At 40.8% G+C, this 1,142,183-nt stretch overlaps 25 protein-coding genes and 4 long non-coding RNA genes across 46 annotated transcripts; 16 read left to right on the top strand and 13 right to left on the bottom strand.

Annotated features, from left to right (window-relative positions):
* The first annotated feature begins 27,253 nt into the window (after positions 1-27,253).
* LOC117760528 (inactive N-acetylated-alpha-linked acidic dipeptidase-like protein 2) lies at positions 27,254-500,667 on the top strand. The gene is made up of 20 exons (XM_034583636.1): positions 27,254-27,263; positions 34,464-34,517; positions 66,121-66,160; positions 126,685-126,722; positions 211,326-211,502; positions 214,668-214,845; positions 215,381-215,542; positions 279,053-279,320; positions 290,754-290,873; positions 295,192-295,324; positions 337,096-337,239; positions 351,604-351,696; positions 360,765-360,952; positions 361,761-361,889; positions 384,052-384,198; positions 424,408-424,497; positions 469,083-469,176; positions 485,671-485,869; positions 498,616-499,996; positions 500,039-500,667. The coding sequence occupies exons 1-19, from the start codon at positions 27,254-27,256 to the stop codon at positions 498,860-498,862; spliced, it is 2,511 nt and encodes an 836-aa protein (XP_034439527.1). The 3' UTR covers positions 498,863-499,996; positions 500,039-500,667.
* Positions 180,695-185,603, bottom strand: LOC117759782. The gene is made up of 3 exons (XR_004613557.1): positions 185,384-185,603; positions 182,989-183,216; positions 180,695-180,887 (listed from the first exon to the last, which is right to left on the bottom strand). It is a non-coding gene; the product is annotated as an uncharacterized LOC117759782 (long non-coding RNA).
* Positions 187,473-206,272, top strand: LOC117759781. Its single transcript, XR_004613556.1, has 4 exons — positions 187,473-187,683; positions 191,923-191,926; positions 205,386-205,390; positions 206,261-206,272. It is a non-coding gene; the product is annotated as an uncharacterized LOC117759781 (long non-coding RNA).
* A 3,907-nt stretch (positions 500,668-504,574) lies between the features above and the next one.
* Positions 504,575-593,569, top strand: si:ch211-51h4.2. Its single transcript, XM_034582161.1, has 18 exons — positions 504,575-504,937; positions 516,545-516,586; positions 517,603-517,676; positions 519,004-519,072; positions 519,958-520,057; positions 525,681-525,819; positions 528,349-528,414; positions 535,011-535,134; positions 551,145-551,244; positions 556,168-556,226; positions 557,331-557,395; positions 578,009-578,158; positions 588,538-588,580; positions 589,891-590,005; positions 590,222-590,324; positions 591,868-591,937; positions 592,094-592,197; positions 592,986-593,569. The coding sequence occupies exons 1-18, from the start codon at positions 504,787-504,789 to the stop codon at positions 593,194-593,196; spliced, it is 1,785 nt and encodes a 594-aa protein (XP_034438052.1). The 5' UTR covers positions 504,575-504,786; the 3' UTR covers positions 593,197-593,569.
* A 5,928-nt stretch (positions 593,570-599,497) lies between these two features.
* On the bottom strand, positions 599,498-635,948 carry tbl1xr1a (tbl1x receptor 1a). The gene is made up of 16 exons (XM_034582162.1): positions 635,497-635,948; positions 621,691-621,756; positions 608,124-608,220; positions 605,631-605,776; positions 605,319-605,544; positions 604,484-604,616; positions 603,779-603,920; positions 603,046-603,109; positions 602,569-602,666; positions 602,395-602,455; positions 602,181-602,302; positions 601,836-601,910; positions 601,220-601,347; positions 600,528-600,693; positions 600,308-600,409; positions 599,498-600,193 (listed from the first exon to the last, which is right to left on the bottom strand). Exons 3-16 carry the CDS (start codon positions 608,179-608,181, stop codon positions 600,167-600,169), a joined length of 1,548 nt encoding a protein of 515 aa, XP_034438053.1. The 5' UTR covers positions 608,182-608,220; positions 621,691-621,756; positions 635,497-635,948; the 3' UTR covers positions 599,498-600,166.
* A 35,079-nt stretch (positions 635,949-671,027) lies between these two features.
* On the top strand, positions 671,028-688,054 carry LOC117760200. The gene is made up of 3 exons (XR_004613636.1): positions 671,028-671,174; positions 678,472-678,571; positions 687,537-688,054. It is a non-coding gene; the product is annotated as an uncharacterized LOC117760200 (long non-coding RNA).
* A 16,574-nt stretch (positions 688,055-704,628) lies between these two features.
* On the top strand, positions 704,629-727,318 carry LOC117759757 (calcium-activated potassium channel subunit beta-2-like). Its single transcript, XM_034582102.1, has 5 exons — positions 704,629-704,727; positions 719,676-719,783; positions 725,591-725,761; positions 725,898-726,093; positions 726,970-727,318. Exons 1-5 carry the CDS (start codon positions 704,678-704,680, stop codon positions 727,252-727,254), a joined length of 810 nt encoding a protein of 269 aa, XP_034437993.1. The 5' UTR covers positions 704,629-704,677; the 3' UTR covers positions 727,255-727,318.
* Positions 723,768-745,489, bottom strand: LOC117759758. Its single transcript, XR_004613551.1, has 3 exons — positions 745,476-745,489; positions 731,521-731,525; positions 723,768-723,941 (listed from the first exon to the last, which is right to left on the bottom strand). It is a non-coding gene; the product is annotated as an uncharacterized LOC117759758 (long non-coding RNA).
* A 24,394-nt stretch (positions 745,490-769,883) lies between these two features.
* Positions 769,884-783,767, top strand: mep1b (meprin A, beta). The gene is made up of 16 exons (XM_034582100.1): positions 769,884-769,947; positions 770,158-770,258; positions 770,369-770,396; positions 770,836-770,886; positions 770,985-771,022; positions 771,582-771,660; positions 771,747-771,864; positions 772,333-772,511; positions 772,891-773,109; positions 775,054-775,203; positions 777,895-778,110; positions 778,737-778,993; positions 782,139-782,349; positions 782,427-782,603; positions 783,186-783,439; positions 783,556-783,767. The coding sequence occupies exons 2-16, from the start codon at positions 770,217-770,219 to the stop codon at positions 783,598-783,600; spliced, it is 2,064 nt and encodes a 687-aa protein (XP_034437991.1). The 5' UTR covers positions 769,884-769,947; positions 770,158-770,216; the 3' UTR covers positions 783,601-783,767.
* An 8,693-nt stretch (positions 783,768-792,460) lies between these two features.
* Positions 792,461-797,367, bottom strand: uhmk1 (U2AF homology motif (UHM) kinase 1). The gene is made up of 9 exons (XM_034582107.1): positions 796,616-797,367; positions 795,943-796,072; positions 794,809-794,995; positions 794,522-794,719; positions 794,082-794,176; positions 793,875-793,951; positions 793,683-793,781; positions 793,496-793,584; positions 792,461-792,685 (listed from the first exon to the last, which is right to left on the bottom strand). The coding sequence occupies exons 1-9, from the start codon at positions 796,890-796,892 to the stop codon at positions 792,539-792,541; spliced, it is 1,299 nt and encodes a 432-aa protein (XP_034437998.1). The 5' UTR covers positions 796,893-797,367; the 3' UTR covers positions 792,461-792,538.
* An 821-nt stretch (positions 797,368-798,188) lies between these two features.
* Positions 798,189-804,640, top strand: akr1a1b (aldo-keto reductase family 1, member A1b (aldehyde reductase)). Of its 2 annotated transcripts, none has more exons than XM_034582110.1 (9): positions 798,189-798,341; positions 800,278-800,373; positions 800,910-801,029; positions 801,204-801,355; positions 801,740-801,935; positions 802,035-802,234; positions 803,685-803,757; positions 803,849-803,935; positions 804,327-804,640. In XM_034582110.1, exons 2-9 carry the CDS (start codon positions 800,293-800,295, stop codon positions 804,390-804,392), a joined length of 975 nt encoding a protein of 324 aa, XP_034438001.1. In that variant the 5' UTR covers positions 798,189-798,341; positions 800,278-800,292; the 3' UTR covers positions 804,393-804,640. The 2 variants fall into 2 exon arrangements, with proteins under 2 accessions (XP_034438001.1, XP_034437999.1); XM_034582108.1 differs by having other exon boundaries at positions 798,222-798,432.
* A 1,920-nt stretch (positions 804,641-806,560) lies between these two features.
* c4h19orf44 (chromosome 4 C19orf44 homolog) lies at positions 806,561-817,065 on the bottom strand. 4 transcript variants are annotated; one of them, XM_034582105.1, is made up of 10 exons: positions 816,656-817,065; positions 813,271-813,422; positions 812,672-813,134; positions 810,968-811,304; positions 810,726-810,737; positions 810,228-810,307; positions 808,718-809,144; positions 808,366-808,446; positions 807,184-807,350; positions 806,561-806,909 (listed from the first exon to the last, which is right to left on the bottom strand). In XM_034582105.1, exons 1-10 carry the CDS (start codon positions 816,785-816,787, stop codon positions 806,820-806,822), a joined length of 1,941 nt encoding a protein of 646 aa, XP_034437996.1. In that variant the 5' UTR covers positions 816,788-817,065; the 3' UTR covers positions 806,561-806,819. The 4 variants fall into 4 exon arrangements, with proteins under 4 accessions (XP_034437996.1, XP_034437994.1, XP_034437997.1 ...); XM_034582103.1 differs by having other exon boundaries at positions 810,207-810,307; XM_034582106.1 differs by lacking the exon at positions 810,726-810,737.
* Positions 817,066-818,394: 1,329 nt separating this feature from the next.
* On the bottom strand, positions 818,395-830,741 carry LOC117759687 (carnitine O-palmitoyltransferase 2, mitochondrial-like). Its single transcript, XM_034581943.1, has 5 exons — positions 830,543-830,741; positions 825,195-825,275; positions 824,995-825,101; positions 823,598-824,902; positions 818,395-818,723 (listed from the first exon to the last, which is right to left on the bottom strand). Exons 1-5 carry the CDS (start codon positions 830,722-830,724, stop codon positions 818,395-818,397), a joined length of 2,004 nt encoding a protein of 667 aa, XP_034437834.1. The 5' UTR covers positions 830,725-830,741.
* An 8,309-nt stretch (positions 830,742-839,050) lies between these two features.
* Positions 839,051-847,445, bottom strand: LOC117759690 (protein shisa-like-2B). Its single transcript, XM_034581950.1, has 3 exons — positions 847,070-847,445; positions 843,595-843,731; positions 839,051-839,842 (listed from the first exon to the last, which is right to left on the bottom strand). The coding sequence occupies exons 1-3, from the start codon at positions 847,306-847,308 to the stop codon at positions 839,655-839,657; spliced, it is 564 nt and encodes a 187-aa protein (XP_034437841.1). The 5' UTR covers positions 847,309-847,445; the 3' UTR covers positions 839,051-839,654.
* An 18,024-nt stretch (positions 847,446-865,469) lies between these two features.
* slc1a7b (solute carrier family 1 member 7b) lies at positions 865,470-906,550 on the top strand. Its single transcript, XM_034581949.1, has 11 exons — positions 865,470-865,776; positions 881,053-881,132; positions 885,071-885,286; positions 891,905-891,947; positions 892,058-892,289; positions 892,410-892,509; positions 895,837-896,070; positions 898,396-898,590; positions 902,225-902,359; positions 902,554-902,653; positions 903,613-906,550. Exons 1-11 carry the CDS (start codon positions 865,636-865,638, stop codon positions 903,871-903,873), a joined length of 1,737 nt encoding a protein of 578 aa, XP_034437840.1. The 5' UTR covers positions 865,470-865,635; the 3' UTR covers positions 903,874-906,550.
* A 1,484-nt stretch (positions 906,551-908,034) lies between these two features.
* Positions 908,035-920,956, bottom strand: podn (podocan). 4 transcript variants are annotated; one of them, XM_034581946.1, is made up of 12 exons: positions 920,808-920,946; positions 919,967-920,049; positions 916,748-917,035; positions 916,531-916,624; positions 914,667-914,731; positions 913,294-913,403; positions 913,047-913,203; positions 912,762-912,877; positions 912,327-912,540; positions 911,681-912,124; positions 910,581-910,729; positions 908,035-908,502 (listed from the first exon to the last, which is right to left on the bottom strand). In XM_034581946.1, exons 3-12 carry the CDS (start codon positions 917,015-917,017, stop codon positions 908,346-908,348), a joined length of 1,776 nt encoding a protein of 591 aa, XP_034437837.1. In that variant the 5' UTR covers positions 917,018-917,035; positions 919,967-920,049; positions 920,808-920,946; the 3' UTR covers positions 908,035-908,345. The 4 variants fall into 4 exon arrangements, with proteins under 4 accessions (XP_034437837.1, XP_034437836.1, XP_034437835.1 ...); XM_034581945.1 differs by having other exon boundaries at positions 916,748-917,059; XM_034581944.1 differs by lacking the exon at positions 919,967-920,049 and having other exon boundaries at positions 920,808-920,956.
* Positions 920,957-925,201: 4,245 nt separating this feature from the next.
* On the bottom strand, positions 925,202-930,150 carry scp2b (sterol carrier protein 2b). 2 transcript variants are annotated; one of them, XM_034581952.1, is made up of 5 exons: positions 929,853-930,150; positions 929,111-929,201; positions 928,107-928,236; positions 927,851-927,930; positions 925,202-925,870 (listed from the first exon to the last, which is right to left on the bottom strand). In XM_034581952.1, exons 1-5 carry the CDS (start codon positions 929,873-929,875, stop codon positions 925,775-925,777), a joined length of 420 nt encoding a protein of 139 aa, XP_034437843.1. In that variant the 5' UTR covers positions 929,876-930,150; the 3' UTR covers positions 925,202-925,774. The 2 variants fall into 2 exon arrangements, with proteins under 2 accessions (XP_034437843.1, XP_034437842.1); XM_034581951.1 differs by having other exon boundaries at positions 929,111-929,210; positions 929,853-929,996.
* A 6,109-nt stretch (positions 930,151-936,259) lies between these two features.
* Positions 936,260-941,287, top strand: LOC117759692 (carnitine O-palmitoyltransferase 2, mitochondrial-like). The gene is made up of 5 exons (XM_034581953.1): positions 936,260-936,978; positions 938,016-938,096; positions 938,190-938,296; positions 938,389-939,693; positions 940,292-941,287. Exons 1-5 carry the CDS (start codon positions 936,797-936,799, stop codon positions 940,618-940,620), a joined length of 2,004 nt encoding a protein of 667 aa, XP_034437844.1. The 5' UTR covers positions 936,260-936,796; the 3' UTR covers positions 940,621-941,287.
* Positions 941,288-941,436: 149 nt separating this feature from the next.
* Positions 941,437-944,421, bottom strand: magoh (mago homolog, exon junction complex subunit). Its single transcript, XM_034581958.1, has 5 exons — positions 944,228-944,421; positions 943,841-943,899; positions 943,348-943,458; positions 941,743-941,825; positions 941,437-941,659 (listed from the first exon to the last, which is right to left on the bottom strand). Exons 1-5 carry the CDS (start codon positions 944,316-944,318, stop codon positions 941,560-941,562), a joined length of 444 nt encoding a protein of 147 aa, XP_034437849.1. The 5' UTR covers positions 944,319-944,421; the 3' UTR covers positions 941,437-941,559.
* A 718-nt stretch (positions 944,422-945,139) lies between these two features.
* aatf (apoptosis antagonizing transcription factor) lies at positions 945,140-947,585 on the top strand. 3 transcript variants are annotated; one of them, XM_034581956.1, is made up of 2 exons: positions 945,140-945,523; positions 945,839-947,585. In XM_034581956.1, the coding sequence occupies exons 1-2, from the start codon at positions 945,218-945,220 to the stop codon at positions 946,892-946,894; spliced, it is 1,362 nt and encodes a 453-aa protein (XP_034437847.1). In that variant the 5' UTR covers positions 945,140-945,217; the 3' UTR covers positions 946,895-947,585. The 3 variants fall into 3 exon arrangements, with proteins under 3 accessions (XP_034437847.1, XP_034437846.1, XP_034437845.1); XM_034581955.1 differs by having other exon boundaries at positions 945,140-945,513; positions 945,589-947,585; XM_034581954.1 differs by having other exon boundaries at positions 945,140-947,585.
* Positions 947,586-948,357: 772 nt separating this feature from the next.
* LOC117759695 (uridine-cytidine kinase 2-A-like) lies at positions 948,358-953,608 on the bottom strand. The gene is made up of 7 exons (XM_034581957.1): positions 953,384-953,608; positions 951,609-951,768; positions 951,243-951,339; positions 950,344-950,486; positions 949,608-949,705; positions 949,451-949,499; positions 948,358-948,615 (listed from the first exon to the last, which is right to left on the bottom strand). The coding sequence occupies exons 1-7, from the start codon at positions 953,486-953,488 to the stop codon at positions 948,479-948,481; spliced, it is 789 nt and encodes a 262-aa protein (XP_034437848.1). The 5' UTR covers positions 953,489-953,608; the 3' UTR covers positions 948,358-948,478.
* A 967-nt stretch (positions 953,609-954,575) lies between these two features.
* tmco1 (transmembrane and coiled-coil domains 1) lies at positions 954,576-959,863 on the top strand. The gene is made up of 7 exons (XM_034582138.1): positions 954,576-954,789; positions 956,030-956,107; positions 956,191-956,250; positions 956,383-956,429; positions 957,935-958,002; positions 958,811-958,955; positions 959,398-959,863. The coding sequence occupies exons 1-7, from the start codon at positions 954,720-954,722 to the stop codon at positions 959,494-959,496; spliced, it is 567 nt and encodes a 188-aa protein (XP_034438029.1). The 5' UTR covers positions 954,576-954,719; the 3' UTR covers positions 959,497-959,863.
* A 1,506-nt stretch (positions 959,864-961,369) lies between these two features.
* On the top strand, positions 961,370-969,101 carry aldh9a1a.1 (aldehyde dehydrogenase 9 family, member A1a, tandem duplicate 1). The gene is made up of 13 exons (XM_034582130.1): positions 961,370-961,496; positions 961,755-961,913; positions 962,786-962,931; positions 963,242-963,371; positions 963,454-963,588; positions 963,731-963,927; positions 964,291-964,431; positions 964,530-964,718; positions 965,216-965,303; positions 965,432-965,573; positions 966,471-966,583; positions 966,750-967,223; positions 969,090-969,101. Exons 2-12 carry the CDS (start codon positions 961,772-961,774, stop codon positions 966,842-966,844), a joined length of 1,518 nt encoding a protein of 505 aa, XP_034438021.1. The 5' UTR covers positions 961,370-961,496; positions 961,755-961,771; the 3' UTR covers positions 966,845-967,223; positions 969,090-969,101.
* med8 (mediator complex subunit 8) lies at positions 967,893-972,679 on the top strand. Of its 2 annotated transcripts, none has more exons than XM_034582136.1 (7): positions 967,893-968,004; positions 969,181-969,302; positions 970,062-970,206; positions 970,293-970,433; positions 970,557-970,644; positions 970,729-970,989; positions 972,596-972,679. In XM_034582136.1, the coding sequence occupies exons 1-7, from the start codon at positions 967,999-968,001 to the stop codon at positions 972,664-972,666; spliced, it is 834 nt and encodes a 277-aa protein (XP_034438027.1). In that variant the 5' UTR covers positions 967,893-967,998; the 3' UTR covers positions 972,667-972,679. The 2 variants fall into 2 exon arrangements, with proteins under 2 accessions (XP_034438027.1, XP_034438028.1); XM_034582137.1 differs by having other exon boundaries at positions 970,729-970,968.
* Positions 972,680-981,841: 9,162 nt separating this feature from the next.
* Positions 981,842-1,039,002, bottom strand: LOC117759771 (pre-B-cell leukemia transcription factor 1-like). 4 transcript variants are annotated; one of them, XM_034582132.1, is made up of 9 exons: positions 1,038,301-1,039,002; positions 1,037,338-1,037,411; positions 995,653-995,897; positions 993,359-993,549; positions 990,970-991,105; positions 989,500-989,548; positions 987,397-987,509; positions 985,568-985,657; positions 981,842-983,289 (listed from the first exon to the last, which is right to left on the bottom strand). In XM_034582132.1, exons 1-9 carry the CDS (start codon positions 1,038,486-1,038,488, stop codon positions 983,197-983,199), a joined length of 1,179 nt encoding a protein of 392 aa, XP_034438023.1. In that variant the 5' UTR covers positions 1,038,489-1,039,002; the 3' UTR covers positions 981,842-983,196. The 4 variants fall into 4 exon arrangements, with proteins under 4 accessions (XP_034438023.1, XP_034438022.1, XP_034438025.1 ...); XM_034582131.1 differs by having other exon boundaries at positions 989,389-989,548; XM_034582134.1 differs by lacking the exon at positions 987,397-987,509 and having other exon boundaries at positions 983,150-983,289.
* A 61,996-nt stretch (positions 1,039,003-1,100,998) lies between these two features.
* On the top strand, positions 1,100,999-1,103,611 carry glulb (glutamate-ammonia ligase (glutamine synthase) b). The gene is made up of 7 exons (XM_034583425.1): positions 1,100,999-1,101,157; positions 1,101,449-1,101,632; positions 1,101,751-1,101,912; positions 1,102,003-1,102,149; positions 1,102,240-1,102,367; positions 1,102,482-1,102,681; positions 1,102,776-1,103,611. Exons 2-7 carry the CDS (start codon positions 1,101,467-1,101,469, stop codon positions 1,103,092-1,103,094), a joined length of 1,122 nt encoding a protein of 373 aa, XP_034439316.1. The 5' UTR covers positions 1,100,999-1,101,157; positions 1,101,449-1,101,466; the 3' UTR covers positions 1,103,095-1,103,611.
* A 14,498-nt stretch (positions 1,103,612-1,118,109) lies between these two features.
* On the top strand, positions 1,118,110-1,124,451 carry znf648 (zinc finger protein 648). 3 transcript variants are annotated; one of them, XM_034583451.1, is made up of 3 exons: positions 1,118,110-1,118,211; positions 1,118,484-1,120,035; positions 1,124,341-1,124,451. In XM_034583451.1, exon 2 carries the CDS (start codon positions 1,118,536-1,118,538, stop codon positions 1,120,018-1,120,020), a length of 1,485 nt encoding a protein of 494 aa, XP_034439342.1. In that variant the 5' UTR covers positions 1,118,110-1,118,211; positions 1,118,484-1,118,535; the 3' UTR covers positions 1,120,021-1,120,035; positions 1,124,341-1,124,451. The 3 variants fall into 3 exon arrangements, with proteins under 3 accessions (XP_034439342.1, XP_034439340.1, XP_034439341.1); XM_034583449.1 differs by lacking the exon at positions 1,124,341-1,124,451 and having other exon boundaries at positions 1,118,111-1,118,211; positions 1,118,484-1,120,603; XM_034583450.1 differs by lacking the exons at positions 1,118,110-1,118,211; positions 1,124,341-1,124,451 and adding an exon at positions 1,118,232-1,118,378 and having other exon boundaries at positions 1,118,484-1,120,603.
* On the bottom strand, positions 1,122,146-1,135,207 carry sec16b (SEC16 homolog B, endoplasmic reticulum export factor). Of its 2 annotated transcripts, XM_034583448.1 has the most exons (26): positions 1,135,193-1,135,207; positions 1,134,667-1,134,829; positions 1,134,288-1,134,590; positions 1,133,821-1,133,918; positions 1,133,586-1,133,688; positions 1,131,232-1,131,446; positions 1,130,995-1,131,146; positions 1,130,813-1,130,874; positions 1,130,482-1,130,620; positions 1,130,142-1,130,369; positions 1,129,685-1,129,782; positions 1,127,859-1,127,940; positions 1,127,625-1,127,742; positions 1,127,423-1,127,534; positions 1,127,160-1,127,265; positions 1,126,905-1,127,042; positions 1,126,693-1,126,806; positions 1,125,282-1,125,366; positions 1,125,004-1,125,151; positions 1,124,751-1,124,911; positions 1,124,625-1,124,653; positions 1,124,362-1,124,457; positions 1,124,172-1,124,264; positions 1,123,963-1,124,077; positions 1,123,607-1,123,669; positions 1,122,146-1,123,132 (listed from the first exon to the last, which is right to left on the bottom strand). In XM_034583448.1, the coding sequence occupies exons 3-25, from the start codon at positions 1,134,560-1,134,562 to the stop codon at positions 1,123,665-1,123,667; spliced, it is 2,772 nt and encodes a 923-aa protein (XP_034439339.1). In that variant the 5' UTR covers positions 1,134,563-1,134,590; positions 1,134,667-1,134,829; positions 1,135,193-1,135,207; the 3' UTR covers positions 1,122,146-1,123,132; positions 1,123,607-1,123,664. The 2 variants fall into 2 exon arrangements, with proteins under 2 accessions (XP_034439339.1, XP_034439338.1); XM_034583447.1 differs by lacking the exon at positions 1,135,193-1,135,207 and having other exon boundaries at positions 1,134,667-1,135,162.
* A 2,502-nt stretch (positions 1,135,208-1,137,709) lies between these two features.
* Positions 1,137,710-1,139,923, top strand: gadd45ab (growth arrest and DNA-damage-inducible, alpha, b). The gene is made up of 4 exons (XM_034583692.1): positions 1,137,710-1,137,873; positions 1,138,498-1,138,599; positions 1,138,701-1,138,911; positions 1,139,116-1,139,923. Exons 1-4 carry the CDS (start codon positions 1,137,824-1,137,826, stop codon positions 1,139,227-1,139,229), a joined length of 477 nt encoding a protein of 158 aa, XP_034439583.1. The 5' UTR covers positions 1,137,710-1,137,823; the 3' UTR covers positions 1,139,230-1,139,923.
* The last annotated feature ends 2,260 nt before the right edge of the window (positions 1,139,924-1,142,183 follow it).

The following is a 1,142,183-nucleotide window of genomic DNA, read 5'->3' on the forward strand; positions in this document are numbered from 1 at the left end:
GTGGCGTGTGAGGAGTCCTGATAAGAGGAGCGAGGAGACGGGAGCATCAGGGAGAGGCGCATGATGGAGCTGAGGTTTAATAACAATAAGGATCTTCACTGTGACACTGAGCTTGATGCATGATGTCAACAGTGAAGATTTATTTTTAAATAAATTTAACCGGTCAGGGTCGACATTGTTGCACTAACTGTACATTTTTGGTATAATTGCTGTTGGCTAGTCCAACTAAACCAGCCTTTGCCAAATGGAAAAAAACGCCCTCATTTATCTTATTTTCCAAAAATAAAGGCTATATCAAATTAAAATTTTATATCGATATTCCTTTTTTTTAATCTGTGATGACTCCTCCAGCATTCAAGGGTTTATACTCATTTTAACCCATACGAGTATATCAGCAGCAGGTGTCCTGTACCTTTTGGTTTCTTGATTCAATACTAAACATGTGGTTGTGAACTGATAATGGATATAAGAAATAATATTGATTGTCATTTTACTGAAATCCTGCCATATAAAACCATCATCTATTCATGCATTTGGTGCTTTTAAACTGTACGGAATTATGCTGTAGGCAGTGCTTTGAAATATAATATATGCAATTATTAATGCATTTTCACTTTTGAATGCAGTGGAAAAAAATATGTATATATATATATATATTTAAAAAATGTTTCATTGGAAGAAACTTTTCATCTTCTGTCCAGACTCCTACATGATTCACGTTTTGCAAACCCAGTGTGCAGCTGCAACAGAAATATATCTTCCTACAAATATCTCGGCATCAATTGAGGACCTGACCCGGCCCGACACATTTGAACCCTGACCTGACCGCAGGCTAAACCAATATGCTTCTGGAAAAAAAACACTGTAGGAGCTTACGACATGGAAACCTATAAATGTCAAACAAATATTATAATAATGAATTATTAATGATTTAATAATAAATAAATAATTATTATATAATTATATAAATTATATAATACGCCTAATCAACTTGATGGCATGGTCATGCAATTCATCAATTATTATAAATAGATCTTCTGAAACAAGACTGGGATTAAACTGACCCGGTGTACTTTTGTGACCGGGCCGAGTGATTAACTATTTTTACTGTGAGATCATTTGTAGTGCAGCAGCAGACTGGAACATTTAAAATGGGTTTTATTTTGATTGGAGATTTAAAATATCAATATGTGAAATTTAATTTTACTAATAAAAATACAAAAATGAAGTAAAAAACTTCTTGAAACAACATTGATGTTGGGGAAGGGATGGCCTTGGTGTTAGTTTGGCGGTCTGAGACCCTCAGAGACCTGTTTGTTTTCCCCTCTTCTTTCAGAATTGACTCTGCATTGGTAATGTTTGCTGGCAGAATTTATTCACACCACACAGGAAAAAAAACAAAATTGGCTGCAACAATTTCAGAAGTTTTGTGAAACACCGAAGAGGAAAAATGTAAAACATCAACTCCAAACCTTTAACATCTTATCTCTGCTGTTGTTATACACAATATATGTTATATAGATAGATGCATAGATTCTCTTGATTTTAACAATTGACAGACTCAAACTTTGAAAAGTGAAAACCACTGATTAGCTTATATATATATATATATATATATATATATATATATATGTGTGTGTGTGTGTGTGTGTGTGTGTGTGTGTGTATGTGTGTGTGTGTGTGTGTGTCAGCACACACACACACACACACACATATATATATATATATATATATATATATATATATATATATATATGAAATAAAGTCAGCAGGCTATTTCTTGCACGCAGTAGCCATTTGATTCCAAGGGGTAGGTGATAGAGAGGGCCCTGGGGAGGTCAGAGAAAGGCATACATGTAAGCTAGAAAGACAAAGAGCATCAAAGGTAAAAGAAGGGAGCACTAAAAAAGAGAAGAAACATGACAGAGGCAGAGGAGTCATTGTGAGGTGGCTCAGCGCTGTCAATCATGGCAGAAAGCAGAGTGGCTTGCTTTAAAGCGACCTGCAGAGTGAGAAGTGGAATGGAAATGAGGAGTCGCTGTTTCCTGCGGCAAACAAATGCACACTGAATCTTTCAAACAAAGTTATTGGGTTGAAACAGACGTGGAAAAGATGCGAGGTTTTCTCAGGTCACAGGAATCATGGGTAATGATGACAATAGTGTCAGCATAGAGACTGACTCTGGAGAATGCATGAGAAAACAGAGATGAAGTTTGGAAAGCAGGAGTTTAGTTTATCATGAAGATACACACCCTACAATCATATAGGATTGTATATACATAATTTGCGTGAGTACAGTAGTTCCTATCTAAATTGTCTTTACATAGATTAAACCGTATCTTGTGTATGTATAATATTTCATATTGGACCGAATTTAAGATTTAATTTTATTACAACTGGCAGAGGTTTAGGATCAGCTTTAAGAGAAGTCTTGGACTAGCATGTAGCCATAACTATATAGAAAGTGTAGAAGCCAATACCGTATTGAGATAATGCACAAGTTCATAAAAGCACATGTCAAGGTTAACTTGCATTAGGCCACTGCTTTATTTTAAGTTTAGTTTTAAAGTTGTTTTTAAGTATTTGTCTGTAGTTTCACAGTGTTCCAATGACTGACAGTTTCAGAGAATGTTGCACGTAAACAAGCCAAGAGCTGCAAAGGCTCTGAAGAAAAGTTTAGAAAGGGAGCAAGCATGGATGCAATGTGCGGTGCACAGCGCTCGTTGACAGGGAAATTCCACATTGCATCTCGACTGTACCTTTGACTACATGATAGTGGAGTTATACAGAGAGAAATCCTAACCTTTGCCTTTGTTCACCTTTGTAAATGCACATCTATTGTACCTCTAGCTGTCCACTGGCCCCAGACCCAATACCATGACCCCCTCCTTACTGATGTGGTGACCTGTGGTCATACACAGCTAATTCCCTCTGCTTCTGGTTTGCATTTTATTCAATGGACCTCTGATCTTTAAGGCTGCATATACGGCTTTCTTTTTTTTTTACCTGATGTGGCACTAGTAGCTTGCAAGGTGGTTTGGATTTTTGGTATACAACGTTTACATTTCTATACTACCTCTGAGACCTCTTGCCTTTTCTCTGGGTATAGCTGCTTGATAGTTTGTGAAACATAATGATGATTTGAAGCTTTCCCTAAAGTGGCATTTAGTAGGGTTTCACCACTATGGGCAGAACTACTTCACAGCATTACGTTCTGTATTTTTTGTTGGTTTTATCCTGTTCAAGCATACAGTAGCCTGCTAGTAGAACCCCACTAGTTTCCTTTTCTATCACCAGTCCTTTTTCAATGAAATTACATTATTACAATTTCATAAATTTTATTTCTTGAATGCTCAACCTTCACCAGCCACTCATCCCCCATTACTACTGCAGCCATTCTATCATACTGTATTGGAAAGGTAAGGGCCCTCACATGTCGTCATTAGTGGTGTCAGTGGAAATGCTATTCATTCACTTTGAATGTGTCAATGTAATACATTGTCAAATTAAATTGTGTTTGGAAATGTTAACTTTTCATGTGGCAGTGCATGTACCAGCCCAATAAAATCACATTTAAAGTAAGGCTCACGCACTGGCATCAGCCAATCAAATCATTTTAATGTAAACAGTGGTCCTGCCAGACACTGAACTTCGAAATGAGCCTGGAGAGAGGAGGCAGAGGCAGCTAGTGAACCAGGGAGTCTCTCAAAAAGTCAAAATGATCTCCTTTCATAACCACTATTCATGACCCTGATGGACCGCAGTGTCAGGAAAATCTGACTCCACTTACACTTTGATATTTTTGAAAACCAACTATATGCACAACAGCAGATGCATACAGATTGTATGGCACAGTGACGAACTCTGTGTGTACGCACAAGACGTTTCCTGTCCAAAACAGATTCACAGCTCCCAAGAAAAGACGTTTTAGTTCATACAAAGAACATTTAAATCAGTTAATTACAGGAATTTACACTGAAATGGATATATTATTGAAACATAAAAACAAAACAAATATGACTGAAATGTTGTAATAATTGAATAAGAATTTAAATTTAGCAAACGGGGCAGAGTAAATAATAGCCAGACATATACTCTTTCCTGGTTTGGTGCGTTTGACTTTTTTATATATTTGTGAAGTGGACATTTGTTTTTGTCACTACTGGGGGGGACTTAGATTACTAAAGGCAGGAAGTGACAAATTAACTCTGCTGCGGAGATCATGTGATCATGTTTACAGCGCAAACTCTCGACATCATCGTCGGTGACCTCTACCTTTGTGACACCGCTTTTTCACCGGAAGATATTTGTTTTCTTTCATTTTTTTTTCATTTTTGCGTCTGTCACATGTTAGAAGCGTCATCTACCCCCCCACTTCTCACATCAAATTCTACTGGATATCTACAGACTTTATACTTGGTGGCAGGTTAAAAAAGTCTCCAAGGATATTTGAGCAAGATAAAATCCAAAGTGAAACAAAGCACAGACAATGTGACGAGTGCTGATGGATGGTCTGCATATTAATACCTGAGAAACAAAGGCCAGATTTGTATCACTCACACGAAATGATTGAACACAACAACTCAGTGTGTGTTTAAACAAACAGCTGTTTATCATCACCATGTCTGGTGTACACACCTGTGTGTAATGGATGCTAAATCACAGGTGATTTGAATAAACTCACCCAGTGCCAAACAATGCCAACAACAGAACCAATGTGTTCCATGCTGAATCTTGTTTATTGGCTCACTTTGTTTTGTGTCAGTCTGGGCTGAACCCTGCGTGCCACATACAAAATCTTGTCTTTATTAAAAAAAATTTAAAAAAGAAGGTTTCCAGGGATTTCATGGGATTCAAATTCACATTTTAATACCACACATGTCTGCAGTTTCTCTCCTACTTCTGAATATCGACTGTGTTGGGTCAGTGTTCTATACTGGTGATGTAAAAAGTGTCCAGGTCGTGTCTCCCTCTCTTTTTGAGTGTTCACCATGTTTTTACAAGATAGTTAATTTAGCAAAAAAATTTCCTTGGTTGTGCCAAACATTTGGCTTTGTGTTTCTACGACGGGTCACCAATACAAAACGATTAGCATCACTGCCTCAGAATCAGAGCATAAGCAGAAGTTGGTTTATACCGTATCAGAGTCGCTTGTCTGGGTGTCCTCCCTCCACACTCCTGCTGACCTGCGCTCACTTTACACTTTAACAATAAACACCAACACTAATCAGAAGTTATTAGGACCTGAACAGGACGGAAGTTTACTTTGTGTCTGTTTGATTCGCTCCAGAGTTTGAGACATGCATTCAAACACAAAAAAATTTCCAACATTTTGTGCACACTGTCTGCTACACACTAGGCAGGACACGCACAGCCAGTAAATTGGGGTTAAAGTGACCGGAACCATCCGGATTCATGATCCAACATCATCGACTAATAACTAAATAAATGTGATTGTTTGTGCGAAGAGCATCAGACTCAAGCAGACACATGCACACAATCCTAGAGGAAACAATGGAATACTAACTTTATACAATACAAACCTAAACGCTCTTCTAAATCATAACCATTCCATTCTTCTAACTGGCTCTGTTAACAACATTTTACCAGCAGAGAGAAACCATTTTAGTTATTTTTTGGGGGGTTTTCTGTGTTTTTTTTAAACATTTCTATTTAGAATATGCATATTTATTTAATTATAATTCAAATTGCACACAAATATGTGTGTGTGTGTGTGAATTGTGTGTGCAGCCTCTGCTGTTTTCTTAAAGTCATTGAGATATACCACATAACTGAAATCTCATAATTTTCCTACATGCGACTGTTTTATAATGTTAATTTTAATATTATTAATTAATTGAAGGCTACATAGCCATTGTTTTTTGTATTTTCAAATATTTTTACAAAGGAGTGTGTTGAAGTAAATTGGATTTATTGTGTTTAGTTTTTTTGCTGTGGTATCAAATTGGCTATCGAGAATCGTGGAAATTTCATGGTATCTGTATCGACTACTAAATTTCTTGTATCGTGAAATCCCTAGGCGATATCCAGCCCTAGTTAAGAAATTTACCAATGTAAATGGGAACTGTCGATAAAAGGTACAGTAGGTGTATTATTGCTCTACCAAAAGGGACAGTGAAAGTGTTTGGGTGCAGCTAGATAATGTGCTGGTGCAACCAAATGGAAAGGTTAGCCTGTCGCTCTGCTTAATGCACTGTTTTAGTGACAGGGCTTGTTTGTTGGTTCATTTGTTGGGTTGTCCATGTGAGGACCACCAAATCCAACAATGATATTTCTGCAGTAAAAATGGGAAAGGCCAATTGAGTATAAGTAGACATGTAATGCACATGGTCGATGCGATTTTATACAGGTCCAGGACTATATATGCCTTCAGCGCTAGCATATGTAATGTAATGGAGGATCGTGAGTGCCTTGGTGCATTCTGGGTGTTGTGAAATGTCTACCTTTTGATCAAAAGGGAATAACAGTCCTTTTTCTCTGTTTTATCTAGTCATGTTTCACCAATCGGATGGTTTTCTCCTTTCTGCTGCATTAATACTCACATTTTACTAGAAGACTAAACTCCCTGCAGTGAATTATTCTCGTGAGTGACACTATAAGCATCATAGCTTTTTGTATGATGCTTTTGACAAATGCATCAGTTAAGTGTGTTCACTGTTCTTTGACACTTTTCAGTGCAAATATTTTCCCAAATAAAAGGGAATGCAAGAGTTCTCAACATACATATTAGACTACCAATTTGCTGCTGAAGAAGTCGATATATATTGTATTATAACCCATGAATTGTGATGTTCTAAATATCATGAGGTCCTTTCTAATGCACAGCACTGGTGACCCCCCCCGATATTATTTTTTGCGATCCACACGGACCCAAGGTTGCTTTAGATCATCGGGCAAGGAGAATGTAACCCAAAACCCTTTAACTGCAAACAATGTAAAGAAACCCTAAGGAATACATTTTAAGGACTTGAATATGTATATTATGATTTGGCACTATACAAATAGAATTGAATTGATGAGTAACTGAGGAGAGATCTTTTCCATGATGGACGGACATGTAATAGATGTTGTTTGGCCATAATATAACACATAGAAGACTGTAAATGTAAACTGTTGGGACCTGGTATTTGTGAACTACAGTTCGGCCTACATGTGTAGTCAGGTCCTGACCACATGTTTCTTTGTTCTGGAGACAAAGCAGAGCCTCCAGAACTCAGTCTCCCAGGGTGCTTCAACTTCACACCGAGGTGTTAAAACGTGCCCTGGACACAACTTTCAACCACTATTGGTCACTCTGGGCCCCATGACCCATGAGGTCACCAGGCCAATATAAGCCCAGTCCCCCGTGTCTTCTTCCTCTTGTCACTGCTCTTCCCACTCAACCCTACGGGAGGAGAGGTGTAGCTCTCCAGCTCACCCAGCGAGGGAAACTTCCTCCCTATCCAAGCTCTACCAACCTTCAAGCAGGCCTGCCTGGAGCAGACTGCTAAAACCTTCCAAAAGGCAGCGACGCGAGAACCTGCCTAAGAACTTCAGCACAAGAGCTGCATCGCACAGCAGAACCACAAAAACAGGAGCCACAAACCAGCAAGACGACTTCACTGGACTTCAAACAGCACATCAACCTTTTTTCCCTTTTCATGGACGGGTAACATTGTCCGTGTGATGTTTAGAAGTTTGATTTGTATTGCTGTGATATTTTGGTTATAAGTTATTTGAAGGTTACTGTTAGTTATGTTATACTCTTCACAGTCTTTCTTTGCATGCAACTAGCTACTTTCTCTAACCTGGCACCAACACACACACACACACACGCATATCCCCCCACACATCTCTCTGACCCCCGCTACATGTCGTAAACATACCAGGGGGGATGGTTTATTGCCTTCATAGTGGCCAGCCGCCATTTTGAAAGCACACTCACTCACACAGACACACAGATACACACACACATACTCACATACACATCTTTATATAGTAAGTACATATTTAGTAGTTTGTGTTTTTATACTTTTATTATCTTCATAATAAATATTTTCTTTCATTAATGTTGCATAAGTGTGAATTTTGCCAACCTCTACACTGTCAAGAACTCCATATCCTTCAACTTTGCTAACGACTTATGTGGTAATTTCGGTTATAGTTATTAATTTAATTGTTAATCAGAGTTCCAAATTTGTAGTTAGTACTTTCATGAGACTTAATCTATAAATTGTCTATCTTTCCCTTCCTTTGAAGGGTGGTGCCCTGAGGTAACTTTAATGAATTAAAGTTATTATTTAATAATATTTTCAACATTAATATTCAATATCTTTTCTGATAACCCAATTTATTGAATGCCCAAAGGCACACCATGTAATGGTGTCACGTTTAATGTATCAATTGCACAACAAAACATACAACATAAAAGAACACAATCCAGGTGCTTGAACTTAGGTTAGGTGCTCAGCCATACACTCTCCTCTCCACCATGTAGACCTGAAGAGGGAACAGAGCACAGAAGACAAGACAAGCAAAATGTGTTTCATCTTTAACAACTTTCACAAGAGAGATGAGGGAAAAGAGAGACTGCTGCAAGATGAAGACCCAGATCCAAAACATCAGTAATGAGGCACTGACAGCGAGGGGAGAGACGGAGGGCTCCCAGGATGGCCGCATGGTCCAGCACAGAGTCTGTGAGAAAACAGATAGATGGTCAGGTACATGGACCTTCATTGGCTTGAAAGAACAAACAGCTGTATGTATATACCAGGTTTGATGGATTCATTAACAGACTCACTGGCAGGAGAAAGGTAGCAGGCTTGAAGTTATCAAAGATGGTCACTAACTAAAAGTTGAAGCCTATAGATGAGTTTTAAATATACATTTAAATGTGTCTCAACAGTCAGACAGTCTGCTGTCAGCAGGGAGGTTTTTACAGAAGAATGTGTGACAAAAGGAAAAGGCCCTGCAGCATGCTGTTTTTAACTCTGGGGACCGACAGGAGCCCTGCATTCTGAGAGCCAAGTGCACAGGATGAAATACAACATGGGTGTGGAGTAGAACTTCTGGCCTACAGTTCATTTACAGCCCACATGGTATAAATCCCCAAAAATCTCATAACAATAAATGTATTTCTGTGATAAAAGATAATGACAAACAGACTAATGTGAGATTCATGTCTTGAAGGGTGTTTCCCTTCATCGGCAATGTCGGCCATATCAACTGTTATGCATCATCGCTGACAAGCATCATGCCATTTGTTAAGAACATTTAGATGCAGAATGACATGCTTTCCAAGAGAAATGGACAAATTCTTGATTTTTAGTGGAAGTAACACACACACCAGTGCATTTCAAAACTAACTGACCAAACATAGACCTCCTCACTTGAGAGAAGCAGCCATTGCATGTTAGTGTGGTGTGTTCAGTAATTTAGTATGACCCTTGGGGGTTATTATGAAATTTGAAATTACCTTTGATAGGGGAAAAAAAAAAAAACGTTCCCTACAACTGAAATTTAAAGTTTAAGGCCATCGGACAGGTGTGAAGTGACATGCCCAGTTAGAGTTTTGTGATTCATCAAAGCACATAAAAGTCTGACGTGTCAATGAAGCTTAAATTGGCCCTAATGTGATCCAATTTAGCTGGATTTGATTTAAATTCCAGCTTCAGCATTCTAAACTATTTGACTTTAAAACTATGAATGAGAAAATGGCGGTCTTGATTATGTGCTTCTCAAGTTTTACTGTGGCTTTTGATGTGACAATTATACTGATGTCAGTCGGGGCCAATGACCAGTATGACGTTTTTTTATTTTTTATTTAAGAGCAGGAAATTTAGTTTTTGCAACATCCAGCTTTTCACAGCAGATAAGCAGGGCTCTAATTTGATTATTTGTGTGGGGTCATCAGATTCAAAAGGCACATACAGTTGGGTATCATCAGTGTCGACATATGGAGCCAAGAAATAAGATGTAAAGGGCCAAGAACAACGATTAGTAGTACACAAAAAGCCACTCTGATATTGAGTAAGAGAAGCTCAGGTGGAATCTTAATCTGGAGGAAGCAGAAGATCATTCCATACATTAGTGGATGCAGATTAGGTGCAGTGACAGGCCTTGAAAGCAGGTTAGAAAATATGACTGTTACAATTAGGGCTGGGCGAAACGGAAAAACTCTTATCACGATAATTTTTTCATATCAGTCGATATCAATATACATGTATATCAAGATATAAATCAAATCAGCACCACTGCACTGGATAAACAGAGCATCGCTTCTTCTGCAACAATGAAATTAAAACAGTCGTTTTACAGTCGCTGCGTCGTAATCTCTCTCTCTCTCTCTGTGTGTGTGTGTGTGTGTGTGTGTGTGTGTGTGTGTGTGCCCCCCCCCCGCTCGCCTCTGTCCCTCTTTGCACACACAAACTGATAATCACATTTATTTAGTTTTTAATCGATGATGTCGGATTATGTCTTCAGATCGTTCCGGGCACTTTAACTCTGATTTCCTGTTGCGTCTCGGGTTGTGTAGCAGGTTTAAACATGTGTCTCATAAACTCTAGAGCGACTCAAACAACACAAAGTAAACATCAGTTCTGTACGTGTCCTAATAACTTGTGATCAGTGATGGGGTTTATTGTTAAAGTGTAAAGTGAGCGCAGGTCAGAGGGGGAGTGAGGAGGAAGCTCCGACAGAGACTCTGACACAGGACGACCGGACCTTTAATGTGCGTCTGTCCTGAAGCAGCGGTGTTTGTAATTATCCAGCTGTTTATATTCTGTCACTGCATTGATGCAGAGTCGTCCGCATCGTGATGCCTCTAAGAATCAGAAATGTCCACACCTCTATGCAAGAGCCCAAACATTAGCATGTGTACTGCTGCTGCCGGCTGCTGCTCTTACCCTCTGTGTGCGTCAACCTAACTTGACGTGGCTGTAACTCTATTCCAGCCACACGATTGGCTGGCGCGGCTCTATTCTCACTATCATTGGCAATTCGTGTTGTCTGTCGAAAACATGGATGGAATGAGTTATATCAACGTTGTGTCGAAGGTGTCTTATATTTCCATCGAGGAGAAGTTGTATCGCGATAATTATCTTTATCATTTCATGGCCCAGCCCTAGTTACAATAGATGTGGGGATAGAAAGGTGCTGAGACACAGCTCTTTCTGTAATAATACTAAATTGGGAATTATTCTATTCTCTTCTTTATTTGTACTGTTGTTGAAGAAACTGTGGCTCAAAAGGTTGTATATGATAAACTAACATTATTCAGCTTGTAGCAGATCTGACAATTATAGTTGGAAGATTTTCAAGGACCAGGTAAATTAAGAAGCCAACACCATCTTAGACATGAATTCTGTAGTCTCATTTGTCATATATCTTGTTGTTTACTATGTTGTATCTAATCTCATCAGCCCTTCTGCAGAAAACGGCTCAAAAGTTAAAGGCTGCTATGTAAAAATAAAATGTAGGTTTGTGTTTCTTGAAACTGATTGGGCATCAAGGAATTATTCTGCTCTAGCTGTGGAGAGATTACAGTGTTCACCCAGTACACACGTGGGCTATTTGAGGTAAAAAGCTCAAATGTTTGTGCACATGTTTCTCCAGGGTGTTAACCTCTGACTGTCTAGTTTTGCAAGCTCTCTAATCACCTATGACCTGCTATGACCTATGTCCCTAATGTCCAACCTGACTTGAAAAACTGTCCATATTTCCAGATTAAAACACTTATTTCCACTTGGATAAAGGTTGAACACTTTCAGCAGGTAGCCTTGGAAAGAAGACCAGTTATCTAGCCGAGAACTTTACCCCCCAAATATGCTGTGGAATGACCCTGAGAGCATTACATTAGACATCCATAGAATATGATGAAGCAGTTCTGTAAAGACAAATTGGAAAATTCTGTTGTTGTGCAGGTACACTCTGAATTCACGGCAGTGCTGTGAGGTTCCTGCAGCAAAAGGAGGTCTGATGTTAAACTTTTTCAACCAACACTGAATGTATCGTGTAATAACTGACATATGCATAGATGCATGACTATAATTTTCACATCTGTAAAATGTGACAGATTGGATTGGGGCAGGATTCGGACAGCCTCTGCATCATGAACACAATAGTCAAGGTCAAATGCAGTTATCACTCATGACAATGAGTGATGACTCCATGCTATGCTATTACAATGGGACCATTTTCATTGCCTATTGTCATTTGTTGGGCTGACTTCACCTTATGCTGAAGTCAAAATGTCATTCATATTGTGTTGTTGGCACAGATCGTAGGAGGAGTAGGGGATCAAGAGGGTCCCCCAACTCTTTTTTGGGGCTTTCACCTTTTCTCTGCTGGAAACATAATAACTATGCTTCTGTATATGGACGGTGCTCATTGAAGTAAAGGTTCTCCCTTGATTATGATCATTAAGTTTTTACTGCAGATCATTAAATTGTTTTGCCATTTAAAGTGGTACAAAGCCTCTATTGATGTCCATTAGTGTAAAAAGAAAGCAAATGGCAATTGTTACATCCTGACCTTTATCCTGTCTATGGGCCAATGTACTCTATCAATAACACAAAGGGAACATTGGGTGGTAATTATTGGCTTATTGGATGCAGTATACACAAGTCATTTAGCTCCTCTGTTGTGTTGCTTGCTTAACTAATGATTAAAGTCTTAGGTCACAAAACATGGTCCCATCATCGTGATTGCTGTCTTAAACTTGTCGATTTGGGAACATTGTTTAGTGGATTTGCTACGCTGCATCTAATCAGTAGTTGCATTTTTATTAGTCTAATATTTAGAGCAATTAATGAGAAATGTTTGGGTGTCATTGATTGCAAACAAAGGCAGGCAGAGTGTCATGATCTCTTCAATGACTTATCTCTTGCATTCAAAGCCATTAAGTGAGACAGTTCGATGGCTGCTTTACTGATTACAAAGGCTGTGGAAACAGTGAGCATCATTTACAATCCACAGAGGTTCTCTGATGTTTAGGTGTGTGGTGAAGTATGTTGTGATGTATGTAATCTGTGCACACAGGATGCTTCTGCTCCCTGACTTCATCCTTTATGACAGTGCCTTGTCACATGAAGCGTATGTACAGCCATGGCACCAAGCCTGGGGAGGCAGCAGAACCGGGGCTATCGTCTGTTTTAGTCCACACCTTTCTGTACTTTGTCACAGCCTGGTGCCAACATCAACCACAATGCAACTCGACCTCTGACTGTTCAGCTGGAGGATTGTGTCATGCCCAACATTGGGATCCCCCCCACCCTCACCCTGCCACACACACATGACATGCACATTATAATTCCAGTCTCTCCGCCATAGTGTAGAAACAAATATTCATTACTTATATCTTATTACAAGTCATTTGCTGATTGTACCCCAATGTGAGTCTTTAATATCTGTAGATATCGAATCATATCACATACTTATCTGAATGAAATTAAATGTTGATTTACCAGCCCGGTGTATCTGAAACATTCAAATAACACTGCTGTCATCTTCTTAATGACACAAACCTTTTAATGGACTTTTTCCATAAACTAAACAATACTGAAGGTAATGGTTGAAAAACAACTTTTGTGAGCCTAATTTATTGCTATGAATGAAAGTTTATTGTGAAGATTGCCAACACTGATGGTGACATGAAAATAAACGCTAAGATGCCTCACTGGGGTTCACACCGGACGCGGAAGCACCAAGAAAAGCTGTCCGCCTCCTTACTGCCCCCATGTCACTCAATTGGGCTGTTCACATCGGCTGTGATGTGCCGCGCAGCACCGAGGGAAGCTCGCGCTCTACACCGATGGTTTCGGCGTCTGGTCTATTTGTTCTGCCCGCCGCAGTGTATCGCGCCAGGAAACACACTGAAAATCAATTTTAAACCATATAAATGACATATTATATATGATATAAATGATAAAAAATGCGTCCCATACTTTGGATTTCCCTGCTGTTCTCCTGGAGTTAACATTTTTCCCCCACATGATGAAATTTCCCCATCTGCCCCTCCACTACAAGCACACAAGCAGACAGACAGAGAGAGAAAGAGAGGGGTGGGGTGGAGGAGGGGCTATGAAGACCATCATCATCAGCGGTGGACTGTCTGCACATATTCACAGCTGCAGGTCGCACCGATTCCTCCGCTATAGTGAAGGCTTGCTTAGTCTGTGCCACACTTCTCGTGACGAAGTAGCTGGCTGTTGTAGTCCATTTTCTTTTCTTTTGAAGTAGTCGACTGGCTTCCCAGCAAGAGTTGGGTGTCTTGTCTCAAGATGATGCTTTAGTTTGGAAAGCGTCAAGCCGCACTCCACACACTGGGCTCTCCATTGTCACCTCCATTGACAAAACCATATTTAATGATATCGGGGTTGTACCTACACACAAATTTGACGTTTTTTGGTGGATTAGTTGCGTTACTGTCGTTGTTTTTCCGCTTAAGGAACTTTTCCATCACTCCAAATACTACAGTCTAGCGGTTAGCATAGCTCACCTGTCACTGGGCGTCTCAAACTGTGTGATACTAGTGGGCCGTCGCGGCCCACTAGTATCAAATTGAAAACATTTCACGGCCCAGTAGAGGGCGCTCACGGCCCACAAATGTGCCGGGGCCCAATGGATGAGAAAGTCTGTTCGACACTGCATTGCTAATGCTAGTAATGTTCACTAATGCTTATTAGAGTCTCAGATTAGTAATTCAAAAGATCTTAAAACACTTGTGTTCAAAGATAGACATTTTGAGGAACAAAAATCTCTGAAACCTACAGACGTCATGTTTAGGGGTTAGACACGACTGAGCATAGTTGATGGGGACATATACAAATTTTACTTGGCTGTTTTTTGGAACATTTATTTGGGTCTCTGAGGTATCTACGGGTCCAGATATATGTTTATACCACTGCAGCTCAGTTTTTTCAGGGGCTGCCCATGTCTGAAACATTTGAATCATTGAACCGTTCAGATTTGAAGCTGCTTATTACATGAGTGCCACGGTTTACCTCAGAATTAATACAATCTATGGCGCTATAGTAAAGGGTAAGGAGGTAGAGCAAGTGAGCTCCTTCAAGTACCTGGGGACTGCGTTAGACCAGTCCTTTACCTTCACTGATCATGTGGAATGCATCTGTAAAAAAGCCCCAAAAACACTCTACCTTTTAGGTAAATTAAAGGGATAGTTCACCCAAAAATAAGAAATACTCATTATCTACTCACCACTATGCTGATAGGGGTGGGTGAAGTGTTTGAGCTTCACGGGTAAACGGCGTTGCAGCCAAATCAAAATTCAAATTCGACCCCGGCTTTAAGTATTAAGTAAGACTAGTCCACACACTAAAAAGTGAAAGAGAAGTTCTCACGTGAGAGAAAGAACTCCATTTCATGTCACTGCTGCAGCTGAAACTTTGAGGTCTGACTGTCTACAAGGAAGGTAAAAATATTATGGAACATAGTGTGAGCAGGCAGTAGGGCGACAGTGTGAGTGAGCATGGGGCAAATAGCACTGCAAAAAGCGCTGCACACACGAAGTTGGAGTTCTCCTATGTTGTTTTCAGAAGTGTAAAAAATGTTGGTTCATTATGAAACTGTGGTGGAACAAATTAGAATATGGCTAGCCTCAACCGAAAAGATAATTAATGGGAAACACTGGGAGCTGAGGAGCACCACCCTGCTCTCTAATTTGGCGCAAAGTCTCTGCCTATAAATTCAGAATTATGCCAACCTTTTTTCTGCATGTGCTGACCTGGAGAAATGTGTGTAAGCGAGCCAAGCACACAAAACACTCTCTTGTTGGTTACACAGGCGAGCATGCATTTTTACAGAGGAGATTTAGTGCCTTTGTCCACTTAACAGTCTTTTGATGAGGCCATTCCATCCGTTGCAGAAGAGTCTCGTCACCTGGCTGAAGATCGGACAAAGACACCCCTAAATCCTCAGCCTGCCTCACACAGGAGCCTCACCCTCAAAATTGGCTGCCTATCTCTGCCATTGACAGCCCAACACAGCATGTGAATGGCAGCCACCCACCAGTTAATGAGTGCAAATACGGCTCACTCGGCTTCTGCCCAATAACCTGCACGGAGTGAGATTTAGAAAGGACTGGCATTCACTCATTGAAGAATAAAGGTAAAATGAGGAGATCTGAAGATCTTCATCTTTTAACTTTAATAAAAGCTTCATTTGACTGTGGTACATTGGAATAGGAGTGGGTGGTAGACGGTCCCCCCCTACCACCAGATTATCACCGTATCACCACATGTCTTATTGACTTGCTCCAGATGAGAGAAGGGGAGCAAGGCATTAATAATGTCAGTCCAGGACATTTTTGTGTCCAGGACATTTTGTGTCCATTTCTGGACATTCCAGGACATTTTGGGGAAACACTGGTATTCATTTACTGCAGGGCCATTTCCAATATGGTGAATATAGCCTCACGCTCATTCCTGACACAAGCATGGTTAACCTGAAAAACACATGCACAAAGTGCACATCTAATGGGGCAATGGGAATGATTGAATTTGCAACAGCAAATACATTCTGGAAAAAAACAAAACAAAAGCATTATATTTTTGAAATAATTTGAGGATGTGCTGAATGTGATAGAAACGTGACAAGTTGTGCTTTGTTCTGAGGCATATGATGAGATTGTCACTAACAGAAAATCCCAGTCTTTTGTCATCACATCAGAGTCCTCACTCATCAACTATATCAAGTTTGGGTTCTACAGTGTCACATGACGGGGGACATTGGGCATTGCTCTCTTTCTTCTTCTTTCACAGCTCTGAGACAACAGATTTCTGTGCTGAGCTATTTTTCTATTTGTGCTAATTCAGCTCAAACAGAAATACAACAATTATAATTCCAGTTTATCCAGGGAGAGCAAATGTTCGATTGCTTGATCAACTTTAGTCCAGCCTTGTGCATGTCCTTGTTAGGTTTACATGCATCATTCTGCCACTTATTAAAGAATCAACAGCAGAATACACCACTTTAAAGCAAAAAGGGAGCTGACATAGTTTTTGGTGCACACACAAAACCACACAGAAAATGCTGCAATTCAAGGCAACACTGTTGTTGTTGATGTTCTTGAGCAATCAGTGAATGTGTTGTACTCCTCTGCCTCGCTCCTCATGACGTCCTCCACAACTGACCCTCCATTCGACGTCTCTGAGTACAGCCTCTCGTGTCTCACTGCACTCTTCAAAGTTTTAAAACATTCTGAGGTGAATGACCACTTTGCAGTCACAACAGGGGTTGTCAAAAACATCAGAAAGGCAGAGGAAGTTCCTAAGTAGATGTTCACGTGTTACTAAGTGTGATCTGAGAGCAGCTGAGAATGGCACTCTTCTGGACAGGGACCGACAGCTACTTCTCCGCGGCAGCTGCTCAGTTTGTTATGCAACTTTTATTGCGTTTGTATAACTATTGTGGCTTTAAAAGTAGACAAGTACACTGTTTAAGGTAGGAGGTACTTACGAGTCAAATTATGACTTTCGAAAATACTCAAATGGACAAGTACGTGTAGTGGTACTGCAGTAAATGTAATCTATTAGTTCCATTGCAGATGAAGGACAAAGCATTAATATATTTAGTCTAATAGCCATCTTTTAAACCACTACAAATTTAGGCTGCGATTATTATGTTAACTACCTTACCTCATCCACATTTACAATAGCTACAGTACAACACCTTTCTGTTGGCCGGTGTGCACACAGACAAATATATTAGCTCGCAGAACAAATGAAGGGCCAGGGCCTACGAGCTAAAAGACTGGTCACATTGAGGCAGTAATAGTCTGACCTTGCCCTGAGGAAGCCAGTGGAAGCCCAGACATTGTCAGCTGGCGAGATCCTCATCCAAAGAGACAAGGGGATGATTCAAACCCTCTGCTTCATTTAATGCAGGGGTGACCACCAACACGCTCCCTCAGTTTGACCCTCCTCCCCCTGCCACCCAAGAGGAGCAGGTCGCTGTCACTAACACCCCCACCCATCCCCATCCCCAGCAAATTAAATGAATCTGAGTCCCTACTACCGATTAACTAATTTTGGAGCTTTAATTTAAGCTATTTTCCCGATTGACATCATTTGTTCTCCTGTCGATAGTCGTTTAACGCGGACAAATCTTAAAGGGCCTTTGCACATGAACAATACAGTACTATTGGCAGAATGAATGATGAAATTGACACTGACAGGAAAATTAGGGAATTCATTTTCTGCACAGGATTTTCAATCCAGGCTCTTCTAGCGCCATTAGTCAAAGGAGGTTTCCATTGACATGTAGATTGACATTGACTACGGGAAGTGTTCACTCAACGACGACATTAATAAATGTGGGCTCGCTGAGGCACAATGTTATTCGGCTCCACTGCCCGGTTGTTTTATAAAAGGCATCTGTTTTTATTTATGCTCAGACATTATAGAGATTTAAAAATGAGATGAAGAGGGTGCTTAAAAATCCAAACCGTCATCTCCATAATCTCCAGCTCAGTAGGCTCCGCTGGAGTGAGAGAATGGAAATTACAGCCTGTCAGGCATCAATGACATAGAGAAATGGGAAAATGGTGGACTTTTAACAGCCAGCCTTTCCTCTTACATACCCACAGAAAACATTCTTGCTGGTCCATTTAACACTGTGTAAGGCAAGGTCACTCCCCCTTAGTTAAGTCTACTGGGAAATCGAGCCTACATTTTCTTACCTGAAGAGGAAATAACGCAATAATTGAGGTGAACGCCTAATTGAACTAAGATTCAATAATGTAAGCAAAGCAAAGACGGGTGTAAGGGCTCCACAGCTGTATAGGAAAATGCATGCTTTGTGATTCAGTCTTGTAACACTGCTTTTCTTGTTTGTAATTTAGGTAGCCTCTGAAGTAAGGAGACTGCATCCTGTCTTAACAAAACTCAGGCAAAGAATCATTCAAGGTTTTTTTTTATTTTTATTGATACCCTTTTCTCAAAATATCAGAAACTTGACTAGAAATGCCATCAGCCAATACAAATGTGGTGCTACTTTACACTTGCACGCAGACTTTACATGGAGATTACATACAGATGCACTGACAGCACCATATTTGGTTTTGTTCGTCAAACAAGGTACCACTGCACCTGCACATTCACTGACGGATGGGTGGGGACGGGCTACCCTCTCATAAGAGTCCAGGCCCTGTTCAGACCTAGAATTACTATCTGAAGTGATCCGATCACAAGTGGACAGCTCCAAGTTTGTCAGTTCACGCCTGACATGCGTCCTGAATGCACCTCGAGTGAGAGCTCACATCCCTGCTCTAGACGTCGTTTATAAAGACTGTTTACGAAGACCAAGTGATGGTCATTTGTTTTCACACTGCTAAAAAGAATGTGGCCACAAGCATCCCAGGTGTCCTCCGGATGGAGTTTGACTGATCAGATCTCAAATGTATCCTCAATGCATCACCACCACCACGACAGGTGGAGGTGCATTGATGACGCTATGATGCTGCTCAGGCTGATGCACGTCGACAATCACGTGACCGCAAATGGGCTCTGGGCCACATTGACGCACGGCTTTCCCACCTGACATCCTCTGACCTGCCACTGTTCCATAATATACTGAAAGTATGTTTCACCCCTCAGTGCTTCCCAGGCATTGGCCTGCCACAATACTAACACTGACTGCCACATGATGAGTTTCAGGTTTATATGAATAAATTATTTCACTCGAGATGCATATGGAGAGACGCACTATAATGCTTTGGCTGGGAAGTGACGTACACAGAGCTGTTAATGTAAATGCCAGGTATGAACAGGGCCTAAGTGCTCCAGAGATGACAGTTAAAGTGATGAGCCTGAAGTACTGATGTATTGTGCTTCCAATTTATGCTTTCCTTTACTATCTGCTAGGATTACTGTATGTGGCTGGAAATGGGTGTGTGCAGTATATTTGTGTGATGGGACCTTTATGTTTTAGGAGGTCATCACCGTACCACCCACTGAATCAAATCTTGTTTCCACCCTGCACACCCGAAATCAAAATGTATCCACAAATATCTAAATGTGTAAGTACAGGAGTACACAGGAACAAACACCACTTACAAGCCTAGGAGCCCCAAACATGACACATTTTACCCAACAAAATGAAGCATTGAGCTTTCCTTGCGTTAAAATCTAATTCTCTTGCACTTGAGCGCATAGTATGACAAGCCTTTTTTTTTTGGGGGGGGGGGTGTATGTTGGAAATCATTTTCTTTTTTCTATGCCTTTGTCCATTACGTAGACTAATGCCCAAGCTACAGATATAACTCACAAATATGTATTTTAATTGTAATGGCAAAGGCACGTTGAGAGCATATCCCCTCATTTCCCCCCCTCACTCAAATTGTCAAAGCATTAATTCGAAAGTCAGGATGTCAAAATGCTCATAAAAAATAACCACTTAGTATCGCCCACTGTGGGGAACTTAATGAGTGGTTACAGGCTATTTCAGGACTATTTTATTGAATTTCTGCCACTGTCATATGTCAGAGTCTTTTCGGAGTCACCACATCCGACAGGATCTTTGGGTAAAGCCTTCCTTAACAGAATTGATGTACGTATAATAACAGTGCTATACCTTAATGTCACATTTGGCATATTGCCCAAAGGTCGGTGACTACAGGGGTGTAATGTAGATTTTACAGTAATCTAGTGCTTCTGACACATTTAGCATCCACACACACACACACACACACAGGCAGGTAGGTAGGTTCAGCAATCCAACAGCTCAGTGGACAATTTATGCCTTCAAGTTGAGGGGTTCATATAGTATCCATTTTAATATGTTATGAGTGGGACATATTGGAAGATATAGGGCTCACACATTACACTGAAAGTTAATGTCAACTCTTCGATGAGTAAGAATGTTACAACATTTTCTTTCTCTATTCTATCGGTAATTTGTTTACAGCTTTCACTGTGCAAACAAGAGAAGAAACAAACTTGTAAAGAAACAGACATGTAACATAAACTGTCTGATACACTGTATATTAATTGATGGAGTAATGTTATACTTGATAACGTATCAAAGGAAATGTATACTATAACCTGTTAATACAAAATATATATATATATAAATAAAGGCGAGCGATTTCAGTCCTGGTTGACTTGGCACAAACTTCTGTTTCTTCTGTTTATCTGTTAGAAGTCACAATGACACATGGATCAGATGCCATGAGCAGCTGCTCTGTGAGAACTGCAACATGAGAATAGTAAGTTCTGTTAAAAGCACACTCGACCAATATGTTAGCTTTATGGCCACATTTCTGACCCCCATTGCCATATTTTACCAAATACATGTGTTGAGGGAAACGTGAAAAAGTTAAAATGCAGTACAACTTGAATTCACTCCCTCTTAACACTTATTTTACCTTGATCAGTACCTGCTATGCGGTGTTCACCAGCTCATCACTATATTTGACTGCCATTGGGGAACAAGCTGTGAGAAGTAGCTGTTTTGAATTAAAAAGCTAGCTGCTGCCGCTGATCAGAGCCGTGCGACTGAATTAAAGCAGTAAAGCTGCAGGCTGCAAAACTAAAACAATGGGTTGAAATGTGCTGAAACGCGTGTGCGTATTCGAAATAAAGGGAACTGCAGTGTCTGGTGATAATTCTCTCTGGGTTCGTTACATCAAGCAACACCTTTCATATCACACTTTGTTATTTCATCTATTGTTACAGGACACCTCCACAGTAAATGAAGTTCTTAACCTTGTTAATGTGTCCATACGGTGCTTTTCATATAATTCAAGACATATCACAAGGGAAAAAAGAGGGCAATACCACCGCTGCTGCATTGTTGTGCACTGTTCCTCAACAACACAGTAATATGTGTATTAAGGAAGCTTTATCCTAATCTGCTGGTTTCACAATAAAAGCGCCGGTGCACTAATAACTGTAAGTATTGTATCTTTTTAGAATGAACTAGATTATGTTAGATGAAGAATTTCACACCTTCGTGAAAGGCCTAATATCTTGAACAATGTAATATACTACCTGTAAAGTGGATCATCCTGCTGAGAAGTGGAAATCATGCTGATGATGAACCTAATAACAGTAGTAGAATAATTGTGGAACTAGTTAAATAAGGATGATGAATTGGTTGCCACTAAAAGCCTGAAGATTTTATCCACAGCAGTACTTAAGTATAATTCTCTCTGTTTCAGTGACACCTCGAACACCTCAGCCAGACACCTCTGCCTACATTGTTATGACGAGCTGCAGAGAGCTAAATTTAGCTGATGGCTGCTAGGATGGATTACTGCGAGGCTTGAAGGCGATGTGATATCTGGGAGGGAAATTACTTGAGCTTAATGAAGTACATAACTCATTGCTCACATTGCTGCCCACTATATAGCACACTCTCTCAATCTGTGAGGACAGTTTAGAGGGCACTACACTCACTTGTGGAGGGTAATAGTTCATTTTCCTTGCAAGCTCTTCCGCTGAGACCTCTTCTCAGCTTGACCCAGTTTGCGGGGGAATGGCTCAATCATTACTTTTAATAGTTGTTCAATCATTTTAAATGGTAATGTCTTTTGTGTTTCTTGTGTGTCAGATGATAAGGACCTCTGGTGTGGCTAATGTATCTTTTTGTAGTTAAACTGCCCACATTTATATAACATTTACTATAGCTCATGATGCAATATTCAACATATTTTATCAGCAGTTTTGGAAGAGGTACTTGGGTTTATTCTTAAGGGCCAATACAGAAACATAAATATACTTTTACAAGCAAACCCCTGCATTTAAAATACTGCAGTATAAGGAGAATTATCAGCTAATAGTTGTGTAATGTAATGTGAACAATCAAAAGTACATATTATGCTTTACATTCATAACTTTTTCATACTAATGTGTCAGCATGCAGCTTAAGATGAAGCTTAACATACAGTTGGGTGTACATTTTAGTGATTTAAAAGGGTAGAAATGTTAAACTTTCCTTGGACAAAAACTGGATATTGGACAATTCTTCCAAGTCTCGATTCTCACCTCTTAAGCCCTCAAGCAATTACCTAAATAACACAATTTGAGACAGGAAACAGGATAGCCAATGATTTTACAAGTGGCAGCTAACAAAAATATTGCCCAACCAAAAAAATTCACCAAGATGACATTGATGTGACACTTGAGAATGTGAAGTAAGACTCAAAGTAAGTATGTCAGCACTCGATAATCCAACTAGTTCGAATGTGTTTTAAATCTAATCTTAACATTATCTCACTTAGAAACAGAGTTTTGCTGTGTGTAAAAGCTCAGAGAAGAAATGATGGTAACTCTTAAGTTACATTTCATTATGAATTGTAGCCTGGCAGAAGTAAGAAGTAGTATAGCAATGAAATACTCGTGACAGTATGAATACTTGAGTAAATGTACTTGGTTACTATCCATCACTGCAGTGCAGTGTTTTACAGCCTTAAACGAAGCTTGTCAATGCACCGAATAATTTCCTAACCTCCCAAAGGCTCCAAAATCCTCCAAAGTATTTGTAGCATCAAAGGCTTCTCTGGCAAACTGAACCCACAAAGAAGCAGCACACCAAAAAGAGGGTTAGTGTAGTTTTTCATAGGGTTAACCGTTTCCAAATGGTTGGGGTAGTAGATTGGAAGTGAAGGGCGTGCTCCTGGGCGAGAGAGGGGAGAGTGGATGAGAGAGCGGCCCTAATGCGGCATCTCATTACAACCTCTGTCAGGATCCCTCTATTCTACCATCAGCTCCCTTTAACTTGGTAAGAGCCCAACTGTCGTTTCGAGTGAGCGTGCCGCCAAGGAGGCATTTACAAATAAATGAAAAATGTCACATTTGATTTCACTCCTCTCGGACTGCGGCGCCTCAGCTTTGTCACAAACTGTCTTTGTTGTTCTGGTCTCTCGCAGGTCCCGCTCCCGGTCGCTGTGGATAGGTTCTGGCAGGTTCAGGCCCTCTGCGTCTCTCCCAGGGTAAGCCCGCAGACAATAACCTTCCCTTATTGTTGTTGAAACACTGATTCCTGCTTTTTCCCCCCTGTTCTGCTTCTCTCAACCTTGTCCATGAATGGCATGCAAGCTAGCAGGAAGTTGGAGCTGGTTTGCAATGACGGGCAAATAAAGAGCTGGTAAAATGGCGTGGCATGTCATTTGGAGAGAGTCAGCATGGTATCGTCTTTAACCCTTGGCTTTGTGGTTTGCCTCGGATGCCCTCGCTCTCGCTGCTGTCGCCACAAAGGCTGGGAATTAAAGACACACTGCACCTTTTTGATCTCGTATGTTTGCTGAAATTCTTTTTTATGTTATTTTAGGCAGACATGTCGCCTTGCTTTTAATGTTTCGGGATTGAAATCTTTGGATATTTCTGCACTTTCTTTGCGACGCTGTATGACAGCTTTTTTGTTTTCATTGTAAGATTTAATTCATACGCAGGATAATTTAGATTATTATATGTCTTTACCGGCAGCATTATGTTTTCGCGACATTATTACTGCGAATGTATCGATAAAATGTAAGCTTTTGCTTCTAAAATCTGATCCACGAAACGCGAAAGTGTTTCGCTAAATACTGCAAATATTCTATAAAAATACGTGTACGCTTGTTCGACCGAGAGATTGATCCGACAAATTTGACAGGGTCTCAGAATTTTACACGATTCGCAATGTTTACATTCTGTGGGTCTTTCAAATGACGAAATATTGTCAATTTATTTGTTATCACAGCGATGCACTGCACTGTACAATCCATTGTTGTCAATTGTGAAGCCATTTTAGAATACAGCTAACAGTATTTGATTGTTTTATCGGTTTGTACCTACCTAACAGATTTTAGTCGTGTTGAAGCATGTTTAATCTCATGGATGAAATTCCAGTGCGGTTACGGGGATTTCCCTTGAGCTCCACGCTACTTGCAGTATCAACTAGAAACATGCAAGTGAGGTGCAATTGTGTGTGCTTCCCTATATATACGAGCTGACAGTATATATGTCCCGTAATGCCCACGACAGCCTTACGTCTCCATCATAAGAACACAGAACGCCTCCTCAGCATGTTGTTTCTAAATGCATCCGCCCCATAGCAAGTTCTATTGTTACATTTGAGACAGTGCTGTGTACGTTATTGTGTGATGCACTGACCCTACAGCGGAATCAAACACTGGTGTGTTGATGTTGACAATCTCTAGGAGAAAAAACATCTTTGTCATGAAAGATTACGTTCCATCAGCCAGCTGCAGTAACTTCAAAGAAAAGAACTGCCCATTGCAACTGCTTCAAATTTCACATGTTGACACTCGTATCCTGAACCTATAGAAGTATGTTTTCATGAGTCATTACACGACTGTGCTTTGACCCACTTCTAGCAATTGTTGCACCTATGTTAACAATTATTGGAAAACAAGTGTGTTGTAGATAATAGTGCTTTACTCACCGGCTGCTCCCCTTAAACATGTCCGCACAGCAACTGGTGTTCGCTCCATAAGGGCACTCACTGAAGTATCGTTTGTGGCTTGTAGTTTTTTTTTTAATGGAGCACAAATGCCCCATGCAGGCTCGTTGGAATGGGTTGTTAAGCCTCTTTAGTAACACTTTTAAGACTCTGTGTGTAGTGGGTGGGATGTTGTAAGGAAGTGGGGTGGGTGGGTTGGTAGGTGCGGGGCTGTGGGGCGGACGGCCTGTTAGAAGATCCTGAGGGCAGGACGCCTCTGCAGTTTAAAAGCTGTTAATGATGCATGTCGCTCACCGAGGAATCAGTGGACCGCAGCCAGCAGGTTTCTTAGACTAAGCGTGTGTGTGTGTGTGTGTGTGTGTGTGTGTGTGTGTGTGTGTGTGTGTGTGTGAGTGTGTGTGTGTGTGGGTGTGTGTGTCTGTCTGAGAGGGACACCTGTTGTGCCTGCAGTAGCCGACCTTCCATTAGGCAATGACAATGAATAACAAGAAGTAAAGGCTTGTGTTGAATTGAAGTGGCACGGCTGTATGCTGCCCCTGCGTGTTTTAAAGAGAGCAAAGCTGAAAAGTTGTTGATGCTGACAGTCTTTTGTGGTTCCTCAGTGATCGTATGGAGCTTAATTTAGAGGTGGATGCTTTTTATTTAATGTGGTGTTTTTCACTTTGAATATCTGTTGTTGCTCTCCAAAGTAACAAGTGCAAATGACGGTAATGTCGACCTGTGTGCTTCTAGCTAATCAGACAAATGCAGCAGTGATATTACAGCAACAGCCTGAAGGACGTGCTTTGGAGGGACAGAGAATACGGAAGGATATGGAGAACTGAAACAGCAGCACGAGGAAGTGGTACAATGGAGCCACACAGCACGTCACTGGCAGCATTGTCACATATAGGGATGATGTGGGCAGATTCGGGAGAAGACAGGGGTGATGAATACCACCAAGTACAGTACAACATGCTCTGTGTCCTTAATGTTCAAAGAGACCTTGACCAGGTGTGTGTGTGTGTGTGTGTGTGTGTGTGTGCGTTTGTGTGTGTGACTGAGTAATTCTATTCAAGGTGACTTTTGAGGAGTCATCCATTGTCTCCCATTACCTGCTCCAATGCACCACTTAGGTTGCACACACACATAAGCAATCATGGCCTGTTATCTGACTTTAAAGGATACTTCAACCTATGTTGTGGACAGAATGCATATAAGGGTTTTTTTCTAGTCTGAAAATGATGCAATTCCCAGATAAAGAATCCCTATTCAAATGGAACAGATGGCTCTTGTTAGATGATTTTTAACTTACTTGCTGTATGAGAGCAACTGTAAATAAGCCAAAGATACATTTTCTTTTATAGTCAACATCTGGATTGAACTAATACTTGTAATACTAAGTGGTTACATGATCTTGCATGTCTGCTCCCAGAGGCTATGTTATGACGGACCCTACCATGCACTCTGCTCCACTTTATGCTTTCTACGTCTACAGTTGTCAGCCTTAATTGCTAATGTGCCAAAAAGACTCCCACTGTGTACACATAAGGTTCCTTGTCAAGTTGACGGTGGCCTGTGCTGGAGGATTAAAGCATGTATAGAAATGTAGTGATAAAAGCTTGTTTTGTGCTTTTGATAACTTAACAAGCAACCATATTCTTTAAACTGTAATGATGGTGACACCTTGGCCTCAGGTTATCAGCAAAGGAATTTTATTTTGTGCATTTTATTTTCACCTGTAGAGATAGAACACAGGACTTGACTAACAGTGCCTAGATAGAGTAAGAGTTAAGAATGCTGCTGATGAAGGGGCTAAGTGGATGGAAAAATAAGTGTAGGTTATGGAGAGATGGTGACAGGTGAGCCAGTCAATTAAATGAGGCGGTTCAGAGGCCGCAGCTCAGCAGGGTTAAAGGGATAGTTCACCGAAAAATGACAATGATCTCATTATCCACTCACCGCTATGCCGATGGAGGGATGGGTGAAGTGTTTGAGTCCACAAAACACTCCCGGAGTCTCAGGGCTCAACAGCATTGCAGTCGAATCCAATACAATTGAAGTAAATTGTGACCTCTTCTTTAGATGTAATAAAACAACAGAAAAATAAAAACACAGCATGTGTGGTGTCCTCCAAGTGTCCGCAAGCCCCGACATCAAATTCAACTCAAAATGGCGTCATTTACATCATATTTTTAGTCTAAATGTCCTCTGATAGCCTCCTCGTTCACATACCCACCGGCACACTGGAAACCCACACACATTCTGGATGCACGTTTTTTTTATTTTTTTATTTTTTATTAGATCTGAAGAAGGGGTAACTTTGGCTGAAACACGGTTTCCCCCTGAGACTCCTAAAGTATTTAGTGGAATCAAACACTTCACCCACCCCTCCATCGGCTAAGTGGTGAGTAGATAATGAGTGAACTTTCATTTTTCTGTGAACTATCCCTTTAAGGACATCTACTTGGCAGTTTGCATGGTTACCAGGGTTTTAGTCTCAGTTGGAGCACCTTCACAGATGCATGAGATGGTACATATGTGAAGCACAGTGATGACCTGGTTTAATGGATGCACTGTTTACAATTATGCAGGAGGATTTATGAGGACAAATGAATCGAGCCAAAATACATTGGAGGGTCAACAAATGTCTCTTAGAAATCCTCTTTATATACTGCTGTAGAGCAAATATTTTGCGGTGGAAACATAATCTCTATCTGGATTATGCCCTTAGGCAATGTTTCGATTTTTTTAATGAATGAATGAAGTGCTACATTGCATGGCAGCTGCAGGTCGCAGATACTGGGCAAACAAAGTGAGCACAACAGAGACCAGATTTCACATTCCCAGTCCTGTCTGTTATTAGGTCTGGTATAAGGTGTGAGAAATATGTGGGTTTAAATTGAAAGTAAAAATCCATGTCTCCGAAGTCAGATCATGGTCTTTCTCTTAACTTAACCATTTGTTCAATTCACCAAACACACCCATAATAAAAGTATTTTTAATGCTGTAGTCACTAAAAGTAGACATGGTGCCACAATATCTGATATTTAGGTTGGAAACAAATATGCTGTCAATGAAAATGCGTAAATGTGTGAATTTTTTTTGGAGAAATTAAAATCTTGTGAAAACTGTCTTTCCTTCATAACATGTTAACTGATATATAATTCTAATTTGTTGCATATAAACGTAATTTCTATGAGGCAGGGTGGCTGACTGGATACTTAGTAATGTAACTTATGTGCTACCAATGGTAAAAACGGGTCATCTTTCATTAAGCATATGTAGCAAAGGGATGGCACCAAGGCAACACACTTCATGAGCTGCACTAATAAGACCTTCCATGACAACGCTATCAAACGCTGAAAGTCAGTGATTCTTATTAGCTGAAAGACCATTCAAATATGATTTGAATGTGAACGGCACTTTTATTCATTGTTATTCTGACTGAGTAATTTGCTTTCATACATTCTCAACCTTTTACATGAGCTGCCATTTCCTGTAGTGTACAGCCTCTAACTCTGGCCTTTGCGAAATCAAACATTGGTCCAAATAACGGACAAATGAAGTCGTTATATTGTAAACCAGCTGGCTTCAGTAATCTGGCCTGTAGAAGACAACCTAAGCTAAACATATATCAAAATGAGAAACCGTAACATCACTGCCCAGAATACAACACGTAAAACAACAGAAAGAAAGTAACGGACATTTTAAGATGCAGTTTAAACACGTTGACTGTCAAATGCTTTCAGGAGCTCTAACCCACAGTACGGCTGCAGCCGCCACATCAACACTGTCACCTATCAGATTTTACCTGGACCTTAAAGACCCCCAGAGACCCCTTATCGATGGTGCTGAAGTACCCAATTAAAGCTCTGCACAGAGACAGATCTGCTTCAGCCCCAATACAGTGGTATTCGCACGTGGATGTGAGATGATATTTTCTTTGCTTGAGGCAACAGTTTCAATGTCTTTCACAAGACCGCTTTGACACAAAGGGGCACAGAGATTGTTTCTGGTGTCAGGCTGAAGCTGCAGCTCCCATCTCTGCAATCCACTGACATTAAATTGACTGTCACCATAGTGCAGTTCTTTACAACAGCTCAGAGATGCACTTTATAAGGAACACCGATACTATAGGTCCTCCCTTTGCTCTTAAAACATTCTCAATTCATAGTGTCATGATTTGACAATATATAAGAACATTTTCCCTGACAATTCTGCTCCATTTTGACATGGCTCCATCACATCATTTATGCAGATAACTCAGCCGCACATTCATGCTGCCAATATCTTGTTCTACCACATTCCAAAGAGTCTACTGGGTTTGCATCTAGTTTTTCATGCAACTGAGTATTTTGGTTTGTAAAATGGAGCATTATCCTGAAGTAACTATTAGACTATGTTAAACTGTGGACATAAAGGAGTGGACATGGTAAACAACAATCAGATAGACTGTAGCATTCAGAAAAGTGCTCTCTAAATAAACATTATCATTATTATTATATTATATTCAAACCATGATTGATTTGTATTAAAAAAACATTCCCCTCACCGTGAGACTACCAGCAGTTGGCTCCATGTATTCATGCTGTTAATGTCAGATTGTGACTTTGTCACCTCAACAGAAATCCAATTTCATCAGACAAGGCTACATTTGTTTAACTGAAAAAAAACCTCATTTCTGTTCTTAGCTGACAAGAATGGAACCCGATGTGGTTTTATCTCTGCTTTTATTGACCATCCACCTCAAGACTGGACATGTAAGATGCTTCTCTGTACACCACAGTTGTAAGGAGTGCCTGTCTTAATGTAGCTTTTCTCCCAGCTCCAACCAGCCTGGCTGTTCTCCTCTGACCTGTCACCTCTTAAGACAGCAATGTGTAGTTGATGAAAGGGTCATTTCTGAAATGACCACTGCCAAGGTCCACTGAAGAAATGGGTCTTTCCACTATGCTTGCCAACTGTCCTTTGTTTCCACATGAATCAGTATTCTTCTAATGGAGGATCTGAGTAATGGCAGTAAACCTTGAAGCTTTTTTGGAATGTCTGAGGCTGTGGCCTCTGGGAAATGCAGTGAAACTGCAGGACACTGTCAGAATCCACAGTGAGTGCCACGGTGTGGCTAAAGAAGAATTAAGTGTTTTTCAAGAATTTGTCTTGGTGCAGCCGTATCATGTTAACCTGCCGCTAGTGGAAGGGTAAGACTTGACCACAGGAATGGGTTGTTTCCTTTGTTTTCCTGTGCTGGGTTAGGACATCTTCAGATTTAAATCTGCAGGTGGCAAAAGGGACACAGCAGTATCACAACATACTGCAGCCAGGAGACTTGGTGGGTGTGCTGGGATCTCATTGTGTTGAACTGCAAAGTTGTTTGAGATTTCCAGCTGAATTTAAGGTTTTTAGGTTGCTGCCCCTGAGTAATTCCTGTCACTAAAAACTACACTAGAGCTGAATAGTTGCAATTGGATGTTATTGTGATTACGTTTGGACGTACGAATGTGAGCCTTGGGTTTGGGTCCTGCTTGTCAGCACATGGTTCAAGCACTTGTACAGCATTCGGTTGCTCTATACCATCACATCAGTTTCATGCTCATGTATAGTGCATTCTTTACAGCTGTCAGTTGTGCTCTTTGCTCAGGCATCAGGTGTGGCACCAGGTCTCGCACTAGTTAAAGTGGCCATGAGTCACCGCAGGTCAGCCTACAATAGTTTGAAAGTGCTGGATAGAGCCACTGTCAAAGTAGAGCCAGATTCAAGGGCTGCCTGCATATTAGAGATATGCTAGGAATGGGCTAAGGCAACCAATAGAAAGCTAGGTGTTGATGGTGACTTCTACCATATTGTATCATCTTCTGACTGTTTTGTGCCTGTTGTGGTTGAACATTTTGGTTGGATTTGTTCACCTCCCGCATGTCAGCCTCTGCCAAATGCTTGTTGGGGTTTCTCAACACCCTTCCCTCTCTTTACCCTCTCTGCTCTATCTCTATCTATGCTTTTTGTATCAGTTTTTTTTTTCTCTATCTCCTACCAAGTCCCTTCTCGACCTTATCGCATCCTACAATGACACATAACTCAGCAGCACACCTGCGATCCGTGACAGCTGAGCCCCTGGCCTGGCGCAGGGCTGTCACTCAGCAAGCTAACTGCCATTAAACAGCATGACCCTGCCGCCCCATTAGGCTCGAGTCAGATGGGGGTGTCAAAGCATTCCCCCATGCACCTCAGTGTTTGACGCTGCTGTGCAGATGTGGTCTTTGTAGAATATAACCGTGCGCCCAAGAGGGTTTTTAGTTTACAGTGACATTGGACAGGCTCACGCATATTGTTAAGACGGGTCAGTTTTACATCCCTAATGCTTTAGATAATTAAATGGAAACAATATTTTGAAGAAATATATATATATATATATAGTGACTGAAAAAACTAAAAAAGGGAATTGCTACTGTACTAGTGCTGCACATTGACACATAACTAAGAACTTATTTTTATAGATTTTAGAGTGGTCATTTTAGTATTTTTAGAAACTTAATTATTCCTAAAGTAGATGTGACGAGTACAGCAATACAGCAAAACCGCAAAATATTCGCTCAATACCCTCAAAATATGTTTAGCTCAACCCTATCAGAATAATTTATATATTAAATTGATTATTTTCAAAGACATCAAATATGTATAATATACCCCCCATTTGCCACCAAAACCCAGTCGGAAATACTGTATATGTGTCCGTAAAATGTCAAAAATATTTTCTGAGTGTCTGGGTGAGGCAGAATGAAAAGATGACCGATCTAATGAAGCGGTGGTGAGGCCTCATTTCAGACTTTCTGGTCTGGAGGACACTTGTCTGTGTTTGTTAGAACAAGCTCTGTCAAGAATTGTAAAAAAGACGGCTACAGCAGGAGAAGTTGAAACTCCATCTCCTCTCAACTATGCGAGCTGGTCAATCGCTGAGTGAAGTCATTGGTTTCAGGAAAGTTACATAAATGGTCGGACACAGACCTAATAATCTAAAATGAGGGTCCAAACCTATTCGGCCATCCAGAGAGCAATTGTGATGGTGTATACAGGCGCTCTTACTTTCCACCTCATTACATGCAGGGCACACTACTTCCTGCACTGGCAGTGAAAGCTGGCAATGGATGTTGAAGTGTTGAATATATAATGTAGATGCAGGTTTTAGGGACTTCTTGGAAATTCATGTTATTTCCCTCCAGTCTCTCTGCTTTTCCCACTTTATTCTGTATGTATGATGTACTTTTGGTAAACAGCCACAAAATAAGTGTGAATATTGAGCCGTCTTTGAGAGGTTGTTTACTCTTATTGACTTGTCTTTGCCACCATTTAGGGGAATCTGAATGTGTAGGCATCCACTCGTGCCTTCACACATTCTCCAGTGGTGCCCCCACTTAAAATTTTGCAGAGATCTTATATGATCTCTGCAAGTTCACTGTGCATTAGTAATTTTAATCTTTCTGTAAATATGTGGCAACATATTTAACTTTACACCTGCATATCAGTGTGGCTGCCCATATAAAATGACACTTGCAATTTATTTTTTCCATACAAATTACTTTGACTCTTCTGATCCATGTGGCCCTTCCACCTTCCCTTCCACTGCTACAGTGATGGGGAGAATGGCTGCAGCTAAAGTCACTGTTGAGACTTAAACCAGAGATATTGTGTTGTTAGGGATGTGCAGCCCCATCGGACGATGATGCAATACACATATTCAATGCATTACCAATGATCCAATACATTAAAGATAAATGTGAAGCAACCACTAATGCGATAAGATTCACCCCTATTGCGAAGCAGTGCGAGTATCGATTTGACATGTGATGCAAAATATGCTGTCTGATGTCAGATTGTATTGATGATGATGATGCTATTCACAGCTAATCGCAGCTCGTTATTTGGTCAAACAAAGTTGCTCAGACAATTCCCTCTCAACCCAAGTTTGAAGTAGAATTTCACAATGTTCATCGATTTATCCGTCAGCTGCAAACATTTCATCATTCAAAAATAAGTTTTTGATGTTAAATATGTTCTATTTTAACAATAAGCTATCACATGAAATGTTTCATGTTATAATGGGAGAATAAATAATGTAATCATAATGGGATAAAGTTGTATGTTGTCATAGAATAAAATAAACATTTTTAGAACAAACTGTTTATTTTATGACCATGAACTGTTTTTCTTTTTTCTGGCATGGCAGCAATACCCTTTCAGAGTTTGGAGATGAGGTATAAATGTCAATTTGAAATGATATGCCACATTTCAAAAATAATTAAGATATAGTGTCTGTACTAATAACTGTAAAGAAATCTGATTTGAAAAGAAGCATCCTGATTTGACACCAAATTGTATATGGTTCACAATGTTTTTATTTCATTGTGGAATTTGAATGCTAGTTTGCTGATATGAATCTGTGAATCCATCCCTCTAAGATATGTAGTTACTCGTCACTTTATCCTCTGTGTGCAATTGGAAAAAGCGGAAATTTCTATCTTCAACATCAACGAAGCATTTTTTTTACCATCTAGCCAACCGTAGTCATATTTCAATACTGTTATTTGTTCATGGCTGTGTTTATGTGCTGTAACATTTATTATGAATATTTAAATTAGCTGTTCCACATTCATTTCCACCACTTACTCTCTTATTGGATGGTAATTAGTATTGATGATGAGGTGACACACTTTGCAGTCACCTTGTGTTTTCAGACACAGAGATTTGGTTGATGAAATTACTTGAAGTGGGGTAAGAGGCAATACGGCTATATTAGTGAATATGCAATGTGCAAAAGAATACAGTAACAGGGGCACAATATCCATTCTCACTCCATCATGCTTGTTGAACCACCACAATATTTTAGGCCATTGACTTTTCAAGGTGTCAGAGGTATTTCAGAGTAGATATCCAACAGGTTGGATGCCTCCAACAATGGTGTTATATTGGCTGCTAGTGAACTCTACCCTGAAAAGCCTTGTTTTTGTGTTCCTCACAGATGCTCACTTGAACTGAGGTCTCATGACTTGGCAGTCCTGCTCAGTGAGGCAAGATCACATCGTGTTCACAGGACCACTCCTGGACAGGCTCATCCTTGACGTGTGAGTAAGGATGCAGTGGTGCAATAAAAAATGTGAGGTTGAGTTGATGATATTTATAAAACCAAACAACCACCAGCAAAATCCCTTTTCCCACTATTGCCTACCCAAATGTTAGCTAAAAGGAGCTGTCCCCATTCAACTTATAAATGAGTCTTTGCCAAAAAAGGTGTATGCTTGACATCAATGGGTTTGGCTTTAAAGTGCATAATGTGTCACGTTCTTACAATTCACCAATTCCACCTTAACATCCAGTACATCATTAGGATAGGAATGAGTCATCATCATTTAAAATGTAACTGCATCAATAACTCTTGCTGCCTGCGTCTGTTTTAATCACTACTATGTGATTTTACAAACATAACGTTTTATTCTTTACTAATTTCTGTTAATCAATAATCCCATACATGATACAACCCAATGTCTTCAACAGTTACTGAGTGAATTATTTTTATTTCTGAGGCAGTAAGGCTCATAAGGTGGCTCGTTGTGTCCACATGTCCAATTGTCCTTGAGTAGGACACTGAAACCCAATGGTTTGGCCAGTGCATTGTATGGCAGAGGAATAAGAGTTAAATTATTGGTAGCACTTAATAATTACTACACACTATAAGGCATTAGTTAAGTATTAGTAACTAGTGAATTCATTATATATAAAGCATTGTTCCTACATGAGACATGAGTAAGTAATTCATAAACATAGTAGGAAATGTTTTATTCCTGATGAATAAGCTAATCTAAAATCCATTTAAACAATTAAATTTAATACTTTATAAATTATTTACTAACCTTTTCTTAATGAAATATTATATCAGTTACAAACCAGTTATTTAGAAGTTGTAAATAGTTAATACGATCTTTTAAAAAGCGTATATACATGGTTCAATATTTACTTCTACATTCACATTTATACATGTAATGAGTTAGACATGCACCAATGGTTAGTGAGTTCATTCATAGATCTTTTGTAAATAGTTATTAATACTGTAGTTCATGATTAATTCAGTTTAGCAGTTGATAGTTAAGTGTTTTGTGTGACCTCATCAAAGTGAGGACTATCTATGCCTTACAAAGCATTTACAAAGGAGATTGAATGGCCAGCAGTACCTAGCCATCTAGACTTCAAAATGTTGTCAGAGAGTTTCACTCATGGACATGGAGTGCAACTCTGGCTTCCTCATTGGTGAAGGGACCTTTCTCATGCTCATTGTGACTGTCCCTTGAAGAGGGTCTCCTAGAGATATACCTGCGAATGCAGTGAATGACATGCTGGGGGCTGGTTGCTGCCAATTTGTGTCATCATAACTTTGGCCACATGAGCTATTTATTTGAAAGCTTGTGCTGAGGACCCTTGGAGTAAACTTACTGAAGAACAGTGCTACTTTAGGATACCCCTTTATTTAGAGCCACTATTGGTATTCGATGCGGAACAGGGAGCACTTGGAAGATCTTACAGAATACATCTCACTGAGCAGAGATCTCTTGAATTTACCTCTCTTTTCTGGACAAATGTATTCCCTTTAAATATCGCGGCTTTAAACCCACTAACGATCTAAAAGTCGAGGGTGAAACTCTGAAGCTGCCTGCACTACGCAGCACTCAAATGCTTCACAATCCCAGGAGGACATAGAGGGAGTTCAGGCTGGGAGAGGGAGAAATAGGAATAATTAGAGATGGGGAAGCAGAGCAAAAAAGGAATGATGGGAGGGCAGTCAGAGATGTGAAGTATAAAAAAGAAATAAAGAGGAGAGGAGAAGAGAGCTATTAATCCTAAGTCTCCTAGCAACCACAGCTGGCGCCATCACGCAGCTTGATTCTAATGAATTAGTTAACAAATAAATGGGACTTATTGGTTTCTCATCACAACTGTTATTCTCTGCATCTTGACCAAGGAATTGTCATGATCACAAACTTGTGTTGCATGAACGAGACCTGAAAAACTATGATCTGAAAAAGCAAAAGCTTCCATTATGTCTTATCCTTATTTAAACTTTGCAGACGTACCTATATTAACCCTCACAAGTCGACAAAGGACATAGAACGAGAAAGACTAAATCTCTTCGAAACGATGCGTGCTAGAAACTAATTTTGTATTTAGCTCAGAAGGGTGGCGTTGTGCCGTTCCAATGAGAGCTCTGTGGCGAGCATATCCCTTTAAGAACGTTTTTAATCCAGCCTTGAACTTTTTAGTTTTACTTTTTAGAGACATAAATCCATAATGACAGATCCAATAATTATTAACAACAGTTATTATTGGTGTTAGCATGGTTGTTAGCAGTCAACTGGCACTCCCACAATGCCTTGGGTTGAGTCTGTCGACCAATTAGAGACCGTGTTTCTGACTGGGCATGTGTGGTAGCTCTGATCCCAACCACAGAGAACAATAGAATAACATGACATTGAACCCGTCCTGGTATCTATAGACAATTTTCAAAAGCCCAAAACTTTGTTCATTATTGTTCTCTGTTATTTGAGCATATTTGTTTGAGATTCAACCTACGTTTGACTTTTTCTTCTGTCTTGATGGTCATACAGTATACATGGGACATCAGTGAAGTGTACATATTCTGACAGCGCTGGCTGTCTTGAAGAAAAAAGATGGATATAACTTGATAACTTTTAATATTGTCACACACAACAATAGTTCTGGCATGTTATTTTCCCTGGTTATATACTAAGTGGGGGCCTGTAATTGTATCGAGCATCTGGTGGATTTGGTGTTTTTGGTGATTTATGAGGGCAGGTGGGCCAAACAAGAACCCATTAAATTTTGTTTGTGAAATGAGACAAGTTTTGATGTTTTTCCCAAGTTCCCAGGGAATAATTCATGGATCATGGTGGGGAAAAAAATATGGTTTTTTCAGGGGACTTATATCTATGAGTGTTTGTGATTTGGTGCAGCATAATTGAATTTAAGGGGACTGTTTGGACTTGGCAGAGGTATGTGCTCTACTGAGTGCCACTATAGTTTACATTGGCTATCCAATTATTTAAAAAAAGAAGCAGAGTCTGTCATGTGCTTAATCAACTCTGTAGAGTCTGGACAGTTTTTTGAGTTGTGTTTCATTTCAACTGGAATGAACTGTGCCTTATTTTTTGTCGGACTGGACTCTGAATGGCACCCCTATCGAAACTGCTGCAAGCAGTTTGCAGTTAAACTTGAGATCTCCAAAATGTCTGCTAAAGACAGCCGAGCATATCTAAATGAAAACGTTCCCTAACCAAACCATTGCTGTCACTACAGCTGCATTTTATGTCATCATTTAAATATTTGTCATTTTACCCTGTATTTAGGGTATTGTAAATGATAGCGTGTACAGTTGATACAGACAGCATGTTTTGCAGTGTCAATAAACTACATTTTCAGAATAACACAGGTTTTGAGCTCTTCAAAATAAGGCCTTTGAAATTTGTTGGATATAGTCACATTAAATCCTGTGAAGTGGCTTTGTAAGGTCACGAGGTCTGTCTCATTGCAATCCATCTTTACTCTGCAATAACGTATGGTTCAAACAATGCAAGTCACATTTTATGAATAAAACATATCCCATAATACATTTTAATGCACCATATCTCCTTCTAGATCAAGGCCAGAGTCAGATGTAACCAGTTTAGCCCCAGCAGAGTGTGACTAAGGGGAGTCGCTAGGTGCCATGGTGCAAAATGTGTACCTATTTGGAATAATGGAGATTATTAGGCACTAAGCGGATTGGCTGGTGAGGGATGTAATATGGGACAAACCTCCCTCTCACAGGGGAGCAGATAGTACACACGGAGATGATCAATAGTAGAGGTAGAAATAGCAGTGTTGTTAAGAGTGAGATTAAACAGATTTAACACCAGTGGCTGTCTCCTCCATAGCTGCTGTTGGGCCTCTTAAGTACCTCTTTGTCCCAATTGTCTTTAGCCCACACACGTACACATACACACACATGCACGTTCTTTTCTTTTGGCTGTAAAAGTGGTTACCTGAGGCAATGTTACAGCTTTTTGATTTACCCGAACCCCTTTAAGCTCACATGTAGCCAGGGGTGGGTGAAGTGCTTGAGTCCACAAAACACTTTTGGAGTTTCAGGGGTAGTGTAGCTGATTAGTGATCTATCTTCAGACTTAATAAAACAACAGAAAAAACACAACATGCCTCCATACTGCTCTTGTGGTGTCATCCAAGTGTCCAGAAGCCCCAACATTCATATTTGACTCGGAACGAGGTCATTTACACCGTGTTTTACAGAAGGCACTGACCCCCAGAGCGCGATCACAGTGGGTTCACTGTGGTCTCAGCGCAGAGAGGGCTACCTGGTTGATCCTGCCAGTAGCATATGCTTGTCTCAAAGATTAAGCCATGCAAGTCTAAGTACACACGGCCGGTACAGTGAAACTGCGAATGGCTCATTAAATCTAGCCAGAAGTGGCTAGGCTAGCGGACGTTAGCGTTTCAGACCGTCCATAAACTGCACCTCGTCGGAAGATATCAGAGGAAATTTAGGCTTAAAACACGATGTAAATGATAAAATGTCGGGGCTTCCGGACACTTGGATGACAACACACGAGCAGTATGGAGGCATGTTGTGTTTTTTTCTGTTCTATTACATCTGAAGAAGGTCTCCAGAAGTGTTTTGTGGACTCGAACACTTCACCCACACCCCCATCAGCATTGTGGTGAGTAGATGATGAGTGAATTTTTTAATTTTTGGATGAACTATTCCTTTAAGAGCTGTTTTGGTTTAATCTATGTAGGTCTTTCCAAAAGGGCATGCAGGCTATATTAGTGGACTTGCTGTATTGTAGTTATTATTACATGACCCATGTGTATATTACCTCTCAAAGAAGAAGGCCAGTTTGAATGGTCAGGCTTCTGTAAAGATTTAATAAAAGGTGGTTATCTCTTGCTGAAACACATTAGCCTGGATGTTTTTCATGCCGGATGTGGCCCAGTACGTAGAGCATCCTTCTAAAAGGTCCAATGTGTCCTTGGGTAACATACTGAACCCCTGCAGCTGTGCCGACAAGTGGCAGTGGGTGATAGAAAAGGGACAGCATAAATAAGCAATGTATGAATATGTGTGAATGGGTGAATGTGTCTTATAGTGTAAAGCGCTTTGAGTGGTATATATATATATATACATACATATATACATACAGACCAATAAAATAATATAAAGTTTTATAGGTAATTTCCATGTTGTGACGCAAAACTTACCACATCATGGTGTGCACCACAAGATTTGATGTCCTTTTGGACTTGAGCACGTGACTATACAATACTAGTTTTATACATCGTAGGGATACTACATTAATGCAGTTTTGACTGCAAGATGGGAATCTTTATCGAAGGCCTTTTGTCTCTTAAAGGAGGGAATTTCGATTCATTTCCTCTTGACTGCAAACAATCTCAAGGACTATGATTGATAAAGGCATCTTTCTAAATAAATAGTCTGCTGAAATAATTTAGTTTTCAAGGGAAAGCATGTCAAAAGCGTATGACATAAAATGGGTGTATTTATCCTGATGTGAAATAGCAGCTATTCTATCACCTCTTGCATTTTAACGATTGGGCTCCCTTATACAATCGCAGCTCTGCTGTAATGTCTGGCCTTAATCAGCCTTAAATTGTCAACTTGGTTTGATTTAACTCTGCCGTAATGAGAAATTTGCCTTTAGAATGACAGCAGCCTTCCATTTCTCCATTTTCATCTCTCTTTACGTGGCCTCTCAACACCTCCTTTGGAATGTCCAAATTGAACTTGGACGAGACAGCGCGGCTGGATTGTATGATAAAAATAACATATATTTTCCTGCACAGAATATTGGGTTTTCCATCAAATGAGTCAGGTGATTATTTGAAAAGTTTTATTCAAACGGTTCTTTGAAAGAGAACACTAATGGGCTTGGCTAAAATATATTTCTTGTGACGATGTTGACAAGATGGAATCAGAGAATGAGGGCAAAGTCGAAATGGATCATTTGCAGAAGGAAAAGATCCTTTGTGTTAACCAAGCATCTCTCAGTCTCCATGTGTGCGAGCGATTATCGAAGAATGACAGTAAAATGAAAGCAGAACAGTTTCCATTTTGTCTGCGTTCGGTTGGTGACATGTTTGTTCGGTCTTTGTTGTGTTTTTAATAGGAATATGCCACAGAGCATCGGTGTAAAATATCACCTCAGATCTTCTTGCATCACAATACTTTGCCGTTTCTTCTGTTCTGACACTTGTTTCCGCCTTGTCGAATGTCAGTCTAGTAACAGTGCAGCGATTCCCACTTGGATCAAGGCTTTGTGGGTGTGTATGCATTCATTTCTCAGTAAATAGGCTTTTAAATTATTTGAGAGAGGGAAATTTGCTCTGTGCTTGTTAAGGCTGCATGAATGACTGCTGCAAGTTCTTAAATGTATGTTTGTGTGCTCTGTTTTGCATTCAAATGGGATTTTTTGGGGGGGGATCTGTCAGCAGCAGGCTACTCTACATACATGAACAAATTTAAGAAATAGACAATTTTTCTGCTGTGTACACAGATATGAAGAGCAAACCCATTCCTTGTGCAGTTTATTTTTAGAGAGGATTCTTCTTTAACAATGTACACATTTCTTATTTTTAGTAACAAGAAGTAGCAAAAACAATACCATACATATTATCACAATGATAAATTTGAACACAATATTTCTCAGTCAGAGTTTTTTGCAATATTTAGGTGGTATCCCAATACATTTCAAAATATATATATCATTTGACAATGATTGCAGTTTGTCACTTTCACAATTTGCCAAAGTAAGATAGTAAGTTTATAAATGTTGGTAACATTACTGTAAACATAAATACTGTGTAAAGCAAAGTCAGTCATTTGTCTCTTAACATGCTATACATGTCAGTAAGGGATTATTGAAAACGTGAAAAGAACAGGAACTACTTAATTGTGAAGTTTGACCGTTTTACATAATTCTTTGGATCCTTATTTTGAGGAGAGTCTGAAGGGGACCACACGACTTCATGGTCAATTTTATTGGTCGAAATGCATTACAAAGTGTGGCCCTCATTAGCATAGCCATGTACTTTCGGTGGCTGGCACAAAGTTTGGTCCTTAATAAAGCCCAGGTCATTTTAATTTTAGCTTACAGTTTAATTTACTCAGCAACAGCAATTGTGTAATGTAGACCAAATTTTCAAATGTCATATGAGACCGTTTTTGGACCAGATATACTGTTTTCATTCACCAATTAATTATCTCAACCTCCTCTCCTTTGCTGTTTCTCAAGGGTTAAGTCATTACTTCCTTCACATTTCAAATTAAAAGACTACTCAGAAGCGACAGATTATGAGAGACAAAGCAGCCAAATGCTTAGGGCCCCGAGACTTGCTGATTACGTTACACCACAGCAAAGACAAATGAACCCCTTGAAACCTATGATCTGCAATAATATGTCTGAAAGCTGGCATGTCGGTCATATTATTTATCCAAGAGCAGCAATTATGCGGAGAATTTAACTATCTGGGAGTGAAATAGAAAAAAGGAGGAGAAGAAGAATCAGAAAGGGATAAGTGATACGAATCTTTACTGTTAAATAAATGAACGGAAGGTCCTCCGTTCTTTTATCAAACGATCCTGCACTCTGGCCAAGCTTCATAATGATGCCGTTCACTGCAAAATGGGGAAGGCAGGAACCGTTGCGACTTGAAATAAGGTGTTCCTTTAAAATTCTTTTAAAAAATCAGGAGGAGATTTTACATGAGAAAACTGCAGAATGCGTATGAAAAATGGGAGATAATCAAGCAATCAGGGTTAGAATATTCTGTCAGTGTGAATGCAGTCCTCTGCCTCGCTTGCATGAAAATGCTCTGAGCAATCAAGGTAAGAACCGTTTTATTTTTATTATTCAAGTTACATCTATATTATTTTCAAAGGTACATACACTAGGATCACCGGTATTTTAAAGATATAATGTAATTGATTTTAAGAGAGTGATTCCCATCACATAAGTGCAATCAAGCTTCGATGTGCCAGACTGGTATGTTGTATGACCCCCCATAGGAAGGGATCATTTTGATCGCAGGTGATGGCACAATTCAATCAGATGCTGCATGAACATGTGAGGAATATCAGAGACAGAGAAACCAAGGGGCCTCTGCTGAGGAACATTTTGAAAAGGTGTGTTATAAGCACATATTGAATACTTCATACTGTTACGGGCAAACTTGTTGCAATGATACCATGATAGTACATCGACTTGTGTTCAAACATGAAGATTGCAATGAAATAACAAGGCATTGTGTGTCCCATGCAGCAGTCGCACTATCAACCTAAGGAAAATCCTTACTGATGTCAATCTCCATTTGGTTTATGCAAAGACTGTACAATTTATTAGGTTAATCTGTGAAAAGCTGGGTAATACTAAGAGAACATGTAAAGCCACTCCCTGTGCAATGCTTCCAACTGACAGTATCGTCTGCATAGGGCCGAATTACCTGGCATTTTGTGGTGTACACCGTGATGTGGAAAGTTTTGTTTCACATCAACATCGTCAGCAAGATTCTCCAGAGTGTTTCTCTTGAACTTTCACAGCGTGTGAGAGATTAGATGGAACATCTCTGGAAAAGTGGGCCTCTTGTCAAACTGATACTAGAGAGATTGCAGTAGATCTGGAAATTGACATTCAGCACCCTCAGGAATTCCCGCTGAAAAAAACCCCAACACAACAATTTCTGTATGATGGTACAGAGAAAACCATTCACTCCAGACCTCCAGACCTTCAACAGGGAACCCCCCCTCCCCCGGACTCTAATGTCTACTGTTGCCTCTGGAGAGGAGCTTTTTAATGTTGAATTGAATATAAGAGGACTGCTGGGCCTTGGCTTGAGATCTATTTTACTTTCTTCTGTTATTAACAGTACTTAACATTTGCTTTTTTTGTTTTTTGTTTTTTTACTTCAGTTATTTAAATCTATCCATCCACTATATACGGCTTATACTTCGAGGGTCGCAGGATGGCTGGAGCAAATCCCAGCTGACATTGGGCTAGAGGCAGGGCACACTCACATCGGGTCTAAATTATATAACTAAGTATTATCATTATATGGATTATATAATAATATATAATTTGCATTTACTGGTCAGTTTCACAAGCTACAAGCAATTACCTGTGGTTGGCCTGGCCGTGTGTCACTCAGTCAACAGGATGAGACTCTTTCGTCAGACACAAAACACACCGTTCCTTCTCGGGCTCCAGAGATAAGTGTAAGAGTAGAGATGTAACAATACACTGAGATATTTTTGGTTCTTAAAATTGCATCTTTACATGGGTTGACTGCTTAGGTTGTGACTATGGCCTTAATAAAGAGTCTCCATGGAGACCAAGCGATCTGTCCGGGTGTCAAGTCTCTAAAGCTAAATACGGTTCATTAAGGTTATGCAAGTTAAACAGCTGATTGCTGATTGCTCAAGCTGCCGTCTCCTGCATGAAAATCCGACTTGCCACTTGCTAATACTCGACCACCATGTTAACATCCATACATTTACTTACCTCATACATGGGAATCACAATGCCTGCATCAGCACAGAGCTTTGGCACTGGATGCTGAGGGAAATCTTTCAGGCTTAATTACGTTTGCTGGAGATGAATGACGTCTTAAGCAGCAGTATTTGTCAGTACCGGATGTATCAGAGAGACTGGGCGGATGAGCCGTACAGACAGTTTCAAGTCGTATTGTCATTATTCAAATCTAAGCTGTGCTTGCAAATAGATGCGTGATAAGCCTACAAAGTCTACCATTATATTTGATGTCTACTTTCTCAATGGGACAGATAGGTCTAAAGCCTATACCAAACAATTGTTATATCCTTTATCTCCAAGAATTTTCACAAAGATATTCTATACCTTCCTCAAGTCTGAATCTCTTTGGCCTCCTGATCCAACCCTAGGTCTGTCAGATACTCCAGAGAAATGGAAATCATCCTCTGTCAGCTGTAAGACAATAAAAGTAAGTTAACAAAATACATTAGATCCATAGAAATCAGTATTACAGTTGTAAATAGTGAATTGCAGAATTGTCCAATATGCAATGAGAAGAGTACAGGAAGCGTAAAGTGTTAAAATGTACTGACGTAAAAGTAAGCCATTAAATGTGCAGTGAATACATGTAACTGATTGAACTATTAGATTAAAGTAGACACTCAGGCTACAAAATAAAGTGCATTAATATATCAATATTTTCTAGCACACTATCATCATGCCTTTACCAGGTGGGAGCAGCACCAGTCAATATGTCCACTCCAACTATACATTGAATCTATAACGTATGTATATTGACTTTATTCCTTACTACTTTATTGAAGTATACCTGTATTAAAACACAAGAATAATGGTCCTGAATAGAAAATGTTGCAGATTCATATGATTCACACCCAGCTTTAACACGAACATGCATGGTGGGATGTGATTTACTGGTGATTCATTGGTGCACATAGAAAAAAAGGCTCTTGAGATAGCTGTCTGCTGCTGCTGATATATAATTGTTCTGAGGAAATCCTATATCGGCACAGGCAAGAAAATATATCTCTTATGTTCTGCAGCCATATAATACTACCTGTCTCCTATATATATCTGGCATGTGTGTTTTTGTTTAGGGAACCGGGATTAATAAATTACATATTACAGTTTATGGGAATCCCTGGAGAATGTAGCAGCTCATGAGCCTCAGTGATTTAAATCTGTGCGTACGTGCTGCCTCAGCAACCTACATGTTGAAGTCTTCTGAAAAAAAGTAGTCAACAGTTTTTTTATTAAACCATCATTCTTAAAATAATGTGCAAGTCAAGTAGACAGGAGGCCCATAGGTATTGGTAACAGTGAGTCACATGTAGTCGCTTCAGAAAGTATCCGGACGCCTTCACCTTTTTCACATTTTATTGTATTGTATTTATAATGGATACAATTGCAAATTTGCCCATCATTCCACAGACAAAATGATAAGCAAAAACAGACATGCCTCTTTTACAGAAAAATATTCTTTGTATTCTTCTTAGTGGTGGCAGGGAAACTGGTCAGAGTTAGGGTAGGATGAAAACAGCCAAGTACAAAGAGGTCCTTGAAGAAGCAATATCTCGGACTAGTGACAATGACCCACAGCCAAGACAACACTGAAGTGTCTTCAGGACAAGTCTCTGAGTGTTGTTGAGTGGACAAGACTCATGAAGATGTCAGTTCACAGAGACTTACCATCCAGTCTGGCAGAGGTTTAACTGAGTCTTCAAGAACCCTTTAAGATGTGATTTCTGCCAGGGGGGCTTCTACATAATACAGAATTGAAGGCCTGAATACAACGTCAAATATAGTTTTTTTAATTTGTAAAAATATCAAAAAGCATTGTCTTACTTTGCCATTCTGAATTATTCTGTGTAGATTGAAGGACAGAATGATGATCTATTATTCAATTTCAAATTAAATTATGGAACATAACTAAAAAGAACCTCAGAGAGCGACTACCTCAGCCAAAGGCTAACAACCCTATCACCCTTCCAAGATCGAATGGGTTCTTCCTCTGGTCATGCCCCACTCCTGCATACATTTAAATAGAATCAGTTCAGTAGTTTTTGCATAATCCTGCTAACTAAGAAACAGACAAAAAAGAGAAAAAAACACTGATAAAAACATAACCTCCTTGGCAGAGGCCATTACCTCTTCTGAAGTGACTGTACGTTGCTGAGAATACACTTGTCTGGGCCATCTACATACAACTGGGAGATGGACGATCCCTGGCTAGCTGACACTTGGGTAATATACTCCACATCAGTCTATTTCTGCACATCTAGAGAAGACCTGAGCTTGTCTGTCTTTGAACTAATGTACCATTAGTGTCTCTGTGTTGCAAAGCTGTTCCCTTCTGGCCTTTCTTACAGGCAGCTGAGTGTCCACATGTTCCCATATGTTGCTTCTGATACCTCAGCCCTGATTATTCTTCTTTCACCCAATACATTTTCCCTTCTCTTTAATGCATTTCCTTACCTTAATACATTTATTTTCTCTGGGCAGGCTGAGGCATGGGTTGTTTGAGCTCCACATATCGATTGTTGTGGGGAATTTGATGCCTAGAGACTTGCTCCTCTCTTCTTGCCTCCACCCCGGGGGAGTTTTAAATGGAAACACAGTGCTATGAATCACACAGCAGGGAGCTCCATGATTGATAGCATTGCTTACCATTTACTAGTCACTGTCTGGAGATAAGCCGGGGAATTTATGGAGTATTGGAAATCCTTGCCGCTGCTACATGCGGATTAGAGTGAGGAACGGCTCCCCCTGTACTGCCACTCGAGTCACCCTGTTAACGGCTTAGATGGACAAAAAGGAACCAATTTTATAGTTAATAAAAAAAGAAATACTCATTTTGTTTCATTCTTCTTTCTTGGAGTGGTACTGTAAAGTAAATAGAGAAATACTTGGATAATGGTGTGTCTATAATGTGATGTGTTCATTTGCTTTTGCCTATCCCTTCAAAGTCATTCGCAGTGCATCTCAGTAAAGCCGTTCCTGACATGCCACTGTGACTTCATTCACCTCAAACATGACCGCTGCCAATTACTTTATGTAACTGGACTTTTATGGGCTTAAAAGGGGGTCAATGACATTTAAATCTTTTAAAGTGATGACTGATAATTTCAAAGGTTGTAGATGTAGATTAACCTCTGTAAACCTGTAAAATGGATCCGCTTGAGAGATTCTATTTGTATAAGAAAGGATGTCTTGTAATTCAAGACATTCTAGAAGTCTGTGAACAACTTGAGTGATGAAGTGACAGAAAGATGCTATGGAAGTGTTTTTGAGAATATCTGTGCACAGATGCAGTACCCAGCACTCAGTAACTGCACTGTGCATAATGCCAAAGTTACAAGTACAGATATTGGCCCCCGTCTTTACATTTCAATCTGAATGCACAGGGATAGTCTAATCACAAAGCACAGTGTGATCGGAGGACAGTTGGTTATCTTCCCTTAATCTGCACCAGAAGTCTGGAAATGTGTGGGCTCTTCCAGAACTCAAGTGGATTTGCAAATAATAAAACACACATTAAATTGGAGCACCTATGGCTTAGGATGTAGAGTGAGTCACCCAGTAACCAAAAGGTCTATTCTGTGTGCCAAAGTGTCCTTGGGCAAGATCCTGAACCCCAAATTGACCCTGATGGCTGTCCCACTGGTCAGTGATTGAAGTGTCAAGGAGAAAAGGGGTGCACAGTGGTGTACTGTATGAATGTGTGTTAACAGTTGTCATAATCAAAATTATTAAACCTGGGCCGCAGAACAACCTGCACCATTAATTGCACATAAATCTGGCCTTAAGCACTGATGGCCTACTGCCAGTGCTGTCTGTGAATTTATCCTGGGTAGACTTGTTTTTGAGAGCTATCTTCGAAACACCAACCAATGTTCTTCAGAAACAGTTTGCAGACTTATAGACCGTAGATGTTACACGTGTGTATACACTTATATTTTGTATCAGATGAAAACTCACAAATTGCCAACAGTTTTTCGACCAAAGAGCCAAGTTGGGTAACTGGCATTCAGCCTTAGGCCCACCTTCTTCATCAGCAGCAGTATAGAGACCTACCCTTTTATAGCGCTGAATCATCTTCTCAGGCTTTAGAGACATTTGCAATTTTAAATAGGCATTTTACGTCTACATTATAGAGCATTTTACACTCCAGATGAACCCAATCTGACGACATCTTATGATTAACACACAGACTTCAAACAATGTATCAGCTGTGATGTGTTGGACATAGCTTCCAGACCTCAATGTTAACAGACCTCTGCTATTGTTCCTTTAGAATTTTTTTTTACTTGTTTTCAAACCTTAGAACCCACTTGGAGACCCAATTTTCTTTTGTCCCTGCTTCCCCCGGCTGTTGGCCCCCTCACATAGCCCACCACATATTAGGACGCACACGTAGGGCAATAGACAAGTGAGCAGCCCTTGCAGATGTATTTGTTACACCCGCAACACACGGTGTGAGTTTTACAGTCCTTTTTTCTGGGGCATATCTGACACCTCTTACTCGCCCCGAGTGGAGCTGCTGCTAGGGCTATGGAGGAGGCCGGACACTCGGGTCGAGCGTCGTAGTCAAGAGCTCTCTGTGAGGCGGTGGCGGCGGCTTTTACAGCCTTCACAACCGCGGTGGAGGCGTCTGTGCGGGGATGCGCTCCCTTCGTGCGATGAACGGAGTCACAAGAGCCTTTCCCAGCTGCTCTAGGAACACCCTCCGCTTGTTCCGCTTGCCCGGCATCCAGTCTGGGTTGATCTCTCTCCATATCACGAAGGCGTTGTAGGAAGAGACGTCGAGAATGTTGTGAAAGACGACCAGGGGCCAGCGCGCGGTCATCCTCCTGCAGCTGTACGTTCCGATCACCTTGTCTAGGTTGTCCACGCCACCTTTGTTGCGGTTGTAGTCCAGGACGATGACCGGTTTCCCGTCCTCGCGGTCGCTGATGTCGGCCTCGGGGTGCCGTGTGCTCAGGAGCACCACATTCCTGTTTTTCTTTGGGATGTAGGACACAAGAGTGGCGGTGGGCATGAATGCGAACTTGGATGAGAACACCTCTCTTCCCTTGACCACGAGCAGCCCGGTCGGGAGCTCGGGCTTGTTCTTCCGAACCGTGCCGACCACGGTGATCTTCCTCTCCAGGAGCTGCCGCGCGAGTTCGTAGGAGGTGAAGTAATTGTCGCACGTGACGTTACGACCGTGCAGTCCCTCCGTTACATCGAGCACTACCCGCAACCCCTGGTTCTGTTCTGGGCGTCCGCCGCTTGGCTTTCCGGTGTACACTTGCATCTTCCAAGCGTAGCTTGATTTCGCATCGCAGGCCACCCACGACTTGATCCCGTATTTCGCCGGCTTGCTGGGCATGTACTGACGGAAAGGACACCGGCATAGGGAGAAAAACAGGAGGAGAAGAGATGAGAGGAGATGAGATGAGGACGACGACTAGCAGCCGCTATCTACATAACATAACATAACATAACATAACATAACTAACATAACATAACATAACATAACATAACATAATAATAATATATTTTTTAAAAAGACTAACCTCTGAACGGAACCAGTTGCTCGTCCACGGTCACTTCGGGCCCCGGGTTGTAGAGGTGCGGTAGCCGCGACACCCACGCGTCCCAGACCTCTCGTACGGCCGCCAATTTGTCCGTGGCTTGTCTCGTGCGTCTCGTCTCGCGGTCGTCGAAGTGCAGCAGTCTGGAGTACGTGTGGAAGAGTTTTAGGGGCATCGTGGAACGAAATATCGCCCGGCCGCTCTCGGCGTCCCACAGGCTGGCGGCGGCCTCGCCCCGGGACCTGTACACGCCCGCTAAGATCAGCAGCCCTACGTAGGCGCGCAGGTCGGTCTCGTCCATCCCTTTCCATTCGTCGCCGTATTTTTGACGACCCTCCCAATTCGTCATCTCCAGGATGATGTTCTCTACCGTCGGTGTGATGAACAGGCGGAACGTCGAGGCTAGGTCACCGGTGCAGGATGTCGCGTGGATCGTGGGGCCCCGGGGGACCCCGCTTTGAGCCGCAGCAGAGGAGGAGGAAGAGGAGGAGGAGGAGCAGTGGCCCTCCTCTTGGCCGTACGCCCTCGAGGACCATGTTATTTCCCCGTTTCTTGACGGCAAGGTCTCTCTTTCCACGAGTCCGGTGGTGGTGGTGGTGGTGTCGCCGTGGTCTTGTCCTCCTTCTTCTTCTTCTTCCAAGGATGAAGAATCTGCAGAAGCATCACCCACTGGGTCGTAGTCTTCGTCGTCGTCTTCGTAGTCACTGGTGAAACGCTCCTGACGCGACATCGTGCCATGGTCCGTGAGAGAGTGGCACACTGAGACTTATATGTGGGTCTAATGTACCCCCCTTGATTTCAATTGGAATCAGGTGTGGGTCTAAATGACCCCACAGAGCACCACAGCGCCCTCTCTGGGGGTCTAAATGACCCCCCCTCCCATGACAATCGAGAATGACAATCCATTGGTCTCAACTACCCCAGGAGAATTGGATAATGACAATCCTTGGGTCACCCTAACCCTAACCCTGACCGGCCAGGGCTTGCGTATGATCACACGCACGCACTCACGCACGCACGCACACACACACACACACTCTGGGTCAATCCGACCCAGGAACAACACGAGGGTTAAACAGACACAGTATACAGACTCCATGAGGTGCAAATTAAATACTTTATATTTACATTAGATGGCTGAAAGACCTTAGATCTGCCACTATTACCCAGAAGCAATTCAGTCGTTTAATTACACTTTAATTTATGCTACGGTAAAGGCAAGATAGCTTCTTTTATTTTTTTTGCATTTGAGAGATGCTTAAAAACAAACATCAGTATTCCAAAGTCTCGGAGCCAAAGATTTTGAAATCTCTTTTTGAAAAGTTCATAATGTTGTTAAGGGACTGTTAAGACACTGAAGTTGGGCTAAACAACCTAAGCTAAGAATCTCAGTAACAGAACTCTGCCAAGGCTAAACAAAAAAATTCATAGATGAGCCATAATAGTCCTGGAATAATATTCTGTCGACATTCGAAAATAGAGTTCCTTAGGATTGCCGATCATCAGGTTGTTTAAAGGTGAATGTATTAAGCCTAAGAGGAAAGCAGCACCCACTCTATAGTAAAACACGAAGGAGGTTTTGTCATGATGTAGGACTTATTTGCTGCTTCTGAGCGGATGAAAAGAATAATGAAATCACAAGATTACCAAGAGCAACATGTTTTATCCAGTGTCAGAGATCTAGGTTAGGTGAAAGTCTTGGGTCTTTCAGCTTAATGACAAACTAAAGCACACATCAAGTGGCACAAAATAATTGGACACAAAAGGAACAGAGTGTTTATAATGGTGACAAAGAATCCTGAGCTACATCCAAAATGCCATTGTGCAAGGTTCTTCAGCAATCTGAAAATAATGATTTAATGATGGAAGATTGGCAGAAACTACAAGTAAACATGTGTACAAACCTTCAAGATGATGCATTTAGAGGTTATCATTGTTGCCAATGGTGCTGCAACCACCCGAGTCCAGAGTGCATGTAATGATTTAAGAATGTTCACCATTAATGTCTTTTATTTCCAATAACCTTGCACAGTTTCTTCAAATATTTTGGTGAGATAAAGCTGTTTCATTTGCATTTATTTCTGAAGTTATTCTGAAATGTGCACTTGTAATTGAGGTTTCAATAACTTAAAGTTCAGGATTGTATACCTCCAGTCGCACCAGGTTTCAGATTTCATTTTTTATGTTTGAGTGTTTTTTAGGGGGCTTCTGTTTTCCACTTAAGAAGCCGAGAGACTTCTGTTTATTGACCTCACTGCACCTCAGACACAACTTCAGAGGTAGCTTTCAGACCTCTGTTTTTTACACCTCAAAAGCCCAAGTTTTCACACATTTCAACCAGCTTCCAGACCTCAGTTCTCTTACTTGTGATCAAGGCTGCAGCTTCTCTTCACCTCACAGCCAGTGTGCAGGCTTCAATTTCGACAACCAATGCCAAACGTCAGTGCCAACACAGGAGGATGTGTGCTCCCGAACCCCCTAAACCCTGCTGTATTTTTATCCAGATGGAAAGTAAGGGTGTGAAGGAAAGAGCAGGGTGGTGGTTGCAACTCTATTCTTGGGTAGGACCCAAAGAATAACTCATTAAAACCATAGCATACCATATATTCATTTAAGTAACAGCTGTTATTTTTTATTTTTTTTAATATAGAAGCTACTTTGGTGTTTATACCATGGATTGCTGATCATCCACCTATCTTTTTATATCTTCGAACCAGGCCAGCAGAGGACAACTTTTCCCACCTCACAACCAGCTTGCACATCATATACATTAAAAGTATTATACATTAGCTTGAATTGCTCAATAGCAGCTTGCAGACCCTTAGGTTTTATGTCTCAGATGTAGGTTACAGTTTTGCTCATTTTATATTTCCTATACCTCAGTTTTTATATTTCAGAAGCGGCTTACAGATTTGGTAACGCAGCAGCTTGTGCAAGGCCCATATGCATTGCTCTGGAGAGAATCCAAACCTATGCTACCATTTGTTACCCAGCTCCACTGCAGTTTATGTAACAGTGTGTTGTTCACGTTGACAGTCGTGTTGGGCAGATAGCCAGGGGGATGACTGATCAAAGTCTCATCGTGGCTAGACCCCGAACCATCTGAGCTGTTTCATCGCATTAATATGCTGCCGCACTGCGACCCAACATTTGATCCGCACGTGCTGATTTTCAACAAGTTGTTTTCTAAATACGTCGTGCCAGCTCATCGCACGCGAGGGCTTTCTCTGTGGTGCCGGCCCCATTATGGAACATGACTTAATTCTCCTTGACACAAAGCCAATTCAGGGAGTGATTGTTTCACAGGTTCATCCTCTCTCCCCACGCAGCGTGAGGGTGACAGGGTAGTGTTGGTGGTGTTGAGGGGTGGGGGGGGGGGGGGGGGGGGGGGGTGGGGGGTGCGTGGGGGGCATTGTATTAGGAGTTGAAAGACCACGGCTGAGGGGGAAATAGCTGTCAGTCCGTGTGGAGCGAGGGAGAGGACAGAGTATAGCCCATCACTTCTGTTCCCTGAGAGACTTATTACAGAGGCAGGCCAGGGCGAGGGCTGGTAATTAATTCGGAGAGAGCTGATATTGGTTTTGACGCACAAGAGACTGACAACACTGGATGCCTGGTGCATGTGCCTGTTTGCACGGCTCTGTGTGCGCGTGTGTGTAGAAACAGGAAAAAGGTTTGAAGAGGACGATCTGGGGGGGTGGGGAGCAGGGAGCCGAAGAAAAAGCGAGCAGAATGACAGTGGCGTCTGAGCTGTAGCGTGCAGCTAATGTCAAAGCGCCTCCACAAAAGATGGCCCCTGACGATGCATATTTATGCCTCCTCTTGTCCCCTGCCTCCCTGCTCCTCTGTAATTTTGTGTATCATCTCTCATCTCTCGCTTCCCCTCACTCTCTTTCTCACCAATCCATCTTTGCAGCCATTGTCCTCTCCTCCCTGCTCCGTTCCTCTCCTCCGTCATGAGTTTACAGCTTGTCTCTAATGACACTGTGGCAAATTATTAATGTCATAGGGTGGGAATAGACAGTTTTTTCATCACTTCATCCATTCACAAAAAGAGATTGCATCGCAGTGACACAATTACAGCACTAAGTGATCATATAGATTGAAGCGAGCGCCCTTACAGATCCACTGCTAGGTCATGGCTGAGGGCAAATTCAAGATTGTGTTGTTGCGGCTGAAGAAGAATGAGAAAATTAATTTGTGACAAAACAGCAAATAGGTTAATAACATTAGCTGGTGTTAGTTAAAGCTTTTGTTGATATGTCAGACACAAGTAAAATATATTTTTTCTTTCTTTTGTCATTACACCAAAGATTGTAAAACAGCTTTTATTGTCATCCTTGGATTTATCTGCATACTTTGTCAGTGTTGCATGGAAAGTAGATTTTGTTTTGAGTAAATGGAAATTATTACCCTGATATCCTGGGTCTCATCCACATCATTATCATCATCATTCTGTTACTGCTGTCGAAAAAACTCTCCCTGTTGGATTAGTTGACAGTAAAAGAAGCAGTAGGACAGATTAGCATCTGTCAACTCTCTAATCACCAGCAGAGAATATCTAATTGATGTACACTGGTGTCGTATTTCACTTAAGAAGGTGGATTGCATCATAGAATGGCTTGAGATTAAACCTATGATCAGGCTGTGAAGTCATCCTCAATGACTTAGATAGAGACACTTTTTGTTTTCCAGGCCAAAATAATGAATTGCCTCTTTTTGTATCAAATATACTCTAGTGTTTTCGTGAGATAATAAAGTATCATATTGGATACAAATTTGAAGAGACCAACTATTTAAATATATTCAACAGTATTTAATAATGTCACTAAATAAAAAATAAAACATTCGAAATAAAATAACTGTTACTGTTGGCATTGTCCTCACAGCAAGAAGGTTCCCGGTTCGAATCCTAGCTTGGCCGGGGCCTTTCTGTGTTCTCCCCCTGTCTGTATGGGTTTTCACCCGGCTTCTACCCACACTCCAAGGACATGCAGAATCGGGCTAGGTTAATTGGAGACTCTCAATCGACCATAGAGTGAATGGTTGACAGGGTGTAACCCACCTCTCGCCCAACGTCACCTGGGATTGGCTCAAGACCAATTTTATATGCTGTTGCCACATTTCATTTTCCATCAAAGATACAATGACCAGGTCCGGCTGATTAATATTTCCAAAATAGTGCTCGTCTGAATTGAATGTAGTTCTATTAAACCCCTAACGTCCACTGGATGCATCTGTGGTGCATTGGCACATTATTCACAGCCATTTTAGCCTCTGTGCTAATTCCACCAAACACAAGAAGTGGAGCATCACATCCTCAGCTCCTTCCTCTTTCATGGAGCAGAAGATTCACTGGTGAGCATGTGAACTCAGTGACAGCTTTATTAGATACACCCATAAACCTGCACATTACAATTCCTCCACCCTAAAGAACACATGCACTGATCACTCAGGACATTAAAACAACAGTAAATGGTTTTCACGAGCCTCATTGTCATGGTTACAGTAATGAAAACACTCAAACTCCTGCTTTTGTCACTTTTTATACTCTGCTAGATAACTCTTTTTTTGCTTCAGTCATGATTACTACAGCTTCGATAGGTTGCCTAACAACAAAACATTACTATGGGTCATAACAAGCTGTGAGGTGAATAGCTTGAGAATGGTAAATGGTCTGTATTTATATAGCACTTTTCTAGTCTTGATGACCACTCAAAGCGTTTTACAGGACAGTTTTTTTTTGCCATTCACCCATTTACACACACATTCATACAATGCATCTATGGGGGGAAATTCAGTATCTTACCCAAGGACACCTCGGCATGCAGACAGGGGAGACTGCACCAACAGTGCTCTGCAGAAGAGCGTGTCTGAATGTCCAATGTGGTGATGATGTCTTTACAAGCTCACCATGTCGACAGCACAGTTTCATGGTCTGCCACAAAATGCTGATTGTAGAGGCAGAAATTGGCACAAGGATTATAAATCCATGTGTACTCCCTCGTCATCAATAACCACCCTAACGCCATACAGCATCTCAGAACATACAGAGGCATTTTTTTTTTACTTTGCCCCCTGACAAACGGAGGGCAAGGGTCCAACATTGATTATCAAGTTCTCAACCCTTCAACCTGTAGGAACAGAAAAACAAAAATGTATGAGCAGTGATAGAACTTCCTTTGCAAAATATGAATCAAGCATTTTCCCCCAATACTTGCCTTTTCTGGACAGAACATAATAGGGCTTGGCGATATGACTACAAATCAATATCACGATTATTTCAAACTTTTACCTTGACATGCAGCAGGGTAATATGGCAAGGTGCACGGGCTGCCGCTGCAAAATTTGTTTGTGAATGCACACATTGGGGAAAGTATTAACCAATTTAACCGACATGGGCAAGATTAAGTCGGTTAGGGGTTATAAAAGTTGGTTATTTTTGGATAATTGCCCAGCCCGAGGACAGAGTGAAGATGCAGACTATAAAGAAAGGACAGAGGGCGTATGACCTGCAGCACAGGCCCCCAACTGGCACCGAACTGTGGATGATGTGGTCGTGTTGCATTCTGTAATGATGACCCATGTCTCAAAGAACAAAAATACATACATTCAACAGTTAGATTAATCCAGCAGTTAAAGATCATCGATTCGTTCATTTATTCTCACCTAGGGCAGGTCAGCAACTAATCACGAGGCAAACCTGCAATTTGAAGGGAAAAAGCATAAAAGGAAATAGACGCTCTCCTGTCTGATTTGATTGTCCTGATTTCAGTTTGTTTAAATAGACAGTTCCAGGGGGACGTTTGGCTCAAACTGTGCCTTTCACAATTTAAATTCAGTCCCCAAACTCTTGCCTGTGTCTCATTCTCTCGCCGTCTCCTTCTTTTCTTTTATAAATTGTGCATCTAAGACAGGGCCCATGGTAGCGGTGAAACTAGGTCCTGGGCTTCAAATAGCAGCCCCTTGTATCCCAGGGGCCCCCAGCCGAGGAAAGGCCAAGAGAAACAGAGACATACACACGCGGAGCACGAGAGAATGAGACGGAGCGTTTTTGATGAAAATTAATATTTGTCATTTGGTGCGGCACAATACCTGGTGGACACATACAGTACAACAGGCATTGTTTGATTCCAGTTTCTTCTGAAGATAGAGAAGCGTAACTGCATTTCCAGCACAGTCAGAGTCAGTGTGTGTGTGTGTGTGTACTCACACAGCCCCTGCGTTTTCTTTGATGTGCTCTGGGACTGCTGGCTATTTCCCACTTTGTTTTAATCCCTCGCCAGGACCTTGGTATTCACTGTGCTGTGTGATATTATGTGCAGTAGTGTTTTTAAGTGTGCGAGTGATGTAGTGACCTTGACTAGAAAAACAGAGAGGAAAACTGCTTTATTTCCCTTTCACGGCGCCTTTGTCTCTGTTACGGCTGTCTGTCCTTATGTCTCCTCTCCGTGTGTTATTGGTTATGCAAACGAGATGTCTGGTCCCTCAACCCCGATTGGCTCCCACCGGAGAGGTGATCCCAGCCCTCAGTTCCTGCCTCTCGTCTGGCCAGCCTCGGCTTGTGATTGGAACAGTCCCGGTGCAGCGCTCCAACTGACAACCACCACATGGACCAGCACCTTCAAAAGCCTGCGTAGCTCGTCACTCATGGCGACAGAATTGTTCAGAACGCCTCGCAGTGCCTCTCGCTACTAGATTTACCTGTTGTTTGAATGTGTACGTTAGAATTGAGGCACGCATTATTGTGGAACTGGGCCAGAGAGTAAATACTGATTGACACAGACAGACACACAAATACACTCAGAATTATTTTGTTTAGCACAGTAGTTATGGGTTTGTTTGTTTCGGACCGTTTTGGGGGTTTATTAGATTAGTAAATACAGAGTTTTTTTGGTTCCATTTGTGGTTTTCATTAAGGTAACAATTAAAGCTCGCATTTTACAGTCCTCTTTTGGTTATATTTCTTTTTTCATTAAACAGCACACCCCCACCCTTTGTTTCCAGATTTGCCTCACCTCCTTTTGGTGTAGAATGAATTGAAAAACAACTTTTGGCATTTTTGCCAAAAACAACTGGTTTATGTTGCTACTCTTTTCCCTCTCACGAGCTGGGTCGTGACGGTCTCATTCTACCACAAAAACAGTCTTTATTTGTCCCAAGGTCGCTGCTTGAATTTCCAATCCTCCATTTGCGAAATCTAAAGGCCTACAATGAGCTGTGAAGGTTGTAAGTACTGTTTATAATGGCATGTGTCTTAAGGGTCAAGTGTAAAAAGCCAGCAAATACAGTGAGGAAAAAAACATTTTTCAGCAAATCATGAGCTTTTATAGAAAAGCTTGTAACACCATGTGATACATAGCCATAGAAAAAGTGATAATACAATGTGAAAAAAGAAAAGATATGTTCCTTTCTGTACATATATTTACAAACTCACATTTCCATGTGACAGAAAACACTCCATCAAGCAACACAACCTTTTGGAAATCCCGGAAAACCGAAAACCTCATCCAAGAATATGCAAGGTATAAGCATATCTATGTAAATGTCTTTAGTTGGACACAGATGCCGAATTATCTCTTGTATAATTTGTATTGTGCTTAAGTGATGAATAACACCAAGCGAGTTTGCGGTTAAAACTAATTATTACATGCTAATGGCTGCAGGGGGCGCCTGGGGATGCCGACCTGCATGTGCCCCAGAGCAGTTTCGTAGTCTGCCTGGCGCCAGAATCACAACTCGGCCTATTACCGAAACAATTAATCCATGAGCTGATTGACTGAAAACCTACCTCGGTCTGAGGAAAATATTTCAGACTTTTTAAATACTAAAAAAATGAACCCATATAACAGTCAGACTAATCAACATTCATATTATACATGTATACATAAAGTCATCATACCTAAAAATTTGCAATATTTCCAATATTTAAGTCCTTCAGCACTTGAGTATAGATGATGTAGAATCATGTCTCGTTTTGGTTGTACACTTGTTGCACGTTATACTCTCACTTGTTATTGTCGGCCTACTTCTTACACAGGCTTATTGTTAAACTCTGCAAGACTGCATGCTCAGTGTGTTCCCCAGGGAAAAGTGTCATCCAAAGCAGCGGCTCAATACCAGACAGAGCAATACTATGTGTATTGCAGTCTGGAGCTCAGACACCTAAACTGAATGTCATTAATATTTTTAATTACGCCGGCGAGAAAGGCCCTTCAGACATGTTTTACAGGAGCTTCCTTGTTCTGTGTAATCAATGACACCAGATACCGGAAAAGACAATAACAGACAGATAAACAAGGCAGCTGCGAAATGAAAAATGAACAAACACGATACACAGAAAGACCTAACACGAGGTGTGTGTGTGTGTGTGTGTGTGTGTGTGTGTGTGTGTGTGTTAGTTGCTGTGAAATCTATGTATAAATGTGTTTCATTTGTTTGCTTAAAGTTGCGATTTTACACAGTATGCAAATGGTCGAATTTTAAAAAAGAGGCTCCGATCAGTCGCTGCTATTCCAATACGATGCCTATTTGCCCTGCAGCTCAACATCCCATAATGCCGACCTGCCTCAGTGCCTCCTCCTCGGAGTAGCATAGCAGCCTTTAAAACGAGGGTTACCGTGGAGACCACAGCAGTGTCACTGACGGCAGCAGCAGCAGAAACGGCAGCCACTCGCTCGTTCCACCTGACATTCATACAAGCCCCTGGAGCGCAGACGTACACACACACACACACACACACACACACTAGGGAGCTTACTCACATGGGTACACCACCACACACTAGCGACCTCATGTGTTGTGTGTACATGCTTCCTTGAGTATACACAGCCTCAGACATATGCACATACAGCCAGATCGATGATATGTGGGCGATAACTGGCAAACACACACACACACACACACCAACACTCACCTGTCTGACCGGGTCTTGCATTATTAATGATGTGGATGCAGCTTGTTTTAACACAGCAGACTCAGCAGGAGGCGCGTGCACAGTGGTGCTCCACAGACCGACTGGAGCACATTCAGCCATGTTTTTCTCCCCGAGTCAACAGGGACAGTTTTACAATAGGAAAATTCTCATCTCCAATTTAACATTCATTGTTTCACATGTCATCTAGCTGCCACTTCAATCCAAGATCCATTTTGTCATTTAGAGAGATGACAAGTGGGGACTGTTTACAAGGAAGCGTTGGAGGAAGAGTGTGACAGCACTGTCAACAGAAGACGTTTTGTGGATGCATATCCAATTTGATGCAAATTCACTCCCTCTATGCGCTCTGTGTCATGTTCAATGCATCTTATTGTTGGTCAGAAAATTGGATCATGGAATAATAATAATAATCTAAACAGAGGCGTTGCAGAAATACAGCAGGATGCCTCAGAAACACCAATTGAGAAAATTGAATGAAAATGAGCAGAAACAGATGATCACTATCTGAATGAGGATAAATCCAGACAACAATGCTGTAACACGTTACTTACAGTAATGATACAACCTCCATGCAGGGGTTCGGCACCAGTTGATCATTGCATTAACCAAATTAACACGGTGTTTTTTTTCTGAATCATACATCAAAGCTGGTCAATGAAATATGCTTTGTTGGTAAAAAAAAGTCTCAGACAGAGGTTACCACATTTATGCAAAAACAACGTAACACCTCAGACCACAAACCTTTTTGGTGATCAGGCGGTGGAGCGGGGCGTCCACTAAAGAGTAAGTGGTTTGATCCCTGGGTCGTCTCATTCACCTGCGGAAGTGTCCTCAGGCAAGAAACGGACCCCTAAATTGCCCCTGATGCCTGTGCTGGCATTGTGTGAATGGCATGTGATTGAAAATGTGCAGCATATAGTTGTGTTGTGTGAATGGGTGCATATGGCTTGTAGTTAAGCACTTTGAGGGGTTGATAAGACGAGAAAAGGGCTGCATGAATACAGCTGCATGCATGACATTTTATATGTCCTGCGGCATCACTGAACTTCACTAAAACTGAGTGAATACAGAACTGAATAATTGACAGGGACACGTTTTTTAGATAAAGGCTATTATTTTGAATACCACAAAACCTTTGGATGTGATTTCATTTCTGTAAGTCTGGTGTAATAACGTACCGGCATACAGAGAAGCACCTTAATTACATTTTGCTACGGTGTGTTGAAAATACATCAGAAAAGGTATTTGGTCATTCAGCTGCAAAGGTTTAGTTGTAATTTCAATCACACACAGAAAGTGCAGCTCTGTGGCACACCCATACACTGTTGATTAAATGTGAGGCTACTGTTCGCAGTATGACAGCATCCTTGTTGGGTTGCTGCACTATGTTGTTAATCTTTGAAGGCCATGTCAGCGATATGATATCATTGTGTTAATTGGACATGCGACAGCCCAGTAGCATCCGGCCTGAGTGCTGTGAGGCTCTGCTGTGTTTCACAGCGCTGAGATCATGATGACAGGCCACTGACGCCTTGGACCAGGACCTGTCTGACAGCCAGTGCAAATTAACATCACTGGGACGGTTTAATAGTAAGGTGATTGCAGATGTGTTAAAGCATGATTGGGGGAGTTGGGTGGGCGGTTCGGAGGGCTGATGGGTCAATGCTGTCGGTCAAGGTCTGACAGACGAATTGGTGATATCACTTTTACCGATGCTGTTCAGGGCACAAGTCAGCTGAGTGTGTTTTAAAGCCACACTAATTAACCCTTTACATTAACGGTGGATTGAATGGCTACAGTAGATGCGTGTGGAAGAACCTGCGTGTAGCAAATTACGGTGCCTACACAGCGGATCCTGCACTTCTCCTTACAGAGAACAGTTTTCAGTGAAAAAGCTCGGTCAACTAAAGTGTTTTCCAGCCTAGCACTAAGCAGCAGATATAATGTCTGGGACTATAGCTAGCATTTAGCAGCTGACGAGCCAGCTATTTGCTTTGCCTTCAGGGGGTGATGGAGACCAACACAGAGCTAAAAGGAGAAGGAGTATCGGGCCTGCCAATGGAGGTGGTTGCTTCATGCTGTACCAGCTAGATGTGTAAATTGCCAATTATTTTGTAAACACTGCTGCCTAATGCCATTAAGTGAGTAGGCTACTTGCTCGGTTCAGAGGCATGGGCAGAGAAAAGGGAGATGCAATACAAAACCAGTTCTGATTCAGGGCTAGGTGGCAAATAAATAAATAAATAAACAATAAACGGTTTTACCAGTTCATTGTCTAGACCCCTCCTTGTTTTTTTCAACAACCCAGACAAAGTTGTGGGAGGTCTTTCTTACGGAGCAGAAGGCTGAAATCAGCTGGGGGCAAACTCTGCCTTTCATACGCTGGCAGAGAAATGACAGGAAGACGGATGAGCCACTAACGCACTTACAACTTTTTACCTTTGAGCATGAAGACACTGACTCAGCGTGAGTCATATATGCAGTGTAATGAGTCATGCGGTACATAGTGTTTTTTACGAGCAACATCAGGGCTGGGTCTTGAGTGGATTGCCATCTGGAATCCAGAGGGGTCTCATTCTGACTGAATGGGTTTTAACTAACGTCAGATCTGATGATTCCCTTATTGCGTGATGATGTATTTTATGTATTTATTTATTTTTTGTCACTCTCGCCTTTAAACTGTGATTTAATTCCACTTGTCGAGTTTGTGCTGGAGGGTTTCAGGAAGACGAAGGCTTCTGTTTCTTCCACATTTCCTGTCCTTTTTCTCAACTCAGCCTGTCACTCTCCTTTTACTTTCTCTCTTTAAGTTTTCCCACTTAAGGACATTTTGTGAAATGACCCCTGTGTCTTTAAAATGCAAATACCTGTTCTTTGCACGTAAATTAGACTAGAGGAGATTAGGAGGAGCAGACTCAGCTGGAAACTGTAATTAAAGTGTGAGCAGTAAAGGAGTGGAGGTTACAGTGCATCTGGACTCAAGTTCCCATTTGACACAAACAAGTTTTCATGTTTACTATTTTTTCAAACTTTTGTACTCACTTTAGTCTTGATTTATGCCCCCAGAAAAGAAGGTTTACCACTTTACCATCATATTGTATAGATTTAGTATTTAACTATCAAGCGAATGTCACTCTCTTTATAAAGACTCACTTTGGGTCTTATGTTTGTTGCGTTCAGGCCCCTGGAAACCCTTGAGAAAAAGTTGTGGTTATTTTCAGAAAGTTAAACATCTGAAGTCACCCATTTGCTCAAAAATAGCGACACTCCTTGAAGATGTTATAACGTCTCAGAAACAATCCAGTGTCTTTGTGTTTGTTTGCTTATTACTGATCTCACTGATGATTCCGATCAAAGAAAGCAGATCACGTTTGATTCTGCTGCCATTGTGCTGCGACTATTGCAAGCTGTCCCATTGTGTGCAACCTTTCTATCTGTTCTGGGCAGTCAGTGTAGCCATTAGTGCTATCACACATCAATGATGTGCCTGTCCATGCTTTAGCCCTGAGCAAGTCCCTGTTTGGACCAGTGTTGGTAGGTGCTCATCACTGCTGCCCTGCTTGCCATGTTAGGGACGATTTGACTTAAACATCTGCCCTTAACTATAAGGGCGTTTTCAAAATCGCACAGGTCTTTACACATCAATGTTTTTCCCTCATCCAACACAACGACATTGAGAACTGAGTGTTCACTCACTATTTAATATATCTCAGATGTTGATCCTCCTCTGTTATGTTATAATAGTAATTATTGTGTATCAGGAGTGGATGAGTCAGTCCAGTATCAATCGTGTTTCTGGGATGCTTGTATTGAATGTCAACCGCATACATCTATAGAGCCAACCGGTCTCGTTTCAACAGTTCAGACTACTGATGTTTGTGTGATCTTTTCTTGTCACATTCCGGCCCCTTTATACCAATCAATCATGGTTTGAATGCCATGTTCAATCTATTTGTAGTTCATCCCTTTATGGCAATTGTTAGATTAGAGGTTAAGGTTAGCTGCTTCCATTATGATAATGCTTCTTGTCACAAAACAAATATCTTCTCCAGCTGGTCATGAACATGACAGTGAGTTCAGCTCAGCAGACATAAATCCACTAGAACCTTTGGGATGTAGGAGAACCGGAGATTGGCAGCATTAATGTGCATCTGACAAATCTGCAGAAAAATGATGTGATGCAGTCATATCAACATGGAGCAGAAGTTCAGAGGAAAGTTTCCAGCACCTTGTGCAATCAGTGTCATGTGGAATCCCTGCCCTGTGTTAGTCTGTTGATCCTGATAAAGCATGCAGTGAGCGTTCCCTTCCAAATATACCTGTTAAAGTGAATTAGGGTTCTGAAACTGCTGAAAATCTTCAACAGCAGATTGGACCGCGAGTTTGAAAATGTGTTGATAGAGATATCTGTGGATGTTGTCTCAACTGTTGCGTCACTGTATTTACCCAGGTTTCAACATGGCTGCAGGCTGTTGTATCAACATCAATTCCGTGTCAAATCATTTGGTAAGCTCCAGCTCAGTCTCTCATGTGTGCATTTTTGCCACCTAATCCATACATGAGTTACTCCAACGCTGCAGGCATACAAAGGCATGCGCGCTGCACTGGGGGAAATTTCAGACATTTGCCGCCTGTAATATTTTGTCATTTCACATTAAACGCTGTGCTCGCGGGTCATGGTTGCAGTCAAGTCAAATTAATGGCAGCCAGCTCAAGAAGCAATGTGATCTTTGCACATCACACGACTGATATTTTCTGTTCAAATTCAACACAATGGCCGCTGTTATTCCGGGACAGCTTTAGAATATCGAATTTCAAAGCACAGCCGTCTCCCACAGAGGTTGAGCTGCCTGAATTAAATCAATGGTGTCTCAGTGCTTGGAATTCTTTTCTGAGCCCTCTGATAATGCTCCTAATTTAGCATCCGTCAAAGCGTTTTATCTTGAGTGACCAATCAACCATTGTCTGTCTTAATTTTCAGCCCCGTCGGGATATTGTAAGACTCATTGCACAGAGGTAAACTCAGACATTCAGGGATGAAGTGATGAGAGGCAGACAGAGAGCGATAAAAACATGGAACACCTTGTGTTTCAGAAGCAGCAACCAAAACTAATGAGTGCCACCTACTGAGCAATATCCACTTACCACTGTAGACAGCTTTTGTCATTATGGGCTTATAATGTACTGTAATGGCTGTATATGTGTGTAAGGTCAAATGAAATGCGAAGAAAGACAGATTTAGAAACTATAGTACTATCAGAACCTAACCCTAACCCAGATGTGGGGTCAAGAAACAAACTTGAGAGAAAAGATCTGGGCTCAGAGCTCCATGCAAAGTTCAATTAATTAAACCTTTCAATATGACAGAGTTCTTAGAAGATGGGACCAAAGAGGACAGAGTGCATAAGAACTATAAAACAACATCCACCTCACTCTATCAAATATTTCAGAGCTACAAAGTGAATCCATATATCAAGCAAACACTGTTCAGCATTACTGGTTGTCATTTAATATTTACATTAACTTACATTAGTACTGTAGAAGGCATTTTCAACATCAAAGTTGATAATATTCATGTCTCTGTCATTAATTTCAAAACCAGTGGTGTCTTTTGATTCAACTGCAAAGAAATACCCCTTCCTTCTCATGTATGTTGTTGTTAGGACCCTGTGAGTCCACCGCAGGTATTCAGACTGCACCAGTCTTTCCACTGTAGCTTCCCTTTCTCTTCAACAATGCTGAAGATATGTAGTAATAATGCAACTGGAAATGTTATAATGTACCTGAAAGGGAAACACTTTCTACTCCCCGTGTTCTGTCACATCCCTCTTTTAAAGATCTCTTATGTTTTTGGGAGCTGACTACGAGCTCGTTCACTTGGCTCCTTATAGTCTCATCCAACATGAAGTGTAAACAGACCATAATCATACCAGAAAGGAGCAATTAGCTAAATATGTAACGTTTGAAGAAACTGGAAACTGTTGCGGCTCAGTTCAGCAGAGTCATCTTAAAGATTACTGTACAAAATACAGGGGAAAAAAGAAGAGAACAGAAGAGAATAAAACAAATTAGTAAAGTGTAGGTTGGAAACCATACCAACCCCTGACCTCAGGTTTATTTATTCTTGCAGATAAGTCTTGCTCACTTCCTGTTTCGACGCATCCATCCCTAGAAGAAACTATTGATTACGCCCTTTGGGAAAACAACAATTAATTGAAAGGGTTCAGAGCCATTTGCAAATGCAAATTAGTCTTGTTGGTTCTGGGCTAAATTATGGACAATGCAAGAAATCTATGAATTAACATTGAGAATATTTTATTCCTGTGTGGGAAAACTGAACCAAAAGATTGGACTGGAAATGTGAAAACAGTTTAGTTCTTTGATAAACATGAAACACTTCATTTTAAATATGAGAATGGCTAGGAACAGTGAGAGGAAGTTTTACTCATGTGCTGGTACGAGTAAAAGGACATAAATTATAGGAATGTCCTATTTGGATCCTTTCATATAGGGGACATTGGCTCCCCTCTTCGAAGTCAGTCTCTAATTTTGATTTTATCATTTCTTGCAGGCGCAGAAGATTTGTCACCAGTAACCCAACAGGAAGTACAGTAAGTAGCTCTTATTTATTCAAATCTTACATGTAAGGTCAGGCAGACCTTAGTTAGGGCAGGCCGTTTCAGTTCTTCAAAGAAACGGCCTGCTCTCTGCTGCTGTAGTCGCAGCTCAACACTGGAACAGATGCCCCATTGTAACTTTCTCCTATTGTCCGTCTCTCCGCCTTTTTCTTCCCCTGTCTCTCTTTCCCACCCTCCCTCTCCTTCCCTCCGTCCTGTTCCCCTACTTTTCTCTTGTAAGCCTTTAATGGTGATTAGCTGTGCCGTGCTGAATGTGTCCCTGTGTCTCCTCTCTCACTGCGAGTACAAGTGCTGTCACTGAACTCAGTCCCGCACTATTAGCTGAGCTGTTGATTCACCTCACATCAACGGCCGGTATACAGTACGGGAATGCTGCTCTGGGGTTCGAGTGTGTGTGTGTGTGTGTGTGTGTGTGTGTGTGTGTGTGTGTGTGTGTGTGTGTGTGTGTGTGTGTGCGCACAGCTACGGGTGCCTGAGTGGACTCCTGTTACCAGCAACCGAGCTGTATGTGACAACGCTCTAACTCCAACACACTGCTTGTTTCCAAATGTGAAAGTTTGATAATCCGCTTGCGCGCACACACACACACACACACACACACACACACAATGTATTCACCATCTTAGATCCCCATCAAGGAGCCAGGACAAAGGTTTCCAGTACAATAGGGGCTGGAGATACTTGAGCCGTCTTTAATACGCCGAGACATTTCCCGCTCAGATACTCTGGTTCAGCACTTTGACTGCAGTGTGTAGCCGTGCATACAGCTGTCTCTACATTTCCCTGAATTTACTGTGTTGTTGGTGTTGTCCATGACATAAACCTCTCAAGGGTTGCTCATACTTAGAACGCAGCAAAGCACTCACAAGTATCTGCTTAAAATAGTCAGAAAAAGCTGATTATTAGAGTGGTTCATTTTGAAGGAGCGTTTCAAAACTTGTGTACTTTTTTGATATGTAATGTTTTGAATGAAAAGCACTAAGTCTCATTGTGAGTAACTTAAAAGCAGCTGAAACATAATGCATTTCAGGCTGTGTCAGTTCAGTGTGTAACTGGGGATTTTGCTCAGAATCTCTCAACCAGTGAGAGTGGACAATTGTTTTAATAAAAAACTCAAAGTGCTTTCAAATTAAATGGATCATACTTTTGCCTTTTTTTAGGGGGGGACATTTCTTTTGATGATTTGTACTTTATATTTCTGATACAATTCTTTAATATGTCTTATTTTAAGGTTGGACAACTTGTTTATTTTCTTCTCAGGCAGCTGTTGGCTCACCTTCATTTTAATGCACAAGGACTATGTAACTGCAGAAACCCGCGACTCGCTTCAGTCAGGCAATCACTCCACATCATGTTCACCTTTCATTTTATTGGAGTAATAAGGGTGTTGCTTGGTTGTGATGGGGCCTTGCAGACTTAAAAAAAATCTGCCCTCAACTACAACTGCACAGAAAATCACTATTAGCAGTTTTCAGCTGCTTATACAGGAAGTGTGCACATTATATTCAGCCGCTGCTTTGCTCCACTGAGTCAGTCTGCTTTGGTGGGTCAGTGGTGTCAGGACTGGGGCGCCTCGCACTTTGACACCAGATGTCAAAGTGCCATTATGAACCACTGCCAACTAAAAACACACTCACGTTTTTTAATCAGCTTGTTAATTAGCTGCTCTCGGAGCCCAATGTTACTCTCAGTGTGTTATTAAAGTCAGATGCATTGAAAAGGTCAACGAGGCTCTGCATGTACCTTTTTAAATTTAAACAGGTTCTTAATTACGGTAATCGAGATCTAGGTCGTTCACAATTACATCTAAGTCATGACTGCTGCAGTGAAAGGTCACAAACAGTACCCTACTTCACATTTATACAGATTACATTAAAATATTTACTAAAGATAGAAAAACGATAGTCACGAAGTCCAATAAAATCTGCCTGATATGTGTTGGTAATCCATTATAAAATAAATGAATATGACCACAGTGAAACTGGAAGTGTACAGACTCATTTGGCCACTTGTCTCTCTTGCCTGTGGATGGAGGAGGCAGAACATAGCCAGGCTCCTCCACTGTTGGCCCATGATGTAGTTTTATACTTAAGGAATTATCATTTCCATGCCTACTGGTGTATAAGGACGGAGAAGCCTCCCCCGCTGTTGGCGTGATATGTGGCTGGCTTGGCAGTGGGACTGCAGCTCATCATGTCTTCCTTACAGTATCACATTTTACGGCCATAGCAACCCCTCTCTCTCTCTCTCTCTCTCTCTCTCGCTCTCTCTTTTTTAATTCATTATCATTTTTGGACTGCACACTGACATTTTAATTTGAAGCGCTGACACCTTCAGACACTGCAGGTTGAAGATTGAGTCAGATCCCTTGAATGTGCCCCCCTGCAGTTTGTTTTAAATTGTGAGTGTCTCCGTATACTCATGCCTCGTGGCGTATAAATGAGAAACCAGGTACTGGCAGTCCACAACCAGCTTGGCAGGCTGACCGCTGAGCATCATGTCTGCCTCAGCCTCTGTAGCTCTTCTCAGTTATTAATTTGTTCCTGTCTTTAGGTTATTTGGCTTCATATCTGTATTTGTAGCTTGCCCTCAGGGCTCTTCTTGATACCCTGAAATGAGCCAAATGTGGGCTTAAATGGACAAAAATAATTTGTTGCAAAAAGACACAGAAAAAGATGAATAATTGAACACTCTATCTCAAGTCCGTCTGTATGTGCTGTTACTTAATATTCCAGTCAGCAGGAAATTGGCCCGTTGCAACCCTTGGCAATCAGCACCGTAGCTTCATAGAGCCCTGGAGTCTTTGCAAGGTGATCATTGAAAAATGGCCAAGGCCCTCTTTAACAGAACACATTGACATTCACACATTTAAGAGGGTAATATCACATCCCTGAATCCATGTCATCATACAGCACAAAAAAAAAAAAAATAACCTGACAAGTTGATACAGTTATATTTGTCACTGAAAACTTGAGGTGCCCCTCATCACATGCTATCTCATTATCTGTACAGCCTTCAGCACCATTTAGTGGAAATGAGGCATGCTGAGTGGAAAATCTGAGAAACCTAAGCTGAAGGACAAATGATTCAACTTTTTACCCAATAATTTGACATGTACTCGGTAAAGGAAAATGACCAGCTGCAATTCAAAAATGTCAAAATGTCCCTTAAAATATACTTCAGTCAGCATGATAAGGAGCCCTCTGGATGATGAGAAATCCTAATCAGACTCCCGAGCTTTCATCCAGACTCTCATCTCGTTCTCTCTGTTCATATTAAGTGGCTTCGGCTGCAGCAAAGCTCAAAACCAGGCTTAACAGTAGGCAAAGTATTATCCTCCTTTCATGCAAAATCTCATTAAATTAGTTATCCAGCTTCTGTGAATCTTACTCTCGAATTTGCCAGATGTTTTTAATGCATTATCATCACCTCATTTCAACCCTCTCAACTTTCACTCCTGCCAAAACATTGTGGGAGCTGGGCATCGAGTGGCTGTCCTTTGCTGGGAGGTTATTGATGAGCTGCTAATGAAAGGCCTATTAAAGGCGAGCAATATTGATCCACGGAGGGCCTGACGACAATATCATTGCAACAGGGACACAAGTGAAAAAGACATGCACTGCCAAGAGGCTGAGGAACGAGGATGGAATAGTCACCTCATGTACTGCTGCACCCTTGGTTCTGCTATTAATTTGTTTTTTAATATCGATGTTATGTTTCTCTCTGTCTTTGTTTTTAATCTCAAATTTGAATGCACATTTCTTCTGTTCCAATAGTGTCAGACTGAATATGTAACACACTATATATCTCCCATACATTGACAATCATCATTATCATGGCATTTGGTGGTGTTTCGAAAAAACTGCCCCTTTACTGTTCAGTTTACAGATACAAAATCTGAGAGTCCACTGTACATGAGTCCTCTTCTGTTCAGTCAGACTTTACTTAACGTTTTACTTAAATTCCTTAGGACTCCACTTTGTTCTCTTACATTATTGAGATACAACAATGAAATAAAACCTGTTTAAAACTACTTGCCCACCTTTGACTAAAACAAAGAGTTCATAAGAGAAAAGTGAACATTAAGAAAATCAAAGGTCCCTCTTGAATTTGGAAACAGTAGTTTAACGAAATAATGTTTGGGAAAATGTGTTTTTTTGTTAAATGCAAAGGTCAAAATCACTCATGTCTGTAGATGTAACACAAAGCGGGAGGCTTACAATAAAGACTGGAAACAGGAAGACATGTTTAGCCTGACTCTAACTAAAAGTTTAATAAATAAATAGTCTCGTCATCAATGTGAGATCTAAGACTGAAAAATGTCCTGCACTCTTTAAACCTGGCTGGTCATTTTCTACACCTCAGTGATGTCTGACAGACAAACAAGCCAAACTTCTGCTGGCCGGAGCTTCATATTAACTGTACTTGTTTTAGCTCTGTAGATTCTCTTTAGGTCTGGACTTTGACTTGGCCACATAGGACATTAGATTTGGGTTTACCTTTGGCGTCTGTGTTTTGCTGGATAACATACAAGAATTGGAAGTTGCTTACAAATGCTGAGGACTCAACTTGTCACTTACGACAACATGACAGAATCTGTTAAGGTGCTATAATGAAACAAATCCAAGCGCACATTCTTCGACTTTACCTTTTTCTGAGTGTAATAAACCACTCTGCAGTGTTCTGGCATCCGATAATCCTTCCATCCGGTCGTTCTATTTCTCAAACTGTACCTCCCGGATCATACCCGAAGCAAAACGCCCACACTAACCCAGCCCCCTGCACTGTTTTGATGCAGTGGCTTAGAGACTGCAGCAGGTTTTTCTCCGTAATCTCTCAGGGTTCATATTGCCCTTCACAACCTCACCGTGGCCTGCTGCAGAGAAGCACAGCATTATGCTGCCAGCTGTCTTTATGATAGGAATGGTTAAAGTGGGGAAATCCTGTTAGTAAGTGGTGTGGATACAAAGAGGACTTGAGTAGCACATCCGCCGCGTGCTTTTCCTAATATATTTTGGAAATTGAATTATGCACACAGATGTTTTATGGGGTTTTGAAAATACAGTAAATGCAACAAAAGCACCAATGTATTGTAAATGTGCCTTTGTTCTTTCAGCCTGGGCCCCATGAATGTGTTAATACTCTACATCTAACATGTGTTATAAAACATCTCAAGCTTTACTCTTCCTACGTCTGTGCAGAGATAATTTCCTCAACTTGTCACTGCACCCAGAAACATAACATAACAGACGATGCCCTGTGGTTTCTCCTTCGTAGTTTGGTTGATCCAAGGTATCAAAAAAGATTATTGAGGTTTTCTCAACTGTATAGCAGTGAAAAAGAGACCTCAACACCTGCAGGCTCACATTTCATTGAAGAATAACTTTATACAACCGTGCATAAGCATGCACATGTAAATAAATGTAAGAATACATGAGAACAAGCATAAAAGGGAGACCTACGCCATTGTTTATTCTCAAAGTGAGATAAAACAGATGTCACATAAAGAACATCTCTAAAAGGTGCACAACTTGAGACTCCCCATGGACCGCCTCCCTTTACAGTTCCCATTGTTATTGAAGTACTACAACCAGTTACTTTCTGAGCTCACCCATATCCAGTGTCAGGACTTGAGGGAGGAGCCGTGAGCTCACTGTATCACTCACTCTTTACACCCCTACAGTGATTTCCAGGGCCAGATTGCTGCAATGATGAAGTCAGGTTTCTGTCAAACCAACTCTTATCCCCAATAACTAATAATAATTGAATGAAATAACCTTTTTGAAAATTAACAAACAAATAATATATAACAAAAAAACACATTAATCAGGTGGTTCTGCAGATTAAATAAATATCTTAGCTTTATTTACTGATCACACTTCCAGGTGAAATGCAGTGTTTAATCCATGAATGACATTGTTATATAATAAAACATGATGAAGTCCATTAAGTGCAGGAGTCATATTTTAGCCATCAGCAATCTCTGCCAAAACATTTTCAATTTTTGACAAAGAAAATTCAGACTGGTTCCCTATTTCAAAACGTAACGTTTGTTATTAAATTGTGTAATTAATTAGTTCATCATATTGAACTATTTCCTATGGTGCAGGACATCAGGCAGCACTGCAGGTTTAATAACATTTGGCACGCACCATAAAATTCAAGATTGTGCCCAAAAACTCCCATTATAGAGTGTTCATTCTGCAGCTATGTCCATTATTCTCAATTAACTGAAATAAAATGTATGCAATTCAACATGAACACCTATGACTAAAATCGTATTATCTCATATTGTTATTTGATGGTAAAACATGAGCTGTACTTGTTGGCAAGTTGGCAATAATGGTTTATTAGGAAATCTATTATCCTAGGTCTTAATAAAATAAAGCCCTTTTGCTAACGTGGGAGAAAGGGGTTAGGGTTAGGATAGTGACTAGTGTATCACAGGGCCGACTTAAGATGCTTCCAATTATCTCGGCATGAAAAAGTGGTGTCATACACGTAGAAGACACTAACAAATATGTCAAGAGAGCTTTCGGTGATTAGGGCCATGTGCTGTAAACACAAACCTGTGATCTCTGCAGTGGAATAAATGCATTATGTACTGCCTCTGCTTGCTTCACCGCCCCTCACCTCAACACTGCAGAGATTTCTGTGTCGTTGTGAACACGTTCGAATGGAGAATCTCCTGCTGCATTGTTCACGTGTGAAAGACAAACTCCGGAGTAAGTCTGGACCCGATGTTGCAGGCTTCCTCCGGAGTTCACGTCTCAAAACGCTTCACAAAGACAAACAGCCATTCAAGCTCACATTCGTACTGACGTGGGGAGAACATTCAAACTCCACACAGAAGGGCTGCTGCCAAAATTGGAGATGAAAAAAAAAGGAAAAGGAGCAGATACAGTAGGTGTTATGGTGTTAAATGGTGTTGTGCTCAGTAGCAGCTGGAGGGGAAGCAGCCCGAGCCAGAATCCATATCAGTGAGATTGATCCAGCTGCGCGGCTGTAAGTCAATTTACAGAAACCGCACATAAAACATCATATCACTTCCATTTCATATTAAGTTACCTGCACCTAGCAACTGCTACCACCTGACTTAAGGTCTGGCCTGTGTTTGTGAGTGTGTACTCATTTGTGTTACCTTTTCTTGGTATGCACACCATTGGGAATAGAAATCCTCATGGGACCAAAGACCCAGTCTTTTTCTGAGAACGGTGCGAGTTAAGATGTGAATTGAGGTGAGGGTGAGTTTAGGCAGTGGCAGATTGCCCATCGGGAGCCCCGGGACATTACCCAGTGGCCTGAGTGACTTCTTGGTCTGCTGTGAAGAGTCAACCTGTCAAGCTTGTTGACAATGGGCCTCTGCTATTTGACCTGCTGGGACTATGCTGTGAACTTTTTCACCTGGACTGTTTGCACAGCCACATTATGGGAACGTGTATTCCTTATGAGGACAAAAAAGAGATCCACATAATAATAATAATAATAATTTGAAGGTGAAGACATGTTGTAAAGGTTTAGATTGAGGTTAGGAGTAGACTTGGGAGTTAGCGGGTTAGGTTTATAGTGAGAGTAAGTCTCTTGGATTTGATGTAAGTCAATGCACTTGGACACCGTAAGGTCGGAGGAAAGTTAGTACAATTCCAAGGGCTCAGCATGGACAGCCCCCCCCCCCCCCCCCCCAGAGAACACTATTACTGTTATGATTATGATTCTTATTCTTATTACTAAAAGTGCCCTTACTGTACCTGTTTCAAAATAATTCAAATTAAAAAAGAATTTGACTTAATCAATGCATTTGTATAAAAAAAAGTTTTGAGTAGAAAGGACTACTTTTATACAAGGAAATACAGTAGTCATTGCCAAAACCTCCAAAAAGCTGTTCCTGTATTAAAAGTTAATGTAAAGAATTTCAGGTGACGGGCAATATAATATTCTTTCATAGGGCCAAAAATGCCTTGCGCCGCCCCTTTCATTGTAATGTCATCGAAAGTCAGAGACAACTACGGCACACAAAAATGCTGACAAGACACTGCCAAACAGGTTGGATGAGTGCAGGTGAGAGAGGAGGAAGGGCTATGCTAATGCTGGTACACACACACACACACACACACACAGAAACACACACAGAGAGAGAAGCTAGCATTACAGGCAGACACAACACAGCCAGGGCAAACTAACAGGTGTAAAAGTGAGCACAGTAAGTGAATACACAGAGCAGTCAGTGTAGCCTATAGGTAAAGCAGACATACAAGTAACCAAGCAGTGTTTTTACAGGCTGGAGGAGTGTCAGGTGAGACGGCAGGCAGCTCTCACTGCCGGCTTTACTTTTGTAGCTGGAGAAGCATAGAGAGGCACAGAGAAGATTCTGTTAGGGTGGCCGGTATCCTCTGCTGCCCCCTCTTTGAGACACACATACACACACACGCTCAGACTGAGGCAACCACTGGGGCATTCAACCAACTCAGCTTTGCAAGGTAAATGTGCAAATTCAGTTTGCTTCGAGCTCAAGGACCTGGACTGGATGTGTGAATGTGTGTGCATGCTCTCCATTTCCCCAAATTAATTCAATTACTTTCTTTCTCTTCTTTCATCCATCACTGCCTGTGATTACATGCGGCTGGTCATACTCCGGTTCAAGAGCCATTCAGGTTAATCAGGTTACTTGAACCTTCGCTGCTCTGAGAGCGAGTCCAGTAAACAAGTTAACAATATTCCCATCCTCCTTAATGAACAGTGGTAGCTTGCTACAAATACACAAGGGGGGAGTGAAGTGATGCAGGCAGTCCCTGTTGACATCAGAACACACACACACACACACACACACACACTCTCACCATTACACATTCACACACACACGTTGACATTGCTAACAGCGGACTGCCAAAGGTTTTTTAACATATTATTACAGCCAATCTGTTTTTAAGAAATGGCCGAGGAGAGACTTGCATCCTTGAGCAAAATCTACCTTCACACGAGCCATTTTCAGACATCGACTCCGGAGAATGCTCAGACAATAGGGCCCGATCCTACTCCGGAGTTTTCCTTTCTCATATGAACAATCTAAGCAGGAGAATCTCTGTTCACAGCATCACAGAAATCTCCAGAGCTTTTCAAGTGAGGGGTGGAACAGGAGGCAGGACTGTGGAGATCATGTGACGTCGGGGTCTTTTACGTGTATTGCTCTGCTTTTTTAACCTGAAATATTTGAATTTTTTTTTTTTTTTCGGTTTTGTGTCGGTCGTGTGTAAGAAAAATTGTCAACGCAACCACACAATTGCAGTGAATCCTCCAGAGGATCTCCTGCTGTATTTTAACATGCTCATTCGTACATGATGAAGTTTCTACTAGGGGGCTGTCAGGAGAAACTCCGGAGAAAATCCGGAGCGTTTCCCTCAGACTTTTGCGTTCTCACATACAGCCCCTCCGGATACTGTGAGGAGATTATCTGGAGTTCAGTGCATGTCTGAATGCAGCCATGAACATACACACAAACAAAGCCAAGGAAAGCAAAGTGTGAAAGTAGCCGCAGAAGCAGAGTTTCTCTCAGTGAGAGTTTAGCAGGCTATTGCAGTTCAGTTTCATTTGGTTCCTTAGTAACCAAGTGAAGCTGATAAAGAGTGTGCAGGTGCACTGGTTAGCATGTAACAAACCCAGGGTGTTTGTGTTGTGTTCCCCCAGGGGCTCCTCCTCACTAACATTCATTAACAGAGGGACAGAGGTGAGGGTTAGAAGACCCGCTGTACAACATTGTCTACCTGCTGTGGTTTTGTACCACTGTGTTTTGTATTGTACGAGCTGGTGTGAACACACACACAGAGCGGCAGGTTGTAATTTAACAGGTGCTGTGGCTGCAGGCATCAGGTATCACTGTATCCCTCTGTGTGTGCGACAGACAGAGGAAGAGGGGAGAGATACTGCTTCGTGAATGTACAGCTTTACTCATTTCGCAAAATAAAAGCATAGAGATGAGGAACTTGATATTAATGAGCAACGGAAACGTGTCATCGCCTATTGTCTTGTAATGTAACTGAAATGTTAAGGTACTTACACCATTCATTTCTCCATTCAGATTGTTACTGTACACATCATATGATCAGGTAAAATATGGTTGTTCTGAATGAAACTATCCATCAGCATCTAATGAAGTTCAAGCAGTAATATTCAATGTTTCATAATAAGTGGAATGATATGAGAAGATAAGTCTGTAATAATAATGACAAAGGTGATGAATGGTTGGATGATAGTACACTGCATGATGAATATACAACTCTAAAGGGTCTGAAAGAATTTCCCTTTTACTTAAAGGGTGGTTTTGTTGGAGGGAAAACAAAAACAATGGTGACAAGTGGTGCAGCAGATGTTGTAAAGTACTTGTTTTTACTCCCTTGTATGTCTTAGGCTTCAAGACATTACCGGCTTTGTGCAATGCTTTTACACAGTGAGAAGGAGTAAGGTTAGGGTCGGACCATAACCTGCCCAGTCAGGCAGGTTTGAATCAGCTTTTTACGAAGAAATATTGTGGGTGGCAGACAAGGCGGGTCAGTGACAAGGCTGTGTTCCGATAACTACAAATCAGAGGAAAGATTAAGTTCGCCAAAGTGAGCTCAATGCGTACAATTTGTTGATTTAACCTTTCAGTTACAGTTCAGAAGAAGTACTTGTTGTAGATTACCGCAAATGTCTCTACTAATCCTTCATTCATAGAACAGAAAACCACGAGATTTAGATTTAAGCTGAAACAGGAAGTAGTTCTGTCAGGTGTAATAGACAGTGCTGTAGTGGTAAAAAAAACAAAAAGTTGGGTAAACTATAATTTTCGGGCAGCTCTCTTACGCTGTTATTTAAAAAGTGTCACCCAGTCACCATATACAAGACTATATATAGACTAGGAGACTAGATTAACTGAAATTGAATCATATAGCCCAAGCATTTTATTATTATTTTTGTTATTTCTACTGATGTGGGTTAAACAATGATGGAATGTAAATACATTTAGTCAATTACTGTTTCAAATATCAGAAACTACATAACTTGAGTGTTGCAAATTCATGTTACTTTATACATCTACTCAATTAGAGTTCAGAGGCAAATGTTGTACTTTTTATTCCACTTTTACAATCTATCTAGCTATAATTGCTAGTTACTATACAAACTAAGATTTTTGGATACAAAACATATTAAGAGACAATACAATCCAGATTTTAAATGAATGCATGTGTAATAATAACACAACAACATAGACAGAGTGCATTCGTTGTGAAAATGGCCAAGTACACGCCCACACACAAAACATTCTGCGAAGAAGCACAGAGAAATCACCCGAGTTTACCATTACGTCACAAACCAACAGAACTACGCACACAGCTCTCTGTTGTCCTAGGTTACAGCGTCTCACATCGGAGGAACAGCCGATCTGTGTATGGATGTTAAAAGTAAAAAGTCAACCATATGTCTTTGTCCCGTTTTGATGAGCTGCTGCATCACATGGAGCCGTTCACACAGCATACAGGAAGAACCCACAGGAACTTTGGTCAGTTAACAACAGAGACTGGACTTTGAGAGTGTGCAGTCAGCGAGGGCTGTACGCTAAGGAGACAGGGAGAGCAGGGGTTGGGTGCCAGGCAACAGTGAGAAGGGGCCGGGGGCAAGATGAGGTTGTGCTCTGAACGCTCATATAATGCTCAGTAAACAATGGTGATGAATTTGCCTTAAACTTATTGGACATTAACAAGTGCGTAAACCACCATAAAAAGGTGCATAAACACTATTTTGTATTTGTACCTAAACTGCGTTTTCACCCCACTACAACCCTGTTAATAGATCTTTAAAAAGGACTAATTCAATTAATTTACTGTTTGCCGATTATTTCTCTTTCATACATTTCGATAAACCGGGATTTGATCTCAGCAGTTTTCTTGATATTATTTGGTTAAGGCCTATTGAATTGCTGATCAAATAAAATTTGTGCAATTAGTTGTAGCTTTTGTTTAATGGGCTCATCCAACAATCAAGTAGGCTGTTATTCCATGCAGCACTGATAGATGCCTCTAGAATTGGTCAAACTCCATAAATCCTTCATTACATTAGTGCAACTCAAATGTGTCTCTTCTTTTGAGGATCCCTGCCTGATCAGAATTATCTTCTGAAACTTGACAAAGCCCCTTCGTGTCCACAGGTGATATTTTACGTGTGCAGGCTGAGGCTGTTCCAGTTTTGTCATTATTTGTGCACAGCCAAACTCTCCAGGGAGCTGGAGTGTCACCAGTTGAGGTTGCGGGGAAATTTGGGATGTGACCGACAAAGCTTAAGGAAGTGCAAGAGTGAGATGATGAAGACGCACATAGAGACATAAGGACAAACGCGGGGTGCAGGTAGTTTGACGGAGGCCGCCCACCTCACCCCACATACACTTTGTTCACCTAAACAGACTCTCCAGTTGTCTGTCACACAACAAAGATACCTGCTCCGTCAGAATGCTCAGAGGGTAGCCACGAGAATCAGTCTTTGTGCAGTAACACAGCATCTTATCTTAGATTACGTAGCTACATCTTTTGTGTTTAGCTTCAAGTGATATTGTTCTTGTGGTGTTTTTTTTTTTAGAGATGATACATATATCATTGGGACTAAAGAGTAAGAGCGAATACAGTCAGGTTGAGCAGTCTAGTGTCTGATTTTATTGAGCAGCTTGACTCAAATACATCGCTTCCTCCATGATAATGTGTAGTATGGCCACATTACATACGTTTCATCATCTGCTTATTTTCAAAAGGGATATATTTGATGTCTGAAGCCTAGAATTGAAGGACTGACTGCAGGAGCATAGAACGTGTCCACATGTGAAGCCACTTTATTTGTTATAAACCAGAAAACAATTATAAACCATTACTTTTTCCCTCAAAGTACCGAGTATGCTTTGTGCCTAAAACCTTTAACCCACACCCATTCCACAACCTTTATTGCAAGTTTATTATTGTTACAAAAATTATGAAGGCCTGCTATTCCTACTGCAGTTGCATTAGGGACAAATGACCAGTATGTTTTTTTTAGGTTGGTGGATTGTTGGTTCTGTGATGGGAATAAAAAAATGAAATGCTAACAAATGCTTTAATCCCTTCCAATTTCTACAGCCAACAAAGGTGTAAATCTTCATTTGTGTACTTAATTAGAAGAGGCATCGTTTTCCCTGTCGAACGGAGGCATGTGTGGGTGTGTGCATGTTGCATGGAAGACAATTCTGCCATTTGCACAGTACAAAGATGGTTTCTCTCCTGTGTAGTTCAGGAGTTCAGGAAGATTCAGGAACAGTTCTTGTTGTTTGGAGGTAGGGGCTGGGTTGGCAGGTGACGTAGGTGGTGGGTTGGTGGTACCAGAATGGTAAAGTCCTTCGGCGTGGAGGGGTGCTGATGATGTGGCCCATATTTTCTGGAGGATTGGGGGTTCAGTGTGTGTGTGTGTGATGTACAGTCCTTGTTTGGAGGTGGAGGGGTGTGGTGCAGTCTTTGCTTATGGAGATGGAGATCCATTAACGGTGGTAGTGGGCTGCGTCCATACGGACCGCCATCCACCGAAAGAAGCCTGATCTCTTTGTCCCCTCTTTTCAGTTTCTTCAAGTTGCTATATATATATACTTACTCAAGGTTTATACTATTTATAAGTCAACCTGACCTGTTGGGGGTTTACTAACAAATTTGGTTGTCTTAGTTTCATTTTTTTTAACTATTATCATTTAAATAACTTTAATAGACATTAAACATCTTTATTTTATTTATTTTTTGTCTTGTGCTTATTTTCACGTGAATTTTCTTACATTTCTGAAAGTGCAAAGAACATTATAATTGCTAATTTTATACAAATAATACATGAACATTTCCAGCTTTCTGGCATTGTTTTGCACCTGCTGCTCTTTGATTTTTCCGCAGCCCTCTTTTTTCTCTCTCTGCTTTTTTCTCTCTTAATACCATCTGACATTCCGTACCTGCAAGCAGATGCGGTATCACCTGTCGTCAATTCGCTTCTTCTTCTGCAACATGATCTGATGTGTCTCTCAAACAACAAAAGGGAACAGAGGAAACGAAGGGGGGAGGCGGTAGAAGGCGGAGGGAGGAAAGGATGAGGAGGACGGGAGGCTGGGCTGCAGAGCGGTATCTCAGACAGTCCAGCACTTTCTTTGTTATCTGCGCTCCGTGAGGGAGAAAAGCATCCTACCTTCTTTATTATCATCGAGCATTGATAAGGACGGCCCTGACTACTCATCTCTGCACAAAAGCGAGCTGATACCTCAAGGCCGTGTGTGTTTGTGTGCGTGCGCGTGAGAGAGAGGTGCAAGCCCAAAAAACACCGGGGGATATCTTTTCCTTTCACCTTCTCATGAGATAATAGTGGTGTGATTTTGTCGGCTCCAGTTCACCTCAGTACAATGGAGCTCAATAGCATTTGGATGGTGGTATTCAGTGTACCAAAAAACAAGTAAATACAAAAGTAAGGCAATTGCTCTTTCCAAATACAATGGTATGAATTCTCAAAATAAACCACAGACGTTTTTTGTCCAGTTCCATCCTCCCCTGTGGAGATAAACTGTGTGGACACTTGAGTGTGGATACAACATTTTAAATGATATTCGGGTTGGGTTTGGTCTGTCAACTCAAATTTTCTCTCTCGCAATTACTGAAAACATCAGGCTCTGGTCGGGTTCAGACACAACAAAACATGCTTGGTTAAATTTCTCTCACAATCGGTTCACACATAGAATTGTGGCCCGAGCTGCACCCTAGTGGACAAAAAAAATAAATAAATAAACATAGATAGATTCAATAGAGAAAAACAAAGCTTGACAAGGTCTGATCTACTGTGATTATGCTATGTCTTAGCTTTAGGAAGCCTTGGTGAAAAAACACACAAGAGTTGGAGTTGACTTCATGCGTATCAAAGAAGTCATATTCTTGTTTTTGCAGCGAGCAGAACAAAACAGGATAACAATAAAGAGATAAAAGTGAGATAATGATAATATACAACCTTTCATGTTCATGTCCCAGGAGAAAACTTGATCATTGATACCGCTCTGGTGCATGCTAAGCTTGGAGGAGATTAGCTCTAGTTTAGCATAATGACTTGAAGCAAGACCAAACAGGCAGCTTGGCTCTCCCCAAAGTTCAAAATGAATAACTACCAACCTCTTTAGTGTGTTAAATCCTCTCGCAGTTTTTTTTGCAGAAATCACTCATTGAAAATTGTTGCACTATTGTTTGTAAAAACCAAAGGAATGAGGACCAAGTTAGTGAGCATGATTTCCAAAATGTCATTTAAGATTATTTATATTTCACCCATTTTATGGAAGGAAGTATGTTGCAGTACAGATGAAATGTGAAAGTTCCACAAAATCCTTAAAAGCGCCTGAACTGTTGCACATCATGCACATGGGGCATTTTTCTCATGACGCATATCTGCATAAATTTCTGTTGCTTCTGAGAGATACTGGGAGATAGTTTGTTGTAATCGTTAACTAAATGCAACACTTGATTTGAAGAAAAGTGTTTCAAATTGTGTGGCCAAAATCCCCAATGAAACATACATTTCATCCTGACATATGGTGTTTTTGGGTTGATGTCATAATTTTGATGTGCATTGCTGGGTCTGTGGAAGAGGGATTATCGTCTCATCGCACTTCTACACAAGTGATTTTGATGTTGGTGACCATGCAAGTAGCAAATGTGCTGTTTCTTCTGTGTTGTCAGGCCCTGACCTTTACAGTCCTCATTAATTCATGATGCCGCCTTGTGTCCCCCTGCATCTTAATTTAGAGGAACAGCCTCATCAGTTGTGTTAAATATAGAACGCTGAAGAACAAGAGTGTAAGTAGGAGTCATGCAGCGGATAGAGACAACAGAGAGATAATTCAAGCTACTCTTGTGTTGTCCCCAAAGTGAAAAACCAAACAACCTTAAAAATGTCAACTCTCCTTTCATTCCGGTGGCATTTTCTCAGTTTGTTTGTCTTTGCTATCGCTGAGGTTATCTTTCTCTGTCTCGCTATCTCTCCCTGTCTTCTGTTCACAATTCCCTACATTCATTGTCCATAGATACTCCCTCTTCACTGGCTTCACTTCCTTTATAGTTCAGGGGTTCAGCAATCTTAGGCACCGTGTGCCATCATTGTCGCCATAATCATTGACACACAGGCGATTGGCACAGAGGCGATTTTCTGTTAAAGAAATGTTCAAAGGTTTTGCCGTCACGCAGCCTGTATTATTTAGCTTGATTGATGTTAGCACCTCCCAGCCACTAGGTGCCAGTAATGCACCATAGGCTGGATACCAATCGCCATTAAATAATAATAAGAAGACGCCTCCCAGCCAGCGCTGCTCGCATCTTCCCACCTGAGTCTCCGTGAAGTGCAGCCGTTCAGGTGTATTGATGATGGCAACCCCGCTAGCTAAAAAAAACATTTCCGTCCTCATGGGCAGAAGACTATGGCTTTGTTTTTCATAAGGAATAAGGTTATGTTTTGAAAATGTTGTTTGCCAAAATGTCCAGTGTTAAGCGCCACTTTGAGACAAAGCACAAAAGAAGTTTCAAGGATCAGGCAGACAAGGGAGAATCAATCAAACATGCAGTGTCCAGGTATGGGAAGCAAGCCAACTCTCTGAAGGTCTTTGCCACTGCCAAAAACCATGTGACTGAAGCAAGCTTTCACATTGCTCACTGCATTGTGAAACATGGAAAGCCATTTACTGATGGCGAATATATAAAGGAGGCTGTCCTCTCTAGCTCAGAGGTTCTGTTTGAAGGACTACCAAACAAAGAGACAATCAAATCAAGAATCAGAGACATCCCCATAGCAGATCAAAGTGTTGAGCAACGCATCGGAGAAATGTCAGAAAATGTCAGGGCGCAGCAAACAGCTGGGATAAAAGATGCCGTGGTATTTAGCATTGCACTTGATGAGAGCGTTGACGTGAACGACGTACCACGCTTGGCAGTCATGGCAAAATACTGTGATTCGACTGGAAGAGAGGAGCTCTGCTGTTTAAAGCCAATGTCCGACACAACAAAAGGTGAGGACATAGCCAGGGTGTTGATGGAACATTTCGAGGAGCGAGGGATTGACATCGGTAAGATTTTTGCAGTAACAACAAATGGCGCCCCCGCCATGGTCGGGAGACAGAGGGGAGCAGTCAGATTAATAAAATAGTCGGTCAAAGTCAGTTCTTAATGGGTAATGGCTACAGTGGTAAAGATTATTAACTTTATAGTTAATCGATCTTCACTGACGCACCGACAGTTCCAGTCGCTGCTCGGGGAAATGGACTGCGCGTACAAAGACATCCCTCTCCACTCAGCGGTTCGCTGGCTAAGCTGCGGAAAAGTTTTGGAGCGGTTTGTCGGCTGCTTTGATGCCATCAAGGCCTTCCTGGCTGAAAAGGGCCAAGACTACCCAGAACTTGAGCACGAGAAGTGGGTTGTGAAACACATGTTTCTCACAGAAACGTACAGGGCAAACTTTCTTGGACATGTTCGACACATGGACGGCTTTTGTCAGCAAGTTAGCAATGTTCTCTTTCTTGATCAAGCCCGACAGCTTGCATGGACATGAATTTGATTTATCTCTGATAGACTGGTTGGATACACAGGGCATGGAAATGCAGCTGATTGAGCTGAGGAGTTCAACACTTAGTCCCCACTTTCTCATCCAGACAGATACATTTTAATATTTTCCTTTATACATGCATGCATTTCAAAATCTGATGATTTGGCCTTTGACTGAGCGTTTGCTTAAACGATATAGCAGTGAGTAACCTATGTCAGAATACTGTGAAGCTGGCTAACAAGTATCTATCAGGTGGATAAGTGTTATGGCAACCGTCACAATTTGACCAAGGTAAGCCCCACAGTGGTAGATGTTGAAAACCCTTCACTTAGACCTATCAGTAGTTGCACTGATCGTTTATTGGGTTCAGACAGGAGCTGTATGCCTTGTGACCATCAGTGTTGTAATGACTGGATGTTGGCACAAAACGGGCTAATTTCAGTGTCACTTCTGCTGCCATTATCACAGGGGACAGTCCTGGTCAGACAATATAGTCTGCAATTAGTCAAAGACTGTTAACGTTTCCTGTAAAGGGTCTGATTGTGATCGCTCTTCAACCTTTAGTTTGAATGAGATGGGCTTGACAGGCAGATGGACACATTAACTTGTGTCTTTCTTGCTGTGCTTTTTCCTCTGTCTGGCGGTACATTGCTGTCTTTCACACTGTGAGCCGGAGTCTCGAAGTAAGATGGAGCAAATGAGCTCTGAAATACCGACTCCTTGGTAAAACACACTCGCCGTGACCTTTAGTTAACGGACAAATTGAGCTGCGGCCAGAGTACCCTTCCGACTCTCGAGTGAACACTGCTTGGCACTGCGAGGGAGTATGTGTGGATGTATATAATTGTTTGAGTTGGTATAAGTGTGAAAGAGGTGATGTGTTGGGAAAATGTATTGATTAATGTGTTTCCTTATTATTTTGTTAATTGTACTTATTTTTGGTCTATTGGTGTGTACGCTCAAAAGAATCTTCTAGGTTTGCTGGCACCAAACAAAATGGGTTGTTCATTCCATTATCTGTGAGCGACTTGCAGACGCTTGCAGTCAGCGGATGACCTTTACTTCTGATTCAGTTAGACGCTGTGTTTGCGAGTGTGGGAGAGCGAGAGAGGTTGCTGTAGAATCAGTGAGGACTAAGCCAGAACGCCATTTTGTCTGAATGTTGTTTAATATATAGTCAGCCTTAAATGAGATTGTAACATTTCCTTATCATCTACTACAGGAAACCAAATTTGATTCCCTCAGCAAACTGAAGCACAGCTTTTAGCAGCTAAGCCTATAGCTTTAGGTCCACTCTTCTAAAGCACCTCAAATGAATGTGGGGAAAGCCGATTGTTGGGAAATGCTTTCACCGTTGAATTTAATATTATTTTTACAAACTGCCAGGACTTAAGCAATGCGTGTCAACAACTTGTACAAGGAATTGATTACTTGGTTGTGTGGCAATGGGAGAAAATGACTGACCAAATAGATGCAAGTACATGGTATGTAATGTACATAGCTTTACACTAATAACAACCACGAGCTTGAGGGTCAGGAGATAGAGGAGGGAGCCAATACTGTGGGTCTGTGTTTGTGAGCTGCTGCAGTGAGGCTGTCGTGTCCATTCACTTTGACCTCTCAGTGGATGGAGTATTTAGAGTAATGGGTGTTGTACAGTGGTGTCACAACAACATCTTATGTACTGTTAAAAAAAGGACATGAACGCCAGAAAATGTCCACACGCTTACATATGAAGAATGCAGCAGGAGAGTCTGCAGTAATCCTCTCTGGAGCGTCAGATATGGGGTGGGTGCATACTTCCGCTGCAGAGATTACGAAAGCAAAGAAAGGAATATTCAGCCTTCATTCGTAATTGATGTTTGAGTTTGGAAAAAGTTGAATGTCAGCTTCCTCATAACTGCAGCAAACCTCTTCAATTAAACCTCCTTAATTATACTTTCAGGATCAGACTGTACTGCGTTTATAGCTTTTTACCAAAACACAGATGTCCTTCCACTCCTTCAAAAAAGCACTGACAGTGGAGTGAGGAGCATAGGAAATTGCAGGAAATTATACAAGTCCACTTTTGTTGTATGAGCAGCAACATGCAGTCCTTGGACCTGTATTATTGTTGCTGACAGGGTTTTTCTGTACTTTACTTATGATTTTTAGGTCTTTGCATTGGATACAGAGTATTTAACATTCTAATCTGTTTTAATTCCTGACGAGAGACGCAGATTTCCTATACTGAGTAACCACCAACCAGAAAAACTCACTCACTGTCAATTTTTTTTTGTTAAATCACTTCTTTAAATATACAATTTCAGCACTTTGAGGTTCAGGTCATGTTGTCATATTCATCTAATGCTTTACTTAGTAAGAAAGAGCATGCATTATTTTTTTTAATGTTTGAATACTTTAGACATGATAGTTGATGTGTGCCGAGTGTCAGTCCCTGAGATGAAGCATGTAATTATACTTCAAAGGAAACGGAACCAAGTCTGCGAAGACGCCCCACTTGTCTGGGTGACAGCTCACACTGTCATATGTGACAACACGCCCTGACACCAACCAGGTTGTCACAAGACGTGAGGCGGTCTTTCATCTGTAATTTCAACTTCAAATTCTCGTAAATTATTATGACTTTAGAAATGCCATTTTAGAGAAACCCTTTTTTTAGTATATCAGTATTTATATAGTGCTGTGAAATACACTGGTCTCCTGCGGAACACATCTCACGGTGGCTGCTGACAAGTTAAGACACAGCATCCATGACGTGAATTTAACAAACAAGCGCCGGTTCTACATACGCACACTTGTAGTCTTACACACACACACACACACACACACATGCACTGATCAAAGACCACTTTGTGTCCATTTCCCTCCCTCCGAGCAGTTCCTCTCCTCCCCAGTCAATTTGACAAATCCATTAGGGATCCATTACAGAGACTTTATGAAAAGCAGCTACATTATTTTTTCTCCCAGCACTGAGAGGAACATCATAAATAAACCCAGTGATGGTAATGACAGTCCTGAAGGGGGTTTAAGTAAGATATTTGTGTGTGAGTGCATCTGCATGTGCTCGTGTGCACTTTGTGCCTGATGTGTCATATGTCTAGTTGTGACAGCTTGTTTTTACTTAAGTATTTAGTATTTTTATACTTAATGTGAAGAGTTTAGATTTGGTGAATAACTGTAAATGTTGTTTCCACCCTGCTGTGTCTTTCACTTGACTTATTAAAGCTAATATGATGCAATATCTTGACATCTCCCATCTCATTTATATGTGCATTGAATCTGCTAAACTGTATAACTTATTTGTTTGTACCATTTCTATACGTTTGGTGCTTATCTTTGACAATACTTCTGTGTTGTATACTATACCGTGTAGTATGTGTATCAACCAGAGTACCAATATACAAAATATGTGTTTTCTATCAGGCCTTCAGTCACCTGCATTTTTTTTTTTGTCACTGTAGTGTCGATGGCCACAGCACGAAACACTATGAGAGAGATCCACATGGTGCGCTCACAACAAAGAGACTACTTTCCTTCGTGTGTGTGTGTACAGAAAGGTGACGTTGTCCTCTTTAAGCCTGACTGGCAGTTGAATGGGGCCTCTCTCTTTCCCACTCTGCCCCACCATCACATTGGTGAGCAGTTACTCAGTGAGACACGCCACCTGCGTGTGATAGTCCACAACTTAAACTGTCAAAATCAGGCCCAGAGTAAAGAGTAATGGCCACTACAGTTAAAGGGACATTAAAGTCATTAAAAAACAGCCATCGTCTCTAATATTCAATCAGAAAACGTCCAGTTGTTCGTCTGTGTTTCACTTCAGTGAGTGGAACTATGCAGTCAGGGCTCCGGTCAAGCAATTGATAGGCATTGTTTTCTGTACAGTTTAGTCTGATAATAATAATAATAATAATAATAAAAATAATAATACATTTTATTTATAGAGTGCTTTTCACAGTATTCAAAGACAATTTACAAATTTTAAAATTAACAGAAAAAGCTACACACTAAAAACATAGAGCACACAACATACATCACACATTAAAAGCCGTTCTGAAAAGGTGAGTTCTGATTTGTGATTTGAACAGTGTGAGATTGGTGCAGTCTCAGATGTGTTTGTGGAGAGAGTTCCAGGGGGAGGCTGATGGGGTATTTGTATTATCAATATTATCATTATGATTCTTGTTGTTGTTACTATTATTATTAGCATGTGCTGGTATCAATAATAACATCATTACTATAATTATCAATCATATTATTTTCATAATGACAACCAGTCTGACAGAGCTTAATGTGATGTTTACAAAACTGGTCCTGGTCCTGGTCCGATGTCACTGCTTCTCTTAGCCATTAGTTTAGATGTTGGACAGATATTAAGAATGTTCTGCAGATTCGTCCATGGGGACATAATTCACAGAGGAAGGAGTGATAAGGAATAATAATAATGAAGCATGTTGACCAGCTGATTGGAAGGACGGCACACATGCTCTCCAGGTCAGGTGAAATCTATATTGTACCTTTTTAAAAGGAATTTGAAATAAACTATCAAAAATATTGGCAATTGGTAAAGTGACTGTGTCGTCCACATTCCTCCACAGAGATCTTCTCTAAAGGTTCCTTGTAAAACTAGACCTTCACTGTGTGGCTTCACCATCGCTGCTGCTCAATGTGGTGTGAACTCGTTTGACTCGGAATTCCTCCATTCAGTTTGATCCTTCACAGTGTGAAAGGAAATGCTCTCAATGATAGACACATGGACACACACAGGCAGCACTTGCCCGGGCGATGTGGAGAGAGAAAGAAAAAAATTGGATTCGAGATTAAGTGGCGTTCTTCCAGAAACCAGAGCTGCACTGTCAAGTTAGAGCATACACAGATACACCCAAACCCACAGAGGTAGACTTGGACAACTACCTCTGTGCATGGAAATGTGACAGGCCAATGACATGTCAAAGGTGAATAGGTAAATAACAGAGTCTGACAGGTGGGAAATTTATATTTCTGTTAAAACTGGGAAGTGGCGCTCTAAAGGCAATCTCACCTCACTGGTTTTGAAAAGAACTGCCATAAACAGGAAGTGGGTATTAGACAAGATGACAAGCTGTCACAAAACTTAGCTCAGCTGTACTTTATGTACAAAGAGGGAAGACCTAAAGGTGCATCTTCTCGCCACATTACTCAAAGATGAGTTTTCATCTCCTGTCTCAGTCCCCCGCCATCTGCCCAGAAGGAAACCCAGATGTTTTATCATTTTTCTCTCCTCCTTCCTCACTTGCGCTTCAGCTCCGTCAACGTCCCCTGCCCTAACATCCTCATATGCCACATACTATTACAGTTCCTCCAAAATAATGTCAAATGTACACCTCCCTGGGGACTTTCTTGCTGCTTTTATTTAACTTGACAAATAGCTCGAGTCAGATGTTGTGCTATGCTGGCTTAGCAGTGATAGAGCACCAATCAAATGTGTACAAAGCAGAAAAAAATCACATTTGGTTCATAGTGCACACATGGTTTGTGCAGCTCTTTCACAGGCGTCATCTTCATAACAAAAGTGGAACACGGTTATTCATTTATTGTCAGAAAATCAAGTGTGAGACTGTTAGAAAAAACAAATAATCAAACTAGAAATAAAGGAATCTGTTCATGGATCTTTTCAATGACCACCCACCCAATCGACTTCATCCTTTGTGAGTGTTAAACTGAGGACCTGAGGAAATGAAGCGTCGACAGCAACGTTTTTTGGATGAGAGGTTTCAACACACGGAGAGAGATCCCTCCATTTTTTCTGACTGTAACCTGCCTTTGCTGTTACGCTGGTAACCATGTTTAAGACACAACTTTTTGATGATATCAGTGATGACAGCCTGATGGGCCCAGCACTACCACTAGTAAATAAATAAATGTGAACAGTTTGGCACCCGCGGATAATAGACTCTGCAGTTCCTCCCAGCCCTGTGTAGCATTTCAACTTCCTGTAGTTTGTTGTTTTGGTTTCACAGCACTCAAATGGAACTGTTTTGGTTCAGTCTTGCTGCTCTCTTCAACCTCGTTTCCTGCAACAGCCATGGCAACAATGGCAGCAGGTTTTTGACACACCCACTGTACACAAGGTGACTGGCACCAACGCAATTCTTGGAATCTGAGAGGTTAAATAGCCACAGAATGTGTTTAGCGTTAGGCTATAATAGAAACCCAAATGCATCAGATGTGTGATATGTGTGCTCGTAGTATTGAATGCAACGATTGGCTGGCGTACCTGTTTGTCACTATCCGACCTGCCTGCCTTCGCTCTCCCTCCCTGTGCTCTCACTGCACATAACTAAAAGTCGTCTTTTAGCAGTTGTCGGGCAGTGCGAGTGCATGTGTTTTGGGGCTGTAGCTTTGATGAGAGGGCTGATAAAGTCATGTATCAGTGTAGCCTGCTCTTGCTAGTTTCTCCAGGATTAACTCTAGCTTTAATGTTGATGTTGGAGGGTAGGATCTGGGGGTGGGTGATAGGGTGCACTGGTATTATTAACATTGTCTTCATTGTAAAATGTCTTCCATTGTTGTGCAATTCAAAGGCATGTGGGCAGTTTTTATATATTATAATGTGTGATAATCTGCAGAAAGAACTTATTTTATATGTGTCCCTGCTGGCCCTGTTGCTCTAACCCACTCACACACTGACAACCACATTTATTTTCTTATTAATTAGTTGGACTGCAAGTCCAGAATGCTTCCAGTAACTTTAACCCTGATGTCCTGGCTGTGCCTGTGCTGCGAACTGTGTGTGCACAAATTGTTGGACTTCTTTCAAAGTGTTTAAGGGAAAAGTGTGGTTCATAAATTCTACAGTGAATCAAACAAACAAAAAGTAATCCCTTCAAGTACTGGACAGGAAGTCATAACTTCTGCAGTGTTGGTGTTTGTTGTTAAAGTGCAATGTGGGCGCAGGCCAACGGGAGAGTAAAACGGGAAGACACTCCAGCATTATTCTCCAGTACATCACAAGACGAGCTGATGTATAACGTGTGTTCTGCCCTTATCTCAAAGCATGGGGGGTAATAATTTATATTTAATAAATATATGCAACAGAAACCTCAATGTCAATTGACAGTTAATGTTGGCATGTATTCAAATACAAAGTCTGGATGGGGTGTGGAACAGAGATTCAAGTTATACTTGAATCAGAAGAAATGAAGCTCTAACAAATGTTTGATTTTCATCAGACATACTCGAAAAAAAGTGACTCTAAATTTGATAGTATGTCAACATATACAGTTGCATTGAACCCCTTGTTAATTTGTGCTTATCTCATCAAGCAGATTATAACAATTACCATGCCATCACAATGTCTCCGTGAAGCTGCTCTAATGAGCACCACTTAAACACTAACATAATGTGATTATGGTTAAATGTTTTTCTACACTGTCATAATGACGCCTTGTGATGCATTAGAAATGAAAATTCAAATGACACGGTCTGTATCTATTTGTTAATTTGTTTTTTTTCAATGGACGTGAGGGGCTAATAGCAGTTTTGCATGATCAGCAAAGTATATATTCTACTTCTTTTCCTGTTGAAGGTCTCTCTCTTTTGTTTTGCCTTCGCTCATTGTTGTTATTCTCCCAGCTTCTCTGGATCCTGCTGCAGAGCTCAGGACCTCTGACATCAGATGTATGAGACTGTCAGTGGACTCAGCAGGACTGGCGTGGATACCCAGAGCTCATGTGGTGTATGTCTTTGTGTGTGTGTGTGTGTTTTATTGCACTGTGCATACATGCAGCAGTGTGCACACATGCTGTAGATATGTGCGTGTGTGTGTGTGTGCGGTCGACGGCTGGCCACAGGGTGTGTAATCATCACTTGCACCTCAGTGTGGGAGTAACAGGTCAGGGTTTGGAGCTCTAAGATGCTCTGCTCCACCTCCAGCACCACACATTCAACTGACACCAGTGGATTAAGCCATAGTCATCCCAAGGAGACAACCCCCTGCAGTGCATTTGCATTGTTCTTACCATTAGATCCATGTACACAGAGGAACTGTGTACAGTGTGGGTTTTACTCTTTGTTTTCCAGTGGTTCCAGGTGCATTGAGGTTTCATACCGGGAATCATTCCTCAGTGGTTGCAGAAATAATCTCTGCGGTGGATTTAACTCTCAGTGATGGCACCAAGAAGCCAGATTTGTCATGTGAAGCAATGCTGCTGTGCTTCCCTGGGCAGTACTTTACACTCCATAGCACAGTTAACACAGTTGGCAAACTGAAGTCTGCCTCCTTCAGTTTGCGTATGGGGCTTCTTGGGGACCAGAGATCCCCAGGGAGCAGCCACAGTCTGGTTGCCACTATGGTCCAAACCAGGAAGATATATCAAAACTGGATGCATGCCTGCTAGTGGAAGTTTGTGCTGCTTATTCCCAAACCTACGACACACAAAAAAATCTAACATCACAAATATTTACTTTTTATGGCAGCATTTACTGTGGACCTGTTGGATTTGATTGCATTAGATTGAACAGGTGTCAACAAATATACACCATAAAACCCATTGATATGAAAAAGAAGCCAAAAGACATAATACTCGTTGCATTTGATTATAAACAACAACACCACAGAACAGTCTAGAACTGACCCAAAGCTGCAGATTCAGTTGTCTCAACACCATCGCCCTATTACCTGGCATTCCCGGTAAAACTCCAAACTCTTGTGGTTGTCAGCCACTTTGCCTTACATACCTCTCCTTGACCATATCAAGCCATTCAATTCACCCCAGCCTCCTGCAGCTGCACACTGATGCTTGTTCACTGCTAGTGCTGAATATAAATTGTATTTTCTTGCCAAGTTGGTGTTGAAAAATACCTACTGCCGTGCTCTATCGCCATGTTAATGTTGGTCGGCCCTTTTCGGTCCAGGCTGAACTATGTCGACAACTTTTGGATGGGTTGCCACGACATTTGAATTATATCTTTGGTGTCCAGGTAATGAACCTTACTGACTTTGGTGATCCTATAACATTTCCACCGGCACCAGCAGGTTCATATTTGCTGTTCAGACCACGATGTCTTGACAGATGTTGGATGGTTAGCCATCGGGTTTTTGTGCAAAGGTTCATGTTAGAGAACTTGAGGAAAGTTCATTCATCATTTTATTTGACAGTGCCAGGTAAGCTATCACCCACCTTTTGTGATTTTAACAAAGACAAATAAGCTAACGTCCATATTTTAATAAGTTGCTATGGTGGGCGATGGTGTCTGTTTTAATCAAATATAGTTTAATCGTGTACCAGCTATCAAGAAAGTGTATATATACATGCACAATATAGTAAAATTCATTATTGTTTGATGCTCAGTTGCAATACTTCAACATGCTGGCACAGCAAACTAAATGGTGATCGTGGTAAACACTACACCTGAATATCAGCATTTATTCTATTTATTTATTTGTATATTTATTTGATTAGATTCGATTTGAATTTCCCCAAGGTGAGTTTACAAAATGAATGGACTTTATTGTGTACTGTTGGCTATGGTTATTTAGTAGGTTTAGATTCACAAAAATCCATTCATGTTGAATTAGGCGGAGGTAGGATGACAAATACCTTAATAATTCTTCATCTATGTTTTCTTTGCACGGTCAAACAGCCAGGTGCTCATCTGTCCAGAATACAGCTACTGCTGCTATGTTTATTACAATGACAGCAGCATGACTCTACTTGGTGCTGGCACTGTGGTCTCTTCCCCTCAGTCTCTATGGTAATGGATTGATTAATTCACAATTAGCTCCAGTGTTCAAAGTCCATCTTTGTCTGCTTCTGGCAGTGAGGAACATCTGTTCCATACACGCAGACACACACACACACATATATATTGCACACACACTGATGCTCCAACACATGCACACATGCCCACGTATACACAAACAAATTTAAACAAAATACAAAATATACACACAAGTGCGCACACACACACACACACACACACATGGAGCCTTTGTAAAATGGTGAAACATCTGCTGTTTGTTGTTCACAAATTATTGATAGCAGTAAACAGAAAGTTGAGGGGGAAAACAGGCATTTCTCATGCTGATGGAATTTTCACAACCTGTCAGCCCTTTCAAACCAACGCTTTGTTAGCAAGCAGGACGTCACGACAGCATGAGACGCAATGTCACTGTCTTCACCAAGTCTTCACCGTGCATTTTCCACAGCGAAGAAAGAGGCTCAGGGAGGAGGGGAGAGACGGCAACAAAGAGAAAACAAAGTGGAGGATGGGTGGAAAGTTTTTTTTAAGCCCTTTGGAAATGGTAAAAAAAACACCATCGCCTCCAGCCTAATTTTTGCTATGAATGCAAATTGTAACATTGTTTTCATGAAATTCTGACTGATTCAAAACTACATTTCCTATTAGTACTACTGCTACATTAGTAGTTATACATGACATTTCACTTGAGAGGTGTTTATTCTGTAATAAAGAGAAAACATTAACATTCCATCATACTGGCATCACTGTGATCTAATTAGTCAGAGAGTTAAAGCATGTAAATGACAGTCTCTATATGCCTCTCACCAGCTGTGCCCCTCTTACTCTACAACATGTGGCCCATAATGAAGCCAGATTAGTAGCACTTGTAAATAAGATGGATCAGCCCCGTATCCCAGGAATGGCACTCACAATTTATGATAGCACTCTGTGCAATTTATGCCCAGTGCCAACATTCATTGCTAAAGCAATGTTCGAGAGAGTGGCAGAGGTCCAGAGGTTGGCCGGATGAAGACCGTACCCTCCTGCTCCAGTGTGTCTTGATGGGTGAAGCACAAGAGGCTTACTCATGAGGCAGACGTGTTGAGAGCATGTGAGTTGGTACCTGAAGCCTACAGGCAGCGCTTCAGGTTTAGGAAACAGGACACTTAGACTCATGTTGAATTTGTGCGTGATCTTGAGACCTTATATAACCGCTGGTGTGTTTCTTCAGAGATTAACACATTTAGAGACTTGTGCAATTTATTGATTCTGGAATAAATACAAAAATTTGTGCCTTACAAAATTGCCACAAAATTCCTCATGAGGCTGTTGTTTTGGCAAATGAATATGTCTTGACACACGAGTACATTCACTGATGAGATACCACAGGATTTTGGTGGTGGATCTTATCGTCATTCCTTAATAGCTAATGGTCCAGGATTTAAGTATGCCCCGTCCACCCGTGTTGCACATCAGTCTTTGTAAAAAATCTGATTCTAGCGCCAAGGTCATTGGAAGAATGAGTGTCCTGAGCTCAAAGCAAAGTCCAAATATAGCTTTCGGCAAGTTAGCTCTAATGCTTTAGCAGCTCCTGTATGTCAATCAGTTTGTGCTATTCCTGAGAGTGTGGTTCACTCCCACACTCCGAATAAGAGGTCCAACTGTTCAGCATTTATTTCTACAGGGTTTGTGTCACTTCCTGGGTTGAATAAGAAGGTGGCTGTGACAATTTTGCGAGACACAGGTGCTTTAGACTCTTCTGTGCGTGAGTCAATCTTGCCTTTTTCTGGCCATGCTGATAACGGTAACTGTGTTGTTGTCCGTGGGATGGGCTTGACTCCTGTTGTTGGTCCCCTGCACAAAATGGATTTGGAGTCAGGCTTAGTGTCTGGTGAAGTGGCAGTTGGTGTTCGCCCTGAACTTCCAGTTGACGAGGTAGACCTGGTTCTGGGTAATGACCTAGCTGGCCATCGGGTGTGGCCTGATGGTCAGGAAGATGAGGTTCACCTGGGTGGCTGGTCTCGAGCCTATTTAACCCGCTGGCTCAGCCTCTTTCTCTCTCTCTCAGCTCCCAAATGTGCTCCTGGGTTTTGTGTGTTGTGTTCATTTAACAGGTTGTATCTTCCGCTCATCCATGCACTGCATTATATTACTGATTCTTACTGATTTATTTGCATTTGGGTTTCTTTTTGTAAGCAGTTTGCTTTAATAAACCCACTCTTGTTTGATTTACAACCATTGGTGTGTTCTCCCTCCAGTTGTATATCTGAACCGTGTGCCAGTTCGTGACATAGAGTAGCAGAAAGGTAGCGTGGGGGTCGATCCGAGATCCTAGAATCAGGTCTTCAGGGGCACATTCAATCTCAAAATGTTTTGCAATGTTTTACTACAGTTTCTTGGTTGTATGACGTTTGCTATGCATGTCAGGGGTGTTGCCCAATCAGCATCAACGTATATAAAGCCTGCTGTATTAACATGCCAGTGCACACATAGGATTCTTAGGTTCTCAACAAATGTGGCAGCTAGGAGTGTTACAATTCTCCAAATCCACTGTTTGTTTCGTTTTTTAGAGGGGGGCGGGTGTGTAGGGGCTAAAAAAAGAAGAATAAATAGTGGGGGGAACATTTCTGGGTTTATTCAATTACCAACATATGGAACAGTAAAGAGAAGGTAATTGAGGACTTGACTTAGTAGGTAAACAACAAAAGTCACACAAAACAGATAAAAAGTTTTAAAAAAAACTTTACAAACTCTGCTAAAGACAATATTGCAGTATAGAACAGGCCTTATCAGCAGTTGTGGAAGCTGTACAGATGCACAGGTCTGCATTTCCTGGCTGCAAAATCGATAATTAAGTTTTCGTATGATGCTGATGACAGCAAGACCATTTACGTTCTTGTCTTTTGTGTGTGTGTGTGTGTGTGTGTGTGTGTGAGAGAGAGAGCCTACTACCCATCACCTGAAGTTCTTTATGTTAACTTTTGATTTAACAACAACCTTGAGGTTCTGGTTTGACTACTGAATTTCCTTTTTTTAAAGTAGTCCATGGTACACAAATAAATACCAGTACTATACAGTATAAACCCGTCCATCTTCTGCTCGCTCTCTCTCTCACACTCACATTTATGGCCACTATGTAAAGACATAGCTCTGGCAGTAGCAGAACTGCAGCAGAGCGGCCAGTGTGAACAACAGACAACCGCGACACGCAGCCGCTCCGTGGCGCATCCGCAGCCAGTGTGTCCCGGGCGTAATGTAATGAGAACTCAACAGGCTGCACCTGCAACTGTGTCAGTGTGTGAGGTTGGGCAGGGAGACATGTCGCGGCTCCTTCCTCTGGACGTTTGGACCGCTATTTCAGATTTAAGATGGTTACAGCCGTAGTGGAGGCTGTTGCTCGGCGTTCATATCAGTTGAAGATGTTGGGAGCAGCTATTCCAGATGGCAAAGCAGAGACTGTCACATCAGGTGTATTTTGAAGTATGAAAGATGTATTTAAACCCATGCAAAGAAAACCAAGAATTGCCTTCTCAGCTGCCATAGTTGCAATACGTGGGTATCACTACAGTGTGTCCAAACGCCATGCTACATTACATCCAGGCTGAAGGCAGCCCAGACTTTTAAGCAGGAACCAGAATTTATTTAATTTGTTTATTTGTTACCCACAACCTTTCCCTTATCAAAGTAAGGTAGCACTGGACTGGAATTTCACTACCCTTCCTAGTCGGTTGCTTCTGTAACCATAGTGACAGTAACATAATGGTATATTACACCGTATATCAGAAGAAAAAAAACATCTACGTGTTAAGTTACCTTTTAATTTAAATAGACTCGATTGACTTTTCTCCTTCGCTTGCCCACTTCCCTTATTGTAGTTGTCATGCATAGATGTTGTTGAAAGCAATTGGCACTCGAGGTTTTCTGGGCTTTTTGAAGATAACTGTATTGTTTGGCTCAGTTGGAAACCTCCCTCTCTGAAATTCTGCTCCATCTTCACCTGATTGCATTACATCACTACTGCAGATGTATCAGTTGCACATTTATGCTGCCATTCTCCTGCTCTGCCACATCCTAACAATGCTCTACTGGATTCACAACCTGGTCACTGGGGAGGTCACTGGAGTTCACCGATCTCACTTTTAGGTTAATGAAAGCAGTTACATCCGCTGGAAGTAGCCATTTGGATAATGAGTACGATCTCTGTGTCTCACCAAAAAAATCCAGATGAGTCAGACCAGGATGTTTTTCAGTAGTGAAAACTGAAGTGGTCGTCTGCACTTATGGTCCATCCACCTCAAGCTCGGAGATGCTTTTCCCGCTCACCACAGATGTAAAGAGTGACTCAGGTAGAAACAACTCTGGCCTTCCACCTGTAACCACTATCATCAACAAGGCTTTTCCATCCCAGAGCTCCCACTCACTTCATGTTTTTCTTGTTTTTTCGTACTATTGCGATCAAAAACTCTACAGAGACTGTTGTTTGTGAAGCTCTCTGGAGGTCAGCAGTTGCAGAACTACTCAAACCTCTCTGACATTAACCCTTTAACAACCCTTGGTCAAAGTCAGCTGCATCACATTCCCCACCCATTGTGATGTTTGATGTGGAAATTAACTAAAGCTTTATTCATTGCACTGCTGCCGCATGACTGACTGGAAAATGTACCGGAAAATTGCATCCCAAATATATGATTATATATATACATATAGATAATCCATATGATTGATGGCCAAGCTAAAAAGAAAGCCTTAAAAAATATCTAAAGTAAACATAGCTTTGCAAATACACTGTAAAACAATCCCAGGGCCATGCTTCAGGTATACCTTCAGGGACAAGTGTATGTTCAGAAAGGGCTGCATACAACGCGCTTTGAAAAGCACTTATGAGAATTCAAATTAACCCCCAAACTGAACAAACCCTTTAGAAGCCGTGCTATACAGGAAAGGGGAAAATTCTCTCTCTTTTTTTTTCAAATCTTCCCCTTGACGGTTGTTTACTCCTCAGCGATATCCTCTTGCTATTTTTGGCTTCTTTATCGACTCCTTCAACCACCTTTGTTATCTCCCCACTGTGCAAGCAGCAAAAGTGGCCGCCTTAAGTGTTCTTTGGTGCCATTGCTGTTGTGGAGCTTATTCCTGAAACAACCCAGGATAGAGAGGCTGTTTATGGTGTGGGGAGACACGCCAAAGAGATAGACCTAACCCCCTCTTACAGAAGAAATCCCTTAAGAGCATTCATGTGTATGTGCGTGAGTGCCTATTGTTTACAGTCCACAAAAGCACTACATGGAAATATGAAATTTCAGGAAGGTACGTCATTTTATTATTACCGAACAGATGCTGGTAGTAGAGTGAAAATTAGGATGAATTGCAGATTGAAATATTTTAAAGTAAATATTAGTTTTGCTAATTCATATGCTTGTTTTAACATCATTCTTCTACTTCGCACTTGTCTCACTTTCTAAAAGTGATTCTCAACCTGGACGTCCCAAGTCTCAAGGGGGGCAGCAAGATAATATCTGGTGGATCCTACAAGGTTGATGATGGTTGCTTTTGTGCAAAGTGCAAACACTATAGGCAAACAACACTATACCAGGTCATGGACGGAGAAAGGATTTTCACCAAAGATCGATGTGTCCGGTGATGCACAGCTGCTCATATTTGAAGAATACACCTACAAGGGAAACAGGTCACTCACTGCAGGGAACTTACACAGGTAACACTTTTAACGAGCTAGACAATAAAATGCACAAAGAGTAATTAAGTTAGGAAAACTGTGTCAGCATGTTGTGATGACATGTGTCGTAAGTATGCAGGCTATAAGAAATTGACTAAAATTGTCACACTGAGTTAGTCACCTAGATTGCAAGAATATCCAACCAGAACTCTGGGCTGATCTCCAAACAACAGTTCAAATAGTTACTGGAAATTGGATAAGACCGTGCATCATGACAGATTCACACAGAGGTCATGCACCTATCGGATAATCTGGAGCCATGCAGTGCCTATAGTCCCTTTTTTTGTACGGAGCAAAGGTCGTCTCCAACAGGTTGGGCAGAACAGTGGACCTCAGTCACCTCCATAGTAACCAGATGTGAATACAACCTTTGGGATGTGGGACAGCATGAGATCAGCATCTTGAATATTCAGTATCTTGTTGAGCCTAGTGATGTTGGCACCCTAATTTTTTTTTAAATCCTTGTATTTTAGAATATTAGAGAGCGACTACCCACAGGCTGAGTAGTGTCAGGTAGGTTTGTGATGTCTGTGTCTTCTTTACCTCTGTATGAACTTTTGAACATAATCCTATGACATCATTCAAGCCCTTCGCCATATCTTTCAGTAGGCTTAAAGACTCCGTATGTATAGCAGAAAGCAACCTACCATGTTGACATTTTAAGATATCTGCAACAAGGAGTGTTTAATTTACCCCCATCGGTTTCAAGCAGTTGTTCTCAACCAAAAATAGTTTGTTTTTCCTGACAAACGACATTAAGACAGAAGTAGTGTGATGTTGTTGTACTGTTGCAAAACCTTTATTAGAGACCACTGTTTGCATCCTATCTTTTTCTGGTCAAGAAGGCTTTCTTTTAACCATGACCACAATATTGCTCTAACTCTACACAGTTTTACTTGACTAAACTAAACCAAACCTTCGATGGAAGCGGTCACAGATAAGAACAGATGGAGATGGTCATTGGGTCATTCCGGAGAATGGTAGCAATCAATTTTGTCATTCAGGCATGGAGACTTGGTGGATGGTTGGACCCTCTAGTGAGTGGTGAGGCCTAGATGCTCTTCTACATCAGAGGAAACGGATAGGAATTGAACCACACCTCTCATGGTGTGGACAGCCTTTTCTATCCTTTAACCTTGATTTCCTCTCCCCAACCTTTTCCATCTCCTTGTCTCTCTGTTGGACACTGGGGGTTCTTAGGCATGTCTGTTGTTAATAATTCAGCCTGGGGGATGGATTTTGATCTTCATTTGTGGCAGGAAATGCCTTGCTCCACTGAACAATGCACTCACGCCCAGACCCCTCACAGATTCTTGGGGCAGAAAAAGGAAAACTCTTTTCCCCTCAGATAGTTGCTTTTAAATGCAGGGTGGAAGGAAATGGACAAGAAAGACACGGCACTGATTTTGTTTCTTTTCTTTGCAAGAACCAAAAACACAGGCCCCAATAAAGAAATGATAATCTCAGTTGAGGACGTTTTCAATGGACCAGCTACCAGGCAGCGGAAGAACATGGCTATTTATAGAAAAATCCCATTTCCAACTTTCACCACCTCTGGTATATCTGTGGGTCATTTTGCTTCATTTCCTCTCTCCACCTTTCTATATTTTGGTGTTTCCATTTCCCCCTGTTTCATGACACATTTTCATGTGGTGACACATTAGTATCCATCAGTTTTGAAGGGCAGGGCGATCAGGGAGACCTGTCGACTGCTATGTGTCGTACATTATAACACAGAACTCATTTCCTGCCTGGGTTTAACAATCTCTATGTCCTTTGAGAGGTGAGACTATATGAGAGACACATCAGGAGCTTATACGTGTTTTCTGTTGGAAGCTGGAAAGAAACGAAGACCAGAAGGAAGTGGGGAAAATCCATTTGTCCTCCAAAATATATGGTGATTGTGCTTGAGTATAAGCAGCAGCAATTCATTTAGATCTTAAACGACTGATTATAATTTCTAAGAATCTTAGATTTATTCAACTAATTCTAGTACATGCTTAATTAATAAGAAAATTAATTCATCATCACCTTCCTATATTAGAAATATGCCGTTTCCAGACATGAATTTCCACTTACTTCATACTAGGGGGCCAGGTGGAGAAAGTCCGCAGATAATCCAGAGGCTCTCACTCTGACATTTACCTTCACACAGGCGGCTCCTCTGGAGAAAGTGCATAGAATCTCTGGAGCTCAGTGCATGTCTGAAAGCAGCTATGCACTTTCTCATCTCATCCCTCTTTCGACAAAACTGTAGCCTGTTTTTGCTGTGTCTTCCAAACTGTTATAATATGACCATTTTACTATTGGCAACAGCCAGAGTGGGGCTCCTGGGAGTAAATGTAATATGTAATGGTGTTACATAATAACATAATGTGTAAATTATACTGCTACATTTTGTATTAAATATATGTAATTGCCTCCTAATGTATTATTGTCGTTTAATTTCAAATCCTCTGTGTAGAGCAGTCGTCACCAGCCTTTTTGAGCCCAAGATCACTTTTTAATTCCCAACTTAAGCCGAGATCTACCATTACATTACATTTCATTAAAGGCTGAATGTACAAGAAATAAATATACACAAAGAGAGGCAGTTGTGCAACTTTTTCTATTCAATGCACAATATTCAAATTAATATCAATTCATATTTACAATGCATGTAGCATGTATATGTAGCTTCTCAGTTCCACAACATGTTCTGCAGAGGAGCTGCTACTGCAGCACAATGTTTTTACATATAGGCTTTTATTTGAATATGGCCACAAATATGATTATTACCCTGTATGAAAGAAGTCCCTTGTACTAAAATAAATACCAGTACTACACAGTATGAAGCCGTGCATCTTCTGTTCTTGCAAATATTTCACAATAATAACCCCTTTTTAAACAAGGGAATGGATTCCATCAACAGAAACGCTGGAGTGCTTTTATTTTGAAAAGGCATACAGAAAGTGTTGCAACCATTTGTTTGTGACATAAATTCATCAGATAAACATTAAAAATCAGGTTAAAGATCATTTCCTCTGTTTATTCTGCTGTGAACCACAATGTTTATCTGTTTATGACACAAACGTATTTACAACACTTTCCGAACCCGTTTCAAAGTAAAAGCACTCCAGCGTTTCACCTTCTGAATCCACTCATTTGTTCCAACGGGGCTTTGATTGTTATCGACAGACCGAACGATTCGCATCTTCATACCGTAGAGTCCTGACATTTACTTTAGTACATGAACCAACTTGTTCTTGAAGGAAATGCAGGAGATAAACCTGAACTCCACCGCCAGTAGCGGACACACAGCACGTGTGAAAAACAGACAACGGACACACAGCTGATCTGCGGCGCGACGACAGCCAGTGAGTCCAGAGAGTTCAGGGATCGACAGTGAAGACTGGGAGATCGACCGGTAGATCGCGATCGACAGGTTGGTGACCACTGGTGTAGAGGAACAAATTTCAGAAATTTGTACGAATAAAACAGCATTTTTATTATGAATACATAAATAGTAGACACATGTTTAGTAGCCACAAATATGGAGAGATTTGTGCGTAAAGGATAGATCACTTCCCATGAGTAACCTTGCTACATCAAAAACTGACTTTTGAGTGTAACATACTGACATTCTTTGGTGACCAAAAGAAAATATGTCACTTTAATACAGACACACAGTATTGTCATGTGCCAAATGGATACACATCTCTGCTCCATCCATCCATCCATTGATTATCTATACCGCTTATCTGTTGAGGGCCGCAGGGGGAGCTGGAGCCAATCCCAGCTGACATTGGTCGAAAGGCAGGGTACATCCTCAACAGATCACCAGCGAGTCACAGGGCCAACATACAGAGATAAACTACCAGTCACACTCCCATTCACACCGCCTGTCAATTTAGAGTCTCTTTTCAGTCATGACCTCCGGAGGAACTCCACTCGGATGTGTTCACAATAGCAACAAATCGTAAGGAGGTGTTAGGCGAGGGGTGGTGCAGCTGACAGAGACGGGATGTAACGTATTAATTCTGCTGCGGAGATCATGTGTTTTTATTTACAGCAAATCGCTACCAGTGTCGGCTCTTATCACCACAAACTCTCTTGACATCCTCGTCGGCGTCTTCTACGTGTATGGCTCACATCATCCTCTGTTTTCACTTTGCTCCCCCTGTAACACTCTCTATTTTTGACTTTTTAATTCCACCTTAATCCTCGACTCTGTCTCTGTCTGCTGTCTCTCTCTACTCAGAGATGACAAGTTACCCCACCTTTATTTCCCTCCATCATTATTCCTCTCAGACACACATCTGGGTCTGTATGTGAAATGAAGAATGACTGACAGGCCGGCACCTGGAAATACCCATCACCCTGTATTTCCTACCAGCTAAAGCCCTTTAAAAGTGTCAGGAAGGGGGTGCTGGCTGGTAGATGGGGGTCTTATCTCCCCCAAACACCTGTACCTGATCCATAGTGCCATTTAAGGCCTCATCGCTGCATAAATAGGGGACAATGCTGTTTTTTTGCGTGCCTTAAAGAGACGCTGCATGGCAACCGATTAGGGAGCCCTCGGGATTGTGAACGCCCTTTCACTCCAGCCACATCTTTATTCCCGAGTGGGAGATACTTCTTCCTTTTCTATTTTATTCCTGGCTTCAATATATGCAAAGAAGTTTCGACTTTTTGAAGGGGTTTGTTGAGTGTGAGTGTGTTTGAATGTCTAAGATATAGTGGTTAGCTTCAACATAGATCATAAACATGCGCTCTTCACCCTGAGTAGCTGAGTCTTTTCGGGGCTCCTTCTTACACCTGGTGCAATGTGGCACCATCTTAATTCCAACTGATGCAATTGTCATTTTCCAATCGAATGCCCACATTGTTTAAATAGCACATACGCTTGCACTCATCTCAGCACCCATGGGTGTCTTGGTCCTAAAATGAGAGTTGGTCAGACACATTGTTGGTGCCTTTCTTTCTTGAGCCAGTGGGAAATAACTGATAAACCTGGCCTGAATGCAGTGGCACAGTTATTTTAAGGATACACTGTGAAGGTAGGAACATATATATCAGCAAGAGCACAACAGGTGTACACTGAGCTTTTTACACACACAAGATCTGCTTGTTAAAGTGTTTCCTCTGCAGTGAAGTGTCTCTTACTACCTGGCGAGTCTGCCATTATTATTATTATTAGTAGCAATGCAACAAGGTGCAAGCTCACATCTTTTTAAAAGGGACAGGGGGGTGGCACTCTGATTGGATAATTGCAACCTATACACACTGTTGATTGCTTCAGAGATTATGTACAAACCTTTTGAACCATACAACTGGTACACCAACGTTAAGAGGCACAAGTGGATTTGGACATAATCCTAAATGCACTTGCTCAGTGTGGTTTAGAAGAAGTGTCGCTGACTGACATTGCACGTTATTGTTATCATCGTTTTGGTCATTTGTATACACTGTGAGAAAATTTGGATCAAAGATGAACAGCTAATATTTTAGCATTTATTTGTTGGGGTATGGCCTTTGATCTGTATATATTTGGAGCGTATATTACATCTAACAAATCACAAGAAGGGAGTAGTGGTGAGTTTGGTGATAGTGGCATTGTAATTAGGAAACAGAGCGACTTTTGAATGCCCTGAATCCTGATGCTTATAGTAGCACGTTGTTAACTTACAAGAATACAGCACACTGTACCTTTATCCCTTTTGTGTGTGTATGTGAATGTCTGTGTGCTGCAGCTTCTTGACCAAACCTTTGCCGCTGCCCTTTTGTCAGGGACCCATTATGGATCAACAAAACCTCCAGCTAAATTCTACAATGAAAAACAACAACAAAAGAATCGCTCAGTCAAGACTATACCGCTCCCGTGTCTCGTCCTCTGCATCTGTCGATCATTCACTTTGACCTCTGTATGCATATCCAGCCTTAACGCGACCACAATACAGTACATATCAAAAGCAGGAGGAGACTTTAATATGAATTACTAACATTCTAAATTATACCTCTGTAAATAGTTGAATCAAAAAATGATTTATAACTTTAGACAACCTACTAAACAACAATCAAAATTGCATCAAAGCAAATGTATTGGCGGTGTGTGTGTGCGTGCGTGCATGTGTGCATGTGTGTGTGTTTGCCGTTCAGACAATAATATAGACACTTGAACACAACAATTTGTAATAAGAACATCTTGATGATCATAATCTGTCCTCCCCATATATCCAGTTTCCACTACAATGTAATTCCACTTCTTTGTTGTGGATAAACCATTCAGGGTAAACAGAACTGGGGAGTCGATATGACTTGTGATCAGGATGAACTAAAAGAGAATTTGTTTATCACAGTCAGAGTCAATATTGTCATCCAATTTTTGTTATTATATTACACGCTAATGTGAAATTGTTCTTTTTGTTTGTTTTCCTCTGGACTATGAGAAACAGTCATCTGAATGTAAAATGAGGATCATTCTACCGGTAGTCCTCTGTTACCGCTTGACTGGTCCGAATCCGCCTGGACACCTTGGGAGCCTGTTAAATCTCTAACACTTAATTAGCATGTTGATTTTAATTAGCTGTCACTGGGCTGAGAGTGAGGTGGTGGTAATGGGGATTTGTTCTTGGCAATCAATGTGCAGTCCTTGTGAATGGTAACAACAAACTCAAGTTATTAGAATTGGTCTTTTTCTTTTTATAAGTATGGCCTATGTGGAGAAGACTTTATCAAAGACAATGAATAAGCACTGGTCACCAGTAGCATGCGACATAAAATACAAGCTGCTGTTGGTTTATGAAGCTATAATGTTATTTTACAGTGTTGTCACTTTCAGAACAGTGTATTTGAGGTTCGGAAACAACCCTGCTCCTTAACATTGCTCATTTTCTACACAGCAAAGTTGAAGAATCTGAATAGATCCTCACTCAAAAGGACAGAGTGATGTTGTACCTCTTCTTTTACAAAAATAAACAAAGTTATTCCACGCTGATTGTTATGCACCCAGCGGGCCTTTCACCCGGTTGCCATGACTCCTTTTTAATGCTGTCATCAAAGTCAGAGGCAAGAAAATTAAAGGGAATCCAATAAACTATTTACTTTTTGTCCAATGTCACAGAGGTGCAATTTCCCACTTAGAAGCTCGACAGTTTTATTTCAGAATAACATTCCCGTAAAAAAAATTAGCAGGGGCCTGAAATCTCCCTTTTAGAAGTGACATCAATGCATGTCACTTCTTCTTCAGGTCGATCATTCATTAAAGATTAAAGTGAAAGTGAAACTGCTTTGAAGCAATGTCACCGAGGTCAGGGAGTCTGTAGTGAGGGAGCTGATTTGGTAGAAGGCAGGGATAAGAGCCTCTTAATGGAGAGCCCTGCTTTCTGTTTTGTCAGATGCTGCATCCTGATGAATGACTGTTAATGGATGATCAGGCGGGTCACACACACACACACACACAGGTCCCATACGCACCTGGTATTAATGTGTTTTTTGTGATACGATCGAATGTATCTACATGCGAAATGTCGTTTAGCAACATTTGTGTTCACGAAGACCAAGTTATGTTGTTTATACCCAAATCTGAGTCCAATGTCACTGTGTGTGTGTGTGTGTGTGTGTGTGTGTGTGTGTGTCTGTGTTGGCACAAGCAAGCGAAGGAGAGTCAGAGAGCTGAGACTGGATGAATCTCGTGCAGCTGTACTGTGAAGATTTGACCAATTTAAGGAGAGTATCAATCATTATGTGGTGACCAGTGCTGATGTTGTGGAGATGGTTTCAAACAAACCAACAAGAAGAGAAAAATACATTTGATGGTTCACCGTACCCCTTATTATTATTATTTCATAAAATTATTGTATTATTACTTGTCGTCGAGGCAACAAGAGCTTTGATTGGTCCATTAGGACTTCCAGCAGAGTCACTTGAGATTGAGTTGAAGGAAAGAACACGGACGACTTCTTTCTTTTCTTCGTTGCAATTCTTTAAGAAAAAAAGTATTGCTTTTCAACATCTATCAGCTCCAACTGAACCCACCTACGCATGCTATGAATGCTCCTACGGCGTAGCTTCAGGAGCATGAATTGGGCTTCAGTGATCAATTTGGCCCGGGACAAACGTGATCACTGTAAGTGGTTTCCACTGTAGTTGGAATTCATAGGTGTATATTAGATTCTATAACGTTCCTGTTTATACACTGACAGAGGACTTTCTTAGAAACACTATAAGAGCCGTGGCTGTTCAGGCAGTCAACTCTAACTGCACCGCTCTGGCCTAAATCCTCTTTCATACACACCCTCCCAATTTGGTGATCTATTTAAGCTGCGATGATTTCCCATCTTTCCCTTTGCTTATCGATGCCTCTGCTGGCCTGCCTGTCGATTCAGCCCCCATATTTGCTCATCACTACCCGTCATATGCATGTAATCATATCTGAATGACTGTGGAGGTCTCACTGTCATGTTCATGAAACCAATGTGAGCCTTTTTGTTCCACGGTGCATTATCCTGCTGGATGGAGCCATTAGAAGATGCCATAAAGAGATGGACATGGTCAGCAACAATACTCGGATAGACTGTGACATTCAAACCACGATTGATTGGTATTTAGGACCCAAAGTGTGTAACGGATATATGCACATACCCATTACACCGCCAGCAGCGTGTATTAATGTGCATTGTGACTCTACCATCTGCAACCTCAGCAGAAATCCTGATTCATCCGACCAGGCTACGATTTTCAGTTTTCAACGGTCCAGCATTGGTGAGTCTGTGTCAGGCTGACAGGAGTGGGACCTGCATTTTCCTTCTGCTGTTGTGTACCATCCCCCCGAAGGTTGGACATGTTGTGTGTTCCACGGCAGGGTGGACAGGGTTGACAGGGTTTCTTTTAAACCACACTATATAGCTCTGTTCACAAGTGCAGTCATTCATTGTATACAACAGTCATTCAGAAGCTTTGTGGGCAAATAACTGAATTTCCATCATATGGATCCTCGCAGACCTCCAGATGTCATGCTAGAATAGAAAATAGAAATGATACTTTAAGCCGTGGTTTTCTGCTTCCTATGGGTGACATCTGTCCAATCGATTCAGGTCAACTTCTGTTCGATTTCCCGGAATCATAAATGACTTATTACCAAATGTTTCCTTATATCTATGTCACAAAAATATGTTTGTGTGGCCATTTTGCTGATTTGGAAACATTTGTCAACATATAATCTGTAATACAATAGAAAGTGTGTGTTTGAAACATAAAGACCTTTGATGCCTTTAAAGTGGAATGAACATATAACGTTTAGCGTGGTTGAAGCCATTATTTCATCTGCAATGATATATAAAGTAACATGGCTGATTCTGGCAGTATCACTTGTCCACAGCTGCTTTATACTGTATGACAAGCTTCTCCGCCAGGTCATTAAATCCATGCGGCCATATGGTTATTAATCTGCACACTTCACTCCAGCTCTTTAATCCTGGGCATCCTGCAGCTTCCTTAACCCACTTGTTTTTACAACAGTGTTAAATTCTTAAAAGCCTTTCAAAGTTGATACTGATCACATTTTGCAATATGATGTGACAATTTACAACATGAGCTAAAGCGGAAATAAGACTGAAAAAAGCCTTGCACTGATGCAATCATATCAAGAGCTTCATTGAAATATATGTTTTTCTTCTCAATTCAATTGTTAACGACCCCTCCAACCCAATGTAACCCCTGCTCAGACTTGATGGAAGTAGGTTTTGAGAGCCCGAGATCAACAAGCAGAACCAGGGATAAAGAAACTGGGCATGTGTTGTGCTGCCCCACAGCTCTGTACATGTCATTTTAGTTTCTTTATTGCCCTACAAAAGTTATTTTTTCAGTAAGGCAGCACAGAATCACAAAAACATAACACATTGAAAACACAAATCTATGAATAATAAACTAAAAGAAATGATGATTTGATGCTTGAATACTCAGCGGTTTAAATTCCAGGCAGCTTAAAAGGGCAACTTTACACTAAAAAGACAAATTCATAACAAAACGGCAACAAAACAGAATTACCAATCATGCAACTATTGCCTCTGTTACTGGTCACTACAAGTCGAGACTGCTCTCTCTCTCTCTCTCTCTCTCTCTCTCTCTCTCTCTCTCTCTCTCTCTCTCTCTCTCTCTGATATAAGTGGTGGGCCCTTTGCCAACAGTTGAATCTCAGCGGGGCCCATCCATATGGCCAACATGTTCTGCATTCATTACATGGCCATTTAACACGTCTAATTGTTCAACATTTGACACCTTGTCAAAACAATTAGTTGAGATTGTTCCTGGATAAGACGTCATGATGTTGATCTTGTCACAAATTGTTGGACTTTTTTTTCCTTCTGTTCATGTGACACTGTTGCTGTAGTTGATGACTCATACTGGTACTCTTGAGATTTTTTGCTTGTTGGTGAATAATAAATCTGTCACGTATCTGTCATCTAATCTGGCAACTACCTTTTGACATCATGTCAAACATCTTTTGGAGGAGGATATTTTCTCCGTGTAATAAATGAGTTCAACCCTTACATACTGTTCTGGTCAAATTTGACATTTGACAACAGTAAAAATACCTTAAATGCCATTACTTTAGCCTGACATTGTATTACTTTTCCTAATGTGACTCCAAATACACAAAACTTTAAATATTTTAAAATGTTATACATTGAGGCTTATTTGACGAGTATCTTTTGAAATCCAGGAAAGTGGTGGTTTTCGGGACTCTTGAAACTGTGAAACTGTACATGCCATGTCTGTGTATTGTTTATGGAACTGTCTGAGTGCCCACCACATTTGCCCAGGTTCCCTCAGAGACAGGCACCTGGTCTTTGAAGGGTTAGGGGGATTATTGAAACAGTAAAAGAGTGGAACAGCGTATGAGTGTTCATATATGAAGTCATACAGAGGTCAGAGGGTCCCTGACACAGACACGTGATCTGCACCTGTAAACACAAGCTATGTGACATGCCCATGTGTTATTTGTTGGTAGCTGCAATCTAGGGCTGCCAGTTTTCTTAAACTTTGATTCAATTTGACATGTCACACATTTGTTCGCATATATTTCACCCAGCCCCGTGTGTGCTGAGGTTGAACACTTTATGTGGCTCCACTCGTCTGCGGTGCCTCCTCAGCTACCGCTAACTGCTGGGCCCACAGATGAAAGACGAAAAACAGCCTCACCTTTGATTTTCACTTTTCCATCTACACTGTAGAACCCAAAATAATTCCACGCAGATGGTCTGGTGTCTTTGCTGACTAGCATCCTCCATTTTCATAACAAAACAACGTTACGTTATTGACTCACTTTACTGATAGGTCGAGGGCAGGCCATAGTGATCGCCCTCTGCTGGATTAAGATATAATCTACTCGGATGTGCTTCTATACTGTATATTTTGAGTTGGGACGGGTGATTACAGAATACGAACTCTCCCCCTTACGTTTGAATGAATGTTCAAATTTTGAGTAAAGAGTGACAGCCCTACTATAATCATTACTCTTGTCCACACTATTTGCAGACATGTCTGCTCCCACAACAGTTTCAATATAATCAATTTGTGGGACAAAATCTACAGTCCTCCAAAGTTTTGTTGAAGCTAAAACAAGGGTTGAGCTGTCTGAGTTGCATACAGTACACATCTTCCAAAATAAGCCTTTTTAGTCTCATCTCTCATTCAATCCCATTTTATCACTCTGGATATATCCTGTGAACTGATGCTGCAGCCCCCTGTTCAGCTAAGGATATGATTTTAAGTTTCACACATTGTATTTGAACCTGCATTGCATGGATAAACATTGTATGCATATACTATGCATTTGCTTTGTGTGTGTGTGGTATGAACGTCTGCACAGGTTTGTGAAATGTTGCTGTGTTGCGTAATCTCAGTGGAAAACAAATGAAAATGGGACCTCCTTGTTTGACGTCACTGAGTGTGTGTGTGTGTGTGTGTGTGTGTGTGTGTGTGTGTGTGTGTGTGTGTGTGTGTGTGTGTGTGTGTAAGGGAGAGAAAGAGTGAACGCACAGCCCTCCCAGGGGAGACAGAGTCGGGGGGAGGTTACCTTCTGGCATCTGTGTCTCTCTACCTCATCCACATATTTAATCCCATCAACGCTCCTATCATCCCTCTTTCCTAATCTCCTTTAGTATCTGTTTATCTCTCCCTCACTTTCACCACCTCTTCATCTTCCGCTCCGACTCCATTTTTTCCCTAATTTCTGCAGTCGCGGCACAATACTTTTCTCCTGCTTGATTTATCTCCATCCTTCATAATCCCCATCTTCCCCCTCGCTCTCTCCGTCTCTCTCTACCTGTCCCCTCCCTCTGCTCTTGTCTTGCAGCTACAATCTGTTTCTATGTCATTGGGCGTTAACAGGTCAAGCGTTAAGGCTAATCTAAATTTCATTCACCAGGGAGTTTACAATAAAGCGGGGAGGGAGAGATTGCCTCTTTCGTTAGTATCCTCTCTCTTTCACAGCCTATTCTTGCCTCGGTCTCTAACCTTTTTCTTTTCTCTCCATCCTTGCCATCGCTCTATCATGTAAAGCAGTATACTATTGCTACCAGGCTATAGGACACCACGTCAAAAGGCAGGTCAGCAGGATTGAAGGCTTTGATGAACTGAATATGGGATTAGACTTTGTTTTATGAATGAGTTGCTTCAATTGTTTCAAATCTGGTACAGGAAATACAAAATCTAAGGTTTATATGAGAGACGAGCATAATTTTGATGAAAAGATGGTTGACATTATAAAGTCATAATTTTTTTTTGTCCATAGCCTCAGGCTTGCAGGGGGCTCCTACAATGTTTTGACAATGTACCCTGTGTGTATCTCAGGTGAATACCTATTATCCATTTACACTGTTCTCATTTTAACATCTGGAAAACTGAACCAAACCAAGCAGTCATGTTATAAGCTTGGATACACTATGCAGGAATGCAATCGTCTTACACTAGAACAGTGGCCCAAACTCATAATTTAATAGAGGGGTGTGTTCGATTGATGAGTAAAAGAATAATTGTTGCCACAAGATTATCAACAAGATATAAAGCAGAAATGAAGTTACCTACTGTAATCAGCTTGTGGTGTCCCAAGTTGTCCCGCCCTTACTCCTGCATCGTCTGCTACTTTTAGCCGCTGCAATAACTGCAGCTCGGCCGCCTGCATAGCTAGCTTGTTTGTTTGCTTTGTCAAGGGCATGCATTGAATCTTTGCACAGGTTGGCCAGCGAGGCATCCGCCCATTAGATCCTTTGCTTTCTCGGAAATGGAAGGACTCATTTGTCAGCCATGTTTGAGGGAGGCTGTCTCGTTGTGCACGCATTCACACAACAAACAATTAGTAGTAGAATTGTAGTTCTTGTGCTGCAACTAACAATCACAAAAAAACTAATTTTTTCGTCTTATTTTCGGGAGCCCTGCAGGGGCTGTTGATTGAGGCCTCCAGTGTATGGAGGAATGAACCTACTTGGCTGCTGTGGTGATGCTTTAATTATACTGGTAGTATAAGAGAAGTGTAAAAAGGATTAAGTTCGCATTAAGATCCAGCTACCAAAGATGGATGGTGAAGGTGAAGAGATCAGAGTAATTTGACAAATGTTTACAACAAAATTATTCTAAGATTTGTGTGTATTTCATGATGGACACCATAATTTGGCTGTGTATCAGAACCTTGTACCAAAGCTAAAATTGCTTTGAATATTGTCACCTCTATGAATTTTCATATGAATTTTCCCTTAGTGAAGCATTAAAGACCTTTATCACGTTCACAAATGGACACACGCTGCACAGTCCAGTGACATGAGGATTGAGGAGTTAATTCAGATCTAGTGCTGTTTTTGGTAATCAGGTCAGGAACTGTGTTAAGTGTGTGTTCATGTGTAAAGGTCATGATGAGTTCATCCTGCACCTTCACCACAGACTCACACCCTGAGGAGCATACTTAATCATATACACGTAAGAGAGCACATGGATGGAGACTTTACATCGTGACTGCCACTGCAGGTCACACAACAGGAATGTCTTAACACTGTGTCTCTTTTCCAGGACAGAAGTGGTAACAGTATGCATGAATACACAACGTTGACCTCCATGTGTAGTTTCATGGTCCAGATGGGGCACTAGAACAAGCCTATTAATTAAGCACAAAGATGCTGCTTCCTGTTCAAAGCCACTTAAAGGGAATAAGAGGCCCACATTTTTACACCTTGAGGGGTAATAAAGATCAAAATGTTATTCTTTTGGTGGTTAGATGATTAGGCTCAATGAGAAATTCAGCAACCAAGGAAGAATCACAATTGCGAAATGACAAAACTTTAAGACCATATTCTACAAAACTGCATCTTATCCTCACCTTTCTATTACTTACCCGTCTAGCAAAAAAAAGTCTAGTTCAGCATCCAACTGAAAAGCAAACCCAATCTCAAATCTTGTTTTGCTTCTATATCTATCGCTTATTTTCTTCGGCTGAAAGAAGGATGATAACCACCTTGCCCTGGTCCAACCAGTCAGTCTCATCACTTTCTGATAGCAAATCATTGTAGCATTAAGTCTGCCCTGAAGAAGTACCACCAATCAGAGGACATATTAAAACCCCTTGTATATAGCCTGACCATAGATGTCATCCATGTATGTAAAGATGGATGACACAACAGTTCCCAAAAGTTATTGCCAAATCACCATGATTGTGGCTGGCTGCATTAAAGGTAATAAACCCTGCCTCCTCCATATTAGCAGATGGGACATTGGCCAATCATATGCATGCATTTGTATTGGCGAGACCACGGCTACATACCAATCACTCATGCACAGACTCTGGCTGCCAAAAACAGCAGCCATACATTTAAACAATGTAGGAAAATGTGCATTTATGTTTACATTTTACATGAAAAATCTATTAATTCAAGTTCTATATATTTGGTTGAACTTGTGTTTTCTTTATTGGCCAATATGTTGGTATCAGTATTTTTTTAATCTCTAATATCAATATCAGCATTAACTCCCAAACATCTGTATCGATCAGGCTCTACTGTTGCATAGACTCAACACTGGCTGAAGCTCTGGGCAAGCAACCATCACCACCACCCACTTGTAGAGAGAAACTATGTTAGGCGGCAGAAAAAAAAACCATATACTGTATGTAGCACCTTAAGCAGTTTTTTGTATCAATGTTATCAATCTGTCACTTATGTATTGTGAAAGGGAGATCTATGCTTCTGTGGTGTCTGGTGGTCCTGCCGTGGATTCCTCCGTCTATGGTGGCCTGCACTATTAAATACCATGTCCACCCAGGACTCAAGCTTTGGCCTCTTCTTCGCACAAGCTTGGCGGATTATAGATTGTTTCAGATCTATGTTGTGTCTCTGCAAAGCATTTTAGGGTCCCCATATGACGGCAACAGCTGTTGATTCAAAATAGATTCAGACTTGTCCAAAATTCTTCTCTTACAAAAATTGCTATGGCAGGCCTTCTGTTACCTTTTCCATGTTTAAGAGGAAACAATTAGGGGAGGTACAAACAGCACTTTTATACATTTCTACCCTATTTGTGTCCTTGTAACTTAGGTCAAATATCTCTGATGTTCTTTTTGACTCATTTCTTGTAATTTTGAAGTGTTACTTTTAAATGAGATGTTTAAATGTTGTACCTGTGATCAAAAGGGTTGAAGAATAGAGACAGCAGGGCTTATTTGTGAATTACACAGGCAAGCGGTTCACTTATAATTAAGAGGTGTTGTGAGTGTTACTGACAGAAGTATCGGAGAGAAGCGAGGCAGACCAGTGTGTGACAGCACTGCAAAGTACCTTTTATCTTCTGGGTCAAAAGGTAGCAGTAGTGGGTGAATGAGTGGATTACACTGAAACATGTCATTCTGTTGTTGTTGCTGTATTTCATAGCAGTTGTTGATGTGTGAGAGCAATTCTTCCAACCGGGGCATATTTTTGGCATCATGTCCAAAAAATGATGCTCCTCATTCTACTTGACAAGCCCTAGACTTTGTCAACAGGGCACTGTCACACCCACAAAAATGACAGAAATGATAATTTATCAAGCTAGCTTCCGGAGACAACAGCCTGCTGCCGCCACAAGTGGGCAGTAAATTACAAGATGAATGCAATCTGCCAACATCGGATCATTAATGGGATAGACTGCAGTTGTGAGATCAGATGTTAGGAAAGATGTCACTTCCACTTCAGTATTGATGTCTTTTTTTAGAATAATGGCAAAACAGTAACTTTATTTTGGGTAAAATATCTTTAGGCTTGTGCACAAAAATGTTGGTGTCTGGTAACAAGTTCATTATTTATTCCACAGTACAGTCATGGTTACATTATTTCATTCACTTCGGCAGAGGAAAAAAAAACTTTCTTTGCCAAGTTCAGACCTGGTGTTAACATCTATCCTGAGAGATCCAATCACAGATGGTCAGTGTTAAGTTAGTTTGTTCAAACCTGGTATTAAAATGCATCCTGTGACCACTTGTGATCGGATTTCACTTCATCTCTCTATATGAAAATAATGACGCTCATTGGGTTTCCCAAGACCAAATTATGTTGTTTTTACCCCATCTGAGTTTACAGATGTGTCTGATGTCACTTTTTTTGTGCATGTGTTGGTCTGTGTGTCAGCATGAGCGAGCAGGAGGGAGGCCGCAAATAAATCAATGTTTGGTCACTGAGAAGTGTAAACATAAATTTTAGTCATTGTGAAACTTTAGTGGGTCAGCGGATGTCAGTTGAGTGGGTAGTCCTTCAATGTGGCCACACGCCATAGAGCTAACCACTTGTGATCGGATCACTCAGGAAGAATGCGGTCTTTGATTAATATTAATGACTGTAACAGAATTTGACAGATCCTTTTCTTCAGGGGACATGTCCCCAGACCTCCTTGGCTGGCTAGTTTTTCCCACTGTCAGGCTACTTCATTGCAGCATATCTACTGAGCGTAGATGTACAGGCTATGTTGTATCCCCTATTTAGGTAAGTAACCATGTTTAAATCGTTCCCCTCATTTTGAGAGCAACAGTGTGCAGAAGGTTTTCAGAAAAAAAAAAGGCTTTGCGAACCACAAAACAAAGAAGAAGCAGATCATTGACGCTCTCATGAACTTGCTGTATGTTTTCCTTATTTATCAAAAGGAAATTCTAGTTGAAAAAAAAACAGGCTGTCACATTGTTGCGTCGCTGCAGATTTTATATTTGTCGGCACTGCTGCTCGCTGTGACCTCCTGATGACGGAGTCTTACAAGGAGAGGGTTAACAAGGAGGACAGCCTCCAATGAGAATACTTGTGAAAGCGTTTGCCTCGTGTCAACTGCTTTTAGAGGAGCTTGTTGAAGCACAAGGCAGAGAGATGAACTTGAACCATGATAGTACTGCGAAGAGGTTTGAAAAAAAGGGATGATTGTCAGTAGTTATTGTAGATGTAGCGTTATCCACTGTGTTGATATGCTGAAAACTTGCATCACTTATATTCTTACTCCCCCTCACTGTCCTCAGTGTCTGCCTGTGGACATGTTGACACTTGTGCAATACCAGCTTTTATTCAGTATACACAACATGTGGTTATACAGTAATGCACTCAACACTGAATGCACCCACTCCATTAGCTTCCACCCCTAGTCCATGACCTCTGCCACCTTCTTGGTGATTATGTGTCATGATGGATGTGGCCAGGAACCTCTATTTAATCATACTGATAGTCATGATGGAGAATTTACTGCCTAGAACTGGCAGCATGGCAGTGACATATGTTCACACACCCTAACGTGCACATGCACACACACACGCACATACACACACCTCCCGACCCCATGCTCTGCAAACATATAAGTGCCCTTGGAAACATAGCTAGTGATACTACAGAACGTATAACAGGGAATGTGTACTACCTGGGTCAAGTGCATGTATATAAATGACATATAACCACACCCTGCTGTGATCATGGGTGGTTCACTGCACCAGCGATATTCAGTGTGAATTTACTCTTTAACATATAATAACTCGAACACTAGTAATAATAAGGGCAGAGGATATTGCATCACCGAATTGAACAGTTCTGAGACTCAAATGTCTGATTCCAACTGTTTGAGGATCTTGAACATCTATCTTATTCTCAATGAGACGTGTGCCAGATCAGAAAACAGCAAGGGGTAACTCTCACTGTAATTCATGAGCTCAGAAACAATTAGTCATTTCAATGTCAGAAGCATGTAGATCCCCCTGTCTGAAACGTATCCAAACCAGCTTGTGAAGCACAGTTCATTGTGAGCTGTACTCTGTTTGAATGTACGACATCAAAGAGGTGAACCGAACTAAATATGTGCAAAAGGAAGCTCTCACATGTGCGAACAATCACAAGGACGTTGCACATGGTTTACTAAGGTCCATGCACAGTTTGGCGAAGAAATAAAGAATTCTGCACGGCATTTTAATAGGACTTAAAATATTTTCAACAAGATAGCTGGAATGTTGATGAGTGTAAGTCTGAAGTGTAGCACATACATAGGCCCACGCATGTTCCAAGCGTATGTTGCTAGCTCGCTACAGCTGATGTCCCTTGTGCTAATTTGCTTTGACATCAATAGTCATTGCATTTGGTATTTGCAGTAAATACAGGCACTGCATAAATACTCCGATGGTCCAACTCACTCAATCAACATACCAAGAAAGCAGAGCGATCATAGTTGTAGTACTCAGCAGAAAAAAAACAACAAAGCAAAGCAAATTTTCTAAATAGCCCATAGGAGACAAAATGACCTTCACAGATAAGCAAACAGCAGTGAGTGTACACACACACTGTATATACACACTGTATCAAGAAACAGCCAAAACGATCCGATTCTAGAAAATCAATCACTACAAAATCTATAAAAAACAACAGAGTAGAAGATCCTTGAGGGGTGGTGGTGCTGCTGGAGCCAATCCTTGCTGACGTTGGGTGAGAGGTGGGGTACAACCTGGACAGATTCTATTATCCTAGAATCATCCAGAGAGGCTGTATGTGAGAACGTATATGTCCAAGTCAGTTGCTCCCGGCTTTCTCCTTGTAAAAACTCCAGAGAATGTCCGAGTGTGCCCATGGGAGAATAAAACAAGGATACAATTATCCCTGGGTGAAAAAGACGTGCCATACAAGACGCCAAAGAAAAGACGAGATTGACGAAAAAATGGACAAACAAACCAATTACACTAACATTCACATTAATATGGTCAATTTGTAATTGTAATTTCACATTGTTTGTTGTAAAGCACTTGGCTGCTTGTATTGAAAAGTGCTATACAAATACAGTATTATTATGATGATTATTATTATTAATAATCATCTTCAATGAAGCTGACCCCTATCTGCATGTCTTTGGACTGTGAATAGATGCAAATTTAAAGTCCTTATTGAGAAATTGACAATGGACTGTTGATACTGTATGTCCAGCTAGTCAGCTGTTATGAATACAGGACATTGCTATTATCTTAACAGCCTCCTCTGAGTGAAGAAATTCCAGTTTTGCTTCTATCCTTGACTCTTCCTGATTATTCCTTTTGCCGAAGTGACATGGGAAACTTCAGAATTGAAGGTTAGCCAAAAGGATTTGTGAAATAAATAAAGGAAGAACACAAGGCAAGACCGGGGAAGGCATCGAGGGGAAACAGAAGTTAGGAGGTGAGGAACAGACAAAAACGAACAAAAATGTAAGCATGGGATAGATTGTGGTGAGTAGAGGTGGAGACACAGGCAGGTGGACCTGGCAGATGGAAAGTTCACACCCTGCTTGTTTTCCCTGAAATGTCACAACTGTAAAAAGGGTTTTATATGGCATCAATCATAGTGGAGCTGCACCTCCAGAAGTAGTCAAGGGGCTTGGGAAATGAGACCTCTGCATTGAACTGCAGAGGCAATCATCGCTGCACGGTTCAGGTCACCACACTGCTCACAGAGAGAGGAGGAAATGGAGAAGAGACCTGAGAAAGAAATGAGTAGGGGGTGGGGGATTGGGAAAGGTGGACATTTTGCCATTAAGCTGTTTTGTGCTCATGGTATCTTCCACTTTTACTCCCCTCTATAATGGCTCGTAGGAGGTCATACAGGTCTTACGCAGTGACAGTTGCTTGACAGTTAAGCAAAACTCTTCCACACTGAAATGCTTTGTCTGCTTATATTGTGGCATGCAAAACCTTTTGGAAAAAGGGGAATTCATAGTTATAGTGCCCATGAACATGGATGGAATAGCTACACTGTCGTTCATAAGCATCTTCTGAAAAACGGGAACATATTGGCAAATGCCTATTTGCACATCCAGCAGGCATGGAGCAGTGGACTGAACATGTTTCTGTCCATCCACTTTTATTATTATTACAATGACCAGAAATTATTTGATTTCATTAAGATTCATTCTAGCTGTGTTTCGTGTTTTCCTGAGAATACATGGCTATTTAGCCTCTCCAAAAATCAGGTGAGCCACTAATACTCTACACATAAATACAAAAACACCACTGTGACTTCTTGCATACATTAGCCTCATAGTTAAAAATGGATACATGAAGCAAGTGATGCTTCCCTAAAGGCAATTTGTGGCCATTGATCAAGACAGTGATAATGGTGCTAGAAAGGACAGTTATTACTCTTTGAAACACAAGAGTATGGATACAAACAGACACATATGTAAAGAAATATGGACACTAACTCAGATTCAGAAAGTGAAGCCAGTGTGTATAACATTTTCATAAGGAGTTTATGGTCTTAATGTCTGGTTTCAAGTCTTCTTTAATACAGCATGATTTTCATTTTGTAAAACTAGTGCAGTGCCTGCTCTAAACTTGACTTTTTGCTTGGCCTTGGGTTATGCTCCGGAGGTACTTCAGAATTATTCCTTATCTCTGCAAGTTCTCAAACAATTCTAAAAAGTACTGTCACTTCTTTATTTTTTGTGTAGCTTGTATGAAAGTTTAAATTGTTTACTGAACTGCCGTCATCTTTTTATGAAATTGCATTCAGCTATTTCAGATGTACAAGAAGACATGTTCAACAATTTTGTCACGGTGTGGGGGGCAGTTGGACCCAGACGCAGAGTTTAAACTTAAAAAGGTATAATTTTAATCAAAACGAATCTTTAACAAACCAAACTGGGAGCACAAAGGGAGAAAATACAGGAAGCTTACACGGGGGGGGTGCAGAGGTGCAGAGGCTCAGGAGACACGGGATACAGAAGTACAGGGATAGCAGGGCAGGAGATCCGGACAGGAGATTAGGACGGGTATACACGAGAACACATACGACGACGATCCGACAAGGACAAAGGGAAGAACCGAGGCTTAAATACAGACACACAGGGAAGGCAGGGGCAATTCGACACAGGTGTAACACATGAGGACTGGTGCAGACAATCACAGACAGGAAGTGAAGAAAGAAAACACAAGCAACAGAGACTACAAAATAAAACACGAAACAGTGTGAAAACATGAAACAGGAGGAGATACTAAATAACTGAAAACACCTTGGAAATGGTGGAAACTAAGCACTGGAAAATATTAAACCCTGACAAATTTGAACAGACTGACCCTTAAGGCACGCTAGTTCTGTTTGCTGTTGCACTTCTGCTGTAAACAATTTTAGACACTTTTTAATATTATTGTCATATTTATGTTTAAAATAAAAATAAAACTGCAATGAAGCAGTCAAATTCCAGATTAGCAGATTATTTATAACTTCTATTTTATATTAAAAAAATTGCGTACCACATTAAACTGTATATTTATCCTGCATCCGTCCATGTGAGATATTGTGGCACAGTTTTCCTTTGTGATTGAATAAGACCTTTTATGGCCCCTGTTACACTGATTTTAGGCAGCGTATGAAATTTTATATGACATGCAAAGTGCTGCAGGTCCCCAGGCATTTATGGACAAAATATTTTAGTCTGACTTTGCAGAAGTGTGAGAAGCACTTTTATTGTGTGTGTGTGTGTGTGTGTGTGTGTGTGTGTGTGTGTGTGTGTGTGTGTGTGTGTGTGTGTGTGTGTGTTTTCTCTCACCTTGATTAACTAGGAGATGCTCAGAGGTAATTTATGTTGGGTAAACAAGACAACAAGGTTGTAATGCTGATTTTACATTCACCTGCAGTAGAGATGGCTGATAAAATGTAAGGAGATTGTTATTTGTTGTCTTTCTCTCTCTGCATCTTGAAATGAGAGGGTGAGGCTTTTGGGAAGCCTGGATAAACAAGCAAGTCTACTTCATTTTCTGGGCGTAAAGTTTAACATTTTGAAGGTGCAATGCTTTCAGTTCTTACAAAGTCATATATTTAAATTATTGTTTATTGTTTTACTGTAGCTTAACGGCTTTCATCAGTGTTGTGAAAATAGTGGAACATTTAGCAGCAAATGCCAAATTCCCTCAGTGGTGATTTTGCTCTGTGTTTAATGTGAGAATTTGTCCATCTGTTGCTCCACCTGTTGATCAGCTGCCAAATAGGGCAACACCAAACTACAAACACTGGAAGCACTAATGTGCTAAATGCCCCAGTAACCTCTAGCTCGCTAGCTCACGGAGTTAGTTACTTGCAAATTGCTGTAAACAAATCTGATGGATATCTGAGGATAAATGAGCCATCGTTTTTTATACAAATATATTTAGGGGAAGAATTTAAGTTAATGGTTAAATTATATCCAATACTGTCTGTTACTGACATCCATCATAATTTAAACTCAGACTTTGGGGTTTAACTTTGACCTACTTTATCCTATTTACCAGGATCACCAGCAACATTTCAGCCATTCCCCCTTTTTGTTTTGCCTCCCAACAAATTGCATTAGATAATCTGACCAAATGGTTGCATCTTGTTGTCTGATCCCTCGTGGTCGCTGCCCTGTGAGAGTTGATTGTGGTGATATTGCTGTGTTTTCAGAAATACATTTTGTGAATTTAGTTTTATAAAAAGTGAGCTAAATTCTAGCCCAAACTATTAGAATAACTGAGATTGTTATAAACCATAACCTTTTTATCAGATATAAAATACCTCTAAGTGCCTCCTGGCTCATCATGTTAATGGTCTGTTCAAAAACAGACCTGACAAAAAACATGCATTTTAGTGGCTTTGAGTCTGAATAAAATGTGACATCTGGTTAACAACTAAATTGCTTATTCATTCCCTCACCATTTCTTTGCAGTTAGGTGCAAACAGGCGCCACAGGCTGGAGAACTTCCATTGTTCAACAGTGAAATCAAAAGCAAATGGTTAAGATAACAAGTTAATAGAAGATATCCCTTGGGGGCAGCCGGCTATGATGGAGGTACTGGTGACTGGATGAAGCTAAAAAATGGTCTTTGTTTGATTTTCTCGACTTCATTGAACCTCTCTTTCTCAAAGTACATGAACTAAGGCGTTTGATAGACTCATTCAGTGAACAGAGTGCTGACACGGCTTGTCTGCATGAGACAATGTCTGATCTCGGTCATTTAGTGACTGATTAACTCATTGTCCCATTTACTGGACTGGTTAGACAGTCACGATTTCTATGACAATTACCTGAAGCAGATGGAGAAGTTTGATTATGAACTCAGGGATAATTTCTGTGAGTGTGTCACTGGTGCCTCAGTCTATCTAAATGTATGATTTAAATCCTGAGGCATAACACCTGACATTACGTTCTTCTCTGTGCGGGAATAACATCACAATCTGACCTGAGTTGCTTTGAGTAGATGTATGTTGCACAAATACAAGGATAATGCTGATTTAATAATGTCTGTCTTCACTTGGACAAGTTTAAGGCATAGCTTTATTACCACCAGGACCCAGCACTTGGAAAAGTAAGATGTTTGACATTTCAAATGTGTGAGGCTTAGTGTTAGCTAGCAATGCTGTGGGAGCTGGTTGCTGCCGCTATGAGCAAATCATCACACAACCTGATCACCTGTTTTTTTGGACCAAGGTGACACCTGTCGCTAGCTGTGGTGTTTCCTTCTCAGCCCCCATCAGGCAACGGGCCATTGTGGGTGCTGTATCCTAATATGAAGCCCAAAATTCATACATACTGTAGCAATAAGGTGGCTAATTCTACCATGGTGAGGTTACTTTTGTATATTTGAAAGTCAGTCACTCTGGATCAAGTGGTGTCTTTTTACTCAGTTTCAGCAAGAGGATGGTTGGCTTCACCTCCACGGTGGCACCACAGGGGCCTCACATTTAAACATCAATACTGTCTGAATGAGACAAATCCACACATTTGTGGCAGATGCCTGTGCACTTTCACTTCACACCAGGAGGTTAGTTTGCAGTGAAATGTTCTGTTTTACTACATTAATTCATCAATGAGTACAACCTTTTTAAACCATACACCTCTGGGCAGCGACCTTATTTCTGCCACTAAAATTGTATTTGGACATACCCAAAATGCACTTGGACCATGCAATGTAGACTGAAATGACGCATAGTACCAAACTACGATAATAGTACCTATTATCAGATAAGTGCAAGATTTCCGGTTGTTTTGACCTTTGTATCATCATCAGCAGCAAATGACTCAAATGAACCATTAATCCAGGTACATTCAGACTGCAGCAGGATGAAGAATGAGTAACAGTGTTGTTTTGAAGGAACGTCATGCTATTGAAATTAATGAGTGCAATTACTCAAATCTGGTGGGCTACATCCTCTGCTGACTCACTGACTTCATTGTGGCCGGTGCGACCTCACTTATTGTAACCCATGGTGGGCCACGCTCCTTTCTTTGAGATACAATGAGTAAATGCGGATGAAGAAAAGAGCTGATGGCTCGGGTGTGAATCAAATCTATTTCGTTGCTTAGCTGTGGGGATATCAGGTGTGGGAAGTCAGCTGTGCACCACAGGGAAAGTGCATGACCTGCTAAAACTAAAAATATACATCAATTGGATGATATGTAAGAGGAAACAATAGGTTTCCTTGCAGGGTTTTGTCTCTGGAATGTAGCTTGACTTCCGGGCCGTTGCATCAATAATTTCTGTAATTATTCGTGTTGTGACCATTTCCCATTGACAAAGACTTGGGAGTTGTCAGAGCTGCTTATTTTGGGCTTTTGCACATTTAGAATCAAACCTGGAATCTCTGATACGCGACTGACTGAAGCTAGCTATGCATGTTACGCTGCCCTTGACTCAGCTTCCACTGTTCTGAGATCATGTAGGTCACTCGCATTATTATACACTTGCACTGTGTGGAAACTACTTGTGCATTAGAAAACTACTTTGGTCTTTTGTTCCTAAGGAGGAGGAGGCAAGTGGCAGTAGCATCGGGTAATCACTGCAATTACATTGATTTATCATCTCTGTGAAAGATCTGCAAAAAGGTGAAGAAGTTTGAGATGGATATTGCTATTGAAATTATACACATAGTTAAATTGTTAAAGAGAGAGTGGATGTGCACTGGTGACTGGAGCAGAGGGTTAGAAGTTAGCATTACAGCTGTGAACTAGCGATGAAGTGCAAGCAAATAAATGCTCAACTCTGCAAGTCCCTGTATTCTTACTGCTCTCATACGCCCAGGCCAGCAGAAAAGCTTTCACTAACTGCTGTCAAATCTATCAGTGACAGTGAAAGGTTTCAGTGTAGACATTTTTGGGGTATGTTAGAGTACTTCAAAAAGGCATAGACTCCAGAGGGTTAATCCACTATCAGCAGATCAAACAACCATTCACACTTGGCCTTGTGTGACTCTGACGGCTCCAATGACTGTCATTACAACAGCCAGGAGCACTAACGAACCAAGTGACATGAATTAGTCTTCATAACGACCCCACGGTTAAATACCTGGGTCACTCCACCAGTCAGTCAGAACTGAAGGAGCTTTGTGGATGAGAGGTGAAATATCTTCGTCTGTCTACCACCAAGTTAAGTCACCCTCAGCTCAACCCTTCTCGGATGTAAATGTGAGCCCACTTACCTTCTAATCTCAGTCCTTAAAGACATTTGACTGAAAGGGGAAATATTAATTACAAACCTTCGGTGTGCTGCCTCGCGCATTCAGAGGTGAAATGTGGCAGCTTTGAAATAAAGTAATTACAGAGGCAGCCATGTCAGCGCTTAAGAGTAAAATTAATAATCGAGGCTGTCGCTACAGAAGAAGAAAAAGAATTGAAAAAGGAGAAAATTAGAGATGAAAGACAGCCACAATGAAACGGCCACAATGAACTGTTTCATTTGGCCCATCTTCTCATCTCCAACTTGAAAGCAGGCCTCTTTTGTTCTTTTTCAACCTCCCAACCCTCTTCCCCTCCACATCCCCCTTTGCAAAATTGCACCATTGATATTTTAGTGATAGCCTTCAACGTTTACTCCAGTGTTCGAATGATGTGCAGGGAAGCATTCAAAGTGCATGGAACAAAATACAGTTCACACAAGTATAGCTCCACACCAGTAACTTAAAATGCACATAGATCTATTTTAATGATCTCTGCTATTTTCCTCCCATTCAATGTCGCAACAGATAAAAAAAAATAGACGTGGCAGAGGAAAGCAGTCTTCGAAAGAACTAGGAATTCACTCACAGCATGATTATTCTTTTCTTCCTTCTCCTCACATTCCTTGTCTTTATCTTTCAGCTCACCTTTATTTTCTGAATCTGTACTTGCTGTCTCTGCAAGCCTCTGTCTTTCAGTGTACCTTATTTCCCAAGCCATCAGGGCATTTTCTGTTCTGGCGTAATTAATAAATAACCACCCCTTCTCTCCATCACGTCTTTTTTTAACCTGCGCAGTTCTTAATGCACTTGAGCAGTAACGCTGTAACAGAACGGCCCAACCTGTTGATCAATGCAAGGAAAGCCCATGCACATTTATAATTAATAACGATCCACTTTTACCTCTCCAGAGTCCAAAGCATGCCATTTTTGTAAGTGGGAAGGAGTGTTGAATGGATTTAAAGGGAAGGAAGGCAGGGAAACTGGACCTCAGCACTGTGTGGAACAAAGTTTCTTAACTCAAAGAAGAGATGGCCATACAGGGGTGCTCGGGGGATTGCACTCTTGGTCAGTCATGCCTCTTTGTTCATAACTGAACAGCCATTGGATGGATTGCTATGAAACTTAAATATCTCTGCAATAATTAGATGTATTGACACACCATATCTTACACACACACACACACACATAGAGAAAAGCACATGTACCCGCTTTGTCCATCTGGAGGAAGTTGAGGATTCAGTGGCACACTGTCTCTCTGAGTCTGTGCTATAAGTGAGTAAGTGAGGTATTCTGGGAGGTGATACAAAAGCTTCCGTCTCAAGGGAGGAGGGAGACAAGCCGAAGAGACAAATAAAATATGCACCTGACTATTCATCTCCCCTCTCTTTACATTTTCTCTCCCTCCCCAACTCTTTCCAGGCTCCTAGAAAGGCCACTTCCGATCCTTGGATAAAATGAAATTTCACTATATTAAATAATGCATGTTGTCTGCAATTCCTCCATCTCCCCTCTTTTCTTTTTTTCAGGCCATTTGAAACAGCAGACCTACTCCAGCACATCAGACGTGAGTATAAATCTAACACATTACAATAAATGCATTTGTGTTTTACTCATGTCTATTTCCAGACTGAGATAACACAATAGAAATACAACGAAGAGGCAGCTTGTGAATCGGTTTACAACGCCTCCTCTCAACTTTTAACGGCAGGCTGCAAGGAAAATGTTCTTGCGTTGCACATTTCCATTGGATTGTGACCAGAGGATAACTATCTTGAGAAAAACCTCTTGAAATGAGAAGAAAGCAAAACTGAACCTCAGTCAACACATGCTATGCTTGGTGCAACACTTTAAATATTGACATCCCAGAAAGAGAATCTGGGGTGATCTGCCATGATGGCGTGAATCAGACTGTTGATACTAGGTGGCAACTAATCCTTCTTTGGACGAATGAATAGTGGGTTAGCGTTTGTCTACAATATGAGCTGCAGGATTTGGGCCTCGGAGCGTGAGATCAACATAACCCGGTAATAGTAGCTGATGATACAGCTTATTTCCAGACCTCTTTGCACTTTGGCATGAATAGACAGCAATTTGGGTGTCTGAAATGTCAACACTGTTTTTTCCCAATAGTGTCATGAATGGCTTTGTCTACGAGCGTGTCTTTGTCTGTGTATGTCGTTGTGTGTACACATATGATGACTGCCCACTGTGCATCTGCTTGACTGCTCCATTTGATTGCTCCCTCCAGTAGCACTCTGGGAAATGTTAATGGAGGGCAGTTAACGTCTGACACAGTTCACCTCCATCTGTACTCGACGCGCCATCACCCTGATGGAAACATGGTTTGGAAAAGAAAATCAAGCTGGAGAGAGATTTAATAAGGGGGGTTAGGAAAGGCAGAGGAAAAACACCCACTGCTGTATTGATGCAGTCTGCTTAATTGCATTTCTGTTTGCCTTTACTTGTTTGTGTTAAGTGCCTGTGCACAAGACCCATGTCTCTGTGACTGAATAGTGCAATGGTGTGTGGAGCATTTACATGGCTGTGTGAAGATGGTGTGAAGCACACAAACAGTATTGCACTTTCGTCCAATGAGCCAGCAACGCCGTAGGTATGCACGTAGCCCATACACGAAGCCCACGCACAAAGCCCACGCACGTAGTCCGCGCCTGCAGCCCACGCACGTAGCTCACGCATGTAGCCCACACCATTGTTAGCATTCATAGTTGTGCGCATGAATTCGGTTATAGTTGAAGTGATCACACACACACACACACAGCTCACTCTGTTGCCTCTCTGACCTGAGAATGGTGTGTACTGTTGTTCCCATCCACAGAAACATTGGGTCAAAGACACAAAGACACACACACACACACACACACACAACTCACTCTGTTGCCTCTCTGACCTGAGAATGGTGTGTACTGTTGTTCCCATCCACAGAAACATTGGGTCAAAGACACACACACACACACACACAGAAACAAACACAATGATTTATGGCCTCAAATGCAGTCAATAAGAACCATGGCCAAGATGAAGGACTTGGGCAACAGCTTGCAGGACAAACGGATGGACACACAAACGTCCACACATGCACACACACACACACACACACACACACACACACACACACACACACACACACACACACACACACACACACACACACAGAGTCGTCCATTAGCTAAGTGTAGAGGAGTGAGCTGCGGTCCACGTTGGCTCTCTTTATTAACTTCCTCTTTAATAATGCTCTAGCCTCTACTGCATTGTATGAGATGGCCAGCGGATAGGTGTGTACTTGTCATGAAACCACCAGTACTTGAAGCCTGAGCACAACCGTGTACACACACATTTGTCATACACTCACTGCTTTCAATGCTTTCATGTACAATGATTTGAGTAAAGTAATAGAAAAACAAAGAGCTTATAGCCAAATTATGTCTGGAAAATAAAGTGCCAACAATATATCACTTGATGAAAAAAAACACAAATAAATGACATAAAAAATGATTGATGAAAACCTGTGGATAAATGAATACGCCATTTGGCCAAAAAGTAATTTGGGCAAAAGAAATCAACAAAATACATAAATAAAAGTGTATCTTTTTGTCTCTGCACCACTGACATTCAAGATGACTAGAATCCTCTGAGTAAGGAGCATGGCATTTCCAACATACATTTTAAATGGCCGACCATTCATAAAAGAGTGGGGCCAGCTGACCAATTTGCTGAGCTTTGTGGTAGGTGGACCAAGAGCTAAACTGACAAATATTTATTTAGATAATTACAGCATGTAAACCTAGTAGACCCTCAATACAATTTATGGAAATGGCCACAATTTGGGTTCTTTAATAGTGGAGTCAGACTCTTTTTATGTCTCCTCCTTTCCTATCACGTTCTCTTTCCCAAATTGCCCTTGTCTTTTCCCTCCATTTATTCTCCTGTCTTGTATCCTTATCTCCTGCCTCCTCTCCTCACTAACCTTTGTTTGCCTAATAACCCCGGCAGTGTCTCCTACCTTGGAAATAAAATCAACTCTTTTTCAGAGCAACACAAGCTGTGCTTTCACATAAAACAACAGTCAATTAGGCTTGAGCCTCTTTCTGGGCCATAAAACAAGGATAACAATGAGAACGCTGAAAAACAAGAAGACACTTTCGCTCCTCATCTGCTGTCGTTGGAGTTGTTTGACGACCTTGATGAGAACTTTTTAATATATAAATGTTTTTTTTTATTTTCATTGTAGTGTTTGCTTGTGCAAATGTCTTCCATATTATCTTATGATCCCATATTTCACTGCCAAGTTAATTGCAAGTAGGTGTTGTTAAGACTTATATAGTATTGTATATTGGCCTCTAAACCCACTTACCAATGGCAGTGGAGGGAACCCACGAAGGATGTAACAAGATAAACCTTAGGATTTGTTGGATGATAACACAATTCTTTTTCTTTGGTCAGTTCCAGATTTTGCAAATGAAAAAAACAAAAATATCGATCTTTAACGTGAACAAAGTCTTAGTAATGGAACTGTATTAGAACTATTGGCACTGGTATGGAAAGCATTAAGTGATATAAGCATGAGCCAAAGGTGTTTGGAACCACTAGCCTCGAATAGTAGTAGTAGGTTAGTGGTGGTAGTTGTTGCAGCAGTTGTAAGTGTGACAGAATTCTGCCCAGCATCTTCAGGTAACATTGTCACTGCTGTGTGTGTGTGTGTGTGTGTGTGTGTGTGTGTGTGTGTGTGTGTGTGTACTTGTACATATATCTTTGTGAGGATTGGTTTGATCCTAGAACTTACAGATTGAAGATATTTTGGGAGAGTGAGGGCATTTTGGTCGGTCCTCACTTTCTGATCCACTTTCAAAGGGCTGTTTGAAGGCTTGACTTTAGGGTTAGAATCAGGTTAGGTAGAGATAGAAACGCAGAGCTCAGAACGAGCACTCTGATGGACACGGGCAACGTGGGTGTTAACAAAAACATTTTGTAGGTTCATCATAAAAAAACATGTTCATATTGTTAAAGTCCCTTTTTTATTTTAGAAAAAGACCTAAATATAAATTAAAACGACACCAGGTCAGCGAGGAGTTTAGTTGTGATGGTAAAGTTTAGCATAAGATCCCGGGGAATGCATTATGCCAATGGGTGTCCTCACTTAGGTAGAAGTATGCGTGTGTGTGTGTGTGTGTGTGTGTGTGTGTGTGTGTGTGTGTGTGTGTGTGTGTGTGTGTAAAAGCCCTCACATGCTGTAGGTTTTAGTGATGGAGAGTAAATATGTACAGTATATTATATGGAATTGCAGTGGAAATTATTGTAATTTCAGTCACTAGTTGGTACATTTCTCTTCAGTATGTTTGAGTAGAGCATACACTCATCTGGTGCAGGAAACATAAAAACCACAGACCGTGACCGAACCCCAAATAGTCAATGGAATGTGGAAACTCGGTGTGATTTGGTGTATCTCAGGAAGTGTGTCGGCCGCTGACTCTGCGTTTTCCAGTGGCTGGGTTATCTGTGTAGGTTAATAAATGGAGTTAAGCTAAAATGAATGGAGACGAGTTCCGGATTCAGCACACAGGCCTTATCTTCACTGGAGTATAAAGGCAGCTATTAAACAATGCCTACATCATACAATGTACAGGAAGGGTACCTCTGGAGATTCAATAGTAAGATTGCACTTCCATTTATAGAGTGTCACAGAAACCCACTTACTCACACCTGTGTTTTCTGCTGTTCATTTTAATCCATGATATTTCAGTTTTTTCTGCCCCTATGGATCTGAGAAACACTGAATAAATGCTGGACTAGCAAGGTGTATTGTCAGTGTTTTTTTTCATTCATTCAATCTATCCTGTGAGTATGCATCACGAGAGATGGAGAGAGACTCAGACCACCTTCAAATGTGGCCTCGGGACGCATTGAGGACGAATCTGGGTGCGTTCACACATTTACTTAGCGCTGACCACTAGTGGTCTGATCACTAAGGGCGGATGTTAAAGCCAGATCTGGACAGGGTTTCAGACTCAACAAACCCTCCAGCCTGAATGTATGCAGGCCATTTGTCCCTGTGATGCTTTCCAAAGGAGCATCTCCTGAAGTAGCACCCCCTCAGAGGCAGGCACACCGGACCATTATAGTTGTCATAGATACAATAATGAACATGCGGTTAAGCAGTTTCTTTGTGGCAAAGTTGTGGAACTGTCAGGACGATGCCTAATTGTTTCAAAACAGGAACAGAGCACTGGTCTCCCTCAATAAAGTCCTGTGTTCTGTGGATCAACCCCAACCTCCCCATTGCTTGGACTTCCCTCCCTGTACCACTACACCTGACCTCCTCCTTTACCCATCAAAATCCTCTGACTGCCAAAAATGATGACTGTACAACAACATGGCAATCAGAATTAGGGACCAATGGCGGCCTTGAAAATAATGCATTGGCCAGTCAGATGAAGCCCTGCTCATGAGAAAGATCAAAAGGAAAAAAAAAAAATCCTGATCATCTCTTTTACTACAGAGCATGGGGGAAATCACATATGTGAAATCACATATTTATACAAATACTTGTTGAACATTGACTTCACAATGACAGGATGTCAACATGGAGACACCAATGTATGCCTCAAATGAATTTATTTAGAATCCAAGCTTTAACATAAGGTAGTACATTTGACACGGACTGTTTCAGACTTACTTTCTTTGGCTCCAGCATATAAACAATCCAAGAATGTGTCTGCACCAGTGACCTGTTGTAACAAGACATCCTGTATTTTTTAATACAGAAAGTTATAATTTGGACTAAAAGGATAAAGGCACGTTTTCAGGAGGTGAGGATTAGTCAGTCTTCTGTGCACAGATGCCCTCCATTCTGAGTTGATACAGCATTTTCCAGAAAAAATCATGCTGATAGCCTATAAGGCCAGACGAGGCCTGATAAGTGCAACAGTGAGTACCATCAAATAGCAGCCTCAAACAATCAGCTAAGCATACTCACGGCACTGCGGTGGAAGTGGTTTCGGATAATTGCTAGACTGTCCTCCCGCTAATGTGATGAATAACCACGGTGTTTCCGGTAAAGGAAGGCTCTCGTATTTTTCGAAAGAGGGATCAGCGCCACTTCAAATGAAACTTAAGAGTGACTTTATGAGACATACATTAGGGAGGTAGACAGTGGAGAGGGATGGCGGAGAGGTAGAGAGATATATAGCGAGGGAGGGAGGATGTTCAGTGTGTGGCTCATTAACTCGAGATGTAATCAGTGGGAGGGAGTCAGACATTTTGCCATTGACTAATGAGGAGAATGGATAGTGTGGTGGTGTAGCCGTTCAGCATGTGGACTGACTGAACTCAGCTGTGCGAGGCTGTGACGCTGCCAGAGGATGGTAACATATTCATGTATTGATACTCGGGGGGGTTGTAAAGAACACTATGATATGTGGGATTCCTGAATTAAGAACATTAATACATTTTCACAATTCCATATATATTTTTATTTTGTGTGTGTGTGTGTGTGTGTGTATGGGTTTTTTACCATGCTTCAGTGATGATCTAATGAAAGCAGTGCAACAAAATACATTTTATTCCTAACTCATTTTCCATGAGTCAGGAGTGATTTCATGACATTGTTGCATCCTTAACCAAACTCTCCCTTCATTAACATATGTTGGCTGCTCTGCCTCAGCTACTACACTTTTGTCTATATTTTGCCACCGATGTTTATGTGGTTTGTGTCCTATGCGCATCAGTAAAGGGTGACAAGGGCACTCAAGGGACTCAGATATCTTCGCTTTCAGGGTTTTAAAGTATAGCAGCAAATCCTGATATTTAAGAAGCAAATCAAGCATGATACAAATGCTGCATGCAAAACCTGCTGTGTTCTTACACGGGCTGAATCGGATATTCTCTGGAGTTTTAAGGAAGGGGCTGGCAGCCGAAACTTCGAAAAATGCGCGGACATGCAATTAATCATTGTGATTTCTTGGATAACTTGGTGTGCAAACAATAAATACTACATAATATTATATTATGAATTATTCAGTCAAACTCCAGCAACAGATATCACCGCTTTTTCCTCTCCCTATAATTCAAAGCACAACATGCAGTAGATTTAAATATAAAAAAATGTTTATTCCTACTAGTAAATGTAACAGCAACAGTAAATGTACTTTGTATTGAATGTAACAGTGACAGGGCCACATTTATCCTAAAGTAATGAGGATATGTTGTTCATTTGCATATATGATTTGTTGTAATTACATGAATACTGAGCATATGGATATCTGACCATGCAGTACAATGGTGACTCTACAGCAGGATTAAACATTTTCAGGGTTATGTTTAGACTCTCATAGCACTTGGTTAAAGAATTAGTTCACCCAAAAATGAAAATTCACTTATTATCTTAGCAGTAAGAGGCATGTTTTGTTTTTTTCAGTTTTTTTATAACGTCTGAAAAAGAGGTCACTTTGGCTGCAACACTGTTTATCCCTGAGACTCCAGAAGTATTCTGTGGACTCAAACACTTCACCCACCCCTCCGTCGGCACAGTGGTGAGTGGATGATGATTGCATTTGTCCTTTTTGGGGGAATTATCCCTTTAAGGTCAAGGAAAGATTGAGGTCTGGTTTAATACAGAAAAAACAATTCAGTGACACCAGACACAACATGTTTATTTACATTCAAACAAAACTACTGTCTTGTCCTAACTTTAACTCAGGTATGTTTGTTGCAAACTCAAGCCTGTTGTGTGACAGTCATGTGTTTGATCTGCCAGACACCCACCTCCTGTTGGATGCATTTTGTCTGGATGTATTCCAGCCAGGGAGAACATTTCCTACAAAACCTTGTCTGCTGTTGCAGCTTTGTTTCGCATATAAAAGTAGTTCAAAGAAGCCAGTGTTGTGTAAAACACAACAGCTGTAGGAAAGGAAATTTACCTCGAAAAATACTGCACTGAAATATGCAATCTCCAAATACATACATGAGCATATGCACTGTAATGCAAGTGCCACATGCAATCCCACCATAGAGAACAGCCATATGGGACACATTATGAGCCCACCACGTGGTGCAGTCAAACTGACAGGACACCATGATTTAGCCCCGCTGGAAGTGGATGGATACAAACTTACCTTCAAAGTCATCTCTCTCAGGTCTCTGAGAGCTAAAAGCCTCGGGGGGGGCACAGTATAGCATGTTGGCCAGTCAAGTGCCTCGCAATAACTGCTTTTAATTTATCTTCCACTGTCGGCCTATATCCATTAGCTGTGACATTTAGCAGAGATGGGAACTGTAAGGCAGATTAGCTCCGATCAGCACTGATGGAAACATACCTGGGTAAACCAATTTGGCCAGGCACCGAGGTGAGAGAGCACATCTGTGTTTGGTGCATTTGTGGTGTCGAACATGACGCACTGGGTAAAAACACGACTCCTCTACTGGCAATAGGAAAGCATTCAATCACTTTTTTTAGTGGGTTTACGAGCATTTTAAAAAGCCTTGTATACCACTAATTTTAGTCTAAAGAGGTATTGGACTCTAACCTAAATGTTAACAAAATATATCTTCTACAAACTTCAAGTACAGCAATAATTACAGACGTCGCAAGGCTCCCAGGAGCTCCTAAATAAATTGGGTTTAAATATGGGATTAAGTTTCAGGTCAACCATGGGTTGCCATGGCTAACCCTGAAACTCACTTTTGGACAGAGGGTTTTGACAGTAGAAATTACATGAACATTTTATTTAGTTATTTTCTTCAACTCTACAGTACAAAGCATACAAAAGAACAACAAGGTCACAATATAGTCGAAATGCGGAGCTAAATATCCCTTGTATTCTAGATAGGATTGGAAGGTGATGAAATACAAAGTCATTCATCACCAATCATCATTATTTGTCATCATTTGAAGCATTTCTGAAATAGGGCAGTCATGAATTTGAAAATGAGGTTATCTTCAGAAAAAAATGACTGAAGTGGCTCATGGGATCAATAAAATCATAAAAAATGAGAAAAATATGATTTCTCCCAGCGGCGCCCGATGGGTTGCTGGGACACTGAGTTTAGCTGTGTGTCACTGTGGAAACACACACACACACACACACACACACACACAAACACACACACTTGAACATCTATCTTTATAAGGATGCTTGTTGAAATACTGCATTCCTCAGCCCCTTACCCTAACTTTAACCACCACAACTACCTGCCCTAACCCCTAAACTAAACGTCATTCTAGCTTCGAGCTTAAAACCAAGTCGTGACCCTTAAAAGGTCCTTTCACAATGTCACATCCTAAGGTCTAAGGGTCAAACTGGTCCTTACAAAGATAGACGTGCACACACTCGCAGAAGTCCATTTGCTCTCATATGCACAAACAACTAGTTTAGGTTTATGCAGGCAGTAAGAGGCTGCAGTGTTTTCACAGAGGACATGTATATCACAAAGGTCTGCTGCGCCCTCCACTCTCTCTCCACTCTCCTGATGTGCCCTTGGGCTGATTTGGCAACAGTGACCAAATCCTTCCTGTTGGGAGTCTTCCAGAGCAAACATATACATGGGTCCCTTCTGACATTGCAATTTTCAAGTACAACAAAGGATTATGATTTAAAAGCACTTCCTAAGCGTGTCCACTTGGAGTGTGCTTATATCCGTATGTGTGGGTTTGAGTGGGAGTTCATTTTGTTCCACCGGTGGTTCGGTGGCAGTGGTCCGCTCATTTTTAATCTCTGTCAGTTTTGCTGCGCAGGCATTGTAGTCCATTTAGTTCTGTGCCATGTCACACACATGCACGCAACACACACACACCGTATCTCTTCCGCTCAGCACTGTACCATTTGGTGAGGGGGTCCCAGAGTGTAGACACAGGGCAGCCAACTGTGTCCTCCATGTTTGGGCGTCACAGTCACTGAGTTTGTGTACAACTACTGCTCACAAACTGCTGATAGGCCCAACTGACAGGTGACAGGGCATCCACAGACAGCTGCCACTGCTTATCTGCCTGCAGAGAGAAGTTAAATGGCAGTTAATTACTTTTAACCGGAAGGAAAACCCCATGCATAGCCTATGCTGGCAGGCATGGAGAACACAATGGACACTCAGGCCAATGCAACCTGCTTCAGAATATGTGATGGATATGTGAAGCAGTTCATTTGTACCTATTCTTAGATGATACATAGGTTGTGGTGATGTGAAACAGCAGGAATAAAATTTAATTGTAATTGAAGGAACAGAGAAAGATGAAGGGTAAAAAACCAACATTGCAAAAGAGGGAATCAATACACAATTGCTCTTATACCTAAAAAAATAGTCACATAAACAAGTTGTGACATGGATTTTTAGTTGCAATCCATATCAAATGGAAAAGGCCAAACAACCGACTCTTCCACTGAGAAAAACAAGATAATTTGCAGCATTTTGCTCTGTATTAAACATATTTAAAATGTTTTACAATTGGGTGGACATCTACCTTCCTTGTTGTGGGAGTAATTATTTGTGCGTGTTTGTGTTTCATGGACTAATGATCGATCAAAACAAAGAAACATAGAGAAACATATCAGATTCAGCATCATGGAAATAAACATGGCATATTAGCAAATGTTCACGTTTAGCTGTCTAACATCACTCAATAGAGTCGTGTCATGTTTATCTCAATCTTCAAATCATATAAAAGGCCGTTACATATATGATCGTTGTGTGTGGAGTGTTGAGTTGTGTGTTACCTTTATGATCGTTGTTGTGTGTATTGGAGACAATACATTGTGCACTTTAGTTTTCCCCTGACTTATCAACTAGTGACACCAGCAGGGTGACATTTTGGGTTTTGACAATTAATAGAGAAATTATTGAATTTGGTAGACATTGATGTTGCGAACAGGATACAACATACTTTTTTTTACAGCAGCCATTTTGACATGGAATAGTAGGTAAAAGCTGTTATCACAGTAATTAAGGCTCTTTACCTAAATCGAACAGAAGCTTTATTAATGCGATTAGTAACAACTGTGTTTTCCGATGTCAAAACAGCTGCTGTGACGAAGATGTGTTGTCATAACTTTGCAGACGCCCTAAAATCCGTACCGTACACTGGATGTAAAGATGGACGACGTGTGGCTGACTGCAGAAACTTTGCTTCTTCCATGTTAGCAAATGCAACGTGGGCCAAAATGTTCACATCAATTTTCCAAAGATGGTTTCTGCCATTTTAGATAGTTCTAATCACACTGCTGTACGTAAGTAAGTTTTGTTTGAATGATTTATTTTATGCTACAAAAACGTCAAGAAATGTCATGATTGACAGCTGAGACTGACATGTGATTGGATGAGCAAATGCGTACCAGCAGGATCAGGATCACCAGTGCAGGATGGCAGTGCCAGTATCAGTGGGAGGAAGTAGAGACGTGTCATCTATACAATCTATTGTCTCAGCTAGTGCTGCCATCAAGTCAAAGTTTCCCTTCATCCCCTTTTCTTTTTCACTAAATACCTGCAACACTAATTACATTCTCACCAGCCATTTCTCTACTTCTCACAACACTGCTTAGCGCATGTGCAACCTCACTTTGTGGGGCTAACATGGCTGTTGGAAATGTGATGGCCACCATTAACAAACCTCAGTAGTACTGGGGTGCTGCAGAAGTCTCACTGGTAGACGTGAAACCCAAACTAGCCACATGGTTAAATACCACTAGGGGTGAGTAAAGGGGAGAATGCTTCTTTTTGGGATTCAGGTAAACGTAAGACTCTTATCTTATTCACATTTGTATCCACCGACTATCAATTTAATTATCAATCTGAGAACGAATTTATCATTATAACATCTTGCCTCTTGCTTTGATTGTATACTGCCTTGATTTGAGGTGATTCATCATTAAAGATTTCATGTTATGTAGAACGGCCAACAGATAAGCAGAGTTGCCAATTCACTGTTAATTGTTTGTGTTAAACGCTGCACGACTGCAAATTACAAGAAAACAATCCTATTAAGCTCGGGCCAAATGAAAAACAATTGGTTTGAATTTTCACCTTTAAAATGCTGATAATGACTCTGAAATGATTAATGCTTGCAATTTAGCTGCTGTGCCGAGTAGAGCGGCTCGCTGCCCTACAGAGAATGAGAACTGAGGGAGTGAAAGTAAAAAAAATGAAATAATAAAAATAAGATTAAATGAAATGGTTTGTAGATTGGAATTGTCCAATGACAAGAGGGAAATGTGCGTCCAAGAGCTGAAAGCAATTAAAAGAATCAGAAGACGTCTCTGTTCCCTCTTGAACTCTGATTAAATGTTCTGATTGCTAGAGAAATCACTCTCTAAGAGGGAGATCCATAGCTGCCTGTACTGTAAAGTGGCCTATTGGTAAATCCATTATCCTCAGAGACAGAGGTATTTTTTTAGGAAAAAACGCTCTTGAGGACATTGTTAAAGATCAAAGGGTAGTATTTCACAGATGCTACAAGCTGCTAAATGGCTACCATTGCTGTGTGGATCTGTGGCAGCTCCAGGCTGACAGGTTACAGGGGGTTTTTTGCACTTGCCAACAGTGTCCCTAGATAGAAAGGACATCCTACATAGCCATGTATCTACCTGTCCAGCAGTAGTGTTTCGGGCAATCACCGCTGCAGTAGCTGGACTCCCCTGGGCCTTCCACCCGAATGATTCCTTGAGCTAACAATGGATACAGGCTGATGAAATTTTCATTACCCAGCAAAATTGAGGAGATGGACAGTGCTGTGGTTAGATCTGATAGAGAGAGAGAGAACGGGGTGTCGTACCAGCCTGAGGAGAAACTTACATAGGAACCATTGGGGCCCAATTAAATATCATTTATATTCTTTCAGAGAGCCAGAAGACTTTGAACCGCCCTTGCAAACCAAATTGGTTTCACTCTGTTTAGCTACAGTCCACTATGATGACCATTGCACTGTGATGCAACACCTGCTTTCATATGTTTTAAAATTCAGTGAGAGCAATAGGAAAGACCATGGGTGCTTGGTGCATGAAATGGCTTCTCTTACCTAAAAAAATTTAAGAATAAAAAAGGACAGTTTTCTTTTTGTCATTCATCTTGCTCACTGTTGTCAGGGATGCTGGAGGTTAGTATCCGTATAACCCGTACTTCATTAGAGCGCGAAGACAAATTCAAACTTAAATTCTTCTATTGAGCGAACTTGCAACAGAGAATGCCTGCGAGGGGAAAAAAGCACAGAGCCGTTTTAAAATAAATCCTGGATAATAACAATTTAGTCTTCTGTCAAAAATATCACGTTTAATTGGTCTTTCGGCAAGACCCCAAAGAATAAATGAATACAAGTTAAATCAAGGATTCTACCATCTGAGAGCTAAGCTAGGATAGGCTATTCTATCAGTTCTGGAATTCCCAAGGTTTCAGTTAAATGCCAAAATAATAAAAAGTGTTAGATGTAAGATATAATCAAAATTGTCTTTGATTTTGTTAAAGTGAGACAGAAAAAAAGAGTCTTTAGGCTTTGTGCAGAGATCACAAATGAAGAAAGAACAAACACAAACATGACAAAAACCCATCTTAACCATTTTCATTGCAGATATCAAACAACACAAGACATCATTACAAGCCTCCTGCTTCATTTGTATGTGGTGCTCCCTCAGCCCCCATAGTGCTGCCATTTCAGAACATACAGAATTTGTTAATGCCTACAACAGCTGTTAGCCTGACGTGGTCCAGTCTGTGTTTGCCTTCGAGATCTTCTTTTCATTAATATTCATTATAGTTTTGTAGTGTATCAATCTAAAAATTTAAAGTTCATTGAGATGTTGTGATTTAAAGCAGTAGGGATATTCTATAAAATATATATGAAATAGAGGATTTGTAAGAAAAGCCAGAGTTTCACACTTTAATATTACAGCCAAATCAAATGTAGTACGAATGAAGCATGTGCGCATTCGCACGACCAGAGATATGGAGACATGGGAAGTCTGTCCAAACCTTCATGGCTTGTGTTGCCTCAAGTGTGAATATATTTCTATGCATTTCTATTCCGTTTTCTTCTCCAAAGAAAAAAAGGTTTGAGGCCATAGCCTAAGTTGAGCCGCCACGCTACCAATATGTTGCTTTTATTATCATCAATCAAATTATTTGACTGCAACTCAGCGCATGTATGAAATATACATGTGCCAACCACCTATACCGCTTCCCTCACTTCCCCTCTCACACTGACATTTCTGTTTGGTCGGCTGTGTAGACTGGAGCTTGACCTTTTTGGCAGGACCACCACTGCTGATGGAATGGCTTCGGCTGTCATGGCTCCTATTAACCCGTGGTTCCTGGTTTCACAGGGCCATGGCTCTGTTATGTCAAGATAAAGTAAAAGATCGTTGAAGGCCTTGCACAGGCCCTGCTCTACTCTCTAATCAAACAAGCATTCAGGATTCTAACAGTGAACTCAAACATGCATGCAGGAGATTAGACGAGAGAGAAAGACGAACGAAGCGAGGTTACAATAGAAGACGTGAACAAGGGCGGTTAGGGAGAAGAGCGAAAGCATCTTGGCCGCAATGTTAATATGCTCAGTGGAGCGTTCCTGAAACGAAGAGATGGAGGTATAAGTCAGTGACATTTTCATTAATTTGTTGTCAGGTAGATCCTCTTCCTGCGGCTGAGCTTGACATGTAAGGTTGTTTTTCTCACATTTCAGATGAATTGCTCAACATTGAACAGCGAGGCTTGACGAGAGGAAGAAACAGACTCGGTGTGGGCTCGGAACTGGCGTGAAATAGATGTGGATTAATCTTAACTCTTGCTAAAACCTTGCATTAGCATGTAATCTTATTATTGTAAAGGAACTGAAACGGCTGCTCACTTAGAGTTATTTTATGTGTAATGAAAATAATCTGGCCTGCATGTGCAAAAAAATTTTAATATTGGAAGCCACACTGTCTTCAAATTATAACTTAGTTCCCCTTCTCTCCACATCACATTGATCCACTTTGAATTATGTCTGCAAGTTAAATCAAGTGAGAGACTTGTTTGATCTAATGGAAATGTCAGTGGTTTTGATTTCTTAATCCATCGAGGAACTCAAAGTACTGGACACCTCTGTTGTTCCATTAAACAGTCCAGCACTGTGCACTGTGGAGAGGTGTGCGTGTGCATGGCGTGTAACTTGTTCCAAACACTGCAGGAGTTCTCAAGGTGGACGGGGATCACACCATTTGAAAAGCTTTGCTGATAACTTTGTGGTCCTGTTCAAACCTGGTATTACATCCTTTCTGCGTGAGCTGATCCAAAGTGGACAGCTATAGGTACATGAGTGAACACACTCAAATGCGTCCTGGATGCATCGCAAGATCTGATCATCCACATTATCTGAGTTGTGTGAATGCAAATGCTTCCTGGGCCACATGTGAAAGACCACCTACTCAGTTGACGTCCTCTGACCTGCTATTGTTTTAGGATGAATCAAACATATTTTTTTATTTCTCAGTGAACATTCGTTGATTTGTTTGTGGCCACCGCCACAGTATCAACACTGATCACCACATAATTACACAATTTTCTCAAATTATTCAAATCTTTCTTCACAGAATAGCTGCAGGAGCAGCGTTGCCAGATGTACAATCATTATCGTATTTGTACGACAATTTTGCCCATGGTACGATGTACGATCTATAATGCCAACATTTCCGTGATGTACGATAAATTGATCTTTTTTTGACACTTAGCATTATCGGTTGTAATCTGGATAGTAAAATATAGATCATGTCTGTGTTTATAAACGTCTTTCCAGCCAATCATGCTTGTGATGATGAATGTGACGTGACTCTCAAGCACGACAACTCACTCCTTTCTCTCCATCGCTCTCTTTCTCGCTCGCTCCCACCGACACACTCACACTGACACAAACATGGTGACATCGGACGCATCTGTAAACTCAGATCTTGTAAAAACCTAGCGACATAAATAACGGAGTATGTTTATTTGCATATAGAGCAGGAAAGTGATCACAAGTGGTCACAGGAGACACACGTACTTGTCACTCTGTACTTGTGATCAGATCTCTCAGGACGGATGTTCATACCAGACCTGCTGGACCCTAGAGGGACAGTGATGGAGATCCTACATCTAATCCAATATCAGTGTCTGACAGCAGCATTGTCATGTTTTTTGATTGTTTACATTAATGTTACCTGGTGCAACAAGGAGTTCACATTAAAATAACAAATTATGAGAATTATTAATATTAAAAGATTGCAATGTAACTGTATGTTTTCAATAATGCTGGATAGTGACATAAGGGAAAAAAATGCTCATTACAGACTCTAAAATAGACTTAATTTCTACTTAAAGTGGTTTGAGACATTCAGTCAAGCTTTTCAATCCAACCCAAAGGTAATTTTGATTAAATAACATTTTCTAATACTAAATTAATCAGGACGTGTTCATTTACGTATTTGGCATGCATCTGTTGATACTGAATGAATCAGTTGACAGACATGTTGTTTCCCTTTTAAATATATCACATTTTTCAGGACAGTATCCACTTGTTGGGACAACAGCTGTATTAAAAAAATGTTTATGAATATGTGTAGATTATGGTCTTATCAAGAAAATAAATCTAGAAAAGTTTAAAGTCACTTAAGACTTAACATGTTTCAGTAAATATGCAAACCATTATCTGACCTTGACAGGGGTGCTTTCGTGACTTCAACATAGGCAAATCAAAGTACTTTACAGAGGCATGGTAATAAATCACAAATAAGACATTAAAATTACATTTAAAAGACAATAAAAAACAAGGGAATTTGATATGCTTTATAGAGGCAACAAATCACTGACATTACTTAATATAAAAACAATACGAAGTCATACAAACTGCATTCAAAAGACAATAAAAACCAGAGTAAAAACAACAAAATAAGTAGCCTGATTTAACTGACAGGTTTAGCAGACCTCACTTATTCCGGAAGCCTGCTCTCAAGGTGAGGAGCTAAAAAGTGCTTAGTTTTGACTCTGTGAACACTGAGTAAATCTGTCCAAGATGACCTGAGGGGTCTGGATGCTTTGTAGAATACAAATACATCAGAGATGTATGGGCCTGAGACCATTTAGTGCTTTAAAGACAAATAATAGGATTTTAAAGCCTATACTTTGACACACAGGAAGCCAGTGCAGTGATTTAAGGACTGCTGTGTAATGTGCTCCACTTCCTTAGTGTTACTGAGGACTGTGGATGAGCTGCGGCTGTCTGGTTAATTTTTTTTACTAAGACCTGTGAAAGCACCATTAAAATAGTCTAACCGACTGAAAATAAACACAATGAACAAGTTTTTCTATACCTTGTTTATTTTTAAGCTTTTAGTAGAATTATCTAGATTTTTGATGTGTGAATTGTCTTTATGTGGACAATGAAGTCCCCCAACGTTTCTGGCTTGATTTTCTGGCTTGTGTTGAGGTAAGGGATAACTTTGTGTCTTTGTTCTGTAATACAATAAACAGTAAGTCAGTTGTACATGTGCCCATTTCGTGACTTGGCTATCTAATAAAATAGACCAAAAATAATGCTCTGAGCAAGTTGAAAACTGCTGTCTGTATGGTTACTTCAATCTGCCACTATGCTGTTAATACCAGCGTTTCTTATGGCATCACGTGCTTTGAATTCTAGCTTAAATTAGTGGAAAGCAGAATATTGACAATCATTGACAAGTTTCCAGCCCACCGTTCACACCAACTCAGAAAGAAAAAAAGTCAAACTAGATCACTGGCTTTAATTGCAAACTTAATTTGGTTTGAGGGCTTTTAAGTGTTTTCCTCTGTCTGTTTCTCTGCTCACTAATTGGCAAGATTCACCTCCACTCATTAGCATGCGTGTACACCTTTGCACAACATAATTGAAGCACCCAAATTAGTATTTTCCTGAATATGTACTTCACAGAAGTTCCAAATGGTTTTGTAATAGCAATTCAAGCACGGTTATTGTGAAATCAGGTCACTGCAAATACATACATGGGCAGCCAGCATAGCTATTTGCTGGCAGTTTGCAAATATATGCAAAACCACTTGGTCAGTAACAGCACAAACGTACCTCTTTTTTACTTGCATCATATTTAAAGAGCTGGAAGATCTCGGGATAGAGTGATTGTAGATGTTTTTGTTTTTTTCTTTATTCAAAATATTGTTGGAAAAGGATCCAGCAAGGACAATATGTTCTTTGCAGCCTTGTTTGTGTGTTGTTCACAGTAAACATCTAATGAATTTCATAGTAAGAGGTCATTTCGGGGTAGAAAAGGAATCATTGACCCTGACCGGATACAGTCTTAATATTAGTAGCATATTATCTAGGGCAGGGGTCACCAACTGGTGGACTCCGGTCCAAATCCGGACCGCGAGAGGTTTCCATCCGGACCGCGACTCTCCATTAAAAACAAAAGTATAAATACATCGGCGGCCTTGTTTGACTTTTAAGAGACTTTCAATCAGGCATAATGACGCCAGCCCAGTGGAGCCGCTTGGGTCCTATGTGTTGTTATCATATACTGTGCAGCCTGGTTGCTAGGCAGAGAGAAGCACGCAGACGGAGATGAAGGCGAAATATGGCGTTATCAAAAGTTAGGGAAAGTTGACGTTCAAAACCGAGTCTTCCGAGCAGAGTGGACAGAAAAGTATGTTTTTGTTCTCTCTGCAGTGAGCTCAGCAAGACCGGTGCCTCTCATTTGCTCTGAGTCTGTTGCGGTTGTCAAAAGCGGCAATTTAAAACGCCATTCTGAAACCAAACACAGGCACTTTGAAGACTCGGACCCGCAGCAGTCCGAGGTAAGGACGCGGAAAATCAATGAGCTCAAAGCCCAGTGTGAGCGGTCTACACGGGTCCTCTCTCGTTCCCTCTCCGCACAACAGCGGACATACGAGTGTTCGCTGAGAATACAGTGGATTTTGGGACAACATAAAAAGACCTTTACAGATGGGAGCATCGTTAAAGAGTGCATGAATGCTGTGTCCGAAACACTTCTGGATGGAAAAGAAAGACGTGAACTGACAGAAACAATTCAACAAATCCCCCTCTCAGCCACAAGACGCGCAGAAATATTAGGAGAGGATGTTCAGTCACAGCTCACTGCTGCTGTTAAGAGTGCACCGTGCATAGCCTTAGCAGTTAATGAATCAACTGATATTAGTGACAATGCTCAACTTTTGGTATATGTCAGATTTTACCATGCAGAGAGGAACGATTTCTGTGAGGACATTTTAGGCATCACAGCACTTACAACACACACCAGAGGGGAAGACATATACTTAGCTATAAAAGAAATGTTAACACAGAGAGGTATCAGTATGAAAGATGTTGTGTCCATCACCACCGATGGAGCTCCCTCCATGATATCACTGCATTGTCCATCAGTCTGTTCTGCTCTTTCAGAAGAGTATGCAGAGGTTATGAATACTGTGATGAAACTTATCAACTTTCTCAGGGCATCGTCATCACATAAACATCGCCTCCTTCGAGAATTCCTGACGGAAGTTGATGCAAATTCAAATGACCTACTGCTGCACTGCGATGTTAGATGGTGGAGCAAAGGCAGAGTTCTAGCACGCGTTTGGGCCATTAGAAATGAAATAAAAATGTTCCTGGAACAACAGAAGAATCATAAGGCCAGACAGATTGCTCAGTTTTGGGAAGATGAGAGAAAAAAAGATTTTATGGCCTTCTTGGTTGACATAACCTCACACCTAAATGACCTCAACTTAAAACTGCAGGGCAAGAACAACTCTGTGTGTGATTTGGTAGCAGCTGTCCAGTCTTTCCAGCGGAAGTTGGAGATTTTCAAAGTGGATCTCCAAAAGAACTTTACACATTTTCCAGCAATGAAGCAAATTCAGGGTGAGAGAGATATTTCCTCTCACGTTGAGTTCATTAGAAAAACTGATTGGAAACTTCAGCGATCGTTTTGATGACTTCAGCCTGGGAGAACAGGTCCTCCTTTTCGTTCAGAATAATTTTCTGGTCAAAAATGTGACCACGTTTTCACAGGAGGCTAAAATGACCTTCAAGTGGGGAGATATGGCATCTCTACAGATGGAACTTGTTGATCTGCAAGCAAATGTAGTACTGAAAGAGCAGTGTGCAGTTAGTGATGCTGCCAGCTTCTGGCTACAGACTGTACCTGAGAACGTTTTCCCTGGTCTCACTAAAGTGGCAGTACACACCTTGACGATGTTTGGCTCCACATACAGTTGCGAATCAGCATTCTCAACACTTAACATTTTTAAGACCAAATACCGTTCAAGAATGACATTCTTTTACATTTACACACCTGTTTGAGAATGACACTGACCCCATTCCTCCCAAGGTTCAAAATACTAGCAGAGAAAGCTAAAGCCAATTTCTCCCACTGAATTAGGGAAGTAGGCCGACAGACAATAGGCTACATGTGAATGAAACTATGACAATTATTTCTTGTTCTTTTTTCTAAGAAGTTTTTGCTTCAATCTTTAAGTGGTTGTTAAGTTCAGTTCAACTTGAAGCACTTTATATGTTTGTCTTTGAGGATGTTACCTCTTTATGGTTAAATGGAATGTAGGCCTATATGCAAATTCCAAGACAAAAAGTTTATTGCACTTTGTTTCATGTTTGTCCAGCATAGGCATTGTATTTTTGCCAGTTTGTGTTTGATTTTGTATTGTTACAAAAGCAACCTTGTGCAATAAAAATGTTAATTAAGCTGATTTAGTCAGAGCCCATATTTGCATGTCTCTAATTATCCGGACCCCAGAAGGGGAGGAGGGTTGATGTCTGGACCTCTTGCAATTTTAGTTGAAGACCCCTGATCTAGGGGGACAACAAAATGATTTACTAATATTGTAATTCTTCTTTTATCAAATCAGGAGATATGTTTATTGTTCCAGTCCTACTATTCTCCTTATTCATCCTCGTATTTTCCCTGGACACAAAAGTCTGATTTAACTTTCTGTTGTGTTTGTCCTCTGTGTTATTTCCCTCTTTTGTTACAAAATTATAGCTCATTATTTATCCAAGGCTTTAAATGTAAAGGGAGGATGAGGACCTTGGTGAAATCATGTTTCTTCCTTCCTCGTTCCCGATTGGTCTGTGATGGGTGTTTTCCTTCCTTGACCTCAACCGACACGTCCACCCTCCGCACGTCTCCCACAAAAAAAACATTCATCTTTATCTTCCATGGTTCCTTCATTTACATTTCTTTCCATCCCTTATTTCTGCCACTGCCATCAGCACCATAATGTCTTCTTTTTTTCCAACACCCCTTCTCCTGTTGGGGATACGCACGAGTCAATGTTCGCATGGTTGACTGTTCTCAAAGTGAACATTCAGGTATTTCTGTGGTGCTTTAGTGACAGACACTAAAGCACCACTCCCTGTGGAAATGGTTAGCAGAAATGCAGATATGTTCATCTAAATTACCTTTTGATTTGGTTGTGTTGAGGTCATGGTTACTTACACTCACCCAGACTGTGTTGGGCCTTTTGAGAGGTTACAGAATCGCTTTGATGAAGATGTATCTGTTTCTGAAAGACAGTGGCAGAGCAGCGGTGCGTAACACATCAGACCTTATTTCCATGCGAGTGATCTCACCTCAGTGAGTTCTATTTCATGATTTGTTTTAACTGCATCAGAATTGTTTCCTTACGCTAACCAAGTGTTTTAATCATTGTTACTTTACCTATATCCCAACTTTTTGTTCCCTCTACTTGGTGATCATCACAAAGCTCTGGTGGCCTTCTTTTAAAATTGCAGAATCAATTCAGGATAGGAAGCTATGGCAAGCACTGGTATGTTTCTTCTTTTTTTTTGTAAACACACACGTTGTAAACCTACTTTCTTGTATACCTGCAATTTGCTGCGTTTATCTGAACTTTTAAACCCAAACTTTTCTCCTTCTAATGCACTCGCTCAAAAGCCTTTTTGTTCTTTCACTCACTTTCTCCCAATTATTTTTTTTCACACTAGTCGTCCAAGTGCACTTAATGTGTTGATGCACGTCTGTATGCCGCCGGTTATGTGAACTCTGACACACAGATCATACTGTAGCTTCACTCTTAAAGTGGATGAGGTTGTTTTGTCTTTTTTACTCTTTTTATTTCATATTTTGCCACTGTGAGCCATTTCCCCCAGTACTCCCAATGACTTATCTGGGCCTGGAGTCCAATACCCTACTGATACTGCAGCTGCGATCCACCTCTGTATTTGAGAAACATTGTCATTGAGTGTAATCCATGGTTTTGCACAGTCTAATCCAATATTCTTTTCTCACAAAAGGGTTTGTAAAACAACAGAAAAAATGGCACAGGGTTGTTCATATGTTACCAGAATTGCTGTGGTAGCTCATCAGGTTTTAATGATCGGATCATGACACCGTCCATCTAGCTGCTTGTCTGGCTCACTGTGGCACCAGGCTAAGCCAAGCAGACACCCTTCTTTTTAGCCATGTCAGCTCCAGCCAGCCAGGGTATATAATTCACCCAGCATGTTCTGGCTTCGCTAGTGGAACAGTGTACGGTGTACAGTGTTCAGAACAGTGTACTTGAACAGAATACCTCTGAAGGTTCCAGTAGGCAACCAAATTGACCGAAACCAATCCAATTGGCTCCTTTTCGAATGAAGGGGCAGCAGAACTACTGCAAGCATCTTCCATGTCTGAGCAGTGTTTGTTATCCTCTGTCTGTACAACACACAGTCCTCTAAATACATCAAGTATTTGATGTATTTCAAGTGTTTGACGCTGTTCAGCTTTCTGTCCACAACAGTTCCAGGCAGACAAACAATTATATGCTGGTATTGTACTCCTGAAATATTAAGCTGTAGACTACATACAGTATAGTGTATGTCAAACCACTGCTTAAAGTACGCTAAACTTTGTTACAGAGTACTCAAATGAGTTTGTAACACTAAATAAGGTTGTAATATTTGAATGTTCATGTCTGCCAGTTTGTTTTGTAACATATGACAGACAAGGAGATGTAAGAAGGGGGAAAGGGTTTGTCAATGTCAGACTAGAGCAAGCTTACGGCTACACCCTGTAAACTTGAATCGTATTGAGCTTACAAAAATACCAAATAGGCTTATTGTTCTCTCAGTATTCCACTGAGTTTAGATGCAGCCATGCTACCAAAGAGACTCTTGAATCACATTAGTCTGTTCTCTCAGAGATTTACCACCAATGACCATAAACATGGGTTGGAATGCAGCTCCAGAACTTCCCCTACATGCTTGGCTCCCTCAGGCAGGTAACGTGCCTACATTATAGCTGATAGTCGACCACAATCATTTGCATGTCAGTCTCCTGCCCCGTCTTACCCTTATCAATAAGAGAGGGCCCGAGATGCTTGGTCTTCTCAGAGGGCAGCAACATTCTCTGAACTTGAAAGGAACAAACTTCAAATGTTCACAAGAGTGCCATGGTGTCACCTAATGTTGCCTTGAATTCTTCTTACCCATAAACCAGTTCAATATTTATTATTTAGCTGCTTCTTCTCTCACTCCTTTACTATGCTGTTCCTTTTCTATCAGTATCCATTGCCTAATTCTATACCACATCTTCTCTCAAACCATTCGCACATCCATTCCCCTTTAGACGGTCAATTCTCTAGTGTCCATCCTTCATGTTCTTCATTCATTTTCCCTTCCTCCTCATACGACTCCCTTGTTCCCAGTAATCCCATCTCATCTCCACCATATTCAAGTCTCTCTTTTCCTACCCTTCCTTCATCATTTCCCCTTTTTCTTTTCATTCAATGTCTTCTTCTCTTGAATTCTTCTCATCTTCATACTTGCAGCACACTACAATTCCCTCCTCCACTTCCCATGCTATTCTCCCGCTACCTTACCTTCCTATTCTCGTATCCCTCCCTCCTTTCCTCTTTTTTACCAGCAGGGGATGAAGCGTTGTCCTGTGGCAGAGAGGATGATTCATGATTGACTGGCAAGGGAGAAGGAGACATATTAATCAAGAGGCAGCCGTAGAGCTCTGCCATAATGCAAATGGAGTGTTAATTGAGTGCTGGATGGGTTTGAATAATGGCTTGGGCTTTTCACTTCAATCAATGCACATCACAACAATAGGCTGACAGCGCGCTTTCACAATGTAGGATAAAACCCATAATGCTGTAACGTTTTTCTCCATTTTCTTTGTTTCACAATAACACCGGAGGTTGGCTGTTTATGCCTGCATATTAGGACATAGACATTAATCGAGAGAAATCCCAGGTTATTGAATAGATTTGGGATTATTCTCTGCATCTGTTTTGATAGGCAAGTGTGAAATGAGACCCGGAGATGAATGCAGTCAAATAGAATGGCGCGACGACACAGTGTTTATTCAGCCTGAGGCTAAATAAAGAGAAATGAGATGCCCCAAGTTTAGCATCTGAGGAAACCCTGGCAGGCTTCTGGATTGCATGGGCTTCCATTGGTCATGAAACTGAGCATTTTTGTGTTGCACTCCCACAAAAATATTTTTTTTATGTCAATGGCTCACAATGGTGTGCATTATCAAAGGTGTCTTTAATATATATGAACACGGATGTATTATAATTACCCAACTCGGAGGGCCCCAGCGAGCTCCTTTAAGCTTGTTTCCGGCCACAACAGGCTGCTGTTTTCATTGGTAAAGCACTGATGAATTCACTATGCTATATCTGCCCAGCAACAAATGCAGGAAACAATAATAAGATATTAAATTATCAACTTAGTAAGACACAGCTACAGATGTGTTTTTTTCTCAGGATCTGGTGGAGACATTATTAGCTGATAATCAATCGGTGTGTTACTGCTCCCAAATGGCCAGTGAGATCTGTTAATGTAGATTTAGCTCATATTCAGTCGCCGTTGACAGTATACACATAACATATGAAGGACAGAACATATGATAAAGAAGATGAATCATTTCCAAGCATCAAATGTCTCACATGACCTAAAACATAAAGTTACCTGAAGTGTGTTTTGATGCTGGCATTGCTCTTTAACACTAGGATTTCTATACTACAGCACTCTGATTCTGGCTGCCCCAGAGCTGCTACGGAATCAATTGAAACACATTAAAGAAAGAGTCAACTGCAACATCTCCCCTTTGCTTTTCAAAATCACACTTGCAATATCTTTGACGGATTCTTTTTCATGCTCCCCAGCTGCCGATGGATGAACTATAAGCTACTGAATTATGCTGAATAAGCTACTGGCTTTTGAGTTTGACAGTGCTGATGAAGTGGGCATGATCCCAAACACACCAAATCCCAGTCCCCAAACACACACACACAGACATGAATGAATACATGTAAACACCCACTTCAATCCAGCACAACATCTGGTGTGTCTTTACTCCCCATCCCCACTCCCCTCTCCACCCCATCCCTCACAGGAGACTAATAGACTCATTAGTTGTCTATCCAATAGAAAACAGAATGCAGGAACTAACTGGGCACTGGTAATGCTATCCAGCCCTATCCTTAATTACAAACCATCAGGCTGCTAAATGAGCTCTGCTGAGGGACCCCGTGGGGAAAACAGTTCAGCAAACATAGGATCTCGACAGTCGCAGAGAGGTGCTTCATCGCCATTACACTGGAATCCACAGGATTAAGACAAGCTCAGTGGTGAGGACAAGGTCTTAAAGGGAAGACGAGTACTGCTTCTGGCAACTGTTTAAAAAAAAAACACTTTCTGTAACATGATTGAAGGATAATGTGGGAAAAGAACATATTGGGTATAATCATCATGAAGAACATATATACTGGATTTTACATATATATATAAAATTCCTGGTTCGCCTGTATCCAGAATGCTGGTGTAATAAAATCACACAGCAGAATGCCACCTTGTTTAGTTCATGGTCTTCCGAACGGATCTCAGTGTAAAAGGTATCCCCCCCCCCCTCCCAAAAAACAAACAAACTAAGAAACCAGCAGGTTTGACTATAGTAGCAAAAGTTGAATGCAGCATGGTAAAACAATAAAAGAGAGACATATATTGCTTAAACGGAGGGTCTATTAATCTTGTCTATGTTTTTTACGACCTTCTCTAATTAGTTTAAGTCTTCTTTGAAAGATCGTAAGTTAGACCACTTATCATACTGACTGAACAATGGAAAGACATTGACCAAAACCACTAATCTTTTGCCAATGCCAACTTCTGCTCAATATTTGCACCCCACATCCATCTCTTTGTTTACAGATCATGTCATTAAATCCACCTTCCTGTGAGCACACAGTAATATCCTCATCAGGCTAATGAGGAAAACAATCTCTTGATGTGTCCAACAGTTGATCATTTGGTTTGGATGGGGCTGAGCATAACGTTTCACACTTTCAGTATACTGCACATACTGTATGAACTGAAACCATGTCAGAGCTGTTTGCATGGGGAAGCGAGGCTTGGATCTTCCTTGCAAATATGGACACGTGGAGATGTCTGTGAGTCGAGATGGAAACATGTGTCAAGTGCACGGCTGTTGACACATCTGACTGTATCGTAATTAGTTTATTATCTAAGCTATCTGCTCCGGAGGCAAGTCCTCAGATCCACTGATTGAAACACTGCTGGGCTGACACTGCATTTTCCACTTCACTAACCCCCTCTCCCTGGCTTACCATGCCATTTCCTCCCAAAAAAAAAAGAATAAATAAATAAATAAAACATATAATTGACAGAATTAAATTAGCTAATTAATAATTCAGATGTCCCTCAAACACTAATCGCATTCATTAACCCCCCCCCAAAAATGAGATGTTTAATTTCATCATGCCCTGACAATGGTAATACCTCATATGCAAATGAAGGCCGATGGTTGGGTTAGAGGATTGAGATAAACTGCAGTCATATATTAAGCTAAATATCTATGGTCAAATATTCAAAGACAGAAACCTTTAAATTGACTTGTTACACAAGCGAAAGTGGTTTGACACTTCATTTTAATGCTAGGTTAAGTACATACTTAGAATACTTACCTTGCAACCCTAATTGTTTTCAAAGGTGAAAGCTGTGTGATGTCTTAAGAATGGAGAATTAAAATAAACCTTTAAACACATCTGGGTCTAAACCAGCACTTTATTAAAGAATACAAGTGGGTATGAATACTGATGCACTGTTGTACCAGTGAGTCGGTGAAATGGAATTCAGTAGGACCAGTTTGATTAATGAATTCATGCAAGCTGAAAGACCTCTTCGACACCGAAACACTGCAAAGTTGTTTATATTGCCATGAGATGGGGTTTTACAACTGTTAAACTATTGCTTAATCACAGCAGCAATCATTATTCCTCTTTCTTGCCAATCCTTAGGTCAATAGTATAATTACCAGTTCATATTACAAAGAGATTTCAAGTTCAACCTTTCTTTTGATGCAGCCCTCTGATTCATCACAGTTGTGTCACTGAAATAAATAGCTACAGTTCCATCATCAGTCTGAAAATAGACTTTAAAGTGCTACACTGTTTTCTCTGCACCTGGATGTTTCTTGCTGGGTGGTGCTGATGGACACTTGCTAAAGGCTTCAGGCGTGTTTTCCAACTCTTAAGGCAGAACACAGACAGGCATGATACAAGTTCAAAATAGTGTTTAGTATTAAGTCCAATGATGAATGTGCAGAACAAAATTATAATGCTGACTCGAAAAAAGCTTTCACTAGCAAACCAGGGTTTGCAGGTCAGACTTTGTCCTATCTTTGACCCAGAGAAAGTTGGAGAGTCAGAGGGTGAGTGTTGCTGAGAGACTGGTTGAACATGGCCGGTAAATGTGGTTTATGAAGGTGAAACTGTGCAGAGACAGACAGAGTTAGGGTTTCAGATGAGGCCAGGACAAAAATACAAAAAGCTTTCCAAAAGGTCAAGATCGGACAAGAGCTGGCCGAGGCGTAAATACCACAGGATTTGAGCTGTCCCTTTTTTACTGCAGCATGAGATAGCTGATTGATGAATGAACTGCAGGTGGTTGAATGAGTTGGCAGGAGTTGCAGGGAACCAGAGGCCACCACCTGCTAGCAGCACAGCTAGACCATCGAAGGCCGATCCAAAAAGTCAAATAATCACTGATTCTAACAGTTGCGTTTATGAAAAGAGAGGTTAAGTCACCTGCTGGTAAGCGCTAGTTCTTCAAGGCTAACTAGATGCCCAAGGCGTGCCGCCACACTAATCCAATTAGAAAATGTTGTGGTTGTTTGAGCCTATTGGTGAAGGTTGTGGTAGCCTATGGTTTTTGCATATCTTAAATTATGGTAATAACTGCTAAGAGCAACCACTGGCTACAACATAAATCAGGGCCTATGGTGGACACTACAGTGACTTGCTATCAAAAAGTGACCAGATGAACTCAAATTTCCCAAATAAACCTCTCATATAATCTCTGAGGTGATAAAGTAATATGTTTTTGAAAAAAAATGAAATTTCTGAAATCAAAGTCACACATTTGTGCATCAGAAACTAAAACGTGTTGGATGTTGCTGATCATAGCAACTCAAATGGGACTTTATTTATCACAATTATTTGAGATTCAGCAACACCTGATGTTTCTCTGTCTGCCAGCCACTCAACACAAAACCAGCTCATCTCCACTGGTCTCCAGCTTCACTCCTTCTCCTGCCGACTTCTCAGTCATCCAGCTCCGCTCACAGCTCAGACCTCTTTGGCTTTGTCCTGCAAACCACCATTTCCTCTTTGCCCTCAGTCTTCACCTGCCAGAACCCTCATCTCCACAATAGATCTAAACTTAATTAATTATCAAACATAACTGATTTTGAGTGTTTCCTTATTGATAAATCTTACGGCACAGAATATTGTTTTAATTCAATCACCCACTGCAGGTGGTTCAGAAACAAACACTGCTTTAAAAAAAAGATCTAATTAATGTGACTTTAATCTCAGATTTTCTTTTTTGTCTTGCAAATGCATGGGTTTTTAATCTCACAATTTATTTGACTGTATTTTCCCATTATTCTTAAATAAGTGTCATTTATACATATCCATCTCCTAAACATGCCAGAATTTTTTTATCAAGAGCCATTTTACACTAAAATACATAACACATTTATTGGAAGGGTATTTTTGACATCTTGAGTAAATACAGTCAGTTTGGCAAACTTTATAGAAATGTGGCACATAGCTGTAGTGTTTGTGTGTGAGTGTCATATTTCTCACCTAAGGAGAATGAATTTCTGAGATGCAGCAATAATTACATTAAATGGATTTAGAGGATTCACAAGCCGGTCTGAATGTACATAAAAAAATGACTGCAAACCATTTCTTAATACCCATGAGAGTCAAGGTCACATCTTCGGCAGTGTGAAACCAAGCATAGCGACTAATCAAGGCTGTGCATGGGTTAAAATGTGTCACATTGTCTGAGGAACGTAGGAGTTATGAAATCATCAGTTATCTAACCTCTGCAGGGGACAACTGCATGATGGTACTCGAGCTCCCCAGTGTTTGAAGGGTTAGCTGACCACAGATGAATTCCCCGGGGACACAACAATGGCTGCACTGCCATAAGGTTAATCACACTTTAAAGCAATTTGAAACCCAAGAGAAGAAAATAAAAAAAGAGATCCATGACTGTGTCTTTTGAAAGTCCTTCATTCATTCTTCACAATCTAAATAATTCTAAATTAAAAAGAGGAGCAAAATCATTTAAACTGACCTCAATTGCTATATATCTATATCTATAATATAATGTAACATTTAGAACTGGGCATTGGCAGAATAATATGTTGTTAAAGGGGCTTGAATTATTCATACATACAAACTGTACAGATAGCCATGTTGCAGATCTACGAATTACCATCTAGTTTACATCTAAAACATTTTCAGTATTTCTGATCAGCTTGTTCTTTTCTGTAATGAGAAATTGATCAGCATGGACACACTGATAAAGTGCAGCATGATGCATATCAGTGTGATTATCAGGTGACAAAAACACATCAACAGATATTGTATAGGTTCATTGGTTGATCATTTAAAACCACATAAGAATGCATGAACAATCCCATTCAAGAATGAAAAATTGTAATCAACGCAGAAAAAAATCAAGTTTTTGTTCATTTCCACATATATGCTTCCTTAATACTCCAACAAACTTCATCACGGCCCATTTAATCGGGCCGATTTTAGACCCTATTTGCCACCTCTGACAATTGCGCGTGTGCTCGGTGCAGATTATCTGCCCAAATAATCCTGAAGTGTGAGGGGTTTACAAATTAATCTTGTCTGACAGAAACCTGCAATAGCGCGAGAGCGAGCTGACCGGGAAACATCACCAACCCGATGTTGCATACTTGTGCAGCTGCGACTAAAAACAACAATAAATGTCCAACTCACTTCCAGCTTGCGCTGCAAAATGTATACGCCGATTCCGCCTTCTCGGCCATGATTCTTTGAGATTCCCGCTCCTCTGTTTGGCAGCTTTCCAATTGTCCAACCAGTATGTTTTATCATTTAATGGGCTAAATATGTGGTGTCAGGATTGAAGGTCAATTTATGCAGAAGTCCTGCAACCAAACTTCTACACATTTCAATGTCAAACTGGTGCCTGTTGCCAGTTAAGTCTCCTTGACATAATCCTTCCATGGTGGGAAATTGCGATGTCTTACCATTTGTCCATGAAGCACATTATTATCATTTTTAGAAGTCCTGCTCATGCCCTAAAATTTTGAGAGATCAGACTAGACAGAAAAAAAAATTCTAAGCCTGTTAAGTCAGAGGAGAGAGGGGCATCATAATCTTGTCTTTATTTGGAGTATTGCTGCATCTCTGGACAGCTCTCTGGGGCTTTGTGGGCCCATGGTAACCTCAGTGAAACCGGTGGTTTCCACAGGAAATGGAAGGTGGAGGCACGTGAGCGTGTTCTCCAGTTAGCTGTAGAGGGCAAATAGTGGAGGAAGGGGTAATTGAAGGCAGTTCATTAGATGCTGATCCAGATCCCCCCCAGAGGGCCAGCGGAAGGCTGAAGGGAATAGGATTTACGCTGGGCAGAGAATTAGACGAAGGATTTGCTGCAGGCTTTGGCTCCTCTGGACGAGCCCTTACTCATCATACACTCCAGGCAGGCCGGCTCAGCTGCTAACACCACTGTAATACTCACATTATTAGTTGAGGAATATTAGTAGGCAGTGCCACAGGGTTAAAAAGGAAGAGGAAAGTCAAAGTAGAATTTGAATTTTGGAGTTAAAATTCTTGCCTTACAAATTCACTGCCAATCCCTTTGTTATTTATAGATAAATCGATTTTAGGTTTTAATTGAACTCCATATTTCATCTTTCCAATGACAGTGTCAAAAGTCAAACTTACTCAGGTTGTACAAGTTACTCTCATGCACAAAAACTGCTAAAGATCAAAGACTTTCCTTGCTGATCTGATTGATTCTCATCAGTGTGAATGATATTTAGAAATAGATTGTCTACTGTTATTGGGTTAGGGTTAGGGTATATGTGTGAGGCTATGGAGAGCTCGCTCACTCATTACCAGAATCATTGCAGAATATTGTTTTCTGTTTGATTGATCTAAAGAAGCAATTTGGTATTTTTGACAGAAGTCCAAGTGCACAACCATTTCTAACATCATGAATTATCCTGTTTATCTCGGTTCTCTGTGTGTGTGTGTGTGTGTGTGTGTGTGTGTGTGTGCGTGTGTGTGTGCAAATCCAACAAACTGAATAGAATTCTGATAACCTATTGGTAATTGGAGGGGTTTGCAGGCTGATTTTGTCTCCAGGTTACTTATTAGGGAAGCTGCTTCCCTTTGTTTCCAGTTGTATTGCTAAGCTAAGCTTATGTCTGCTGGGTGATGCTTCAGATTTAATGGAGAGCTGTGAAAGAGGTATCAGTCTTCTCCTCTATCTTTTTTTCTTTTCTTTGCTCAAAGGGGAATTATACTGTGATTTGACATCGCCAAACAGAACTCCTGTGAAATAAACAGAATACAACACATAAACACATATCAAAACATGAAGGGAAAACTTGAATCACACATCAGATCTTGATGAACAAATTATTGAAGTTGAAAATCTTTATTGATGTACATTTTACAATTTGTTGAGACCAAAATGACATAACATCAGTCAATGGAAACCAAAATCATCAAACCATCGAGGGCTGCATTCACACCGAAAATCAAAGTAAAAAAAATAAATCACAGGCTGATCCAAATTGCATGAATTTCATCACAGCAGCTCATAATGTGACTTATTAGTGTGTGGCCCCCACGTGCCTGTATGCACTCCCGACGACGTCTGGCCAAACCGGTCATGCTGGTTGATGTTACAGTCAGCATAACGTTCACCACAGCGTCTCCAGACTCTTTCACGCCCGTCACATGTGCTCAGTGTGAACCTGCTCTCATCTGTGAAGAGAACAGAGCGCCAGTGGCGGACCTGCCAATTCTGTTCTCTGGTGAATGCCAATCGAGCTGCATGGTTCTGGGCTGTGAGCACAAGTCCAATAGAGGACCTCGGGCCTTCATGCCGTCCCCATGGAGTCTGTTTCTGACAGTTTGGTCAGGAACATGCACACCAGTAAACTGCTGGAGGTCATTTTGTAGGCTCTGGCAGTGCTCCTCCTGTTCCTCCTTGATGCCCTTCTACGGCCCTGTCCAGCTCTCCTTGTGTAACGGCCGGTCTCCTGGTATCTCCTCCATGCTCTTGAGACTGTGCTGGGAGACACAGCAAACCTTCTTGTGACCACACGTATGGATGTGTCCTCCTGGAGGAGCTGGACTACCTGTGCAACCTGATTGGGCTGCAGGTACTGACTCATGCTACCAGCAGTGACAGGGAAAGTTGCAGAACACAGAACTAGAGAAGAATCAGTCAGGAAGGAGAAGGAGAGAGCAGCTGTCTTGCTTTTGCTTCTCCCTTACACCTGTTGTCACTTTCATCTCAATCACTTGTGCTTCCTAAATGGACAGATTGATATTCCTGATGTTTACCTGACTTGGTGTTATACTGTGACGATTAAGTGTTCCCTTCATCTTTTTTAAGCTGTGTATTTACATACACTATGCACCATATATACACACACTATTGTGTACATTCCAACACTTTAATGTTTGCCTGGCAAGTAGACAACCCCCCTAAAATGCACCATACGCTCACATAACAGATCTGAGACATAAACATAAAAGAAAACAAAGACCTTGGGGCTCGTGCTGATTGTGTAAATTATTCAAAGTTTTCAAACCCTGTTCTCCATAAATATCTTTTATGACACAAATTCCCTCATTCACCAATTCATTCATCCATCATCCCCCTTTTCTATTTACAGTTAAAATATGCAGTGCATTTTTTTCACACCTCAGTAAATATATACATCTTTATCACAAATTCAAGTAGATCGTAACTGTGTTCCTTGAAATAAGGCTGGAAGCAGTCTTTGCATTCCTTGTAGATTTCCTTCATGGTATTAATTGCATGTTCTCCTGCGGTTCTCCATCAAGACATTTTTATAGAATAATGCAATCATATAAAAGACACACCAGAGTCTGTATAACATGCAATTGGCATTTGAAGTAATGGTGGATTATTCACGCTCTTATTGTGAGAGTCGACGGCATCTTTCTGCAAAAACAGTCCTTTGTTTTCCTGGTGTTGTTGGCAGCATAGCACACAAAGTACTCATCATTAAGATAAACGTTGACACTTTATCAGGTTTGTTTATCATTTTTCAGCAACAAATGATCTTTATGAAATTGTAGCAGCTGTTAGGAGATCACACTGGTTTCATCAAGTGAAATAAAATCATGGCAAACAATTGCAAACAGTGTAAAGATGCACAGCACATAGCTAATTCTACCAGGTGATATGATGCAAATTGTTTTTAAAGAATGGGAATACCAGTATCGCTACTGTATGTATGAATTAATGGAATATTATGTAGAAGGAGCATTTTAGCAATCTTTCAGCTCATTGTTTTGGTTTTTCCAGGTCACAACACCACCTTTACAGTTGACTCCCATGGCTCAACTCCTCAACTGTGTCCTGCCTATCCTCAGTGAAATGGCTGCGATCAACCCACTGTTCTCAATCCTTCCCAGCACCAAACAATAGACAAAGTTATCGACCAGCTGCATTGAGCAACAATTTGCTTTCAAATGTGTTAGGTGATTATGTATCGATGTGTTTAAGTAGTAAGCAAATCATCAAGTTTCTTTAGTATTGGTGTTTAGGTGTGAATTTCAGTATCCCTTGTTGATTTCCATTTTGATCTAGATGGATATTTCTCTAGTTATTTGGTATAGTTTCACATCTAAGTTCAAAGTATTGGTGTCAGCAAAGTTCTGTGTTTCCATACCATGAATTTACGTTTCCTGCACGAAAGAGGCTGCTTTAAAAGTTGTTTTGCAGCAGAGCTCTTTCAGACTGTGTGACATTTGAAGGGGTTCAGCGGATCTCGGTGGTTACAGAGATTTCTCCAGCTTGTTCACAAAGATGAACTCACCTGTTGGCTCACACACAAGGCAAATTCCCATTTCCCCGTATCACTATGGCAACAGCCAGTAACAGGAACGGTAGGTGTTGGTGAGTGGCCTTATCAGCTGAGTGAATTATAACAGCAGACAGCTCCACCATCTGCAGCACCCTCTCATTACACATCACATTTACCACATGCACCACACTGAGTGAAGCTGAACATATCGGAGTTGCATCGGTAAATCAATGAGCCCCAGTCATCATGTCCACACACTTATGTGCTCGATGAACATCACGAGTAAGATGCTTTGTGCAGAGTTAAAAAAACAAACATAGTATATACATTACACCTTGGTAGTGCAGTTTGAGGGACACACTGTCTCTTTTTCCTTTGCATGGTTGTACGTGGTTTCTGCACTAATAAAAGCACACATCTCTAACTGGCTGCATCAGTAACCACAACTCAAAACCATTATTTATGTCTGCAGAGACTTTAAAAAAGATAAACAACATACACAGACAACAAAAAAATGCATTATTACATACTATTTGCTTTTAATTATCTTGGCTGTTTTCACATTTCTTGATTATTGCTAATGCATCCTGAACAAAAATGATAGGACAGGCACAAGAAACAAGAGTGGATATTTTTTGGTGTCGATTTATCATTTTTAAGGATATTCCTGTCCTACACCTGACAAAAATACACACCTCAACGGTCATTAATTCCAAGGCAGTGCCGCTCCCTCTCACAACCTATCTCTCGGTTCAACCTATCTCTGATCCTAAAATGATATTGTTACCTCAACAGAAAGAAACAGCTCCAATAGAAATAATCCCAGAAGCAAATCAAATCCCTCTATTTTATTAGACCAAGTGTTTATCTGGCGACACTGACATCACTGCATATTGATTCTGTTTTAATGAGATATTGTACAAAATCCAACTCTGAATGTTTTTAGTAGAGTGTCCAGTGAAAGGGCAAATGGGGATTTCCACCGACCACACCGTTTTTTTAAACTGGGGACTTGCCTAAGCCAGAGGGGAAGGCTAGTTAGTGTTCCCTTGGTTCATAGTGAAGTACAAATGGTAGCTAAAGTCAGATATGTCTTTTCAGAACTCAATGTGGCCGTCCCGTTTGGCTGTCTGTCTATAAAGTACACAAGTTGAACTGAACAACTCCAGGTGCAAATAATCGTCAACAATACATTTGATCCTCATTTGTTGATGTCAGGAGAATCTCAACACTGATGGACAATCACAACACAGCGTTAAAACATTGTCCACTCACGTTGTCGAGGATTTGCAGCAGTTTGTGTCTTTGCATTGATTTTGTATCTAATCGCGTCACTGAAACACGCCGCTAGACATGAAGAGAGGACAGACACAGAGGGAGGGAAAAAGGACATCTTTTAAAATTACAGCAGCTCCAAGAAATGTCAACAACTGCGTTGTCAATTTGTTGACATTACCCAGGTATTACTAGACAGCATGCCTCATGCGTGTTTCATATGATAGATAGAAATGCAGGGTTCCAGGCTCCATGTTCTGCAATAATCAATGCTGCTGTTTTGTGTGGGAGATGTGACATTGTCTGCTCGAGGCGCTGAAACCCAGCCCGAGTCTCTTCTCCCGCTGTGCTTCATGGTCTCCTGCTGCGCTGCTTCTCAGTCGAGCTTTTCAACATCAAAATCCCATCATTTCTTGCCCTAATCCTTATTCAGTCAGCAAATGCTGCTCTTTGCAAAAGGCAGATGGAATCAGCTGCAGCCATCTCCCCTCGCCTCTAGCCACGCCCCTGTTCATTTTGAATCCATTACAGAGGGGTTATGCACTAATGGCATTAATAAAAGCCCTGAATTAAATGTTCACTTGCCTGTGAGGAGTATAGCGGTGGAAAGAAGTGGAGGGGAACACTGAAATAGCAACTAAACATCTCAAAAAGCAAACCAAAGGCAGCATTTATAACATCCAGTTTTTCTTGTAGTGTTTTTTTTACAACAAAGGCCATTTTTCCATGCAGTTGACTAACAGCAGCTGCGAGCATTTAGCCATGAAAACTCCACTCACACGCTGTTCTTATCACACGCTCCCGTTCCATTCCACTATCCTCAGATCAGAATCGGCTCTCCAGAATTTTGCAGGCTTTTATGGTCCTGTTATAGGCTTCATCCCCCCCCCTGTCCTCTACTCTGATCTTCTCCTCTTTTCTTCCTTTCCCTTCATCTCCCCTCACTTCTACCCTCACCTTTCCTTCTTTGATTATAGGCTCTCATCTCACCTTTTTTTCCCTCCGCACTCACTCTAATTTTACCTCCTTTCTCTTCACCCTGCACTTTCAATAGCCTTCTAAAGACCTGTATGTTTTTGTTTTGCTTTTTTTTTCTCTATCAACTGTATGCATCTGGAGAGGTCTGTGCTTTGTTTGACCTGGTCGGAACAAGGCAGACTATGCAGCCAAGGAGGAGCAAAGCAATTTATTTATCTCTCTGCCTGGCTTGACCCCTTTTTGTGCAAAGCAGTTTTCCCCCTAATGTGTATTTTGAGAGCAAATCCAAGGTCCTGCCATTTCCTCACCATCGATGCCATGTCGAGGTGTTGGAAACCCAAGCAGGTTTTTTGTGCAAACACAGACGGCTTTGAGAAATGTATTTTGGTCATGGGCTAAGTGCTAACAAGAACAGCAAGCGGCATATATAAGGTCCATATTGAAACCGCGCAAATCCAGAAATGGGTCCTTCAATTCTAAGGCACATCCAGAAGATAAGAAATGTCAGGTTTTGGGGTTTGTAGAAGCAGATGATTCACTGTCAACAGCTGAGGATGCTTGTAACCGAGTGCTGGTATGTGTTTTTTTATTGGATATATCATGCTCATTTTCTAATTGAATGGGGTGAAAGAGAGGGGGGCGGGGTCACCTGTATGTCAGCGGTTAGAGATTCAGACTTTCTTGCAAGTGTCTGCTACTTCCCACAGGTGACTGGGATTTATCTTGCTTGGGATCTGCAGTGTAGTCATACTGTAGGTTTTGAGAATAACCAAAAAAAGAAAAGTTGTCAATGTTAACGGCTAATATTTGTGAAGGATTCCACACACACTCCCTTCTCTCCTAGAAATACCCAACGTCAGGTCATAGATGAAGGGCAGACTAGTGGCTAATTGTAATGCTCAGGGAAACAATGTAGGGACACAACGTGAATTAGATGTGCATGCTTCAGGTTTTACAATCCAATAAGATGCAAACACTTACATGTCACATAGAGCGTGACAGCAATTCTAGCCTTTCATGGACGTGTTGTTGGAATGGGTGATGCGAGGTGGGGAGGGAAGGTGTTCAGTTGGGAGGCTGTGTGAGACATCTTCAGTCTTAGGGCGGGGGAGCAATTGTTCAAGTTACTCTGTTAATGTAGATTTATTGTTTCACCTTCTCGTCTCCTAAATGCACCAAGTCTACATTAAACTCTTCTGCGTAAGACATCAGCTGCTGCCCGAGTTCTCCTTTCTCCAGCTTCCAGAAAACTTCCATCACAATATTAGCTAATCGGTCGATGATCCAGTGTAGCCATTTCATAGTTTGTCAACCAAAGAGCACTAAGTTAATATTTGGAATGTAGAATATGCTGCTTAGCACATACGGTGGTCCCAATCCTTAAAAGGACAAATATGAGGGATTATGTTCTGTCACATATGATGTGGATTTACACTGATTTACCACTGTACTCTGAACACCTGTGCACCTGCGCATTCATTCAATTATCTAATCGGCCAATCACGTAACAGCAGTGTGATGCATAAGATCATACAGATTCAGGTCATGAGCTTCAGTTAATGTTCACGTCAAACATCAGAATCATGAAGAAAATGTCATCACAGACACTTGGATTGTGGTGTGATCGTTGGTGTCAGACAGGCTGGTTTGAGTGCTTCTGAAATTGCTGAAGAGGTTTTCACACATAACAGTCTCTAATCTAATGAGTGTCGATGAAAACGTCTTATTAATGAGGAGTCAAAGGAGAAGGACCAAACTCGTTGAAACTGACAGAAAGGCTACATTAACTCAGATACTGTCTCTTAACCACAACAACAGCAGTAGGGAACAGAAAAGCATCTCAGTATTAACAACATCCCAAACCCTGAGGTGGATGTTTCTACAACAGCAGAGACCACAACAGGTTCAAATCCTGTTTACCAAGAAGATAAACCTTAGGCTGCAGTCTGTGACGGCTCTCTAACACTGGGCAGCTGAAGATTAACCCTTAAGAGTGTTAGTTATGATTAGGCAAAAATCAATAATATATTTTTACATTATTATAATCATCGCGACATAATCTCACACTAGACTGACGAGTATGTTGCGGCTATAGTTATTTGTTCTGGTAAATATAAGGCAATCAAAATCTATCAACCACAGTAGCAAAAGTGTTTATCCTTAAAAGAAAATTAAATGTAGAATGCATTTGACAGTGTAATAATGTGTTACAAGGCCAACTATTCCAACAAGAATTAATCATATTGTCTCCAACATCCTTTCAACAAACAATTATGTGTAGAATTTTAAGAAAGCCCTCAGCTATTATTATTATTCTCCACTATCATGTATGATCTAGCAAACTACAGACACTGCACTTAGCACATTCAATTATTGTCTCATAAATGATGAAAATAATCTTAGAGTATGACATGATCTATGGTGGGTGCAGATTGATCAATTAAGTGTGTGGTTTGCATGAATTTTTACTGAACGTTTGACACAACTTTAAATAGTTTTGAAAAGCCAACAGAGGAAGCTTCATTTAGTTATAAAGTCTTCTCACAATATGAGAGGGAAACTTTGCTTCACAGCCACCAGCTGTCAATTAAATAGTTTGTCACTCTACTTTGCTCAAAATTTGCATAATCAATTAACTCCCCAAACCTCTAAAGTAATAATGTATCACTTTTTTTCTTTTAATTTAGAGAGTATTCTCCTTCTTTGTGCCTTGGTCATGGAAAGTCGTCCAGAACACTCTACAGCCTAATGAATTAGTCTCCCTGAGAGAATTCTAACCACAGATTGAAAAAAGAACAGAAGAATAAAAATGCTTCTCCTAAGCTGGTCTTTGTCTCATATATCTGCTTTTAAATGCTGTATTTCTAAATTTTTTAAATTATAATTTACTCTATATTGGCCAGGATAAGGAAAATAGCAGATAGATAGACTCTCAGATATATATCAATAATAATAATCTACCTAACATGTGTATGTGGAACGAATATCTCAATAATTGTTCATCCTATAGACTTTGCAGCCGGCATGTGTGTTATTTATTGCACAAGGAAGTGCAGTGTTGGATTTGGACATGCAATAAGTTATACAATTTGAATAAACAGGAAAACATTGCCTTGTAGTCATTGGGGGCGGATTTGTATGGAGCTGAATTACAGAGCTTTTAGGTCAGATGAAACATACAATATTTTAACATTTCCAGGTATCTCAGGGCAGATACTTGATTCTACATGACTTGAAACAACTTTTTTCTCATGAGGTTATATGAAAGACTTGTATATTGATATACAAATTGATTGTTTACATTATCTTTGTAGAAACATGCTGTTAAATCGTAATTCACACATGGTCAACGTGGCTCAACATTCCCCCAAACTTGATTAAGAAATGCTTTACGTGAGTATAATTGTGTACAACCAGTTCTTTCATTCATCCGGCGTGTTACATAAACACTTCATTGTTGTTGCTTCGTCATCTGACGGAGACGGCAGTGAATTCTCCTCCTCAGTATCTACCATATAGCATGGGACACCAGATGGTAAACCTGAAGGTTGTAGCCCCTCCGTTGTACCTGCATGCATTATTCAAAGCCCATTTATCACAGGAAAAGTCCCTGTGTAGCCACATTAAACATCAGCTGGCTCGTTTGTTTATACCTTATTTATGCCTTCGAAATAGGGAGCCAGGTAGTCCTGTGCTGTTAATGACACATATTTAACCCTGTGTGAATCTCCCTGCATTATTTAATGGCAATCATTTCATTATGTCACTTTGTTATGCTACATTCAGTCTTAGAGGGAAATACATAAATATGGAATGGCTGTCGTCGACCTCTGTGCAAAGAGTACACCTTAATGTACTGTACGGTGTTCTTGTTGGGCTGTGAATGATTCATCTTTATGTGGTGGGAAACAGTGGCGTGTAGTCTACTACAAATGAGCCTCACCGTGGTTGAATGGGTTTCAACAGAGAGCATACATCAATAGTTCTCGTACATTTGAAATAAGGATAAATTGCAATGTTATATTGCATAGTCAGAATATTTGAAGTGGTTTTACTGAGGTTTAGACATTATCTAAATCCAGTGTGGATTACGTATGTGCACAAGCAGATGTATTGACGTCTTCATCACACTGACTTTTTTCCCCTGCTTTGTCAATCTGCTCAAACTCTGCTCAACATTCTGGTGAGCGAGGGAGTGTTGAATGTAGCAGGGTTAAGCAAGGTCGAGACCCACTTTGATTTGCTTACATGTACACACACACACACACACGGACACACACACGGCTGCTTTCAGGACTTGGTGGTGAAGTCGGGGTCATGATGCTCTGATCGATAGCTCAATAGCCAGCAGGATCTCCGGAGGGCGCAGATTTCACAGTGGATGAAGAGAAACAATACTGCAGTTGTACAAGGTTTTAACCCTGCATGGCAATGAGATGCTCTTTTCTTTTTCTTTCGGAAACTTAAACACTGACAGCACTGCCATGCTGATTGAATTACTCTCTTAATTAAACAAAGCAAAGAATTTCAAAAGTAATCATTCTGTTTGGATGCTTTATACGTACAGTAGGTTATTTAAATGGATATTTTGCCATCGTAATTTGATTTCTGTACAAAAAAAAAATACATCCTTAATTTTAATCTAAAAAACTATTTACACAGATTTACAAAAGGAGCGTTTTCAGTCACTTTGCAGAGTAAATATTTCTATCTCTACAAAATACACATGATCAATTTGTAAATTAACTTACAGTATTTCTAGATTAAACCAGACAACTGTCTAACAATTTAGCTACTGCACTGTAACAAAGTTGATCTGACACTGAAGGGACATTTGAGAGACCGTCAAATCGTCTCTGTCTTCCCATTACAGTAAAATGCTGTTTACATGCTGCACGTACATGTCAGAGGCTTCAATGGAAACGCTGCCAATTCACTTTTGCCAAACTGCATTGTGGTTCTGTTGCTTCACTGTGGCAGTGCTGGGAGTGGTAGAAGTTGAGAAAAACTCAACTTTACAAGAGGCCAGACAAACAATACTGACACACAGGCACTAGCCATTCAAATCACGTGCATGCAAACACAGGTTTTGCCTGATATCAAACATCAAAATGAGCACAGAGAGAGGAGGCAGAGGCAGCTGGTGAACCTGGTATGTGTTCATCTTGTTATGGATTTTATCTTGCTGTGTGTCCCGAGCGAGAATCTGTGATTATTTGTGATCACGCCAGTACTACGTGTCAGAAACACCCACCATCAAGCATCAAAGCAACACATATGTGTGAGTGCTTCTTACAAATCCATATAGTGTTTAGATGTCCTGATTTAAAATAGGCCATTCTGTGCAATGAGTTATTTAAACTAAAATGTCTTAAAATTACACCAAATTATATTTCTGTATTGACAATGGTTGAAATTAGTAATGTTGAAGTGATCACTAGTAAAGATAAACGCAGAGTCATCACCTAACTCTATAGGGTGATGACCTCAGAGCTGTGAAGCATTTTAATGTCTTTGAGCTCATTGTTTTGGATTTCCTGGCAGAGCTGGCAAAACCTGCTCAGCAACAAACATCAACTCTTATTTTGGCAGTTACTAGTAGTTTAACTAATAACCTTTTTCAAGTTAAATTGCTGAAATTTAAACATTCGTTTCACTCAATATATTTTTCTTCCTCCCTTTGGACTGCTGCAGACTGACCGTGTCACAAGTGACTGCATCAGTCATTCAGCATTAGCTAACACTGTGCCTGATAGTCCGAGTAATGTGTGGACATAATACTTCCTTCCTCATGGTTTCTCCACATCAAAGACAATACATTCTGCCAAGTAAATGTCTGAAATTCACTTGTTTCCTTTCACACTGTCAAAAAAAAACCTATCACTGACTTGGTGCTTGATTTGAAGGCCTACGGAGGCTAATACATCATAATAAAATAATATATAGTATTTATAATAAATAATAAATACTACTATCAAAACATGTCGGTTGTATTTTATTGTCCTACCACTTACTTACATCATTGTGATAACAGGCACAATTTTAGATAAGATGTGGCAGTTGTCTTGTCCCACTCTGTCACAGGCTCAGCAAAATAAAATATACAGCTATATGTGCAGTGATAATAAATACGTTTAAAAGTAACTCTAAAGTCACTTGCCCTTGTAACTAATTATGCATAAATTGGTAAAGTAACTCAGTTAAGAAAGAAAGAAGGACTGACACTGGGAACTGTAAATAAACGTGATCTTAGGAAATGTATGAGGTGATAACATTAGTGTCGTATTTGCAGGTTGTGAACCTCTGCTTTTGAAAGAACAGCGCTGTTTACCACTCATTAAAAATAAAGATGCTTTGTTGCAGTTTTTTTTGTAATTAACTAAAGACCTGATTTAAAAATAATCCACTTCAGAATAATTCTCTATGTCTTAAAGACATGTTCACTTTTAGCTAAATCTCCTGGGGGACGTTGTATTCAACGTGACATGGAGCAGGTTTTTCCCTGATTAATATCACTGTGCCCTAATCAACCAGCACGCACACGCACACACAGACACACACAACAATTGTACGAATCTTATTGTACCTCTGTATACTGGGGAGAGGAGCTCTGCCAATTACTGGTCCAGCTACCACCAAGATGAATCATGGACCATTCAATCACAGGCTCACACAGGATTTCTGCAGCCGTAATTAAAAAGGCAGGGATTGGGGGCTGACTGTATTTCTCATTCCAATCTGTCATATAGAAAACCTGAGGGATGATGGGAGACTGATTAAGCATGTGACGACATGAGGTCACAGTCATCTCAATTATGTTACAGTGAGATGATGAGGGGTTAAAAAAGAATGAGGGAGGCGACTCTCTGAATTGATTCATAGATCAAATCAACACTACATTCGATGTGCTACTCATACGCACGAGATGAGATCTGCATTGTCACCACACATTACATGGATGATGCTGATGATTAGTTACGTTTGTGCGTTCATTAGTTTGACCATATATCCGGTTAATTAAACGTAAGGATAATGTACAGGGATTACTGTTTGTCATTCCTGATAATTGCAGTGGAACAGTTCATTAACCAAAATACCTTGTCAGTAGTTACACAAAACAAAGCGCCACGTCCCTCTAACATTTATTAATTTGTTCAGCAATTTAAACGGATTTTTCGTGTTGAGACATTTTTTCCCCCCTTGTAATTGATTAATGGTTCATTATGCCAGTAAAGCATGGGAGGAAGGAAGTGAACTTTTTTGCTGTGTAATTCCATTGCCTGCATGTAGAACCAGCTTTGCCTCACTCAGAGTGAGGCTTATAAATTGATTGTGAAATATCCAGTAAAAAAAGACTTCGGTCAAACGCGTCACACCCTTCACTTCTCTGTCGCCTCTCATTTCACTGCTCCACCATAACTCCTCTCCCTCCTCTTCTCGTGGGATCCAGTGCGTATGTATGTAAATGGTAGGATTGCTACAGTTACAAGGCCATAGAGAATTCATGTCAACAATGATCAAAATCGTCTTTATTCCTACTCTTATTATTACTATTAGGCTGATTGTAACCATCATGGTTACAGAAAACGGGACAAAAAAAGCTGAAAACACAGTGCCACATTGCATGCAGCCCCATTTGAGCCTCACGCACTGCATGAAAGACATTCCACTCCTCCAACTGGAAAGTGTCTTTTTGGAGGGCCTGTTTACTGCTCTTTGTCAGGAAGTGAGTGAGTGTGACTGGAATATATTTAGATCTGCAGCCCAGGGACCCTCTCTGATAGTTCTTGGAACTTGAGTTCCCTTTTGATGAGTTGTTGTTTTGGACAAGGCTAGTTGACTGAAAGAGTGGACATTTCAGCTGAGATGGTGTCCTTTCATTTTCATTTTTTCTGTTGTTTCTTATTAAAACTCAAACCTTGGTTTTGAACTGACCTAGAACACAGTGATGTTTTTACATGATATAAGCCTGATAATAAGCCAACCCAACCAAAGTAAGGTGTTGGTATCAGTTGTCTTACCTAGCTTGACGTTGACCAATAGGATTGATGATGGTTGTTATGGAAGTTTTCTGGAAGCTGGTGAAAGGAGAACTCAGGCAGCAGCTGATGTCTCATGCAGAAGGTTTTAATGTGGACTTGATGCATCAAGGAGACCAGAAGGTGAAACAATATACAAACGCTAACAGAGTAACATGAGCGATTGTCACCCCCAAGTCTGAAGATGTCTCCCACAGCATCCCCATATGTCTTCCTCTACTTGCGTCACCCATTCCCACAGCACATCCATGAATGGCTAGAATTGCTGTCACTCTGTATGTTACATGTAGGTGTTTGCATCCTATTGGACAGTTAAGCATAAGGTATGCATTCCTAAATCACACTGTGTCCTTACATCTTGCCACTGGTGAAATACTCAAAAGAGTTGAAGTTGGTGCGTCTCTGTCTGGGGCATCTGAGTTAGATACTAAAGTCCCTCAACGTAGACACTACAATGTGCTGTTGGTTGGTCCTTTATCTATAACCTGACCTTGGGTACTGCTTGGAGAGAGAAGGGAGTATGTGTGGAATTAGACAGGCACTATTCTCCTGTACAGATATAATATGTAATATACATTATATACATACTATATAGTGGCATATACAGTAAAATACAGAAACAGGCAGCAACACCCCTGTCTTAATTTGTGTCCTTGTTCACTTACCACTCACGTTCAGACTCTACTCTGTGTTTACATTTCTGTTCCCAGATGTCCTCCCCCGGCTTCTCCCTCACACAGGCCATGACCAGCAAAAAGCTGTAATTTGTCAAGCACCAACACATAGTGTGTTATTTAACTTGGCCAAGAGCCACAACATGTTCACGAGTTTGAAATAATCTTGTTTGACTTAGCAACCATCTTATCAGACAGATAAGCCATGTGTTTAATCAAACAAATAGACACATATGTGTATTTGGTCCATGACATAGACGGGTAGAAATACATGATGTCAGTCAGCCTCCCAGCCTCCCAGTCAGAGAGCATGTACAAAGTCAGTCAGTGGGTCAAATCATTGAGACAGATGTAGATGAAGATATCAAAGTGGCAGAATGAAATGGAGCAGCAGTCCAGATGGCTGCAGAGACAGATCCCAGCCCAAGTTAACAGTAGTCCAGCCAACACATTACAAGACAGAGCCATCTCACCAGCAGCCAACTGCCCCGGAGCTCAGCAGGCTGGCTGTGGATGCCAGCTCTCTCCAGCCAGGGAAACACATCACACCAGCACAATCACAGTCAGAGTTTGATCTCTTGCACATCCTGTGTTTTTGGTAAACTGTTAGAAACTCATACTGTAGGTGCAGGTGAGACATATTACTGTAACATGCCCATGCCCTTTAGAACACGACTGTTTAACCTTGAGTAGAACACCAAAATGCATTCCTATTATTCCATTAGGGAGAGCAGATTGTGGTTTTGCCACCCCGCTTTGTGTCTCCATAAAACTATGATACAGTTCTCACATCAGGTGGTGGGGGTGAATAAAATAATGACGTATTTATATTTTTATATTTATTTATATTATCTCGCCTCCTCCTGACTATATTCTACTGTGGAAACTTCTTGTGATCCTGCGTCAAATTTATCACTACGAGCAGTCGATTATATAAAAGAATTGCATATCTTATTTATGATCTAAGGGAAAAGTAGCGCAGACAATATCAGCACTGACCATCACATAATGATCAATACTTTTCTTTATGAGTTAAATATTTTTTCAGAGCAGCGCATTCATCAGCCGTCCCGCTCGCTCTTTTCCTCTCTCTCTCGCACTCTCACACACAGACAAATACACACACTGACAAACAGTGTGATCTGACATATGTGTAAACTCAGACTTGGAATATGTAAACTTAAACAATGTACGGAGGTCCGGCTTGATTCAGTTGGCACAGTACGCAGCACAAATGATAGAGACTCAGAGAGGAGCAGTAAATTACTGACAGAGCAGCAGATCTAAACAAATTCCATAAAAAAGTTCAAACATAGTACAAACATGTATGAAAAGACCTCACATTAACACTATGTGGACTTAGTGGAGCTGTGCATGGCTCCCTGGGTGTCTGCCCCGGACTTTGTGGCGCTGTGGCCGGGCTGTGCGCCTTCTCCCTCAGGCTGTGGAGTCGTCTGTGGTCCCTGAGTCTATAGCCAGGTGGAATCTTTTCAATAAAAGATGTTGTTGGAATGGAAACAATGCATTTCATTTTTCTTTTCAGTGTCTGCATAGACCACTTACTCAATGTGGTCTATGTTAGCAGGGAAATCAAAGCAGAAAGACTTTAACATTGTATACTTAAGAATTTGTTTATTTATCGCAAGTCATAGCGTCATCGCAATATTCAACGTTATCGCATATAGCATGTTTTCCTGATATCGTGCCGTCTTGCAGTGTTTAGATTTTCCGACAGCACCTGAAGGCAGCACCAAAACAAAATTGATGGGGTAAATGTCGTTTGCTCTCGGCCCAGCTTAGGCTTCTTTGCCGTTTTAGTTGAGGGCATGTCCGACCAGCCGCTGGGTTTGCATTATGCTATTGACTCCAGTGTTGACATTGGCACCCTCCGAATTAGTGTTTACTGGGAGAGAAGACCTCCCTCTGCTGCTGACTATGGGACTTTGAACCCTGGACGCCTTATTAATAAAAACATATACAAACCACTAGAGAACTGGGAAAGACTGAAAAAGCATTATAGATTTTCTGTGGTATTGGGCTCTTGGCATTGTTACACCTCAACACATTCAAGGCAGCTCTGTGCTCATCACAGTGTTCACACGAGGCAGAGTGGGTCATCCACTAACCAGACGGTTGGCAGTTCGATCCCCGTCCCCCCCATTCTGTGGGTCGAAGTGTCCTTTTGACAAGATACTGAACCCCATAAGCCCCTGACGGCTGTGAATGATTGATGTATGATAGATGCAATGTATGGATGTGTGTGAATGGAGGAATGGCCAAACTTAACTATACAGCACTTTGAGCGGTCGTCAAGATGAGAAATGTGTTACATAAATGCAAACCATTTACCATTTACATTTACAAGGACAGCCCAACAGGGCAGCAAGAGGCTAGTGAGGCAAGGCCAAGTGAGATAAAGGAGGGAAATGCACGACAACTGAACTAGCTGAGGCTTCAGGGTCGTTGTTACGTCTAGTTTAAAGTTTGATCTCTCTTTCTCACTGCAGCATTTCAAACACACAAAGTACGGTTGTGGATAACGTGGCCTTGCAGTGGCATAGTAGCCTTATACTGTGTTTTAACACCTTGATCGTATAATTCACAGCATCTCTGTGCCCATCCACATATTCGGGAGGACGGCAGTAGATTGGTGCAGGCGGCAGTTGGTTTCCCCATTTTAAAACATAACCAGGCGCCCATGCAATCAAATTTATTGGGCTACTATAATAAAAGGCTCTCCTCTAAGCTGAATTATAAAAACTCATCAAATCATGCAATAAAACTTACAAAATATCCCTTTAGCACTGCCATGTTGTTCACACGCACACGCACACACACACACACACACACACACACACACACACACACATATACTGTACACACACCAGCTAAAGGAGCAGAGACACAATTAAGATTCCCCCTCATTAAATGAACAACAAAACCAAAAGAATAATTTAAACGGATTAATCTTGATAAAATTGCACACCTTGATACACTGTTACTTGTGGATAGTCCTCATGTCAAATACATTTTATTTCTAATGAAGGTTTCTTTCATTTGAGGTAGTTATTATCACGGTTGTGTGTAAAGCGTTCATGTCTCTGATAAATTTGATTTTAAACATATCTCTTCTAATTCCACAAAAGTTTGTGTGTCAATCTGTCCGTATGTGGAATGCGTAACTTGCGGACGCGAACCATTCATCTTATCAGCTTCACACTTGGCATGTGTTGTCTTAATGGACCATGGAATTGCAGTGTCAAATTGGGTGTGTTACATTCAATAATTATAAGGTGTGAATCAAAAGGCGACAAGCATTCTTTAGCAGTCAAAGACAGCTACGGACAGACATGTCTTCTTCTACGTCCTCGGAAAAGTGGTCTGCAACTGGGTCAAACCACAGGTCTGAATTTCCACCAGATCACTTTGATATTTAGATTATATTTATTACACTATATCGGACTGACACATACATTCACATTCATGGGAGTTTCAGGTGTTGATCTCTGTCATGGCAGCAACATTCATATAAGCACTTCCCCTTTAGCGTGTTGTCCTCACAGTAAAAGCACTACGTTTGTCTTGTTGCTGTAATGCTTCATATCAAGCTGAAATATGGTGCTTTTATTAGAAAAGTTGTGAACTTTGGTCTTTGGATTGTGTTGATTGCTTTACAGACCTCAGAAATTGCCGACATGCAATGTAGAAAAAAGAACACCAGTTCAGTAAATCATTCAAACTTATATATCAACCAAACACGTTAACAGTTCATAAAGCAATGAAGAAAAACATGGACCTGTAAAATCTTCATCAGAGATGAACCAGGTAGGATGAACACAAAGTTATTTAACTTCACTCTGCACCATAGAGTGTTTATAAAAACGTCTGCACACAAACATAAAAAAAAATGACAGCATGTTGTAGGGCTCACTAATGACAAGGAATAATTATAAAAGTAGCTCCAGAGCTTTAGAACAGTCACTGCACTAGTTTATTTAATGCTATGGAAACAGGGTGAAACATTATGATCGACAGCTGAGACTGACTCACTGTTGGTGGATTGTGTTTGGGTCGTACCTCGATACTGTGCTGATGCATCGTCCATCTTTATTCATAGTCTATGATTGACACGCTGACTTCAGTTGGGGGAAGTGCTGCACCTGCAGTTTTAGCAGGGTGCGAGTCACAGATGAGTAAGGCTGTATATATGCTTTGTTTGGGCTCATTCAAGAAATGTTAAAGCCCCTACAATGATTTTTAACTGGTTATGAAACAGTCTTATTTTAATATTGCTGCCTCTTTATGACCTACAACAGCAAATGTAACCCTCAGGGAGAAACCTGACCTTTTCTATAAACTATTCTCAATGTCTGTTGCCGGGACAGATTACCTGCAAGATCAGAGCAACCGTTTGTTCACAGTCACGCTGGAAAAGCCTACGTTTCGGAGGAGGGAGAGGATACAGAAGCAGCGGGAAGTGAGCTGGGGTATGCACTAGGCTAAACGCTAGGCTAAAGGCTAACCCTTACAGACCAGCACTCCCGAGTCTGTTCCTCGCCAACTCCATGTCGCCTACGAGATGGATGAGATCAGAATAAGAATTGCAATACAATACATCATCACCATACATCCGGATACAGGTGTGTGTAATGGTGTGGTTTGATATTCCAGCCAACTTTAAGCCCCTACACATTGAGTGACTTTGTATTGGAATGGATTCATATTTTAATGTATATTTATCTTTGACCTTTAAATAAATGAGGTAACTTGTAGATGAAAAAGGGAATGATACATAGATCAAGAACTTCAAACACTGAAAACACAAATGAATAAATTGACACCTTTCATTATGTTTATCAGACGGAATGAAATACATTGGTCTCACTTGTAACCTTATCTACACCAACACCAACACCAGATCATATGAGCATATAAACTCCCAGTCACTGAAACAAGTCTGTTTTCAGTCAATTCTTTTTGAAATGGTGTTTAAAGCAATTAAATGAAGCAAATCATGCAAAGTGAAGGGTAAATCACTGAGTCATTATGTCAGGGCGTGTGGCCACAGGGCCAAATGTTCAGCCACTGAACAGACAGGGAGAGCCATGCTGTCCGGCATGACAGAAAAAAGGAGAAAAAAAAAACCTGACATCCACAATATAGAGTGTTATTGGTCAAAATGCTGTTGTAGAGGATTCCATTAGTATCTGTTTCAGTGGGCAGCCTCAGTGCCATGCAGTCTAAATGTTGATTCATAGAATTTCATTTGTACTGGTTTCAGTGGACAATTTAGAGTTATGTGGTAGAGATGCTGTATCAGAGAATTTCATTAGTATTGGCTTTGTCTGCTGTGGTGTGCTTCAGAGGCCTCTCCACTCTGCCGGGGAACAAGATTTTAGAGAATCGCTGATCTATAGCCTGGATTCACGTACAAGTTTCGAAGGGAATTCATGAGTCTGGCCTCTCTGATCCTGTAACAAGTGTCTCTAGATGCAAAGTCTAAACTTCTCAAGCATCTCTCTGAAACTTTAAAACAATGAATGGGTGGCGGAATCCATCACAGCAGGGCTTGTCAGTTATAGTTTATTTAAATTTCAAGCTTGTGGCCATTCCTGTAGGAAAGAACAAGGGTGTTTTGTTGATAAGTTCACAGTCAAACTGTCCATATGATCTGTGACCTCACAGGTTACATAACATAACATTAGACGAGGTAACGTCACTTTATATTTTAGTTTTAGGTTTTTGTCTTGTTACAAATAAAACCAGAATGTGCACATGTTTTCCTGATATACAGATCAATATTTGACAAACTCTTATCGATACGTTGACATGGATTTCATGATTTATGTATTTCCCCATTGTGGTTTCAACCAATGATTTTATGTAAATATCCATCTCTATGAATGGAGCCAAAATATTCCAAATATGGGCATTGATCAGCTCTGGTAAATTATACATCAACCTGACTCGACTGCTCACTGCTGTCAATCATTACATCATATTCCTTTTTAAAACTTGATCATAGATCAACAACCTAGAATAACAAAAATCTTATTTGGGAAAATGTATTTCATGTTTACTTGGATTTAGTTTTTAGTTTGGTCTGTGTCCCATCTGCTAACATGGAGATGATGAGATTTGTGACCTATACTGCAGCAAACTGGGTCCTGTCATGTCAACATCTGTATATGCATTCACTGGTTTTACCACCCAGATGTAACCCTGCTACACACAGTGTTGTAGACAAGACGACTGTGGGACTGGCTGGGAGAGCACCTCCACCTGAACGAGACTGAGCTGAAAAGCTAGTTGTTTCTGTTAAGTTTAATTTATGGTGTCTCGTGTCATTACTAATAAAAGATGCTGAAAAGCGACACCTTTGTCTCTGGCTGTGTTGTGGCATCTTTAATTGCCACAACGGCACGAGGCACCATCAGAACTCAATCCACCTCAGTTCAGAGTGTCAGACACATTAATGGAGTTTAACATAATGATGCTTTATTTTTGTTTGTTTTGCATTTCATATGCACGTTTATTTTATGTTGTGCTAATACATTGAATTAGTTGTGAGGTGCAGCGTCCTTTTGCTTCTTCCTCCTCCTCAGTCCCAGAGTCTGTCTGATTCTCTTCCAGATTGAAGACTTCTTCTTTTTGGGCGTCTCCTCAGACGCCTCAGTCTCCACAGGTTCTGGAGCAGGGAGAACATCAGAGAGGGACTCCTGCTGGTTATTTAATACAGTTTTATCTGCAGATTTGTCCACAGCCTCTCCTCCTCCCGCTTCTCGTGCTGTTTCTCCTCCTCCTTCTCCTGCTGCTCCTCCCCCTATTTCTCCTCCTGCTTCTCCCTTCTCCTCCTGCCACTCCTGATGCTTGCTCTCCTTCTTCAGTGAGAGTTGGGACATCAGTTCCTCCACTTCTCTCTGCAGAAGCACTTTTTCCTCAGCAGCACTTTTGCGGAGACATCTCATCTCCTCCATTACCTGCAGATGGAGGAGGTTCTGCTCAGCCTCGAAGGTGCGCATCTGAGACTTGAATACTTTCTCAAGCTCAGCCTTCAGGTGGGTGGCCTGCTGCCGGGCTGTGAGGTTGTCCGCTTCATTACGTTGAATGATTTCATTGTTTGAAGCTCTCAGTTTTTCCAGTTCATCCAGGAGAGCCTCGTTTTTGCTCCTCTCAACCTGCAGCTCCAAAGCAAACTTCTGCTGGATGATTATATTAGCCTCCTGCAGCTCCTTGTAATATGTGTGGAGGTCTGTCTCCTGGTTCTGCTTGGTGGTCTCTGGCTGCTGTGCTTCTTCAGCCCAGTCACCTTCCTCCTCGCAATCCTCAGGCTGCTGGGCTTCTTCATCCCAGTCACCTTCCTCCTCACAATCCTCAGGCTGCTGGGCTTCTTCATCCCAGTCACCTTCCTCCTCGCAATCCTCAGGCTGCTGGGCTTCTTCATCCCAGTCACCCTCCTCCTCCCAATCCTCAGGCTGCCATATTTCTTTGTCCGTGTCGCAGTAGCTTTCTTTCGGGGGTTGCAGTTTGGCCAACTGTGCGTGGGCCTCATCCAGCGCTTGGCAAAGAGTGATTCTCCACTCTCGGTTTTGGCGACAACGGGCCCTCTCCTTGCCCAACAGATGTTCAAGATAATTGACATCTCGTTTAAATGCCCGGCAATCCCTGCACTTGTGCTGAGGTTTGACCTGTCCAGTAGTTATTCCGCTGTGGGCCATGGTGATCAGTTTGAATCAGGAGCAATAATATTGTTCAGCTGTTTGTTGCTGGTTTACAACTTCTCCTCCTGACAACTGTTAGCCACAAGGTGATCAGTAGGAAATGGTGTGAGTAAGATGCTGCAGTCATATGTATGTGTAGAATGTCCTGTAATGTCCAAGGTCAAAGCCATTTCATCAAAGCCATTTTATGTCTTTACTGAAATGTCCTGTAATGTCCAAGTGCATAACTATGTCATCAAAGCCATTTCATCAAAACCATTTTATGTCTTTACTGATGGTAAAGTTACAATGTTCCTTTGATGTGTGTGTGTGTGTGTGTGTGTCTGTGTCTGTGTCTGTGTGTGTGTGTGTGTGTGTGTGTGTGTGTGTGTGTGTGTGTGTGTGTGTCCAGGTATAGCTGGTGTAATGGGGACCTAAATCTGTCTTCTTTAAGGTTAAAGTAAAGGTTAAGTTTAGGTTTAGTTTTATGTTGGGGGTCAGTTTAAATTTAGGCTAGGTTTAGGTTCAGGGTAGAGTGAGTCTCCAGGATATCAATGTAGTGTCCTCTAAAGTCATGGAGACATAACTGTGTGTGTGTGCGTATGTATATCTGCTTGTGTGTGTGTGTGTGTGTGTGTGTGTGTGTGTGTGTGTGTGTGTGTGTGTGTGTGTGTGTGTGTGTATGTGTGTGTGTGTGTGTGTAGTTGTATGAGAGAGCGAGTGATAAGAAAGAACGAGGGAAATGGTTGAGGTGTTTACTTACTGATGTCAGATGTTATCTTCTCTTCGGACACATCCCTCTCATAATGGTGAATTAATGGTTGGAAGAGGCATGTGTTTAAAAATATCACACACATTGATTAATCTGTTTGTTTGTGTGTGTGTGTGTGGGTGTCTCGTGTCATTACTAATAAAAGATGCTGAAAAGCGACACCTTTGTCTCTGGCTGTGTTGTGGCATCTTTAATTGCCACAACGGCACGAGGCACCATCAGAACTCAATCCACCTCAGTTCAGAGTGTCAGACACATTAATGGAGTTTAACATAATGATGCTTTATTTTTGTTTGTTTTGCATTTCATATGCACATTTATTTTAAGTTGTGCTAATACATTGAATTAGTTGTGAGGTGCAGCGTCCTTTTGCTTCTTCCTCCTCCTCAGTCCCAGAGTCTGTCTGATTCTCTTCCAGATTGAAGACTTCTTCTTTTTGGGCGTCTCCTCAGACGCCTCAGTCTCCACAGGTTCTGGAGCAGGGAGAACATCAGAGAGGGACTCCTGCTGGTTATTTAATACAGTTTTATCTGCAGATTTGTCCACAGCCTCTCCTCCTCCTTCTCCTGCTGCTCCTCCCCCTATTTCTCCTCCTGCTTCTCCCTTCTCCTCCTGCCACTCCTGATGCTTGCTCTCCTTCTTCAGTGAGAGTTGGGACGTCAGTTCCTCCACTTGTCTCTGCAGAAGCACTTTCTCCTCAGCAGCACTTTTGCGGAGACATCTCATCTCCTCCATTACCTGCAGATGGAGGAGGTTCTGCTCAGCCTCGAAGGTGCGCATCTGAGACTTGAATACTTTCTCAAGCTCAGCCTTCAGGTGGGTGGCCTGCTGCCGGGCTGTGAGGTTGTCCGCTTCATTACTTTGAATGATTTCATTGTTTGAAGCTCTCAGTTTCTGCAGTTCATCCAGGAGAGCCTCATTTTTGCTCCTCTCAACCTGCAGCTCCAAAGCAAACTTCTGCTGGATGATTATATTAGCCTCCTGCAGCTCCTTGTAATATGTGTGGAGGTCTGTCTCCTGGTGCTGCTTGGTGGTCTCCTCTGGCTGCTGTGCTTCTTCAGCCCAGTCACCTTCCTCCTCGCAATCCTCAGGCTGCTGGGCTTCTTCATCCCAGTCACCTTCCTCCTCGCAATCCTCAGGCTGCTGGGCTTCTTCATCCCAGTCACCTTCCTCCTCGCAATCCTCAGGCTGCTGGGCTTCTTCATCCCAGTCACCTTCCTCCTCGCAATCCTCAGGCTGCTGGGCTTCTTCATCCCAGTCACCTTCCTCCTCGCAATCCTCAGGCTGCTGGGCTTCTTCATCCCAGTCACCCTCCTCCTCCCAATCCTCAGGCTGCCATATTTCTTTGTCCGTGTCGCAGTAGCTTTCTTTCGGGGGTTGCAGTTTGGCCAACTGTGCGTGGGCCTCATCCAGCGCTTGGCAAAGAGTGATTCTCCACTCTCGGTTTTGGCGACAACGGGCCCTCTCCTTGCCCAACAGATGTTCAAGATAATTGACATCTCGTTTAAATGCCCGGCAATCCCTGCACTTGTGCTGAGGTTTGACCTGTCCAGTAGTTATTCCGCTGTGGGCCATGGTGATCAGTTTGAATCAGGAGCAATAATATTGTTCAGCTGTTTGTTGCTGGTTTACAACTTCTCCTCCTGACAATTGTAAGCCACAAGGTGATCAGTAGGAAATGGTGTGAGTAAGATGCTGCAGTCATATGTATGTGTAGAATGTCCTATAATGTCCAAGGTCATAGCCATTTCATCAAAGCCATTTTATGTCTTTACTGAAATGTCCTGTAATGTCCAAGTGCATAACTATGTCATCAAAGCCATTTCATCAAAACCATTTTATGTCTTTACTGATGGTAAAGTTACAATGTTCCTTTGATGTGTGTGTGTGTGTGTGTGTGTGTCTGTGTCTGTGTGTGTGTGTGTGTGTGTGTGTGTGTGTGTGTGTGTGTGTGTGTGTGTCCAGGTATAGCTGGTGTAATGGGGACCTAAATCTGTCTTCTTTAAGGTTAAAGTCAAGGTTAAGTTTAGGTTTAGTTTTATGTTGGGGGTCAGTTTAAATTTAGGCTAGGTTTAGGTTCAGGGTAGAGTGAGTCTCCAGGATATCAATGTAGTGTCCTCTAAAGTCATGGAGACATAACTGTGTGTGTGTGCGTATGTATATCTGCATGTGTGTGTGTGTGTGTGTGTGTGTGTGTGTGTGTGTGTGTGTGTGTGTGTGTGTGTGTGTGTGTGTGTGTATGTGTGTGTGTGTGTGTGTAGTTGCATGAGAGAGCGAGTGATAAGAAAGAACGAGGGAAATGGTTGAGGTGTTTACTTACTGATGTCAGATGTTATCTTCTCTTCGGACACATCCCTCTCATAATGGTGAATTAATGGTTGGAAGAGGCATGTGTTTAAAAATATCACACACATTGATTAATCTGTTTGTTTGTGTGTGTGTGTGTGGGTGTCTCGTGTCATTACTAATAAAAGATGCTGAAAAGCGACACCTTTGTCTCTGGCTGTGTTGTGGCATCTTTAATTGCCACAACGGCACGAGGCACCATCAGAACTCAATCCACCTCAGTTCAGAGTGTCAGACACATTAATGGAGTTTAACATAATGATGCTTTATTTTTGTTTGTTTTGCATTTCATATGCACATTTATTTTAAGTTGTGCTAATACATTGAATTAGTTGTGAGGTGCAGCGTCCTTTTGCTTCTTCCTCCTCCTCAGTCCCAGAGTCTGTCTGATTCTCTTCCAGATTGAAGACTTCTTCTTTTTGGGCGTCTCCTCAGACGCCTCAGTCTCCACAGGTTCTGGAGCAAGGAGAACATCAGAGAGGGACTCCTGCTGGTTATTTAATACAGTTTTATCTGCAGATTTGTCCACAGCCTCTCCTCCTCCTTCTCCTGCTGCTCCTCCCCCTATTTCTCCTCCTGCTTCTCCCTTCTCCTCCTGCCACTCCTGATGCTTGCTCTCCTTCTTCAGTGAGAGTTGGGACGTCAGTTCCTCCACTTGTCTCTGCAGAAGCACTTTCTCCTCAGCAGCACTTTTGCGGAGACATCTCATCTCCTCCATTACCTGCAGATGGAGGAGGTTCTGCTCAGCCTCGAAGGTGCGCATCTGAGACTTGAATACTTTCTCAAGCTCAGCCTTCAGGTGGGTGGCCTGCTGCCGGGCTGTGAGGTTGTCCGCTTCATTACTTTGAATGATTTCATTGTTTGAAGCTCTCAGTTTCTGCAGTTCATCCAGGAGAGCCTCATTTTTGCTCCTCTCAACCTGCAGCTCCAAAGCAAACTTCTGCTGGATGATTATATTAGCCTCCTGCAGCTCCTTGTAATATGTGTGGAGGTCTGTCTCCTGGTGCTGCTTGGTGGTCTCCTCTGGCTGCTGTGCTTCTTCAGCCCAGTCACCTTCCTCCTCGAAATCCTCAGGCTGCTGGGCTTCTTCATCCCAGTCACCTTCCTCCTCGCAATCCTCAGGCTGCTGGGCTTCTTCATCCCAGTCACCTTCCTCCTCGCAATCCTCAGGCTGCTGGGCTTCTTCATCCCAGTCACCTTCCTCCTCGCAATCCTCAGGCTGCTGGGCTTCTTCATCCCAGTCACCTTCCTCCTCGCAATCCTCAGGCTGCTGGGCTTCTTCATCCCAGTCACCTTCCTCCTCGCAATCCTCAGGCTGCTGGGCTTCTTCATCCCAGTCACCCTCCTCCTCCCAATCCTCAGGCTGCCATATTTCTTTGTCCGTGTCGCAGTAGCTTTCTTTCGGGGGTTGCAGTTTGGCCAACTGTGCGTGGGCCTCATCCAGCGCTTGGCAAAGAGTGATTCTCCACTCTCGGTTTTGGCGACAACGGGCCCTCTCCTTGCCCAACAGATGTTCAAGATAGTTGACATCTCGTTTAAATGCCCGGCAATCCCTGCACTTGTGCTGAGGTTTGACCTGTCCAGTAGTTATTCCGCTGTGGGCCATGGTGATCAGTTTGAATCAGGAGCAATAATATTGTTCAGCTGTTTGTTGCTGGTTTACAACTTCTCCTCCTGACAATTGTAAGCCACAAGGTGATCAGTAGGAAATGGTGTGAGTAAGATGCTGCAGTCATATGTATGTGTAGAATGTCCTATAATGTCCAAGGTCATAGCCATTTCATCAAAGCCATTTTATGTCTTTACTGAAATGTCCTGTAATGTCCAAGTGCATAACTATGTCATCAAAGCCATTTCATCAAAACCATTTTATGTCTTTACTGATGGTAAAGTTACAATGTTCCTTTGATGTGTGTGTGTGTGTGTGTGTGTGTCTGTGTCTGTGTGTGTGTGTGTGTGTGTGTGTGTGTGTGTGTGTGTGTGTGTGTGTGTGTGTGTGTCCAGGTATAGCTGGTGTAATGGGGACCTAAATCTGTCTTCTTTAAGGTTAAAGTCAAGGTTAAGTTTAGGTTTAGTTTTATGTTGGGGGTCAGTTTAAATTTAGGCTAGGTTTAGGTTCAGGGTAGAGTGAGTCTCCAGGATATCAATGTAGTGTCCTCTAAAGTCATGGAGACATAACTGTGTGTGTGTGCGTATGTATATCTGCATGTGTGTGTGTGTGTGTGTGTGTGTGTGTGTGTGTGTGTGTGTGTGTGTGTGTGTGTGTGTGTGTGTGTGTGTGTGTGTGTATGTGTGTGTGTGTGTGTGTAGTTGCATGAGAGAGCGAGTGATAAGAAAGAACAAGGGAAATGGTTGAGGTGTTTACTTACTGATGTCAGATGTTATCTTCTCTTCGGACACATCCCTCTCATAATGGTGAATTAATGGTTGGAAGAGGCATGTGTTTAAAAATATCACACACATTGATTAATCTGTTTGTTTGTGTGTGTGTGTGTGGGTGTCTCGTGTCATTACTAATAAAAGATGCTGAAAAGCGACACCTTTGTCTCTGGCTGTGTTGTGGCATCTTTAATTGCCACAACGGCACGAGGCACCATCAGAACTCAATCCACCTCAGTTCAGAGTGTCAGACACATTAATGGAGTTTAACATAATGATGCTTTATTTTTGTTTGTTTTGCATTTCATATGCACATTTATTTTAAGTTGTGCTAATACATTGAATTAGTTGTGAGGTGCAGCGTCCTTTTGCTTCTTCCTCCTCCTCAGTCCCAGAGTCTGTCTGATTCTCTTCCAGATTGAAGACTTCTTCTTTTTGGGCGTCTCCTCAGACGCCTCAGTCTCCACAGGTTCTGGAGCAGGGAGAACATCAGAGAGGGACTCCTGCTGGTTATTTAATACAGTTTTATCTGCAGATTTGTCCACAGCCTCTCCTCCTCCTTCTCCTGCTGCTCCTCCCCCTATTTCTCCTCCTGCTTCTCCCTTCTCCTCCTGCCACTCCTGATGCTTGCTCTCCTTCTTCAGTGAGAGTTGGGACGTCAGTTCCTCCACTTGTCTCTGCAGAAGCACTTTCTCCTCAGCAGCACTTTTGCGGAGACATCTCATCTCCTCCATTACCTGCAGATGGAGGAGGTTCTGCTCAGCCTCGAAGGTGCGCATCTGAGACTTGAATACTTTCTCAAGCTCAGCCTTCAGGTGGGTGGCCTGCTGCCGGGCTGTGAGGTTGTCCGCTTCATTACTTTGAATGATTTCATTGTTTGAAGCTCTCAGTTTCTGCAGTTCATCCAGGAGAGCCTCATTTTTGCTCCTCTCAACCTGCAGCTCCAAAGCAAACTTCTGCTGGATGATTATATTAGCCTCCTGCAGCTCCTTGTAATATGTGTGGAGGTCTGTCTCCTGGTGCTGCTTGGTGGTCTCCTCTGGCTGCTGTGCTTCTTCAGCCCAGTCACCTTCCTCCTCGAAATCCTCAGGCTGCTGGGCTTCTTCATCCCAGTCACCTTCCTCCTCGCAATCCTCAGGCTGCTGGGCTTCTTCATCCCAGTCACCTTCCTCCTCGCAATCCTCAGGCTGCTGGGCTTCTTCATCCCAGTCACCCTCCTCCTTTCTTTGTCCGTGTCGCAGTAGCTTTCTTTCGGGGGTTGCAGTTTGGCCAACTGTGCGTGGGCCTCATCCAGCGCTTGGCAAAGAGTGATTCTCCACTCTCGGTTTTGGCGACAACGGGCCCTCTCCTTGCCCAACAGATGTTCAAGATAGTTGACATCTCGTTTAAATGCCCGGCAATCCCTGCACTTGTGCTGAGGTTTGACCTGTCCAGTAGTTATTCCGCTGTTGGCCATGGTGATCAGTTTGAATCAGGAGCAATAATATTGTTCAGCTGTTTGTTGCTGGTTTACAACTTCTCCTCCTGACAATTGTAAGCCACAAGGTGATCAGTAGGAAATGGTGTGAGTAAGATGCTGCAGTCATATGTATGTGTAGAATGTCCTATAATGTCCAAGGTCATAGCCATTTCATCAAAGCCATTTTATGTCTTTACTGAAATGTCCTGTAATGTCCAAGTGCATAACTATGTCATCAAAGCCATTTCATCAAAACCATTTTATGTCTTTACTGATGGTAAAGTTACAATGTTCCTTTGGTGTGTGTGTGTGTGTGTGTGTGTGTGTGTGTGTGTGTGTGTGTGTGTGTGTGTGTGTGTGTGTGTGTGTGTGTGTGTGTGTGTGTGTGTGTGTGTGTGCGTGCGTGTGTGTGTGTGTGTGTGTAGTTGTATGAGAGAGCGAGTGATAAGAAAGAACGAGGGAAATGGTTGAGGTGTTTACTTACTGATGTCAGATGTTATCTTCTCTTCGGACACATCCCTCTCATAATGGTGAATTAATGGTTGGAAGAGGCATGTGTTTAAAAATGTCACACACATTGATTAATCTGTTTGTTTGTGTGTGTGTGTGTGTGTGTGTGTGTGTGTGTGTGTGTGTGTGTGTGTGTGTGTGTGTGTGTGTGCACTAGCGTACCTATCCAAGTGAGAACTTCGTCGTCGTTACACATTCACCAACAGGGGGCTACAAAGCCTACAGGGGACATTTTTTAGGTCCCCTCTTGATCATGCATTAAATCATGCTAGATACCCTCTGGTGAATTCATTTCAATTTTAGCCAAGTGGTTACCTGCAGGTGTGTGAGTGGTTAAAGGGATAGTTCACCGAAAATGAAAATGCACTCTTTATCTTCTCACCACTATACCGATGGAGGGGTGGGTGAAGTGTTTGAGTCCACAAAACACTTTAGGAGTTTAAGGTGTAAACAGTGCTGCAGCAGAATCCAATACAATTGAAGACATTAGTGACCTATCTTCAGACATAATAAAACAACAGATAATGTGGTGCAATCCAAGTGTCCGGAAGTGTGGAGATTTAGGCTTTAAAACCGATGTAAATGACACTGTTTTGAGTCAAATATGAATGTCGGGGCTTGGATGACACCAGACGAGCAGTATGGAGGCATGTTATGTTTTCTTTCTGTTGTTTTATTACGTCTGAAACGCTGTTTACTCCTGAAACTCCAAAAGTGTTTTGTGGACTCAAACACTAGATAATGAGGGAATTCAAAATTTTCTGTGAACTATCCCTTTAACCCTTGTGTGGTGTTCGGGTCTGTGGGACCCGTTTTCAATGTTTGCTAAAAGAAAAATGATGCGATTAATAATTTTTCCAACCTGATACTCATTGGCCTTGGCTCATTTTCTGTGATGAACATATAAAAGAACATATTTTCAGTGACTGTACACCGTACACCCCCCCTACACATTTATATTACATATGTGGTGTTCGGGTCCACTGGGGTAAGAAAAGTGTGTAAACTGTACATTTCAAGCACTTCTGCTCCCTCATTCCTGAACATTTTACCCTCTCTCTTGCGGGAAACATTCTATATTTTCTCTCACACTATCCCAGCTGCAAATTGGGGGTGGGATACAGCAAATACATAGCTTTGACCGTGTGGCTCCTTATCACAATCCATGAAGATGGCGAAAAGATTCTCTGCTCAGAGGGCCTTAGAAATGATTTTTGAAGAGAGAAGCTTTGGAAGACAATGAAGAGGAAGAGTTTTCAGAATATGAAGATCATATTTCTGTCAATTCAGAGTCTGACAGTGAGTTTGAAGAAGAGGATGAGAATGACCATCAGCCAGCTCCAAGAAAAGCCCGTCCGCAGCCAGCCCCAGGACCCGCCCGTCAGCAGCAAGACACAGGACCCGCCCGTCAGCAGCCAGCAAGTGGAGAAATATGGAATTAGCCACCCCGCATGGCTACCAATGTAATAAGGATGCAACCAGTGCCAAGATGGATAGCGGTCACTCCTGTGCAGGACATCAAGTCTTCTTTTGAACTTTTCATCCTGGATTCCATCCAGAAAATCATTCTGGATTTCACTAATTTGGAGGGACAGCGTGATTTTGGAGAGAGGTGGAATGAGAAGGACATAACCCATTTATTTTCATACTTTACGGTTCTTATCCTTGCTGGAGTTTTCAAATCCACAGGAGAATCCACAGAATCCCCTGTGGGATGCAGAAACTGGCAGAGAACTTTTTTCCGAGGAACAATGTCTCTGGAAATCTTCCAGATTATTTCCAGGATTATCTGCTTTGATAACAGAGCCGACAGACCAGCTCGGCGGCAGAAAGACAAGCTTGCTGCCATCAGGACAGTATGGGACAAGTGGGTGCCCCGCCTCACCCTACTTTACAACCCTGGGCCTAATGTCACTGTTGATGAGCAGCTGATGCCATTTAGCTGGTCCTTTAGGCAGTACATATTGTCTAAACCCGCAAAATACGGAATCAAGATCTGGGCTGCCTGTGGTGCTGCTTCATCGTATGCAAGGAACTTGCAAGTGTTGCTCGTATTGTGTAGACTGCCAGAGTGTGTTCAATTTATAATTGAGTTCCAAGAAATAAACATCAATACTGATATTTGTTTTTTCCAACTATATCTTGATTGTACTTGATTTTTCTTTTTTAATTGCATTTTATCACAAAAAAACGAAAAGCACTTTTATTCATAAATGTGTTTTAACAGGGGTAAATGAAAAATATTAACCATATATGTTGTCTATATTGCTTGTTATTAGGATAAAGAAAACATCTGTTAAATATTTTTACATAAATTGTTATAGCTGTATTGATTGAAAGACCAAATAATGCAGTGGGTCCACCAGACCCGCAAACACTGGCTGAGCGACAAAAACATGAACACCACACAAGGGTTAAGTCCATACTCTACACTGCTTAATAATTGTGTGTGTGTGTGTGTGTGCACGTGCACGTGTGCACGTGTGTCTGTGTGTGTACGTGCATACGACTATATGAATGAGAAAGGTCAGATCTCCTGCTGTGAGTCTATAAGCTTTTTGTCATCTAGCTTTTCCCATCGTTAAGCTGTGGTCTATTCCTCCATGGAAATATAAAATGTTACTTTGCAGGATTGCATGCAACCAATACACTTCAGTCTGTGACTGTGTGTAGTTATATAGATGGAGAGAGGTCACTAAAAGCATAAACAAGAGTTGTGTACTGACGTCTACTGCGGAAAAAATGACAAGATAGAGAAAGAATAACAGGCTTCTTTAGAATGAAATGTGAGAGGAGGCGGTATAAAATTAGGAATTGGAAGCATGACAGTTAAAAAGATCAATGTAGTTGTTAACAGCCTGTAGACAAAAATATCCTGCCTCACATCCCTCTGGCCTCAGATTTGATGTTATAAAACGTTTCCTCTGCTGATATCTTCCCTGCGGTCATGCTCCCAAACATTTTCAGAATCCTTGCAGAGAGATTTCTTAACTTACCCTAAAAAGATCTTTCAATGACTTCCAGCGCAGAGGTGATGAAGGAGAAGACTATGGGCAAGAAAGGGCAGGAAGCAAGGAGGTGTGACTGAGTGTTAAGCACTGTGCAGTTATTGCTTGATCACAGGTATCTCAGCACGCATAGCCTCTGTAGGGCTGTTCAGACTGCTGCTGATCCAGATATGTGTCCTATGTGACAATACAGGGCAGTCTACGGATACAGGCTATTATTATTATGCTTGTGTGTGTGTGTGTGTGTGTGTGTGTGTGTGTGTGTGTGTGATTGTGTATGTCGTAACATTTTTACCAAACTTTGTCAGACTTGTCCCAACAAGGTGGAGGTCGACAAAAATAGTTTCAAACATTTTCCAAGATATCTGCAAATAACACAGCCAGAAAAAATAATCTATAGTTTCAGTGATCAGATACAGATTCTCTATCATATTTTTTTGATAACTGACATCATGATGAATTCAGACCATTATGTCATGCATAATTCACAAATGCATTTTTCCAGGTAAATACCTACGTATTGCTTAAATAGATCGAAAAATAAACTATGGTCACATGGTAAGAGTGACATCGTGACATCACTATCGAGTCAGTGAATAATATATCATTTGGTGGAAGCCTTCTTATTGGACAATTCTTGTAGAGCCACCACTTGCAATCTTCGCTGACATGATCAGCGAAGATCATCTTGAAAAAACGCAGGTTGTGTGTGTGGGGTGTCATAATGTTTCCCAGGTAATCTAAGTAAACCAATCATTTGTCATCATATGGTACGAATGAAATCATGGTGATGTCATTATATAATGGTATTTATACAATATAACAAAGTAGAATTGCACTATTAGAGTATATATAGTGTTACAGACAAGACTAATGCTATATATAGCGCATCTCTGCGATAAACTTTCTGCATGACCATTTGTTTTCCTCTTATACATCATATACTTACAGCAGCATGATGATGTGTTCACAATGACAACGCTAACATGGTGATGTTGAGGGGGTATATTATAATCTCTGTCACCATCTTAATTTGACTTATCTGGATGTTAGCAATAAACATAATTTACTTAGGCCAATCTTTACTTTCAATCTATCTAGCACTTATAAGCATTTAACATTTATTACATTTCTGATAACACTCTATTGCCCTGTTAAGACCTGGTATTAACATCCGTCCTCAGAGACCGGATCACATTTTGGCTAAAATGCTTTGCTAGATTTTAACTTTAGGATACTTCAAAGACATCATCAATGGACTGAGAGAACGCTCTTCTCCAGCCATGTTCTCCAAACAGGAACAAAAATGTCTCCTGCTGGAATCACGACCAAACGCATGAGCATGCACACATCTGAAGAGCACCACAAAGAGTGCATTTAGAGGTGATTGCTCACTGCAGCGCAAACAAATCATCACCAAGGGTTACTCACTTTATGTGAGTGTATGAAAGCTATTGCATTTATCAAATGATTCAAATGATTACTGAGCCCCTTTCAAGCACAACGGCAAATAGGAAAATCGCAGTCTGAACTGCATCCCCTTTGGCGTGATCCATGTTGAAGCTTTAAAAGCCTTTTTCAAAGCTTCCATCCCCTTTCTTTGACACATAGCTGCAGCAGTTTGATTTGTTCATGGGTGGGACAACCGGTTCTAAAACTGTCCATACATTTGTAAATCATCACAAATGATGTCCATATTTAAGACGATGTGATTAAACAAACAGGTTAGCAACATTATCTGCTCCTTGTTGCATTCAGCACTCATTTCTTAGGTCTTTGTCTGTACACATCATCCAGGCCTCTTTATTGAGCCATTGACCGTGACATAAACACTCAGCCCAGGCACTGCCAATGGCAACTAATAGGCCCTGCAGGAAGGGCACTCGGCCCACTATATATGTGTGTGTGTGTTTGTGTGTGTGTGTGTGTGTCTGCGCCTCATTTTGCTCCAAACACTTGAGGGAAAGTGTTCATATCTAAATTACCCATTGCCTCAGGGTTGACTGAGATTTTGATGTTCAGCCATCTCTCTCTCTCTCTCTCTCTCTCTTCCTCTCCTCCTCTCTCTCCGTCAGCTTCATGATTACTTCATTTTTTTCCTCCTCTTCTGTCAAGATCTCTCTGTCCGTGTTTCTCTCTCTTGCTCTGAGCAACAGTGTTTTTTCCATCCAGCTGTCAGGGGAATTTTGCAGAAGTGTTTGAAATTTTTACAAAAACAGCCCAGTTTCCACCACGACTGGGTGAGTAAGTGAATAAATCAGCTTTCTGTCATACACCGTCAAAGGAATAAAAAAGCTTATCAGCTATTATAATTAGCATTTTATAGTATTGAGCAGCTTGGTCTCAACTTAACACCTTTACTTGTGGATTTCACAGGTTCTGTGAGCAGTGATTATGATTCACGGTGGGAGGTTGATTAGCAGCGACATGAATTCAAGAAAATTATAAAAAAGGAGTCAGACGACCTGGTTAGCCAAATGCAATCTTACTGAATGACCTTCCGATTCAACTTACAATTATAAATGTCGACGACGCTGTCATAAAGACCTGGTTTCTTTCTGTTTTATTAAATCCTGGATTATATCAGAATATAGAGTAATTTGACCACAGTAATTAACCTGTCTGCTGCCCAAAGGAAGAAACTCCTAAATCGTAACATTCCCAATTGGAACTAGAAACCATGATCTCAGTGCTATGATAAAGACAGAATAAAACTCTCTTTTGTATTAATATTGTTACCGGTCTTCTCGAAATAATGCCATATGAATAATGTTAATGTCCGGGAGCTTTCTCCATAGTGTCCATTAGCGAGAAAATGGAAATACTCTAGGATGTTTTTCCTGGCCCTGTCAGTCCTCTCTTACTCTACATTCTGCAATTAGCATACTATTGTCTACTGTCACATTCATGTATGTGGGGGTGAGGGGGCTGGGAGAGCACCCTCACCTCCACCACAGGGGATCAATCAGCGCAGGTGAGAGCTGTCAGCTGATTGGTCCTCGTGCTTAAAAGGCAGCGTCTGCGCAGCCTCAAGGAGGAACTCAGAGACTGAGACACTCTCCGACAGAGTCCCGGACACTGAGCTGGAAAGCTCAGGAAGTTAAGTTGGTAGTTGGAATTTATGTTTTGATTAATAAAGATGCTTAAAAGCAACATGTCTGTCTCTGGCTGTGTGTGGGAGAGCCCCGTGGCAAGGTCTACTGCCACAATGTACTTCTGCACAATGCAGTGATGGATTATTATGATCCTCTTGACTGCACTAACTTGTACCCACAAATAAAGTGGTTTTGATGAAATACAGCTCAAATTAAATGCTACATGTGATTTAAAAGATAAATAATGTGACCACTATTAAATAAGTGTTTGCAGAAGGCAATGAAGAGGAGGTGAAAATTAAACACAATTAAAAACCAATGGCACACAGAGGAAATAAGAAACAAAGTGGAGAGGCCTTGGAAAGAAATTAGTGTTTGGGAGTGAAATCAAACTTTCTCTGACCCGAGTCAGGAGGCAGGGGAACGTAAACAAGACTTGAATGAAACACAGCAGGAAAACACACAACCTGCTGATGGAGCAGACAGAATAAGGCCAGATAAGGTGGACAAACACTTGGCTTGTTTACAGCCTGTCTGGTCATCTGCCTGCTTGAGTGTCTTGTCCCATCAGACTCCATCAGTTTTTTTAATGCTACTGCTGTGTCTCCAGATCTCATTAATGTACTGAGTTCAATTTTATAACAATACAAAGAAAAGATAGCCCAAACTTTTATAAGACCCAGGCTGTAAACTGAGCAGGACCATCTTTTAATACCAGTTATTGTGTTGTTCTCTTTCATAAGCAGATGAAAACGACCTTGGTGATAATAGCATTCACCAGTTGTGCCAAACCTTCCATTTCAAGTTGTTTCTAATGCTGCTGAGTGAATAGTGTCTGTGAGGAAATGTTGTGTCGGGCATTTTAACTTTTTCTCCCTTGCTTTTCTTTCTAAATGCAGTCGGCTCAGAGACTGGCGCTCCCTCTCTTTGTCTCTCTCCCTCTCTCTGTGGCAGTGATACTTTGTATCTCTGCCCATAATCAATTTAAGAGTTTGTCTTGGGTCATTATTACCTGCTGAAGGACCATCTGTTCACTGAGGCTGCCTGAGAGCTCTGCCAGCCACTGACACACACACAAACACACCCACACAAATACACAGACACACACACACACACACACACACACACACACACACACACTGAAACACACTCATACTCGGGCACATACACATGGCCTGAAGGGTTGCCAGGTAGATTTGGACCACAGTAAGATGTGGGATGTAGAATAATTGTGCCTCAGGCAGAGCTGAAGAAAAACCATTGGCCACATGAGTGTGTGTGTGTGTGTGTGCATTTCTGTTTAGTGTTTGTTTGTATGTGAATATGAATGAATTATACAGTATCCATATGCATCTGCTGTTTATGTCTGGCTCTTCTAATGGGACATGTGTGTAATAATGTAATGAGGGGGCTGGGAGACATGTAGCGTGTGCATGTGTGAATCAGGTAGAAACACAGTGAAGGTGCAGTCACTGCAGCACAATGACATATAATTACACCCACAACCTTAACAACGAAATGACTGGTTGTCTGGCTGCTAATACTGTGAAGTATGACGCTGTAGTAGGGCCACTGTGCGTGTTTCATAACCACAAAGTTATGAAAAAAAGACCCAGTGGTTCTTTACAATTTTAGTCGTTAAAGTTGCAAGAAAAAGTCAATTCTGCAAATTCTGTCAAATATTTAGGTGGAAGGACTTCATGACCAAATCAGATTTAGCAATTAGGAAATACTTGTGATTGTAGCCAGCTATAAGCTTCTGGTGATAAAGTGCGGATTTGTTGGGCAGATGAGGGTTCTGGCAGGTGAAAGCTGGGGGGTGGTGGTTGGAGGAAGTCTGAGCTGTGAGTGGAGCTGGATGACTGAGCAGCAGGCAGCAGCATCAGCTGGGGAGCAGAGTGAAGAGGCAGAGGGCCGAGTGGAGCTGGGGACCAGTGGACATGAGCTGGTTATGGAGAAGTGTGATGTGTGGTGAGTGTTGCAGAGAGTTGATCAAGGACACATCAGCTGGTGCTGAAGCTGAGGAAAGTAAAGGCCACTTTACTTAGTAGAAAGCCACTAATCTCATTTGCATTGTCGATGTAACCACAGACACCCAAGCATATTGTGTTGTGGATCCTCATGCGCAAAATCTAATCAATATGTGACTTAACCTCAACGTTTTTTTGTTGTTTCTCAATGCTTCAATTCAGAGAAAATTATTATTGTGTATATATATATTATGACTTAAATCTCACAATACTGGCTCTGTATTTTAGTTTAACCTACAGTGGGCCCTGATGGAGACATCATAAGACGGATAAATGTTTGTTGAAAGGAACATTTGGTCCAGTTCCTTTTGTCTTCTTCTTGAGCATAATAAATATGCTCAGAGGAAGACTAACAAAACAAAACGAGTGTTGTGTCCTTTTTTTAAATTCTTTTTATTTTTGCCTTTAGAAGGGCAACATCTTGCTCAGTGTGAGCCCTCTGCCTGTCTGCCCATATCTTTCGATACTTGTGAAGTATGTTGTGCTGATTACTGACAGGGTTACGAATGAGGCTGATTTATGAGCCTTTTCACTAAATAGGCAAGAAATAAAAAGAATGAAACTGATGCAACATTGCATTGATGTACTGTCAGCTGGTTGCTGAAAGATGACAGAAATAACACGTCTAAATGAGCATATAGTTGGGTCCAACAGACCTGCACCATGTGCCTAACAGCCTCCTAACTGCTCCAAGCAATGGTTAACGCAGCTTTTGCAGATGAACAAACAGCAAACGTATCTCTTCATCCACTCTTATTAGAATATTTACCTTTTTTTGTTTCCTAACATTTCTAATATTTGCACTCTTTGATGATCGTTCTTTTTTTTTTTTTTGCATTATCGCATAACTAATGACTGTTAACTGCCCACCCATCACTCAGTGTTTTGTCCCTGTAAATACTCAGTTGTTAAATATATTTCTTTCTTTCTGCAAAGACTTAACGGTCCGTGTCACAGTTTACACATGTGATGTTTCCACTCCGTTGGGTTCAGCTTGTCCTCGGGTCCAGTGAATCCAAAAGGCAATTTGGTCTGAACTTAACTAACTTGCCTGTTAGTGCTGCTTCTGTGTGGCTGCTGCCTCTCATTTCCCTTTCTAGCATTTTTATTGCCCGACGTGTACTTTGTCACCGAGGTAATTGGCTGAGTGCGACCTGCTTGTTTCCAATTTGTGTTTGCGTTTGAAGAGTCCATGTGAATCTTGTAATTAAGGCCCCGTGGTAGAGGAGATGTAGACGAGAAGTATGACTTACAACATGTAGAGTTTGTGCAAGTTGATAAAGAAACTTGAAACGAGCTGTGTAAGATTTAAGGTTCATTTTTAAATAGTGAGTATTCAGTAATTGAATAGGCCAATGCTCTAATATATTTTGTATTGATTTATTATCAGGGAAAGTCACTCTTTTAAAAGTAAGAGTATTCATAATAACGTGTGTTGCACAGTCACTCATACACACAGAATCTTTGAATCCAATTAATTTACAATTAAACTACAACAGCTTAACACATGTTGTGTTTGCCTGAAAAGGACCTGCCCATGAAATCGTTTGTTGGTCAGGACGGGCCCCTGAACTGGGACACAGCTTGTGTCAGGTGCAGGTTGGGTTTGGTTACTACTGACATGGACTCTCAGCCTCTATCTTAAACAGAATATATAAACGTAACAAGGTTGCTTGAATAGACATTATGAAACATTACACTTACTATATAATATTATGTCTCATTTTTAAGGGAGGAGGAAGGTGACACTGTTTGTTCAGTGTGTGTGTGTGTGTGTGTGTGTGTGTGTGTGTGTGTGTGTGTGTGTGTGTGTGTGTGTGTGTGTGTGTGTGTGGGTGGGTGGGTGGGTGGGTGGGTGGGTGTGTGTGTGTGTGTGTGTATTATGACAGTGCCAAGCGATAATGAGTGATGTGCATCAGCCGTTCAGCAGCACGATCCGGGCTATATTTAGAGCTAATTGTGTTTTCGTGTACAGAGGGCTTGAGAGAAGGTGTGACTTTCAACAAAGGAGAAGTTCATCATATGTGATTCACACGGTGGCTGAGCAAAACAACCTCATTTGTCTCTCTGATTTCCTCATGACACTTTGTGAATATGTGGGTGTTACTCACAGGATATCTGAGGATGTTATAGAATACATTACAGTGGTAATGTGAAGCACACAAAGACTTCAGGGGATGGAGGCTTTCCTTGGGTATATGTGTAGCGGATTCATTTCCTGGAGGCAGTGTAAACTCAATTCGTATTGAACTCATTAAAGTACCAAGAGAAACTTTCTGGAGTGAGTAACAACCAGTACTGGACATTTTTTTTAACTTCTTGAAACATAAAAAAAAAAGAGAGGGAACAGAAAACAACACTTACAAAATCCTGTCACTGTTCAAGTGATATTCTGTTACATACACATGTTGTGAATGTTTATGTCCACTCTCTGAGGCTCAGGGCATGTGATGGGTGTGTTTCCCTCTGAGCCAGGTCTATTTTTGAAAAAGGACAACAATGCAATGAGATAAAGGATAACTCTGGTAATGATTAGCAATCATTTGGCTTATGTACATTTACTTTAAATACTGTAAGTCAATTTAAAAGCAAGTGCTCATTAGCTTTTACACAAGCAGAAAAGTTGACGTTATTCCGACTTTTTACTTGAGTAAAATGTTTGACAACTTCCTGCACCATGGGCGGTTCGGTCTATAAAATTGTTGAAATTGATAATGAGTTAAAGGCTGCAAAGTGCCTGTCTGAAAAGATGGAATTTATTGGTTTATTTGTACACAAAGTCTCAGCATATAGTTGATATATCAGTGTACTGAGATGTCTTTATGATGTTCTTTAATTCAATGGTTGTATAATATAACATTATTATCACTATATGACCGTATTTGTACACCTCCTCACCCCCTTTTTTAAATATGTAACACAGGAACATAAACTTTTTAAGTACTTAGTACATAACATCGGTAATGTTACTTTTACTCAAGTTCACCTCCCCTGAACTCTTCTCCCCCCTGACAGCCCTGGCTGCCAGTGGCTCAAATGATCAAACTGTAGTCACACATTGCTGTATAACCTACAGTGCAGAGTTTGCTGGCTTTAGGGCTCTTCTCTACTTGTGCCACTGTTACATTACATTTCTCGACAGTGACAGATGATGTCAGGTAACATCTCACCAGAAAGTGTTCCTGCATAATGTCCCATTGCACTCCTCTAACTGAGGTCAACTAATACGGACATTTTAAAAGGAACTGACTTAAAGAGACAGACTATCCATTGACATTTGTCTGCAATTGCCACAGTGGCCAGTGATGAGCAGTCTCACTAGAATAGTATGATGGGATCTTTACAGGTTTGACTTCAACAAAAGGAGCCCCACAGGGTTTTAACTTACTTTACTATTATCTTGAAATCATCTAATTGAAGGTTTTGATCAGTTGTGAGGTGTCTTTGTTTGAATTCTTGTCTCCTCATCTCTAATGCAGACAGGCCTGGCTCACATCTAATGACAAATATCTTATCAGAGCGTATTCTGGAGAACAAAGTCATATTAATTGCTGATTTTCACAGATGGGGTTTGACAAAAAACATCTCGGATGATGTTTTACTTTTTTTTCTTCTCTTTCTTCTTTTCAAATGTGTTCCACGAATTCAATCCCTCTCAGTGATAAAAGCTCATGCCTCTTTCTTCCCTGCTCGCTAAAGTCCAGAGAGGATGGTAGCCCTCATCCCCAGTTAACTGATAGGCTTGATGTGTAATTAATGGTCTGACACAGGCTAATGAAGCTAATAACGCTAACTGCGCTAGCATATGGGTGTCCCATGGGGATCCACACTCGGCGCTCTAATTTAGATAAATGACGCCCCAGGTTATGCCGGGCTATTTGCATTTCATTTGATGGAGGCCAAGGGAGAAACAGGGATTAAACAGGGGGGTGGATAGATGGGAGAGATCAAACAGGAGAGGTGTTTGGAGGGATGGGGAGATGGAGGTGTTTACTCCTGTGGATGTGTGTGTGTGTGTTGGTGTAAATCTCCCCTTGGCCATGCATAATGCTTCTGTCAGATAAAAGGAATGGTAGAGGGGGGGGGGGTAGCAGCTGTCACAAACTGGCAGTGAAAGACAAAAGAACAACCACATATGACTTTTGTGTGTGTGTGTGCTTTGTGGATCCACACAGGTTTGTAATTACTGTATATTGGCCCTTAGGAGACATGTCATTGTCAGCTAGAAAGTCTCGAGAGGAAAGGAATGTGCTGTATTTGGAGGGGATCATTGTTATACATGAGAGGCTCCACCTGTCAGCCACAGATATGTTGTAACCTACTTGTAACACACTTAAAGGAAGCTCAACTACACTTGAGAGATGGAGCAATCTTTATGGAATACAGCACAACTTGTTTATCTTTGTCGAAGTACAATTTACGGTAACACTTTGTTGTGATTTTAGCAGGAGCTGGACCTCATGGCACGACTCAGACAATGACTAACAATACAATTAAAGTTGCAATGACTGTTTTCAAACTATTTTTTACGGTGGATGATTCTGGTTCAGGAAGTCTTTGATCACTGAGGGATCGGTGGGTGACGGCAAACTGGTCTTTAGGCGGAGCAGACGCGCTGATGAACAAAGCCTCAGGGCGAAGGACGATCAGGCAGGTAACTGGCACACTGGATTGAGGGAGGACGGACTGGCAGGCGAAGTAGCCGGCAGGCAGGTAGTTACCCAAGGCAGGCAAAAAGCACTGCAAAAGCACTGACAGGACGAGCTTGACCTGGAGCCAATACTGAGACGACATCATTAGCTTAGCAGCAGTTTAAGGGTTTAGGACGGGATTAAAGCTGTGCTGTCAGGGTCAAAGCCACACGATCCTCTTCAACCACACTGCTGCTGTGGCGACAGATGCTGTGGTTTAAACTGCATCTGTGATTTAATCTGAACCCTTTCACCATGTTCTCCAGAAAATCATCTCAACTTCTGTATGGGTCACTGTGTCTGAGGATTAAGTTCAACCTGCTGCAGATCTGGTTTAACTGATGCTGATAATACACAGGAGTTTTTTATCACTGAACTATTAAAGCTGGCAACGTTATGGAGCTGTGTAATCACTGAAATGCAATGAATAGGATAAACTGATGATCGGAAAAACATGATATCCATAAATAACCGAAACAAATACTGTATACTTCACAGAATATGTGTACTATACATGTACCATATATAGAATATGGCATCCGTGTCACCAGATCACAAGATCGACAATTGTGTACACAACACAACTCAGGTTATGATCAGTCAGGTACCAGTGGATGGTCCAATGGTGGAAACATTGTAGCGCGTGGTGCAGATCACATTAACAGTACCAGCACAGCAATGTGGGTAAAGTCACTGACCCGGTGCATGCTGGTCAGCCCTTAGAGACGCCTAAACCCTGAAACTCCTGTGGTTCTAAACCGCAGCCTGTGTGCGTGACAGACCGGCAGTTCACAGTGGTTTCTGTGGTGGCAGAGGTGAGCATCAGTCAGTGCTGGTAAATGTTCCATGTATGAAAGTGTGCTGAACCATCAGACCAGTGTTTATTGTGTTTTACCAGACTGATGGAGATTTTTTTTAAATTATCTTTATGCTCATATTAACTGTAAATATAAGATATCAGGTTAGCTTGGATGACTCATAATGAAATTCTGTCTGTCGAACTAAAGAGGGACTCCACACTTTTGTCTGCTAGTCCTTTTTTCAGCCTTTACCTACAAATGTCCCTGTTGTGGGGCGAATGAATGATTATTTCATTTTATCTTATAGAATATATGTTATATAAACTAATAATATAATTCTTCCTGATAATTTCCTGAAATTTACAGTAACCAGTTATCAACATCGGGCACATGGTTATCCTTGTACATTTTAAAAGCAGGATCTTTTTTTTCCTGGTTAAGAATAATCAAAAGGAACCTGCCTATTCCCAGAGGAAAATGTGAAGGATGTCAATATTGTAAATTCGGATTGATTTTTGATGCTTGACTTGTCCGTATCCAGATATAAGTACAAATCCACAGCCCCCACCACAGAACAAAGAAAACCTGACCTTCAGACATAATGTGGAATATAACCTGTTGACTTGTTGGCAATGCAGTTTTTTAATGGACTTCCTCCAACTTGTCAGAGTAGCCCGAATGGGAGCGAGGGCAGGACGCGTGAGAGAAACAAGGAAGAACATGGGTATTGTGGAAAAGAAATACAAAAACACAGCTAGATAAGAATGTTTGGCTGTTATTGTTTTCCGTGTCTAACATCCTGAGACATGGCCTGTGGTATTCAGGAGATTTAATGCAAGAGAGAGAGAGAGAGAGAGAGAGAGAGAGAGAGAGAGAGAGATATACATAAAGCCTCTACTCTCCCTCTACACCCCAAGGGAAGCCATCTTTAATTCATGAACACTATAAAAATAAAGGTTTTTCGTGATGGCCCTGCAGCCTGTAAGACACTCTCCCAGCTACATGGCACCAGGCAGATGTCGATGCTGTGGTTATGGATGGATACCAGCATGTGAGACCCAGGTAATATGCTCATGCAGAAATGAACAGAGCCGACCTTTGGCTCTGTTGTTAAATGGATCCCAATAAGCTGCATGTCGATTCTGTCTCTCTGCAGATGACAAATGACAAACAGATTTTAAATGAACTGACTGTCAGTTATCACATAACACAGCTGATTGATACACAAGGATCAGGGCATTGCTGCATCCCATTATAGCTCATGAGACTCGTGGTTGACATTCTATGCTGAATGTTCCTGTGGCTTTTGTTCTATTGTATATTTGAAAAAGGAATCAATCAAACCGTGTCTGAGGTGGTCTGGCCTGTTCATTACTTCATTTTGTAGTAAATTTGGTTTGTAATAGTCCAAACTCTGGTTGACTTCAGATAGCAATGTGTTGATTATTCCCAAGGTATTTGGAGAAGATGTTTAAATATTTTTTTTTATTTTAGTACATTTAATACCGCTATTTTGTTTTGTTGAAATTAGCTGCTGAGGACACAATATCTTCACCAAGGAGGTTATGTTTTCATCAGCGTTTGTTTGTTGGTTAGTTCGCAGGATTGCACAAAAAAATGACAGAACCAATGTCCATGACGTTTTGGAGCATATTTAAATAAATGGACGCTTACTGTGCATCATTTCCAAATGAATTAATTAAATTTTTGGCGGTATGGGGCTGCATGTGCATTTTGGGACTGACAAGTACAGAAACTACGGAGTGAAAGAAAAGGTATTTTATAAGAAAGAGAACTGCTTTGCATGCCACTACGCACACAACTGCAGCTGAATCTATGAGGTCCGACCATTTGCATGGATGGAAAAACTTGATGTACGATCACACAAGCAAGCATGTGGCAAATAGCACTGTGTACACACAGCTGTACAATGCAGCAACAGAGCAAGACATCAAGTTGGAGTACTGTTAACTTAAAAGAGTGTGAAAGAGGTTTTGGCTTCATTCTGAAACTTTGGATGAATAAGAATATGGTGGGCTGCTACAGATAATTCATGGGAAAATACACAAATACAGATCTTTATGGCTGTAGAGAATCTACCCAGAAGGAGACAGGGTTGACTGAAAGCAAACAAGACTCAGAATGAATGGCCAGGTTCCTCTTTATCTGCTGGATGTGTGAAATAGCAACACTTTGCTAACAAGTTTGCAGTATGAACTCACAAGATGGTGATTTTCACCGCATCGACGTTGCATTCACAATTTCAGATGCCCCAAGTGGCCACTGAATCTGTTTTAAGCCGTATGATATAAATATATAAAATGCAAATTGCAAACCACTGTACGGTAAATTGCAGCATTAGATAACAGTGAAATGGTCAATATGCTACAGTAGACAATTATGTAGACAGCGAACTATGAGGAGCTGAGGGCACATTGTGGTTTATCACTTTCCAATGTAACCACGAATGATTCAACACTTCCACACTACCATCACCAATTCCAACCTAGAAGTTCACACAGGAGAATTATATCTCAATGCAGAGTAACATTATTCAAACGATAGTTAAACCTATATATGGAGTACATTTGCAAAATATTTAAGATGGTTTACAGAAATTCCCACAAGACATGTGCAGCACAGAGGACAAATGCAGGAAGAAGCAAACATTTTTAAAGACAAACAAAAGGGCAGTGCAAGCGTGATTGATGAGTTGAAGAGGGAGTCACACTGTCTCAGTGACACTGACAACTGCATCTTTCACTCCTGTGTACACGACGAAGAGACAGATAACCACAACTGAATGTACAAACACACATAAACACTGGCTCTTTATTACACACTCCTAGCTGCTTTTCCTTTTGCAAATAAGTTTGCACCTTAGCATGCCCACACATGGGATAAAGCTTTGGCTCTGATTTCACCTCATTTGCTGCTGGCCGCCTCGGAAAGTGAACCGAGTCTCCATGGAGACACTCGATCACTTCATTACACCGCCGTTTGCTTTTCTTATTTGTCCCCAGTGGTTCTCACCATTTCCTCCATTATGTGGGGGTGGGGTTGTTTTATAATCTGCATGTGTTTTTTTTCATGCATGAAAATATACAAAGGATGGTAACTTGAAGTTGTTTTAATGTATAATTTACCCATGTAAAGATTATGAATAATTTGTGTTCTTTGCGAGTGTTTCCCTCTGCCCTCCCGGCTCTTCTCTGTGGCAGGGGGTGGGATCAATGATTGACAGCTCACTTCATGCTCTGTAACTACGGCAGCTGACAAGGTCACGTCAAATGAAGCGATTTGGTGAGAGGGAACGTTAGGGGAAATATTCTGCTTCTCTCTGTCTCTCTGCCCCGATCACACTAAACGTGTTCGACCCCCACAGCAGCTTGCCAGCAGCCGCAGTTATTTATGAATGATGGGTAAATCTAATGTAGACGAGTGAAAAATAGCAGCTACAGCAGATCACCTGTCAATTCAAAAGAGAAGAGATAAAAGACAACTTTGTTCCTCAAACCTGATTTCCCCCCCCCCCCCTCCCTATATAAGAAGTAGGCTTACACAGATATGTGTGCTTTGGTGCTCGTGTGTGTGTGTCCTCGTTCGCAAGTGTTTGATATCAGAGAAAGGATTTGAAGGGCGGCTTTGTCCCAGCATACCAATGCTGTTGTTCCTCTTCGAAGCCACAGAGCTGTTTATGATTATAGGAACTGTGAAGGTCAAACAGAGCAGCTGTTGCGTCAGGCTTTGTATTTGTTATGCAGAATTTGTTCTCAGGTTCAGCTTTGTAAATGACTGTTATTCAGAAAAAGAAGCCCTACTCTGATCTGGGATTGCATATAATGGACACTGTTAGAATGAAAGAACTACATAATTGATCAGGGTATTTTTCCCCCTCACTGTTCTACTTTTGCTTTCCCATTATTATTGAAACACAAAAACGTTGATACGGCACTGATGCACAAGACATTTAAAAGTCATACCACACTATTGAGTACATGAGATACAACACATGTTGCCAAATGTTGGATAGATGCAATATATATTTGAGATTGTGTATTACATATCCTTACACAACCACGAAAAACAAAGAATTTAAATGTAGATCTCACATTTCTGTATTGTAGTGCTCCCAGGTTTCCGTGTGTTGAGGTGATATCTTTGACAGCTCTCTTGTCTCAACGCACTCAGGTCAAACCACAAAACGTTGTGGCAGTGTTTCTAAGCTAACGGTTGCTAACGAGACATTAAGATGACACGATTCATTCATGACACAACTTTGTACTACAGATGTGACTATGAATCCGTGTTTTTTTCTAACCTTATGTAGTTGTTTTCAAAATTATATTATAAGCATAGCAAATTTGACTTTGAATCTTCATCAATACACTACTACTTGAAAACTACATTTTTTCCACTATTAATTTATATAATGGCAAAAGATTAATTAAAAAAATAAAGCATTCATAATTCTTATAAAACAGTTCATTCTTAATTTTAAAATGATCCGATGGATATACACGTTTTCTAATTGCCACTTGTAAATGTTCTCAAACTGAAAAGTTGTCAATGAAAATGCTTTTTGTTCACATTAGTGTTGTCAGCCTTACAGCTACACCTGCAGCAGTGTTTGCATTTCAAAATAACTTTTTAACACTTGAATGCTTTGAGTTGTAGCAGAATTGCAGTTGCTCCAGCCCTGGTGCTCTGTGAGGATGGGACTGTCACGTTGGTTAAAATCAGGTCAGCAATGGTGTACACATGGCAGAACAACAGACAGTGTCAAATGGTGTCGCACTTTGAAATGGATCTGTGAGCTCAAGGAGCAGCATTCTATTTTCATCCCCAAACTACGAGGAGAGGTACAACCTTAAAAACGTGGCCCATCCAGCCGAGGCTACAGGCACGAGTCGCCCCTCATCACATGATTTATTATAAAAGAGCTTCAGACTGATGTTTCGGTCACAGACATCAACCGTCGGCCACGTGTAACTAGAAATGACAAGGAGGCAGTGGAACAGCAGCCAAAAGGAGACTCACAAATGCCTTGTTTAGAGTTGGCCTAGGGACTGTGAGAAAATAGTGCTGATTGCTGCTCTGGTGTCAGAACATGGCAAGAAAAGCTGCTTTAAAAATCTAATTCAGTTCACTGCTCTGCTTACTCACTCAAGCAGCAGCAGAACGCTCCAAACAGTTCATCTACTTGTTTAATAGGTGTTGCTTGACATCGACCCTGAGAAGATTGAGTTAAATCAAATATTCCGTTATGTCCATCTGAATTTATCTAATCAATTCTATGTCTCTGTTCGTCAAAAGTTAAATCCATCCAATATTATGGTCAATGACTGATTATTAAAGGTTCAGCTGCACTTTTACTCTGTGATAAAGGCTAATTAGCAGCTGTTAGCATACTAACACTCAGTATAGCCTTACGAAGCTGCTAGGATGATGGAATACTCTGTTAGACAGACATTTATACTATCATAATAATTGCTACACTCCTATAGAAAAAAAAATAACACATTGATTAAAGATCCAGTGAGGTATCATTTACTTCAATCTCCCTTCCACTCTGTATTCTCCTCTACTTTCACTTGGCAGACATTTCTAGAAGTAAACAAAGATTTTACCCCCGTGTCGCCGTATGATTAAGCTCTAACGTACCTGCATGTAATCGGAGATGTCGCATTCATCACACATTTTAAGATTATATTATTGTCTCTGACACATTCAGCAATAAGATGATTATGGGATTTACACTCTATGACCACCTCTCTAAGGTGCAGTCGATCATGAAGAAATATGCAGTGAGCCTTTCAAGATGCAGCGCAGTGTTTCTTTGATTCTTGACTGAACATTGATTCATGTGAGAATTCTCCAGGGGAAAAGAAAAAATGATTCAAAACTAGCAGAATATGAATGAAGTAGAGGACCTGGGTAGACATAAAGGGTTGATACAATATTATGCATTCAACGTATGTCGGAAAAAAATAATATTTCACGTATAAAATTTAAATAAATTGTTATAACAATATAAAGCAAACAATATCACTAATCCCTTCACTATTACAGGAGCAGGATCCACTTGTGTTACTGTAATTACTGGGACTACTGATTCTGGGAGATGCACCTTCACCTGTAGTAATGAAACCTTGCAGATGAGGTGTGTGTCATTGGCCATTACGGGCTGAGTCACATTTTATGATAGAGCAGTGAATGGCACAGAAATGCCAGCTGTCAGTCATCATGTGGTGACTCATTGGCTAGAGCCTCTCTACCGGCCAGAACTTATGAGGAGTCATTTGCATTTGTAGCCCTTAACACAACCCAGAATGCTAATATTTTACAAGTTTACAAAACTCCAGATTGACTCATGTCTAATCTGTATTGGGCAATAGGTGCTAAACAAATACATTATTATTATTAGGAGTAGTATTTTCAGCTTTTTAAATTTTTTTAATTATTGTTATAAGAAAGTCGACCAGTCAAATTAGTTAGTTAAGGCAATTGTGTCATCTTTAATGAAATGCTCCTCTCAAATTCAAGTAGCCCATTGACAAATTACATGTGCCCACAAGAAAGAAAGGAAAGGAAAGAAAGTGCATGATGTGACAAGACTTTCACTCTCTGGTGGTGATAGGTATCACGCTACAAGCTCACTGCAGTGGCTGCAGCCGGAGGTCAGCAGCTAAATGAACTTTTGTTCCCTTTTCTTGAGAGGATCCTTCATCTGCATTGAGCCAGAAGTAATAGAAGTGTGGTGGAGCATTGAAAATTGATGCCAGGGAGCTCCCAGACCTCTTCCCTCTGCTTTTTACCCTCTCTCCTTCATGTATAAATACTTTGCCGCTTATTTTCTGCCCTTTCTGTTTTCGGCTGCTTTTCTTCATGTCTTTGCCACTGTCTCTGTCTTTTCTTCATCCCTCACTGACTCTATCCTCCCTCCTCTCCCGGACTCTTCCTCTAATTGTGTCCATCTGTGTGTCTTTCCACTACCATTCTCCTTTCCATCTCAATTCAATCCCCAACCTGCTTACGAACACAAAAGTGTCCACTCTGTCTAAACAAGGACAGTTCACTCAGATGTCTGTGACCTATTCAGAGCTGGATTGTTCTGCAATTGTCCGATCAATAATCATCTGGATCCCCAATAGCTGTGTTATTATTGCTTGCTTTCATTTAAAAGAGGATGCCATGACAACTTGTGGCCAATTATTGCCTAATTATAGCTTTAATAATCAGCATTCACACTCCTGATGTTAAACAGCCTGAACAGCCATACTGTCATGCAGTACCAATATAATTGTTTGTGTTGATTTGTACTTTCACTATAGAACAGTTCAATTGTTGGTGCCTTAAATTTGTTAATGTGTCAAAAAAATGATCTAGCAGGTTTCCCTGAAATTTGGTAGAGCGGTGAAAACATGGGCAAAACAATTAATGAATAAAAACAGTGTTTGTCTTTTTTGCCACCACCTGGACATTTATTAAAATATCTTCCAGTCTGGCTGATCCTGTCTCTTAAAATATACTTCTAAACTGCAGCAGCACATATGCTTGGAAAAAGTTAAGTCATACTGACTAAACTACATTTTTTTCACATCAGGATGAGAAAAATCATTTTTCTTATTTTTGCTTACAACATTTATTCAAGGCCAGAAGCTGGGTGTGTACGTGGAATGCAAACACTGGGCTCTAGTGTCCTGTACTTCGCGGCTGGCTGTGTTGAATTGAACAGCATTCCATTCATAGAAAACAACATGGCATTTTTTAACAGCCTTCTGAGATTAGGGCCAATCAAGATGAGTGTGATACGTTTAAAGTAACACATACAGTGGAATGATACAAGGTGCAGCCAGACTGACCATTCTCCAGTGCTGTCACAGAGCTGTGGAGATGGAGGTCTGGCTATGTGAGACTAGTCAAGACATGCAATTGCTATTATTATTATTATTTGGAGATAATAAACAGATGACACTTAAAATAAAGATTATGTTTTTTGCAGATTCTCTCCTGAAATCCAGCACTGGATAAACATCTCCTTTGAAGAATTTCCTATGGAAATATTCACTATTTACATCTTAAGCTTTGAGCTTCGCCTGAACGTGCTTCCTTTTTCTCTTTGTTCTACCTCCGTGTGAAGAGCTGGCACTCCTACCACTGTAATTGCAGTAGTTTGTGTGTGTCACACTGAGTTTGTTTGCCTCGATAATTCGCAGTTCTTGTTCTTTTCTTTCTATCTCTCGCAAATACACTGTGTGGTATATTGCAACTGTGACAAGGCTCTGGATTAGTTACAATTCCAGTGAATCCGAGAGGTTTTTCTGCAGCACTGCTTTGCTACTGATGTCTACAGAAACCCATGAGATGTTGACGTGTCACATTTTTGCTTAACACTCAAAAATGCAAGGATGCACTTTTGGGTCAAGCACCAAAACTCTGACATCCTCTTGAAATCTCAATCACGAAACTAAATTGAGATTTCATGATTTTTCATGATTATGCTGCTTAGGAACATAGAAGCAGGTCCCGAGTGGACAGCACCAGGACGGTTGTGGTACAAATGATGCACAGGTTGGTTGATATTTTTGCAGACACAATCAATGTTTAAAGGGTTTCCTGCAAAAGATTCCTCACCATGATAACAATGATGCGCTTACCTTCACCTTTGTCAGTTGGCGGTTCCCTGTCAGGCTGCCTTTCTCAATTACCATGTACAAAGGTCAAGGACAAGAAAGTGAGAGAGTTGGTATCTTCCAAACACAACTGTTTTTTGGTTCAGGGCCAGCTCTACAGGGAAAAGAAAGCCACCATGATTTCCTTGAGGGAAATGAGGAGGGAATAACAGACAGTGTTGTGTAAAATGTGCTACTATCATTATGTATAAATAGTTGTTATTTGGTAACTAACGTCATATCAACTGAGCACTAACTCTAAAGATTAATTTAGGGGTACTTATTCTTCCCCACACCCATATTTGAATGCACAAGCTCACGGTGAAAGTGGGTAAAACAACATGTATGTGCCAATGAATACAATATTGGTGTATACAACATTATGAGTTCTACACTCTCTTTTGACAGTTATGTGTCTTTATATGTGCCACATCCCAAACTCACCTGCATCTTCAAGGGCAATCTTGAAAAATGCAGGTTTCTCATTTAAATAAATCATCTATCTACTGAACAGGATTCATTTCACTGCAGTTTTAAGGTTGTGGAGGTGGCTCAGTGAGCACCTCCAGGTGAACCAGGGAGAGGTGATTGGCAAAGCTAAAACTAGTTGGCCATTCAACTCTCCCTGGATTAAAAAGGCAGCAGCGGCGCTGCCAGAGAAAGGGAAGGACTGAGACACAAGGATAGAGAGAGACTTCAGGAGACACACAAGGGATGAAGACAGACACATGAGGAGAGCCTGGAAGAGGCTGAGCCGAGAAACCTGAAAAGGTTGTGGGGGAATATACATGTTGGTTTCATTTATGTTTGCTCACATGTGTTGGAAGAAATAAAGAATGCTGAAAAGGAATGGTTTGTCTCTGGCTGTTGTGGTGAGACCCAAACCAAATGTCCCCTGGTGAGGTATAATGTTGTTGATTAGGAGCTGGTTGTACTATGTAATACAAAACAGCAACCTACATTCACCATCTCCTACGTCATGCCACATCCCCTAGCAACAAATGTTATGTACTTCTATCTTTTTCCAAGAGCTAGTACTTAACTATATGCCTTCATCTAACTCCAGTTCCTTTATTGCATTAATGCGTGTAAATGCAGTGTGCGCAGCACCCTGCGGTGCTTTTAGTCTTCATATGTGCTAAGAGGCTCGGGTCAGTCACTTAGCTCAAGTAGCTTTTAACCACATTTATCACATTTTCTACTATATCCAGCACTAATGCAACATCCATTACCTAGAGTTCAATGAGAAGTCTTAATCTGACCCGGGTGGATTATATCCACACTGATATTACACTGCCTGGAATGAACTTCATGCCTAGATAAAATTTAGCTCACAATTAATACGTAACAATTCCACTCCATTAATGTTTTCAATTTGTTGTGTTACAAAAGGCTAGTGATGGTACGGTCTTTTTGCTGTTTATAGTCAATGTTTAGGATGCAGCCCCCCCGATAATTAGTTGTTGTCCATAAAAAAAGTTGCATGTTGCACAACATCAATCAACATCAATTGACAGCACACTACATTGACTTTTATTCTTTATTAAAACCACATAATTTCTCTTTTCAAAACTGCAACTGTCGGTCTAAAAACTGTGTAACTGTTTGGGTTTAGGCTAAAACCAATCCTAAGAAATTTACTGTTGTTTTGGTTTGTTGTAGTCACACCCAGCTTTGCCAGATGGGAAATGTTGAAGTATCGTATTTTGAGAAAAATCATTGTACACAACCAGAGTAAGGATGGGATGCTCAATACCAACACTTGGAAGCTATGTCAAGATTCCAAAGCGTTTCAGTGTAGAGAAACGATCCTTTTCAAGGCTCAAGGCTCTTAATTTGAAACATAAGACAGGAAGAACTTGTGTTAAGCAGTCAACACGAGTCACAGCATCATGACGTGATGGTCATGTTCATCATCACAAGCATCATTTGCTGGAAAGACGTCACGTGAGAAGAGATGCCTAAATACAGATGTGATCCATATTTTACTATCCAAATAACAACTGATACCAGTGACACCAATAATATGTGTCACAAAAGGATCTAATTATCGTACATCATGCAACACTGGTCACACCCTACATTTGCTGTTTTGAATTTTCATTGATTCAAATATGATAAATGGCTGTCCTTTAGGAAAATTACGAGGAAATGAAAGGATGCAATTTCAATTGCAATGAAACCAGTTATTCACTAACAGAGAACAGAGGACATGTGACAGTGTTTGAGATTTAGACTTTGACTTTCAACGTGTGTGGGGTCTAATGTTTGTTTCTCCATGAACCCAGGGTGTAATCTGTGTAAATGAAAATCTGATGTATGTGTTCCCAGGTGACATCATGGCATACAGGAAAGTGTGTGACGCCCAGGGTGGCCCACTGGTCGGTGAGGGTCTGCACTGCTCTGGAGGTCTGGATCTTGACTGGGACCTGGACAAGGAGGAGCTGCAGGAGCCAGGACCAAGCATGGACCGAATGCAGATGCAACATATAGACTGCCAGAGATCAGGTAGGATTTGGTTGAACTGGTATATTCTCCCAATTTCCTATAAACTCAATGCCAGTTAAGATATCTGCCAATGTGGTAAAATAAAGCAAAAAGCTCCGATAGGCCTTTTAAGTGATTTAAGAACAGCTACAGGTCATCGTTAAGCAGACTTGCAGAGCAGAGTTTTATACAATGGTCACAAAATAGAGATTTTAAGGTTCCATAAAAAAACAAATGGCAACAAGGTCTTTGACACTGGAAAGATGCCTTTTAGTTGTGCGACTGTCCAATTTCTTTTTTCATTGTAATTTGGACACCAGCTAGACTGTGGGGATGATTCACATTTATAGTATGCCCTGTTACTGACCAGCCTGAAGACCAGACCAATCAGTGAGGTCACGTTTGTTCACAAATGGGTTTGCTCAGACAGATTTACATCCATCCTTAGACCGGTTTGGTCAGTCACAACCGTTAATCTTTCTCTCACTGAACCGTCGTCATCAACAACCAAGATGGCTGCTGATGTGATGAGGTCTGTTTAATTCGCTATGGCAAAAACTGCAGCACTCGGATGTAGACTGTGCTCGCCTGTGCCTGTTTACACTTTTCTGTCACCCATCACATCATCACATGTTACGTTGCGCTGATTGATTGTAGGTCTATTCAATTACATCCGGAGGCGTTTGGGCTTGTGACCGTTGATAATGCCTGTTTGAAATTGTAAATTAATTGAGAGGTTCCAGACTCATTTGCAGACTCATATGCACATTTTAATTGGTCTGGCAATGCTAAGCTAAATACTGCCTTAAAGGGATAGTTCACCCAGAAATGAAAATTCACTCATCATCTACTCACCACTAAGCCTACGGAGGGGTGGGCTAAGTGTTTAAGTCCACAAAACACTTTTGGAGTCAAGGGGTAAAAAGTGTTGCGGCCAAATCCAATACAATTGAAGAAATTTGTGAACTATCTTCAGACGTAAAGAAAACTAAAGAAAACTAAACATAACATGCCTCCATACTGCTCATGTGGTTTCATCCAAGTGCCCGGAAGGCCCCGCCACATTTGACTCAAAGCTGCGTTATTTACACCAAGTTTTAAGCCTAAATGTCTGCTGATATCTTCAGTCGAGGTGCCTTCAGGGACCGTCAGAAATGATAATGTCTGCTGGCTTAGCCACTTCTGGTGGACTTTTAGACCTGAACCACGATGGAAATGACCTTTTTTCGAGTCGAATATGAATGTTGGGGTTTCCGGACACTTGGATGACACCACACGAGCAGTATGGAGGCATGTTATGTTTTTTCTGTTGTTTTATTACGTCTGAAGATAGGTCACTAATGTGTTCAAATGAATTGGATTGGGCTGCTACACTGTTTATCCCTGAGACTCCAGAAGTGTTTTGTTGACTTAAACACTTCACCAACCCCTCCATCGGCATAGTGGTGAGTAGATAATTAGATCATTTTAATTTATTGGTGAACTACCCCTTTAAGTCCAGCATCAGCGAGTTAAGAGATATTTGTACAGTGCCGCTTCAAGTGGCAGCAACAAAATCTGACATTCAGAAACAATTTACACTGATGTAATGTGGTCACAGAATTGTGTTTATAGAATGTTTCGCAACGGCTTCAAATTTGACTTAGCCAATCATAATCAAGGACCACAACCATAATTAAATGTAATTTGAGGGCCCATTGTATTCAAATTAATTACATGCCTCCATTGATAGTGTATGCATAGTGACCAACAGATTACAAATTTTACTTGCTCAATTTCCCTGGCATCCAAACACAAATTATCCAGACTTTGTCATTGCTATAATTGATAAAAAAATCCTTTGGTGAAAAAGAAATTGCGATACCAACCATTTAATGAGATGCACATTGAAATATAACTTACTTGACGTGTTTATAAAGAGGTGATTTGTTTGCTCGACTAATAGGACAATTAAAACTCATTAAATGTAAATAAATATTGTCTAACTAATGTCCTGACACTTAGCATGATGGAAATGTGAATCATTTATGAAACATTAATGAGACTCTAACTGCTCCTAACAGCAAAAATATTACTCAAACCATCAGGTTGACAATATGAAATTCTGATTTATATGGTGCAGTTTGTATTATAGCACTTACTGGTGTGACGTAACGTAGTGTGATAAGGATTGGTTTAAGAACATGTTAAGAATCTGTTACAGCAAGTAACAGATTGAGCATGTTGTGCATGATCCTTCCAGATCTATTCATTATTTACCATGTTTATGATGCACATTTGATACAGAGATACTTTGTGTCAGTTAGGCTGAAGTCGGTCAATTTTGTTTTTTGAATCGTAGAATCGTGCCAAAACTAATTTCTGTCTCATGCGTTTGATGATCCTAAAATATGTTTTGTAGAGAAATTATTCCCAACCTCTCACACATGATTTGAGACGTGTCACTGCGAAAAAAATGCTGCATTCAATGTGAGAAGTTTGCTACTGACAGCAGCTGCAAAAGAGAGAAACTTCATAAGTATCCTAAAGCTAGACTTGAGTTCCTCAGCTTTGAATTGTGCCTGGAGCTCTGTATCAGTGGCAGAGTTCTATCCTCACAAATGCCTTCTGAAGCAAGTGGGCTGATCGTTTCAAAACTCGGCATTAAGTATTTACTCCATTTCCCATTTACAGTTACCCCACAGCAGTAGGAGTTTGGTAAGTTTGAACCAACTCCAACTGTTTCTCTGAAAGAAAAGACCATAGAGGCTGTGCTTTGATTAATATTTTGGTTTCACTTGATCTCACAAGTCGATCATTATTATGAAACTCGTATTGTGAATTTAAGAATTCTGAAATCACTATTATCTCAGCATAACCAAGGGAGTTTTCATAGAGTCATCACATTGACATGCTCAGTGTGACAATGCTAACATACTGATGTTTATCAAGTGTAGTTTTCCATGATTATCATCTTCGTTCTGCATGTTAGCATGATAACACTTACCAGTAGTGCTAAAGACAAAGGTAATGGAATTCATTTTAAAGCCATCTTCACATAAAGCAACAAACCGGATTATTGTGCTAGATTAAAATTAGAGGATTACCAGACTTCGTGCTCTGGAGAAAATACATTTTGGAAGTAACAAAATAACCCCATCATATTAACAACAGATTTTACAGGTTGTTAATGGTTGTCACTTTCAGCATGTTCAGACCCTGGCCCTGATCCTGACCCCGAGCTGATGGAACCCATCCAGCCTTCAGTTTCGGTTTCACCACATGGTCGGTTTGAACGACTCCAAGAAGATCCTAACTACATCTCCCACTTTACCAGGGCTCCTGCTCATAAAGGTCAAAGACGACTCCACTGCTTCCTGCTCAGGTAATTTAGGGACGGCCGATGTAGTTTTTTGCATGACCAATTATTTACGACAAATAATCAAATATTACAAAAATCAGATGACCCTTGACAGGAACAAAAGGTTTCCCAACCCTGGTCTAGCCAGTATATTTAGGCTCCTCATTAAAACCAATCACACCACCGATTGTTCAGGCTGATGGGTGTATTTCTGTTACCCCATGCATTGTCATTAAAGGAGTGCACACTCCTTTACACATAGTGGCAGTACCTCTCGCACCTTCCCCACAAATCGATCAATTTGACACAGCACTTGTAAGGATGGATAGGTTGTTTGTTACCCACCTAAGCACCACTGAGTTCAAGGCCTGAATGATGCCCTCAGGTGTTGAGTGACTTGCCCCAACACTGACTCAGCTGCTATGAAAAGGCAATAGCACCCTGTCAAATGTCAAATGTCAAATTTGCAAATCAAGCACAAGCACCATCTTACCTTTAAAGTACCTGAAACAGCGAGTAATAATAGACTATAACTGACCCCTCCCACATTCTCTTCCAGGTACTTCCTGGCTGCAGTGGGGCTTTTTGTCCTGGGTCTCCTCATTGGCTGGTTCACTCACACGCAAAGCGTCAAACGTCCTGTGCCCCCATCCGACAGCTCAGACCTGCTGGAGGAGCTGCTTAAAGGAATCACAGCCGAAAAGATAGATGCTCTTCAGAAGTAAGTTCTCAATTTATGCTAAATAGATTGAAAAATAATAGTTTTCACCGAAATTACACTTTTAATCAGACAGATTGAAGACAAATGCAGGTACTCACACTAAACCCTTTTCGAATCATGGTGGCAAAGAGTTTTTCAATTGAAACACAAGGATGGATTTAAAATTTTTACTTCAAATAACCTCTTTGTGCAAATTGCCATTACCTTAATTTCTAGACAATTTCCATAGAACGAACAACCACTGCTATTTTACATTTTTTAAATCATGCCCTAATGCTCATATGGATAATTTTAGAAAGAATTGACTTTGTATTTGCTCTTCTTTATGGTACAGTTTTTTGCCGTTCACCCATACACACGTTAATATAGTGCATCTATATGCATCACTTTTTCTCTATATCTCACACACTGGCGGCAAAGCCATTAGGGGATATTTGGGGTTAAATTCAGACTGGTAGGCAGGTGGAATGGGGGAGAGTGGGATTGAACCTCTGACCCTCTGGTAAGTGGACAACCTAGCAACAGCCAGGAGGTGTTTACTTGTCGCATGTTTGTGGCGAACGTGATACGGAGAAAATGGGCCAGGTGAAGACTACTGACACAGGCATGAAAAGACAAAATATAGAAATACAAAATGTCAGGAGACTTCAGGAAGATGTTGTTGGAAAAGTGAAATAATGCTGATGTAATGGTGATGAGTTCAGCTGTTGTTCAAAGGAGAGAGACGTATGAAAGCAAACAGATTATAGGTTGATGGCCCGAGATACAAGATAACCATTATCAAGTCTGACCTGTTTTCTTGTAGCCAGGTGCTGATCTATTTTTATCGGAGGATAAAGATAGAGGGGAAGACTCTGATATAAAAAAGGGAAAGAATGGAAACAAGAGATAAAGGCTACATACCAGGTGGCACATCTTTTTTTTACAATGATACAAACCTCTATCAACCTGAACGCTGCCTTCTCCAAGCCAAAGGATCATGGGATGCCGGGCTGTATGTGTCTTTGTGAGATAACTGGCTTTGCCACTGAACTGAGACAATCATGTCACCATGGTTTCCCTCTGAGTTTTTCGCCGCTCTTCATTATTTATTTTCTCGCATTTACATTTCAGGGTGCCAGAAACACCACCCACCACCACCTCACACACCCATCTATAATCACACAAGACCCACACACACTGCATCTCTGCCATCTGTGAGGATAATAGAGTGTTTGTGTCAGATGATGGATGACACAGAGAGAGAGATACTAATGAAATTAAATGGTTATTTTCACCAGCTACTAATCCTCAGTTAATTAATATATCATATATCCGTGCCCTCTGTCAGCACTGTGTCAGACCTGTGTAAACTGTAGCAACATAGCCCCACATTATGTTGTACCCTTGTACTATGGTGGCCTGTAGTTGACCTACACTGCACAATAAGCCACATTTTTCACAATACAGAGGATTAAATTAGCTCATTAGAGGTTAGTATCCACAGAAGGGTCCAGTCCAACGTTACGATTGGCCAGGTCATGGCTGTGGTCGCGTGTACTTTGCACACATATTGTTTGTTTTGTGTGATAAAGTGGTATAAAACACTGAATGTTCAGTCAAGAAATGGATTATGTGAGCTTTTTACTAATTTAAAATCATATGCACCTAATATGTAGTAGTGATATACATGCAGTAGCAACATGTATTAACAATCTAAAGGCAGTACGTGGAGAGCAATGTGGGGGATATGTAAACTGAGACCTTGATTTCTGGCACTTTCAAACCTGTGGTGTGGTTCACTTTTTCTGTGACAAAGAAAGAAATGACAAAATGTTATCACAAACCAACTGAGAGGTCTAAACAAATACTCACATACAGAAAAGTCTCCTATTAACAGAGTATTCTATAAATATCTGGAAGCATGGGCAGTTGCGTTCATTGTCATGAATGCACTGTTGTTGTTGTGATTGACAACACATCTTACGATGATGAGTTCTGCCGCTGCATTTTCAGAGCCCTGGTCGCCTGTTAAATCAATTTATATTAGGCTAATATTGAATGTATGGTGTGTCCAAATCTCACCAAATTCAACACTTGGGCCCTCATTAATACACAGATGCCACGTGTGGAAGCCAATGAGATGAACAGTTCTCAGTACAGACATACACACTGGAATTAGGAGATAGATGTCCTCTCATGGTCCACTCGCTGTTCGTCTCTGTAAGACAAACAAAATGGCTTCAGTTTGATGTCAAGCATTCGTCAGCAAAATTTAACACTGGACTTTTCCCTACTACTATAAAGGAGAAGTTGACAAAACTCAGGAGGAAGCGTTGAGTTTCATTGGCTTTACATCACCTGCCGAGTATTTGCATTCACTGAGAAACAGGAAATCTGACAGGCAAGTCTCAAATACAAAATTATGAAAGATTTGGTTCTTTTTTCCAAACAAAGTATAATCAAACAAAGTATAATCTTGTACCTGACAGAAAGTCTTCACTGTGGCTGTATCCTCATCTGTTTTGAATGGTAGATGAATGTGTAAGTTCGTTTGGTTTGACTCCAGAATTTACGTTTGAGCCACATTTACTTTTTAAGTTCATCACCAGACAGTACACTTAATCAGTTTCATTTCATTCCAGGTTGAAAGATCAATAATATAATTCAAGTGGGAGATTTTGAAGACATAATCATTCACAGGAACAACGCTGCAAATGGTTTGACTCATTGCACCAACAACGCTCCACACCCACTCACTTTCCCCTCGTTGCTCACTGTATCAGGCACAGGAAATTGACAAATAAGGCTGCCTGAGCAACTGGGTGTTGAGTCTGGCAGGCGAGAAGTAAAAGCGAGACAGAGGCGAAGTGAAAGACACATGGAAGGAGCTGTCAAGACAGGGAAAGAGTAAGGAGGTGATGGCGGAGGGGGAGCATATTTGAACAGCTTTGCATGTCTAGACAGGGGAAATATCTCGGTGTGAATTAATTGCCGTATAGTGTTCTGCCATTTTCCGGCATTAAGTGATCGTTATGTCTGCTGCTGTATAGCTTTTATTCAGGGAATAACGATCAACACGTGTATTGTTCAGAACAGAGTCCCTGGCACAGATAGATAATCTGTGTTAATGATTTTATATTTTATATACTTTTTTGTTTCTCAAACAAAGGACCTACAGTGTTTTTTCCATCCCTTAATACAATGTCAAGTCAAAACTTTGTTCTTTTTTTTTTTTTTCAAACTTGCCACCGTAGAAACTTTGTGCAACTGATACTCCTTGAATTTACACTTCAAAGAGGGGGATGAGCGTGCAGAGCTACTTTGAAAGAAACTGGATTAAGTTCAAATCCCTGGAAGATGGTTTCCCACTGTTAGTATGTTCTCCTGTCTAATACTTATTTCTCCTGCTAATTGTGCTTTAATAATGAATTCACTGTTACAGCTGGAGTGGAATGCATCTTCATTTATATGGTTTTTTGTTTCTCTGCATACAGCCCCACACATATCTCAAAATCCGAGTCGTTTGAATTTCTTTGTGGGGTTGTAATCCTTTTGATGCTGCTCATAAGACCCCTGGGCTGTAATTGTCACTGATTCTGGCTGGAAGACTTCTCACGACGACAAATCTCTGTCTAGCTGATATGGCTTTATCTGGTCGATATGGATCTTGCTGTGCTGGCTTCAGAACAACAAACAGCATGGATCACTATCTTGTTATGGTTGGAGTCTTGTTGCTGCGCAGCTGTGTTCCCTGACCGCTCTTCTTTTTAAATGAAGACGTATGCTGTTGCATAAACAAAAGAAAGGCCAACACGGACCTCATTTGAACAGTCAAATTGATCACGGAGGTAAATGTTTGTTAGAGCTATTGCTTACTTACTTGTTAACTTTGTGTATCACATTTAGACGACTACCAGCAGTCTCTTACTTTCCAATCATGACTGACCTGAAATACAATTATACTGTCTTGGTACTTCCAGGGAAGTGGTGCATTTTCATTGGGGACCTGATATATTCCTCTGGTTCAACCAATCAGCTTTTTTTGAAATGATACAACAATTCTGCCATTCTGACCATTATATCATTAAACTGCCTCCCCCCACTGTTAAACATCACACCCCAACACACTGCCTCACAGGAACTATGATTCCATCTATGGAACACTTCTAGACCCTTGCTAACCACAAAATGACCTTTTTGGTCAACACGCTCAACAACTGTTGTCTATATTGTCTCATTGTATTTTATTTATTTGGATGTGAAACATAACATATTTCATATGCAGGATATGTGTAGGCCTAGAATTTATTTTCTCCAATTAATTAAAGGGATAGTTCGCCGAAAAATGAACCTTCACTCATTGTCTACTCATCACTATGCTGATGGAGGGGTTGGTGAAGTGTTTGAGTCCACAAACACTTTTGGAGTCTCAGGGTAGACAGCTTTGCAACCCTAACCCCTAACCCCTAACCCTAACCCTTTGGAGAGGGATGATGTCTTTAGTAGAAGTCAACTGTCAGGACCAGTTGCATCAGGGAGAATCAGCAGAACCATAAACAGCATCTGCTTGAACCTTGCAGATGTTGTCAAGTTAAAAGTAGTATTGCAAAGCTGAAATCGGAGATGTCCTTGGAAAAACCGTACAAAGTCATGAGTTGGTCCTATATCTTTATTTGTGCAATATGCATTGGCTCGTCTTGCCAGACCCTTGTTGTGTCTTCTCTTCACCTCTGTCCTACCTAAAACAGGGGCGGTTGACTCTACGTCTGTCTCCACAAACGTCTGAGTGCATCCTTGGAGAGATATTTTGTACCTTCCTCCAGTTGATATGTATTCGGCCTCCTCTCTCAATGTTTGATTCCATGGTTACTGCAAAAGTGTGTTTCCTGTAACACAAATGAATAGAGGACTTGGTGACCTTAATGTGTGAACTGAGAGAGAGGGAGTAAATAACCTGTGATTTCAGAAAACCTGAGTGTGTCCCACACAGGTTGGTCGGAGAAGATATAACTGAATACAGCCTCCAAGTCAGAAATGTTCATTCCACTTCAGTGTTTACTTCCCAGCTCATTATGCTGCTAATTGACTTTATCCAGTATAAAATGAAAAACTGTAATTTGGTCTGACATTTCAAACACTTTCAAGTGAGCTGAGGGTTTTCAGTTTTTTTTTCAAGGAAGCTGAACTACCCGTAAACAAGTTTGTGAAGAGCAAACAGCTGAAAATAGGCTGAATGGAGGAGTGCTTGGTGAGATGACTTTACTGAGTCATGTCTCGGTAAAGGCATCGGGGGGCTTTATGAAGGTGCAGCCGCTTTAGGCACTAATCAGTGAGGTGGAGCTATTTTCTCACTCTCTGCACACAGCCTCATCTCTCACTGTCCTCCCCACTCAAAGAGCTTGTTTCCTCAGACGACTCAGGATTTAAGCCCAGGTTAACGTCATATATGGCTTTGAAGCAGTAATATTAACCACACATTAAACACAATACAAAGGCTAGCAATATTTGCCTCCATTTCAAGTTTATACAAAGTAGGAAAGAGAAAAAAAGACTTTATTTAAATCATATGATGCAAGAATGTGTAAATATTATGACTTTGAGGATTTCACTTTTCAGTTTTGTTGGCTGATAAATTAAACAGAAACAGAAAAACAAAAATCTAAATATAACCCCCACAATCAACAAAATAGAAATATTTAAAACATTTAAAAGAAAACACAGGGTCCAACATAAATTGAGACATATATTAACTTTTAAAGAATGTTTGCAAAAAGAAATATAATCAATCAGTGACATGATTGATTTATTAACAGGTAAAGTTATATGTGAAATGATAGTCAAGTGGACAGGTAATGGAGGGGAGGTGAGCAGGCTTAATAAGGGTGATATGTAAGGGAGTGGTATGGGAGACTTAGGCTGCATCTATACTACTTTGTTTTCAGGTGAAGTGTTTTCAAACTAAAAAGATCTCGGTCCACACACGCGTTTTGGCTCTGTATCACTTTGAATCCCTGCCCATACTAACACAGCTGAAAATTTGAATTAAGTGACCTCATGTACACTTGGCATGTGTGTGCTGGTGTACACAGCATTCGGTTGTTAGCTGCAAAAAGTGCTAGGCTACAAATGAGAAGAAGGGATAGCAAAATGGCGACTCCTATGTGGGTGTTTTTTTCTAGAATGCAGAATTAACTGCACAACAGCTGTTAGTAAAGACAACTGGGTCAACAATCCCTGTAATTGATTATCCCCGTTGCGTTGCACACTGTAGCCAAGGCTAATGCCTCTTCTGGAAGGGGGTAATCTGACAGGAACCTGAATCAGCGAAGGCTACATCGTGACCGAAAAGACCCAATCAGCAAGTGGTTATGAGTGTCTACATCATCGCTTCCACACATCCCTGTTTCTGCCCGCCCAGACTAAAAAAGCTGCCCTGGAGTTTTCAAACTAAAACTGGGACAGCTGCATTTCTAAATTTCTCTTTTTAAGGGGGTTCTAAAAGTCCGGGGTAGTGTGGACACCAGGCTTAGCAGAGTGGATGCGTTTTCAAATGCAAACTTAGGAGTGCGGATGTAGCCTTAGATGTGAGGGCTCCAGTACAGGAACCAAATACCAGAAAGAACATGGGAAACATTTCTCAGTGTGGTCATGGACACCAGTCAGAGAGAGGATGTAACATAAAGTATTAATAGCATCTCAGTCTCGATGAGCAGCTTTGTGCATAGCAACCTCTGTAGGTGTACACGTGTTTCTGAGCTATAATCCATCAGTCTACAGGTTTCCATACAGCCTCTCCTAACTGCAGCTCACTTTACTGATTACAGACTTCTCATTAAAGCTCTTTTAATCACCGAAATCAGCTGATTAGGTTGCAGTCACTTCTTTATTTTCATGATTGCATGAGCATTTCTCTACATCAGACATCCATTGACGGATTAACATGAGCCCCTATAGGATACAATCCAGTATCTAATAATACAGAGGATTTCAAGGTCACTAAACTAAAAAGGGAAAGAACATAATTCTTCACATCTCCTTTATAATTATACATCGAGATTCTTCAATGAGAGCTCCAGTCATTACTACCACGTATGTGAAACTGCATGTAACCATAGCAACAGCCTGCTTCCTTTTACACTGCCGCCGAGTTGAATGAGCTTCTCACGAACACAGCCTCAACAATATGTTGAACACAGTAAGACTCACCTATGTAAGTGTGGTTACATTAAATTACACTGCACTGCATGTGTTACAGTGTTTACTCACTTCTGCAGGTTATATAAATCATCCAGATAAGTTTGGGTCGATTAAAGAGCAGCTACGGCGATTTGACAACATTCATCTACAGGTCATGATGCAATGTGGATTTAAAAAAAAAAACACTAGAGGGAGCAGGTGATGTTTGATGACCTCAAGTGATGTAATTTGAGTCAACATCCACTGGCGCTGCAGACAGCAAATTTGAAAAAAATAAAAAATTATGGGGTGTGAAGTTAGAAAGAGCTCACCAGCTCTCTCTTTGGGTGCATGAAATAAAAAGAATGTCTCTGGTTCTACTCAATTAATTGCTGTTTTTGTTTGTTATAGTTCAGGAGTTTAGGCATGCAAGGTCAAACCTCCGGTGTACTTCCTCATATTCTAAAGAGAAAACAAACATAAAATAGTACATACATCTCATAAATGTATTACAAAAAGAAATATGTTCCTACATATATCTTTGTGAAAAAAAACATTTGAATACCTTCCAAGAAAATAGCACATCAGAAACTGAGATTGCCATAAATGGCAGTTAGCACTGAAATGGCTATTCAATTGATTTGTCCATTAGCAGTACATTAATCATGTTTTAGTAATCATTTGATCTTGTAAGCCATTCATCAAGCAGACAACGCGACAACTGATACAACAGAACATTTCAAGAGGTCACTTTGTACTTGTTACAAATTGCTATTGACATTTTATAGATCCGAGCGTTGCACGATTAATCAGAAAAATCACTGATGGATTCGATTCAGGGATTTTGTCTGGCTGGAGTGTTGGATGACAAAATGAAGTCTGCAGAGGTCGAGGTTCTCTGACTCTTTGTCCTTTGCATGCATCAGGCTCTAAAAACATTGGCTCCTAATATTTGTCAGAATATATCTCAATGTCACCTTTTGTTACGCTCTCCTCAACACCACCCACATCTTTCATTTCCTTGTCTGTTCAAATGTCAGAGTGAGTTGGGCCGGATCTCGTTAAAACATTTCCATCACACGATTCTGTTTAGTTATATTCAAATATATTTACAAATATAATTCAGCAAAACTGAAAAAAAATAGAGCTTTGCAGTCAGGAAAAACGTGTATCAGCTTCCCTCCACTCGTCTAATCGGATGCTGTCTTCTTTCTCTCCCACATTAACGGCTTCATTTAAAATGACTGGCTTTTGATGCTGCACTTGTTAATGAACAGTGCACAGACTCTTCTGCTAGGCAATTAAACTCAGAAAATGACACTGACACGACATCGACAATGACTCTGTACTTGTAATGTGATTGGAAACATATGAGCGCTCAGGTTAAATAACTTGACAACCAGCGTCCCTTTATTTGAACACAGTTACATTAATTGGCTGTCGGAGCTTTCCTGCTAACCTGGCTCACATGACGTCTGTGCAGCGTGCAGGCTCGCATCCAGCTGCATCTCGGTGCCTGCTTCTTGTATGTGTGTGCGATGCGAGCTCGAAAGTCAGCCGCTGTCAAAACAACACCACAGGCAATAACATTGTATTTGGCGTTTCCAATAACATCAGACTGTGAATATGGCGAGATGATGCAGAATAGATGAATACAAATCCTCGGCATAATAAGTGAGACAGCATCTGAACTGAGATATTATGCAATTTGCAGCAGTTACATTTAAATTATTCTAATGTGCAATGTCCCAGTGTTTGGTGGTAGAATGTTGACAGGGTATATTTTATTCTCGTGGAAATAATTTCTCGCTGATATGAAAGGATGATCGTGTGTGTGTGTGTGTGTGTCAGGGGAGTACATGGACAGGGGAACGCAAGAAACAAATGGAGATGGAAAGGGTGAGCTGGGTCCGGGAAGTGAATACAAATAAAGAGAGAGAGAGAGCATTGTAGGCCATGGCACACAGAGTTGATGCAATGCAAACTGTCAGTGTTTGCAGTAGCAGGGATTAGAACTGGGGACAACCATCGTAAATTATATGATAGAACTTTTTAGATACAAAGTTTTCTGGTTTCTTTCTTTGTAGCCATTGCTTTATTGTCATGTCATAGAGATCAGCATCACAATTGGAAATCCTTCTGTTCATGAAGGTGGAAGTCAGTGATTTGGGGTTTGTGTTTCATTTTTGCATTATCTCACATCGTCTCCCTGGAGTTTCTGCAGACTTTGTACCGGGGGTCCGGCAGAGGAGAACCGCAGAAGCTCCGTAGGCTTTCACACGGACATTTGCGTTTACACATACACATCCTCAGGAGAAACTGAAGAGTTCAGTGCATTTTCCTGTGTGCGGCGTGGAGCAGCTGTCCAATGTATCAAACTAAACTGGATCAAGATTTTATCCGATTATGAGAAACAAGTTTCATGTCTAAACACGGGCCAAAGCAATACAAGCAGCATTTGTAAGGAAGTATAAATGTCATGTCACATCTTGGCAATTTATTTACACAATTTCATCATCTTTGTTGGCTGTTCTCTTGCATCCAATAAGCTGCAGGTAAGCAATGAAAGTAATTGTCTTTTGCAGAAAAAATAACAAACTCTCCTCTCTGCCTTTTCTCAATCAGTGAGACGCAGATGAAACAGTGGACTAAGATACAGTAAATAATTCATCTAAGGGCAACAAGTGTTGGTCAAAATTTAATGCAAAGACTAGTCATCTGCATCATGAAAACTGTGGCTTGTGTACACCGGCATTAGTAGAGAAGAAAGAGGGAGCTGCAGCAGCAGCAGGAATAAATAAGTGACCGGGGGAGAGTGTTGATGGGGTTTTTGCTGAGAATGCATGTGTACTGCTCAGTCGAGGCTGAGCTTCATTATGCGGAAACGCAATCCGAAATTTGTGGTTACAGCACAGCGGATACCAGGGATATGCCCCATATGTGTTTATGTATGCAGCCACATTCTGGTTTGACTAAATATCCAACGTGTGTTTACATCATACGAGAGGGAATATTAGAGTAACCCTTTACTCAGAGAAACGAAGAAACCTCTTGACTTGTTTTCATTTTCTCTTTACTTTTCTCTTCTGCACATACAACATATTTTGCCTCTGAAGTCATGTGCATCAGTGTTACAGCAGAATCAACTTCAATCCACTCATCATCGCCTAATCATGTACAGAAGTCAAATCCACAGGGTACTTGAGGTTTTAAACATCTCTGACCCTGTCCACCCTTTGTATCACAATTCATTCTGAACATGCGTTAGCTCACACAGCCTGCATTTCGATGGGAATGTGATGGACTAGAAACATCTTCATCCTGATCTGAAACCTCATTGGTATGCTTTGACACATCACTGGTCCTGGTGGAAATTCCATTGCTGCATTCAAAGTTGTCATCTCCCCTTGCTAGTGGAAGCACCATTACGGCCCACTCATAAACATGATTGTTAGTGGAAATTCAGTCAGGGAGACTATTTGCTGTACATTTACTTTCTTTTATTGATGTGTTTTCTCTTCCTTGCAAATCAACTGAACTGTGGGTGTTTCCCATTTGTATGAAATCAAGACCCCGCTGAAAATATTCTGAGAATCAAATATTTATATGTGGGTTCGCAATGTGAAAAAAGTCAAATGAGGTTGTAAGTAAAGGAATGAAGCTGATACTTTTTCTGCATGTCTGTCTTGATTTACCATTTTATCACAGCATATTGAAAGTATTGACCGCGGTTTCCCTTGTGAGTTATCACGTCATGCAAGCAGACACATCATCACTGGTTGTTTGGGCTCTTGAGAGATGTCTCCCCCACAAGCTGATATGTCATCACAGCCTGGAGCTGACTGGTTCCAAGCTACAGATTGTAGCATCGCTGCTCCTGGTAGAAAGGCCGTCGCCATCAGTGGAAGTGTCTTCACACTCATCACTGAAGTTAAGAATTATATTGCACTTGATGGAAAAGTAATCAATCAAGGTAGAAAGAAATATCTTTGTGGCAGTAAAAAAAAAACTGCTTTACAATGCAAAACAGATGCAAAATGATAAAACTCCAAAGATGAAGATAAAAGCATGAGATGATATCATAAAAGAACAACACATAAAACCGCAGCAAAGCACTATAAAAATGTCTGAAAATAAAAGCATGTCTTCAGAAAAGATTTAAAGGCCAACACTGACTTTGCAAGACTCAGAGGAATGGAGGTGTATACAAAAGACCCTTGGTCATAACATTGAGGTACAATGCATCCTCACATGGATCATCTTTTTTTAATTTCAGTCTGTCTGGTTTTGCCATGCCCATTAGATCAAACTACAGAATTTCAGACTTTATCTTTGTTATTTTAGTGTTGGATTTTCCTGGACACAGTTTTTACTTCCCAGGCTGCAAGAGTTTAGACTTACTTCTTTGGGGGACTTTGTATTGGTTCAATTTGCCGCTTGGGCAAGAGACCACCATGAACACAGTATATTAGGATTTTGGGCTGAAACCCTGTGGATACCATGGTAACCAAGAGTGGAATTTAATATTACAGCAAATACTCTTTGAGCAGCCACTTTGTCAGAAATTAAGCTTAGTGGAAGTTCAGTCAGGAAACTCCACAAGCTTCTCCCATTTTCGCCCAATCACACTCTGAAAAACACACCTTGAGCCAATCACTTGTAAGCTGATCATCTTGTCATTGTAGCACTGTGACCACCACATTATAGCTGACTTCCCAGTGCAGGTTACGTTGCTTATGTTTCCTGTTCTGCTGCGTTCTCCTGCTGTGAGAAGTAGCTCAGTCATCCATAGATCGTGTTGGGCTAACCGAATTGGCCCAAACTATAAGAGTCCGAGTTAAGAGCCCGAGGCCCCCGGAGCTCGAGCTGGCTCAGCTTTGTGAGCTGGCAGGTCTAATTGCAGACAGCAATTATCCCAATGCTTTGCCTCCTTCAGGGACCACAGCAGTAGTCAGCGACTTCCTTCACCATTAGTGCTGCTCCTAAAGTTCAGAAACTCAACACACACACCTGTCCAGCTTTCTCCTCAGCCCTTTAAAGGAAGCTCTTTACATTTCTCAGTGGAACATCTGGTTAGATTGCTCAGTGCTGAACCACAGACAGTAAGATGGACATCACCCTGGTGGCTGGGTGATGTGTAGGCCCTAAACCCTGCCTCATGTTCATGGATGGGACACAGATTAAAAAAGTCAAAGTGCATTTTATATATATTTTTTTGTTATTCAGGTATTTCTTATTACACTGACGAATGTCCATGTGTATTTTTTTCCCAGTTAGTTTGGTTTTATTTCGTTTTTGAAAATGACTCAAGATTGGTCAAGCGTGTGCATGAGTTGGTCCTTGGTACTGTGGCTCTACAACAGGCTACTGTGCAGACTGAGAGGCCGACAACCAGTCTAAGTTGAAAAGTCTCCTCCATCTGTTCTGGACAGTGAGATGCAGAATGCTTGTTGGGGGTTCCCAGCTTGTCTCCTGGTTAACCTTAAGTATTCTACGCCATTTTTACTCCCTCTGCCCACAGTTGCCATTTTTAACGCATGCACATCAGTTCAAGTTTTAACCTGTTGATGGCACAAATTACAATTTTGCAATCAAATTTAGTTGTAGCAGTTTATTCCCAGATCATGTTAGTATGTTAGCACTATGTCACCTTGACTGAAATAAATGGTGCTCACACTGAGTAAAATATCACATCTGTAATAAACCAGAACTTTCCTTCCACTCGGAGTACAAAGCAGGAAGCAGCATGCCACGAGCGCAAAACATAGATAATCATAACAACTAGTATTTTCATCTATTTTTTACTTGTGATTTGGTCTTTACTTTTGCATGGCTTACACAGTGATGTTTGATTTAAGCTGTGATGCTGTGCTGCTCTCAATAGGACGGAAAGCCAAATCCTATTTTGGGGGATGCATGAGTCAGAATCTAACATTAAAGTGCTTCATACAGCACTGTGAAGAAAAGTGAACCTGAATAAGTTGAACAAAAGAACTCAATAAACAAGCGAAATGCATACCATAATTGAGTTCTACAATGTAGAGCTCCCATTTGCATTTACATTATGGTGATTGCTTTGAAGGCAGGGCATAACTGCTGGGAGGCTGATAGAAGCAGCTGTGCCACGGCAGTGACATGAAGAGGCAGTGAAGGCACACGACTTCAATAGCTCCTCCACATTCAGACCTTAACAAGCGTATAAGGTTGAAAAGAAAAGCAAAATAATAGATGTCTTAGAGGCTGTTTCTATATTTAAAGCAGACAATTTTATGTAACATTGAGGCTATAATAATAATCATCAACTTGTAAACTACCAGTACTGAAAAGTACTTTAACCTGCAAAGATGCCTCCTCTTTAAAAGGTGTGTATTGTCTGTTTGGTTTTCTAAACTATCTAAATGTTCCATCACAGACACTGTATTTTGTTATCCTTATCCTAATGACATTGTGATGAAATGTATCATTGTAATAATAATAATAATAATAATAATCCTAATAATAATAATAACTTTATTTGTATAGCACTTATCTAAATAAGGTTACAAAGTGGCTTTAAAAAATCCATGGCAAAAAATGAATGCACTAAAATATAAGGTATTTATTTCAGTTAAATGTGAAGGGCCAAATCATAATATAATTATACATAATAAAAAAAAGTATAAGGAAACCCAACAGTTCCCAAAATGAGCAAGCACTTTGTTACCACATTGTACTGACCATCTTCAAATTATTCTGAAAAGAATCATAAATGTCACACTGAGCCTTCTAAAAGGTTTCATTGGTTGGCCAGCGAAACTTCATGTTTTAAGGAACTGACTGATGTTCATTTCACTTGCTATGAATAAAAACAGAGGCACAAAAACAAAATGCCAGGATGGTACTGTAGTTATACGTGAGAAGTCTTCTGTCAGGCTGTGTGCGGCCCTAACAGCTTCCTCTGATCATATGGTGCATCTGGTAGACTAAAAGATGACACCTGTTGCAAAATGGGGAAAAAAGTCCACAAAGCACTGATTGCCTATAAGAGGTTGATGTGATTGCATGGTCTCTGATGGATTTTATCAATATCTTCTAGTCTTTGGCAGCCGGAAAAAAAACCAGCAATGCCGGATTCTTTTCTGTAGCTGCACTAAATCATCCAGGGTGAACTCTAGCAGGTAACCTCATTCGCCGAAATGATTCACAAATGTACATTTAAAGTTGGTATTTTTAACACATTTAGACACATATTGAAATGTGTTAATTCTGATATGTTCACACAACAAGACTCAAGCAATATAAACAAAGTGGACAAAGCTTCCCAACTCAGATTTTAGACGGTGTGCCATGTTGTTTGTTGAGCTTTGGAATGCAAGCTGCTGATTGCAAAGCTTGTACTTGGTTGTTTTCACAAAATGCAGCCACACTGAATTATTTTGGAGCCATCAACCGATGTGTGTATCAGACAAATTACATAATTCTGCCCAAATGTATTTCAGATCAGAAATGTTATTTTGAAATGCATGGACTAATGCCATACTAATAACATATTTAATTTGGATGACTGGTATTTTAATATCACAGCTCCAAGAGGTTGAAAATCATCCAACGGCTGAAACCCAAGAGCCAGATCTGAAGAACTGAACCTTCTGTCACAGGCTGACACACAGTATGTGTCACTGCCTTGATCAACCAATACTCTGTCTTTTTCCTACTGTTCGTGGTCAAAGTGCATGTCATTGAGCTGGCATGCTATGAATCTCTGAAGGGAACATTAATTCCAAAATGCCACTACCAATGAAGAAGTCCACTGATACTCTGATATTACTCTGAACTCAAACTATAACTACCGTTTCCCAAACTTGAATTTGTTATAAAGCCAAAAGGCTTTTTGTCTTTGGAGATTTTCTTACTGCTCTTATTTCTCTGTTTGCCACTTTACTTCTCAATGTCTTGCATTCACACACACACACACACACACACACACACACACACACACACACACACACACACACACACACACACACACACACACACACACACACACACACACACACACACACACACACACACACACAGGCACAGGCATTGAAATGCATGCTGGACACGCATAGCTTGTTGGGGTTTAATTGCTTTTTACAAACCAGTACCTGGAGTTCCACACTCTAACACGTTTCAGTGCAGTTAATTGTATTCTCGTCCCTGTGTTAATGTGTATTCCTCAGTGTGTATATGAGTCAGGAGGATAAGGACAGAGCTGAACCATCCTTTTGTGACTGTATGATACCTGCCTTATTTACATGACTCAGTTGGCCTGAATTTTCAATGTGTATGTAAATTAGGGGGAGCAGTTAAAGCCAGATACTGTACCAACCAAGCGCTCTGTGCTCTGTAACAATGCATCATTGCATGGGCTACCCTAGGTTCTTCCTGATAGCTGCTGACTGGTTTCAAATAAGTATTTTGTTTGCACTGGTAGCAATTATAGACAAAATGTCTTTCACGATATATATAGATATATATAGATCTATATATAGATCTATATATATCGTGAAAGACATTCGGTTAGGGTTACAGCAATTTGTTACAGTGCAGCGTTAACCACTTTACAACCTTGCCATAATGACGTACTCCATTTAGTTGACTAATGTATACAAGAACAAGCTTTAGGCCCTGTCCCAATTCCAATCAAGTTCATCTCTAAAATATATATATATATATATATATATATATATATATAATAAAGGATTTGTTGCAAGCAACGACAATGACAGTAGTGTTGGGTTGCCCAATTTTTCATTCTGGTAATAAGTGTATTTCATAGAAATATTATTTCACGTGGCCAGGCACCTACAATAACCTTTGACATGCCCGACAGGCATTTTCTAGAACTATCCCTGTGGAGCTTAGGCCATAATATAAGCGTAGATGCTGTTGAGTGGGTGACTGGTGGTTAGTGGATTTCTTCATCAGTCAATTCCTGAGGGAGAACTCTGATAATATGAATGGAAATGTCCACTCCTTAAACTGTTATGGATTTCTGAGGGCAGAGCAATGCAGATGTAAAAGTACTTAACGCAACCTCTGAGATCACAAATTATGTATATATATATATAGGGTCTACCTATATCTACCAAAGCAAATGGCACACGTTGAAAAATGGCCATCCTACGACACCTTCCATTATGGTCATTGACCTGTGTGAATTGTTTTGAGCAAGCTCTTCAGTTTGCTTGTCACCTTTGCTTTGTCCTGAGTAAAGCTGGGCACTCAAACATTTCTTGCCAGCCTTTGTAATAACAGACCATCCTTTACTGTCTTTTGATTTTGCTCGGAGGGTAAGGACCTCCTGGGCCTCCCTGTCACGTCAATGCAACATTACAACATCTCATCAAAACAGAAATGGCTAATTACCCGCTACGAGCCAGACTAATCTAAATAAGCTTAGAAACCAGGTCTTTGGACGACAAGTCATTTGTTGCTTCTTGGAATGTTATAAATGTGTTTCAATATTAGTGATTTGGTGAGCGGACACTTCAATATTCAAGAGCTGTGTAATTTCCCAGTTTTCATTTAGATTGGTTTGACATTGAAAGTTGCTATGAATGAGTTTTTAAAAAGTCTTCCGTTTGGGTTGGAACATTGCTTATATTCACCAGTGCTGTAGCAGAAAGAGACTTGTAGCAGCTTCAAGCAGCAGCCAGCCTTTCCAGTAACCCTCTGAACTGTACACGAACACATGAGTGACTTTCTGCCTGCGATGTTAGTTTAATAGACTTTCACAGGAACATTTCTGTCTCCTTTCTCAAGGCTTTAAGGGATTTCTTTACCCAGCCAAGTCCATGGCCCAGAAAAAAGCTGTTTAATGTATGTTTTGATGTCCTTGAGTTTGACATCTTAATTCCACAAGATGTTGGGAAGCACTCGTCACTGCAGGGGTATTTTATTGCTCATGGGATGGATTTGTGACTAACATGCTCTGATTCACTACGGGAGATTTTTTTTTCTTTTTCTCATGAAATATAGCCCCATGCTCATGCTGAAGTCTCTACTGTACATGACATTTTTACCTTGTGGTTAAAAATAGAGTCTGCTATGCACTAATAGGTCCAGAGGTAGAAGTGATTCATACATTACCTAAACATTGTGCAATGTATCAGTAATCTTGACTCCATAGTGGGGACTATAAATGCTTGTGCTATTATATCATATATATGTTACAGTATATACTGCTATATTAATTCCACCCACAATAAAGCATAGGGCATGCTTTGTGTGTGTTTAGATTAATATTCTTTGTATTTGCCTTACAGCAAAGATTTGGTTGACATTCTGTAAAGGTCCTGGATCAGACTCAAAACTAGAATGTCATCTTTTTCTTTTTGTACATGATACACGCCTTAGCCCGCAAAGACTGACAACAGCCAGCATTTGCATTCTCCTTACAGGAAGTCTTTCCAGACACATCTTTACATTTGCAGTAGTAGCTTCTTCTATGAAAGATCACATGGACTCAAAATAATAAGTCAACCACCCGATGCCCTCTAATAAGGCTCCAAATCCAGCAACATCTTGTTTAAAACTGATGTTTTTTTTAGACCCAGATATATCCAGTACAAAAGGTCAGTACGAGTCAGCTGTACTCTCACAGCAAGGCTATTAATGTATGCATGGCATGATTTAGGTCATTAGTGGACTTCTTGCACTGTTAGCTTATTCTGCCCTCCAACAAGGGTCATGCAGGAGGAACACTTACATTCCACGGATTCTCGGCCCATTGGTGGTTGTGATGTCGGACTTTACAGATGAACTTGACCGGAATCGGGACAGGGCCTAAAGCTTGTTCTTGTATACATTATTTAGAAAATATGTTTGTTTATTTTAACCAAATAGAGTACATCATTATGCCATGGTTGTAAAGTGGTTAATGCTGCACTGTAGAAAATTGCTGTAAATTCCACAGTAACATTTTACAGCAACTTCCTCTGTCATTTTACAAAGTTTAACTGTATACCGCAATGCATCATGGGTTCAAAATAATTACAGTAGCTTACAGTATTTTTCCACAGCACCATAACCATTGTAGCCAAGCTGTGTTCTGACTGTAGATGATGCTAATAACAGTTAAATACTGTGCTGCACAAGGCAGGAAGAATGAGGAGCTGAACACTCATTTGATGACTGAAGCAGAGGAGCAACAGCAGCATCCATCCACTCATGTATAAGTAAGTTGAATGTAAAATGTAAATGTAAATTGTTAGCTAATCCATTTCAATACACACTGCTCAAAAACGTTAAGGGGACATCGGGAAATCGTCACAGTTTAACACCAATAGATAAACAGATAAACAGATACTTCAGGGACATCACTCTGTCCATTTAGGGAGCACAAGTGATTGTCAATCAATTTCACCTATTTTGGTGCAAATGAAAGTGGCAACAGGTGCAATGGAGGCAAAAGCAAGACAACCTCCATTAAGGGAATGGTTTTACATGTGGTGGCCACAGACAGCTGCTCTCTCCTTCTCCTTCCTGAATGACTCCTCTCTAGTGTTGTCTTCTGCTAGTGTCCTTGTCCCTACTGGTAGCATGAGTCAGTACCTGCAGCCCAATCAGGTTGCACAAGTAGTCCAGCTCCTCCAGGATGACACACCCATATGTGTGGTCACAAGAAGGTTTGCTGTGTCTCCCAGCACAGTCTCAAGAGCATGGAGGAGATACCAGGAGACAAACAGTTACACAAGGAGAGCTGGATAGGGCCGTAGAAGGGCATCAACCCAGCAGCAGGTATCTGCTCCTTTGTGTGAGGAGGAACAGGAGGAGCACTGCCAGAGCCTACAAAATGACCTCCAGCAGTTTACTGATGTGCATGTTTCTGACCAAACTGTCAGAAACAGACTCCATGAGGACGGCATGAAGGCCAGACGTCCTCTAGTGGAACCTGTGCTCACAGCCCAGAACCATGCAGCTCGATTGGCATTTGCCAGAGAACACCAGAATTGGTAGGTCTGCCACTGGCGCCCCGTTCTCTTCACAGATGAGAGCAGGTTCTCACTGAGCACATGTGAAAGGCATTGATGCCATTGACTGGCCCTAAAGTTCCCCAGACCTTAATTCAATTGAGCACCTATGGGACGTTATGTATCGAGCATTCTAAGCCGCAGACTGTCCAGGAGCTCACTGAGGAGATCCCCCGGGACACCAACTGCAGAATCATCAGGAGCATGTCCGGACGTTGTCGGGAGTTTATACAGCCACGCCGAGGCCATACACACTACTGAGTCATATTATGAGTTGCCGTGATGAAATTCACGGAAGTTAGATCAGGCTGTGATTTTGATTTTTTACTTAGATTTTCGGTGTGGTTTTGCATCCAGCCCTCAATGTGTTGTGTTCCCTTAAAGTGTGTGGTGGAGACGTTTTAAAGAATCCATTTTACGGTGGCAGGGATAAATAGGACGTTTTACATGTACAAGCGATGTAGTTGCAAAGACATTGCCCTACGCACAGAGTATTTCATTGCCGTTGTCCCAACCAGCCCAATAACAGCAGCAGGGAACTAGGAATACTGCTGAAGAACATTTTAAACCACAACAAACACACATAAGACATTTTTAGTAATCCCCAACATATAGATACATTGAATATAGTTATTTCCCCTACTTTAAGGTGCCCTCAGACCACTCCTTACGTACTTACTTTAGTACAACTTGGTTCGTTACAGAATGAGGGCATTACTTTATAACACGTTGGTCCAAAATCTCCAATAGATGTTCAATTGGGTTGAGATGTGGTGACAATGAAGGCCATAGCATATGATTCACATCATTTTCTTTCTCATCAAACCATTCAGTGAGCCCTCATGCCCCGTGGATAGCATCTTCACTCATTATGTTTCTCCAATCATTTATTCAAGTTCTTCCTTTAATTTGTCACCCATCGCAGATCCACTTCTTATTTCACCTTGCCTGAACAGCACAACTGAAAGGATAATGAGCTAATTTTTTGTTCATATTGGAACTGCAAATAATTAGCTTGTCTTGCACAAACACATGGAATCTGCTCTTTCTTGGGAGCAGCTCTGAGTGCTCATTGACATGTTTCTTGTCATGTGACTGTGTGATTTCTGATGTTTCGTGGGAATCAACCCAACCAGTGGCAACAAAACCACAAAGCTGGTCAGCCAAAAAAGTGGGAAGGTGCATGAGAAGAGGAACTGCTCTGACAGCCCTTCGGTGTCCTCTCTTCTCAGGAGACCAATGGACTTTGAATGGCTCTACGCTAAGTCCCCTCCACCAGATGAATTGAAATTGTTCTCAGAAGAAAACCAAAAAAGACACACCTAAAATTAATATATATTTTTAAATAAATATTATTATTTATTTTCAGTGTGTGTCTACAGTTATAAAGATTGTCCTCAAATAAAGTTAACATAGTTTTTCTTTTTAATGTGAGCTTGTTCTGAGTAGATCTTTATCTCAGACTCTGATCTTAGGAGTTTTTCAGAGAAAGGATGTCGGTTCCAAAAGCTTACGTATTTTAAAACTATTGAGTTTTGATAAGCATTTTATGTCATTGCAACTCTGACTTTATTTAACAGGTGAATATTTAACAGGCGAAGTGAATGTAGCAATATTAATAAATGTTGGATAAATGGAAAGCCTGGTCTCATTCAGAACACTTCACGACATGCATAATTTCCAAAGCTGCTATGCAAAAATATATATATTTTTTTCTGTAAAAACGTTTTACAACACCATATTAATATGTAAAAGAAGGTCAATCTCCTTAGCCTGTGCATATTCGTCCTATTCTTGTATAGGTTTCCCATTAGAGTGCAAAGACCAACAGGTTAGTTTAACCGTCCACTGAATATTGCCTGTTATGTGTGTGTGAGTGTGGATGAGTGTCTGTATATGTAAGCCACGCTCAATGATCTTGTACATGCTCTACATGGATATAAAATACGGATGGTGGAATGTGTGGATAACTAAACAATCGAACCATTCCACTCCTTCTAAAGCTGATTTTTTACCTTGCTTCATGGTTGCAACTTTTATTACCCCATTGAAGTCATCATTCACTTGAAAGGGCTGGTTTCTGAATACATGAAAGGACAAAGGCATGACTTTATTTTTTATAAATTTAAGTACATTTTCTAAAGTTTAAAATACAGACATTACACAAATACCTTTGTTATTATGGGATATGCTTTTTATTTAATTAAAGGGATAGTTCACAGAAAAATTATATAATTTTTATCATCTACTCACCACTATGCTGATGGAGGAGTGGTCGAAGTGTTTCATCTCTCGCCCAAAGGGCACGCTCTGCTTCTGCTAGCATTGCTACTCACACTAGCCTCGCTACTTAAGGTAGCACACTTTTAGGCCCAAAACATGTTTCCAGTCAAATTTTATTGGCGGGGCTGATGGACACTTGGATGACACCACAGGATCAGTTTTTTTTTCTGTTGTCTTATTACGTAAGAGAAATCTTTCACCAGTTACCTCAATTGTATTGGAAGCAACCAATTTGGATTTTCCCTTTAAAGTTGAAGGTTGTGCACAGACACATTCTCTTCCTTGCATCCCTCCACGCTGAAGTGTTTCTTCAGTGTTGTTTGTTGTGGTTAGCCTGTGGTAGCTAACAAGCTGCTAGCTCAGCAACATGTCTGCTTGGTGTCACGTTCGGTGTGGTGGTGGTGGTGGTGGGGAGCGGGGGTGGTGGGTTCGGAGGCTGGACTGGTACGGCTGGGTGGGGCTGAGAGACGAGTGCGATCCCGTATGACTCATACGAGGGAGGAAGTACGAAACGAGACGTTTCAATAACATATTTCTTAGAATGGACTGAGTGAAAAAGTCTGCAGAGTGACTGTTTTCATACCCTGAGGGTCCCTACTGATCCCCTTCAAGTCATTACAGATAGTAAAAGCCCAGAAAATGTATTTTACACAATATGGGCCATTTAAGATGACATATTAACCAGCAGTCATTTCCAAAAGTTTTCCTCAAGCTGCTGTTCTGCAATGTCATCTGACAAAATAGCAACACACATAAAATAAAGACAATGGCTGTGATTTCAGGTATTTACTTGTAAAATCATCAATCAGAGAGTATGTTAAAAGTGAACTGCTTTACTCTCTGCTTATTCCCTGAAAGAAGATAATAGATTTGTCACTAAAAGGGATCTAAAAAGTTGGTAAATGAAGAAATAGACTAAGTCGGCAACACTGCCTGTGAATGCCCCCCTGATGATGTGGTAGATGGTCTGTATTCATATAACACTAGTCTTGATGACAACTCAAAGCACTTTACAGTACAGTTTTACATTCACCCATTCACACACACATTCATACAGTGCATCTACGTACAGCACTTTTCACTATGAGAAGGGGCAATTTGGGGTTCAGTATCTTGCCCAAGGACACTTCGGAATGGGGAAGACTGGGATCCAACCGCCAACCTGGTTTAACCCCTGAGGCACAGGTATAAGCTGTTTGCATCCCAGTCTTGCCCAAGGACACTTCAGAATGGGGAAGACTGGGATCCAACCGCCAACCTGGTTTAACCCCTGAGGCACAGGTATAAGCTGTTTGCACCAGTTTATGGGAAACTCTTCGCTGGCTGATCAACGATGCAACTTATGTTCATCATGCATGTTTCAGCTGACTAAAGTGGTTTCTTGGTCATGAATTTACTCAATCTCGGACATTCAAGGATAAATTGCTTGACAGCCAAAAACATGACATTCATATTTTTTGAGGAATTTGTCCTGGTATCCATGCAGCCACAGCACAATGCCTAAAATTCAATTAGTTTTAATGTTGTGTGGAAAATGTCTTCAGTAAGTCTTCATTATAGTCATGGATACTGATAGTAGATGAGTTACAAGCTGGATAAATAAAACAGTAATTAGAAAGCTACACACACATTTACATGACATGTTTGCAAACCTATTTAACATGTTGAAACTAAGTGATATATTATTTTAAAATGCCATTTGTTCTCATTTTTGATTGCCAACCCAAACTATGTGTGCATTTGCTTGTGTGTGTGTGTGTGTGTGTGTGTTTGAAAGACAGATGGGTTTTGTTTAAGGTCAAGTGCCATGACTGATCCAAACATTCTACAGCAGCGTTGTGGTTCAACTGTGACATGTGTCATCTCCTATTTATTATCATAATGTCAGGTTGAAGGAGCATCAGAGCAGTCAAAAAGGTCAATAGTTCAAAGTTTCAGTTTTGAGTCTAGTGAAGCAGCAAACTGTAAAAACTGTTGGTAGGCAAACTGACTGACCTGAATAGAGGACAGGCAAACATGACCACCAATATGAATAATAGCCAGAGTGAACATGTCCAACTATTATTATACCTCTGTCGCGATATCAGTCTTGCCGCTTGCTCTTCAGATCACTCAAAAAGCAAATACAGCTACTAATCCTTAATATTTCATAATTTTATTAACACAAACAGATTCTACAGACACACTGCAAGGCCACCAGCTGTGCTCACCTTCTGGAGAGGGCTGAGAATGCAGGGTAGTGTATGACATGCTGAAATAACACACGTATCTTTGTGTTAGCTACAGAAAGATTAAACTGGGAACGAGGTTATTTACATCATGTTTTTAGCCTAAATGTTTTGATATCCTGCTCCGGAGATGCGTTTGCATGTGGATCACTGCATAAGGCTGAAAACACGGTGTAAATGACCTCGTTTCAAGTCAAGTTTGAATGTCCTTTGAAGAAGTGGTCACCCACCCCTCCATTGGCATAATGGTGGGTAGATAATGAGTTCATTTTTATTTTTGGGTGAACTATCTCTTTAAACTTAACATTAGTCAACAAGGTATTATTCATTAACATTGTAACACTTGTAGCAGTGATCAAACATCAACATGTGTATGTATGCATGTCTACGTGTGTATGTGTGTGTGGATGAATGCAGCGAACTGCGACAACGACTGACCACTGGCTCCAATTACCCCACAACCACCATTTTGACAAACTGTTTCAGACATATCTATTTTAATTAAGATTCAAGATTGATAACTTTAGTAACATGATGAATTTACCTTGCATGGCCAAAAACACCTGTGCTTTTGCTCTGGTTTACTTACCACTCTCTCCATGTGCTTGAGTCAATGATAGAATGAGTAATGTCGGCTACACTTCCTTAATTTGTGGTCACATGATTGATTTTTTATATGGTTATCTAGATAAAGGAGGTGGCTCATCTTACCCACTGGCTCGACTGGTGGGTCCAACAGGCTGGACCACAAGAGTGGCCAACTTTGATGACCACAACAGGATTGACATGTCATTGATTGATCTCCAATTAGGATGATTAATGGGTGGGATTGGCCCACGTGGGGATTTATAGCACTGATATTATTTGTGAGACTGTAAACAGTGTTAATCAATGCATGGGGGGAAATAGTGATCATGAATGTCAAGGAATGAACTTGCTTGTTAGATATTCATGACAAGCAAATAGAGTTTGTAAAATAAGCCCAAAAAAACAAAACCCGCACCCATGTTTTTTTCCAAGCGACTTCCAAAAGCAAAAAGCCCCATGTGCAGGGGCTTGCCAGTTCTGCACCAGACCTGCCAACTCTGCGCCAGACTCCTTAACAGTTTTTTTCCCCCAAGCGATTCACATTCTCAATCAATATACCATAAAAACAAGCACTTACTACTACTTTTAGGAGCATTTCTTGGCATCTTCAGGATTCATCCTGAGCAGAAACCTGTTAGCAATATCATACCAGTCAATACATATGCTCATGAAGCAGCGTCCTGTTGCTCCATATTAAATACGTAAGTTGTCATTGCTGTCCAGTATCATGATGACACATCCTTCAATAGACAGCATCCCCCTTGTTGCTGTCATGACTGAATGTCCAGAAATTTAAAGGACTAATGTACCGACAATGTTTTATTTTGAAACCTAATTGCATTCTGCCTGCTTTCAAGCTGTACGGTCCACAGCCAAACCAGAGGGCCAAAATGTAGAATGAGCTCTGGATAGTGTGTGTTTGCCAACATGGCACTTCTCAGATGTGGATATTATTCAATGAAAATCCAGAGAATGTGGTTTTGGCTGGTTTTTGGTCAATTCAACCATTTCCCTCAGTTTTATGCAACTTGGTTGTCAACAACATTTTTTAAATGATCGCAAATATAAAGAGGAGGCTATCATAAAACACACCAGTGTTTTTCTCCTCAACTCCCTTTAAGTCACATTGTCTGTTGTTAGAATGACTCCCTGTGTTATGGATGTTTCTGGAAGCTGAAGGAGAACTCAGGCAGCAGCTGATGTCTTATGCAAAAGAGTTAAATGTAGACTTGATGCATCAAGGAGACCAGAAGGTGAAACAATATTCAAACGCTAACAGAGTAACATGAGCGATTGTCACCCCCAAGTCTGAAGATGTCTCCCACAGCATCCCCATATATCTCCCTCTACTTGCGTCACCCATTCCAACAGCACATCCATGAATGGCTAGAATTGCTGTCACTCTGTATGTTACATGTAGGTGTTTGCATCCTATTGGACAGTTAAGCCTAAAGTATGCATTTCTAAATCACACTGTGTCCTTACGTCTTGCCACTGGTGAAATACTCAAAAGAGTGGAAGTTGGTGATTCTCTGTCTGGGGCATCTGAGTTAGATATGAAAGTCCATGAGCGTAGACACTACAATGTACTGTTGGTTGGTCCTTTATCTATAACCTGACTGTCTGTGGAATTTAGACAGGCACTCTTCTCCTATACAGATATAATGTGTAATATACAATATACATAATATATAGTGGCATATACAGTAATGAGTGAGCATGATCAAAAATTCCTCAACACCCTGAATATGTGAGTTGTGAAATGCACCTGTGAAAAGTGTTTTTCAACATTTACAAGATGGCTAATGTGAATTGCCAGGTTATATGAGAATACCTCCTCAAACAGATCATGAACCAGACAAGGAGGAAGAGCTGGACTACACATATGAAAGTGTTTCAGGTTATTGAAAACAGAATTTAATTTGATTCAGCTTACCTTAGCTTGGTCTCCACCAAGTTACTCAACACTGTGATACAATTTGATTTAGAATGTCTCCAGATATGAAAACCAGTGCACCCTTTTCTACCATCCTCAATTTCTCCAGAGGGCCAAAAGCTTTCTCTTGCCCAAAGACACGAATGTCTCCCTTCTTGCAAAGCTTTACCAACTGCATTGGATCAATACATGAGCAACTGCTGAATAACATTTCACTAAGAACCAAGTACACAGCCAGAATTGTATGCTTCTTTGTACCAGATCTGAGAGGATTATCAACCTCAAATGAATCCTGTGATAGAACTTTTGACAAAGATGAGGATGATTGTTTTAACAAAGCATTATTGTTGATGTTTTTACATCCATCACATCCGATAAAATATCTGCCTGTGAGCTGGACTGCTTCATTTTTGTCTGTCTGTACTGTACCTTCATTCCTGATCAACTGACTAAAGTGTCTCTTTGATCGGTACGCAGTGAAACAATCCCTCCCCACTGTATCTGCACCGAGATATGAACTGAGTGGTCTCAACATAGTCAAATGCAAAAGCTTCTCACGATCCTTTGAAAGTACATACAGTACTTCATGCCAGAATCGTGCACCTCATGAAATTAATTGTTTCAATAGTGATAGTAGGAAAGAGCATTTTTACTTCCATTGTAAGATAAAAAGAGCAGGCACCTTATTCTGCTCTGCATCAGACATCCCCAGGCAACATCACATCAGGCAATGTGCGCAGCTCCTTTTGGTGGCTGTCAGGTACATTGTGACTGGGTGTGTATGGGTATACAAGTGTATGGGTTTGACTGAAGTGCGAGGAAAAGGTTGACCTAACCAGGACACATCCAGTACAACCTGTGTTAGGATAGTGACCTCTTTACCATCCCATGTGCCATTCCGAGCTTGTAGACACTGCTTTTGCCATGATGTCTTTACATATGAGATTTGAGATTTCTCAAAAGTGCAAGGGCACTCGAGTAAACTCAAGGTTTTTTTTAAGAGACTGACTGGTAGAGAAATTGCATGACTTGTAATTGAAGGTGGACATAAGAAAAACTTGGATTGGATTGCTTGGCTGAAAAAGAATCCTCAAAATTGGATAACAATGATGAAACTCAGATCACACACTGTAACAAACACTAAGACATGTACAAAGTCCCAGAAAGCCACAGAACTGAGATGGACAGAGTGCAAGAGAGTCATCTTGAAATATAATTCTGTAGCAAAACAATATTTAAATTTTAAAAACCTGTGTTATTATGGCCAATGCACCTGCTTACAAAACAGCCATGACCTGCCCTCCCTAGAAATGCAGTTAAAGTGAAGAACAAATTATATTTGATACAATGATGATGTTTGCTTTAGTTTGAGCTCGAGAGTCGGGGTGAAAAAACTGCTAAATGCAGCAAAACATAGCCTACGTGCATTATAATCATATCGCAATCACAAGAACTGAATCTCCTGCCACTGCTTTAAGAAACTATGAATACATAGTTCAAGTCAAAAGGCTAAACCCTATAATTTGTTGGTTATTGTTTGAAGAAGGCACCATTCAAAGTTGGCCTATTCTCTGCTCAACAAGTGAGAGAGCAAGAGAGCTGCAGTGGTCAAGTGAAATGGGAAACAGAGAAATGCGACCTTCTTTTGAGATTGTATCACAGCAGTTTCATTCCAAAACACAAACAAACACACACACAACTCGGCATGACCCTCAGGGAAGCTGCCACATTTTCAGATATTATGTGAATGCACCTGAGGCGTTCAGCCGCCCTCGGTCAAACAACCGATAATTTCACAATGAGCTCTTAACAGTAGCTTTCAATGTGAACTGTGAACATGAATGCATTCATGTTTATGATTAACACACAGCAACATTAGAAACATGGACCTTATGAATCGTTTATAAATGGTAGGAGAGTGCTGATTCCCACCTCACCAAAATAACCTCAGATTGCAATACAATCTAAGGTTACCACAATGAAGAAATCTGAAATATACTGTAGTTATCCAAAGCCTGATGCAGTATATATTATTCCTCTAACAGGGCTCAACTGTTGTCCCAAATGTATTATAAAAATCCATAAACCACACTTTTGAAATGACACGTTCGTTCAGTAACTAAGTGTGTGTGTGTGCGTGTGTGTGTGTGTGTGTGTGTGTGTGTGTGCACACTGTCCTACTACTGGAAACATTCACCACTAGCAGCAGCTATTTCCTTCTAATTGACTAATGTTTGCTCAAAACCATAGTGTCTAGTTTATGTACCGACAACTTGACAGTAGGTCTAGAGCTCGTTAAAAAGGTCGGGGGAGACCTCATCACTCAGACACTGATGGCAACATGGGAAAGGAGTTGGACTTCGGACAGTCAACAAGATGTATGAGCCAGCGGACGTGTGTCGCTCCTGTAGATGCTTTGGGAGTATCGCAACTGCTGATCCATCCCCTCTTCACTGTTAATGAGCAAACACACTGAACGGAACTTTACAGTATCGACATTGTTTCCACACAATGATGGAAAAGGCCAATGCGCTGTGTGGTTTCCAAACTGTCACAGGCTGAATCAATTCCCAGAATTGGTATAGCTCTCAGTGAACATCAAGATGAAGACATGGATGTGTTTCTGATGCAATCTTTGTGCAATGCCACTCTAAAACTGAACGAAGCCATATTTTAATGGCGAAAAAGAAGAACATTCTAAATGGGAGCTCAAAACTGAGAGGTCTAATTCAAAGGGGAGACAGCTTAAATTTCTGAATGTCAGTCCAAATAATGTTATGCAGTAGCTGCTTTTATACTAATCCAGACTGTCTTAGCCCTGTTTCACATAGGCTCGTAGCTAGAGTGCGTTTGGAAGCGAGGAAAATAAAATAAAGGAAATTTAAATGGAGAGCCCTTCTAATGTCATGTTCAGCAGTCTGAGCCAAGGCTGTGTTGATGCTAATGCTGTTACAGTGAGCTCCCACAATGCAGTAATGCAGACATGCACGGAATATCCTCCACCGCTTCAGACAAGCTTTGTGTGTGCATCTGGGGAGATTTAGGAGTTTGGAGTGAGTGTCTGTTCTTTCTTTTTTTTCCTCCTCTCTGACTGTGGAACGTTTCATTTAAGAACGTCAAAGTCTGCCTCTGCTCCCTCTGTTCATGCTGCTTTACTCAAGACATCCCATCCCACTTTTCTCCTTATGTTAACACCCAACATCCATCATTTCTTCCACCGCTGTGCTAAGACACGACAAGACAGACAAATGTCAGTGTTGTGCGAGTTGATGGGCGGCGGTGTTGTGTTTGTTGCCGAGATATGACAAGACAGTCAGACGTCAAACTAAAAGGTTACACGGCCAGTCAGCCTCAAACATGGCTGAGAGCTGCCACGACAGCAAATCAGTAGTGTTGATGAGGGCTCGTGCTAGAGGCATTGGCGGCGAGCGCGTGTGTGTGTCTTTTGCCATCAGAACAGATGTCTCTGCTGCCTGTCATTTTGATGTACATGTGGACCTACATCAAACCGTTTTCCTTGATAGCTGGTGACACATTCCAACGAACTGCTTAGCTGCTGGTGGGCAGGCACGCGTTGATGGCTGCAGTTAGGAAGCCGTTGGTTAGGTATTTCATTATTTGTATAAGAAAAGTAGATTCCAAACTTTCAGAGTCATTAGTCTTCTTTTGTTTCCCCTTTTCTTTTAGAAAGCATTTGGAATTTCCCTGGCGTAAATTCTGCCCTCACGCACTCACTGAACATAAATAAACAAAAAGTTGGTACAGTCGTTTTGCACAGCTCAGTGCAAATTACAGTGGAAACTCATTTATCCGGAGCCAGTGGGAATAGAGGCTGTTAAGACGGCTGAGGCTCGTTCACTCATTCAAATGCGCACATATGAGCCTCGACTACTTTGCACACCAGTTGGTGAACACTTTAGTTTACACAGTGTACACATCAGAATATGACTATACAAACCAAATGAGGCCGTATCGTAATGTTTCTCTTTGAATTCAGCTTTACTTTGAGTCAGCAGCTCAGCGTTATTATTCCAATGCATTAACACTCAAGTCATAAACAGCACCCGCAGGCTAAATGCAACACAAACACATGTTTTTTCTCTTGTACAAATAAATTGACTTGTTATGGGGTCAACTGTGTTATGAATCAGTTATGATGTGAAATATGTTTGCACATCTATAAATGTAGTGCCTTTCATTAGAATATATTTGCATAGCAGTATTTTCACAGGCTGTGTGACATTCAGATAAATTACTTTCTGCTCCTTCTCTTTAGTCATTATTAGGATTATACCTATAGAGCATTAATCAAGGATTCCCATAACCGGTATGCATCAGCTCTGCTCTCCCCTCCTGGGTTCCTCGTGGCGTCAGACTCCCCCAGCTGGGTAATTACCTCAGCTTGTAATAAGCTAGGGACTGAGACATTAATGCAGTTTAGTTCTCTGAGGTGTAACGTGCCAGGGCGAGCCATCCAGTTTCAATTACAGTTGCGCACACGTGCGTGCATCATCCGACACGCTTTGCACGCGCTCGCAGACACGTATATGCACCCACCTCCCGTGGGGTGTGAAACCTACAGGTAATTACTTTGCCACCGCGCTGTCTTCCACGGCACTGTCCCTCTGATCAATACCAATGCTAGGAGCCGGCGCTCGCAGCTCTATACAGTGAAGCTGAATTCCTCAGGGAGTTGTGTTAAAGGTATAAATATGGCTCCTTAGGACTCATGGAAGGAAGCAAATCGGTACAAAATATCCTTTCAAACAATTCTTGTAATCTGACTTAGCTTTTGAAGAGCAGGATGCGTCTTACAGTAGTAATGGAAAGAGATAAGTAGAAGGTTACCTGTGTCTGTGGACTTAATTGTGTTTGTGTGTGTGTGTGTTTGTTGCGGTATAGGAATAGCTTTACAACCTCCACCACTTTTGGGCCCATGACTCCTCTGTTACTATATTTTTTGACAGATTATATACGGGTCAATTTTACATCTTTTACGTAATGTTTTTATAAATAGGAACGTTATGACATTTATGAATGAGGGTTTGGTGAAAGTAAGCCAAAAAAAAGACTGCAAATTTTAGTAGCAGTCATGAAATGAAGACATGAAGATTATAATGTCCAGGTTTTGTTGAATCTGGTTAAGTGAGGTGTTACTTATACTGAGAGACGCTCAAAATATAATAAACACTTGAAAACACACTATATTGATATAGACATCACAGATTATACTGTACCATGTGTGATAGATGAATACACCAGATGTATGCACTAACCAGCTCTCCAGCTAGTTTTTAATGGAAGATGTAACACAGCTGTGCCTCAAAACTCGTCACTGTCCTGTCGAGTGAGGCTCTGGTTTGAGCTCCAGGATGCTTCATTCACACGGTTTCCTTCATCCTTTGTCTAACCAGCTCTCACAGGCTTAACCTTTACGTCAGATCGTAAAGTAAAACTAAAAAAACTCACTAAAACATAAGAGGATAAACAGTTTTGCACTCCTCTTTACATAGAATACAATAAACAACCAAAACATTATTTTTGAAATATTCAGCGGCAGTAGAATGCATTTACACATGCAACTTTCTTGTGATGTGAGATGAACTTTTTGGGGCAGAGAGTAAGTTATTCTTCTTGTTAAAATGAACAGTGCATTATTTATAGTCTTAAATGATGCCAAGCAAATGGAATAAACATGAAATACTGCATAAAGACAGTATCTGCCAGCTTATTTCATAAATACAGCAATAAAGTCATTTTTCTGTACATGGCCCATCTTTTTAGAAGCCCTGAAAAAAGCCAGAGCAATGTTAGAATCAGTTTATGAGTGAATTAGAAATGTCCTGGTTAGTTGTATCAATAATAATCATCATACAAATAATAATTATTTGAATCAGTATTTTTGTATTATTATTTGTAGTATTATTATTGCCTGTGCTGGGCAAGGCTTGTTGGTCAGATGGCCCAGAATGCCATCTGTGTTTGGCTGTTTGGGATATTGTGTGAAAAGGTGGAATGCAATGAGCTTTCAGTTTGTGGCAAAAATTGCACAGATGTCATTCACATGTAGCTTATAACTGATCATACCACATCCCCATGTAGCCTGGCTGATTTGATTGATGGACATTTACATCTGGATTAAAGGCATCGACTATCGACTACTATTCGGGGCTATCCGGAGCAACGTTTTTATGAGTGGGCTCACCATCACAAATGTATGTGGCCACCTCAGTGACCACATTTGGTGGCAGTAACGCACCAATACACACAACACTGCCTGAAGACCGTGCAGAAGAAGTACATGAATTTGAGGATTTGAAATATCTAAGCAGTGATTTTAATGTTTTATGTCTGGTAGAGCTCAGGGAAACACAACGAGTTTTGGTGGGTGACGGTGAATGTCACACTTGGCAGCTTTAACATGTGATGTACTTCTTACTCAGATAAATAACCCAGTTACACAGATCACATGATGAAACCGGGTATCAGTCAGGTTAAACACAAGACATACTGGTATCTGAAAGCTTGCAATGTAACTAGTATATACTCATTGGTATGGATGGTCAGTTTTAATGTATCATGGTGCACTTTGAATTAATGTAATTGAAAGACCAGAAACTGCAGAAGGGAATAACCAGATTTTCCATCTGTTCAGTAACAGAATGTTGCCTTCTGGGCTAATTGGGTTTTTCAGCTTCTGGCCATGTGAAAATGAAAATACCTATGTTAGGGGGTAAAAATACTTTGTCACAAGATTAAACATTCTAAGAGGTATGAATATAGCACATGATGCTATTTCAGACTAGAGGCAGGGGGCAATCTCTGGAGATAAATGATGATATTACAGCCTTTTCAGGGACTCTGAAGTACAGAAGGAGGCCTGGGACTGTGTGCATGCGTGTCTCTCTCTCTCTCTCTGCGTCGCTTTAGCTGTCGCCTCTTCAAACTGGAGAGAAATAAGAGAGGATGTGGGATGAATAAGTGAGAAAAAAGCCACTGTGAGGAAGGAGACGCAGGGAGGGGAGGAACACAGGCCAGCAGAGAGAAAGCGGGAGCGAGGCGGACGTACATGGGCCTCAGGAGGGTATTTGAGAGTGACAGACTGCTGCCACGAATACGCTGTGCTGTGGGTAAACTGTCAAAACATTGACTGGCCCACCTGGCAGCCCGCCGCCGCCTTCTCTCTTCTCCATGTTTATTCTTGCTCCTTTTGTTGCCGCGTATCCAAAAAGGAAACTTCCAACACTGAGCAGGCTGCCAGACAGAGACAAAAATAAAAAATGCTGAAGTAAAAAGCTGAAATTTAATATGTGCACATATTTATTGAATTTGTCTTATATCAGCCACTTTTGGCCTGTCGATGCTTAGTTGTGGAACAAACACTGGACGCAAGTGTTTCTGTGACTGTGACAGCAACTGGGAATGCTTGAACATGTTTATTATGATATTTGGAGTATATCCATAATGTGATCCACATATTAACATATTCTTTTTCAAGACCCTGCATAGGTGCTTATTCAGATTTTATACGTAAACCTTTTTCTTTAATGTTATTGTCCATAGGGGGAAATTTCTGTTGCAGCCAAGTGAAACTAACTTAAAGGGATAGGTCACTGAAAAAAGATCTACTCACCACCATGCCAATGAAGGGGTGGGTGAACAGTGTTTCACAATTTTGGAGTTTCAGGGGTAAACAGCGTTGCAGCAAAATCCAATACAATTAAAAGAGCTGGTGACCACTTCTTCAAACGTAAAAAAACAACAGAAAAACATACTGCTCCTGTGGTGTCATCCAAGTGTCCTTAAGCCCTGACAATCAAATTTTACTCAAAACGTCGCCATTTACACCGTGTTTTAAGCCTAAATGTCCACTACCGGAAGTAGCGATGCTAACGCATACACGTGGTGTAAATCATGCAGTATGGAGTCGAATTTGAATGCCGGGGATCAAGGACACTTGGATGACACCACACGAGCAGTATGGAGGCATGTTCATTTTTTTTTTTACGTTTGAAGAATTGTTCCCCAGTTACTTCAATTGTATTGGATTTGGCTGCAACGCTGTTTACCCCTGAGACTCCTAAAGTGTTCTAGTGGTGAGTAGATTGAAGTAGAGTGAATTTTCTTTTTTCGTTACCCTTTAAATATAGAAATGTAACAATGACAGAAAATGGAGGATTCAGTCATATCGTCACTGCTACTGATCCCAAACAAGGATATTTGAATCTTGGATACAGGGATTCAGTTTGAATAACCGGACTTGTACATTTTGTATCGAAAAGTTATAGTCTATCCTGAATATGATCAGAATAAAGATACAATTCAAAACTGTAACATAAGTTTCCCTGTTAATGTAAATAATTGGTTTATATTCCTTTTTACTGGATAAGTTTTATTATTCATCATATGCTTCTTATAAATTCTCCTGGATGTCTGCACCAGCACAGACAATGTTTCTGGTGCAAAAATAAATTGCATGGACATGTCATATATAAAGATGGACAATGCACTTCCTCAAACTTTCCAAAGTCATGCCATAGTACCATCTTCTCATTTTTTCCATTCTGTCATCCTGCAATGGTGATGCAATAGTTTGGAGTCTGCGCAGTGATGACTGTGGAGTAAAGCCATGGTGTCCAGTTCCTGCCAATACACCCACCCAACCAACCGGTCTCAGCTATCAATCATTAATTCCTCGCCATGTTTTTATAGCATCAAATAACTAATTGAAACCTTTCAGAAACAGGAAAACGTGGAACATAGATCAGTGTGATGAGAACCACCTACAATGACAAAAAAGCACCACTGAGAAAAATGTATCTGACTTGTACTTTTTAGTGTGTTCCATGGCTCACCGAACAACAAGTACTGCAGCCAACCACTAGGGGTTGTTGAAGTTGATTCAGCTTCATAGACAGTCATTCGCTACCTGAATGTTTCACAGGTCATTGGTGTGCTTCACAGTACAAATCCATGACATCACAATGAACTTGACCTATTACAATGGAACAATGTTGAAGGCAATTTTATATTCATTTTTTTGTATTCAAGAGCATAGTGCTTGTTAGGATTAAGTCAGACCACCATGAGCAAAGCTTTAAGATTAATTGTTTTACATTTACATTATTTGACATCATGTCATAATGTGATGTAACAGAAATTGCTTGCCAAACTTAATCAAGTTATCGGCCTGTTTGGATGAGGTTGGTGCAGCGTGATGAGCCGTGGGCCATCATCACTGAGTGACACCTGCCATGCTGTTTGAATGTACCATCATGCTGCAGAGAGGACAGAGTGGCATGATGGAAGAAACACAACCAAAGACAAACAGCTGTGGACATTTCACATATAGAACTCCAGTGAGACTGATACAGTGATGACCTTTGGTTGGAAATTGGGAAGGATCTGAAGGGTTGCTCAATGCTGGAACTGTTTGTTGTAGTGAGAGACAGTGTTTATTTGCAGGACTACACAAAAGTTTGTGTGTGTGTATGTGCGTGTGTGTCACACTGACTGATAGCCATGCTCCTCCAGCCCAGTATGTGTTGCCCTGGGAGACCCGGCAATAAACACACACAGTCATCCTTCGGCCATGAATCTCTGCCAGTCGCCTCATCTACCGCTCTTCACCCAGAGTCGCACAAACACTCTGTTTGGGTGCTGCAAATTTAAACAGTAGCCTGAGCTACAGTAGCTCCACAGGCATCCTCTCTGGCCACTGTTGTACTCCACCCATATATCTAAAGCTGCCCCCTGAAGGTCTAAGGTTATGTCTCTGGAATAAAACATCAGTGTTGTATTCTCAGCAGTATCTACAACAAGTGGGAACAAGCTTAAAGCTAGTTCTACTGTATTTTTGAAAGATGTCTTAAACAATCCAGCAATATTACTTTAAACTAAAGACACATCGATAGTGGCAGCAAGCATTGGGTCAGTAGGACAAGGCAGCCCTTTTTTATCAACTGAACCCTTTTTTCATTGTTTAACTGTTTATAAACTTCTTCCAGGTATTGAGCAGAGTCAGAGGTCATGGTCCCCGGTACAAAACCCCTGATATAATTCATTATGCAGTTGAAATGTTGGCTTAGTGACCCTAATTGCAAAAACACACAACATTAATGTTAAGTATTTAAAAGCCTACAGCATTCAAGAGTATACACACTGCACCTTGCCAATTATCTTCATCTACTTCCACTCTTCCCAGCTATGCTTTCCAGCTCCTCCTGGGGGATCAGGAGGTGTTCCCTGGCCAGATGGCAACTTCTGGGTCTGCCCTGGGATGATCTCATTGTTGAGATGAGATCATCCTCACCACATCTCTAAGGCTGAGCCCTGCTGAGAAAACTCATTTTGGTTGTATAATTATATTGGTCTATACCCACAGCTTATGACCATAGGTGAGGGTCAGAAGCTTTGCCTTGTGGCTCAGCTCCATCTTTACCACAAAGGGGCAAGTCCTTGCCAATTAAAATGCTCAAATAATTGTAGGTTAGAACTAGTAGAATTTTGTTTGCAATGTTTGCAAATTCTCTGTGTACTACCGCTATAAATACCCGACAACAAGTGGATACCAGTGCAGGTAACCGAGAGTTTGTTTTGAAGTTTGCAAAATCGTTGCATTATGCACGAGATTCTTCAAACAAATCAATGAAAATTAGAAAGATGTTGTAAGTTCCACCATAATAGGTGCAGGAGGGGAATGGTTGTGTTAATTTAGCACAGTCTGTATGATAATAGTAACATACAATAACATACTGATGTGTGGCCTTTAATGGTTCCAAGATCTAATTTGATTCCATTGATGCTAAATTAAACTGTCTCAATTGAAGTGTTACACTTCACTTTATTTGTTCGCAAACCAAGACAGACTTTTCTCATGAGCAGCCAGCCACTTGTTGCTGTAGAAAACAGAATAAGAAACAGAACTAAGAATAAACCATAATTCTTGTAGCTGTTAAGTTCAAGGCTAATTTCAGTAAAATGCTAACATGCTGATGTTTAGCAGGTCAACATGTACTGTATTCACTGCCTTACCAGTATTCTTGCATTTACTGATACTGACTTATCAAACTACAGCTAATTGAAATATCATAGCCATAAAGCAAAGTATTGAACAAACAAATCTTCAAGTAAATATGAGCATCAGCAAGAGGAATAACTAAATCCATTAATGACGTTTCAGATATGTTAATGACCTAATACAAAATTGTTCATTACAAAGAGAAACCTTTCTGTCAAGCATTTAAAGGCTCTAAACACGGATAAGACGAATGGGAGTCAGAGGATCTATCGAGCTGTAGGTTGTACAGGTCTGTCAGCGCAGCTGTTGTCATTTCAGGGATGTTATAAGGCAAAAGGAAAATCACATAAGAATCCTGAATAGTATACAGAGCATACGGGGGCTTGAGCGCCCTTGAAGTGGCCGCAGGCTCATTTCCAACCAGCCCTTTTCTGTATGTCTTCCCCATTTCATGCTTATAACCCTATCAATAAAACGCAAAATGCAGGGAAAATATATATTTTTTAAATTAATAATAATGGCGGATAATGCCAAATATGGTGGTTTGTGGCAGGAGTTTGAATAAGCATGAAAGAGGAGGATATCAAGTCCAAAAAAAATGTCAAACTCCTCAGCTCTTAGATGTGTAATATTCAGCATGTTAGTCGCAGCTGAGCAGAGACGGAGCTCATGTGAGTGTAAGTGTGAGTACGAGCTAAAAAAGACACAGCATTACATCTTGGCTTTTAAAGATTGAAGAGCTGCATTGCCGTCAGTTTCTCTAATGCCCGCAGCTACAATGACTTCAAACAGCATTTGCATATCGGCATGTGCGCAGGTTTCATCAGAACACCTAATGTGTCTCATGACCCCGCGGGTGACGCCTTGACTTCAAACTCAGCCAGGTGAGCGGTGACGGCAGTGCGTTGGTGGGAAGTAGACTGGAGGGGTGACGTGTTAACACTGGATGTGAGTGCCTGTGCTACAGAAAAAACACAGCCCCCGGGCCCAGAAATCACACTGTCTGTCATATCATTTAAGCAACGTGTAGTCCACACCTACATGTTGCTTTTTGAAAAGATGTGCTCTCTGTTTCATCATCCGTTCTACTGTATCTGTCAACCTCCCCTTCCTGTCAGAGCCAATGACTCTGTTAATGGATAGGTTTACAGGGTGGGGAGGAGGGGTTACACCTGAAAGACATAAGAGTGGATATACCAAAGCATGTTATTTCCAATTCAGTTAGATTAAGTAAAGGGAATCGCACAAATAAGCTTCTAGAAAGAGGTTTATGTTAAATGAAGCTGTCTTTCACCTCACTGTAGGTGATGTTAAGCAGGACACAACTTCCTTTAAAAACTTGAGGAAAAATCTGTCCAGCGAGGGGAAAAAAGTAAATAATCGACCATTTGTGAAACATATTGTCACTTCTGTTTAGTTTTGACAAAGTAGTCTCTCAGAACTCCTTCCAAAATATAACTCCAAACTCTCCATGAATATTCATGCCAACAAAAGCTCTGGTTAATTTGATTTTGAAAAACACAATTTAGGATCACCTCAATTTAAGTTACTTTGTAATTTCTGTCAAATCCCATTGTAAATTCTTCATTAAAATCTTAAACGTGTGAATCTGTAGTCCCGACAGGACTTTTACCTTCACAGTTTAGAATGGCTGCTCAGAGAAATATTAGATAATGAAACATGCACAGCACAGAGACACACTGCAGTGAAAAGAACATTTTTCAACAATCAATTCCAACTGAGATTTGACCATTAACCCCATTTTTCTTTCTAAAAATGAGAACACCAACAAACCCAAAATGAATGTGATCTATAATCTCCCTTCAGCCACAAACTAACCATTAGATTTTGTTTCTGAGAACTACACGATCTCTGGTTGATTGCCACTAGTGTGTCTTTGTGAGTGTGTGCATGTGTGTGTCTACCTGTGAGTTGACTATATGAGTGCATGATGGAGAGAACTCGATAAACCTTTACACAAGGATCAATGGCAGAGCAGAGGGAGGATTACAACTTTAATGCAGCTATTAAAGCCCATGATACTAAGTCACACACACCAGCTGGTAAACAGAGGGATCGCACAGAGGAGGATAAGGCACATGAAGGATCAGGTTAAGAGTGACGGTAACTGGAAAAGACTGATTATTCTCTCTGATGCTCCCTTCCCCTCCTTATCTGAGGCGAACACACTCGTGTCCAGGATGTGTTGGTACTAACAATAATGGCTCACAACACAGTGACATCTGTGGACGTTACGCTGAAATGTGACAAGAAAAACAAACCGACACTCTCAGAACTACGTTTGATGAGGGATCTGATGAAGGATCTGTTTTTTTTCCGATGAACAGTCTATGGATTAATGCTGCCATATGGAGCTTGTGTATACGGTTTGCTTGGCATTCAAGTCCGGAGAAATCCACTGCTTGGCAACAGCAACATGGATGCCGCAGAGGCTAAGAAGTTAGCACACAGGTAATATAATGAAGAACTACACAAGTTGTTTGCACATTGTAATATGTTCACAAATCATCCAATGAAAAACAAACTTCCATGGCTCTCCACATTTCTTCAAACTGAGGCAAACACATCACAACTCATGAACTCTGAGGCTTCTGAAAATCCCAACGTCCAAAGTCGTAAATACCACAAGAGGGGCCTGTTCATATGGAATCGTTTTCTGAACTCTGTAAACACGACCCTATATGAAGGCAGCATGTTAGAGCGGATCAAAAGGATAACATGTTCAATTTGCATGTTCACCACTACAGGATCTGTTTGTGTGGACAAAAGTCACTCTCTTAATTTTGTCTCAGCGTGTGAAAATTCAAGAGCTTAGTTCCAGCAGTTGCATGTTCTATAGCAATCTCCACAACCAAATGTGTATAATATGCTTACTAACTGCTGGGGTGGATGTGGCTCAGGAGGTGGAGCGGGTTGTCCTCTAACCAGAAGGTTGGTGGTTCGATCCCTGTCGTTCCCTGTCTCCCTCAATGAATGTCTGTGAATTGGTGTACTGTAAAGCACTCTGAGTGGTCGTCAAGACTAGCACAGCTCTATATAAATACAGACTAATTGCATGTACTTTCTGAGTATGTGTGAACGTGAGCATCCCCACAACTGTGCTCAGCTGGAAGTACAAAGATACACACTTTAGTTTCCCAGCAGGAGCCCACTCTAATCCCCTGTCATATGTGGGATATAGGCTCCAGTCCTCACTGTAACCCTGGAGGATAAGCAGGTTTAACTAATGGTTGCTGTATCTCAGGTGTGTTCACTTCCCCTCCCCTGGAGAGATATCTGTTAACCCACCAACTCCCTGCATGTCCCACTTAACCATAATGAAACCTATTTAAAGAAAGAGACCTATTCCCACGTATAGCACATATACTCAGGGCAGAGCAGTGTGACCAAGTGCTTTACGCACTAAAGTGCCTAAAAGCTTGGAATCTTTCCAGTGACCCCCCAAGAGGTTGTTTTGAGGAAATAAATGCAGATCAGGACAAAAGCAAGCTTTAGTCCCCGCCCCCCCAATCTGTCAGTGTAGCAATTTTTTTTTAGAAACTTCTTCGAGCAAGCATATGCTATTTTGTACATGCCTGCATTCACATTGAATCGCTTGTGCGTCTCCTATAGTCCAGACAGTGTCTATTTCAAGTCAATAAGCAGCCAGCATGGACTTCTCTGTGTGGGATTATAGAGGCTGAGAAAACATACTGAGTTCAAAATAATGATGAAAGAAACGAGGTGGAAATGTGTGGGGACACAGGAAGGAAGCAGGAAACTCAAATGGGAAATAGAGGAAAGGATGAGTCAGTCTACTATGGAGCATCATTCATGATGGAGTGAGCCAGGTAGGCTATTAGAGGTTTGACTGTAGTCAACGTTCAGTGCCACCTGGGATTTTGTTCAGGGTTAATAATCAATGACAACTCGTTGGGCTGTGCTAATTAGCACACAGCTAGAGTTCCACCAAAGGCTGTTAGATGGAGCGAGAGAAAGTGAGAGTGGGGGGAGAGATTGATTTAGTTTCTAAGCAACTGTTTTGAATTACGGATGTTCTTAAATAGTCTCCTCAAATTGGCAAAAGAAACATTTAACCAGGGAGAATATATTCACAGCATGAATATTCTACGGATTGTGGCTGTGGCTCAATTCAGGGAACGAATCCTTCGTGGACCCGGTCTACGTAGCCGACATCGGCTGGATCCTTCATTGGCCATGTTGACCCCATCGGCTGAAACAAAATGAGATGGTCTGGTCTTCTTATTTCATCACCAGCCTGTCCCGCACCTTCAGCCGTCACCTAGCAGCACAGCTATGGACGAAAAAGTTCTTCGGGCTGATTAAAAATGCTGAAAAGATGTTTTTTTTTTTTAAACGTGTACTGTAAGGCTGTCCGGTTGAGTACTTAAAATTAAAAACATATTAGTCAGCCGCTTTTGCCTCTTTGAAAAACAGTTTGTGACAAAAGCGCAATGAATCATGGGATATCCACCTGTTGGAGCCTCCGTTGCCTGGTGATAGAAGGACGCATTTGTTTGCCGCATTTGGAGGGGCCTTCAATTCGGTCTAGTCGCGCCACTGTGATGCAAACGGACTTCAAATGCAGCCTCATAAGGATGCAGCCCACGAGTTGAGACACAGCTTGTTAGTAAACCCTCATTCATCAGAGCTTATTGCAGCACATTCTCATACATGTCAGACGTGCTCACTCTCATATGCACAAGCTGTAACATATTGTGTGTGTGTGTGTCTGTTGCATGTCTGACAGATGGGTTTTCCTTTACAGTGTGTTAATGTTGTCACTGTGAGTGGTAGACATACGTTAAGTGGTGCTGTTGTACACAGCAGTGAACTGTTTATTACACTGAGAGGACATATCCCATTCAAGTCACGGAAAAGGGAGACAATCCTTCTCGATAGGGGATGTCTGTGTAGGTGGACAAAAACATTAAGTTGTTTTTTAAAGGTGTACAAAATCAAAGTACTTATGCAGTGTGTATATTTAGATATGTGTTTGTGTATTTCATACACTAGTAACGAACGCAGCAGATCGGCACTGATGTTTTTTTGCAAGATCGTCAGTGGGACATTATGACGTGTCCAGGGCTTCAGAATCTGAAGTACACAAACAAGGAACACAACATTTAATATGTACAATCAAATTGTCTTTAATTTGCCTGTTACATCCTTAAAATGGCAGAAATAAACTTAGATACAACAATACGTCCCTGTTTTTTTTTATTTTCTAAAATACCACTATAGAGAAAGAGACCAGAGCTACTCTACTGTCAACCATTTATTTGTTTTTGTTTACTTTTTTTAACTATACTGCTCTTCAATTAGTACACATTGTTAACAGTGCATGTGACACAATGGTGCAGTGTTTTGAGTGAAAAAATACGTGAAGGGGAGGTAAATAAAACAGATGTTAGAGTGTGTGGAATTTTTGGGACTGTTTATATGTCTTCCTCAAACTCAGTTCCTCTTTCAGAGTTCTGGGAGTTTGAGGGTTCTGCTCAGTACCTTACCTGTTCCTATGTCTGGAATCTCTGGGCCTAGATTTCAGATATGCTGTAACTCCTCTCCCATTTTGGAGGTTACAGCCCCTGGTGTCCCTATTACCAACCGGTATTTGGACTTAAACTTTCACTTCTGTTCCAGTTGTTCTTTCAACTCCTGGTACTTCTCGTCCTGCTTCTTCCTGATGTCAGCTGGGGTTGCCACATCTATCCCTTGTATCCTCTTCTACTCCTTATCAACTACCGCTTTGTCTGGCTGGCTAGCCAGCAGCTGTTTGTTAGTCTGGCAGGGGAAACAAGTCACTGCACGGGGGTCATGGTTCAAAGGGGTTTTAGTTTCTCTCTTAAGTAGTCATCAGTATATGTTGGTTGTAACATGCAGTAAAACAATGATTGAGCAAAGCAAAGCAGTTAAGCCAGAGTCATGGTTCTCATTCCTTCTCTAGCATGTGGTACCGTCTCTTAACCACCAGATAAAGTGGCCTTCTGTCAACTCCTTCTTGTCTCTTAGCAAACACGTGTTCATTTTGCCCGTTGATAAGCTGACGTTTCCATCAGTATGGCTCCATCTCCAGAGATGGTCATAAAGTTCACTTTGACAGGGTAGAGGTTTCTGGTCACCTTGTGAATGTCATTGAAAGGTGAGATGGTTGGTTTACAATTGTGACACGACAAATTGTAAAAATAACTTCCTCAGAAGTTCATATAGACAACTCTCCTTGTTGTTCGAGGTGACTTGATGTACATAATGACGGACATGCAGAGTTTTTTGTCCTTCTCTTGTCCTGTTTTTTATATAGCTGGACTGGACACGTCAAAGAATTCGAGGGTCATAGATGGGGATCCTTGGTTTATTGTGTATTACCAGGCAATGACTCAAACTGTAGCCTATATGAGAGTCTGGTTAAAATAATATTGTTTCTGTAGCTGTTCTTTATGTATAAAGATTGTTGTGCATATGATACATTAAGCGTGACACCACTAAATGGTGTGCCCTTGGGCATTCAATAAATGTAGTTATCAGAAAATATATTGAATATTAATATTAAAACTGTTAATATTACTAATTAAGTCGAAAGAGGAAGAAGAGAGGGGTGACCTGGCTTATATTGGCCTGGTGACCTCATGGGTCATGGGGCCCAGAGTGACCAATAGTGGTTGAAAGGTCAGTTGTCACACCTCGGTGTGAAGTTGAAGCACCCTGGGAGACTGAGTTCTGGAGGCTCTGCTTTGTCTCCAGAACAAAGAAACATGTGGTCAGACTTTGACGAAACATGTAGGCCGAACTGTAGTTCACAAATACCAGGTCCCAACAACATTGAGTATATTCGATATATCGCCCACCCCTAGTATCATCTATTGATGAATATAATCTTTTTGCTTATCTACAAGCGAAACCGTGTGTTTTTTCGTGCCTGTGTGCAGTTATTTAGCAGGAAATCCACAACAACCGGGCTGGAGTCAGCAGACATATTTGAAGCAAAACTCCTCTACGTTACCCTCCCAGATTTCTAAACCCAGGCACTGTTCATGTTTGGCTTCTTTGATCATGTACAGTAGAAGCTGCCTCTCCCTATGTGACCATTTTGGCCTCAGGACTGTGGATCACATGCTGGGATTTGGACTGCTATGTACAAACGCATCGTATTTTGATGATGACGGTATATCACAAACACTGCAGTGTGACCACTCCACCCCTGTTTTCTTCTGCTCTGATCACTTGACTCTTCGTGCGCAGCCATGATGCAAGTTTGTAAGCACTGGGCTTTTTCTTGAACCCCCACAGAGCCTGTTGGATCCATGAGTAAAAGATGAGCCTTCTAATCTTGTCATTCAGACAAGGCGGTAACATTAAGGGCTTCATCCTAGCCGCTGCACATTTAAGTGAAGAAGCTTCAGTGTGATCTGGCCCTGAGCTCAATACAGCACTCTGCTTTAATCCTTAGAAATAAGTTTACAACACACAACTCCTGATCATACCAGACAATAATACCCAGACAATGAACTTGTGATGTCAAAGGGCATAGGGGATGGGTCTGCATGCTTCTATGTTGTGGGCAAGTTCTGTTCCGTTGTATTTGTTCCATTTTGTTAAATCATTTTTTCCCCCTTGTTGTGCGATGCTGTTTTACACTTATTCCACCTTTTTTAGACTTTATCAGTCAACAAGCTGCAGATATGAACTCGCCACTTCAACTTGTAAGTTTGTGTGACTTTAACTGTGCTGTATCTTAATGCTTTTAATCCTCCCTATTTCACGCTAGAGGGAACAGTTGGCTGCAAAGTCTTTTCACAGTACATTCAACCACCAGCAGGAAAATTCAGGTGACCTTGGAGGGATTATTTTGAAATTAGAATAGCAGGATCACCTGAATTTCTCTTTTTCTGTCAGTCAGGATTCATCTATCAATCTGTGCAACCATCCATACATGATTACTAAGGACTTTGTTTTTGCTGTTCTGGTTTGTGCAGCCTATTTGACACTTACTCTGTTTGTTTCACCTTTTTTTTGGTAATTCCCCCACAACAAACCAAACAGCACGCACTCAATGGTTTTGTGATATTTGATGGATTATTTTGTTTCTTTACTTCAAAAAAGCAATGCACCAAACAAGGGGACAAAGGAAAATGAGTGTTTCCCATGTGAAACCAGTAACCAATGCTATTTATTTTATTTGTGCTTGCTCCACAAGCTTAACTATGTTTAACATTGTAACCCAAAGGAAGTACTTAATATAATCTAAACCACATTCTTTTCCAAAACCTATCCAGGGCTTTATTTGTGCTGGGCCCTCCCAGATTGGGACCGACACCTTTTTGTTTCAATCGAACACATCCTTTTTTATGCCTCCTCTAGTTAAGCCTGGTGTATCTAGAGATAAATAGCAACAACTGCATAGAAATCCATGTGCCTAATGCTTCAGTGGTGTTTCAGTACCATGGACAGCTCTGTTTGAGCTTCTGTTTGTTGGTCGCCAAATGTTTTATTTTATTTTATTCTGAACCCATTCATTCACCTGAATTCATATACACAGTATATTGGGCATTTGCAAATGTCTTTTAAAAGTGTGTCTTCTCAATTTGCCTTTATTTCATCAAGCTGAGTTAACATACGCCCAAGGCCACAAGCATGTACACGATCAGGCTGCAGTTCATGGATATTCTAACGAGTCACAAGTGCCTGTGACTCAGTGGTGTGTTCTATTCTAAAGCAATTTTCACATTTGCTTCCAAAAATCCAATTTAGATATTTCTCAACACCAGAATGCAAAGTGGCATCATGATAAGATCATGACTTTAAAGTTTGACATTGACCTTGCACCAGTTATTTGTCTTGGTTATTTCCACAAAGATAAATCAAGTAACCAAACATAGTAATATAAACAAACGTTCGCATCTAAAGGATTAACTAATTGATAAGAAATTGTCTGCTGTGACAAACAAGGGACTCAGAGAGCAACCATTCCCATATTGTTTGAGCAAGAGACAATTAAGTCCAAGATGAAAACCAAACAATAAATGTTCTGCCAGCTTGTCAAACTTTCATCCTGCCGCCATTAATGCCTCAGTTATCTGAAACACTGTTTCCCATCACTCACAAGGCTAAAGGCTTTCAGGAGTGCAGCTGTTCTTCCTTTTCTTCTCTCTGAAACTCTGTATGACATTTCTGAAGGAACTGACTTATTCAGCCCATTGCACATTCCACCAGATCTCTTTAAGAATTTCTCTTTGTAATTTATAAATGATTACTGCAAGGTATCTGTAAATGCCTTGCATAAACCTCACTTGCCATATGTCTAATTCTCCTGCTCAGTAATCTCCATGTGTTTCAGTGTTTTCTCTTGTCATAAACAAAGTACTGGTATTTGTACTTTTGGACTTTGTTGGGTTGCGCAACTTAATGAAGACATACAGAGCTTTAGTCAGGTAGTAGGCATCCATGGGCTTCCCTGTTGAACTTGATGGAATAAGTTTTCAGAAGTAGAGTTATTATGAAAAGCAGTCATTTAAAATAGAGGGAATTCGCATATTTTGTTTCAACAAGTCATTGCATTAACAAATTAAGTTGTGTTGTGGGTTGAAAGCTCCACTAATGTAAAATTTACAGTGGAACAAATCATCCTTTTTTTTATAAGTAAAAACGTAAATTTAAAGTAACTTTTTGAAGTATTCACAATAGGAATTTGACCATTGTTGTGTAAGTCTTTGTCAATTTCCTTAAGTATGAACTCCAGCAAAGATGGTGTCACTGCGAGAATTGCTTGACTTTGCACGTAACTTCACTTATGGCACAAAAATGCATTCTTTACAACAGCAACTGCACCTAGCACAATGAAAACAACAGAAGTGCTACCGACACTTTGCAACTAAGATAAACAATTTAACTTGTGTTTCCAAAATGTTCTACTATATCAACGAGGATGGTCCCTGTGCTGCTTCACTGCACATGTGCAGATTGTGCACCACTTAGCCCTCCTTCACTCTAGGAGCACAAGTTCTCTTAAGTTAACTTATACCTCCTTCATTAAATCAAGTATATTACTCACATTGCGTACGTTTAATCAACTGGATTGTGACTAATAAAAACACTAATATAACATAAGTAATCATAGGTATGAGGTTTTAAAGTGTGTGTTTACTCACCAACTCTGCTGTTTTAGCGCCTTTAACCTGTTCTTTTTATTGCCTGCAACTTTACTGTTTTTGTTCATTAAGCAGCTAACCTCTTTACTCTGGAACTTATAGAAAGTAAAACAAAGCTAAAGGAAACAAAACTCTTATGTAACAATCCTCTGGCTCCCGGATGGGAATTGGCAGCTTTTTTTTTCTATCACCATATTAACATTAAACGAAAATAAACTGTGAATATTGTGTTTACAGTTCTGCGGCCTTCAAGTATACAAGAAAACATCAATAAATGCAACTTGTGTACTAATTCAAAGACACTGGTGTGCCTGTAATGTTAAGGCAGTGATTTGGTTCTTTCCATCGAAGGTGAACGTTGTCATCAGTGCAACTTCTGCAGGATTACAGTCATTGAACCACAAACTAACATTCTTAAGTCTATTTTCCTCTTTCTTTATCCCTCATGTAACAGCATGAACTTCATTTCAACTTCAAATCTGATGCCATATAATGAAAATAATAATGTGTATTTCTTTGAGGGAGGGATTGTTATTATAAAATGTTTTCCTATTCCATAAATCTTAGATTTCCTGCATTTCCCAGCATACATCTGTACCTCCGTGTGAGCTCCCTTTCTAACTGTGAGGTGCTTTGACTTGATCTTGATACGAATGTGTCACAAAGTCAGACCTTCTAGCAGCTTTCAATACTTATGCAGAACTTTATCTTCTCTAAGGTATGGTGTGTGGGTGTTTGACAGCTTTTGTTTCTTTTCTTTCTTCATTCAAGCATTGCTCCCTATAGCACGGAGCTACATATATTTCAATGTAGACTGATTAATAATGAGGTTCCAGTGTTACCATCTCATTAGTCTCACCCGATCTGCCATAGGCTTTCAACAGTATCATGTGCAACACACTGAACATATGGGTTTCCGTGTGTGTGTGTGTGTGTGTGTGTGTGTGTGTGTGTGTGTGTTCGTGTGTGTGTGTGTGTGTGTGTGTGTGTGTGTGTGTTTTGTACCTATATACTATATTATAAGTATATTTTTGACATTTTTAAATTCTTGTTTATATTTGACATATATTATTTAAGGTTTATTGATTTAATTCTAGGACAATTATTGAGACACTGCATTATTACAGAAATATTTTGAAGGTCTTTATAAGTCAAATAGAAATGATTGAAGTGTACTTGGCAATGGGCTTTGTCAAATGCTTTGTCATTTTTCTTACCTTGTAAATGTGCAACATGTAATGTACTGGATAATTATTCATTATCATTAAAATAATATTTAAACAAATATTAATAAATTACATACAGAAAATGGTATATATACTATCTCTACTAGTACTAATACTACTGATTTTTATTGAACAATATTAGATTATTGAATAGGTAATTTTGACATTTTAAAACGCTAAACTGTCACTGGTAAACAAAAAATTATTATTATTATTATAATAATAATAAATATAGCAAAACAAAACAAACAATGAGCTCAGTGTTAAGATCAGGGTCTGATTTAAAGTCTACCTGGAGCCAGAAATATAGATCTGCATTACATTCATATTACAGGCAATATTTCCCAGTATCATTAAACATTTTGTAACAAGTAAGTTACACAAATTGAACATGCGTGTCACATTAACCCTCTGATTTTGTAATTAGACAATTCATAATCGAGAGTCTTCAGTAACGGGGTATTGGGACATCCACTCAGTGCAGAGCACGGCCCCAGTAATTGTCTGGAGAAATACATCGACAAGGTTGACTCAGGCTTCCCCCTGACGTCAGGGTCAGGTCATTAATGAGACAATGTCTGAAGGAGCAGACTGCTAATTTATGGTAACTGATGGTAACAAGCTTGATTCTTGTTTCCACATCTTAAGCATGTGGAAATAAGATATGTGTAAGTATACAAGCTTGGACACAGAAAGAGGCTTGACAGACAAAACTGGTTTCAATAAATTACTCAACATTTTGGTCAAGTTAGCTTGTTGACTCATCTCTCTGAGAAAAAAATACAAAACAAGCTGGTTTCTCCTTGATCAATCAAAATGTAATTCACTGCGTGACCACCTTTTATTTAGTGGTGTTTGTTGTTCTTTTCTGTCATCGCCTCACAAAATGATCTCTGAATTACTTTAGCTCCTCCACATTTTGTAGGCAGCAACAGTCTGGCAGCTCCCAACAAACCATAACCAAGGTAATTGTCCTGCAAATAGGAAGGGGAGCAGGTTACACAAGGCGAGGCATGGGTGCTGTACGGCAGGTTAGACAATGTGACAGAGGAAATTTGGGAGTTGCTCCCCTCTTCTTTCCTTCAGTGTATACACCAACTAATTAGATGATGAGGTGCAGCCAGTTGAGGCAGACGGAGGCTCACAGGGCTAATGAGGGAATGAGCAGCAGAGGAATGCAGTGAGGGGGATGCAGGAGCACGTCCAGGTGAGGAATGGCTGATTCTGACAAACACACACTATACAAATATGCTGCCGGTGTCTTCATTCAGGGGCAGGATGCTCTGAAAGGCCAGTTTTTAGATTGCATATGTCAAAACATCGTAACAGGCTGACAAGACCTTCTCCTCCACACAGAGAGTGGCTGAAAAAAAGGTTTGAATCTGGAGGACACAAGCGCAGCTCATGATCCATAGCCATCAATCTGTTGTGTGTGTGTGAGTCTTCTTCTTCTTCTTCTTCTTCTTCTTCTTCTTCTTCTTCTTCTTCTTATTATTATTATTATTATTATTATTACCTTGGACAATCCTACCGGTTCTAAGTGATACTTTAATGTAAGTGCAGTGGAAGAAAACCAGACAATGGGGAACAAGAAAAGAACAACTGTGCTATTTAGTAGAAAGGAGAAATAGATTATATAGTATTTTTCATGAAATACTGGCTACCCATGGAGCACAGTAATACAACTCAAGTTCAGGGAAAGTGGTGTGAACAATGCCATTCTTATTGTGCACAGGCTTTCGTTTCATAGGTGTAGAAATTCTGATTGTGCTACTGCTCTTCTGATCATGCAAAATAATCCTAATAAGTAAGTGTTCAACCTCTCTACTGCTCACTGCTCAGCACACTATTACGTATCTGTTTCATCAAGGGTGACTGGGTGAACAAGGCAGGGGGTATCAGTGTGTTTTGCAGAGGTGGGGTATTGGAAACCCCCCCCCCCCCCCCCACCGGCATAGTCGGGCCAATCCGCTTCCGTTCCGCCTCCATTCACACAATGCACCATTATGTTTTTTTCCTTTCCTTCCCGGCTACAGTGCATACTGTATTACATGCTAATATCAAGTGTAAATGGGTTTAGAAAGTCTCAAGGCACAAATGGAGGGTAATTGAGTGTGATTTTCTTACTCGAGCTTGCAGGTGTTCTGTGCTTTCTCTGATTCTGCTATTCATGAGGCTTTTCTTCACACTTCCTTAGTCGAGCAATGAGTACGATCTTTGTCGTTGTTGAATCCCAGGGATTCATTCTGGGTCGACCATTGTAACTCCAAATATTTCGAGATTTCGTAGCATGAAAAGCGATGGCATTGACAAAGCTGTTGTGCATTTTGTTTCACTGGAACGACTTACAGAAAGAAACACATTGCTCATTTATTAGCGACATCTCTGATTCCCTTATGACGATTCATTCCTTCAGAAATATCACATGTCTCGTGAATGAAGAATAATGAACCTAGTTGATGACATGTGCTCCTGACTGAATTGCTCTTGTGCTGGGCTGATTGTGAATTCAGTGAATGTCATTGTCCCGTACTTAAGAGGAAAAGGGGTGGGGTTAAATTCATTAATTAAGCAAGGTCAAAATATAATATTAGACTCGTACAAACCAGAATCCTAATGGCTGGAAATGGCAATCACTGCAGTGCTTTACTTTTATTCGAAAAAAATCTCTCTCCCTCATCTCCTGACCGCCCTTATTAACAGGACCAAGAGGGCAAAATGTAATATTTTGTTCAGGGATGTCGAAGGTTAATTGTACAGTGTATACAGAGTGAGTGTGTATGCACATTACTATTCAGCGGCATAGCTGTGCATAGTAACACCGGACCTGTTTTACATTCAGCCAGAAGCAGCTCTCTGCTTTATTTAAAGTCAGTCTGTGTCTTAACTCTTCATGTATGGCTGCTGAGTTAGACTCGTAGCTGCACATCCTCCATCACATACTACTACACACATCTGGACAAGAGGAACCCGTGTTCTGCTGTGAAGTTGTCACCAAACAGATGTTTAGCCATGTGCCATAGGCCATTTAGAGGATTAGTGATGTGAGTTTGTGTGCCAGGATGTTTCTTTTAGAGGTGCTATGATTCCACAGACAACAAGAGAAACTATTCTGTTCCATTTATATTTGCAACTAGAATGGAACTCAGTGGAGTGTAAACCTCTGCTGAAGCCCAATGGTTCCCTTATGAAACCACATTTAACCTAATCACAATCAGATTTTTTGTTTGCTCATAAATATCAGTTCCCTAAACACGCCTGATTTTGGCAGATCAACTCAAGTGTTGGAAAACGGCCTATCTTGCAATGTCAAAGAAAATTCTGGCTCCGCCCACTGATCTGGATCGACACCACATGAATTGAACGGGTTCTTCCCTGACCCACACCCCATCCTCTCTTTGTGGTAGTCTGTCCGGTAGGTTTTGTGTAACCCTCAGGAACAAACAACAAAACTAGCAAATACAACTAAACTGATGGCCCCAGTAGTTTGATAAGTCATCAGTAGCATTAACCGTAATCTTAATGCACAGCATAGTTATTTATATTATTTGTTTATTTAATTGATCTGAAACACAACATAGTAATGTGCAAAATATATACCCCACTAGTGTATATTGCTGTACTTCCAAATACACACACACACACACACACACACACACACACACACACACACACACACATATATATATATATACACACACACACACACACACACACACAGTTATGTCTCCATGACTTTAGAGGACACTACATTGATATCCTGGAGACTTACTCTACCCTGAAACTAAACCTAGCCTAAATTTAAACTGACCCCCAACATAAAACTAAACCTAAACTTAACCTTGACTTTAACCTTAAAGAAGACAGATTTAGATCCCCATTACACCAGCTATACCTGGACACACACACACACACACACACACACACACACACACACACACACACACACACACACACACACACACACACACACACAGACACACACACACACACACACATCAAAGGAACATTGTAACTTTACCATCAGTAAAGACATAAAATGGTTTTGATGAAATGGCTTTGATGACATAGTTATGCACTTGGACATTACAGGACATTTCAGTAAAGACATAAAATGGCTTTGATGAAATGGCTATGACCTTGGACATTACAGGACATTCTACACATACATATGACTGCAGCATCTTACTCACACCATTTCCTACTGATCACCTTGTGGCTTACAATTGTCAGGAGGAGAAGTTGTAAACCAGCAACAAACAGCTGAACAATATTATTGCTCCTGATTCAAACTGATCACCATGGCCAACAGCGGAATAACTACTGGACAGGTCAAACCTCAGCACAAGTGCAGGGATTGCCGGGCATTTAAACGAGATGTCAACTATCTTGAACATCTGTTAGGCAAGGAGAGGGCCCGTTGTCGCCAAAACCGAGAGTGGAGAATCACTCTTTGCCAAGCGCTGGATGAGGCCCATGCACAGTTGGCCAAACTGCAACCCCCGAAAGAAAGCTACTGCGACACGGACAAAGAAATATGGCAGCCTGAGGATTGGGAGGAGGAGGGTGACTGGGATGAAGAAGCCCAGCAGCCTGAGGATTGCGAGGAGGAAGGTGACTGGGATGAAGAAGCCCAGCAGCCTGAGGATTGCGAGGAGGAAGGTGACTGGGATGAAGAAGCCCAGCAGCCTGAGGATTGCGAGGAGGAAGGTGACTGGGATGAAGAAGCCCAGCAGCCTGAGGATTGGGAGGAGGAAGGTGACTGGGCTGAAGAAGCACAGCAGCCAGAGGAGACCACCAAGCAGAACCAGGAGACAGACCTCCACACATATTACAAGGAGCTGCAGGAGGCTAATATAATCATCCAGCAGAAGTTTGCTTTTGAGCTGCAGGTTGAGAGGAGCAAAAATGAGGCTCTCCTGGATGAACTGCAGAAACTGAGAGCTTCAAACAATGAAATCATTCAAAGTAATGAAGCGGACAACCTCACAGCCCGGCAGCAGGCCACCCACCTGAAGGCTGAGCTTGAGAAAGTATTCAAGTCTCAGATGCGCACCTTCGAGGCTGAGCAGAACCTCCTCCATCTGCAGGTAATGGAGGAGATGAGATGTCTCCGCAAAAGTGCTGCTGAGGAAAAAGTGCTTCTGCAGAGACAAGTGGAGGAACTGACGTCCCAACTCTCACTGAAGAAGGAGAGCAAGCATCAGGAGTGGCAGGAGGAGAAGGGAGAAGCAGGAGGAGCAGCAGGAGAAGGAGGAGTTGAAACAGCACGACATGCAGGAGGAGGAGAGCCTGTGGAAAAATCTGCAGATAAAACTGTATTAAATAACCAGCAGGAGTCCCTCTCTGATGTGCTCCCTGCTCCAGAACCTGTGGAGACTGAGGCGTCTGAGGAGACGCCCAAAAAGAAGAAGTCTTCAATCTGGAAGAGAATCAGACAGACTCTGGGACTGAGGAGGAGGAAGAAGCAAAAGGACGCTGCACCTCACAACTAATTCACACCTCACATTTATTCACCTGTGCTTCTAATATTACAACTAATATTCAGTCACCTTTACTTTGTTGACAAAGTGACTGTATCTCATTGCTATGCTGTACCTCAGATGAAACCGGGATTTTTTGAAGTATCTTTGGTGATGCAACAAGAGGATTAGATTATCTGTAGCGGACAAAATGTTTGAGGAAACATGATGCAAATGTATCCATTTCTTGCTCTGGAAAGGTTTCTCTTGTGCAGTCAGATCACTTGAAAGCGCACTTGAATGTTCCAACAGGGAGAAACAGACTCTGTTTACAGCTGCTTCACTATGTGACTGTGTCTTTGACAATGAATAAATACAGTTGGCTCACTGTGGTGGATTATGTGACTCAGTTTCAATTCTCAGCGGTTTCCTGGAGGGTAGAAAATTAACACTTTGGAAAATGGGAACAATTGATATCATTGTTTGTCATTAATGAGCTCAATACTCAACATGGTTCTTTATTGTTTTCATCGAATACAGTCAGTTTGCCAAATATATTGGACCTCCACTAATTAATAGGCAGAACAATATTTAGAACTTCAAATAATGATTAACTTTTTTGTATCTATATTGTAAAATTTCCTTCATGTTTAAAGGTTCAGTCTGTGAGATTTAGTGGTGAAGTTGCATGTTGCAGCTGAACACCCCTGACCTCACTGAAAGAGAACCTGTGGTAGCCTTCGGTTGTCATAACAACTCGTAAGGGGTTTAGTTTGTCCAGTTGGGACTCCTGATGTAAATATAAAGTGTTTAGATACAAAGGGCCCATTCTAGGGTAAAGCAAACAACAATTTGTACAGTTTAGATGAAACACAGGATTATTTCAGCGTTCTGCCAATAGATCCCTTTCTCTTAAATCGTACATACTGAACGTATAAATATTGAAAAGTCACGAGGAACACAGAAAATGCAACCAATAGGGACCATGCAGCAGATGCTTGCTGTTTGTTTTTTGGAAACCAGTACCGGCTGTAGTTCTGCAAACTATGTAGGTTAAATAATACAATCACGCCCTAATAGTGGAGGGCTGGTCGGTGTAAACACTGGGAGATTGATGTTAAACATCAGAGAAATGGCATCTCAACCTTTCTGTTTAGGGGAGGATTCATAGAGAAGCCTCATACGTGGGAAAACATAGTTATTTAGGAGATAACATTTTAAGCTTTTGAAAAGTCGATAATAATGCACATTAAAGATCTTCTCCATGATGGAGACAATGACAATTTACATTTGAATGATCTTTGCTTCAATTTTCATGTAAATCCAAACATTTCTTTCTTTATGCAAACTTAAAATGAAAATAAAGTAAATTGGCTTGCGTTATACAATACAGTAATTCTAACATTGATCTGGATCGACACCACATGAATTGAACGGGTTCTTCCCTGACCCACACCCCATCCTCTCTTTGTGGTAGTCTGTCCGGTAGGTTTTGTGTAACCCTCAGGAACAAACAACAAAACTAGCAAATACAACTAAACTGATGGCCCCAGGAGTTTGATAAGTCATCAGTAGCATTAACCGTAATCTTAATGCACATCATAGTTATTTATATTATTTGTTTATTTAATTGATCTGAAACACAACATAGTAATGTGCAAAATATATACCCCACTAGTGTATATTGCTGTGCTTCCAAATACACACACACACACACACACACACACACACACACACACACACACACACACACACACACATCAAAGGAACATTGTAACTTTACCATCAGTAAAGACATAAAATGGTTTTGATGAAATGGCTTTGATGACATAGTTATGCACTTGGACATTACAGGACATTTCAGTAAAGACATAAAATGGCTTTGATGAAATGGCTATGACCTTGGACATTACAGGACATTCTACACATACATATGACTGCAGCATCTTACTCACACCATTTCCTACTGATCACCTTGTGGCTTACAGTTGTCAGGAGGAGAAGTTGTAAACCAGCAACAAACAGCTGAACAATATTATTGCTCCTGATTCAAACTGATCACCATGGCCAACAGCGGAATAACTACTGGACAGGTCAAACCTCAGCACAAGTGCAGGGATTGCCGGGCATTTAAACGAGATGTCAACTATCTTGAACATCTGTTGGGCAAGGAGAGGGCCCGTTGTCGCCAAAACCGAGAGTGGAGAATCACTCTTTGCCAAGCGCTGGATGAGGCCCACGCACAGTTGGCCAAACTGCAACCCCCGAAAGAAAGCTACTGCGACACGGACAAAGAAATATGGCAGCCTGAGGATTGCGAGGAGGAAGGTGACTGGGATGAAGAAGCCCAGCAGCCTGAGGATTGCGAGGAGGAAGGTGACTGGGATGAAGAAGCCCAGCAGCCTGAGGATTGCGAGGAGGAAGGTGACTGGGCTGAAGAAGCACAGCAGCCAGAGGAGACCACCAAGCAGAACCAGGAGACAGACCTCCACACATATTACAAGGAGCTGCAGGAGGCTAATATAATCATCCAGCAGAAGTTTGCTTTTGAGCTGCAGGTTGAGAGGAGCAAAAATGAGGCTCTCCTGGATGAACTGCAGAAACTGAGAGCTTCAAACAATGAAATCATTCAAAGTAATGAAGCGGACAACCTCACAGCCCGGCAGCAGGCCACCCACCTGAAGGCTGAGCTTGAGAAAGTATTCAAGTCTCAGATGCGCACCTTCGAGGCTGAGCAGAACCTCCTCCATCTGCAGGTAATGGAGGAGATGAGATGTCTCCGCAAAAGTGCTGCTGAGGAAAAAGTGCTTCTGCAGAGACAAGTGGAGGAACTGACGTCCCAACTCTCACTGAAGAAGGAGAGCAAGCATCAGGAGTGGCAGGAGGAGAAGGGAGAAGCAGGAGGAGCAGCAGGAGAAGGAGGAGTTGAAACAGCACGACATGCAGGAGGAGGAGAGCCTGTGGAAAAATCTGCAGATAAAACTGTATTAAATAACCAGCAGGAGTCCCTCTCTGATGTGCTCCCTGCTCCAGAACCTGTGGAGACTGAGGCGTCTGAGGAGACGCCCAAAAAGAAGAAGTCTTCAATCTGGAAGAGAATCAGACAGACTCTGGGACTGAGGAGGAGGAAGAAGCAAAAGGACGCTGCACCTCACAACTAATTCACACCTCACATTTATTCACCTGTGCTTCTAATATTACAACTAATATTCAGTCACCTTTACTTTGTTGACAAAGTGACTGTATCTCATTGCTATGCTGTACCTCAGATGAAACCGGGATTTTTTGAAGTATCTTTGGTGATGCAACAAGAGGATTAGATTATCTGTAGCGGACAAAATGTTTGAGGAAACATGATGCAAATGTATCCATTTCTTGCTCTGGAAAGGTTTCTCTTGTGCAGTCAGATCACTTGAAAGCGCACTTGAATGTTCCAACAGGGAGAAACAGACTCTGTTTACAGCTGCTTCACTATGTGACTGTGTCTTTGACAATGAATAAATACAGTTGGCTCACTGTGGTGGATTATGTGACTCAGCGGTTTCCTGGAGGGTAGAAAATTAACACTTTGGAAAATGGGAACAATTGATATCATTGTTTGTCATTAATGAGCTCAATACTCAACATGGTTCTTTATTGTTTTCATCGAATACAGTCAGTTTGCCAAATATATTGGACCTCCACTAATTAATAGGCAGAACAATATTTAGAACTTAAAATAATTATTACCTTTTTTGTATCTATATTGTAAAATTTCCTTCATGTTTAAAGGTTCAGTCTGTGAGATTTAGTGGTGAAGTTGCATGTTGCAGCTGAACACCCCTGACCTCACTGAAAGAGAACCTGTGGTAGCCTTCGGTTGTCATAACAACTCATAAGGTTTGTAGTTTGTCCAGTTGGGACTCCTGATGTAAATATAAAGTGTTTAGATACAAAGGGCCCATTCTAGGGTAAAGCAAACAACAATTTGTACAGTTTAGATGAAACACAGGATTATTTCAGCATTCTGCCAATAGATCCCTTTCTCTTAAATCGTACATACTGAACCTTTAAATATTGAAACGTCACGAGGAACACAGAAAATGCAACCAATAGGGACCATGCAGCAGATGCTTGCTGTTTTTTTTTTGGAAACCAGTACCGGCTGTAGTTCTGCAAACTATGTAGGTTAAATAATACAATCACGCCCTAATAGTGGAGGGCTGGTCGGTGTAAACACTGGGAGATTGATGTTAAACATCAGAGAAATGGCATCTCAACCTTTCTGTTTAGGGGAGGATTCATAGAGAAGCCTCATACGTGGGAAAACATAGTTATTTAGGAGATAACATTTTAAGCTTTTGAAAAGTCGATAATAATGCACATTAAAGATCTTCTCCATGATGGAGACAATGACAATTTACATTTGAATGATCTTTGCTTCAATTTTCATGTAAATCCAAACATTTCTTTCTGTATGCAAACTTAAAATGAAAATAAAGTAAATTGGCTTGCGTTATACAATACAGTAATTCTAATAGCTCTAATTTCATCAGGTGGTACACGAAGATACTACTTGAAAGGTACTTATTTTATTCCCTGGTGACGACCACTGCTGATATCTTTCTTCTGATTCTGATCAAAGTTGTAAAAAATGTTCTTTTTTCATGAGCAGGACATATATTGAATAAATCACATCCAACAGACCATTAACATCAACATGCATTTACATAAGAAAGCTGCAGATTATTAATTTTAATATTGCTTTGGTCTATATCTTGAGGCGCACTGCTCCAGAGCTGACAGACGCTGGTATCAGTGATTGAACTCTCAGCGGTTGTACCTTCCCAATTCCTCCCTCCTGAGTTATACCAGATAGCACTGCAGCACCAGTGATGTGTTGAATCTTCTTTATTGGCAGCCTCCACCATCATTTAGATTCCACCTTAACACCAGACCTGGCACCTGAATAAAGATTTCCTATCATGGAGCCTGAGCACAGGCGCCGCGCTCCGAAAATGTGACGAATGCAAATGGGACGAGAGAAATCAAATGTGACTAACGTGTATGGAAACAGAGAAAATCAATTGTCTCCTGGGCAAATGGATGAGCTATTAAAATGATTGTGTGCTACAGGAATATATTATCCTCAGCAGCTGCCAGCAGAGGCAACAGCGGCTCATACTCCAAGTCTGCCTGGCTCAAAAACGAGCTCCCACGAAAGCAATTACTGCATGTGCACACTCTGCATGAGCGGAACATGTGATTTATCTGCCTGCTCTCAAGCTAATAGCTCTTACACATTATCATTATAACAAGCATAAAACATGCAATAAAAATATCCCGGCACAAAACGAAATAAGTGGATTCTTTTAAAGTGGACTTTCAGACCATTAAGGCCTACTTTGTCAAAGTTAATTTGTGTTTGTCTTTCAAAGGAGATGGTCCAGTGATGCTTGAGGCTTGGCTTTAGAGAGACATGTCAATTTTCCAGCTTCAATAATACAAAAGCGTTTGACTTGCACAGACATTTAAGCTTGGGAGCTAGAAACCGATGTTTGAGATCACAATAAAGACATGTTTCTTTCTCTCTCGCAATCCGTCAGTGATATTCAGAAGAAAGAATCAATTAAAGCTCAGACTCCAAAGAAATGTGACATGAAGCATTAATAAAAGGCTTTTATGAAACAATCATGGCTGACTGAAGTTTGGATAAACAGTTTGTCATCATTCTCTGTGGGGTAGAGAGGCTTTAGAGAGAGAGAGGATTCAATCCACTCATCAGATAAACAGTCGCTGGGCTTCAATCGCAGCCTGTTTATTAACACTTCAAAACAATCAGAGCATCTCGGCAGACATGGGAAAGGTTACACAGCGTGGAAATAACACAGATCTCCTTGTTTTTGAAGTAAGAGAACTTAATTATATGAAAAGATATAAACACAATGTACATGATGTCCACGCTCAGTCCCGTTAGCTGGGGAGAAATGTCAGGAAGTACAGCAGTCTGCCTTACGTCTCCACATGATGCTGATGAGGTACTAACCTTCTGAGATGACAGGTTTACTGGAGTCTGACACGTGGACCCATTAAAGTTTTAATAAACTAAATTGTGAAATGGCGCCATGGCCCAGTGTGCTGCGTGACCAATGTCCTTCAGAGGAAATGACACAGCGCACCTTCTCCCTGTTGGACCAGTTAAACGCAGAGTCCACACTGGTGGGGAAATCTCTTCCAACAAGGAGTAATGAAATCATGCTGTCTTTGATGCAGCAGCAGAGTGAGCTCATGATTGCTTTTGATAATTTTTTTTTTAAAACCTTCTGAACACCTAAGGACACCTGACAATAGATCAAAAATAAACACATGAATAACTGAAATAAAAACAAACATTGAAATCAGATTCGGACACAAACTCCCATCAGTTACACATATGCCACACAAGACTAGTTAAAAATATAACAATGGTCAAAATCAGCTGAAGAGACAAAGACACCTAACAGTACATCATGTGTGAACAAAAGTACTGCAGTGACTACAAGTACAACAAATACAAGTACAACAAAGTGTTAAGATCTGATTAGTGAGGGGTAGATTCTGGATAGACTGATCCAAACAGATGAGTGTTGAACAGTCCAATAGGGTCCAGCTGACAGATGTGAGGAGGCAGAGAGCTCCAGAGTCGTGGTGCGGATCAGCTGAAGGCTCCGGAGCCCACAGTGCTGAGTTGTAAAGTGACATAGAGAAAGAGAGCAGGGCAGGGTGAGGGGTGTAGGGTCCAACAGGTGTGTGAGAGCCAGGCTGTGGAGGGCTCTGCAGGTCAGTGAAGCTGGATGAGGAGTGGTGTGATGTGGTCTGTGTATTTGGTGCAGGAGATAATCCCAGCAGCAGGGTTATGGATGGTTTGGAGTCATTCTAATAATAGTAAATATATAGTAATTTAATGGCCAGAGGCCTATTGTTTTCGTCCGTCTGTCCCATTCCCATTTTGAACACATTATATCAGGGATGCCGAAAGGGGATTTCATTACATGGGGCAGAAACATTCAACTAGACTCAAGGATGACCTGAATAGAATTTGGTGGTCAAAGTTCAAAGGTCAATGCCATGGTGACCTCTCAAAGCAAATTGTTTGCCTTATGAATGTGATATCGCCGGAACAGTGTCAGGGAATTATTTTACATTTGGTACAAACATTCCCTTGAACTTTAATTTTGCAGCCCAAGGTTCACGGTGGACTCGCACGATATCTTAAGATCAGCTTTAGGCACTAGGGCTCAAAGATGAACTGATTCGATCGTGGTGCCTGGAGGCTGGCTGGCGGAAGCATACAACCACAGTGCCGTAATTCTAGGTTTTGCTGAGACAGCTTATTGCCACTGGTGGACACAATGTTGTTGAATGTGGAGCGGGGGGGGGGGGAACCATTATTTGTATGTTGATTTGCGTGAAACCAAAACAATTAGCTGAAAGACACAGAAATGCTCTGAAGAGCTGAGGGAAGGATTTAAGAGGTTTGCAATTATGTGTGGATTATTCTCCGTGAGCAGTTCTCTTCGTAGTACTGACGAGCCATCGTTCGCACAGAAATATTGATTAGAGCAGCATTGAAGGAGTTCTTCAGTATTTACTTGTGACACATATGTTCATGTTTACGTTTGTACTATGTTGTGTTGCCACTTTTTCTTCAGTGAACGATCTGAAAAGCACCACTATTGTAGTGACAGACACATGCGGGAGCGGTGGTGGGGGTCCTCTCTTACTGCTGTGTGGTGTCGGGGTTACATGCTCAGCGAAGACACGTAAACACACAGATGTGTAGAATGACACACATGCAAACACAGTCTGCACTCAAAGTCACGTGAGACACTGAGGCCTCGTCGCAAGTGGGCATGTGTCCCAAACCGCAGGGCGCAGTTCCAGCAGCAGGCTTCTAGATGAAGGTCTCCGTGAGCACATGCATACGGAGACGCACACGCTCGTTCACATGTGTGACAACACAGCAGCCCTCACGGCGCCTCCTGCTGCTGCTCCTGGCCAGCTATGAGACATGGCCTGCTGGCTGGAGAATGGCAGAATTGTGTGTTTGGGCCATCTGCTGCTTAGACTGATATAGATATCACACACATACGCTCACACACGGGATACACAAGAAGTAATGCTATAGGCATACTGAACATTACGGTGGTTATTATCCATGTATACCACATGTTGAGAGTTTATAAGCCACTGAATGAGGAGAAGTTGAGATGGTCATGTGAGGCGTCAAAATACAGTGACGTGACAATATAGCAAAATGAGGCATCCATGTTTGGTATTCACACACTTCTATATCATGAAAAGCTTTTAGAAAAGTCATTTTCCATGTTATGATCATTATTTGGATGTTGATATGATGACTATTTGGCATTCATATAATGAGCTGTGCATCTGAATAAAATGATGTTTACATAAATGCAATTAATTTAGCTCATTTAAAAGTTCTGCATAGTATTTTAATCTTGGTTCTTGAAATAAACTCATAGCCAATAACACAGAAGTAGCTCATTTACACAGTGAGGGTAAAAGTTGAGATAAGGCTCCAACTCTCCCAACTCTGAATAACTGGAGGTTGTCTTATTAACTCTGCTGAAATCATACTATGTGTATACATATATATATATACTGTATATAGCTTGATTTCTTGGTAAGGTGAGGGTTCTTGCAAGTGAAGACTGAGGGCAGTCTGTATTCTCAGAGAAGCTTTGAGGATTCACTTGGAAGTTTTAATTTCAGAGAATATTGTTTTTTTTCATAAATGTATGACTTAAATCTCAGAGTAAACGTTTTTTTTGTCTTATGACTAATGTCAGAAGAGTTTTTCTCGCAAAATTACTCCAGCTCTGTAGTTTTTCACCCTACAATTCCACACACAGGCTTTGGTCAAATTATGACATTTTGAAGTATATTATTATATTATGTGTAAACTTTATGTTTCAGAGCATTTCTCTTCCTGAAAGACCCCCTCACCTTGTTTTCTTTTACCAATAGGCTGAAATATAGCAGCAGCCTTTCTCTACAAGATGGAGTTTTATTGCTGGATTTTCAAGTCGAGTCTCCTCAGAGTCAGAACAATAAAGGGAGTAAGCATCAAGCGCCAAACAAACCAGGAGAGGAGACTCATATAATGCCAGGGTCACATTTTATTGACATCTCTTTCCTGCAATTATGAATAAATAAATCTTCTTTCTCACTCAGCTTCTTGCTATGAGCAGTTGGATCCTCACATTTGTTTTTATTGGGCTATGACAGGATTTTTTCCTTGTAGCTTTTGTATGTGCACTTTGCTTTTTGTAGTTTGTGGTCATTGTCAGTCAAATCTGAAAGCAATAATCAATTTAGTGTAATCATTTCTTGTATTTTGCAGTAATCCATATTGTTGGATTGCATGATTAATAAGCACTTCTATTTGTCCACTGCCTTCAGGTCTTTCTCCAGCCTACCAGATAACAGTGAGGAAGCCAGAGCCAGGTACCTCTACAGGCAGTGGGTGGGACTCGGCTTGACTGACGTCCATCTATCCAATCACACAGTCCTCCTCAGCCTGCCTGGTTCCACACCCAACACAATCACTGACAGGTCTAGTCACCAGTGTTTCCTGCCAAACGGGACCCCCTGTGACCAGCGTGGCCCAAACGACCTGCCGAGGCAGCAGTTCTCTTACGCAGCCTACTCCGCTGTTGGAAGTCTACAGGTACGATTTCCATACCTTGAGATTTGGGTTAACCTCCGTGCAGCTGCACTCTCCTCTTGCTTTTCCTCCCCCTTGCCACCTTCGTATTGTGAGATTATCTAAGTCCCCAGCCTCTGGCCACTGAAGGGTCAGCACTTAAGGTCATTGGGAGAGGTTATGGCTTCAAACACTACAGCTTGGCAAGCCACAGTTCAGGGTCCAAGGGTATTACAGCACTTTGAAGTCCTGCAAGTGCCAAGAGTAAAGATGATATTTATATTTGTATTTTCTGGTGAAAAACTGATTTGCTACATAGAGAAGAGTCCTGTAAATGACCTGCTACTGTACATTACTTGCTAAAGAGCTGGGGATTGTCCGCAGTATTTAACTGTCTCATTATCTCAGCAGGTTTTAACATGAATAGTGATTATTTATTAGCCAATACCACTGATATAAGATTTTAAATGTCCCTATCTTGCGAGGAGAAGACCATAAATGTGGTCAAATCTGTAACTTGTTCCACTAATACAAAGCAATGGGTAGACAATAATTAGAGTTGTGTGTTCAGCGATCCCCTGAAAAATGTGAGTGAATTCTCATGCATTCGTAGCAAAACAGAAAGGAAAGTCTTTGCCTCTTTTTAATTTCTAATGAGGGAATTCTGAGCCTTGCCGAGTATTTAGATGGATCTTATCCAGTGACAGTGATGGATTGATCGATCACACTGAACTGAGCAGTGTGTCACACCGCAGTGTAAGTGAGTTTTTACAAGGAGTGGAAATAAACATCCCAATTAAGAGAGAGAGAGAGAGAGAGAGAGAGAGAGAGAGAGAGAGAGAGAGAGAGTCATCGTGGTCCTAGAGACGCTGGAATTAACACAGAGGCAGTTTTAGCACATGCCTGTCTGTCCGTCTGTCCGTCTGTCTCTCTGTGGACCAATTTTGACACAGTGAGAGTGCCACAACTGTGCAAGATGAAGTCATGGAACATTGTGTGTATTGATGCCTGAACGAGAACAATAAATTGTGCAACAAATGTGTGTCACCACCTTAAAAAACTATTTAATTAATCATATTCAGTTATATCTATAGGTCAAAAATTGTTGATGTTCAAATTACTAACTTTGAAATTTGAAAGAAGAAAGGAAAAGTGTTCCTTTCTATGCAGCACTTGATATGCGTTGCAGAATGAAACAGTGTATTTTCACTGGATTCAACTTTGGTATACTATAGAGTTTCATTTTCTTATGAATAGAACAGAAGGACAAATTTTCTTGGTAGGGTGCCTGAGGCCCTATTTTCAAGACAAGAGGTAGTTCACACACATTACACAATACACTTAGATAAGAATAGACTGCAGGATTACAACAGCACCAGCCGACTTGATGCAGAAATCTTCAACATGGTATTTGTTTCATGCTTGATGCACTGTGGATCTTTCCCACCATCCTTCAGGAATGAGAAGGTTAATGGAAGTCATTATGCATGTAGTCCGCCCGCACTAGCAGACACACACACACACACACACACACACACACACACACACACACACACACACACACACAAAGAAATATAGTCACACTATTTTTAGAGGGCTTTACTTCTCTGTATCCTGGGAACAGAGAAAAGGGTTGAAGGAGACGCTTGTTATTCCCTTGAGCCTCTGCCCGGCCTGAGGACAGATGAAAAGTTGCAGTCAGTCTCTGAATACCAAGTTTTCCTCCTCTTTTTCTCTCCCCGCCTCTCCCCTTGCTCTCCTTCCTCCGCTTTGCTCGATCCATCCAGCTGTCCACTCGTCGGAGTCTACCCACAGGAGGGTCACAGTCATCCATCACCAGATTATTTCCCAGCTCCGTTGCTGCACGCTGCCTTGAATTAAGCGGCGGTTTGCTGGATCTAAACATGGCTTTCAGACAATTAAACATGGCTGTTGTGTTGGATGGATGGCGGCCCAGTGCAAGTATACTGGGATAATAAGTCCTGCTCTTGGTGGCACTGTTTCGCTGGTGCTGCAGGGACTATGCTCTAACACACAATATCTGAAGGATGCATCGTGTCTCTCTCTCTGTGTGTGTGTGTGTGTGTGTGTGTGTGTGTGTGTGTGTGTGTGTGTGTGTGTGGGAAGCAAGAGAGTGCTGTTTGTGGGTCTGGTCAAGTCAAGTGTGATTGAGTCTCACAACATGTCGGTTGGGTGCAGGTATTAATAAACCCTGACATGTGCATCCCTTGAGCTTGTTAGTGCTTGCATTCTAAAAACAATCTTCCATAAAACTTCAGCATATTTCTACGATAATTTTGCAAAAGCATGGTCTCATCTAGCCTCTAATTAGTGCTGCCTATGCATGTTGTGTGTGTAAATCGCCTGAGAAGCAAAAAATTGCAACCAGTAACTTGTGTCTAGTTCACCAAGGCAGCACAGTTTAATAAATACAAATTTAGTGTTTACTAACTTAGTAATGAGCTACACCATAATGATGTCCACACTGCTGAAGACTGTATGCCTGATGCATTTGATGATGCCTGATAGTAAATTTAATTTTGTTCATCATTCATTTAGAAATTGTTTGAGGACATTGTCTGGAGTCCTCGATGAGGATTTGATATTGAGGGAGACGGAGCTCTGGAGCTGTGAATTGAGGAGACGGGTGGGCTCCACCTGTGTGTAATCTATTCATTTATGATATGTGCAGTTCAGAGCAATAGTAATATATTCATTATTAAAATATGAATTCACTATTTCTATAGCAACCGGTAGCAATACTGCAGCAGCAGTGCGAGCAAAGGGGATGATGGGAAATTTCTCTCTGCTTAAATAGACCACCTGATAAGGTGGGTGTGTATAATAGATGGTTGTGGAGAGTGAGGTATGTCACATGATGTATGTCACATGATTGGAGCAGCGCAGCTCGAGTTGGCTGCCTGAACTATTGCTCGCAATGGGTCGCTCCATTTCAGACTTCTTTCAAGTAATTTATTTTGTCCAATTGACACTAACCCATGGGTCCATCCTGATATAAATACTTCCTAAAACTGCAATAGCTAATAGGCAGAGGAGAGGGAGGGGATAATAATTTTTAACTTGCTTATTCATGGTTACATAGCAGCTCAGTCATGGAGAATCTAATCTTCATGTAAACAGCTTAAGACCTTAAATGGATTCTGAGTTCGCTGGGTTACTGCAGACAAGCAACCATTCAAAGTGTCTCATGATGTGACACCTCCATTAGACTGAGTCCGAACTGTTGGACAGAGTGGACACGGTGGGGTTTGACCCTGTGACCTTCGGCTTACAGGGGATGTTTTTCAGAGTAATGATGCCAGTTGCCTGAAAAACCTACGCTTTCACTTGGCACTACAGGGGACTGCTTTTACTAATCGCATACCAGCACATGGTAATGTACTGTATGTTATGGCGTTACAGCAGACTGTGTGTTTTGCACTTGTAAAGAACATGTTGGAAAGAATACAACTGTAGAATTTCTATTCAGTTTACGAGTAAATAGGAATATTTCATTAGTAGCCTTCATTGTGCAGAACACGAGAAGCACAGGAAACAGAATGTGGGGTTATTTATTCTTGAGTGGGAGAAGAACCAGTATTGAAGGATAGTATCAGTTGTGGAAAGCGACAGACCGAGTCGTCAGAGGAGCCATATAACTTGTGAAGAACACGCTGAGAAAATACACAAGCAGCATCCCGGGCGACATCAACATCCATGAAGTGCAGAAAGTCATTCTGGTGCAGTACACATTCACCAGAGGGTGTTATCCATCAAGTGAAGCGAGAGAGCAGCCCCCCCCCCCCCCCCCCCCCCCCCGCGGGGGCCTCAGGACCATCTGGTCACAGCTGTAAGGACATGTAAGAACATGTAAGACACACATGAATAAGTTGGTAGAGTAAGTAAATACTGCATGGACTTACACTGTAACAGATGGTAACTTGTGATTTTTGAAATGAATTTCCAGGATAAATAGCAGAACATGTTCTCGGGCTTGATATTAATTGTACTACTTATATATAAATGGACATTCTATTCAGTCAGTTTGCCCGTCTCAATAACTTTAACCAGTACTGTTACTCTTAAATGAATGAAGCTGACTTGTCCACTAAATATATGGCGTAACTTAACAGACCATATTATAAACCTTGTTAAAAATAGCCCCAAAAATATGATCCTGCGCCAAACCTGAGTACATGACCACCTCCCTACAACTGCCCTGTTTGAACAATTTTACTGGATACTGCATTTATAGTAAAGAAATGATAATACATCTTATTTATGTGCCACTTATTAAGCTTCAGGAAAAAGTTATTTGTGCATGAAAAGAAAACCATGAAACAAGCCTACAAAATTTTGGAAAACGACGACATATTTATCAACAGCACTGAGTCCATACACTGATACATTGATGAACAAATACGATATTGTTATAAATGAAGTCAAATAAATTAACATAAACTGTAACAAGATAAATATAAGATTAAATGTGGCTCAAAGGGAAATATGCTCCCTTACAGCAGGTCAAATCAAGGAAAAATAATTAGCAAGGGAAAATGCAATTGTCAAAGATAATCTTACTTGAAGTAAATATGAACTGTATTTCTTTAAGATATATGAAATAATATATTAAAAAAATAAGACAACAGGAACTATTAGTTTTATAAAAACATATATAATAATTAAAATGAATTACATTTAAAAAGAGTAAAAGGTAAAAATAGTAAGATCTGATAATGGAGATGAGACATTAATCCTGTGCAGGTGAGTCTAAAGGATTTAAGCAGCAGCGGAGTGGAGTCTGCAGATGACAGTTTGGTTGCTGGGACAGCTAAGAGTTTTTGATCAGGTGATCTAAGGGGCCTGTTGGGCTTTAAGAAAATAATAACTCTTTAATATATTCTGGGGCCAGGCCATTGATGGCCTTGTAGGTAATTAATGTATTCTAAATTAAATGGGCAGCCAGTGCAGTGATGCCAAAACTGGACTGATAGGAAAAGATGGGATCCTATTGGCTACCCCTTATGGGAGCCTTCATCCCCCAATACTTTCACAAATCATTTATTTGTTTCGTAGGAAAGCTTCCTTTAGAATGACCTTGTGTACTAATTTTGTCTTGGAAAAGTGCAGTATTTGAAGTAAAAGTAGTAGTTGAAGCTTTAAATTAATTAATAACTTTCAAGATTCTATATTTAACATGTACTTTTACAAACTGCTGTTTGGTTTCATATAGCTGTGTTTTATTTTACCCAATCGACTTGTTGTTGTACCTGTTTTTTTTTTGTTGTCCTCTGAGTCATGGTTTGACCTGTTAGCTCTTTTGACAGGAATGATTTATGTAGAGGACAAATTCAATTCACTTCAGATCCAGCGGGATGCAAATGACAAAGTGGAAGGTAAGATGGGGTAAAGGAGCAGGCTTCATTATGTGACTCAACATGGCAACACCAAAAACCTCATTGATGCTTTATACAGTAAATCATTTTAAGCCTTTCCATGGAAAAGCTGCAGGCAAAACCCGATATTCACTGCACCTGTTGTCCTCTCCCCCAAACACACCAACTTCTCTTCTTCTGTAGTTTGGATACAATTGGATATATTCATTTTTCCTATTCAGTGCACTTGTGGAGAAAGGAATTGGAAGTTTTCATAGCACCCAATGAGCTTCGGTAGTGGTTAAACTTGTCAAGCTTTGCTACCAGATCACTGTATTCTCTGTCCACACCGACATGGGCCAATGCAAGCTGAGCATGTGACAAGGGAAACCATTAACCCTAACCCTACCATTTTCTAACTGAAGAATTTCAAAAAAGAGAAAGGTGGCTCACGCCATGCTGCCTGGTCAAGCAGAGTGGAGTGCTAGTACCCCAAACCAGTAAAGGGCAGTGAGATGAAATGGTAAAAGATAGCCGTGACATAAAATTTGACTAATAAGAAAGGAGGAGAATTTTTTCCCTTTGTGAAATAGTTGACATATCAGCTGTGATCGTTTTTGAGTGTATTTGAGAGGTTGGGAACCTCATTGTTTGAGGAAAGATGTCTGAAATGCTGCAATTTATTGGAAGCTGCTTTTTTGCTGGACACGTTTGGTCACCCTCACTGCTATTCCAAGACTAAAAGATGGATCTTGATCAGTGTCTTGACTGACTGGACAATGACTGGTCATGATGGCCACCACCATCATTTGCCATGGAAAGAATTGAGGACACAAGTGGGAGCCCAGCTGCTCTGAAGAGCCTCAGTTGGTTCATGGGGGTTGAAGCATCTTGGCCAAAGAGGACTCTCTGAAGAGCAGCACAATTGGTTCTTCCTGTGTCAAAACTGAAAGCTTAGAACATCAGAGTACAGCTGATCTCATGGGCAAAGGGTTGAATATTTCATCGAGAGGGAGAGAGCGAGAGAGAGAGAGAGAGAGAGAGAGAGAGAGAGAGAGAGAGAGCAGGAAGGTGGATGCAGGAGACGGTTAATGGAACTGCTGAGCTACAGAGCATAGTACCAGGCTGACAGAACCTATGCCATCAGTCTATGCCTTTGGGAGACAAACACAGCCAAGTCAGTGAGGGCAGGAAGCTATGTTTGGGTCCTCCTCTGAAGGTCTCCCCCATCCCCTTGTCCTCAAGCTGACTCTGCTGCCTGGAGGGTTGGTGCCAGGCACAAACTAAAGGTTCCATCTGCAGGCAGGGGACATGCACACTGCTGAGGCAGGGAAGATCGTCACAGGGGTAGTGGTGATTAAGGACTTCTCTTCTTTGTAGATCTTTGTTGTATTTATGCGATCACAGTAGGATTTAGGAAGAATCTGGTCATATGATTGGTTCTGGGCTTTTTGCATCTAGTAACACACCTTCTGTTTTTCTCCCTAGACAGTCTAACCTCCTCCACATGCATAAAAACACCCTCACACTTATGTAACCACTAACACACAAACAGCCCACCTAACCAATTATAAATACACCACTACAATGCATTTCTTCATTTTTTCCTTTATTTTTAAACTAGTACTAATACTAATACATCCAGTGGGTCAACAATATGTTGGTAGGCCTATGTGTTTAATACTGTTCGGTACATCTACATCTGTAAGTGCAGTTTTTCCATTCATAACCTCAAAATCAACATCTTGACGATTTGCCTTCTCTGTGTAAACTGCCTTATTTGGAGCCAGCTACATTCTAAACATTATATTTTAATGAATAACTAAGTATATACACAAAACATCAACTATATAAAGACCTAATTACTCTGGAGGCCCTGCCATTTTACTTTGCGTTTGTCGTTTCACTTACTTATATCATCTTTCATCTTTTACAAATGAATCATAAAGTACAGAAGTACAGACTGAACTCACTTTCAGAGCAGCCAAATATCTTTAATGATAAGACACATAGTTCAAATGCTGAGAGACATTTTCCCAAACTGTTTCCCACCAAACCAAAAACAGCCTTGATCTTATTTACAACAGTATACTGCTCTTCAGTCTATATCATTAGTTAATAGACAGGTTTTAAATTAACAAGACACTCAAACTGCCTAATCCCTCATCAACCACAATGCTTTTAATATGTTAAGCTATACTAATAAGATTTGCAATTAAGGTAATTGGGGTTATTTCAAAAAGTAGTGCTATGTCATCACAGTTATCTTCACATAAATCATGACTGCAATTAATATGAACTCTGTCTCTCAGAGCTTAATGGAGTTCTTGCCTTCTCAAGAAAAGCAGTTTTTCCACATTAATATGCAAATATGAGCACAAGTGATTATGAATATTCTGCAGCTACTGTCTCCACAAGAATGAATCCACAGGATTGTGACTCTGGACGGTGAAACAGGGACACCGTTTAGAATGTGGACTTCTTTAAGCTTATAGTGTGACCATGCCCCTCAAATAAGAGTTAGTAATTGTAATTAAAAGTAATATAGCTAAGCCACATTATAAGGCATCTTAGTAGTAATATAATAACCCGAGTTTTTAAGGCTATGATAAAAATAATTTTGCATTAGTAGAGAGTAGAGAAATCCCCCCCTCTTAATGTGACAAAAATACACATGGATTAGACATATTCCTGGTTTACATTAGTCAACATCTGTCTTTTTAAGCTTATAATTTAAGATCAATAGAACAATGTTATTTCATTTTAAGTTAGCTGAAATAATTTCAAAACAGTGGTTTGTCTTTGTAGTGTAATTGGTTTTCTATCTCATGTGCACAGATATTCAGGCTTACCTTTGCACACAAAAACATCTGAGCAGCAAGGCAAACACACACACACACACACACACACACACACACACACACACACACACACACACAAATACTCGCACCACCAGTAATCGGGATCATCGTTATCAGCCAAGTTCGGGTTTTTGACATTTTAAGGAATCTCACAAAATGTTACCAGTCTTATCAGTGTGCCAACACCAAAAGAGTAATTTTTTAATGTATAGTATTTCATTCTGTATTTCTATTTATGTCTCGTTCCAACCTATTTTTTATGACATGACAAATTGAATCAATAACATGTTACATCTCAATTTCAGCTTTACTGAAGTTGAACGTAATGTGCGGTTACTGGCAGCTTGTGAAGTCTGAAGCTTCCCCAACACTCGCCCCCTCTCAGCCTGCCTCTCCTTGTTGTCTGACATAATGACAGTGTGACTGTGAAGACACTTCATTTACTTCATGTGATAAGAGTTAATTACAGGGTGGATCTGAGCAGCCTTCAATCAGCAGACTGCAAACAATCCATGACCTCCTCTGTCTGCTCCTCACATGGCTGTTCTCCTCTTTTCTGTCAGCCTTTCACATGCAGCCAAGAAAGAGAAAATTATACAAATTTATGTTTCACAGATTTGCTATCACTTACTACCCTTCATTTTAATATAGGTAAAGGTTTTCATTTATATATCAAATCGTTCGGGAATAAAGTCAGCTGAGGACTGAAAATATTTAGGAAAAATCTGTTTTTATTTTAATTTGAACAACACTTGTCTCAGTAGTAGTTACATGTTGGGAGTACCAAATACTGATGAAAAATGCACAAAGGAGTAAAATAATGCATAGGTTAATATGTGAGTAATTCAATGAGTTAACAACCTTGTAAATAAAAAAAATTCCGAAATGAATTAAGTGCTTAATAATGTTGTTGTACATTAAGTTTGTTAAACTGTTTATCGAGATGCAGTTATTGTACAGGACTTAACAAGGGTACGTCGTATTGTTTGTCACTGCCTACAGGTGTATTAAGGCTGCACTTTGCCTGTATTGTGCAGCACAGCATGATGCTGAAAACTCCCCATAGGGCAGTGGAGCCCCTCCATGGAAAGCATATGTTACATCTTCTCGATGATATCAGCCAGTGTTGGGATGTAAATCATAACATCTCTTAAATATTACAGTTCAGCTAAAATAGTATAATAAAAAAAATAATAGAAATATAAACAAAAATATATATACCAAATATTAGCTGCGTTGAATTTTAAGTGTCGGCATTAAGTTGAGATAATTAAGCAGGTGACAGTTTCAGTTTGGTTTTAATGGGGATGCTGAGCACATTATCTTTGAGTTGCTTTTTTTTATTTAATACTGTTGAGATTATTTACCTATTACTGTAGCAAAGCTTTATTTTCTCTTACTGCAAAGAAGAAGATGAGCCATGTTTCTGCAGAGATAAAAAATCACACACAGTCAGTCACAAAAGTAACTGGCAGAACTGTCTGTAATGAGCTCATCTGGTAAAAAAAATACAGCACTAAAAGTGGAATCAAAAAATGTGTCAGAGAGAATGTCTTGCCAGTGTGGACGGATTCCTTTTTGAGACACTTTATAAATACAAGCTGGAGTAAAGACTCTTCTCTGGAGAGGGTGTGGATGAACTCTTAAGCTCAGGAAGCCATTAACACCTTGAAATATTTCAATTGCACGACTTTCCGAGTTCTACTTTTCTCGAATGGATTAAATACAGTTTAACAACACCAGCAAGGGCTTCAGCAGATACACTGAATATTTATAATTTGACGGGGGGAAAAAAAATAGTGGCCACAGATACAGTCCGCCAAGAAGCCTTGGTCTTCATCATCCTTCAAATGCTCAATGAAAAACTCTTGAATGTCAGGCTGAGCAAAGAAAAGAACAGGAGAATGATGCTCACTGTCGTAGAGAGGCTACTTAGCCTGTATTGTTAATTTCATTACCTCCCAGAGATGAAATTAAAGAAAAATTTCAGAGATGAAGACGAGAGATGGATCTAGTTCAAGCAGCAACCTCTCGGTGCTTATAGAGGTTACTCTGTATTTCAATTTGCTGCGTCTCATACTGTTCCATGGTCTGCAGTTTAAATGGAGGCCTTTTATGATGCAAATGCAGGCAGGAGTGATAAATCTCTCTCACTCTCCTCTCCTGGGCTCTCCTGATGCAAAAAGATCTGCTCTCTCTCTCTCTCTCTCTCTCTCTCGCTCGCGCGCACACGCACAGACTCAGGCTCCCCCTCGCTCTCATTCTCTCTCTCTTCCCCCGTTTTCTCTCCACTGCAGCATTGTGTTACACTCGCCCCCAGGCCACATGAAAAATGAATCAGACCCAGGTGATGCAGTGAGAAGCCAGGGGAGAGAGAAAGAGAGAAAGAGGGAGAAAATGAGGGAGAGAGATGGCAGACACACAGAAAGAGAGAAAGAGAGGGACAGACCCCAAAAAGTAATGCTTTGACTTTCCTCGACAACTTCTAGGTCACTTTAATTTGGGAGATGACGACACTCACTCAATCTGACACACACACACACACTTGCAAACACACTCTTCGCCAAAGTGATTTCAGTGTGCTGTAAAGAAGTCAGGTGCTATCGCCGTGCTATGCTGTATCAGGAATCAATCAATTGATCAAATCTCTTAATTATTTTAAAAAGAAAGGGCTATAAGATTTGTCTAGTTGCAGAGAAAGACATTTAAAATTTTTCAAATCATGTAGACGTCAGTTTTTAAGTAACTTACATCAAATTTGCTAAACCAAATATTGTGTACCCCTTTAAATTGATCTCAACACGGGCAACCAAAGATGAATTTTGACAAATAAAATGTACAAGGTCATACCATCATTGTATGTTAGCATTTTAGTAACTATATATATATATATGTTTGAGGAAAATGCATTTTGATTTTAAATAGATTTCCTTTAAATTTTGACCATGTGTTGTTGAATCTTGAATCTACCACCATGTATGAAATATGCTTTATAAATTAAACTGCCTTGCCTTACCTCATCAACCACTTAAAGTACTTTACACTACAAGTCAGTGAGCACACAGCTGGCTAAGGCACATGAAGGCATAAAGGCCACCTAACATCTGGCTGGTACATTATTACACACAAATATCTTGGGAAAACATTTGACTAAAGGGCTTTCAGTGAGATATTAGTAATGGCTGATCCCTGGGCCTCTGCGCTGTTTTTCTCCTCATCAGGGAGAGGTGGTGGATGTTCAGTACGGGAGTGTGGATGACCTGCGGAGAGCCAAAGACAGCCTGAACCTCACCAACCGGATTGCCGTGGTCAAGCTCGGCCAAGCACCCTTGCTGTACAAGGTAAGATTAAAGCTGTGCCACCGCTCTGCCCTGCTGATAAGAGAATCACACGTGTGATTTAATGCTCCACTTGAGATTTACCTGATGCTACAGCAGGAAAAAATATTCACTCAGACGGAGGAATGAGATCTTTTGATCTTTAAAAGCAAGAGCATGGTATGACTCAAAACCCAGATCTTCATATAATAAAGGCTTTCTAAAACCAAGTTTCAAAAAATGATCTCAGGTATTTTAATGCACTTGTATCCAGGCAGGCATGGCTCACCGGCCTTTGAAGAAACTGCAGCTGACTGCAAAGCCACCTGGACAGGGCATATTTCATGTCTAGTCATGCACTACTAATTCTTTATATTATATTTGCCGTAAATTGATCATACCTGACTCGTGCGTCTGCACGTCTTCAGTGCAAAGATGTCTGAATCCATTTGCCTTCATAAGAAATAGCATTACCAACGCATTGATTGATTATTCCTCTTTCTGCTTGGATGTGTGCCACATTCTGCTCCAAGCTGTTTTTTTCCCGTCAATTAGAAGATGGCAGGGAAAGTATAAATTCCAAACCAGTTAATCAAAACATAAACATCTACTTACATGTTAATTATGGATTCATTTATCTGCAGTTTCCACTCAATTAAAGTAATTCAATTATGCAAACCTGAATACCTACTCTTGGGGTAAGGTCTTGTGTGAGATGAGAAATGGAAATGTCTACCGTAAGTGGCTTTTAACATAATTACATGTTAGCTCACTAAATACATTTCAACACACAAAGGTAAAATAAAGTGTGATACTGTGCAAAATTGTAATTTTGGATGGGGAATCATAGATTTTTTTCTACCATTGACTTCTTACATTTGATGTTTTGATACTTTACACTACAAATAAACAAAATATATCTCAGAGGTTATTTAAAATGTATCATCAACACAATGTGTGTTGAAGAATCAATATTTCAGATTTAAACACCACCGCTTGTCTATATTAACACGTTACGTTACGTCTCCTGGATACGTCTAGGGGGCAGCTGCAGACAGAGACACAACAATCTAATTCAGGGAGTCAAAGTAAAAGTGAAAAAAAGATTGTTATTGTTCAGCCGCCTGTCTGTGTCTGAACTGGAGTCAAAAGGTTTGCACAAAAGAAATGTGGAGGAAAAATGGGACCATGTGGTTGTGCCAAACAAAATTTATATAACAACAAAACCAGGCCTGACTGCCACCCTTCAATGAAAACAAAACCCAAACAAATAAACAAAAAAACCTCACTTCTCTACAGAAACATAACAAATACATGGGGGGGGGGCACCTTCCAATAACCTGGTGTGACTGGACAACAATAACCCAGGTGTGCGGAAACTGTACAGGGTAGCCTAAACTCACCTATTGTTCTCAACCTTTCTCCACATACCTCTGAACAAGCAGCTAATCAAGACAAAACAGACAACATGGCCAGTCATAGGTGGAGACCAGTCATGCTGATTTAACCTGAAGAGCAAATATGGGAGGAGGAGAGAAAGAAAAGAAACACAGCCAACACTGCTCCTGTCGTGCACATGGCGACCACATGTTTTAAAATTCTGGGAAAAACAAAAACAAGCCAATGTTCCCAAAGTCTGAATAAACTAATGAGCCAACATGGTCAAACAAGTCTGGGGAAAAAAGTTCACTCTTGCACATGAAGTACAACAGTATTATAATAAATTACCCTGCAGTGGACATGTTGTGGTCAGCTGCAGATACAAGGTCTGGGAACCGAAGTCATATGGCCATTGGGTTGGGACTGTTTTGTCAAAGTTAACTTATGTCTCACTTCAGGTCACAAATTGAACTTTTATTGTTTTAACAAATCCAGTCTCTGTAATTACTAGAAAATCATCAAATCATTAACAGCGAAAGCTAAGCCAAACCAATTCCCAGTTTTAATGTTGGGGCTGATGGTTGTATTTTTAGCTTTTTCCTTTGCTTTATTCATCGGATTTTAATCTACTTGTGAATGTGAGGTTGAAGAAAAATAGCTGCTAATGAGCCATAACAGGAGTAAATGGAGGTTACCAGAAAAAAAAAAAGTCGAGAAAATGTTTAAAGAGGAGGTCATCTTACTGAATTTACATTAACACAGCGAGCCTTTTAAAAGTCCATTACAGCAGATATTGACTGGCGTCACATGGGACCCTTCTAGTAACACGCTGCTGACCCATTTTCCCCCCTCGCCCACATTTTGTGACAAATGTGATCATGTGTGCTTCACAATGTCCCCGTGTGTCAGCAGCTGAGAGAAATGATCGTCCTTTACATGTAAGTGGAGAAGAATGATTGATGAGCCTTTTACTCTCACTAATGAGTGTGTGACGGTGACTGCAGGCCCGCTGCTGCACACACACACACAGTTCATATTTGATACACGCACACGTGGAACACATGTTTTGAGCAAGTAGCTGAAATCTCTTAGCTCCATTCATATCAACTCATTTGAGGCAGAGTAGAATCACAATGTGAGCTCATTACTGTATATTGTCATGTTCTTGCACGTCTATTCACAAAAGTGCATCGCCTCATGCTCGTGACTACGAAATATGTGAATGTCAGTCGTGTGTGTGTGTGTGTGTGTGTGTGTGTGTGTGTGTGTGTGTGTGTGTGTGTGTTTGTGTCCTCTCTTACCACAGACAGGCAGACAAATTTGAGCAAAATAGAAGTGAACGAGTGGAGAAACACATATTCTTCCACACAAATACACTGCATGGTACAGTTAAGAAATGAATACCCCATCATCCCCCATGGTATGGTATTAAAATGGCAGGAACAGTTGGTTCACATTTTGTATGAAGACGGCAAGAGAAAGAAAGGGGTCATCGTCGAGACACGGACGGCAGGGCCTTCAGTCGCAAAGGCTCAGCGGGCTCTGGTTCCAGGAGGAACAGCGACTACAGTGACACCTGCAGTTGGATCTCTGGGAAAGAAGTCGGCACGCAGGGTCTGAAGTTGTGGTCGACAGCGTACAGCTGAAGGCCGTCATGCCCGTGCATTGGTGTGATTTGTAACCTCCATCCCAGGAGACTGAGAATGTCAGTGCAGGACATGAAGAGACTGTGTCAGCAAGAACAGGTCTCGCCGACAACCACATAGAGAAGAGGGATGTTATGGTGGAGCTGCAGTGCATAAACCCCCCATCACAAAGATGAATGCAAGAAAACATAAGCACCAGTCCACACAGATGTGGGAGGTGATAGAGAGATATGGTCAGATGAGTCATCCTTCACCATATCCTTCACAAGTGGGTGAGTGCACATGTGACGTGCACTAAGAGAAACATGAGGACCTGAATGTTTGACCCCCACAGTGAGGGGATCGGGTGGTTCTGGGATGCAGTGGGCGGCAGTTTGCTGCTGTGGTTTGCGTCCACTTGTCTCCATCGAGGAAAGGATCACTGCGAATCAATATGAAGTTGTTCTGAGTGAACTTTATTCTGCGATTAGGCATTTCTATTCTGGTGGAAGTGGTTTCTTCCTGGATGACATTGACTATGACATTTGACACCTTTCTAAGACACTATGCTGGTTTTTGCTTTAATGCGTCACCTGTAAGTTCTGATGAAATCAAGTGTGCTAAAGCATAGTGCCTGTGATTCATGTGCACGGACATATTAACATCAGTGTGTTTTATTCTGTCTGCGTGTGTGTGTGTGTGCGTGTGCGTGCGTGTGTGTGTCTGTTTCCAAGTGAAGGACAGTTGTTATGAGAGGGGAATGACCATGGCTGGTGTCACATATTCAATAATAGTCATCCATGCTCGTAAAAAAACAAGGACGCTACATCTCCTATATGGACAACAGTGAAATTCAGCTCTGCACGGAGCAGCTGCAGTGCTCGTCCTCCCACTCACAATCTCCCCTCGACTGTTTCTAAATGAAGCAGCTTAATAAACAGCAATGCAGTATAATCATCAGGAGGAAAACAACAACAAAGTCAGTAGTCACGTCAGTATTTTTTTTACTAGTGCACCAACATACAGACTCACAGAGCAAACACTGCACACTCCCTGCATACACGTATAGACAATGTATAAGATCTGTAAAGACGGACTCACTCTATTATGAGAGTTCTGCAATACGTCCTCCCTTCATGACAGTTGTAATGTGGCAGAAAAACAATCAAATGGTCTCAAGTGAAAATGTATTTCAAAAACGTCAGGGTCTTTCCAATGGTTTTTAGTGGGAACATTAAAAGGGCTACAATGGTGAAATCCCTTTTTGTGCATTTGTGCGATGTCCCATCTCTTTCTTATTTTTTTCTTGTCCCATGTGTCTCTGTGTGGATGTCCAGCTGTCCCTCCTCTCTGAGCTGGGTTTTGGGGGTGCCCTGCTTTACGTTGACCCCTGCGACGCCCCCCTCGGCCGCCACACCTGGAATCAAGCGTTCAGAGTCACCCTCAACCCCGGAGGAAATCCTGCCATTGGTGAGTGATTGTATTTGAATGACCAATTTGTTTTTTTGTTTTTCATATGTATTAAGGCAACACAGGTGAAAATCATAAAAAAAACTACTAGATATTCTTAAAATGTGGTTTAATTTTCATCGCTGTTGTCACAACTAATAAAACTACCCATTAAATTTGTGTTAAATCCTGTAACATTCCTCTACCTTGTCAGCCTACATGGTTCTTTTGGCTTGTGAACAAATGAACATGTGTAACCGAGACCTCTATTTACCACAGTGATGAAATACGCCGAGTTTACTTCTTACAGTATATTACTGAGACTCGGCTCTCAGTTCATCTGGAGTTCATTCAGAGTAAATGACCTGCAACAGCAAAGCCAGCACCATGCACCCCCGACCCCTTCCAGAGAACACCGAGGGGGGAAGCGCATCTTCAACACACATACACAGGATGAGCTCAAAAGAAAAAAAAAGAAGACCCTTCATAATCTGTTGATATGTCTCATGAGGGTTATGAGAGTCAGTTTGTGTTGAATCAGATGTGTTTATTCAACTTCATGGTCATTTTGCAGGCTGCAGTTTGTGATGCTTTTAAGTGACCTTGCATCATACCAATAGTTATTGGTCCCACCCCCCCCCGACCAAGACCCTTCTTGCTGCTTTGATACTTAGTTTGGCCAAATGTTGAACTCGACAAAGAGTCCAGATGGTTCCAAACTTTTTCCATTTCACATATATTTAGGCCTCTGCGCTAGCCGGAGCTCTCAGAGCTTTAGAAGTGGTTTTATTTTTTTCTGATGTATGATTTGCATCAAATTCATCAAAGAGGTTGACAGAGAGTTCCTAGGACTTCATGTCTTGATTTTCATCCTCGCACGCTGTGTGGATTGTGGGAGTATATGTCCAGTCAATTCAATTTGCAACAGGTGAACTCTGGACACACCTCAAGGAAAATGAAAACCGTCTGACCTCAGTTTAGAGTTCCAGAGCCAAGGGACTGAACACTTATGTAAATGAGAAAATTCAATGTTTAATTCCTTATACAATTCATGAATGTTTTGATTTAGTCATTTTGGGTTATTGAGAATAGATTGAAGGGGGTAATTTTTCATTAAATTGTGGAAAAAATCAACAACACAATAATGTGGACACATTGTAAAAATACTTTCTGAAACCACTGTTTAAGTTTAAGTTGGTGATATTGTTAAGTTATTGTTTTTGTGACAGCTAAAAATGCATATACAGTATGTATCTATGAAGAGTGTTTGGCACCTCAAAAAAATACATCCATAAAACAGATCAGATCATTTCTTACAGCATCTGATTATATGCAGTCCCCCACTTCTAAAACAACCTGAATACACATACCTTTTTTTACATAAACACATACAGATATTAGCTTTTTAAACTCTTGATAGGAATTCTTTTTAAATTTAAATCAAAGCTGTACATGTTATATTTTTCAAGCAAGATTTTAGGATTCCCATAAAATTAGATCAACCATAGCTTGTAGGAAACAGACCATTCAATGGTAAAATGTTTTTTGGACCTCTAAGGAAATTGAATTTTACTATTTCTATTAGTTTAAGTACAGATCAGTTCAAGTACTATCTCTTTGGAGTGTAGCCATTGTTTGAAACATACTCACTTTTCTTACCTTGGCCTCAGGCAGAGGACGTAATATCTCTCTGTATCTCTGTGTCTTTTCTACTGTATTTAAATCACTCTCCCATGATGGATGACCTCCCCGACCCTCAGTCTTGTCCCCACTTCCTGTTTTTCTGCCCGGTCTGGCCAGTGGGGACGTGTCATTACCACTGAAGTATCTTTAGTCCTTGTAAGAGTCCCAGTACCACAGTAGCAAGACCCAGTAGGGCCCCGCCAGATGTCTGGACTGCTGCATGAGTGTGAGTGTGTGTGTGTATTTAAGTGGAAGAGAGCGAGACAGATGCTGGCTGTCTGGTCTCTCACCAATCGCACCGCTCTCAGGTCCCCGGTGCTAAAACAGCTCAGAAGAACAGAAGATGTAAAAGGACACCTCATTACTCATATCAAGCGTACTTTGTTCTACTGCCAGAGACTGCCTCGGTTAAATCTCTTTATTAATCCTGAAAAAATATTCAGTACGAATTATATTACTGCAGCATGAGGTGCAGGCTAACAACTGGGAATATTCAAATGAAATAAAGAAAACAGGTCATGTGATTTTTTTTTTTTCCTGCAGTAGCAATTCAATTAATTGAAATCCAGTGCTTCCCTCTGACTGTTTGTAATAATGTCAGTGGTGGGATTTGCCTTGACATTCACATCCGACCAAACCAAGGGGCTTTCTTAGGAAATGTATGTAGTTCAACTCAATTCACATCCGCCTTACTGTTTACTCGTTACCCTCTGTACACTGTGTTGTGGTGTGTTCAGACCCAAAGAGTAAAGCCTACAAAGGCATACACTGTGCAATTTGAGTTGCACGACTCATTTTGGCCTGACTTAGACTGAGTTTCGTGCATTGTTTGCCGTCCCTTGTACAAAGGGATCCGAGGAGCAATCAGAGGCGCCAGACACACTTGGATGAATTTCTGACATGTCCGAAATTTGAGTCGCCATCTTCAGACTGTCGCACAGTTGATGTATAGTCTTGAGTCCATTCCTCCAAAGTCAGCACCTTCTCCCTAACTGCATCGCCACCAAATGGCAAAACACGATAGTAGGAATTGTAGTTTGTGGCTGGAAGAAATTGCACAGCAAGAAAGAAAAAGAAGGAGAGAAAGGAGGTCTTACAGTAATCCCAGTGTAGCGAGGCGTCCATTTACAAAATAGTAACCTAAATTGTATTTTGCTTTCTTTCAGCACAATAGCCAAACCAAAATGCACATGTCTTCTTACGCCCAGGGCACTAAGGCCTCGGGACGGCTTGCTTTTCATTCCTGCTCCAATGTCAACAGATTAGATTAGATTACAGCTTTGAAATGTCAAAGTGTGTATGTATCTATTGTTATATAGGCTATAACATGTGATAATAAAGGGTTAGGGTTGAGAACATTTTACATTTATATATACAGTGTATTATAAACTGGATGTAATACTTTGATTACATATATATAGATAGCTAGCTACAATAGATGATAACTATGAATAAGAGACAAGCATGCAAAATTGCAGTAGTTGTTTGCAAAGGTAAAGGTGAGAATATGACTAAAACTAAATATAAATATAAGATGGGCAAAATAATTCACAGTTATTGCAGGAGTAATCAGAGAGTGTTGGTTTAGTATACTATATATTTTGAGAGTTCACCTTTTGACAGAGGGGAGAAGTTGTACAATCTTATTGCTGTAGGCAGGAAACATTTCCTGTATCTCTCCTTGCGGCAGCAGAGCTAAACCAGTCTGTTGGAAAAAGTGCTCCACTGTCTGTCCACTAGGTGGTGGAGAGGGTGGTGGATAACAGTTTGTTCAAAGCCCTCCTCTCCACCACCACTTCAAAAGAGTCCTGGTTGCAGCCAATGACGAAGCCAGCCTTCTTAATCAGCTTCTTAAGTCTGTTGGTGTCACCAGCTCCGATGCTGCTTCCCCAGCAGACCACAGCAAAGTGCATTGGCTACAACAGACTGGGATTTCCAACATCTTGCTGGACCCGTGGAAAGATGTCAGCTTCCTCAGGAAATAGAGTCTGCTCATCCCTTTCTTGTACACAGCGGCTGTGAACTCGTCCTTTTCCTCCTGAAGTCGATCACCATCTTGGCCACATTCAGAAGCAGATGATTTCTACCAGCCATCTCCAGCGCTCTGTACTCACCCTCCCTCCCATCACTTATACATTCAACCACTGCAGAGTCGTCAGAGAATGTCTGCATGTGGCATGACTCAAAGTTGTACTGGAAGTCAGAGGTGCACAGTGTGAAGAAGAATGGCGACAGAACAGTCCCATGTGGAGCTCCTGTAGCACGCACCACCAATTCAGACAGAACTCTGCCCAGCTGGACTAACTGAGGTCTGCCTGTCAGATAGTCAGTATTCCAGGAGACGGTGGATGTGTCCACCCTCATTGCTTGCAGCTTCTCCGTCATAAGCACTGGCTGGATGATGTAGAACGTAACAGAAAAGTCAAAGAAAGTGATTCTCACAGTGCGACTAGTTTGATCCAGATGTGAGTGGGCTCGCTGCAGCGGGTAGATAGTTGCATCATCCACCTGCAGCAGGTAGATAGTTGCATCATCCACTCCCAGATGAGGCTGGTAGGCGAACTGTAGAGGGTCTAGCAATGATTTCACCTGTGGTCTGAGGTGCGCCAGGACCAGTCTCTCCAGGACCTTCATCTCATGAGACATGAGGGCAATAGGTCGATAGTCATTGAGGCCGGATGGAGTCAACTTCTTGGGGACTGGAACCAGGCAGGACGTTTCCCACAGCACAGGCATCTTCTCCTGATGAAGGCTCAGGTTGAAGCAATGCTGACGAAGAGCAGCGAGCTGGGTGGCACAGGTCCTCAGAACCCTGGAGCTGATACCGTCTGGTCCCGGGGCCTTGCGTTGGTGAAGCCTCTCCAGCTGTCTCTTCACCTGGCCAGTTGTCACAGACAGGCGGGGGAGGGGGAGCGTGTTAATTACTTCAGCGAAGGAGCAGCACTTTAAAGGTGGGGGGGGGGGGGGGTGTATGTCCAAGGAGCACACAAGGGGGTGTAGAGGGGGGGAGGGACGAAGTATTGGGGGCAGCGAGGGTGTGTGGAAGTCTGTGAGTGTGGTGGGGGGGGACAGATGAGGGCTGTGCACTGAACCTGTTGAAGAACAAATGTAGCTCTGTTGCCCTCTCCAGGCTGTCTCCTGGCTGTCTGTCTCTCGCCTCGAACCCAGTTATTTCTCTCATTCCAGTCCACACATCCCTCACATTGTTCTGCTGGAGTCTGGCCTCCCGCTTCCTCCTGTAGGAGTCCTTGCACTCCCTCAGCTTTCTCCTCGGGTCATGGTGTATGACCCTCAGTTCTTCTCTGTCCCCAGACCCGACGGCTTTCTTCTTCTTGTTAAGAAGAACTTTTAGCTCAGTGATGATCCGGGGGCTTATTGTTGGGATAGCAGCGTACAGTCCGGGCCGGTAAGGTGGTTTGTTCACAGAATTGAATGTATTCTGTGATGCAGTCAGACACGCTGTTGATGTCCTCCCCATGTGGCCCACAAAGCACATCAGTAGACTGGAAGGAGTCCTGCAGTGCCTCGGTGGCCTCCTGAGTCCACCTCCTCCTCCTACACACACACACACAAAAGAGTGACAAAAAGACGCAAATTCAAGAAAACACAACAGGAGCTGCTGTAACAGGCTGCCACCTAGCACGGCGCCTCACCATTTCTGTGTCTTACAATCAAATGTCAAGAAATGTTTTCTCTTGGTACATTTTGATGCTTCCCACAGGGGCTGCTAACACGGCAGTCAAAGCTCTTTGTCAATCTGGAACTTTATTGGATATTATCCTGTCCAGCATTCCAAACACACTTCACGTCAGTGCCGGCACAATTTTGTTGTCTGTTACTTCACTTATCAGCCACCATCACTGAATAATATGTGTAATTCTAGATTTCTGAGTGGTCTCAAAAGTCAGATGTCGGTTCATAAAGTAGAAAATAAAAAAATGTCCTGTTCATTTTTGATTGCTTATAAAATGAACACTCCACAATAAGAAGACAGTAAAGTGCTGAAAATGGCTTTCTCTATATGTCTTTATTTTTATCGGCAATTGGCCACTATCATTATATTTTTGTTATTGTTCATTGATTCATTTTCCAGGAAGACCATTATCTTTTGTGTCATTTCGCATGTCTGGAGTTTACATTTCCCTCAACGTGAGTGCAGTGGATGCAGATTCCTCCCTGGTGTCAGAACGTTATGCCCATGAGAGGAAAAAAATGAGGCCAACATTGCCACATCTGTCATCTGGCTTCATGAGAATCACATCTCCTGCTTTTGCTGTTTAAATCTTGAAAACGGTTCATTTTATAGAATACAGTATATGCAAGTTATTCCCACCGCTGCAATTGTCTCCCGTCTTTGTGAAAATCATTGTCATTACAGATATCGGTCGTGTAGTACTGACATGACAGAGATACAAGAGAGTTCTCCTGTATGGGAGAGGAGGGAAAGTGTTTTTCACCCCAAGAACATAACTGTCATCATTTACTTGTGCAGAGATAAACGTATTACTCTAATACTATGCAGTTTGTGATGCATGGCACATTTACATAGGTGTTTCTGTATGAATGTTACGAAACCAAGGCACTCGCACATTATTCAGTCACATAGGACATATCCATTTCAGCACGTAGGGTCGTACAAAATGTCTTTCATTTAAGATTGGTGTAATGAGTCTCTCTATATGTACAAAACATGTACAGTGCATCTGATTCTTGTCATATTGTATACAGTGTTACCTCTGGTACATGATACGGATATTGCCTAGACCACTTTTTATTTCATATGAAAAGTTATAGATACAGTCACATACTTTTTTATGTTTTCTTTCTTTTTTCACAGGCAAAATGTGAACACACTCTCATACCAGACCTAATTGTTTCCTGACTAAAACACACAAAACCGCTGCTAATGACCTCTAACAGTCAGCTGCCTTCCTCTATTGGCAGCATTATTCCATTTGTACTCCATTTACAATGAAGCCATACAAGATCTTGTAAAACAACAACATGTCCGAGAAATGATGTTCATCATTCAACTAACTGCTTTCATATTTCCATCAATCTAACCCTGACCTGAAGTGCCTAAGTGTCTAAACATAACCAGAAAAACTGTTGAATAATGCTGCATTCACAGGAAATAGATGCTCTAAATTAAGAGTAGATATTATACAAAAAACAAATGACATGTTTTGTATCAATGTACTTGCAACTTGCAAAATACAAAAATTATTCACATATTCATTAAGTTATTGTCAATAAACTGGTTGCGATAGCATTTCCAACTACATTTTGGTGTTTGGTGTTCTCATTTACAAGATTTACAGGGTTGTCTTCAACGTGTTCTATAACAATGAGAATGACATTTGAGAGACATTTAATCCATGCTTTAGTGTGGCAGCAGCAGCACAGTGTTGTTTAAAGTCTGGCTCATCGGACACATGCTGTACATTTAAAGGAGCATCCCTACGTCTGGTGGCAATACAGAGAACAAGACGAGAATTTAACTCAGTGAGACTTTCGATTTTCTCAAGCTTGTACTTCTAACACACACTCAGGAGCCAAATGAACAACTCCTAATTTACTCAAATGTAGGCCATTTTTCCACACTCCATGTGCACTTACTTTTAGAGAACTGTGGCAGGTCCCACTGTTCTTGTCTATCTGCTGCCGTGCACCTGCTTTGCTCGGGCGGAAATGCTTTCACCACTCAGGCCCTTGGTGTCTTAAGAGCTTCATAACAGGCTCAGTTCTCAGTGGCGACAATAGTGCCTCTCTTTTTAAAAATAAGACACATGAAGCTGTCAGGAGTGCTCCCCAGTTGCAACGCTGCCACAGGAGGAGCCTTTTTAGAGTGAATGTGATTCCACTGTTTGCCAGTGCTCTGTTTAATGTTCCCCAGAATTTCCCCACCTCTCAGTTTATTGTTTGGACTTTGTTGTCTCCCTCTCTCCTCCTCCATCCTCCTCCTCCTTCAGCTTGTTAATTTGACTGTTCCTTGTAGCGTTGTATCACTGCCGTGCTGTAATACGCCGCCACAGCAAATCAAAGCCTCTGCCGTCTCACACGTACGTCTTTCCCAATTCCGTTATGTAGTGTTTTATATATATATATATATATGTGTGCATATAAGTGTGTAGGTGTGGGTTGCTTCTCTCTGTAGGCGTTGCAGAAGAATCCGACTGTGCTTTTGCCTGCATAAAGAAACTCAGTGAGATCTAAAAAGTGTGTGTATGTTTGCATCCTTCCTGGTATTTCTCGAGTGTGTGTCTGTGGGCTTTATATTCATGTATGTGTCTTGAGTGTCACATGCAGTGCTGCGTGGATGACAAGAGAGAAGAATCAAGTAGTGTGCAGATTCCTGCGGAGCCTGCAGTGTTTGCTTAGATACCATCGGCAGGTGTTCGCTGTCAGGTTTATTCCTTGTTGCTCCAGCATTCATCTCGCCTGACGTGCACCATGCTGGTGTAGCATTCTGTTATTCTTCTGAGCGATACCACCACTTCATATCCTTTCTTGCAGCATAACTGTCTCGACACTTGGTATAAAGCTGAAAAAAGCCAGCAGAAAAGTTGGCTCATTCCAGTCACTTGTGACACAAATTATGGTTTGTTTGTTTTTATCTATAAAAGATTTGTTAGCAGTTTTAAAGTAAATGAAGTAAAACTTCTGTGTCCATGTGATATTCACCATCTCCATTCAGATTTCACCGAAGGACTAGCTCACACTTAAAGAGGAAGATCAAAATTAGACCTTACAAATGCACAGAGCTTTGTTGGTGTGGGCATGTTTTTGGAAATGAAATATGATCCCGGACAAGTTTGAAGAACAATTGTGGTGGGCCGATCAATAGCTAAATAAATATCCATATTGATAGTACAAGTCTTGTTTGGAGTATCCATTCTGGCATAGGGTTCATCGCATGTCAGATCCCATGAACTTCACACGTTGTATGAGCAGGTGCGCAGAAATTGATTCTGCCAAAACCAAGTATTGGTGTGAGTTTCAGTTTTGGCATCAATAGGGTCAATACAAAAAACGATGAATCCGTCTTGTGTTGGATCACGTCTTGGAAATACAAACACTCTTATAAGTGCTTGTTATCTCTGCTTCTCTGTTGCAGTTGTGCACATGTGCCCAGCGATCACCTTAAAAACAGTCTTTTCTTTTAACATGCATGTGATTAAATAACTAAATAATTGTACTGCTTTATTTGCATATATCAGTTACATTCCTTATCTCTACACTACCCTACTGGTCTGTTACTCATGTTGTTCATTAGTCTGACTTGACAAACATATGTTGCCACTGTTTGCCTTAATGCTTCACTGGTACTTTCTGTGTGCAGGGATAGTAAAGCTCCAAACTAAATTGTGTGGCATTGTCCACCTCTACAGGACTTTGCCTGACACTTTTCCTTCCTATAGGATGGAGTTTTGACATTGGAAAGGCAGCAGCAGTAGTTCCTCCTGACATATAGATATATATATATATATAGAGAGAAAATGTATATTTCATTCTGTTCATTATGCAATGCCTTCGACTAGGAGTACATGGTGACACATATTTGATGCACCAGTGTAGTACCTTGCTGAATGATGTGACATTGTGTTGTTGCACAGGTTGAGATGAGTTCAACTTTTTTTTAGCTGGACAACCCAAGTTTGTTGTCTGTGGAGGTTGCACTGAAAATGAATAATGAAGTGCGACAATCAGTCTAAATGAAGCCCTCTCCACATCTGAGCTTTAAAAGTCAGATTGGTTGGGAGTAATGTAGATGGTCTGGACTGCTAGAAAAGGAAATAATATAATTTCTACTGTGATTCTGTTCAAATCTATCAGCAGGGTTCAGGGTTAGTGGCGCAGATGCTGATTTTGGACTTGTTTCCTTCCATTAACACAGTAGGGCAATCTGCCTGAAAAGCAAGCCATGTTCCAGATTTATGTGAGAGCAGAACACAAGAGGGAAATAGACCCTGTGTTCTCCCTTTGTGGAGTCAAAAAAAAGAGAAGTAATTGTTTCTGGCGTCTTTTTCTTCTCAGGCAGCTCATTTCTTTTGCCAAGTTGTTGCCCCTGCTACTGAGGCAATTTCCTCTGTCCTTTGAATGTGGCGGCCATGTGTGGGGTTTGTCGTGCACTGACTTCCTTCTGTATCCTCAAGCTGTGATTAACAAATGAGAACTGCTGGTCATCAGTTTGTGCTTGCTTTGGGTCTGTGTCCTCTTTAATATTATACACCACTGGTTGTGTGCGAGGCGAAGATTGCATAAATTGTGTTAACCTTTAACATGCAGCACCTCATTCTCTGCGCTCCTCTGATGTAGCCATACAGAGAATGCTCAAACTACTTCACTCTGTTCATTTTTTGAACCGGTGGACAGGTGGGTCTTTTCAATGTGTCCCTTGGGTTATTTAGAAACCTCGGCTGGATTCAAATGAGCTCAATGGATGGAAAATGAAGTCATTAGCATACTGATTTAAATACAAGGTTGCTACAAGACATCATTTTCCCCTTTTTAAATGGACAATCATAGCCAGGGTAATGTTAACACAGCAATGGAGCAACAGTGGGTCCTCTGTAGGGTGTCAGTGTGTGATCACAGTATCTCTGCCCCCATTTTTAAGGGTGAAGGAAGAATAAAAGTGTTTCTGTGCTGTAAACCAAACTTTTTATTCTGCAAAACATTGATTTCTTAAAACTGGAAGGCAGGCATTGCACACTGAATCTCTCCCTTATTTTTATTTGGCAACTTAATCATGAGTATCGGGCAGTAGATGTTTCTGCAATAACCTGAGATTACATTTACTCACATCCTTTTTTCTACTTCCAGTGTCAGTGTTTATGCATGATAACTTTGACTTAATGTAGGGAAGACTGTTGTTGTAACAGGTAAACTATGGCGGAATATCAATATGATTCGTCAACTATGGTAACACTTGGTTAAGATGCAGCAATGGGTGTGTTTATGTTTGATAAACGTTAAGTGCTGTTGTGTGATAGGATGGAAACCTCTGTCTCCTTCATGAATGTTGGTATTGGATGAAATGTCCATGTCTCTATTTTAACAATCTAAGTGCATGGTTCCAAGACCATTTGAGAAGCTCTGTCTTAACTCAACACCAAATTTACGTTTTGTTTTAATACTCAACCAGGTAATATCCAAGCTCACAATCTTTGCAGCAAGAAATCAGATCTCACCCATCAGATCTCAGGATCCTGAGTTACATGGTCACATTAATAATGCTGGTCCAAGAGCATGGTTTTGCTGGTGAAGCTGGATTGCCATCACATATTTTATGCAGCCAGTACTTAACATGACCCTTGTAGATGTAGACCCCCCCACAGGGGATCGCTGTGTTATATTAGATTAGATAGATATTTACAGATTTTGGACTGTACAAAATTATGACGTCTTCTCAAGCTTTATTCTATTTTTTGATTTATGTCTTGTGGATTTCTGTATTTTACCAGTTATAGGCAGTAACGCCAACTACCTGCTCCTGCCATTATCACTTCTTACTTCCTTAGCTTTGTAGCTAATCTAGCCAAATATCATGCCATATATGCCTTGTGAAGAACGTGCTTCAGTTAAGGAGGGAAATAAAGAGATCTCTGACCTGAAGGACGACATCCACAGCTTTCTGATTAACTGCGGAATAGACACTCTCATTAGCAGCTTTATTGATGAGCAGAACAAAACACTCAGCACAGCTATCCCGGACACAGTTTTCTGTGACCCCTCCTCCTGTCCTTGTCTTTCGTCCTGCTCAACACCAAACTACCTGTTGTCTTGGGCTGAGGTTGTGGTGTGCACTCATAAGAAAGGATAGGGCAGGGCTGCTTCACCGCCTCAGCTTAACCTCTCCATTTGCTACGCCACCTTGTCTGATGAGTCTCTGGTACATCCAGCAGATACCTCTGTGGCAGTGGACTCCCCCTCTCAGGAGACCTTACTGAAAACAGCGACTGTTCACCCTGCCTCTACCTCCAGTGGACATCAGTGCTTGTGTACCACACGATCCGTGGAAATCAGACTCAGCGGCCCTCCTCACAGGCAACATTTTCACACCGTAGTAGGATGCTGAAAGAGGCTGTGCTCAGTTGCTCTGGATTTCTTCCCTGACCTAAGCCGGGAGGGAATCCTTCGTCCATGTCTAAGGTTGCCCCCTCATCACATCACTCACCTGCTCAGTCACCAGATCCTCAGTCAGTGTGTTCCACACATAGCGTGGAAACAGATCTGGCTTTCTTATACCATGAGAACCCACAGGTGGTTCCTCCTTGCCCCCTCTTCTTCAAAGCAGTCACTCATTGCTTCCTCGGAGCCACAGACACAGTGGTTGCTCCCACCCTCCACAAACTAAATGATAGTTCACGTGGGAACTAATGAGAGCTCACCTAGAAGGGTCAATAAATCTTTGTCTTTAATTTCTCAAGGATTTATGGTAAGTCTGTACTTACAGGTCTTATCAATATACCATCTCTCTTCAACAAATAATTTACTTGCCAGGACATTATTGCTTTTTTAATGTTATCAGAAACCTGATATAATTCTCGCCTACCAATTTCTATTCTATTCTATTAATTGTCCCAGGTTATACGGCAGAGGGAGAGAACATTCATTTTGACAACATGTTTGTTGTCAACTGCTTCCTGATTTCTATGGGCGACTTTACATCTTTTGAGTCATTGTGTTCCAGTATTGGAGGACAACTTGGCACACTGTCCATTTTAATCTGTAGACCCCCAAAATCTGTCTCAGGCTTTATATAACAATGCTCTGAACTCCTCTCTATTATGATGGTAAATTATGAGTTCTGATATTTGCAAATTTTAACATACATGTCTGCTGTCCAGATGACGTTTTAGTTTCAGATTTTTTAAATGTCGGTTCTTTTAACTTAACCAGGAATTTCACAGGACCTACAAGCAACAAGGGCCACACCCTTGATGTTGTGTACTCACATGGGATTTAAGTAAAAGATATCTTATGTAAGGATGTTTGTGTCTGACCACGAATGCCAAAAATGTTCACATCTTTGGTCCAAACATGTTTTTAAAAAGAAGTCCTACCCTGTATTCTGTGGTGGAAATTCTTGGTGAGAGAAATCAAATAATAATTATAAGATCAATCAGTCGTTTGTGAATTTATTAAAGCAGGAAATACAACAGAGAAACTAATAAAAGAGTATATCTAAGAATATAATCGAGAATCTATCTGAATAGGACAAAGTTCTCAACAAGACAATGTGATGCAGAAGTCTGACCAAGAGGAGTTAACTCCTTCGGATATTTATGATATTCTGGTCATACAATTATCGTCAGACTGAGGAAACACTTTCATCAATGATTCTTCCGTTAACCCAATCAGTACCCCCATTTGCACAGTCAGTACTGGATCAGTGCCAGTTCTGTTGGTCGCATCAGCATCTTTGTTTCTTACAAGGTCGAGGAAGGTTCATGCACAACGGTAAAGGAAAGTTCATGGAGTAGAAAGACATTACATACAAGGTATAGCAGACAGTTAAAATTTCCATTACAAATACTCCCACTATTTTAATTATACCTCTTCATTTAATTTAATAGATGCTCCTTTTTCCTCAGTCAACCTTGACCAAATTCATTTTTTTCCTGTTTTTAATAATACCTGTTTCCAAGTATTAGACCATATTGCTCCTTTTAAGAAAAAGTCTGTTATCCCTGCCATGGATAACCGACTTTTCAATCGGGTTTCAGGACAAACCAGAGCACAGAGACAGTCATAGACAGAATTTTCTTGTGTTGCCATCGGGAAGTCCTGATTATCCTCTGTGAAGATGACCCAGGGGTCTGTCCTTGGACCCCTCCTGTTCACATGGTATATGTTACCCCTGGAGCATGTCATCCACAAACATAATATGTAAACTTTCATTTATATGCAGATGACAGACAACTGTATTAACTTTTTTACCCCACTGACTCTGATCAAATCGGTATTCTCAGTCCCAAAACATTACGTACAAATAGAGACATCTTGGTGTTACCTTTGACAGTGACCTCACCTTTAATAAGTATGTAGACATAGTTGTCCAGTCTGCAGTTCTGCAGCTCAAGGAACTTCCACAGATCAGCATCTTTTATCCAGAGGAAACCTAAAAATTGTCTTTCATGCCTTCAGTTCCTCTCATTAGGATTATTATAATTCTCTCTTTACCTGCCTCGGCCAAGAGAGTTGACATAAATTACAACTCGTCTAAAACACAGCAGCCAGACTCCTCACCAAATCTAATAAAAGAGATTTAAGCTTCTCTTCATTAGCTTCCAATAAATTTTAGTATTGATTTAATTTTTATTATTTATAATTTTATTGCTAACTTTTAAGGCCTGTTCTAGACTTGTAGCTCTTTCTGATCTTTTAACACCATATGTGCCCGGTCGTAACCTGAGGTCCTCAGCGAAGGCTCCATTCGCCAATCCACAGTCCTCCTCCCTGAGGAGATCCGTCTGGCAAACTCTTTATCCTCTTTTAAATCTCTCTTCAAGCAACATTTTTATAGGTGTACTTTCTCCTAGTTCTGATTCTGAGTTCTGCTTCTTTCATCTATTTTAACAATTTTATAATGTTTTATACTAACTTGATTTTACTCTTTTCTCATCTTTAACATTTTATGTGGCTGTAACGCTCCATATTGCTGTATGTGTGATCGCCAAATTGCTTTTTAACTGTCTCATATATTTTACCTTCTTTTTTCATTTTTTCACTGGCACCTTGTCAGTGAGTTTCGAAAGGTGCTAGATAAATAAACTTTATTATTATTATTATTTATTTGTTCACTTTTTTTTGTTTAACAGTGGGAAAGAAAGTTGCAGCAACAGTCACATGCTTCATAAGGGTTGTACTTAATTAATCATTTGGGTGTAATATGTAATAAACCAATCAAAATGGCATCTGCCATTTCCTTTAAAAGCCAGGTGAGCTTGCACTTTGGTGAATTTCTATTATAATGATGGATTTGCATGTTACTATGAAAGAACACCTCACTGCAGAGGAATTTGATCAACTCATGCCTGTAATGAAAGTGCACTAGCAGACCATCTGTGTTTGTAACAAGCAGATTGTATGCTGCTTGTGTACCCACAAATGTGTATAACTATTACTATCTTGATAACGCATTCCTTTAAAATACAACTGAAATATATCAACATTGACTTTAGACCAGCTACTTGCAAAAATTAGAAAATGAAAAACTCCTCCAGTCTTTCAATATATTACCACTGTCTTTCCATAACACTTAACACAGGCTTTTAGTTGCCTATATCTACAACCATAATAAATGATCATGCTAGTTTGTACAAGTTAGTATTGTACAGAAAACATGTGAAAAACATTTAAGCAAAGAAGTTGTCGAGGTTCAGTTGCCCTCTCGGTGCCTATGACAGTAAGTGGAAGCACCATCATTCAAAAGGGTCTTTTTACAACCGTAAGAGAAAAACATCTGCATTGTCCCTTGCTGTCCGATAGTAGTCAGTTGCTACTCCAAGTTGACATGCAGAGACAATCTTGAAGAATAAGTGGTTTTGAGAGGATTGCTAATTATATATCTTGCATTGCCATGTAGTAATATTTATAATACACAGTTCTTGAATACCACAGAATCTTTTGAGGGATAATGCTCAAGGTTAAGGGAAGACGAATGGCTCATAAATAGGCTGATGTTATTTGAAGGTCCCTGACAATTAAAGTCACTATGTACCCACCGACTGCTTTGAACTTTGCCTGAGCACATAGAGGTTCCTGAACTGGCACTTGATGCTGGCAGTGACATGAATTGTGAGGTGCAGAATCTGTTTATTATTTTACTGGCCTTATTATGAATGACCTCAGATAATTATGTTCCATTAATCTATCTTTTGATGTCATCCTATGACTCACCATTAGCTTTTATGAAGTTATGATTATAAAATGTTGCATGGAGAGTTTGGTTTGCATCATCTAAGGGGGGATGTTAGATCGTCTCTGGCTCGAACATTGCTTATGAAATAACATTCAGCTTCCTCATCCCTGCAATCGTTGTTTCTATCTTTCTACCGCTGTTCTTGCAGTGGCAGGGTTTGCAGGTCTGTGGTTTTCATGCAGGCTACTTTTGAAATGTTGCTGTGGCTTGGATTTGTTTTGTTTGGGGGTTGGGTCGATCAACTTTGCATGCAAACCTTAAATTACATTTTTTATTTATCAAAACAATATCAAGCTGAATTAAAATAAACACACACAAGGGCCAACACTCCACACACATGCACAAATACACTTACAAAATGGGCTGTTTTGCTCTCTGATGCTCAACTCTAACTCCCAGCTCTGGGTATTGGGCTTTTTTAGGGGGCTGGTGTTGATTGGCCATGGTGCTGGTTTTGCCACACAGATTTGGTAGCCTTTCCCAGTTGTAATAACCAAGCAGCAACAATCTCAGAGTAATGAGGACAGCAGCAGGCATCTCATCAAGTCTAACTTTGCTACAACTTGCTTCAGCCTGATGACAATTTATCCCACACAGTTCTCAGCCTGCACAAAGTAAAGTGATTCAGTATGAAGTGAGACTATCACACTATGTCTGACCTCCCATCATGTTCGAAGGTGAAAACTAACTTTTAGTGAGTTCCCATCAGGAATTAGCTCACACACTCTTCAGGAGAAAGAGCTTTCTCTCTACATTCTGCTGAGAGTTGGACTACGCCGGCTTCATTACAGTTAATTGGCTGTTTAGTGGGACACTACTGAACAGTTGAGTATGGGAGCTGCAGCTGTAGCATTAGCATCAGGCTGAATTATACATGGAGGTTAAAGCTTCTGAAAGCTTCTCTTTATGATTTATTAATGTCTGCTTGCAGAAAGGAATGGATTAGGTCTGTGACAGGGATACCAAATGATGACACGTTCACGATGGTCATGGCGGAGTTGTGTTACAAAACTGGCTGGAAATCAAAGCTAAAATTCCAATGGCTCCCAACATTTGTAAAACAGTGGGCGCTCACAGACGGGCAGAGCAAGAATGTTTCATACATTTTGTATGAGACAAACCGAAAGACTGTGGGAAGGCAAACGGCTCACCGTGAGCAGCTCTGTTGAGCTTGGCTGAGGCTAGCTAGTTTAGGGAATTTTATTGTGTGATCATCCTCATTGATTTGCTAGTTTGTTCGGTGACAGAGCAGCATTGTTCAACACGTGAAAAGTATGTAGTAGAGCCCAAACCACAATTTAGTTTACACACAGGAAAGTCACTGTTTATTTTTATTTTTTTTGGAGGGGGGGGGGGGTAGTTTTTTTTTTCTTTTGTGGAGAAAAAAAGGTATTTACCAGATTTGGTATTTGGTGACATTTGGGTAACTATAAAATTATGAAGCCACAAAATGATGACGTGCGAACGAGATAATAAGCCTCGAGGCAGGGACTCTGTTCAAAACCTGGGAAACGAGACCTGGCGAACCGAACTGAAGAAGCCTCTTCAATAAGAAATGAAATGTTTTATTGCACATCTCCAGTGGACGTGACTGGATAAGAGATGTTCATTTAGTCTCAGGTAGGATGGAGATTACTCCTGAAACGTCTGGACAGAGATTGTTTTCTTCGGGAGGCACATACTGTCTTGGTAATGGCCAATTCCTCAGGAAATAAAGTGTCACAAAGAACAGGAAAAGTCAACAGTGGGAGTGCAGTATCCAAATGTACATCACAGCTTACCATCTTCAGCGTGTTGGTTGCAGCTCGCAGGAAGTGGCAGTTTCCCATAGCAAAGTGGATTTCGAAAATGGTAATTGTCTGAAAGCTGGAGGGGAATGCAGTGTGAGACATGCGGCCAATCGCAGACTTATACTCGCCCACAATTCAGCAATATGTCTATGCCAGACAAATTCACCAAAGATTTTGTTTGGCAAAGTATTTAGCCCCTAAAATTAAGTTTTTCACCAAGTACATAGGCTAAACTTGTATCAACTGTGTGAATATGAACATCTGCAGGGTGAGAGATAATGTAAGTGTAGCACATCTTATAAAGCGGGAAACTAACCCCACCTGAGCAATAAATGTGCACTATAATCTGTGTTTTTAATCATGCTCCAAGTGCTCATCCTGTACAACCCTCAGCTCACTGAGCCACCAGGATCCCCCTCACATCCTCAGACTCTGCCGCATAATCCTCTTGTACTGTCACAACGGCTAAATCTGCCACCTGTGTCAGACACGATCCTATTATCTTCCCTTTACAATCTAAACACCGCTGGAGCTGCCCGACACCGTGTTGGAAAGATAGACAGGTACATCCTGTTTGAAATTCCTGTCACACTGGCTTTTCTGAACTTTGCCTTTCAGCCTATTTCACGCCTGATCCATCATGCGCATCGAGTGAGTGTGCTTAACCTACTAAAGGACACAGTTGGCCTTCATTACATTACTTCCTGTCTCCCAAAATGCTTTGCTCCAGTTTTCGCTGTGGTGCTGGTGCGTTAGGGGTTGTGTGCAGGTGTGGGTGGTAGCGGGGTGCTGGATGTTCAGGAGAGCTTTAAATTGTCTCTCCTTGCCTCGTGTCGAGAGGCCACGGTCTTCTGAGGTAACAGATATGCAAATAACACTGAGGCGCGCGTATATATTTCCAGGCAGGGTTGTGTCTCGGCACTCGGTCAATAACATTATGGAAATGTGCAGTGGATTTTTCTCTCTGTTTGAGTTGGATAACAAGGCAGTCCAATGAGCCTGTTAGCACGGCGACAGTGACAGAATGAGGTGTTTGTACTGTCACACACTGTATCACAGCACATGACAGGTGGGAGAGGCGGAGAGAGAAAGATGTACTGTAGTCACAGAAAGGGCGAGAGAGGTAGAAAGCACAAGTGATCAAAGTTGTGCATCCTCTTTCTGTTTACTCTGTTTAACGAAGGAAACGCGTGCAAACACATTTTCCCACTCAATTTGAACTCTCGCTCTTTTTTCAACTGTCAAAGCTTCTGTTTGTCGAGTTTAATTGCTTATCAAAACCAACATCACACTGTGGTGTGGATCCACTGCATGCTTGTTTAATTAAACTCCAGTTTATTTCTGGCTCACACACGCGTGTACTTTAACACATCATCTCAGGCTCACGTTGATGGGACTGTGTAAATGGTGTTTACAGAGCCCATCCTCGGCCTCGGCTGACTTTCAGATTTAACAGTGACAAATTGAGATGTGGCTTATACAGAGCCCGTTTGTTAATTGCGTTTGGCATAATTATTGCCATTCTCAAGACAATTTCTCATTGCCAATAAAAGATTTTTTTTGTGCCATTTCGATATGCATGTGTGTAAGAATAGAGTCCAGTGGGACATTTGAACATCTGTGTCTCGCTGCCACACTATACCCTGGAGAGAGCTGCAAATAGAGTCCTTGCCTGAAAGGAAACTGCTTCAGCAGGTAGAATATCAAAACGGGGGGGGGGGGGGGAAACTGTTTAACATATGGTTAACCTGGCAATTACATATACTTTTGTACATAACAGCTTGCTCTCATTACACTAGGATAAATGTGTTCTCCGTAATTATGTCGACCTTCATTTCAGAATGCATGAAAACAAAGCTTCAAAGCCTCCCATAAGAGCCAGCGTTTCGTAGATTGGTGATTTTTTTGGTTTCCCCCCCCCGGAAGATGTACAGTGACAGTCTTTGGTATGGGCAGCTGTCCACAGTCTTGCCGGGGGATGACTTGAGAATGGTTACATTTGCGTGGCTGCTTTTTGCATATTGCTCATTTGCATGTCACAGTAACCCAGACCTGATCCCCTTAAGTGCCTCTGCCTGGAAAGGTCCTCTTCTTTATCCTCTTGTTGTTTTACAGTTTGTGGCATCAAGCTAATTGGTGCACTGCCTCCATCACTGGGAATGTCATCCATTCAGAAGCATGAGATGGGGAGGTGGGGTGTGACCTCAGGTCCAGGCCGCTTTAGCATATACTTTACTTTTAAGTAGCTAGTATTTTAAGTGATTTCATTAACTGGGCTAAAAGGAGAACAAAAATAGACCCCATTGACACTATACAGACAACGATCATGTTAGAACAATTGGTTGTAGTTCTCTGCGGCCCACGTTCTTTATCCCAGTAATGAATAAAGAGTAATGGGACAAGATGAGGCAAGCACATATGACATGAATACAATGGATGGGGTTTTGTACTTGATATTCTCTGAACTTCTCTCTCAAGGTATTGTTCTTCTTTTCCTGTTCAGCAGTCTACAACAAGTCTTGTCTTTTTCTCCTTGGAGTTTAGTCTTCTCTCCCCACAAAGTGAGCTAGATAGAATGGCAATAAGCGCCGAGGCAGAATTAGTAACCAAACCCTCTTTCTTCACTGCAGTTGCCTCATTTGGCCAATTAAGCTGTTTTCCATTCACGCCTCTCTCTCTCTCTCTCTCTGCTTCTATCTTTTCTGGCCGTTGCTCCCTGCAGCTCATTTGGGATGAGACCGACACTTAAGTCTGGCCAAATGCAAAAGTGTTTTACCCAACAAGGATTTGTAACAACCACAACTTCCCCCAGCACACATATGGCTCCCTATTTGAATGTGTTCTATGGAAAGGCAGGAAAAGTGACAGGGTGACAGCTGTAAGGGACATTTTACTCTTCTCTCCTTCTCTCCTCCTTTCTTCCTCTCCTTATTTGCACATGTTGGTCATTCTCCAATATAGTAATGAATAGTTCTGGCTTTGATGGTGGTGTCCCACTTTGAGCTCGCCCCCACAATGAAACATGGTTTATCCTTGAAAAAAAACGAAAAAACGAAAAACTTATTTGGAGAAAAAGCTGTAAACGCTCTCAAATTTTATCTTTTAGTTGCATCTTTTCATTTGAGTCATTTGTTTTATAATTATCAATCAATGGCAGGTTAATAGGTTCAGCTAAGTAGAAATAAGTGCTACCTTCATGGAGATTTTAGTATGCAGTTTGTATTGAAACCATCTTGGAGAGGTTTCGATTCCAACTTCATGGTCAGTTTGAAAGGCTGAAGTTTGTGATGACGTTAAACAGTGTGAGAAATGTTTTTGTGAGTAACCCCTTACCGATAATTGGGTTGGACATTGTAATCGAAACACCTACATATGAGTTTGTTCATGGCTGCTGCATCAGACTGCATTAACCTTTGATATGTGTACCTAATAGACAGGACATTGTGTGTGTAAATAGCAATTTTTATTATAAGAAAGCTTTACATGTGCGTTACATTTAATCACATGCAGCAACATGCACCACCACTTCAAAGCAACCTTGTTTTCTATAAAGACAAAGGGCTTTATCTTACACCCGTGCCAAACTCCACTTGCCTTTGCTAGTTTCAGAATGACACTTCTCATTTTCCTGTTCAGCGCCCATGTAGTCTAACACAACTGAATTATAATTATGAGCGTTAGATTGCGACGCAACTTTACTTCCTCCCATTTCAGCGCCCATGGGCGATGTTGGTGATGTGTGGTCAAGTATATTGTTGGCACATTGCTATTTTGAAACAGTGGAAAGCAATTTGCGTAAACCCAGCATTATAATTGAAATCTGCCCCTGGAACCTAAAGGGAAGGGGAGGTGGCTGTCTGAACACTTTACTGCATGTTACACCCAAAACACACCCACGAATAATTAAGCACAACCATTCTGAACAAAGCTCTTGGTCCTTCCAATCTTTCTTTACTTTGTTGAACTCAAAAGTGGATTTGGATACACAGTGAATACCCTTGCTACATGTATTAAGATCATTACTGTACCAGTCTGCAGCCACACTTGTACCCACACACAGACTGATTGCTGATTGTGATTAGAAATGTGACATACTTCTTTCTCATTTCCACAGATCTGACCAATCACTGCCCAAAGCTGACATGATTATAAGATTGTCGCTTGAAAAAAAACCCCTAACAACTTTCAGTTTCAGCCTCATAAAAACAATGTTAGAAAATTAGAATCAATTTGACCTGTTTGATGCTTGCTGAGTAATTATTGGTATATTTTCTGGCCAGCAAAAGGTGGCAAACTAACTAGCTAACACATAGATTATGGTTTTCTTAATGTAAAGCAAACATTTCGTAACTGTGTTTTTGCAAATATGATGTCGGGTTGTGTAGGATGGGCCATGCTACGTTTCAGGGAACCACAGGTCTAGCATTAGATGCTAGAGGCCTCAGACATCATGTGGTCTGAGTGCAGACTGAAGGGCACATAGTCCATGTGCTGTAGTTCACCAGGTTTCTAAATCACAGCAAACATCTCATAAACCCACTCAATCATCTCCATCTGGACTCTGAGAGACTTCATATCCTGTAACACGTCCAAAGAGAAGAGCAAACAGGAGCAGCCAGTCGCTGTCTCAACCAAAGTTAACCAGATAACATCATCCAAGTTGTCTCTATACACAAAATTGCTAAAGTCTAATTAATTAAAAATGCTATTGTTGGTTAATTAACTTAATATTTACTTTAAGGTAGATGATTATGAGGAAAATGCATTTTTGTGTGACGTTTCTTTATGAAGCAAAAACATTGTGTATTTACAATTAGACAAAATGCGTGCAAGCTTGTTTTTCAATTTTCTTTCATCGTAGGTTCATATCTTCTGATAAAATGTAAGTGATATATATGTAATATGAAAGTAAATGAAATAATTACAATCATTGCAATGAGAGCAATACAGTCATCATAATGACGTTGACTTTGATGACACTAAAGATACAAGTTTTCAACCTTTAAAACATTATAGAGCATGATGTATAGTATGGGATGTATTTACGTGGATAACCTTCCTCCCACATGAACATCCATAATTAGTCTGGTACCCATTACATCAATAAATAGGGTCAGCCTTCTAAAGTAGTGGTTTGGTAAATGCTAATTTAACAGTCCAGCCTGGAATAGAGTCGAATTCCCCCAATGCTCATGTTGCCCAAGTTTGATCATTTACACACACAAACACACACGGATGGACACTTAACCCCACACTTAAAGTGGAGGGAGGGAAGAGACTCTCCCCCTTGGGTCTGTGCAAAGTCTGTCAAATCAAACAGTGTGTGTTTATCCCTCTCTGACTCATTTCCCCTGTCTGTCAGTGTCATTATGTCTTTTTATCTCTCAGCCCCTCTCTCCCTCTCCATAAGCAGCTTTAGAAGCACCACTCTCAGTTGAAGCCACTAGCGGAGCATGTCTTCCCTCAGGCTTACACACCAACTGCAGTGGGTCAGACCCTTTAACTGTGAGCCTGTCCATACGGCGAGATAGTCCTTACAGTAGCCACTTGTCGGCACTGCAGGGATTAAAGCCCCACTCCATAATCCCAATGTAGTGGTGCCCTCTTGTGAAACAGCATTACACCACTGCCTGCTTTGTTTATACTTGAGTTAAACACAGTAGGCCATAATCCACCCCATGAAATAGGTTGACTCAGCATTTGACACAAGAACCCACTTGAGTGACGGAAATATTTTATGCTTATCGTGTGTCTTATTTTTTCATCCATGTAATTTAAATTATAAATAGGGCTGACTTTTTTATGTAGGTCTCATATTAAGTCAACCTCAATAAGCTTTGGGGGGTAACATATTTTGAGGTGGTTAGAAGACACAGGAAACAACCTTCTCCTATTTATAAACAAAGGTCTTGATCAATTACACCCTTAATGCTGCTGATGTCTTTTGGGGATTTGGTCCCAACATGGCTTTAATTGGCTGAAAACATTTAATAACAATGTCTGTGAAAGAAGTCTGTATCACTGTATCACTGTCCCTTTGGCTTTGACAGTCCACCAACCACGATCAAGATGTCGCACCCAACCAAAGACATTCTGTTTACTATTAGCTAGCATGCACAAAACTGCATCATAAAAGACAAAAACACCATGAACAATGTTACGTTAATATATATAAGAGCAGGAACGAATGAGATAAGACGAATTTCCTTGTTTGTGAGCTGCAGCACAGATTCCTAATGTGTGGCGTTCTTACCCTCGGCAGGTTATTACCCATTGAGCGTGCAGAAAATAGTCACACTGTACATACAGTTCATGTAAAACATACATGTTTACTCAGAAATTGTTTGTCAGCTGCAGGACCAGCGTTGTTTTATTTCCGTTGCACATGCAAAGGCCAGATCTTTGGCATTTGGATCAGTATTCCCACATATGTGCATTCAGATTACCATGGGGATACCGTCAGGCTAATTCTTCCTTAACCTGGCTTTTCTCTTGAGGTTGCCCACTGTACAGCATGCTGCCAGGGCTCTCTATATTCACACACTCTGTCAAGTGAAAGTAATTGCAAGTGGGCTGACCTGTGTGTCCACGTGTTAGGGAGTACGATGTGAGTGCCTATGTGCACGGCCGTGTGTAACCTTGTTGTGTTGGTGCTTTCTTTTCATTTCCTGGCGAGAGCAAGTAATTCAGGGCCACAGCCTCCTCATTGACATCTCTGTGGTCTGAATAATGCACACTGTTGGCATCCGATGACTTCTGACTGGGTTCAGACATCGTTATCTTCCCTCATGCAAATGGAAAGAACCTATTTCTCTCCTTCTAAATGTATTCAGAAATATGCTCTTATAGTAAGTAGACTCACATACTTTTCTCACAGCACCTTCAAATGTCACTTAGACTTCACAGGGATATTTCTCTCTAAATAGATGGGTTTGAATTTAAACATTTTGTTTTCACATCGTCCTTGTCTTCAAATATAATTGGGCTTTTTATTAAACTTAGACACATAGCAAATTCAATTTATGTCAATTTATGTCGCCCAATAAACCAAAAGTATGATAAAAGCAGCCTGGTAAAGTGTATAGTACAGGGTAACCAGGTAAAGCACAGTTATTCAAACTTTAGCAGCCTTGTAGTTTACTTGTCCTTACCCTTACGACCAATAGGAGTGTTCCAGTGGCAGACGTACTACTTAGGTTTCCCACCATTAGTGAACATATCCATATGATTTTGTACAGTAGACCACCCAGCAACATCAATGTTGGACCAACTGTCCTGTCCAACTGTACACAGCTGATTTTCACTTTTCCACCTTCTGGTGTGCCTTTTCTCCTGCTCTGTGTATTTTTGATTAAACATTTTCAGAAAGGTTGGTCACATATTCATAGAGGAAACAACGGGTGTAGCATGTGGTTCTTTTTTCTATGTTAAATTGTTTTTATGTTTTATTTTTAATATCAATACATTTTTTTGTTTCTAGTTTGACTTATTGAAACAGTTCAGACCTGGTATCAACATCTGTCCTGAGTACTCTGATCACATGTCACTAAATGTGTCCCGAATGCATCCTGAGATCCTGGGACACATAGGAAAACATGCTCTGTGGTGTCTGGACGTAAATGCTACAGGGACATACTGTATCAAAGGACGGCCTACACAGACGTCCTCTGACCTCTTACAGTTTGTCATGGTGTCATGGTTATACATCCTCCAGTTATAAGAAAGAAGCTGGAGAAGTTGATAGTGCATGTTTGGTGATATCCTTCCAGTCGTATATTTCCACCAAAATATAAGTTGGCAAACAGTCACTGTGCTGTTTTAGTGATTACAGTGTATCAGAACTGTTGCTTGTAGATAGGACCCTTGTGAGTCATCACACATCCATGCTAATATTTTCTTTACAATATATTGATATCTGCCTATTTTTCAATCTCACCCTATAAAGCAACAACCATGTATATATAACAATAAAGTTTTCCTCGGTCTGCAGAGAGCTGTGACGAGGGATGAGTCACAAAGTTATTTTATTAGCCTTGTCCTCATTAAAGGCCTTGGCCTTATTATTTTTCCCCATCACATATGATCATGCACAAACTATAAATATTGTCTAAGAAATGCACTGCACTGCTGCATCCTTGTCACATAAACACCAATAGGGCAAAAAGTTATGCCAACAAAAAAACATCATAGATAATTTTTTTAATGGGAATCTCAACACAAAACATGAAATACATTTATTCAAATGTATAAAGCATGTTTTCTGGCTTTTAAAATACAAAAAAATTATAATAATACAAAAAATGCAGTGTCCATTGAAACTGTGTTTGTCATCTCTTTAATGGATCAATAACTAATCTGAATATGTAATATAAATATAATTTTATGTTGATTATGACGTTTTTATCAAATTAAACTGGCCATGAAAATTATTGTACATCCTCTATATAAGATTTATAAAATGTATAAAGACATTAAGGGAAAAGTTAAAATGGGTATAAATTGGATTTATTTAATCATTTGAGAAATATTTAGTGGAGCAAATCACTAGCACATTCATTTTGCATCAGTGGGTAAATGGTAACAATGCAAAGCCAAGATAATGGTGTTATGTTATGTTATGTTACCTTGACAACAGTGGTGCATAAATGATTTGCTCCGCTTGTTAAAGCTCCTACAAGGAACTTTACATTTTCATTCTGATCCATCTCATCTGTAAGAGATGTGGAGTTGGCGAGTAAGAGGCTTGGGAGCGCTGCTCTGTACAGATTAGCCTTTAGCCTCGCGCATAGCCCGGCTCACTTCACTCGCTTCTGTTTCCTCTCCCTCAGCCTCAACAAAGGCTTTTCCAACCTGACTGTTGTAAATTGTTGCTCTGACTTTGCAGGTGATCTGTCCCGACCACAGATTGAGAATAGTTTATAGAAAAAGCCAATTTTGTTTTTGTTGTTGTTTTCATAGAGGCAGCGGTATTAACATAAGACCATTTCATAACCAAAGTACTCTGTAATGCCTTCGCTTTAAGCATATCTGAATTACATCTGTTGTACTGTTGTGACAAGCCTTTTCCAATTTACAGAGCTTGGAACAGAGATGTATCCACTTATTAGTAGAACTAGAACAGATAAACCTGCCTGATCCTTTTTCTGCCTGAAAGTTCTGTTTTCAACAATCACAAGTGAAAATGCACATTATCCTAATGAGGTCTGGGCTGAAAATCAGTGAACCTACCTTTGCAATAGGATTAAGCAAAAGTGCTGAGAACTAGGTGTTCTTCAAGTTTTGCCAAAATCTCTAGTGGATAATTGAGTTGTTATTTATCACTGTAATCAGACAGTCAGTACCATTCGGCCTTATGTCCAGTTCGTAATGAGCCAAACCACCAGCCCAGCACTGACCTCTCAGGAGTGTCTGTAGAATGTAGTAAGTCTACATGGGAGGTAACGCAGCATTGTCTTTCAGATTTGGGCGGTAACACTGGGGACGTCAGTGTTGGTGAGTCCCAACACATCTATAGTTTTGTCTCTCATGATCCCTCATGTCTCCCATATTTTTTCTCTCCTCGTCTTCCTCTCTTTGGCAGAACACAGACAGTACGTACACCAGGGTGTTTAGGGTGTCATTAAGCTTTCATTAAAACACCATCATCATTAGAGAAGCATTAGTTATTCCCTGGATCCACCACTTCAGCAGCTCAGGAATATCAAAGTCTATTAAAACAACAGTGTTGGTGGCGGACCAAGAAACACTTGTTGGATTCCACCAACTTCTTTATTTATTTATTTTTTCTTGAAGGAAAGACACTCTAATTGTAGACACGCCTGGAACTATCAATATGTGCCAAAAGCATACTGGCACTGAGCTTGTTAGTTTTTTTGAACTGTCAGAGTAGAGTACACACACTCTTTTTAATATGAAGTAAAAGCAATATTGCCCAAATAGACTACAGGTAGGCCACACACACACACACACACACACACACACTCACACACACACACACACACACACACACACACACACACACACACACACACACACACACACACACACACACATATTTTAACAAGGCTCCTGTCACATACATTGAAAAACATTTATTTCATAGATACCTACTCTAGATTCTCAAATATTTCTGTCCCCTTCACATATGGAAGATATAATAGAAGTGACACTATTTACCAAGATGAAGTGATAAAGATAGATTTAATATCTGTCAAAATTGTCATGTACATTTTTTTACTTAATATACCACAAATCGGAAATTACTATGCCAAGAGCAGAGCTGTGTATTGATTGCACTGGTGCCTGAGGTCTTATTGACGAATATACACATTGCACATGTTTTCCAACTAAATTGTCTGAGTTACTTCACTGTTTTTTAAAGGTTAATTGTGTGGTTAGAAACTGAGGGGTTTAGCTGTTAAATAACAAAACACCGGTTAAGTTAGTAGATCCATGAGTCTGATGTATCATCAGACATCAAAATGCTCCACCGCAATTATATTTTGAGGAACAATTCAGTGACACTGAAAAATAAATAATTTTATCTTTTTGTCACAGCAGTCAACTGCAATGTGGTGATCGCATTACTCCGAAATATACCAGGAGTTTGCTCTCGCACTTTCTTGATTGGCCAACGCAGCTCAGTGTTTCAGCAAGAGTTGAGGCAGATTCAGCTTTTTCTGCTCAATTCTGATTTTTTTTTTTTAACCAAATGAGCTGGCACCCGTGTTGCATCAACTGAGTGCTCTTTGTCAAACAAATGAGATGGCTAATTTATGTCGGAACTCAGCCTCATTCTGCTACTGCTGCTAGTGTGAATGGATTCACTGTTTGGTACCAAAGGTGGAGGGAGGAGGGGGGGGGGGGGGCGTAAATGGTTTTAGCCTCAAAGCCTACAAGGGGTCGGTTGTATGAAAACGTCCCAGCGGTAGATTGATGAAGATGAGACCCCAAGGTCAGTTGAGGCAGAGTAGTCAAAAACATCTTGTTTACAGAAATATATATTATACACTTGTTCAAAGGATGTTTCCTTAGGGGCATATTTTGGTGCATATCTGGCAACAAGCACTGTTGCTGACTAGAGCTTAAAGTTAGACAGCATGGTTAAATGAGGACTGGATACTGGTCCATATTCAGAAGCAGGTCTTTGGGGCCTCCCTACTTTACACTGCAAAAAAAGCAACATCAATTTGTGATACTATCATTTCAATTATTGTCAAAGCAAAAACAATAGCGCGTCTTTCAGAATAATAAAGATATCAATCAAAGCCCAAATGACTGATTACCTTTCATTTATCGTCATTTATTATTTAAATTAGAAAATAATGGTATTTGAGAGCTGTGAAGAAAGAAAAACAATATATGCAATATTTGTCAGTCTGACAATGAATTTAATGGCCAGAAAAAAAATAAAAATTGCAGTGTGTACTGAGTTCAGTTTAAAATCTGAAAGTTAAGAGTTTAGCTTTCTTGGTTTAGATTTAGTTTTATGAATAGCAAGTAAAAATGTTCCTTTGTATTCACAGTTTTTGACTCTAGGAAAATTGATGGATCAACTTTGGTCTTCTTTATATTAGCCCTGTTCAAGTGCCATACTTGGTACCCTGAAAAGCATGGTTGAAGAATCCAGAGTTACACCTGAGAATGGCTCAGTGGTGCTGTTGAGTGTAGTAGTTGCAACTGTTCTGGCCTGATGGTACCTGTCTACTGCTTTCGGAGGATTCTGCCTCCCATGCTATCTGATCTGACTCACCACCAGGTTGGGATCAGTAGACAGCTCCTCCTTCACCTGAGTGTCCAAGACATGTCCACAGATCAGATGATACCCAATATACCTAAGCTTAAACATGGAGCTTGTATGGCCAGTCCATGACTAACACAGACTGCAACATTCTCCAGGAGGAATTTTAAAACAGTGGTGCTTTGGGGCTTGTGTGTATCTCCACACCCACCTGGTGCTTCTCAACTTGGGCAAAGGGTGGAGTAGAGCCACTCTTCAGTAGTTTGGTACCAGGGTTAGCACTGTGCATTGGTGATAAGCTCAATTATATAGTTTGGTACCACTTCACCAAGTCCTAGACCTGCAGCTGTCAGCCCTAGAGGGGCCCACCAGTTGCTCACCTGCAAACATCCAGGCCTGGTTCCAGAAGGAGGCTCTGGTTGTCCTGGCCTGGGTAAGGTGAATGCTGCCATTCATTGAGGTTATGTGAATTTGTCTTAGTTTGGTCCCTCTCCCATGATGCACTAATACTTCTACCAAATAAAGGTGGCCACTGTGGAGCTGTTTACATAGATTTTGCTTGACAGGAATTTCCATAATTTTTCAAGGGCCGCAGAATGATATCGTTGAAGCAGTGCCCTCTAGCGTCCTTTTGAGACCAGCATTGATATAATGAAGACAGAACTGTACATGACTGAGGTTAGACGAAGGCCGTCTGCACTGATTCCGGCTGCCAGAGCCAAAGACACGATGGCAACTGTAGACTAGATGATACAAAAAAACATGAATAATTCTGTTTTAATCATTAAAAGACTAAATGGATTATATTTAGGAATTATGTCTCAGAAACTGAAAAACTCTCTCACTCTTCTCTGACTCTCTTTCTCTATATGTGTCCATCCGTGTCTCTCCTTCATCTCTGTCGCCTCGTGTGAGCTTAGCAAAGTGTCTAATTGTGAGGTGTCACATATTCACCGGGATGAGAGGGAGAGGAGCCTCCTGCAGTGCTTATTAGCTGCAATGCATTCCTCTCATCTGCTTTGATCACTGTGGGGAACCATACATAAGATGCATTCTGCCATCTCATTTGTTTCATGTTTAAAATATTCTCCCTATCATCTGTCTCTCTCGAAGAATCTGTCTAATTCTACCTGAGAAATATGCACATGCAGGCTCACACTGAAACATGCACAATGAATTTAAGAACGGACTGAACCAAGCCTCCGGGCTACATGTAATATCCCGTGTCATTTTGTGTTGCTACAATAATTTCAAATTTAATGTTTTTTATTATGTTACACATCCTAAACTTTAGGACAATAGACTTAGGTTTTGGAGAACATGTGTGTTTTAGTCATGTGAGCATCACGTGACAGGATTTTCATGCTCTGGCCAGTTATAATGGCATTCATGATTTTATTTGTCATCTTGAAATAATTTACCAAGGGTGTGTTCTTGCAGGTATTTGATTGACCATTGCTGTTTTTCAGATGTTAGATCCGCTACAGCAAAAGTTTTTACCCAGCATAATGTTCCCTTGATGATCGAAGAATACTTAATTTTCAACTGAGAAAAAAGATGCCAGTGTGGAGGGTAAAAGTACTGTGAAAAGTAACATCAGAGTACATGTTTTTAGTTGAGGTACGTGTTGTACTATATTGCCATCTCAGGGGACTCCTGCTGTCTCAGCTACAATACACAAACCTCTTGGGTACATGTTACTTTACCACTCATTTATTTCTTGAAACAGGTATCAGCTGTGGCATATTCTGACTCACTGGGGACTTTGTATCACTGTTGCTGCTCTGACTTTTTTTTCCAGATGAATATGCTTTTAAACAATGAAGTAAAATCAATAGAATGAAAATAACCAGCACATAGGGAAGAAGCCGGGGACTCTGAATGTCTACACCACAAATAAGCATCACAGTTATTGACTTTTCCTTACAACCTTGTTGGCATTGAGATTACTGCATGACAAATTCTTACATTGTGCTGTTAGTCACTTCATCGTGATTCTTTCTCAATATGCCACCGTAGAAATATCCACTGTAATAATTTAGACAACCTGACTTACTCTGCAATAGGTGTAATTCCACCTGTGCTTAGTTTCCCCTTTTCCTCTATTTTAAGAAGGACTCTTAATCTTAATTTGACACACTGAAGCCTGATAAGTGAAATGTTCAAACCCCATTGCTTTTCATTTTGTTTCAATAAAACTACTCTCAAAGCTGATGGCCATATTTTGGTCTATCTTTTCATGTCATTAAATGTAGCATGTTGTAGTTTTTCTTGTTGATTTGAGGGAAACAGCTTAATTTAGATTCAGAACAAGTTGTGGAATGACTGCATCATTTAGCAACTTAGCAGTGTTAATTAACAGGCCCAGAATTATTTTTGTTGGCAAGCTTCAACGCTCTTGAATGCTGCAGAATAAATAAATAATTATATTAAAATCACTCTGCTCCTGTGGAATAACTAAAACTAAGTCACTCATGCAAAAGCAGAGTAAATGTTTGTCTGGAATTACAAGGGTGAGAACTAAAGACCCTTCAAGTGAAATAACATTAAATGCTGCCTCAATTGCTTGTATACATATATAGACACACCCCAGTACACATGCTTCAATACCCCATAAGTCTGTACTGACTGTCTGCATTTGCAGAATGTTCCTCAACCAGGTTAATCCTTGCAGAACTCAGATACTTTCACAGTGTTAAGTCAGTAGGAAAGACAGGTAAAATAAACATCAGCAATGCTTTGCTACAAGTAAAAACTGCAAGTTACCTAAAATTTGATATTGCAAGACAATGGGACTCTTAATGGTGGCAGGATGGTTAGAGCATTTGCGTTGTTAGCATCTTCAGCAGGTCTCTCGGGTCATTTCACTCCTTAACCTGTATGTCTCACCTGAGTGAGGCAGCAGAGACTTTTTTCACCTGCAGAGTGGTTCCAACTTCTGGCTCTTCTCAGCCACAACCATCTCCTCCATCTTAAGTTATTTATATATATATATAACTTCCATAAATTTCTGTCTGTCTGTATATGGAACGCGTATCTTGTGGACCATTCTTTTTCTAATCCTCTCTTATTCTGAAAAACTGTGAACTTGGGCCTGAAAATTGTGTCAGTTGTTTAACAAAGCTCTTAAATAGCTGACATTTAATGTATGTAAAAAATAACAATAGTTAAGAGAGTCATTCAAACTTATTCATGAATCACACTCATGAACCCTAATAAAGAAAACTCAGTTTCATTTTATGAAAAGTATTGATTACAAAGTCTTGATTGTCGATAAATCATGTAGGGTTTGAATTTAAAGTTTTTTAACTTCACTTTTTAAATCATTCTCATAACAGATCAATATATTTTGTAGTCTGGCAGCTTTCTTTTCTCTGTTTAATTTAGAACTCAGTATCTTTTTTCACCACCATGAATAACCCTCATGGCCAAAAATCAAAACATATTAATTTGAAACAACCTGAACACACCTATGTGGCAACAAACAAATAATAAAACACAAAGTTATTAATATCGCTTTTAACTGTTTACTTAAGCAAAGTTACATTATCCTAGTTACTGTATAAGGGTAAGTCTGGTTATGTTCTGTATTTATATAGTTTATATATGAATTAAATATTTGAAAAACAGAACAGATTGATTATACCATTATACTATAATATGAGACATGTAAAACATTTATGGTGCCCACCAAGTTTTCAGATGATTGGACAAACCCATTAATTTATAGAACACTTCAGGATTCTGTATATGTAGGTTTTGGAAAAAAATGTAATCAAGGCATTTGTGATACCCCCCATGGATCGAGCTCACAAAGACATATTCCCAAACATGAACTGAAATATATACTAAGATTAATGATGATTGTGCAAATTGTTCGAGTTATCGCCAATTTCCTGTGAAATTTCCATGTCCCTTGTTAAGGTTATTGATCTGTATCTTGAAAACTAAATTAGATATTAGGCTTGGAACTACTTTTAATCGGCAGCAGCTCACTCTTTTGGTAATTAAGTTTATAGCCAGAGTATGTGCCAAACTGTTCCAGTGTGTTGAGAATCACAGGGAGCGAGCTGGCTGGATCTGAGATGTACAGGAGCAGATCATCCACGTACAATGAGACTTTATGAACCGCGTTGTGCCGTCTGATACCCACGAAGCCTTCCACAGAGCGTAACAAGAGAGCTAGAGGTTCTATCGCGATAGCAAACAGCAGTGTTGAAAGCGGGCAGCCCTGTGCCTCTCTGAAGAGAGAGAGAGGACGACTGTGTATCGTTCGTTTGCACTGAAGCCAGTGGGGAAGAGTATAGAAGTTTGACCCAGAGAATGAAGTTATCGCTGAGGCGGCTTGGAACTACTTTTGATAAAATTGGTCCAGTGATGAGCTGAAGATAATTTTTTAGTAATCTAACCTACAGTTTAGCAGGCGATGTCAAAAAGTGTTGGATCCATCATAGTGGACTTTTTTGGTCCAACAGCCTTTTTTTTATAAAGCACATTGAGCTGGACTCCAATTCCAACTCAATTGGACTCATGGTTTGAGGGGCATGGCCTTTCCAAAATTACCAGCGCCACATCTGACCTACAAAGCTAACATGTCTTAAAAAGCCCCTAATGTCCAATTGTTGGACCAAGTTTCCATGTTTTTAGCTCATCATTAGATCATAGAAGCATTCGCTCAATGATCAACTGTACCTCTGGTTGACTCTTAAGGCCGTCTAAAAATGAGGAAATACCAAAGAAGAAGGGTCAGTTGGTGCAACCTCCTAAGACACAATTTTGAACAGTTTAAGATGTGAATTCCACAAATACCATTAAAACAATTACAGTGAAGGTTGAAAACGTTTGCAGTAGCCCTTTGAAAATATATCATCCAGTATATTGCTTATAATACACAGACATCAGTTGGGAAATCAAACGGTTTCTCTCTCAGTTCCTCGAACACTTACTTCTCGACAGTTTTTCATCTAAGTGGTTTGATGATTTTCTGCCTACCCTGCACATCATGGAGTCAGCGGCTCGTCTCGCCTCTGTGAATGTGTCAAGATTACAGAGGCCTGCACTGGTCTGCACACACACACACAAAACACTGGCCCTGGAGCAGCTCTGTCAATCCAGGTATCAGTTAATATCAGTGTCCAGTAATGGAAAGACTGATTTACGGTGCATGGACACTACCCAGGTATTGATTTGTTGAGTTCTCGCTTTACTGAACATTCAGACAATGGAGAAAAGAGAAGAGAAGAGGGACTGGAGAAGGTTAAAGTCCGTGAAAAAAGAAATTAACAGTAAAAGAGCAAGACGGTGTGTGACGAATGAGGAAAGAAAAAAGAGAAGTGCAACACAAAAAGGTTTCTTTTTAATTACATTCGATTGACGTTTGGCTTCATGGCTTTAAATTTGCATTATGTTGTGTTTCCATTGGTGGAAAGGATAATAATACATTTTGACAAAAATAATAATGTAAATAAATGAAATAGTAAATATGGCCATTTTAGGTTAAAGTGCCCCCAGTGTATGTTATAAAACAGTAAAATAAATTAAATGAATGTGCTCATTTTAGATTGTTCACACTTACCTGCAGGGACCAGCCTCGACCAAACTGTAGAGCTGCAAAGTTATAACAAAGACAGCTTGTAATATCCCCCCCCAACTGTTTGGCACATTTATATATTGTCTAACAAAACTATAAGGGTTTAATGTTTTGATTTATGTGCACACAAAGTTTTTAGACTTGTACACCAATTTGCACTGCGGCTCCCTACTCTCAGTATCACTAAATAACCACATACACTATTTGTCAAACTATTCCCCAAAGAACAAGAGCTCGGAGGGTTGGATCCAGACAAATGCAAATCTCTGTGCGGTGTTTGTATTGAGGCCACACAGCAGCAAATGCAGAAGCTTGGTCAGTTTCTTGTTTTAAGCCAAACTGAGCATTTTATCAGATGCCATACTAACATTACTATGCTGACATGATAAAAAAACAAAAACATTATGCAATAGCAATTTCTATCTTTTTCTAAATTGTGTGTGGTTAAATTCAGCATTCATATTGTTATGACCCAACTTGTCCAGGCTGCAGTATGACAAGGAAAACAGCCAGATAGCTATTAAATGAAGTTAGTGAATTTATTTGTAATTAGAAAGAAAGAAAGGGAAACAACTGAATTCTCGGAAGCTATCAACATTTTTTGCAAAGTAGTGAAAAGATCAGTCTTTAAATCTATGAATAATTAAAATCTTAGTGAGTTTACCCATGAAGCAAACACATTTTATATTTATCAAAATGATCTGGGATTTTTTCAAGCTTTAGCTAAAAGGAGGAAAGTCTGTGAACTAATTACATCAAAGTATTAACAGCAAAAGTTCCATTTATTGGCTCTCCAGAGTCTATAATATTCTGTGCTGAAATACGGTTGAATAAACTCATGAACTCATATACAAAGTCACACACTCTACGTGAGAGAACGTTTCAGTTTATTTCCATTTTCCTTCACTTACTATGTGAGCCAGTGTCTGAGTAACTTCATCATGTGGAGACCTGTTTTCCATCTCAGTTTTAACATACATATTGCTGTGCTTGTATTGTGTGCATAATATTGAGATAGAACAGTCACTCTTTGCCAGTAAAAAGAAAGCACAACAACATTTCTCTGCTTCTTCTCTTCCTAATTACTTCAAGCCATAAATTAGAATTAATTATGTGTAACAAGCTTGTCAAGACAAGATTTATGTGGAGTGGGAGAAGAAGATGGAGAAAGCACAACATCAAAGTGTGTGATAATGAAGTGCTGCGTATCTCAATGCAAAGTGTTGCAAGGGTCCTCGTGATCCGTCATGTTTTCCGGACCCAAAAAATATACTTTTCTCTTAAAATCAAAGTGTTGCATGAGCACAGGATTTGAAGTAATGTTTCTGAAGCATTCATTTTCAATTTTGTTAATATAAATATATATTGTATTCAGTCGCACCTTACAAAGCCATGCGCAACAGAGAACAAGTAGGACTCTGAGCACCTGACAATATGGAATGACAGATCAAAAATATAAATGTTCTTATATTCTTTGATTATATTAATTAGAATATGGAATAGTGATGTTGTTATTGTGATTTAAAACCCAAAATGTAACTTAGCACATTAACATTCCTCCAGCCTCCATTGAGACAAAGGCAGTGCTATTAGGTCGATGGAGGCCTACTTGCAGGGCTACTTGATAACCTACTGCAGCAGTTAATCTAAATTCTTTCGTAGACTTTGTCTATTTTGGCTACATTATCTCATTGTATTTTGGGTTCTGGATTTTATGTTATTTTGAGCTTGGTGGCAACAGTAAGCCTCTTAGCTTTCTGGCTTCGATGTCTACTGTCTGCAAACAGGTTTTCTCCTATGGAATAGTTACTCCATACAATACTCCAGCAGAGGAGGTTGCTGCAAGTCTTTAGTTTTCTGTTCTTTCACAGTGCAGCACTGCAGAGAAGGTGGGTACTTTATCCAGACGTGATTGGAAAACCCACCGGGTCCCTTTTTGCTTGGGGCCCCTCAAAGTCCATTGAGATGTTCATGCACAAAACTGTCATGTTCCTGCCACAAATTATACATTTTTAACTTCTGTCATTTAGGCATGGCTGATGGGTCTAAATGGTCGGATTGTGAGTCTTGTGTGACGGCGCTATGAAGAGAACATTAAAGATTTAAGATCGCTGCTGAATGATCTGAATGATCACGACTCACTCTAAAAACTGAACCTATTTAAGCTTCAGATTGTGTTTCCGTTATTCTTAGTTCTGTCAGCCTCTGCTCTCGTTAGTGCATCATGGGGCAGACTTTTAAACTTAGTGACTCAATGTTTTTTGAGTTATAGTTCATTTCTCCACTTCTTTTTGTTAATCAACCTGACATTGTTCAACACAGTTGCTTGTATAACACAGTGCATCCATTATATAACATTGTCTATGGGAAAACATGAATTGGACCTTTTTACCTTTGGAACCAGGGGAGCCTGGAATAGTTCCTCCCACACCTCAACTCAATAGAGAGCTGAAGTGATGGTGTCATGTCTGGGTTACTCTCTGTTCCACGAGCTGCTGTTGCACAATGCATTCTCTCATCTAACATATGCTACGTCAATCTTTCTAAAACAAGTCAAATGTGTTTCTGAGGTTTGCTGTTCACACTGCAAGAAAAATGGGATCCGGTAAAAACTTCTACAGTGTTCAGTCCTCTCTGTGCTGCTGTTACAGACATTTCTTAACTTCTCTAAAGACTAATCTTGCTGTCACATGCAAATCCACTGGTGGCAGCAACTCGATTGCTATTAATTTATTCTGCTGAAAATCTTTTATAATGTTGTAATTAAGGCGTCAGTCAGTTTTATAGGAGGGAAATAAACGGCTTGGTTATTCTAAAAATGAAGTATCCTAGTAACTAGTGAGAATGACGCACAGCTCTCTTTGGTCCTTAATTATTCAGGACGCATTTTATTTATCATCAGTTATTCCTTAGTTACCGTCTCGGTAACATCTTAACTTAGTATTTCCTTCTTCTTATTCACCCTCCAACTCCTCAAGTCGGCTCCCCTCTGTCCTCTCTGCTCATCCTCTCTCGACCTTGTCCTTACTTGTCACTTCATCTTCCATTCACTCCCTGCCTTGCATGGTCCCCTCACCTTAAAACGTTGATCTCCTTTCAGGACATTTTTTTTTCTCCAACCTCTCCTGATCTGCCTTTTCCTCTGCTCCCCCTTGTTTTTTTCTACTCACCTCTCCCTCTTTCCCCTTCTTCTCATGCGTCTGGTCTCCCATCTCGTTCATAGATTATTTATCAAATCAGGATGCTGCTGTTACACAGAAATCTATTGACTATAGGTTTGGTTTAAAGAAACCACAAGGGACTTTTCAAGGTTTGCTGAACTTGTCCTCACTGCCTAAATTAGAGTATAGATTATTCCAAACTTGGGCGAGGGGGGATCAGTTGCGAGAGAGGCAGAAAAGTAACAATATGTTTAAGTTAATGGGGTATGCAAGAAGCAACTGGCTGAGGAAATGAGATATTAAGGACAAAGGATGCATGCCTTTGTAATGAGTTATGACGTCCTTGGTTATGGCTAATTCCAGCTTCTATTTGTGTGTGGAGATATTGTTGAGACCAAAGTACACATTATCATCTCAGTCAGCAATTTCCTCTTTGCTGGTAATTGGATAATAATAAAGGGATTTCCTAAAAACACTGAGCAGAGATATTGTAAAAGTATATGAGGATACTATAAACATGGTGTTGAGGTGAGGCAAAAGGACACATAAGGCTGGTTTATATATGGCAATTTATCTGTAAGAATATATGCTTACCCTATAGATACCATCTTAATTCTAAAATAGTTCATGAAGGGTTGTTAAGTTGCAGATGTGTATTGATGAATAATTACCCGGGTTGCCAAAGTGACCCTTTGTGTCATGTTTTCAATTAAATGCTCAGGCCCTCCTGCTCTCAAAATAATTTAAGGGCAGTTCATTTGCATTCAATTTAAAAACACATTTACAAATTTAAACGGTGCACATACACACATTTTCTCCTGGGTTCTTTTTTTTTATGATTGATTCAGCCAATTACAGCAAGCAATATCACACACAGCTACTGGCCAGTTCAATGAATATGTGCTTACAGTTCACAGAGGTGCACAGCTCCGACCAGGTAGCCTTTAGGTGGAGACTGCAAGTAGGTCTGTTAAATGTTCATTTGAACCATCTCTACCGTTGCATTGCCTTAAATACTGACCACCCACTCTAATGCTCCCCACATTCCATTCACTTACCGTCTATTTAGGGTTATGTCCTCATGTTAAATGTAGATGTCAAAATTCCATCTCGGCCATTTGTTTTTTTTAATACTCATTTCTTATTTATTCATTTGAATGTCTCAACACGAATCAACAATTATACCCAGGGGCTTTAGGTTTCCACATTGTCCCACAGTCGTGATTGGTATCCCTCAAACATGCCATTTGAAATGTCATCAAACTAAACAAAAGTTGACTTTGACTCAAGGGTGAACTCGATTTTGGTCGTTAAAGGTCATGGTTAGTTTGACCTCACAAAACACATCTTTGACATAATGAACCTGGCATCAGAGACAGCTTTAGGAAATCCATTCATGTTGGGCAAATAGATTTAGTCTGAATGAAAATGGTCAAAGGTCATCTTCACTGTTACATCACAATGTTCTGGAAAAAGAAACTTTCTTGGTGGTTATTTAATGTCATAACTCAACAGAAGGTGCAGCTGTGATTATATTTCCTTCAATTTGACTTTTTTCCCCAACTCACTGGATTTTCAAGATGATCAGACTAACCGTCATCATATCCTTCAGTGGTGTGAAACTTTGGTGACATGGATATTCTTGGATCCATCTTTTTTCAGCAAACTATTTAAATCTTTAGTCAATGTATGCAACTAATGATTTTCCTCTTCAGATCGAGTCCAGCATGTCTCTGTAAACCATAACTGGATTTTTCAGGAACCACAGACTGTCTGTCAAAGAAAGATCCTTGAAAACATATGTATTTGTCATTCCATTATTATTTTCATTATGGATATTTTAAAACTCCAAAATACAAAGTTTCAAAGATAATTTACCTTCCCACAGAAAAAACGAACTAAATTATTATTGATGTCTATTTATAAACAGTACTTAATTTAATAGTTTGCATTGATGGAACAGACCACCATGAGAGATATAACCATTTGATTACCAGGTCAGCCTCACAATCTGGACTTAACCTCTCGTAACAGATACTCACATCAATTATTTGATTATGCAGGGAATATAACTGATGAGGCTTTTAATCACCCATCATTTCCTTTTACTAAGTGTGCCAAAAATAAGATTTTGTCAGATTCAAGGTGTTATTTTTTCAGCAGAATGTGAAAAATCTTTTTGTATTATATCAATGGAGCCCCATGCAAATTGTTGTAATACAATGTTTTATTCATGTCTGTCTGACATGACTCAAACATTTGCTAATGCAGAACATAGTTTTCTAGTACAAAATTTATTTGAGTTCAAATTTGTGCCAGATCCATTGCTGTGGTAGCAGTCTGTGCGCACACACGGGGAGATCATTTTGATTGTAAAATAATTGGGGGGGAGGAGAGAGAGACCAGGAACAGTTGTGCACCATCAGGTTTCAGGTCTGACTGGTTATAATGAAAACAATAAGAGTAATAATTATGGATGTAAAGATGTTATTAATGATAACAGCAACAAGCTGAAGGCTCTACCTCCCATTCTACTCTTACAGATGCTAGGAGCCACAAGAGAGCCTCTGTTTTGGGACAAAAGTGATATATTTGGACAATACGGTGTTACGAGCCCATTGATATATATGAAGGGGCATGATTGTTAAAGTGATAGTTCACAGAAAAATGAAAATTCACTCATCAGCTACTCACCATTATGCCGATGGAGGGGTCGGTGAAGTGTTGAAGTCCACAAAACACTTCTGGAGTCTCAGGGGTAAAAAGCACTGCAGCTGAATCCAACACAATTGAAGTAAATGGTGAACACTTCTTCGGATGTAATAGAACAACAGAATAAAACACAACATGCCTCCATACTGCTCGTGAGGTGTCAGAGTGTCCACAAGCCCAACTATCCCTTTAAGGGCTTTGTATGTGAGGAGCAGGACCTTGAATTCTATTCTGAATTTTACAGGGAGCCAATGCAGAGAAGCTAAGACAGGAGTAATATGATCTCTCCTTCCAGCTCCTGTCAGCACTCGTGCTGCAGCCTTTTGGACCAACTGGAGGCTTTTCACAGACTTACTGGGACATCCTGATAATAAAGAATTACAGTAATCCAGTCTAGAGGTAACAAATGCGTGGACGAGTTTCTCAGCATCGATTTTCCTAATTGTCATATTATTGCGCAGGTGGAAGAAAGCTGTCCTAGAGACTTGTTTTATTTGTGGGTCAAATGACATGTCTTGGTCAAACATAACTCACAGGTTCCTCACGGTGGAGCTCGGGGCCAAACTAACACCATCCATGGTCAGACAGTGTTTCTCTCAGATGTTTAGGGCCATTACAATGACCTCAGTTTTATATGAATTTAGAAGTAAGAAGTTTTAGGTCATCCAGGCCTCGATGTTCTTGAGACATTCCTGAAGTTGGACTTAGTGATTCGACTCATCAGGCTTCATAGATATGTACAGCTGAGTGTCGTCTCCTAACAATGGAAGTGTATGTGGTACTTTCTGATGATGTTTCCTAAAGAGAGCAGATATAAGATGAAGAGTATCGGCCAAAGGACAGAACCTTGTGGAACTCCATGACTAACTTGAACAGAATATCTTTTATTTCAATCAAATCTTAATTTTGCCATGGACTTTTTTGTGAAGCACTTTGTAACCTTGTATAGGTGGTACATGTTTACCTATTTAGATGTTCTAAACAACCTACAACATTGTAGGTTGTTTTACTAAGTCTACGTAATATATGATGAAATATTGATGTAGGAAACAGAAGGGAACCAAAAACAGAACACTGTTGATTTTGAAATGACATGTTACACAATTTTTTTTCATGACTCTTCTCCTCTCACTCCAGGGCTTTGATTTCCTCTGATTCTCCATGTGTATTTTTGCATTGTCTCTAGCTGGGCTGTCAAGAGAGGCCGGAGGAAGTCTGACATCCCTGTTGGTTCAGCCAATCTCTGCCTTCCTGGCCAAGAAGTTACTGTCCTCTTCATCAGCAGGGCAAGGAGACTCCTGCGTTCCTCTTGCCATGCCTTCCAACACAGGTATTTATTCCTTATCTGTAATAAATCATGCGTAAAACCTTTTTCTTTTCTTTTTTTTATCATTTCAAACATAATCAGTAATAACATAAATAATTACAGCATTTGGGAATGTACAGATTGTTTTGTTGCTTCACTGTTCTCTATTTTTGTTTCAGTAGTACTATGTGCTTTGTGGATATCATGTCCTCTTTGGTGTCTTGTGTGGGTACAAGGAACATAAAGGGAGCCAAGGTCACTGCTTCTTTTGCCCTACCCCTGGAGTGAGAGCTGTATCCCTGTTCTCCGGAGGGAGACGAGTGTCATTGCTCCTGCAGGGTGTTGCTCTCCACCTAAATTGTACTCTATTTGGGAATTTCTGGAGTCCTTGTGTTTGAAAATATACAGTATGTGACAAAAAGATTGTATATCAGCTTTTGGCCAATATAAATGATGGGTTATCCCCTTGGAGCCAACTCCAAGTGAAGGATTTGTTTGTGCATGATTGGGGTACAGATTATATGGGGGATAAGGCTGGCAGGCTGCTGTGTCTGCATTGATATTCATTTTTTTCATTAATTCATTTGGCAGACTTTATCCAAAGCAACTGAGGTGTCACAGGGGACCTTAAAGTTCTAAGTGCTACGTTTGTTCAAAAAGACAAAGTGCCGTGCAACAGGTCCACCAGAAGGGCTTGCTATTCATTGTAGGTTGTTAGAAGGAAAGGCTTCACCAGCTTGTTCCACCATCGGGGAACCACAATCGAGAATATTCTGGACTGCGATTGCCTTGTGTGTAGGGATGCAATGGCAGACTATGTTCCTCAGAGGAGCGCAGTGACCAAGTAGGAGGGCAAGCCCCTATATGATTGAGTTCAAGTTTATGGGTACAAACCCTGGATTTGCTCCCTTGGCACGTATCTGTGAATCTAAATCAACTTGGGCAGGCATGAGTAGCCAATGAGCAGCAGAGTAATATCTGCTCTTCAAGTCTAAAGGAAAACCACACACACATTGCATTCTGGACAAAACGGAAGGTCTGTGCTCAAAGGGAGGCCTGCCACTTCAGAAGTGCAGTTGTCAAGGTGAAAGATCAATGGCCTGACCCAAGAGTTTGGTGGCATAATGAAGAAGAAACTGTGGCCAAAGCTCTTCAGTTACAAGTCAATCTAAATTTAAACCTGCTGAGGTCATTTGAGTGTCTGGTTATGATATCTATTGCTTGCATCCATGCGGATTCACTCTTTATTTGTAACAGGGAGTATATCATGTATATTCTTCATATTAAGTCTAAGGAATGGTCCAGGTTCATCCAGTGAGAGCTGCAGGGCAGGGCTGGGTCTAAATGTCTGCACTTACTTTTCTTAGCCCTCTGTCATGACATTCTAAGTCAAGCGCTACAGGACGGATGGAAGGATGCTGGGAAGAGATAGTGACTATCTGTGTCTATTCCTGTTGGCTTGTAAAGTTCACTATGAAACGATGAAACATTCAATTATCAAGCGTCAGACACGATATCAGTCTTGATTATATAATCTGTCCTGCTGCAATCCATTTGCGAGCTCTGCAGGGATCCCTTTCAATCACACTGAGGAGAGTACCACGGCTTGTCACTGTTATGTGTCTATAATTACACTGAAAGTGCCCCTCTTGTATGAGATTCAGACTAGAGGGGAAATTATTATTCGATTAATTAATTTGGTGATCAACGGCAAATAATCTATTTTGATGATTGAATAATCATTGAAGTAATTACCCGTATGAAAATACTGTACCAAGAATCATCTGTCAGGATTTGCTTCCCTGTTTTATATAATTGTGACCTGAATATATTTGTGTTTTGGATCATTGCTCGGATTAAAACAAGACAATGGAAATCAACACACAAAAAAACATGTTTTTGCATGTTTTTGCGTGATTAACCCACTAAGCACATCTCCCATAGCATATCGTTTCTGCTGTACGTTGACTGGTGCAGGTCATAACCTGGAATCTCAGCATTCACAGCGTGGTTGAATCACATATTTGTCTCATCTCTACTGTGGCTCTATAATCCAGTGTTTTTGCAACTAAACTCTCTTGGTCTTTCTTTTTATTTATCCCTTTAACTCTAATTTCTTCAAGAAACGTTACTTGATGAACAGTATGCCCCAAAGACATAATTCCCTCTCCCTGCAAAAAGCTTATACATGTCATGACAACCTTTCTCTGATTCATGATATGTGGAATATATAACTTTGTGAAGGGAGTGATTAGTGACTGAACTAACTATATAAAAAATACAGTGAACTAACTATATAAATGACAGCATGGTACAAACAGGCAAAGTCTTCTGCCACACAATGCTAATGGATGTGTCTTTTAATTTGGGTGTCATGTGATCACCTAATGTACTTATTGGAACCCCAGTACATATGGGCATGTGCTACTGGAAGCTGGACTCATAGGGAGGGGGTCAAAGCAGCACATGTCTTCAGTATAGCAGAAAAAGGCAACCCTGCAAGCTGAAATAGTCGGGAGCAGTACAACTCAAGCTTTATGCACTACATTTTAATGGTAAATAAAAATCAAGGGATTTATATTCCGATTCTTTCACAGATTTTCACTGGTAGAAATAAGGTATATTCTTAATAGCACAGTGCATGCAAGTGCCTGAGACCTCTCAAGTCCACTAGACCTTGAAAAAATACAGAATGGAGTCGCAGTTCAGCCAGAACATGATGACGCCTTATCCAGAGTACTTCAGCGATAAGTGCTGGACATGAAAGCTATTAGTGATCTATGGGATCAGTGGTTACCTTAAAATAGAGAAGGGTCATTTTGCCCTTAACAAGCAGAAGACTGGGAGAGATGAGTAGGTGACAGAGGCAGTCAAAGGTTCGAGAGATTTACTGATCTGCTGGTGTACATTGTGAGGACAGTTTTAGCTTTTCATTTAATACTGCATATCAGCCTGTCTACATCTGAACTGATGTGATGCAGTATGAGTGCCTCTGTGTTTCTTTATTGATGCTACCTTAGATGAATGCAGAGCTGATTCTTGTGACTTTATATGATTTTATCATGATGTATGTATTCATTTACTAGTATTAGCAAAAAGCTGATACATGACATCCACTGACTCACACACAGAGTGACAGGAAAATAAAGCAAAACACGTTAAACTCTTATGGCCTTGATTCCTTTGGCCTTAATAATCACATTGTATTAATAATTATTATAGTGAATTTACTTCTGGTTACATGTCATTAATTTTACCATACTTAAATCCCATATGATTAATTTTTCTTAACACAGCAGGTTATATGTAATAATCATTTCTTTAAGCGTGTTGTAAATCAGAATTATGTACTTTTACTCTCTTAAGCACGTGACATCCCACACTCTACGCCAAACCTCAGCAACACTTTCACCAGTTTTTGGAAATCGCTGAGGTTGATCTGCTGATTGATCTCTAAACACTCACAGTTTCCACCTTCAACTGCAGTTTGCTTATGGCGGTGTCCAGAAAAGGATTTCAGTTTGCCAGGGTTCCAAATAGCACATACATAAGGCGCCAATCCAGTCGACGTGAATGATGGGGCTTTCTACACGGTTTCGCCATAGCATACCTCAGATAACGAAGTGTACATGGTGTTTTGCAAGCTGTTTGCTAACATAGCTCGGTCAGAGCTGGCAATCAGGACCAAGCTTGTAGTTAACTCAAGACTATTGTTGTCTATTACTAATATGTTTCTAACGTTGTAGAGAGCAATACAAAGAATAAAAACCCTTCGAACACATCAACTTGTAAGTAGTAGTATGTAACTTTGGAGGACATATTTGAGGTTTTAGGGCTTTAATAGATGCCAGGAGAGGGAAATTAACAGCTCTTAGCGTCTGAATGCTGCTTCAGAAACTTTTCCACTTTTCTAAGGCACAAAGTAATTGCTCTTCGCTCCGTCAATCCAAAGTGTTTTGGTGTTGAGCTTAAAGAGTCCATATCTGTTGACCCTAAAGTGCGGATAACGAAAAAGCAATAGGAACAAAGGTAAGGAGGCATGCAGAGATAACATTTAATCTATATGTTATAGGCGGTTGTACCTGTCGCCCAGCAGGCTGGTCAGTGACTCGTGTAGAATGTTTCCCTCACTTCATTATTTCATATCTTTCTTAACTAAGTGCAATCTTAAAAAAAAAGCCTCTAAAAACATTAGCAGTCAAAGGAACGTTATATATAGACCCGCTCCCTACAATTTTTTTATTACATTCCGGTTTTATTGTAGTTGTATGCCGTCCTTGCTCTTGTTATTTTTTGCTGCTTAATTACTTGAACTATTTTATTGCAGTACAATTTTGATTGCCTTGAAATGTGACTTGGCTCTTGGGTGAGCCTCATGGTCAGATCATCATAAATGAGATGCAGTTGTTAATTAACCTATAGTGAATGAGGTGAGAGAAGAGATGCAGTGACACGATCTTACTGTAGCAGCCCGTGAGACTGTCCTTCACACGAAAGGAAATAGCTAGATTGCATAAAAGAGATACTTTCTTATGAATGTACTTGATGATTGTTTCCACATTCCTCCTTGATGGAAAAATAAGCCACTAAAATATGAAGGAATTGGGGCAGTACTTTACAGGCCCTCAAAAATGGCCATACATTTCTTGTTGGGAAAAAAAATGACACTCAGCATGGAGGTACTCTCATGAAGGACAGAAATCAGCAAGTGGCCCAGTGTCTTAGTCTGTTTTTAAGATAGCCACAAATAAATTCAAGCAGAATATATTACTCAAAAAAGACAAGGAAAGAAAATAAATATATAGTGAGACTTTAATTTCCCTGAGAGAGATGAATAGATGATAAGAGGGCAGTGAGGATGTCTTCCTGTCATTCAAACAGGAGAGTGGTGGGTAGAAATATAGAGAGACAGGAGCCCAAAGAAGCCAAGCAGGAGAACAGAATATACTAGTGAACAAGGTGAAATAAGCAATGAAGGAATGACTTTGAACGAAATTGCAAAATGGTGTATTTCTTTACTACCTCCAGTGACATTTAACCATATTGAAATTCTGAGATATGTGGCTGTGAGTTTTCTGCCACCAATTCAGTACAGTGGGTGAATTTATGTTCACAACAATGAAAATGACATTTGAGGCAAATTAAGATGTATAGAGTTTACCAAAAATCTATGGTTCCAATTGTTTTTATGTCATCGTTCACCGACTTAGTTAGAGTTTCATTGTACTAATATTTACTGCTATGCACCTAAGTCAAAGTGAAGATCGGGGAGGTGAGGTTTCTTTTGCAGGTATTTGGTCATAAACTAGAGTTTTGGACATATTGTATTTGTACCAAATTTCCAAACTATCCATCCAATAATTGTGGAGATATTTAAATTAAAGCCAAAAAATATCAATATAATGGCGGAGGAAAACTTGGGAATATCAAAGTCATCGGGTTCATTATCTCGGAACCATGTATGTCTCCATGTTCATCTCTTTCAACTCCCTGGGGTCTCCACCCCAGCCTTGGTAGTCCTGGTGGGCCTCTGCATTGGCGAGCTGGTTGAACTTGTTATTGGCCTTGTAAGTCTGTCTCTGTGTGCCTGTAATTCGGGGAGCTAGCTGGTCCCACCTAATAAGTCCACAGCTGAATTTCTGAACCTAGTCTTGGCAATGAAGTGTTCGCCATTGGAACGCTTCCCTGATATTAATGCAGCTGGGGGGGGACTTAAATATGGTCAAATTGTGAAATTGTCCCCCCCAATAAACTGAGTTGTAAACTGACCAATGAATTATAATAATAAAGCTGTTATGCTATGACAAAAAGCAGAGAAACACAGCCGTCCGCAATAGTCACTATGAAACTTTGAACGTTTAAGGAATTACGGTGTAGTGCAGCTCATATACTGTTTCTCGCAGCTCTGCATTCAGTTTGTCCAATATCCCTTTTCCACTAACGTGAACCAATTTCCAGTTCCGGGCTGGTGCTAATGCTGGCGCAGTTGCCTTTCCACAGGCCAGTGCCGTTCAAAGAGCAACGTCATGACGTCACTGTATACGTCTGTATACGGCGCCGCTCTCCCAGCTAATGCTAGCGCTAACTTTAAGCACAACAACAAAAACAGAGGCGGATACATCGTATTTTAATGAGTGTTGCTTGTAGCTTTGCTTTTCCGTTCTCGTGTATGCTCGAGAACATCCAAACCCAACTGGTCCAGCATATTCTTGCAGCTCGTCGTGATCGATACAGAAATGTTGGCACTCATTTACGTTATTTGTTTCCATGAATGCTATATCGCTAGTTGCATAAGACGCCGTTCTACTACTTCTGGTTTGAGGACGGCGTGCATAATATTATATAAAATACACACAAACATGTTTAAATTACCAAGCACACATCGGACTTACAATACAGTATGAAACATTGTGTTAAATAACAAAATACATAAATATTCATCTCGTGTGTGAATAATGACTTGTGAGATTTTGGTCCCCCCCCCCGCTGTTCACTTCATGACTATATGGCCTTGGATCATAGAATTTCTTTTATTTAAGTTTTTGCTCAGATTTTCTCCTCCTTGGCTGCTCCTCTGCTTCCTCTCCTGCTTGACAATTCAATGATGCTGTTGGAACTATATGACAAGCTCAAACGCCTCCTTGTTGGTGATTGGCTAGAATAGAGTTGTGTGGCTCGGTCTAAGCCACTTTGTTGTTTTTTTTACCATAAACAGGGTCATAACTGTGACTGCTTTGGAATTGCATTTGAGCAACTAAACCCATGAGGGTTAAGTTGGGGAATGACACTTAAGTATATTTGTTCAACAGGTCTGTCTATACTGGTTGCTTATGTCATTTTTTAGCCGTTATGACACTGATTTGATACAATTTTGCAATGATTCCCCATAGTACTGCTCAACTAGAGGGATCAAGCATATTGAGGTGTATGGCTGTACTGGCTGGTGTATGTATTTTGGCAGAGTGTGCATCTATGTGGAAGCAAAGGAGAGATGAGACGATACAGTATTAAGGGGTAATTCTTACATTTAAGAGTGTAAATTCCTTTTTATCCCAGCATCCTCACCCTCTGCCTCTACCACACTGCCACCTCCTGCTCCTGCTCTCCCTCGTTCTCAATCCTTCATCTTTCTCTCAAGCCTCCACTCACTCATCCCCCCCTCCTTCCCTATTTACCTCCTACCCCAGCAGTTTTTTCCGGGGTTGATGCGAGGGAGTCGTCATCTCCTGTTGCCAGCATGTTTTCCCATTGTACGCATGTATGGTCTGTCCATTTCCATTTATTCCCCAATAAATCCAAGCTGCTGGTCACCGACTGGAACACTGCTTTCTGCTGTTTCCCATGTTGCACAGATAACAGTCACTCATGCACACGCACATGCACACGCACACACACTGAGTTTGTAACTGTCACGCACCCATGCTGCCCAAGTGACTCACACAGACAATCAATGCTGTACCCCCCAAAAACCAGTGGACACATATGAGTACAGTTGATCCATCAGTGCGGGGGGAGGGGGCTTATTGTGCTTAGTGAGCTACTCTTCCCTCAGACATGTTTTCAGTTGTGAGCGGCAAGCTCCTGGTGGTAGCTTTTACTTGTCACTCTTGGATACTTATTGTTTGATATAATATTTGATATACTTGCGGGTTATCTTGGTTTACTGTCTTTTCAGTGGTTTGAGGGGTCACTCAATGGTATGCTGTAGATTATAATTTTTTATCAGTGCATATTTAGTGTGGGTCATGTATCCAAATAGTTTGTCCTCAATCTGAGAGAGAGAGAGTGTGTGTGTGTGTCACATTGTCCCCGCTCTCGGTACATCCAATAGTTCTGCGAGGTAGGTGTCTTTTCAAAGTGTTCCCATTACGTCCAATGAGTTGGAAAGAGGGAAAGAATGGGCATTAGAGAGTGAGAGTGAAAAGGGAGAGAGAGCACGAGAGAGATGTAATCTGTCTCCAATCGATTGGCTGCACCTCTGACCACTCTTGGGATCCCAGTATCATTTGTTTCCATCCGTCTGCCTCCTTTCATTTTTTTCTCCACTCCTTTTAATTCCCTTTCTTCTTATTTTTTCTCTTTTAATTCCCATTCAATTAAGGCTGGCTGTATTGGCTGGTCATTGGTTAATTGCTCAGGGGGCCTCCATGGAGATCGCCAGACCTGAAAGAGATCGTGCAGTTGCCCTCACAGCACTTTCAGTACTACTTTCAGTACTACTTTCAGTACTACTTTCAGTACTGTGTGTGTACAAATCTGTTAATGCCAGTGTTTATTTGCCACACTTTGTCCAGTTGTGATAAATGGATCTCTTAAAAGATTCTCGCTCGTTGTAAGTTCTATCAGTACTTTATTTTTTATGATTACAAATATATGTTTGCGAGAAAGCTCATCTTGTATAGCTTTGCCAAATCCTCTCCAAAGATTCCTGAATACATCTGGCTCTTTGGGCTCCTTACCAACTGTTTAGTATCCAGGCAGTTAAAAGATGATTTCTGGGGTACACACACGGCCAGCACATCCAAATGTCTTCCCATTGCACATTATTGTATACCGTCCTAAAAAGGGGAGTTAAGTTAAGCAGTGATACATTTAAGAGTCGTGTGTGTGTGTGTGTGTGTGTGTGGGGGGGGGCTTCTTATGTTGTGGGAACCTAAATACACACAGTCGCTGGGGACTTTTCTTCAGTGGAAGACATGTTAGAAGACAAGGTTAGGTCAGGTTTAGACAAGTAGTTACTATGGTTAAGGTTGAAGTAAGTCTCCAGGAAATCAATGCAAGTCAATATAATGTCCTCTGCTGTCATGGAGATCTCTCTGTGTGTGTGTGTGTGTGTGTGTGTGTGTGTGTGTGTGTGTGTGTGTGTGTGTGTGTGTGTGTGTGTGTGTGTGTGTGAGAGAGAGAGAGAGAGAGATAGTGCATGTCCATCTCTCTCATCTTCAGCCCTTTTAGATTGATTAATTCACTGAACACACTCTGCCCCCATCAGGCCTCGTGGCTTTGGCTCTGACTCTATCTGAGAGGTCTGTCTGTTGACCAGACAATTACAAAGCTAGTCCATCACCACCTCTAAGGTGTGCCGCAAGCTCCTGGTTACCCTGGCCCGATGGACTGATTGCACTCACACATTTACACGTGCACGGACATGACACCACACACATGTCCCTGCTGTTGAGAAGCATGCACACGCTTCTCGACGTACTTGAATTCAGGAGCATCACTGGGGTGAGGGTAAGTTGATGACAAGACTGCAGGGGCTTGTAGAAGTAGAATCACATTATCCTGCCTGCACATCATAAAACACCACTTAAACGTTTGATTGAGGAGGTTGGCTCATTTACAACTATTAAATCTTTATTTGCGGTTAGTCATAATGTTCTCTTAGAGCTTATTGACAATATAACAAGTTGCATACTTTTCTTTTAATCTGGGATGAACTGGTTCGCAAGACTTAATGACCAATGTGTGTGTGTGTGAGGTTCTGATTCCATTCAGACACATGCATGAGTCACTTCCAGTTCATCCTGGAGGATTTGGACAGGGTTGAGGTCAAAGCCCAAGATTGTCACTGTTTGATGGAGCTTAACTTAATCAGAACTAAATGTTACCAGCCACAACCATACACAATTTGTTTATCAGCTTTACAGATGTGCAGTAAATTTACAACAATAGTAATTACAACACTAACATGTGTACTTTGACACATTTTAGATGTAGATGCTTAATTGTTAATCAATCTAAATATCAATCTTAATCATAATAGTGTCATTCAGCCTCCCCCTCTCTATCTATCTATCTATCTATCTATCTATCTATCTATCTATCTATCTATCGCTCGCTGCATTCAGACACTGTCTCGTCACATTCCCTAGATGGGCTGCGTGTGAGAAAGTAAATGTCCGAGTGAGAGGCTCCAGAGTTTCTCCCCCGAGCACTAACTCCGGAGCACGTCCGAATGAGCCGATGTGACAAAACAGCAGCGGATCATTCGGAGGATTCTCCACGATCAAGTGAGTGTGTTGATGACGTTTCTAACGCGCCATGGACACAAAAATGATGAAGAAGCCTTACACGTAGAAGACACAGACAAAGATGTCAAGAAAACTTTTGGTGAGATCCGACGCCGGTGTCGATGTGCTGGAAACAGAAATATGCGATCTCCGCAGCGAAAGTAATATGTCACATCCTGCCCTTGCCTTGGTGCCACCCCTCTCCTGAATAGTCTGGAGATTTCTGTGCTGTGGTCACATCAGAATCAGTAGAATCTCCTGCTGAGTTGTTGTTGTGTGCAAGGAGAAAGTCCAGACCCAATTGTGCGCCCATTCCCCGGAGATGTCTGAAAACAGCTTGTGTGTGTGTGTGTGTGTGTGTGTGTCTGTCCCACGCACATGTACATGTAATCCAACACAATCACCTTAAACCAATTAGAGTCAGAAAAATTGAAGCTTTGATTTCCGAATTCAAATTCTGTCTCAATCTTGTTTCCTCTATTAACTTTTGAACCAATATTCATGCCTTACTCTCTCTCTCTCTCTCTCTCTCTCTCTCTCTCTCTCTCTCTCCCCCCACCTTTCCCCCTCTCCCACTCAGAACAAATGCCAAAAGTGTAACAGATTTCCGTGGCAATTACAAAGCAAGGCTGCGGAGGGAGAGGCGGGCGAAGCAGAGCAACTTGAAATGGCTTTATAGAAAGGACTCCCAGGCCCTTTAATTACACCACTATTGATTGCTGTGTGCAGGTTTCCCACATTCACTAACTGATTTTTCCTCTCAACTCTGCATTTAATGGCCTGCAGAGAACGGCAGTGAGATGCTTCTGAACTTAGACTCTATATCAGCTCTTTTCATTAGGTGGCACTTACTGTTTAAATGTATGGGTCTGTGGGTGATAAAATCAGCTCACTTTATTGCAAGCTGTGATTACTGTCTTGTGGCAACAGGTGGGGTTTCAAAGTTTTTAATCACCACCAAAATGTGAGCAATGCAGTGTGTGGTGCTCCAAGGCAGTTTTTATGGTAGGACAATTAATACATAGGTTTTATTAAGATGAAAATCACATTAATCAGAATGATTGAGCTTCTCTGTTACAGCCTTGGCATCTTCTAAAATGAATGATTCAATCATTTTTGTCAAATAACACCGCATAAGTAATTTAAATGAGTCAGATGTTGTAACAATCAGTAGCGTTCTCTTTCCTACAAGAACGAGAGGTTTTCTCACAAGAAAAACAGCAGCCTGTTTGAAGAGACTTGAAACCTAACCGGAGAGGGAGACAGAGGTTGTGGTGGCGGCCAAGCAAACCAGGGAGTGAATGAAGTGAGGGAGCGGTGAAAACCAAGCAGTGAATCAGATTAATGCTTTTTGTTTTTTTCTTTCTTGCACGGTGGTTCCATTCTAAAACACAAGTAAACACGCCCACTCCATCGCTCAGTCCCGCCCTAAGGTCGATGCCCAGAAACGGACGTGATGAAGACATATTGCCAAGTGTGGCATGATTTTGTCATTCTAATAGCAGTTCAAATATGTTGGCGTGGACCAACCACTACAATTATATTAACAGCGCCTTCTGCACAGGGGGGCCATTTTAAATAGAAATAACTTATATCCCAAATTAACCAAAGAGGAAGCATTTTGAGAAATGATAGACATTGTTTAACAGTCAGGTTGCTTCGAAATGCAATGACATGACCAGTTGAAGACTTTCGTCAGGAAGTTTGTCTTTTTAAGGGTCAGTCATGGTGATGTTCCTTGAAGCAGACAGAGGTTCAGTTTCTTGTTTCAAGGGCGATTTCAGAGACTGAAATGCTGTGCTTGGGGGGGGGGGGGGTGCACAGCCTGTCTAACACCTCTGATACACAATGGTGAAATCAGCATGAATCCTACCATTGATATTCACTGTTTCTGTCCCTGTTTGGAAGCAAGCAAATCGAAAGTTATGCAGTCTGTTGATACGGAGGGGAGCTGTGGGAATATCTGCTCTCCCTTTTCACATTTCATTTACCTCGTAAAAGACATCGGACATATATTGCAGTCCCTTTAAATATTTTCATCATCTCTCAAAACTTAACTCAGAGTCACCTCTTACCTGTAAAAACAGCCCTATCTGTAAACCCATTCATCATGAGGTGGAATTACTCTATGACAAATCTCTGTGGCTGTGTGCGTCTGCAGATTGAATACACAAACGGGGCCACATGTTCCATCCCGGCTCTTTAGCCAAAGTCATTTGTGCCAGTGTCAAAAGTGATAAATGGCACCTATGAGAAAGAAGGCAGTGAATTTTTATAATGTATTAAACAGGAGGAAAGCAAGGGGCCGGGAAAGTGGGCTGTCGTGCTGTGGTGCGGCGCTGTAGGCAGGGGACCTCTGTCACACACAGTTTGAGCCCCTGCTTCACATCTTTACTGGCACCTCCTCTTTATTTCCCTCAGATATCCAGCCACCAACCGCCCCTGGCGCTCACAGTTGTCCAGCAAGGAAGCAGAGCTGGCAGACACAGTATCCAGTGACTGCTCTGCCAATTGCATTGTGTGGCACTGTGTGTGTGTGTGTGTGTGTGTGTGTGTGTGTGTGTGTGTGTGTGTGTGAGTGTGTGTGTGTGTGTGTTTGTGTGTGTGGTCTTCCTCTTCTGTTTTTGTGAGAGACAGTTCAAACATCAGACTTTCACTTGTGAACAATACATTTACCATATATTTTGGGTAATTTAGATTCTTATTCATCTCTGTACATGGTCAAATTAAGAATAGAATGTGACCAGTAGAGTCACTTTGAGTGTATATCAACGAAACACATTCTGGAGGCTAGAAAAAAATATTGTATTCCTCATCAAACATTATTCTGAATTTTATTTGGAAACATTCATCGATCTCAAATCAATTAAAAAACAAACATGTCTCACATTTGCGACAATCGGCTCAGACGCAATTTTGGTCATTGCCAATGTGAGCGAGCTGACCAGTAAGCGTCACCAAGCAGATGTTGTGTACCTGAATAGCTGAAACTAAAAACATTACATTTCCAAGTCATCTCCAACTTGTGGTGCAAAAGCTTCTGCTCAGCCATATTTTTTCCCCTCCTTTTTTGTTTTTCGCTGCAAAACAGAACACGGTGCAAGTGTAGCAAGCTGACTACATTGAATTTCCTCCATGTTTGTTTTTCTTCTTACATCCCGGTTGATCACATGAGTTTCTCTGACATCCCAAGTCTCTGGAATTGCCACTGTGAAATTGTTTCCTACAAAGGGCAAGTGTGTGGTCTTATATTCTGGCCAAATCATCTAGTTTGTACATTCTGACGATTCCAATACTAAAATTGGTTGCATTTGTCATTGTGTCTGTAGTCTCCCATGTTTTTAAAATCTGTAAAGAGTTGAAAATCTTCCAGAGTGCACTTATTCTATTGTGTGTCCAGATAGAAGTGGAAAACACAGGTCAGTGCATTTCATTACAGACCATCGGTGGTTAAAACAAAAAAAATGAAATCAGTAAACTCATTTTTTATGATGGATGTTAACACTTGTATACAGGTCAGGGTGTGTAGATCAAGTGAACAGGTGGCCAGGGTTTACTATACACTGCTCTCCTCTGCCTGTACTGTACACTCTTGTGAATATGCTAATACCTCATATTTTTGGACAAAGACAAATCCCATCATAAGAATTAGGAAAAAAAAAAAACCCTGACAAACATTAAACGTTTACAATGAAACGTGAACGCTGAGGGTATGTGTCGAAGTGGAGCGGGTGAAACCTCAGCAGCTGAAAAGCCACTGCTTATAAAAGCCACTCATCACAGCCGTCGTTCTCTCATTGGCCAAGAGTGATGCATCGAAATCACACATGCACACATGCACATAATGTGTCTTGGTGATAAACACTTAGCGCTACTTTACTGTTCTCATCCTACTCTTGAATTGACAATCTCAAAAAATGCATGAGAACCAAATTGACCTCAAATAGTTGAAAAATACAATGTTTTAAATGCAAAGGTCTCTCACAAAGACACACACGTATGCACACACACACACACACACACACACACACACACACACCAACATTATCACAGGAGTGGAGTCTGACTGGGATGTCCACCTTGTATGTATTGTCTTGTATGAATCTCACTTGTTGAACATGATTCTTAAAATCGTATTGTACTGAAAAGTGCTTTGAGTGGTCATCAAGACTAGGACATTGCTATATATAAATACAGACCATTTACAGTGGGCCACCACAATAAAGAAGAAATATGATTTAGTGTCGCTTAGTATGTATAATGACAACCAATTGGCAATTGATGGTCAACACAAGGATCATTTTTTGACATCCATTGAAGGAAACGGGGGATTTTTATTTTTTCTTTATCTTAGATTTTGTTTTGTTCTTTTTCCCAGAGCGAAAGAAGATCACGCTGACGGTTGGAAGCCAGCTGTCCTACAAGAAGATCTACAATGTCGTGGGATACCTGAAAGGAAGGAGGAACCCAGGTTCGTACAAATACTTTGGAGTTTTTACTTCGAGAACGGCAAACATATCTCTCTCTCTACACACACACACACACACACACACACACACACACACACACACACACACACACACACACACACACACACACACACACACACACACGTACTCAATATATTACCAAACTCTGTCAGTTTTGAATATTTTAATAAAGCTGCTCACTGACTGTTGGTAATTAATAGTTCTACAGCTGTGCTATGCTTTCGAGCAAAAGCTTTACATGCACCTGTTCATTAGAGTACTCTTACCATTTTGCTTTAGCTCAAGACAAGCAGCAGAAATGATGGATAAGATGAAAGTGATAGTTTGACGTGTTGGGAAACACACCTGCCCACTCACTGACAGAGAGGCAGATGAAAAGATCAATACCACTGTCATATCCGTCTGCCTCCAATGAGGCAACAACAGACAGAAGGACTGGAAACAGCAGGAGCCAGCGGAGAATCCAGAATTGTACAGCTCCCAGCCAAGAAATAGGCCAGCACATTATTGGTATTAAGATTTTTGGGCAAATCAAACATATCTGATACAAATTGTTAATTAGTGTGTTTAGATGTGCTGGTAGACAGATAGTTGTATCGTCAGACAGAGTCTGGATAACCATTTTGTCCCTTTTCCAGTTTCTTTCAATCAGAAAGTTAATAAACATAATCCCAAGATAACAAAGTATTTAAAAAGTCCACTCTGCAGATAAATACAACATCATCTGTCATCCATTGCGTGCCAATATTAGTTATGTTATCAGTCATGATATCAGATGCTGTAGTGTGTCCTTCCTTTGTGAATGCATTTTGTATATCAAGTGTAATATGAGCTAACAGTATTTACCTAATAATTTGTGAAGAAGTGATGTCCTAATTTGAACTAGAATATCAAGACTTTCTTGCAGTGACAAACCAGCCCAAAGATTGTCTGTTTAAGCAAATTATTATTATGCCGGGTTAACAAATTATGACTATGTCAGGTGACCTAGTGACTGTGGCAATAGTGACAGGGGCGAAGGAGGAAGGCAGGTGATAGATGGATGGGTTGACAAAACACAGGGCTTTAAAGCAACACAATGTCTTTTTGACTGGAAATAACAACTCCAGAACCATTTGGACGATACACAAATTTATAATAGAGAGAATGGCATCTCTGTTATTGCCACAGTGCTTCTAGAATGCCTGGTATTGCAACAGTCAGAGAATGCTCTTGACATGCTTCATGGCATACATCACACTGCAATAACCAGAGGTGGAGTTACAGTATATAGCTGTGAGTAAAAGTTCTCAGCATGGACAAACCCAAACCACTGTGAATTATTATATTTTATGATTGAAACAAAGCGGGTGCACTGTCCTGACGTTCGCTGTATTGATCTTAATAACAGCAACCGTATTATGTATGAAAGAATCAAATGTAGGCAGTGATCTTATGTGAAATGGTCTGTATTTATATAGCGCTTTTCTAGTCTTGATGACAACTCAAAGCGCTTTACAGTGCAGTTTTACATTCACCCATTCAGACACACATTCACACAGTGCATCTACAGTGTGTGCAGCACTTTTCTCTAAGAGAAGGGGCAATTCAAGTTCCGTATCTTGCCCGCCGATCTTCTGCTTCGAGGACGACCGCTCTAACCCCTGAGCCACTGCCGCCCCTTATCAGAGTCATCTCCGTTTAACAGATATTTGTGTTTTGTTGGGGGATGCTAAAAGTACACAACCTCAGTCCTGTCTGAGACCACCAGTTTATCTCTCACCAAAATGTGCTGTCAGTATTTGTACATGTCATCAAATAAGCCGTGGGAGTCTGAAATCTTGCAAATCTCATTGCACCATACAATGCGTGTTATGTACAATATGCACATATAGCATTAAACTCACCATCTTACACTTCACACATATACTGCTCATTCAAAGGTTTAGCAAACAAACAGTATACAAGCTGAAAAAGCAAGTAGTGCTCCTGCTGAACTACAACAACACTGTCATTTCTCTGTCATTCTTTTTAGCATGTCAATTTTCATAGCTGATGTCACAGCTTCTTACTCTAAACGTCATGTTTGTGTAAGATCCTGTAACATTTCCCTCTGAGAATTACGCCTCCTACCTCTGTGGGGAACCCCGTGTGGCTGTGACACAGGAGACCACAGTTGTTCTTACATGTGAAACCAATTGCAAATTATATTTTTTCTATTCCTTAACTGGTCCACAATTAAACAACGTGTTTATTATTACAACCACACCTAAACCCAACCAAATCAAACTGCGACTGTTCTGCAACTTGAACACATGCACATCTATTTTTGTTATATGAAAATATTAATATGTCACTCTGTAAAGGTCATTAATACTGGAAAAAGAAGTTTTGACTCTATAAATAAATAGATTAACATTTCAAAGATACTTCTTATTTAGGTTTGGTCCCTTTATCATTATGATAAATCCATTATTTGTCAATGAATATATATTTTCTCTTTGTCTTGAATGAAATGAGACTTTGTGTCAGCTGTCAGTGAACGGATGTTTTGATCTCATGCTGCATCTTCAAACATTTCAGGTTTATGGATTTCGATTGTATTTACTTTGAATTTCTTCATTTGATGAATGGCCCTTTGTTCATTATTCTGCAAAAGACCAGCTTTATTCTGCCCTGACATTTCCAGTTTCAAATTAATTTACTGCTTCAATATTGAATGGTACAATTTACTTTCACTTTATTCTACTAAACTCTTATCCTTTAGGCGTCTTGGATTTTGCTGTATTAGTCATACTGGCCTGTGCAACAGATCAATCAAGTCAAAGTAATTCAGTTAGAAAACATATAGCAGCACTCTGAAGGTGGAGGTCACACAGAGAAGGAGACTGGAGTGACTCATTGCTCTCTGATCATCACGATCAGACCGCTGAGTCACTTTCCGCTGAGACGAGAAGAGCGGTTTGTGGCATATCCCATTATGACAAACTGCATGGTCTCAATCCTACTGTATTTATATTAAAATAAGGCACATCACAACCTACAAAAGACATTAGCATGCTAATGGCTTCAGAGGCTTCTAAGCTTACCTGATACTGAGGGAGCGTGGGCGCAGTTTTATACATTCAGGGTCTGTGATTGTCAAGTGTTTGAATGTGTGTGGTGGCTTAGAAGCATGTGGCTCAATATTCAGATTACTTTCTATGTACTGCAGCAACTACATCTTAGTTTCTTATTTGACTAGTAACACGTTTGACAATGGGTTCACCAATTTCATTTTGCATTCTTGTAAATTATTCATAGTATTATTGTCGTGATGGTGAATTGAAACTCTATGGGTCTTTGCTAGATGAACAAAAATAAGCTTTTCACATATGTTACCTTGCTGTGATGGGCATTTTCATTTTTTTAGATTAAATCATTTAAATATAAATGTTGAGTTAATCATTTGATTTAAGTAATTTAAATGATTTATTCAAATAATTGTAGGTTGCAGCCCTGATGACAAAATGGCAAAGCATTGAACTCATTTTAGTGTGAACGCACCAAGTCAAGTGAATCATTTCTCTGCAGGATCACGCAGCGGCGTAGGATGTCAGTTAGAGATGGAGGTGCAGAGAGGAAGTCTGTATAATGACGTCATTGTACATGCTATGCAGCAGCATGCTATTTGTGATTACAGCATTTACACAACAGAAAGAAAACCTGCTGTATGTCCCCACAGCTTAGAACCATATTCAGTTATGGACAGTTCACACAGGAAATAGGAAAGTTTTTTCTTCCTCAGAGGTTGATACATTGTTGACTGAGTTATCTTTGGCACAGTCTACATTTTCAGATACACAGAAAATACACTAAACATTGTACAAACATATACAACGTAAGACCTACTACTATGCCGCTTTCAAAAAGTAACGGTGGGCACAGAGGTGGCTCAGAGCACCTCCGCCTGTACCAGAGGATCGATCAGCACAACTCGGGGCTGTTACCTGATTGATCCTCTGGTACAAAAGGCAGCAGCAGAGCTGCCGATCAGAGGGACGGTGAGACGCACACGAAAGACTGATCGGAAAAAATGGACACCGGAAGAAAGTGCTGGTAAATTAAGTTAATAGTTTTTGTATTTATTTATCTTTGAGTTAATAAAAGGATGCTAAAAAGCAACAGTTTGCATTACTTTCCAAATGCAATTATTATTTTTGTCATCAATTTATTTTGGACTTTTTTTTTGCCTTGAAGTTACAGCCCCTTGTGAGTAGGGGGTGTTGCAACCCCCTCATCATCCAGCATCCATGATCATTTGTAACATAGACTGTGGGCTATGTAGGGATGAACAATATGACAGATTCCCAAAAGTGGAGACAAAGTATCTGGATTGCCTCCTGGTGGCTGTTTGCAGTATAGGTCATATGCCCCACCACCTCCTTGTTAACTGATGGGACATGAAAAGCTATTTCCTGTCATTTTACTTAGCTCTTATCACACTGATGTACGCTCAAGAGTTCATGTTTCTACTAATTTGGGGTTTTAATTAGATATTTGATGCAACAAAAATGGGTCCAATTTGATCATGATTGACAGCTGAGACAGACGCCTGAGGTGGAGACGTGTGGTCTATCTTTGTTTACAGTCTTTGATTTGTTCTGACACACTTGATCCACTGTTGTCAAGAATAGCTTACCCAGCTTTTATGTGTCTGCAGTCTCTTGGTTTCTCTGTCTTTTAGTAGTTTATTTCAGGTCAGAGCTTCTTCAGTCATTGTCCATTTATGGGATATTTGAGGGACAAGTGTGATAAAGATAAAATGTTTCATTATCAGTCAAGAAAAGACTGAACAATTTGGGTAGTAACATACAGGGACATGTTTTAAATGGACTCATTTTCCAGCTCGGGTCGTTTCCTAACATATTATGTCCTATTAATATTTAAATGGCAAACTAACCCCTCAGTCAGCTGTTTCTGTCCTTATCTCTTTAAATGATCCCTCTGCAGAGAAGACCCTTCATCGTGCCCTTGCCTCGCCCCCACATGTGTCCCCCTCACCTGCCCTTCTCTCCACTCGTAGCAGCGCATCGCTACCGTACCTGTCCAGCCCAGTCACTGGTGGAAAATTACCTTGCTGATTTACAGTGTGATATTAGGCAGCCATAATGGGCCACTAAAACAGATATTATGGGCCACAAATCTCTGGAAGGAGCCACCCTTTCACTGGTTGTTGGCATTTGATCATGGCTGTTCCACGCTCATTTGTCTCGATCCTAAACAGAATGAATATTCATGCTGTTCGCAAAGGCTTTGAGTCATTCAGCCCACAATAATGTAGGGTGCCAATTTGCATGAAAATGCTTCACTATCACGCAATATATTTATTTTTGATGTTGTTTTCATTGCTGTACATCAATAAGCAGCATAACAATAAAACTTGAAAATGCAGATGTAAGCAGCCCTGTTGTTTGACCCAAAGCAGCCCAATGGAACTGGCACACAAACAGTAAAATAGTGGTTATCAATGCTGAATGTTAACTCACGGTGGAATATGTTCTGGATTGAAAGTTTGTAGCAGCTGTTGTGTAAACTTGGCTGAGAAATAAGAAACGTAGGAAGTGCATTGGTTGGTTACACATAGAGGACACATTCAAGGTGCTCTAAATGATATTGCAGTCTCTCGTACGACCTCATACATATTTTTTCCAAACTCCTGACCATTAACTATTTACTAAATAATGACACCGGGTCACTCATCAAAAAATGCCACCTTCCTAGTACAGCAGGCTATCACCACTGGAATCCGGATATTTGCTTATTGGCCACACCAGAGAGGATCTTTGCAAATTTGAAACAGCTCTCATTTTGTTGGGGGAAATTGCTGAAGCAATACAATTCGAGAGCAATAGTTGTATAACTTTTTGAATTGAGAAAAAGAGTTTGATATTTTCATTGTTATGTGAGTAGTAGCTTGACTAAATTGACTTCAGTGGGTGGCTGTTAAATGTCAAGGTGTTTGTTCATAGAGGAGCATCTAACTCCCTCACTCCCCACGTCAGAACAGAAGCGTTGTCTGATCGTTTCAGCTCTAAGAGCTGTACTGTAACATGTTGCAGCCTACAGAGACATTACATCTGTTATATCCACTGCATGCATATTTACATACGCACAAACTGGAGCTGAACAAATTCTACTGAGTCCTTGACTGACAATCAATCGGATACATTGGTAGCAAATGTGTCATGAAGCTCTGGATAACAGAGTGGAGAGATAAAAAAAACATGTGTCTTGGGAGGATTTCTCTAGATGATTAACTTTTGCAGCTGATTGGTCAAAGGCCAAAGGTCTAAGATGTCTCTGCATTGGTTGGGAAACGATTCCTCGTAAAATGACGTTGTATGAAAAGTGACATGAAGAAGTCGCAAGGAAGTCAGGAAGTGACATTATCCATAGTTCAGAAAAAAATTCCAGATAACTCTGCATTCTACACAACTATGGACCTAAAGCTTAGTTAGATTGATAAGTTGTCATCATACAGTGTAACTGACAACATTTAATCTTAATGAAATGTGATTTTTACAATATGAATTGGTCAGCATTGCATTGTATGCATCTGCCCTCAGGTGTGTTTTTTTTATTTCATGGATAAGTGTTTTTTTTTTATCAAAGCATCATTTTGTCTTCAGTGTGTTTAATCTATTCTAAATTCAAATAAAGTTAATTGCACTTTTACATTTGACTGATTCGAAGCAGTTTACGGTTATGGTTGCTCATGTGATTTACAGCTTCTCGCAGTACAATAACATGTTGTCAGATTCTCAGGCGAAGCTCGCAGGCTTCTCTGAGCAGCTCTTTTCTCACTCGGAGTCATCAGTGCTCCGTGTTGGAGCGACGAGGTTTGCTCTGTTCTTCTCTTCCCCTGCAGGAAGCTGCTTTGTGCAGCCACACTCGACGTAGGGCCTTTGTAGAAAATGTAAGGCATTTCTCAAAGAGAAGCCTGGAGCATTCGTGTTTGTGTGTTTCTGTATGTGTTAGAGTGGAGGAGTGTTTCCTTGGAAAACACTGTTTAAATATCATTTTTTCTGATAGTTTACTGAGTTATGCTGTTGAACTTTTTAATTTTCTCTTCATTATTCAGAAAGTATTGCTGCTCTTGACACTATGACCTCTGTAAAAATGTCAACAAATGTACGCTGCCATAGTTTCAAACTAGAAAAAAAACACGTGACTGTCACTTTTTGTGATCAGATGTGTCCTTGGAGTTAAATGGAACAAGATCCAAAGCTATCACCAGACAGTTCAGTTTTTAATCTGTTTAAATCAATAAATCAAAGAAAAAGGAAAACCACTTTAACAGGGAATAAAACGTAGAAACGTCAGTGCAGTAGTTGTCACGTTTTACAGAGCACAACAACTAATACAATTTTTTACAACATTCACGAGAAGAGACAGTGTCTAACATAAATGAAGGGGGTTATTTATCAATTGTAATAATAGACATGTTGCTAGTATTAGTAGTAGATGTGAGTAGTCCTATTCTATATCTACACAGTCTAGTTGTAATCAGGATCCACACTCAGATGCCACCTCAATCCACGACCTGGCCGCAATCCTGGATCTGACTCCAGGAAGAGGTCAAGTCAGTAACAACAGTGTTTGAGGTGTAAGACTTACTTTTAGGTTTAGAATTAGGTGAAGGTTATGCCAGGATCATTTCATCGTTCATTGAGGCGCCCATTCTATAAGGTAACAGCGACCAGACTGCCTGCGTGAGCGACGCTGCTCTTCTGGAAAGTCAAGGTCTCGCCTATTTTATCTGCACACCACACACAGTTCACAGTGAAGATGATCTCCCAACACACTTTCAGGTCTATTTGTTGAAAACATAAATATTTGCAACACTTCCTGTAAGAATTTCAAAGTAAAAGCACTCTGGCGGTTCGGTTGACTGAATCCTCAACAAGTTTTTTGTATTATTATAATAATTCAATGCTCTGTATGTTATTGTATATCTTTTAAAAGCTTTGTATAGCTCACATTTTGATAATCCGAGTGGGTAGACGCACAGTTGCTGCTCTGTAATAGCAGCAGCGTATTTTGCATCTTGCTGTGAGGCTGCAGCCATTTTTTATCAATTTCCACCCTCTCTATACCTGGGCCTCTTCCGCCAGACCTGCTTCCTCGCCATGCACCTATTAGTTTGACAGAACTTCACCTGCTTTGACAAGAATTGGAAATAAACCCTCTGTGTTGGGACACATGTTGAGATGGGATTTTGTGTTATTGTGTGGACAACTATTTAGGTTTGTTAACTTGGCTAATAAAAGAATTGAGGAGAGATTTAAAAAAAATGTAATAATGCAAGAAAACTATATAAGGCTAAATTATTATATTGGCTTAACTTGTTGCACATAATTGAGGTGTGGGTCAAAAAATACAATATCCATCTCCATCAGTCTGCTAAAATGAACTAAATGAGACAGTGTAATGTTGTTTTATTAAACAGTTAAGCCATCTATTATATTTGTTTCATTATTTATAGAAACTTTTAAATCCAATCTGTGAAAAATTGTTTGTTAAATGTTTCTCTAATTGCTTTAGAGACGTTTTTGTTAAGATCCACCGAAGACACCAAACCTCAGAAGTTGCAGTACATAAAATATCTAGAGTATTTTGAAAACTGTGTCTAATACACTCTTATTTATCAGATGCACAGTCATCATGTCACGTAACATGTCCAAAAACAAATAAAAATGAAGTGGACACTGACCCTCCTCTGTAGGCCTTATAATTTAATCTTTACTGTCTCTCCTATATTGAAGGAGTCATTAGTTTCATATCCACATTTCATATTAAATGTTTACATTTTTTGGGGATCACAAAATGTTATATGTTCTGACTAAGCCAACATGACTTCTGCCACAAGTATGGTTAAAAGAGAAATGCCAGGAAACCCCCCAAACACAGCTGGATTTCTCATTATGACAACTGTACTATTCGTCATGTAATTAATATGGATAAAAGTAGCAGTATACTGTGGTACTATACATAGGTATGACTGTATTTTATTTATTTTTATCTCCAGATCGCTACGTGCTGGTTGGCAGTCGCCACGACAGTGACCAGAGAGGCGGGGCCTCAGCTATCATGAATCAGCTCATCGCGGCCCTGACAGAGCAGACCAAACAAGGATGGGTACCGGACCGTACCACTGTGTTTTGCTCGTGGGGAGGCTCAGCCCTGGGAAACATTGGGTCCTACGAGTGGGGAAAGGTCAGCAAGCACGAGAGCATCTGCCTTATAAATGTCAGCTTAGAGGTCAACGTTGGTGGCTTCTGGAGTGATTTAAGCTGATGTTAGAGCACAAGAAATGAAATAGTCACTGGAAACACATGTTTACTATACCATAATACAGCATATGCTGTTTCTTCTCTCTCAGACATGATGTATGTGGGCTTGTTAGAAGTTTATCAGCCATTAATATAAAGGCTACAGTTGGTTCCTTGCAGCTTCGAGCTTGTGAATACAAAACTAATTTTGACTGAACCTTGGGTATAATTTTTCAAATGTGAATGGAAATAGCCACAATTAACAATTACAGGAGAAAAAAAGTGTTCCTTTTATATTTGTGTTCCCAGACAGACTTGCTTTCACAGCAGGTTGCACACCACAGCTGCCATCACACTGTTATTTTGATAGAGTATGTCTCATTTATGATTGACTATTCATTTAAATTTGTTCTTATTCCCACATAACAGTACAGTTTGACTGACAACAGCTGCCTTTAAAATTAGAATAAATAATCACACTGATGCTTGCACAATTATTCCCTAGATATGTGTGATAAAACTGTAAATGTTATTTTTAATCTGATGTATTTAATGACATTAAATTAGACTGGCAGCACAGGCAGAACTGCCAAGGACAATGATGTCATACTTAAAACTGAAAAATAAACTTTTTGTGGATTTGAGATAATGAAGAGAAGATGAGTATGACAATTATACAATTGGGAACGAGTTGGAGTAAAATGATGATAACCCCTCTGTGTGTGTGTTTCCCCCCCCCCCCCCCCCCGCAGGATAACAGTGTTGTCCTGCAGAGCAGTGCAGTGGCCTACGTCAGTCTGAACTCTCCAGTCAGAGGGACAGAGACTCTGAGAGCTGCAGCTTCACCGACTCTGCTGCAACTCACCTCCGACATACAGAGGGTAATTATTACTGCAGCTCCTAGTGCTGCCACTGCTGCTGCACCTAAAATCCCTGCGAACCACTCCAAATGCACACTTTAAAAAGACTATCTGTGTCTGTATCACAATTAAAAATACCACCACTGACACTTTTATGGCTTCTAACACAACTGGCCAAGATGATTCCTGGTATATTTTATTGTGAACCTGACCAAAAGGTTGGTGTAAGGGGCTAAGGGGATAGAGTGGGTCGATCATTAACTAGGTTGGTGGTTCGATACTCTGTTCGAGGTACCGAGGAGTTATTGGGCAAGACATTGAAACCCAAATTGCCGGCAGTGTATGAGTGATAGAGATAGTCCTGCACATGTATGAATGTGTGTGTGAACAGGCGAATGACAAAACTGTACTGTAAAGCACTTTGAGTGATTATCAAGATTAAGTTTATGAATACAGACCATTTACCATGAAAAAAAATCAATCATTGGTTGATCTTAATATCCCCAGGTAATCAAGAATTGCTATGAAACATGAGATTGAACTGATTACATGCTTCAGACATCCAGCAGAGAAAATGTTGCATTTCATCTGAGTCACAAAGACGCAACTGTTGAATATAAATTCAGTTGAATTTCCTATTCTCAAAAGAACTGAAGCCCCCATAGCCACGTGTGATTGTTTAGAAAGTGGCATGTGCATTAACTGATCACATTTTGATTTGAAGTGGGTGGAACAAAAATGATTTATCCCTAATGCTCAAGGCCAGAGCTATCTCACTATATTTACCTTTTCTCTGTCCAGCTTCCTTCAGACGCTCATGGGGCCATGTTTTCAACATAGAGAGGAACAACAATCAAACCCCTTCGATTTTTTTTAATCGGTTCCTTAAGTTTGATCCACCATCCCTCGATGATTTATAATCCTTTAAGGGTCCACAGACCCTTACGGACTGAAGGACTATAAATAATCAAGCAGCAGACAGTGAATCAGACTTCATGACTGCTTCAGAGGTAGGGAGTCGCCTCCGTTTCACTGGCTTGCTGCTTTATGATGCTGGTCAATCTGAGCTTTACACTTGGCGCTGATGACTGGGTGGATTTTTGGGGGCTCAGTTGTATTTTTTCCACAGTTTAGGATTCATGTAGAAAAATACATGTGAGTGGTCACAGGGAAGTAAAGGAACAGTCAGCATTACTGCCATTAGAACAACTCATTGCAGATTCACAGAGAATACATGGAAATATTAAGAAATCCGAGTGTCTATAGATTGAGCAATTGTGACCAATATTACAGTTTAATAATACTTATTGCAATGGCTGGGTATCGTTTGGACTTTCTCCGATACCAATAATAAATCAATACTTTTAAAGGGGTTCTGCTGCCTAAACCCTGCCAGAACCGATACAATACTTTTTTCTTAAAAAAAAAGCACAAAAGGATGCTTTTATCTTGCTAAGCGGAATTTTATATGTTATCAGTTTAAGGTTCACTCAAACACGCCCACACTGACAGCTGATGTGCATGCCATGGGGTCACGCAAGCAGTCAAACACGGAGCATCCCACTGCATTTAAATGTATTAAATGCATCGCCTGGTCCTTTATTAGATCTGAATTGTTTTCAAACATTTACTACACGTCCCACTGGCCTTTGGCATGAAATACAGCCACACTTTCAACTTTTAAGGTTCAGGCCTTTTGCTGTATTGCCGACGAGTTTGGGGTAGCTACTAGCTAACTGTAGGCTAACGTTATGTGCTACCAGAGCCATATCGAGAGTGTGTCACCACCAGAGTTAAGAGTATTGCTGACTCGGCATGTGCTGGGATGTTTATGTTGTCTGTAAGCAGGGAAGTTATTTCAGGACGGAGCTAATGAGTCACCGAAATCTATGTTGTGATTCAGTCTGGTAGGTACTGGACAAGTAGGAACTGGATTTTGGTATCAAACCCAACTTATTGCACTTTAACAATATATTTATTTATTTTTATATAATACAATAATGTATTCTAATTAGGGTGTAGAAACTAATCTCACTGTAATTGACATTGTTTACCACTGTTTCTGTTGGTTGCCGGCTAATTGTCTGGCTGAGATCTTCTGAGCTCCTTTTCTTTCTCACTGTGATCTCTCTATATAACTGTTTTACTGACAAACTCGTTTTAATTCTCACACTGTGCAGCAGTCACAGTTTCATAACATGTTAGTACATCAGTGACCAGCCACAACAAAAGGGGCTTTAACTCTTTAAAGTATGTCACCTATTCTGTGAGAGGGGGAGGACAACACTCTCGGTATGATGGCCGCTAAGTCCACTCTCTTCACTTCCCACACTTCACATTCTCACAAAGTGTTGAGGCCATTCTACTGATGAAGTGTAGTTCTATGACTCATCCTCCAAACCTTCTTCACAACTTCTACCATCTCTTTAAACTTTTAAAACTTTCCCTTTTGAAAAAGAAAACACCTCACTGTCACTGTTATTTCCTTCCTCCTCTTCCTCCACTACCTCCTGCTCCGTTTTCATGTTCTTTCACATCTCCCTTAAGCGCTACATCCCTTTCTCGCCACCTTGCTGTCTCTCCTATCACCTCCTAATATTTCCTTTCATTAGCAGCAAGTGCCGCATCCCCCCCACCCTTCCATTTCCCTCATTAAAACCTCCCTCTCACCTCGCCTCTGCCATCTCTCTGCGTCTCTCCGGGTTACGCAATACAGTATTTTTTTATTTGTGTCTTTAGGTAAGTCTTCCATCCTCAGGGATGACTCGTGTTCCTGCCGGGCGCCTCGGCAGGTACAAGGGGTCACGAATGGACGGATAGTACTGTGCGAGGTCCCTTTATTCCTCTGCTCTACCATAAACTAACTAATTAGGAGGAAAAGCTACCTGTGACATTCAGCTCTAATGAAGCTACAGACAGCCTCTGCCATAGCTGTATAAAGAGAGGAAGGGAAAAGGAGACTGAGAGAAAGTAACTTCAACTTTTGATGTTCCGTAATGAAACAGGAAAAAAAACCTCTGACAATGTGTGAGCATATTTGGGGCTTCTGCTTCTGCTCCGCTTTCTCTATCGTATTCATTCATTCTGTCAGACTTCTTTGTGCAGCAGCTCCAGCATTGTGTTCTTTTCTGCTGCCACAACTTTGCTCACCAATCCGCACTGAAAGAAGTAAGAGACACTTATCAGTGTGGTATACAGTTATTACAGCTATAATATTATCTTCACCTGATCTGTAATGACTCCCATAGGTACTGAATTTTGTTTGCACACAATCGTGTCAGAGCTTCTGCCTGATAATTCTGAATCCCTACTTCGAAAACCTAATGTAACTGCTTTCTGTGACCACAGGGGGCAGTAGAAACCAGCTATAAACACAAGCGTATTCACCTTGGTGATTTGATTTTAAATTCCCAATCAAACAGGTGCTTATTTAGAAACTCAACTGATACAGAACAACATTACCATAGAGTTGGAGATTTGCTTCCATCCACCTGATCAATGCAAGTCCAGCATTCACTCTGTTTGCCTTCTGTCCTCGGTCTCGACCAACTCCTGAGGGAGATTTGTAGAATATTCCCTGTTGTTTGGTGAAAAGGAGGCAGCGTACTGTAGGTTCGTCACTGAAAACAGCTGCCTAAAGGATCAGGAACAAAGCCATTACATTTGAATGTAGGTGACGGATCAAATTATTATGAATTGTGAGATAAAGAATTTCCTCCTTTTTCCCAGAGAATAATTCATAGACCTAGATGAAAAAAATCTGGTCCATTTAGGGAACTAATCTATGAAAGTGGAAAATGTGGTGCAGCTTGATTGAATTTGAATGGACGGCTGGGCCTTGGAGTTGGTATGGGCTCTACTTCTAATTATAAACAAATTGACAGTGGATGCTTTAAAGAAATGTTTAACAACCAATTTACTCTTCATGTATAAGAAGTATTTTTTATTAGCATTTTGCACCATAGCATATTTTAAATACTGTATAATATGTTTTGCATTTGACAAGTAACAAGTGCCATTCCAACTTTGTGTGTATTATTTTTGTCTCTTAAAGGGTTAGGGTTAGCAGTTAGGAGTATTTTTGTGCAGAGGTCATAAATGATCCATTACCATTCTAGGAAGTTATAGCCGATTGCTCCAATGTTTCCATGTAGCCACTTATGCATCGCGTTTTCAACCTTTAACGTTCCAACCAGCAGAGTGTTTTGATATGGAAACAAATCAAAAGGGCCACGATGCATCATTTAAGCTCGACAAAGTGAGACTGAACAAACCAGAGAATCCTGAAAACATCCCTTTGTGTTGTGTTTACTCTTTATTTACCCTCTCGTCTCGTCTCGTTGTATCTAATTGTCCGTTCAGTGGCAGCTGTCCCTGGCACACTCTATCACTCTATTCATCATCACAACAGTCTCTGAGCTGCCTGAGGTACGCTCCCCACCTCCCAATATTTAGAAACAGGTCTAAACATGTCATTAATTATGTTTGTGCAACGGCCGTAATGCTTCCCTACTTATCTTACTTTGCAGGGACCTGTCTTCCGAATCAAGATGCTACTGCACTGATAGTTTTGGAATGGGTGCTTGGGAACCAATTATATCAAAACTAGATGCTCTTTTTGTAGGAGATTTACACCAGGAAGGGGTGGGGGGCAACAGGGGGGGTAGATGAACAGAAAGAAGGCAACAGGATGAGAAACAAGGGGAGCTCTGGTGGCCAGAAGAATACAGAACAAATGAAGAAGATCTTGTGCTTTAATTGGGTACTGTTCCATAGATGCATGTGTGTCTGGTCTCCAGTCGCAGTGTGGGTGGCTTGCAGCAGGATCCTCCGTTTGAAAACAAATGGTCACTAGTGGACAGTGTATTGTTAGACTGAAAAAAAGACCAGGGCGGCCAATCCTTCATTGTCCCTCTCCCCGAGAAATGGTCACGGGGTTTAGTCAGTTATCGTGGTGTGATTTAATCCCCTCTCAGCACTGGAGACCAAAGTTGTTTATAGTACATGCTACCATAGCCTTAAGTCAGTGTGACATGATTCCATACTGCCACCTCTTCTGCAATGTTCATGTGGAGCACACGCTATACATATCTGTGTGTGTGTTGGAAAAAGTAAAACCTGTCTCATGTTTTGAGTTCTGTCTCTGTTTCACTCAAAATGTAGAGACTCTTTTCTCTTCTCTGCCTTGTGCCTCTGCCAAGGAAGCTATGTTCTTGTCCCTGTTTGTTTATCAGCAGTATTACGCAAAAAAACACTTCCAACAAATTTACATGAAACTACGATGGAACATGAGCCAAGAAAGAACCTAGGTTCCAGGATTTTTTTATGTCATCACTTCATCAATGTAGGGAGTATTTTCACTGAGAATAATACACAGATTTGATCTTGATGGAAAAAATATCTGGCATAATTAGGGGACTGATCTATGAGTGTGTACAATTTGGTGCACATCCAAATAAAAATGCTGACCTAGCAGATGTAAGATTCATAAGAGGACTGTTGGCAATGGCGAAGGTGTGTTTCCTGAAGTCGGGCACCGTCCCTTCTTCAGACCAGTCGAATTTCTTCAAATGATACCTGAGAGTTAATTGAAAAGTTTGTGGGAGCCTCAACTTGTGTGTGGACATTTCTTGTCTTCTGGTACTCTTCGCTTCTGTCAAGCACCTAGTCCTGATCAAGGTTATCGAATATCCTAACTTAACAAGGTGATGAACAACCAGAATGCACTGGACTGTTGAGCTGCCAGAGATGCTTTGGCAGAATCTCTGCAGAACCTCTGGACAGGAAGCATTTCTTAGCTTCATTTAGATATGACTTGTATTATTGATAAGGCAGATGCCTTGTTGACCTATTAGTTGTGTGTGTATAGAGAGATTTAGGGACACTTTCAGTCTTGAAATGAGCACTGATGGAAGCTACCCTTCTTTCCCCATGAAGGGACTTGTAAAATAAATGTAAAATAATCTGCCGACGTTTGTTTTATAATTCATCATTTGAGATTCTGATTTTCTGTGTGTTTATTATGTTTTTGACTGGTTGTTTTTCTCAATGGTTCTTGGGGCCTAGCTGGATAAAAGTGATGTCATGTATTCCCATGCACCAACAAGGAATTCGTGAAAAAGCTCATAATAGTTGTGTGGTTAGTTTTTTAGGTTTTAATTGTTGAATTTTGTTTCCAGACTTCAGTATTAACATGAACATTTGATATTAACAAAACACATTTTCAAAGGTTTTACAGTTCATTTGTGAACTAACCAATAATTGTTCTCGTTTAGCGGCTCCTTCCCTATGAGTCTCTGGGTCATCATCAAACCTCAATGAATGATGTCACTGTCAGTTTGTGAGCCCATGTATATACAAGCTCATCGCATACATCATATCATAACCCATCCACTGGCATGCTGATGAATGTGATTAGAGATTTCCCAGCCACTGTTACGATGGGGTGAGCACACACACACTGTAGGTAGATACCGCTGATGATATATTGATGAGCTGTGAAACACGCTCCTGCTAACCACACTGGTGGCCTTAATTATCTCCCCATGAATCAAAAGTTGAATTTGTTACCCATTACACACAAGTGTCTGTTGGATCCACACCACGGTCCATACCCAGAGTGATAAATTAAATCTCCGCTACAATTTGAGGAACATATTAATAGCACAGCGTTTCCTAAATCATCTACAGCTTTATGCTGCAGTAGACAAGTGTCTCCTAGTGTGTCTGTCCCACCCTCATCTTGTCCCTCTTACTTTCTCCCTTTCATTCTCCACCACACCCACGTGTTTCTACAATATTCACATATAGTCCTGTATTTTAGAGCACAGACCATAAACAGGGCATAGGGCGAATTCGGGTAATCTGGGACACCAAAGCTCCAGTTTGTTTATTTCCTTTTTTTCCCCATTTCTGGTTAACTAACTAGCACATAATCAGTTTGCTCTCTAGGACAGAGATGATCCAACAAGCACTGAGTCTGTCCTGTGGTCTGCAGCCATTGGTTTAACCAAACACGTGGAGAAGACAATGGGCTGATGGATGATGATGGTCCCTCAACTGTTTGTTTCCCGAGTATCCCCAATAGAATGATTGATCCGTTATTGTTACTTTTGCTTGTTGTTCATTGAATTTTAATTGATTTTTAAAAAGTGTGATACACCTTCATTAGAATGTTTTCAATTATTTTGACAGTTTCTTTATAGGCAAGGGTTCTTTATGAAAAAATATGTTTACATGCTATTATGAATTAATGCTAATTTCAAAATACAAAACAATCTTTAGTATTACAGAAAAGGTATGATATGTTAATCTAATGTGCAAAACAGATATCAGATTAAGTAACAGAAGTCAAAATGGCAAACCCAGATTATTTGAATTCACCCTACTTGCAATTCCCTTAAGTAAGTCAAGAATGATAAGAGCTACCGTGTGGTCCAAGTTTTTTTTGTTGTTGTTTTTTCAATCTCTGGTTAAAACTGAGAAACAGTGACTTTAGCCCTTGCTTGGTGAAATAAATGATTCCATGTTCAACCAGCTTTTGAAATCCGTAACCCACTTTCTGCATGTGACACAGGGTTGTATTGTGCAAGCGTGGACCATTCAAAACATGTTAATGCAAACCCAGGTCCCGCCTGACATAAGGCATCAGAACAATTGAGGAGTTTATTTCCTGTACTTGCCATGGACTGCCCGCATGGCATGTTAACACAAAAGCTGGAACTGTTGTGTGTCACTTTGTTTGTTTTTTTGTAAATAACCAGCAACCCTCCGGAGTGAAGGGAATAAGAGGTGCTAGCTGTGTTCTGTACGTAGGCTGTTCTCTGACTGACGAACGAGAGCTTCATGCAGGCCGACTGCAACCAATGCTCATCTACGCCGACACCCCCATCTGTTGTGCTGCTCAAACATACTGCTTACATCCACCGTTAAATATTTAAATGGATTTGGTACATTCATAATCGTCATTTTCCACAGATATAAATAAACATAGATTTATTTGCAATTCATTAACATAGATTTGTAAGTGCCACATATATTACCATGGGGATAAGTCCCCATTGTCCCCAGTGTAAAAGACACATATGCTTACCCATTGAGGAAACCTTTTTGCATGCACATAGCAGTGCCAAACCTCTTCAACCTGAAACTGTTAATCATAACTAAAGTCTCATATAAAAGCTGCTCCCCCAAAACAATAACCATGAATAATTTAGATCATCCACGCAGCATATCTCAAATGCCATAGATCGCTGCATGTTTCCAAATATGGTGTATTTCAAACATAATTTGTATTCACTGTGACAAATCATCCTCTCGTGCTAGCTCTTAGCGTATGCGCTCACTGGAAAAATAACGGCTGATATTTTAATTGAATTATGACACCATGACAGGCTTTCAAACACGACGACGGGATGACAATAGGCCAGATTCAGAATTACAGTGTAAATGGTAAATATGAACATCATCCACATTAGGGAATATGCAAGGAAGTCTAATTTATATGTCTAATTTATGTTTCCCCACATAAAACCTGTGGGAAAAGAAGCTGACGGTAAATCAGCAGAATGAGTCTCCGACTTTATGGCCGTGCAGCCATCCAAGATGGTTCGACAGAACACTTGGCATAATGTTTGAAGTAGTACGCTGTCGGCAATATGTTTGAATTACCACAGTTCTGGTATTGTCAGGAAGGGCATTGTGCGACTGCAGCAGGCTCCACGAATCTGCATAATCACAGGGAGACGCCGTTGAGCCTCAGCTGGTATTGATGTGGCCGTCATTGTGGTCCCTCCATCACGGTTTCACATTACAGCGACAGCAACAGAAGCAGGGGGACACATATGAAAATGGGTGTAAGGAGAAGAATGAGCCCAGTTACCACTTGTGGCTGGTGCTGCCGTGTCACACCTTCATCCAGCTGCAGTTTGTAGCTGCTCTGGTCTGCAGATGTCACACTATTTGAAATTAAAGCAGGTTCAGTCGAGTAGCTAGAGTTTCTTGAGATTCATGCCTACTTAATAGATGGCCCCTAAATCTATTAAAGACAGATTACAGTCTAATTTGTGTTTAACCTTTGGCCTCAGAATATGCATAATTGCTCTTAGCGAAGATTAATCAATGTCTATTTTGTAAGTGCACAGTTTCTCTGCAAGGTTGATTTTAACCCACTCAGCAACCATTTGATCAGTTGCTAGGAGAGAAAAGTACAGAGGAGTTATTTACTGATAGTGGGGGGGGGACAGCATGTTTACAAACAGATCAGGCATCTCAAGGGGTTATACCATCTAATTAGATTTTCACAGCACATACTTGAATGTAAACACACAGGATTGTGTGTTGACTCTGGGGCTACTTTATATGTGGTGTACATTTCCATATGTTTTACCATTATGCATCATGAATTATTTGTTATTTTAGTTTTACATTTGACTAGTTTTGCATTTGCACTCATGGTAAATAGTGACCCCTGTTTAAAAACCAGTCACGGCAGCATTTTGCTAAACTTCTAACCTTCACATATTGCTCTGGGTGTTTAGGAGACAACGGCTGAATTCATCCTTTGCCAACTTCTCCTCAAGTTTCTTATTGTCGGAGCATTTATGTTAATGAATGTTTTCTGAGGCCCTTTGGCAGCACACAGCTACTGTTCATGTTAAACTTAATGTAAGATTGAATGCATCTACTGTCAACGTAACAGCAGGATAATTCATCTGAAATTAATTAAATTGTATGTTTTTTTTGTGAAGTACATTAATGCTGCTTTGAAAATCACAAAATTCTGGGCCAATGTGAGAGTCAACCACTGTCGCTCCGTTATGAAATGTATACTTTAAAAGGATTCACACTTTAATCAAATGTGGGGGGCCACCAGCAACAGCTTGAGTGTTTTTTTCAAATCTATGTTGAAACTAAACCCCTAATCCACCATTTGTCTACCGTTTAGAGACATCCCCTATCCTCTACATCAGCAGTTCCCAAACTTTTTAGGCCACGCACCCCCTTCTACATCCCGACCGGTTTCACACACCCCCAATCCCCCACTCCTTCGCAACAGAGCCTATTCATAGCCGCATTAAATGCATCAACACATGATCAGAACACACGTAACAAAATAATCAAGAGATGGCAACAATGCGCTCTCACATTCGAATGAAACTGAAACACTGCAACAAAGTTTCAATAAATTTCCACAAAGTTACACAAGCCGTCACTTTTAAAGAGCAACGAGGACGGCGAGGGCACACACACAGGCTCAGAGGCAGATTTGCCCATCATGAGAGAACATGGGGGAAAATGCTATCACATTTTCAGCCGAATTAAAGAAAAATTGCATCAAATTGAATTTACAATTAACCATACATAACAGCGGTTACGGAAATTAGAACACCATTAATCTGAATCAAATTACAATAAAGTTACACACGAGCCACCACGTAAAGAACAAAGAGTGGCACCTGCATAGGCTCAGAAACAGAGGGGGAGAGAGCACCATTACATTTTTCCTCTCGCGCACCCCCTAGAGGCAGCTCGCGCACCCACACTTTGGGAATCCCTGCTCTACATCTACTGTCTCTGTCACAAACACACCATTTGAACCGCTGGCTGAGGCAGCTGCCTGTGCCCGCAGCCGGGGACCACCGTGGTATCGACCGTCAAGAAACTCGAGAGGCTAGAAGCCTTTTCCTTCAATTGACATCTCTGTCAATCTGTGTGTATGTACAGCATCACTTGTTTTTAAAGGAGTTATAGGTAGGCTGTTCCAAGCTTGTTTCTCCTCATGCGATTGCAGACTGAGACCAGGTCTCTGTAGGGGGGGCAGCCGTCTGTTGCATTACTTCTGATTCCTCCCACCACATGTCATTTCTGACTCTAGCTCTAAGTTTTGGAGTCACCAATGTGTTGCAGAATGACGCCCCTACGCATGGGGCTAGAACTTTTGGACAGTGGTTTATATTATATTTAGCAAAAACTAAATTATATGCTAACATTTTTTTATAAATTGTAATAATAAAAAAACGTTTTCTTCTTGTGAAAGTTGAAACATCAAACCAGTTTATTGAAGTGTGACTGTACTGACAGAGTTTACACACCAATACACATACCTCATGAGGTATTTAAAATGTATTAGGCAGTAAACAATTTGGGGATGTATAGCTGATCTTTTGACTTCAGCACAGTCGCTGCTATATTATATCAGCCACGTTACAGCTTTCCTTTATTTTATATGTTGCTGTTTTCCTTTAATATGCAGCTAAAGTGGTTCGAGAATCACTCATCACCTCGTTCTCTTTCTCTGTCTCTGTGTCTTCTTGTCTTTCTTGAATATCCCAGTCACTCTGCATGGCTGCGACATGCTTCTCACTTGAACAGCTGCAAATGGCTTTTCCAAAGAGCACAGTCCGGAACGGAATTATTATTATTATCATCGCACACGTAATGCAAAGTTGTTTTTGTCATTAGGCACTTCGTTGATGCTGCATTCTGATTACAGTACATCAACGCTCCCCGTCGCCCTCTGCCTGTTTGATGTGCCGCAGCGCTGATGTGCAAAATGTTTGGGGCTACACGCGCTCTTTCTGGAAAATGGGAGCAGTGATTAAATTCCACTCTGTTCCTGATGGGAAGATTCTTTCCGAGGAGGAGATTTTGTGAGTAAGCTTATTCACGTCTCGGGTTGTCTCTTTATTCCAAAAATCTAAAACCAAAACTTAACACTAACACAGCCTCTTTCAAGTGGAAATCCCCTCCATTTGCTCTCTCCAGATGATAATCTAGTTTCAGCTTTCAGAATATTGTGAATTGTGTTTCTGTACAACTACACTGCAGGAGCAAATGTAGTAAATGTAGAAAACTTTTGGCTGGATTATTTTCAGAGACAACATCTTTTTTGAATGACATGCTACATTTACTAACAGCAGCAGGGAGAGCAGGAGGATGGCTGCTGTAGATTGTGGGTGTACAAAGAACACAACTGTTCCACCAGAGACTGGGGTTCCCATCCGGAGTCCTGTCTTTGGTTTAGGCAACAAAAGTGCTTTGGTTAAGGCTACAGAAAGATGGTGATTTGGGCAAAAAGCACAGACTGTGAATAAATAGATATTGATATTAACGCGTCTCCACCATAGACTGTATAAAGACGATGAAGATGGATAACCCGTCTTCACGAGGAATGCCACAGTGTGATCATTTTCCCAACAGGTATTAAACTCATGACAACACCGGTGTGACTGATTACACCAGACTGTTTACCATCTTTTAAAATCATATTATCCTTCTTAGTCAACTCTCCTTTCAATCAATCATGCAATCTTGCGCAGATGAGTCTTTGCAGTAGGGATCTTGGTGTTGAGCTGCAGTATAAAAGTCCCGTTGATAAATATGCTCTGCCAACTGTGCGTCAGTCTCAGCTCTCAATCGTGATGTTTCACCACATTTTTATGGCAATAATTAAGTTATTAGAACTTGCATTAGGGTGAAGGTTTAAGACTGATACTGCAGCCAGCCACCAGGGGGCAATCCACATTGTTTTTGCTTCACACATAATCGGGTCGCAGTTGGTTTCGTACAAAACATGTTTGGTGTTACAGTTTAGATGAGTAGAAACGTCATTTGATTTGACATGGTCACTGTAACACATACAACTTTGGAGATTGAGAGCTACTGAGTGGTATGGCTGAGAACTCAAGATGATTTCACACCCTTCTTATCATAGCAGACAAAGAAATTAAATATTGATCCCCGGTGTGGCACGACACGCTGAAATTACCCATTATCTCTGCTCTCGCTCACTCCTCCTCTCCCTGGGCACTTGCTTATTCTCTCTGTCCTCTTATTTCAACTCGTTTTTTTTTTTTTTTTACACCTCTCTTTTTTATTATTCTCTCTCTAGAACACTCTCCTCACATCTTAACTGTTGATGTTCCTCCCCCTCCAACACTTTCCTCTAATGTCCTGTGTCTGGTTTGAGAGGTAATGGAGAAGAGACGTCCTGTCTTTGAATCTTCTCTTTAGCTGATGGAACGATAGTTTATCTCTGGATATGATCCCACTTTGTGACTTAAGTTGAGGCTCTTTTTTTAAATCTTTTTCCTATTTTTTATTGCAAGAATTCAAAGGCAGCATGGGCCTTTGAAGTGTTGAGGAAATGCCCTAACCTGAGGTGACCTCCAATTCTTTAAAGAGCTCTTTATTTTTCTAAAACCTCGTTTTGATGAAAACAAGGGTGAAAGGTTAAGATGTATTCATCCATCATCCGACACAGAAATATTGTTCTTTTAATCTTTGTTCTTAGAGAAATTAGAGAAAATAGAGAAATTATTTTACATACTCACTCTGTATGGTTGACAAACTTAAATTGAACTTTCATTTGGTTTTAGAAACATTTTCTGACCAAAATATAAAACACACTAACAAACAAATGAGTTAAATTAACTGTTGAGCCTTCAGTGTACAATAGTCATCATTTTGTTTCAGAACTAACCCATCCATTTTCTGCCACATTACCAGCAGACGAATCAAAGCAGCCCAGATGTTTTTCTCCACAGGCATAGTAAAACATTCCCAAAACCACTGGTATATAGACAGTTTGACAACAATTGTGGGTGTTGTCACAACGCTATGACAGTGTATGCTGAGGTGCAGAAAAGTGCAGATAATCACTGATATGTATGTAAGTGACATGCTCAGTGTTTCCAAGAGAAATAGTGTTTGCCAGGCCGCCCTCAGTGCATCATGATGTCACAACCAACCTTTCCACGTCAATTCAGTTTTTAAGTGGGTTGCACATACAGCCAGGAACTTGGAACCTTTAGAGAATGTGGGTGCGTTTCCACTGCAGAGGTCAGGGTGTAATTGAGTTCCAAGGAAATCTTCATACAAATTAAAAAGTCCTTGCTTGGTGGGCTTTTATTGAATAACATGAATCATTGGAGTTGGAGTTTTTTTTTTTTTTATCTTTTCCCTACTTTATGTCGTTAGCATTTCAGGTGTTTTGAATAGAATAGCCTCTTTCTCACAGGAGCACAATTAAATGTTCTATAGTGTCATTGTAGCGTTATAGTCTTCTATATTACTGCCCTCTGCTGGACTGGAGTGGAGCACCATGTTGTAGCTTCTATTTCATCAGCCGGATAATTCTCCTATTTTTTCAAATCTTCCCTGGTCTTTAGACAGTGGTGAAAACGCGGTTGTCTGCAGGAACTAAAAGTCCCAAGTATTTTTTTTCTGGTAAACATGGCTCAAACATTGCTATGACAGTCAGAGAGCAGGAGATGTGCATGAGGTCTAACTGGACTTCAGGTGACCATCATAAAGCTTAGGTAGCTCTCAATAAATACCAGGTGTAAAACAAACTATCCCAAAGAGCATGGAAATCATACATACATATAAATATTGATTCCTAGAGGCATGGTATGTATCTTCTCATAGTGTCTGCTTGGGTTTCCTCCAGCACTGTAGATTCCTCCAACAGTCAAAGACATGCAGATAAGGGTTAGGTTCATTGGAGATTTTCAATTCTCTATAGGTGTGAAGGTTTGTCGGCCATGTGATAAGTTGGCGACCCCTCCAGGGTGTGCCCTACCTCCCGCCAACATCAGCTAGGCTAGCTCCAGTCCCCTAACAATTCTCAAAAGGATAAGTGGTATGGATGAATGGATGGACTTCTACAACCTTGAATATAGAACTGACACTAATTCTATTTTAGGAAGAATATTTAGTTTTTCGCACTCATGTTTAACTACAGATCCAGAGCTTGTGACCAAATCGGGTTGGAACACAGATCCACTGCTAAAGAGATTCCTTAGGTTGAGCTCCCTCAATACAACATGCAGGCAAATACCAGATGAAATATATATAGTCCTCGTTCCTGCGACAGACAGAACCTTGTACTCACTAATTTACATTGTTGAATGGCCTCATCTATAGTGAGCAGCAGTGTAGTATTTTTCTAAAGCATTGACCATGGGAGACACTACTGTACATTGTTTAAACTTGTTCACTCATGGATACAAGGTGGACAGTCATTGCTTGTCCAATCGTATACTTGCATGCAAATTGGATTGCTCAGTGGTGGTGGGTTTTCTTTCTAATCACAGTCGTTCATGCAAATCGAGTTTAAATGAAGTTTATCCAATATCTTGGTTCAGCAGCAGTGTCCCAGTAGAAAACACAACCAGTGAATACAGAGGAGGGGATATGCAGTTATACTGCATACAATCAAAGCAACAGCTGCTAAGTGTAATTCACTTCAATATGAAATCCAATGCAACAACATCAATCTAAATGCCTAAAACGTTCTTACAGTTGAGTTAACTGTGACATTATTAGCTTGGTAAGAATTGCAGAATTTGCTTCAAGGAGATTTAATTGGACTGCATTTACTTGTGCTGATATTGCTATTATGTCTAGGTTTTTCACGTAGGTTTCAGCTGAGCATCACATGTGTGGGCTAGCTATTGCATTTGTTTGTCTGTTTGTTTGTCTGTTAGTTAGCAGGATTACGCAAAAACTACGGGACACATAACAGCGAAAACTTGGTGGAAGGCTGTGGTGTGGATCAGGGAAGAAACCATTAAATTTGGTGCAGCTCTAGAGCAGTTCCAGGATTTTCTTTCTCTTTCTTTAACGTTGCAAGAAAAAATTCAACCGTTTAAATGAAGGAATAATGAATTGATCTTGATGAAAAGAATCAGGAATGTTTAGGGGTGTGGCATTTATGAATGTGTGCAATTTTGTTTATTTTGGAAAATCTGGAACTAGTAGATTTAAATGTGGTTTCATAGTAGTTTAGGCTTTTTCAGAAGCTGTTTGGCAACAACCAGAAAGCTGTAACTTCCACCAGTGGGCAGCTGAGAAAGAGAATGTGGTCTTAGCTAGAATGTTTTTTGAGAACATTTTATGATTATTGCCCTCTCTCTACCCCTCAATTTTTATTAATTGCAAATTCAGGGGAAAAAGTCATTGTCGAGATCTGTGTGGTTGATCATTCTGCTATAAACAATAATAAATATACTGTTGGTATATTTTCACAAGTTTTTTTAACTGTGTCTCATGCTAATTTATATTCCATTCTGACCTTTAAATGGCCTGAGAATAATATTATTAATCTGGAACAAGTACTTAAAGTCAATGGATGGATTTTGATTTGGGCACCAGTTACTTGTGGTGTCCCACAGAGATCTGTATTTTGACCTCTTTTGTTTCTGTTATGCATGGAAGATTTGGCCAGTGCATTACCATCCCCATCCACATTTGTTTTCATCACATAATAATAATGATTAATAAATAGTAATATATTATAATATGTACAATTATATAATCTAAAATAAAACAAATTTAACAAATGTGAATGTTAATACATTAAACTTCATGATATGTGGTGATAAAAACAAAAGTTACTGTAAGTGAAATTCTTTTTTGAGACTTGAATGTGCTCTCTTTTTCCAATATATACTTACACTTACAGAGCACTTTATTAGGAACACCACTGGGTAGTGCCCCCCTCTGCTCTCAAAACAGCCTCAGTATTTTGTGACATGGATTCCACAAGAAAAACTTTCCCCTGAGGTTCTGCTCCATGTTGACATCCCAGCACATCATCTCCTGTCTCAACACATTCAAACAGGTCTACTGGATTCACAGCTGAGGTTCACTGAAACTTTTACTTTGTGCCAGGTAGCATTATCCTGCTGGAAGAAGCCATTAGAAGATGGAAAACTGTGGCCATAAAGGAAAGAGCATGGTCAGCAACTGGACTGTGACATTCAAACCATGATTGATTGGTATTAGGGGACCTGTAACCTTTCTGTCAGCTCCAAACAGTCAGGCTATTCTCCTTTTATTTCTGTCTGTTTCTTTCTGCAGAACTCCTGGTTGCTTGGTACTGTTCATTCTCACTGTCACTGTCTCTTTAGATCAGATTTAGGAGAGCACAGCTGTGGAATAAAGGCCGTCATATGGCCATACAGTCCTCATCTCTCACAATTTTAAATTCAGGCTTGGATCATATTTGATGAGCCAAACAACATGAATTGTACTGTTGTGGCCTGATTTATTCTGGTATCTTTTGCAAAAATTATACTTGCTGTACTGTGCTTGTTAATGAGCATTATGCTCATGTAACCTAAAACATGACAGGTTTAATAGTCCTGTTATTTTTATATAATGTAAAGCATGGTAATTGATTTGTGTCCTCTAATGATTGACTGGACATTTAGATGTTTTTATTCCTACTTCACTTTTTGGTGAGAACTTTTTTGTTTTATAATCACACCAGCACAATCCTCATTTTTTCCTGTTAAATATAACATATTAATTTAGGGCACTTAGTCACTCAAAGCTGCCAAGTTGATGATGGTATCTACTTCAGAATATGGGGCATTTAGGACTATGGGAACTTTGGCTACCAATAGAAGTGGAGAGAGAACACAAAAAACTATCCGAAAACAATTACACGTATACAATCACAAGTATAAGTCAAATCAATGATCAAAATAGCCCCAGAAGTATAGACTCCAATTGATAAAAAAAAAAAATCCTCCCTATTTTTTTCAACACGTTACAATATGGTAAATACATCAGTCAAACACACGCATGTTGTCTGTCAAGTCAAAATGTGACAGGTGTGAATTCATCAGATCCAAGTCGCTCTATCAATATACTGTACGATTCCAGATGCAGCCAAATGGGCCTGTAGTCCCACTGAAAACATCTGAAAAAGACCGACAGTGGCACTGAAAATTATGATCAGACATTATTAACCTGTCAACCAATCATTGTTAATAGAATATTTTATTTACAATGCACTAAAACTGTTTCTTTCTTTTCTCATTTTTGGCTAAAAGTAAACATCTGGTGTCTTTACAATTTGTTCCTCTTTAAGGTTTTAATGTGCGCAGCTAAATTGGTTGTCCTTGCACTTGGTACAAGGCCCAAAAGATGCCCTGTCTCCCCGTCCCCTTACAAATAAACCAGCTAAAGAAGGAGGTGAACAGCATTCTGCTGAATAAAAAAAAGGAGAGAAAATAATTATATCATTCTCATAGATTAATATAAGAGCATTCATTCTTTGCTCAGGACAATGTTACTCTAACTAAATATTTACATCCCAAATACTTGTTCGATGCTATATTGATATTTAAAATGTAAAAAATAACAATTAAGACAGTTATCCATACAACAATTTGACCTTTTTGCTGATTTGTTCATCGTCACTGCTGAATTGTCATCAGAAGTAATATTTGTTTGTGTGCAGGCCTTTTTTCAATATAGCAGGGTTAGGGCTAGTGCGACCGAGGGGCTGGTCGCTTTCCCGCTGACTAACAAACGGACTCATAATGTTGAACTCTTCATGTTTGACAGGTCACAAGTAAACTGTCAAACATAAACGTTTGAGTGACATAGTTGGAGATGACTTTGTTTGACTCTAGAGCTCAGACAAAGACATGTTGTCTTTCCCCTGAAGTGTGTTACGCGTTGTGCTCAGTGATTGTGTGGTCCACCCTGGGGGCATTGCCATAACTGTGGGTTGACAGTTTGTATTAAAAAAGGAGGGGTCAGCGAAATGTTGGATTGACCACATAGTGACCCGCTATAAAATATAGGTTTATTTGTTTAGGACAGTGTGGGCTGCACATGCAGTTCAGTAAAGGCTGATTTGCCTCGTCTTGTTTTTCCTCATATCCCTAGTGTTAGAAGTCGTGTCAAGCACACAGTGGTTTCTGCTCTGTAATCCACTAATTAACAAGTAAATTCTAATTTTCTCCAAACTAACCAGACAATTAAAATTCATAATTTCCTGTTTGGATTTAAACACTACAGGCTTCATGCACGGCTCCTTCCATGGATTCCACACTAATTGGCCAAGTAAAAAAAATAAAAGCTGAATGTGGCAAACAACATTGTGAAGTCTGTCCTCTGTGTGCAAATTCAATCAATTTTTAAATCATGCACACAACATGAACAAGCACTTATTCCCACTCTGTTAACTCCCACAATTAGGCATACGTGCGTAATGAGATGCACTTCATGAAAACTGATATGTGTGCAAATGCTTTTGTCCTTTCAGGCTTTTAGCCGGACCGAATAAAAAAAGTGCAAGTGTAACGATAGAAATGTCACTGCGGCACTGATGTGCACACTGTCAAGGTGAGGCAAGGTTAAAGGTATGGTTAAGTGGCCTTTAGTCAGTTAGTGGCACCATCTCACAGCAGCAGTTGATGTTCAGAGAGCAACAGCCTACGGAAAAAATTCCATAGTGATGTTTGTGACGATGGGGGGTGATCGGACAGCAGCGCTCTCTCCCCTCGACAGGCCGTCAACAGGAAACTAATTAAATGCAATGTGACAGAAGAATGTGGCGACATCAGACGGGCTCAGCGGATGTGGCTGGTGGGGATAAGCCTCCTGTTGATTGGCCGTTGCATTCTACCCACCCTGGTCTCAACAGTGTCAGTCCAGCAGCCTTGTTCTTTCAATTAAGAATAACACTAGAAAGCAGTTGCTCCGGGTGACAAGCCGCATGTTAGCTGTGACCAAAGCATGAATAGTGTAATTAACCACAGGCCAAATGTTAATAGCGCTCATACCTCACCCTCTTCTTCATTCAGCATGATATGGTGTTTAACGCAATTTTGCTGGTCTATGATGAGAGTGTTGATTAGGTTCAACATTCAGGAAATTTGGAGGCCACAACCTGCAGGACCTTCGTCGTCATGACAGACATCCCCAGGGTGCAAACCTCGTACGCTGTGTTTTTCTCTCTTATTATGAAAATCAATTCTGGAACATTGTATATGATTTGCGGGAATCGGGGACCTGAGAAATTCCTTGAACAGTTAGTGCAGTGGATTTTGTTACGACCAGGAAAAAAAATACAGGTTAAATGCTGCCTCACAAAGACTTTAACACAGATTCAATCCTACTTCCTCTGCTGCGGTCATAATTACTACAGCTACTAAAGCCGCATCATATTCGTGCATTTCGAGCCCATTTTGTGTCCCAATATCTGAGCTGTACGACACATTTTAGAGTCTGACCTGTGTGGAGTACAGCAGGTGTGTTCAGGCGTTCTGCTGTATTTCTGACATCTCAAATACTTTGTTCAGCTGTTGTCAGCCTCCTGCACTGTTGAAGCCGAGCCATGACTCAACACTCAACTCAGTGCCTTTTATAGACTCAGCGTCAACAATAGCCAGAGGCATAATGCTTTTGGATTGTCTGTCTGTCCCATTCTTGTGAATATAATATCATAAGAAATGTGATAGAAAAATTTAGTTGGACTGAAGATTAAACTGATTAGATTTTGGTGGTTAAAGGTCAAGGTGTCACATCTTTTTGCCTTGTGTATATGATACCTCTACTATAGCATATGGTACAACTATTTGCTTGGGCTCATACACAAAGTGATTTGACTTTGATTTTGATTTTGGTCAAGGTCATGGTGACCTTTTTTGGCTTGTAAATACATTATCTTAAGACTACCTCTAGAGAATCCTTTCAAATGTGGCACAAATGTCCCTTAGATTTACGGATTAACTGTTTCGATTTGGGTTGTCAAAGATCAAGGTCATTTTGGACTCACAAAACCTGTTTTTGGCCTCTTGAACCTTCTCAACCGGAGCCCATCTTAGGTAGCCAAAACAAACCTGCCACTATCTGCCTGCTAGGATGCTATTACTTATAGGGAATTAATTAAGGGTGCTTGATACTTAAATTATATAACTGTTTAACTACAGAAGATAGTATCTGCCTCATACAAGTGAGTGATTAAGATCCTGGTCATCCCCACAAGTAATAAATATCACAAGTCCAGTAAAGGCTGCATTTTAATGAATCCTAACTTTTGAGTAGAAAGTTGTGCACATACTGGATTTTCAAGTACCAATTTGTACTTTGTGATGGTTGTAAAGGAAAAGTAAATATATGAAGGAAAGTGCATGACATTCTGCTTTTTCTGCACTTGTTGAACAACACTCTGCTCTCAAGGTTGGGGAGGGGAGCCAACGTGACTGATTAAGAAAACGTGTTATGCCTCCTGCACAGTCGTGGTTGACACATTCTGCATGTTTTCGTCACACTTCCTCAAAAAAAACAATTCTGCCACACAGTTTATCTGTGAGCTGGAATGAAGCGCTGCTACTAAACTGTTGATCCAGTTATATTATTGTAATAAAAGCACTTCAGGGACACCAAGTATCTAATTACCTCAGATGTGTGAAAGTGTTGATTAGATAGATAGATAGATAGATAGATAGATAGATAGATAGATAGATAGATAGATAGATAGATTTGTCTTCGGAAATCCATCTTGTGCATCTTGTTGTCGGACACTTAGAGAGAACAATAATACCTCCAACACAGCACAACAGCACCGACACCATACATTACCACAGTAGGCATACACAACCCGTCATATAAAGTGCTCTACATGTTGTGAGGTGTAGCACCCTCACACACCGAGATTCTGTTATTTATGTGTCACAGTTTGTTCAAGAGTGCGATACTCGTGGGCACAAATGATCTGCGAGTGCTGTTGGTTCAGAGAGATGGCCCCTGAACCCTCTTCCTGATGGTAAAAGCTGGCATGTGCTAAAAAGGGGATTTGTGCTTCGTTATGGCTTGGCCTTTCTTCACCACCCGAGACTCACAGTTCATCGTCATACATTTTTTCTGTTGTCCAGCAATCTTACTGGACATATCAACTATTTTATGCAGTTTATTTGTATTATTCACAGTGAAGCAGAAGGTTAGGATGCTCTCCACAAATAAAGTAATAGAAGAGGAACCTGTCTGTTCACTTTAAACTGTCTCAGTTTGCACATGAAAAAATGGTTTCAGTATAAAACCCTCTACTTACCAACACACATGAACACGCAGTCACACATAATTACAATCCTGGGCCCCTGCTTGAATAAATCCAATGAATTCCCCCAAAACACCAGGATCTTCTCAGTAATTCATGTCATAGTTGTCACCCAGGGAATGCTCTTTTGCTGTTGTGAAACTGTAGAGTCCGATCTGATATCTCAGCCAGTTGTGGCAACGTGTTAACCGAACAGATGTAGCGAACCCTGTAACTCATCTAATTCATTAACATGGCAGCATCGTGTTGACCTCTGAGCCTCTGTATTCCATTAAAACCCAGTCTCCCTCCCTATTGTCTTTCTTTCCTCTTTGCCAGAGACAATTGCTGAGTTGCATCCGTGGTGGGAACTGCCCCGGGCCCAACGTCAGCTCGCTGCAGTTGCCTGGAGATGTGAGTTTCTTCGCCAACCAACTGGCTGTTCCCACCGTGGAGTTTGCCTTCGAGCAGACCAAACCGGAGGAGGTATGTTTAGACCTGCTACACATACTTTCACTTTCACATTGTGCCCATTGATGACTCTGTTGTCTGACAACCCTCTCATTACTGTAGTTGAATTTTCTTTTTGCTAAGGTGTGCAAACAGGGAGTTTCTTATTCATGCAAACAAAAAGGAGGCTGTATTTAGTTTTTTTTTTTTTTTTCGCTTTTGAATAATCTGCTGAGTTTGCCATAGGCCAATTTGTTTATCTTCAGATCTTAATTAGAAGTGAAAACTTTCTTAGTGAAGACACACACTCGCAGTCACTAACCTATCATGTGTTTAATAAAAGTCTCCTATTTAAACAAAAAGATTACACATTATTCCACTGCAGTAATTTGTCCAGTTCTGACATGTTGGGGGATTGGGTGTGATAACAGCCATCTGCAGCATAGAAGACTAATGGTTTTATTTTTGCAAAATGGATTATGTCTTTATACAAGCAACAAATAACACATCACACAGCTTACAAATTATGCATGCCCCCATTTACTTCTATTAAAAATGCAGTATTGATGCTTGTTGTACTGCCTTAGGGTGGAAATGCAGAGATTTAGCCGCAGCTAAGTCAGCCCACTCAAATTTGGAACTTTGTGCTTGGACGGCAACTTTGAGCTTAATTAGTGCGAGTGATCTTCATGATGTTTATCTGCCCTCGAGGCATCATCACAACCTGAAAATAATAGGTAGTGGAGGGTGAAATCCACAGCACAGGCCTTATTTAACAGAGACAAAACACAAAATTGAATTAGAAACTGTATGATTCATAAATATGCCTGACCGTGTTAGGGGAAAGTCCTGTGTGCATACATTAGCATTGACTTAGTAGCATTTAGGCTGAGCTGCAGTAGTAAAAACATTAGTGCATGACCCCATTTCCAGGAGTGCTTCATTTCTTTTTATGAGACTTAAGGAAAGCTGACAGAGACATACATATATATAAATACATATATGTATATGTCAATATGTCATAGGGCATATATTGCTTTTTTCTTGACTTCACAAAATGTATTAAATGAGACACAACATCATGTGCACATCTTCCCCAATCCCCAAATAGCCACAGAACAATTTCTTTAATTTAACAAAAAGGTATAATTGTAATTACAATTATGGAAACACAAAGGGAAAATAACCTATTCCCTTCCGATTGGACTAAATTTCAAATTAGCAAACAAACATGGCTATCTTGAAATAAAACATTGGAATAATCTATCGAAAAAAATCAATTCATCAAATTATATTTACTTAACTTCCTAATTAACCAAAAACATTAGGACATTTTGTACAAATAAAGTAGCAGTCCACTACTGTCGAACAAATACTAACTCAATGAGTTAAAGCAGGCAGGTTAAAGAACAAACAGCTGGTGATGTGGAAGGTTGGGAGAGGAGGGGGATGTGCGTCCCCTTGCAGCTATACAGCGCCACCTTCAGTCTTCTTATACTCTGTGATGGACCAATCCGCTGAAAGGACTCCCCGTAGTCCACCAATCATGATTCCGTCCTGGCACAGACCTGTTTCCATTCATCACACACTCCACATGGCAACATGCACCAGGAGAGAAAATAAAACAAAGACAAACAATGACCGCAGTCGTAACAGTGATGTTTACCAAATGTCTGTTCTTTTAAAGTAACAAACAAATATTAGTGCCGCAGCCAGCATCTATCATGGATTATTGCTCATGCACTGATGATGTTGCAAACCCCCCGGGGTGTTGATTGTGGCCTCATTGGTTTAATTACATGTATTTGTCCGAGATCATGTACAAAAGCATTAATCTCAAAAAGGAGAGTTGCTTTGTTCCAGATTTAGTTGCTACTTACCCTCCATCTGTCTCTGGGCAGGTACAAACAAACCTGTGGGAAACATCTAAGCTGAAAATAGGAAATTCATCTTCTCTTTAATTGGCCCACTTCCATCTCTACAGCCGATTAACTTATGTAGCCTTACAATTAGGCTCTGCCATCTGTCATCTTAAATTATATGGCTGCACCTGAGAAATGAGTGAATCTATCTGTAGAGCATCACAAGCATCCAAAGAAGAATGTATTGTTGCCAACACTGTTTTTATATTGAATGTCACTGTTGCAAGAGGACAGGTTCCTTATTACTGTCAGGTTGTGAGACCATCAGTTTTTTTTAATCACATTAAAGCTCAATCAAAACATTATCTAAGTTTTGCCAAAACTGTCAATTTCAATAAAGGTGTCTCTTGCAATAGAATGCATGTGCCAGTTTAAAAAGGTCAAAAGTAGAAGTGAAATGTATCATTGAGGCCAGTCAGGACTCACATCCTTCCCTGAGATGCTTGAGAATACAAACAGGTGTGTATCTTAGATGATGAACTCAACTGGAAGGTGAGTTCATCATCGTAGAGCATATGACCACACTTAATGAGCTGCTCACATATCACTTGAGCTTGCCTCCCTCTCAGGGGCGTTTTCTTGTATTTTGATTCCAATGAAAACTCATCACATTAGGCCCCAACCATCACAGGCCATGCTAACCTTAAAACATATGACATGTTACAGACATGCAGCCTTCTGCAGTAGCACTTGTTGCACTGCATTTAAAGATAGCGACTAGAGAATTAGCTTCCCACGTTATCTAGGTTGTGTAGCTGTAAACTATGACACCAGTGTCGTCAGAATTACGCCTGGGCCACACTACCTGCATGTGCTGCAGAATGGCTTTTTCGGCATCCGTGTTATCAGAAAAGAGTGTCCACACTGCCTGCGTGAGCAGTGTGGCTCTGTTGGTGTAGCCGTGCTGCTCTTCTAGAGATTTGGGGTCTTGCCTATTTTCTCTGTGTGCAGTGCGTGGTTCACAGCAAAATGGGTATTGAAAATGATCTTTCACCACGTTTCAACAAACAAATATTTGCAACACTTCCTGTACCCATTTCAAAGTAAAAGCACTCCAGCGTTTCTGTTGACCAAATCCATTCATTTGTTTTAAAGGTTCAGTGTGTAGGATTTAGTGACAACTAGTGGTGAGGTTGCATGTTGCAGCTGAACACCCCTCACCTCACCCTCCTCTTCCAAACATGAAAGAGAACCTGTTGTAGCCTTCAGTTGTCATTAAAAACTCAAAAGGTCTTTAGTTTGTCCAGTCTGGACAATTGTAAAAAACATGGCAGCCTCCGTGCGAGGACCTGCTCCCAATGTAAATATAAAGGCTTCGTTCTAGGGTAAAGAGAACAACAATTCGTACAATGTTTACACGCTAGTGAAAACACAGGATTATTTTATATTAAATTTCTTCCGATAGATGCACAGCAGACGTCCTGCCTGTGTGAACAGCTTTCCAGATTCACACTCATGAGCGGTTGTTTTGGTGGGGGGTGTCCACCTTTGAGTAGAGGAGTAGTTTTTCAAATATATATATATATATATAGGTGTTGTTACATAGAGAAGCCCCAAACGATTGACTCTATTACAGGCACTGAGGGGTTCAAGAGGATTTGAAACATTGTGTTTCTCTTGTGTGTGTCTCCCTAATGATGATAGGTCCATACTTTGAATGAACTAATGGGCCATTAGTTTTTCGGGTCCATGCCAGTCACAAGCCCTTAGAAACTTCAGCCCACAACAGGGTGTCCCTGTCTGCCCCACAATACTCTCCTTATCTACAGGGACCTCTTTATGAACTACGGTTGCATTATCTGAATGTAGAGACAATTATTGTTTGTCACAGAAATGTGTAGCATTGTCTATACGGTATGTTGCACTGATTTTTAAAATAGGCTTACCTTTTTTGCCAAAAAGGTAAGCTGAGAGCTAGATATATCAGCACCTGCTTACATAATCATTATTTAATGTTTTTGTGTCGTTATGGTCACAACGAAGGCCATAAATGGAGCTCAAAATAGAAAAAGAAAAATCAGAGCTGTCAATTTGTGGAATATTTAGCCCAGTTTACCCTCAGTTATTTTTAACAGTCATATATGTCGTATTTTTTAGATTCATACTGTATTAGTCATAACGCTCACAATTTTTTTTTTACTTACTCTGAACACATATTGTGTTCTGCTCTTTGCTTTTTCTTCTATGACACATTATCAGTACTGTCACGGTGAGTGGTTCTTATTTTAAGCAGTAGTGAGCAGAACTGTGACACTCACCCGATTTTTAGCCTTTCCCCCAAAAAAGAGGCCCGCTGTATTCAGACCATGAAATCTGGGCGATGGTGACAGTAGATTTTGAAGCAGATTTAGCCAGGAACTATAATATTATAAGCAGTTTATGTACATGTTATAAATTAATGACATTTGAAATATCCACAGCCGACTACAGCCCTTTGTTGGGGTTCATCCCCAGGCGCTGCTGGAGGAACCTGCAAAGTGATCTGATGAAATCGTTTCATCTTTGCTTTTATTTCATGGAGAGATCAGAGGTCTTACAGCCTGATTCAGTGGTCTTGATCCATCAGTGGGTGAAAGTTTGAATGGAAATCAGATTTGTACACAAGCTTTGAGCATCTGCCCCTTGAGTGCACTCGAATGGATTACTAGGAACATAAGATGAATTGAGTGATATTCTTAGTAAAAACAAAAAGGGCTTTTTTTTTAGGGCTGACACAGGCAATAATAAGGCGTGTTTGCACCCTGAACTCATTAAGGTAATCTATCTGAGCCTGTACATACTGCCTCAACCACATGATCACCTTTAGAGCAATTTCTGCCTCTGTTCAGCATTGTTAATTATTCCAAACAGACCTTTATATGCGATCTACTGTGTGTGTAATTATATCCATTCATCCTCATTTGACCAGTAAACAGAGTCGTGGTGCTGGTAATGTGTCGGGAAACCAGCAGATGTTGTGTAGCAGTGCCACAGCGTCCATGACAGGAGTGTGGTTCGTCGAACATTTGTTTTCCAGTGTAGCATCTGTTTTTTCTCACTCCATGAAACTTTTCCTTGCTGCGCAGTCATCACACCAGCCTGTGATTATTCACACTCTGCAATCATTTTACAAAGTTAGTTTTGCTAATGAGATGAGATGAGTCATCTGCAATTTCAAACCTGTTTAGTGCACAAAAGTTTATATCCACACTATTAAACAATGGCATGACTTGAAGACAGTTTGGCAGATGAGCGATATAACCATCATCTCGCCATAATCATTCATCATGAAGATGCACACGAAGAGCTCCTCCCGTGTGTCTTTCTTCCCCACTGTGCACCGAAATCTGGAAGTAAGATTTCATCCTGTTGGAGCCAGGCGTGGGAGTCGTCTCTGACATATGTCATCTAGCAGTTGCATTGGCTTTGGGGACCTGAAAGGAACTTCAGACAGGCTGTGAGGTGTGAGAGGAATACCTGACATCCCCTCATCTTTGCTGCTCTGTGGTTCCCGGCCACATTCAGGTGCAGGTGGGGATAGCATGGGATCAACAGAGCCAGACGGATCTTCTTTTTTGACACGTCCATGTACTCTATTTAGACTGGAGGCCATTACTGTTGCTCTCTCTAGAGACAATAATAGTCCTCAAAAATCTGAGGACCATAGCTGTGACACCTGCCCTCCTACTGCCTCTGCACATCTATAGTCAACAGTGTGTGGATGAGACGCGTTCTCAGGACTAGTAGGTGTGGACAAATTGGGTTTGACTGACAGCTCAGTCTTAGTTGTAGGACACTGGACGTAGAAGTGCTGAGGGGGCTGCAACCCCCTATTTGCGAAGGGCTATAATTGCAAGCCCAAAACATTAAAAACAATTTAAGAAAATGTCACATTTTGTTTTAGCATTTTGAGATTAGAATAGTAGAAGCCAGAACACATTTTTCAAATAAAATTAAAAATATTTGATTTCTGTGTATTCTGTGCATCTGACACACAAATGTCAAATGTGTTGTAAGTAACGTGAGGTGCAAATTGAAAGGATCACAGAATTTAGTGGTGATTCTACTGGCTTAGCTGTAAGTGTAAACTGTTTTAAATCTTATAAAACGTTGTTGGTCATTCAAATTGTGTTGTTATGCTGCTGTACAGCGTTAAATATGACACCACTGCCAAATCTGACTGACTTCCAGTGTCCCTGCTTGTTGACCTGTTCTCATTCTTCTGCAACATCATAAATTATCTCAATATTTTCCACCCTTTTTCAACCTGATCAGGTCTAATCAGCCAGATGAACTAAAAACTATCTCTGTGAGTGTGTAGAGATTTTAAACTTTTTTTAAAGTGCTGTCTGAAATATAGCAGAGCATAAAAACACAGCTCTGCAAAATGAGTGGTTTTTAGTAGATCCAGGTCAACAACAAATTATGCATCCTTGGCTTTTTATTTAATATCTTCTTCTGCGCCATATCAGCAAGAGCTATAATTATCTAATATTAGATTTTAACCCATGTGCCAGTAAATTCTTTACAGGCTGGACAGGCTATAATTCAAATCCTGTTGACGAAAGAAAGAGAAGCCACAAATAATTGCTTCTATTAATTGACTCCTTTAAGTCAATGTGACCCGTAAAAGTTGTTCTCTGTGGCATAAAAAGACAACACAGTGAACCAGCTTCTGCATCTGCCCTCACCTGTTTAATATGCAATTTCAATTTCCTTTTTTTGGGGGGGGGGGGGGGTTGAAAGTTAGTTTTCACTGTTTCCCTCAGATGTGAATGCTGCAGGTCTCAAGCGTAAAGCAGCAGCGTAAAGCAGCAGCGTAAAGCAGCAGCGTAAAGCAGCAGCGTAAAGCAGCGTCTGCAGCTGATTTACACAGGAAAAAAATGCTTAATGTCAACACAGTTATCAGCCTGTCTCACTGTAAAATAGACTTAACTGCAGCTAGGTCCTGTATAGCTTGCTTTTTAACTTTGTCGTAATATAGGATAACCACCGTCGAAGAATTCATTGCCCCCCGATGATAAAGCTGGGTATGCAGGCGAGCTGTAGTGTGGTGCAATGGCTCAAAATAGCTATGCAATGGTAAGGCCGGCCAAGCTGGTGACACACTTAGGAAATCCTTCATTGACCAGACTCATTTTGTCTTATTCCGATTCGGCCACTCTGAGTAGAATGAGTCCTCCACAGGATGCAGCTCCGGAATTGGGACAAAGCTACAGGTACATTTTATTGCACCACTCCCTGTTGTGACTTATGGACCCAAAATGTATTTCTCTGATGGTTAATGTGTGAGAGCTTGTGTTACTTTCATTGTCAGATAATCTAGATCTTCCTGTGTTAAGTACCAGTTGCAAAGATGCTTTTCACCCCCCCAGTGTCATTCAGCATTACCCCAGTTTTCTACAGAACAATTGGCCGAGGAGTGAAAAGTAAGACACACATTCCACACAGTGTACATCACTAAACAAGTAATTTACCACACGTGTGACAAGATGCTTTGAACCTGGTAGCATTTCCATCACACCACTTCAGTGCAGCACATCAGGTCTTAATTTATCATTGGCTCTGGCAGCAGAAATATCGTTTTATTACACCAATATAGGGTGGCATTCAAATGGTGTTCCTCAGCCGCATGTCTGCGCTGTGAAATACGGTAAATGGAGTCTTGTTAAGTGGCAGTAGATACCTGTCAGAGCCTTCAGCCTTCCTGGAAGTCTGAAGCTGATGAGGAATGATAGAAAGATATTACATCTGCATCCCACTCTCCCCTGCACAGCTGCCAGGCTAAAATCCCCATTGGTGCTTCAAGTGGTTATGATACCAGGGGCAGTCATGCAAGCAAAGGCACATGAACACACAGCCATGTGCTTGCATGTGTGCATGCTTCCATCTGACACATCTTAGACGAGATAATTCCATCTAGGACTTTGCAAATGAGGATGAGTGAGCGTGAGAGGGCATATGAATGAAACCTGTGGAGAGGTGGGAGGCACCAGAGTGAGAAGGAAGAAGCTGCTGAAGTAGGATGATGGGTTGTTAACATCAATAAATCATTATCTTTTAAATTTGAGACATTAGCACAAATTACTGTACGTCTTTGCCACAGTCTCTAGAGTCCTGTACACTGCATGTTTTATTTGGATTTAGATGCATTATTATATAACACAAAAATGGAAAATGAGCACTTTACCAACCAAGTCATTAGGGCTTTGTTTTAGAGACGTTAGAAAAATCCTTTAGAGCCACAGAAGACGTTACAACTCGGTTCACAGGCTGAGAAGTAATCCATGTGTGTGAGGGTCCCTTTAACCCTTCATACATCCATCCATTTTCTCTCACTTCCTTGGGGACAACGGGCAGGGGGACCCAGGCCTAAAGTAAAGGATTTTGACTAAATTTCACAGGTACAGCTAATTTCAATTTCTCTGCATGTCTAAGGACATGCAAAAGGGGGGGAAACCCATGCAGAGAAAGCATACATGTATACACATACACATTTAAGATAAGCTGATTTATTGGTGGATGAGCTGTTTGGTCCAATAAACCCTGCTTAAGAAGATCATCAGCCATTTCTGTATGTCCGATACTTTACTTTGCTTTCCAAATACAGAAAACTGCTACCAATCCTTTCATGACACAGCTTTTTATTCATGAAAGACTTTATTTATTATCTCTTCCATGTAATAGCTTCTGAGTCACCACTTGAAGTTCGAGATGAGAACATGAAAATATACTTTTATTCTGATTGGGTCAAGGGTAATTTTCAGATGACTGTCCAGCTGAAGTTGTACTGCTGAAAGGCTGTAGATACTAGAAACTGTTTACAGCTATGGAAGTATAACATCTTTCCTTGTGTTTTCATGGGATTTATTGACCATACGAAAAAGCAGAGAATATTGACAACACTGAGGGGCGGCTGTTGCTCGGGAGGTAAAGTGAGTCGTCCACTAATCGGCAGGTTGGTGGTTGATTTCCAGGCTCCTGCAGTCTGCATGTAGAGGTGTTTTGGGCCTAATGGGCGGAATGAGTGATAGACAAGCTCTAGATTAAGAATCAATGAACGACTGTGTGTGTGAATGGAATGAAAGTGAACTGTAATGCAAAGCCCGGAGTGGTTGTCAAGACCAGAAAAACAGTAAACCAAGTCCTTTCAAATATAATTGGGGTGTGGCTAGACTTCAAAAGGGTCCATGACAGACAGGATATTTCCTGTTGCATCATTTCTGTTGATGTATTGGCATCCAACCAGTAAAATATGAAGAAAATACTGCACTCTGTAATACTATAATAATGTGATTCTGTAAACTGCACTGAATTTACCAAACAACAGACCAACCCTTAGCACATGTCTTTCCACCCCGGTGCTACGTCAAATTATTCCTACTTGAAACATCACTGCTGGAGACGTAGCTGTCACTTCTCCCTGCTGCCAACCTGACGTGCGTCAAAACCCCGCTGAACACAGTCTTACACTGAATCAGCCTCATCTGAGAGCATGTGTGTCTGACTGTGGTTTAAAAAAAGCACTTGCCAGATGTTTCATCATTCCTACTTCACTCTGAAAACAGACTGTTTTAAGCTTAAACTCACAATGTGCTGTTACTTATCAGCTCAGATTTGTCTTATCTGAAATCCAATATGGCTTTGAGTTACAAAATGCCCATTATAAAAAGTGGTAAGCAGAAAGCTCAGAAAGGTTGAAGATGAGGTAAATCATTTCCATTCCTAAATCTTTTCTCCTGATCCACTTATCCGTATTGCGCATCAGTGCTTGGAGGTTCAAGTTTTATCTTCCCTCAATGTAAGTGTGAGTATATTGAATATTCCAGGCACAAATAACTGTACTTGCACAACCTATATTTTTCTATTGTATCTTTTAAAATGCAAAAAAAAAGGAAACTACACAGCCAACTTTAGCAACTTATCATCAAACTTGTGCAGCAAACCTCCAAATTTACAAATTATATTTACCATTTTGTCCTATGTTTTAAACTATCGGAACTCCTATTTCACCTCAGTGGCAATTTGCTTGAATGGTCATGTTACTTTGCTTCTCTTTTTCAAGCAAGATAAAAGTGACAGGCAAGGCCTCACTTCTTTGGTTGGCTGGCAGAACATGTAAGATGACGGCGATATGACCGGCAAAGGTAACTGAGCTAGAATGAGTGGTTTCCAACCTTTGCATTGATTATAACACAGCACTGGTGTGAATACAGTAGTTCTACTTGGCAATGCTATCGAGAAGTAAATGGTGCTTTTAGCTATCTCCATCTGCTACAGGACCCATTGCCTCACACGTCCCATTGGCCTCTTAAGAGCACTCTGCATGGCTTCCCTTCCATTTGCATCACACCATGTTTGTTGACAAGTCCAGCGCAGCCTAACTAATTTACGCAGTAGTAGCACTGACACGAAAATAAATCCAGTGTAAGTGCAAAAACCCTGTAATCGACGATATAATTCAAATAACATCCAGACATCGATCACACAGGTATAAAAAGGGTCTCATGTACACCCGTTTTTCTCCGAAAATCGGATTCTTTACCTCTTACTTTGTAATCCGGCATCATGAAAAGAAACCACATCCATCTTCCTCTATGCATCATGTGGATTTCCCCAATCCCCTTCATAGTTTATTCCCTGTTCTTTCGTAATCCCATATTCTGTTTCTTGCTTTTGTTCTTCGCCCTGGCATCCACTCCTCTTTCTCTTAATCCTCAGTATCTCACCCTTCATCTCTCGTCATCTGTACAGCATGTATTCTGTTTTAACCGGGAGGATTCTGCTTAACTCCGACCTTAAGCTGTCACAATTCCACATTTAAATAAAAGTCAAGTCCAATTTAAAAGAACCATCCATCCATCTATTTTTGTTTTCCCTTAAAATATCCTCCTGCGCCTTCCAAGGCTATGATATATGCTATGAATCCCATATAATAAAGATTAATGTCAGCCCAATAAGGCAAGTAAATCCTATTCTGCAAATAAAAATAGTAGGCAAACTGATTTAATGGTTTACCCTCCACTGCATCCCTGAGTTATTAATCTTCATCACTCTTCTCTCATCGTTGTCCTCCTCTGTATCATCCCCTGTTCGTGCGTCATCCACACCACTTCAGTCGTAAATGAAAGGTTCTCTCCGTCTTTCTCTCTCTCTCTGACTTTCTCCTGCTTCAGCAGCACCTGACTCTCCCAAACACACACACACACACGCACACACACACATTCTCATACACACACTCAACAGCTGTTCAGTCCAATCAACTGGATTAGAGGGTTTAGTATCAGTATCAATTACCTCCTCAGGAACAAACAGTGCCAGAAATTGTCCCTAGCAAAACTCCCAGACCGTCTGGAATCCAGAGGGCATGTTTTGTGTGTGTGCTCTTTAGAGGCATTCTTCATTTCATGTTTCAATTTACTGAAACATTTTGTGGGCTGGGAAATGATCAGTCTGTCAGGGTCTGCATCTGTGATTCCAAAGTATTTCTTAACTACTTTCCCCAGATAGAACTTGTAACTTCAATATGTCAATCAGTACTGGATCCATCTTTTATACATAAAGTAAACCAGGTAATATGCCGTGTCATATGTCAAAGGATTCAAATCATTGATTGGATAGATTCGTACATATAAAATATTCCATTAGCTTGATCCTTATTTCTTATTTCTTATTTCTTCTTTTCTTCGGTTTGATGAACCATCTCTCTACCTGATGCCTCCAAGTGGGATCATTAACTATTAATGAGTTCTAATCTAATAAGCAATGGGTTGTTGATAGTTCATTAACGGACAATTATCCAGATTGGTGGTCCCAGATGAGTCCACAGCTATTTAGAAAATAAACACAGATAACAAGACAAAGGAGAAGAGGGTAGGTGACGAGGAACAAAAGGAATAGCATGTCAAAGTTGAAGTTGATGAAGAACACAGAAAATGATGAAAATTAAGTCTAATGTGATGACGTAAAGCTTAAAGTTCTTCTAGTTTAAAAATGTAGAGCAGAAAATGCATTTTCAAGGAATTGTAATGCCCATATTTGACAATGTTGATACGGGGATGTATAAGTAAAATGTTACAATACAATGGGCCTCATTCAAGAAGCATTTTCTAAAACATATGAGAAAATGCGTGAGGCGTAATCACAGCCCCTTACCAAAGCACAGGCGAGAGTCAGGCTGTGACTCCTGGTCTCTGGTGACATTGACCACATCCTGGTGACTCTGCTGCTGTTATTAAAGGTAGTTCTTCATTCTTCAAAAACATGTATGCCTTCAAACATGATTCACTAAAAAACATATTTGCTGTCTTTGTTGTATACAGAGACAGTTGTATAGTGGGTTGTTACAGTTTGTTATAAATGTTATCAGTGACCACATAATATATATATAATTATTACATTTTATATAGTGGAGGTGTAATGCACTTCATCTCTGACCATTGTAGTTATTATGGAAACAAACATATGTAAGATCTGACCTTTTATTTTTTAGCTGTCTTAAAAATGACAGGTAATTACATCCAAAGATGACCTTGAAGCTCTTGTGTAACTGAAGTACAAACTAAGTCTGTCTTAAGTCATTTCTCTAAGTCAAGGTCCCATTTAAAGGAAAGGGAAAGGCAAGCCCTCTCTTTCCACTTCAAATTCGATTTTCTTCTTGTGTGGATCTGTATTTAAAATATAACCCCATCTTCACCTAGTTAATATAATTTAGTGTTACAATTTAGTGACAGTGTGCAAGTTGAAGGTCACATGACTGTTGGACCCAGCCACCATCATTTGCATGCTTTTCTTGGCATAATTAGAGGCATATGAGAGGCTTGCACGCACTTTCACCACTTGGACTATTTCCACATTTTTGGCTGTTTATTAAGAGTCTCCTAAAGTGTTGCTGTATGCGTTCTACTCACATTAGTGACTCAGGACTCGTCAGCAGCATCTTACCATGCAATCTGGAGTAAGATGATTTTTCCAGTCACTGTGCAAGTAAACCCTAAATCTTTACAATTTATGAGATATCCACACACGTTTTGATGAAAGTCCTTCCTAAAGATCAATCATATCGTTGTACCTCGCTATTAAAGCTCTACTGTGACATTGTGTCCACTGTTATGAAACAATCTTTTTAAGGGAGGGTCCCAGTGCTTGTTTGTATCTTGCCCATGCAATACGCACAGGTCCTCAAGGATGCAGTTGTTACCATGCACACTCTCACCGTTGGTTTAACCCTATTCTGCTGCCAACTGGTGGCAATCAAAGACTGTATACGCAGATGGATGACGCATCTACACCTCGTCCCAATGTGTAAAAAGCGATGCCATCATTTGGAGGCATAGTCTAATCGTGGTAGTGTGGTTGCATGTGGTTGCACAGCTGAGTCCAGTTAGCAGTTAGCTACTTACTCACATGGTAAATAACCGAGCTGCCACACAGAGCAAGAACAGACGAAGAGACCAACACTTGCATGCACAGAGGGCTCCTGTGTTTCTGTGCAAGAGAGATTACGGGCACATTTATGTTTGATTTATTGAAACACTTTTGAGGTACTGAGTCTATATAAGTTGTTTGGATTTGGGTTGAATAAAATGTTAACTGGTGAGTGGCTGTTGTCTGGCCGTGTGCGGGGAGGCCCACAGAGGAAGGGTCTCTGTGGGCTTTTCTCTGTCTGGCAGCTTTATCTGCCACTTTTAACCAGGGCAGTGAAAAGCTAACTGGACTCAGCTGTGCTAATAAAGCCCCTGGCACTGCTGGAGGTGTTCTGAAGAGTCACCTCCACATGTGGGGTCTGACCAACACAGCAGCCATCCTCTGATAGAGATGTCATGTTGTCAATCGGTTTTGCATGCAGTTGTTGGTGACGATAAATAAATTCAATGGCAAAAGCAAAGAAGTAGGAGACTAGACTCAGCAGGCAAACATTGCTGAAAATCATAGATTGTCACTTAATAAGGATGTACCTCTATGTCCTTGATGTCCAAGAATGACAGTTTGTTAAAGGAGAATGTTGGAAAAACTCTGAGATACATGAGGCCTTTCAATAACAAAATAAATTAACAATTAAATAAATAAATGTGCCGAGAAAATAACATTTTATCAGAGGTTTTACTGAGGTTATTAAATAGCCGCGGTCGGGGAGGAACATCCAACAGGTTTGTTACAGTCTGACTCATCGCTCTTTAGCCTGTTGCAGTGCATTTTCTCAGACAGCTCAAGTGGGCGCAACTGCAGGAAATAACAACTCTCTACCTCTTGTCTCTAAGAGTCAGCTCTGTAGATGTATCTCAAACAACAACTTGTTTTTTAAATTATTATCCTGTTTGGAATTGCATAACCATATTCACATATCGAATGTCCCTAAATGGGAGAGACAGGGTATGAGGGTATGAGGCCATTTGAAGTTCAAACCCATAACCCTGTGGCTAATTCATGACTCGGAGCGAGGCTGGCAGATAGTAGCATGGATCTCTCTATCCCCTTGTGTCCATGCAACCCTTTTCTCGGGTTGAGCTTGCTTTGAATATGTGTGTGTGTGTGTGTGTGTGCATGTACGAGCAGGTATACATGTACATATACAGTCTACATATGTGTTCTCATGCATGTACGAATCCATCTCTGGTTCACCAAGTTATTTTAGCCTCAAGCTGTGCCATTCCGATGCATGTCTGTGCATATGTCTGCATGCTTGTTTGAGTAGGTATTTTTGCGTGTGAATGTGTTTTGTGTAGTTATATACAGGATGCAGGAGCAGGCTTTACTGTGTGTTCTTTAGCTGCACTGTGTTTCCTCCCTCACATCCAGCACAATGAGTCTCATAGGATCATACATGACTGAATGCATACAAAATGCCCGAGTTCCACTGCTGTCTGTGAGCGTTGTCTCGTCACACAGCCCTAACTCGGTCCGACAGGCTAACATGCGTCTAATTTGGTACACCGGAGGATGCAGTAACGCCGGAAGTCACTAGAAGGGAATGTGCAGACACACATTCACCCACATGGCCACATTCGGAAAATTCAGCACATATGCATTTCTTTATTTAAACTCAGACATTGGCAAGTATATGTTCAACCCAGATCACATTACATCACAGTTTTCAGATACTGCATGCACTGAGTAGGACACTTAACTTGTTGGTGCTCTCTTGTGGAAACACTATGTAATGAGGGTGCTGTAAATGTGCTTCAGGCTGCAGTATTTCATATTTCTGGATGATGAACACATATAGAAGTATCACCAACTTTGCTTTTCCCAATTTTAGAATCTCTAGGCTCATTCTGGTGGCAACTTCACTGTTGTTGGTTTACTCTCACTGCTCTGATCATGCAGCTGTTTTTTGAAGAAAAAAACTGAAAAACACCTATTTCACGACCTGCGAGAACCGAATGACAGACTCAACATTTGAAAATAGTTGGAAGATAGAGGAGGATTGAAATACTTGAACTCGGGCACAACATTCAAGTGATGCAATGTTGCGAAAGCCATTCAGCGCTGAGAATGAAACTCACAGGGTGATCTAACCCGCAACTGGTTGGCTTCAGGTAGCGATGGAAATGATAGTTATACATAGACAGCTCCTAGAGAAGCAAGTGAAAGTCCCCCAGCCATGTGCTCCTCTGGATGGTCCTGTGGAGCCACTCACGATGGTGCTGGCTCCTCCTGCATTTCCACAACTGGTGCAATGCAGCAGTTGCAGCAAATAAGTTTGATCACCACAGAAATTGCCTACATGACAATGGTGTTGAAAAGAATGTAGCGTTGTAGTGGACATTGCATGGGTGTGCTAAAGCTAGCAGAGCATTTCAGAAAAACATGTGAGCCTGCGCTTCAGTTTGCCCTGTTGACCTTGAGAGTAAAAAAAGACATAGTCTACTTCGAGATTCCAAACTGTTAAACTTGGAAGAAATCTGCAGCTCCCCCCCCATTTTACTGTCAGGAAATTAGCAAATGTGATTGTTCAAATTGTAAACTACAAACATGGAACACCATTGTTGCCAGTTACAAGTAAATCACTTTGAAAAGCATGGCATTCAGTCATCTCAATTAGGTTAATATTTCCTCCTAGTTGACCGGCCTTTTCACAGATTTGATATTTCTGCCATCTATCACCTGCACTGTAGATAGTTTAGGCCTCCTTTAGATATTTAACTTTTTGGCTGCAGCAAACATTAGTGTTCTGAAGTCTGATTTAATTGAACTCAAGTTGAAAAGACCTCAGGTATTCAGGGAGCTTGTTCCACAGCTGGGAAGCATAGAAACTCAAACCTGCTTCACTTAGCTTGGTTTTGATTCTGTGAACACTGAGTAAATCTGTCCCATATGACCTGAGGGGTCTGCATGCTCCATAGAATACAAATACATCAGAGATGTATTTAGTGCTGTATCAGGCTAGTAATAGGATTTTAAAGTCTATACTTTTGACACACAGGAAGCCAGTGCAGTGATTTAAGGACTGCTGTGTAATGTGCTCCACTTTCTTAGTGTTACTGAGGACTGTGGATGAGCTGCGGCTGTCTGGTTGATTTTCTTACTAAGACCTGTGAAAGCACCATTTCAATAATCTAGCCTGCTGTAAGAAACATATTAAAAAGTTTTATGTATCTTTAGACAAAATTTTTTGTTGAATTGTAGGTCAAAGTTTTTAAAGAACCATAACTACCACATTTCTGGCTTGATTTGTATATTTTAGAGTCATGGATTGTAGTTGTACAGTTCTTTGGGGCAAGTGACACTGTTTTGAACTGATTCTGTTTAGTTGGAGAAATGTCTGGCACATACAGTGTAGTCACCTGCTGCTAATGTTGTGTTAAGTTGTGTGTCATTAGCTTAGTTATCATAAGAGACACTGGAATATTCCATAATCGGAGCAAGAAAGACCACGTAGATGTTAAAGGGATAGTTCAATTACCATTACCTACTCACCACTATGCCGATTAGCCTAAAAGGCCACTGTTATCTTCTTATGAGGTGCATTCATAGACCCTCGGACACACCATTGTGTTGCTACGTCCACTAGCTAAGCCACTTGCAGTGGACTTTGAGGCTTACAACACATTGTAAATGACCTCGTTTTGAGTCAAATGTGAATGTCTGGGCTGGCAGACACTTGGATGACACCACACGAGCAGTATGGAGGAGTGCTGTGTTTTTTCTATTGTTTTATTTTGTCTGAAGAAGGACTCACCCTTGACTTCAATTGTATTGGATTCTGCTGCAAAGTGTTTTGTGGACTCAAACACTTCACCCACCCCTCCATCGGCATAGTGGGGACAAAATAATGAGTGAGTTTTTGGGGAACTATGCCTTTAAATATATCAGTGTTTGCGAACATTTAATTATTCATGGTCAGTTGTGGGAGAGTGACAGACATTTAAGGATAGTAAAATGAAACTAGGCAATGTCTATAAAAGTGTTGTTATTCAATTTACAAGGTGAATAAAAGCAGATAAATTGTAATTCACGCACAGACCAAGCAGTTACTATGTTGTAAATGTGCTTTAGCACAATTCCCATCTACTTTTACAGCCTGTCGAGCACTGTCATAAGGTCAACTGTGTCAAATGCCGCACCAAGATACAGTTATACCAAAACCAACATCAGTCTAAGTGCTGTGATAGTCAAAATCCAGACTTAAAAGCATTAACACGACGGTTTTACACCAAGAAATAAATTAGCATCGCATCAGATAAACTACGGATGGTTTCCTCAGTTGAACCTTTTCCAAGCACCCTGAAAGCCAACGTCCTGTCTCTTTACCCTCCTGATGAAAACCAGTCTGCTCTGATTAGTCAGCCGGCCAACTCTATTGTGATTAGACACAAAAAAGAAAACTGAAAAAGCACAATATATCAACTTTAATAATCTCAGAGAAATAAGACAACCCTGCCCTTTTTAGATCCATGTTATAGATTTGAAGTATCTAAGTATCATAAGGAACCTGAAGTTTTGTTTCCTGCCACCTGCATTGAGCTATGTATGTAAAACAATATATATCCAGTGCTGTTTTGTTTTAAACTTATCTAATTGTGGTGTCAGACTGCTCATGACAAGTATCAGGAGTTCAGTTCAGTTCAGTTTTCCAGAAAGGGATTTAAAGGGACTGTCTCCCTGGGGAAAGAGTTTATTTTGAGAATTTATTTGAGAATGTTTCCATAAAAACTATTTATTTCTCTTCACGATATATGATTGCATTACTATGATATTATTATGCAGTTGAACCATCATCTGCTTGATACACTTCTTGGCAGAAAATCAGAACACTGTTATGGATTTTTTGGGTAAAATTTGTTTAGCAAGAAGACATCACTGCTGTTGCAGGCCAAGTTTAATAGTTGTATGCACTACTTTATGTGCTAACCTTGAGTTCATCTAGTTAAAACCGTTCATGCATATTTCACTCTTGGATTTTTTCCACAGCCCAGAAACACAGTAAGGAGCTCAGGACCTTAACCTGCATTTTGACTGTAGGAACCTGATTTGGTTCTTGGGCCATAGATCCTGACCCACAAATAGTCCCTGCTCCCAAGGTAGTAGGTGTTAGTTGGTATTACAACAAGCCATATGGTATTCTCAAAAATTAACACTGTGCTGAGGGGTATACAGTTTTATGTTACCATGGAGTAAGTGGGGTATGCTGTTGGCTAAGAGCCGTCTGTTCAGATTAATCTGAGTTATGACTCTGAGGAGTCAAATTTTTCACATAAATTTAAATATTTTTAAATCTGTTTATTGCTTCCTTGAGCTATGTCCCAGCCACAGCTTTAGATCCAACTGCTGTGTCGCCAAACGTTTTGAATCAGCAAGCCAAACTACAATCATGTTCAAAATTCTCATTTATACAACATACCCACCTTCCTGATCACTCTAAAATAATGATGTGTTTCACAGAGAAAGTGGGCAAATAAAGGAGAGCCTGATGTGCAAGTAAAAAGCTAGTTGTGTCTAAGCTAATTGTGTGATTACATGATAAAGCACAAAAAAGCAATCAGAAAACACTCAACAGATTGTTGGGGCCAGGCAGACAGTTGTCTCGTCTCAATGGTGCTCAATGTTTTTCCTGCTCAGCATGTGTCCTTTCTAAAATGCATATGGGCATCATCCAGTCAAAATACAATGAATAACACAATGTTCCTTTTGTCTAAATCTTAATGGTGTGTTAGGTTTTTTTACAAGTACAAACAGATTTGCAAGCTTTCATTGTCGTTAGGGAATATTTGTTGAAAATGGCAATATGACAGAGAGCATTACGTTGTTCAAATTACCCATCTTCTCTTTGGAGGTAAAAAAAACAAGCCAGATAAACTGAAATACTGTTTAAACCAGAATTGGGCCACATTTAGATGATCAGTGTAACAACATGCATCATTAAACTATATGTACTTTGCGTGTGTAGATCATAAATAACAGTTAAATTGTCTTAATTTAAGATTTCAGATGTAGCATTCTTCATAACATTCACTCTTGTTATCTGCTCATAGAGGGATTTTTTGTAGTAAATCGAACCACATCTCTTGAGCTGTATGTAAGCTCTGCAGCTGTATTATTACATTACATCCTGCCTCACCTGAACGCTCTGGAGATTTCTGTGTTGTTATGAACCTGTTGAGCAGAGAATCTCCTGCTGTGTTGTTCATACATGAAAGGCAGACTCCAGAGGAAGTCCAGACCCAATTGTAGGGACATCCTCCGGAGGTCATGTCTGACAATAGCTTTGGTGTTGTCATCTTGCTGAGACCTTATAGACTTGATACTAATGTAGCTTTTACTCACATGATCTATTATCATGAGCTGGAGAACTGATACTGACTGTGCAGTTCATACATGTAACACAAGAGCTACTGTATTGTGCTACTGTAACATAGAGATTAATATTCCTAAATGTTTCACTGTTTGTAGCATCTCATTATTACTACTGAGAAAATAGTTAATACAGAGTTGGATGTGTGACTTGATTTGATTTGTTTGAGTCTATGGTTCTGTGTAATCGAATAGCTACCATTGTGAGGTAGTAGTCTTGGCAGTGTACTGCATTAATGCTGCATAGATGTGCAGACTACAATGGGGGGGGGTGTAACACTGCAGGATTCTGCAACAAGTTCATTGTTACCAATGATGAGAACAAGTTATTTCTTATTCGTTCTATTCCCATTGTAGATTGAAGCAGACACTGGCTTGCTGATGATACAGCCTTCATTTACAACATCGCCTTAAATAAAAAGTGAATGGACCCCAGCTTTGATGTGCTACCCGTTGACTTTGGCCATCTAGATGCTCCCGGTGGTGAACTAACTAGACAGCTGGGAGACGAAGGGGACAAGATGTGGTCTAGATAGAGCACGGTAGAGAGAGGGAATGAGAGAGACAGAGAGTTTGTACTTACTTTGGGAACCCCAGGAGAGTCTAAATGAATATGTCAACACACTATTGATCCAGGCGCTGTCACTACTATTCATTATCTTGGCCCTCCTACCTCTTGTTCCCAGTCTCTCCATCTTTGGCTCTCATGCTGTCAAATCCAAATTTGTCTCATTTCTCTCTCTCTCTCTCTCTCGCTCTCGCTCATATTATCTCTCGCTCATATGGTGCCCCCAGGTATAATCAAATAACTGTCACAGAGATGGAGTGTATCTGGAACTGGGATACAGTTCAGTGTATGTGTGTGTGAATATGCTTTTTTTTAACCTATGTCCTCACAAAAGTAGTACGATTCTTAGGAAGTTGATTCATGGAAAGGCCTGGATTTAGGGTTTAAAATGAGAACAAGGGCATTTCAGTCTTCTGTTTTAAACATACTTTGCTGTGATAAGTTTATACTGCTTTTCAGAGACCATGTCAATCTCATACTTTCTTTCAATTTACACTTCCTGTGCTCCATCATAGAAAAACTTATGTTTTGGGGATCTGGAGAACAGATCCTACAAAGACCTCTCTAAGGCCCTGTTTATTACCGTGCAGCTTGGGGGATCCAATCACAAGTGGACAGCTCTGATCAGTTCACACCTGGTATTAGTCAGCAGAAATAAGGCCCCATTCAGACCTTGTATTAAAATCCATACTGAGATAATTCAGGTCACAAGTGAACTGCCTGAAGTTAATCTGTTCACCCCTCTAGTGTGTCCTGAATGTAACTCCTCTGACCACTTGAGATCGGATCTCACTTCTCCATCTATATGCAAATATTCATGTGCATCATTCTGTTTGCAAAGACCAAACAGTGATGTTTTTACCCAGTCTGAAAATACATGTGTGTCTGTATATCAGAGAGAGAGAGAGAGCAGAGTCAAGGTGAGGTTGAGTGAATCAGTGCTTTGTGCACAGCTCTACAATGGATTCATATTTGGCCCATTTAAAATAAATAATAGTGATGACTATGTTGTAACTAGTGTTGATGTTGGCCACAGGTGACCACAAACAAAATAACGTATGAACACTGAAAAGCAAAACAATGCTGTTGATTCATTGTGAAACTGTAGCGGGTCAGAGGACGTCCCCTGAGTAGACAGTCCTTCATGTGGCCGAGGACGCTTTAGTGTTCACACTGCTTAAAGAATGTGGCCACCTCCGAATGTGGTGAGTGATCGAATCTCAACGCATCCTCAGTGCATCTTTGGTGCATTCACACAACATGTGGCCTTTGTCAATGCCAGGTCTGAATGGGGCTTTATATACAATGATACATATTGTTGTTGAAGGACCTTTCATGTTTCATTGTGAATGTTTTTGTGCACAAAATAAGCTTCATACAGATTGTTTGATTTGGTCCCAGATCCAGAGTTTGGTTTTTCGTCCATATAAATCAAACTGACTTGACTTGAAATGTTACCTACATATGGATTACATAATAAAATACGTGCTTTCTACAATACCTAGACATGGCAACTACGGTATGATTGAGTTAAGGGAAAATAAAATTTGGTTAATGTATGCTTGGATTTTGACAGCGGAAAAACTTGTTTGAGGCTGGGCTTGAAAATATATGAAACACAATTAGACATACCAATCCATTACCTTGACATTTTACCCTGCACCACGTTAGCTAACACTTGTTTGATATTAGCATTGAACATCAGCATTGTCCATAAATCATGAAGTGCTGCACTGTCCAACACTGATGAAATTCCTTGTGGTATAAACTGCGGTACGAGCCACTGTGCAGAGATAAACCATCCAACTAATTCCTGGATTTAATATCCTCACTGATACCTGAGGGCAACAAACACATGGGGCCAACATCTTTTAGAAACCCTCCCTAAAAGAATAGGGGCTGTTTTCACAATGGAAAAAAGATGATTTTTGGATTAATGAGATTAGAAGTTTGCATTTAGAAAAATAACCCGGTTCCTGCTGCCTAATCAGCCATTAACTCCCTTAGAACCTGCTGCACTAATTCCAACACCACAGAAGAAGAGAAGGAGAGAGGGCAAAGACGAGACATGGTGGGATGAATAAAGAAAAGGTGGTGGCAATGAAGAATGTGAAATGAGAAAATGCTGCCATATGAAAAGGAGGGAATAAGAGATAGGAACTGCCTCACAGAGAAAAGTCAGTGAAGGTTTGTTAAGTAAAAGCAAAGGACATATGATTCAAAAGAATCCCGAACAGTCGGTAGTGTTTGGTATCAGATCTGGATTCTGGACTGTGGAGCACCCAAGGATTTAGCTCCCCACACTGCCTCCATCTGGTTTCATCTAAAATAACTCCAAAAGTGTTGAGTCAATATTTGAGGGTCGGAAACGATTGATCTGGAGGGTAGCAAGGTCTGAACGGTTTGGATTAAAATATGATATTGTAATTTGTTTGCCCTAAGCGTTGGCAGAAAAGCTCTCACCAAGCTTGCAAACCATTTAATTGTCATCCAATCGAGGGAAGCTTTCAGGATCATACAAAATGATCCATTGCATAATTCCTACCGTGGAGTTGCACTGTTTTCTGTACAGACATAGCCTCCTTCATTGTCAAAGTAAACATGTGTTTTAAAACAACCTTCCCAAAAACACTTAGCACAACTTCCAGGGTAGATTTTGAGAGAAGTGACGTGGTTGGAAGCTTTAAAACATTTCCAGACGCCCTGCTCCTGCTCTGTTTGACCAAACCAAAGAGATCAACATCTTATTTACATTAAACTCTTAAAGCGATATTGTTCAACCGACACGCATCTCTCTCTGCAACCAGCCTCTCATATTTTGAGCTTGTCGCTTTGAGCATGTGTGTCTTTGAAAGGTGGAACATGATGAAATCTACCAGTTGTATTTGTTGTGCCATGCCTCGGGTTACATGTCTAATTAATGATAACCACCGAGGGTAACTCACCGCTGAGTTTTTGGAGTCTTACTTTAGGAGTCTGTTTTACTCTGCCTGCTGCTTTAGAGTATTCTGTTTTAGACTACCTTTATAGTTTGTGTAAATAAAGTCAGTTACTTTGCCAAGTGCTCGTTATTTTGTGGTTTAATATATTCTACACTAGAACTCTACACTCTCTACACTAGAGTGCAGAGAGAGTGCATCTGTGTGTAGTTTAGTGGATCCTCTAAATGTTTTATTCTAATACAAAAAAATAGTTTACTTTAGAGTTTTTAAGAATCTGAACCCGGATTTACATCTGCACTGATGGACATTATCATCATGGAGACGTGATTCTTGGCAAGTAAGTTATAGCCGTCATACCTGACTGGACAACTGACTTTAAAAGAGACTATAGCATATATTACACCACCAACCTTTGTAGTTGACTTGATATGAATGTAAAGTCAAAGGAACATTTTGACATTGGGCTACCTCACTTTCTGTGTGGTGCTTCCAGGTGTCTCTTCAGGTTTGTGTCTTCTTCCCAGTGATATTGTTGCTTCAGGGTTTCTCTCCACACACTTACTTGTTTCTCTCGGATGTGTTATATTTCAAGTGGGTCCAAATGTCAACCTGTTTTGTTGCTGTCATGTTCTTTTCCCTTGACTATGTGTTATCTGATCTCATACAGCTACAGGGTTAGGTCTGGGCTAGCACTGGTGGCGATGCATTGTATTTTCATTTACCAAAATATAGAAATCTGAAAACATTAATCATGCTTTAGTTATAAGGAGTATGGTCTGTAGGAAAAAATTCAATTTAGCTGTAATTAAATATTTTTACAGGACCGGGTCATGCCAGCAGGTGAGGTGCCAATAACCAGACTTTGATTTTATGTTACCCACCATTTTTGGGCGTCTTTCTCACATTCAGAAAATGATTGCAGATGGAATCTAAAGCCAGCGTATGGGGCAAGGCTGGTCAGACTTTAAAGCACAGAGCAAAAATCTGGAAAAAATACTATCGTCCATGTTTTTTATTTTATATCTGTGTTAGGGACAAGGTGGTCTGTTACAATTAATACATTTTATGAAATTACAGTTTTTTAGCAAGCTCTTGTTTCTCTCTGTTTTAACTGTTCCTTAAGCTTTTGTGCTGAATGACAATAACTAGTCTAGTGCCCGTTCTAAACCTGGTTTGGAATTAGTCGTTTGATTGGCCTGTGGTATTGCTGCTTCCAGCTTTTCTTTCTAACTGTGAAAATGACCTGCAGTACTTTAACTGAGCTGAGGCAAGTGAAGACCGGCTGAAGGACTCACTCTGCATCAGCCTGAAACATTGGCTTCAGTGACCCCTCCTCAAACAGGCCCAGAGTATATTGTCACTTTCACTGTCTATGGTGCAGAGGGAAGTTGTAAAGCTTGGCGTTCATTTTACCTGGTTTATCTGCATACAAGCCAAGTGTGAAGCCAATAAGAAATAAAAGGCACTCGAGATATGCAACCCACAGACAGACAGACAGACAAACAGAGATCTCTGTAATTAGTAGAGTGATAGACAATCCGTTGAGTTCTGATTTTGTCCACATTTTAAGTGTGGTCACACTGCTGCAGGTCATGGTCTCAGATTTGTTCCACACAGTTGGAGATTGTTAGCAAATGTTTACTGGTGGGACCAACGATTCCAACTGTCCATTTCTTCATCTGTCAAAACTCTATATACACTCCCGTCGCCAACATAACCACTAGCCCCCCCACCCTCCAGCAGAGTTTAAAACCCACAGTTTTGCAGTGAAGCAATCCAATTACACCCAGCACCTGGAAGGACAGGGAGGAAGAGGGACAACTAGACAGAGGGGAGACTGAGGAAGAAAAATAGAGAGAGAAAAATCAATGACAATCCAACTGAGGTGGAACTAAGCTTGACAATGCGCCTCCTCTCCCTGCTTCTGGGGGTTTTTTTTTGCAGGGAGTGATTAAAGTGTATGACTGTCTGGGTGTTTATTTCACATGAACTCACCACATTAACCTCTCCATCACTCTCAAGCATTTTTAGTTTCTTTATTCATCCTCTTTTGTTTTATCCATCTTCTGTTCTTTGTGTTTCCAGACTCTCATTATGTATCTGTCTCATGTCAAAGCTTTTATATCGTGAGTGTAATCCTAGAGTAGTATGTTTGTATGAATCATATTTGTATATGACAGTCATTTTTTACTGTCCTGGTATTCAGGAGATTTTCATTTCCCAAAATTTTAAGAATTCAACACAGATTTCATCACCTCAGTTCAAAACTAATTGTCAACAGTGTAAATAACTCTGAAAAGGCCGGCAAACAAACAAAGTACTTCCGGTAAGATTTTATTTTGATAAGGCTTATATTGACATGTTGGGTCTTTTATTTTGGCGGTTTTATTAATCAGCAGATGAGTGCCACTTTTGCACACTAACTGCAGGTGATTGTCCAAAGAATAAGGCGTTCTCGTGACGTGTGAAGCTTTTTGATGGAGTATTAAGCACCAAGCTGGACTGGGAACAAGGTAAATGTGTCCCAACTTGGTATATGACCGTGTTTCATGCCTCTGTATCATAGTTTACCTGTTAACAGGTGTTTAAATGTATCGCTATAGTTACAGCCATGTTAATGCTAACCCACAAAGTGAATAAGAGTAATGCAGATAAACTTAACATTGAGTAATGCTTGTTTTCTAGCTTTTCAAGTGTTCACATGTAAGTGGACATGTTGTTTAAATTCCACAGGTGTGGTTTAATGGCATTTATGGTTAATGTTTATGCACGGTAAGAACCTGCAGCTCACCTGCAGCTCTTACCGTGTTCACAGAAGATGGTTTAAAAGAAATGCATTTTAACAAGCAGAACACCAGTAAGCTTCACCATTGACTGGCTGAGGTTCAATACAAACAATTGGAATGGCCCATCTTTACTTCCCACCCATAATTGTTTTGAACAAAAGAAAAAAAAAGTCTGTTTACAAAACACTACTGTAGCTTCTCATTCTCGCAGCACCGACTGTTGCTTTCACCAATTAAAATGACAAGCACTAGTTGCTGGTAATTAATGTTAATTATGTGAGCCACTGGATGCCGGGCCAAAATAAATTAGCAGGTCGTCGGCTTTGTGTGCTTTCTGCGAGCCGCTGTCAGAACTTGGCCAAACAACACTTCCAAGGGAAGGATCTGTGCTCTGTTCCCCCTCCACCACGAAACCAGCTACTCTGGCAAAACAATTTAGCTGACTGCAGCATTAATGTCCTCCGTCACATTCTGCCAGTTTCAGTCATGTCATATGTTTAATTTAAATGAAACTGTAACATATAATTTATCATTTTTTATTTCAGTCCTGCATGCAAGGGGCCACAAACAGAATCTTTTTTACTTTTTATCAGACAACTTTATTTATTGATGGCTACCGGGACGTGAAGAGGATTTCAACAAATATAATACATTGTATTATTTCATTGGAACAGTTACATATTTTATTTGAATGTAATACCTTCTGTTATGTGTTGTTACTTCCACAATTAAGTATACTGAGCATCTATGGTCAAAACAAGACACAGGTTGGGGCCACAGCAACCATGATAAGGATATCTACATACTACCAAATATATATGGACTCACCCATATGTTACAGCTGAACATAAGAGTCCTTAACCAGTGGCATTCTTCTGCTGCTAACATCCTCCACTCCTCTTGTTTGTTCCAGCCACAAGAACAGATGAAGCTGCAAACTCTATTAAATCTGATCAAGTAATGCATCATATATCAGCACAGAAGAAACATGTCTCGTTTTGTATAAGACGGAACGTGTTTGTATTTGTTGCATCACTTTTCAGCCGCCACAGAACTGGTCCCTCTTTACATACTGCATAGGGCTCTGTTTGGACTGACCACTCTCACAATCGTGTCTACTCACATCCATTCTGCTTCTCATTAGGTCCCTTTTAGACTGGAAATAAAAAAGATATTCTTGCAAGGCGGGTTCACGTGTGTGTTCTGCAGGTTTGTTGGTATTATTTAATCTAAAGAACATCTAAGGAACTTTTTCTCTCAATAATCTCCCTACTGTGCCACCTCCCTCTTAAAACCTGTCAAATTATATCTACACTTGAATGTATCTCTTCCAGAGTAATGCATCGATGCAGTGTTGCTTCTCTGCTGAAGAAGTGTGCTGTGAATTTTTTATGCTTGTTTTCACCCCCTGTTCTCTCAGCTCTTACTTTCATCAGTTGTCACGAGAGCTCTCTACGGAAACACTCTCTGCCATATAAACAATTCATTAATGATTTCAGACACTGCGAGCATCACTTTGTCAAAAGAATACCTCAAAGAGTCCTTTATATGTTGTTTTTTCTTATAGGTTAGATTTAATGATGAGGATTTACCAAATGGATAAAATAAATGCTATTTCAAGGTGTGCTCACAGCACTTTATTGAAAGAACAAAGATAAGAGTCAAGAAGAGGATATTAAGTTCTGTGCTATATAAATCAACAACCTAAGACGCATTCCTCAGCCAATTGTTATTGTTCGTTGACCTCCTTTATCCCAGTTCTTTGAGCCAACAATTAACATGTAATATTACCAGCCATCATGAAAAATAAATAGTTTGTCTCTGCAGAAAATGTGAGGAAGCTCTTGTATAATAAAGTCATAAGTTAATATTATATTATATTTTAGATTTAGAGTGTGCACAGAGTGATCTGCAAAACATGACATTTTGAGAATCATGGGGATCACATGTAAGTTATGCCCATATAACTTATATAAAATGGAATCAATTCACTTAATTTGTATTTCTACAGCACACATAATCACATAGGAACATAAGGTTGTGACCTTGCAATAGCGTAGAGAAGCCCAACATCCTCCGATTTTTCCTGTCACCCTTGAGATTTGACTGCAGAACTCCCACCCAGCATCAGTGCCAGAGTCCCATTGGCTCAGCATTGTGGAGGTCAGCATATATTCGGGCAGCTGTGGCTTCCACGGCTGCCAGAGAGAGCACAGCTGTTTCTCGCACCGGAAACAATGGCCGCACAATGTTGAACTAGCACTTTTTAGGGTTTTTTGCTGAGGCTGCCCTCCAAGGCAGTCTCAGAGAAGTCCATTCCAGACTTTTATTGGCAGCGTGTTTACCCGACCAAACAAGAAAACAGATCTGACAGAGAGTTCATTTAAAATGTTCGAAGGGTTTGACACACTGCCAGTATCAGTAACAGTATCTTTTGAGGGAATCCAATACAATTGAAGTCAATGGTGACTCACTTGCCGAAGTAAAGAGCCTCACTGGCGTGATATCTTTCTACGAGGTGGGTTCACGGACCCTCGGACACACCATCGTAATGGCTATGTCCGCTAGCTTAGCCCCTTCCAGTGGACATTTAGGCTTAAACACGGTGTAAATGACCTTGTTTCGAGTTGAATATGAATGTCAGGGCTTGCAGATGCTTGGATGACATCACACAAGCAGTACGAAGGCATGTTGTGTTTTTTCTGTTGTATTATTACGTCTGAAGCGTAAGTAAATTGTATCGGATCTGGATCCAACAAAGTTTACCCCTTCAACTCCAGAAGTCTTTTGTGGACTCAAACATTTCACCAACCCCTCCATCGGTATTGTTGTGAGTGGATGATTTTTCGGTGAACTAACCCTTTAAGCCTCGGAAATCCCGGACACACAGACCTGGTCCTAACCCAACACTTTACACACTCTTCACTCTTGGTGAATTAAAGGAAACCTAAACTATGCAATTAATCGTTAAGAGCCAGTATACTGCCTCATCTTAAATAGACTCTCCTGGCTCTCCTTAAACAAAGAAACTATCCCTGTCGAAACTGTGCTTGATAAAGTACAGCCTAAAACAAGAAAGGGAATCAAAGCAACACACACGATGTTCTTTAGCTGTCAGGATACCCATTAACTGGCCAGAAAATTCAGTTTTTCATCTGTTCTTCTCAAAACCCACAACCTCCGGTTCTCGAGGAGGTTGTGGGTTGTCAAAGCATTACAATCAGTGAAAACATTACACAGAGAGCATTTGTTTGGTGTGTACATTTGCATCATCGCTGCCTCTCTGTAGATTCTCCCATTTGGAGTCTGTGGGATTCCATTTCAAACTGCAGTGTTGGTGCCAAAAGTAATATTTAGTAAAACGAAACCATTTCCACACACACTATGTAATGATATCCTAACAATGCCCATTTGCACGCACTCCAAACATTCAGCTGCAACTGTATTATACTGTCTATAGATGGTACAAGGCTGCAGAGAGGGTACTGACTGTAATGGCTGTGGAGCTACTGTATGATGCACAGGGAGGACCCAACATTACCAGGTTTATAGCCTCTATTCACCTGTAAAAGAAAAAGGCAATAGTGATATTATACTAGGTTTATGAAGCTCAGAGGTTTCATTGTTAATCGGAGTGATACAGGATATTATATTCATTGCGAGATCTGAATGTAAAGTGTCCTCTCGACTTACCCCATAGGTTGCAGAGTAGGAGTTAAGGTTTTTAATCAAAATTCAGTAAGTTTATTTTTTCCTCAAGGGCATCTGGTTTAATCGAGGACATTTTTGAGTGATAAGTGTATTATCTTTGTTGGTCAAATGATATTGTCTCTGTCCTTCATGCTCAGGAGGCACCTAATATCGAAGCGTATCGGAAAGGCTAACATTGAGTAAACCTTTTGTGTGTGTGTGTATGAGAGAGAGAGGGAGGGAGGAGGACAGAGGGACGAGTGCAATCATCTAGAATGGTGGGCGTCCTCTCCAATCCAGCCTCAGACCAGAGCTGGTTGAGCATATTAAACTGTCACAGAACTGCTATTGTTACTGAAGGTGATTACACCTCTGTGTTATTAATATAAAGACCATACTGGAGGCAAATAAAGCTGTCGGAGATGTATTAACAGACAGGTGCAGGGCTGGTTTCTTAGCATGATCAAGAACACTTCTAGATGTTTAAATGTTCATATTATAATATACTACACAAGTACATTTTCTTCAAGGGTCAATAGTTGGCCACGAATGTGGTTTCACAGAGCTTTTACACTCTCTATGGCATACAACTATGTCTATCCTTTAATTGACGTCAGACGGACATGCCGAGGGTGTATGTGCAGACAGAGATTGCAGCGGTAGAACTTGAGGAAATTTTAAATATGTTTACTTTTGCATGATGCATGGCTTAATTTTTTTGTGAAATGCCAACACTGCTGGAAGAAGTGTACAGTCCAGACGCATTTGCACAGCGACACTTATTTGCTCTTGAGGCTCTTTACTTCAACAAATTAAAAATAATGAATACTTTAGATGAAAAGAGATAAAGTCCTTTGAAAAAATGCTGTCCAAAATTTAGGGTAATTGTCAGATTAAAGTAAAACAGAATCATCAAATTTATTATTTTGTGGTAAATCCTTTGTTGTCAATGAGAGCCTGAAGTCTTGGACTCACAGACATCAGCAGACACTTTGTATCTTCCGTGGTGATTCTCTCGCCTTGTTGTGGGGCAAGTGGAACACTGCAGTCAAACTTATAGTCAACCTACTTGACTGTAGACTTCGGATCGCTGTCCTGCTAAATGATTAATTTCTGTCAAATGAGCTTAGAAAATTAAACGGAATCTGAGCTCACAAAATGCTCCTGAAGATCTCTGTCTTCCTCTTATTGCCTCCGTCAGCAGTGAAATCATTAATAAACGCCGGTGTTTCACTTCCACTGGAGTCATTCATGCAACACAATCTTTGACACATAAGAGGTGGTTGCTTTGAGCTGTTCCCTTTTTCCTCCACACTTTCCTCTTCATCATCGCTATGATAGAGGTTGATTTTTCTTTCATGAGACAATTTGATTTTTTCGCAGTCTCTCTGTTTTTGTCACCTGCGGCCTGACCCTCTGCTTTTAAGGTTCATCAGGAGTTTTCATCCTGTGATGAATGTTCTGCAGTTCTGGTCATGAAGTGTTCTCTTGAATGTTTCTTGACTTAATTGCTATGCAGTCATAAAAAAGTTTTTCATCACCATCATTCACAAGACTCACACTCCTTCGTCTATCAAGTTATTTGCCATTTTCTATTTTCCAAGGGAACGTTTGCTTCTTTTTCAGAATGTGAAGATTTTCTCTGATGGGTTTTTGCTTTTTACCCTCAGTATAATACTCTAAGCAACCTCACTTCTGTCCATGGCAACTTTCAGTCAATTTTGAACCCCGTGTGAGCTTATTCATGTGACCAAGCTCACACACAGCAGCCCAAGAAACATTTATAGCCAAGTGTCCAATTAAAACCCCAAGCTTTATGCACTGTGTGTTGAAAGGGCTCTATCCCCCACGCAGTTTTCTATATTGATGCAAACTTACTAAAATAAAAGCTGAGGTTTGGTACTTTGATGTAGTATAAAGGTAAGTATACATATGCCTGGTTACAATGAGGACATTTTAGTTAAGTTAAACAATTAGGCAGCATTATTAAGTAAATAGAAGTGGCATTGATTTAGCTGCACTATTTAACGTGTTTAGTTATATAATGGGTCAAATTTCTTCATATTAAGTAAAAGTGGTCACGTATAATGACTAACCGAAAATCATTATAAGACAATCTACCCAAATCTGTGATAGACTCTTTTGATGATCTTTCATTGATCACTGTTGCTTCTTAATGTACTGATCGCTCTCTGTTAAACCTCTGTGCCACAAACGCAGCATAAACTGCAGATAGATAACATTTGCATCTAGCTGCTGAAAACACAGGAGCATCTAGTGGCAAGAGAGATATGAAATAGTCACAACAGCAGTTTGTGGAGACCAAAACAGAGCTAAGAGGAGAGTGAATGACAGATTTGTTACCAGAAATGGACTTCAGATGAATGGTAATGTTGTGCTGTGTCTATTGGATGTATAAACAGGCAGGTATATTTAGTAACGTGGCATGCTAGCCGTATCAACAGCAACATGTCCTAGTGTGTAAAACAGGTTTGTTCTACTTCTGCTCCCAAGTGGCCAAAAATACTGATCCACATTTCTTCAAGGTCCTCAAAAGTAATCATAGTGAAAACTGTTGATCTGAACAATTCCCAGGAGTCAGGGGCAAGAGTTGGTAAAAACCTGTACCATAAAGTCCCATCTGTACCACACAGGTGATGGACACTGATCACCCAGCTTCCTATCTCTACACACAATGGGCAACATGCAAACAAAGAGACACTTACATAGGATGTATTCAACTAATGCAAACTAGTCAGCAAGTGCCCTAGTTTCTATATGGCAACATTGTTAACCATTGAGTCAAAATTACACCTAAAGTGTTAAAAAAAAATTCCAATTTAAAAGAAATACCTCATTATATCATCAATTTGATAAAAAACAATCCATGGCAGTATTTTTGGTCAGAGAATAATCATTAAGATACCCAGCAAGAAAAAGAAAGGGAAAGGTAAGAGGAAGTGCTGAGATCAAGGCACAGACAGGGTCCGCATGGAGAAAGAAGAGCGGGGTCTATTCAGTGGTACAAACGGATCCAAGTACAAAGTGAATGGAACTCAGGTATCTTTGATCCTCGTCATCCTTCGCTTTGTTTTAGGCTTCAGCCTCCCACAACCTTTCATCCTGACCCTGTGAAGTACAAAACAGAGTGCTTGATTCAACCTGCTGCTTAGCACCACATATCCATGGCTAATGGCACTGTACCATACTGAGGAGAAAGGCTCTGCAGGTGGATGCATGTGTGTGTGTGTGTGTGTGTGTGTGTGTGTGTGTGCACAAGATCTGCACACTCTCCAGACTTCAACTGGACAGAGAGAGAAAGCAAAGCGAGCTGCAAAGTGTTAATCATTTGCGAGAATGAATGCAATCGTTTTAGAACAAACTTTCTGAGCAGTTTGTGACTCCCATTGTAGAAAGAACACCACAGGTGTATCTGACTGCTGGATGTAGTTCAACAAGTAGAGTGATTTCTTTTATAGGAAATTGCCACCTCTGTATAAATCCTTCACTTAGATTTCAGAAACACAGAGAAACTGAATTGTGTCAATTTAAATACCAGCTGTTAAAATGGAAGCGTACTAAAACCTTTGACCGCTTGTGTGTGTATAAGTTGTGAACCCAACACTGACATCATTGTCACTTTAGATAAACATGGTTGTTACACATCCAAAGCAACATTATCACATGAGTGAGTGGCAGTCTCGTGCTTATGGGAATTTATGTTCGTAGAGGATGGCCTGAAATGAAATATGAAATGAGCACAAATATTAGATTGTTTCAGTGATTGAAAGAAAATACTCATAATAAAAATTTGTGAATATAACGTATTCAGTGCAGTGTTCAACATATTTATTGGAGGAAAACTCAGATTTAATGGTCATGTCATGTACCATTGTATGTGTGTGTGTGTGTGTGGGCCACTTCATCTTTTAATCACGTTAATGTACAGCACCATCAGTGGTCCTAATTTTAAACCACGCATCTATATAGTGGCAAGAAAAAGTGTGTTGGCTAGATTTTCTCTATTAATTGGTCATAAAATCTGGTCTGATCTTCATCTCGGTCACAACCCCAGACAAACACCATGCGCCTAAGCTGATTAGCATCAATTAGCTTTTGTTAATGTAGCAGAGGGTTTTAACAAAGTGTTTTCTCAACTCACAGTGTCGCACGTTTGACTGATGTATTCAATATAGACAAGAACAATAGAATGAGATGTTAGTTATTAGTTCAAACAGTTTATGTTGGTTCATAGTTGTAACTAAGATAAATAGCTGACCAAATTTTAACACATCCTACGAAACTCCAGGTAATTTCAAAATGTTCACCTACTTTCTCTTGCCATTGGAAGCTCGACACAGCTTGACCACAGAGAAGGACAGCTGCAGAAATCCCCTGAGTTCAAACTGCACTAGAAGCCATCGCTCTGAGAGTCTGCACCACAGATGTAACCCACGGGTTCGGTTCTAATTCCTCTGCTCTAAATGTAGGAAGTGACGCTTCTTCTTTGGAAACGCTGCCGATATTCAGCTTGACATCCACAACAGGGGCGCATTTCGGCAGATGTTACGCTCAATAATTCACACATTTATTCAGAGGCAGCACACAAAAAGGCTTCATAAAACTTTCTCCTTGGAGCTTCTTGGAAAGCATGAATATGTGAATTATTAACTAAAACTTTAATTCCCCATATGTTCCATATTGACTGGTTGAGATTGTTGGTTGGGTGCACATTTAAGCTTCTGTTCATGGCTAAGACATGTAACTATGTCCTTTAAAGGGGCCATGTAAGTTGTTGTTATTGCTTCATAGCCAATGTTAGCATTAACAGCTGTCATACCTTTACTCCGCAAAAGCTGTCTGTAGTGGGGGAAATCACCAGTGATAACTTTTGTTTTGCTTCTACTACTGTCACTTTGTTTCTTCTACTTAAGTTAGCATAGTAAAGCTAACCTCTAGTTTTCTCAACGCAGTGATGCTTGAAGATCTTGGGGACTGGGTGAATAGTCGCGTTTGGCGGCACTGAAATCGTATATATATATATATATATATATATATATTTATATCACCTTTTAAAGGGGACATAGTTTGCTTGTTTTGGGGGTTCATAATTTGAATTTCCTTCTCAGCAGCCTCTCTCAGCTCTCACACTCAGAATAAGCTCCTGCCCGCAATCGCCAGAAAAGGGCAGTATGCTCTGATTGGCCAGCAGGTCCAGTCTCATCTGATTGGTCCAGCATGTATTGTAAGTGTCATGCCCATTGAGGAAGTCCTCTAGTTGAGCTGCCGAGCTGCTAATGTGCACATTGATAAACAAAGATGGTGAATGGCAACAGAGAGAGGAGCCGGTAGTCCTGAAAATGTTCTACCAAGACTGGAGCAGGATGTTTTAGAGTGGTAAACACCATTGTTACTGTATCATTTCTTTATATATGAAGCATATATATAGTATATATATATAAATATGTGTATAAATGGTATATGCTATACACATTCACATATGTCCTGATACAAATGCACAAATACAGTATTTATCATCCTCAGCCTCTGTATATTTTATTCTATCGCCTTTCATATTCTCTTGTCTGCATCAGTAGCTCAGACTATCTGCTGCTGTAACGAGTGAATTTCCCAGACCTGGGATGAATGAAGTTCTATCTCAATATTCGCATATGTAATGAGATACGACTGCATAAAACAAACAATGAAAAAAATATTATGCTGAATCACGCCCACTCGTGACTTTGAATTCACCGGACAATAAGTTATTTTCATCCATTCACTAAAAACAATAAGGACAATGAAATCCACACAGCCTCATTTGCCCTCTTGCTCACCCTCCCCAATAGCTCCTCATTAGTGAGTTAAGCAGGTTTCATGAATTGCAACTAGTTGATTTAAAACTTTGCGGGATTATTACATTCTCTACAGTTGTGAAAATAACGCCTTGACCTTTACGTTTATGGTTAAAAAAAAAGGCATATAATGTAATCAGACTGCTTAGTGCATGGCTCGGCTGTACTGTTATGTGCAAATCACAGTTGCAGGGGCTAATTGACTACAGGCTACAGACTGTCTGTACTGAAACTTTATTCAGAAGCGATTTAGACCGACTGTTAATAGAAAACAAACATTTGAATGATATGTTTACACCTTGTGTCCATGGGTCCTCAGCATGGCTTTTTACTGAGGCAACAGCCCCATCTTTCAGCAGAGACCTAGCTGCTAATCCAGCTTCATGCTGGGCTCTGTTGGTAAAGGTCCTCTTTAAAGTGGCGTGAACAAACAAAGATGGTTGCATGTGGCTGCTGTTGGTCCACAAAAATAACATTTATCCATTGTTGCTTGGTATTTTCTTCTTTAGGAATGTAAAACAAATGAAACTTTCCTTAACAACAAAACAAGCCCTTTCAGGGAGGCCTGCAGTTGCTGACTCTGAGCCAAGCAGACAGAGAAAGTAGACGTGCGTCCCTCTGCTGGGCAGGCATGGCTCTGCTTCCCAGTACCTGGAGCATATGTCCAAAGTCCATGTCCTAGGTAATCTGGTGTCAGCCTACATAGAGCATGGAAAATACAGGGAAGCAGGCATTAACTAAAGAGACGTCCTGCCCTTGTGGCTCACAGAGATAACTCCAACATGCATTTAGCCCATTTTTTGAAACTCTGACCACGTTTAACATGAGAATACAACATTGTAAAATTATACTAACCTCTTAAAGTAAGAAATAGCGTAAAAGGTCCCCTTTCAGCTCTTTATTTTCCTTTCAGAATCCACAATCTTGGTTCAAACTCAGCTCTAAGGAGACTCAAATCTCATTCTGAAGGCTAATAACACATCAATATACATAGCATGTTTGGAATGAGGTGATACTGACATTTCTACAGGGTAAGTGAAGTAGACTAATATATATGCATTTGTAGCAACACCTTTGGTTCAGGATCTTTTTATGCTTTCACACTTCACTGATGAACATTTAATCTTTAAAAAAGTGGAAAGTGTTGACACAAATATCTACATAATGTTGGCACTGCATTTCTAGATGGATGAATTGCAGCTAAACCAGCAGATACAAAAAAACAAACATCCCTGGACTGGAGTACCTGGAAATATATATAAATGAATATATGTCAAGATGCAAATTGTACATTTGTTGCAACTGTAAGTAACTATACAATACATTTCTATCAAGCCTTGAAAGCACATATATGCAGGGAAATGCACAGGATATTGGTATCTTACATGTAGCTGTTCATTGATTTCACACATTTTAATATTTTTAGAACACAAACTGACAGTTGACTCTTGACCATTGAAACAGCCTGAGCGTACAATATCGGATGTGTAAGATGTTCTATGATCATTTTAACATACCGACATCTTATAAAAACATGTGCCTGATATTATGATAATTTTTAATGTGATGGGTTCTGCTTGTTTTCAGATTCACAATTTCAACTCTGCTCATTACAGGTTTACATGCTTGAATGTTCAGAAAACACATCATTTTCCTCATAATGTCCATCGCTGTAGCTCCAGTCTCAAAATGCTTTGTTTCAGCTCCTGTCTCTTTAAGACCCCCCTCCTGATAGATCCCAGTCTGCATTGATTGGCCAGATGGCCCACTCATTTGTAATTGGTCAACCGCTTTCAGTTCATGTAGGAAAGGTCGGCCTGTGTTTCGCTTTACCTGGCTTTGTTTGGGGTCGTTCCACACTAGACAATAGATGTGTATAATGTGAATGTGGAAAGTATCTGCTGGACAACTCACGAGGCCTTTCAGGAGCTTCAGGATCAGTGTTTTCTGTGGGGGGAGGAGCTCCCTTTACCACGCACTGTGGACTTTTTAACTGCAAAATGTGTTTTTAGGTGCAGTGGAAGAGTTACTAAAACAGTTGTTTAATTTGCCAACACATTTCTATTAAGGAAAGGCAGGGAAAATGAGAAACAGATACATTTGACAAAATAAAGTTATTTATTGTCAAATTTGTGGCTTTGTAACTAAGTTTACAAAAGAATTACCATTGATTCCGGTAAATTTGTTCCATTCCAAAGAAAAAGGAAAGTACAACATTGGCGGAACCTCCGACCACTGGAAATGGAACCATATTTAATGCTACAACTGAGATTTCTCAGCATGTGTATGTGTGTTCCTGTCTTTGTTAGGACCATTTAAATCATAGACCCTACCGAGTGAGGACATTTTTGTAAAGTGAGAACATTTTTGACAGGTCCACACTTTTTCAATGGGCTGTTGAAGTGTTAAGACTTGGTTTTAGGATTAGGGTTAGGGTTAGAATTAGGTTAGGGTTCGGCATTTAGTTGGAATGTTTAAGGTTAGGGTAAGGGGCTAGGGAATGCATTATGTCAATGAGTGTCCTCATTAAGATACAAACGTGTGTGTATGTGTGTGTTTGTGTGTGTGTGTGTGTGTGTGTGTGTGTGTGTGTGTGTGTGTGTGTTGTCCAGGTATTATTCATGTTGCGGGGACATTAATGGTTTTACACAATACGGAACCATAGGGATAATCACGCACACACAAACAGTATTATGTCCATCTAATTCTCAAAGAGAAATGGCCTAACTGAAAACAATGACCTACTTGTTTACCCTTATACTTGTGAAAGGTCATCTTTTTTAAAGGTCTTAGAATTTCCATGATTTAAGGCTGTGATTAACTCTTACATAGTGATGTCTGACTTTTAACACAGCTTCCTTTATTCATTTCATGCTGCTGGGGACATGGCAACAATTACCATCTGCTGAGCAGCTGGAAAAAAACCATGAGGTGAATGGATGAATAAATGAAGAGATAAAGAGAAGAGACCACAGATATTACCTCTAATCAGCAATCAGTAAATACACACACACATACTTCTTCAGTTACACTACTTAAATATGGCTTTTCTTAATTTTTATTGAGTGGTCTTATCTGAAGATTGTGTGTGTGTGTGTGTGTGTGTGTGTGTGTGTGTGTGTGTGTGTGTGTGTGTGTGTGTGTGTGTGTGTGTGTGTGTGTGTGTGTGTGTGTGTGTTTCAAAACTACCCTCCTCATGGAGGCTGCCAAGTAACATCAGGGCTAATCACATACCATGACCACGCATTCTACTTTGCAAACACACAAAACACCAGAAATGTCTCAGTCACACAGGGAAATTGACAACCAAGACAATAATGCTAAAGCTAAGGAAAAATTTGTTCTTGGCATTAATTAGACAAAATGAAGCAGAAACTGCATGTCTGCAAAAGAGTGCAAGCTCATGTTCCTGGACTGTCGGTGAAGATATTTCATTGCTGAGGTGTAGAATCCTCATATATGAAATGAATTCTTAAGGGTAGTGGGCTGATCAAACAAGAAATCAGAACAAGCACCATCCAGCAACAGTTATTTCAAAACTTTTACTTTCATCATGAGTATGTCAAAGGATCTATATGGACACTTGTAACTGTTAGAAATTACAGTTCCTGTCACTAGCCTGTTCAACCCTGTGTTTTTTAGCCTTCAGAAGGAATTTACAACTTCCGCATTTCTTGAACCAGTATCGATATAGAGTCTGGTGTTCATGTAACACTATAATGACCATGTGAATATCCAGTGGCCAGTTCCTCTGAAAACAGAACAGACAAAACCCAGGTGCCTCTCGGCCAACTCTCCTATCACAGGAGGACGAATCTCCTGCTTAATGTACCTTTAATAAAATGTACAAAATTAGTCTTGCATGATGGATTTTCAATATTTCAACATGTTATCATACAATCAACGCCATACACACCATAAGCCCATTTTCAACAAATACATACACACATTATTATGATTATTATTATTATTATTATTATTATACAGAAGCTTAATTTTAACAAACCTAGCAGGTTGATAGTTTCAAAGTAAACAAGGGTATTAATAAGTCAGTAACAGTGTTTCTGAAGTCACACAGAAGTTGTCACTTATTACTTGATTTGCAGGCTACACTGAGTAGAAAATTAGTGTTTGAACCTTTGATATTCTTCGTCTGCTACTTAATTTGACTCCCTGAAGGGAAAAAAAGAGCAAAAAAACCAATTCCTCTACAAAGGCAACACCGCAGCTTTGAAGTCACAATGCAGTGCTTTGTTTTGGGACACTAAAAGTGTGCTGAGGCGACACTAAGGTAGTTTTTGGGGTGTGTGCAGTCGTGGTTACATGACTTTGTGTCAGCATGTGTGACTGTGTGTGTGTGTGTGGGTGTGTGTGCGTGCACATGTGTATGTGCGTATTTGACAGCAGTACAAAACGTCCTGGCAGCTCTGGGGCCTTGAGCGCCTTTAGTGTTGTTTCCTGTCAAAAGCTTGACAGGTCACTCCAGTTGTTTTTCATCTCTTAGAACAGAATAGAACAAACTAAAATATAAAAGACAAGAAGCAGAGTGAAGAGTCGTGTTTGAAGTTTGTAATCACTGTGGTCCCTCGATGACAAAGGATTTCTGAATGAGATAAGGATTTGATTTGAAGAGACATCACAGGGATATAAATGATATTGTTGTGGTGTCATGTACGTGACAGTTGCTTCTTCCTCTGTTTTTCACCTCAGAACACCGGTTTCCTGTCAGAGGCCCAGTTTTCTGTGGAATCGCCAGAGACCCTGGACCCACTTTTCAAGTTCCATGAAACCATTGCGAAGGTAGGACCACCATAACTACCCCTACTTCGACCTGCACTATGACTGGTGTGCCTTCCAAATCATTCAACAATGAACAAGTATCTCACAGTGTAATGTGCAGAGAAAGTAAAAGGCAAGGAAAGGGGAAAATGAGAAAACATTATGTAAAATGCAAATCCTCGCATGCACAAGAATAGAGTCCAGACAGTGGCTCTTTAGCAAGATGTTTCCATCTGTACATTGGCATATGCAAAGTGATAAGTGAAATGGAGACGTGTCAATGCATAATATAGCAAAACTGCAACAATCTCGTAATATGGAAAAAAAATAGACTGTGGGGGGGGGGGGGCTGGGTGTAGTGTTTGAGTCCACAAAACACTTCTGGAGTCTTGGGGGTAAACTTTGTTAGAGCAGAATCCAATACAATTGAAGTCAATGGTGAGTCCTTCTTAAGCCTAAATGTCTGATATATTCCGACGAGGTGCATTCAGAGACCATCAGAAATGCTAACGTCCGCTAGCGTAGCCACTTCTGTTGGACGTTTAAGTTTAAAACAGTGGAAATGACCTCGTACCCACTCATCAGCTAATTTAAAATGTCCTAATAGAGTGCCACAATGAGCAAAGAAGGAAAACAGCACCATTCATTTTATTCATTGTAAGACACCTTTATTCACCAGTGTTTGTTGTTACTTCAGACCTGCCTGAGATGGTTGTCCTCTCTTTGGCTTGAAAATCTTAAGCGTTTGACCGCTTTTTGTGTTGAGTTGTGGTGAAGCACTGGCAGCGTCCTATCGCGGCTGCTAGGCAACTGTAAAGCCAGCCGCTGTCAGTCGATCAGCTGGTGTGGCAGATGAAATTACCAGGGTCATTAGGTAAGTAAAGCATTAGAAAAGGCACCATCCATTGGAGCTGCAGCAATCGAAGCCTAATAGTGTTTGATTATATTGTGTGTAGATGAAAACAGGCTGTGCAGGGACAGTCAGGACTGATGTTACTTTCAGTTCATTTTGTTTGCGGAGGTCAAACAGGTTGGTGTTAGATATCAAACATGATCATTGTGCAATTCACAAGAATTGCCAATTTGCTCACTTAAAAATGAACATTGTACATGGAACATGGAAATTGGTGCTATCATCATTTGCTGCCTTTTTTCACAAGTTAAAAATAAATACGTTGGTGGTGCTTCCCCTTCAGCCGCGTGGAGCCAAGATGGTGCGGGTTGAGGGTGAGAATTCTCCAACATCTTGCGCTCAACTTTGACCGTTTTGAGTCCATCAATCAATTACATAAAGGGCACTGCATGTGACAGTGAATTGAGACACAGCAATGGCCTCCTGTTTTCTTCATTGTGCAACGCAAGTTAGAACTTTTCTCTCCTACAATGGCTGGGTAAAAGTCCGATAAAATATACACTGCTGACATGGGCTGTTGCCAAATTAGGATCTCTATCTCAGCTAACAGATTGGACTCTTTTAAAATAGCCCTCACAGTTAGGAGGAACGCTCTCATTGCTTATAAATGCCACCAGTTCACCACAGTTGCTGCCACTGTAGAATAGCTGTCACAGTTTACAAATTACATAACGCACAGTGACATTTTCATTATCTTTTATGGAGAGCCGGCTCTAAATGAAGACGCTTAATTTTGGTGTGTCCTTACCTCACATGTGTGAAAGTACACTTAGTGTACAAGTACTGCCTGGCAGGAAAACTGCACTGCCACATTTTTCAAGCTGTTAACGCAGACGGATCAACTTACTGAGTAGTTCCACCTCCTCAACGCCCCCGTCTCAAACAAAGGGCCTTGTATTACGTACAGCAGTACAGTGTATAGAAGAAGACGGACGCAGTTTAATTGGCGAGAGATCTTCTTTTTGTGCTTTAGGTGCTAACTATTTGGACATTCTTTCTGCAGTGTATGATAGTAGTGCAGTGCCAATTCTAAACCCGCCTGTTTGGAATGGCTGTTGTCCGATCCTGTGTTAATGCTCCAGAGCAGCTTCAGAATTATTCCTTGTAATTAGTGAGTCCTCCTCAAACAGTTCTACAATATACTGTCACTTATTAATGTTTGTTTATTAATGTATCAATGTTTTTTCATAAAATGCAACTGAAATTGCTTTATTATTTTCATTTGTGTGGTTAATATATGAGTTTGAAATATTTACTTAGGTGTATATTACATTTCAGAACTGTGTTTTCAAGTTTTCAAAGCAAAAGCTCCGCAATTTGCTTGAGCATTGCCGCAACAAAAAGGACATTGTGCTTTTAATTGCCAGACAGGAAGAGATTTTGTGAACGTGTTTGTCATGGTGGAGATCAGCACCCGTAGCTGGTCAGTACGTCTGTGCCTGTGTCAGTCCAATATGGTGAAATAAAAAATAATCAAATTATCCAAACGATGTGGCAGTGACGTTTACCCACAGTTTAACCAAGTTGCCGACCACTGCTGTGGTTTATCCGAGGTTGTAGAAGAAGACATGTTCAACTCGCTCTACCGACTGAAGGCACACTGCCCCGCCCACACTAACTACTATATAAAGCTGATCCAAAATCTTGGGACTGAATAATTCCTACACAAATGCTGTTTAAATAATTTGGTTATATAATTATTAAAGTAATTTTTTACAGTTTTTACTGGCTCTGTCAGTAATTTTCTGCTCCCCTCGGTGTCTCTATCATTCACACTGTGCACTGCCAAGCAAATTCAGCCAAACTGAGCGAGGCCCGCCATCTCCTCCGGCTCTCTACACATTGTCTTGCTGTTGTTCTTGCCCAGTCTGAGTTTACACGTGTGTCCGATGACACTGTGTGTGTGTGTGTGTGTGTCAGTGTAAGAGAGAGAGGAGGAGGGCGAGCAGCGTCTGGATTAGCTGAATTAATGAATGAATCAGCGCTCTCTGAAGAAAGATTTAACTCATTAAGGAAGGAATCGATCTTTTTGTGATGATCAGTGTTGAAAGTGAGGGGTCATTTAAAAAAAATCTGAATTTAATCTGTAGCGGGTCAGAGACAACAGCTGAGTCTGTGTCTCTGTGTGTTTGTGTGTCTTCAAAGAGAGAGAGAAAAAGAGAGAAAATCTTATAGACACTGTCTTGGGAAGTTAATGTATAATAAATTAATGAAAACATTGTTTCATGGTACCACTGGTGGTCACAAACACCACAGGGTACCTTTAACGTTAAAGGTTAAAGGCAGGCACAAGGTTCTGACATGCACGTGACATTTCTCCTTCCTTTGCTTCAATATTTACACAAAGGGTCCCAGCTTACTTTGTCTTAGCTCTGTCAGAAGATCGGAAAAAAGGGCTTTCAGCGATGTGTGTGTGTGTGTGTGTGTGTGTGTGTGTGTGTGTGTGTGTGTGTGTGTGTGTGTGTGTGTGTGTGTGTGTGTGTGTGTGCGCGTGCGTGTGTGTGAACAGTGTAGGCTGTTATTGTCCACTGTGCAGGCGACCTTCATGTCCATCCCATCCCTGCTGGACAGTGATTGCTTGGCTAAAAGGCGGATTCTTGGCAGCTCATTTTTCTCTGATGTTCTTTCTTTCATGCAAAACCCCTCACCTAGCATGGAGAAAAAGAGAAGAAGCTTGGCAATAACCTGAAAAACAAAGACTACAATTACTGACTAAACACGTCTATATTACAGTACAGCTTGCTTTAAACAACTGTCATCTTTGACATCCACTGAGTTGAGGTTCAGGGGCTTTCTGTAGGTCAGGACCACTGGTGATTTTTGCATTGATACCGCTGACATACAGTAGACTGCATTCTTCCCACAACTTTTCCCACAAATGAAGTGACAAAATAAATCCATTTGTAACTGCATTCACCTGACACCTTGGTGTATGTTTGGTGAGGTTCAGGTCACAAACACTATCTGAATAGAATCGCTTAAAGATTATGTTTTGCTTAAAGTTAGAACTTGGTTAAGGTTAGAAAAAAATGGTGTTGTGTTGAAAGTAGTACTATACTTTGTAAGGTTTGTGATCATAGTCTATGTTGCAACTGGCTCATTATGTCAAAATGGAATTATAAACATTTGGAAATTAATGGTATCCTTGGAAAGTGTAAATCATGCAGAATGTGTGTTCAGATTTGACTCCAGCTTATGAATCAGAGTGAAAGGACCGAGATTTTTGATGCAAATCGCAACAATAACTATCTTGTCGCAGCTGCCGTTGCTGCGACTGTTGCAGCGAACACCCGTTCATTTCTCCTCCTTCAGTATATTTGCCTCACATCTCTCCCTCCGCACTCACACCTCAACTCCCCCCTTTTCTTAGTATTTTCAAAAATTCACCTCAGCTGGCCAAAATGTGTTTTTTTCTCTAACATACGACCTCCAGTTTTTAAATGGTTACAGTTTAATTCATGTTAATTTAATAAATCATGTTGTGCTTCATTCTTATTTACTTCTTTTCTGTAGCTCTGTACCCATTTCCCAGTTACAATATGTGTAAATGCTACACAAAAGCAGCAGTTGTTCATCCTATTCTCACCATCCTGGCCCCTGTATTGTCTGTGTGTTACACTCTTAAATTGATGAGATGCTGTGTGATGGTGTAGCACTACATCGTATGCTACAATCTGTGCAGCACCTTTTTTCCAGTGCCATGGACAGTGGCGTCAGGTTGTTGTGCCTGTGATCACAGCACAGGTGTGTCCGTTTATTCTGACTGATTGAATCTCTGCTCAGGCTGAAGTTTGGTACCGCTGTGCTGTGAAAACCATGTGGTTAACCAAACTAAATGTGCATTTAGGAATGAGAAGTTGTCTTGAATAGGTAACCAAACAGGAGCAGCAATGTAAACAGGCAAAACAAGGTAAAGGGCTAGTGTGGGTTTGTCTCTGTAGGGTCTGCTTTCACAGAGATTGTTTGTATGGTACTGAAAAATATATATATATCAGTATAAAGTCAAAAATACAATTTGTATCATATTATATTAAAGGCAGGTTTATTTACTGTCATCTAGTGAGAAAGCTTTGATGGGAATGCTGGTGTGTCTCTATAAGTAAGGTGGCAGACATGGTGGACAGAGGAGAGATAGGGTTGTCGTTTGGCCTTAATCATCACATCCTTGGAGATCAGGCAAAGTGCCAGATGTTATTTGTCCAGGTTGGAGAGAGAGAGAGAGAGAGAGAGAGAGAGAGAGAGAGAGAGAGAGAGAGCAAAAAAGACAAACAAGGCCGAGAAGCAGTGACACAAAATGTCGTGATGAAGGGCAAATGGAAGGTGGCAGAGATGATATTGTGCACGTTAAAGGTTCAGTGTGAAAGATTAAGGTGAAAGGGATCTATTTCCAGAACCTGAATACAAAATAATCCTAGTGATGTTTTCAAAAGTGTGTAATCATCTAAATTGTACACATTGTTGCTTTCTTTACCCTTTATATTTAAATACTGTATATTTACATCTGGAGCAGGTCCTCTGTGTGACGGTGTGACCTCTCCTGTGGTGTATGTGTGTGTTCGGTATTTACTCGACTTATCAGATAATAATTTATCAGTAGGGGAAAAACATTATATATAATGTTGCTCCCTTCACTTATACTTCACATACATGTATATACACACAAAAAAGACAATTAAAAATAGACGGTATAAAGTGAATTCTGGTTGGCTTAAAAGCGGTTGCCTTTCAAACAACCCACACCAGCCAACATATACATTTTATCCATAATAAACACAACATACCATGTCAAATCTAAAGATATCTCAAGTTCATTTGTCTGCTTAATGGCATCATGGCACCTTGATTATTCCCGTGTGGAAATTGGTGCACTGCACCAGCAAATTACAAGTAATGACAGGACACAACAAAGTAAGAAATGTGCTCTGTTTCAGTGACGAAGGGCACATTGTGTCCCAGACGAAAAGTCACCCGGCATCGGGAAGTTCAACCTAATTGAACTTGACTTTCAAAATTGAGAGCCCATAAAAAGGTTGTAATTTATTATACCAACTGAATGGTGGTGAATGAGAAAAGCTTTTCTGCAGTTTACCAACAGACAGATCTCTAATGAAAAAGTGTGAATTTCCATTTTGACTGTTTTGTTTATGGCTGTTTTGAGGTATATTTTTGGACTTGTCCGATATCTGATCGTAACTCGTGCTAAGTCCAGGACTCTGTACTAACAAGCCACTTTCAAGTCTGATTAACTCTGAAAGACAAAAAGCCACAGTAAGCAAATGATGTATAATACCACACCGAAAAACCATAATCACTAGTTCTCATATCGGAATATTTGTAATCAATGGTTATCTAACTGTATCATCCTGAAATTTTAAATGAACCCCATTTAAAAAATATATATTTCAAGGTAAAAAAAAAGGGCAACATATTATTCTCTCTCTCTCTCTCCAGAGCTGTAAATCTTGGTTTGACTTTGACTTCAGTTCATTTGGTGCCGCAGCAAAATGCTGAGGTGCTGTCCCGTCTTATAGTGTGGGGAAAACTCGAGTCGCTGATATCACTGCTGGCATTGGACATTAACTGTCACACGCGTTTGTTATCTCTGATGTGTGGTCTGAAATGCAATACAGAGTAATCAGGAATATGATTTTAAAATCAATTTAGCAATGTTGAATGAATTTACTTGAATTTTTCCTTATGGTTTTATTTTCACACATCACTTTCTGCTCCTATTGTGCTGCACAATGTGTTCTTCTTCTCTGTCTCTCTGTTTCTCTGTCTCTCTCTTACACTCACACATATATACACGTACACACCCACCCACCCCTACCTCTCCATGGAATGGTGTATGTGCATTGTTAGTGTTGTAGCTCAGGGACTGTGCTTATGCTCTCCGTCCCTGTACTCATTTGTCAAGTGCAGTTTTGGACACAGCTCGGTTGGGAGGGTTCAGGGAGGCAGGTGGCAACAGCAGGCATCTCTCCCTCCCTCGCTCTTGTTCTCGCTCTCCTCTTGTCTCCATTGCTCCCTCGGCCTCTCTCAATGTCTCTCAGTGGGCATCGTACTCTGTGTAGCTAATTTTTTAAGCATGACGTTGTGTGCAAGTTGGTTTCCCCAGACACCAGCAAGACGAGGCTCGCAATGATTAGGCGAAAGACCAACAGCCCTGGCACGCTCCTTTACTGGTCCCTGCTGCACACCGCTGGGCATACACAATGGAACTGGGGAGGTTTGAGAGTGCCTGTGTGTTGAATATAAAATATATCTAGAGTAATTAAATTACCTGCGAGGGAAAGAACACAACATTTCCAAAACGTATAGAATATACATTACCCAGATGCAAAATCAGTAATATTAAAAATTCATCCCTCTATGTTCCTACCTGAGAACTCAAGTAAAATAAAGCATTGGTATCTGTTTAATAAAACCATTCATATAATGGTTGATTATGATGGTTCTGCATCAAGACCCTCTAATGTTAGTCCCTTGCTGTGATCAGTAACAAGTCTCCTAACCCTACACAAACGGTCAATGTTTGTCAATGATCTTGATTTGGAAAACTTCTCATAATAATCATAACTACATTTGTAACTGCCAAATAACAGTCATAGACTGTATTGACAAGCTATGTTGTCCATCCAGTAAAAATAGACATAACACTGAGAAGGCTGGTTCTCATCAGAGGCATTTATAATGTTGTACTCAACATTGCCTAAAGTGCAATAAAAAAAAAAAGGGAACTTCAGATCTGCTTCTTCCATCTCAGCATGCCTGGCCAATCACTGCATGAAATCGATGTACTTCTTGTATTATTTTGTCAAAAAGTTAAAGAGATTGGCATTCAAATATTCCTCATTTTCAACTTGATTTGATTTGATTATTCAGACGAGAGGTGGAGCAGCCGGGGGCAGCAGACAGAGGTAGGAAGCAGCTTATGTGTAAAAGGGGCAGTTTCTTCTTGATGATGATGATGAGTATTGAGTGGAAGTGGCAGATCCAGTCAGCGATAACTGCTGGATGACAGAGAACAGAGAGGAAGCTTATTTACAAGCAATTTACAAGTATCATTGAAATTGATTTCATGTCCTTGGCTTTGAGGAAAGCACAAATAGGAACGATAAGGAGATTTAAAAAAAGAAAATAGACAAGGAGAGAGGAGGGCCTGATGGGAACAGAGCAAACAGAGCCAGAAATGGACAAAGGGAAACAGGGAGAATGACAAAGTGGCAGATAAGCATGCAAGTAGAGATGAAGGTGATGAAGACGAAACGCTCCAGATGCCTCCCAGAGAGAAACTGATTGGTGCAAACAGGAGAGAAGTTTCAAAGAAATGGAGGGATGGATAATCTAACCAAAAGAAAGAGAAAGGTGGGAAAGGTGAATTACGCCTATAAAGAAGCAAATAATGTGCTAATAGCCAGACACGGGCAAAAAAAGCAGTAGACGAAGAAAAGAATAGAAGAGACACGACAGGAAATGACAACGAAACAAAGAGGGCAGGAAGAAGAAGCTGACACTAATGAGAGACCCCTTGTTCTGGGAAAAGAATCAGATGCATGATGGTTAAGTGGGTGGATATGAGGAGTATTTAGCACATTTCTTCTTTGGTCTCTGCTCATCTGCCTTTTTTAATGAGTTCTGTGAATCCTTCACTTAACCTCTGTTTCTCATTTCTCTCCAAGAACAAAAATACCATCAGATGTAATCATGACGGGAAGTTCAGAATTCCTGGGCAGAAAGTTAATTTGAGGGTGACGTTCTACTTAAGGTCTGAACCAGGAGCCAAAAGTCTCGAGCAATTACACTTTCAATCAGTGTGCAGCAGAGGGTTGTTTCTTACAATGGTAATAACATTGGTGTAATCTTGGTGTAGTCAGCTCCCTTTGGTAAATGTAGGGTCAAAAGATCTGCTTTTGATAAGGATATTTACAGGGAAAAGTAAGAGGTTATATGATGTACAGAATTGTGTCATCTGCATAAAAAAATATTATATAAATACAAGCAATACATGTAAAACTAAATTTGACCCCTTGAAAAAAACCTTTACAGATCATTCAAATGGCAGATTTTACTCTGATATTTTTACAAATTTTAGAAGGTAGAAAGATTAGTTTCTAAACCAGAGCAGTTCATAGTCATCAAGGTCAGGTGAATGTACTTAAACTGTAAACTGAGTAGCACAAAACGTGTTTCCTGTAAATATGGGATCAAGATTGGCAACTATCAAATGTAAGTAAAATGACACTAATTGTAACCACGGCTGACTGTAATGCATCATTTTACTATCACTTAAGTGTTGGATCTTACATTACTGTTTGCATGGCCTTGGTAATGGTAATACTGGCTGCAGCTTTTCTTTATTAAACTCTCATAGTGACCTGCAGTAATTGAGCTGTGGCAAGTAAAGACCGGCTGCATGCCTCAGTTCACAGAAACCTGAAGCTGCTCCACTGCTGCTGCTGCACACAGAGCTTTTCACCTGTTTATGCAAAGTTAACTGAAACTCCACACAAAACCCCAAACTGGACAATGCATGGTCGTGAAAGTGCTGTTGTCGTTATAGACAATGTCACTTATGTTGCTTATGTTACCAGCTGCTGCTGCCTCACAGCCCTAATCGCCCGTTTATTCAAAATGTATTAATATTAAATGTATCACGTGTCCAAATCTCACCAAATTCAACACTGCACTTCCTTTGGCCCTTCACACACATATCAAGTGTGAAGCTGATGAGATGTAAAAATCTGAAGATAAGAGTTCTGGAATCATAGATGAGGAGCAGGAGAAAACCACCAATCTCCAGTACAAGGAACCCAATCAACTGAGCCCAGTGTTGCTTTTGTGTTGTGTTTTGTAAAGTGCATCATCTATAATGTTAATCTCACTATTGTATAGCCGTATTACTTTATTCCCAGGACCAGCATGTAGTCACCCTCTAAAAGTATTTGTAATATGATTACCATGCTCTAAAAGCTAGATTCATCTTTTCTTTTTTGGATTTGTATTATGCCACTGCCTTCCAACCATGCCCACTGCCTTGTCAATAAATGCTCAAGAAGAGGGGAACATTAGAGCGGAGACATAAAGTAGAGATTATACCAAAGCGAAAAGGAGGCGGGAAAACAGAGGCTTTTCCATCCAGTAAGATCAAAGCCTCGGCTTGTGTGTTGATAGATTGAATTTATCTCTGTGCTCTTGCTTGTAACGCCTAAGGAGCTTTTTTAGAGATAAGAGGTTTTCCCTCATGAGACACTGTGGCCCCGCAGACTTCTCTGAAGGGTCAATAGTTAACAAACAATATAGACGGTTACCGTCTACAGAAGCATTTCGAACATAAACCCAGCAGCACTCTTAACTCGTACTACTACTGTGTTAAGAGTTCGATTTTTGAGGTGGTGCACGTCAAACAAGGGGGAACAACTCACTGAAGGATAACCAGACACCTGCATGATACAGACCTCACAATCCATCTTACCACCACCCAGTCCCTGCCCTCCCAGCTTCACCTCTCTGTCTCCTCTTGTTTAAAAAGTCTCTCATCGTAGGTCTCCTTTCTATTTCCCTTGCCTTTGTGTCTATCTTTACAAAAACTACAATGCTTATTTTAGGACACACCACAATTATGTACTAATACTGTACATGGTGCAATGTATTGGTACATGCATATGCAGTACATGATACAAGCTTATAAAATAGCCGATGGATGCATACTTGCCATAAGCCCTAATCACAGCTGTTATGTGACTTCCACTTTGTACTAAGTGTTTGTAGAATGGAAAGGTACAGGGCATGTAATTAAACCTGTTCACTCCCTCAGGACAAGCTAATTTGGGCCTGATTTGAGTTCAGTTCGGTTAAGATTTAATGGAAAATTCTGAGTCTCAGTCATTTAATTCTATTCTTCAGTTTAACTTTCAAATCTGGACTCTGACCTTTGCAAATAGACTCAAACCAGACTGGCCGGTAGCTTTTTCAAAGACTTAACTGAAATTATGATAAGACACAATTAAATATTGCTTTATTCGTCCCCCAGGATGTAGTTTTAAAACAGGGGCGGCATAGTGGTGCAGTGGCTGCCGTCTCACAGTAAGTCTCTTGGTTCAAACTCCTGGTTTAACTGGGGCCTCTTTCTGTGGAGTTTGCATGTTCTCCACGTGTTTGTGTGGGTTTACTCCAGCTTGCTCTCACTCTGAAGACATGCAGATTGGGGTTAGGTTAACTGGAGACTCTAAATTGAGGGTAGATGTGAAGGGGAGTGTAAATAGTATTGGCCTTTGGATACACTGGTGACCTGTCCACGATGTACCCCACCTCTTATCAGCCGCAATTTCTCATTTGTGGTGTTTCTATCCATGTATCAGACCTGTGACATTAAAGCTTAGTCTCAAGGTGTCTCTCCATTCACTGTATTATTATTATTCACCAATATGGACGGATGAATCAAACTAATCAAACAAATACAGCCGCTCTCCACTGAGGACACACATTTCATCCTGTAACGAACATTTATCTTGTCTCATGGCCACTTTCAAAATTGTTGTACAAATAGACTTGAGCTTTAAGAAAATTTAAATGGACATTATATGAATCCTAAAGCAGAGGACCTTGCATTACCATCTGTTCATCATCACACTTAATGCATACAACCTCTGCTCAATAACACATGCTAGACTATTGAAAAGGCTTTCCTGCAATCACCTTATGTTAAAATGAAGATTTTATCATTTTCCACCTATTATCCATTTTCTTTAATTGTTCCATTAAAATGCTTGATACAATATCCTGGTGCCTGTAAATACATGTATTATGTATTTTATGTATCGAGGGCACTAGAGGAAGTGTCATCTGCAAGTCAAGTCAAGCATACAGGTGTGAATAGTACTGAATAATCTCAGCTGCTACAAAACCCAGGGGAGTGTGTGTCACGACCCTCACTGTGTAAATGAATTGAACTTTGTCACAGGACCAGAGCTCTAAAACAGTTTGACACTCTCCGGGGTCTAAGTGTAAGTATGTTACACTATACCCATGTTTTTTATATTAAACTAGACACACACACACACACACACACACACACACACACACACACACACACACACACACACACAGGAGGTGCAGACGTGTGAAGTCCAGACTGAGGAACAGCTTCTATCCAACAGGCATCAGACTGTTAAATAGGTCAATACTCACTGGCCCTTACACCACCCTGGAGTACCTCAACACACACATCATTCACTCTTCAAAGACAGTCCCAATCACTTATGTTCCAGATATATCCACGCCCTTTGGAAGTGGACACTAGCTGTTAAAGGTTTGCAGTTTTGTCCAAGAGTAGCAGAAGTCACACAGGATTTTATTTAAATGCTTTATTTGAAGTATTACAATTAGGAATTCAACAGGAAATAAAAAGTAAGACACGAGATATAAAGGATCCATACTATTTAAAAAAAATTAGAATGGCACTCAATAGAGTGCATACCTCCGCCGAGGTATTCCTGTCATGATTATGACTTTGGACTGTTTATTCTCACCTCTTTAATGAAGAGTGTTTTCAGTTTTGGTTATGACCTCCTTGTGTTTCGTGTGTATCCCTCTGTTTATGTTTGTATTCGACCCGTACATGTGTTTCATGTTGACCGACTCCGTTTCCCACTCTGTTTCTTTCTGTGTTCCATTCTGTGTTTAGATTTATGTTTTCTCCCTGTGTTCTGTTTCCTGTTTTATTTTGTAGTTTCTGCTCCTTGTGTTTTCCACCTTGACCTCCTGTCTTTGTCCTGTTTCCCGCCCTTGTGATTGTCTTCCCTGTGTATATAAGTCTCTGTGCTTCCCTTTGTTCTTGTTGGTTCATCATCATTTAGGCCTCGTCTCTTGTGCCTGTCATTCCTCGGCGTCATCTCCATCTCTCGTGAGTTCCTAGTGTTTTCCCCCTGTGTGATCTATGTTTTTCCGTTTAGACTTTTGATATCTTCTTCTAGTTGTTTTTTCTGTTTAGTTGATTTTTTTCCATTAAAAGGACACTTTCTTGTTGTTGGAGTGTCTCTGTCTCTGCATCTTGTGTCCACCTGCTCCTCACAGAACCCGGACAATTCCCTTATGAAACCACATCAAAATTCACGGGAGCCAGATTTTGAATTGGACCTGCACCAAATTGCACTGAGGAAATGTAAAAAAAAAAGCGCCAACCAACATTTTGTGAGTTTCTTCGCTGAGCCATCCCACATCCTACCGCCAAGTTTTGTGGTCGTCCGTCTGGAAATGAATGTGAACTCCTGCGAACAAATAAACACCAGGGAAAACATGACCGGCCTGTTGGAAGTAATTATTTTTCAAAAAAGAGAAGAAAATCTGTCCTCTTGTCTACATGTCTGTTAACTTTGGTCCCTAGTGACTGATTTGAGGAGAAATCTTAGTAACCTCTCATTGTGCTGAGCATTCGATCTGTGGTTAACCTATTAATATTCAAAAGAGCGGGTCGTCCTCTAACCAGAAGTCCGGCGGTTCGATCCCAGTCTTCCCCATTCCACATACCCCAAAATTGCCCCTTAGTGCTGTGCCGTTCTCATAGAGAAGTGAATGGCTGAAAAACTGTACTATAAAGTGCTTTGAGTGGTCAGAAAGACTAAAAGCTCTATATGAATACAGACCATCCATCATATTCGTAAGGAGAGACAGATGGGAGGTAGAGTGATGACACCTTCGCAGGTCATGCAGCCAATCATGTGATCAGTCAATCAATTGACGGTGCCAGTCAGCCAACCGGCCACATGTTCTGTCCTAACAGCCTGGTTTACAACAGCCTGCCATAAACCATGCGTGGCTGACAGCTACAGTCACTTCTGTCTGACACGCTCTGGAGTTGCTGTGACGTTTTCTGCAGCAGGAGTCTGCATCACGGTGATGACAAGCTCCTTTATCACCTCTTTACAGGAGGTGGGGTGGGCTCGCATGCGTACGCACGTGTTTACACTCTTGAGGAAGCACTGAAGCAAGTACAAGCTGTATGTGCGTTTGGTGAGAAGCATGCGTGGGAGTCTGTGGATGGCGTGTGTGCAACAGAGACTTGGCATGAGTATGTATGAGAGCTGACAGAGGCATCCAGGTTGACAGCCTTTGTAATGGAGGAGAAGGTAATTTGTTGGACGGATCCTCCTCTGTGGCCGCCTGCATGTCTCCCCTCTGTTCATCCTTCCCTCCATCGGTCTCCTTCCTCCGCGTCTCCTGTAAATCTCTCTCAACCACTCTTTCTTTCCCACTTACCCTCCATCCCTCGCCATCCTTCTTGTCTAATGCTGCTCCTCCTCCTCCATCCCTCCCCCCCTCCCCCTTGCCCAGCTCGGGCCCTCATCCATCAGACCTAATGATTAAGCTGCTGCCCTGCTCATCTGAGGCCCTGCTTCATATTTCCCACAGTGGGAAACTGGTTTGAACAGAGCAACAGAACAGCATATTTCAGCAGTCAGCACCACATGCTTATCTTTTATACAAGAGGAGTTTTGAAGATTGAAGGTAATTGTTATTTTTCTGTATAAAATGAACAACCTATGTCTCACTTTGGGGTATATATTTTTGCATTTTAAGCACAACATTAAACACTTGCAATGACCGGCATGACCGATCATTTGCAACAGTTGCAACATGTTTTCAAGCAAACGTTGAATCGACTAAATCAATTTATTCTTCAGAAAGAAAGTGATGACATATGGTGAAGAAACCTTGAACAGAATCGGGCTGTGGGTGGGTGGCCATCTGCTTGAGACAGAATGTGGGGTAGGAGGGCTGGTTATAATAATAAAAACAATAAGAAGAAGAAGAATTGGAGCAGCGGGTGTAGATCAGGCATATCCATGATTCTTTACGGTGTCGCTGGAGGCCAGGACAATAGTATCTAGCGTAATTTTATTACAAAATGGCATCTTTCTGAATTTAATAGATTCAGGTACAATACCTACAATTCCGTTTGAGTGTAATACCAGAAAATCACAGGACATTAAGGTCCTGAAGGCATGTTTGAATTTAAACTGATCAGTTTCACCATGCTTCATTGGTAGATATAATTGGGCATAGAAGGTTGTTCCATGCTTGTTGAGTTGTTGCTGAAAGCAGTGAGGATACTAGATTCAAGCCTTTTGCCACGAACAAAGATGGTCTCATCCTAGGGCAGCACTAAATTAAGAAAATGTGAAGATTTAAATTGCTGCTGGATAACAGGTTAAAAAAACCAGAATCAACGGAACAAAGAAGAAGGGAACCATGAACCCTTGGAAGGAGAACAGAGAAAAGAGGGAGAGGATATAATAGAAGCGGTAATGCACCTTGATGTTGGTTGCCACCCGCCAATAAACCGAACAAAGAAGAAGGTTAAAAAACCTCTCATTTTATATTTATAACCGAAGGTTTGGGCAGGATGAAAGTCTGTGTGACTGAGTAACGGTGTAAAATATGGAGCACTAGTGAGGCATTAAAGCAGTAGTTGAAGCAATTTTCAGCGAAGCTTTCCTTTAGGGTTATCTCAAAAGACACCATGTTATGGATGCCGACTGTCTGGTCGCTCCATCAGGATTTCTGAGTTATTGCTTTAAAGTAGTGGAACTATAATCACAGCTTGTGGGACAGCCATTCATTTCACTGGGTAGTGTTTCAACGGTATTTCAAAGAAGAGGAAACTAGCTTGGTCTGTCACATTTCGGGAAATCTCATCAATGATATTAATTGTGACTCAAGCACTCGTATACAACTTATGGAGTACTCTGCACTCCAGCTTTTCAAAAAAAGACTTTCCCTTTTCCTGGGTGTCATTATGAAAATGAACTATTCCAGATTTTTAAGCACTTCAACCAGGAGGTTTTAGAATAAGGAAGCATAAGACTGAGAGAGGAAAAGAAAGCAGTGAAGTAAGCTGCTAAACAGGAGTTGGCATGTTCGTCCTTGAAGTGGATTCACTGTTTCAGTCATCATTGTACAAGACAAGTGAAAGTGCTAAACTCCAATTGCAAAACAAATTGTCTTTTAACCTCTGTCTCCCTGCCTGAAGTCTTAAACTCCAGTCTCACTGTGCCTCCTCCTGTAGAGGTCCAGGGTTTGTGACAGCTGGAGTGAAGGGGGGACTTCTTGAAAAGTATCACTTTCAGAGAAAGTCACTTTCTTTTGCTTTAGATTTAAATGGATCCCATCGATCTCTACTGAAAAACCCATAAAGGCAGCAGGAACTAACTTTTTTACTTTAATTGTGTAGAGGTCTGAATACTTCCAGGACTTCTCAAATGTGTATCTCAGGCTTTCATTTACACAACGTCACGTCTCCCAAGTGTATTGTTTTATATCTAAAACTACTGTATCGCATTTTTTTCAAAAAGATTCAAATTCTGAAACATTGATCTGGTGCAAGTTCTCCAATGATGTTAATTCTAAAAGCTTAATTAATTAATAGTATAGGTTTTAAGTGACTATGACAAACAAGTTAAAGTGTAGTTTATTCTAACCTATGTACAGTATGATTGAAAATAAACAGGTCAGCTAAACAATAATGAAAATACAGGCCCAGAGATTAGACCTATGACCACTGCAACTGTAGTGATTACACCCCTAATATCTAAATAAACTTAAACACATGAGAAAGGTTATTAAACAACCTGTGAACTCCACAACTTTCTCAGTTTGAACCTGGGTCCTAGTTTAGGCAACATGGATCCATGTGGTAAACACATGGATCCATGTGGTAAACACATGTGAGAAACAGAATTTTAAGGCTTTATAAAGATGGAGAAGGCGCAAGGGCATGAGTCTGCTCCTGAACAGGAGTGACATACAGTTGCAGTAGAGGGTAGGAGGTACAGGAAGAGCCATACCTGAACATGTATTTCACAGATGCCCGCTAGCTCACCTAGTGGCGCACTTCAGTACTCTAGTAGTGAGTCCATTGCTGCATGTCTTCCCCCACTCTCTGTGGCCATTTCACACTCGCTGGTCACTGGTCTATCATTTAAATAAAGGCAATAAATAAACATATAAGGAAAATGATGTCACGCAGAGGTCCCAATTTATCCCATCTTGCATTGAAAAACAGACGGCTAAGCTCAGACAGCCTCCATCAGTAAAAAAAGCACAAAACTGCCAGATTGAACTTTGCCAAAGAACATGATAAGAGGCCTGTGGAATATTAGCAGCATATTTTCAGGTCAAATGAAACCAAACTAAATTTGTTTGGATCAGATGGGATTCAGCATGTTTGGCATTTTATGTTTTTTCTATGTTTGAAGAAGTGGTCACCATTTACTTAAATTGTATTGGATTTGGCTGCAATGCTGTTTACCCCTGAAACTCTAAACGTGTTTTGTGCACTCAAACACTTCACCCACCCCTCCATCGGCATAGTGGTGTGTAGATAATGAGTGAATTTTCATTTTTGGGTGAACTGTCCCCCACTAGATAAACGACATGATAATTCTGGTGTGAGTCCTGTGAAGTCAAATGTTACCAAGCTGCCCTACAACCTCATTGTGAGTGAGGGGAAACACCCATTTGTAATGGCATTAGATTTACACATGTAAATAATGCAATTGATGATCCATTTTTGATGAAACTAACTTTCTGAAAGACTTTCTCTTTTACATATTTAATCATTTCAATATTCAATAATTGATATGTGTCTTCTGGGTTTTGTATCTTGCCCCCGAAAAACTCAATATGCAGCAGTTTAAGAAAACACATGCAAATAATAAGTAATGGCTAATGCAGAGAACTTCTTCACCAATTTGACAACACGACATCAAGCAGTTCATGTTGAGTGAAAAAATGCTGCAAAGTGAGAAAAATAACAGAACTACTGCAGAGCTTTGTGAATCTATTTATCTACTCACCAACACTGACTCTGTTTCCATCACTGTCTTAATCATTCTCCCCTGGTGCGGATATATTCGATAAAAAACACGCCCCCCCCCCCCACCCACAGGGGAGGTTTGTGGTTGTCATGTGTTCAAAGAAAAAAAAGAAAAAAAAAAACTGAAGTTCTGTAGGTCACAGGATGCGGACGGAGCATGTAGTATGGATGGATGCTCGGTGGCAGCACGCACATTATTTTTAAGCTATTTTGTGCTTTATTGTTCTGAAGACTGTACTTTGTTGCATGTGGAGCATGTGAAATGTTGCGCATTGTAAAGTGGCAATGACACATTCTGCAAACGGGGGTAATTCCACACCTGGTCACACAGGTGAGATGTGTCCAGGGGGTGAAATGGGATTGGGCCTTACTGTCAGTAATGGTCCAATTAGATTTTCAGTCCAAGAAAAGAAATCCCCGGTCTTACTTTTCACTATTGCTGTTTCTTGTCCATAATCATTTTTGTAACCAAAAAACGACCCAACTGCAAATAGACAATCTGCTTCCTGTTTACACCGGCATACACCCGCCCAGTGTAGGTGTGTTGCTGTGGATGGAGACGACTTCTGACAGAGCTAAAAGCTTTTCATTTTAAAACTCTGATTTACACCAAAAACATATCAGTATTGATTATGCCACAGAGCCAAACAACCATTAACGCTAGCATGTGAAAGTCTTGCAACTACAGTGACCGACTGCTTGTCTGCATTTCCCCAGGATTCTTTGATAGCTCCCAACATTCACTATGTCTTCTCTCCATTTTGCTACTTTTAATTATTTCACACAGTGGAAAGCTGGGCCGCCTTGATGCCAGAAGACATCTTCCTTCTCCGTCTTTGCATGAATACTCGAGTGATTCCCATCTTCTCTCACTCCCGCTCTCTCTATTAGTCACCCCCGCAATCTACCCTGCAGTGGTGTTATAAGTCCCACTAAAGCTAATTAAAGGGGCCAGAAACAAATCTATCTTTTGACAAAATTGCACTTAAATTGAAACTGTTAAGACACATATATGATTTTAAACCCCAATGATGAGTTCATGCTCCTCTCTCGTGAGCTTCCCACTCGTGCCCCGACGAATGAGGCACACAAGGGCACATGACAGAAATGTGGCTGTCTATGCACTTTGCAGGACATGCACACACTCTCACAGGCTGCAGGGTGAGTGGGCATAATGCTGCTCCACTCCAGTGGTGTGAAGAAACACCTTCAGATGAATACATAGCAAAACAGCCCAAGGCTTCTTCACTACAATAACACAAGTAAACCCCAACTCGTCTGTTGTTATTGCCTTCTTGTTTTTCACTCTCTCCGTGCCTTCTATTCTTATGCTGCTCTCCCGACGGCTCCCTCCCTCTTCTCTTGTTATCGTAGCGGCTACTGTATGTCTGCCTTCTCCAGCACACACACACTTTCACAAGCAGTCGCTGAAGATGCAGAGGATAAAAAATTGATTGGCATTACCATTTAATCAATAGACGGACATGAGAATGTGTTGGGGGGCTTCTCCCGGGGGGGCGCTGATGGAGAGGAGTTAGATATTTGAGCAAGAAGGGAAACGCCTCTGAGACCTGAAGATAGAGGCCAACACACACAGAAAGGCTGTGCATGTATATATGCGTGTGTGTGAGTGTGCGAGGGCATGCTGTCATTTAAAATAAAGGATTTCTTCAGGCTGGGATGATTGACAGGCAGAGAGAGCTGAGGTTTCCATTGTGTTTGCTGCGGATTAAAGATGAATATGGGAGAGATTTTGCTCCCGCGAGGCTCGATCTGTGTGCATTTATTATGTGTGTGCACTGTATGTGGCTGCATGTCCCCTCAATGCCTCTATTGCTGTCACATCTGATCACGGCCCATCAAACCGAGCTGAAAGCTGAGTTGACATAACTGTTTGATAAACGCAGCACCCCAGCATTCAACCATCAAGAGGTGGAGTGCTGTTATTTTAAGTACTGCAGCGCATTTATGAATTGCACATATGGATGCACGTGCATGGTTGAGTTGTGGCTTGTTTCAATAGTTATGGAACCAATGTTCCTATAAGTGAGCACACAAACAAATGTACGATTTTACGAAGAGATTGTGTTGAGAGTACTGCAGTAATCCGCCTTATGACCAGTTGAGTGTTACACCGAACCATGGATGTAGTAGGTTGTAATAAGCTTGGCATTAATCAACATAGGTGAATGAACAAGCCTAGTTGTGCCTTAAATTGTGTAATTTACTTTAGTGTGCAGCACAAACGAAGCCAAATTGGAGACGTCCATTCAGAGGAGAAGTTTCAGTGCAGGTAGAGATCAAGCTCATCTAAGAGGCTTTGAAACAATAGTTTAACTAGCTTTTATTTCCAGTAGCCATTGTTGTGACCCATCAAAGGATGGATAGAGCCAAAGCTTTATTTAGGGTTATCTATTTTACATCTTAGCTAGCTAGCCAACATTAGCTAGTTAGGGGAGGAAATAATTGTGCTTCTCAAAGTCTGCTGCTGGCAGCTACTGGCAGCTTTTGAGGTGGAAGGTTTTCTTGTATAATGCTCAATGCAGAAGTTTACGTAATAATTCTAACACTACACCTCATTTATTAATCTGTCAACATTGAACGTTCTTTGGTTTTTATTGGCTCTCCTGCATGACACACATTTTGTGACGATTGGATCTTCGACGCTTTCACATGCATGCTTGAGTTGTGCTTATTTATATAAGTGAGCACATGATCAAATTTGAGATTTTATGAAGAGATTCATAATGTTTTAAATATAATAGTATTAAGCCAAACCTCTAGTTCAGTATTACATGATAGCCTTGGTTGTATTTGCCTGGCATTAAGCAGCATTGTTCAATAAATGAACACAAGTAGTTGTGTATTGAATGGTCTAAATTACTTACTTGTGCTGAACAAAGGAAGCCACATTGGAAACCTCCATTGAAAGGAAAAGATTTAGTTAAGCCAGATGTCACCCTCACCCAGGAGGCTTTGAAACCAAAGCTAAGTTAGCTTTCATTTCCAGCAGCCATTGTTAAGTTTAACACATCACAAATAAAGAAACAGTCAGAAGAATGACTGGTGGAGAGGATGGTACATTTCCATCTTTACTATGTAGATGTTACCTTTTTAAACTTTCATATATAACCAGCCATCGTTTGGGGGTCATGGACGGCTGCATTTTATAACTTAGCTAGACAGCTTACATTAGCTCGATAGAAAAAAAAAAAAAAAGTTTTCTTGAATATTGCAAAATACATGAGTTGAGATCATGAATCAATCACTACACCTGTATCGTGTCTGACATGAATTTACTTAACAATCATGCTTACCATGTTTAGACGCTGTCGGCAGTGATAAAGGCCAAGTGTCATAATTGTGCTTGATGCTGTTGAATGTATACTTGAATGTTCACTGTATACATACATTACATCCACACATAAATATGCATACATACATTCATACATGTTGGATGGTCCGCCAAGCTGCTGCCTCTTTGCACAACAGCACTAAAGCGGCATGGTGAAAATTCTGCAATCCACAGAACAGACCAAAACACATCAACAGGCCTTTCACTGAACACATTTTAACACGTCACAGCAGGAATCACACACACGTGTTAATAATAAAGACGGACTGAGTCCCACAGCTTCGGTGCAGTATGGGGTATATAGGGTATATTGCATGCTGGCTCACGACCACACTGGGACACTTAAATAGAACACAACCTTTGCTAATGTTATTAGTAACACTCTTGATTTCCCTGCTGTTACAAGTCCAAGTATCTGCTGTGTAAACAGCCTTTTGGGAACCGTTGTTCCGTGGGGTGCACAGTGTGCCTCGGTTGTAAAGACACAATCTCTGTTCTTTTCTACTACATACACAGCATAATGGCCCAGAGGTGCTTTCTGATCCTGATTGAGTAGATCCCTGCTCAGGCCGAGGTTCTGGAGGGCAGACATTACGTGATGTTGAATTCTTTTTGATGATAATGGTGTAAGTCACCTCAGCTTTTCCCTATTTTCCATCTCTGAAAAATACTTTCATTTTTTTAATAACATTGAATGTGCTTTGATTAAAAGTCAACGTAGCACAGTCAGTGAACACCCACAGAAGATGTCTAATCAGGCAACATGTGTGGACCATGACTGCAGGGCCTCAATATAATCTAACCACTATCAGCGCCTCAATATAATCAAACCAATCAGCAATTACAGCAATTTCTGGATAAATGCTTGGGTAACAGTTGCTGCACAGAATCAAATTACAACTTAAGTTGTAAGTTATTTGCCACGATAAGCTGGTGGTACTGGGTACATGTGTCAGCCTTTGAAAAGTGTTACCGAGTATTATGTAGAGCAAATGATGCACCAGGGACACAAGAATGATTTTGTTGTCTATGTTTTCATTACTTCAAATCTGGGACAGTCTCCCAAAAACCCTTCCACATTCTTCACTCCCTTTTTTTCCGATGCATACTTCAATAGACGTTGCGTGGTTCTTTTAGTTAGCAGGAGCACCATATGTTTCGTGAAGCACAAAGAACATTTGATTATTTTAACGTCTCCCCGCTCCCCGCTCCACTCTCTCCTTTCTCTGATGCCTTTCCTTCTCTATTCTTTCTTCCTCTCCTCTTCTGCTCGTTTCTCGTGACCTCTCCGTTCCCTTTTACCTGATTCTATTCTCTCCTCCGTTCATCTTTCCTACTTTTTTCCTTCACATCCGCTGTTGTTCTTTCTGATCTTTGTCTCCTCTTCCATTGTCTCCAACACCTCCTCACCTTCCTCCTTTGTTTCCTTTCTCTCATTAATTTTCCATGACCTTTCCTTATCTACTACTTAAACCACTTTACCCTTTACCTCCTCCTCCTTCTCTCCTTTCAGGTCAGGGGATTCATGACCTCTGTATGACAGAAACCCTTCCTCACTCACAGCAGTGGAGTGTACGGGACCTAAATATTCATACTGTGCTCTGCATGCTGAACAAACAGAATCCTCCCTCTTTGTCCAGCTTTTATTATACCTTTCTTCCATTTCAGTGTTTGTGTTGTCTGTATGAAAAAACAAAAAAATAAAACAGGTGTAGTTGTTGAAACGCTGCAGCGTGAGGATGTGTAAGGATTCTGTGCGGGTTGATTGATTCTAAGAGACCTGCGATTGTTTTGCTGACACACAAATCCAAACCCCAGTGAGACAAGCTTTTATACAAACACAGCAACATGGAACCACTTGGCCTGGAAGCAGTGCGCTGAAAAACAAGGTTGAGTGACTTACTGAAGGGCACAGCTACAATGCAGCACCAGTTTTGTACAGACACAAAACGAAAAGAGAAATGTAATTTGCACATTGCAAATGTCATCCTGTGTGTGTGTGTGTGTGTGTGTGTGTGTGTGTGTGTGTGTGTGTGTGTGTGTGTGTGTGTGTGTGTGTGTGTGTGTGTGTGTGTGTGTGTGTGTGTGTGTGTGCTTTTTCCACTTTAAGGTCAATCAAATGTCAAATTTAAATATTACAAGAGAAAATATACCATCATCCCCATTAAAAAAAATGTTAATTGTGGAAGTTCAGGTACACAGAGCATTTGTCTGACACGTACAGTCAGTTGAAAACAGTGTTTTATTGGATGTCTGACAATAAATATCTAGGTTTTCAAAATAAACAATGCTGGTTTGTTTTTATATAATTTTGTACAGTAAATCATTAATTAATATTCCAGAAGTAGAAGGAAAGGGGTGTATTATAGAGTTGTACATTTGGCACGGACTTGGGTAATTCTAATATTGTATTACAGCAATAATACAATAATTAATATAGGTATATAATATAATATTATATGCAATACAAACAAATCTTTTTTTTAATCATCATTGTTTTCAATTCCTGACAATGTTGGACTGATACAACACTGAAATCCGCTGATCCAATGAAATAAACTTGCTTGAGAGCAAACCAATTTTTATATAGGGAAATCTAAATCTAAATCAATAATAAAAAGTTAAAATTTTGTAATTTGATTACATTTAAAAGTATCAAGTAATTTAAATGTCTAATTGTCATGTCTGAAATGATTACTGTAAGCCCCACACCTTCTTCTGTGAAGTGGTCAAGTATGGCTAATGAAAATGTGTCCAACATTGTGGGCATGATACTGTGTGTGTAGTAGGAGTGTAATCTGTTTTTGTGTTTTATATTATATTGTTTGTATTTTTGCCTTCTCTTTGCTTCACATACCTGTATTTTTACTTTTAAAACATTGCAAAACACACATACATAGATACATATAATATAGATACATGTGTCAGTTGATTCAGAACCATGGACAGCGCAGTTTGCTGAGTTGAGTGGTGCTGTCCACAGTGCTGAAACTAGAGTGGAGGAGATCCACACACAAAGTTAGTTAGTTTAGTTTTTTTGTCATCTGGTCACATTTTCTCTCCCCTTTTCTCTCCCCTCACCTGCTGTGTTTCTGCAGCTCCTGATTTCAAAATGAAGCCCCTCTTGTGAATGGAATAAAAAAACACAGCGGCCTGAGGGTTCCAACGGTAGCTTACCAGTCTATAGCATCGCATAGCTTAGCTCTGTTGAAACACATTGCACTGGTAACATCCATTTTCATGACGTACATATGCCAAAGTGACAGTATTTTATTTTTTTCTTTAAAAAGAAAAGACCCTATTTAGAAGGCACCAAATGTTACTCAGTGGTGAAGGCTCTTAATGTTCCCTCTGACTCTCATTTGACAGAACCATAGGACAGAACCACAGTGAGTAGAATAGTTTTTGTGCCTTCTTTGTTTATTATCACTTTACTTTATCAATTTACTTTATCACTTTACGATCCCCGTGGTTTGTAAAGTGGAGCAAGCCTGTAAACGTAATGTTTACTATGAACACATGAAGGACCTGATGAAAAAATACAAGCCTGCAGTGAAAGAGGCATGGGCAAACTACTTTTCCACCTTGATCTACCAGAGTGCCCAAAATTCTAAATTGCTCTTTAAAAAACTTGACCGGATTGTGGGAGCTTGACCATACATTCATTCGCATGCATGACCTGACCTCTGTGAAAACATTTTAACATTCGTCACAGAAAATGCATGACTGATAGCAGCCAACCCCATATCCTGCCTACCCCTGCCCCTGACCCTAGACCAGTTTACATGCCATCCCTCAGCTCTTTTTCACCAGTGACTCTACCTGAACACAATGATGTTGTTAAGCACATGAAGCCATCTACTTGCCCCTTGGACATGTTTCCCACCAGACTACTGAAGGAGACTTTGCCTACTCTCGCTCCTTTCATTCTAGCAATTATAAACAGCTCCTTGACTTCTGGGGTTGTCCCTGCTAATTTTAATATTGCTCTAATTGAACCACTCTTCAAAAAAATGATCTGGACCCCTCCAGTCTTAATAATTACAGACCTGTTTCAAAACCATCATTCTTTTCCAAGATCTGTGAAAAAGCTGCATTCAAAAAATTTGTAGTGCACCCGACCGACAATAACTTATTTGAAACCAACCAGGTTTTCGGTCCCTCCACAGTGTAGAAACCGCTCTTCTGAAAGTCTGCTACGACTTTAATTGTAATTAAAATGTCAGACAATTTTTTTTTTAAAGAATTAAGTTAATTGTTAATTGTAGCCTGCTTGCATGATTATGCTTTTACATTATCAGTAGTATAAAATGGATTCTAAATAATATCATTAATCACAATATTTTAACGTCCAACAATATTCTTTTATTGTGACAGGCCTATCTTAATATTTCTAATAATCTACCAAATTAGAGATTTGCAAATATCCAAGCAAAATTGGTATTGAACAATGAACTATCCTGAACTGTGTGGAGCCCTGGTGTGATTAATGTTAATGATAAACAATAATTTAGTATGGCCCTCGAAGGATGTTTTGAAAGTGGCCCTTGATAGAAAAAAAGGTTCCCCACCACTGGTCCAGGCTGAAACCAATAGAGAAAGGTGGCTTATTGGGTGGCTATGGGTCTCAGGCGGTAGGACGGGTCCTCTTCTAACCAGAGAGACATTTACCCAATACTCATGTTGAAGTTTCCCTGGGAAAGATACTCCAAAGTACTATTATCTGTGTGTTAGAGCAAGTGCTGCACAGTTTTACACTGTATGAATGTGTGTGTGAATGAGTGAATGGCAAAACTGTAATGTAAAGAGCTTGGAGTGGTCATTAAGACTATAAAAGACCGTATTTCGTAAGGACCGTTTATCTTTTTACCATTTACTGTTACCATGACAACAAAAGTCCAGTGTGCCTGCCCATGGTACACTCCTCTGGGTTGTGTGTGACAGTAGGGAAAAGCAATCCACACAGTAATTTATGTTATTCATGTCTTCTTGCTTTTGTTGGCTTAACATGCTCAACTTTCAGAGATTTGCTATAAACTGATCATCAGCAGATTCTGAAAGTGATTGTTTGGATTCACCATTAATAAAAAAGTATTTTGACTGATTTCAACATAGTTACACAACAAAACTAAATTGTGCATTTTGCCGATAATCACAACATGGTAGGTGACTTTCATTGATTTGAAATTCTCTGCACGAAAATACTGTCACAATTTCAGAATTTGAAGACACAAATGCAGACACACACCATGACAGGAAGGCCTGCAGACAATCATGGTGCTTCTAAAATGCAACAGAGAAAAAAATGTGATATGGGTGAAAAAGCAGTGCCACGCACGCAGAAGTCATATCTCAAGATTTAAATTTTTTTTATGAGAGCCCTTTTCCGCACCACCTCTGAATAGAAATTGGTGTGTGTATTAGTTTTTATCGGACAATTTGTGATTAAATGAATGGACTAAAATACAGGCTCATTGTGGCTTCTCTTCTCTAATGCAGTTCTGTGTGCTGCACCTGGTCTTTAGACACAAGATGTTTCACTTGCAATACTGACCCTTGCAAAGTTACTTGCACTTTCTTAATCCAGTTATTCATATATAAATGTAAATTATAAATCTGCAGAAACACAAGCACACAATGCTGTGTCTCCATGACTTTAGAGGACATTGGATTGAATTGCATCGATTTCCTGACACATTCTGAAATGAATGACATAGAATGTATGAAGAAAATAACACCAGTTAAACTTTGTCAAACCTACATAAACCACACACATGAACAGTAATATAGGAAATTCAGTTTTATTTGATGAAAATCATTGACTTTAAAATCTCCACTGCAGATAAACCAGGTAGGATAAACACAAAGTTTTCTAACTTCACTTTGCACCACAGACTGTTTATAAAAAGCTCTGCACACAACGTCCAGCACACAAACAGTAACAAGTGACAGTATATTGTAGAACTGTTAGAGGAGGACTCACTAATGACAAGGAATAATTCTGAAGTAGCTCCAGAGCGTCAACAATTTGTCAATCTGCTGCTAACTATATGTTTCAGTATTGGTTTTGACCACAAGTGCGCACACAAACACACACACACACACACACACACACACACACACACACACACACACACACACACACAGACGCAACCATCTGCCGCTGTAATGAGCATGGCTGAGCGCCGCCATTTGCAGTATCAATCTTCCAGACTACATATGTGATGCGGTGTCGTGCAGAGCGCCTTTATGGTCGCCAAAGTGTGAATTAATTAGCACCGTGTCTGAAGGTTCTCACTCACTTCTGTCCATTATGTCGCACTCTATGATCTAACAAGGCCGAGAGCAGATCAAATAGCACAAGCTGAGGCAGAGGCACATCCTTAAATCGTTCTCCAGGGGAAAAAAAACAGCGTTTGAATGGAGAAAATGTGTTTCTCCCTCTGAATTGTTTCTAGGATTTCCTCCAGGGAGTGTTTTCAGTGACATGGAGATGAGACGTATAAATATATAGATACCTCTTTTTCTCATCTTCTCTGGCACTAAATTGAGTTTTTGACCATTGTGATCATCTGATGAAGGTAATGATTATCATATCGCACGGCTGCCTGACACGTTAAATGTTTCCAGATGCATCAGTATTTCTCCCTCACTGTTGTCATGTTCACTGGAGGGTAATAGAGGTGTAACTGTGTTTATGCGGTTAAAGCCCTGTCAGTTATTCATAATTGGTCGTCTCTGGGAGAGAAAGTCGTCCTGTGATTTTGTTGAATGTCAGTAAAATCTAGATGTACACACACACACACACACACACACACACACACACATGCAGTGTGTTTGCAGAGAATTAGTGCCGACGGTAGTTATTATTAAAGCTCAGGCTCGCTGAAGCAGAGAAAAGAAGTCTTCCAGAAACCAGCTCATTGCATGTCTTGTGTAAATATTTGTCCTGGCACTGGCCATGGGTGCTGGCTGTGCTTGAGTTCTTGCATGAACAGCAGCGAGTGTGAGGTATTTCTCTTTTGTATAAATGGATATTGAGGTCTTGCAGTCATGTCGGAAATCACCTAGCAACCATTGCTGGGAACATCACAAGTCGCAGTGAAGAATTGGCGTAGTACAAATTATTGTATTATTGTATTAATGCCCTTAATATATTCAAGACATTGAAAAGTTTATTTTCCTAAATTCAAAACTATTTACATCTAATAAATGAAAGATACATATTCAGTATAAGAAGATATATGAGGAACATTGCCAGGAAAAACTAAAACAAGACTTATCGCTCTTAAAAATTGACCCCAAAGTTCTATTATGATTTTAGTGACCTCTGCTGGCCATGGTAATTATGAAGAGAGCAATGGAGGAAGTCAAGTGATGTGTATATTGGCTAGATTATATAAAAGACAGGACATTCACACAGGAGTCAACAGATCTTTTTCAGATTCAAAGCTGTTTCTTTTACCTTTTTTTTTTTGGCAGTACCACAACCATAACCACGTGTTTATAATGGAAACAATGGTGACGAGGGTCCTCTTATCTTTAAGAAGGGACCTTTTACCCCAAACAATGAGCCTCATTCACCAAATCCAAAGATTCTGACTGTCACCAAGGTTTTATTATCTGGAATTTGTTCTTATGTAAGGACAGAATCTACGCTCACTCAGGAGCACTCTTACGTACACTTGACTTTTTTTTTATCTTTACGAATATATTCTGTGATTTTTGACCAGGAGGGGGCGCAGAAACAAACTGTTGTTTACTAACAGAAAAAAAACCTTGTGGCTCTTTGGCTGATACTATTCGACTTTGAGCTGAAAGATGCGGAGACGTTCTGTGGAGCTGAGGGAACCAGAGGGTTCATCACTATGTGCAACACCTGTCATTTGACACATCTGATGTGATCTTGTACTGTCCATAAAACTTATCTATAAAGCTTCAAATTGACTTGCTCCTTCCTACATTAGAGATTTTTTACTTACATTTTATGTTCCAGCCAGATTACCAAGGTCCTCCACTGCTTTTCTTGTAAATGTCCCTTATGTGTCCCATAAAAGTACAGGTGAGACCACTTTCTTGTTTTTATGCCAGTAGAATATTGAACACACTGCCGCTTTATATTAGAATTGCAAGCACTTTTTCTTGGTTTTTAATTTGGAGTCATGCTAAGTTGGATAAACTTTTTTTATCCTCAGCTTGAATTTGCTCAGCAAATGGGCTCCTTAGCACGGTACAACCATCTTTAGCCACGACAGCAGCATCAGCTCTGGGGATGGCATTGCAGCACTGTCACAAACACCCACAGTCCACAAACACATTCCAAAGATCCCAGGTTCCAGGTTCCAAAGATGATTGTCGGAGTTTTCAATGAGGTTGGCATTTGTGGTTTTCATTGAAATGATTGGAAAACCTGTCCCCCTCAACTTGAAGTTAACTTCTTCTTCTGTCTGTTAGTATCGTTGCTGTTAGCATGTTAGCATGCAGATGTTTAAGTTATGTCTGCTGGGCCTATGTGCAGCCTCAGTGCAGTGAACAAGACTACTGATCATAAGTCTTGTTAAATGTTGGTGCTAAACATTCACTGACGCTGTGACCAAAGTGTTTCATTTCATGTAAGTTCAACTATAGTAGCTGTTCATACTAACTAACCAGGTGCTGCACACATCTGAGGATTTCGGAGATAGGGATAATGTCCATTCTCAAAACTTCTGGGTTGGGCAAGGGGAGGTTGTGAGGTACTCCAAAATAAATTTACTTCATTCACTTTCCTTAGACTCGGACTACCATCAAGGAATGTGCCCTGCCGTAATCAGTTGTAAATCCGTAACTGACCATACATTAGAATGCCAGCATGATGTGGACAAAATCACCTTCTCTGTAAGAAAATCTAAATAATTGTTTTTATTGTTATGTATAATCTATAACCATTTTAGCCCTTTGGCTCCATTCACTATAATTCATTGACGACTACCCTGTGAATTGCAACCAATTTCTGCACAAAAGCATTTCAATGAAGAGAGACTTCAGTTGAAATATGAACAAAATGTATTGCCATGCACAATAAGAGGAGAAAGCATTGTGACGCATTGACCCCTCGTGATGTCATCAAGGTTGAAAGGGGGTGTGGCTGGGCCTCGTGGTGGTTAAAGGGATCTGGAGAATGTTGAGGATCTGAATGAGATGCGTAGATACTGAATGTGGAGATTGCAGGTTATTGGGGAGGAGGAGGGGTCGCAGCGAATCCCTTCAATGACAGTTTGGCAGCAACATTGATTTGCTGATTTAGATGATGGCAAAATCTGATTGCATTACCTTAAACACCCAAAGGTCAGCTGATAAGAGGGGGGGGGAGAGTGAGAGAGAATTGTGAATGAATGGGGCAGACAGACTAACAGATAGTCTTCACTAACTTCTGCTAAGCTTCAGGAAGTGTACAGTTTCTCCATAGACTCTGCACACATTCACTCAAGCTGTAAACTCTTCCTTTGCACCAGGAGTGTTTGTCTAAGTAAAGACATGCTTTATCCTTGCATTCAGTGTCCTCAGGTAACCTCAATGAGCAACACTAGCTGAGTAGACTTTTCGCTACAGTGTACGAAAATGTGTTGGCAGACCACTTGATCACTTTAGAAGCTTTGCTTGGGTATTGTAATGTTTGTTTAAGCACTCGAGCACAGCTTGAAAAGAGAAACTGAATGGCATCCGTCCCGTTCCTACTGTACGTACCACGCTGCATCTATTCATGTGCTCTTGTTACATAACTTAACCACATAGTTCATGGTTTATTCATGAGGCCTATTTTGGCCCGGAGAACTGGGCGTCCTGAATCAGAGGAGAATCTCTCCATCTCTCCACGGGCCCCGCGGGGAAACAGGCAGGCAGGCAAATGAGATCGCGGGCTCGGACGGAATTACCACATCACTGAGAGAGAGAAGCAGAAAATGATCTCTTTCACCTGCGCTGCCTCTTCCATCCACCCATCTGACCATCATCATTTCATTCTCCCGTCCGCCTCGCCTGCGTTGATGCGCCTGTGGGGGTGTGCGTGCGTGCAAGTGCCTGCGCCGCTCTGAAGGTAACGCTGCCACTCTGGAAGTCTCCAAGCGTGTATTTATATAGACTGGCACAGCAAATGGTGCTACCGATCTGGATAGGGCAGGAGTTGGCTGAGAGGCTGTGTCAGTTGTGCGTCACTGAGAATACACCATAGCTTCTCTGTGTGCATGAGTGAGAGAGAGAAATCTAAAGTGGATAGCGTGTCACAGCAGAGCCCTCTGCTGTTTGAAGCAACAACCATCTCCTGTGTCCTCTATTGAGTTCTCAAGGTTTGTTGTCAGCTGCACAGTAAGAGTCAGTCACATTTCACATTCAGAATATTCAAAAAAAAATTCAAGACATCTCACTGACAAGATTAGGCCATATTTGTGTTGCTATTTACATTTGAAATCAAGTGATTGGCTGTGTGCTTGTTTTGGAGTCTTTAACTTAATGTATTTGTGTAATTTCACTCATGAAATCATTTTCACATTATCACAGACACACATTTTCCTTCTGTTTCATTCCGTCAGCTCTTGAACATGCAATACGACTTTAGATTTGGCAGCAAAGGTTTCTCTCTGTAAGCAACAAGAAAACAATAGAAAAAAACAAGAGAGAACATATTCAAAAAAAGAAAATGTCTAACTCAGGGACTTTTTATTCACCTCCACATGTCTCCTTTACAGCATCCATAGATTTCAATGTCATATACAGGTCAACACAGAGATTAAAAATGCATTTCCATCAAAGTTATATTTCTTTTTAAGATTCAGGTGTTACTGTCTTTAGACAACAAAATGACATGTTATGAAGCATAAACTTCACACAATACAGTGATGGCAAATGACTGATTACTTACATAATGAATGACCTGCAACAAAAATGACTTAATCATATCTAAATGATTATTGTACAAGGCCTCTCATTTATGTTTAAGTGTTGGCTTAAACAAGGAAGGAACAACGGTGCTAAAGACATGTTTCATTATAATAGTCCTCATTATTATTAATCTCCCTAATGTTTACCTACTAATGATCACATGACATATAAAGAGGCAGTGATTATTTTAGCTCAGTCAGCAGGTAGAAAATACAATCTGGTAATTAGGGTCTACAGTTCTGATGTTTGGGGTTTTAGTTAACAATATGGGATGGAAAGCTCCAATCATCAGACCTAAATGTCATAAGGTTTTACTTTGCACCAGACTTGACGATGTCTGATCAGAGACTGACAAAAAAGACATTTAAGCTGGAAACTTTACGTGGCCATTTCTTGACCAATGTAGTGAAATCCTTGTTTTAACTTGATGATCTACAATAGGAAACATTGTCCGTTGATATATGGTATAAATACAAATCATGAACTAATCGCCCTATAGCTACAGTGTAGAGACTTGTATCTCTGTGAGCACAGCTATACTCAGAAACACTAACTTTAGCAGAAATTTAACATAATGTTTGACCACTGCTGCTGTGCTTCTTGGTGTCTTGTAAACCTATGAGGACTGGGCCCTTTGTTTGCATGACATGACATATACATATATATCATATCTTCTTGTGACCTTAGGGTTACTAACCCTAAAGATACAGAAGTCATTCTGTTCATGCCATAAATAGATTCACAAGATGCACTATTTAATCTCATTGTTTAAATTCAGCATAAAGATCATAGACTAACCTTCCTCCTTAACTTGCTTACATACTGTGCATCTATCCAGTACCACACTCACTTTTCAGAGCTTCACAGTTCTTCAGATGTGGTTGAGCCCAAACAAGCTTTCACTGCTGTAGTTGGGTTCATTTGGTTTTCTGTTGCCTTTTAGTTCTGGTCCAGTTTGCCTTCACACAAGCTTATCACACACAAACCAAGAGCTACAGGCTGTCGCTCAGTCGATATCTATGGACTGTTGGATATTTTGGTGATGTCCTCCTGCATCTTTATTGCTACATAGAACCACCCAATCAAAATGTGGTGACTGACAGCAGGTCATGCTGCACATAACTCAACCTGATGTGTTGATTGGGTGTCACCAAAGAGCTCACCAAGATATAACTCTTTATTACCAGAGGAGACTTCGACCAACTGTATTTTATGAATAGCTAAGACAGGGCCCATATTAAAACAGGCCTGTTTGAAATGGGTTGTTTGCTTGGGCTGTGGTGCTGCTGGTTGCAGCTTTCCTTCTTTCACACTGGAACCGAGGACTCGGTCTGCACAACCCTAAAGCCACACCACCACTGCTGCACAAAGAGCTGTTCAATCAAAGTTTGGTGAAGCTCGACTCAGAACGCAGATACCGGATCTGGAGAATCATTCGCCATTGCCTTTGTCATTAACGCATCCATTGTCGTGAATGACATCAATTCCATTGATGAGTCCCAGCCGCCAAACTCTACAGAGCACTGGTCGCTTGTTTGTTCAAATTTTATTAATAATGAACGTATCATGTGTCCAGATCGTACCAAATTCAGCACTGTATTTCCACTGGCCCTTAGCAATACACATATCAAATTTGTGTGCAATAACATTTCTGTTTTTATATAAAATTGTTTTAAAAAGTCATAGTTCTATTATTTGTGGAGACAGATACTGTGTGATCACTATGATACACTTACTTTGAAGTGAGGAATTGCCACAATACATGGAAAAAGTACAACAACCTGTTGAACTCATATTACAAAATCCTGTTTGTGACCAGACCAACACCACCAAGAGTTTAACAGTCATCTATTGTCTTATGTGAAATGCCACCACCCACCACCTCCTCCAGCTGTGAGAGCTGCCTCCACCTGAGCCATAATGTTGCAGAGGTGGAAAGAATAATCTGTCCTTTACCAGATTTAAAATGATGAGCAGCTTCTTGACTCCCTGGTTGGCATGGGTCCTCCCAGGGCCATCTGGACTGGTGTTGAGCTCGACTTCCCCCTGGTTATGATGGTGACATCAGGGAAGGTTCCAGTCAAACTGCACTTCTAATGGTCCTTAATGGCATTCGGTTGAATTTGAATGTTGGTTGTTTAACTGTTTTCATTTTGAGATAGCTTACTACCGATCACAGCATCAATCAACTGGAAAACTTGGTTGGTGTAGCAGGCACTGCGTTTGAGTCACTCAGATCTTATCTGTATGACAGCACTTTCTCTGCAGGGAATGCATCATCTGCCAGTGCAGTTATTACCTGCGGGGTCCCCCAGGGGTCTATTCTTGGCTCTTTTTTGTTCTCCACCTAAACAGTGTATTACTTCTGGGGAAGTAACATAAGGCAGATTTTAAAACCTGGATGGCTAGTAACTGTTTAATGTTAAATACAGATAAAACTGAAGTGATGGTATTTGGGCCAGGAGCACTATGGGGAATTCATAAAGCAGGTTTTGGTTCTCTTGAACTGGTAGTGTGCACGAGGAGCCAGAAATCTGTGGGGGATTCTTTCTTCTCATTTCTGTAACAAAACAAAAACAGCCATCTGTCAGCTGAGAAGAACTGAGTAGGATCAGATCTCTCTTTCATTCCAGGATGCTAAAACCCTCAATCATGCCTTTTGTATTCACCCAGTTTGACTAATGTAATTCCTCATTCAGTTACCTGCCTGGAGAAATCAATTGAACAGCTCCAGCTTGTAAAAAAGGAACTTCTGCCGGGTTTCTCCTAAGTACTAAGATATATGATCAAATTTCTATTTTGATGTCCTTGCGCTGGCTGCCTGTGGCCTTCAGAATTGATTACAACTTAAATTACTTGTTTTTAAGGCATCGATAAAAAGAGATGCTGACCATCTCTCTCCCTGCATTCAAGCCTGTAGTCTCAGCCGACCACTTGTTACTAACCCTATCTCTGGGTTCATGCTGGAGAAAGGGGGGGATAGGGAATATGCCCTCAGGGTACTGAACTCTGGAAAGGTCTGCTACCGGAAACTAGATAAACAACCTCAGTGTCATCTTTAAAGTATCTACTTTAAAGATGTTTTATATACTGTTTTATATATTTCATTTATTTCCCCTTGTAATATATTATATTATATGCACCCAGGTGACTAGCCCTATCATTGTTTTTAGCCTCTTTTTAAAAAAGTGCTTTATATGTAAAGTTTCATTAATATTATATTATTTAGAGTTTACACATAAGGCCAACAAAATGCACTTAACACACCAAAGTGTTGTGTAATAATAATAAAAAAGAAATCAAGGAAATTATCATTCTCTGAAGTATCTGATGCCAGCCACCTAGTAAAAACTCCTGAGAATGTCCAAATGAGCCCAGGTAAGAATACATGCAGCCAGTGTCGCCCTTGCATAAGTTGACTCCATGAAAAAGTTCATCTTTATTGCACCACATCAATTTAGGAATTTGGTATAGCTGGCAATTTTACGATGTGAAATATATAAATTTGAAAATATAAAGTACTGAGTTATCCCCGATTTAGTCTTCAACCACAGTTGATTTAACCTTGGACTCATCTGAACATTTGAGATCACAATCACACAATGCATCAAAGCTCATGGACTTTCACTTGAGGTTTGCTTGACTTTTCTTTCTGGTAAGTTCAGTGGATGCAGCAGAATGGAGAGAAGGAAGAGAAAATACACTATGCAAGAACTGAGAGAAAGCCCAAAGAGGGCGGGGCCGGGGGACTCAGCAGAGACACATATTGAAACACAAAGATCTCTTGGGCAAATGCCAACTGAGTATCTCATTTTTTCATAATGTCAACATATTAAAAATGCATGTAGCAACATGTTCCGGTAAATGTTAAAGTGACATTTCAGATGTGCATCCTGTGTGTATTTTGTTAGAATATATTGCATATTGACTCACAGAGCCACCAGGATTTCTAGCTCGTGTGTCATATTTGGAGTTTTTATTGGTAAAGAAAACAAAGATGTTTTAGTCAACATCATTCACTCCTCAAGTCGAATCTATCTGTCTTTTTGTGCTGATGGATACATTTAACTCAACTTATCCCTTCAATGACATCCTTCATAATGTCACAATGACTACATTTGTACTACTATCCAACTATCTAGAGATAGTAATGGATTCTGCATTTCATTAGTGCATCATAGAAGAAAATACTTTTTTCTCTTAATATTTTCTTTATGTATCCAAATTAAGTTGGGGTATTTGTGATGACATAAAGCAAACAAACAAATACAATATAGCATAATACCTGCAGACAGAAATACCATATTGGCAGAGATTTAGAAGTTATTGACCAGATGTCTTATTGGCTGACCTGTTACAGTTACACAATGTATCAAGTTTCTTACGTGTCCATATGTTGATTTGATTGTGGCAACCACCACAACATCAACACTGACCACCACAGGATTTGCGTTTTTCTAAAATCTTATTCCATAACAGAACTGCACGCAGCGCATTGATTCACTCAGGCCAGTCAGTTGTTTTTTGTGAACAGAGATCCCAAGTGGTGTGATGAGGCCCATAACGATGCATTCTAATGCCCGTTATGAAGAGACGAACTTAACGTTGTCCATTTGTGATTGGATCTCTGAGGACAGATGTTAATATCTGGTCTGAACAGGGCCTGAGATACCCCATTGGCAGAGGTGTTGAGGGAATTAGCCAAATTACTGCCAGATTGAATCCCATTGTATTGTAAATTAGCCCGTCCCGGATTTCTTAAATTGCATTCACCTCATTGGTCACACAGTCCACCTGGTTAGCCCAGCACACAAACTATTGTTTTAATCTTACCTTGATGGAGTGGTAGTAAAATCTTGACTTTCCACGAAGGTTCAGAGTTGACCAGTTATATTAGCCACCAATTTCTACTTTCCCTTGTGCTTCTAGGAGCTGCTTTACGACACTTTATTTTAACCAATCAAGGATCCCAGCCAATCACCCATATGATCATGTTTTGTTAAAGTACACCCTTGTTAATTGCAGCCATTTCAAGATTCTACCCCACTAGAAGAAAAACACTTATTAATAATGTGATAAATGTAAATGTCCAGCTTGGTATATCAGAGTGTGACTGTAAAGCCAGAGGTGCATAACCTGCTGAACTCACTGAATCATTACTGAGATCCATCTTTACATTTAAAATCTGATACTGTGCCTACTGTTATCTTTTAATTATATATTAATATACAATATGATATGTATGGATATGGATATATTATTGACCAAAGTTATGTGAACAGGTGGACTGTTCCAAATCTACCCTTTGTCATTGAACTGAGGTTCAGTCAATAAGCCCTAGCTATGACTTCTGACCCTTTGCCAAATGAATATATACATAAGATGAATAATTCTTCATTTCTTCTGTGCCACTGACTGGTGATCTACCCCTGAAATCTAATTTAGACAGATGGCACTGATTTCATTATAATCTAAAAGGTCAGGGGAGGGGCGGAGGAGAGGAGGGGAGGGGAGGTCATGACAGAAGAGGAAGACGGAACACGAGAGGAGCTGCTTAGGATAGTTTGTTCTACCTTCCACTCCACTCCAACTGTCATCTTTCTTTAGTTGGATTGTCTTTTTCTTTCTGTTATGTCACAGCCTCTTTTCTGCCTTTCTTCCCCCATCATTATCTCTCACCATCTCACCATCTCTCTCTCTCTCTCTCTCTCTCTCTCTCTCTCTCTCTCTCTCTCTCTCTCTTCCTCTCGCCTCTGCCTTGGAAAGAGACGATCCAGAAATAATCCCATAAATAAGAAATCAACGGCCTTTTCTGTCCCACCACATTACAGGCTTTTGATGTATGCTTTCTGCAGTAGTATTACTCACCAGCCTCAAATCAATGCTCTAATACCCCCCACCCCCTGTCACACACACACACACCTCCACCCCCCTCTGCCAGATTGATTTCAATAGGAGTGACAACAGTGGAGAGAGGTGCACAACACATCTGTACGCTGTAGACCATTTTCCCAAATACTAACAAAGTATTGGTAAGTTATGTTTTGACAGTTGCATGGATTCAGTAAGATGCCTGCTATCCCACAGGCACAGAGGGTGTAAAAGGATAATGTCTGATTTCCAGTTTGGCATGTTAAAAGCTCTTTTAAAGCCAACTGGTCTGTTTTTTAAAACGCGTGCTGCCAAATGTACTTTGGACTCATAGGCCTGATTTAGAATGTTGATCAAGGTCCCCAATTCTGTTCAAAACCACAAAATAGTTTGCAAACAAAAACTAGTGTGAATTGCAATATAAAGCAAGTGGTGAAATAATAAAAGACCCGACTTTGTCACGTCTACTCCACTTTCTTACATTGCATTATAAATTTAAGCTGTTTTCAGACATGAACTCCGCAGAATGTCCACACAATCGGGTCCAGACTTTTTCTTTCACACATGAACAATGCAGTAGGAGATTCCCCATGCAGATTTGTTCACAACAGTCTCTACAGCGTTCTGGTGAGTGGGGGTGCAGCAGGCAGAGGCAGCACGTAATGCATCAATTCCCCAGTGAACATCCTGTATGGCTCCCCTTTTCCATCCTGAGACATTTGTAATCCTTTTGTTTGTTTTTATTCATTTTGTGTGTGCTGCGTTTTATAAATGTCATCAACACACGTACTTGCTCGCGGGGAATCCTTTGGAGGATCTTCTGTTGTGTTCTCACATCGGCTCATTATCCGGAGATGCATATCAGAAAGCAGCTTTACAGACACATTTTTAGTGCAATAAAAGTACTGATTTTGCTGCTCAAAACTATTTTGTATATGTTTTTTTTGCAGTGAAAGGTTATTTCAGGCGGACTCAGTTGGAGGCAGGTCCTCCACCTTATATAACCCTGTCGTGGCCTAAGTGACCTGAGAGTTAAAACTGTTCGTGCTACCTAAGTGGTTCTATCTCTTCTCCTCACCTCTGTGTCATCACATAATATGTTGCTCCTGCAGTCCAGGGAGTACACGCTCTTAAATGAAGCATGAACCCACAGTTGAGGGTTCTGTACTATTCAAAGTGCTTTCTGTGCTCACCAAATGTTGAACCTGCTCTTTAGCCATTTCGAAAGCAGCACAGCGAGATGCTAAGTTGTTACAGTGAAGGTTCGATCACATCCAACTCACACAAGGCAATCATAATTGACTTGTGTGAGTTGTGTCTCTTCCAACTGAATGAATTATGTGCAATATTTAAATTCTGTTTTCTGCATTGGACTGTTTCATCATTACATATAGCAGTTTTAAATATTGTTAAATATGAACTGAAATATTGATTCAATTTAAGCAGCAAGGGGCTGCAGGTGTTAGCACAGAAAGAAGGTTCCCAGCTTACATCCAGGTTCAGCAGGGGTTTGAGGAGTTTGCATGTTCCCCTTGTGTCTGTGCAGGTAATCTTTGGGTACTCCGGGCTCTCCCCACAGTCCAAAGACGGTGGTCATCAGATTAGGGATTAGGTTGATTGGAGACTTCAAATATACCACAGGTGTAACGTGAATGGTTGTTTATCTCTATATTTTGTCCCTGTGATACACTGGCGACCTGTCCAGGCTGTGCCCCGTCTCTGGCCCAATGTCAGACGGGATTGGCTCCAGCTCCTCTCACATAATAACTGTAAAGATGATTGATGGATGGATAAATAGATAAATAGATGGATAGATGGATAGATGGTTCCTTGGCCAACAGCCTGACTTTTAATTTTGATAAATTCTCTGTTAAACAGCAACAAAATCTCCTTAGTGACAGTAAAAACTGGATTATCATACTGTTGGAAATTGAACAATCCTCCAACTCCACAGTCACAGGTCGAGTTGCATTGTGGTTAATGTTGGCACCAGGTTGTGATAAGGAAGAGAAATGTGGACTAAAACAGACGATAGCCCCGGTTCTGCTGCCTCCCCAGGCTCGGTGCCATGGCTGTACATACGCTTCATGTGACAAGGCGCTGTCATAAAGGATGAAGTCAGGGAGCGGAAGCATCCTGTGTGCAGTGGACGCCACAGATTTCATGATGGACAGTTACGTGACTGGCTATAGCTGTAATTTATTTGTTATAACTTCCATCTTTCCTAAAGCCAAAATATGCTGCCACGGAACTATGAGTAGACTCCTTATATATAACCAGCTTTGAGTTTTAATTCTAGTCGTTCAATATTTGGATCAGTGTGTTAAAATGTTTATTAGAGGGTTGCTTGTTTCCTTACTGCTTTCAGTCTGTGATCATGTGGCCCTGATCACAACATATTTAGGTGATATCTTCACCACTGACCGACACATAGGAGAACAGTGCACCTCTGTGGTTTCCAAAGCCTTTATAATCAGTGAAGAAGCCATCTAACTGTCCCACTGATTGGCTTTAAATGCCAGAAATAAGCCATCATGACACCCAAACAAACCTTTTACCGCTCAAAGGTAGATTAATATATGGCAAAATAACAAGAAGCTGCTGCATGAGGGTTAAAGTCATGGGAAAATCACTTTTATTACAAAAGCAAAAAGTAAAATGTAGCTGGTGTAAGAAGTCTACTGTCATCTCCACTAAGGATTCACTTTTTAAAACCGAAAATTATAAATTGATGTGTTTACAAGAGACATACAGCATCTGTGAATGTGACCGTGTCCTCACCGGACCCTGTCGAGAAATGTCTGTCTGCTATTCACTCAGTTTTTTCACTCTGTGCCTCCCAATTCTGGGTCAGTGGTTAAGGTCAGGGTTAGGTTTAGACAAGTAGGTATAATAATTACCACCATTCCTATCTTTGTTTCTAGTGTCTTCTGTTAAATATGGGCAAAAGTGGCAAAAGATGGATCAATTACATAAAAACAAAACAAAAAAAAGAATACATGGAATTAGAAATTCAAGCAAGATCAGTGGGGTAATAATCCATGTGCTTTTTAGTGCTCTTTCCAGCTCTGTATCTTGTAGGAGGTCATGGATTTGTAATGTGAACGTGGATGGAGCTCAGGTTAAATTATGTGATGTCCTTGGCTGATAAAGCGAATCACAATTATCGTTTGGCGCAGAGAAATACAACGTTCTTGCGATGCAGCGAGGGTGTACTTCCTGTGAGAATGATACACTCTGGGTGTGGAGCGAGACGATCGATCCGTCGATAATCTCAGCTGAGATTTTTTCTCACAGAGTAGTTGCTTAGTAGTTAGCAGTGATGTTACACTCCAATAAAAAAATCCATGTCGAAGCCTTGCTAAGTCGTCTGCCTGCAGAGAGCACGGCTGAATCGCTGACACTGTTTGCATCAAGATGACACTTCACTGTGGGAGCAGAGTCAGACACTGTCTCTTCTGTGATTTGGACAGTGCCTCTCAGTGAGCGGTGCCAGGACAAGCAGAGACGTGCATAAATGTTTGCTCACACTGCAGCCGAAGGTGTTCCATTTACCTATCCACCCCCCCCCCCCCACCCCCCCCCACCCCCCCCCCACCCCCCCCCCACCCCCCCCCCCCCGCTCCCCAGGTGTGTGCTGCTAAATCACATACTGAGGCCTGTAATTGGAGAAAAAGACCCAGCGTGACCTCAATGATTAGTTTGCTGCAGCTTCCTCACAGTCCAAAAGTTCTTATTTAAAGGGGACATAGCATGCAAATTCCACTTTGTTAGTGCTTCTACAGGTTAATGTGGGTATCTGGCATGTCTACAACCCAAAAACTCTGGGGAAAAAACACTCACGCGTTTTGTTATGGTTCCTCTAAATCAGAAACGTCATGCTTGAGCGACTCGATTGAGCTTCCTGGGTTTTGTGTCGTAACAAGGCACTGGAAGTCTCCCTACATGGCCTTGGGTTAGGGTTAGGGTTAGGGTTCGACTTCCGCAGTGTTCAGCACTACTGTAACACTGGCACAAACAGAGCCCCCCCACTCGTTATGCCGGGTTTACACCGGACACGGAAGCGTGGGGGGAGAGGGGGGAGGGGGGAGCTGGCTCATTAGCATTTAAAGGAACAGGCACTCAAAACAGGTCACTCTGTGGAGGGCTGTTTTAGACAGGGTAAAAAGGGTGCTGTTTTAAATGATCCTTGTGGTATTTTGACCAAAGTATGTTACAGACATTTCATTAAGACCCCAAGGAACCATATCAACTTGTGGTAAAATGGGCATACTATGTCCCCTTTAAAACCTGTTGAACAAGCAGTTGTAGAAGCAATGGTTTCTGTCAGCTTTAGATTATGGTGACGTGTTGTACAGGCATGCCTCAACACTAAAGCCCCTGGATGTCGTCTACTATTCTGCACTCACCTACTCCGTGTACAGCTTCGTTGGGTGGACCTCTCGCTCTCTATCCTTCATAATATGATATTATATCCATGCTAGGTCAGCCCACTGGACTACATGTCACTGAGACAATTGACTGACTTACATTTTATTTCCCTCGACCTCTCACTGAGCTTAAGATTTGTGTTTGGCTTCTTTGCAGCATCCACCTAGAATTCATTGCACCTCCAGGCCATTTTCAATCCATGATCTCAAACATCAACAGCATTTGCACCTGTTTTCGGCGATTAGCATTGTAAATGAGGGCTTTGGTCTCAAAGGTTTTTGAGTTAAAATAAAGACATTTAAAGATACTGCACACTTCGTTGTGTTTTTGAGCTGTAAACTTAATGATATGACTGTTCTTTGATGAAATACATTCATGATGGTTTTAAAATCACACGTATTACCAAATTGAGAAATCTACACTTATGAGTTGGAGATGAATGGCTCAAACCATATTGCTTAGGCCATGAGGGGCATCTCTACTTCATGACATTTATATATACTTGAAAAAGTTAACACCCTCTACTCAAAGGTGGGCCCCACCCACCAACAGCGACCACTTGTGAGTGGGAATCTGGAAAGCTGTGTTCATTTTAAAATCTTTGCTGAAACCAAACCCCTAAACCACCACATCATCTACCATTCAGAGACATAACTGTAAAGATGATTGATGGATGGATAAATAGATAAATAGATGGATAGATGGATAGATGGTTCCTTGGCCAACAGCCTGACTTTTAATTTTGATAAATTCTCTGTTACACAGCAACAAAATCTCCTTAGTGACAGTAAAAACTGGATTATCATACTGTTGGAAATTGAACAATCCTCCAACTCCACAGTCACAGGTCGAGTTGCATTGTGGTTAATGTTGGCACCAGGTTGTGATAAGGAAGAGAAATGTGGACTAAAACAGACGATAGCCCCGGTTCTGCTGCCTCCCCAGGCTCGGTGCCATGGCTGTACATACGCTTCATGTGACAAGGCGCTGTCATAAAGGATGAAGTCAGGGAGCAGAAGCATCCTGTGTGCAGTGGACGTTTTTGAGCTGTAAACTTAATGATATGACTGTTCTTTGATGAAATACATTCATGATGGTTTTAAAATCACACGTATTACCAAATTGAGAAATCTACACTTATGAGTTGGAGATCTTTGCTGAAACCAAACCCCTAAACCACCACATCATCTACCATTCAGAGACTTCTCCCATCCTCTCCTGTCCATCAGCTGTCTCTCACACACACACACACACACGCACGCACGCACGCACGCACGCGCGCACACACACACACACACACACACACACACCGTTTGAACCCCTGGCACAGGAGGCTGTCTCAGCCAGTGGTTCAAACGGGATAACCACGCTCCTCAGATACAGTTAAGCCCCGGCTGTCTCAGCACCAGTCAGCTGAGGTTCAAACGACTCGGGATGAACATGGTCTTGGCCGTCGGTAAACTGCGGAGGCAAAAAGCCACTGCTTGACTCGAAACGTCTGTCACAACAGAGAGTGTGCTGCTAATGGAGTTGTTGCTCATATCTACACAAAGAATAAAACTTATATTCAGCAAGCTAATCGATGTGTTGTTTGTGAAGAAGAATTGTTGTGAAAAATGTGGAACAAATTCAAAACATTTAGAACAAGGTAAGATAAGATCAGACTTAAGCCGTACCATAGTCACAATTTTGATTGATATACTAATCTTTACCGAATCCACTTCATAAGATTTTATTAACAATATCCTATTACGATACGTTAATACCGTCATCAAAATAGTCGGGACATTTTACAAAGGCATTCATTTTCATGTCTCAGTTAATCAAACATCCTTTTATGAGACAGATGGGTAGTCAATAAGGTCTGTGTGAGACTTTGAAGCAGCCATTTGAAACATGTGAAGGCCCAGCAGAGCTTATGGGAGGGTATTGTGGGTAGATGGTATTGTAATCCTTCTTTTACAGCATCTTTTGAGCATCTTTACACAAAGTCCAATCTTATATTAGGATTTTATATATGTATTCAGTTTATTTAGTCTTGAACATCAAAAATTACACACAGAGGCTAGGAAACTATCAGAGACATTATTAACTCATCAAGCACGAAAAAAAATGTTAATGATGAAATATTTCATAGCCACAACTAATCAAACTTCCCTTTCTTATGTTGGAATAACATAACTGCAGTGTGTTAATAATAAATACCTACCTTAATTCAAATGTATTTTTGTCTGTTTCTACAGATGACGGCAGAAGCCATTCTCCGCCTGGTCAACGACCCTGTGCTGCCATTCTACCCTCTGGACATTGCCCTGGATGTACAGAACAAACTCAAAGGTAACACTACTGACAACAGTGGGGGAAGGAGGTAAACTGTAGTGGTGGGGGCGATCTATCCCAAAATATCAATATTATGTTTGATATTTGAAGATTGATTCTAGTGTCATAAAGAACTATACTAGTTTCAGACAGACTCTGCTACTTAAGTTCTTCAGTAAGGAATTAAACCAGGGTCTCAGAGGTGGAAGGTAGAAGTTTAACCACTCTGCACAATGCCTGCTAACCTTCAAATCATTTTGTGGGGATTAAAAGGTATTAAGATTCAGCCCATATTAAAGTACATAAGCTGCTTTTAACAGTAATAGTATAAAAATCAATTTTTGTGATTCTGACCCTGCGACGCCCGCCCCATCCTGATGTGTGAGCGGTGCATCTGCATCGCTGAACGTGTTGCTTTTCATTTGGGCAGCCATTTCAGGTTATAGCTGCCACGCTCCCTGTGTTGAACTGCACGTCTCAGGCACATCTCGTGGGTGTGAGCCGTGCTGCTCCTGTAGATGGTCGGGGTTTCTCCTTTTCTCTCCATGTACCTGAGTTTCTGGGTTCATATGTCGTTATGTTGTTGTAGACCTACAGTTCCACACTTATACATACACAGTCAAGTAAATGACAGGGATTTGATTCTGCACCGTGCAGCACACAAAAAGAGTCTTATTCTAGATGGAACACAGCAGTATGCACAGCATTGTGTGTGTGTGTGTGTGTGTGTGTGTGTGTGTGTGTGTGTGTGTGTGTGTGTGTGTGTGTGTGTGTGTGTGTGTGTGTGTGTGTGTGTGCTCGCTCAGTGACTGCTGTCTTGGACTTTTATGCAGAGCCATAACTCATCTTCCGGCCAGCCAACTTCTGCATCAATCCCTACACTCTCCAACAAACATGAATACACACAAAACACACAAACAAACACACACAGAATCTACAACTCTGCACCGTACTTGCAAAAAAATACTTCAGTGGAAAGTTTTTTATGTACACACACACACCCACACAAACACACACACACACACAGCCGCTTTCTCGACTATTATAATGATTTAGTGTTGGTTCATCTGTTGAGCTGAACTCATCGATTCCTCTTCTCATGATTCTACAGCAAAACAACCTTGATTCCTGCATTTGTAAAATTCAAGTGCTCGACATCTTTCTTCTCTCTGCTTCAACCTTGGACCTTCACAGCCCTCTCTGAAAGTTCCTCTTCATCTCTCTCCTTTTGTTAAGTCTCTTTATTTCTATTGCCTGCAATTTTCTCTCCCTACGTTCCCTCTCTTTCTTTCTTTCTTTTTCTTGCTGCAGTGCCCTCGGCTCAGATACAAATACAATGATTTAAAGTGGAATCATAAACACAGTGATACATTCAGTGTGCGCAGGCAGAGAAGGCCACTTGTCATTGGTATATTTTCTCTTTTAGCCTGCACAGACCAACTGTTAAACACAGTCGATTTTTTTTTTGCTGGGGTTATCAACCTCTCCAATACCACATGACACAGGGCATTACACAGTTGGGTATTTTCATGAATCATTTAAATATCAGGACTCGTGTCTGGGATCTAACAAGAATTAACTCTCCTCTATTGACCTTATGCATCTTGCCCATTTCTTTCTTTTCTGTTTGCAGCTTTGTCTGTTAACTTCTGTTTGTTTCCGCTTGCTATGATAAATACAAGTCAAATTGTACTGTATCGGTTCCACTCAGTGCTCATCATTTTATGGCATAAAGCATGAGACTGTATCCAAGGTATTGAAGGCTCTGACAGGGGGGTTAAGATGTTTGCCCATCACTCCCCATTATATTGATGTATTCATATATGGGGTGAAGTCTGAGCCTATAGATGCCAAACTCTACCTATATTCTACTACTGCAATAAACTGTCTGACTGAAATATAATACAGATAGTATATACAATTCTAAATCATAATATAAAAGGAATATAGTAACCTATGTAGTCAACAGACAACAATAATTAAAATGTCAGCTTGTGACGTCAGATGTAGTCTTAACTGAACAGATTTAAATGTAATCTAAAATATCAATATCAATTAATACTCTCTGCATGTGAAAGCATATTTTGGGGAATTATAATATGCTGTGTAAATATTTCAGCTGCAATAGGCCTACAGGGACATTTGAGGGATTGGGTATCTTTAGGGGCCTAATGAATTATAATTTACTGTAATAACATATCAAATATTTTTTAAACTAAATTAGAACTATTCTCAATACAGTTACATGTTCAACCTAGAAGAATGGTCTTCATTGTGCAAGTTACTTCAAGTGATTTACATATGCATCACCCAAAGTGTGCAACTTGCATAGTAAGAAGAATGGAGCCCTTTAGTCAAGGTCTGAACTGAACCCTGTGAAAATTTACATTGCCAAATATTCAGAAGTTAACATGCTGTAAGACCCCTGAGGCCTTCTGAGACGAATCCAGCTCATCAAGTCGCAGCCTCAGAGCGTGCAAGGACTCTGCCCTTGAATATTAAGATGACCTTTGAAAGACGATGCACAAGAAAGGCTTTGGTATACATTTAGCTGGCATGCCTGCTTCCCTTGCTAAAAAACTCAGAATAAACTAAATCCAATGTTGCTTTTGTTATGCACCAAGAAAAACCTCCAGCGCAAGATTCATGACTGCTTAAACAGTTCAGTGTTCAAGTCACTCCGTTCCGGATTAGCTGTGGATTTACAATAAGAGAATTCAAACTCTGCAGAATGTATTCTTCATGCGATGATAGTATGAGTCTATACCGACGTTTGTCAATCACTTAGACGCTGAGATCAGAGATTGAAAGGGATGGAGCTGGAGAAAAGCTCTCCACCACATGTACTATAGCTCCAACTTCAAGTTTCATTCATTGTACTATTAAGGCACTCGCTCAGAGGCTCAGGTTCACTGGCTGTAAGCGCTGTCCTATTAAGGCCTAGATTGAGTGGTTATGCTTCCCCGTCTGAGACTAATGGACAGATTATGACCTGAGAAGGAGAGCGAGCGAGATGACTGATTATTATACCTGCCTGTAGCCTCTGTCTGTTTCTTCATCACTTTGTACCTCATTGTCTGCTCCAGGTTTCTCTCCTATCAGTTCAGTTCAAAATGCACTGTATTGGCAGGAAGCTTCACCTTCTTGGCATCTTTGCGTGTTCATGCTGAGTTGAAGAGCTGTGCCACAGCAGTGTGTCATTTCATCAAGGCTTCCTCATCCAGCCAAGCTACAAATGACAGAATTACACCATCAATTAGCAAAATTATATAATACAGCTTTTAGTCTGTGATCGTGTTAGATATATGCACTGATTATCTGGTCTGTTTTATTAGGGCCTGAGTATTTTATTATTCTTAGACACCCTAAAGTCTGTGAACTACTGACTCCATTTAAACCTGGCATTAAAAGGTATAATATAAGATATAATGTGGCCACAATGAGAGCTGACTGAGATCTGATCACTTTGTCCAGCTCGTGTCACTTCCTCCTCTCATCTGTCCAAAAAAATAACACACCACAGAAAAAAGATAGAACAGGAAGAACAAAAAAAATGGAAACAATCCATGAAGCTGCATTATTGTGTTTACTTGCTCGAAAAAAAGCTTTCTTTGACAACTGGTCTTGTCTTCACTCCATGCATGAGTGTCTTGTATGGTGTCCCTAGTGGAGGACTGAGGAGAGGACTGCTTCTTGTGTTTACTGGCTAATGGCTGCTAGCTGCACAGCTGCTGCAACCTTGTGTGCAATTATTATTTCTGCACTTCCACAGTTATTTTATATAGATTGGCAATGCAGTTGCATTTACAGTTGTGTTCAATGTGGTCACAATGAGTCCATGACCTCTGGAGATGGTTTGACTGATCAGGGAAGCACTATCCCACTGCAAGCAAATGCTGTCGCCGTTTCGAGTTGAATTTGATTGTCAGGGCTGATGGACACTTGGATGACACCACAGGAGCAGGATGGAGGCATTTTATGTTTTTTACTGTTGTTTTTTTTACATTTGAAGAATCGGTCACCATTTACTTCAATTGTATTGGATTTAGCTGCAACCCTGTTTACCCCTGAAACTCCAAAAGTGTTTTGTGGACTCAAACACTTCGCCCACCCCTCCATCGGCATAGGGTTGAATAGATAATGAGTGAATTTTCATTTTGGGCTGAACTATCCCTTTAAAAGGCGTCCCTGATTCTGGCAAACAATGTGGGTAAGTCGGCAACAGTTTCAACCTTTTAGTAACTCTATGCTAGTTTGTATCACAGGCCCAGAATAAATAAAAAAAAAAAAAAAATACTGGTTGACTATCTTTCTCCTCTGTGAGACAACCTAACATTGTATTATCAGGGTGAATTGCCATTTTGTTTCAGTTCGTTCAAAAGCAAGGGATTAGGTCATTTCAGTCAACATGGGATCTGCTGTAATGGCTGCTAGAAGCCGTCAATCAAATTAAAGTTGTTATTTGCTTAAGTCAACTAAACAACCTGTGTAGTGACATCGATTTAATTTACGATAGTTGTTATTTGTGTTGCTGTGGGTGTAGGTAGGTGGAGAGCTACACAGGAAGATGATGCTGACAGTTTTGAGCAACTCCAGATCAGCCTGATCCACTTTGAACCAACCGGACATGGTGAGGGTGATTCAGATGCACCTCTTGCGTTGTTGCAGTTCCTGTCCTCTCATGCGTTCCCCAGCCCCTTTGCCATGCTCACCTGTCCTCCTCCCGCTTACCTGCCCCTGCTGTGTCATACCAGTTGAACCTATTTATATGACATCCTATTCTATTGTCCTCTGACAGATAGTCTTTGTATCTCTGCGTGTGTGCATTGCTGTCCAGCTTTGTGTCTGCCATCATGGTTTGTTACTTTGGTTTGAGGGTTTTGGATTTTTGTCCGCTCCTTGCCTCCTCCTGTTTGCCCTTATGGTTTGGCTGTGTATGACCCTGGCCTTTGAGGTAAAGACCTTGCTGTTGTGAATTTTACTTTGCTTCCCATGAGTTTCTCTGCACCCGAGTGTCACTTTTTCCATCAGAGTTGTCACTCTCTGAATCTGTCCAGCAGCACAGAGTTTCCTTGTCATAGTAATCTCCCGGTCATATCTTTCTTACCAGACAGAATTCTCTCCTGGCATTGTAGATGTTCACTTTTTCCTAGTACTTCTTACACTTCTCACTTCTTTACATGAGATAAGTTTCAATTGAATCTGAGTTGCTGTTTTTGAGATCAACAATAAATGTTCAGTCTCCAATTCAAATTCTGTTTACCTGCTGAACCACATGTGTAGAGCTAGCAATAACAGTGAAACATAAGGTGGGGGCTCTGTCAGCAGGTAGCTCTTTAAAAATCTCTCATATCTCTTGTGTAACAGGATATACCACATCACTATTCTATCTTTACACAACATTTGAATGCCAGGATTTATCTTTATCTTTATCTTTGTAGATATTTTGATACATAGTTGTAAAAAAATAGGGCAAACAAGATCAAAATCAATCTCCAGAAATGTGTAATTATAACAAAAGATGCGAACACGACCAGAGAATTGCGGTTCTCATATTTGGTCTATAGGGATAACTATAGGGAACTGGCTTTAAAATGATTGTGTATTCTGTATACTACACATTTGGACATCATGTATCTACACTTCATCCCCTAGCGTCATTTTCCTCATGCTTGCATTTAGTTTTGCTATTTTCATCAGCTGCGTGTAATCAGGATGAGGCTGCTTGTGACAGATTTGGGGTTCTTTATTGTGGTTATTAAATTGGTATTAAATTTAATTCCAGGTGGCATTATAAACATCTTTAAGTTATAAATTTGACTTTGTGAAACGTGCAGATACTCTCAGTGCTTTATGTCGAGCAGCTTCTGTTCAACCAGAAAACAGGTGGGAGAGAGCTTTTATCTCTGCTGGTTAAAAATACAGAGAGGCACCAGATGGAGGAGAAAGAAGAGGAGGAGGAAGAGGACAGTGAAATAAATACTTTTTGATGTGTGTGTGATAACACATAGTGGTATAAATAATTCCTCGTGTATTGTTTTTCGTTGAGTGGTTCTCAACCTTTTGGAGTCACTACCCGTCAGAATAATCAGGTTTGTCAGGTGACCCACCAAGAGACACCTCCTGGTGGCCCGAGGCTGGAGCTGGAACTTTCCTGTGAAGCCATTTCCCCATTTTGTTCAATGTGATATTTGTTATTGTTGTTGTGTCCATTCAGAAACTCATGTGGAAGCTCACTTTGATTTTCACAAACCCTCTTTATAAAATATATTCTGAGACAAACTGGTGATACATAACTTCCTTTGGGGTTAGTTCCCCACAGGGTGGAAACTACAGTTTTTTTTCTAAAGGCAATGGTTGCAGGGTAAAAATAAAATTGCAAGGTAGTCTCAGCTGCCAATCATGACTTTTCACCCTGTTTTGTTGCAACAGATAATGAACCACAAATGCACTCAGTAGACCACGTACCTCCGCCAAGGCCCTAGACCCCTTAAATTCAATTAAGCAGTGCCAAATTCCACACACTCATAGATATTAGTTCCCTAAAGATCCCTGAATTATAGGAAAACTATGAAAATTTAGAAAAACGCCCCATCTCACAATGTTAAAGATGGTAGAATTCTGGATCCACCCCCTGATGTGGATCACCAAATTTCCATTCTCCTCTGACCCATACTTTACCCTTTCACCATGTTCCGTGGACATCTGCTTGGTTGTTTATGTTATATCTTGCTTACAAACCAACCAACATACAAACACACAGGAGTGAGAACACCACCTCCTTGACAGAGGGTATCAAGCCAAATTTAGCAGTAAAATGAGCACTTAGAACAAACATCAGTGTGATAAGGACTACCTAACATGAAACCATCTTTGACAAAACATGTACTTGGCATGTACTTAAGTTTGGACCATGTTCCATCCACGAACATGCAGGAGGTGGAGTTTTTTTTTTTAATCCATAATGTAGGCAGCCAACAGGGGGAGATCAACGTGATTTGGCTTCACTTTTGGGAGCTGTCTTGTCATCCATCTTTATAAACAGTCTATGTCCTTTCCCTTTTGCTCTGTGTTTTGGGGTTTGAATAACAACACCACTACCAAACTCTGGAGATATATCTCAGAGTATTCTGCATTCCCACATTTGCTCAATGGAAAGAAGAATTTGTCATTTTATTTATATGTAGCTGTCAGCAAAGGTGGCTTTGAAGATTGTTCCTGTCAGAATTTCCTGATATCTGTTACTTATTTTACAAATTCGAGGATGATGTAAATATCGTTTCCCACTTAGCTGCTCATAACTGCAGTGTGAAAGACATGAAGTGAACATGGCATTGAACACCACATGCACCACTCTGACTTTGGCTCTGACAAGCTCTGACAGGCCTACCGTGCCTAGTTACAGTTGCTAAGCTATGGCTGTCCAAATGCTGTTCAGAGGAGGCATTTTGCAAAGGTGCAATTTTGAATAGCAGTTTTATTTTTAAGTTGCTCATATTCTACTTTAAAAAGTTTTACATTTTGTTTTGTAAATTGAGAGACAAGCAGATATGTTTTTGAAAAGTCTGATTCAATAACCCATTGTGAGGAGGCCTATTATGTTATAATGCTTATGCTGGAACAGAAGCTGGGTAGGAGACAGCAGGATTTTTAATCCTGACCATGCGAGCTCCATCAAAATTCAACCTTGATTTACATATAACTGCGTTTTATCGCTGAGATATAATTTTAAATGTTCAGGACACATGGTGAGGTGAAAAATAGAGTACAGCTGCTGAAAGTGTCTCTGTGTGGGAGTGAAATGTCAGTGAATGTGATCGAGAGTTTGCCGGCACACAGATTGTGATTGTGGATAAATAAGTGAAGGCGCAGGTTGTGCACATGTGTGTTTATGTGCAGCGTCTACACGAGTGGCTGGTGACGCATGTACTTTTGGGGTCTATTTAAACATTATATTTTGGGGAATGTGAAATGGCTGTTTGGGTGTGTGAGTAAAATGCTTGTGTGTGTGTGTGTGTGTTTTTGTAAATGTGTGTTTCTGGTCCCTGGGTGTTTTAGAAGCCCCCTGCGGCAGAGGCCCAGTGATATTTAATGGATTCTTCTCAGCCAGCATGAAGTACTGCAGTATTCATGAGTGGCAGTCATGGAGGGGACTCCGATCAAACAACCAGTGCTAATTGAAACCCCAAAAACCTTTTGTCCAACTTCCCATATCGCAATTATCCTTTCTTTTCTCTTTTTTTTTAAATATAAAACTGCCTTTGGTCCTGTCTGATCTGACATAAATCTCCATGAATTTGCTGAAGTGATAGTGCTCAGTAGCAGAGCTTCCTTTGGTCCTCAACAGCACTAACATAGAAAGGTAGAATAGTAAATTGCCGACATGCATGAAGTACAATTCATCTGCTGTTGTTCACGTTGTATTTTGAAAAATGCCAATTTAGAGGGTATTGTCTAATTTTGCTGTCCTACTTGTGGTAATGCAAATGTATGTTGATTTGTGTGTGAGCTTATTCTTCGATGGGCAATTTAATCAAAACACTGTAAGCATTTGCCTGTGTTGTTGTAACGTTGAATGAAGATACACAGTGCAATTCCACACACCACACCATCAATGCTTGTCCCATTATCCACTTTGAGAAATTAACATTGAACTAGGAAATTGACCGTCGTAAACAGAGATGACTCACATTCAAAGTGAAAGTTAAAGTCATGAATATAATAACTGGTATACAGGTATTTATCTGCCACTTTTCCCACAACTGAATCAATTAACTCAGTGATTCATATTTGTATGCAACTATCTATTTAAATAGATAATTAATGTAGGGCTACTTAGTTTTATTACTTTGGGTGAATGGTGTGAGTCTGAGTAGAACGTCAAGTTGTGTTGATTTACCATGAACCTTGACTTTATTGCTGGCTCCAGTGTCATGACAATAATGCCTTTAAGTTATCTTTAGTAAAAAGGCAGTTAGTTAGCTACAGTCAGTCCCCCCGTCAAAGATCCCAGGTTTAATCCATTTACAAGAGGGCAGTTAATGATGAGAATAATGCAAACAGGTAACATCAGATCCCTTATGTGGCAGAGTACAGTTCTGAGATCAGATGTAAGTAGAGATATGCCTGGCACTTAAGTACAGTATGTCTAAGCAGGGCTTGACCTGTTCAAGCTAAATCATAAACTACAGTGTGACACACAGTCTGACACTGTGTACGCAAACAGGTTGATTAACAGTGTGTTTACATCAAAGTGTGTGTGTGGGGGGGGGGGGGGGGGGGGGGGGGTTGTGCATGTCAGAGAAACTTGCAATGACATGAAACTTAAGAACAAATATAAACATAAAATGCCTCCATACTGCTCCTGTGGTGTCATCCAAGTGTCTGTAAGCCCGGACATTCAAATTACCTAAATATCCGCTGTGATCGACGCCTGAACACGGCTAGAAACATGGTGTAAATGACGCTGTTTCAGATTGTATGATTTGAACCTGATTAGATTTAAACCTGGACTAGTGTCCACATTGAGGTCTGAATGAGGTCTGGTCGCTCTGTCCAGCTTACTCATCCTCACATTCTCCTCATTTGCACAGGTCCAACAAATAACAAACAACAACAAAAAAAGATAAAAGATGGAGAACAGATTAACATTGAAACCATCACAGAAGCAGAATGATTGTGTTGGCTTATTTTTAAAGCATGAGGAGAAGTCTTATCTTCAACAAATGGTCTCATTCTCATTTTCTCCATCCACAAGTGTCTTGACGTAATTTCATTTTGACTTCAATATGATGACAGTAAGGCCCAGTCCACATCCACAGGTTGTTTAAACAGATCAGATCATAATCCGCTCTGAATGCATTGTGGGTGCATTTCCATCGGTACTTCCAAGTGGTCAAACAATTCTACTGCAATCCAATCATGCAAAATGCATTTTACTGGCAGGTGTAAATGTCCTGTGTCCTGGATGAGGCTGATGACCATTGTACCATAGGGACTTTATTGGACCAGTAGGAGACCACACATTCCTTGGTCTCATGCATAGAAGCAGCATCAAGACATAAAAGCATAAAAGAGCAGAGGCAAGATATTGCACCCCCACGCACATCGGGTTGAAACCGCTGATGAGATGAGCACACAGGAGTATAAACATGTAGTTTCCTGTATCCAATAGGTGGTGCTATGCCTGAATATTATCATGTCACTGAGTGTTGTCTTCGTGACAGGACTCCTGGCAGATCTGACCATGAACGCTCAAAATACAATAACATCCACACCACAGACCTACTATTCAATCAAAATGCAATCTTTCAATAGCCTTTCATCACTTAGGTCTCTAGATTGTGTGCACCAATTTGCCAGTCGGCCTGATTATGACTGTTTGTGGAGTTCGTTAATATACGATGACCGGAGATTTCCTGGAAATTGCAGACTTCCTGTTGGGTTTAGGCCAAGGCTCCAAGAGGCTTTTTTGTACATCTGAGTATGATACACATGATACCAATTTGTGTGCATCTAGGTGAAATGTGCCTCGGGGGTGGCACCGACAAGTTTAGCAAGTTTGTGGAACCTTAAACTCCACAATATTGTGATTTATTTTGTCAGAAGAAAAATTATAATTACTTGCTTTACAGTAGGGTCTTTGCACTGCTTGTTGCTGGGGCCCTAATTGGGATTTAAAAGCTTGTATCCACAGGAATAAAGAATGAGGGTCCATTAAACAAACGCCAACGTCTATTAACATCTGTGATTGTACAAAATACGGAAGTTATTCCATCAAATCAAACTATCTCTGCACAGCTCTGTTGTTTTTCCTCTCTCTTCTCTGCCGCTGTTATCACAGGAGGCCAAGTCCCAACTGAACACCCAAATGCAAACACACTCGCACAGGTCCCCGAGTGTCAAAGGATGTGATGGATTACAACAATCAAACAATATTTCATGAGTCCCAGCTGGCTGCAAGGAGCTGGAGCCATTTAAATTTGTAGGAGAGAGCAGTTCTCTTTGTCTATTTTTGTCCCAACTGTCTTCCCCCTGCCTCCGATGAGTCACGCTCTGCTCCCAGCATAATGTGATGCACTCAGATCCAAAAGACGCACACAAAAACATTTCAAGGTTTGTCCATTAAGACGAGGATTTTGGAAGAAGTTGATTTATAAACTTTTTTTCATTATAACTTGATAATTCTGCACCGATTCTCAGACAGACAACTTTCCACATTACTCAAAATCAAATATCACGGCCCCAATCTTAGTGCCAAATAAACTTTCACAGGAAGTCTGTGAAATACTAAATGGTGCTTTCATTATTTTTCTTTTCAGAAAGCTTACATGTACTCTACTTCTTTTCTCTTATTATGTCTTACATGGTCAGGAACAGCTCCTTTTTTTCTGTCTTGCTGAATGGACCTTTTTAGGACTAAGTAGTCACTTATCACCGAGCAGAATATAAATGTTGGATACTTTTTCATAATTTTCTCCAACTCACCCTGTACACTGAAGCAGGGTATTGTTTGTTTGCGTGTGTGTGTGTGTGTGTGGAAAGCACAGGGGCAGATTTCCACCAAATTTTCAAAAGATATTTCAGCAAATCATTAAAAGGCAATTAAAAAGCTTGTATTGACCAGAAAATGATCATGATGTCATGTTACATAAGTGACGTCATGAAGAAGTCACAATGAAGTCATAAAATGACATCATGCAAAGTTTAAAAAACACATTTGTCCAGACCCCTCTGCTTCCTATAGGTCCGTAGACAGAACAGATTTATGAACATGTGGAAGGAACGATGTCATCATGGCTTAAAATAAATAATAACCCACTATAATAACTTACTATAATAAATCAGAATATAAAATCATATACTGTAGTAATTCATTAACATTTGCAACTGATAAGGCTTGACGTGATCTACAACTGATTTAGATTAACCAATCCTTTTTAATCATCTGCTTTTGATGTCGTGACGATTACATTATGTAGAAAGTTAGCATTTTGTGATTTGGGTTTACGCAATGCGCACACAGGCTATACATAGCCTCTCTGATGTGTTTAATTAAAATGTTAATATCTGTGCATGCATGGCAGTTATGGTGTAGTTATGGATAAGGACTGATCAAGGCTACATAAAATTTAAAAAACTGCAATAAATGTATCTAACCTTACGTAACCTTATTTGCTAGTATAGTGCTCATTCTAAACTTGCCTGTTTGGAATGGTCTTTTATCTTGGCCTTTGTTAATGCTCCAGAGCTACTTCAGAATTAGTGCGTCCTCCTCAAACTGTTCTACAACATGCTGCCGCCTGTTTATATTCATTTTAATAAAATCAAAATGATCACGTGTCCAAATCGCACCTAATTCGACACTGTGCTTTACGGAAGGGCACAAGATATGTGATCCACATACAGTTCTGTTTGTAGAATAAGTAGAGGGATCCATCTCTCATGGTGAGAACCATGAATAACTGCGGGTAGTGAGACAGAAATAAAATAAAACTTTTTAGATCATGGCAAATTCTTACTACTACCTGGAACCAGGTTGCAGCCCAGTCAACGAGAATGACTAATCTAGTTTAACCAAATCCACACACAGAGAAGCAGGTGTACCATGTTCTAAATCTGAAATAAATCATACATTGAAATTTGCTACAGACCAAGTGAAGTACATGGATATAAAAATGTATTGAAATTATGGAAATATATAATGTTTTACCTTCAGGCTAAGTGTTACCTTGCATAGAAAAACTTGGATGGACTGATGATTCACCAGTTCAGAAGCCAATGAATCAAAGTTCCTGATACCATTTGCCATCGGTATCAGTAGCTGTAGAGCTTCAACAGTGCAGCACGATGAGCCCATGTCTATATCTTGATAGCACAAGCTACTGTATATGTGATAGCCTGCAAACCACTGCAATGCAAATGTGCTTCACAGACACCTCTGCACTGATACATCCTCGTGTTTGTTTGAGACACATCACTGCACCACGTATGGAAATAAATGTTGATTAAGTTTTTCCAGTGGTCACTCAGATTTACAGACAGGTGCTATTCTTTCAGTAGTTCAAGACCAAAGAAGGACATCATGACTGCTCCCCTAAAGTGAAACTATAGCAGTATAGGCTGCCTCCTCCATGCTAGTGGATGGAACATGGAACAAACGACAACAAGTCAAAATATGACAATTCTTTCTTTTGTCTTTTTCTCAAAGATCATTTCTGTCGTTTAGTTATTATCACACTGATGTTTGTCCAAGTGATTACCTTTCTGGTACATTTGGTTTTAATTACTTATTTGAGATTATATTAATGGGGGGGCAACGGTATGATTGATAGCTGATTGGTTGAGTGCATGAGCTGATAGGACGTTGCTACAGTGTCTCCATCCCCCTATCGCTACTGTGTAGGCTCCAAAAGACATTTGTGACAAATGTGGCTTCATTTGTGGATAGTGGGAGGAAGTGGAGACACGTCGTCCATCTTTATATACAATGTACGTTCAAGACTTTGTGAACAGCACATCATTTCAAGCTTATATAATCATAGATATTGTCAGTGAGAGACATGTTATAAGGATTTCTCCTGGCGTGCAGAACAACAAGCAGTAATATTATTGTGCTCATGTATTTGCAAAGATTTTTCGCAATGCTGGATGTAAACCATGTAGAGATGAGCACCTGACCATGAATCTTTGTCTTCATACAGACAGTAAACAGCATATATCAGCCTTTCCAAAGACGAGGCCACTGGATTCAGCCAGATGTAATTTAATAGAGGCAGGAATACAAGCCAATTAACTGCAAATCTAAGGTAGTTGATTCAAAGTGCCAAGTGTAATGTAAAACTAAGCCAGCTTTGTGTTGACAGGCTAATGAGGATAGCATTGTTGTGTAGTAGTATTTTATTTGTGTGTGTGTGTGTGTCTGTGACACTCACGGTGTGGGGACCTATTTCTCTTTAGACATGTTCCGAGGCTGTGGAAGGGTTAAGTGTAAGTTCACTGAAAGTAAGGTTAAGGTTAAAGTAAGGGTTAGAATTAGATAAGTAGTAGCTCTGGTTGAGTCTCCATAAAATGAATATCTAGTGAAGGTTCACGCAGTAATCTCTGTGTGTGTGTGTGTGTGTGTGTGTGTGTGTGCGTGTGTGCGTGCGTGCGTGCGTGCGTGTGCGTGTGTGTGTGTGTATTTTTGTGTGCATGTGTCTGTGTGTTGAGACCAGTGGAGGAAATTGATTGGTAGCTACAAGTGAGAAAGGAGAGCGTCTGTTTGATTTATTATAATGAGTGTAGGCTTGTATGAGGATTCAAAAGCATGAGAGGAAAGTTTAAAGTGATTCTCTGCGATGAACTTTGAGGGTGCAACTCAGGACGTGTAAAGCTCAGTGTCAGCGCTGCATGTGATTTCTAATTTGGCTGGTACCATGATGCCAAACACACGACCAGCAGCATGTCAGCATGCCTCATGCCTGTCATCTCAGCAGGTGGGTGGGGCTTGTTGAAGCTAATTAAACATTTCCAGCAGTGGAGTCTGTCAGATTTAACGATTTCCTGACGAATTATATGATACACCACATGTCTATTTATTATATGTACCAGCTTCTCCTGGCAGGGTCACAGGACGCCGATGCCAGCTTACAACAGGCGGGTTGATCAGTGGCTAAAGTTGTGTTGATCCATTCTATCAAAGTCATCTATGTCACTGCAAAAGTAAACAAGGTTAAAGAGAACTACAGCTGGAGAGAATGGTGGGGGAGAGGTAACCTAGTTGTTAACAGCTGCTTATCCTCTTATCCCCTCTGGTTTAAAGAATGCTTGTACTACTGCATGGAAACATGTCTGTGTATTGTTACACACTGAGATCAGGTCCAGGGGGGGCCAGTTAATAGAGGATGCACCAAGCTTAATTCTGAGTCAGCAGCATATTCAAATCACTGAATATGTGAAATAACTAAATTCATTTTTGACTTTTAAAAAATGTTTACACAGGGGAGTCTATATTCATAGGTTATTAGTTATTACACATGCTTCAGCTGGAAGTTCACTGCAAAACAGCAACTCTTTCTTTTGTTTTCATTGGTGCATATTTGACACATTGGTTCCACAAGAGGCACCTCCATCCTCCCAGTCTGGTGCCTCCTCACTTTGGGGAGGCACCTCCATCCTCCCAGTCTGGTGCCTCCTCACTTTGGGGAGGCACCTCCATCCTCCCAGTCTGGTGCCTCCTCACTTTGGGGAGGCACCTCCATCCTCCCAGTCTGGTGCCTCCTCACTTTGGGCGGTGGCGGCCTCTTCCTCCTCCATGCACCATAGTGTATTGAAGCTCATTTAACACACTTTCAATACAGTTTTCTTACATATCTCTCAGATTACTGTCTTGTAGTTGTCCTCACTGGTTGATTTTGACTAGGATGTTTTGATTCTGCTCTCTCGACCAGACTGCCCACGAAATCCAGAAGTGCATGTTTGCAAGTCTGCCAGTGATGTAAAAGTGGTCGGGCTTTTGGAAACAAAAGATTGAGTTCATCTTGGTCCTGGCAACTTGGTAACAATGAGCGGGTTGAAAAGTTCCCATTCAATGAAGCAGTTGATTATTAATGAGACATTTCGCTGAAGTATTCCACTTGTTTAAGAAATGTCTTGGGTTTAATATCAGTGTTTCAACAAGATGGAGACACAGTGCCGGCTCTTTGAGCTCTGACTTTATTCAACCTCTTTCTTTGTACATCTACACATTGTATGGTAGCATTATAGGACACGCCTATTCATTAGTCCAATTTGATGCATTATTAGCTCCAACGGTCCAGGCTAACACGTGACAACACCACAACAATTAAGGAGCTGTCATTAGCTGGATGATTATAGGCTATGGCCACATTTTAAATATGCACTGTAATATATTTGCACAGCTGGAACTGTAATAGAAGCAGTAGAAGATCGATAAGCTGTGCTCTCAATATAGCCCCACTCTCAGGTCAAAGGTCATTGTGAATCTCACAAAGCACATTTTATCCTTGTGAACATGGTTATTCAGAAACTGCCTTAAAGGAATCCCTGGAAGTATGACCTGGTCAGAATTCAGTGGTCAAAGGTCAGGGTAGCTGTGTAAACGTTGTATCAGAAAGGCCCAGAGATAATTTTATTGCATCAGGCACAAATATTCACGAAGATTTAAAGTTGACCTGATTAGAATATAGCCGAAGGTCACTGTGAACTAACAATACACATTCTTGGCCTCGTGAATGTGATATCTCAGGTCTACCTTGAGGGAATTTCTCAAAATTTTGCAGAAACTGCAGAGGTTTTGTTGAGAGATTTTTAGTTTTAAGACCACAATGTTAACAAAACCACAACATCTGCCTTTCAATTTAAGTGTATTTTCCACATCTAGTTCTTTTACCCAATGCTTTTACATGTAAGTCAGCTTCTACAGAAACTGACATTTACATACCCTTTAAAGGAGAGTGTTTTTCATGTGTTGTTTCTGTTTACTTTATCTCCCCCCATATACGTGCCCAGACAAAAGCGTGATATCTCCGTCCATGCTGTCCTCAGCCGCCTCCTTGAGAGACCACGCAGCTTTCTTCCAGTCAGAAACGATGCGGCCAGCCAATGACCCCAAAGAGCGCGACCCCTCCCACGTGCGAATGCTGAACGATGTGCTACGTGACCTGGAGAAGAGCTTCATCATCCCACAGACGCCGCCTGGAGTTTACAGGTAGGAGGGAAGTTGCACTCTCAGAGGTGTAACAGTGGTGCAGTGTTGTTGCATGTATAATGTCAGCCTGCTCCCATTCAAACACTCAGTAGTAGTGATGTGTGGCCATGACATTTATTATAATTTTAGAAATGTACAAATTTTCTATACTCTCCCTCCAGCAAAAAGAAAAAAATAGATAAACTTCCCCCCTTTCTGACCTCCTCCCATTCTCCTGATATATTTTTCACAGAGTGCCTAAATCAGACATAGCCCCATGCTGTGTCAGCCATTATTAAAATTCCCCCATCCTCCATCTATCTTTCATCGGGCGGATCCACATCTTTTTCAACTTGTTCTACATACGGAGCAGAACAGCAACACTGTGACATAGAACTTGAGCTTCACACTGAACACATATTTATTCCTGCTCACAAAGAAAAATATAACATGTAAATAAATAACACGCAACTGTGATTGTTTTTTTTTTTGAAGCAGCAGCTTTTCAGGGCAGAGCAGCAGTAATTCATCGGCTGTGCACAGTCCATGCACTGCACAAGAAAGAGAGAGCTGTGGATTGGTTGATGGAGTTATCTTAATCAATCGCTCCAGCTAAAGAATAAAATAAAAACAACTATAAATCATTTCAAATCACATGAGCTTGACTGATGGTGGGGACTCATAACAGTAACACCCTTGTTCTGTCTGATTTTAGCATCCACGCTGTCAGGTATACATTTACACTCACACACACACATACAAAGCTCTTAGCCATATACTTTTCCACTAGATTCGAACAGAATAAATGGCCTCTGCTGTTCAGTGTTATTCACAGTTTATGGCAGTAATTGACATGTTAATTGTCCTAGACTTTCATTAGCATCCAAACTCAAATTAGCTGCTCCATCATGCTTGGAGAGCATTAAGACTTAATAGTACTCATTTGTAAAGGAAGTTACCATTCCCTCACAAGACTGAGACAATTAGACTGAGAGCACTAAGCAGTCTTTGATACATTTTTTAGCTTTAACTGTTGATATTGTTTTTACCCAACAAAATCGAAAGTACATTGTAAGCAACATCAAAACATTGTGACATTCATGTGGCACAGCAGTGCAAATGCCTGTTATTTGTATACTTATGGTTGTGTGCATGCTTCCTTTGTCCCTTAGCAACCATTACTTCATGATATTGTATACTAAGACTTTAAATGCCTTTTCAGAGAATCTCGTCCATCTGTATTTGGCAAGTCAGGGCAGACCTTTTTCAGTTTGTGGTTTAGCTGTAAATACTCTGAATCGGAGGTGCAGTCGCCGCTGCCACTGAAAGGAGATTTGAGATAAGAAGTAGTCTTTGTCACTAAGAAGGTCAGTGGATGGACCTGCTGCGTTTCCTGGGGGATTTAAACTCTGACTCAACTTTAAATGTCTTTTTTAACTGTAGTTGTATAAAACGTAATTTTGAACAACTGCTTTTTTGCTCAATGAAAGCACTGGCATTGAGTCCACTATCAATGGAAGCAAAAATCCATATATTTAAAACGATAGATTTAAACAGCATTAAATTATCTCACATGTTACAAACCTTGTTTTAAATTTTAAAACTATTATTACCTGCTCAAAAAACATGCATTTTTACGAATAAACCAGGTACACACTAAGAAATACAGGAACAGGAATGGACCTTAAAGAGTACAAAGGCTTTGTCGCCCCAGCTAATGGCCCTTTACAGCACATTTACAATTATTCCCCTAAATTTATAAAAAAAAACTGATTCGATTAAAATCTTTTTTTTATATGTATTTACACATACAGCAGTGCATGTTCGAAAAAAATTTAACAATATTATTATTAAGTACAGAACCTTAAAACAATTGACGCATGATGATCTAGCACAAAAGGTTCATCACTGTGAGGAAGTTACCAGCAGGGGCTTGTCTCCCTCTTCCACAACACTGACAATGTGCCTCTGAATGAAGGTCAGAGTTTTTCTGGTGTGGTGGGTATGAAATGTTAAAAGAAAAATACATACAATACTAAAGGCTGTTATTAAGGCTTCATCAAGGCCTGTGCACTGGAACACGCCTACTCTATCCACTTTCACCACACTTAACCTTCTTTCAGTGAACGCCATCTTCCGTCATTGTCCATCAGTGGTATGGTTGGATAGGTTGAAACACGATACCCCTGCAGAAAAGAAAAATAGACAAAGGAATGAACTTTGATGATTAACAGCACCTCAGTTAATACACCTTTGGGAATTAATTTCTTTGGCAAGTGCATATCTACTATGTAACATTACGAGATTAATGTTACAATTTATGCATTTGCAGAACACAAACTTGACATTTGATGGTGCACTTCTTGTTATTGCATACTGAAATCTAATATTCTGAAAAATCTTTTTACTAAGCTTTTAAACAGGTGGGCTTAGATAGACAGACAGAGACAGACACAGACAGAGAGAGACAGACAGACTCCGACAGACAGAAAGAGACAGACACAGACAGACTTGAAAACTAATGACGTGTGATAGCCTCTTGTCATTAGATTTGAGCAACCATATCATGATCATACAACATTATTTTTAAAAAACATTTATCCTTTGAAATGTAACGACTAGCTGAGATAACTAAAATACACTCCCAGTTATTTATGGAGTTAATAAAATTAGCCTCCCACCAGCCCTCGCCACACAGACCAAGATCTGAATGTAAACATATCAGTAACTTGCTTAATAAACCCAACTCTTTTTTTAAATAAAAAGTTGCATGCATCATTTGCCTGTACCTTAAGCTTGTAAAAGGTGCAAGTATGTACCCTTTGCTGTCACCAATGACTTTACACCTTCAAAATCATAAAAGGTCCACAGTTATCACGCTTGAGACCATTTCCGTATCTTACAGGGTGCTTTTCTGACAAATGTACCTTCAGGTACAGACATTATACCCCTCTTTTTTTGTGTTTACAAAACTAAAAGTGCTTTAGCTCTGCAGGTATTAAATTCCTCAAATGAATAATTAGCACCAGTAAAACTCATTGACACCATAAATTCAATTATCTGCCAACAACATAACAAAAACTAACTTTTTTTCACTTAGCTAAACTGGGGTCTTCATTAAGCATGTTGGATGTCTTCAATATGTCAGTTATAGCCATTGACTAATTCCAGGCTTGGAATGTCCACTACACCTCTGACCTGTGGTGTTACCCAAAGCTCTATCCTTGGCCCACTGTTGCTCTCTTCCTACATGCTTCAGCTAGATAACCTCATCTGCTAACGCAAGATTAATTACTGTTAGGTGGCTGACACACCGATCTACAATATCCTCTGATGTCTGGATGTACCAAAACTTTCTTTAACCAGGCTGGGAACAAAAAGTACGACTGCCAGATGAAGGCTCTGACCCAAGCTGTAGTACAGCCCATAGACAGAATGGATGTGTATTTCTGCCCATTGACACATCTTGTCATGGCAATGACATTAAGCTTTGTGTGACTTTCACTAGAGTAAATACACAGAAACTAATAAAAGGCACACACATACACACTTGTGGCTCTGTGTAATATTGCAGTAAAAAAAAAACTAATAATATAAACAGAGAACACTATAAATTATGTTGGCAGTTTCAATATGCAAGCAACAATAAAAACAAAATACTGTATTACTATAATAACCGAGACTTGGCTGAGATTGATTTGGACCTCAAAAAGTGTGTGTGTGTGTGTGTGTGTGTGTGTGTGTGTGTGTGTGTGTGTGTGTGTGTGTGTGTGTGTGTGTGTGTGTGTGTGTGTGTGTGTGTGTGTGTGTGTGTGTGTGTGTGTGTGTGTGTTGTTAAGCTATCTTACTGACAGCATACCGAAATCCTTCACATCCCAGCCAGGTCACGTAAGGACCAGGTACCAGGGAGACTGACAGGTATACAATGCCAAGGGGGGAAATGTTCCAGTAACACAGAGTATGAGTAATATAAACATTAGTAGTGTGAGAGAAAGCCACCTCGCAAGCACATTAATGGAAAACACAAAGGTAAAATGCACAACACAACTGCAAAAACCACAACTCGAATGCAAGAGCCATACAACTGACACAACAGAGGTGAGTGAAGGATGTTGAACATGCAATGAGAACAGTCACCTTCTGCGTTCAAGCGTGCCACTATTTTACTTGCATTGTGTTTCCGTTGTGTGGCTTTTTTGCATTCATGTTGTGGCATTTGCAGTTAGGTTGTGGCTTTTGTAGTTGTCTTGTCAGTTTTGCTTTCATGTTGTGACTTTTGCTTTCGTGTTTTCCTATAATGTGCTTGTGTGAGATGTCTCTGCCACTGTAGAAAGAGGAGCAACACTGATTCTACCAGAAAGAGATAAACAAAGAGTTGCATGGAGTTGTTGATGTTAATCGAATGCTCAGACTGAGACTGGTGAAAGAGGCCTCCAGCAAAGTTAACTTTCATTCACACTAGTTGTTACACAAAAATCACTGAAGTCCGACAAACCAAATATACACCTTGACACAAGTATTGCCCATTTACCTACTAGTTTTCTTTGGAAAGACCTGAACTTGCAAGGCAACTTGTCCAACTTCTTCCAACTGCATCAGCGATGGCTTTGGTAATACATCTATCAAGTCCAGCCTGATTTGCCCTTTTTATTTGCACATGTTACATTTATAACCCGGGTGTATCCAGTAGACTTAATCAAGGGCAACACATGCATTAAGCCCCACCGGTTGGCTGTGTATTTGACTGCATCAAACCTAGATGGAATTGGAAATGATTGATCTTTGGCTTCAATGTTTATTTCCATTGCTCTAGTTTAATATGCTTTGGACACTGAAGAGGCTCAAGTTACTAACTGTGGTACTGGATTGTATGAATCATTCAGATCTTAGATGCTGCAGAAGGAATTATGTTTCTATTCTGTCCCTTGTGCAAACATGCAGGGCTTACAGTAGATTTGAGAGTAAGTAGGTTGAGTATGTAAATGTATGTAGCACCTTTAAAACCATTGCTGCAATATGCTTAGCACATGCAAAGGTTAAAAGAAACGTAACAAAAGCAACATTAGACAACATTTCTGCCATGGACTTTACTAGTAGGAACCGAAGATGGTGTCTACAAACCATTACATTTATTTTTTAGAGACAATCAGGAAAAATGTTTCATTCATGATTTTACAACTCCTGTATAATGCAAGTGATTTGGGGATTTGAAAATGGAAATATAAATTTTAATAGTTTTTTTTGAAGATACATTAATGGTTTTGGAAGTGAAAGAAGTGGACTGTGTCTTTCAAAATTAATATGCTAATGTATGCTAACTAATATGGCTTTGAAAACCAAAAAGGAACTACATTTCCCCCTGGCCCAAAACAATGTTGGTGTTTTTCACTGAAAAGTAATAACAATAAAAAGTCATTACTTTGACCCACATATTTAGCAAAAACTTCCATTTTGGATTTGGAAATTAATTCATGTATTCCTTTTGCGAAGTCAGCACACTGAATTTGAACAGTGCAAGTTCTGGAAATGGTCGATTGTAGATCATGGATCGGGAATTGTGGTGGTAGCTGATCAGGGGTTATGATTACAACTAGATTGCTTAGATATACAATATGCCTATATTCACTTATACTACTTTTAATGGCAATGCAGCTATCATTTCAATTACCATTACTGCTCCCTTCATCTCTGTCAGACATGTTCTTTTGCATTAATACATGAAATATAAATTAAAATAGTTTTTTGGGTAGTCTTTCCTCACTCTTTTTGAGGCGTAAGATGATGGGACAGAGGATTTCACACCTTGTTTAGCCCTAAGAGGCAAATTGTGATTTGTGAATATGAGCTGTACGAATAAAATTTGATTGATTGCTTCAGTGTGATCAGTGTGCTGGTTCCAATAACAAATATGCCAGTTTCCGAAACCAATAAGGAACCTTTACATTTCCTCTCAGACGTTACCACTGTAACAGGTATGTGTACATTTGGATTGAAAACCCAATATATCAACTGTGTGTATTGGTTTTGGAGGTTGTGCAACACAATGGAACTTCTCTGTACACATGTGTAAATTGGCTCAATTATTCTGTAAGGCAGTGTATTGATTGCTGAAAACCAAATTTATGTTATCTATTTGGAGCCTACTATTTATCTATCTCCAGCACTAAAATAAAGGTGTCTAGATTCAGAAAATGTGAGTTTTGCCCCTAAACCCACCTAATCTTTAAATTCCACTTTGCAAAGATGATGAGCTGAAATGTTCCCACTCTGAAACTAACCTCACAAACGGGTCCCAGCACAGAGGGACACACCTTGCAGCTGTCAGTGTTGGATGGATGCTGCTGCTCCTGTGTGAGTGACACCTGGGACCAGTAGACATAGTTTAAACCCAATTTGTTGTGTTGCAGAGCAGGAGGCAGCCTCAATTAAGAGCGGATGTCAGGCTGCCGAGGGCCATGCCAGTCGATAGCAGATGTCTTCATGTGCACTCAGAGGTCTTTGAAAAGGAACTCTTTCATCACTGGATATTCACAGACAGACAGGGGGACAGTTAGGGGGCATGGGCAAACACGATTATCTTCTTTAGGGTATTGCTCCTCTTTCTTTCTTTCTTTCAGTTTCTTTTTTCATGACATAATTTTCAATTCTTTTCATCACGTTAGTTTTTACATAAAGGATAATACATGACAAGTGACAAACCAGGAAACCTCTGCCCCATGTCAGGTAGTTCTTACCTTCTGCATGTTCCGTTCAAATAATGGGATGTATTACCTGGATGGTGTTCAGCAGAATACCAGACCCAAGGAAACTAAAGTGCGTAGGTCGATTCACATGTACACAGAAGAAGAAACACACTCATGACATCTGACACAAGAACATTTAATATATTTATTTGTCAAAAACCTTTTTTCAGGTATAAGCTCACACATTATAAGTCTTTCTAAACAAAAGGCAGGATTCACAGTGTCAAGTCTTCATTACTGGCAATAGGCCGCACATTGTGGCTCAGTGTGAGCTCCTCCTACAGTTTGTTAGTGAACATCATTTGAACATAGATCTGTTTAATACATCTTGAAAATACTAAAACTATTTAATTACTCTTCCTAACTCATTAGAAACCCAAGCACATTAATACAGAGTTTTAGTGAGTAAGATAGGCTATATTAAATACATTTAAATTCACAACAATACATCAAAAGTCAAAAGTAATGACTATCAATATTAACCCAAGTAATTTAATCATATTATCAAAGGAGCATGGTAAAAAGCTATTTAGTAAATAGACTGTATTAAATAAACTTCAATTCATTCAATTTGTCGCATCACAGTCATAATGATTGATTCATCCCCATTGAATCGGGCAGGAGTTTAAAAATAGAGCGTGAAAGTCGAGAGAAAAAAGAAAAAGAAAACAAACTCAGCATGCAAGATGATTTTATAGCATCATATTGACAGTTCATCATTTAGACCACCAGGAGTGAGAGATTATAATGTATATATCCGACAGGCTATATACAGAGATAACTCCAGCCCACAGCCATGAACCGAATAAGCAGGTCCAGGCAATAGATGGATGATGCTTTCAGGATAAAAAACAAAACAAAAACAACATCTGGCTTTGTAGCTCAGCTGCCAATGACCAGTGGGCAAAAGGTGACAGTTTATATAGACCTGTTCCTCCGGCAGAACAAAGCCATTTTCAATATGGATACTTTCTCTTTGGCATATTGGGTTACAGCTTCGTACAAGATGTGAACACAATGCTGAGGGATAATACAACAACTCCAAGGGTGTTTCATGAGGGCAAGCCTGTTCACGCACTTGCCCTTGCCAGGCCCAGTCACACTCTGTGTCTTTCTTTTTTTCCTTTCAGAAATAACTTTCCTGCTGATTCTTTTCAAAGTGCTGTTCCAAACATGAATGCAATATTCACCTGAGCAAAAATAATGCATATGTTACAAAGATGACTTCTTTGTTGGGTGTTGTTTGTGTTTTTGAATGGTTCATTCCACCAAAACTCATTTTGTCTTCTTTGTCATAGAAGACCAAACTGAAGTTTTTGCATCTTTTAAGATAATTTAACTATAAACTGAAAAATCACGACGTTTGCTGCTGCAGATTTTTCAAGATTACAAAGCATACCTCTTGAAACTAAAACAATGCTGACTGATTCACTTCTACACAATTTACATAGATAGCTATAGTTCAGAACCAAGATAGGAAGTCGTGTGTCCTTTATGGAGCAAGGCAGGAGGCCAGGGTCGGGTCCTAGCTCATCTATATTAACATGTCTCTTTTTACAAGCTTTAAACTATGATCTGTTTCTTGTGTTGACCAAAGCCACATATTTTAGTTTCCTCCCCAAAAGCTGCATTAATACATACTGTTATATTAACAATGAGTTGTATGAGCATACGTAATTAATTGCTGCTTTAATCCAATTATCAACAATTAGACAATATTATTACCTCTGTAATTCCCTTCAGCTCTCCAGAGCATTTTAGGGTCTTTCAGCTCTATATTTTTCTTTCACTGCTGACACCTTTACTGCTCTGACTCAATCTCACCGCTCTCAACAGGCACCAACTGAATCTGTTTGCTATTACAGCCAAATCAACAGTTAAGGTGGTAACATATCTGTGTTGTGATAATTTGTTGTGCTGTCCAAACGTGGCCAAAACACTAGTTCATGCAAATGCAAGTTTGACTTGCCTACTTACAGTTTATAGAAAGTAAGATACTTTAAAAACACTGACAGTGGATGTAGAGAAACTTTTTTTTACTAAACATAATCTAATCTTTTACACAGCAGACAGAGCAACGGATTTGCTCTGTTCCAGGAAGCCGCAGCAGTTAGCCAGCGTGCACAGTATCAGGATCCTGACACAGAGGCAGCGAAAATGGAATTCAGCCATCCTTATTTCCATCATTTTACACCACTGCTTTTTCTACTGTGCCACGCCAAAATGTCTTGTTCCTTTCTGGCAGCCACACTTTTTTTTTCAGAGTATAGGTATGAAAATCAACCTTGAAAATAACTTGAGACATTAGTCAGTCCGTTTATTTGTGGCTCAGGTATTTTTATCCTCGGAGGGTGAATGAACATGACTCATTTGAGAGTCTTCTGCTGACTTTTGTGTTCATGTGCTGGTCAGAAATTTTAATTATGAGAGCGGCTGCCAAAAACACTGAATTCATGAGCAACAGTGTTTTGTGGTAAAATCACCCCCAGCCAGCACAAAGTCAGCGAGCATGGACAATGTGGTGAATAAGATAGCTGCTTACACTCTGCAACAATTTTTGTATCATGTTACTTTTAATTAATAATTCTCCCTGCCAATTTTTCCCAACAAATGCAATTTTCTTAACGCCCTTATCCCTCTGGACTGGCCTCACTGGAGTCACTGGTGTTAAGTAGTGAAGTTGATACAGAATAACTCCCGAGCTCTGACTTTGAGTCTAAATTGTGTTTTGAAGGTGAGTGTTGCCTCACACCCTACAGCTCACTACGTGTGTCTTAACAGATGAAGAATCGCTCCATTTACTCCCTAAGACTGTCCATTCAGCCACTTTAAGAGAAATCAATTGACTTGAGGCCCGAGGAGAGCAGCCCTCCACAGTCGCTGCCATTTTGACCTACAAACGACGCCTCTGCGACCCCCCGAAGGCTTGCCTCTGTTTATATATGTGTGCTTTGCTTTATGTGTGTGCATGCTGGTGTGACAGGAAGACGAAGAGACACAGGCAGGAGGGCTCTTTAAGGACAGTAATTCACATGGTGCAGAATATTTGTGATGGGAAACTAAGCAGAGGTTTCAAATATGAAGCATGTTTTCATATGCCATTGTTTCAGTGATTATTGTCTTCCCTTAAGTCAAGGACAATATGAATCCTATTATCACAGTGGTTAAGCATTGGTTGTCCAGTTAAAATGCAATAGGCTCGAGTGACACAAATATTTGATTTTTGTGATAAAGCTGCCAAAATCTGCAATGTTAACAATCAGCACCTTTTTCATCCATTTGAATCAGGATGGTGACTAACATGGTTTGTGAGGAACACTAAAACTATTTTCTTGAGTAAGTGAACCATATGCACAGTCCCTGTTTCATTTTAGGATCTGTCATATTCTTGCTGATATTGAAAAACTTCTTCATGCAATTGTCGCATTCCCTTTTCAATTTTATTTTATTTGTACAGTGTCAAATCACAACATACATTATCTCAAAGCACTTTACACAGTAAGATAGAGACCTTACAATGTCATAGAGAAACCCAACAGTTTCCACACCTTGGTGACTTTGGAGGGAAAGAAAAACTCTCTAAAATTGAACAGGAAGAAGTCTCGAACAGAGGGACTCAATGTAGGCGGCCATTTGCCTCGACCGGTTGGGGTGAGAGAAGAAAGGTGGGTGGAAAAGAGGAAAGAGAAAAGAGAGAAAGGGTAAAGGGAGAGAGAGAGAGGAGAGAGAACGGGAACAGTTGTGTAACTGTCATTTTTTAGCTCCGTCAGCCAGTTTGTTATAATGAAAATAATAAGAGTGATATTTAAGATGTAATGATATTAATGATAGCAGCACCAGTTATGATAATAATAATAATAATAATAATACTTGAATAATAATCATTATCGTCAAAATGATCAGGGAGGCTTCTTTCCTCTGACTTAACTAAATCAACTATTAGCATATTACACGTCAACTTGCTGCTGAAAATGTGATCATGGTCTTATTATCCCTGGACTTATTTTAATATACTGTACATGCTGGATCTGACTTTAAGAAAACATAACTCACTCCTTTAGTCAGGGTTTTACATTCACACAATGTCAGTCTCCTGAATACTACCAATGTGCAGCCCTTTGAGACCTAATCTGTGACATCAGGCTATAATTCACTTTGACTTGACTTTACATGTGTAAACAGTTGCAAACTTTCAGGATTGGTGGATGCTGTGGATTTCAATGCATATCAATAATGATAATGTAATAATAAACCTTATTTGTGTTGCACGTAACTAAATGCTTAATATAAATAAAAATAATGAACAGATAGCAAATCAAAACAAGAGAAAGATAATGAGTTCATAAAACAAAGATAATAAAATAGAGTTACACACAAAATAAAACATTTATAAAAGGTTTATATAAAAACAAATGTTTTAAGAGGAGATTTAAAAGATGCAGAGGATGTTTCCTGACTGATCTCAATTGCTTGACTGTTCCAGCCACCAGCTGTGATCTGGCAATAACCAGCAGAGCTCTGGGGGCTTATAAGTTCTTAAAATAGTTTGAACTGAGGCCATTAATTGCTTTAAAGGGGATGAGTACAGTTTTGTATGGCGATATGATTAAGCCTTGACTGTATGTCCTCTTTGAACTTTCTGTTTATTAAAGGCAGTTGCTTGAATGTACCTCTGGTGCTTCTGCATTGTGGAGTCACCAGGGATCCTAGCTGTGTTTGTTCCCTATGGGACACCGCAGTTCTAAAATACGTTGCATGAAGGGCACTATGTTTTCTTCAAAGTTAACTTTCACTACTCTGTAAGGTAAACACAATAAATGATTATTATAAAATGGCATAACTGAAACAACACATGGAGTTCATCTTTGTATTCAGTATTTTTAAGTGTTGATTTACAGTACAGGTTTTAAGGCAAGGTTTTAAGTGGTGAGAGCTTGTGTTTTATACTGAGATACTGTTGTTGATGTTAGCTGATTAGCAGTACAATGGTTGAGTGTCTATTCAGTGGAAGTGGTGTGGGGTGAAGCATTCACTTTTATATTACATATTACATTGATATAGTAACCACATGTTAGGACTACTAAAATAAATCCAGTATGCAGTAATCTCTCTTTTAGGAATATACTGCATGTTCCTTTTCACTTTCATGTGGTTCATGATGAATGGAGTACATCACTACCCCCTGAGGTGCCTGCAACTCCTCTGATGTGCAGCTGAGACTTAAATTGGCCTTTGGGTCAATAACAGGTCTCATCCTCTGCCCTTAACCCTCAACCATCACATGCGTGATCCATTGGGATTGGACAAATACATTGTCTATCAGCGATTGGCTGAGTCCATTGTTGGTTGTCGATTGTTTGGGGGATTTTGTCTGATCTAATTTTGCTAATATAGTGGTCTGTCTCCTCGAGACCACTCTATAAACAATAGGCTGGCACTTTATGTATTACATATATCATATTAGATACATCCTTTCATTGAGTCCATTCTGACTCTGATGGAGACACACACACACACTGACTTAGCTCTGACCAGCTACAGTTTGTACATAATTTTAGCTTCTCAGTGTCCATTTGTTGATTTGTTTATAGCCACCACCAGAATATCAACACTGATCAACACATAATAACTGATACTTTTCTGAAATTAGTCAAATCTTCATAGCTGTGTTTTCACTCATTCATTTATTCATACACCTCCTCCTGATTCAACTCGCTCTCTTTTGTCTCTCTCTGTTTCTATCACCTGCTCTTGCTGACACACACGCACCGACACAAACACAAAAACAGTTATTTGTCATTTGACACATCTTTAAACTCAGACCTGGTAAAAACATCATTTGGTCTTCACGAATGACGATCTTGATTATTTGCATATAGAACGGGAAAATTTGTCACCTAAGAATCATTTGCCACAGGTTTTGCAAAGACAATACATTACCTGACTTAGATTCAACATACTCTTCCATCCATTTGCTGATAGCATGCTTATCATGCCCCCTCTCTCTCTCTCTCTTCTCTGCAGGAACCTGTTATACAGCCTCCCTGGAAAGACTTCTCTGTTTTCCGTCCTGAGGTTCTCACAGGAAGCCGCCCTGCACTGCAACGTCTCCAGCAAAGCAGTCAAACACAATGCAACCGACAAGGAAGTGCTTTGCCACAGCACCATGAACCAGTCTCTGTCTCTCATCCTCAGGGCCATCCGGTCAGCAGAGAGGCTGGTGTGTTTCGGCTTGGACTTGTTTGAAAATTACCAGAGAGAAGCAAAATGATCTTGGCTGATGCTTGGATGCACTCAGCAGCAAAACCCACAACTTATCAAGTCAACAATATTCAAATAGATGTGGAATATTAAAACACAATCGACCCCCTGACCAACCTCATTCAAAACCTTATATTATATTAAAATGAATTCATGGACAAGTTGAGAGAATCCACACACATTTTACTATTGTTCAACAGAACATTTAAATTTAAACTAGGATTAAATTAATAAATGCAAAAATATTTAGATTCTGTCTCCACAGACGAAGCCATGGTTAAAGTTTCTTTGTGATGGTGGCTGTTTTTATTGCTTAATACAGGGACATTTTTGTATTTTATAACTTGGGTTTAATTGTGGCCATTCTGACTATGAATTAAGCTAACTTCACATGTCAAAATATATCTTTCTATTTTCTCCTGTCAAACCAAATCTCAAACACCTCCTTTTTTTTACCTGATTTCCACTTTGTCTTATTGAACAGATTTAGCACTCAATTCTTACTAAGCGCTCCTGCTGTATTGAAGCTTCAGTTCTAACTTACTTTGGAGTAAAGTGTTTAACAAATGACTAAATGTAATTGTAACCATTAGCCACTGCTAGCAACATCACAATGACTACGTATATGAGAATAAGACCCAGGTTAAAAAATACTGTTTTTCTTTCTTTGAAAGAATTCTATAACTAATTCACCTTACAACCTAAACATTGTAAGCAATAAGCCATTATATAACTGGCCAACAACAACATTTAGTTGTTCTACAACCACTGTACGCCATACAACTTGATGGCTTGATTTAAGAGTAACATCACATTTAAAACCACAGAACACAGCTTTTCAATTAATCTATTGTTCAAAGCAATAGATTTTTTTTTTTTCAATTTAGTCAATGAACAGCACAAGGTCAAACAGTTCAAACACATGTTTTAGGTGTGTGTGTGTGTGTGTGTGTGTGTGTTTGTTCATAGATGACTGTAGCAAGGGTTTCCTAGTGGCACAAATGTGAATGTTGGATAACAAAGCCTTCTGGAGCCCAAACAACACCCACAGTAAATGTGTTAGTGTAGGTAGGTGTAAAAGATGCAGTGGGTGAGCATGACATTGTTCCACACACTAGACAATCCTTCAATTCCTCAGTTTGAAGTGAAAAAAAGCAGTTGGTGACGCTGAGTCCTCGTGTAGAAGGGCCAGGAGAGTTTGCACCTGCCAGGGGCCAACGGGGATTTGGCAGTGACAGGGATCAAATACGGGCAAACACACATGGTGGAAGTATGTTATAATGCCTGTGATCAAAGAAGTCTCCGTTTGAGACAGTTTGTTTTAAATAAATTCAGAATGAGACAATTCTACTATATTAAATGTACCAAAAATGCAATTGTCTCTCTTCAGAAACAGTCTTCCATCATTCACAACAATCTCACAGAGTGGATGTGATGAAAACACTCAGAATTCTTTAGTATGACTAAGAGAGGATAAACAGCAGACTGCAGCCATTATACACAGATTCCAACTGGATGCATTTACAGCCATTACGCACTTGCTCTGTGTGTGTGGACGTCTTTTCTACTTTCTCAGTGTCTGTGCTACACTTCATGTTTTAAGTGGCAGAGTTGAGTGTCATCTCTCCACCTCCTCCTTCTCTTAATTTTTCGTACATTCTCTCCATTAGTGATGCCCCCACCCATTGATCTCTGTCATTCAGTGGCTGTTTGTGCTGCTTATGACAACAGATTTAGGAGTCTGAGGCTGATGTGCTGCTTTAATAGCCTGCACAAGCCTAAATAGAGACCGGAGCAATAATAATAAATCAGCATCATTGGAAAAAATAATGAACAATATAGTGAGGAAGAGTGAATGTTGGTTTATGGTTGTCAAAGTTGTAACCAAGTCACTCAGCTGATCCAAACAAAACTACAAAGCAGACATCAGCAGCTCCTTTACAAGGAGCCATGTGATTCAACATTTGTGTACAAAATACTCTGGGCTCCAGATTTTTTGTAGTTAGGCATGATATTTGCTAGAATAGTGTTTCAGAGAAAAACGATGGAGTTTATTTTGTCTCAAACTGCACGCACGTTAAAAACCACGCCCGTGCATATGATACGAATGCACAAGGATTCCTACTCTGCAGTTATGGAGGCGCAGGGCTGAGGGGAGTACGATTTGCCCTCCCCTTCCCAATGCGCTAGTGAGTATGGTTTTGCGCTTGTGTATACTGTTCTGTGCCCTCCTATTAAAAGTGTGGCATACTTATTATGTGCGCGCACTTTGAGACTAAATAAATGCCATAAAAAACAACTTCAAACAATTTCATACCTTAGCTTATTTGTAATAGTTTGAATGTGATAGAGTTTTATAGCATGATGGGGGGTGGGAGGGCGTGATCTTTTTGCAGCTTGTAATTTAAGAATAAATCTGAATTGTGATTTAGGATCTGGAAATATTCCAACAGCACTGTCTACAAGTCTTACTTGCACAGATAATCAGTCTATTCCAGTGTTTAGTGCTTCCACAGTCATAATGATGTAGTCAAATAAGCTTATTTTTAGTCTTAGAATAGTTTTTTTAAATTACATCTCAATTTGTAGCGACAATTTGATACACAAAATTTTGTAAGGTGTATCGATTATTTGTATTCGAATGTCCAGTTTGTAAATAAGCAGACTTGCAATACTGATTGAGAGAAACAAAAACTTTTCAGGGATCAAAATCATAAATTCTCATTGCTTTAAATATTGTGCCTTTTATCAGTAAAACATATGCTTTAAATTACCATGTGAAATGGAATACCAAAAGAGTTTCATACATTTGAGCAGATTGATCAACTACCCACCACTGTGTTAAATAATAGAAAGGTATCCAGTGTATTGTTAGCTAGCTACAATGTTTCCTTTGGTGCATGTGGTAAATACACACAGACTGCATGCATATTGAAAAAAGACATTTTGCTTTAGAGTCAGTCTCAATGTGTCTCTTGTACTGGCTGTTATTTTCATAAGAAACTGCTGTGCTAAACTCGCCTGCTTGGAATTGCTAGTCAACAGTGTCAAGACAATACTGGAACAGTACTGTGTTTTATTGTTACTATTCTCGAAATCCAATCAATCTAAGATCTGAGGTGCTTTGAATCAAAAGCTGTTGCCTTGTTGTTTTGAAAAAGGGAAAAATACCAGACTTGCATGGAATTTAAGCAGTGGACTACAAAGTCTACAGTCACAATTTACTGGGAAGGACCAAGGAAGTGATTGATGGTTCACCACCACCTTGAACACATCATTTAAAAATGGTACATTCCCTATTTCAGAGTGTAAAAATCAATGTATGTTGTGTCTTGTCCAATGGTGAGACACTGATGAGTATACACTGATACTGTCACCGTGGCACAAAGTTAACAAACCATAATAAGCACTAAGTCCCAGACGGGCAGCATCAAACATTCCTGTAGGTGACACGTAACTAACATCCTGTCAGTAAAGTCCCAAACCACCAGTTTGAAATCAACCATCCTGAGGCACAGTTGATATCGCTCACACAACAGTTACCCTATGACACACAGATACTGGTTTTGATTCTGATTACAGTTGGCCTGATGTGTTACAGTATACAGTACAGTAAGTGCTGCAACACAGCATGAATCTTATGCATCTGTTTGTTGTAGAATTGCATGGTGATACATTTATGGTGAATTTCACTACTACTCATCATTGTGCTTGGACTTCATGCTCACACTGTTTGATACAAAGTGGTTATCTACCTTTTTTGTTTAAAAAGACAAAAATAACAATCCTACTTTGATTATCTGTTCTCAACTGGTACATTTACAGTAAATTAGAGGGTACAAGCATTCACATTGTTAATGTCGGTAAACTAATATTGCATAAATGCGATGATCTGCAATACAAACTGCATGATTGCACAACCAGAGCCTACACCAGAGGTCTCGCGAACTATGTACAGTATTTATTTGAAAATTGAATGATATGCAATAATTTTTTATAAAATTTGATGATACTACAAACTACTGTGGAATTTGCACAAAATTTTGAATTTTCTCTGTGATGTTACTGATTCAAATGAACTCCCTAAGCCGGTGCATTTGCAGAGAAACTGCTGACGCTGAACTATGTTGTTTGTTTTCTGTACTGTGCTTTTCCAAAAAAAAAAAAAAAAAAGATAAAAATATGTCTTGTTATTGTTTGAGGTTTTTGTGAAAACCTGTGGGAATTTTTTTAATGTAAGTGTTGAATAAGCTTCAATATGTAGATGAATCTTCTGATGATTCAATAGCCTGGTTTCATTGTGCATGTCATAATAACATAAGTGGCACATGCAGGGATTTTTACTGGCATGGATTTTTGCCCTCTTTTCAAGTCGTGTTGAACTTTTAATGCAATAAAGAAGATTTTGAGCATTAACACAGCAAAGTGTTTTTTTATACATTTTTAACATCCCATCAAACACTTCTGCAAATTAATACCAGCCCACAGTCGTATTTTCCGTGTCACTGTTACTGCAGTAATGTAGACATGCTGTACTACATGCATACATAGATCATGTCTGACCACAAGCAGAGTTTAGAATACACCAAAAATATACTTTAAGTAGGCAACAAAATATTAAAGTACCCATTATGCAGAATGTCCTGTTTCAGCATCTTAGATATTACATTACTGCATTATCACTGCAATGTTGCTGATAAAAGTGGGAGTTATAAAATAATAAAACCTTTTTTAATTTAATTTTTAATAATATATTATTAGTTGTTTAGGATATATTTTGCAAAAGCTTAGAAACCTTGTCTGTTTAACAGTGGATCGAAAAGTTCAACATTTGTATTTGAAGTTTTGTGAAGTAGAAATATGAAGTGGCATGAAATGGAAAGACAAAATGTACAGGTACCTCAAAAATATTCATAATTATGGTGCTTGAGTAAATGTGCTTACCGACTTTGCACCACAGGAGAAGGAGATCTGGGCCACTGCCCAGATATAGCAAATAATAGAAAGCAAGAAGTAGAGTGATGTGAAAATGAATAAGTGCAATTGATCTAAGTTGAAATAAATAGGGAACTACATCAAAAAGAAAGTAAGTAAAAATAAATCACTTGAAGCATACCCACTACCATGGGAGAAAAAAAACATTCTTAATATCACATGTCTGAGGTTTTTTTCTGCACTCTTTTCTCATGTTAGAAGAGAAAAAGGTTTTATGTGTTTGATATGAGATACATATATTTCATGGCAGAAGATAACACAGGTTGTGAGAAGTTTTGTTTTAAAATGGAATACTTCAGTATGGAGTAATAATTGGAAAAGGTATGTCAGTATAGGATGATATGATGCAGCATAGATTTTAAGCTGTATAACTGAGTATATAAATAAAATGGATTTATTATATCAGTATAAAACCCATTTTCCTCTTTTTTTATTAAAACGAGATGTGGCCTCTTTCCAGGCCTCGTTACTGTGGTTTCTCCTTTCAGTTCCAACGCTGTTTATGTGGAGCTGTGGGCCCATTACACTTCATGTTTATTTCAGATGCTATTAAATTTTGTGTTTTTTTAAGACAGAGCGGATCTGCTGTACATCTGTGTATTAACCATTAGCTTTACGGTTCAGGCTGGAGCACTGGCTCCTCCTGGGTTCACTCAGGGACTCGGTGACGTTTTGCGCAGAGCCGCCTGCTGTAAGATGCGCAGCTGTGGAGACCACGGTCCGTCTGCGCTGGATTTATTAATCCCAGCTCGAGTTCTTTTATTTATCCATCTTTGTTTATTGTGTTCAAGCTCAACCTCAGAGCATCACCGGGAACGTGCAGCATCCGGAGGACCGTGCGCGTTCACGCGTCCACAGAGAAGGGCGGAAGGAGAGAGGAGAGAGGAAAGAGAGAGAGTGAGAGAGTGAGAGAGAGAGGGTGGTGGGAAACACGGGGGGATGAAAATGATGGCGACCGTCGCAGAGGAGATAAGAACCCACACAAGCCCCCGCCCCGTCCCCGACAGCAGCCTCAGCACTGTGTCCATCCAAATCAGGCGGAAGCAGCAGGATAGGCAGTGGAGGCTGCGCCTTGTTTACCTGCAGTGCTGTGAGTACCCACACACCAACACGACGGCCACACGCAGCAGCAGCAGCAGCAGCCCGCAGCAGCAGGCGACTCGGTCCCGGTCAGAAAACACAACGACACACGTCACCGCCTCGACACTTTCACCAACAATAGTTCCGTCACCACAGGACGAATGAACATAATACACGTCACCCGTCACGTCATTAAAGAACAGCACCTCCATTTAACGTGTTATTGAAGAGGCGCTGGACCCACGTGACAAACACACACGGAGCACGCGCAAATTCTTCTTGTAAATAAATAAATAAACAAGTATAAATAAATACAAATTTTCCTACAATGCATTAGAGATAAATGAGCTGTCCTACCTCACCAAACACTAAGTTCAATTACCTACTTCCTAGAAAATGATGACATTTTGTTAAAGTAAGTGCTTGTTTCTACCTTGTTAGCAGAATACTAGTTGTGTTGAATTGTCCACTTTTCTAATGTTCCACAAGTTTCAATGCAGTCGAGCTAAATGAGCTGTTCCTTCCTCACCAAACACTAACTTCAGATCAGGATTTGGATTTATCATTAAATCCGTCATACATTCAAGAGCAGCAGTGCTTAACCCTACTTCAGATTGAAACTTTTTATATTGTGTATACTGTGTCTGGGATTCCTATAATGTGTCATGTTTAGAAAATAATGACATTGTGTTGAAGTAAGAGCTTGTTTTTACTTTGTTAGAAGGATAATGGCTGCATTGAATTGTCTGGTTTTATTAAAGTTTAGTGGGGCCATTTGTTCAAATAGTCTGATAAATGTTCTTAACAATTAGCTTCCACTGCTTTTATTGTTTCTATAACTTTATCCAAAATACTTACGTTTTGTTGAGGTGTTACTTTTATGAAATAGCGATATATAGAATATTTCAGTAAATACAGCCTGGAGGTCCGTAGAGTAGATGATTGACATGTTGATAAGTGATGTAAATCATGTAAACGTGAATGATTAAAGCATGTCTATACCAGTGAAGCTGGTCAGTGGGTAGACAGTAGAGGACATTATAAATACGTGATAAAAACTGTCCTATAAAGAATGAGGCCATAGGTCATATGTACTAGCATCACATTACGACCCATAGTTCTGTTTTATTGTTAGGCGACCTTTAGCGGCTTTTATGTCCAGAGCATAGGTTATGTGGTATAAAGAGGGATTGAGTCGACTGTAGGAAGACATGGAGGTGGATGGGTCGACAAAGTAGGACTTCCACACGGGAGACTGTTTGTTCCTTGTGCAAATCTAAAAATGAGCATTGTTTCTTTTATCCATGATGCTTCCACAACATTAAATGTGTGTTTACTATTATAACATGGTGATGAAAGTTAAAGGACCAACCTCGAGGAAGTATTTATTCTAACTCAAACCATGATCTGTTCCTCAGCCTAACCAAGTAGTTTTTGACTGATGATTCAGAGAAAAAATATATGTTGGTTGTTTTTATCAATCTGACCCACATATCACTTGAATACCCTTTGCTCTTGGCTCCTCGGTGATCTCTTCCTGCTCCTCATTTCTTTTCTTGAATAGTTAACCAGAGTATTCTGGAATAACTGCAATTGTGAATGAATGCTGATACTAGAAGGAAAGTGATTGTGGTCATACAGTTTAATGGTTTAATCTCAAGATAAGGTGAAATCCACTGTTCTTGACAATCAAAGTTGAGGTCAGGTCCAAGTCATGGGTCATGATTAACCAGTTACCATGTAGCTCTACTTTTTACTGTAGGCTATAAGCAGTCACTGAAGTGTAGTGCAGGGGCGCGGTATGAATAGCTAAAGTGTGTGTGTGACACAGCTTCTGCTAATTTTTGCTTGTGTCTGTTCTGTTACGCTGCTTAGGAACCCCAGGGCTATACAAATTAATCTCATTAATTTGTCCCATGCTTTGTGCACTATGCAGTTTATTGATTGATTTTCCTTTCTAATATGAAGCACCAGGTGAAATGTCAATCACATTGCCCAGGGTGACGTCTTAAAGGGAAGCCATGCAACTTTTTTGTACCTAAATTTAGCAGCTTCAAAAATAGTTTTCTGCTTCACTAACTTTAAAAAGGGAGAATGGTGCAGCTTTTGTCTCCACTCTTCACCCTGACCATCTGTTCTTGCTCTATGTTACTTTGGTGAGCAGGTACAATCTCCTGTGAAAAGTGTGTTGCTGAAATACATGATATCATCATGATTAAAATTACATGATATACGATATGATGATTACATGAGTTGCATCTTTAATTGCCAGAAAAAGGCCCAGCAAATTCAAAAGTAATGCTGAACTAAAAAACATTGATTTAACTCATTCTATCCATGTTTTGACAGACGCGCCAAACCAAGTTAGGTTGCACACAGCAGAGAGTGTAGGGGGGCAGCAGCACACGTGCTAATGTTTGGGCTCCTGCATAGAGGTGGACATTTCTGATTCTTGGATGCATCGATTCAGTGACAGAACATAATTGATGAATTTGTTCCCACCATGGTCATTGTTTATGAGACACATTTAAACCTCCTAGACAACACGAGACGTGACGCACAGTTAGGACATCAGGGTTAAAGTGAGCGGAACGATCCGGAGACATGATCCGACATCATCGATTTAAAAACTAGATAAATGTGATTATCCGTTTGTGTATGAACAGGGACAGAGACGAGCAGACACACACACACAAACACACACACACACACACACACACACGCACACTCCTGCAGACAGAAGTTCTTTCGGCAGATTATGACATAACGCAGTGTTTTAACTTCATTGTTGCAGAAGAAGTGACGCCCCGTTCATCCAGGAACATAAATATGAATTCAGCAGGTTTTTATAAAGATCAGTTCTAAGTGTGAGTGATAAGAAAACATCAGAGAAGCAGAGTCACTTGTAGAGAGTCGCTGCAGGACTCAGTCCACAGAACGCTGAAGCTGCACCACTGCTGCTGCACATAGAGCTGTTCACCTGTTCACAGGTATGCCGAACCCTGAACTGTGCGGAGAATCCGTTCATGCCGTTGTTGTGATCTACAATGTCACCTACGTTGATGAGTCCCGGCCGCTGCTTCCACAGAGCGCTGGTCGTCTGTTTATGCAAAGTTGAATCAATATTGAATGTATCGCATGTTAAGTTCGCACCAAATTAAACAACGCTCTTCCTTGGGCCCTTAACAATAGTGTGAAACCAATAAGATGGACGGTCCTCAAGATATGTGAGCCACAGAAAGAGATTAATGTAATTAGTAGATAGATGGAAGCAGAGGTTATTTGGCATTTCTGCTTGAAATGTAACTCGCCTTTCGCAAAACGTCTCACTGAAAGATTACAACAAGAAACCGGTGGGGAGACACAGCCTTCCATGTTTTGTGGCAACCTGTGCAGCAGTAGGTTGGGATGTGAACCTTGCTGTGGCATCGAACATTCTTAATAGTACCAGCGTTTTGACATTCAATGTGTTTTGAGGTCGCTTTTTCCATGTTGCATTCTCATTGTTCTAATTCTGTCTCTGTGACACAAGTTATTGAGTCATTATATTACATGCCCTGGCAGCCATGAGAACACAGACAATATGAAAAAGATTATAATGACATTTCTAATTACTGATGCCATATGTCCCGCAGCCATCTTTAGAGGGTTGGTGGAAGAACACAGAGGAGGATTGATATGAGAGTGACAAATGATCACCCTGATTTGAAATGACAGCTTATTTCTAGTGATGATGCGAGGTCTGTGGAGTGCAAGTGATGGATTTGAATGTGGCGTGAAAGTGACCCGCCTCGTCAATACAACCATCAATGTGTGATGTCAGAGGGTTGATGGCTCTAGTTGTCATCACAGCAAATGGTCTCACAGCTGTCGCACAGTAAATGATTGTACGATGAAAATATGGAGCATAACCATGAATGTTTTGGATCAAAGTGAGTCTCTTTATTTTTTTTAGTTCAACTCTCTTAGTGAGTGTCCTAGTGGCTCAGGAGATTGAGTGTGTCGTCCACTAACCAGAAGGCCGGTGGTTTGATCCCTGGTTCCTTCAGTCCACATATAGAAGCATCCTTGCACAAGTCTCTAGACAGTGTGTGAATGATGTGTGATAGAAAAGCGCTGGATGAATGTTTTGACTTGTCAGTATAGGACTAGAGGAGTACATGCAGACCTTTTACCACTAACATTCAGCGGCTTCAGAAAGTATTGGATGGCTTTTTGCAGACCTTACGTGCGCCTGTAACCAAGCATCGAGGAGATGCAGACCACACGAGCTGTGATTGGTCGGCTTGGTAGCGTCGCATTTCCGTCAGACTCGGTGCCATTTTTGAATTGAGTTGAAGGAACGAACACGGACGACGTCTTTCTTTTCTTCGTTGCAGTTCTTTAAGAAAATGCAATTGCTCTCCAAAATCTATAGGCTCACTCACACTCGCCATTTTTCTGAAGTAACCAGAGAAGTTGTAAATAAGCAGACCAGAAACCGGAAGACATTCATCACCATCATAGGAACTCTACCACTACCAGCTTTTCGGCGGTGGGATTGCAGCGTGACTCACACACACAGACGCACAACAATGAATGCTCGGCCCCGTGCGTAGGCCATGTGCGTACATACGGCGTAGCTTCAACTTAGAAGAATGAATTGGCCTTAAAATGATTTGAGCAGAACACCAAACACTATGCATGGGGAGCATCCTGTCCCTGAGTGACCCGAACAAAGCCCGGACTTAAAAGCCACAGAGAACTGAAAATGGCAGGACACAGACATTTCACTTCCAATCTGACAGAGTTTGAAAGGATCTGCGAGGAATAATGAGATAAACTGTCCAAATCCAGGTGCAAAGCTTGCAAGGACTTAACCACTAAGACTTGAAGCTATAATTGCTGCCAAAGGGGCTTCTACAAAGTAATGCATCAAGGGTCTGAATACTTTTTAAATCAGAGACTTTAGTTTTGGAATTATGAGGACATTTTTGAGGACAAGAAAAAAAAACAGTTCTCATGTCATTATAGGGTATTACATGTAGATTGATTGTAAAAAAAATATGTATACAATTACAATTAGAGGTGAAAAACACTGGTAATTACCATTGTTTGTTTTGCCATCAAATCCCATGAAAAGACCTGAGCCAGCAATTAGTTACTTTCTTTCTTTTCTTTTTTCCATCCTTTTTCATTTGTTTTTTAATATTTGGCCATAGTAAACACAAAGAACACAGGACAAGAATTATCGTCTAATTTAGTATACCTACAGCTGAACTGTTTTGCAGCTAGCACAACGAACTGAATGTGTTTAATAGTTGATTCTGAATGTCTTTCATGCTTCAATTTCATGGTCCTGATGCATGGTAATGATGTACTTTTGTGTGGACATACATACATCCTACTCTCACTGCTGTAAAAAGTTAGCCTACTGTATACAAATAAACTTGGTATTAAAATGAACATGACTTCAGTGTAACAAGTAATCAATATGCTAGGTAATGACAAAGACATTAAAAAACAACAGAGAGTCATAGGTTTAGGTTTTTGGCAACTAGCTGCATCCAGGGTCCAGCTGAGCTAGACTTGCCTAGTCTTGTTTTCAACTACATTTAAGTTCCAAGTTATAGTCTAACCTTTGCAAAAAAAAGTGTCAAAATGTTCAAATTTCCCAAGCTTAACTTCCCATTGAAAGTTTCCGGAAAGTTTTTTCGAAAATTTACCGAAAAATGTCCGCCCCTTTGCAACCCTAGTTCAGAGCAACTTTGCCACTACAGAAACTACATGCACTACATCAAGTTGATATTACCAGTACATGTGTGATTTACTATTCTTTTCAAGAACCAAGTCAAGTTTGTGTTTCCCCTTCTTCAGTATTTTTCCTAAAATAGTTTGATTTGTGCAGGATGTCGTCTCCCTCTACAGTCTGTCAGAGTTTAGTGCTCATTTCAGGCTTTCTAAAAGATGAGGGGAGGTGTGTATGGCATGTGGAGGTTATATAACCATAAAAATGTTCCCATGTTATTAATAACCCTCTCTCTCATCTTTACTACCCCGTATGTTATAACCAACCTTGGTCCGATGTATCAAAACTCACAGCATAGCAAAATCCAATAGACAAACTGTCCTGACCTGTCTGTGGCCAACCAGGAGGCCTATAGTGTTGTCGACATGTTTAAATAATCAAATCCACATTAATGAAACATTTTCATGGGTTTTCTGCCCCACTTAACACAACGTCAGCTGTTGGGATGCCCTACAAAAGGTCTGAGATCTCTTTCGAAGACCTGTTTTCCCCAGAACTCTTTGCTCTGTGTATAGACGCTACATAGATATTGGAAAACTCCACTTTGAGAACTGCATCTTTTATCTGGAATGGAGATAATTCTATCCAGTCCCTTTGAGTGGGACAGCTTTAGTGACAGTCCGAGGTGGTTCTATCATGTCAGTGTGGGGCACCCTGGTGGTCGGTAGGATGCCAGAGCTTTTTGCCTCACAGCATTAACCATGCTCTGTAGGAAGACCCTTGATCCCTTGTTGCAGACACTGTGCACATCGTTGGTGACTCCGTCTACCTGCTGTTGCCTCAGCTGTTGAAGCCAAATAGGGATATAAGGATTATAGGGTACCTAACAGGAAGGGAGAAACTCAATAACAAGGTGAATGTTCCATGTGTTGTGATAAAACATGCATGTGGGCTTTTCCAAGTTCTGCAGGCAGATGGACAGTGTTCAGAGGATCAGCTCTGCAGTGTCTGCTTGTTTTTTTTGGTGTATTTGATATGATCAGCACAATTGGGATGTAGAGAATGAGGCCGGGGTGATGATAATAATAACTTGAATTTAAATAGCGCCTTTCAAGAGACCCGAGGACGCTTTGCATGTGTCAGTGATGGGATTTACAGCAACATTTAAAGCACAAAGCCCACAATTTTTTTCCCAATCCTTGTTCACTTTTTTGTAAGGTAATGGTAATCATACCACAGCGTGATTTTTATGGCACTTTTAATAAAATGTGAAAGATTACATTGTAGTATTTGAGAGATCTAAGGCCTTTTAGTTTGCATGCTCGGGCCTCTCAATCATCAAGACTCCTGCTCTGCCTCCACGTAGCAGCTCATGGAAACTGGGAGGATAAAACCAGGCCAAGTCAGCGGGGATCTCAGAGACACTGTGGTCTCCACAGGTGTAGTCATATTGGTTTAGACTGTGAATAACCAACCACTGTCCTTGAAAAAAGAAATGCTAAAATGCTGAATACCCAGAGAGAATGATCAAATGTGGTGCAAATATACGTTTTGTGATTGTTTATTTGGGCTCAACATATTTTTTCAAGCATTTGAGCGTTTGTCTTATATAATTCTTTCGTGCCCTTTGGAAATTTGGTTGAGACTCAGATATTTGCCCTCTGGTGGTTAGTATTTTATTTTCAAAGTTCTCCTCCCTCTCTCCCTCAGCCTCCTTCACTTCTCTAGATCTGGGTGCAACAGGGACTCAAGCATAGCTGTCCTCTCTGCGTGAGCCTCATAAGTTGGATTAAAGGGAGCAGTTTGAGTGGCTGGCCTTTTTGTTTTTGGATCGGTCTGCAGAGGGTTTAGAAGCAGGAACTGGAGGGTCTTTGGTCCGTGGTTAGCTTGCCTGAAGAATACAAATATCTCAGTATGAAAAAGCATAGAAAACACTGACAAAGATGTCATGAGAGATTTTGATGATAAGGGCCGACGTCAGTTAGGGACGTTGCTCTGCTGTAAACAAAACACTTGATCTCTGCAGCGGAATTAATACGTTGTGTCCTGCCTCTCAACACTCCAGAGATTTCTGTGTTGTTGTCAGCGGGTCTGAACAGAGAATCTCTCGCTGCGTTGTTCATGCAGGAAAGGCAAATTCTGGAGAAAGCCTGCGCCTAATTGTGCAGACATTCTCTGGAGTTTGTGTTTGAAAACGGCTTTATACTGCTGTGTTAGACTCTTGCCTCCCCTGTTTTATATGTTGTTGGCAGGTTCGCTTCTTTCTTTCACACTTGCTCCACTGATAAGTTGTGTCCAGGTTGTGCCAAGTCTCATCAGTCTTTTTGTTAGAACACTTGACTTCAAAAATATAAATGAACCACGACTTCGGAACTATTAGGGATGTATGCTAACACAGACTGTTCTGTATAAATGACGGCAGTTAGAAACTGTCTGTCTTTATCCTCACGATAATTCAGTTTTTTTTGGAAAGAATAAGGAGCAGAATTGCCAGAGAGGCGGAAGAGACGCCACAAGGGCAATGCATGATGATGTATACTGCTCAGTTAGTGACTATTGGTTGTGCAATACTTTTCACAATGCATTGTGGGATAAGATTAGTGCCCTACATCATGTAACATTTGGACAGCATTACAATATGGCAAATGTACTATATAGTGATCAGTGAGTGATTTTGGATGCAGCCACTGTGTCACTTTGTCTGTTCACTTGTTGTTGTGTTGCACTTGTGTTTGCTCCTGACATGTTCCTCCTATATTATACCGCCTGCGATTCTTAAATATTCTGTGCCTGCTCAGCATCAACTTGAAGAAAAGTTGAAAAATTAAAACATTTTCATTAAATTCTATTTTACCATTCCAAAACATTTGGTGAAAATCAGCAAACCAGTGTCGCTGCAGCAGGTTGTTGTTCTTATTACTCAAAGTCTGCACAGCTGTTCTGTGGTGTAACCTCCAGTGGGTCAGGCTGTGTTGTAGAACCTATAGACACAGAAGTTGAAGAGTCTTTTGACACATTTGGGACAAATGGTCATTTGTGAATATGGGCTGTATGAATATTTTATTGATCGATTAACATGAAATTAGAGGTAATGTCTTATAAAACCATCAAGGGTGCTGGAATAACTCTTTTTGAGGACCATAAACTTGAGATTACAATAAAAAAATGTAGGGCCACCATACTGTCTAGAAAGTGAAAAGAAAAAAGAAAGAATATTACTTCTAATGCCTGAACTAAACTATTTTCACAGTTTCCTCCTGGAAATGAAAGCTATAGTATGTAAAAAAAGAAATGCCAGAAGGAAGACATCAAATAAATGATATCTCCTTTGGGAGAGATAACAGTTGGAGATAATGGATCTGAAGTTCTTAGAATATAAATGTACCACACGTCATGCATCAGCTAAGCCTTAAGCCAATTAAGGAAAGGTTTTGTCATCAGAACATCAGAGGTAGTTTCCCAGCTGGTGCAGCAGCAGGAGAACAAAAAAGAATATCACCAGACATATTGTTTTTTAAAGTTATCACTGTATTTGTATTTGGTCTTTCTAATGAGTATATGTTTCTAGTAATTTTTTGTGTCAGTGTTCAAGCAAGGATTTATATTTCCACTTAATTTTTTTCAGTTTGATCGTCCTCAAGCATTGTCTTTTTGGATTATCCTCCCAAAGAGGTTGAAGGTATAACAAACAAAAAAAGTACCCACATTCATGAAGACTCTGTCCACGATATTTTGCAAAACAAACTTTTTTCCTCTGCTCTTGGGCCTCTCGACTACACGCAAACTGTGTTTTTCGTCACAAGATTTTCCCAACGCCTTCTAAAGTGGACATTTTCAAAAATGTCTGGTTAGCACTGCTAGGTGTAATTACAAGTTTGCAGCAAAATTTTGCATCACTGTGCAACATGACCGACATTCACAGACGTCTGCCTCGCCCAGTGATACTTGGACCACAGTTTCTTCTCTGGTATTTAAGTAATCGTTGATATGAATTTATCTCAACCTACTGGCCGGGCATGCTTGTTTGAACCTTGGTAGTAGGGCTGCACGATATTAGGAAAACATGCGATAATGTTTAATATCACGATGACAATATGACTTGCGATAAATAAACGTAACAGTCCCTGGCTACTGACACAGAAACCATGGACAGCTCCACAGCTGAAAGAAGGCTGAAAGAAACATTTAAAGTGTAGCGAGTCAGCTGAGAGAGAGAGAGAGACACACACACACACACACACACACACACACACACACACACACACACACACACACACACACACACACACACACACACACACACACACACACACACACACACATATACAGACAGCAGCGTCTGTTTTTGTCTGTGCGCTGTTACTTTACCCTCAGGTTCTGGGATCATAAATAGGCTACACAATTCTTTTATATTATAATCAACCGCTCATATTGATGAATCTTATCCGGGACAAACAGTAGAGTTAAGTTGGAGGAGGCGGAGCGTGATTTGACGGAGCCGCCTCGCTCCTCTGTTTTCTCTCCATTCTCTTCTTAATCTCTTCTTCTGACTGTGATGTTTTTGCCATCTTTTGCAATACGTCTATCGCGCACGTTGATATCACGATGACGAGAGATTTCTGATATATCATGCAGCCCTACTTGGTAGTTATTTTTGTGTTCTTGTATGGATATAGCCATATTGTAAAACAAAAGTTGTATAGAATCTAAGTTATCTATCCCAAAAAATATCTGCAGTCGTGCAGACAAGGCATAATAACGTCTCTCAGTCAGATCAATTCCTGAGGATGAACTTGCTTCCCCAAGTTTGTTAGACATGAAACATGAAAACACCTTAGAGGTGTAAGAGCCCCAGCGTCCAACATTCATACACTGATAACAATGGTACAAGATTACCATCTGCAGCACAGAGAGGAGTATGTGGTTTATGTAACATCATGTCAGTGGACTTAGTGGTAATGATGTGCCTGTGTATGGCAGATGGTAACAACATCTTGCCTCTTGATACGTCTGTTTATGCTGAAATCTGCAGCCGAAGGGGAGGAAAGTGAAGGCAGGCGAGGCGGAGCAGAGCGGGTGAATCTCAGAGCAGGTAGTGAGGAAGCCGGTTGCGTGAGAATGAATGATCTCGCAGATGATGTGTGCAGTTTTGTGAAATGTGTTTCGTTCTACAACTGTGAGTAAATTGAAAAAAAAGCAGATGGAGCAGTAGAAGAGGACGGGTTACAGTGGAAGCTCAGCAGAGATATCACGGATGGTGCTGAAGTTATTTGAGGTTGTGCTGCCTGTTGGTTCGTGTTTTATTTTTTATTTTTCAATACACTAGATTATTCCACTGCAGTCCTGCTTACATCAGCTTCGCTGAACTGTCCCTGACCTGGAAATGGAATTAGTCAATCAATAGCTTTGGTAATCCCGACTCAAGCCTTAAAATCGCCAAACTAAACAGCTCTGTCACACATTGTCAAAAATGTAATAATTCAAATAAAGTATAATAGTGAAATGAGTGTCCCATGATTAGTTGTCTCACACCAGCATACAGACAAATCTGGTGGTGAAGTGAAATGTTTACGCCCTGACTTGGGACTCGTTTGTTTCGTCTCAGGACTTTCCTGTCTGGAGTTGAGACTTTACTCGGGGCTTGATAGCAAAGCCTTGAGAATTACACACTTTTGACTTATTGTGCACACCCCAGTCAATGATTACATAGTTGAAGTAAACATGTATCATCTTAAAAAGAGCCTCTGAGCAGAAATACCTTATATTGGACATGCTGAGGCTCTTAGAAATATTTTCTTGGATTATTCTTGGTGGTTTGTGTGTTTGTAGTTTGTCTTAATTTTTTTGAATATGTTGATTGTTATAACATAGCTCTGTTTTTCTTTCTAGATTTCTTGACCATTGCAACAATATTAGGAACTGGAATCTTAGGTGAGTACTTACTTGTATCTTTTTTAATATGGACGGAGAACTGACACTGTTACTGCTCAATACTGACAGTTCACACTCACACACATACTTTCACCTATGGTGGATTTGGGGAGTTTGTTGCACAACACAAACTTTACAGTAGGCCTGGGGAAATTACACTTAAAGATCTATATTTTCTAAAAAGAACATTTCGATTTTGCCTTCCTTGAAAAACCTCTGAATTTTGGGAACATGCATTTAATGACCATGTGAATGTCGTCTACACACATGGGATGATCAGTTAGATGTTTACTAACAGTGACTGTAATAATTTACTTAATGAAGGGAACTTTAATGAAATTGGATTTATGGTTTTGGGGGAACACACTCTTGGGATCACACCACGCCCTGAACATTTACTGTTGAATTAACATCTTTCTCACAGTCTCCAGAAAACCTGAAGTTACACAGTTCTCTTTTTAAAGGTTACTGTACTGAATTGCAATTATATACTTAGATGTGTATAGTTCAAGGTTGACTCGTTTAACCCAATTGGAGAAAATAAATTGTGAGCTATATTTGTATTTTTTACAAGACAATTTTTTGCAATATCATTTCATTTGGAACACAATTAAAGCTCTGTCCATGTCTTGGCTTTCATTGGCAGAGCAAATTTAACTGTGGTTTTATGAAGTGTAGTTAACACCAGGGAGATTTTTGTAGAGGTGGAAATTACACGGGACATAACATTTAACTACTTTGTTTTCAGCAGGGTCTTCATGTAGTTCCACAAAGGTGGAGCCCTTCCAAGTTAATACTTGTTCAATCACTTAAATCTCATATTGAAATCAGCACTATCCATTAAATTTTATGGTAAGTTTGAGCCCGAGCGGAAAGGAGTGTCTGTGAGAGAAAGGCGAGCAGAGATGGTGATAGACAGGCAGGTATACATGCTTAGAAAAAGTCACACATTGGTCTAGTGCATGTCTTTAAATCTTTATATTTCTGTATGTGTCTACGTTGTTTTAAATTTTTAGGTCTTCCAGTAACGATAGCCCACGCCGGACTGGTGCCTTTCCTTGTCTCCTTTCTTATTGGCTTTTTTGTCCAGGTGAGTAATACATGGCCTTAAAGGGATAGTTCACCCAGAAATGAAAATTCACTCATTATCTACTCAACACTATGAAGCATATGAGTCCACAAAACACTTCTGGAGTCTCAGGGGTACACTTTCTTTAGAGCTGAATCCAATACAATTGAAGTCAATGGTGAATCCTTCTTCAAATGTAATAAAACAACAGAAAAACATCACATGCCTCCATACTGCTCCTGTGGTGTCATCCAAGTGTCCAGAAGCCCCGACATTCATATTGGACCCGAAACGTGTGTCCTCTGATATCTCCCGACAAGGTGCGTTCATGGACCGTCGGACGTGCTAACGTCTGTTAGCTTAGCCACTCCCGTCGAACTTTTAGGCTTAAAACACGATGTAGATTACCTCATTGACTGTTTTGAAGCATTATTCCGGAAACTATTGAGTTTCTTCCTCTTTGCCTTTTTCCAGTGGTGGTGTTGTATTTTTCTCAGAGGCAACAGCTGGAGAGAGACTGTCTCCTGGTATTTTACCTCAAGCGGAAGTATAAAAGGAAAAATTAAAGGTGTTGTGTTGATTTCACAGTTTGCGCGCATGTAGCGACCAGTCGGTCAAGCTAAACTACGGCTTCAAACAAGATGAAGATCTTTTATACATGTCACGTCTGCTTGAATGTTCGTGTGATAAACATTGGCAAAACAATAAACACTCTCAAACAGCACATCAGTGAATACAAAAACTCGATAAAGATTCAAATTATCCAGTTTGTCACTAAGAATAATGGATACTCATGTTCAATTTCTTCTCTTTGGTGTAAAGGCACAGAACACACTCAGTCTTCCCACAGGATGGGATGTGAATAGGAGATTATGTCAGAGAAAGTTATGTTGCAGCTTTAAAGGCACATTGCCATTTATCCTTATGTCCTCTATTTGAAGCCAGTCTGTGACGTGAGATCTCGCCCGGTGTAATGAAACAGATGTTTTACATCAGGACTGTTTAAGGGATTGTCTTTGCCTTTAAGTTACGGCACTCACTTGTTTTCCTGTTATCACTTGAATAATGTCCCTCACTGATAGCCTGCCTCTATAAATGAATGATGATGTCTCTTCCCATCCATCGCTAAGCCGTTACGCCAGTCTGGTCTTTTGTCATAAACGTGTATTTGTGAAAAAGCTGATTGGAGAAATTGCAGAGAGAACTCTGTGTTCTCAAGGTGAAATTTACCTGAGAGAGGAAGAAAGGCTGACTGAGATATAGTTACTGAATTGTAAATGCACCAGTATACATTCAACGTTATTGCATGAAATGGCAACACATGTATTGTCTATCCTTTGTTTTGTAGGGCTTGCTCATCTACCTGTTTGTGGAGCTGCTTCAGAAATGTCAGGTGGTGCAGCTGGAATCTTTAAAGGTAAGCAGCTGACAAAGCACTGTCTGCATTTACCATCAGGTTCCCTGTGTAAATGCTGAGAGCTTACACACCAACACTGACTAAAGAAGAAGCTAAGGGCTAAGTGAATGGACATTTTAAAGATAATATAGAGCAGTATAGTATCCGAGACCCAACCAGAAAATCAAATGATATTTCTGATCTTGTCACCTCTTGCCTGAATAGAGCAGCAGTCTGTATGGAGTGCTGTGGTTTGAAACAAAAGTGTGCTATTTTCAGATTATAGAAAATATAACTTTTTCATTTTGGACATTAAGACAATCAGAAGTCACAATAACAGGTCCCGGGAACTAGTTTAGCTGCATGGAACGGAGTTGTTGTTAATGTTTTCTATCCACAGCATATCCCCCACAAATATTCACTATCCTGCAGCTTCTCTCTTCTATCCCTGACATCTAATAATATTAATATAACATACAGGGGAATATAGTGAACAGCATGTCTGTCTCTGATCATTTCATTTCTGCAGCAGAACTCAAAAACCATTTGGAATTTTTCCATGAAACTTACAACTTTGTTAATTCGGTTGAAACGTTAACTGTTTTGATGTGTACCTTTTATGATTTGTGTGTGTTTTTTAAATAAGCTACTGTTATTAATCAGGAAAATATGACTTGAGGTAAATGTGATGGCACCAAATGATCTGCCCTTTTAGGTTGTGTAGTTGTTGTGGGTGATATATGATCTACTGATGACTCTTGTTTATATAAGCTAATAATATTAGTGTGACAAACATATGGATATTAGAAATACAAATTTTATAGTAGCCTCATAGTTACTTTAGATAGACAATAGAAAGAACATTTATTGTAATCTGTAACTCTAATCTTGCTGTGTTGGTCTTAGACGGATGTGGCCGAGTGTATTGTGATGAATCGGGTGTGTGTGGAGGATCCAGCTCTCACAGAGGATGAGGATGAAGATGACGGTGAAAATGCAGAAGCAGGTAAGAAAACTTTAACCCACTTATCTGTGAGGGGCCAACACACACTACAAGTATGACCTTTTCTTCCTTTCAGGCCCTCGTATAATTTCAGTATGAGACACAGTGAGTTACGGCAGGGAGTGACTGTCTCATAAACAGTTATGATAACAATAAAATGACATCACACCAGTAGCGTGTACTGTAAGACCTTTTAATCATGGATTACACTGATAACTCTGTGGTACTGGTCTGATAAATACATGACAAAAGGACAACAGATCATCTTTATTTTGGAGAGGAATTAGCCTGAACGTCCTGTCACTGTATTCACAGTCCAGCTCATCTGAAAGCTGTGGTCAGACTTTGCCTGTTTGGTACCGATCCAAATAGGCAACATGAAGTTGGGGTCACACTGAACCTGCACTCCCATGCAGACAACAGAGACTGAGTCATACTCCTGCCCTTAATAGACTTTCAATTTTCCAGCTGTCCTGCTCTTAGAAAAAGTAGTTTTTTCCCTAAGTAGACGAAATGGTATTACGATTTATTTATTCTAATAGTTTCAGGATGATAATATAAGTCAGGTTACAGTGCCAGTGTCCGGGCTGTTGGAACACACTGTATTGAATTGCATCGTAAACTGCTGCGTAGGGACAGGGCTGATTTGAATTATATTGATCTCCTAACTAGAGTCTTTGGATCACTGATTGCATATTGAGATATTAATCAAATAGGTCTCTGGGGGCGAGACACACACCTACTAAAGTGAATATATAAAAATCTAATTTATAAGCCTTTTGAAGCATTGACTAGTAGAGAGTTCTGAGGATCAGAAGAGGTCGCCAAGTTGCAAGTATATTATCATATTTTTGTCCGAGGCAAACAAGACTCTTGATCAGGTCAGAGTTTTCTGGGCCATCTTAGTTTGTTGATGCTGTTCAGTGTCTCAACACTTCCTCCTTAGTTACTTACATTTCCACAACACTAATTCTATTAAACCAACACCGCAGCAGCTCGGCTTCTCACTGGTCTTAACAGGCAACATCACATCAACCTGATCCCTGCTTCTCTCCATTGGCTCCCTGTCCGTTTTAGAATTGATTTTAAGATTTTACTGATCACTTTTAAAGCACTGGGGTCTGGCCCCAAGCTACATCGTAGAATTATTGAACCCTTATGTGACTGCATAAGGGGTCAATAGATCCTCAGGTGGAGCCCTGCTGGCTGTTCCAAAGTCGAGGTTGAAATCTAAAGGTGACCATGCTCAGTGCCCCTCGGCTTTGGAACGGCCTACCTGAGGAGATAAGGCTTGCACAGTCAGTGACTTCTTTGCAATCACTTCTCAAAACCCATTTTTATAGACTTTCTTTCATGTGATGTCGTGTTTTTACTGTTTTTATTGTTTTCTTTTCACCTTTTATTTGACTATATTACTGGTTTTATGTGTTGAAGTTTTCATGTGACATAGCTCGATATTTATTCATTTAATTTGAACACTACTTTATTATTATATCTCGAGGATATGTGTATTGTGAAGGAAAGTGCAGTGTCAAATTTGGTGCGATTTGGACCGGTTCTAGATTCAATATTTATAAACTAAATAAAAAGGCAGCTGCAGGAGCTGGGACTCATCAATGTAAGTGACACTGTCAATCCCGTGAATGGGCAGGTTCATGACAACGGGCATGTATAGGCAACATCAAAGACAACTGATTCTCTGGTTAGGGGTTCTGTGTAATGAGTCAAGCTTCACCAAACTCAGCATTACCACAGACCCAACAACGGAGCCAATCCCAATTGACAGGTGGCCAGTCTGTCACATCGAGACAGTCGACCGTTCACAAACCACATTCACACCCATAGACTGTGAGAGGGAACTGGAGAACTTGCAGAAACCCATGCAGGCGTAGGGAGAACATGCAGACTCTATACAGAAAGGCCCTGGGGTACTGTCCTGCTGTGAGGCGACAGTGCTAACGACTGTGCTGCCTCACGACATCTCAATGATATGCAAAAATTCTGCATATATGCACTATAACTCAGCGACAGAAGGGGGAGGTTGTGACCTTTTTTTCTGTACCTTGAATGATTGACTGAGACATTCAACCGCATTGGTGGCAACTCTATTTTTCAGTCAGTGTTAATCTTCTGTCAATCAAATGTAGCATTTTGTGCACGAATGTTTTACCTTGCAGTGGATCAGAGGGAGTAATCCCTCCCTTCCCTGGTGTCGTTTAAATGTGAAACGTGTGTAGAAAGTTAACGTTCATGGTTGCTCAACAGTGAATAATGAGATAAATGTGTCAAAACAACTTGAAATGGGAATTAAAGTTGTGCAGCAGAATGGTAAGTATGACTATAATCTATTGTATGAATGGAAATAATGCTATGAAAATGTAAATTATACTAATTTTACAAATTCACAGCCCCTTGAGTTTTTACCCAGTTTTTTTAGCGTCTGGCCTTTAATTGTGGGAGACGGTCGTTCATTTTCAATTAATAACTGTCAACCCAAAGTCTTTTCCCTCAATGCTGAAGCTTTTTTGGGAACACAATCTCATTTTGTCACACATCAAATACAAGGCAGGTGTTGAGTTGACATTAGAACTCTTGAAAAATAGACATTTTCACGTTATCCATGAAGCTTTAGATTTTGTCCGATCAGGGGCTTGTCGCCTCCAGCCGCATCGCATTGTCACCAATGTTACACACAGAGAATATACTGTGTGTGAGTACATGTGCATGCACCAGTGCAACTAGTGCGTGCTCTTGGTTTACATGAGCACTGGCTTGTGCTGAAGCAAAATCGCCAAAGGATGATTTGATATGCTGTTGTTATGGTTTAATCCCCCCCTCTGCTCACTTCTGTCTATTTTTATCATCTCCATTACAAGCGTCATGTGGCCAAAAATCTATACAGATGTTTCTTACACTTGCAGCCCCTCAGGGATATCAGACAATATGCAGAAAACCATTCAACCATGATTACTGGTGGATTAGCGGCGAGGCTCACTGCAGGCTGATCCTGTTATTTGCTAATAAAATGTCAAGCTCTCTCATTACACTTCTGAATGGATAACCACATGAGCCCACACGCATAAGTGCTTATTTTCACAGGTTCCCAAGAAGAAAACAAACACATGTTGCACATGATTGTTCACAGTCAGTGACATGTACAGACCACATTCCTCTGCCATGCTGCCTGGAATAGAAACTAATAATGGCTGGATGTGTCTATGGAGGATTATGACAATCCCTAAATACATACATCTGTTATTAAATGTCTCGAGATCTAGGTCTTAAATCTATCACTGTCCTCTCTAGGCACTGTATGGAACATAGGCTCATAAATAGAAGGTAAAAGCAGATTACCCAGATAATGTGATGACATTATTAATACAAATAATTAAGCAATTACTCAAGATGTAAAATGTCTTACCTACTGTACCTTTTGAAGAAAGGCACTGGCAAGAAAATGGACACTTATCCACATATTCACCCAACACAACCTACTGTAACTCTCCAGACAGTCTGAGAATAACGGCTACTTATTTTCTAAACTTTACTTTCATCCTCTTCCTGTGACAAGATAGCAGCTGAGTTTTAAACTTGACATGGTTCAGTTTGATTGAGTGTAGCCTACAGTTAAATCAGGCCACTTCTGCTGAAACCTTTACAAAGGGTTTACCCCACGTTTTAACAACTGCTTTACAATTATATGCACCAGCGCCATCTCAGGCCTTTATTTCTAAGCTGTTTGGGTCAGCTACTGTCAGAAAAAACTAAATAGTATGAGGGCTTATTTGTTCTATATAACTTCATGCACTGCATTAATGTTTGTGTGAATGGGTGAATGGCAAAAAGTGGACTGTTAAGCTTTGAGTGGTCATCAAGGCTAGAAAAGCACTGTACACATACAGACCATTTACATCATGATTTCACAATGAAGTCAGAAAATCACACCACATCATGTGGGTCAGGTTCCAATCCTTTGACTTCATATGGCATAAATGATCATTATTATGAAATATTATTATAACAATATAAAAATGTTAGCATTGCTGATTGGGGTATATATAGCGCATGTTCAGGTAATACATTGACCCTTTAATAATTTACATTTTTACTTGAACTATTAATTTTAAAATGTGTTTCTTCTTATAAAGATTATCGGAGCATACTTAAAATGCTGACTCATCTGAACTTGAACAATGTTCTACAACTAACCCAGGAGGAGGTGTGGGGGGGACATACAGCCCATCATAATTGTACTGCCTATTTATGGTGTAATAACTTTGATGTAAGTGTTCCTGGCAGGGAATACATTATTTAACATGATAGTCAAAATGAGCATGTTAAATTAATGGCAATGCAGAAGTCCATTATATAAAATTCAGGCACAGACACACAAGCACACCTACATCGCCATCTGTGCCAGAGCTGGAGTCTAAATAAAATACAAGGGTGCCAGTCCTTGACGCCAGGAAACTGCACAGCATGCACATGCAGCTTTTATGGTCAAGAGGCATTTTTGTCTGATTCAATTAAATAATCGCTTGTTTTTATGAGGGGGACACTGGTGGACAAAGACATTATATATATTTCACATAATGCTGTCTCAGCTTTTTAACTTTGTCTTTGTTTCATGGAAAAGTCTGTGGATGAAATGAAGAGTAAATGATAGTAAATAATAATATTTACACAAAGTCAAATGAAAATATTATTAATGACATGCTGGAGCTAAGTTGTGCATTGGATGGTTGAGTGTGATAAAAGTCTGGTGGCAGCCTCGTGCTCTGATACAGGTCACTGAAGCAAACCTTTGTCTCACTCATCATTTCTGGCTCTTGATCTCTGTCTCCTGAAAACATTGAAAGAAACTATTCATGATCTATGTTCCATCAAAGACATTGGGTGTCTCTTAGGCAACTCCCTCAAGGATTGCAAGATAAAGCTGAATGTGTTACATAAAAGACTAAATCTGACATTTCAGAAACGTCTGTTTTGCTTGTTTTGCTTTGATGAAATATCCTAAAATGATAGTCCTTCAAATATAACTATACGGAGAAGATAAACTCACTTTCATATCTACAATGAGGCCATAACTTGTGATGAGGAGTCACATATCATTTTGAACAGTGAAGCACCACTTTCAAGCAATTTTCAGAAACAAACTCGGGAGAATGTCAGCAAAGTCCGGACTGTCTCAAGTGATTGGTGGCGCAGCGTGCAGGAGGCAGAACATGACATATAAATTCCACTGCGAAGATCTCGTGTTTTTCTTGAATCTCATCATCTTTCAAACATCTTTGTCAGCGTCTCTGTCGCCTCTCTTTTCATCGGGAGATGTTTGTATTCTAGCAACACGACCACTTGCTCACAGTTAATCCTGCAGAGGATCTCCTGCTGTTTTCTCACATGGGCTCTCTCGTATATAATTCTGAGTTTTATCTGTGACACTGGCAGGAAAAACTCAGGCGAATCCCAGGAGCAACTGACTCTGAGATTTGCTTTCTTACACACAACCAATATGGATAATTTCAGGAGATTATTCGGAGTTCAGTGCATGTCTTAAAGCAGCTTTAGTTTGTTGACTTGCATCTTATCTGACAGCCTTGTGCTTCCGTGTCTCGGGTTCTTTCAGATACAGGTTTGCTGCAGCCGGATGCGGTTTCTCTGCACAACGAGGAGGAAGGACTCCAGCCTAACCTTCATCTGCTCGGCCACATCTTCCTCTCACGGCCCATGAGCCACGCCTTCAACTTCATCCTCCTCTTCCAGTTGTAAGTTTCCATGGCAGCATTTACCAGTCATACACTGACTGGAGGAAGTGAGAGAGGTTGAATGTGTTTCTGTTTCTATCACTTCAGTCCACTCACAATTTGCTTTCATTTCAACTGTCATCGTCGTCCTCCCAGCTCCAATTTCAGATGTGCATTATTTTGCCTTTATAAATGTAATTGTCTCCCAACAATATGTTATAACCTCTTCACCCAACATATTCAGTACTCCTCCGTCGGAGATAAAAAAATCCCTCATAAACTGGAACAAACCTCTAGCAGAATCAGACTTAACACAGGCGTCCATCTGCCTCGACCGGTTGGGGTGGGCGGAGAAAAATGGGGAAGAGACGCGAGGTGGGTGGAAAAGAGAGGAGAGAACAAAATTAGAGAGATGGGGAGAGGGTGAGAGAGAGGAGAGAGTGATCAGGAACAGTTGTGTAACCATCATGTTTTAACTCTGACAGACTAGTTGTTATAATGAAAACAATAAGAGTAATAGGTAAGTTGTGTGTATAACTAGGAAAGAGTCTTTCCTGCGTCAGCGTTGTGGCACAGCACAGCTCCTCTCAGCGGAGCCAGAGCAGCAGACTCGTGTAAAAACTGTCCTTGAGGTTCAAACTTTATATCACTGGCTGCTGCTGCTGCACCGTCTCCAGATCCTGAGAGTTACAAGCTTGAGCCAAATAGCGATAAAATATGATCAGTCCTGCAGCATCTGCAGTCCACAGACTTTTTAAAGTGACCAACATGTTTTCAGTCACTGTTTTCTGTCCTTAATTCAAGTTGTGACAGCGAGTAAATGAAACTGCGCCTTGAAGTTCTGAATCAAGACTCTGGCTGGTTTATGTAGAGATGCTCTCAGTGTATTTAAGGCTACGCTATGCAGCTGTTGCTGTCAGAAAAATGCTGTGCATTGCTTTCTTAACTTATAAACACACTCTAGTTTAAAACACACACACAAATAACACATTCCTTGCTATAAAAGTAAAGGCATGATTTTCCTAATGGACGACTGCATTTTGTTTCTTTTTTTTTTTATCTATATCACCCGTGGCTCCAAACTTATGGTCTATTTGCACCAATTTTAAAGACTCATGCTTATTGCTTATTTGATAAAAACACTCATGCATCACACAAAACATAGCTTCACTTGTCTGCCATTTTATATGCTATAGTGAAAAAACTAGTGTAGCATAAACCAGTATAGGATTATATCATTTGTGTGTAATGCTGGCAGCACAGATCATTTGTTGATTTGTGTGAGTTTTTTTGAGTCCTTACGGGCACAGAGGAGGGGGTGGGGCCTTCAGCGTTGCTTGTGGAAGGTCCTGTTATCAGTGTGCGAACAGCTCTGTAACACCTGACCAATCAATAGTTCCCTCATTGTGCTCAAGGAGGCATAGTGGTCGATCAATGCCAAGGTTCGACCACACACACACACACACACACACACACACACACACACACACACACACACACACACACACACACACACACACACACACACACACAGCACAAAACATGACCTGCATCATTTAACCTTGTTGCCCCTTGGTCTTAAGGTACTGCCCTACATGGTGAAGATGTTGTACAACACACATAAAGCACAGTTATACTGGATGCAGCACATGGGCACATGTGTGAAAACATATGCATGCGCGCACACACACACACACACACACATACACACACACATGCAGGCACCATAAAATATGCCCTTAATCCCTGATGCTCTTCCCTTTACATCTCAGGTTTGAATCATCATACTGCAGCTTCACACATTCTCTCTTCTTTGCATCTTTGGAAAGTTAAACGTTTTAAAAAGCAAAAAATATGCCTTGGACTGCTATAGATGAAGAGTCTAGCATGCATGAAACTTCCTAAATTTGTGGGCTTCTCCTTTTTAAGATTTGAAAAAGAGGAGATTTTAAAGTGTGGGTGGAACTCAGCTCCAACACAACACTTGGAGAAACTGCTAATGGATTCGCACTCTCAACAATCAACTGTTGAGAGATTAGAGGCTTAAATTTACAAGGAACGTAGCAGATGTTGAGTTTCAAAAAGCTGTCTTTTCATTCACTTCGGATTGAAGCCTATTAAAAAAGAATAAGATTTCTAACATTCAGCAACATCCAGCTCATTTACGAAGGCACAGTATTTTTTAAAAGTGTTTTGGGGCTTGTTGTGAGTGTGTGATGCTCAAAGTACATATGACCAAAACATTTGCTTTAAGAAGCCCCCAAAGGCAACTTTTATTTAGAGCAAATATAAGACGGAAAAGTTGTGGAGGATCAAAGGACTTCCCTTCAAACAAGAAATTATTTTTAATTTAAAATATCACGGCTGTTAATCGCCTCAAGTGCATGAAACAACGTAGGAGTGCGTATTCAACTTTTGACTTTATCTTCGAGGGAATTAACCAGAACAGTAGATGACTAATCATTGTTCAATATCTAAAAACCTCTCCTTTCTCTGCTTTTGCCTCTTCCTCTCTTTTCCTTTTTCTCTTCTCTTATTCTCTTTCTCCAGTATTTCTATTGGGATTAGTTACGTCTTGGCTGGCAGTGAGGCCTACGCTGCTCTTCTTAATGTCAGGTAAGTCCTCCACTTACAAAAACAACCATCTGTCGTTAAAAAAAGAATCTATTCAGGTTCAGATTTTAGCATCTGTTCATTTTATTTTTATTCTCTGCAACATTTCAGCTTGTGACACTGATGTGATGCAGTTAGATCGTTTATTCCATTTCAATGTCTTTTTCTAGGTTTAGTTTGGAGGATTTAGTGGCATCTAGTGGTGAAGTTACAGATTGCAACCAACTGAGTAACCCTCACATCATCCTCACCTTCCAAATGTGTAGGCAGAGGCAGACTTAACCATTAGGCAAAGGTTGGCAATTGCCTTTGGCCCTGAACTTCCAGGGGCCACCATAAAGCACCTAATAAACATATGGTTAAGACTTTATTTTTTACTCTTCGTTAATTAATTATTTCATTCTGAAAATCCATACGCTAAAATGGCATCAGAATGCCTGTAATTTGTGAGTAACTAGTGTCTCAGCAACCCCCCTCCCCCCTCAGTCCCCACTACAATGGACTATTCCACTAACTTGCAACAGAAGTGATTCAGGGTGTAAACAGAGACTGACGAGCAGTGTTGTGCCAATTCACACAAAGTTCAGTTCATGCAGATGAAAATGAACTAGTTGTTGCTGTTCACGTCTCGTGTTGTACTGAGCCGTAAAATGTGGACGAGTCATTTTCATGATGTTTAAATGCAGCCTCATAAACTCTGGAGCGAATCAAACAAACACTAAGTTACTTCACGTGCTGATCAGGTCCTGATAACTAGTGATGAGTGTTTATTAGTTCAAGTGAGAGCAGGTCAGAGTGGAGGAGGACACAGAAACTCCAGCTCGGTACAAACCAACTGAATTGCTCAGATAAATAAGGATTAAAAAAGGTGGAGAAAAACAGATGCAGGGGGCCCCATGCCTGTGTTTTCCTTGGGCCCCCAAATTGCTAAATCCGCCACTGTGTGTAGGGGAACCTATGTAGAAATATGCAAATGTGAAACGCCCTGTGTAGAGTCAGTGTTGAGGTCTATTCTGGGCCACTGTAGAAATATGGATGTGCTGTGTCTTGCAGCTGTGTATTTTTGACACAGGGAGCATGGTGGCTGTGTGCCTGCAGCAGAACTGTGAGGTTTCTGATATGACTAGAGTACTTACTGTATTTCTTCTGATAAAAGCAGTCTATGTACTCAACTAAGTGCCAGGACTATACGGTATGAAGCCATAGGTCAAGCACAGAAGACACACGTCTCACACACAGTGTGGCTGCTCTTACCTGATAACGGGGGCGCCGAAATGAAAGACGGAACGTGACAGGTACACATCTAGTGCAGCTTAGGTGTAATTTTCACACATGTAAATATCATGAATATGATATTCCATTTCTGCTGATTATTATGTTTGGAACCAGGTAAGGACCCACATGCAGATGCACACAAGGACTTTATAACACATACTTTAATATGACTCAGAAATTGTGGTACACTTGCAGTTAAGACAGATGAAGGAATTCAAAACACACAAAAGTAAAAGCAAAGTCGCGAACAAAACTTGAATAATAATTCACGAGGAAAACGCAGGAATTACAAGGAAAATAACACAAGTAAAGACAATAACAAGTCACAGTTGTAACTAATTAGGCATGTGATCAGACACAAAACAAAAGAAGCTGAACAGAGTCAAAGATACAGAAAAGTAACATTAAAAATATGCAAGGACATGGCACAGCCAGAATGAAACAAAGTCCCCAACAACAACAATAAAACAAAAGTCTTTCAGAAGTTCTTTTAGACCTTGAACTGAAGCAGAAACGTGACACCGAGAGATTCAACTAAAACCTAAACACTGGGCCTCAATGTTTCATGTTTCATGTTTCATGTTTCATGTCGGTATCACCAAGGCCATAATCATCTCCAGCATGCTCACTGGGAGCAGAGGGTTTCTAGTATTTCTATCATTAATATTTCCCCATGTACCAGTACCAGGTGCTGTTATCGTTCAGAGTTTGGTTTAATTTAATTAATTTCCTTTTAGGGTTAGCAGCCCCTAAAAGTGTTTGACTGAATGAGTCAGTCAGTGATTCAAATATAAGAATTGGTAAAACTTTTCTCTGGGTTGAAATAAATGTAATTGAATGAGTTTGCTTGAAAGAGTTTGTAGTGTCAATGCAGGTTTTCATATCAAAGGTGGAAACAGGGATTATTAAAACAAATCTTCAGTCTCCCACATCAGCCATCATTCCTTCTTCCATTCCTGAAAAAGCTAAAAGTTGAAGTAACTTGTCAGTGTAGAGTTGCTGAAGGGCAAACGGGTTCACAATAACAATCTTTTTCTTATTACTGAATATTTGAAAAATCTCTGCAACCCTGAAAGACAGCAACTGCCCACTAGAGTGGGAAGCGCTGAAAGCATTGCTTGAACTTGGAGCTTTTCTTTTAATTAAAACACACACACACACGCAAAGTTGAAGAGATGTTTCCCTGAGGCAAAAATATTCCATTATCACAGGATTTGTTTTATTTCTTTATTTTCTCTTTTTATATATATTTTTTATTTATTTTTGGGGTTCTTTTAAATTATACGCTATACGCCGCCCCTATTTCTTTTTATGGGGGGGCGTTAGATGACTCATTCCAGTCTGAAGTTTTAATGAATAGTTGGCTAAGCCTTCTCATCTGTCACTCACTTCGCCCAACAGTGTAACTGCTACTGTCAAGAGGGTAAACTGGTCGAACTGACTGACATGAGTCAGTCTTTCTAGATGCTTTAATTAACTAAATGTGTGTTTGAGGTTGAAGTTTTGCAGACAATCTTCATCATCCGAAGTTAAAGGTCTGAAACTGTCTGAAACAGTTAAAAGCGACACATATTCTCACCACCAAAATATACAATAAAAAATATGGTAACCATGGTCTGGAGTTAATTAGATGAACATTAAGTGCTAATGTAACGTGTTTCAAGTTTAAAGAAACATGTGAACCTGGTTTCAGACATGCACTGAACTTCATAGATCTCTGGAAGGGCTGCATAAGAGAAGGCAAATGTCAAAGTGATTGACTCTGGGGTCTCATTTATAAAACAGTGCGTAGGATTCATAATAAAAGTTAACAGTTATGTCTCACAAGCACAAATGACACTGCTGGTTTAATGATTCCGCAGTACAGTAGATGTACTAACCATAAACCTTGTATTTGTGATTTGCGTCATTCTGTTCAGTAAGACCCTCCAAAGTCAAACTAAATCCCCACAAATGTAATTCACTTTAAAAAAGTCTTCAGAAACGAGAGATATGACCAGAGGGATTTTTCTCCCACTAAATTCCCATCAGAAAATGACTGGTTCTGAAAGCCATGGTTACCCTGGACAATGTCCATGGCGTTACAGTATGGCACCAAGAGTTACAGAAGGCTCGGGCAAGTTAAGAGCAAAACATTTTTCAAGAAGATATCACAACTCAAAATGTATACTAATGATCCATAAAAGATTCCACTTCAGCTCATCTTACCTTGCATGAAAAATAATGTCGAGTGTGATAAGCCAGGGCTGGGTAATAAAATGTTAAACGTTTAAATTCATGATGATGTATTTGGGTCAGCCCCCATCTGCACAATCACTCTACACTTTTCAGTCACTACCGAGACCAGAACATAGCTGATTTTCACTTTGTATGCCACCTATATATAAAGTATACATTTAGATTGTTCTTATTATGTTTCACACTAAAAAACATCAGTGTGTAATGACCACTATGTTGCATGACATGCTGGTATGTGCTGTTATTTGTTGCGGTTACTCCTTGTTGATATTGGAGAGTGCAGAGTAAATTCTAAAATGAATGAACCATACCACGGCTGTTTTTATATTTAGAGGTTTAACAAACACGTTGAACCCTTTAAATTTTTTTTTTAATGTTTTATTTGTATGTTATATAATGGTAATTATTGGTATTAAACACCAAATCCTGACTGACACTGACTGTCTGTGTTGGGCAGCGACTCTTTACAGTGATGTGGTTAAATTATATATTTATACATAACTAATCCCACCATTAATCTGTCACTTGGATGGTTTTTGTGGTGTCTAATACTTTGTGTTAGCAGGAATTAGATCAGCTGGGTTAATATCACACTGCTCCACTGCGTTTGGCCCCAAACATGCACTGGCTGGAAGGGGACAGTTATTCAACTCCCCGTAACAGAAAAGTAGTCTTGCTAGCATGTTGTGTTCATTTTGCTCACACACAAATTTTATCCACTATCAAATTAAAATTCAAGAATTTCAGTGTAGGAGAGTGTGTAAACCCCACAGCTCCACTGCATGCAGCACCATTAAGTCATGTCTATGTAATTAGAAATAGATAACAGTATTTTTAGATGAAGGCAATATAAGGTTATATCAAGGCTAAAAGTTTAAATGCTATACCGCTGTTTAATCTGAAGTGTGTTATCGTTATTTGTGTTTTTGCCTAACTCCTATGGTAGTTTTAAGTCATGAAGCAAAGACACACACACACACACACACACACATACACACATACACACACACACACACACACACACACACTCGTGTCTCCCTCTCCCGAGCCTATAATTACCTTTATCAGCTAACTGGACTAATTTACTTTGTCATGGCCCAGTAAATACTTAGATAATATTATTCACACTCTGCGGGTCGGTTGGACCGCTTCCCTGGCATGCATGGGCGCTTCATTATCGGCCCGCTCAGAGCCAGGGGAGATGCTGCGTTTTGGGAGTGGGAGTTCAGGGTTACTGGAGTGAAAAAACCTTGGGCAAGCCTCTTTCGGATAAACCACTGTATTCCCTCCTCCCGAGGGGCAGCGATCGATAGGCTACTGCAGGTTTCTGCACAAAAACTCTCCTCTCAGTCCCACTGCTATAAAATAGTGGGTGTCTTGGAAACAAACCCCACTGAGCGCTGCAAGGTTTAACGTTTTAATGAGGATTCAGTCTCAACCCAGGGACCAGATTATTGTGTCTTAATATCGAGTTTGAGGTATTAAGAGTGCTCCTTTTCTATAGAGCTTGAAACATGAGAAGATTAAAACACTGTCTTTACCCATTAAACATCAGTAAAATGCTAAATGGTCTGTATTTATATAGCACTATTCTAGTCTTGATGACCACTCAAAGCGCTTTACAGTACAGTTTACCATTCACCCATTCACACACACATTCAGCCAGTGCGCTTATCTTATAATATTTCCCTTGATTCTTATTAAAACAATCGATCATTACTTTTTTTGTCTCGTAACATATATTTGAATAATGAGGCCAGTTAACGAACGTCAAGTGCACTTTCAAGTGAAGTAAAATTTGCCCAGTAAATCTTTTCCCCGCAGTAAAGCTGCATGGACTGTAAGAAATGTTTATATTCATTGTAGAAGAGGACATACTTGTACGCAGATGAGGCAAAGAAATGTGGGGCTTCATCTGTTCAACCAGATGCTGTAAACATAAACTTGACTCTAGGATTATTAAAGGTGGGAACACAAAGTTTGAGAGTTTAGCTTTTTTTTATTGTTGCATCTGCAGGACGGACAGAACAAAAGTAGATTGGAATCTCGCCCTTCTGCAAATATCTGGTTTGTCGTGCACCAGAACATAACGATTATTTCCAGGATGAGAAGGAGCTAGAGCTGAGCATTTAACCGAAAATGTATCAAAAACTGACATTTATAACCTCTAACCGACCTTATTTTGCTCATGTCGGCTAGTTTGGTTAATAGTTTCCCCAATGCGTGTATTCACTAACTGTCGGGTTTCCGCTACCTTCCCGTGCCATATCACCCTGCTGCATGTCCTCCCTCCTCACTCCCCCGCTGACCTGCTCTCACTTTACACCTGAGCAATAAACACCAACACTAATTAGAAGTTATTAGGACCAGATATTTTCAAAATGCAGCCTGCACTTGCTAAGTTCTCCAGCCTTAACAACTCTAAGCTTTAATGCATAAGGAGCTTAATGGCTTTAATTGCTGGCTGAGGTTGAGCTGACTTTTACCAATTCATTCAGTTTCGAAACATCTCTACTAAAACATTACATCATTTGATCTTAGCTGATCATGTATCTTTCATGTCGCATCTTAAAGTAAAGAACATACAGTATTTGTCTTATGAACTTGGTGAAGCAGAAGTATTATGAATCAACACGCTTCCTATTCCTTCTGACTGTGTTTCTCAGTTCGTCTTCACCTGTAAGCGTGTCAACAGTCTTGCATCGTCTTCCACACAAACTGTGCAGGAGGCATTTTGACTTGTTGTCAGGCTTTTCAGCGAACACACCAACTGTTGTCTTTGTTAATGAGAGGCAGGTGTTTTTTCCGGAAGGTGGTTCATACTTGGCACCCACAGGTGTTCTTCGCCAAGGTTACACAACACAAGGCTTCATTGTTTATTTGTTGCAGTCACATCATCATCATCATTGTTTGTTTGTTGACGAGGACTCTTTGTGTCATCCTGCACATTTGGAGAGGTCTCGGCCATGTGCACCTGGTGATGTGTTTGTGGATCGCGACAGAGCAGAGTGTTCTGTTTGTATAACAACATCTTAAATAGCAACATTCATGTGTGTGACTTGTATGTGTGTGTGTTTCCTCCACAGTCACATTTATGTGATCCCGGCCTTTACCTGGATTCTGACTCTTGCTATATTACTGGGACACAGATTCATCCAGCCAATCACGTCCGTGCTCACCCTGCTGAAAGGAATCCTGCTCATGGTCACGGTAAATATCATTTGACTTCTAATATTATTCATCTTGTTTTTTGGTATTTGCCTGTGTAATTATTCTGCATCTACAATGATGAATGAAATACTTTTCAGAGCAGCATATGTTGTTTTTATCTTAATGATGTGGAAATGCCAGTGACAGTTATGATCAGTATTATTGGATTACTCGCTGAATAAAAGAAAATCTGTATATTAGAAGGTCTTTTGCACAAAACGGTTGCATGTGGACGAGCGGTTCAAACGCATGAGGAAAGACTTTGTTTTGGAGAATATCAGCATTGCCAGGGCAGGTCGTTACACTTAACTTTCAAACATGTTCTGATTTTAATCAGATAACCTGATTAACTGCCAACATAGTTTTTGTATGTGTATTGTCAATGCAATTTATTTGTCACTTGTGTTCTATGATGTCCCAATGTGTCCCAATATGTCCCTGACCACCATGAGCTGGTCTGACTGATCCGACTACAGTCGGTTCTGAATGTTTCTTGGGTGCACCTGCACTTTCATGTGGTCATGCACTGTTTGCAAACACATTTTAAAGCAGGGGTATTAAATGTTAAATGCTATATTTGCAACATATAGTTTCATTTACTTTGTGTCAAATTATACTGCATATCTGTCACATTGTCAGTTTACCTGGTTTAGTAGTGAAGTGACTGATCATTTGTATAATGATGCATTTCACCATTATAAATCAAACTTTACATGCAGCGTGTTGATGTGACTGCAGCTGTGTGTGGTGGCCCATTTTATCAAACATGCACCAATCCCATATTCAGTTAATCCCATGAAAGTTGGAGCAAACAGAGATTTATGGCCGTGCAGCCTTTCATAATTAAAGAGGAATATATCAGCATTCCTGCTTTAAGAGCTCGTCTCATTTCTATTCCTGAACTAACACCCTCATTATAACAGCTATTAGAAGTATTAGGTAGAGGATGTGTTGCTTTACATCCCGGTTAAGATAAATGGAATGTGTCCAGATGCTATAAATTAATTAAGCAACCATCTGATTTAAGGGAATTGAATATGCATGTGTTATCATCTGCTTCAATACAGACCACAAAGACAAAGCAGCTGAGGGAGGAGAGGTGTTGTTTCTGTAGTAAGAGAAAGAAACATGGTGAAAGAAGAGGAGAGAAAGAGACATGCAGCAGAGATTAAACTTCTTATTGCAGTTGCTAGACTTGTGAGAAAACAATAACATTCTCAATACGATACTTTTTTCTTATTTAATTTATTCTCTCTCGTCCACAAAAGAGTTTTGACTCATGCAATTCTCAGTTTGTGCACTTTACTTTTGCATCAGTTTTGTCCATTACTCTGACACAGTATGGAACGTGAGATTAAACATACATTATATTCTGACTGATGCAACACAGCAGTAAATAAAAAGTGGAGATTTATACTTTCATTGTAATCCGTGCACACGCATGTCATGGATCTCATTCACATGCCTGGACAATGCTATTCAATAGCATTCAGTAGTATTGGGGTTGTCCCCTGATCAGACAGTCGATGGTTTGATTCCTCGTGTTGTAGGTGTGATTGTGCGTTGAACGTGCCTCATATGTAAGTATATATGTGCTTTATGGATGTGCTAGTGTGAAGCAGTTTGGGTGGTTAAGCCTAGAAAAGTGCTACATAAATGAAGGCCATTTGCATATTCAAACACTCCTGAGATTAAATGGCTTGAGCTGCTAATGAGTAACTAAAGCAGGCTGTTACTATGGTACTTCACATGGCAGCTTGATGCAGATAGATTGTGTTGTCGTGTCAAGTTTTGCAACTGCTGCTTTGATTTGTTGTTGAATCACTGTGAATCAGTGACTGTTACACCGATAATACATTTTTACCTTCTATTTGTCAAAGTTGCATTGTTAACAATTCACTTTTTAACTGTACTTAAAATATAATTTTCTCATAATAACAGATTTTTTAGATAACTGACCTTTACCATAAGGTCACAACTTGTCAGACACTCTTTTTTCAGATCTGATCTAATATTTCTGTACCTCTACAATGACTGATTTGAACCTCTGCTACAGTTTAAGTTATCCAATAGTCAAATACTCAACGGTGACAGTTCTGTCATTGGTAGCGTGACGATGAATATGCCTGTCACTTAAGCCACTTTCAGACCTGCACTGAACTCCGGATAATCTCCTGACAATCTCTGGAGGGGCTGTATGTGAGAACGCAGATGTCTGAGTGAGAAGCTCTGGACGTTCTTCTGAGTTTCTCCTGCCACCCCCCCCCCCCCCCAGTAATAACTCTGGAGAATGTATTAATGAGCTCATGTAGGAAATTAGCAGGAGATCCTCAGGAGGATTCACTGGTAGCGAGTGGGTGTATTGATGAAGTATCTATGTTTTTTTTACAGTAGCCTAAACTGGACAGACACCTTTTGAGTTTTTATACCAACTGAAGGTTTGCACAGGTTCTCTTTCATATTTGGAAGGGGAGGGTGAGGTGAGGGATATTTTCCATCATCATGCAAATGATTTTCTGTTATTTATTTGCTATTTTCTAGACTTTACTTGCCTTTTAAGAACTGTTGTGCTTTTTGCATCTTTATATATTGATGTAAACCTACTCAATTTAAAGCTGGGACTTAACACTCTAATGTCATATCCATTATTTTAAATTGAATGTGCTGAAGCACAGAGCTTGACGAAGAAAAAAAATTGTTCTTGTCAATGGCCTACATTCTGGATACACTATGATTTATGTGTCTTATGTTCTGCCTCTTTCTATTTGGTTACAAAAACTAAATAAGTGTTCTAAGAGTCTTCTTTCACCTTCACGCTTCACGCTTTATAGACTCTTCAACTTGGTCTTTATTCACCCAGTAAAAGTGGATATCCTTAGGCAATGTTTGATGGATTTTATGTCCCCGTGACTGCTTTGTATCTGCACAAGGTCATGCTGGCAAAACGGATGGAAGTGGTGGCGCACACTTTTCGCCTCCTGCAGAAGTTGTGGTGCTTGTTGAGCTCCCACTGTGTGTGTGGTGGTTGTGGGCTTTTCCAGGTCAGTGCTTGCTGACATCAGGGAGTGTGAGCCACTCAACAGGAGCTCTTGAAGTCTTTAGGCGTGTACATTCAACACCATCATGTCCCACGAGGGTACACCGCCTCCAAGAGTTGTACAAGAGAGCTGCTACACCTGCTGCTGCCACGTGGAAGATATAGACTGGGTTAGATGTAGGCCCAAGACTTTGTAATATGCTATATATTTTGTAAAATGATTCTACAATATTTATGTCTACCTTTATGTAATGCTCTCATGCCAATCTTGTGAGCGTTAAACTGTGGATTTGACCTTTTCTCTCTTAACTATGAAACTGCATTAGGAAGAGAACACTTCCCACCCAATACGAACTACTTCAGTGTTCATTCAGCTTGAGTAACAAGTTGTCGTACTTTGAACCATCTGCACAAAGTGGTAATGACATATTTCAACAGATATGTCTGTTTTTAGTGTTTATTAGTCCCTATTTTTCCCTGTGTATATGTTTGTTCGCTCACCACAGTGGTGACCAAACCAATTGTGCTAGTCTTTCTATTAGGACATTGTGAGGCGTCTTAGCCGCGGCGTCATCCAGTTGTCGCCCATGATGACACGCTCTCACATCGTTGTGCCTTGGGAAATTAACAGACGGCCTATGTCTTCCATGTTGGGCTATTATTGGGCCGATTTTGTTTAGTCTGAACCTCATAATACAGTTTCAACTGCAGTGTCAAGGTCGATTAACTTGTGTGGTCAGTGTTGTTGTTTCAGGACAGGATGTGTTACTTTATTTACAATGCAACAGTTCAGTGCTTGTTTAACATACTGTCTAATGTTTGGTCGGAATTTTGAATGCAGCACACTTTGTTTCACTTTAAGAAAGTAAAATACGATTTATAAAATGTGAATGTGACACCATGTGTGGTCCTATTTACCCTAGATTTCATGCAAAAAGTTCAGTGCTTGTTTAACATACTGTCATACTTCATGCAAAAAGCCTTATATCCAGAGAACTCGTTCTTAAGATAAATACATTATTTATTATTCTCTTCTCTTTAACTATGATCTTCATTAGACACCTCATCAGAGCACCCCCAGTTGTTCCAGGGCGAAGCTCAGTGTTGTTCGCTAATTACTTTTCCTAGTTAAAAGGTTAAAAGGGGCCTGACGGAGCTCAGTGCATGTCTGAAAGAAGCTTGAGAGACACACATAGCCAGGGAGAAGTTACATGCCGGGCGATCTATGTTTGACCATTGAATTAATGGTGGTTGTTTTGGGGTTTCTGTAATAGAAATATTGAAACCAGAGTGTGGCTGTTGTCTGGCTGTTGTTGAGAGACCCACGGTGGCAAGTGACATTGCCACAACAACATTACTGCCTGTTCCCATCATCTCACAGTGCAATTGTCCCTTATGTGTTCACGGTGGCCCTTTGGGTTACAGAGCTCAGTGAGAGTCAGAGTTGTTTTGCACTAACAGACCAGACACTGCCAATGATTATTTGATGTAAGTAATTATTATATAAAATATGCATGTAAAGATTAAATATTTAGCTTTTTTCCAGAGACATTTAAATTAGGTCAGCCAATGCAGGAAAATATCTGTGTTTAATGTGCTGTAGATAAGCTCTAATGCCTTTTACTTTAACATTTCTAGTGATGCAGAGTAAAACCTATAGTACCTCTTTATAATCAAATACATGACAACCGTCGCTGATGTGGAACTATTAAACACCTAAATGTGTTATTTGCCATTTGTTATTTCTCTTTGTGTCTCACAATGCTGCTGTACGTGTGAGTCTCTCCATCTTCCCAAAACATGAGTTCCTAACTTATTAAAAAAATGTTCCAGTCACTGGAGGAAGTGCTTACGCAGCTTTCCACAGTTTTGCCTCTCTTTGACTTTGCAATTTTTGTTGCTGAAGACAGTTTGTCACAATTCTTTCATTACATAAAGTCTCCCTGAGGACAGTGCTCTCAGTTTTCCTGTGTGCCCTCTAACTTTGTTCCTCTGCAGTTTATAAACCACGTCAGTTTAGCTCAATCATTGACATACTGGCAGATGAGCTGGTGCTGCAGGGATTAGTACCGGAAGAGATCAATGTCAGTGTTATTAAGTCATATCCCACCGGCAGAGTAGGAGCCAGCCTTGGCTTTCCTACTGTTACACCAGGCAGTAGTTAAGTAGTGTGTGGTCTTTTGGAAGGAACACCAGAGTTATCCAACTAAGAACAGCACAAAACTAAACAATAAGAAACTTCCATATTAAAAACAGACATATTCACTGTTTTTCAATACAAAACAGCAACTACACTTGTTAGTGTTATATTTGGGGAACTGCAGCAACTTTAAATCCAAAATGGGTAATAATGTTGGCCTTCAGAATCCAGGGGAAATAAAGTAGGAAACAATTTAGAGATTGTTCTTAAGTTCCCCTGTTTTTGTTGGTGCTCGTTGTTGTTCTATATGCTCAGAAATGAGTCTAAAGCCTCAGGTTTAATCCCTAAATCCATGTTGAGTAGATTCAGCCTTCTTCTCTTTGATGGAAACATCAGAATATTTATTTTCCAATAGGATACATAAATAAACCTTCTTATTAATCCTACTGTTTTCATGTCACTTGTGGTCCTAGGACAAAAAGAGTCAAGTTAGATTATCTTGACTAGTTTAGTTGTACCATCAAAGAAATTTAATAACCTCATTTATTTTATGAGCTGCTTTTGTTATTTTGGGGAAGCAGGTGTTATAACAGTTATAACAGGTAATTGAGATCTTGTTGTTCAAATGTTTATCTCCACGTTAAAATGTGATAGGATTTACATATACAGTGTCCATAGAGTCAAACTTTAAAACTTGGTGTCTCAAATTCCGTCAGAATGCAGAAAAGACCTTGTAATTCCAACATCATGTATTACAGTGGATATAAAAAGTCTACACCCCCCTGTTAAAATGGAAGATGGTTGTGATGTAGGCCTCTTGGAAATGATTTTGTACCCTTCTCCTGACTGATAACTTTCAACAATGAGATCCCTTTGATGCTTTGTATGCTCTTTGCAAACCATGACCTTTGCTATAAGATGCGATTAAGTTAATGTCAGGAAAATCCTACCAGAACAACTCAACTTTATCTGGGGTTTATCCGAGTCACTTTAACTGATGGCAGGTCTGTACTGACTGCTATTGAACATGAGTATGAGTGTGATCGGTTAATTCTGAACGCAGCCACAACCCCAATTATAAGCTGGTGTGGAAAGTTATGCAACCACATTATTATAGTTCGTAGGTCACATTAAAGATGGAAAAAGTTCTGACATGATTTATCTTGGTCTCAGTTTTTTCGATCACACAACGACCTGGCATTTTAACAAGGGTGTGTAGATTTTTTATATCCACTGTATATAATGTTATTGCCTGTAAATGTTCTCGTATTAAGAAGGAGCGAGAAAATACAAAAAAGAAAAACATCTTACAATGTGAAAACTGAACTCATTAACAACTTAAACTAAACCACAAAACTCTGAATTTATTTTTTTTCATTTCTTTGAGACAGCAGTATACTGCCGTATTTTCACAAGCAAATGTTTCGGGTTCAAAACCTCACTTGTGTACATGTTTAGTTCTGACTATCTGAGATGTTCTGACTTCAACGCTCAATGACTGAATCTCTTCTGAGCATAAGAGAATGAGACTGACTAACATGCAAGAGGCAGCAGAAAAACACATTGAAATAGGTTTTAAGCAAACCTGCCTCAGAATCCATTAAAAAGCTGTAGAGAGGGAACAGACTAAATAAGTGTTTATCTCACTTGAAGTAATTTTTCCCATGGATGGATTTTTTGTAACTTCATTATTTATTTAATTGGCTCCTTATTTATTCAGTTTTGGGAGAGTTATTTATACATCTCGTTTAATTTCTCATGAATTTAATTACTTGTCTTATCTTGTCATTGCCCTTTACCAGTATCCCGCCCCCGCATTTGGGGTTTATTTATGTGAAACTTTGATGCTCTGTAATATATAACCAAGCATTATCTTGAAACATTACATTTGGCTTTTCCATTTCACAGAAAGTCAGCACCATATATATTATGTACCCTGTAATTCACAACCTGTCTCAGGTGTATGTCTTTAACTTTGTGTGAGACAGAGAATCAACAGCAGCTCAATAGCACAACAGGGAGTGCTATACATTTAAATATCAGCATTTGTACCTGGATAATATTAGAATACAGCAGTTGACACTGAATATGACAGAGTGCAAGTTGTGCCTGCTTTTTATCACTCGCTGCTCAAATGTGATACACGTACAATGTACACAGATGCCAGTGCCTTGTCCTGGAGTGCCACAGTGGGGATGAATGAATAGATGTTGGGGCCTTAGGGGCTCAGCTCTCCACACACCAACATCAGATCAATGACTTCATCCCTCCAGAGCAGGAGGCAGCCAGTGGAACCTTTATGACTCCCTGAAGGATCTGCTGTCCTTGACGAACAATAGAGAAATAGGACAGATTGATTTTAGATTGCATTGAAGGCACACACACACACACACACACACACACACACACACACACACACACACACACACACACACACACACACACTGTTAAACGCGATAAAAGCTGTACCGCAGAGGTCCTGGATATACTGTAGTCCTTACTGAAGCCTATAGTTTTAAAACAAGGTGAACTAAACTAGCATCAAAACACCCAAAGAATAAGCATTTGCAATTTGTATTGTTTTTGAAGGTTGTCTCTCCATCTACGTCCTGTAGATGGAGACATTTACACAGAAAGTCACTCTGGTGTGTCCGCATACACACAATTGTACAAACACACACGTACACAGTGTGAAAGAAATGTGTCCTCGAGCTAAGTCCCAAACGGGGTGGGGTGCAAAGATTTAGAGCCTCAGTTGTGGAGCAGGGCACCGAGAGCCAATGCCTGCACTCTGCATCAATATGAGAGAGAGCCGGTCAGGCAAGGCCAACTGCACCAGAATAAAACACACCATCGTCAAGCACCAGCCATTTATGGCCCAGCAAATGTGATTTTTCTCTTTATGGCTGAAATATTAATGTTTCTATCTTGGTATACTTTGAAAGAAAACAGCAGTTTCCAGGCCCCTGAGCTGCCAAGATAGAGGGCGGTAGAAAGAAAGGGGGGAAGGGTTTTAATAAGTGATGTCATGCCAAATAAAAGGGTGGGTAAAGTATGACCTTCAGACAGTGACCGCTGTAAACATCAAGGCCAATATCACAGACATAAAATGTTTTAAAAGATTATTTTATTGCCATTTTTTTGCCATTTTTACTAGGAAAGTTACCCACTGAAGTACCTCTATTTATGACTTGCATCATATGGCAATAAAACTATTCATTATATAAAAGCAAAAGTAGAGCAGGCAGATCTCTCTTCCACCTGGAAAATCCCACTCTTCACTTTTGGTCAGTTGCTCTCCTATTTTCTCAGCACAGTAGATGTCATTGCCATTGTCGGCAGTTTCCTCATCATTCTCCTGTCTGCTCCTCCTCTTCCTCGTGGTATCAGGGCTTCGAGCTAATGTTATTACAGGCTTCTCTAATTCTACACTGCTGGAATGCGGCTGATTTCTACGTCTTTGTTTTTGCCATTAGAGGACTTTGATAGTGGAATTAGATTTGCCGAGGTGGCTGCTTCACACACAAACTGCCACATTCGCCAGAACTGGAAGCTGACACCCAGCTCTTTGTTGTCCTTTCTTCCAGCACCAAGGACCAAGAGGGCTCTGTTCAATAACATACATTTCACCAACTTACTATACGTCAGGCTCTGTGATCATTTGGGCCTTTGCTTTTCCTTGGAGGGAAATATTGCAATGTTCTTGCTATTTTTAAAATGACACCAGCCTAGTTTTCAATTCAAAACGGCAGAAACGCTGCCTCGAACCATCTGCCCTTCATGTTTTGAGCGTGACATTAAAGTGATGTTCAGTTATATGCTTTGAGAAGCTGCTGACTGTGCTGAATACCACCAAGAACCATTTCCCAAAACAGCCAGTTAAAATGAGGCTTTCAGGCAGCTGGGACACCTGTGTTGAGGGGTAAAAATGCATTTTCTATTACTATTCTAAAAGAGGAGATGATCGAGGTATCCCTGTTCCCAAACACATTATGATTTTTACAGCCAGCTCTTTACAAAGACGGGGCTTTCTCTTTCATCTTAGTACAACAGATATAGGGGATTTAAAGACGTTTCAACTCGTTTTTTTATGGCGTCATATAACTAATTACTAGAAAACTGAAAAATTAACATTTGAACAAACATCAGTGTGATAATCTAACGTCTAATTTCACAAATGTCTGTCTGTCTGTGTGTATGTGGAACACATATCTTGCCAACAGCTCATCTTATTGGCTTCACACTTGCAATATCTAGTCTTTGTGGCCCGAGGAAGTGCAGTGTTGAATACAACATTAATTAAATATTAATTAAAATTGAATAAACAGGCAAACAGTGCCTTGCAGTCTGTGGGGGCGTGGCTTAACAGCCATTCTGCAGACCAAATTGAACATGTCTTCTTCCATGTCCTCATTTAAATTACGGCAGCAGGCAGCAACTGGCTGCCCATCAGCAATCACATCTGTCCCACCAGATGATTTTGATAATGAGAATTGGTCATTTTTATTTCATCTTATTGGGCTGAAGGATTCACAGGTGCTGTGGGTGCTGATCTCCATCATTCTAAGAATCACTTCCTCTTTCGCAATGTGTCCACAAAGTAAAAGTTCAACGTTCATTTTTTTTACTGCATTGGTTTGTATTGAGCGGAATTGTGGAGCTTCTATTTTGAGAAGTTTTAAAATTGCGTCTAGAGAATGTAATAAGTAACATGCAATACACAAAGTGTAAGGAATATAAATAATATATAGAAATATAGAAAAAATATGAATGTAATTAAACTAGTATTTAATTATATAGTATATACAGTGTAAAGACAGAAAGAAATATATGGAGTGTGAGGATATGTACAGTGAATGGATTGCACATGAACCGTTGATATTGCACAGACAGATGAATATAGCACACTCAATATTGCACAGTTGAGAGTGAAAGTGTTAAAGTGCAGTCCATAATGGTGGTGCATATATTTCTACTGGGAGCAGAGCTGGTTGTACAGTCTTACTGCTGCAGGAAGGAACGACCTGTGATACCTCTCCTTCAGACACTTAGGGTGAATCAGTCTGTCGCTGAAGGAGCTGCCCAGTGCTGTGATGGTGTCCTGCAGGGAGTGGGACTGGTTGTTCCATCAGAGAAGACAGCTTCGCCATCATCCTCCTCTGTCCCACCACCTCCACTGGGTCAAGGGGGTATCCCAGGAGCGAGCTGGCCCTTCTAATCAGTCTGTCCAGTGTCTTCCTGTCAGCAGTTGAAATGTTGCTGTCCCAGCAAACTACTCCAAAGAATATGGCAGATGCCACCACAGAGTCATAAAAAGTCTTCAGGAGCGACCCCTGCACTCCAAAAGACCTCATTCTCCTGAGTTACAGTCTGCTCTGGCCCTTCTTAAACATGGCATGATCAGTCCAGTCCAATTTATTGTTCAGGTCTCAGAAAGAAATCTGCAATTACCATTACCACAGGACAAATAAATAGCCCATTCCAAACAGGCAGGTTTAGAACTGGAACTACACTTGCATCTAAAATTACAGAAACCATCTTTGAGAAGAGCGTAACTCTACCTAGTAATGTTACAAATAGTAGTTGATGAAGTTATCATAGAAAATGAATAAGTTGCTTTTACAAATATTCAATACTTGTGCCAATTTACAACATTAGAACAATGTGGGGGAGGGTAGCAGAAGCAGCACATACAGAGATGGAGAGTCTCAGGTCAAGTCTCACTGTTGTAAATATCATGTGAAGTGGAAACAGTGGGGTCATATTTTTAGTGATAAGCAGCTGTTCATATTATAAATGTCTTGTTTACCGATCAAATTTCTTGGTTGAAACTACTTGTCGTATATTAAAATTATTACACATCAAGTATTAACCACACAGTTACTGAGGACTGGCACATTATACCTTAATGCCTATTTTCAAAGAATGAATAGTACTGCATTTGTGGACATGTGGCTCTGTAAAATAGGTGGATATGAATAGTGATGATTCATAAATATATATTTAAGCTAATTTTAAAGGGTGTTATGTAGAGTTTATTTTATGTTTGGTGGTGTGTGATTAGTGATACAAGAAGCTGAAAAGCAACCTGTTCGTCTCTGGCTTTGTGTGTGTGTGTGTGTGTGAGTGTGCGTGCGCGTGTGTGTGTGTACTCTTGTACAGCTGTCTTTGTGAGGACCGGTTTGAGTCTACAACCCATGGAGTGAGGACATTTTGGCCGGTCCTCACTTTGTGACCCCCCTTTAATGGAATGTTTGGGGCTTAAGACTTGTTTTAAGGGTAAGGGTTAGAATTAGGTTTAGGTTAGGGTTAGGCATTTAGTTTGGAGGGTTAGGGTTAGAGTAAGGGGCTAGGGAATGCATTATGCCAATGAATGTCCTCACTAAGATAGCTGTACAAACGCGTGCGTGCGTGCGTGAGACAGGTGAGGACTAGGGACGTCTCTGAATGCTAAAGGATATGGTGTTTTAGTTTCAAAGTAGATTTGAAAATGTTTGCAGGTATTCAGATTCTTTAAGATAAGATTTTCTTAAATAGAAATTAGGTATATAATGTGGTATTAAAACCAATATTATTGGTTACAGCATTACAGCAAAGAACAGTTAAATGTATATAATATATTACAGCTCCAACGTGTGCACTATCTCTTTAATGTTACTAGTTATTAATTGGCAAACAACTTCTCCAGTTGCTTAACACCAGAGACATGATTTTGAACAGACCAAAAATTTAAAAAATGTTCTCACATTAAAAGTAGATAATGTGTGGAAAAGGCTTTTCCAGTGGTTTTCCCCAAATATTCTCAAAACGAAGTCAGTACTGTGGTCTCTTTGATTTCCTCCCTTCAGAGGAGCATAATCCAAAATAAAGCCATCCCTAATTTATTCCAATTTCCAAACAATGGCCTCAGGGAGATGTTTCTTCACTGTGAAAAACACTTTGAGAAAGTCAAACTTGGAATGGTGCATCTAGCTGTTTTCTTTTAAGGCAACTTTATGAAAAGTGAATGTGAAACCTTGGCAGTAAACAACTTAGGAAGTTGACTGATATTTTGAGCAGGATTTAAATAAGAGTTTGTTGGAGGTCTGTGGAGGGAATTTGTGTGTGTGTGTGTGTGTGTGTGTGTGTGTGTGTGTGTGTGTGTGTGTGTGTGTGTGTGTGTGTGTGTGTGTGTGTGTGTGTGTGTGTGTGTGTGTGTGTGTGTGTGTGTGTGTGTGTGTGTGCGTGCGTGTCTGTGTGCGTGTCTGTGTGCGTGTGTCTATGTGTTAAGTGGGGGCTGTAAGTAGCCCCCTAGGGCAGCTTTATTGATTAGGATTGATTCTTGTGAGATAAAGGCCAATTTAAGCACCTGATGGGTTTCAGACAGACACTGGCAGTTTGTTTATCTTTTAGGACGCTTACAGAGGACCCACCCATAGACTGTATATAGAGATGGACGACATGTCTCCGATTCGTCCCACTATCCAGAAATGAAGCCACGTTTCACCAAGTTTTTTATAGCATCAAATAAGTAGAGCACTTGAACTATATATATATATATAAACAATATATAGAAAAATTCATTTGACATATACTTTGACTTTTAGTTGAAGTGTTTAACTTAATAAGACCTTGGACTTTAAATATAGATGGATGACACATGTCCACTTTCTTCGCATATTCAGAAATGACACTAAAATATCCATCCGTCTTGAAACCTACATAGTAAAGATTGGGATGGTGCCGCGATAACAACGTCCTGTCGATTTGTGCACACGACCAATCACGAGACAGTGTCAGCTGTCAATCATCATGCAACCAGTTTTTAAAGCATCAAATAACTAATTAAAACCAAACTTACGGGAAAAAATAGCACTTGCGCAAACATCAGTGTGATAACAACCTAAAATGACACTAACCATCTTTGAGAATAATGTATTCAATGTTTGCGTTGACTTTTTAGTTTGGTCCAAGTTTCTGTGACCTATTTTGCAGCCAGCCACCGGGGGGCAATCAAGACTCTTTGGCTTCACTTTGGGGGATCTGTCACGTCATCCATCTTTAAATACAGTCTATGAATTAGACCAAATAAAATCATAACTTAGTGTTGAATTACATGGCTATACTGTTTATATAGTTTAATATAATCAGAACTACAAACTACAAAAAGTCCAATGTTTTGCTCACTTTGACCCGGACCATCTGTTGCAAGCATGTCATCATCTTCTTATCCTCCATGTAACACATTTTATGGAAGTTTAATTTGTGTGAATGTACAACCTTCAGCTATATCTCCCACTCATATCCTGTCATCTCCCTCTTGGCTGCCAGGAAACTACAAAAACTACTCAGAAATATAAAGAACAAACACCTTTTCTCTTCCTCTCCGGCCCTCTTCCTCTCATTCTCCTCTCCTGTTCCTCTCCAATCCTCTTCTCTACCCTTCTCTTCTCTTCCTCTTCCTCTCCCTCTCCTACCCTCTTCCTCTCCTCTTCTCCCCCCTTCTCTCCTCTTCCTCTTCCTCTCCCTCTCCTACCCTCTTCCTTACCTCTTCTCTCCTCTCCTCTCCTCTTCCTCTTTCTCTGCATCTCCTACCCTCTTCCTCACCTCCTCTTCCTCTCCTCTGCTTCTCCTCTCCTCTTACTCTCCCTCTCCTACCCTCTTCCTCTTCTCTCCTCTCCTCTCCTCTTCCTCTTTCTCTGCATCTCCTACCCTCTTCCTCACCTCCTCTTCCTCTCTTCTGCTTCTCCTCTCCTCTTCTCTCCTCTTTCTCTCCCTCTGCTACCCTCTTCCTCTCATCTTCCTCTCCTCTCAAAAAAACTTGCACATGAATGAAATAACAGTGGATCCTGAAATGAAGGTGATACACCTTGATGAAAACTCTCTTAAGTAATTGTGAAATAGGCTTGAATGATGCTTTGGCCATCACAGCCACACATTTGGGTGAACACACACACACACACACACGTACACACACACACACATACTTTTTAAATGAATCCCCTGCACTGAGGTGTGGGATTGTGTTGGGCGGTAGATTATTCACAGAGAATCGACTACAATTTCACGGCTTTCTGGAAATAATTAGCGTGACATTTATTCAGGCTTTATAATTGGTTAAGACTCCAGACCCTCACCTCTAATAAAGTTGTCATTGAACCTTTAATGCTGTGGGCTCCCATGACAGCAGGGGGATATTGCAGCCTGGTGCGGGGCGTTCAAATCGCTTGGACGAGGGCAATGCAGCCAGGTTTATTGTGTGTGATTGTGTGTGTAAAATGTGGTCCATTCTTTGCCTTCATTCAAGCCTTAATGAAAGCGGCCCACTCTGACATGATGAAAATTAAAGAGTTCTCTTTGATTAAAGAGAAAATTAAAGAGTTCTCTTTGATTTTCGGTCCACTTTAAAAAGCTTTAGTTAGTAAACAGGATTTCTACCAGATTCCCCCCCCTCTCCTCCTCACTTACTTCTTATCACCCATTTTTTCTCTCACTCCTCTTCATTTTTAGTTTTGTTCAATTGTGTGCTGTTCCCTTGTCTTCATTGCTTTCCCTCTTCTCAGCTTGTTCTCATCTCTCATCTCTCCACTCTCCACTCTCATCTTTCCCTCCTTCACCCTCATTTCCTGCCTGTGGCTGTAAAATACAGTTTTTATCTCCACAGTGTTCACATTTCTTTCTGTCCATTAGCAAACAGACCACAGATTGTTTGTGTTGCGCTAAAGCACAGAGGTCATTCTTCACTCTCTCTTCTCGGCCTCACACGCAGACTGCAGACACACATTTACCTAAATGTTGCACAACGTCCTGATCTCACTCTGTAGCTGAGTGGTTTCACTGAAGCTTTCAGTCTTTGGATTTTGTCCCTCTCAATAAACACATCTTCTCTCCCTTCTCAGTCCATTGACCATTCTACCAGAAGAACTATGGCAGTAGATACCAAAAAAGTATTTTAATTATTAACACATCAAATGAGACAAAGTATGAGATCTAAAACATGAAAAGAAAATAATGATTAAGGCTGGAAAGGTTCTGTGGTCAGTCTGTCACACTGACTTCATCATGTGTCTTGTCTTGGTTAATAACTGATGATAGCTGATTAATAGCAGATTTTAATTTAAAAGGATTAATATTGACTTTGGTCTTATTAAATCAAATGAAATGAATGGTCTTTCACATCTACCTTGTTTGGCACAAACGTTTGGACTTTTCATTTTAGTCTGAACCAAAGTATCAGCGGTGAAAGGTTCCTCGGATTTCGTCCGGATCAACGGACTGAAATTTGTTGGTCCAAAGAGTCGGTCTCAGTCCTGATCAGAATGAACCTTGGTCTGGTTTGTTTTTTTTGGATAGTTCAGACTTCCAGACCAATTGCAGGAAGGTGAGACAGCATTTAACAGTAGAGGAAGAAGAAGTGACTTACTGGATTGGTTGTAGTCTTTGCCTCCGATGATACAAAGTTTGAACAATGAGAAAGTTTTGCTGGTAGTGATTCTGTAATTATATTACATTAGCTACAAAATAAACAAAATGAACTGATTCTTTCCTTTTTTCCATTCAAACAGAATGACTTATTTTTTCTTTATTTTAAAAAGTTAGCAAATACAATTAATGATGCATTTTACAATTGACCCAAAGACTCAGAAATGAAATTGTAAAAATGTACAGTTTCTGTGGAATTAACTTTGTAAAGTGTTTTTTTTTATCTTTTATTATTATTTCTTAGAGTTTATCAACCTGCTTTCAAGTCAGATACTTTGATGTTTGTCCACCTTCATCTTGAACTTGACCTTGACAGAATGAATCGCAGAGGACCTGTCACAAATCGCCTGTGTGTGTCTTTGTGTGTCTCAGGTGGCTGTGACATTTGCAGTGGGGTCAGAGGTCGGCCTTCAGAGCAGCAATGACTTCAGTCAGATGGGGAAACCTTTCCTAATGGGCACAGTGGCGCTGGGTGAGAACCAATCCATCTCTTATTCTTTTCAACTTCATGGTCTCCTGAATCACCATCATTTATATTCTTCGTTCGTTGTGTGTGCTGGTATGGAATACTGAGGGCCCATTAATGCGTAAGGCTTGTCTTTGATTAACTCTCTCGCCTGCCAGATTTGAAAAAAACTAACCAGTTGACATTCTGCAGCAAGGAAGTCAAAGTGGTTGAAATGTGCTGCACCATTAGATCATTATCCAGAGGTAGAGTAGATCGTTCACTGAAATGTGGAAAAACATAAGATTTGAATACAAAGCTAACAACCTTTTTGAAGTGCAGCCAGATATGGGACTGTTGGATTCAGATTTTGTTTAACATCCTGAAATCATTGCGTTATGTCTTACTGATGTTTGTTTAGGAGGGAATGTGTAGTGTATGAAAAACAGACTCCAGTAGCTTTCATGAACAGAAAGTTATAGATGTTTCAGATGCTGTATCACTGCATCTCCATTCATACTAAACTGCCGGGGGGGGGGGTTTAGCAGCATAAAACCTGACATTGACATTTGTGTGAAGTTTTAGTTTGTGTCTTCTATGTTCACGCCTGCCATCCACACTACACTCCAGACTTTGGAAATGCTGCTTTTCCCGTTTTATTAGAAAAACTCCAGGTTCACGTGTAAGCGCTCGGTCACACATACACAAGTGCAAAGTGAACATCATGGGTCAAAGTTCAACAAAGTTGAACTCCATGCGAAGCCATGCTGAGATTTGCCTCGCCACAGAAAGCAGATGTTTTATTCACTCCCTGGCTCTCACAGATTGGAAGTGAACGGGATTCAAAGGTTCGCCACAGTTACCCACATTTGCTTCCTGACTGGGTCGTATCACTCAGGACTCAAATAAACATACTGTCAGTAACAGTTCCTTATTGTCGATCCAATGAAATAAATCCCTGCTCCTACTTTTCATCATTGCTATTTCTCACTCTCAATATTTTCTGCACAGTAGACAAACTGCTCCCTGTTTACACCGGCACACACGACCAGTGTATGTGAATGGTCAGGTGTTTTCAGGTGTGTTAGTACGTAAGGAGAGGACTTCTGATACTGAGCTAAAATGTTCATGATGGAAATACATTCATCATCTGACAGTATGGGCAAGGGGCAACTAAGTTACATGAGGTTACATAGCTAATAACGTGATGTTATTAAAAAATGGAAATGAGCAGCGAGAGCACAGTGCAGCACTTGGAAAGTCGGTGTATGCAGGACGTTCACAAAAGTTATGCTACGTTCATCTTCTTGTTTTAATAGGATTTATTGTTGTACCCCAAGACTGACATTAGCTATTTCGGGACAAACGTGATCACTAAGTTTCCACAGTAGATTTTAGTCGTAGGAGGCGGAGCGACGTGGCTCCGTCAAATCTCGCTCTCTGTTTTCATATTCTGTTTTCTCTCTGTTCTCTTCCTATCGACAATGATTCACTGACGAAAAACCCGTCAATGATCTGAATGTCTTTCATTTATATTTTAGGGCAGCAGGGCTCCATCTGATTGGCCAAATATATCGACATGCAGAGTGTGAATGCACGGCGAATGGAACACTATTTATTGCAGTGTTTGCCGTCTTTTGCGATGCGTGTATCGCGCACGTTGATATGACGATGTCGATCTATTTTCTATATGTCGTGCAGCCCTAACTCCAGTATGCTTAGACAAAACTTCTAACATGCTTCGAAATTATTCCAGTTGATGGTTTTAATAGGCAATCTGTGTCTTCTCACACACTTGAATATTTTCTTTGAACACACAGTCCTCTGTTCATAACTCAAATTGCAAATTGAGCTAGAGACACATGGAGGACTCTGATAATCTGAATAATAATGAAAAATTAAATTAATAATAATGAATAATGAATCTGATAATAAACTTTACTCAAGGTTATCTTCTCTTTATGCCATGTCCACCATTCCTCTTTTCTCCCATCTTTCCCTTGTGATATTAAATCTTCACAAAAATACCCTTTCATCTCAAATGTACACAACTAGGAATCCCTACAATCAACAAGTTCCGCTTTTACTTGCATATAAAACCTAATTTATTTGTATATATCTGTTTAGTGCCACATGCCTAAATTAGGGCTTAGTAAAATACAATATAAAAAATGCATTCACATCTAAGTTAAGTTGAACCCTGAAGTTTTTCACCCACGCCACCAGCAGAAACTTCAAAGTACTCAGACTTAGAATGTGTTTTATCATCTGAAGAACATTGCTGGAGTGCGACCGCTTCTGACTAAGCATTTCTTTTACCTGCAGGATGGACTATTGTAATGCTTGGCTTTCTCTTCTCCCTAAGAAAAAATATATTTCAACTTGAACTGCTTTAGTACTCAGCTTCACATGTGCTGACTAAGACCAGAAAGAGAGAACATGTTACAACAACTTGAACGTTTTTTGCTCGACTACCTGTCTGCTTCAGAGTAGATTTTAAGATCTCTTTACTGGTTTGTAAAGCTTTTAATGTTGTCATCTATTAATCAGGCAAAGTCAGAACAAAATCACTGTTGTCTACGTCTCTGGAACAGCCTCTCTGAAGGCCTGAGGACAGCCGAGGATTCATATTAATATTTTTCAAAGCATTTTAAGAAATTTATTTGATTTTATGTATCTGTTAATTAATTCCTACAATTTAATTTTTAATTTGATATGCTTCTTGGTATATCTATTCGTATTTTCCAGAGTGTTTTCCTTTCAGTGCACTTTTATTTCTTGTTTTACTCACTTCACTCTTTATTTGTCATAATAACTTTTGTTCCTCCCCCACATCATTATTCTACTAATGTCTTATTTTATTCATATTTTTTATCTTACCCCATTGAATTGTTATTGCGATGTGATTCACATCCCTCAGATCAAGAGGTTTAGGGCTTTGGATGGTGTGGAGGCGTTATTATGTAAAGCACTTTGTGTTACATTGTGTTTGTATGAAAGGTGTTCTACAAATAAAGTGTGATTGACTGATTGATTTGATTTCCTGAAGTCACTGCAGCACATCAGCTGTGACAGTAAAGCGGGTGATCGCCTCGTTTCATTAGCATTTCAGTGACACCTCTGGCTGTGCCTCCTTGAGCTTTCATTACTTCTGTGAGCCATTCGAACATGCAAACTGCCAACGATGACAGCCGCTTTGCACTTTGTCATCGCTAGTTGTGTGGAACATTATATAGAACAACATTAAATCATTTTCTTAAGATTGAAAAACGGGATTATGTTTACGTCTGCATTGTGCTCTGGTCAGGATTTAAAAGTTTCTCAAACAACATCCTGGTTATGAAGGGACTCTGAAGAAAAACCACTGAGACAGAGAATAAAATGATGACTTTTGTTTGCTGTGTAGTTTCTAAACGCAGGTGAGACAGATTTCAATGCAGTTTATACAGACTGACATCTTAAATGCACCAAAATCTCAGAAATGTTAAGTTCCAAACAAGGGAGAAAAGTAACTATTAATTTATTATAATTTAATTCAAATTTCAAAACTTCATTTAGACTGTGGATCTGATGTCTTAGATTCTCACTTTGATATGTTAGGGTTGGACTTTGAAGAAAGAGAAAAAGGTTGCTGCACCAGATGTGTGGTTCAAAAGTTGTGCATAGTCACTTCATCGATCTTTAGTGTGTTTTAGTTGTCAAAGGCAGTAAATCACCTGAATGTCATTTCCCGTTCACTCTGAAATCCTGAAGTATTTCCTATTTTCTCTGCAGAGGAAACAGGTTTGTGATTGAACGTTTGTTGTGCAGACACCTATGTAGACGCATGTTATCATCTTGATAAAATAACAGCTGAATACTGCAACATTGACTTCAGACCGGGTTTCTGTCGGTGAAAAGCACAACAGCTTTCCTTTGCCTCTAGATGGCAGTGCACAACAGTTTGCCTGAATACACCTATTTTTAAGACCATAGGTGCACGTACATTTTTACTTAGTAGAATGGCAGACAGCAGAGCAAATACCTGAAGGACCGGAAGGATCTCTGCATTATTTCTTGCGAAGTTCACAAAAATGTTAACGCACTGTAAACAAAAGAGGAAACAAAATCCTGGATCATCTCCTTAATCGAATCCACTTCAAAATGGTAAAGGGTTCTTTCTTGGCCCGTATCCAACGCTTCCACCAAGTTTCAATAAAACTGGTTCAGTAGATTTTGTGTAATCTTGCTAACAGACTGACAAACAGCAATGAAAATGTTACAACATGGACACTGGACAGGAAAATGACAACTGTGTCAGTCTCAAGACAATTGTTGTTCATTGCATGTTATTTTCCAATATAAACCAATAATTAATTAAAGGTTCCATGTGTAGGATTCAGTGGCATCTAGATGTGAAGTTGTATATTGCAACCAACTGACCACCCACCTCACCCTCATGCAAAACTCACCCCCCTGAGCCATGCACTCGGTGCAGCAATTTTGTTCCCCACTGTTAAACTCTCAGCAGTGGATATGGAGACGCCCTGACTGCACACACACCATGTACATCAGTCCAAGCACTTGGATCGTTAAAGTAGAGCACACAGGTTTAGCACTTGATGCTGACGTCAAGGTCTCCTGCTGTACTGAAGCTTTAGTGTTGTCCCTCAGTAGTAAGTCGCTTTGGGTAAATCAGCAAATGTAAAATGATGACGGGATTCAGACAACTGAGATATTTGAAACTGTAGTTTACATAAATTTGGGTCCGTGGATTTGATTTATTTTTCAGCTGTACTAGGATGCCTCGAAAAGGGTGTTTGTCTTCAAGTAGTGCAGATGGAGCAGATGAGTGAACATTGCAAAAACACAATTTTCATAAAGTTTTGTCTCTGTGCAGTAGAGAGGAAATAACAAATATTACACAGCCTACTGAGATTTACCTGCTGTTCCGTTTTTTTGTCTCAACAGGGGGGATTGTAAACGTGATGCCTTTGCTTTTCTCACAGATCTCGCACAACAAAACACAGGTAAGTTTGTGTTCCTCTACATTCTGTACTGAATTCAGCAGCATTCATTCAGTTATGACAAAGATTGTAACAAGTGGGGAGCAGCACCTCCTGAGCCAGGCTGGTCACCATGGACGGGGGGGATATCTGGTCCAGTCGAGCAGCTTACAGACCAGCAGCACTGACCGCACACTACTTATTTTACACTTGGTCTGCACTGGTTTCCATTGGCTGTTGGTTGGGTTGGATGTAATCATTCAGGTCAGAAGTGCTGCTGGTTAAGACCCTCACTTTCCTAGCTGACTAGTTAGTATAGTTTTAGTTGGACATGCTCATGTGCCGAAAAAAATCCTGTATCTCTGCTTTCATTTTCAATCTGACACACTTGATAGTTTTAACCAATTCCTAGTTATTTGCTCTAGGACTGAGATTCTACGTATTTTACATAGACTGATGCTTTTCTGCTTTATCTCTGGGGATATTTTATCCAAGAATGATTTTTTTTTTTTTTAAATACCTGCTATGATTGAATACCAAAACGTTTAATCAGCAATCTGGTTCCACAAATTTTTTCATTTTTGAATTCATATTTTCAGTAATAAAGAACCCTGTATATAATCTCCATGCTCTCCAGTATTCAGAGTTTTTTGTTTCATGAAAACTCTATTTTTCTCAATGTCATTGTCAGAACAACACTTTGCTTCAAAGAAATAACCACTTACATGTGACTGGGATACAGATATGCAACAAAACCAAAAAGTGTATCATCATCCCTGACGGAGCATTGTCTCTGAAGTACCTTTGAAGAGCAGTATTTTGCATAGTACACAGATATGTTTGCATAAATGATACTGAGACAGTCAGGTGCACCAGGGGGGTGTGGATCAAAACACAGAAACCGTCTTTCTGTGTGAAAGAGTTTTCCTCAACATTGTTCATTTGCACACAATATAACTGGGTGTAAAACTGAAGCTTGCAGTTAATGGCAGATCATTTATCACTTCTAAATTGTCACTAGTTTTGTATTGGCATGCTATGATCACATTTATGTTTATGTACTAATGTTGATGCACAGTCTGCTGTAACTGCTCCTGAGTAATGATGCTCACCATGCTCTCTGTCCAGATCCTGTGGTTTCGACGAGCAGTTCTTGGCGGCCTGACAACCTGCACTGTACTCAACATCCTCTGGTGAGCACATTATTCTCTCTCTCCTGCTCTTTAACATCTTTATTAATAAACAGCCAAAAGGCAATAAATATTTATAACCTTAAACACCTTTTCAGGTTTCATTATCCTTTAATGACATAAGAAAAACCTAGGCTGTACTGCCGATGTGCAAACACAGAGAAAACTGTATTTTATACAAAATACCATTTGCCAGCTTCTCTGAATCATCTCTTTTACCGTGGCAGAGAGCGTTTTTGCCCCCGAGAGCATCTGGTGTACTGTCTCCCTGGGGAGAGCAGTACAGGACACTTTGTTATTTCTGTGAATGACTCTTATAACCTCTCTACAGGCTGAGGGTCAGGGATTATGGAAACAGAAAAAGCATGTTTTCCCAGGCTGTTTTTCTGGAGAACTGATTTGGAAACGCATGGCCGGGAAGAGGGCTGGAGCGTCGTCGTGCCAAGAAAGCAGAACTGGGCTTTACAAAGTGCCATTTGATCCAGATGTGGAAGGTTTTGTTAAGTCAGCCTTTATAAAGTCATGTGGTCTGGTGATCACTCGTATCCACACTGCTGGGACATGATCATCGTCTGGCTGAAGAGGCAGGACCCTCTGAGACTGGGCAGTCCCCCCAGCAGCCTGTACAGTGTAGAAAATCCGGTCCACAGTGAAAGGAGGCATAACAACCCTCCACAGAGGAGTCCAGAGAACACGCACCGTCTCATGAAAGCCAAATTTCAGCTGAACCGTATCAGACAGGTGCATGCAGAGGGAACATGTAATGTGCCTTTTCCTGCTCTCAAGATAGAAACAGGCCTGGAATCAGACTGCAGTATTTAAACCTTAGTTACTTCAACATGCAATCTGAACAGGGATGAAGGCTGCCACAGTGAGGCTGACTCACAACCTAGGCTGTTGTTGTGTCTGTACTTCACCTGTGTTTGTGCGTGTTCTTTAGTTACCTCATTTACTTCAGGTAAACTGTCCACATCTAGTGTTTAAGAACAAAAGACAAAATAATCACACATACCGCTCCACACACCCACTTTGAGTCATATTGCTGGATGTCTAGATGAGTGTGTGTTTGTGTGACTGTGTTCTTGTGTGAACTTGTGAGAAAGAGTGAGAGAAGAAGAAACCAGGGAAGCATTTTACATGTCTGAGTCAAATTACTAATCATGAAGTTCTCCTCAGCCATGAAAGCAGTTCTATATTGTTCTGTATGGCTCTGGAGAAGCGTTGTCAAGTCTGAGAGAATTACTCAAGTGTCATCAGCCGTGCTTCTCAGCTCGGGCTTGGAGAAAATTCTGTTTTAATTGAGGGCCCGCATCACATAAAACGTACCACCATTTACTAAGCAGCTTATATGGCATCTCGTTACCTCCGCCAAGGAGATGATGTTTTCATCTGCGTTTTTATTTTTCTGTCTGTTTGTGAGCAGGATTATGCATAAACTACTGGACAGATAATCACAGCACTTGGTGGAAGGATGTTGTTTGTGTCAGGAAAGAACCCATTCGATTTTGGTGACTATCCAGATCAGGGGGCGGATCCAGCAACCTTTAATATCACTTTCCTAAACATTGCGAGATTGGGCGTTTTTTACATCTTCACTCATTCGCCAGGGAATCATTCATAATTCTATGAATGTGCGTTATCTGGTGCAGCGTAGTTGACAGATTGCTTGACAGGACTATTGGGTCTTGGGTATTTGCTAAATATTGTGTAAAACTGGGTAATGACACTGGGAAGAAAATATTAAAGTTCTAACATTGTGAGATGTTTTTTTATTTTTACGTCTTCCTCATTCGCTGTAACAGATCATCAGAGATGGAGAAGTTGCAACATCTTCACCTGTATCTGACTCGTGAAGATCATGTTCCCTGTCCTGAGGGTCAGTTCTGTCATTTCTTTTTGGCAATATAGGGCGTTGGCCTTGACAGAGGTTTGCACTTTCTGAGCACCCCTCTAGTTTAATTAACATGTCTACTTATTTTAGTATGTCAACTTGGTATGTCCTTTATTCTATTTTTTATTTCTGAATTGTTTTCAATTTAATACCCTACTTTTGATTTAAGAATTTACTCCAATATCTCAAATCTCTCTTAATATTGTGAGTATTATTATTACGTCAAGTACCTTCTTATTAATACTTAGTAACGGGGCGTAATTATTGCACCTACATTTAGACTGACCTATGTTCAAGGTGGAGCTTTTATAATTCTTTAATATGCTGCCAGTTTAATCAATAACAATGCATCATATGCTATTTTAGTCAAATTTGTGGTCTATAGTCTGTTAACTTGTGTTTAATCAGGAGGACTTGGATGTCTCATTCATTCACAATTCTTTCACTATCCCTGCCTCTTATAATCAGCTAACTGTTGGATGATTACACTAATCCAAACAGATTTTGACATTATCTCAATTAGCCAATCATATAATTCCTCTCAAACTTTAAATATGTTCTCTCTCGGTCACTGTCAGCTGTCATTTCAGTGATTAGCTGTGATCCTCCTCTTTTCCAGTTTCCTCCTGTTTCCATATGCAATGCTTTTGTCAAGCCCAGCTGAGTCCACTCATCAGATCCTCCATTTTCTAGATTCTATCAACCACCACCAGTGTCTAGTCCCAGGGTTGAAGGGTTTTCTATACCATGAAGCCACACCCGTTTAAACCTTGATGACATCACAGGGGTTCCAATCGCCAAATAGACTCATTTTTATCACACCACCTTCAATTCTTAAAGTGCACGGCAATAATTGTTCTTGAAGTCTCTCCTGATAGAGGCATTATTAGAATCTTAACAATATCCATGCCTAAATTCTTCATTTAAAAAAACTACTTCATTTGTCCATTTATCCATCTTAATCATTATTATTTTGTTCTTTAGAATCTGCCTTGAGTGGGTTAGGGTTAGGGTTAGATCCATATTTTATATTTAAACTTGAGCGAGATTGTGTTTTCATGTTAAAATATTTCTTTTTTCTGTAATTACTCACTTATATTACATATATTATATCTAGTGAGTTTATCGAACTTCATTTTAGCTGCAAACGAAACTTGGTGAATGTCCTCACATTTGTAAAACTAGTGCAGTGTCCGTTCTAAACCTGCCTGTTAAAGCTCCTGAGCTACTTCAGAATTAGTTATTGTCATTAGTGAGTCCTCCTAAAACAGTTCTACAATATACTGTCACTTTCTATTGTTTGTGTGCTGGATGTTGTGTACAGAGCTTTTTATAAATAGTCTATGGTGCAGAGTGAAGTTAGAAAACTTTGTGTTTATCATACCTGGATTATCTGCAATTAAGATTTTATAGTCAATGTTTTTCATAAAATGTATAAGAATTTTCTTTCTTTCATGTGTGTGGTTATTATATATAAGTTTGAATGATTTATTGAACTGGTGCTATTTTTTCATACAAAACATCTAAGCTATTTCAGAGGTCTGTTAAGCAATCCACACAATATTCAGACCCAAGTTCACAACGTTTTAAAATCGAGCTTTGTAATTCAGCGACAAAACGAACATTGGTAGACTGTCCAAAAAATCCATAAAGTTTTGTCCAACTTTGCAGATATCAAGTTCACTGTTGGTATTCTGGTTAAAACTGAAATAATACCAAACAGATGCTTTTCCCTTTCGCTTTGACACAAAGTCCTCACAGTGACGGCCATCTCTCCTCACGCCGATGTCACGTGACCCTGATTGTCTTTGCTCTGGGATTGCTTTGGGATCACTGTAGTCTGTAGTGCTTTAGCACTTGGCATTTGAAGTGTTAGTTTGAAGATAACATTTCCAGTGGCTAACATTGCTACATTCTACAACAATAGTAGCGGTGTACTATCTGAGGACACCTTGGCTAAGAAATTATCACATTTTCTGGAAGAAAAGAGGATTAGCAAACAACTGGCATATACAGTTTATGACGGTTCAGAGACCTTAATCTCGCCCCCACATCCCACCTCCTGTTTTTTGACAAAAATGGTATTGCATTATTATAGCTTACTCTACCTTCAAGCTGTTTTCAGACATGAGCTCTGGAGAATGTCTGGACAATTGGGTCCAGACCAAATCCCAAATCTCTCAAATGTTGTTGTCTTTCAAAGTTGACGTTTTTGTTGGCATCCTCTACAGCTATGGCACCTCTGTTTCATTAATGGCTCATGCATACGGACATGCAAAACTTACTCACCATAATACAATTCAATAAAGAGTGTGCATGGAGGAACATTTTATTCCACTGTGTGGCAAAGGTTAATGTCTGCCTCGGTTCCTCTCCCACATTAATGTCCTCTACATGTATAATTCTCATCCAGTGCTCTAGGCTAGCAGCGTTCAGGAAGAGAAGAGCATCCACGTGGGCTGAGTGTAAGCTTGATCGCTGCTGGGTAATAGTGTTTCTGGCCAGGAAATAAAATCATCTCTTTCAGGGTATGGTGGCTGGGATAGCTAGGTTGCTTTTTGCCAGCTTCACCAAACAGGGGAACTGCTTCTTCTTGCGTACCCAAAGTCTACGCACCCCTGTTAAAATGCCGGGTTGTTCAAACCTCTTGATCCACAGAAAACACTGCCAACTTCACACTGTGCAACCCCTCACAATTGTTTTACTTGACTTACTGCCAAAATGTAGAAAGTATCAAATGAACAGACAATCACATTTTAAACTCAGGACAATGTTCTGTTCCACTGCTGCATGAGCTGTGCATCCATGACAAATTTCACTGAGCTATGCCCAATTAGTTCTATCTAACCTTTGGTGTACTTAACTGATCAGCTTCTGGCAAACCAACTTACAGCAGCTCCACACAATAAGTCTCTCTCCTCTGGGATACTTCTCTGAGATTTATGAGCTTCAGGCTGCATTACTTTGTTTTGTGTCCAAACACACCAGATTCTGAAAGCAGTGTTGGGTGGAAAAGCAATGCCCTATAATGGCAGGTTTTTTTGTCACTGGGGAGCTCCATTTATTGATTCATGATAACATTTCATTGCAGTGTAAATAGACTTCACTTGCTTGCAGAAAACAGAACCCTTCGCTCAACACATGGATTGCAAAAACCTTCAATAAGTTTTTTACTTTTAATTCATTAGGTGCTTTGGTTAGACTCTCTTTGTTTGACTTTTCTTGGCTTTGATTGAATCAGTCAGTAGAACAATGTTTTCAACACTTCTGTTCTTTAAAGAGATATACTGTGCGAATATGTGAGACCTGCTGTAGATACTTACAATGAAGGATTTAATGTTTGTCTGTTGACAAAAGTAATGCAGTGCTAGACAGGCATATCATACTCGATCAGGATATAATGAAAGTGTAGCCTGCTCTTGGTAGCTTTTTTCAAGATTACCAACCCTACCTTTAAAAACTACTTAGAAAATATGTATTTTATTGGTATATTTTTGCACAGCAACTTACGGTTCAGCAATAGATATCAGAAATGAGTAGGAAAATTCTCTGACTCTGGCGGCTGCTTCAGGTTCGTAATGCAGGTCATTGTCCAGCATTGTCTGACACTATCACCCACTCACTGTAGGTTGTAATGTTTTAGTCAACTACTCTGTGACCACTTTGCATATTAGTGATGGATCACCTCACTTTTATAAAGAGTTGGTGTAGCAGCTTTGATGACAGCTAAATTGTATGTATTTTTGGTTCCTAATTTCAGATAGTGAACTTTAAGCTTCGCACTGTGATATTCTACTTACTCTACGTTCTCCTCCTTTTCTCTCATCCTCCTTTTACTCACTCTTTCTTCTCTCTGTTGAGCGTGATGAGCATGATTAGGTGGAGGGTATTTGGGTGAAGCTGGAGAGGTGCTGTTGTTAGTATGTGCGGGTTTGGTGATCTTGTTGTGCACCTTGCCTTTTCGGGCTCTAATGGTTCGAGTTGTGGAAATGTTGCCTGTTGTGTGGAGGTGTCTCCTCTCAGGTTACTGTCTGGTTACTTTGTTCTCCCGCACCACCTGGTTCTCACTTTGTGATTTTTTTGGTCTTCTTGATGTCGCTTCGCGTGTTTCTTTGTCTTGTTGTAACACTTTGTTGAGCCAAACTTAATATATGAGGCTGTAGCTGTAACAATGGTTTGGTGAATATAACATTTCAACAAATGAAGTGAAACTGGCAGCCATACATGGCAATAACCAGTTTGGTGATAATGTTATTCATCAAATCTCTCTGGACACAGGCCTCATCATCAACAGGTGACATTTATCCTATATGAGCTATGTAGAGAGTTTGGTGAATGCAAACACTAAGAACTTTTCAGGACAAAAATAAAATGCTCTTTAATTAGCCCAATTGTGCTTCACGGAAAACCCCAACCTGCCAGGCTTCCTCAACTTTGGACTGGATCACATTTTCTCCAGTTTTGAGATTGTGCAACATAAATTCTGTCATGTCAAGTGGATTTGATAAATTTAGCACCAAACCAGTTAGAGGACAATTTTCATATAGAGTAGGTCTAGACCCTACTCTTTATATATTATTTCCAGAAACCCAACAGGTTTCCCGTGCACTCTAAGCCCAGATAAGTTGAATATACGGAAAAATATTTAGGAAATAGGTTGCGCATTGTAATCGCAAGTAATGTGCAACACAAAATTATTTGCAATATCAAATGTTCTGCCTTATTACTCTATGTAGTTTCTTAAGTTAAAGTTTTTTTAAATTTCAATTTTTATAATTTGTTAATGAAATAAAAAATTACTAAAATACATTGGTTTCTGTTTTATAGATTTGAACATACAACTTTAACATTAAGGCATATTATGCCAGTTTTCTTTAATTGAACAGGCAACCTAAGAGAAATGAACGAGTGACTCGTAAGCTACTAAAAACCAAACAAAGTTACTGCCAGCTCCCAAGTTACAGAGAGCCCCCTCTGTAGATCTAACGACCTCGAATAATAACAAATTATATAAAAACTACTATTACTGCCTTTTGGTAAATCAACATATGGGGACAGAAAATACATTGATTCGTTGTAAGGTTTTACAGTCCTTATGTGGCCCAGGATGCATTTGCATTCACACACTGAAAAGAATTAGGTGCCCATGCATCCTAAACCGCCTTTCAATGTAGTCTGAATGATTGGATCTCAGTGAACTTGGTTGAAAAAAAGTATGTATTTAATGATGGGAGCTCCCTGTTAACAAGCGTAAGGGGCAGATGTCTTGTTCCATTTTGGATATTCAGTTTGTTGAACTTCTGAAATCATTTCATATGGACTCTTACTATGATTTAGGTCCGTATCAAATGTGAAACTCTTAAATCCGTACCAATACCTTAAGACTGCCAACAGTGCAAATACCATAAAACATGCACTGCAAATGGTGCAAATACACTGCTCAAAGAATTTAAGGGAACAGGTAAATCACAAATGAGATCTTGATAACCGAATTATTCAAGTTGGAAATCTCTACTTATGTACACAATTTGTTGAGAACAAAATGACATAACAAAGGTCAATGGGAAAAAAAAATCATCAAACCATTGAAAGCTGGATTCAAAACCACACTGAAAGTAAAAAGTAAAGAATTTAAATCACAGACTGATCCAACATGTGTGAATTTCCTCACGACAACTCATAATGTGACTCAGTAGTGTGTATGGCCTCAACGTGCCTATATGCACTCCTGACAACGTCTGGGCATTCTCCTAAAGAGTCTGTAGGTGTCCTGAGGGATCTCCTCCAAGACCGGGATAATGGGATCAGTGAGCTCCTCCACAGTCTGTGGCGGTACTTGGCTTAATCAGATACACCGATACATGACATCCCATACAGTAGGTGCTCATTCGGATTTAGGTCAGGGGAACGTGAGGGCCAGTCAATGGCATCAATGCCTTCGTAATCTAGAACTGCCTACACACTCTGGCCACATGAGGCTGGGCATTGTCCTGCACTAGGAGGAACCCAGGGTAAGGTCTGGCACTCGCTCTGAGGATTTCATCCCAGAACATAACAGCAGTCAGGGTACCATTGGCTATGACATGAAGGTTTGTGCAACCCTCCAAGGATATGCCTCCCAAGACCATCAATGACCCACCGCCACACCATGCTGGTTGATGTTAAAGGCAGCATCACGTTTACCAAGGCATCTCCAGACTCTTTCACGCCCGTCACATGTGCTCAGTGTGAACCTGCTCTCATCTGTGAAGAGAACGGGGCGCCAGTGGCGGACCTGCCAATTCTGTTCTCTGGTGAATGCCAATCGAGCTGCATGGTTCTGGGCTGTGAGCACAGGTCCCACTAGAGGACGTCTGGCCTTCATGCCGTCCCCATGGAGTCTGTTTCTGACAGTTTGGTCAGGAACATGCACACCAGTAAACTGCTGGAGGTCATTTTGTAGGTTCAGGCAGTGCTCCTCCTGTTCCTCCTCACACAAAGGAGCAGATACCTGCTGCTGGGTTGATGCCCTTCTACGGCCCTGTCCAGCTCTCCTTGTGTAACGGCCGGTCTCCTGGTATCTCCTCCATGCTCGTGAGACTGTGCTGGGAGACACAGCAAACGTTCTTGTGACCACACGTATGGATGTGCCTTCCTGGAGGAGCTGGCAGGAAGGAGAGAGCAGCTGTCTGTGGCCACCACATGTAAAATCATTCCCTTTTTGGAGGTTGTCTTGCTTTTGCCTCCATTGCACCTGTTGTCACTTTCATTTGCACTAAAGCAGGTGAAACTGATTCACTTGTGCTTCCTAAATGGACAGAGTGATATCCCTGAAGTTTAACTGACTGTGTTATACTGTGACGATTAAGTGTTCCCTTAGTTTTTTCTTGCAGTTTTGCATAAAACAGTTCAAAACTGCAAACATGTATTCCTACAAGCACAACTTTTAAAACATAAAATAATCTGGTGGAGGAGGCAGAGGGATAATCTCTGAGACCTTTCCCCACCACTCTGTTGAACTCACAATAGGCCTGAAATGAAAATTGAATTCAACATTACATTCAGGACACAAAGGGCCATTCAATTTGTGATTACTCAACAGTCATACAAACCTGGCTTTCTGTGAAAAGAGCTGGCCATCATTCATCATCTGGCTGGAAGAAGGCTTGTATTTGAAAACTTCTTTCCCAAATTGCAAATGCATCTTTTGTGACAAGGGATCCATTTGACTTTGTCTTTATCGTTTCATTTACCAAAGCCTGACGAGCTCCTTCCAGGTTGTCATCCATCCCCTCTAAAAAATATTCAGGTACATTGTAAGCACGAATAGGTAAGCAGTAAACCCAGACATTAAAATTTGACTCGAAACAGTGTTATTTACACCATGTTTTTAGCCTAAATGTCCGCTGTTATCCTCGTAGACATTCGCACGCACTTTTTATCCATGCTCTGCCTATTTACTTTTGACTAAAACAAAAATATTTAAAAGACAAAAGAAATATTAACAATTAAACACAAATTGCATAGTCTGCATTGTCCGTGCCATCTGCTTGCAAACCCTTAGGGCACCAACTTAAAAATTCTTTAGTGCTCATCAATTTATCATAACTTTAAAACTACTCAAAGGTAAAATGGACAATAACACGTGTAATTCTAGTTTGTAGCATAGTTTGCCAACTGGTTTACATTTGGAACTTTGTAGATTATAAACTGTTGTGGCAATTCTGCAATCCCACTCTACAACACATCATTCCAGTTAGCTAAGTTCCCGGGAAGGCTTGCTAGCTTAGCTGTGTAGCTAAAGTGGCTTCTGTTCTTAATTTCACATTGAATACTTACAATTAGTCCAATGGCGCTGAGAACAACTGAGTCTGCCGGCCTTCTCCATCGTTCTCTGTTGCTGCAGGTCCAGTTTGCAGTGAACAGGCCGCTCAAACAAAAGTCTACCATCAGAACAGAAAATGAATGCTTAAACTTCAAAATAAAATTGTGTAGGTACTTCAGTTAGAAGCAATAATGTAATTTATAAATGTTTAATACATTTGTCAATGCTGTAACCGTCATGGCTCTATTTTACTATAGAACTTTTGTATTTTCTTGGACACTTTTTGATTCTTGACATTTTTCTTGGATTTGGTTTGTGCTCTCCGTTTCATGTTTTATTGTTGAAATGTTGCTCCTTGTGTGTCTCCAGCTTTATTTCCTGCCTTTGTCCTGATTCCTGCTCTTGTGATTTTCTTCACCTGTTCCTAATTTGTTTCACCTGTGTTCAGTCATCCTGCCCCCTTGGGTTTTTGAGTCTCAGTGCTTCCCTTTGTCAGTTTGTCTTGTTCCCCTCGTCCCTCTCAGTGCTGCTTTTCAGTCTCTTCTCTATTCCTTGTGTTTCTCTGCATGTTTTTTATTTGACTTTGTTTTTGTACCTTGTTGTACTAAGCTTTAATTAAAGGACATGTTTTGTTTTTTACCTTAACCTGGCTACTGCGTTTGGCTCCTCCAGCTTTCCACATGTGACTATAACGTAAAAACTATCTATTTCTTTAATTCACTATGCACTATTTACTTATTCTGTAAATGATGTTGAAACTGTACATTTATGAGTACCTATGCATTTATAATTTTAAGTAGTGGTTCAACAAAAAGTTCATCTAAATCGAAAATTTGAATTTTAAGTTTCCACTACTAATTAATTTGAGCATTCTGGTTTAAAGTGTTGGAAATTTACTTGATGCCTTTGTTGGGAGGGTCCCCATCTGTCGAGTACCTTCCACGTTTACCCCCTTTCACAGAGACATCAAGTCTACCAAGCATTTTGGTTCTATAGTTTTTCCATCCATCATAGCCGGATGATATGACTGATTCTTTAATATAAGGGTGTGCTTATACTAAAGCTTTTGCAACATCTTAAAAATCTTGTGTTGTTGGGGATGCTCTAAATGCATACATGGTCTCTGCCACTTTCTCAAGGATATCGTGTTTCAGTTCTTATGTCACTTTGAGATAAGTTGCATCCCTGTGTTACAACAAGTTACCCTGACGGAGTCGATACTCTACGACAAAAGAATGTCAAATACCTCTGGCCACGTAAAACTTCTATGCAGAGAGGAGTTGGACAGGATATCAGTGTCTGCCTGGCTGCCTGTGTCACTGCATGATTCAATCTGTGCAGCAATTGGTATAAACTCAATCATAGGGATGATTTTTGATGGTTGGCTTCTCTTGGAGGTCAGAGAAATCAGTAAGGTTACACAGTTAGTTAAATTCAGAATCTTGGTATTGTAAGGCAAAGGTGTAGTTTGCTTGGTGAGAGTCTCGGGGCCAGCCAATGAAATTGTCATGTGTGTCAGGACATGTTGTCAACTTTCTTAAATCTCCTTCAGAGACAATAACCCTAATTTGTGTTTTACAGCCATCTAGGGCAAAAAAAGGTAGACAGGTATTTAGCAAATAACATATGGTCTCAGTGTTACCATAAGTTCTGCTTGTACCCTGTATGCTGACAACGGGAGGACATAATTTAAGTCGGACATCTTAACCACACAAAGAGGAGACATCACTACAGAGATTTTGGTACAATCTCAAATGCTCACAGTACCATGCCGTCATTTTGTGACAGACAAACAGAATATCTGACTTAACTTTAACAATCTTTTCAATCTGGGCGAATTCAGGTTACATGAACCAGTAGAGAGTATTACGCCTGGATGATACATCTACAAAGACAGATGACGCATCAAGAAAATTGTAAGGTTTTGACCAATTTCTCTCTGAACATTCAAAGGGAAAGAGGTAAGCAAAACAAAGGAAAACTTTGCAATCTCCACCAGTGATAAGCACATTGGCCTGCAGGAGAACATACTACCTAGTGAGACTGCTATGTGTGGCCCCTTCCACAAAAAGGCTGTCGGGGAATATACCCAGTGAACTTGGATTTCCTGTGAGCACATGGTCAACTAATAAACCGAAACCAAAATTTAACATTTTAAAATCTGTAGACCACCGGATATGCAACAATAGCATTAGGCAGCAAAGCACATACATATTATTCAATCAAATTTTTTGCTTGTATAGCCCGTATTCACAAAACACGATTCGTCTCATCGGGCTTAACAAGGTGCGACATCCTCTGTCCTTAACCTTCAACAAGAGTAAGGAAAAACTACCAAAAAACCCCATTAACATGGGGAACAAACGTAGAAACCTCAGAGAGAGCCACATGTGAGGGATCCCTCTCCCAGGATGGACAGGAGCTCGATAGATGCTGTGACAAGGTGCAGAGAATCATCTTATATGCAACAATAGCATTAGGCAGGGGAGAATATGCGTATTAAAGCATCAAGGGTGACCTTGACAATCAATATTCCTTCTTGTGGAGCCTGACATAGCACGGTAAGCATGGATGATGGAGAGCTGCAGTTGTAGCTGTACCGCTTCTCGGGGAGTAAGGGGGAATAGCTTTCAGGTGTTAGGCCGCAGCTCTGGCAGGGATTGTGAAGCTTTGAGGAGATCTCGTCATGGGTTTTCAACCATTGTTGGTGAGCAGGGGTGTCGCCAGATGGGTTGGAGAGCAATGCAAGTGTTTCATCATAGAAGAGAAAGAACAGAAAGCAGTATTATTCTTAGCAATGATATTTCAAGTGTCTTGACAAGATCTGTCAGTCTTTGAGTGCTCAGAACTATGAAGTACACTTGTTTTTCTAAGGGTAGAGAATGTAAGGTCATGTAGAGGATTAAATGAGAGAATGCCCTCAGAAGGATTGCTGGCAAGCCCGCTTCCAGCATCACATTAACGAAAGTACTGTGCCTTACCTTGACGGGAAAAAATCTTGACTTAGTAGTACTGAAATAGAAAACCAAACTAAACGATGCATAAGACTGTTAAATATTGGGGCTTTTATAGATTATTTTTTATTGTAGCAGCATTGACAGATGACTTTGTCATTTGTTCCTTGATCTATCGACTGCTCCGTTGGAAACGGTTGACGACAATGGGGTAAAGTCTATTGGATTTGGAATAGATGTTAGGGGAATTCAATTTTTGGTTGGCCAGTCATTAATGTAGAATCCCCCAAGACCAACAGCAGGGGCTGGATCAGTAAAACTGAGGGAATATGAAGACTCTCTTATAGTGAGAACAAACCAAGGTTTAATATCTACTCTGATGTGAGACAACTTGTCTGACAGAGATGCTTGAATATCGAGAGTTATACTGAGAATTGTTGAATAATTGTATTATGGATGATTGTGGAGAGTGAGGTATGTCGCATGATTGGAGCAGCGCAGCTCAAGTTGGCTACCTGAACTAACTTGCAAAGTGTCGCTCCATTAATAGGACTAATTAATACCTCTACAGCTCAGAGGCACTAATACCTACAACAAGTGACAGGAGGAGAGAGAGACAAGAACAAAACTATGGGAGAGGAAAGATGCTATGGTAGTTACATGCATTATATATATATATAAGCTTATTAAACTATAACTATACGCTTTATCAAAAAGAAAAGTTTTGTTAGCATTCTGGTAACCAGTCTCTAAAAACTACAGGTAAGCCTGCATTGTGAGAGCTCAGTTTTTAATGTATATAAAATACGATGGTGCCTGACTATTAAGGGCTTTGTAGGTGAGAAGGAAGATTTTAAATTCTTTTGGGTTTTTTACAGGGAGCCAATGCAGAGCCAGTGCAGAGAAGCTAATAAGGGATACATATGATCTAATTTCCTAGATCTGGTTGCTACATGTGTTGTTACATTCTAGATTAGCTGGAGGCTCTTTAGAGACAACTTTTTCTCTTTTCAATTACTGCAATGTTAAGTTGATGAAAAAAGGCAGTCCTTGAAGAAGGTTTTATGTGGGAGTAAAAGGACCGGACCTGATCAAACAGAAATCAAAGATTTCTTACGGAGGCAATGGAGGACAGAGCAATGCCATTGAGAGCAACTATATTATTACTTATGCCAAGTCTTCTGAGTGCTATTCTAGCTGGATAATGGATTTCTTAAGGCCAACAAAATAGCATCAGTTATGAATGAGTTTAATGGCAGAAATCTTTTAGTCATGCAGGTCTTTATGTCCTCAAGGGCACGCTTAAGGTTTAGCTAACTGAGGCATCATTAGGCAACAAGAGGCTTCATTGATAAATATAATTGGGTATCAACTGCATTACAATGAAAGTTATTAAAGTGTTGTTTATATTACTGCATATATAAGATCAATAGTATTGGTCTAAGCACATAATCTTGTGCAACACCATTACTAGCTTTTGCATGTGTGGAAGATTCATGTTCATGTACAGCCAAGGTCACTAACTGGCTGACCACAGACAAGGTCAGGACTCAGCCATCCTGTCCTCACCCTTAATTTGTTCTGCCACAGTTTCATCATTAACCACATTTTGTAAAACACTCTTAATGACAAATAAGGCCCCTTACTTTTCCATTGCTTTGTTTTAAGCTGCCTGCAGAGCTCCCTGTCTTGCTTTTACTCTTGCTTGCTCTATCTATCTTACTAACCCATTTACCTGACAGCAGCACCAGGACAAATGCTGCCACATCTGTGGGGCATCAAAACATCCTTTCAGTTTTTCCATCTTTGCAGGCAGCCAGACCTCATAATAGTTTCAGCTGTAGCTGTGCACGTTCCTGTGCGGTCGCGTGTCATCTCAGTGGGCAGCCAGACCTAGATGTAACCATTGCACTTTCTGTGAAGCTGTAAGTCCCTCAGTTGTGCATGAGACTGAACTTTGTGCTCTCATGTGCAACATAAGTGCATTTTAAGAGTGTATTTTATTGTTTTAGTGTACTTAATTAAAGAAAAGTGTTATCAATGAATATAGTATGTATTATATATATACAATTTTTAAAAAATGTTGCTCCTGATAATTAAAATTCCAATCTTTGGAATAGAATTTAGTGATCAATGGAGTCAAATGCAGCACTGAGTCAAGCTCTTGATTATGGGAGGGCATGTCCACTGCAGAATCTGTAACATTATGGGTCAGGTAAAATAAATTAGCTTGTAGTTTTGCAAGAGTTCAAGTCTGTTCAACAAGTTTGACATGGAAATCTGTGCTGTAGACCAGCTGCAAACCATCAAACTTATCAAGCAATTGCTGTGATTGTAAACAAAGAAGGAAAATTATATCGTATCTGTATTATTTAACATTTATCTACCAAATGACAAATAGCAGCAATTGAGGATTATCTTTGTATTTGTTTTGGATTACATTCCACGGCCAATGTTAGCCATGGCTCAACCTGACACCATGACCAAGTATGTCCCCAAGCTCCCAACAACTATTTCATAAAGATGTGCTAATGAATTCTCTTTGTGCTGCAGTCCCATGTGACCAGGCACTGAGTCTACGTGTGACCTCCATCTATGACTGAAAAAATGATGATGAGGAGATAGACAAAGAAGTGGTGGAGTATTTGAACAAATATCTGTGCCAAGTTTCTGATGGTCTCATCCATTGTTTTGCTGCCATCTGTGACTGTCCCTGAAGACCTCCACAAATAGAGAAGAAAATCTGTATGTGACAGAATTAGCCCTCTAGGTATGCACTCTTCATTTTATCTTGGCTGGTCGGAGTCTGTCTTCTGTTCGGAATCACCACGTCCTGTGTCACATTTATTCCCCTCCCTGTATGGGGTGTTGTCTTTATGCAAATGTCCTGGCTGCATCTGTTCCGTATTGAAGAACTATTCCAAATGACAAAAAGAAATGTTGCCATATTTGCCAAGGGTGATTTGTAGCACAACAAAATAAGCAATAGCTTAATATGAAACAACAGAGAATTGTATCATTACATTAAATATATAGTCATATCACACAGACCTAGAGCTATTTAATTTGTATTTCATTCCGTAGACGTCAAGAACTTGATGAATTACATCTGCAAATTTATAGGTTTATGATATTTTAAGATTATAAGAGTGTAGAGCCTCTTTAAAACAAATTTACTAACAAAACTAAAGCATTAATTCATTCATCAGAAAGACGTACTGCTTCCTTTCTGCCACACATCTTTCACTTGCTCCCTTTTTGTTGACTGCCAGCGATAACAAACATTTCACATTATCTTATAGCCTAAAATATGATGGAATAACTGAACTCCAATGTGTATGCAATGCATTTGAATTGAAACTATTTGTTCTTCAAACTACTTGAAGTCTTGCAAAGTTTGCGACCATAAATTGACTGAAATTGTCATGACTTACGCAGCACAGATGCAAATCCTCTGTCTCCCCTTGCATTCTCTCACCCCTCTTTCTCTCTTGTTCTCTTATCACACTACTTCTTTTTGGGGTCCTGTTCATGCTTGACGTCCTGGTAAGCAGTTTCCTCTGCCTCCATTTTTCAGACCATAATTTTGATTGATAATTATCGTTGGGGACATAATTCTGCTGAGCCACCCAGCAGAGTGAAAGACTAGTAGAATAAAATAGAAATGGTGTGTTGTCGGGTGCATTCGAGCGTGGCCACAACAAATGAATGGATAAATCTCTCAGAGCTGCACTCTGCTCTGCCGATTCAAAGAGACCAACAGTCAATGCTGCAGAGAGGGGAGAGAATTTACTTGTCTGTGAATTCCTTTCCCTCTACTGCAGCCTGACTTTATGGCCTTTGGTTTCAAACAAAGAACTTGTGATTCATACTCTGTTTCCCAGTCTCTGGGTTTTTGTTTTTAGAAAACCTTCAAAGACGAGCTGCACCCTAAAGGATTATCAGGCTGACTCCACCAGACCTAAACACCTTCAATCCAAAGGGAATCCCTGACGGGGGGGCTCGGTGGGGACTGCTGAATCACCATGACCCTGTCTCATAAGACACGTATGTAGTTGTGTAGCTGTAGTTGACTGACTATGACTATTGTCATAGTGTGGGTTCATTCAGTGTGAGCATCTTCAGATGAGATCCAAAACTATTATAATCTGTCATCAAGTATGTGGCACCATATGAATCTAGATGAGATTTAAACAAAAATCTTGGAAACAGTATTTGTGAAAGCTTTTAAAACTCACTATAAGGTGCATTTAATAGTTGATAATACTTAGCAGATGGACTTAACTTAATTTTTAAGGAAATGCTCATCACTTTTCATCCTTTGACCTTGAAAACAACAATCCGACCACGCAGTCTATTTACGTTGTGGTTAAGGAGTTTTAATAATATCACATGATAAGGAGGAATAGGGAAGAAAAAGGATCATGATGTATGAGTTTTGTGAATGTGGATGATAAAAGTTCCTTAAACTATCTAGACATGAGGATGCCTCAAGCAAAAGACGGAGTGAGGAGTCTGAACTTTTTCAATACTAATGTCCAGCTATTTGAAGACAGATGATCTAAATGTTGTTGTGGCAGAAGTCGAGATATGTTGAGTTTCAAGGTAACACAGGGTATTGAACAAAAACTCCACTGTGTTCTTCCACTGCTAATCTCTTGAATCTTAACTTTACAGTGTGAAGTGGCTGGTGAAAGCCAGGCTCTATCTCGCCATGTTAAAGAAACAATCTGCCCTTTTCTTCTAATCTGCTTCAAAATGTAATGGGTTCTTCCTTGGGTGGTGCGCCACTAATACACAAAATTCAATTCCCTAGTTTTTGTCTGATCTTGCTGACAAACAAACAAACAAAAGATAATGAAGACACAACCTCCATGACGCAGATACATGTGAAAGAATGACGATACCAATTAGATACTAGACACTTCACACATGCAGGTTACAGTTTGATCATATTCTGAACACTGGATAAGTTCAACGACAGCTACAAATATCACTTGAAATAGTTTTTTAGCAAGCAGACATTTTAATTCAACAAACAGGAGCCCTGACATGGCAAATTTGCTTATTCAACATTTAGTTCAGCAATGGATTAATAATCCATTCTACTGAGCAGCTCAACATGTTAACAAAGCTGTAGTGCACATCAGACCAATAGACGACAGAAAGGGCAAATGTAAATCTAACATTTCAAATGAATCATGTAGACACATTTCCACATAAGTAGAAGATGGTCATGTAAAATTCCTTTTGAGCATTACATGCACTACATCAACAAAGACAAGCTGTACACATAAAAGTGACGGTGAAAGGTGTTGTCGAGATCAAATGTAGTGGATGCTCGCTTCATATTTTTGTCTCTTCTTTTTCTTACCTAGTAATTATTACTTACTGGAGGATTTAACTACATTATGAAAAAACAATGTATGACATTTTTTATTAAGTATAATAACAGATATTTAGGATATGTTATTAGTGACAACAAACATCTTTTACACAGGATGACATGTGTTTCCACTAATATTAAAACAATTAAAGACAAAGGAATTAATATAATGTACAACAACCCACTAAACATATACAGTGAAGGTTGTTTTTTTTTCTAAACAAGCTTTGCCCTTGAAATTCTTCCCTAAAGAATTCAGCAGGGAGCACAATAAACCTCAAGGGCTACTCAGTGCTGAACCCAGCAGACACACAGCGCTGAGAGATGGATGCCAAAGTCAAACAGGCAAAGAAAAACTAGAACAGGAGCAGGCTGTGGTGTTGGACACCTGCAGAAACAGGGATTCCATGCTGTTAGGTAAATACAGTGTTAACAGCTGCAGACAGGTTATGTTTATTTTTTTTATGTATCTTTTGGGCTTTTTATCGCCTTTACTTTTGATAGGACAGAGCATAAGCTGTGCAAGGGGGACAGAGAGAGAGTGGGGGAGGACATGCACATTTATGCATGTCCTCCCCCACCCTGGCCTCTGCGGGCTGAGGGCTTTCCTCGTTGGGGCGGCATCTCTACCAGGTAGGCTATACGCCGCCCCACAGGTTATGTTTAAAATGAAACCATATTCAGTATATGGTGTGATTCAGCGCTCTACCAAAACTAAGGTAACGCATCATTTCAGCTTAGTGAAATTGGCCTTGCTGATTAATGTGTAATTAACTCATGCTGGTGTCCCTGTGAGGCCTGAAAGTAGTAAAGTAAGAAAGTAGTAGTTTCAGACTTGAAAAAACTTCCATACCTCCAATGTAACACAGCCTCTCCTCATTTGGTCTCCACCATAGACGATATAAAGATGGACAAGATGAGGGCTCCCCAAAGTGAAGCCAAAGCATCTTGTTCGCCCCTTGGTTGCAGTAGAAGTCATAAACCTCGCCACCTCCGTGTTAGTGGATGTGACATGGAACAAACAGACACTGGCTCCAAATCATGTCATCAGCGCAAGAGGGCATATCTTGCGGTAAATTTTGGCTTCATTTCTGGATTAGTGGGAGGAAGTGGAGATGCAGTGTCCATCTTTAAATACACTCCTGAGGGAAATGTCCACTAAATGCTCCAACATGTCCCACAGCAAGTTGCCTAATTTGTTATCTTTCCTGTTTGGTGCATTGGAGATATTGGAACAAGGTTGCAGAGAGCGGTGGGACCGAATCACGACTGTAAAGTTTTGTGCCATAAAACAAAAACAGTGAACTGAAAATGCTAAAACACTCTCAAGGGCTGAGAGGAACAGCCGAGTTGGGTGATAATTCTCTGTGGCTTGTTCACATCGCACATTTATTTGATCCATTGTTCATATAAAAATGTTGATTAATGCAGCCTGGTGCCAGTGGTGACTAAGCAAGTGTGTGTGTGTGTGTGTGTGTGTGTGTGTGTGTGTGTGTGTGTGTGTGTGTGTGTGTGTGTGTGTGTGTGTGTGTGTGTGTGTGTGTGTGTGTGTGTGTGTGTGTGTGTGTGTGTGTGTGTGTGTGTGTGTGTGTGTGTGTGTGTGTGTGTGTTACCTCAGATTAGAGGCCCTGTTGTATCTTTGTGACAAATGGCCCTGTCATCAACATCCCCCTGTAAGAAAATGAAGCTTGTTTTTGGACTTTTCCTGAGAAATGTACCTATGTTTTTAATCCTTGTTGTTTCACACCATGAAACGTGTTTCATCCTGCTCCCTCCAGTTGAGGAAAGTTGCTCAAATTAGATGTGCACTAGTACATGTCTTGGAAATTGTAGCATTGCTCGTGGTGTTCTCTGTTTGGTCATGATACTCTTTCTTCGTGTCGGCACAGAACAGCCGTTAACGCTATAGCCTATTGTGCTTGGCGGCCATAATGCTAGCTGCCCCTCTGTTCATTGGGATTGGATCAGACAGTAGTTTTGTGAAAGATGCTTCATCAAGTTATGTGTAGAATGGAATACCAGAAAATTAAGTTGCTATAAGGATCAGGTTTATGTAACTAATAAACATTCCTCATCCCAGGGAAAACTACATAATTTTTTAAGAAACAGTTATTTTTTTCAGAAAGTATTACAGTGGTATTAATGGTCTGTATTTATATAGCGCTTGTATAGACTTGATGACCAGTGAAAGCACTTTACAGTACAGTGTATTGCCATTCACCCATTCACACATACAGTGTGTCTATGGGCAGCACTTTGGGGCAATTTGGGCTTCAGCATCTTGTCCAAGGACACTTCGGCACGCAGATGGGGAAGACTCTCCCCTCTCAACCAGCCTCTATACAATAAGTGGTTGTACATATATACATACATTACATTAATGGGACTTTTAACTTGATTTAAAAAGAATATACCTTGTAACTGCCAGGTCCAAGTGTTGAAAAACATGTAGTTATTGTTATTGAAAATGTGAAGGTCACATACTGGTTTTAAAAGAGTTGGGGATTAATTTGGAGATATTTGAGCTAAAAAATGACACTTCATTTTAACTGGGAACTGGGTGTATGTTTGTCTGTTTCAGGTGCTGGGCGGTGCTGGAAATTGTTCCCCAAACATCTTCACCAGAGACGCGGACGGCAGTTGGGACGAGTACCCATCTTGACTCCAACAGCACACATGGACAACATGCCTCAGCCCCCCCGCTGTTGTACTCCAACATCTCACTAGAAGAGTGAGTCTTTACACCGTATGCCTTTCTCTCCTCTTATATGTCTTTCTTCATAACCAACAATCTTTAAGCCGCAAGCCTCCAATAAATTATAAACATAGGCTTAGACATTAAGACAGAGCATTTACTTGGAAGGTTGTATTCGTTACTTTGCCCTGCAGTGGTCAATTTTCATTCCAATATCCCAATAGATATTTTGATTATTTGAGTATTTAATTAATTAATTTAAAAAAGCAGTTTGTACAGTTTTCTTTATAGAGGACAGCATGCAACTGTGTGTGAAAATCAATTTTAGGCATATTCACATAATTGCTGAAAGATTTCCTTGAAGATACCTATCCCTCCATCTATTATCACTTATGTTTTGAGGGTGGGTTGGGGGGGCTGGAGCCAATCCCAGGTGGAGGAGAAGCAGGGGTACACCCTGAACAGGCCGACACCATAAATACAAGCAACCATTCACTTTAATTTAGAGACTCCAATTAATCTAACTGCATTTGCTTGGACTGTGGCAAGCTGGAGTGCCCAGAGGAAACCCACGCAGACGAGGGGAGAACAGCTCCACACAGAAAGTCCCCGGCTGGCCGTCAAGTTCAAACCTTTATGAACCACACCCCTGCTACTTTAATTAAGGGCCTACACTTTGTGCTTTACTGTAAACGTCTCGGTGCAGTGGTTGAATGCAGGCATTTAAAGGACTTTGCTATTAACTGATCAAATGAACCAAAATAAAACAGCTAATGCTCCAGAGGTCACAGACAATCACTCAGTGGTTGATGGTAATAAGCCTTTACACTATTTTGGGACAAAGCCAAACCACTGCATTGTCCAGAACACAATTGTTTTTCTCGATACAAAATCCTGATAAAATGCAACTCTCATCCATTTTGTCTTTAAAGTGGAGGTTGTCACTTGAATCTTAATCTCGAAGTCAGCAGTGGATAAAACATTTGAAACCCAGTTTCCACTCACTTGTCCAGAAATTTAAAATTATTGAAAAAAGACTTAAAGGCTGACGCATTAATACATGCTGTAAATGATGGGATTATTTTGAACTATTGCCTATCATACTCCAAATTGTCCTTTATTATCTCAGCCAAAGGGACATATTATCAAGTTACATCCATTGATATCAGGCCTGTTCTTAAATAATTTGGCAGGCATGGAGCTCTTTTTTATTGCCATAGATCATCCACAGCCAACCTGTGACCATAGAATCAGACGTAAAATGTCCATTTCTGATGCAAAGGAAGCTTTTTGTCATCAGAATTGTACAGTGTGTCGTTAAGCTGATGCCCATAGGTCACAGTGATGATACATCAGCAGAGAAGTGTGTGAATGTGCACAATTACAACTTCTGGACTGAATCTGTAATTGTGTCAAAGCATCCTTGAATAGTAATGGCTGCCTGGCTCAGACTGTCCCTTTCCATTAAATCTTCTTTCATTCCACTGATTTGCAGAACAACCGTTTTTCATTCTGATTGCTTGGCATGAATTTTTATTTCTATGTTATTTCCCCCCCCCAACCCATCACGGTTCACTGTTCATTTCTTTAAAAAGCAGAGCGTCTATGACCCACATGGCTACGACAACCTCTGTGACAGGTGCTCTCCTCTCCCGGCCAGAGCTGCGACTTTCATAGAACAACATTGCCCCCTAGTGGAAATGTTATATTTTCATGAACCACTTTAAAAAAACACATCTGGAGCTCATGGCTGTTATACTGCTTCAAATCCCAATCCTCTAACCTTGTTCTCCTCATCTGTTGAGTCTTTTAGAGCAGTGATGTGCTTTTAAAGCCATGTTACGGTGAAGGGGGTGATAACACAAACAAAAGTGGGGACAGGAGATTCTCCAGTCTCTCCACTGGACTTGTGTCTTCTGTCCCTGGGGTGATAAACAGCAGTTTGCTTTTATACATGCTGCAGCTAACTAAACTCTTGGGATTCTCTGAGAGTGTTACTGCTCAGGTGAAGGTAAAGGTGGCGATGCACAAATTGCAGGGGGGGAGTGGACGATTTTGTCCAACTGTTACCGAGTCTAGACTCTGTCCAGTGCACAGGTCTCAATTATCAAATCATGCGGATAACAAGGGGAAAGTCTGTCTTCATCAAACATGTCTTCTCTAACCTAAGAGTTCTAAAAATGTACGACCCAAAAGTCCTTATATGTCCAACACATCCCTTTGAAACCCCTGGTGACCTTGTAGCGTTAGTAGTACAGTTACTTGTAGTAGACAAAAATGCGAGGTAACAAAGGGTAAAGAGGAAAAACTCAACACAGGGAAAATGTGGTGTCCTGACAGAAAGAGTGTGAAAAAGTTGTGTTCGCTCTGTTTGTGACGATCTCTACTCGAGGACTCAGCATGAGGATCAGTTAACAATCATTCATGTTACATAATTCTGTGGAATTCAAAGACGTTCAATAGATTTAAATTGCTACACGTTTAACAGTTTCAGCATTATACACCTAGCAACATTAAATCAATTAAACTTGATGATACTGAAATGTCTGTTATTAATTCATTTGGCAATTAAACATCATTGATGGATCTTTTGGAGCTCACGTATGGAGCTATATTTGCTCAATGACGCAGACCTAGACAAACAAGACAAAATAGACATTAATGGTATAATTTCATTTTGAATGATACTTTGTTTTCCAAATATAAACAGGAATGATAGTAGACAGTCTATTTGTTATGCTTTCATGGTTGACAGTAGAGTTTGTGTAATTTAGAGACGGAAACACTTGGGGCTTGTTAGGGTCAGGCCATGTTTACTAGACGACTTAGTGAAGCTGACATCCATACAAAATGAGTTAGAAAACAAGTCAAGGCCAACATCACAGCCAATTACAAAATACGGTGGGGTCCAAAAGTCTGACACACCCTCCAATTGAAATACTGATTATGTAGATCCAGCTGCAAGATTTAAAAAGCATGGTTGATAATGTTTGAATGTGAAAATGTACATATATATATTTATTTATTTTTCTGTAGGAAAAGTAATGATGGCTCACTCTCTCTGGGTGCGTTGGGATCCGATCTTCTCTGTTTTTTGTTTTGTTTGTTGTCGGGGCGTACATTCATATAGCACATGTGTGCGTGCATGTTGATGTGTGTGCGTGTCTCCACGTGACACCACTGGCCTTAAGGTGAAGTTTGATTCAGATTTTCTTTGTTTCATTTTATGAGAACTGAGATTGGGATCTTGATTTTCTTTGTCGTCTGTGTTGTCTGTGCAAACTTAAAGTCATATTCAATAACTGACAAAAAATATGAGTATTCAAAGTAAAAGTTGCACAATCCATCTTTATTTCACTGTGTGGCAATAAAACTGACTAAAAAATGCTATCTGGAATGATCTTTCTCTTCAAAGCAATGCGTCTTTTTTCAGTCAAGACAAAATATGAATCTCGAACGATGAGTGGATCAAGGCCGAGGCAGATAAAAGGAAACACTTCTTACACACAGGAAATTTGCCGCAATAACTCCTCTCACTTTTATGAATATGTTAATATACAAACCAATAAAAAGATAGAAATGTTTCATATATTATTATCACTTTCAAGATGATCAAAAAGATACTTTATAGGAGGGGAAGGAAAACCGGAAACAAAATGTGTCTGTAATGTTAAGTATACTAAGAAAAAAGAACAACAGGTTATAGTTGGACTCTTAGTGTCTCTCTTGTTACATACTTAACAGACAGTAAAACAAATAAAGTGGAAATTTATATAGCAATTTTTGATATTCATGTTTCCTCTGCCAAAAGGCTGTTTTCCTGCATCTGTGCATATTTTAATGACAAAAAAAGCTTGTCAGTCAGCCTGCAGAAAATTACATCAAAATCTGAATTTATAATAAGAGTACTTTAGACACTCTCGTACTTTCAAGGTTAGACCATGAAAAAACACGACCACACTTTCCTGTGAGTGTCTGTGAGAACTGCAACCTTACCCTTGGTCATCAGAATGGATGAGGACGAGCCATCCCCAGATTTATTCAGGTCACTCAGATGAATACAGGTGTCAGATGTAGCCGCTTGGGACTCTGCACAGTCTCCAGATATGTGGAGCAAAAAAACTCTTCTCAGAGGTCACACAGTGTGTTGGCACATAGCCTGAGGACAGCCACCTGTCACCACACTACAGCAACAGGTTGAAGGCTTCACAGCCAATTCATATTTCTATAAAAAGCTGACATGAAATGCAGTTACTTTGATTACTATTCTCCTTCATGTCAATCACCTTAACTGGCTGCTGGCTGAGCATAACTTTGTCTAGCTTTGGATTTCTCCACACACTGAAGTATCTCATGTGATACTGAGTTTGAAGGTCATATATTATTGTTGGCTTTTCCAAAGCCATAAATACAAGAACAAAATTGTAAGGCATAGATACAAATGTGTGTTTGTCTGCACAACATCAGCTGCTAACATTAGCAACACTAGCTAACTTGTTATCTGTAGTCCCATGCTCCTGAGAACTTACTCAAAGCCGGAGACAAAAGCCGCCCCCTGACTGTATGAGGCGTATTATCTTTGGCGATTAGAAACACTGTGATGCACACAGTGTCATGACTTTGCTGCTGCTGGTCCTCTTAATTAGTTTTGTCTCCCCGATCCCCCTGCTGTGACTCAGCATGTCACAACTCAGAGTTTTAGAGCCCGCTGGCTGAGCAGCCACTGCAGTACGGCGGCAGCAGAGGAAGAGCGGGGAGAAGAAGGGGAGGAATTAAAGAGCGAATCAGATGTGAGTTATTGTGGCGTGATGCAGGGATATTGTCAATTCAGGTCCCATCTGATGCCTCATGAAGCAATACCTAACATTATTCTTTATGAAAAAATACAATAACAGTCACTGTCACACACACACACACACACACTCTTATCTTTGCTTATCACTTCCCATGTGTCTTACACTGTATTTATCCTATTACACTGTGTATATTATTATTTTTTAAATGTCCTTTTATATTGCGTGTCTCCTTTTTTATTACTTTTTCACGGATGCTTCTATTTAACAGTCCTCTTACTTCGGCAATACGGCAGTATGGGTCAAATAAATGGCCGTATCTTAGTTGTTCAGTGGATGTTTAGTAGAAACAAAATAAACCTGTTGTTCATTCCTTTTGTTTTGTTTCATAGTAGGTTGTAAATCTAATTTCTTACCTAGCAACTAAAGTCTTTTTAATATTATCTGGCAAGGGCAGTGATATAAACATGGAAGGATCTTATGCTTTGCAACTCTAATATTTATTTATATGACAACCATGACTTCGTGACTTCACCGTTATACTTTGTTATAATGCAATTTTTTCAGTTACAAGACAGCTAAGATGCTATGTATAGATTTCTGGTGATTTTTCAAACTTGTCTGGCGTACTTGATTTTTTAGGGGTCATTTTCTCAAATTTAACAGTTATTTTAGACACTTGAATTTTTCAAGGTCTTGCTTGCATTGTTGGAAAAGCTCGGCATCCGGCATCTGGTCACATTTCACCGTCCCAATTTTAGATTTGTCTATTGAAAAACTTGACATCATGGCATTACTTACCCCAAATAATTTGGTTATAGTGGTTAGGTAATTCACTTCCAGTGTGGGTCTGGGTGTTTTCATACATGTTTGGACTGTAAAAATGTAATTTTTTTATAGTTTTTACCAGCTCTGTCAGTAATTTACTGCTCCTCTCTGTGTCTCTTTCCTTTACACTGCACACTGCCAACTGAGTCTAGACAAACCAAGTGTGCCCCAACATCTCCTCCGGCTCTCCATACATTGCCTTTGTTTCCAAATTATGTTGTATTTACCTGATGATGATGCCACAGGAGCATTCAGGGACAATTTATTTTGCGGCTGTAAATATATATAATATAATATATATAATATAAATATAAATCAATGTCAGCTTGGTGGAGGAAGAGCCAAGAGATTAATTAAGTCATTAGTTATATAAGTCCTCTTAAGATCATTAATGTCTCTACAAAATGTAATGTCATTCTATTTAATATTTGTCCAACTATTTTACTCTGAACTAAAATGATGACTGAATCCCCAACTTACTACCTGCCCAGCTGTCATTACCATTCCAGTCAATAAGTTGCATTTTAAGGACATTTTCAATTCAGAAACTCAATTTAAAGTCACAAGAAAGAATGTATAAAGGTGTAATACACCATTTTACAGGTCAAAGCCAAATAACTAGTGAATTAGTTAAACTCAGGCCGTGATAAGTTGTATAATGTTTCTGTGAGTCTCAGCTTTTTATATTACTTCACCTAGACCTTTACAAAAGTCAGACCAAACCAACCTGCACAAAGAGATAATACACAAACACCAAAGTCACCTTCTGGAGATTAAGTGTATCGTGGGAAACAAATGTTTTCGAGCTGAATGAAATGGAAATGGAGCACCGTTCAGGAGCTGCTGTGGGGGTCAGGAGAGAAAAAGACAAAAGAGATGAAGAAACTCAAAGAATAAAACAGCGGAAAGAAAGAGTTGAGGAGAATAGGAGGAGGGCAGATGAGCAAAAAGAAGGCCCTGGAGAAACCAAATCAGGAGCAACTGAACAATGAGAAGATTCAGTGGCAAAATGGTGATGAAGGAGGAGCCCATCAAAATATGGACTTCTGAAGAAGGAGCAGCAGTGGAGGTTGAGCTCTGCTGAGAAAAGAGTGAAAGACAAATCGGCTACAAGTTCCTGAACTCTGATGTGAAAAGCCAAGATCAGAGTAACGTAAAATCTCTGTTGAAGATCTGTTTAGAGAGAAGCCATTTCCCACCTCTGCTGAAAAACCAAGCCTTGAGTCCAAAAGTATCTGTATCCATTTGTTTAAAATACCATTTTTAACAGTACACAATTTTCTGTGCTGATCACCTTTTTTCCCAGAAAACACATAAATCTTTTAATTCCCTGCAGTAGCTGAGGGAGCTTTGATTCTGACCAGGATAAGACCAGGATGCTCACAGGCTCAAAGAGAGCTACAGAAACTCAGAGACATCCAAGACAGGTGCTGTTGTGGAGAAAGAGAGCAAAAGGCCCTGATGAAACAGAAGCAACTGAACCTGAACTACAAGAAGCATCATGGATGAGGGGAACAATCCCATTAAAAGGCACAGATACACCGCGTGATCTGACGAAGGAGCAGCAGAGGAGGCACCAGGAGGCTGAGCTTTGTCGTGTGCAAAGAGTGACTCAGTGGCTGAAAGGGAGAAACTTAAGATATATATCAGGATCAGATTGAGGGCAAGGAGGGTGCTAGCAGAAAGAAAGCCAGAGGCCTCCAAGGCCTTGAGCTGTTTATCTCAGCAGAATGGCCTAGTGTCCAGAATCAGCCGCCTCAAACGTATCCTCAGAAAAGCAAACATAAAGTATTTTACAGTTTAGTGTTTTTATTATTTTTTATGTTTTATGGATCGAAATGATAAAAACTGCATTTTTACTGTGCTGCATTAAAATCCTTTTGGCTTTACTTCTTAAAGTTTGGGTTGGTAATCCTGGAAAAGCTAGCAAGAGCAGGCTACACTGAAAAAGTGCAACCAATACATCCCACCCCCTCTCATCAAAGCTACAACCCCCAAACACATTAACGTGCACTGACTGACAACTGCTAGAAGACTTTTCTGTGACTCGCAAACTTCTAGATATAGTCTCTGCTTCAACAGTGTGTCTTTCTGACCGAAGACTTTATTAATTCATTGATAGCTATCAGTACGTGAAGAGGATTTCAACAAATACGATAAAAAACATTTCACCTACCACCTACCTTACCTTTAAATAGCAGCTAAGATGTGGCTAACTACACAAAAGTGACAGACATGTTCATATCGGCTACACTTGTGTGGCCTAAAATTGTGACTTTCTGTATTTCAATTACATATTAAAGTTCCTTGTAACGTTCAATTTAATGGGTTTGAAGGAAGTATTTTCGATCATGCTCAGTTAGTGTGAATAAATCAAATAACTTGAGAGTGATTTGATTAAATACATTGTTGGTTTAATGCATATATTTATGTATAAGTTTAACTTAATCTAAATAACTCACTCTAAAGTGTGTAAACACAAACCTGTTTTCAAGACTTTTTCACAGACCAAAATGTTGGTGTGAAGTGGAAGATTTGACCTCCAGTGATCAAGATTATCTATAAACCAAACTCTACAGTCTAGCCAGCAGATGTCCTGTCCTGGAGTTTAGGAACGACTGGTTGACCTTCATACTATTATCATGATATTTTTCACAGCCCTTCTGTGTGAGCAATTAAACTGTGTTACCACCGTGTTCATTGAGGACACACATTGGCTACCTCCTCCTCCTTCCACTTGCTGTTACAGTGAAGTGCTTGCTTGCATTAGTTTGGCTGCAAAGGAAAGCAGAGAAAACAACTAATGAAACCTACAGCACATTACAGCAGCAGCAGACAAATAGCCAAAATTAGAGTTTAAAATGGAAACACTGATTCATAGGTTTAGCCCCAGCCTCCCATTTGTTTTACGACCATTTGTGCCTCATTTAATATTTAGGACAATATTTGGCCCCACACTGTGGTATCTTGTATCTCTGCAGGAGATCCCTCTGCAGGCTGGGAGCTGGCCAGCTACCAGGCTCTATTTCAATGAGTCTTAATGAAGATTAATTCATGCAGTGGGCAGGATCACTGTTATAAATGTAAAGGCGCAGAGAGGAGAGTTTAAAATGAAACCAAACTAGAGCTTAGCGATAGAACTGTTCCCCACACGTGCATCCTGTTTGCTTTAATTATCCTTAAGATTAGTCTTGCACTTTATTGGAGGTAGTATAGCATTATATAAAACCTACTGACACCCCACAGACACACACAAGGCTCTGTTTTTTTAGTAGTTTTTCCTTACTCTTGTTGAGGGTTAAGGGCAGAGGATGTCACACCTTGTTAAAGCCCTATGAGACAAATTGTGATTTGTGAATATGGGCTATACAAATCCAATTTGATTGATTGATTGACATATGAAGGACCTCCTACTCAGCTGACGTCCTCTGACCTGCTGCAGTTTCTCTATGAATCAATGTATTTTTTCTCTACTGATTGATTTTTTTTGTAACCACCGCTAAAGTATCAACACTGATATATAGCTACACAAGATTCAGACTCCCCTGACTCGTCTCTCTACCTCTCTTTTGCTCGCTCGTGGTGACACACACACACACACACACAGTGTCATCGGACACACTTACTGGGTAAAAAGAACATAACTTGGTCTTCGCGAACAGAAATGTCATACGTTTATTTAGAGTGGGGAGGTGAGAACCGATCTGAGATCTGATCACGAGACGCGTGTGGGGCCACATGTTAATACCAGGTGTAAACACACACACTCAGTGCTGTCCACTTGTGATGGGATCTGCACTGCCCCCTCTCTGGACACTCAAAGCCCACCTGTCAACAAATGCCTTTCACTATTAGTTTTCTATTATTTCCCAGCTAGCATTTTTATTTGGGTATACCTTAAAAGACGCTATATAAATTATAACTATAATGACTATAGGGAGTTATTATAACAACAACGTACTACCCTGACCTACTTTATTGAATTCATTGTTTTGAGAACCTGAATTAGTTCATATTAACAAGCTTTATAACCAGCCACAGTGATGCGGTAGTGGTAGCATTGGCTCGTTGTTATGGAAATTGTCATGGCTTTCTATTTTGTTAATTTAATTTAACTTTTAAATGTATTTATGCATTGTCTTATTTTTGGACCTGTCTAACTCAGGATAACAGTACATAGACTAAAGTCAGGGGAAGATTATCCAATTTCACCACAGGAGGAAGGAACATGATATTTCAATGAGAGGACACTGACTTTCTTTGAGACAGACAGTGAGGACAATAGAGTAGCTCTACAGGAGGACTAATGGTATATGTCCATCATGATTTGGTGAGATTGCAATACTCCTTTTTGCAAGGACAGCTCCGATTTGGAGATGGTACTACAACTGTTAACTTTCTATTCGGCTCATCAGCCTGGTATCCCTGATGGATTTGGTATTGAGCAAGAAATATTTCTACTTCTTAAGACATTTCCAAAAACTTGGAGATTCTCATGATTTCAAGACAGCCAATTGCTGCTGTGATTCCATTAAAAGAAGGTGCGAGTCATATGTGCAAGTGTTGAGTATTAACCTCAAAGTGTCAGACAAGTCCACGTGGCAAAAAACAAGTCATTGCTTAAATTTAGTTTTATTTTCAAAATAAATGTTTCATCAATAATAACATGCATAATCGATCGGATGCCAATAACTTCATCAGGTTCTGGTTGATTAACTATTTGCTTTACTCAATGACAGCCTTAACAGCTCTGAAGGATCTTCTAAGTCACTTGTGTGTTTGTTTTCCCCTCAGGTCTGAGAAAGCAGGAGAGATTGCAACCATCCCACTGACAAAGGTGAGAGTCCATACGGCTTTTTGTGTGTTTTTATGAGTTCTACAACAGAAGACACTTGTGCAATCCAAAGCACTCACAATCTACATAATGGCTGTCGGCACAAGCACTTTTCAGTCAGGTAGCCATTTTAACCTCTGTCAGTCACACCTTGACCTCATGTGAATACTAGTGATTTTCTCCCAGAGTCAAGGGAGCGACTGAGGCCTGTCGAGGGGGAAATGTCGCCAAGAGCAAGAAATCACAGACGTCCTGTCACCTGAATGACAGTGCAGAGGGTGTACCAGTGTTTTGTTTCTCTTTAGGCATATAAAGGTACAGGTTATAGTAGGCGATCCTCTCAGTTTTGAAGTGTGTATATCCAGACTCCAATCTACTTTTGGACTTTTTTTTAGCATTTAAAACTCAATGACTCTAGCAGATTATACCATTCCATGCTAATTGTAACCAGCTACGTATATTGTGTGCTCTAAAACCTTCTGACATCAGCATTCACTCCGGGGTCAAATGACCCTGCAGAAGTAGGTGAATGCGTTAATTTAGCGGACAGAGAGGTGAGAGAGCGCCTCAGTTCTCGGTGCAGTCGTGACGTGGAACATGATGTAGCATAAGTAGTATAAGTATAGTTAGATGGACTGTGTGAATGGGTGAATTGCAAAACTGTACTGTAAAGCACTTTGAGACATCGAGATGCTATATAGAAACGGACCATTCCCCATGTCCCATAAGAAACACAAGGATTAATCCAAATGCTGTTACGTTGTGTTGTGATTTGACAGTTGCAGCTGCTACATGTAACCCATACTGACACTTACTAGTCATAGGAGGCCTAGGCTCCATGTAGCAGCTGTATTAAACACAGTATGCATTATACTCTGTCATTGTGTGGTGGTATATGGTCTGAGCCAGATAATTGTTTTGTGGTGAACTCAACTCAAGCGAGATGTGATCAGAGTGTGTTGGGATTAAATTGCACACGAAACAGAGCTTCTAGCTAACAACTCTCCCAGATAACAACTTACTGGAATGCTAAATGGAAACATGCAGCAATTAGTTGTAGTGGCCGCCCGGACCCGGCTGACCAACTAATTGGTAGTTAGACATCGCACAGTGGTTATCACAGCAGCAACATGCAGTTAAAACGCATAATATCATGTAAAAACAGTCCTTTCCTGGTGGTACAGTTATTTTTAAAACCTGAAACAGTTTAAAGATGTTTGTGCTTAAGTATAAAAAAAACATGGCTCCCTTCTTCTGTGTGTCCTCATTTTTAACATCCGCCATCGTCCATCACCCTCCACCAACCCATGCAGATTATTAATGAACGTTACAGGGCGTACTCCTGGGTGGCTGAGCTGATACAGGTGTTTATAGCCATCAGTGTCAGTGTGTCCTTCCTGGTGATGGGATCTGCCATGAAACACACCAGTAAGTTTACTGCTGTTTGGATTCATTCATTTGTTCTGATTCCATGTAGGGACAATTAACAGTAAAAGAAAACAGTTAGTGTCACTTTTCCTTTGCTAGAAATTAGACTCCTGAAACAGAAAATGATAAGACCAGTGGTAAATAGTACTAGTATTCAATTCCACTTAATTGGATGATTATCTAAGTGTTTGAACTGACTGGTTGTGTTGGTTTCAGTTGATGGTCTGGTGAGCTCGATGTGGAGCAAAAGGCTGGAGTGGCTGTCTAAAGCCTGGGAGAGAAATCTGCCAAACAAACAGCACATCTGCTCAGCAAGAAGGTGAGGAGTGGCCGTGTGAGCAGGAGTGAAGCCAAAGTGTTTCATTCAGTGGAGCCTTATACTGGGTATGGATATAATGGGTCTATACTGGCTGGGTATTCACCATTAGCTACATCAGAACTGACACCATTGCTAACATGGCTACAGATGTTACAGCAGGAAGCCTCTGGGTAAGAAGTGTCATCCACGATCCAACAGCATGGTTTTAAGTCAACCTGTCATTTTGTCTTGTACATTTGTCATCATTGTGGCAGAAAGTAATGTGAACACTCCCTCAGAGGTGTGAGGTGTTGTTCTGGACAGCTCCGATTTGGTCAGAGCTGCACAGCATCTCTCCTGTCTCATTTAAATGTGCAATACGTAACTTCGACCACTAGGGGTCTCTCAATCAAAACTCTTTATATACAGTCTGTGATCAAAACAAATAACAGTAGGCCTAGTTTGATGATGACATGAAGCAGCACAGAATCAGGGGAGTTGTTGTCTTCACCACCCATTGCCAATGAAAATCTGCCTGAAGTGACTCAGCCACAAATCATGTTCACAGATGAGTTGTGCAAACGGCAATGGATATTTGTGATCCATCACAAGTCTGTGTCTGATCAGTGGCTGAGAGCGCTTCTAGCCTTGTGGTAACTGTTCAGCCCCGAACACTGAGAAGCATGATAATGTGCATGGCAGCGCTGACTTTTAAACATTTCAATACGTAGTTATTTATTATTTCTTTAAGAAAGTAAAAAAAAATAGGGAAACAGGTTCCAGTGATTTCAACATGTTCAATCACAAAAAAGTTGAAAAAATATCTTGGAACTTGGAAAGACGAAGTGATTAGAGAGTTTTGGGTGATAAGGGTTGACGCTGTGGGATGTAATGCAAACAAAAACATGTGATCTCGGCAACGGAATTTACACTTTACATTCCTGCCTCCTGCATGATCTACCCAGAGCCACCACTTGCTTAAATGCTCCAGAGATTTTTCTGTTGTTGTTACCATGTCAAACCTAGAGAATCTCCTGAAAAGAAAACTCTGGAGGAAGTCCAGACTTAATTGTGAAACTTTCCCTGATATAACCTGGTTCGTGACACTGCTTCTGTATCTTTACGTCCAGTCTGAACAAAAAGCTCATTAAATGGCCCAGAAAAAGTTGATGCATACAAATCCAAAAGTTTGCACTAAGAACTACTCCAAGAATTCCATAATCATTATTTTAACAGCCGACAGTCAAATCGTAAGAACTTGCTGGTGTCTAAGATCTTACATTATTTGAGAAATGTTTTGTCATAGAGTTTTGTTGTAATGTGGGTTAAAAGAATCACAAACACAGTATTAAACTACTGAGGAAATTTACAGATTTTTACCTAAAAGCCAATTTCCCAGGTTGTTAACGCCTGGTTCAGTATTTATTCGGCTGTGTTTTTCCTGTCTCTACGCACTAATAAAAAAGCGGAGGATCCTTGTGGGATGTGTAATTTATCTGAAACAGTTTTCAGGTGTTAACGTCGACTAATAAAGCTGATGATATGCTCTTGTTTCTTCTTCCAGCGCGGCCAAAGGATTCATGTCACTGCTCGCATTTCTTGCCATCTTTATCGTGTCAGTGTGTGATCCCAGGGTAAATAACACACACACACACACACACACACACACACACACACACACACACACACACACACACACACACACACACACACACACACACACACACAGACACAGAAAACACAAAGGCCTCAGCTGAAAGTCTCCCACTCATCAGTGTTTCCGATCTTAGGGTTTTGTTGTCATGTTGGACAAAGTTGTGTCGTTCTCTCTCAACACTGAAGTGGGACTGTTTGTCTTCATCATGCTGAGAGAATCCAGAGAGGAAAGATTCCAGTGAGTTTGATTTTTGATTCATATATATTTAAGTATTGTATTAAAAGTGAAGCTAGTTTTCAGCTGATTAGTATTTTTGTGTAGCTACTTCTCTTACTAGTACTGTTACTTGTGCTCGTCTGCTCTCGTCACCCATGTACTTGCTGTCAACACTCGCAGTAACCTCCCTTCAACACACGCACTTAACTCCATGTGCTGTGTATCTTCATTTGTTGTGTTTCTCTTTATATTGAGCCTTTCTACACTGTATCAAATTCTGCATTGAGCTATAATGTGAAAAATCTTTTGAGCCCATGTCATGATGAGGTCATCCTTATTTTTATTTTGTTCCAAACATTAGTCTCGTTATAACTTGGATTTTAGAATTATGGAATTGTTTGTTGTTTGTCTGAATATACAGTATTTTGGTGATTAAAAAAAAATTCTCATCACAGTTAACTGTGGACTAAAATAATACATTTCAAAAACCTTTAATACTTGTTTCACAGGTGTGCAAAATCCTTAGAAATGTTTTAGGAATGTTAATTCGGTGATCATTTTAGGGAACGGTGGATACTTATTCTGATCTGAATTCAAGATCCAAAAATAAATATCCTGAGAATCACTACTTACAAGATTTCCCCCCGAATTCAGCCTGAGATTACTGGTATAATCTGGTTTTAAAGCATTGTAAAAAAAAGTTCTTGCAGTTCAAATGTTTCTCTATGTATTAATTATTAATAACAAAATGTTAATGGCAGCCAGATTAGGAATGAAATGTCCCTCCCTCCCCTTGCTCGTCCTCTCAGACACCTCGCAGTCCCCCTGCCCGTGGGCAACTGCATCTTCAGCCTCACTTGGCTGCTCCCCACCTACTTCCTGTTTGCGGTGACCTACGACGTCCTGCAGACGCTGGCAGACGTGGCTCATTACCTGCATTTCTACAGCCAAGGTCAGGAAGCACATTACCAGAACCTGAGCGGGAGCGTCACAGCAGTCAATGTCTCTGTGCTGCTCTGATCCAATGAGTCCACAAACAAGAGATGGACCACGACGAGTTGAAGTTGCCAAAAATCTGACGCTTAGCAAGTGCTTTTTTATTTTTTCTTGTATTCATATTTATCAAGCTCTTGATATTATCCTAAAAGTTTGAATTTAAGCTTGTTTGTTTTTGCAACGCACCTTCCCATGATCCCCTAACAATCTCACAGTGCAGCTGTAGGGGGGGCTCAAGTCTCCGTTTCTTCAGCCGCTCTTTCCATGAGAACAGACCTGTAGGTGTTTACAGGATCCAAGCAAATATTGTCAGAGTAAATATCAATGATGTTAACGAGTCTCTCTCTCCCTCCCTCTCACCAGGGTTGCCAGGTCTGTGTGACAAAAACAGAACAATGACCAATCAAAACCAGCCTGAAAAACAACACAATACCCACAGTAGGGATTCAAAAGTTTGCATTAGGTGGTGCGGAGCTTTACAGCACATTTGTAGAATTAGGGTATAAACAAATTTAAAATGTGTTTTATTTATAAATTACATTTATGTAAATTGATGGAAAATAGGTCAACCAACCAGTGGACAAAACTAAAAAGTAGTCCAAGTCTACATGGAAACGGTTTGTAATACTCACACATATTGCAGTATTATAAAATAATTAAGGCAGCAATTATTTTAGCTGATGAGCGACACAGTTTGAAAATGCATCCAGCTCAATGTAGAACAATATCTGTGCTTCAAAATGCAGGAGGAATGAAAATGATTGTGATTGGCTCCTGCCCTAGTTGTCGCTCGCAGTCTGCCCCAGGATATTTACGGAAGGTTGAGCCTTGTTTTGTTTACTACTCCGCTTCCAGTGCAGATACAGTGTGGCGGGGGGGATTGTGCCATGATAACCTACTGAAGGAGACATGTGACATTTACATGATAAGAGTGGACTTGGTCACCGTCACCATGTGACAATTACATAATCCATACGTACATCACCAAACATCATTGACGAGTGTGTCAGCGCCTTTTTTAGTTTGAATTTATCCACAATACAATTTTAGTCCAAATATCAATTTTTCATTCTTAAAAACAATACTTACTAACTCAAAACTGCGAGGCTATATTGGCAAATTCATATGAATATATAATACAGATACAGATATTTAAATAATAGACCACAATACTGTTGCTGTCCAAGCTTTTGTGTCTGTATGTTTGTTTGAACGACAGGTCGAGCAGACACAAGAACTTTCTTTTCAAACAGGTAATGAAGTGGTGAACATGCAGTTTAAAAACACAACCATGTTTTATAAATCTGACACAATGCACATATTTCAGTGTTTTATACATCTGGTCCCTGATCTTTTATTACTGTATATATAATTGTATATCGACACATATATACAAACATTTTACTGAAATACTTGAGACTATATATTATGCTGTAAACTGAGCCACTATCAATGTACTATAAAGAGTATTAAAAATGCCACATATTAAAATTTTAAATATTTATTTAATTAATTATTCTATTATTAACTTCACTTCTTTAAGCTCTGTCATCATGAAATCTGTGAATTTTATAGCTAATAATGTTTTGGGGAAATTATGAAAGACTCGAATAGTCTCTTCTTTACTATTATTTGTCACCAAAAACCTTAACAGTTAGTTTTCAAGTGCAGTTTTCCAAACTTTTCATAATTTTTACATTCACGTAATGGCCCTGTGAACGGGGGGGTACGTGAGGAGGGGGAGTGTGAGCCTTATTATTCTCCACGCCTCATCAGTATTCACAGGGAAACATTAGGTTGCCTTTAGATTGCGTACAAGTTCAAATGCATGTTCAGAAATTCAGGAAGTTTTGATTCAGTCATGATCTCTCTGGATTTCTCCTCCCAACACACAAATGTGTCTTGACGTCAAGTTAGAAAATGAAATTGCTTATAAGGTGATGTAATCAAGTGTATAATTATGTTTCTCTTTACTCCAAAATTACTTTGCTCAATCATGGCATTAACAAATGTTCCCAGTTCCAGCCTCCAGCCCAGAGGTGTGAAACGTCTCTGGTGGATGCTACTCTTCTGTTCTGATTTCCACAACATTCAGTCTCATTAAGTCTAATTATTCTCTCATCTGCAATAGGATCAAATAACAATTACATGAAAAATCCTTTATTGATATTCACAAGTACCTTTGACTCAGCAGTCATCGCTCGCTGCCTGAGTGGAGCCATTGTTCATTTGCCATCAGTGTTCAGTTAGGAGGCAAAAATCCAAATGGCTGCAACTTCCTTTGTAAATTTGAAATAATAAATCCTCCCACTTTGAAAATCCCTGCTTTAAAACACAGAGAGAAAGAAGCATGTCTCTTTCTGATCACATTGTTTTCTGCTGCGCACCACAGAGAGCACCGGCATGTCGACATCAACATGAGGAAGCTTCAAGCTCTTTGAATCAACGTTCTATCTGTTTATTAAACTCATTCAAATAAATTGTTTTGACATGAATAAAACTTGCTGGTGACGTGAGTATTCTTACTTCATGGTGTTACTGCTGCACCGTCACTACACAGCATTTACACACACACACACACACAAATAAAAACTCAAAACTCTTATCAAAATATATTTTATTCTGGACTTGTTTCACTGATGTGACTGAAACGATTACAGATCGATGTGATGCTGTGGCGAAACCAAACCAAAGGCCCATGGGAGAGATGCTGTTGGGCTGACGTGATGCTGTGACGCTCTGTTCCCCCTGACAAACTGTGCGGCACAGACCCACTGATGGCAGCACGTCAGAGGAGTTGGCCTGTAAGAGTTTTAGACTTCACAGCCGCAAGCGTAAGTGCTTCATATACAGGGAAGAGAGAACATTTGAATGGTCCCCAGGACTTTAACACATGAACTCTGTTACCCCCATTTAATAGAAATCTCCAATTGCAGGGGATGGAGGAGAAAATGTTGAGGCGTAGTTGCACAAATGTTTGTCAGAAGCTTCGCTGCTCTGGACGCAGTTAAATCTCAGTGAAGCCAAACTTTAACAGTAATGCTCAGGATAAAAGATCCAGTTAAAAATACAGTATATGGTGACTTATTTGGCCAATGTCTGCTGACTGATAACTGGGTTTTAGTGCGTCTCTGGCTCAACTGAGGTTGAACCCAAGAATGGTAGTCTCTCTCTCTCTCTCTCTCTCTCTGTGTGTTTGTGTGATGGGACACTTACAGCCTAGAAAACGATATTCAGCATGTACATAAAAAACACTTGTCTACTTCCTTAGTGACCAGATCCTACTGTTAACTGCCTAGGAGATAAAACATCATCCACTACCAGGTCGACAAGGGTGGAAAACTCACCAGTGTTGTTTCTGTGTCTCAGGCAAGTGAGTTTATTAATGTACGCTTATGAGAATAGCAGCCACACTAACACAACTACTGCGCTGAGATGTTTTCAAATGAGGGTATTCTTTGTGTTATCAAAGTTTCACTATAAAATGCAATTAACTGCAAAGATGTTTTCATAGTCTCAAGACGTCCCACTCCACACCCCAAATTGCGACATAAATGAAACTCCATACGCAGCCAACGACATTATTTGCTTCCAGAGCAACTTTCTCCACAGAACATCTGTACAACTTTTGATTTCAGCGATTAGAAGAGAGGGGACAGAAAAAAAATCTTGGCTTGATTGAAAAATTACAATTTTATTCAATTTGTCTTGTGTGTAAGCCAAGAGGAGCTTCAGGAGAGAGTCACTTCCTGGGACAAGCCTTCCCAAAAAGATTCAAGCAAAAGAAAAAAAACATTTCTTTATTAAAACATAGACAAATTTAGTGGTGATTCCTGGGGAAGCGCTTCCCAGGCGAAGTTGCCTTCAGAATGACAGCTCAGCTCAGTAAGCCTTACATTACACGGTCAACCTTTACTATTTGCAATAGCATCAACGTAGCACAACAAAAGTCTTTCAAATTTATAGAACAGGTAATTGAACACTGCCAATAAATCATCAATTCACATTTTTTTTTCAAATCTACAAAGAAATTACAAAAATGTAACTTTAAATTTGTCTTTAAAAGAGTATAAAATGTTTAGTCAGCAGAGAACCTCAGAATAGAACGTGGGCAGGATTTTGGTGAAGGACCAATGATGAAGGCGATAGAGGGCAGATGGATTCAAATACACCAGAGGTTACAGCTTGTTTTCTGTTTTTATGGACTGTGAACGTCATGGAACAGACTCCTCAGATATTGAATGTCTGCTTTGATAAACTCTGGCTGGATTCTAAACAGCATAACAGAGCTGCAGTGTCCTTACTCTCCCACATTATGAACCATACTGGTTATGAAAGAGAACATTTTTAATATTTGCATATTGCTTTCACATTTGATCTGCTTTTGGGCTCCATTCTGAATTAGCAACCTTGTGCCAGGGACCTGTCAGTTAAAAAGCAACAGGAAAAAAAAATACAATCCTTCATGGCTGCATTTACACAGGTTTGAGACTGAAGCTATGAACCTTTTCATGATGTTCGAAAGTTAAAACAAAGAATGTCTCTCGTTCTCTTCCCACGTAAAAGCAGCCTGTTGCCGTCACACTGACGTCCTCCACTCCATGCCAGAGAAATGTGGGTGGCTGAGTTATTAAAAGAGTAAAAAATAAAACATCAGCACATTACAACTTCGGTTACACAAGTCTGGGAGGCAGAGCTGCTCTGGAGTTATAATTACGTCGCTGTTTGAATTAAATGTTCAACAGAGTGAAGCCAAGGAAGTTTCTCTTCGTGGAAAAGGTTTGCAAACTGGCTAATTTGAATGTTGAGGACAAAACTTTGGTCAAAACACATTTGAAATGAAATTATTGGTGATGACATTTCCCTTATTAATTGAAAACTAAACAGACATCAGGCAGGTGTGGCTGCTATGACAACGGAAGCATCGCTTGACCAGCGAGTTTAGTGTAGCTACACGAAAGCTGTGCCCAAAACGGATCCGTTTGCCATTTACTCGCTGCCATTTTAGGCGAGCGTCTGAATTCTGAAATATTCACTTAAAAATTCCCACAATGGAACAATACAGTAGTGTCCACATTAGGTTTAATACTTTGCTAACAACCCCACAAGAAAATTCCAATTGTGCGTCACTAGGTCTTAAATATCTTCTTTTTCTTCTTCTTCTTTTCTTTCTTCAAGAGCCTGGTCTTTCAGTTTAAGAGCAGACTTTAAGAATTTCTAATGTTCTTCAATACCGATGCTCACACTCAATTATAACCTGCTTGTGCTTAGATTTCCTGCACTCCAGCTCCAGCCTCATCTCCTCACGCTGACGCTGCTTCTCTGCACATGTGAAACATCTCCTCTTGGATTTTTTCTTCAGCTCTTGGATTTTTTTCCTCCGCGGCAACAACTGAAATTGAGGATAAGAGTTCAAGCGGGAGCCCAGGAGATCTGAGCACAAGCAGGTTATATTTGAGTGAGAGCATTACAAAATCTGAACGTGAAATCAGTCAGTCTCACTCTGGGAACTGAAAGACCTCTCTCTTAAATAAAGAGAGGGAAAAACCTCCATCAATGTAGAATAAAATAATTTTGTCACACATAGGAAGCAATGAACAGGCGTTGGTTTTGAACACAGCTTAAGTGTCCTGTCTGCGGTGGAGCTCTTGTGTCTGTGATGGGAGTCTTGTGGTGGGTTTTTCTTTGGCTCTGCCGTCTGTGGTTGAACTCACTGAGATGATTTCAGATCATCGACCTCTGAGAGTCTAACATCCGCGAAAACTAAAAGTAGCTTGTAATGGGATTAATCAGCTGACATGTTTTATGTCACCTCACCAGGGAGTGTGGTTTTGATGAATGACTCAAATTAGAAACACTTTAAGTCTGATAAATGCTGTGTCCAGGACGGTACTCAGAGTGCACCAGTTATACATGCAACTTTGTATGGTTTTCCCGAAAGGTACGGATGCTTCTGGCTGATGAACTGGTTCAAGATGGCGACCTGACATACTGCTGCAATACCTTAAACTCAGAACTACGTTGAATATTGAGACAAGTGAAGGGAACAGTCGGCCTCCTGCCAATTTCAGTTTTTTTCCTCCAATCCAACATGTGACCTCTTCGACTGAGGCGTCGAGGGAGGACGACTGTGGGTAAAAGCAGGTCAAACAGTGCACAGAGGAGCTGTTTTTAAAGCGTCTACATGTACATCATCAGTGTCACGTGTCCAGAGGCGAATGTACGAGAAGAGTCCAGAGTTTGTCCTCTGGAGAAGACGTCACATGAATTACTGCATTCTGACCCACTGACATCTGCAGAAACCACTACTGAAAAAAAAACAACCTTTATGTTTGTCACATCAGTTTAAAATCATGACGAGGACACGGTTTATTAGAACTGTTTGGTGCGCATGTCTGTGTGTATGTACTTCTCCACTTAATAAAACTCTGACCTGACCAGCCCCGGCCCCTTCCCCTGGAGATAAAAAATATAAAAACATTGAAACAAGAGATCCGGAAAAAAACAAAACTAAGTGCCATCCTGTTTTATGGTGGAGAAGTTGATATGTCTGCACAATGAGATCCAGCTAGTAACATGATCAACACTTTTTTCATTGTTTTTCATTTTGATGACAATGAGCATGGTTTAAAGATCAAAAAAAGCAAAATAGCTTCCAAATTTGGTACATATACGGATCTGTAACTTTTTTTCAGTTTTTTCTTTTTTTTAAATCACTGCGTCCCTTCTGCATCTCTGTAAGAGTCTGCACAGATAGAGAGGGGCGCTTCCATCTGCGCGCTTATCCATCTGTCCTTCTGTCTGTCCATCTGTTCATCCCTCTGTCTGGACCTGCTGTGTCGGGTGCTTGCTTCCTGTTCCTGTTTCCTGCTTCCTGTCTGTCGGTGGGCGGGGCCATAGTCGTAAGCGTGAGCAGTACGCAGGGCAGGCAGGGACAGTCATTTGGCTATGTACACATTCATGGTCGGTCCATGGCTTCCAACAAACAGCAGCACTATTTCCGCAGGTCTAGTACACACACCTGAGGAAGAAGAGCAGAGGTCTGAAGAACTGATGGAAAACCACAATTACAATAAAAGCTAAAGTGAAGGCGGTGTGCAGCTCAACATTGTTCCAAACAGTCCTGTGTACTTACAGATCCGTCTGATGCGCTGGCTCCGACTTTGTCCCCTGCTGCATTCCAGCAAACCTCGAAGATTCCCCCCGTCCCTCTGTAACTGTGGACTAAAGCGCCCGTCTGCAGACACAAGACACAGAAACATTGTTTTTACGTAGTAACATGTTTTATGAGAAGGGAATTTAAAGGTTCCTCTGAGTTTTGAGTGGTCGAGGTCACATCACATGTCTCCTCCTACCTGTGTATTCCAGATGTGCACGCATTTGTCAAAAGAGCCACTGGCCAGATGCCGACCGTCGGGGCTGAAAGCCACACTGTAGACAGGCTCCTGGTGTTTAGTCAGCGTATGGATACAGATGCCTCTCTCCACGTCCCAAAGACGAACTGTGGAGTCAAACGATGCACTGTGGAAACAGGAGACAAAGAAATGTGACTTTTACTGAGCAGAAACGTACAACAGGCTACGTGTTTAAATGCCTGTCAGGGGCTGAGATCATATGACCACATCAGTATTCAAGTGGAAAAAAAACACAAAAAAAGACAATGACTTAGTTAATATACTGTGACATAGAGCTGCTGATATGAATCTGTAAGACAGATACAAGTTCAGCTCTGTGATAGACCTGTCCAGGATGAACCCTTCCTCCCTCCCCGTGTCTGCTGGGACATGTAGGTAACACTTTCTAATCTGTGCTAATAAAATATTAAGAATGTGCTTGATGTCATTAGGAGGATTTTATTAAATAAAACGGAGCACATGGGCATGTATTCTAATGTATTCTAATACAAAGTATTTTCCTCATAAGACATGAGAAAGTCATGGTCCCAGTCAAATTTAGGCTAAATGAATAACGCTCAAGACTACCATTTGAAACTGCTATAAGTTAAGTACTGTACAAATTTGGTGTGTCAATACACACAGCCACACACCTGGCTAGCATGAGGTTAGCACTGGGATTGTTGGTTCCTGGCCCTGTGGGACTCCATTTGATGGTGTAGATTTCTTTACTGTGGGCCTGCAGGTCATGGACACACGCGTCCTGCTTCATACTCCAAATCTGAAAACACAAACCACAGAGCAAATGTCAACATCTTGGTCCTTTACGTATATCTGAATCATCAAGTTGCAGGTGTATTACACATAGAAAATACAGCTGCACAGTCTGGTAAACATATTGACCACTGAAAATATTTGAGGAAAACAAACTGCCCCAACGGTTTGTTTCAAAGCAGGGTTTAACAGGGTTTAACCTTTTTTTTTTAATCAAATTTAGAGCAGAGAAAATGGAAAAAGGTGAACATTTATACAATTTAGTTATTCAAAAGCTTGTTATTAATCATCTCATCTGACTCTACATACTCAGGGTTTGAAATGTGACAACATTTCACCTATAGAAAACTATAGAGAGCAACTCTAATCCCCAGACACTGTGAACACATCATTACTTTAACCAAGGCCCGGCACTTTCAGGTCAAGGGCAGCAGGGATGGGGATAATGACGGTACAAGATGTCCAACATTTCACCAGGTTTAGATCTCGGCTCACCTTCAACGTCATGTCATCTGAGCAGGAGGCCAGCAGGTTCCCTGTGGGATCCCACTTGATTGCATTTACTTCATTCTGAGGAAAGAGGGGGAGAGGGATGAAGGGATGTAGGTGCATACAGTGTGTTGTTTGTTTGTCATCTTCGGCCTTCTGCCAATACCATTTGAAATGAGGCTGCAACTAAATGTAAGGCCATTATATAAATTGATACCCTTTTCCAGACCAGTTTAGAGCAGCTATTCATTAAAACAATAACAGCAAACAAGTTGTATTATTCTCTGTTATGTTATAAAACATTGAGGGATCACATATAGACACACAGCCACACACAAATGAAGCGCTTACTGTGTGTCCCTGGAATGTTTTAATAGGTCTGTCCTGTCCTAGTTTACAGACATGGATGCACATGTCTGTGCTGCAGGAGGCAAACGTGTTGTTGCTCTGCCAGTCCACGTCTAGAGCTGGAGCTGTGGGAGAGGAGAAGGAAACAGTGTGAGACGTTACAGCTCATACACAACTGGGAAAACGTGTGGGATCAGTGGTGCAGATGCTCTGGTACCTGAATGAAAGGGGAATTGTTGTTTGGCTTCTCCTGTATGAGCGTCCCATATGATTGTTGTCTGGGAGGATACACACACGTATAGTTAGAGCTGACAGTGTCGGCACAGTGGTAAAAGGCTGTTATTCCATGTGTTGACATCTGAGCTGATTTAAATAACAGCTCCTTGTTTACCTTGTCTACTCCTGCACTCAGGATAAAATTGCCTTTTTTATTCCACTTGAGGGCAAAGATGGGACCTTTGTGTTGGCCGAGTGTACTGGCCAGGTTACCTGTGGAATGGAACACAAACTGTAAGTGACTTGAAACCACTACGACAAAATGCAAACAAGGGTCTAAATAACACAAAATGTGTCAACTCCTCTGATAATAACACACTGTAACCCAGACTGCTTCTATGTAATATACAGACCTGCCTCTAGGTGGCAGCATTGTTTAAGGATTCACTGAGCCATGTGGTGTGCATGCTGTAGTGCAGGTTTATTACTTTATTACAGCATCAAGCAATGCCACACCACGGTGGGGATTAAGATTTCAACGCAGCGCTTATTCACTTTGATTATTTTTTAATAACAAGATAGAGATTGATGTGAATGAAAGCCCCTCCCCCAAATACTCTGTGATATGTTTAATAAACTGGTGTCTTCTCACCATCCTTCGTCCATATTCTGGCAAATCCGTCATAGGATCCTGTTGCTAACAGCGTGCCCTCGCTCTGTCAGAGAGAAAGAGCCAGAGATAAGCATTGTGTGTGATTGTGTGTGTGTGTGTGTGTGTGTGTCAGACAGATAATGTGGACATGTCTCCAGAGTGATGTTGTCTCTTTCACTTGCAGTATTTTCCTAAAGGCTGAGAGAAGGTTTGCTGTGATTCAGCTGGTATCATGAGAGAGAGGCCTGTGTTTTCCATCAGCGTGGAAGCTTTCCAGGAAATTTCTAACTCTGCCCTTGGCTCAGCTTTACAGCCCACTGGCTGAACTGAAGGGAAAATTCCACTCTGTGATACTCCAGTGTTTGATTTCATCAAAACTTGTGTTCAGTGCTCACTGGGAGTTCCTCTGGGATGGAAGCGTTTGGTGTAATTTACCATAGTGTATGAAGGACTGTAGATGCTGTATGTTACTGTAAGTACAGTGTGTGTTGTTTTCTATGTTCAACCAATGTCGAAGCCTTTTAATCAACAGTGGAAATCTTCAGAAAGAAGTAACTTTAAATTAAAACATTAAAAACAACCATACTTTAGACTGTACAGCAGGATGATAGAGAAACATTCAGAAATATTTCTGGTACTACCTCACGACTTTCATCTGCTCCCATATTTTTAAATGAATACAGCCACGCCGGGTGACTCACGTTACATCATGAATGTGTGTCAGTGTCCTTACATTCCAGTCTAGCGAGGTGACGTCTTTGTTGCTAGGGACGTCCTGCCCTCCCTCTCGTATGCAGTGTCTCAGGACCAGCTGTGTAGAGCTGCTTGTACTGTTCTCACTCAGGTTCCAGATACGAGCTGTCGAATCACCAGACCTGAGACAGACAGAGAGACAGGACGAAAACATTAAGCTAACGCCCATACATTAACCCAGTTGACTTGTCATATTTGTTGACAGGACAGGTATTGTTTCAAGTTGTAGCAGTGAACAACCTGTCCTTGTTACCTGTTAACTGCTTTAAACAATTATTTAAATTTGCTTGAAAAGGTTTAGACAACGGGAATTTCAGACAATCGTTTTATCACGCCAATGGAATTTGATTCTTAATGTCTCCGAAAAACAACAGCAATTATCAAGCAAACGTATCTGCAGGTCCCATCTTCCCCATTGTGAGGCTTTCTTCTCATTCTGACTACCATGGAGAATAATAATAATAATAATAATAATAATAATAATAATAATAAGTATTTAATGTGGACGAAACAAGCTTCTAGAATTGTGAAATTGGCATTTCCTGTGTTTTTACTTTACACCACTCATTGGAACATAAGCAATAGATCAATCACTTACGTATTTTTCAAATATTTGAGGCATGAATTTGCATCAAAACAGTGAAAGTTCATGATCGGAAAAGGTCGGGGGGGGAGGGTGACTCACCCTGATGCCAGCAGGTCGCTGACTGGGTTCCAGGCACAGATGAAGACCTCTGACTCATGGCCCCTCAAGACCATGGCCTTGTTCTGAGGGATCTCCACGTCTCCATCCACCTCCATCAGGTCTGCGTGGTTGTCTGAGCACAGAATTAGAACAGTGAGAAGAATATCCAGACACTATCAACCTCCTGTAAACTCGTCACAGCTCTACAATGAATAGAAATAAATGAAATCTAAAATAAATAATGTAGTTTGACGAAATAAAGTCAAACAAATTTTAACTGAAGGTTCTACTTTGTCAAGGCGCCTAACATTAATTCCATGTCTAACAGTGACCAGTAGCGTTGTCAAATGTAAAGGCCAATTCATGCGTCGAAGCTACACTGCAGGTACGCACGTAGCCTACGCACGGGGCCGAGCAGTCATAGCTGTGCATAGGTGTGTGAGTCGTGCTGCAATTACACCACAGAAACGGCAGTGGCAGTAGAGTTTCTACGCTGGTGTTGAATGTCTTCCGGTTTCTGGTCGGCTTATTTACAACTTCTTTGGCATCTCTGTTTACTTCAGAATAATGGCGAGAGAGTCATATTGGAGTTGGAGCTGATAGATGTTGAAGAGCAATCATTTTTTCTTAAAGAACTGCAACGAAGAAAAGAAAGACGTCGTCCTTGTTCGTTCCTACAACTCAATTAAAAAATGGCGGTGAGTCTATCGGGTCTGCGTCGTCTTGATGTGTAATTACATTTTTGGTCAGGGTACGGCATAGGGCTCAGCGTAGGGTACGTTGTGGCTTTGACGCAGAAGCATGTATTGGGCGTTAGTGTAAGTGCTTGACTCACTTGCTAAGGCGTGGGCTCCGTTCTCCTCCCCGTTGGCAGTATTCTCTCCGTTCTTGGCATTGCCAGCGATACTGCCTCCAGTCGCCGACGACGGCGTTGAAGCGGCGGCCTGCTGCTGGGCCATCTTGTCCCTGTAGGCCTGCTGCCGCGTCTGAACGACGTCTGGCATCACCGCGTCGATTAGGGACAGAGACTCAATAGGCCGTCCGTCAAATAACGTTCCGTCCTGGAGAATGGGAGAAGAAACCAGTCAGAGGGGGGGACGTGGGAAGGGAAAATAAAGCAAGGGTTTCTATTATTCTATTGTCCCACCTCATTGATGCTGACTTCTGCCTCGACGTACTGCAGGCCCTTCTGGATGATGCTGATGAGGGCAGCAGGGGGAACCAGAGCACCATTGATGTTGGACTGGCTGATGTGACTCTCTATACCAAATGTGAACGCTGAGTGGGAGAACCCTGGAGAAGAGATGAAGAGGGAAGATGAGAATGAGGTACATTTGGAACATTTGAAAGCAACAATACACTGTTTATCACACTGAATAGTATTTACCCCAATTCTAATAAAACATGACATAAATTGGGTACAATACAGACATAGATATCCTTAATTACGATGCAGTAAAGTGCTCTGATACTTGCACTATGTACAATGTAACGTTTTAAAATGTATTCATAAAACATATGGAATAACCAATCCATGCAGTGTTACACATCTCTCCCAGTGTCTATTTATAGCAGTTGTGTTATCCAATCATTCACCGTGATTTGAATTATTAAATAGACCATGACCTAATGGGAACTCCCAACTTTCATCTCCATGCTAAGGCTGCATCCACACTAACACGGTTTCATTTTAAAAGAGTGTTTTGAAGCTGAAGTGGTCTCCGTCCACATGCCTGTTTTAGCTACGCATCAGTACTAATGCACATCCACACTAAAACACCTGAAAGTGCTCCGGTATAAACAGGAGACAGATTATCTACTCTGCATACTTACAGCTAATACTACAAAGGAGAAACAGCACTGGTGCATGTAAAAGCAGGGATTTATTTTCCTGGATCGACGATGAGGGGGAACTGTGACTGACAATAAACATGTACAACATTTTGCCTTCACCACTGGTGGCCGAGTCATGACTGATAATGACTGATTCACCAATCAGTAAGAGAATGTGTCAACGTTTCCAAATGTCTCCGTTTTTGCCCATTCAAGCATTCAGCCCCGGAGTTTTCAAACCAACAGTATTTCCAAAACTTCTCAGTTTTAGGCGCTGGAAAACTCCACAGTAATGTGGGAAGCAGGCGTAAACACAGCAGCAGTGATTTGTTTTAACAGTAAAACAATCTTTAAGGTCATGACCAACTACTCACTGCATATGGTGAGTGCAGGCTCTATGTTGACTTTAAGAGTCTGTCGCTCATTCTTTTCACCACAACTGAGCACAGACCCAGTTTTTAAAGGCAGAGTTTCCCTCCATATATAAAAAATGCACGACGTGATAACATGCCAGGGCCATAACCCAGGCCTGTCATCATAAAAACAAGCCCTTTAAAGCAAATATAAATCTGTCACTGCCTTCAGCACTTTTTCAAAATCCCTTTTATCTCTCAATATTTGAATCAACAATAAAACTGTGACAGAATTTTGTTAATTTAGATGCCGTCTACATCTTATCAAATATATTATGTAATGTGATACATATGAGATCAGGGAACAGAAGGGTAGGTTACAGACACTACAGTAACATTGTTCCACACATGTAACAGTGAAGCAGTGGCAGCTGAGCCGTCTCCTCTGCCCTGATATGAGGACTTACACAGCTCACAACATTTAGATAAAGGTTATAGTCCATCACAGCTGCAGAGCTGCTCACACAGAGAGCAGGAGGCCTGAGTCTATTAAAGTGTCCATGAGCAGACTCGTCCAAACGAAAAGGTTTCATGTCACCACCGTCTTTTTTAATTGACCCTGAATCTACTCCTGATGTTCAGGTCACTACTTTGTTTGGCAGCTCCACAGTCACTGCACCAGTGTATGCTCTGTGAGTGAGTCTGTGTATGTTCTTTGTTAAGCCTTTTGCAGTGTTCTTGGGGTAATGGTGCAATATGAACACAGACCACTTAAAACCTACGAGAGAATAATCACTGTGTCCCACTGTATGGTTCAATATCGTACCTGTATGTAACACTGTGGACAGACACTGTTGTTTCACCACACTCTGGCTTTCATACAACAAGCTGACCCACACCCACTGTGTTATGTACACACAATGATCAAGTTGGCCAAACAAACGAACCGGCAGCTCTCTGGTGTTTGTGGAATTTACCTAATTTTCTCTCGGCAGTCAGTCAGTCAATGAAAATTCAAAACTCACTATAACTATTTGAAGAAACACGTCTTGATTCAACTGTATGATCATTTTGGAGGATGCTGTCCTGTTGAGCTACATTAGGTTGTCTTTCTATTATTTTGTCCACCCAAGGTATACCAGTGAGGTTAGGCTAAACAACAGAGAGACCTTTGCATAATACATTGAACCAAAACATCTTTTAGTTAATTAGCAACATCACTGATACTAATTCAACATGATGCTGCAAAGGGACATCCACATTTAAAAGGAGAAGTAAAACAAAAGACAATAGGTGTATAAGGCAGGTTGTCGGAGAGAGAGGCACTAATGAATTATCAATATACGTGTTACCACAGGACAGTGGGTTCTGAGGCAATCACAGTTAGTTTCTAAAGCAGCTGTATTAGAAATAAGAGTGATGAATATATGATGAGTAAAACGACTGGAGGATACCTGACTCCTGTAGGTATCTGTAGACCAGGAAGTTGACCTCATCACTGCTAATGCTCATCTTTACTCCTGTTACACCATGAGGTCAGCACACACACACCTGAAAACACAGAGAGACAGGTTGATCAGTGGAGGGAAATACTCACTGCGGCTGCTCAGAGAAGATTACACAATCAATTTGACCACAGCACAAAAAAAGAAGGATGTGAATATCGGAGCATCAACAGGTTTTCATCAGAATAAAATAAAGAATTATTAAACGTTAACATTAAATTGAACTGAACAGATCAGCCCCTTGTCATAATACGTTATCCAGCTATCTGAGTCAGTAACAGACCGATAATCCAATTTAAGTATCAGATCAGTTCATCCCTATATTTGATAAATGTGATTATAAAAATGTGAAACCGAGAAAAGAGAAATGTAACAGATCTTTCTCATTCATTTGCTTTGATTATTTCATTGTTTAAATATTGGGCTGAGTTATATGAACAACAATATATCAAGATTAACATTTTCATATCAGCTGATAAATCAATAATTATCAAGATAAATGTCACATTTGTTTGAAGGTTGTGGTTTTAATCTCTTCTCTATGATCAGAGAATGTCAAACACTTGATAAACCGCAAAACATTTTTCAAATCTGATGTCGTTCCATTTTGTGTTGTACCTCCTCACAGTGCTTACACAATGCATAAGCATTATAATGATATATATTGGACTTAGTCATATTGCATAACATTATATTGTGATAATAATTGATATTTATTATATTACCCAGCTCTGATTGAATATACAACTTGTATAGGATAAGGGGGTTAGAGGTGTTTTCAGAATGAATATTTAAGGCAGCTCGGTGAGACAGAATGATCAGTTAGGCCCCGTACACACCTGGTATTAACATCCGTCCCTCAGAGATCCGATCACAAGTGGCCAGCGCTAAGTATGTGTGTTCACTCCCAGCGTTAAAGTGCGTCCTGAATGTGTCTCCTGTGACCACTTGTGATCGGATCTCACTTCCCTGATCTACATGTATATTAACACATATGTCATCTGTGTTAGTTAAGACAAACAATGGCGCTTTGAGCCAGTCTGAGTTTACAGATGTGTCCGATGTCACTGTGTGTGTGTGTCTGTGTGTGCGTGTGTGCGTGTGGGTGAGCGAAAGAGAGGTAGAGAGACGAGTCAGGAGTGAAGAAAGATTTTACCAATTTAAGGAAATTAAAGTATCGATCATTATGTGGTGATTAGTGTTGATATGGTGGTGGTGGTTACAAACAAATCAACCGGAAGAGAAAATATATGTTCGATTCTTAGTGAAACTGCAGCGGGTCAGAGGACGTTAGCTGAGTATAGGCGGTTCTTCATATGTGGCCCAGGAAGCATTTTCATTCACACTGCTATAGAATGTGGCCCAGACCACCTCCGAATGTGGTCTGCCGTGATCGGATCGCTGTCTGATGTGAGTGAGTTCACGCCAGTACTCAGAGCTGTCCCCTTGTGATCGGATCACAAAAACCACATGTTAATACCAGGTGTGTACGGGGCCTTAGTTGATAGTTGGATAATAACAGTTGATTGTTGACATGCAGTCCCAACATGGATGATATATGTAAAAGTATAAAAACACACTGCCGTCAGTTGTCTGGATTGACCAAACCACTTCTACACCGCATTGTGATTGGATCTCAGCCAGGAGCAAAAACAATCTGTACAGTCGGACCACATTCTTAAAACAAAAAACAACTGTCCAACAACTTAACCAGTCGCCTAACTCCACCTTTTCCTAACATCTCAAGCATGCCTGGATTGAAGTTTTCTAGATATTTAGACTATCAATCACAGATTTGGCTCCAATCTGAAGTTTCGGCAAATAAAAAATCTGGCAAAAATTTTGTAAACCAGGCATTAACTGAGATAGCACTACTACTACCAAACGTCTCTAATGACTCTGTTTTATCTGATCAGGCTGCACATCAGGGCCACATCAGCAGCGCGCCTCAACTTTTGCCACAACACATTGGAACGTCACCCAGCAAGGTGCTATGTTGGCTGATGAAATACACGCAGGCACATTCCCGGTAGTTTACTTTGTTATGTGAACACCACAGTCTGCGGTTACCTCTCCATCGATTACATTTTAAATGCTCTAATGAAGTTGCATGTTCATGGATTTATTACTCTCTTCCTGGATCATATTTCATCATACCGTCAATGTATGAAGCAACACATCCCCATCAACAAAACCCTTTCTGTTTTCACTTTGCACACCTGCAAGTAACTTGAGCCTTTTTTAACAACAACACCAAAAAAACGGCCTATTGACGACTTTGGCTGTCAAACATCTGTCACAGAAGCTTAGCCCTGCACGCCATAGTGATCCCTGAGGAGTGTCTTGCATCGCTTCCCTTGGTTCTACATGTGGCTGACAAGCCAATCCACCTCCAGCGACCTCTCTGGCATCTTGAGATCCATTCACCATGCAGGCAGAATCGAGATAAGAACAACTTGTAGTCATAACAGGTGTAAAAGCAATGGTGCTGAGATCAGATGTCATTATCTAATATACAGAAACAGATCTCACGTTAACAGCAAGTTTAAACTCCTTTGTGAGTGGGGGAATAGATGGACCATAATTGACATCAAGTTCATTATTGTTGTAAAGCCAGAACTGGACAATTTTAAGTTTTCCTGGTTGAAACCACAACATTAAACACTGAACTTATTTAGTGTTAATAAGCAGCCTCTGAAAAATGGTCATCTGACCACGTAAACATCATTTCATGCACAAATCTGGGAAGCACTCCACAACAAACTGACCTCTTGCATGGGATCAGGGGATCAAGATTCAACATTACTCTTGTCTGTGGTTTTGTGAACCCCAAAAGCATTAGGTAATACAACTTTAAAAATTCTAGGAGAGCCGGGGACCCGATTCCAAACAAGGAGCAGCTCAAAGCCCATTTCCCCTGAGAATAATCAGCCATGTAATGCCTGAAGCTCAATGTCTGCAGCCCCCTCTCCCAGGAGAAGCAGGCTTTCTGTGCATTTAATGGCTTTTAAGTGGATGAAATAGAGTCTCCTGGCTACTGTGAGCACCAGGTTACATTTAATTTCCCAGGATGTTAGGATTCTCGTCGTCTGGCACGGGAAAACATTTAAGATGACCCTTAGCCTGAACACTGCAGAATATCAAACCCAGACAGGAGGAGGAGAAGGAGGAGGAGGGGATTTCACACAGTGATACTATCATCTTATACACTCTCCACAGGTAATTAGAAGAGACGATGAGATGAGATTAATCTTTAACGTCAACCTGAGGGGAAACGGGTTACTACAAAGCAAACATGATATACATCTACACAATACAACATGGCGCTGTCTAAAGTTAGAGCGGACTAATGTGGCTGCTCCTGTGACCACTCACAATTCTTTTGCTAATGCTGCATATTCTAGCCAAACCACAGTGACAAAGACAACAACAACAACAGGCGAGCCAGTTGCATCACCTACACAGGAGAATAAATCTGCCATGGCTGAGCTGCTCTGGGATCTGTCAAAGACTCGCGAGACAACTCTGTAGCCGAGACAGCAGCAGAAGAGGTTAGTTAGCTCAGCGATACTCATCTGTGCCTGGACCCTTCTGTCTCGAGTGAGAGACGATTTCCACAGAGGAGGCTGTCAGCGAGCAGACTGTTCTGAGGGTCACATCTACAGCAGGTCCACACACACAATGCAAACCACCTCGCATGGCGATTTTTAGCTTAATCACAATTACAAACACTGCTACAAGTGTTTGTAATTGTGATTGAGGTGCGTTGCCCGGTGCTAACTAGCAACATTCTGTCATGCTGACATGAGCCATTAGTCCTGCCCTGGCATTGCAGACATACTGTACTCTAAATTAGGCCTATTATTAAATCATAAGCAGCTGCCGGGCTGCTTTCACTTCCAATTTACAGCGGTTCCATAATGCAACAGTTCAGCTGCCTGCTAACTTTAAAACACGCCACACCCCTGCACTCTGTGGTTAGTGTGTGTTTACATCAGCAATGTACCACTGTCGAATGTATAACAGTGAGGCAGAAAGAACTGCCGAAGAATATGTTCCGAGCAGGTTGATTAAAAGAGACTTAAATGGCCACAATGCTCACATCTTAATGTTTCTTGTCACTCCTCTACAGAAACAAATAGTGTCAGAAACAATACACACCTGTACACTGTTATACAGTGCATTGCAGCTCTAAGGTAATCGGTTATGATGATATATTTAACTACATTATGTTTCGTTTCTTACAGGTTTTTTAATGACCTGGGTAAATTGTTACTACGCAAGAAAACTACAAGGAGACAGAACAAGGTGCTAGCTCTCATTCAAACTGACAGTCACTCACTCCATCCATCCAGTTAACCAGCTCAAAGGAATGAAGGCCTGATACGCAGTGATACTACAATAATGTGTCTATAGATTATTTCAGGGTTAAATAACTTGATTCAATGTACAATCACACACTGTATTTAAAGCAGCTGAAACCACACAGCTTTTAGGCCCATTGCGTTCATCCTCAGCCTAAGCAAAATCTTATTTAACTGAATTCGAGCTTCCATTACAGACAAAATAAAATAAAGCCCTTAAATACTTCCAAACCAATTGTTTGTAGTTTTTTGGGTGATATAACAGCAGTTTCCAGAGTTCTGGTTGCATATGTTTTTGACAATTAAAATATACAGTCACATTTCCAGGGTGTTCATTGCTATTATGGGGTTGTCTGCTGACCAGACCAGTCTTAAGATAGAATGTATGGATAAATCTAAGACATACGGCATCACTCTAGATTTTAATCTGGACATGAGTTGAAGTACATTTCTGTAAGAGTTTTTTATTTTATGATCTATGATGGTGGGTACTGAGCATATTAAGGCTGCAGAACATGCAGGAATTAATTTGAAGCAAACACAAACGCTGACCTGAATAACACACTTCAAACAGCATAGGAGGCTCCGATGTTGTGTTTGGTTGAAATGAAAACCTGCAGACTGTTGAGTCACAGATCACTGATACCCTCTGTTTAAATCCCATCTGACAGCAGCAGAGCCTGGGGAGGACCACGTGTTTGTAAACAGTGACGTGCACTTCCCCTCCACCACCATGCCACTGCAGTGGCGCTGTGGAGCCACCGGCTGCAGCCAGGATCCTCTGTGTTGACAGTGTGGGAGAAAAAAGAGGGAGATGGGGGATGGGAGGATGGTAGAGAAGAAGGGAATCTCTGTCTCTGCTTTGCCTCTCTCTCTCTCTCTCTCTCTCTCTCTCTCTCTCTCGCTCTCTCTCGCTCTCTCTCTCTCTCTCTCTCTCTCTCTCTCTCTCTCCCCAGTTTGCCTCTGACTGCTGCCAGTGGCAAACTGGGCCCATACTGTACATCTTAAATCAAGTCACGGCTCAAAGAGATGGGGGGGGAGGATGGAGGGACACCAAAAGACAATCAGGACATGACAATGACAGCCATGCAGCACAGAACCTGCTGAGGCAACATCCATACAACCTCGTTTTTGTTTGAAATGGCATTTTCAAACAAAAACTATCTGTCCATACGAGCGTTTTGGCTCCATATCAGTATTAATCCCTGTCCATACTAACATGCCTGAAAACACGTATCACTCACGTATACTGGGCTCGTCTTCCTCAAATGCAGGCAATTGTATCATTGTTATTGTAGGAATTTAACTGCATAACAGCTGTTAGCAAAGACAACAGTATCACCAACGCTGGTAATTGATAATCCACGTTGTGTTCTACACTGGTAGCCAAGGCTAATGCCAGTTGTTTTCTTCTAGAGATTGGTAATGTGATAGAAGCCTCACGAATCTGCAGAGGCTACATTGTGACTCACAACAAACAATCACCAAGCAGTTGTGAGTGTCTACGTCATTGTTTCCAAACATCACAGTTTCTACCCGCCCTGACTATAACGCCGCCCCGGAGTTTTCAAAAATAAAACTGTATTAGTATGGATGTAGCCTGAGAGAGCCAGAGTGAAAACATATTGGAAGAGAAGGGGGGGTCTGTGCCTCACAATATGAAATCAATATCAATATGAAGTAAAGCATATTTGTCTTGGGTTACCAGCAGGCATTTATAATTCATTAGCTTAAGCCCACCCAAAGAGGTGAAGTGATGATGTACGTGCAGACATTTAAGTCTACATGCAGGCAACACAGCTGTTTTCTTTGAAGGGAGGAGGACGAGGGCTGCTTGTTTTCGACATGCTTTACATTTAGAACTGCAGCTCTCGGAATTTAACTGTGCACACTAACAACAGACGGCTACAGCTCAGGCGGGTCGTCCATTAACCAGAAGGTCGGTGGTTTGATCCCCTTCGGTCCCCATGCCTTGGGCAAGACATGGAACCGAAGATTGCCCCTGACCGCTGTTCCATCAGTGTGAATGATGTGTGATAGAAAAGGTGCTGCATGAATGGGTGAATGTGACTTGAGCTTTGAGTGGCTGTTAAGATTAGAAAAGCACTTTGTAAATACAAAAAATGTACCACTACAAATGTCTGTTTGAACTGGGGGCTGTGCTCATTCAACACTTCTCTCAAGTAGCCTGGAGGGCAACAAACAAACACACACGCACACACACACATACACATGCATTTAAACAAATTAGCCACTGCTAAATACTAAACGGTGCTCTCTCGATGGATCCAGTGAAAATTCATTTTGTTTAGTTAAGGCATTACTTCTTCATGTTTAAAGTTTAAAATGTTAAGAGCAACACGAACAGTTACATCACATACTTTACATACCTGACACTACTCGTAGTGAGTTTATCTGCCTGTGTAAGACTGTAAAAACTCTTTGAACAATGACTTGCACTCTGGACACACGAGTGTTAACTGTTTGTCAGTGGATTCTTTGCTTCACTCGTTCCCTGCCTGCTGAGTTGCTCCTGATAGCTAACCAGCAGTCTGCTGTTTAGCAGGCATTTGGTCGAAGCACAACAGCAAGTGAATGAATGTAATGAAATGTATATATTGATAGTGTCTGCTCTCTCTGTATGAAGCTGTTTTTTAAAAAGGATGTCTGTGTTGAAAGTTGAAGCATCCAGCACTGACAGTCCATAGCTGTATGCATTTTTTTTGAGTATGCATAATGATGACAGCTCAGTGGTGCAGCTTGTTTCCTATTCTGATCAATTGTTCTGCGTTTGGATTTCTAGAAATGCTCAATATTGTTTTAGTTGCCATTTGGGTCCATATTTCAAGAATTATTGTCAAAAGTGTTGCCCGTGCATTTACATTTAGGAAAGGAGAATTGGACAATGTTTTTTAAACTCAAACACTACTGATGTACTTGCAATGTGATTATACCGTAAGTATCCGCCTCAATTATTCATTGGTATCAGTACTAGTCAAGCTCCGCCAAATATAAATAATAGAAGTACTGTACATGCTTCTCAAGGAGCATATATTTTTGAACAAGGTTCCAATACTTCAATGAAGCTATGTATTGGTTTTATGTGAATGAAAATTTTATATAAAAAATATTTAAGCATTAAAAAACGCTGCTGACTGTAAATGAGCACTTTATCTTCGACAGTGGTAGGTGTATGCCATGAAACGGAGGAAGCCCACACACTGCATCATGAGTGTGCCTGTCTCCTGCAGTCTGTGATATCTTCCATATAGATGCCATGTTCTTTGAAGGCTCTCGTGCATGGATATATAAAGGAGGCCCAGGCTGTGATGTCTGCTGCTCTCGTTCTCCTCTGCCGGTGGAAATAGGGCTCATTCCCACTGAAAGGATTTGTGAGAGCTGACAGTTTGGCTGTATTTTCCGAGCAGCAGAAATAAATCAAGGCAGTGGGGGTGGAATGATTCAGGACAAAATCTTATTTTCCATAGCATTTCACTCCTAAATGCATCAAATTCACCTGTTGCCCAATAGAGCCACAAATGAAAAAAAGATTCTCACTAATAATGTTGCCATAGGCAGAAAAAGGTGCAGTGAAAAAAGGGACAGAGATGCTGTACTTTCAACCTGCAGTAAACCATGGGTAGGATTTGGCAGTAATGGGATTACATAATCACATTGAAAGTAAATCAGACAAGGTTGCATTGGAAAAATGAAAACGTGTTATTAGATTATCATTACATTGTCAAGGATTATATGGTATCACTTTGATTGTATCTTTAAAATTAGCATTTTTTTTAAATGATTGAACTTTTTTCATGAAAGCTAATGATATTAAATAATTTAAAGCTTGTTTGACAGACAGGATTTCTTTAACAGGTGCTTCACTTTGTCTGCAGCAGCAGCCTCTCCAAACCAGCCTCCATTTCTGGTAATATCACTTTGACAATAAAAGGGCCCGACGCAAGAACGTTTGTACAAACCAAAAATAAAGCTGCTCTCATCCACTTAACACTCAAATTTCCTTCTCTGTTAGATCACTAACACTGCAGAAAAAGTGTGGGTGGGCTTAGCTTGGGTTTTGCTTCCGCTTCAAGTTTGTTGTGACCACTTTCTGTGCAGAGCTCATCTGCTTATTTGCATCTCCCACAGTCGGGAGGCTGATAATAGTAGCAATGACTTGGCACATCAGCTAACATCAGCAGATTTTTATTCCAACACATTGTTGTAAGGGTTAATGAATTTGACCAATTATGCTCTGCTGTCTATCAAAGCAAGTTACTCCTTTTCTGTTGCTAGGTTTGTTCATGGTAACTTAACTAATATTTGTTTTTGATGTGTTCATGATGTATGCACAACTTCTTTGTTCATTTTTTTTTTTGTATTGACAATGATAGATTAACAATTTGACCAAGTTCAGACAATCTCATGGAAGTTGAGTTCCATTGTGGGTCATGTGGGTCCCAGGTGTTGGTATTAAATGTAACTAACTAAGCTACCATTAGCCGACTCAATACTGCTGCTCAGGCCATCAAGCATTGAAAATTACCTTGATTCTACAACTGAGGAACCAAATGATTAATACTTTTAACATAAATATTGATTTTTTTTTAGCTACTTCCAATCGAAACTCAAACTCAGATTAATAGGTCAAATAAAAAAGTTTTAGAGTTACAAAGATAAGCTTAAACATGAAATGACAGTTCTGTAAGCTTGAGTCAGGGCCTTCATAAATTCTGCATTGCAGTTGTTTAGGGAGCAATGACAACAGCAGTGAACCACTCTCTGCATGAGGCTCACCCCTCCCCTCTCCAGTGCTCGGCATACTGGACTCGTGGAGTGGCAGATTGCAATGGCAAGCCTCGCTCTGCCTCACATGGCCTATGTGAGGTCAGCGAGGCTAGCTGTATGTCATGACAGATGGTAGCATGTCGGCCTTGCCAGCTAGCCTCGCTTGACGGCCAGTTAAACCTGCTGTGGGCACTCCGTGTCCACCTGAACGGAGCTGGTCATTGACGATCACTGATTCAGCGTTGGTTATCTCACCGAGAATTACCGTGCTGGCTTGGATTAGAAGAGACCTCGTCTAAGTCAGAATCCCAATCACTTTAAGGATCTCTTAAGAAGGTTAAGTCTGATATGCATGTACCAGAAACATGTCATGGTTACCGCTCGATCTGCAGCTCTCACAATAGTGCCGAGCATCACTTTGATTTTAGCACAACAGGTGGCAAGTGGACATGCAGTGAGATGTGTCTATGGTCAAACACAATTTTTTGAGAACGACGCAAAAACTACACTAAGTTACATCAGAAACATCAGAGCTAAAAACTCCTATTAAAGGTTTGAATCAATGATGTCATCAAGATATTAACTCTGTCTAAAAACTCAAGAATGATGATACAAATTAAAAAACAAGATTTACCAAAGCCTTGTTGTAAATTACATTAACATTAGTGTGACACGAATTATAAATTTCAGAGATGGCTTTTACATGTTTTTGGTGATTTTTAACACCTTGTGGTTTTTCTGTTGTTTTGAGTGGTTCTAGTGTAGAAAGATGTTATTCCACATACCTTTACCTACATGCAAGAACCAGACAAACAACTATTTCCAGTGACAGACTGCAGCGATATACAAACGGGATGAGCCAATTTATTGACAGCTGGGGGTAGAGGTGAGCAAGGCTGTAGTCTTGGGTTAAAATAAGATGTGGTGATCTCTATTACCCCTGTAAGCACCCACTGACCCCCCAGCGCAAGACACTACTTTTAATGAGAGCAGAACAAAAATAGACTTTTTTTTTTGCCCGGCTGATAGATTTGTCTATTGTGTTCCAAATGTTGTTATTCAGGTACAAGAAATTCATTTAAAAAACACGTTGGCTTGTATAGAATCCAAGTGTGTAGAGTTTAAGCAGGGGGTATTAACAAATAGAGGGATTGAAGCTTTGGTTATTTATATTTGGACAAAGTCAGAGTTATTGCACTACAGATTCACTCAGGTTCAATATCATTCAACTGTGCAGTGAAGCTGTCGTTGTAATTCCAATATTTTAATGTTTTTGCAATTGCTCTCTTATTTATGCTCTTTACACTCTATTTACTATTGCTATTTTCATATTTCTAAATATTGCATGTTGATTGCATATCTAATTATTACTTTTATCCCATTTGCTGCTGCAATACAGCAAATGTCCCCATCGTGGGAGTCAAACTAATAAAGGAGTATCTTATCTTTTAAACTTACAAAGCTAATAAAGAATCATTACATTTTTTTTTTTTACTTAGTCCCAAGCTCTTTGCCATCGTTACATTTTGCTGTCCATCGAAGTCATACATTTTATCTTAACTTTGCTGGCCAATTTCTTGGCTCCTCTGATGTCCATCTCTCCTCCTCTGATTGTCTGTCCAGCATCGAAGAAAATTAACAAAAAGGCAGCTACATAACAGACTGCATAGTTGAGTCCTGATTGTATGTACTAGTATAAAACAGGGCTAGACTGATAACATTAGCTCAGACTCAGAGGCCAAGTCACACCAGCTGAACGTATTAGCACATCTTTTAGAAATATGTGGTGGTAGGGAGTTGGTGACATGGTGAACACTACTCACAGGGTTGGCTGTAAAACTACAAGCTAAATGCTAGCATGCTGGCTAGCCGAAGTAGCAGCTCTCCCAGTTATTTCTTATTTTTGACCAGCTGTCTCTTAACTGTCTGCAAACCATTTTTCACTTTATTGACACCTGAAGCCAAAAATGAGAAAATGTAGGTTAACTTCTCTCCCATGAGAAAGAGCCGGCATTGCTTCTATTCCATTGGAATGAATTTCACCTCTTTACATACTAGCTTGACCAGGCCTTATCGCAGATTCATTTTATCCACCATTTACATGGTATCCAGGGATTGTTTTATTGCATGTCTGTTACTAAACCTAAATTACCTAAGCCTTATGTGCATTTAAATATCACCTTCTCTCTCTTCATTCCTCTACAATTCTATTTCTCTTTCGGAGAAAAAAAATTGGATTTGAACTTGAGGGTGAAGCAGGGACAAGCTCACTGAGGTGTGGAGGTTTTGGCTTCCTTTAGGAGAATGAAGAGGCGTAACATACAAGCTAATTTCTAGGCAAACTGCTGCACTGAATCAACACTGTGGGCTGAATCATTTTAAAACAAAGACATCTTTCTTCTCTTGTTTCATACAACAGCCTTGTGGGAGCAACTCATTGTTCCATACTACTGCATCAATAAAAATACAGAACACCTCCAAGAGTCAGAAGTCATGTTTTCTTAAGACTCTTCACAAAGTGGGTAAGTGACACCCTGCTGACTCTCTCCTAAAACCAGCAGCCAGTAAATCAAAACTCTGTGATGGTATTCTGACATTTCTATCATTCTGTCTCACTCCCATGAAAAACATTTTACACTTGCGTAACAACGCATGGCTTAGTGTGAAATTAAAGACAAAGTTGGTCGTGAAAGGTTTCTGTAGGGCACAAACAAAATGGGTGTGTTGTTGGCTTTAACAGCTCTGACTCAGACTCAGTAATTGCTCGGAATACAGCTACCCAGTAGCAAGTTGAGCTACATGCTATCCTCAGCACAAAAACAACACAATAAAAATCACACAACAACACAGACATTTATGAGAGCAATATGCTGCTCTGACATCACTGTTCATTTTCACCAAATAAACCTCGTCATCTGTTCCATGTTAGTATCGCAATAGAAAACCATTTCCTGTGCTACATTCAAAACCACTACATTTTCTGATTTAAAATGGGAACTATGCATGAGTGCTTATAGGCTATTTATGTAAACAACACATACGCTAGATGACTAAGAACTGCAGTGCTGAAATATTTCAGCATGAATGAAATAAGCACGCAGAGCGTGATGAAAACAAAGCCCTCCCATGAGGCTGACCTGACATTAAAACAGCTAGCTGCCAAAAAAGGGTGACAGCAGTAGCGTAGTCGTCACAGCAAAGCTTCTTGGTTCAACCGGAGAACCAAATGAACAGCGTCAGTGAGTCAGGCAGAATGTCCTCGGGTATACAAACGTAAACAAACATGAGCATCACCAAGGAGACCGATGGCTTCTATGCATCCTATCCCGCATTTAGCATTGCGTGCTGCTGGGGCAGAGTTCACAGGAAATCTGCAGTAGTGTGAAACAGTACAAAACAGGAAGACAGCAGAGTTCTTCCACTGGAAATCAAACTGGAGCTGTCAAAGCTTTGAGGAAAACACGGGTAGCTAAAAGAGTGAAAATAAACTCACTTCCAATATGTTTGTTCTCCCTGAATAAAAGACACTGAGGAGGGGGAAGTGAGGCAGAGGGCACCAGGGTTTACAGGAAATGTGGTCAGAGTGTGGGGAAGCAGTGGCACTAACAAAGCTACTTGTGTGTTACAGAGACTGTCAATCAGCCTCCGGCATTTTTAAATCTATAATGTTTAGTCCGGTCAAATCAGACTCTAGTTTGTTTGCCCCCTTGGTCCAATTAATTTGGTAAATTTGAACACAGCAATCCAACAAGAACAACCACAGAAGGAGGCTTTAAATCTGGTTGACAAATGAGTTGCAAGCTGTTCATTAGTGAGGAGAACATGAACCAATCTGGAACAGCTCCTGTAGCAAGGTGCATAAGTATGGAAATATGTGAAATTACGAGTGCAGAGATTAAACATTTAGTCAATTAATCGATTATTCAATCTAAAAAATATTCAATAATTCCATGTCAACTGACCCTTTTTTCCAACAACCCAACTGTGAATATAAACAGTTTTTCTGTATATTAAACCATGTATACTTGGGTTTTGGACTTATTGACAAAACATCTGAATATTTCAACTTGGCTCTAAGAAATTTAGTTGACCAAACAATAAATGGTTTAAGTTGTACAACAGTTGCTAATCTACGTCACCTTCTTGACATCTTGGAATGTAGGACATTGTTCTGTCCTTCCCCGGACACGTGTAACTAATCAATCTTCACATGGGTTATTTAGGGGCTAATGTCAAGTTATTCAAGAGCTTTTATAGTGAAAGGACAAACTACAATTCCCAAGTTGCCTTGTCTTTTGAGGAATTTTCCTGTCTGAGCTCAGACAACAATATTTCACAGCCCCAGCTGGCTGTAGATCACTCACCACAGTAGTATGTATGTATGCACCACCAGTCTGATCAGTCAGGGCCTTGTACCATGGGCTCAGAACCTGCAACAAAAAAAGATCCAACACTCAGTTAGAGGTCTCTGAAATATTATATGAGACACAATAAAACTGACAATAAAGTTTTTTTGAAAAACAGTAACCCTGCTTCACCTAAAATCCGGGGTCACAGAAGAACACATTTTACCTGATCATAACCTGTGGACACATCATTTATTACAGGACTCCAAAGGGAACTGCAAGGTTTATTCATGAGCGTAAACAATATCAATTATTTATGATTACACAGAACTTCATGTAACTGTGGACTTCGTGTTTATACAGTGCTTGAACAGAGCTCTGTCCATACTATTAAAACATATCAGACAGCTTTCAATTTCTTTGAACTTGGGTGCATTTTCCTTTATGGGACGCGATGAATTGTGCAGGAGAAGCTTTTGCAATGTCTTCAGATTATTTATTTTTGTCTTCTAGTTTTGCTATGGAGCAATGTTTTTAGATTATCCCTATTTCAAGTGTATCTGGTGCTCTGCTGGCACATCCATGAGGAGTCTTGGAATGGAATTAAAGCTACTAAATCAATTCAAGTCTTGTGTCTTGTGTGATAGAAAACTAAATTAATTGAGGTTTTGCACTATTAGTAAAACAAGGCTTTTTAGCATCAACTTAGGCGTTAGAAGAGATTGTGAATTGTTGAATTGTTTACTATTTTGACACATTTTATACACCAAAGAATTAAAACCAGAGCACAAACAGTCTGCAACAGCCATAGCCATATACATGTATGAAACACTTAATACACATCCCTGCTGAATCGCTTACTGAGAGTGGTGGTAACATTTTAATGACTGCAGCAATATCCCAGCAAAACACACAGAAAAAGGCTGCTCGCTGGCAAACAAATGTAAACAATGCTGGTTGTGGTCTCTTCAAAGTAAATCTGTTATACTAATGTTCCAATAATCATTAGTTTCAAAGCCCAAACTAAATAAAAGTGCACCATTGAAAAACACCTCAATCAGAATAAATAGTCCCAAACAAAATGAAATGTTCAATCTTTGCAAAAGGGTAGTGTAAACTGGTAGTTCAAAACTTTACCCCATAAATGATTTAATTAAGATAGGTTTCTTTATTTCCAGAAAGTGGTGGCTTCCAAGTTGAACTGGTAACAGCTCAAGATGAACCATTGGTCCCTTGGATGGTAGTAAAATAAGAAATAATCACCTTTTCACACAAGTTCACCAAAAAGGCCACAAAGCCAAGATAAACAGTTGAGCTGCACAAATTAAAAACAGCTTGAAGATTTCCAATTAAATGCATATTTTTACACCGACTGTATTTAATTACATTCCATGTAAACAGTTGACCTGAAATCTTCAATCAGAATGATGTCATATCTGCATGCAACCAGAGCTAATGGGTCTCTCTCTCTCTCACACACATCCCTAAATTATGCTTTGAAGTCAAAGTTAAAAAAAGCTGCAAATGTAAGCCAGCAATACATGAAAACTGAATGCTCTTATAGTCGTTTTTAGACATGACCTGCAGGTAAAATCCGAAGAATTGGCTACAGAGTCTACCCGTCGTTAGAGATAAAACAGGAGGAAAATGTTATCACCATTATCAGTATTATCGCAGTAATGTTAAAATGTGCTGTAAATTTCAAAGGTTACTGATACACAAGCTTTACTAATTTCACAAAATTTAACATTGACATAATATCAATAAAAATGATGATTGTGTTTTCATTATTTACATTTATTATTTGTTACATTAGGTGCAGACGTCGAGCCCAAATATGTGTTAAATACATAGGCATTTGTTAGCTATGGCCAGAGATGACTAACAGTTCTCTTGCTGTTACAGCCCCCACCTGCCTGCCGCTCCTTCTTACATGTTTTTCTAACACCCAACATATGCTGTGCCTGCATCTTGGAGACTTGCTGATTTTGGTTGATGCTGGACAGTATCAACCAAATCATTATGGTACAGTGTTTCCACTGGGATTTTTTTTTTGCATCAATCCACTAAGGCTTGTGTGGTGAAAAACTTATAGCCTTCACTGTATCAGGGTGGCCTGCTGGCCCCCCCTAAAAAGCACCACTGCATCAAGGCGCATTAATCAGTGCCGGTCAACAAGTGACTCTGCTCCTCTGCTGTATTTAATCACTCACACACAGAACTGATCTTCTTAAAAACCTTCTGAATTCTTCTGCGACAATATAGTTAAAACAAGTTGCGTCATGTAAAAGCTTTGAAATCAACACTCTCTGTAGAGCCTGTAATGGTTCTGTGATTCAACTCTGTGCTAATTAATACAGCTGCAGACAGAGGGGCTGGATTGCATAATAGTGCAACGTCCACTGGAAATCACTGAACATTATTTGTTTCCAAGCTCCCTAGCCTTGCCCACTGCTTCCTTCCCTTTTTCCCCTGACCTTGATTCCTCCTGTGCTACATTCTCTTAGGTCCCCTTTAGTCGCACTTTCCCTGGATGCCTATGTCTTTCCTGTCTCTGCTGCGTCTCTCGACAGTTCTGGTTAGACTGAGGCTGCAGAGCAAAAGGAGGGATAATGTTACCACAAATAAAGCAGTAGTTGGGTGTGGCCAGAGAAACACTGAAAAGTTGCAGGTTGCTGAGGGCTTGCTAAAGGATACGACCCTGTCATGGCAGGAATGAGCAGTGTTTCCCAAAGAAGCCCATTTTAAATAACTGGGTGATGTGAAAAACTTGACGTAGTACAAATAAAAGTAATCATGAGTCATACTTATAATTACGATAGTGACATAGTTAATGAGTGTTTTTAGGGGGGGGGGGGCACTGGGGCTCGCTCACAGTAGAGGGTGGTTATCTGGGTCTAGGATGGACCCCTCTATAGGGGAAGATATCACTGGGATGTTAAAAGGTTATTTCGCTCTCCCGTTTAGAAGAATTGTCATTTTCGAAACACTTCTGCTGCTGCAAGATGCATTGCAGTTTTTGAAGGAATGTGGAGTAGTAGAGTTTTAAGGGAAACATAATAAAGTTTTTTTCCCAGAATAAAGATCCATCCAGATGTGTTTTCTCTCAACAAAGCTCTTTCAGGTAATGGATTTGGAATGGTTGAAACAAATTAGCACATGACAGTCTTCTTAGCTATAATTTTTATTTACTTACTCTCATATTAGCATATTAGCTTAGCTACAAGACTTGCCTATCTGCTTAGCCTCTTGTTACCAACTGCCAACACATGTTGTTTCCAACTGCTAACGCTACTTCACTAAAGCCGTTTTCAGACACGACCTGTGGGTAAAGTCTGGAAAATTTGGGCCCATATTTGTTTGCTTTCAGTTATTTTCATTTTCGCGCGTCTGTTGACAGACATTTCCACGCGTCCGTCAATCCCCCCACTCACACGCAGTGAATCTAGCGCTCTCATACAGAGACGAATGCAGTGGGAAGGTGGTGTAGTAGTTTGTAAGATCCCAATTTAACATAGCCATTGCCCATTGCTTTACCTTTATTAAAGTTCTGCCCTTTGAACATTTTACCACAGTAATTAGAGTGCCCTGTTTTCAAATATGTAAAATTTACAAACAGAAAAGTAAATCTCTCTTTTCTCCCATAACACACACTGTTCCCCTATACATAAGGGAAGCTTATGGACCACAGGCCTTTCATTTATAACAGCCATGCCACATCATAAATATGGGTCAGATCTGACGTACATGCTAACTCCACAAATCCACAATGAGATCAGTCTTTGAATGCTGGCCAATCCAAAGCCATGTGAGACCAGCTCAACTAAAGCATAGACACTATGGACTTAAGCCTGTCTCACACATAAACACATTGACTTCTAAAGCAGCACTGAGTCCAAGCTATCCTGATAATAATGCAATACAATACATTGGAGCACTACAAAGATCCGCTGATATTTAGCTGGAGTTAAATGCACCTCAACTTCCACTCATATTAATTACACAAGCGACACCTCATCAGAGGGGAGAAACCTTGCCTAGTAACCTACTAGATCCAAGCTACACAGAGCTTGTTACAGGGATAGATAAACAGTGCCCCAATCAAATTGAAACTCTTCCATTCCTGAGATATGTTGTTAAATAATGGCCTGAAAATGTTTCCGCAGAACATTATTCAATTACACATTTGTCTGAAAATGTGTCATGTTTAGCACATTATTTGTTGAGTTACGTACCAAAAAACGTTTTGTCACATCATAATAACCTTTGACTATCAAATCTAATTAGTTCATCCATGAGTCCAAACTAACGTGTGTGCCAAATTTGAAACTGGCCAATAGACTATCTGTAAATTAAAGGGTTGCCTTGTGAGAATGAAATTAACGAAAGTTTTGAAATTTGCCAACTGTATTGAATAATTCTTTGTCCTGCTCCTGGATATATTTGACATACATCCAGTATGCTCATTTAGTTCCTCCTCTGAAACTTTAAGAAATTCCTTTGAGGCATTCTTGAGATATCACATTAATGAGAACAGGATGGACAGATAGACAGACATCCCAAAAACCCCAGCTAGCGGCTGTAGCTGGCATGTATGAACAGATAAATAAATAAAGGAAGAACTAAACAATTTGTTAATATGATGTAAGACATCCTGGATGCTACCATATCAGAGTTTAGGCCAACATTGCCTATCCTGCCCTTTATAGGATTCAGGCAAATTGGCGTTCCAGACACTCCAGCCAAACTCAATATCCAAGGCAGTGTCAGATTTTCTTACGTTTATGGATAATATTATGAATGTGGCAAATAAGAGCATATATTTTTCATTTTATAAATTGGAAATATTAAAAGTTAAGCGATAGACTGTGTTTTCAGGTCTAAAGGCTGATGGTAATGAAACGTCTGCTTTTGTTTATGCTGGTTAAAAACCAAAAGTGAGAATAGAGAGCTTGACATGCTCAGCAATACAGTCAATTGAAGTAACTTGCTAAAGCAGAAAAAGCAGCAGATAAGCAGCAACAGAGGCAGTAGGTGTGCACTGATAACATCAGGCCAGTTGTCATGCTGTCATACCTGCAGCTATCAGTGGAGACTCTTCCACAGCAGAGGCAGAATCACTAATCTGAACACAGAGCTTCTTTTAGAAGCAAGGGTTACCCAAGGCAACAATATTAAACTACAAGTGCTTCTGACATCAAATTGAACAAAGCCTGTGTTTACATTCCAAGGAAGATTGGGGGCACTTCATTATGCTGCCTTGTGGTTTGCATTATTTTAGCTCTGTATGGGTGGTCCATCCTTAATTAAATCAAGACCTATCACACATAATTATAATGACCACATTTCTTCTATATTAAATACTATTCTTACTGTTTCAACTTTACACTGAGCCTTCTGGTGTGTCAATAAGTAAGGACCAGTACAGTAAACAGTGCAAGGTTCATATCTTTCAGTTTTGGAAGTGCGCAGGGATCTTTATAGAGCAAACAAAGGTTAATGACACTTGCGTGTCTTGTTCAACAAGTAACGCTTTACAAAATAACACTACTTATATTGAAGCCTTAATACAAACAGAGCTAACATTAGGATAACCAGTAACAGTTTGGGAGAATGCAAGAATAAAGACTGATTAAAGATTTAATCAGTGGTTTGGTGCAGGGCATATGATGATATATGGCGTACGCCCACTTTCAATCATCATAGCACCCACTTCTAAGTCACCTCTAGTGCACACCATTCAGTTATTGACAGCAAGCATCATCTACCTTAGTCTGCCTCTGATTGGTTAGTTAGGATAAGAGTATCAGAGAGGGCCACTAAGAGGCAGAGTAGGGTGAGTCATGCCTTACTATATAGTAATATTTACAAATGGTAGGGCTGTAACGATACTCCAAATCCGCGGTTGGGACAGTACTTATTTGTGCTTAAATCACAGGATAAAATAATAAATGTAAATTGCACAAGTCTACTGTGTTCCCATTGGCTAAGACATACCTATCAATCTCAGATTCAAGTCATGCGACAAGTCCAAAATCACACTCAATTGACAAAATCCAACATGTGTAACAAAAAGAGTAGTGCAATGAAACAAGGAGTCGGCAGTCCAAATCCAAAGAATCTATGCAGAATCAAATTAAACACTTAAGTGTTAGCATTAAAAGTGACAAAACAATATTTGCATGGCAATTCTGCATTAGCACAATACTACACAGTGCACTTCACATGGTGTTCCTGGTTTGTGTATTTCTGGATACCTGCCTGGCCAACACAGTTTGTAGCCGGATGAAGTTGGACTACACAGTGTTATAGGGTGAGCTCAGATCATATTCTTTTAAAGAGCCATCTACACAGCACTCCTGCTGTGGCCTCACGGAAATGTACAGGAAAGCACTTCTGTTGGTCTAAATGGAGCCTGAACATGAAAACTATATAACCTAATATCAGGACATTTGAACCAAATCAGTCATAATAATGTCACCTTACTGGATTATCATCTGAACCTGTATCACTTGGAATATATTCAAATGAATAACCTCTAATTGTTACAGGCGGCTAAGCTGTGTACTGGCAATGTGGGACGGAAGCTGCAGGGTAAGAATAATCACCCTCACTCTCTGCAGTGGAGAGAAAGAGGAGCTGCAGGCCTGCACACTTCAAAGCCTTATGGGTAAAGGGGGGGGGGGGGGCACCCACCCAGCACAGACGCATTCTTTGCAGTGTTGAACTTGACCCCTGGGGTTGCCACACACCATGTGACTGCTGTCAACTGTGTGTGCTTGTGTGTGTGTGTGTGTGTGTGTGTGTGTGTGTGTGTGTGTGTGTGTGTGTGTGTGTGTGTGTGTGTGTGTGTGTGTGTGTAAGAGAGAGAGAGAGAGAGAGCGAGAGCGAGAGCGAGAGAGAGATGTTTTGCATTATAAAATTATATCAAATAAGGCAATACTACACAGAAATAAAAGAGATTGGCATTTTGCACCTTTAATAATTTGTCAACCTTACCGATACTTCCATATCTGGTGGAAAAATACTTTGGATTTGCGCAGCCATTGGCTGGCTCAATTTAAATAAGGTATTGTCATTGATAACGCCAGTGGGTTTCCCCACTGATTTGCCCATTCACTACGACCCTACCTCACATGGTGCCAATTGGTTTGGATTTTCTTTTTGTTTGCAGATCTTCAGTGTATTAAACTAACTTACGATTTTTCAATGAAATTAACTGTTGGCAATAACCAAAATCTAATGAAAACATCACTGATAGCACATGAAATAATACAATCGTAAACTTCTGCGAGTGTCTAACCAATCCTTGGTGCAGTCAACGACAGAGGTTGGGTGAATGAGGGTACTGGATGGTACTGGATACTAAAACTAACTAAGACCCTCCGGTCCCATTTGGCATCTCTTTGCATTGGGTGTAAGATGGAGCCAATAGACTGTAAAAGTCAAATAGTGAAGGACAGATCTAACTTGCGACTGATGTGACTATTTTATGACTCTTTTGATGTTTATGTTCACTAGAGCTGCCTGAGCTCAAGTTAGCGTCACAAATTGAACAGACAAGTTGCCCAGAGCTCTAAATCCCCCAAATCCCAGTTAAGTGGTTGTTTAAAACAGTAGATATGTTGATTAGCTGAGACTCTGACTACTCTTCCCAAAATCAACACACAATCAACATTTAAACTTTCACCTCTTTCAATCTTATTAAGATTACATTGTTAACGATGAAGCTAATCCTACTACAGTTGTTGTGGCTTGAAAATTAATCTAGCTATGCTTTAGATTTAGCTTATAATCAAGCTTCTCAATCTTAACTCATCAATGTTTTTACTGTAAATGTTGATTTCTTGTAAAAAAGAAAAAAAAAGAAAATATGAATTTATATAAATATCTTTCCACACCACAAAATATCAGATCACTGAGTTTTAACATTTAACATCGTCTGACAGGTTTTGATTCAACTCTGTACTCATTTTGGAGGTTGTACTTAATGGTGTTATTGTGCTGCAATGGAATGCATAGTTACTGTATGTGTCGAGAGTATTTAGGCCACACCTTTCCATCAGACTCCAGCATTACAATATGCGGTATTATGTTCCAATGAGGGGGAATGGGCCTGACCTATCACAGTCAAAAGCTACTTTCACACATGCATTGCAAACCTGAAATATTCTAGACATCACCGCAGGAGCTCTATGTGCGAAAGCAAACGTCTGAATCAGTTGCACTGGACATTAAACAGAACCTAGTTCACAGCTCCCAAGAGCAAAGTTTGTGTAATGTCCGGTTGAGCTAATGTGGGAAAAGGAGCTAGTCCAGACCAGCGAGAAAGTAGGAGTGTTGACATCACCTCTCTCCTGCACATTCTGTCCAGGTGCCACCCCTCTCCACAATCAAAGTATGTTCTGTGAGTCTTTCACAGACCATCTCCAGTTGTGTGCTGCAAGTATGAAAGGGCAACTTAGGACAATGGTCAGACAAACAGCAAGAGTTGCTTTCTGGGAATCCTGTTTATTTTGTGGAGCCATTGCTTAACTGTTTAGACAACATCACAAATTTCCAGGTCAATTTCATTTAGTCAATCATCAAGTTACTGCAGGACTTCAGACTGAGTCATTTAGTTGTTTTTTGCAACCATTTCTGGAGACAATGCTTCTAAATTCTATAAGTAGGTGCACCAGTGGAGACAAGTCGTCCAATCAAGGACAAAGGCAATGTATTCAATTGGGAAAAATAAGATTTTTTTTATTCAGATGTAAAGGTTAGGATCAGGGTAAGATTCCATGAAATTTACGCAAAAGTTACCTATGGGAATGTGTCTGTAAGATAGCTAGTGATTGAGAGCTAAAACGAGGCTTATCGTAATCATACCATTGTGGGATTGAGACTATTCTACGCCGGATGTAGAAGGTTCAAAAATCAAAATGAGATGAAAATGAAAGATTTTTAAGACTCTCCTGTCCCACTACAGTCACACATTTCTAATGGGGACAGTTTCGATGAGGAATCAGTACATGATCTTGCATTAAAACAAAAAGGTCACAGAAACGTGTTGCGCAGTCTAAATGGCTGTCATGGTGCAAAGAAATGAACGCCATGTACCTTAAGTGTTAGCATTAAAAATGACAACACAATGTTTGCATGGTAATTGTGGATTAGCACAATACTACAGAGTGCACTTAACAAGGTGTTCCTGGCTGGTGTATTTCTGGATACCTGCCTTATTTCACGGGTAAAACTAAATTCGCTGAATGTGCCGCAAACTTACGACTTGATACACTGGTAAAGCAAACTGGCAACATGAGGCTTAAAACTATGCAGGGACTTAATACACTGATGGAATTTCAAAGCCTTTGCCAGCAGCAGGAATCTAATAATCAGTCTGCAGAAGAGGCAGTGATGACAACAGGTTTTAACACAGCCTATCACGTTGCAAAGAAAGAGCTCCATTTCCCCAGAGTTGCGTTTTAATGTAAAATAAAAATGAGCAAATTAGGAGCCCTGTACTGGCATCACTAAAATTATTGCTCAGGTTGGGTTAATTTTATTTCAATTCATGACTAAGATCTCTCATCACCTGTGCACATGTCGAGGATCAAGCGCTGATCCATATTTGTGTGTCTTTCCATCTCATGTCAGGCCATTACCCAACTAAGGAAGACATTTTCACTCACTGCATTTCTTTGTCCATTTTGCCTTTCCTGTTTCAATTCACAACACAGACGAGCACTGGTTATGTAACTGTACTACTCCACCACTCTGTGATTTAATAAGGCCAACTAATCAATGTGTCCTGTGTAGATGACATGACTCAGCTGCCTCCACTGTAACTAACCATATTCTTGTGTCATGTGCTCATTTGTTGGCTCTGGGAAAAACAACATCAAGGACAAATTAGAAAATCCAGGATATAAGACACAGTCTTCGCATTATATTTCAGAAACAGCCTTCCGGTCACATCCAGTTCTTCACTGTCGAAATTACCAAGTGAAGCTGTTCAAAGAAACGAGTGACTATAAACAGACAGAGGCAGCACAGATTACTCTCACTGCTCCATTTTAAATGCTGGTGTCTGGTACAGGATGGTCATTAATAGAAAACTTGCTTGCAGTGTAGTCAGGGAAATGGGCCAATCTGAGGATGGTCAACAAGCGGTGACCCTCAGCTTTCAAATACTAATCAGATTGCCATGCATCTTTCTCAGTGACAGCATAGGAAATTGTAAAACACACAAGTCAAATACAGCCACTCAAAGCTTTCTGTTGTTTATCTTTACAAGGACTGAAAACACTGCTCAAGACCTGACGTGTGAGTCCTTATTACACTAACTCACCACAACACTGTAGGAAACTGATGGCATTTGATGTTGCTTGTATTATTTTACTTCACCTAAGATAAGATATTACCCATTCATGCCACTGCAGTGGTTTGTGTTTACAGAAACAGATGCCGGTACTGATTTGTCGTTGATATTGGCAACCTCATATACTCCCATCATGTATTCTGATATCAATGATTGGTAGGTGTACTAAAGGGACAGTTTGGCTTTGAGAATGTGCTGTTTTCTCCTTTCAGCCATTGAGATCCACTAGAGGATGGACATAATAGTAGAAACACCTTTCAGTCGGCTGCAATATAATATAACAGACTTATGGGCTACAACCAAAAGCACTAGGTTTTAAGAACAGTAAGCTCTGTTGCTGGGCTTTTGAATTAGATTATTATGATGTTGCCATGTAAACAATTTGATGTGCATGTGGTGAATATTATTCAGCTTAATACAGGCCCAAAATGTACTAATTTAAATAAGTAATTTTTTTACATCGTCCTTTTTTCTAACCTAATTCTACAGAAACATTACTGTGTGTATTTTCTCTAACAATTATGGCAGTCCCCGAGAATAATTGGTCATATACATTTGGGTCTTTCCCATTCCTTTGAACAAGAAGGTCTTTTGGACCGCACTTATTGTTGAATGATGTTGGATTACTATTTCGTATGTTTCGGGGATAGTTGTGGTAACATGTATGTAATATGCTCTGACGGGAGGTGGAGCAGAGACATGTGAAACAGCTAAATGCTACATGACAAACAGTCAAGATGTTACAAGACAGAAATGGGGTCTTTTTGGAGATGGTATTTTATAATGTGTTTTCCACTCTGGAGGCTCCTTGATGTCAGGGTCTGTTTGGGTGTGATTAAGCACCCAGACAGTAGCTTACAATATAGCAAGCCAGATTAATTATGATTAATGTTGCTCACTGAAATTAAGTTATGTGCTAAAAGGTTCAGCAGTGGAGCAGAGTGGGAGCCCAGCACATGCTGCATATAATTGACCAATTAATTGGTCAGACCTTTCTTTATCAAACAACCCACATTACATGTGCAGGTGTGACCCTGTTCTTGATGAAGGTCAGCGAAGATGCACACAGTATCTGGTGTACATTGAGAATTGGGTATACAGAGGCAGCTGTAACAGCACAACAAAGACCAGGTTATTGGATTTCTACGCCGTTGTCTTCCTGTATTGTTCCCAGCAAATCATCACAAACCAGTAAATAATTAGTGCTTAATGTATAATCATTTGTGACATAACAACAACCATGTCGTAACAATTAACTAATACAAAACTAAAAGAAGTCAGGGCTGGGATCATGACAGCACAAAAACAAAAGCAATAGAGGCAATATCCAGGGATACGTATCCCCTCCAGACTGAATGAATTGGATTTTTGTTTCTGGTAAAGAGGCATCTGAATTCAGTCAAAGCCACTTAGCTTCTGTACTAACTACAGCTCCACTGTCTTTCTTTCTGCAATATATAAATGCATAGAGCATTTCTTGCATTGTTTTTCAAGAGGTGACAAAAAAGAGGGAGACTCTCTTCAAATACCAAAGACAAACAGGGCCTATAGTTGCACCTGAGACAATCTGAGCATTCATCTCATGAAGATGTACCAACAGCTGCAGACTACGTATGCCAGTGGCCACATAAAAATACTTGTTTCATGTTTGGCAGCTGTCCTTGCTTGACACACTGAGCCAGCATCAACATACGAGCACAGAAGAGAAGAGTACGTGTTGCCTTACATGTTCTGTCAAATGTTGCACTTTAATACACCACTAAGGGGAGAGAGCCTACACATTTGTTGTGCACCTGTGCAGCAGAGGTTTACTGGCCAGATCCAAATCCAAAACAGCTGATTAAACAGACCTGTCATATGATCACATCAAAGCAAAAAAAAAAGATATGTTGGATATATTCACTATGTTCAAACCACCAAATACTGGATGATAAGCCGTGTTTTCACTTTAGTGGGGGGGGGGGGGGGGGGGTGTAACGGAAATAGTGATAAGGGGAAACTTTAAAAAACTACAGATATTGGCAGCAGATGTTGTGCTTCTGTGTTTACGTTAAAGCCCACTAAAAGACTGTTATCTGATACGAATACCAATGCTTAAGAAATCCAGTATTGGTCAGCCTGGCCCTACTATAAACAGAGACCAACATAATCACATAAACAGAAGCTATTTTTTGTCTTTGGATGATCAAGGGTTTTTGTGTGATACTGCTCTCCAAGGCATTCCAATAATTTAAATAATGAGCTTAGCGCCTCTAAGACATCAGGGCACATCCTCATACATTACCATTTACATAACCCACTTTACATATTAGCAGCAACATCTGATCAGAACCAAGTAACAGAGGCTATAGAGAGAAGAATCATTGAGGCAACAGGCTACTACAATGTATCATACAGAATGTGTTTTGTGCCAATGAGCCAAATTATACGACTCAGATCTCAATGGATGCCTACAAATGCCCTAACCTGATTAGCATGGCTCTACTACCAACCTTTTCCTTCCTTGCACAGATACTGAAGGCCTATCTGGGACTGGTACATTGTGTCATTGAGTTGAGCTTCACAAGGTTGGCAAGTGGCCCTCCTGTGTGTGTGAGTGTGTGTGTGTGTGTGTGTGTGTGTGTGTGTGTGTGTGTGTGTGTGTGTGTGTGTTCACCCCTCCCCCACACCACCCATGGCTTTGGAGCAACCAGCTGCACAGCCCTCTAGTAAGCTTTGAATGAGATTTGACACAAAGGTAATAAAATAATATGAAAGTGTTCACTGCACTTTGGCACATTTAGGGGATCTACTGTACGCTGGAGACCATAATCAAAACCAAACAGCAACATTTGTTTACAATGAAACAATAACTATGGACTTGTAAAGCACAACTCCACAAACTAGTCACTACAACTGTGGCACAAATTCCTGGCTGTGCAGTTTCACTTTTGATTTATGAATGCTGTTATTTCTGCTGCCTTCTATAAACAACACTTACACGGGGACACTTATAAATGAGGTACAAACTAACACAAAGTAAACAAGAAAGAAGGGCATGGATTAATAATGTCCAAAAACAGGATCCAAAGTCACCAAAATAAATAGCGTAGAGTAAAAAAAGTTCACACACAACATTTCATTGTGTATTCCAGCCGCGTGGAATCTGTGGAGACGATGTGTCCACTGCTGAGGGTTAGAGATCACATCCTTTAATTCACAGTAGTTGCAGGAGGAAGGGCGCGATCACAAATACAAACCACGCACGAGAAACTGCCCTGTGAGCACATGCACGCCGCGCGCGCGCCCCCCTCACGCGCTGACGCTGCCCATCCCCCACCCGGAGAGAAAACACACAAATACACGTCCACGGCGACACCGTAACGCGCACACGGCCAGTGTCTAAAGTCAGCGGGCACCGGTGTGCGCGGGGGCATCATTTATAATGGCGGTAATAAGGTAAAATGGCGATAAACACTCACCAGAAGCTCCAGATCACACAAGGGGGGTGCCTGCTCCTCTGTGCTCCTAATATGGGATCTCCTCCTCCTCCTCCACCACCGCTGCTCTCTGCCTCTGATTCAACCTCGAGCGAAGCGTTATAACGGCCCGCAGAGCCGGCCAGCCGCTGCCGGGGGTCCCCAGTGAGCGGTGTGTTTGGATACGCGGGCACATAGAGTGATAAATCCCCAGGAAAGAGGCGCTGGGTGGACAGTAGGTCTCTGGATTGTAGCTTTGCTCGCTAGTAGAGAAAAGAGCCAAACGGTTCAGTAGCAGCCAGCGGCTCCAGACTGAAACACAGCAGCTGACCCGCCAGGCGAAAATGAGCCAGGCCCCGGCTCCGCTCTGCAGGAAGCGCGCTCCACTCACATAAACATCAAAATGGGTGTCGCAGTGTGGAGGAGGGTGGTTGGCTGGGGTTGGCGGGAAATCAACAAAACAATGTGCAGATATACAGTTGACGTTCATTTGACGCCTATGCGATTTCCCAACCCCCACATTATGGTTAGTAAATAGCTCCTTTAGGTTGTCTGCTCGCTAAAGCTGCCTGAAGAAGGACGTTTTTTGGTTATTTATTTGAAGCAATACATCAAAATGTGTAATGTTATTGCTTACATTTTATATTTGAACTTCTTTAGCGTCTCGAAAGATAGAAGTGGTTGATAATGTTGAGTGTGAATGTAGTAGTGGTATGTATTATGAACACTGTAGTATAAATTAAAAAAAATTCCCAGACGGATCGAGGCTTTTATTTTAAAGTGTTCTACTTTCATGTTTGTATTGTTTCTTAACTTGTGTTTAAATCTCGTGCGTATGTTCTTTTATAGTTGTGTAAATGCGTAGGTTGGCCATTATACTCAGTGTATGTGTCTTCCTAAGGGGTCAAATGTTAAGGATTATAGATGGAAGTACAGTGGGCGGTTTATTTTGCAAACTGCATTTCCCTCACTTCTGTGAAGTGTACTTCCTCTTTGCTTCAGACTTTCCTTGGGAAGGCACTGGGCCTACAGTATCCACACGGGTGAGACCGGGAAAGTGTTATTTCTTCACAATTACAGATGCTGAGAGCCAGTGTGCCAGAGAAATTCTGTGAATGTCCTGTCCTCTGTTACTGCTGTTGCTGTGGCTGTGAATAAACCGCTCAAAGATACTTTCCAGGGAGTGTGTTTTTCCTTCGCCTACTACACAACGCAGGGTTAGATACACTATATGAAGACAAAATTGTGTTTTTATTTTAATTTTTTTGGCTGTGTTTTACATGTCACGTTTTTATGCTGCACTGTTTCTTTTTTGCACATTGGCCTTCGAGAAACGCCATTTCGTACAGCCGTATACTGTGCGTGTGGATGAATGACAATAAGGTTGATTTGAACATGGAGCAAGTTGAGGCTCAGTTAAGCAGTTTCCAGACATGAACTCCAGAGAATGTCCGGAGAATTGAGTCCAGACTTTCTTCAGAGTCTCTGATCATTCAGTGATGATGCATTTGGATTGATGCAGTCAAAACAACACAGATATCTCCGGAGTGTTCAGGTGACTGGTGGCACAGGAGGCAGAGGCGGGATGTAACGCATTCATTCTGTTCCAGAGATTACATGTACCAGCGTCGGCCCTTATCACCAAAAGCTTCGTCAATGTGTGTTGCACTGCTTTTTCATCCCAAGATATTAGTATTCTTTTTTTCTTCCGTTTTTGAGTCCGTCACATGTTAGAAATGTCATCAACACACCCACTAGCTTGCAGTGAATGCTGCGGATGATCTCCCGCTCTGTTCTAACACGGGCTCATTTTGACATTCGACAGGGATTTTACTTGGGGTCTGGACATTCGCATTCTCAAACACAGCCCCTCTGGAGAATGCGGGAGATTATTTGGAGTTCAGTGCATGTCTGAAAGCTGCTTTATTTAGTTTATTTTCAGGAAGACCTAGTGTTTTGGTGTTGATGACAGGCTATAGATCAAAACCCAAACCACAGCTATCTATGGTGGGACTCCCATTAACCCATAGTGTTGACCATAAATCCAACAAGCCTTGAATCTTCTGATTTATTGGTGTAAGTTCAGGGAAACCCCAAACCACAGTCGCAGTAATTAAAAGTTCTAACAACTACTCCTGTGATTTACAGTGAACATAGAAACTCGTCACTCACATGAGCTGAGCTATGGGAAATCATTTTGGCCTGGCTATTATCAACTGAACTGCAATTCAGTTTTGTCGTTCATCAGTTATTATTGGTCATAGTGTGTTCAATCAGCACTGAACTCAGTGCCCTGTACATTTCACTTATATCAGAAGGGAAAAGCTGAATCATTGGAATGAGGCCTAACTTTCCACTGGGGAAAACCGTCCAATCACATAAAACGTCCAACTGGGTGGAAAGCCATGACATTTTCAGAAAAATTGTAATTAAGTCATCACACCATATTATAGCTGGTTTATATTTTTCAGCTTTGAATTATGGCAGAGTTCATATTTATTTTTAGTATTAAGGGTCTTTTTGACGTATTTATACTTAACTTAAAGTGGACATGGGTGTGTTTTTAATGTAACAATGGTAAATTACAAAGAATGCAAGTGGCCCAGTCATCAGTTGGACGTGATGGTGGTAGAGGCAGGAAGCCATCTGCAGATGTAAACAAGGAAATAGAACAGTCAACTAATCATGCTTGCCTGTACAGTATGCATTAACTGAAAGCATATGCTCATCAGCACACACACACACACACACACACACACACACAGGGTGCAGATAAGGCCCTCCTGAAATACACAGACACACACAGACAGACAGAAAGCCCTGGGGTGGTGTACAGTGCGAGCTTGAGCATGGCTGTAAAAGGAAAGTGGAGGATGGGTGATGACTTTTATACGGAGGTGACATCAGTGTATTTCCTCAGTGTGCATTCTCACATGCCTGGGGAGGTTTCTAGTACAAGAGGGACCCTACAACTTTAATTGGGGCAATCGTTTAATGCGTAGTTGTCATTTGAACACTTTAATGCCTGTAGTTGTTTTGTTTTGAGAGGAAATGCGGCAGCGGTAAGTCATTTTGCTGCTGTCGTGGCCCATGAATGAAAAGGAAAAAAGTGATGCAGAAACAGCTCCACTGTAGCAAAGTGTAAAGTGAAACACCTCAGGGTGCAGCAGACCACTGTCAGGGTAATGACTTTCTGGGGAAACCACAACACAGCATGTATATGCAGCACCTAGCCTCCGTTTTACTCTCACGCTGCTCATTCTGCAGCACTCAGGCCGCCGCTGCCACTCCACTACCACTACTCACAAGTGATTTCTTTGATTAGTGTCTCACCATGAATATGACTTTAATACTGTAATTTAGGACCTGGACTCAATACATTTTTAAATCCTGAAATCATTTTTTTTTATTTGGCATACTATTAGTATTTACACTAGGTAAAGTGCTAGCTTCCCATGCAACAATCAACATGCAAACTACATTACCTGAGCTCAGAGCTGAGTTCAGTTAAGACGTAAAGACAGAAGTGATCTCATTTGAAAGGTATTCCCTACCTAGACTGTTTACAGGGATGACATAATCTGTTGAACTTTGCTTCACTTTGTGAGAATGTTTGGCTTATAAACCTGTGTCGTTGGCTTGGTTTTCATGGTGCAAAAGGTGAGCCTTTATTTTTTTTTATGTCTCTGCAGACCAAATAATAGTCAGCAGAAGTTACATCATGATTTTGGCACGAAGCTATTGCGTTTAAGATAAGACATTTAAAGTGACAGCTCTGTATTTATGGGAAATACACTTTACATCACATTACATATCATTTAGCTGACGCTTTTATCCAAAGCAACTTACAATAAGTGCATTCAACTGACTTGTTTTTCTTGGTGAGAGATGAGAAGATCAGTACTACTCTACTATCTGTATGCTAAATATGTAGTTTGAGCAAAACAGTGATTATTTTAGATTAGGATTACAAACAACTAGCCGGGCTCTGTTCCCAGTTGAAAATAATCTCACTGTAGCACCTCCAAAGATCACTAATTAACAGGTACATATATCTTTGTTAAATAGGTACACAAACAGAAATACTATCTAAAAATAATTTGTGGTTTTAGATGGAAGCTATAAAGTACCATATAGTATAATAGAAATACACAAGTGTACTATCTCTAAATTAAAGGAATAAGTGCATCGCTTGCATGAACAGGACTTTTTCACAGCAGACACTTTAAAGTGACACAGTGAATACTTTACTTTAATGCTGTCATGGCCTCCTGGGATACTCGTGCAGCATTAACACCTGCATACGAATGTGATCTGTATCTGGATGTCTTGTTTGTGTGAGGCAAAAAGTTATGTTGATGCAGGTGCAAATACGTGCACAATGCATAATGCATTGTGTAGTCTGAATACTTTGTCAAAAAAATAAATAAATACAAGCAAGCAGGTTTATGGGTCCCCTGACTACACCTCCTCCTGCTAACTACAAAGTTCTGGTAAAAGGAACAGATAGTAGCAGCAACATTCCCTGTAACACACCTTTTTAAAAACTAAATTGCATACTGTAGACTAGTAATTATGGGAAGAAAGTCAACTCTCCTTAGTACCAGGTCTGAAAGCAAAGGCCAGTGAATCAAATGTCTTTATACAAAATAATGTGCAGCCAGTCACAAATCACATATTAATACCGCGTGGTAACGGGGCCTTCTATAAAACAGCCATTCTTACAAGGTTGCCAATGTATTTTCAAAGTATTAAAACTTGTCTGTGTTTAAACATGCAGATTCTTGAAGTGATAAGTGAATGGAATGTAACAAAACTAGTTATGGAGGAATGACAATGTGCCATTTATTCTTTCTGATGTCTGTCCCAACCAACGCACGGAACTCTGATTTAGCCGAGAGGTGTAAGGTGACTTGTTCTTTCACGTGTGCTCACCTGGAGGGAAACAGTGGGAGTCGTAACCTGAAAAACTGGAATTCCTCTCAGAAAATATTGATTCATTTCTTTTTTCGCCATATGACAGTATAGTAGCTTTTTGCTTAGGCAAGGGGAAGTGATGAAACTGCCATCAAAAATGAGGTACACAGGAATGTATCAAAACTAAATTGTTGTTGTATAGCCTCTGTATGTAACCGCATTTTATTGTAAGGTTTTGTGCGATCATTCTAACCCTAACCCTATTCAGTCACACTGCGATACACAAATAACACATTATACAACACACGATTGGACAACATTTGGCAATTGGAGGGTTTTGACAGTAATCAGAGAATGAGAGCCGAAATCTGAGAGCAGACTTTCAGTGAGTGCACACAGGCAGCCTGAAACTCAATCTGAAGCACAAATGCAGGACATTGCAGTGTGTCTGAGTGCATACAAACTGAGCAGGAGCAGAGCAGATCTGCACGTGAGCAGTGTTTGTTTTGAGGGAAAACATTACAGACTGTGAAATGAAGAAATAATGCTCTCAAAATGAAAGGCCATGCTCAGGAAAGAAACTCCATAGTTTGGGGGGCTTTAATCTACTTGGTAGCAAGTGGAACACACATTTAGTGACAATCTGGCGAACATAGTGGAGCATTTAGTGGTTTAAAGAGCCTGACATGTCACTCAGGGGTAGGTGGGGATCAAAAACTGAGCAAAAAGAAAGTGAATATTGGACTTAGATTTGCTTTTTGGACAGAAACACAAGCATGGCACAGTTTTTTTCCCTTTTGGGATATATGCGTTCAGTTAGTCTGGAAATCCTCTCAGTAAGAAGTGCGCCAAACCCACACCTCCTTTGGTCACTTTTTTCAGTCATTGCACACATCAACTTATAACAGCCTTGGCCTTTAAAAATCCACAGCATCATTATACTATATCCACTTCAAAGGACATGTAATACTTCACTCCACCTCTGACATATTTAGTGCTTTGACAATGACAAGGTCTCAACAAAGCATGCCTGCATAATATGTCTTCATAAGGCCTTACAGCCATCGCTGACATACACAGCTATAATTTACCCTCTACTGAGGAGACTGGAATAGCATGGTTGGCTGTTTCTGTTAAGTGATTAAATTATTCAGTGCGGCAGAGATGGAGACACAGAAAAACAGATCTTGCATGAATGTGTGTGTGTGGGCTTTTCGTGTGGGTGTGTGAGGGGGAGAAGAAAAACAGGAAGAAATGACTTGTGTCTTGTGTGTCTGTGAGTTGTGTGAGTGAGTAAGAGAGAGAGCAACATGGTGTGTTCTGCCTCATCAGACTGATAATACAAAGAGAGACTGGTCGGTTTGATATCTTCATCGATTCCCAGCTCACCGCGTTATACATTAACATTTACAACTGGGTATCCAGCTCAGACAGTTAAAGACTCTCCTGAGTGAAAGGGAGATGAAAATACAGAGAAGCGATCTTGAGGGGTGGAGGGGGAAACACCCACCAATAATAAATCCCAGAGCGTGCAAACAAGCCAGAGTTATAAAACCGACCCTGTGTCAGCAGCAGTGATTTTAGCTGCTTAAAATGTTCCACTGAAGCTCAAAGCACAGATAATTCTCAATAACACAGAAGATAGATACTAAAATCTTGCAACTATTCTCACTGGAGGTTGTTGTATACAACTATTATAAACCAAGGAACTGTGGCAATTATTTAGTCATACTGGCAGCGTTGCTCCAGGGATGGCAGCGTCAGTGGGTCCACAAATTTGGTTTGGATTTAAATGTCTCGACAAATATTGAGTGGATTGGAAAAAAAATTGGCTCATACTTCAATGTTCCCCACACGGCGAATATAAGAACTTGAGCAGACACAGACGGAGCACTGAAGCTGCCGGTGCTGCTGCTCTGGTAACATGCTGCACATGTGTTACACTGTGTTCACACACTTGGGTTCAACAGGCTCGGAGAATGGGTTAAGATGGACATAAAAAAAAGAGTCATGTGATTGATGGCATCAGGTACATCAGCAAACTTTCCAGTCAGAGCAGAGTCTGCTCATTACGACAACCCTATACCCCTCTTGTGAATCTACATACAGATGTACAGGTATTGTCTACATAGAATCAACACTGTAGGCTACACAAGTGGGCCTTCGCCATTGTTAGCATTACTGGTGCACTGGTGTCTCTATTTCATGCTGCAATTACAAAGCCAAACACTAGTCAGCACTGTGCGTATGTACTTCAAAAAAAATTGTGACTCAAATGAAATGGATCAGGGAATTAGAGCTATTAAATGTTGAAAATCAGTTTTACTGAAAGGACAGGAACCCATTTGAAAGAGGAGACATCAGGGGGAATGATGTGTATGAACACTGAACCGATTAAGGCTGAAGGTGAGGTACATCTTTGTGCTTGTTCAGCCAATGAGACATGGGCTGTGTCCGTAATGTCTAATCACTATGTAGTCCACTACTGTGGAGAGAATAAACTCCCTCATTCACTGGAAGAAACCTCTAGAACCAGAACCTCTGGAGTCAGAGCTGCAGGTACAGATAATAGTCTGTAGGTCGTATAGATTATATATACCCTATATAATTAAGTAGGGGCGAGTGAGTGAGTGGGTGATTTTGGACACAGCCGTGGTCATGATCTGAAGTGGACCACTCAGCTGCTGCAGGCTGCATTGTCAGGCTACATTACGGAGCAGAAAAGAAGCCAGACCCAACACTGCAATTTAAAGTACTTAACGTTAGCATTAAGACAAGATTTAAAAAGAAATATACAGACATATTTATATACAATATGAAGGCAAAACATAAATAGATATAGCTCACTACCATCCATTCTATCCATCCATTTTCTTCTGCTTATCCAGGACCAGGCTGTAATAGCAGTATGCTAAGCAAATGCTCTTATTGCTCTCCCACTGGGTATCCCCAGGGAACACAGTCAAAAGCTTACTCCAAGTCTACAAAACACACATAGACTGTATGGCTTAACAATTAGTCTGAGCCTCTTTTCCAGCACTATGAAGTAAACTGTCCCAAGGAGGCTGAGCAGTGTGACACTCTGACAGTTGGAGAACAATCTTTTTGAGGCCCAACAGTGTCAAGACCTTTGGGTCCATGACCTAAGGAGGAATTATCAAGATTGATCATAATGCACATTTTGATATTTAGTGATAAACTATTTTGATGGGTAGTTATCATCCTATGTCCAGTTTATCAACAATAGAATCTCTCAGCTGCATATAAAACAACAGCCAATGTTACATTGTGGTTTCAACCTTCTAAAGAGATCCCAGTTTACTCAGCAGCATCTGAATCTATTTTTAGGCCAAGTTGAACCTATACGTTGAGACGTGTTTGGACTTGCAAACTATGAGCTCAGCTCTGGCTGGGATATTTATAACAGGAACAAAAGTTACACATTTCTGCACTGACAGCATCTTCACTAAAATAGAATATGATGCAGCTACAAGAGCTTGTGTTTAAGTGGAGGGTGACACTTCTCCACCTGCTTGGTATCAAACCATGGCTTTAAAATGGTCACTCCCCAAAACATAATTAACAGAAAATGAAATTGGATGTGTCAGGAAAGGTGGAAGTATAAAAAAGACAATAACAGAACCTTAGGTATTCAGTGAACTTCACAGAGTGAGGACACACTGTAGCATTTTTTATTTTGAATCATTTATTTCCAATTATGCAGAATGGCCTATTGCATTTCAGAGTTTGTTAAATGTTTTATATTCTGATATCCCAAGGGCAACATTTATGCAGGGACAACCTAAGAAAAACAAAAGTGAGGGTGCTCTTTGGGTGAAGCCAATGCCTAAGCTGAAATATATAAAAGCTAAAAGGTTCAGAATGAAGAGCACACAGAAAGATTTCTGAGGGAGGGAAGCAATGACCAAGAACCCTGGGGTGAATATCAAATAGTGTGTGGGAGCCGCTCAAATGTGTGGATCTCAATCCATGTAACAGAAGCCCATAAATATGTGGATTATGTAACACTGCTGGATTCATCTGTCCATTTAACAAAAGGCATTTTGCCTGTAGACTGTAGGTCTCTGTCCCATAGATGTTCCATACACTCTGTTCATACGTGGCATTAACATGCGTCGTCGTTGGTCTGATCACATTTGGACCGCTCTGAGTACATCAGTTCACAGCTGGCATTAGAATGTGTCTCCACATGTCATCAGTGTACACATGTGATTGGATCTCACATGGCCTCTCTATGTGCAGATAAGCGTGGACATCATTTTCATTTCTCCGCCGTAAATTAAAAGAAGAGTTCAAACCATAAAGCCTTTGTCTACTCTACCCAAACTAGCCACAGATATTTGACGCACTCAGATCATTATTTCTTATCACCTTTTTATGAATAAAAGCAATGTGTTTAACACTGTGTATAAAACAATAAACATATGTTATAAACTAAAACATTTTAGGAATATAAACATTTACGAAATTCACTAACAATACTAAACGTCTTGTTAGCTGCAGCGTAATCTTGTTAAACTGTTTTATGCCGGATGGATCCTCTTCTTGTGGTATTCTACAAACTACTGTCTGTGTCTTATCTTAAAACCCGGCTCCATTCATACTACTACATGTTCCATTGAAAACAACATTTTGAAACGAGAAGGATCTGTCCCTCCAAGAGTTTTGGCTCTATATCCGTTTTAATCCCCGCCCATACAAACACGCTTGAAAGTGCATATTACATGACCACTCACGTACCCATGCTTTAATAATAGCTCGTCTCCCAGGCATGTAAGGGGTTGCATCATTGTATTTTGCAGGATTTAACTGCACAACAGCAGTTAGTAAAGGGTCAGCAAGTCTTATAAATCGGTTCTATTTCTACACTGGTAGCCGAGGCCAGTGTCGCATGTTTCCTATCCGCAGCTGCCTGGGTTCGACTGCGGCCGCGGCCCTTTGCTGCATGTCCTCCCCCACTCTCTCTCTCTCTCTGCCCCCCCTCTTCACAGCTAGCTCTCTATCCAAATATAATAAAGGCCGAAAAAGCCCCAAAAATATATATACAAAAAAAAGAAGAAATAGAAATAGACGAATTACAAGGGCAAAAAAAAATTAAAGCAGTTTGACCTCGCAGGCAAGGTCATTTCACCAAAGGTGGCATTAAGCTCACTTTATTATTATCAGTCTTTTCCGTCTTTCTTCTCTTGTCTTACAGCCCATTATGTCCGTCTCTCTCTCTCGCGCGCTACTCAAATGGAATCATCCATCTCTACGAGAGAGAGGACGTGGGGGAGGGGTGGAGAGAGAGGGAGAGAGAGAGCTTATTGTAAACTGTAAGAGGTGTGCAGCAACTGGGACAGATTATGTCTGCGGAAACGAGGACTGCAGGATCCCACCCATCCCCCACACCACACAGACATCACACATATACACACACACACACAGAAACACACGCACACACACTTGAGCTCATTTGTGCCTGGCTGGTCACCTCGCTGCAATAGATAGATTCCACCCCACCCCCATCCTCTGCTCAGTCATTCAGACCTGGGAGAGTCAATAACAAGCTGACATCATCATTGGTTTTGTAGGATACAGTGCTGCCTTTATTCTAGCAGCCATATGAGAGAGAGAGAGAGAGAGAGAGAGAGAGAGAGAGAGAGAGAGAGAGAGAGAGAGCAACATCTTCTGATGAGGCCAGGGGGCTGAGCGACTGAATGCAGGTCAGAGAGTGACGGCAGAGAGAGGTGGACAGAGAGAGAGAGAGAGAGAGAGAGACAGACAGAGAGATGGCGGGGTGGGGGAGGGTAAAGCAGCATGGATGGCCTTTATGGTCTAGCTGTATCAGTGACACTGACAAAGATGCATATCACACAAACACCCACACACACACATACACGTACACAGGAATCCCCGGCTATGTACACACATTCACAGACATACATGACTACATACACACATCTACACAACTATACTTTGGGGCTCACACAAAATCTCAAACACACACAGGTCAAAGTTACTTGAAAATAAACTATACACAAAGATGCGAAGCAGGGTAAATAGCTTGTCTGGCCCTATCAAAGTTCAGACATTTGGAAAGTTTGTAAAATGTTTTTGTGCGGTTAATCTGTACATAAGCAAAAATGTAAAACCATTAAGTCTGGCTGAATCACCCAACTGTAACACTCTGAAATGAGGAAATTGTGACTGCATGGCTTAATGTACCTCTTTACAACATTGGGATCTGTGGCTGTGCTGATGATGTGCTGCACTTTGTTGATAATTAACTCACTAGTCTGTCCAACCTCTGTCCTAATCATTGGCTCATCTCAGTCATTCCTAATCCTACCAGCAGACAGATAATTATCATATACTTAAAGATTAGAAGTTAAAGGAACTAGGTTGGAAACGACATGTGCTGCACAACAGTGAAACGTAGCGACTTAAACATTTCAAACAATAGACTTGTACCACAGCGCCTACTACAGTGTCACAGAGTAATAGCAACTTCTGCAGGGACAAGTGTGACAAGTATGTTGGCATGTGGACTCATGCTTTGCTGGTCTTCAGCCATGCTAATGGTTGCTAATATGCTAATGTTTAAATGGTACGTGTGCACCATGTAGATGTGAGCTCATTAGCCTTGCAGGTTTTTGGACATTAAATGAAAAAAAAAAAATGGACCTGATGGGGGAGCTGGAGAAAAAAAATCAGAGGATCATCATGGCCATTAGGTTTCATCTTGTGGAGACCCTGAATGTATGCATTATGTTGCATTGCCTTGCAATCTGTCCAAGAGTTGCATGTACATCTGCACTGTACAGGGGATATTGATTTTGGTTTTGGTACCAAACCTGGCAACCTCATTGTAACAACAAGTCAAAGAATGAGTTGCAGTTGTACATTATTATTATATTATTTCGTACATTATTATGCTTTAGAGGGGCTGATATATGTGTTTTTATCATTGCTGTCCATGCATCCAGTGGTTATGCTAAGCTAGGCTAACTAGACCATGACTTGTTGAGGTTCACTCTTCGAAAGTAAGCAAATATGTGACTTTACTTAAACTGCTTAACTGCTGTAAGTGTTTTACATTTATCAGTGTCTCAGCCATAACTCCCCTGCCCCCCTCCAGTTACACACAGACGTACACACACAAACCTGGCTTATGTGAACATGGACACACACACACCCTCACACACATGCAGCCTACACAACATTCCAATCAATTTTCCACACTCGGGCTCAGCATTCCAGTCTGATGCTGGTTGCTTTATACCCACTGCACACAGGAAACCGTGTGTGTGTGTGTGTGTGTGTGTGTGTGTGTGTGTGTGTGTGTGTGTGTGTGTGTGTGTGTGTGTGTAAAAAAAGCTTTAGATGTTGCTATGGCAGGGGGCCCCAGTGAAAGGCTCTCTCTGTCAGATCAGCTGCCTTGAGCTCAGCTTCTAATCCACGGCTGCAACAATCTGCTGTGTCCTCCCCAATCTGCACTCAAACCTCTGTTTGCTACAACCTGACTAACAACAGGCTGCAAAAGCTGGTGACCAGCCTACAGTAAGAGAGTTGTAATAAATAATGATTATCACATCACCTTTTTAAAAGGATCAGAAGATGGATTTCAATCAGGGTTTTGTATGGGTGTGTTTTCTAAAGAAGACACTAAGCACCAGATTACAAGTCTTTTTACAAAAATGCAGATCCAAAACCCTGATTAAAGAAAGTGAAGATAAAATGTGAATAAGCAGCATATTATGTGCCATGATCCCAAGAAACAAGAACAGCAATAAATGGTAAAGCTGCTGCTTTTTTTCTTGGCATTTGAGCAGTTACAGTAGTGGACGGAAAAAAAGCAAGCTCCCACAAACTGTCAACACTCCTTGTTACATTTATTTAGGGTTATGTGCCAGCCACAGCACCAACCAAAACATAACCATAAATAAATGTACCAGGGCCACTGACAGTTGTGGGAGTTCACTTTTGTTTTTGGCCAAGTGTATATTATAGAAATGCTGATGATCCCCCTTCAGGACAAATCTGTCATATAAACTGTCTTTAATACACCTCCATTGCAGTGTGTTATATACAACGCTTTTCGTGGAGTCAAAAAAAAAGAAATGCAGAGATGCGACTGCATTTAGTCTTATATTCAATATGTGCTACATTATGAAAAAAGTTTCACTGTCAAACGCTCAAGGTTTATAGCAAAGGTGTGTGAACGGATTGACCAAATGTTACAATTATTATAACTTGAAAACTACAAGAGGTATGCATGCCAGCAATAATAATAATACATTGATATGCCACTGTAAAATAAGATGTTTCTTCTGTGAGCATATGTGTAGAAGAGCATGTGTATCTGGAACTGAATTAGAGACCATTTCAATTATATATAATTATGTATATGTGCTTTCATTGTATTAACCATGCGTTGGCATTAGGCTAAAGATTAAATTTCCATGGATACAAAAATAAATAAAATCAATATGGCCGGTCCACTACCTCCAACCTTTGGGAGTCTCCATGGTGCTTTCAAAAGTGCGTTCCAATTTGAAGGTGCAGTTAAGCAGGCACGCTAGGCTAACTAGCTCACATGTTCCTAAACGGAAGCTAGTTAGCTTAGCACAGGCAATGATTCCCACCAGACCTTACTTTTCTTAATGCTATTTTAGCACTAGCTAGCACTCACACCAATGGGCAGTCCTGTAACCACAGTACTCTGTGAGTTATCCCAGGGTCAAGATACCCAACAACCAGCATTGTTGGTCCTCAGCTACTTATCTACAGACATGCTGCAATAACAGCAGGACAGGGAGAAGTAAACGCTGCAGAAAGTAGAAATGATTAATACAGAGATTTAGTTTTTAAGGGAGACCACCCTGCGTTCAGGCACTGAATGCTATGACTGCAGAAAAATTACAACATTTAAATGACCTCTTTTCAAATTTGTCCAAAATACACAAGTCCAACAAGCACCCACAGTGATCATTTTTATTACATTTTTTTTAGCTACATATTTATTCATTTGATTTTACAATTATTTGATATCTTTTGTAAAGATGATCAATTTGGCACATGCATACATGCAGTTTACAGTAACATTGTGGCTGCTCAGCTTCGTCTGACACTATATTCATTACTGTTTGTTTGCATGAAACAGGGCAATCCATGTTGACCGAGTGGATGTGAGTGGTTGAGTCAAATGTCCAGGGTCTTAAATGTCATACACAATCAGACACTTACAGATATACTCCCACACCCAGAAAAAAGCAAACCAGACCAGCCTCATCCTCCACACCCACACAGCTCCGCCATGGCAGGGAACATGATGATTTGTCAGTCTGTGTGTTGTGGGCTACACGAAATTAAGGTAATTTCACGGCCTGGTGAAGCTGACATGTAGTTGTTTGCTCTCCTCACTGCTGAAGTGAAATATAAATGTTGGTGTTGATGCTGTTGTGAGACCACTCCCTAAAACCTACAACATCAAGTCAGCAGAGGGTTAGGGTCATTTCCTATGCTAATATTTTGGTGTTTCAGTTGTTCACAGAGACACAAACAAATGTGGCTGTTTTAACGTCAATCAGTTGAATAGCAAATGAAAGGCTGTGTAATCATTTATTCTCGTCAGCAGGAACACACTTTAAATAAAATGAATACAAATACTTCTGTTTCCTGAGCTGATAAAAATGTTAACTGATAATAAAACTTGATTTGAGGACGTTAACTTAGGTACAGGGTTTTTCTCAGTGCTGATAAGTAGTACAATAAAAAGTTTACGTTATCAGCCCGACTGCACAACATCACTGCAGAGGTAAAGGCCACTGAGTGGAAAGAGGTTATCTAAGCTTTACACCTGTTGAGTCATGCTTTAGAGTCATAGCTGTAGCTTTGGTATGGAAATTGTCTCAAACTGTCACATTATCAAAGAACATAGAAACTCTTTCTAGGTTCAGTAACTCCTTGCATGAGCTGCTTTCAGACATGTATTAACCTCTGGATTATACCCTGAAATTGATCTGAATGAAAAAGAAGTGCCATACACAAAGAAGACACTGATGTCAGTGTCAACTTGGACAGACAGCCAGAGAGAGCTCCCAACCAGCATTAGCATTATGTCCTGCCTCCTGCCTGTTGCCTGCTGTGCTACCTCTAACCTGAACACGTAGATTTTTCAGCTGTGTCAGACCGCATCTGACCGGAGAATCTCCTGCTACGTTCTTGATATGTGAATAGCAAACTCCTAACAAAGTCCGTACCCATTTGTGCTGACATTTTCCAGATGTCTGAAAACGTTTGTGGTGCGTGTGACAATGACCAGTAGTACAGGAAATCTGCTGTGGATCAGGAAATGTACCGCTGTTCTCCTCTACTGTTTGAAACTGAATTTCATCAAAACATCGGCGCTGCTGAAGTAAACAAACTTTAGCAACCACATCATTCGAAAACCCATCCCACTGAGCAATAGTATCCATGCACAGCAGGTCTACGGGTTTTTGAATTTCTCTCCATGCTCAAGTGTTAGGAGGGTGACACAAGACAAAAGGTGTAAAGAATCTTACTGTGCGTTTGGCTGCTCTGGTGTGAGCTGCAACTGCTAGCATCCAGCGAGCTGCAGAACGCTTGACAGTTAAAGCAACAATAACCAAGATGAGAAGCGTGACTAAGGGTCAGTCGGGCTTATATGGTACATGTTGCTTCAGGTCCTTGTCAGGCGGTGAGGTGAAATACGTTGAGCGGGGACTGATTTGAATAACAGGTGTAGCAAATGTTGAACATTACGTAGTAGGTTAATAGCATGGGACAGGATTTGTCACAGTTGTCACAGTGACATGCCATTTGACGACAGTTGTCAGGAAAGCAACAGAATCCCAACTGTTTACATCGCAAAGTAAACTACCAGAAATGTATGTTTAGACAAATTTGTGGCCATTGCAACATAACAATGGATGACGTAGTTTTGCATTGTGGCAAGAGCTGAGTCATGTTTTGCACTGACAACCTCTTTTTTTGGCCGAGGCCTCTGTGTCAGAAATGTTAATGAAATGAATGAAGGGGGGGATGTCACACAGTAGTAATGTCTTAATGAGAAAATACCAACATGACCTTAATGAGAAAATAATAATCTGTTGCAATATTAGAAAGCAATATTCATTAAGAGACAGAATATCAGAAGACCGCCAGACATACGAGCATGAAGTCAGAGAAATACACACACATACACCTAATTACAAGCCACAGATAAAAGATATCTTACACACACACACACACACACACACACACGCACACATACAAAGAGTGCCAAGTAATGGATACCTCAGCCAGGGCAGTGATAGCCCAGATGGCCTGCTTACAGCACTGACCTACATAGACCCAAAAAGACCAACTGGAAGAATTGAGCAATACACCGGATGTGTGTGTGTGTGTGTGTGTGTGTGTGTGTGTGTGCGTGTGTGTGTGTGTGTGTGTGTGTGTGTGTGTTTTCCTGGAGGGAGCAATTACACAACATTTATGAATAAATCTAAACTGAGTATTTTCAAAGCAATTTATTCCCTTGGGTATTTTTTTGTTTCAGTGGCCAATTTAGCAGGAATTTATAACAGTGTTAAAAAGGTGAGAGTTATAATGATGCACTGCAGCACAACTTACTGAAGGATAGTCCCATTATGAAACTATTATCAAAAGCAATATTCCACATATTAGCAGTAATTAGCCTTTGCTCAGTGAGATTTAAACATCAACAGCCTGATGATGATGACGAGTCTCACCTCAGCTCTCAGATCCTTCCTTTACCATGGGCTACTATTTGACCTATATCATTTGACACTTAAAAATGCCAGTGCTGAAACCAGTGCTGCTACTGTTAAGAGGCTAGAATGTGTGGCTTTGACATTTTCATTGTATTTTTGAAATTTTCTTCCACGATGACTTTGCACGACTTTCACAACACCAGCCCCCAATTTTCACTTCTCACACTTGTGCTCTAGTGGAACCCAAAGGCATGTTCTTCAGACAGATGTCAAGGAAGCTGTACTCAAGATTATTCACACTTTTCTTGTTGGATGAGCACAACCCTTGCAGGGGTGCTAATGGTTTTAGTTTTTTGATTTTCAATCTGAGAAAAAGAAGAGAAAATGACTTGTTTCTCAACCTATATTGTCAGATTAAATCATGTTGCCAAGTTGTGCAATCTCATTTTATATTCTGCGTATTTCAAACCAAGTTTAAACAGGTGTAGGTGTGTTTCTTCAGATATTAACCTCATAGCTTTGCCATTGTTTTCTCAGCTCAATCGAGACTTCCAGCGTCTTTCAGCGCATTGTTTATCTGCCCTACAGGTAAATTAGCGATAAGCAAGTGAGCCTTGTAGAGAATGTAGTAACTAAAGCCAGATATTCCCCTCAATAACCACATGTAATATACACTGGATGACTGAAGACTGGAGCTTGATCTGTTAGGTGGCAAGAAACACGACTCCAATTCGATGCATGTTTGGCATATTAACTTCATGAGGTGTAAAAACTATATGTGTGTGTGTGTGTTGTGTTTTAGCTTGTTGTGCTGAGAAAGAAAATGTCTAACGCGTCTTCTCTAACAACTGTGTTTCTACTTTAATTAATTTTTTTATCTAACAGGACCTTATCAATCTGAATATGATCAGTGAAAAAAATGTACAATCAATTTGAACAGAAACAAACTCAGACTCAAAATAAGCATAACTCCCTTCAAAATTCAACACTTCATGACTATTCATAAGCACAATAATAACTTTTGAACGTAGCATTTAAGATTCCTTTTAACATAATTTTACCTTCAAATATCCATATCACTCTTCTTTGTACCATAAAACATTTGAATAACAGCTTGCTATTAGGACTGGGCGATAAAACAACATCAATAATTATCAAACTATAATTGCCATCAATGGCAATATAGTAAAAGTCCAATATACAGTATATCAATATAATGGTTATGTATTGTTTAAGCAGAGTGAGGAAATATAATTGACCTTAGATTTGTAAAATGTTTTGCTGTTTATCATGTGTTTGTCATTCTCTGTTCATAAAGAAGAGTTTAAAACCACAACCTTCACTCAGGAGCAAAAATCTGTCTTTGAAATAATAATTCTTAATAATTATCGATATCAACTGATATGCACATTTTTATCTTGATATATTTTTGGCCATATGGCCCAGGCCTTGCTTTCCATGCCCTTCACACACACACACACACACACACACACACACACACACACACACACACACACACACACACACACACACACACACACATACACACACACACACACACACACACACAATTGTTCCCCTGTAAACTGTCTGACAAATTTCATAATTAAGTAAACAGATATATATATATATTCTCCTGCCTCGGAAGGGGTGCTTGGAGTAGCTGCACCTCATTTATCCATGGTGCTGCAGCAAAACCTGGCCTACTTGGCCTCTGTAGTAGACTGGGGAAGGGGGAGTGGTGGGTAAAGACTCACCTATGAGTCGATCACCCAGTTTGTTACGCAACATCTGCCGTCCCCCTCGGGTAGTCCCCAAAAAATATTGCAATTATTATTGAAAGATATTTCAGAAAAAAATCCACCACGTTGAAGCATGTAAAGACGGAGGTGTCTTTAAATGCCTGCAGGCCAGGGAAATGCTTTTACTGGAGATCCAGCAGGCAGGAATGTTTGGCAGAACATGAACTGCCATAAAAGCCTTTCAAGGAAAAAAGGGAAAAAAACTCGCCCCTGCTATCCAAGCCTCACATTCTTTTGTCACAGATGGTTCTCCTTAGTGAGCACCTCACTCTGAATGTGGATTGGATGAAATTTCCAGAGAACCACGCTTTAAAAAAAGCTGTGGCTCATTTGGGGGAAACAAACGTCAGCTGCTTCTTTTCAGGCATTATGATTTGTGGCTTTTGTGGGCTGCTGCACATGGAACATTTTTTTCTTTTCAACTTGCTTGCCTACTTCCCGCGGACGTCGTGAGCACTGCTTATGATTGGCCCCGACTGGGAAGAGCGCAGGGGGGCTCATTTATACAGTGCTCATTGGGCTATGAAACCATTTCAAATCCAAGGCCGTCATCAGAACTGTTATGTGATTTCATTTTCTAGTTCTAGATAACAGGAACAATCTGAGGGTACAAGCAACCACACCTACTGATGTCTCTGCTTGGCTGGAAACATTTGAAATTCTGCCAGCTTCACACTTTCCAATTTCATTTAAACCAAACACCTTGTAAAAAAATGACTGAGACCAACAAGTATAGTTTTTATTGGCTGCAGCTGGTTGTAACTTGGAATGGTGGACTGGTTTCCCTCCCTAATGTTCTTAAGAAGTAAGAGGATACAAAGAAATAGCTGATAATTATCACCAGTCCAGACTGTGGTCTGCCCTCAGTTCTTTTTGTTGTGCCAGGTTTTCCATGCATGACAAACTCCTGACTCTCAGATGTCAACAATCTGTCTCCTCATACCCTGAAATCCTTGTATGCTGCAATCATTTCATCCAAACTCCTCCCAACACTTTCAACAGACCACACTGCAGTTAACAGAGACAATCTTTCTCTGAGTATTACAGTACTGGCCGCTACCCAAGTTAAGCTGGCATTGTTCCCGCTTGGCCAAGCAAACCAAACTTATGAAACACAGCAAGAGGGCAGGGTGGGACGGGATGGAGGAACAACCGGCACCTCCATCCTTTTGCTGGGAAATGAAGAAGAATGGGAGATAAAGAAAGCCCAGGCATGCCAAGAAAAGACTGCTGTTGAGTTTTTGTTTCATCACAGCAGCTGACTGACTATAAAGTGGACAAATAGCACCAAGCTCCTCGTTCACCCAGATTTATATGATTCGGTGCAAAGGCAGACAAAAGGGGATGTGTGCGGCAGGAGTTGCTCAGTGACATACCCAGGCCAGAGAAAAATGAGATTTCTTCCTGTTGTGATGTTTTCTGTCACATGCACAGTATTTATCGGATTTCTGTCGCAATTCCCTGCTTTAACCCTTGTTCAAGAAAACAGACAGTCTGAATTTATAATGTCGATAATGGATGCTCCATAATCCAGATCCATATTGGCTGCGTGTCTGTATGGATCAATGGATAAAGGCAACATGTGCACAAGGGTTTTAAAGTAGCTTTCGAATTACGTTAAAACATGTCAATAATTGCATTATTATACATTGTAACTCCCAAGCTCTGTCAGAGTATTAAAATAACTTAGACAACTAATGTTTCTGCACATATTTCTCTTATCATGAGGGGGAGTGCTGTGAATGAAAAAGAAACCCAAACTTTACCGTATTTACAATGTATAATGACGACCATATTACTTAAATGTACAAGAAATAAAAAATCAACACAATTTACCTTTGCAAATGAGAAGCTGAAATAAAATGCATCATTTCTAAATTTTGTACAGTAGTTTTGCTGACACAGCCTTTCTCACTCTAGTATGACCAGTATCTTATCTACTTTCTGCTTCCACAAACGTCTGTCTGTATGTGGAATGCATATCTCGCAAACTGTTGGCCTCATCGACTCCAGTTACCCAGGGAAGTGCGATTTGGACACGTGATATGTTCAGTATTAATAAAATGTGAATAAACAGGTGACCAGCACTCAGTCAGTGGGGACGGTGGAGTGTGCCTTCAGTCTGTGGACCGAGTTGGACACGTCCTATTATACATTTTGATTCTTTTATTTTATTTTTATTCACCATATGAGACACAGACATTCATCAGTGATCTCTGTCATGGCAACAACATTCATACAATTTCTTCCTCTTTATCAATTTATATACACACAAAGTCCAGCACATAAACAATAATAAGTGACAGTATATTGTAGAACTGTTTGAGGAGGACTCACTAATGACAAGGGAATAATTCTGAAGTAGGTCTGGAGCATTAACACAGAACAAGTAAACATCCCATTCCAAACAGGCAGGTTTACAGAGGGCACTAGTTTTTGCTGATGCTAGCAAACTTTACAGATATTGTCGACAAAGATCCGTTGAAGTCGGTCAAAGATTTCAGTGGTATTATCACCGAAGTAAAACAGAAAGAAAGGTATTTTCCTGCTTGTTATGAGAACTGACCTGTGACCAGAAACACTTCCTATTTAACTTAATGTCAACCATTTTATTTGATTCTTTGAGTGTCAACTTGATCCAGGATATAGTGCCCTCAATAACTCACACAATAGAGAAAAAATAGTAGCATCCATAATAGGAACACTTGGCTACTTTTTGCTGCTAACCTCACACTGCAGTGCGTCACATTTGATGGAGCAAAGATCACTGTAATATGATGGGTAATGCACCTGCCAGTGGCGATGCGCAATGATTATGATGTATAATCTCAATACTGCTTTCAACAGAGTAAACTATAGAGTTTCTATTATGCAGGTGCGGGTGAATGAAAGTGACTGAGTGAGTGATTTGCTCTGGATTACTCTAAAATGATGCCTATGAATCACAATGAATGCTCATCCTTCAGCACATGAGCCAAAAAGGTTTGTTTTTTGTCGTCCATGTTTGTTTCACCTCCATGTTGTGCAGCCCTAGCTTCTTTGTCCTTGGCCTTGCCTGGTTGAACCACAGTCTTAACATTGAGATGATGGGGCATACATAAAAATTGCTTTTAGTTGCTCTCGAAAAAAATATATATAAAAAAATGTATATATATAATATATATTTAATCACTTACAGAGGAGTACTTAACTGCCCAACCCAGGCTTAAAGCATCATGTACAGTCAAAGTGCCAAATGAAAACCCGAGGCTCTCTTTAAACGTTGCCTCCAAAAACAGATCTGAAATTACATGCTAATCTCCCCAGCGCTCAGTAAATGATGAGCTGTTACATTCTTTGTTATGTCAAAGAATCTGGAGCTCTCTGGAGATCCTGAAGGTCTGCGTTGAAACCCGGGTCGCTTTGCCTCATTAATAATGTTAGGATGCTGCAGAGAGGTGAGTGAAGTGAGGCAGAGAGACAAAGAGAGAGAAATGAAAGGGTGAGAGAGGGCAGGTTGGATGAGATGGAGGAAAATGTTAATTTGGTCAAAGATAAAAACCATGCACACAGGGGATGTGAGGCATCTCAGTCACTGGCACCAATTCAACATTCACACACATTTACACACACACACGCGCACGCGCACGCGCACACACACACACACGCAGACATGCACGCACACACCGAGCTGTGAAAACAATACCCTGCTTCCGGCTAAGCCAGCGCTGAGGGTGATGATGCAGAAGCCGAAGCCAAATGTGTGAATATGTGGAGTGAAACATATTCAAGCTGGAATCAAAAAGCTCACCTCTGTGTCGACTCCTGTCTGTGTCATGGCACAGGTCCATTGTGGCGAATTGAATTGAAGAGTCAACTCATCTGGGGCTGACAAGTGTTATTCAACCATCTAGTGACCATCATTTCAGCTAAATGCATGTGTCAGTACTAACAGCTTAAAGCAGCACACAGCAGTTTATGACAATCACAGACGGGGTTTAACAGCTCGGAAAGGTTATGATGGCAGCAACTATTATGTCTTTTGTCATGATGGTCAGAGGGTTAACAGCAGAAACATGTCATTCATTCGTACAAAGTGAGCAGCACAGTGCCTGGGTGGCTGATGTCATGCTGCAACCAGAGTTGAGCCTAATTCTACTTATTTGTGTTGTTCTGTGATGTGACCCAAGCTGCACAAATTCAGATGTTCCATTCCTGTTTTTATGCCGGTGCACTCATTATGTGTGTGTCTCCTCTTTTTTGCTGCAGTGTCTTGAAATTATGTTTCTTGTTTTTTCCTGAAGAGAGGGGAGGTCCATTGAACAAGCCCTGTGGCTTTCTGATCGCTCCTAACACATTATTTTATTTCTGTTTTTTCATTTATCCGGATTCTGTGGGCTTCCGTGTGAAACACAGTACAGCCGTCTGCAGGTTTTGTTTTTTCCAACACCGGTCTCAATTTGATGTGAATGCAGCTTTAGTCTTACTTTTTTCTGTTTAGTTACAGTTATTTATGTCTGAAAAGCTTCATTTGTTCATCCAGTGACTGATTTAATTGAATTTTGTACAGCTAAGTAGGCAAGAGGAGGAAGACAGAAAAACAGTACCATTAGTAAGGGCAAGCAACATCTAAAATAAAAGGCTGGGATTGAGCAACTTGATTAAAAATCTTTATTATATGTGGTTCATTATAAATAATCAATAATCACCTTTCATCTCCCAGATTTATATCAGTCACGTTTTAGAACCCAGGATGCGTCATGAGATAACACTTACACAGCAGGACTAGGTGTTAGAAAAAGACATGACAGTCTATCACATAACATGTTGAACAGAATATTCAATTAAATGTATTTGTATAGCACCAAATCAATACAGACATTATCTCAAGACACTTTGAGATAAATGGAAGGTCAAGACATGACAATATTATAGAGAAATCAAACAGTTCTCACAACAGAAAACACTTGGCGACGGTGGAGAGAAAAGAAGACTGTGGCCGGCTGTGGCCCAGGACGTAGAGTGGGTTGTTCACTAACCAGCAGGTCCCAGTCTCCCCGTGCCATGTGCCGAAGTGTCCTTGGACAAGATACTAAACCCCAAGTTGGCCCTGATGGCTGTGCCAGCAGTGTATGAGTGATTGTGATAGATAAAGTGCTGCACTTGGATTGCCTGAATGAATCTGCATGTGATGGGTGAATGGCAAAAACTGTACTGTGAAGAGCTGAGTGGTCATTAAGACTAGAAAAGAGCTATATATATATATTCCCTCACCATATCTATATGGGGTTCCACCTTTTGGGTTGATTAGTATTTTTGCTAATGAACAATAATCTGAGTAATATGTAAATATAACCATTGGGGTTATATGAGTTTGTTGAAGGGATAAGAACCAGATTCAAGTAGTAAATTAAACACTGATGTTTGTCAGCAGGAGAGCTTCAATAATCTTATTTCAAAAATATTATATGGCTTTTCCTTGGCCTCCACATGTGGCATCTATATTTTTGCCTTTTTATTATTATTTTCATTAAATCGCAAACTGTTTTTCTCTAACACTGGTTTATAGAACTCCACATTCAGACCCAAAGTGCATGGGCTGTTATTTGAGGACCTGAGAGCTCTTTTGTAGCTCAAGTGTTTGCTGAACAGGCCTTACATCAGGGAGTTAATTTCTAATTACAGGTATATCTTGTTAGTCAGTGCATGTTTATTGCTCAACTGATTTGTTTGATCATTTGAGATTTTTGATATTTGACATCAGCCTATATTTAATTATGGGTTATTTAAAAAGGGAAAATAGGTCAGACATCAGGTACTTTTTCAAGATCAGTATGAGTAACAGCAGTTTGTAATCAATTAGCCAAATCCATGTGAACTGTGTCACTTACACCATGCAAGAGAATATCAAGTAATTTGTACAGATACTTATTACCACATACTTAGGATGTGACCTTAGCCAGAGTATAATCCTCTAATTTGCATGTGAATGTCACGTGTGGTTTCTTCAGGACAACCCTGGTTCCTGCAGCTGTAGGCTACATCCAGACTAATACGTTTTAGTTTGGAAACAGTGTTTCTGTGCAGGAGAAACAGTGTTTCTGTGCAGGAGAGTATCAGTACCGTATCAGTATTAGTTCCGTATCAGGTTTGTACCCCGTCAATACTAACACGCCCTCACGTACACGGGGCATGCACATGCAGCTGTAATAGCTCCTGTCCCTCACTTGTAGCTTAAAATTTAAGCTGCACCACTGCTGTTAGCAAAGACAACTATCCATGTTGCGTTCTACAGGTTCTGGTAGCCGAGTCTAAATGAAGCTCAGCATAAGTTCAGTCAGGACGACCCCCATTCAATCAATCTCAAATCTCTCACCTTATTCTTATTGATCAGCTGATTATGGGCGTTTCTAAATGGCCAACCAGATTCTGCCACAGTCTCTTCCAGCCAATCATGCGGCTGCTGTGGATAGTGGTGGTGGACCATGATCAAGGTGGCAGCTGATGGTGGATCACGATGGTGGATCTAAATAGTGTCAGTGGATCATGACAATGGATGTGGATTATGGTACTCTTCCATTACTGATAATAACTCTTCAATTCATTTACTTTCCATTATGTTACAAACTGTTGTAAATACTCCCTGTTCCCCTGTTAATAGTTTTTTTTGGCAGTTTTTCCTTACTCTTGTTGAGGGTTAGGCGCAGAGGATGACTCACCTTGTTAAGCCCAATGAGACAAATTGTGATTTGTGAATATAGGCTATACAACAACAATTTCATTGATTGACGGATTGAACCACCAGCAGTGTCTAGACCCCGGGGGAATTCCTGTAGGACGTTCGGCTTCACCCTCATCTAATCCCGATGACATCACAAAAGACTATAACATTCACATCACTTTCTGTGCCCATGTCAATAAATATTGTTAAAACGTAGAATCGAAGTCTCTCCTGATTGAATACCAGTTATTTTACTGCAGAGGAGTGTCGTGTCATAGGAGCCTGATGGATCAGCGGAGGCTACGTCGTGACCGAAAAGACCCAATCAGCAAGCAGTTACGAGTGTCTACATTATAGTTTCCAAATATCTCAGTTTCTGTCCCGGAATAGTTTTCAAACAAAGACATAGTAATGTGTAGACCAGATGTAGGTGGAGCAGTCAGTCTCAGGTGAGGTGCAGCTCAGGGACAACTGACCTCTGACCTCCCCACTGACATAGCTTTCAGTGACCTGTTATACTTTATTTCCCTTCATCAGTTTTAACATCACGTTATTATGAATGTCAAATTTATTTTTGGCAGGGCACCCCCCCCCCCTCTCTGTTCGCACCGTATCTCTCCTGCACCACCCGTCTCTCTCTCTCACACACTTCTCTAAGCAAATAGGCTGCCCTGACAGGCTGCCTGTTTTCAGAAGTCAGGCAGAGAAGAGCTTAACTCCAGGGAGCTCTGGATATCAAAGTATTTACACACACATACACACACACACACATACACACACACACACACACACACACACACACACACACACACACACACACACAATATTTGAAATTTGTAAGGGTGAATTAGAAGAAATCTCCATGGGTGTTTCAGTTACCCCCTTCTCTCTTCTCTTTGACAAGAGAATCCCTTTGTGTATGCACTGCACTGACAGCCTTTTAGAACAGCATGTGTGTGTGCGTGTGTAGGTTGAATACGTGCGACTTACTGAGATGTCCCACATTCCCTGTGTGCATCATTCTTAGCTTTATCCAAATCAACATTTTTGTCCATGCTCATCCAACCTGCTTTCTGCTTCTCTTTGTCTCTCTCCCATCCTCCCCTCACCTCCACATTAGTAATGAGGGGCCAAGATTATCCAGGCCAAATAGCAGAATTACCCCCTTCTCCTGTCTCAAAAAAAAACAGTGTTGATTATTACTATTACTATTATTCTTGTTATTTACAGTTTTCCTTATAGACTCACTATTGCTTCAGTGTATTTTGCTAATGACCAAATGTAAATTCAGCCATAATTGATTGGAGGTTGATCAAATTGCTTTTGTGTGGCTTCTGACAAACTAGACTAACTGAGGGAAATCTACATTTTCTTTCATACAATTATTATAATATTATACTTTTTATATATGTATTGTCGACTAAAACGCACACATAAGACAACATCATTGTTCCTTCTTATTGTGTCAGGAATACAAATGCATTGAATCTGTGAAATCGCCAGAACAAATTGGACCATCGTGTGATTTTTGTTGATTTGCTGCACCACCAGAGCATACGCGCTGTGTTTGTGTAAGAGGCAGGCCATTATTACGTGTCTTTGTGTCTGAAAACGTGTGTGTGAATGTGTGTGTGTGGCAATAGGCTGCCTAGATACAGCTGAGCCAATACCAGACATATTCTGAGTTTCCTTGGCAACACTATAGCAACCTTTGCTGTGAATGGGGTGCTATTTCTAGGAGAATCAAAAGGAGGAAAACATGTATACAGTATACAATATATACACAGCTCACTTCTGTTTTTTCTCTTACCACATCTGCTCCAGGTCCATTTTACAAACAGTTATGTGGACAACAATGAAACAATGAACTTGTTTTACAACCTTGGGTGCATCGTCTTACCTCATTTTACTGCCTTTGTTACCTTGAAGCCTACAGTGAGTTTGATGAATTGAACAGTTATAGTGTTTGAGGCCTTCTCTACACTTATATGACCTTTTTTTTTAAACATATATCTTTCCCTCCGTTTAAAAATAAATCTCCATCCAGATGAAAACACAAAAATGACAACAAACACAAACAAGCATGCCAGGCAGGTAGGTGGCGATAAAGTCTACATCAATGATCCACTAAATATCAGAGAAGAACATTGTGAGCCGGCTCAGTAAGGTTTTTCTCCTGTAAACTGCCATTGTTGTTGTTGTGGTTTCTGCCGCATGCTCATTACATAAAGAAACAGTGGGCATGCGCAAAGTAACTTGTGTTGTCATTGTTTCCCAAAGTTTTTGAAAATCTGCATTTTGAAAGGCATTTGTAAAACTCCCGCTTGTGAGTGGACGAGAGGCTAAGTTGTTTTTAAGCTAAATATATGCATTAATGTGGACTGGGGCTGAAACTGAAACGTGGACAATCATTACAGACAGAGAAAATGCAAAGTTAGAATCTTTAATTAACCAAGTAAAGCAACGTGGACTTACATATCTGTTTACATGCTCTACAGGTGCTTGAAGGATTTGTGGTCTACTTGGCAGTTTACATTAGGATGTGGTCTGGGTTCCTTCAGTATTTAACGTTTACAGTTTTTAGGCAAACCTTTCCATATGAGCTCGTTAGCTTCACGCCCCCATGCTGTTGTTTCGTATTTAACCGACAGGAAGGATGAAGGGAAGGAAACAGGATACAACTGTCAGCAAATGAGAGGCTTATCTCCTCGCTCCACATCTGTTGAGTAATCTGTGGTCAAAACTGCAACAACACCAACAAGCCACAAGCTGCTTGAGATTAACACAGACGATAGAGACAAGTGTTCATATTTAACTGAGCTTAATTAGACCAGAGATCTAACAGGAAAATCCTAAAAGGTTTTAGCATTAGTAGCATCTTGTGCGATGCTAGTAGCATGGCTGTATGGTGGACAGTTCAAAAATGTGGTTTAGCCATCAATTTCTCCCTCAGCCTGAGATGTGACCATCTTTTAATGTAATGTAATCCATGAATCACCATGTTGATTAAAGAAAAGTAAAAAATTTAAAACTTAAGTAGGTTATCGTTAGGTGCATTCACAAGGCAAAAAAGGGTTTTGTGTGGTCACAGTGACCTTGATCTTTGACCATAAACAACCAACGTCTAATTAGTTCATCCTAAAGTCCAAATGAATGTTTGTACCAAATTTGAAAAAATTCCCTCAAGGTGTTCTTAAGATATAACAAGACTGGACTGGCCATTTGGCTATTGCCCTTTGCAGAGGCATACAATCACATCATGGGCACGTTCTAAGACAATATAGTTAGATGTCATCAATACAATCATAAAACAATGCAACACCAATGAAGGCATATCAGCAATAAAATAATATAATTAACAACACAAAGTTAATAATCACACTATTGTTATTGGTTCATATCATTGGGGCTGACATCTACTTCCAAATATAGCGACAAAGTGTTTCAGCGGTTTTTCAGAAAGTGGAAGTGGTTGTTGTTGAAATAAGAGTTTGGACTGAACCTGGTGGATTTGTACTGAACGCCAAACTGCTGTAATCACCACTCAGCCCTGTTTTGTTATAAGTAAACTTAATGTTGCCTTAATGTTTGATACATTTATGTACTGACTAAATCTTGCACCTTTACTTTTGCTGTTACTATTACCTCCTACTGTTTCCGCTACCAATGCCACTAGTGTTTCTGTTTCTGTCACTAGTGATTGCTACTTCTACAACTCAAATGAACTGGCATGCATGGATAATTAAGTATTTTCCTCAGAAAGGTGATCTGTCCATGTATCGTTCTCGGTTTGTGCAGCGTGCTATAGTTAGTAAACCGATAAGATGCCAGTTTGCATATTTGGAGAGCAGAAAGTTTGGGAGTGAATGACAGTGAAAACAAATATGAGCTGGACGCAACGAAAAGCAGCCACATTATATTCTGAGTTGCTGACAGGAAGCTTTAGCAGGGAGAAATAATTGTGTATAATTGTATGTGTGAGTGTTTGAGTGAGAGACTGAGTGAGTGGAAAAGCAAGAGAGATGTGGAGGATGGCCAAATCAGCACTATCTAATTTCAGTCCCAGCTGACCCTGCGGCACCGAAAATGACGAAAGAACTAACAATCGGCTGCTCTGCTGGGAGACAGGAGGGAGAAAAGATGATATTTATTCTAAATTGCACCATCCTACTTGGTTATTATGTACATGGACATGAAACCTGACAAGCTGTTCAGCCAAAGGTAACATCTCCCAGCATTTAGAGGGGGCTTTTATTAATTGTTCAATCTGTTCATGCATATTGCAGTCTGGGGGGCATACTTAAAGGAGCTGTATGGACGTTTTTGCCATCGCTATATAGCTTACATTAGCATTAACAGCTGTTTACTCACAATCCATCCATCCTCTTTCTCTTTGGTTGGTTCATAGTGGCAGTAGGCTGGGCAGAGTATTTCATATGTCCCTCTTCTGATCCCGAGCAGTACCCAGGCCAGATGTAGAAGACACCAATGAAGAGCCTTTGGTGCTAAGGGCCAACGTTTGTGTCGATGTAACTGGTTTGTATTTATTTAGCGCTTTTCTAGTCTTGATGACCACTCAAAGCGCTACAGTTTTTAGCAATTCACCCATTCACACACATCCATCCATTCGTATAAGAAGGATAGTCCCGAAGCCACAGCCGCCCCTTTGTGCAGTAAACAAAAACATGTGATCTTTGCAGAAGAATTAATATGTCACATCCTGCCTCTGCCTGCTGCACCACCCGTCATCTGAACCCTCTGGAGATTTTTGTGTTGTTGTGAACTTGTGGAGAATCTCCTGCTGCGTTGTTAACGTGACCGTTGTTAAGACAAACTCCGGAGAACCCAATTGTGCGGATATTCTCTGTAATTAATGTCTGAAAATGGCAGTAGATTTACCGGTAAGTTGAAAGCATTTGTTCCGCTTCGGTTGCCTGTTTATAGCAATGTCATGGCACAACGTTTGCATTACTTATTGCACTGAAGAGGCATGTCAGCCAAGACAACCTAATAATGTCCAGAGCTTTCAACATCTCAGGGTGAATCGTATCCACACACTGCATCTTGTTAGCTTCTTGACTACTTCAGTGATCAGGGTCCCTGATCACACATCCCAGAATCAGTGATATGTGTGAGGGTTTCCCCTGAGTCTTCAGACACTGCCTCGTCCACAGAGCATGTATTGAACAGGCTCAGCAGCTACTCAGAGAACTCTTTACACTTTCACTTTATGGTAGTAAGTCACTGTAGCAAACAGAGCAACATAATCCATGTCTCCATGTTGTTTGGAGATAAATGCAATATTTACTCTGTTGTGGTCTTAACCAGCTCCTGAGAAAAAAGAACTGGCAATGGAGATGAAACAACACTGCAGGAAAGAAAGCCCTGACCAGTATAATCTTTTCAGATACTAGACTTTGCACTTCACTCAGCAATAAATCAATCTTTTGACAAAATACCCTAGTTTTTTGAACAACAAAAACCAGAGAGAGCTACCTACTTCGTACTTGAATTGTTGGAGGACGAGGCCTCTGGCACTAGATCCATCAGTTAGTCCGTCAGCAATTCCAAAAAAATTTCTTCCAGGACAAAATCTATCAAGAGCTATACTTTACCGAGTACCGTGATATCATGCTGTACCACAGAGGATGATGCCTTATGATTTTTTTTGGACCACTTTTCACTTTGCATTATTGTCAAGACAGCATTTCTCTTCCACCAATTGAATTTTCTGTTAATTTGGAAATGGGATCATTCATGGTCACCAGAGGATGAATCTTAAAGTTTTGGATGAGCCTTACAACACTTACATACTTGTATGCTGAATGGAACAAAATGTACTCATTCTGAGATACTGAACCTTCTTCTTCAGCACCACTTTAAATTCAAAATGTCAACATACCTCATCTTCTCTTTGAAAATGTAAACTGCCATGAAATTTGTCATGGACATTTAAAATTCAACAAGTGCACTCTTTTTAATTGAATAACCTTTTCTCTTGTGTTACCCTCAGGACAAACAGCTGAAACAAATTGTTTGTTTCAGCAGTTTTTTTTCATGTATTATGAAGTTTAAAAAAAAATCATTAACAACGACTGATGAAATATTTCGGTGAAAATTAAAGGCTACCAAGTCTTTGTGAGAATAGATGCTATGCACGTCACTGGATCCAATTAGCTCCAGTTATATGTTCTCCAATTATTCAGAGAAAGACTGAAATACATCACAGGCTCATGTAGACTCTGATCTGCACAACACCGCAGCAGAGACGAGGCTCTCTGAGGTAGAAATTACACGTCGACTTGCATCATTATAAAAGAGAAAGAAAAGCACAAAGAACCTGCGCAAACTCCATCACAGTTAGCTAGTACTGCAGTCAAATCTCCATTTCCTCCAATAATGAGCAAGTACTCTCTGTTGACGAGAATGAAATCAAATGAAAAGCAAGATGACACATGACAAAGATGAAGTGTTATATTAATTATGGCTGGCTTATTTAGATGTTTTTATGTAATAATAATAATAATAACAATAATAATAATAATAATAAAAAAATAAAAAATAAAAATATAATAATAATAATAAATCTGTGTGTTCTGTGACAAACCCGCAGAAAATGATCTTCCAACCCATTATTGTGTCTTTCAGCTCATTGTATTGGTTTTACGGCTGAAAACGTACCATGTTTAAGGGATAGTTCAACCAAAAATGCAGATTTGGCTGCAACGCTGTTTACCCCACTAACTCCAAAAGTGTTTTGTGGAAACAAACACATTTTGAACACATATTTAGTTATTAGCATTCTCAAATATCAACCTCACACAAGTAAAACGCCCTTAGCCTTAACAACTGGGCAGTAACAGTGTACTGTAACTGAGAATTTGAAATGTTGTCATATAGTAAAAATGTTTTTTACTAGTTTTCAAATCTTCAAATCCTGATATTCATTTATAAAATGTTATATGAACATGTTTCCACTATAAAAAAAACAATAAGTTATTAATACGGTCAAAACCTGCTCATATATATCTTGAATGAACTGCAAATGTATTGATAACCAAACCAGAACTTCAGGAGGAGTCTCCACAAATGCTTTTTGGAAAAACTGAACCACTAATTCTTGTCACATTTTCTAACTTTAAAAAGTCCAGTGTTGCAACACTACTCATCTGATTCTGATTAAACTTTGACAGATGATTGATCCAGTTGCTCATTTCCAGAGAGGCTCCAAAGGGACAATTGTCCATTATGCTGCACATGGGCATTTGTAAAACATTCACTCATAACATTTTACTGCCAGTTGAACTCATTTAAATTAAGAATTCAATGTTTCCCCAGAAATGTATTTTTGGCAAAGAACATATTGGCTTCATTTACAGTAACAATAAAGTACCAGATCACCATTTTGCTTATGCAACAGCCCACTGTGGCGTACAGGTCTTGGCAGCTTGTTTCCTTTACACTCATCTGGGCTCCTCCTACAGCACTTCCTCCCTTTTCTGTGCTCCTCCGCTTTCTTTAGCTCTTCCTATATTTATTTTTTGAGAGAGGGAGCGGCTGAAGGAGAGAAAGGAAGACAGGGATTAAGGAAAAAAGACAGAGAGAGAGAGAGAGCGTTTGTAAACGTAGACAGATGGTAAATACTTCCCTCCTGTAGGGAGCCATGTCAGATAGCAGAGCACTGCTGCACTCTGCATGACAAGACGAGGCAAGCAGACTGTGTGTGTGTGTGTGTGTGTGTGTGTGTGTGTGTGTGTGTGTGTGTGTGTGTGTGTGTGTGTGTGTGTGTGTGTGTGTGTGCGTGCGTGCGTGCGTGCGTGCGTGTGTGTGTGTGTGGCTAGGCAGGCAGACGCTCAGTGAATGTAGGTGAAAGGGCTTTGCTGTCAGAGCGAGGCAATGCAGAGCAGAGCAGAGGAGGGATAAACTATAATCTACACTCCCCCGCCGTCTCTCTGGAGGGGGAGGGGGCTGAGGAGGAGGGGCGGATCGATGTGGGAGGAGGAGGGGAGGGCTGCAGGAGAGAAAGATACAGAAGTGGCTTGATTAACTTTTCAAGTACAGGCAGCAGTTTTCTGTTGGTTTCTGTGATCACGTTTTGCAGCCCCGAGGGGTGGCTGTGGAAAAAGAGGAGAGCAGCTGCAGCAATGTTTGGATTCATAATGGACTTTAATGCACATTCACATACAGTATATGTACACACCACTCTCTTACACTGTCAGTCCATATGCTCGTTGTGTTTTCAAGCACCTCCCTGGTCTCAAGGCAACGTGACCAGCTTGACAGGTTCAAGTTAGTTCATGTTTGTTTCTAAACAGATGGAGTTTGGGTGGAGCGTCACTCTCCCATGTTGTGACTATTCCGTGATGTGAAACACAATCCTCCATGTGCAAGTGCTTAGATTCAATTGTTGAGGGCTAAATACCAGTATGTGCCTCAGCTCTGTGTTACTTTTTGATGATCTTTTTTCTCATTTCGGTAAAGAAACTCATCACATTTTATCCAGCTGGTGCAGTACCAGTTCTACACGTGTCTGTTCTCTTGTCCTGTAGCTACTTCAGAATTATTCCTTGTCATTAGTGAGTCCTCCTCAAATAGTTCTACAATATACTGTCACTTTTTATTGTTTGTGTGCAGGACGTTGTGTGCAGAGTGAATTTGGAGAACTTTGTGTTCATCCTACCTAGTTTATCTTCAATTAAGATTGTATAATCAATGTTATTCATAAAATGAAACAGAATTGCTGTTCACATGTGTGGCTCATATATAAGTTTGAATGATTTACTTAACTGGTGTTATTTTTACATACATTGCATGTCAGCTACTGCAGAGGTCTGTCAAGCAACTGACACAATCCTCAGAACCAAGTTTACAACTTATCACGCACTCTAATTATGTTGTGTAGAAAGCATTGCAAGGTATAAGTGTATACCCAGCCCACTCTACAGGTAGTGCAATGAGAAAAACAATGAGAAAAACAAAGTTAAGTGAGTTGGTTCACCAACTAAGATCTGTCAGTCTCTAGCAACAACAATGAGAGGAACACTGCTGAGCAGACGGTAACAGCCCCACAAACAACAGACTGATCAAATTCTTCATATATTGACTGTAGAGCTGGACTGGGTGCTGCTCCAGTCAGGATCCATGGCTTAGACAGGAAGCTGGAACAAGGTGGAGCCACACCTTCAGCAGCTTGAGCTAGTCCTGCTCAGGGGACCACACATAAAGCTTAGCATGCTCACACAAAAAGCTCCACAAGAAAGGTTAGACACAGGAGAGAGGGAGCTCTAACTTTCTGCCTTTTACAGTTAAAACCTATTGCATCCAATACAGAGTCCAAGTCATGTTTATGTTCCACTACTTCTTATTCTAACTTTCTTCATATGAGACATATTCAAACCTTCAATTTCTTTGTGAGCACAGGAAAAAGAACTACAGCATTTCTACCTAAAATAATTGTCGGTTGGTTTAACCCTTTTTCTCGTGTTCTGCATGTGCTTCACAGCAACATAGACAGTGAAAGATTTCTAAGTCTATATCTGTTGAATATGTCATAACGCTTACCGCTTACCTTATGTCAACGCTTACCGTACCTGTTTCAAAGTAGCAGCCCTGAATCCATTCTTTTGTTTTAATAAGGTTTTTATTGTGAAATATTTGCAGGGCTGCAGGATGCACATTCAGTTGAGTTCATAGCCCCTCTTTTATTTGAGGAAATACAGTTACCAGAAACACCAGCACATATACCTTTATGTGTATATGCCCTTCTTGTGTGTGCTGGCAAAACCTGGCTACCCAGTCTTGTTTTAGTGGATGAGAGGTTTTACACATGTTTGTTCCCTCAAGTCCGCCACATGAGGATGCACCTTGTACTTCTGGGCTTGTGACGCTGTAAATAAACAGTCAGACCTAAATCCAAGGCTTCCTCTCAGTGTTTTCATAACTGTCTCACAGAGAAATAAAAAAGCACAAACAACCATGACATTAACATTCATATATTTCATCTTTACGAATAACATCTCACATAAGACTGGAGTTGGAAACGGAGTTCGTACTTTAGTGGCATACTTTTAAGTCCCTTGTTATATAAGACAGCAGTTTTGGCTGCAGGAGATGCTTACTGTTCATTGGGGAGAAATCTGCTTCCCCTGCCTAACAAGACAGAGCTATAAAAAGATAAATATTCAGAGTATGTGTGTGTGTGTGTGTGTGTGTGTGTGTGTGTGTGTGTGTGTGTGTGTGTGTGTGTGTGTGTGTGTGTGGGCGCCTACGTGAGCTTGCTGCAGGCACAAACTGGAAAGGACAATCAACAATTACAGGCAGGCAGGCAGGCGTAGGGATGAAGGAGGTGGTGGGGGAGGTTTAGCAGAGAGAGGAAAGGAGAAAAAAATGAATCAGGGCTTGTGTGCTTGGTTAGGTCAGATAATGAATTGCTGACTGGAGAGGGGGGGAAAGGAGGCAGTGGAGGAAGGCTGGGTCACTTCAGGCCAACTTGTCTCACAGGAACAGGTAGATGAAAACAACACTATGAAGAAAAAAAGCCAACAATGTGACAAAGCCTTTATTTAATGAGGAAATGTGAAAGGAAGGTGTCTACATATTTTTCATAGCTTGCTATCATGCACTTGCAGGAGCACACAAATGCACGTGCATGAGCATGCAATGCAATGCACTATCCTACCATGAGTCATCAGCAGCTGGTGGAGGCAGAGAGACGGAGGAGGACTTAGTGAACATTGATGTGAATAATGCAGGATTTTAAACATCTATTCTGCAAATGTTACCTCATATGTCAAGTATATACGCGTGGCATTTTAATGAAAACAGTTCAATTCTGGTCTTTGTATGAAACTACACCATTTAAGGCAATGCTATGTAAATCTGCTGCGTAACAGCTGACATTGCCAATCAATTGCTTGACGGGAGCTCCAACTGTGTGTAGTCCCACTTGAACTGAAACACAGGAGAGCAGTGTATATTGAACCAAACGTTCTGTTACCAAATTTCATTTCGAATTCTTGATATATAAGTTGTGGGCAGCACAGTGGTGCGGTGGTTGGCAAGAAGGTTCCCAGTGCCCATGTCTGCATATGTTTTGCTTTGACAACTCTGGCTTCCTCCTAAGACATGCAGATTTGGGTTAGGTTATTTGGAAACCTTAAATTGAGATACCTGCCCAATCAGGAGGCAAATGTGACGGTTGTTTTTTCCAAATGTCTCAGTTTCTGCCCATAAAGACTAAAACCAAGAGTTTTCCAACTAAAACAGCAATGTTTCCAAAAATGTCCGCTTTAGTGGCTCATAAACTAGTAGCTCATAAAATAAATGTAGTAAAGGTGATGTGCTTTATAACTAAAACAAGGTATCGACATATCCCAGGGCTGACCAGGACAGAAATGTACGATGTACGTTTGTGTGGGATAGATACATAATCTGATGTCCGCAGCACTGACGTTCTGGAGGAGCATATTCTACAGAGCATGTGTCTGTGTGTATGAGAGGTGAAGGTGGGTTGTGTGCGGTTGCTGGGAGGAAAGGCATAAATGGTCTGAGAAAGTGATTCCCTTAAGTGCATGTCCTAATAAAATAGAAAGTGCGTGTGTGTGTGTGTGTGTGTGTGTGTGTGTGTCTGTGTGTGTGTGAGAGAGAGTGTGTATTGAATAAATGCCAAGGATAATAAGGAGAGATGGAGGTGAACGACAAAAACAAAAAGGTGGGGTGTGACAGACAGTAAACTATAGCATGGGCAGCATAGATACAGTAGATGGATGGATTGGACTAGATTGGATGAATGTTTAATTATTCCCATTGGGTGTTGTTATTTTTGCAGGAGAAAAATTGTTACATGATGTATACAGAAAAAATATATAATGTAACTGACAAAGGCCAGCATTTGCAAGAGGTGAAATAGCAGCTGCAGTCAAAGCAGAAACCATTGAAGTTAACTATGAGATCAATTGTGATACCTTCAGCAGTTTGTGACTTACCTTTGGATCATGTAAGGTTTTCTGGAGAAAACCCATGCTAAACCCTATGTGGAGAACATGCAAACTCCACACAGAAAGACAAACTGGGATTCGAACAGTGATAATCACGCCTCGCGTATGTTTTTCCTGGCTAGAATGTCGAAGACACAATTGTCCACATCTGTTGGAAGATTTAGTCTATCCTTGCCAGCATGAGGATGTCTGGTCTGCAGAAGATTTCACCAGCTTGTCAAGCCCTCACAGTTGTATTATTTGCTTCATCACTGGCATGCAATGAATCCTGGGAAAGTTTGGCCCAAGAGGGATCCACCCATTAAATCCTTCATTGCTTGTGAATGGAAGGACGCCCTTCTTGGCCGTGTTTGAAGGAACCTTCGAAATGGGACAGCCTAGTCATGCCCCTTTGACGTAATAGATCTTCAAGCCTCTGAAGGATGTGGCCCCAGTTAATGTTTGTAAATGGACAACGGAAGCGTAGGTGGGTGGATGGATGGTAATATCTTGAAGTTCAGAACTTATGTTGCTTCCATATTAACTGGGTCAAAACTTCTAAATATATGAAACTATCCAGCTTACTGAGTTATTGTAGGCTGTACATCACTGCTTATGTGATAGTTGTATTCTACTTCAACTCTACTTATAATTCACTGTTCAGTAAGAAATGTGTTGATGTGCAGAGGTGCAGTAACTTTCTAAATCCCTCAACCTCTAACAGACTTTCTTCAGCTTCCTCTTTTGCCACAAAAGGTTTTATACATCTATTTTCTTCATAAATGTGTCTCTCTGAGGTTTCTATGTCCCCCCCCCCCCCCCCCCCCCCCCTGTTAATATATATATTTTTCCCCTTACCCTTGTTAAGGGTTACGGGTAGAGGATCTTGGACCTTGTTAAGTCCTGTGAGACAAACTGTGATTTGTGAATATGGGCTATACAAATACAATTTGATGCAGCAGTACTCCCTAGGACCTGTAAACAGACTTTGATGTTCACGAGTTCTCTTGTCTTGTATTTACAGCAACGCACATAACAGAGAGTCCAGAGCAGCATGCACAGACTAACGAGCACTGAGCCCACAGGTCGATGCGGCACATGAATGAATTTGGTGCTATCCTTAGCGTAGAGACAAATAATTTTGGCACGTACAGGTAGATCTCACAGGCAGTGAAAATGTGCAGGTCAGGTTGAGCTAAGCATATGATTCGATCTCGGTATGTACGCATACAGCTAAGGTAAGCCCTAAGGGGAAGATGTGTCTGTGGCTACCTGCTTAAAGCAAGCTTAACTTCATCAGACAGTACTGACTGTCTCTGTAAAACCATTTGAGGATTTAATGCGCTAGTTCCTCTCACCAGCAGTGTTAGTGGTGTTGAGGGGAACTGGAAGTAAATACCAGTGTAGAAAAAACACAGAAAAGGACCAGCAAAGGTTTGCTGGTTTGTTTTTTCCCAGCACTAATGGAGGGACTGAGGGATGGATAGATGGAATGGGGGATGGGCAATGTGAGAGGAGGGATAGACTGCAGAGTAGTCAGCCAGACAGTAAGTGCTGGGTCAGGGTTAATGGATAACGTCCCTCTGGTCCACAGACTACTTCCACCTACACATGACTGGTATTCATCTGCGCTCATCATTCAACATGAGATCACTAATACAACTGTTACAGCTTTGTGTGGCAACAAAAGAAAGCAGTGACATCAGTATATCCTTACTCTACTTACATTCTAAGATATTAGTAATAATAATTATAATTTATATAGCACCTTTCAAGAGACCCATGTAATGTGTCAGTGGGGACAACAAGTACAGTTAAGGGAAACCGTAGACTGTATATAAACATGGATGATATTGGCTCCTCCATGTTAGCAGATGGGACATGGGCAAAAAAGGGTATCAATACATGACTCCACTTAATGATTACTACTGCACAGACTCTGGCTATAACCAAATGACATCACCAGCATAAGATGGCAGCACCCATATCTGAGATATTTTTGGCTTAATTTTTGTGCAGTAGCAGGAAGTGGAGAGGTGTATTGATACTCATGCTCAACCAATCATAAGTCAGTCTCAGAGATGTGTCGTCCATCCTTATTTACAGACTGTGGTGAAAACAAGATTCCTGCCAAACTAGTACAACTGGCATGTTGTGGTTAATGCTCAATCTACACGAAATTGATGTATGAAAAAAATTGTTTTCATCTCAATCAATCAAAGCAATCAAATTTTTATTTCTATAATGGAGAAGTATGTCAATGTTTAAAGTATTTATACATAAGAATAGATATACATACATATATATATCTTGATGATGACAATAGATTGATTGTATTCAGTAAAGTACTACTCATTAAGGGCAGAACTTCTTAAAGTAACTTTGTAGGAATGGGATCTAAGATACAAGTTGTGGGTTTAGACGATGAGACAATTGCGGTCATCTGATCAAGGTTTATCAGAGAGAGATCTAAATAAATAACAGGATTCTCAGTTGCTCCTGAAATTTCTGTGCTTGATGATATGCGCATCGATTGAGGGCAGGAGATGATGGATTTAGTTTTGAATAGTTAGAATACTATCGTTAAAGAAGTAAGAAGTGCAGAAAGACATTGCTGAGTTCAATGGAGCTGTGACTCTCTGTCAGCCTGGCCACAGTGCTGCAGACAATCCTGGGGTTGTTTTTATTTTCCTCTACTAATGTGGAGTAGTAGGCAGCTCTTGCATTGTGGAGGGCCTTCCTATATACTTGAAGACTATCTTTCCAGGCTAAGTGAATTTCAACACGATTGTTAGAGCACCATTTCCTTTCTAGTTTTCCTGAAGCTTGTTTGAATTCATGTGTCAGCTGACAGGTGTAGTATTGAGGCCACAGAGGCAGAGAGAACAGTTTCCAGACTGAAATTAACAAAGTAGATTCAACATGTAGAGACACTGTGCTCTCGTGCAGTCTGAAGTGGAGCTGCACAGAGAGTAACCAGCACTCTGCATATCATACATCAAGGTCAAGTATTTAGCAGTTCTCACTGAAACTGTGCTGGGAAGCCTGTGGCCAAGTGTGCCAACAAAGGGGATTTGTTTAGTGCCATGCAGTGGTCTAATAGTCTAATCTCATAGCAAAACATTGAGCAAGGATTCCTAAGGGCAGTGTCAACTTGAGTGGGATTTGGACATATGATGCGTTCAAATTAACAGAATTTGTAGGGCTCTGTAGCAGTGACAGTTGGGACTCATCAACAGATTCTCCAGTTCCCGGTTCTGCTTACTGAGTACAGTGAACAAACAGGTGAACTGCTCTTTGTGCAGCAAAGAAAAGCTGTCACTAGCCAAGCAAACAGCCCTTACGAAACAGACAAGGTTAGAACAGGAACTGCTCTAGGATCTGAGAGTAGGGGATTCATAATGTGTTGAGTCTACAGTCAGCTGTTTCTAACATTAGTGGGGCCGTACACACCTGGTATTAACTTGTGTTTTCTGTGATCCGATCACAAGTGGATAGCTCTGAGTGCGTGTGTACAGACCTGGCATTAAAATGTGGCCCCATATGCATATCATGATTGGATCTCATCTCCCCTCTATACAAACAAGCACGTACGTCATTTCTGTTCACGAAGACCAAGTTATGTTGTTTTAACCGAGTCTGAGTACACAAGTGTGTCCCATGACACTGTGTGTGTGCATGTGTCGGCACGAGCGGGCGAGTGAAAGAGAGAGAGACAAGGAGTATAGATCATTATGTCGTGATCAGTTTTGATATTATGGCGGTTGTTACAAACAAATCAACAAGAAGATAAAAAATATGTTCTAGAGGTTTTTCATATGTGGCCCAGGACGGATTTGCATTCACACTGCTAAAAGAATGTGGACACATGTGGCCCAGACCACCTCCGAATACGGTCTGGCGTGATCAGATCTATATCTGATCTGAGTGTGTTCACACCTGTACTTAGAGCTGTCCACTTGAGACCGGATCACAAAAACTACATGTTAATACCAGGCTTTTGATGGGGCCAGTGAAACAGTCAGCCAGATGGAGCTTTCTGCGCAGGATTGAGAATATGGGTTCATACGATTTCCACGTGATAGCCACTAGCTATACTTGCAGGTTACTTAGTTATCAGCTGCCATGACAGGTTTACCCACCACAAGTATTCATTATTGTCAGTCCTAGCAGTCTAGACTGATCAAGCAAGTTACTACAATTTCTAACTCTGTCTGATTTCATTACCAGACCCATTGAGTTGCCACCCAAAATTGTGATTTGACCAATCAAAGCATTGTAGGCATAGTTAAAAAACGGATGTTATCATCCTCATTAGATATTTAGCTACCTAGCTACGTCCATGAACCAAAGGCCCAAAAGGGTGAAAAGCAGAGATGACAAAATGAAGACAATCTCATTGCCTCGACATCATGATCAATTCTCTATTTTGCACTCACTTGAGATGCTATGAATCTCCTGATATGGTCACCATAGAATATAATTTTCCCAGGGTGCTCGCAACTGCTAATGGGTGCTAGAGGGCTCATAGAACAGTGGGTGGTGGTGAAATATATCTGAGCACATCACGCTCCAGTGAAACATTTCACTTTCCATATTTAGAGAAGCAAAGTCCAGTAAACTGTAGTTACTTTATTCTGTAATCTACAACTGCTCCACAGTCACACTGTCTGCCATTATTATCAATCACTTCTGCCACTTCATCTTTCCCTCCATCCATCCATCTCTGTGTGTAGAGATGAAAGTGACTCATAGTTAAAGTCTAATGAGAGAGCGGGAGAAAGACAGGAGGATGGGTGGAGAAGGGACAAAGTGAATGTAAGAGGTTGATGGAAATTTTATGGAAAGAGGCTGTGGAGTCTAGGAGGGAAATTAGAGACTTAAGAGGGAAATGAGTGCAAGTATAATGAGGGAACAGAGATAAAATGAGACAGAGAGGAGAGAGAACGAGTGGGGGAAGGGCGAGGAGTTGAGAATATCTGTGTGAAATTGTAGATAGGAGAGAAGAGGTGAGGAAACATGAGGAGAAGTGTGTAGGTTTGGGTGTGTGAGTGCTGCAGAGAACAGGCTGGGTGATGGCATGCTGTGCTGCATGCTCAGCACTGCTATTTATAGATCTGTGGAAACAGGCAAAGGAAGAGAAGACCAGCAGCACTGCAGACCTGCACTAATATCAGCTTTAATATAGTCTCATATTATACTCGGTTCAGCAGAGAGGGGCATCTGTCAGCGTGCGTCTGAGTGTAATGCAAGCAGTTTTAACATATAGTGCATAGAGCTGACAACGATTTAGTTTTCACCAGGGGAGGTGACATTTTGACATACGAAAAATGGGACTTTAAGATATCGATTTCAACACGTTACAAAAAATATTGAAATAACATTTTGACTGGTTAAATACAGTTAGATATATTTGATTTAATTATAAATATTAAATACTAATTAGTTTTTTACTTGTAACAAATACATGTATTGTGTCTGCAATTCTCAGATGTTGAAAAAGGATCGTGACGAATAGAAATGGAATTTCCCATTTCAGATATCAACAATAGCTATTTCAGAAAAGCAGTTTTAGATATGGTGTCCTAATTTGCATATTTCCAATATTTCCTTTTTTGTATAATATATTTGTAATGTTACAATTTCATTTCAGGTATCTGCTGTAAAGTGCATATTCATTGTCATTGAAGATATGAAACTGACTGGTGGAAATTATTTATCTAAGTATGTATCCATTATCTAAAATTCAATTATACACTCTTAATATAATTGTTGCTAGTATAATTATAATTTTCACATTTTCATTTTCACATCTTCTCTGGTCATAGGCTTCCATGTCTGAACTGCCGCCATCTTCACCCTGTTTTAGGGTCTTTTGTATTTGGGTGTGAAACACATCAGCTGGACTGAGGTCATGTGAGAGAGTAGGTCAAGATTTGGTCATAGAAATCTCATTGTTACCGTGTATGTGTTGGATCATAATTTCTACATTGTTTACATACATGTGTACTCCGCCAGATACAGTGAAACCCAAAGGTAGTGTTTTTATCTTTTTATCTTACATTATAAGGATTCTTTATAAAAAACACAATTCGTTGTGATACAGACCAGAACCATACAAATCCTAGCTTTAGGTCCTAATCCCTGTCCACTATTCTTTTACATACACTTACATTCTTTTGTCCCCACTGTTTTCTAGAGTCAGCAAGTCTTTAAAACAAATGCAATATCACACATTAAAATGGGAATTCTGCTCTCCAGTCTGAAACATGCTGACCATAATACAGCATATGCAGCTCTTTTCAAATCCATTCCACTAAAGATAAAGAGAAGTAGACCAATAGAACGTGACAATAACTTAGTATTTTATTTCAGCCATATTTAAAACAATTGTTTTTATTATGAACTGTGCATGATAACTAGATAAAAGCAGATAAGGTAAAATAAAGAGTAGTCATGTTAAATAAAATGTGATTAAAGATGTGGCAAAGGTTGGCCAACTGAAATTCTTGACAGAGTGTGAACTTCGGCCTCAGACACTTTACACGTCCACCCACCAACCCTGACCTCCAAACCCTAACCTTTTCCCTGACTACCTCCTGCCTCGACAATGAAGGTTGGCACGGAACGGAAATTGTGAGGTGCAGAAATCGTCCTCTGCGAACATGGTTCCTTGAGATCATGGACAGCACACAGATGGCTCCATGGAAGTGTTCAGCCATATTCTGCAGCCTTTGTTCGCATCAACAGCCTTGAGATTTGTTCCAAAGGGCAAGAGTGAAGCCTCGGCTCCTGTGTAGAATGTTTATGAAACAGAAGATAAGAGCAAACCCTTAGATTTAAGACTGAGAGACGTTAGCACTGACACAGCATAATTTGAAGAGGAAGTCCCTCATGAAAGGTTAGTGAGTACATGCTAAGTCTCTACACTTACTCTGCATTGCAAATACAGACTAATTCGTTATTTCTATGGTTACAGTGTGGTAGAGTAATTGCAATGTACTAGCACTAATAATTCATGACGGGGATGCAGTGGCGTACTGTTCAGTAGTAGCTGCAGTGGACACTGATTTAGTGTTTTCTGTCCTTCAGTCCATTTCTACTGGAATGAGACTTCAAAAGCTTTAGAACACAAATCTCACTCCTAACACATAACAGCAAATGAAAAGCACCTCAAGGACACTAAGTCTTTCACGTCCCTCACAGTGGATAATAGAGGGGAAAGCAGCAGGAGGAAATGGAATGAAATTGGTAGGAATTGCTCCTTAAGAGTGAATAATAAATGGTAAAGTGGCATTCTCCTTTCTACTTTGGTTTTATTATTCTTTACCTTGTTTCATTTTAGCACAGACCATAACTTTTGTCTTCTCATATTAGTGTCCTCCTCTCATCTGCCATGGTTGTTCCTGTCTCTCACTTTATGTTCGTCAATACTTCCTATAGTGGTTTCATTTCTACTTTACTTCCTTACCAACTCTGGTGACTAATTTCTGAAAGTACTAATGCTTAGTGGGTTGAGTAGGATGTTTTTATGTCCACTTCTCTTTTCTCTGTTGCTCAGAAATACCGACTTCTCTTAAATGTACAATATGTAACTTCGGCCGTTAGGGGTCTCTCATTCAAAAAATAGTAGAAGATGACAATAGATTTTTTCAAGCAGCAAACTACAATAAATAATTGGAATCCATTACGAGTGAACAATACAAAGAATTGAGGGACAAAAACAGTGGGCTGGCTAACGGGCTAACATTATGTTTTTCTTTAGTCAATTGTTGTTTTGCAGAGAGGGGTAAAGTGAATATGATACACTAAAAAGGCGACCAAAGTGAAAGGTCCCGTCACCTTGAACATTGTTGAAAACATTTCTGATAATGTATAGGTACAAGAGTGTTTAAAATATAAAACATAGGTCAAGTAATTTTAGACATTTTAATAAAGAACTGTTATATATTATCTCTTCTATTCTATTTACCTGCCACAGTCCTCCACATGGTGGATCTTTCATAGTAGACCACATGCAGGGTGGATCCGAACAGGATTGGGATCCCTGTGTGATTCTTATGGCAGTTAGCACATCTAGAGGGAGCTCAGAGTGAAGCCATTGCTCCTTTGTGAGGAAAGGAGCCAGTTGAGATGGTTTAGGCATCTGGTACGGATGCCACCTGGGCATGACTACTAACGGACAGACTATGTATGACCTGGAATTATTTCAGCGGCCACCATAATAAGAGCTGTTTGAATAAATGATAAGGAAAGGAACTTCAAACCTTCCCAACTTATCTCCTTTAGCGTAGGAAACACCCGACCGTCCTTTATGGAAGGAAAGGAGATAATGTACCGCCCCACAATTCTTTGCGGCAGTAACATTTAAAGCAACACAACCTTGTATTTGCACCTGGACACACCCACGTAAATATAACAGAACAGCTGTTTTATTCTCATGACATGATCCAGAACTGATGTGAACATCACATGATCGTCTGAGCTCCTGAATTCTTGTCTGTCACATCGGTCCAGTCAACTACAAGCTGATTATTGTTCTCAATATCATCATCAGAACTAAATACTTGTATAAAAGTTATTTTAATCTCCTGATTGTGTGTAATTTTTTTCTCCTCTGATATAAGGTTTTCTCCAAGTATATTCCACGTTATTATATTATTTCAACATTTCAGTCCTGTTTTTTTTCAATTAAATCTATTTTGTCGTTTATTTCTGTGACTAGCTGATGGTTAAATGTTGTCTCTGTTTAAACTGAAAACATCTTTTCTCAGGATGTGTCATTCTGTTTTGGACAGGAAACTTTATATATAACTGTCAGCACACTTTGTCCATATCGGATTTTCTCCGCACAGTGGTTCTCCTTTCCTAACTCCTTACTGCTTCTCCTTCACATGTTTCCTTGACCTTGTGACATATTCCACCAAGGAACAGTGGTTAGAAACCTGCTGCCAGCATCACCCAACTCACACAATCAGCAGAACATGGGTTGATGGATGAATGACTGAGTGATGGATGGATTAATGGCTGGTTGGATGGATGGATGGATAGATAGATGAATCAATGGATGGATGGATGGATCAATAGACGGCATAGGACAAGGCACTGAGTCACAAAGGAGAGGACAATTGTCCGATGCTTTGATTGGTCAATAGAGCAGGAAAACGTTACACAAACAGTCAGTTTTCTTTCAGTGGTTTTAAATTGTACAAAACACTCGTTTCACATAACGTTGAAATGAACAGGGTGTTATGACAGAAAACAATCCAGCTCTTCTCTCCTCTGTTTCTTCCCTCTGTTGATTTGTCTCCTCATTGTCTCTAAGCAGATCATCAGTGCCAAGGTCAGTTGAACAGTGCGAAAACAAAGTCTCACATTACATTCTCACCCTCTGTCCCATCTGAACAGCTCATGCTGAAACACTCTGACTCACTAATAAATACTCCAAGGCTTTTAGCCTTGTGCTTGTTAGAATTATCCTGATTAAATGTTTTGCTGTGACACCTACGGATAGAGCAGAGCAGTGTATGCACAACACGAACAATAACATCATTGTAAAACAGTGTTTGGTGCGACCCACAAAGCTATCATTCACGTAACCTTAAAGGCATTTACAGACCTCATTGTTGCGTTTGGCTCCATCTCTAAGTTATTCCATGACTGATATAAAGCCATTAATCAGACTGTCTCTCTGTCAGTATGTGTTTTTTTTTAATCATAGAAGTTCAGGACAGTTTTCAAGAACTCTCATGCGCTCCAGTGTATGACTTAAGGGAAAGATTGTTTGTGATAACATTGTCTCGCCAAAGTAATTACTGACATCTGGGAACAGATACATGTTCGAAACAAGCCAAATAGAGTTTGTTTAAGAACTGATCAAATGCTCTGAAGAAACTGTATCAGTGTCTATAGGGAGAGGAGATTACTTGGAATTAAATCACTGATTAGAGCTGTGACATGAAACACTTGTTTTGGCAAATAATAGTTTTCCTTTTATGTGGGTCTGCAAATTTGATATTAGATTTGTAATAGAGATATCTTTGCTTTTTTGGTGGCTTTATACCTTGACAAGATCAAGTATCAATGAAACTCAAAAAGATGCTTAAGAAGCATAAGAGGCATGCTGCCTTGATTCTTTATTAAACCTGAACATTCTCTATTTGGAAATATGTTTGACAAAGGTATCTACGACAGAGTGCTGGGGCCATGTTGAAGAAAAATAAGAGAGATTTTGAGGATAAAGTCATTATAATACAAGAAAAAAGCAAGAATTGTATGAGAATAACATATAACATAAGGCTGCATGGCATTTCACATGGGGTATATCTGAAGATCAGTCTATTGTGTTAAAATGAGGAATGGCGAGCATCTTAAGTTTTACTTTGAATTTCAGTAATAATAAAATACTTAATATTTTTGGAACATAAGCACCACATTCACAACTGTCTATCCTGAAGAAAGAACCACATGGACCTTTGTGGAGGAAAAGTATTGGTAGTGGTTGACTGTGAACTGTGATTTTTGGTTAAACCTGTGTGATTTTACAAAGGGGTTTCATAGTTTCACAATAAGACTGATCCAGACAGAGTGAAACTCCGGCGACCACGGGTTCTCCCGCTCTCCTGTTCTATGTATATTTCGCTGTAAAAAAAATGTTTTATTCTCATAATATTATATTTTTCCTTTCAATTATGTTTTTTTCTTTTTCTTTTGCAATGAAGTAATATTAGTCAATATATATGCCAAAATGTCTAATCTCTCAATATTAGATTTTCTTTTTAATTCCCAGTCCGACATATTTTATGGTGGCATATTTTTGCCAATGACACATTCATTTAAAAATGATACTTTTCACGACAGTGGAATTTTCACTCATCACCGCACCCTCACCTCACAGCTTGAAGTCATTTTATGTGCATTTATAGAACAGAGCGTATCATTAAAAGTCTGTGGAGAACATTTACCTTAAAATACTGTGTCACTGTGGAATTTAACAGGATCCCAGAATCTCTTTGATTCTCCTTCTTTTTTATGTCAACTGGTGGCCTTTCAACCAAGAAGGATTGTTATCAGGTAAAGGTGAAAATGGAAGTGTCATCAAAACATTCACCACAAATACACTCAGTATTTTCAGCTTTTGGCTTCTAGTCTATCAATGGTGCTAAGAAAAAGCAGTTCCCTGTGAGAAGAACCTGTGGTGCAGAAATTGTGAAGTTCCAACATTTCTCCCATTTCTCTAAAAGCTGTTAGAGTCTCAGTCATTGGTTTTTATGATGGAATTCAACAACACAGAAGGCAATAAAGCAGAGAGAAGCTCTTCAATCTAAAAGTGGTGCAGATGGAGAGGAGCCAGTGGGTGGCTGAAGAGGTAGAGAGACTGAGGCCATGTGAAGGCGAAGAAGAGGAGGAACATTAAGAAATTGGATAAATTAATGATGAATGTGCAGGGAGGCAGCCAAGAGAGAGAGAGAGAGAGAGAGAGAGATGTGAGAAAGACACACACACACACACACACACACACACACACACACACACACACACACACACACACACACACAAAGAGATAAACAAAGAGATAAACAAAGAGAAAACCAGAAAGCTGGTGTGAAGCAGATTGTGTATGAGGACTGAGATGGGCTCAGTGCCAGCAGTGTCACAGCTGCCACATGTGTATCTATAGATTGTCTTACCGATTACAGAAACTGGGAGGTTTGTGAGCATTAACAATGAGTCACAAGGCTTCTTCCGAGGCTGAAGCTGTATAAAAGGAAAACAAATGGAGCTCAGCTAATGTAAAGTGTCACCAAATCAATTTCTCAGTTAACATTTGGGACTAGGCAGTCTGCGTATCAGTGTCAGGGTATCTGAAAATGCTCACGGCTTATGCGAGCGGTTGACTTTTGTTCACCACAGTGCCACTCTTAGTTTGAGGCTAGAGCTCCGTTTTGGTTCCCCCCCCGACACAAGTTATCTCATGCAGAAACAGCCATTCCGAGAGGAAGCTGGGAGGATGAAGAAGAGAAATGTGACTGCAGCTGTTTGGCACGTCTTCAGCTGGGATGACATCACAAAGCCATCTGCTTTGGAAAAACCTCTACGCCCCTTTGTGTGGAAAACATTCAGTAAATGGTGGAAATATAGCAAATGCTCACCCACTGCTCATCAGTTTATGAATTATTGGAAACGCTACAGACCCAACTATGTTCATTTTGGTTCAGGAGACTTAAAGCAAATAGCAGTCTTTTACTTATGTAGTATGTATGTATTGTAAATACAGAGGTGATTAGACTCAAGAGCGTAACTTTGGGTCTAACGTTGAGGTTGGGGTTGAGGTCAAATTACATGGTAAAAAAAAAACTGAATAATCACTTGATATACCTTAGAAATGATCACTGTTAATACATCATACTTGCCAGATAATACCAACTAGCCAGTAGCCAAAGTAGCTATAATAAAATTGGGGTAAAAAATAATTGTTCTTTGTTTGTGCTGCAAATTGAATCAAATCCAGAAAATCTAGAAATATATTTTATAACAGTGTAACAGTCAAAACAATATACTTTTCATTCAGTGCGACGGTATGATTATAGGAGGGGTTGAAACCTCACCATCCCCCCCAAAAAGGATGTCTGAGATTAGTCAAACAGCATAAAGACAGGAAGCAGCTTGGCTCTGTCTGTTGACAATCGTAAGATAGATGATAACGTACAGATTGAGGCAAAAAAACGATTTCTTATATTTTTTTAATGTATTTCTAACATATAATAGAAAATGTCGTTTTTATTTCACTACTATATGTAAGTTTTTGCTATTTCCTTCTTGTATCTCCTCATCACAGCTCTATAATCCATGTTTCCTTTTTGTCTTTGGAGGTAAACCAACATTTAATAAATATATTCATTAATACAGGCTACTAAACGTCATCGACACACCCACTCGCTCGTGTTGAATCATCGTGTTGAGGATGTCCTACATGTTCTCACATCGGCTAATCTGGACGTTATCTACAGATTTTACTACGAGGTTGGCCAGAGAAGCTCAGAAGAAAGTCCGGAGGCTCTCACTGTGTTCTTACATTTCACAGTTCAGTGCATGTCGCAAAGCAGCTTTAGTGGTGAACGCCTACTGCTAGTTTTTAGCCTGACACAGTTTCTCATTACCATAAATGACATCCTATATGTCTCTTGGGTTGAGCATCGATGGTGGACATCGAGGGTCAATAAATCCTACAAAACAGTTGATCAACTTATTCGGTGGTGAAGTAAGCCTATTTCTGAAACCCACAAATGGAGAGTGAGCTCATTTATTTTTTGCTCACATTTGGCGAGTGCCAGTGTCCTGATTTTGGACCTCGTCCATGATCCTTGATCTATTTTGTGCTTTACTTTCATCAGTAAAATAATGAAAGTGCAGCACCTGCCAGGTGGTTTTCCTCTCCTTACTCTGCCCAAGTGACAACCTTTATGTAACTAAGAGGACGTGCAGGCTGTTATGATGCCAGCACAAATTTGCAGCCTGCCAGAGAAAGTGTGTGCATGGAAAGTGAATGCGTAACCGTCTCTCTCCTATATTACTGTCAAGGTGCCTTTGAAGACGCTGCACCAGAAGAAAAGGAGAAAATGTGGTTGTAGTGGAAACAGCATCAGCAAACGTAAAAGGTTTTGTCAGGCTGTTTCTGACAAAGACCATGGAAACCATCAATAATTAATCAAAGAAAAAATAAAGAATAAGATACCGAAATATATATATAAAAAAACGCACCAACATAAATGGGGCTAAATATGGAGAGGTGACGGCACTAGCTGTGTGTTCCTGTGCGTGTTCCATGTGTATGACTATCAACCTACACGGCTTTACACCAAAATATGTGACTGCAAGTGTGTGAAGCAGGCACTGACATGATGTCATGTGACAGATCGAGGCCACTGTGAAGCGATCATGAAAGAGCGGCTCCATTTATTGATGAGGGATTAACAGTGGAGCTGCTGAGATAACACAAACACAGAGGTGCAGGAGGATGCTCACATGTGCTTAAGATCGCACTTAAAACCACCAGACACACACATGCACACGCTCCCACGCCATATGCTCACGTGTGTGATACGACACCAAAGATAATTTTTTTCTGTGATGTCTTAGATATTTTAAATTACATCTGCGTGGTTTTAGAACTATGGTTTCATTTCCAACCAGCTGCACTGCAGACAGGTCACAGATCCTGTAAGATTTAACAGAGGACACTGAAGCTACCTCAGGCAAGGTCACTGTTGATGTCTGAAGACGTAGAGGAGAAACAACAGGATGCTGCAGGTGACAGCCGTATCCATATCTCTCTGCTGTTGCTCTGTGCAGACTCCTGAGTACCTGAGCCTCTTTAAGCTGTTGAACACAGCCTACTTTAGAGTTAAGCATTAAGTATTTTGAATGTACAATAATCATGGAAAAAGTGATACACTGTATTAATGTGTGTGTGAATGGTGAATCACACATTGATATTTACGATTCGATATCCGGCAGGCTCCGACTCAATCGGTAGCATTGTGATACAAGCACTGAACGTAAAAACCATAATCTGAACAAAGTAGAGTCAAGTAAAAAGGAATAAAATATATTTGAATATGAAGCATAAAATTAAGAGACTTGGAAAACATCAGATAAAACCACGTTTTGAATGTTTGATGCCATCTCCGTAGAAAACAGGTACAACACAGATTAAACAAAGCTTCAGATCAAAACTCAACTCTCTTTTTGTTCAGCCAATATTCTTTTACTATCTAATTTAGTGAACTAAACAAGTGTGTTGCTTTGCCTGGATATTGAATCTTGACAGGATCATCTTGTTTTTTTATTTTTGAACAGACCATTCACTGTCCCTCTGCTTACTGTCTCACAGCACAGCCTCCACTCTGGCTACAAGGCGGATGCACAGTTCACATTAATGCAGAAGACATGAAGAGACGCAGAAGCTCGAGGGGTCAGGCAGACTCTGACTGCAGATTGAGTTATGATTTCTGAATGCAGAGCAGATAACGCTGACCTCCTCCTTCTCTGTCCCCAGTGGGAGTTTAATTGGAGACACAGTAATACAGATGTTGATGGGACAGTATCCAGTGCAGTTTATACTCTTGTCCAAGCAAAGACCTGAAAGAGAACAAATCATTCCCAAATGTTTCCAGCTGTCTACTATTGAGTAGCTTTGCTTTTACTGACGTATACAGCCACCAAACCAATAGAACCCAAGGAGAGAACAGCAGAATTAGAGTTGAAACATTATTATTATTATATGTCATTTTGCTGATGCTTTTATCTAAAGGGACTTACAATCAGTGCATTCAACATCTATGAGGGGCCATCTAGGGGTTCATCTTGCCCAAGGACACTTCGGCATGCAGATGGGGGAGACTGAGGCTTGAACCGCCGATCTTCTAGTTGGTGGATGACCACTCTACCCCTCAGCCACAGCCGCCCCACCTCTTCTGGATTAGACATTATATATTTCATGCAACTCCTCACTCTGGAATCCAAACATAAGCCATTTTAGAGCATAGGACAAGATGGAGAATATCGCTTGTATGTTTGAAGGTCTCCCGCACTTATTAAGATGCCAACTGGAGCCCCTTTGGACATGTCCTGCTGGAGGTGGACTCTCACACAGGAGAAATGAAAACAGACTTGTACACACCCGACGATGTCTGCCACTTATACATTTAAAATAAACAGCTGTTGTGCAAATTATTCCACTAATGGGCAGGTGTCCGTTATGCACCACCAAATGCAGTGAAGAAACTATTAGCTGGTAAAGATGAATTTGTATTCAATGCACGATTCAGATTTTTAAGACAAATCTGCTGAGTAAGTGTTTGACGAGGAAGGAAGAGCATTCAACACCTTAATTAAACCTCAAGGATACAATGTGTTTGGTGAGTAACGTTAAATGCAAACTTAGATTTTGACATAGAATGTAAACAAGTGTGAACTTTTCACAAAGGTGATAAAAGTTTTATGTTTTTAAACCATTGTCTGTATATAAAGATAGACGGCATGACCCCTCCCCAGAACCCCCCCCCCCCCCCCCCACCTCCTCCATGTTAGTGGTTGGGATATAGACCAAACTGAATTGTACATCTACCTGATATAATTTCTGTCATCCTTTGATGTCTGTGCAAGACAAACTGTTGCAACATTGAAAACGTTAAAGGGTAACTCCACTCAATGTATTTGCTGTGTATGGCTGTAACCCCACTCTGTATAGCAGTGATGGAGCATGGCATAGTACCACGTTACATCACAGCTGGCTGTGGACACAAGTGGAAACAGACCATACCTGACCCCACTCAGCATAGAGGTAAGTGCAGCTCAGTTTTTCCTCCTAAACGTGTTTTTGGGAATTATTCTTTGAAGCTACCAATGAGATTAGAGACACAATCTACATCTTATTAAGATTAACCAATTATTCGTCATCATATGGTATAAATTACACTAAATATTGTTATGAAATGGCAATATTATAATATAGTAAGAATATACAGCATTTGCAGGATATAGCTCACCCATCTGATGCTTTTCATTTGTAATTTGAATAATTTTTAGTATACTGAATATTGATCAATGGATTTAGTATCTCTATGTGCATATAAATGTATGTGTAAATATATAAAATATTTGCTCAACAGTTGTTAAACTCCACTCTGCTGTCACCTTTAGCATCAGAATAAACTTGTTGATTCCACATGACATAACCAGGCCTGCTGTTGAAACAAAAGGTAAGTTGTGCAACAAATTAATGTGTCGTTCTTTGGCACCACCCAATGTGGATTGATAAAGCAATGAAATGATATTTTCATCCGTATTAGCCCTGTTTCTGCAATATCTGCTAAATTAAATCAATCAGAACAAGATGGCAGCTGACAACACTGATCTACATCCACATTGTCCTGTAGAGGTGATACTTTATAAATAAAAATGACAAAAAAAAGATATAAAGTGCAAGGGGTGGAAATGCAGCACTAAAGCAGAATGAGGGCATTTTACAAATCATCGGTCAGTGCCAACACATTCTCCTTCTGCAGCTCTCTCCCCGTCTTCCACAGTCTGATGTGCTGCTTTGTCCTTATGCAACTCTGCCAATGTCAGTTATAAATAGCAATGTAGCCTAGAGTGCTCACAGCTCACATCCCACAACACACACACACACACACACACACACACACACACACACACACATGCACACACACACATGCACACACATGTGGAAATACAGCTTGGGATTACATTTTGCATATTAATGACTGAATCTTCATACTCCGCTGTTGGTATCTGGTTTAACTGGAACTCTTGTATGGAAAAATGACTTTTGAAGACAATTCACATCCTCTTGTGACTGAGTGTTAGGCTGTAGGCCTGTGTATCGGGTGATGGAATAAAAGGGTTATTTCAGTGTACAGTGTCAGAGTCAAGATCAAAATGTGGAATGTGAAGCTGCAGAGTATTATGCAGTACTTAAAAAAAAAAAATCAGGGCAACTTAGTTCTCAGAGCGCCACTGAACTTTGCTTGGACATCTTAACTTTGCTTGAACTTTAACGTAGCCGGGCTTCTCTTTTAATCATCCAGTTTTTTTCCCCCCAACAAATCTGTCTGTTGCCATATTTTTTCTTCTCTGGCTGCCTTTATCTTAGCAGACTGGCAATCCTCTATGTGTCTGTCTGTCTGGATACAGAGCACTTCTGAAGACTTACCCTCTCTCTGGAGAATGGAACAAAGAGAGAGAGGCAGAGTTTTTGGAGGCGGGAGGAGAGAGAAGAAGACCAAGGTATTTTTAAGTTACTGTCAGGATTTAAAAGTTATATCTACGATATTTACTGCTACTATGATGTTGCACTAGCAGCAGCATCTCAGACCAAAACAAATGCTCTGTAGGCCACACCTTCCTCATCCCGTTGTGTAAGGTGTTACCCACACAAACAACATCTCAATTCAGGGGCCGCTTCCTTCGGCGGATGCATTTGAAGATAGATTGTGTCATGACTAGGCTGTTCCCATTTCGAAGGCTTCTTCAAATGTGGTCAACCAATGCGTCCTTCTATCCCTGAGAAACTGGGAAGGCTCCAATGGGTGAATCCTTCCCAGTTCAACCTATCACAGGATTCATTGGGCTTTGGTGAGAAACCGTGATGGCGCTGGCCAGCCACGAGATGTCCAATGCTCGAGTATCATGCTTGATGATGGTGATCATAAGTGTTATTTATGGGCGGTGTCCAAAATCACCCACTCATTCACCAGCCCCTCCTCACTACACAGGGACTTCTCTGTGTAAAGAAAAAAAAAACCTTTTGGACACAACATGGCACATTTTCTCTCCGCTTGTAATTACATCATTCTACATGGCAGAATTGTTATGTACAACAACAACGACGGCCGTTGGAAAATAGTATTGTTATTTACAATTTAGAATGAATACTTTTAGGTATAAGCAAGTTGAAAGACGTGCTGCCCACTAATCGCCCCGTCATTTTTTTTTTTCCTGTCAATGATGCAAGCCCAATGCTTGATGGTATATATGACTCAGTTACTGATCATCGGTTGTATAGTACTTTTCATGACGCATTGTGGGAAACAATGAGTCCACTATAGGGTATACACAATGTCACTAAACATTCAGACAGCACTACAAAATGGTAACTTAACTATATAGTGAGCTACAGTGGACTATATAGTGATGAGTGAGTGATTTCAGATACAGCCATGGTGCTCACAAGTCCATTTGGTTCATAGTAACCGATAGTAAAAAAAATTAATGGAATTAGAGCTTTTCTAGTCTTGATGAAACCTCAAAGCTCTGTAGTACAGTTTTGCCATTCACACACATTCACACAATGCATCTATGTGCAGCCGTTTCTCTATCACACATCACTCACACACTGTCAGCAAAGCTTTCACAGGCAATTTAGGGACTTTCCCTGAGGACACATTGGAACACGGAATGAAGGAGACAGGGATCGAACCGCCGACCTGAAGTGACCAGCAACCTATTTTGAGTCAGATATACATTTGGTTTAATGTAAGTGGTTGCATGGAGTCCAGTTCTTGCCACAGGTGTCAGTTCTGTGTGTCAATACTCCTGAGTGGATCCAAGTGCACTTGCCATCAGCTCCGATCATGGTGAGTCATAATCACTGAATGAGAAAAATGTGCGTCTTGAGGCGACACAGAGAGTGTGAATTATACAGAGCAGGAAAAAAAGATATGTGGCCTGCTGCTGCTGTTTTCGATTGTGGCTGTTCAGTAATTGGTGCAGCATCATGAAACTGTTTGTGTCTCTATATGGGTCTGTTCAGGTTGACCACATTTTGAATCAGGTCCATCCTCAGGTCTTTGTGACTGTCCTTGGTTTCCAAGTCTCTCTCTCTGACCAGTGATTAATTACATGACGAACTGAAAATAGATTAGACCAGATAGTAGGATCGTCATGTTTCTCATTAGTACATATGGGTTGAATGTTTTATTTTTCATAAAAGATTTGCAGTCTCATGGTTGCACACTAAAAAATTATTTACAGCCACCGGTAGTCACTTTAGCATAAAGACTGGAGACAGGGGGAAACAGCCTGGCCCTGTCGTTCGACAACAATACCACTAAGAGCACTTTTAAAAATCTCTAGTTAACATGTTTTATTTACTTTGTTTATTATGTTTCATATAGAAAAGTTTTACAATGTTAGGCAGTGGAGATCGTGTGTTTTTCTTTAGAGCACATTGAAACCGGTGTCGGCTCTTATCACCACAAACTCTCTTAACATCTTTGTCGATGTCTTCTATGTGTGGTACCTTTTTTTCTGAGATATTTTGTTTTTGTTTTGCGTCGGTCACGTGTTAGAAACGTCATCAACACGCCTACTTGTTTCTGGTGAAGGGTCTCCTGCTGTGTTCTCACATCTGAAGCCTCTTACTCAGTCATTTGTTTTATCCAGAGTTCAGGTTCCGAAGCTCAAATTAATAAACATACTTCTCCAAATGTTGAGATTTCCATTAATTCTATTCCATTAACTTGTATTTGTATGTTCCCAACCTGAAAGATGTATCAGTTTCCCATCTGGTGAACAACAGCACAAGGGTACAACAAAGCTACGTGATGAACACACATTCATCTGTGTAGGGATTTAATCTGAACCCTGACGATCTGAACATGAGCTTGATTTATCAGCAGCCACCCTCATCATTTAACTGCAGCAGAGCCTGACAGTCATTTTCCCTTTGGTTTCTGTCCTCATTATGATTCTGTTGGTAATATCATCAGAGTGCGGGGCAATTTAAACAAATCACTGAAATCTGACGATGTGTTCTGTGTGTTAGAATATTGCCAGGCTGGCTGCTGAGGTTGTGTAACACACAGGGAGAGAGAGAGAGAGAGAGAGAAAAAGAAAGCGAGGTGTGGGATGGTTAGCAGTGAATTGATGCTTCAGTTCTATTTAAAGCTGCTGTCACAGTGAGAGACAGATAACTTCCTTCATTAGTGATAACCTGAAATATTAAACAAGAGGCAGGCAGGGAGCCAGAAGGGGGCCGATGGAGACACAAGAAGAAGATGTGAGATTCTCTGATACATCTGATCTGTGGTTGAACAGCCGAACCGTCATCAGCCGCAGCCGTCCAACTGTCACGTCGTGTGGCGAGGCCCCCAATCACAGCCTCAAAGGGTCAAGTGGTGTCTAAAAGGGCTTCAGTTCATTTATGACACTAACTTACTTGTAACAGTAGGAGGCCCAGCAGGTGATCACACCCCTCCCCCACCGGTCACATCATGATGAAGGATATTTTAATGCTCAGAATGATCAGTGAAACCTGTTTAATGCTCATAGGTGTTGCTGTGATCATGTTGTGTCAGCTGGTCAATCACTCCAGTGTAAATGGAGAAGAGCAGTAACCACAAGTCACAGGGCTCCTGTGATCCAGGGTCCGTTCACAGCAGAATTTAGAACAGACTTTATATCAATGGTGTGATGATCAGACTGTATTCATATTCAATTGATTCTATCCTGCACCAAAGTCATGTATCACACTGGTTGTGGTTTTCCCTCCACATGGAAGATGCAGCAGTTGCTTTAACTTGTCTCCTAGAAGTCATGTTTCTATACAACTAAACTGTGACAGCAAATAAGGATTAATAGGACACAACTGTGTGCTCAAATATGTTCAGGCAGCATAGAATTATATTTGAAATGAACTCAGTGCTACGCATATTAATTATCATTACTTCTACCTCTATTTACTGGTGCTGCCATTATTAATAACATCATAAGTATCACTGTTATTATTTTTATCATAACAACCAGTCTGACCGAGCCGTGGATGGTTACTGTGAAGAGAACCCCCCTTTACTCACCATTTGTCCACATTCGACATGGCACTTATTAGTTTTTACACATTACACCAATTCATTTTACTATGATTTACCATTACTTAAGTAACATTACATCACTTTGTTAATGTTGGCATAATGTTACAGTTCACATCTAAGTACATGAGTAGATTCAAGTTGTTCCAGGTTAAAACACTGTTTAATTGTGTGTTTGTTCTAGCCCACTATGCCATGTAGGGTTTGAAAGGACGCTGCCCAGCATTTCCTGTTTTTTTATAGTCTTGGTGATGTCATTGGTTACATCACCAGGACAAATCCAAACGAAGGGACTTTCTTTTCTTCAGGAGAGTTTATTTTGTATTTTCTAAGTAGAATTTGCGGTGTGTTTCTATATTTTAAAGAGCAATTCAGTAATTGTGAATGATCTTTCAGAGTGGGACATAAGGTGGGAAAATAATATTCACAGGAAGTATACTGTTTCTAGTTACCTGCTCGTGATGGTTCAGGCTGAAGGTGAGAATTGCTCACCCTATTCAAGCAGCTGAGGTTTGTAGTTCTGAAGGTATAAGGAGAGGTGAAGCTGTGTTGCCACCAGTGTGCGTGTGCCTTTGCAGCGTTTGTAGTAGATTTTAATATTTTTCCTTTTTGTTTCATCTTTTTTATAGGTACTGGGAGTCTGCCTGCCTACCATAATTTGTTGTGACCCTTGAGCTAGACTACCTCACAGTTACACAACTGTTCCTGGTCTCTCTCTCCTCTCTCTCACCCCCACTCTCTCTTCTCTCCTCTCTTGACCAAACTCACCTCTCTTCCCCATTTTCCTCTTTTCATCCCAACCGGTTGAGTCTGGTTCTGCTGGAATGGGGTTTATGGAGTGTTTGTGGGAACCTATTGGGTTTCTATATAATTTTGCATGGTCTCTGCTATACTTTACTTATACTTGTGGTTATACATCTATATTTCCATCTGTTGTTGTTCTGTATTTGTAAATTTCCCATTACATAAATTAACATATACTCATTGTGTAAATACAAAAATAATTAGGTTGCAATTAAGTATTGTACAGAATGTATTGTTTAGTTGTATAAAGACATCATTTTCAGGAGACATGGTTGCAGTTATAATGAGCAGTTAATTAAAATTTCTATTCAGTTCAATTCCATTTATTCTGTTTGTATAGCGCCAAAACATACATTATCTCAAGTCACTTTACATAGTAAGATCATGACCTTACAACGTTATACAGAAACCCAACGGTTCCCACAGCTGGCAAGCAGTAAAAACAATGCATCAAATGACCATTATCCACCGAATCTGCAGCTCCTCCCAGCATTCATCGCTGACCACGGTCGGGACATTGTCTTCTGCCACAGCTGTTTTCAGTGAAAAAGCCTTTAGCAGTGAAATACAGAGTGAACATTGTGTTTTTACATTCATCAGGAGGCAAGAAACACGACTGCAAGTGAGTGAGGACGTTGCTCTGTAACTGCTGGATGTGTAAATGAGAAATCTGTGATACTGGCAGAGGAATCAGACTCAGATGCAGGGAACACTCAGGAGAGCAGGGTTTAAGATGAAAAGTCCAAATCTTCATACACAAGAAGTCAGTCCAAAAACAGCAACCAAAACAGGCAAGAGGCTAAAGTCCCAAAACACAAAGGTCAAACACAGGGAAGCAACACATGGGAAAAACACTGGAATGAAGGGAAACAAGACAACGTGGCAGGAAGCAAAGGGAAGGGTGGACTGAGGTTTCTTGGCAGAAAAGTACAGAGACAGGAAAATAAGCAGGAGACAGGCGTGTAACAGTAAATTGACCAGGAACCAAGAACTGCAAAGCAGAACATGTGAGTGATGTACAAAATAAAACTATTCAATTCAATTTTCAATTCTGTGTTTCAATTCTTGTAGGGGCAAATCCCAACATACATTATGTCAAGGTACTTTACATATAAGGTCAAGACCTGATAAATATATAGAGAAACCCAACAGCGACTGTGGAGCATAAAAACTCCCTTTTAACAGGAAGAACCCTCTCGCTGAACCAGACTCAATGTGGGCAGACATCTGCCTCGATCCGTTGGGGTAAGCAGTAACAGTTGTGTAACAACCATATTTAAAGGGTTAGTTCACCGAAAAACATTTCACTCACCACTATGCCAATGGATGGGTGGGTGAAGTGTTTGAGTCCACAAAAAACATGATTTTTTCCCCTGTAGTTTTTCCTTACTCTTGTTGAGGGTTAACGGCAGAGGATGTCCCACCTTGCTAAAGCCCTATGAGACAAATTGTGATTTGTGAATATGGACTACACAAATAAAATTTGATTGATTGATTGATTGAAAACACTTTAGACGTCTCAGGGGTAAACAGCATTGCAGCCAAGGCTACCTCTCCTTTATGCCTCCATACTGCTTGTGTGGTGTCATCCAAGTGTCCGCAAGCCTCAAATTTCATATTTGACTCGAAACGGCGTCATTTCATTTACACCTTGTTTTAAGCCTTAAAGTCCACTCCCGGAAGTAACGATGCTAGCTTAAGCTCTGTCCGACTGGTTGTTGTAATGATGTTGTAGTTGTAATGATGTTATTTATAATAGGAGCACCAGTTAAGAGTAATCATGATAACAATACTAGTAATAATAATAAACACGAGTAGGGTCAGATCTAGATCCTGCAGTTGCTAATTTATTGATAGATTTGGTGACTTTTCGCCTTCCCTAGCGACTAAAAATCGTATCAAGCATGTAGCGACAAATCTGGCGATTTGTAATTGTACTTCCGTGTTGTCATCTCAGCGATGTGATTGGAGGGCAGTGTGCATTGCAGGCAGACACAGAGCTGAAACCCATGATGCTATGATGCCTATCGCTGTGCATGTGGATAAAACCAAAGTCCTATGAGCACTCTGTAGCTATGTCTGAAAACTCCATTCATCCCCATGCCCTATATAGAGAATGACTAGAGCTTGTTCACTATATCGGGGATGAATAGACATCGGACTTAGCCCGTATGTATGAACAGAGAAAATTGGGCAAATAGGAAAACATACACGTACTAATCATTTTAGGCCACTGTCCTGTAACTACGTCTATAGACATTCTGGCATTTTACTCTCAGTACTGTACTGCGACGATGCAGATACTCTAAATTAAAATGACGGTAAAATCCAAAGGCACTTTACTAAAAACACACGGGCACTGCACAGAGCGTGAGAAAAAAAGCAAGACAATGGGATGCCTGTCGGCAGCGAGACGTATGCAAATTAGACGTATCTATATGACATGTGACGCCAGTATACAATCTAGCAACTTTTAGCTTCATTTCAGATAGCCAATAGCTATTTCTGGTGAGATTTTTTTGGCAACACTGGTCAGAGATAACTGCAGAATGAGAGAGAGAGAGAGAGAGAGAGAGAGAGAGAGAGAGAGAGAGAGAGAGAGAGAGAGGCATACAACTATGGGAGTGAGAACAGAGTGTGGTTGTATTCACAGTGTTAAGTCTTACTGTAGGATGAGCCGTATCAATACGTTAGTATCAGTGGCCATATCTGTGTCACAGTTTTTCACACATTTAACCACGTAGATAAGCAGCTCTGTCAGAAGATGACGAGTCCATTTTTATTCCTACACTGATCTGAATGGAGAACATGGAAGTAGCTGTCAGCCGACATTAGCTGTGTCACACTGTGCACTTTTGTGTAACATCACAAGGAAGCCTTTCCCCCATGGCCACCACCTGCTGTCACAACAACACCACACTTGCAGGTTGATTCAGCTGTTTCAGATTGACACGCAAATTTATGTCACTGTGCAATTTTTCATATGAACAGACACGATGACAAATATTGTGAAAACCTGCACATCTCTGTAAAATGACGGCTCATTAAACATCAGTGATCTGCAGAGAGGCCTAAATAATATCAAGTAATGATGCAAATTAGATTTTTTGTTCCATGATTACACTTCACGTGAGACAAACATTTTAAATACATTTTTTTAAATATTAAATATCAAGACAGACAAACCACCTACTGCATTCAGCGTCTCCATCTAATCACAGAGCAGCCGGAAAGGTTATATTCTCGTCAAGGATCAAGCTTAAGCAGAATCTTGAATCTGTCCGTCTCTATCTATGTCAGTGCAGAGGAAATACTCAGGGGAGCAGGATGACCTCCTTCTCATGTAAACAGAGGCTCTCCATGAGCGCCACACACCAAAATCTGCCCTGACACACCAACTGCACCACTCAGAGGCCGGGATTTTTTCTAGGCCAGCACTAGTTCTGTCCTTCTATTTAAGCATAGTTCAGAGAATTGTAAAGATGAGGCATTTCTGATGTATTCGTGTGAAAGCATATTTACATTATGTAAGTGTTCAAATTATTTCTAAAAGTGTTTTTCCATTTTTTGAAAGTAGTGCAAACACTTCTCTGTGTAGCTGAAAGCTTGAAAACATATGGGGAAAAAACACTGTTTTATTGACCTTTCTTATCAAAAAGTGGTCGAACTTGATGTTTTCAGACACTGTGCACTTATCTTAGATAGTTTGAGAAAAAATGTTCTGTTGAGAATAGAATTACCTTTTGCAACCATTGTATAGAAAGTGTTTTGTTTGGTGTGATGTTTTTGTGATATCGCTGTAACACCCATTATCTACACTGCTTATCTCCTGAGGGTCGCAGGGGAGCTGGAGCCAATCCCAGCCGACATTGGGTGAGAGGTGGGGTACCCCCTGGACAGGTTGCCAGCGTATCACAGGGCCTACAAACAGAGACAAACAACCATTCACACATTCACTCAATTTAGAGACTCCAATGAACATATCCCCAATCTGCATGTCTTTGGACTGTGGGAGGAAGCTGGAGAACCTGGAGAAAACCCACACGTACACGAGGAGAACTTGTAAACTCCAGACAGAAAGACCCTGATCAGCCAACAGGTTGAAACCCAGAACCTTCTTGCTGTGACACAACAGTGCTGACCACCGCACCATCACAGTTTGTTTTTTTGCTGCTCAGTTTTCATTAGCAACCAGTGAAAAATTGAAAAAAATGATTACTTTATAAAATGGAGGTTGTCCTCATTTCACCTATATTAAAAAAAAAAAAATTAAAAAAAAAGCAGCAACAGACATTGGAGCAGAAGACTGTAGCTAATTTTCCTTTTTGTAATTCTTTTTAATCCATCATTTGTAAAAGAATTTTAGTTGTTGGGCCAAAAATCCCTTGGAAAATGTAGATTTATTGTTCACAATTTTGGATAGAGAATCTCTTTATCTCCACATTAAAACATATTCTTTCATGTATACATTTTTTATTTATCATAGGATATTTTGTTTTTCCTTACCCTGCACACACATTAGATAGTTCTACGTGAAGCTATCATGCATACTGGTGTATTTCAGTGTATCGATTTTGATACTGCTGCCATAGGAGATGAATTCAGAGGAGTCAGCCATTGTAAAACAATGAACTCCTCAATAGCTGGACAGTATCAAACCTCATCCCCTACAGGCACACGCACACTGTAATACGAAACTTTGAAAACCAGGAAATGAGCTTTGGTTCCACATTTTATTTTCTCAGCCGACTGTCATATAATATAATTTGTGATATTTTCCTCTGCATTGCAGTGCTGTCGTGCACTCAGGTGGTGTCCTTGGTGAATTAGTAGGAGGTTATTTGCATCTCCAGATGGCACACTTATCAATAATTCATCGTGTTTTGAATACTTTCTTTCACTCTTCATTCTTTGCTCTGAAACATTTTAATGTGAATTTCCACATAAAACACTCCCGTGGAATGCTTTGTCACACAAAATATTTGAATCACAAAGTTGCCTTGACATTGCAATTTATTCATTTTGTTTAAGTTAACAAAAAAGCAAAAGGACCATGCATTACTATTCAGAACTATCTCATTATCCTTAAAATCAAATCTTTATAATTTCAAATATAGAATAAGTGAATTGGCTGTACAACACAGGAATGATTTTCACAAGGATGGAGCACTTTGTGCCTGTGTGATGCAAAAGGTTATTTGACAATAGAGATGGGAGGAGTGGGATGAAATACTAGGTGTTATGATAGTCTATATTTTACTTCACGTCAAAGATTCACAGAACAAAATCAACGATTTATAGCACTATTGTGTATGCAAACCTGATGTTTTCCTCAAAATACCAACAAACCACATCATCAACTCAGTAACATGCTGCATTGTGGTTTATTTGGACTCTATCCTACTTACCGTACACTATCCTGCTGCTGTAAACACTCACTGGTCTCGAATGAGGATTAATCCTCTGCTAAAAATAGTTCCCACCATATGTACAACTTCCTTCTATTTGAGGAACATTTGCTAAAAAAATGCAGAGCCTAGCTTTTTAAAATGAAACTATATTATGTATACCAGACGTTTGCTGATTGTTAATTGATGGACAGTTGGTTTTGGTCTAGCCACGGAATTCTATTTCCTGTTCATTGATCTTTTTTTATTTTACCAACAAATGCTTACACTTAATAAACGGACAATTTTACAATTAATTTAAGTTTACATTTTAAAATTCATTGGTTCGGCTATATAAATATATATATGACGATGGATTGTATTCTTATCTATAAAGGAAGGAAAGAATTTCATAATGATCCCTATTTTAAGTGTATAATTTGGATATTTATGTTCTACGAAATAGAATTATTCCTTTAAGGTAATTTCATACATAGACAGTAAACAGTAGTAAAGACAAAAACAATAACAAGAGAATAAATAAACCTGCAATATAGATGGGCGACACACACTGGCTGATATCCAATTTTTAATTCACAGATCAATATTCCCCCCACACACCAGTAAACCCAGATGTGTGTGTAATCCTATTCATTCTTCCTCCGCTGAGTGTTTCATCTTTGGTAACAGCCAAGCAGAAACAACTATTCATTTGAGCAGGAGCACGCAGCCTCTCAGTCTCCTAGGCAACAAGCCAGGTTTCCCGCGGTAACAAATCACTGAAGCCCATTGGTGGGAGGATGAGGAGCTCCCTGCAGCATTCCCATGGCAACCGGCTCTGTGATTTCTGAGAAATGATGGCATGTTTTTTTTATAACTCTAACACCAGGCTCACCCCCCATACTGACTTTCACACACACACACACACACACACACACACACACACACACACACACACACACACACACACACACACATTTTATACACATAAAAAAACACACATGCCTATTCTCTCACTTACAGCTCTGCTATTCCCTCAGATGAAAACACGTTGAACCTGTTTGTGAAATGAATCTCGAGCATTTTCTTTGTTAGACTGGCTTCACTGATTCATTACTGGCTTTAATTTTCTTACCTGACTGAGGAAAAAGGGACAAACCTCAAACCTCCCACTCCATCGATTTCTCTGAGGTCATTAGGGTGAAGTGACTGCAGAGAGAATGAGATGCAGCACAAGCCACGAGGTCTGTTGGGATATTGGGTGTGTTGTTGACTGTATCGTGCAACAAAATGGAGCAGGATAGAGGTTTCCCTGTGGCAATGTGGTACGATGTTGATATTATATAGACAAACCAACCTTATGATTTTATGAAACACTGGAATAAAAGCTGGTTTGAATTTTCAACTGAGCAGTGAAACCTTCTTTTATGGTGTGTAGTAGTAACAGAGCATGGAGCTATTTTAAAGCCTCAAACGTGTTTCTGCATCCACACGCATGGCGAGCAGATGCTCATAAGGTGTTGACCAAGATATTTGCGTGTAACCTTTTATGTGTGCACTCAGGGGCCGTGTCCCACTGACAAAAACAGATGTACAGGAAGCAAACGCTTAAGAGGAGGTCATTAGCATTTCACTGAGGAGGGATACTTAAAATCTATCAACAAGCTCCCGTCTTTCCTTTGCTCTTCGAACTGCTCCATCGTGTTATTTCCTGACTCAATAATAATGTGGCTAAACACTGCTCCCCACCCATAGGATTGTGCATAATCCTGTTTCTGAGAATTCAGTATTGTGAACTCCAGCTCTTCTCTGAGGTGCAGGAAACCCCCAAATCTCTTTTGTGTTTTCAAACGTAAGGATGATGAAAGCTTTCTCACTAAATCCCATTTGAGATTTCAGCCAGCTGCTTGTAGCTTTTAGCTTGGGCTGTAAACACGGTCGCTTCAACACATGATCAGACAACACTTCATACAAATGAGTTTATTTCAAGCCTTTAGTGTGGCAGCCGATACAGGATGAACTTAACATCATTTTTTTGTTCTTGAAATGACAAATAATAGCAGAGGTAATTGTTGTGTGTTGTTGTTATACCACCATAGAAAGTACTAGAGAAGACGTTATAGGGGTGTTTGGATGTATCATTATAATGTCCTAATTCATAGCAATGTGTGACATTGACCTAATGGCAGTTATGGACTGCTTGACGACGCATGCCCTGTGTTTGAGTGTAAACGAGTAGCAGGAAGGGATGACACATATTTAGACTATGCTCTATACATGTGGAATATGAACGTCTATTCCTTTAGCAGCTCATCATGTAAACATGCTATCTGCCTACTGTACTATCTTGTTCTAGTAAGGTCAGTAGTTGGATTATCGGTGTCCATGAAAGTGTAGTCAGTGTTTATGTGCTCTGAAAGACATTGCATACACTAACATTAACGTGGAGCACAAAGAACATGTTATTGGCTGATCCATCAATGTTTTAGCTGTTGTGTGTATAACCTTTAAACAAACACATACACAGAAACACACACACGTACACACTGGATAATCAGGCCCTCTTTGATCATCCTCGTTTGACTCAGTGGTTGCTATGCCAACAGGCAAGAAAATAGCTTTGAGCTGCAGTACTATGGCTTTCATGACTGATGCAACATTTACTCCCCCCCCCCCCCTGACACACAGGCACACACACACTCAGAGAGCAGTTGCTCTCACTTTCTTCTCCAACAGTTGGGTGGATTTAGTATTTAGGTCACCTCTTTGTGGAAGGAGAGAGGAAGGAGCATCCCAATGTAATGGTTGGTGTTGATTGGTCAGAACAGTACACGCACACACAGACACACGCAGAGCAAATACATTGCTCTGCTTTCACCATCCCTCTGTTCCTCTTTCTGTTTCTCTGTCCCTGCTGTTCATTTGCCAAAGGACACATGTGGGACTGTGGGCGGCCGAGTATCTTGTCCACCTCTGTCTTCCTCCCTCTTGTCTCCTTCACTTCTTCCTCCCTCATATCTAGTATGACCTACATTTCCTCCTGATGCCTTGGCCCTTTGATGCCTGCCTGGCTTTTCTTTTTTCCCACCTCTGCACACACTCGAAGACACACACACACACACACACGCACACACACACACACACACACACACACACACTATGGGGGTGGGGTGGAGTCACATTTAGAGCTGTTAAGGGTGGAGTTCTAAAATAGAATGCCAAGCTAAGCCCTGAGTGAACCCTGATTCAAAGCACACACACACACTCCTCCCTCCTCTCTCTCTCTCTCTCTCTCTCTCTCTCTCTCTCTCTCTCTCTCTCTCTCTCTCTCAAACACACACACACACACACACACACACACACACACACACACACACACACACACACACACACACACACACACACACACACACACACACACACTAACCCAAGTCAACAGAGAAGGTTATGGATATAGTGCCACCTATGGACAAACAGCATCCCCTTCATGTTGATTTCTATGACTCCACACTGCCCCCTACTGTGCTTTGTTGAAAAATATAACCACTTACAATCACAGTTAGACTGCCTCTCTGCTTCCACCTAGTGGAGGATATCCTGTCCTGTCTTAATACTCCCTGTTACACATGATGATCCTGATATTTGAACCTTTTGTCACATTAAAGTAGGTCATGTGCTTTGATAGGAGAACTTACTCTAAAGAGTATGGGTGCAATTTAGCCCATGGTCATCAGTGTCAATGCCATAACAAGTTATTTCATCATAAACTCCTGACAGTAATTGGCAGTAGACAACATTAATATCCTGTTCCAGGATTTGGACTTTGAAAAACATATTGTTACAGGCCAGGACGTTCTATGAAAAGATCCTATTGGCTGCATTTTTTACAAGATTCTGCTTCTATGACTCATTGGGAGATACAAATCAGCATAAGTCCCCCAAAGCAATATAGAACAAACACTTATAGTATAACACTTGTCAATACAAGTAACAAAGTGCTTTACAACAAACAATCAGAGTAAAAACAATATTAATAAAGATACAGATAATAGTTATAGTAATGTAGAACCAATTTATTAACTAAGAATCACTCTCAGTAATCATTGCAAAATCATTATTAGTTAATATTATGTAAGACAAAGATTTCTACATGAATCAATAGTAGCAGCATGATGCTCTTCAGTTATACAAGTATATAACAAAAAGGATGTAATACATACCTTCTTAAAGTGTCCAAAGTCAAGAAACTTCAAAGTTTGAACTGGATGGAAGCATTTAATGGCAAACGCCCTCTGCTGCCACCAGGAAACTGAGCCAAGCCTCCACTTCCTCCAATTCTCTCTCTTTGATTATAGCATTTTAGTCCATCCTGTGGTCCTTGTTTGTCTGTGTGTGTGTGTGTGTGTGTGTGTGTGGTCAGTTCTCTGTGTTAACGTTAACACAGCAACAGCATGCTGACCCAGAGGAGCTTCAGAAAGGCCGAAGCCCACTGCACCTCAGGGTGAGCTCTCTGATCTGTTTCTCCATTCACTACATACCAGCTTTGATGCCTGTTTTCATCTCATGTGTTTTTCTTTATTATAATTTTTTTTGTACATATTTCAGTACAACATAAACAGAAGAGAAGAAAGTATAGCCTTTGGGTTTGGTCTTTATCTTAAAATTGACATATTGGTCTATTGGTCTTGTATACATTATAATGTTAAGAAAATAATAATTTAAATTGGAAAACAATGCTATGGGACATATTCAATTAGAAAGTGTTATAAAGTGTAACCAATACTACAAAAAACAAGAATGATTCTGTAATATACATGTACATGTACACACATGCATTTTCACCAAGGTGCTATGTTATGTTTCTTCCTTTTTTTCAGAAGCAAAAGTGATATCAATTGAATCAATAGAATATCAACAGCCCTTAACGATTTTCTTATTTAGTTGTTTGAAAAAAAATGCAGATTTATCCATCTGTTAAAACAAGACTTTGTTGAGCAGCAGCAACAGCGGCCTCTGCTGCCACAAGTGGTAAAGACAAGAGGCGATGCATGCTACGCATGCTGAATATACCAAAACCAGGTAATACGTTGTATTAACACTACTTTATAATGACATCATAATGTTGTTATCCATACAATTAAACCATGATTACGAATGGCTGGTTAATCTTTATGTAGATTGTGTGTCTGATTTAATTGGTTGTAAAAGTTAAAGCATCAGTACACTATATGACCATTTTCTGACTTCATAGTGATGTCATAATGTCATCACTCCTCCTACTCATGTCAAGTCAACATTCAGCTGATCTGTTTCACCGAAAACCTCTAAAGCCACAGCGGCTGAGGGCTGAAATGAAGATGATAGGAAATGGTCTCTTCACCTCTGCATGATGTCCGTACCTTCGACACTGAGATGGTCTGTGCTTGTCTGTGGTGTGTGACATAGTGCTGTGAAATGTCCCGTACTTCTCCCAGGAGATCGTAACAAGTCAACCCACGTTGTGTAGTCAATGAGGTGTTCAGGATGCAGAGTGGGGAGGTCGGTGCCATCGAAGTGTTTTTCAAACTGCTTATTTAAAGTATAATAGTTTCATTATTTGCATATTATATATGAAGTTGCAGCCAGGGGATAAATCACCTAACCTTAGCCTACATATGGAAGCAAGGGGAAATACGCTGCTGAGAGACAGAGCCAGGGTAGCTGTTTCCTCTTTGTTTTCATTCTCCAACAACACTATATTTATCAAACACATATCAACGTGATATCAATCTCCCACAGTGTCGAGCTCTGCAAACCCAGAACAAATCACATTGGTGTCTGAAACCCCAGGTGCTTTATACCTTTATGTTCATCAACTTAATTCTAGTTTCATATTTCTTGTAGGAGGCAGCTAGCCACCACTAGAGGTCCCTGTTTCTTAACATAAACCACACCAGTGTCATACCTTGACTGAGGTTTATGGACATTTATTTTAATACATGGACATCTGGGCTGCTCTGGTTTCATTTATAATATTTCCAAATATATAGCCTATTCTCATGCATGTAATATGTGCAGTGTGGTTTTAGTTATTTTGTACATCCCATCTGTTGTTCTTGATTTCTTGTCTCTGTGTCTTGTCTCCTCCTGCTCACTTTTCCCGTTTCTGTCCCTCACAAACACTGTCTCTCTCCTTTAAGTCCCACAGACAATAGCCACCAGACTCTGATTATTAGTGTGAGCACTGTGAGGCAGTGTGACTGTTATGGCTGCCCCTCACTCTGCACCATGGGAGTCATGCTCAGAGCTGCTCTGTCCCTGATAAACACAATGTCACATGTTGCCTAGTGGACACCTCTTAACATGCCATGGGATTAAAAGACAAAATGAAAACCAGGAAACCTTCTGTCTTCTGCAGCATTTGAAGGTAAGAATTGAGAGTTTGACTGGATGACAGAAGGAAAAAGCTTTTTGACTACGTTCCACAAAAATTTAAAGAGGGGGGGGTGCTATTTCAGTGACTGAAATGAAAGCTAAACCAATGCCCTGTGTCCTATGTGGGCTGTCTTTTAATTTTGCCTTCATTAGGTTGCTCATTCCCATGATCTTTCTCTGCAGCATTTTAAGACCTAACTTGTAGCCATACACCCACACTGGAAATTTAAAAGAAGATAAATGTAAAGAGCTTGTCACACTGTTTTACATAATAAATCACATCATGGTGAAAATGTGACTCCCATTCAGAGAGGAAGCATTCAAATCTCTGCAGTTAAAGTTGCTGTAATTGAAATAATTGTATTATCTATGAAATAGTTTTTATACTGGAAAATGGAGCAATCGACCACATGTAATGAAATGGGGGTTTCAGCTCTATGAAGCATTTTAACATGTTTAAAGCTCATTGGTTGGTTTTACAGACTGTAGCTTCACTGCTCTGCTTCACCCTCACCGCTCTGATCAGCATCATCTTTGGCTGCATCAGGCAGCAGTTTTCAGCCAAAACCTTTTAAAATCCACTGTACACTTTCTGTACGGCACCAAACAGCTAACAGACAGAGTCAGCAATTCATATTTCCATCAGGAGTTTGGGGAAAGTAGAACAAAGTGGAAGTAGAGTGAATATTGGCCTTTAATTCATCAAGTAGCTAGAACCATGACTCTTAACCAGACACAGAAGCAGCTTCTCCCCACAGGCCATCACTCTGATGAACACTTCAACAGTCACACAGTGTACGTATGTAATATACCTGTACATTAGTCAGCCAACAAAAAGCCCAATTTGTTATTATTTATTATACTGTTACTCAATTCAGGTTTACACATACATATCTCCGACAATATAAATCTAAGCAGACTGTATATACTGTACATTACACAAACATCATAAGATTCACCTACTTTGTATATATATGCATCCTGTAATAACCTATACTGGTTCCAGCAACTTTGCACTCTGCACCATATGAATCACCTTCCACATGTATATAAGTAACCTGTACGTTAATGATCCTCTGGTTACAATTCCACTATATCCGCGAAGTAGTAATATTTCTGGTCCACCCTTGCACATCGTGTTTCTCGTTGCACAGCTGTCTTGAGCAGTTTAACTCTATCTGCACATAGTAGTTTATGTTATGCTTATTTTGCTAGTTTCTGTTAGTCTGTAGTTAATTGTATGTATATCTGTAGAAGTACATTTAGTCAAATTCCTAGTATGTGTACTCATACATGTCAAATAAAGAGGATTCAGATTTATCTTAATCTGGCTCTGTTGTCACTAATAGCTAATGGTCAGTCTCAGCATCGTGACAAAAATATATATTTTCATATTAAAAAACCTAATTTACAATATTTTCTTTCTTTCAATTCAAATTGTATTTCATGTAAATGTATACTTTGTGGCATCGTAGGTAAAGTTTGACTAAGTTTCGGTGCACACGCTGCCGTCACACAGCTAGACGTGCCTTCCATGGACTCACTTTAAATTGGCTGCCAGTCTCTCATCTTCAGTCCTAATCAATCACAATCAATTCAATTAAATTCAATTATATTTGTATAGCACCAAATCATAATATACGTAATCTCAAGGCACTTTACACAGAAGGTTGCAACCTTAAACATAACAGAGAAACCCAACATTTCCCACAATGAGCAGCACTTTGGCGACTGTGGAGGGAAAAAACTCCCTCCGCGACAAAAGGGTCAACTGCTCATTCGCCTTCCCATTGAAAGTCCTTAAATTGGCCCAATCAACCATAAGCATACGTCACATTTACCCTCTCGCTCCCACTGGCCCGTAACCCCATTCTCTTCTTCTTTTCCTCGTCCTAACCGTGAGCATGAACGCCCCGTGTTGCTGATTGTCTTGTGTGGCTCGCTCAGAGCATTTTGGTTTATTTCCAATCTTCAGGCTGTATAGAGCATCACATTTTTAAACACACAACCCAAACAGACAGCTAGCAGACCATGGAGAGATATCCACTGAATTCAATGAGAAGTAATTTGGTTTACAGTCTCCTACTTGAACAGAATGTGTAGCCATACTAACGAGTGCTTGTCCAAAGTGTTTACTGTCACGACATGTGCAATAATGAAGGAATAATTAAAAATCTGGAAAAATACATTAGAAAGTGAATCCCTTTCTTGTTCATTAGTCTTAAAATATTTTGTCCAAACTTGAATGTAGGTGACCAACCACCAAGCTACTGTCAGCTCTGGTGATAGTGTAATTTACATGCACTGCAATGACAGCGGTCTGGATCGTTCCACTAACGGTGCGTCGCTGTGAGGTGCCACCAAGTCTGGTCTGAACCATTAACACCAGCTGCCTGTGCTCCTCGGCCATTAGCACTCACTCCAACACTGACAACAGAATATGTCTCAGACAAGACAACATTAATGCTATTTACAGTGCATCACACTGTCCCGTCCGCATGTCCCTCTGTCTTTTTCTCTCCTCGGGCCTCAGCAGCTTTGCTCTCACTCTATTTCACTGAGTACACTGTGCTGTGGCTTCTAGAAAGATACTGGGCCTCTCCAGCTGCAGTACAGATATCTATCAGGAGAATTAACACATACTGGCAGACATATGGGAGATGGTAGTGGACACAACATACTCTTGTTCATTTTTTGAATTCAAGTGTGAATTAATGAATTTGTGTTTTTATCTTATAAATGTCTCCAAGTACAATCAAAAGATGTTATGGGGCCATGGTTTGTGAACAGGGATTCCAACTGCGACAAAACAACGTGGCAATCTGATGTACTGAAACATTTCTGAAAAATGCAGTTTATATAAATACGCAACTCGTTTTAGAAGAAGAGTGATGAGAAGTAAAATGCCATTGAGGTGGCTCTATTCCCCCAGAGCCTGGACACTGGTGGTGGTGAATGGGGCACAAAGTTCGAACGATTGATGAAGGCTTCTGATTGGACGGTTGACCAAGTATCCAGAGTTGAGGTGAGACAGGGGCGGAGGTGGGCCACTCATGAATGATGGAGCTGAACTGACAGCTGAACGACAGGAGGGAAAGAGAACATTTTAAACTTACTGGTGATTGGCTCAAGGTGAGTGCGTTGTGATTGCGATAAAAGACAGAAAGAACTGGTGGATCCTCGAGGTAGCAGGAAACTGTGCATGTGACAAGACAAGTTTAGAGCTTTCATGTCTTGATTGATACAACTAGGCAGCGTCAAATATATAATTTACTCGAGCTGATATTAAAAAATCCTAAATATAATTGTAGAGTTGGCAGGACTGCAGTGTGTGGAAAGATGCAGGCAGACATGGATTTACTGAATCCCGGGCAAAATAAAGATAAATGTAGTAACAGATTATTTTTGTAACTAGTCCACTGCATGAGTAGTTTCACTGTTTCGTCGGTAACAGCTGTATAGAGGCTGTTCACGTACATGTAGAGGGGGAAAGTGACAGCAGTTATTTGTGTTTGCAACAAGTTCATTTTACTGCAGCTTTATTTTTTAAAAGCCACAACTCTTTGATTCGAAACATGGCTGAACAGCTGTGTGAGACAATCCCTGTTGTCAGTCAGGTGCCAACAGACAACTGCTGGTTATACACACACACACACACACACACACACACACACACACACACACACACACACACACACACACACACACACACACACACAAACGCATGCCATGCCTATAAACCTTCCGGGAAGAGAACCATGACATCACTGCTGAGATGCACCCTGCATCAGTGCGTAGGAGGCACGTCTGTGTGTCTGTGAGCTGTCACTGAGAACCACAGCACCTGTGCCGTCACCACGCCACCTGACGGTCCCACCTTCCAGGAAGGCTGTGAGGTTTATGTGTCAATGAGAGACAAGTGGCTCATGAACCATGTGAGATTAATCCAGTGTGTGTGTGTGTGTGTGTGTGTGTGTGTGTGTGTGTGTGTGTGTGTGTGTGTGTGTGTGTGTTTCGTGTGTGTGTGTGTGTGTGTGTGTGTGTGTGGAGATCTTGGAGTGAAGGGAGGATAGAGCATGGAAAAAATCTGTGCATGTGTTTGTATGATGTATGGCCTCATCAGAGAACATTCTTTAGTGGTTTTAACCACACATGACACGCTGCCCTTGGCCTTTTTAACAGTTGTCAGAAAGGTGAATATATGGCTCTGTGTGTGTGTGTGTGTGTGTGTGTGTGTGTGTGTGTGTGTCCAAAACACACAAAAAGACATGTATAAACCTCTATGGTCTCTTGGCATCTGATGGGCTATTTGTAAAACACATGGCGACGTGTATGTAATATATATACATGACATTACACATGATACCATTCATGTTAAAGTCTCTGAAGAATATTGTCCAAGTGCATGTGCATCCAGACGATGACCCATTTCATTGAATCATTATTGTCCATCTCTTCCTCTCTGCTGTCTTGCAGCTTCCATCTCTCGATAAGCTTCTCTTGTCCACTTTTATTTTCAGTACAACAGTGTCAGCTGGACACTAAACACACCACACCGTAATTCAATCTGGACTAAGATGATATTAACTGAAACATTTCTCGCCATAATGTTCCAGTTCCATTTTTTATTTGTCAGCTTACACTTGTGCAGATCATTGGTATTGATAATTTGGGTTGGGTGTGTAACCTAACACACACCATCATCTACTAACCAGTCAAGTATAAAAAAAATGGGTGTTGTGTGACTCAATTTCTGGTTTTCAGGAAATCAATCACTACTCACTATATAGTCCACTATATTTATATCTGAGCAATTTATTCCATCAAACATTGCCCTTGCACTGAATGAAAGAAAAACGGTCAACAGATGAAAGGAGAGAGAGAACGGCATGATTTGAAAAAAATTGTGTCATTTCTAAATTAAAAAAAAAGAATTAAATAGAACACAGCCTCAGATGTGACTCAATAGAAGCAGCAGCAAACATAAAAACCTTCACTGAAAAGAACCGAAAGTTGTGACAAAAAACTCATATTTTCTGTTTATTCATGTGGGAAGATACAGTCAGTCAAATGCGTTGTGACTGACTGATATGCTTTGTTTTAATTGTTAGACAACAAGGATGAACTTACTGGCACAGAGAAAATGACCCGTATGGTACTTTTACATTTTTCGATAAGCTCAGTATAGTCCTCTACGTGGAACTCTCTATGCCATGAGTAGGAAGGAGGGAGTGAGTGATTTTGGACACAACCCTGGACTTGAGTCTGACCCGATTCCTGGTTTTTAGGACCCACTTGAGCATTGATGACTCAGACTTGAATTTGAGCATTGACTCCATTTGGAGATGAGGGTGCAGACTTTATGTCGGTGTTTATGTAATAGGTCACAATACTATCACACAAGATATTGATTTCTACATTATAACTGTAACATTGTTAAATTTCATGCAAGGGCAGACACGTGTGTTTACCAGCCCACATACATATTCATGGGGGGTACCATCAGTTTGTGCTGAGAAATGATGGCACTATGTCAAAAGAGATGCTCAGTACTTTGTGCTTTGCTTCCATGGATTCAGATTCAGACTCAGACTTAGCTCAGACTCTTTTTATTGTGACAAAGACTCAAACACTGGGGACCAGAGACCCGACTCAGAGTGAGATTTAATGAGTTAACTAAAACACTGTTTTGTGTTTTTTACCACCTGGTGAATTTCAGTCTAATATTCATATTCTTCTACATCTTGTTTGGTCTCAGAAGTATTTCTGCATTAATTTATATTGTTAGTACAGAGAGTATTGTATTGTACGACGGACTTATAGGAAGAAAGGAAATTCTGACATTTCAAGAATATAACCATAATATTAGAATATAGTCATTATATAATGGCCGGCCTCCCCTGTGTATATAAGCCTCTGTGCTTCCCTTTGTCTTTGTCAGTCCGTCGTCTAACGTCACCTTTTCCTCGTAATATGACGTCTTTATTCTCAAAATACACCTAAATAGTTTTTCTTCAATGTGCTCCAGAGAGTTTATCATAACCTTCAGCCTCTATAGCTGCTACATGGTTTCTTTCTTCCTTTAGCTCATCAATAAACTTGTCTATCTTCACTGCTAAGCAGGTACAGCTGGTTTATTGTGGAAATGTTGAAGTTATACTTCCTCCAAACCTGCATGTCCCCCCCCCCCCACACACACACACACACCACCCACATCCTCTCTGACAGATGCTGATGAAGCTGACGTACACTCACGCTAAATAGACCTGATACCTCAGACAGAACAGAATCACAGTCATTAAACACTTGTGGATTATAGCTGGAGGATGGCTTAGGCAATTTTCATTTTTCTGCAAAGAAGAATCCATTCGCAGGTTTTGTCATGAGTAACTTCCATTTTACCTCTGCAACTTTTTAAAAACTAGAATCGTTTTTGATTGCCGTCTTTTTAGTTTTCCTCTGACAGTAAATATTAGAAAAGCTTCCTCAATGTTGGGTGCTGCGTATCAGACAAGTGTATTTGTTTTTGTTTTAGCATCAAACAGTGAAGCCGGAGGAGCATTGGGTAGATGAAATGGGGAAAGCTTAGTTTGGATAAAGGTTAACATGAGCCGATGGACGGAGGTGTTGTAATGTGCAAGGTGCCATGTTTGGGGACGACTGCTCCGACAGTCTGACCATTGACTTCTGTCAGACACCACAGTCAGAGATCAGGTGAGCTCCATGTGGTCTTACCTCTGCAATATAAGGATATGCTATGCTTTTGTAAAATAGGATGTTGGAACCTGGATAGTGATAGTTTATGTTGTTTTCAGTTCACATATGACTGGATTGAGCTATGACTGATTAAGTTTTGTGTTTTGGTTTGACTGAACTCAATGTCGTATTATTACACTGACCAAAGAAAATCAACATGTCCGTTCAAACAGAGGTTCTCAGATTTCTCTGAGGAACCTCTACAAGATAGAAAATATTCCAGGGGCCTCCTTATGTATGTCCATTGTAATAATTTGACATATTCAATTTTTTATGCTTCTACTCAGTTATGTGAAAGAACAACAAATTTGTTATGATCATTTTAATGGATAAATCTGGAAGCTTTTCATGGACCCCCTGGCAGTGTGCCACAGACCCCCATCTGAGAAATACTACATTAGAACATTTGTTTGTTTTTGCTCCTGTACACAGTTCACTACATTACATGGCAGTGTTCAGTATCGTGTAAATGAAATCATATTGTTTTACATCTCATTATTTGATGTCACTAATAATAATAAAAAAAATGATATGATTGTACCAAGCAAAGACAAAATTATCCTATTCTGGAAAAATACAAAAAAAACCAATAATCAATATTTAAATTTAATCGGATTGAATGAAATTCAAGCGTATGTAGCTCGAAAGCTGTTTAGCTATTGTCATATGGCCACTGTCATGCCTGACAATTGAGAAAATGTATGTATTAAAGTGACCATTGAATAAATGTAAACAAAAAACATTCATCAGTGTAAAAAAAGCAGCTTAAATTGTGAATGTGTTGTTAATCTTCTGATTCAGCTTGTGATCCTCTAATAGAGTTCAAATATCCGTCTTATATTTTGATAATTCACTTCCTGTCCCGGCACTAATCATATTATCACCAGTGTAATTTTCAGTGGACTCAAAATGTCACTGAGCCACAGCTCAGACCTCTCCAGTGTGAAAACTACCAGACAGCAGACACACACAGGATAGACAAATATCCTTCAGGTGGTCCATTATTCATGGTTGCGTTACTTTTGCAGACCGAGCATGTCTGTGTGTGTGTGCGTGTCAGTGTGAGTCTGTACAGAGTGTGTGTGTGTAGTGAAGCATGTTTCAGTCAATATTTGCTCCTGTCATGTTGACTGCTTCTGTGTCAGTAACCATGTGACAACAGCTCCATGATGTCATGGTGTGTTACTTCTTGTTCATGCTGAACGCACCACAGACTTATTTCAAGACTATGTCAAAAACATTTGGTCTTGTCTTAAATATAAAAAGAGCTGCTAATTTATTGAAAGGTTCAGTCAGCTTCTTCTGAATGATAAACAATCAGCAGAAAGAGGCCACTGCACCAGGGCCATGGTCCAAGAAGGCTGAGCTTAGTCTCTATTTAGTGTCCTTGGGCAAGACACTGAACAAAAGAGTTGCCCCTCATAGGAAAAAAAAGTGCTGCCCATATATGCACTGTATGAATGTGTGTGTGATTGGGTGAATGGCAATAAACTGAACTGTAATGTTCTTTGAGTGGTCATCAAGACAAAAAAATAGCTATATAAATACAGACCATTTACGTACAATAAACCAGTCAGTGTCATCTCCTATTGCTTTGAGAAGCCAGGTGCACTTGCACTGTGACATATTGCTTTTATATTTAGAAATGTAAGATAGAATACTTCTCTGCAGAGGAAACAGATTTGTTTAAATCCCTGTTTTTAATGTATTGCTTTAATAATTTGCCAATTTCATTCATTAATTCTGCTTTATGTGCCACCCTCCCATGCAGGTGCATCAAAACAACAGTGAAATACTGTGCCACTGACTTCAGAGCAGATTTACTTTTTTTTGTGCTGCCTCGCCATAGCAATGTAAAATGCATATCACCATATTAAGACCAACACGTCCATGGTGCTCAGATTGGCGAAAGCACATTTGGAAGTAAAACAATGTGGGTGCTGGACGGTAAATAATCAACTGTGTTGGTCTGAAAAAAGACACTTGCAGTAGGGTCAGTCTCAGTAGGTTTGCTGGCTTTGATATGTTTGTTTTTCATGATGGATGCACTCTGGACTGAAAGAAATAATAGCTAAGCAGAATGTTGTCATGTAAAGACCTGAGGGTGTGTGTTTACCACGCAGTGAGAAACTAAGACAGAAAGTATCAAAAATGAATCAAAACAAAAAGACGCGATTTAAAATAAAAACATTTGAATATTTGATGTTTTTTTAATCTGTTTTTTTAAAGTCCTAAGGTATGGATATTGTGAGATTATTTTTGCAATCATAACTCATCTTCACTGGCAGAATTGAAGAATAAATCCCAGCCTGCTGCTCCCATGGTTCATATACTGCAGTCAGAACCTGGTGGGAGGATTTGAGACATTGTGTTTGGCATTTGAATGTGATAGATAAAACCAAACTATCATTATCATATCATCGTTATTATTGTTGGTGACTTTAATATTCATGTCGACAATAATAATGATAGCCTTAGCGTAGCATTTATTTCAATACTAGACTCAATAGGTTTCAGTCAGTGTGTACACCAACCTACTCATTGTTGTAACCACACACTTGACCTTGTATTATCATACGGTGTCAAAATTGAAAATCTAACAGTACTTCCGCGCAATCCAATCCTATCAGACCATAATTTAATAACCTTCGATTTTTCATTATCAGAATGTATGCCACTAATAAAAAACTAATTTTCTAGTTGTCTACCTGATAGTGCTGTAGCTAAATTTAAGGAAATAATTCCAATTACAATTAAACCTGTATTATCCGTCGATATAACCAACAAATTCATTAAAAACCCTAGCTCCACTGAGATTGACCATCTCGTCGATAGCTCATTACGATTAACATTAGACTCAATAGTCTAAAATTATAGTGGCATCCGATATTGATGGTGGATCATGATCGTGGTGGCAGCTGACCATGGACTAAACAAGACTGCTTGATATATAATATTTCTCCTCAGATACTCGACCATTACTGACAATAATCCATCAATTCACTGACCTTCAGTTATGCTTCAAAATGTTTACCCTTATCAATGCTGCTAAAATCTAAAACCTTTATCTTGATGATGTTCTCCTTTACAAGTGACATCTACTGCACTTCTGTCCGTCTTGGGAGAGGGATCCCTCACATGTGGCTCTCTCTGAGGTTTCTACCTTCTTTTTACCCTGTTAAAAGGGTTTTTAGTAGTTTGTCCTTACTCTTGTTGAGGGTTAAGGGCAGATGATGTCACACCTTGTTAAAGCCCTATGAGACAAATTGTGATTTGTGAATATGGGCTATACAAATAAAATTTGATTGATTGATTAAAGATGCCATGAGCTCTATTGAGGAAATACTATCAATTGGTTGAATTTATACCAGCCTGGTGGAGCTGCACCTTTACTATAGTTCACCTGTGGTGCATTAGCAGTAAGTGACTCAACTGGCAGGCTTCAAATGAGTGTGTTCTACCCAATCCAAATGTTGTAGTAATATAATCTTATAATATAATTATACAATGTCTCAATAGGGTTTTATACAGTCTACTGAATCACCTTCACCTATATGCTGATGCTGCAGCTCCATCCAGCTGCATCCACTATTTATATAGTATTGTCAGGGTCACAGCCTTTGGTGGGAACATGTAGCAAGAGGGTCTAATTTCTGCTTTAAAGGCTTAACATCATTGATGTTACACATTCATTTTTTGCAAGACGCAGTGCTCGAGTTAGCATTATTTAATGCTTTACTCTTAATGTCTAGTAACCTTCACAATGGCAGCCTTCACGAGAATGTGTTTTCCCGTTTGTGCAGGCGCCCTTAAACTGTAAAGGAATGGCAGTTATGTGTTGTCGACTAGTTTACAAAGATAACTCTCTTTAGACAAATATAACACTCAGAGACACACACGCAGACCTGTGTAGGCATGCAGTCCGTCAACACACTCGCCCGCACATAAATCAAAAGAAACATGTTCTCAAGAAAGACGTATGCACACACACACACACACACACACATATGCACATCAGCCCCAATCAGTTAGGTTACATGTTTTATCGTCAGTTGACATGCAGATGCACTGATGTGATGTCCCACTGAATTAGTTCCTCAACAAATATTTAATGGTGTTACTCTGGATTGGTTTAATTAAACAACCAGAGTACAGTTCAAAGTCAAGGCAGCAGCCCAGTTCGCAGGAAATTACAGTCGTTTTGGAAAAATCTGCACCTCATGATTTACAGTCACTGCCAACACTCACTGGCAAAGTGGAATGTGGGGTCACCTCTATATGCAGCGCGGAGGAAAGTGGGAATGTGAAGGTTAGTGGTGGGTGGATGGGTGTGTAACATGTCAGACTGTGAAGTCCGTGCAGTGCTTGAGGGAAGATACACGGGAAATAAACACTAGATGAACACATACCAGGTTCACCACCTGCCTCTGCCGCATTTTTTCCAGGCTCATTCTCAGTCAGTCAGGACATTTATTTATATTAACACGATTTGATTGGCTAGTGCCTGCACATGGGTATTTGGCAGGCAAATCAAAGCAATGACACCATACTGCAGTTCACCAACACATGACGTCCCCACTTTCAAAGTTAATGGGAAGTTTTTCCATTGAAGCCTCCAACACATACAAGTGAATGCTCTGTTTTAGCCAAGAGGCCTTATCATAACCATATATATTTTAACCTTAAACTTATCTGGCATAAACAAAATCTCCTGACCACAATAGTTGCTATTTAAAGATACTGTAAAGATTCTGAATTCAACGAAATGTAATTCACTTGTGGAAAACTCTCAGAATGAATCTTTTGAATCAATTACAAGTGTTCTTTGAGCAATCTGCGACAATTCCCATGTCTAGGGGTCGCGTATGCCTTCCTGTTTACACCATCACGCCCATGCCCAGTGTACGAGAGTGGTCACAAGAGATGTGTTTTCTGGCATGTTTGTATAGATGGGGATTAAAACTGATACAGAGCCAAAACGCTTGCAGACATCATTTCAGTTAGAAAACGCAGGAACAACAGATCTTGGTCATCATGGAAACAAGAATTAACATGCAGAGTGTACCAGCAACAGCAAACCATACCTTTGCATACCTTAACGGATAATGTCTACTACTTCTTAGGTTAGGGTTAGGAAGAGAATATGAACAAAAGAAGTACTTCTTTAAGATTACAGGATGTTTGTGGTGATGGTTACAATAAGAACAATGAAAGGTTTTGAATAGGTCGCTGATAAAGGATACAACACAGACTATTGGCTTTACAAGGCAAACAAGCAGCAGGATCCATCACTCTTTATGCCATGGTGCCCTACTTCCTTCTTTGCTCCTGGCACAATGTCTACGGCCACCAGGCGTCACCCAACAATAAAACCTAACTATGGGTTGTGATAGGCTGCTGCACAGATGACCTATGGGCTGGTTTATCACAAGGACAGCTGACGACACTGTTACTTCTCAGAAAGAAGTGTTCGAATTGTATTGATGACCGACAAGAGAACCCTGTTAAGCCTGGGTCATAAACCATGATGAGGCATGCTGGGTCAGGTCAGTGCTGACATATGAACGTACATCTTGACAACCAGCTGAGGTTGTTTTCACCTCTCTGATGTTACACACACTCCTGTTCACTTCAGATCAGCCCAGCCCCTGATATTTTTAGCCACTGTTAACAGAACGTGTGCTTTTTGACTCTTTTTGTCATGTTTGTGGACATTACGATCATAGTTTTTGAAATCACTAACGTAAGGTAACGTAAAAGCCTTCTTGAGGTGGCCTCTTTTTCTCACTGTCTAACGGAGACTAACAGAGACTCACCAGGTTTTCAATTAACAATGCAAACCCATTCACGCCCCATCCATTCCCGACCGGGTATCAGTGAACCAAGCAGCCACTGCCAAGGAAATATTATACTATGTAATTTATTATTTATTCAATTTTATCTATTATTTAAATTTGTATATTTATTCTATTTTATTTATACTATAAAATATCTTCAATAACTATTTTCCTTGCTGGTTGACCAGAAGTATTTTTCTGAATGTTCATTGGAAATTCCTAAGTGTATCATGCGTAAAAAGGTATCTGTGATGGATGATCGTAGGGACAACCTTTAAAAAATATATTTTTGGACAAAATCATTTTTAGTCACACTAACCAAAACCACTCTATTAATTCTAGCTACATGGATTGTGTTTTACAACTTAGGAGGACATGTACATCACTTCCTCATTGCTCTTTTAACAGACCCTACCTCACTCACCGTATCTATGTCTTACAGGTGGGTCAGCACCTCTGGCAGCAAAGGTGGCAGCAAAGGTGGAGCAAAGGTGGAGAGGATGTTTCTTTTGGCAGGAAGTAAAGCAACAGATGGAAGAAGCGAACGCAGGTATTGGATCCCGTCTTACCTCAGTTTATTCTGATGACAAGGCAGAAATGTTCGTAAATGCAACGTGTTGCTGGAATTAAAATTTAAGACATTAAAGTTTTTTAATCATTTTTGCAGGTGACATGTTGAATTTGGAGTTGCAGTTTAAAGTTGAATAATTGAATAATTTTATTTTAATTTGCCTGAGGGCAGCCGAATTGCATGTTACAAGGAAGATATAATGCAGTGTAACTGTAGATGATGAAAATATAAATACAATGTGAGTTGATGGTGGATCCTGATGGCGGCAGTGGACAATGACTGTGGACTATGTTGGCATCCGATCTTGATGGTGGATCCTGATCGTGGTGCCATGGACTATGATTACAACAGGACTGCTTGATATATAATATTTCTCCTCAGATACTCGACCATTACTGACAATAATCCATCAATTCATTGACCTTCCATTATGCTACAAAGTGTTTATTCTAATCAATGCTTCAAATACCCTTATCTTTCTGATGTTCTCCATTACACTTGACATCTATTGCATTTCTGTCCGTCCTGGGAGAGGGATCCCTCACATGTGGCTCTATCTGAGGTTTCTATGTTCTTTTTTTTTGTTGTAGTTTTTCCTTACTCTTGTTGAGGGTTAAGGTCAGAGGATGTCACACCTTGTTAAAGCCCTATGAGACTAATTGTGACTTGTGAATATGGGCTATACAAATAATATCTGATTGATTGATTGATTGAAGTGTAAGTGGCAGTGAGAGTGTAAGTATGTGTACTGTGAATAATGAAAGTGTCAGTAGGGGACCAGTGACTGAAGTGTCAGTTGGAGTATTTGAATTTTCATTTGAAAGGTCAGATGATGTGAAGAGTCTGAAAGCAGGTAAACCGTCAGTTGAAGGGTTGATGAGACGACCATTAAATTATCAGACAAGTGCAGAGATATAAGCAGTTAGAGATGAAGCTGAAGCACCAGAGAAAGAAAAGTGTGTAGGCCTTCTGTAAACAATAAAAGTGGCAGTACATTAAATTGAGTTTCGGAGAGATTAAGTATAGTAAGAGCGTAATAACAGTCAAGATCTAATTAAAATGCAGACAACTTCGATTTATCATTATACATGATTTTATGAATAAAAGATGAGGGTAATTCCTGTGAGGCATAACAAAATAACAGCTGTTTAAATGGTTTTTTAGATGTGACAAAGGGTGAGTTTACCTACCTGATCTCATTATGGTCGTACGTTCAGTCTTCAACTTCAAATCAGGAAATAGTGACACTTTATCTAATGATGTATGTAGCAGGTATTTAGGGAAGAGATACTTATTGTAGATAGGTTAAAGGTGACAATGTCACAGAGTGCAGAAGTAAGAAGTCAGAAATATAGTTCTCTGTCACTCACCTGCTGGAAAATGAACTATTCCAGTAGACCCCCATCAACAAAATAACAGTATTTACAACATTGATTAGAAGAAACAGTTTGTAACATAATGGAGAAGGGTGTCAATGTTTAAAGTATTACATTACATTACATTTCATTTAGCTGACGCTTTTATCCAAAGCGACTTACAATAAGTGCATTCAACCATGAGGGTACAAACCCAGAACAACAAGAATAGAGAAAGTACAATTTCTTCAAAAGAGCAAAACTACAAAGTGCTATAAGTAAGTGCCATTTTAAGTGCTACTAAATTGTTAGTTTTAAAAATGTTATTCAAGGTATAGTCGGAAGAGGTGTGTTTTTAGTTTGCGGCGGAAGATGTGTAAACTTTCTGCTGTCCGGATGTCAATGGGGAGCTCATTCCACCATTTAGGAGCCAGGACAGCAAACAGTTGTGATTTTGATGAGTGTTTAGCTCGCAGTGAGGGAGCAACAAGCCGATTGGCCGAAGCAGAGCGGAGTGAACGGGCTGGGGTGTAATGTTTGACCATGTCCTGGATGTAGACTGGACCCGATCCGTTCACAGCACGGTACGCAAGTACTAATGTTTTGAAACGGATGCGGGCAGCCACCGGTAACCAGTGAAGGGAGCGGAGGAGCGGAGTAGTGTGAATGAATTTAGGTAGGTTAAAAACCAGTCGAGCTGCTGCATTCTGAATGAGCTGCAGAGCTCGGATGGCACTAGCAGGTAGACCTGCCAGGAGGGAGTTACAATAGTCTAGGCGTGAGATGACCAGGGCCTGGACCAGAACCTGCACTGCCTTCTGAGTGAGAAGGTGGTGTATTCTCCTGATGTTGTACAGCATGAATCGACAGGAACGTGTTGTTACAGTAATGTTGGCAGTAAGGGAGAGTTGGCTGTCGAGTGTCACACCCAGGTTCCTAGCAGTCTGAGTGGGGGTTAACACGGAGTTGTCAAAGTTAATAGTCAGGTCGTGGGTGGGAGAGTCTTTCCCTGGAAGGAAAAGTAGTTCAGTCTTGTCAAGGTTAATTTTCAGGTGTTGTGTGGACATCCACTGAGAGATGTCAGTCAGACAGGCAGAGATTCGTGCTGCTACCTGTGTTTCAGATTGGGGAAAAGAGAGAATTAGTTGGGTGTCATCAGCATAGCTATGGTAGGAAAAGCCATGTGAGTGAATGACAGAGCCGAGAGAGTTGGTGTACAGAGAGAAGAGGAGGGGACCCAGGACGGAACCTTGAGGGACCCCAGTAGTGAGAGGACAAGGTTCTGACACAGATCCTCTCCAAGTTACCCGATAAGTGCGGTCGTTGAGGTAGGATGAGAGCAGGGAGAGAGCAGAGCCTGAGACACCCAGGTCCTGAAGGGAGGAAATAAGGATCTGGTGGTTCACTGTGTCAAATGCAGCAGAGAGGTCTAGAAGGATAAGGACAGAGGAGAGAGAGGCTGCTCTAGCAGTGTGAAGTTGCTCAGAGACAGCAAGGAGGGCAGTCTCAGTTGAGTGGCCTGCCTTGAAACCAGACTGGTGAGGGTCAAGGAGGTTATTGTGGTTAAGATAGGAGGAGAGTTGATTAAAGATAGCGCGCTCGAGAGTTTTGGAAACAAAGGGAAGAAGAGAGACAGGTCTGTAGTTATTTACATCAGACGGGTCGAGGGTGGGTTTTTTCAGGAGAGGATTTACTCTTGCCTCCTTCAGAGAGTTAGGGAAACAGCCAGTTGACAGGGAAGTGTTGATAAGATGGGTGAGAAAAGGAAGAAGGTCAGGAGCGATAGACTGGAGAATGTGAGATGGGATGGGGTCAAGGGGGCAGGTGGTCGGGCGGGCGGAGGTTACCAAGGTAAGAACTTGATTGGGAGACAGGGGGGTGAAAGAAGAAAGCGAACGGGATGAAGATGAAGTTGATGGAAGTGTAGTTATAGAAGGAGGATTAGAAAATGAGGAGCGTATGTCATCTATCTTTTTTGTAAAGTAGTTGACAAAGTGGCTTGGTAGAAGGGAGGAAGGAGGAGGGGGACTGGGGGGGTCAAGGAGGTTGGAAAAGATGGAGAAGAGTTTTTTGGGGTTAGAAAATTAGGATTGAATTCTAGTTAGGTAAAAACAGCTTTTGGCTGTGGAAATAGAGGCAGAGAAAGAGGAGAGAAGAGACTGATAAGTGAGCAGGTCGTCTGGGTGTTTAGATTTCCGCCATTTCCTTTCTGATGCTCGCATAGTGGCTCTGTCGGCACGCACCGAGTCAGACAACCACGGAGCTGGGGAGGACTTGCGGACCTGTCGTGACGTAAGAGGACAGAGAGAGTCAAGAGAGGAGGACAAAGTAGAAAGGAGAATGTCTGTGGCAGAGTTAGGATGCATGAGTGAGAAGGAGTCAGTGGAAGGGAGGGCTGATAAAACAGAAGAGGCTAGAGAGGCGGGAGAGAGGGAACGGATGTTGCGACGGACAGGTACAGAGTCTGTTGATGTGGTAGGGTTGTCAGTTTGAGCTAGTGGGAGAGAGTAAGAGATAAAGAAGTGGTCGGAGACATGAAGTGGGGTTACAGTGAGGTTAGATGTTGAACAGTTTCTGGTGAAAATATAGTCAAGGTGGTTACCGGCTTTGTGAGTAGGAGGGGAAGGACTGAGTGAGAGAGCAAAAGAAGAAAGTAAAAGTAACAGGTCAGATGACTTCTCTGTCTGGATGTTAAAGTCACCCAGAAGGATAAGCGGAGGCCCATTTTCTGGGAAGTTTGACAGGAGGACATCTAATTCCTCCAAGAAATCTTCCAAAGAACCTGGTGGACGGTAGAGAACAACAATAGTTAATTGTACCGGATGAGTAACTGTCACAGCATGAAATTCAAAAGATGTTGGGGTAAAAAGCGGAAGTGGGTAGAGAGAAAAACTCCATTTGCGGGAGATGAGTAAACCTGTACCACCACCCCTACCAGTGGGTCTGGGTGTGTGGGTGAAAGAGAAGGCAGAGGAGAGAGCAGCTGGGGTGGATGTGTTGTCTGGTGTGATCCAAGTCTCAGTGAGAGCAAGGAAGTCAAGCGATTGCTGTGTAGCAAAGCCAGAGATGAAGTCTGTCTTGCGGGTAGCTGACTGGCAGTTCCATAGGCCCCCTGTGACAAGATGTTGGGTATGTGTGGAACGGGTGGGATAGATAAGAGAGGAAAGGTTACAGTATTGGTGTGAACGAGTGCAAGGCCTATAGTATCTATGAGTAGTAATGCGCACGGAAAGTATACACATATTCAAATCAAAAGAAACAGCTCCAACGAAAGACTCCTTTGTCTTTATCCTCCGAGTCTTCATACGATGAGTCTTCACAGACGCTGAAGCTGAAAACAATTCATGCTTTTTAAACCAGAGGTGATGATGGTTGGCTACAGCTGTGCTGACCACACCCCCTGCTCATGAGTCAATCAGGCACCAGGTGGTAATGGCCCACTAATAGCTACTCAGCAGAGTTCAACACAAGAGAAACTTGTCACTTTAATCAGTGATCAAGTGAGTTTCACAAAATCTCCTAATTTGCCAAAAACTGATTATGGACAAAGACTATTTACCTCAAAAGGTAGAAAGTAAAATAGAACTTAGTCCTTAACAGAATTGGAATAAAAATCAAGCACTTTAACCTTAGCTGGTTCCCTTTTAACTCTCACTCACTTGAGTGAAACTATAAACAAAATCAATCAACAAAATCCTAGCTCATACAATTCAAGGTAAGACCAAACAGTACAAACTATCAATCTAGTTAACCTAAGACAGCAGATACAATAGTAATCTAGCAGAGAAGCTTATTAAAGAATATACTTTGCCTTAATCCAAGTAGTCCAGTAGTATGAAACCCCAGAAGTCCAATGCACAAAGAAAATGTTTGACAGAAATGAAGGTAGGAGTTATTGTCAGTAATGGTAGAATATTTGAGTAGGCATATTGTATATCAAGCAGTCTTGTTGTAATCATAGTCAGTGATCAGCTGCCACAACGACCCATCATCATGATCCACCACCACTATCAGGATCCACCATCATGATCCATGATCAGCAGCAAACATGATCACGATGCATGATCCAACATCGTGATCTCTGATCCGCGATCTACCATCATGATAAATGTTTTTCTTTGCAACTTAATTAATATTACACATATCTATTGTTGTTGAGGGTTAAGGGCAGAGGATGTCACACCTGTTAAGACCTTTGAGACAAATTGTGATTTGTGAATATGGACTATAAAAAGAAAATTTGTTTGATTTATTGATTGATTGATTGAAAAGTCAGGTCATGTCACTTGTACCGTGTGGGGTGGAACAGTAACCTTTTCAAAAGTCGCACAATGTATGCCCAGCTTTACTGCGCACTTCAGAATTTACAGAGAGCTTAGCCTGTTGATGGTAAAATTAGAGTGTGATTGGTTCTTTGATTCAAATGTTCAGATCCATCTACCAGAAGTTCCGTGAGTATGAGGTGCTGGACAAGAAGAAGACAGTGACAGCTCTGAGAGCAGGAGAGGACAGAGCCATACTGCTGGGCCTCAGCATGGTCTTCTTCTCTGTCATGACGTACTTTGTCCTGGGAATCACCATACTGCGCTCTTACTCTGAGAGGTAAAGACACTTTCAGGCCACAGAGCAACAAATGCATGCTCAGCTTTGTGTTAACGCAGTTGTTGTTGGATCTGATTTATGTAATCAGAGATATACGATCCCTGCAACAAGTGGAAATCATTGGTCTTTCCCACAGTGTGTGGACTAATGAGGTCAGCTGCACCATCGTGAACTCCACCATCATGTGGGATGTAAACTGTTCATACAGCTGTGGGGCAGAGTGCTGGAAGAACTCCCGTTACCCCTGTCTCCAGGTCTACGTCAGCCTCAACTCCTCAGGAAAGGTGATGCGACTGCTGCACAACGAGGAGACTGAGGACAACAACCCTGAGGTACTCAGCATCTGATGATGATGCTGCTGCTAGAAACCCTGAAGCATTTAGTAGTACATTTAAATTGTGTGTTTTTTTCATTGAGTCATTCTTACCTGTTCTTGGGTTGTGTTTGCAACTTAAGCAATATTATATATATCTATTGTTTATTAATGAGTTTTTTCAGAAAGTTGCTCATTAAATCCCCCCCCCCCCACACACACACACACACACTCACACACACACATAAACTTCTAATGGCTTCGGATTGCAAACCTACAGACCATGTTCATTCAATAAGCCAGTGGATTGAACAGTGTTCGAGTGTTAAGCACACACATTGGCATTGTAGTGGTTTATTAATAAAGCAAAGTCATTTGGGGGGCGGCTAGGGCTCAATAGGTAGAGTGGGTCGTCTACAACCAGGCGGTTCAGTCTCCCACATATCGCATGCTGACGTTTTTGGTGGGCAAGACATCGGACCCAAATTTGCCCCTGACGGCTGTGCCGACAGCTTGTGATGGATGTGTGATAGAGAAAGTGTTGCATGCAGATGCAGTGTATGTGTGTTAATGTGTGAATGGCAAAACTGTAAGGTGCTTTGAGGGGTCATCAAGACTAGGAAAGCTCTATAAAGACCATTTGTTTTGAGTCTTTATTTATTCTAAACTGTCTATCTGCAAATCAGAGTTTGTTATTCTATATGCATGCATGGCAAATGAGTAGAACAGGAGTCATACTGTATGTATTTTGATATATATAAGCATGTAAGTTTATATCGCCCTCTGCCACAAGACCAGACTGCTGTATCATAATATTCTTTATCTAGAGAAAAGTAAATATATATATAACATAACTTTGAGTTTCACTCTTTTCTTTCTTCCCCCTTTCCCTCAGTGCTTCTACATCCCAAAGTGTCGTAAAGACTATGCAGCCACACACGCCATAGTTCAGAACATTTCTGGGCGTCTCAGGCCTCAGCACTCAGTTCAGTGTTTCGTGGACCCTACGGAGAGGATGGACTGTGCCATTTTGACTCAGATTTACGGTCGGGTCGCCGTCTTCCACTCCCTGTTCTGGCCAACCTGCACACTGATCGGAGGAACCATTATCGTTGCCATGGTGAAGTTCACTCAGTACCTATCCAGCATGTGTGAGCGACTGAGCCGCATCAAGACGTGACGGAGAGAAAGGCGGCCGGTTCAGATGGAAGTTCCTGTAATACGGACAAACGAACAATTGGAAGCAGTGGAGTGGATCTGGCCAGTGGAAGCCAGATGTGGTCTGAAGGTGACACCTGGAATGCTGAGATTTACACAGGGACAATCTAAAAGTTTTCAGAAAGAGGAGCAAGTGTTTTTGAGACAGTTGAAAGCCACATTTAAAGTTAAATTGATACTGGTTGAACACTTGTGGCATCTGCTGGTGGTTGAAGTGTAGTAACAATCTTTGAAATTATGATTTGCAGCGTAAAATCTATGCAAATGTGAAATAACATGTTGACGTATCTGTTCTGCATTTGCTGTTAAACATTTTGGGAAGTATGTTCTTTCTCTCCCATTTACTGTCCAATAAATATGAAGCTACAGCTAGCAACTAGTTAGCTTAGCTTAGCACTCCAAACAAAATGAAACAGCTAGCCTGACTTACAGTGAGAAATACTGTAAGTCAGAAATACTGAGAAACAAAAGCGATATTCATAATGACAAGTGGTTTCCATCTTTTTAATGTAGTTTGTACAGTGTAGTTATGGGTCCCTTTATGATATTTGTACAAGGTGTTTTGAAAAATGGTGTAAAAATTGTCTGAAACCAGTGATAAAGTATTTTTAAGATGTCTGCTGTCCTAAAAAAAAAGGGTTACTAAGATCAAGTTGAACTAGCAAACAGAGTTTTGTGTAATGCTCAGCAAAATAGTATTGTGTAAGTGTACTTCTGAAAATGTCCAACTTGTAATGACAGAGCTTCTTAAACTGTATCTTGACACCAAAAGTGCATTTAAGCCATCTGGGGCCACATGAACCAAGCCTTGATTCAATGCTTCATTTGCTATTGACCTTTGCGAAACATCCCATCAGAATAAAAGTTGCAGTGCAGGCAGAGTACAAGCTTATCAAATAGGCTATGATCACATAGCTGAGCCAGCTTTCATTTCCAGCTCAGAAGATTGAATGATGAAAGAATGTGTGCTGTCAGTTCATCATTAACATAGTAGCTAGAAAAATCATTGGGGCAACCTGGTAGCTTAATGATTTGGACGCACACCACAAATCCCCTGGGTAGTGGTCTATGGTTCAATTCCTATTTCCCTGCCCCTCCTGTCCATGTGCACTAATATCAAATAAGAGCACAGAACAGAACAGAACATGGGGGGGGGGGCAGCCACTGGCTTTCAAGGCTGTTTTCTTGCATGGTAGTCATGAGTGCATGAGTTGACACTGAATTGGTCAATACACATTAAACAGCACTATGAAAACATTTACCTTTCCATTTTTTTTTTTTTTTTATCTCTCTTGCATGACGTTGGATGATTAAATCTTCAAGTCCCTACCAAAATGTACTGGAGGAGTCCCTGGAGTGTTTGAACTAAACTAAATCACCCTATAAAATGATGTTAGGCTCATAATAACCTTGCAGGGTTACATGGACGATCAGAGTCTATCTAGCAAAAGCTGATTGTAAAATGTAGCCTATTGATAATATTGGGCACTAATCAGCTCTTACAAATACGCATCATGACTTTGAATACTCTGAAGATGCCATAAAATGCTAAAGTGATCACTGTTTATTTCAGTGATTGATTGTATAATTGTGTATTTAACCAGCAACACAAGCAGAAAATAGCAATTGAAGCCTTTAGTAATGAGTTGATTAACATCCCAACAAGGTAAACTGGCTACTATAGCATCTTATCCAGGTCCACTTCTTTAGTGAAGGTTTCCAATTGATTTCACTCTGAGCCCATGCCAGCAGTCATGTTTTCGCTGCTAGTTTTAACTTATTATTTGAGCTTATTTTCCTCACTCATAGTAATCAAACTGCGAGTATCAACACCCTGCACATATCAGCATCACTCTGTCCATGCAGGGCAAATTAATCTGTATGTATGATAGCGTGGATCAGAGGTGCCCTGATTGATTACATAAGAAGTTTCCATCAGGTGATTATTGAGCCTGATGCAAGAGGTCATCAGCTATTTATAGGTCTGATATTCAGTAGTGATCTTACCCTCCTCTTGCCAGTCTCTCACACTTTTCATACATTTTAAAAAGGCTGAATAATTGTGTTTTGAATAATCAAAAATGTATTAACTTTATTTGAATTCCAGGATTTTGAGGAATGGAGACAGAGCTAAGGTCAAACAAATGAAAAGTTTGGGTTATTCGAGTCCTTGGATCAGTGTCTGATCAGCTCTTCCCTGTCCACAGCGGAGTCCTCCACCTTTGTGGACAGCTGTGACTTTGAACAGGAGAACATCTGTGGGATGATCCAGGAACCTGGGAACACAAAGTGGGAACAACGCAGTTCTGTGAGTGGAGGGCCTCAGCACGACTTCACCACCATGGGGCAATGCAAAGGTGATTGTCAAACATTAAAAATGGATGCAAGTAACAAAGTACATTTACTCAAGTAGCGAGGTTTAAATTTTCACCTTTTTACTCCACTACATTTATTGGATCAGAGTGAGGTGTATAGCTGTTTAGATTACACTTAGTATGCATCTTTGTGTGGTTATAAATGTTACTGCTCCTCTTATCTGACTTCAGAGGTGCCGTTCCCTATCTGACCCTCAGGGTTTGTGTATCTGAAAAACACAAGTAGCTGAATTGCTTTACAACAGTAAACTAAACAGAGTATCAAGCTTAATGATCATAGTTTAATGCTTCAAGATAAACATGATCATACTTCATTAAGGACTTTGTGCAGTATCTACCTGCTGGATAAACAGCTCATGGTTGAATCTGCATGTCTTAAGTCACCATTACCACTAACTACCACTTCTGACCTACACACAGTTTAAATTGAGCATCATATATATGCATCATATGCATTGCCTTCCATATTCAACAGACCTTAATCCCCATAGTAATTTAATTATGTTCCACAATTTCTGGATTTAGTTTACTCTTGAAAAGAACATAGTTCAGTTTGCTGTCCACTGCCCTGCTTCTGTAATGGGAACACTCATCCTCTTGTCAGCAGTATAACAATTATTTCCCTGTGCGCTGACATAACTGGAAGCAGAGCATTGATTTCACCCCTGTCTATGTGTATGTGTATTATATTACATGTCATTTGGCAGACGCTTTCTATCCAAAGAGACTTACATTAAGTGCATTCATCATCTATGAAGGGTCATTTAGGGGTTCAGTATCTTGCCCAAGGACACTTCGGCATGAGGATTGAACCGCCAACCTTATATCTTGCTGAAGTGCCCAAGGACACTTCAACAACACATGTTCTGTTTTCTTTTCCCATTTAACTCAGGACAGTTTCTCTAGAATATTAACTTTTGGAGCTGATTGATCAACCAAAATCTAAATCTAAATTATACTGATCAGAAAATAATTCCTCATCACATCTTACATCTTAAGATAATTGACATGAACAAGTCACAAAGAAGTCAGAAAATGACATCATATTATTTATTTTAGGTATCTCTACATTCTTTAGGACTATAGACATGACCTGAAGTCTAAATAATAATTTATGATTATATTGTAGGTATGATGTCATCATGGCATCACTATTAGGTCAGAAAATTATGTCATATAGTTTTTCGTTTCATAGTTTATACTTTATAGTTTTGTACTTTTACAACCAATAACATTAGAAACACATTCTAAATCCACATTTAGAAATTCAACATATTTACAATATACTAATGGAACATTTGTCATCGTATGTTTATATGACAAGATGATTAAGAAATGGCATTATTAAAATATAAAGTTTTAATTGTCTGATTGGGATATAAGGTGTTTGTGCAGGGTATGCATCGACCCTTCAATGTTTTTCTTTTTTATGGCATTAATAAAAAACTGTTTCTGAATATTGTAAGAGAGAAATAAATCTAACTCTGGTAAGGGTCCCAGCAGACCTAGTTGAACTCTGCAGTGTGTAAAGAAACTGCATGAGAAACGTTTTAGACTGTCTATTTAGATCGAAGACAGGATCTTCTCTAATACCTAGAATACACAGGGAATACATCAAACTACCAAATGTAGAAGTGAAAACATAACATCCTTGGTAGAAGTAAGATAAGCCTGGGGGGTGTCTGGATTCCTGAAAGACAATTTACCTTCACAGGCAATAATGCAGAGCTAACATTAGTAGTTTAATTAAATGTGAGAAACTGTGGATGCTTAGTATGACCTGCTTCTCGGCTGCTCTGACAGGGAAAGGCTACTTCATGCACTTCAGCACAGCCTCTGCTGAACCTGGGCACCATTCCTATCTGGAGAGTCGCTGGCTTTACCCCAAACCTGGAGCTCAGTGTCTGCAGTTCTTCCTCCATAACACGGGGGCGGCTGATGATGTTCTCAACATCTTGGTGCGAGAGTACGACAAGAACACACTCAGCGGTAAACTGAGCCTCTTCAAGAGCATTTCAGGTAATGTGATTTGTTTAAAGTTGAGTGGTTGGGTTCACTTTCCCGTCTTTGTTTGCGGGCACATGTCCAGGTGCTACGTGTGTATAATTAGGTTCATTGAAAATACAGATTATTAATTGCAACGTTCTGGGTTAATTTCGTTATTATATATATTCCTTCATATGTGGTGGGGCCAGATGACAAGGTTATCGGTCCTATAAAGTATTATTCGTTTATTGTAAGAGGGTCAGTGGGCGGCGCCCGTACACAGCGTGACAGATCCACCCGTGCTCCTTTAGAATAGCGTATGTAATTTTCCCCTTACATTCTAAGCAAGGTGAATTATTAGGGCCCGAGCACCGACGGTGGGAGGCGCTATTGAAATTGAAAGGATTATTATTATTATTCAGGCAAAAGAAGGGGCTTTTTGAGGGCTTCAACAAAGATATTCTAAAGTTTGCAGTAAATTAGAAAGTGGTGAAAATGTACGTATTCTGGAGTGACTTGAAATGGGCGTGGCAAAATGGCTCACCAGCGCCCCCTGGAACGCAGACCCTAGGTTTCCCTTTGACCGATCTTCACAAAAATCGTAGCCCAGGTGTATCGTGACCAGTCATACAAAAAAGTCTCAAGGGGCATTACGAAAAACGCAACAGGAAGCCCACCATTTTGCATTTAGTGGCCATTTTGGCCATATTCCACATTTTTACTTTGACGAACTTGTCCCAGGGCTTTCATCTGATCAACTTCAAATTGAGATGAGTGTCATCACAACAAGATGGAGATAAAAACTAACTCAAAGATCGATTTTTCATCACACGGTGTGACTGTGGCGTGGCATCAAAGTTTGATTACACACCATCAAAACACGAGGTTCTGTATCCCGGACATACAAGGTCCAATCGACTCCAAACTAGACAAGTAAGACAAAAGTCCCGGCCTGATGACATCTACACAGAAATCTTGACTTAAAATCACAGCGCCCCCTGGTGGAAACAAGAAATGTCTTGTTTTTGGAACGTCTTACACTTGGAGGCATTCCTCCTCACCCACTGCTCGCAGCCATGTCAAACTGTATCAAATGGGTCTCAAGACATTGATAATGTAGGCATAACATTATTGTGACTTTTCGTCAAACGCCATAATAGTGGCGTGGCGTCAAAGTTCATCAACTCACCGTGACACACGAAATTACTATAACTTCGGTGTTGGAGGTTCAACCTCCCTCAAACTACATTTGTGTAACAACAGCCCCCCCCTGCAGACATTCAGATGGTTTTAAGGAATGGGCGTGGCAAAATAACTGACTAGCGCCCCCTCGGTGCTTGCGAGGTTGCATTTAGGCCATGAATTGTCCTTTTTCCATTTTGCCGTGGAATATGGGCTGCCAGATATGGAGTGGTGTATGCTGGAAGCCTGTCCACATCCTCCGCTGCAACAAGGTCGGAGTCTGGATAGAGGTTAGGGACGGCTGGAGCTGCTGCAGCTGTAGCCGTCCCTAACCAGCTGCGGTAGCAGCTGAGTGTCCGACTGGTCATCAGGCTACTGATATTTCTGTGAAGAGCTCGTATTGTTCAGGTTTTAACTTCTTGGCTTGTGCGATGCTGCGCTAAATCAACTTGCAACACAATCAGAATCAGATTTAGTGTCACTTCTATAATATTCACTCAGCATACACAGGAATGATGAAGAAGAAAATGCCTTTCTCCACAGATCAGTCATACATAGTAAAAACTGACATTTTGAAAAGAGCAATAGAACACAGGACTCAGAAGTCATTTGTATTTGGAGTTGACAAAGTGCTTTGTTAAATATATGCTTAATACAAACCATAAAATAAAATCGCAGATCTCAACTTTGGTGCTGACACAGATCAGACAGTGACATTCATCACTTCTCCAAATGAAAAATATGTGAATTTTATTCACAATTTATCTTAAGTCATTTGTTTTTCAACTGCAGAACAAATCCCTGACAATGCACAAAGTATTATACAATGGACATGAAGGGTAACGTATTGCATAAGGAACTAAGTGAAGCAGTTTATTAGGTACACCAAGCTAAAACTAATACAATCCAACACCAACAGCCCTAAAACATGTCCTACCTTCATGAAATGTACAATATTTATATAATATATGGCATTTTGTATGGGACTGCATTAGTTCCACTCAGTGTACCTAGGCATTGGTTATTAAATTAGGCATTGCTGTATTTCAAATAAACACATTTTCAAGGTACAACTGGAATTGAAGATCTCTCACCTAAGATGGAGCACAAAAATAAGGGAGCATCAAAATTCTATGATTATATTTATATACATTTCCAAAGTTGGAGGGCCTTAAAATATGTTGGGAAAGTGACTTTCATCATGTGATCCCAAAAGATAACTGTAAAAAAACTTTGTAGTGGAAAATTGCACTGACCAGTGTCTAAGGTATTGGAAATCCCCCTGACCAGGTGTCTCACTGCTGTGATACTGTCTACCTGACAGGATGGAACCCTTACTTGGCGGTGTCTCACTGCTATGACCTTGATAAACAGGGTGCATGCCCTTATTTGTCGATGTTTTTCTTCCAACTGCTACAGCGGACGGACAGACACAGATGATGATCTCATGTCTTTCATGTCTTTTTTCATATTATGTTTTATGAAACGCCTCTTTGTATAAGTTCTGGCTTTTGTGAACTTGCGGCCAGTTCCATTTTGAGCACCTGTGCTTGTTGTGTAACCTCTGCAGAGCTTACTATTATAAATACTCAAAGGCAACTCCAGTCTGAGAATTTCATTATTTCAAATCTCAAGATGAATTTCCATCACAAACTTGGCGTCACAAACAGGATCCCTTGAAAGATCGTCTGGACCCGAGAAGTCTTCGGTGGCTGACCACCCAGGAGAGAAAATCTTCTGCCTTTACCTCCAACGGTTAAGAGAAGAGAGGGCCGAAATAACTTGGGTTCCAGACCTTCTACACAGGGATCCAAAGACCTCTCTTTGGTCATCTTATATCTGGTGAGATGTTGAAATTCTGATTTTCATGACTGTTTAGATGATTTCTCAAATACAAAATCAAACATAAGAAATAATACATTTAAAGGGTTTTCTTTGGAACGGGTGTATTAGTCATTCTCTCTGGATTATTGTGGATTAATGATGTTAATCTGACTCGTCCTTGTGGCAATCATCCTAGCATTTTTCCTGTTTTGCCGGAGAAAGAAACAAGGATTCGTGGAGATGTCCACGTCTTAAATTGAGTGTTCAAGGGAAATTGTAGATGTGCACGATTTCATACACTTAATTGATAAGGATGGGTAACAATGGAAGTCAGGGACTTCAGAACCCAGAAAGTCCAAATGGTGGGCTTTATGGTTGCAAGAGTGAGGACGGGAAAGTGTGACATTTTCTTCCAATATGATCCAGAGACTTTGCTTTTCCTCATAACGGGTCATTCATTGTCGAAAAAAAATAAACTTTTGAGAGAGAAACTCCTCGAGAAAGAGGAAGAATTAAAAAGCAACAAAAAAATAAAAAATAAAAAATAAAATAAAATCAAGGTCGCAATGTGGAAAGACAGAAGATAATAAGAAAGTGTCTTGAAATGTGGGAAAAAGAGGCAGAGTGTAGGGACAGAAAACAAACATTTAAACAGATGGCTAAGGTTGATAAGAAGGAAACTGAGAAAGTAGAAAAGAAATCATATAGATCTCTGTATTCTCCATTACAGGGTGTGGCAGTCCTTGCCTCGACACCTGCCTTCCTCCTCACCTACGACAAAACCCTCCTCCATATGATGTGCAGAGACCAGACTCCACCAATCAATGATCAGGCCCATCTCAGACTCCACCCACCACTCTCCCAGTCTATGGAGACGGGGCAGCGGGAGGACTGAATGATGACGCCACCTCTTCGTCATCTTTAGGCCCCACTAACTTTGCAAAGATTTGTCCGCACTGTGGGGGAGACCTCCGTCTGACTTCACCAGACTGGGATGATGCGGTTAATGCAGCATACGTCAACGCTCTCAACACACTCCTCAACGCCCTGAGGACCGCCTTCCCCAAATAAAATTGACATGTCCAAAATAAGGGGGTGCAAACAACAACCAGGCGAAACCGTAGGAGATTTCCTCACACGTCTGACCGTCCTGTTTAATCAACACAGGACGGTAATCATCCCCATACCTGACACCCTTGGCAACAAGCCAGGGGCTTATGAAACACATCTGAAACAGGCCTTCCTGAATGGTCTGCTCCCCCCACTACGGGCAGACGTAGGCCACACCTGCATCGGGCTTGAGGATGCTCGCTTGACAGTGGTCAGATGTAATGCTGAACATGCTGAACGTCAACACAAAGAAACCAAAGACAAAACTCAGCAGAAAAAGAATCAACAACTCCAGAAAGCACAGCTAACCATGATGCAGGCTGTGTCAGCACTGTCAAGGCCACGCAGACAAGATAACGCTGAGAGCGGAGCCAACTTCACTGTACCAGGAAGAGAGGGGCGCGGACGTGGCCGTGGGCGAGGCTTCTCTGTACACTGGGCAAGGGACTGCCCCCAGCAGCGAGAGGACGGGGAGACAAGAACTTTCACTGCCGACTGAAATGCAGAAAGTGAGGAGGGGGCAGACGGGGGGGAGACGACCAATCTACCCGCCGAGGATCAGAGAAAGGGAAGTGAAACACACACACACACAGAAGCTAAAGCAATGAAGAAATCGCTTGCAATTCTAACCACACATACACACAAAAGCTCCAGCAATGAAGAAATTGCTTGCTAAACTAATCGCACACACACACACACACCAGAGCAAACACAACTTTGTGGTTCTTATGTTAAGTACAATAGTGATGCTTTTAAGAAAATGCCTCAACTCGAACTGTGTGTTAACGGTCACAAACTTAATTTCATGGTCGACTCTGGTGCAGGTTATTCTGTGGTTAGGATGTCAGATTTGCCCACATCTCCTGAGATGAGTGGTCGCTTTATATTCTCTCAAGGTGCCAGTGGTGCCAATGTCAAAGAAAATTTCACAAAACCTCTCAAATGCACCGCTCAGTTTGACAAACATCCCATAAGGTTTGAATATGATTTTCTGTTGTCTCCCTGTTGCCCAATTAATCTATTAGAAAGAGATTTGATGATGTGTTAGGCCTCAATTTAGTATCCTCCCCTGATGGAGTGACAGTTATGCACAATTCTTCTTCACAATGTCACAGACCACACATGAGCAGCTGCTTGTATATCAGTGGCAACTTCCTATAAATGCCTCCACTGATCTGCTCTCTAGGTCAGGGTCTCTCGACACCCCTTTTTTCTGATTTTATGCACACTGATTCATTGCACTGCACTTCACATGTGACAGACACAGCAGATCACGTTTATGAATCTCTGTTTTTGCCTTTTCCTGATGATTCTCTGAAAGTGTCCAATATTTTTTGGTCTGGTTCCAGAAGTGCAGCTTCCGTCTCACTCACTGACCAACAGATGGCACTGTTTCGCGTCTCGAATTCCAGCCCTCACATCTCGCTCTCCAAGTCCCATGATGACCAGTGGCAAGACTTAGGCCCATTTGTCAGATCATGCCAGGCTGCCGTTGATTGGCAACCCACAACCACGCCTGATGTAATGTATTCACCCAGTCTGAGTGCATTTGATCAAAAAATGTCTCCAACCTTCTGTTCTCCAGCCACACGCTCATTTGTTGTGACTGAAAATCACCTTCATTCTTATGCAATGTTGTCCAGCCCCTCTGATGTTTTCTCCTTTACTTTCAGATCTGCCTGAAACACTGTGGGCAAAGGACAAATATAATGTGGGCAAAATCACTCCAAAATCTGATTATAGGCCATGTAATGAACAATATCCACTCAGACAGAAAGCAGTGGAGGGGATACGTCCTGTTTTTGAATCCTTTTTGCAGGCTGGTGTAATTGTCCCCTGCCCTGATTCATCGGTCCGCACTCCACTGTTCCCAGTTAAGAAGATCAGAGACAAAGGTCAACCTACTGAGTGGCGGTTTGTGCAGGATCTGAAGGCTGTGAATGATGCTGTAATTGCTCGATAGCATATTGTTCCCGACCCATACACACTGTTTTCCCAAATTCCGTCTAATGCAGCGTGGTTTTCGGTTGTAGACTTATCCAATGCTTTTTTTTGTGTTCCTGTCCACAGGGACAGCCAGTACTGGTTAGCTTTTAATTTTGAAAACAAGGCCTACATTTTCACATGCCTGTGTCAAGGCTACTGTGAATCTCCATCATTATACAATCAGGCTCTCAGGAACAGTCTTGAATCCCTCATCCTCATTCCGGGTTCAGCTCTCTTGCAGTATGTTGATGATCTACTAATTGCCAGTCCCACACAGGAGCAATGTGAAACAAATACGATCGCTTTGCTGAGACATCTGGCTCGTGAGGGCCATAAAGGCAGCCTCAGCAAACTAGTTTGTTCAACAAACTGTCACGTTTCTGGGTCATGTCGTCACCAAAGATGGCAAATCCCTGTCTGATAAGAGAGTAGAAGCTATTGTTAACATGCCTAAACCCTTGACGAAGAAACAACTCATGTCATTCATCGTAGAACGTTCATTCCTGACTTTGCTCTTCTTGAAGCCCCTTTAGGTGCTCTGTACCATGGCAAATCACTCACTCCTCACGAACGTGTCGTTTGGACTCACGAGGCAGACGAGGCATTTGTCACTCTGAAGAAGACGCTGCAGCAATCTCCCACTCTTGCTCTCCCTAACCCTGACAAACCTTTTGTTCAGGCTGTGGATGAGAGAGACCGCTGCATGACTTCCGTCTTCCTTCAGTCTCATGGTGACAAATATCGCCCTGTCGCCTACTTCTCCGCCGAACTTGATCCGGTGGCAGCCGGCCTTCCACGTTGTTTGCGTGCAGTGGCCGCCTGTGAAAAAAGCCGTCCTTGCCTCACGAGACATAGTAGGTTACTCTGACTTGACACTCCTTGTTCCTCATACTGTGTCTCTCATTCTTACAGAACAGAAGACCTCAAATCTCTCTGCTGCTCGCTGGTTGTGGTATCACACTGTTCTTCTTGACATGCCCAACATCACAGTGAAACGCTGTTCAACTTTGAACCCAGGCTGGGTTGGCTGAACTTCAAGTCCAGTGTTCCCCACGACCTGACCTCTCTGACGAACCTCTTTCTAACTCTGACTTGATTCTGTATGTCGATGGGTCCGCCTCACGTGACCCTGTCTCTGATACTAACTGTGTTGGTTTGTTCAGATAAAGAAGTTCTCCTCTAGAGTTCTCTTTCTCATCACCTCTCAGCCAAGGCAGCAGAGTTCATCGCACTCACGGAAGCATGCAAATTGGCTACTGGTAAAACACTCACAGTCTACACTGACTCCAGATATGCGTTCGGTGTAACTCATGATTTTGGCGCCCTTTGGCAACACAGAAACTTCCTCACATCTTCTGGTAAAAAGATAGCACACCACGGTTTCATCACAGATCTTCCGTCTGCCATTTTGCATTGTTAAGAGACATTATTCCACGATGGGGAATTCCTAGCAGAATTTCCAGTGACAACGGCAGACACTTCGTAAACGAAGCTGTCAAACAACTCGGTTCTCATCTAACTATGGATGTGCGAACACACTGTGCATATCATCCAGCCAGTGGTGGAACTGTGGAACGAGAGAACGGCACACTCAAAACTAAACTTGCAAAGTGCTGTGAAGGCACAGGTCTTGCATCGACAAAAGTCCTGCCTCTGGTGCTGATGTACATGAGGATGAGAAAACGAACCCCACATTGGTGTGGATCCTCCGTCTTCTCCACTTCCATCCACAGACTTTTGTGATCATGATATGTTGTCCTATTGCTCTAACCTGACTTCTTCTCTTTCAGACATCAGGAAACAGGTGGCAAGGGCCCTACCAGGTACTGCTCACAAACCACACAGCAGTGAAAGATGGACAGGCCACGGCCATGGCATCCATTTCGACATCCAGGGTTGTGTGGCCTGAGAGGCTCGCTATACGTGTTACTCATGATCTCCTCTATTATTGTTTTGCACATTATTCTGTCTAGATGCACTCCTGTAAAAGTCTCTGATGATCTAACGAACTGTCTTTTCTTACGGTGTCCTCTCAGAACCATCCAGCACATGCAAATTTGACTAGACACAAGAGAAGTGATTCAGGTCCCCTTGATCCGTAACTTATTCCCCATCCCTCCCTACCTGGACACTGACAGCACAGATGGTTCTGATGACGATACTCAATTTTAGGTTTCTTATGTTATTTTCTCCCCCCAGCTTGCTTATGTGTTTCTTAGTGATTTCACTAGACAAAAACAGCTACTGCAATTATCCTTTCAACTTCATATTTTATGATGCTTTAATTTGAATCTCTGTGAATTTTTAAGCTTGATGTGAGTTACTTTATCAAGTTTGTACATACTGAATAAATTTTACTTCCAAGCAAGAATTAAAAAAGTTTTTACTGGATATTTTCAACCTTAGATATACTGTATGTTGACATTTAACGTTTTATTACATTTTAATATGAGTTACTTATGCCAATCAATACAGTATGTTAAATTTTGATAATGGTTAATGAGATTATGATGTTTCTTGATTATTTTTCGTTAGTGATCATATTTTTATTGATGATCAAAGGGGGAAGTGTAGTGGAAAATTGCACTGACCAGTGTCTAAGGTATTGGAAATCCCCCTGACCAGGTGTCTCACTGCTGTGATACTGTCTACCTGACAGGATGGAACCCTTACTTGGCGGTGTCTCACTGCTATGACCTTGATAAACAGGGTGCATGCCCTTATTTGGTGATGTTTTTCTTCCAACTGCTACAGCGGACGGACAGACACAGATGATGATCTCATGTCTTTCATGTCTTTTTTCATATTATGTTTAATGAAACGCCTCTTTGTATAAGTTCTGGCTTTTGTGAACTTGCGGCCAGTTCCATTTTGAGCACCCGTGCTTGTTGTGTAACCTCTGCAGAGCTTATTATTATAAATACTCAAAGGCAACTCCAGTCTGAGAATTTCATTATTTCAAATCTCAAGATGAATTTCCATCACAACTTCTTTGTGTCATGGTATTGTCATAGATTAAACAGAGTATTTTGGACTGATTACCGCCATCTACTGAGTTGGTGCACCGTTCCTAGAGGTACTGCAATACAAGGTCGATCCAAATGGATTCAAGATTCAAGATTCAAGAGTTTATTGTCAAATGCACAACAATTACATTAAGCAGTCGCTGGCAATGAAATGCTTGGGTCACAGGCTCTCTTATAGCAATGCTCCGCATATTACAAGCAATAAAATATTGAATAAAATAATATAAAATAGAATATACAAAATTGAAAATAGAAAATAAAATATATATATCTAAATATATATATACACCTAAAGAAAAAAAACAATAGTGCAATTATGTGCAATAGTGCAAATATGCTAAGGTGCTGGTTTAGTGGAGTTATTGCAGATTGGAGGAGTTTAAAAGTCTTATGGTCTGGGGGATGAAACTGTCTCTGAGCCTGGTGGTGCGGGCCCGGATGCTGCGGTACCGTCAGCCAGACGGCAGCAGGCAAAACAGTTTATGGTTTCCTTTGATCTATTAGTCACATCATATTCCTTTAACCCCCTTTGTTTGAATTTCTTAAACCTCCTTTGCTTCAATTCCTTTAACCCCCTTTGCTTCAATTCCTTTAAACTCCTTTGCTTCAATTCCCTTTCTATTCTTTAAAGGTGCTCTTTATCTCAGAAAAATAAGAAGTGAAGAATCAGTCTGCACTAACCAGCGAATTGGTAGAACAAAGAAGATAAGAGATTTTTCATGAGAATTTGGAAAACACATCTTGAACAGCGAAAATAACAATTCGTAACACACATTGAAACAAACAACAGTCGCAATGGAGATCACTCGGAGAGTGAAACAAATGGATATAAAGGTAGAGACTGTCCGCCCGTACTTCGAGTCCTTTTTTACGAAGATCACTGCAGAGCAGTGGGAGCTGTTGAAGTCATGCAAACCGGATGAAGCTACAACATTTATGTTGGCAGATCTTCTGCTGAAGTTAATGACGACCGTTTCAGATGCCATTGCAAAGCGATGTCCCGATGCACCCTTGTCTGAGGAAGAAGTTCGGTCCATTCTGGGCGACACTCTCAACGACAGTCTTTCACCAGGCACAACAAAGTCTAAGAGTTTGGATAAGCTCACAGACTTGGTTGTAGAGGAGGTGACGAAGACTGTCAACTCCACCTTGTCTGCAAGCTCCACCTGTGTGAGCTCTGAGAAGCCTATACCAACCCGCCTCATTAACCCCGCTAAAGTCCAGAAGATGATCTGTTATGCCTGCGAGACGTTAAAGGCAGATGCAAAAATCAAACTCTTGCTCAAGTGTCAATCGCGCAGGCAAAGTCGGGCCATTTCCTCAGAGGAACAGGACGCTTCAGATGATCCCATTCGGATGTGTAGGACCTCTTCAAGCTCCCACTCTTCAGGAGTCAGCTCCAAGTCAGGTAGTTCCTCAGAGGGAGGTTCAACAACAAGCAGTATGGACAGTGGGAAGATGCTTGTCCAGGAAACAATCAACAATAGCTTGACTGACATCACAGACTTCTTTAATGAGTTCAATGACAGCCTCTTTCTCAATTCATCGTTTTCTCCAGAGATTGATATGGCTTTGGATGAAATTATTGAGTCAATCAATAAGGAAAGCAAAAATGAAAATGAATCTCCACAGCCAAACCTCTCAATCAGTAAAGGAATGAGGACGATCAATAGTCTTTTCATAAAGACTTTTGCCACAGCAGGGACGCTTCAAATACTGACAGGGGTCGCGAAAAAATTCAAGGAGGAGACCAAAGTCAATAGGAGGCTGACGATACAGTCATTGATGGCTAGTATTGATGCTGTGCTTCTGGAGAAGGAGAAGCCGGGAGGTGGAAATGAAAGTTCTGCATTCCAAACACTGAAAAAGCCTCCATCTGAAAAGGTTCTTGTATTCACAAAACAACTTTCAGATCTCATCTATGCGCACATCGCACCTGGAAGGAATTCAGACATTAGTTCAGGTCCAGTGAAAAAGGTGGCTGTTCCTAAGGCACACAGGGGCATATATGCAGACATTCAGACCAGGGTGTTTTGTTTTCTGTCCTTGATAAGCTGGTGGCTGAACAACCAAGTTAACTGCCACACAAAAAGGGTGTCAGAGGCTTTTATGGCCATCGACTCACTGGAAACAAACAAGCAGTCATCATCATCAGAGGTCAGCAGCATTGAGGAGAAAACATCGAAGCAGTCAACATCATCAGAGGTCAGCAGCGGAGGGAATGAAAGACCGAAGAAGTCAACACCAGCAGTGTTCAACGGAATTGAGGACAAAGGATTGAAGCAGACTTCATCATCAGAGGTCAGCAGCAGTGAGAATAAAAGATCGAAGCAGTCAACACCAGCAGTGTTCAACGGAATTGAGGAGAAAGGAACGAAGCAGACGTCATCATCAGAGGTCAGCAGCGGAGGGAAGAAAAGATCTAAGCAGTCAACATCATCAGAGTTCAACAGCATTGAGGAGAAAACATCGAAGCAGTCAACATCATCAGAGGTCAGCAGCAGTGGGAAGAAAAGATCGAAGCAGTCAACACCAGCAGTGGTCAGCAGCATTGAGGAGAAAAGATCGAAGCAGACAACATCATCAGAGGTCAGCAAAGAAAAGGAGAACTCAGCATCATCAGACAGCAACTCCAGGGAGAAGATTGCAAAGATGCTTTCAGCAGACAGATATAAAATGTATGTCAGTGTTCTCTTGGACCAGCTCATCACACGAAGCTATAATAAGGCAAAGGTGACCCGGACTGATGTCGACATAACAGACACAAGTCATCATCTGCTGGAGAGAATATGGGCCGAGGTCAAAGACATTGACTCAACTTTCAACCCCAACACAATCCTTGACGAGGTCATTTTCAAGGAGTTGTGTAAGAAGTGGCCTTGTCCAGAGATGCTATTGGTTTCCTTTCTTTTAAATGATCCAGAACTAGAGATATCAATTAGCTCCTCTTTGAAAAGACGCCTGTGCAAAAAGCCTGGCATCTTCTCCTCTTTCAGAGCAGGCTTCTCTTCCTTCTTCCGGAGATAAAAGGTGGATGATGTTATTCCGATAACTTCACTTTCAAATTTAAATATGTTTTCTCCCGGTGCTCCTGTTATCCCCACATTTATAAGAATGAATAAAATGTATGAAATGGAATTATTTGCTCTCAGTATTTATTCCACTCAGACTTAAGTCTTGTTGTGGCTTTTCTCCAGGTGCTCCGGTTCCCTCCCATATTTAAAACAATTATTAAAAGATTCAAAATCGAATAATTTGTTCTCAGGATTTATTCCACTGAGACTAAAGTTTTGCTGTTTTACAAGCTGAAAATTCACTGTTTCACAGGTGCAAGTTTAGTTTCTTCCTTTAATTCATCAGCCATCAGCACCTTCACCTGAACTTAGCTCCAACAAGCTGTATTAGGCAGAGTAGAGTGACCTCATTATGGCTGGTGATCAAATAGCGATAGTAAGCATCTAACTGTCAGATATTTTCAGAATAAGACACAGTTGCTGCTGACTATCACCGTAAATCGATACAGTGTTACTTGATTGTGTTTGTCTTAATTTTGAAGGAAATTTGAGATCTCAACTAATTCAATTTTGGAGTTAAATTTCTCCAGGAAGATGGAAATATTACAACTGCAACATATTTTTTATATCTCACTTATGTAAAAAGCAACAAGAGTTTATATGATTTAATATATAGGATAAGATGTAGAATATCCCTTGTACATCTGAAGGTCTTCTGCACAAATTACCACAAAAAAAACATTAGATGTTAGCAGGTGTTGGGGCCACCAGCGGATGTTAGGAACATAACTTCAGTTGTGCACCTTAGCGTCATCAAGTGTTTTGACCTTCTGATCAATGATACAGGCCGAACTTGAGGGTACGCTGAGGATAAAGATAAATCTGACTGGCTGCTGGGTATTATGGCAGTACTATGAAAGCCATGTGGCTGCTCAGTAGATCAGACATCATTACCTCTTTAGCCTTTTTAAACTAAACTCTGTACCATTTTAGAACATAGGACAAGATGGAGAATGTTCCTTGTACGTTCGACCGCAGCAATTAATGCCTATTGCCATTTGATGTTAGCGGATGTTAGTGACCACCAGCGGATGTTAGGGACATATCTTCAGTTGTGTACCTTAGCGTCATCAGGTGTTTAGGCCTTTTACAGTTTTTCTCGATTGCTTAAGCACGATTTTCAAAACAGGGCCCGGTGTTTCAAAACACTACACACAATTAGCACAACCACACACCCAATTAGCAAAACACCTCAGATCCTTTGCAAAATGAAACACTCTTGTAAAAACTATACACTAATTTATCAAAACCATATTTTGTTACCATATGAAACACACAGGTTTCATATGACTTAATTCAGTTTGAACCAGTTACACACTGCTGTTGCTAACCTAAAACACTTTTAGCAATTCTACTTCTCAGTGATTAGAGTACTGTAAGTGAAGTACACAGAGAAAGTGCAAATATACAATAAATTCACCAAACACTACACAAGACCAATGCTGCAGACTGATGAAATTATAATTTATTTCTCTCCATATTCCCAAATCAGTCAAAATGTCAACATGGAGAATCACAACAAAACATGTCCCAGTTTTCACGCTACTACAGTAGTGTGCATAACACTGTAAGCTCAGCAAATATCAGACAAACAGAAAATTCTGTATCCAGTACAGTTACAATGACATATTTCACCGTATATCTGCTAAGATTTGGCTGAACTCTTAGTCCAGCCTCCCTCAGCGTCAATCCGTGGTTCACGACATGGTCAACTAGTGTTGCGCGAATTTCATTTGATAAATTTGGTCCTCTTCTTCTTTGAGCACGTTCTCCTCCTGCTTCAGGTCTTCCTCTTCCTCTTCCTCTTCCTCTACCTCTACCTCTACCTCCACCTCGGCCTCTGGCACGTCCTCCGCCTCTTCCTCTTCCTCCTTCTCCTCCTCCGTGGATTCCCCCTCTCACCCTCACTCTTCTTCTTCTTCTGACTCCTTCCATTTTGGTTGAAGACAGGTGAACTCACCTGCTGCATTTTTATAGTGCTTAAACCTGATTGGTGTGTCTACAATTTAGCAATCATGTGTTTGCGCACCTGATGGCTGTGTTGAACCAATTGGCTCATAGGGGGGGTCATTTGACAGTCAGTGCTTTGGAATTGCAAGGAAGTGACATCTTGATATACTTCTGTGTTTAATGTAGACAAGTGTGTTTAGTGTTTTGAAAATACTGTGTGTATTGTTTTGCAAAAAGTGTGAAGCTGACATTGTGCTTATAGTGGTGCAAATCTGGGCCGATGTTTTGCTCCTTGAGTGTAAGGTTTTGATAATTGTGTAATACTTTTGATTTTAGTGTTTGTGCAATCGAAAAAAACTGTAATCACAAGACATCCTCTTTTAAGGCAGGCCCACCACAGGTTGATCAGACCTGGGTGCATGTCCCTAGCATATTGGGGCCCAGTTGGGATCTTTCCTCCTGATCCAGAGCCATTGGCTGCAGCGTTCTGCAGTGTGTGATGTTTCTTTTATGGTCCGGCGCAGGGCTTGTCGATGGATCTCCAGATCTTTGTGCAACCTAATGGTGCAGCCAACCTCCACAGGGCAAGCTATTGCTTTCCAGCCTCATTGCTGTGCCTCAAATGCAAGGTCTGCATACCACAGCCTTTTCCTCTCATTTGCTTCGTCAACATTATCCACCTAGGGTACTGTCAATTCTAAAAAGTAGACGATGCACATGGTATTAGATCAGATTATCAGGTCAGGTCTTAGGGTGGTAGTGACAATATGTGATGGGACTGTAAGTCGCTGCCCCACATCCACCAGCATCTCCCAGTCTCGGACTTGCTCCAACTGACCACTAGTGGCCAGTGGAGGAGGCCCTCTCTTTCCCTGTTCCCTCTCGCGGATAAATGTTGTCCTTTAAACTGCATTCGATGTTTTGGATGGCAAGGCATTGGTAGCAGTTCACTTAGTTTCTAGTGTTGCTGCAAGGCATTATCTGGTTGTGTATCAACGTATACCTACCTTAGGAGATACTTATTTTACAACCAGTGAGGATGTGCCTGACCCTAGCGTAATAATGTTAGTTAGTTGTCTCTATATGAATCCATTCATGACACAAAATGACTCGAGTGAAACTGATCTGACTTAAATGATCTGATTATTTTACAACCGTAGACCATACAACAATTGACAGTCTGAAATAAAAGATATCAAACTGAACAAATTTAACTTTTAACATTCTTTAGTTTTCAACATGATTCTAAGCTGACTTCATGTTATCATTTGATGCAGTGTTAACCTTTAAACTCTGATGTTGGACAACATACTGCATTAGCTTTAGAGAACAAACAAATTTAGATTAAATCCTGTAATTCCACAGGCAGACACTGGTTATTTCGTTGATTTACATTCACAAAAAGAGCCAATGAAATACATCGTTTATTTATGTAGTGGTCAAAAGTTTAGTGTGACAGTTGAATGCCAATCGGGTTCACCACATATATCCAGAATAAACGGGACGGGAGGCTGATGATTCCAGAAATAGACAATTTATTCAAGTTGGACAAAGGATTTAAAAAGACTGATCAAACAGCACCAGGATCATGTGCAATGTAGGGAGTACTGGCCTATACTTGATATAAATAACAGATTAAAAAGAGAGAAATTAAAGGCTCCAGACCCAATTTAACAAAGCTAAAATATCATGCATAAAACAAACACAGCACACTTTAAGAATCCCAATACTGGTGTAATTGCACCAGTGGAGTATCACTGCAAACGATATTATACAATGAAATAACAGAAGAGGGCCTCTAGTTTACAGAGCCAATAACTCACCAATATTCAAGCCATTAAACCAGGATTGCACAGTACCCGTCAACCATATTGCACATTACCCATAGAACAAATAACAAAATAAAATGAACAAAGAAACCAGAAATCAAACCAATTAATCAGAAAGAAACTAAATCTAAACAAGGCCAAATAATCTAAATGAAATCTAAATGTGGGAAAAAACAGTGACCGTAAATATTCTGCCTGAAGGCAGCCCTATGAAACAAACATGTCATATTAGGTCACACAATTATTAAACAAGTTTATCAAAATGTTTAAAAACATTTACAAATATAAAACACATCGTTATGCCATACCTTCAATTCATTAAAATAAAGCAGAGACCCACGCCGTCCTTATTGTCTTGACAAGTACTAAAACAGGAAAGGACAATTACACTTAATGTCACAGACACAATAGTATAGACTCTGGATAAATGTTCCGGCGCATTACTTACAAGTATCGTTCCCATTAGTTTGTGTGTACACGCTGACTGGAGATTATTACAGCGTGCCTGTATGGCGACGCTGATGCCGTCTCTCCCACACACGGGCGCGCACACACACACACACAGAGCTGTACGCTGGGCTCGCAACAAACAATTGGCGTCCACACCTGCTGCGCCCACGCTACACTTCCTCACAGGACCGGCAGTGCAGAGAGAGAGAGAGAGAGAGCGAGAGGGAGAGGGAGACTACGGGGTCCCTAAATAAACTTCGCCAACTCCCCTCATCCTATCGGCATCGCCGTCTTGTCAGGTTAATTAGAGCTGTGATTTTATCTCTACAATGACGTAAGCATAACTGGTAAAGTAACACTGCTAAAATTATCCTGTTTTAGCTAAAGCTTTTTATTAAGGATTGACCCCATTACATTTACATGGAAACATAATGTAGCGTGGTGGGAAAGCGGGGATAGTGAGAGGTTGCCACAACGCCACCTGGGGAATTTCACCTCCAGGAAATAACTCAAATATTGTAAGTGCAACAGCACAGGTTCGTTTAAATCACGGGGCAAGAGACGTGTTTAACTAGTAAAAAATAATTTTAATGTAACTCAAATAAATGCATAAATCAACAAGCAAAATGAAACAAACAAACAGAACACAAATTAACATGCAATAAAACACATTTGACGGGACGCCTGACGTCGCCTAATGACTGGTGCGCCATTATAACAGGTAGAGCGCCCCGCAGCGGCAAGGAGGGAGCACGCATCTGGCTACATCTACCCCCCCCTTTTGCATCGTCGGCCCGACGATGGACAGAAAGGTCTGACTAACACCAAGGTCTAAAAATTAGACCTTACTGGAAATTAGACACAGGGCCTGGAGGTCTATTGGCAGCATGGTCCTGGTGATCTGCGGGCCGAGGAAGACGATGGACATTCGGATGGTGGCCTGCCGTGGAACGAGCAGATCTACGCAGAGCCAGCTGCCTGGGACTTGGTTGTTCAGTTGGGGACCATGGAGGAGCTGGCGGTGAGGAACCTCTAGAAGCAGGAGGTGTTGCCAGAATGGGCCTGGTCTGCAATGGGATCATGACAGGAGGGCTGTCAAGACGCATGGTACTTGGAACCACTGCAGACTGTGGGGAAAAAGGTTTCAGGAACCAAGACCCATAAGTCTCCGGCACTAGAGGAATCATCATCCCGTGCCACCAAAGACGGCGGAGAGGGCGTCTTAGGTGGGGGGTTGGTAGCCTCCTGCTGGACTACGGCCTTTAACATGTCCCGATGAACGTTTCTGACCTTCTGCAGGTCGTTCACAGGGGCAACCGTGTAAACTGCTCCATCACCGCAGGGGGCCTTCACAACTTGGTAGACCACAGTCCCTCAGGTACACTAATTTGCATACTGTGAAAGGTAGATCTCGGACCCGCTGATCATGCCGCTCTTTCCTTTTGTTAGCAGCAGCCAACAACCGTTCATGAGCACCCTCAAAAGCAACTCTGAGTCGAGCTTGATGTTCCACCACCCAGTCCTGCACCTCGCCAGGTACTGGATCCTGAACTCAACCCAGGAGGAAGTCCACAGGAAGCCGAGGTTCCTGTCCAAACATTAGAAAGAAAGGCGACTCACCAGTGCCCTGATGAGGTGTGGTGTTGTAACAAAACAGCACCTGGGACAGACAGGAGGCCCAATCCCGTTTCTGTGATACTGGCAGTGAAGGAGGTTATGAAGAGTTCTATTAAACCGCTCACATTGACCATTACCCGCAGGGTGGTATGGGGTAGTACGGGATTTTGTGACACCGTACAACGAGCAGAGCTGGTGAATCAAAGAACTCTCGAAGTACCTTCCTTGGTCCGAGTGAAGGCGGCCCAGAACACCAAACTTATAAAACCACTCATGAACCAAGACCTGAGCCACAGTGGAGGCTCGTTGATCCCGTGTAGGGACTGCTACGGTAAACTTACTAAACACATCTGTCATTACCAGGACATTTTCAAACCCGTTAAGGGAAGGTTCCAACAGCGTGAAATCGATGGCCACGATCTCATTGGGTCGAGAGGCAAGCAGGTGGCCCATAAAACTATGTGGCACGTGGCCCGAGTCCTTAACGACCTGGCAGCGCTCGCACTCGACCCAATTCTTTATGTCTGAAGACATTCCTGGGTGAGCTGGTTAAGCTGCTCCTGTTGACACTTCATAAGGTCCATCAACTCACTCAAACCTGGCCCCGGTGGAGTAACATGAGGGGTGGGTTGAAAGCGACCCTGCACTCCATATTGGAGACCATAAGCTGATGGCAAGGAGGAGCTACGCCCCCTATCACCCCCTGGAAGACCTTCCCTCTCCCACCTAATTGCCTCACCACGAAGCTCCAACAAGGTGACAGTAGGCTGGCGTCAGACTAGTTGCTTGAGTTCCCGGCGAAGGGAGCTGTCAAGAACATGCTCAGTGAACTGATCCCTGAGGAGGACATCTGAATTAGGCATCCCATCAGGTGCACACTGCTTAACCCGTGCCATTGAAGCCATGAGAGCTAAGGAAAACTCTTGCAACGTCTCTCCTTCGAGTTGGCGCCGAGAAAAGAAAGCCTGCTGTAAGGTCACATACGACTGAGCACAACCATATAGCTCCTTTAAGATGGCAAGAACCTGGACTGGGTCTCGCCGCTCCGCACTAGGGCGAAACTTAATCTCCTCCTTTGCCTCTCCTTCCAAATGATCAAACATAAAAAGGGCCTGGTCCACAGCAAAAAGATGGCGAGCACGCACACATGCCTGTATCTGCTCTATCCACTCAGCTATTCCTATGCCTGCCTTGCCATTAAACATGGGACACTTACGGTCTCTAGGAACCACAACCAGTCGCTCTGTGACAGCGGCGGCTACGCTTGCAGTCGGCGCCTGACTAGCTGCAACAGAGGGAAAGAAAACAGCCCCACCGGGGTCCAACAGAGATGCAGCACGCCCCTGCCGAAGTTGTTCGTTAACTGCCTTAAGCTGTAACACAAGCTCCCTGAGCTGCTGAATCTCCTCCTCCATACTGACAAGGTGAAACGGCACGAAAGCCTGACAAAATGGTACGTTGAATTAAATCAGACTAAACACTGCTGTTCTGGCTTTATATACACACACAACACTCAAACCACAGAGAAGACGCCCATCAATAAATAGTTAAACAAAATAACAGGAGAAAAAAAAACTAAAACACGTCTCTGCCCCTTTAACTGTGATACCCTGCCAACAACGCCAGAATGTAGCGTGGTGGGAAAGCGGGGATAGCGAGAGGTTGCCACAACGTCACCTGGGGAATTTCACCTCCAGGAAATAACTCAAATATTGTAAGTGCAACAGCACAGGTTCGTTTAAATCATGGGGCAAGAGACGTGTTTAACTAGTAAAAAAGAACTTTAATGTAACTCAAATAAATGCATAAATCAACAAGCAAAATGAAACAAACAAACAGAACACAAATTAACATGCAATAAAACACATTTGACATGAGCAACACAGGGACAGGGCTGGGACTTACCACGGCGACGACAACCAAAGAAAAAGGGGAAGGATTAATAAACTCGCCACCCGTGACACAGCAAACCAACAAAACGGGTTGTGAAGAAAACCCCGCCACCAGGAATTGGGTCGCCGCCTTGGACCCACAGCACCTGACCAACAATAAAAGGATAATTAAAACATGTCAGAATTGCAAACAACAAAACAAAAACACAAAACAACAAAATAAGCCAAATACCAACCAATATGAACACAATGTAAATGGGATTAAAGGTTGCTAAAAACTAGGCGTCCCTCCGTGGTGATCACTCCACGCGCCGTGAAGGTGTAGCGTGCAGAGCCACAGTGCATGAGACAATACTTTTTTTAAGAACGACACTTTCTTGGTCCTGAGCCAGGCAGTCTTTAACTGTGGAACTCTTATCAGCCGCAACAGTTCATTAAAAGTGTGGTTTAGGACAGTGCAATTTCCAGTAAAAGCCAAAACAGCAGGTCCGTCTGAGACGTGGTGGCCAATGACGGCCGACGAAGGAGCAGGGCCTCTAGAAAGGCAAAATACACAAATTTAATAATTAATATGACAACATAACCGAATTTGGTGAATAATGGGGCCATACGCACCACCCTGCAAGCCAAGGCACCGTCACAGCAACCCGGAGGGTGGGAGTCTCCCCCAGCCGTAGATGAGTCCAGCTGTATCATGACATAAACAGTCAGCTGGGGTAAGATAAGCAAGAGACGGCAGACAACGTTACTTACAAAGCAGACCCGCAACTGCACCCCGAAGGTCCCCCGGCGGAGCGATCCCACGCCAGCAGTCAGTCACGCTGCGTATGAGGGGGGATATTTAGGGGAGGCGCTGGCTGTTGCACAACCACGACCAAACTTCGCCGCGGCTACAGAAGTAGCTCTTCCATGCTATCCAAGACCCACCGGAGAGGAGCGGAAACGGAAGGAGGGCGAGCCAAACACGGCCGCCTCCTTAAATACGGGACGCCTGACGTTGCCTAATGACTGGTGCGCCATTATAACAGGTAGAGCGCCCCGCAGTGGCAAGGAGGGAGCGCGCATCTGGCTACAATAACATTTTATAAGTTTTAGATCTTTTTCAGAAAGGCACTTGATCACATTCTTGTTGCAAATTATCAACAAGATTAAGGAAAATTCTATTTGGTAAAAGGCACATAAAAAAAAAAAACACACGAGGAAAAGACATGGAGGGTGTAAACAAACATGAACAGACCATTTTCAAACTTTGAATCACAGACAAAATGGCAATCACGACTCTATCCCAACACAGTGATGAAAAGTTGTATTTCTGATGATGGTTTAAGAACTTCAATGTAAAGGTAAAGGTGTGAGGAGTATTAAAGGGGACATAGCATGCAAATTCCACTTTGTTAGTGCTTCTACACGTTAATGTGGGTATCTGGCATGTCTACCAACCCAAAAACTCTGGGAAAAAAACACTTGCGCGTTTTGTTATGGTTCCTCTAAGTCAGAAACTTCATGCTTGAGTGACTCGATTGAGCTTCCTGGGTTTTGTGTCGTAACAAGGCACTGGAAGTCTCCCTACATGGTCTTGGCCCACCCCCCCGTCCCCCCACACTGCTGGTCAGCCCCATAGACTGTATATATAAGGTCAGCCCGCGATTCTGCTTTCTCCGCTTGTTGTTGTACCCGTTGAATGTCGGGGTTCGGGGGTAAATGATGGTCTTCATAGCCCCCCCCCACCCCTCTCTTTCTCTCTCTGTCTGTCTGCTTGTGTGCTTGTAGTGGATGGGCAGAGGGGGACATTTAATTATGTGATTGGGAAAATTAAAACTCCAGGACAACAGAAGGGGAATACAAAGTATGGGATGCATATTTGATCATTTATATCATATAAAATATGTAATTTATATTGTTTAAAATCATGGGGGGAGAGGGGGGAGGGGGGAGCTGGCTCATTAGCATTTAAAGGAACAGGCACTCAAAACAGGTCACTCTGTGGAGGGCTGTTTTAGACAGGGTAAAAAGGGTGCTGTTTGAAATGATCCTTGTGGTATTTTGACCAAAGTATGTTACAGTCATTTCATTAAGACCCCAAGGAACCATATCAACTTGTGGTAAAATGGGCATGCTATGTCCCCTTTAAAGGGCCATCGCTCCTTGGATAGATCAGCACATGCAGGTGAAACAATGGATTCTACTTCTAATCTACAAAACTTCTGCTTTGTAAATGCAGTTTTACTTTGACGAACTTGTCCCAGGGCTTTCATCTGATCAACTTCAAATTGAGATGAGTGTCATCACAACAAGATGGAGATAAAAACTAACTCAAAGATCGATTTTTCATCACACGGTGTGACTGTGGCGTGGCATCAAAATTTGATTACACGCCATCAAAACACGAGGTTCTGTATCTCGGACATACAAGGTCCAATCGACTCCAAACTAGACAAGTAAGACAAGAGTCCCGGCCTGATGACATCTACACAGAAATCTTGACTTAAAATCACAGCGCCCCCTGGTGGAAACAAGAAATGTCTTGTTTTTGGAACGTCTTACACTTGGAGGTATTCCTCCTCACCCACTGCTCGCAGCCATGTCAAACTGTATCAAATGGGTCTCAAGACATTGATAATGTAGGCATAACATTACTGTGACTTTTCGTCAAACGCCATAATAGTGGCGTGGCGTCAAAGTTCATCAACTCACCGTGACACACGAAATTACTATAACTTCGGTGTTGGAGGTTCAACCTCCCTCAAACTACATTTGTGTAACAACAGCCCCCCCCTGCAGACATTCAGATGGTTTTAAGGAATGGGCGTGGCAAAATAACTGACTAGCGCCCCCTCGGTGCTTGCGAGGTTGCATTTAGGCCATGAATTGTCCTTTTTCCATTTTGCCGTGGAATATGGGCTGCCACATATTTTTTATCAATTTAAACTCTGGTAATGTAATTATTTTTCCATCTTTAAATCTAAATGTGGATGCTTAGGATACTGAATACCTGGCCAATAGAATGTAGAAACCTTAAAGGTTTAGTGTGTAGAATGTACAGGCAGCATAATGTTTCCCATGTGTTCAGTGTGAACCTGCTCTTCAGCTTTTAGTTACTTACTGGTTGGTACATATGCCACTACTGATATTTCTGTGAAGAGCTCGTATTGTTCAGGTTTTAACTTCTTGACTTGTGCGATGCTGCGCTAAATCAACTTGCAACACAATCAGAATCAGATTTAGTCTCACTTCTATACTATTCACTCAGCATACACAGGAATGATGAAGAAGAAAATGCCTTTCTCCACAGATCAGTCATACATAGTAAAAACTGACATTTTGAAAAAAGCAATAGAAAACAGGACTCAGAAGTCATTTGTATTTGGAGTTGACAAAGTGCTTTGTTAAATATATGCTTAATACAAACCATAAAACAAAATCGCAGATCTCAACTTTGGTGCTGACACAGATCAGACAGTGACATTCATCACTTCTCCAAATGAAAAATATGTGAATTTTATTCACAATTTATCTTAAGTAATTTGTTTTTCAACTGCAGAACAAATCCCTGACAATGCACAAAGTATTATACAATGGACATGAAGGGTAACGTATTGCATAAGGAACTAAGTGAAGCAGTTTATTAGGTACACCAAGCTAAAACTAAAACAATCCAACACCAACAGCCCTAAAACATGTCCTACCTTCATGAAATGTACAATATTTATATAATATATGGCATTTTGTATGGGACTGCATTAGTTCCACTCAGTGTACCTAGGCATTGGTTATTAAATTAGGCATTGCTGTATTTCAAATAAACACATTTTCAAGGTACAACTGGAATTGAAGATCTCTCACCTAAGATGGAGCACAAAAATAAGGGAGCATCAAAATTCTATGATTATATTTATATACATTTCCAAAGTTGGAGGGCCTTAAAATATGTTGGGAAAGTGACTTTCATCATGTGATCCCAAAAGATAACTGTAAAAAAACTTTGTAGTGGAAAATTGCACTGACCAGTGTCTAAGGTATTGGAAATCCCCCTGACCAGGTGTCTCACTGCTGTGATACTGTCTACCTGACAGGATGGAACCCTTATTTGGCGGTGTCTCACTGCTATGACCTTGATAAACAGGGTGCATGCCCTTATTTGGTGATGTTTTTCTTCCAACTGCTACAGCGGACGGACAGACACAGATGATGATCTCATGTCTTTCATGTCTTTTTTCATATTATGTTTTATGAAACGCCTCTTTGTATAAATTCTGGCTTTTGTGAACTTGCGGCCAGTTCCATTTTGAGCACCCGTGCTTGTTGTGTAACCTCTGCAGAGCTTACTATTATAAAGACTCAAAGGCAACTCCAGTCTGAGAATTTCATTATTTCAAATCTCAAGATGAATTTCCATCACAAACTTGGCGTCACGAACAGGATCCCTTGAAAGATCATCTGGACCCGAGAAGTCTTCGGTGGCTGACCACCCAGGAGAGAAAATCTTCTGCCTCTACCTCCAACAGTTAAGAGAAGACAGGGCCGAAATAACTTGGGTTCCGGACCTTCTACACAGGGATCCAAAGACCTCTCATTGGTCATCTTATATCTGGTGAGATGTTGAAATTCAGATTTTCATGACTGTTTAGATGATTTCTCAAATACAAAATCAAACATAAGAAATAATACATTTAAAGGGTTTTATTTGGAACGGGTGTATTAGTCATTCTCTCTGGATTATTGTGGATTAATGATGTTAATCTGACTCGTCCTTGTGGCAATCATCCTAGTTGATGGCATTTTTCCTGTTTTGCCGGAGAAAGAAACAAGGATTCGTGGAGACGTCCACGTCTTAAATTGAGTGTTCAAGGGAAATTGTAGATGTGCACGATTTCATACACTTAATTGATAAGGATGGGTAACAATGGAAGTCAGGGACTTCAGAACCCAGAAAGTCCAAATGGTGGGCTTTATGGTTGCAAGAGTGAGGACGGGAAAGTGTGACATTTTCTTCCAATATGGTCCAGAGACTTTGCTTTTCCTCATAACGGGTCATTCATTGTCGAAAAAAAATAAACTTTTGAGAGAGAAACTCCTCGAGAAAGAGGAAGAATTAAAAAGCAACAAAAAAATAAAAAATAAAAAATAAAATAAAATCAAGGTCGCAATGTGGAAAGACAGAAGATAATAAGAAAGTGTCTTGAAATGTGGGAAAAAGAGGCAGAGTGTAGGGACAGAAAACAAACATTTAAACAGATGGCTAAGGTTGATAAGAAGGAAACTGAGAAAGTAGAAAAGAAATCATATAGATCTCTGTATTCTCCATTACAGGGTGTGGCAGTCCTTGCCTCGACACCTGCCTTCCTCCTCACCTACGACAAAACCCTCCTCCATATGATGTGCAGAGACCAGACTCCACCAATCAACGATCAGGCCCATCTCAGACTCCACCCACCACTCTCCCAGTCTATGGAGACGGGGCAGCGGGAGGACTGAATGATGACGCCACCTCTTCCTCATCTTTAGGCCCCACTAACTTTGCAAAGATTTGTCCGCACTGTGGGGGAGACCTCCGTCTGACTTCACCAGACTGGGATGATGCGGTTAATGCAGCATACGTCAACGCTCTCAACACACTCCTCAACGCCCTGAGGACCGCCTTCCCCAAATAAAATTGACATGTCCAAAATAAGGGGGTGCAAACAACAACCAGGCGAAACCGTAGGAGATTTCCTCACACGTCTGACCGTCCTGTTTAATCAACACAGGACGGTAATCATCCCCATACCTGACACCCTTGGCAACAAGCCAGGGGCTTATGAAACACATCTGAAACAGGCCTTCCTGAATGGTCTGCTCCCCCCACTACGGGCAGACGTAGGCCACACCTGCATCGGGCTTGAGGATGCTCGCTTGACAGTGGTCAGATGTAATGCTGAACATGCTGAACGTCAACACAAAGAAACCAAAGACAAAACTCAGCAGAAAAAGAATCAACAACTCCAGAAAGCACAGCTAACCATGATGCAGGCTGTCAGCCCTGTCAAGGCCACGCAGACAAGATAACGCTGAGAGCGGAGCCAACTTCACTGTACCAGGAAGAGAGGGGCGCGGACGTGGCCGTGGGCGAGGCTTCTCTGTACACTGGGCAAGGGACTGCCCCCAGCAGCGAGAGGACGGGGAGACAAGAACTTTCACTGCCGACTGAAATGCAGAAAGTGAGGAGGGGGCAGACGGGGGGGAGACGACCAATCTACCCGCCGAGGATCAGAGAAAGGGAAGTGAAACACACACACACACAGAAGCTAAAGCAATGAAGAAATCGCTTGCAATTCTAACCACACATACACACAAAAGCTCCAGCAATGAAGAAATTGCTTGCTAAACTAATCGCACACACACACACACACACCAGAGCAAACACAACTTTGTGGTTCTTATGTTAAGTACAATAGTGATGCTTTTAAGAAAATGCCTCAACTCGAACTGTGTGTTAACGGTCACAAACTTAATTTCATGGTCGACTCTGGTGCAGGTTATTCTGTGGTTAGGATGTCAGATTTGCCCACATCTCCTGAGATGAGTGGTCGCTTTATATTCTCTCAAGGTGCCAGTGGTGCCAATGTCAAAGAAAATTTCACAAAACCTCTCAAATGCGCCGCTCAGTTTGACAAACATCCCATAAGGTTTGAATATGATTTTCTGTTGTCTCCCTGTTGCCCAATTAATCTATTAGGAAGAGATTTGATGATGTGTTAGGCCTCAATTTTGTATCCTCCCCTGATGGAGTGACAGTTACGCACAATTCTTCTTCACAATGTCACAGACCACACATGAGCAGCTGCTTGTATATCAGTGGCAACTTCCTATAAATGCCTCCACTGATCTGCTCTCCAGGTCAGGGTCTCTCGACACCCCTTTTTTCTGATTTTATGCACACTGATTCATTGCACTGCACTTCACATGTGACAGACACAGCAGATCACGTTTATGAATCTCTGTTTTTGCCTTTTCCTGATGATTCTCTGAAAGTGTCCAATATTTTTTGGTCTGGTTCCAGAAGTGCAGCTTCCGTCTCACTCACTGACCAACAGATGGCACTGTTTCGCGTCTCGAATTCCAGCCCTCACATCTCGCTCTCCAAGTCCCATGATGACCAGTGGCAAGACTTAGGCCCATTTGTCAGATCATGCCAGGCTGCCGTTGATTGGCAACCCACAACCACGCCTGATGTAATGTATTCACCCAGTCTGAATGCATTTGATCTAAAAATGTCTCCAACCTTCTGTTCTCCAGCCACACGCTCATTTGTTGTGACTGAAAATCACCTTCATTCTTATGCAATGTTGTCCAGCCCCTCTGATGTTTTCTCCTTTACTTTCAGATCTGCCTGAAACACTGTGGGCAAAGGACAAATATAATGTGGGCAAAATCACTCCAAAATCTGATTATAGGCCATGTAATGAACAATATCCACTCAGACAGAAAGCAGTGGAGGGGATACGTCCTGTTTTTGAATCCTTTTTGCAGGCTGGTGTAATTGTCCCCTGCCCTGATTCATCGGTCCGCACTCCACTGTTCCCAGTTAAGAAGATCAGAGACAAAGGTCAACCTACTGAGTGGCGGTTTGTGCAGGATCTGAAGGCTGTGAATGATGCTGTAATTGCTCGATAGCATATTGTTCCCGACCCATACACACTGTTTTCCCAAATTCCGTCTAATGCAGCGTGGTTTTCGGTTGTAGACTTATCCAATGGTTTTTTTGTGTTCCTGTCCACAGGGACAGCCAGTACTGGTTAGCTTTTAATTTTGAAAACAAGGCCTACATTTCCACATGCCTGTGTCAAGGCTACTGTGAATCTCCATCATTATACAATCAGGCTCTCAGGAACAGTCTTGAATCCCTCATCCTCATTCCGGGTTCAGCTCTCTTGCAGTATGTTGATGATCTACTAATTGCCAGTCCCACACAGGAGCAATGTGAAACAAATACGATCGCTTTGCTGAGACATCTGGCTCGTGAGGGCCATAAAGGCAGCCTCAGCAAACTAGTTTGTTCAACAAACTGTCACGTTTCTCGGTCATGTCGTCACCAAAGATGGCAAATCCCTGTCTGATAAGAGAGTAGAAGCTATTGTTAACATGCCTAAACCCTTGACGAAGAAACAACTCATGTCATTCATCGTAGAACGTTCATTCCTGACTTTGCTCTTCTTGAAGCCCCTTTAGGTGCTCTGTACCATGGCAAATCACTCACTCCTCACGAACGTGTCGTTTGGACTCACGAGGCAGACGAGGCATTTGTCACTCTGAAGAAGACGCTGCAGCAATCTCCCACTCTTGCTCTCCCTAACCCTGACAAACCTTTTGTTCAGGCTGTGGATGAGAGAGACCGCTGCATGACTTCCGTCTTCCTTCAGTCTCATGGTGACAAATATCACCCTGTCGCCTACTTCTCCGCCGAACTTGATCCGGTGGCAGCCGGCCTTCCACGTTGTTTGCGTGCAGTGGCCGCCTGTGAAAAAAGCTGTCCTTGCCTCACGAGACATAGTAGGTTACTCTGACTTGACACTCCTTGTTCCTCATACTGTGTCTCTCATTCTTACAGAACAGAAGACCTCAAATCTCTCTGCTGCTCGCTGGTTGTGGTATCACACTGTTCTTCTTGACATGCCCAACATCACAGTGAAACGCTGTTCAACTTTGAACCCAGGCTGGGTTGGCTGAACTTCAAGTCCAGTGTTCCCCACGACCTGACCTCTCTGACGAACCTCTTTCTAACTCTGACTTGATTCTGTATGTCGATGGGTCCGCCTCACGTGACCCTGTCTCTGATACTAACTGTGTTGGTTTGTTCAGATAAAGAAGTTCTCCTCTAGAGTTCTCTTTCTCATCACCTCTCAGCCAAGGCAGCAGAGTTCATCGCACTCACGGAAGCATGCAAATTGGCTACTGGTAAAACACTCACAGTCTACACTGACTCCAGATATGCGTTCGGTGTAACTCATGATTTTGGCGCCCTTTGGCAACACAGAAACTTCCTCACATCTTCTGGTAAAAAGATAGCACACCACGGTTTCATCACAGATCTTCCGTCTGCCATTTTGCATTGTTAAGAGACATTATTCCACGATGGGGAATTCCTAGCAGAATTTCCAGTGACAACGGCAGACACTTCGTAAACGAAGCTGTCAAACAACTCGGTTCTCATCTAACTATGGATGTGCGAACACACTGTGCATATCATCCAGCCAGTGGTGGAACTGTGGAACGAGAGAACGGCACACTCAAAACTAAACTTGCAAAGTGCTGTGAAGGCACAGGTCTTGCATCGACAAAAGTCCTGCCTCTGGTGCTGATGTACAGGGGATGAGAAAACGAACCCCACATCGGTGTGGATCCTCCGTCTTCTCCACTTCCATCCACAGACTTTTGTGATCATGATATGTTGTCCTATTGCTCTAACCTGACTTCTTCTCTTTCAGACATCAGGAAACAGGTGGCAAGGGCCCTACCAGGTACTGCTCACAAACCACACAGCAGTGAAAGATGGACAGGCCACGACCATGGCATCCATTTCGACATCCAGGGTTGTGTGGCCTGAGAGGCTCGCTATACGTGTTACTCATGATCTCCTCTATTATTGTTTTGCACATTATTCTGTCTAGATGCACTCCTGTAAAAGTCTCTGATGATCTAACGAACTGTCTTTTCTTACGGTGTCCTCTCAGAACCATCCAGCACATGCAAATTTGACTAGACACAAGAGAAGTGATTCAGGTCCCCTTGATCCGTAACTTATTCCCCATCCCTCCCTACCTGGACACTGACAGCACAGATGGTTCTGATGACGATACTCAATTTTAGGTTTCTTATGTTATTTTCTCCCCCCAGCTTGCTTATGTGTTTCTTAGTGATTTCACTAGACAAAAACAGCTACTGCAATTATCCTTTCAACTTCATATTTTATGATGCTTTAATTTGAATCTCTGTGAATTTTTAAGCTTGATGTGAGTTACTTTATCAAGTTTGTACATACTGAATAAATTTTACTTCCAAGCAAGAATTAAAAAAGTTTTTACTGGATATTTTCAACCTTAGATATACTGTATGTTGACATTTAACGTTTTATTACATTTTAATATGAGTTACTTATGCCAATCAATACAGTATGTTAAATTTTGATAATGGTTAATGAGATTATGATGTTTCTTGATTATTTTTCGATAGTGATCATATTTTTATTGATGATCAAAGGGGGAAGTGTAGTGGAAAATTGCACTGACCAGTGTCTAAGGTATTGGAAATCCCCCTGACCAGGTGTCTCACTGCTGTGATACTGTCTACCTGACAGGATGGAACCCTTATTTGGCGGTGTCTCACTGCTATGACCTTGATCAACAGGGTGCATGCCCTTATTTGGTGATGTTTTTCTTCCAACTGCTACAGTGGACGGACAGACACAGATGATGATCTCATGTCTTTCATGTCTTTTTTCATATTATGTTTAATGAAACGCCTCTTTGTATAAGTTCTGGCTTTTGTGAACTTGCGGCCAGTTCCATTTTGAGCACCCGTGCTTGTTGTGTAACCTCTGCAGAGCTTACTATTATAAATACTCAAAGGCAACTCCAGTCTGAGAATTTCATTATTTCAAATCTCAAGATGAATTTCCATCACAACTTCTTTGTGTCATGGTATTGTCATAGATTAAACAGAGTATTTTGGACTGATTACCGCCATCTACTGAGTTGGTGCACCGTTCCTAGAGGTACTGCAATACAAGGTCGATCCAAATGGATTCAAGATTCAAGATTCAAGAGTTTATTGTCAAATGCACAACAATTACATTAAGCAGTCGCTGGCAATGAAATGCTTGGGTCACAGGCTCTCTTATAGCAATGCTCCGCATATTACAAGCAATAAAATATTGAATAAAATAATATAAAATAGAATATACAAAATTGAAAATAGAAAATAAAATATATATATCTAAATATATATATACACCTAAAGAAAAAAAACAATAGTGCAATTATGTGCAATAGTGCAAATATGCTAAGGTGCTGGTTTAGTGGAGTTATTGCAGATTGGAGGAGTTTAAAAGTCTTATGGTCTGGGGGATGAAACTGTCTCTGAGCCTGGTGGTGCGGGCCCGGATGCTGCGGTACCGTCAGCCAGACGGCAGCAGGCAAAACAGTTTATGGTTTCCTTTGATCTATTAGTCACATCATATTCCTTTAACCCCCTTTGTTTGAATTTCTTAAACCTCCTTTGCTTCAATTCCTTTAACCCCCTTTGCTTCAATTCCTTTAAACTCCTTTGCTTCAATTCCTTTAACCCCCTTTGCTTCAATTCCTTTAACCCCCTTTGCTTCAATTCCTTTAACCCCCTTTGCTTCAATTCCTTTAACCCCCTTTGCTTCAATTCCTTTAAACTCCTTTGCTTCAATTCCCTTTCTATTCTTTAAAGGTGCTCTTTATCTCAGAAAAATAAGAAGTGAAGAATCAGTCTGCACTAACCAGCGAATTGGTAGAACAAAGAAGATAAGAGATTTTTCATGAGAATTTGGAAAACACATCTTGAACAGCGAAAATAACAATTCGTAACACACATTGAAACAAACAACAGTCGCAATGGAGATCACTCGGAGAGTGAAACAAATGGATATAAAGGTAGAGACTGTCCGCCCGTACTTCGAGTCCTTTTTTACGAAGATCAGTGCAGAGCAGTGGGAGCTGTTGAAGTCATGCAAACCGGATGAAGCTACAACATTTATGTTGGCAGATCTTCTGCTGAAGTTAATGACGACCGTTTCAGATGCCATTGCAAAGCGATGTCCCGATGCACCCTTGTCTGAGGAAGAAGTTCGGTCCATTCTGGGTGACACTCTCAACGACAGTCTTTCACCAGGCACAACAAAGTCTAAGAGTTTGGATAAGCTCACAGACTTGGTTGTAGAGGAGGTGACGAAGACTGTCAACTCCACCTTGTCTGCAAGCTCCACCTGTGTGAGCTCTGAGAAGCCTATACCAACCCGCCTCATTAACCCCGCTAAAGTCCAGAAGATGATCTGTTATGCCTGCGAGACGTTAAAGGCAGATGCAAAAATCAAACTCTTGCTCGAGTGTCAATCGCGCAGGCAAAGTCGGGCCATTTCCTCAGAGAAACAGGACGCTTCAGATGATCCCATTCGGATGTGTAGGACCTCTTCAAGCTCCCACTCTTCAGGAGTCAGCTCCAAGTCAGGTAGTTCCTCAGAGGGAGGTTCAACAACAAGCAGTATGGACAGTGGGAAGATGCTTGTCCAGGAAACAATCAACAATAGCTTGACTGACATCACAGACTTCTTTAATGAGTTCAATGACAGCCTCTTTCTCAATTCATCGTTTTCTCCAGAGATTGATATGGCTTTAGATGAAATTATCGAGTCAATCAATAAGGAAAGCAAAAATGGAAAGGAATCTCCACAGCCAAACCTCTCAATCAGTAAAGGAATGAGGACGATCAATAGTCTTTTCATAAAGACTTTTGCCACAGCAGGGACGCTTCAAATACTGACAGGGGTCGCGAAAAAATTCAAGGAGGAGACCAAAGTCAATAGGAGGCTGACGATACAGTCATTGATGGCTAGTATTGACGCTGTGCTTCTGGAGAAGGAGAAGCCGGGAGGTGGAAATGAAAGTTCTGCATTCCAATCACTGAAAAAGCCTCCATCTGAAAAGGTTCTTGTATTCACAAAACAGCTTTCAGATCTCATCTATGCGCACATCGCACCTGGAAGGAATTCAGACATTAGTTCAGGTCCAGTGAAAAAGGTGGCTGTTCCTGATGCACACAGGGGCATATATGCAGACATTCAGACCAGGGTGTTTTGTTTTCTGTCCTTGATAAGCTGGTGGCTGAACAACCAAGTTAACTGCCACACAAAAAGGGTGTCAGAGGCTTTTATGGCCATCGACTTACTGGAAACAAACAAGCAGTCATCATCATCAGAGGTCAGCAGCATTGAGGAGAAAACATCGAAGCAGTCAACATCATCAGAGGTCAGCAACGGAGGGAATGAAAGACCGAAGAAGTCAACACCAGCAGTGTTCAACGGAATTGAGGAGAAAGGATCGAAGCAGACTTCATCATCAGAGGTCAGCAGCAGTGGGAATAAAAGATCGAAGCGGTCAACACCAGCAGTGTTCAACGGAATTGAGGAGAAAGGAACGAAGCAGACGTCATCATCAGAGGTCAGCAGCGGAGGGAAGAAAAGATCTAAGCAGTCAACATCATCAGAGTTCAACAGCATTGAGGAGAAAACATCGAAGCAGTCAACATCATCAGTGCTCAGCAGCAGTGGGAAGAAAATATTGAAGCAGTCAACACCAGCAGTGGTCAGCAGCATTGAGGAGAAAAGATCGAAGCAGACAACATCATCAGAGGTCAGCAAAGAAAAGGAGAACTCAGCATCATCAGACAGCAACTCCAGGGAGAAGATTGCAAAGATGCTGTCAGCAGACAGATATAAAATGTATGTCAGTGTTCTCTTGGACCAGCTCATCACACGAAGCTATAATAAGGCAAAGGTGACCTGGACTGATGTCGACATAACAGACACAAGTCATCATCTGCTGGAGAGAATATGGGCCGAGGTCAAAGACATTGACTCAACTTTCAACCCCAACACAATCCTTGATGAGGTCATTTTCAAGGAGTTGTGTAAGAAGTGGCCTTGTCCAGAGATGCTATTGGTTTCCTTTCTTTTAAGAGATCCAGAACTAGAGATATCAATTTGCTCCTCTTTGAAAAGACGCCTGTGCAAAAAGCCTGGCATCTTCTCCTCTTTCAGAGCAGGCTTCTCTTCCTTCTTCCGGAGATAAAAGGTTGATGATGTTATTCCGATAGCTTCACTTTCAAATTTAAATATGTTTTCTCCATGTGCTCCTGTTATCCCCACATTTATAAGAATGAATAAAATGTATAAAATGGAATTATTTGCTCTCAGTATTTATTCCACTCAGACTTAAGTCTTGTTGTGGCTTTTCTCCAGGTGCTCCGGTTCCCTCCCATATTTAAAACAATTATTAAAAGATTCAAAATCGAATAATTTGTTCTCAGGATTTATTCCACTGAGACTAAAGTTTTGCTGTTTTACAAGCTGAAAATTCACTGTTTCACAGGTGCAAGTTTAGTTTCTTCCTTTAATTCATCAGCCATCAGCACCTTCACCTGAACTTAGCTCCAACAAGCTGTATAAGGCAGAGTAGAGTGACCTCATTATGGCTGGTGATCAAATAGCGATAGTAAGCATCTAACTGTCAGATATTTTCAGAATAAGACACAGTTGCTGCTGACTATCACCGTAAATCGATACAGTGTTACTTGATTGTGTTTGTCTTAATTTTGAAGGAAATTTGAGATCTCAACTAATTCAATTTTGGAGTTAAATTTCTCCAGGAAGATGGAAATATTACAACTGCAACATATTTTTTATATCTCACTTATGTAAAAAGCAACAAGAGTTTATATGATTTAATATATAGGATAAGATGTAGAATATCCCTTGTACGTCTGAAGGTCTTCTGCACAAATTACCACAAAAAAAACATTAGATGTTAGCAGGTGTTAGGGGCCACCAGCGGATGTTAGGAACATAACTTCAGTTGTGCACCTTAGCGTCATCAAGTGTTTTGACCTTCTGATCAATGATACAGGCTGAACTTGAGGGTACGCTGAGGATAAAGGTAAATCGGACTGGCTGCTGGGTATTATGGCAGTACTATGAAAGCCATGTGGCTGCTCAGTAGATCAGACATCATTACCTCTTTAGCCTTTTTAAACTAAACTCTGTACCATTTTAGAACATAGGACAAGATGGAGAATATTCCTTGTACGTTCGACCGCAGCAATTAATGCCTATTGCCAGTTGATGTTAGCGGATGTTAGTGACCACCAGCGGATGTTAGGGACATATCTTCAGTTGTGTACCTTAGCGTCATCAGGTGTTTAGGTGTTAGGCCTTTTAATCACAAGACATCCTCTTATAACCCTTGTGTTGTCCCTGCCATAGCCCACCCCATATTAGGACGCACACGTAGCGCAATAGACAAGTGAGCAGCCCTTGCAGATGTATTTGTTATACCCGCGGCACATGGTGTGAGTTTTACAGTCCTTTTTCCTGGAGCATATCTGACACCTCTTCCTCTTTCTTGCCCCGAGCGGGGCTGCTGCTAGGGCTATGGAGGAGGCCGGACACTCGGGTCGAGCGTGGTAGTCAACAGCTCTCTGTGCGGCGGCGGCGGCTTTTACAGCCTTCACAAACGCGGTGGACGCGTCCGTGCGGGGGATGTGCTCCCTTCGTGCGATGAACGGAGTCACGAGAGCCTTTCCCAGCTGCTCTAGGAACACCCTCCGCTTGTTCCGCTTGCCCGGCATCCAGTCTGGGTTGATCTCTCTCCATATCATGAAGGCGTTGTAGGAAGAGACGTTGAGAATGTTGTGAACAACGACCAGGGGCCAGCGCGCGGTCATCCTCCTGCAGCTGTACGTTCTTATCACCTTGTCTAGGTTGTCCACGCCACCTTTGTTGCGGTTGTAGTCCAGGACGATGACCAGTTTCCCGTCCTCGCGGTCGCTGATGTCGGCCTCAGGGTGCCGTGTGCTCAGGAGCACCACATTCCTGTTTTTCTTTGGGATGTAGGACACAAGAGTGGCAGTGGGTGTGAATGCGAACTTGGATGAGAACACCTCTCTTCCCTTGACCGCGAGCAGCCTGGTCGGGAGCTCGGGCTTGTTCTTCCGAACAGTGCCAACCACGGTGAGCTTCCTCTCCAGGAGCTGCCGCACGAGTTCGTAGGAGGTGAAGTAATTGTCGCACGTGACGTTACGACCGTGCAGTCCCTCCGTTACATCGAGCACTACCCGCAACCCCTGGTTCCGTTCTGGGCGTCCGCCGCTCGGCTTTCCGGTGTACACTTGCATCTTCCAAGCGTAGCTTGATTTCGCATCGCAGGCCACCCACGACTTGATCCCGTATTTCGCCGGCTTGCTGGGCATGTACTGACGGAATGGACACCGGCCTATGGAGAAAAACAGGAGGAGAAGAGATGAGAGGAGATGGGATGAGGACGAGGACTAGCAGCCACTATCTACATAACATAACATAACATAACATAACATAACTAACATAACAAACATAACATAACATAACAATAATAATATGTAAAAAAAAAAAAGGACTAACCTCTGAACGGAACCAGTTGCTCGTCCACGGTCACTTCGGGCCCCGGGTTGTAGAGGTGCGGTAGCCGCGACACCCACGTGTGTCCCAGACCTCTCGCACGGCCGCCAATTTGTCCGTGGCTCATCTCGTGCGTCTCGTCTCGCGGTCGTCGAAGCGCAGCAGTCTGGAGTACATGTGGAAGAGTTTTAGGGGCATCGTGGCACGAAATATCGCCCGGCCGCTCTCGGCGTCCCACAGGCCGGCGGCGGCCTCGCCCCGGGACCTGTACACGCCCGCTAAGATCAGCAGCCCTACTTAGGCGCGCAGGTCGGTCTCGTCCATCCCTTTCCATTCGTCACCGTATTTTCGACGACCCTCCCGATTCGTCATCTCCAGGATGATGTTCTCTACGTCGACGTGATGAACAGGCGGAACGTCGAGGCTAGGTCACTGGTGCGGGACGTCGCATGGATCGTGGGGCCCAGGGGGACCCCGCTTTGAGCCGCAGCAGAGGAGGAGGAAGAGGAGGAGGAGGAGCAGCAGCCCTCCTTGTTATTTCCCCGTTTCTTGACGGGAAGGTCTCTCTTTCCACGAGTCTGGTGGTGGTGGTGGTGGTGTCGCCGTGGTCTTGTCCTTCTTCTTCTTCTCCCAAGGATGACGAATCTGCAGAAGCATCACCCACTGGGTCGTAGTCTTCGTTGTCTTCGTAGTCACCGTCGTCGCCGTCGTCGTCGCCGTCGCCATCGTCGTTGTCTTCGTCTCGGTCTGCTTTTCTGTCTGCTTCTCGGTCGGCTTCTCCATCTCCTTGTCCGTCCGCTTCTCGGTCTGGCTCTTTCGCGTCCTCTTCGGGTTCAGAGGATGGTTGCTGGGAGAATAGCTGTTGGAGAACCTGTTCTCTGGTGAAACGCTCCTGACGTGAAATCGTGCCATGGTCCGGGAGGGTGGCACACAGAGAATGGCGCACCTGCTTCTCTGTGGGTCTAATGTAACCCCCCTAGATTACAATTGCAATCAGGTGTGGGTCTAAATGACCCCACAGAGCACCACAGTGCCCTCTCTGGGGGCCAAAATGACCCCCCAGGAGAATCGAGAATGACAATCCATTGGTCTCAATTACCCCAGGAGAATTGGATAATGACAATCCTTGGGTCACCCTAACCCTAACCCTGACCGGCCAGGGCTTGCGGATGATCGCACGCACGCACGCACGCACGCACGCACGCACGCACGCACACACACACACACACACACACAGACACACACACACTCTGGGTCAATCCGACCCAGGAACAACACGAGGGATAAGCATCATTTTTATTTTATTTTTTGAGATAATAAACGCAACATGAGTGCTATGAATATTGGAGAATAGACTAACACACAGGTCCACACATGTTATGTGTGTGTTACACAGTGACCTCCTCACATTGTGCTTCCACTGAGCAGACGCTCTGAAACAAGAAGTAACAATCCTTTGCTCTCTCAGTACAGTTTGACCGGTAGTTAGTCTCATGAGGCCGGACCACTGAATGAGGATATGTGATCTGGACCCAGAAATAAACATGAAAAGGAAGACCTTGATCAAATAAAGGCAACAATAGTCTCACGGATTGTCTTTTGATATTTGTAATTATTACGATGAAGACCTTACAGTTTTGAGTTATTCGGACTCAAAACAATAACACGGGACTGTTTAAGTTCTCATCAAATCATTTGGTTTTGGTTGTCTGATAGTTCTTTCAGAATTTTATATTTTTAGGCCAACTGCGCTTGTGCACCTTGACATTTATGTCAGATTTGGCTTTGAATAAACATGGGGGGGCAGCCACTGGCTTTCAAGGCTGTTTTCTTGCATGGTAGTCATGAGTACATGAGTTGACACTGAATTGGTCAATACACATTAAACAGCACTATGAAAACATTTACCTTTCCATTTGTTTATTTTTGTATCTCTCTTGCATGACGTTGGATGGAGGGTTTTTGCGGAGCACTGCGGCAACATTACACCTATGACCTTTGTTTTTTTCAAAGCTCTTTCCACGCTGCCGGAAATAAAACTCTGGTTGACTCATCCATTTACCTAGATTATTGATTGTAAATGCAAACGGTTCCAAGCAGTTAATACTCTCAGAATCTGCGGGGAATAGACACCATGTACAAGCCAGGTCTGTTCATTTGTACTGTATGTTTGTTGTATTGTTGTTTTCCAAACCACCTGCACCTGTGCATGTTTATTAGTGGGATTAAAATTCTCAGATAAACTAATCATGACTTTTGAATTAATAATTAATTACACAGTCACGTAATCTTCTCCAATCAGAGTCATAAAAGTGACTATTGCATGCTGCTCTTTCTTCTGTACAAAAGCAAAGCAGCAACTCTACCTCAGACACATCAAGGCTAGAAGCAACACAGAGTGTCAGCAGCAGGAGTCATGTCACTCCGGTTCCTAACTCTGCTTTTTGGCCTGGGTTTGGTGAGTGTGAAGCCCTTTGAGAGGCAGGATGTCAGTTAATGTTTCACAATTAAATCATGGCATCATTTTTTTCAATAAATGTTACGTGCTTTATTTAATTTATTTTACAGACGGCAGCTACACTAACAGGGGAAACAGGTGAGTCAGATGATATGATGGGTTCTTCGTCAGTACTGATCAAAAGAGGGAGACAAAACATTGACATTTTACTCAGAAGTTCCAGATAAAAATGTCGTCCTTCCATATACAAGTATTTCAGTCTGAATGCTGCTAATGCAGAGATATTCTATTTCTTGGGGCTGTATTAAAATTTAAAAAAAATGGTAAATTGACGGTAAAATGTATAAATTCTATATATGTGTGTGTGTGTGTGTGTGTGTGTGTGTGTGTGTGTAGCGTATTTCTTCTTAAGTTTAATTGGATGCATGATTATATCTGTATATATAGTGTATGTCCATACCGCTGCAAATTGTCACTAGTTCAGCATTACTAAAGTAATTTCTATCTCAGAATCTGTTGTTTGTATGTTTAAGTTCATCATATTGTGATCTCATTTTGACTTATTCTTCTACTGCAGAAACTGATGTTGATGAAGGTCATGACTGGGACATCTTCGACATCAACCAAGGTTTGAGGACTCTCATTGTTTTTTGTTTGGTTTTGTTGTATTATGTCATAAAATGTTTCTGAGGCTTTTCTCATGCAAACACTTTTTTTTTTTTGCAGCGGCCGGGCTGGATCTGCTGGAGGGAGATATCTACATGGTAAGTCAGTGAGTGAACATAACAAAGACTCTGTCGCGAATACTTTTTAGTAATCTGGATCTTCAGGCCTGTTTGGGTGGGGCATTCTGGGTGCATGAAGAGATATTTTGAGCACAGAGAAAGATTCTATGCATATCTTTTGTTTTAGAAGGTGAATATAGCTATATTCATTCTCTGCTGGTGTTTCATTGTCCTAATAATGATCAGATCGGAGGTGAAACAACCAATCAGCAATTAAAATACTACATTTATTCAATTCGATGGTTATGTGGATAACAGAGCTAAATATTATATATATATATATATATAAAATCTACTATAATATTTTATTATTATAATTATTTAATTTCCTTTATTAATTCTAATAGGAATGAATAACCAACAATGTCTTTAAGTAAATCAATAATTTTGCATAACAGTCAAAGAATGTCTGAAGTTAAAAAACACATAGTTATGGTTGAATCACTTTAGTGAGCCTGGTCAAGTTTGTGTTGTGTTTCTCCTTCATCGGTTTATTATTCACCGTCTTGGTATATCTTGTTTTCTTCATTCTTGTCAGACATCCGGCAGAAACTCCATCATAGGAGATTCGTATCGCTGGCCAACAACCATTCCTTACTACCTGGAGGACAGTCTGGGTAAGACACTGTGTGGAAATTCACAGTACGTGCCATGGTTATGCACTGAAGTAACATATTATTTAATTTCACTTTGGAACATATAGAAATGAATGCTAAGGGAGTGATCCTAAAGGCCTTTGACCAGTACAGACTGAAGACCTGTATTGACTTCACACCGTGGAATGGAGAAAAGAACTACATCTCTGTGTTCAAAGGCAGCGGGTGAGTTGAGTTTTCACTTTCAGACGTGTACATTATGTACAGTGGGTTGTTGAACAAGACAAAGCTATCCCAGCGCCTGACATGTTTGCTGGTTGTATGTTTCTTTGTCAACGGTCATAACACACATCCAATGCACAAAATGCTGCACCCAATTAATAGCTGATATATTCATGTCATATTAACAGATGTAAATATTACATGCAACATGAAACTTGACTTAACAGAGAGCACATACCACCGCCAAGGCTAACATTGGATCTCCCCTTTAATCCAGATCCACTCCAAAAATTTAGTGGCTTCTTTCTTGGGTCATGCAGGTACACAATAGTCTTAACCTTACGATGCCTTGAGGTAATGTGTGGCACTATATACATAAATGAATGAATTGAATGGCTCTGTCAATATCTAAGGCACAAAACAACTGACAGCCACTTTGACAAACTTGCATTTTGCTTCCCCTCTCTGTAGATGCTTCTCCTCTGTAGGAAACCAGCAGGAGGGAAAGCAGCGATTGTCCATTGGTAATAACTGTGATCGTCTTGGAACTGTTGAGCATGAGTTCCTGCATGCTCTTGGATTTTGGCACGAGCAGTCCAGAGCTGACCGTGATGATTACGTCAACATCATGTGGGATCGCATTGAACCTGGTAAAGTTGATTTGTAACAACTTTGAATTACAGTCGCAACTTTGACAAATGGCAGACTCAAGTTTCAAGTTCAAGTTTCGAGTTTTATTTGTCATATGTAAGTTAACACAGGGTCAACGGTACAATAAAAAATGTTGGATGAGAAGGACATGTCAGCTCAGCATTGCAATGCAATAAGAGCAATGTCATAGAAATGTAAATAAAGTAAAAGCGTTAAATATTATAACAAATCTAATACAAGACTATTTAAACTGTACAGAAGCTGTGCTTAATTTTTCTCCTCATGTTCATCTACCATCTGAATACATCCATACACCCTGTTACTCCATCCATATCTGTAAAAATCACAAAACCAAGCTTCTTTTTATGCCTTCCTCAGGAAAAGAGCACAACTTCAAGACATATGCTGACAAAGTGTCCAGTGCTCTGGGCGTCCCCTATGACTACGGCTCAGTGATGCACTACAGTAAGACTTCCTTCAACATCGGCTCTGAGCCCACCATCGTCACCAAGATCCCCTCTTTCATGGATGTGATTGGTCAGAGGATGGGGTTCAGTGCTAGTGACCTAACCAAACTCAACCGTCTCTACAAATGCAGTAAGTTAACCAATGAAAAAGACAGGTGTTTGATAGATTTAGAGCACGACAGCCTCAGGCAACACCTTGCGTGGGATATATCAGTATATTTATATTTATATATATGTATATATATATATAGAAAGTAAATAAGTGTACAGACGTATGGAGGATGATAATGGAGTCATTGCAATAAAGTAATAAAGACAGGGTTAGACATCATTGCCTCTAACAGCTGAGACTGATTTGTGATTGGTTGGATAAGTGTATCGACGGGATCTTGACAGGGACTGAGAGGAACAGAGAGGGGGATGTGACAGTTTGTTACTACGTTGGCTCTGCATTTATTCCTTTATCTAGCTAATATTAACTACTCATTAATATTATCTAGCTAATATTAACTACTCGTTAAGGTTACTGTCATCTGCCGTCAGAATAACTCTCAGTTCACGTACTGATGCCAGGCAAGCCACCATACATAGAATTTAAACATTTAAGAATTTTGCACAAACCGAACGAGTAGTAGCATCAAATATGGCAGACAGCAGTGAACACTAATCATACATCATGTATTGTTCAGCTTCACTGCTATATACAATGTATTTGTAGCCATAGTATGGCATAAGTAGATTTCCAAAGTATTAAACAACACTATAGTGTGACTTTGCTTAAAAAACATATAGCAAACAATGAAGACACACAAGGAATAGCATACACATCTGCTACACACGATTGTCTAGTTCCTTTAGTAGAAATATAGAAAAACCAAGTGGTCTGATTCATTTGTCATAAAAACATAGTTAAAGAAAGTGAAACAAATCCTGGAGGGTTCTTCCCAGGCCCCATCCCTGTTTGGTGGAAATCAGTTAAGTTGGTTTTGGTAATTCTGCTGACAAATAAACCATCAATCAAACAGACATAAGTGAAAATATAACCTTCCCTTGAGGTTGAAAAAAACCAAGATAATTTCAAATGTGACTGGATTCCAAACAGAATCAGACAAAGAACATATAAGCATAGTATTATAAAACATCACCAGAGATTAAATATTAAAATCAAAGTACATACTACATGTGAATAGGCTGCATAAACCTGTACTGGAGGGGTCCCTGGAGTGTTTGAACTAAACTAAATCACCCTATAAAATGATGTTAGTCTCATAATAACCTTGCAGGGTTACATGGACGATCAGAGTCTATCTAGCAAAAGCTGATTGTAAAATGTAGCCTATTGATAATATTGGGCACTAATCAGCTCTTACAAATACGCATCATGAGTTTGAATACTCTGAAGATGCCATAAAATGCTAAAGTGATCATTGTTTATTTCAGTGATTGATTGTATAATTGTGTATTTAACCAGCAACACAAGCACAAAATAGCAATTGAAGCCTTTAGTAATGAGTTGATTAGCATCCCAACAAGGTAAACGGGCTACTATAGCATCTTATCCAGGTCCACTTCTTTAGTGAAGGTTTCCAATTGATTTCACTCTGAGCCCATGTCAGCAGTCATGTTTTCGCTGCTAGTTTTAACTTATTATTTGAGCTTATTTTCCTCACTCATAGTAATCAAACTGCGAGTATCAACACCCTGCACATATCAGCATCACTCTGTCCATGCAGGGCAAATGAATCTGTATGTATGATAGCGTGGATCAGAGGTGCCCTGATTGATTACATAAGAAGTTTCCATCAGGTGATTATTGAGCCTGATGCAAGAGGTCATCAGCTATTTATAGGTCTGATATTCAGTAGTGATCTTACCCTCCTCTTGCCAGTCTCTCACACTTTTCATACATTTTAAAAAGGCTGAATAATTGTGTTTTGAATAATCCAAAATTTATTAACTTTATTTGAATTCCAGGATTTTGAGGAATGGAGACAGAGCTAAGGTCAAACAAATGAAAAGGTTGGGTTATTCGAGTCCTTGGATCAGTGTCTGATCAGCTCTTCCCTGTCCACAGCGGAGTCCTCCACCTTTGTGGACAGCTGTGACTTTGAACAGGAGAACATCTGTGGGATGATCCAGGAACCTGGGAACACAAAGTGGGAACAACGCAGTTCTGTGAGTGGAGGGCCTCAGCACGACTTCACCACCATGGGGCAATGCAAAGGTGATTGTCAAACATTCAAAATGGATGCGAGTAACAAAGTACATTTACTCAAGTAGCAAGGTTTAAATTGTCACCTTTTTACTCCACTACATTTATTGGATCAGAGTGAGGTGTATAGCTGTTTAGATTACACTTAGTATGCATCTTTGTGTGGTTATAAATGTTACTGCTCCTCTTATCTGACTTCAGAGGTGCCGTTCCCTATCTGACCCTTGGGGTTTGTGTATCTGAAAAACACAAGTAGCTGAATTGCTTTACAACAGTAAACTGAACAGAGTATCAAGCTTAATGATCATAGATTAATGCTTCAAGATAAACATGATCATACTTCATTAAAGACTTTGTGCAGTATCTACCTGCTGGATAAACAGCTCATGGTTGAATCTGCATGTCTTAAGTCACCATTACCACTAACTACCACTTCTGACCTACACACAGTTTAAATTGAGCATTATATATATATGCATCATATGCATTGCCTTCCATATTCAACAGACCTTAATCCCCATAGTAATTTAATTATGTTCCACAATTTCTGGATTCAGTTTACTCTTGAAAATAACATAGTTCAGTTTGCTGTCCACTGCCCTGCTTCTGTACTGGGAACACTCATCCTCTTGTCAGCAGTATAACAATTATTTCCCTGTGCGCTGACATAACTGGAAGCAGAGCATTGATTTCACCCCTGTCTATGTGTATATGTATTACATTTAGGGTTGCAAAATTCCGGGAATATTCAAAGTTGGAAACTTTCCATGGGAATTACGGGAATTAATGGGAATAAACTGGAAACTTTGGGGTAATTTATACTAACTGTATTTACCTTGTGATATACAGACATAAATATAAACATTTTGTTTTGTCATAAGCAGACATGCATGCAAACATTTCTAATACAAATTTAAAAAATTAAATTTTTGACTTAATCCATTTGTGAGTAGAACTCTACCGTCTCTATGTGGATCTCAGGATAGAACCCGGTTAGTGAATACTTATCCAAACCTGCAGGAACGATGGACTTAAATATGAAAATCTGACCTCAGCAGTTTCCTCTATGTGACAGTATGTTGGAGATGAGTATTGGTGGTTTCTGAATATATTTTTACTTTAGAGGAAATGGATGTAGCTTTTGATAAGTAGCCCAACTCGCGCTTTATTGATGGACCCCAACAGCCGCGAGTAATCAAGGTGATGGTGTACTTTTGTGTGGACATACATACATCCTACTCTCACTGCTGTAAAAAGTTAGCCTACTGTATACAAATAAACTTGGTATTAAAATGAACATGGCTTCAGTGTAACAAGTAATCAATATGCTAGGTAATGACAAAGACATTAAAAAACAACAGAAAGTCATAGGTTTATGTTTCTGGCAGACAATGTTCCCAACTAGCTGCATCCAGGTTCCAGCTGAGCTAGGCTTGCCTAGTCTTGTTTTCAACTACATTTAAGTTCCCTGTTATAGGCTAACTTTTGCAAAAAAAGTGTCAAAATTTCCAAAATTCCCAAGCTTAACTTCCCATGGAAAGTTTCCGGAAATTTTCCGCCCCTTTACATTATATTAAATTACATGTCATTTGGCAGACGCTTTCTATCCAAAGAGACTTACATTAAGTGCATTCATCATCTATGAAGGGTCATTTAGGGGTTCAGTATCTTGCCCAAGGACACTTCGGCATGAGGATTGAACCGCCAACCTTATATCTTGCTGAAGTGCCCAAGGACACTTCAACAACACATGTTCTGTTTTCTTTTCCCATTTTACTCAGGACAGTTTCTCTAGAATATTAACTTTTGGAGCTGATTGATCACAGGTCAAGGTCAACCAAAATCTAAATCTAAATTATACTGATCAGAAAATAATTCCTCATCACATCTTACATCTTAAGATAATTGACATGAACAAGTCACAAAGAAGTCAGAAAATAACATCATATTATTTATTTTAGGTATCTCTGCATTCTTTAGGACTATAGACATGACCTGAAGCTTATATAGTCTAAATAATAATTTATGATTATATGGTAGGTATGATGTCATCATGGCATCACTATTAGGTCAGAAAATTATGTCATATAGTTTTTCGTTTCATAGTTTATACTTTATAGTTTTGTACTTTTACAACCTACATTACAAACACATTCTACATCCACATTTAGAAATGCAACATATTTACAATATACTAATGGAACATTTGTCATCGTATGTTTATATGACAAGATGATTAAGAAATGGCATTAAAATATAAAGTTTTAATTGTCTGATTGGGATATAAGGTGTTTGTGCAGGGTATGCATCGACCCTTCAATGTTTTTCTTTTTTTTTGGCATTCATAAAAAACTGTTTATGAATATTGTAAGAGAGAAAAAAATCTGGTAAGGGTCCCAGCAGACCTAGTTGAACTCTGCAGTGTGTAAAGAAACTGCATGAGAAACGTTTTAGACTGTCTATTTAGATCGAAGACAGGATCTTCTCTAATACCTAGAATACACAGGGAATACATCAAACTACCAAATGTAGAAGTGAAAACATAACATCCTTGGTAGAAGTAAGATAAGCCTGGGGGGTGTCTGGATTCCTGAAAGACAATTTACATTCACAGGCAATAATGCAGAGCTAACATTACTAGTTTAATTAAATGTGAGAAACTGTGGATGCTTAGTATGACCTGCTTCTCGGCTGCTCTGACAGGGAAAGGCTACTTCATGCACTTCAGCACAGCCTCTGCTGAACCTGGGCACCAGGCCTATCTGGAGAGTCGCTGGCTTTACCCCAAACCTGGAGCTCAGTGTCTGCAGTTCTTCCTCCATAACACGGGGGCGGCTGATGATGTTCTTAACATCTTGGTGCGAGAGTACGACAAGAACACACTCAGCGGTAAACTGAGCCTCTTCAAGAGCATTTCAGGTAATGTATGACATTTTGCCCCAATTAAAGGGAACATGATAGCAAGGGATGATTTTATGTAAAAGATACAATATTCACATACAAATTTACAACTTTAATCCCACAGTTTGTAATTTTTACTGAGGAACATCGCCCTCTACATATTCATTCTGTTGGGCTCCAGAAACACAACTGATTGGTGGATATTACCCATGATTCCTGGCTTCCTAAACCAGAAGAGCTGCAGCAAATAAACTCTGTTTATAATTCTTTATATTTTAAAGGTTTCCTGGCTTTTTAACTCATCTGCAGCTCGACATTACTCTTGAACTTGTCAGACCTGATTCTTACAATTGAAGCAGGGACCATCAGTTAGTTTCACAGTTTTCACAGAAGATCAAACTCACTCACCAACGTTACACCGAGTAAGAACAGGCGTTCAGAGTGAGGAGTGAATGAAAGAGGAAACCTGGCTCCTGCCTTTTCCAAGTCAATAAACCATCATGAACCAACACCATTTTGAAGCTGCTGTTTTAAGCGATGGGGAATGAGTTGTAGAGTGTTGCTTTAGAGTACAGATTATATAACAATTTCACCTATAATGCAGTGGGATTAATAGTGATTAATATACATTCTCTCTGCTACAGGAGGTGTCATGGGTTCCTGGGAGCTGCATAATGTCGATCTGAACGTGGCACAGAAGGCCCGTGTGGTTTTTCAGGCCGTGAGGGGAAAGAGTCCATCGAGTGGGGGTTTCTCTCTTGATGACATCAACCTGTTGTCCACAAAGTGCCCTCAGCACGTCTGGCGCATCCGCAACATCACCGGCCTGATGGCCACCACACCAGCAGGAGAAAAACTGTACAGCCCTCGCTTTCTCTCTCCAGCAGGTTACTCCTTCCAGGTACATGTCCTCTTTTGTTTCTCCAAGGTTTTTATTGTGTTTTTAGAAAAAAAGATCTTTACAGGAGAAACAACACATAAAAAGAAATAGAACACAAATACGAAGAACTAATAAATGAATAAAAAGCTTAAATTGGACTGAAATAAATGTACATAACAAATGTTAGAATGTCATTAGTAAGAACTAAATTTCATCTGCTCTTAATACATTTGTCACAACTGTAAATATCACTATTTGGAATAGTTTGTTAATCTTTTGTCTGGCCCGCTGTAATTTATCGAATAGAATATTGATATTATAAATTACTTTATCATGCCCATCATCAAAAACATATGTTATTAAACAATCAAAAGAAAGTCAATGATTGACCTGCAGAGGCCAGTGAAGAACTTTCCATTGCTTTTCTGATTTGAACCCAGATAAAGAGTAAATTATTAATGCAGGGAGAGATGAGAAAGTCAATTCTAGTGAAGAGGCAGGAGAGCAGCAGACTCTTTCCATATTCAACCACTGCAGCCACTTAAAGAAACAGCAGCTTGAAATGATGACCCATTCCATCTCAGATATACAAATGTCGATGCTGTTAAACACTTAGCACAGCCTGTAAAAGAAACCTGAAGTCTACATTTTAAAGTTTGTAATGGTAATAGTAATTTAACATAATATATAGTGTATGGTATATTTTCCTAAATGACATGTCTTTAACCCTTGTGTTGTCCCTGCTTCCCCCGGCTGTTGGCCCCCTCACATAGCCCACCCCATATTAGGACACACACGTAGCGCAATAGACAAGTGAGCAGCCCTTGCAGATGTATTTGTTACACCCGCGGCACATGGTGTGAGTTTTACAGTCCTTTTTCCTGGGGCATATCTGACACCTCTTCCTCTTACTCGCCCCGAGCGGGGCTGCTGCTAGGGCTATGGAGGAGGCCGGACACTCGGGTCGAGCGTCGTAGTCAACAGCTCTCTGTGCGGCGGCGGCGGCGGCTTTTACAGCCTTCACAACCGCGGCGGACGCGTCCGTGCGGGGGATGCGCTCCCTTCGTGCGATGAACGGAGTCACGAGAGCCTTTCCCAGCTGCTCTAGGAACACCCTCCGCTTGTTCCGCTTGCCCGGCATCCAGTCTGGGTTGATCTCTCTCCATATCACGAAGGCGTTGTAGGAAGAGACGTCGAAAATGTTGTGAACGACGACCAGGGGCCAGCGCGCGGTCATCCTCCTGCAGCTGTACGTTCCGATCACCTTGTCTAGGTTGTCCACGCCACCTTTGTTGCGGTTGTAGTCCAGGACGATGACCGGTTTCCCGTCCTCGCGGTCGCTGATGTCGGCCTCAGGGTGCCGTGTGCTCAGGAGCACCACATTCCTGTTTTTCTTTGGGATGTAGGACACAAGAGTGGCAGTGGGCGTGAATGCGAACTTGGATGAGAACACCTCTCTTCCCTTGACCGCGAGCAGCCCGGTCGGGAGCTCGGGCTTGTTCTTCCGAACAGTGCCGACCACGGTGATCTTCCTCTCCAGGAGCTGCCGCGCGAGTTCGTAGGAGGTGAAGTAATTGTCGCACGTGACGTTACGACCGTGCAGTCCCTCCGTTACATCGAGCACTACCCGCAACCCCTGGTTCCGTTCTGGGCGTCCGCCGCTCGGCTTTCCAGTGTACACTTGCATCTTCCAAGCGTAGCTTGATTTCGCATCGCAGGCCACCCACGACTTGATCCCGTATTTCGCCGGCTTGCTGGGCATGTACTGACGGAATGGACACCGGCCTAGGGAGAAAAACAGGAGGAGAAGAGATGAGAGGAGATGAGATGAGGACGAGGACTAGCACCCGCTATCTACATAACATAACATAACTAACATAACATAACATACGTGTGGAAGAGTTTTAGGGGCATCGTGGCACGAAATATCGCCCGGCCGCTCTCGGCGTCCCACAGGCTGGCGGCGGCCTCGCCCCGGGACCTGTACACGCCCGCTAAGATCAGCAGCCCTACGTAGGCGCGCAGGTCGGTCTCGTCCATCCCTTTCCATTCGTCACCGTATTTTCGACGACCCTCCCGATTCGTCATCTCCAGGATGATGTTCTCTACCGTCGGTGTGATGAACAGGTGGAACGTCGAGGCTAGGTCACCGGTGCGGGACGTCGCGTGGATCGTGGGGCCCCGGGGGACCCCACTTTGAGCCGCAGCAGAGGAGGAGGAGGAGGAGGAGGAGGAGGAGGAGGAGGAGCAGCAGTGGCCCTCCTCTCGGCCGTACGCCCTCGAGGACCATGTTATTTCCCCGTTTCTTGAGGGGAAGGTCTCTCTTTCCACGAGTCCGGTGGTGGTGGTGGTGTCGCCGTGGTCTTGTCCTCCTTCTTCTTCTTCTTCCAAGGATGAAGAATCTGCAGAAGCATCACCCACTGGGTCGTAGTCTTCATCACTGTTGTCGTCTTCGTAGTCACCGTCGTCGTCTTCGTCTTCGTCGCTATCGCCGTCGTCTCCGTCTCCGTCCTCTCTGTCTTCTTCTCGGTCTGCTTTTCTGTCTGCTTCTCGGTCTGCTTCTCCATCTCCATGTCCGTCCGCTTCTCGGTCTGGCTCTTCCGCGTCCTCTTCGGGTTCAGAGGATGGTTGCTGGGAGAATAGCTGCTGGAGAACCTGTTCTCTGGTGAAACGCTCCTGACGCGACATCGTGCCATGGTCCGTGAGAGAGTGGCACACTGAGACTTATATGTGGGTCTAATGTACCCCCCTTGATTTCAATTGGAATCAGGTGTGGGTCTAAATGACCCCACAGAGCACCACAGCGCCCTCTCTGGGGGTCTAAATGACCCCTCCCATGACAATCGAGAATGACAATCCATTGGTCTCAATTACCCCAGGAGAATTGGATAATGACAATCCTTGGGTCACCCTAACCCTAACCCTGACCGGCCAGGGCTTGCGTATGATCACACGCACGCACTCACGCACGCACACACACACACACACACACACACACACACACACACTCTGGGTCAATTCAACCCAGGAACAACACAAGGGTTAAAAGGATAGTTCACCGAAAAATGAAAACTCACTCATTATCTACACACCACTGTGCCGATAGAGGGGTGGGTGAATTGTTTGAGTCCACAGAACTCACTTTATGCCGCTCTCTGCTCTACAGGTTGGCGCGTATCTAAATGGAAGAAGCGACCGTCAGGGGTACATGGGCCTCTACTTCCATCTGACCTCAGGCCCCAACGACCACAACCTCACGTGGCCGTGCCCCTGGCAGCAGGCGACCATGGCCCTGATGGATCAGCATTCAGACATCAGAGAGCAAATGAACATGCACCGAATGGTCACCACTGACCCTGATAAGGTGTCCAGTGATGGTAAGAGAAGGTGAAGATATATATCTGCTGAGCTGGGTTAGTCCAACAGAGAATGACGGTTCAACATTTTCTCTCAGGTACTGAGCACTACTGGGATGACCCAAGGAAAGTGGGCTCGAAAGTGCCGCAGTCTGATGGCAGCTTTTATTATCGAGGCCCAGGAACCGGGACCTCAACCTTCATCACACACAGCAGGCTGAGGAGCAGACAGTTCATCAAAGGAGATGATGCCTTCTTCTTCTTAAGTCTGGATGGTATGGAAGTCATTCAGACAGGACCAGCACATCACACACACTTATACTCTTTAGCTGTGTCTCGATTCAGGGGCCGCATCCTTCAGAGAGCGTGGTCTACACGGTCCATGAAGACATCCTCCTTACTGGGCTGCATAGGCTGACACAAAATGAGACGGTCTACAGAGGGTTTTGGTGATCTGCGCCACTACTTTGTCCTGCCTTTATTGCTGTTGCCTAGCAACAGAGCTAAAGTTGGACACACCAAGACAGTTTTAATGCCCCTTGATTATTTTCATGTATGAATCGTTAGCTGTTTGGTTGAAGCGTGACACTCAAGTGCTGGACGTCTCATCACTTGCCGGCACCATTACCTCTTTGAATAACAGTTGATCTCTGAAATGCAATGAATTCTGGGTAAATTTGGACTGGGAAGGATCAACACGTTGGAGCCTTCGAAATGGGACAGCCTCGTCGTGCCACTGTTACACAATCGTTTTTTTAAAACAACCTCTGAAGGATGCAGCTCCTGAATTTAGACACAGTTTATATCTGTTTCCTCCGGTCTCTGAAACATCTTGGTTGTTGTTTATTTGTCCTCAGATATATCTGACCTGCTGCAACCTCAGCCTCTGCCTCGCTCTGCAGACTATGCTGAAGCCAGTGCGATGAAGGCTGGAGACCAAGACACTCCACAGGCAGCAGCTAGTAACCACATGGTGATCGTGGTTGTGGCAATGTGTGTGTCAGCGGCCATTTTTGTGGTTTCCACACTATTTCTTGGCAAGGCGTGGAGGGTGAGGAGAAGACAGCGAGGCAGTGACGAGAGGGTGACATTACATGATATGCATTTCAGTGTGAGTCAGACTATTAGAGTCAGTCCAAATTTAAGTCATTACAATTTATTCTAGCTATTATTTAGTGTGCAGTAACACTTACAATGAATTCTGAATGAGTCTCTTTTTCATCACAGGAGCACCCGACCAAAGATTTACCCTCAGCTCTGATCTCTGCATGAGCTCCTCACTGACCAGAGCAGAGGACGCGTCACATCTCTGCACATGAATCGTTTTCACATAATCTGATAAACTGAATCTCGGAAATAAAATCTCTGACAGGAGTAGTATTCAAATTATTTTGTTCACAACTTCTCTCTCAATAGTGATTGATTTATTGTGTTCACTTTAAAGTCATCTCAAATTTACAGAAATCCCCTCTGAGGGGTTTAAGGCAGTTTGCTAATTTATGGCAGAAAATGTACCGTAAACTTCTAGTCACTGGCTTTATGGTGCAGCAGCAACTCAATTTGACATTTTATTCCCTGAAAAAAGCATCATCCCAGTTTGAAGAGCTCTCTGTTCCCACCACATGGTCGCCTGGCCTCCAGCCCTTCAGATTAAAAGCCCCACATTTACAATTTATGACTTTGTAATAACACAGTTACAAGGTGCTTGAAAAAATTTAAGGCAGGAAACAATCCAAAGCTATTTGAAGATCACAGAGCATCAGGGCACAAATACAAAAATAAAAAGTGTTACAGAAAATAAAAGCATCAAAGCAAGATAAACCATTGCAAAATAATAAAAATTGTTGTTAGTTTTAAAGCAATGAGAAAGCACACCTATAAAATGTGCCTTGAAGAGAGATTTAAAAGAGCATAAGGAGCTTGTCAGATGGATCTCCTCAGGGACATTGTTCCAAGGCCCTGACAGAAAAGGCCCGGTCTCCTGGTCCTCAGCCAGGGTCGTGGAATGGCAAGCTGAGCCTTCGCTGAGGATCTCAGGTTACGACCCGACACGTGTGGTTTCAAAAGATCTGAAATGTGTGGCTCAGGCCCGTGAAGAGAGAATTGCAGTAATGCAAATGAGAGAAAATGAAGGCAAGAATCACAAAGTTTCTTTTGGTTAAAACATGCTCAACTATGAGTTTCCTGAGCTGCTAAAATAACTATAAGAGCTGATACTCACATTTATTCACAACCATATATTTTGGTACAATTTATGAATGCAGCTGTAATGCACATTGATGTGGAGTTCTCTAAATCAGTTTAGGGACATCATGTCATTTGTAAACTTTAAGCCTTGAACATATTGTTGTATACTAGCATTAACATTTACAAGAGGTTTAATTTGTAGTAACTTGGAGTTATGATTCTAAAAGTAAATGTATATTGTGAAGATATCTATTATATATGGTAGCTTATATTCAACATCAATATATTTGGAAATACCTTTACCCACAAACTATCAGTCGTAACAGCTGGTTACTATGACAACCTCCTCAGTGACTTGGTGTGTGAATCCCTGCTCGAGACCTGAAGGTACGAGGTCCTTGCTGTCACTAAGTGTAGTACCAACAGCAGCCACAGAGAGGCACCATGCTCCAAATGACTGTTCGGTGTGAATTCATGGCACCATATTCTCCAAAGTACAGGTTTTACAGTAGCAGAGGAGTCAATGTTAAGTGATGCTTTCATTATTGACCTTTACATTGATATGTTACGTTTCCATGGATTCCTGTTGTTCTTCATAGATCTACAGTTGTTGGATTTAGATTCATTTCTTTTTTGTGTGTGCGCACGTCTGTTCACACATTCCCTTCAAAAACTGGTTGCAAATTTTCCAAGAAAAGAAACTCTCTCTATCTGAACACTGTTTGTCAGTAGGGGCTTATCTAGAAGTGTAGTGAAGTTAAAGTCACTCTTTTCTTACATAGTTTAAAATCAATAAAATACAAATTTTACTGTTCGGCATTAGATCCATTAAAGAAATACCAGACAAACATCAGGTCAAGTTAAGCATCATTTTTATTTTATATTTTGAGATACTAAACACAACATGAGTGCTATGAATATTGGAGAATAGACTAACACACAGGTCCACACATTGTCCTCACATTGTGCTTCCACTGAGCAGACGCTCTGAAACAAGAAGTAACAATCCTTTGCTCTCTCAGTACAGTTTGACCGGTAGTTAGTCTCATGAGGCCGGACCACTGAATGAGGATATGTGATCTGGACACAGAAATAAACATGAACATGTTTTACATTTGAATGTTTCACTGAGAAAAACTGATACACCTCATTTCGCCCCAATAATGAACATCATGTAGTGTCCAAATTGAACTTTTACACAACATTCAACAAACATCTCCTCAACCTTACTGGCTGAAAACAAAAGGAAGACCTTAATCAAATAAAGGCAACAATAGTCTCAAGGATTGTCTTTTGATATTTTTAAATAGTACGATGAAGACCTTACATTTTTGAGTTATTCAGAATCAAAACAATAACACGGGACTGTGCAAGTTCTCATCGAATCATTTGGTTTTAGTTGTTCGATAGTTCTTTCAGAATTTGATATTTTTAGGCCAACTGCGCTTGTGCACCTTGACATTTAGGCAACAGCAATAAGTCCGATTTGGCTTTGAATAAAGTTCCCACGGGTCCCATTTCATATGAAAATATCTAAATATTCATGTGTAAATATAGAAAGGGTCATTTTTTTGTGACTGCAGTTTATCTCTGGAGCTTTCTTAGTTACTTTGGGTTGTTTTTCTCTGGCTCAGAAAATTAATAATTACTGCAGCTTTAAAGGTTCAGCGTGTAAGATTTTGGTGAAAGGGATCTATTGGTAGAAATTTTATGCAAAATAATCCTAGTTGCATTGGTGTGCAATCATCAATTGTTGTTTTCTTTACCCTAGAATGAGCCCTTTATATTTAAAAACGTTATACGTACATCAGAAGTGTGTCCGCTCCATGGAGGCCACCATGTTTTTTTTTACAGTAGTCCATTCTGGACAAACTAAACACCTTTTGCGTTATTATGACAACTGAAGTCTACCACACTAGATGTCACTCAATTTTACACACGGAACCTTTAAATTCAAAATAGAGATAAAAAAAAACATTCACAGGAAATCACAGTTCTTTTGTATCACTTGTAGACACTTTGTTAATATGCATCACAGCAGGGCAGCTAAAAAATGAACCAATCTCTCAGTCACTTACAAGATTTAACTGCTGATGTACTTTTACTTTTTTATATTCATGTTCAATTGATAACAATGAACAACTCTTCATGAATTTGAGTAATAGATTTGTGCACCGCTGCTCTTGGATTTAATCTACTGTGCTGTAACAAATTTAAGGTGAGCTCATGTCATGTGTGCTTGTTTATAGGAATGAATACTACAGACACACAGTGTGTAAATGGCAGGCTGTACGTTTGCATCTTATCTCTTCAGTTATAAACTGACTGTTTCGATCACTGTCCTTATAATATAAAATTATTTCAAAACACCTTCAAGCATATGGCAACACCCACACACATAATTGATGCGCGCACCACACACACACACACACACACACACACACACACACACACACACACACACACACACACACACACACACACACACACACACACACACACACACACACACACACACACACACACACACACACACACACACACAGCTCTTGCAACTTATTAATGCTCTCTCTCAAACTTCTATACATTGCAAAACACAAACCAAATCATCTACAAACACACTCATGTACAAATGTGCTGAGATCTTTTCAGAATCAGGCCGAAAGGTCTTAAAGCACGACTCTGAAACTTTCAGTGCACAAAAGAGCCATAGTGAGCAGCAAAGGAAGAAGATAAACAGACAATTTCGACTTTTGTAGTCTCTCTCTCCCCTCTCTCTCTTCTCTCTCCCTTCTCTCTCCCTTCTCTCTCTCTCTCTCTCTCTCCCCCCCCCCAGTGGACAGAGATCTCCTTTGATTTCCACACATCACCAGAATTCAAACAGATAGGAAGACTAATAAACAAAAGTATAACAGCCTGAAGAGTAACTATTAAAGAGGCTCATCTGAGTCACGGAGATGCGAAAAAGAGAAGAATGGAGGAGTTAAAGAGGGCAGGAGGAGAGTGAAGGTGATTATGAAGCAAAAAAATTCTTGCATCGTCACCAAATCCCTACAGGACAGAGACCTCACAGTCCATACCAACCTAAAGCTAGCATAGGTAGCCGCAACACTTAGGATCACGCAACACTCAATCACTTAGGATGAAGTTTTAAATGGTAGAAAATTGCTGTCGACTCATCAATCTACGTGCGCGACAGAGCTCTTAAGGCATGTGATTCTCTGTTCTTCACCCTGTCTTCTCTCTCTGTACCTGCTGACCAACACTATGTGCTCATCATCATCATCTTCATCAGCACCAGCTCTACCACAACCAACACACATGCACACAATACTACAACACTATTGCTGCTCGGAGCAGACCTAATGCCAGTGTGCAGAACAATAATGCATGTGCCACTTTCAGCACGGACAGTGACATTTATGGAAAACAACAATGTGCCAGAAGGAGACTTACTATGAATCTGTTGCCAGTCAGATATCAACAAACCTCGGCATCAACAAGGGAGCTTCTACTTATTTGAAGCCATGACAATAGTACTTATGGATACAACATTGTGCTGATATTATTTTATTCTCCTCATGTTAAGCTGATTGATATTGGCATGCAAGTAAATAGGTAATTGGGCATTAGTGCATTTATGTAATTAATCATGAAATCTGATATGCTTCTCTTTTTTGCTTTTCTTTTCAAATTAATGTCACTTCGAACTCTGGCAGATTTTGATGGTTATTTTCATATTTCACATTTTAGAATCTGGAAACATTTTAATGATTAAAAGAAATGTTAGTGTGGCCGAAGTTTACATACAGACACAAATTGGTCGAAAATGATGTGTGACTGGTCACAAATAAGACATTTAAATATCATGGTATGGTCCAATGATGTCATTGTATGTCAATGTTCTTAATAGATCTCTGCAGCTTTGTTGATATTGCTTGATGGTTAACTGTGGCAGCGAGCATTAACCACAGTGAGACAGAAATGTCACATTAATAGGGTTACACATAAACAGTGTGCGGTGAAGACTGTAGTACTCCCAGTTTGGGAATAAATGCTATTTACACCAAAAGTGAAAAACTAATTTTATAGTGATATATTTAAAACAAAAAAGAAAAATACTTATTCCACTTCTAGGAAATCAATAAACGTGATGAGTATTGTGTAAACAAAAACAAAAAACTGCTGCTTTTGTATACCCCAGTACTTAACTGGTCAGAAGATGTTTTAAGGATTCAACTTAAACAATCTCCTACTGTAAAAAGGATCAGCATGCAGCAAACAACTTAGTATCATATCATTCAAATCAGCCTGAATAAATATCTGAGTCTAATATTTAAACACTGCTGCCAGACTCATTGTTCCACTGCAGACACTCACAGCTCTGTGGCAGCACAATATCTCTCAGACTGCCAATGCTTACATGCAGGGCTAAAGCTGATTTAAAGGTTCAGTGTGTTGAATTGGTGAATACCCCTCACCTCACCCTTCCAAACATAAAAGAGAACCTGTGTTAAACTGCAGTTGTCATAAAAACTCAAAAAGGTGTTTAGTTTGTCCAGTCTGAGCTACTGTAAAAAACATGGCGGCCTCCGTAGAGAGGACAAGCTCCAGATGTAAATATAATGCTTTTATATATATATATATATATATATATATATATATATATATATATATATATATATATATTTATTATATATATATAAATAAAGGGCCCATTCTAGGGTAAAGAAAACAACAATTTGTATAATTTAGATGATTACACACATGTGAAGACATCACTAGGATTATTTTATATTCCATTTCAGCCAATAAATCCCTTTCACCTAAATCTTATACACTGAACCTTTAATCAAGTCTGAGGGGCACCACTGAGTGCAGCAGGAAAAAAATTTAAGAACAAAGATATTATAATACTGAGGTGCAGCCATCAACAGAAGAACCTGCTTTGTCCTCGTCTATGTTAACTAGAAACAGTACAAACCCTAACTCCATAGCCACTAATAACCTAATGCTAACGTGACGTATATAAACCACAGATACAGAACCATCCTCCAGTAGAAGATGAGGACAACTGAACCAACACAACAATTGATTGGAACGTGATCATGTTGCAGTGCATTTAAAAGTGGCAGTGAAGCTTTAAATAGTGGATTCAGTGGATGCTACTGTTAATAATGTCACATGCGTTTCTGTCCTTTGTCAGTCATCTCTTTAATCTTTGCTTTTGTCTGATCACCTGTTGTGGCATCTCTCTCACATATAACATCGTGTTCAAAAGGGATGAAAACAACCCTAAGCCATAGGGAGATGGCCGCTTTTGAAGTGACACTGGGAAGAGGCTGGTTAAGTGTGGAAGACCACATGCTGTATGCATGTGTGGGGATAGAAACCCTCAGTATCAGAGATCTGTAAAAGACCATTACAGTTGACTGGTTTGCTGTCGTTTTGTCAAAAGAAGCCATGCCACAATTTGTTGTGCTGTGTGTGGCTGTTCATTAGAAATCGTCTTGCCAGCTCCTGTGAATATGCGGCATCTCGTTTCAAACTGAACCCAACACTTTTAATGAGGAGGGCATGAGCAAGTGGTTAAGATACATGTAACTGCAACGCCCCAACACTCCATTTTAGTTGGGGACCTTTGTTACACACGATTCTCTTCTACCCATGTCTCCTGTCTGGATCTTCAATGTAAACTACTTATTTGTTCAAGCGAAATGCCCCAAACATTATTCAAAAGAAAAAGCAACCTCATTTTCAGACGAAACACACTCAGTAACACAGCCTCTTTAACTAATTGAATCTACACTCTCACAGTATCTCAAAACTATGTATAGACCATAACTTGTGCACACTGATTTGTCAGGCATCATTGAACACAAACAAAGTTCTCTCATTCAATAAGGTGCAGTTGATCTATGGCGAGTTTAGATCATAAGACAAAATCAAACTTCAAATGCCTTAAAAGACTATCCTGACATTATCAATGATTTGTTTTCGGTCCCGGTCCTTGCCAAACTATGAGACGAAGATTGTTCATTGGTTTTCAGTCCAGAATTATTATTGAGGGCCACACTGACCATCTTGATTATTTACCACAGACTGCTAAATTACAAGTGCTTTACAGACATGTGGTTGGAGTCTTAAATCAAGTTTTTAGGCCAGCATTAAATTTCAAGCTCAATCACATCAAATATTGTAGAAAAATAGCGTTTTTTGGAGTCACTCCGTAAAGACAAAATCTCCAATTTTTTTATTTGTCTGTTGCAGAATGTGCAATGAGTGTGTCAGAAAGAAGATTTATACGTCCATAAGCTTCAGATATTTTCTTAATTTATGTGAATATAGTTTTTCTCACAAACTGAATTAATTACCCATTCAGAAGGAGCAGTGCTTGATCTCAGTGAACCAGTTGCACTTCTACACACCAGACTTTAAAGCACGACTAATCAACCTTCATCCTACCTCTTAAAGATTAAACATTGAATTATGCCAGAGTTCAATATGCTAGGCCCGACGTAGTTAGGTTTAGCCAGTAGCTAATGTTGGCTAATGTTAGCTCACTTAAAGTGGCTAATGTGGACGAATTTAAGTGAACTTAAAGTAGTACATATTGTCTAATGTTAGCAGACATGAAGTAGATAATGTTGGTTAATGTTAAGTAGCTAATGTTGAATAATGTTAGCTAACGTTGTCTCGTGAAAATATGTCTCTAAAAACACACACTCAGTTTACTGACTTCATGACTCTCCACTTCAAGTTATAGCCTGGTTTTAAAAACTAAATTAGCACTGAGCAGCTTTTGGAAGAAAATCAAGATACTTCTTTACGATTATCATTGTCTTTAACAATCCATGTTGTTAGCGAGCAGCACTACGACTGCTGGAAGGGAATTATTTTCTAAGGCATCTGCTTCAGCTACATGAGCAACCAACACATGCAGGTGCGGCACAACCTGTTGTTGTGGTAGCATTTTGGTTAGTTAGCTAGCTAGCTTGTGAATGTCATTGGGCACTTGTATAGAAACCATCTGATGCTTCCCTGTGTGACAGTTTGCTTGACGGGCACTGCAGGTCCACTGATACCATGATGGACTCAGTGGAACCAAAAGAACATTAGAACGTATGGATGCTTTTGTAACTTGTAACTAACGCAAAAAAGCTACAAAGCATTCGGCTACAGGACAGGGCACATGGAGCCCTGGGCTTGTTCAGATACTGGCAGAGAGAGGGACAACTACCAGCTGGTAGAGGGGTCACTCTTAACTATCTGTACCTGAAAACTGCCTAAGGAGCCACAGCAAAGGCTTCCTGTACATCCCCTTGTACCGCCTTCCTCTCATTTATGTTCAGAAAAACAAATATTAACAGGCAACTATAAGATGAATATTATCATCATTCATTTAAGAACAGGACACTAGTTTCACTGCAGGACATCTTCAGTTGATAGGGATTTGTTGTTGTCATCAGGATTTTAGGTTTCAGACATAGAACTCCCATTCATTACTACTAGGAGGTCAGTGTTATCCCGCTTGTTTCTAATCTCATCCCTGAAAGTATTCGACTAAATTTCTAGAGAGATCTAGAGATATGCAACTATTCAGATTCACATTCTCTCAGCATTGGTCCTTTCTATGAATGAAGTGTGAAAATGGAAGAGAGAACAGTAAGTAGTCTGTCCCCAGAGTCATTAGTAACAACAGATGCAGTTCACCTTGAAGCACCAGATTGATGTGTACTGATAAGAGTGTCACCCAGACTGGAGGCAGCAGAGATGTGATGAGTGTTCCTGTATGCTGCTCACAACTGAGTTCAATTTATACTCTGCATGAAACACAGATGTACCACATGACTTACATGCAGAACTTTAAACTACACTCCTTTTTAACTGAATGCATTTTAACTGCAGGATGGCCACTCATAGCTTCTAAGGTCTTGTTTTTTTTACAGGGAGAAAACAACTTCTCTCTCTCTTTTGTGGTGACCTATGCAGTTCCAAAAGACGTAAATTGCGCTTTAGGGCTTTACTGCACAGTTTGATACAAGTAACCTCTTTTATAAGCGCTGAGAGGGTAGAAGGTGGCCACGACAAATTTCCCATCGAAGGTGCGGCCTGTCAGCAACCTCTGAGCCTCTTGGGAGTCGCCGGAGTTGGCATACTCCACAAACACCTGGTGGACACAAAGAGGACATGGATGAACAAGTGGGTGAATGCATGTAACCGTGTGCTGTGGCCTGATCACAGCACAGTACAGGACGTTTTCAAGCTGGAGGTCCTTCAGCAAACACATTTCATATTGATTTTGGCAGTTTTGCTGATATTCTTTCTTTATACAAACCTGTTCAATAGATATTTGTTGCAAATTTAGATGATTGTTTGTGGCTGCATTGTATTTTACATTTAATGAATGTAGTACCACATACTGGCCTGTATCTATATCACTTTCCTGAATTGTGTGCATTGTAGTTGTTGCACAAAAAATGTAAAGGCTTCCTTCCTTAGTAGAAGAAAAATGTCCTGCCATGAATATTTAAGACAATGGATAATGAAATGCATCAGTAAATATCAATCTAAAATCCACTGTCAATAAATAAAGGAACTAATACTCATTCACAGGTCACTGTATGTGGATTATCTCAAGAAGCATCTGCAAGGTTGCAGTTGCATCCAGTGGACAATGGTGGCAAGTACTGGACAAAGACAACACAGAGAAGCACTAAAATCAACAAAAATAACTACATAAAATGAAATAACTAAAATAATCTGAGTCTTTACATTCCACTTCCATACATAAGAGTGTATTGCCCCTTGCCCTCACCATATTTTCTCCTATTTTTTGCACAACAAGGTGCACTAAGTATGGTGTCTGAAACTAAGTACAGGCTTTCTATCATCAGATCGCTGTGCTAAATGTTATTGAGAATCCGTTTTTGTTAAACAGAATTTTTTCTGAAGATCCTTGCTGATGAAACAGACTTACCTGTCCTTTCCCTGGATTCTCCTTGGGGATGAGCAGAGAAACCACTGAGCCGTATTTCTGGCACTCCTCTTTCATGTCATCCAGGATGTCTGGGAACAACAACGTACATGAACCTCTACAAGCTTGTAAGAAAGTAGAAATCAATTTGGAAATGTACCAAATAATTGATATATAAGATATGCTGTACCTTCATACTCATCTTCATTGTGCAGATGACTGTCATCAATCAGGTTGAGCAGACGCAGAACAGGAGAGGGCAGCAGGACCAGGTCCTCTATGTGAGGAGCTGACACAAACACACACACACACACATATGTGTAAACATGGCTCACTGAGGGATATGTTAATCTTGATGTTTGTCATAAATATTGACTCATACCAAAGGGAATACTGAAGAACGGGCTCAGGAGCGCAGTTTCAGCTGTGCATCTTTGCTTTGGGTCAATGAGAAGCATGCTGCAGACACAACATAACCCAATCAATAGTAAGAGACATTTCAGAGACCAGACTATAGCGCTCTGCTTACACAGCAGGCAGGATTGTGTCATTATACAGTGCAGCTCATAGTGTAGTAGATGAGGTTTACCTTTTGATAAGGTCTCTGAGGTGATAGACAGGGATGGCAGGGCATGCCAGACTGTTGCTGGCAAAGATATGGTCAACAATGGCAGCACAGTTATCCTAAAGAAGAGGGAAAACGATTGCAGAATACTGTTTTAGTATTGCATAAAGGTGTCTGCATTATTGGACATTTCCTTGCTGAAAATTTCCAAAACTTTTAAACCTTATTTTCTCTTTCAGCCCTATATGTATTGTATACTGTTTTGTTTTTGTCTTGTTTTTCCACTTTGTTGTAGAATTTATAGGGGAAGTTTCACTGCTACTCTAAGCAAAGATTTAATTCCTTTTACTCATAGATCTTTTATGTTTCATTACTTTCTTAAGCCTTCAAATAGAATCTTGATGAACTCAAATCATCAATTAAGTCCACATCATCCCTCTTGCCTGAATTGAGCTTTGTCATACCTTCCACTCCTGTGAGCGGACAGTGTCTTTGAGTTTGATTCCTGAGAACATCTCCAACAGGATGATGCCAAGGCTCCACAGGTCCACAGCGGCTGTGCAGCCCAAGTCTCCCTCCACCTCAACCCCGGCCTGAGCAAGGCTGTTCTGAATCTCAGCCTCTGGTGCTCGATACCCATCTGTCTGGATGTACTTGACATCCTGGAGGAAGTGAGGAAGAGTCAGGGTTAAAAAAACAAAACTTGGGTTATCCCAGCTCCTCTTTTAATCTACTTCTAAGTCACACATACCTGGTTTCCCTCTTTGAAGCTGAGGCCAAAGTCGATGAGCTTGAAGCACTCATCGTCAGCACTCCACAGGATGTTGCGAGGCTTGAGATCGGCATGGACGTAGCCCTCCTTGTGGAGGAAGGCGAGAGCCTCTAGGATGTCTCTGGCACAGTGCTGGACAAGCCACATGGAGTGGCCCTGCTGGGGTCTGCCAAGAATATATATCATACTGTGAAGTCACATAGAAAGCTCAAGTTGTCTTAAATATATTAAAGCTTTACAGTGACACCATCCACCGTTATTCATTATATTATCTTTCCAATTGTTCTGAGACCATGTCTATTTTGACAAGTCTGAATTACTTTCTTTCACAACATTCTGGAATTAATTTTTGAAAACCTGGTGATATTTAAAGGGTCTGTTCAACCAAATAATGACTTTACCCTTTACTTTACACCTAGTGCTGCTGTGACTTTTCAGTCAGGATTTTTATTAACTCACTGGTGCCACTGTGCAAAGAAAACTGCCCTTGGGATTAAACAATTAATATGTGTGTTTTACCTTTATTGTCTTGTTCCAGTTCACAATACAGGGTTTGAATCAGTGATCATTTGTATGAGAGGTGAATACTTTCTCCCATGAATCATTTAGCAACACAGGCAGTTTAGTGTGGGTTGATTTGTTTTACCAGTAGATGGCAATGTCCACTCTTTTGAATGAAGCTTTATACATGATTCTATAACTGATACAATGTATCAATGCTTGCTTACACTTTTAGTGCTTTCAGATTCGCAAACAAAATTCCATTAATATTCATTGCACAAGGGAGGCGAGGATGTTTTAGAGAAGAATAAAAGGTTAAAACAACATTTGATAATAAAACAGAAACTTCCTGTATGACTAAATCACAAGTAATAACTGTTTGATTGTTTAATCTAATCTTTGGTGGGGGTTAATGGGGAGAACTGTTCCTTCAAAGATTAGAAACAGTGATACAAATGATCATGTGTGTTTCGAGACACAGACATGATTAGGCAGAGAATGCCTTGTATGCAGCATGTAATACCATTTCTGGAATCTGTACATGGTTGAGCTCGACTTATAAATTGGCCGACTGCCACAGTCACGGTCATCAGAAAAAATTCAACTACTCACCTACCACCTTGATTACCACTGCATCCTCTCACCAACAGGTCGGACACACTGACATCCAAGAGCTCCAGCAGGAGACAGCGAGTGGAAACACCCATACAGCTGCTGTTGGTGAAAACCCCGTACAGTGTCACTGTGAAGAGAATGAATACATCATTACAAACAGCAAGGCCTTTACCCGTGCATTCACATCAGGTTGACAAGACACCAAGAGGACGGCAGTGTTTAGTCTAGAAAAACAGCAGTGATACCATGATGTCGATAAATGAGGACCTGACTTGAACTGTCAACTCAAATACAGCCTTTTCTATTTAAATAAAACCTTTACAATAGATTTGCAAACATAACTGTTGTTAGCCATGTTTTATGGAATGATAACCTGAGAATTTGAAAGACTGACATGCAAGAGAAATCAGTTGTTGCTACATAAGTTATCATATGCAGAATCAAAGAGCAGATTTACAATGTTTATAAATGGCCTGAGAGCTTCACTATACCATTGATGACCAGTGTGTTCAAGTTGAATTCATAGATTTCCATGTTCAATTTGGTATTTTCTCTATTTTATACAAAGATTTCTAATAAAAATTTAATTTCCAACTTTAGTGTTATTGTCTGCCCGTCACATACATACAGGTCAACATTTTTTAAAGAACAATGTAAATATTAATGTTACCGATGTTTTTGTGTCCCTGTATGTCCTCCAGCACAGACCTCTCCTTGTGATACCCGTAATCTCCTCCCTGAGTGTCGACCTGAAACTGCTTGACAGCGGCGGTGGTGGCTCTGCCTGAGCTGACCCGGTAAACCGAGGCCGAGACTCCTTGGCCGAGGCGCGACTCGACGGTCCATATCTCACCGAAGATCTCGAACAGCACGGGCTTCATGCTCTGGTCTACGCTGCCCTGCGACGGTGCCTGTGGCTTTGGCTCGGAGGAGCCGCAGTGAGCCATTGGGCGACGGCAGACGGGTGGACAGGAGGAGAGGAGCCAGCTAGTTGACAGGTGGGAGCAGCTGCAGGAGCATTATGAGCGGACCAGGCACTATCAGCGCCACATAAAACTACCAGGACGAGTCAACAGCAGCTGGCACACAATCTGGCAACCCCTGCAACATTGAGAGACTTAACCAAGGAGCGATATCCCCGAGCATATTAGTGGACAGTTTCCTCACCGAGGCTGTCGAAATGACTTCACGCATCAACCGACTAAAAGTTAGCTAACTTAGCTCCCGAGTTTCAGCCCAAAAACCAACCTCTTCCCCCATAATGTACCGGATATTGTTAAAGCATTTTAACGGAACACTACAATGTGACAGAGCTTATCGGGTTGGAGTGTTATGAAGTTTCACCTGAGTTGTTGTAAACTCAGGTTGTTGACATTAATCCTATTTCCGCTCCTGCACCCCTCCCTGCACGTCTGTGCCACTTTTCTACAGTCTGCCCCCTGCTGGTCAGGAGTAAACCTACACGGGTTTGTCTGATTTTTGTCTGATTTTTTCCATCAGAACATGAAATTGTCTCTATTATGTATTTTTTTTATCAATCTTAGTGCAGAGATTGCAGAGATGATGCAAGCTTTTCTATAATAGAAGGTAAAAAAATCTGCCTCCATTTTAAAAAGGACAAAAAGAAGGTTCAGCCTTTACTAATGTACATTTATTGACGTGGGACTTGGCCAGTATACTAAAAGAAACTGTCTGAGCTGAGGAGGCTGATTCAATTCAATTTAATTCAATTCAATTTGAATAGTGCCAAATCATAATATACATTACCTCAAGGCACTTTACGTAGAAGGTCGAGACCTTAAAAATAGTAGAGAATCCCAACAGTTCCCACAATGAGCAGCACTTTGGCAACTGCGGAGAGAAAAAACTCCCTCATTAAGGGAGAGAGGAGAGAGAGAGACCAGAAACAGTTGTGTACCATCAGGTTTTAGGTTTCATCTCTGAATATATATGTTATAATGAAAACAATAAAAGTGATAATTATGGGTGTAAAGATGTAATAATAATAATAGTTGTTGAGAGAGAGAGAGAGAGAGAGAGAGAGAGAGAGAGAGAGAGAGAGAGAGAGACTACAAAAGTCGAAATTGTCTGTTTGAGAGAGAATAGAAAAAAACACAAAGTTAGTGACATGTACTAAAATAAATAAGTTATGCAGCATAACTAAGGCCTGGTTCAGGACTCCCCTGATCACAGCCCCCATCCAGCCCATAGACTACAGGCTCGATGATGACTGGTGGTTTCCTCCACCGGAAACGGAGGAGTCACCATACCGGAACAGGAAGTGTCAACAAAATAAAGTGGTGTTTTTGAACCCTTGAAGAAATACACGACAGTCTCTGCACACCTGGAGGACCACAGACAGAGGGCCCCTGTTTTTAAACGCACATCATCAGACAGTAAGTGACCGAGCAGAGAGCCGCAGCTCACATGCAGTCATTGAGACGCGAGCGGCTCATACAGCTGACTGTCCGTCTGCTGAGAGGGACAGTGAGTCTTTTAACACTTCAGTGGGAGCCGGGAACACGAGAGGCTTCAGGGAAGTGTGTTTATATACGAAGAAGCTCAAGCTAGCTAGCTCTAGCTTTAGCAGCTAATGGTCCGGTTCAGTTTCTAGTAACAATAACAGATGCTACTGCTATTGCTCTTATTAAGCAGTGTAACGTCGGCCATGTCTTCATGCTAAATGCTGTGTTTTATTACTGTATTTAAATGGCACTCAAATCTGCACGTGAGCGGCTTTATGTCACGTCTCGAGCTCATTGTCGCTGAGGTGCGGTTGTCGCGCGTGACTTGTTTTCAGGAAGTCAGCTGACAGACCTGGGATTTTAGATCCAGACATTTTTATTCCCGAGATATTTCAGAAACCACCGATGCTTCAGACGAGTCTTCCTTTTATTCACGTCACATTGTGGATACACCTTTTATTGCTGCATACTTGTCTTTGCTCAAATGAATAATTCCTGTCCTGAAATAAAATGTAGAGAGCTTTATATAAAGCAAGTGAATTCAACAGACCCTAAAACAAGAGAGTAAAGTCTGCTATAACAGCATGCAATAAAATAAGAACTATGAAAATAGCAATGGTATTTTTGCAATACATTGTGTGTCCCACTCCCAATATGGCCACAGTTTGTAATACAGTTATTTGAACCACTGTTAAATATTTCTCAGTATCACTGTGACTGCAGCTGACGCGTGACTTTTGTCTCCTGTATTTCCTTCACTGATTCAGCACCTGTATGAGTCAAATAATCATCAAATCAAACTTAATCTGTACAGCCCATATTCACAAACCCCTGTCATAGGGCTTTACAAGGTGCGTCATCCTCTGCCCTTAACCCTGGTCGTGAGTGAAGAAAAGCCACCCAAAAATACTTTTAACGTGGGGAAAAAAAGCAAATAAACCTTAGAGAGAGTCACATGTGAGGGATCCCTCTCCCTGGATGGACACACACATGGATTTTCCCCCTATTTTAACATTTTGAAAAAGACAGCCTTTTGACATTTTTATGAATTTCTCAAGGATAATTGCACAGATCTTAATGGAGAAATCCAGCACATGTAGAGGAGTGATATCTATGAATGTTTGCAATTTGATGTGGCTTGATTGAATTTTAGGGACTGTTGGGCTTTGGTGATGTTATGCACCTTTACTGCCATTCTGGTTACCTCCACCAAGTAGGTTATTAAAACCATCAAGGTGGTTATGTTCCGTCTAAGTTTGTTTGTTTGTTTGTTTGTCTGTCTGTCTGTTAGCAGGATTACACAAAAACTAATGGACAGATTTCCACGAAACTTGGTAAAAGGATGCAGTATGGGTCAGGGAAGAACCCATTTAATTTTGGTGCAGATCTGGATCAGGAGGTGGATTCCAGAATTTGTCTAGCTTTCTTTAACATTCCGAGAAAGGGTGTTTTTCAAAATTTCCATAGATTTTTTTTTTTTTTAGGGAATGATTCATGGATCGTTATGTAAAAATATATTTGGCATGTTTACAGGACTGATATTTATGTGTTTGAGTGCAGCTTGATAATAGTGGACTGTTGGGCTTTGGTGGAGGTATGTGAGTGCCTTTCTAGTCTCGATGTGTGACCTTTATTTTATTTTAAGCACTCTGTGCTTTGCTTCCCCAATGAAGCTTGCATTGGATTTCTCTCCTCCATTGTGTGGAGCTGTAGAAAATACATTTCTCATGCTGTTGCATAGCTTCATATGGCCAAGAAGAGCGCTGCAGTTTTGCATAAAACTCTTGCTACTGCAGCTTTAAACATCTTAGTGAGCTGAGCAGCTCCTTGCACAGTCTGAATCATGCTCTCCTTGTCCTTTTTAAAGGTGCTACTGAAAGGCATGAATGACTTTGCAGTTCTCAACACGGGGCGGAAGATGCCCCTGCTCGGACTGGGAACGTGGAAGAGTGAGCCAGGAAAGGTAGATCATTGTTATGGTTTCACAACCCTTGACTTAACTGTGAGCTAAAGCTAAAGAACTGTCAGTAGATGGTGGCAACAAAAACAAAGCTTAAATGTTTGGTCCTAATTTGCCAGATGGAGACACACGGCTCTAAATTAATGCCAGTGTTGCTCTGTGTCTGCTGCATGTGTCAGTAGGCAATGGTTTATTTACAGGTTTAATATATCAATTTTGTATCGCAATAATATTGTAACATTGCACTGCACCCACAAGGCCAAAATATTATTTAATGCTGCTATGACAACATAGATCCTCATTTATCAACCAAATGTGGAAAATCTGTCAAATGTTATACCTGTCAAAAACAGCCAGATGGTATTTTAATGTTTCCACTATTGTTTAAGGACAAACGCTGAGAGAGTGTGTACTCACTAAAAATAATAACAAGTTCAAAGATTTACCAGTTGATGTCCATGTCTGTAAATAATTTGTCCTTGTACCTTTTCTAATCTGTTTTTCACTGTACCGGTGGCCACATTATATCCCAATTGCAGGTGAAACAAGCAGTTGTTTGGGCCTTGGATGCTGGGTACCGCCACATTGACTGTGCATCCATTTATGGCAACGAGGCTGAGATTGGAGAAGCCCTGCAGGAGACTCTGGGCCCCAACAAGGTGAAACACCTTCACCAAACTGCCTGAGAAGCTCATGCTGAGATCCTGATCTCTTTCAGTTATCTCTATCTATAGTCTGTACTTTCTCATCTGTATTATCCTGACACTCACAATTCTTCTATTAGAATTTCAACACATTTTCTGACTACATCCGACATGTTTTGTGTGCACCAGTCACTGAGGCGAGAGGACGTGTTCATCACATCCAAGCTGTGGAACACCAGACATCACCCAGAAGACGTGGAACCGTCCCTGCTGAAGACCCTGAAGGACCTGAAGCTTGAGTACCTGGACCTCTACCTCATCCACTGGCCCTACGCCTTCCAGTGAGCTCAACCTGCTCTAAGGTCTAATAATGAGAGAATTAACTTGTTATCCTGAGAAAACCACTTTTGTTTTCTTGAGATAACGAGGTAATTAAAATATAATCAGGTGAAAACATCTTTGGTATCCTGAGATAACAAGGTAATTAAGTTGTTATTTCAAGATGACGAGATGGTTAACCTGTTATGTTGAGACTGTGGGTATTTGGGGAAAATGGTATAATTTACAGTTCATGCTATGTACATTTAAAGTGAAACTTGTAGAGGCGGCTAAATTTTGTGACGAAACAAGGAAAGGAAAATGTCAAGTTTGCCTACTTCCTTCCCTCAGTCTGTCTTTGGTTGCTTTTAATCTCTTAAATGTGGCCCCCCCTTTGTATCCACCAGACGAGGAGATGTTCCTTTCCCCAGAAAAGAGGATGGCTCCATGCTGTATGACGACACAGACTTCAAGCTAACCTGGGCTGCCATGGAGAAGCTGGTGGAGAAGGGTCTCGTCAGATCCATCGGCCTGTCCAACTTCAACAGTCGGCAGATAGATGAAATCCTGTCTGTCGCCAGCATCAAACCTACTGTCCTACAGGTACATGATGTTTAAATGAACTGCACCAAAGAGTTGAGGTGAGAAACTGGCACTAAAAGTCTTGAGTCACACTGGTGTTTCTTTATTTTGCTTGGACAGGTAGAGGGCCACCCCTACCTGGCCCAGGTAGAGCTGCTGGCCCACTGTCGGGACCGAGGCCTGGTGATGACAGCCTACAGCCCTCTGGGCTCCCCTGACCGGGCCTGGAAACAGCCAGATGAACCCGTTGTGCTTCAGGAGCCTGTGTTCGCCACCCTCGCAGAGAAATATAAAAAGACCCCAGCTCAGATTATTCTGAGGTGATTTCACTATTATGTGAAGGTGTTTTTGCTAAATGATACACTATATCTTTAGATTAAAAAAATCTCCCTTTGAGTTTTCAAATTTGATCTCTTTTCTTAAATCAATTTGTTTTGAGGTTTTCACATTTTCAAACTTTGATTTTAAAAGGTTAGTTTCTGTATTGACAATTATTTATTGATTCCACGTAACAATAATGTTTGATATATTCCTGAAACCTATTCTCTGATGCAGTGAAAGTTAAATACTGTCCCACCTTTGATCGGAGACATCCACTTGAGCTTCCTCATAAATCAGCCAGACTGATACATCTATATTATCTTACTAAAAAGGTATTGGTGTTTATTTAGTTTCAATACAGAAAGAACAAATTAGTTTTGAGGTAGAAGAGCGGCTGGGGCTCAGGGGTTTGAGCGGTCGTCCTCTAATCAGAAGGTCAACGGTTCGATCCAGTCTCCCCCCATTCCACATGCCAAAGTGTCCTTGGGCAAGATACTGAACCCCAAATTGCCCCTTCTCATAGACATAAGTGCTGCACATAGATGAACTGTATGAATGGATGAATGTAAAACTTTTCTGTAAAGTGCTTTATAAATACAGACCATTTAATACAGTGTCCCTGTTATGGTAAAAGGTTCAACTCTATTTGTCTTGATCATGATAACTTATTGAAAATATCTGTATACATATAGTGGCTGACATATGCCTATACATTTTTAGGCCCCAGATATTGACTTTACTACAGAAAAAGCCTCAAACGGTAAAAATATAGTGTAAAAGTCACTTTCAATTAATTAGTTAATTATGTAAAACAATCTCTCTTCTTCAGCATTTCTTTGTGTGTTTTAGCTTGACTATTAGAAACCATTCGGTCTGCACCGTTAACATTTACTAAATTATGCTGCAGTGTCTTTAGTTGTCTGCTACATTGGACCTGGCAGCTCAACTCACAGCAGCTAAAGAAATGAAACTCATCCAAATATTCAAGACACAAGCAAATGAATAAAATGCAGCATCTTTACTAGTTTGATAACACAGACACAACACGTGCAGTAAAAAATACTGCATGTGAGCAAATGTAGAAAGTAGGTGCAAACTGAAGTTCATTTACAATCAGTGCCTCTGTCACGTTGACAGAGACATTGACAGCAATGACAGGTTTATTTTCCAACTGAAAAATATCCAACTCTCATAATTCTCGATCAGCTATATTTAGTTCCTTTTTTGTTTTTTCATAATTATGTAAAAAATAATGTTGGAGATTTTTGAAAACTTACTGCATTGGTATCAGTCAGTCAGGCTCCATTAAAACAATCAAAAAGACACATAATGCTTTGAAGAACTGTTAACAGCATTGTCATTGTATGGTTCATTTGTAGTAACAGGGCTGAAATATGCAGTGGTTAAATGAAGGAAACTCTCCAGTGACTAGGTGTGTTTCATTCACAGGTGGCAGACACAGCGAGGAGTGGTAACAATCCCCAAGAGTGTGACTGAGTCCCGCATCAAAGAGAACATTCAGGTGCCACAGGGGTTTTAGCCACAGTAACTTTGGATGTTCTCCTTAATGATCTTCTTAAATCAGACAACGCTGATGACATTTTCTGTTGCAGGTGTTTGACTTTACCCTGGAGCCAGAGGAAATGAAAAGCATTACAGCGCTGAACAAAGGCTGGCGCTACATTGTGCCAATGATTGAAGTAAGTGGGGTTTCACTGGCCAACTTAATGTTCTATTCCAGTTTGTAAGAGATAATATAATGGAGCCTGTTATCATCTTGTAAGGTCAGACGAGGATTTTAAGTTAAATTAAGTTTTCTATGGTGATCTAAATTATCATATTTTTTCTATCCTGGATATAGTAAAAATGGGGTAAATGTATAGGATATTGGCCCAAAATATTACAGATGTTAAAATTTTAGTTAAAACATTTCCTTATTGCATTTAATCAAGCATATTGGTGGAAGCAGAGGCACCTGAAGTGAATGTGTGATTGAAAAGCAACAGATTGAAAAACAGTTTGAAGAGGTGAACGTAAACCCATCAGTGAAGACAAGAGGGCAACGTTTCAGCTCTGGTTTGGATGTTGCAGGTGGAGGGAAAGCGAGTTCCACGGGATGCAGGACATCCTCATTACCCTTTCAACGACCCCTACTGATGACTCGCACTACAACCTAAACTCGTGCCTTCAACTACCCCCATCAGCTCCACGCCTCAAAAACACCACCCTCCCACATCACTAGTAACATGTTCTGGATCCTGGCTTCAGAATTTGTCTTTAGTTCATGTGAATTGTTGCACGTTATCATTTCAGGTTAATGTTGGTGATGGAGACTGGAAAATCTTGACTGTACACATTATGTATGTGTTATTTTTTAAATAAACATTTTGTTACTTCACTTGGAAGTGTCTTTATTTGACCAGGTGATTCTTTACAAATCAACAATGTGATGTTGTAGAGTTTTAACTCAAACTATAAATGTTTGCAAGATTTGTAGTGTTTCTATTGAGTCAATTCACAAAAACTGCAGCAGATTTTAATATTAAAACATTAGACAAGCAAAACATAATCTTAGTTATTCTATTCCTCAAAGGTAGATCAATAAGTAATGAATAGATATGTCAAGTGTTACTCAGTAAAACACCTTATTTCCTTTAGAAGTAAATTTTATACCGTAGTGTTGCTATCACACCAGAGGAATAAAAAAGGTATGCTACAAATCACACTATGACGTGAAAGGTTTCACGTTGTAATGTGAAAAGACCAACAAATTATTCAAGTTGTAAATCATTACTAATCTACATTGTATAATTTGTTGAGAACAAAACAACGTAACATCGATCGATGGAAACCAAAATCATGAACCGATTGAGGGCTGGATTCAAAATCACACCGAAAATCAAAGTAAAAAATTAAAATCACAGGCTGTTTCAGCTTGTGTGAATTGCATCACAGCAACTTATAACATGACTCAGTAGTGTGTATTGCCTCCACGTGCCTGTATGCACTCCTGACGACGTCTGGGCTTGCTCCTGATGAGTCGGAAGATGGTGTTCTGGGGGATCTCATCTGTGAAGAGAACAGAGCGCCTGTGGCGGACCTGCCAATTCTGTTCACTGGTGAATGCCAATCGAGCTGCACGGTGCTGGGCTGTGAGCACAGGTCCCACTATAGAGGACCTCGGGCCTTCTTTTTGGTCAGAAACATGCACACCAGTAAACTGCTGGAGGTCATTTTGTAGGCTCTGGCAGTGCTCCTCCTGTTCCTCCTCACACAAAGGAGCAGATACCGGCCCTGCTGCTAGGTTGATGCCCTTCTACGGCCCTGTCCAGCTCTCCTTGTGTGACTGTTGGTCTCCTGGTATCTCCTCCATGCTCTTGAGACTGTGCTGGGAGACACAGCAAAGCTTCTTGTGACCACACGTATGGATGTGTCATCCTGGAGGAGCTGGACTACCTGTGCATCCTGATTTCCAACTTAACTGCAGTTATTTTCCTCTTTTCCTCTGATCGCCGCAGACATTTCTTCAACATGTAATGTGAAACTTTTTAACATTAAATTGTGATGCAGATGGGGTTGTTTTTTTTTTCTGGTGCGACATCAATACGTTTCCATAATTTCAAAGTCAAGTTTCTAAACATGGTAACATGTCCCCCCTTTTGCTTTTTATATATTAAGACGTATTTCGTGTTAAATAAGCAGTCGGCTCCATGGCTAAGTATTTCGACCTAAACACTTTACTAAACAAATGCCAGTCTTAAAAACAGATTCCAACTGCCAGGGTTTGTGATGTCACAAACCTAAGGAACCAATCCTGTCAGCTTCTTGGTGGGGCTCAGTAGCTGGAAAAGGCTTAATATTTGCATGTTCGAGCCAGTAGCCAGTCAGATTTACCTTCAGCCTCAGTGTACCCTCAGGTTCGGCTTTAACGTTATTGCAATTATAAGTCTGAAACACCTGATGATGCCAAGGTACAATTGAAGACTATTATCATTTTCATTACAACAACCAGACTTACAGAGTTCAAATGTGATGTTCCTGGTCTCTCTCTCTCTCCCCCCCTCTCTCCAAAGTGCTTGCTGATTGTGGGAACTGTTGCATTTCTCTGTACATTTTAAATGTCTTGACCTTATTATGTTATATATGTAATCTTGAGGAACACAGAATATTTAGAAGGAGTAATAAGCTACTAGACTGGGACTTTATCCAATACAAAACAACAGAATCACAGTCATGAATGTGTAACACTATTTATCATTATTTCCTGAGAATATACAGAGGACAGCGTGGACACTTTATATTATTTCACCAGTGGAAGGAGGGGGTGCCAAGTCCTATAAATGACTCATTAAGACAATTAAAAAAACCTGATCCATTCACAAATGCTGGTATCACATGATTCTAACTGAATGGATGACATGTTTTTCTCACTGAAGATACAATAGGCATGTGTTGTTCATGGCATGTGACGAATTGACAACAAATAATTCATAAAAAATAAAAATGATCAACTATTTAAAACTCTATATATGGCAACTGTCTCTTGCTCTGCACCAGCAGGTTCAGTGATCCAGTTTGACGGAGTCATTGGTCACAAACAGTCGTCATCTCCTGCTGCACCTCCTCTAAGGCTTTCTCCATTGTGAGTTTGGAACATCTGTGCTTGCGAATGTACTGTGGAAGGAAGAATAAACTGCTGTAAAAGGTTTGTGAGATAACTACAGCTCTAATAAAGCCTGGCGTTTGAATATAACAGCAATTTATTGGCTGAAAGGTTTCTGCTGCATCACCGGTGAAAGCAGTCAAATCCCTCTCTTGCACAAAGATAGATGTGATGGAAAATCGAATTTTATTGCTCCACAAATTTCCATTTTTGTCATTTCCTTGAGTCATTCACAACTTCCCTCTAGAAAGTAATTGTGTGTGTGTATAAGCAGTGTGCTTTTACCCGCATGGTGTCCTCCAGTGTGGTGTATCTGTAGTTGGGTGGTTCCAGACTTTGCACCAGGCTGGAGTGAAGGTGTCGGCTGCTCTCGATGAACCGCCTTGTCATGACAAGCTGCTGCTTCAGCATTTCATTGACTACAAACGCAGCCGGGTTGAAGGTGCTGAGAGCTGAGGAGGACGACATGGGGCACACTTTAAAATAATAGTACTAAGACTAAAGCACTCCTTCCTATAGGCCAGTTTGGTGAAGAAAAAGTCTGAGAGAAAAGTCATAACTTTAGGCTACGTGTAATTTTACAGGGAGAATATACGCATATATATATGTTGTCTTTGTTAAAATTAGGAATATGGAGAATCTGGTTAACTTAGGCGAACACTTAATCGTCACAGTATAACACAGCCAGTTAAACTTCAGGGATATCAATCTGTCCATTTAGGAAGCACAAGTGATTGTGAATCAATTTCACCTGCTTTGGTGTAAATGAAAGTGACAACAGGTGCAATGGAGGCAAAAGAAAGACAACCTCCATAAAGGGAATGGTTTTACATGTGGTGTGACACTTGTGTGACGGATCCTGACACTTAATTATTGACTTCATCACTACACAAAAGATGATTTGTCTACATGTTGGTGGCAAAATGCAGTAGAATTAGAGAAGGAATTGGACATTTTACAGCTTGAGCTACATCCAAGTAGCAGCTGGCTAACTTTGCACAACATGTGGAGATGGGGGAAACAGCCTTTCTCTGTCCAACAGTGAGAAAAAGTTCATTAGATATTGGATAAGGTCCCCGAAAGGTTTGTTTTCTGATACGACAAACTGTTTTACTTTAAACACAAGTTCTAGCAGATATTTTGTGAATTGGCTCCAAGCCACCCTGCACACTTCAATAGCATTTCAGCAACAGATGGCGCTGCAGCGACATGGAGACAGTAAATGGGCACCTCAGAGGACATTTTGCATCATATTCTTATTGAACAAAACCCAGATATTCTCCTCAGTGGACATCGTTGCTACCATTAACAAACTGGCACTGTTGTGTGTCTCTTCCATGTGCATATCTGTCAGTGCATCAACATTCTGGTGCAGGTTTTAAACCACTGCCAATATTCTATTATCAATATAAAGGATTTTTATGTCTGTTTATGTTGTCTCTTATTCTCTATTTCACTGTGTCTTACCTTCCAGTGTTTCTGCACTGAGAGTGTAAGCAGCCACTGGGGTGGGGTTTATGTAGGTTGTGGGGTCAAATGCAGCTACGCCTGCAGAGAGAGAGAGAGAGAGAGAGAGAGAGAGAGAGAGAGAGAGAGAGAGAGAGAGAGAGAGAGAGATCAGAAACAGACATTGTTGTTTAGTCATCATAAACCTCGGATCACACTTAGTAAATATCATACATGTAGTTATTTTACTGTCAATGTCATTATCAAATGAATCCTGATAACTTGATGATTAACATACAGTAACGTGACCATGGTGAAGAAAGGGGCCTCAACAACATCATAAATACAATATGAAATATATTGTATGACTAACCAGTTGACCATGTGTGCGACATGGTATCAGGCTGCGTCTGTACTGCGGCCTCTTTTAAAACCTTTCTGTCTGAAGCACGCCTCCCCGACTGGTGACTTGAGGTCCTGCGGCCGTGTGACACTGAGGATCTGGAGTCACTGCTTCTGCTGAATGACTTTGATGTTTGACTGCGACCTGGGGTCTGTGAGATTGTGTCCGAGAAAGTGCTCGAGTAATCGTCTTCTGTCCTCTCACGGGACACGTCTGAATTCCGAGCCTCCTCTCTGACCTCCAACGCCTCCTCCACTTCATCTCTGTCTCCCTGCAGGTGCTCTGAAACCTGGCTGGCACTGTGATTTGGCTGTGACCTGCTCTCACTCTCAAAGTCACTTTGATAGTCCAATATGTCCTCTTGCTGTTGTCCCTCTTCCCTGTCCTTGTGTTCTCTCTGTTCATGCAGTAAAAAGGAAGCAAAAACATCAATCCATCAGAAAATCTGAAAAGATTCCCAGTTCAAGGGGAAATAGATGAAACTTATTATAAATGATAAAACTTATTTCCAACTTGTGGTGGCATTAGAAGAGTAATCCTATTGGTGTCAGCCTCACGGCAGTCATCTCCCCATATACAGAGAAGACAGGTTAAATCACTTTTATTACTTAAAATTACAAATTTATTTGAGAATTTATAGTATCTATCTTTCATTAAACCCTTGGTTCAGAATCAGATACAGAAAAAAGATGTACAATTCAACTCTACATTTTTGCAGGCCACTTAAAAACCATATTGGTTACGATACAAGTGCCCCTTTATTTACTATGGCCATAAAATGCATATATTTGTTGAGGTTTATGCTTATTCTAGCCATTATTCTTATCAACCATAATGATGGCTTGAAATACAATTTAGAAAAGAATTCCACAGAGCACTCATGCAGTATATGATCAAACAGTTGTTTAAAATGTTAGAAATTTAAAGCAGCATAAATATATATTTTGTATCACTAGGATCAGTGGACCAAGCTGTAAACATATTAACAATTTATCATGTGGAATATCTGAGCCTTTGTCTAGCTCCTGGCTTTGTCTAATGTTTGATGGTGAGTTTATCAGAGCTTCTTATATAACAACAGCGGCTGCAAACAGAGTTGATGAACCTAAAGACTAAAGTTAGGAGCTGTAAAAGCAGAACAATTGAGCTGATGGGAACTTATTGATTTGGATGAAAATACTCTGTGGGCTTGTCACTCAACATTTTCACATTACACAGTCATTGGATCTATTATTTTACAAGTAAAAATAATCCTTATTGCAGCTGATGTTGTTTATTTTAAGTGTGTAAGTAGAAATTATTGTCAAAATGCCAAAATTATATTATTTTAAACAGGAGCCAGTTTGTTTCTTTTAACCAAAATTTCCTTTAATCCATGTTTACTGCCAGGAACCATTTCACTATTGTACGGGTATGCAATGTTTTACTACCGTTTGTTTTATTATACTGCTCTACTTATAATTTGTCTGTCACTGCCCACCTCCTGTTTTGGTGTTTCCTCTGTAAATCCAAACGAAGCCGGGACAAGGTCATCTAACGTCATCACATTTATCTTGAAGTCTGTAATAGCACAAGATCAGAATTTTATAAAATGACAGTGTATATCCACACAACTGCCATGTGTGCTAATAGTAGTACAGTAATACACAAGACATCAAAAATTCATAAACAAGAACATTTGGGTATTTCTAGGTTGCTGTGTCTAAAGTGATTATCATTTTTAAACACATTTATGTTTTAAAAGGTAAATGCTCTGTATTTATATATTGCTTTTCCAGGCTTATCGACCATTTAAAACATATATATGTACTTCTATACGACTCTCTACTTCCTGAGCGACCTCATAATGAAAGTGTAATAAAGTACTAAAGTATTAAAGTACCTGTATAATTTCTGTCCACAAACTAAATTCAGAATTCATAATTAAAAAGTTATTAAAACTCTCTTTTAAAACTCTACAATGGAAAGAGCTATGTACCTTGTTGTCCATCTAGGATGCATGAGATAAGGAGTTCAGAAAGAAAATGATTAATGAACAAAAGCAGTGTGTTACCTATTTTGTATGAAAAATTATTGGCTGAATATTTTCACACTAGTAAACCATCTCAACAATAGTATTGTGACGTATCACTGAGGAACTCTTTTGACTTAAGATTCTATTGACTCTTGACTCTTTATCTCTTACTGATGTATCTGATTGGTCGTGTACACTTCTCTCACCTTCAGATGAAACTGAGCTCATCTCGCTGTGGGAATCTGTAGAGCCAAGCGCCACTGGGAAGAGCTCGTCCAGAGAGTGCACCTCACTGTGGCCTGACATGGAGGAGAGGGAGCGCTGTGGACTGGCCATCCTGCGAGCAGAGTTCCATCTCCTTGGGGGAGAGGGGGTGGGAGAGAGCACAGAGGGGCTGAACTGGGCCTGGGCCTGGCCAGTGAATCGAAAAGGAGACGAACGGCGAGGAGAGGTGGGGGAGAGAGGTGGTGCTGCGTTGGAAGGTGGCAAAGGATGAACAGCACCTTGAGGAGTTGTGGAGTGGACCTTCTGTTTACTTTTGCTCTGTAAGAGAGGAAAGCAGAGCATTGGTGCATCTTTTGTTTTGCAATGTAAACAACCACTGTCTTAAAATACGGATTTTGAAGTCTGAGACTGAACTGATTTGATAAGTGCAACCACCAAATACACATTTCTGTGTCTGCTCATCCTCCTTCAGTGTAAAACTGGAAATGTAGTCCTCCAGGTTGATGCATGATGCCATCGATGAAGGCATCAATCATGTGGAGATCGAATTGAATCAGTTCAACTGCTCTTTCGACTTTTGGATGTTTCTCTGATGTCTGTCAAGCATGAATCTACATGAATCTATTTTGAATATGAAGTTAACTTTAGGCTCTTGATCCTTATAGGCCCTGTTCACACATGGATATTACTCCCACTCTCTCTTTGCAAATACATATCATTCAAAACCAAAGACATTTTATGTGTAGCCAGTCTGAATATGAGAGATGGATGTGTATTCAATGTATTTGCATGCATGCGTGCGTGCGTGCGTGCGTGCGTGCGTGCGTGCGTGATAGCGATGAAGAGGAAGGAAGGAAGGAAGTAGGGCAAGGGGATGCTGAGTGAATCAATACAATACAGAATACAATTTTATCAATTACAAATAGTTAAAAATTAAGTAGATAATCAATATGTGGCAGGTCAATTTGGTGTTGTGGTGACCACAAATAAATCAGTGTATCTGAAATATTGAGAGGTGTAAAAATACTTTTGATTCATTATGAAACTACAACAGGTCAGAGACGTCAGCGGAGTAGGTCATCCCTAAATGTAGCCCAGGATGCATTTGTGTACGCACAGTGAAAAGAATGTGGAAACATGTGTCCCAGATCACCTCTGAATGTGGTTACAGTGATCATATCTCACATGTGATCAGTTCACCCAAGATGGATGCTAATACCAGATTTGAACAGGGCCTCAGTCTTTTCTAAGGATTAAAAGTAATTACATTCATACTTCTCTGTGCATTCAAGGCTGCAGTGCTAATAGTGCCTGCTAGCAATAATGCAGCATGAAGTTTCATATGCGAATATGTGCTGACTCCATAATTGCAATTTGCAAACTCGGGTTAGGGTTAGGCAAACTCGAAGTATTTACATATTTTTCATCAACATGTTTCTCATACACTGACACTTGCCTCTTATGTAAATGTTTGCTGTGCAGTAAACCTCTATCCTCTATATAAATCTAATCTCCATTATTTTTCTGAATCAAAATTCATCAATCAAAATTATTTGAAAATTGGGTAAAATGGTTTTAAAACATGTATAGTACCAATGAGTGAAATGTGAAATTATTGTATTAATCTAACACATCCTGATAATAATATATAACATGGCTCTCTCAGACATCAAAGTTAAAGGTACCTTGTCTGCTGTTCTCACAGAGGCAGGTATCCCCAGTTTTAACAAGCTGTTGTCTGTTGAATCCAAAGAGTCTCCGAGCAGTTTCCTCATGTCCTCTTCGTCACTTTCCAGATTCACACCTCTTACAACTCTCATTGACTTAATCTCCAAACGTGCCAAAGAGAGCTCTGCATTAGCAGCTCTGGACCTGGACCGGATGCCCACATCTGGTCCTTTTGGAGACCCAGAAGCAGCAGCAGTGTTGGCGCTGTCAACGGCTACTGCTGCTGCTTTGTTCTTAAGGAAACGTTTCCCATTCAGACTCTGGTCACTGCTGGACTGAACTGAGGCCGGCACACTGGTTGTTTCTGGTGGAGGAGAGATTCGCTGTCTGGCTTCTTCCTGGACCTGCTTACGGCTGCGGATGCTGCTCTCAATTTGAGCCAGTCTACTCAGAGCAGCAGTCTGGGAGGATGACACACATCTGACCAGACGGGGAGCGATTGATGAATCAAGAGAAAGAAAAAGTTTTAACAGTGATTATTTGAATTGAAATATTCATTCTTTTCACTCAGGTGCTCATTATGACTTCTGTTTTTCTTTTATCTACAGAGCCGTACCTTGGCTCAGGGATCTGCTGTGTTTGGCTTTTGCTGACAGGTGACTGGCTGATGTTGGTTGCAGACGGTGGAGCCTTCTTCAAAAACCTGCTCCCTCCTCCTCCTCCTCCTCCTCCTCCTCCTCCTCCCATAGAGCTCTGAGGTCTGAGGCCCTGGGAGAAGAAAATGAGATGAGGTCAGGCAGCATCACAAAAAGTGGAAGCTTGTTGTCAAACTTGCCTTACAAATGATCCACTCTTTTTATGTTTTGAGTGAAACAGCATCAAGCACAATATCTTCACAGGATGTTTGCCTCAGCGTTGGTCGACTGTAACTAAAAACATTTACTCAAGTACCGTACTTAAGAACACATTTGAGGTACCTTTACTCTATTAAGTGTTGGCATTCGGCGGGTCCACTACATCTCAGAGGGAAATATTGTACTTTTTACTCCATTTTATTTGTCTGACTAACCGAGTATCTCCAGATGTGTTGACGTTAAATTTTTGTGATAAACTGAAAGCTGATTCCTTGTTGAGAAAACTAAAAGATGGACGATGCATCGTCGCATTTGCAACAGTCTAAGACATCAAAGCAATCTATGACCACTGACACTGTAACATTAAAGGGGACATAGCATGCCCATTTTACCACAAGTTGATATGGTTCCTTGGGGTCTTAATGAAATGTCTGTAACATACTTTGGTCAAAATACCACAAGGATCATTTAAAACAGCACCCTTTTTACCCTGTATAAAACAGCCCTCCACAGAGTGACCTGTTTTGAGTGCCTGTTCCTTTAAATGCTAGTGAGCCAGCTCCCCCCTCCCCCTCTCCCCCCATGATTTTAAACGATATAAATTACATATTTTATATGATATAAATTATCAAATATGCATCCCATACTTTGTATTCCCCTTCTGTTGTCCTGGAGTTTTAATTTTCCCAATCACATAATTAAATGTCCCCCTCTGCCCATCCACTACAAGCACACAAGCAGACAGACAGAGAGAGAAAGAGGGGTGGGGGGGGGGGGGGGTATGAAGACCATCATTTACCCCCGAACCCCGACATTCAACGGGTACAACAACAAGCGGAGAAAGCAGAATCGCGGGCTGACCTTATATATACAGTCTATGGGGCTGACCAGCGGAGAAATGCTCGTCCCGTGTGAACAGCCAGGCGGCTGCGCGCTTGAGAACGGCGCTGCGCTGCCTCGCAGCGGCGCTTCCGCGTCCGCTGTAACGCAGCGTAACGAGTGGGGGGGCTCTGTTTGTGCCAGTGTTACAGTAGTGCTGAACACTGCGGAAGTCTTCCACACTGCTGGCTGTGTGGCGTTGACACAAATTCCAGCTCACGCATGGGAGAGCGAGCGGTCGCGCCCGAGCAACTGCTGCAGCCTCCCAGTCCCAACGATCCAGACAAATGCCACATGTGAGTGAATCGCGGGCTGACCAGCGGAGAAATGCTCGTCCCGTGTGAACAGCCCGGCTGCGTGCTTGGGAACGGCGCTGCGCTGCCTCGCAGCCTCGCTGCGTCCGGTGTAAACCCGGCGTAACGAGTGTGGGGGGATGAGGTGGGGGGTGGGCCAAGGCCATGTAGGGAGACTTCCAGTTCCTTGTTACGACACAAAACCCAGGAAGCTCAATCGAGTCGCTCAAGCATGACGTTTCTGACTTAGAGGAACCATAACAAAAAACGCGCGAGTGTTTTTTCCCCAGAGTTTTTGGGTTGGTAGACATGCCAGATACCCACATTAACCTGTAGAAGCACTAACAAAGTGGAATTTGCATGCTATGTCCCCTTTAAAGCAAACTGACAACCAGGAATTATTTGCTTAATGAATCCTCTGATGTGTTCTGTTATATAAAGCCTGGGTGGAATTAAATAGTAAGTCAAAAACAAGTGTTATTCTTTCAGCTTAACATATTCAGAGTAATCACCTGAACAACTAAACTCAACAGTGCAGTAAATCTACGAAATGACCAGAATGGCACACGGGATGAATGACCAACAGCTGATAAATGTTGCCGCTGTACCTTGTAGAAGATGAAAGAAATGTTCATCATGTAGGATGACAACATGCGCCAAGTAATATTACACAAGAGAAAACAACTGAGGGTGAATGAGTGCTGTGTAGAAGTGGAGACGGTGAAAGAAAAGTTAAAACTGACAGAAGAGTTGTTTGAGTAGATAAATAGCACAGTTCAAAAGGTAATCTGACACATGACTGACACCTGGACCCCCTTAGCAGCGCCACTGCACTGAGGTGCATTACTCTGCGGAGGTCAACAAGAGACTCTGCTCCTCTGATGTTTTCTAATCACTCATTTTATAAAAAACCTGCTGAATTCATATTTATGTTCCTGGATAAACGGGTAACAAGTTAAAACCCAGCGTTGAGTCATAATCTGCGACTAAAAAACTATTATGGTCCAAGCCATCAAGTGCAGATCACACAGTGGAAATTTAATGTCAATCAAATTAAGGTTGTAAAACGAGGCTTACTTCCGGTTGCGAGTAGGTGGCGCTATCACTACATACAGACTAATAGATCTGTTCAGGTTGGGGCTCTGATGAAGCCTGAGCAATTTGGGGCCAATTGGACAATGTGCATAGAAGGTAATAAAAACGTCCTGTTTCATGACAAATCAATAGGTGGCGCTATGACTGAGTTAGTTTTCACATATATAGCTTTTCAGGCCTGGACTGTGATCATAGGTGAGAATTTTAGTGCTTATTGGACAATGCGCAGTGGAGTTAAAAAAGACTTCCTGTTTCATGACAAATCAGTAGATGGCGCTATGACCCGGGTTAATATTGACATATGTCGGTGCTCTGGCCCTAGGAATCCAAGCAATAACAACAGGTCCTTCACACTGTCGGTGCTCGGGCTCCCACTAACAGAGAGAATGGTAAAGCATTTCCTGCACTATTAGAACTTTCACTTTTCATAGTACATTTTGCTGGTAACACTTGCATACATTTCTTAAGTAGAGTTTTTGAATCCAGGACTTTTATTTGTAGTGGAGTATTTTTAAAGTGTGGAATTAGTACTTTTACTTCAGTAAAGGATCTCAGTACCTCTTCCACCACTGAGCCCTCTCTTTCCCGACTCAGGTCGCTTGTGTCTGAGAACAAAGTTTGGCTAACCCTAACCCTACTGCACTACTACTAATAACAATTATATAATATATCATCTAATTAAAATAAAAAGGAGCCTATTGCACCTTGACAGGGATCTTTGAATCTGGCACGCGACATTTGATACCAATGTACACTTAATAAACTAGTTATTGTGAATACAATGAGATCGAGGAAGCACCTTGACATTATGTTATTAGGACTTCACTCCGTGCTTCTTCCAGCACTGTGACAAACAGGTGAGCGCATGTGGGAGACTCACGGTGTGTGTGGGTGCTGTGGGTGCAGGTCGCTGTGTGGCCTCAGCAGCAGCGTCTCCTCTGCTGCTCCTCTTGGCGGACAGCAGCTCCTCAGCTCGGTCCAGGGCGGAGCTCCCACCGCCTCGTTTCCACATCTTCACACTGCGTTTGTTTTAACAGCAGCCACGCGTGTTTACAACTGTTTCGTCCTGCGTTACAGGCAGAGATACTAGCTAGCTAGCGGCCAATAGCATGTTAGCTGGCTACTGGCTAGCTACACGCACGGTGCATATTAATAAAAGGTTCGTCATAGATTGATTTGTAGACCTTCATGATTCTCTGAGTTTAACGTCAAACTGTGTAGATGTAAACAGTTTAGCGGTCACTATGGACTCCCTTGTTTCCATGGAGGAGCTTCCTGTTTTTTCTTCTTCGTGATGTTTGTCGGATTAGGCAAGCAACCTTATTGCGCATTACCGCCACCAACTGGTGTGGAGAGTGATCGGGTTATCTAACAATACAATGTCTAAATGGGGAAATATTTAAAATAATCATTGTAAAAATAATACTTCTTCTTCTTTTAGGGAAAATAGGAAGCTTATCAATCATGCTCTACTTCTTTACCTGCATCTGTGGCTGAGCGGGAGAGCATCCGCGTCCAACCAGAAGGTTGGCGGTTCCATCCCAGTCTTCCCATCTGCATGCCGAAGTGTCCTTGGGCAAGATGCTGAACCCTGAATGGCCACCCTTACAGAAAAAAGTGCTGCCCTTGGATGCACTGTATGAATGTATGGGTGAATGGCCAACTGTAAAGTACTTTACTGTAAAGCACTTCGGTGGTCATCAAGACTAGAAAAGCGCTGTATAAATACAGAGCATTTACCCTTAAGCCTGTTTAATATCTGACTTTAATCAAGTCATATGTTTCATGTGATTATATGTAAAGACAATTTATAATCAGCACTACACATGTGCTCAGATACTGTTGTATCTTTGTTCATTCTGCCCTTGCAGTGGTTATTCTAGTTGAAACTAGCACAGGATCCTGTTCTCTGTTTACAAAGCATTACTATAAAATAGAATCCATGTGCACCACCTACATGTGTAAGATCCCTTCAACAGTCTGCTCCTTCGTGCAGAATCCAAGTGATCATTACGATTCTGAGGTATTAATTAAGTTATTAATTTCATTATTAATCTGAGTTCCAAATTTGTAGTTAGTAATTTCGTGAGACTTAATCGATAAATTAGCTATCTTTTCCATTCCTTTAAAGGGTGGTGCCCCGAGGTAGCTTTAATGTAAATTAAAGTTATTATTTAATATTAATGATATAATATCTTTGTGTATATCATACAATTTAAGGCGTCCTTATTGAAAATCTGATGAGTATCACATGTATATTAGAAAATATATACTGAGATGTTGTCAGATTTTTTTTGCAGATTTCAACATGAACATTTTCCATCCCTTCTTTTTATGTATTCATGACCGAGACTGAATAGTCTACCTTCTGTGTAAGCATTGTTGTCTAACTTATAACACAAGTGAGACATTCTTCTAAATGTCATCTCCCATGTAAAAAGATGCTTAACTGAATATGATTGAACTCACTGTGACTGAAAATATAAGCCACAAAAATCCATTGTTATTTTGATAGAAAGCATCATGACGCCTCAGATGTGTAGGATTTAAAAAAAGAAGGCAGTTCTTTGTATAATGAAATGTTGACATTTTTGGTTTTCTTTGACAAGCACTTGTTTATTAACTGAGTGAGTTTCCCTCCAGGACTGTGAAAATGTCCTCTAAAGACTTGTGGACACACTGCACGAATTCATGGACGTTGCGAGCCAGGTAGCTGGACACATTACAGCCAATCCAGTCGTTGTGGACAGCATAGCCAATGCCAAACCCATCAGGCACCACTGGGGCGAAGCCCATATAGCTCACAGCTGGACTGGTAAGGGTGCTGGTAGCAAGGATGTATTTGCTCATGGAGGGGGTTGCAGGGTCAGTGTACAGGCGTGGCAGAGGTTGGCCCTTTGAGTTGGCCAGGTATCGCAGGGCAAAGAGGTGTCGGTCAAAACCGTGGCCTGGTGAGAGAAATGGAAGAGGTGGTTAGTGCAGCAGCTCTTAGTTTACGTGTAAGTTGAAACCATTGCTGTCGTGTCAGTTTCAATGTGTATAGTAATTCTAAGTAGGTTTTGAATTCTCTGTGTTCACACTGGAAAAAGAAAGAATCTTAAGTAAAAGCATTGTGCATAGAAAATAACGTTCGATTTTTGAGTGTTTTGCTGATATGCACCACTACCACGATGAAATGCAATGAGGATGCTTGTTGATTACATATTAATTACACTGCTGTGCTTCCCCACTAAACATTAACCCACATTAACATGGTTGTCAATGGCCAATGAGCCCAGTCCTGGAACATGCTCACTGCACGCTCACCTGCACACTGTGAACAACAGACAGGTCGAGAAGATTTTTTTTAATTAGTTTTGTTTTTTTGTTATTTCATTGACTGTATGTAAAGATTACGGAGACAACCAATTTCAAATCACAATTACAAATCAAAACCAACAAGAGAGAATCACAGACTACAGCAACAAATCAAACGAGAAATACTGCACTGCGGTAGTGTGATGTCTGATCAGTTATTCCTTGAGTCTAAGCGACAACTGAGCAAAAGGTGAAGAAATTTCCTCAAGGCGGTCTCGAGACATCACATTTAATTGCCTAAAAACATGTTTCGTGACCCCATCATGACCTTGACCTTCAAGCTTTGACCACCCAAATCTAATCAGTTGATCTGTTTGTCCAAGTAACCACATCTCACGTCACGTGTCCTTTCCCTTTTGGCCGTCACCCACCAAAATTTATCTCTGAGTCCAAATGAATGTTTGTATCAAATTTGAAGACATTCCCTCAACCTGATCTGAAGATATCATGTTGAAGAAAAATATAAACATGGTTTGTTAGGCCACCATGACCTTGACCTTTGGCTACCAAAATCAAATCAGTCAATCCTTGCGTCCAAGTTAATGTTAATGCCAAAGCGTTCCAGAGATATCAAGTTCACAAAGTAAAAGTGTGCTTTGTGTGGTCACAGTGACCTTGACCTTGGCCACCAACATCTAATCAGTTCATCCTTGAGTCCAAGTGAATGATTACCAAATTAGAAGAAGTTCCTTCCAGACAGTCTTGAGATATCACATTCACAAAAATGGAACGGACAGACGACATGTAAATATAAAGCCTCTGGCCACTAGCTGTCGCCGGCGTGGAGGCATAAAGACACAGAGTTATTTAAGAAAAGACAGCAGGATGTCACCTGCCAATAAACCGAACAGGGCAGTACCTGCTACCGACAGGGATCATCAATGATTAGACGTACCCATTCTCTGTCTTTTTAACAAGAATGCAATGCTGCTTTCACATGGAAACATGAGCACCACCTATAATTCAATGTTTGTGATTATCAGAAATTATTTTGAGGCATGGCACACATACGAGCCTGAAGTGATACTTGAAATGCTGTCAACCTTTCACAGTATCTCAATAAGTATGCACACTAAGAAGACACGTTTAAAAGAAAGGGTTTTTTTACGGAACAACTAATCCAGTTAGCTGAGCTGACACATACCTGACAGAGCTGTGTGGACCTGGGCAATTTAGCGTATGTCGCATTTCATTTCAAAGATGGAAAGTGCAGTTGTCCAGGCAATTCCCTTTTTTGTTAGAATTCGTTACTTGCCATTACATTTTCTTATTTTAGATTGTGTTTAGGTCACCTGGGCTCAAACAAAACACATTAGAAAGACAGCCGGTTGTATTCGCAACTAAATTAATGTATTTCTTCCCTTTTGTCAAATGTGATCACTTTTAAACATGTCTGGCAGAGAAGGAGGCTAAAATAAACCACTCAAGGTCACCCAAGAAACAGTCCAAGGAACATCATGAAATGGACTTCAAAATGAAGCAAAAGAAAGTGCATATGGCTTTGGAGGCATTGAGGGCCAAAGCTCCCTGAGTAAAGACAAAGTTTCTCCTGGGCATACACTGTACGATTTAAACCCATCTTTGCCACGATTTCTGAATTTTTGGAGTCGTAAGATTTTCAGCTTTTCCGTTGTTTGCATTGCAGTATAGAGGGGGGAACGAGCAGTGATCAATTGCTCCCGGCTGACTGGTCGTCCAACTTCATCCTCTCGCACAGTTGAAGCAGAGCCATTTTGATTCCTCAAAATCTGTGCTTCAAACAGCCTTCCACAGAGTGACCTGTTTTGAGTGCCTGTTCCTTTAAATGCTAATGAGCCAGCTCCCCCTCCCCCCTCTCCCCCCATGATTTTAAACGATATAAATTACATATTTTATATGATATAAATTATCAAATATGCATCCCATACTTTGTATTCCCCTTCTGTTGTCCTGGAGTTTTAATTTTCCCAATCACATAATTAAATGTCCCCCTCTGCCCATCCACTACAAGCACACAAGCAGACAGACAGAGAGAGAAAGAGAGGGGTGGGGGGGGGGCTATGAAGACCATCATTTACCCCCGAACCCAGACATTCAACGGGTACAACAACAAGCGGAGAAAGCAGAATCGCGGGCTGACCAGCGCGGAGAAATGCGCGTCCCGTGTGAACAGCCAGGCGGCTGCGCGCTTGAGAATGGCGCTGCACGGCGCTTCCGCGTCCGGTGTAAACCTGCCGTAACGAGTGTGGGGGGGCGAGGGGGATGAGGTGGGGGGTGGGCCAAGGCCATGTAGGGAGACTTCCAGTGTATTGTGACGACACAGTACACAGGAAGCTCATTCCAGTCACTCAAGCGTGACGTTTCTGACTTAGAGGAACCATAACAAAACGCGCAAGTGTTTTTTTTCCAGAGTTTTTGGGTTGGTAGACATGCCAGATACCCACATTAACCTGTAGAAGCACTAACAAAGTGGAATTTTCATGATATGTCCCCTTTAACATTACATTAAGGCCCAATTCCATTTCACCCCTTGGCCCTACCCCTACCCCTCCCCCTAGTTTTCGAGGGTTATCTTGCCCCTTAATACGGAGTCACAAGGGGTAGTGGTTGAAATCTTCCCCTACGAATTGGGACAGCCCTTCAAGAAGCCGTTACATCATCAGTAGTCGATGCAAAAATACGGGATTATCATGCAAAAAAGATCGCTAGCAGTCTAGCGCTAGTATGCTAACGCTAGCGCTAGACTGCTAGTGATCTTTTTCTTTTAAGGTTGTTGTGAAAAAAGTGACCATAATACATTGAAATGATATTAAACTAAGATATTACAATCATTATTGTAATTTTTAAATCCTTATTAATGGAGAAAATACTACATTTGGTGGTCTCTCTCCCAGCTTGCCGGTGATTCGCAAGGCATTCTGGGTACCCCTCCGTTCGAATTGAGGGTCTGAAAAATCTCCATTTGGAGGGGTATCGATCCCTACGCCTCGGCCCTACCCCTCTGTCCCAACAGGTAGTGGGACACCCTACCCCTACACGTGAACGTGCAAAACGAAGGGCCAAGGTGTAGGGCCAAGGGGTGAAATGGGATTGGGGCCCAAATGTCAATTAGCTGAGGCTTTTCCAAAGTGACTTCCAATTAGTGCATTCTACATTCAGCATCTTGCCCAAGGGCACCTTGGCATGGGCTGAGATTCGCCGTAGACCTTCTGGTTGGAGTACGATTGAGATGTACTGGGTGTTTTAGCGGCAGGGATTAACCATCCATTGTATTAAACCTCCTTTATCCTTGCCTTTAAGTAGGGTGCACACCGCACAACAGTGTAGTGTCATATTGGTGAGGGATGACTATTGTATTGGGAATATCTGCATTTGTGTAATGTTTAATAGAAGAACAGATATGTATTTAGAAGAAGTATGAACAGATGTGGTTCTCGTGGGTTAACTTAAACTTTACGAGTGTTGCTCAAGGGACTGTAATGTTTATGGTTTCCTCCCCACATGTGTGACACTGGTCAATTGGTGCACTGCAGGGGTCACTCAGGGTGTCTGAGTAGATGGGAGAGGGGATCTCTGTATTGTATACAGGACTGGGGTCTTTTGTCTTGTAAACGAAGATAAGGGATCTCGGAGACAGATGGTCTCACGCCAAAAAAGGTATTCGTTAGCCACTGGATGTCTGACCAGGGTGGGCAGACATCCAGTGGCTAACGAATACCTTTTTTTCCCTCGCAGGGAGGGGCTTCTGATTGTATAAGTGTAGTGATTCTCCTATGCTCTGGGCTCATTCATACACGTTACGCTAGGTAGTGTGTGGGGTGGGTCCACCTGCAGGTGTTAGAATTGAACTTACCGAGAGACAATGTATAATTTGTGTATGATTAAACGGGAAATTTCCATGACACTGTGACACCAACACTAACACAGCCATTATATCTCAATCTCAAAAAAAATCAGAGACAGTTCTAACTATGGACACAAACTGGTCACTCTCCTGCCCTCTGAAAGGAGGTAGAGGAGCCTCAAATCATGAACAAACAGACTCAAAAAGAATTTGAATCCATGGGACATCGGATCACTGAACCACAACATTGACAGTTAATATGCTTTCTATTCAAAGTGCAATAACTAGAAAACATATTATTATATTCTATTTTCATATTATTTATTGTTATATTTTTTGTTTGTGTCTGTGTCTTGCACTGGTAAGAAGTAGCAGAATTTTGTTGTGTTATCTTGTACAATGACAATAAAAGCTTTCATAGTATCTCTCTGGCCAGATAACATCAGGAAGTAAAAAACGTTTTAAACTATGAAATGTTTGAGGATATGAAACCGAATGATCAGGGTTTTATATAAGTTGATACTAAATAGGGAAAAATCCATCTTTACTGTTGTAATGTCGACAGTCAAAATGTAAAATAAACAAATTACTTGTGGTTTTTAAGTGTTGTGATCAACATTTGTAGAAATGTCTTATACACACCCATAGCTGCTTCCTTGATGAGCTGTCCATGATATTTGGAGCATTCATGGAGCATGGCCTGCAGTTGCTCCACACTGTGTTGTCCTGGCTGACAAACAAAGGCGTGGGAACACTGTTTGGTGAATGAGGTAGCCGGTCGGATCGTCTCTGTGCGGCCATGCTTGAATGCTGCAGTGCTACACGACTCATATGTGGCCACTGTCTCTCCATACTGCCTCAGGAAGCCCATCTGAAAAGCCAGCTGGGCTATAGCGTCTGGACTCAACTTGCTCTTCTTTAGCTGTTTCTTCCCACCCTTCTTGAACTCCAGGGCATCAATAGTGAGTTTTGACACAGCTGAATCAAAGTTCTCCTTTGCTGTTTTGATGCCATTTTCCAGCTCACTGTCCAGCCTAAACTCCAGTCTGCGCACAGCAGAGGCCGAATCTACAGCAGCAGCAACAGAGCCTGGGTGCACCAGTGGCTGCTCCGTGGTGTCTTTGAAGATCTCATTCTGAAAGCGGAGCATAGTTCTGCCATCGCCCCATGAGTGCTCCAAATGAGCGGCTGCCTGTCCATCCTTGGTGAGAATTATGCTGAAGGACTTGTCGTACCACCGGTTGCAGCCATCACCGTGCAGCATGTTTCGGCACAAATGACTATGATCTTGAACGCTGTCATCATCCAGGCTGAGACAGAAAATTGCGCTGTCAACACGATTTAATTTCTCTGCGTTTCCAGCAGCTATCAGTTTTTCCCTTAGCCCAGCCCACACATCCCTGTTCTCACTGGTCAGCACCCCAATAGGGAAGGCGGGTGCTGGTGTCGGATCAGACAAAATGTACTGTAAGTGGGACTGGATCTCTGCAGGCTTCACTAAATTCCCATCTCTGTCTACAATGTCAAACATATACATGTTGCCTTTTCTCATAACTAAGAGATGTCGCCCTTTCTCATTAGTGAAGAGCTCATCCCGCCCACATTTCGGAATCCGAGTTGAGTTAAAGAGCCGAAAGTACTGAGACATGTCCAGCGGGTAAGCATTCATCATGTATGCTCCATACCAAGACAGAGAGGACGGGACCCAGCGGATGAACCTTTTGAATCCGTCTGTGTCACTCTTTGCTGGGTTTAGGTGAAAAACCTCAGGCTCCAGTAATCCAGCTCGAAGTGTTTTCATGAAGCGAACCGCTGAACACACCATATTAGTTGCCCGTACAAGCTGGTTATTGTACTCTGTGTTAGGGTCCGGATTGAAGGACATGAAGGGGTTGAAGTTCAGCACCACGGAGTCACGAGCAGACAGGTACATATCAGACCATGGTCCTGAAATGAAAGTAAGCCAACCAGTTGCATTAGTAATTGTATGAATTTGACATGCTCAACTTCAGGGTGATGATTGTCAAGAAAGGCTTCACCTGAGATGTAGCTTGTGTGCTTATTTCTTTTATCCTGGGCTACCAATTCCTCATGCAGCTGTTTCCCCACACCACTCTGGAAATCCTGTGCAAGTTTCTCTGTTGTTCTGAGGGCACACAAAAGAAGATTTTTCCAAGATCTTAACTGTTAATATTGTCCATTAATGAAATAAATAGGTTGAGTGTCTCACTGCACATACCTGAACTGGTCATCATCCAACAGAGGCCTCTGGGCAGCTAAATACCTCCTCATAGTGTCCTCCAGCTTTGGTATGGGTAGCCTGAACAATTGTCAAAGTTATCAAGGAGACAATTCAGCCTTTCAAAAGCTCAGTAAATATTACAGTATACAAAAAAATAAACCACACTGCTGGTGACATCACAAAAAAGGAAATTTGAAATCTTTTCTATTTAATACAATGTTTCTTAGCCAAACAAGCCCAATTAATAAAAAACATAAATATTTGACTAATTAAACTGCAATCAAATCTATCAGACCATAATTTAGTAACCTTCGATTTCTCATTATCAGACTACATGCAATTAATGAAAAACTCATTTTCTACATGTCTACCTGATAGTGCTGAAGCTAGATTTAAGGAAATATTTTCAATTACATTTAACTCCTTAATATCCGTCGATATAATCAATGAATACTTTAAAAACCCTAGCTCCACTGAGATTGACCATCTTGTCGATAGCTCTGTAAACTAACTACGATTAACATTAGACTCCATAGCGCCTCTAAAAAAGTGTACAACATAGTAAATTAGCTCCCTGGTACAATTCCAACACACGTGAATTCAAACAAGCGTCTAGAAAACTAGAAAGGAAGTGGCGCTGCAACAAGTATGTTGAAAATCACCTAGCCTGGAAACATAGTGTTAAAGTATATAAGAAGGCTCTCCACAAAGCAAGGGCTGCCTACTACTAGACATTAATAGAAGAAAATAAAAACAACAACAGGTTTCGCTTCAGCACTGTAGCCAGGCTGACAGAGTCACAGCTCCATCTAATCTAGTATTCCTCCATCCAGCAATGTCTTTATGAACTTCTTTAACCTTAAAATTCTAACTATTACCATCTCCTGCCCTTAGTTGACATCATCAAGCACAGAAATCTCAGGAACAGCTGAGAATCCTACCAATTATTTAGACAGCTTCTCTCTGATCACCCTTGATCAGCTGACCACAATCATCTAAACCCACAACTTGTTTCTTAGATCCCATTTCTACAAAGGTACTTAAAGAAATTCCGCTCCTAATTAATAGTACTTTACTGAATACAATCAATCTATCATTATCATCAGGATATGTACCACAGTCCTTTAAACTAGCTTTAATCAAACCCCATCTCAAAAAACCCACTCTGGACCCAGAGGTTTCAGCCAACTACAGACCGATATCTAACCTCCCCTTCCTGTCTAAAATCCTTGAAAAGGTTGTAGCCAATCAGCTGTGTGAGTTTCTCCAGGAAAGTAATGTATATGAAGACTTTCAGTCTGGGTTTAGAGCTAATCACAGCACGGAGACAGCCTTGGCAAAAGTCACTAATGACCTTCTAATAGCTTCAGATTTAGGGTTTGTGTCTGTCCTCGTCCTGTTAGATCTTAGTGCAAAACTAGTGATCATCAAATTTTATAACATGGTTTAAATCATATTTTTCAGTTCGATTCCAATTTGTGCAAATTAATGATGAGTCATCTGTGCACACAAAAGTTAACCAAGGTGTTCCACAGGGCTCTGTGCTCGGCCCAATTTTATTCTCATTATATATGCTTCCACTAGGAAACATTATCAGGACACACTCTGTAAATTTCCACTGCTATGCGGAAGACACTTGTCAATAAAACCTGAACAGTGTAATCAATTAACTAAACCTCAAGCATGTTTCAAGGACATAAAAACCTGGATGATCCGCAATTTTCTCTTATTAAACTCAGATAAAACAGAGGTTCTAATACTTGGCCCTGAATACATTAGAGATACATTATCTAATGATATAGCTGCGCTAGATGACATTGCCCTTGCTTCCAATGAAACAGTCAGGAACTTGGTAGTTATCTGTGATCATGATTCTCACATAAAACAAATTTCGAGGAGCGCCTTCTTTCACTTACGTAACATCTCAAAAATCAGACACGTCCTTTCTCAAAAAGATGCAGAAAAACTAGTCCACGCCTTTGTTACATCCAGACATGATTATTGTAATTCCTTATTATCAGGCTCCAGCAGTAAGTCATTAAAGACTCAGCTTTAATGACTTACTTTAATGCTGCAGCACGTGTCCTGATAAGAACCGGGAAGAGAGACCATATCTCCCAGTTTCAGTTCGGGAGGCAGACCTTTACCTTTAAGAGTCAGCTTAAAACCTTCCTTTTTGATAAAGCTTATAGTTAGAGCTGGTTCAGTTGGCCCAGCTCGTAGTTATGCTGCTATAGGTGTAGAATGTCAGGGGACACATGGAGCTTCTCTTTCCTTCTCTCCCTATTCATCACATGAATGTCTCATCAATACATGTTACTGACTTGACTTCTTCTCTGGAGTCCTTGTTCTTTATCATTTGCAGATCAAGGATCGCTGCTACGGCCACATCGTGTATCATGATGGTGGATCGCAAATCAGAGATGGTGATGGTATCGTGATGGTGCATCAGTGGTTCATGATCATGATCGTAGATTGTACATCATGATAGTGGACGGTAGATCGTGATCATGGATGATGATCGAGGTGGCAGCTGATCATGGATTATGAATACAACTAGATTGTTCTTTTCATTTTCTTATGTATAAATGCTTTAAAGATTGATACACCTCCTCATTAAATGTTATTTTTTCTCATGAATGTTGTAAATATTATTATTTTATTGATGTGATCTACTACTTGCAACATCTATTGCACTTCTCTCCATTCTGGGAGAGGGATTCCTCACATTTGGCTCTCTCTGACGTTTCTAGGTGTTTTATGCCTCAGGTGAGGAGTGTTTATGTTTTTCTTGAATGTGATAGGATCAGCTTGAGGGAATGTCTTCAAATTTGGTACAAACATTCACTTTGACTAAAAGATGAAATAATTACATTTTGGTGATTAAAGGTCAAAAGGTCAATTTCATATGGCTTTGCGTTGTTTTGAAGGAATGCCCAAAGGGAATTTCATCACATCTGTAACATACATTCACTTGGACCAGGGGTCAGCAACCCGTGGCTCTGCAGCGCCTCTGCAGTGGCTCCCTGTACAGTGTTGTGCATGAACGCATTCAATGAACACCGTTCATTTTTCCTGAATGATGAACTGAACGAACCAGTTTTCCATGTGATAAATATGAGAGTTTATTTTTTAAATCATCATTGTATCAGGCCATCATGTGAAACACCAGGAGCGAGAGAAAGTGTGTGTGCGCTCAGAGCAACACACGCAGTGAGATCAGAGCTCGTTCACGTGAAGCAGCCGGTCAGTGACTTTGTTGAAGAACAGTTAAAACACAGAGTCTCTCTGGTCTCAGCTGCTCAGTGACTCTGTAGAACAGTCAGTGAAACACAGAGTCTCTCTGGTCTCAGCTGCTCAGTGACTCTGTAGAACAGTCAGTGAAACACAGAGTCTCTCTGGTCTCAGCCGCTCAGTGACTCTGTAGAACAGTCAGTGGAACACAGAGTCTCTCTGGTCTCAGCTGCTCAGTGACTCTGTAGAACAGTCAGTGAAACACAGAGTTTCTCTGGTCTCAGCCGCTCAGTGACTCTGTAGAACAGTCAGTGAAACACAGAGTTTCTCTGGTCTCAGCCGCTCAGTGACTCTGTAGAACAGTCAGTGGAACACAGAGTTCCTCTGGTCTCAGCTGCTCAGTGACTCTGTAGAACAGTCAGTGAAACACAGAGTTTCTCTGGTCTCAGCCGCTCAGTGACTCTGTAGAACAGTGGAACACAGAGTTCCTCTGGTCTCAGCTGCTCAGTGACTCTGTAGAACAGTCAGTGAAACACAGAGTTTCTCTGGTCTCAGCCGCTCAGTGACTCTGTAGAACAGTCAGTGAAACACAGAGTTTCTCTGGTCTCAGCCGCTCAGTGACTCTGTAGAACAGTCAGTGGAACACAGAGTCTCTCTGGTCTCAGCTGCTCAGTGACTCTGTAGAACAGTCAGTGGAACACAGAGTTTCTCTGGTCTCAGCTGCTCAGTGACTCTGTAGAACAGTCAGTGAAACACAGAGTTTCTCTGGTCTCAGCTGCTCAGTGACTCTGTAGAACAGTCAGTGGAACACAGAGTCTCTCTGGTCTCAGCTGCTCAGTGACTCTGTAGAACAGTCAGTGGAACACAGAGTTTCTCTGGTCTCAGCTGCTCAGTGACTCTGTAGAACAGTGGAACACAGAGTCTCTCTGGTCTCAGCTGCTCAGTGACTCTGTAGAACAGTCAGTGGAACACAGAGTTTCTCTGGTCTCAGCTGCTCAGTGACTCTGTAGAACAGTCAGTGGAACACAGAGTTCCTCTGGTCTCAGCTGCTCAGTGACTCTGTAGAACAGTCAGTGGAACACAGAGTCTCTCTGGTCTCAGCCGCTCAGTGACTCTGTAGAACAGTCAGTGGAACACAGAGTTCCTCTGGTCTCAGCTGCTCAGTGACTCTGTAGAACAGTCAGTGGAACACAGAGTTTCTCTGGTCTCAGCCGCTCAGTGACTCTGTAGAACAGTCAGTGAAACACAGAGTTTCTCTGGTCTCAGCTGCTCAGTGATCAGAGCTGAAGCTGCAGCTGGTTTGCACCGAGCTGGAGTTTCTGTGTCCTCCTCCACTCTGACCTGCTCTCACTTTAATTAATAAACACTCATCACTAGTTGTCAGGACCTGATCAGCACAGTCAGGACTTAGTGTTAAATGACCAGAGTGAGACGCATGCATGATCCGACACCATAGATTAATAACTAAACACATGATCCTAAGTTTGTCACCTAAATCATCACAATAAAAAATAGAACAAATGAACGTGAACTAGTTCATTTTAATCTGCATGAACTGAACTTTTAACTAGTTCAAGTACGAACTGGCACAACACTGAGTATAACTATATATACAACTTTATAAGCTGTGTCATCAAATATGTTTTATGAATGTGACATATTAGGACTGCCCATAGGGAGTTTCTTTGAATCTGGCACAATTCACTTGGACTCTCTGATAAATTGATAATAATTGAGCGGTCAAAGGTCAAGGCCATGGTGGCTTCAAAAAACAGATTTTGGGCCTTTTGAATGTAATATCTCAAGATTGCTTGAGAGAATTTCTTCAGCTTTTGATCAGTTGTTATTTTGAATTCAAAGATTGAAGTGATTATGTTTCAGTTGTCAAAGGTAAAGGTTACAGTGACGTTTATATGAATATGTAAAATATGTACACAGAAACTGCACTGGAAATTGGAAATTCTAGTGTCCCCTGTTAATAGTTTTTTTAGGGGCAGTTTTTCCTATCAAATCAAAATTTAGAAGACTTACACAAATCGAGAAATTGTCCTTAGACCAAAGTTATGTTGGTGTCAAAAAGGGTTTGAGTAAAGTCCCAGTGAGCTCCTTACCTGGGTAAACTCTTCTGGTAGTGCATCGACGGCACCACACTTTGGTGGAGGTACTCGGAGGGAGACGCTTCTTTCTTGCTGTAGTTTCGCTTACTGACCCCCAGTGCGGAGGTCCTGAGGTGAGCCAGACCTCCGCTTCTCCTCAGGGAGACGACGCACTGCACCGAAAGCAGACTGGCCATATTGAAAGTGAATACCCGGTGTTTGCAGTTGAAGTTAGTGGAAATAAGCTGTCACAGCTGTCACCACAGGCACACAGAGATGTTCAGAGGTGTGGAGCCTTTAAGGACCCTCTGGCAGGGGCAGAGCTTGCCATGGGTGTGGATCCTGAGTCTGCAGGGCTGATGATTTTCTTAGTAGCTCCGAATCCATTCCCAGTCACAGAATTTCCTTAAACACATATGCTGTTGGCAGTTGCATAGCTTCATAATTTCCCTTAAATACATCACTTGCAAAATATTGACAAGTGCTGCTCAACCAACGATTAATATTGATGATGTTCGTTTTGTTTCTGCCACATGTGACTCACTTTGCAGATGTGAGCTGCATTAATGTGAGTTATTTAAAGTCCATAAGGACGTGGGGATAGTTCAGTTTAACATATTGTTTAGGTAACTTCCTACATGTGGTTAAACTGTAGCATTAACCTTCTGCGAATATCTGCTGTATCTTGTGATGGTAATTTGACCTGGTAAGACTTCTGAAATAAAGAGATTTGAGAATAATAGTCTTTTATGTATACTTTATTCCTTGCAAGGAAGGTCAGACAATCATACCGCATGCGAAGAGCATTCTGCTGAGGGAATGACAAAGAAACAGTTGCAGGCGTATCCTTTTTATGCAGATGCAATTAAGAAATGTGTGTGTGAAGAGTTGAACTATGTGTGTGTGTGTGTGTGTATGTGAACTATGCATAAGCAGAGATAATATATAGTGTGGTATAATGGTAAAATTTTCCATTACAATCTTTAAAGTTAATCAGGTAAAAACTTCGGTGTAAATCAATTTAGTTATGTATTGAAGCTTACGTAGTAAGTTTACTACATTAGATTCAGTTTTATGATTTCTCCTGGGCTGTGGATGTTGGATTTCTGGGTGCCAGGGTCTTTATTTCTACTTTAATATGATTTATTATTTAATTCAGATGTGCTAATGTCTGATTGTTACCTACTAATTCATTCATTCTTTTTCTATTTCTTTCTGCCACTTTTGTATGTTTTTTTTATCATCCATGAATCTACAAGAGGCTGAAGGACTGAAGCTTAAGTTGATGATGATGACGTGAAACAACTGGACCTCATCCAACGATCAGATGACTGGTGCCAACAGAAGGAAGACCTCATGTATGGAGCAGCATAGTTGGTGTCATTCTTCAGGATGTGGAGGAGAGAGACTGGATAACATCATTAATTCTTTAATGAGATGTGATGATGATGTCAATAAACCACCTTCAGTTTCCTCTGAGATGACAGGCCTGTGATTCATTTCAAATTCCCCAAATACATTCATCAATGTATGTATGATTGATGTATGATCAATTCTTGTATGATTACTATCCTGTACGTGTTGCTGCTGTTACTTTATACCAGATGTTCTCCTTAGAATCAAGAGTATTAAAATAGTCTGCCTAATCTATGTGGGTCTCCATTATTTCCTATTTATTTTTGTTGATTGTATTTAATCTGCACCCACGTTATGACTTTGTTATCCAGACTTTATTTTGATTAATTGTGTATCGGTCATTTTGGTTGTTGTAGATTAGGTTCTTTTTTATTTTACCTGATTGTTTTGGGACTGTTTCTTTACTTTTGTTTCTTGATTGAATTTGAGTGGAGCCCTACTGATGCGTGTGTCTTCTATATTTTACAGGAATTGAGCCTAAGGTGGTGGAGGCTGGTGTCTTTGGGTGGCGGTGTCTCCTTCCTGTGTGCTGTGGCATACAGCCCTGGTCTGGTTTTTTCACAATTGCATGTGTGTGTGTGAGGACATGTGTGTGCACGTGTGATCAGGGTGACTCTCCCTGGATACCTCTCCTCCCTCGCTAGCCTGCCTCTCCACTGGTAAGCCTCAGCGTTCATTCCCCCCTTCCTATATGTGTGAATGGTGTGTGACGGCTCTTTTAATAGTTTAAAGTGGGTCACTGTTAACAAAGTATTGTTTTTGGATGGAACCACATCTCCTGCTCCTTTAGTTCACTGAACCTGAATCCCTTAAGGATATTAGTGTTGGTCTACCTTGCCACATTAGCATAGAGAGACATACAAAAGTAGGAGATTTAAAAACTATGGCATAGAAGTTGTTTTTCCCAGAAGGGAAATCAAAGTAGATGGAGCTGTAAAGTTTTCACTCTGGCATGCCGGATATCTGTCACAGACTGACTGATGAAGACCATACTACTGAAGAATTATATGAAGAGACTTAGGTGAAACTTCTCAGACCATACCTTTGCACCAGGAAGATGAAACAGATGAAATAGTCATCTTTTCACCTGAACATAGACGTGATGAAGATGAACAACCTCCTCCAGACATTCAAGAAACCAGTGAAGTGATGGTACCTACTGTCCAGGGGCCTCATTTATAACCACTGCGTACGTACAAAACAGGGCCTAAAACGTGCGTACATCACTACTCACGCAGACGTTGGGGTTTTTTAAAAACAAACTTGACCGGAGAATGTGCGCACTTCCACGCTAACTCTTACCCATGCGTACGAACATTTTGGAGACGGGAAAATGATGATGCAGATGTGAGGCTGTGAACTGAAGCAGATTATTGATCCACTTCATCATTAACATTAAAACCGACCGCGTTATTTGTGCTTGTGTGATAGAACTGCTCCATAAGAATCTTCAATTGACAAAAAGATATAAAACAACTTACAGCAAATTATGTTCAGTTTTCTTTATTAATCACATCACTGCTGTCTCATTAAATCGCTCTTCACCTCCGCCTCACTGATAAACACATCGATGTCTGTGTAAGAAAGTTGCTTTCTCTTCTCATCATTTGATGCCACAATTCACCTTGAAAACCCATTGGTCAGCAGGATAATTGAATATTCATGAGGTCCTTTCCATTCAATCAATCAATCCATAACATTTTATTTGTATAGCCCATATTCACAAATCACAATTTGTCTCATAGGGCTTTAACAAGGTGTGACATCCTCTGCCCTTAACCCTCAACAAGAGTAAGGGAAAAACTACTAAAAAAAAACCATTTCTGACCATTTATGGTTGAATGTGGCTGTGTAGAGGACAGGATACGAGACAGATCCACGTACGAACGTTTCCAGGTGAACTGTGATCCTACATATCGAAACCAGAGAGGGAAATCCTTGAGAAAGCACTACACAACCTTGGATCTGTTGATCAGGACACCCTTATTGATGCTTTAGTCACAAAGCCCTCGTACAAACTCCCATGTTTGTTATTGAGAGTTGGAGATCTATTTTGAAGAGTCTTGCAGCAGTTATGATGCCACAGAGATTGAACAGAGAACAGCAATTTCCAACAGCAAAGCGAGTGAAAGACATCTTGAAGTTTCCACTGTCCATGAATGCAGCACAGAGCTGTCTGACCAGATACCTGAAGAGATATGTTAACTATCTAACTAACTGTTAGCTATCATTCTGAGATGTTGACATTCATACTTTTAATTTTATTTTAATTTTATAAAATGACACATTAGAGCACACAGAGTGTGTTACGGGCTGTAACAGAATTGATGGTGCAGTAAAACACTACTCAAACAAGCCTACATTACCTAAGCAAATTTACATAGTTAAACTCCCCCACATGTCTGACTATATTAACGCCTAATCATAATACCTGAATTATTCCCACTGTGCACAACTGAAGTATGGCCTTTTCCAGTACACCTCCATCAAACTCTTCTTTGTCACGCAGTTCTCCAAGAAGCTGGATCCAATATTCCAAACCCTCTATGCAGAGGTATTCAGCCAAATTATTTTCCGGTATAAGCCATTGTCAGGGACCGAGCAGGAAGATCAGAGAGCCAAAGATAGTTTCTTTGAAAAAAAAAAAAAAGGGTATTTTAATTTTGTTTTCATTAAAGGGGACATAGCATGCCCATTTTACCACAAGTTGATATGGTTCCTTGGGGTCTTAAAGAAATGTCTGTAACATACTTTGGTCAAAATACCACAAGGATCATATAAAACAGCACCCTTTTTACCCTGTATAAAACAGCCCTCCACAGAGTGACCTGTTTTGAGTGCCTGTTCCTTTAAATGCTAATGAGCCAGCTCCCTCCTCTCCCCCCATGATTTTAAACGATATAAATTACATATTTTATATGATATAAATTATCAAATATGCATCCCATACTTTGTATTCCCCTTCTGTTGTCCTGGAGTTTTAATTTTCCCAATCACATAATTAAATGTCCCCCTCTGCCCATCCACTACAAGCAGCGCGGAGAAATGCACGTCCCGTGTGAACAGCCAGGCGGCTGCGCGCTTGAGAACGGTGCTGCGCTGCCTCGCAGCGGCGCTTCCGCGTCCGGTGTAAACCCGGCGTAACGAGTGGGGGGCTCTGTGTGTTTGTGACAGTGTTACAGTAGTGCTGAACACTGTGGAAGTCTTCCACACTGCTGGCTGTGTGGCGTTGACACAAATTCCAGCTCACGCACGGGAGAGCGAGCGGTCGCGCCCGAGCAACTGCTGCAGCCTCCCAGTCCCAACGATCCAGACAAATGCCACATGTGAGTGAATCGCGGGCTGACCAGCGCGGAGAAATGCTCGTCCCGTGTGAACAGCCAGGCGGCTGCGTGCTTGGGAACGGCGCTGCGCTGCGCTGCCTCGCAGCCTCCGGTGTAAACCCGGCGTAACGAGTGTGGGGGGATGAGGTGGGGGGGGGGGGGGGGGGGGGGGAGACTTCCAGTGCCTTGTTACGACACAAAACCCAGGAAGCTCAATCGAGTCGCTCAAGCATGACGTTTCTGATTTAGAGGAATCATAGTGTGTTTTTTTCCCAGAGTTTTTGGGTTGGTAGACATGCCAGATACCCACATTAACCTGTAGAAGCACTAACAAAGTGGAATTTGCATGCTATGTCCCCTTTAACAAAAATGCAAAAAGATAAACTTCACAAATCTTGGCCCAGTAAAAGGTAAAATAACCAAACTAGCCTCCAGTAACAGATGAAGACAAGTTAACAGCACCACAAAAAAACTCCCCTTCAACTGACACAGGGGAACATATATGGTGGCTGGTCAAGCCACTCAAAACACAAAAGGGGGATAGACTTAGACATACTAACATTGAAAACAAACTACAGCCACAAAATAACACCCCAGTATAAGGCCATATAATATTAACTTAGGGAAAATAATTAAATATAAATATCAAACAATAATCAAAGATCAACAACTAAAAATCGAAATAAGGAAACAATGTCCCTCCCCATGATTACAAGAGACAAGGTGCAGTCCAATTAATGCTCAAAGCCATTTAAAGTTGTCTGCTGCAGCTGGGCCTCCTTTGGATGAATGGCCCGACGACTCCAGCAGCAACCCCCAGGAACTGGTAACTCAAAGAAAACTTGATTAATTATCACAGAAAAAAAATATATAAATAAATAAAAGTATGTTGTATGAAACCAAAATCTATGTGTCCAGTTATTTATCTGTGATGTGGGTGCGTGTGCAAAGAGAAACCATCTAAGCAAATTAGGAATTAAGAAAGGTTACCACCATGTTACGGAGTTTCAGTATGTGGTTGCTGGTGCGGTCCTCACATCCATCAATACACACTTTTTAACAGGTTTTAACTGGTCATATGAATCGATGTGCCAGATGTGTGAAGCCCCCATTGCTGCTTGTATGTTGACCCTTCAGGATCTAACTCAGCTAAGATGACTAACCTCTTCCTTTTTTGCCTTAAGGCCATTTTCTCGTGACTTCGTAAGCATCCATCTATACCCATCCATCTTCCCCGGCGCCTGTAATTGTTGTTGGACAAAGTCAGTGACATGGCCTAAATCTGCAGTCCTTCCGTCGGCTGAGCCTGTTGCCCCTTATTATGGGCAGCAGATGGTTCTGACTGATGACAATCCTGTGTCTCTGTGCAAGAGCAACAAGAATTTCATAGTATGACATTCCCAGGTGAAAACAAAACTTGTTTGGTGAGTTTTCTCTATGCAATGGTTACAATCTGGTGTCTGTGTGCATCTGAGTGATTAAACCACAAACATCTTAAGATAAATATCTTGTGCGCACAAGATAATAGGAGTTCAGTCAACACTGAGATCACATCGCTCTGACAGAGAGAGAAATTGTGAGAGAGACACAGGAGGGGAGGGGGGGAGCAGTGAGCAGTGGACCAAACCACTGTGGGGCAAGGAGAGAGGGGGGTGCAATCTCTCAAAGCTTAAGAAGGCTTCATTTTGCATCTACAATTAGCGAACATGGGCTAAGTTCATATTGTATTACTATTTAAAATGATCATTGCTTATGATTGCAATGATATTGAGGGGGACAACTCTCTGGATGGGGGAGACCGGACCCCCCTGCCCCCCGGGAAATCTGCCCCTGGGCATTTGACATTTACATTTATTTCATAGAGAATGGACTTGATATATGTTGGGCACTGATATCTGACTGTGTGAAATGTCCAAACAAAAATCAGGATCTATAGCAGATTTAAATGTGGTTGCATGAGGAGGTAAACTTTTTTCAACCACTCTTCAGTAACAAATGTGCAAATACCACCAATATGTAGCTGAGATCATGTAATGTGGCCGATAAGGCTGGGTTGAATTAAGGGGAGTGTTGGGCCTTGGTAGTGGTATGTGCTCTACTGAGTGCCATTGTTGTTCATTTTGAAATGAAACACTTTTTTTAACTTTGGTTTCAGACCATTAGGAATTTGTTAGAAGGAAGTTGAGGGATTAGAGGATGCTAAACTGAAATTAGGGAGTGTCGTGTGGAAGTGTATGATTTCCATCCCCTCATGAACGTACCTGTTTAAAGTGATATGACATCCAGGGAATTATTCTACATTCGCTTGTTGGATTGTTTACAGGTTTGACTTAAGGAAAAACGTGCTGCAACTAAGAATAAATTATCTGAGCAGCTCAAACAGGAGCTTTGATGCTCAGACTCATAAAAAATGCATTAGCCTACGCAGGATAAGAAGAAATTCTAATTTGAAGTGGAGCCATTGCTCAAGGTGCAGTAAGATCAAAGTTAAGCATCAAAACAAGAGCAAGCACAAAATCATTTGAAGTTGTATGTTTATTAAGTTTGGGAAAAAAAACATGTACAAAGTCAGAGGCACTTGAGCTGCTAAATATCTCGCACAAAGTACAAAGCTATTAAACAAAACACAGACATCACATGAATATTCTGAGAATTCATGGCACAACATGAGTTTACGGCTACAACAGGTTTCTGCTTTGCCGCAATCAAAACATCTCCAGGACATGGGCATCAGACTGTCTAATACTGTGACCATTCTCCAACCAGAATTGACAAGTGCATGTGACAAGATTCCTCAAATTTTGACAACACAAATCAACAAGTCTGCCTTCTCTTCATTTAGGCAACTTCTGAAAAGCAAAATATCAAAGTAAATAAAAATATTTCTTTGGGTGTGATTTATGCCATTGCTCACACTTCATTTACACACAGCATGCAGTTTACAAGTTAAAGCAAATTATTCACTAAAGCTAGGAACTTTTGCATGTCCACATAAGTTAAGTAACATATTGCCTGTTTCTTCACAACAACACACATTTAAAAAAAAGTCTCACATTCAGGCTCCATTCAGGCTATGGAGGCAGTCTGTTGACATTACAGCTGGTGTGTCATGTCCACTAAATGCATGACTGACATCTCACACATGCACAGCTCTATTTGTTGCACCATTGTCCGTATAAGTTAGCCTGTGTCTGTGTATTTCAATGCATCTGACCATGTCTTTAAGTAAATATAGCAACATTTATTTTCTTGTCAATGTCACCTCTAAGAAATCTGTTCAATGGTCGGTTAGTGACCAAAGTCTTATACAAAGTAAAATCTTTTATCCTGAAGGGAACTTGTACTCTATTGTGTGTGTGTGTGTGTGTGTGTGTGTGTGTGCGTGCGTGTGTGTGTGAGCGTGTGAACCAAGTTTCATGGTAATTCATCCACTACTTTTCGAGACAAGACCAAACATGTGCACCTAATGGTGGCCCAAGGCAAATAGTCAGAGAAGCCACAAATTCAGTAGGATTGAATCCTCAGGAGACTGAATGACTGAATAAGGTTTCTTCTGACATTTGTTGAGATGTGTGGCCCAGAGTGGTGGGCTGACAGACATTAGCTCTAGGTCTATGTAGAACAGGCTGCATGAAGATCCTGTACTTTCACATCTTTCATCAAAGTCCTGCATGCTCCTCCTTTTTGAATTTGTATTATTCAGCTCAATAATAAATAAAGCCTATTACAGTCTTTATCTTCTCCAGTGTAAAAGCTAACCTGGTGGCCAAGTTAGTGGCCACCAGGTTATATGTGGGTAAAACGGTGAACTCAGAAACATAGATGCAGATGTTTTTGTTTATCAAAAACATCTGCATCAGTGGTTATTCATTGTTCAACATGCTGAGGTTATTCCTCAATGGATCTCATTTGAAAAACTCATTTTAAGCGGATAAATCCTGCATATTTTTCTTTCCGGTTTAAAGAAAAAAAAAATTCAGGAACAACAAATGATAACAACAATATACTTTAGAGAATGTCAATCTTAAAAGATTATATCAAATGGTTGACCATTTACTGCAGATTTACCAAAATGAAAATCACAGCCCATCACACCTGCTTTCATGATGGGGACTAGATCCAACTGGCAACAAAATAATGGGAGATTTCAATGGAAAATGTGGGTTGCTTAAGCTGCAAAAGACGAAATATAAAGCAATCAAGGTCTCATCTCGTTTCTCTGCTACAGTTTGCTTTCTCAAGGTTTACATTTGATTTTGTCAAATGTCTTTTTTTTTTTTTATATGTGACATTCTAAATTCAAACCAATTTTAGCTTTCAGTAGAATGAGCATAGTAGAAAGAATCAAAGTAAAAGTAGCTGCTCCTCAAGTCAAACAGTCTACGAGTCTATGCAGGACCCTCGACGTTGATGGATGTCACAGTAGCCATGAAACAACGCTGGAAAAGGCGGTCGGGGTCTGGCGGCTGGTTGTCACAGTCCAGCTTGCCCCTCAGGAAGTGTTTCCTGAGGCCTTGAGGTCCAGAAGTTGCACTGCTGTGACTCGGTCCTGGTCCTTGTGGACTCGATGAAGAACCTGAAAAAAAGAAAAATCACTCAGGATGTTGTATGTACAGAGTCTGACAAACCAGTATGTAGTTTTTATAGCATTGTGTCCAGATCATAGACTGCATGTAAAGATGGACAAGGTGACTGCTGCCCAAAGGTGAAGCCAAATCATCTGGTTTGCTCCCTGTTGGCTGGTGACAGTTTTCAGACATGAACTCTGGAGAAAGTCCTTTCTCCAGAGTTTGCCTTTCACAAATGAACAATGCAGAAGGAGATGCTCAGCTCAGATGCGTTCACAACAACACAGGAGTCTTTGGAGCGTTCAGGTGAGGTGGTGCAGCAAGCAGAGAACGTACAGGACATAATCTGTAAATTCCATTGCTGAGATCACATCAACATTGTTGTCTGCCCTTATCACCTTGACAACTCAAGTCTGTTTCCTCTATGGGCTCAGTGCATTTCTGAAAGAAAATGTCACAAATCTCCTCCTCCTCCAGATGGGACATGGAACATAGTGCAACCTTTTTCTGTAAGTTTGAATTTGAATGTAGCATTCACTATACTATACTCATTTGTAAAAAATTCTGTGCAATATAAACCGTTATATGTATATCCATTTACTGTACATATTTTGACACATAATAAATTTCTGTACACTATATACCGGTTTAATCACATTTATACTGTATATTTTTTCTATATATTGCTGTATATTTCTATTTCTTTATATTCCTTCACCCAAGTACTGCATGCTACTTATGTGTTGTCTTCTGCTGCTGTAACATTGCAAATTTCCCCATTGCAGGACTAATAAAGGACTTCTTAATTTGTTGGTAATTTGATGCTATAAAACTGGGTCGAAATGTCATGATTGACAGCAGAGACTGACTCATGATTGGTCGAGCCAATGTATAGGTGGGATCTTGATACCCGGGCTCCACACCTTGATTGCTACTGCGCAGACTCTGGCTCCAAATGAGACCTAAAGCACAAGCACCCATATATCTCATTAATATATATCGGCTTCATTTTTTTACAGTGGGAGGAAGTGGAAACACGTTGTCCGTCTTTATTCACAGTCTATGGTTAAAGCATAGCCAGCTCTGTAAAAAGCTCTTGTGCTCTGCAACAAACAGCAGATGGAAACAGTTTGGCCATCTAAGAAGCAGATTTATATCTCATATTCCCCCCAGAATGTTATAACATGCTAAAAAGACTCCATTTCATCTTGCACTGCCAAATGCATATAAGAAGTTGTCCTTGTCCATTTCTTACAAACGTAACAGACCTACTGACAAAATACTTGCTGCACTTACAGGGTGATAACTAAACCTTGTTTTTTGGGACCTTTATCTGGACCTTTCAGCAGGTCTAAATGGGGATTTCAAGGGGAAGGATGTAGCTTGTGTTTTCTAAAATTGCGTGAAAAGGATGAAAAGAGTGAAATGTCAGGAACACAACATCACTCTTTGTTGAAGACATGTAATACATCTAAAAAGACTTTTCTTTTCTGTGGTTGAATTTTCAGAAAGTCAAAATGTGTCCTTACCTGTTTCTGTATACGTCAAATAAGGAGCGTTACATTACAAAACTACTGTATATCTTTACCTACAAATGATTTGTTTTATCTAAAGTTTGTTCTTTATGTTGAGATTCGACTGAAACTCTACATCTACCTACTAAATCTACAAACCCCTGTCTGTATGTGGAACGCATATCTCACAAACCTTTCATCTAATGAACTCCACTCTTAGGATATATATTGTAAATGGCCCGAAAAAGTGCAGTGCAGAGTTTGGTGTGATTTGGACATGCAATATGTTCAATATAAATAAAATTTGAATAAACAGGTGACCAGCAAACAGTGGGGGAGGGGCAGTGTGCCTTCAGTCTGTGGACTGAATTAAACATGTCTTCTACCTCAGATAAACTCAATGGCTGTAAATATAAGCCACACATGTTATCAGTAATAAAGCAAATTCAGTTTCATTGTATGAAAAACATTGAAAATCTTCATTGCAGATAAACCAGGTAGGAAGAACGCAAAGTTTTCTAACTTCACTCTGCACCATAGACTGTTTATAAAAAGCTCTGCACACAACGTCCAGCACACGAATAATAAAAAGTGACCGTATATTGTAGAACTGTTAGAGGAGGACTCACTAATGACAAGTATTATTCTGAAGTAGCTCCAGAGCAGTAACACAGGACAAGAGAACAATCCATTCCAAACAGGCAGGTTTCAAAATGGCACTGCAGTAGTCCACGGAGGAAATGTTTTTTGAAAATGGAAAATACTCCTGAATGTTGGACACTTTGTTGAGATTGCATTTATTTCATAGAGAATGGACTTGATGAAGCAAAACCAGGGATATATTTTGGGCACTGATATCTATGAGTGCATGTAATGTGAAAACCAAAATCAGGATCTATAGCAAAAATAAAAGTGGTTGCATGAGGAGGTAAGCTTTTTTCAACCACTGTTCAGTACACGTGCAATTACCACCAACTGAAATCACGTAATGTGGCCGATAAGGCTGGGTTGAATTAAGGGCAGTGTTGGACCTTGTTAGTGGTATGTGCTCTACTGAGTGCCATTGTTGTTCATTTTGAACTTTATAGCAGAAATTGAAAGATGCCTTTGTCGGCCACATTTGAAGGAGCCTTTGAAATGGGTCAGCCTATAGTCGTGCTGCTTGCACTCAATCAGTCTTCAAATGCAGCCTCTGAAGGATGAGGCTTCTGAATTGGGACACAGCTTTTAACTTATTTAGCTACAATTTCACATTAAATGTATTTAGTTTGAACAGCTGAGGCAAAGTTCAGCACAGGACAGACTGGTGAGTGAATCTTCATCATTAGATGAAGTTCTCACGATCAGAGTGAGACGCTCCGGACTTTCTCGGGTCAGCCTCGTAAAAACTCAGCAGAATGTATGAATGAGTCACTGTCTCAGGATGAAAACACTGTGCTGTACACGTAGAAGACACTGCTGAAGTGTCAAGAGAGCTTTTTGTGATAAGAGCTGATGCCGGTGTTGATGTGCTCTTAACAAAAACACATGATCTCCACAGCAGAATTATTACGTTACATCCCTTTAAATACTGTGTATGGTTACATCCTGCCTCTCCCTGCTGCACCACCCCTCACCGAAACGCTCTGGAATTGTCTATATTGTCGTGAACATGTCTTAGTGGAGAATCTCCTGCTGCGCTGTGTTAAAGGCAAACTCCGGAGTTAGTTATAATAATAATAATAATAATAATAATAATAATAATACATTTTATTAATAGAGCGCTTTTCAAAGTACTCAAAGACGCTTTACAAACGTTAAAATTAGCATAAAAAGCTACACACTAAAAACATAGAAAATACAACATACATCACACATTAAAAGCAGTTCTGAAAAGGTGAGTTCTGATCTGTGATTAGTATACATTACTAATGTACCAAAATAAGTAAAACAAAAATATCAGGAATCCCCACAACAAGGGTCTGAAATCAAATTCTGAAATGAAAGTAAACTGAGTTCTGTGGAGGGTAAATGTTAAAGACACCAGAGTTAGTGGACGGTGTTTCCCAAACAAAACAACTTGTATTTCTGTGTCTGCAGGTTTGACTTAAGCAACTTAAACTTCTCTGATCACAAAGGCAACTGATTTCCTTCTTTCTAGGCGGCTGTATATCAGTGGGCTGCTCCCAAATAAGTTCAGTATATTCAGAGCATCGCATCTATATTGGGCAGAGTGCACTCTGCACAGACAGAGATGCAGTCATTACCTGGTGCTCGAAGAGGTAGCCCATTATCCAGCCCTCTGGGTTTGGTGGTGATGAACAGATAGCAGAGTACACACAGGGTGATGATGAAGGCAAGAAGAACCAACGCTGCTACAGAGAGACCCACCAGAGCTCCGAGACTGTGAGGCACAGAACAAAGAGGTGTCATATCATATATTCTCTCAAAATACTGTTCGATACAAAGCAAATACTCATCACAGTGGAAACAAAGGCAGTAATCATCAATCAATCAGTCAATCAAATTTTATTTGTGGAGCCCATATTCAAAAATCACAATTTGTCTTATAGGGCTTTAACAGGGTGTGACATCCTCTGCCCTTAACCCTCAACAAGAGTAAGGACAAACTACTAAAAAACCCTTTTAACAGGGAAAAAAGAAGGTAGAAACCTCAGAGAGAGCCACATGTGAGGGATCCCTCTCCCAGGACGGACAGAAGTGCAATAGATGTGCAGAAGATAAGGGTGTTTGCAGCAGTGATTAGAATAAACACGTTGTAGCATAATGGAAGGTCAATGAATGATGGATTATTGTCAGTAATGGTCGAGTATCTGAGTAGACATATTGCATATACAATATATATATATATGTAATGCACCTTGTTGTTGATTGACACCTGCCAAAAAACCGAACAAAGAAGAAGAAGAAGAAGAAAATACAGCTCATGATGATTACACTGCATGTGTTGCCTTCTTTTTATTTATTTATTTTTTAAAAGGGAAATTTCATTTAATTTCCTTACAGTGGACACAGGAAAGCATAAGGTCAACCTTAACATCCAGTTTTTTTTTTATCTAGCATCCTGGTGCATTAATTGTTTCATTATTATTACATGGACAATTTGAGTCCAAATAGAGCAAAAGGGTGTACCAGATATTTTAGAAAATAATTTGATTGTGATTTTAGTCAAGAGGCGGAACCTTCCTCGCTGTGAGGGGACATTGCCATGAATTAACCAGTTATAAGTAATGAAAATACAAAATTAAACAGTTGTTACAAAAATACAAAAATGCTTAAACAGAAACTCTATTTAGGTTTATGATTTCCCCCCTCTGCTCTTCCCTCTCTTACATGTGTGCTGCTGACTGGGTGAAACTACTGGTTCCAGCTCCTCCATGCACCTTACAGTATCTTCCTCTAAACAATCATCCACTCGCTCACTGTATGTTAGTCAGGTTTGATCAATACTTCCCTTTCAGAACACCAAATTATCTTGAGCTATTTAAGCTCCACCAACTATTGCTAGATGGGTGTTTGGGAAGTGTTTATGTTTTGCCTGCCTGCTGGTGCCTTCATCCTGTTGCATTTGCGTCAGCATCACCTGCTGCTCACCTTGTTCTGTCACATTCAGCCATTTCCCTCAGCCACAGTGTCCTCTCGATTCCTCCAATTTGCTGCATTCCATTCCTGCTGTGGAAACACTCTGCCCTTTCGATGGACACTGAATTACCCTTTAACACCAAGGTTTGGTACATTTTTAGTACAGTAAATAAATCTTTCTTGAGATTGAGTCTTTCATTCTGTGAATCTTAAAGTGTCTACAGATATTCAGTCCAGTGTGTAGGGTTGAGGAGGATTTAACAGCAGAAATTGAATCTAATATTTATCTTGTAAATGTTTAGGGGACGTTAAACATTGAAAGTGTATAATTCAATATAGGCCTTGTGTTCAGATTTGGATGCTTGTGTGTAGCATATATATTTTAAGAGAAGAGGTAATATGCCATAAAATACTACAGCAAAATCCTCAATTCAGATGAGGATGATGTTTGTGTAAGTGAGTTAAGTTTTTCATATTGTTGATGTTCACAGTGCAAGTAGCACATCAGAATCATAATTCCTGTCAGCCTGAATTATCTCTGTGTTCAGAGAAAATGTAAAATGTCATCTTCTTGCTGCTGACTCGGGAGGCGGCTGTGGCTCAGGAGGTAGAGCAGGTCGTCCCCTTACCTAAAGGGTCGGCAGTGCGATCCCAGTCTCCCCCATTCCGCAAGCCTAAGTGTTGTGGGCAAGATCCTGAACTTCAAAATGCGCCTGAGCAAAACCAAACAACTATACAAACGTCCAGAATCTTGTTTGACGGAATGATACCTACACCTCCTGCCACAGCTGCATTAAAGCAGCCACTCCCCACCACACACACACACACACACACACAATATTTTTACATGCACATTTGCTATGATTTGTTTGATTACTGTCAGTACAGATAGAAAACAGACAGTGCACTTCCAAAGCAGGGAAGCTGAATCGATAGGAAAAATGAAGCTGGTTTAATGGGTGCTTCAAATCTGGACCTGAAGAGAGCATGAGTGATGTGCTCTGCATTTATGCTTCATCATATGAAGGTGGACTGTTGAGAGTAGTAAAGCAGTAAAAGCACTCAAAATCCAAGTCCAGTCAAATACTGGAGTGTTTCAGTGTTTTATTAAACACACAATGACTCATAATGATGCACAATGACCAGACACGTCATGTTTTGAGAAGGCTCATTACACTCAATGGATGGATGGATGGATGGATGGATAGATAGATAGATTCAGCTATACATTTAGAATAACAGCTCTGTTTATTCCCTTAAATAAATGAGAAAGAACACTCAGAACACATACTCAAAAGGTTTGAATGTCTGTGCTGTCAGCAGAATTCCCAGGGACAGATAAAGTCCAAAATAACTAAATATGCTCGACCAAATAAAGGCAGCATGTAATTTGGATTAGAGCATTTAGAGAAGGAGAATTATTCTATAACAAATGGAGAAAGGTGCTCTTAGGTTGCAAAAATGATCTTATAATGTGTAACAGTGTGTCAATGTCATTGTAACTCACTGTTTCTGCAACCAGTTGAATGCATTTCAACATCAGCATCAGCAAAGCCTGGTCTCATATCCCAGCACATAAAAATGATCCCATGAGTTCCATGCAGTGGTGTATAACGATTATTTATAGAGAGAATATGGGTTCTGCCTGATACAGACTAATTAAGTCAAGTGATCAGAATCAGTATGGAGAGACATGACCACTCCATCCTTATTTCCTCATTTGTGACTGAGAAGCAGTGTTTTTTCCGAAATGATGGGACCACTTATTGTGTCAACAAATTACTTCTTCATTATTTGTTAGTTTTATTTTTTATTTTTTTACCAATTGAATATTAAACATGCTGAGGTTTAAATGATACCTCCCATTTACATTCCACTGTGAACTGCCCTCATACTAATTCGTGATGAGCGTGAATGTGAAGGTCACTGATGTTTCTCAGAAATCTTCTTAATTGGTTTCTCAGCAACCAATTAACCAGAGTGGAGCAGGCACAAGCTGCAAAAACACCATCAACAGGAAACCACTTATACAAAGAGAAGCGTCCGGTTTCATAGAAAGGACATTTTGAAACATTTAGTTTTATTATTCTGCACAATGTAAATGTCACGTTGAGTTCAGCTGCTGTCACCGCTCCTTACCTCAACCACCACATGTATCCATACTCGTATGGGAAGAAGCTGTTGGGGTCGTCACAACAGTACTTCAGGTCACTGAAGCCGCAGCAGTAAAGAGCCGTGGAGTCATTGTCCGCTCTCGGACACGTGAATCCCTCCACGAACACGTTCTCCTTGCTGTAGTAACTTTCACAGTCCGAGCCCATGTCTGACGCACGGAGCGCAGGACGCGCTGTGGCGCGCACATCAGCGTCCGCTCCCATGACTGTACAGACACATACTGCAAGTTCACTTCACCATCATCTGAGCCGGGAGCTGCTGCACTGACACCTCGCTCTCTCTCTCTACCTCTCTCTCACTTCATCTCTCTGCCTCTTTCTTTCTCTCTCCCCTTCCTTTGTTTTCCCTCTTCCTCTCTGCACCTTTCTCTTGCTCGACCTCTCTCTCTCCACTCACCCCCCTCTGTCTCCCTCTATACCTATCTCTCTCCCTCTCTCTACCAGTCTCTCTCTCTCTCACTCTCTCTCTCCACCCCCACTCTCTCTCTCTCTCTCTCTCTCTCTCTCTCTCTCTCTCTCTCTCTCTCTCTCTCTCTCTCTCTCTCTCTTCCTCCCTCTCTACCCCCCTCTCTTTGTGTCAGAGTGTCTTTTTTGTTCATTCGGGGAGACTATTTTTCACTTAGTGCTTTATTGACATCTTTTTGAGAATATGTCACTGAACTAAGGTTCAAACGTTGACTGAGGTGTGATTGAGTCTAGTTAGAGCACAATTATTATTCAGTCATAATCTAAATATAATGTAAAAAGGGAGGATTTGGATGCCTTTAAAAGTGTGTATTGTGAAGGTGTGCTTTTTTCTTTGAAGGAACTTGAAATCACTTCAGCAGATGTGTTGTCTTAATTTATTCATTTATTTTCATGTATTCTATTTTTTGAGGTTTCATGTTTGTAGTCTTTGACTGATTTGTGAATTATTGTATCATACCAGGTTTTTTATCTGAATAAATAATTGGATCACAAAAAACACATTCAGAGGTGATCTGGGACGCATGTGGCAACATTATTTTCAAAGGGTGAATACAAATGTGTCCTTGCCACATATGAAGGACCACCTGCTCAGGTGGCGTCCTCTGATCCCTGCAGTTTATGTATCAGTATATGATCTAATAAAATGTTCTCATATGCAATCGTTGCTTGTTTTCATCTACTCATTCTTCCACAGAAGAGATTTTTTTCGTGGATGTGGCTGCGGCAATCTGATCTTCCTCACTGCTCGCTGACAGTGTGTGTTAAATATTCATGTTTCATTCTGAAAAACACTCATGTGAGACTATTAGAGGCTTCACCCTCACACATCAACAGGCATCACTTCACAATAATGACACGGAGATAGTTCACATATATTGTGTGTGTCCTCAGGGACGCAGAGTTGATCAGTGGTTAATGAAACCTCAGCAGGGGGTCAGCTCGCACAGTGGTGCGATATAGTAATGGTTGAATAATGATGCATTGATTGAATAAGCATCCATTTATCACAAATTTGATCAGGGCCACTTATTGCCGAAGGCAGTGCTTAATCTGAGTGCTTAGCTGGCTTGTTCATTAGGGCAAAGCTTTTGTGCAAAGAATAAAATCAACACATAAGCCAACAGTGATTAATTATGAGTGTGCCATGTGTACAGACATACCTGTTAACAGAGCCATCAAAGAACCCATAGTGGAGACATTCTGCTCATTTATGGACCCAGGGATTCTCCTCCTGTGGTAAAACCAACTCATTGATATGGAACAGACAAAGAAAAACTTTAAAATGAGCCTTTAACTTGCAGCAGCCTGGTGGATTAAAACTATCCAGCAGGCAAATGGGAACAAGGGAGAAACATCTTTTTAAGAATTTAAATTCTACCATAGTCAGGGCTCATAAAAGATCACTCTGCTAAAGGGTGGAGGTTGTGAATCATCTTTTCCTCACACCATGGACGTCAGACATCATTATAATTGAGGTAGATGGTGCGGAAAGGCTTCTTGAAGGGATGCAAGTGTGTCCCACATGGGGCAGAAGCACATGAGAGTAGATAAGGGTGTGCAATATTCTGACTATCGACCTTATTCAGAATAAGAATGATGTTAACATGAGTTGGAATATTCGATTCATATTCCTGTTTAAATGTAACAGAGCATAGTCTGATTATGACTCAATTCATTATGTCGACTACGTCATTACATCCATTGTTATTCCAGGTTTAAAACCCAAGACTCTTTTTATTTTTCATCTTGTTTACACCCAGGAGTTGGTAACTACCATATGTTGATGTCACAAAATGCTGGGAACTGCAATTCAGGTCAGAATACTTTATTGGATTTTTACATATTCTAAGTATGACCATATTCGGGTAATCAGAAAATGCTGTTTACATGATTGTGTGGTGTTCAGACTATTGGCTTCATGTGGGTAATATTGGAATGCTGGGGTCCATGTAAAGACAGTCAATTAAAAGAGAGTCATGGAAATAAGTGGCAATGATCAGGAGGCTGCTGTTGTTTAATATCTTGTAATTGAACTTTGAGATTTGGGGATTACTTAAGATCAAAAAAGAGCAAGATACTTTGAATATAATCAGGGCAAACTGGGAGCAATTCTCTGACAAATGTGATGACACCCATGGGGGGGAGAACAATAGGTGAAGGGAATAGGTTACAGTTTATGTGCAGTGATATTGTGTAATGCATACAAATGCATCCCTATAAAGAAACCCCTAAAAAGAAGATACATGTCCAATGGTGGATCTCAACGGTGGTGGTCCCAATTTCAAAACTGGGGAAAGATGCAACACAAGCCTGCTCATTTAGACCTTTGCACTGAAATCGTTGCTGTGTGGAATAATGGAAAACCGATTGGTTTATAAAGTGGGTTTTGCAAACGGAGGCACACCATAGACTCTTTGCTCTCCCAGCATTCAGAGATAAAGAAAGGCCCGATAAATTAACTGAGAGTGACAGCAGTGTTTGTTAATATGGAGAAGTGATTCTACGGGAAGGAAGACCTCGTTACGAAAATGTGTAAAGAATGAAATATTAGGGCAGCTATTTAATTAGATACTAGACTGTTGAAGAGGAGGGTAATACAGGTTCGGGTCAGGGCATGTTTTTACCCTTGGACCAGGTAGTGACAGGCAATTTAAATAGCCTTGTACTATTCAACATCATTAAAAATAATATTGTTCAGGGCGTCGGGTCAGGGTTGGTCTTGTTTGCGGATGGCCGAGCAAACTGGAGAAGAGGCAGAAATGACCTGTAGAAATGCAGGACACCTCAGAGGGACTTTGGTGAACAAAAGTGCAGCAATGCAGTACATATCAATCAATCAAATTTATTTGTATAGCCCATATTCACAAATCACAATTTGTCTCATAGGGCTTTAACATGGTGTGACATCCTCTGCCCTTAACCCTCAACAAGAGTAAGGAAAAACTACCTACTGTTATTGTCAATTATCCTGATAATTAAGGGTGCCACCTTTTATTCTAATCTTAATTCTCAATCATTCTATGAATGTTTCTTTTCTTTTTCCTTACACTTGAACAAATACACAAACATGAACAATAGTTTGGTAGCAAAACATTTACTTCAGTCAATGTGTAATTTCTTATAAAACTTGCTTAACCCTTGTGTTGTTCCTGGGTCGAATTGACCCAGAGTGTGTGTGTGTCTGTGTGTGTGTGTGTGTGTGTGTGTGTGTGTGTGCGTGCGTGAGTGCGTGCGTGTGATCATACGCAAGCCCTGGCCGGTCAGGGTTAGGGTTAGGGTGACCCAAGGATTGTCATTATCCAATTCTCCTGGGGTAATTGAGACCAATGGATTGCCAGTCTCGATTGTCATGGGAGGGGTCATTTAGACCCCCAGAGAGGGCGCTGTGGTGCTCTGTGGGGTCATTTAGACCCACACCTGATTCCAATTGAAATCAAGGGGGGGTACATTAGACCCACATATAAGTCTCAGTGTGCCACTCTCTCACGGACCATGGCACGATGTCGCGTCAGGAGCGTTTCACCAGAGAACAGGTTCTCCAACAGCTATTCTCCCAGCAACCATCCTCTGAACCCGAAGAGGACGCGAAAGAGCCAGACCGAGAAGCGGACGGACAAGGAGATGGAGAAGCAGACCAAGAAGCAGACAGAAAAGCAGACCGAGAAGAAGACAGAGAGGACGGAGACGGAGACGGAGACGGAGATGGCGGCGATAGCGACGAAGACGAAGACGACGACGGTGACTACGAAGACGACGACGGTGACGAAGACTACGACCCAGTGGGTGATGCTTCTGCAGATTCTTCATCCTTGGAAGAAGAAGATGAAGAAGGAGAACAAGACCACGGTGACACCACCACCACCACCACCACCGGACTCGTGGAAAGAGAGACCTTCCCCTCAAGAAACGGGGAAATAACATGGTCCTCGAGGGCGTACGGCCGAGAGGAAGGCCACTGCTCCTCCTCCTCCTCCTCCTCCTCCTCCTCCTCCTCCTCCTCCTCCTCTTCCTCCTCCTCTGCTGCGGCTCAATTTTCATGGACAACACAAGGGTTAAAAAGGACTCATGATTATTTCTCTGAGTAGAAATATATTTTAATAATGTAAATCAATATTAAAACGTCAGCATACAATTGATTCGAAGGAATTTAATAAGGGAAAAAAGCATAACAACCAGTGGGTACTGTGTTTCTAAATCCACTGTGTGCCGCAAAACCTCACCCGAGGTTCTGTAGATCCGTCGTCCTTCTGTCAATTTGGCTCCACACTGATTTGTTTCCTTAGCCAAATAAAATGGAGGTGTCAAGACAGGACCACTGCAATGCTCTAACAGCTAAGTCAACTAAGGCTGGCAGGAGCTCAATGCAAGACCAACAAAAAGGAAGACTTAATTATTAATATAAAAATCAAAACTCAGTGTGGTGCTGAGGGGGGAGCTCATCTCAATGGTGCAAATAGAAAGTGCTGCAAATAGATTTGCAGTAATGTGTGTGAAAATGTGAATAGATGGCAAAGTTCTTTAAGTGGTCGTCAAAACTAGAAAAGCACTATATAAATACTGACCATTTACATATAGCCTCCAGCTCCACCCAAACCAGGAACCTGCAACAAAAGACACAAACACACACAAGGACACAACAAGGATGCTGGAAGTAAGGGTGCTGAGAGGGCAAAAAAAAAGTTCACCAAACTAATAATAAAAATAGCTTTCAATTTCTACAGTTACATTTTGAGTTATAACATCCACCCATTTTTAGTTAAATTAAATTTAAAACTTCCATGTAATTGTTGTGTTGCCTGTGTATTAGATGCACAAATGTAGAAGTTGATGTAAATAATACCTCTTTGAAATGAGCTGATTCCCGCATTCATTCACGCTGATGAAAACCTGCATTTCCTTTGTGAACTGCCCACAGCTGAATAGAGTACAACACTGTGTTGAGTTATTCTCTTGTCTACCTCATTCTGACCTGCTGCTGTAACAACTGAATTTCCCCAGTGTGTGGATCAATGAAATGTATCTTATCTTATCTTATCTTAATTCCCCAGCCTTGATATAACATAATATCCCATATCACATGACTGTGCTGGGTGTAGAATGATATGATCCCCAGCATTGAGATCTCACTGTTGAGTTTGTTGTATGTGCCTTTGTTGGACCAAACATTCTCTAGTCAGGAATGATCCTTAATAAAGGTTCAGTGTGTAGAATTCAGTGAGATCTAGTGGTAAAGTTGCAGTTCCAAACATGAAAGTACCTGTGGTAGCCTTCAGTTGTCACAGAAATCAAAAGGTGTTTTTGTTTGTCTAGTCTGGGCTACTGTAAAAAACATGGCGACCTCCATAGAGAGGACTGGCTCCCGATGTAAATATAAAGTATTTAAATATAAATAGCTCATTCTCGGGTAAAGAAAACAACAATTTGTACAATTTAGATGAAACACACTAGTGAAAACATCACTAGGATTATTTTATATGTATTGTCTGCCAATAGATCCCTTTGAGGCATGCACTGGACTCCGCAGATCCTTTGTATTTTCTCCGGAGGGTTAGGGTTACAGACTGGCCTCCTATAAAGTCAGTAGAAATCCAGGAGAAGTCAATGTGAGAACACAGCAGGGTATCCCCTCACTGAATTCATCGCAAGTTAGTGGAGAGATTGATGACGCTTCTAAAACGTGGCAAACAGAAAAAAAACAAATATAAAATGGTTTTGTATTTATATAGCGCTTTTCTAGTCTTGATGACCACTCAAAGCTCTTTACAGTACAGTTTTACATTCACCCATTCACACACACACAGTGCATCTATCAGCAGCACTTTGTTGTTCCCAAGGACACTTCGGCATGCAGATAGGGAAGACTGGGGATCGAACTGCCGACCTTCAGGTTGGAGGACGACCGCTCTACCCCTCAGCCACAGCTGCCCCAAAAAAAATATCTCCTGGTGGAAAAGCGGTGTCTTACATGTAGAAGACACGGACGAGGATTTCAAGAGAGGTTTTTGAGCTGACGATGGTGTCGGGGAGCTGAAAGCAAAATCACGTGATCTTCGCAGCAGAGTTACTAGTTTCACTTCCTGTCTCTGTCTTCTGCTCCCGGCTAGCATCATAGGAGACATATTATGTTCAGGTTCCTAATTCAATTTGGTGAATAACTTGAAAACGTTCAAATGCTCTAATGTACAGACAACACATACTTTTCTACATAGTGTCCATTGCTGCAGCTCCTCTTTTCAGCCTCTGTGCAAAACACTTAAGTTTTAGCTCCTGCTCCTCTTACATTTTTGGGGAGGTGCACGTCAGGTTACGGCGTCGGGCTCTGCGTAGGGTACACGGCTTCATTTCAGTATTACATGAATCTTAAAAAGTACTGTACATTACATCACATATTTTCCAACTAATTATTGAAAAATAATGCATCAGCGTATTAGGTAATAAGAATTATGCGTGGAACAAGGTTCATTCTGATATGATCCCATATTTGTATATGTCTGCAGACACCAAACGATTGGATCCCTGTGAGGGACGATGAGGTGTTGTGGCATTTTGACAGTAACGCCGATGAGCCTGATGGGGGCACCATACCTAAAGGGCAAAATGTCAACATCACTGAGCTGATTGACATGGGTGGTGAGTCAGTGTTAAAGAAATTGACCCAGGTAAAAACAACAGACTTTGACAATAACTCCATCACCCATCACACATATGAGTAACTTAATACAACTCACTGCCTGTGAACTGCACCATTCTTCCTTATTTATAGTGGGCAACATATTTCTCTGCTTGTAATGCAACAACCAAATTCCACAGGGATCATTGAGTGAATCACTGGACACATGTTGTTGCTGTTGTAACTGTAGTTCATACAAGAACACACTGTATCTACTGAGCGGCTATAGGGACACTGGGAATGTCTTGTGGTGTGGTCCTTTAAACAACAGGTGAAACATTAAAATGTTTCACCTGTTGTTTTATTTTCTCATATATCAGACATTTAAATTATTGTCATAGTTAAATGAAATACTCATCTGGGGCCTCATTTATAAAACACTGCGTAGGATTCATACTAAAAGTGTAGTGCACACTAAAGCCAAAAATGGCGTAAGCAAAAAAACAAAATCAGATTTACAAAACCTGGAAAACGTTCCTACTTGGATCTGCCTCATATCCCGCCCTGTACACGCCCACATTCAACCATAAATGGTCAATGCAAAGGACCTCATGGATATTAAATTATCCTGCTGACCGTCACCAATGGGTTTCCACGGTGAATCATGGCATCAAGCAATAAGAAGAGGAAGCGAAACACTCTGACACTGACATCGAGGTGTTTGTTAGTGAGGTGGAGGTGAAGAGCGATTTAAAGGGACAGCATTGATGTGATTAATAAAGAAAACACACTCTGCTGCTGCTGCTGATAATACAGTGTGTGGGAGTGAGGACGATAGAAAGAATGGAGCCTTGAATTATTATTATATGCTTGGGTTTGTACTGGGATGGTTCGGTTCGATCTGTGTGATACTGGACTCAGTTCAGCACAAAGATCACAGATCACAGATCTATAGAATCTATATCAGCTGATCATTAATCATCATGGGATGAAACATCTTTGATGAAACATCTTGTTTCCTCCTCATCCTTCCATTTGCGTGCATCCATCACTTAGCATCAAGCAAGAGTGTCACCACAGTATTTATATATTTAGAGCAATCGGACCGATTACTTCACACATCAGTGGATCCTAACCTCCGCTCTGGGATATTATTTGGAAATAGAAGTTTGAAAGTGAATAGTTTTTCTTTATTTTGTGAGTGATCTCCTGTGCCCTCTGTGCGCCTGATGGCACAGTCACATTCACTGCAGCGATTTTACAGACACTCGTCCTTGATGACACACGCACAGTGTTTGAAGATATTATCAAAAACTATTAATGACTCGGCTCTGTAACTCTGCTGTTTAATGGTATCAGAACGTAATTTGTTTTAAATTTTTTTCAATTGAAAGTTCTTAAGGAACAGTTATGTCACACGAGCACAAGTAACACTGTTGGTTTTAATGTTAATGATGAATTGGATCAATAATCTGCTTCCAATGCCATTTCATTGTGACATTATCATGATGTCATTTATACCATATGATGACAAATTATTTTTCTAAATAAGCTTTTGTCGCCAATGTTATTTGTTCCAAAGGTTATTATTAAATAATATAAATATATGGCATTTCAACTTACCTTTGTAATGACTATATGATTATACAGTTTAAGGTGGTGTCTATATAGTCCTACAGGATTAAGAATTAAATTGAACACACACGTGTCCTATCATGTTACTTTAGGACCAATCAACTAAACATACACTAAAAGTCATCAATATCTCTGAAGGTCTATGGGATGCTTTGCTCAGACATGAGCGGAGAGGTCATGAGCAGGCAGAGCTTCCTGTTTATGTTGTCATTTGTGACAGCGTGATCTTTCACTGTGGTCAAAGAATACGTGAATGGTTTATCAATAACCTGCGTTTTCTCAATGATTGTCTTCCAACATACTCTCCCTTCCTAAACCCATAGAATAATTTGTCTCAGCATGGCGGTGGAAAGTGGATGACCAAAACCCCTATACCCAGGAATATCTCATTAATCAATGGATCAGTGTGATGAAACAGGATCTATTGTCCCCAAAGGATTGTTTCCTCATTCCTTAGCTCGGGAGAGTCCTGTGGCCTGACCTGGCCCAAAGGCATGATGCTTTTGCATGATGCAGAATGAATGATTGACACTTACTGTAAAATCATATAGTGCAGTTTTTTTTTTAAATATAAGTTTGCCATCACAATGTCAAATTTCCTCATGGTTTATCTTCAAACACAGAATTAATGAAGTTTCTCTCAGTGTTGGCCGTACTCTGTTATGAGCTTGTAGTATCAAGGAAATGTGTTATAATACAGTCTACACAGACCCACCACCATGGCTGTGAATACATAATCTTGTTTCTCCAAAGAGAGGGCATGAGAGATGACAGGGACTTAATTTGTCACTTGGATTTAAGATTAAATAGATGTTATTAAATAAAATAGGCTTCTGAAGCTGCATGGCCTATTTCTCAACTTAGATTTGTTGACAATTCTCTAGAACAACCTCCAGGATTTTACCCAGATTGAAAATGAGAAACAAAGATCATTCTCAGCCAAATGAGTGTGTGTCCATTCAGCAATCAGTGGGTTTTATGTTGATGTCTTATGGAAGGAGAGACCTGTCAGTCATCCACTCTGCAGCTTACTTGAGACAACATCTGTCCCAAGCAGATGTTTAATGAGTCTTAGCTGAGCACAATATGAATGTGGCTTTGTGAGGGAAAGCAAAACAACCTGTCCTGTTTCCATCCGAGCTGGTATCAAACAAAAACTACAACCTTCATGTGCATGAGTTAGAATTTCCTCTAGTGCTCTGACCCGTTCAGTCCTGGTTTGTTCAGGATATTACAAGTAAATCAAAATGGAGCCTGCCGTAACATTGGTTAGAAGCTAGCAGCTGGAGGATCATGCTCTGCAGACTGATTGCCTGCTGCTCAGAGGTAAAGGCCAGACTCCGTTTGCTAAACTACAAACTCGATACCACTCCCACCCTGATGACATCACTACATTACATAATCGCACACCACACAGGACAGCACTGTGGTTGCAGCCATATATCTCCTAAATAAATCTAAAGAACCACCTTACAGCTATTCTACCATGTTTTTTACATATGCAATTGACCGGGGCGTAATCGGTGCATTTTGGCTGAATTGGAGGCGTGTGAGCAACTGCCTTTGGGTTTTTAATGAATGAATGCATGTCAGCTTCTGGGAAGTTGTCTAATACTGTGTAATCCCTGCCTGATGAAACCAGAGAGAGTGGGAATATTGGTAAAAGAGAGGGATTAGTGACCGTGGAGTCTGGCAAAACATGTGATCCCAGCACGAGTACATGCTTTACTCACACATATGCAGCTCCCCCCTGGCACACGCAGACAACACAGCGCTCGCCTCCATTCATGATTCCTCCACATGTAACGCAAAAGAACAAGATGATGCTATTGAGGGGTGACAGTTCCATGCTAGCTTTGCACATGCCTCATGATACCCTTTGTATCTTTGCTCATATTTGATTCGTAGATGAGAATTGAAATAGGAAATAGTACAGTGAATCAAAACTCTGTCATTTTGCTTTCATTTTTTCAATTTAATATGGTTTTGATCATGAATTCAATTACTTCAATGTCATTTTTCAAGTACAACCTGCACTGCTATAAAAAAAAAAAAAACACACTGCCACACACATGGTCTCATCCCGAGGACAGACTGTGAAGGACAAAGCGACCTGAATCTATCGAGCTTTGGGCAAACAGAAGATTAAAACTCTGACTGAAATAAATAAATAAATAAAATAAAATCTGTGCGGCAGACAAAACAGTTCGGGGCTGTGTGTGCAAACAAGGAGTATGTGTCTTAAAAACAAGTACCGCAGACCCAACCGCCAGCTCCAACCTGCATATCTGCAGGCTGCACCGAGGTTAGCCTGAGACATGATTTGGCACTTGATAAAGACTTTAAGTTGTCATCTGACATTTCTGAAAATATGCTCATTCGTTGTCTGCCAAGAGCGAGATTAAAAAATGTCAACCCCTCAGCCAATTAGAGGAGGAGTAAGTGATTCTGGAGAAAGCTTGTCGATCACTTCAATAGCTGAGCCCCCGCTGGTCTACCACTGTGGTGCACATTAATGCACCCTGTTTTACTTTGAAGGAATAGTGTTTTATGGTTCAGTCTGAGCCACTTTGTTTTGTTTCCTGTTCACAGAACCACAGCCCTGGCTCCAGCACACATATCCGCATAATGGAGAGATATTTAGAGCTGACACATAGCATAGCATAATAGCACAGTACAAAGAAAACAGAAGTCCAAGGAGCTACTCAGTATTGCTACCTGTTTTCAATGAGAAGTCACCAGATGTTTGTATTGAAATACTCTTAATTCAAAAATCTAAATAAACTGAACTCAACTGACTCTGATACAAAGAACAGGAGATGATGGGCTGTCATGGCAACAAGTTGACCAAAGAGGGAAGGATGAAGGGTGTTCGTGGACGGCCTATGTTCCTCAGGGAATACTACTTTAAGTAAGAAGAAAAAGAAGACTAGATTTGATGATTAACGGTAAAGTCAAATTATATTATATTATATTATATTATATTATGTTATGTTATGTTATGTTATGTTATGTTATGTTATGTTATGTTATATTATATTATATTATATTATATTATATTATTTTATATTATATTATATTATATTATATTATATTATATTATATTATATTATAAAAACAAGGACTGTGTGCCTTGGGTGAACAATGGGATCAGTGATAGCTGATTAATGTGTCTGCAGCTGAAAGTAGTGTTGTCATTCCAAAGAGCTACAGCTAAAGCATTCACTGAGCAATATAAACTTTCAGTTAAAGCCTGACCACAAATTTAAAGCCACTTTTCATTTAAAAGGATCTTAAGAGTCAATACATTTATTGAGAAAGTTGCTTAACTACAACCGCTGCAGTGATCGTGACTGAGTAGTGCTGGGATGTTCCCACTTAGCATGTTAGCTGTTAGTTAGCCAGGTCCGTTCGCCCTTCGAGAAGTTCCTACTATAACTACTTATTTTGGATACATCAACATATCGATCATTATTCCCAGCATCATCTTACTCTTGGCAAGAAAATGAATATGTCCATTTAAGTTTATAAACTGAGGGAAAAGGGAATTGGAATAGCAAATAAGGTATTTACATTCACTAATGTTAATAAGTGAATGAGGTTTGGAAAAGTCCAACCACCCCAAGGTTGTTACCAATCAAGGAGGCTTTGTTTTCAGCCCTGTTTCTTTTATTTGTTTGTTTGTCAGCAGCATAACAGACACAGTTTTCTCAGGAAACAATGCATGCACCTGATGTCTTATTTAGGGGACTGATATCTGCAATTTGGTGCAGATCCAAACAGAAACCCAGATTTAGCAGATTTAAATATGGTTTCATGGTGCGTTGTCTTTATTCAGATATATTCAATGTATGGTAACAAATTGGGCAACAAACCACTAACTACCACAAATGTGGAGCTGAGATCCTGGATTCTAAAGGAAATCAGCAGTTATGTATCTTCAATAGTGTTAGGACTATGCCCAAATGAACATGATGGATTTAGTGTGGCTTTTAAGGCGACTGTTTGGCCTTGGCAGAGTAAAAACCTAACAAATAAACAAAAGTGACTGACAGCTCAACAAATGAGAAAAACTGTTATGGGTTGCATGTGAGGAGCCGGGACTCCTGCATACTGACAGCCACTGCACATGTATATATATTTATGGAAGACCAGTCAAATGCATTGGGATAATCCCCTGGGTATTCTCATGAGGCATTTATACATACATTACTGAATGAAATCCATCTGAATTGTAAAGCCCTCACGCACACCACCTCCCTACCACGCAGCTGAGGAGGGTGATCCTTCTCATTGTCACCGGACACAGCTGCACTACTTTCTGGATCAACAGTCACACGACTGCTTCACATGAGGCATCACGATAACTTTCGACCTCTGCATGTCACCACGCTGAGCTTCCAACGTGTGCTCCGCTGAAAGAACAGGAGACAAAGCTAACTAAATTCATTTCTTCCACTTAATAAAGATAAGATAAGATAATATAGTCCTTTATTTGTCCCACAATGGGGAAATTTGCAGTATTACAGCAGCAAGAGTCAAAAAGACATCAGCAAGTAATAAGTAAAACATGCAATACTTACGTGTAAGGAATATAAATATTATATAGAAATATAGAAAAATTTGAATATAATTAAACTAGTATTTAATTATATAGTATATACAGTGTAAAGACAGAAAGAAATATATGGAGTGTGAGGATATGTACAGTGAATGGATGGAAATGAACCGTTGATATTGCACAGACAGATGAATATAGCACACTCAATATTGCACAGTTGAGAGTGAAAGTGTTAAAGTGCAGTCCATAATGGTGGTGCATGTATTTCTACTGGGAGCAGAGCTGGTTGTACAGTCTTACTGCTGCAGGAAGGAACGACCTGTGATACCTCTCCTTCAGACACTTAGGGTGAATCAGTCTGTCGCTGAAGGAGCTGCCCAGTGCTCTGATGGTGTCCTGCAGGGAGCGGGACTGGTTGTTCCATCAGAGAAGACAGCTTCACCATCATCCTCCTCTGTCCCTCCACCTCCACTGGGTCAAGGGGGTATCCCAGGACCGAGCTGGCCCTTCTAATCAGTCTGTCCAGTGTCTTCCTGTCAGCAGTTGAAATGCGAACAATACAAGACTGCACAGATTAGCTGTTGCCAATTTAACTCCAAGGAAGACGATAATTAAAATAAAATACAGCTAAAGTGGAACAGACTCTAAACACACTTTGTGAGGACAGCTCAGTCTTTCTTTCACATCAAGATTGAACAATTTATTTCTTTTGTGATAATTTGTCAGGCACTACTGGGCGACCTTCAGTACCAGCTAGCTCAGAGTGCTTGTACAGAGAAGAGATTCTTCGGATGAATGTGCATGATAAAAACTTATCTATTCTGTCTAAAATGTGTTTGGACCTTTTGAAACTTTGCCAACACAAATTGTATCACATATTTCACCAGGATTTCAGTCGGAGCATGTTCAGACTAACAGACATGTGAAATTAGACAAGAATTTAAAACTACAATGGCATTCATAGAGTGTATACCTTTGCAAAGACCCAACAATTCCCAGTGAAATGTCAAACAATCTCAAAAATTTGAAATCAATAAAATCTCTATTAAAACATTTACATAATAAATTGGCAATAAGAGGGCATATACCTTCCCCAGGGCCTTAAACAGCTGTGGATGGTGCTGAGAAAGCTCCACCAACTTCATTTTCAGTTTTACATTGATTACCAGAATTCTGAAAAGCTTTCCCAAGTCATTTTGCCTTTGTTTTTGTATCAGACTTTAGTTTCTGTATAATAACAAAATAGAAACTCAGTGTTAGGCCCAACACAGAGGTAGGCCCTGATCTGTGTCATTTCTTACACAGTAAACAAATATTTTAATGTAATCAAATACTGTCAGAATGAGTTTTGGATCTTTTGGGCTACATTTGAACAATAAAGTTTCCTCTGTGTCCTTAATCACCTCCAAGTTATTTTCATTAAGTAAATGTTAAGCAGCCAAATCACAGCTGTCATCCTCAGGATTAGAGTTAATGAACTGGTGCACGTTGTCTGTCTTCGGCCTCCAGTTATAACCCAGAGGACCAATCAGTGCTACTTCTCTAATCCTTCACACAGTCAATTACGTTAATTTGCCATCTCAGGTCTGACAGCCTCTGATTAAATGACTAGAATGAAAACAGCACAGATGTTTATCAAATGTATGGACTTCTCTGATGATGTAATATGTTAATAGTATAACTATATTGGAAATAACTGACAATCTGCTAATTGTTGATCATCTCGGATGATGTTTTTTTATATGAAAAATGATTCATAACTGCTGACATTTGCTATTTTGCTTTATAGTTTTTATATTTAACGTTTATTTTTTATTTTTTAATTAATGCTCTTGTTCAAGTGTTTCATTCTTAATATGCAGTGTTAGAGGTCAGTTTACGAGTTGACCATAGTTCTACGCCTACGACTCAGCCTGTGGTTATATTTGATTTTACTTGCTTAAAAGGGACAATGCATATTAACATGCATACTTATGTCCAACATCTAAATGTGCAGGATTTAGACATGCTGGCTGGTTTTCATTTGCAGTCCCTGGTAGGATGATGGTAAAAAAAAAAAAACATAAAACAGACACACATGTAGCATAAATAATCAATAAATCACCAACCTAACTGAATGACATATGAAAAAGACATACAGGACATTGAAGGCACAGAAGTAGAAAATGATTAATAAAACAACATGAAGATATATCCATATCAAGCAAAAGCAACAATATAAAAAAATACATATACATATACAATAATCTGTCAAATTAGACAGAAAAATATAGCAAAATAGAGAAAATAGCCAAACCACCCCTCCAGATGTGTAATTGTACAGTAACCATTCATTAACAGAACTGGAGAAGGAATGTATAGTCCTCTGTGAGTCCGGAAGAGCTTTGTCATTGTGGTTAAAGTCAATCAATCAATCAAATTTTATTTGTATAGCCAATATTCACAGATCACAATTTGTCTCATAGGGCTTTAACAAGGTGTGACATCCTCTGCCCTTAACCCTCAACAAGAGTAAGGAAAAACTACTAAAAATCCCTCTCCCAGGACGGACAGAAGTGCAATAGATGTCACGTGTAAAGGAGAACATCAGAAAGATAAGGGTATTTGAAGCATTGATAAGAATAAACACTTTGTAGCATAACTGAAGGTCAATGAACTGATGGATTATTGTCAGTAATGGTCGAGTATCTGAGGAGAAATATTATATATCAAGCAGTCTTGTTGTAATCATAGTCCATGGTCAGCTGCCACCACGATCATGATCCATCGTCAAGATCGGATGCCGCTATAGTCCACAGTCATTGTCTACTGCCGCCATCAGGATCCATCATCAGCTGCCACCTCAATCGTGGTCCACCACCATTATCAGATACCAACACGATACAGGATCCGCCATTATTCTTTAGTGAATCATAAACTACAGAAAAACTCAACTACAGGGTGTTTAGGAATTTTTGACCATCTTCACACATTACTATATATGTCACTATATATTATGTATATTGTATATTACATATTATATCTGTACAGGATAATAGCGCCAAAGGACCAACCAACAGTACATTGTATTGTTTACACTTAGGGACTTTCATATCTAACTCAGATGCCTCAGAAAGAGAAGCACCAACTTCAATTCTTTTGAGTATTACACCAGTGGCAAGATGTAAGGACAGAATGTGATTTAGGAATGCATACCTTAGGCTTAACTGTCCAATAGGATGCGAACACCTACATAGAACATAGAACATAATTCTAGCCATTCATGGATGTGCTGTTGGAATGGGTGACGCAAGTAGAGGAAGACATATGGGGAAGCTGTGGGAGACATCTTCAGACTTGAGGGTGACAATCGCTCATGTCACTCTGTTAGCGTTTGAATATTGTTTCACCTTCTGGTCTCCTTGATGCATCAAGTCCACATTAAAACCTTCTGCATGAGACATCAGCTGCTGCCTGAGTTCTCCTTTCACCAGCTTCCAGAAAACTTCCATAACACAGGGGTATTATTACAATTACTAAATCAAAGAGTGAAAACACAGGTTAGAGAACAAAAGGGCTGGTGATGCGGCAGGTTCGCACCCCCCTTTTGGTTTTCCAAGAAAAGACACAAAGTAAACAGAATACCTAATTACACGAATGCCACTCAAGTAAGAGTGCAGGGCAGGTAGCGTTACAAGAAGGTTTACTCTGTCTAAAGTCAGCTTCAGGCATTCAATCAGTGCAGGTGAACATCTCAAAAAGTGAGTCAGGCAAAAAAGATGAAACAGGAAAGAGTTATGAACCAGCAACAAACACAAACTAACAAACCTGAAAACCCATGACCATTCAAGTGCACTGGGCATGTGTGTGCCAGTGTATCCAGGAAGCTGCCTGTCTCTTCTCTGCAGTAGGTTGCTGAAATGGTAAATGGTCTGTATTTAGATAGCATTTTTCTAGTCTTGATGACCACTCAAAGCACTTCACAGTATAGTCCAGACACAGCACAGGAGTTTTCACAGCATCTCCAAACTTCGTTTTTAGGTGCTCGAAAACTCTGTAGTAGTGTGGACAGCAGGTGTAAACAACATAGTAGTGACCTGTTTTACTACCAAAATCTAGTAGTAACCTATAAAACCTTGTCTACACTGCCTTGTCTGATACTTTCTTGACATTTTCCTCTACAATTTAAAAAATATCCACATGACCTTCGCTTCACAAAATATCTTCGTCCAGATGAGAACACAAAAATGGCGACAAACAAGCATGCTCGGCCAGTAGGTGGGGATAAAGTCTACATCCATGATCAGTCAAATACCAGAAAAGAAGCATGCTCAGTGAGCTTAATCTCCTGTAGCGACAGTAACTTCTTTTCCTTTTTTATTTGCTTATATCTTGGCTTATAGTTATTTGACCTGTTTTTCTTTACTTTATCCAAGGCCTTTGTGGTACACAACCCAAAGTGCTGATACACACAAAGCAACAGTGAGTATGTGTAAAGTAAGCTGTAATGCTCTGTTTTACATGTACGCAAAGATACAGAGAAACCAGACTTTTTGAAACTCTTTTGGAAGTTGTTCGTAAAATCGTAAAAATCCAATAAGGCTGAAATACCAGAGGGTACTGGGCTGTCGAAAGTAACACACATGGAGAAATGTGAAGTGGGTCTGTCTCCATGTCAACACCTGTAACTTTATGTGTAATCTTTAGGTTCAATCTCACTGTTGATCCGACCTTGGCACATGTACATGTTCTGTGATGGTTCTGTTATGTAGCTGCTATGATCACATTCTTCTATGTCCTGTGTTGGATTGTTTTTTAAAGCGTCCTTTTCTTTACTGTTGATGTAGCTCTCTCTGCTACCCTTTTGTCAAATTGTTCACTGATCTATAATCCAGCTTCAGACCTGTTTAATACAGTAGCGCTCTAACAGGATTGGTGATGTTAACCCCCAGAGGACATGGGTGCCAGCTGTTCCACCCCCCTGGTGGTGGGTCAGCGCTCGCAGGGACGATGATGGGTGGAGCAGGATGGGAGGGAAAGTCGGGAAAGTGAGAGGATCTTCCTAGCTTAGTGCAGATTGCCGCAGCGACGGGACGAGAGGGATGCTGAGCCTGAAGGTACTATAAAACTGGATCGGATATTTCACAGAACATCCCATCCCACCCTGGAGTTTTTCTTCTCTTTCCTCTTCTTTTGTCTCTTTTCATTCTCACACCTGGATTTTAAGACTTGGCCACATTTATGGGTTGCTGAGAGGATACGGGATAGGTGACTCACGATGGCCGTGGCTTTGGACGCAGTGTGGGTGAGGGTGAAGAATGTCTGCAAGCAGAATGGGCTCCTCATCATGTCGGTGCTGGCTGTGGTCATCGGGTGTCTTTTGGGATTCTTCCTGCGGACACGGCGCCTCACAGAGCAGGTCAGTCCGTTTCCTCCCACTGACGGCACAGTATGTTATTATAGACCTCTTATCTCCATCCTAATTGTAGTTAAGATTCTAATGGAGACCCCAAAGTTTCCAAACACAACAAATAGAAGTTTTTGAGAAACCAAACAAGTTAATAAATATCCAAATTTCTTTAAATTAAACAAAATAACCAACATCACCAATTTTCAATTTTGCAACAATTGCAACAATACAACCTTTTCACTTTGTAGCAGTTAGTGAGCAGTGTCTGTTCTTACACACCCTCTGACCAACAAAAAAGAAATGCACAACACCCAACTTTGCTTGGATTGGTCTTTCATTGGGGGGGATTGTGTGTAATTGCTGGTGATGCTTTTTAATTATTGGCAGTGGCATAGAAAACATCAATGCACAAATCCAGGCTAAGAGCAAACCCACAAGCTTACGTTAAATACACAGGGGAAAAATAATACATGTGGCAGCTGCAGCACATTGCTCTGAATACAGCCACCACGCAGCTTTGTGCAGGGGCCCCGTAAACCAAATGCAACCTTTTCTTTCCCATCACCCCTCTGACTAAAGCTCTGCCTTATTCTCAAATAGGCCTAAAAATAGCCTGTGATTCCTTTACTTTCACAATAGGGGATTACAATCCAATCAACCAAAAGCTTTCTCCAATTGTACATCAAATATGTGTGTCTGTCATTGTGGCGCATTGTCAAGGTACACAGAGACCATGGACCTTTACTTTCAATTTCTAGTCACCCACATCCCCATGGGATTGAGGGGAGGTACATTCAATCTATTTGAGTGTGTGTGTGTGTGTGTGTGTGTGTGTGTGTGTGTGTGTGTGTGTGTGTGTGTGTGTGTGTGTGTGTGTGTGTGTGTGTGTGAGTACAGGTGCATTCCTGGTATTACAGAGGTGGCATAATCAAACTTAACTTATTTCTGGGAGAAATGAGACGCTGCAGTTAGAAATCGCAAAAATATTATCCTAAATGTAAAGTTAACATCAATTCAAAAACGGACTTACATAAACACTGCATACACAGTTTCCACACAGGTGCACAGTGAGTGGAGACGTATGGCTGAATCTATGACATAAGTCTGGATTATCGTATTTGAAGGCTCTGCGGAGTCACACCATCAGCTGCAGATTTCCCAGTTAGAGGGGCGAAGATTGTAAAAAAACAAGAAAATCTAAGCACAATAAACATTTTACAACTGATGATTGAAGTATGATTGAATACACAAATGTCATGTTGTCCACATACATACATGTTGTCTGCATGTAAAAAAAAAGCCATGTATTGATATTTATCCTGAGTGTGCGCTGTTTTGACGCAGTACCACATCCACCAGTCATTTGAACATGGGCTGGCTCTCAAAGCACAAATGGTGTTGAAGATCATTTGGGATGACATTCTCCTAACGCTATAATTGGTTATATAATATCATATAATATAATATATTTTGGATCCTGTTTATATTGAGTTTTGAAGTTGGAAAAACACTGAACTTGTCGATCCCAAAGTCAATGGTGGGAGAAGTTTTTCACATCCTTAACCACAGCAAAAGTGTTGTATAAGTAATTGTATAAGACGTCATTAGATAATTAATAATGAATCATCAGTATGATTCATAATAATAATAATAATAATAACACATTTTATTGATAGGCGGCTTTCACAACACTCAAGGTCACCTTACAAGACAGATATAAAAACAGGACAAAAAAAAAAATGTATCAAAAAAGATCAATTAAATGAACAGTGACTAAAACATGTATGTTGGCCAAATAGAAAACAATCAGAATGTGTATGTCATTTTAAACAAGTATGGCAGAGCTGCTGGGTGTGAGGGATGGGCAGAGGCGATTAATGTTATGTAGATGGAAGTATGCAGACCGAGTAACATTATTGAGCTTGGAAAGATAGTGTGCGGTCAAGGATGACCCCCAGACTCTTAAAGTTGCAGTGTGTAGAATTCTGTGTCATAAAGTGGTGAAGTTGCATGTAGCAGCTGAATACCTCTCACCTCACCCTCCCCTTCCAAAAATGAAAGAGAACCTGTGGTAACCTTCAGTTTTCATAAAAACTCAAAGGGTGTTTAGTTTGTCCAGTCTGGGCTACTACAACAAACATGGCGGCCTCCATAGAGAGGACCCCCCTGATGTAAATATAAAGTATTTCAATATAAAATGCCCATTCTAGGGTAAAGAAAACAACAATTTGTATAATTTAGATGAAACAAACTCGTGAAAACATCACTAGGATTATTTTATATGAAATTTCTGTAAATAGATCCCTTTCACCTAAATCTTACACACTGGACCTTTAACCTGAGGAATTATCCACGGTGATCAGATTTTGATGAGGTGGATTTGGTGCCAATAAGGAGAAACTCAGTTTTATCAATGTTAAGTTGTAAGGAAGTGCAGGAGAACCTGGATGTGGCAAGACAATCAGAGAAGGAGGTAGGCGGAATAATGGAGGTAGGTTTGGTGATCAGGTAGAGCTGGGTATTATCCGCATAGCAATGGAAATTGATGTTAAATTTTTACGGAAGATATGGCGAAGAGTAAGTAAATAGATGATCAACAGAAGGGGCCCCAGGACAGAAACCAGACTTGAATAAGTGAGTATCACTGTTTATTACTGTTGTAGTTTCTGGGGGTGGTTTCAACTGCTGTCAGGGGACCAAGCAGATAATTACTTTTCCATTTTATTTCACCCAAAAGTATCCACAGACAAAGGAATGTAAAATAAGCAAATTAAGTAGATAAATGTGCCAATTAAAATTGGTCAACCAAACAGAACTCTACTCAAAAATACTGCTAACAATGTACAAAACGGTACATTCACTTTAACAACTGACTTGCAAATGAGTCAAAGGGGAGACATATGAGCTGGCTGATTAGACCATTTGGAAATGATACGGGGAAAACTAAATTGACAACAAATAAAAATTCAATCAAAGAAACCCCATCCCCCCCCATGCTGAGGAAGCACTTTGTCTTGTTCATTTTACTGGGCCCTCTGCTCTGTATTAAACCAGGCTCCACCCACATATTTTGGTCAAACCAGGAAAGAGACACGGTCACTCAAAGACAAAGAAAACTGAATTAAGGCGACTACCAAGGACAAAACAGTGTAAACTAAATGTATGTGCCTCATACAGAATACAATGTTGTGTCAGAAATGTACCAATAAACAAAAATTTAACCAAAAAACGACTGTTTGTGTTTGTGAACTACTATGACTGCAAAGTAAACGTGATACTGATGTGCGAGTGCATGAACCTAAAGTGAATCCATATAATGTGTGATGAGACAGAGTCGTTTTGACCATCTATCCTAATTGTGTGGCTGTGGATACAGCCACTACAATCACATACAGTATACATTCATATACAGGGACAGCAGATCAATCTGAGGGATGGAGAGATGATTCATGGGAGAGAAAAATGTTAGGATTTAAGAATGGTTTATTATCTAACAAGATTTTAGAATGAGAGCAGGTAGCTGAATGCCAGCACCGAGAGCGTGATCAGGCACACACAGAGGATGTGAGCAGGTCGGGCAAAAAACTGAGTAACCACACTAAACAAGTACTGGACAGACGAGCTGCAGTAGCATGACAACTGCTGAGGGTGTCTGACAATCTGGTGGAGTCTTGTGGGATGAAACAGTCCTTAGTGACAGACACAGACAAAGAGTGGACAAACAACGCACAAGAGGGAAGAGCACATTTGTCAGGGAATGTAGGAAAAACAGGGCAGCAGGAAAAACACATTTCTCATGAAGAAATCTCTTTTCAGTTCTCTGGAGTTTTTCTCTAATCTCTGTTGTATGGTGAGAAATTTGAGCATTAGTTTTTGGAACATTATTTAATATTATTTTGAGAAGAATAAGGGGAGAAATCAATATTCAATTTGTCTGAGCCATTAACAAATAATAGAAGTTTGAAAAGAGAGACTGACTACACACTGGTTTGTGTTAAACATCAAGTTATGTTAAGTTGTAAAAACACCACTGCTAGGCAACAGTGACTTGGACGTTAATATTACAAGTACTGTCAGTGTCTAGAGTGTAGACTGTATATAAAGATGGACAACACGACTCCACTTCCTTCCACTATCCAGAAATGAAGCCAAAATATCATGGATATTAATGCAGCCATCTTGCACATTTGGAACCAGAGTTTGCAGAGTAATGATTTCGGGTTGGTAGAGATTCACCGTTGACACACACACTTGACCAATCACGAGTCATTCTCAGCTATCAATAATGCCATTTCACCCCATTTTTATAACATCAAATAACTAAACCAAACATTAACAAACAATCTTTAGTATTTTCTTTGTATCTTTTAGTTTGGTCCATATATCAGTCACTAATATTGAGGAAGCAGGATTTATGATTTGTACTGCAGGCAGCCACCAGGTGGCGATCGAGGCACTTTGGCTTTACTTTTGTAGAGCTGTCATGTCGTCCATCTTTATACAGTTTATGGTGGAGAGGTCTCAGAGGCTAACAGTTTAGCAAGCTAACAAATGAAGAACATAGTGCAGGAAATGCAAAGACATGGTGACAGAGGGAAAAGATAAGGCCATTTGGAATATTAAAATGTTAACTCACCATCCAACAAAAGATGAGCTTCCATGGCCTCTGCCATTTCTGAAAACACCAGAAAAACATGATAACTTGTGAAGTCTGAGCTTTCAGAATATTACCAGGTCCGAGGTTGTGAATATCACAAGATGGCGTTTCAATTGCTCTTCTCGTAAACACAGGTTAGAGGTAACAGAGAGTAAGCATAAAACCCATTGTTTCCATCCGGCAATTTCTGTCCCACATTCGGACAGGCACATTTTGAATGAGCATGAACCATTGCAACTACTTCCGTTAAATATCATCAAGGATTCAAGGACATTTTTAGTTGAAAGAATGCTGGCAAGGTTGTGAAGGTGTGAGGGAGTTTTAATGAAGGCACTAGCCCTTTTTTGAATGATTGAAACACACAAGTATGACACCTCTTTGGTCTTTTTGTCTGGCACATTTCCCATGTTAATATGATCCTTATGTGACCTTTTTTTGACAAAGTGATCTTGAATCAAGGACCACTTCCGAGCTTTTGACTGCATGCAACCTTCATCAGTGGGTTTAGTTTTACTCAACAGGCACTAATAGTCAGGGGATAAATAATAGACAAAAGATCCTCTCCTTTTTTTTTTTCTTCAGCTGCTGTTTATCCCATTCTCTAGCTGATGCTGCCAATAATTACAGTCATATTCTTTAATTCACTGACATGACCTGAATGACTTCACTTTGCACATGTAAGAGAAAAACATGTATTGGATTCCACTTTCAGTTTGCTTTCATACACTAAGAACATAAACTAAAAATCACAATTCAATATTAAGATATATCCTTGTGAAAATGTGAGAGCAGTTTATTGAGTTTGCTGATCTATGCATAGGGTTTCCGGCTTTGTATTTCAAGTGTCATACATCCACTCCTAGCTTTATGCATTCATTCACTCCAAAGCCCAACCAATGAATAATTAGGCCCACAGAAAACATCTCCCATCGGCCTCTCTTTGCTTGCTTTTCACTGAGTTGAAGGGCTACTATTTTGTCACAACATTGGAAATAAATTAGATCTGGACTGTTGCTTTGCTATTCTCTGGCGATTGTAGAGTGACGTCTGCATCTGAAACCCAAATCCTGATTGTCCCTGAAAGTTGTATTGACTCAAAATGTGTATTCATCTCTTTTTGTGAGGCTACATTGAGAGTATGACGTCTGTCAGAGTCCTACAACAAAAGCACCGTAAGCAGCAGCATCAGTATTGGTGGTTTGATCTCAGCAAGCATACAACTGTCTCACCAGTGAGAAAACTATTCCAGCCTTACTTGTTCTGGCATTGGGCAGATAATGTCAGCAAACTTCTGGTTTGTGTTGTGCTTTGTTAGACCCTGTGTGATCCTGAGTGATCCAATCACAAGTGGTCAGAGCTAAGTTCTGTCATGCTACCATGTTCGAAAGTTGTCTGGGATGTACGTGAAGACATTCATTTTGCTGTCTGAAGGCAAACGTATATTGGGACATAAGAACCACCTACTCAGGTGACTTCCTCTGACCCGCTTAGTAAAATCTTTCTTCAAAGCTGTGCGCATTCATTTATACACCTGACTCCACTCACTGTCTCTCTACCCTTACAAACAACATTAAACAACATGATTTGGTCTTTTGGAACACAACTGGCATATGTGGTTTTTTGCATGTAGCGGAAGTGCAATCCAATCATTAGTGGTCACAGGAGACATATTCAGGACACATTTCACTGTCAGGTGTAAATACACTTATTTAACGCTGACCACTTGTGATCAGAGCTCTCAGGACAGATGTTAATACCAGGTCTGAACAGGGCCACTGACTTGAAGATGCCTATGTACTGTTACACTACGTGTACATGTAATGTTCACCATATCCCATAATTGTTTCACTTGTGACCACAATGACTGCCTTGTAGCACAAAACTCACTTTAAGGGGTGTGTGTTGTTCATTCAAATTTAGATGAGAATAATATACAGAAAGCTCCCTGAATTCATCCAGCTGCACTTGCCACAAACCACACAAACACAAACACACACACACACACACACACACACACACACACACACACACACACACACACACACACACACACCAACTCATATGCAGGAGTGCAAGATGAGCAGAGGAGAGACAAACCTTCTCTGCTGTATGCGAGTGCTGATCCTGCTCTTATACAGCAAACTAAGCTCTCTCTGCTTAATGCCCCACAGAAAAGCTCTTTAGCCGTCATTATGCTCTAGCTTCGCCCTACAGCCCCTCAATCCACCATCCTCTCTGACATCACCAACCTCACACTTCTTCCATCAGCTCTATGCAATACACAACTTTTACCTTATTTAGCACATAGATATTGCAAATGCTGCCTCAGCAATTCTTTGCTTCTTGCTTATAGAAGTCAATGCCAAAATCTGAGTTTTATGTAAATAATGTACTGGAATATCAAATTACCACAGTCTTGGTGACAGGTGCAGTCACAGAAAACACTGTATACGTTCTACTTTGGCGGCTGTTCTGCTTGCAACACAGACTTGGAATATAATGAATTAGTACGACAGAGTATTAGGGCCATGTTGAAAGAAGAAATTCGGATATTTCGATAATATATTTCTAATTTTGTGAGAAAAACTAATAATTTTATGTGAATAAAATCATAATTTTATGAAAACAAGTTGGGAGTTTTGGCTACGTGTAAATTAACAAGGGAAATATTAGAAGATCAGCCGGTCGGTTGCATTAAAATGAGAAATATGGAGCATTTTGTTAAGTTATACTTATTCTTGTAATGTTCCGACTTTTTTCTCTTAACATTACAACTTTAATGTTGACATTTTCTTTTACTTCAACATGACCATCATAACCCATCATACTTTAGCCTGAAATTGACAAAATTAAAGAATAAAAGAAACTGATATTGTGACAGACTTTTTATTAAATAAAAAAAAAAGCATCATGTTTCCCAATCAAGCAGGACAGACTTACAGAACACATATGATATGGATGAATGGAAAACACATTCAATAAAATGGTGAATTAAGGCCATAGCCTAGTTGTTGGCCAGTGAGCCAACTGATTTAAAATAACTAATGCAGTGCCTGTTGCTTGTCCTGTTAATGATCTGGAGCTACTTCAGCATTATTCCCTGTCATTAGTGAGTCCTCCTCACACAGAGCTACACCTGTTGGATGTTGTTTGCAGAGCTTTTTATCAACAGTTGTGTTCATCCCACCTGGTTTATCTGCAACAAATATTTGAATTTGCTTTATTCACGTGTGTGGTAAGTTTGACTGATTGACTTAACTGCTTTTTGTATTTCATTCACTGCATGTCATTTATTTCAGAGGTCTATTAAGCAATTGACACAATCTTCAGACCCAAGTTCTGAAGATCTGACATTCAAATTAAAGCTCTGTAATTACGCTTGACATAAAGCATTGCAGCAACAAAACAAACGTTATGGTTTTACTTTTCAAACAAATTGACAAAGTGATTCAGTAAATGTTGTTGCCATGATAAACACCATGCATCTGCCACTCCTGTGAATGTCTGTGTCAGGCTGATAGAGTGAAATAAAAATAATCAAATTATCGAAATGATCTGCCAACGACTTTGACTCATGGTTTGACCCACTTGCAGGCCACTGCTGTAGTTGGATCTAGAATGAGAGGACACATTGACCCAACCCCACTGACTGTTGCCTCTTTTTTCAAATTGTATTAATATTTGTGGACGTCCAAATCGCACCAAAATGCGACACTGCCCTTCCCCTGACCCTTAAAATACACACGCCAAGTGTGAAGTTGATAAGATCAGACGGTTCACGAGATTTGCATTCCACATACAGACAGACAGACATTTGTGGAATGAGAAGGTTGATGATTTTGTTTGTTGCTGCCACATTGCTGCAGAGGCAAAGTAGTAGTGTGTAAGAAATACTTCAGGCTCCATCTGAATATGTATTCCTAAAAATTGCTAACTTGGTTGGGTAATGCCTGTTAAGTGTTTTCCTCACGTCATCCTACCAATTTTCACAGGGATTAACTTTGGACTTTTGCAGGACACGCTGAGGATTTTTAAAGCTATTGCAGAGTCAGTTTAGGTTTTTTTTTTTCAGGTCATGTTTCCCTCTGAGAAATCATGTCCCAGCTTATCTGTAAAACTACTGCTTGCTCGAATGTTTCTCATCAAGATTTTGTCTGAATTTGGCTCCACTTATTGTTCTCTACCCCCTTCACTGGTGAAAAGGTTGCAAATGAACACATTTCGCAAAACGATTACTTTGGACTAAAAAAATATATTTAGCATGTATATTCTAAAACTCACTGCTCATTGCTCAGCACCAAACTGCAGCTTGTTAGTGACTTAAAAAAATGCTTTAAATAGAGTGAATACTGATCTTTCATTCCCCATGTGAACAGAAACTTCAAATGAATGCTAATGTTACTCTCTATATGGAGGTGTTTTGCTAATAAGTTAGCCAATTGTAGCTGTAAGGTCTCCGTTGGCCTTGGGTAAAATTTTTCTAATGTTCTTTTTTCGATTCTATATATCGCTTATCCTCTGAGGGTTGCAAGGGGACTGACATCTGCTGGTGTACCAGACATTGGCTTAGCTTACATACAGAGACAAACAACCACTCACAGTCTTATTCACACCTACAGTCAATTTAGAGTCACCAATTAACCTAAACTGCATGTGTTGGGATCATAGACTGTATTTAAACATGACTGCTCCCAAGAAAGTGAAGGCTAAGCGACTTGATTGTTCCCTGGTGACTTTTTTCTTAAAGTTGGTTTCTGTCATTTTAGCTACTTCTTATCCCACTGAGGTTTATTTGTGCAAATTTTTCCGGTAGGTTTGGTTTTACTAACCTCTTTGATGCTATGAAAAATGGGGTGAAATGTCATAATTGAGAGCGTGTATCGGCAGGAGCTCACAGCCACAACCAAAATCGCTGCTGCTCCAAATGCGCAAGATGGCGGCATTTGTATCCAGCATATTTTGGCTTCATTTCTGGATAGTGAGAAGACGTTTACATACAGTCTATGGTTTTGACTGTGGGAGGAAATTGGCGTACCTGGAGAAAACCCATGCGGGCACAGGGAGAACATTCAACCACATAAACGGTGGACTGTTAGTGGGACTCTGGTGTAATGTTTATAAAGTAAACCCACCCTGTTTCAAGCTTTAAGTCACGTATTGCTCTTTTAGTATTTAACCTACACCATGTTGTTGCCATAACTTTGACCGAGTTCTCCAACCACCTAAACAAAACCTAAAAATTGGTCATCATAAGAGATATTGCATCGCTGAAGGCAAAACGAGGAAAAGGAAAACAAATTAAACTTTGTGGCAGCAGCTGATGTCTTATCTTCTGCCTAAGACATCAGCTGCTGCGTGAGTTCTCCTTTCACCAGCTTCCATAACAGTATATACTTTTTTTTTTAAAGTTTTGTAATTTGGGTCACATTGTATTTATCACAAAACATTTTTATCTTTTCAAATTAGTGTAAGACGGGTTTGCTCACAGATAGTTTGTCATATATTTCTGTCACAAAAACAATGAATCAGAGATATAGTAAAGAGACAGCTGTTCCACATGAAGGGTTATTTTTAACTGCCATTTAAGCTGTCAAAAATACCTAAGGATGACTAAATCACAATGTTAAAGGTGGTAAAGAAAATATCTACACTCGCTATGTTCTCATTTTCAGTCATTGTTGATGATCAATTGTAAAACCCACATCTCAAAGTTTATTGATACAGGGAAAAAACAAATCCCTAATCATATTACTATTAATTCCTTAGGTTCAAACAAAACAAATCAGATTTGTTTCCAATCACAGTAAACTGGCAACCAAATCACGTTCTCCCTGTGGACTGTTGAAAGGTAATTAGACTTTAAAGTGCAGGATCATCCTACACTGACTCATGTTGCAGATCCCTAAACCACCACACTGTGACTGGTGACGACTTAGGAGGAAAGAGGCTTTTTTCAAAATCTTGATGCACTGCCAGGCTTATTTTGACAGGGTGAGGATACGAGCTCTGGCTGCAGTGGATGGAAACAGCACAGCTGACACAAAACAGCTGTCCACTGCTGGTACAAACAGACACACACACACACACACACACTCGCACGCATGAAAAAAAAAACAAAAACCTGTGAGATCTGCAGATTTCTGCCAAACTGTCACCCAAAACTCTTGGATCATGTAAATGTGTCACTGGTGGTTTATGTGTGACGTTGAATGGCTGCTCTCCCATTCTTTTCAGTTTAGGTTTAAAGTATCCTTCTGTGTTTGGATGTGACTTTAACTAATTCTGCCTGATCTCCTCTGGCAAGTTGCAGAAATGATAACTTACCCAAAAAAACCTTTTCTTCCACATAATCAAGTCTCTGACTAATAACACGGAACTGCTTTAATAACACTGAGGCCTAGGACTGGAATAAACAAAAGAAAGTCTAGTTTATCAAAGTGAATTGTGGTCTTTCCTGGGAGTGTCTTTAAAGCTGCTTTCAGACCTGCACTGAACTGAAGCTAATCACCTGGCATTCTCCGAAGGGGCTGCAAGTGAGAACGCAAACACCTGAGTGAGATGCTCACAATCTCCTGCTGTATTGTCCGTGTACGACAGAAACACTCAGAGAAAGCCTGGCAGAAGTATGGTTATTTTGTACTGTGCATCAGCTAAAAATATCCATATAACCTCTTTCAATCATATGCTCATTGTTACCATTTGTAGTTAATTATGTTTTCACATTACATATGTTTTTGTTAAAATTTTCTAAATTAAATATGAATGTAGCAGAAAGTCTATACATCTTCCGTCGCAAATTAAATACACACCTCTTCTGACTATACCTTGAATAAAAGTTTAAACTAACAATTTAGTAGCACTTAAATGGCACATACTTATAGCACTTTGTAGTTTGGCTTTCTTGAAGAAATTGTACTTTCTTGATTCTTGTTGTTCTGGGTTTGTACCCTCATGGTTGAATGCACTTATTGTAAGTCGCTTTGGATAAAAGCGTCAGCTAAATGTAATGTAATGTAATGTAGTTAATTAAGGCTTTTTAACTTAACTTTGACCAAACGCTGCCAATTTTCCCAAATCAAGCATCATTAATTAAGAGAGGACAGAAGGAGATGCTTGGTGTCTTTTTATGCTGCTGTCAACAAGCAGAACCAATGAGGCAGTTTTAATATCATTTCTATTATAGTGTTTCTGTCACCTATTAAAGTTTTCTAACAGCGCATGTTTTGAGAAATTGCTGCTGTTGCTGCTATACAACTGTGTTGGATTTCAGAAAATATTCATGTATATCGCTGACTGATGAATCTCATCTCTGAATAAAATGGAATCTGAACTTTTCATCTGAAAAACACAATTACGTCAAAAGATGTTATATAGACGATGTTCACTTTTTGAGCTCCTAATCAGTCTGTCACAAAAGAATCACCCGTCACATTAGTACAGAATGTGATTGTGGTAATTTAATGGCATTTATTGAATCCTGTCATATTCAGCTCCAAACTACAGCACAGTGGTTTTCATAGATCATGGTTCATTTGTCCATCCAATTTAACATTTTCCATAGTTTTACAGGTTTTACTTTATAAATGCAACAAGATGTCAGGAATCAGATTGAAGATGTGCTCAGCAAAACATATTGTATGCAGCAGTGCTTCTCAGTGGTGCCATGGTGCATGAAGGAGTTGGAATAGTCTTAATTTATGCCACAAATTTATTTAAAGCAACCAAGACATGTAACAAGCAGTGACATGACTACTCTTGCATGTTTAGTTCCTCCAAAAACTAAACTTCTGATGTAGATGCAGATTACATGATAAACTACATGATTATACATTTTGAGTCAACTTAGTCGTCTATGGGCCAGAGGTTTCTTTTGTAAACTCTCACTTGGAACAATTGATTTTCCACAGATAGAGCCTCTGAGTGTGCCACCATTATAAAATTACCATTATTTATAAAGGGGCAGTTTGCAAATATTACCGGATAGATATTACAGTGTGCAAAAATTACAAAATAACCTATCTTGGGCTACTTGCTGTGTGTGTGTGTGTGTGTGTGTGTGTGTGTGTGTGTGTGTGTGTGTGTGTGTGTGTGTGTGTGTGTGTGTGATGTTTTAACAATAATTGCAGTATTTATTGTGTAGTGCAGATCTCTCAATTCCTCCCATTTGCAACCATCCTTTCCGATATCCTCGATGTCCTAGATTTGGGAGGACAATGGATGTACCTTTTGCTTTTTATGTGTGTGTATTCAATTTCAGATACTCACAGCTATATTGTTGAAATCCAGAATGAACATTTTGAATATCTGCTATAGAATTCTAGGCAGGAAAGACTCCAATTTAAAATATCTACAATCATAATTTTAACTTCAGATATCTAAAATGAAAAACCATACCATATATCCATGATGTAATTTTCACATAAATAAATGCTAAAGTGAGTCACTTCAGTTATGTAAGTTAGTAACAAGTGGATTGTAAACATTTGATATAATTCTATTCTATTATAATTCTTTGTAGGTTCGTCACTTTGAGCGAAGCCTCTCACATTGTTTAATTTAATAGATTATTGTATAAGCATTATTTGCAGCTGTTTTAACAATCATTATCAGATTTCACCTATTTAGCTACACTAGTTGGACATGTGCAGTATACTGTATTAGGCAATTCTGTTATTCACTCATTAACAAATATAAAGTAATTATAGGTTTGCCTTGTTAGGTGCAACCAGCTAAAAGAATATTTTTATATCAGCTGTGGATCCTGTGACTATGTGTAAGGTGAAGATGTTGGTTGCGGGGACTAACCCTGCAGTTTCTCACTTTTCTACGTCAAAACGCAGACAACTGCATCGAGCAGACTTTTCTCATGAGATGAGGTGTCTTAAGATTTATATACTTACAAATGTCATTATTAAGTCTGTAAACTATAGCTTACATGTAGAAAAGACGCTAGGTAGCTGTTTGAATGCTAATGCAGGTTAACGTTAGCAATCAAGTTATTTCATTGCCAGTGCTGTTCTCTGACCAACACATTTACCATATCAGCTTTTGATATGGCTTTTGGAAATGGCTGTGGCTCAGGAGGTAGAGTACGTTGTCCTGTAACAGAAAGATCAGTGGTTCGATCCTAGTCTCCCCCATTCTGCATGCCGAAGTGTCCTTGGCCAAGACACTAAGGCCCTGTCCCAATTCCTCTCCCTTAGGCCTACCCCTAGATATGAAGTGTCCTTCGCTCTAAACGGAGCAACAAGGGCTAGTGCAAGAAAAATCTTCCCCTAGAAATTGGGAGTACGTCACTCGTTACTCTCACTCAGACTGTTTACATGCTTGTTTTGATGGCGTGAGTAGCGATGTTTTGATTGATTTAATGAAGACATTCCACTGCATAAAAAAAAGGTTAGTTTTGGAAAATGTCATACTTACATTTATGAGTATTTTACCAGTAGCGGTCACCATCTAGATTCGCTTTGTTTGTTTGTAAAGCATTCAGGAATTTTTCTTTGACCAATTCTTATTTATGGGGGTCCTGAATACACTACGGTTGAAGGGGTGTTTGAAGGGCTAGATGGCCACTACACCTACATCACATAGAAAAATAGGACAACACTACCCCTTCATGGTCACGCACAAAACGAAGGGGTAGGGCCAAGTGGTAGGGCTAAGGGGTGAATTGGGACAGGGCATAAATCCCAAATTGCCCCTGACGTGTGTGAGTGATGTGTGAAAGAGAAAGTGCTGCACATAGCTGCACTGTATGAATGTGTGAATGGGTCAATGGAAAAACCTACTGTAAAGTGGTCATCAACACTAGAAAAATGCTTTCTAAATACAGATCATTTATCAGCTTTCTTTAACACAGTTTGCCGTTCGAATGGCTTTACTCGATGGATGCCCTCTCTCATCATCTCCACTAGCATCAGAAACACTGACTTGTCTTTTTAGTAGAAGTGTAATTAATAAGTAGTTGATACAGTTACTGTGTTATTAGTATTTTAGATGTTACCGAAAGAGCTAATGCAAATTGAAGTAACTGGGTGATCTCTCAGTCTCACTCTGATGTGTGACGAGATCTGCAACAAAGGTAACAAAGCAAACAGAACCAAGGTTCACTTCATTTGCAAAGAAGAGAATAGAACATTATATAAATATATATCCTCCACGTTGTAAAAATGCAGAAACATGCTCACTGAATATAAATAATTTACATGAAAATAATACTTGATAACAAAATGGAGAAAAATAAACAAAATAGACTAAACTCAATGTGTGAATGTATTATCCCTAGGTGATAGAATTCGACACATGCAATGTGTCGAATTCTATCCCTGAGAGAAAGCAGCAGAAAACTACGAGGGTACTCAGTGTATATGTCCTCCAAGGCCCAACAGTCTCCATTTGATTTCACTAGATTCTGTTATTTATTATTCTCAATGAAATTAATGAAAATGATAAAACAAAGTAGTACAATTTTAAAGTAAGTGGGCGAAAAAATGCATCTGCCCCCAAGGTTTCCTTGCGGCAGTCATTGTAACAATGATTTGTCCATGTTCAAGATCTTTTCCCCAAACTAGCTAATGTTCTCCTGTAAATGACTCTTCCTATTATTTTTTCTCCTCTCTTCATGACAGGAGGTAAAGTACTTTCAGTTTCCTGGAGAGCTGCTGATGAGGATGCTGAAGATGTTGATTCTCCCACTCGTCGTGTCCAGGTAATGATGTCAGTCTATAAGGATACATAAATTGTAATTGGGTTAGCTTATACCGATCAGCAGGATTTCCTCATCATTGATCTGATTTAGAAACACGCCGTCACCGCTCTCTCTCTCTCTCTCTCTCTCTCTCCCTCTCTCTCTCTCTCTCTCTCTCTCTCTCTCTCTCTCTCTCTCTCTCTCTCACACACCCTGGGTACGGTTGTGCTCATAGTATCTTCCTGTTAAAAGGGATTTTTTCTTCACCACTGTTGCATTATGCTCAAGGGAGAATGTTGGGTCTCTGTAAAGAATATTGATAAGAGTACAGTCAAGACGTGCTCCGTGTGAAAAGTGAGCTGAGATAATTTGCATGAATTTGTCGACCTTTTCATAAATGTAGCCTTCATGTGGCTGTGACTAGATGTTGCTCCCTATTCATCTCTACAAGAAATAAGATGAGTTCTACGCTGCTGTGTCAGAATTTGGCCTGTCTTGTTGATTGATGCACAAAATTGTGAATCTCCTCAATGCCCAGCTTATTCATTCCAGGAAGCTTTTGGCAGAAGTGTTGTGTTGCCTCAGATTAAGGTCCAGACATTAATATGACTTACTTATCAAATGTCTCAAATTCACATCCTCATTTACAATGATGGCATGTAAAGAAAGACAAGAAACACAAAATCATTTTGATGGTACACAAACCTTGTCGTCCAGGAACATTTGTGACATGCTTCACCACAAATGTCTCCAACAAACCAGAGCCGGAGTTAGTGCGAGCGATAAGAAAAAGTTATCATAGAATTTCTAACTTTTTGCAGCTGAGCTCATTTGGGGAAAGACCCACATTAAGAATTCTCCTTGCCTTATCAGGCATTACAATCATCTTCTAAAAGAAACATTTTCACATTAATTTATTATTATTAATTATGAATTTATGTCAGCAAGAATTACATAATATGACAAAATACTCAGATCAGAGGGGACTTTTAATTAACTGATATGGTTCTCAATCTTTTATATCTGTGTGTAGTTAGATTCTATCATTCTTACTAAACAGCTGCTTTGATAAATCTATTTATCCGTGTGTGTGTGTGTGTGTGTGTGTGTGTGTGTGTGTGTGTGTGTGCGTGTGCGTGTGCGTGTGCGTGTGTGTGTGTGTGTGTGTGTGTGTGTGTGTGTGTGTTTGTGTGTGTTTGTGTGTGTGGTTGCCACTCCGTCCCTGAATGAAAGCAACGAGGGATTGAACACTGATCCTGACTATCACTACAGAAATCCACTGTGACGTGCTGCCAGATTAAAATGTAATGTCTGTTCCAGTCGTTGCTGCCAGCTCTTCTTGTGGTTACTACAAACATTATGCTCTAATATATAAATATATGTAAATTACCTAATGGATTAGAAGCAGCAGTTGAAACTTCAGGTTAGATCATGTGCATATTTATATCCATGCAGAAGATCGTGTTCTGAAATGTGTTGGCACAATTACATTTATTGAAAGAATCAAGCTAACTTTACTTTTAATCTTTCTTTTACTTTGTATGCAGTGCAAAGAGTGGGAATGAGTGGGAAAGGTTTCAGTGCTGTACTGAATAAATCTGAAGGAATGAATATAAAACAGAAAATAAATAAACAGTATTTATTCTTGAGGAAAATATTAGCAGAGAAAAAACAAATGAATTACTGGAAGGGTGTAGAAAAGAAAACAATCCAACTCGGGTGTTGAACATCTTAACTGTACACATGGGTACTATGGGACTCACTATACTGACATCTGAAAGGGAAACAAATTAAAGCTCAAAACACTTACATTTTATTTTCAGGATCAAGCTGAATTATTTGAGCGTAACATATACACTGGATGTTCAGATGGCTGAGTACACCAAGAAGTGTCTTTATTGTCAAAATAAGAAGTCAAAAAGACAAGGGCTTATGTGGAAAACTATTATTAATGCAACCTTTAATAATGGGATAGCTCTGCCTCTCTTTGCCTGAAGGTGCTGAAAGGACATTTCCAAGACTGAACTTTTGCTGCTGCTTCTAATAGTTCTCTCTCTTGGAGGTGGTGCAGGTTGCTGAACAGACCTGACAATCATAGCACCCCCTAATGGAGAGTCTCTATAAACTAGAATAAGTGGTGGGTCTCTGAGTGAGTTAAAGCAAAGTGCTTTGGAATTGTGCTCACAAGAATATTGACAGTATCTGTCTTTTTATCAAGCATGACTATGGTGACTATAACAGGAGCCGTGGAGGTCAGGTTTCATTTCGTTAAATTGTGTTTTAGATTGGGAGACAATTATTACAATGCATGGTGTTCCGCCGCAGATGTAGTCATATAAATATAGAGATCATTCCTGACCTTGCAAACAGCAGTTGGGAAAATGATCTTACTTATGAACTTATAAGTTTCCAGGTCTTTAAGCTCTCAGATAAAACATGGACACTCTTCTTATTAGACTGAATGAATGTCCAAGACATGAATGCCTAGGTTTGTGTCTGAATGGGTCTTCAGATAAATTGGAGGGTTGCGTACTTCCTTACAGGTTGGTAATATTGTCCAAGTATTAACACTGGTGCAGTGTCAGTTCCTGTTTGGAATGGGCTGTTTGCTTGGCTTGTGGTAATGCTCCTCATTCTACTTTAGAATTATTCCTTCTCATTAGTGAGTCCTCCTCAATCAGTTCTACAATATACTGTCACTTTTTTATTGGTTGTGTGCTGAGATTTTTATGAATAGTCTATGGTGCAGAGTGAAGTAAGAAAAGTTTGTGTTCATCCTACCTGGTTTATATTCAATGAAGATGTTGTAGTCAATGTTTCTCATGAAATGAAACTAAATTAGCTTTATCACGGTTCATGTATGTGTTTTATATATAAATTTGAGTGATTACTGAAATGCACGTTGACTATTCAAGAGGTCTGTAAAGCAACTGAAACAATCTTCAGATCCAGGATCATAACTTTTCAAAGTAAAAGCACTGCAATTAAGCTAGATACAAAACATTACAGCAACACAATTGGTTTTATGAGTGTTGCTGCCATGATGGAGTTCAAAAACACCTGTGACACCAGTGAAAGTCTGTGTCAGTCCGATAAGGTAATATAAAAATCAGATCATCAAAATTATTTGGTGGGCCAGATATTATTGGCTGTAGATCGCCACTTGCCAATCATTGAGAACGTAGAATATTAAGTGTGAATCCAAGACCTACTGCATGTGAGCTGAGATACTGTCGTTATATGAAAAAAAAATTGACTTGACTTAACCTTTTCAAAAATGTTGCCTTCATGTGGCTGTAACTACACTAGGTTTTGCTTCCTATTAATTTCTGCAAGAAATATAGATTTTATTGCTGGTGTGACACAATTTGGCATGTCTTGTTCATTGATGCACAAAATTGTGATTCAATGCCCAGCTTGTTCGAGCCAGGAAGTTGTTGGAGGAAGTCTTATGTTGCTTCAGTGTAAGGTCCAGACCTTAATATAACCAAAATGACCGTTTTTCTTTTTATTAGGCTACTTTGCACATTCAACAGATAAAGTCTTAATGTTCATTGTGCTTCAGTTTGAATCTCGATAATAAGCTTATCTGAGAATTTAGAAGACATTGTAAACTTGCTCCACAGGCTAAAGGCACACTGTTCCCCCCCCCACCTACTGCAAAAGATTTTTATTAATATTAAACGTATCGAGTGTCCAAATCACACGACACTGCACTTCCCCGGGCCATTAAGGACACTCATATAAGATGAATAATATCTGAGATATACGTTCCACATACAGACAGACAAAGGATAGAAAGAAAGACAGACAGGTGTTTGTGGAATTAATATGTTGTTTGTCAAAGTGGGAAACAGAACTTGCGGATGGTTACAAAAGAAATTGTGTTTCACTAATCATCCCAATACTGTTAAAGAAGAAGTTATAATTGTGTCTAAAATGCATGTTCCCTCTTCCAGTTTGATGTCAGGACTGGCTGCCCTCGATGCCAAGTGTTCCAGTCGGCTCGGTCTGATCACAGTGTCTTATTACCTGTGGACCACCTTTGTGGCCGTGATAGTGGGGATCATCATGGTCTCCATCATCCACCCTGGTGGTGCAGCCCAGAAGGAGGACTCAGAGGATAGTGGCAAGGCAATCATGAGTTCTGCTGATGCTCTGCTAGACCTTATCCGGTAAGATCACCATGACAACCCTCAGGCTGCACATGTGCACACCACATCCCGAACAACAGATTCCTATTTCAAGATTCCAAAATGTGTGAACGTTACTCATTTACTGGCAATTACTGCGGCGACCAGTTTGGCAGACGTAGACAGTACAGTACACGTGGAGAGGATGCTGTTCAATTGTCTGACCAGCAGGGAAAGCTCCACGTCTGCCATGTCTAGTGTTTTGTTTCCATTAATCAGCACAGACACAGCACATAGTTAGCTTGTCTGTGATTGGACATCAGGAAGACAATACTTAGCAGAGAACAAACAGGATATGGGAGGGCTGCTGTGAGTCACTGTCCTTAGAAAAACTGCACACTGACAGCTGTACACAGATTATTTCTGCTGCCGGGGATTTGTGTCATCAAGGTTTTAGGCTGATGTATAGATCTGAATTCTGTAGAGAGGGACATACAGGAGGGGATCACAAGAGGATGAGGTAAAAGACAGTTATATGGAGTGTCTATACCGCGACCAGCAACAACATAAAAACTACTTACAGCACATATAGTTTGTGTCTTTGCTTGGCATTCCACAAGAAGTTATAAATATTCCTTTGAGATTCTGATGGATAGTAACATGACTGCATCACATCATCAGCTGCACTTTCATGAAACCAGTTTGTGATATTATGCATTATCTTGCTGGAAGTATCCATTAGAAGAATGTAAACTGTGACCACAAAAGGATGAACATGGTGAACAACAATACTCAGATAGACTGACATTCAAACCATGATGGTATTGAGGGCCCAAAGTGTGATAAGAAAACGTTCTCCACACTATCACATCACAGGCAGTCTGGACTGTTGACATGTTGGATTCATGGATTCATGCTGTTGATGTCAAATTGGGACTTGACCATCTACAGTCTAAGCAGAAATCCAGATTCATCAGAGCAGGATGTTTTTCAGCCTTCAGCTGTCTAGTGTTGGGGAGACTGTGTCACTGCAGCCTCACATTTCGTGATTATGGGAGTGAAACCTGAAGTTTTTCTTCTGCTGAACCCTCCACCTTGTTCATTCTGAGATAGTGCTCTGTTCAACATAGTTGTAAAACGTTATTATCGGTCAATTCTATTTGCATTGTGCCAAATTACAACAAATTAAGTTGAGAGTTGAAGTTGAATGGCGTTACCAGTAATAACAGCAGCAATAACAACAGCACCAATTCATAATTCAAAATAATAAGAGTGATAGGCTGATAACAATATTTATAATAGCTCCAATGCCAGCTCCAACCAGTCTGACCTCTCCTGTCCTCTCATCAACACAGTTACAAAATATATTGACTTTTGTTGCACATGAAGAAAAACAAGCTCTATAGTTAATGTTTCTGAGTATCGCAGCTGCCCATGTTATTTTATCCTTCAGTTACATAAAGCTGTCCGTCCTGTATGGCCATGCGTTCAATTAGCATATAGGTTTTAATCATGAGTATAATAATTATTCAATTATCAGATTGTATTTCATATAATGGTTGATATTTCCATATTATTCTATATTTAATGCAAATAAATCCATCAGCTGCTTTGAAAATATAGGTTTTTGATCCTTCGTGGTAATAAAGTTTATTTTGAATTGGAATTAAAGAGAGAGAGAGAGAGCAGTTCAAACATGGAGGATCTGCAGGTATACATGATTACAGGGTTCATCATAATTTTGAAATGTGTTTACATTATCATAAGGTTTAAAGTGTTGTCATGAAATTTATGGGAGAAATAGACTGGCAAAATAGACCAGACACCAAATGTCTGAAACCTCAGGATGAAAAACACACCACTACAGAGGGTAAAGGGTAAAATGACAATCTTTATTATCAATTTAGTGTCACACAAACATGGACTTTGGATTGAACCAGGGGAGAGTGCTATCTCTGCTGAGGGAAGCCAGAGCCGACCGCACTATGTACACATCACTATCACAAGTGATGCAAAACACACAGGAGGAGCAAATCACTGCAGGCTTCAGGTAAAGCATTAACTTGTCACACTACACAAAGGGAAGTCAAGGCAATATCACAAAAGTGAGAGTGAGGCCAATTATAAAACATCCCTGCTTGGAGTGTACACATTAGTGTACAAAAGAGAAGCTGGGTCATTAGTGCTATGGCAACTGAGCCATCAAGTTCAGATTGAGATGATTTATTCTGTGTCTCCAATGCTCTGCCGGGTATAGATACAGGCGGTTGACAAATTAAAGGAAGAACCTGAGAAATGAATGGAGACCCAGGATGTTACTGTCCACATCCATCGAGCTTGAGGGGTCTGATGTGATGATTATGAAGATGATGTGTTGCGGCCTTCACAGTCAACAGATCTCAACGCAAGTTTGGACTGAGGTGTTAGGCAGCGCTCTCCACCAGCACCATCAAAACTCCAAATGAGGGATATCTTTAGTAAGAATGGAGTTCCATCTCCCCCAGTAGAGTGGCGGCATGTTTTAGCCCAGCAGCTAACCTGATGTTACAGCTTGTTCATTTCCAAATGCAGGCAAGCTTGATTAGTGAAGTAACTCTTTAATGAGTGAGTGAAATCTTACCGTCAGTCAGTTGGATAAGATCACAGCACAGATTAAAAAAAAATAATACGTGGCAAACGAAAAAAACTCAAGCCCGAAACTAAACAGATGTTTTGTTGTCGGAGACTAGGTGCGACACAGAGGCTACATTCATATACCACTATGTTTTCATATAAAACTGCATTTTCAAACTAATATGATCTCCGTCCACACAAGCGTTTTGGCTCCGTATCAGGTCAATTATCGTCCATACTAACGGCCCAAAATGCATATAACGTGACTACTCAGACACATGAGCGTGCACAAGCAGTATGTTGTTAGTTGCAGAATTGTCCCAGATTGCTTGAATAATAGCTCGTCTCGTACACATGTCAGCAGCTGTATCAGTGTAAAATGCAGAAATTAACTGCACAACAGCTGTAAGCTAAAACTACAGGTTCAGCAATGCTTTTTAATTGATGATCCATGTTGCGTTCTACACTGATAGGAGCCTGACAAATCAGCGAAGGCTACGTCCTGACTGAAAAGACCTAATCAGAAAGCGGTTGTGAGTGTCTCCATCATTGTTGCCAAACATCTCAGTTTCTGCCCGTCCAAACTAGAATGCAGCCCCACAGTTTTCAAACTAAAATGGGGCCAGCACCGTTTCCAAACTTCTCGGTTCAAGTGGCTCTAAAACTCTACGGAGTATCTGCAGCAGAGATGAGGCGTTTTCAAACGAAAACATAGAAATGTGGCTTTAACCAGAAACTTTAGGGAGGCAGGGATAATTGTGAATGAATGAAATCAGTATAGCCCATCAGGCTGGAGCAGAAAATCACAGAGGAGGGGAAAAAGTAAAGTAAAATAGTCAACACAACTGCATAAGGATTACAAAATAAAAAAAGGAGGCAAAGAGTCTATCATATTCATATTTATATTGGCCCCCTTCTTAAATACTGACATTGCATTACCTTACATTACCTTACATTACCTTACATTGCCTTACATTACATTACAGCACTCCCAACCTGATTTATCTAACATAAGAACAAGTTTAAAAACACTTATGTTGAACAGCATGTTCCCATGACAATATTTCTGCCATCATTCTTACAGCTGTGGTATATCTATCGTTATGGTCAACAAAAAGACGGAGATCCAAACAGCAGCAGCTCTCACTACGAACCAAACCAATTGACATTCCAGATGGCACAGTGACAGTGGGTCAGCATTCTGTTGTGCAAAAATAATGACTTATTCAGATGTTATTTTTCTCTTTTTCCCTTGTGGGCTTATTTCAGCTGAGTTGAATGGAAAATGAAATTACCAGTTCTGTTACACCTTTTAATTCTTCATTCTGTTGTTCACACAATATACAAAAAATATTCACACCTCTCTGGAGCAGACTTCACAGCATCCTAGTTTTTCAGACTGTTTAAATATGCCATAAAACCTGAGACATTTTTCCAATAATTTTTGTTCAGTTCCTGCTGTGATTCCTTTGTTGTTCACAAAAAAATATAGGAAATGTTGTTTCTTTATACAGAACCAGTAAACACAGCTATTAACAGTAATAGGTCTTACATTGTGCTTCTGTGAGTAGTTCTATTGTATAATCTGAGCATTTTCATGCTGTTAGTGAAACAGGCCATAAATGAGACGGCACAGAGCTGTGTATGCAGGCTGAGCGCATCAGCAGGTTACTTTAAAGATGCAGTGAACTCTAGAAGAATTAGATAAAAAATGCATTGTTTTTGTTTGCTTCAACCATAATTATAAGGCTGAGGACAAAGAAAAAAACACACCAATGTGAGATTTCGAAAATATGCATGTTGAAATCACTCAATTAGTCAATCAATCAATCTTTAAAGCCCATATTCAAAAATCACAATTGGCCTCATAGGGCTTGACAAGGTGCAACATCCTCTGTCTGTAATCCTCAACAAGAATAAGGAAAAACTACCAAAACAGGTGAAAAAAGAAGAAGCCACAGAGAGAGACACGAGTGAGTGAACCCTCTCCCAGGACGGACAGAAGTGCAATAGATGTCACGTGTAACAGAGCACAGCAACAATATAACAATATCTTCATGGATAATATTTCCATTAGAAAGGTCTGTGTCTAACATAAATGGCGAGGTGTTGTCAGTGTTTTGAGAATGTATACAGAAGAAAACGTGTGACAGAGATGAAGGGAGCACCAAAGACAACTGTCATGATAGAGGTATTAGTAGTATAGTACAAATCAATGGTTTCAGCTGTTGTACTTTTCAAAGTATATTGGAGTTTTCGGCTTTCACCTCGGCTGATGCAATGGCTCATGAAAGAAGTAAAGCGGTTCTCTTTTCAGTTAATTAGGACCTGCATTGTGTTCTCAGCCCCCAGGGTTTCTTGTGCTTAGCACCTTGTAAATCATCCCAGAGGTTATTCTTATGAGTCATATTCTGCTTTTCTGCTTTTTTCCTCTTTGTTTTCTTCTTCTTTCTCCTGTTGGATCTTAATACAGACAGAGGGTGCACAAACCAAGTCTGTGTTGGATTAGAGGCCGTGCTCTTCAGCTGTCCTGATGTTTTCAAACACAGTTTTATCCAGATACTTTAAGAAGGATACCATTCAGACCATAGTAACGAGGGGTTCGGATAAATTGTTCAAGTGTGTTCCTATTTCAATAGAGTCTGTCTGATCAAGGTCTTAGATAGACGATGAATTTGTTATATTCTGTTACTTTATTGGTCGAATATTTTGACATTTAATGTATTTGGGGGTTTTAAGATTTTGTTAATATCGTTGTTAATATTTTATGGTTAAGTTGTATTTGAAAAACATGGTATTTTAACACGCTATTATCAAGCTTATTTCTTTTAAACCTTCATGTGTGTTGAGGATTTTAGTTTTTGTGGCTGTGCAGTGGTCATTTAAATGAGTCTGTTTGGACTGTGTTCTCCAACCTCACATAGCCTTTCATATTCCATACCCCCCCCCCTTTTTTTATGATGCTGGAGAGACACCCCATAATTGTGCGGCATTAAAGTCTAATTAAAGATTAAAGATTAAAGTCTATCTTGTGAGAGACTTAAGATACTTGGATAAGGTAAGAGTGAGGTTTTGGTCTTGGTTAAATAACCAGATTTCCCTGAAACATTTTCAGATATTTAGTTTCAGTCAAACTGCCTACTTTCTTAAAAAAGTATTCTAAATAACTCTGAGCATGATGCGAGGTCAAGGTCGTAGGCGTCTCCAATTTCAACTGTAGCAGCTGCACTCAAATAGAGCAGCGACCGAAGAATGTATGATTAGGTTTGTTAAGACGTGAGGGTCCCTTGATCGTATCAAATGAAATCGCTGAAGAATTAGTCATAGCCTGTAGCTTTATACTTGTTTTTTTGTATAAATGTGAATAATTAGGTCTCCTGGGCAGAGTTTAAATAGTGAGAGCTACTCTGTTCACTGCTTCAGCCTTCTGCTCTGTATTATGTGAGCTTGTCCAACAAGACTGGGATGTTTTCTTTGGAGCCTGCCGACTATGATTCACTGCCCTTTTACTTAGACCAAAGCAAAACACCTCTCCAGCTTTGTAGTGAAAAGGGATCTTATGATATGAAAAAGTAAAGAATGTAGAGTGTTACTTATGTTAGACTGATCACAATGAGCTGTATTAACATATTTGAACACCCCTCAATTCAACTCAATCCAATTTTATTTGTATAGCGCCAAATCATAATATACATTATCTCGAGGCAATTTACGTAGAAGGTCAAGACCTTAAAGGGTTATAGAGAAACCCAACAGTTCCCACAATGAGCAGCACTTTGGCGACTGTGGAGAGAAAAAAGTCCCTCGCTAACTGGAAGAAGCCTCTAGAACCAGACTCAGTGTGGGCGGCCATCTGCCTCGACCGGTTGGGATGAGCAGAGGAAAATGGGGAGGAGAGGGGAGATGGGTGGAAAAGAGGGGAGAGAAGAGAGATGGGGGGGGGAAGAGAGGAGAGACAGACCAGGAACAGCATCAGGTTTCAACTCTGACTAGCCCTTGTTACTGTCCAACCTTTTTGAACCATAATGGGTATTTTTTGTCTTGCAGCAACATGTTCCCATCTAATTTGGTCCAGGCCACCTTTCAGCAGGTAAGATCTTTATTTTCAGACACAGCACTTACAAACACAATGTCTCAGCACTTTTTTAAGTGCCTTATTGCAAGTCTCTCACTGCTTCTGTTTCTATTCCCTGGCAACAGTATCGAACAAGTAGCGAGTACATTGTGAAACCCAAGCCCACAGTGAGTCTGACCCAATCAGAGTCAACCACACGGCGAGCACTCATCTATGGTATCCAAGATGATAATGGAACTGACATCCAGAACTTCGCCCTTGACCTGACTCCACCCCCTGACGTGCTCATACGCACTCGGGAAGGAACCAGCGATGGCATGAATGTCCTTGGAATTGTTATTTTTTCAGCCACCATGGGTATATCCGCTTTATTCTAGCCTGAAGTCTGTTGTGTTCCACTTGCCCTCAAATGCACTCAAACTTATTATTGCAAATTAAACACTTTCATTTTAAAGAATGCCTTTTGTGTTTTCACAGGTATTATGTTGGGAAGGATGGGACCAAATGGCAGCGCCTTGGTGAACTTTTGTCAGAGTCTGAATGAGGCTGTCCTCAGAATTGTTGCCATCGTCATATGGTGAGGATTTCAATTTAGCTTTAGAAGTGTTTTACAAGCAGTGGAGGATGAACATGCAGCGAGGGGGGTGAAACATCATTACCACAATGTCATGTTAGTTTACTGAATGAATGTGAATAAGGGACTTTTATAGGGATCTTTTTAAGAGATACATTTGTATGTGGAACTTTGTATCTATTTCCAAAACTTTAGTACAAGCTACACTTTAATAGATATTCATTCATTATGTGATTCAAATCTAATGAGCGGACACTCTGTGTCCCTGTGTAGTTTCCCTGCCATGACCTTGGTTGCTGTGGAAACTGCTAATTTAGATTGGGCAGCTGTGTCTTCGCAGCTGTGTTGCAGATAAACAATGATCTACGGTTTAAAGTATTTGACATCTGAGTGACTTCTGCAGTCTCACTATTGAAATAACAATGAAGAGACTTAATGAAGGAAAATTCCTTCACTTTTTAACAGTGTCAGGTCAGTTCTGACGTCTTTGGTTATTTGACATTACACAAGAAATTACTAAATTGCCGGCTGGGTTATGTTTACAGGCAACTATTTTTGTCTCCGAAGTGCTCATTAATTAACAACAGTGGAGTCACTGGGGGGGGGGGAGGTTGGGGAAAGATTGTGGTTCTCGGCCCTGTACTACGAAGAAGGATTTGCGGTTATCGGGGTAACTTCAGGTTTTCTTCGGGGCTTTCAGTCCTACGAAGCTTGTTCACTTCTTCTCAGGGTAAATCACCATGGTAACATATGCTGAATGGCTAACCTGCTTCGGAGCAGGTTTAGTTGAAGATAAGAGATCAACACATATAAAAGCTCCGCCCCCTTCCAATCAATTCCTTGCAAATCTGACATCCGGGATTTTGGAGGATCCTGTGGAGTATCGTGCGCGGATTGATAATTGTTAGAGGACCTCTGAGGAGGTCAAGGGTCTTCAGAGACCAACAAATCCTACTCCGATGAGTATCTTTATGAAAGATATAGATTCTCATTGGATGGAATGATAAACCATTGACAGCTGCTGGAGCCGAACATAACCAAAGTACCACAGACTGTCTGCTCTGTATCGTCCTACATTTCTTAACTTATTACCTGTTCACTGTGGCTGAAGCAGAGCAGCTCAACAGAAACAGAACAATGGCTCTTTTTAGTTTACATTTTATTGTTCTTTCTGGTTTTGTACTTACTTTCATTGAGTGTCAGACTTGTTTCCAAACCTCATTGTGCATTTGTATACTGATATTAATATACAGTAGAAGTTAAATAAACGTGTTGTACAAGGTGTATTGTAAAGATATGAAAATCAACCTACTTACTCAATACTAAGTATATTTTTAAGTTTATTTTTTATTTACTCCAAGCTGAACTTGAACTCATCAGGGTTGCAAATAAGGCTAAAACTGTCACACAATGAGAATACATGTAAATTTCACATGAATGCAATGGAAACACAAACAAAATTATTTTGTTAGACGCTTATATCTAGAGTCGTAAAACCTGGGTTTACTTATCGAGTTCATAACCAGCATAATGAGACCTCCTGGGTATTTTGTAATTCAGGCCCCTGGTTAAATATAAATAGGCATCTTGTTTCTGTGACGACTGTGAACTTAAACCAGAGCACAATCTTCCCTAACCTCATATATAAGTGCTGTGAGAGTCTAAACATTACATAACAAAATTGATGGGTCACTAAAAGTTGATAATGAACTACAAGATCTGATATTTTGATAGAAAAAAAATATTGTCTGTGAATGTTTTCCTGATAAATTCTGTAATCAGATCTTAATATGCATATTAACAACATATCCTCAATATACTAAAGGTGGGGTAAGCGATTCTTGGAAACGACTGTTGGCATTTGAACCCAAGACCAAAACAAATACACATCTCCCTTCACTGCTCCTTCAGAAGCTCCACCTCCCTACATTCATGCACGTGCATGGCCAAGGAAACCACTGATCACAGAAAGTAGGAATTAGCAACCACAAACATCAGCAAATGGGACGGCACAATGTGAGCCAAAGAGACTTAATGTTACCCACCTGACAAACAACAGAGCAACCTCTTCATCACTTTTCCTCCCTGTGAACTCTCGGTGGTCTCTCCTCTGTTGAAACGGCTCAAAGATGTTTACATGGGTCGTCACCCTTTTGTTATCTTCTTTGGGTTAACTGTAATATGTGATACTTCAGCATTTGGAGTGCTACTGTGAAATTGAATGTGGGTCCTGTGAGGTGGTGTTAGCATTTCCAGTGGCTAACAGTAGTTGTAAGTGGTGATGTACATTATCCGGGGACACTATCCTACTATCCATCGATCATAGAAGGCAGAGGAATGATTACATTATCTTGTTTGAGATGTAACAGGTGATGTGTCCACATGTTATATTCATATTCATATTGCTCCAAGAAAGACGATTAATGTACTATTATCGTATACTTGACCATTCCCATGGAAATCGCTGTTTCCGATTCAGAGACCTGTCTCGCTCCCACTGCCCCTTTATCCCCCCTGTCCTGTGCACAAGCATGTATGCACTTGTTGTTGATTGGCTGGAACAGTGTTGTGCTGTTCGGGTTGTCCAGATTTCTTTGTTTCCCAGGGCTGTGTACTCTAACCACATCTTTTAAGAGCACACACACAGAACACAGAGTCTAGCAGAATTCAACCAAAAGTGTCTTGGATTGAAATCGCTTACCCCACATTTAAAGAAGCTATTTATAAATATTTAAGTTTAAAACACCCAAAAAAAGAATAAAGCTCATCAACATAATGTGTAAAAATAACATCTGTGTATTGTGTATCGTGCCCCAGTAGTCACATTTGAAAACACTTAGTACCTGAGGAGGTGATAATGAGTCATTTTAGTGCCCATTCTGCCCTCAGCCCAACAAAAAGTAGTAAATGCAGATAGGCTATAAACCTGTGATGCAACATTGGGCCTTTCCTTATTTGTTACGATAGGGGTAGACACACCGACTTCTTGTGAATATGTTGCCCCCTTATTTCTTTGGAGACAGAACTTGATAGTAGTCTAGTTCTTACACAAAGCTATAAAAGAAAATGTAATCTTGTTGCAAAAATATTTGCCGTTGCAGTTTAGCTGTATAAAAACATGATTTTTAGGAGATGATGTGATGAAAAGGGTGTTTTCATTATGATAATGAACATTTTTCATCTATTTCATTTGAGATTGTATCGTTTGTACACTTGTACAAACATCTCATGATGTCGCTCAACAACCCAACTATCTGTCAGTAAGTTATTTAAGTTGTATACAAAGACCTCACAGTTACTGTTTCTGACATTGACCAACTCCCCATTCAGGTACTTCCCATTTGGCATCGTGTTCCTGGTGGCCGGTAAGATCCTGGAGATGAGTGATCCGTCAGACATGGGGAAGAAGCTGGGTTTCTATGCCATCACTGTGGTGTTCGGTCTGGTGTTGCATGGCTTGTTCATCCTGCCTTCCATGTACTTCTTCATTACCAAAAAGAGCCCCATCGTTTACATTCGGGGAATCCTGCAAGCTCTGCTCATCGCCCTTGCAACCTCCTCCAGGTAAAGACAATTTCTATACAGTGAAGAAACTCAATTAATTTATCTTGTGTGAAAAAGAGATGTAAACGATTTTTTATTTTGTCGTTTTTTAATCTCAATACATCTCACAGTCCTGATGCTACAGATCCTTTCCTTTCATAACAACTCACAGGAACATGACTGTAAAAAGCCTCATAGGGATGTTGGGAAAACATCTGGTGTGTGGGGGAAGAGAATGGAATGTAAAGAAGCATTCCGCTCATCTGATTAGACTGGCACTTATCCATTTGTGCATGTGTGTGCGTTTTTTTGTGTGTGTGCGTGTGGTCAGGGCCACATTTTTGCATGCACATGTGGTTGATAGTTTGGGATATAGCACATTAATGTAAAAGCAGACATTATGTTCACTGTGGTACACAGATTGGTTTGTTAATCCCATACAGAAATGGACGAGAGCCAGCGGCTGCCTGGAAGTTGGTGAGCAGCAAACTGGAAATCTAAAACATAACAGCACATGTTGGAAATGCTTTGCGATTTGAAATAAATTGGACAAAACACACAAAACCACTGGTTTGGTCAAATAAATTTGAAAGCATTTCCATGTGAATCCAGTCCTTGTTCTTGGAGAAGGTGCGTAGTCAGCTTGTGGTATAATGGAGCTGATGACCACAGTATTTGGTGACTGGCTAAGATCATACATTCATTCAGCTGATGGAGCCCTGAGGAGAATTAACCCCTGCAAGGCAGCAGGCCGGGCAACATCCCTGGGCGTGCCCTCAGGGCATGTGCTAAGAGCTGGCAGATATTCTCACCTACATCTTCAACCTGTCTCTCTCACAGGCCACGGTCCCCACCTGTTTCAAAACCATCCCCATCAACCCAGTTCCCAAAGGAGCCCAGTGACTTGTCTGAATGAGGGCAGTTGCACTAACTCCAATCCTCATGAAGTGTTTTGAGAGAGTGGTTCTGGCCCACATTCAGAGCAGCATACCTAATAGAGGTACCAATCTTTGCAGCCCTTCACATAGCCATCTCCCACTTGGAAAAAAAGATGCCTACATCAGGATTCTCTTCATACACTACAGCTCCACTTTTAATACAGTCGTCCCTTACAAGCTCACTAACAAACTGCTAAACCTCAACCTCAACTCCACACTCTGTGACTGTCTGTCTGATCTCCTCACTGGCAGGCCGCAGCCTGTCAGAATTGGAAATACAACATCAAACAGCGTCGTGATGAACCCTGGCACCCCACAAGGATGGATTCTCAGCCCCATGCTCTACACACTGTTCACAGCATATAGAAGTGAGGTGGCAAGTCTGTTGACATGGTGTGAGGAGAACAATCTCACCCTCAACACAGACAAGACCAAGGAAATGATTATGGACATGAGAAAGGAGGGAAGAACTCATCGACCGCTGATCATCCGTGGGCTTGAGGGAGAGAGGGGGAGCAGCTTCAAATTCCTGGGCGTCTACATCAGTGATGGCCTCACCTGGACACTAAACACCACCCAGCTGGTCAAGAAAGCACAACAGCCGCTGTACTTCCTGAGAAGGCTGAGGAAAATTGCCACGTCACCAAAGATCCTCAGCAACTTCTGCAGCTACATCATTGTGTGGTATGGGAGCACCACTACAATGGGCCGCAAGCGCATGCAGAGAGTGGTAAAGACTGCTGGGAGGATTGTCAGGACATCAGTAGCCTCTCTGCAGGACATCTACCACCGCAGAGTCCACAGAACAGCCTGCTCCATTATTAAGGACTCCACCCAGCTCCAACACAGACTGTTCACACCAGACTGAGGAACAGCTTCTATCCAACAGCCATCAGATTGTTAAATAGGTCAAATACTCACTGGCCCTGACACCAGCCTGGACCGACTCAACACACAGATCCTTCACTCTGCAATGAGTGTTTTGCACAGACTCAATAAGAACATAAATCTATAGCACTACCTTGCCCTAATGCTTTATTGTACATATTCATATTTTTTTATTTGTCATACTTTGATATTTTTTAACTCTTAAAAAACACGGTATTCAGAGTGGAAGGCAAAGAAAGAATTTCATTGTACACGCCTGTATATATGTAAATAAACGCTTTGATCTTCGAGATGTGTTAGCTGGGCTCAGATCAGTCAGATACATCTGTGCATGCTGAATGTCTTACAAACATGATCGCATGTTTTCTTATTCGTAAGAGTGTCAGCTGTTTCTCTCACCACAACAAACTGGAATAGTCCCCAGTTGTTAGCAGATATACTCAGGACAATTTGAGAAGCGGTTATGTTATTGACTTTTGAATCTTCTGAGCTCTTTGTTCTTCTTCTCTGTCTTCCTCAGCTCTGCCACATTGCCTATTACCTTCAAGTGCCTCTTGGAGAACAATCACATCGATCGTCGTATCATCCGATTTGTGCTACCCGTGGGCGCCACTATCAATATGGATGGCACTGCTCTCTACGAGGCTGTGGCAGCGATATTCATCGCACAAGTTAATAATTATGAGCTGGACTTTGGCCAGATCATCACCATCAGGTCAGTGGACCGTGCTCTATACCATCTGCGCTTGTAAGCTCATTAACATGGGAAAGATATCATTGGATTTGAAAGCAATGATGTCAACAACAATAAATCCTTTAAACTGTAGAGCAGAATCATCACGGAATATATATGTCTCTGGTTTTTTAACATATCCACTTAATTTAATGACACATGGGAGAGTAAATAGTAGGTTGGATGATGGATTAGAGGTTCCTTTATCTAATGAATGTGCCATATTTATTTATGTACACTTTTTATCCATTTATCTGTATATTTCGAAAGATGTTCACATTGTTTCATGAGCATCAATTACTTATTTTTGTGGGTTATTACTACACTATGCCATCAAACAGTAGAGATAACTCAGCCTTCTATCCCAGCTGTGCAGAAGAGCCAGCAATTGGTCATCAAAAGGTCCTGCTCTTCATCATGCAATCAAAGATCACTGTAAACATACAGAAAGTCATTGATGAGCATCTGAACCAGCAGTTTGAAATGATTAGCACCCACATACTTTCAAAAAAAGAAACCAAACCAAGGATTGAATCTCATACTGGTGGCAATCGGACAACAGTTTCCACCAGCTACAGTGTGGTGTCTGATCATAGAGATCATCCCAGAAAATAGAAGTGGGAGGCTACAGATGATTGTCTCATCTGAAGGTGTTAAAGGACCGTCCTCACATAAAGGCTTCATCAGAATAGAGAGCACTCTATTTCTGAAGCCAGGGCCACATGAATGGAAAAATTGCACTTTAGATGCCACAACACTGCCACAATATCTGTTTCCTATTACACAAAAATGTTAAAATAACAAGAGCTTTTGCACATAATTTTTTTTTTTTAATACTAGAATATATAATGTACAGTGTCACCACTTTACTATAGATTGATACTGATGCTTCAAATCCACATGTCTAAGTACGGACTTGCTTCTTCTCAGAACTTAAAATATTGGGGTGATGCCATAGCTCAATAGCAGATGACAATTCAATTTAAAGGACCCTTCTCCTACATGTATCTGTGTGAAGCTTCAGTCTCTCGTCAAAAGTATCTCCATGGTGTTGCACACAGCTGCAATCATGAGAAGTGATATTTCTGCCATGGGAGATGTGTTGGGGGAGGAGTTTCCATACACTGCAATGATCCAACAAGCTCTTTAATCAAAGCACACTATCGCCTTTAAGTGTCTTAGATCCGGTTTTAACCCCATAGAGTCAGTGCTGGGTAATGGTTTGGCTTCACCCATTGTCATTCTGCTACAGGGACAACGGTAAACCCCTGATTGTCTTTCCAAAATGAAGGAGGGACTCAAACCCTGAAATCCAGGGATTATACGTACATCAACAATAAGCTATGAGGAAAACCACACCACTGCAGTGAAACTCCTGTGTATACTAATTGGGCACATTCATCTGCTGGTGGTTCTGGTGAATTTGAGAATGCGTAAAATAGGAATGTTTATAAAAGATAAAACGTATGGAAATGTTTTCTGAAATATATGAATGCGAACATATGTGTTTGATTAAGTAATAAGAATAAGAATCATTTTTTACACAGTAGTTTAACAGACACTTATGTAATGTTTTTTTATAAAATATTCAATATCCTTGCAAAATTATGCATGTAGTAAGAAAATTGAAATTACTCCAGATGGCCGATCATTGTGAGGGCACGGTCATATCTTCTCCTTTAGAGATTGTCTACAAACATAAATTAAGACATTAAAATATTACATCTTTTGTAGCTGTCATCCTCCCCTATATTCGCCAATGGATGTTTCTTTTATGTATAATTTCATAAAGCAACTGTAGATTGAAAATATCCGCTTATCTCTGTCTGAAAAGAGCCATGTGGCCACGATAAACCACCATGTCCCAGTCACGCCACCGGGAGACCTCTGATCCCAACTCACCTCCCCCACCACTAGCATGCTGCCATGAGTGGTGGGATCATCATCCTCAACCTCCGGATCTGCACCAGACTTCACATGTGCAACAACATGCAGTTCACTGTCCACACACTGTCCACTATTATAGACACCACGCACCATCTGACATCACAGAGGATGGGACTAATCCACATGTAGAGGGACGGCCTCTGTGGAGAAGTTATTAGTCCATTCTGTTATCTGCTAACAAAATGAGGCCAGGCTTATCTTTTGATTGATTTCCAAAAAGAAGAAGAAAAAAAAACATTCATATAATTTGAAGTGTTTGTACTATGAGTAAGTTCTCATCAAAACAGCCCATGGATAAAATAGAGTGGTTCAATTAAAAAGATTGGCTCAGTGAGCAATAACAATACTAAAGCAGGGTAAACTGTGTTTGAGACTAATTGAAAATCTTTGTGTGTGGGAACTTAGATGTGATGGTCAGATCTTTCTCATTTTTCTAAAGACAATCTTTCAGACCATACAATATGGGTAAGAGTAGAATGGGATGCACTGACATGTTTTGCTGTCTGCCAAGCTTGGATGTGCAGAGGATGTTAGAGCAGCAGGAGACCAAACTCATAAAAGTCAGTTTTCCTGTTACTGCGTATATCGAAACATTGCTTTGTTAAATAAAAGAATACAAGTTGTTATTAGGAGCTGAATAATGTGACTTACTCCTTTGTTAATCCTATAGTGAATGACCTGTACCTGCACATATTTTGCTTGGATATGCACTTTGGCTTTTCTTCTAAACATATGTTGGACCAAGGACGGCACAATAGTCTTGCCTTGATTTCCATTTGTGTCCTTGTGTCCTTCCTGCCTTACCAGGAGCCTTAATATGTGAAGTTTTCCACTTAACTCCTGAAACTCACCATTTAGGAATATGGAGGAGGAGAAAATGCATCACCACAGTTTTGAAGCATTGATGTTGTTGGCTTGGCATGAAAAAAATATTATATACTGGAGGATACTGGCCTAGTCCACCAGTGTCTATATTATATGTGACCACATGGGGCGCCACACCAGAATTTTCAAATTTAATTTTATATCGCGTCAAACATTATCTCTATCCACTTCACCGAATGGCTTTAATTAAAAAAAGGAAGCATCAGGCAAATTACTCAACAAATGTTAAAGACAACAATTCAATATATTGTTTTTGTCAGTTAAATGTGCTTGCAGCATGCGGCACGGTCATAAAATAGCCCCATGACTTACAAAGTCAGAAAAGCAATGTTCTGTGATAAGAATTAAGAATTGCAATTACATGAATTAAGAGTCGAAGTACAACTCTTGTGGAAACATCAATGAAATGAAAAGGTGGTTGGTAGTTTAGAAATGGTTAAAATACATAAATTCCTAAATCTCAAACAAAGAGTCAATTTCCTTTTGTAGTCCCTAGGCATAAACTATTACTATATGTATCAATCAAATCAAATTTTATTTGTATTGTCCATATTCACAAATGACAATTTGTCTCATAGGTCTTAACAAGGTGCGACATCTTCTGTCCTTAACTCTCAACAAGAGCAAGGAAAAACTACCAAACCACCCCCACCCCCCCCCCCCCCGGTATTAACAGGGGAAAAAAACATAGAAACCTCAGAGGGAGCCACATGTGAGGGTTTGTATCAATTAAGGGAATAAGGTTTCGTTCTATAATCATACTGACATTCCATTTCTCTACCAGCATCACAGCCACTGCAGCCAGCATTGGTGCTGCAGGGATACCTCAAGCCGGACTGGTCACCATGGTGATAGTGCTAACATCCGTTGGGTTGCCAACCGATGACATCACTCTTATTATTGCAGTAGACTGGGCACTGTAAGTACCATGTGTGTATACCTCCATCACTTTTGCGGAACAGATTCAAACTAATCAAACAAGAGCAAAAACAGATGAGTCCCCTTTTAATCATGTCAGTTTCCTTCAGGCCAAAATGTCCAGAAATAGTGTATGAAATAATGTTTCTGGTCCGGTTGTTCATATTCTCTCCTCGATGTCTACCCCCTCTACAGAGACAGATTCCGCACCATGGTGAATGTAATGGGCGATGCTTTGGCTACAGGCATCATGGCACACATCTGCAGGAAAGACTTCTTGCAAGAGGGAGATGGGGTGAGTTAAGGGTATTTTCTCTGCAGAAAGTAACAGGATCATACACAAACTTAGTTTTGTCTTTGATAACAGAAAGGATCCACATGTGTATCTGCATACAGAGCAGGAAAGTGAGAACCGATCGCAAGTGGTCCCTCGAGATATGTCTTGAGACATCTTCTAATGCCAGGTGTGAAGTGACGTACTCAGAGCTGTCCACTTGCATGATCAAGCTGTTACAATGAAATATGGACCCCAGTGTGCTGGCAGTACTGAAGCTACAGCCACACAACAATGTTGTAGTTTTAAAATGCATCACCTCTACTACGTTTACAGGTGGCATCCCCAACACACCCCACAAAACCCCCCAAAACTAAAAAGTATTTTGGAAAACACTGCTGGATAGACTGTATATAAAGTTGAACGTCATGACAACTTCCATAAGAGAAGCCATATCATCTTGATCACCTCATAATGGCTCTGCGTAGTACTGGTTAAAAAACATGCTTCCTCCATGTTAGTGGATGGGATATGGACCAAAGTCAAAAGTCAAAATACACGTCAAATAATTTTCTCTCAAAGATGGTCTCTGTCATTTTAGGTAGTTCTTATTTGTCAAAACCTTACTTTTCCCAGTAAGTTTGGTTTTCAATATTTGATGCAATAAGAACGGGGTGAATCATCATGATATCTTAGCCTCATTTTTCTAAAACAAGAGGAAGTGGAGATGTGTCGTCCATCTTTAATTACAGTCTTTTGGTATGGCCAGAGATTTATTTTCTGCCACATGTTACTTATCCGGTTTAGTTTTTGGTAAATACTCCATAATAGCAGAAATTAAGGAAGGAAGGATTCATTTCGTTGCAGTTATTGAAAAGTTATTGTCAAACTCAATTTTATGATTTCATATAATATCTCTGTTTCCTTCCTTACATCTTAAACTCTGATCATCCCACAACTTCCTCCCTTGACCCCCCCAGGTGCCACTGATCTGCGAGACCAAACCCACCCTGAGCACCCCACCTTTGATGAACTGTCACAACAACAATGGCAACTACCGGCCCCCTTCCTCAGGGATCAAACATGAGCTCCTCCCTCCTGACGTGGCCCGGCTCATGCAGCTTGAAGAGGGCGTGCGGCCGCTGACAGAGAGGAAGAAGCCACCGATTCCTCCAAGGCACCTGAAGAAGGGCAAAGAACAGTGCACCATTGACATGAATGGCCTTGAGACCAACGTATAGCCTCCCACTGGAGGTTTATGTGTTGACTGTGTAGTTGTGCTGATCAGAGCCTCGGAGCAAAGAACACCAGTACAGGTGGGAGGACAGGACGACTGAGCTCATCTTCACAGCATGTGTTTGATTAAAATGAACAGATAATTCTATAAATATTAAATGTCCTTCGTCTGGACCTTCAGGTTGAACTACTAAACTCCCAGACTCTGAAAGCACACGTGAGTACTTACATTGATGAACTGATTTCTATTTGATATCTACATTTTATATGATTTGCTGGTTTCTTTTTTGTTTTCTGTGCAACATGTTAATAAGACAAGTGTTTACTTTGTTTTATACTACTGCAAACAGCCAGTTATTTGAGTCATATAAGAGACGAGTCAGGACTGCAAGAGTCTGGTGTGAGCTGAATGGCAAGGAGGCAAAGTGAAATGTCCTAATTGTTTAATTTTGCCTTAACAACGCTGGTGGTGCTACAGGCTGACTGAGGAACAGGAGAAGCAATTTCACCAAACTTCTACTGTGGTCATGATTTAGCGTACAAACATGCAGTAGGATAGAGATTTTAAGTGAGTTAAACTTCCCTGGCACTTGAACAGCCTCAAAACATCTACTGGTAATGTAACGTAAACCAAGTGGCTCTTGTATGTAGTGTGAGTGAGTTTATTTGCTTCTGTTTGCGATGGCCTGTATCATTTGATACCAACAGCACATGAACTTCTGATGCACTGGTTGATATAACCTGTCGACATGATCCACTGCCTGAAGTCATTCATGTGAATGTTAGGCTTGGATGTTTTCAGGTCTGTGATTATACACTCTGTGTCTGTGGAAACACGTACTGGTCTCTGTATTCCTCCATAAAGTACTGACACCCTCACAGAAATACATGGGGGACAAATTATATTCCTTTGTTCATTACTTTGTTGTATAGTGAGCACAGTGATCAGAACATTTTACTGTTATATATCATACATCAGTGTTGAGCATCATCATCTGTTTTTTTTATTATCTACATAAAACAAGCAAAGCTTTGCAGCCTAGTTTTGTCACAAGAAATGAGTGAACATGTTACGGTTATTCTATTGTGGGAATTTGTGGACCAAGTGAATTTAGTGCGCTCTAGATGCAGAGTGACTTCGGCTTACAGTCTTCAGGCGATGCAAAAGTACATTGCAAAGTTCAGCCAGAGGTAATATGAGGCTGCAGCAGTCAGAGTTTGACAGATCTTGTAGTTAAACACTGTCAGGACTGAATTACTTCTCAAGGTGCACCACCCACAACATGAGGTTTTTAACCTGCTTCATTCATACAAGTACCTCTTTTTCTCGTAGCTATATGCCTTCACTGTGTACATGTGAGGAACCACAGAGTTCAGATTTTCGCAGGAACTCTCTGTCTCACTTTCTTACAGATCAAACACTCCTACACCAAATTGCACACTCTAAATTTGGAAAAATACCTTGTTACCTCAGGCTGAACTTTAAAACTTTCCGATTTGAAACTGTGTCATTTACACCATGTGTTTTAGCAAAATGTTTCCGCTGTTATCCTCCTGATCTGGAGCCATGTCCGAGCACACTCAACACAAAGTGTGAGTGGGGATCAGTAACTGTAAACAAAGATGATGACAATGTCAAAAACATCCTGGATGCAGATGGTGTTATCTTGTGCTGCTGACGTCATTTGGAGCCAGAGTCTGTGCAGCAGTGATGAAGGGGCGGAGTCTTGGTATCAAGGTCGTACAAGTCCACTCACCCCACCAATCACAGTCACTTTCAGCTGTCAATCATGAGATCTCAAACAACAACTTAAAAACACACTTACCAGAAAAATGAAGACTCAAACATACACCAGCATTATAGAACTACCTCAACAGAAAACATCATGAGGTGAAGGAAAGATGTGAAGTAGACTTGGTGCCAAAAAAATCTGACTGCGCTGACAATACTAGCCAATAATTGTACGATGGTGAATGGTGGAAAAAAAAAAGACATGTAATGTAATGGATGTTATTAATGTGTGGCAATGATAAATGTGGTTGTCACAAGGAATTGTTGGAAAGCATTATCATTTCCTATCATGAAGGATGACCTGTGTACCTTATGTTAAAGGAGATTAAAAAAGGGAAGCACTGAGGCTCATTTCCGTACTATTTCAAAAATTGGACCGGCTCTTATCATGGCTGCCACTGAGTCATTTCAATGTTTGGAACCTTTCTAAGCTATAAATGACTAGTTGGCTGAAGACATCAGTGCACTGCTGGCTCTTCATCGTCACACCATCTCCCACATCTCTCTTCCCACTTGGGTGCATAGTGAGTCACCAAGATTATTTGAGAGAAGCTCAGTGTGCTGCAGCAAAATAGCCGTTGACTGGTTGCGCCAGAATGAGACCGATATCTGCACTACCTGCAGAAATGATCAGTGACGCTGAACCTGCTGAGATAGTGATCAGATGTTCTGGTGAATGTTCAGAAATGCAAAGTCTTTTCAAATTATTTATTGGTGTGTTTGATGACCGTATATGTGACAGTACAATACTGCTGTATGTGAAAGTGACACTGAAATCATAGCAATATAGTGAGTGATATTTTAAATGTCATATCTAAATACGTTCCATCTTCTTATATAAAACTGGTGCAGACTGAAGTAGCATTGAAGCTGAAATCGGTTTATGTTTTGAATATGTCATTCACAAGTTAAAGAATCTGAAAAGATATGTCTAACATCCTCCACATTGTAGGTAAATCACTGCATTTAATGGATATTACTGTACCAAAACAAATACTTCACTGGCTGTGTGTCACACTAAACACCATCGGATTGATTTGAAAGTAGTGCTGAAACAGCACTCTTATTACAATTTGTCAATTGAAAGAGAAATTCTAGAGATCCAATTTAATTAGATTAATAATTCAAATTATTCATGAGGTCAAAATTGTCAAGCTAAACTTGCAAACCTTACGATTTCAGTCCTGGTTTGATTTAGTTACTGGGGGCAACAGAATGTACATTTTTGTATGATACATGTATTGGACGCTGGGAGCAACAGACACACAACTGACAATGTAAGAAGAAGAAGAAGAAGAACAGCAAAAAGATCTGCTTCTGAGCACGGCCAACAAATTTTTGCGCTAATCTATGATGTCACAATGTTTTAGTTAACAGTCTTGGTTGTACTGCATTGTGCAACACATCAGGATGTCTAGGCACCATGCTCTGTGATCTCTTGAGCAGTGTATGCCACCTGAGAAATGAACACTGCCAGTAACCATAACAACTTAAACTTAAAGGTCCAGTGTGTAGGATTTAGGAGGATGTATCAGCAGATGTTTTCATGTCTGTAAAATCCCTGAAACTAAGAATTATTGCATTCTCATACTTTAGAATGAGACCTTTCTATCTACATCAGGTAACATGGTAGACTACTTGGAAGATCCTCTTCCAAGTTGTCTACCATGTTTCTACAGTAGCCCACAACAAACAAACTGGACACTGGTTCCACAAAGGACCTTTCATAATATATATTTTTTCCTTTTGACTTTCCTTCTTCTACACGCTTGGAGTGGGGTTAAGTCTCTGGGGTATTCAACTAGATGCAAATGTGACACCACCGCTAGATGCCACTAAATCCAACACACTGAACCTTTAAGGAATACAGTGCCTATATAATGAATATTTATAAAAATGTATAAATATGTATATATAAGTATTTATTGTACTGACAATTTTAAGGATTGTTACTTTAAAGGTTCTTTAATGTTATATTTTGCTCTGTTATTTTTCTTTTCTACTTAATATCATAATAAATACTTAAGACTTTTGGAGGGTTGATATAATAAAATCACCTCTGGCTCGAGAGATTGATTGACTGCTCTAAAGTAACTAACCAATAGATTACTCATTCAAATTGAAATAAAGCCATGTTTGAGACTTGCAGTGTTTCATTCAACAGCCACTGTGGGTGTGTTGGTTTCAGTGGGAGTCCAACTGCTTATCTGGCCACTCTTGTTAAAACACAAATAGTTTCACAGTATTTCTAGTAAAATCAATTGAGTAAGCCAGGGAGAAGGGACAGCCATAAACCAAATGAAAGCATGCATTAAGATGCACAAAGTATAAACATCTGCTTAAAGGTGCAAACTAATTTTTCATTTTGATACAGAGACATTTTCAAAGGAAAATTCGTGAATAGATTTTTCTTAGAATAAAGCAGAATAACAAAATGTAAACGATAGAAAGATGTTGTACGGCAACAGTCAATACAATATGAAAGCTCAGATATAAAGATATACTAACCAGCCCATACAATGGAAACTAAAGTAACTTCATCTGGTATCCTGCACCAGAAACATGTGACTCTGCCACTCAGCACAATACGATAATGAACCAGGACAACTACATTCACAGGTTCATTCCCATTTAGATAATATTTCTGTCCTTCACACAATCAAGTCCAGTTTAATTAAGCGTCTCTTATGTTTCTTGCTCCTCCTCCATCATCATATCACCCTCCATGTCGTCTCCTTTAAAGGGAAGGTCAGTGTTTGCTGTGCCAATGTCCAGCACTTGCAAGTTGGACAGGTGGGCGAAAGAGCTCTCATCCACAGAGTTCACAGACAGGCGGTTAAACCTTCATGGGAGACAAAGAGAGGAAATGTATGTGAGAAGGCGAGGGTTTAACAGCAGTTGACATTCACAAATGTCATCTGTCATCTCTCCACTCAGGGATCAGTACAGTGGGATCCATCTGTTGAGCACATATTTCACACTGAGCAACACCCACAACACATATATGTGCTCACTTTACATCAAAGTATTTCATCTAATTTAACCTGAAATCAACTGCATCTACTCTCATCCATCAGTGAAAATGCTTGCAAATGTTGTCTATGAACTTTAACAGCTAGCCAACATGCAATGCATATGGACATGCAATAAACACACACACACACACAAATCCTTTTTCCCCTTCCTTCACTGATGCAAAATAATGAATGAAATGGGTCAGCAGCTGATATGAACAACATGAAGAGGACAACAGCCTGGAAGGGTCAAGGCCCGTGAACACGAGCAATAAAGCAGCTAGGTTGAGGTCAGACTGAAAACCAAACAGAACAAAATCCTTGGAAGCGTTTGTCTGTAACCTCTTTGCTCTGCCGTCTGACAGCTGCTTTCAGCTGCTCTGCTTGCGGGCATAAGCCTGCACTATGTGAAACAAACCAAAGTGGAAAATTTGCTGAATGCACACAAGTTAGAGGAGATGGGGAGATTAGATATCAGTACTCTGCAAAATGAAGCTCAGTCCAACACAATAAATTTAGTTGATTAGTAACAGAAGAGGAATTTCTTGTAAAAAGTATATCATTTTCTATGAGTTTAGATTATGCCTTGAAATGTAAAAAGAAGACTTTATAAACAAAAATTTGAACGGCTATAATCTCTATGTGTATCACAGTATGTTTCACAAATGTAAATACCAGGTTTGACAGTTATGAAAATGTGCTTATTGACTTTCTTGGCAGGAGTTACATAAGATTTATAACAATCTGAGGTCTCCACAGTTAATATAAAGCAACAGCACATGACCCCTATAAAACCACAGCAGGGATTTTACACTTGAGTTTTGAAAATATAATGTGATAATTAGTTTCCTTTAAAAGTACTGCAAGGCAGATTTCCTTACTTTTTGAAAGGGCAGGGTCAGCTGTTTCCCCCTGTTTCGAACTCACATACTATTAAGTAAGCTTATTCCCCAAAATTTCAAAATATTCCTAGATTAGATTTACCACTTAATAGTGCAGTGTCCGTTCTAAACCTGCCTGTATGGAATGGGCTGTTTGCTTGGCCCGTGGTAGAGCTGGTTGCAGCTTTGTTTCTGGAAAATGTAACAGTGGCCTGCAGTAACTGAGCTGCGGAAAGTGAAGACCTGCTGCAGGTCAACAGAACCCTGAAGCCACTGATGCTGCACTAAGAGCTGTTCACCTGTTTATTCAATGGTCAGTGAAACTCGACTCAGTAAGCAGAATTGCAAAATTGGAGAATCAGTTGTTGTTGCTGTAGTCTTCAACATGCCTGGTACATACTTTGAAGAGTCGCAGCCACCAGTCACCCGTGTTATCAAAGATTTTTAATATTGAGCATTTTGCGTGTCCGAATCGCACAAAATCTGACACTGCACTTCCATGCACGGGCACTTAACAAAACACCAACTCGTCCACAGACTGAAGACACACTTCCCTACCCCCACTGACTGTTTATTTACACCATGTTTTAAGCCTAAAGGTCCTTTGATATCCTCCTCTGGAGCCTAATTCACATTCGCAACACCGCACAAGTGGTCACCATTTACCTCAATGGGATTCGGCTGCAACACTGTTTACCCCTGAAACTCCAAGAGTGTTTTGTGGACTCAAACAATTCACCCACCCCTCCATCGGCATAGTGGTGAGTAGATAATGAGTGAATTTTCTTTTTTCTGTGAGCTATCTCTTTAAATAAAAGCATCAATCTCCTCACAGCTATGATTCGGTCACACTTGTATAATGTTTCCTGAGTTGGGATCAATCCAAATGGAATTCTCGTGCAATTACTTTGAAGCAAACTAAGTTTGTGCAAACAAACATGTTGGATGGATGGAGTGTTGATGAGCGCCTGACTATTAGAAGGAACATATGACTGAGACTAACAAATAGTTTGCATGGCCCTTACCGGAGGAAGATGCCTTTGATGTTCGGAGTGCCTTCGAATGCTGAAGCAGGAACAGTGGAGATGCGATTACTTTGTAGGTGAAGGTACTCCAGAGACTCAGGAAGGTCCGAGGGGATGTGCGACAGCTGGTTGGCAGACAGATCTAATGTCTAAAATTACAAGAGGCATCGTAAATAATCAAGCATAATAAAGCATTTTCGCTGATCTGTATGTTAAATCATTCTTAAATAAGAGGCAATATGCAGAAATATGTTTTATACTCAATATGTTACTTATAGCCATTTTGCACTGCAGGTTGCAAAGAATCAAGACAATTTATAGCCACTGTCAAAGGTTCTGTTTCTTGCTTCCACTTAAGCTATATTTTGTTGCTACTGAGGAGGTGATATAGATACCTTTTACAGGAATTAGTCACAACCCTGTAGTGCAATCTTGACAAAAGCTCCTGCCTGCCATCTCCACTTTTATATATTACCACTCCAATTGCCAGTGATTGCAATGCAAGTTTTGCAACCTTAAATACAACACTCACACATGCTGTGTGACAAATCAGTGCAGGTGGTGCCTGACAGACAAGTTTTCCTCTTGGGCTTAGCTGGCTGCAGGCTTGCTGCTGAGATAATTCAGTAGTGCACACTTTTATACTTTTCTTGATGGCTACTGCTGACACTTTCAGTATTTGATAAAACTTCTGCCATTATTACCAAGGTCCCCAAAGTCCTTTTACCAAATGTCTACCAATTACTTTCACTCAATAGCAGAAATAACCATGGGCCACAGACATGACCCTCTCCTCTGTATATGACAGGCCCAGTAGCACTAATATGCACTTTCCTGGTTTCAGAGCAGTGCCGTTGATCTTGATTCACTTGCATAGAAAAGCTATAGTCAGCCTTACTTTTGCTCTTTTAATGGTAAACATCAATGTTTGTAAAATTCAGTGGGAGCACAAGAAGGAGCTAGTAAAAGGAGCCTCATAACTGTCAGAAATATTGATGTTATGAGAAGCCCCACGTTACGAGAAGTAAGTTTATGCAGTGGACAACTAGGGCTAACGTCTTCCACTATTATCTGATCTGTGTCCCCCATCAGACACTCACTGTGAGCGCACTGAGCTCCATCCAAGCTCCTTGGTAGACTGAGTTCAGTTTCAACTGGTTGTTACTCAGGATGATCTTTTGCAGCTTCTCCATGCCCGTCAGTGCACCATCCGGAATAGAGTTGATCTGATTGTTCTTGATTTCGAGCACCTGCAGGCTGCGCGGAAGACCCAGGGGCATGGAGTGAAAGTTGTTCCCCGACAGGTCCAGTCTTTCCAATTCGCGCAGCTTCCTGAAGGCTTCTCTGTGAACATTTTGGTTGGTCAGCTTGTTGTAGCTAAGATTGAGCTCCGTTAGGGTGTAAAGCAGGGCCAGGTCATTCCGGCCAAGTTCAGAAATCGAGTTGTGGAGCAGCATTAGGGTCTTGGCCCGTCGAGGCAAGCCCCGGGGAACCCGCTCCAGCAAATTGTTATACATGTGTAGAGTATGCAGCTTCTTTAAACCCTGGTGAAAAAGCAAATAAAATATTCAAAAGTGATCCATTATTACAAAGAAATTCAAAATGTCAAATGTGAAGCAGTGGAGAATATCATCTCATCAAGGGCTTTCTTACAATTGAAAATCCTCGATAAAATCATCATGTTATTACACGATCGTGTGATTCTGTGAAAGATCTAAGAGAATATGAAATGAAAGAGAAACGTACCTGGAAGGCACCTGGGTGGATGGAACGGGAGCGGATGTTGTTATTGTGGAGAAGCAAGTACTCAAGGTTTCGGACAGAGATAAGAGCGTCTCCGGGGATGCTGCGGATGGAATTCTTCTCCAGGTGAAGCAGCACTAGATTGCGAGGCAGACCCTTGGGGACGACGCTCAGATTGTTATTTGACAAATCCAGGCACTCCAGGCTGTTCAGTTGGCTACCAGAAGAGAGGGAGAGGAAGTCATCAAATCAGTTCTCTGATCCTGAACTGTGTTGCTTTCTCTCTGCTGCTGCAACACAAGAGTTCACACATAAATTCATTTGTAATCAATGCGTTGTGGTGCCATTAAGGCTTTACACAGGGCCATAGCATCAGCATGCTTGAATATATTAACAATATATTAACCACTGAGGGTCTGTGAGTGAGGATTTTTCCACCTGAAAGTCTCGTTGTCCATGCCCTCATTGCTGAGCAGATTGTTCTGGAGATACAACTCTCTTAGGTTTTTCAAGTTGTCAAAAGCCCCAGCTGGGATTTTCTCCAACTTATTACTCTGTAACCACAGGAACAATCCAAATGTTAGCATCGTGGCCATATTCATGAGTTAAAGACACAGATGTCATCCACCCAACATCTAAGTGCAAACTTAAGCTGGAAAACCATCTGGTATCTTATATTATTCTCTACTCTCCTGGTAGTATGCAATGGTACAGGTGCCATACCTTTAGATGAAGACGATAAAGGCTGGAGGGCAGGTTCTTGGGTACAACCCGCAGGAAGTTGCTTGACAATGTTAGGATATCCAGATTGTCAGAAGCATTGAACATGTGATCAGGAAGCCCTGCATCAGTCAGCTTGTTGTTATGGAGATACACAGACCTGGGAGCCACAAGGGATACTGCAATGTGTAACTGGACATAAAACTTCCAGAAAGAAGGGATACATTTACACAGATACACACATTCGTACCTCAGTTTTGGTTTATGGCCAAACGTATATGGGTAGATCTTTGAAAGCTCATTCGCAGCAAAATCAGCACTAACCAAAGAGGGGGGTAAGACCTTTGGTGCTGAAGTAAGCTGCAAGTAAAAGAAAACAAATATCCTGTTATGATGCTGCAAAAACTCTTAGTGGACAAATAGTGTCTGTCTTTGAAACTGGAGTCTGCAGTTTTCATCCTCTTTGTCAAAGGTTACTTTTTCTTTCAACTATAACCACAATCTTTCCCTGATATAAATAGGTATTTTAGCCTAGCTGGTGGTGGGGCTCCTGAGATACAATGTTGGTCGCTTGGTCACTTATTCAGACAGACCACCAATTGCAGACATTTTGTGGTTTGTGTTAAATGTCTGCTGTCAACGATCCAGGGAAACACAAAATCTTCTGGATGGTTTGGTACAGACATTCATCAAGAATTTTAACTTTGAACTAGTTTTAACTAGTTAAGACTCAACATCTAGTTGTCCCCTGAAGATGAGCATTAATAACTTTGGGCATCCTTTAACTTTTTATCCAGTGCCACCATGACGTCAAAATGATGATGTCCCAATACCTGCAAAATAAATGTTATTGCCAGCAGCCTCGGCTATATAAGTGCAAATTAGAAAATGTTAGCACTAAGATGGTGATCATGGTAAACAGTGTATACGTGGAGATTTGACATGAGCATGCTAATATGGTAATGATATCTCAAAACGGACAGTCTTACAAAGCTGCTCGACTCTTACTCTTTTCTAACCGTAGATAATTACAAACAGGGATGTTTTGAAAAGCAACAATAATACATTCTTGTGGTTTTTCTAATATTTTCTTTGCTACAGCTTGTCCATCATCTCCAAAGAAGAAAGGCAATCTGTGTACCCCTTCATGAAACAGCACAGTTTACCACAAGTACAACTTCACCGTAAAAAAAGCAGTGAATATAGAAATCCGGGAAGCACTGGTGAGATTAGATGTTCATTTAGAGCTCTCTTTTTTATAATATGGTTTATGGATTAAAGCAGCATGGGTGTCTTTGAGGCTTAGGGAGCACTTTAAAATCCCCTATTCTTCCTGTATCCTGTTTGCATATTCATCCCTGTAAAGGCACAAACAAATCTGGCCATCTTTTCTCTTTTCTCTGTGTCCAAAAGGGTCAGTAACATTTTAGCTCTGACCAGCTGGCACAGACATACTGAGAGTCATTACAAGCATAAGCTCACACAGAGCGTATGACTGCCACCTCTCTCGGCCAGCTGGCACTATGTCACGGTACTATAACAGAATAGAACAGGAAGATGAAACTGTAAAAGATGAACTTGCTGTTGCATGATTGCGGCTGGTAGAACAAACATTTGGCTCACCTTGTTATTCGCCAAGTATAAATAAGCTAGCTCTTCCAGCATCTCAAAACCTTCATCTTCAAGGCCTGTCAAGAGAAAAACATACCGCAATGGTTTTTGTTTTAGTAAGTTTCAAATTTCAGATGTCTTCAGTTCACTGACTCATAGTTAGTTTATTATGTACTTTGTTGATTTTGTCTCAGTTAGGCGCTGGTAACACCATGACATTTAAAACAAATTCAGTATGTTCCTGAACAGTTTTGAACAGGTAATTTAAGATTTAATTGGTAATTTAAGGTTTAATAAATTGTGTTTCCACATTAAATATATACAAGCAACTAGACCTATCTTATATATTTTGTTGAGTTATGTACCTACATTGTCCAAAATGGTCCCAGCAATTTTCATCAAAATGAACAAAATGGACTATCCAGTTTTAAGTAGCATTTTTATGCTACACTCTTTTAGATCTTGGTCATATTTAACTATATTTCTTATATGTTTATAATTGTGGTGTCTAAAAGTTAGGACTGGAATAGGAAAGTGATCTGTCTGAGCCAGTTGGAAAAAGGAAGAGTTTTTAGTTAACTGACTCTCGGCACAGCCAATTTGTCACAAAGTGAATTTCAGGAAGTTGACAGCAAAGTTAGGAAGATTTGGATTCGAAAATTATTTGGCAATAAATGATTCCAGATTGCAAGTGTACTTAAAGATGTAAGAACATATGTAGTCTTTTCTTTTGTATACATACAAACTGTGATCAGGTTTGTGTGAAGCACTTTGTAACCTCGTTTAGATAAGTGCTATACAAATAAAGTTATTATTATTATTACACAATCTCACCACACTACCTCACATACAGTATGTCCCCTTACAACAAAATGTTTAATTCCCAAAGAATTGGCAAGCTGCAGTCAGTTGAGCAAGAAAAACAAAAACCAGCAGTAATCACAGCTGGCCAGAAATAAACAGAGCCACAGTATCTTCAATTTAGAATCCCCAGAATGGTAATGAGCAACTGTCATTAGCTGCACAAACAGTGTCAAGAATACATGACTCACGCTTTGTTAGTGGTTAGTGTAGATGGAATGGGTTGACTAATAGAGCAACCTGGAGCTATATTGGTAAGGGTCAGGGTTACTGTGAACTTGCAATGTTGTTTGCATGCATCCACATTTCAGAGCATTACTTTCTGCATTTTCAAGTGATACTGATGTGAACAACTGATATATATATATACCAATATACAAACTGATATATATACAAACTGTATACATCTGCATTTTCAGTATTGAGATTGGTCCCTATAAATACAACTTAAAGGCCCCATATTTTACACCTTTCTGGGATATAATTCGAGGTATTGGTACCCCAAAGATCAGTGGTTTAAAGTAAAAAAAAAAATCTACTGCAATGTGTATTTCCATGTCCTCTCTTCCGCCTCTCTCTGGTGCTCCAGACAGAACAGGCTGTTTTCACATGCCTCATTCATTATTTATGAGCCACTCCTCTGATTGGCTGCCTGCACTTCGAGTGACACGCGACCAGGCCTATCACCGGTCTCATTCTGGAGCATGGAAGATCTCTCTGGTAAACACAAATGGCGACGACCACAACTGAGAGTCACGCTATCTATGTTTGGATACAGCTGTAGAAGACCAACATTCACGGTCGGTTACAACAGGATGTTTCAGAATGGTGCTGACACACACAACAGTTCAGTGGCAGAACAACTCCAAATCGACCCATCGTTTTGAGCCTCCACAAGTCAGCACAGACTCAGAGCTGAGCAGGACATGTGGGCATCCAACTGTCTGACTATAATCTGCTCCCTTGCTGTACGCCAGAGTCCTGCTAGGTGTTTATGTTGTGTTACAGTGTTTACCCTCTGTAGTGAGCCAGTTGTTCTGAAGGTTGAGGGTCTCAAGCTGATACAGATGGGAAACGTGCTCCACTGTTACCTGCTCGATTTTGTTGTTCTGAAATCAGGACACAAAACACAGAGAGGAAAACATGATGAGTTTAGCACAGGTAACACAGTCCTTTCTGAGCTGAACTACAAAATGCAAATGCCTACTACTGCCTATGTGGGTGTGCAAGACCTGCAGTAAGAGACGGCAGATTTTATCTGACAAATCGGATGGAAACTCTGTGAGGTCGACTCCAGCGCAGTCCACTGCCTCCTCTGATGTACAGCTACAGTCTGATGGACACTGGACAGGCGGAGATTTTGTCGCCACTTTTGCAATGTCAGTCCCCATTATTGGTTCTTCCTCTTCCACTGGGTCCAGAGGGGCCTGGCATCGCACCAAAACCGAGGCCAAGAGCAGCACACTCAGGGCCCGCAGGAAGGAGGGCTTGGGAAAGGCCATGTTCACTGCTGAGCTCTCCTGTTGCACGAGCACATGTGCATGCGGTAAAGTTAAAATCATCAGGTTATGGATGAAACTTGCAATTTAGCTACTTTTTTGATACTGAAGCAATAGTAGGTGTCTTTGTTTTACTCTAGGACTTTCTTAATTGAGTATATGTTGGGTGACACCAAATAAAGTGGTGGGAGTAGCATTCTGTTGTCCCTCATCACTTTGCATTAAGGTAATCCTAAAGTGCGAGGAAGCCCACTGCCTGTCGGTGACTCATAACCAACTCATTCTGACATTTACTCTCCACAAAATGCAGAGAAACCCAGAAATAGTTCAAGCTTGTATAGTGAACAAGTTCATTTACTCAAAAGGGGATGTGGCTGAAAAAGGCAGGCAACGTTTACTTATCTACCTTAAACTCAACACAATGAGGTGAAAGATGCCAAAACCCTCTGAAGCACTGAGGGGAACTGCCGAGTTAGAGATGAATCTCTACAGGTTCATCACTGTAGGAGATATCTTTCAAAAACAAGTGGTCCTGTTATCCTTTGTAAATTGATAAATTTAGTGGGACAAAGTGTGGGAATGTGGGAATTGCTCTTTCACGTCTGAATGTGGAACACATCTCGTGAACTGTTCTTCTTATCGGCTTCACACCAAAGTGCAGTGTCAAAGTTGGCGCTATTTGGACGTGCAATGGACAGTTCAATATTAATAAAAATGTAATAAACAGATGACTAGCGCTCTGTAGCAGTCAGTGGTGCAGTGTACCCTCAGTCTGTGGACTGAGTTGAACATGTCTTCTTCTATGTCCACTGGTCATTTTAACAATTCGATTTTTTTTTATTTCACCATAATGGACAGATACAGACATTCTGGAGTATTGAATCAGTTGCTTAACAGACCTCTTGAATAGTCGACATGCAATGTATAAAAGAATAACAGCAGTAAATCACTAAAATGTATGTATTAACCCCAAACATGAACCGAATTAAAGCTAATTAAGTACATTTTATATAAAAACATTGACAATAAAATCTTCAGTACATAAAAAGCACTGCACAAAGGGACCAATAAAAAGTGACAGTATATTGTAGAACTGTTTGAGGAGGACTCACTAATGACAAGGAATAATTCTGAAGTAGCTCCAGAGGTCGCAGTGAATATGAAAACATCTGCTTCAATATATTTTTGATGAAGGTGGAAATAATATCGACAAAGTCATGAGGTTGATGCACTGACTAATACACCTGTACAAGTCCAGAAGGACATCTGTCCAGAAGGACATCTGTCCAGAAGGACACCTGCTACACTCCCTCACTCACTCACTCACTCACTCACAACAGTGAAATTTAAGTGTAAAAACGTATTGTTCAAACTGAATTTTTTTATTATTTTTCGAAACACATATTTTGTAGAGCTCTTCAAAATCTCAAAGCTTACATTTTTGACCATTTCCTGTGATTTCAACTTTAAACACAACACTTTGCTCACCCTAAGAAACTGCCTCAGATCAGGCAGCCTGTCGAGCCAAGTGTTCTACAATAACATGCATTTGGTTTCTTTCTAAATGTCAAAATGAATTCATGAGTCACAGTGAGTACTGCTCAGTCTGTGAAAACAGCTGTATAATGTTTACTGTGGCTGGAGGAAACAGAGCCCCTCAGGGGTGAAATGGAAGAAAAATATATAAGCATGGAAAATGTGCCTGTGCAGTTTGGTGAACCATCAAACTTGTTGTTTCCGGCTTTTATACGTATCTGGTATTCAAAATAAAGATTGGACCCTCAACTATGAATAACCTGCATGTTTTTCTGTTAACTGCAAAAGTTGTGCATGCTAAAAAGCTAAGTGGTGATGGCGTACATATTAAACCTGTGAAATATTAGCATTTTGTCATTGTCCTTTGAGCATATTAGCATGGTCACTAGCGTGGCAATGGACTTTTGGTCTTGATATTCTGATGATCAAAGACTCGAAACTCCTTCCCATGAGTCAGTATGTTTACATGCAAATGTCAGATTATTCAGAAAATTGGAAATTGATGCAGATCATTTAAACAGTCAAAATTGCTTTTTCCCAAATGCCCAAATAAATAACAATATCTGGGTTTTAGGGATATTCTTTGTAAATGTAAACAACAAATTCAGAAAATGCTATTTAAAAGGGGTTTTATGGCAGTTTGCAACACACTGCCTTTTGCCTGTTTACAGTCAGCTCTGTGAGTTGTACACAAACCAATTACACAGTTTGCGAGGCTCGGGTAGAGAACTAAGCTCATGAAAAGCCCACAAGAGACACACCTATTTTTAAACATTATGAAAGACATGAAGCTATGAACAGGCTTTTCTCTGAAGAGTAATAAAGTTAGAAGACGCGTAGCCAAATGACATCATGGCTCCATGTAAACAGAAGTAGTAATAGAATATTAGCAATGTTAACAGCTCAGTATTTGTGGTCTTTTTTTGGAATAAGGACAAAGAACTGAACATTTAGTGCACATAAACGTTTTGAATGCAACCAGAAACCTTTTCAGAAAGGTTTTTGCAGTCTCGCAGTTGTTTTAATCCATTTAAATATGTGTCCTTGATTTATCAACTGTGTTCAAAACACTTTTCCACATGAGTATTTTCTTCTATGAGTCTTAAACCAGGTAGACATTTTTGAATGGCATGATGGGAAGTGTGGGACCCAGTTTCTTTTTTTTATCCATAAGAGAGACAGAAAAAATGCTGCTTCAAAAGAGATTCTTTTTAATCTGACCATCAAGTTAAATGTTTTGGAAGTTAATAAATCACTGAAGTAGCCCTTCAAAGCAAGCATATCTCGATCTTTTTCAACCCATCAACCTTCATCTCTCCCTACAGTGCCATTTCCAATTTGTGTTTAGCAAAATCAAAAAAGATATTGTATCTAAAATGTATATTAATTGCTGGAGGGTTTGCATTATTTACGTACCAGGCCAACAACAAAAGAAAGCCGTCTCTCTGCTCCTTTGTCTCTGCTGAGTTTGAAGCTTCAGTCCTCACCAACTGCAAGAGCTAATTTGAAAAAGGAACGTAAGCAGCAATCCTTACGCCTCGCTTGCTTGGCTTTACAATCATTCAACAATCATACATTCACAAACATCAGTTTCAGGTATATTTCATAAAATAATATGAATGTAGCCTTTTCATTTGTCTGGCAAGCAAAAGGACAGTGGCGTTTTCGGGGCTAGTGTTTGGTAAAGCCTTCAAAAAGCCCTTATCACCTCCAGCCATGGCAGCTCTCAAGAAGAACCTTTTCAGATTGTTTCACCACAGGCACCAGAAGGACAGTGGTAAACACTCTGACAAGTGAATGCACACACACAGGACATTTAAACAGCAGCATGGGAACACCCACATACAATGAAAAAAAAAAGCCTGACGTGCACTTGACTGTTCAATCTTGTCGATGGCTAGATTGAAAACAGCATCCAGGGCTCAGGGAGGAGTTTAAAGCCATCACTAGGTCAACAACCCACTCATATTACCATATAATTGTAGTTAAAGTGAAGAAAAAAAATTCTGAGCATTTTGAAAGTCATCATATTTTCATTTTGCTCTACTTTTTCTGAGCTGAGCAGAGGTTTTGAGGTGGATTTACTGCACTGTTAAATAGTCATCTGAAATATACATGCCAGAACTGTCATGCATGGATGAATGACCTTGATGCATAAAGCTAAAGTCTATGCTCCGTTTACCATAACAGCTACCTATAAGCAGGGAGCAGGAAAGTCTGCAAAAGCAACATGCTGGTTTATACAGTTTTACTTTACCCCTTCCACACGTTAGCTGAAATGCACTCAAGTCTGACGTCCAGTCCAAACACAGGCTGTCCCACAGCGAGCAAGGAGTCACCCAGCCACAGCAGATACCCTCCAGATGTGAGAAAGAAGTGGGAGTAGGAGAGAGAAAGTCAAGAGAAAGACAGGAAAGGGAACAGGCGAGAGTGAACGGGAAGGGAGTGAGTACGAGAGACAGCTCTGACCTGACTGGGAGCCAAAAATGAAAATTCTTTCCTGTTTTCCCTCATCTTTTTCCCCAAGTATTGCATTTTTTCCCATCAATGCAGGTCTTGTTAGAAGTTTGTGCTGTTATCACTGGGTTGTTGGAGTTTACTCTTGATTCATGCACTTAAAGAACTGATCAATTCGAACAGACAGGGTGGCCACATCTTGGATGTGAAACTGTAACAATTAAAACACAGTCTCGCTCTCTGGGGTGTAGTGACTCTGAACATCTGTGTTGCAGATTATTGATAAACGATGACACAATGTTGTATTAGGTATGTGTAAACAGTTTGTTCATCTGGTTGAGAACAGAAACATGTTATGAGATGACTTTCATTTCGGACACAGATGAGTCATCTCTAATATTTAAAAAGTGGAAGAGCAGCCTGCCAAAAAAGGGTGTCAGTGTATTTGGATTAGACCCCTTTTTCAGCAAGCCCACCTCCTGTTAGCCAGTGTGTAAACATCTGTTAGCATTACGATGCATTAGCACAGTTCCCTGAACTTCAATTTTATAGCTGAACATCATGACTGGAAACAGGGAACTTGAGAGCCTGGCTTTGTCAAAATCTAACAAAACTTTTTTCTTTTTCCACTCTTCACCATAGACTGTTTATAAAAATGTCTCCTCACAATATGCAGCACACAACAAACAATAAAAAAAAGTCACACTCAGCCTGTATTGTAGTTCTGTTTGAGGACTCACTTATGATAAGGAATAATTCTGAAGTAGGATCTGGATCAGGTCAAACTAACAGCCCATTCCCATCAGGCAGGTTTACAGCAGGCAATGCACTGCACTAGTGCTAATGCTGCCTTCAAATGAGGTTGTGTTGTAATGATGAGAAGAGTATGTAGACATGTATATTGTAATTTCATTCATATGGAGTGTTTTTGAGAACTGTATATTACCTCTGAGGAAAATGTTGGTGATGATAACTAAAGAATGGTAATATGGATGACACATGACAACTAAGGATAGAAAAAGGGATGACACAGTGGGGGGAGGTGAGAGACAATCAGGGTAGAAACTACTCGTGCTTCTTTCAGACATGCAGTGAGCTCCACATGTTCTCTAGAGGAGGGGTATGTGTGAACACAAATGTCCGAGTGTGAGCCTCCGCAGTTTCTCACGGACTTTCACCGCCTGGCGAGTAAAAACTCAGCAGGAAGTCTGCAGAATCCAATGCGAGAGCACAGCAGGGGATCCCCCGCTGGATTCACCACAAGCGAGTGGGGGGTGATGACCCTTCTAACACGCGACACACAAAAATAAAAAAAAAAAGTAAAAATCCCACTGTGGAAAAGCAGTGCAACACACGTAGAAGACACCAACAAAGATGTGAAGAGAGTTTGTGGTGATAAGAGCTGTGTCGATGTGCTGTAAACAAAATCAGGTGATCTCTGTAGTGGAATTAATAAATCACTTCCTGCCTCTGTCTGCTGCACAACCCCTCACCTGAGTCCTGCAGATTATTTGTTACTGTTGTCAATGCATCTGAGCAGAGAACCCCCCCTGCTGCATTGTTCATGAGTGAAACGAAAACTCAGGAGAAAGTCCGGACCCCATTCCGCGGAAATCCTCTGCCGGACATTGGTAAACTTGAAGTAAAACCTTTTTGCAGTGACATGTATTTGGGTCAAATCGGAGAGAAAGGCACAGCATAAACCTTTGGATTTACTGAAGAGTTTGGTTGTCAGCCTGAAAATGTCATACCAAATTCCTCTTCGTCACCTCTTCTGTAAAAGTCGATTTTCTTTGTAGGACAGATCTTAGTAAAAGACCAATCTGTAAGAACCAGCATGTGTTTTCAGTTAAATCTGACAGCCATCATGGGTTGATGTTGATTGGAAAAAAGGCTTTAAGTGTCCCTTATTTTCCCCTCGATTTCCTGGAACTTTAAATTTTTTTTCCTAGAAAGTACCTGGTCTTCAAAAGTTGATTCTTCAGACATTTGAAGAAAGGCACTACTCGTCAAATGGATTTCTGTCGTTGAAAACCAAGTTGGTATGAAACAGAAAACCTCATTTATATTGGCATCATAGAAACCTCTGTTCCTCCATTAGAGATTTGTGTCAAAGTTGCCTTTAATCACACAGCCAACCATTACAAGATCACTCTACAACTCCCTCCAGCATCAGTTTCTAGATTTATCTGTCTGGTGGTTTTTTTTAAGTCTGAAGTTCAAAACTGAAAATGTTTTCATCAAGTTCAGCTGGACTCGATCAACTCAGAGCAACTGCTGCAAATCTTCCAGAAGTTTTTTCGAGAATGTAAATCCCCCACTTCCTCCCTTTTCACACTGCAGCCACCAACTGCAATCAATGAAGACAGTGATGATTGCTATAGGTCCTATATGGTTAAAGTGAGTCTCATCTACCTATGGCTGCTGAGCTGCTGTTTTCAGGCTGGCAGAGACGGACCCATGCATCTCTTCCTGAATCTGCAGGGAACTACACACACTGATCCGTGCTCTCTTCTCTACTCCTCATAATATTTGGCGGGCTGTTTTCCCCAAGAGGAGCTCTCTGGTCACAGCTCTATGTTATTTGTAAGTTTCCACTGTTTCATTGGAACATGTTCAGAGAAATGGCTGTTCCAACAGGCTGATATCACGATTCTTCTGAACAGGTTGCAGGTTCATGTCATTCTTCAGGACACATCTCAGAACAGCAGGGACTGTGTTGGCTATTATCCAGATCAGTGTGGAACCATGGGACCTCTAATCTCTGTTTTTGAAGTCTTACTTACACAGTTGCTCCCGCTGCGTTTAAGGATAGACACAGTCAAAGAGCCTCTTTGTTCGCACCTTCTATCAATTACAACGGGGATATTGCCTGCTCTCTTGCACACAGATGACGTCCTGTCTCCATTCTTATAAACTAATCCTTTCATCTTTTCCTTGAATTAACTCTTTTCCACTGGGTGCAGCTCTTTAAAAGGGCAGCTCTTTTGTTTAATGCAGAACACAAATCAAGGATTCAAGGCACAAACAGTGTGTTTTGTAAACTGTGACCAATCGATCTTTTAGCTGCTCATCACCAATAAATTAACTCTAGCCAACAAACTGTAAATAAAGATGAAGGACATGTCTCTTCCTCCCACTATCCAGGGAGCCAGGGTGTGTGCAGTAGTAACAGGGGGATGGAGCCGCAGTAGCAAGGTTTTGTTTGGTCCATGTCCCATCAATTTCCCATGTCCAAAAAAATGTACGGTTCCAAGCAAACACCTAGAAATGAATGCAGCTGTGACAGACATGCCAATTTTTAGTCTGCTTTATGGGTCAGGCCCAGACAGTTCTTTAGCCTACATTTCCCTGTGCCCCTTTAATAACACACTTATAATTCATATGTACCCATTCATAATGTATTTGTTATTTTATGATCTTAAAACCGTTGTGTGAATCAATTGTGCTATTCACATGAAAAGCAAAGCATTTACGACATTTTCTCATTGTATGCAACGCTGTGAATACAGGCTTGATGCAATTAGCGCAACACCTCTCATCAGAAGTAAATGTTACATTGCAAAACACAAATAACTTGGTTAACTTATGAAATCTCGTACTAAAAAAGCAGCCATTAGTGAGTGTTGGTGTGTGACTACAGAGTAAGACCCAGAAAAGTAGCCAAGCCAAAGCTGCGGTGGAATCTGAGTCAAAGCTAGTTAACAGATTTGTGTTTTTGCCATACTCCTCCATTTACAAAGGAAAAACTACAGCGTGGCAGTCTGGAACCAGGTCGCTGCCGTGCTGGAAAAGTGCAAGGTCTTCCAAAAAAGGCGGAGCACACATAGGCGCAGCCTGACAGTAACATCCAAGTTCTGTCCCGTCCGAACACAGGACCATTATTGTGGTAAGTCACACCAATACAACCTCGAACAGGCCCCCTAAATGATGTGGGAGGAGTCGTGTGTGTGTGTGTGTGTGTGGGTGTAACATTGTGTGGAGCCAGGAGGAGTGTGATCATTTACACTGAATAAACACTGAAGCTTGTGTTAGGACATCTGGCCAAAGTTTGTTGTTAAATCCATTTTCACGTGGCATCTCACAGACAAACTGTTCCGCTCTTCCGTTTATGTACACAAAATTATTAGAAACTTTATTCAATTAAGGCTGTGTGCTACATTCCTGTTTTAAAAAAGCTGACAGACAGCCCACTGGTTCTTGCAGCACAGATACGTTTATTTAGTAGAAATATTTTAGATATTCATACAATAATGACAGCAGAGCAGAAATTCACAACCCCCTCCATTAAAATGTTGGGCAGCCACAGTAAAAACCATTTCTGCATTATTGGTTAAAAACTGAAAATCTGAGACAAGGAGGCACTTCGACTATTGTGTCCATGATTGTGGAAAATCATCAAAACATACTTCTCAAAACATTTCCATAAGGAATTGATTAGCGACAGATACTGGAGATTTATTGAAAAGTGTACACAAACATCACTAAAATCAGAAAGTAGGAGCACCCGTCTCTACGCTAGTGTTCTGACAGTATTATCATGGGACAGACCGCAGACAGGGACTTGATTAGAGAATTATCCATTTATATTATTGGCCAGTTAGATTGGCTGGGCTGAGGACTAGTCCCCTGGTTGTCAGTGAGGTCCCTAGTAGGAAAAGGGGTTCAGTCCAGTGATGAGAAGGTTCCCAACCATGTTACATTTGATCTGAAATGTACTCTATTCAGTGTTCAGAGGTGAAGTTACAGCTCACTCCGAGGTCTCATCTACAGTTTGGCTTTGCCTGGCTGCAGTTGCAGGCTTTGAAGCTTCATGGCAAGTCCCATGTTTCCCTTGATCTTCAGCTTGCCCTGGAAAAACGCCTGTGAATGAGAAAAGGTGAAAAAACATCATCCAGAGTTTGCAATCTGAAGAACTGTTCAGCCAGTGTAAGAGAGAACGAATATGCAGCTGGGTTAAATAGTTGCCATCGGAGATTAACTCAAGCCAGGGAAAAGTGGGGCAATGGCAACAACAGCTTATGAAATGTCAGAAAACTGCATGGCACACAGGCACAGTGTGTGTAGAGTTAGATTGTTTGTGGATTGGAGTGATAAAAAGAGAAGTGAAAAAAATAATTGGATGAGGGGGTGAAGAATCAACCACCATGAGAGGAAAGTCTCGGAGTATCAAAGCCGTTCTCAAGCTTTTTCACAGTTTCTGACACAGTTGGAGGATGAAGCAGCGGAAACACTTCTCCACAGGCAAGCACTCAAATTGGCATGGACTGATGGTGGGGATGTACAGGTTCAATTCAGGGTATGAAAAAATGTTTAGAAAAATGGAAATATTGCAAATATTTATGCTTGTGATATATTTGACAGGTTATAAAGATGTCTTCCAAAATGTTCGACAGAGCAATAAAAGTGTGGTGAAAGATACATTTTACTGTTTACTCTGCAGAGAAAAGCATGCAGAGCGCAGAAATAATCAGCGAGAGAAACCTCTACGCTCTAGATTAGCATCGCTGTTTCTGCGGTTGAACCATGTCTGTGCAGCGCCACAGCAGCAGCCAGTGTGCCTGGTCTAATCTGTTCACATGGACGCAGAAATGAAAACTAAGCCTCTCTGCAGCCATTCCACGGCCATTGTACTATGTCATGTCATGAAAATGGTAAAACACTACATCAGAGCTTTCAAACTCCCCACATATTTACAAACTGTCACAAAGGCTTCCACAGGTTCTCTGTCATGTTTAGAAGGGGAGGATGAGGTGAGGGTTATTGAGCTGCAACATGCAACTTCACCACTAGATGTCATTTAATTTTACACATTGCCCCTTTAATGGTCAGTTCTTTCTCCTCTGTAGGCTGCATGCAGGGATACTAAAAAAATATCCTTATATTAACACATCCAACTGGGAAATGTGTTCCACTATTTAGGGAGATGGGGCACACAGACTGAGGTAGAGTGAAATGAAATGCAGTGAAAAAAGAACTGCACATTGTGGAGTACAACAGCAGGTATGTTAGTAAATGGTTATAAAGACAGTATATGGGTATGGAGTAAATATCAATATTAAGAGACAGAAACGTATTAAACGCATATAATATGCAGTAAAGTACAGTAAAGAATTTACAATATCTAAAGTCAAAACATGATGCTAAATAATACTTCAGTCCCTGTAAAAAATATCATAAAATAATTAACTTAATTAACTAAATTAAGTGTACAGTTATGTCTTTATTGTGTTCATAAAGAGGCAAACCCTTTTTATTTTACTCAGCTTTTTAACCACAATATACAAGAGTGTGAATCCACTCGGGCCACAGATTATTGTCCTACCCAAACCTGACCGAATAGAGACGGTACACGGCACAAGCTTTTTGTTTTTCTGTCTGAATCCAGGCCCAGATAGTCCCGCTCTTCAGAAGAGTCACATTACAGAGTTACAGAGTCTTATCACATGATGAGAGGAGAGTTAACCAACAAGGACAGTGAGGATTTGGTGTTGAAAGATAATTCAATTGTTGGCGGTTTTAAGGACCTACCGTCTCAACAACAATCAGGTCAGTGTGCTGAAGAGTGTTTGAGAGTGTGTTTTAACAGAAATTGTATTCACGAACAGAAATATATAAATAGTGTGTGTGTTTGCATATAGGTAAATGAGATCCAATCACAAGTGGTCAGGATGCATTTCAATACTAGATGTGAACAGACGTACAGTACTTCGAGCTTTCCACATATGATCAGTTTTCTCAGACAGATGTTACTACCACGTCTCAAAGGGGTCTTACTCCCTCACTATTGACAAGAAACAACTAGTTTGGTTGTATATTTGTAAAAGTTCTGTCAATACTCACATTCTGTGGGTTCATCTTCCCTGTCATTAAGGCCAACAAATCTGTATCCGACATGGAAATGGTACAGTCTGCTTTCTTAGCTGCAGAGCAGAAATAAGAGCTTAATTTAACTCAAAGATAGCATTGATGTAAAAACATAGATAACAGTGTGTGCATGCCTTGAAATTACACCCACAGTTAAATATTAACATGATTACATGACACTGTCATACGAGACAAAACAAAGCCCTGATGAGGTTTTCTTGAGTTTTCTTACCTGTGTCATTATGAACACAGCCTTTGCCATTCTTCACATCCACAAACCAAGTTGCCTCCTGACCATTTGGGCCATCCTTCACTTGAAAGGCAAACACTCCCCCGATCTTTTTCACAAACTGCTCCCCTTCCTGTATGAAACACACAGATTTATTTTACAGCGAGCTGGACTGTATCTCTATGACATGTGAATTAAGTTTTCACTACCTATATTCACAAGTCAGTACAGGTCTTAGCTGTAAGTTGTTGCTTTTACATTGCTGCTTTTAGAATAGGTCACACTGCTCAATATGCATGTGTTAAACACACAGTCAATATCAGTATATGACTGCACTGGGTAGAGGGTCAGTGGTTCAGGGATATAATACCTGTGTGATGGGTAACTCCCAGCATTAGTAATGAAAGAAAATCTACAGTAAGGGAAAAAATACATTCATTTTCATGGATATTTAATTTCTGTCTCCAGTCATTTATATGGATATATAAAAACATTTCCATGTTTTAGGTGATGGAAACATCAGCACAATGTAAACACAGTCAGCTACATTTTAGTCCTGCTATTTTCCATGAATTAAATTTGTTTTGTCTAATTTGGACCATAAATGAAAATCCATGAAATATTGATGTTGAGAGAGGTAAGTTCCGACTACTGATGCAAACTTGCAAACCGGGTCATATGTTTCACATACTTAAGATCAATTGATTAGAATCGACTGTTTGCAAGTGTACAAAATAGCCGTGGCATGGAATGACTGAGACAACTGAGACAACTGTGCCACCACACGGCACAGACCTAGAATTATTATATATGACTAAAGAGATAGATGTGTCCTGAAGGGCATTGATGTGAATACGACGTGTCAAGTTGAACTAACAAAATGTAATGAGCGTCCTTTAAAAAGTCTTCAAAAGTCTCAAAGCGTACACACCAGTAACAAGTGAGGATAATATACACTGGTCTGTAATTCATAATTTTGTCTTCTACTGTAAAAGGCATTCAGTCACCTCCTGAAGCTTCTTGTTGATTTCCTGGAACACTGCATGGGCCTTGAACCCCTCCAGCCCATCACTGGCACTGGTGTTAATGGCTTCAATCCTTGACATGGTGGAGGTGAAGGTGAAAGAATGTAAAAGTAAGGTTATTAACAATAGGCAGTGATGGAAACACAGCAGAGTAACATGCCTGGTTACTAGAAATTAAACAATCGGTCAAATTCAATGTGATATTAAATTGTGAGAAACAAAAAGACATGTAATCCATGTGTCTCACCACTGGAGCTCACTGTGTGCTTGTCAGTTCCAGAGCAGAACATGCAGTAACACAACACAAGGTCCAAGGTATCACTTTCTTACAAGGGTCACGGTGAAATGACAGTCGTGACAGTCGATGCATCTAAAATCCTGCGTGCAGGATGATGTCACCATCTTTATGAACCTGACAATGATAAGTGGCTAAACACGAATTAACATGGGAACTGTTGCTAGATATGTTACTCTCCATGTGCTAGTAGGATGTCCTAATTCGTAAGGAAACAACATTGCTACCAATGGCAGGCTATAGCAGCTCGCTAGCTTGTAGCAACGGATCAGCCAGCTAACATTACAACGTGTCTTTAGTGTACGTGAATGTTTGACATGTATCTTACTAGCAAGCTAACTGTGGCCTCACGTTAGTGTGTTAGCCGGGACAACGAGGGTGAATCATTTAAAAACATGAACCCAGTGACACCGTGCTTAGGATTCTTACCTTAACCTCTGTCTTTCAGGCATTTTCCTTTTGCGTCAGGTGAACAAACAGACCGACTGACACACTGGGGCAGGTTAGCTTGTACTTTGTGTCCGAACTACACTTCCTTGTTTCTTCCGGTTTCTTCTTCTTCTTCTTCTTCTTGTTTTACGGCGGTAGGCATCCAGCATTACCGCCACCTTCTGCTCCGGAGTGTGGATCAGAAAATAGAATCACAATCTAAATCCCTTCATAATATATAAATTAGGGCTGTGAAAATTAACGCGTTAATGCGCGATGATTAATTTGTGGAATTAAGAGTTAATTCTTTTAAAGCATTTACGCATGCGCAGAATGAGCCGATCCATGTACCCATACCCGCCCCCACTCACTCGCTCGGAGCGACACACGCAGTGAGATCAGAGCTCAGTGACTCTGTATAACAGTGGAACACAGAGTTCCTCTGGTCTCAGCTGCTCAGTGACTCTGTAGAACAGTCAGTGGAACACAGAGTTTCTCTGGTCTCAGCTGCTCAGTGACTCTGTAGAACAGTCAGTGGAACACAGAGTCTCTCTGGTCTCAGCTGCTCAGTGACTCTGTAGAACAGTCAGTGGAACACAGAGTTCCTCTGGTCTCAGCTGCTCAGTGACTCTGTAGAACAGTCAGTGGAACACAGAGTCTCTCTGGTCTCAGCTGCTCAGTGACTCTGTAGAACAGTCAGTGGAACACAGAGTTCCTCTGGTCTCAGCTGCTCAGTGACTCTGTAGAACAGTCAGTGGAACACAGAGTCTATCTGGTCTCAGCTGCTCAGTGACTCTGTAGAACAGTCAGTGGAACACAGAGTTTCTCTGGTCTCAGCTGCTCAGTGACTCTGTAGAACAGTCAGTGGAACACAGAGTTCCTCTGGTCTCAGCTGCTCAGTGACTCTGTAGAACAGTCAGTGGAACACAGAGTTTCTCTGGTCTCAGCTGCTCAGTGACTCTGTAGAACAGTCAGTGGAACACAGAGTTCCTCTGGTCTCAGCTGCTCAGTGACTCTGTAGAACAGTCAGTGAAACACAGAGTTCCTCTGGTCTCAGCTGCTCAGTGACTCTGTAGAACAGTCAGTGGAACACAGAGTTTCTCTGGTCTCAGCTGCTCAGTGACTCTGTAGAACAGTCAGTGGAACACAGAGTTTCTCTGGTCTCAGCTGCTCAGTGACTCTGTAGAACAGTCAGTGAAACACAGAGTTCCTCTGGTCTCAGCTGCTCAGTGATCAGAGCAGAAGCTGCAGCTGGTTTGTACCGAGCTGGAGTTTCTGTGTCCTCCTCCACTCTGCTCTCACTTCAACTAATAAACACTCATCACTAGTTATCAGGACCTGATCAGCACGTGAAGTAACTTAGTGTTTGTTTGATCCGACACCATCGATTCAGAACCAAACATGTGACCGTACGTTTGTCACCTAAATCATCCCAATACAAAATGAACTATGAACATGAACTAGTTCATTTTCATCTGCAGTTCACTCTTTTAAGGGTGAACTGGCTCAACACTGCTTCTACAGATGTGCTCAGATTCAGATTTCACATTTAATTGTGTAAAGATCTGGTTGTTTGTTTGATTTAAAAAAGAAAAGAAAAAAGTTTTATTTAACCGTCCTATATTTGCTAAAAAAAAGAAAAAGAGCAAATGCTAAGAAGCCCCAATTGTTTACGATAAAGGTTATCTTTGAGTTTGATTAAAAAAATGTTTCGAAATAACATCATCCTGTTTGCTCAGAGGCATAGCAAAGAGAGCCAAATTTAATTATGGTGTGGTATGTTTTATTTTATTTTATTTTTCAATCTTAATAACTCAATCATTTGGCCTTCTGTCATTTATCTTTCCATTCCCACAGCAATATAAATAGAAAAAGGGGTATTATTTGGGCATTTACAAATTAATTGTGATTAATCACAGCTACCCTGTGATTAATTTGATTAAAAATTGTAATCGTTTGACAGCCCTAATATATATATATTAATATATATTCTTTTTTTTTTTTAAAGAAGAAAACTCGACATAATAAGTCGATGACAGATAGTCCCAAGACTAAAAATACTCCAACAGCAAATGTGAACAGATACTGGAACTGTTTCTGACAGAACATTCACCTGTCTCACATATTTCTACCAAAAAAGTAAAAAGAAGAAAAAAGCTCCATCTACATTATAATAACCAAAAAAACCTTTAAAACAACTTTATTGAAGTGCACAAAGATACATAAACAAAATAAGACACTTAATCGTCCACAGCACTTCAAACATCAGACAAACATCATGTCACACATACAAAACATATACAGCATAGAAGGGAATATTTGGGAGAAAGGGAATATTAAAGAAGATAAAGTATAAAGGGATAAAAAACGGGAAAAAACAAACACTTAGAGGGGTAGTATGATCTCTGCAGGGTCAAGTTATTCTAATAAGTAACAGTTTCACAGCCTTCTTCTTCTCCGTGAATTCCAGTTTTACCAGGTAATGACACAGTTCCTTGTGAAATATGTGGAAGTTCCTTTGAGTTTTTAGGAATCTGTTCTTATGCAAACATAATTTTCCAAGGATAATAATTACATTTCTCAAAAACATACCAAAAATAACATCCTCTTTTGTAAACACGGACTAAGACATCTCTCAGCTCCCAGTTTGACTTATTTAAGAAAAGGTCCTTATCTAAAGGACTTTAAGGGAGCTTTAGCACATTCATTACTGAATGCTTTAAATGCATACTTGTGTATTCCATCACAATAACACCACAATTATTTAATTGCAGACTTTTCAAATCAACCCTGCACTAAAACTGAATTACCATCTAATAAAAATGTAAAACTGGCAAAAAACTAATGAATGTGTTCTGTCTGTGTTCTATTACATTACATTTACATGGCTATCCTGGTTTTTGTTGTTCCAATTTTGCAGAAAAATAGATGCACGTCTTATCAAATAAATCTCCCTTTACGATCACATAACTGATACAAAAACATGCAAATTACCACAACAATATCAGTCGAAAAGCGAAAAGGGTTCACATTTCACCAATCCATATAATAATGGCATACTCTGATGGGTGCCTTGATAAGAGATAATTAAACGTGCAAAGAGGGCAGGTCAGCAAGTGACAGCATCAGTGGGGACAAACATCAGAAAATGTCATCAATCTAATGGAAGTGAACTATCACCCGCAATTATTTTGTATATTGGGGGAGGGGGGTCAGATGGTGGCGACAGAAGCTGTTGCTTGGGGGAGGGCTTCAGTTTAAGCAGATCAGAATAGCAAATAATAAACCATGAGAACATTGCCCCCTGCTGGACATACTAATTTGCTGCACAGTGCATCACTAATGTTAACGTTTTGATAATGTAAATGTGCAGTAATGTGTTCTTAATGCTGTACTGCTATGGTATTGAAAGATAACATGTGCTGTGTTTGAGCACTTACTGGTTATTGGATAATGTCTGAACATAATCGATGAACATATTAACAAGCTCACCTTCGTTGCATAGGGAGCTGCCTGCCTCAGTGAAATGTAAGACATCTGAGGTCATAATTCATATTAAGTTGATAGATACATACTTTTCTTGTTTTCCTGTTGGATTGATGGTTATATTTATTTTTCCTGTCATGCTCACAGAAGTGTGTAACCCTCATGGGTTTGAATGATACCAAAAGTAAAGTTGCAGCGGTCCATCAACTACTTTACAGCTCAGTCTTAAACAGAAAATGCTCCCTTCCTCTCTCCATCTGCTACAACAAACTTTCCTTCATGAAGCACAACTCCAGTCTTTCATAATCATCCAACTAAAAGAAATCAGTACAAATGATGGATATTTTAATAAGAAGACCATGTGTTTTAGTCATTGAGATGACACATAGTGGATTGTCTCACATGTGATATAAGTTAGACAGTAATGCTTACACAGAAGTTAGACTCTTCAGTCCGGGTCATGAATACGTATAATGGCTTGTTTTAATAGCCTGAAAGAAAACTGAATTTTTGGTGTTGATAGCAACATCAGTATTTAATGAAATAAAAATCAAATAACAATAAATCTGGATATTTTTTATTCTAAACACATGATACCCACCACATTTTCAATAAGGATGCCTTACACACAAATATATACACAGAGTGAGACATTTCACTGTTAAAAATAAATTAGTCAGAGCTGTTTAGTGGAGAAATGATGTGAAAGAGACAATTAATAACCTCAAGCATATATTTGGCATTTCTTGATGAATGAACTTGATACCCATTGGCTGATATATATTGACATCATGTCTGTCATAAGCTATAACTGGCAGATATATCATCAGAAAAGAAAAAGGCTCAAAAGACTTGGTTTGAATGTGCAGACCTTTTACTGCATTGTATAACTACTGCAAACATGACATTCAATTTGAGTTTGGATCATTAATTACAATCGACTCACCATCACCTGAAATGTCTTTTAGAAGTTTCAATCTTGATCACAATTGTTATAAACTCACTAAGATTCAGTCAGCAGCGCGTTGGACTCACTGTTCAGGATTATCACTATTCTGTCTATGATCCAGAAAAATGACTCATAGCCACTGAAAGAAGAAAATATTACACAAAAAAGTAATACGATTTCTGGTCATGAACTGCAGATGTAAAAAAGTTTTACATCGGCATATCTTATCTTATATGTTATTCTCTGGTCTCACATCTTATTCTCTTATCTGCTTCTGGTACCTCTGTTCCAATTAACTCCTCGTTTCTTCACTCCTCTGATTTTCAAACCTTTCTCACTCTCCTTATCATCTCAGTCCTCATGTTGTACTGCTTCCTTTCCTCCACAGGTTTCCTTCTGTCCTACTCATTTTCTCTCCCCAGTCCTGACCCCTGCCTGTAGCCTAAAGTATGCCTTACATAGTTGTATAATGGGGATGTAACAATAAAGAATCTTGAATAACTTTACCTGGGATTAGCTCTTTAGCTGCAGTTAGCTCAATACAGCTCTGCCCATTCATAAACCTGACACAACATCTGGCTGTGGTTCACTGGCAGGAACTGATGTTTACTCCTCGTTTTGGAGAAAAATGTCCCAACAGCCATCCTGTCTACCTGCCTGCCGACTGACGGAGGAAACTGAATGAAGCATAAACTTTCCCCTTCTTTTACTTTTCAGCAGGCTAGATGCCCGTTGGCAGAATGTTGGCAGGTCCCAACACTACTGTTAGTAGTGTTGGCCCATCTATTGGTTAAAAATAGATGGGCCTAAATGTGTAACTAAAGCTTCTTCTGAAGACAAAGGAGAACTTCCAGAACTCAGTCTCCCAGGGTCCTTCATCTTCACACCTAGGTGGTAAACCTGCCCTTGGACTCAACTTTCAACCACTATTGGTCACTGTGTGCCCCAGTACCCAGGAGGTCACCAGGCCAATAAAACCCCAGTTCCCCCTCTCTTGTCATCTACATTGATGTGTAGCATTTTGAGGATCTTCTTTAAAATGCTACACATCTAAGGGTTTAGTTATGAGTTCAATCATATTCAGTATAGCATATTTTTACATTGAGATGACATATAGTGGAATGTCTCACGTGTGATATAAGTTGGACAACAATGCTTACACAGAAGCTAGACTCTTCAGTCTGGGTAATGAATACTTAAAAAGAAGGGATGGAAACTGGATTTTAATGTTGAAATCAACATCAATATTTTCTTGGAAAAAAAACACATAATATATCAGTATATATTTTCTCATAAACACTTGATACTCCCCACATTTTCAACAAGGATGCCTTAAATTGTATGATATACACAAAGATATACAAATTTTACTGTTGAAAAGTTAGTCAGAGCTGTTTAGTGGAAACATTATGTAAAATTACCCCAATCATATATTTGGCATTTACTTAAAGTTCTTAACACCTATTGGCTGGCATATGCATTGGCATTACATTATGTCTGTCATAACCAAAAGCTGGCTGATATGGGCTGCTATTTTTTCAAGCTTAAAGGGATTGTTCACTCATTATTTACTCACCACTATGCCGATAACAGTGTATGACTGGATGACACCACAGGAGCAGTATGGAGGCATTTTATGTTTTTTTCTATTGTTTGTTACGTTTGAAGAATGGGTCACCATTTCAATTGTATTGGATTCTGCTGCAACGCTGTTTACCCTCCAAAAGCCTCCAGAAGCGTTTTGTGGACTCAATCACACCCACCCCCTCCATCGGCATAGTGGTGAGTAGATAATGAGTGCATTTTCATTTTTGGGTGAACCATCCCTTTAATGCTGGTTTTACTTAAGTTGATCTTCTACTGCAGAGTATTGATTAGTTTATTACTTTTTGTACAATCTGATCTTGTTTTTATGACATTTGAGTATCACCCCAGTATAATTTTAATTCAATATATTGGTGCGAATTGTAATTACAGCATTGATGTAGGAAAGTTAATCTTCGATTATTGTTATTCAGATATCAGCTATTTGATCCGAATGTGTTGCTGCAGACTGCTCCACAGAGCCATTCACAAGTTTTCACTGTGAACCCTCCAGAGCCATCAGACAACACTTCCTCAGACGAACCGCAGGTCACGTGGCTGCCGTAGTCGGTGCAACTTCCTGTTATTAATTCAAAACTCTATACTGGGGTCGTTTTTCTGCTCTGTCATTTTTTACAGTGTCGGAAGTGGGGATTTATAACGTTGTTGTCGGATCAATCGTGAGTTCGTCCAGTTGTTCAACTGCTGCGGAAACAAACCGTGGTCAGCGGAGGAAATCTGTCACCTAATGCTAGTTGCTCGTGCTAGCTAGCTGCAGTATTTACCTGACGGTCCGGAGGGGCTCCACACCTCTGAACGTCCGCCTGTGGTGACAGCCGCGACACGGGGCTCTCTTTAGCGAGCAGGCCTCAACACACCGGAGGGTTTTAGTCTCGGTGAACAACACCGGCTGTTCACTTTCAATATGGCCAGTCTGCTTTCGGTGCAGTGCGTCGCCTCCCTGAGGAGAAGCGGAGGTCTGGCTCACCTCAGGACCACAGCACTGGGGGTCAGTAAGCGAAACTACAGCAAGAAAGAAGCGTCTCCCTCCGAGTACCTCCACCAAAGTGTGGTGCCGTCGATGCACTACCAGAAGAGTTTACCCAGGTAAGGAGCTCACTGGGACTTTACTCAGGTACTCATATCAAAATGACACTGACATGACTTTATTATCAATTATTGGCCTTGTGTGAATATAAATTTTCTGCCTTGGACATGCCTGGTGAATGTGGTGAAGTGTTACCAGGTTTAAACAGGTGTCGCATTAAGCTTTTAGATGAATGTAGGGGAAAGTGCACTATGTCTTACCCTCGGTAAGCCTCTAGGGGGCGGTGACATGAGTGACCTCTGCAGTATACAATACAATTGTGTAAACCCTTGATCAGTGTCTCTGAAATGTTAAATTGTTTAAAGTTATGTCATTCAATACTGGGTATTTTAATATTATGCATGATTAAAAAAAACAGGTTGGATAGAATTATAAAATATGTGTGTGTATATATATGTATGATAGTTCTAATATGAAACTGTTATTGGGCCAACATTGGGCTTTGAGAGTGCCAAAGGTGTAGGGATGATGACAATTGTAGATGTCATCATCAGCAGGATTTTAAACCCAAATCCAGAATGAAAAGACAGCTCTGTCTTAATAAGCTTGGCAGGAGAGAAACTTTACAACATGATAATAAACAAATTAAAACCTGTCCTGGACAATAAACCTTTCAGAGTATTTTCAAGCAGATGATCCAGCAAAAAAAAACGTTAAGCAAAGAGCAGCTAAAAATAATAATTTGTGAAGAACACAGGAACATCTCCAGAGATGTGTCAGATGGGATCATCTATGTGCAGGAGGATCCAATCTGACACCAAAATAAAGGCAAAGGTGAACAATATCAAACAAATAAACCAAATCAATCAAAAGGAAGTGTGTACTGACTTTTGGTGCAGTTGGTTCATTCATATGGACTTTCCATGACAGTTTAATATGTCAAGTATTTATGTTTTTTATTTATGTTTTATGCTTCTTTGACTGAAAAGACTGGTGATATTCACCAGCAGTGTGGTCAGTTTTTTTGTATACTGTAATATTTACTGAGCTTTTGAAAGGCTGAATTGTCTCCTTGATAACTTTGATAATTGTTCAGGCTACCCATACCAAAGCTGGAGGACACTATGAGGAGGTATTTAGCTGCCCAGAGGCCTCTGTTGGATGATGACCAGTTCAGGTATGTGCAGTGAGACATTCAACCTATTTATTTCATTAATGGACAATATTAACAGTTAAGATCTTGGAAAAATCTTCTTTTGTTTGCCCTCAGAACAACAGAGAAACTTGCACAGGATTTCCAGAGTGGTGTGGGGAAACAGCTGCATGAGGAATTGGTAGCCCAGGATAAAAGAAATAAGCACACAAGCCACATCTCAGGTGAAGCCTTTCTTGACAATCATCACCCTGAAGTTGAGCATGTCAAATTCATACAATTACTCATGCAACTGGTTGGCTTACTTTCATTTCAGGACCATGGTCTGATATGTACCTGTCTGCTCGTGACTCCGTGGTGCTGAACTTCAACCCCTTCATGTCCTTCAATCCGGACCCTAACACAGAGTACAATAACCAGCTTGTACGGGCAACTAATATGGTGTGTTCAGCGGTTCGCTTCATGAAAACACTTCGAGCTGGATTACTGGAGCCTGAGGTTTTTCACCTAAACCCAGCAAAGAGTGACACAGACGGATTCAAAAGGTTCATCCGCTGGGTCCCGTCCTCTCTGTCTTGGTATGGAGCATACATGATGAATGCTTACCCGCTGGACATGTCTCAGTACTTTCGGCTCTTTAACTCCACTCGGATTCCGAAATGTGGGCGGGATGAGCTCTTCACTAATGAGAAAGGGCGACATCTCTTAGTTATGAGAAAAGGCAACATGTATGTGTTTGACATCGTAGACAGAGATGGGAATTTAGTGAAGCCTGCAGAGATCCAGTCCCACTTACAGTACATTTTGTCTGATCCGACACCAGCACCCGCCTTCCCTATTGGGGTGCTGACCAGTGAGAACAGGGATGTGTGGGCTGGGCTAAGGGAAAAACTGATAGCTGCTGGAAACACAGAGAAATTAAATCTTGTTGACAGCGCAATTTTCTGTTTCTGTCTGGATGATGAAACCATGCGAGACCATATTCACATCTCCCACAACATGCTGCACGGTGATGGCTGCAACCGGTGGTACGACAAGTCCTTCAGCATCATTCTCTCCAAGGATGGACAGGCAGCCATTAATTTTGAGCACTCATGGGGCGATGGCGTAGCTGTGCTCCGCTTTCAGAATGAGATCTTCAAAGACACCACGGAGCAGCCACTGGTGCACCCAGGCTCTGTTGCTGCTGCTGTAGATTCGGCCTCTGCTGTGCGCAGACTGGAGTTTAGGCTGGACAGTGAGCTGGAAAATGGCATCAAAACAGCAAAGGAGAACTTTGATTCAGCTGTGTCAAAACTCACTATTGATGCCCTGGAGTTCAAGAAGGGTGGGAAGAAACAGCTAAAGAAGAGCAAGTTGAGTCCAGACGCTATAGCCCAGCTGGCTTTTCAGATGGGCTTCCTGAGGCAGTATGGAGAGACAGTGGCCACATATGAGTCGTGTAGCACTGCAGCATTCAAGCATGGCCGCACAGAGACGATCCGACCAGCTACCTCATTCACCAAACAGTGTTCCCACGCCTTTGTTTGTCAGCCAGGACAACACAGTGTGGAGCAACTGCAGGCCATGCTCCATGAATGCTCCAAATATCATGGGCAGCTCACCAAGGAAGCAGCTATGGGTGTGTATAAGACATTTCTACAAATGTTGATCACAACACTTAAAAAACACAAGTGATTTGTTTATTTGACATTTTGATTGTCGACATTACAACAGTAAAGATGGATTTGTCCCTATTTAGTATAAACTTATATAAAACCCTGACCATTTGGTTCCATACCATAAAAAATGTGATCTATTTTTTGCTCTCTTATATTCTCTGGCAGATTTTTGTCAGTTGGATACCAGAGAGGTTCTGTATGAGATCAGTGTTGATGAAGGGGGTGCGACACTGTAAGCGAGCCTGGGGCTGTTTGAAATGGTTAAATGTAGATCATTCATGTAGATCACAGGTTATTTGAAAGGCAAACAGTCATCAAAGTGCTCATGAGAGCAAGCAACATGCATGTTCCAGGACTGGGCTCACTGGCCAATCACAACCAAGATAATGTGCCTTAGCATTCTTAATTAGCCTGAAGTAGCGCACAGTAATCAATATATAATCATCACGCATCCTCTGTGTTACTATACACATTGAAACTGACACCACAGCAATGGTTTCAACTTACACGTAAACTAAGAGCTGCTCCACTAACCACCTCTTCCATTTCTCTCACCAGGCCAAGGTTTTGACAGACACCTCTTTGCCCTGCGATACCTGGCCAACTCAAAGGGCCAAGCTCTGCAAGACCTGTACACTGACCCTGCTTACGCTGCCATCAACCACAACATCCTCTCGACCAGCACCCTCACCAGTCCAGCCGTGAACCTCGGCGGCTTCGCCCCAGTGGTGCCTGATGGGTTTGGCGTTGGCTATGGTGTCCATGATGACTGGATCGGCTGTAATGTGTCCAGCTACCCTGCTCGCAACGTCCATGAATTCCTGCAGTGTGTCCACAAGTCTTTAGAGGACATTTTCACAGTCCTGGATGGAAAGCCACTTAGTTAAGAAACAATAGTTAAGTTTGTTTTATTTCTCTCGGTTTCTGGTTAGTTGGTTTAAAATTTCTGCATTATGGTGCAGTAAGTAATAAGATAAATAATTTATAAGCCACGGGAGAATAAAAGGAGAATCTGCATTTGGGTTTGAAGTTATGTAAAAAGCAAATGGTGCAGTTTGGAAATTACAGGTTTAATGAAGTGTTGTCATTATAATAAAAACAGATGTGAAATGAATAGGTAGCTTTCTGCATTTAATTGTAGACAATATCCACTTTAATTTATGGTACAATGAGTATCATCAAAACTGATTTGTTTTTCACTCTGGGCTTATTTCATCCAAGAGATCTTTCTTTTAAATTGTGATTGAATCAAACAGCTACACCTTGATATACCTGTACTGTAGCATCATGTGAAGGGTTGGCTAACTTCTCGGTTTTAGCAACATGTGAAACATTGTCAGCTAAGACTTAAGAGTGTTGGTCACAAAACGGATGCATTTAATCATTTTAGATGTAGAACTGTCTGCAATTACAGTATAGAGAAATGCTGTGCCTTATCAAAAAGCATTAACTAATGTCTCTATAATACATGTTATTTAAGTTATCGGTTTTTCACGTGTAGCCTTATTGGTGTGGGTGAATGCAAGTTGAAATAAAACCTAATTATTCCAAAAAGAATTGTAGCAAGAACATTTTCTTATTTAAATAATTTTACTAATAATACAGTATTTCTTTACACATGAGTATAGACTATTCAATTGTCATTGAAACCTAGGCTGTAGCGTCTATATTTGCAAGGAACACTCAAAAGTTAAACAAGAACGCAACGTTTGTCTTCACTGTTTATTTAAAATAAAAAAATGGTTTCATCAAAGGCAAATTTACAAATGCGGTAGTTCAACAACAGAAACATTAGCTAAAGCAATTAAAATGAGAAAAATCCACGTTTAGATAGGCTTGATCTTGAAGTGGAGACCGATGAGACTGAAGACGAGACATTTCAGGTCTTGCACCAGGTAGTAGAACACGCGAAGACCTTCAGGGTCCCTGAAACAAAGTGAAGCTTTTTAAAGCTGTGGCCCTTAATCAGTGACAAATATACTGTGACCACTCAACTCTACAATACTCACTTTGACTGGTTGACATCGATCAAGGAGCCAATTTTGGAAGTTGTGAATGAAATGTGTTCATCACCGATGACGATCTCCAGTTCCTGTGAAAAGTAGCACAAATACAGAGAAGTTACAACTATGACATCAAATAAAAATATCAATTATTTTACGGTTGAGTGCTTACTTTAAAGGGATAATAAACCAAAAAAACAAATTCACTCATCTACTCCAAGAATCCAGTACAATTGAAGCCAATGGTGACTTACACTTCAGACATAATAAAATAGAAAAAACTTAACATGCCTCCATACTGCTTGTGTGGTGTCATCCAAGTGTCTGCAAGCCCTGACATTCATTCGACTCAAATCCAGGTCATTTACACCATGTTTTTAGCCTAAAAGTCCACTGGAAGTGGCTAAGCTAGCAGATGTAGCTACACGGTGGTGTGTCTGAGGGTCCGTGAATGCACCTCGTAGAAAGATGTCAGCAGACATTTAGGCTTTAAAACATGGTGTAAATGACGCTGTTTTGAGTCGAATATGAATGTCGGGGCTTGTGGACACTTTGATGACACCACACGAGCAGTATGGAGGCTTGTTATGTTTTATTATGTCTGAAGTGTAAGACACTATTGGCTTCAATTGTATTCTGTTGTAACAAAGTTTACCCCTGAGACTCAGGGGTAAACTTACATTTTTCGGTGAACTATCCCTTTAAGGTATCAACATTTCTAACCCCATTTCAATAATATCAGATCATAATGTGATCCCCATGAAGACAATTGTTTTTAGAAAAAATACACTATGACTATTGCAAAAACTTTGTTCAATAAAAGCTACAAAATTCGACTGGTGTTATATTCTAGGTGCAGTGTGCCCAGTGTAAACTAACTATTCAGAAACAAGAAGCTGGCGAGATTCATGCAAAATAATTTGGTCATTTGTGACAAAATATCTTTTAACTATATGGGAACCGGCATAGACACCTGTCTGTCCATTTCCCTGCACACTGACTCTGAACACAAAAAGCTCAACAGCGCCTCCACCTGGAAACTCAGGACTTTCCATACAAGTATGAACATTTTTAACCCTGGTTTACCGATCACTTATCAAATTCATTCTCACCTTAAACATCTCATCCTGGTACAATGCCCTCACCACCAAACACATAATATAAACCTCCCACATAACTTATCAGGCCAGCAAAATAAAGGAAATCCCCCCTGATCAGAGAGGAGCCATCTCACTCCCTCCACCCGTCCCTCCAGTTACTGCCGTCAGGCAGATGTTACCAAGTCCCAGTGACCCAGAGAAACATCTGCAAGACATCTCCTTCATTCTCTCTGCAATAACCACCCTGAACTATTTAAAATGGACACTGGACTTTAACCTGTTTTGTCAGTTGTCGTTTTTAATTTGCCGGCTCTGGAATTCGGTTTAGATGTGTGCTGTGTGTTTTAACTGTAAATTTGGTGTATCGTCAAGCTTTGTTTTTAAAAATGTACAGTGCGTCTTCAAATGGGAATTATGTTTGTATTGTTGGGCCCTGTCAAAAGGAGAATCTCTAACTTAGGGACAGGCAATAAAGTGTATCCAACTATCTATGGTGAGTGGAGTCACAAACCTGTCTGCCAACTCTATCAGGAGGCGGCCACAATGCATCGTCTTCCTTGGTGATCTCACTGTCGTCAATGATCCTCTTCAGCTCCTCCATCACACTTTTGTGTACATATGCCTGGGTTGGTACAGAGGGGAGATGAGAACATTTAGAGCTGTGCCATATGTTTGCAGGATAGCTACACGTTGATAACGTGTACATTTATATACTTTGTCCGTGCTTGTGAAAAACATGATTTTAATGCATCACGATGTTCTAACTGAGAAACAATGACCCTCTCTACTTTCACTAGTCTACTGTGAATCCACCCCTGAATTACATACAATGCTGCATGAACGCATTATTGATGTCACAGATTAGCATTATGATGAAAGTACCGTTATATTGTGGCAGCAGACATTTTTTACCATTCATACCAAAGAAAACCACACAAAAAGGGCTGTAATATGTTCAGTTACTGTTTACTCCAAAACAAACACGCTTGCTAATCATAGATTACCTCTTTCCTGATCATGACGTCATTCTTGTAGTTGCTGTTGTTTGCATACCTCAGTTTACCTGCAGGAACATGAGATTAAAGCAGAGATTTGAATCAATGGATCACTTTCACAACACGCATGAGTTCGCTACCTCCTCTTAAGGCCGCGTGGCGCTACTATGTCCACAGGATATTACTTAAAGCATAACTAACTTTAAATTGCATACATTTTAGGAATACATTCAGTCTAGACATAAACTAATACCATTTCTCATACAATGGTAACTACAAGGAGAAATTGGTGCTAGCAAGTGGTTGTGAGTGAGCTGCGGCCTACACAGCGGCTAGCCACGTTAGCTTGGAGGTAGGCGAGCTAACACGTCTGTGTTACCGCCAAATTTTACTCACCGTCAGGTCTGAATTCAAACTCCAGGAACTCGTGTCCAAACTTCCCCTTGTGACCAACATAATACCTCAAATAGAAGTCGCTCGTCGACATGTTAGCTCTCCAGAAAGTGCTCTTTAAGGAGAAGACTGCGGAACAAAACTCTGCGAGCAGAAGCAGCCCGGAGCAGCGAAACACAAGTACGCATGCGTTAAGCGTCAAGACAGGAAGTAGAATTGTTTAAGCCCCGAGAACTGTCTTTCAGGAGTTTGGGCCAGCTGCTCACAAGTGGATACAATCTAATCCTTCCTCTCTAGAGGTAATACAACAGTTGGTCTGATTTTGAAAAACAAAAATAATGATCTCTGTTGTGATGTGATTCTATGTCGGTTAGGTACGGGTTATTTTTCATTCACAATACTAGTTTTCAAAATCATCTCCCCAATTTACTGGTTACTTCAATAAATTTAAGTCGTACTTGAAATCCTTAGTTAGTCAAGTTAGTCAAAGGAGGTAAAGCACAACGATTGTATGACATTTAAAAGGATTTTGCCTCTAACTCAGACCACCGAAATAGGGATGTATTTCCCCTTGTGTCTGAGGTTTCATTATTAGTTTTTGTTATCAATCTGCTGGTGCTGTTTTCTTATTTTATACATTTCAGTTACAAGTATATCTTCATATCTGTAGCTCAGTTACTGTTATTCATTACCTATCAGTAGTCACATCGGTATCCCTACTTTTTTTCTTGTACAAAAGAAATACCCATGGTCAGTGGTCAATGGAAAAAAAAGCTTTGTCTTTATCTAATGTTTGTATTTGTTTTAATTTGATAAGTAATTAACAGGATTTATCATGAGTTTATATGCACTCTGAAAAAAGGTTCTGCCTTAAAGACAAACCCGGGAGCTTAATGTCCAAAATCTTCGTCGCATGTTACTGACGTCATCACCCACCACTCTGTGGAGTAGTGCCTGGTACGTTCCACGTGTGGTTGTTGAAAACGTTTCCCGATGGCAGCCTCGTTTTCTCAGGAGCTCGAGGACTTGTTGAATCCTTTGCCTAAATTCGTGGATCCAGAGGACGATGGTGACGAAGCGACCAAAGCCAAAGTCGTCGAGAAATTCAATGACGACGAAGACGAAGACGGACTCGGCCTCAGTGCCCTGCGGAAGCACAACACATCTCTGCTCTCAGACACAGACCGGCGGTACGTGGGTAAAGCAGTCTCCCGTAAACAGCTGCAGATAGATATTGGGGGATCTGGTGAGGAGGAGGATGATGATGATGATGAAGATGGTGATGATGAGGAGGAGGAGGAGGACGGCAGCATAGAAGGGTTGGACGAGAAGGAAGGAGATGATTTAATGGTGGATGAGGAGCCTGATGATGATGATGATGATGAAAACAATCTAGAAGATGATGAGGAAGAGTTGGTGGGCAAGACAAAAGTTTCTGGCATGAGATTTCCTCAGGGAGTGGAGTTCCACAAGCTGACAGCGGGCATGGATGATCTGGGAGTGAGTGAAGAAGATGCTGGTGATGATGAAAGTGGCGAGGAAACTGAGGGCAGCGATGAAGATAAAGCCTCTGATGATGATGATGATGACATGGAGGACGATGATGACATGGAGGGTACCGTGCGCACATTTTCAAAAGAGAAAGTAGATGAAGCGGTCGAGAAAGGGAAAGCTGTGAAGAACCAGCTGGCCCTGTGGGACCAACTGCTCGAAGGAAGAATCAAATTCCATAAAGCTCTGGTGACGGCCAACCAGCTTCCACAGCCGCAGACCCTCTCAGAGTTTAAGAGGAGGGGCGGAGCTGAGATTGCAGGGGCGCTGAAGACCACACACAAGGCTTTAAAGGCTCTCCAAAGGTCCCTGCTGGAGCTGCAGGATCAGCTGCTGTGCCAGAACGAAGACACGCGGCCCATCGCTCTGGGCAAGACTGGGGCTCAGGGTGAAGACGAGGAGATAAACAGTGATGAGAATGACGACGAAGAGGGATCAGCGCAGGTGGGCTTAGCACCAAAACGAAAATTGGAGATGGCAGAGTACCCAGACTTCATGGCCAAACGCTTCGCTGCATTCCAGCCTTACCGCAACGCAACGCTGCAGAAGTGGCACGACAAAACTCGACTGACCATGGGTAAGAGCAGCAAGGGCTTTGGGGCATTTGATAGGAACATACTGACTCAGGTGGAGCAGGTGCTGATGGACAAAGAGAGGCTGGTGCGGCGTACCCAGACCCGACGCTCAGAATACAGAGTCCTGGGGAAGAGAGAGTCCTCTGCTTTCACCTCGGAGACCGTCCCCTGTGAAGATGAAGAGGTTGAGCAGCAGCTGAAAGCTAACACGCATCTCAAAGACGCGGACGAGGACATATTTGATGACGACGATTTCTACCACCAGCTACTGCGAGAGCTCATCGAGCGCAGGACGAATGCAGCAGATCCCAACGACCAGGTGGCCATGGGCCGACAGTGGCTGGCCATTCAGAAATTGCGCAGCAAGATAAAGAAGAAGGTGGATACCAAAGCCAGCAAGGGGCGCAAAGTCCGATTCCACATCCACAGTAAGCTGGTGAATTTTATGGCTGCGATTGACCACAGCTTAATGAACGACGAGGCTCGCAGCGAACTCTATCGTGGCCTTTTTGGTCAGAACTCCTCGGTCAAGTGTGACGTTTAGGAGGTTCTCATGTGGAGCAGATGCTTAGTGCCAGGACACCACATCCCCCAAAAGATGCTGAGCAGCAGTTCGAATGGGGAGAGCGGGCCTGCTGTTCGTCAGGAGAGCTGATTCAGACGAGGCGGACAGTTACAGTGGTCTGATGTAACAGGAGTAAAATGGACTCAGAAGGCACATTCAGTTCTTAATCAAGACCTTTATTCTGAGGGACACTTTCAGCGTTGTTGGCCTTGTGACTAAAAATATAATTTGTATGTGAATGTTAAGTGGACTAGAAGGAAAAAAAATGTTTTCTTCTGTGATCAAGTGTCATATGATTCAAGTAAAGTGTTTACTTTAAATTTCATGGCTGTTTTTACAGTGTATACTAGAGGTGTGGCAATTTCTTGATTCTCAGAGGCATCGTGATGTGGACGAGACGGAACTTAATCGATTCATATTTTTCGCTACATTGATTGTTTGAGGTTTTCCACTGCTACATTAGATTTAAACAGGAGACAGATGAGTTACCTGAATCAGATTATGATTACAACCAGAAATCAATATGTAAGTCATACAAATATCAAATAAAAGACTCATAGTGACATGTCAACTCAAGCAAATAAAGAGTACCTGAAAACTTTATCATTAGAAATATGTATACAGGAGAAAGCCATTGAAGAACATTTACAGAACACAAACACTGGGTGTCTTGTACTTACAGCTGAATGCATCTTCATTTGAATACTAACAAACCTGCATCTGCTGATTCAAGTGTAAGTAAATCAAAGAATTATTTTTGTTGTTGTAATTCAATAACAATTTAATCAACTGTTCTGAGTTACATCAACATCTTAATAAATGAGTTACAGTGACGTCAATACTGCATTCAGGTACAAATCAATTAGTCCACAAGGACAGAATGAAAAATTATCTTTGGAGAGGATGTCACATCAGATGACTTGAGGTGCAAACCGGTTGTTTAATTTGTCTAATGAGTCGTTTTTACACATGACAAAACAAGTACAGCTCAGGGGCCACATGACACACACCTGAAGCCTTTACCTATTAGTACATAAGTTCAAAATCTAGAAGTCAAAATATGCTTTATAATGGAGCTTTGAAAAAAAAAAAAAGTTGCATCAATAAAGAAAATCAGTCCGGTCACACAGTGATCTTTTAACTGAGTGAGATAAGCTAAGGCCCTGCCGTTTAACATGTTGCTACACCGCATCTATGGTGTGGTTAAAGGCTGTCAAGTGCTAGGATTTTTATTTTTTGACACAATAGCAGCTTCTTGAGTGTCTCTGTTCCAGCGCAGTGGTAAAGGCAAGCGGCAGTTTTAAATTAAATTATAAATGAGCCCCTGTGGATTTCTCCCTCTTATATCTCATAGAATAAGTAAAGAGACAAACTAAACTGAATACAACTGCTTTACATCAGAACCACCAGGGGAAAATTATGTCCTTCCTCAATCCGAGTGGAATCATATCAAAAGCAGGCCTTCTGGTGTCCTGGCAGTAACTCCTGTGTTGTTGGCCACAATGAAGAGCACACTCGCCACGTGCAGGTGAAACTTTTCCTCCTCTCTGCACAGCGCTGTGCTCAGTGAGGCCGACTGCTGGACTCCATGTTTGGTTGACTCTTCGTTGTTCCGTAACCATTAAACCACCCGCTCAGCCGCTTGGTCAAACCATCATTTAGAATATCCTGGATGTGTTGCACTATGAGATTTATAGCAACTGTATTGAGAGATAAACAGATGTGTGGTCAGGGTTAGTCTCCAGTGTATAACTTTTACAATTAAAAGCATCATTGTGGAGATAAATAGCCAGTAATCTATTGATAAAAAGCCCCAAAATACATTTCTGAAGACATGTTCAGAAACCGTCAAGGTTCAGTGTAGAATCTAGTGAAATCTAGTGGTAAAGTTTCATGTTTCAGCTGAATACCACTCCCCTCACCCTCCCCTTTCAAACATTAAAATCATAAAAAAGTCATAAAAACTTAAAAGATGTTTAGTTTGTCCAATTGGACTACGGTAAAAAAAAACAAAAACATGGTGGCCTCCATGGGGAGGACCTGCTCCGGATGTAAATATAAAGGGTAAAGAAAACAGCAATTTGTACAGTTTAGATGAAACAAACTAGTGGAAACATCACTAGGATTATTTAATATTCAATTTCTGCCAATAAATCCCTTTCACCTAAATCGTAAACACTAAACATTTAAAGATGTCTAACCATCTAATCAATGGCTCAAATATAATGCTACTGCAGGAGAGGCACATACTGGGGATAGGTCAGAGTATCCTACTTCAACACACAGCAGTTTGTTTTGGATGTTCCTTTCTCCAGTCAACACACAGAGCTGTTTTGTTCTCCCAACAGCAGAAGCTTTTCCTTCTTTAGTTTTGAGAGCACAGCAGTTCCTAGCCTGAAGGTTAACAACAAACAGCTGTGTCCTTCATGATAACACTGTTGAGACTATAGCGTCTGAAACATTTGGCGTCAATAATATCATCTCTAATGCTCTCACACTTGAAGAATCTCAAGTTAAAGAAGCACAAATACTCACCATTATTATCAGCTCCTCTTGGAATGATAACATCTGCATATTTCTTTGTCTATATAGTATCAACAAGAAAGGGGAAAAAAGAGGTTTGACTGCGAGTTCATCTTCACAATCTTGAAAACTTGATTTGAGTAGTAGTACTGGTAGAATATGTGCCCACCGGCAGACAGAACTCCTCGAACGCGGGCTTGACAAGGTTGATGTACTGTGCAAGAACGCTCTCCAGGTCCCGACCACGTTCACTAATATCTCGCAGCACTGAAAATGAGACAAAAAAGGTTATAGTAGTAGTTTTGGAACTATGATACCACTCAAATGTGTTAGGCAAATATGAGGTTACAGCAAGATGATGGTTAGCTTAGCATAAAGACTGCAAATCTGGCCTGGCTTTGTCCAAAGGTAAGAACAATATGTCTACTTACCAGTACCTCCAAAGCTAACCAATTTTTTAATATCCTGTTTGTTTAATTTGTATAAAAACTGCACCCATGGTTCAACAGGGGTTTATGTGCTTGCAAAGTTATCATGTTGGGGCCCACTCAATAAGTATTCCCAGCCTAGCAACACGTCACCCCTGTAAAGCCATCCATTCTTTGAATAATACAACACAAATATGAGGTCATATCTGTCAGTGAGCTTTAGAGTTGCTGGTAGACAAACTTTGTTACCCCTGGACAGACCTAAATTGGCTGTTTCCACTCAATGTGCTAAGCTAACTAGCTGTAGGTTGCAACTTCACATTTAGAATACAGTCACAAGGGTGGTATCAATCCTCAACAAGAAAGTGAAAGAAGTGTATTTCCCTAAATGTCACACTTTGCTTGCGGTTAGCATCTCTTTCAGAGCCTTTTGTGTTTAGAATCAATGGGAGTTGTCTCGTCGAGTTTGTGTCTTACCCCTGCGAGACAAACGTGTGTCTGCATCAGTGTCCACAAACAGCTTCATTTGGAAAAGGTCTCGAATCTCCTGCGAGTAGAACATCAGGATACCCTCAAACAGCACCACATCAGCAGGGTAAACCTTCACTGTCTCCTCCTTCCTGCCATACCAAACACATTCAGTATAAAAACACTTTGAGCTTGCCTATGTAACATTTGCTGATCACAAGAGACAATTGGGACAGCGCTTCAAGAAGCTGTTACGTCATCAGTAGTCGACGATGCAAAAGGACGCGACAAAAAGTTTTGCCGGGGATGTCATTGTAATAACAGTGTTGAAATCTTAAATAAACCAATGCTATTGCTTGCAGTTACTAAAGTAACAAACCTATAATATATATAAATAACATCTATGCTGATGCAGGTGGATCAAACTACCAGGTAAATGCTCAGGACATGTTTTCCTGCTTTCCTTCTGTACTATTGCAATAATTGTACAGCACAATGACATTTGCCATTTATCAAATCGAAATTGAAACGCTTGGAGGCTCATCATTATTTTACATATAAATCAAAAGCACACTGCCTCAGGCTGCTAGCAGTGGTCTGTAGGCAAGCCTGCCAGGATGCATTGTTAATAGAGGAGCTGTAAAATTCAGTAAACACGCTGCATTTCACATTTTTAAATGTATTTTCCTATGTTCCAGGCAGCCTTTGGTTTCCATTCATTTCACTATGATAATAAAAAAAACATTTGCATAAAATGACAGTAATTATCATCATGTCTGCTTTTAAAGTGAATGTTGCTGCTGCATTATGATGCATCAGAGACTTGTTTTATAGCTCATAGGTGGAAACATTCAAATACACTCTAATGTTGTCCTTGCATGGACAGACTCATTCAAAGAGTCACTCACCTGGAATGGGAAACAAAGTCATAAACGGGGATGTGTACGGTTTTCCCCTCCTTGATGTCCCACAGAGTTGTGATTATGAGGTCGTTGTCGAATGCATCTAAAAGGAAAGAGTACAAACCCGTAATTTCCCGATGATTTTCTTTGTATGCTTCAACCACCTGATGGGATAATGGGGGTCCAAATTCTCTGGCACCTTTACTTTGGGGGTCAGGGGTTGAAAAGTTTGGGAAGTCCTGCTCCAGCAGGATGAATTATCATCAGACAGCTGGTTAAGGCACACATGATTCAGGCCAGCAGATGCCCATCGTAGATGACCCTGCTGTCACAATAAACACTATGGTATTTCAGTGAGTAATACCAACGTACCTGGGTGGTCGAAGTTGAACTGGCCCTTTAGTGCTTTGGCCTTCTGCTCTGGGGTGAGGACCCTGTAGAAGCTGTCCTGGCTGAGGATGGCCACTTGCCTCTGGTGGTGGTCAATCTCATTCTGCCCCAGCATCTCCATGATTTTGCTACACACCGAAGACTGACCATACAAGAAAAACAAAACAAGCACTATGATAATGTATGGCACGTCTTTTCTGATTTACAGCATCCTTCTACTTTCAGAGCAGAGGCAGATGTATGTCAAACCAACACATTTCAAGCAACAGAAAGACTTTAATCTCCACTTGGCATAGTTCACTCACATTGTTGTGGCCTTGAAGTTTCATGACTTAATCAAAATAATTGTCGATTTCAAAGGATGCACATTTGTTTGCATCACATGTGAAACTGGCAGACACTAAGATTTCAGTCTACTCCCCTTTCAGAAAACATGTGAGGGAGAGCAGGTGGTTCTGTGAGCAGTTATTCAAGTAGGAGAAAACAGAAAAAATACCAGGAAGTCAAACCCACCAACAACTGTCTGCTGAACCACAGGATTAAGTTTGGTTCATTTATCCAACTAACTGTCAGCTACAAAACCAATGTAAAGAAAACAGGCTACTTAAATAACAAAATCATGGATATACTTTTAACTGACTTCACTTTGCCAAAAATGTCAAACAATGGAGCCTGGAACCAAGTCAACTTGAACCACAACTGCCTCTTTGACAGTTCACTGACCAAATATGTGACTCCAGAGCTGCCATATCTGACACCACTTAATTATTATTATTATTATCATCAACAACTGGTGCTGCTAACATCATTACATCTATGAATATCACGCTTATTGTTGCGCTTATGGCCACCCACATTGACTGTAGTTCTGCTAGAGGTTTGTTCCAGTTAATGACAGAGTTTTTCCTCTCCAGTTACCAATTGTTTGCTTGTTGTGGGAACAGTTTGGTTTCTCTATAATATTGTAAGTTATTCACCTTGTTACGTAAAGTGCCTTGGGATCATACATGTTGTGATTTGGCACTATACAAATTAAATTAAATTAGAGTTAAAGTTTTTAATTTTGTATTGAGTTGTGAATACTGAGAATCTACTCTGCAAAGCAGCTTTGCAACAAAAAAAAAGGGAATGAAACCTTTACAACAAGGCACCAGAGCAGAGAATGATGAAGCAGATATTTGGCCAAACAAAGAAACAGCAACAGAGGATACATCAGTGTCACAGAGAGATCCTTAAATATATTCCCTGCAGACAGCATGGCATCATCCTGACACAACAGCCAGGTTTTAGCCTGAAGTGTTTTATTTGCGGTCTCTTATTTTCACAGGCAGACCCTGCACAGCTGATACAATTAACTCAAATCACAGTTGTCCTTTAAGCCTAATCCTTTGTCTCCATTTAAACCCCCTCGAGTTTAAAAATGTGAAAACATAATAATGAGATGAGGAGTGTTTGAGTCAGAGTCACATATATCAAACTTCTTTATCAACCATACAAGTCAAGGCATATTTTGACAATACACTATACCCTGTATTGGCATGCAGTATATAGGGATGGTCTACACAGACTCCACACTGATCAACACAATCTGATGAAACATGATAAATAGGCTTCCAACGCACGTTGTCTGTAAATTCCATAAATCAAACTATATCAACCCCTCTGTCTGTGTCACAGAAAACAAACAACCCAATATTAATACCAGGAGATACAAATTTTAAAAAAGTAAACAAAAACATGGTGATATAAATACCCACCTTGCCGCTGGCTGTGCCTCCGGCCACCCCGATGAGGAAAGGCTGCCGGTTGGAGCTCTCATTGCGGGCTTTGTCACCTGGCTTTGTGTCGCTGTCGCCTGCCATGCTTCATCTGCAGCCACGGAGCGATGCGGCCCAACTCTGACACACCGGCCAGTCCGTCCGCTGCCAGCTGCTCCTCCCATATGATGATGATGATGATGATGGTGATGACGAGGAGACGCCACCATGACGACAGAGGAGGGAAAGTATGATGATGGTTTACACCGATGTTCTTTTGGTTACACTAAAACAGGGAATCGGCCAAAAACAGCTCTTATTTTAATTTAATTTAATATTATTTTTGTTTGCATCATTATTTCTGCATTTAAAATAATGACAACAACAACAACAATAGTTATCATAATAATCATAATCTAATAATAATAAACTGTATTTATGTAGGACCTCTCAAAAACCTTTTGACAAAGTGCTTAAAGGCTCAGTGTGTAGAGTTTAGTGATAACTAGTGGTGAAGTTGCATGTAGCAGCTGAATGCCCATGAACCCGTCGACACCTTCAGTTGTCATAAAAACTCAAAAGGTCTTTAGTTTGTCCAGTCTGGGCTACTGTAAAAAAAATTACATGGAGGCCTAGACAGGATCTGCTCCGGATGTAAATATAAATTATTTAGATAAATGGCCCATTCTCAGGTAAAGAAAACAACAATTTAGATGAAATACACACATAAGACATCGCTAGGATTATTTTACATTCAATTTCTGCCAATAGATCCCTTTCAGCTTTTAGCTGTAACAAAGAAAAACAAAACAGAAAATACATGCAGTACAATCACACATTTAAACAACTTAGTGCAAAATACAATGGAGAGCTTGGTTTAAAGCTATATAACAATAATAATAATTAAAAAAAGCAATAGACAAAAAGTCTAGTTAAAAGCCATTTTGAAAATTTTTGAATGAGGACACTGAGGTGCCTTGCGTGACCCACAGAGGGAGTTTGTTGTTTAATATGTTAAAACACATTTTTATTTAATCATCAGTATCTATGACATGAGCAGTGCATTCTGTAAATATTGAGTATAACACCTTTCCATTGTTGTCACTCTTTCTTCGACTGTATTTCGTATTCATAGTGAAGCTGTGTGGCCTGGGTAATGATCATGTTGAGGAGACGGTGAACCGGAAGTGCTTCTCTCCCCAGTCTGACCTCGTCACTAATGCTGACATAGCTTTAGACTCGGGCTGGTGTGATGCGCTCACAGGCTCATTTCTAATCAGGAAACCACAGTTTATCTGTCCTATTTCTGCGGTCGCATCAGCAGGGTAACGTCGACATGAGCACCATGTTTGCAGATACTATCCTAATCGTCTTCATCTCGGTGTGTACGGCGCTGTTAGCCGAAGGTGAGTGAAATCCTGCTGACAGGTCGACAAGCTGTTCAACAAACCCACTGCTGAATCACAGCTCTGCTCCATTCTTCATTCGCATGGCGATACAACACTGTCAGTGTTATCAACAAATATATTCATTATTTTTCATTTGGTCCATTATCAGACGCTAGTTGCCAAGCTAGCTAGCGAATTTAGCCAACCAAGCTAATGCTCAAGTCAAACGGAACCAGCAATTCAACTTCCGCTAAACTTTTCACAATAATCTTTAGCAAGAAGTTCGTTGTAACGTTATATACAGTCTATGGTCTAACGCTTTAGGGGAAGTCGTCCTTTCAGCCAATGTCATTGAAGGGAATAGAAATTAAAATGATTATTAAACTAAATATTACCACCTCTACACATATCCATTTTATTAGATTTTCCAAAATAGGGCTTGTTACATTTTTGTACATTTTAAATTAATCCGGCCAATAGCAAATACTTAAATGAAATTCTATCTATCTATTGGGGTGTTTGTGTTGCACAAAGAGAGTGTTTGTTATTTCTATAAAGTTATAAACAACAATATATATATATATATAGTGAATTTGTGTAATCTGGGACATTTTTTGCAATTTTGACTGTTCTATCTTTGACTGTCTATCTTTGACTGTCTGTTTTTTTTTTTAAATCAGGAAGTCTTCAGAAAGAACTTAAATGACTCTCCCCGTCCCATATTACCCAAAGCATGCTGTCCCACATTATGAATCATGCTTGACAAAGTGCCCTGCCCCTTTATGTGACATAGACACCATGAAGTCATTTGATTTCAGTCACATGATATCCATGCTAACTAATAGTAAAAGTCCTGTTGACTAGATTTAGTTAGAAAAGTAAATAAACAGGCTGGAGCTTAGGTGTCCCACCAAAACCCATTGTCCCAGATTACCTGAATTCACCCTAAAAACAATAATGTATAGATTTGAATACATTTGATGATGTATTATATTCTCTGGAAAATCAGAAAAACTGGCTTCTTGATTAAATAATAAAAGTATATTCATATCTTATTTGATTTTAATGGGATTGTAATACTAATTCAGTAAATAAACTAATCTGACAAATTTTGTGACAGGAACAAAAAATTCACAGTTGACAAATTTAAGTCATCTCTCAGTGTGTAACACCTGACCCCGTGTCACACCCTAGTGTCAGAGATCCATTAGGAGTTGTGCCATTTTAACTAACAGACCTCTTCTGATTCTTTCTGCAGGAATTACATGGGTTTTAGTTTATCGCACTGAAAAGTACAAGAGGCTAAAGGCTGAAGTGGAAAAACAAAGCAAAAAACGTAAGTGAGACATAATGAGTGTGAGCATCATGCTATTGGGACTTTAGTGTTTATTGTTTTCTGTGTTACCTGTTTCATGGTAGTTGAGAAGAAAAAGGAAACCATCACAGAATCTGCAGGACGTCAACAGAAGAAGAAGATTGGTAAGAACCCAGTGAAGGCATTGTAAAAACAATTTTTTAGAAGATGCAGATAAAGTGAAGAGGAAGACCTAAACATTTTATGAACAAAGTGACTGTGTTACCTCTGACCTTTTGCTTCTGAACATTTTACAGAGAGACAAGAAGAGAAACTGAAGAACAACAACAGAGACCTTTCCATGGTGAGTCAAATATACTGCTCAAAAAAATTAAGGGAACACTTAATCGTCACAGTATAACACCAAGTCAATTAAACTTCAGGGACATCAATCTGTCCATTTAGGAAGCACAAGTGATTGTGAATCAGTTTCACTTGCTTTGGTGCACATGAAAGTGACAACAGGTGCAATGGAGAAGCAAAAGCAAGACAACTTCCATTAAGGTTTTGGTGGTGGCCACAGACAGCTGCTCTCTCCTTCTGCATCCTGAATGACTCTTCTCTAGAGTCTTCTGCTAGTGTCCTTGTCCCTACTGGTAGCATGAGGCAGTACCTGCAGCCCAATCAGGCTGCACAGGTGGTCCAGCTCCTCCAGGATGACACACCCATACGTGTGGTCACAAGAAGGTTTGCTGTGTCTCCCAGCACACTCTCAAGAGCATGGAGGAGATACCAGGAGACAAACAGTTACACAAGGAGAGCTGGACAGGGCCGTAGAAGGGCATCAACCCAGCAGCAGGTATCTGCTCCTTTTGTGTGAGGAGGAACAGGAGGAGCACTGCCAGAGCCTACAAAATTACCTCCAGCAGTTTACTGGTGTGCATGTTTCTGACTAAAATGTCAGAAACAGACTCCATGAGGACGGCATGAGGGCCCAACGTCCTCTATTGGACCTGTGCTCACAGCCCAGAACCATGCAGCTCGATTGGCATTCACCAGAGAACACCAGAATTGGTAGGTCCACCACTGGCGCTCCGTTCTCTTCACAGATGAGAGCACGTTCACACTGAGCACATGTGACAGACGTGAAAGAGTCTGGAGAAGCCGTGGTGAACACTGCTGCTTGTAACATCATCCAGCATGACGTGTTTGGCGGTGGGTCAGTTATAGTCTGGGGAGGCATATCCTTGGAGGGTCGCACAGGCTGTGGCTCAGGAGTTAGAGTGGTCCTCTAATCAGAAGGTCTTGACGGTGCGACCCCAGTCTTCCCCATTCCGAATGCCGAAGTGTCCTTAGGCAAGATACTTTTCACAGAGATAAGTGCTGCACATAGATGCACTGTATGAATGTGTGTGTGTGTGAATGTATGTAAAACTGTTCTGTAAAGTGCTCTAAATGGTCATCAACACTAGAAAAGCACTATATATATATATATATATATATATATACACACAGACCATTTACCTGGAGTGCATACAGGCACGGGGGGGCCATACACAGTACTGGGTCACATTATGAAATTCACGCAAGTTAGATCAGCCTGTGATTTCACATTTTTAATTTGATTTTCAGTGTGGTTTTGAATCCGGTCTTTAATGGGTTGATGGTTTCTATTGACTGTTGTCACATCATTTTGTTCTCAACAAATTATACAATTTACATGACTAAAGATCTTCCACTTGTATAATTTGTTAATCAAGATCTGATGTGTGTCTGAAGTGTTTCCTTAATTTTCTGGTATGTAACGGTTAAACAATCTCTTTTCTTTTGCTTAATTTATATGTTTAATCTTTGTTTGTTTGTATGTAGGTACGCATGAAGTCCATGTTCGCCATCGGCTTCTGCTTTACGGCTTTGATGGGCATGTTCAACTCCATGTAAGTCCAACACTCACTTACATCAGGTCAATGTATTATCATTGTAGAATGGTGAAGGATCTGTTTGGAAATATGTGTGTGATAAATCCCACAAGGTGCTGTTTGGTTCAGAGGTGATACAAATTGATGCAATGTTAAAAAACTGCACCTACGCATCGCGGCACATTGGCCTTCAGAGTGACACACCTTTTTTTTTTTACAATCTTTTCCAGGCATTGGCCTCTCCAAGAATGCCTTGGTTTATTTCTTGTTTGCATCATGATACAGAGGAAACCGCTTATAGTGATAACGTTTGTCACGGGCCAAATTGTTCACTATAACTGGTTGATAACTATAACCACATTGAGTAGCTTCTGTATGAAAGTCCCGGAGCTTGAGGGAAAGGTAACAGTGTTTTTTAAGATAAGGACGATATTACATTGCTCACTGACTCCTCTGCTCACTTTTCTCTCTCTGTCTCTCACTTGCGCTGACTTGCAAACACACACACTCACTGACACCAACTAAGCAGACATCTCTGACCCGCTACAGTTTAAACGTAAATTAGTTTGAAATGGATCACCACATAATGATCGATTACTATTCTTAAATCAGTAAAAAAAAATGTCTTCATAGCTGCGCATTCATTCATTAAATCAGCCCATCCTGACTCCGCTCCCTCTCTTTCTCTCTCTCTCTCTCTCTCCCGCTGACACACACTCACACACCAACACAGGCACTCACACTGAAATAATTGACTTAATATTAACTTAAACATATTGACTTAAACACCTTAATATTGACAATCTACTTCTTTGCTTTTTTTCAGCTTTGATGGAAGAGTAGTGGCCAAACTGCCATTCGTGCCGCTGTCTTACATCCAGGGTCTGTCACATCGTAACCTCCTGGGCGAGGATTTCACGGACTGCTCCTTTATCTTCCTCTACATCCTCTGCACCATGTCCATCAGACAGGTAACGTCTATGTTTTAAAATTAAAGGGATAGTTCACCCAAAATATTTAAATTTAAACTAATGTTTTTAGCATAAATGACTGCAGTTCGCGCGAAACCTGCAAGTTCTCGTAAGAACTATGTTTACTGTATGTCCCTGGGCAGTTGGTTTTTTTTGTGTCTCATTAGTGTGGCTATTGATTATTGATGAAGCACTTATCTAAATAAATATTCAGTACTTTTATATTGATTACCCTCACTAATGACAAGCATAAGAAAACAAATATCACTGTATTTATAATTGAAATTGTCTTAAACTCAAGATAAGAATAATCACCCCTGGTCTAAGCTTTGTTTTGAATATATCTGGTCACCTGCAGTGATTTTCATGCCTGATTAACCTTTATGTCACAAACGTTTGGCTGGAAACCTAATACCTTTTCGTGTTGCTGTCTTTTACCCAGAACATTCAGAAGATGCTCGGCCTTGCGCCCTCTAGAGCTGCAACAAAACAGGCCGGTGGTTTCCTGGGACCTCCTCCTCAAGCAGCAAAGTTTTCTTAATCCTCAGAAAGGTTCTGTTCTGCTCCCGCACTGCAACTGTGTGTCGTCACAGCTCCCTCATCTGAGCACACGCGGAACTGCTCAGGCTGGATCAAACGTATTATCTGTTGCAGCTACCGTGATCACTGTCTTCTGTTTGAGTTTTCATTCATTTTGTTGTTTATTTAACTTGAAGATTGTCTCACCTAGAAATTAGAGGAAGAAAAGTTGTTCTTAACGACACTAATTACCAAATTCTAAAAATGTCTATCTTGTATTCAGCACATGCCCGTCAACATTTTTGGGGGGATTTTAATTATTAATTGGCATAGTAACATCTGATCCATCCAGTATTATTATATGTAATTGTTAATAAATTTTTATGATTCAATTTTAGTTGTGCTTTTAATTTGTTTATGAATTTCTATCTGAGATATACATGTTTCATATGAAAGCTGAATTTCTGTGTTCTCTGTAATAATCAAGTGTTGTGTAATTGCTATTGTCCTTATTAATGTGCAGCTGATTTAAGCCCATTTGTTCTCAAACTTTTTCTTGCATGCCTCCCTTTTAGAGACCACAAATAGTTTTTTAGCAATCATTAACACTGATTATACCCCGATTAAACAATTCTTTATTTTCTACTGTATAAGCCTTTCCCCAGTACATGTGGGGACATGAGTACCTGTCATGTTGTTTTTAAGATTAACTCTGTTTCTGTTCTATTCATGTGCCAACACCCACAGGACAGAATATTATTTTTATTATCGGGTGTTTGGCCTAAATTGGAGCCAGCCAATAGGGGGCGATCCAGATGTTTTGTCCTCATATTTTGGGGCGGTGTAGTGCTGTCAATAGTTATATCCAATCACAATATCAAAGCTGAGTTCATCGAGTGCAGAGAGGACCTCAAGTGGCCTTTCTGCAGCCTCCCTGAGAATCCACATGAGGTGAAGAGTAACACCCCCCCCCCCCCCTAACACACTTGACTTGATGGGACAAGTTCTAAGTAAAGAAGTCACAGAATGTACCACTGGCTGGATTCACTAATCACAGTACAATGTGTTCAGAAAATGTATGTGAAAAGCTTCTCAGACATCAAGAGGAGTGGAATCGTCAAGTCACATTGACTTGCTGTTTTATTTTACATTTACATAAATACTGTCATTGAAATAAATAAGTTAATAAATAAATGTCGACACTTGAATTTTTTTTAGTAATCTATCAGGTGCCAGTCAAAACAAATGAGTCATGGGTAAGCGGACGTTATTACCTGCTCATAGGTCAACATTTAATAAAATAAGATAAGATACGATAGTCCTTTATCAGTCCGGACATGGGTACATTTATCGTGTTAGAGCAGCAAAAAGGCAAATTGTGTATAATGTAAAAGAAAATATGAACAGTAAAACTGTATTGTATTAATAATAATAATAAACTTTATTTATACAGCACTTTTCAGAACACTGTTACAAAGTCCTCAATACGAGACGAAATGATAAAAGCAATTAAAAACTGTTGAAAAGCCAAGAAGATATTTATCCAAGTTAGCTAAATAAATAAGGACATGTTCAGCTCGAAGTGCACATCCGTGATCGTACCCTACAATTTAGTCTGGGGATGTCCGGAGGTGGTTGCCCGACAGTTACATGTCCCACCTTCTCTGTGGCTCAACCTTACATCAAAAATCATCATTTACAGCAGTGAATGTGATACTCTGATTTTGCCTCAGGGCGTCACAGCGCCTATGTGACTGTAATTGGCGGAAGGACAAGTAGTTCCTATCAATTCGGTTAGAAAGGGAGCGCAGGAACGTCTGTGGAACAGTTGGTGGTGAAATCACCCATATTGACCTTAAATGACTCAATTTAGATATCGATGTTCTGGTGTGAGCATCGAGCCTGCAACGGAAACTAAACGACCCAGACACAGTATCGATCCGCTCGGGCTGCGTATATAAAGGGCTGAGTCCGATAACGTGAGCTGTGGTCACGCACACTCCTCAGTCTGCAGCTCAACCGGTGAGTGTGGCGGTGTCAGGCTCCCTCTGTGTCTCTGTCTGTCCCTCTGTCCCTCTGTGTCTCTGTCTGTATCTGTGTGTCTCTCTGTGTCTCCGTCTGTCTGTCTCTGTGTGTGAAAGACGTCCAGCGGAGCATTTTCTCTGCTATTTAAATGCTTTAGCTAACGGTCTGTGCAGCTGAGAGCACGTGTCCTGCGTATTATTCTGAAAAGTCCTTTACAACAACTCCTGCCCGTCAGTCTCCATTTTGTTTCTGCAGGTCCTCTCCATTCCAACATGTCCCAGTCAGTCCTCGACATGATGCCCGGAGCCTCGACGGGGACCGTGACCGTCACAGACCACCTGAACTTCTGGGGTGGGAAGCGGGTGAAACCCAGACAGGAGATAAACACTGAGACCGTGTTCGAACCTGCGACGGGTGAGAACAACACCGTAAAGCCTGGTTAACAGAGAACTAGTTAATATCATGTTAATGTCCCAGTACACAGGCTTGTGGTGTAGTGGCACGGCTGTGCACTGGAGCCACCATGAGGAAGTTATGCTGTTATGTAATAGAGACTCTCCCCCTTTCTTCTTCTGTGGTGCTGTGGCAGAATATCTTGTTTTTTTTTTTAAACTGAGGGACAATGATTGAGGAAACTGGATCAACTCTCCCTGGTGCATTGAATTTATTTATTTATCATAAATAATAACAATGAATCAAATTTTATTCGTATTGTCAATATTCACAAAATACAATTTGATTCATAGGGCATAACAAGGTGCAACATCTTCTGCCCTTAACCACAAGCTACCAAATATAAACTTTTTAACAGGGAAATAAAAACAGCGAGATCCCTCTATACATTGTAGTTTTATATATATATTGTAGTTTAATGCAAATTGTAATCTGTGTAGAATTTCAGTAGTGTAATTCGGAATTTGCAGATTAACATGGACAGAAGTGCAATTGATATCACGTGTAAGAGAGCATTTCAAAAAAATTACAGTGTTTACAACATTGATGAGAAAAGACAGTGTCTAATATACATGTTGAGGTGTATCTATATTTAAAGTGTATAAAGAAAATGTCTGACTGATATGAAGAGCAGTAATGACAATTGCAATGATAGAGGTATTGCCAGATACCGTTAGATACAGTTATATGTGAGTAGGCTAATTATATCTAAGCATTCCAGTTGTAATCATTATCCACGATCCGCTGCTTCAAAAATAATAATTTCCCGTCAACAGTTCTTTATGTCTTCGGTGTCTGTCTGTGACCTGTGTGTGTGGATGTGTTTTCTTCAGGCCGGGTCTTGTGTCAGATGGTGCCCTGCGGGGCTGAGGAGGTGGACGAGGCCATCAGGAGTGCGCACGTTGCCTACCTGAAGTGGAGCAAGATGGCAGGCATGGAGAGGGCACGGGTGATGCTTGAGGCCGCCCGTATTATCAGGGTGAGACGGTCAACATTTTGAGTGGTTGCGTATTGTCAGGGTGTGGTGGTGAACAGCTTGTGTGGGGGTTTTGCATGGTTTCAGTGTTGTGCAACACAGATTGGAGTTGGCTGTTGCAACTGTGCAATAAGACACGGGTTATTCATTAAAAGTGCCCCCTCCTCCCCTGCCCTACATTTTTTGCACAAAGAGGAGTGTGTGTGTGAAGAAGGTTTTCAACCTCTATCACTATCATTACATCATTTTAAAGCTATACACATGTATTGATAAGTTCTGTTTTTACACTCCCATTATGATCCCATGAAAACAGGAAAGAAGGGAGAAGATTGCAAAGCTGGAGGTGATCAACAATGGCAAGTCCATCACTGAAGCACTGGTGGATATTGATGTTGCCTGGCAGTGCATTGAATACTATGCTGGTCTGGCTGGTACACTTGCAGGTGAGTGCATGAAGACTCAACCAACTACTGCTCCAAAGTGTTATATAAAGATAATGATGGATTGTTTTCTTGTTCTCTGCAGGCCAGCACATCCAGCTTCCCGGGGGAGCGTTTGCGTACACCAGGCGGGAGCCCCTTGGCGTGTGCGTGGGAATCGGTGCGTGGAACTACCCCTTTCAGATCGCATCATGGAAGTCTGCTCCTGCTTTGGCATGTGGTGAGTTTCGAAGCACGTACATGTTACGAATTACGATTATCCAGTTTGAAACATTATTTCTTCCTATTTATCCATCGCGTTTCTTGTGTCCCTTAACTGTAATTAAGGGACCTGCAGTGTTAAATTTGTGCTGTGTTGTCAGGTAACGCCATGGTATTCAAGCCCTCTCCAATGACTCCCGTGACGGCCGTCATTCTGGCTGAAATCTACAAAGAGGCAGGCGTACCTGATGGGCTTTTCTGTGTGGTGCAAGGCGGAGCAGAGACCGGCACCTTGCTCTGCCAACACCCGATGGTCGCCAAAGTTTCCTTCACCGGCAGCGTGCCAACAGGCAAAAAGGTTGGCAGCATCTGAAGTGAACTGACTTTTAAATCACCCTTCTATTAAATTGACCATATTAGTGTGCTACAGTGTTTCCCATCAATTACATTTGACATGAGATCTTATCCGTGTACCTGTCACTCAGTCTTGTGCGCATTACAGTGACCTTCGTGCATGTGAATCCCGTTGTCACCAAGGATTGAATTAATTCTGTGGGAAACGTAGTGTTAGTGTATTTTAACCAGTTTACCTTAAATTATTTTCATAATGCATTAACATGGGGTATTTTAGAAAAGTAAAATGTAGTCTTAGATTTTTGGAATTTGGTTTAACTGCCTACATGTTAGTATGTCATAACACAGAATATACTTTGTTTCTCAGGTCATGGAAATGTCTTCTAAGACGGTGAAGCAGGTGACTCTGGAGCTTGGAGGCAAATCTCCCCTCATTATTTTCAAAGACTGTGAGCTGGAGAATGCAGTGAAGGGAGCGCTCATGGCAAACTTCCTCACACAGGGACAGGTGAGGAGGAGATCATGGATCCCCATTATGCATGATCTCAAGCTCGACCCTTTATGTCAGCCCTTACAGGTTAAGATTTCTGTCCAATGAAAATACAGGTTTGCTGCAATGGAACCAGAGTTTATGTACAACGAGAGATTATGACCAAGTTCCTGGAGGAAGTGGTGAAAAGGACCAAGGCCATCCCTCTGGGTGACCCTCTGCTGGATGGCACTCGAATGGGAGCACTTATCAGCAAGCCGCAGCTGGAGAAAGTGCTGGGATTTGTCAGTGAGGCCAAGAAGCAGGTGTGTTACTCATCCACTTTGATAATGGCTCTGCTTTCACTGATCCAGTGAAATCGGTTAACTCAAGAAACACCCACAAACTGTCTATACAGCCTGCAGGTGTTTCTTCTTTTAGGGTTGGGCTGATGATGGCTGACCGCTGTCACAATGTTGAGCCAAAATCATGATGCCCTGCTTCCCCCGACACTTACAGAGGGGTGCAGCTTGCCACGCACAGACTGTAATTTCAGTGTCTACTATCACATAGAAAAATGCAGTGGAAACCGGATTTAGTGATCTACCGTTTATATGGATCATAAAGCTTGGAACAGAATCGTTTCTATACAAATTCTGTTTAAATAATTTGGTTATAGTGATCACGTAATCCGCTTCCGTTCATTTTTGGTCTTTTCATACATGTTTGGATCATAAAAAAGTTATTTTTTTACAGGTGTGCAAGAGGTTTTTGATGAGTTTATCCACAAAGTGATTTTAAATGAAGTTTTCTGTTCTTCCAGGGCGCCACAGTTCTTTGTGGAGGAGAACCTTTTGTCCCCAGTGACCCCAAACTAAAGGGAGGCTACTTCATGTCACCCTGTGTTCTTGGTAGGTCTTTGATATTCTCTTATGTCCTATTTATTTTCCTGCAGCACTACTCTGATCAGTTGTTTTGCACATTTGTGGCCCAGTATAAACCCCACACTACATCCAGCACTGTCTCTCTCCTGGCACAGATAACTGCAGAGATGATATGACCTGTGTGAAGGAGGAGATTTTCGGGCCGGTCATGTCGGTCATGCCTTTCGACACAGAGGAAGAAGTACTCAGGCGAGCCAACAACACCACCTTCGGATTGGCCTCTGGAGTCTTCACCAGGTCAGTTGAGGAAAAGCAGAGCAGTTGAATTTATGATCACTCAGCAGTTTATCACAACCTCTGTTTACACAGTGCTAAAGGTTCACTCTCATAGATAATGAGGCCACTGCATTCCGCTGGCTGCACCCCAGGGTTTTCCATGGTGTGGAAAGTTCCAGGACGAGTTCATTATGCAACAACATTCTCTGTGACTAGGGGGTGGATCAAGCCGGTATTCTGCCTGATCAGACTGGATACAGATTATTAACTCTCTTTATGCCTCCACTATGTTGACTGCCTTGACAGGAGGTATTCTGTTTTCGGGTCATCCATCCATCTGTCGCAATATCTCAGGAACACTTTGAGGGAATTCCTCTCAAAGTGTTCCTTCTGGAACAGACATACAATGCATGTAAGAATGTGCTGGAAATGGCTCTAAACCACTTAATAAATGCAGGCACAAAACACTGAAGGGTTCAAGTAGAATATATTGTATACAATATATCTATATATCTTACCACAGTAAAGTCAGTCAGGTGTCTCATGGAACAAAAGTTACATATTTTTTATAAAGCGTTTTTGGAAGCCAAGACTATATATCAAGTAGTTTTAAAGGGCCCATATTATGTAAAATACATTTTCTGGGCTTTTACTATCTGTAATGACTTGAAGGGGGTCAGTGGGGACCCTCAAAGTATGAAAAGAGTCACTCCGCAGACTTTTTCACTCAGTCCATTCTTAGAAATATGTTATCGAAACGTCTCGTTTAGTACATCTTCCCCCGTATGAGTCATACGGGATCGCACTCGTCTCTCAGCCCCACCCAGCCGGTACCAGTCCAGCCTCCGAACGTCTTTACTCCGTATTGAAAATTCCAAGTTGTTCTATTTTGTATATAAATGTGTCCTCCCCTCGCAGGGATATCTCTCGAGCCCATCGTGTAGCTGCGAACCTGGAGGCAGGAACCTGTTTTATTAACAACTACAACATCAGCCCTGTGGAAGTGCCGTTTGGTGGATACAAGATGTCAGGTGGGCCGCTGTCATGTTAAAATAGTCAGAATAAAATGGTCATTGCACCTGCAAGAAAAATGCATTCATAGTAATACATATTCTTGCATTGTGAGACCCAGATTATCTTCACTGAATGACAGTCTGGTGATTCAGTGCTCTCATGATCTGTTCTGTGCTTCTCCAGGCTTTGGCAGAGAGAACGGCCAGGTGACAATCGAGTACTACTCCCAGCTGAAGACCGTGGTCGTGGAAATGGGTGACGTCGAGAGCCTCTTTTAAACCTTCCTCACCGATTTGAGGCTGCTGTGCTGGGACTGTGACTAACACTTCTCCCTTCTCCCTTTAGTCATGTACTAAGCACCGGAAATGTTCAAGTACATGTAATACACTTCTTTGACCTGCCTATGATTGCTTTATCCTGCCCACCTGGAGAGGCATGTTACCATGAAACATGTACTTCTTACCTGTTCACAATCAGCTCAACTTTTAACCAACAAGTGACACTGGTTTAGTACTGAACAAATAAACTAAGACAGGCAATCATGTACTAATGCACTATTATACAAGAACATATACTGGTGTGTATGTGGAAGAAGAACCAAGAGCCTTAATGAGAAACTATACAGTAAATCAGCATTAGAAGAAAAGATTTTCTGCTGTTTTCTAAACTGTGACACTTTGACAGCTACTGCCTTTGCACCAAAATAAAATCTTTTAGATACAACGTGTCTGATTTTCTCAGATTTTTTGTTTGTCTGTTGCTTCTGAATAAAAGTCACATGGACTAGATAAATTATTCCCACTTTTAACAAACAAATTACTACTCAGGATGCAAGATACTGATGTATTGATAGTAACAAAATCTCCATGTTCAGTAACACCAATGTGTGATGTGTCTGCTGCTAGTGCCTCATTCTGCTCCGTTATGAACTACACTGCTATAATATTACTATTAGAATGCATAAAACTACAAGATATACCAGGTTTGCTAAATTTAGTAGCATTAACAAGAGCATCCTGAAAAACGATTACAGTGTATGTATGAAGCAGTCAAAGCCCTTTAATTGTTGGAAACACGCAGAGACATGTTTTAAAGAAAACATTTCAAAGAATATAACTCAAAATTAATTTTTTTGTAGACATTAATTTCTAATTCCAAAATTTTCTATGGGCAATGAACCCTGTATGAGTATTTCCAGTCAATGTTTGTTTATATTTCTAACCTACTACTTTTCAGGAGACTTCTTCTGTAAATGCGAGTTTTACATTGCAACACTGTGAAATGATCTTTTATACACAGTCTATGGTCCCTGCTTTGTAAATGTCACTGTATTGAAAATACTCAAAGCGTGCTTTTAGTTTGACAACAGCGAACCGGAAGTGTTTGTCTCCATTGCTTTTGGATCGTTTCATCGGCAGCTTGTAGTTCCGCCATGCAGGTAATGTTCGTTTTCACTAATGTCCTTTGTAAATTACAGTGTGTTGTTTTAATAAGTTAAAGTGGTGTTTGTGTACCGAGCCTGTGGTTCACTCATGAAAATAAACAAAGCTAGCAGCTGCTAGCTCCCTGAATCAGGTAGCGGTGGTTAGCATGGAGCTAAAGGTTTAAATAACAATGAAGCCAACGTTACTGTAAAGTTAAACTAAAGTTTCCTGTTAGATGACTCGTGGTTCTCACCGAGTTTAGGAACGTTTTGTGTGAAACAGTGAAATGAACCGAAGAGTTCATGTGTCGATGCTGCATGTAAACAGATCATCAGCTGACCACAATATAAAGTGACTAATGTTTGCATATTACATAATTATTCTCAGTATAAGGGAAACCATGTTGGTGTTTTATTTTATATTGTATTGTATTTTATAATAAATGCTGTCGAGGCAGTCAGCATTCTCTCTTTGCATCAATGTATTAATGTCTGCCATGATGAGATCACTCCTCTGTGATATAAGAAGTCATGTTTAATTGAAACATGTTTAATTGACAAAACCTAATTCATATTTATGGAGAATAAACAACTTTCCTGCTGCCATCAACGACTAAGACGATTTTGGTTCTTTGAAATGATCTCCCCTGCCTTTCCCATCAGTCTTTCCCACGTCTAAGATAAGACTACAACACAAAAACCCACTTACAATCAGAGGCAGCTCGATTTGCCAAATATTTCTTGCACACAGGGAAAATGTACAAAGTAAACATAGAACAAACATTAAGTGAAGAATTATGCAAAAAAATCTATACAAGAATGATGGATTAAAGCCTTTGATAAATTAATATCTGTCTTCACCATTATTTCAATTATTGAGAGAAATAAGATTAAAAGTTTGGGAAACTGCAGAAGTCTATGAAAATACATAATTTCTCTTGGAGGTTCAATATACACATTCAAATGTTGCTCAATTATAGTAATCAGCACCAGAAGCAGTCAGGAGACACAGACAGAAAGCCCCCACGTGTCTTCAGCTGTGTTTTATATATATAATACACACTCTTTGATTTCTTGCTTGACACACGCCTCTCTCATAGAATACAGTTTGTATTTGTTGTATTTGTTTCTGAGACTGAGCTTTTTGTGTGTGTGTGTGTGTGTGTGTGTGTGTGTGTTTTTCTTCCACAGCAAAGAGAAGAGAAACAGTTGGAAGCGTCGGTGGAGTCCCTAATTTCTCGGGTGGCTCACGTCAAAAACGCTCTTCACAGTTTCATTTACAAGTTGGAAAATGAATATGAGAGATTAACATGGTAAGTAATGCATTTTACTACTGGACAGTAGATTTCTGTTTGTGCTTTAAGTGGAAATGTTCATGTGGGAGGAAGTGTTGAGGCCCTGGACATTTATATTACCTCGGCCAAGGAGGTTCTCTTTTCTCTCGTCTGTGTTTGTTTTGTTAAAATTAAAATTTTGTGAAGGGGTGGGGTTTCTCAGAGAATAATTCATGGATCTTGATGAAACAAATTCAGATCTATAGTGAATTTAAATGTGGTTTCATAAGGGCACTGCTGGGCTTTGGCAGAGGTTTGCACTTTACTGATTGTCATTCTAATTCAGAACTAGTTGTATTTCAATCTAAGGCTTCTCACATGTCTCCATGCCCTGCTCACTCAGTCCAAAACACACATTTCCCTTTCTATGGAGCAGCTTTGACATTAGATTGTTTCACTTATTATATTCTCATATCAAGACAACATTGTGTTGTTTATTATATAAACAATATATTAATATTGTAATACTTAATAATATATAAATGATTTCATTATTTTATGAATTATATTACAAACACTCCATAATTTTTAGGGATTTTATAAAATGATGGCAAAGTTGCAACAATTGCCTATTTAAGTCTACTTTCTTCTATAAATATGTTACTGTTTGCATTACTTGGTCACTGGATGTCAATACATTTACAAATGTGACTCTTGACAAATTTCACTTTTAAGATGTTCTCCGTGGATTGTTTTCTTCTCTGTCAGATGCTGTGATGTGTATTTTGTGTCTTTCAGGCCTTCTGTGTTGGACAACTTTGCTCTGCTCTCTGGTCAACTGAACACCATCAACAAACTGCTCAAGAATGAGAAGACGCCGTCCTTTCGCAACCAGGTTATAATTCCTCTGCTCCTGTCTCCGGACAGAGATGAAGATTTAGCGGTGAGTATTTTTTACAGGTGAAAGCCAGCAATGTGTCTCCTTTTATGAGGCATGTCCGTTTATCACTGCTGCCTGTTCTCCATCAGAAACTAACAGAGCAGCGTGTCCCGGTGTTCAGCCATGAGATCGTACCGGACTACCTGCGGACCAAACCTGATCCGGACGTGGAGGAGCAGGAGAAACAGCTCAGTACAGAGGCAGCACGCATTGGCCCCGAGTTGGCACAGGTCAGTAATATACACTGAGCTGTTTGATGCTGTCTTAGACAAAATATTAGGTCATGTAACTTTTACTGATTTATGAGTATTTAACATTTTGAACACGACACCCTGGCATATTTTTCACAACAGAAACAAATCCAGGCGCTGAACAAGCTGTGTTCCAATCTACTGGAGAAGCTGAACAATCCACGTGATGACAGAGATTCAGAAAGTGCAAGTAAGTTTATTGTTGGGTCCTTTGTTAAATTTTTTCTCGAAGTGAATGTTTGTGGATTTTAATGATACATTCTTTTTTCTTCAGCATTGAGACAAAACAAACCATCTTTCAACCCCGCTGATACTAACGCACTGGTCGGAGCGGTTGCATTTGGAAAGGGGCTTTCTAAATGCAGGCCTCCTGGTCCAGTTGCCCCTGGACACCCCGGACAAGGGCCCATGATGAGTGGAGGCCCGACCTTACAGCAGGTCACCATCGGTGGTGGTTCAGGTCAGCAAGCAGCTATGGGGGGACCTGCGGCTCAGCAGCAGCAAGGGCAGCCAGGTAGGAGACCTGGAGAGCTGGGTTTGTATTTCTATTTCTACTTCTATGTCTTTGAGTGTTATTTTTGCATGTGTGCACATACTTTAGCAGCTGAAGCAAAGGAAGAAAACATCCACTGTAGTGTGTGGACGGACAAGGACAGATAGAATGAAGGCAACATAATCAAGAGTCTTTATTGCCCTGTTCAACCTGGTATTAACATCGGTCCTGAGAGATCCGATCACATGTGGTCTGCTCTAATTTCCTCTGTACCCGCCCGTTACTAAAATGCCTCCTGGATGTGTCTCCGTTGTCCACTTCCACAAGTGGATTATTGGATCGCACTTTCCCGCTCTATATGCAAATAAACATGTACATAATCTTTTGTTTGCTATGAACAAATTATGATGTTTTTAGCCAGTCTGAGTAGATGCGTCAGTTGTCCATGTGTTTGTCTGTGTAGGTGAGTGACTGAGTGTTAGAGAGAGAAGAAGAAACTTATGGACCCTGAGAAGAGTAAAAATTCATTAGATCCAATCAGAGGAGGTCAGAGGACGTCAGCTTAGTAGGCGGCCCCTTTTATGTGGCCCCGGACACACATTTGCAACGTGTGTCCCAGACCACCTCCAAATGTGGTTTGAGTGATCGGATCTCAGGACCATTCGGCTCCGTCATCCAGACCTGATCACTCTGGACGGATGTTAAAAGCAGGTCTGAACGTGTCTATTTGAAGGAATGGATTTGTCCACTTGTTGGCATCTCAGAACAATAACACAGCTATTGTGGACAAGGAGTGTGCTAACAGTGTTTGCAACAGAGTTTAATCAATAATTGGAGAGACATTCTTGTAATTGGTGTAAAAAATTTAAATTTAAATAGTTGCACTAGAGTTACTAATGGCAACTATTATCAGCCAGAGAAGCTGAATGAATTCATTCCAGATAATCAATACACAATGACAGAACATTACTGGTATTTAATTATTGTACACTGGGATGTGACATCTAGATTCTGCTAACAAGTGTAGGTGTGAGGATTCTCACACACATCACATAAACCATATTTGCACTATTGGTTGATGTTTTTAGAGTTTGAGATGTAATTTATATCTAGTATATTAAACAATAATGATTATAGAGTCATTAATACCGTATCACACACAATATAATTTTACAAACAATTGTAGACTCAGTCAAAGCTGAATGGACTAGTTGAACAGATATCAGAATAAATGTTGATGTGACTTCCTGTATGGGGCTGATGATGCTGCTGGAAATATTCTGACCTCAGTGTCTTGACCTGATGTTTTTATCTCTCCACTCTAAGACAAGGCAGAACTGTATCTCAGACGAGCCTCGTGTTTCTGGGGAACTATTCACTTATTGGCCTTCACAGCATATAAAAAACTTGATGAGTGATGAGCTCTGTAGATTCTCAAGTGCATATGTAACTGAACAATTACATAGTGTTTAGCTTTCATTATATATGGTTATGATTTTTGAACTTTTATTTACATTTCACTCACTAACTCTAATGTGAGCTGTTTGATGCTAATACACAATTGTTCATATTTGATTATTTAAACCTGATCTGTTTTGGGCCATAGTCACTATTTAGTTGTGATCTTCTTCCTGTTTTTCATTCTCAGGTAAAATGCCAAGCAGCATCAAGACAAACATCAAATCTGCGTCTGGTTCAATGCATCCTTACAACCGATGAGCTCCCACCTCGTCATCTCTACCACCTGTATTTGTTTGATTCTGAACCTTTTATACGACAACAGATATATTTACAACAAGTACATGATGTCACCTTTGGATGCTGTGTTAGCGTGCAAAGCTTTGTAAGAAGCTGTTAGTCTGTAAACCTGTTTCTGTGACGTGCAGGTTGATCCGACAAACACCTCAAACAACGTTTTGCTCTTCGTAACTGATTTATATGTACCAGAGTATTTTTTACTCAACTATAGTGTTGGAGCCACTAGATGGCAGTATGTCATCATTCACTGGATCACAGCAGCTTGAATTTGTGACTTCACTCTTAACACTTTTTCAATAAAGGACTTGTTAAAAAGACTTCCTGGTTGTGTACTGAATATGTTTTTGTCTGCATTTAAATAACATACTTACAAAGTATGAATACAATTAAGATTCTGCTATTTTTAAGAATGATTTTTGCCTTTTGAAATCCTACACAAGTAATCTGTGTTCCGGTTGCACCAGTTATCTTCTAACAATAATGATGATGTTAACACAATGTCTGTGTTGTCTAAACAGTGACCGTGTTGTGATTGAACATCATAAGTGTTTGACATCACTTACGCAGACAGAACGTTACCCATCAAATGACCATCCCAGCGTTTCAGACATGCACCATGATCTGATGTCTGCCCAGCATTTCTCCCAGTTTCCTCTCCTCCTGCTTCTCTTTGCCCATTTTGCAGCAGCACCAAAGGTGAGAATAATGAGGGTGGACACTGCTCCGTGTGGCCTGATAATGTCAAAGTGTTTAAGGGGGGAAATGAGGAAGTATCCGTGCTGACGTGTGAGAGGGGCCTCTCTCCACGCCGGCTCCCTCTGTCCACTCCAATCCCTGTCCTGCCGCACAGCACAGTGACCGTGCTGCTGTCACAGCGTGCAGGCCCATGGCTGACCTACATACACCCTCTGTCCCCAAACAGGCGGACGTCTCGCTGTGTCAGCCGCCGTGGTCAGGCGCTCTGCTGAGACAGCTCAAAGCTGCACAAGGTCACACTTACGTCCACAGATGAGGTCTAAATTATAAACAAAGAGCTCACAGGCAACAACCTGCAGACAGGGTGTACCGAGGTGTCACCCACAAATTCAGGGATTATGCAGATTTTATACTTCACAAATAATGCTGCATTTACAATCAGTCACTATAGGGCTTGGTCCTGTTAAAGAATCAGTGACCATGTCTTTGTTTTCTATGTTGCATTTTCTTGAGCACACCAGAACAATTATGTGAACACGACCAAAGTTAAAGCTGGTGCTAGTTGTTGTTCGATTCGGTCCCTGGAAGTAAATGTTCACAGTATAATTACATGAAAGGGAACTAAATGGCTAGAGGTAAACAAAGATATGTACGTGTTGTTTCCTTTGGAGAACGGCAGAACAGAAGAATTGTGAATCACGTGATCTGCAGTTCACAGCCTGAAAAGGCAGAAGCATTTTATTTAGTGATTGTATCGCCACCATGACCCGCTGAGGATTTTATTGTACTTACTTTATTAGTTTGACTGAAAGTTAGTTCACATGTTCCAATATCAGAGTCAAGTCAAATGCAATGTTATATGCCCTTAATATAATATGTAGGTGAAGGATAAATGTGGTTTATTACCATAGCCAGTACCGATAATGTATTTAAAATAATTTCTATGATGATTTTGATTTATCATTATTATTTTTGGAGTTATATTTACTGTTGTCAAAGCTGAAGGCACTTTAGTGTATTCTCTACAGAAAAGGTCAAAAGGGTAAATTCACAGTTTGCTTCCTTAACAATTGTGAATTGTAAGCAGTGCACTTGTATTCTTGTCTCAAAAGTCAAGTGCAGATAATTTTTCTATTCAAATGACACTATTGTTTCTGTATTTACTTCTGTTTCTGTAGTTACTGCTGTTTTTATAGTAACTCCTCTTTCTAATTACTCCTGCTTCCAATTACTCTTGATTCTGTAGTTACTCTTGTGTTTATAGTTACTCCTGTTTCTAGTTACTTCTGTTCACATAGTTACTCCTGTTTCTGTTGTTACTGTAGTTAGGTCTGTTTCTGCAGTTACTCCTCGTTCTAGTTACACCTGTTCCTGTAGTTACTTCTGTTTCTATAGTTACTGTTGTTACTGTGGTTACTTCTGTTTCTGAAGTTTCTCCTCGTTCTAGTTACTCCAGTTCCTGCTGTTACTTCTGTTTCTGTAGTTACTCCTGTTCCTGTAGTTACTCCTGTTCCTGTATTTACTCCTGTTTCCATAGTCCCTCCTCTAGTCACTTCTGTTCCTGTAGTTACCTATTTTTCTGTAGTTACTCCTGTTTCTAATTACTCCTGTTCCCGTAGTGACTCCTGTTTCTATAGTTATTCCTGTTTCTGCAGGTACCCCAGTTCCTCTGGTTACTCCAGTTTCTGTAGTTACTCCTGTTTCTATAGTTCATCCTCTAGTTACTCCTGTTTCTAGTGACTCCAGTTTCTCTAGTTTATCCTCAGTTACTTCTGTATGTAGTTAATCCAGTTTCTGTAGTTACTCCTGTTTCTAGTTACTACAGTTCCTCCTCTAGTTCCTCCTGTATGTAGTTCCTCCTGTACGTAGTCCCTCCTGTTAGTGTGTGTGAGACACCTGCAGTCACACTGACCATGAGGGGTCAGCAGCGTTTCACTGCGCTTCACAGGACCTGCCTCAAGTCCATTGTAAAGAATTACATCTCAAGGTAAAGATCAAGGTTGTGTGTGAGAAATAGAGGGCGCTATAGTCACATACGGCACATTCAGCCAGTCTCACTACACAGTGGATAATGGGGAAACTCAATATGACAGCTGCCTCCTAAATTACAATATACAGTACATAGCAGGGTGCAGGGAGCAGGGGTAACAGGGCAGTTTTTTATCAGACATAAATCCAGCCTGACAACATAATCAGCATTGGTGTCTTTTGAAAAGACAGAATCTCCGTCTAAAGTGACACACCGCAGTGACCAAATATGTCGGATGACTTCATGTCCAGAAATGCAGCGAAAAACATTTAGAAAGATGAAAACACAGACGCAAACCCCAAAACAAATTAGCTCACAGCGGCATGAGTGAATGAATGATGCCACTTTTGTTGTTGGATGGGAGCGCCATAATTATTGCAACAGCACTGTATCCAAATGTCCTTGATCATCAGCACAAAATATTTTTTTGTTTTATTTCTGATTCATGTTTTGCAGAGATAACTTTCTCATTTTTAATAAGAGCATCTCCTGGCACGGTTTTAAAGGGTTTTTCCCCCTCATAATTGAGGAACATGATAAGGTCCATATCTTGCTCATTATGGAAGCTTTAGGCAAATAAAGAGAAACACTTTACAGCCTTAAACTCCCACACCCCACATGCTCAAATATACTGCAGCCTCTAATTCAAATGTTCCACGGTTGAAATAACTTGAAAGGCTCAGATGACGCACACCGATCTGTGAAATCTTCTCCAAATGTCTTCTTTATGAAAGTTGGGATCAGAGGAATTCATTAAAGATCTGTGGGTGGCATAGGCAATATACGAAATTGACGCTTTCCAGCGGCAAGACTCTGCCAAACTGAACACTTTCCAAATTCCCAAATCTGCCACACTGACTGGAACACACCCACAGTCACTAATTACTTGACCCTATTCCCGCAGAACCTTTTTGTCTCTGGAGTTGGACTGATTTTTTTTCATGGACGTGATTCATGGAGGATCTCTAAGTGGAGAGGAGACTTGTTTCATTACATTAATGCAGAGGGCTTCCTTGAGACAAAGCCTCTCCATTATGTCGTGCCCTCAGACCTCAGACCTTGCATCATCTGCTTCAGTAGCCCTCCCCTCAAGGCACGTGTGTGTGTGTGTGTGTGTGTGTGTGTGTGTGTGTGTGTGTGTGTGTGTGCGTGCGTGCGTGCGTGCGTGCGTGCGTGCGTGCGTGTGTGTGTGTGCATGCAAGTGTGTGTGTGTCTATATATCATACTGGCAGCCGTTGATGTAACTGATGCATATTATGCGTTGTGAATAAGGCCAGTCTTTTTATGAGCCTTGTTATTGTCATTGATATAATGTGAGCCCTGAGCCCTACTGTAGGTGCCACATGCATTGTCCACTGGTTGAGGATGATTGATATGAAGGTCCAGTGATGAGAACGCTCAGATGTTCTTACCCAATGAGGATCAGGTCAGGAAGATGCACTGTCTGTGCTTTGGTCTTTTCCAAATGTAACTAACCTGTGCTTTCATCAACACAATGACACGCCTGACTTTTTTGTTTTTGTTTTGTTGCCATACCTGACATTTCACAGCCCAGCAGAATTATAAACACAAATCTAAACTCCAGACAAAAATCCAAATGATTTGTGCTTGCTCAATTTAATTTTGTAACAATCAGCTAAATAAAATACTATGTGACTGTTATCAAAATTACACGGGTAGACTATGACTCTCCTTTAAGATTCTACCTATATTGAATTTACAATTAGGCAACAGTAAACAAGGATAACTCACGTCTATTTCAATATTGACACAAAAATATACACTCAATCCAAGAGATTTATTCTCAGTTTTTTAATTATGTGGTCCATAAAAAAAACACACTCATATGTGGAAGGTCAGTGTCTTTGTCCCTCCAAAAAAATGAATAATCCAAAAATTTCTTTTGAAAAAACACTGCACTCCAAGGATTTATTAATCCAACAAAAATGTTCCATACGTTGCTCTGAAATAAAACAATGATGGTGCTCTCTCATGATTTAACAAGTCAGAAAGTGTTTTTGTTTGTAGGTTGTTGCAGATTTTAACATTCCATTTTAGCAAGTGTCCCTAACTTTTCCGATGGCGTAGTTATTTTTTTTTGTGGTTGTTTTTGAGCGGCACAAGATGAATCTGTGAGTTGTGGTGGTAAAATAGCAGCAGTTTTAACCATAATCAGACGGTTCATCCTCTGGGGACATTGCATGTTAGTCCAACATTGGTCTCATTAGCATGGCTAAAAGTGCTGAAGGCACCTTGCCATTATCTTCAATGGTGCTTTTGTGGTGAACATCACAATGAATTATTCTTAAAGGTGTTGAAAATAAAGAGAATAATAATCAGACGTGGTACGTTGAGTCCTAAAAGGGGAACTGGTTGATTTTGAAATAACTTGTTCGTATTTAATACACTGTCGACAAGACATACTGAGACATACTGAGGTCAGAGTCCCACAGCAGAACCTCAGCCCCTAAGATAACGTCATGTCTGATAGTTTCTAGAACCAAACCTTTTAAAGTGTCAGAAGAATTTACACTTTATTAATTGATTTAAATGTTCCACTGTGTTTATTGTAAATGGTTATGTAGTTCAGATGGAGATCAGGCTGCTGTATTTATATATTTCAACCTATTTTATTTAATCTATCAGAATCAGTGTTAAAAGCCCCAACATGTGAACGAGTGTAGATGATGAATTTAAAGGGATATTTCACTCAAAAAATTCAAATTCACTCATTTCTACTCAACACTTTGCTGATGGAGAGGTGGGTGAAGTGTTTGAGTCCACAGAACACTTTTGGAGTTTTTGGGGTAAACAGCGTTGCAGCCAAATCCAATACAATTGAAGTAAATGGTGATCACTTCTTCAAACGTAACAAAACAACAGAAAAAAACACAACATGCCTCGGATGACACCACACGAGCAGTATGGAGGCATTCCATGTTTTTTAAAATTTTTTATGCTTGAAGAGTTGGTCACCATTTACTTTAATTGTATTGGATTTGGCTGCAACGCTGTTTACTCCTGGAACTCCAAAAGTGTTCTGTGGACTCAAACACTTCACCCACCTCTCCATCGGCATAGTGGTGAGTAGATAATGAGTGAATTTTCATTTTTTGGTTGAACTATCCCTTTAAACTCCCCATGTCATAAATATCACATAAATAAATCTATAAATACATATAACATAGGACATGACCTCAGTTGTAGCCGTGGCCCCAGTCTGACTTCTAAAAGCAGGTGTTACTAACAACATTAACCATGGCTCCGTTCTATTTAACTGTCCCAGTGACTCATGACAGTCTGAGCATGAACGATACCTGGAGCCTGACGCTGAAGCAGCGAAATGGAATCCAGCCATTTGTTATTACCACCTGTGCTTCTCTTTCTGTGACTTGTCAAACTGTCGGCTGGGAAAAAGGGCCTGTGACCAATGAATGAATGGGGCAACATGTGCAGGCAGAAATGTTTTATTAGAGATTTTAAATTTGAAGACTGTCTCAAACATATTCTTGAAGATTAGTTCAACTGTTAATTTAATCTAGTCAACATTGATTTGGGTGAAAAGTTCATCGTTTTTTTTGTTAAGGCGAGATTTCTGGGGCTGAATACATGCTGAGCTTATCTTGTACATGTGATGCATAAAAATCCTTCGCTATCCAATCAAAAGCACCTTTTGACCTGCAAATGGTCAAATCGATGCTTGTACTTCTTCCAGTTGATCAAAGTATAAACATCTGACTCATATTTATAGATAATATATGGTTGAATTTTGACTTGAAAATGTCAGTTAAGGACAATATTGTGATTTCCATTGCTGCTGTAGGTGTTTAGTGATGGATCAAAGACTTTCCTGATTCACCCTCTGATTGGATTTCCTTCTCCTCCTCATGTAAAATGAATAATGATCAGTGTTGTCGTCCTCTTTAAAAACCTGCGTAGCATTTGTCACGGTGGAGCATGTTCTCCTGCCCGGTTGTTCCAGGAATCCGAAATTCAAAAGAACGAAGAATGATATTTTGCTCAGAATGGGATTTACACCTTTTCACCATGTAATGACTGAATCAGCGTCACAATGCCTTTTGGTTTGCAGGAGCACATGAATAAATTATACACGTCCAGCACTCGGCGCCTTTCATTCCTCACACAGTGGCTAAAAGAAACCCTTTGATAGGAACAAGGAGGCTCCTCCATGTAATTACATTTGATCATGTTTGCATATGTCACTCCCACAGTCCCTGTCACGCTCCCTGATTTTGGATGCTCCTGGGTACCGCTCCCTAATCCACAAGTTCATGTTTCATCCTCTTCCTCCTTTCTTTTTTTTTCCCGTGAAGGGATGAATCGGAGGAGCAGTATCAGACATCCTGTCTGGTTTATCTGCAGGAGAGAGATAAGTGTGGATTCCGCCTCTTTCAGGCGACGCACATTAACCATGCCTCGGAGGGAGCGCTGGATGTTGGGAAGTGTTGTGGGGGGGAGGAGGCATCTGTCGGCTGGGAGCGCACAGCTTTCACTCACTTCGAAAACTGTGAAAATGTCCCCTTCACACCCTCGGCAGCTCGGGCGAGCTCCGGCGCTGCGTTAGTGCTGATAGAATGCCCGCGTGCCACAGCATAGTAGGAAGTGAGATGTTCAATGTTATCCAGAGGTGTTGGACTGACAAGTCTGCAACGTGTAAACTTGTGTCCTACAGTGACTCCTGACCCTGACCCTGTTAGAAAAGTCTAGAGGAGAAACCACACACAAGTTTGTGCTGGAAAGCAATGTGACAGGAAAAAGGACAAAACGGCAATGTATGCAACAAAAGAAACTATTTATTTGGGATACGCATTGCCAGTACAAATTAAGAGACCATAAAACCTACACCTTTCCGCTATTTTTCTCCACAGAAAACAGGTTTTGAGTTGGAATGAAAAAGACAATAGTTTTCCATTTCATTTCTTTTTACATACGCAGAGATCTTAAAAGTTAAAACCTGTCAAGAAAAAGGCTCCATGATTTCACTCTGAAATCCTTATAAAAAAGAAGTTAACATTCAAAACACTGCAGTACGTTATTTTATTGAAGAACAAAAAGACATGCAACAAATAAAACATTTCATGTTTTACAAATTGTTCATTTTTCTTTTCATGTCTCTTTTCCTTTTATATTCAAAAACTAAAAAGCATCATTACATGAAGCTTCGGTAATATTTGACAGGCAATGTGAAAAGCAGAGTTAAGCCTTTTCTTTCTAAGGGCGTGCAAAAACAACCCTTGTGTTTGCCTTGCATGGCCGCTGCTGTCAATTCACTCCAATGACTTGAGAAGACACGACTGAGGCAGGGTCTGTGCATCACTTGGATGGTGCTCGGCCCCTCGACTGTAATACTGAGCAGGTGAGCTGAGGTGGAGCCGCTCTGAATGATCCCAATGAGTCTGTTTGGTGTGATCACGCTGTGGTCGACTTCCACACTCTGGCTCCGGAAAAAACATCCTCGATTTGATACACGTGTAATAAATACAAACACACTCACAACTGCTAAAAATAAAAACAAACTCCTGTGGTTCTCGGGCTGTTTCGAGACTGGTTGGGCTCTCGGGACTGAATCTTGTCTCGTGTGAGGGTTCAGCTGAGCTAAAAACTGTGCCAGAGGGCGATGTTAACACTAACCTTTCACTTCACCTTCATTTGGACAGCAGCTATCTCGGAGACGGGTAAGATGGCTACTGTCCAAATTGAAAGATGTAAAAAAAAAAAAAAAGAAGAGTAAAGGTGCATATCTACAGACTGTATATAGAGCATTCTTGAACTAATTCACATACAATGGTAGCATAAAAAAAGAAACATAGTCCTGTAGCAAAGCAAAACAGTAATATGAAAACAAAAACATGATGAATTATTCACAAAATGGAGACATAAAAATATATCCAAACATCATCTGGATTTGTGTGCCATCAGGGTATTTTTCCATTTCATTTATATAAACACTAATGTATTCCAACTGCATTTTTTTTGGCTTTGAGTACTGGAGCATTATGAGCTGCTCACTTATACCTTAGATAATAAAATCCTATGAAAAGAGGAAAAAGAAAACGTTGATAAAGCTGATCCCAATGTAAGAGGATACAAATTCTGCCTTTTTTTGGTATCAAAGTGTGTAAATGCTGATATCTCATGAGGACTATTGTATTCATGAATACATGTTAGACCACATACTTTACTGTACAGACAACAAAAGTCACACATCTAACTTCACATTTTGGATTGGTTGGTGTTCATGAATGTTATTTTTAAACAAATCAAAAAAGTGTTTTATTTCAAACATTCTCTCTCGTGTTCTCAGAGGACGACTGACCTCACGTTGTTGATGAGCTCACAGTATATTTCTGACTCTGTTCTAATATGTGATGAGGGATCTTGAGCGCAGAGTTTTTCTTATTGTTCGCATGTGACATATATTTTGTTGAAAAAAATCTTGTCCTGAAGAATAATTTAATTTGAGCAAAAACTAAAATGAATTCTGTGTTCAAATGTCCCGTCACGTCTCTCAGGATTGAGACACAAATGTTTTTGTGCCATAAATGAAAAATGTTGTGTTAAGTGAGAGGTGCGGTGTGTTAAAGCCCGATGACATGACACCTTAAAATCTGAATTACAGGTTTTTTGTTGGGATTTGGTTACCAGCAGTATTTGGCTACACTGATGCACACTGACTGATAATCTTATGTATCTACACTCTGCTGCTTCCATATATGACTGCTACTATTATTGACATGTACAAATGCAACCCTTTGAGCTCAATCCTTCGGTGTTATTGTGCTTTAATACATATTGGCGTGCCATAATTGCTGCTAATGCTGTCATCGATTTCAGTGTTTCAGGTCAATTTTTCTTTGTGGATGCAGTCGACGTGTGTGACAGAGCAACAACTCAATTGGTTAATCGGTTGTGTAAAAACTGCGACTGCTTTCTGTTTGAACTGCATGTGAGAAGAAAAACCCTCTGCTCCGGCAGTGAAATATAAAAAGCCTTACATGACACAGTCTGCTGTAGAAGCTCTGAATGCAAACTATATAAACTGAGGCTGAATACTTGGATATTACCTGACCAACATTAACTGGACTAAGACATGAATGCTTCACAAAGTATGGCATGAAAAAGGTATGGTCATGAGATAAAAAACACGTGATGTAACATTATCAAAATTCACCTCCAGGGTTGAACTTTGGCACTGTAGATAAACAAAAACAAATCTGCGAGTACAAATAAAGACAGAGGTGTAATGACAGGGCATGTGGTGTACAGTCAGATTCGAATTGTTAGGAAAATTTGTCAAACCGAAATGTTGTTTGCCTGTTGTTATTTCCAATAGAGGTAGTGTGAGAGATTTACACAATGTGGGGCAAATATGCTGCTAACTGTGCCTAATGTGTGAATATATAATGTAAGAGAAATACAATGAGGCAACGTGGACATCAAGTGGAAACTGTACAAACTGCGAGTGTGGATGCGAGTCCCCCACGCAGGCTGCTGACAGTGCGGCGGTGGTCCAAACGGGGAAAAGTGAAACGTTTTTTGTCCGTAATGGTGAAAAAAAAAGAAAAAAAACTTGTCCCAGACCCTACAATGTGTCCTGCAGTGTGACTACATACAGCACATCACGATCAATCCCAGCAGGGTCATGGGGTTACGTTTCAGGAGATATGGCTGAAAGGGGGGGAGGGTCCGGTGGTCGAGGAAGGAGGGGAAGCAGAGTACGGAGGAGCGAGGAGGGGGGTGGAGGATCAGTTGGAGGTGTCAGAGTGAACGCTTCCGGGTCCTTCTGTAGGTGAAGTCACTGACGAGGGGGTCGGAGCATCCTGCCAGCCACCGTTTGCCTGAGAGAAATAAATATAGAGACAAACATGAAGCGGGGGGGGTTAGTATATTGCTTCCATATTCATTACCCAATGCAGGCAAAGACAGTGAGGTACAATGAATTGAAGTCCCGAGGGCAAGTGCAGTGTGCGGACGCAGTGTGGAATGCTGGGATATTTGAGTTATTCACCATACAGTTACACACAGCCTTAAGCCAAATAGCCTCCTGGACTAACCTAGCTCGAATAACAGCCAATATATCAGAACGATACTCACATAGAATAAATAAAATCACGTTTGCAACCAAGCAGAAATGGAGTCAGTCCGTACGCCATCACACACTGCACACTCAAATTCATTTAATGAAGAAAATACACACAAGAGAAGTACAAGGTTTGGTCTGTCACTGTCATTTAAAATAACACAAATAATATGTAAATTGTTTGAAAAGACGTCTGAAACAAAACAAGTCCAATCAATGTCACGTGCACTAATTACAACCCTGACAGCTGGAATTAACATACGACAAGAGCTACGGAGGGGCCGTCCCACCACCGCAGACAGGCCTGCTAAAGAGCATTCAGGATATTAATAGTAAAATTAAAGTCATCAGAAAAAGTGGAAATGGTCCTCGACAGCCTTTCATTACAAAGCCTGTTATTCAAGGCAGCAGACAGTAGAGTGTAATCACCAGTGGAGGGGTCACATTGTACAATGTCTGACTTTGGTGACGCTGTCTGTTTCAAAATCGTAATTACGGCTCTAATCATCCAGAGTCACTACCCATTCTTTTTTTCTAAAATTCATTTTACTTTTTTGAATTAAGTTGTTTTCATTTCACTCTAACTTCTTTCTATCTTCCTTTATAAAAATCTGTCTATGGAGGACTGAACACAGTTATCCTGGATACAGGGTCTACATGTACTTCATTAATAATTAATATTTGACCCAGAATTTCTCTGCTTCAGTGCTGAGACCCAACATGTGGGGGTGTAGGTGACTTATAGAGCTGATGCATTATCATTTTTTAGGATTTCTTTTTGAAGAACAAACTTTTGGGAGAAACAATCATGGAAATTCCATCACTTGCAAAAATATTTTTTCAAACAAAAAATTGCAGTGCACACAGTGTAGAAGACAGGACAAGCGGAGCGGTGAAAAGTCCAAACTTACTCGTCTTGGCTACATAAATTGCAGGAAAACAGGCTGGAAGACAGATATCCTACTCTTACATTATGCATTGCGGGGCTTCTTTATAGGGTATAAAAGTGAATAATACAGCATATTGTGGCAGTGTAAGATGTGGTAGAGCAAGCAGGCGTCCAAGGAGAACCGTATCTATGAGGTCAAAGGACTGAGAAAGAACAGGGCCTGAATACGTTAGCGGCCTCTCAGGGTTAGCACAGCTGGCTGTGGGATGCGCTCGGAGCAGCCAGGAAGCCTATTTGAATACACATACATGTTTTTTTATACGGGAGACATTTCATCTGATTATCATATGGCCACTGAGGCACGACGACGACAGCGGAGGAGCCCAGCCGCGGCTGTGACCGTCCTCGTCCTCTCAGCGCGGCTCGCTGTCAGGGCCATTAGTGTGGCAGGAACATGATCTGAGCAATGCGCTTGGATTGCTGTCCCAAGTCCACACTCTGCTCTCCTTGTGTCTGTCTTATCGATTTTCCCCTTTACGACACGGCTTGTCGCTGTGAATTTCCCCACTGTTTGCAGCCGCCAGCTAGCAAAGCCCAGCCCTCCCCCCTTCCCACCCATGCACAACCCCCCCGCTTCTATACCTGAACTCTGCTGCAACATAGACAACAAGACAAACACAAGAGAAACACACCCCTGTGGCTCATGAGGAATTGCTTCCAGTGGCGTGGGGTTTTATTTTTAGTGGGACAGCAACATTGTCTCCTGGGAGGCTTTAGTGGGAGCTGCTGGCCCTGGGGGGGGGGGGGGGGGGGGGCTGCTAATCACATGGTCAGGTGGTGAGATCGGGAAGTCCAACGCAGGAAGTGTCACCTGTTTGTGCCGTTCGTTCTCGACTGACCATACGTGGCTGCAGGTGCTAGGGCCAGACCTGATTATCCATGACAGGCTCAGACGGTGGCTCTGCATGTGTGCGGCCTGCCCCATGCTCGCATACGCTGGGCAGCGCACTGCCCATGGCGCCAGCGATACAGAACCAATCAAGTAGGTGACCAGAGCAGAGCAGAGACAAGTCCCACTAAGTGGCATTCTGAGCCCCATGGCTTTGAAATAATTGGTGAGGAGAGACAGAAAAAAAAAAATCCTTACATTGATGCCCTGCGGACTGTACATCTGGTTGGCTGTGAGTCCTTCACTGTACCCGCCTGTCTGACTGATAACATGGCGAAGGGTATCCACCTGAAACATTCAGAAACAACAAACAAAGCAAGGTCAGAGTCAACACATGAGAAAAGAGAGAGGGATGACAGGACTGCAAGAGAGACAACAAGAGCACAGTTCTGCAAGTAATATACTTGGAGAGGACACGGTCCAATCAAACATGAAGAACATTTCGGATAAAGAACGTTCTGCTTTTTGCTGGTTGAGATTTGTTTTTTTAAACATACACGGTGAACATACACGTAACAAATATTCTGCCCTTGAGACTGTGAAGAAGCTCTAAAGGGGAACACACAAGTACAGGCCTGTGTAGACCTTTATCACAACAGATATTTTGTCATAGCACAGAAGGAACAGATATAATTGATGATGAATATTTATGAGGAGCACTCAAGTGCTAGCATGGCCAGCAATATTTGGGATAGAGAGAAAATTACCAAACAGCAAAATGAAATGTATCAGTCATCAAGCAAGCAAAGCTGAAATCAAGAAAAGAGGATTCTGCATGCGATGTTGGCAGAAAAAGAAAAAAAGGAAATGAACACTTATGAATTCTTATCGAGGCAGCATTACCGCCATTTTCAGCAAATAGCATAAATTAGCTTTGCTTATATTTGTGTTTTGCTAGCAAGTAAATCCAAATACTCATAAACACTCTTTTATAGCAGATTTTGTTTTGAATTGCTATTGGGGGTGGATTCGCAGCCATTTTGTCACACTGCACTTTGTCCCACCAAGCTAACGCTGACAGCTGTCAAAATGATCTGATGTTCACCTCCGCCAAGGAGGTCATGTTTTCGTCTGCGTTTGTGTATTTATTTGTTTATATGTCAGCAGGATTACGCAAAAATTACAGCACCAAGTTCAATGACATTTTGTAGAGGGGTGGGGCAGGACCCAATGAAGAACCCATTACATTCAAATGTGGAGCGGGATAAGGGGGCAGGTTTTTTTTTTTTTTTTTATTTCTTTGACATTACTAGGGCATTTTAAAAATTTTCTGTGATTTAAATAGAACTCATGGATCTCCGGCATGTTTAAGGAACTGATATTTATGAGTTTTCGCAAATTGGTGCAGATTCAAATAAAAATCTGCATCTATTGAATTTAAATGTGGTTTCACAAAGACACTGTTGGGCCTTGGCGCAGGTTTAGAATAGTTTAGAATTACAATGTAATTTGCTTTACTGTTTTTTTCTCACTTGGGGCTCGTCGCTTTCTGACCAGATAGGACTTTTTCATGGCAGACATTTTGACATGTCACAGTAGTTCGCTTGGTCACAAGTTCACTGGAACATGTGAACTGAACAGAGCAACTGTTAATGTTAGCAGTAATGTCTGTGCTTTCCCTGCTCACTTAAAAATTATTGACCTAATGTATTTCCATCAATTTCCATGTCATTTTATTACATGACTTCAATGTGAAGGTTCACATTTAAAGAAGATCAATCCATCCAATTGTGTTTAATGTATAATATATATAACTTATATTTTACTTATAATATTTAATAAACACTTATTAAGTGTGACCCTTTAAATTTTGCCTATGTAATAATGTTACATATAAATTGAATCTGTCATTTTATATAATATGTAATTGAATTGAGAGTATGTCATGATAACATGTCCGTCGTGAAAAAGACCAATAACGCGAGTTAGTCTAATTACTTTTACTTATACAGACCAAAAGTCAGTCAAGTAAACGGCCTGTTGTAAAGGTGGTGGGCCTGTCTGCTGTGCTGCTTGGGGGCCCCTACCTGTGACTGCACGTTGGCTCCCACCTGAGCCCCCTGGTACGAGTCCCCATTGAGAGACTGCACGCTCATGAACAAGTCCCCGGAGTTTGACATGTTAAAAGAGCCAGCAGAACCTGAAAGGAGAGAGGGAGCAGTCGAATCACAGAGAGACAGAGAGCAAGCAGGGGAAGCAAGTCGGCCCCTCCAGCCTGGAGGAGCACCATGCAGTTAGCTAGCAGCCAGACAGGCGCCGTTAGATCAGAGGAACGGAGCTCAGATGAAACTAATGGACATAGTAAGAGGACAGAGAAGCTGCAGCTGTAACCCGACATGAGAGGTGTTTGTGTCGAGTATAGGTTTTTACAAGCACACACACAAATAAGCAAGTAATTTGTATATGAGTGCTATTAAGAGGTTATTAATGGATACATTTAAAACAAGGAAGAGGAAATCCAATATTATGATGAATGTACCTACTTGCTGTCTTAATCCAGATTTCATGTCTGAGTCAAGTACCTATTGTTAGTTTATTACTGTAAACAGTAGGAAACTATTACCCTTGCAATTGGAAAAAAATACATTAAAATATATTTGGCTTTGTACTGATTTGGGGACTATTTCATTCAACAGGATATAACATAAAAATACAGCTTTAGAGATACAAACTTTTTTTAAACTTCTTTTACAAGTGAGACAGCAAATATGGACATTTCTCAAAATACTGGATTTTAAATTTGAAAGATGAGTCTGGCATTACTCTATATGTTTTATTACTCTATTGATTACTCTTATTTTTATATTTTATTACACACTAGACTTCCCTGTCTTTGTTACCCACTCTGTTCATATGGTTCATGATGTCATTCTGGTCTCATATGAAGTTAATCAACACATTTCTCTTGAATTACTTTCCATTACATGTTCAAGAAGCATGTCCAGGTGATATCTTTAAATCAACACTAAAAATTAAATTTTACTCAAACTTATTATAGCTAACCCTCAAACTTAGAACTTGGTTGAGTCCAACAGCTTTTCAGCTTTTAATGTGGTTTTCCTTACATTTTTTATCGTCTTCAATCATCCTTTTAACATTGATGTTCTTTGATGTGGTAGTTTTATTCAGAATTTATCTTTTTATATTCACCCATGATTCTGATGTGTATGTTTTAAATGTGGTTGTTTTACTTTTAACTCTTTGTTATTTAATTTGCTTGCTGTATTCTTTACCCAAAGAATTCTACTGAAGTGAATTGGAAAAATTCTGCAGATTCAGATTGAGTGATCTTTAAAAATGGGTACAAATACAGACTTTTTTGACAAGATACTATTTTTAGTGATGTATAGATACATGTTTGGTGCTCAACATTATAATAATAATTACAGTGTGTGTGTGTGTGTGAGTGTGTTCATAGTAATGACAGTACATACGTGGCTCAGTGATGTGTTTTAACAGTGCTTTGGATAACAGTAGAGCTGTATCAAGCTTTGGGTTCACGCACAATGCTAATTAGTGGAAACAATTAATTGTTGGTTTGGTATCCTTTACATTACTTGTTGACAATAAGCAAAAATATAGATTATAACCAGACTCATTCTTCAAATATCCGTGCAGTAGATCAGGATGAGTACACAGTTAAATAGGCATAGATGAAACATATTGATTAATTGAGATGCAGACACAAGGAGAGTAAGAATATGGAGACTTGGCATGGGGCTCAGGTTGGTTAAACTCTGACACAGCTTTGATCTAGAGGGGTGGTTGTGCTATGGGCAAAAGTTGAACCTGTTCAATAACAATAATAATAGTAATAGTAACGGTGCATTGACTGGTGATCGGTTCATTACAAATACTGCCTTTTTGTTATTCCTAATTCTTTCATTCCTTAATAATCACCAGCACCAGCATTTAAATACGTTCAATTGATTATCTGCAATAGCTGTTAAGTTGTAGTGATGCACAGAGAGGAGGAACATGTCTAAGAGCTGAGCAGAGCCAGGGACTTCCTGTCTCACCTGCAGAGTTTGGAGTTGAGGGTGAATTTGCTTGGCTTCCATGTGAGGATGCATTAGCCGCATTCACGGCAGTTCTCGCAGCGTACATGTTGGCTTCCTCTTGGAACTTACCAATGTTTTTCTTGTATCTGATTCTTTTATTCCCAAACCAGTTAGAAACCTGAACAGAAAAACAAGAGAGCGTAGTTTAATTCACGTGAAATCTCAACATACAGAGCCTCTCAGATAACTTGTGCTAGTGTTTAGCGTGCACCGCCTTAATGGGGCACGTGACACTGCAGAGAGCCTCCGTCAGAGGTAGGAGCTACATAGACTGGTGCTGTGAATCCGCATTAGTGCCAGAATGGAATGATTGCCAATAACAGTCTCATTATGTCACCGTGACTGCAGCTATCATCAGAACTCACGCAAGCACCAATCAGTCAACATCCGCTAACACCCATTACGACTAATGGACTCCCAGATGAAGCCAGGGGGGTAATCCCAGCGCTAATGATAAACAACATTAAAATGAAAACCAAATCAATCCTGCAAAGTTTCCAATACAGAGTGGGTAAACATTCTCCTTTATTATGGCCAACAAACGGAAACGCTACAAATCATTCAGCCGCTGAGCAGCTTCCACAATCAGGCCCAGACGCATCCTCAAATCATTTGGTGTAAATTAACGAAACCAATTGAGAAAAACAATCCATTTCCAAATGATGGATTCTAAACACAAACTGCTGTTTACCTTGACGTTGTCATTGCTTTCCTTATTATCAATTCGCACAGGATTGAAAAAACTTGAGCGCTAGAATGCAAAGATGAAAAAAAAAAAACAAGATGCCAAAATATTTGCACTGTTTTGCTCGTCAGCATCACTGGCACAAATATCTCAATGTCTTTAGATAGTCACTCAGTTACAGTGGGATTAAGTCGATCATTATTGCACTGCAAATGCCTTAAACCATTGCAGTGCAAAATGTCAGAAGCTGGTGGCTTTGCAAAGTAATTGTAGTATGTCTGATTTTTTTTTCTATTAATCAATTAATAGTTTTGGTAAAAAATGACAAACGCAAATGAACTCAAAGTTAAACAAAAACAACATCTCTTTAACAGAAAACAAGGAGTACAAAATTACTTTATATTTTAACTATTAAAACAACAACATTTATATCCATTGTGTTGATTTTGCGTCACATTTCACAAAAGTACTTTTAATGACTGGATTTGTTCTATGTATATATACATATGTGTATATATATATATATACATACTGCAGAGAGTAGGACAGCAGTGTTGTCTAGAAACAACTGTCGCTGGTCAAAAATAGCTTAGTGTGGTTTGATTTATGAGACTACAAACTTATGACACGGAGTATTTATACTTTGAGTCCTTTGTTGTCTCAATGAAAGGTACTGCTGAAAGATTACAGGAGCTGTCTGTACTCATGACAGTCAGAAAATGTATTATTAGGTTACTTGCCAAGACGCTCACAGCTGCTCCTTCAGACTGAAAATCGTTCGTTCTCACAGCTCTGTGTGCAGCAGTGTTCCTACAGGTGGTGTGGGTGTGCGTGGCAGTGATGTGTGTGTGTACCTGGGCCACTGTGATGGCGCACTTCTTTGCCAGCTCCTCTTTAGCCTCCTCGCTGGGGTAGGGGTTACTGAGGTGCGAGTAGAAATACTCGTTCAGGATCTCTGTCGCCTGCTTGTTGAAGTTTCGTCTTTTTCGTCTGCAAAGAGAGCATCAAGGGTTAAAACAGGAGTTTATCCCAGTATATGTCAGACATTGCTGTCAAACAGTTGAAACTACCTCAACCTCAATTGGAAAAACTCAAGCATGGCTGTGGAGGATAGGAAAAAAAGCTTCTCCACCAACTCCCCAAACCCCCTACAGCTGAATATTTCCACCTCCATGTTTAGACTGCCAGTTTTACACACTTCTACACTCTCAGATTGCAACCATGACGTTTGAATCCTCCACTGCTGTAAACATGGCATTGCTCCATGCTTATAAATCATGTGATGTTAGTTTGACCTAAACATTTTCACTAATTTCAAAGTCAATCACCTAAACTAGAGCTGAAGATGTTGGTATAACAGTGTTCAAATAATGAGGTCTCACTTGTCTGGCTTTGGTTGACATGACTTCCTTTATGTAAACCTCTGCCACAGTACAAGTTCAGTTTTGCCGCGGTTTTACTGTGACACACTTTGCCAGGACTCAAGAGAACAATTTGGTCCTGAGCAGCTTTACTTTAAACTCTGTTTATGAGAGACTGAAGCAACAAAAGCACATAGAGGCTCATTATAATTAAGTCCAAATCTACTATTAGTTGTTGACGGACCATACAAGTTCACGGTCTGTATGTAACGTTAAATGTTTGATTGCGCTGTGTGCAAACTATTCTGATGATTGTAATAATTTTGTATTAAATATAAACCAAGTAAAGAATCCGTTTTTGATATACCAGCCATTGATCATTTTTCTGTACTGATCAAAACATGTCCATTGCACCAAGTATAAAGTACAGACTTAAATTGGGATCATGTGGGCTTGATAGTAGATGATTTGAGTCATCATGTTCTTAATGAATAATTCAATTAAATAATTAGAATGTTTTAGCTGCACTTGGCTAAAAAATTGCTTATTATCTGCTACAAGCGTTACTGTGTACATCAGCTATTTGCAAACTTTGTCTGTGGTCTGGTGCTGGGTATGTACGTATAGAGGGTTTATCAGAACTTCTTCACTGAAACAACTACGGGCCATGTCTGGAAATGAGGTTGCTGAGAGCAGTGAACCATAACATTTAATTTTCAGGACAACGATGAACTAAGAGGTGTTATAAAAGTTCCATTGGGCTTAGAAGAAGTATTGAATTGGGTTATATACATGGTTTTGTCAAATAAATACTGATTGGAACAGCTATAAAACTATAGCTATAGTATCAAGTTCTGTTTAGGTGCTTTTTGGTACTTTTCTATCGTAGATGACAATTGACATTAAACACAGAGTAACTGTGTGTAAATACAGCTGAAACAGTGGAACCTCAGTGGAAATCCATGGCGTGTGTCAAATGCATGGCAGCACAGAAACAAAGCTGAATTGATCAAACATGAAACATGAATACACATTTTTTTAATCATATTCTTATTGCATATGAAAATGAACCCTGTGAACGCCCCCCATACAACACCTTAAAGCAGACACATATCATATGCTGATGCCCATGAGTTGACTGCCCCTCTATCTCATGCACCCATCAGGTCATGTCTGCATGTGCCACATCTAAACAGGGCTTTACATAAGCTGCAGGGGAACCCTGTAAAATCTCTTTGCATGTATCCACCGGTGAGGAGATTTGTGCTAAAATATCTGTCCCGCACTCCAAAAGCCTGCTTGAGAATATGTAAATGTGCACAGCATGGGCTCCAGCAGCCAGTAGATTAATCAGCTGAGCTGAGCATGGCAGTGAAAGCTTTCCTCTTCCTCTCCCCTTCGCCTCGCTGCGGCACCACCACAGTCATTTGCAAGAGAATAGATAGGGAGCTTTGTAAGGGAGCGCATGCCTCATTTAAATGTTATGCCTCCAACTCAGACTTTGAGTGAGATTTATCCTTGGAGAAATATATGCAAATCCGAAGCACGCATCAAAAGGAACAAGCGATTACATTAAAAAAGGGAAACAGTTAGTGTTATGGAGCACGCAGCGAACTGTTATTGGCCTGTGTTGCTGGGTATGCTGGTCCAAATGGCATCGGTGGATGCAAACCAGTCCAATGTGTGTGGTAAGGAGCAAAACAGCATGTGTTACAGCATGTTTGTAGCACGACAGGCCTTCTACATCTGCCATTCATATGGATATGAGGCAGAAAAAGAACGAAATGATGAAGTATTAACCATGTAGTTAAATTGGGGGGTTAGCATGGAGCCTGGTGCGTGTGTATGGTTAGAACAGAAACGTGTACACGAGGACACACACCTGGCATCGAGGAAGCGGGAGCGCAGGATCATGACAGCCTCGCAGGTGCTCTGCTTGAGCTGCATCTGGATGGAGCTGAACTTGCGATGGATGATGTTCACCATGCGCTCGATCTCTTTGGGCGAGATTGGCCGCGTGCGTGACTGCTCCCTCAACAGGTTCATCACATGAGTGGTGAACTCGTTACATGCCTGTAATGAGAACACACGCAGAGGAGTGGATCAAAACACAACCAAGACACAAAAACACTTCCCCTTAGGTCAATACACCTGTGAACAGGGCCTTAATGAGTCAAATGCACCACTACAGAATCGCACATCTGCAAACATGCAGGGTGAGTGCAATATTTAAAATTCACAGATAAAGGAAATCACAAAAAGTAAAAACCCAGCTCTTCGCTTAATGTCGTTCTGGGGCTCAAGCTTTCTCGCAGAGCCGAGGGGGAATATAAGCGCTGATATATTTCATATTTAACAGAAGTGGTGATGGCAGTGTGTTGAGAGGAACCAATGACAGCTGTTCCCTTCTCAGACACACTTTCACAGCATAGCCACCCTGAGAGACGAACATGCCACAACGTTTCATTCATCCCGCCTGTTCGACACCAGGAGCGAATCTGCCACGATATTACACTCCGACTCCGTGTCTCTTGCTGCCACCTCTTCTTTATTTCTTCTCCTCCTGTCGATTTCTCTCTGGATTTATCCGTGTCAGGCTTTGTCTGTGTCTGTCTATCCTCGTGTTCATCTGTCTCACTCACATTCATCCGAAAGGGATGATATTGTCATGAACGCATTGGTTATCGAGGCAATGAGAGGAAATCATCCCCCCTCTAACAGACTTTCAAGACCATGCTTGGAGTACATGCAGAGACACACAACACACTGAATATGATGGACTATTCTGTTGTGAAAACACAAACTTAAGTGAATTCTTTCTGTCACTGACTTGTATTGATAAACCATTTAAATCTATAAGGCTGATTTAAGGCTGAGTCTGCAGCAGTGAAGATTTATGGATTCAAATGAAAGTTTGTGAAATATAAAATGACACAGATGTTGACTTTTTTATGTCGTAATTGCATTCTCTAGTTGTGTGTCGTTAAGTGTCGTCAGCAGTGTGAAGTCTGGATACTTGGATTTTCAGTTAGTTTGTATTAAGATCAGTTTACTCTTTACAATGTTTGTAATTCATTTTTATTTTCTCATTCTAACCAACCCCAGTGATCCTAATGGTGGAGAGCATGGTTCACATGTTTGCTGTTTACATGTTGTTGTTGTTGTTGTTCTAATCGTCTGCTGTATGTCTCAATGTTGTGTCTGAACAGCTGTATTATGACATTTGTGGCTCTAAATTAGAAAACAATGCAAGTAGTGCTGGAACAATTAGCCAATAGTCAATTAGGCCAACTGACAAAATGATTGACCTTTGTGATAATCAGTTCCTATTTAAACAATATTTCCTGCTTTAAACCACTTACACATTTAAAATCTGTGGGTTTTGAACAAACAAGGGCTTCTGGGAAAATTGTGATTTTTTTTGTTATCCTGTGACATCATATACCCAAATTAATCATCCTTAATTAATGGATAATGGAAAAAACCTTTGTTTACAGGGGTTATTTTGACTTAAGACGGGAGAAAACACATTTTTTGTACCAAACACAACCAGCGTATGTAAATCGAAACAAATGTACATTTAAGTGTTGGTGAGAAAATCAATAAAAACATACATCCCAGTTGTATTATGGGAAATGTAGGCTTTAATGTAAAGATATCGCAGCCTCTTCTGCAACAACTCTGTCCGTTTCTTTCGTTGACGTTGTCGTCTCCCTACTTTATGGAAAATGTGAGAGTACTTTTTGATTTCATCGCAGAAAAAAAGTCTCAGATGGTGAATTTTAGACAGAATGTGGTGAGACAAGAATCAGCTCACACCCTTACAGCTTTTTCTAGTGATTTTTAGATACATTTGACAAGCTGAGTTTCAAAATGATATGACTGTACTGTCTCTTAAAATGAAACTTACTCCCATACTGCAGGTGTCTGAGCAATACTGTAACGTATATGACTGACATTTTTCATGTCTCTGTGAAACGCTTGTAACCTTCTCTGGGAGAGCAGAGACAATCCCGTACAAGATTGGGAGAAGTAAAAAAGCAGCATTCAGTATTCTGCATGTTCTGTTTTCACAGTCTGTAACGATCAGTGCTTCTGATGATTTCATAAAGATAAATAAAAAAAATAATGAATCAAATGTCTGTTGTTGTGTCCAGTCAGGTGCAGTCTTCTCACCTGTTCATACTTCTCCAGCTCTGTGTGGTAGATCTGTCTGATCTGGGTAAGCTTGGCCCTGTAGTCGGAGTGCTCCGTAGAGTTTTCCGCCGCCGCGGCTCCCGAGGCCGCTGCTGCAGCCGCCGCCGCCGCTGAACCCCCGCCTTTCTCCGGACCGGACACGCCCTCAGCCAGCAGCATGTTGTCCAGCCGCATGAGCTGGGGATCTGGGGGCTCCTCCTCCTGGGCGCCACGGATACTCAGCACTGCAATGACAGGGAAAGGTCAGAGGTCAGTCGTAAAGGTCACACCTAGTGTGCCATGATGCACCGTAACAAGCTGTCGGCTGCAGAGCCTGACATCGCTGTGTGGCAGCCACACGTCCAGCAGCTCCCTGTGAGCGATGCAGTCACAAAGAAATGAGTTACACTACAACTTTTTAGTGACATATTAGTTTAACTCTTGTTAAATCACTGTTGTAAAAAATGGCAATCAACGACTTCCCATGTCATGTGATTACATTTGCTTCTTCTCTCAGTTATCATTAGTATTCAAACGCACTGAAGTCAATTTTTTTAGATAGTGTTTTTTTTTGTGTGTCAGGCAAAAGAGGCAGCAATTTCCCATTTCTAGCTTTTTGACTGTGGGAATTTACTTCTTTCCTCCACCTTTTTAAACAAAATACCTGCGTAAAATTCATTCTCAGACAAAAACAAATAATTTGATCACATCACCTTAGGTTTTAGAAAATGTTAATGATCATTTTCACCATTTTCTGACATGTTATAAACCAAGCGATTCATTTTCAAATTGAGATGTGAATTTGCAGAATAATTAATAATGAAAATAATCATTAGTTGCAGTGACCTTCATCTGGAAAATATGAGGTATTTTATATTTTTTCTCCTCTAAGTGTTACTGTTGTATCACTATAATTTTGGTTCCATCTTCAGTATTTTGTTCTGGTTATGTTTGCGTGTTGTATATATAATTGATGTGAAAGATGTGAATTGACATGATATGATCTGATGACACAATGTGTGCCATAGGATTTCTGTGAAAGGTTGAGTGTGGCTCGTTACAGTGTAAAAGGCTGGAGCGGCATCAACAACAATAATCTGGTTCGGTACCACTGCCCTCCTCTAGAGGTCTCCCTTGCCATTCTTTAGAAGATTCAAATCCCACCTTCCATTTTCTGAGGTGAAAACACTCCCAGACTCTGACTCTTCCTCCTCCATCTGAGAACCATCCATTTCAATATAAAAGGCCTTCTCCTGTGTGGAGCATGGTGCCTGCTAGGATCCAAATTGATCCCAGAGTGGACATCGAAAGTCCATCGACGGCAGCTGGCATTACCATTACTGGGCTTCGGCCTCAGCGCTAACAGGAGATATGACTCCGTGACTTCATGCCCTGCATGTGTCGATAGCCATTTAAAACGTTACCACTCGTCATTTGTCTCGTTGTCATTGAATGAAAAGGGACAGGCGGGGAGCACTTCATTAATTCAGAGACAATGGGAGTGCTTGGTGCATTAACCCCAGACTGCTGTCCGGGTTGGTAGGCCTGGGCAGGAGGTCACTGGGATGAGAATGAGGCCTGCTGTACTCGCTGAAGAAGAGGAGGGGGCTTCCTCAGTCACCCCCTGCCTTTAAGTGGACTGGAAATGCAAATATGGCAACTGTTGGCGAGTGGAAGAGGTCAGGGGTTCAGGCCACAGGCTCAGCGGGAGGTAGATTGAGTGAGGGAGGAGTGTCGGAGGAGTAGGGCGAGGAAGGTGGAAAGGGGGGGGGGGTGTCTCTTGGGACGGCAGGACTGTACAAACATCCTGTCTCATTACCCGCACTCCTTCATCACTCGTGTAATGTATAGACAGGCTTGGAGGAGAAAATCTCGGATGGCTTCACACCCGTCTCACCTCCACACTGCTGCGGCTGCAACCGCGTTATGACCCGATCAAACCCGCTCCATCAGAAACTCTATACTCGCCTGTCCGCTTTAGTTAACGTACGTCAACAGAGGCCCCCACACATCCCCCCAGCTCCTGAACTCTCACCAATATGGACGCACAGCTTTTTTTTTTTCTATAGTTACCACCTCATAAATACCAGACTAAAGTGGGTGTTAAAATGAGAGCACACCACAATATCCCATGGAGAAAAATGAGCTGCACTCTCTGGAAGTAATTTCCAGCAGGAAAACAACTCGTAGCAAAACATACTGAAGGAAGAAGAAAGAAAACGTACGAATGTGCACAATGAGAAGCTACTTTAAGTATTCCAGCGGATTAGAAATGAGTTAAGAGGCTCAGAAGATTCAAAGAAATGTCTCAATGTTCAAATGATGATTTCTATACTCAACCTATTGTTTTGGACATCTCATCCGACCCTCTTCCTTAATTACAAGAGAAAGGGAAGAATCATCATTTAGAAGCCACATTGAAAGAGCGCCAGCACAAAAATGTTAGGGAGGAAGCTCTTTTAAGATGATTCTACTGAAAATCCGAGGCCGGATTTCTTCTTGAACCCATAAAACGTCTAGACTGTCAAATGAAAATGGAACATAAAAATTCCCTGTGTCCACACAAACGATTCGATTCACGTCTGCCAAGTTCCAGCTTAACATTCATGAAGTGTTTTATTTTACTTGGCATGAAGGCACCTCCAACATCAGTCTTATAAGAGCGGCTGCTGCAGAGAAGGTCATTTCTTAGGAGATCTCTTGGAAGGGAAGGAGAAAAAACACTAGTCGGCTGACTTTTTTTTCTGGAATATGAAAGGTCATTGACAAATGGAAAGAAAATGGATTAATTCCACAGAGTAATAATAATAATAATAATAATAATAAAAATAATTATAATTATAATAATAATAATAATGATAACTTTATCTGTATAGCACTTATCTAAACAAGGTAACAAAGTGCTTCAGAAAATCCAATAAAAATAAAAGGTATTGTATTCAGTTAAATTTTAAGCGCCAAATCACAACATATTAAAGTCGAGACTTTAAAATATATAGAAAAACCCAACAGTTCCCTCAATGAGCAGCACTTTGACGACTGTGGAGAGAAAACCCCTCCTCGTTAGAGAGAAGGGGGGGCTCTTTGGGTAACCGTCATATTTAAGACTGGTCGTTGTAATGAAAATAATCATCTTCAGTTGTACCTTGGTGTCATCTGGTGTTTCGGCCTTTTAATCGCATCAACGTTAAAAGCAGAACCTGAGGATACGTTGAGGCCGAGGTTGATACTCGAAAAGAATAGGTAAATGTGTTTTAAACTGACAATTAACACAAACTCTGACATGATCCCCAGGCCGTGCTTGTTGACACGTGTATACCCTTGCTAATAAGCCACATATCATATCCTCTCCTCGCGCGCGCAGCCTAGATCCCAGCTCCATTCTTGCTGCTGATCCAGCTGTCTTGGAGAGCATCTGTCAGGAGGGACCCAGGAAGGAACAATGCATTACGCCGTGTTGGCTGTGTACTGTCATCCCTCATTGACAGCACACTGTCACACTTACACAGTGTCCTCTGAGCTGGGAACAAGCGGAGGAGCTGTTCCCCTATAATATCAGCTCTTCCTGCCGCTTCTTATCACACGATCTGAAGGGAACCTGCTCAGAGTGGGGTTAATGTGGATTCTGCGAGGAGGATGCGAACGGGTTCATTTTTAATTTAAGTGACTAATCAGTATGATCCTCGATAGACAATGACAGACATGATGATTACAGCCTCCTCTCCTGCGCTGGGTTCTTTCCCCACATGGAGAAACCGCAGACCTGCAGTGTTGGCCAGCAATGGAGGCAAACGATTATTTATTCATTCCATTCAGAACCTAAAGCACATAATTAAAACCATGGAGGGATTATCTCAAACAAATAAAATTAATAAAGAAAAGAAAGGGATAATGTGCCTCCATAAAATTGGCTTTGCTCTGGGTCATAATTACACGACTCAGTGAGGGCCACTTTATTGGCTAATGGCAGCCTAATTGATTCATCCTAATGTTTTTCGAGCCTTGGGTCTGCTGGGCACTCCCTGTCCAATAGTGCTGGTGAACTTACTTAGCCACCCGCAGACAAACATTGCAGGTTCAGATAAACAATTATCTGTGTATATATGTGTGTGTGATTTGGACTCCCCTCCCCCCTCAGTGAACACACATTTTCTGTATGTCTCTAATGGATGCCATTTCCCTCTTGGAGGCGTCTCAACGATGGTTTGTTGTCAGACGATGCCTTATTCCCCGCTCTCACAAGCAATTCTCACAAGGAGGCAAGCACCAGGCTATATTGCCTCACTTTATTTTATGCATTAATAAGAATAAAAACAGGGTTTACATTGGTTTTGGCTGCTGATGAATTCACTAATAACATGCAGAAAGCAGAAACCTTCATGTATCATCTACATGTGTTTACGTGGTAAATGCATCTCTGTGAGGTTGGATCGGGTGAGGATGGGCGTGTGCTGGTCGGCGGTTTTACTGCTCTGTGTACACACAGCGAGACAAAATGTCACAGACCAAGAAGACAAGAAAAGCAAACTGGAATGGGAGAACATGACATTTATTTAACCCCACAACATCTGGCCTTTTGCAAATCAAATCGATATTTAATACAAGCCCAGGGCAATTGGCTTTTGGAGAGGTGGATGTTTAACTGTCTGGTCGTTTATCTGGGAATATTTATTTCATCTCCACACAGCTAAGGGAAAAAAAAGCTTTTGCTCTTTGAGGATAAGCTCGGAATATAATGCTTGGAGATGATTTACGTCCCTATTTGAGGGAAAGCAGCTTGCCCTCGTCTTCTCCCCCCACGTTGCTTGTTTTCAGCAAGCACATGTGTAACTTTCTCTGTTCTCCATATATTAGTCATTCGAGGAGATTGGCTGGTGGCCTCGTATGAAGATGGGTGTGGGTATTAAAATATTAATTCAATGACAAGCAACAGAGATTCATCGTCATACATCAGAGTTTGTGGTGAGTCTTAATTGAACAAAGACCAGAGAATAAACTCTTCTCTCTGAAGGGGAACAAACCGTGGCATAGCAAAAGTGGGTGGACGGCCTGGGGCTAGCATCACAACCAGCTCCTTCGGAGGAAATGTTATCAACGTGGAAGGACACAGGCCCTTCATAGACGCTGTATCAGCTCACCATATATGACAGGAGTTCAAAAATGTGACACATATTAAAATTGACAGCAAATACAAGCAAGATCCAGGTCTAAAAATACAGTTTGAGTCAGTGACAATATTTGGGATTGTATCAAAAGCTTGTCAGGGGATTACGATTTCTTCCAGGACACTGCTTGCATCTTCAAAATGATTCAGTTTCTTCATGGCATAACAATATCAGACTCAAAGAGTTGCAGCACACCCTGCTCTGCAGTCCAGATATCTTATCCTATCAGATTAACAGAGGCAAATGGCAGGCTGTCAAAAACCATTACCATATGTAATCCCCTTCTAGATTTCGAAGGCATGTCAACAGGGACTGTTGGCATGGCAGCCCGTCATGGTGATCGGGTGAATGGGGGAAAGCCTGATGTTTAATTAATGATGTTGGGCCGTTCTGTCACAGTTAGCGAGATGGACAGTCAAATATAAAGCCCTCTGACAGATATTTGGTGCCTGTGTTCACCTTCAGAGGCCCTCCATTCTGCACCCAGATGCTGAAATGTGATCCGGAGTGTTACATAACGGGTTGCAGCTTAGGGGGAGTCGGCCAAAAGTGACACCTGATGCTGGTCAGGTGACAGCACGTCCAGGCAGATCAACACTCGTCAGGCCTGACGTTTGTGAAAGCACTTTGATTAGAAAGGTGAAGGGCACGTGAAACTAGATATTTTCATATACATTTTTTGTTATGGTGAACAACATCAAATGACCAGTAATATCTCAGATCATACACAGCTTATTAAAACTCACTGTGTCGCACAGAAAGTGAGGCCCAGACAAAGTGTTTTGTTTGGGTGAAAGAGAAAAATAAATAGTTTTTTTGCATTACCGCCAACGACCACTATAACGAGGGCCTGGTCACACGTACGCAAAAGTTTGAGTGGCGAACTTCACATCCAGTTCACACCTAATCTGTGCTAGGGAGGAGGCGACTAAAAGATTTGCTTCCTGTTGCGAGGAAAATCACAGCATGGCTTCACATGGAAACTTTGATGAATTTTGACCCGCGATATTCACTTCGGTTTTGCGTATACGTGACAGTGAGTTAACAACTGTATGATTCTGAAACTGAGACCATAACTGCAATACAAACGTCCACAATCTTTTTTCGCTGAGACACACACAGAATCAAGCTCCCCCACTTGGCTAAGTCAATTAGCTCAAGATGGTACAAGTGAACCAATCAGGGCTCAAAATTCAAGTTCCGAATTGAACAATGGACTCTGATTGTTACACTAACTGAAAATACGTAATATATGAACATCAAAGTGTACAGGCTTTGTTCTCCTTGCTAACATGAAATGCAGAAAAACTAGAAATCTATGCTGAGCAGAAAAACACAACACTAAAACTCTGATAAGTTAACTGAGGAGGCATTAGGATTTCCACAACATAGAGGACAAATTGGTGGTTGTTTTCATAAAGTAAAGATGAGCTTTAGCTTCAAAGAGTATGGGACAGCGGCACGGTACAGCACAGCACCTGCACTGCAAATGAACTGAACCCTCTTAATGGTCCATAGATAGATAGATATCTAGGAATTTGCACTGCACTAGTATCCACTGAGCCTTTTAGTTGGCACGTACATAAACAATAAAGAGAGGCACTTGCATTAATTCGCCGTTACCGAAATCTGTTAACAGTTATAGGTTATTTAATAATCATTACTCATGATATTTACAAAATTGTTAAAATATGTGGAATAATAAATGTTATTTACTTATTATCTAATATTTGTCATTTAATGTGATATCTCTTATTTAAGTCTTTCATTTTTAGGACATTTAAAATGAGACACATAATTTCCTATTGAGATGAGGGGCAGGATTTAGGCAGGATTTGTTTTTAATATATTTTATATATTAAATAATATTATTCAGCATGTGTCCATACTTTTTACAAAATGGAAGCATGATGTAATCTGGTCCATCCTTAATGTGTGTTCGGTGAAAGCCAAACGCTTTTGTATGATTAACCCTTTCTGGTCAGGCTGTGGTTGGCCTGTCTGCTTGGATTTACAGTGACAGCACTGGCCTTATTTGTTTGCATTGGTGCTTCAGTGGGCACACTTCATTGTGACTTCAGCAGTTAATAAATCACAGTACAAGCCCCCTCACTCGACGCAGGCCTGTGCTACGGTGGTCCTGTCACAAGGCAGGCGCCAGAGCCGAAGCGACAGCTACATGCTAATTCAACATTGGCATAATTCATTATACAGTCGCAAGTGTACTGGAATGGAAAGAGAACCAACATACACCAGGAGGAAGACGACAGGCATCAAACTGTTAAATCCTGCTCCCCTTAAGTCTCCTCTGTTTGCCTTTGCAAGGACTCAAGCTCTAAAGTCCTGCAAGAAATATAAAATTAAACCAGACTCATTAGATAGATACATGAAGAGCTTTGGGAGTGTGTAAAGAATACAAATATTTTAAAACATTTACTTTCAAAGCATAGACACAAAGTCGTGTGATTCATTTTAAGGGAAAAAAAGGTAAACGGACAATATTAAAGAAGTTAATGGACAATCAAAACAATTAAGAAGCAACCGGCCTCCTTGACAGTGTTTTTAACGAGAAATCAGCATTTAATGAAATATGGTATTATCTATACAGCCACTTCCTTAAAGTCACATAAAAGCCAATGTAAAGTGACACATCAATAGGTAGAACGGAAGCTTTTGCACTAAAGGGGAAATTAACAAAAAGATAAAGAGTCAATTAAAGTGATAAGGCCTCGTGCTCTTCAGAAGGTGAAAAGCAAAGGGAGCTGACAGAGTTAACATTAAAGAGCTTTGCTGCCGTCTCATCGTCCATGTGTCCCTCGGTTTTGTTAGTTCAGAGGAGAGAGAAGCAGCTTATCACACACTCCAGTCCTGTGCAGATACCACTCATGAGGAGGGTTGGGGTAATTAGAAGTTGGTCCACAAAGGCCTTTGACTTACTTACAACAATGTAGTCATTGGTACATTAGACATACAATTCCTACACGAATAAATCTTCTACTTAGTTATCCTTCACTTCAGTATGACACTTCACACTCCTGCAGCCCCACACTTCCATCAATGTCTTGTTCTGTTCGTGAACACAGAGCCAGAAATAAAGAATGCAAACCGATTTTCAGAACATCTCTCAATGTTTTTGACGCACTAGACTTTACCAACTGATGAACCTCTAAAAGCAACACATTGCCCTCTTCCAGTGTCTGATCACAGGTTCAGGATCTATATATGTTAATGAGCTATGAATATTTTTTCTGAACTGCCAACCATGTAATGTTTCTTATTAACTGCTTTCCACTGATTAAGGTCAGGTGGAAAAGGCTAGGAAGTGGATTGTGAGTTTAAATGATTTTGTCATGTGACAAATTAATGTTGATTGTGTTGATTAGCCAACCGAAGATTTGGAATACAGGTAAGTGATGGATGAAGTGTTGTGGACATGTTGCAATGTCTAATAGTCTGTCATGTTATAACTGGCTTTTACACAATCTGCTGCTGGATGACCAACACAATGGGCAAAACTGTTGTTTTCCACATAGAGAATGCCAACCTGAGAGCCACTGTATAGTCTGAATTTGTATAATCTGTCTGGAGTATATTTCTGAACCTATTCTTCCATAGATACATTAATCTGTACCATTTGCAGAAATGCAGCTGCTCTTTAACACAACCAACCTGCTAATCCATTAGAATCATGAGAATTTGTTCATATAATGCAGAAATAAGCTCAACATGCACAGACTAAGAGTATTTCCCAACAAGTCACAGGGTATGTCTTTGCTTTCTGATTTGAGACCTGTGCTCTCATTGATTCCAGATACCTGAATGTACTTTTGACCAAATTTACAATTCTGAAAATGGCAACATCCATCATTTAAGTTGGGTTGGGTTCAAGCCACTAAGTGCAACTTCTCGGCCCACAGAAAGGATGGGTAACAGTTAAAGAGCATCCAGCCAAGTGTCCTGTGTGTCCCACATGAGATAGCAAGCATCCAGCAGCATGTACCAGACTGGGGCCATCCATGGCCTCGGGCACTGTGTTGACTGGGCCTGCCATGTCATTAACAGTCGCCTTGATCCGCTCTACCTTATTAAAGCCATTCCTTCAGGAGAGCAGACGAGCATGTCACAGTGTGAAACCAGGCCAAGGAGGGAAGGTGACCACACTGCCACCCTCAGCTTGTGCAGGGGGCAGGGGGGGGATAGGAGCACAGCGCAGTGGCTTAGTTGTCAGCCTCATCCCGGACCCCCTGATGTCCCTGTGATTCCCTTGTCAGTTTGTGTTAATGGAACTCACAGCGGTTATGCTCCTTCACATTCTTATCTCCTGTAGCAGGACAGTGGCACAGCCCAGCAGTGTCTGTTGGGCCTCGGCTGACCAGGAGACAACTGCTGTGTGTAATATTGACAGTGTCTCTCCTGTTTGCAAGAAACGTGTTCAGGGCAACTCCCACTGCTTTTGGGAATGCTGAGAACCAATCTGCACATACATTCAGTCCAACCTGGCCTTATACTGTTGTTTAAGCAGTATTAACTGATGCAGAGAATTATTAGAGGTTAACTCTCTTTGACTGGTGTTCTCATGAGTAAAAAAGCTACTGCGTAGACCCGATTGGGAAGCCTGTTCCAGCTCTGTCCCATCCCTCCCACTACACACACTTGTGTGGCATTTTTCACAGAGCGCAGCTCTCCTACTGCCAACCAGTTTATGTAAAAGTGATTAACAGTAATTAATCCTTAATCACCATGATTAGCCAAGTCGCAGTAAATTAAGCCACATCTGGAGCAGCTGAGAGTTGGTGAATGGCAGCAGGCATGCTGAGTGTGAACGCCACTGTTTACTGAGGTCTACCTGGAACATCTGAAAGCAAACAACACCAGGCGCATTTCAACGGCTCACTTTAGGCCATGTGCTGTCAAGTGGTGTGAAAATGCACATAGTACCAATCAGAAGAACATAAATGCTTTCATAGATTTTTTAAATAAAGTTAAATTCGAAGATTAGAGCTATTGTACAACACAGAGAGGAGAACACGGAGGTTGTAACACACTGACTGACACTGGCTTGTTGTGGCTGATATTAGCAGACGCAATATGTCAGCCATTATCACATGAACAAAGGTGTTGATTAGTTTTTCAATGACTTGTGACTAAGTTATGTAATGGGACACTATTAGAGCTGAAACCACAAAGCCGTTAATCAATGAATCTATAAAGTTAAAATGAATTGGCATCAATTTGGATAATGAATACAATCATTTAAGTCATTCCTTGAGTGAATACACCACTTCTTGCAGTTTGCACTTCCTTTTAAATGCAGCTTGGGTCGGATTACTTTGCAATGTGGTCACTTCCTGAATACAGATTAGTGGCAACATAATCAATTGGGGCAACATGGCGGTGCAGTGGTTAGCGCTGTCATCACACAGTAAGACAGTTCCAGGCTTGAACCTGACAGCTGGCCTGGGCCTGTCTGTTTGTCTCTGTGTGTTGACCCTGTGATGGACTGTCCAGAGTGCAGCCTGCCTCTCGCCCAATGTAAAGTAGCATTGGCTGCAGCCCCCCCACATACCTCTGAGAATAAACAATATGGCTAACGGATGGTTGGATAACCCATTGAAATCCCCAAAAGTTATCTATACTTCTATTTCAAAATCATCATCAGCCACACTACTGTGGCAGACATTATGACCAGATGAACACGGCAGTGAAAGTGGCTAAATTCAAGTTAAATACATAACCCAAATTAACCCTCATCTTAGACAGTGATAAGATGAGGTCTCTGAATCAAAGAGCAATTTCTAAACTTATAATTTTATGTGTACATTTTTTGAAAATATGTGGCTACCAATACAGCGTAACGCACACCCACCCCCACAAACACACACAGTCCTGGCTCTTTCTGTGTACCCGTGCCGCATTGTTGATTGGCTGTGTTGCCTGAAGATGTTTCAGTGCGTAGCAGCAGCAGCGGCGGCAGTGCCCCTCTGTAGCTTTTTCCTGCCAGATAAATGATGCAGGAGAGCTGGTTGTGTGCCGGGGAACTGGTTCCATCGCAGCGGGTGTGCTGTGTGCCTTAGCCCAATGTTTCTCTTGTGCCCCCCTGGAGAGTTTTCTCCCCGCGCCCCAGTCTCTCCTTGTTACACAGCTCCAGATTAATTACACACTTTAATGAGCTGAATTATTAATGGGGCTCTTACTTGGCAGTTTAAGGAAATGCAGAGGAGAAGACAGCGTTGAGCATCGGGAATTGGGGCTCTCATTAAAACATCAGACAACGCCTTCGGGAGCGGTGTTATTTAGCCGGAGAAATAATAGGATTTGGTATTTTTTACATATCGGGACAGTGAAGCTGTTTAAGTACAGATCCGCAGCGAGGGAAAGAGCGAGGAGCCCTGCAGACGTTCGTGCACAACATTATGTCATTGTGATTGCAGGCCCAAGGAAAAGGAAAGGCCAGCTAATGTGTGGTGGAAATCTTGTGGGCTGCTGGAAGAAGAGTCAGGAGACGAGGAGAAGAGAGTTGAGCCATGTAAACAACGTGAAATACCGCCCCCAAATCTGAAAGAATTCTTCCTGGTGTCCACATTTAACCTTATAACTGTGTCATGTTTACCATATGTACAAGTACGGTTATTCCTCATGGGACAACATCACATCCATACATTTTGTAGATGCATGTTACTTCTATCTACCTTATCGGTATGTTCATATCTATCCTACAAACAGACAGGGGACTAGTGTTTGTAGTGAATGACATGGGAGTGTGTACAGACATCCCCTGAATAAGAGAAAACAGACTGAACATAAGAGAATAGACTTAATGAAAGAAAATCAATTCAATGAGGGTAAATTCCTTCACATAATGAAGCCACTAGAAAAGGTTTGTTCAACACAGATGGGAGCAGTATTACATCAAATGAGTTGGACCAAAGCTGGAGTGAAATGAATTAAAAGAAAGGCAATTTCTAGGTGAATACGTCTCATTCCCTTCTTCTTCAAGGGGGGACGGGTTTGATCTCGCACTAACTGTAACACTTTCGGCAGCGAGGGTGTTAATCAAGATCAGGAATATGGGAAATTTTCATTATGAAGGCAGCAAAAAAAAAAGCTGCAGGAAAATGAGATTATTCACATAATATCACACTCGCTGATAAGAGAAAATCCCACAGTGAAGAGACAGGAAATGAAACCAGGAAACAAGTTCCAGAGTTGTTCCTGAGTCTAAATTTATATTTCTGCTACAGCAAAATTCAATCTCCTCCCCCATCTGGGTATGACGTGTTTATGAATGTCTGTGATGTGTTCAGTAACACACAAAGTTACAATGTTGGGATCATGTCTGACACTGTGAAGCATAGCTAAAGCTGACATATGTGATCTGACAGAACTGTAGAAGAACAGAAAAAAGGCGATTTGTTCTCTAAAATCACTTTAATGTGTCGAGAGAAGGGGACAATCGCCTCTGTGTCTTGACAGAGCGTCTTCATGAAGAAGCTGCTCATACATCCAGAGTGATGATTGTGTTCATCAGACAGGTTTTGCTGTGATGGCTTCTGCACCAACATGAGCTACATGTCCTGAGAGCACCAAACGGCTTTCACGCCTGCTCGTGGAATCCACAGAGGAATCCCAGGGGATCTCTGTCTTTTTCTCTATTTGTGTACAAGCTGCTGCCAGCGCCGACTGTTCCTAGTGTTTGGGAGGAAACAATAACAGGCTCATTGCACAGTCAGATTACAGCCCGACGCTCTGCGCGGCCAGGACACTGAATGGAGTTTGGCTTTATTGCCATATTTGGGAGGACACATCAGGAAAACTGATAACAAAGCGCCTGACAAATAAGATTGAAATCTGACTGATGATTTTGCCACTGCACCTCGGCGATATGGCACATTAGCACTGATTAGTAATCACTGTGAAGAGTAATCAGATGACCTAGAATGGCCCAGTGGCCATGGCAGGCGTCTGGATGGGGTAGTGTCTTTGTGCAGCCCTGCAGCTCCAGACACAAAGCCCCGGGGACACCGGGATATCGCTGCTCCGCCGCTGCTACACACCCCCCTGTCGCCAGGATGAAAACCACACAAGTTTCTGCTCCGAAAAAAAATGGCCAGGCAGCTCATTACGTGGGGTCCTATTTGGGTCAGGGAGCAGATGCAAATGTAGGTCAGAAGGAACCCCCGTTGTCAATCAAGAAAGAGCAGAAAAAAGGGTGGAGTAAAGGAGGAGGATGGAAGGGTGTCTCCCCCCCGGTGAAAGATCACGACTGCTCCTCTCCACGGCCCGTCCCCGAGGACAGAGGGTATCAAATCATCTGCAGAGGAGACGACTGGTGCGAGGCCTCGATGAGGAAACTTAATTAGACTCATGCTCGCGAGGTTAATTTGAGCTAACTGACGCGCGTGAAGAAACATTAACATTTTCCTGTAGCACGACGATCCAACATCAAGCTCTGTTTTCAGTCCTGTATGTCTGGACCATGTATCACCCCCACCACAACAACAAAGTCTACCCTACATGGTGTGTAGTTGGAAGATGAGGCCAGTCTGACCTCAGTACACACTGCAGACCTCCAGAGAATCCAACATCTCCACCAGCAGCGAGAAAGGGAGTAAACTGTGCACGTTAAGTCACCTTAAAGCGAGATTTTCACACTTTTATTCTTGAGTTTCTTTAAGAAGACTTTTTTTCTTTTTAAGTGCTGAAAGCACATCACATTTTCTTACTCCTGCACTTTCGGCCTACTCCAGCTCCTCTCTGAAAATCTCTGCCACAGCAGCAGCGGCGTGGCGGCAGCTTCTCCAACTCTGTAGCACTTCATTTCACCTCACACTGAGCTTAGATGCAGCGCAAACTGCCTTGAGGTTGACACTTGTCTGAATAATGTTATGCTAATGCTCTAGTCTACCTGTATTTACCCCTAAGTGCAGGAAGCAATCTGTTGATTGCGAGAAAGCAATTTTCTTGAAAGAGGGGGAGTGTGGGCTGTGAGAAAAGACTGAATGAGAGGGTAACAAGAGATCTTCTTTAAGCTGCGGCAAAAGCAATTTACAGAGGACGACAATTTTCTCCGGCTGTGAAAGGAACGCTCCCTCTAATTGTGCCTACGCAGAGCCATCAAGATGGGGATACAGAAAATAGCTCAGCAGGCACACACGTTTCCCAGCACCACTCAGAGTTGTAAGAAGGAACGCAGCCATAAAACCTTTTATTTAGTCAGGAATACTTTTTTGAGACACCGATTCAAGGATTATAAAAAAAAAAAAGCTGAATAGCTCACATAATCACAGCCAGGATACATTGTGATTTCCTGCTCTGGCTAATTACCTTTAGGGTCTGAACTACACAGCCAAACGTGATGACATGTATAAGAGAGAATGGCCTCCACCTCCCTGCTCCTGTTTCTTTTCCCATTCACAGACATAATGTAACTCCAAATGCTATAATGATGAATGGAGACATTGTCCTTTTAATTTGTTAGTTGGTCCTTGTGTTGCCCGAGAAGGCAGATGTAGAAATTAATTGCTCTTTCCTAGTGAGACTGATATTTGTATAAATGTGTGTGCGTGTGTGTTTTGTAGGGGAGGGCTAGGCTTCTAAAAATAAAGCAGCAGAACCATGTGTGTGGTGCCAGATTGGGCTCAGTGCTGTGCTCATCTCGCTCTGGCTCGACTTCTATCTGCCCATGTGATAAAGCTGCTAACAGGCCTTTATCGGGGAGCAAGGGGAAATATGCTCCTGCCAGATTAGGCCCCAGACTCTGCCAAGGTTATAAACAGCCTGTTATCTGTGTCCCAAACAGAGTAATCCACGCTCTATCAGCACCCAAACATATGGGCCACACAGAGCAGAGATAGCCTCTGATGGACACTTGGTTTTAATTGCAATGAGAGCCAGCGGAGCATCGCTGGGAGAGAAAAAGGACATAAAAAGGGTCTGTTATTGTGGACATCTCCCACCCCCGCTGGAGCTGGCCAACATTCACAAAGACCAACCTCGACCTTTCTGCAATGCTGCACCTGCTCCTTCCTGTGCGCTCAGGCGATATCATGAATGAGCAGGGGGCAGCGTCAATGTTACATTTCCAGGAATCTATTAAAGCCGTGCTGGATATTTGTTTCCCACTCAAATTAATATTTTCCCTTTTCATTCCAGTGTCATTTGGTGTCTTTGTGTGTTTCCCCGGCATGCTAAATTAGATTTTGGCTGCGGTAAGTATGCATTAATGTGATTAGGCACTGATGGGCTATTTTCAGTTCTCAACACAACGTGGACTATTCTTCAGCCGATGCTTCACAAAACATCAGTTCTCAGATGCACTCTCTGTCTCCGAATCGATAACAAACTTAAACTTGTCTGGACGCAGACTTAGTAAACAAGAGCCACTCAGACGCTCTGTCTTTCAGCACAAAACACACACTCACACGCGCTCAGTAAAAGTCTGAGTGAAGTGAGGACAGCAGGCAGAGATGACTGAGGGTGAACTCCGTCTTTCAGCCCTGTGTAGTGAATGTGTTGAAGAGAAAGCTGTGAACATGAACAGCTAGGTTTTTATTGCAGCATCACAGCCTTGACTAAAGGAACACCTCGTCTTTTGCTCCTAACAGCATCTTTAAACCGGCATTAATTGACATTTTAAAACACTAACAAACTATCACCCTGTGTTTCTGTCAGCCTAACAAATAACATCACTCTCCTTTTTGCTCTTTTTGGATCTCCACCACCTCCTCAGGAAAAATATCAGTCAGAAGGCTGAACCAAATGTTTTGCTACTTGAATCTTATTTTCATAGCTTGACCAACGTGGTAAAGAAAGAGGAGGAGCCAAAGTGGGCAAAGAACAAGCAGCCAGTCAGTCAGACATGTTTTAAACAAAGGTCAAGGTTAGAAAAACTTATTTGGAAGAGAAAACAACACTGTTTGAAATTTGAGCCGCTGTACTTTTGCCGTTTTAAGAAGTACTATACCCATATTTGGGGTTTTTCATGTTATTTGGCCCAATTGGATTAAGATATACTTTCAATATACTTGCTTTTTAAGCATGCACACACATAGGCAAAGTATTGTTCATACTTGCTTAGGTACTACAACTGTCAGTAGGGGGCACCCCGTAGAACTCAGACTACTGTATAAGATTATAGAGTGCTCTGCTCTATGCAGTGTGCTGTGGCAATGTCACATCATACAAATGTGGGTGATTCAGGACCCGGTCACATGGCTTGTCTTCAAAATTCTTCACCATCTCCGTCGCGGATGACGTACCCACTAACTCAGTCAAGGACAGTTAACTGCGAATATATTCCGACCCTTAGCTGTAATGATGTTGCTGTGTTATTCAGTTAAGTACTTTAATGATAAATAGTCACTAAAGTAATTTTACAAGCTAAACTGCCAAAAATTATCTTGCTCAAGCTACGGGAAGATGACACCCTGGGCTTTAGAAAACTGTGATGGTTATTGTTTACAGTTTTTTTACCATACATACCATACAAGTAAGTGAGTGTGAGAATGATCCGCAGTTTATTCTATAATAAAAGCAATCGTTAGTCTTATTATAACCTATAGAAATGAAACTTTCTAAGTAAGTACTAAGATGTAATAAACCAGACTTATCCTTTAAAATTGTACATTGACATTTAACTAACCAAAATAGATCGGTATCATACGATCCTTGTTTATCATTATTACACTATTCTTGTATTCCAACATGACATTATATCGTAAGAGCACCACACTTTCATCCTTCCAGCCGTAACGAGCAGCAGCCCGTGTGCTAATGAGGACTGAGGTATATCTGGGAGAGATTTAGACCCTCTGCTACTCTACTACTACTACTACTGTCTCCTCATATGAGCAGAAGGCTGCTCTTTCTGTCGGCAGAGCTGTGATCTGAATACCTCTGCCTTCATAAAAAATTCAGGCCTTATTGACTCCCTACTTTGGTTTCCCTGCAGAGCCTACCTCCCCGGCTCCTTTTAAATTCTGCTCTCGTGGCAGAGGATGCACACCTGCCTCTGGGAAAAAAAAAGTCTCAGTGCGGTGGATTTTATAGCCTTCCCCGAACCACATCTACATCATATCGTTCTGTCTGCAAGAAATGTGCACCTCAGCTCCGAATATCGTTAGAGGATGACCCTGAAAATAAAAATAAAACCCTGTATATGTGTTTACCTGAACTAATAAACATCAAAGAGCCAGTTCTGCAGCGCTGCATTGTTAAATCTACTAATCACTCAGCTGTTACTGACTTACAGGGTCAGCTGGGGATTATTGGCATTATAAAATGCTACATCACATCTGGTACGCTAAATATTGATAGATCATGTTCCTTTTATTTCAGCATCTGTTACCTGCTCTTTACTGCACATCATCACCGACTGGCTGCAGCATCTGAGCCACACAGGCTGAGCTCATCTGTCTCTCACATACAATATTTCAAACACAGTCTACACAAAAGGGCACAAAGTCTAATAAATTCCTGATTTTATATACTGCCCCCAGATTTCCAAGTCCTGTCCAATAAAGTTTTAAATGTCATGAAGGACCTATAATGTAGATAGTATAAACCAGAGCCATGAAAACCATACAGGGCCCTGTCCCTTATCTTTTTATCCAATAAAGTTTTATATCTTTGAATCAACTATAAAATGGTTTGGAAACTGTCAACAAGGGGATAATAGGCTGGCTTTATTGCCATGGTGATATGTCCCCATGGGCTCGTTTCTCTTTTCTGACAGTAAATGAGAAATTGTATACTATACAATGCGGTCAATAAGCCTGTATAGTCTGAATTAATCAAATCAATACACATTTAGTTTGGTTTCTTAAAGTGGAAAAACTCTCACTGAAGTGAAAACAAGCAGAAACCAGACATGATATGTGATGAAGACATAACCTCTGATTCTAGTTTGTATTAAAAAAGGAAATAATACCTCGGAGAAATGTTAAATTCAAACAGCACATCGTGTTGTTGACCTCTACGAGCAGCACTAACCTTCTGCCAAGGATTTCCGAGTCGCGACAAACTGGTCAACACAAACAAAAGCAGACCAGCATCTCCAAGGCGCAGCATTTCACACTTGGGTAGAGGCAGAGGACAGGCCTTTAATGACACTCAGTCCCCCCAGTCACCTAGAATGAACATGCAGCGCTGGAAATAGACCGGAAACTCTGGCTCCACGCGGGCCAGAAAGCTGGTGATGCTTGCCTGCCCGCCCGCCTGCCAAACAAACCCTGCCACTGCAGGGAGAGACAAAACCCCACAACTACGGCTCAATCATACAAAGCAAACATGATGGAAGCATGTTATTCAACGAGCTATAACACCATCGCAGAGTGAAGTGTACCCACACTGCAGCACGCTTCAGTCAGCTGATGTGCTGCTGTGTGCAGCTACCAACAAATCCTCTGAATATTTCTGTTCTGGGTGCATTTGATCCCTTAAACACTGAAGAGGGCGTTTGAGTCTAGAGTTACAATGAATCCAAGGAATCATACAACTCTGCTCTGCTCATTCCCTGTCAAAAACACATAAATAAACATTATATAATAAGTTAACAATAGCAGAAATATACACAGTATGATATATATATCAAAAGGTGGATGAATTTTCCTGCCTTCTTTCTTACATGGTTATAAACTGGTTATCTTTGATGTTTGGACTTCCAGAGCATTAGGGACGTGCATAATGCAAAATTTTGATTATAAAGTTGAACTAAATCTGAGGATGTTTTTTGTATTTCGAGAATAAAATCGAATTGTTGATAATAACGTCAACTCATCTGGTCCATCTAATCCAGTTAGCGGAGCGACAGCCAGCTATGCGAGCTGCCAGTGTTAGATGCAAACCTCAAAAATACAGCACACACCACTGAATAATGATGAAAGGTCAATCGATTGGCCTTTTCACACCTGAACGTCCAGAACATGGTCTGAACCAAAGTGCATGTCTTTGTTACATTGCTTACATTTGTTCTGGTGAGTTTTGGTTGACTTTGTTGAAAAAAAACTTTTTTAATATAGCGCACAGTGAAAGTAAATTCTCGAATCGCTTGTGCTTCTTATTCCGCTTCTACTGTTTAATGCTGTCTTAACTTGGTCCAATAGTCCAAACATCCCCCAAAAATGCTTTCATACTGCAAATGATCCAATCAATGGTTGAGTTTGATGCTGACCGAGACCACCTCTATTAGTCGAACTACATTTTGGTCTGTTGGTCCAAATCGTGGTCCAAGAAACTCTTACACCTGTTATTTTGGTTCAGGCTAAACCGAAAATTCAGGAGGTCTGGATCAAACAAGGTAGGTGGGAAAGTGCCTGACTACAAACAAGTAATTGTGAAGCATGAATGAAACAGAGACTCAACTTCAGTGCTCTGCCTGCTTCATGAGCACATAGAAGCAGTCTAAACTAAAGAACTGGAAATTGGGATAAAGTTTGACCTGACATGGATACATTCAGTGACAAGTATTCATCAAGCTCTTGTTTTCAGGATGTAGATTTTAATCAGAGCAGCTTTTGACTTTTCTACACATTCATCAAGATATAGGTCACTTATATCGTATTAATTCTTAGTGCGCTCATATCGATTGCTTTTCCCTGCCAGTGGAAATGACATGGCTGGTTTGCTGTTTAGAGACAGGCCATTTCATACATAAAGTAACTCACCTGTGCCTCGGTGCAAACTCTCCTGTATTGAATTCCACCGCCCAAAATGGATTCCCTTTCTCCAGCACTAAATTCCCCTGCTTCCACCAGTCTGCTATGACAAAAGGAGTAAAGGCAAGCAGCACTGGGGTTAAGGCTCCAGTCCTCTAATGAGCTTCTCTGTTCCAGTATGTTGCATAAACCCATTACCTCCCAGCACATTACCTCATTCATTTCTTATATGTGGATAGCTTCCCTCTCCCAAGAGCGTGGCATTTCAGACACGGATCGTGGTGAACTGTATGCACACATGTCTCCCAGTAAGAGTCTATAATGTTTCTATTTCACAGAGCCGTCGAATTGACCCTGAGATATCAGACAAATAGTGAGGGGGGGGGGGGGGGGGGTAAAAAGAAACTCTACTGGCAGGAGATGTATTACTCAGTGAAAAGAGAGATAGAGAGAAAAACAGACAGAGAGAAGGAGAGAAAATGTCTCCCTTCACAGTGGTATTATCTCGGTGTGTGGCAACTATTGCAGTGCAGGATGAAAGACGCAGGTGGTAGTGAGCTCCAGCGTGCCTCAAGCTAATCTGCGGATGCAATCGAGGATGATGTTGTCCCCAGATTCTCCCGACTACAGTAAATTCTCACATAAATGTGGGGATTCAGATATTGACCAATACAGAGCACAATACAAACACTGTGGTTTCAGGCGACAGAATTACCCCCTCCTGTAGTGGCTCATATGATAGTGGCTCACATGGTAAATTCTGATTCTCTAACAACTATTTCTAGGGTTGGGACCGGACTCTCGTACCGATCACGTTTTGGTTCCTACGTGGCAAAAGCCTACCTTACCAAATCACAGCGCATATTTCGGTGGAGCTCTGTACTGAAATAGTTTCCTGGCTTACAGGGAACATTACACTTAACTCTGGTGGTAACAGACTCTAAATAGCTCTGGCAATATGTAACGTTAGCCTACACTGGGACGAGAGCGGGGAGGCGATACAGGGACCTGGCAGCTGCTGCTTATTGGTGGCGGTATGCACCTTGTTGTTTGCGATCTGTCAGTAAACCGAGAAAAAGGGAGGGAGGAAAACGACTAACTTGATGAAGCACCTGGTGATGTAGTATGTTAAATTAAAACTTCCACTTAAAAAAGTTGCTTTTATAATCAACTGTCAAATTGGTTCTGGCATGTGTTTGACATTGTTTCGGCACAGCAATTGTTGTTGAGGTACCTATTTAGCACTGGTATCGAAAAAAGAAAAAAAAATGATAGCCAACCCTACTTATTTCAGCACTACTCTTCATTCACTAATTGCTTCTGCTCAAAGATGTTTGACATTAAAAGCTACCAGGAGGATAAGGGGTTGTGTTCCCTGAGCTGCTGTACTTTTAATGTAAATAGATCAGAGCAGAAAATGTTTCATGGCCACCAGTAAAAAAATAACTTTTTGTTAAGAAAAAAAGGATTTGTTTTAATGTGAAGCATCTGAGAAGGAAGTGTTGCATTTTTGACATCCTGCACTTCCTGTTTCACAGTTAAAGCAAAGTAGGATATTGTGTCTAGTGGTCTTTGGCCCAGTGGAAGGCTTTTAATGTGAAACATCCCAGCAGGGGTTTTAGTAGATATCATATTGAGATAATATTTGATGGTATTTGTGTTAAAAACAGCTGAACACAGCATATTCACAAGCATGTGGAGCACTTCAAACAATCAAAACCAAACACTGAGCGACACGGTTGGCTTTCTCGCCATAAACCATTTTATAAAGTGTTGCGTTGATTGATTGTGGGCGGTAAATAAATCTTGTCAATTATCAATTAGGCCATACTAATCCTCTGTCTTTTCCCAAGCAGAGAATATTTATGCTAGCGGGAGACAATATTAAATTACTGTGACAGCAGTCGCTGTTCACAGCAGATTCACGTGTGCAGCAAACTGAGGACATGCGTGTTAGCTGGCACTCGCTGAGGGATTTATTTATTCAAATTCACAGACGCCTTAGTTGGAAACCGGTTGGGCCTTAATTTCAGCTCGGTGTCAGAACACTTCCATTTTGTCACCATAAATCAACAGTGAGCCCAGAAACAATGGGTCTATTTCTCAAGCCAGCAGCAGCAGCTCTCTCCACACTGCGGAGGGTGACTCTGAATAAACTACTCAATATGGCACCAGCGTTTACATGGGTATCAATATTTAATCTGAGTTAAAGGCAGCTGCGATTCACAGAGACAATGGATGGAGTTTACATGGAGTGCCGTTGCCATCAGCTGAACAATTTGTGGCATTTGAAAAACCTCCTTGACACTTGAATGAAAAAAATAAAGAATGACGTCCAATCAAGGCCAAGTGGGATTCTGCACCCTGAGCCTGTACGCAATAACTAAATCGTCTTATATGAGATCCTGTCTCGTGTTTACTTGATTCAGCCCTCATTTCTCCCACTTCCACTTCACAAGCGGCACACTGGACACTGTCTGTAGCTGATGTTATTGTTTGTCAAGCTCAGTCAATAAGTAACGTTTCAATCCGAGCCATTTGGACTTCATTAGCGCTCCAACCACAGCCCTCACACATCAATCAAAGGAAACATTGTGAGCAAATGTGTCTTCTGTTATAATTGGATGCAGCCCCTTTTCTTTCTGTCACACAGTGACTGTATGCGGTGCTGGAAAACTGTAATGCAACCCGCAGTGAATCATTCTGTTTGAAGAAGGAATGTCTTCGATATGAAATCCATATGAATGTTTCAAAACCTCCGCCAAGTTTCCTTTTTTTTTAAGAAAAGGAGAAGAATCCTCTAATAAATTGCCAGAGAAAATTGTCACCGTCTTCCTCTCTCTTTGGGGAGGGGTATGAAGCTTGGCTAGGCTACTGTCCTCTGCATGTTGCTCCCTTCTCTCTTCTTCCCTTCCGAGGCTAAGTTAAAACAAAGCATCAAAATCCCGGTTTTAATAATTGAGGGAGAAACTGCAGAGTACTCTGCTCAAGCCTTCTTGATGTGAAGAGTCCTTAAAAGATGCATGGATGCCTCCCCAGAGGGAAATGGAAGGGCTTCATGGAGCCGAGGCTCTGTACACTTAAAGATTATGTGTGCATCCGCTAAAGCAAGATGACCAGAAAAATGCTCAGAGGACCACTATTCTCCGCAGAGTGGTTTGAGGGATGGGCACAGAGCTGATAAGATACTATCAATATTCATGCTTCTAAATCAATTATATCCCCAAGTACTTCAAATGCAAATCGTTTGGCGAGCGTGCAGTTCTCCGAGTGACTCTGCAGGCTGCAATAACGGAATGCGGGATATACAAAGCTAGGTAAACAAGCACTTAGACACAGACTTAGCTTGAGAGGAAGAGCGATAAGGATTCCAGTAAACATAAATGTGTCAGCTGTTTACAGCAAGCACATTCAGAGGTTTCTAGTTTACTCCGGCAGCCCGGCTGGCGCTCAGACTGTGCCTTTAAAATGTAATCTCTGACTCAGATGTATCGCTTTCTCCTCACCCCGCCATTAAGGCTCGGGCCTAAATTATTGATCCCCTGCCTTCATCAGCATAGCAGTCACGTCCGAGCGCAGGGGATCTAACTCCGGCTGTGTCCCCACGCTCCAGCCACTGAAATAATTAGGAGGAGTTCTCATTAAGGGAGAATGAAAGGTTGAGAAAGAGAGGAGGGGAGAGCAGCCTGAGGGGCATTCTGGGTGTTTAATGTCTTCCCATGGGCCTCAAGATCATTCTGATCAAATCCTGAGGCTGTGTCTAAAGACGACAGACCGTGCCGCAGGAAAACACACACACACACTGTGTGGACACACAAATAATACATCAAGACATCAAGAGAGAGGGGCGATGCATAAATAAAGATACTGCACTGTGCACCCAAATTAATAATAAATTGTAAGGATTGGGATCAATAGCATCAGTGTATAACTTCATCCGTAAAAATAAAGTTTAAAAAAAGGCAAATATAGATTCAGTATGTTTAGCAAATGTAGTAGAGCAGTCCACGCTCAGTTTTTTTTATTTCAGCTGCCAAGGAAATCCACAGGGCTTTGGTGCCCCAAGGTAGTTTCCCGCTTAATGCTTAGTGAATCATACAGCCAAAAATCCTACAGTGTCAGTGTGCGTGTGTCTGTGTTGCACATGGAGGGCAAAATGTCGACCCTGAACAGATACGCTTTTAAAAACGTTTTTAAAAAAGGAAAGAAAAAAACAACAACAACGGCACCGTTACGAACATTCGATTTGTAACTATTTTTGGACGCCGAAGACATTTTAGAGTGTAGCTGCCAGAAATAACAATACGCTATAAGTGCCAACGCTACGCAGAGGCAGCGAAAACACCTTCAATTTCCCTCAGTCCAAGACTCATGACTGAACGAGAGCAGGGAGCCAGCAATATGGAGATTTCCTCATTCATTTTTAAAGATCAGAGGGCACTACAAAGAACTTGCATTGTCATGTCTCTGTGTAGAAGGAAACACGGAGCAGAGCCTGTACACTGAGTTTGCAAAGGAACCAACTGAGGAATTTGCATGCTACAGTTACATTTGTGCCAAAATGGCTTTTGCAGTAACTAGTGAAGTCCATGAATCTTTTTGTCACATTGTGCTTTCAGTGTCAGCTCGCCTCACGCTGCGACTCCTGAGCTTTCTAAGTAGCTCAGTGTCGAGGCCACACCCCTCGTTAGTGGGGAGGGTTCATTATGCAAATGATCCTGCTGGAGCGGTATCAACGAGGCGCACGCTCCGTTATCATTTTCTGCCGCCGGGGCTCTTCTTCTCCCCGATCGCTCATACGGAATCATGGCCTAATAGCATCCCATTAACATAATTGCCAGCACAACTAGTGTTCCGTGTCTCAGAGCCACTCTGCTGCTCTGCCAGCCGAAAAAGAGAGAAGAGGATGGGTGAGGATGAGGAGGGGGGGTGGAAAAAAATTTAATTAAGCCACCGTGGCCACTCCCTCCCACAGTAAATGTCTGTTTTCGTTTTTTTCAAAGAGGAGAGGGCAGAGCTTTTCTTTTAAAGAGACCTTGAGAGCTTCCCTGCGCTCCTGAGAAGCGATACTCAATATTCCACTGATGAGCTCACAGCAGACGCCACAATCGCGTCCAAAGCTAGTCTGCCAGGCAAAATAAAATACCCATTATTTTTTAATTAATTCTTAATTAAAATATATTACAGCTCCGACTCTGCAAATCTCTCCTAATGTGAAAATGCGGCCCATTCAAGCAAATTTACACATCTTTAATTAACGCCGCGCTTTCTTTTACTCTAACAAGCTGTGGACGTTTGAGTGCCAAGGTGGTCCAAAACACCTCGGTGGCTGTGGAGCACGCAGGGAAAGGGCCCTTCAGACACTCACCGCGGGGAGCTTTTGTAGCTGCAGACATACGGGTGCACATACTAGTGAAGGGAAATAGCAGCATGGAGCCATAATCATGCGCCACGCTCCTCCTGCATGCTGCCATTACCACGCCCCCAGTTCTTTCGCCACACAGCCACCCGTGTTGCTCTGATAAATTGATTGACACCATTTTCCATCTTCCAGTGCTGTCAGAGAAAGAGAGTGAGCCACACAGGGAGGCCGCTCCTCTGACACTCAGGCAGCAGCACTGTGGTCACTTCTGAAGGTTCTCCACTGGGAAGTGGACGTACACTGTACCACACAGCACTGGCCTCACTTGACCCTAATGTGCAGCTTGTACTGTAACATACAGTCGAGTAAAAAGATCAGTGCAACCCAAACAAACTATATGTAAAAATGATCACATTCAGACTGATAACAACATTATTCACGCTGTACATTCCCCATAAACGTGAAAAACTCCTTGCACAGGCTCCATCAATGTGGGGTGAATGTGAGAAAACTGCTCTCCCACTGCAGCCTCACAGCTCAATAACACGTCTGGCCTCGTTACGCTAATCACAATGACAACTAAATAAGCACAATTAGCAGTCAACCAGGCTCTCTCACTGCTGCTGATTTCATTCCCCAAATTATCACAGAGATCCCAAATGTTAAGAGCAACAAATCTTCATCAAGTAACGCACGATAATCACGCTGATCATCGACAAAAGGACGTTAAAGCTGGACGCCTGTGTCAGAAACGCCTCTTGTATCACAGGAACAATCTACAGCACAGAGGTGTCTGTTGTTGTCCAATCTTTTTTAAGTGAAAGTTCATTTTGTGCATTTGTTCTCAGTGGTCAACACTCTCCCCTTCAAACAAACCGCTGTTCTAAACACAATAAATAATGCAACAGGGGGGACATGAAACAAACATACACACATACATACAAGAGCAGTTCCTCTCTCTTTTCCCTGGCTGTTTTAATTTGACACCTTGAGCTGGGGTAACTAGGTGGGGAGTAAGGAGCCGCAGAGGAATTCATTAGCCGCGCCACTGCAGGGTCCTGGCTCGGAGCGTTAATGACATTGGAGGATAGGGAAACGAGACAGCCCAGACGCAAAATGAAATAAACATGAGGACTGTCAGTTCTGACAGCACCAGCAAAGGGGACAGAGTCATTTGGGCCGGAGACCTTCAGCCCGGAAGATCAGACCAGACGGCTTGTGGACCAAAACAATATTAGTGTGTGAGCACAATCATCCTCACCAGGCACTGAGATTCACACTGACAGTGTGTGTGTGTGTGTGTGTGTGTGTGTGTGTGTGTGTGTGTGTTTGTGTGTGTGTGTGTGTGTGTGTGTGTGTGTGTGTGTGTAAGTGTGCGTGTGTGTGTGTATGTGTGTGCATGCTGGCATTGATCTTTCTGGGCTTCACTCTTCATATCATTAAAAACATCCATCACTTGACGCTCCTGCAGCATTCAGATACATGACTGCAATTAAATTATTAATGTCACAGGCCCCCCCGCGCCCCCCTCCGTACAAACTGCACTCTTAATGTGGCTGCTGAAAGACATTAAATATACAGCAATCTTTGTCTGGCTTCACCGTGGATCAATTTAGATGACTACAAAAATAACACAGGAGAGAAAATAGGGAGGCTGTAGCCCTCAGAGTATGAAGACACAGGGACGGGAGAGAGAGAGAGAGTGAGAGAGAGAGAGAGAGAGAGAGAGAGAGAGAGAGAGAGAGAGAGAGAGAGAGAGAGAGAGAGAGAGAGAGAGCGAGAGAGAGAGAAAATGGTACATTAGTCATTTGGCTCTCACTATATCATGTCATTTCTTTGAATAGAAATGTCAAGCACTGGCAGGTAGAACAGCAGGAATATGGACATGTTTGCTTCTAAATTTTAGCATCAGTTTTACAAGTGGTGTTCAATGCTCCATAACCCAGCATGCAACTTGTCCACTGCTAGACGGCTGGCATATCCTATCGCAACATTACATCGGCTCCAAAGTGGCCCTTTGTTACCATATCTTTCTGGTTTCCATTGTTGTTTCACTACTGTGCTATGTATATTCCTATTATCAGCCTTACTGCTCTCCTTTATCTGATATATGTAACATTACGGCTTATAGGGCCTTACAGTTACGGCACATTCATAGCTCCTGCTCTGCTATGGTCCTCATGACACCAACGTCGTCATTCACCCATGTCTGCAAGGGAACACACTGACCCCCCTACTCTACGTGTTGACTGCACATCCTCCAGGTACAAAAAAAAAAAAACACCAACTGGAATGGAATGGAATAGAATGTGGCATCAGGTGCACATGCGTGAAATGCCACACATTCCACGACCATTATTTCCATGTGAATGGAGCCGTTAGCGTGTACGTAGCTCTCAGTGCACACGGAAGACTGAGACAATGGTCAACCCTTTAGAAAGAGTTACTGATTTTAAAAATATCAAAAATGTATCCTTCTTCCTAAAATCAAAGTTGAATTAATTAAGTTAATAAACAGACCTTTGCTTAACTTAAGGCACTCAGGGGCCTGGCCTCCTCAGCCTGTAGTGGTTGCTGATGCTAGCAAATGTTTCTAAACTTCGGATAGTGTAGGTTTTTCTGGGACCAATTAGTACATTAACTATACAATACAACTACTACAATATCTGGCCATAAGTTATATAGTGTCACTTTAAAGCTACCCACTGGGAGACTTTTATTGTGAAGCAGCTTTACGAAATACGGTGCACTGTATTTTATAACTGAGATCAGTGTCCCATTGCAATCGGCCAATAAAAAATGGTCTAGACAAGAAATATGGACATTAATGTTACATTCAATTTTTCCTTTGTTTTAGATTTAGGCAGTTTTAGGTGTCAGCGATGAATAGTTAAAAAAGAAACAGTTAGCCTGGCTGGAATGGTCATGGCTCCTCATTCTGTAGCGAGAATCCCCTGTCGTATGAAAAAAGCCATTAGTAGAAGCGAATGTAGAACCATTACACTGAATCTGTCCTGAGCTGAACAATTATCAGAGGAATTACACAAGACAAGAAGCAAACATCCTCACGAAATTCTTGAAGCCTGAGTCCTTGGGGCTGAAGTTTTACAGCCAGAATATAATGAGTCAGATCCCTTCATGGCTGCTTTTGTACAATTACAAAAAGAGTGTTGTCAGCTAAAAGACGTGGACGCTATACAAAGACACAACAATGCACACAAAAGAACGAGTAATTCTTGTCGAGCACGGCTGAGTATGGTCTGTGTTTGTGCGGCCTCTTCATGAGAGCCTTTCATCCCTGTTCCTCAAAGGACACAATAAAGCTGTCAGTCAGTGTGTCAGTCAGTCAGGGCGCAGCCCCAGTCTGTAATGCTATTGGACTGAGACAGTCTCCTCTGGTGGACACTCCGTATCTGACATGAACGCTCTCACACGCTGATGAAGCTCCGGTCTCTTGTGATACTGCGACTGAGAATGGGTGGCAGAGATGACCCTTCTTTCCAAGTTGCTCAGTTTCAAATATATGGCTCCGTCACAGCAGGCATCTGCCTGAACGAGAGAGAGAGAGAGGGGGGAGGGGGCAGAGGTCGGTTGCTGACACCTGTCTCTCCTAGGACGAGCCCGGCTTTGTGACGCGGGCGTCCGGGCTGGCTGTCGGGACAGGCCCGAGACAGATATGACAAGGCCACTGACAAGGGCCAGGCTGCATGCTGGGAGCAACACTGCAGTCCAGCACAAATAAGACTCCTGCTCTCTTCAGCGGGCCTGCAGTGGGACCCACAGCTGGCAGCTGAGAAGCCTCAGCCAGCGCACACTGAAAGCAGCGCCGTGAGCCACTGGCTTCCCAACAATGCTAATCGCAGCTGCATGGATGGACCTCCGAAACGCAAACACAGAAAATCAAACGCAGCTGTATCTCTGTTAGCAGCAAAAGACACTACGCTTCTCTAAGACTTCAAACTGGGCACAGAGAGGAGTGCTCTCCTCTGTGCTGAATCTGTTCATTATGTCAACCTCGCCCGGCACGCTCATATTTCTGAGCCCCATTCCAAAGCAAGACGCGTCCTAATTGTTATCTGGTCTGTGTTTGAGACAGTGCTTGGCGAGGAGCTGATAAAAACTCCCCCAGAGCTGATGAGACTCCTCACAAATAGCAGCAGAACCCAACCTGTTATGGATGTGTAGCTTCCGTGGAGGGTGTGGAGGCACAGGCAGAGCCACTTGGCTTGCTCTCTGACCACAGTTAGAACAATATGACAAATTGGCCTAGTTTTCCTTTTAATTAATCATGCCGTGCTGACAGCTACCTGTGCCACACATCATCATTAGTCAAGAGGAGAGGAAGCCCCAGCCACGTATGATAAGAGAGGAGGATACACCTCATTAACTAATTTCCCCCCATTTATTTTTTACAGCAACACAGACAGAATATTTACACCTGCGTCTTTGTAACTGTAGGTGAGCTGATTTACATTGATTTATATGAATAATATATACAGTACCATCAGATGATACAAATTTGTGAACCGTGACAGATCTTGCTGTAAAACGTTTATACCAGTAGCTGCTTAAACCACTGATTTATCCTGTGTTTCGAACCCCGGCCAAGGAACCAGTATATTAGACCACTGAGCAGGAATGCTTTGTGAAATTGCTTGAATTTGAAAAGATTTGTACAGCGATGAGAACCTTGATTTGAATTCTGGTGCTTTATTTGAAGAAAAGATATTCATCTGTCTAGTTATTTTCATCCATATCCACCCCTTATGGATTTTCAAGAAAGAAAAAAAAAGTCTAATAAAAATGTAAGAGAAAATTGTTTTCGGGCTTTCTAGGTTTTAAACATTAAAGGATAATTTCAGCTCAGTGTGACGCTTTTTTTCATTGTTTACATCCATTATTCCATAGTTAATGGCTGACATCTCTAAATGAGGCAACATCACTGAACAGAAACCAGGCAGGATGATAAACCACATAATCTTGTATTAACAGTGTTTTTTCCATAGAATGAAGGATTATTATCAACATACTGACTTCCATTTTACCTCCAGTCAGATTGGTTTAGATAATCTGGTCAAGCTAGCAATATGTTTACAACTTGTCAGAACATCTGAGCAAATTGTTTCTGGGATTGTAATACTTGAACTGATGGAAATGATGTGTGAAACTATGACAATAACATCCAAATGGTAATAAACTGGAAATGTTTGTGGCATTCAACCCAGATCAGTTATGTGAACTGTTTGTCTGCCTTCAGCGTCATTCAGCCTGAAAGGATGAATTTAATTAAAGGGTAACACACTGTCCGCAGAATGCTCCACAGAACTGCACATGTGCGACAACAAAAGTCATTGTTCTGGTCCCTCACTGAGAACCGATGCTGCCTTTCAGGACTCGCCGAGTGTGCAGATGACTGACAGCTCCATCTTTGCAGGGGCCATCCAACAAAAAGGCAAAAAGAGAGAGAGGCCACCCCCGCCCACTTAGCTGAATGTTCCTGGAGAGCAATCATGAACGTGAGATTTTCAGAAAGATAAAAATAAAAGCAAAAAATAAAACAGACAAAGAGGAAAGAGCTGATTCTAGCACCTTATTGCACTTATTTGTATATCACAGTTAGGTTGTACTATCCCTATGTTGCTTAATGCAAAGTGTTTGGTCTTATCTTACTCATAAAGGGATAATTAGCAGCTTCATAAGGGATTAAACACCTCGTTGCATCCAGATCTAGTTTCCAGAGATCATCTACCAGATTGTGGTATAGGTACAAATAAACATGCCTTTTCCATTTGCAAGGAAAGGATGTCTGGAGTGAGGTGAGACTACATGCATCTGGAAAGAGGGTTAATGGATATCATCTACAACATGAGAGAAAAAAAAGAAGCTGGGGGGGGTAATAGCCTTGCTGAACTCACACAAATAAATGCTCCACAGCCTGTGCTGACATAGTTAAAATGAAGAGACATGCAGCAATGTAAAATTCTCTACAAGCTGTTAATATTTCATGAGTAGCCGTTGTGACACTGTCAGTATACTATAATTTGTATGGCACACAAAGAGAGGGAAGGGAAGAGGCTGGAGAAGGGGAGGAAAAAAAGGGGGAAAGTCACGGGTAGAAATAGACGACGGTATAAGATAAAGGTGGAAAAGTGCCTCCAAAAAAGACTTCAGCGTGTGCCGAGCTGCCTGACAGTGATTTTTTTTTGGGGGGGGAAGTCAGCATGGTACAAAGAACATTTGAAATGGCCCATTTAACAGCACTGTACTCCACTCCCAGCCGATGCCACCATTTGCATACTTCATATCAGATGAAGATGGATGGTGAAAATCAATGTCACTGAGATGAGCGTTTTATCAAGGTTACGCTATCCTCCAAACTCCTAAAACCTCTTTATCTCGTCAGTGTTGTCGGAATATTAACTTATCAACACAATCTCTTTACAGCAGAAGCAGCAGCGCTGTGAATTCATCAGCAGCAATAACAATGATGGAGTGGACCACAGGCTTTTAGAATCGACAGCTAATGATTATTTTGATTATCAATTAATCTACCAATTATTAATATTATTTGATTGACTTATTAATCGATTAGGCTATAAAGTGTCCGAAAATAGTGTTGATCCCAGTTTCCTGGAGTCCATCGTGACATAAACACATTCACTTTACAATTATATTCAACCGAGAAAGGTAGAAAATCCTCATATTTGAGAAGTTGGAACCTGCAAGTATCTGGTGATTAATGACTATGAAATTTAGATTCATATCCATCTGTCAATTTATTATTTGCCATATCGTTCCGACAATATAATATTAAAGAGCATCATTCAATGGGATCAATGAGAATTTCCTAAAAATACCAATCGGACTGGACAAAAGGTTTAAAGTTACTGGTCATATTTCACAACAATGCTATACATATATATATATATATATATATATATATATATATATATATATATATATATATATATATATATATATATATATTAACTGGTTTTAATCCTGTGGCTCATCGGTGTATATTATGTCTAATGTCAGTTCTCATTGTGCACCTTTTCAACAGCACCACTTATTTTCCTACTGTTATAGAGCAGTGACCCCCTGGAAAGTATTAATGGGCCCATTTCACCAGCTCCGAGACGATCCTAGCTCCAACACTGTTCAAGTCATAACCCAGCTCTGCAGTCCATGTTTAGTGAAACATCATTACAGCTCTCTTGCTGTCTGGCTACACGATCCCTTTCCCTTGTCTGCATGATTAGGTACTGTTTCCTCATTATGGAGGTGAGGACTGAACTTCCATTTCAAGCCTTCATGGCTCCCACCTCTACCTCAGTTCACTAGTCATAAAAATGTCATGGCAGCTGTAGAGCACACAGGCCACACTGAGATCTAACAGGAATCACACGCTCAGGGCCAAACCCAGCAGGGCAGATACGTGCAGCGGCTACGGTCCGGAGGCCACTAAGGAATCTCTGCATGTGACGTGTCCCCGGCGCTAACCCTTTCCAGCCTCCCTGACATCAGTCCGAGAGCGACTTCAGCCAAGAGCACGTCCTCCGTTCGTTCCCCTGGTGTAATGTTGCACCGCAGAGAGAAAATGACAGACCATTTACAAAACAGGAAGAGGAGCTAACTACAGTAAGCATAAGCTATTTCGGGAGGAGGATGTCTGCAAATAACAAAGAGCTGTCAACATCTAACAGGTCCACGGTGGAATAAAATCACTTAAAAAATAAATAAAAAGATGCATCAGGAAGGCAGAGAAACTCCAAGTTGTGTGTCTGTGATCCCACCTGCTGTGACCCCTGCTGATGCTGCAGACAATCACACCGCACGCTTTACGTTCCCCCACCATGTCGCTGGTGTCGGCTCTGGGAAGGTGCCCAAAACCACAATGCATTTGTGCTATGGAACATTTGTTTCCTTTCACTGGGGCACAGGGCCCCAACATGCTCCCTCTACATTTTTCTGTCCTGCCACATTGCATGACAGTTTATTTTGGGAAGAGCAGGTTGGCACCTGAGACGCGAAGCTGACAAAGCACTCGGTGTCACTTCAATGAGGCCAGTTGGTTCCATGACAATGCCTCTGGCCATGCAATCCTACAAGATGGACAACCCTGCACTGAATATCTTGGCAAAGAAGGAAAGCATGCATCAGCTAATTGCACAATCTCATCTTCACAAGGGAATCAAGCAAACACACGCAAACTCTGAGTCTGAGGAAGGATTCCACCTCAGATTACTGGACGATAATAAAATCTGAGCCGCTGCAATGGACTGTTTGCCAGTTCAGGGTGTTTCCCTGGCTTCCACCCAACGCATGCTGGGAATAGATCCAGCACATACAGCTCCCTAAATAGAATGAGTGGGTCAGACAATATCTTGATGAATGAAAATCTGAATGTATGTAAAAATAAACTGCAAATCACAATGCACTGATTTTTCTCACTAAAACAAAAGAGGGGGTCAAGTTTCCCTCTTACGTTACTGTAAATCTTACCAGTGAGAACAGTCTTTATTCAGGACTGTTCGATCTATGGTTCAAACCCAAAATATTTCCTCATATTACCTCTGACATGATTATCCATTTATCATTCTGTGATGGCAAAGAGAACAGCAGGTGAAGTGATAGAAACAACATGACCGGCAGTGGGTCAGACAGGGAGTGCAGTCTTATACCAACCCCCATGCTGGAGTATAAGGAGCGGCCTGTTGTTTTTAAATACGCTATGAAATTTGAATTCAACCCCCTTAAATTTCAAATAAAAAATAACAACCTTTTCTTATGAATGAATATCAGTACTATTTATCCAGGACTCAAGGAGATTATATCTAGTTTGACTATGATGTTCATCACAGAATAATAATAACAGAATAAAGGCATCATTTTTCCTTTCCGAAATAAAGAAAAGTTACTATTTAATAAGTGTTTCCTCAAAACTGCGATTTAAAGGAACAACACCACTAATTTGAAGGATTCACCACAGTATGTGAGGGGAAAAACAAACTTAAATACTAAAAGTTACGATGTTGGAGCCACACATACAACAAATGGGCCTCATTAGTTTATCATATATCATATGAAGACGTTAGCACAGTTAGCATCTCCATTCACTTAAATGAATTATTTGTGTATCACCACAAAAATCTTAAAAGAAGAACATGTGTTTCTACTGTGGGAAATCAAAGAGGGTGATTAAACACTAACACACATCAAAGTCCCAGCAATGACAGCAGCGTAAATAACGAAATCCTATAAACTACTCATAATTACTGTGGGTGGGACTTTTAGTGATGTTGTCGGGACTTTTAGTGATGTTGTCCTTCTTTCTATCCGAATGATGTGAATTACGATTCACATTTAGGATTTAGATACTGTTTCATTTTAGGTTTATTCTTCAATAGCTCTGAGTGTGTTTTTATTGGAGCTGATGGCGGCACAGAAAGAGCAGCGGTGGAAGTGCGGCCCAGCTTCAGCGTAGCCAATCATGAGCTATGTAAGATGCTTAATGTTGCTCTGTGAAGAAGAAGTGTGAAAGCCAGTCCTACCACTCACTGAAATCCAGAGAAAATGTACGCTACATGGCTCTGGTCTGGACTGGAACAGAACATTGTGTGTAATTTTAGGAAAAGTCGTACATTTTGTCAGAAGACGCTCATAACTTAGCAGAGTCTCTGGTTTCCCAGAGTCCAGTTTCCCAGTAGGGGGGAAATCTAAAGTACTACTTTCCAGAAAATGAAGTGTTGTATAAATACACTACCTGGCAAACACACACACACACACACACACACACACACACACACACACACACACACAAAGCGAACTGAGCAGGGAATGCATATCCTGTTTCTCATAATGCAGTGGCGACATAGTGCAGATAAGATTACTGACTGGAAGGACTGCTTCAAAAACACAGACGGACAAAAACCTGTGCTCATACATACCCATACACACACACACACACACACACACACACACACACACACACACACACACACACACACACACACACTTGTACAGTAAAGTGACAGAGCAACTGCTTTGCTGTGTTAAATATCAGATGCAAATGAAAAGAGAAAATCTATCATGACTCTAATGCGGCCTGATAGGAGGGGGCGCACTCTCCTCTGAGGAGCCGAGCGGTGTGAGGAGGGTGATGTATGGAGGAGCTGGATGAGAGGTGAAAAGCGTAGCGAGACGGACGAAGGGAAGGAGGGGTGGGGTGGGGGTACTGCCGGGAGGGAAGGGAGGGAGTAGTGGGGGGGACACGCAGTCCTGCCAGACTCCTGAGAGCCCAGGGCAAAAGTGGAATAAATGTTGATTAGTGTTGATTTTGTCCAACGAGCACCCGGCAACTGACAGTGGGACTAAGCTGCAGCGAAAGGGAACCATTAATCTTGGTCTGGTTTAAGTAGTGTATATTAATTTGTGTCATTTCCACTACGTGGAGAGAGGCCTCTCTCTCCCTCTCTCTTTCCTCTCCTCCCTCCCTCCAGTGTTTGAAAGCTGTGGCAGCTGAGCTTCTTTCATAGGGAACATACAGTGGAAGCCTGGAGGTGGCGTCTGCAAGTAGCAGCAGGGGAGAGTGGAGGAAATGAGATTCCAAACACTACATTATGGAAAATGAACTCCTGGGGGGGTTGGTATGGCAACCACATTCAAATGTGCCGTTGCATGTTCAATTTAACGTGCATAACAAATTTGCGGACTTGATTAAATTCGTAACATATTAAGGTGGCTGGTATAAAAAAAGGGCCGACCAAACCTGCAGGGACTGAGATTGCAAAGAGAGCCTTGAACGAGGTAAATGGCAGAGCAGCGATATTTAAGCAGCCGTTTCTCAGCGTTGAGCACAGGAGGCGACAGTCAGGTAAAAGAACGAGGCCCACGCTCCTCTATGAGTCGGCTCGGATCGTCCCTTCATTCTGTAATCTCCACACTGGCAGGGCTGCTCCCAGCTAAATGTCATTTTTCTACAAGTGGCCTTCACAAGAGACAGAAAAAAATATTCATCACTTAAGGAATTTGGGGAAATATCTATCGTTAATATCACAAAAACACCATATAGTGTGCACTGCTGCTTTCTTTTAACAAGGACGAGTGGAGAAGAGAAACTTGTCCTGGAAAAAAAATGAAAATAGATGACTTTCCCTCTACATGTAATGTCATTGTTAATTACCAAATCGCAGCACAGTAAGATTTTTATAATTAAGCTCCTTAATATGATTAACATGTATCAATTAGGCGACTGACAATTTGCATAATGTATAATGTAACCACATTGTTCTATACTGTAATGGTATTAACGCACCATTTACAATGCTGTCACTCACTGATGACTCTGTGATTATGATTCTGCATCAAATAAAAAAATAATAATAAAAAAACTGAGCTTGTGCCTGGTGCTGGTTAATCAAAACACGTTTTCCCTGGAATCAGACTTCGGTTCTTCCTCTCTCTGTGGATGATTAAGCAGAGAGACGGGGGGAAACAGCTGGGGCGGCGAGCTTGGCATTTGTCTCTCCCTTGAATGCTGCTGTATCAGCATCGTGGAGGAAGGACGAGAGGGAGACAAAAGCTGCGCATATCGCAGTCGCCTCTGTGTCCGCCGAGAGACGCGCACGAGAGCGGAGGCACAGCCCCGTGACGCGATGCTCGCTATCAGAGCACATATCTGCTCCACCATGTCATACTGAGAAGGAGCCACACACTGTCACTTGGTTTACACTTAATAGTGACTCCCAACTCAGGCTTTGGGGCATTCGAATTAAGGTGGTCGGACTCATCTGAAGAAATCTGAAGACAGGATGTCTTTGTTCTTTTCTCACCAGATTATTTATTAGTTTTTAGTTTATCCACTGAAAGAAAATGAATCAGCAGCTGCTTTCAGTTCATCCTTCGATGACAAACAGGATCCAAATTTCAAACATTAACACTATGTGAGGATTTGATGCTATTTTCGCTCTCATGTGACACTAAACTGAACTTTTTAGACTTTTGGTTAAATTAGTGATCTGACGACATCAGCAATTTCTTGACACTTTAGAGACCAAACAATTAACCAGTTAATATTGATTAATCAGTTGGTTAATTTCCCAATGAATGAATTAATCTCTTAGTCTATAATAAATTAATGCCAAGGTGATGTTGTTTTCAGTTGTGCAATGATTGATCAATTATTTAGTTTGTTGACACAACATTTATTAATTAACTGTTTTGGAAATTGACTAATTGTTTAATTCATTTTACACAGAAATGTTAAACGGTCAAACACGCAAAGCATTATGCTTGAATTTTAGAAAATGTATTCAGTTGATTTGACAAAATAATGATTTGTTTAGTAAAAATAATTATTGGAAGATTAATAAATAGAGAGAATTTTGTTACAATAGTTGCAGCACTGCCAACAGTACAATAAAAACTCAAAGATATCCATCTTACAATGATGTATAAGAATAAACTCCCGCCTGGAACAGGAGAATCTGCATTTTTGTTTAATAACTAAATAAATGATCACAAAACTGTTGCCATTCCATTTTCTGTCAATCACCTTATCAGTTAAGAATAAATAATAGTTTCAGCACTTCACCAGACTGCATGATGTTTTAAGGCTGAAATTGTACCTGGTCGCGCTGAGGGCTGCTCCACAGTGTTTACACAGTGACGTGCAGCCGAGATCAGTTCTCTGTCATACAAATAGGCAGATGCCAAGCAGCTGAATGGACTGACAAGTCAATGTAGTGTAGGCTTCCATGCACCTTCCATAATCAGACCTCTGGCTCGTTTCATCCTGTCAAACACCCGCCGTAAAACACCATATTTTCACCCTTCAAAAAATAACATTACATCACCCGACCCAGTCATTTTTATAAATGGAGGATCCCCGAGGCTTGAAACCTTACACTGCACAAACACGGGCCACGAGAAAGCCGGCCTTTTGTTGAGGTTGAGAGGGAAAAAATTTAAAAGCAAGTCAAAGCAGCACATTTACTGAGCAGCTCCGTCAAGAAGTGGTTTTGTTTGACACTGCCAGAGATTTATGATGTTGCTGAAGTGTTTACAGAGGTCAAGGCGGCTCATTTTCCAAATCAGTTTATCTAAAGAGGCCTTTTCATCAATCATAAAAAAAAGAGCCTGAAAAAAAACAGTCCACCTTAACAAAAATCAGTTACGCACCTAGAAAAACAGAGTGCATACATTTGAAATAAATTGTTGTGTCATCTCATTTGATACCTCAATATTTACCCGTCTGTTAACTTCAAGAGTTCAGTTATTGAAAGGTTAAAGTTCCATGGCCCAGTAGCAGTGGAGTCAAATTGTTTGGTTATATTTTTGGAAAGTCTCTGTGAGAATCTCTCTGGGCTGAGCACGCCAACGCTGCTGCGACCAACACTAACACAAACCCTGCTGTCGTTTTTACCTTTGCTCCACATTTCGGACACGTTTGAGTGGTAAAATTAATATGTTTTATAAATTTCATGCTTCGTCTCTCCTCGAGAATGTGCTTCACCACACACACACACACACACACACACACACACAAACACACACACACACACACACCAGACACACACACACACACACACACACACACACACACACACACACACTCTGCAAAACCGCATTCCTTTGAAGTGAAAAAGACTACCCAAATATGCCTGAAATATACCGAAGCTGATGTCTGTCAAAAAAAAAAAAGAAACAAAAAGAAGCATTGGTTTAAATAAAGTGTTCCTTCCTTCTCCTTTCCTGCCAAGGCTCTGCTGCACACGCTGCATTGTGCTTGTTTATACTGCACAATCTTTCTGTTGGCCATCCCTCATTTCATCCCAGTAAAAATACACAGAGTGGGTCAGAAGTTCAGGCCCTAGATCAACACTGGCATTGTGTCCTGCAGGTGCTGTCAGCCAGGGATGGAAAATATACACAAGCAAACAGCAGCTCTGTGGACACACACACACACTGTCTCCGCACTCGGATGGTAATGAGGGGCAAAGTTACAATGGCTCCACTGCAGCTTTGAAGAGTCACCACACCAATGCTTCTGGACTCTGACGCTCTATGCACACTCTGCAATATTTCCGAAAGTTGTCTCCGGGAAATGAAACAACATTTAAATGAAAGCCTTTTTGTGGAATGATGGCAAAGTAAATTACAGGAAATGTTGTGTATGATCTGTGAAAATGTATCATTAGCCGTTTTAAACAAAGCATCATTTGTTCTTTCATTTCAAGCCTTCAGTCAAAGTAATCATAGAGAAAGAAAACCTGAAAGTCAGCTGGCTTCTCTCAGTCACACAGAGGCAACGCCAGAGCTACACACTTTTAAATGTCCAACGTTAAAAGTTTTAAAAAGCCACTAACTTTTACTATAAACTAGCTATAACAACTATAATTTAATTTCTATAAATTACGAACACTTAGAACAAAATTGGACCTGCGTGTAATTTAAATTACAATTAAAAAATGAAATTGGTCGCAAACGTATGTTCTCAGTCAATTCACGGATATGGTTTAATTACATTTCAAAAGGATTCTGTACCACTAGAGGGAGCAACAAGCTGCGACTTCTCCCACTATAAATAATACTTAGAAAATCTGCGTTTTTCAGCGAAAGTGAACGTGACAATGTTATGAGCTCACCCACAAAGTAAAATAATATTTTAAGTAAAAATGATTATGAATCATGATATTAATTACCAAGCTCAATTCAAGTGCTCTGTGTTTGATTAGTGGACCTAACGACGCCAAAGAGAAACACGAAACATGCATCTTTTTTTATTTATTTGTAAACGGTAAAGTGTTGACAGAGAAAAGAGTAAAATAATGTTTGAACCATAATTTCCCTGAACTGTACACACACACACACACACACACACACACACACACACACACACACACACACACACACACACACACACACACACACACAGTTATATATATATATATATAAGTGTGTGTGTATAGAGAGAGAGGGAGAGATTCAATTTATAAATAATTTTACTCTCTAAATCTCTAAATGTGTGCATAGTAAATTTTTATTTTTAAGGGATATGAGATAAAGAACATGTACTCGAGTGTACCTGAATCAGAGAAACTGTTACAGATTGTAGTAAAAGTGAAAGGTAGCTCTCTACAAAAACAAGACAAGCACCTCGTCTCTTGTGTAAAGCTCCATAAGCTGCACCTTGTATTTATAGGTTGCCAGCTGAAAGAGAAAAGAATGGGTGTGCAGGCAGGAAGAGGTCCAAGTTACTTTGTACTCTCTGCAGAGCCGAACTTTGGATGAACTCCGAGAAGCGCTGGGGAGTAAAACACTATGCATAACTGTGTCACTCCCCCTCCAAAAAAAAAAACTAGCAAAGACAACAAAAAAGAAGAGCGAGCCAGCAGGCTTCAAAAGGCCCCCGGCTCTCTCCTGAGGCACTGGCCGACTCCAGATAAATTGTTGGGCTTGGGGTAGGCAGTGAGGTGAACTTCAATGAAAACCTCAATGAAAACATTCATGAAAGCACCAGGCGAGGGTGGGATCACACAAACGGGAAACAACATAAACAGCGCCAGTCATCGCCGCCACAAAGGTCAAGTATGAGCAAGTGCAACTTTGGAGACGGTGACAACAATATCTCCTTCATCCTCCATCCCTTCCATTTGATTTCATGCACTAATGAGTCTGAAACACGCAGAAAGCGCTGCCTCTCGCTGCAGACTGGCATGCTTTGGCAACGGAATATCTCTGCAGTACAAGTTTTGAAGAGTCCTACAGCACATCAGTGTGAAGACAGGGAAATAAAAGATGAGATGCACGCTATCAGTCGGAAGTGCACTGAATTCTATCTGTGCCAATTTCAAAAATGTCACGGGGATAATGATTTGGAAACATGACTTACGCCTCCTATGTTACGTTATTTCTCTCCTAGCAATTATTCTGCTGACATGCTCGCTCACAACTGCTTTAATAGAGAGACACAACACAGAATGGAAAGAGACGTATCCACCAGACTTGACAGTTAACTCACAAGGGGAGACATCAACGTGCTTGTGACAATTTTGCTCAACACTCTCCATTATTCCACAATAGCATCAAATAAAAGAGCGCATTCTTATTTTGACACGATAATTGACAAGGACCACTCGAAGGTAATTGTCCAGAGTTGCTATTGTGAAAACGTGCACACTTTACAGCTACAGGAGGAAACATGTGTCTTGCATGTCAGAGTAATGTATGGTGCTGGATTGTGCTGCAGCTGCATATCCAGCATTAGATTCTCCAGAGTGAATTGGAGTGTGAGTAGTGAATGTCCCATTGATGACAGGACAGCCCCACACAGCCTCTGTGAATTTATTTTTGCCACATGTTCCATTATTAAAAAACACAGTGCATGCACCGGTGTGGCCATGTAACCTGGTTAAAAGGACTCGCAGCATGTCTTGTGGACGGTGTGGAGACAAAAGCAGGGTTCGGTGTTCAGGAGAGTGCAGTGTTCGTGGGAACGTACCTGTTTTCTCTTTGATTTCACACAAGACATTGAAAAGAGCTGGCTTCATTCTGTGACAGTTGAGAGCGTGCTTCCTGAAACAGAGAGGTGCCTTCATGAGCAGACCACAAAAACATGGGTCCTATCCAGACATGTTCAACCTCTCACTCACTGGACAACAAAGCTGCGTGTGCACATATTTGAATCTTTACAAGGACCAATAACCAAACTATTGTATTAGTGCTGCAGCTTCATTGTTAGAGCCTATATCACTTACCAATGTAAATAACTGATCAAACATTTTGTTTGGATGTATCTGCTCTACTATTAGCTAATAGTATAATTTCATCATAATATAAATAAAATTCTGATTACCTATCTTCATAAAACAAAACACAATTATATTAACATAATGTAGAATTTTTGTCACTTACTTGGTCACTTGAATTTAATGTGGATTACACTACATGGATGAAATCCTAAATTATGTATCCTAAGCAAGAAAGTTGTAAATAAGCTGCAGGCCATAAAAAAACTGCCTCAACTATTACTCACTAATTATAAGAGATATCAAAAATAAAAACCTATGGAAATAAAAGACCCTGCATGGCAGCTGTATCTGTGTTGAAGGTTGAATGCACCCTGACTTTATTGAGGTGTTAAGTGTTTTTAAAAATACTCCCAGTGAGCGACAAGTTGGCATGTGACAGTAATAAACACCACATGAGCGACTTATTCAAATGTGAAGTTTAGTGATTTTATTCTATCCATCGTTGTTTTGTCGGCTTTTCCACAAAGGGACTGCGATGCCTTGACATTTATTCTCCTATCTTCACTGTGTAGTTTTGTTGATTTAGATTTTTTTTTTTTGGAATTTCTTCCAATTTTCTCCCATCTTTTATTCTATGTTTTATCTAGTTTGCCGCCGCCTCGTCCTGCCAGCCGGGCAGCGGGAGAGGAGCCGGGTCTGGAGCACATCTTTACCTGGCTTGCGCTTCATCCAGACTCTGATCTGTGATGGTCATGATTTGCTGTAAAATGTCTCCAATGTCCTGTTTCCTGCCGTCGCCGTCCGTCCCTCCGGTGCTCTCCTGCATGTGCTGCGGCAGGCCGGGGTGTCCTGCCATGCCCACCCCGGTGTGAGAGTGCATCAACCTCGGCTGCTCGTCCATCTCTTCTTCCCCCTCTTATCTAATTCTGTGTGGCGCTCTCGCTGCTGAAATCCTGCAATACTTCATACAAAAAAGAAGGAAAAAAGGGAGGCAGGGGATCAAAAATATCCCAGTGGTGAGTTGTTTTTATATTTGCGCTGCGCACCCGTCGGTTCCTCGCAGATGGATCTGGTGGCGCTCGCCGAGCAGAGAGCGCGGGGATCGGATGAGGGAGAAAGCGGAGAAACGCGCCCTCCTGCTCTGTGGCTGGGTCTCTCTCTCTCTCAGCTGGTCGGAGCTGAATGTGAAATCTGATCTGAGCTGCTGCTGCTGCCTTCACTGGAGCAGGGTGTGCGTAAAAAGCTGCTGGTTAGTACTACCACCAACTAGGACACGTTCTCTCGTGGTGCTGCGCAGTGATCCGAAACCACCTCTTCCTGCCAATTTAGCACCAAAAAAAAGGAAAACAGTGGCCGTGAGAGATAATGATAAGTGTGTGTTTATTTCAACCACTCCATCCCCTTGCTTTTGTCATGTACAGTACAGGCAGCGGCGTAGCAGAGCGCATGAGATGCCAGACTCCGCCTACGCGACATGATTGGGAATATAAGACCGTTTAGCCCCACCTTGAGGTGCCTCTCGTGAAACGTCGATCATTGGGGCTGTGAGGGTGGGATGCCGGGTACAAGCTGGGAAATGTGGCTGCTGCTGCCTTTACAAGCACGGGAGACGGTACGGAGTGGCAACACGGTGATGGATAGAGGCTGAACCCCAAATAAATAACAGAGTCTGACACTGGAGTTCTGCTTTAGTCTCGGATTCTGACCTCAGCAAGAGACGCATCCCTTCACCGGGACCCACAGGAAACCTCCCCATCTCCATGTGGTGCCATGATGTAAGGTACACCTGGACAAGCCCTTTCATTTTGTGAAAATGATTGGATGCATAATTAGGATTTATGGACAGAGAGGGGAAAAAAAGCATCCACTGATGAGACACATAGTGAAAAACACCTTTCTGATATCATTAATATTTCATATTCATGGCATAAAATGAGCCTTACAGTCAAACACGCTTGTTAAGTTGCTGTAGGCGGTGGTACATCGACTCTGTTCGTTCATTTTCAGGTATGTTGCGGGGCTCTGCTTGGCTGCCTTTAGCTGGGTCCTCCTAATGTAAGGCGGTGACCCATGTTGCGCAGCCAAGCAGTAAGACCCGAGTGTGTCTGGCCAGGCTGAAAAGTGCCCTTCAGGCCCAGTGCTGCCTCACTGCCGCTGCTCCCCTCCACTACTGAGAGCCATGCAGAGGGGAGAGGAGGAGGAGGAGGAGGAGGGTAAAAAGAACCTCCAGTGTGGAAGTAAAGTATGAACGGTTGCGTGCAAATTGTCGGCCTGGATATTTACATGTATGACACATATATTAAGAATGGTATTTAAATATTCAAAAAGTGCCAGAGGGTTTTACTGTGAGCAGCTCAAAATCGATCCAGAGTTAAACGAGACGCTCATGAGTGCTACACTACCTGCGAATTCTGTGCTTTGGTTGGCGCACTGCGTTTCCTGAAAAGTGGTCGCCATCCGTAGATCGAGTGGAATCATGTGATATAACCCACTTTAGCAGAGACAGTGTATTTGTTAATATCATCACTCATTAGAAGAATCCTGTTGAGGGATTTTTAGGCCTTTACATGTTCAAAGATAAAATTGTCGCTTAATTTGAGTTTTAAAGGGTCAGACATTTCCCTTTGCATTATTGAAAGGCCAGCGAATCTTAGTTTCCTGATAAATGACTCCTGAATACAACAGAAGCAACTATTTCATCATCTTATCAAGCCTGTTTCATAGTAAAACATCTCCTGATTGATATTTAAGTATTTAAAAATCACCACGCTGCAGATTTTCCTTACTCGCAATTCAAAATACAACTGGGATGCTCTCATCGGTAGTCCTTTGTACAACTATTAGCATATTTGAGTTTGAAGTGTAGTGGCAGTGACATCTCAGACTGTCTTCCTAAGCCTCAGGTGGAGCTGCAGAGCGATCCTGGAGCTAGGTACTCTCCCCGTAGGAGCTCAGCTGAGGCACCGCCTATGTAAATTGGGAGCAGAATATGTATGATGGATAATGGTAAGTGTGGTAAGTTTCCCTGCCATCTGCTCAGTAGTAGAATAATGAGAATACCTAAGGGGGTCTCTGTTACACCAACATCCATATGACTCCCCAACATCTGCTAAGTTATGTTAGCAGGGCATTTAGAAATCTAAATATATGCTGATACTCTCAGGCTCCACGGCAAGGCAAACAAATCGCAGAGCTGGCAGTGATCTCCATCCATTCGTCGCCAGGCTGGTGTACTGTATGGTTGGCCACTCACCAGGGATCCAACAGGAAGTGCTAATAGACGTCCTGTAAAATGCTTAATTTGCAGAGAAGAAGTAAGCGACACATTACGGACCATTGGGCTGAATACATGGATTCCTCATGCCAGAGTACCATCCTCTCCGGTGGATTCTGGGATACTGTCACAGTTATTAAAAGAAACAACAGAAAACTCTAACAGAAGTGGCAAATATGACGCCCAAGTGTGGGCGACACAACAGCCGCCCTCACACCTCTGCACTGGTGCTGTGTTGTGGACAGGTCCTGTCCAAACGCAAAATGTACCATATACATTAAAAAAGTAAAATAATTTGAATGTTATAAAGGAATGAATACATTATGCATAGAATAAAACAAATCAACAGTGCAATAGGTGAGGTACAGGGGACCTTTTGGATTATCAGTCCAAAATGAGAGATTTACGCCCAATTTTCAATTATGTAATTATCTTATTTCTGGATAAAAATCCAGATTCTGTTTGATGTAATTAAATGTATCTATGTTAACTATATCATAAATCTGATTGCGTCTGTCTTGATTTTCCCAAACTGCATGCAAATTGGGTTTGCCCCCCCAGAGGCCAGTGGTAATGCGCCCAAAACCATTTGGTGACAGCTAAAACCATGTTTAGCTGTCACCATAATGGTTTAGCTTTTCTGTGAACTGACACGGACACTTTGGTGACCCACAGTGATGGACGACGACTGAAGGAAAAGTTACATTCATCTTCACAAGGCCACACTCAGGCTGCTTCCGCTCGCATACAGATTTTTAACGGTAGCACCGATCATGGATCAGATAAAAACCACAACAGAAAATCATGTTTTCTTTACAACTGCATATGATGAAATTAGATTCTGTCCAATAGCTCTAGTAGCTTTCTTCCAATTGCTTTACATGTGAGTGAAATAAACAAAACAATAATGACAATAACATCACTGTAATTCATGTCACTGCAGTTGTCATCATCACAAGGAACAGACCCTGTGTGTGTGATAGCTCCACAGATAACTCCTTGACATGAATTGCATTTCGAACAAAACTACCTGGAACTTTTGCTCCCATTATCTTTTTTCAAGGTTCCTACAGGTTGTTGTTCACTTGCGTTTCCACTGTGGCCTAAAGACCAAGAGAGATTGGACGAATTAGCCTGTTGATGTACGAGCGACGGCTACATAAAGCCATTCAGCTCCAGTCCACAGGGTGGTGTTAGTGCAGAGGACTATACAACAAGATTACGCTATATAAATCCATAGACTTTACATAAAGATGGATGACATGTCAGCTCCCCAAAAGTGAAGCCGAATCAACCCCCTGGTGGCTGGCTACAGTATAGGTCATAAACCTTTTCTCAAAGTTGGTTTCTGTCGTAGTAGTTCTTATCACACTCATGTTTAGTTAATTGTTCAGTTTTTTGCTAAGTTTGGTTTTATTTAGTTATGTGATGCTATAGAAACGGGGTGAAACGTGATGATTGACCACTGAGACTGATTTACATGTGACCTCCACACCACGATCACTACTTCGCACACTCTTACTCAAAATTACATCAAACGTGCAAGATGGCAGAACCCATCTCTGGGATATTTTGGCGGAGGGGATTGTGCTGCTGTTGTTAATGAATTATTGTTCAATAAATGCTGCCAATTTTAAGCACAAGTAACAAAGCGTATTTAATACACCTAAAATGTTGGACACAAAGTAAGTAAACACATTATACAAGCTATCTCAGAGATTGGTTGGGTGAAAATTGTACTCGAGCACTCGATCACTCCGGCATCTTTAGCACTGCAAGCCTCATCCCGAAGCTTCCTGGAATTTCATAAAGTGCTACTCTCCCATGCAGGGGGGGGGCTTTGTAATTAGACCCTGGTCCCTATGTCGGAAGCTTACAGAGTTCCTGCAAAGGTTCCAAGTTCCTGGGGAAAGTTCCTGTGGTGGAAAGACGGCTATGGTTACACTTTGGAGTTGTAACACGCAGAAGGTGGATGTATGTTCCCCCTTTTCAACATTTGGCGAGGATGTGCCTCAAATCACCTTCTCAGGAAGTTATGGTTAGTGTTGCTTCCATCTTCATTTGGTGTTTTTGTTATCGGATAGCTGTTCCACCTGTCTCAGTGGAGTGGAGTGGCTCACTGCATTTAGGGTGCTAAACAGACAAACACATTCACACCTACAGGGTAGTATAGGGAAACCAGTTTATCTAACCTGCACGGTTTTCTCTATGCATTTCTCTGTTTATTTGAACAAACTAAAATGGATTCGCTGACTTGAGCATTTCAGAGCAAAGGGAGCGACAGCACAAGGTCTGGAGATGTGATAGGCTTGTGCAAAGGAATGTTATACTTGAGATTTCAGTAGTGCATCAATTGAGGCATGAATTAAAACCCCACAGTGTTCTCACGGCTTTGGGACAATCTGTTAAAAAGCTGATTTAGACATTCAACAGGCCTGAGAAACCTTCACATATCTTCGCGGGAAAAGAGGGCGACTGGAGGACGACAGGACGAGCAGCCAGAGGAGGGCTGGTTTCCATGGCACCTGAGAGAGAGAGAGAGAGAGAGAGAGAGAGAGAGAGAGAGAGAGAGAGAGAGAGAGAGAGAGAGAGAGAGAGAGACCTTTCTACTTCAGGCCCCGGGTCACACCATGTGATGAGGTTGTGCAGATAAATCCTCCCTTTCATCCTGCGCGGCTTTTGGCCTGTGTGGAGGCAGCAGTAATGGAAAGGATTCACACACATAAACCTCTCTTTGATTCTAATACGCTTGGACTGAGAAAATGATGCATGGGAGCTCCATGTCCGCTCCGTCTTCAAACGTACAACACAGCATGCACGTATGGCAGTGAATCCTGAAAAGTGGGCTATTTCTCTCCTTCAAAGAAGCATTTAGTCTTATTAGAAAGCACGGGGGTTACTCCTCAGTTGAAGTATTACCTTGATTGTTTTAAAATTCAACATTCCTTTGCCTCTGTGTGACACTGCCAATGAGTCACCATGGCTGCATGTTAATTATGCTCTGAGTGACCTGGCAATAAGAGACACTAGCTGCTCTACTACAGTATATGCTTCCTTCACATGCCATAATATTCAGGGTAATGTGAAGATTTTGGGATGCAAAAAAATAACAATCCTTTAAGGTAATCTACATTCCCATTCCACAAACATTTATCTGTCTGTCTGTTGTGGAACCCAAATCTTGAGAAATATTCCTTTTAGTGATTAGGCCACGCGATTCATTCAATATGAATAAAAATGTAATAAACAAGCAAGCAGCGCTCCGTAGGAGTCAACTGGGGTGAAGCAGCATGTCTTCAGTCTGTGGACCAAGTTGAACATGTCTTCTTCTATGTCCTTGTCCTTACCACTACAGCTATGGTAGAAAACTGGCAGCCTGCAGCCCATAATATCTGTCCCACCAGATCATTCTGATAATCTGATTATATTTATTTCACCATATCGGGCTGACACAGACATTCACAGGAGTTGCAGGTGCTGATCTCCGTTATAGCACAACATTCCTAGAATCACTTCCTCTTTTGCAATTTGCTTAACAGACCACTGACAAAGCCGACATGCAGTGTTTGAAAAAATAACACCAGTTGAGTCATAAATCATTCAAACTTTCGTATAAACCAGATACGTGAACAGTAAAATAGCAAATTCAGTTTCATTTTATGAAAAACATTAACTATAAATGAATTGCAGATAAACCAGTTGGGATGAACACAAATTTGTATAACTTCACTCTGCACTAGTTTATATTAAAATATGATACTTCCTGTGAAGACATGCGTGAGACAATCAGTTGATATGCCTGAACACCTATTTATAAACTGGTTAAAACCAATAACTGATCAGATGATATGATGACAGCAGAAAGTACAACTGGCTGTACAGGTGCAGATAAAGTTCTTCCAGCAAAGTAGAACTAAGAGTGTCTGGGTTTTTAGCGGAGAACCTGATGCCGTGTACGGAGAGGAAGATGGCACAAGCTGGTTTGAGCAGAGTGAGCGCCAGCGGAGCACATTGAAGAGGAGGTCTGAATGGATCAATACATCACAGAACAAAGGGGAACTGTGCTTCAGCGGGGACCCAAGAACAAGACAGGCCCATTGCTCAACCGCTGTCACAGTTGTGTATCACAGGCATCTCACATGCACCTTTTCAGGGCAGGAGCCTCCGGTTACAGAGCAGGGATAAAGACAGATGTGAGGACGGGTGGATAAACTGAGGGAACCTGGGACATGAGCAGCAGAGGGATAAACTTCTCCTGTGACTGACACAGAGCTGCTTTGGCTAACACTGCTTTTTGTTATGTAAGTGTGTTATTTAACTGTTCATCATTATAAAATTAACATTTTATTCCATTAGAATTAAAATAAGTTTTCAGCAAGCTTGAGTAGAACTTAGTGATATGTTACAGTAATCTTTTATTTTCTAAATTTATCTTATATATTTGGCTGTGACGACGCAGATAGCTTAAGAGGAATAGTTGTCAAAGTAGTTTTCTTTAGATGTTATACGTGTTTATAGCTGGCTAGCTAAAGTTAGCCACCTATGAGCCTTCATTCAGGAATCACCTGGTTTTGATAGAAGTTGTCTGTCTTGTCTTCACTTATGAGAATAGTCTTCATAGCTTTCAGAGAAAAATGCTTGTGATCACCATGATGTTTGCCAGGGTCAATCACCATAAAGTCAGTGCGCCTGTCCAAGAAACAGTCGGGCACATACAGTACCTCCCTATGAAATCACAATGTGTATTTTTATGTCATCTATGTGGATAAAACAAATGATTATATGACAGTTTATTAGTTGAATGGAAGTTTTTTATTATTTGAGAGTCATAAGCTAAACGGCATGGAGTATCCAGAGAAACACTGAATCATGGAAAGTAACGTGAGTAATGTATTCATAATGAGTTATTTGCCTAACAGTGCGTTTAGATTTGGTACCATCATCATTTGCAAATGAGTAGAATCAGAGAACCATGTTTAGTTTGTTTTAACCACTTTTAAACGATTGTTGCCTACAGGTATAAATTGTATAGTTCTGACGACCTCAGAATGCTTCAGACTAACTTGTGCGTGTGGCCATGTGTCAAGCTGAAAGCATTTAATACCTGTTCCAAATGGCCACACTTGCGGAGCAGGCAAAAAGTCTTCTGTCCAAACCTCCTCCCACCTCCTCCCCAATCTTTATTGAAGAATTATGTGTTTTTCTTTGAAGGGTCACAGCCACAGTGCTTCAATTATCTTCAACTGCCCAATTCCAAATACAGAATCACAGGTTGTGTCCGAAATGAATCATTGATATGTTGAGCTCATCGGCAAAATGAAAAAAATAAACTTTTGGATACTGCTCGGCTCATTGTTGTCACACACTTCAAATGTACCTTATGGAAGTTGGTCAGTACTTACCATACCGAGCATATTTTCCCACATGAATGAACCAAAAATATTTGGTGTCTGCTTTGAGGTCTTTTCAATCAAGGCTTTTACATGTGCTGCTGCTTCAGTTGAGTCACATCTGAGGCTTTTTACTCCGAATTTTGTTTCCACATCATACAGTACTCTCTCCTCTCGTCTATCATTCAGCGTGATGGTTTATATTTCTCGATTGTAGTGACCACAGGTTGTGCTCTACCTTTCACAATGCATTGTGGGATACAACGATCCCACTATATAGGGTAGACATTCACACAGCACTACAAAATGACAAACTGACTAGTGAGTGATTGCAGACACAGCATCAGATTAATTTATAACTCAGGTCACAGGAAATAAGTGAAATGTCTTACATTCACAGACGTCTTGAAGCCGTGCCTGAGCACTGCTTTTCCACCTGACCAATCCTTAATGTGATAGATACACAGTCAACCTATCATATACTAGTTACTGACAGTCTAGTTACCCTTCACACACCAGTAGCTGCACACACTTTCTCTCAGTCATTTTATCTCTTTTCCAGTGTCTGTCATATTTCTTACAATATTGTTTACCTCTCATGTCAGTGCGGGTGTGTTTTCACATTCCTTACACTCTCCGCAGTGACCGGGTACGAGAGGGGAAAACACTCTCTCACTGAACTTTGAAGGAACCCCTCCTTTCTTTTAAATCCAACCTGTTAAATTTGTGCGCTGCTGGGCTGCCGGGGACGTAAATGAAGCTATAATCAAACCCCAAGATAAATTAACAGGCAAGTGTTGACTCAGCGTTTTGTTGCCCTAGCGATCCATTGACCCTGAGGGCCGGCAGCGAGAAAATTGAGAAATGCTCGTTTTAATGCCTATCCAATATATACGGCATCTACCTCGAGATGGGGCTGTGCAATCAACCACTAATCCATTAGACAGAGATGTTTTTCAAAGATTGACGCGTTATTGTGCTGCTGTCTGCACTGGCTCACGTTCAAGGTTAACCTTTTAGAGACGCCTGATTGTTGCTAGAAGGTTAAACAACACATTAACATGCATTAAAATATTAAATTATGGCTCCATTTACTATATGAGAGAAAAACAACAACATAAAAAAGGCTTTTAAAATTATGAAGGCAATTGATAAAGTGGGTGGCTAAAGCAGAGGTGTTTACACTGGGGGAAAACGGGGCTGTGGAAGTGAGATGGTTTTCAAATGGGCAGAGCGGTTACATTTCTGCTAGAATGAGGGCTCCTTTTATTGCCGGGTTAATGAACTGATGCTGAGGTCAAGTATTGAAGCCTGTGCAATTAAGGTGACTTTTCCCATAAGAGCTGGCTAATTCACAGGATGAAAACAAAATGAAACAGCCACCACTCTCTCTGACGGTTTTGCTCCAAATTTTTTAGCAGCAGCGCGTGGCGCAAATGGAGCCTCTGAGAAATAGCTACGGCCTGTGGTGGTTACACATGGGCCACATTCATCTTCCAGAGAGAGTAAACCCACACTGCAGGACGCCGGAGAGAAACCCTTCTCTGTTACACTATATTGACAGAGGGAGGACTTAGAATAAGTGACGCCTGCTGTCTGCTTGAGTGAAATACAACCTCTGCCTTGTTCCTGAGGATAACCAATTAACTAATCTGAGCGTTACAGTAGAGATACAGTGGCAGTGTGGGCTCCTTCCCTATCTCATCCATTTAAGTAATTGAAGGATTGCAGAGGCCGCCCCATTTCAAACATTATAAGAGAGCAATCCCATCATGCATGTCTTCACCCTTGCGGTCCCATCTTGTGCTGTCTCCCGACAAATGCCTCAGACTGACAGTGTCTCCTTTTTAAGGGTCCCCCAGCACACCGACTTCAATTTACTTTGAGCGGTGCCAATAGTGTCCGAGGATGCACGCATCCAAAGCTGCAGCGAGGTCTGGAGGAGAGAGAGGGAATAAAAAGAAGGAAAGAAGAAATTAAAGGGGGGGATGGTACAAGAGGAGGAGAGATGGAAACGATGAGGAAGAAGGGGGCGAGAGGACGGAAAGACGGAGGAGGAAGAGAGAGAGAGAGAGAGAGAGAGAGGAGACCCTGTCACTTGGAATCACCATCACGGAGCAGGTGAAGAGAGATAAATGTCAAAGGACTCTCGGCGAAATAAAACAACAACTCGCCCGCACTCATCCAGGCAAGCACAAGTCAGCCACAGTTCGTGAGTCTCCTGGCCTCTGGTCTAAACAGACTCACAGAGGTGGAGCAGAGAAAAAAAAATCCATACATCCCAATGCAAAGGAGAATCGAAAATAAAGGGCAGTGCATAGTGGACCTATTTAACATAAGCAACTCAATAGGTTAACCTTGATGCTTGAGTGCTTGCTGCAAATGAAAACCAAATTGGAACCCATATTGCAGGATTTTCATTTTTCATTAGGGTCTGGTATGTTTTCCAAAAAAGTAGAGTTTGAATGTAGGAATTATTCATTGTTGTGACGTGAGGTATTATACCTGGAGAGGACACCTAAAAGTGCAGGAAAGGCTCCAAGATTTGGTGTAGGTCCCATGTGTGTGCAGAGTGTCACAGCTGCGGTGTGACAGGTCCTCCTGCAGGCCCTATTCTCACAAACACTCAGAGGCTGCTTTTTATTAACACAGCCCCCCCCTTTAAAAAAAAAAAAAACAGAGAACTGAGCCAGGACTCTGGAGCCAAGTAGCTGTTGCTGGAATTTTTCTGGCCTAATTTGCATTAATAAAGAGGCTGTTCCTTGTCGGAATGCGTTTTATCCAGCTCAAAAAAATCCCTGGGCGATCCCCCTCCGTAGAGCTCTGGGAGAATCCGACTGTCAGAGCCGACAAGACAAATGAATCCTGGTGTCAGCGCCGAGTGGCTCCGCGTTGACAGATTGAGAAGAACTGTCCCTCTGTCGACAGGCATGCTTCATTTTCAAATTAATAAATCTGAATAAAATATTTTACCCTTCATTATGAGTGCTGCCGCTGTGACAGCTTTGCTGAACAGGGCTGGGATGGGAATGGGGGGTGGGGGATGGTGGGCTGGGGAGGGGGAGCTTGCTGCCAGTGAAAACAGCTTGCACCAAATCCACCTGGGTTTATGCTGTGTATTTATAATGTTTGAATGTGTGTGTGTGTGTGTGTGTGTGTGTGTGTGTGTGTGTGTGTGTGTGTGTGTGTGTGTGTGTGTGTGTGTGTGTGTGTGTGTCTGTGTGTGTGTCCTGTTTGTGTTTTCTCCTCTTTTATGCACATGGGCTCGTGTGCTTTTCCATTGATCCTCTGCTCGCACAATTTCTGCTCACCGCGCTCCCTGAGCCCCCCGTGTTCTACCAAAGAGGATGGGACAAACAAAAATAACTAGTGCCGCTGCGGTACAGTAGAGATAGATTCCTCACATATTCCCCCCTCACACCTGTACAGCCATATGGAGACACGTCAACGTGGCAAAAAATAACTTTTCAATGAGACTGAGCGCGATGTAAATGCTGTATGTTGCTCTCAGCTACGAGCAACAAAGGGAATGTGTTTCTTTACTTTCTCTGCGAGTTCTGCACGTGGTTCAATTTGAACGACTTCTCTGTTGCAGTCTTCTCTTCCTTCTCCAAACCTCAGATGATCATGTGTACAGTCGTGAAATCTTTGTATTTGCAAATGAGAATTGATCAAAAATTCAAAACGTGATACAGAGGGAAGCCGAGAGTCTCCCGGCAAAAAACAGAGTGGAGGGTATGAGAAGATGTTGAGTGACAGATTGATGGGGTTAAAGACATAATTGCTTGAGATAAAAGAAGTAGAAAGAGGGGATATATAAATATAACACACAGGGCTCATAATCCTGCAATATTACCCCTCCAGGGCGCGAGGAGAAGGCATAAAGGAGCATGGTGGTTTGTATCTAGTCAGTCATTCTGGATGCTAAATTAATATGCAACAGCGAACGCTAATATGCCCTTTGAGGAGGCCCGGCATATTGTGTGAGACTTTAAGCTCGTGAAGTTGCCTGAAGGCAAATTCCTATGAATAACATAAAATACAATATCATGCTCTGTAAATTGTGGAATCTTTATGGTGCTGTGTTTCCTGTCAGTTGCCTTTTTTTCAATGTTGCCATTTTATTTTGGTAATATTCATAAAAGATCGCATGGTATAACATTAAACAGCGAATAATATTGACTTGTATTGAATATTAAAAGCTCCTAATTTAGCCATTAAGTAAACAGTAAACGTGAGTACACGAGTCATGTGTTCAGCTCCTGTGTTTCTGGTCTATGCAAAAGCTACACAGGGGCCATTTCTGAAAGGTATTTCATTCCCTTTAATCAGTGCACGAAAAGAAGCGCTTTCCAACCAATTAATTTACACCAGCCGACACATGTATAATAATGACAGGCAGCACAAAGGAGTCCATGTTCCTCCTTGTGTAGGCCTTCAATATTTAAAGAAGAGTACATGCTTTTTGGCAAGGCTACGGCGAAGCGTGTCACTTAAACTTCTTAGACGTCAGCGTTCCCTGTGAACATCACATCATCAAAGATGACATTTCATCAACTAACTCAATAAATAATAGAACACAGTGTCTGCCATTTCAACCTTGGGTGACAGCATCTGTGGAAATTGTCACCCTGTAATTTGTTTTCTTATGTCTTCTGTCATCTTTTATTAAGGTTATCACCTGCCTGTGTAATGTCCCTCGTACAGTGTGGCCTGTGGTTACTGTAAAATTCGCAGTGTGGATATATTTAATCTTGTAACTTGTGACATTTAAATTATATCTGTAAAAGACTGGAACAGAATCAGCTCTCTTTAAAAATGTCAATAAAGTACAAGCTGGAGTAAGATTTAAAACACAGCCATATAGAGCCTGACTTGATTTGACATCCCAGCTTTGACCACAGATATATAGAAATCAAGTAAACACAGCGGACAGGGAGTGACAGTGGTGTGTCTGTGATCTCTTTCCAGTGGATGGGGATTGTTAGGGAGGGGAGCTGGAGAAATGTGCCAGCCCTAATGTCTTATGGCAACTCACGCTCAGCTGATAAGACAATATTTCATGTAGGGTCAGGGCCAATAAGGAGCCTTTTCAACACCATAGAGATGAATAGGGCCTGACTGCCATGATCAAAATGCCAGCACCCACAGACACGCGTGCACACACACACACACACACACACACACACACACACACACACACACAAACACACACACACACACACACACACACACACACACTGTCCTGAGAATATCAAACACGTGAGAGGGGTGAGAAGCAGCACTTCACTTCCAGATGATAATACAAACTATCTGAAACTGAGTGAGAGTGTAATCAGGTCAGTGTGTGTAGTGATGTTGAAGGGATGACTGACGAGACCAGCCTTGCTCAACAATGGCTCGCTTTGTTGTGATGTGGAAAGGTGGAAACATACACATGGAGGTTCCTCCTCGACATCCTGCTTTCGGTTTAGTCTTGGCTGCCTGCGTGCTGGCACCCGGCGTCAGATATATTTAATGATGTTGTTTTTATGAGATTGTTTGATTAATGTAACCTCGTATTTTAGCCTACTGTTGATTTATATTATGAAAAATATGTAGGTCAGGGCTGAGGTACGGAGTCTATTTATATTAGCCTCTCTATATTTCAAATCTTTTGAAAAGGCATGTACAATTCATAAAAATGTCCATGTAATATCATCCTGCAGTGCCAAGATTCTCTAAAAAGTACCTTTACCTGAATAGTAATTTGACCCAAGACTGAAAAGCAGTAAAGAGCAGATTCAGCATTCTATAATTAAAGAAAAAAGAGATACAAAATCACAGGTGCTGCCCCGTGTTGACCACAATATAATATAATATACTTAAAAAATCAATATTGTCAATATAAACATATTGCTACCTTGTAAACAGTTTGGACAGACTGCCATAGGCTGTGTAAAGAGATGACGCATCTCCACTTCCTCCCACCATCCAGAAATAAACCGAATCGAAAGCTACCAGTTTTGTTGGAATGGCTCTTTAGCTTCTTAATTCTGCTACATTCACCAGCTTGTTGATCCCTGTCTGCCAACTGGTGCTGGACTGGAAGCATACTATGAGTTTTTATGCAGCTAAAACATTTGGTTGATGAGACTGTAAACTGTAAAACCAAAATAGTGAGCTGAAAATCAACTCTGAAAGGTGCCGTAGATGAGGAAAAGTCCAAGTTTATGTATATTATGCGTGATATAATCATAATATGTATGTAGTGATGCATGTTTACAGAATTGTTTGTACATGCATCTGCACTGATGATACGATGATGAGTCATGAACTTCTGCAATTGATACTGATTTATGTTTGACCCAGATCAAAACAAAATACTTTGAAAACATGTTTTTTTCCTCTTGAGCTCCCTTCATGCTCCTAAAAATGGACACTAAATTAATTTGGCACCCCTTACTGGTGTCCCGAGAAGATTTGAAAACAGACAGATAGTTCTCTTTCCTAAAAGGCAGATTTCTCATTAGCATGATAAAATGTGCTTATCAAAGTAATAATTATGGTTAACATTTTTGGCCCCGTGCAGTCTCAGTTTGCTGATAATTGGATTACAAGCCAAGGAAGGGTTAAAGCTATAAAGAGATCCACAGTTCGTACCTCAGCTGTGACCCCGTGCTCTCCAAGGTATCTCCCCTGTGCAGGATTCTTATTCAACTTCAAACTGACAGTGTTTTTAATCTTTTCTTTGCTTCTCTCCTGGAGATTGGGGAAACAAAAATCAATACACTGTGGCAGGCGATCTAGAAGCCTGTGAATTACAAGGCCTGGATCTGGCCGTGCCGCCTGCTCGGCAGCCTTGAGCAGGGGACCGCGAGAGTATCATCAGAGACCAAGGGGAGGTCACGGGTTCAGGTCAGGAGCACAGATGGAAAAGCAAGGTATTTACTGTCTGTGCACCAAAATGAGAAATAAGGTCCACGCGGCATCAGGGGAGCCGCGAATCTTCTCTCTTCATTTCCCCCCCCTCTTCCTGAGAATACTTGTAGCCCCTGTACACTGCTCTCCCACCACACTTCTCTGCTGACTCCCTTTGGATGATATACTGGGCCCTGAGCCTGTGATAATGCCCACACTACAAATCTGAGCGCAGAACATATCGACACCCGGGTCTGTCATTATCCGTTAATCACGTTGCTGACGTATGTACGTTTCAATCCAGTCTTCTTGGCAGCCCACCAAGCTACATAAATGAACTGAGATAAATCCACGGAGCTACAGAGCACATACTTTCATCTTAACTCCTGACACTGATCAAATTTACACACTACAACTCATCATTCTGCTTATCAGGACACATGGAAACAGACAAATTATTACAGTGACTGTAAACTAAAAAATGTGAAATGTGAGTATATTTAATTAAAAGAGTCCCCTGACGAAAAATTATGTTTCTCTTAAGGGCTCTGTTAAGTTCACTTCTGAATAGAGCTGAAATTAGAAATCCCCACCTATTACGTTGAATGTCTCTGTGTGTATGTTTGTGTGCATGTTGTTAGGAAGGCATTAGAAAAACTGATCTGTAGCTTTTAAACTGTAATATTTTCATATTGCTAAATGGCAATAAACTGACTAAACTAGCACTGTTGCCCTTTTGATTCAGAAAAAAATACACAGTTCAAAATCTTTGCTGTTGAGTTTTTGACCTTGGAACCATGGAGCTGTTTTTGTGCAGTTTGTCTCGTGCATGCACAGAAAGTGGTACATGCACGCATGCATGCAGTCTGACCGGTGCCTTTGTCACACTCCACTGATCTACAGGTGGTTATAATGCACCATTACATGCAGGGGAACATCAAAAAGGCAGTGGAGACGAGCTGCTGACAAGTAGAAGTGGATATAAACAAAGCTGTATTTGAGGAGAGGAGTGGTTAGCACTGTTGCCTCATAGCAAGAATTCTGTTTTGGTCTTTCTGTGTGGAGTTTGCATATTCTCCCTACGTTTGCGTGGGTTTTCCCCGGCCTCCTCCCACAGTCCAAAGACATTGATTGGGGTTAGGTTAATTGGAGACTTTAAATTGACAGTAGATGGGAATGTGAGGGTGAATGGTTGCTTGTCTGTGTATGTTTACTCTGTGATACACTGTCTCTCGCCCAACATCTGCTGGGATTGGCTCCAGCTCCCCGCAACTGGATAATGGATGGACATGGATCAAGAGGGGAGTAAGTCAACACACTCAGTGCGCAAAACCAACAGAGCGTTTGTTTGATTCAAAGAAAACTCCAATATTGACTGCTTCACAATATTTTATTGTATTGTTAGAAATAAAATATGATATGTTTTGTATAAAGATATTCAACAGCTCAACACCACAAGCAGGGAGGGAGGGAACATACAGAGGAAAACTATAGAGGAAGAGAAGACAGGAAGACAAGACAATGCAAGAGTGAAAATAGTTACTGCAAGAGAGAGAAATATTCGTTCCGTGCATTTCCTGTGAATTGTACATATGACGAGAAGGAACGTGGCGAGTTTATAACAATCCCATACAACAGCCCATGCACATTTATGAAACTAATAATATTCAGTTCAGTATACATATACAATATGTTAATATCACATATAATTTAGTTTATTTTAATTGCTTTTTAATCCAAAAACATGCTCTGGCTGCATGGCGATGTCAGAGGCTGACGTTAGTGGTGATTTTGGGTTTTACTGTGACTGAGGCTGAATATTTTGGACTCCGTTATTAGACTCAGAAACCTTTGACTTGCTGACTGGACTGTGATTAGAGTGACTCCTGCGCCCTGCTTGCCTCTGCATCATTGCACAGTGATTCATATTGCCTGATGTCATAGCATGTTCGGGCAATAATCCAGCAAAAAAAAAAAGAATATATATATATATTGCTTTGTAAACACCACCGTCATTCACATCACATCAAACACGGATCATTTGGAGATTTAATATTTTCACTCAGCAAAAATAATGCCTGATTAACTTTTGCTTGAGAGTCCTGCCTTAAGCACTTTGATCAATATGTGTGCAGCTACCTGCCAATGCTGGACTGACTGAGTAATTAGCCTATGTGCTTGGCGGGCCTGACGGGGGGGTAATGAAGTCACACAGGCTATGAGCTGCCAGGAAGAAAATCAGCCCATTATTCCAATCCAATATAAAGACGCTTTTCCCCCTTCAAAGCTCTGCATGTATACACAACACTAAAGATGCTCAGATATGCTTTAACATCACAACAACAAAAAAGAATAATCTCCGTCCTGCATACGTTGACAGAAGCAGAGAGGCAAACTCATTTGCACAAATATTAATTCCATCCCAGATTGAGGAAAAGTGCTATAAATATCTGTGAGTGCCTGATTGCTCCGGCAAGATCAAACTGAGACAAACAATGTGCTTTTTAAACAGTTTGTTCTGAGGGAATTATGACAGAAATAACTGACAGCTCTTGATGAACAGGAACATCCAAAGATCAGACAAGTTTTTATTGCATCAGAAATTAATTCTAAAAATGATACATCACTCAACAGCGTGGTAAAAGCATTCAGCTCCTGCTTGAAGAATTTTTGATTTCCCTGACAACAGAGTCTAATTAGACCAAACACGTCTCTGTTTGTCTGACTGAAATAACTCAATTATAGAAACTCCAAACATCTGGCTGCACACTCGCAGAATTGATTAGAACATTTTTTTCCCCTGAAACGATTAAATAAGACAGTAATCACTTTAGAGGAAGTTTCAACTCCACTACAAGTATGTTGAAGTCAGAAGACGAGCAACCTCAACTAATCCAATCACTGCTGAACCCACACTCCTCATTAAGAGACATTACATGAGAGAATTTGAAATAATCAACTGCAAATATGCCTGTGTGCACAGAACAGGTTTAGAATCGCAGCCACACAATGTCTGAACATTTAACTTGGCTTGTTCTTTCATCGGTAATGCCATGAGTTCCTATTGTTTTTATTTTTAGGCTGTTTTGTTTGTGCCAAATTACACAGAGCTGGTTTCTAATTATGATGGTGTGCAAATTACCATTGGCTCCATGCTTCGTCGATGCGTGCCACGACTGCGGTGAACATTTCCGAACGCCAGACCAATTCAGGGCTTTTTTTTCTTTCTTTTTTCAAAAGGCTTGTGGTCTTGTTACCTCTTCTTCTTCCTGTGTAGCCTGTGCCATCAGCCCATTACCCATGACATGATGGAGCAGAGGAGGATGGAGCAGAATCCACTGTAGCCTTTAATTTCAGGAGGAGAAAAGAAGAAAAAAAAACCTAATTGAAACTTTCTTTCAATGATTTGCTCCTTGATTTGACACTGGACTTTTCCATTGTCACAAAATCGATGGAGGCAAGACAGGCAGGGCCTAACTGCAAAAGGCTTTTGGCTTTTCATGCTGAGGAAAGGCGAGCGAGAGCGTCAGGGTTAAGTGATGTGTTTCTGACGCTGAGTGGGTCTGGGACACCCCATTCACTCAGGAGCCCTGTGGAAGTCGCGGGCCTAATGGCAGGGCAAATCACTTGGGGTGGGGGTGGGTAGCAGGGGGTGGGCTGACTCGCTGTGGTGTGTGTGCTTATCTATTGTCCATGTGTGGCTGCTGGTTCGTGTGCGTTGTCTGTGTGCAGAAGAGTCTCTGGGGCTTTGGATTGTTCACAACACCAAGTGAGGGCGGCAATGGAATGACTTCCCTCACCTCCCGAAATCCAAATTAAAAAGTGGGACATCACAATGGACGTAGCTATTATCATTGAAATGGGATAGCCACAATCTGCCAGCTGCTTTGTGTGTGTGAGTGCGTGTTTTGTGTGTGTGCGTGCCTTTGGGGCCGTCTTTGTCTTCCCTCGTGTCACCTTTCATCTCATGAATAAACACAAATACAAGACTAACATCTCTGCTGTCAGGCAAAAACCTTCAAAATGCCAGCTTGACAGGTTTGTGTCAGTTAATCTAAAGTTGTAATCCTCAAGATTTTAAGCACATCAAATTCATTTCTTGACACCATTCATGGCCGTCAGCAACAGCAATTCAATAAACGTGCACTGTGTAATTAGCTCTGCAACTGTCCTCCCAAGAGAAACTATAGCAGGGACCAGACCAAGTGAATAACATCTGAGGCTGTTGTTTGTCATGAGTTAAAGCAGTAAATAGCATTAAAGGTGTCATTATTTTCAAAACCAACTTGTTTGTACAAGTTCTTGTCAAACAACAGCTGAAGGTCCGGATATTTGGAGCTGGTTAAAAGGTGGGATGAAACAAACCTGGCATCATGGGGTGCGAACAGACCAGGGGCGGCTCCTGGCATAGGCGACATAGGCGGTTGCCCAGGGCGCAAAATGCCGAGAGGGCGACACAAGAGGCTGATTTATCATAACGTGCAATGTTAACCAATGCAGTAACGTCACACCATCATCCTCTAACCCCGGGGACACACCGGAGGCAGAAGCGCCACGAAGCGCCACGAAAAGCGGTCCGCCTCTTTTCCACGCCCATGTTAATCAATTGGGCTGTTCACACCGGCAGCGAAGCGTCGGGAAGCGTCGCGGCCGGCTCGCGATCTGCAGCGATGGTTTGGGGGTCTGTTCTATTTTTTCCGCTAGCCGCGAGCGAATCGGACCAGAAAACACAATGAAAATCGATTTTAAACGATATAAGTGATATATTATAATTATATAATATAGAGATGATTAAATATGCATCCCATACTTTTGATTTCTCCACTGTTCTCCTGGAGTTTCAATTTCCCAGATTTTTGCCCCCACATGATGTAAATTCCCCATCTTTAAATCTCTTGTGGGGGGTGGCGGCTATAGGCTTGCGTAGGTCAGTCACCTGTGAAGACCATCATCATTTACCCCTCAACCAGCGCGGAGAAATGTGCTTCCTGTGTGAGCAGCCAGGTGGCTGCTCGCACGAGAAGCATCATTTATGTTTATTTTTATCGACATGAATAGCTATCAGCTGTCAGTACTGCAGATTTCAGACTCTTTTTATATTTTTTATTATATATTTTTATAATTTTTTCTAGCCTACATTTTTGTCTGCCTGTGTGTGCATCTGTACACAGTGTACACAGGGGGCGCTTGCAGTTCTGCAGTGTGTATGTTGGGGGGGCGCCAATCTGAAATCTCGCCTAGGGCTCCAGCATTGCCAGGGCCGGCCCTGGAACAGACCCAACAGTCACTCATACCTCTTTTACATCAAAATTAGCAGGTATACAGAGGTTTTTTTAATGTTTGGTAAACCCGCCCAAACAAAGGTGATTGACTCCTTTCCCATTGCCAGTTGAGGCCTATCGTTTTTTTCCCCTGGTGCGTCATATTCGACATCAAGAATGTGACGAAAACTGAGATGCTCTCTCACAATTTGTTGCCAAAATAGTGCATTCAACTGGGTGTCTCGTTTCCATCACTGATGAGCTGGAGCCGATAATAAACTGTGACTACTGCAGAATAATGTGACCTGGTAGTGAATGCTGATCCATTCCACCTGCAGACAAAAGCCAAATGTTCGTCTGCAGGGTTTTTTGACCAGTGGAAAGGGGGCTTTGAATGGACATTAAGGGACACAATTTTGGACCATCCCTCTTTAGAGTCATCTACTTGTCCAGAATATCAAAACTTGAGAGTCTCTCAACTCTGCATCTGTCTAACCACGTTTTGGTTCGTAGGTTTCAGAAAGTGCGAGACGCAGCTCCGCCTGAAGCCATTTCATACTCCTTCCTACCATCTGAGAAGCACGAGTATAATTCCTAGTAGATGAAAGGGTAAAAAAAGGTGATTCCCCGTCATATGACATCATAGGACAAGTGACGTCATGAGTGTGAGAGAATTTTAGACCATCCTCACACATTACATCAGTACACCATGAGGAGAATAGAGCCAGTCTCATTCCACAGATACTCCCTTCTCTCTTCCAGCAGTACCCAAGGTCAGGTTATAGATAAAGGGCCAACCAGCAACACATTGTAGTGTCTACGTTCATTGACTTTCATATCTAACTCAGATGCCCCAGACAGAGAGGCATCAACTCCAACTCTTTTGCGTATAACACCAGTTGCGAGATGTAAGGAGTTAGGTGTGCATGCTTTCGTGGATGTGCTGTTGGAATGGGTGATGCAAGGTGAGGGACAATAAATGGGGAGGCTGTGGGAGACATCTTCAGACTTGGGGGTGACAATTGCTCATGTTACTCTGGTAGCGTTTGTATATTGTTTCACCTTCTGGTCTCCTTGATGCATCAAGTCCACATTAAAATCTTCAGCATAAGATATCAGCTGCTGCCTGAGTTCTCCTTTCACCAGCTTCCAGAAAACATCCATCACAATGAGGAAGTCAGAAAATGACAAAACAAATGTGGCATCTTTGCATCCAGTAGGAATATAGACACAACCTAAGCTTGTATATTTCTGTTGACCTTGACCTTTGACGGCTCAGCCCCAAACGTTAATCATCTGGTGAAATCCTCCCAAGTAACATTATCCCCCTATACACACACAGAAACACTATCCATCAGGGGTGAGCATATCACCCTGCTCGTGCAGCTAGGCAAGGTAAAGAAACCTTTCTTCCACAAACACTGTAACTCACGGTTCGTGCATAACTCACGTTTTTTCCTGCACAAAAAGAGATTATTAGCAACGTTATGGTCTCTTCTTTTTTTACCTTTTCCTAGAGATGTTCTTAGACCTCTGCAGTTACTCTGGTGAACACAGTGTTATTTAATAGTTGTAATAAACAGTACCTTTCCTTCAGGTATAATAATTCTGATGGGTTTTGAAAGACTTCATGGACAAAGTCATCAACAACACACTTAACCCATCGAGGGCAGTGTAATCCTTCAAGGTAAGGGATGACAAATTTAAGGTTTACCCACAGTATGCAAAACAACACATTTAGTCTGACATCACTGTGAATGATAATAATGAAGCAACTGACACTGAGTCCAGCATAAAGGACTAGTCAAAAAGGTTTGAACCAGGAGCATGAATTCCTGAGAAGCCTGAGTAAATGCTCTTAGGCAAATAGAGAAGGCCATAGCCATTTGGGTAAGTAGGGAGCAATTACACATGAGGATGATTTAGGGGGATGCTGTCACTGCGGTGAGGAGCTGGGACCTCTGCAGATGAAATGAAAATGGCCCGCATAATGGCACAAGTGACAACGCAGCCACTTTGGATGGACTGACTATTACGGCACGTCAACACAGGCAAGAAAAAGAGCAAAACTATGAGGACAGCAATTAGAGAACATGAAAGAAAATGGATTGTGGTGGCATCGGCGCTGAGGAGAATGTCACAGCAAAGGACTTCTGAGCAGGAGTTAATGCAATGATTTATAGAATTTGTCATCACAGACATGTATGTTATAAATTCCCTGACTGCGCTAATAGTGATAATGAGGTCACCAACTGCACAGTGTCATCTCAGCACTTTGGGGGTGCAGACACAGTGTTGAGAGAGGTGACCTGGCCCCGGCATGCAGAATCATTAGGCGATGGCATCAGTCACCAAACATTACCTTAATGCAAATGTCTGACTTTGGGTTTGGCTCTGTCTTGAGACAGATCTCATCGCTCTGAGATGCTCAGATCAGAGTAGTTACAGCTAGTGATCAGCTGGGGGACGACCATTATTCAAAATCTACAGTAAATACAGTCCAGATATGAACGCTCATCATCATAATCATCAACATCATCATCATCATTATCCACGCGACCATCATCATCATAATCATTATGTAAATATGCTCTCAACATTTTGCAGTTTGGATCCTGGACGGCACAGCAGGGCCTGTCTCGCATTTGCATGTGCATGTTTCAGTGTTTTCTGAGAACGCGCCACGGCAATTAACACAGGATTAATTGGCATCTTTATCTCATTAGGGCCAATCTGATCAGAGTATGATGAGGTTTCGGTGCACTCCCATTTGTTTAAGCGGATTGTGGTAATTGCTGTCATTATTATGGGCTCTTTAGCGTCATCCGTGGGCCTCCCATCCCTGCCTGGACCCCATAAAGCCCAGCCATGTGTCACGGCTCAGTTTAGTTAACCCCTGGAATGAGCCCAGTGGTGCCGGCGTGTGGTTAACGGCCAAGTGGTGATTAGTGCTCACACATCAAACCCCTAACACGTTGCCACCCCATATACACCCCCTCTAAAAACTGCCTTTGTGTTTACTCCTTATTACAGTCCTACAGGACTTTATAGGCCCTGTGTGTGTATGTGAATGTTTTGGGGGGGTATATTTGCATCTTGTAGACGGTGAGGAACTTTGGTTCAATACATGGCTTTCAGTCTTCACAACTGTGGCGAATGCACACCAAAAAAATCATCACTTGAGAGTTAATTATGTTTATTTCACACACTGATACTAGGGTGTGGAGATAAACCGATCAGAAAATGGGGGGAGGTATTCCCTTCTTCCAGAATATACATTTGACAGAATCCTCACACTAATAAATATACCGTGGATCTAAAGCACGCAGCATCAAAAGGCAGTATTTCTGAGAGAGGGAGCTATTACTTCAACATGAAGTCAGATCTACAACCCACCAGAGAGAAGTAACAGACGGATATTGAGATATAGTGTACAATAGAAAAAGGGAGCCATTGATCCCACAGAGTGCAAACTTTACACTTGCTGCTAAGTTCTCTAAAGGGGGCAATCAAATTTTATACGCTCGTAACTATTTCACCCCCTCTAAATGTTAACAACTGTGCACTCATGCTATATGGCCCGTCCCCTTTGTTGATCCACCACAGTGATGAGCCCCATCTTCATGGATTTGCAATATAATAACAATCTGAGCCTGTGCCATGTAATGAGCTGTGAGTGTTTCACCTTGACAAGCAGTGTCTTAAAGTGAATTCATAGGCCCAATATACTGCCCTCACTAGTCACTCAAGTCCTGTGGGGGCTTTAAAAGCATATGGCTGAAGATCTATCTGTCAAACTCTTTGAACAAGGGCAGTATTGAGACACCCACGAGACGCACTGATATATCATCGACTCTGCTCTGTTGCAACTTTGCATCTGGGGAGGCCCAAGAATTTGTTGAAAGAAGAAGTATTAGACAGTGTAACTACTGCTGTTCGTCCCGACTATTGACACGGCCGAGAAAAATCCAAAAGAAATATCCAAACATTGAAATGATTTAAAAATGGAAAGAACTATATATTTTCCTTAGAATTGAAAAAAACAACTAGTGCAGTGTCTGTCCTAAACCTGCCTGTTTGGAATTGGCTGTTCTCTTGTCCTGTGTTAATGCTCCAGAGCTACTTCAGAATTATTCCTTGTCATTAGTGAGTCCTCCTCAAACAGTTCTACAACATACTGTCACTTTTTATAGTTTGTGTGCTGGACGTCTTGTGCAGAGTGAAGTAAGAAAACTTTGCATTCATCCTACCTGCTTTATCTACAATGGATGCATAGTCTATCTCTATAAATATTAAGGTCTTGACCTTATTATGTTATGATTTGGCCCTTAAAATTGAACTGAATTGAATACGTTTTATTATAATTCATTTTTCTTTTTGCCATGGATTTTTCTGGTGAAGCACTTTGTAACCTTGTTTAGATAAGTGCCATACAAATAAAGTTATTATTGTGTTTTTCATGAAATGAATATAAATAAAATGTTCTTTAGTACTGTTAATGTGTGTGGTTTGTATATAAGTTTGAATGATTTACTTAACTGCATTATTTATTTAGATCTGCTATTTTGACCCAGTTACAGACCACTGCTGTAGTTTAAAAAAGAAAGCTGAACTGGGTAAGCGCACTGTCCGCTGCCGACCCACACACTGACTGCTACAGCGTGTGGGTTGCTTGTTTATTCCATTTTCATTAAATGCATGTCTAAATCGCAAGAAACTCGGCATTACACTTGTTCAGGCAAAAGTCGATCAGATGAATAGTTTTCAAGATATGCATAACACATACAGACAGACAGACAAACGTTTGTGGAATTAGATGAAGTGTGCCATAAGAATTCTACGTTTTGGAAACTTAATTGGTTAAGACATCCTTTCAAGACCCACTCGTTTTGCTAGTTTTCTAGCTTGTAGATCCTTTTGACACTCAAGAAAACTGAAAAATATTACATTGAGCTTTAAGAAGAGGAGACACAAATACTTATTGAGTGTGTCGCGAAGGAGAACTATTCAAAATTAGACAACCATGAGCTCCATCAGAGCCCTGACAGCCTATCCTTGTATGACAACAGCCGGCACCAGTTGTACCCACTCACCTATGCCTCTAAGCACAAAGCTTTGATTTCCTCAAATTCCCCAAAAAAGGAACCCCCCCTCCACTGTGCGTACCACCACCACGACAACACACTCCACCTCACCGCCTCTCATCTTCCCTAACACAATCTGAGAAGGCGCGTAGCCATCTGTACCTCCGGGGAAGTTTCTTCTTCTTCAAAGAGCAACATGATCAGCATTATGGCATCTGAAAGACACTCGCCATGACTGGGGAGAGTAAATCAGTCACAGAGCTGAAGACTGACACACTCGTAAAAAGGCATGTCAACAGCCACAGCAAGACTGTGAGCCACTGAAAACTTTAAACACTTCCTGTCCTGTTGTTTAGGCTGTGATGTCACCTGTTCTAGTCTTGTTTTATTTGTCAAAATGTTCAGCAAGTGTATGTGAATAAATATAGAAATGCAATAAAACTTCCAGTGGAAATTTACTTGGTTATTATTAAACACAACTAATAGTTTCAAAACTGCACTATATAGGGCAGTGTTACAAAATGAAATTGAAATTTAATATTCAACATATGTTATTTGAAATATAACTAATTTGGTTTTCAATTATATGAAAGAGATTTTTACTAAACTTCTGATCAAGTATGTTACTGACAAATTTGAGTTAACTTCTAATTAATGTATTTGTAGAAAACCAGACCATTTTACTGTGGGCCACACATTTAACATGTAAATTACTAGAATACCTAAAATTATCGTTTATTATATTTAGTGTGAGTGTGAAATTATTCTATAAAGATCTATACTTTCAAAATAGTCAGGTGACATATTTGAATTTAATGGCGGGATTACTAGCGTGTGCTGTTGGTCAGTAATTGACTGCTATGTACCTACAACCTACAGGGCTAGAAAGTGATATGCGTTGGCAGCCAACAGTCAACATGACACAAACTGGCATTTCACTCTTGAAATTTACTGTTCACACTCAACAGTGTTTTGTACTTTGACTAACTTCCCATATAAATGTTGGTACAAGTCTAGAAAAGAGAAGCCCACGAGAAACATTCCTCCTGGCAACAACTGGGCACAGGGACATTGTACTGCCGGGACATTCAGTGCTTTAAAGAGGACTTTGTTGTGATGGTGCCCTCTGGCTCAAACACCATGTTTGCTGAGTTTCAAGGCTCATTAATAAGACGTTTGTAAAAGCCATGCAATTTCAAAAATTAAATACTGCCAATGAACAAAAAAAGCTTTTTTCACTGGATAAACCAGACAGCAGCATTGCAGTCCATAATGCAGCCAGTAATGCAGTAAATACACTTTGTGGAGAGCTTCAGGGATCATGCGCTCAATTACAGTTGAGGCACTGTGAGGCACCGACAGCAAATGTCTCTGATGCAGCAGAAATATTCATGTCAGTGGTGCCCTACAGAATCCAATAGGCCTGGCTGCCTTTGAGGAGAGACAGATGAATAATCAGAAAGGGGTGGAGGGGGGGATCCAACACGAGAGGAGCTTTGGTGAGAAAAAAAAATGAAAAAATGAAAAAGCGAAGCCGCCTTTGCTCTGCTGGGTCTTTGAAGTCCTTCCTCCAGCAGACACTGGTACACAGAGACACACAAAAGGCACACAGACTCTCTCTCTCTCTCTCCCTCTTCCTCTGTTTTCTCTCTGCCTCTCTCTTTCTTCTCCCTCTTTCATCTCCTCCACATCCCTTCATCTTCACCCCTCGGTTTGCTCCAGGGATCCCCCCTGTCCCACAGTACTTACCACTCGTTTGCTGTCCAGGCTTTGATATGTGTTCGCGGAAAGATCAACAGCATACTTTGGATCCATTTCTCCAGCTACCACGGCTTTAATAACAGCAACAAAGCCGGGGCTTTTCAACTGCACTGACTCACATCTATTTGTTATTCATAGCCACTATCATTTCCCCAAAGCACTGAAACATATGCATGCAGAGCTGACTTCATGATTCCTCTAAAACATGAAAAGAAAGCGTACACTGGGTGGGTTTCTCAAAAGAAGGGAGTACCATTCAGAACACAAGTTCTGTAAGAAAAAGTTGGATATGAACTATCTGTAATTCTGAACTCCAACAGTGAGCACAGACCCAGAAAAAAACAAGCAAACTATGAATTAGATTAAATAATAGGGTTTACACAATGGATCAAAACAGATCTTGCCAAATTGTGTTTTACACATAGATAAGCATTAAAAGCCCGACTTTGAACCGTAGGAACAATCACATGTGCATGCACACAGTGTACTGTAGTTTGGTAATGCTCTCTGGCCATGCAGACAAATGCAGCCTGGTTCTGTCTCAGTAAAGGTTCTGTGAGCCTCCAGGCCAGCCATCACACCAGGCATGAATCATGGAAATGTCAAGTACAAAGTCTGCCACAGAACACACTAAAGAGCCTCTGCACTGAGAGGCAGGAACCACAACACACTCACAAAGCACAATGCCCGACCAGTATCACTATTAGAGCTATGACAACAATTATATCTTTTTTTTGACAAATATTATCACTTTAATCATTGTTGGGGTGTTACAGTACTGTCCACTGACATCACAAATGGCCACATTGATAGACTGACGTTAATTTATTTATTTTCAATACATTTTCTTTTCCCCTTTTCAATGTGTGCGAAAAACAACAAGATTGTCATTCAGTGGAGCACAAAATTACCAGTCCCCTAAACATGCCAGATTTGTTTTTCATCAAGAACCATGAAATATTCACTGATAAACCAACGGAAAATGTGGTCTCGCAATGTTAGAGAAAGTAAAAAAGGAACATCCTGGATCCGCCCCTGATCCAGATCCACACCAAAAGTGAATGGGGTTCTTCTCTGGCCCATACTGAATCTTTCCACCATACTTTGCGGTGATCTATCAAAGTAGTTTTTGTGTAATCCTGCCAAGTAATAGACAGACAGAAAAACAAACAAATGCAGAGGAAAATAAAACCTACTTGGTGGAGGTAATAATTAAGGACAGTGGGGCCGGAAGATAATAAATACCAGCGATTATAATATTATATATTATATATATTATAATAATAATAAGGATAATAAATACCAGCGAGTTGTTGTAAATGTAACAGTGGTCGCTGGCTGGAATTAAGTTGTGGTTTGTGTGGTATCCCTCTTAGCCAGTTGGTTACCGACACAATCTTAATACATTTATAGTTTTATCCCTTGTGTTTTATACTGGTTTTAATGTGAGTCCCCATTAAGTTGCATTGCATAGTTTGTTGTGCTGATTATGTTTTGATGGAAAGCATAATTGCTACTTGGACATGTTTTTAAGTTAAGCAAAGGCTATTTTTTAATGCAACCAAGTCATACAATGTGATAAGAGCAAGTCTTTAAAGGTTCAGTGTTTAAGATTTAGGTGAAAGGGATCTATTGGCAGAAACTGACTATAAAACAATCGTAGTGATGTTTTCACATGTGTGTAATCATCTAAATTGTACGAATTGTTGATTTCTTTACCCTATAATGAGCCCTTTATATTTAAATACTTTGTATTTACATCAGGAGCGGGTCCTCTCTATGGAGGCCGCCATGTTTTCTACAGTAGTCCAAACTGGACAAACTAAACACCTTTTGAGTTTTATGACAACTGAAGGTTTCCACAGGTTCTCTTTCATGTTTGGAAGGGGAGGGTGAGGTGAGTGGTATTCAGCTGCAACACGCAACTTCACCACTAGATATCACTAAATTCTACACACTAAACCTTTAAAAATGCTGATCATAAGGTCAAGAGAGGACTTCTATTTCTGAGGACTATTAAAGTGTTCAAAATCTGCCAATGATCTCAGGCAGTTATTGTTTATTACATGATGTTAATTAGCTGTTGTCTTTAACTATACAGACATTCCTCAAGATCATTTTCTGGCGGTTCTATAACAAATTCAAAGGAGACCACATGTAACTGATGACTTAGACAAAGAGGAAGATCAATTTAATTTACAGCCAGTGGTTTGAAATAAATATGTAAGTGCTTATTTCATTGTAGTTAGTTGCTCTGTTGATTTGTTTTAAATTATTTAATTTCGGAAAAATAGAATACCATAAAGTATCAACCTAACTATGGAATGATGTGGAATATTTCCTTGTTATCATTTTCAGCCATATCATGTTCCAGTGGTCTAATTTACTGCAGCCTGCTACACTGCTCTTTTTTAATCTAAAGGCTGGAACCACGATGTGTGCAATAGATACAGGTCAGTGGATGAGAATAAGACAACGGAGATGTGCCGTTCGCTTAATAAAAAGCTGTTGATGGAAGCTGCAATGATTAAACCAGAGGTGATACGATGTTCCACTGCTCTCAGTGACGACATACAACACTAACCTTTATACTATCACCTTGAGGAAATGGGGCAGATGATTAGGAAGGTGTTGGCGGGCCACTGTTTCTACACTTCAGTCTCTCTCGCTCTCTGTGTGTTTTATTATCTCTTTTTCCTTGTTTCAGGAAACAAATTATAAAGTGCTGGCTGAGGTGTAATGTTCATTCAGTTCACTTACTTTATAATATTCAGAATTAAAATTGATTTTACATTAAGTGCATTATGGCACACTGTAAATGAAAGCAGAGCTAGCTGTTTAACACAGAGTCAGACACCATGAGAGCCAAACTTCTTTATGGTGACAATAAATATATGAACCATCAAAATTTGATCCGCGACAGATTGCCAGCAACTGCTGCAGGTACACTTTGCCATATATGACTGCTCCTCCAACAGATGGATCAAATATGTGCGGTGCACAGCAAATCTGAAACTCTTAATAATTCAGCAACTTCTTGTGTGACATTGACTGCAGTTTAGCTCACTCTCAAACTGGGCACAGATGGAAAGGCAGACGCGTCTCTTACAGCAAACACTACACTAACAGGAGAAGTCCCAAAAGAGAGCAGGGAAGAAGTGAAATAGGAAAAGACGGGCAGACTGCTGCACGAGCCCCCTGAGACCCAGGGAGACTGCTCCTCAGCTGCGCCTCTTCAGCTGCTAACAGCTTGAGCTGCTGTGCCACATGCTGCCGGCGACACTTCCTCCTGTTCACCAGTTTAATTTGTGCTGAAATTAGAGTACAGCCAAAAACTACCAGGTTCAAAATGTGTGACCGAACACACAACAGCAGAAGTTAACCCTACTAGGCACAAAACCTTACTTTTCTATATTACCACATGCGGCATAGAGTACAGATTAGCATCACGAAGGTAAAAAGTAGATCAGTGATTTTGAATCAGCTGCAACGATGCAGATACTATAAAAGAATAGATTTTCTGGATACTCTTCCTTCCCCATACCAAACACACATTATTGCAAAGAACTTGTATGTCGGTGCCATCTCCACAGTTATGTTCATTGGGAAAGAAACACAAGGTTGGACTGGACACCTTTATTACTTTGTCCATTTCATGTTTTTCGGTGCTTGTTAATTCAACATATAGTAGCACTAATGCTCCAACGTATAGAATTCAACAACTGGATTCAATCCCATAGCATAGGAGGCAGTGATGAAAGAGCCAAGATATAATCTGAGCTCACCAATATTTTAGTACCAGCTATAAAATGTCTATAAAACGTCAGGTAGTAGTTTCATTTATTAAAATTCTATCTTAAGTTATATTAGCTGTTACATTAATTATTACTTTTGAAATTATTTATATGCCTGTCACACCTGATCCTTTTTCTTTGCTCTTTGCATCTGCAATGCGAGGGTGCTGTTTAAATGCTCTTAACACATAAATACAGTGCATTTTATTGACAGTGTTCATGTTTTTTCACATTTCGACCACAGACCACATGAACATACGGAACGACTTCAGAACTATATATGACCTTCAAGGGATAGTTCACCCAAAAATGAAAATTCACTCATTATCTACTCACCACTATGCCGATGGAGGGGTGGGTGAAGTGTTTGAGTCCACAAAACACTTTTGTTTGAGTTTCAGGGTTAAAAAGTGTTCCAACCAAATCCAATAGAATTAAAGTAACTGGGTGATTATTTAAACGTAAGAAACCACAGCAATAAAACATAAAATGACTCCATACTGCTCTTGTGGTGTCATCCAAGTGTCTGTAAACCCCAATATTAAAATTCAACTCGAAAAGGTGTCATTTACACCATGTTTTTAGCCTAAATATTCTCTGATATCCTCCTCCGTCACGTTTACATGTCTGTGAGAAAAGCCCACGTGTAAATGACACCGTTTCGAGTGTAATTTGAATGTCGGAACTTTTATGTAGTTTTTTACATTTTCTTCAATTTTATTGGATTTGGCTGCAACGCTGTTTACCCCTGAAACTCCAAAAGTGTTCTGTGGACTCAAACACTTCACCCACCCCTCCATCGGCGTAGTGGTGTGTAGATAATGAGTGAATATTCATTTTGGGGTGTACTATCCCTCTAAGGAGTCCGTGAATGCACAGTAAGTCCTCCACATGTTATGCTCGATGCTCCTCCTTTGTTTGTCTAATTTGCATATTTCAACTAATTATATTCATGAGGGCATTTACATGCTAACAGAAGTCATTTAGTTTGATATATTATTGTACTGAAAAAGTCAATAATGTACTGTATTTTTCTATGCCTAATAAAAAGCTTGCATATACAGTGGATAGGACTAAGCTGGCATATATTGCCAAGTGTTTTACCTGAGCTCTAGAAGTGGAACTACATCACTTACAACCTCTTTGAAATAAAAATAAAGGCTAAAATCTGATTGTGTTATTATGAAAATATAATGGTCTAACTGTTTAATGATAGTCATGTTGTCTCATCCATTGTGGTGCATGGACAGAGAATCATTTGACTGTACGATAATGGACACACTGCAATGCTACAGCCTTAGGAAAACACATGACACACCACGTGTGGGCCGATTTTTCAAAAGATGTCTTTCAGTACCATATCTGCCTCTCAGACACTTTCCCACTAATTATAACACAAACAAAAGGACCAGTTGTACAGAATGTCAGGACTTAGTGACCAAGGGCAAGATTGGCCTTTGCAATGAATGAATGAAAGAAATCCAATTTAACAACCTTCACAAAGAGAAGTTAACTAATCTAACCGATCTAACAGATATCACATGGGTTTGTTAGGTAGAAAGTGGCTCTGCTGACATGGAAGTCTTTACATTATCCAACTAACTAGGAACTGTTTGTACAAAAGACACAGTGCAGCAGAAATCTTCAATGCTCATAGCACTGCAAACAAAAAAATCCTTTCTCCTAAGTTGTATTGGGTGGAGGCAGATGTTCCAGAGGCTACTCTTAAAACTTGAGAAACAAAAATCCCCAAAACTATCTGCCATTCGAGAAAACGTGTTTTTTGTAACTCGGCTGAACCAAGCTTTTAATTATGTGAAAGCCAGTGCTGCATTCACTTCATGTGGGATGGCAGCTAGCAATGAAGACAATTTTAATATTTATGACTTGTGTTATATTACAGGGCAACTAAAATACCACAGTGACTGCCAGTGTGATCTGCAAACAGGATGAATAGTTACCCAGAGCTGAGCTATGGTTTTAGGAGAGGAAGAATTGAGTAGAAAACCAGTGTGTCTAAATTTAGAGGCTGCATCCTTCCCAGGCTGCATTTGATTGCGTCACAGCGGCCCGACTAGGACATCCTACTTCGATGTCTCCTTCAAATGCGTCCTTCCATCCCGGGAACCACAGACGCAACCTGCATGATTAATTGCGCTCCATTGGTGAACCGGTTTTAAAAGAGATAATTATCTGATGGAAATCCTCTGTAGACCAGGTTTTCTCATTTCTGGTCCGTCTTCGCGGTCTACGCAGTCTTCGTGGATCGAGCAGACTGCGTCCTTCGAAGGATGCAGCCCCTGAATTGCTGTGTGTCCTTCGTGCAACGAGGTGGAAAGTAAGGTTGAGGTTTCGGATGGGTGTGTAGTGTGTGTCACTACTAACATTACATTATGGCCTAAATTAACCAGAATCTTTTCCAATCCTTAACCAAGTGTTAGCCACTCTCAGCACAAACCATGACCTAATTGTGTACACATCATAGTTTCCAATGCGCAGATGTTGTCGAGAGCAACGATATAATCCTTGTCATTGAACATCATCTGGGCTTTGCAGAGATATCCCATTTTAATGCTCTTGTCTGGAAGCAAAATAAATTGTGTGCTGATTTAAATTGTGATTAGGATTAATTGCCTTAAAGCACAAAAAACACATTGAAGCTTTTTGAAAGAACTTTGGATTCGTAGCCTTTTTAAATGGACGTGTCTTAACAACATGTATCTTTAAATAAAACTAACATAATAACATGTAATCCCTCTTTAATTAGCTGTAGCTTATTCTAAAACTAACCATTGAAGATACTGTAAGTGGAGTAATACAGTCTGGTCCTAGTTTCTCGTGGATGATCTGCAGGTTATCCAAAGCTTTCTTCAGAGAGAAGAGCCTTGAAGTAATCAAGCCTGCTGTGGACACACTCATGCATTATCTGTTAGGGAGAGAAACAGCTTAGGGCTTGAAGATTTTTTTTGGCAGAAATGTGTGTGCTGATTGTCTTCCTGCCTCTTTGCCGCAGTAAATAATTCCTCTTTACAGACGTTTTGTGAGACCCATAAACCCGGAGACCACCATTGCTCTTAACCAGTTTATCCAGAGAGATGACACTAGAGGAAATTCTGTCCAATGTTTAATCCATTGTTTCAGACAAAGATACAGTGTTGTCAGTGATTGTGTGCACATTGACAAAGATTCAGACTTTCTTTCTGTGTGACTGTAGGGAGGAGGCTGGACTGCTCAGCGCCTTTTGGCAACAAGAGAAACTTCCACACAACTTGGCACAGCTCCTTCAAGACCTCTGAAAACCCCTGGCAGTGCATGAGTCACACACACACACACACACACACACACACACACACACACACACACACACACACACACACACACACACACACACACACACACACACACACACACACACACACACACACTTCATAAGGATAACTTCCACTTCAGCTGGTTAGGTAGACTGCCTGGTCTCTTTCTTTCTCTCTCACACTCTTTATTTTCTCCCCATTTCACTCTTTCTTTTTCTCACTGCCTGTCTCACGGACATCCCCGGGGCACCAGTAGTTGTTAGTGTCTCGTAGTGGAGGTGGCGGCGGGGGCTGAAGAGCACCATGGTCTCATTACCTCCACACACTCACCCTGCAGCCCACAGTGGGGGCCTGAGAAGAAGGGGTGGCGGACGGAGCCTGATTCGTTTTGATGGTGCGCACATAACGAGGCTCCCTACTAGTGTTACTCCCCGGCCCTGAGCGGTGCCCCGGGGGGCCTGACGCGCGTACGACGCCATGGCTGCATGAACGCCTTGCCGTGGCGTCCCCAGCAAAGCTCGCAAAGGTCAGGGAGTAATGTCTGCTGAATTTCTGTGTCCTCTGGGCTTTTCTCATTAGCAACCCGGAGTGGGTGGATCTCCAGCGTCAATCAAGAAACACTCGAAAGGATCTCCCAGTAGGATAAAGAGAACAAATCCATGCTGCACTGTCTCTGTAACAAAGCAGACATAATACAGTTGGGAATCTTCTGCATCCAAACCTCAGGAAGTTGCAACTAACCCCTATATCCCCCACTCGCATTCACACACACTCCTCCCAGCCTCATACCCGACCTCATGCATCGCACCGTCACACATATCCCACACTTAATCTCTACGGCTCGGCCTCCGGCCTGACAGTTGAGCTTGATAAGGTATCTGGTTTTCCATTATTGTGTCTGAGATGACGGCTGAGTGTATGTACACATGTACGGCTAACACCGAGCTCTGTCTGCCTCGCTGCTGCTTCTAACTGGTGGAGCCTAATATCACCTGATTGCCAGCGCTCAGAGAGGCTTTGCTCCCAGTCTGCCACCCTCTCCGCTGCCTCCTCTCCCCGCTCCGTTGTTTGGTCTCTGGAATAATCTAATAGGCACATCACGCCTGAGATGCTTCGGCCTAATATTTCCTCACAGAGGCAGCGTGGATGCGGCTGGGAGTGAACGCTGGCTGGCTGTCGGTTGAAGTATTCAGTCATGACAGTGAGCGAGAAATTCACTTGGTTTTTGGAATTATAATCCTACTGCTATAGAAATATTATCAAAAGCACACACAGTAACACAACTCCTACTGTGCATTTAGTAATCTGCTATTATAATTACTGCTGAATGGTTTACTACTAATAATTAGATTACAACAGACTAATACATGTTATGTGCTGATTAAAGGATTAGCTCAATGAAATTACAAAAACATTTTCTTACCTACTGTTAGTGGTTTGGTTTTATTTGATCAGATTTGATATATCCATCAGGATGTTTATGTCTCCATTCCCGTACAATGGAACTCAATGTAGTTTCACTTGCACTTAACAGTAATGCGTAACATATCACGATTCCGCCACTTTAATGCACAGATAAAAAAAAAATTGTATTTATTCTTTTATTATTGAGGACATTAATGATCTTATGTGTTATTATAAATACTTCATGCCCCATTGAACAAGGCTGCACTATATTTGGGATGGAGTCGGAAAATTAAGCAAATAAATACAAAACAGTACAGCTAAATACCACTAGAGGTAGTTTTGTGATTTGGCCCATAAACATCACATCACCTTACATCTCTGTATATAGAACACACTTCTAGCTAAAACTAATGCAGCCTAATGCCACAGCTCTGAGGCTGTAGTGTGTGGTGCTGTTGATCTGTATTGCGTAATACAACGCAGTGTGTCTGCTGCTTACCCCACCTTCATTGACATGAATGGATTGGACAAAATAATTTCAAGTCTTTTCAATATAGGTGAAATCAGCACATCTCATAGTTACAACCTTCATGAAAGAGTTATCGTATTAGATGTCTTTAGTTTTAGACAAGTAGACCTAATTAAGTGCCAACAGTGCATACTGTACATTGTGCAAGGTAACAAACAGCTGTCAGTTAAACCTATGCTGCTGGTCACATTAATGGATAAGTCTGTTGATATTATATATTTATTCATCACAACGTCAACATATCTAATCAAAGGACAAAACCAGGCAATTATGTAATAAAACCAATAAATACTGCCTGTGTGTCCAAAACCTGATATTATACCTGATAGTCCTTGTGGAGCTCATTTTTTTGTTAAGAGAAAAGAAAAATAAGAACAAAAACACAGTGGCACTGTCTGACATGTCCCTTTAATATCCTTTACACCATCCTGCACTCAAAAGCATCAAATGTGTCTAACTGTCACTGAAAATAGTCCCTGAATCACAGACACATTATGCCATATATACTGTTCTTGGGTAAAGTTTGCAAAAAAAAACAGAACAAAGCTGATACTCGATACTTAACCCTCAGGCACAACCCCCAACCCAACTGCTTGGAAGGTCATCAAATTCAAACCAAAGGAGCAAATTAAATCAAACATGACTGATAATATTGTTTTACACAGAGTGTCTCACGTAGCAGTTGATTCACCTGTTTGCCGACACTACACTATTCCCCATGAGGCGCCAGAGGCAACTGTCTGTAACGTGGAACAGACAGCATCAGATGTTATTGCAAAAACTAAATGTGAGACTGTGAATGAAGATGTCTGTGCTTTCTTATCAAGGCAAATAAAGACTTTTGTTTATTGCTGTCATTGCCTAATGAAGAGCAGAAGTTGCAGAGGAAGAAAATATTATAGGGTGTGCAGAGGGGAAGGATTTCAGTGTCTGATCTCACAGATTCTCACCTTTCCCTTCTCTCACCTGGTCAGCCTGTAATGCATGTGTCTCCAATATACTGACTTCAGCAGAAGCGTGATTGGCTCCTTTGTGCCTGTCCTATCAGATGGGAGTTTTAAAAAGAGAGGTCTCCCTCAGCCTTCAAGACATCCATTCACTCCTGCTCCTCTTCTCCTGCAGAATGAGATGCTGCAGACGGTCAGATGGACAGCAGCGGGCACGGGATGAGGCACACTCAAGACTTTCTCGCTGATCACTATCTGACACACACGGGCGGGGGGGGGGAAGCAATCAGCCCAGCAACCCATTCTTACTTTTCTCCTGCCCATGGTATTTTATCACAGCAAATTTCTTTTTATCTGCAACTGATACAGAGATTCCCAAGGAGCGGAGGAGACGGGGGCGAGATTACCAAAAATATACTGCGGAGATCAAATCACATTCTACCTACACATTATGCACCCCGCGACTAACAGCCTGCAATGCATTGTTTATTCCTCAGAGTCCAATTTCAAGACTGCAGCTCATTCAAACTCGATGTTGAAATTAAAATGAGTTTTTGCTTGAAAAAATGTCTTTTGTATGTGTGTTAGGTCAAAGCTGTCATTACTAAAGAGAAAGGAATAGGAAAGAAAATCCTGTAGTGATAGCACCCCCGACTCTAGTGTTGTCCAGGTTGTATGAATTCTCAGCCCTGTCTAAAAATGTCGCTACTGTAATATGATTGGTGCGATATCCATGTGTGTGGGCACTAGATCACTTCAGTTTTAATAGGGCTTAACAGTGACTGTCCACTTTTAGAAGGGCTCTGGCTCTCGAAGTAAATTTCCCAAACATTTTCTTCAGCGATGTTTCAGAAAAATCTTTCAGAAAAGATTCTAAAGCCTGGAAACCGGCCGATCAGCTGCAAGATGAATCGTGAGCATAAAACATTTGATTCAAAGCAAAATAATTATTGGAGAACTGAAAACATGATTTTGAATGAACTATGCATCCCATAAACCATTGCAAATTATTCTTTTCCAATGACCTCCAGCATTTCTTCTTGAATATAACTTTGTTACAGTGACTCTTTTCCTCATCTCTAAAAATAAACATATTTGTTAGAAAGAGAAATCCTGCTCTGTGGTAAACGTAATGTAACGCTGAACCATCCAATCATAGCCGATTGGATAGCTGATTTTCACGGTTGTGGTAAATATTTCCATGGTAACAGCCAGCTCCACTTATTAAATATATTGCTATTATAACTGAGGATTGTGGGTAGTGTAGTACTTCTCCTTCACATTGTAAATAAAACACAATTGATATCATCGTTTCACAATCTTGTAGCTGATAATCAAAATCACTGATCAGAAAAGGGAAGGGACTTTTACTTCAGGAACCACACTGTGGCGCTCTATGGCCACACTGCTAGTTAACCAGTTGGGTGACGAACAAGTCCCGTCAGTGATTCCAGGGATTTGTATGTATGTTGATGATGGGATTAAAATGTTATCCTACAGAGGTAGACAACCCAAATGTTAGTACACTCTGACACCAATGTTATGTGCTCCTTGACAAAGAGGGACATCATATCGGATGTCCGGCAGTCAGTAGCGCACCACAGAGCGATCATGCTACATGGGAGATGTCCTCTCAGATGTGTGAAATTCAAGCTGCTTTCAGACTTGCACTGAACTTCAGATCAGCTCCTCACATTGTCTGGAGGTGCTGTATGTGAAAGCGCAAATATCTGAATGGGAGTGTGTGGACTTTCTCCGGAGTTTCTCCTGCCAGCCCCCTAATAAAAACTCTGGAGAATGTCCGAGTGAGCTCCTGTGAGAAAACAGCAGCAGATAGATGCAAATCGATGAAAAAGCGGTGCCACACACAAGTAAGAGTCACACGATGAAAATGTCAAGAAAGCTTTTGGTGATATAGTCAGAGGCCGGTGTGAATATTCTGTAAACTAAAATACTTGATCTCTGCAGTGATCTCTGTATGTTCCGTCCTGCGTCCTGCCTGCTGCTGTTGGGAACGAGTCTGACCTGAGAAGCTCCTGCTGTGTTCTTCATATGTGAACACATCTCTGGAGAATATAAGCACATGGGGGTTCTGAATTTCTCCCCAGTGCATATCTGAAAACGTCTTTCTCTACTTTAACATAAAGTATCGTAAGTTTGACTAACGAAAATCCATTTACTTACTTCCTTTTACTTGGTCCTACTTCATGTCTCTGGGTTTGCATGACCAGACTGCAGGAGTCTATCAAAGTGAGTCTGTTTTTCCAGGAATTTCTGCAGCATTCTTAAAATGGCTCGCAATGTGGTGCTGGTCTGTTTTCTCTTACTCCAAAGCAGGAGATGGGGATCAGAGGGTGAAAAGTCAGAGGGAGGACAGCTTGACAGATAGAGCCGGGGTGGTGGAAGGGTCAGCGCTGGGAGGGCCATTTCCTCGCTGATTTTTATCTGTCTATTAACACAATACACCACCTGGCAGCTATAAACACACATGAATAAGGACATAGCGCATAAAGCAAAAATATACTTGAGGAAAAAACTTGCGAAAGAAAAAAAAAAAAAAAAACAAGAATAGAAAAAGTCAAAAGCAGCCGCGCTCGCAAAATATAATCTTCCATTATGTTCCTTGTGTAGCTCCATTTGAGGAACTGAGTCCCACATTAATCAAAATAACTTTGATGACAAACTTTGAAGGTAACTCTTTGTCCCAAGCAACCGTGTGCTTGATTGCATTTTCCTTTTATTCTTTCGTTTAATCAGAGGAGTCTTTTCAATAGAGAATTCAATTACTCCACACACCTGAACACACAATGCTTTGGACCTCATTCAACACGGGTTATTGTTAGTTTAAGCATCGGCGTTTCTAATAGGAAATATTGATTAAAACTTCTTTGCCGTCTTTCTGTCCAGGCAGCAGCGTGTGTTCTGTTCAGAGGCTGAACACATTCCAGTCAGAAATGAATCGGCGTTTATTTCATTTGGGTGTATTTCCCTGTAGACAACCGACGCCTCTTTGCAGTTTATTGCTTGGATTATCATTCTGAAAAAAAGTAATTAGCATGAAATGATCCCTTTAATTCATTATTATTGCAAGAGGGATGAGGAATCAGGGCCGAACAAGCTAACCTCTCTATGTGGTCTGAATACCTTTTGTAATAAGAGCTGAAGCCGAGAGCCGCTTAATGTTACACTGTTAATATTCCTGACAAAGGTAACCACGCTGTAGCAGCTGAGACTGTAAAGGAATCATAATGGCGAAAAATACTTAGGAATGAATGCCCTTTGCACGAGTGGTGGCATATTTTGTTAAAGGTCAGCACGGTGGACTAGAGTCAGAGAATAAACAGGAGTGCTCCATCCCACCCTGGAATCATGCAGTGTTCTCCGGACAGCACCAATTTCAGATTCAGCAGTCGAGCCGGAGCCAAGTGGAGTATATTCATCATGTCCAGGTCTAAAGTGAACTGCGTCTGCAAAGGACTTCTGCAGAGATCACTTCATAAATCTACCAAAGCGCACTTAATGAAGGGCTACGATCCCGGCCACAGAGATTTACATACAAGTTATGACATTACAGGAGGCTGCAAGTCAGCGCTGTTATCTACTTTCATTTGGTTTGAGACGGCGCAGGGGGCACTTCTTTATCCAGCGCTATCAATTTCATATTACAGGACAGAGACACATTCTCTGCAAGGCCACAGCTCAGAAATATTTCACCATTAGATTTACTTCTATTGTACCATGAAAACCCACTTCTTAGTTTATAATGTGCCAACAACCATGTGCTGTAGGTTCAAGTCACATTATCACATTCATTTAACCATATGTGACATTTGTAGTACATTCCAAGTGTCCTGCTTTAGGATTGAATGTGTTCTTATTAATTTAACAACTGTTGGAATAAAAAATACATGTTTCAAATACTACAAATATTTAGAATGACATTGATATTGAAAATTATTGTTGCAAAAATTAATATGAATATTCCTGCCAGCAATTCACAACTGAAGGCTCATACCTGGAGGAATCAAGAAGCCATGAATTCCGCTGAATAAGACTTAAACAATGTGGTTTAAGGTGTATCTGTCTGAATGTTTGGTCGGTCTCAGACCCCCTCCTGCAGGTCGCACTGCCACGGACGGATCCAGTTTGGGGCCAGGAGTACAAATCTGTCAAAAACACTGCTGTGTTATTTTTTAAATCTCTTTCACCAGTCATGACCTTTCTCCTATTCTCTAAAAATGTTGGGCAAAGGTATATTTAATGCAATCAAATTCCAAACTACTCTCGCAATGGCGATGCTTATTTGGTAAAGAAAAATGTAACAGTTGAGAATAGCAACAAAAGTTGAAAACAAAAAATTGCTTTAATTGCTTAATTTCTTTAACATCTCATTTAGATCTTTTCTCTTATTTAACATTTGTCTATTGACATTGGCGGTTTTATTTAGTAGTACTGTTGTTTGAAATGGACAAAATTTAGCAGTTTTGTTTACTCACCTCTGGAAAATGTGCAATAACTTATAAATACATATTCCTATACAGTTTAAATGTATGATTTTGCTTTGCATTTACAGTTGCATCCACTAATATATTGTATTATTATTGTATTTGACTTTAACAATTGTATATTACTGAGCTCTTTTTACTTTATTTTATCTATTTATTTTATTTAATTATTGCTTTTATTTTGTTGCTTAGCTAACCTGTCCTTCTTGTCTAACACTGTTCATTGTACTGTTGACCCTGTGTTAACTCAAAACTTGATTAAACTGTTCTGAAACTGAGCTGAGTGTTGATGGAAACCCTGAGTTGATTGAACAATGTGTCTCTGTTTCATTCTCAGGTCCAGAATAAAAACTGAAGCTCATTTTTTAATTTCTTCATTGTGTATCCGTACAGACAGAGGCAAAGCAGACGAGAGTCATATATTTGGAATAAAATCTCTAGTATATGTCAAAGCAGTGAAAATAAATACAAATACTGTATGCTTTATGAATATGAAACAGGAGCGCGTATTGAATGGATAGTCCTTATGGTGTGTCAAAACAAAAACATAAATACCGTATCCGTACTGTTTTTTATTGGTAAGCTTATCCCTCAGTAAGACAGAGGATTACAGTGTCACGTCGACAATGGAGCCTCCCTCTGTGTTTTCAGTCCTAGAATGGAGGTGCTCTGCAGAGCACATAGGCCTCACTGTGTGTGTGTGTGTGTGTGTGTGTGTGTGTGTGTGTGTGTGTGTGCGTGTGCGTGTGCGTGTGCGTGTGTGTGTGCGTGTGTGCCGTCTACCTGCTTCCACCACTGAACCCATGCGATGGGAGGGAGGAATCCGTGATCTCCCATCAAGCGCTCAGGAGAGCGCAGCCACGCAAGATTGATGACACCCTCCGGAAGAAACAAAAGATCTGCCGCCTGCGAGAACTGGCTTATGAGGCCTGATAGACTCGTCTCTTAATAAACATCACTGATATGTCAGCCACGGCATGTTTCACCCACAGCTGCATCGTGGAGGGTGCAGTGAGCAACTACACCCCTACTGTCACTGCACTCTCACTGTGAGAGCGCCATAGTGGTTACACATCCTGAGCAGACGGGGGGGGGGGGGGGGGGGGGGGGGGGGGGGGGGAGAGACACTGAACCGCTCATATCAAGGTGGAGCATTTTTCCTGGCAATTTCATGGGAATTCTGTCATGCCCTGATGCATCACTGGCAATATACATACTTTGTTTATTTATTTATTTATTCGGTTTAAGCTGTTTTTAAAGACATAAACAATGTAAAATAAGCTGGTTTTAATTAGCATTTCATGTACACGCACCAAAAATATCCGTCCGTTTTCATACATCCTCAATATCTTTGTGGTCAGGATAGATAGGCTGCATTTTGACAGCAGATAAAATACACCATGTCACAGACTATTTGCTGGTGAAATTGCCTATTTGGATATAAAGCATTTGCCTCTGTGACATAGTTTATGGTTTTCCAATAACCCCTTGTGACTAAATGACACATGGTCAATACTTAGAAATCTGTAATCTCTTAATTCTATAAGGTTTGCATGTCAACAAATGAAGCTTGAATAATTGCTGCTTCTGTTACTCATGAAGCCAGAGTGAGCGGAGGCTTGACAGTGGACATTATTTCCACAGGGAGGATGAGACTGAATGACATCTACACATACATGAGCAGCTCTCCTCTCTGAACTCTGCCATATTTATACACTCTGCTGTTTACAATATTCTGTATTTCCACCGTAAAAAATGCTGTATCTGTCACAATTCTATCTCCCGGACCTTCCCTCAGTGCTGTATAATGCCTTGTTAAAGTCAGCCGTGTGTGAAATGGCGTTTTAAAATAAATGAAACCGAGCAGGAAAGTGAGGAGAGGGGGAATATTGCGATGTCAAGCTGACAGACAGGCAGTGAAAATGTAACAAGAGCTATCATCTTAAAGAAAACCGGATTAAATAAGAACCAAGCACCGTCAGTGCATCTCCAGCCCTGATATTGACATGTCGCCGGCTAGGGCCATTTCTCATTGTCACATCAAGACAAAGCATTATGGGAGATCAATCTCCCCACCTTGCATCAGATGGGCACATCCAGTTTAAAGTGCTGGCTGTTGGTTTTATTATTCCTGGTAATCCACTGAATGTTTTGGACACTGCAAAGAGAGCATCACTGTCATTTTGTGTGTGTGTCTCCCAAGTGGACGAAGCTTAATTTGAACCCGGGAGGATGTGTAGCATCTGTCGTCACCGCACAGCAGCGCTGCCCCGAATCAATAAAACACACTTTGCATTTATTTAGCCATCCCACTGTCCTCACTTGTTAGGAAATTAGTCAATTTAGTCAACAGGCATCGCAATCAAACACAAAAACCATGCACATGCACATTTATCTTCACTTTTGACCACTTATAGCTGCAAAATAAGCACAATAAAGTTAGTGTCTATGGTAACACAAAACCTGCAAAAAGCAAAAATAAACATTTCTCTCTTTGGCAACATCTTTGTGTTTGGCGTAGTGATTAAACTGAACATCGTGGCCAACAGACATGATGGAATGAAATTGTACATCGAGCCTTTAACCTCATGAGCTTGTATATCTTTAGGGGTCGTTAATTTTAAAAGTCAACCATTAACCTGTGGTGTAATGTGGAATGAGAGAGGTAAGGCAGCTCTCTATAAAAACAAACACACACGCACACATGTTTGTTCTACACACTCCTCCTTCACTCCTGCAAAAGTAGAAAAAAGAGTGAGTAGTTACGCTTACCCAAATAAAGTTTTATACTTAATATTATACTTTATTTCCATGTGCTTCAGTTATTTGACTTATTTAGATATGTCTGTAATTATTGAGTAATAGTTTATAGAATCTGATGCATTAAAGCTCCACCTCAACCAACTACAACAATGATACTACTTGAAGACATAAACTCCCGTATGAAAATATGTAACAGCATAACACTCACTGGGGCTTTTTTGAGGATTATACATACCTCCGATACAATAAGTTCATATTGCACATGGACTTTAATTTGTGATGAAGTATTTTGACATTTTAGTAGTGCTAATGATACTACAAGTGTATTAAAGTAATATTTATCTCTGAAATTTAGTGGAGCACTACTCTGAGTAGTTCATAGTTATAGTGGAGTACAGTATTGAGCAAATACTCTCAGTTAAAGTCTGGGTCATTTACTTTTTGAAACGGGAGGATTTTTTTCACTATATGTTTGATTAGAGTTGGTTTATTTTTTTAATGTTTACAGCAGAAAGTCCAACAAGCTGTGCAGCGGGTGTTTGTCACTGTAAAGTCAGTTTTCTCATTATCTGAGATAACAATGAAAACAGTTTTCCATTATGATCCACATAATTTTTGCAAAAACGGTAATATTTGTCTAGCTTTTTCCTTCCATCTGATCCCGTCTCAACTCAAACAAACACAAACCTCAGGCCGAGCTCATCCCCCCCACCACCCCCCAGTTCATGCCCTGTGGTTTTACCTTCACAGCCCCGCAGGGACTTTGGTATGAAGCTCAGGCTTCGCCTGTTGATTGCTCTTTGACCGATCATTTCCTTGAAGTGCTCCAGAATGTCACATACAAAAAGCATTCTTCATTCAGCGCCCAGAGCCCAACGTCCACTCTGATCAAAGAGACGTGAGTGTATTTGGCACTCTCCCACTCTCCCACAGAAACATAAGTCCTGAGTGTTTAGACTCCAATGTCTTCTATTATATTTGGCTGCATCAGAGCAACACGCACAAGGTTTTCTCCAAACTTATACTTTTCTTGTGAGGAGAATATTAAATACAGAAAATGTCCTTTTCCAAAATATAGGAATCAAAGAAGAACACAGTGTTGAAGTTTAGAACCCTGTTATCTTACATGGTTTTATACAATGGTAACAGACAACTTATACTATGAGCAGAGATTTAGCTCAGTGCACAACAATCAACAGTAAAAAAAAAGGGAACTTGATGGGTCCTTCCCGAGGAGAAAATCAGACGCAGAGCTGTGTTTGTGAGGATTAAGATGTTTGATGACCAGGACCCCCTGACCGAGGTGGTTTCTGACCACAAATAAACATCAGCCTCAGCGGGTCCCTGTGCTCTGGCCTCTGCACGGTCAGCAACAGGAGCGCATCAATCACAGCTGGAGTGGGGGCTCCCCAAGGCGGGTGCACTGAAAAAAAGCCTCGTCCAGCTGCTGCTCCAACCCTTCACTCACACTCACCCACACACACACACACACACACACACAAATACACACACACACAAATGAGTGAACCATAGACGCACACACACACACACACACACAGACACACACAACGATAGAAGCTTAATCTCCCTCCACAACTTAACTCCGATAGACACCTCGTGGTCTGTCTGGGACACAGACGCACCAGAGGCGAACAAAGACACACAACAATAAAATAGAGATTTTATTTTAGTATCCAAATTGTTGTTGTTATATTACTTTCGACCTCTCAAATATTTTTGTATTTAGCAATTTGGGTAAGAAAATATCACTTTACAATAAATAGGTTAGAAGCAGTGGTGGAAGATCCTTTAAATAAATGTAATTAAGCAATAATACAAATTAAAAATATACTCCATTATGAGTACAATTCCTGAATTCAAAATTGTATTTACAGCATACCAAGGTATTACCAGCTAAACATAAACGACTCATTATGCAGAATGATCCCTATCTGAGAGAATTTTGTTATATAAATATTATAATAGTTTCATAAATACGAAAATAAGATTCTGAATTTGCAAGCTGTAGCTATGTTTAGACAATACAGTTCTGGAAATGCTATTTAATGAAAATACATGGATATTTTAATGTGTTTTGTATAAAGATGGTTGGTTTGTAAAATAATTTAACTGTTAAATAATTGTAGTGGAATGGAAATTACTCTTTACTTATATTCTAAAGTGAAATGTAGTGCAGTGCAGTATAAAGCAGCATAAATACAAATACTTGAGTACAGTATAGTAACACAAAATAGCACCTAAGAGCTGAACTTAAGTAAATATAATTAATTACTTATTAGCTACTTATTAAATTAATTACTTTATCCTTCGTCTACAAGGCAGTTGCAGTGTATCAAAAGCATAATGGAAAACCATAACAACAATGACATTTTTTGGGAAAAAATAATGTAGTTATTTCTTTGTTGCCAGTTTTGAGTTTCTGCTGTTTTTGGTAACAATTCTGAATAATTGTATTGAGACTTTCACTCCACCTACGAAGGTGAAAATACATTATGCAGCGATAATAATCCCCTGCTCATGTGGTACTTTCACTCCTATTTGCGTCAGGAAGCGCTGTGAAATTATGCAGCTAACAGAGTGTGTGTGTTTGCGTGTTTGTGTGTGTGTGTGTGTGTGTGTGTGTGTGTGTTTCCACACGAGGGGGGACGTGTAATAAAGTTGGATGGTGTGCAGCATCAATCAGTTGATCTGGTGTCAAAGTGTCTCCTGTCTGTGTTTGTTTACATGGTGCATATGACAGACAAGAGCTGGTCATTGAAGCATCTTCACTCTGAAGAAGCAGTTGGTCATTTGAATTGGATTTTCCAACATTTTATTGCTTTCTGTATTTCATTTTTGCATCTTAAAATCAGGGACAGTTATGCTTTTAGGCTAATCTCCAATTGACCACATCATATTTTATTTTTATTTTACTTCCTTTCCTTTAGTTACTTCTTTTTTTGGCCGAATTGACATAATTTAACTTTTATTTTAGCTCTACTGTTCTGGTTTAAAGTAACAAATATTGTCCTTTATTCCAGTTAACCATTTCTCATTGTGGTTCTACCCCCCTCCCTGGTTAATAGTGCCCCCTGCTGGAAAACAGCTAATGCAGCCATTTTACTTACAACAATAATGTCAAGCAGTTGAAAATGAGAATTATTCTCATTATCAGGTAATCTTATAATTGTTTGGTCCTATAGTTCCTAAAAAAACAATTTTTAATTTATGATCATATAAAGCAGCAAATTAGCGCATTTAAGGAGATGGGAAATTGGGATTTTTGGATAAGTAGCTTAAAAAATTGCTTGATGATAAATAGTCAAAATTATTGACTCTGACTTTCCCATTGAATGATTAACCAATTAAAGCAGATGCCTTTCAGGAATGTTCATCATTATCTTATTCACTATTTATAAGTGAAGGTTTGGCTGAAGATTAGTCCAGCAGAGACAAAGAATGGAAATGTAAACTAAGCTACTAATACAATCCCTGAATTCATAGATGTGACACTCTCTGGCATCCTTTGAAGGAAATCTTTTACCACACCAGTGTTGCAGGTGACACGCACCGTGAGGCAAGACCTGCTAATGACAGTTCTGCCACATCTACAAACTCACTCACAAGCGGCTTTAGACTTAAAAACCTGGTATGTTTAAATTTAGCTATTTCAATCTAAGTGGCTTTAAATAGAGTTGATCTTTATTTCTTTATCAGAATTGTATGCCCTGAAACAGCTTATAGTACTTGTGTTGTGTTAGGATACAAAACGTGTGCTTTAATAGAACAATATCTGGTCAAATTACAGCTAATTCCATTATTATTATCATTATTGTTATTATAAATTAAACAATTATTATAATCTGTGATAATGGATAATATTAATTTCTTTATCTGATAAGACTATGTTAAAAAATTATAAAATGTCCTCCAAAATGGACTGTAGCAAAATTATAAAGTAGTATAGAACGGGGAAACTTAAAGGTGAGAGGACAAGTTCAAGTTACATTACTGCACTATAACCCACTTTATTTTTCTATATTCATGTCTTTTGTCTGCAGAAGAAATCGTGTTATTGTTTGTCATCTTCCTCCTTTATTTGCAATCAGACCAATGATGAAAAGGAACAACTCACCCAAATGTCCTGCTCCTTGTTCATGATTTGCCTTGCGTGTTGTAATAAATGCACTGTGGAAAAAAAAGCAATGGTGCCAGCAAATGGATGTCCTCAGTGTGCATAAACAGCCGAGCTCTATCATCAAAATGCTGAATATTCATTTCCCAGGACGCAGCGTGAGCAAATTAAAACAGCTGACCTCATCTGCTGGATTGATTGATATCTGTCAAAAGTGGAAAAGCAACCAGACGAAACAAAGATTCACCTGACGATGTTTAAAGCCTCACGTCGGCCTCGACAATCTGAAAACTCAAACATAACACAAGCTCACATGCAGTATATAACCTTTAATAAAATATGTATTATACTGGTGGATTTCCTCATAAATGTCGGTGAAAGTTTGAAATAGACAAGTTTTCTGTCCTAAAACTCCGCGTTGAACAAAGGCTCAGGATCCTGACCTAGATGAGTGTTAGTGCATGATTTGTGTTATAATTGAAAGCTGGTGAGGGATGCATTAATTAGTCAAGGGTTTTTTCCTCCTCTGCCATTTGCAGTCATTATGAACATTGCCTACACAAAGCACTCCATGTAATTGATATTGTGAACAAAGATCATAAAATCTACCTAAATCAAATAAAAAATAGTTAATTGGTCGACTTATTACATTCCAGAGTCCATTAGGAAGAATTATATTATATTCATTTTTTCGGGGAGGTAATTGAATTTCTAATAGAACATTTAGTTTTTGAAATGACCTTTTTCAATTAAAGCCTTTTAATTGAAACTATATCTTTTTCAATCACTTTATGTCATTTAATTAAACCATATCAGAGATATATAGGACATTCTGCCTCTCAAATTGTATTCATTTCTTGACATTTGACACCTTGTAATATTTGTGCCTTTGGCACAAAATAATATTCACATCAAATTTACTGAAGCAATAGATGTGCTAAAATAGTTTTTTTACACTAAACCTTGATACACTAATACTTGTGTAGACTTGTCATCAATTTCAATAGTAAACAGTAAAATAAATGTAATGACCCATCCTAAATGACTCTTAGAAAATACATTTAAATACAAAAAAAGAAACTGTGTAAACATCTGCTAAAATTCAATGAGGAATTTCCAGTAATACTGAATTTCAAGAAGTGATGCTACAGAGTTGGCTAGCCTGAGATGCTCGGACTGAGAGACTGGGAGAAGAGCCAAACGAAAAAGGCCTGTCACGCAAAGTAATAAGGGGAGTGATTTGCTAGAGTTACAATTACTTTGCTAGAGACCCCTGTCTGAGGATTACAAGATGCATGAATACAGTAGAAGTGATGCGGCCAGATGTGTTTGTCAAAAGCCTAGAAGCAACATTTGAATGACCTGTAGGCAAGTAATCAACTTATATATCAACTGGAGTAAGTAACCTACTGCAAAAGTGATGTCATATTATTTTGTTTTCCTCAGCTGAAGAATTGTGTGATTGTTGAATGATTGGTTGGAGTCACATATAATAACAAGATTGTGACTCCTTCTTATTGGATGTGATTGTTGACATGTTGAGATTTCAGAGAAGCAGTCACAGAAGTGGTAAAAATGTGTATCATCAGTAAGAAATGTAAAAGAGCCCTTGGAATTAAAAGACAAAATCACATATCAGTATCATGGTCACTATAATACAGAAGACATTAGTTTAAAAAACACTGAAAGAAATAAACAGCTTTGTAATGTCACCTGAATTCCTCCTCTGCTCCTGGTGTAATGACTAAAGATCTCTCTCACTTAGATATAAACCAATGTTGTTCTGGGGTACTGGCTGAAGCAATTGATGCTGTCATTCTTTTCAGGAGGACAGACTATGAATGTGTGTTCTAGAGGTACATTGAAAAGAGAAGAGGACCTAAAACTGATCCTTGAGGGACGCCACAGGTGAGGAGGACAGGCATGGAAGAGGCATATTAATATTAATAATAGTTGGCATACAGCAGTGAAGTGATGGTTGTGGCTTTCAGTTGTGCAGTTTCAGAATGTATTAAAGAACAGTATCATTGTTCTCAAAGACAGTTAGTTGAATAGAAATATATATTTTTCTAAGATATGTTTTATCTGTTTCATCACCTCAAAACTACAAAGAATGAGCACTGATCTTACGTGATTATCAAATGAGGTATGATTTTAAGAGAGAAAAAGAAGAAGTAAACAAAGCAATCCATCAAACTCACAACATCTGACAAACAAAGTGCCCACTTTGCTCTATGGTGCTTTTGTCGTGAAAGTAAAAAAAAAAAATTGTGTCTCACCTTTTGGCATTGTTCTGTAAAGTCTGCTCTCTTCCTTGCAGCAGCTGTCCTTGTCTTTCCCCTTTCCCTCCACCCTTTTGCGCAACCCCCTCAAAATCACCTTTTCTTATCGAATCAAGTTCAACATCTGGAGGAGGAAGAAGTCCCCGAAACTGCTTTTGTTCTGTGTCAGAACCGATTTCAGACAGACTGAGGTACAGCTGCAGGCAGCTGCAATGATTCGTCCTAAATACGGTGCATTTTAGCAGCAGTGACCAACTAAGGAGGACTTTTACAGCCTCTGTCTCCATTTAGGATTTGTCCGTTATGATTTCTAACTCTGTGTGCCCAAAACTGGGGCACATCCAAATCTTTGGTGTATTACATTTTGGAATAAGTCACACTCATCCTACACAAAGCATCTTTGTCATCTCATTAAAACATTTTCATCCACACTCTCCTGACAAATACAGTAGAACGAGAAACTGAACAGAGAAGATTTGACAGCGTAACATTTTTAATGATATCAGCGTAGGTGCTGCAATCCACGATATTCAGAGTCTGTTCAATACAGAAAACCCAGCAGTAGGACCCACACTGGATTATGTCAACTTGAGGCCTAAACTCAACTGTAAGTGGTGCAGATCTGTGACAGTATCTGACCAAAAGGGTCTAATAACTAGGGGAAAAAACACACAAACATCGGGGGCTGCACGGCCGAGCGGCAATGTTTATTTCTAGTGTGTATCACCCCTCAGAACACAGGATGCCTTTACATGTAATGTGACAAGACTTCCTCTATTCTTAACTTCTGCTTCTGTGGCTGCCGGGGTGGGGGTGGGGGGGCAGGGCCGGGGCATGGCGGTTGGGGGGCACGGCGGTGGGCTCCTGGCAGTGGCCTGACGGAGGAATGTCTGACAACAGCCTCAGCATCTCCGCTTCACGACTGTGTGCCTGCAAGACAGCACGCAGCCATCTGCTGGATCCCCCCCCCCACACACACACACACACACACACACACACACACCATCACCACCACCACCACCACCACCACCGCACCCCAGACCCTCCACCCACCCCCAGGTCGGGATGCTGCTATAACCACTGACAACGCAACAAGCTAATTAGGAGATTTACTGTGCTAATTACACATGCACAGAAGTGTTGCTGGAGATTTCTATTTGGGTCTCGGCTCCGTGCACGGTTTCCCCTCAATTAAAGGCAAATGTAGCATGTAAAACTGTGTGATTGTCTTTTACACCCCTGCGTGACGTTGATTCACAACGACACCCGACAGACAGCTGGAATGGCTGAGGGCCACCTGACTTCTGAGGGCTGTAAGGAAGAGAAGGCGCTCCAAGCCCCCGCGACCAAAGTGAGAAATGAGTTGTGTGATGAGCCGAGGGGATGCTAGACTGGAGATAACACCCACAATCCATAACATCCTGGTTTACTTTCTCTGTCAATTAAGACACAAGCAACAAGACGACTACAAAGGCAACAACAAGCCTACAGTATGAAACGCCCGGCCAGCACTTTCTCCTGATATCAAAGTCACTTTTAGCTTTTCAGAAGTTGCATCGAGCCCCAAAGGAGGAATAACACAGGTATCAGATTTATTCTCAGGAAAGGGAAATGGCCCAATGGCTATTTTCGGAAAAACCTTCCCCTGAATCTTACACTATTAGATACTTAAATACTTCAGGTAACCGCAAAATGTTGTTTTGTATCAATAAACCTTGTGATTTTCTCTCTCTCTCGCTCTCTCTCTCTCTCTCTCTCTCTCTCTCTCTCTCTCTCTCTCTCTCTCTCTCTCTCTCTCTCTCTCTCTCTCTCTCTCTCATACTGCAAGTATCTCTGACACCAGGGCTGCAGGATCCAGATTTGCTACATTTAAAAAACAATTATTATTGTTATTATTTACTTGTGCTGCCTTTTAAATAACATCCTTACATGTATCATTCTTATTGTTTTTCACAACCAGTCTGACAGAGTTTAAAGGTCCAGTGTGTAAGAAAGGGATCTATTGGCAGAAATTGAATATACAATAATCCTAGTGATGTTTCATCAATTGTACAAATAGTTGTTTTCTTTACCCTTTATATTTAAATACTTTATATTTACATCAGGAGCAGGTCCTCTCTACGGAGGCCGCCATGTTGTTTACAGTAGTCCAGACTGGACAAACTAAACATCTTTTGAGTTTTTATGTCAACTGACGGCTACAACAGGTTCTCTGTCATGTTTGGAAGGGGAGGGTGAGGTGAGGGGTATACATGCAACTTCACCACTAATCTACCTTTAGTGTATTTATATTAGCCCATTTCCATTCATTCCTTGTCAAGGTTGTCTGTTGTGCTTTCTGGTCTTTCTCGTCTGTTTTTCCCTTCTGTCTTTTCCCTATTCTTTGTGCCTGGTTAATCTGTCCACTGTTTGCTCCAGCCTGCTGAGCCTCAGCCTCATGAAGGTGAACTGTTTTGAACTTTTACCAGAGTCTTGTTATTGAGTCCTCTCAGACCGGAGCGACGGAGCAGGTAGCGTGCAGTGAGTATATCACAGCTTTTTGCTGAGAGCAGCTTCCTCCTGTGACTTGAAACACTGACCCGAGGAGAGACAATAAAAACTGATGGAAACTGAAACACTGACCCGCGGAGTAATAAAGTAATAATAAGTAAAAACAAGGGTGGTATTACTGATATGATACTTTATCCCTTGATTGATCAGGGAAATAAATACAGGGTTATTTAAAATGAATGACACTCACCTCATCATATTTGTGTTTTTGGTCAGCCATCATCAACGTGCATAGCAGTGAAAGTGCATGTGGCACATTTATACAGCCGTTCATAGTGTAGTACCCTGAATTAGTGAAGAGTGTAAATATCAATCTTTTAATATTAGAATGGATCCTAGAGCCGACATGTTTGGGATCGCAAGTATTGATTTTTGAGTATCAATCCACACACCACTAATATAAACATATTGAGCCCTCATGGTTAGTGTGTGTGTGTTTTACTTGTAACTTCAGTTTCACACCAAACACCAGGACTTTTTTCACACACAGTTTTGTCCTTTGAATCTGTACACAGATGTTGATAAAGTAATTAGTTTTTTTTCTCTGTTGAAAAACCTTACAACTGCAAATATTTTTCAGAACATTCACCTCTGTGTCAATAGGTTTATCATCGGCGACCAGTGGGTGACAACCGGGCTCCGAAATTATTCCAAAATCTTAATGACCTTTACTGGAGCCCATAGTGGATTGCTGCCAGATTATTCATTCAGAACAAAGGTAGAACGCTTCCGGATGTTAAATGAAACGTTTTCTTGCTGAGCGACAGATGATAAGATTAAAAGATAGATGCCCCTCTCATCTGTTTGTTCAATATGAAGCTGGAGCCAGGAGATGGTGAGCAAAAACCAGAGGGATGTTTTTAAATCAGGGCACAATTTACACAGAGGGGCCAATTATATGTCCAACATCCATGCACAATTTTTTGATTCAGTAAAGTGCACATATAAGTCATATCTTGTTTATCGTTAGCTCCATAGCTTTGTATAAGTGACAATTTTTTTTAAGACGCCTGCCAGGATAGGGGCACTCAGATTGCAGTTGGGGCCAGTGTCCCCCCCCCCCCCCTGCCCAGGAAAAACTGAAGAACTGAACATGATTGCTTGTCTCTGTCCTAAGTTGTTTTTTTCTTATTCTGCCTTACAGCATTTCTCGTGTTTTGTGTAAAAACCACAAGTTTTGAATTTTTTGGGGGTTGGTATATTTTCTACCGTACATACAGAGCCGTGCGAGCTGCATCCGCCTGCTTCCAATGTTGATGCTGAGCCAAAGTAGTAGCGTCAGATTTTACGGGCAAATTTGAGTGGCGTTGCAAAACACGACAGAAACACTGCAGTTGCGCCCTGAGTGCAGTCAGGAGGATGCATGTTGTCTTATATGCACAGTTATTCTACCTCTAAGCAGAGTGGAGAGTGCAGTCATTAACAGAGTGCACTACCAGCATGCTGCCTGCGCCTTATTACTGGCAAAGGCCGAGCAGAGCAGCAGAAAATGTCTGGGAGCCCACAGGGTCTCTAAATATTAATGAACTTCTCCCTCACGTGGGAATAGCAGGAGCGTCTCCTTGTCTTTTCCCTCCTTTATTATGCCCGTTTGTTTAATTAAAAGAGTGTGTTTTAGGGAAATGAGCAGCCGTCGACTGCCTCTGGGGTGGTTCTCACCAGGATGTCAGCTGCTGGCATTTAGATGGAGCGGCTGGGTGACATGGATCAGACCTGAGACCTGGTGGAAAACTGTATCGCTGTTATTCATGTACACCTCATTAGTTGTAGGTTATGATTTGGTTGTTTTAATTTGAATCTGATCATTGGGATGTATGGGAGGAAAGAAAGACAGTTACATGTTACAATATGGTAACAAGCAACGAATAAAACCAGCATTTTTTTTGCAATAAAAATACATCTTTAGCATGAAAACACGATGTTATAAAACAGCCATGAAGCAAGTGGAGGATGAGAGGGGGAGAAATATAGTCCAGCTGAATAAAAACATGGCCTGAGGCAGCTTTTAAATTCAAGCCGCACAGTCCTTCATCATTAATAAGAGCGAGGTATCAGATAAGCTCATCTCTTGCTTAACAATAACATGAGTAAACAGCACTTCCTTTGGCAAGAATCAGCCCGGACTCTCTGTTAGAGCTTCCAATTTCTCCATACTTCATCCTTTCAGAATCCAATTCACTCCGAGGCTCAGCACAAATGAGCCCGGGCTTCAGTTTGAACAGATAGCAGACACAGAGCTTTTTTTTTTTATTCCCAGTATATAAAGCTGACAGGTTTGTGGAGAATACGACCACACTTGAATCCCTGTTTTAATTGCTTTTCAACAGCAGTAACAAAGGAGTAATTTAGACCACATACAATAGCATTCTCTGCTGGCCTGCCCCACTTATTCCAGGAAGAAACTTTTAATTCAAAGTGCTGTGTAGATTAATTTTCTGATATGTTAAACATTGTTCCGCATACTAATTGACGCCTTTTTTTATTGTGCAAAGCAAGTCTTTTCATGGAGGCGTAATTAAAAGGGCTGCCGAGGCTTTTATGGCACACGTTAGAGCAGAAATTAGCCAATTACCATTTCTGTTTGAGGGGTGAAATGACCATCACTGCGCCTGACTCTCTTTTATGTCTCCCACTTAATGGTTTTTAACCCTCCTATCCCTCTGCCCTTCCCCACCACCCCCAGAAAAATATTTAGTATTCCAAGCCAAAATTCCGAGACAGAGAGCACATTACCAGGCCAATATATCAGTCCTCGAAAGTGTGCAGGAGTTATATTACAGGTGGAGAATTTATTTTTCTATATTTGTTGATGAATTTTGTATTTTAAAGACAGACTCATTCATCTTCTTCCAACTCAGAATTTCCTGCAGGACAAAACATTGTCTCATTGTTGGGACTGACCACCTCAATAAAAAACAACTTTTAGATCAACTTTGGATGTAACTATACCTACTGCTCTGTAGAATGATATTTACCCTGTTTTTGTCTCTCATGAGGTTTCCAGCAGAGTATATTGTACTGTACTGTATGTTGTAAGTGGAGAACTTGTACCTCCCTGTGGTTAAAAGTGAATACAGCATGTTATTATTCAGGCCCATGCAGTGGCATGATTTGATTTGAGAGCTTCTAAAAGAAAAAGATTACACTTAAAATGTCCCTATCCCTCTAAATATATGTTTTGTTTGTTACTTTGTAAATTAATAATATTAATCAATATCAATTTCAATATTAATATTGTTGGATATATATATATATATATATATATTACTTCAATTCATATTTTTTCATCTGTATGCGTTTTTTTAATTACCTGCCAATACCCTGAGAGGCAAACTATGAATATGCATATTGCTTCCATCTGAATATCCCCCACCTCACATTCTCCTTTAAAATGTGTTGGAGAGGTTACAATGGCAGTCGTGTAAAAAGGTTGTCTCTAGAGTCAGTGTTTCAGGTTTGTTCATTCTGGGCTACAGTAGCAACATGGAGGTGCAACATGGCAGGTCTACCATGGAAGAGGACCTGCTCCTGATCAGGACCCGTTTTAAAGCTAAAAAAGCAACACTGTGGCTGAGGGGTAGAGCGGTCGTCCTCCAACCAGAAGGTAGGCAGCTCGATCCCCAGTCTTCCCCATCTGCATACCGAAGTGTCCTTGAACCCCGAATTGCACTTCATAGAACAAAACAAGGGCTGCTTGGATAAATGGCAAACTGAATTGTGAAGTGCATTGAGTGGTCATCAAAACTAGAAAAGTGCTATATAAATAAAAACCATTTACCATTTAATGAAAATGTACTTAAATATGAATATTCATTATATTATTTTCAGTTTCTGCCAATAGATAATTTTCCTTGCTTTCTGCCAGGAAATGTTTAAACAGGACATCTGATGCAGCCAAGTTAATGCATGGCTACCACGATACACAGTTTTCACCAGTTTTAACAAATGGAAAAATATATACTGTATATATATCAATATGCCTTCAGTTTTGAACCATGTCATCTCCATCTGTGGCTGAAGGGTGACAAATTAATAAAAAATATTATTAACATAAATAAATAAAAATAACAAATACAGAAACATTTTGATTAACTTCATTAAAATGATTTCAAGTTTAGTTACCAGATCTCGACCCAGCGGAACACCTATCTTCATCAGATTTCACGAACTTCATGGTCCAAATTCAATCTAGAAAACAATAGCAGAAGTATTTTTTGTCCTTTAAGTATATATTTTTTAATAGTTTTGATCATGTCATAGTTCTGCTTAAACTCACATACAATACTTTATTGCATGAGTGAATTTGACATTATTATTATCAAGTCCACTGAAGTTTATTTATAAAGCACATTTAAAACAACCAGAGTTTACCAGTGCCGTACAATAAAAACAGAGAGTAAAATACAATAAAATGAAATGTTATATAAGAAAAAGCTAAAAGGACAGTCAATAGCCTGAGAAAACATGTGGGTCTTCAGTTTAACCTTGAATACGTCTACAGAGGGCGAACACCAAATCTTTATCCAATAAGAACAAGAAAATGACTGAAAACTGGTTAGAGAATGTTTTATTTACAAAAATATAAGAGGGACAATTCTTCATTCCAGTCCATTAAAAGTCTGACCAGTGAAGACCTCTACTACAGACTTTTTTTTACATGTCTACAGCAGATGACTATCCAACTAAGTATTCTGGTAAATACAGCAAAGAAGACAATGACTGCATTAGACTTAACAGCAGACAGGGTGAAGGACACAGTTCCTGCTCTTCAGCCTTTAAGCCACTAGATGTCCCTGTCTGACCATGGATCTCATGTTGCTCAACGTTCACTGTTTTGTATGTGTGAGAAATAAAAGGGTTTATAGTCTTAGATCATTTTACAATCTAACACAGTCATCCATACACAGCACGTGGAGATGAGGAAATAACTGACAAACAGCTGAGTGATGGTCATACTGTGGCCTGTAGGAGGACTGTAGCAGAATATATTGTGTCTTACATGACCCTACAGCTTGTGTTAGATGAAATATACAAACCTGGACCCCTTCAGAGAAAGCCTGAGCGGTGCTGCGGGGGCCCTGGCAAAGGGTCAGCAGCTGCAGTGAGGCCTCACAGTAAGAAAAAAGGTCTGCATGTCACGAGGTGTCCTGGCTGTGAAAGTGGGGGACTTACAGGAAAGGAACATAAAGCAGCTCAGCCAATTAAATTGCCCTGGAGGTTTTTCACTACCTTTCAATTTTACGTTAACTTTCGCTTGTTTACTTACTGGTGTGGTTTTGAAAATCACTTCAATAGTTCCTTTGTTCAAGTCTGTCTGTTTTGTTTTGTTTTACCGTAAACTGTAATAGCTGTAAACAGTCTAGCTGCTCCATGCCTGGAACCCACGGACCCTAGGGGGGCCCAATCCTCTTTTCCCAGTGTAAATCTATCTCTCTGTGGATGAGCTTATCCAATTTAGCAAATGGCTGTGGTGTTCTACTCCTTCAGGGTCTGGCTACACTCTGCAAAGCAAAACAATAAAGATGCCATTCAGAATCAAAAGAAACAGATGCACGTAATGATACATATTTCATAATGTGTAAAGATTATTGTTCTGTGTAATGCTAATTTAAATGTCCCCATCAAAGCCTAATATACTGATAATAGTCATTCTCATGAGGAGGTACACAGGGTTCACTGCAGGGACTTTTCTATAATCAAAGAGGACACTCTGGTTTGGCACTGCTTCGTTCACCAGGTCGACCGCCAGCAGACAGACCCTGCAAAGAAAAACAGTGAAGATTTATTCAGCTAATTTGAGGTTTGGCGAACCCTTTAGAGAGAGTGTCCATCGCATCATATTCAGCCTCATAAACAACGGCCACTCCTTTGTCTCAATGCAAAGCTTTACAGTGTTTTTACTTTGAAGGTAAAGGCTTGTTGAGCATTATTCTAAGTCAGGTGTTTCTTTTCTCACCTGCAATGAACTTTCATTCAAGTTTGAGCATGTCTCTTCTCTTACCTGTCTGAAGCATTTCCTAATTGTGTTGTATTGGTTATTCAGGAACTATTTTTTGTTAAAAATTGAGAGATATCATAACTTTTCGAATATTAAACGATGGCCCTGCATGTATGTAAGCAAAGAAATGCTGATGATTTTAATTTTAAAGGAAAATGAATGGTCAACCCAAATTCTTAAATGTACCTAAATGTTAGGTCAATGTAACTGTCATATTATTTTGACAGTTTGAAAGTTCTTTTTTCTTTCATTTTTCCAATTTAATACATTAAAGGCAAAGGTGATTTTTAGTATTAATGCACATTCGTGTAAAAAGACGAATATGTTTAGATTTGCTGTTTGAATTTCACTGGACCAGTTTGAGCAAGTTTTGTTATAAAGCACATTTAAAAGAAACAGAGTTGACCAAAGTGCTGTACAATAAAATAACAACAGAATAGGAGAAGATAAAAAACTAAATCAAGGAATAGTAAAAGCCATAAGATTAAAATGAGTTCACAAAGGAAACCCTTTGACATACAAATAGGCTAAACAGGCTAAAAACAAATAGGTCAATAAATAAGTAAATAAGACTGAGCCAAGGGCAGTCAAAAGCCTCGAAAACAAGTTGGTCTATAGTCTAGCCTTGAGTGGGAACACTTAATTAAAAGAGAAAAACTTTTCCATCGATTTTGGGCGGATACAGGGAACGTGCGATCACCCTGACTCCTTAGCCTCGACCAACGGACAGGCAGGAGCAGTTTGACTGAGCATCTAAGAGATCTGGGGATGGAAAAGGGGCAGAGGAGCTCTGAGATGAGGTCACCAGGCCAAATAACACTTTAAAAACAATTAAAAGAACCATGAAATCCATCCTTTACCTAAGCGGTAGCCAATGCAGTGATGCATGAACAGGTGAGATACTGACCCTTTTCCTAGTACCAGTTAGCGATCACAGTGGCATTCTGCACCAGTTGCAGGCGAGACAGTGATGACTAGCTGACACCCAAAAGGAGTCCCATCAAGAGGAGATCAGGGCAGTAGTGACTCAAATCATTTAAAGAGAAGAGTGGTTTGAGGTCGGTGTGTTTCTGAGCTGGAAAAAGCAACCTTTCACCACAGTGTTAATGTGTTTATCAGAGTTTAAGGCTGGATCGAAGATGACACCAAGATTTTTGGCCAGGACATGAAGATGAGGCAGCATGGGCCCTAAGTGATGTGAAAAATTGGAAGAGGAGGGATTTTTAAAACATTTCAAAAAACTTTTGCTGAAAAGAGCAACGTTATTTTGAAACCTCACAACTTAAAATTACCTTGAAATTTCCAAGAGGGGAATTCAAACCACATACATTCATATGTACGTATTTCAAGGTAGATATATTCAGTGGCGTTTGCACTATAATTGCTTCCATTTCACACGATTGAATTTTGAATGGCTTTGGTTTGCCTCGATAGCTTTGTGTCCGTCCTCAGCTGTATCATGACTGACCAACCTCAGTTCTGTGATTTAAGCACTACATAACACATTATGAGCAGCTGACCTCAGACGTGCCTCGACCAGGAAACAAATCTTGTGTGTTGCTGTGTAGGGAAACAAGTAAACATATCTGAGACGTCACGTTTTTTCCTAATCTCTCTCCCTCTGTTGCTGTGCCATGTTTAAAATCAAAGACGTATCTGTGCCAATGAGGAATGAACCAACGTGTTTACTGTCGTGAGCGTTGCCTTCGTTGAACCAGCTGTAAGTGGACAGACTTGTTTTAGAGGAGCAGTAATCCCCTGAATAGTACAGAAACCCTGATGCGAGCCAAGATTCATCATCATGATTTGTTATTGCTGAACTGCCAAATAGAACGATGAGTACGCCATAACAAAATATTTATGATTTGTTTACAACACATTATTTGATTTTTGATGATAACCTATTTGGTTGTGCAAAAGAGTCTTAGTATCGCGTTGGCTGAATGTACGGATGAATTCAGAAGTATAAACCTAAAAGTGACATCGGAACGTGTTTCTCCAAAAGTTGACTTAAAAACTTTAAGTGTTTGGAACCAAAGAGAAGAGCAACCTAAAAACATTTTAATGCAAAAGCAAAATTATTCACTGTTTGTTTCATGATATTCAGCAAATATGGAATCTGCAACATTTTCTTTTCAACATTACAAATAACTACATAAGGTCTTGGACATCAAGGGACACATGCTTGAGCCTTCGCTTGCATGTCATAAGGGATTATTAAACTGGCAGACTACAGTGTGCAGAGTAGTTAGGAAAACAATGGGAACAACAAACATCCAGTAAAATATTATTGGTGGGTTGTGGATTAGCAAAATATCACAGAATGTTTGAAAAAGGAGAAAGTGCACACAAGAACAGTGAAACACAGAGTTTCTCTGGTCTCAGCTGCTCAGTGATCAGAGCAGAAGCTGCAGCTGGTCTGTACCGAGCTGGAGTTTCTGTGTCCTCCTCCACTCTGACCTGCTCTCACTTCAACTAATAAACACTCATCACTAGTTATCAGGACCTGATCAGCACGTGAAGTAACTTAGTGTTTGTTTGATTCGCTCCAGAGTTTATGAGGCTGCATTTAAACATCATGAAAATGACTCGTCAACATTTTGTGCTCAGTACAACAGGAGAAGTGAAGCTCACAGTCAGGACTCAGTGTTAAAATGAGCGGAGCGACACGCAGACATGATCCGACACCATCGATTCAGAACCAAACACGTGACCGTACGTTTGTCACCTAAATCATCCCAATACAAAATGAACTATGAACGTGAACTAGTTCATTTTCATCTGCATGGACTGAACTTTGAACCAGTTCATTTTAAGTGTGAACTGGCTCAACACTGAGTATAACTATATATACAAATGTATAAGCTGTGTTATCAAATATGTTTTGGGGCTCCGGAACATTTTTTTTGTTGGAAGAGCGGGCAAAATGGCCCTTTTGATAGTAAAGGTTGCCGACCCCTGGTATAGTATAGTATAGTATAGTATAGTTTAGTATAGTTTAGTATAGTATATAGCAATTTACATTCAAAGCTATTCTTAAATTAGCATTTCCCCCCAATTTATATAAATGTATTAGTTATATCTGTATTATTCGCCAATTTAGGTTTTATATGTCCCGATGAATGGTTAGGATTTGGTAGGTAAGTGCGTCTTAAAGCACTAGTGAATGTTTCTTTGTATTTGTCTTTATTTATCAAAGAAAATCGAGTTAGGGCCACTAGGGGGCGCATTAGTTGTGTGTCACTTTTTCTCATCCACGGTGTCAGTGTGTGTCTCACTTTTTCATTAAATTTAAGAGTTTTATTATTTTCCAGAATTTTGTACATTGTGATCAAGGGATGGCGAAAATATCTTTGTGTGTGGGTTATATATTCAAATGCGTGTGTGTGTGTGTGTGTGTGTGTGTGTGTGTGTGTGTGTGTGTGTGTGCGTGTGTCGGGGGGGGGGGGGGGGGGGGCTCTACTTTTTCAGTCAGTCAGTCCCGCATTTCCTCAGCACGACCTGGTCACGTTTGTCTCTCGGCCAATCAGAGGCGACTACTGATGCTCTGCAGTTGCATAAATGCAGCGTGGAGCAGGAGCGTGGAGCAGGAATGACCAACAACAGAAAGCCTCTCCACGACCTCCCATTTACACACTCACGTCTGAAGCCTGTGATATTTTTCTACACTTAACATCAGGTAAGAGAGCTGTTCCCTTTGTTTCAGTTATTCAGATTTTAACTTTCCTCTATTGTAAATAATATGTTACTATGTGTTAATGTTTTATCCAACTTGAATTTCTTTAAATGAATACTATTTGACTTACAGTAATATATAAAGATGTCTGAATCCTATGTAAACTGTCATGATGTAGTTCTTCTCCAGGAGAGTTTCCATGTCAGTCAGTAACCTCCATTGTCTGAGCTGTGTGTGATTTTTTTTCTTTGTGTTTGGCTGACACATTAGCATGTGCCCCCTTCTCTCCTGTAGGTTTTGGGGTCAAGAAAAATGGCCACATCAGCGAGTTCAAAGCTGAACAAAGCTGTGAAGCAGCAGTACATGAGTCTCCCTCAAGGAGACTCGGTCCAAGCTATGTACATCTGGATCGATGGGTCTGGAGAGGGGCTCCGCTGCAAGACCAGAACTTTAGATTCTGATCCCAAGACGATTGAAGGTGAGCTCAAGCACCGGTATGATCCACATTGAAGTTTATAACAGCATGTAGTGAAACTGTGAGTACAGGTTTCAAGCTATGTGATAGATCAATGATTTCGGTTGTTTTCCACTGTCAGACCTTCCTGAGTGGAACTTTGACGGCTCCAGCACCTACCAGTCAGAGGGCTCCAACAGCGACATGTTCCTGATCCCTGTAGCTATGTTCAGGGACCCGTTCAGGAAAGACCCCAACAAGCTGGTGCTCTGTGAAGTGCTCAAGTACAATCACAAGCCAGCAGGTGAGCAGGAAAAGAACAAAAACTGAGCGTCTCTGCGGTTGAAGATGTCTTGTATTTCGCGTCAGCTTATGTTCGGCTCTCTCCCAACAGAGACCAACCTGCGCCACACCTGTAGAAAGATCATGACCATGGTGGATAACAGCCTCCCGTGGTTTGGTATGGAGCAGGAGTACACGATCCTTGGCACAGATGGACACCCCTTTGGCTGGCCCTCCAACGGCTTCCCAGGTCCACAGGGTGAGTGTCAGCCTTTTGTTTTGTCTCAGTAAATAAGAAATCTCAATGACCTGCAGAGAGTTAATATTTAGTATCATTCCTCCTGGTTAGGGCCTTATTATTGTGGAGTAGGAGCAGATAAGGCATATGGACGAGACGTAGTGGAAGCTCACTACAAAGCCTGTCTGTATGCTGGGGTTCAGATCTGTGGAACCAATGCTGAAGTCATGCCAGCTCAGGTACTGTCTCGTTGTCGTCTTATTTTTTTAAATTGTTGCACTTTCACGAAATTTTTTCGGCGTCAAATATTTTTAACCCTATTAATAATCTGTTAATAATACTGTGTGTTTCAGTGGGAGTTCCAGGTTGGGCCATGTGTAGGTATCAACATGGGGGACCACCTGTGGATTGCTCGTTTCATCCTTCACAGGGTCTGCGAGGATTTTGGCGTGGTGGCGTCCTTTGACCCCAAGCCTATCGCAGGGAACTGGAATGGTGCCGGCTGCCACACCAATTTCAGCACGAAGGAAATGCGAGAGGACGGTGGACTGAAGTAAGGATGCGTTTTCATTCTATCTGTGTTAAATTGTGTATGGTTTTGCATTTGGGTTGTGAGCACGTTCCTAAGCCCTCTCTGTTCTTCACAGGGTCATTGAAGAGTCAATTGAGAGGCTGGCAAAGAGACACATGTATCACATCCGCGCCTACGACCCCAAAGGCGGCCTGGACAACGCCAGACGACTCACCGGTCGTCACGAAACCTCAAACATAGACGAGTTCTCCGCCGGCGTGGCCAACCGTGGTGCCAGCATCCGCATCCCCCGGGCAGTAGGGCAGGATAAGAAGGGCTACTTCGAGGACCGTCGTCCGTCGGCCAACTGCGACCCTTACATCGTCACAGAGGCTCTGGTGCGTTCATGTTTACTCAAAGAAGAAGGAGAGGAGCCCACAGATTACAGCAAATGAACAATCTAAAAGTCAAAGAGCCATTATGAGTACTGTAAGTAACCATGTGTCTTTTTCAAGACTCTACGGATCAATCTTTCCCTTACTGAACTTTTTACTTGACTGATGAAATGTTGAGGTATTTCTGCCTTCTTTCAGTCGTATGCAGAAAGTCTTCACCTCTAACCTAAACACTGCCTTTTTGTTTGTTCAGTTCATTCTGTCATGGTAGCTGATAGTATGTCGAGAAGTACATGATTGTCATGTGTTTTAACTCGTACTAATGAAAAATTTAAAATGTCTGAACAGCAGGATGTTGCTGTGAATCTTATAACTTTGACCTAAAGGATCCCAATGGCGTTTGAATGTTCTTAGCCGTCATGGCCGATGTCTCGACAGTGGTTTTATCATGTTGTAGATAGTTAAAGGTCATTATAGCCAATCTACTTTTGTATGTTTTTTAAATACCACATTTCTGTTGTTTTCACTTATGATTGTCACTGCTAAAGATCTTAAATAAACAGCTAACATTTTTACATCTGACCTTTCTTGCAACTTAGTCCGAAGCATTTCCTGTTGTGCCTGGAATTTTAGTCTGACAGGGTCACATCCAGACTGTCAGCTGGTGTGAAGTGTGGCTGGCATTAAGAGGAAATGCACTTTAATGTTCAACAAATGGTTGTGTATTGTGCCAAAAGCAAATCCCCACCCTTATACTTGTTCAAATAGTTAAAACAGATCATCATTAGAAAACAAGCATGACGGCAAACGTTAAAAGATTTATTATTTACAGTAAAAGTGATTGGCTGTCTATGCCACACACATTAAAATAGTGTGTACCTGCCTTTCTGGAATGTTGTTTTGACATGTCTGTACAACCTTAGAACTAGCTCTATAAGTAGAACAGGAAGTGGGAGGAGGGAGAGTTCCTAGTAAATATCTGTCGTGTGACAACCTGTGATAGTGATGCATTCAGCGAGCAGTTAGACATCCCACTGTGTTGCCTTAGTCAAGGTAACTAATACAATTTAGTAATTATGGTTGTCAGAGTTAAATAAGATCTTTAAATAATAAGTCAACTTAATTAAAAACTGATTATTTAACCTGACATTTAAAAGCACATCTCACCACATGCTGAAGTAATTTCAGTGTCGTGACTGTCTCTAGTTTCACCTGATGTCAAACAGTTGCTCTCAATTTAAAATCACAGACAAACTAGAATTGAAAACAGGTTGACTTTCAGGGCCAACATGTTTTTTTTGCCAAAATATTAGGAAAAAAACTAAAACAAACTTGCTAGGTTCCAAACTTATAAGTGCTGATGACAGACTCCAATGGTAAAATGGTCTATTTATTTAGCATGTTTCTAGTCTCGAGGTCGCTCAAAGGGCTTTACAGCACAGTTTTCCCTATCTCCTGGGCTGCCTGAAATAATTCCACTTTTTTTCTTCTTTAGTTATTTCCTCTGTAAAACCATTTTTCAGTTTAAAGGCCCATTCAAGAATTTCTGCAGGTTTGTCAGGTTACTCTCTACCCACCTCCTACACATTTAGTGAAGGACAGATTTTAGCGTCCACGATGCATTAAAATAAACATATAATAGTTGAAGTTATTGCTATTACCATTGCTATTGTATTTGGACGTGAAGTAAGTCAACTTTAGGAAGTGATCCTAAATTTAACAAGAACTACTGTTAGTGTTTCATTGTATATTTTAGTCTCAGGTCCGTGAACTGGGATCACTGGTATCAGTGGGGTGACAGCGTGTCCTGAAATAAGCTCTCTGGTAAAAGTTGAGTCTCACGCTCTATCTCTTGTTTTGTGTCTTTCCCAAGTGACCTTTAGTGAGACATCACAACAACCAGATGCAGGTTTCTCACAAGGAGCTGGTGTGGGGGGGAAATCTGTGTTGATATCTTCATTAGAAGCTCATGTGTCTGATACAAACCTCAGTGAGAGGACAAAGAACAGTTGAAGCCAACACATGGGCCAGGAAAGAATGTGCCATGTTTTACCTGGTGTAAAAACATCCATTCTGAGAGGTTAAAGAGATGAAAACGTGGGTCATAAATCACTAACAATTTACCTAATGGCTTCCTTCAGTGTCAAATGTAGGTGTGTGTGTGCGTGCGTGTGTAGACTGTAAAGTTGTCAGTACAAGCTCCTTCACAATATAATTGAGGTCAGGATAGTAAATGGAGTAGATGTAATAGTGTACTTAATTCATTATAATGAGAAACCTCTTTGTGAGAACAATTTGAGCCTTGAGTTTGTTTGTGTGCACTTCATTAATTTTCTCATGTCAATTCCAGTGTCAAGTGTCCGCACCTGTGGGAGGGGTGAGCTTGAGAAACAGGTTGGTGTTGAAAGGTGTGGAGTGAGCGGGCACGTCTGGGAGCAGCGCCTTGTGGGTTGGCAACACATGGGATAAGTTTATTTTTTGCACTTTGTTAACAGTGTGAAAGGGTCTAACGTGGGTGAAACTAAAAACTGAAGCCAAAAAACGGAAACCAGAAACTAGCCAGCACTTCTGTAGGAGAGTTTCTCCAACCAGAGGCATACGAAAAGGACACATGTAGGGGACTATTTCAAAAGTTGACGAAGACAAACTTAAAATCGCCCCCATTTTATAGAAATGTAAACTGGATTTTTCACTATTTATACATTATATGAAAACTCGTTTTAAGAAAACAACACAATCTTTTACTTTGAGTATAGTTTAGAAGAAAAAAAAAACTCTATTTTTAAAGATTGTTCCATTGTTCATTTTCTCATTATCAGAATAGGAAATCAGTTCACACAAAGCTAAACAGATTGGGTGCATGCACTGGTATTTGCTCGCAGCAATATATTTGACAGCAGTCTGAGAACATAACGAATCTAATTTGGCTCACTCCCAAATGAGTCCTATCACGTGAAACCAACCTCCTCAATCATGTCCACCAGACAAACGCGTAAAGGCCCTTTACAAAGACACATATTAGACAAAGTCATAGTCATTAGACATGTGGTCTCTTTTTAGTACAATGGAGAGACACAATAAGAAGACATGAGAGGAATCACCTCAACTAACTCATATAGAAATGCCTGAGGAGGTGGGAAACCAAATTTTCACTGTTACACAACCTATTCAGACCTTTTCCTATCGCATTACATGTGTTCCTCATCTCCATGTTATTTGACCTCATTGCACTGTTTGTACAGAGGGCTGTGAAAGTGTAATTTGAGCCACAATACGAGGATGAACATTGATGTTGCTGATACGATAACCTGGGCAGATAAACTAGACAAAGTGGACGAGGACACATGGAGAAAAACCTAACACCTTGAGCCTGGTTTCCATGGCAGCCGGCGTCCACGCTCAGGCAATCTGGTGTGTGGAAGAAAGGCGGGGGTGGTGCTCCATACCAGGGTATTACATAACAACAGGCAAGTCAAGAGTATGTATAGTACACAGAACAAAGAACATATAGTTTACAGACCCAGACTGCTGCTTTTAAAAAAAATGTCAAGTGTAGTAACACATATCAAGATGCACTGCATAATCTCACTTTGACCTTCTCGTCGCACAACTCAGACTATTTACTGTAAATGAAAAGGCATCTGTGGAGCAATTGAATCAGAGGCTCGAGACCTAATCAGATACCTTAGGTCCGAACCATCATTCGTGCGTTTGGTCTAATCTCATCACAAGAACACATTCTCCTGTGCTGCGGATCCCTTTAGCCACCAGCTATCACCACTATCACTAGTGACAGCAGTCTGGCTGTGCTGCTTCCCCATCCCGGCACCACCCACCCACCCTTCAGCGGTGGTTTTGTATTGTAATGTATTGTATCGCAGCTTGGTTGGCTCAGTGTTCGGAAACTTAAGCAGCTGTGAAAGCAGAGCTGCACGGTTGGACGGAGAGGTTAGAGGACCCCGGACCGAGGAGCACAGACACAGATCAGACCACATCCAATCGAGACAAACGTCATCAGCATTTCAAACAACAAACACATGGCGGTTTTAATCGGACCTTTTTTGACTAGTAGATACACTCTCTTGAATACTTTCCGTAGCTAATTGGACGCAGTATGGTTGAAGTCAGGTTACAAACAAATTCGACACACACCGAAAAAATGAATGAGAGCTCAGAATGCTTGGACAAGGAGATTCTTTGTGAGTTTGTCCATCCTGCTGCACGCGCACCACAGCTGACCCACTGATGAGAAACATGAGAGAGCAGAAGCGACAGGACTGAGAAGCTTAAGCAGCAAGCTAAAATGCGAAATTGTTTAGATGACACGAGAAGATTGATATAACTTTAATTCATCGTCTACTTAATCAATAAATCAATGAATAGAATTTTTATTTGTATAGCCCATATTCCCAAAACCAAAATTTGCCTCATAGAGCCTAAGACGCTGTGTGATATCGTCTGCCCTTAACCGTCAACAAGAGTGAGTCAAAACTTCAAAACTAACCCTTTAACCTGTGGGAAAACGCAGGAAACTCAGAGAAAGTAACAAGGTCTGTCTGTACGGTAGATATGAGGCAGCAGTCAGGAGGCTGTTTGCTTGGTTAAGCATATAGACTGAAAAAGGGGGGGTATGATCTGTCAACAAGATTCCTGGATTTACTGGACAATAAAAAGTCCAGCTCATAAATCCCTGTAAAATCACAACTTTGTTTCTATTTTTACACTTTTGCATGGCTTTGTCAAACAATATATGATGTTAAGTCTGCTGCGATGATGTCATACTGTCCAGTCAGAAATCATGCTGGTGGAAAAACCATTCCTTCAAGGTGTTTTCCCAATTAGAGACGTCTAGCAGTTTACAACATCTGCCACTTCACAATAACAACCACAGGGGGGTCGGCTAACTGCTGGCTGCAAATCCATCACAACAGCTACATCAGCTTATTTCAAATGTGTGTTTGTATCTGAATTCACTTGTTGATAAAAATGTAGTAATAAGTGGGCGGCCCTAGGCACAGGTTTAAATGCATCCAGAAAGATCCTGCTGCAGCCGTGCAGACCCAATACCCAACGTCTTCTTCAAACAATTATCATTTGCAGTGCTCCTTTGTTAGCAGCAGAGGACAGTCTGAGGTCCACGCCTACAACCCTGCTCCCACCCCTAACCATATTTGTAATATTAACTCCCTTCAACTTTTGTACATTGGCCCTTCATGTCCTTGATGCTGAACCCCGAATTGCCCCTCTCAGAAAAAGAAAAAAAAGTGCTGCCAATAGATGCACTGGGTGAATGTGTGTGTGAATGGGTGAATGGCAAACTGTAATGTAAAGCGCTTTGAGTGGTCATCGAGGAAAAGCTCTGTATAAATACAAACACGAAGCGTCGGTGCAAACATGAGAAGTTGTAAACATATGTCAAAGCTTCCCCTATTTTTCTCCTCAGTGTTCACCTGGGAAGACTACACCCTCCCATCCACAGCTTGGAAAACATGTTTTTGAAAAGTGTGTGCACATGTCTGCTACCCAGTGTGCACAATAAGAGTGTGCATAATAAGATGTAAACATGGGTCAAAGCTTCACTTGTTTTTCGCCTCTGGGTTCTGCTGACAAGACGAGACTAGACACCCCTTCCCTGCAGTTTTTTTTCATTCCTCTTATCCTGTTTAACCGAGCTCCCGGGTGTCAAGTTGCCTCTCCGCAGCTGAGACACAATGTTCTCTTTTACGTGTGTGTACACATGTCTGCTACAATAGTAGTAGAAAAACTTGCCTGGGAGCATTGTTTCATTTTTGTCATCACTTCTGTCCAGTGGCACAGCAGAACCTTTAACTAGCTTTGTTTTTCCCCTCAATTAATCTGAATATAATTAAACAAAAAAGAATTATTCACTGCAAACTTATAGGGCTGATCAATTTGGAATAAAACTGACCCACTGACAGTGGTTTTCATAGTTGATAGTTCACTTCTCTGGTCCTCTTGTTGCATCTTCTCCTCCCCCACTGTCCAACCCCATCATGCAGTTTACAATCGCACAATTTCAAGAACCTTCAGGAACCGTGAAGTCAAAACCACCCCCCATCCTCCGGCCACAAATATAATGGAATTTCACAAAGGTCACACAAGTAAGCACAGGGTTAGTGAGGAACAGGCAGAGCCACCATGCCTGTGGGCCAGATGTAACTAGAATAACAAAAAAAAAAAACTTCAATGGCAGTTTAGCTGTATCTTTGGAGTTTCTTCATAGGAATTCTGAGAAAAAAAACGATTATACAGCTTTTAATGGATTTTATGTTGATATGTTTTAGGCCGCTCTATGTTCTTCACACTGTCTCTCTGAACCTCATACCATCCTGTGCTCAGAGAAAATCAGCACGGGACCGGTTTAGGATGTTCCTGTTGGGGTCAGCTGAAGACAGGATGAGTTAACGCTTCCTTTGGTTTGGATGTAATAGCTTATGAAGACAAGAGGTCCCCACTCAAAAGATTGTGTTGTAAGAGACTCGGTTTAAAAACCTACTTTGAAAATACTACCACTACGAACATTAGTTATCTATCTGATGATTGCAGAAATCTCTGTCTGTCCGTCCGTATGTGGCTCACACATCTCAAGAACCTTTCATCTTAATGGCTTCACACTTGGCATGTGTATTGTTCAGGGACAGAATAATTGTAGGGTTGAATTTGGTGCAATTTAGACACACAATATTCATTAACAGGGGACCAGTGCTCTAGCAGCTGTGGTTCATCAACTTAATGGTTGTCGATCACAACCACACTGCATGCACAACAATGGCAATGGCAACTGATTCTCCACTTCAGGGTTCTTCGGGGTTCTTCAGGGTACTGAGTCCAGCTTGGGTAAGGGTTAGAGTCCAGCAGCTGGTTGTTACTTGCTGCAGCTCAGTTACTGCAAGTCAATTTCAGAAAGAAAACTATAACCAGCATCACCACAGGCCAAGCAAACAGCCTATTCCAAACAGACAAGTCTGGAACGGGTACTGCACAAGTTTAAACATGATATACCCACCAACGACTCCAAAGCTTATCAATTAACACAAACCCAAGAAAGTAACTGATAGATGCACAGAGTTTTTACACTTCAGATTTTTTGATACAGATTAGATAAAGGAGATTAAATACGTTGATGCATGAGCTTCAAGGTTTTTCTACCTGCTAAGTTAAGCTAAAAGTATCTTGCTGTAGTTTTACTTTGATTGGAAAGATGGAATAAGCATATTTCTAAAAATATCACAAAATACTTATATGAAGCTAGCACCAAAAGACAGTTGGCCTAGCTTAGCATAAACAGTGAGCGCAGGGGGAAACGCCGCTCTCTCTGTCCTCTCCAAATGTAAGAAAATGCACCTTCCAGCTCCTCTAGCTGCAGCTAGTTCTAACTGTTCGGAGGTTTCATCGGACTCACTGTAAGAAGTGAGGTTAGTGTTATTGTGCATTCATTTGATTTGATAGAAAAAGTTTGTTTCCCACTGCGGAAATTCTTGTTAACGCCATTTAAAGTCAAAACAACACCTCAGAAAGTTGTTTAAAATGTTGTTACACGAGTTGCAGAGTTTCTGAGGATAAAACTAAGGAAGAAAAAACAGAAGAATAATATGTGCACTTTAACCCTTGTCTTTTTCCTGGGGCATATCTGACACCTCTTCCTCCTACTCGCCCCGAGCGGGGCTGCTGCTAGGGCTATGGAGGAGGCCGGACCGAGTGTCGTAGTCAACAGCTCTCTGTGCAGCGGCGGCGGCTTTTACAGCCTTCACAACCGCGGCGGGCGCGTCCGTGCGCGATGAACGGAGTCACGAGAGCCTTTCCCAGCTGCTCTAGGAACACCCTCCGCTTGTTCCGCTTGCCCGGCATCCAGTCTGGGTTGATCTCTCTCCATATCACGAAGGCGTTGTAGGAAGAGACGTCGAGAATGTTGTGAAAGACGACCAGGGGCCAGCGCGCGGTCATCCTCCTGCAGCTGTACGTTCCGATCACCTTGTCTAGGTTGTCCACGCCACCTTTGTTGCGGTTGTAGTCCAGGACGATGACCGGTTTCCCGTCCTCGTGGTCGCTGATGTCGGCCTCAGGGTGCCGTGTGCTCAGGAGCACCACGTTCCTGTTTTTCTTTGGGATGTAGGACACAGGAGTGGCAGTGGGCATGAATGCGAACTTGGATGAGAACACCTCTCTTCCCTTGACCGCGAGCAGCCCGGTCGGGAGCTCGGGCTTGTTCTTCCGAACAGTGCCGACCACGGTGAGCTTCCTCTCCAGGAGCTGCCGCGCGAGTTCGTGGGAGGTGAAGTAATTGTCGCACATGACGTTACGACCGTGCAGTCCCTCCGTTACATCGAGCACTACCCGCAACCCCTGGTTCCGTTCTGGGCGTCCGCCGCTCGGCCTTCCGGTGTAGACTTGCATCTTCCAAGCGTAGCTTGATTTCGCATCGCAGGCCACCCACGACTTGATCCCGTATTTCGCCGGCTTGCTGGGCATGTACTGACGGAATGGACACCAGCCTAGGGAGAAAAACAGGAGGAGAAGAGATGAGAGGAGATGGGATGAGGACGAGGACTAGCAGCCGCTATCTACATAACATAACATAACATAACTAACATAACATAACATAACATAACATAACATAATAATAATATAAAAAAAAAAAAAGACTAACCTCTGAACGGAACCAGTTGCTCGTCCATGGTCACTTCGGGCCCCGGGTTGTAGAGGCGCGGTAGCCGCGACACCCACGTGTCCCAGACCTCTCGCACGGCCGCCAATTTGTCCGTGGCTCGTCTCGTCTCGCGGTCGTCGAAGTGCAGCAGTCTGGAGTACGTGTGGAAGAGTTTTAGGGGCATCGTGGCACGAAATATCGCCCGGCCGCTCTCGGCGTCCCACAGGCTGGCGGCGGCCTCGCCCCGGGACCTATACACGTCTGCTAAGATCAGCAGCCCTACGTAGGCGCGCAGGTCGGTCTCGTCCATCCCTTTCCATTCGTCACCGTATTTTCGACGACCCTCCCAATTCGTCATCTCCAGGATGATGTTCTCTACCGTCGGTGTGATGAACAGGTGTAACGTCGAGGCTAGGTCACCGGTGAGGGACGTCGCGTGGATCGTGGGGCCCCCGGGGGACCCCGCTTTGAGCCGCAGCAGAGGAGGAGGAGGAGGAGGAGGAGGAGGAGGAGGAGGAGGAGGAGGAGCAGTGGCCCTCCTCTCGGCCGTACGCCCTCGAGGACCATGTTATTTCCCCGTTTCGTGAGGGGAAGGTCTCTCTTTCCACGAGTCCGGTGGTGGTGGTGGTGGTGGTGGTGTCGCCGTGGTCTTGTCCTCCTTCTTCTTCTTCTTCCAAGGATGAAGAATCTGCAGAAGCATCACCCACTGGGTCGTAGTCTTCGTCACCGTCGTCGTCTTCGTAGTCACCGTCGTCGTCTTCGTCTTCGTCGCTATCGCCGTCGTCTCCGTCTCCGTCCTCTCTGTCTTCTTCTCGGTCTGCTTTTCTGTCTGCTTCTTGGTCTGCTTCTCCATCTCCTTGTCCGTCCGCTTCTCGGTCTGGCTCTTCCGCGTCCTCTTCGGGTTCAGAGGATGGTTGCTGGGAGAATAGCTGTTGGAGAACCTGTTCTCTGGTGAAACGCTCCTGACGCGACATCGTGCCATGGTCCGGGAGGGTGGCACACTGAGACTTATATGTGGGTCTAATGTACCCCCCCTTGATTTCAATTGGAATCAGGTGTGGGTCTAAATGACCCCACAGAGCACCACAGCGCCCTCTCTGGGGGTCTAAATGACCCCTCCCATGACAATCGAGACTGGCAATCCATTGGTCTCAATTACCCCAGGAGAATTGGATAATGACAATCCTTGGGTCACCCTAACCCTAACCCTGACCGGCCAGGGCTTTCGTATGATCACACGCACGCACTCACGCACGCACACACACACACACACACACACACAGACACACACACACTCTGGGTCAATTCAACCCAGGAACAACACAAGGGTTAATGAAATTTGATCTTTAATGAAAGATTCTCAATTGGAACCATCAAGTGTGTGTCAAACTCAATTTCCAACAGCAGATCAAAATGAAAAGACGAAGGAGACTTGGGCCAGCTCAGTCATGCCTTTCATTGGCTCCAGATCCCATTGGCACAGTCACAAACAACCTGAAAGCAGTGTAAAGTGTAAAGTGTACAAAATACAACCAGTCCAACACCTCACACTTGTAAGGACATAGTATGACAACAACAGCAAGAAAGAACACCCTGTGTCAGCAAACACATCTTGTATAACTGACCCCTCCCAGCGCTCTTACACAATTTCCTCTCTGTCTTTTCTTCACTGGTATGTTTTTCTGAAGTTCTTTAGTGTAACCTTGACTTCTACTGTTTTTAACCAGCACATCATAGAGTAGTCAGTTCTCCAATGTTCCACTGACAGTGCCACGCTTGATAGCTTTCGTCAAGATATATTGATCATCAGCCTGATGATCAGTGTTTCTGTGACGTGTGGCTGACACAAAGGATGGGCAGTGTATTTACTCAGTCATTTCACACCCTTGGATTTATTGTCTGAGTAGATTACGATTAACGGTGATTAGATCTGATTGAGACCATATCGAAATTTGAAAAAACAGTTTGTTCCCCTTACCCTCCGCTGTATCTCACATGTTGTGTGTCATAGAGATGTAAATTCAACTACATACCAATCATTTTTAATGCTGAATTTCAAATGTGTTTGTATCATTTTGCCACGGTTTCTTGTACCGCTAGCCACAAAAGTAAAATCTCATGTACGAATTAAATTGGTTAAATCTCTTGAAACAAATGTATTCTTACCAAAAAGTACAAGTACACACTGTAAAGTAGGTTATAATGACATCAAGTCGGCAGATACACCATAGGATGATGACGTGTAGGTTACAACATACAACTGGATGCAGCATAAAGCACATCTACTACTTTCCACCTCCTGAGAATGGAGGTCTGTGGAAAATTCCAAGGTCGGGTATGTTCTCAATTAAGGGGGTCTGCTCCACCATAAAATCCAAGACCTACCCCCAGAATGACTGAGCACATTTTTCTTTGCGGTTTGCCAGTGTGTTTCCTATGAATCAATATAACGTTCATTTATGTTCCACGTCCGAGCCAAACATATTTTACTGATTTTCTTCGAAGCTCTTTATCTATATCCATGATCTTTACAGGATGAGGGAGACTGTCGGTTTGACCAATCAGAGAAGAGCTTTAGTTTATATAATATTTCCTTCTGAGCTTACAGGAGAAGTGGCATGCCTGTGTGAGCAACATTATATAAGTACATATAAGTGAACATATATGTGTGAGTGTATATATGTGTGTGGGTGTGTGTGCATGCATTAAAATGAATATGTATATGTGTATGTATATGTCATGCAAATTAGTCACCTTCACCACAGGGGCAGCCATCTAAATTTATACCATTCATTCAGGAATACACACACACGCACACATATGCATGCCCACACACACGTTTGTACTTCTATCTTAGTGAGGACACTCATTGACATACTGAGTTCCCCAGCCCCTAACCCTAACCTTAACCATCCAAACTAAATGCCTAACCCTTACCCCTAACCTAAACCTAATTATAACCCTAACCCTAAAACCAAGTCTTAACCCTCAAACATCCCTTTGAAGAAGTGAAGACCAAAATGTCTTCACTCGGTAGGGTCGATGCTTAAAATGGTCCTCACAAAGGTATAAGTACAGGAACACACACACACACACACACACACACACACACAGATACACACACACACAGATAGATAGATAGATAGATAGATAGATAGATAGATAGATAGATAGATAGATAGATAGATAGATAGATAGATAGATAGATAGATAGATAGATAGATAGATAGATAGATAGTAGAGTTGTATCTGTATTAGACAAACACGTGTATTGTGTAACAAAGTTGGACAAGTCTACCATCAACAACCATGAACACAAAAAGTGTTACTATCATCCCCTGTCTCGGCTACACCCTGTTAAATCACACTCTATGTTCAGTCAGGATGAATTTGAAATGAATTAATCGAGGCCCAGACTTCTTAAATTGCCCATGAGTAGGCGTGCACATGTCATCTCTCTTTGAAGCAGTCATGAGGGAGCTACACTTTCCTAACTCGAGGTCTGGAAGAAAGACAAACACCCAGTAAACAAACAAAGCGCAGTCTGTTTAATCCCAACAGGGACTCTCTGGGTGATGCTCCTTCAACTAGTTGTTAGTACAGCTTCGGCATCCAGGTTCATTAATGACGTCACTGGAGAAGCCGCTTACGTAACATCCACCGCAGCTTTGTTGTGACAGCCTCCAGCTAACAAACACAAAGACGCAGATGAACAGTTCAACAGTACCCCTTTCCTCTCCCTCCACTTCCACGCGAGTAGGGGAACCTGGTAAAGCCCTCAGGTAACATCACCCCTTAATAGAACCAGTGTTTGGATAACATGCTGTGGGAGTCCTAAGGGTTAATATAAAGAGCTCATAATAACATAGCATCCAGACCTATATTTAGACTTTTATGTAGCATATATGTTGAAGTGTGGGAAACGGTAAGAGGAGAAACTCCACAGAAGTTAAAACTTGATATGTGTCGATGAACTATTTATATCTTAGTATAACACACAGCTTTGTAAAGGGGATGTGTTGAGTTTCCAGTTACAGTTTGCTCGCCTGGGAAAATGGACTGAGTGCAGCTGAGCACTGTGCATTTAATTATGGGATGAGTCTCACGAGAACCTTTTCATTATTTAATAGATGCAGGCTGCTCCAACCCTGTCTGTCTGTGCAGTGTGAAGGAGACGACCACAGTTATATCAGGAGAGTAGAGGCAGCTCCCTGTCTGCCTGTATGTCAGTGATCACTGTGGCAGTGATAGAAGGGGTTTGTCCGATTAGAGACTCACATGTTTAGGAGAAATTCAGGATGGAGGAAAGCTCATGAGTGAACTGATGATGATGTGACCTGTTCTTGAGAGTAAAAGGAGTTGTAGGCTACTTGTTTGATTTTAGCACCAGTTCATGGTGAACTGTCTAGTAACTCCATCCTGATTTTGAATGGTTCCTAAACTGAACTGAACTCCAACTGGTTTTTCTCAGAAGAGTGAGAGCTGCACAAGGCAAACAGTCACTCAAAATCAAAGCCATCCCCCACTTCAATGACTTCAATCCCATTGGACACATGGGAGTTCTGCGAATCGAGAAAATAATAATAATAATAATAATACATTTATTTATACTTTCATACATAAAATGCAGCTCAAAGGGCTATACAATAAAATCTATTAAATCAAAGACATGGAATAAGAAATCAATAAGAACATGTTAGCAATAAAACAAAGACTAAAAATAAAAATGTAAGAATAAAAATAAAACAGATGAAATTAATTAAAGCAAGATTGTAGAAATAGGTCTTGAGTTGTTTCTTAAAACTATCAACAGAAGAAGCTTGTCTGTTGTGTAGTGGGAGTTTGTTCCAAACCTTTGGTGCATAGCAAGAGAAAGCTGCTTCCCCAAACTTTTTAAAGTTTGTTTTGTGGATATTGAGCAAACCCGCAGTAGAAGACCTGAGGGAACGGTTTGGAACATATTCTGATAAACAGTCAGAGATGTAGGAGGGTGCTGTACCATCAAGAGACTTAAAAACATTATTACAACATAACATATTTTTTAAATCAATCCTCAGTGATACTGGAAGACGCTAAAACCGGAGTAATGTGATCTCTTTTCCTATTTCTCGTTAAAAGTTGTAATTGATACATTGATTTTATCGGTAATCCTGAATATAGTGCATTTCAGTAGTCCAGACGAGAAAGTGTAAAAGCATGAGTCACCTTTGAAGACACAATGAGGTGAAACACTTTTTACTTTTCAAAAAGTTAAATTGGAAACATTCCGTTAAAGTTGAGCAACACACAGTTAACAATCCCATCCATTCAAAGGGTCTGTTTTTTCAATGGAGCTGGTGATTTTCCACAGTCTGTGGAAAATGTTCCTAAAAAATAATTTGGTGTACAGTGACATCTTGAGGCCTTCACAGGATAATACTACTTTACCGAACATGAAACAGGAATGTAGTTCCCTAGAGGGACCATAAACTGCCCAAATGATTAGTTTCATAGTCAGTGAAAATGTGTCACAACAGTATAATAAAGCAGACAGAAACATGAAAGTGACAGTTCAAGCCACATACACTGTCATTTGTTTTAATTGGCTGACGTACGCATGTGACCTCATAACGGTTAACTCAAATATCAATATAAGACCGAGACCACTCAATGAAATTGGAAGCTGCACATGTTTTGTTATATTATGAAAAAACATTCTGCATGCTTCCAACCTCGTTATTTTAAAGGGGAAATTCCACATCCATAAAGCCAAGTTCTCAATGTCTCTGCCCATCTTTTCAACACATAAACTGCACTAATATACCCATATGCCTATAGAGAAATGTTTAGGTTAATATATACGGTATATTTATTATTATTGTATAGTCCCTTTATTATATATTATGGTTTATTTTGACAATTTATTAATATTATACTTATCATCATTCAGTTATACTATTTTCTTTACGTTATGTTTTCTTTCTTGCGATGTTTAAATTAAAAGATCATAGCAAATGTTGTAGCCTGCTGTCTTTTGAGATAAAAGCTGTAAATTAGTTTTTTTTTTAATAACCATTTGTGAATGCCAGCTCAACTGTGTTGATTTTCTCAAACGTGTGAACATGAGCGTGTTCGTTATGGACTAAAGAAGGCTATTCAGTTGCATAAACAGATGGTTTTATAAGACTATAAATTATCTAAGCACCAAGTTTTGAGTTCAACAGTATCTAACTTAATAAAGTCAGAGGAAATATCTTCAGACACTCTGACACTGTCTGAGTATCTCACTCTACCAGCTGGACACAAGCGGGTGGTAAACTGAGCCAGTGGAGGGTAAGCTGAGCGGCCCGCCGTGAAGAAATCACTGCTGCTGCTGACTTGCACGATAGATGCTGACCCTCAGAAACGGCTGCTGCCAAACTCCGCCCATTAACACCGCTGCACATCCTCCCACACAGTTACACTAGACCCTGGCATTAGTATATCTCTGGCATCTCCTGGACTCCGCTTGCTTGTGAGGAGACTGCAGGGTAAGAAGCTCTATAAAAATGTTTTCAGAAATTCAAGTTGAAAAACAATTTATGAAGTTGATTCAGTGTGTTCTATTGATATGGAAATATAAGCAATCCTTTTGGAGACTAGGAGTCAAGGTGTCAAGTGAATGCAAGGTTGTGTGTAGGATGTAATGCTTTGCAAGGTCTGTGTGGTACTATTGATAAAATGATTTTATGTGAGTAAATCCTTATAATATTTAGCCTACTTGAATTATACGCTAGTAAGATTCATGTATTCTAATTTTTAGGTCATATTAAAGGAAGAATTGTGTCAGGAAATCACTGTACAGCTGGAAACACATGCAGATGATTTCATGCCCCACTTTAAAAGTGTCCATGGCTGAAAACGCGTCTGCCAGGATGGCTGTTGAAAAGGGGGGAAAAAGGACATATCAAAAAAGACACTGTGGCATAAATTTTCACCCAGATGGACAGATTGTCAATAACACTCATAACATGAAGAGTGACCCTTCACTTGGAGGTACAAGTGTGAACTCAGAGAGCACTGACACTGGGATCCTGTATCTGAACCCTCAGACACCAAACTGGTCACTTGCTGAGAAGTTTGCGGAGCTTTCTCCAGGAGACAAAACTGGAATCTGTGATGACCAAGACCACAGCACTGAAGCATTGTCGCAGTGCACTAAATATCTCGACATAAATAAAATAAATGGGCTTGGTGACGTGCATTTGGATGCTACGCAAAACAATTGCTCGAAATACGTCAGGAGCAACCAAGTGCAAAAACGGAGAGCCTCCAAGCTTAAAGAGCTGAATGTTGAGGAGTATTCTCCGGGTGGAGGAGGGAATAAGACCAAAAAGAGGAATGTGAATAGTCCTTCTCTTAAGAAATTACTTAAAAAGCATGACAATGACAAGATCCCTCGACTTTTGGTAGCTATGAAAAAACGTGGCGAAGTCGACGCAGAGCACCGTCCCTTCAAGTGTTCACACTGCCACTGGGCCTTCAAGAAGCTATGCAACCTGCAGAGCCACTTACAAACACACACTGGCCTCAAGCCACATGTGTGTGATATATGTGGCAAGGCCTATTCCCATCAGGGCACGCTGCAGCAGCACAAGCGGCTGCACACGGGTGAAAGACCATATCACTGCCCCTTCTGTGTCAAGACCTACATTTGGTCCTCAGATTACCGCAAGCATATCCGAACACACACCGGTGAGAAGCCCTACGTCTGTGACACTTGTGGCAAGGATTTTATTCGCTCGTCTGACCTGCGCAAGCATGAGCGGAACATGCACACCAACAACAAGCCCTTCCAGTGTACGCACTGTGACAAGACCTTCAATAAACCCCTCTCTCTGAACCGTCATGAGCGCAAGCACCTGGGCGAAAGGCCTTTCTCCTGCCCTGACTGCGGGAAGGCCTTTGCCCTGCCCAGCCGCATGGCCGAGCACCGCAAGACCCACGCAGGAGTTCGTCCGTTTGTGTGCTCCGTTTGCTCCAAGTGCTTCACAAAGTCCTCCAATCTGACCGAGCACGAGGCCATCCACAGTGGCGCGCGGCCCTATAAGTGCACAGAGTGCGGTGTTGCGTTTGCCATGGCCTCCCGCCTCGTCCGTCACCAGTACGTGCACAATAAAGAGAAACCCCTCAGCTGCACGGGCTGCAGCAAGAACTTCTGCCACCTTGAGACACTGAAGCTTCACCAGGAGCAAACGTGTGCTGGGAGAATCTATGTCTGTGTGGACTGTGACAAATCTTTCCAGTGTGCTGCAAAGCTCGCACAGCATATGCTGAGCCACAGGGACAAGAGTGTGTGAGCCTGTGTGAGAAAGGTACTGTTCACATCCTTCACCACGCTGGTACTAATAACTTAATTTACAACTATAACATTTTATTGATTTCAAATATTCAGTTCCAGACACATTACATGTCATGGGACCCCGGTATATTTATGTTGAGGTATTTATTTATAATCATTGTGCTGTAATGACTTTTAAATCTCAATACTCATGTACCCTCTTTCCCCACGGTGCTGGGTTACCATGAGTATGGTACAGGATAAAAATTAACACTGCCTCGACACTGGAGATGACAGCTGTGTGATGTTAAATTGCTTACAAGAGCATTAGATGGTTTTTGAAGTGACAATATTCTCTCAGGTGACAGTTGGTCAGGAACATCCAGTTAGAATGCATGCAGAGGAATCCAATAGTTGTTGTAAACAAAGTATTGTTGTATATAGTATAGAAAGCACCAAGTGTCTGATGTTGTCATCTTTGTCATGCTGTAGATTTTAGTTTGTTTTGGTTTTCTATTCAAGTAATTTCTCTCATTTTTGCTTGGTTTGTTCCATAAGACGTAGCAATTTAACGATTTTATGTGCTGTATCAAAATGTGAGTGTAACAATTTACCCCGAAATTGAGTAGAAAATTACCCTAAAATCTGTTTCTAAAGGCACATACACTGGACAAAAATACAATAACATCTGGCTTTTGTCTTCAATGGGTAAAATTGTCCACTGCAGGTCAAATCACACTGCAGTGGTCAGTCTGAGCTTTAATCTGTAAGGACGTCAACATGCCACAAACACTGTAAACCTGTCACCTGCCCACCACGATGCAAGACTGCATAAGAAACATATAAAGATGGACGACATGACCATAGCATCTCAATCGCCCCCTGCTGACTGGGTTATAAACCCCACCTCCTTCATGTTAGTGGATGGGACATGGACCAAACTGTAAAGTCAAAATACAGGTCTAAGAATATTTTTCTCGAAGAAGGTTTGGTCAAGTGCTACTTTTTCTGGGAAGTTTGGTTTTAATTTGTAATTTAATGCAATAAAAACTGGGTGAAACGTCATGATTGACAGCTGCGACTGACTCACGGTCTACTCCCATTTCACCAGTCTGCTTGGCAGCTAGCAGCTCACTTTCAGATAAATCTGCAGATTTTTGTGAATAAAACTGCTTTTTCTGTTATGACATTATTTTCTATGGTTTTGTAAGTACACTAATATTCATGATACGAGGGCTCTGGAATGCAAATCACAAAACACTACAACATATAAGAAAACACAACGAAAATTCATAAATCACAAAACAAATGGAAAAAACACAATGACAGTCCTATAAAAAGGGTAGTGCTTTCTAAAAGGCTTGTTGCTGATTGGAGGGACACTGTCCACGTGTTTTGTGATTTGTTGTTGTGTTTTCTTATTTGCGACTGTGCTTTCTTTTTCTGCATGTTGTAGTTTGTTGTAGGCAAATTGTGGTAATTTGCCCTGTGAGTTTTGTAATTGCTTGTTGTGTTTTGTGATTTGTCGTTATGATTTGCACTTCAGGGCCATCTTATACAAACCGAAAGATTGTACAAAATTTTGGAATAAGTCTCGACAAGTAATTCTTTTCTATATCTCTTTAACTCTTTGGGGAGATGTTTGGGATGCCACTTGACGCAGTTTTTCAAAAAGCTTTCTATTCTGAATGTGTTTATCCTCTGACATGCAACTGGCAGGCAGGAAGTGGTCGCTCAAACCCCAGAGGCCTGTGTGCTGGACACTCAGCCAGTGTGTCCCACTCCGATTTGGCTACTGCAAGCTAATCGTAAAAGGAGACGGCCTCTGCCATGTTGTCACCTGCTCTACATTAAGTAAAAGGCCCCACCTGGAATCCCAGCTATTTCTTTGCAAGCCGCATTTATTCAACATGTGACTTTTAATAAGCTGTTCCCAGAGTGGTGTGTCAACGAAAACAAAAAGACAGAACTACACAGATATACTTATATATATATATATATATATATATATATATATATAACTGAGACCGTTCATGTGCTGTTGCAGATATACAAAAAGCATTCAGGTATAATACATAAGGCACAAAGTCATATGACGTAGGTAAAAAAAACAACAACATCTCAATTACATCAAAACATGTTTACAAGGTGACAGGGTATTCAAAAAATGTTATAAAATTATATATTACTGCTGTATGGGTTATATATACATTTTAAAGAGCCTCCACTAAATTTGTCCCCACGCACATTAATGTAACAGGGCTGTTAAGGCCTCTTCTCAAATGAAGGTACGGCATTTATCATTAGACTAGCAGAGATCTTTACCTTGGTCCCCCCTCCCCCCTCAACCATGTGGTATCATCCAACTTGGCAGCATGCCAACATGCTCTTACAATCTTTAGAGATATGTCTTATATATTATTAAAACTAAAACTATATTGCTCACATTGTGCAATGATTTACTACCACAATCAGACTACAAACTCCTCTTCTGTCCAGCCAATAACTGATCATAGCATTACATTACATTTATTCTGTTTATGCTTTCATGTGTTTTTTCATGCACTGGTTAATTGTGTTTAATATTTGATCATAAAAAAAGATAAGATGGAATAAGAATGATGGACTTTTGAGCATAACTTTAATTTAGCTCATGGGTATTCTATTCAAGCATTTACGGTTTTATGGATAATCATTTCAGAGAGATGTGAGCTGTGAGAGTCTGATGACACTGATACTCAGTGGGCAGTTACACACATACCACCACATTAAAGCTTCCCTCAGTGCTGCCTTGTGCATACAAAGTTACTAAGGTTAATTAAGGTATCCCTTTCACCAAGCATGTCCTGCAATCATTGGTAATTTACCCACTGTCAGCTTTTGGGAAGCCCGCTTCAGCTGCTTCAGTCGCTGTAATATGAGTTGCTGTGCCAGTACATTAAGAGTATTTCTGTATCTAATATGCAACATGATGGTGAGCAAGCTGTGGGGCTTTGAAAGGACATCCTTAAAAAGAAATGTGGGCAGTAGTGGAATTGACTTTGTTGCTGTTCTTCTGAACTCAGGTAATTCTCTTATGAGACTTATAGGCACTGATGAGGTGTGAGAGCCTCCCTCTGCAGTCACTGCACCTGCAAAAACATAAAGATTAAAGGTATTTAATGTATAAATAAAAATAAAAACCTTCATTAAAGCTGATTTCAGACATGCACTGAGCTCTGAATAATCTCTGGACATTCTGCGAGAACACAAATGTCCAAGTGAGTGGCTCCGGACGGGAGTTCTTCCTGCCAGCCCCCTCGTAAAAACTCATAGAATGTCTGAATGAGTCGACATGAGTGAGAATACAGCATGAGATCCTGCTGCGTTATAAACACGAGCGAGTGGGCGTATTGATAACCTTTTTAATCTGCAACAGAGAGCCTTTGGTGATAAGGGCGGATGCCGGTGTCCCTCACCTGAATGCTCCAGAGATTTCTGTGTTATTCATGTGTAACAGACAAACTCCAGAAAGTCTGGATCCAAATCAGCGGACACTCTGCAGAGTTCATGTCTGAAGACGCCTTATGATACATATGTGTTTATCCAAATGAAGCTTAATTTACCTGAGATGTAGAATAGTGGTCTTCACATGGTTCCTACCGCAGCTGCTGACCTGTTGTGTCAAACTTATTTATAAAAAAATCAAATCAAATTAAAAAAATTTAATGAAGGTAAAATGTAGTGGCAGCCAAACCTCTAGATTTCTTTCAATTTAAATCCTAAAAATATGCACTGAACATGCTGGTCAGCAAATGTGTTAATGGCAGCGACAGAGGAGGGACACAGCTTCAGGTCAGTGACCTCAGAAATCCCACATCAGAGAAGAATGTGGAGCTTGGCATTATTTATTTATGGCATGCATAGTTGATTTTTTTTTTTAAAGGTGATAATTGACAAAGAATGGGTTCACATATCTCACCTGCTTTCCTTGAGAAGGGATTGATCGCAGCAGAAGAGGGCTGGGATGGAAACGTGTTAAGAGAGACCATCGCAGCAGGTGGAGGACGACAGATGCCAGTGGTGGGTGGTAGATCCTAAAGATATGTTTAAAAAAAACATTTCTTACATCACTGAATTTAAAGCTTGATTGGAACTGAAAGGTATAATGTACATCTCCTTGAATCTCACCATCTGAGCTGTGCTCCTCTGCTCTGAACTCTCCCTTTGGACATCTTTGGGTTTGGATTTGAACCAGCCACTGAACCACCCCACCTTGGCGCCCTGCATATAAAACAAAGAGGATATGCCTGATGTCAGGTGACTCTAATGTGGTTTAACAGTTTGTGGTTTGTGTCAGTATACCAGGGGATCCACCCACCTGTTCCGGGGGCTGGTTCGTCTGCTCAGAGGGCTTGAAACGTTCTGGGGGGCTCTGCTGGTCATATCCCTGGTGACTGATGTCAGCCTCCAGCATCTGAAAGGGCAAATACAGGTATTCAGGTAACTTTCTGGAAGCATTTCACAATGTTCTACACAAACAGAGCATTGGTGTTATTAGTGAAAATAAAGATTTTAGCAACATAAATAAATCCAGAGAATTATGTGACATCCTTTGTTTTTGTAAATGACAACATTACTCACCATGTCTGTTCCAGAGAAAGACCAGGCCCCTGTAGGAGCAGTGATATAAATATATCACACAGGCTGACTCCCTGTAACAGTAAATCTCTTCATAGAGAAAGGAATGAATGGATTCTAGATGCTCACCCCCTCCTGCTGAAGGCACATCACTCGGTGCACAATGTGTCGAGGCACTTCTGACTTCAGCACTATCTGTGTTATGATCACTGAAGTCTTGACTCTGGGCCACTTTGGACAGTGGGGGAGCATAAACCACAGTGACTGGAAGCGGAGGACTGGCTCCTGGCCTAGACGGAGCAACAGAGAGGATGGTGACATAACAGGGACTTTTTGGACAGAATCACATGATCAGTAACAGTTCTGCTGAATGTTTTTGTACCAGTGCTGAGCTCCTGTGATGTTTGATGATAACATTTCCTCAGTGTTTGCTTCAGTTTGATTCAGGAGGCTTTCTTGATCCTCATTGCCTCTGTAGTAAAGGAGTTCAGGCTCAGGACTCAGGATGTCACGGCTTAGGTCGTCCAATTCTGAGAAAAAAAAGACAAAAACATAAGTATACTTCATTAGCAGATGAACAAGAAGGACTACACTGTTAACTTATGGAAAAAAAGGCCACACAGAAGATCATTCAAGGTAATGGGGGGGACTTGGAATTACCTGAGTACACTTTGCTATCCTCATGGGCCAAAGCACATACCTCAGGTTCTGGCTGGTATGTTTCAGTGCAGTCGTAACTCCCGGTCTGAGCAAAATAACAGGTAGTTTTAGTGTCCGAGCAAGTGAAGATGAACTTACCCACAGTGGTGCAAGTTAGCTACCAACATCAGCATGCTCGCATACCAACAATAGCAGCGATGCAAGTCGCTGCTATTGTTGGTATGCGAGCATGCTGATGTTGAACTTGGTGGGAATGGCATTTGATTTAGAGGTATTTGATCATAACCCAAACCAGTGGACATGAAAAATAAACTCAATGATGGCACTGGATAAAAAGTAAAAGAATCACTAAATTGACTCACAAATCACCATGTGGGGGCCGGGAATGTCTGTGCCAAATTTAATGGAATTTCCTCCAATATTTGTTGAGACGTGCCAAGCAAAACCATAAATATCTGCGTCTTAGAGGCGCACAGAAAAGTGGGTCATGTAAGTCTCTGAGTCTGTGAGTTCATGAAAGTAGTGTTATTTAATACAGATAGGAAAACCTGGACACCTGTGCAGACTGTGCTCTTTACACAGCATCCATGTACAGTGGATTTGAAAGCATGAGCAGACATCTCAGATTTTCTGAATGAATGGGATGACACACTTTGCCTCATGCAACTGAACATTTCTTTTTCCAACACTTGCAGAAACTTCACCATGAACACCTGCATTCATTCAAAAGCTTAAGGATATCAGGGCATAGACACCAATCTATGCCCTGAATGGGTACCGAATGATACTGTTTCAATTGAAGCACTGATGTGGGGAAATAAAGCAGCTTTGCCAGATACTATAAAATCATCCCTCACATCTGAAATAAAACGTATATTTCTCATTTCTTTTTTAATTGATACACATATACTCTGAACTCCAGAGATCTCCAGAGGGGTGTATGTGTCCGCAGAAGTCGATGTGGGTGAGTGGGGGGTGGGGTGGTGGGGTTGAGGACGTTTAGATTTATTTATTTATTATTATTTATTTACGTGACAGACTCAAAAAAGAAAAAAGAAAAAGAAAAGAAATATCTGTGCATCAAAAAGCGGAGCGACACACGTGGAAGACACCAACGAAGATGTCAAGATAGATTGTGATGATAAGAGCTGACACCTCGATGTGATGTAAACAAAATCACGTGATCGCCGCAGCAGAATCAAAACATGACATTCTGCATCCGCCTGCTGCACCCCCCCCCCCCCCCCCTCTCACCTGAATCCTGTGGGGGCCAGCGAACCTCCCACTGTGCTGCTCATGTGTAAAAGGAAAACTGAGGAGAAAGTCCAGCCTCAATTCTCCAGAGAGTCCTCTGCAGGACATGTCTGAAAACCGCATATGTGAAATGAAAGGAAGAGAGACAGCAAATCACCTGTAAGCTGTGGTGCCTAGCACGCAGCTGTCTCAGCCAATCAGGTTCCTGCCCGGCTGCACTAACACCTCCCTCACTGAACTGACCCTCAGTGTGTCTCAGTCTGTCTGCCAGCTGCAGGAGAAAGCATACATCCATGTGTTGGGTTGAGAGATAGACATGGAATCATATGTGTTCAAATGTGTAAAACACAGTGAGTATATACAGTATACCTTAACAACCTCTCCAGTCAGCACAAAGAGAGGCTCCCTCTGTGGGAGGATTGCTTGGCCAACCACCTCACAGTAATGGAAGGCCTGAGAGGCAAGTCCACAATCCAGCAGTCGACTGGCATAGAGGAACTTATACACCTGACCACCACACAGTCACATTCAGCATCACATACACTTTAAAATCAAATGCATTGACCAGTAAATTGTTTATAGAAGGCAGTAACGTGAGATCTGATGTGAGAGGGTGGAGGTTACCTGAAAGGACGGTATTGAAAAACTTTTTTCTCCAAGTGTCTGGCAATATTCGTACAACTCGGTGCACTGGATGGCAGAGTTTGTGGCAAAGTATTCGAAAGGTTGCCTGAGGAAAGAGGAGAGGAAAGGAGAGGAGATGAGAAGAGAAGAGAGGAGAAGGGAGGGGAGGATTTAGTGGCTGCTCTCAATCCTATATCAACATTACACGTTTGACTACCGGACACTGACAACTGATATAGCATCAAAGAACAAGAGCAGCTCACCTGTGGCTGCTGCCCAGAAGCACCAGTCTCTCTGCCTTCTGTGTGAACGCCCCAAAGGGAACGCCGGCTGTCAGGTAGCACACGTGGGCGGCGTGCAGGAGGCGTCTGGAAGCTGTACGCCGAAGAGATTCACAAGACAATCATCTCTTGTGTCTGGACGAGAAACAGCATTACCAACGTGTCAGTCAGTGCGACTCTATACCCAGTGTGTCTCCCGTGGTGATGATGGCCTTCCGCTGGACAGCAGGATCTCCCGTCTCATTGGAGAGCATGACGGCCAGATGCGGCCTCCAGTCTCCTAGTTTTTCATTTCCACAGCACTGGGCACAGAGACTCAATATCAAAACTGTTATCGGCTGACAAGGTACGTAACAGTTGAATACATTGACTTAAAATTAGATGATGGGCTTGTGTGAGTGTTTAAATGATGTTTTACCGTGGCAACAGCAGGGATTCTCCCAGACAGCAGCTGGAAGAGAGTCTGGAGGGGATCACTGGCCGTTAGCTGGCCTGTAAACCTGCCAACAGAGCAGCCAAGGCTTTATTACACACTGGCAGCAGAGCCACTGCTCTAAAGCGACACATCACATTTAAAGGCCATCCCTACTGCCAGTCTGTACAGAAGTAATGCACCATCCTTACAGCTCAAATTCTGCCCCTCATGTCAATCACAAATCAAATGACGGCCAAACCTCCCCCACACATTCCTCTACTGACACCCATACACATGCTGCCCTGGGACATGCTGCTGATACTAAAATAGTCTGGGTTACTTGAAAAACAGATCATATAAACTGCAATTTACTGAATTCTCCCTGTTAAAGACAGAGCCCTCAATCAGCACAAGCCTTTGAAAATAAAGGATTGCTCTGACTGTGGTGAGCAGATATTAAAAGGCTTTAATTCCTACTAAATATGTCTAGCCAGGTGATTTACGGTCTGAAGGAAAGTGTTAATGGTCTCTGTTATGTGCTGTCACGCGAGTACTTACTGCAGATTATAAATAACTCTGACGGCAACATAAACTCCTAAAAACAAGGTGCAAGTGGATTCACAAATGGATTACCACTGATAAATCAATAATAAATCACATCCTTAAGTACACTCATTTCATTATTCAAAGCAGCTCCTTAACACTGATTGACAAACAATTATCTTATGCAAAGATTTTCTACTTTAGCTTTCTTTGAGAATGAAACAAATATGAGGTGGGGTCAAAGTGTTGCACACATTTGATCTCTTCTTGTTTCCATTACTGTAATTACCGTCCTCAAAGTCTAAATCAGGGACTTTATTTTTGGCCACAGCGCTGTGGGAAAGCCATGAGACTTGTTGCACAGAGTAGATGTCTTGACATGTCACAAGTATATCAATATGTGAGATTGCATATCAATCTGTTGATTGCATAAATATTAACAGTAGGTGCAATTATATCCAAAAAAAATGTATTCAAATCTTCAATATATTTTGTAAAAATCATTTTAAATTTCCACTAATGAACAAAACTAAGAGTAGAGAGCCATGCTAGCAGCTCTGTGAGTCTGCTGCTCTGAGCTAAATGCTAACAGCAGCATGATATGCCGGCAGTGACCGTACTAACATGCTGATACTAAGCAGGTTTACCAAGTGCACTATTTTAGTTTAGAATGATAACATGCGCTAGATAGCACTGTATGTGCAGTTAAGGCTGATGGGAATGTCATCATATCATCAAAGTCATCACAAAAGAGCTGTGAAGTGATTAAACCTATGGCAGGAGAATTCCACGGTAAACCATCCGAGATGAGATTCTCCGAGATGAGTATTTAAATTCAAACCTGCTGGGAACAATCCGATGTCTGTTTAGAATCCAGTAGATTTAGAGAACATTCGCCGGATAAATAAACACGATCACCTGCCGGTGGCACTAAAGGAAAAGTCATGATCACTAGGAGACAGTAAAATCATCCTCTCAGGACCATGAACGTCTGCACAGAATCTTATGACAATCTATCCAATAGTTTTTTCAGTCTGGATCAAAAGTCTGTCGCAGAGTGACACTGACATCCTCACAGCCAAATGCACTTTGAAACTGAAGAATTCTCCAAATACAGCTTCGACTGTTACACTGTCCACATTTGCTTGTAGCTGTAGCACAAGTTTGAAGTAGACATAAGAAAGCTAAGTAATCTAAAAGGGGGCATTTCTTCACAAATTACCGCCTGCGTGTAGAGCTGTGTGCTGATTTATTGCAGCTGTCATGTCTCAGAAGACTTCTCTCACCTGTTCAGCACGCTGGTGTAGGACCTGCTGTCCATTTTGCTGGCCAGAAAAAGTGCATGCCCCCACAGGCCGCTGCTCATAGCTGACTCCAAGGCCTCCTGGGAACCACATGGGTAAGAGTGAGGGGACAAACACTCAGATCTCAGCTCAGTGTGACGTGCATGTACGGCACACAGTGATCATTTATATTAGCGTGTGCTGTATCAGTGATGGCCTTTCAAATGTCGACCTGTGGTTTTAGCTTTCAGATCAATTTGATAGCTGTCACCACTCGTTCCTCATTTTTATAGCCTTAGTAGAGGTATTTTAATTGGATGACAGTGAGTAACAGCTGGATAAATGTTATTATATGGTCATAAGAATTAATACACGTATTTACATCCTGTATTAGAATTGAAGCAGTTCATGTTCTGCCATAAGGAGGAACAATGAGATGATTAGGCATAGTGTCAGAAACCTTCTTTCTTCCAGCCAGCAGCAGCTCAGTGTAGCTGTACAGGGCCTTCTCCGAGGTCTCAGAGCTGAAGCTGCAGGTTCCCGTGAGCAGGTCATCTCCTGTTTGAGGTGGCGCTTCTGCGGCCGCGCCCTCACTGAAGTCAATGAGCGTGGGGGATTCTGGCTCCCAGCTTCCATCTGAACGTGAGCCCTGCATCAGCAGCTCTGCAATATCTGATCCCACTATTTGCTGAAACGTCAAAAAAACATTTAGTCGGTTATTTCACAAAGAAATAAAACATGATATTTCCCTAAGGTTATAGTTAAAGAGGTTAGTTTGTTACAAATCATGATGCTCTTACTCCATTCTGTCTGCAGAGCAGTATCAGCAGATTCCACAGGAGGGCAGCAGAGCTCTTGTCCTGCAGCTTTTCGTCGCTAATGCAGGCTCCTGCCTCCTGCTGGGCAAACTCCATAGCATCTACTTTGTGCAGATCTTCCCTGTAGAAACATGACAAACTATCAAATTCATACAATTTTGAATTTAAAATATGAACTTTTTAAGGCTTACGAGTCTATTTCAGGTTTGTCATTCAGCAGAATATGGTAGAGAAGATGGCATCAATTGTTTTGTTAGGATTATTTAGTGGTGAGCATTTTCAGAATTACACCTCAAATGACAAAAGGGATTACCTAGTTAAGGGACCAGGGAAGTTTCTCATCTCCTGCTGTTCCTGTGTCTCACTCAGAATAACCTGTGAACACATACAGAAAACATATCTACCTTTAGTATTATTGAAGAAAACAGTACTTATGTGTGTATGAAAAAAATTAATTCTAATAATGTTCCGACTGCAGACTCATGTTGAACATACTTCCAGGCTGTGGATTTCCAGCTGACTGACGTTCTTCTGTGTGGAGAAGCCTGGAGTGACTCGAATCAGCTGCCCTGCAGGTCCGAAGCTGACCACAGCGTGAGGGACCGAGTACTTCAGAGGAGCTGACGTCTGATGTACGGGTCCATGGTCTGAGGAGAGATATGATACATGACAGGACATGTGTCATGATAAATAAATGAACCTGAGAGAAAAGACCTTCAACTGCACACTCACCTGCATCAGAGGGGTGAACAGTCGGTGGCACAGAGTCGCTGTGTTCACTTCCATCAATGTATTGACTCAGTTCATAGCTGCTGGAAGACAACCCTGAGGTTTTAGAACTTTCTAATGTCCCCAGGTGATAAGAGGAAACTTCTTCATTCTCCCTGGAAGGAGGTTCTTCATAGTTATTGATGTGATGCTGGGAGTTGTCTCTCAAGTGGTCATACCTGAAGGAAATATACAGTATGTTCAATGTTCATGTATCTACATGTTAATTATTGTGCTTTCTATTACTGCAAAAAGGCACAGAGATTCCGATGGGCCACATGACCTCTTGGGTCCCTGGGACCCCTGAGCCAAACTTCTGTATGAAGTGAGTATTAACATTCCCTTTCAGGAAGTCAATCAAACAACTATAAAGAGCCTCAATGTGACCACAAAGAAAAAGAAGATGACAAGAATGAGACACAAGCAACTACAAAGACATGCAAAACAACGAAGACGAAGAAAAACAGACACAAATTAACCACAAGACACAAATTGACCACACGATACAAAATTACTTCTGAGGTCTCGTTCAGACCAGGTATTAAGATGATCCGATCACAAGTGGACAGCTCCAAGTAGAAGTGTGGACACACCAAAGATCCACTGAGGACGGACATTGGGAGGTGGTCTGTGATGCATGTGACCACATAGTTTTAACAGTGCGTTCTGGGCCAGATATGAAGGATCACCTATTCAGCTGATGTCTCTGACTGTTTGACATAGAATCAAAAGTATTTATCGTCTTGTCAGTTATTATTTGTGGTCAACACCACAATATCAATATCATTACTTCATTGATTATCTATTCTTTTACTATTTCAAAGAGGTCAATTCTTATTTCGTTGAGGAATTGTGCTCAGTGCGTTGATTCACTGAGTGTCTAGTTGCCCCGCTCCTTGAATTACACCATCACTCATTTTCGAACTGGCGAAAAAGAACATCACATTTGTTCTTTGCAAAGAGCAACGATGTCCATGTTTACCTGCACATTGAGGCACACGTGGAGACTCATTCTAATGCCAGTCGTGACCTGACGTACTTAGAGCTGTCACCCAAAATGCATGTTCATGCCAGTTGTGAACAGGGTCAGAAACAAAGAAATGTTTACAAAGAGACACAAAAAACAACCACAGGGACATAAAAGTGACCAAAGAAGGGGAGCAACCAAAAAGACATCTCTCTGAATCAGTGGGTGGGGGACATTTAACATGTCAGCACCCAGGGGCCCATTTTCTTATAACCCTTTCATGGCTGCAGCAAGCAGCAACAAGCAGAAGACTTCGGTCATCATCATGAGCAGCAGAAGCATCGACAGTCTGATCAGACACAAAGACTCCTCACGGGAAGCTGAAGGTACGCACTTCTGGCCATTTATATCTTTCTTCAGGTTTAATTCAACCGGACACGTTTCCACCTTTTCTCTATTGCACGAACCCTCCAGACTTTACTCTGTCAGACTCAGTCCGAGCTCATTCCACCAGATCCAGCTGGTACACATCAGTGTGACTAATAACTGGCACCAAGAAAAACACAACCTTCATTCAAACCGAATGACACAGGCTTCCTGTTCCTGATTCCCATTTACTTCCTGTGCTTAAGTGTCCAACATTTGTAGTAGAGAATTTGTAACTCTGCTAACAACCTGGTACAAAGAAAGCTATTACTGTTACACTGTCATCATTACTAATATTACTATTAATAATAAGAGGGCTCCAAATCTCTGGAACGATCTGCCTGAGGAAATCAGGTCAGCTGATCTCTTTTAAATCCCTTGTTAAAACATACTTTTATCAGAGACCGTTTCATGAATTTACCTGAAGTTTGATTCAAATTTATTGAATTTATTTTTTTTAATTCATTTAAAATCTTTTTTGGGGTCTTTTACAGTTCTTTTAAATTAATATTGTCTTTCAATATTTGTGATTCCTTCATTTTTGCTGTGCTCATAATTGTATGACCTGTCACTTTTATTTAGCTGCCCTTGGAAGTACTTTGTAACTTAGATTTTGAAAAGTGCTCTATAAATAAAGTTATCATTATTATTATTATTATTATTATTGACAAACCATTAATGAAACTTTATAGTACTGGTAAATAGCCAAAATAGATTTTGGATTGAGATTTTTCGAGTTGTTCATAAACAGCCGAAACCGGAAAAATCTTTAAATGACAATTAATTTATGAAATTATTTAATAAATGACTTGAACAACAAGTTGTATTAGTTTTCTGCAGATTGATTAATTGATTAATCGACTAATCGTATCAGCTCATCTCTCAGTTCATGGGCTCAATATATAGAAGTAACACTGCTCCTCACCTGTTCTCCTCTAAGTAGGAGCTCCCTGAGTGTTCCTGCTTGTAGTTTCTGTCATGATAACCGTCTGCTCTCCGTGACTCTTGGGGAGTCCGCTGGGCGGCATCTTAAAGAGAAGAGGAACAAACCAGCACAGTCCTATTTTATTTGTTTTTACCAAGACGTGTGTTACCAAGGGTGTTTTACATTGCAAATTAAAGTTTTGCTTTCCCGCAGGTTCTGTTTTGTGTGACTGTACCTTGTCGACCATGCTGTCCTCTGTAGTAGTCCTGATCGTAATAACCGTAGCTGTCTCTGTAGTCCCACTGGCTGTGTGGTGGATAGTCGTACCCGTGTCTGGCAATAAAGGGCCTCTAGTTACATCAATGCATTTGTTCCCGTTAATCCTTCCATCATGAAGAAAGTGATCAAATACAGATCGAAAGAATTTCAAATGTATAGATTAAATGGAAGTTAGCAGTTAGTATCAATGGCAGGAAGGACAACATGAACTCAACCTGAACGGTTATGTACTTGATATCTAAGCTTTAGCAACCACGCAGTTTCCAAATCAGCTCATCAAACTGTTAAGTGCTAAACCTTGGGGTTTGTATTACACTGAGTTATGGTCACTTTGGCACAGTATGTATAAAAAGAGAAATCAGTGTGAGATCAATCGTGTTAAGACCATTAATAAATCTGTATAGAAAGTGCATGCGTACACACCTGGACTGGGGTCTTTGGTGGTCTGCTCGCCCTTGGCCGTGGGGATACTGCTGGTAGTTGTAGGGATACTGCTCAGGTCTGGCAGGAGGACTGGCGTAGTGAGGCCTGTAGCGGGCATCAGGCTGAGCCCAGGGTCTGTCCCTCTCTCTGGGGTCTGGAGGTGGACAGCTATGGTCCCACTCCTGCTGGGGGTACCTGCTGTAGTCCTCTCTGTCTTTAGTCCTGTGGGAGTACTGATGGCCGGGGTCAGGCCAGGGGTGACCTCTGTGATCCATGATGGGTTTACTCCTGCTGCTGGAACACCTGAGGAGTGAGCAGATGTTATTCCAAAATAAAATCTACACAAAATGAATTTCCATTTGTTTGTTTGGGTACTTACAGCTCAGACGCAGTCAAAGTTCAGCTGCAACTGCCACATCATTTCACTGGGAGCTCACCATGAGCTGATAACAAGTCAGCTTGATAAGAAGAGGATAAAGTTCACCGAAGACTGTGATCCATAAGCAGGCGTTGTTACTGCAGAGACACCAGCTCAAATCAGACTGTAAATTATACAAGTAACAGAAAATAAAGTGATGAAAAATCTGCACCATTAAGAGCCTGAATGTGTGCACAGTGCTTCTCCATGTCCGTTATGTTTGCAGTGTGTATCCAGCCTGTGTGTGACCTCTCTTTCTCTTTCTCTTTCTCTCTCTCTCTCTCTCTCTGTCTCTCTCTCTCTCTCTCTCTCGCTCTCTCTCTCTCTCTCTCTCTCTCTCTCTCTCTCTCTCTCTCACTCTCACTCTCCTCTCTGAAAGTAAACACAGGCGCCCGCCCTGAGGAGTTTGACAGCTGCAGTCCGACATCAGCAGGAAAAGATGGAATCAGTCCTCAGGCTAAATATAATAAATAAGTACACACATTACTCGCTGCTTTCTTGAATACGTGGAAATCCGTCTCCTCGGATCGTGAAAGATGAGAAGAAAAAAAACAGAAACACATCGAGCGTTGCCACGTTGCCGGTGGGAGGATAGGGAGGGGGACTGTGGTTCAGAGTGGGCTGGTCTGCGGTCAGTGTTGGTGAAGTTACAGGGAGCAACGCCTCATGGAAACTGATCCAGAGTCGGTGGTGACAACTCAAGCGCTTCATGCAGTGAATAACTGCAATGCCCTGAATCTCCACTGGTGGCGCTCACTACTGTCTGTAGGTTCACCAAACTGCGGCGCCCCCTGTCTGCAAACTTTTGCCCATTTCAGTTATTTTATTAATTTTCTATTGACTTAACATTATTATCCACTTTATTTTTGCCTCCATATTATTTATCATTTACAATGTCCACATTCTCATTAAGTTGCATTCGCATGTCCCTAAGTACAACATCTTTCATCATATCCTGTTAACATCTGCTGTTTGCTGACAACACTTAATTATAACTCCATCATTTCTATATTGTTTTGTTAATAATGGTCATCAAAATGTTGCTATTTTTAAAAATTGCATTTTCTTCAGTTTCATGATAATAATATAATATAATATCACATCATACATCATACATCATACATCATACATCATACATCACATTGTATTATATCATATCATGTGTTTTTATAAGATATTAATATTATACACGCAAATTATATGTATAATAAAACGTTTATTAAAGAAATATAAGATTTGTGTTATAGAAGTGGTAACTGAACCTTTTACTGCATTGCAATATTTATGTTTTAGATCTATATGCCGAAATAAGTATTTTGGCTGAGTCAGAGATTTTAACTCTTTTTATAAAAGTAAATGTGTATTTATTTTGTATCACAGTTTAGAAGACAAGAATAAAGAGGTATATAAAAATGAAAAGTTTGCTATAAATCTTCTTCACTTTTGAGACTTCACCTTGACATAAGACCTCCTCGTTGTCTTTTCACTTTAAACAGGCTAGTACTTTTTAAATATCATTTTCCTGCAACTATAGGTGCAATATAATGAATAATATGATGTAAAATGGGAGTGAAGAAATCAATGGCTTGAAAAAATGAGCTCCACTCTTTCAGATCCATTGGCATATCACAGCGGGGAAACTTGCTGTGTTGCAGCAGCAAAAAGGACAGTCAAAAGAAGAACCCCAGTACAAGAAATAATAAGTAAACATGCAATATAATCACAAGAAAATATAAATTGAATTGTAATAATTTATACAGTGTGGGCAGAATACAGTGTAACACAGGAGCCATTGAATTGCACAGATAGAAATGAGTACAGTTAAATGACTTAAAACCTGAGTGAGTTTATAGTCCCAGAATCTGTGAGTGTGTGTCTTACAGTCTAACAGCTGCAGGAAGGAACGACTTAAACAATCTAACCTTCCTCCGACATACACATATGGACAAAAGCACATTCCACCTACAGGAGCTTTTATGACATCGTAGAAACCTCAAATAGAGCCACATGTGGCTCGCAATCTCCGTTCTAGTTCATCCCAAAAGTGTTCGATGTGGTTGAGGTCAGGGCTCTGTGAGGGACAGTCAAGTTCTTCCACACCAAACTCACCCAACCATGTCTTTATGCATTAGGATTTTCCTTCACTGGAACTAAGGGGCCCAGTCCAACCAATGGCAATGGGACTGAATGAAACACTTCAATTCGGTGATTAAAGGGATAGTGCACCACTTTTCCGATGGAGGGGTGGGTGAAGTGTTTGAGTTCACAAATTCTCCCCATTTACACCATATGACAACATCAGCGAGAAGTGCAGCTATTGCGAGTTCTCGCAAGTATCGCTGATGTCGTCACGTGACATTTAGGCTAAAAACACGATGTAAATGATGCCGTTTCAAGTTGAAATTGAATGTCAGGGGCTTACGGACCCTTGGATGACACCACAGGAGCAGTATGGAGGCATGTTGTTTGTTTTTCTGTTGTTTTTTTTACGTTTGAAGAAGTGGTTGCCATTTACTTTAATGTTATTGGATTCGGCTGCAACACTCTTTACCCCTGAAACTCCAAAAGTGTTCTGTGGACTCAAACTCTTCCCCCACCCCTCCATCGAAATAGTGGTGAGTAGATAACGAGTGAATTTTCATTTCTGGTTGAACTATCCCTTTTAAGCCAATACTTCTGTCCACATAGTGTGCAAGCAATCATCTGGTAGATGCTTTTGGTTTGTGATTCAGCAAAGAACTCCACATTTTACAACAAATATCTTTCAACACCGTTCCAACGCTGTTGTTTTGCTGTCACTGCATCACGCGCGACATTTGCACAGTGGACGAGTTCAAAAGGAAAGCCCACACGTTGCAGTATATGATTGACTGGAGATTTACAAATAGCTGTAGTGGCGAGGTCACCGCCGCGGGGTGTCGCTGCAGGCACAAAGACACGGTGGGTGTATCTATATATATCTATCTGAGGTATGTCCACGTGACCAACGGGACCGGTTTATGCAAATGAGCAGTGAGGACAGGAGCCGGAGCTCAGGAGTCAGCGTCAGACTCGACACTCTCGTTGCAGCTCGCACACGCTCGTCCTGGAGATTGTGGGACAGCAACAAGCCGCTCGGATGTGCAATATGACTTTAGAAGAAAGCAGCGGGGACAACTCGTCGGAAAGGTTCGCTCTTACTCTTGTTATTCACACGTGCACCTTTTTATTTAACCGGTCTTGCGACTCTGTGGAGGAAGAACCCCCGAACTCGCTTTAACCTGGACACGTTCAGTTTCGACTCTTTCTTCTGTCAGGTGCTTTTCTGTGTCGCTTTATGCTAGTTAGCAGCTTTAGCAGTTCAAGCTAACGTGCATTGTGTGTGAATGATGGACAGATGGACCTTTATTGTCTTCTCTGTTTACTACAGCGTGTTACTCCTGCACTGATGACTTTTTGTCATTCAGACCCAGGGTCCAGGGAAAATACAACACACCATAGATTAAAATACACACAAACATGTATATAAACATGTAAATATTAATGTCTAGCATAGAGACAACCACATCAATGCCTTTGCAGCGTATAGTGTTAAACTTGTTATTTGATGCAGCCAAGATGATTTCATTTTCAGAATCTTTGATAAACGAATACACGAGATTCCTTAGTCAAAACATTTCAGTGCAATGTTACATCAGTTGTTGTCATTCACAATATTTAACTTGGGCCTAAAATGTGATCTAATATATGATGTTATGTATATATTTTGCTTGTTGACTTTTCGGTAAACGTGTGCTATGTGTGTTTCCTCAGGATGGACTCGGTGGCCAAAGCGTTAGAGGAGGTCCTGAGCTCTGCATTGCCTCAGGGTTGCATCACTGTCGGTGTGTACGAGGCAGCAAAGTCACTGAACGCGTAAGTTAAAAATAGTCTGAACGGCTGCAGCTCTGACACCGATCATTCAGGGTGAGTGTGGGATTGTTCTTTATACTAATCCGTGTCCTTGTTTACCACAGGGACCCAGACAACGTGGTGTTGTGCCTGCTGGCCACAGACGACGAGGAGGAGGACGTGGCTCTTCAGATTCATTTCACCCTAATCCAGGCGTTCTGCTGCGAGAATGACATCAACATCCTGCGGGTGAGCAACATGAGGCGTCTGGCGGAGATCCTCGGCGGAGTGAAACCTGGAGGGGAGCCCATGGACCTGCACTGTGTTCTAGTTACTGTAAGTGTCATTACTCACGTCTGTTTACAGTGCAACTGCAGCACATTGCTCACTTCCCCTCAGACGGTAAAACGAGTCGTTCTCCCGGCCTTTGTCATATATTGCAAGAAACTGTTGTGCATGGTTGTGCAATGTGAATGATTTCAGACTGTTTGCACGTTCATAAATCAGCAGGTGGTAACTGCTTTGTCCCTTCTCCTGCAGAATCCCCAGTCGTCCCTGTGGAAGGACCCTGCGCTGAGCAAAGTGAACCGATTCTGCAGAGACAGTCGCTGTTTGGACCAATGGGTGCCTGTCATCAACCTGCCCGACCGATGAAATGGAATATGAATGTATCGTGTGCATTTTGAGGGGAAAAAAAGTAACTTCACAAGGCCTGTGTTAATGTCTGTGTTGGACTCCTTTGGAACGTGCCCCAGAGACAGACAGAGACGGGAGGGGCTGGCGAGAGAGAACGCACGAGAAAGAGCTACGTTCCAGCAAATTTACCAGGTCAGGGTGAACCCATGGGCCAAGAAAGGGTGACTCAGCAGTCTTGGTTCCAGGATTTCCAATGTATGACCGCGCCTTTCTCTGCCGAGATAGAAGCCTTTACAGGAAACTGAATCATGTGAGAGGAGAAGCACACGTGGTGGTGAGCACACGCACGGCACTGAGGGGGGAAAAAAGCAGAGACAGAGCGCCTCAGTTGACAAGACTCCAAGAACCTGACCACACTGGAGAGGACCAGTCAGAGCTCTCAGCCTGAGGAAAAATTGACCAAACTCCAAGCATTTCTTTGACAGCACATTTATTTAATACTATTTAAGACTTGTCACTTTGATAACTCTAAAGGGAAAGTTTTCAAAGCTTATTGTTATTATTATTATTATTATCTGAAGGGCATTGCAATGTTTAGACTTGTCCACTAACTGATATTTTTATGTGTTATTAATTTAATGAGTCATATTTATTGTGCATTATTTCATGTAATTTGTCAAGGTGACTGAAATAAACAAAACAAACAACAGTTTCTTGGGTGGTTTTGCATAAATGATTTCCTGTTGCGACAGGTGAGCATGCAGGAAGTCACATGTTATCCTGAGTTCCTCAGGACACGCCTCCCGTGCCCCTGTTTTCCCTCAGGGTTTGGATATTGACCTGGTGTTTTACTCATGTTTCTGACCTTATCTGTTGGACCAACAGCAAAATTGTAATTTACTTCAGTAGTCTGCCACCTTGATTTTTATTTGACTCATACTGTTAATTTAAACCAAACCATTTACGTGCTCTGGTCTAAAGCCGGAGATTCCTTGTAATCCGCTTCACTCCCACATGGGAACTCCGGTAAAATGTGACCTTTTGCATATTTTGAATATCTAGTTACATTGAGGGGAGGAGAATTCCCATTGTAGTTAAATGTGAGTGGGATGGCGCTCGTCGTGATGACGCTTACTTCACAGCCCTCTGCATCTACGTAATCACGGCTAAATTTACTGCTGAGGGGATTAAAAATAGCAGGGAGGCAATAAGGGAAAACCCACGTTGATGAACCATTTCAGGCTGCAAAAGAGAAAACCAGAACCTATTGGTGCTTGCACAGAATGGGGAGGGACAAAGCCTTTTTTACACAGAGGGTCACAAGACAATGGATGCATGAGTCAGGGCTATTCCCGTCTCCATTGGCAGAGCTGAGCAGTACTTATGCTTCATGGCTAAAAATAGCCCCATTAATAGAGGCGTTAAACTGACACGACAATAGCAACACTTGTAATTAGCAGGTAGTGTGCGCAGAGAGGCCAGTCTGCCACTGAGATGTCAGTGTGCAGCCAAGGATATGACGAGGACAGCAGACCTCCCCCGTGGTGCTGCCGGGTAGTGGATAACAGATGAGGAGGGAAAAGTGGGTCAAAATGCAGGACTGACTGGAAGACCGGAATGTGGGGTGGGACAGTGGCTGGAGGCTCTGTGGCTCTGTGAAATTGACTGAAGTTAAAGGCGGCCATTTGCAAATGTGATGTACGGAGGACAAAACCTGCAGGTCTGCACGCAGCTGAACAGATCTCCCTTCGGTCAGTCCACGGCAGGACACTCATCACAATTTAAATGACACTGTACAGTAGCTTTGCAGCTGTCTTCCTTTAGGGAAGCGAATGATCAGCAGAACAGAAAACATGTTTAGTTCCAGGTGAAGATTGTGCATCTAGATGACCCACAAATATGCCAACGTAAGTGTACCCACTAAAAGTAGGTGAGATATTGGCGATACTAGATGACGGGCTTATCTCAGAGCTTCTCCATGAAACTGACAGGTAACACAATCATTGCGAAAGAGGCTGCTATGAACCAGTACTGTCGGCCTGACGAGCGAAGATTACATCAATGTGGGCCAGCATATGGGCTGACCTTGTTTTGGATGTAACATCATACCTGTGGAGACAGAGACAGGAGAGAAATGGCTGCCCACGGGAGCAGAGATTATTCATAACAGGCTGACCGTGGCCTGGGGCTGCTCCGCTGAGGAACTGGAGCAAACCGCAAATTGTTGGTGTTCTCCTGACCTAATCCTTAGATGCACTTGTTTGAAAGTGGCGACCAGTGATTTCAATAAAGCAAGTGCTTAACAACCGAATTCGTTAATGACTAATTGCCCAAATGAATAGTTTTAATGTTGTCAACATAAAAAAAAAAGACACTATCATCAATACCGGCAGAGACAAGACTGATCTGTTTCTGATAAATACAGAGTTTACTGTTCAGTGCAGGGCACCTCCTTTAAAAGGGATGTTAGAATTCTCTACACTTAATTCACACAGTACAAGGAGTTTAAATTCAAATCCCACAAACTATAATCACCTTTTCAAAGACAAAGATGAATGAATGTATTTGCCAGTAGCAGTACGAGTTTTTTTTCCCCTGTGTGAACTTTTGCGGGAAGTCGAGCCTCAGGGAATAATCTGAGCACAGCAAGTGCAGAATAGTTTCATTTTAAAGCAGCATTTTGTTGGCTGCTTGGCAGCAGAACAATGTGTAAACACTAAGCTGACATTTAATCACCAACAATAAAGTTGATATATGAGCAGGAAATTGCCCAATCGTCATGATCCAGCAGGCATGGAGCAACTTTTGTTAACCCAACAAATATAAAGTCAGATTTTCATTCTCCTTTTAGCTCAGTTTTTGTCTCCACGCCGTCCTCAAATATCTCACCTGTTAACTGCTGCTTAGCACCAGACAGGTCATTTTACAGGGGATTTTATACAATGGCAACAGATGCCTACTGCAGCTGGAAA

This window comes from Hippoglossus hippoglossus, chromosome 4 (assembly GCF_009819705.1).
Source record: "Hippoglossus hippoglossus isolate fHipHip1 chromosome 4, fHipHip1.pri, whole genome shotgun sequence".
Taxonomy (NCBI): Eukaryota; Metazoa; Chordata; class Actinopteri; order Pleuronectiformes; family Pleuronectidae; genus Hippoglossus; species Hippoglossus hippoglossus.

Coding starts and splice junctions, on each gene's coding strand:
- aatf (XM_034581954.1), top strand. CDS start 945,218: ATGGCAGCCTCGTTTTCTCAGGAGCTCGAGGACTTGTTGAATCCTTTG.
- akr1a1b (XM_034582108.1), top strand. CDS start 798,373: ATGCAGTCATTGAGACGCGAGCGGCTCATACAGCTGACTGTCCGTCTG. Junction 798,433..800,277: donor TCCGTCTGCTGAGAGGGACA/GTGAGTCTTTTA, acceptor TCCTTTTTAAAG/GTGCTACTGAAAGGCATGAA. Junction 803,936..804,326: donor ACATTGTGCCAATGATTGAA/GTAAGTGGGGTT, acceptor TGGATGTTGCAG/GTGGAGGGAAAGCGAGTTCC.
- aldh9a1a.1 (XM_034582130.1), top strand. CDS start 961,772: ATGTCCCAGTCAGTCCTCGACATGATGCCCGGAGCCTCGACGGGGACC. Junction 963,372..963,453: donor TCTGGCTGGTACACTTGCAG/GTGAGTGCATGA, acceptor TGTTCTCTGCAG/GCCAGCACATCCAGCTTCCC. Junction 963,589..963,730: donor TGCTCCTGCTTTGGCATGTG/GTGAGTTTCGAA, acceptor CTGTGTTGTCAG/GTAACGCCATGGTATTCAAG.
- gadd45ab (XM_034583692.1), top strand. CDS start 1,137,824: ATGTGCAATATGACTTTAGAAGAAAGCAGCGGGGACAACTCGTCGGAA. Junction 1,137,874..1,138,497: donor GGGGACAACTCGTCGGAAAG/GTTCGCTCTTAC, acceptor GTGTTTCCTCAG/GATGGACTCGGTGGCCAAAG. Junction 1,138,912..1,139,115: donor TGCACTGTGTTCTAGTTACT/GTAAGTGTCATT, acceptor CTTCTCCTGCAG/AATCCCCAGTCGTCCCTGTG.
- glulb (XM_034583425.1), top strand. CDS start 1,101,467: ATGGCCACATCAGCGAGTTCAAAGCTGAACAAAGCTGTGAAGCAGCAG. Junction 1,101,633..1,101,750: donor TGATCCCAAGACGATTGAAG/GTGAGCTCAAGC, acceptor TTCCACTGTCAG/ACCTTCCTGAGTGGAACTTT. Junction 1,102,368..1,102,481: donor CTGAAGTCATGCCAGCTCAG/GTACTGTCTCGT, acceptor TGTGTGTTTCAG/TGGGAGTTCCAGGTTGGGCC.
- scp2b (XM_034581951.1), bottom strand. CDS start 929,875: ATGCCTGAAAGACAGAGGTTAAG. Junction 928,237..929,110: donor TCAACAAGAAGCTTCAGGAG/GTGACTGAATGC, acceptor TGTTTCATACAG/GAAGGGGAGCAGTTTGTGAA. Junction 925,871..927,850: donor GGAAGATGAACCCACAGAAT/GTGAGTATTGAC, acceptor TCTCATTCACAG/GCGTTTTTCCAGGGCAAGCT.
- LOC117759695 (XM_034581957.1), bottom strand. CDS start 953,488: ATGGCAGGCGACAGCGACACAAAGCCAGGTGACAAAGCCCGCAATGAG. Junction 951,340..951,608: donor GTTCAACTTCGACCACCCAG/GTACGTTGGTAT, acceptor CTTTCCTTTTAG/ATGCATTCGACAACGACCTC. Junction 950,487..951,242: donor GACTTTGTTTCCCATTCCAG/GTGAGTGACTCT, acceptor TTGGTATGGCAG/GAAGGAGGAGACAGTGAAGG.
- magoh (XM_034581958.1), bottom strand. CDS start 944,318: ATGTCGACGAGCGACTTCTATTTGAGGTATTATGTTGGTCACAAGGGG. Junction 943,900..944,227: donor GTTTGAATTCAGACCTGACG/GTGAGTAAAATT, acceptor ATGTTCCTGCAG/GTAAACTGAGGTATGCAAAC. Junction 941,826..943,347: donor CTGATAGAGTTGGCAGACAG/GTTTGTGACTCC, acceptor TACTTTTCACAG/GAACTGGAGATCGTCATCGG.
- tmco1 (XM_034582138.1), top strand. CDS start 954,720: ATGAGCACCATGTTTGCAGATACTATCCTAATCGTCTTCATCTCGGTG. Junction 954,790..956,029: donor TACGGCGCTGTTAGCCGAAG/GTGAGTGAAATC, acceptor TTCTTTCTGCAG/GAATTACATGGGTTTTAGTT. Junction 956,108..956,190: donor GGAAAAACAAAGCAAAAAAC/GTAAGTGAGACA, acceptor GTTTCATGGTAG/TTGAGAAGAAAAAGGAAACC.
- si:ch211-51h4.2 (XM_034582161.1), top strand. CDS start 504,787: ATGAAAATGATGGCGACCGTCGCAGAGGAGATAAGAACCCACACAAGC. Junction 520,058..525,680: donor CGGTGAAAATGCAGAAGCAG/GTAAGAAAACTT, acceptor GGGTTCTTTCAG/ATACAGGTTTGCTGCAGCCG. Junction 592,198..592,985: donor TCCAGAGAGGAAAGATTCCA/GTGAGTTTGATT, acceptor TCGTCCTCTCAG/ACACCTCGCAGTCCCCCTGC.
- LOC117759771 (XM_034582131.1), bottom strand. CDS start 1,038,488: ATGGACGAGCAGCCGAGGTTGATGCACTCTCACACCGGGGTGGGCATG. Junction 1,037,412..1,038,300: donor CTGGATGAAGCGCAAGCCAG/GTAAAGATGTGC, acceptor TCTCTGTTTCAG/GAAGCACGCTCTCAACTGTC. Junction 993,550..995,652: donor AGCTGGAGAAGTATGAACAG/GTGAGAAGACTG, acceptor TTCTCATTACAG/GCATGTAACGAGTTCACCAC.
- slc1a7b (XM_034581949.1), top strand. CDS start 865,636: ATGGCCGTGGCTTTGGACGCAGTGTGGGTGAGGGTGAAGAATGTCTGC. Junction 865,777..881,052: donor CACGGCGCCTCACAGAGCAG/GTCAGTCCGTTT, acceptor TCTTCATGACAG/GAGGTAAAGTACTTTCAGTT. Junction 896,071..898,395: donor GCCCTTGCAACCTCCTCCAG/GTAAAGACAATT, acceptor TGTCTTCCTCAG/CTCTGCCACATTGCCTATTA.
- LOC117759757 (XM_034582102.1), top strand. CDS start 704,678: ATGCTGACCCAGAGGAGCTTCAGAAAGGCCGAAGCCCACTGCACCTCA. Junction 725,762..725,897: donor CTGCGCTCTTACTCTGAGAG/GTAAAGACACTT, acceptor TCTTTCCCACAG/TGTGTGGACTAATGAGGTCA. Junction 726,094..726,969: donor CTGAGGACAACAACCCTGAG/GTACTCAGCATC, acceptor CCTTTCCCTCAG/TGCTTCTACATCCCAAAGTG.
- znf648 (XM_034583451.1), top strand. CDS start 1,118,536: ATGCAGATGATTTCATGCCCCACTTTAAAAGTGTCCATGGCTGAAAAC.
- podn (XM_034581944.1), bottom strand. CDS start 917,017: ATGGCCTTTCCCAAGCCCTCCTTCCTGCGGGCCCTGAGTGTGCTGCTC. Junction 914,732..916,530: donor CAACTGGCTCACTACAGAGG/GTAAACACTGTA, acceptor TTCTCTTGACAG/GCCTTGAAGATGAAGGTTTT. Junction 912,878..913,046: donor TTTATCGTCTTCATCTAAAG/GTATGGCACCTG, acceptor CTGTGGTTACAG/AGTAATAAGTTGGAGAAAAT.
- tbl1xr1a (XM_034582162.1), bottom strand. CDS start 608,181: ATGAGCATTAGCAGTGATGAGGTCAACTTCCTGGTCTACAGATACCTA. Junction 602,667..603,045: donor CAGAATATGGACGAAGGATG/GTGAGAAGACAC, acceptor TCCATTCCACAG/GTAACCTGGCCAGTACACTC. Junction 602,456..602,568: donor TGAGTGCAGGAGTAGACAAG/GTAAACAAGGAG, acceptor GTATCCTCCCAG/ACAACAATCATATGGGACGC.
- c4h19orf44 (XM_034582103.1), bottom strand. CDS start 816,787: ATGTGGAAACGAGGCGGTGGGAGCTCCGCCCTGGACCGAGCTGAGGAG. Junction 811,305..812,671: donor CTGTGAGAACAGCAGACAAG/GTACCTTTAACT, acceptor CCTCTCTTACAG/AGCAAAAGTAAACAGAAGGT. Junction 808,447..808,717: donor GTCGCACACATGGTCAACTG/GTTAGTCATACA, acceptor CTCTCTCTGCAG/GCGTAGCTGCATTTGACCCC.
- mep1b (XM_034582100.1), top strand. CDS start 770,217: ATGTCACTCCGGTTCCTAACTCTGCTTTTTGGCCTGGGTTTG. Junction 770,397..770,835: donor TACACTAACAGGGGAAACAG/GTGAGTCAGATG, acceptor CTTCTACTGCAG/AAACTGATGTTGATGAAGGT. Junction 773,110..775,053: donor CAACCGTCTCTACAAATGCA/GTAAGTTAACCA, acceptor CCCTGTCCACAG/CGGAGTCCTCCACCTTTGTG.
- sec16b (XM_034583448.1), bottom strand. CDS start 1,134,562: ATGGATCACAGAGGTCACCCCTGGCCTGACCCCGGCCATCAGTACTCC. Junction 1,129,783..1,130,141: donor TGCTGGCTGGAAGAAAGAAG/GTTTCTGACACT, acceptor TGTGGTTCCCAG/GAGGCCTTGGAGTCAGCTAT. Junction 1,124,654..1,124,750: donor TGTGCCTTCAGCAGGAGGGG/GTGAGCATCTAG, acceptor CTGCTCCTACAG/GGGCCTGGTCTTTCTCTGGA.
- uhmk1 (XM_034582107.1), bottom strand. CDS start 796,892: ATGGCTCACTGCGGCTCCTCCGAGCCAAAGCCACAGGCACCGTCGCAG. Junction 793,585..793,682: donor CAATGAAGATGAGTATGAAG/GTACAGCATATC, acceptor TGTTGTTCCCAG/ACATCCTGGATGACATGAAA. Junction 792,686..793,495: donor AGAATCCAGGGAAAGGACAG/GTAAGTCTGTTT, acceptor TGTGTCCACCAG/GTGTTTGTGGAGTATGCCAA.
- LOC117759692 (XM_034581953.1), top strand. CDS start 936,797: ATGGCCAGTCTGCTTTCGGTGCAGTGCGTCGCCTCCCTGAGGAGAAGC. Junction 936,979..938,015: donor TACCAGAAGAGTTTACCCAG/GTAAGGAGCTCA, acceptor ATAATTGTTCAG/GCTACCCATACCAAAGCTGG. Junction 938,297..938,388: donor GCACACAAGCCACATCTCAG/GTGAAGCCTTTC, acceptor CTTTCATTTCAG/GACCATGGTCTGATATGTAC.
- LOC117760528 (XM_034583636.1), top strand. Junction 337,240..351,603: donor TGCCATGCCTTCCAACACAG/GTATTTATTCCT, acceptor TCTTTTTCCCAG/AGCGAAAGAAGATCACGCTG. Junction 424,498..469,082: donor TCCATGAAACCATTGCGAAG/GTAGGACCACCA, acceptor CTGTTTCTACAG/ATGACGGCAGAAGCCATTCT.
- LOC117759690 (XM_034581950.1), bottom strand. CDS start 847,308: ATGGGAGCGGACGCTGATGTGCGCGCCACAGCGCGTCCTGCGCTCCGT. Junction 843,732..847,069: donor GGATACATGTGGTGGTTGAG/GTAAGGAGCGGT, acceptor TGTGCCTCACAG/TCTCGGAGCTCTGGTGGGTC. Junction 839,843..843,594: donor GCTACCTCTTCGAGCACCAG/GTAATGACTGCA, acceptor TCTTTTTTTCAG/GTTCTTCATCGAGTCCACAA.
- med8 (XM_034582136.1), top strand. Junction 970,207..970,292: donor ACAGAGATGAAGATTTAGCG/GTGAGTATTTTT, acceptor GTTCTCCATCAG/AAACTAACAGAGCAGCGTGT. Junction 970,645..970,728: donor CAGAGATTCAGAAAGTGCAA/GTAAGTTTATTG, acceptor TTTTTTCTTCAG/CATTGAGACAAAACAAACCA.
- LOC117759687 (XM_034581943.1), bottom strand. CDS start 830,724: ATGGCCAGTCTGCTTTCGGTGCAGTGCGTCGTCTCCCTGAGGAGAAGC. Junction 824,903..824,994: donor GCACACAAGCTACATCTCAG/GTGAAGCCTTTC, acceptor CTTTCATTTCAG/GACCATGGTCTGATATGTAC. Junction 818,724..823,597: donor CATCAAGGAAGCAGCTATGG/GTGTGTATAAGA, acceptor TTCTCTCACCAG/GCCACGGTTTTGACCGACAC.